The sequence below is a fragment of the Phalacrocorax aristotelis genome, chromosome 19 (genome assembly GCF_949628215.1).
Source record: "Phalacrocorax aristotelis chromosome 19, bGulAri2.1, whole genome shotgun sequence".
NCBI lineage: Eukaryota > Metazoa > Chordata > Aves > Suliformes > Phalacrocoracidae > Phalacrocorax > Phalacrocorax aristotelis.
This window is the reverse complement of record NC_134294.1, coordinates 8,730,041-9,838,587: the sequence shown is the minus strand read 5'-3', so window position 1 is coordinate 9,838,587 and position 1,108,547 is coordinate 8,730,041. Positions and strand designations below refer to the sequence as shown.

The window sequence follows — 1,108,547 nt, the reverse complement described above, 5'->3', positions numbered from 1 at the left end:
CTACTGCCAAGGGCCCCTGCACTAAGGGGGAATCCACTGGAGGCAGAGAGAGGTGGAGAAAGGAAAAGTAGCCACAGGCTACAGGAAAGAGAGAGGGAGGACTGAGAAGACGGGGAGGCAGGGAGCCACTCAGAGCAAGATGGAGAAAGAAGGGGCAGGGCGGGGGGGAACCTTTTGCAGCAGCTAAGGAAAAGAGCGGGGGCCAGAGGAGAGACAGGGAGGGCCCAGGACGCACAAGAGAGGCAACGGGGCCCCAGTGGCCCAGGACTCACCGCGACTCTCGCTCTCAGCGCTGCTGGCACAATTTAGCCGTTCAGATGCTTCTTTCCCCTTCTCTCCTCCCTGCCTCTTCTGCAGCTCCAGACTCTAGGCCGACCTCCACCTGAAGAGAACACGTGGGTGTCTTACAGCTCTTACGAGATGAGGCTTCCTAGGCACGTAGCCTAGCTCGCTCGTGCACTACACGCCCGTACCCAACTCCGGGTTACGCGTACAGACCCTGCGGTGCACGTTGGTGGCCTGTCCCTCTGCGGGCTATGAAGAGGGATCCTTCCTTCCTCACCTGCAGGGACAGGCTCTCTCTTGCCTGCAGCAGGAAAGCAGCTGGCAGCCAGAGCGCCTTCAGTTTCTTCTTCTTTACCTTTCGTTGGCTTCTCCAGCTTCAGCCGAGGCAGCTCCTGTCCACAGCCGGGAAGGGCTTTGTCTATCCCTTTTCGGCCCTGCGCTGCGAGGATGGCAAAGCCGGGCAGAGAGAAGCCACGCAAGCCTGAGACGGCCGCAGTCAACGGCATCCCCGGGGGAAGGACAGACAACCACGTCCTCAGCACGGTCTCTGGGAGAGGGAAAGAAGAAACAGCGACCGTCGTTACCGTCGATCGACCCTGACCAAAGCCTCTCCTTCCGCAGGGGCTTCTGGACACACCGCTCCTTCCCTGGGCTACTGCTAAGGGCCCCTGCGCCGAGGGGGAATCCAGTGCGCTTGAGGGCCGGCTCGCTGCCTTCACGACAGGGCCTGGGGGCGGCCAAGGGCTACGCAGCACGCTTCAGGGGAGGTGCCGGAGCTGGGGGCAGGCGCACGGGGCAAGGGGGGCCAGGGGAGGCTGAGCAGGAGCTCCGGTGAGCCGGCCATCATCTGCGCTCTGGGCAGGGGGAAAAGGTCACCGTCCTCCTCCTTTCCCTCTTCCCTTCTGTCAGCTCCCGGGGAACTCACCGCTTCTCGGGGAGCGGCCGCACCCGCAAGCCCCCAGAAATCAACACCAATCCAACCCCAAATACCCCTCGCGTACCGTACGCGGCACAGCCGCCCGGCACCCGAGCGCCGGAAGACCGCGCCTCCCGCCACGCCCCGGCGAACCACGTGACAGGGCCGGCAGCCGCGCGCCACAAGGACTACAGCTCCCGGCATGCTCTGCGGCACAACACGGCCGCACGGCAGCCGCGCGCCACAAGGACTACAGCTCCCGGCATGCTCTGCGGCACAACACGGCCGCCCGGCAGCCACACCACCCACACCACCACAGCTACCGGCATGCCGCGAGACCGCCTTCCCCGCTCTCTGATCCTGCGGGGCACCGCCCCTCCCGCCGATGCACCCGGAACCCCCACCGAGCCCTCACCACAGCCTCGCTCTCCCCACCGCTCCGCTCCGACCCGGCGCTGCCCCGCCGCAGCCATCCTCGGCGCTTTACCCGGGACCCAGCGGTCCACCCGCCATCTCCCGCTCACCTTCCCCCTCGCTACAGTCGCAGCCCGCTGACGCTCGGCCACAGCTCCGCTCCGCCCTCGGCTCTCACTGGCCCCCCGGAGCAGGGCACCACCCCTTTTCTAGGGAGGAGCCGGCACCATCAGCCCCACTGCCCGCACCTGGGGCTCCTCCAGCCCCCGCGCGCAGCTGAGGCACAGCAGCAACGGGGGGCCCCTCCCCTCACCCCCACAGTGCACCACCTCCTCCCCTGGGCTCCATCACAGCCCCTTGCCCCACGCAAAGGCAGCACAAACGCAGCCCTGAGGGCAAAGGAGAGGGCAGGTGTTTGTGCAGGCGCACACGCGTAACAAGTCCCAGGAGCCATTCGTGGCTCAGGGTCCCCAACGCTCCCCACTGCCCCAAGGCCACCTCGGCTGCCGTTGCCAGAGCCGCAAGGAGCTGGTGGTGGCTAGGATAGTGCTCATTTTCTCCATAGTAGCTAGGAAGGGATAAGTTTTGGATTTATGCTCAAAACAGCGTTAATAATGAAGAGATGTTTTGGTTCTTGCTGAGCACTGCTTCCACAGTCAGGGCCTCTTCTGGTTCTCTCAGTGCCCCACCAGCAAGTAGGCTGGGAGAGGACACAGCTAGGAAAGCTTTCCCAGCTAACTGACCAAAGGGATATTCCATACCATTTGACATCATGCTCAGCACACGCAGCTGGGGGAAGAAGGGGGAGTCCTTGGGGGCTACGGCATTTCTCTTCCTAAGTAACCGTTACACATGACAGAGCCCTGCTATCCCAGAAACAGCTCAACACCTGTCCGCCGAAAAGGAGGAGTGAATTAATTCCTTGCTTTGCTTCCACGCACAGCTTTTGCTTTACCTATTAAACAGTCTTGATCTCAACCCATGATTTTTCTCACTTTTACCCTTCCAGCTCTCTCCCCCAGCCCACTGAGGGTGGAGTGAGCAAGCAGCTCCCTGGTGCAGAGTTGCCAGCTGGGGCTAAGCCACAGCACGCGCTTGTCCCGGTTTGGCAGGGAACGGACCGTCCGTCGCCTGGCTCCTGGAGCGATGGGCTGCTGGGCAGAGGGGGAGGCCACCAAAGATGAGGAGCAGGGCGCAGGACAGTAGGAGGAGAGAAGAGAAGAGCAGCATCCGGCTGGACGGGGGCGGGGGGGGCGTGTGTGCGTGTAGTGAGAAGGCACGAGGCAGGGAACAGGACGGCCAGAGAAGGACAGGGAGCCTGACGGAGGTGGAGATAAAAGCAGCAGAGAGAGGGGAAGAGAGGCAGCAGAAAGAGGGAAGAGCAGGACACAGACCAACAAAGAAGGAAGAGGAGCACGCTGGAGGCGCACAAAGAACCTGGGGCAGGCAGCACGATAGCGAGGGAGGAAAGAAGAATAGGGGCAGGAAGCTGGACCGAGCGAGATGGAGACAGACAAGATAAGTTTCACAAGTTTCACAATCAAGTGAAAACTTTGAGAAGATGAACCAAACACTGAACTGACATAGTGGAATATTATTGATCTAGGATGGATATATTGAGAAAATTATTATTTCAGAACTTCCAAACGGGGGAAATGTAACCGAAGTGATGAAATCAACCAGAAACGGTGTTCCATTATGGGAACATGGAGCGTACGAATCAGCGTATCTGTTGATCTGCATTTTAGTCCCTAGGCGATCGTTAATGTCAGCAGAACAACAGACAACGTGCTTCTGTCAGAAAAGGACGACAAAACGCGGTTTCGTGGAGCAGGATGAGAAAACTAGCCAAGAAGGTAAAAGGTAATTCCGGCAGGGGGAGATCGCGACCACCGACTCACAGACCACCACAGACCCAAGTAACACCACCTACTCGGAAGAGAACAACGGAAGAGGACAACCGAGCCTGCGCAGTAATTTACATACAGAACGAGCAAGTTTGTACCAATCAGTAGACAGGACAATAATGAATATGTATGAATACGTAAAATTTTCATCTACAAATTGTACGGGAAAGCTGTGTGAGGTACGCACGCCAGGAGGAGCGATCCCCCGTGCATCTGGCGCCGTGAATAAAGAATGCCTGCTCTTTAATACTAAATTGGCGTTGAGGAGTTGTTTCCGATTTTACCGCGTTTTTCGGTAACACAGGGAGTCAGACCAAGAGAGCCAGAGAAAGACAAAAATACCGACAGGCTACAGGACAGAGCAGGAGGAATAAAAAAAACAGAGCCAGAGCCAGGCAGAGAGAGGCGGAGAAAGAAAAAGAGCCACAGGCTACAGGACAGAGAGGGGGAGGACTGAGAAGACGGGGAGGCAGGGAGCCACTCAGAGCGAGATGGAGAAAGAAGGTGCGGGGGGGCGCAAAAGAAAAAATAAAATTTTGCAGCAGGTAAGGAAAGAGAGGGGGCCGGGGGAGAGACAGGGAGGGCCCAGGACGCACAAGAGAGGCAACGGGGCCCCAGTGGCCCAGGACTCGCCGCGACTCTCGCTCTCAGCGCTGCTGGCACAATTTAGCCGTTCAGATGCTTCTTTCCCCTTCTCTCCTCCCTGCCTCTTCTGCAGCTCCAGACTCTAGGCCATCTTCCACCTGAAGAGAATACAAGGGTGTCTTACAGCTCTTACGAGATGAGGCTTCCTAGGCACATAGCCTAGCTCGCTCGTGCTGGAGCTGGGGGCAGGCGCACGGGGCAAGGGGGGCCAGGGGAGGCTGAGGGGGAGCTCTGGTGAGCTGGGGAGTCGGCCATCTTCTGCGCCCTGGGCAGGGGGAAAGGTCATCATCCTCCTCCTCCTTTCCCTCTTCCCTTCTATCAGCTCCCGGGTAACTCCTGGGGCTGCCCTCACCCACTCACCTTTAGCATACCAGAAGCCTGCCTCGGCGCGTCATTTGAAGCTTCCCATCCCACCAGCCCCAGTAGTGCAGGCACACAAGGAGACACCCCTGCACCCACCAAAGGGGCTCGCTCACCTCGCCCGCAGCCCTAGGCCTCACCCGACACAGGGAATCGTGTCCGACACACCACCACACTGCAGCAGGAGCAGAGGAGGCCTTTCCTTACCAGGAAGCAGCAACGAGCACGGCGGCATCACCTCGCAGGCACCGCAGCATCGCAGGGCTGTTACCTGCGGAGAGAGCAATGTGGATCACAGGGACGCCACCGCGCGTGCGCAGCTCCCGGGCTCAGTACCCAATTCTGGTCGCTGGGCAGCAGCATTATCTGAATTACTCTTCTTGATTAATACCATCCAGAAACCGTAACTTGGCTGCATCCACAGAGCTTCTATTCCTCTGCACCTTTCCCCCTCGCAGCCCCAGCAGCACCGTTCATTGCCCATGCACCAAACAGCAAAGCGTCTCGAGCATTTCAGTCCTTTCCTCTCGACTGCTTAAAAAAATCTGGTGCTTGCTACTGTCCATGCCACTGCTCCCCCCCATGCCCGAGGGAGGAGAAGCAGCACAGCAAACCTGGGGAACAAGGTTGGGTTCCCCACCCCCGCAGAATAAGCCCCAGGAACTGCTTGTAGGCATGTGGCATCAGGGTTGTGACAGGGTTTTGGTTTGGTTTTCTTTTTTTTCCCCCGCCTTCTTTACATAATGTAATAATTGGGGTTGCTTTTCCAAACTACTGAGTTCTGTGGGGACTTTTTGTGCTTTTACCCTGCAAAAAATGGTCATTTTCACTTTCGGTTTTGTGCATGAGAATGGTTGGTGGGTGCTTTTAGGTGGTTGTTCCTTCCCCACCACCACCCTTTTTTTCCTTTCCAGCTGCACAAATCCAGCTGGAGTTGGCTTTCCCAGAAGCCCCAAGTTGTTTTCTTTCCACCAGAATGCTTCCTGTTTTTTCACCCCCCATTGCAGACCCAGAGTCAGGGGGTTTGAGCTATTTTTGTGCCCAGGCAGCAGCTCCCAGGCTGCATAAGCAGCCCCACAGGGGGAAGTCCCCGTTTGAGGGAATCGGCCCCAAATTGGGATGGGAAAGTGAAGAGAAGGAGAAAAAGCCCTGAATAACCTGAAAAAGAACACCTACTCCAGCCCACCAAGCACCACTCACCTTGCCTGACTCACCTCCAGGGCCCAGATCACGCTCGGCTCATCGCTTAGCACCCTCAGATCACAAAAAAAAATGAAAGAGTAAAACCCATAATGGAGCCCGATAGCCATCAGTCACATCTTCCCTCCAGTACTACACAGACTCACCTTCTTACAGCGCTCCCCCGGGCTCTCCTCCGTTGCCCTGCACGACTCATCCATCTGCACCTGGAAAAACAGTGTTACTGAACAAGTCACCTGGAGGCACAGCAACAGCTTAACCATTCCACAGCTCTTGCGCCCACGTAGGAATACCGTCTAGAGCCCAACTACAGCCTGCCGTTAAAGGAAATGCATTAAATCAAACGTTAAGCCCTCGCACATACAAGCCGGAACAGCAAAAACACAGCACGCTCGCGCACCCAGGGCGCAGCCCGACGGAGGTCCACGCGCACCTCGCCGGTTTGATGCGGAGCCACCCAGCATCCCTGCGAGCACAGCTGCAGGTGCAACAGCAGTTTCACCTACACCCAATTCAGTGCGCAGCGCTTCTGAAGCTTTAAACCGAAAGCCCTACCTTGACGCTTGGCCACACTAGAAGCGAGCCGTAGCTAGAACTCCACAGAAACACAGCAACACAAATTGCAGACCCACAGCGGCGACAGCTTCGCAGCTATTTAGACCAGGAACAACAGAGAAAAGTAAAACAGCTTCATCACCCGCACAGGAAAAGCGGCAGACGGAGACAAAGGGTCAGCATTCATAGCCCTTACAGAACACAGGCATCCTCTCTCCTTCCATTCCTAAACCCATCCCCACTTAGGTCTAAATATCGCAGCCCTGCTGTGGCAATAGCGAGAGCGGGGAACAAGAGCCCCGCCGCCGGCCGTTTGTGCAGCAGGACACAAAAGCAGAGGGACATGTTTTGCCACACACAACCCTGAATCTCCTGAATATTTATGTTTACTAAAAATAGCCATTTGGAACATATTGCCAAAAACATTCTGCAATGAAGCTTTTATGTGTTTGACACCCGCACATTTTTTGGGAACTTGCTATTTGCTTCCTAGTTTTGCTGGTCGTCCCTCAGAAGTTCTACCTGCAGCCAAGTTATTCCCACCCGCCCGACCGGTTCAAGCATTCACCTTCCTGGTATTACCAGCACATTGACACAGGCGAGGAACTTAACTGCTCTTCTAAAACTATCCAAATGACAATTACAGCCCTGAAAGGGGAGTGGAAGAGAAGAAAAGGAGAGATCAGCCACTAAAGACGCTCTGCAGGCTGCTGCCAGCCAACACTGCACTCTTTTGCTAAAGCCACCCCGCCCCCCCAAATGCAAACAAAAAAACCCCATGACTTTGTGGAATGCGGTTTTTTTTCCTTTTCAGCAGTCCTTTTGGAGCTCATCCCTGTCTCAGCATCTTGTCTTGTCAGAACATGAAGTGCAGATGATCTGTATCCCGATGACATTTGCACGGGATGAAGACATTTTCAGAAATAGACCAGATCTGTGAGACTCCTGTCACCTTTGTGGTTTTAATAATCATAACTCAATTTTATCGACTGACACACTTGTGAGAAAACTAATTAACTTTGAAACGTAGCCTCTCCTCGGGGAAAAAACGTGTTAGACACCAAGTGAAACCGATTCAGAGCTCCAAACCACGATGGAGCCGATAGAGCTGTTGTGACTTAGTTTGTATATTTAATTGGTTAATAACTATTCTAAGCAGCACAGAAAGAAGAGCTGGACCCAAAGAGGGTGCACTGCGCTGGATCCAAAAAGCACCCTTCCTCCAGAGACCCGCCTCAGGTGGCGAGTTCGCTCTGGTGCATGCCGGCCTCCCGAACTTCGGGGTCCGATGTGACCGGACCCCCACCTCCGGGGAGGGTCCTCGTACCCTGCCCAACCCCTGCTTTCCCCTGCAGCCCCCAATGCCCCCACACCACCCCCACCCCCCAGCCTGCACAAGCAGCCAAACCGGCTTCTGCTTTTGGCCCCCAAACCAGCTCACTTTGGGACCGTTTCTGAGCCAAAAAGCCCAGCTGCTGAGCCTGTTCTCAAGTCCCAAAAATGCAGCACTTGACCTCTGCTCCTCAGCCCAAAACCACACCACTTAGTCCCCTCGGTCAGGCCCTCAAAACGCACGACTCGATCTGTTTCAGGGCCCCGGCGTCAGCCACAGGAGCCTGCTCTCAAGGCCCAGGAACAGAAGAGCTGTGCTCTCCCCGTTCAGGGACCAAACCAGCTGACCCTGGCTGCGTCCCGGCCCCCTCCGCAGTCCCCACGGGCAACGCTCAGGGCCGCGGAGAGCGCAGCCACCCCGCAGCCCTACACCCCCACGGCCCACGCGGGCACTGTCGGGGAGGCCTTGGGAACTGAACTGCGCGGGCCCGGCCCCGCACCCCGGCGGGGCAGCCCAGCGCCGGCCCGGCAGCGCTTTCTTCCTGCCCTCGCAGGCCTCGTTTCCCCGGCAGCCCCGGCACCGCCGAGCCCGCGCTCCAACCCCACAGGGGGCCGGGCCCAGCCCGCCTCCAGCAAACCGCGGCGGCAGCAGCCGGGGTCCTTGCCTGCCTCGCGGGCAAGGGGGGACCCGCCCGGCACCGCAGGAGCCCCCGCCGGGGTCGCCGCCGCTGCACGACCCCGACGAGGAGCAGCCGAGAGCCGGGTGGGGCTGCCCCTACTTCCCCACGGCCGGGCACGGGCTCGGCCCCAAAACCCAACCACCGACCCACGACAGCGCTCGGCCCGGGGCCGCTGCTGCCCGCACTCCCACCCCCCCGGGGGCTCCGCGGACCGGGAGACCCCACAGCCGAAACCCGCCGACCCACAGCGCGCCCGGCCACGCGGCTCCTCACCTGCCCCCCGGCGCGGCTCCGGCTGCCCCACGGCCCGGCACGGAGCCGAACCCGGCCACCGGACCATCCGCCGCCCCCCCCCCAAGCCCCGGACGCTCCGGGACGGTTCTCGTCCCTTTTCGCTCTGACGCCTCGAGCCGAGCCGGCCCCGCTCCTCCGAGCTACCGGCGGTGCCCGCTCTGCTGCTCGGGCCGGGCCCTGTTCTCGCCCGGACGCGAGAAGCCGCCCCGGGGTTTCCTCGCTGCGTCCAGCCCCGTGCCGTGCCGGAGCGCGGAGAGCCGGATACGAACGCGGAGCCCTGGGGCAGGGGTTGCCCCAGTGCCGCCGACGGTGTGGGGGGGTGTGTCGTCCCCCCCCCGCCCCACGCGGGGAGAGCACACACGGTACACCCGCGGGCAGGGGCATCCCCGGGGAGCCGTGCGGCCGGGCTCCGCCGTAGGAGGGGAAGGTGATGTTGGTTTCCCATTTTCCCCGCAGACTGATCCTCCCCCCCTCCCCCGTACTGACTTGCCCCCCAGCCCACCCTTTCCTGCGCGTTACAGCCCGCGAAAAAGCTTTTAACAACCCGATCGACAACACTCCCTTTATCCCTCTTCCAGCAGCAGCAGCAGCGAGAGATTAAGCCAACTGCAGCAGAGAGGAGGAAGGCAAGGAGAGCCTTTTCAAGCAAGGGCAGGACAAAAATGCACGGCGTGGACAGGCACAGGAGAGGCTGCGTTATCTGGAAAGCACAACGCCTGCCCAAGGGCAGAAAATAAGGAACGAATTGTTTCCAAGGAGCGGCAGCAGACGAATCACCTCTTTATTGCTCTGCTGCCCTTTGTTATCCAAAGCGATAGGCTTCACCACCGGGCAGAAAATATCTGCCTAGATTTACACGGACAACCATAAACAATCAAGCCACCCAGGAAGAAGTTCGCAGCAGAGGTATAACACATCAGCAGCTAAAACATTTGTTACGCAGGCACAACTAGGCACTAAACAAAGGCTTTCCAACACTGGAGGTCTAGAACAGGTAGACATTAGCACAGAAGCACAAGGGGCTCTGTCACCCTGCACAAATCTCCCCGTGCCTACACACGCACACGTTCAGAATTTTTTTATCAGAAAACGCCCGACTGAGCCATTTGCCACAGTCACGACACTCACGACGTGACACACGAGGTGGGCTCAGAGTTTTAAGGCAAGAAATACCTCCCCCACCCCCCACCGGAGATCTTTCAGGCTCCAGACCTGCCATCTCCCCGCACCAAACCTACCCGGCCAAAGGGTTTCAGGTGGCCCAAAACACAGTACACAGAAAATAACCGGGGAGAGCCCTACATTGTGCAAAAGCGAACGATGCCCGACCAGGGCTTCTCTGCCGGGCCCGGCCCCCGCCCCGGCCCCCCCCGCCCCCCGGTCCGCGCCCGGGACCGGCGCCCCCCCCACCGGCCCGCGCCCGGGACCGGCCCGCACGGATATCCCCCCGGCCCGCGCCCGGCCCCACCTCGCACGGAGACCCCCCCGCTGCCCGAACTCACCCACCAGCGCTCTCCGGCCCCCGGCTACGGCCGCGCTGCTCTCTCAGGCGGCTGCCGCAGGCGAGGCTCGGGCACCGCCAGGCCTCCAGGCGTCCCGAGGGGCTGCCGGCCACCGCAGGGGATGGCTGCCGGCGGCCGGACCGCCGCGGAGCTCCCCGCCCAGCTCCGAGCAGGCTCCGCCGGCCGCGGGCTTACCACACCGGGCCGCAGAGGGGCCCCGGCACCGCACAGGGACGCCTCGCGACCCGGCCGCCCCACGCACCGGCGCTTCCGCCTCCGCACGCACCGCTCCCGCCCCCCCTCCGCCGCGCCGCGCACGCGCCACCGGAAGCCCGAGCCCCGCGGGGCGGCCCTTAAAGGGCGGCCGGAAGGACCGGCCCCCACCGGCCCCGCCCCCGCGCCGGACCGCCCCCGCGCCCAGCCGGTGAGCGCCAGCGCCCCCTGCTGGCCGGGCCGCGCTCAGCTCGCGAGGGCGCCGAGGGCCGGGCGGGCCGGGACGCGCCGGCTCGGGGCCGGCGCCTTACCGGGGCGAGCGGGCGAGCGGGAAACCCCTGCGGGCCCCGGTCACGGCCGGGCAGAGCCGCGCGCCCTCCGAGAGCGGCTGAACGGGGCTGCCGCTCGTGACACATACCGAGCCGTCCGCGACGGGAGCGAGCAGAGGAGGAAGGGGCCGGCGGCCGCGGGGCCCTGGCCGCAGGCGGGGGGAGGGGCTGGGGCCCGTGGGGCCGCCCTGCTGGGTCACTGCCCTGCGCCGCACCGCGCTGGGGGCTGGGGCCCGACCGGCGCCGGGGGACCGGGGGCAGCCACGAGCAGGGGGCCTGAGCTTAGCCACGGCCTGCAAAACACCCCGAAGCGTGAGACGCTGCAAGGCCAAGGTGGTCCTTGGAAATGGGGGTGCCTGGGCTCGGCCTCCGCCTTACCCGTCCTGGGTCTGCGTGGCGTTCCAGGGGAATGGTGTTTTCCTTGTGCGGAAGGTGGGCTGGCAGTTCGGCCGTGCCCCGGCCGTTACCGATACTGCCAAAGGCGCTCGCACGCTCTGGCCCATTACTGCTGCAGCACTGCGCCGTAGCAGAAAGAAGAGGTGGTGTGTTTTCTCACAAAAAGCCTGCTATGGTCAGTGGAAGAAATAACCTCTTTCCGTGGCACTGACTCTTTTCGTACAGTCCATAGCCGGCTTTTGGCTTTTGTCTTTACAGCATTCAGTTTGCTTTCTGCCAAGCTTTCTACCTGCTGTGAAACATTTGGATGGTTTTTTCTTCTTGTTTTTTTTTCCCCTACTTGCTCCACAACTCCCACACCAACCACCCAGCGCGGCTTGCCTTTCAGCCCCCAGACCCAGGAGCCTTGCCCTGGGATGGCCCTTACATGTCAGCAGAGTTGTTCCAGCTCTCACCCTGTCCCTACCCAGCTGAGGACGTCTGTGTCCGTGGGAGACACCCAGAAACTCCCCCTGCAGTGTGGCAGTCCCCTGCCCCGTCAGTGAAAACTGCGGCAATATCGGCTAGGTTTAAAAGCATCGGCAGGAGGTGCAGCATACGTAAATAAAGCGGCGGTTGGCTGCCGGCTATGGGTGCAATATAAATACATTTTGTTTACAGGCCTTCGTGCCTATTCAGCGTTGAACGGCACCTCAGCCCACCCACCCTGGGGCTCACGGGGCTCGGAGAAGGGTCTCTCCAAGGGCACAACCTAAGGCAGCGCAGGAAGCCCAGCTGCCACGCTCCCAGTCGCTACGGGACGCTTGCTTACAGTTACACCGACGAGGGTACGGATGAGGCTGGCACCAGCAGAAATGCTGACTCTTCTGGCCTTTTATTTGTGGAAGGTACAGCGCGCGAGCCTCGGCGGCTCACAGGAGAAGCGTGCAGTGCTGCCGGACTCTCATTCTCAGCTCACGTACTACTGCCAAAGCTCCTGCCCTGTGCTGTGCCAGATGCCGGCTGGCGTGAGCACCTGGGCTCCTGAGGGACCCCCTTGTCCTGAGAGCCAGAGGTACTCACTTCCCTTTGCATGAGGCCTGTAGGAGATATACCCTGCAATTTAAAAAATCTGTATCAAACGTGGCAGACTCAAAAGGGGGCATTTTTAAAAAGGCAGGTTTGTTTTCTTTTTTAACTTTACGATCTACAGCCTAGCAAAGAGCTCCCTTTTGGTGTCAGTCGCTTGGCTTTCTCCCCTACTGACGAGGTCCCAGCCTCCCGGTGAGATCTCGCTGGAGATATTCTGAGTTTCCCTCAAGTACGGGGCTGCCCTGGCCCGAGGCCAGCGAAGAAGCTGACTTTGCCCGTGCCTGAACCAGCAACACGTCCAGCAGGTGACTTGCAGAGCCCAGGGAACCCTCGTAAAGAGGTTTGGGGGTGGGCTGCGCCACATCTGCGGCATCGGCCATGGGAAAGGACAGGCACAGTAAAACAGGTGGGTGAAACCGCGGTCCGCGCCAATACGTGCTGCTGCCTGGGGCATCGCTTTGCTGCGGGTCAAGTCAGATGCTCTCTGTAAGTCAGTCAGGGTAAAGGCAGCAGCAGATTTCTGCTCATTTTAACAAAGGCTGGACGGAGCCCATAGAGGAAGGCACTACGCGTCTTGCTGGGTTGGTTTGCCTGCCTTCTCGTAAGCCGTCGCGGAAACTTGCACGAGCAAAGCCTGTGCAAGCTGATGACAGCCACACACGGTTGAAGAGGGAGCAGACGGTGAGAGCAGAGGTGCGCTCAGGCTGTACGCTGGAAGCTACTGCTAATGCTGCAAAATAAAGAGTGGATTTTCTTTTTTGGGTTTAGGTGAGCACTAAACATGACATGTGCGTGTGTGCGTGTGTGTCTCTCGTGGGTTTTTGTCATACACCCCACCCCCCCCCCAAAAAAAACCACCCACACATGCCACGCGTTAAACAGTGGTTTTCCATTGTACTTAGACGTGCTTACATAGGTGTGTTGGTTTTTTTCTTTTTTATTTTTTAATGCAGAAACAGCAATACGATAGATTTAATACAGCTAGCAATTAGATGGGTGTAGCTTTAGAGCGTCGGCTGTTTACAAAGCAACTGCACACCTTCTTTAACTCACAGTTTAAACAAGTAAACTTGCAGTGCATCACACGTGCTTTGTACAGTCACGTTCCACACGGCAGGCCAGATGCTTCACCCTGCCTTGTCCTTGTTCCCCCGACTCCGACGGGACCGCCGAGGCCATCCTGGGGACAGCGCTGCTTTCTAGCAGCTGGGTTGCTTGCCTGGACGCCCCACAGACAAACAGTCATTTCCCCACTGAACCTCTTCTCAAATATTTTCCTAGCCCTGCAGGCCCCACGTCCTTTGGTTCATATTTCCTTTTTTCCGGGCTTGATGCACAGGACCGACGATTTCCAGAAATAGAAACAGAGGCTGATTCAGTCCAGGCTCAACATTCTCTGACCTAAACCAAACTGCCTTAGAAGAGATAGCTGTACTGTAGGCACCACCTTGGGAACAGAAGTTGCCCTGTCATAAAAAAAAAAAAAAAAAAGGAGGAAAACAAGGTATTTCAGGCTGAGGAGACTGAACGGTGTGCTGGGGGCGGTGGGGGGTTGGAAAGAAACAGTTCAGACGATTAGAGCGAGCTTAGCGTTGCAAAGCGTGCCATTATTTTTAATTTGGCAGTCAGAAGACAATAGATTCCGACACTGATTTCCTGTGTGCTGCGGGAGTTCTCTCCTCAGCATTCCTGTGCACCATTTTACTTTTGTGTCCCGTCCGCTTCGCTTTTGCGCTGTAGCTCTCCGATTCTAGCTACGCTTCCCACCACCCCCATTACTCTTTGACAAGCCCAGCTCTCACTGTGCTTCCCTTCCCTTCCCTTCCCTTCCCTTCCCCTTCCCCTTCCCTCCCCTTCCCTTCCCATAAAATTCACGGGTGGGTGCTACTTACGTCTCATTTTTAGCGCAAGGGGTGAATTCTCAGCACATTCTTGGAGCTGCCCCTTTGGGACTCATGGAGAAGAGCGAGGCTGGCCATGCAGTGCAGCCCAGCTCTGCTTCCCCTTAATGGTTTTACTGTTCAGGTGTTGCCCTAATCTGGCCGGTACCCCTGCAAAGAGTTTGGGATTTCTGCTGCCTCTCCGGGCGAGCCACAGACCCCGACTTCATCGCAGCGAATGACCCTGCACTCGTCAGAGCGGTTGCCAAGTCACATCCCGCTGCCTTCCCTGCAGAACCGGAGACCCTTTTTCAGCCCTTGCCCCCTCGTCTCTCAGCTCGTTGCCCATCCCTTTATCAGTGCCGGCACCGATCCTGCCTCCAGCTCGCCCTGTCTCCACCTGCGAGCGCCCAACAGGAGCTAAATGTCTCCTCAAGGATGCACGGAAGAGACGCGCAGGCAACCCAGCACAGACCCCCTGCAAACATCATCTTTCCATTTTCTTTCCTCTCCTGACACAAAGAGATGACTTAGGAAAAAGCGTACTGCTCACATTTCAACCTGCACTGCTTCTACATTCACTTTCACTCTCCTTGGCAGTAATTAATAGCGGTGGTTGGGGGGGGCTGGGGCATTCCCCCAAAGCGGCTGCAGTTACATCCGGGCGGTTGTGGCACTCCATTAGCTCTGTAGTTTTTAAATCTAAAACTTCTGGAATTGTTAGTTCTGGTCAGGAATCACCCGTACCTGCAAATTTTCTTAATAGCTACGCTTGACCCCAGCCACTGTTTAACAGCTCACCTTTATTTCTCTTCATTTAAGAACCTAAAGCTTCGTTTACTGCTTGGGTTGGAAGCAGGAGCTGTCGCTGCCTCTGAACTTTCTAACAGCCCTGTTACAATTTCAGTACTACCCGCTCCCAATTTAGCTTTCCAGGTCGATTTTCATTCTAGACTCTAAAATTTCCTTATTTTGTTTCTGATCAGGAGTCATTAATGCCTGCAGTTGATTTAGTAACGGCTGTATTTAGATTGAGCTATTAATGACTCGCAACTCTATTTATAGCATAAAAAAGGGCTGCCTTTATTTTTTTTAATTACAGATTAGGAATAATGACTGCCTGGTTTGTTCAGTAATAGGTGCGACTAAATTTAGTCACGACTCATCCCTAAATAATATGTATTTATTTGCACTCTAACAATTTAACCTTCCCTTTACTGGTCAGGGGCACCGACAAGTGCCCGTGCGTACCTCCGCTCCCCCTGCGCCGGCTCCCCAGGGAACAGCCTCTTACCCTGACCAGAGTCTGCAGCGGCCCGTTGTCGTCCCAGCTCCTCGCCCTCGAGCGGCGGATCCGCTGCTGCCCAGAGGGGATGGAAATAGCGCGGGGTAAAGCTCTCCGGGCCGCCTGCGTCCCGCGCGGAGGCGGTGAGCTCAGCAGCCTGTACGCTGTTGGGGCCGAGCCAACAACCTGAGGAGGAGTCGCAGGGCGTAGCTGTTTCTGCAACAACCACGCTTTCCCGCCTGGCTGGACAAGAAAGCGGGGCCTGCGGGGGCCTGGAGAGGCAGCATCGCTGCAGGTTGTGCCACGGCTGTTGAGAGGCCAAGGCAACACCTGAAACAGTGAACGGCACAACTAGTGAAAACCCCCAAGGTTCCGGGTTCAGTAAAGACAGGAATTGCAGCAGCACAATAAAATGATCTCACGAGGGGAAAAAAAACAGCAAAGCAAAAACCAAACCCCAAACAGAACACCACACCACTAAACCGCCTCACCACCCCCTCAGCGCCCAAAACAGCATCCCGGGAGAAAAAAAGCAAAGCAGGCCACAAGGGACCTTTCTAGTACAGATGCTGCCAAAGAGTGCCAAGCTCTGGAATCCTTACCTCAGGCAACGCCTCCGCTTCTCTAAACGCCAGAGCACGCCTGCCCGGGGAGCTGAGACAGCCCCAAAGCTGCGACCGCCCGAGGGAACGCGGGAGCACCGACGCCAGAGGAGCCCAGGGGCAGCAAGAGCTGCCCGAGCCCAGGCTGGGGCTCTTCGGCCCCCGGGCCCCGCCCCCGCCCTTCCCACAGCGCCCCGCGAAAGGGGCGGGCCGAGCCCCCCGGGGGGTGAAGGCCCCGGGAGCCGTACGAGAGCCGCCTGGAGTTCCCGGCACGGGAGGGAGGGGGGAGAGAAAACACCCAAACCGAGCACCCCGAGCAGAGCAAACACAGGCTCGGGCTGTTGCCGGGGGGCGGGGCCTGTCGCTAAGGGGAGAGAGCCGGCACCGCCCCCCGGGCCGTTGCCAGGGGGTGGAGCCTGTCACTAAGGGGGTGTGTCCAAAGGGACGCTGGCAATGCCCCGTGAACCATCACCACGGGCAGGGCCTCTTGCTATGGAGGGTGGGGCCAGGCAGCACCAGCAACACCCCCAGGCTGTCACCAGGGGGTGGGACCTGTTGCTACCTGGGGGTGTTGGGGAGCACAGGAGCACGGCCTCGCCCCCCCAGGCCCTCGCCAGGGGGCGGGGCCTGTCGCAAAGGTGGGTGGGGCCAGGGGGGTCAGACATCAGCCCGCCCGTATGGACCAGCCCGTCCCAGTAATGACCAACATGCCACACAGTATGGATCCCAGTACATCCCAGTTCCCTCCCAGTGCCGCCCAGTACATCCCAGTTCATCCCAGTAGATCCCAGTATATCCCAGTGCCTACCAGCACATCCCACTATATCCCTATTCCATACAAGAGCCTACCAGTACATCCCAGTTCCATCCCAGTACGTCCCAGTACATCCCAGTTCCCTCCCGGTTCCCTCGCACTGCATCCCAGTACATCCCAGTTCCAACCCAGTACGTCCCAGTACATGCAGTTCCTTCCCAGTTAACTCCCAGTACATTCCAGTATGTCCCAGATCACTCCCAGTGCACTCCCAGATCCGTTCCAGGACATCCCAGTACATCCCAGTTCCCTCCCGGTGCATCCCAGTACATCCCAGTTGCCTTCCAGTACATCCCACTTCCCTCCCAGTACTTCCTAGTTCCCTCCTAGTTCCCTCTCAATACATCCCAGTTCCCTCCCACTACATCCCAGTTCCCTCTTTGCAAATCCCAGTACATTCCAATTCCCTCCAAGTACATCCCAGTACATCCCAGTTCCCTCCCAGTACATGCCAGTATGTCCCAGTTCACACCCAGTTCACTCCCAGTTCTGTTCCAGTACATCCTAGTTTCCTCCCAGTAAATCCCAGTTCCCTGCCAGTTCCCTCCCAGGTCCCTCCCAGTACATTCCAGTACGTCCCAGTTCCCTCCCAGGACATCCCAGTACATCCCGCTACATCCCACTTCCCTCCCAGTACATCCCAGTTCATCCCAATTCCCTCCAAGTACATTCCAGTATGTCCCAGTTCACTCCCAGTTCCGTTCCAGTACATCCCAGTTCATTCCAGTTCCCTCCCAGTACATCCCAGTTCCCTCAGTGTATCCCGCTACATCCCAGTACCCTCTCAGCACGTCCCAGTGCATCCCAGTTCCCTCCCAGTACATCCCAGTTCATCCCAGTTCCCTCCAAGTACATTCCAGTATGTCCCAGTTCACTCCCAGTTCCGTTCCGGTACATCCCACTACATCCCAGTTCCCTCCCAATACATCCCAGTACATCCCAGTTCCCTACCAGTTCCCTCCCAGTTCATCCCAGTTCCCTCACATTACATCCCAGTTCCCTCCCAGTACATCCCAATTCCCTCTCACTACATTCCAGTACACCCCAGTTCCCTCCCAGTACATTCCAGTACACCCCAGTTCCATCCCAGTACATTCCAGTATGTCCCAGTTCACACCCAGTTCACTCCCAGTTCCGTTCCAGTACATCCCAGTACATTCCAGTTTCCTCCCAGTACATCGCAGTATGTCCCAGTTCACTCCCACTTCCTTTCCACAACATCCCAGTACATCCCAGTTCCCACCCAGTACATCCCAGTTCCCTCCCAGCACATCCCAGTCCATTCCAGTTCCCTCCCAGTAAATCACAGTTCCCTCACAGTACGTCCCAGTAAATCCCTCCTAGTACGTTCCAGTACATTCCAGTTCCCTCCCAGACCATTCCAGTATGTCCCAGTTCACTCCCAGTTCCGTTCCAGTACATCCCAGTACATCCCAGTTTCCTCCCAGTACATGCCAGTTCCCTCCCAGTTCCCGCCCAGTTCATCCCAGTACATCCCAGTTCCCTCCCAGTTCCCTCCCAGTACATGCCGGTACATCCCGGTTCCCTCCCAGTATGGCCCAGTTCCCTCCCAGTCCATTCCAGTTCCCTCCCAGTACATCCCAGTACAGACCAATTCCCTCTCACTACATTCCAGTACACCCCAGTTCCCTCCCAGTACATTCCAGTATGTCCAAGTTCCCTCCCAGTTCCCTCCAAGTTCCGTTCCAGCACATCCCAGTACATCCCAGTTCCCTCCCAGTACATCCCAGTAGAGACCAATTCCCTCCCAGTACATCCCAGTACACCCCCGTTCCCTCCCAGTACATTCCAGTATGTCCCAGTTCACACCCAGTTCACTCCCAGTTCTGTTCCAGTACATCCTAGTCTCCTCCCAGTAAATCCCAGTACATTCCAGTATATCCCAGTTCACTCCCAGTTCACTCCAAGTTCCGTTCCAGCACATCCCAGTACATCCCAGTTCCCTCCCAGTACGTCCCAGTAAATCCCTCCTAGTACGTCCCAGTACACACCAATTCCCTCCCAGTACATCCCACTTCCCTCCCAGACCATTCCAGTACGTCCCAGTTCACACCCAGTTCCGTTCCAGTACATCCCAGTTTCCTCCCAGTACATCCCAGTATGTCCCAGCTCACACCCAGTTCACTCCCAATTCTGTTCCAGTTCATCCCAGTTTCCTCACAGTACATCCCAGTTCCCTCACAGTACATTCCAGTACATCCCAATTCCCTCCCAGCACAACCCAGTACACCCCAGTTCCTTCCCAGTTCTGTTCCAGTACATCCCAGTTTCCTCATAGTACATCCCAATTCCCTCCCAGTTCCACCCAGTATAACCCAGTACAAGCCTGTACATCCTAGTTCCTTCACAGTACATCCCAGGACATCCCAGCACATTGTAGTGCCTCCCAGTACATCCCAGTTCCCTCCCAGTACATCCAAATTCCCTCCAAGTACATCCCAGTTCCCTCCCAGTTCCCTCCCAGTACAACCCAGTAGATCCCGGTACATCCTAATTCCCTCCCTGTTCCACCCAGTACAACCCAGTACAAGCCTGTACATCCTAGTTTCTTCACAGTACATCCAAGGACATCCCAGCACATTGTAGTGCCTCCCAGTACATCCCAGGTCCCTCCCAGTACTGGGAGGGACCTGGGATGTACTGGGAGGGAACTGGGATGTACCGGGATGTATTGGGAGGCACTGGGAAAGAAGTTGGAGTGAACCGGGAGGGAATTGGGATGTACGGGGATGAACTGTGAGGGAACTGGGATGTACTGGGATGGAACGGGGATGTACTGGGATGTACTGGGAAGGAACTGGGATGTACTGGGATGTACTGGGGGGAAACTGGAATTTACTGGGATGTACTGCAATGTACTGGGAGGAAACTGGGATATACTGGGAGGCACTGGGAGGGAAGTGGGAGTGAACTGGGACTTCACAGTTCCCTCCCAGTACATCCCAATACATCCCAGTTCCCTCCGAGTACCTCCCAGTTCCCTCCCAGTACGTCCCAGTTCCCTCCCAGTCCATTCCAGTTCCCTCCAAGTACATTGCAGTTCCCTCCCAGTACATTGCAGTTCTCTCCCAGTACATCCCAGTACATCCCAATTCCCTCCCAGTACATCCCAGTACACCCCAGTTCCCTCCCAGTTCACACCCAGTTCACTCCCAGTTCCGTTCCAGTACATCCCAGTACCCTCACAGTACATCCCAGATCCCTCACAGTACGGCCCAGTACATCCCATGTTCCCTCCCAGTCCATTCCAGTTCCCTCCCAGTACATCCCAGGACATTCCAGTTCCCTCCCAGTACATCCAAGTACATCCCAGCTCCCTCCCAGTACGTCCCAGTTCCCTCCCAGTCCATTCCAGTACATCCCAGCTCCCTCCTATTACGTTCCAGTTCCCTCCCAGTACGTCCCAGTTCCCTCCCAGTTCCCTCCCAGTAATTCCCAGTTCCCTCCCAGTACATCCCAGATCCCTCACAGTACGGCCCAGTACCTCCCATGTTCCCTCCCAGTCCATTCCAGTTCCCTCCCAGTACATCCCAGTTCCCTCCCAGTACATCCCAGTTCCCTCCCAGTTCACACCCAGTTCCGTTCCAGTACATCCCAGTACCCTCCCGGTATATCGCAGTTCCCTCCCAGTACATTGCAGTACATCCCAGTACATCCCAGTACGTCCCACTTCCCTCCCAGTTCACTCCCAGTTCCGTTCCAGTACATCCCAGTACCCTCACAGTACATCCCAGTTCCCTCCCAGTACATCCCAGTACGTCCCACTTCCCTCCCAGTACATTCCAGTTCCCTCACAGTTCCCTCCTAGTACATCCCAGTACCCTCCCAGTACACCCCAGTTCCCTCCCAGTACATCCCAGTACAGACCAACTCCCTCCCAGTACAACCCAGTTCCCTCCCAGTACATTCCAGTATGTCCCAGTTCACACCCAGTTCACTCACAGTTCTGTTCCAGTACATCCCAGTACATCCCAGTTTCCTCTCAGTTCCCTCCCAGTACATCCAAACACGTCCCAGTTCCCTCCCAGTACGTCCCAGTTCCCTCCCAGTACGTCCCAGTACATCCAAATACATCCCAGTTCCCTCCAAGTACATTCAAATATGTCCCAGTTCACTCCCAGTACATCCCAGTTCCCTCCCAGTACATACCACTACATCCCAGTTCCCTCCCAGTACGTCCCAGTTCCCTCCCAGTTCCATTCCAGTACATCCCAGTACATCCCAGTTCCCTCCCAATTCATCCCAGTTTCCACACAGTACATCCCAGTTCCCTCCCAGTACAACCCAGTAGATCCCGGTACATCCCAATTCCCTCCCAGTTCCACCCAGTACAAGCCTGTACATCCTAGTTCCTCCACAGTACATCCTAGGCCATCCCAGCATATTGTAGTGCCTCCCAGTACATCCCAGGTCCCTCCCAGTACATCCCAAATCCCTCACAGTACATCCTAGCTCCCTCCCAGTATGGACCAGTACATCCCAGCTCCCTCCCAGTACGGACCAGTACATCCCAGCTCCCTCCCAGTACGGACGAGTACATCCCAGTCCAGTCCAGTTCCCTCCAAGTACATTGCAGTTCCCTCCCAGTACATCCCAATTCCCTCCCAGTACATCCCAGTACACCCCAGTTCCCTCCCAGTTCAAACCCAGTTCACTCCCAGTTCCGTTCCAGTACATCCCAGTACCCTCACAGTACATCCCAGCTTCCTCCCAGTACATCCCAGTACATCCCAGTTCCCTCCCAGTAGATTCCATGTTCTCTCCCAGTCCATTCCAGTTCCCTCCAAGTACATTCCAGTTCCATCCCAGGACATCCCAGGACATCCCAATTCCCTCCCAGTTCCCTCCCAGTACATCCAAGTACATCCCAGCTCCCTCCCAGTACGTCCCAGTACATTCCAGTATGTCCCAGTTTCCGCCCAGTACATCCCAGTTCCCTCACAGTACGTCCCTGTTCCCTCCCAGTATGTCCCACTTCCCTCCCAGTACGTCCCACTTCCCTCCCACTTCCCTCCCAGTTCCGTTCCAGTACATCCCAGTACATCCCAGTTCCCTACCAGTTCCCTCCCAGTTCATCCCAGTTCCCTCACATTACATCCCAGTTCCCACCCAGTTCCCTCCCAGTACAACCCAGTAGATCCCGGTACATCCCAATTCCCTCCCAGTTCCACCCAGTACAAGCCTGTACATCCTAGTTCCTCCACAGTACATCCCAGGGCATCCCCGTACATCCCAGATCCCTCACAGTACATCCTAGCTCCCTCCCAGTACGGACCAGTACATCCCAGCTCCCTCCCAGTACGTCCCAGTTCCCTCCCAGTCCATTCCAGTTCCCTCCAAGTACATTGCAGTTCCCTCCAAGTACATCCCAGCACACCCCAGTTCCCTCCCAGTTCACTCCCAGTTCCGTTCCAGTACATCCCAGTTTCCTCCCAGTACATCCCAGATCCCTCACAGTACGGCCCAGTACATCCCATGTTCCCTCCCAGTCCATTCCAGTTCCCTCCAAGTACATTCCAGTTCCCTCCCAGTACATCCAAGTACATCCCAGCTCCCTCCCAGTACGTCCCAGTTCCCTCCCAGTCCATTCCAGCTCCCTCCTATTACGTTCCAGTTCCCTCCCAGTACGTCCCAGTTCCCTCCCAGTAATTCCCAGTTCCCTCCCAGTACAGACCAATTCCCTCCCAGTACATCCCAGATCCCTCACAGTACGGCCCAGTACGTCCCATGTTCCCTCCCAGTCCATTCCAGTTCCCTCCAAGTATTTCCCAGTTCCCTCCCAGTTCACACCCAGTTCCGTTCCAGTACATCCCAGTACCCTCCCAGTATATCGCAGTTCCCTCCCAGTACATCCCAGTACGTCCCACTTCCCTCCCAGTACATCCCAGTACGTCCCACTTCCCTCCCAGTACATTCCAGTTCCCTCACAGTACATCCCAGTACAGACCAACTCCCTCCCAGTACATCCCAGTACACCCCAGTTCCCTCCCAGTACATTCCAGTATGTCCCAGTTCACACCCAGTTCACTCACAGTTCTGTTCCAGTACATCCCAGTACATCCCAGTTTCCACTCAGTTCCCTCCCAGTACATCCAAACACATCCCAGTTCCCTCCCAGTTCACTCCCAGTACATCCCAGTTCCCTCCCAGTACATCCCACTACATCCCAGTTCCCTCCCAGTACGTCCCAGTTGCCTCTCAGTTCCCTCCCAGTACATCCCAGTATGTCCCAGTTCACACCCAGTTCCCTCCCAGTTCATCCCGGTACATCCCAATTCCCTCCCAGTTCCACCCAGTACAAGCCTGTACATCCTAGTTCCTCCACAGTACATTCCAGGCCATCCCAGCATATTGTAGTGCCTCCCAGTACCAGGATGTAATGGGAGGGAACTGGGATGTATTGGGAGGCACTGGGAAAGAAGTGGGAGTGAACCGGGAGGGAATTGGGATGTACGGGGATGAACTGTGAGGGAACTGGATGTACTGGGAGGCACTACAATGTGCTGGGATGTCCTGGGATGTACTGTGGAGGAACTAGGATGGACAGGCTTGTACAGGGTTGTACTGGGTGGAACTGGGAGGGAATTGGGATGTACCGGGATCTACTGGGTTGTACTGGGAGGGAACTAGGAGGGAATTGGGATGTACCGGGATCTACTGGATTGTACTGGGAGGGAACTGGGATGCACCCTGGATATACTGGGATGCACCCTGGATATACTGGGATGCACTGGGAGGGAACCGGGATGCACTGGGAGGGAACCGGGATGCACTGGGAGGGAACCGGGATGCACTGGGAGGGAACCGGGATGTAGTGGGATGTACTGGCAGGGAGCTGGGATGTACTCGGAAGGAACTGGCAGGGAACTGGGATGTACGGGCTGGGAACTGGGATGTACTGGGATGTAGTGGGAAGGAACTGGGAGGGAACCGGGATGTACTGGGATGTAGTGGGAAGGAACTGGGAGGGAACCGGGAGGGATCCGGGAGGGAACACCACAAAACAAACCATGGGGCTACGTGGTACAGAGCATGAGAAGGCAGAGAATTAACAATTAGGAACAGGGAGCCAGAAAAACAACAACAAAAAAAAACAAACAAACAAAAAACAAAGGGAGATGGGGAGCAAAAGGAATCGCAATGCGTACAGAAAGAAGAGAGAAACAATTCTAAATTAGGGTCATGGGGAAGCCAGAGACAGCAAGATGGAGAAAGGACAAAAGCTACAGGCTACAGGGCAGAGAGGGAAGAATTAATGAATAGACGCAGAGAGCTGGGCAGAAAGAGGTGGAGAAAGGCTAAAGATCACACGGCCAACAGGGAAGAGAGAAGAGAGGGAGGAATTTTAAAAACAGGGGCAAGAAGCCAGAGAGAGGGAGAGAGAGGCAACAATAAATGGGGACAAGCCACAGGGCAGCGAGGAGGGAATCGATGAATAAGAACAGGAGACCAAAGAGAACACAATGTAGAACGGAAAAAAGCAACAGCGGCCTACAGGGAAGGAGGAATTAAAGATCAGGCACTGGGAGGCAGACAGAGACAAATGAAGAAACAAGTGGAAAAAAAAAAACCAAACACAACAGCAATGGGCTACAGAGACAGAGAGGGAGGAAATGAGGAAATAAAACATTGCAGCAAGGAGCTGGACAGAGAGAGATGAGGACAAACAAATAGCACGGGTCTACGTGACAGAGAACGTGGAATTAGAACACAGAGAGAGGGAGCCGGACAGAGAGAGAGGCCGAGAGAAAAATCTAGACGGGCTACAGCGGGCAGAGGCAGGAATTAAAAGCTAGGGACAGGCAGCTGGACAGAGAGAGACGGAGATCACAGGGAACAGCGGTGGCTGCAGGAAGAACAGGAATTCATGAATAGGGAAAGGGAGCTGGACAGAGAAGGACTCAGAAAGGCAAGAACAGTAGCAGGGTACAGAGCAGAGCAGACGAATTAAAAAGCACGGCGGGAGCGTTGAGGCAGAGAGAGATTAAGAAAAAAGTCACGGGCTACGTGGCAAAGCAGGAGGAATTCAGAAATGGGGATGGCAACCAAGGGAGAGTGAGCTGGTGAAGGATAACGGGCATTCAAAGTGAGGGACTAGAGGAGCTGGGAAAAGCGAGGCAGAGAAAAACAGAATCACAGAGAGAATCACACAAAGCCAAAAAAGAAGAAACTGAACAACAGGAACAGGTGTAACCAAAGCGATGAAATCAACCAACCAGAGACGGTGTTCCATTACGGGAACACGGAGCGTACGAATCAGCGCACCTGTTGATCTGCATTTTAGTCCCTAGGCGATCGTTAATGTCAGCAGAACAACAGACAACGTGCTTCTGTCAGAAAAGGACGACAAAACGCGGTTTCGTGGAGCAGGATGAGAAAACTAGCCAAGACTGCCAAGATTAAGAGCCAAGAAGGTAAAAGGTAATTCCGGCAGGGGGAGATCACGACCACCGACTCACAGACCACCACCGACCCAAGTAACACCACCTACTCAGAAGAGAACAACGGAAGAGGATAACCAAGCCCGCGCAGTGATTTACATATGGAACGAGCAAGTTTGTACCCATCGCTAGACAGGACAATAATGACTATGTATGAGTATGTAAAATTTTAATCTATAAATTGTACGGGAAAGGTGTGTGAGGTACGCACGCCAGGAGGAGTGATCCCCTGTGCATAAAGAATGCCTGCTCTTTAATACTAAATTGGCGTTGAGGAGTTGTTTCCGATTTTACCGCGTTTTTCGGTAACACAGGGAGTCAGACCAAGAGAGCCAGAGAAAGACAAAACACCGACAGGCTACAGGACAGAGCAGGAGGAATAAAAAAAAACGGAGCCAGAGCCAGGCAGAGAGAGGCGGAGAAAGAAAAAGGAGCCACAGGCTACAGGACAGAGAGCGCTCTTTGGCCCTTTCCACAACACAGAAATCGGTGATTTTTGCTCCTGGTTTTGTGCATGAGAATGGTTAGTGGGGTTCCCCCACCACCACCTTTTTTTTTTTTTCCTCCTTTCAAGCTGCACAAACCCAGCAGGAGTGGGCTTTCCCAGGAGCCCCCAATTGTTTTCCTTCCCCCAAACCTGTTTGGGTGTTTTGTCTGTTTGGGGTTTTTCACCCCCCATTGCAGACCCAGACTTGGGGGCTTTGGGGTGTTTGTCTGCCCTGGCAGCAGCTCCCAGGCTGCCTACGCAGCCCCAGAGGGGGAAGTCCCCATTTGGGGGAATCGGCCCCAAATCGGGATGGATGAAGGAGAACGGGGAAGGGGCAGCATTTGAAAGCGCTTTTGTGCCTTCAGTTGATTGGGGGGTGGCAGTGGGGTGTGTGTCTAATTTTTAAATCCTCTCTATAAACATCTCTATCAACATGGTTTCTTTGCATTTTAAAGCCTTATATAGCATAGACATTTGCACTTGTGTGTCTACTTACACATCCTTACAGAGTACATCTATATTTTATATATACTATCTATTTACATTTACATACAATACCTGTTTAGACTTAGCTATTATATGTACACTTACACCTATTTAGGCTATTTACACTTACACAGAATATCTATTTACACATACCTGTTTAGACTTCCATATTAACACGTATATAAACCACCTATTTAGACTAGCTATCTGCTTACTTACCCTTTGACACTTCAATCTTTTTCGACTTCTCTATTTAGACATCTACTTACAGTTATACCTAGGCTTATTTCACTCTATATAACCTCTATTTAGATTACACATCTGCTTAGACTATGTAACACACACTAAGCGTAGATGCTCGCTCTAGTCGACTTTCTTCTGCTTTGAATTCCTTCATCTATCCTTTTTCTTCGTTTTAAACTCCTTTATTTTTTAATTTAGATATATAGACAGTCGAGTTACTTTTGTGTTTTAAAACCCTGTATCTCGATGTAGAATTTTTGTATCCTGAAATCCATTATATAACATAGGAGAGATAAGTTCTTATTTTAAAATCCCTTTATACATCTATAAATTAATATTACATTTCAATATATATAAAATAAGAGGTTTTTGTAATAGCCCCCCTGAATTTTCAGGCATTTTGGGGCTGCAACCCCCCTTTTTGGGGGGGAACCCCTACATGACGCCCCCGCTCACCTGTTCCCCTGACGCATTATCAGCTCCCCCAGTGACACTGGGGTGCCCCACATGACATCATCACACACCCCCCGGGACTCCCCCAATTTTATTCACCCCCAAGAAGGGCACTAGACAAGGGAATCTGCTCCAACCTGCAGCTCATTACTTTAATAGTGCCATTTACAAAGGTACACACGCACACACACCCCCCACCCCCCAAAAAAGGGGGAGCTCTGCTAAAATCTAAAACGTGGGGCAGCCCCCCAAACAGCTGCAGCCCCCCCAGCCCCTGTCCGCAGGCTGGCGGCCACCCCACAGCAAAGCAGGAGCGTGCCAGAGGACGGTGTCACGTCTCTCTCGGGCTCTGCTCGGCCATGCTCCCACTCTGTTCCCACGCTGGGACGGGCTCCCCGGGGCGACAAACAGCCCCGGTCCCTGGGGGCCCCGACTCTCCCTCCCGAGGCAGCCCTCGCGGCCGCACCTGCGGGGCACCTGCTGGAGACAGAGCCAGGAGCCCCCAGGCAGAGGGATGGCCCCTTACCTTCACCACGCTTAACGACCGGCAGGCAAACCCGGGCCGGGGGGCATCTCTTGAGCATCACGAGACACTTAGAAGACATCTGAAAAACAGAAATCCCAAACTATATTTCAGCATGTTAATAAAATAGCACAGAAGAAAATGGAGGAGCTCAGTCAGCATAAGGGATAGGAAGGAAATTGAGCCGCAGCAAGATTCTAGGCAAACGGGTCATCTCAAAACACAACACATCCTTTAAAAGCTAGAGTGATTGGAATACTTGAAAACAGTATTAAGACTAACCGATACCATTTTGAACAGATTCTTTGCGTAACACTGAACGGTCTGGCTGGTGCTGGAAAACGTCTCATCCCTTCCTTACGGCACCGCTGCGGGGAGATAACCCCGTGAGGCTGCGGGGCAAAGTTGTACCGGAACCTCCGCTTACAGATCCACCGCAGCAGCTACAGCCCTCGCCCTGCCGCCGCACGTCTTGCTGCCTGGCTCAATGAAGCCTGAAGTGAAGTGTGTCAAACTTGAGAGAGTAACGTAAAAAATTAAGAATAAATCTCAGTAATTCACTTTGTGCTGAGAAGGCGGGCGCGTGTTTACGCACATCCAATATGAGCGTCTAGGCTATAAAAGCTCTCCATTTTCCTTCTGCGTTCATTTAACTCGCACAGCCGTTCACACCCGCCATAAGATTATCTATCTCCAAAATACACAGCAGCAACGTGACTGGGGGGTTTTGGCGTGTTACGGAGTCGGGAGGGACGTCCGCCCAGCTGCCCCGCCCAAGAGATGCTGCTGAACTGCCAGGGAACCGCGCATCGAAAGCGAGACTGAAATAAAATACTTAAGAGCGCTCCCTCAAAATACCGGCAGGAAACCCCCCCGCCCCCCAACATTCAGTCGCCCCTCATTAAATATTTACAACAAATACCTACCTGCTTAAGTACACCTAACAAATCGTACCCTACATCTGCTTGGCAGTTACAGCTGAAACAGCGCGAGTCACATCGTAAATCAATGTTAGCTTTTTTAAAACTTTCATTTATGATAGAAGAATTGGTGAGTGAAGAGATCCCCGATATGGTTTTACTTTTTTTGGGGAAAAAAAAATACCATAACAAAAAACCACACAAATCAAATTCCCGGTGTTGCAATACATAGGGCTACCAAAAAGGACCAGCAGATATGCTAATGTGTTTGGCTGTACCGAAGCATGCAGGGGAACAGTATTAAAAGATACTATACTTAGATATTTAGAATAAGTGTTTAGAATAAGAAAGAGATAAATGAATGTATTCAATATTGTTATACTAGTTGTGTGATCACAGGTGTATAACTATTCTTTTTGGTCCATGCAGAGTACTGCTCGTTCTGGCCCCTCTATAGCCCCAGCCATGGCTGGATTAATCACCAGCAGAACTAATCAATAGAAAGAATAAATATAGAGAGCTAGAGTTAGACACTAAGATTAAGTGCTGATTGTAATATCTCTATTAACTAAATATATGTATATAGATCAGGTATGTAGATGAATAAGTAGATAAATATAAGGGTTGGAAGGTTAACTTCTAGGAAACTTAAAACAAGACATTGGGCAGACATTCTAAGGAGGAGATCAAAGGACCAATAATGGACCAATAAGGCTCACAACCAGAAGCAGACCCGAGACCGTGACGACAAGAACTTGCTGAAGGTGGAAAGATAAGAACTTTTAACTGACCAGAAAAACGAGGTATTGAGAACACAGTGGAAGCTTATGATGGATTTTGACAATGACATAATTATCAGGGAAACCTCTGTAACCTGAAGGCTGTGTCGTGTTAATTGCCACACACTGAGGTGATGGCCCAACTCTGAGTTGTGATTAATAAAGCAAACCTAGTGGTACCCACCGTCTCCCGAAATTCTTCAACAGGCAGCCAGCACAGAACCTGCAAAACTGAAGATAACTGCTTCAATAGAGTTGTCGTAAAAACCGTATTATAAACAACATCCTGGCCCACAACTGCCTCACCTTCTCAGATCTCTCATCAGCCTTCCACCCACTCCTCCCCTCTGAAGCCTCTGTGGAGCACCTACAAAAACCCAAGCAAAAAGGCATCTGCTGAGATACTGCAGAAGTGTCAGGATACCTGCACCAATCCCCATCTCACACACCTTTACCCCAACAGCTCACCTACCTGGCCTCCATCAGCTCTGATTGTCGCGTTAAGCCTTGCCCACCACCTGTAAGACCCAGACATGGGTAGCTCATAACTTCACAGGCAACACAACACCTCACAAAGAGCCTCTTCAGCCCACCCATCACCGCTCACCTTGCCCGACTCACCTCCAGTGCCCAGATCATGTTTGGCTCGTCACATGGCACCCTCAAATGAAAATACCATAATGGAGACAGAGCCATCAGTCATGTCTTCCCTCTATATACACCACACAACAGCTCACCTTTTTACAGTGCTCTACTCGGATCTGCTCTGACACCCCGCACAGCTCATCCTGCAGCATCTGCAAAAACAGTATGATCAAACAAGTCACCCACACGTAGACACATAGACAGCATAACGAATTCCACAGGTCTTGTGCCCATGTAGGAATACCATCTAGAGCCCAACTACAGTGTGCCATTGAAAGAAATAAATTAAATCTAATATAAAGCCCTACGCACATACAAGCTCAAATGGCTTTGAGGTGTGCTCTGCTCAGCTAGCACTCTAGCTGCCTCTTCGAGACAGCTACAGTCATCCCCTTGAACCCACAAAGTGCTGCAGAGGAAATGACTGTCCTCTCCCACTGCAGACACCTACTCGATCGGAAATGACTGCACACGCTTTGCCTCAGCAACCTAGGCATATCAGCAAATCAGCCAGACACTTTCATCACTAGACCACCTACCGCTGACTCTACACCCCCAGGCAGGGCGGCTCCAAGCCAAACACACAGAGGCACGGATCAATGCTACACAGAACACTGCAAACAATGCACCCCAACTACGACAGAAAACTCCCAACAAGAACAACGGACACCCAGACAGAAAACTCTGTCCGGCAAGACCACCTGAGGGACCCTGATGGTGACATGAGGAGGCCCTAAGGCAGCCCCAGAAAAACAGCAGAGCATCATGGCCCGTAACAAGACATTCCTCTCCGAATGCAGAGGATGGATGCGCAAGAAGCCCGGATTCAATACCTAAGAACCTAAGGATGCAGGGAAGAAATCCCACTCCCTGAAAATGGACAGCTACAGAGCAGAGCTGCTCACGCAGCCAGGAACGATGCCGCACAAGATGACCGTTGGGAAACATCTGAGATGTCAGACCAATCCACGCTTTAAACTTGTAACGTAAAAAAGAATCACCTGATGGGCGCAGCTGATCCAGGCCTAGGGATTGTGCCAGAGGCGCATGCCGTGCCCCTTGATAGCACAGGGAGCATCATGACCCGAGAAAGGTCTAAGACACACAAGACAGACCACACAAAGTACACAACAACACACAGAGACCGGAACCGCCCTGCCCAACACAAACTAACCTCGTGCTGAAGAGGAACCCGCTCCCCTTACCTGCCCTAAAGGGGACCGCTTCCTGGACAGCCCACTCCCCTACGCTATCTTTAAAGCCCCTCCCTGCCCTGACCCCTTCCCCAGCACCCCTGCCTCAACATAGCTTTCAGAGGGCCAGAAAGCTCAATCCATCCTCAAAAAGAATAAGCAGTCAGCCCAACGAATAATCTCGCAGTTGCCAGGTGCCTCTTCATCATCCGGAAAAGAAAACCCACACACAACCTAAAACAAGGCTGAAGAGTGCTGCCAGTCAGCATTACACCGCAGCCACTTCCCACAACATTCCCCACCTCACACACACCACAGCATTCCTCTCCGTACTCCACAACAATTCCAGAATTGGCCACCGCTCTTGTCGTTGCTTGGGGCGCCTACGTAGGATACCAAGAGACACAGAATGACCATTGCGCATGCAAGAAATAACCACCTCCACTGCCTCCTCTGAGACACAGCTCACCACAAACAGTCATCCAATTCCAAAAGCAGCCAGCACAGAACCTGCAAAACCAAAGAGAAACGCTTCAACTGAGTTGCTCTATAACACCTTGCTATTAAATGACAGCCACGACAACAACTGCCTCACATCCTCCAATCTCTCATCGCCATGTGGCACCACCCCTTTGAGTCTGGTGCAGCACCTGCAAAAACCCAAGGGAAAACGCACATGCTGATATACTCCAGAAGTCTCAAGTTACCCACACCCATCCCCATCTCACACTCCTTTACCTCAACACCTCGCCCACCCAGCCTCCATCAGTTCAGCTTGCTGCCTTGAGGCTTGCATACCAGCTGTAAGACCCAAACAACATGGGTTGCTTATAACATCACCAACAATGCCGCACCTGAGAGATAACCCCTACTCCAGCCCACCAAGCACTGGTCACCTTGCCTGACTCACCTCCAGGGCCTAGATCACGCTCGGCTCATCGCTTAGCACCCTCAGATCACAAAAAAAAATGAAAGAGTAAAACCCATAATGGAGCCCTATAGCCATCAGTCACATCTTCCCTCCAGTACTACACACAGGCTCACCTTCTTACAGCGCTCCCCTGGGCTCTCCTCCGTTGCCCTGCACGACTCATCCATCTGCACCTGGAAAAACAGTGTTACTGAACAAGTCACCTGGAGGCACAGCAACAGCTTAACCATTCCACAGCTCTTGCGCCCACGTAGGAATACCGTCTAGAGCCCAACTACAGCCTGCCGTTAAAGGAAATGCATTAAATCAAACGTTAAGCCCTCGCACATACAAGCTTGAACAGCTGAGAGATGCCCTCTGCTCAGCTAGCACTCTAGCTGCCTCTCCCAGACAGCTACGGTCACCCCCTCGGCACCCACAAAACGCTACGGAAATCACTGTCCTCACCCGCTGCCAACAGCCACTCGCTCCAACGAGGGTTGTACGGGCTTTGCCAAAACAGTCTACACATATTAACGTTAATCATACGCTCTTATAGCTACTCTTTCCCTAACTCTTGCATTGCTACACCCCCGCCGAGAGCACCTCCGACAGACGTGCACAGATCAACGCTGCAAACAAACTACAAATCTTGTGACCCAGGGACCTAAGAAAACTCTCACCAAGAAGACTGGCTCCTGGAGATGCCATCAGGCGAGAAGATCGATGGGGCCATGAAGAATCTACAGCATCCACAGAGAAGTTGTAGATAATCGCCTGTGAGTAAACAGCAACTCCAAAACTGGCAAGACGGACGGATGCACGACAAGACAGGCTTAAAGACCCGAGAACATTAAGATGCAGGGAACACTTCCCAGAAAAGGGCTCCGGGTAACCAGACTGCTCTTCAGCAGCAATGCTGAGGCTGCCTTAGTCACTACTCCAGAAAGATGACCATCTGTAAGGTTCTAATATTAGAGACACACAAGACAGATCTGCACATTAGACAAATAATGCGGGCAAGGAAGCTCTCAGTGTTATGCTGATGAGCCAAGGCTCGCGAGACCCTCAAATATTGCTACCAATGTGCCCTACAGAGAGATCGAACAATAGAGACATCGAGACCTGAGTAAAGTATGGTAAGGGACACAGAGGACAAACTACAAAAATCACACAGTAACACAGACTAAGCCTGAGACCACCCTGCCCAGCAGACACTCATGTTTTGCCGAGAGGACCCCATGCCCTCTCTTGGCCCTAATGTCTCCCATCTCTGATCGGTCTGATTTTACAACCCCTGCCCGCCCCACTTGCGCTTCCCCAACTGACCGGCCACCCGCACAAAGACAGCATCGGCCCCTCAGCTTCCCTTCCAAATCCGGGAGCTCAAAAGCCATCCTTTGAAAAGGCCACACAGGCTATGTAGGATGGGGCTGCGGTCACACGGATACTCTTCATCATCTCCAAATGTGCAGTGCCATCACTCAGCGTCACACCACTCACTTCCGCAACAACAGCCTCCTCGGAAGCGCCGTGAACTTCCGCTCGCCCACACTCCAATGAGGCTGGATGTCGTGGCCGCCGCCACCTACGGTGCCTACAGAACCAGAGAGACAAGGTGACCCCTGCACCTGGAAGTAGCCGCCCGCTCACAAACAATTCCACACCTCAAAAATAACCGCTGCTACGGTTTCCTGTTCATCGCTCACCTTGCCCGATGAGCTCGGGGCAGACATCCCGCTTTGTAGGTAGTTTTGAAAGTCCCTTCACACTTTCAAAACAGAGCATTAACTAGTCACGTGTGTGCACTCAGCAACACAGAGACCCCAAAAGCACTAAACCAAAACGACCAACCACCCTCCTCCATCACAACCCACGACACCCTCTGCTCACCTTCGCTCAACAGCAGGACACAGTGACTCAGAGATCTCAAACGGACACCTTGTGTCTACAGAAACAGGTGCTAAACACAATAGGTAAACGAGAAAAGAGCATAACTGCCATCGCTGATACTGGAGCAAACCTCATTGGACACATAAGGAAAAGGCAAAAAGGGAATTGCAGAAAAAGCTTGTGTGCCTGGGACTGCAATAAGAGACAGACCCCCGGCTGGAGATTGTCACGAGCATAGAGAACACACATCCTCTTCTCCAGCAAGTTCCAGGGAAGACAGCAACGCAAGCCTGTGCTAGAAACAAGGGACTAGTCAACGCCTCTAAGTAACAACAACCATGACATCCAGATGGACTGTGAAGGGATGGATGCAAAAATTAAGTCAGGGAACAAAGTACGTAAAAAGCACAGAACAACAGAGACCTCGGAGTTCCAGAGCGTACATCTTCATGTACCTTAACATACCTCACGCATCCCAAGATGAGACTCGTCTGACATTCAGCCCTGCGCATTGCGATGCGGAGGCCTGGACAGTTTACGCCATGTCTCTCATGACCATGTCATGACCTCACACCGGCTGCCGAGAGACCAAAACAGAAGAGGACTCACCAACACCCAAATCCAAGGGCAAAACCACCCTGAGAAAGGCTGAGGAACCCACCTTCCTTTCCCAAACATCCTCTGCTCTGAACATTTTAGACCCCCCTTCTCTTCTCCTGAGTGGTTAGGGAAGGAACCCCAGCCCTTCCCGATAGCTCCTGCCCTGTACGGGCAGGGGTGGAGCCCCTGGCTCGACTGCTGCTCTTCCAAGGTCTGCCCTGCCTTCTGCGAGCACCTCCTTTCTTCCATGTTCTCACAGGCACCGGGATCTGCTACAGGCCCACAAAATAAGGGAAGCCCTGATACTTATCACCTGCGAGGGGCCTGCCGCAGCTGCAAAGGTTTTACAGACAACACCACATTCTGCAGGCGATAAACAAAAGCTGCTCCCTACCCTGAGGGACACTATGCCTGACATCCCACCTATTCTCCTAAGAAATGCTAAAGTGTCACACCACTCAACGCTGACCTCTTCCGCAACGACAGCCTCCTCGGAAGCACCGTGAACTTCTGCTTGCCCCCACTCTAATGAGGATGGGTGTGGAGGCCACCAACACCTATTGCACCTAGAGAACCAGAGAGACAAGGCGACCGTTGCGCCCGACATCCCACCTACTCTCCTGAGAAACGCTAAAGCTCCATACCCAGACGCAGGCAACACGCTCACCCTAACCCCTACCCCAGCATCTCACTAGCAGGCCTACCGAGAGACCAAGTCAACACCTGAAACAGTAAACGGCACAACTAGTGAAAAACCCCAAGGTTCCGGGTTCCGTAAACACAGGAATTCAGCAAAATAAAATGCACTTTCAAGGAGAAAACCCAAACCAATCCCCAAACAGAACACCATACCACTAAACCGCCTCACCGCCCCCTCAGCGCCCAAAACAGCATCCCGGGAGAAAAAAAGCAAAGCAGGCCACAAGGGACCTTTCTAGTACAGATGCTGCCAAAGAGTGCCAAGCTCTGGAATCCTTACCTCAGGCAACGCCTCCGCTTCTCTAAACGCCAGAGCACGCCTGCCCGGGGGGCTGAGACAGCCCCAAAGCTGCGACCGCCCGAGGGAACACGGGAGCACCGACGCCAGAGGAGCCCAGGGGCAGCAAGAGCTGCCCGAGCCCAGGCTGGGGCTCTTCGACCCCCGGGCCCCGCCCCCGCCCTTCCCACAGCGCCCCGCGAAAGGGGCGGGCCGAGCCCCCCGAGGGGTGAAGGCGGGCGGAGTTTCACCGAAACGGGTGACAATGCGGATCACGGCACGGAGGAAAGGTTGGGTGGGTGAATAAAGAAATAAATATGCTCGGGCCGTCACCAGGGGGCGGAGCCTGTCACTGAGGGGGAGCAGTGGCGCCTGGCACGCTCCCCCGGCTGTGTCAATAGGGTGGGGCTGTCACTAAGAGGGGGGCCCGAGCGAGCACCCTCCGCTCCCCGCGCCATCGCCAGGGGGCGGGGCCTGTCGCTTAAGGAGGGTGGGGCCAGCGGGCTCAGCACCACCCCCCGCCCCGTCGCCTCATCAGGCAGTTCCCCTCGTCGCCTCCCTCAGGCAGGCGCGCCTGGGCAGGCCCTTCCCCAGCTAAAGGGAGGAGTTAAAACGTAGGGACAGTGAGCTGGGTAGAGGGAGACATAGAAAGAGAGCTTAAAAAGTACAGGACAGATAGGAAAACGTTAAGAAATAACGAGGATACAGGGGGAGACAGAAAGAGAATCTAGAAAGCAGCAGGGTACAGAAAACAGTAAAGAATTTTAATATAGGGACAAGGAGGAAGGCAGAGGGAGAAATAGAAAGAAAATTCAAAAAGCAATGGGGTACAATTCACACAGGTGAGAATTATGAAATAAGGCCAGGAAGCTAGCAAGAGAGAGACATATGTCTAAAGAAACTTTTAAAACTGACAGTGTAAAGAGAAGAGCTGCACCAACAGTGATGACTGGCTCTCTTCAGGCAGGAACCTCTCCTTCTGCAGGAGCTGCTGCAGACGCTGCTCTTACCCCACACTGATGCTTACAGCACCTGCCTTTATGGAGAATAAAGCTTATTCAAGGGCCAGCTTGCTGCTGTGAGGGCAGGGTTTGGGGTAGTCGGTGGCTACAGGACAGGCTTCAAGGGAGGGGCTGGAGCTGGGGGCAGCTCCTGGGGTGAGCGGGGCTGGGGGAGTTTTGTTGCATTAGGAAGGCACCCAGTGCCTTTTTCAGGGGGTGGGAGGGTCTCCAGGTACCCAGAGGGGTGAGGGGACAGCCATCTTCCTGCTTCCCCTGCACCAGCTCGTAGAAAATCCTTGGAGCCTGCCCTGATGGGGCTTGATTCCAACTAAGTGTCAGCCCGTTGCACTGGTGGGTTGGAAACATCCTTGCAGCTTGTCAGCAGGCTCAGGCAGGCATGCCCCAGCAGCACCATTCCCTGGGGCTGCAGCCTTTTTACACAGAGGGGCCATCACCATCAGCCTCACTGCCCCTCCCCGGGGCTCCCTCCAGCCCACAGCGGCAGCCATGGCCCCTGGCACCCACTGTGTAACCTGCTCCCCTGGACTCTGACAGCCACTCAGCAAGTACAAAGGACTGCAAACACAGCCACAAGTGCAAAGGAGACAGAAATTGTTTATTCGTTAACACATCTAAGTCCCAGGAGTGAGTCTGCTCTGGGGCTCAGTGCCTGTATGTTCACACTTCGGCTGGGACAACTCAGCAGTTGTTACTTGAGCAGCAGGTACAGAAAATGAAAACACAGCGAAGGGGAGCAGGACAGAGGAACAGAAAGAAAGAAAAATAAAGTGAGGGAGAAGGGCTGAGGAGCAGAGAAATAAAGGTACAAGAAAAAGCATAGAGAGATGGATAAATAAATTTTAAAAAGGGATGAGGAGCCCTGCAGGATCATGGCAGAAGAAAAGCAGGGTCAGGGAGCAGGACAGCAGGAAAGAGAGAGAAAATTATGAGCAGGGAGCAGAACGGATAGATCGAGAGAGAGACTGAACAAGAGGAATAAGGAGGGAGGGGGAGGGAGAAAAAGATAGGGAACAAGCTAGAGGGATGCAGTGAGCATGGGAAAGAGACACACAGATCAGGACAAAAAGATGGAGAAAGAAAAAGCAGCACTGGGCTGCAAGATGAGAAAAAAGGCCAGGGAGCAGGACAGAGGGGAATAATGATACAGTGAGCTGGGCAGGGGGATATAGCAAGAAATGATGGAATGAGCAGCGGTATGGAGATACATGCTAGGGGGAGGATGGAGGACAGAGAGAATAAGAGAAAAGGGACATGGAATAGGGCAGAGATGGAGAAAGAAACATGAGAGAGAGAGGAAGGAGGAGAGTGACAGGACGAAGGCAGAGAGGTGGAGAAAAAAAGAAAAAGCCAGTTATGGGTAGAAGGCCAGAGGGACAAGGAAAGACAGGAGGAAGGACAGAGCGATACAGAAAACAGGTGAGGAACAGGGAGCCAGAAAGCAGGATGCTGCAAAAGAGAGGGACAGGGAGCAGCATGCTGGGATGGAAAACAAACAGTGATGGATGCAGGACAGAGACAGAGGACGGAAAAAAGGAGGGAGAGGGAGCAGGACAGATGCACAGATACAAAAAGAAAAGGGACCAATAACAAGAGAGCTAAAGGGAGAGAAAAGAGGGAGCAGGCCAAAATAGAGAGGTACAGGGAGGCAGAAGAAAAGTCACAGTAGCATGGGAAAGAGAGGGAGCCAGGAGAGGGACCCAGAGGGCCTAGGACACAGAAGAGGGGCAACAGGGCCCAAAGGCCCAGGACTCACCACAGCTCTTGCTCTCAGCGCTGGAGGGAGAATCTGCCAGTTGAGATGCTTCTTTCTCCTTGTCTCCTCCCTTCCCCTTCTGAAACTCCGGTTGCTTGGCTGTCCTCTACCTAAAGAGAACGCATGGGTGTCTTACAGCTCTTATGAGATGAGGCTTCCTAGACACATAGCCTGGCTCATTCGCGTGCTACACGGCCACACCACACTTTGCATTAGGCATACAGACCCTGCGGTGCACGTTGGCGGCCTGGCCTGCTGCAGACTACAAAGAGGAATCCTTCCTCACCTGGAGAGGCAGGATCTTTCTCGCCTGCAGTCAGAACACAGCTGCTGGCCAGATGGCCTTCGACTTCTTTACCTTTCTGTGGCCTCTCCAGCTTCAGGCATGGCAGCTCCTGTCTGCAGCCGGGAAGGGCTTTGTCTATCCCTTTTCGCCCCTGCGCTGTGAGGACGGCGAGGCCGGGCAGAGAGAAGCCACGCAAGCCTGAGACGGCCGCAGTCAACGGCATCCCCGGGGGAAGGACAGACAACCACGTCCTCAGCACGGTCTCTGGGAGAGGGAAAGAAGAAACAGCAACCATCATTACTGTCGATTGACCCTGGCCAAAGCCTCTCCTTCCGCAGGGGCTTCTGGACACACCGCTCCTTCCCTGCGCTACTGCTAAGGGCCCCTGTGCCGAGGGGGAATCCAGTGCGCTTGAGGGCCGGCTCGCTGCCTTCACGACAGGGCCTGGGGGCGGCCAAGGGCTACGCAGCACGCTTCAGGGGAGGTGCCGGAGCTGGGGGCAGGTGCACGGGGCAAGGGGGGCCAGGGGAGGCTGAGCGGGAGCTCCGGTGAGCCGGGGAGGCAGCCGTCATCTGCGCCCTGGTGAGGGTAGATCTCCTTCCCCTCTTCCCTTCTATCAGCTGTTGGGTAACTCACCACTTTCTGGGGAATGGCCGCAGCTGGAAGCCCCCAGAAAACCACACGAATCCAGCAACAAAACTACACCTCGTGCGGTGCCGCAGCGGTAGCAAAGAGTATGCCATACCGCAAGCGCCCGAGAGCAAGGCAGCTGCCAGGCACCCAAGTCCTTTTGATGGAGGCCATCAAAAATGAGGAGCAGAACACAAGACACTGAGGGGCTGGGGAAAAAAAGAGAAAGACGGCTGGACAGGGAGCATGTAACAAGAAAGAATGAGGCAGGGAATGGAATGCTGAGAGGATGGGGACAGGGAGCCCAACAGAGGTGGAGAAATAAGGAGCAGGGAGAGGGGAGGAATGGCAGCAGAAAGAGAGAGAGGGAGCAAGACAGAGACCAGCAAAGAAGGACGGGGAGCAGGATGGCGATGTGGAAAAAACCTGGGACGGGCAGCACGACAGAGAGGGAGAGAAAGACAAAAAAAGAAACAAAGCACAGGGCAGAGCGGGAGGAAATAAAGCGTGACAGACAGCGAAAGTAATCCTAAAGATCCCGTTTCCACCGAGAAGCCACAATGCAGCAGGAGCTCACTCGGAAGGATTTGGAGACATCCAACCACCGTAGCTTCCCATCCCGGCCCGCCGCTCCCGTCCCGAGCGGCTGCGCCCACGTAGCGGCCCCGGCCCGGCCTCCCCCGCGGCCCCTTCCCGCTGCGTCATAGCGCCGCGACGCAGAGAGGGCCCGGCCGCCGCCATGGTGCAGCTCGGTGAGTGCCCGCGGGCGCGGCCCGCCCGGCGCGGCGCGGCGCGGCCCGGCCCCTGACCGCCTGCGTTCTCTTCGCAGGTGGCTGCCTCCTGAAGGGCTACCGCGGCGGGCATGTCGTGATCCGCTTCGCCCTCGGCGGATGCACCAACCGGCCCTTCTTCCGCATCGTGGCCGCTCACAGCAGGCGCGCCCGCGACGGGAAGTACCTCGAGCAGCTCGGCTGCCTCGACCCGCTGCCCAACGCCCACGGCGAGAGGGTGGCGGGGCTGAACCTGGAGCGGCTGCGCCACTGGCTGGGCTGCGGCGCGCAGCTCTCCCGGCCCGCTGAGAAGCTGCTGGGTAGGCCCGCGGCGGGGTGCGGCGGGGGGCCCGGGGGCCTGGGACGTCTCGCCGCCGCTCACCGCCTCTCCTTGCAGGTCTGGCGGGGTTCCTGCCGCTTCACCCCATGACGGTGACCGGCGCCGAGAGGCTGCGGCGACGGCGGCGGGCGCAGGAGGCCGTCGCGCCCCCGTCGGACGGCTCGGCCGGGCCCGGCCACGCGCCCTGAGAGGCCGTGGCCGAGGGGTTGCCGGCCAACCATGACAGCGGGCCCTACCCCCGTCAGCGCACCGGACCGCATTAAAGCGTCCTTTGTACACTCTACGCTGTGCCCGTGCCGCTCTCTCCAGACTCTGAAAAGTTCACTGTTGCTGCCAGATTTGGTTCAGCAAGCGTAAAAGGGATTTTTCTCCCAGTAATGCAGGTACGGAACCATTCCCAGAGGCATCAATGGCATTTGGTAAAGGCACGTTTCTAGCTTTAGCATATCGCTTTCTGCAGCAGTGGCATGCCTGTTACACCGCTAAGTGTTTTGATGCCTAGCTCTGATTTACTCTTAACAGGACGTGCCAGTAGTCCAGGAGAGGCCTGGTGGAGACAAATACAAACAGGATTACATCTGTGTTTCTGTTCAGTTTTTCCAGAGAGGTTCTGGGCCTGTTTGTTTATTTACAAGCAGAAGGGAAAGACTTCAGTCTCAGGCAAAGAGGGAGTGGGGTTTGCATGGAGTGAGATATGAGTCTTACTACTTCATCACATATTTGACCCTATCCCAAGAAGCAAGAAACCCACTGAAGTACCCACCTTAGATAAACCTCTTGCTTTTTGGGGTTTCCTTTGGTGCAACTCTTACAGGACTCTACAAAGGTCAGGCAAAGACAAGTTTTCAGTTTTGCATCCCGATAAGGCTTGTAGCGTAACCACCTTCACAGCGGAACAGACAAAACACTGGAAGAAAGGGGCGTGTTTCCTTTTAACAAAATCAAAATACTGAGAATGGGGGGTTTGTTTCTGCTTACGGACAAAAGATTAGATGATCAAAACCTATTTTTTGAAGAGGATGAGGCTGTGAACGGTGGTATTGCTTTTCTAATCTCCCTTCTTCCATTTGATATAAAATGGTGACTATACTCTGGTATGTGGTTTCTAGGCATTTCCTCTCTAGCTTTGCATTTCCTTGCTTTGAAGGTAAAGGTTTTTATCTGCACTGTTCTTCCTATCGTAATCCAAAGGTACCACACAGATATCCCTTTCTGGAGCTTTCTGCTTCAAACACAAGAAGGGAGGTCTGTCAGGTTTCTTTTGAGCCAGTTTCATGGATGCCCGGCTTTTTTTTTTCCCGTTAAAAAAAATATTGCTTTTTTATTAAAGGATCCCACAATCATATACAAGGCAGTACAGCAGTTGCTTTCATGTCTGAGTGCTGCAGGGGCTGCTCTGTAGTGCAATAGGGTGCAGTCGCAGCAGATGCTACTGTTGCAAGACACAGTAACACCAGGTAAATGAAGGAAGTACTAAGAGAGTCTGGTCATGCTTTCTGCAGCAGCTCCTCCCAAGCTTTTCTCTTGCCCTGCCTATTGTCTTAAATCTCAAGTCCCCTGCTAAGGCATCTGCTACACTGAGAAACAACATGCAACTGATCAGAGGGGACTTGCAGAAAAATGTGTGTTCTCCTCACCTAACTCCTTCACTGACTGTGCAAATGGTGGGTCTGTTTCTTCTTGTGCCCCAAGCGAATGACGCTTTCAGGGTTCCTAAATTGTTGCATGCGGATCAGAATAGTCTGTGCAAGAATGTACAGCCTCTGGGCCACGGTACACCCAGCCTGCCACAGAAACAGCTGCTTTTTCTGCACAGATGCAAAGTACTGTGCACCAGGACAAGACCCTTCAAGCTTTAAAAAAAAAAAATAATCAGCATACTGAGCTTACAAAGCTTAATTCTCAGATAGCTGCCATGACGCTGTCAGCAGGTGAAGGCTGTGAACATATTACAATGAGCAATTCTAGTATCTTGCAAATGGTGAGAGGTGCAGTGCTGGAAAAAGGGCACAGCTGAGGCCTCCTGCACTTTGCTAGAGAAAACCAGTAGCAGTTAGCCATGAGCTCCGAACACAATTTGCGCTTTGGGCTGAACCCGCCTTTTAAGAGATCGGTTGATACGTTTCTTTGGAGCAATGATGACCTGTTGCTTAAAGGGGCTGTATGTAGTAATGCAACATACCAGGGATGTAGGATTGGGGGCATATGCGTTACCGTGGACACTGCACAAACTACTCTCTCTAGAACAAGGGCTAAGGCAAAAGGAGCAAGAATTTTCCTTTCATGGTAGGAAGAAGCTATTAAACTTATGCAGCTACATTGTCACCTTCCCCTCTTCTCCCAAAAGTTGTGCGGGCTAAAAAACCCAACTGCATGCAAGGAGCAAGCGTAAGCCAGAAGCAGAATAGACAATCATCAGGCTGATGCGCTGCGACAGATAGGCTTGAAGAAAGCTACAGGTGAAGCACCAATCTCTAGCGTAATAATTCTTCATAGCATTTGACAGCAATGCTGCTAAATTCCTCGTTTGAGTAGCTCTCGTAAGCTTCGTTAGTACTATGCTCACACAAACCAAAATCTTCATTTCTGCTCTGACGCTGTGATTTCTTCTGTTGGCCATTCCATTGGCTATTGCAACAAAATTTGTAATCCTTTCTTTGAAAAAGCTATCGCTGGATCCTAGAAAAAGCAAAACCAAAACAAAAAAGCTTACATAGAGCTTCTATACATGGTGAATACTGCATCATCCCCGTTGCAGACTGCTCTTCCATGCACATTCTGCATATGATCTCCTCTGATTAACATTGCTTATTCCCTGCATTCTTCCTGCTCCTGGAATACTTCTGTTTTTCCATGCATCAGGCAAGCTGATGAAGCAGTCTCCCCTTTGTTTACTGTTAACTATTGGCACTGTTTGGGCATTGGACTATGCTGTTGCCTTTCAGATCTACATTAAAACTCCTTGGTTACTACTGTGGGTGGGGGGACATTAGGCAGCAAGCCATGTACTCCAAAAATTCTCATCATTCCGTGCATTTACCGTTTCTGCACAGGATGCATGAGAGAGAGTATGCGCTGGCAAGGCTTTTAACATGCAAAACTCCTTGTGCAGTGCAGAACACTGCCTTCCCAGAACCTCCAAACCTGTTAGGAGACAGCATGGATGGCAATACCAAGAAAACTAAGGTAAGGATTCTAGTAAGAGACCTCTGATGTGTCCCGGTGCTGCTGCCCTACAGCTTTTATTGTTGCCTGGCGTGTTGCAGCCTGAAATTTGCTACCGTAAGTGCAGGCCCACTTTCACTAGCACCTTGCCTTCCACTGACCCTGTGACAAAACCAGCAGCCTGGGGCAGAGGAGCAGCAATGGAAAGTTGCTGCAGCCAGTTCCTTAGTATCAGCAAAAACCTTCCTGGCAGAAAAGCTAGGCTAAATAAATCATTATGTCTTAACAACCAGAGGTATGGAAAATATCAATTTAGATAAATTAAATGGACGCTGCAGGTCTCCCTTGGCATTTCAGCTCCACCAATCATAGAATGCTCAAGATGTTTCTTGTAATTAATGCAATCCATTGGGTGTTGTTACAGTAATGGCACCTAAAAGTCTCTCACTAAGGCTGTCTTCCAGTCTGAGGGAAGGAGAACACAGATTAAGAAAGCCACCTTTTACCTGAAGACAAATTCATTTTTTAATAAAATAAAGTGCATGTCCTATAGAGGACCAGATGACTAACAACTCATTAGTAGAAAATAAACTGGCTAGACACTCTTTTCAAATAGGTCCCAATATAGCTTTTCTGTTTTTTATATATACGGTCATGCAATTGGATTTGATTTGATTCTTGAAAAGACTTATTTTCTTCATTCAAAGATACAGCAGAAGTTCCACAATGGTTAGGTTCTCTTTTTTGAGAGACAAGGCAGAGGTTGAGTGAATTGCAGACACGTGCTGAAATAGCTACAGCTAGCCTAATTACAAACATGAGACAACTGATTTGGTTCCTTCTCGCCCCCCTCCCCATTTTCTCTACTATTGTACATGTGTTATAAACACATTTATGAACATCCACAGATAATTGCATCAAGCAACCTTTAATGCTACGGACTTAATCAAAATTAAACTTTAGGCACCGCTGAAGAGATTAAACTACAGCACAGCGTAAAATCGCTTTCCTGCCTGAACACATGCATCTTACTTCTAAACAGCAGCTTGCAGATTTAGACAGTGTATTTGAAGCGTTTGGATTCCAAAAGGTACACATCACTTTGCAGCTCACAGTTCAACAGTGACCACATACAGTTATTTCTGTAAAACACAAAATGTATGACAAAGAGAATCAGCAAGTAAGCAATGCCTCTTTTTAAAGTTCTTTCTATGGATTTGGTGCGACTTCCAGCTCCACATGATGGTGGCAGGCTCTGGACTTCTTCCAGGCACCACCAGTATTGCTCAAAGCCCCAAATGAACATACAATGATGCTGACTTAAAAGTACTATGTATGTAAACACTACAGAAATACATATGCAAAATAAAGTCCATATCCCATAAAATAGAAAAGGTAATATATATTCTATGAGGCAATGCATCTGGGTATATAATAGTTTTGTAACTATACAAACATATTTTGGAACATTATTTACAGATGGAAGCAGAGTCAAACATTACCATCAAATACATTGATTTCATCAATTCTGTAAATCTTTTGAAGATCCTTGCTTGTAGCAAAATGATCTGCAACTCCAGCTACCTAGAAAAGGAAAGTGCTCATGATCCATTTAGTGCCATAATGCTGGCTACAAAACTTAACAGGAGAGAACATTTTAAGAACTAGTACCGCATTAGCTAGTAGGACAAAAAAAAACCCAACCTTTTTGAGTTTAAAAGTCTGGTAAGGTAAGGAAGAGAAATTAAGGTTACACTGTGGGCCAACAAGAAAAAAATTCTCCAAAGTCAAGTCTTTAGATTGTCAGAAATCAGAAGCACCAAAAGTACAGTTTCTCATGCTATTTTGTTCCAGCTTCATCCTGAACATTCTTGGAGACAGCCGTCCCATAATCAATGAAACCTCATGTCACACACATTCCTGCAGACACAACACTACATAAGCCCAAACAAAGAAAAGGAAGATTAAGAGACTCATCAATCTGACAGACCTTTACCTCTGAGTGCTTGACTTTGTAACTTCAGTAGTGTTCTTCCATTGAAGTAAATACTGAGTTGCATGAAACTTGCTTCTCAAACAAAAAAAAAGCAATACTCAGAGGTGGATAAGAAAAATGAGAGGTTCTTACAAGTCATGCATTATGCTTTCAGCACTGGAGTACAGTAAGCCACAACAGCTAAAGATCACACAAGTTGTTTCATCTTGGCATCACAGATAAAGCATCAGAATCAACTTAGGTGAACAGTCAAGTACAACTCATTTAAAAGGCGTGACCCTCCAGAGAAAACCCTTCCTCTGGACCTGAAGGCCCAGTGAGCAAAAATAACCTCTACAGGGATGCCATGCACAGCACATGTAAACACCAAAATGCCCATCAGCCTTGGTGAACCTTGGCTGCCTGTGGAGGTAGGTGGACAGGAATCCTAGAAATAGTTTTAGCTTTATTTCTATTTTCACCTTCACTCTCAAGACTTAGAAGACTCTTGGATTTCACTGGAACTTGTACAAGATCTCACCCACTTACCGCCTTCCAAAATCAAAATAATTAAGAATTCTCAGGGATAATGAAACCCAAAGCCCTTTTACTAGTTTCAGTGAGATATGGAAGATGCAGCTCTAGCTGACAAGTACTTAAATCAGTGTTCCCTATGCAGATTTTAAAATGTCACAAGGTACAACTGCATGAAAAAGGACAATGATGTGCTGCAGGTTTTCACACAAATGATTTCTCTTAAACTTAAGAGTAAGCTTCTACTCAAAGTTGTTGCAAAAAAACCCTTCTCCCCAGTGCTGGATTACGGACAACTGCCCATCTTCCTGCTAAGTCATCACAAGCTCTCGTAGTCTTAGAAGTCTAATGTGGAAGGAAACATGCACGTATTGGCAACCATCACCAGAACCTACAGAGCAGGGTTTGGGAGCCAGGCCACTGCGGTTTCACCCCACGGTGCCTTCTAGGAGCAGTTCTGCTGGTGGGAGCTCTGTGCACCCAGGAGCCTGGATGCTGCACTCAACAGACTACTTACGCCACCCAAGCAAAAACAGTCACTCTCAGCCTTTTCAAAGTTTTGAAAAGCACCCTCCAGAGACAGGCCTACCATGGGCAGAGTCCTGGACCTGCCGGTTGGCCCCGCCACTCCCCAAGGCCTCACAGGAGTCACCACTGCCCCCAGTGACCGAGGACCAGGCTGCTCTGCCTGGCCGTGAGGTGGCACCTTCTGCCCACGAAGCTGGCAGAGTACGACAGCCCCAGTGCTCCCACAGCAGCGGCCCCTGCAGCAGTGTGTGCAGCCCTGCAGTTCACTGCCACCCAAGAGACTGAGGTTGCTCCGCCTGGGCACCAGACTTCCAGATCTCCTGCCCCAGGCTGAACAACACTGCTTGTCCCCCACCAGCAACGATGGCGCCACAGGGCAGCTGGAAGAAATGGCCCCACACTGACACCACCACTTCCTGTTGCTGCGGCCCTGGGGGCACAGACGGGCCTTTGCCGCCTCAGGGGAAGGATGAGCGGTGCCAAGCGCCACCAACTTGCCCCTTGCCCTCCTGTGGGCAGAGGAAAGCTCAGCGGAGCCAGCACAGACCTTCTTGACATTTGCCATGCCCACTGCTGCTGTCCCGGGGGCGCAGGAGCCCACCACACTGCAACAGGGAGGCTGAGGGCAACACAGTGAGGCAGCGGAGGCTATGGCGGTGTCTCCCATTTATTCGTTCCGTGTGCGGGGCAAGAGCGGGCGCTGCTCCTCGGTGGGCGGCAGCTCCTCGGTGGGTGGTGGCTCATAGGTGACGCAGAGGGAGGAGAAGAGACAGCCCAGAAAGGACACCAGGCTGGCGAAGTACATGGCACCGCTGGCACTGCCCACAGCCGCTGTCAGGGGCCCCATGGCCAGGGCCACGAGGATCTGTGCCAGGAAGTACTGGCAGCTCAGCAGGGAGATGTCAACACCCATCCCGCGCCGTGTGCCCTCTGCCTGTGAGCCTACAAACTGTGAGGGACACAGCATAAGGGGGTGTTGTGGGACACCCTCTCCCCTCCCCAGCCCAGGGCTCACCTCGTGGCTCTGGTAGTAGTCACAGAGCAGGGAGTAGGGCAGCGTGCAGAGCGTGGCGAAGAGGATGCCGTAGGTAGCGCACAGTGACAGCACCACATAGACATTTCTGGAGAGCGTGGCCAGCCCCGTGCCCAGCCCAAAGGCCAAATATGCCACAAAGTACAGCGTCCGTGTGTTGAACCGCTCCTCCAGCTTCTCCAGTGCAGCTGCAAGACAATGGCACGGCATTCGGGGTGAACTGCAGCCCTCCCTGCCACTAGCCAGTCAGTGGACCCAAGGGGCTCACCTTCAGACCCCGCAGCCCAGCTGTTAGGCAGCCACAGCTCAGCAGCAACCGTTACGCCTTTGAGTAACTGGTGGCTTGCAGGTGAGCACCAAGGACCACTTCCAAATCCCACTGCCACGATGGAGCCTTGCTGCACTACCTGCGTGGAGGGCACAGCAGAGCTGAAGCCCGGCAGTGCCCCAGGTCCCAGAGGGGTAAATGGGAACTGTTGGGGCACGGGGTGAGGCAGACACACAACACACACAAGGTGCTGGGGTGGCACATGACACCGGGGCGCTCTGCCGGGGGCACACAGGCACTGAGCGATGCTGTGCCAGAACTGTGCCTATGGTGGCTGCATGTATTTCTGAATTCCACGTACACTGAAAATGCCACTTGTGAAAGGAACTATATATTAAAGAGATGTGTTTTCACCGGACTGCTCACCTCACCTGCTGTCAGTGCAGGCCAAGCTAACTAGCAGAGATAATATGGTGAAAAAGAACACTCTGCTTCAGCACTTGTGCCATGTGGTAGGCTATGTGCAACATAAATGCCGGACTATTTGCTGCAGAAACACCACTTAAAGAGCGGATGCATCTTTCTCACAGCAGTGGCTAAGATGGCGGTACTAAGTACCTGAATAGAAAGCAGCACTGAATGCATAGATGCACATTCCCCAGCAGCCCATGGTGACCCCAGCGTTGTACTTCTGATACTCATCTGAGCTGTGAGGCGCTTTCGGATTCCCTTGAAACACTACTTCACCCATGAAGTCAGTATAGAAGAGTAACATCCCCTCAAACGAAAGCCATCCTGAAAGAAGCCAGAAGTAACCTATTAGGACTGCAGAGTATCTGTTTCCCCTTGTAAGTTTACATGGATGCTATTAGCTATATTACAAATCACAGCTGAAGACAGGTGTGCAGCATATTACATAACGTTCAGCCACATTTATACGAGACTGCTGTTCCCTGTGCATCAGGCTACAATGTTTGTCACAGACATTCAGGATTTTAAAGACCAAGATTTATCCTTTGAATTCCTAAGTGGAATCCTAGAGGCTGACTGCAGGACACAGAATAGTGGTTTAGCAAGACAGGAAAATAGATTACAGCAGTCTGACCTGCCTTCAGGTTTTGACAGGACACAACACTTGGTTTCACAGAGTGGCTCATCACATAGTTGATTCAGGTTGCTGTTGTCCTCCCACATAGAACTGGAAGGAGTGCTTCTTATGTAATGGTTGCAGCCTCTAGAGCACCTCCAACACAGTTAAAAACCCCTACTCAACAAACCACCGTCAGGGCCACTGATGCAGGCAATCTCTTAATTCCTTTCACAGCCAATAAGTATTAACTGCCTGTTACCTACTGTCCAAGTTTGTGTAAACTGGATAGCTTGCAAGCCCTTCCTAACCATCAGCCATGCACTGGTAAGTGTAAAGGTAACAGTGCAGTGGTTATGGGCACTCCTGCAGGTCGCATTCTGCACCTCCTCACGGCTTGCTCTGGGACCCTTACACATACGCTCTCAAAGGGAGGAAAGTGAATATCCATCTCAGGTGTAAGCAGGGAAATACAACTAATCTCGTCTTTCTGCTCCATAATGCCAGTTTCAGAGCATTAAAAAAAAACCCAAAAGGTCAATAGTTTCAAGTTCATGGTGCAGTGGCGTTTCTCATCACAGTGTAAACATTCCATTTAACAGACGTGCTTATTTCTGCTGTTGTTATTGCCTTTCTAGGAATGTAGGCTCTACTGTTTTGTTGGGTTTTTTTTTCCCACTTCTCAACGTCTAAGAAACCAAATACCAGAAAGTACTTTATTGGTGAGTATATATGGAACAAATCGTGTCCTCTCTAGTTAGCAGCCATTGCAGCTATAAAATACTTTAAAACATTCACTCGAGGTAGACTACTTCACAGTGAAAGCAAGACAGCACTTTCTGAATACCTAGGAAGTGGTTGATGCAGAGGTTACGAAGAGCCTTGGGCATCTGGCAGATGGTCGAACAAAGAAGTTTCATGGAGAGTGGTTGCTCAGAGGCCTCGCCTGATCCATTCAGCTCGCTCTCATACTTAACACCATTCAGCAAGATATTAGCAACCTGCACCATAAGAACTCCCAGGTCAACAAACACAGTAAGAAAAACCCAAACACCCTTTGAGCAAACCTGTGCAATATTACACACCTATCTGATTGTCTGAAAGTTAAACTCTGCTGCTGCAGTATGTTGTCTTGGAGATGAAGAACAGTGTATTTAGCTAAGCTGTAAGTTCAGCCTTAGAACAAGCGTTAAAGGGCAGCACTGCACTGCAGCTTTTAGTCTACTTGAAACAGTACTCTCCACTTCTCTAGGGCATTTGAAAACCACATCCAGATGCCAGAATAGGAAAGGCATAGATTCCATTGGGTTAAATAGGAGCTGTATCCCCATTCAGGTGAATTTGGTTCCTGAAGTTTTAGAGACATCAGGGAAGAGGAGGCTGGTTTTAATCGAAACACATTCTCATTGCTTGCTAACCTTGATGCTTGATCTCTATGTGCACAGTATGTAAAATCCTGGCCCTGACAGAGTGTGCTCTCACAAACTGGGTCAAAGTACCGCAATAGCAACAAAGAAACCAACCAACCAACCAAAAAACCCACACCGCCCCCCCCAAAAAAAAAAACAGAAAAGAAAACAAAAAACAACAGAGGACAGTTTACCTCATCCCGGATCATAAAAAAATGGGCCAGCATACAGAGGTCTCAGACATTCCAAGTTATCACCAACAGTGGGAGGTGAGGTCAGAGTCTTATCCCTGGGTAAGGGAAACCTCACCTCCCAGATGGAACCAGATGTAATGACTGCCATAAGGAGAAGCTCATGGGAGTATCCTATCCCTGGCCCTATCTTGCAGGTTTTTCTGTGGAAAGGGAAGATACAGGCTCAATAAAAATGTGTCTTTTTCTGGTCTCACAAGGTAGCTCCCTGGGTGGTGAAGCACGGCTAAAAATACCGACCTAACTTTCACACGTGGCCTGGTGAGAGCAGAATGCTCCCATTTCTGCCATCTTAACAAAGGCAGCTGACAGACTGCCAGTTGTAATTCACATCCTACCCACTATTTTACCAATAAAGTCATAGCAGGTATGCTGTTCCCACAATGACTTTTAAGAGCAAACTGTCATGAGCAATCTTTAATGATGAATTTGTGCACCACACATTTAAAACTATATGAAGAGATTAAATGAATACTCAGGTTTACATGGTCATATAATTGACTTTCTGCCCTTACCTGTTGGCTGAAGGTTACGTTTCTTCTTCTGCTATTTTCTGGACAGTGTCCCGTTACAATATCTGGAATGGCCAAGGTCTGAGGTCTTTTCAGGATCCCCGACGACCGTGGCTTTATTGCATCCAGTGAGCCCACCCTTAGCGCCTCGCCGTCAGGCCCCGGCATTATGCTGCTCTCCCCTTGCTCCAGAACTCCATTTTCTCCTTGGTAACAGACATCAGGCACCCGAGGAAAACTGACACTGACAGGCTGCCTGGGCAAGCTAGCTGGAAGTGCTAAGGAACTATTGTGCCCGCCTGTAAAACAGTCTATAAGCACACTGTCAATATTTGAAGTCCCAAATGATGATGCAAACTCATTAATTCCTGTCAAGGAACTGTCTCTGCTGACAAAACTGCCATATTTGGGCGTGAGTGGGCTGAGGGGGGAAACAGGACTCGTGAAACTTGCATATAAGTGAGCTGAGTTATGAGAAGCAAAGTTTTCATTTACACCCTCCTCAAAGAAGAGAGGCGGAGAAGGAGGGAGAGGAAGACTTGGACTCTTCATCACCTTTTTCTTCCTGCTAAAGGACCTTAAGGGTCTTTCTGGAATGCTAATTAGAGTCAGCACAGTAGTGATAGTCAGTATAACTGACGTGAAGACATAGATGACGCGAAGTTGCCCTCCCACAGCTTTTCCAAAACTGGTTTTATCCCAGTGTATTCCTCCAACAACATAACCAAAGCCACCTCCAAGACCTGGTGGAAAAACAGAGCCGAGATTATCTTCCCTAGCCAATCCTGGAAGTCGGTAACAGCACAGCACCATTTGTCTAATGATTCGTGAGTAGAATCCAACGTGTTACTTCTGTTTTACTGCTCAACCCCTTTTCAATTCAAATGCAGTAATAAATAGTTATCCACACCACAGGGACAGTCTGGATGTACAAACATGGTACAGAAAGAGGGAGAAGGTCAGCGCTGTAAAAGTGATGATACAAATAATTAAAAATGGCAGTTCTTTCTTTGCCAAGAACAAACCACTTTACCTTCGGCTATTTCAGTCCGTAAAACAGAAAAGTCCACCAGCCTCATGGCAAGGCTCTGCGATCAGTCAGTTAGACTGTTTTCCCGAAAGTAAGTGAAAATCCATTTTCCTCACTCAGTTAGAGGAATGCAGATCTAACTGCGTCCAAGACAGACCAAATCGCTTCAGAGGCGTAGCAAGCTCTTTACTCAGCAACACATTTACAGCTTACAAAACTGCCACTGCAATACTATGAAAGAACAGGGAAGTTCAGAGGGCACCAGATCCCTCTCTCACTCCGTTCACATGGTGAAAGCCTTACGACACTATCTTTCTCATGAACACATTCGAGAGCATCAAACAGTCTCCTGATGGAGAGGAAAACTACACTAGGGCAGTACAGCAACTGAAGATGACAGCACTGAGGGATCATAGCACCCAGTACGTACTTTCCCCTCCAACAGAGCGACTAATAAAGGACTTTCCACACCTGCAGGAAGCCAAACCTCCTGTCTTGAGGGATCGTTTTGTTTCCACAGGTGTTATAAATGACATGAGGGACCTTCAGATGAACAACCCAGGACTGTGTCTTGTTTGACTTTTGGTAGTTATAAAAGCCTTTTGCAGTAAGCAGAAGTTTGTTTTCAGAGTTAATTAGTGCCACCTCTCAGGTATGTGGTTATTACGCTTATAGAGGAAAAGACCAGTGATTTACACTCTGCTTTCTCACAGCAAGGCTTTTTTACTTAGGGTTCACGTCACCCAGAAAGCACCAAGAAAGCATACCTGCTAACAAAGCGTGGATGTTGAGGCCCCTGTCTTGATCCACTGGGCTGCATACATCCATCATGTAGGCATGACTGGGGTTGTCTGCTGAATCTGCACTGAAGTCCATGAGGACAACACCACAGACCGTAAGAATGATCCCCCATTTGTGGTTATTCGCTGTGTCAGACAAGGCACTCCCTATATCTTTGCCATTCAGCATAAGTGAGAGCCCAAGCAATGCTCCTGGGAATAAAACCAAATCAAAGTCAATCAGCTGACCGCTTGGAAGCAAAAAAACCTGCATCACTCCATGCTCTAAAAGCATTATACTACCTGCACAGCCTTATGGCAAGCACTATTGCTCTTGTTCAGACCACCACAGTCTGGGGAATGAGTGTGGCTTATAGTATATACATAATCCTCTTCCACTGTTCAAGCCTGCAAATGTCTGGAGTTGGTTTTTGGCAAAGAAAAACATTCTTGACCCTCAAAACGTCATCTCTTCAGACTCTGATGAGAGAAGCTTTTACATGCAGATCTCCAGCTGCCAAAGCATCGCCTCGGCACCACTCACCACTACCTTCAGACCCACATACCCAACACTTCAGAGGCATTTTGTTCAGCCTAGTGCCACAAGGGATGACACAGAAGAGAGACGTGCAATGTTTCTACTTCAAAGTGTTATGCCCATCGTTTCTAAAAGACACACCTACTGCTAAGACCAGAATGAAAGGTCTTCTCCTCCCAAATCTTGATGTGCATCTGTCACTCCAGGCCCCCAAGAAAGGCTGTAGCAAGAACCCTAGAAAAAAGAAATCAGCAACAAGTAGCATTTTTCTACAAGCCTGTTTCAGAGGGGAGTTAAAATAGGTAGTTTAAAAGGCAGTTAAAGGCAGGACACCACAGCACAGTGATATCCCCAGTTGGTACTGGTCACCCAGGTGCACACGCAGAGTACTTCCTGGCATTTCCCAGGTCGGGGACTGAATAACGTAATGTGCCGCTGCTCACTGTCATGGCAGTTTGCTCTGCATCATTAATGCAGCAGAGTTTGACATCAGATGAAGGGTAAGAGTACAACAGTCTTATGTTCTAAAGGACTCTCTTCTTACAAGATATTTCATTTACCCTGTCTTAGATGGAAGATCCCCTGCAGAATTAGCTTGGAAGATAGCAGGAAGGAAACATTAGAGCTAGAACGGTGCCTGTATTCCTCTGGGCCAGCCTGTGAGTAGGGGCCTATCTACTCTGTTCTGAAGCACATCCCACGAGTACAAGAAAAGGCAGAACAAAGTTTCCAAGCGGTTATAGCCCACCCTACGGTTCTTCCCATAGTAATGAATACGCTCCCAGCCCTGCCTCTGTGCTAAGGCAAGTAATCCAACGCCCATAACAGCAGTGGTTGACGGTCTTTCATCATTGGAATGCCTCATTTGTTTCAGAAAGTTAAAGAGGAGAAGGCAATCCCACTCTGCTTACAAACTGTCTCTTTACGCTTTTTTCCATAGGGACATAAACGAATACACTGATCCTCTTTTGCTAGTTTTTAAATATAGGAATAGAGTAACCAAAGCTTACCCTCACACAAGATGTAAGAGGTTGAGCAGCCATTAAAAGAACAGATTTGATCACACCAGGCCCATTTCAGGCACGACACAGCAAGAATTATTCTCCATTCAGCTGTCTAAAATTATGGCTAGTGCTTCTTAACCTCAAGAGCACACAGAACATACTTGTGAACAGCTGAGGTAAAGAAAACAAAAACACACACCCCCCATGTAGTGGAAAAAACAAGAGGAAAGAAATAGCGTAAAGAAAAGTTACCTAATATAGGGCTGATGAACCACACCATTCCATACAGTTGGTCTGGAAGCCCCATCTGAAGCAGCACAGGGGTAACATAGGCTGTTTCCATGGCATAGCTGAACTCGAGCCCAAAGAGAATGCACCCATTAAACAGGAGTTCCAGGACAGACCTCTGAGGCTGGAGATCCCCAAAGTCAATCAAATCAATAGGACATGGGGTATTTGGCGGTGGCGGTGGCGAAGGGCGGATATGTTTCCTCCTTTTTGGATGTCTCTTGAAGTTGTTGGCCCGATGACTTATGTGCCGTGTGACCAATCCAGAATAGCCTGGAACTTGCGACCTCCAGATTTCCTGAGAAGCCACACTTGGCAAGAATGCAGCATCACTGACAGGGCTTGTTGCAGATGGTGGAATCATCACGGGTAGGCGTCTGGAGGAAAAATAGCTCAGAATAAAATGGTTGAGGAAGAAAAACTTTGCTTAGTGTCATTTACAGAATTTCAAGCCATTTCTTAACATTTCACGTACCAAGTGCGGCCTTCCTATTCGCTGCAATCTTTTCTCTCCATCTCTTGATACGAAGCATATATGTTTTATGGGCATATCTCCTCCACCTTTGCGCAAATGAGGCACCAGAGATCTTACCTTGGTTACTTAGGCATTGCCTACCATTGTCGGGGATTAAGACTGAAATACTTAAAACAATTAGCAGTCAGACATGTCACACTTCCCAGGAGTTTCCATAACAGCAATGGGTTTACATTTATCTGCAATTCACTAGAGCTAAATTAAGATGAATCATGACCTCAGTCTAAGTTTACAATAAAGCAAAGCTGTGGCTTGGCTGCAGACTGAGGCCCCTGCTGCAATATGAAATCACCTTTCGGTACTGATCCTACTGTTCCAGCTGCCTGTGCAGAGGCCAAGGACTAACACAAAACCTTTATTGCAGTGACCGAGTTTGGCTTTCTTCCCATTTACACTCCTGAATTCAGCAGAGACACTCTGTTGCAAGGACAGGGTCTGATCATCTGCTTGTCGCTGGTTCTATTTCCATAAGACTTTACTGGAGCACCCAAAGAATATGTTTTTGAAGTTCAGACTACACAAGATGAACACCTGGATAAGGTCAACTGACAACAAATGTACTTGGAACCAGAAGTTAATATCATTTTTCAGTGCAGGAACCGAAGTTTGAAACTAATTCCTGAGAAGAAGATGCCTACCCCACCAGCCACCCTTTAGCACTGCTACTCCTCTCTCACAGATTAATAGCTTTCAAGTGCTCAACAGCCTCCTTAGGTCTCATCAGAATCACTCCTGTAGCCAAGGCGTGCATACCGTAGTGGGTAAAACAGCCAAATGGGTTCCAAAATAGCATCTCAGGATAGATGCTGACAGATCTGCTGAATTAACGAACCACATGTAGTATCTTGCCTCTTGTTGTCAGAAATGGAAACAGCTCATAAGTCAAGTCTGACCTCTTCTTTATGCTTTCTTGCCCACAGACCAAAGGCTGCTGCTGCACAAAGATGGCTCCACACCACTCCAAACTGCTTCAGGAAAACCCTCACAGCTGCACACCAGTAGGGGAAACTTTTTTGTTTACAGTTTCCCCCGGGGGGCCGAAAGACTCCCAGCTGTTCTGCTACTTTGGCCATACAGAACTCCCACAAATATCCTGTTTTCTGCTACATCCTCCGACGCATTTCACACAGCAATCTTTATTCCTGTAGCCCTTAGTCTGTGCAACACCGTCCTTTGCTGCACATCCCCAACTATTATCAAAGGCAGAACTCTGTAAACCCACGTTTACCATCACACTAACGCAACACTTGTTAAGGATAGTGGGATGATGCCCTGCACAGAATGAGCCCCAGTTCCACACAAGCGTCCGAAGAGAAACTCTGCACAATGCAAAACTGAATGCCAAGCACCTCACAGAAGACTGCAGTCGGAGTAGTGTGACTGCATTTGGGGCCTGAGGAGGAGGGTGCAAGGGAGAAGATATCTACTGAAGTACTGCTCACATTGTACCATGGGTTTCCTCAAGAGTGCTCCTCTTCAGACCAAGATAAGTACCACGTTGAGAAGAAAAACCAATTCGTAATTGTAACTACACACCTTGACAACCCCTATCTCACAAGGCACAAACAGCAAGCTCCATTTTGTTGGGAAAGCTCATTAGGCACAAAGTCCCCTACATAGACCATCAGAAGGAGAAGCGTATAGAGACTTCGCAAAGATGCCCGCACCGGTGTTCCCCTTGATGTTGTTTTCACAAATTGCTGAAAACTTCTTATGATCCACGTCTTTCATTAGCAGAGTACTTTCTTTGCAGGAGTACCTTTATCAGCCTTCAGGTCAAAGTAATTTCCTCATGATGAGAATTTTTTAAGATTTCAGAGAGAGATACCAGAAAAAAGACATAACAAAAACCCAGTCAGATTCATAACAGACACTCTGACGACCCTTTCACAGAAACATGACAATACAGCTGCGCTAGCACTCCCCTTCACCACAGATACACCTTGCCATTTGCACCCAGGGTGCTGATCTCCCTATGTTTGTCTGCTAGTTTCATATCACATTAGATCCTCCTTTATCTTCCTGCTCTGTACTGTGCATGGCAAAGAGATTGTATCGCGAGTCGTAAGCGGCAATGTTTGAGCAATGGAAGGAAAGAACCCTTCTGCACAGCTCAAAAATACACATGGTAATCTGCAATTACTTGGAACAAAAGGCTATTATTTACAGTGTGTCACTGGTCCAGCAGAAAGTCAGCCTAAACTTGTGAGCTGAGCCTACATTCCTCATTGCCCATCTTCCTCAACTTACAAATCCTTCACCAGAGGACGCCTTTAAAGGACTTAAGCCTGTCCTCAGGTGAATCTAGCTGGTGATCACAACAGCTTCAAAGCAGGAAAACTCTCGAAAACAATTACGTGGCTGTTAGCTTTCCCTGTCAATCATTACTCGTGATTGTTGGCACCTGCCGTTTGTTACACCAAAAACCCCGCATCTCAATCCCCAGGGCCTTGGCAGTGCTGGCTCTGCCGCCTGCGCGCAGCCAACGTGCGTGGCGGGCAGGGGCTGACCATCTCCGTTCCTCGCGGGCGCTTCCACACCGATTGTGAGTTTTTCCTTCTCCGGCAGAACCTGGTCCTCATTTTTCTGCGGTGGGTACCGGGGGCTCCAAACGCACCACAGACACCAGCGTTGCGGGGAGAGGCCGCCCCTGTCCCTGACCGAGGTCCACCACCTCCCGAACGCTCCCGCCGGCCGAGGACGAGCCGCGCGGCGCGCGCTGAGCAACCGCTGCAGGGCGGGGCCACCCTTCACCTCGAGCTGCCAGCGCGCAGCGCCCCCCGCGCCCCCCGCCCGGCGGCCTTACCTCCGGCGGCGGGCGGCCCGGCCCCGCACTGCGCCGCGCGGTTACGGCGACCCGGCCCCGCTGACGTCGCCTCGCGCGGCGGCGCCCGCCCCGGAACCTGCCCCCCGCCATTCGCGCCGGTGGAAGCGGCCGCCCCCCGCACCGCCCCGGAGGGCGGTCGCGGCCGCAGCCTCCATCGCTCTACAGGGGGCGGTTCCGCCTCTTCAGCCGGCACGAACGTGCGGGCGTGCTCCAATGCCACGGGCCGCCCCCGGAGCTGAGGCAGGGGTTGGCTGGGCGCCGGCCACGAGAGACGTCAAAAACGCTCACTTCGAACTCCCTCCCGGCGCCCGCTTCCCCGAGCGACGCTCGCCCCAGGCCGCTGCAAGCCGCCGCGCCGCCATTTCCACACTTATCCCACGGTGGCACTGGAAACGCAGGGAAAGCAGATCGCGGCAGTCAGATTTTTAGCTGGAGCGGAGATGCTTTTTGACAGGCCCGTACAGTAGGTACCATCGACAGCACTGCCCTTTTCTAATTAACAGCAGCGCTCAGTCGTCCCCTTCCCTGGGTAAGGCAATTCGGCAATTTTGTTTTATAGTGCCATATTTTGTGCTCTTGTGTTCCAAATTTCCTCGTGGTTTCCAAACAAAGATGTCACTATGTAGCGCAGTCTACTCTGTGTATTTTTAAAACACTTCAAACTTGGGACGTTAAGCGCTAAGGATGCTTAATTTTATCTCCGGGGTTACTGTAACACCACATGAATCCTCAGTATATATGAATATTTCGCTCTTGTAGAATTTATCATAGCAGAATGATGGCTTCCCTGCGCATAAATCACTAGTCACAGTAGGAATAAAGGTATTGGCGCTGTTCGTCTGTAGAAAACTAGCTCTCATTTATGTGGTAGGTGGTACAATCTTGCACCATCTGAAAAAGATGCCAAAGAGCACTGTCCGAGGCAGGTGGGGTTCAGCTAGTGCACCGGTTTATATAGAGCCCAACAAGAAATCGTGAGAAATCAGGGTAATCTTGCAGCACAAAAGAACAGGCACAAGAGACCATGGAACATTCTCATCACCACAGCTTTGCTGTCACATGATCCGTGTTGTTCTAATTTTTTTATATCAATTTGGCCATTATATTGGTCAAGTATCCTTCATCAGTGTTTATGTAATCCAACAGCAGTATGAAGGACCTATTTACCACACTGAGGGTTATTCCCTCACAGAACAATGACATTCATAGGACAGAAGGGGGTTTATACTGGTCTAAATGAAAGTGGGACTGGGTTCCTCAGCTCTCCTCACAAATGTTCTTACTCAAAACCGCATCCCACCCAGTAGGTCAACACTCACAGCAAAACTTCTCCCTTTACTGCTTTCTAAGACAGGACCCTGTGTAAGCATGGTGTTCCCAAACTGACCCTGAAATACATGCCTAATTCTGCCAGACTAGGTAAAACTGAGCAAAAAACTTGTCAAGCACTGGCTCTCAGCTACTTGATCCAGTTCACCCTTTCACCTCCTCCTTTGCCCATGTCAAAATGCTCGTGCAGATACACTCAACACAGATAGCAGAGTCAGTCTGATGTCACAGACATCTCTGAGTAATGGAATCATCCCTAAATACATCTGTTTGCCCCAAACAACACGTGTTCTTTTGCTACCATGCCACTGTTGTAGGCTTCTATCAAAGATACTGCAGGCTCCCCATTTGACATACGTTCTATCCTCAGCCCTTCTAGCAGATTTGAGGCAATTTTGGTACTGAGATGTCCCCTACCTGTCTGTGCTGAGCTTTTCCTTTCTGCTCCCCAGATAGGGGACTTCCAGAGCCTACACCAACCCAGCCTTGCCACACACCGCTTCTCAGTGCTGATGCCAGATGGCTGTCACTGCAGCATGATGCTGTGTCTCCTCCTGCCAGAGGGTCTCATCCACAATACAGCAGCCACTGCTCCATTTGCTGCCTATTGAGAGAAGAAACTGGTTTTAGAAACCGCATTCTTAATGAATCGATTAAAACCACCGCTGTGGCTCTGGAAGCAAACAATCATGTTCTCATTCCAAATCACAGGCTGATAGCATCCCTTTTTCTTTACGTCCCTCCAATGTCACAGCCACTGGGAAGATTCTTCAAGCTTCTGAGCAGCAAAGGCAGAAAAATGAATATTGGCAACCCTAAGGATGAAGGGCAGGAACAGGACAAGGTCCAGCCAGGTGCCACAGCTGGTAACAGAACACAAGCACGCAGGTCTGCTGCCTGCCAAAGGGATCAGACAGGTGGGGCAAGAGACAGCTGTTGCTGGGAAGAGCCATTACCATCAGCAGTAGTTTTAACAGCATGTAACAGCTACTGCCCACCCAACTTCTAGCGCTCAGCAATGGCTAAATGGGCTGTGAAACTATGGCTGTCAGACCACTGCAATTGTTTACTGCTTTCCTTGCTCAAGCCCCAGTGCCAGCCATCCCTTCAGTGACTGCAAGTGAGAACACAGCGCAACAGCCTGTGATCCTGCCAGCCTCGGTCCCCCCACCCACCCACGTGCTACAGTGCTCTGCAAACACTGAGCCGATGAACGGGGCACTTAGAAGCCCCATCCCTTGTCATCAAGGATGACTTTTTGTTCCACCTGGGCATGGAGAGGGGGTTATGTTATTAAGGCCAGCAGGTAGTTGTGGCCATCATATACAATCATTTGTTCCCTGTGAACATGTTTGAGACATTAAACTCTTGTTTATTCCATGTTCAATTAAATAGAATTGTCTGCTCAGAACTTAACAAGGATTGACTTTTACCCCATTTAGCACAGTTTCTCCACTTGGGACGGTGGGACAAGGCACTCTACTCCTTCCCAGGATAACAACAATGGAGAGAACAAAAGCAATTCCTGCTGTGCATTCATCTATCAGCATCCTGTGGGCTTTACACAATACAGAAACCACAAATCTGCTCTCCTGTGTGAGCTTACACATAAATTGTTGTTGAAATGAAAAGATACTAATTTACTTTGTACTAATTTAACCCAACCGCACTCAAAAGAATGACTTTTGGTGATGAATGCCTACTGCTATGAAACTGTGCTGTTCTCTCCTCCTTTCTCTGCGTGCAAGATGCTTTGCATTCATTAAACTCTTTTGTTAAGTCTTTCCATGAAGCAGCTTCTGACAGTGTATTTGACTCTGCTCGTTTACAGCTTCACATTAGGCTCGCTGTATCATTTGCCAGGAGACCTCATTATTTGCCTTGCTCAGAACAGGACTGTTTCTTGGAAACCTCTCTTACTACCCTCATAATCCTTTTCACTGAAGTAAACATTAAGTCCAGTCAGATGAAAATCTGTGCAAGCCACCAACAGAGTATGTTGTTCTCGCTCTTGAAGACCAGGGTTTCAGTTGTGTGATACTGTGTGTTCCTTTTTCTTTTGTGGTCTTAAAATTCATTTTAAAACATCTTCCAGCTAGGTTCAGTGGCTCTGCAATGTTATTCAGTGATCCACCTGGAACTGGCAGCTTCTTTTCCAAGCATGACTTGATTCTCTTTGGGGGAGATACAAAGTTTGTACCAAACAGACATGCTGTGAAAGTCATTCTGTGCTCAGGTGCTGCCACTTCAGAACACCCGAAGGCCATGTGAATCCTGGAGCAAAGGTTAATCAACACTCAGTGACCTAAAGAGGGAGAGGCCTGATTAGTTACTAAGTTTTTATGTCTGCAGAGTCACGCACATGCCTACCACAAGCTATCCTCCACTTCCTACAGAACAGCAGCCAGCCTGCTTGTACGTAACCAAAGAAGTGAAGGAAAAACTATGCCAGGAGAGATCACACATGACCCGTCTTCCTTCAGAAGAGCCACAAAGGTGCATGTTCCGCACTGCTGCATTACCGTTGGAGGCTGTGGGCATGGCCACAGAGAGCTCCTCAGAACAAACCATACAGGCTTGCAATGGCAGTACAGCTTGGCTGCCCTTGACACAAAAGGGTTGCCTTGCCAATATTGTAAGAAAACCTCAGAAACTGTATTCCCTTCTGAAGACACAAGGGGGAGGGAAAGGCTCTCAAATGAAGTGACCTTTTTCTTTCTAATTTAGCAGATTTCACTTCATTTAAAGAGAGGGAAAGCGGCTTACAGTTTGGAGGACTTTGGTGTGTCCCCTCCTGAGCTCCACGACAAAGGAGGTGGCGTGGCAAGGTGGTAGGTGAGGAAAATCCTGAGCAGCGTAGGTTACAGGAGAATAATTGCCAAGCCTATTTCAAGGCAGTTTGCACAATTTCCAAGTCAGTGATGCTGTTGCATACTGGACAACCATCCTTTCCGTAGCATGGAAAAGACTAAAGCTTCCCCGAGCCCAGAATGAAACACTGCATGTTTCTTGCTTCTTAGGAGGAATAAGTGGTCTAGCTTAATCTGTCATTTTTGACCACCCCAAGCTAGCAATAATACAGAAAGAGCTAAGTATCCTTTTCCTACTCCACATTGAAGTGGCAAGTTAATTATTGTCCATGCATTAAAGTCTTTCAAAAGGAAAAACAAAAAAGCCTTTGTCTTGTTTGGGAGAATGAGATTCAAGGTTGCAGGGGCCAGGGCAGGGGTGTGGTGGTGGGTTGGGGTGCCACTCCTTATTAGTTAATTATTAAGCGGAAAGGTTAAATCAAATAAAGCACTCAGAATTTATGAAAAAGCTAAGATCTCTTCCCCATTTATTGCCAACGTTTAGCTCTCATTGAAAGAGTATTTGACTGAGTCAGCTCTGCTGTGCTAAGCCTTAGTACCATAGATGATGTGGCAAATCCATTGCCAGAGATATTACACAGCACATACTCTCTTCAACACTTGGTGCTTTTGTAGTTTAGTGGGCAGGGGGGAGAGGGAGAGATGTATACAGACACACTGACTCTTCTAAGGTTCTTTCACGCTGTATAGGATTTAGTGCCATGGATTCAAAACATTTGTCTGATATAAATTAAATTCCCCAAGAGATTTTGGGTGAGTTTTCAGAAAGGATTAGGGCAGAAACAACCACTTGGCCTATATGGCTTGTACAACAGTTTCTTTGTTTGGTTACTACCTCTGAAACCACTGCGTTCCAGTCTGTTACATCTTCCTATTCTACTTAGGCAGTCTTTGTATTTTAGCAAAAGCACACTTTCCAAAAGCTTCGGTCAGGAACTCTTCCAGCAGAGAAGTGAGATACAAAGATCTTAGCTCATTTCCAGAGAGCAAGGTGTCAGCGTCTGCATTGCCTTGCCTCCTCTTTTATACAGCCATGACTCTAGATATTTCCATATGCACAAAACCAGCCCAGTGATTTTTCACAGTACTTTAGGGGGTGGGAGGGGTGGAGAGAGAGAAGTAGTTGATGCCCCATGCCTGTCAGAGTTTAAGAGGCATTTGAACGATGTCCTTAACAGTGTGCATGCAGTTGGACTAGATGATAGTTGTAGGTCCCTTTGAACTGGACTATTCTATTCTATTCCCCAAGACTTTTTTCTTGAGAACCAGAAAGCAGCGTGATTATTTAAGAAGCTATGAGTAAAGCCCTGTACACTTGCTACTGGGCATCAGGCTCATCTCTCTTAAATACAGCCTTTTTGCAAGCAAGTTCAATGCTCCAAATATTCCTGTAATCTCTCAGAAAGCTTGATGTGACTCTTCCTTTTACGTAGTATATTCCTCATTCTGTCCAGTCACATTATTGATTAACTTTCTTAGGGCAATGATGCATTTTTCTTGGTGCTATCATTCTTTTGCACTAGAGTAATTGAAACGGTGCCAGCTCAACCCTACACTACTTGTAAGGGTGATGAGTTTGCAAACCAGGGACCAAGACGTTTCTTCAAGAGCAAGTTCATGGCAATCTTGCGCTTATTTAAAATTAGTTTGGCCAATGACAAAAATTGCAAGAGTTAGAATCATAGAAGATCTGAAGTTGGAAGGGACCCATGAGGACCATCGAGCCCAACTCTGTGCTCCTTGCACAGAGCCAAACCATAAACTAAACCATACGACTAAGAGCTTCATCCAGACACTCCTTGAACTCCGACAGCCTTGGTGCAGGACCACTTCCTTGGGGAGCGTGTTGCAGTGACCAACCACCCTCTCAGTGAAGAACCTTTTCCTAATGTCCAGTCTGAACTTCCCCTGATGCAGCTTCATTCCATTTCCTCGTGTCCTATCGCTGGTTACCGCTGGACTTACCTAGATGCATACAGGCGTTCATCATTCAGGCTGAAGCATGCTCTAAATCCCAACTGTCCTTGCTCCTTCCACAATCCACTTTTCCAGGTAATTTCTAGAGCCGATGCCAGTTTGCCCTCTTCCCTTGAACTCTTCCTGTACATGTATTCCAGGTACATGAGAGCTTTTGTCAAATCCGAAAGGAACCCTACTTTCCACAACAATTATGGTATCAGTCAAGGAAGTAAATTTATATTTCTGTAAATGCTCAGTCATGCCAATAAGGTCTATGGCCTATGGTGTTGGACAAAGTGCAAGTACAGAGTAGGACAGAAATAAAAAAAGCAAGTTCAAACAAGGTGAGGTGCATTTCAATTATATGTTCTTAATACTTATATGGTAAGAGGAGCTTACCACGTAAATTACACCACCCTAACATCCCTTACACGTCAACTGAGTAGGCGTAAGGAAGCTGGTGGGAGGCTAATACAATGTCAGAACACAAAGAAGAATCATATATGCCAGTCTGCACACCATCTCCACATCTGGCCCTTAGCATATTGTCAGAGGACTTTAATAGCCCGGGTAAATCAGTTCCTGAACCTGGATTCACCAAACTCCTACACTGGCTATATTAATGGATGCAATTTAAATATTTAAAAGGGCAGTTGAATTTTTACTTAAAAGAAGGAATAACACAACTGAAAAAAAAAAACCAAATCCAAAATACCCACACCCAAAGCACCACCAGAAATGAAACCCAGTGTTTTGCTGCAGAATGAACAGGAATGGTAACAGCACTGATCCATTTGCATTAAAACTGGGTTGTCAATTCATTGAGAAAATAAATTCAACATACCCAACTACTATACAAGAACGTGAATTTTAAAAGAAACAAGTATGCGTGTTCTGACAACTGCTGTCTGCACTTGTGTGGATATAACAAAGTACATGTCTGCTCCCATCCTTTCTGGGAGCAGAGCAAATCTACCCTGTTCTTTTCAGGTGCGAGGTGAGGCCATGCTCCTGAAACAACCCATTAAGAAGTATCTTCAGGATACCCTGTGACAAGCGTGCCAGGGAACTACAATGTACAACATTGCGCATAGAGCTCTAATAACAGGAAGAGACAGAAATGCCCCCACTATTGACAAATACACAAGGCAAGACACAGTCTTGGACTGTAGTTCAAACTGTTTTGTAAAGCAGGTGAAACTTTTCTTTTCTTTTTAAAAACAAAGCCTTTAGTAAAGAATCAATTTGGTTTTAGAAAAACTGGAATGCTGTCACGGTACAAATGAAACATCAGTAATTTATCAGCCTAGTCTACAGTTGCTGTATCAAACGAAAACCAGAATGCCGGGGCCCCTTCTCAAACCTTAGGGGATAATTATTCAGAAAAATTTTACTAATGCCACGCTTCACTGAAACCATTCAAGTGTTGTGCAGTGACAGCCCAATAGTTTTTCTTCCACTGGTTTGCACTTGATTTGGCTCCTGTTTCTGTTCAGATTTGCGATTTCCACAATAGCAGTGTGCATCCATTTAGTCGTTTGCTTTCCTGACCTTTGCACAGTGACTGCTCAATGAGCATTTCTATTTGCTTCTGCAGGACAAACTAGTTCTGCCCTCAAAAATAATATGAGTGAGGACATTACAAAGCTCCTGCCCTCACCAGACAACCACCCCTCCGATGGCTGGTCTCACTCCGACAACGAAATCCCAGCACAGTTCAGAGAATTAGGCACTAGAGGGCACTTACAGAATCCAGAAGGTGGAGAATGTGCGTGGTATCAGAAGGCCACGGTCCAACTGTTTGCATTTACTCCCGGACCAACTCCTGCAACCAACACTTTAAGATACATTTCAGAAGATCTTTATCATCCTCTGTTTTTCCAGCAACTGAATGAAAGAAGGCCGAAGAAAAACTCTCCTCTGAGGCAACATGCGTGCTAGGCTACATTGACAATGCACTTCTGGACAAATGTTGAACAAAGAGTTAACTGCAGGCATGTAAGATCTTTACCATGCAAGATATTGGTACTAAGCGTCACTGCTGGGTGCAGCTTCAGGAAAAGAGGTGCAAGGAACACACAAAGCAGAGCGGCAAACTCACCAAAGTACAGTATTTTGTTTCGCTGTGATGCCTCAAGTGGACTATGTGTTTCACAAGAGACAAGGATGTGATTATGCCCCAGAGACGCTGCAGGTTTTCTTCTGGATGTGACAAACCACAGGAGAGTGACAAGTACTATGTCAGGAAAGCATGAGCGAGAATCCTGGACGCAGAAACTTGCGGTCACCCAGAGCCGGCACGGGCTACATGTATTTTAGAACTAAATGCAATTTTAATTTAAAGGCAGAGCGTAAATAAAGATTACTGTCATCCCTGCTACGTTACCTGAACAGCTCAATTCCTTGCTTCTCTTATGAACTGTGAGCTGCAGCTTCCAGCCAGTAGGTCCTATCATTAGCAAGATCAAAGGTTTCTTGGCTACCGGGTGTCTTATTTCTGTGATTCAGTACACGTCTAATCTTCTATTGGAGAAGACTAGCAGAACTCATGCGATCAGCAGGTTTTGGAAAACCGCAAATCACTGCTTTTGTGAAGGCCAGGTGTGCAGGGCACCACAAGGAAGGGCCAGGCTGATGCTGTACCAAGGGCTGATGGGAAGAGGTGGTCAGGTGAGGCACCATGCAGAAGCCAGGCCACAGCACGCAGCTGCAGGCAAGCATGGCAAATAGTGACCCACACCGGGTCCATCACACAGCATCGCCCTTGGCGGGAGACATGGCAATGGCTACCAAAGCAGTGCTGCACCGGGCTGTCTTCGCTAGCAGCTACACCGGCAGGAGCCTTGGCTGGCTCAGCAGTGCCCAGAGACACAGGGTACTCAGGAGCTCACAAAAGAAAAGCAGCATTGCACCGACTCATATGTGGTGGGTACTTCAGGAAGACCAGAGTTGCGCCTGCCTCTTGCTAAGCATTCATTAAAGACTTGGTTTATAAACTGGCTCTGTACCTTGTCTAAACTGACTTTGGAAGCCTATGGGAAGTACTGCCCCACTTCCCTGTGTTTACCACAGGGGAAATGAGAAACCACCGGGTCCCTGGGGCTAATTACTTTCTTCAAATCCCAGCATTGCTCTATGTTTCTGACTCAGTGCAGCATTCCATTTTCTGCTGAGATTGTATCTATATCGCACTACAGGATGAGCTGCAATAGCACTCAATGTTAATTGCAGAGCACAGACTGCTCCCTTCTCTCCTTTATACCAGTTATCAAGAAAAACCAGAAAGTCTACTTCTGCTGCTTTTAATTTAGCCTCTTCTATCCATACAGAGTGCCTGTCAGACAGGAGAGGCAGGGGCTCTCATCCCTCTTCTGCCTGAAAGTGTCTAGCAACAAGGCAGAGGCTATAGGAATATCTACGTACCACCCCAAACAATCAGTTACTTTATGAGGCCAGACAGATGTTGGGGAGTGGTACGGCCACTCAGTGTAAATAGATACGGACAGGTGCTTTAATATTCCTGGAAGGCCCCAAAGCCACTCCAAAAGCCTTCCTTGCCTCTTGCATCCACTGAAGCAGAGATGAAATAACAGGAAAAGGACACCCCTGTGCCACTCTTGGAGCTTGGCAGTCTCTTTCAGGGCCTCTGTCTGCCTAGAACACCAAAGCAACCCTCAAAGCACAAGTACAGCCGTGAGGAGTCTTCCGCGGAGTGCAGAGACAAGCAGGGGCTGTGTGTCAAATCCCGATTTGACAAGTGTATATTTCTCAGCAAATTCTCCTATGGGAACTGAATTTGAGAATGTTTGCTGGGTGATGAGTACAATTTACCTTTCCCTGGAGCATGGTCAAAGGGATAAGGGTTTTAGTGTCCTATCCTTATTTTGTTTCCCTCCTAAATGTCCGTCTTTGACAGAACCCAGCCATGTCAGAAATATACATCTTTATGATACAAATCACTTGCTAGCTCATCTCCCACTCCCCTTCCATCACTAGCAGCCAGGATTTCTGTCACTTTCAAGTGTTAAGCAGCACTGTTAACTACCACTTGCTCTGCATCCTATGTAGAGTATGCATCGTCTACCCCACGTGTACCCAGGGGAAAAACATTGACTTGTGCACACTGAAGTGCTCTGCACTTTCAATGCAGTGTATGAATAGCATTTGAAGAAAATTGATTGATCGGTATACTGGAAAGCAGTGCCCACAGGACTAGCCTGGAGGCCTTTGGAGATCCTTTAGTGAGGTCTTTCAAACACAGCCTCCTACTAAGGCAACAGGAAGTCAGCCATACTAGACTGGAAAGCAGTCCTGATTCCAATAGGGGCTCTTAGTGGACACTTGGTTGCTGCTATTCACAAGCCCGCTTTTTGCTTCTACTGGTCTAAATAGATTATTCACCTTGGTATTCAATTTGTTGAGTGTTTTCAGGTAAGTCAAAGTGCTGTAAGTATCTCCTTTCTTCTGATTTCTTACCCTTTGGTTAAAGGCCCTTCCCTGTTTGGCAGATCATTCTCAAGACGGTTTCTACTCTCCCCCACCAGCAGTAAAGAAACTCCTCTGATTGGAGACCAGCCTGCAAGATGATGTTTGCAGCCTGAAGTTGCTCTGGGATTAGCCTGCATTTTCTTGGGAGAGAGGAGAAAAGAGGGTGAGGTGGGGGGAAGAGGAGAGGAACAGAACATTCTGTCAAATAAACATTTGCCAATGCTCTTGAGCAAGAGAAATGGAACAGGTAGCAAACAGTAACCCAGGTTAACTATCTGCTAGGGTAAATACACAGTACACAGAGGTTCCCTGTACACCATTTGGATGGCATTTCTGTGTTGAGCCTGATACACTGATATATTAATTGATCTCTCCAACAAGAGCCGTGACCTTTTGATAAAAAACATGGGGGTCAGACCTCAAAGCGATCTAATTAATCTCCTGCCTGGTAGAATACAGGCTTCCTGTTGGTTTGACTTCTCTACTTATGGTTTTTTCCTCTCCCATGAAAAGTAACTGATTTCTGCAGGTACGGAGTTACTCAGTTTCTCAGTAACATTAGCAACTCGTTGGGTGTCAGACTAAGCAGACCTTGCCAACAATCCGTGGGTTTGATTCTATATGAAAGTTTAGTGCAACTTCTAGGTCAGCTCTATGTCTGAAGACCAAGCATGTAGGAATCAGTACGTGAGTAATTGGTTCCTCTCTTGAGGCTGAGCCACACAGAGGCGTTCCCCAGGAAGGGCTCAGATTGCAGCCCTGAAATACCATAAGCAGCTGGGAGTGTTTTCCCTTCTATGCCCAGTACAGATGAAAATGGCACCAGAGCCTGAGCCTAGGCTCTGGGGTCCATAAGTGAAAGACAGCATTGAAAAATGCAGGGTGAAGAATGGCAGATATGATTGATGAGCTGGAAAACATTTTGCAATAAACTAATTAAAGAATTCTATCTGTTGAATTCCTGAATAAGACACAGAGCAAGGGTTTCTAAAGCAGCTGGTCCAACCAACAGCTGAAAATTAAAGCTAAACAAATTCAAATTACAAGTAAAATACATGTTTTTCAGAGTTAGAACAGATAAACCATTGCAATCTTCTCCCCTCTACTCCACCCTAGTGAGGTGACATCTGGAGTACTGCATCCAGTTCTAGGCTCCCCAGTTCAAGAAAAACAGGGAACTACTGGAGGGAGTTCATCAGAGAGCTACAAAGATAATCAGGGGACTGGAGCATCTCTCTTATAAGGAAAGGCTGAGAGACCTGGGTTTGTTCAGCCTGGAGAAGAGAAGACTATGAGGGGATCTTATCAATGCTTATAAATATCTGAAGGGTGGGTGTCAAGAGGATGGGGCTGGACTCTTTTCAGTGGTGCCCAAAGACAGGGCAAGGGGCAACGGGCACAAGTTGGAACATGGGAAGTTCCACCTGCACATGAGGAGAAACTCCTTTGCTGTGAGGGTGACAAAGCAGTGGAACAGGCCGCCCAGAGAGCTGGTGGGTGGAGTCTGCTTCCCTGGCTATATTCAAAACCTGCCTGGATGCAATCCTGTGCCCCCTGCTCTAGGTGTACCTGCTCAAGCATGGGGTTTGGATGAGATGCTCTCCATAGGTCCCTTCCAACCCCTACCATTCTGTGATTCTGTAATAAGCTACCAAGGGAGGCAGTAGATATGCATGCTTCTGTGGAACACATGCATTAGTCAAACAGAGATCACTGGAGGAAGAGAGAACACGGGTGGAAGATGTTTTTGCTATATGAGAGCTCAGTCTACAAGATTAATGGTCTTTTGCAGCCATAAGGAAGACAGTTCTGCACATATCTAACCAATCTCTTCTCAAAGACAGAACAGAGATCACATCCACTCCACACTATACCAATTTACCATCTCTTGCAAAGTCAAAAAAATCTCCTTCTGAGGTCTTATGGTCAGAGAGAAGGACATGATAATCTCAAACCCATCTCTTCAAACAGACCCTATTCTCCTGGATCTCCTTTTCACATTGGCCAAAATGCTAGACAACCTTCCTGTGCCCAAGTGACCAGCTTATGGGATCAGGATACATGGAGATAATGAAATGGGAGAACTTTTTGATCAAAAACGAAGGGGACATTCTAAGATACTGGCATATGGGCTTAATTAAATTCCAAGTATCAAATAAATGTCTTCACTGTATGATACAGAGATCAGATTTCACAGCTGAAGAATAGTCATAAAAGACAGAGGTGAAAATTAATATTTGAAATTTATATAACATCAAGTAGATTTTTGTCACAATTTTTTGTTTCTGGGCAAGGTGGATAGGAGAAAAACAGGTTTGATACAAGCGTCTTCCTGCAGATTAACCTGTTACCTTTGCACAGCTTCTCAAGCCACCCACTTGCCTAAGGAGAAACGTTGCCACAAAATCTAGTCTATGAACCTCAGACAGGCCCTGCCCTTTACTTTCCACAGGTGATAGCGACAATAACGCTTGGACACCCAGCTCACAGATACAGGAGCACACAGACATCTTAAAACACTGGTCCTGGGACCTCCATGCATACTACACATTCTCCCCCAAAGAACAGATGACGAGGGCTAGTCTCTTCCTCAACTTTAAAGCATACTGGGCCACACCAAGTCTGGATATCCCCTCAGAATTACCTTCCCATGAGAATTTCAACAGGGCAGAAACACTTAAGACTCTTTTAAGCCCTTCTCTATTAGCAATAAAAGGGAAGGAAACAACCTATTTTAACCTGCAGAGTCAACGTTCACGACCTTTTGCAATGTCCTCTTTAATTTCAAATCAAACCTTTCTACAAAGCCAAAAGAGACTCTCTCTGCCCACTCTATTCTAATAGGGTCTCAGATTACAAAATTAGGAGATCAGACCAACACACAGAACTCCTGCTGTGGAAACAAAGCAGATCCATCCAGCAGCAGCATTTTCTTCATTACACCCTGGTCTAACATCACTGCAGAAGTTTGTCCCATTAAGCACGTTGCATCCTTTTTAGTGCCTCACTCTAGGGTTTCAGGCTTCCCTGCGTTTTCTGCCGCAACAGTGTTTCTAGTGCCCTGTCCTCTACCTGTTTAATAAGGACAGCATTGCTGTGGACAGGTGTGTTTTTTACCATTACTGATCTCGCAGCTAGAACAACAATCTGTGTAGTAGCAGTTCTGTACAGGAAGAGGGAGCTAGAATTCTGTATGCTTTTATTACAGACATCATTCCCAGAATTGCTGAGTTGGACAGCTGGCATAGACAAACATCACATCTCTACGACGTTCTCAGAAAACACATGAATCTTAGATTGCCTCTACTTGTCATATCAAATGGATCTTCGGCCAGACCGTCATCGTCATCATCATTATTCTTCACCAAAATGGAGTTTGCTTCCCTTTGCAATTCTGTATAAGCCCACCAGCACTTGGACACTACCGAGCTTTGCACGGTCCTCAATGGCTACTTAGAGGTGAAATGTACCCGACTGGAAAGGAGGGTTTTTCACATATCTGTTAGCTCAGCCACAGCTACAAACTCCTGACAGGAGACTTCCAAGAAAGGAAGAGTTGGGAAGGGAAGCCCTACTAAATTGACTGTCCACATTCACAGTTTACCCTCAGAAACCCCAGCTGTCACCTCCTTCTATGGTCAGTTGACAGAAGTCATGAATCCCATGTCAGCTAAAGGGTATGTCAGAACAGCTGCTTACCACTTTGTTTTGCACAGAGCGTACACCTATGTAGCAACACACACATTACATAATAGTAAGTTAAACTAAAAAGGAGTCAGATTGCTAAATCCATCCACTGTGTGGATGAGATTTTTACTTCCATCACCTGATAATTTAATTGCTCAATTAGCTCCGCCTGAATGCCTTGGCTGTGGTAGAAGAATGTTCCCTTGCAGGTCACAGTAAATCAGAAGACAGGAGGCAAGTAAGCAATGCAAAAGTAAATTATTCCTCTACAGCAAACCAGGTCCATCATCCAATTGTATTTTCTCTCATGATCTGCTTCTTGCACTAGGTTTTTAGGGACAAAAGAGACAGCAGACAAATAAAAGACAATAAAACTCTGGTAAAAATCCAGTACCATAGGAGGCCTCCCCTACGTAGTTTAATCCCAAAACTTTCTTAGCCAATTCAAACCCTCATTCCCTCACAGCTTGAAAGTGACTTAAAGCATTCTTATAGATGGTGGCTTTTCTCAGACTCCTATTTCTGGATCACAGTGACCCCAGGCTACACTGCAAGAAAAAGTACCAGATGGACAGATACTTAGAGTTTGGATAAAAATTTGACATTCACTGTGCTGCCTTTGGGGCTTAATTTTAAACAATATTAGTAAATACACTACCTCTGTGTGTGGTTTTAAGGCTTTATTCCTTCCAAGGTAAATCATTACTGTATGCCCTGCTGTGAAATGTGACCCTAATCTGCACATCATTTATCTGTGTGGGTCTCCGGGTCTAATTTAGTCCCTTTCCTGTCTCTCTCCCATCTGTAACACCAGTTTTACTAACAAACCTCACTGGAGACGGGAAATAAATTTTCGTTCATGAAACCAGCATGAGCAAAGATCAGGACAGCATGTCAGAATAAATGAGAATTCTCCAGGGTACAGAACCTTAAAGAAAAATCAAGGGGCCAAGAGGTGAGCAGGGGGGTCAATTACTGCAGCAAACTACCCATACCTTAATTATGCCCTTTCATCTGGTGGGTCACTCCAGAACACAAAATGAAGCTAAGGCAGTCAAGGTCATAGCGCTCTCCCGCTGCTGCCCATGTCGAAACCTGAGTACAATTAATGAAATAGTGTTGTTTTATTTATTTGAATTATTATTTGTAAGTTAGAAAGGGGGCAAAAATTTCTATTAAAAATAATTTTAAATTGCTGAGGGAGATAGGAGAGTCTCTATCACTGGAGACTTTTAAGATCACCTGCCAGGATGCTTGAGAGCGGGTTAGGGTTATTAGAGCCTGCCTTGGGCCAAGCAGATGAAATAGATGAACTCTGCGACTTTGCAAGTTCTTATCTAGCTTTTCCTGGAACCACTCAGTGAAAATGGCCTGGAAAAGCAGCAAACTAAAAACTGATGAAAGAGACACTTCTGGTCTGTGTTCAGCTGTGGAAGCGAAAAAAAGCCAAAAGAGGCTTGAGAAGTCTACACCTAGCAAAGTGACCAAAGAGAAAGGAGTTTACAACTGAAGTTAAAGACAGCGAGTGCTAAAGGGAAAAACATCCTCTGCTACATGATCCCTATTTAAGGTCTTCTCATGAACACCATCATTAAATCCCTACCCATATTATCATTTTAAATAGCTCCTTCAAAACTCCATTTGTGAACTTCCCCTGGTAGTGCTCCTTGCGATCATCATGAAAGCTCACATTAAGTCATTCCGCAATGTGCCTTTTCCTAAATTCCTCCCTGAAGCCACCTATAAAACAGGTGGAGGTGAAACAGAATTTACTCTGCAATTACTGACCCCCTCTTGCTTTTACTTAGGATGCAGTGTCTCCTGAATTCTTGGTCATTAGAAATCATCAGCCTGTGATTCTGAAAGTACTCACCATGCTAGAAAATCCTGTTTCTGCTTCATGCCATGCAAAGTCTGACTGGATGTTACTTTGACCTGAAAAACAAGAAACAAAGTAGGTTCGTAGCCAAACCTTGGGCTGCCAACTATACCTGTGGCAGGAAAAGGTGCATCTGTAGTGATCAGAAATTGTATTTAAAATACATTTTTTCTTGGTTGGATCCTATAAATCAGGGCAGTTCAAAAGAGGTGTATTTAATTAGAAAACAGTTGTCCCAAACGTGGTATTGACAATCTTGGAAATTCAGGATTAATGGAAGCCAGAAAGGAGCTAAAACAGCAGCAACTATACATAACCAGCTTGGGAAACAGACAATGGAAGTAAGAGGTAGTGAGGAAGAAAAAAAAAAAATAAAACCACCACCAAAACCCAAATCAAACGAAAAAAACCCCACAACAACCAAAAAGCCCACCAAAACCCCCCACATTCCAGCAGACAATCAGAAGCGCTTAAATACATCAGGATTAAAACAAATATAACAATCTATAAAAACATCTGTAATAATCACATCGTCCATTACTACATTCATAGGGTAAAAACAGTCAACAGTAATACAGAAAAGGTAGATATTTCTCATAGTTATTTTTGCTGCAAGATGATGATATCATATCATCACTTAAAACCAACAACTCAGACTAATGTTTAAATAATACCAAAGGCAAGATATTAGTGACTCAGCACCCCAGAGCCCTATGAGATGTCTGAAGGTCTGATTGCTGACACTGAGTTTCTGCAACTCATTGAAAAATAAGGAAGCTCCACAGGTCAGGGAGAAAGCTAATCTCTAGAAGTATAAATAGGACAATCAATCCAGGACTAAGAGCTCAACACCACTCCGAACACAGAAGGAACTCCCTTTTTTGCAGGAGGAGGGAGGGTGTTCCAAAAGCAAGCAGCTGCCACCTAGGCACTACCTGGCAGACCCCTGCATCACAGTCTCACCAAACTGCTCAGCTTCCCAGGAAGCCGTAGGCACCAACATTTTCACCAAAGGCCTTAATAAGAAATGCTTGGGGTTCTGCATTTGGCCAAAGATGCTCCACAGCTTTTGACTGATCGGAGCACCTACGTCAAAGGTAGTGGAGTTTTCTTCATGGACGAACACTGAGCTGGGAGGATGTTGGGCTGTAAAACAACATCCAGTACCAGTGCAGTGGGGTACCCAGGCAAAAGAACCTCTCAAGCATTTGGAGACAATAGCCAGGAAATAGCTAAAATACCTTGAAGTCTGCACCACTGAAAACTGTTCACTAAAAAACAGGAATACTATTAAGAGTCACACAGAATTTCAGAGGTCTTGCAAGGAGGAGAGATGAAGAGACAAAAACCTGTGACTTATGGCCTCTGACTAGAGCTTTCCTGCTAGTAAATAAAATGCTGTAACACCAATAGTGACAGAACTCCAAGTAAAAGCAATTTTAACTTCAAAACGTTTGGGTTAAGGAAACATCATTGTAGCTTAATGTATTTGGGACACAATCAGAAAACCGCATTTAAGATGGTAAATTTGCCTTTTTACTCCACCTAACTTACAGAAAAATCTGCCGAACATTTCGGTATAAAGATAGAACGTTCTGGAAGAACTTGATGGTTGTTACTTTACATATGAAAAGTGTTTCTATTCCATTCCTTGAGATTTTATCATGCAAATCATGCAAAAGTGGGTGACTGAACATTCCAAAGGCTTAACACAACTTTTACCATGTTTGCTTAGGCAAATATTCTGATACCTGTCACCAGTTCAAATTTAATCTTGTCCCAGGGTTAGAAAACAGGTCATGGTACCTGATGTTTGCCATTTTGTTGCAAAACTCCAGTGCATTTTCATACCAAGGACACGTGAAACAATTTCTAGGCCAGCTGACTTCACTGGTACCGCAGTTTCCTCTAGACAGCTACAGGATTCCCACATATTTGTCTTTTTTTGAAGAATGCAAGCACTGAATAATAATCTGGTCCTTTAATTGTTTGCAGTACCTAAAAACTATTTCTCTGTGTGAGCCCGAAAGAAGCACCAAGCTTTAATTTCACCATTACACGTAAACCTGAACCGGAGCTTGGTAGAAAGCCCCACAGTTCTGGCGTTTGAGATGTCAAAGCATTTTAGGTTTTCTTTTGTGTTGCAAGCTCATCAGATTTCCAGCACATTTCCATGTTTATAAAGCAGCTGAGCTGACCCAACACGAATGAATAGGTGGAAAGCCACAGGAAACCGAAGCACTACCAATTACCTGCAACTGAATACCATTTCTCAGAGAGACAATACAAGACGCTGATGAAATGCAGATATTCACTTCTGGAACCGTGTGCCGGCTGGCGAGTTGAAAGCTTTCACTTCAGGCTGCAGCCATCCGCCAGCTGACCTGCTGCCGGCTGAGAGTGATTCAAGCACGAACTGCGCTGACGCCCCTGCCCTCCCGGTTCTGCGGCTTGTGACTCACGCTCACACACACACCCCCCCACCCCCCCCGCTCGGGGCAGGCACCCCAGGGCCTCCCCTTGCAGCTCCGATACGTGCTGCTCCACAGTACCTCTCCTTACATTCAAAGCAACCCCATGCCCAGAGTGCCTCGGGAAATCTCATTTTCAGCAATAACAAAGACGAGTTAGTTAACAGAGAACAGCGAGGTAGCGTTAGCAAAAACATCTTCTCCTTCGGATATGGAGGAGTGGAGAGCATCTGCTGACTAACAGTGGGGATGGGGCGGGAAGGGAAGGCAGCTGGCACCTCTGTGAGGGAGGAGACACGTTCCTGAGTGATGCTGTGGGCAGTACAGGAAAAGCCGCCATCCTCAACAGCAGCGCACTGCCTGCCAGGGATCCGACACCCACTGCTTCCACAGCACCCAACGCTCCTTCCCCTCCTGGCTAAAATGCATGTTAAAGATGATGAGCCTGCAACACTAAACAGGAGTTAAACTACAGCTAGAGCTCTCTGTTTGGCTAAGTGTTAAATACAAATGGGAAAACTGACAGTATTTTGAAGCCCTGAAAAGGAAAACCCAGGATCCTTAAGTCCATTTGTAATAAAGTAACCTTCTGTTACTATAATGCTAATATATACTAATTACTATACTTAGTACAGTGTGTATTAGCATACTATATTAATATACTAATATATACTAACATACTAAATATAAATGCAAACGGGCCTGATGCTCCCCTTCCCGAGATCCCCACACACTGCCCAGAGAGAAGGCGGCAGTTTTTGTGAAGCACCACCAGGATTCACGCAGCTTCACAGGCTCACTGGCACCTCAGCCCTCTGCTCACAGAGGAAGAGAGCAGAAGTGCAGCCTCCTAGGAAAAGGCATGCACATGGACAGGATGGGACACAGCAGTTCCGACACTTTTTGACTGAATTCTTGAAGAAACTTTTACATAGTGAGGATTTGTGGATCTCTTCAGGCTTTCTGGGGTCAAAGGTATGCAAATTTCCACAAGCAGAATCTCCCAGTGCTACCAACATTCGCAAAAAAAAGGTTCAGGTTTTTTTTTTTTTTCTTTTCCTTGCACAGGACCATCCAAGACTACTCCATCTTATCTACCTGCTTATGACCAAAATTTCCTGTCAGCTGCTAGTCAAGTGCTCCACAAGTCTCCAAACACCACATACCCTTCACCTCGTGCATCTACTACATGCATCCTCATCACAAAGCAGAGTGACTCATAGTTTGCCCATACAGATCGTGGCCTAGACAGCTGCTTGTCAGGATGTGGAGGTATCAGCCACATCCTGAAAATGGAAGGCACCACAAGGCAGGACAGACAGAATGGCACTGACAGGCCTGGGAGTCAGAACACAAGTGAGAAATTGAAAGGTGTTGTTGACAGCATGAGGAGCCTGGAGATAACAGGGAGCCTAATTGCTAGACACAGGCTAGCATGGTGAATCAAGGTAAAACCCCTCCACAGCAGATGCCGTAACTTTCTCTCTGCACACATTCCTAAGCACAGAGTCTCACTGTGGTGTATTTGTACTGCTGTCGGGAACACCGTGAACAGCTTTTTAAGACCACCATACAGGAAGAAGGCTTCAGGGAGTCTTTTGTGATTATTAGTTATGACCGACTGGACCTTTGTCTCTCTGTTAACTTTTTGAGTCAACTCCATGGGTCACCAGCCAGAAAACCCAACATGAAATGCAGTCTGGTGTTTTGTTAATAATATACTTTGTGTTTGTTCATGCTCTTTAATCACATGGGATTTTGCTCTGTGGAACATCCTGTCTCTCTGGCCTAAACCAGTTCGGAGGTAAAGATGCTTTGGACTGAATCCAGACTACACATGTATATTTTTGTCTTGCTCTGGAAACCCTATGGCAATTTAAAACTGATCAGTAGATTTTGTATTACTGTAGTTTCCTGAAGAATAAAAGGAACCTGCTTATAAGACGTACGAACAGATAACCTTGTGCCCCGCCTGCAACGGGAAACCCTTCGCCTCTCCAAAGACAGTAAAAAACTGAAGGGGACAGGCCAACACACTGGTATATTTGTTAAGACTAACTGCTCATAAGAGGCTATTCATCCAGTGCTGCTGCTGTGTTTTCTTATACATCAGCAAATGTGGTAACTGTTTGTTTTTCTGTATTTTCATGCTAAGGTTGTAGCATTAATGTTTCATACTAAAGGGCTGGGTTTTTCTGGTTTGTGCAGAAGGTTTTGGGTTTTGGGGAACGTTAAACTAATCTCAAAGACTCTTACTATGTTTCTACTTCCAAATATTAGGAAACCACCAAACACAGCTCCAAATCACTGACACTGTTACGAGCAGAACATATTAAAAGTACACTTACCACTAAACTGCTAACGCCACAGATTCATGGATAACTTTCACAAAAATTCTGGGTTCTACCACTGCTGCCTCCTGACCAATGCATAACCCAGAGAGCATGCATGATGGCTCCTGGAGACGGGAATATTCCAACAGCAGCAAACCCTCTTTCAAGCCCCATCTAGCTGATTCATGCTTTCACAAGTTGGATAACAGGTTTTTATTCACTCTGATTTCTACCATGTTGCACAAAGTTTACAGAGTGCCTCAATGCTTCTCCCTCTGCCTCGCCTGTGTTTATTATTGAATTATTGAAACTCTGTCAGCACACTTGGAAAAAAAAAAACAAACAAAAAAAACAACACAACAGCAAAAAAACCCTCAATATTTCCAGATCCCCAGAATAAGAATAAACTGTGTAATTCAAAAGCTATACTCATGTGGAGTTATGTTTTATAATAAGAGCCAGTAAATAAGTGTATTGAACAAATGCCATTTCAAACCAAATGCACATATTCTTTGTAGCAAACAAATACCATAGCACAAAGGAACCAGGACTGACCATCAGGAGTTTACAATAAAACATTTTAGAGGGACGTTATAGTCTGAAGAGACCTATTCTGCAAGTAAGCAGATAAATTAATAATTAGCAAAATTATTGCAAAATGATTTATCCATTCTAAGACTAAGTGCTGCTGTTTGGAAGGTTTAGCCTTGTTCCCCATGTATAAGCAAGCATTTGATTCCTGTCTTACCTGCAGTACTCAGGTTAGTCTTAATTTCATTGTGGAACAGGTACAAAAGTGTCCTTACCATTAACTCCCGTGTTGGACATCAGCCATAAAATGACATAGCTTACTTATTGCTGGAGATCCACTATTAAATGGGATTTGTGGTTTTAATCTTTCATCATAAAATAGATTAAATCTGTAGAAGCATGAGCACATAATCCTAATAAAAGACTATTTATCCTACATAAAAAACAATTAAAGGTTTGATTACTGATTTTCTGAGCAACAAATACTGCCTTTTCTGGTCGGGGACACTATTTCTTATACATATTTTAAAAAGCTCATGCTAATTAACACACACAGTATATCCAGTAAGAATGCTGGTGGCTTGAACGCTGGGGCAGTAATGAGAAAGGATCTGCTGACTGCAGCGCAGCGCTCCTGAGGACATTTGTGTCACTTAATGTGGAACTAACACAGGTATTTTATATATCCCAAAATTTTGCATTTAGGATGAATATGAACGAAATGGTATTATTTGGAGCCATTGGGATCACTGTGAATGAATACCATTCTAACTGACCAACTGGACGTGACTCTGAGACAAACTCTCGTTACCACTGTGTGTGCATGAGTGTGCAAACTGAGCTCCTGAAGCAACATTAACTGCAAGGCATTTTGAACTCACACAGTTTGCTGCAGAGCGGCATGCACTAGAACTGGCTATTAAGACTGGTTATCTCTCCTGACCACCTAATTTTGTTCTGTTGATGCTGCACTTGGGTCAGTTTGATTTTGTAAACTGACTTCTACCTGGCCTGCCTGCGCAGGCTTGGATATTGACCAATGAAGAAATACCAAATACATACCACACCGCTTGTGACGCTGCCGTTTTAGCAGAAAACTGAATTTATGGACCTATCAAAGAAAGAAGCTCTGTGAGCAGCAGCAGTAGTGGAACCCAGGTTTAAATGGATTTTGCGGTTCCTGCCTGATTTACAGTTCTCTGCTGTCCTGAACTCATGCCAGTAAAATTCTCTTTTGCCTCCTGTCACAACAGACTCCTGTGAAATAACGCACCAGCTGCCATGCTTGCTCAGAGAAACCACCTGACAGAAAGTGTGGAGAGGCAAACTTGACAAGGTTAGACGTGGAGCATTCTTGCACAACAGCCTCCTATCTTCCAAAATGTACGTGAAAAAAATTGTATCTTAGACTACATTTCTTATTAATTTGGTAGAAATTGTCATAGATGGAATTGTACTCATCCTTATCAAATCCTCAAATGCCCATCTAAAAAGCAATTTTCAGGAACATGAATCATGAAATTCTGACAATCAAAATCTCTTGCTTTGTCATTAACCCTATTTCCCAAGTAATCCTCATAATACAGAAATTAAATGAAACTAAATATTACACCTTAATACTAATATTTCCATTTATTTGAAGGCAAATATTAGGACATCAAAATATTAAATAGGTGGTCTGAGAACTCAGGGCTTTTTATTCAAAGGAATACTATTTATTGAGGAAAAAAAATGAAGTTACCTCACACAACCGAAGGTCTCATTTCAAGTAAAAATCATCTCCCTATTAACAGGAGAAAACAGAAACTAATGTCCCCCTTTTCCTCCTTGGTACCCTATAATTTCATTTCATTAAAATTCAGGTAGCACTGACATCTCTGGACACCTTTGGAGGGTAAAAGACTAGTATAAAAGCCCACTCCCAAAACCTCAATGTTTCCCTTAAAGCCTAAGTTTCAGTTACAGATCTGGCAGACTGTGTTTCAATTTTAAGTCTTTTTACAGCCTGTATGATCGACAACATCCACTCTAAACCTATATGCTCGCAGCTGCTGCGAAAATTTCGTGACAGTAAAGCCATCGGAAGAAATAACAGCACAATAGTCTTATCCATAAGGCATATTTTAGGCTTGCATAAAACCTCCTGTAGCATGTTTAAATTGCTATTCTTTTTTAGAACTGCAGGAGACAAAACAAGGAAATGGCTTTGTTAACACTTCCACAAAAAGCAAAGTAGAGATCCCTGGGGCAGCACAGCTGTTTCTGGTGAGAAGCAGGATATACATATAGATGACCGAATGGCTGAAGACTGGAGGAAAGGCAGGGGTAAAAATAAATGTTAAATTTCACGGCTGAAAAACGTCTGGGCTTGTACATACCTTCTCTCCCCTCCAGGAGAAGAGGTGCAGGAGAGGACAGTCCCTGTCTTTCATTTCCTCCTCTCCACAGTTCTGCCATCCAAACCCCCTTCCCTTGTCCCAGTACCCGCCCCTTCCTTCCAGCAACTCGGCACTCCTGCGAGGTTCTTGTGCAGCCACTGCAAGAGCTTTGTCTCTTGCGCTACCTTAGTGTTTTTAGATTCCACAAGTTCACTTTAAAAGCATCACACACTTCAAACTTCTACAGAGCTAACTTTTGTAGGTAACAAAAGGTGCCTGGCAGGTGGATCCTGAAAGAGAAAATTCTTTGGATTTAAATCTAGAGAAGACCAATGTGATATTTTGCTGTGTTCTGACACCACAGAGACCTAAAGTTTTATTCAGTCATTTCTGAAGGCAAAGAGTGATTTTGAGCTGGATAAAATCCTCAGGAAGAAGCCCAGACAGTGTTTATACATTTCAAATAACAGAATAATCACCTCACAGTAAGAAGCACTAGTAACAAATCATCTTTGTTTTTCAAATACTGTGCCTTTAATATTTTTTTTAGAAATACTTTTCTTCAAGGAAAGACTTATGGGGTTTTTTGGTTGTTTGGTTTTTGTTTTCACACACACATATATATGTGTGTGTTCATATACGTATATATGTGTGTGTTCTCATATATGTATGCGTGCATGTATGCATGTATGTCTGTATATGTATTTTCAATCTTTGATCCTGACAATTTACATGTAGTTTTCCTGGAAAAGTCAGAGACAATCCAGAAGTTCAGCAGTAATGCTATGGTGTATCAAAAAAATACCTGTAGTCAGTCCTATGATGCTCTTTAGAGAAGCAGAAAAGTATTTTAAAAATACAGCTTTAAAACTGTCCTGCTTGAGATAGGTCTAAACAAACCAATGACAGCATTTCGTTTCAGGTCTGAAAACTTAGTATTGGATGAACTCCAGAAGGACCAAGTGAATTTAAACAGGCAGGAAGAATCATAAATTTTTCTTCCAGAAAAAAAGAGCTGTGTTTTGCTTGACAACAGGACACCAGTAAACCTTCCCAAGAGGGAAGGAGCTGAACAAAGTTTTTAAGCCATCCCTCTGCATAGTCTTCCATTAAATGTTGAGAAGTTAAAATGATCTTTTGGAGATGAAAGACTAAAGCAGAGAGGCTATATCTCTGGAACAAGTAGGGAAAGAACACATGAGCAAAAACACTGACCGTGACTTGCAGTGCTGCACACACACAGAAGGGCAATCCCACGCAGCATTCAGGTAACACCTAGCACCAGCAGCAAAGAGCCACTTTCCCCAAAGGCACGAAAGGACAAAACTTTTTGCATATCTCTGTGCGATATGACTCCTCTCTTACATTCTAGCCCCTAAAGTCAATTAACTCTTTTTTTTTTTTTTTTTTTTTTTCCCCTCCCCTGACTTTGGAGAACATTTTCTGTTTAGAGACAGTTACCCAAAACCAAAGCAATACAGGCAGGGAAGCCTGTAAGGTGTACTATTAGGAACACGCCTTGGAAAGCTCTGGAAAAAAATCAGTGCAACTACAGTGAAAAAATAAAACGGAGACAGAAAGTGAGACAGACACAATTAAATTTGTCGCATGACAATACACAAAACAGCAAGATACTGTTCCATCTGGTTTCATTGCTTCTACTAGACATTCGTTGCTTCTACTAGACTCCATTATTTCAACTGTGGTAAAAGCAAGAGGGCACAGCAGCTCATTTGCATAAACTTAAAACTTTTTAAAGTGACTAGAACGGAAGAAGCATCAATCAGCATCTGGCATTTGTTGGCAACACAAACTCCCCCCATAGTCCTTCATCCACACAAGGAAAGGCAAGGTAGGATTTCCATGCCCAGTCCTGGTCAAAATTCTACTTGAGGAATTAATCAACTTGCTACAAAGAAGAAAAACACACAGGAGTGGCTTTGTCCTGTCTGTGCTTCCAGCAAAGCCAGCCTTAGGCTGTAACATTCACTGCTAGGAGTTGGACAGCTCTGAGTTCAGCTGTTTGGACTCCTTTTCTCTTTTTTCTTTAAACTACACAGAGGTCCATTTAAGCCACAAAGCAGAAGGAATAGGTATTATGATTTGTATACACGATAATATTTTTGCACAGTGCACTTTCAATATACCTACCAAAAAACCCATCGAAATACAATCCAACATGTCCATCAAGGAGATTCACTAGCAGGCAATAATAAAAAATTAGCTCAGCATAGCAGTGATCATGGTGGCAAGTGTGAGAAAGCAATGAACCGGGAAGAAAATAAATTACTAAGCTCTCATTGAAATTCAGGACTGCTGTCTGAACTACAGCTCTTGAAGTTCATCCTCATTCAAATGGAGCCTCACGAAACAGAAGACACGAGAACTTTGGCAGGTCTAAGTCACAAGAATTTGAAGGGATCTGTAAGACATCTCCCAGGCAGCTTACAGGTGCCCACCTGACAAAGAACTGATGCACAATGATGTTATGAACATGAAGGTACAACGATTTAATGAACACCGGACTGAGATTACATCATTGCATACTGGGTTATAAAAAAATGATTGACTAACAGGAACTCATTTACATTGGGTGGTGATGGAAGAATAAACAGAGGGGCAATATGTTTGAAAACCTGTGGAAGCATCAGTTTTAGAGCTTTTAATTTTTCTCACAGAGAAGGGGCAAGCTTGCCTCACCAGGCAAAGGACTTGGCAGATCGAAGTACATGACATTTAGAAGTCCCCCTGGAAAACAGCATATATACCACATGTTTTGTTGACTTTTTTTTATATTTTCCCTGAAATATTCTAATTCTGCATACATGACAGAAGTAATGAATTTCAAGGATAACCCAAAGCAAGGGCTGTCTGTAGCGAGAGCTCAGTGGGAGAGAGATGCAGATATCATTGGTCCCTAACTCCCTTAACTTTTTAAGGTAAGGATTGTCTGTACAAACCCATTTCACTACGAAATGTTATTGCAAAGGTACACTGGCAGAAACACCTGCAGAGAGACCACCAGTATACTAAGGAGATATGTGTATAAAATAAACAAGAACTGCAGAAAACCTGCAGATAATACTAAAGTGCCCCTCGCCTACATGAACACCACTTCAGATATCTTTTTTCCACTTGATATGAAAACACTAACAACAGCAAACCAAAATACTCCACAAGACAACTCTCTGACTGAATAGACTGAGAATATACAGGTGCTGTACAGAGGAAAAGGCTCTCAGGGGACCAAGGGATGGATACAAGACAGATCTTCATGCAGCTGATACCCTGCTTTTTTTAGCACAAGACAAATACTGTTTTAAAGCAACAGTATTCCGCATGTAGATCTGATTCAGTCTATCAAATTAATTATAGGAAGTCAGAAGAGATTGGTATCTGCAGTCTAGCACAGTCAAGAGGAGAAAGTAAAACTCCTTATAAATGTAAGTGCATTAAATGTCTATTAAACATACCATCCTTACTGACATGTAATCTGTTTAAAAGCAATTTACTTATCATTCTGTCCTAAAATAAAAAAAGCCCACAATAAGTAAAATAGGGCAGCAGATTTATCAGATGGGCAGAACTACAGTTAAAATGAATGTGTTTCCAGACTCTCTCTTTCTACTTGTAATGTTTACTTACATGTACAGTAGACAGTATTTCAAAGGCAGGACAGAATGTGCTCATGGACTATATCTGGAAATATGCAAGGTCGGTGGTAGTGCCTCAGTATTAGCCAGGTCTTCTTCAGCAGGAGGTTATGTAGCTGTCAACATTATGACAGATCATCACAAGGCACAGTTGAAGGCTGACATGAACTGCTGAGCCTGGAACAAAGGAATAGACTACTTACATCTGAGTTGGATGAACAATAAGTTCAGGTAAATTTATAGCATTTTAGAACTTGTGGTTTTATTCACATTGAGAAGCCTACCTCAGCTAGGAATGCAGAGTCATGGCAGTGCCATGAGATCAAGGAAACAAGTTTGAAGAATGACTTATCTTTACACAAAGAACACATCTCAGCAATTCCACTCTGGAGTGGTTATATTGGTAAAAAACATGATGCCAAATCCAGCCACTCCCACCAACCCCCATGGCAGAGCTTTGAAGACCTTGGTATTGCAAATCAATTTCCTATGCTACAAACAAAATACTTTTGAAAGGGCTCTGACCATGGGCAATCCTCAGGAGCCCTGCGGCACCCACGACACTTCCAGGGACCAAGCGACACACTACTTGTGTTTCTGCTTAAACTTGGGCCTTGCCCAATGAAAGGCCTGGCTTTCTTCCACTGCAGCTCTATTAGCATTGCCAGCAAAGAGAATTTATGCAGAGAGAGAAGGGACTGGCATTCCTTGTACAATAGGGCCAATTGTCTCAGGCTGCCACATTCAGTTAAATGTTTACTTTGTTGTTTCACAACTCAACAGGAAGCGAAAGGTCAGAGAGGGCCCCACTGCAGAACAGAGATGTTGTCATTCATCTATTCACCTTGAGCCAAGATTCCAGTGGGAGACTACTGCTTTCCAGTTTTTTCCTCTTCCTCCAGGAGACAGGCACCAGGTAGTAAATTAACACTCCAGTAATTCTTCCAGTCTGGTTTCACATCCTAGAAGGAATGTTAGAAGTCAGAGTATTCTATCAAGATCCTGAAAGAGGAATATTGCCAGGATTTGTTCACCAAGACAGGTTAATGGATAAAGATTAATCTCTTCACACTACCCTTGAGGACCAGCCTTTTTTGGCACACTTGAAAATGAGAGCTATGGCAAAGACAGAGCCATAAGTGTGCAGGGCTTCCTGTGACAGAAAACTTCTCTACGCTTGAAACGGTGAAGGCGCTACTCAGATTCTGCGTTCTTCAGAGCTGCATTTGCCAGCATGAAGGTAAAATAAGAGCAACTGTTTAATACAAATAAGACACTTATTCTTGGCTTATTATGAATGGACAACCCGCTGTTTTGCTCTCAGTCAATGAAGTGTGAATTCACTTGGAAAGCCACTTGGCCACCTAATCCGTTAAAAATAGCCAAAAACTTTCTTAACCTGTAAGTATTTTCTTCCTCTGTTCTATTAACACAAGGGGAAAAAAACCCACCAAGATTCGCCAATGAAAATCTATCACAATAGCAATCACAACATTACTTTCAAGAGGAATATGCACGGGTCAAAATAAACAATGTAATTTTCAGCTAATTGCAAACGTGCTCTGAGCTCGTGAAGAAAACATGGAATATTTAGTCCTGGCATGAATGAATCCTGCTTTGATGAAACTTTGACCTCATTGTTTCTGATGGCCTGAGTAGCCAGAGTTATCGGGACACAGCCTTGGATGGAATGAGTCATTCCCTTGCAACACCTGTTTCTCTCCACTGACTACCAAGGAGAAACCAAGACAACCAGCTCCAAAGCAGAAGTCTGTATTTGGACAGGCAAATCCTTCCTGCTCTGTTTCTTCCCAAGCACAGCATGCAGTTCACAGGTTAACCAACTACTACCAACTACTATAGGATCTGAAAAGCCTGGTGTACCTGCACAGTCTGGGAAATTTCCTCAAAGATCATAACCTCAAAAACAAAAAGTAAGACCTTTTCCAGCATACAAGGGGAATGCCAAACTGGGGGGTGGGGGTAAGGAGACATGACACCCAAAAACCCCCACCATGGGCTGAGTAAGCAGACACGTATTAACCAAGCCTTCCACCTTCTGAGCTGCTTACACATAAAGTAAGCAGTACTTGTCCTATCGCTGGTTAAAAGCATGGGAGCCCCATTCAAACTGGATAGTAACCTGTGTACTCTTCTGAGATGGCTAACATGTATCCAACTCCTGGTCTCATTAAGGAGGCTGAAAAATCTACCATTGACCTAAGGCAGCAGCAGTCTGACTGGAAAGGCACAGATTTCTTGAGGACTGTCCAGTCTATAAACAGCCAACCACATAATTCAGTGACACACTGAAAATCGCTAGACACGACTCAAAAATCTTCCTCACCGAGCTGACAGGAACATTCCTGGGCCAACTCTTCTGGCCACGAGTACTCTCCTCATCACTGGATATGAGTTGCGTCGTTCACAGCAACCTATGCCAGTAGACTCCTGACTCCTCTACGTTATGAGGCAAATCTCATGTTTTCACAGATCAGCCAGACCAGGCTCTTCACTTCAAAAAGGTCAAAAGTCTTCAAATCATCTTCAAGTTCCCATATGACTATGGGAATTAATATACGGGTATATTTTGAAAAGTCAGCAGGATTTTCATTCCCAAGTCAAAACTATTACGTGAGCAAAGAAAACATTTTCCCGTACAAACTATCTTATGTCCCGTACTATCCTATTCAAACAGCATTTCAAGCTATGTTTGGAGACAAACACCACCGCTGATAACTCACAAATGGGTAATATGATACAGAGTGCTTTAACAGTATTACTGTATTCCATTCTAATGCCACTGAAACACTCCATTTTACAAAATGGGAAACTGAGATACAAAAGGGCTATTACTGTACTGCATTTGTAATTTCACGTTATGTAAAAAAGTACAGACCTGCTGTTGCAGAAATAATGCAAGAGGATTTAGAATTTGCATTTGTTCACAGTGTCACCGAAGATCATGTACAACATGAAAGGTTATTTTTGTTCAAAATGAGTCAGAAAAGACCATAACACAATAAAAAATTTGTCAGCAAGATTTCTTGGAACATTGGACATCTGCCATGTTACTCAAGAATTACATGTATCTCAGTCTCTTGGCTAACACAGAATTTAAATAGGAACATCCACAGTGGTTTTCAGAACATACCACCATATTTTACTCTAAAATCAGAAGGACAAACCCTCTGCTTTAAATACTTACGAGTACTTGTGTGTTTCATTTGGCTGACTGTAAATACAGCTTTTTCAGAGCTGAATCATTACAGCTTGATGACATCCTGTAAACGGTAATGACTCGTCCTTTCATGCAAACAAATGGGCAAAAGTTAGCGAGGAAACTCATTTCAGTGACAGAAATGAGCTGTGCTCCATTAGGACACTGCCCCTCATCTTTTGAACCTCCTCAGAAGGGAAATTTGAGAACACGCAGCAGCAGCAGCAGGCAGAACAGAACAAAGATCAAATGTATTTTGTGAAGAGCCTGAAGAAACCCCACCTCTGTAGAGCACAGAGATCTCGTGCCCATCTCACAGTGCAGACCACATTAAAATGGAGAGTGTAGTGGGGACACTTCTTCTAGCCCTCTGTAACACTCAGCATTTCAGGCTGTGACCCAAAGCCTAATTTAATACAGCCTAGGTGTGCAATGTACGCTCTTGTGCTGAGAAGACTGCTGTTAAGGTGTGAGAAAGTGTACAAGCTCAAAGCTACGCAAAATAAGAAAAAGTAAAATCATGGACAAAAGTGCAATCATCAAGACATGAATAACAGGCCAATGATTCAAGGAAAGAAATACTGACATGAAAAGGTAACACAAAGCCAAAAAATTCTCACACGAAAAAGAAAGCAAAGAAATTCCATGTTTTGTGCCGCTTCTACCCTCTGTGAGGACCCAGTGCCCCTGTAGATGTTAATGCAAGAGCTCTTCTCCCTTGATTAAGATTCACTAATATCCTATCACAGTCGGAGAAAGGCATTGGCACGAAAACAAGTGTCATGCATCTTCTTTTACAGCCCTCCAGATGATTCATAAGCAATTATTTAAAAGTCATAAAATTGTTCATCTATGGGGGTGAATCAGAGAACTAGGAAGTTGCTCATATTCCCAACCATCTATGTGGACCTTACAGTCTTTTGGCAGGATTCCTACAAGACCAAAACTATTTCTAAGACTGATTGGTTTGTGACACAAGCTTCTGATTAAAGAGATACTGTAAGAAGGAGAGAGGTGAGGCCCAGGGTACTGAGGACTAACACTCATGCTGTTTCACTGGCCATATTTACTTTTACACATACATTGTGAACATATTTCCAACAGCCTATTATCATGTAATTGAATGCAAACAACAGTCTTCTGAGGTTATGACAGTAAAAAAAAAAACCCAACCCACAGTGTTATGTTTATAAGCATAAACACTCAAAATTATTGATTACAAAGATGAACTTTATCTACTATTTGGTAACACCTAGGACCTAATATGGCAAAATATTTTTAAAACACTACCTGTATCTGTAAAAGTCTTCCAGGTACCTTAGGAGCTTGGGTTTGGGTTTGGTTTTTTTTTTTTTTGGGTCCCACCCCCGGAACTTAGCTGAGTACTAATAAAGGCATATTGGTGTTAAACTTCCTTCTGGATGCTAGGTACTGCTATAGATAGAACATCATCCAAATGGTATATAATTCATAGACAGATGCTACAGTCATTTTCTGCAGCACACACTCTAAGCAAGCTAAAAGTAAACTTCCTCCTTCCTAGAGCTTTACTCCCATTCAGTCTTAATGCCTGTTCTTTAGATTAAGTCGTTCCTGACAGCATGTCGGTGGAATCTAGAAACGAAAGGCTGTTCCTCAGTCATGGCTATGTCGTGTGCTAAGTAGTTCATTTCATTACTCATGCATTCCCAAAAGAGGACAGACTGACATGGGCACAACTATAAAACAGCCTCTCTAGTAGTTTTCATACAGGGATTATTTCTTATCGGCAGGAAGGGGAAGCTTTATCCATCCATCAGAAACCATCAAGGGGCCATTGGCCCCTGATGAAATCAGAGTAAAACTACTCATGAATGAATTTTTCAGATTGTAAAAAGATGGTTATGAACCACAACGGAAGAATGTAGTGCTTCAAGCTCTGATATTTGTGGGATCTAGGTTCATGCTACAACACTAATACACACATAGCAAGCTTTTACTCATCTTTAGTAACCACAGCATGATGGCAGTAAACTGTGATGCTCTTGATAAAAACCTGGTGTTTAACAATATCAGTTAGGCAAGTCTGGTTACACTTTTTGGCATGAATCACCAGAGAATGCATGTTTTAAAAATTAGCTGCTACAATCACAGCTATATATGAGAGATTAGCAATGCCTTTGAAATGTAACTTCATACCCTCATAGGCATGTTTGCAGCTGAAGGTAAACTGAACTGAAAACGAGCAATGTGAGTTGGAATACAAATTGTGACAGAAAATACCAACCATCTTGTCAAGCAGCTCCTCGGATGTGAAACAGATTCTAGAAAAGCTGTCTCTCAGCATTTGTGGCTTGCAGCAACCAATAGCCAAAAGCATTGGGCTCACAATGAATAAGCAGGAAAGAGAGCACTTGGGTATTTCTGACTTGCTGAGTCCTGCGCACCACTGTGCGGTGCTAGAGACCGAGACTGGCTTGGCCTTCACTTCCAGATGACTCTGCAGCACTTGCAGTCAAGGCTAGAACAGAGCCTGTTCACTCATACTGCTCTCACCTTTACTTGAGGAACGCATACGATGCTTCACTCTGAACTGCCCATCCCACAAACTCTCCACCCATACAGAAACGTGATAAACAGCCTCACACCACCTGCAAAAATTCAGAGGAAAGAACTGCAACGATATACAAGTGGTACACAACAACACAAATTCTACCCTGTCACCGCTTTTCTTCCGTGCACAGAAGTCCGACAGCTCAGCCAGCTCACCAAGCCACCAGTTCACAGCCATGCCATACTAACTCTGGCACAACGTTGGCAGATGGGGTGGGGGGCAACGCCTGCTTAATCTAGTTTACAGAGTACAGCTCTTGCATATCTAACTATGTCCTTGGATTAAAATTTTTAGGCTCTGTCCACTAATAATGGTTATCAGTTCGCTCTTTACAGTGAAACCCACCATTTCCAAAAACAAGCCAGGGATTTCACTGAGGTAGAAATAGCATGGAAACATAGAGGCTGATTCTCAACTATCCTCTGTAAAGTTCAAAGTAATTTCTTGCTAACTTTGCCTCTTTAAGAACTTTCTCATCATCATTTAGCACTGTATTTTAAGTTGACCACAGGAAGCACAAATGGGAACGACCAGGAGAAGCCCTGCCTACCCCTCAGGCACTTCCTGGACTCGTGACAAAAGCACAGTGCAAAATTGCTAAGAAAATGCTTCATGTTTAGGTTATGCTTCTTCTCCCTTTTAGGCAAGAAATATTTGTTCATCAAAAATCACAGTCTAGAAGCAACAACGCCCACCCTCTGTGTCACTGTGTCTGCCTAGACTCAGAGCTGCTGGGAGCATGTCTTCCATAAACCAAGTCTGGGAGTAAACTTAGAGAATGAACCAAACCAAAGCCAAACTCTTAATTTTACCTTCCACTCTTCAAGCAGAGTGGGTGCTTAACAGTCACTTAATCTACTAGGCCACCCTTTGCTGAAAGGAAATTACCTATACTGCTCTCCACTAGCCTTGTAGTGACTTGGCTGATGGAAGAAAAAGTCAATGGTCCCTTTAAGGAGAAAGCAGGTGATTCAAGTATTCCCATGTTAAAAACCGACACTACAAACAATAGAAAAGGCCACAAATTGTTCCCCAATTGCCACAGCTATGCAATACCCGTTGTGTCCGTGTCCCCACCCCAATCATAATGACAGTTAAGAGTGAATTCTCTCTTCCTGCTCAGACATCTAGGCAATAAGAACAAGAACAGATACAAAAGACAAAATGACCACAAAAACTTTTGCAAAAGTATCAATCCCTTTTTCCTTCCATGCTGTCTACAAGGTAGCCTAAAGGACCTTACTTTAAACTTGCGGAGGAAAATCTGTAACACTTAGGCTAAGTCTCAACGTGTGTTTGCTCAAGCCACAATTCAACCCAACACTGAAGGAAGAGTTGGGCATGTGCTAGCAATTCTTTTTCCATCCCTGCTTCATTTCCACAGATAGAAAAGGAATATGCGTGCCAGCAGGTAGGCAGAGCACACTATTTTAGGTACCTGACCTGGATGACTGGAGAAGCAGGACCTTGAAGTGTCTGCTCCTTAATCGGGACACAGCATCTGATCTCTGCTGAGCATCAGAGAGATGCTTCTCTGCACTGTTCCCTTTCTCATGACGATTTCTGCTTGCCTACTCTCACTGAAATCTCTACAGCCTTAGTAATCAGCACATTTCTCTAAGGTTCCCCACAGTTCCTGACAATCTTGAACACACAAAAAAACCCTAGAGAGACAAGATTTAATGTTCTTAACCATAAAGGTTATTACACGTGTAGTCACACAACTCACGGGGGGGGGGGGGGGCGGTCAGGACAGCAAACAAACAAACAATTTGTGTGCATGTTTCTGCTAGCTTTCTAGTGTTCAATACTGTTCGCAGGGCCTTCAGTATTCCTTCCTCAAAAATCCTAGTAATTTCACCACAGGACTTGCTACTGGGAGGGCTTCCCTGCAGTATGAGAAAACACTACCTATGTTCACATCCTTCAGCCATAAGCTATCGACTCCTCTGCGCCACTACAGAAATCAAAAGGCATAGAGTTTTTTCTACAAGAGGATATTTTCTAGAAGACCTAGATGGAGTGGGGCAAACTGCAGCAGGAGAATCTTGCTTGTGCCGAGTGATTTCAGAGTGCAAGAGACAGATAATGTACATGAATCAGCAGTGCCTTGGGCTCCAGTTTTAACAGCATTTCTCTCCACATCAGGAGAAAGATCAGATCGTGTGCCTGACAAGAGCTAAAATCAGGCAGGGAATGTAGCTTTCTAAATCACCTTCTAAGTTGCGGGACTGCAAATCAGGGGAGTTCAGTGAATTTGAAATGCGACACAACAAAAGGCGTGATGGATCCCAGGGGAAGAAGTGGAGATAAGCCTTCCAAAATGCCCATGGTCTTTCAGCATCTTGGTAGCACCAATTCAAACTATATCAGTTCCTCTAATCCATGCTAAAATAGTTTTAATGCCACATTCCTTGTGAAGGAAGCTTATCTTGCCTGATTTGTCACTAGTACAGGTGACCCATAGGCATACCCCAGACTGTGAATCTTCCCTCTACCGTCTCTTTTCACAAAGGCCTAACTCCACCAGCATTATTCCTCCAGGAAATAGATCCACCGTACTCTATTTGCAGATCCTTCCAGGCTGCATTTTTATGCTGCAAGATGCTGAGAGCATCCATAACCTCACAACAAGATGACACCAACAGTGACATCAGAACGTGTGTCCATAACATTATATCCACGATACATGAACGACTGCAGTTCTGCACACGGCAGTGCAGTTGCTGTGCGGGGCAGTGGACAGGATCATCACGAAGATGGCAGCACCGTTCTACAGGCAACTCTTGAACGTAGATATGTTCATAACTAATGTCTGCCATGTCTGAAAAATCATAGAGTAACTTCGGTGGGTTTTACAAACAATGAAGCCCACTACTTCTGACTGAAAACACACCACCAGTTAAATATATGCCAGCTGATTAGCATAAACCCTTTTAGAATTATTGTTACATTACATTCCTCCCCTACAGAACATTCCACACTATAGTTGCTCTCTGAGCAATGATGTCTTCACTGTAACCTAGGCAAACACACAATACTTTACGTAAGAACGCAGTAAAAACATCTTCCATTTGGAATATTTTTATGTGCTGAGATCAAACTTAGTTATGTCCTGGTGAAACTAAAAGTAAGGCAGCTTCTTTTTGCTTCAGAATAGGGAGTATTCCTCAAGATTTAACATATTATGGCATATGGAAGACATCTATCTGTCCTGAGTCTTGTAACCTTTGAGATCTGCCACCCTGCATCAGCAAACTCAAGCACCGGTGGTAACATCACAGGCAAACTTTAAAATAATTAAATAATTAAATATTTTTAACAAGGTTTTAACTATGCCTAGAATCTGCTGTCATCTATGTGGGGATGCAGAAGAAACTCACACAACCTGGGGCCTATATTCTATGTAAAGAGTTCTGCCCAAGGTAAAAAAAAAAAACCCACTCTGCATTATATATTACTTCTTTCCAAGTCTTACTGAAAACCTGTAAACATTCAGTTTCATCATACTGAGAACTTGTATGGTAGCCAACTAGAATATATAAGAAAGTGAATATTCTTATAAATTAAAAGATTTGGAGGAATACGGTGTAGCCTCATTCTCCCACTTTCTCAGGCATGCCTTCTCATACGAGAACTCTGTCTCTTAGCAAATATATAACCTGGTAATTGTTTTCCTGATGATGCAAGCGTTCCTTACCACTATGGGCAACGTTCTGTCCCTGATGCTAGTGACAGACAGACTCATGAAAGACTTAAGTAGCTAGGTAGAAATAAAGACCTTAGAACTGCTTTTAACTGTTTGTCTTTGTTGGGCTATGCCATGCCTATTTTGCGCTCTGAAAAACTGAGATATTAAGGGACAAAAGTGCCCCAGAGTGGGCATGTTACACCTAAAGACTGATTCTTCCAGGCTGGCCCTTTCCATGCAGCCTACAGCATGTTGCATTACAGCTAACAGATACTGCTTCCTGTACACAAAGCCATGTAAAATGAGATTTCAGGAAATTTTTTTTTTTTTTTTAACCTGCAAAATAAATTACACACACACCCCACAACTGGTTTTCTGTTTAAGACCCACAGACTGCCTGCAGGTACTGCTGTGCTCTCCCTGCCTCCAGGGAAAGGAGATAAATCTTACCAAGGAATAATTAGAACAGGGAGCAAACTCTACTGTCAGCTGTGCCAATGCAGGTATACCCTGTTACAGTTCCCTCACTTAGCACTGCTTACCTACTAAATAAACTGACCCAATGAGTCAGTCATTACAACAAAATGATGTAAGGCCTAAAAATTCTGAACTAGTAACCTCCAATATTCTTTGAACACTCGGGAATAACCCTGGCATTAGTCAGGGAGCAGCAAGTACAAGCTGCCACTGCCTTGATGAGTCATGAACAAAAACGACTTGGCATCTCCTACAGCTTTGTGTAACCGTCCTCCTCATGTTCTTCCACTACAAGCCAATGTTTCCCAAACTGGGCACATAGTATGAGCACATCTCTGATGCTGGCTAAATCCCTACTGTGTCCCATGAATTACTCATCCAAGTGTGCCCAATCAACTAGCGCTCTGTGACCTGTGCTCCTCTGCATTTACATACACCTGTCCATTAAAACAGATGCATTTCTGCACTGGATCCTTACCCAGGTAACCTTCTCCTGAAGATAATTCGAGCGTCTAAGTTAACTAGTCTAGTCTTATGCTTCCCGCAGGTGTTTTGCATCAGAACTAATTTCTAATCCCTCATTAAATCTACCAACTTAAAGAGCATTTTTCCAATTATGCAGTCTTTGCTGGCTTTGTAAGTCCTTCTGTCCAAAGGCAAACTTCAAAGCCTACTGTCTTGGGAGATGGTTCTGAAAGCTTCTCCTTCAAGGAGCAGACCGTAGATGAACACCAGGCCTACTCAAAATGTCTGAATATTTGTCAAGGCCAAACATCCACCAGATTGTCTCCTACAGGTCTTTCCTTGCATGAATTGCCAACTGAACCTTTTGAAAGCTTCTCATTCACCTAAAATAAGCACTAAACACAGTCTGGAGACATCTGCCAGTGTCTAGGGAGGCAAGGCCTCTAGAAATGCAGGATGTATTACGCAGTTACACAATATTAATAGTTGTAAGAAACATAAGGCAGGGTCGCCCGTTGTATTTAATTGCAGACTAAAATGGATTTGGTCAGTGCTTAGATGAATGTATCGCTCGTAAGGTCTGAAAAAATAAGAGGGGGGCAGTTTGTTTGGTTTGGACTTTGGTTAAAGTTGGAACCGGTTCAGGAGTTGTGCACGAGAGAGTTAACATCTCCAAAGCAGACGAATGCCAGCTAGAATAGATGTTTACTTCCTGCCAGTGCAGCACTTTTCTTTAAGTTGGTATTTGTCTCAACTACTACAGATAGTAGATCTCAATGGACACGCATAAGAATTTATAGCTATTAAAATGACAATTAATTCAATAAGACTTCCTCTCTCTACACAAAACACAAAAGCAAAGGTTTACTCTACCATCCTTCCTGGTTTTCTGATGCTGTATTTCTCTGCCAACTCCGACAACAAAAAGACTGAAACTGCAGCAATCCCACAACACTCCCAGCAGGCAAGTTTATGCAAGGTAACTCTGTGCTCTTATGGAAAAAGCAGCACAGAGAAGAACATGAAGTGTACCATCATGGCAAGCAGAACCCTTGGCTATGTAATCTGCAATTCAAACAGCTGATTCTTTGCAAAATGAACTCCCTTGTTTCCTCCCAAATCCATGCTAGCTGCTGGCATTCTGTAAGAATTTCCCATTACACTTTGTGATACCGTAATATACCTGGATGCACTGCAGAGGGAACGTCCAACTGTGTGTCTAGGAACTGCAGTTGCTCTCTTGCACCAACATATACCAATGACACTAATCATACTTATTTACGATAACTGGATTCCTATACATTGCTTTGTAATCATTCACCAAAGATGCACAGAACAATGAAAGCAGAAACGGGAAATGCATTATTCCATGTAGAAATCTAGTAAAGAACTCAAATGCCATTTCCTAAAGGATATTTAGAGAACCTTTGCTGTGAAAGCAGAAGCTGAAGTCGCTTCTACCACTACTTCAAAACCACGTTAGAGAAGAACTGTTAATCCTATCCTTAGTGCCTTTCTTTCAAATTATTCTTCCCATCCAGCCCCAGCTCTAAACTGAATGTAGGAATTCAAGGTATGTTGCAGAGGGGCAGTGACTTCCCCCTTGCACTTTGAAACAGAGAATAATCCTTTTGCTGCTCCAGGTCATTGTTAGTCCAACAAAAAAACAGAAAAGCCTTCCCTTGTCCCAAAAATGCTCCGCTTTTCTTCTCCATACAAAACATTAAGAGATTTTAACTTCTGATTATTAAAAATTTAACTCAAAATTGAGAACAGCTTTCATAAAAGATGCCTGGCAAAAAACACCTTAGTATTTGCCAAATTCTCACATAAACATGTATTTACTTATTTGAAGACTAATTACTTGAAAGCTGGCAAGGCCAGGATGCAAGACAAGCTGCAGTGTTTTACCTGCCAGCTTCAGTAAACTCAGCAACATGGGCCCAGATCTCTTAAATCTGAGGTGGAAAGAAAAGGAATTAGCATGTTCAATTAAGAAAAAGAAACTGCTGTTATCCACGCAGCTGGGAATTTGTGTGTATTTGGACAGCAGACCTGGGTTAATGCTCCTCTAGCCTCTACTGTTTACACAGTTAAATCAGAGTGGTAAATAAGCTTAAACGAAAAAAGAACAAATATCAACAATATCAACGGGTAAGAATCTCAGACCCCCAGCAAGCAGTTTCTGACACTACTGAATAAAGTACCCTCACTAACTGCATGTGCTCTTTGCAGACAGGCAGTGACATCTGGCTGACACATAGTGGTTCCCAATATCCTCTGAGTCACACAAGTGAAGCTGTAGCCTCTGCACAGCCCTGATATCCGGTGTTTGCGACAAGGCTGTGGGAGCAGACTAACAAGGGAGAAGGGCAAACAGCTGAGCAATTAATTCCCCTCTGATCAGTACACACTAGGCTATATGCACCACCTCCCACCTCAGACAGAGACAGGAGCCTCTGAGAACTCCAGGCTCTTCATCAGTGGAGACTGATCATCTCCAATTTTTGCTTTGTATTTCTGTAAATCTATTTCTCTTCCTCACTAGCAGCTTTGTGGACTTCCATTTTATTACCTTTAAGGATGCAGATAGTTAGCCTAACAGGGTTTCTGTTTCATAAAAATAGCTCGGGACCTTTGCGCTGCTGGCCCTTAATGGGCATGAGTGCATTTTAGCAAGGATTGGAGGAGGCAGATATTAAAAGTATACCTTGCTTTGCCAACTTTCAACAAAACAACAGAGCACACATTAACCTCACACTGACTATTCCTTATAGAATTTCTCCATTCCTTTAGTATTTTTGGTCAGTAAGAAGCAGAAGTGTTTTGTCCCCAGAACCACCGGTGGCTCGGTAAGCATTCCAGCTTTCCCTCTCCGCATTCCAAGCAGAGGAATCAACCACAAAGGGATTCTTCCTTTTCCTCTGATTAACACATGCGCGCGCGCACACACACGCACACCAGTTTACACATGGCAAGCACCACACATACTTTGGTATTGCTTAAGAAACATCTGGGTTAGGCAAGCAGAGGCTGGAGCGATGGGAATCGCCTTACTGGTTCTATGAAAGACTACCTACAAAAGAGGCCACGAGGTGAGGACAACGTTTCTGAAGTTAGCACGTTTGTCACAGCAAGGGGAAGCTGCAAAGCAAACTTTAGCTGCCTGCCTGCTGTGACAACTCCAGAGGTTGGGTGCTGAGCCCAATGCAAGTAACTGCTCTAACTTCCTAGGAGCACCATGATGAATAATGGCCGTCATTGCGCATGCACATAAAGAGGTAGTCTCTCCATTGCTGGTAGCAATAAAGGAGTAGCTATTCTGGACCAAAAAAAAAGAAAAAGAATCCATTTAATTCGGCCTAAGGCAGTTGCCAGTACCAACTTCCTTAAAGCAGGATGTAAAAGAAAGCCCTACAGATAAGAGCTTTCCTCACAGAGAAAGAGCTAACCTGGTTATCGAGTTTCCTTTGTGCATGGCCCCATCACCAGACCACTGTTAGTCTGATGATGGCCAAACAGGCTAACACCACCCACTGCACTGTACGTGATACTCCTGGCTCCAATGCCTCTCTCTGATGTGGAAAAACCACCACCAACAGACTTATGCCAGCACCTCTTAAAGGTCCAGCTCCCACTTCAGAACCTTGGCAAACGTCTGAGCTAGTGGTTTTATGACTGGGGAAAATTAATCCCCAGCAAGGACAATCAGCAGATGACCACAGGAGGGGACCACTGGTGAGACAGGGTTGAGCACAGGTAGAAATGCCGGTTACTAAGAAATTCTCTACCGTGGGTTTCAGATAACAGCCTCTCTCAACTTCAGGTAAGATACAAATGGGGTTGAATATGGCTTGGCAAGCTGCCCTCCCATCCACGAGGGCTTATGCTTTCTAAAGGGAAATTCTCTAGGAACTCTGTTGACTAGTTATAATGGAGCTTTAAACACACAACACTGCAAAAGTCTAGCCAAATAAAAGTAAGAATTGCTAGTCATAGGTAGTCTTCCTGTGGCTGGAGTCATCCTTTGCGAAGGACTGTGGGCAGACCGTTTGGCTTTGCTACCAACACACAGCACTGGTGCCCTGTCCCCTCTAAGACAACTGGCAGCTCCCAGGAGCTAGTGAGGGCCCTCAGAAGGCTGGCAGCACCCTGGAACTCATCTAAACCAAGTCTGCAGCAGTCTTGAAGAACATGTGCGGCACGATCTTTCTCGCTCGGTTATACACAGATGAAGCACAATTGCATTTTCTGTGTTTCCACAGAAAAGCAGCACTGAAGGTGACACCTAGGCTCAGCTTCTCTTATTTCTGTTTTCCAGTCTAGTTTCTTCAAAGACAGCAACCAGATCTAACATACTTAAGAGGAGGACTAGCCTCTTCTGAATCCTATCCAACCTGAAATACTGGCTTTGTTGGCCAGAGGCCCAGGTGAGGCTGTAACTGTGACACTACATGCAGTACCTTTGCTTAACCTTTTCCCTCCCACGTTGCCAGAATGCAATTCAGATATTTTGACATCTTAGCAACAAAGACGATTTCATATAGAGCTTTTTATTTCTCTTTTCAGTTGAGCATGCCTAATGCAGTGCTTTGTGGCAACTGCAATCAATCCAGTCCCCTCCAAACTCTGAGTCAGACGCTGGGCTGCATCTTGCAAGCCTTCCGTCTCCCCAGTGTCCCCAGGGCCAGAGGTTGCTGGGCCAAGTGCCTCCAGCCCATCTTGGGGAGGGGCTCACAGCACCCTCACCTTTGGCCAACTGCTCGCTCTGTTCCACCCCTCCTGAGTCAACCTCAAGGAGCAGCCAAGTGAGCAATGTCCTTTTCTCTCTTACTGTTTGGTCCAAATAAGAGCCTGTAGGCTTACGCACACACAGAATCAAGGTTCTTTGTGCAGGCTTACTTTCAGACAGAGAATCTTACAACTTCATGGCAACTTGAGATGCTTATACACATTTCTCTAGCCATGCCACAGCTAGCTGAATTAAAAAAAAAAAAAAAAGAAGTTCCACTAAGTGTTCAAACAAATTCCTGGTACATATTATCAGCAACTGGCTCTGGCAGTTGTGAAACTCCTGGTCTTTAAACACAGCAGCCATTCAGGAGCTTCTGTCCTTAGCTCCTTATGGAGAAAGACGATTTATTCTGGAATTGCAAGAGGGCTTTACTCACCATAAAAAAAAAAAAACAACCTACACTAATAGACATAATACCTCAGTCTAGCATTTTTAGAATGGAACTTTTGACAAGTTAATCGCCATGTTGGTTTTAAGTATTGCAAAAGCAAACAATGCACATATATTCTGGGCAGGGTTGTCTGGAAAAATGAAATTCAAACAAGCTGGGAAAAGGCACTCCTAAAGCTTTCTGTTTTCCTCTGCTTAATACAAATTGGATCGTATGACAATTTAGGGTGGGAGATGCTTCAGGAGGTCTCTAGTCCAACCTCCTTCTCCAGGTGAGATATCAGCCATTATGTCAGATCAAGGTGCTCAGGGTGTGATTCAGTCTGGTCTTGAAACCCTCCAGGGACAGAGACCGCACAACCCCTCCGAGCAGCCTGTTCCAATGCTGGACTGCTCCACTGTGAGGAATTTCCCCCTCGCAGCTACCTGCAGATGACAAAATGGTCTTTTCAGCCACAGAAATTTTTCTTCTGTCAGTTTCCCCCTTTAGTTTCCTAACTTTCATAGTGGCAAACTCATCTTCTCAAACCCCTTCTCTCATCTGACTCCTACTTGCTGCCTCATTCCTTTTGCTCGCCTTTGACTTCTCACCTTCACCACACCATCCCCTATACTGAAAACAGCTTGTTGCTTTTTGCTTAGAAGTCCTCCTGGAATTTCTTGCTCTCATTCTCTCCTCAGTTTACTCCTTAAATTTTCTCAGCTCTAAGGATGAGTGCAGGTTCCTGCAAGAAAGATCCCATGTCACCTTTTCTGCTTGAATTCCTCGGTGCAAGGTAAAGACTGCCCAGGACTTTTCCACTCTGTAGGTAACTGCATCCACAAGCAGCACTGGAGGCTCTCCTTCCTCTCCTCTGCAGCATTCCTCAGGGCATCACAAAAAAAAATCTCTCGCAAGCAGACACCGTGAATGGCAGCTACCTTGTTTTCAGCTCCTGCCCTGGAAACTACCGGATGACTTCTACCATGAGGCAGTACCATCACAACTCCTGTGACAAGCGCTAGTTTCTGCAGAACTTCAGGCAAATGAGAGATGTAGCCCAGCTGTGCAAGCCACCCCTGAAGGAATTCCAGGTGAATTCATAGTAACATGGAAAATGCTGATAGACTGCTTCCCCACCCCCACCCAAGGGGAAAAGGATTTCAACTTTAAAATAACAACAAAAGATTACAGACTGGGATATCCCAGCTACCTTAAATCTGACTTCAGCAGTCAAGTCTTACTTTGGGTGACTCAGGGTTACTCAACTATCAGGACAAATTATCAAGCCAACCCTTTCACTCTGACAGCAAGAAATAATGACTCTCGTGACATTTCTTCCTGTTCGCTTGCTTGCCAAATAACATTGTTGGTATCTTCTTTACAAAATAAACACCAGCTACCAGAACCTGATGTACAACCAAGCTGCTCCAGCTTCTCTCAAGTACAGATAGCAATGGTACAGTTTAAGTAATTTCCCAGAAACTGTAAATTCAAGTTATTAAATACACTTAAAACTTCTACTATATTCTTAGGCATCTCCATTTCAAAAGAAGCAAAGCAGCCTCTGAAAATGGCATATAGCAAAAATACCCTGGAGAATCACAGGCATCCTAGAGCTCTGAGGTGAGATACAAAGCCCTGCTACCCAGTCGGGCCCAGCCACCTGCGCTAAGTGAATTACAGACCAATCAGCCTTATGGATACAGATGGAGACTTCAGCTCTTCATGCAGCCTCGAAGAGGAAAAGGAAAAGCTTGAAATAATCTCTCTTATTTAGGCTGAGCCTAGGTTATCCTACTATCCATGGCAGTTTCAAAGCATGTATTGAAGGGCACTAGGAAGTGTGTCAGGTGTCACACAGCAATTCCTCAGCAAGCAAAATAATCTCTCTTATCTAGGCTGAGTCCAATTTATCCTGCTATCCATGGCAGTTTCAAAGCACGTACTGAAGGGCCCTAGGAAGTGTGTCAGGTATCACACAGCAATTCCTCAGCAAGCAAACAGGTAGGGAAGGCACTATCCCTGGAACATTTGCCAATATGCATCTCCTTGAGTGCCCCATGGTGGGGTTCCCTACTTAAGAACCATTTCATCCCTACCAGGCAATGTGTTCTAGTGCTGTACTGTAAATTTGGTTTTACACCAAAACATGATTTGTTTTACATAACACCTTACTCAACTCCATCCCTGTGTGCTGCCTCCAACAGGACCCACTAGCAAACATGGAAGTAAAGCGTGCTAGAAATGAGGCAGAGAAACCTTCTGTCCACCATCTGTTAGGGATTCAGCAGTCAGCTCTAGTGACAGCATCTAGTGACAGATGACAGGCTGATGGTTGGCTACCTGCTCCAGGCTCTCCTCCTCCTTTCATGGACAGGGAGACATGGGGCATGCTGGACCATCCCTTCAGAGCTACTACAAGCTCACCCTGCCCTGAAGAGGCACCTTTGCTGGTGACTGTACTGGAACATGGGCTGCTTAAAGCCACCCCTTCCTTACACTGTGTGTTCGTTTTAAAATAACCCCTAACCAACTCATGCTATAGACTGATTTAAGAACCTCCAAGACTTAAACCGTAAAGCGTACTCTCTGACAACTCCCAGAAAAATGCCTGGGAAGCAAACTAAAATGCCTGAAAACAGCTGCTGTGTTGACTGCTGAAATCTGCTAGCCGTGCTCCCGCTCAGCGCTCAAGCAGTAGCAGTGACCCCACCCCAGCGGATGGAGCAGCATCCTAACCTACGCTACCTCAAACTAATTAGCTGGCAGCTCCCCCTAACACAAGCGTACACTTTTATTCCTCAGCAATCTCTTTTTACACTTAAAATGCTTGAAGGAGCTGAATGGAAAAATAAATGATCTTCCTTCCCTCCAACCAGTAACACAGTAATCACAAACAGGCAATGGCTGTTGCCATTTCTCAGAGAACGTTCTGTAAAAGCAAAACTGTGTAAGTACATCAAAACTATTTAAGTACATCAACTGAACAGGAACTGCGGTAACGTTTCAAAGACATTACCTGTACATTGGCAGAGAAAGTAACTCCTATGGCCTCTACTTGCTTTAGGAAGCAAAGGAGCTTCAGTACATATAACACAAGGTAACGCACCTAAGGAAAATCAAGGTAAACCAGGCCTACGCAACACTGAACCCATAACAGGCTCAGAAAAGAGACCACCAAGTCACACACGACAGCCCTACTCAATCAGTGGCTCAAATTCATAGAATCATAGAATGTCCTCAGTTGGAAGAGACCCACCAGGACCATCGAGTCCAACTCCTGCCCCTGCACAGGACACCCCCAAATTCACACCGTGTCTCTAAGGGCCTTGCCCAAGTGCTTCTTGGATATCGCCAAGCTTGCTGCTGTGATGCCTCCCTGGGGAGCCTGTTCCAGGGCTCCACCACCCTCTGGGGGAAGAGCCTTTTCCTAATATCCAACCTAAACCTCCCCTGGCACATCTCCCTGCCATTCCCTCAGGTCCTATTATTGGTCCTAAATTGGGGCAGGTGCCAAAGACAGACAACAACAACTAGAAGGATATGGCCAGTCAGACACAGCATCTGTCCCAAACATGGCTTGATCTCTGCACCAAGGGTGATGCAGAGAGAAAAGGATCTACAACAATGAAAGGAACAGGGACTCATGAGGAGAGACTGATGGGGCTGGGATTTCCATCTGGAGGGGAGAAAGGTGCGGAAGACCGGAAGGATTACAATTCAGGTTAACAAACCCCACAAAGGCAGTAAACAAGCTGAATGTGGAGCTCTCACCATGTATAGTTATTTGCCAGACCCTGTAATTTTAGAAGCATGGGCTCCTTCAGAAACTAGCAGCAAATTGGGTTAGAGCAGATAAAACACTACTTTACACTGCAAGCAGGGAACTCCCAGAGCCTGCTCCCACCAGTGGCAGTGGAGGCAGCCACGCTCAGGAGGTTCAAAATGGGACCAGATAAATGCCTGGAAAAGTGGTAGTGGTCTGTAACCAGAAAACACAGGACCAGGCAGGGATGTAACCCGGCGACAACAGCTACGGCTTCTGAGGGAGTGCAGGAGGAGTGGACCACAAAACTTTCCTACGGGTCACACAGGAGTCTGAGCACTGGCCTAGATGGACTGTTGGTCTGACCCATTTGGGCATTTCTCATGTTATTTTCATTCCCACACACAAATCTCTCGGCTTTAGTTGGATCCACAGCCAAACAGAAGATTCAAATTCAGAACTTCAGTTTGTGCACTGTCTCGATATTCATGCACACACACAAGACCCTGCATGGATGTTACTCTCATTACACATACTTCTGGATTATCTTGCTTTTCCATTGAAATACAGGCTGTCTTTTGGGAGCCACCCAGCTGACCTGACTTCAGGAGACAATGCTGCTGAACTGCTGTCAGCTGCTCCACTGGAATACAATACCATTTGACACAGAAGGAAAACAATTCTTAACATGTTAACTACCAGAGGTTATCACCAGTGTTTGTTGTGTGTGGAAGACAAGCAAATAAGCAGACAAATGCTCTCCTATACAGCGAGTGGCTTGGGAAAGGGCAAACCAACATATCTGCAGAGTACTCTGCATCCACTCCTCTGCATGTGTGCATTTTTAGATGCAAAGCTTATTTTTAAAGTTATAAAAAGAGGATTTCAGAGAAATCATTAACCCATCAGCAGAAAACCTGTCCTCTGCATAAGCCCAAAGTTCTCCATCAATACACAGACAACATCTTTCCCTACTAGACTGATGGGATACTAAAGTAACTCGGAGGTAAGGCCTGTATTACTAGAAATCATTTCATGAAGGCTTTACTTTGAAACTACTGCTTCCAGCAAGACCAGAAAACTTGGGAGATCACACCAGAATTAGAAAGTGCCTGCTTGCCAGGTTTTAAGATTGAACCACATACCCTTCCTTGCCAAAAAGACTATTTTGATAGCAGGCTTGGTTCAGCTTATTTACAGTTTGCAGGTCATTTTTTAACTTGTCAAAACATATGCCAGGCATGTGTGCAGCAGCCAGATAACTTATCATTTAAGTAATTTCTGAAAACAACATGCAGAAACAAACATTTAATACTGATTACTATCACTTATACTTTGATTTTGGCTTCATACTACTATCTTTGCATCACTGTGTTTAATTACACTCCACATTTCCTTCGTGATTCATCGTTGCATAACAAACTAGATAGCCACTTTATGGGCGTGTTGCAGGTTTGCACAATTAACTGAGTCTATTGGACTGGAAATGACGATTTGTATTAACTGAAAAGATCATGTGGCTGCGCAGTTTGTGGGTGTTGGTTTATTAGAATGGAAAGTGCCAATTAGAGAAGGAGAAAACAAAGACAAACTCATTATGTTTTAAAGAGAAGTACCTATGACTTCCTGGAAATGTTACAGTTTATCTGGGATAGGATTCCTAGCTGCTAAATTACAAAAAAAATTATTCTCCCTGTGCTCATGAGCATGTAGGAACGGCAAACGAGGAAGCACCGGCGATGGAGGGAGAACAAAACACTAGCAAACCAGGAACAGGGCGAGAGAGGAGTTTCCATGCCAAGGCCACCTCCATCCCCCAGCCCTGCCCAGCAAAGTCTGTGCCTGCTGCAGGCCAGGCGCATCGGTCACACAAGCTGCAGCGGGCTGTATGGACTCATCAGGGACCAGCTGCTCTGCCCCAAACAAAGGAAGAAAGCAGAGTCTCAAGACGACAGCGACTTCAGGACTTGTGGATGCTGGGTTTCGGCTGTGCGGCAGGTCACACAGGTACAGCCCCACTGCTCTCCCCACAGACTCCTTCCAGCCATGCAACAGGCATACCTTTGTCCTCCCCATATTTTAAGCTCAACAGCAAATTCAGTTTGATCGTACTTTACTCTTCACATCTACTTTCAACAGCTCCACCTCATTACCACAAATCTACACTAAAAATGCAGAACTTAAATGCCTCCAAACTTACTAAAGGTTATAGATTTGGTTATGGTACTCGCACCATTTTAACAATTAGGTGATGCTTATGACAGGACAAACACCATATAACCTAAGTAGGTAAAATTAAAGATGTGTAAAAAACTCAAGCTATTTAGTCACTCAAAAAAACTCCACCATCATTTGTATTCACCCCTCAAATCAAGTGTGAAATATTTCCCATTAATTTTCTGCAATGTACTTAAAAAAAGAAATTGCATAAATGAATTATCCCTTGTAAATTTCTTAAATTTTAACACAGAAGGAAGTTCAATTTGAGTTTGAAAAAGTGCTTGATACATTTCAATGTGGTATATTAAAGGACAAAGTATTTTTTTAGGTTTTTCTTTTTTTTTTGGTGGGGAGGGGAATGGAAACACACAGAATCAGGTTATTGCCTTAATTTGTATTTTCATAATTCTACCCATGTTTATGTGAGGTGTGAAGATACTGAACAGCAGACCAAGACCCTCAAAAGGTCATGTTTCTCACTCCTAAAAGCAGATTATTATTCCTACAGCAATAATAAATTCTGGTTCACCTTGGAATCCTTTCTTCCCGCCAGACTTCACAGTAGAGCCAATACACATAAAATACCAAGTGCACATCATGTAGAAATGCTCTCATGAGAACATAAGTAATAAAAAAAGCTTATTTTAATGCAATTATGTGCAAAAGTATCTGTCTGTCAGGATCTCTAATAACTGCAGTCAAGCTTTGCTTTTCCTGCCAACATGTATTGGCGACAGATGGAAACTCCAACAAATGCCACAAGGTTCACAAGTACAAACCAAGCACAAGCGTTCACTCTGCAATATTTCTTAGTGCCTTGAAACAAGAACCGTGTGGGTGTCAGGTGCAAACGCAAGAGGAATCTCATTTTCTGTCCAAATACATCAGGCTGGTAAATGAAGTTAGTAAATCAAACACTAAGAAAAAAAAGGGGGAGACAAGCTGGGAGATAAAAAGAGATTGTGAAACGTTGCACAAAAAGTCTGTTGAGAATTATGGTGATCACTCCAGCTTCTTGCCCTCCTTCTCATCCACCTGCAACCAATGGTGTTATGCACAAGCGCAGTTAAGACCTGCCTTGTACACACACGCATATATATATGCAGACATTCATATGACATATATGTTTAAGAGTGAAAAGCTATTCTCATGCCTCGATTTTTTGAGATGCCCAATTTGAAATGCTTTGAGGCAACCTGATCTTAAAGGCATGACTGCAGTTTTTTCTCTAAACCTCACAAAGGTTATTTAGAACATGTATATGTAACCTTAACTAGAGACAGGGGAACAGAGAGCGCAACATTTAGAAATACTTCTAAATAAGTATTTTAAATATCAGCTATTTAATTCCCTCAGTAGACACAGGTAAGAGCTGAAATTCAGAGATGTTGATTAATCTTTTTTCGAGCAAAATCATTAGGTCCTGTCATGCTCAGCTCAGAAAGTTTGAGTTTTATTAGTAGGCACAAAGATGCACTCATGTAAGTAAGCATTAGGCTCTGGAATTAAAGATGTCATTCATAAATAGACATTAAAACAAGTCAGATTATGATGTGAAAAAAACACAACCAAGTTCAGCACCACAGTCTCACTTTGTTGGGGATGTCTGTAGCAAGGGGATCAGTAGCACAAATACAAGCACATATCTCAAAATATACTCAGCAGACTGTTGTGTCCCCTTCCGCATGCCCTATATAGGCAGAATCTCAAATACGGGTAAAATTAACTTCATGCTATTTGGGAATCAAGTTACTGAACTATTAATTTCTACAATGATACACTTAGAACTGTCTCCAAATACCATTTCTATATATATAGCTTTTCAACTGAAATTACTGTTTCAGAATGAGAACCAGCTGAGCTTTACCCCCATTGTCCTTCCTGCCTAATCTGCCCTTACCTCCAGGGCTCAGAGCCACGCAGTATTCCACCTTCAGATCTTGCAAAATCTGAAATCTCCTTCCCCTGCTTTCACAGGTCCCAGATATACCCACCTGATACCTAGGGCATCCCAAGCTTCCTGGGATTATGTTTCTAATGGCATGCTATGCTTCTAGGCTGTCAGTTTTGCTCACTATTTAGTTTGTAAAGATCATAAGCCACACATATTGATGATACTCTGTAAATAAACAATTTTATCAAAAGAACAGACTGTTAAAGGCATTGCCTTTAACAGGTTAAAAAGGAGAGAACAAGCCACAGGGAAAGGCACAAAGAAGGCAGAGAGCTGACTGCCACCATTCTTTCCAATCTCAGTGAAGCCTACTGCCCAATTATGACTGTAAAAGACTGATGCCTTCTAGGCTTGCCAATACAAAATACACAACCACTATAGGCACTGACAATATCTAGTTATTTCTCAAGAGTTTCTGTTTGGTCTTGATGAACAAGGGTCTGGTCACAGTAATCCACACATCTCACGCTGGGCAATGCAGGTATGCCTGGAGATTGACTCAGTGGATGTAGGGCCTCAGCAGCATGTGCTGCAGCGCACCAGCTCAGCTGGGAACGGCTTCTTCCACCGACAGCCTACCCAATCTAATTTATGTCCCTTACCTTGGTGTCTTTGACAGAGTAATTAATAAACTTTACCTCCCATAAGGACCAGTTCAGAGGCCCCAGCACCTCTGCATACGCTCCTTGCAGTGGGCAAACCAGTTGAGATGTCTCAGAGCAGAGACAGAAATACTTCCCTGGCAGGGATAAGAAACACTATGCGTGTGCACATGCACGCACACACACACACACAGATTATTTTGCAGTTTTCAGATGTACTCTCAATTTAGCTATTTATCAAAGCCAACATACGAGGTAGGGTATAACAGCTTAAGCTGAGCACTATGCCACTCTTCACATAGCTTCTAGTTGTTTTGAAGAACAGCTGCTGCAGGCACCTCTACCTGCAAAATCCTGTGGGAATGCATCCTGTTGTTCTTGGGCCACAAAGATAACATCTATCTATGTAGCAAGATGACCATGGCAGAAAAAGCACACCAAAAAAGGTAACAGAACACAACATGTTCTTGGGAAGGATGAAAAGGAACTTCAGGGGTGCTGCAGACCCTAACACTGCTGCACATGGATAGATTCCTGGAACCTCCCCCAAACTGCCATTCTGCATAACACTACCCTTGCGTGAAAAACTGTGCCTAAAGGGCATAAAAACGCTGACCCAGTCAGCTAACAGCAAGTACTCTGGCTCCATAAGGCAGGGGATGGGATGCAACCGGGCAGTTAGACCAGCATTCGAATCAGCTCCTCTGTTTCTGCTGATCCACCCAGCATCCTGCAGTAGAACATCCCTCAACATTGCCCTAAAAGCACCCAATCTACCAGGGATTAAGTGACCTCTGGACTCACCAGACTAGAGCTTGGCTTCCTGGTGACCAGTTTACATGCCTGAGAGCAAGAATGCCCCTACAGCATCAGGATGGATGTAACATTTCTGCGAGGCATTCAAATATTACAGAACGGGTGGTAAAACACAGATGTGGCTGTGGCCATTCCTGGGAAACACAAGTGTGAACAACCAGCTATTTTTAATTTATCAAGATCCATTCCAGTCTAAGCTGCTACAGAATCTGTGTCAATCTTTGTGTCCTTTTTTGATCTCTTCCCTCGCTCATCTTATGCTTATGTACTGAAAAAGTCTGAGCACATGATTACCCCATCCAGGCAACATGCCTTTGAAATGGCTTTTTAATCTAGACTCTCCACTCCCTGACAGACTGACTTTTGCAGTACGTCTGTATTTGCTGTCTAGACACTTGAATATGCTAACCTCTAATTTAGCCCTCCTTTACTGACCCATGAGTTTCCTCCCTTCTGTGGGTCTTCTGGCTAAACTGGAAATGCAACACACTCATTCTGCCCTATACCTGCCTGGTTTAACTGCATTCACACAAATTTGACCAGCGAAGTAAGCATATGTTCCTCATTCACAGCAACGATGAATCCTTACACTGCAAAAGTGCTCTCCTAATCCTTTTCCCTTCTTTGCTGTCTCTAAACTCAAAAGAACAGCACAGTCCTTTCTGGAAGGATTCAAGACCCATCTGCAGAGACAATGACCTGAGCTGAATCTTGCAAGCAGAATTAAATCATTGTGTACCCAGTTACACAGGCAGAAAATGATAAAGAGTCTGATTGAAATATGAAAGGGAGAGCAAAATGCAGACGTATCCTAACAACAGCCATACTGTCTCAAATCCCAGGGTCCACCTAAACCATTATTACCCTAGCATGGGGGAAAAAAAGGAAACAGGAGATGTTTAGGGCAGTGGACGGACAACATCCTCTCCAATTCCCATCAGTCTGATACAAGGGACTTTCTCTACAGCCTTAATGGATTTTTCTTTCATCAGGCTCTCTGTGCCTAGTTTTTGAAGCCATGTAAAGCTTCTGGCATTTGCAGCATTCAGACAGAGATGTAATCAAGGTACACAGATGAGAGTTCACAAAAGCCCTGCTGTACTTCCACTCTAGATAGCATGTTTGCATCACAAACCACTTCCATATGCCTGAAGCATAAAAGATTTGCTATCTGTGTCAGTTTCTACAGATGACTTAAGAGGCAATTTAGCATTACCCAATTGCTTTAAAGTTCTGTAGAGGGTGAATTCTCACAAAGCCCGTGTAATGGCCCCTGTAGGAGGCTGAATTTCAGCATCAGGTCCGTACAGTGGTATATTGTTACCTACCCTTGCAAAGTGATAGCCTGCACTGCTAATCTATGGACACGCCTTACACTCAAACACACTGTCTCTGCACCTTCCTTGCACACCTACACACCCTTCTCTATCTCACCATAAGTACCACAGTACACCATACAACATCTCCCAGACAGTAAGAACTGAAGAAGTATCAAGTTTAACTGTTTGTAATTTGGGCAATATGATTTCCCTGCTCATGTACCAGCACATGAGTTTACCACCACTGCACCACAGTCTCTGACTTGCTATGAGTTCAGTGAGGCTACAGCAATTCCTATGCATCCCGCGTGTATTGGTTTTTTCCCTCGAATTAACAGATGCTCAAGTTGATTTCCCTCACTTCAGGGCAACAGACGTTCAAAACTTAGGTAACTAAGAATTTTATTATCTGCCTGCTCTGTTTACATTGTCATAATGCACACATCACTAGACTAAGACAGTACCAGGCAAGACTCCTTAGCCTCAATACTCCTATGTAGATCCACTCTGCCAGGCTACCACAAAACAGAGCAGAAGATAAGGACCTGAATAAGACCTGTGAAATGAAACTATTAACGATTGCACACAGTATAACTTCTACTGTGCACATCCTGATTCTGCTTGAGGTAAAGACTGTGATTTTTAAGAAAGGGATAAGATGGATGTGACAGCTCATTCGTTTTGGAAGTCAGTATCCAAGCCAAGGCCAATGTGTTGGGTTTTAATCTATTGAATAACAATAAAATTCAGGACTTCTCATGAGGGAAAGATTTATTCATAGACCACCTTCTACACTGCTTTTTGCTAGGTTTGCTTTTCCCAAGCAATGCCTTACTAAATGGTTCATAAAAGCTACCTCTGAAATAACTAAAGTGACAGATGGTCTCAGCTCTGCAGAAGCACCTCTGGAGGTGCTGTAGAAGTGTACCTACACCATCCTCATTCATATAACACGTCATGCAAAAACTAGCACCACAGCATCCAACTTACACTTTGTTTACCTCTCTTCAGAAAAGCTTTTCCTCTCTGATGACTTACCACAATTACCTTTTCTAGTCATTAACAAGGCAGAAGAGTGTCCAAGCTACTCAATCCCCTTTCAGGTAACCAGACCAGAGGCATGCTTACCAGAAAATGTGGGAAAAAAACCCCCAAGCTTCCTGCTCAAGAACAGCTGCCATGAATAAGTAGGGTTAAGCAACAATACAGCAGCAGCTACTGTAACGCATAGTTATTGTTTATAGAAGTCAGCTCACCAAAAAAAAATGACAATCTACAGAATGACCAAACTGGCATTATCTCTGACATCTGATGTTAGAAGTATGTATCCATTGCTTCCTGTGTTAGTCTTTCAGTATGAAATTTCACTTTTGTAATTTTCCAGCTTCCTAAAGAGATTTTGCCTTTTGCTTCTCCAGCTGCTGCTTACATTTCTACTTTTCTTCTCTCAAAATAAACACTAGGAGTAACTGAAAATTGTAAGCATTGAAAACAAGAAATATGAAGGGAACTGAGATTATTGAAAAGCCTCATGCTGCAAAACAAGCTAGGAACAGGACAACTCTGACCAAAGGACATCCGGTATCACAGGGGTTCCCCGTGCAGATTGAATCCTTGAACAAAAAGGGAATATTGTGCATGAAAATGCATTATATTCTTTTTTTTTCACAGAATTCAGACATTTCATTTATTAAGTACAGACAAATCTGCTATCCATCTCCAAAACAGGGTACAAGAGAGGTTTAAAGCATCTTGTAATACTACCTGAGCTGTTTTTTTAGCAGACTTGTTATTAACAGGCATTAACCAACCAGGATGTCCAAGATTACTTAGGAGTTAGTCCGCAGGGCAGTTAGTATATTGCAGAGTGGTTTACACATGCCTATAGACCTGTGAGGTGGTTTAAGAGTCCTGAAATAACTTCATATTGCAAAGAAGGGAGAGAAACTAGAATGTAACTGTTGGTACAGAATTCTATTTCCTCTGCGCACAAGTTGGCACAGAAACTATTACAGGTGACACCATTACTAAACGTTTTTATTCAGTAGAACGACCAGAAATTCAAGGCAGTGGGGTTTTAGTGAACAAAGGCCATAGGTAACGTCATTTAACAGTAAGAGACAAAAATTCCACACCATTACATGCACATGAACTAACTCCTAAATTATCTAACATAGTAAAACCAGGCCTGCTGATGGAAGAACACAGGCCACAGGGTAACATCTGCAGGGAAAGCCAGAATGACCTTTTCCTGGTCCAAAGATTCTCACAGAATCACAGGTTGGAAGGGACCTCAGGGATCACCTAGTCCAACCTTTCTAGGAAGAGCCCAGTCTAGCCAAGATGCCCCAGCACCCTGCCCAGACAACTCCTGAAAGTGTCCAATGTGGCCAAGCCAACCCCTTCCCTGGGGAGATTATTCCAATGGTGACTGTCCTCACTGTGAAAAATTTCCTTCTGGTGTCCAATTGGAATCTCCCCAAAAGCAACTTGTGTCCATTCTCCCTTGTCCTCTCCATGGGACTCCGTGTAAAAAGGGAGTCTTCATCTTCTTTGTAGCTACCCCTTAAGTACTGATACACGGTGATGAGATCCCCTCTGAGCCTCCTTTTCTCAAGGCTGAACAAACCCAGCTCTCCCAGCCTATCCTCGTATAGCAGGCACAAACAAGTTAAAAAGCCAAACACTTATTATTCCTCATGTTCCACCATGGAGGCACTGCAGGAGTTTTTTCTACTGAAGTCACATCAACACTCTGAAATGCATTTTAAAACCAAGTTTGTCCTTTATATCCATTTATAATAATACTTTGGGCTATTTGCACCATCAGTAAGTATGTACATCAACATATCAAAATTAAAAACAAACAAAAAAGCAACCAGGACAGTTTAAACTTAAGATAACTCATGTTGCATGCACAGTTCATCCGCAGAAAGTTAGTCGCAGTCTTCAAGCCCTGAGCAACAGAAGTACAGCAAAGCATTTGAAGAATTGTTGGAGCACATACAGTTCAGCACAAGCCATCACCACTAGTTGCTACCCCCTCTAAGCATGCATCCACAACGCAACATAGTGCAGTCTCACCATTAACACAGTGTGCCCTAACTCATCAAAAATACAAAACCTCCTTTGTCTGCTCTCCTCCTTTCTTTCAATAGCTTCCACCACCCCCACCCTTATATTCTTTTAACTTTCTCTCATCTGCAAAACGTGTCCAGCCATCTTTAGGGGACCTCTTCATCATTTCTCACGGAGGGAAAACAAAAAAAAACCACCACAAACCCACTAAAAACATCTCTTTGTTTATACTGCTTCCCTTCCGTCTCATATCGCCTTCATTTGTACAGCAATACAGCAGTTCTTATGATACAAATACACAGTAGGGGAGCTTACTGTCCCTAAGAACAAGGGCAGGTGGGGGACTTTCACTAGAGGTCAATACACACCCCAAAAGAGAAAGCAGAAGTCAGCTACAGATGTGCACCACATCCTGCAATGAAATCAAGCATTCTTCCTTCTTAGCAATATTAACAAGTATTCCAGCTCAAAGAGTACAGCAGACGTGTTTTGTTAATCCTATTGTTCGCAACGCTCAGTGCTGGGACTTCCAGAGTCCCACACTGACATTTGTCCAACAAATAAATAATTGCACTGTACAGCAAAACAGATCAAAAACCAGGTTCGCAATGTTTATGCTATAATAAACGGTATCACCTGCAAATACTCAAGAAAGTTTTTACACAGCAGCTTTCGCTGAAAATCCTACCACTCACCCGTGTTTTACCATCGCAAATGCTAAGTCTAGACACAAAATACACTGTCAAATCTCCGACAACCCCCATATGATTACTCAAGATACCCAATAAACCATTCCACATGAAGACTGATTTATTTCAACACAAAGTTCAGGAAGATGTTCACAGGAGCAATTCCTACAACGGTGAAAGCGTTGGTGTGTTTTTTTCCTCTGGCGGTACTGAAGCACAGCCGTCCCCTGCGACTGCAAGACACTCGGACACCAAACGCACGGCAGGCAAGAACTAGCTCCATCCCGCCGTTCGGGCGAAGCCACTGTTACCCCAGAAATAACTACAGCACGCCTCAACAGGGGGAACCGCGCGGAGTCAAAGGCGCCGCGTTCCTCACCGGCCGAAACGGAGGGGCAGCGCGGGATGCCGGCGCCCCCGGGACCGCCCGCCGCGGGCAGGCGGGGCGGGTCAGCGAGCGCTTCCCGGGGGCGGCGGGACGGCTACGCCGGCCGCGCGCGGGTGGCGGGAGGAGCGTCCCCGGGGAAGGCTCCCGAGCCGGGGGAAGGCTCCCGAGCCGGGGGAAGGCTCCCGAGCCGGGGGAAGGCTCCCGAGCCGGGGGAAGGCTCCCGAGCCGGGGGAAGGCTCCCGAGCCGGGGGAAGGCTCCCGAGCCGGGGGAAGGCGCGCAGGTCTCCCCGGGGAGCGGGAGAGCCGCGGGCGGGTCCTGCGCGGCAGTTGAGCGGGGTGACTGGCCCCGGCGCTATCAGAAATGGGACCAGGAGAGGCCAAGGGGCAGCGGATCGAGTAACCGCCGCCATCCGCCGGGAAGCGGGGGCCCAGTGACGCACAGGACACTGAAGCGGGGGCGGCGGGCGGTTCCTCTGAAGGATTAGTGCACCGGCCCGGGAACGCCGAGCAGATAGCCGGGGCAGGGAAGGACGCCGAGCGCCGGCCGCCGCAGGGAACGCTGGGCGCCGACAGGGTTTCACCAGCGCTGCCTCACAGCCTCGCGCTGCTGGAGGCGCGCGGCCGCTTCGGCACCCGCCGCTCCCCGCGCCGCGCTGAGGGGACCGAGCGCGAGCTCCCGCGAGGCCGCGCCGCCTCTGCGCTGGCGGCAGCTCCCCGGCCGGCCGGCGCCGCGCCCCGGTCGCCCCCACCCGGAGCCCGCTCGGCAAACGCGCCTCTCGCTCAGCCCGGAGGCGGCCGACCCCGCAGGCCCGGGCAGACCGTGGAAGGGGACGAAGGAGGGCGGTGCGGCGGAGCACCGGCGGCCGTTCCGGCAGAAAAGCCCAGATGAACGAACAGCGCTGCCGGCACCCAGGCCTCCGCTGGGGCCCGCTGCAGCCCCCGCTCCCCGCCAGGCGAGGCCCGCACCCTCCCAGCGGCACCCGCCCGCCTAGAACCCGCCACAGCACCTTCACCGGCCCACGCGCGGACATCGCCCCTTTAAGGCTTTTCCCGACGTGAGCGCAACATAGGAAGGGGCGCGGCCGGGCGTGGCCTGGCTCCCCGGCGGCTCCGCCCCCCAGTATAAGAGCCGCCGTCCCCGCGCGGCGCGGCAGTGATCGGGCGCTGTCGCGGCTTGGCGCATGCGTGTGGCGCCGGCGACCGCGCGGGGACATGCAGAGCGGCGCGACGCTGTCGGGGTGAGTGACGGTCCCCACGGCGGCACCTCCCGCCGCCCCGCGCCGCTCGTTGCCATGGCGGCGGGGCACCCCCCCGCTGTCGCGGCCCGCCGAGGCCGCTCCTTCCCGCCGCGCACCTGAGCCGCTCCCGGCAGGGCTCGGCCGCGGTCTCGGGGCCGCCCCGTACCTGCCGCGCGGGGCCCCGCCGCCGGGGAAAGGAGCGGGGGTCGGAGCGGGCAGCCGCCGGCGGCACCCGGGGCTCGCCCGGGCCGCGGCACCAGGGCTGGCCGGGCCCCTGGCACAGAGCCGCGATCCCGGCGCGGCGCGGCCCACGCCAGCGGCGCGGGGGGGGGGGTGCGGGGGGGTAAGGCGGCGGGCCGCGGCCCGGGAGGAGCGCCGGGGAGGCGCGGGACCGCGTTTTCTGCCCTTGTACTGGCAGTGGGGGGCCCAGCCCCGGCGCTGCGCCGCTCACCTGCGGGGTCTGGCGGGGAGGCGTCCCGGGTACGATGCCCTGCTCGCCGTGGCGGGGAGCGCGCCTTCACGGGTGCCGGAGGCTCTGCGGGGGGGGCCGGACGGGACCCGCCGGGGTCAGCGGTGTCCGGTCCTGGGCATCGGCGTGGCGTGGCGTGCGTCTTCTCCTGACCCGACACAGTGCCGGTTCCTCACCTCCGAGCTGCCCCTCTGGCTCCTGCGAACAAACAGAGACTGCTGGGGTCTCTGGCTCTGTGCTTAGCGCCCTAATTTAGGATGGCTTAATTTAGAATAAACGCTTCTTCATGATTTAATACCCCAGTACACGCTTATCCTCGATTTTCTAAAATAGCCTGTCTGTGGTGTTTAAATCCGGAGACACCACTGTACCCGTCAAGTATTGACAGTGCATCTCTCGAGCTCATATGCCTGCCGTGGGCATACACTGGATGGGTTATGCAGAGCACAGTGTCCCGAGTGGCTCTGAGACCTCGGTGTCCTGTCACTCGCGCACAGACCAAGGACCCTGTGCAGGACTGCTGAAGCAGTAAGCAAAAAAAAAACTTGTTATGCTTGATCTAAAGATGACAGTCCTTAATTATATATTGATAAACTGGATGGGAAGGGCTCTGGGGCAAGGTCTCTCTGGTCCGTTTGGGGATACTTGAATCTTTGTCATACTGGAATGACAGGCGAGTGATGCCTCTGCCTTACAAACACATTTTACAAACGCTAGTAAAACTTGACAAGAGGAAATCAAACTGCTCAATTTAACCATGATACTTTATGCACAAACCTAGTTTTCTTTCCTTTGGAAATTACCTGTATGGGACAGTTAGTTGGTTTTTTTTTCTCCTTAAATAAAAGGCTATCTTTTGAGGGGGTGTATGTTCTTGGTGAAGCTCTTTGTCTGCCATCCTCTGCAGTACAGGAATTATTTTAGAGGAAAACAGTTCCACCTCTCTGTAGTAGAAAACAGAATTAAAACTTATCACAGCATGTCTAATACTATGGTTATGACTCTGAGTCAGCTATAAAGGAATTTTTATTTCCTGAATGTAAGCTGGCTATATTCACGTTAAAATTCTCAGGAGGGTGAAGTACCATACCTTAAGCATGCATCTGAAATCTGTCAAGCTGAGGAAGGGCAATTGTCTTGCTATTTAATTATTAGTTTTCTACTGGCAATTTACAAGTTCTTCCCAGTTGCTATGTAGGACTGTGAAATGGTAGGCCAAATTTTAACTGAACTTAAACTCCTTTATGAACTGCAGTTCTTTGAATGTATTAAAAAATAGCTATTATAATCTAAATATTTTGTATGTCTGCTGTTCAGTTGATTTGTCTCTCCAAACTTAGGCCCATCATCATCTGGGGTACACCTGTAGAATTAATTTTATTTGCAACCTCCTATAGTACAAGTGGTACTTTTATCCTTCTTTGCTAAGTGATCATAGGCTCAAATTTTCTACCAGAGAAGGTCCATTTCTGGTTGGCAGAACATGTAGAAAAATCTTTCAGAGCTAAGAATATGCCTCATTTATGTAATAACTGTAAAGAATATTAATCCGATAAATTGAAAAATCTCCTGAGGCCTGTATCTGAGCAGGATTTGGCTAGTGACTCAGAGGAATACTGAACTGCGCTGTGGAGGTTTGGTGTATAGTAAGTTAGATCTAATTATTTATTAAATGAATAGGTTTTAAACTAACCTTCTTGTGAGGCTGTTTCTACTAGGGGTCCGTTACTGAGCATTCATCTACTTGAAAAGACAAAAGCACTTGAGGGATGTTGTAACCACTGCAGAACCAGGATTTTTTTTTTTTCTGAAGTATATGAAGTTCCGGAGAGTATACTAACAGCTTTTAGGCTTTTAAAAGTCCAATTAGAAGCCTGAAATACTTAAATATTAAAACATTAAAGGGCTGGCCCTATCTCACGTACTTACATTAATAGAAAGTCAAAGGAAAAAAGGAAATTACATCACGTTGTCAAATAAGGAACAGCTAGTTGGAGTGGATGACTTGTAGTGCAAAAATGTGCCCCTCCTCCTGTGAATTGCTTCTGAGATTTGTTAAAGATATGTGGTGGCAAGGTGAGCAAAAATAGGTTGTGGATTTAATGTAGCCACCTTTTCTCTCCTCCCAAAACTGTTAAGTAGGTCTTACTTCCCCCCCCCCTTTTTCGCATTTCTTACAAGAAGTATCCAAGCTGCTTGTCAAGAGTGTTGCCTTTATAGAACCTGTGCAAAATTTGTGCATTCAGAAAATCTATACAGCAAATTGCTGTACCATACCCATTAAGTGAAACACTAGAGTACGCTTTGCTCTACACTGTGCATACCAGAAAGGTTTGCTTTATTATGGACCTGACTCACCTCAAATATTTGGTTGCACTGGGGCTGGGGGAGCCGGGAACAGAGTAACAAAGATTCTCTGTGTGATCAGTGATAGGTGTTGAGCTAAAATATATGTAAATGCTTCTTATTTTCTAAGTAGAGGATTACTGTTGCTATAACACAAGTATTTAGTGATATGTATCAGTATGAAAACTGTATATTTGGGAGATGTTTTATGTAAGTCAACTTCATCTCGTAAAATTTTTCCGATATATTCCCATATGCATTCCTCCCTGTGTAGATACCCTACTGGTTATGGATATATTTGACCATTTTCAGCTTACACATATCCTATTATTCATCACTTAGTTCAAGTCTGAAGGTATATTTGGCCTTATTAAAAAAAAAATCAATCTCATCTTCAATATTTAGAATAATTAATATTTGTTAATGTGAGCAGGCATGAGCGACGAAAAACAATCTCCTTTGCACAGTTAGCCTTACAGTGGATGCTGTTGATAGATAGCTTCCTCGTGCACTGACAAACCTTTGAATTGCCTTGGCTTTTGTCTGCCCTGTAGTAATTACTAGCTATAGTTTTAGTTTGAACTCACTCAGTTTCTTTTGACTAACACTATTCAAAAGTGCTCAAAGTGCTTCCATCTTTCTAAGTGCCCTAATCTATGTGTAACTAGGCTAGACAAGCACAGTAACCAGAAACCCATTCTGTGCAAACAAGCAGCAAACAAACACGAGATCCAGCGTGCTTCATCACTGCATGGTGCCCATTTTCTTTAGCAAATGTAGTTTGATTTTATTTATGGTTAACTTTAGATCCTTAAGTCTTTAAGGACACAGGATTGGGCAAACAGTTACAGTGGAAAACTGTTGGTGTTTATATCTTCTTGACTGACTTTTGTAAAGTTTATTTATTTTAAAGCCAATTACTAGAAATCAGTAGCCTCATGAAATATGTACTGCTCAGCTTTAGTAAGAGCATGCTGTATAAAATAGAGTTTGTATTCCTCGATTACATGGCCTCATGGCTCCCTCTTAAGTACCGTTTCTTCAAAAAAGCTTATGCACATTTTAAAATACAAGCACCAACTCTCTAGACTCCACTGAGAATGTAACTAGGTGATGTCGTGAAAGAGCACATACCTTACCTCTCTTGATACTCCCAGCTTAAGGCATGGAGGGCAGTTTCATAACTCGGTCCATTCACAACTCTCCACTGAAATGTCAAGGCAAGTCACCTTCTGTGAATTCACAAAGAGGTTATTGTTAGGAGCAAGCAAGTCTTATGGCTGCAAAATTTGTCTGTGCTTTATTTGAAGGAAAAAAAAAAGTTGATTGAAACAAGTGAAAATTGCCTTTTCCTAGAGCATGTAAATATTTAAGTCTATTTCAGAAGTTGAGCTTAGCATCCTGGAGGGATTTCAGAGAGGCAATTGTGCAACTATCAGTCTTAAGAGCAGAGATTTAGACGGCATTCAGAAAGCTGACACAGGAATTACTAGCAGTGGTTTTGGCGTGGGATCTGATGGAGGTTGGGCTTCTTAACAAGACCTGCAAGGGTTGTATGTTATCATAGCAAGCATGTTACATGTGCTCTCAAACTACACCAATGCCACCCCCCGCTTCCTGTCTCATTTTTTTAATATCATAATCAATGTCTCGCTCGTGGTCTTGTTGGATCTTGTATGTGTGCTGAGGTGGAGTACTAGCATTTGCTGACTAATTGGTGCTCTGTATCAGTGAATTTTTTCAACTTGTGCCTTGCATTTGACTTCCAAAAATACTGAAATGGAAGCGGAAACTCCTTCCTCGGCATTAGCCTTAAGTTTACTAATTCATTCTCCTCCATTTCTTTTGCAGATTAATTGCTAATAGGCTAGGATCTGTGATACATGAAAAAAATCACTGCTCAATACAGCGTGAGCTGATGTGACAGATGTTTTATTTGCAAATTGTGTTAACAGGATAGGAATTAATTTTAGAATTGGTGCTGTACTTATTCTGTGCTGCTTAAGTCTTCTTGACCAATGGATTTCTCCAGACTTCTGCATAACCATAGACAATGGTTATGTGCACGCTTACAGAACTAGAAGGAAAAACTGCTATTAGAGGACTGTTAGAGATTTTGAACTCATTTGCCAATCAGAACTACTTCATTGCTTCCTGGGGCTCTATGTTTATATTTAATTTTACTATGAAAATCTACAGTTCCCATTACTGGGAAGGGTCCAGCTTGACTGTGTAATGTAAAAATTCCCAGGGTAAAGCTAGCTTTGAAGGAGACTGAAAAGGAAGAGCATAGTTTTTACTAAAATCAGGAGGGCTGAAGTAAAGTAGGACTAAGACTCTAATGCTCTGCTGCAGCAGACAGAACAGTGGTTTGGCCTTGTTCGCTTCTCTTAAAGCTAATAGCCTCCTGTCTAGAATTCTTAAATCCTGCCTAAAATACACGGGGTATTTGGTAGCAAATAAAAAAAAAAATTCCACTTCTATTAACACAAGGGTGATCACTGGTAGGCATGATCAAGAAAACCATCACACTCTTAAGGAGAATGTGATTAGGTCTTGCACATTACAAACATATGTACAGTCAGAAGCTATATTATTGATCATCCAAGCATATACTGTTTGCTTGGATGACCAATACTGGACCCAGTTCAAATCTGGAAAAGCATAGCAAAGTTGGTCTTTCTCGAGTAATTGTTTATAAAAGGCACATAGTGGTGTTAGACTGCAAATTAATCCTGGGACACCTGGTTTGCAGTCCTGCTTAGGAGTCTGTCCAGCCCTCATGTTGCAAATAAGTATAATGGATCTTTCCTCATAAAGGAAGAGGACATATCTCCAGAGAAGGTCCGTTTTTGGAACAGATTTGCCATAAGTGTAAGCTATTACTTATTTCTGCACCCTGTTTTCTTGTGGCACCACACTGAAGGTTTTTTTCTTGACATGAATACTGCACAGATGTAGCTGGTCCTCAATTGTTGGTTGACTTTTTTCTTTAGGTGGAATTTTCTCTTTTGGGGTGGGGGATGGAGGGTGGGTGGGGTGGGTGGGTGCTGAAGGGGCAGGAAGTTTATGTTAAGAAACTGGTCACATTCTTGATTCTCAAAGAGAGATACAAATTAAACTGTTTTGGATGGGTTTGGGTGGGTTTTTTTGTTTGTTTAGTGGTTGGTTTGTTTTTAAACAGCTATATTGTACTTGCTGCATTTAGGATATTTGTGTAGATGAAGCACAGACCTTGTACCCTTGGACTGAATTTATCCTGCCTTCAGAATGTTGACTACTTTTACACTGTCCCCCCACCCCCCCGACTGTCCATTCTGAATTTCCTAAACAAAGCCCTGTGAGGCAACTTGTTCCTTAGACTATGATTATTTACTCAATATAAAGCAATTGCCAACACATTTTTTTTCTGTTGTAAATGGGCCAGATAAAGCATTTTTCTCACCTTCAAAATAAATCTGAATATAGCAGGACGGTTTAAGCTGAAATTATTTAAAATCACTAGATTTCCCATTTGTTTGAAATAGCTGGTAGACTTGAGGTCGATTTAAAGTATGTTAAGGTGTAAGTTTGTTAATAATAGTGACTCCTTTATATAAAGAAGTTCTGGAATTCTGATTTAAGTAGTTGGTAATTATGTTTATTGGAGCAAAGGCCATTTGTTAGGCTATTGAAGGTAATACTTAAAAACAGACTAGGCTGTTACATGTTGGCCATGCTGGAAACCATAAACTCATTAGCAAAAAGATACAACTAAAGATGGATGGCTACTAGACAGTTAAAGAGATTGTTCTGGAAAACTTACTTTGCCTGAATAACTGGCAGTTTATGTACAAGAACTGAAGTTGCTGATGCACAGTTACCATATAGTTTTACTGAACATAATTTTCTTTTTTTAATAACAGTTTGATTCCATAAGACAATTTACCTATTTTGTACTTTAGTTTTGCAGTCAGACACAAAATAGCAAGTTCGGTAAAGTTTTCCTATTGGCAAGTATTAGGGCAGAAGGCCTTCCTACAGAGCTGTTTACTTCCTTGAAATACTGAAATTTCAGATGAGAGGTGAATTCATCAAGTTTGCATTTCTGATATTCATGTCCTTCTCTCTTTTGAAGGGAATGAAAACTGCAGAAAACTTGTCAAGGACTGTGAATTTCTAGGGTCGTGAGACATCACCAGAGAGCAGCGCACAATGTCAACTGCAGGAGTTGCTGCTCAGGAAATGAGAGTCCCATTGAAAACCGGGTTCATTCACACTAGTCAAGGCATGGGGAGTCTGAAAACCTGCTGGGGTAGCCACAGTGGATTTGAAAAGTGAGTGAGGCTAAAAGGGGATCTATTGTATCTTAAAGTATGAGATGAGCACTAAGACTACTTGTACCAGTACCAACCTATGGTTTGTTTACAGTAAAGTCTTCTTTTTTTTTTTTTTCTTAGTACTTTCTTTAATGTGGACCCTATAGCAGTGGCATATAATTTGCATCCATCAACAGACCAACATTTACCATCGCTTGGTAAGTATAAAGACTAACACATATGTATTTAGGTAGTGTCATGGATTTATTTGTCTTGGAAAAAAGTTCTTAAGTCTTCCTGAAGCCACTAAATGCTTTCTCATTCTGGATATAAGGCTGCCCTCTGGTGACAGAATGCAAACATTTCAAGAAACTACTACTATTCAAGCCCGACAAAAAAAGCCATTTAAAATAATGTGATCAAGTTGAAACAAGCAAACAAAAAAGCCTTTTCCTTGTACTTAGAGGCCTCTGAGTCGCCATTACATTTCTGACAGAAAGGCCATTTAGTAAAATAGCACTTGTTCCGTTGTGGTTCTCTGCTGGGATCTTTGCAGCTGTAGCTTTGTTCTGCTGCTTATGCTTGGGGTCTCTTGAACTACCTCATTTAACTGGAGCACTGGCCTAAATCAATAAGGTAACCAGCTAAATATACAAATCCATGACCAGAAAAGATCTATAATAGCCAAGTTTTGCTACTGGAGTCATTAAGTAGACAATACCTATTGTTGCATTAGAAGGAATTAAATAGTTAAATATGCAGTGGCAAAAGCATGCACTAGAGTGTTACTTAGAAGAGTGTTTCTAAGACTCTCTCACCTTTTTAGGGCACCCTTCCAACCATGCTTCCTTGAGTGACCACAGCTTTGCTGAAAGTTGCACCCAAGTCCCATCTCAGAAATCCAGTCCACCTCCTGTAAGTCCCAAAACAGAACAGCCAATTTCAAGATACGAAGACCATCTCGTTCCTGGCTTTAGTAAGCTGTCATTAACCATGGGCTGTGTTTCTGATGAAACACCTCCTCACATGCCAATAAAAAATGGGCCAATGCAATTTCTGTCTGCATCTTCCAATGACCGTAGCTCCAAGCCACTACCCCCTCTGCCTATTTCTGAAGACCTTACTCCAGATGAGGTTGACAGAGAGGTGGAATTCCTGACTAGCTCAGATACTGACTTCTTGTTAGAAGATTATGAACTTCCTCCTTTTAAATCCAGTGCTCCAAGCCGGCGGAGCTTTAGGGGCTGTGGACAAATCAACTATGCATACTTTGATACTCCAACAGGACCAAAACCAGAAGATGCCAACCCTACACAAAGCCTAAATGGATACATATCCAGTGTTTGTCCTCCTCCACAGCAGCTGCATCGACGTTTGCGAAGGTCCCATTCCGGGCCAGCTGGATCTCTTAATAAACCAGTAGTAAGACTATCTGGACACTTGAACAGGTCTTCTCCAAACTCTGATGAAGATAAACCAGAGATTCCACCAAGGGTTCCCATACCTCCAAGGGCTCTCAAGCCAGATTACAGAAGGTGGTCAGCAGAAGTCGCTTCTAGTGCGTACAGTGATGAAGACAGGCCTCCAAAAGTCCCCCCAAGAGAACCTTTGTCACGCAGCAATTCCCGTACACCAAGTCCCAAAAGCCTGCCATCATACCTCAATGGGGTTATGCCCCCCACTCAGAGTTTTGCACCTGACCCAAAGTATGTCAGTAGCAAAGCTCTACAAAGACAAAATAGTGAAGGATCTTCAAACAGGGTCCCTTGCATTCTTCCAATTATTGAAAATGGTAAGAAGGCCAGTTCGACGCACTACTATCTGCTGCCTGAAAGGCCTCCATATTTGGACAAGTATGAGAAATTCTTCAGAGAAGCAGAAGAAAGTAGCTGTAACACAGAGGTTCAGTCCTGGTCTGGTGACTGCACAGCCACTTCATCCCCAACAAAACTGGACTCAAAACCTAGAACGGACATAGCTGGTCATCTGAAACGAAAACACCTCTCTTATGTGGTTTCCCCATAGTCTCTGGGAGCACAGTCTCAGCTCAGTTGTTCAGGATGGAGCTGAACTTTATCATGTTACAAAGTTCTTCAGGTTCTCGGATAATGAAGTAGGACCAGTTTGTCCTCCGAGAACTGGAAAGTGGATGGTAAAGTCCTCTTATGCTGCATACCTGATATGTTTAAGACTGTTTTTTTGTCATGATATGTATAGCTGAAAACCTACAGATTCCATAAAAACATATGGAGGGAGAGTAGTCACAGTTGGCCAGTTATATGCTACCTAGATGAACATATTTGGTAGTCATGTTATTAAAAAAAAAAATCTAGCTTTGCTTACGAGTCACTTATAAAGCTGACAGAGCAGGTAATGCAGTACAGTTTTCATATCAGGCATTTCCAGAATTTCTTTCACACAGTAACTCTGAGAACAGACTCTGTCCTCTTTGAGTAGGATATGCCAACCTGGTAAGAAGGCAACTGCAAGATCTGACATCCACTTCAAGACTTGGCAAGCATACTGAAAGCACGTTTCGAAAGAAGAATCTATTTTACAACTTAATTTGACACTAATAGACTTTTAAAGGGAGTTAGTTTTTGTGGATTCTTTCAGTTGCTAGATGTATTTGGCTCAATTTTGCAGTTTTTCTTAGGAGAGACTTGGATCAGCTACTGCTAAGCCTCTGCTGCTGCTCTTTTCCTGCTGGATTCTAGAAACACGTGAAAGCATCCCAAAAGCAGCAGAGCATATGAGCAGCTATATGGTTGCTACAAAGCAGGCAGTAACAACTATGTGCTCACCTAGAGTCTGAAGTTCTGACTGTATTAAATGCAGAATCACAGCACAAGCTGGTCTTGTGTTTTGATTTCTATTCAGTATTTTAGGGGAGGAGGAGGGTGTGAGGAAGAACATGATTCCATTTATGAACAGTGTCAGTCCCATCTCTCGCTGCTTCAGATGCTGCTTCCTGCTGTTTAATTTTTCCTCATTGTGCCTCAGTGATCTGCTAAATTGAGGTGCCACATTTGTGCATTAGCAGTTTCTCATGCTCATTTTGATTACATTTATCCTCTTACAGATAAGCACAAGAGAAAGGGTGCTCATTAATGGAGGTACAGAAGATGAACATGTTCCTCCTAAGAGAAATAAACAAGCTGTTTACAGTTTAAACTGCTGAATGAGATGTTTGAGCTATTTTAAAGCTTACTTTTTATTTGTTTTAGTACAAACTAAATGAAGGTGAAATACACGCTATAGAAATGCACTGATATTTCTGCATCGTGTACAGTATTGAATAAAAAAGAATTCACTTTGTATTTTGAGTATTGTCATGTCTCAAGTTTAATAAAGTTATAAAATATTTATGATACATTTTGGTTTTTGCTTTATTGAATAGCATGTACAATTGTGCATTTGAGTTCTGCATTTACTGGCAAATTCAAAGTGAATGATGTTAAATGTGCAACATGTTGAATTCAGCTTGCATTTAATTAAGATTTCTGCAGACGTGTTAAATAACTCACATTGCACACCGTTAATTTTAATTCCTCTTTACTACCTGGTAGTATGGTGTCCATAGTTTTGTGCTGGTCATAAAACATCCTGTGAAGTTATGCAGCCTATCATTATTAATAACCTTTGTTATTTCTAAAGTCACCCCTAACACATTAGGCACCATCATACAGGAGACAGAGGGCAGTAGTGTTCCCATCTTCAATTCCTCAACTCCTAAAAAGAATTAAATTGTACATTAAGGGTGACTGAAGAGGAGCTACTCATATTCTGAGGATGAAAAAAGCTTCAGCACAGCATGGTTTGGGTGTGGTTTTTTTTTTTTGCTTAAGAGGAGCAAGAAATTACATATACCCATCACATAGCAAGTATATTTAACCATAGTATGTGAGCCATAGATAAGGTTACTGAAGGTACAAAGCATCACACGACTTTGATCTTTTAGCTGTGTATGCAGGTAAATGCTTGCCTTGATCTGGCAGTCTGAAGTCATCACCTTCTCTGTCAATGAGCTTATTTCAGAATAAAGCCGGCTACCATCCTTGGAATTACACTCAATGGAAAAATGTCAGATATAGTTTTATAGTAATGCCTAATTACTTGGCTTTTATAGCTGGGGAGATTGCTAAGCCTCATTTATGTAAGTGCTTAAAAATCTACTGCTGTGCCATAACACTGCTAAGAACCCACGCAGATTGGCCTCCAGAACATAAACAGGTTATCTAACGCTGTGCAAGGCTGTTGACTATAATGTTCATCCTACTGAAAGCTCTCCTTCACCTCCACCCCCCAGATTTTTCTAAGGTGGAAAAAGTCAAATTGGTACTTGAAACCTTCCCCTTAAATCTGAGGAGCTTTAACCCTAGGGCTCCAGAATAACGCCTTCTCAGTAACACAATCACTGCTGCAGCAAACAGATCAATGCTGCTAATCTGCAGCTCGTTCCTTGTCAGTTGTGAGACTTGGCACAGACTCAGTAGTTGTAATTTCAGAACTTTGTTTAAGGCAAAGCAACCACCTTGCAGATCTCTTCTAGATTTTGCCACTGGGTCCCACTCTGTTCCTGATATTTGGAACCCCCCGTTTTAGCCAAGGTTCCTGTGCTTGAACAGACTTTGCCCCTTACCCGGAACCACTTGAACTCCCAAAGGCCTTGAGTCTCAGTTCTGCCTTAATAGCATTTACTTTCAAATTAGTAGCAAAGGCACTCTCGGGCAGGAAAAAGGAAAGATACCCCATAGCAAGCATCTTCCTGCTTTCAGTGGGATTATTTTGGCTTAAAAGAATGCAGGGAAAAGCCACACAGCTAGTGTGCACACTGAGAAATTGAACCCTCCTGACAGGGAGGCCAGCCCAGGCATTCTGTGTTTCTGGACATACAAGCATTTGGATGAAGTAAAACTGCAAGTCTGAGCTATCGCACTTGCGGCCAGGTCTCATTCACTGTTCTCTTTATAAACAGTGATGGGGTAAGCTTTCTGTCTTAACTTCTTGCTCGTCACACCAGCCCGATGCTATTGCTTAGTATTTGCACAAGGCAAGCCAAAGAGCCTTCTAAAGTGACTAACAGGTGAACATGTCTTTGGTATAAAATGGGGTATTTGTTATAATTTCCCCAACCCTGCACCCTGGCACTTATTTTCACTTCCGTTAGCAGTGGAAGTTCCCTAGCCATTGGGCTAAAACCTTTTCTGCTAATGTAGTAGCAAGACACCTTTTACTTCCTCAGAATAAGATCTACTTCTAGGTACAAACTATTTTTGTATTTATGATGCTGAAAAGCTTAAAAACCTTATAAACCTTGTGCTTCTGAATAGTCTTACATACATTTTCTGAAATTCCAAAAAAGCATGGACATTTTTAACCTAACCTCCATTAGAGTTTTTCCTCCTAGAAAAAAAAAAATTATAATTGCGCACTTCTTTTCTGAAAGTACTGGTATTGTCTACTCAGTCCTGAGTATTTCAAAAAAGAAAACCAACCAATTACTCTGTAGTGATGCTATCTTTCCTATTGTGTGTCAGCTGACTAACAGCAGTATTAAGTCTCATTCCAGAAGTTAAATGATGAACTCCAGTTCAGTGCAACTGTAACTGAAGTGAACCAGACTGAACCTGAAATGATAATAGTGACTGGAACTGCTTGGCTACGAGCAAGACATTCAAGCAGGTTACAGAGCTCACGTGCCTCTTCAGTACAAGGAAAGTCATCTATAGGCAAGTCTTACAGTATTTATTATCTTGGCCATTTTCCCTTTGAAAATCGAAAGTAATAAGGTTTCACTGAGGACTTGGTCCACAGTTCAGTGGTTCTCTCTGGGTGATGGTGAGGGAGGGGATCACTGACAAAGGTGGCTGGGAGCCTCGCCTCTATATTCTTAGACATCAAATTCCTGTGCTTTGGGGGACAAAGTTTGCACAATCAAAAAATTCTATTCAGTTTTCCAAGTGAGTAATTAAGGCTGTAGAGCTGTGGGGGAAGCTTTGCAAGTTCTGGCCAGAAGACATTTCTCTGCTCATCCCCTGACACGTGATAAGACTTGTCAGGACACAACATGTTTTTTGCAACAGCCTGATCACACACTTGGTTATTTAGAGCTTGGGCTCACCTGGGCAAGGCCTGACAGCCTGTCTCCAAGGAGGAAGTCCCTTGCCAGATTTGACTGGAATAACCACAATTCAAAGCAGTTATGACTTGATACACTGAAGCCTGAAGAGTCATGGAATTTGTATTAAAGCAGAGGTGAAAAATGTGCATCTAAGGAAAGGCAATGCTTCCCCCAGGCTCCTGGTTCAAGAAGTGGGCTATACATACTGCTCAACTCCCCCAGCAGTCTCTTTCTTGCCTCAGCAGCGCGCTTGTGACCACCCGGCCATGTTACTGAGGACCCATGGGTCCCAGGAGTCAGCTGTGCTGGGGCAAAGGAAGTTGTGCTGCAACAAACTACAGAAGGCTGGATCCAGAGCAGCCCTACAGTGAAGCCACGATCATTGAGCAGACCTCAGTGAGATGTGGCCACCAGCAAAGTTGGTGAAAAGGGGTGTGTGTCTTCTCTGCCAGGCTCAAATCTGTTAATACCACAAACAAAAGCACACTCCAGTTAACCAATGGCAGCAAGAAGCCTCTGTCATACCTACCCTGTGTAAGGGTCAGTGTTACCTAGAGCTGCCTGGCTGCTCCGATGTTGGCGAAACATCCCCCATGTGGTGCATTTCAGACTAGCAAATCAACCCAGAGGAACCAAGTCTAGCTGGTAACTCAAGGATAGGATGTTTGCCTCAATATACCTTTTCCTGAAGGGAAGAGGTCGTGGAAGTACCTGGTGACTCAAAAGACCCATTAGCTTAACTTCTGCACCACATTAACTTGCTCTTAAACAGATAATGTCAGGAAATAACACACAGCTGTAGTGGTAGGTCAGTTAAAAAACCTCTCAATCACCAGTTTCTCTTTCATCACAAAAGAAATCGGAACAGAAAATAAACCTGATTTGGAAGCATGCTGATTGGCAACATAGTTAAGTTCTGCAGTCATTTAAAATTACTGGTCGTTGTTGCTGTCACTATTAGTTTTCCGTTCGCTCCCAGGCTGCAATAGGCAATTGCTACTGTACTGAAACTGCAGATTATGGTTCCTCCTGCTGCAGCCTTCGTTTGTTTTTAAACAGTCCATGTGAAATGGTAGGTTTGACACGATACAGGACAGCATCCATCTGGTCCAAGACAGACACCCATTTTGCAAGGGCAGTTATTACAGCAGGGAGTAGTTGCTGATGGTGTTCAAACCGAGTCTTGTCAGGAATTCAGGGTTAAGATGACCAGATCAGTCATGGTGGAATTCCCACCCTTCAAACTCAAAATTACAGACTGCAGCCCTTATAAACACTTTTAATAGTATTACAAACTGTATGTTAAATACATACTGTCTAGATTACTGTCAAGGAAGAAATTTGAGATGGAGGTAACAAGATACATCACTTTACCTGCTTGTAGGGTCTCTGCAGTTAGGTAACCTATTGATTTGTGTGTCTGTTCAGTGTTCCTGGGGTAAACTTTTTTATAAGTAGCCTAATCTTTTCTTTTCTGATAGCTTGTTTGGAAAGCAGGTTATATTCATTTAAAACTGAAAACATATAGCAAATTCTGTTTCTGATAGCTCCTTCGCACTGAAAATCTAGCACACAAAGTTTAATTAGAGTTATTAATATTTGTTAAGTAGCACTGCAGAGATTTCTGGCTGTTGAGCTTGTGATTAGCATTTGTAAGCTGAAAAAGGTGTTACCCCCACCCATCCTGCATTGTAATTCAGGCCTTGCATAATCCCCGCCCAAATGCCTATTTGCATCCACACAGCTCATTATTTTTTCTGAATCATCTGTGGAAGCCACACCCGTGATTGCTCATAGACTGTTGCTGTATTATTTATATATTGGTGTGCACCTTGATCCCAGTTGTGGTTAATTTTGGAAAAGGCGTTAGGTATTCCAACTTTTAAGCAGCATGCCACTGGAACATGGGAACTATTACTGCTATTCATTTCCTTACAAAGTGATTCAGAGGAAGAGATGCTTCTATGTTTAAAACCTGCATCTTCTTGCTGAAGATTAAGACTGTCGCCTACAAATTGTTAGCATGTGAAAGCCGCAAAGGAAGAAGAGTGCAAATATACTCCCATGAAACACCAGAGGAAAAAAAACATGCCAGATTACCCTACCATCACCACCCTGAATCTGCGTGAGGGTGCTAACCACTCCACATTGAGCCACTGTGGTACTAAGAGGCCCCTCCATACATGAAGTCCTTGGATCAAGCATATGGTCATCAGGCCTGACCTAGAAGAATGATCCCCTGCCCACCACCTACTCAGGTGACAGAGATGCAAGTTCCTGTTGCCTAAAATATTTATTTTACCTTTGTTAATATGTTTATTAAACCCACAACCTCAAGGGCAGGGTCAGCACTACTGAGTGCCCTTCTGAAAGTGACTGGAACATACAACCAGTCCTAAACACTTAGCAGTATTTAGATCTAAAGCTCTCAGGGAACTTATCAGCTTCTGGGAAGTTCACACTAAGGACCACATCAGCTCATGCCACGTTGAGCCCAACTGCTGCATGGCAAGGTGCAAGGGAGGCATATATGAACAGCAAGTGGACCTTTGCAAGGTTACTCATTGCTTTGCAATCCCTGTGTTGTCATTTACTGGCTGTCATTAGGCAAGGTCCAGAGGAAACCTGAGACTCCAACCATATTAGGTTGCACTTGGTGACTTCATTTGTCATCTATCATGTTGACAAGTTGTTCAAGAAAAGTTTTCCTGCATCCTGGTTGCACGCCCCTGCACTTGGAGCTTAAGCAATTTGAATTGGGACTGTGCTCTTATGATGCAGAATCTATATTGCTCCAGCGCAGTGATAGGCACATGGCAACGCAGAGGCCTCTAACAACTCAGGACAGAGATGAGATTACGGCGCACACCCTGACGCATTCTGTTGCTCGTGGCATTAAAATAACCTGCACTGCTTTTGCCAGGGGAGGGAGGGCTGTCTTCTCACAGAGTATCTTCTCATCACACTGAAAAAACCCAATGAACTGAAGTAGTCACTTCATCAAAAGCCACAGGGACAGACAGCCCTGTCCAAGACACATTCTTTTAAAAATGGATGGCAGCAAGGTAAGTGCCAGTGAGCTCCTGCCTTATACAGAAGCTGATGGAGGACTGCATGGGGCTCTGAAGGTGAAGGACTAGCCTGAAGGAAGGACAAACTCTTTGGCTCCTACCTTCAAGTTACATGGTTTAAGTGTTTTGTTAAAGACTGACAATCCAAACATACATGTTTTTAGGGGTGAGGAGATCATGTTAGGCCATTTTCTTCTGTAGGTTTTATCAGCCATACGATGCCCTGTGCTGGATGCAATACACAATAGTACTGGAGTGCCCAAGGACCCCATCCACTCCCCAATCAACCTTTCCACTGGAGGAGCAGACCACCACTCCAATCCCAGCTTTCGGTGACACAACACGGCACACGGGAGTTAGCTCAAGACTGCTCCACCTCTCAGGCTGCTAGCAACCGGACAGGCCACTGCAGAGTGCTCTGGACATATTGCCTCTCCTGGGCCACACTTCTCCTGTCATCTGAGCTTAATCAGATCAACTTGATCAAAAGCAGTCTCCACAATAAGACAGGATGCTCTTGCGTGCCCTGGAGCAGCACAATGAGTAAGGTGGCTGTTCTACAAGCAGTCCAGTTTACAATTTAACACCTGAGGTTTACACTGGGACATTTGGTCATGCACAAGGGAGTGACCAGTCCAACACAAATACAGAATCCTGGCTTTCTCAAGCAACACAACAGGGTGCAGTCTGGCTGGCTACAACCCTGGAGAATTCAGCGAGGCTGAATATTCCCCCCAAAGGGGTTCTGTGCAAAGTGATGCTCAAGCAGCCAAGACCTTCCACCAAAGCTAGAGAGGCCAAAGCCTGCCGACTCGTTTTAGTGACCTATGGAAATGCCTGTCACACAAGCTCAGCCTCCGCTGTGCCCAGGCCTGGGGGGAGGTGATTGGAGCTGAACTGTTACCCAGTACCAGCCTGGTAGGTATGTAGGATACCTGCCAGGGTATGGCACCCTCAGGGCTTGGCAGTAATTCTTTTTTTTTTAAATTACATTAAGGGTGTTAATGCTCTGTAGTTCTCCAAGGAGGAGAGAGAACAAAAAAAAAAACCAACCCCCTCTTATTTTTGCTCCAAAGGATTTATTTGAAAACTGATGCCAAAGCCTATGTCTTTGTTAGCCCATGCAGGATCCTAAAGCTGCATTATTCCTAGAGTTTCTTAGTGCGAGCATTCATTTCCCTTCTGCACAACCAGAAGGAAGGGAAAGTACCCTTTTGCAAAACACAGGGGAAGAACAACCCATTAACACATCAGATGTGGCAATGAGAGAAGTTAGCGCAGATAAATGCATCTTCTGTTACCTGATCTCTTAGAGACAGCAATTCCCTACCCAACAGCAGATTTCCCCTAAAAAAGGCAAATGACAGTGCAGTGCCCGTCAGTGGTCAGCTTCATCACAGCTCAAGGCAACTCGCCTCCCATCTACCAGTCACTATTTTGCCTATCTGGTGACATCAGTGCGAGAGGGCTTTTTCCAGTTTACATACAAAATAATACAGGAGAAAGTGGGAGCCTGAGGCTAGAGCTGCATGTATGGGGAAGCAATGCTTTCTTAGGAGAACTCATTAGAACTCAGAAACGTTCCAATGTGCATAAGTAGGCAGCTCCCAGGATAGACAGTATTTACAGTGCAATGCATGCAATTTAAAAAATCGTTTGAACTACAGAGAACAGTCTCCCAAAATAAGTCACTGAAACTTAACAGCATGGAGAAACCAAACACCTACTTTAAGGAAGAGCTATAACTGCAAAGAACCTCGGTAGAAACGTGCCTCTTAAGAGTACAGCAACACTGAAATTCCTGAATTCTAGAAGAAAAATCCATGAACAGAGTCTTAAGTCAGAAGCTCTAAAGTACTTCCAAATAAACTACAGAGCAGACAGTAGCCTTGTTGCCAGGTTTAGAGCTAGCAGAGCGTACTGTATTGCCCAGCACCAAATCCTGTGTTCTTAAAGAGCAAACACAGCAGTACTGTCTGGCAGGGAGCAACAGCAGTAGCTTTTCCATAACAGCAAACAGAGCCAAAAGCAACAGCAACGTCAGCCAAACCAACAAGGTAGCACAACCCCACAGAACCTGAGCAAGGAGAGCCGAGCAGGTCCTGTGGAAGCAACAGCTTCAGCCAGCAGTCCAGGAATCAATCAGCCAGCAGCTCTAACACCAAGAGGCAGGTCCAAAGTCAAACCAAGCAGCTCCCTCAGCAAATCAGGCTCATCAAAGACCAGGACTGGGCCCAAGCCTCAGCTTATATGGAGCTCCTGGCCTGCTGGCAGAGGGTGCTGGAGGTGGGGTGGGGGGCCAGGTGAGGCTGGTCAGGGCCATGATGGGCTCTCAGTGCCCACAGCTGCTGCTCCACCCTGGAAAAAACTGTTTCTGAGCTGCTTGAAGGAATTATGGTCACTGCTCAAGAAAATCTATATTTTTAGGAACTGGAAGTGAATTTAGGACTGTACTTTGGGTGTCCTGAAGTAGAAAGCAGTCTGTCTCAAGCCTGTGGTGCAGTAATGCATATAACTTCAAAAGCTCTTATCAAAAACCTGAAAACTGACTCTGGGCATTCCCGGTCAGAATACAGGAGACAGCTTGATTTGGACACCTATCAGTGGGGAGCCTCACTGGTGCTTTAGAATGGAATTACTTCTCTTTCACTAAGTCTTCACCAGCAAATAATAATGCAGAATTAAGGAAAAACCAGTTTGCTACTAGACTGGAAGGATTAAGTCACAAAATCACACTTTAAATTTAGCCTCTGCTGAAAAATAAAGATCTTTCTTTAAATATCTGGGGCTATAGTCGGAGGCAAACTACACAGTTAATAGCGGCAGAAATCCTCAGTTCAACACACAGCAGACAAAATTTTCATTACAGAAGCACCTGCAGAAACACACCCATTTGCATTCAAAGGATTCCTTTGATTCAGAACAGCGGCTCCACAAGATTGCAAGGAACACTGAGAATCCCAAAGGAAATTTTACCATAAGCGTCAATGAGGAGAGGATGGTTGCAGGCTTTAGCGCTGCTACTGAACTGCAGACAAGTTCTGGCTGTGGCTTGGAGTTGTTGCCAGCGTAAATTGCAAAAATAGTTACACCATCAATATTTAGAAATCAGAAAGATTTGCTCAGAAAATCATTATGGCCCTAGTCCTGCTGGGAAACTTCAGCAGCTGAGGAAAAAAAATGTTGGCAGTGTCACCGTTGTTACCTCTCCGTAGGCATAAGTCTGCTCTTTAGAATATGAGCACTTGCATGAGATCCTCAGACACCTTTACTTCTTCCTCCCTCCACTGTTACTGGAATGGCCTTGAATTAAATTGTTAAAGGTAGATCAGTATCTACAAGACTTGAAGGGTTGTAAACCCTACGTAGGGAGGAATTACGTAAGGTTGTACAAAGGATACGATTAGAAACTGTTGACTGACGTTAAGCAAAAGAACAACAAGCCCAAATATAAAACCTTGCCTCTCACTCAGTGATGCCTTCTAGCACACAGAACAGTTTTGTAGAAAGCACAAATGCTCTAAAGCCACTAGTGAGACTGAGCACAACACAGAGCTCTGCAATACCTAACTGCTGTGCCATGGGTGGAGTCCTCTATGCAGCTGGACAGTATAGCGGAATTAAGTTACCTAAAAAAAATAGCATGCTAGGTTTTACAAGTCTGAACCTGCTTCTGGAGCCTATCACGTATGTCAGCCCTGTTTCCCAAAGTATGGCCAGAAACAGACAAACCAATAATGCCGCCTAGTCTCTTAACTAGTAATCTACTGGTTGAGAGTACTCGGGATACAGAAGACCTGGATTCAGTTCCCTCACCTCCGGGCTGTGCGCTCTGCACGCACAGAGCCTGCTGTGTGTCAACATATGCAGAAGGGCGGATGCTCCTAGGCACACAGAAGTCATGTACAGCAGGTCTGGCAGTTCTGGGAGGGTAAGGTCTGCCTTGGGACGCCTACCCCACTGAACACGTGAAGTGAAGGAGCTGGGCCAGTGTCTGAGGCGGCACTGGCTACAGAGCTTCACACAACCTGCTCTTAGCGCCCTCCCTTCCTGGCACAGAAGAGGCTGAAGGCCAGGTGAATTGTTCCAGCAGGGGCAGCCTGTCCCTTTTTGCTGTTCTTCCCAGAAATCCTTTAACTCCCTGCCATGTGATCCTGCCACAAGAACTACAGAATCTCCATGAAAGTTTGGAGCTAGGAAATGTCAGCAGAGCAAGCCGCCCAGCTGACAGATCAGGGCAGCAGGCAGGCACATCTGGGATAGGGCCTGCTCAGCTCTCATTTTACAGATGTTGCTTTCTTTCCATACTGCATTTCACACAGACATACTACATGCAAGCCCACATTCTAAACATGCTAAACTATTATTTAAAAATTTGGACAACAGTTTATTCATTCACTCAGTGTTTTGTTGCTTATTTTTCAAACACTGGATCCCCTGTCCTGCTAAAACGTAGTCTCCATGTAACACCAAGTCATCCTTTTTTCTGGAGGTACAGTATGTGAACCTGATTGATGGTATGGATGCAGTGCTCGTGATTACTTCTGCTTCTCTGTTTCATGCTTATCTTTCCAACCAAGTCACACGTCACCCAGGCTGCTGGAAGACAGCTGTCTTTTATCATTTTGAGACCATTGCTTGTATCTTGCATCACAATGCATCTTTTTGTTGAAAGAAGAAACAGAATAAGCTGATTAAGTAACCATTCTTTGCTCTGACAGCCACTGGCGGGTGTCATGCATTGAAGTTAGGTCATTCCAAATAGTATGCGTAGTCAATATGGCTAGCAAGCTGTCCAAGGCTTGTAATTACTGGAAGCAAGAAGAAGAATGTGTCCTTTTACAGCTGTAAGCGCTAGTGTGCAGGCTGTTTTGCATCCGTTATGGTTGCCTTTGTCTCCACCTATTTTAAAAATAATGCCTTTCTCCTTCTAGAAGAGCATCCTTTCTCTGCTGCATGGAGGGATGTATTCCTGGGTTAGGATTTGCGCCTGTGTACTTTGCTTTCCCTTTTTGGAAAGAAACTTGCCAAAGAACCGCAGCAAAACCAGACTGCTTGCTCTCCACATGTTCTTTGTTTCTTCTGGTTCAGAGATCCTTCATTCTGAAGGAAAATATTTTTCAGCATCAGAAGTATTCCCTGCTGGCACTAGCACCTACGCCATCTTGCATACGTTCCTGTTCCTAAGTCCTGTAATACTTCTCAATTCAATAAAAGAGCTCGCTCTCAATGATGCATTTGAGCCTACACAACAACCAGAATCGAGGGAAAAAACCCACACTATTCCTGAGAGGTGACGTGAGGCACAGAGCAGATGCTAACTGCTGACCTTCTCAGCAGGAAAACAAACAGTCCCCCATATCCTCCAACTGCCGGGGACCACAATGTTAAACGCTAGCTAGAGTGGATGGACTCTTCATTTTAAGCCAAGTTCTGTGGCAGCAAATATCCAATTACCACAGGCTTTGAACTAAGGCTTGCCGATAATAAAAAGGCACAAATTTTTTAGCATTCATGAAACACTGAGCGGAAAAGTACCTCATCTCACCTTTCAGCAGCAGATAAAGGATTTTACGAAAAGAGATCTGTAGCAGCTAGGGAACCTCTGTGTGAAATGGATAAAGCGAGAGGAAGAAAAAGCATTTCACAAATTGGAAGGCAATTTTTTTTTCCTAAAATCAGCAAATTCCTTCGTAACACTTCACCTAAGAGGAAAATTAGCCTAATCTTAGTTCATATACCTCCCCCAACTTAAAGACTGAGTTAATGACACCTTTGCAGAAACAGAGAACCCAGGTAAATTCAGGTTTGCTGGACATCTGCAACATACAAGGTTGAGAACAGGGTCAGCTTTATGAAGGAAATTGTGATGCAAGCAGCATTACCACATTTCATTAACCACGTCCTTTTTTGCTGAAGGCGGTGAAAGAATCTGCAAGTTAGCCAGATACATTAATGAACTCTCAGCTCATTTTACTGAGTGCTTTTCTTATTACTCCTTTAATAGGAGTGGGAAAGCCCAAATGTACACATTGAAAACCTCATTTCTGTAAACTGAACTCTCTCAGCCTTAGAATAAAAAATAAAAATGTATAATCAAACTTCTGGCTGCTTCATTAACACCTTGCATCAAAAGATTTCTGGAAGCCTATATATAATACAAGCATGGAAATATTTTCCTTCTAACGCTATAAAGCAGCACTACAGCCCAGGAATGCACAGCTTTTCCTGTATTGTGAATCATGCCCACTTACAAACCAAGTGATTATTCCAGATTCTAGGACAAACAATCTTTCCATCATTTGGTTTACATTTGCATGGCAATACCAGTTAGACGTGCAGATTTAATGACCAAACATGCCCAATCTTACATAGATTACAAGTTTTTGCATATCTTGAGCATATTTCAAAGCTAGAGGAACATATGAAAGATTTCCTAAACAAATTAGAAGCAGAGCATACAGCTGAAGCAGTTCTTCCAGCAGATACCAACAATGTAGAGACATTTCTTAATTCTAAATTGGCAAAGGTACCTATGTATTTCATTACCAAAGGCAGTAATTGAGAGTGAACATGTTTCCCATTAAAATAAGCAATCAGAAAGGCACCTATGCAGTCATTTTCTAAAGTTCAGACTGTACACTTCAGATGTGTGTGGAACCACGTCTCCAGATGCTGTGGTAACTTCAGAGTCCAGTGATGTGCCAGCTTCTAAGCGCACTGCTGACAGAGCCAGGTAACAGCTGAGTTATTTGGTAAAAGAAAGGCAGCAAAGACAAAAATCAATCCCAAATTCTTAATTCTCATGGGGATACAGGTCCACTACTTCCTCCAGAGACCTGCCCAGCAACTCCTCTAAACTGACATATGCTCACTTAAGCTAGGCTTGTAGCAAGTTCCAATTTATAGTAAGCAACACCAGCACTGCTTGCTACTGGTAGTAAGCTACTAAGTCCAAACTTCCTGCTTTATGCTGATTATTAGCTGCCTAAGTAGCTCAATGGATCTGTAATCAAGTAGAAGTCAAAGCCCAACAGTATCAGGGACAACCTGCTAGCTACAGAAACCCTAGGGTGCTTCCCAAGGTAAGAATATTCCTGCTTTTGATTTAGTTCTATGCTGTCTTAAAATTAATACTAGTTACTGGCTTTATTTGTATACAGGAAAATAAATGTTGTTTTAACAAATTCTAAGTTACAACTTAATAATCTGTTGCACAGAATCACTGAATATCTTGAGTTGGAAGAGACCCATGAGGATCATCAAGTCCAACCCCTGGCTCTGCACAGGGCAACCTAAAAGTTAAACCACGTGCCTAAGAGCGTTGTCCAAATGCTTCTTGAACACCAGCAGGCTTGGGGCCATGACTGCTGCCTGGGGAGCTTGTTCCAGTGCTTGACCACCTTCTCGTTTCAGCTCATACTTCAGAAGAACTGTGTGAGATTCTAGACAGAAGTTGTTTTGAATAGTACATTGCTAGCCATAGCAATAAAAAGGTTTCACAGGTCTGGGTTGGGAGAAAACACACAAAGAAACAACACACAAGCAGGGTTGCTTCATTTTTATTTACTCAGCAAACATTTTCCCACGTGATTTTTAAACGCAACCCAAGAACTAACTAAGATTATTAGCTACTGGCTGCTTTTTTGTGATGAAGCTTTTTGCTAACAGGATCTTTATCCAGAAATAAAGACCATTGGTTTGTTAAGGTGAGTACAGTTTAGGTAAGTACAGTTGCTAATTTCACCCACAATTAAATATATTTACAACAGTGCATCTGCAGTTATTCTACAAAGGACAATGCTCTCCATCCAAAATTGTCCTACTCCCTGTCCCACACTAGGATTTCACTCTTTCAGTATCAGGGGTGCCTTCACCTGTTCCGCCACTTCCTTCCCCATCAGCGTTTCAACAATGGCCAGCCCAAATTCAAAGCTGGTACCAGGGCCGCGGCTGGTGAGGATGTTCCCATCTTTCTCCACGCGGCTCTCGGAGTAGCAGTAGTGCGCTTAGGGAGGACACACAACAGAAAGAGGGTCAGTCTCCAGCACACTGCCCACAGCTGCCACAGAGCATAGACCTGCCTGCTGCAGGGCACTGCCACCTGTAGGCTACCGCAGCTGAAGAGCGGTGGCTCCCTGCCAACAGCATCCAGCACCGTGCCCTGCAGAAGGCACCTTGGCCCCCTGTGTGGGCCCAGCCTGCCTGTCTCGGGATCTGTACCCCTGCCCCTCTGGAACCAAGCAGCTCATCCCTGCCTGCAGTCCTTGGGGAGGAAAAGGGCCAATCTGGAGCTCTGGCAACTTATTTGCATGGTACGGGAATGCACTTCTGCTTCTACAAGCTCATCACGAAGCACTCGCTGCGCCTGGCAGTTCCTGTGGGGTTACTTTTGGGAGTCAGACTGCTTTGGAGTAGCTGTTCATAACTTTCTTTTTTCCAAATGCATGCAGAGGAAACCGGAGGAACCCTGCCACCTCCTGCTCACCTTCATATTCATTAATGTTCAGAGAAAGACTTCTTAATAGCCCTTCACCACCACTTCCTTCAGGTATGAGAAAGAAGCGTGGCCTCATCAGCTGTTCACACCACCAAAGCACTACCCATGGCAGAGCAGAAAAGGTGCTGCTGGGATTTGCAGTTGGGACCACTGAGGCAAAGAACCAGAAGGGCAAGAGATGGCTCAGCCTCAAGAGGTTAAGGAAAAAAAGTGCTCCTAGGATGACAGCAGCAGCTTGTTTTCCGCAAAGATGTGAATGCTAATACAGCCCTGTATTTTTCAGGTTAAAGAGACTGAGAAATACAGTCTTAGCATATTCGGCTGAATATTGATTACGTTCAGGAAAGCATTAAGGAAATTCAGAGATACAAAATATGACACAAAAGCTATTTTCCTTTCTTTAAATCAGGGGTTCAGCTAAAAAAAACCACAAAACCTGAGAAGGGTTTAGAGCAAAACTTGTAAGTCATTACATACCTCCATTCATCATTTTATCTTTGGCCAAAGGATGTGTTGTGACTTTGCTTCCAAACCCTATCCCATGGGCCAGAAGGGCGGTAGGACCTGCAAGGACACCAAGTTGCACCAGTGAGGAACAGTTTTCTGCTACAAAAACTTTTTAAGAACACGCATTTGGGCACTAGGTCCTCGAGGGGCCAAAGCTCACTGTGGACAGACTACTTCTATAAAACTGGTGCTAGCCATCTCTGAAGCAAAAAGCCTCAAAAAGAACACAACTGTATAATCTCTCCCGTTCTGTTGCACAAAATGCCCTGTGCAGAGAAACAGATGAAGAAAAGAGAAGGTTTAGAGAACACCCAGTTCACACAGCTGTCCTACCAACGATTGGTGCTGCTTCTGATTTTACTTCCAGATAATGTATTTTATTTAAAACTGCTTGAAACTATGTGACAAAAAGTCTGCACTTCAATCTGGACATTAACTAGGTACAATTACTTTACAACCTTGTTAAGTCTTCAATTTGGAGACTTAACAAGACACAATTTCATTTGAGCAAGCCTTTACATGCTGGAATTGTGTGCCAAGGATTATTTTGGACAGATCATGGGCTAACTGCTAAATTTTTGGTTTTAACAGTCTTTCTCTTTTCTTTTCATACTTCCTCCTTGGCCTGAATTGAGGAAGGAGCTTGTGTCAAGGAGCCTGAGGTCATCTGACAGAAAATCCTTACGGGAACTCCAAAAGAAACTGAAGGCAGAATTTGCCAAATGTGAGTTTCATTTCTGTACATTTGATTCATTTCAGATACAGTCCAGGAAATAACCTTCTTTGTGTTCAGTTGGAATCAGCTCTAAGAAGCTTTATACCTAAATAAAATGAACCATCCTGATTACAAGCAAAGGCCTTTATTGGGCAACTGTGAATTTGCAACTGTTCTGGAAGAAATACAGATAGAGGAGTAGACTACTACCACTGCCAAGTTCGAAAATGTTCACAACTCTGTATGCGTATCACCTAACTGCAGAATGAAAGCAAAAAAACCCCCAGCGATGTACCAGAAAACAAAAGCAAAAATATGCTCCACAAACACACTCTGTTAGACTGTCTTCTACATGCTCATCGCCACTCTCCTCATTCTCACCTACGGGTACCTAGGCCAGCCTCTCAGTTCAGTTGGGAGTATCGGTAATTGTTCATATTGCTTTTTTACATATAAATCTTACAAAGGAATGAACTGCATACATAGCTGTGCAGAATACGTACGCAGACAACCCCCTCCTCAGAGCAATTCCATCTTTTGCTACCACTCAGATGAGGAAGGGTGAGCCTGTAATTCTATATTTACAGCCTTCCTTCTGAAGCTAAAGGGCACGAGAGGAGATGTGAGATAAATTTATAGCAACGATGTCCTGCCAGTGCTGTGTCCTCGCAGAAAGATCACCAGGATAAGAAAATATCTTATAAAAAATCCTAGCACATTACCTTTCACTTTTTATTTTAAAGACAGTAACACTACTGATTTGAAAAAAAACTGGGTAACAAGCAGAACTTGCAGGATAAGTATTCACAGTATTTGAGAGATTCCTCTGCTATTAATTTTACAAAAAGTTCAAATGCTGATGGTTGCGTGTGTAGTAGAAATCCCCGCTACCAAATTACAGGGATACAGATTTCTAAGACAGGAAACTCTCTGCATGCCCCTTCAAAATATCCAAATGCTTTACAAAGCAAGATGTCTTGTTAACCCACCTGCACATATAGCAGCAATCAGGCCTTTTCTGCTTTCCTGGTCCTTCAAAATGTCTTTCACAGCAGGAGACTGTATGAAGAAACCACATCACAAGCCATTGTTTGGGGTTGATTATTTGAAGCACAGCTGAAATATTTTCCACTGCAAATTCACAAACAACTTCTACAAAGGAAACCAGCTGACAAGTCTCCATCCTGCCTCAGGACAGCAGGCAATAAAAACCAAAAACAATAAATACTTGCCCACAAGGACAGGGCAAGGAAATCAGAAGGAACTGCAAGGAAGTATTTGGCCCCCAAAAAAGCTGGTTAATTCATGGCCATAGAAAGTTGCTGTTTGAAAACTTCATGAGACAAATAGGAAAGAGTATTCATGAGATACCTCCAGATAGCCTCTATCATTCTTAAGAACATTTATATGGGATATTTGTCTCATATTCCAGGGCTTACAAACTGTGATACCATCTAAATCCTATCTGATAAATCGACTTCTTTGTCCGCCTGCCTTCTACAAGGTGTTTATAGCACCACTACAACAGTTTTGCACCAGAGAGAATTCTTGAGCAAAGGAACAGAGTCCAGTGGGTTCAGCCTGTTTTATATTTCATGGAGGTAAATCTTCATTTGTGACTGTTCCATCTTCATATGATTACGAACAGAGATCTTCCCACAATACAGAGCACCCTTCCATTTTTATTCTGCTTAACTAGGTACTCAAGTCCAAGAATTTACCCAGTTGTCCCACCTATATATTCACAAGAAGGCATAAGACAATTAACAATTAATTTACTGACTGATTCAGAAGAGAATGTTCAGGTGCTGAACTGGATTTGCAGGATTACTAAGCAAGTGCAGACCACCCATTACTCATTAGGATGCCCATAAATCTTTAAGATACCAGAACCTTACCTCTGACAAGTTTTGAGCTCCAAGGTTACCCCCAGGCAGGACCACGACATCGTAAGGCCCCTAAACAAACAAAAACCGTAACTGTTCTGTTGAACAGAGGCCAGTAGATATATTAAAATGTTTTAAGGCCACTACAGCTGAGTCAAGCGAGAAGCAAAGGGATCTGTATGACCAGAGAACCAGTTCCACCTGTGCAACAAAATACTGTTTCCTATTCCAGGAAGAGCCTATTGTCAATAAAGTCTGTCACAGAACTAACTTTAACCCATGGCATTTAAGAGCTTCAGCAAGCAAATGGCAGCTCTTGCACTGTAAAGACAAGTGGTTTTGCTCCAACCTTACTGTACAGGTCTAACTACAGCATTGCTTAGCTTCCCATCAGAACTTTTCAGTTTTTCCAAATCACGCTGTTTTGTTGGGCTGACTAACATGCAAAATAAAGCTCTATGTTTGATGCTTTGCAAAAACAAATACCCATGCAGAGTTAAGAAATCTGTCTGATCCTAGCATGCTATGAAGCAGGACAACACTGAAGAGGGGGACTGCAGGACGTGCAGTTCTGTGATTCACTACTGCGCAGAGCTAACATACCACATAACATATTTCTAAAGGTAATGCATAAGCTTTTGAGATTCACTGCTGAAACTGTGAGAAAGGCTACGGTGGCCATTATATCAGACTAGGGTGATGACCAACCTCTTTTCTGGCATCTTCAAGACTGGCATCAGGACAAATGAAGACATCTCGACTGCACTGCACTGGTTCTTTTCCCGTCAGGCCTGCAACAGTCACCTTGATCTAACAGAAGAGTATGTGTATCGTTACAATTCAAGTAGTACGTGGAATGAGCAAAGCACTATTGAAAGCTGTCAAGAACAGGACAACACTTAAGCTTCCCCGAACCATGAATAAGTCCAAACGCACATGGTAAGCAGTGATATTCACCTAGAGATTCACAAATACCTCTAATAGTTAAACTTTTCGAACAGGACATTTAGAGAACATCTGATCCCACAGGTTTTAAACAAAAGAAAACAATACAACCCAGGAAAGCTGGACTACATAGGTCAGATAATGAATTAAAGTCTGTCTGCAGGCTCAGGCCATTCTCAAATACGCTTATGGAGAATTCATTTTTCTCCCTTGACTTTTAGATGCCTGCTCACAATATCATAGATGTGCATGACAGAGCTCACATTCACTAAATAAACAGACAAGCTTGTGCTTCTTATGGCAGCCAAAATCGGGAGTACATGAATGGAATGGCAAAGGTGGTGGGAGAATGTAATCTTTATTTCAGTCATTTCTATACATGTGAAGTTGGTATATTTATTTAAAATCTTATTTTCCTACCTAATCAGATAGTAACACTGCGTACCACTACAGCTGCAAAAGGAACAAACAGCATGAGGAATCCCACCAGATAGAATTCTAGTTAATAGCAGAATTTTAAAAGCAGCTCAATAAAAGCTATGTAATGCCATGAGCTGTAATGTACTGAGCTGTTCAGACCCCTGCCAAAAAAACCACTTCCTCTTATTATGCATGGGAGAGGCCATGTTTTCAGACAGGGTCAGACTTACTTGAAACATCTGCTCTAGTCTATATTAGGCTCATATTTTTAAAATTTCTCTTTTGCACAAATGTTCGTTGTCATGCATGCTTATTTGGGGCATGGCACAAATATTTGCTACCCAGTAAGAAGGCACAGGTAAATTTTCACCTCATGCAACAGGCTACGCCTTGAACTCCTAGCAACAAATATCAACTTGAGGCCAAGATTTTCCCTTGACCAGGCACTCACAAAAAGATTTTTCTTTGTCTGCATACTCACCCCAGCTCTTCTCATAACATCAGTGGGGATTACAGTTTCCATTTCCTCTGCCCCTTTTGCTAGAATCACCAATGCTCTTTTCGAGGCCATGTCTGGAAAGGTCGCTATCAGGTGAGATGGTTGTGAAGGGAGGGGCTGAGTGGGGTAGAAAGACACAAGGTGGTTAGAAGACAAACCCCCAGTATAGATCCTTCCTAACAATTAAACGCAACAGTAAGTAGTTTGCATTTTTGCATTATCTTTCGTTTAAGCCATGTCAAAATATTTAAGCCACGTCAAAATGGTTCACTAACTTTAATTAACATTCACAGCAATCCCATTTAGCTGAAGAGCTTCTTACAAGAAATGCCTGATTATAATAAGGGATTGAGGCATTTGTGCAGTGGGAAGCACAGCACATCAGCACCAGAACAGGAAGCAGCTTGGCCTAATAAAGACTTTACATGACTTGAGTATGCCAGAGAGAAGAGTTCAAGGTGGGTGGCAGAGTCGACTTCAATTCGCACACCCTCACTCATACCCAGACTAGTTACTCCCACCCAGGTCAGCATTTATAAAAGGGCTTGCATGAGCTTTGACCTCATGTCTGGTATTTAGTTTCCACACAGCACGCTTCATGAAGAGTTTCCTGTGACTTATAATGACTCGACCAGTGCCCCTGCAAAGCCTGAGCAATAGATTTTCTGGGTATTTCACAATTTTGTGGGGGAGAAACGTGTGTGCACATGTGTGATGGGGGAGCAGACCACAGAATTTAGCAAATGGAACAAACCAGGGTTCAGACCTTTTTTTTTAGCTCCTAAATTCAAGTTGAGGTGAATGGCCAAATTTCCATTTGAAGGTTAAGTCCAAGTAACCTTAGCTACATCATGTAAAATACACACTAACTCATACTGGTCTGACAGAAGTCTGTGAAAGCAGCTGTGACGCGAAAAGGCATTTCACAGGTTATCCACTCTACGAGACAGGGATTTTTTTCCTACGTAGGGACTTCCCATTCAGAAATGCACGCAGCACCTGGGAGCTCTTCTTACAATGAGATCCACCTTTAGTTGTCTATGCAAAAGAAAAGCATCCCATCATCCTGCTGCAACTTCTGCTATTGTCAGGTTCGCTCCCTGCTGTTAGCCTCATTTAGAAAGATGCCGTTTCTAGAATGCAGTAATATACAGTAGAACATCCTGCACCATGCAGAACCAGCCCAGGCTAACTCAGTGTGTCAAAACCCACTTTTAGGGCAGCTTTATGTATTGTCAAACACGAGGCCAACTGAACAAGTACACTCAAACCATAAGTATTAGCAATAACTTCAGCACAACCCAGAGCTTCTTAATAATTAATCTTGATGGTATACATGGATTCTGCAAAATTAATTTTTGTATGAATTTGCCTAACCAGCAACAGACTACCTGAATGGCCACAATGCAGAAACACTGCATTTGCTTTTTGTTGCAGAAAAATATTCTAAATCGTAGTTTGCACGCCTCTCTCTCATTAGCCTTTAGATGCGAAGAGGCACCTGATCCCAAAAGCTTTTCTCTTTCCCCTAATCTAGCAAAATGCAGCCTCTCCCTACTGCCCTTACACATTTATTGTAACACAGACAAATTCTTGAGCATTGGTATCCTGTGGGTGCACGTGTAAAGAGCTGTCACGCTGTAAATGCTACCAGGGCAAGACTGGTTTCCGAGAAGGCAGAACCAAGTCAGCCAGAACAGCCCCGTCACTTCAGCGCTCCACGCGCAGTAAGTACAGGCCTTCCCGCCGCGTCCCAGCGCCAGCACGCGCACAGGCGGCCTCCAGCCTTTCAGCTAAACGCGTTCCCCCAGGCGGGTCCGTGCGCATTTCTCCAGAAGGTGACTCCTGGCAGGGGGCTGGATCAGAAACTCTTAAGGCTGGCTTTAAGAAAACCACTGCCTTCAAAGCCCCGACCAAACAGCTTGCTACCGGAGGCGAGGGAGGTTTTAAAGGCCATCGGCTCGGCCCGTCCGGAGGAAAGGCGCGGGTTTGCGTCAGGACACGGCGCCATTCGGCGCAGCACGGGCCTCACAAGGCCACGACCAGCGGGGCTGGCGAGGCCGCAGGGCCTGCGTGGCGCGGAGCGCGGCCGTGGCCAGACTCGGCCCCCGGAACACAAGCAAGCGGCCTCCCCGCCCGCCGCCGAGCGGAGCCGCCGCAACCCCGACCAGGCCGCGGGCCCCACGCACCCCCGGCAAGACCCACGCCCTCCGCAAGCGGCGGCCAGGGCCACCGAGCCGGGCCGCAGGAGCAGCAGCGACCGGCGGCGACTCACCTCAGCCGAGGCGCGGGCGGCTCTGGGCGGCCCCGCCCCGCGGCCCGCCCTCCGCCGCCCCCCGCTCCCGGCGCAGTGCCTGCGCTCCCCGGCCGGACGCGCCGCTGACACCCGTCTCGTCCCCCACTCCCTTTGCTAAACGCTCCGGTTCGCTCACGCTCACCCAAAAGGCAGCTTGAGCGGGCGCCCCGGGGCCCCCCGGCGCCACAACGCCGCCCTCCCCCGGCAGTGCAATCGCGAGGCGCCCGCCGCCGAAGCGAGCTGTTCCTTCGGCAGCCCTCCCACCTGCAGAGCGCGCCGACCCGCGTCAGCGTTTTGCCCGAGACGTCCCACCAGCACCCCTGTTCCCCGAGGCTCGCGGCACGCAGAAAACGCCGTGGCTTACGGGCAGTTTTGCCTAGTTTTAAGGAGAGGTTTTAGTATTCTGAAAGACAAGACAGAGCTGTTGGAGGGGCCCCTCGGGCTGCGGACAGCCCTGCCGCGGCCCGGCTCCCGGGCGATGGGCTCACGAGAGCTCGGGCCGAGCAGCTCGAGTCCAGGCCACCTAACGAGGGAGCAAGCCGCAGGGGACGACTTCGCCGGAGCTGCCCTGGACCTGGCGCAGGGAAGTCTCGCGTACCTCCCACGTGGCACTTCACTCAAAACCCGCGAGGCCGGCCCTCGCACCCACTGCCTGCCCGCAGGGCACGCGCCAGCTGAAGGGCGCACTCGCCTGCCTGTTCTAAGGCACTGTGGAGAACTCCTTCCACGCTGCCCCTCCCGGCGCCGGCCCACGCGCGCGGCAGCCGGACACGGGGCGGGGCCGGCACCGCCCGCGGCCACACCCCCGCCCGTGCGAGGGCGGCGGGCATTGGCCGCCGCGAGCCGCAGGGGCAGGCCCGCGCGGCCGGACACCGCCGGGGGCGCGCCACCGCCCGCGGGCGGTGATGGGCCGTGACTTCCCCCCCCCCAGCTCGCGTGGGTCGCACCGTGGCCGGCCCGGCCTGACCCGCGCGGGGAGGCGCTCAGCGCCAGCGGGACCTGCTGCTAGGCTGCAGCGCTCCGTTATCCCCGCGCTGCGGGATTCGCCTCGTCCCCAGCCGCGGTGCCTCCGTGCCCGGCGAGGCGTTCGCGGACCTGTCGGTGCCCTCGCGGGGCGCACCGGCCTCGCCACTCACACTCTGCCCCCTCACCTTTCGGGGGCGCGGCCGGGGAGGCCCGCTGCCACGGAGCGGACAGGCCGGGCAGGACCGCCAAGCCACGGCGGGGATTCCGCGCGGGAGTCACCGGGAAGCCCCCGTGGGGGGCGGCGGGCGCTGCCCGGCAGCGCTGAGAGGGCTGCGGGCGCTGCCCGGCAAAGCCGGGGGTCGCGCTGGGGGGGCGGGGGCGGAAAGCCCCGCCCGGCCGGGGTTTCCCCCGCCGCCCCCGGGCTGACGCAGCCGGTCCCTCCGGGGGCGGCCCCTAAGGGCCGGCGGCCGCCGCTCCGCGCGCACTCCAGCGGGCCGCGCCGCCGAGCACCGACCCCATGGGACCGGCGGCAGCGCGGGCGGGCCGGGCGCTCTTGCCGGCGGCGCTGCTGGCGCTGGCGCTGAGCCCGGGGCCCGCGACCGCCCTGCCGTGCGGCGCCGACTGCCCGGCGGGTGAGGGCCGGGGCGGGGCGCGGTGGGGCGGGGGGCGCCAGGCGCGGCCCCGCGGCAACCACCCTCTGTCTCGGCCCGCAGGTACCTTCGTGGTGAGCGCGGGCTGCGGGCGGGGCGCGGGCGCGGCCTGCAGGCAGTGTCCGCCCGACACCTTCTCCAGCTCGGCGGGACTCCGCGGCTGCACGCTCTGCCGGAAGTGCGAAGGTACCGGGGGGCGGCGGGGGGTCCGCGCGGCGCTTCTGCGGCCTCCCGGGCTGCAACTGCGCGCGTTGGTCTGTCGCGACGCGGCGAGTGAAAACGGCGCCAGCCCAATAACGCGATGGGGGGGCTTCTGGCCGGAGCTCCCGGCCGGAGCCCCCCGCCTCGCCTTTGCAAGAGCAAGGGGCCCGAGCTTCTGCTGCGCCGCGCTGGGTGGGCTGAGCACGCCCATAACCTGAGGCTCGTTTCCACCCTCCAGGAACATTCAGGTATTTAAAAGAGTGTTCCTCAAAAAGCGATGCTGAATGCACGTGCAAGGAGGGCTATCACTGCAGCGGCGACGGCTGCTCCCGGTGCGACCGGAGCTGCGGCGTGGGCCAGGAGAACACCGGGAGGGGTAAGGTCGCCTTTCCCCGTCAGCCGAAGCCTCCCGCGTCCACCGCACCGGGCGCGCCGCTGCTTCTTGCGCAGCGGGGAGACAGCTAGAGTAAGGACCTTGCAAGATGAAAGCTGCCACTGCTGCTAAACAGATTGCGTGGAGCGAGCACGGCAGCAGAAAAACACACTGAATTCTGAGCCCCCCTGCAGCACAAAACGTGCACTGGTTAGTTCCCTTTGCATGACAGCTCTTTTGCCGCCAGCGTGGGGGAAACTGAGCTGGGAACTCCGGAGTTTGACATGATTTGTAGTGTCTTGTGCCAAACAAACGGGTGCTGTAGCCACGGACTGTACTGGTCTGTAGCTCACAGAGAAAGACTTGACTTGCATATTCAAAGCTACTTATGAAAGAGTTGTTCTATTAATTTGGATCATACTTATGGTACAAGTAGGCAAAAATAATGTTTCATGTGTTGTTTTAAATGCTCACTTTTTACGCCTTTACCTGTCCTTGTTTGTTGAAGGTTGCCAAACATGCCGCTATGGAACTTTTAACGATCAACCCAATGGCTCCTGTAAAAACTGGACAAAGTAAGTAATCTAAAAATAAATGCTACAGCTATTACACTTAACTGGATTTTTTTTCCCCGTTATTTCCCCCTGTCCCATTTTGCTTTAAATGTCTTTCAGGTGCTCTGCAAACCAGGTCCTGGAGCCTGGAACTGCAGCAAAAGACGTCATTTGCAAAGACGCTTCAGATAATCCCACTTTAGTCACTACTCTACCTACCACATCTCCTGCAATTCCACTTTCTGTCACTGTGGCAGGTGAGTCGTATCATATTGCTTATAGAGCTGAAGAATTGCGACCTACTTTGCAACATACTACAGCTCAGTCACTTATCATTTAAAGCAAAAGTTCTTTCTTCTACCTATTTCCAGTGTTGCAGACTTATCCAGAAGCAGAGTTGGAGACAAAGGTGTTAGCTAATTCAAGGTCACTAGAATTTTGCTCCATAATGCTTCTTAGAGGTTGTTGTTTGCTTCCTAGGGAAGGACCTTCAGATGGACATTATCAGAATTGCGCTTGCTGTAGCTGGGCTGTTGTGCGTAGTGTTTCTGCTACCTTCATGTGTATGCTTCAGCGTCTGGCAGAAAAAGAAACTACATGCTGTCTTCAAGAAAAGTAAGATAGATACACTCTTCAAGTCAATTTTCCTTTTTGAAACTAGGCAGAAATCAGGAATCCAGGTTGTGAAGTATCTTTCAAAGGTAGTTGCAGATAGCTTCAGTTTTTGGCCTTTTAAGTCAGAAACAACTAAAAGGAAAGTGGTTTTGGAGTTTTTATTGCAGAAAGCAGTTACCTGTGGGTGTTCTGTCAACATTGCAGGTTAACTGCATGCATATTCATAGAAGTGAAGTATGCATGAGGGGTGAAAAAGCTCAGCTGAGCCTTGCTGATACGGTTAAGGGTCAGTTCTGTTTATTACTTCCAAGTACCATCCCTGGCACATGTGGCAACAGCACTTTCCAGTTCTGTCTGCCCAGAAGCAGTACGCATGGCCTGGGATGAGCATGTTTGAACTTTGGCTGCAGCTGAAGAGGGGATATGGGTCAGGATGCACTGCCACACAGATACAGAGTCAGCCTGAATCAGCACTGCCCTCTGAGGGCTAGTAAGGCCTGGGGAAGCTCGAGAGTTCAGCACAAAGATGAGGTGGAATTGCATCCAACATAGTTTATAGTTGGGATTTTTTTTGTTTGTGTTTTCTCTCTCTCTCCCCCTCCCCCTTGCCTTTCCTAGACATAAGGGCTTGATCTTCTAGTGTAATTGTGAGTACAGGAGACAACAGCATTACTCCAAAAATCTAACTCCATGTTGGTCGTCTTTTCATTTCCACGGCAAATAGAACAGTAGCAGCCTCTGCTGCATTAGGGATAACAAAGTACAAAATATTAGTTTTATCGGATATACGTGCTGTAGAGGAATTATTTCAGATTACTGAATCATTTGGAAGAATATTTCTTGCTGACTTCCTGCAGTCAGTTGTGAACGGCTGAATAAATACAACAGAAAGTGAGCATTTGATCTTTTTCTTTAGTGCGTACCACACCTGAACAGTCAATTCAAGAAGATGATGCCTGCAGCTGCCGTTTTCCTGAGGAAGAACAAGGTGAATATCGGGACCATGGCAAATCCACAGAATTCAGAGATCTTTTAATGAACTAGGAATTGGACTGTCCAGGTCAATTGCAACTGAATTTCCTTTTGGTATGCAGAACAAGAACCTGTTCACATAAATAGAGAGGGTAGCAGAATCTGTGAATTTCAGAGTGCTAAATAGCCCAGCCACTATGGAAAAAGTGCCTCTTTTCCATCTCTTAAATAAATAAATAAATCATCAATCTAGCTTGCTGACTTTCTTCCTTTAGGACTAGGAATTTTATTTCTAAGAAGCAGTACTTGCTCTACATACAGGAAGAAGTACTGCACTTAGAAGCAGTAATAGAAGGGCAGAATGGCTTTCGGGTCCCTCTTATAAGTGGTGCCTGAGCCATAATTTACATGCAGTCTGAAAGCATTTGACAGTAAAAAGGAGATCTGTAGCACAAAGTAGAGCCACACGAGACGCTCATGGTCTCTATTACCATTACCAGGCATGCTCTTGAGTCTAGAGCTGCAGCTCCTCCTGAAGTGTGGCTCAAAGCCAATGGCCTTGGGTTTCCTGTGCAAGTACAGACAGACTTTATTTTGGATCCCATCAGTCCTAGAAACAGATCCCTGGCCTGACCACTGCACACCTCATGTAGGAGAGAGGAAGCCATAAAAATCTAGAGCTGCAAAGTGTTTCATAATAGCTTGTGGGTGCTGTTGTATTACACTGATTGGCTTGAGAGAGGCAGTGGAAACACAGAAAAGCTGTGGTTGACTTGATGTTAGAAATAGATGTTACTGTGCAGCTGGACGGCACCACCTTCAGTCATGCATCGTTCAACTTTGATCTTTTAGGTGATGTAAACATTATGTACGTTGCAAGTGTGATACATGTAGATGTGATACATTTCTGGTACTATTTTTGTAACTCTGAGGTTGGAAAGACTTTACACCAGCCACCCTATCTCTTTGATCAATTACTGTTACTTTGGTCTTGAAGAGAAGAAAATGCATGTTTGAGTCATGGCACTCAGCATCATTTTTAACCTTTTGCAAACCCAAGTATTTTATGTCTTCAGTAAATGTTACTCAAAAAAGAGAATGAAAACCCACCAATGGGTCACGTAAGGGGTGATTTTCCCCTCTGTGTGATTTCAACTTAGAGGATGCAATTCATATGTTTGAAGAATGACAGCCCATCTCTCCATTTACCAGAAGGTTACAACGGCAGATGATTCTCACCAAACCGCACTTACACATTTTGATAAACTTGTATACAAGTAAATGTAAAGCAGTATGTGAGAAAATAAATGTCATACCGAAGCCTGAACTGTGAAGTTAAGTATATTTAAATAAATCTTTCTTTTTATACCTACCCTAAGTGTTCTCTCCTCTCTCCGTACTTTCAGCCATGAGAAGTTAAGTGCCTGTTACATCAGGTTTACAAACTTAAAGACATGGGCAGGACACATGAAAAGCTGCCCATCTATTTATAAATCAAAGAGCGACCTTTGCACCAGTGGACAATATCTTAGTGATGCAAAAGGGTTAAGACAACCACGATGGTCTGTCCTGAAACCAGACAACCAGAATAGAAAGTCCCTAAAATGAGGACCTGTAAATACCTGCCTTGGGGTGAGCCATTGTTCAAGCAGAAACCACAGTAGGATGCAAAGTTAAGCAGTAACTTAGTGGTAGCAGTAGGATGAAGGTCTGACCTCTAGTTACCTTTGGTAATTATAATACTAAAAAGCAGGTCCCTAGGAGGAGACTTTAAATGTAAATATAAGCCCACCTTAATATAATGAGCTGAACTAAAATTAGGACACGTGCAGATAAACTTTTATGCCAACAACCAATCGGATATTTCTTCTTTGTTATCATTTTGCATTAAAGACCCCATGTATTTCTAAAAAGTGTGCTGGCTGGTGTTAAATGCCCGGCACCTGACTCTGCAGACTGGCGCTAAAGACAAACACCGAGTCTGCGTGTTGATCAGCATTTTGCACATCGGGTGAAGAACTCTGATTTAGGGCCAACATAGAACAGAGGAAAATCCTGCGTGTGAGTAGTTTCTAATCCACATGTAAAGTATGAGAATTAATGTAGCCATCCTGCAAAAACTCAAAACACCTGGTGGTTTCTCCTTGGAAAGACCAAAGCCAGTTGGAATTTTACATTTTGTTAGTGCATTCTGCATATATTTTGAAGTGCTCCAAAGAGTGCAAAACCCTTAATTTCCTTTTCTATACCTGAAGCAGAAGCCAATCTGCTTCCTAAACAGCGAGATGCTCATTACAACAATTTTTCCAGGTGGTTTGATTTTGCTGTTTTATACTGAAGCTTCAGGAGCAGCATAAAATTCCCCTAAATCAAAACAAAGCCTGTGGAGGAGGAAAAAAAAACAACATAAATAAGTGCAAATTAATGTCTGAGGATAAAAGACTCATTTACACCACAACTGGCTTCCTAAACTATTTCAAGGAATAGTCATTCACAGAAAGAAAATACATTCTGAATAAAATGTCTGGAGCAATCTTCCTTTCAATCAAAGGATTAAGTGGATAATTCTACCCTGACTTCTGTCATTTGAGAGTGCAGAAGCCTGAATTAATGACATAACAGGTTTTGTTGGCACAAGAAACTGTTGTCAAACCTATGCAGGTATGCCTGCGTTTCACAACAACGCACATCATCTGACCACAGAAGCAGAGTAAGAGACTGGCTAAGTTTGTATTTCTGTGAAATACTTCAATGACATCTACAGAGCAGGTAAGTTTATAAGTAAGAACCAAGAAGCCCTGAAAGCAAAGGCTGAAAGAAAGGTTATTCTCAGAAGTGAAATAACTTATGGTACAAATGCAAAGGGAAGGCTGAGGCACTTTACCGACTGCAGTGCCTGCTTGCAACCAAAATGCCTTGGCAGCAGCACCTTATTTCACGAGGTCATCATAGAACTGAAGAGAAATACAGGTGAATTAGTCTGTTTTGCCACTAAGCACCAGATTGGGACATTACAGTTCATAAGAAAAGCAGCACTGTAAACACTGAGGTAGTTGGAGTGTTTAGCAGTTTTCAGATGTATACAGTCTTCAAGTTCTGTGAACTGTGGCTTTCTATAAAGAACCTGAATTATAGCCAAAGAATCATGCACTTCTTTGAACATAAAGTCATTGTGTGCTGTGCAATTTGCCTTCACTGTGACCACATAGAACAAATGTATGTGGAGCTCACTCCCGTTCTAGACCCCATATAAACAGATATTTTGATTTAAAAGTAGCAAAGAACTTGCTTAGATCCTCCTTTTCATTATGCACACAGCAGACACAGCTGTGAAACCACTTCTGGCAGTATGTTATGGAAACACAATGGGCAGACTCATCAATTAAGTTTGTTTGGAAGTTTGCATCTGCAAAAAGCCACGTATTTGTAACTTCCACTTTTTCCTTTTAAAATTATTCTTTTGCCTTCTGAAAAAATCCACGGCAGCTAATAAAACTTTGGTCAAAGCTAGATAATGTGCCTATCGGTAGTTGACAAGTGGCTACTATACAAGTCACAGAAGCAGAAATGGTGTAGGCATCTGACCTAGACCATTCCAGATGCCACTTGCAATTTTTTGCATGGTTTGTTCTCCCAGGGTTTTGTAAAAACATTGCACAGTAAGACTTAGGAATCATCAATGACTAGATTAAAAAAACCCACTGTCATCAGAATTAAGCTTCTACTAGCTTTCCTGAACAGCATTTGTAGCCAATTTTGTCTGTTTCTTAACACAAAGGATGACAGTCTTCCTGCATGTCTGTTGAGCACTGTAAAATCCTTCAGCAAGGGTGAAGAAACTGCACTACGCGTCTTCGATTATTGGTAATCAAGGCAGAAGGAGTAAAGCCTGGCTGTCCATAATTCAGAACCAGGGTTGTGGAAAAGTAATATTTTTTAGTGATGACAAATAACTGACAGGTCACTTGCATCTTGGCTTCACACGGAGCTTTTATTGAACATCCAGATTCTTTAATTCCTGAAGAAAAACTTTCCAGTTCATGTAGAAATAATGTAGATAAGTCCTCCTAACTTTTTGAACATTAAGTGTTGTCTGCTTTCTGTGAGCATCTCTTTTCTCAACAGCCTTTCTAATTTATTATGTAGCAAGCAAAAAGGAACAGGGAATGCCTTGACGACTCTCAAGCCCAGGTGGCCAAGGATGAGGTAACAGGCCAGATGCAAGCTTTTTGCATTTCCATTTGTTTTTCTTGGAAGTCAGAAAGTGTCCTCTTCGCCAGACTGTGTGCGGAGGCCCAGGTGATGTCAGGCAGAGTTCTGAAGACATGGAAAAAGGAGACAAATTCTTTTTAAAGATGAGTTTAAGCAGGGGAGCCTGCTGCTTTTTTATTGCTTCCAGAACCAGCACCATTTCCTGGCACAGTTACTAGCACTGGTAATTAAAAGCATGTTTGTCACATGTCTTGGCTTCGTAATTTCTTGAAAGAATTGGGCAACTCAGGAAAGCAAAAGGTTCACAGCAAGAGGTCTTTCTGTCTCTCACCTCCCTGTCTTCTACAGGCACGCTTGTGCGTTTCTGTGCCTGATGTTTATGTGCGATAGAGACTCTGAAACTGTAATAGCTCCTCTCAAACACCTAAACATCATATCTTTTTAAAAGCAGAATATGATTTCTTGTTTTCAGGCTTTCTATCAGATCCTTCACAGGATAGAAGCATAGTCTTCCCTGACAGTCATTCTGGTCCCAACACTGATCATGTGAAAACCTCCATAGGAGGCAGTCTGCACTGAAGAGACTTAACCCATAGAAAACAGCATTCACAGGCAACTTGTACCACTCCATCTGCATTTTAAACAGGTGATAAAAAGGCAAGGTAAGTTGCACTATTAAAATTATACAAAGTCATATTCTATCACCCGTTCTCCATCCTACAGGTTCTGTGTTAGCTGTGCATCAGGAGCAGATGGCTAAGCATCCTTCTCTCCCTAGAACTGGCACGAAAAAGGCTGGTGGATACCGTCATTGCCCTCACTGTAAATAAGAACTTTTAATACCATCTACAAAGAAAATGGAAATTCCCTCTAACCTCAATTTGGCAAGAGTTTGTTATGATATCACCTACTATGTTTCCTTTCACCTTCTAGATTCTGGGTGCCTGCCAGTTAAAGTAGCAGACGATTCCTGTGATACTCTGAAGCAAACTGGATTATATTTTTGTGGGGGAAAAAAAAAACCACCCCAAACCAACACCCACTGAAATCAGGAAGTCTCTCCTGTTTGTCTAACCTGTTTGCATTAAGAAAATAAATCAGGTTTTATTTGATTTACCAAGAGCAAAACCCCATACAAAGACACCTACTTCTACTGAAGGACAACTTATTGTGGTATATCTTAAATCTACTCTCAGTTTACATAATCCAAACTGAAACAAGTCTTTTCAAAACTGAAATAAAATGTCCAAATTACCTGTTTAAGTCAGTTTTAAAGCAAATCTTAGGTTATATTAGCTCACTTTTTTCCTGTACACAAGCATTTCAGAGGCTTAGAACAAACGTAATTCTGGAAAAAAAGAGGAAAGCGGATGGAGTGGTAAAAGAGAAAATTTGCCTTTAGCTGCAACACTATAGACTTGAGAAGCATTCTTCTAATATTCACAGCATTGATATTTCAATACTTTCCATCTAGAACAAGTATAAACCATTTAACCTGAAGAGAACACTATACAGGCTTTTAAAAAGGCAAATTTGTCCCTGTCCCGCCCCCCCACCCCCAAAAAAGGGATCATACTACTTCTACTCAGTAAACCTCTAAACAAGTTTTAGAGCAATTTTTGAAGAGTAGAACACAATTCAAAAGAAACCGCACATACATGCCTAAAGCAACATTTATTAGAGTATGTAAAGCATAAGTTATTTTTTCTTAAACTAGGACAGAAAATACAGTGAACAGGTATATGAAAGGAGCAGTGGGAGGAAACATGATTGACTCCAGAGGAGCTGCAACATTGCAATTCAGCATCTCAGTTGTCTTATCAAGATACAATCTCATCAGAAGGCCAAAGACATTTTTTCCCCCGATTTACATTATCGGTGTTACAGCCACCTTTAATAACGCATCTTTTTGACTTGCTGTGGCACACCTCAGTAAGTGTATTACCTTATAGACATAGAGGTGTAACCACAGAAAATGCTTGATGGTTCCCTCAAACTTAGGAGTTCTAGTAAGAGAAAAGGAAGCTGCTGTTCTTTAACTGGAGAGTTAAAGGATTTAGAAATCTGAACAGGCGCTCTGCTCGGGAAGCCAATGGGTATGACAGTAACACATTGTCTCGTCATTGCATCTCACTATGTCTGCACTTATCAACAGGGTAGGCTATGATCAGAATACTTCTCACATGAAACAGAGAGTCTATAACATGTAGCATTTATGTGCTTTTCAAGACTGATTAAATATGCCTTGGGGAATTACAGAACAGGAAAAGGATTTACTGTGCTGTGGCAGTACTAATTATCCCACCTTATATAGCTGCTTCTGCACCTTCTTCAGTTATTCCTTATGACATGGAAAGAGATCATCATGTAAATAAAACATCAGTATGGTGGCAGAAACAAATGGTGAATGAAGGCGGCTTTGGAGGCTTCCGGCACTACCCTGTTCCCACAGATGGTGGTTGTCAATGGATTATTTCCTTCTAAGCACAGCTCCTGCTTGTCTTGTAGAGGATTTTTAGAAAAGCTACACAGGTGCTGGGATGGGATACTATAGGCCTGCTCTAGGTTTTGTAAAGCAACCCACCTCCTCAGCTGAAAAGGCCAAGAACAGAGTTGAGCTGTTACAAACAGCCAGAAATACCTCCCCATCATTCTCTCCAGCTTCAGGAAGAAGGATTGTCACAAGGACTGGTAGAGAAATGGATGGAATGAGAGCAGGAACATAAAGGCCACCTAAAAGCTAGTTTGAGTGTTGTTCTTTGCAAAGATCTGCAGCCTTTCCTCTCCTGGTCTGACATGTTCTTCACTTCCTGATGTACGAGGGTTCTTCTTAACCAGGTGATCCATCTCCACATTAGAATAAAGAAGCTACATAGCTGGCAGCAAGGCCATAAAGAGAAAAGGCAGGCCTGTGCTTGAATAAGCACATCAGATAGACATCCTTTCCTTGTGATACAGGTCCTAATCCCACTCTTTCAAGCACGGAAGCCATATGCTTCCAAGCACAGGTGCATTTTTCTTATTTCCATATCTCTTCAGCAGACTCTGCTCAGAATTAACCAGCTGGTCCTGTCTGTTACAAGCCTTACTCATAAAAATATGTGCGTAGCAAAGGAATAAGAGTAACAGGCTAAATAGTGACTGCTCTTCAGAACTTTCTTAGATCATAAATCTGCCTTGGGAATTCTTGCAGAAAAAAGGACTTTTCTCCCATTCCTTAGTTCCAGTGTAGGAGAAATACTCAACTTGCCAAATCAGAAGACAAAGATCTGGTGTCTACTTCCTTCACCCTTGTTAATTTTGACTCCTGTTGATCATTCCCATCTCCAGGGACAGCTTTCCACTCTGGTTAACATCAGTCAGAAAGTCAGGCAGTCATCACAGAGAAAAATCAGTTAACGCTTGTAGAAGGAACTATTTGATAAACTGGACTCTGCCTCTTAGCAAAGGGAAGATTCCACGCGGCTGACTGCCAAGAAATGCACATTCATTTACAAAATAACCTTGAAGCAACCCCTTTAAACCTCAGGTTGCCCAGTGAGACCTATGCCAACATTGCCCGTTAAGTACACGTTTGTCCTGAAATGTGAATCACCGAGCTCGAAGAGGTTCCATTTAATTAACAAAAAAATCTCCAAGTAGTGAAGGATTAAAGCTATTATGCATTTGGAAAGCAAAGTGAAAAAACTAAGGTCTGCTTTTGTGACCCTACACTAAGTAGGACAGTTAAATGACAATGATTATTAGGATACCTCTTAAATTAGCCAGCGGCTCCTGCCCACGCACTGAACTTCTACAGAGCTACCTGAAATTTGTCCGCTAGTATCAGTTGTGGATATTAGAGTGATAAGTGATCCTAAGCTCTGTGATGAAAACAGGAAGAACATGTATACACTAAATGTGAAAATCTGGACAGGAAAAAAATAAAGAAAAGCTTAAGAACACCTCTGACAGAACTGCCTTTGTTCCATCCCCACTGTAGGTACAAGCCCTTATCCTCCTGCTCTTTAAGCTAATGAAACAGGGCACCATCTTCAAAGACAGCAAAATCTTAATAGGGTTCCAATAAAATAGTCTGTAACAAAAAACTAATGAGGTGGAGCACTGTGCAGTTAACAGAGCATGAAGTAGTCTTCAGCAGTGAAATCTGGAAGACTACTCTTAAGCCTCATCTATCTCTTGCAATTTGCTGCTTTAGTATTTTTGCTCATCTTCACTTTGAGCCAGAAAAAGTGCAAGACAACAGCCTGACCTGCCCACCCCACCATGCAAACCACAAAGAAAAGAATCAGCAGAGTATTGCTGCTTCCCTTTTTGACATTAGTAGTAACATCTTTTTAAAAGTTGCATTCAAAGCCTTATGAGACAGAAGCATTAAAGCTGAAGTCCATTTCTTTAAATCCTCAGCTATACAGACGCCTGTGCAGGGCACACTCCAGGACAATAATTTGTAGGAAAAAGCCTCAATAATCTACTTAAAAAACAACACATGGTGTAAGTTTAAGAATGGAACAAGCGTGAAAGTGTCATAATATGCATCAGTCACCTAGTTCTGCAGCAAGGTTAGCTTGATAATTCCTTATTACAACCTAAATTAAACCTCAGGAAGACTGTGATATTGTTTTAGGAAGAAGACTATAATATCTACTGCTGATAAAAATGAATATACGTATACTCTATATAAACAACAGTACTTACAGAAAAGTCCAAAGATACCCTAGCATAGAAAAACTACTGTGAATACACAGGAATCCAAGGTTCACGTGATGAGTAAGCAGAAGCAGAAGCAGGTTATTATATAGTACTATAAACAAAACCAACCAACCAACGGTAATAAATCAATTATGTTTAGTAAGGTCTGTACGTATGTACTGTAATATATAGATAGAAGGGTACTGTTAAGCCTGCATTGTGTTTGGCTGTTTTCCTAAAGGATCACGCTACCCAGTCATCCACAGCAAACATAAGCTTGTGCATTTGTGAGCTTTGTTCTGCAGCAAGTCAATTGCCTCTGACAGAAGATTCAAGCATGGCTATTCCCATCATTTGTAGCAAAAACTGCTACAGACCCATAGCATAGGTTGATATATATCGTGTCATTGCAGGGCATTCTCATAACACTGCTAGATTTTTTTTTTCCTGAATAACATTGTTATTACAAAACATACAAAGAGTAGTATTTGGTTTCTACCAATTATTTAAACATCTTCAGAAAACAAACAAACAAACAAAAGCTATTGACATGATACACTCTATTTGCAGTTACAAAGGACCACAGCTGATAGGAATCATCCGAGCTAATAATCCTGAGAACAAATACAGCAACATTACTGGATATTTAGTTTGGCAACTATTCCCCACCGTGAAGTTCTTCCCTACAGATGCTATTGGACAACCTGGGGACATGGACCAGCAGGGACAGGACCAGGGCTGACTGGAAGTTCAGATCTCTGGAGACCAGAACCGCAGGGAGGAAGAGCTGTGAAGAAGCTGATGTGCTCAAGGATAGAGGGGAATGGAAAGCAATGCTCAACTCCATAGTTCTATTTGCTGAGGACATCTGTTTTCGCACCAAGCAAGAAGACAGCTAGTTAAAAAAAAAAAAAAAAATCAGCTTTATTCGGTATATTCATACACCATCAATACAGCGATCAACTACCTCGTGCCTCCGAGGGCTCCGGCGGCAGCCAGGGTCATCCCCCGTTCCCTGTCCATGGTCCTGTGCTGAGGCCAGGCAAGGACGGGCTCGGGCACGCACCCTCCCGAACCCTCCCTTTAACAGCTCCTTCTTCCTTTCCACTCCCTACACTTCCACCTACAGCAAATGGACAGACAAGGCTGGGCACTGCAGGCAAAGGAACAGGGCCAAGAATGTAACAGGGGCACGAGCAGGAAGGCAGAAGAAAGGTAAACTAGTATGTGGAATGGAACAAGGCGTAAGAAAGGACTAACACTGGGGCTGCTACTTACAAGCCCCATGAAGGTCAAAATCCTGCACAAAATGCTTTACCCGTGGTTTCAGAGAGTTAAACCAGATAACAAGGGCAGGCCTTCCAAGCTTCTTGACAAGAAAAGAAGCCTTGACTGCTTCTAGAAATGCCAAGACAGCAAAAGCATTAGGAGAAGGAAAAAGATGGTCATAGTAAATGAGAAAGCAAAGCAGATCATACCACTCTTCATGCAAGCAGCTTTCAAGAGTGAAGAGACTGTCCTGACCCAATTGTCTGCTTTATTGTGATCCACATAATTGTTGTGATGCTCTTTAGCAGACCGAGCTTCCGACACAGTTCCAATACCAGCAGTGGTGCTGGCTCCTATCAGTGAAGCTACTCAAGAAAAACTAATGTCTAAGGAATACACTATATGGATACTTCCTCCAGAGTAAAAGTCCTTTGACCTTATTTAATCATTCTTCAAAGAAAGGTAAGAGAGTTCTTTAGCTGAGAAACATATATGTATGCAAGAAGGGAAGAGAAATAAAACCTTTTCCAGAAGAGATAAATGAAACAACCACCACGAACCCAGACCAACACCACATGTTTCCTTTTCCCCAATTTAGCTATCTTTTATAGTTCCTAAGCCTGTTCCAGAGGACTCAGCTCCAGTGCCTGCTCCCTGGGCACCCCAACCTTTTTCAGGAAGTTTCTCAGTGTCACCTTCCAGGGCAGCAATTCTGTTATCAGCAACCTTAAACCCACTGAGGGACAAAGTCAGTGTGAGCAGAGGGAGAAGGTTTCTTGTCTTTCAAACGTAGCCTGAAAAAATGAGGTACCTGTTACTGGTCAAGGCAACACCAGCTAGCTGTTAAAAAATACAGCCAAAAGCCATTAAAAATTAGCAAAAAGCTAATGTAAGCCTATTTAGAAAACAGAACAGGAAAATATATTCACCTATCCCAGGTCTTTCTCAGCAGTCTCTCCCTTCACGCTCCCCACACCAGGAAGGAAAGGAAAGGTGCACCGTGTCTAGGATCAGAGCTGATCTGGGCTGCTCTGGACTATTGGCAGGTCTCTAAAAATCCAGTACTTCACCTTGAAAATGCTTCACAACAGACTTCTCTGCAGAAAAGCAGCCCAAATTGGAAACATCTACTGGTTCCAAGTGCAGCAGTGTTGCAGAAGCAGACATGCACCTCCAAAGAAAATGAGCCCAAGTCTCCAGCTTGCACTACAGCAGTGACTGATGAAATGAGAGCATAAGTACGGACAGTCACTGACTAACAGCCTATGCCTTTCAGCAAGGCTGCTTTGTACTCCTTTCTGTGCAGTGTGCTGACCCAAAAAATGAGATAAAGCAGGTTTTATTCTGCTTTTGTCCAGATCATGATTTCTTATGAGGGTTGAACAGGTTATTTGGGATACCTGGGGAGAGAGAGTGAAAGGTAAAGAGAAAGATCCATTCTTGCTGCAGAAGCATTCCTCTCTCTCCTTATGCTGTCTGTTCTCATAATTTCAGTTTTAAAAATAAACCATAATTGCATAGTTAGTTCCATTACACTTTTTGTGGAAGAAAACTTATTTCAAGATCTGGTCTCTGCTCCTCTGTTTGTGGCTGCATTACCCAGAACCCAATTCCCATAAGATATCGATGTGCTATATTTCCAAGTTCCAGTCATGCCAGACTTACTTTCCTTCACATCAAATGGTGTGAAGCTTCCCTTTGCTAATTCTGTAGTCCTGAGAGGACAGGGGAATTAAGGACCAGTTTGTCAAGCTTCACTTGAAGAATATACCCAGACTACAGTGTGCCAGCCCAGCAGGGCCAAAAAAATCAAGAGGGTTTCCCCCCCTCCCCCAAACTGGTGGAAACTATACTATGAAGGAGCAATGTTTTGGCAGCTGTGATTCTGCACTAGAGTTTTTAAGACCACTTGCCATCTGTGTAGCAAAATATCTTCAGAAAGGCCTACAGACCTGCCATCTTCATTTATGCAGAGGTATATGTTCAGTTAAGTGCACATACTCACTTCAGCCCACCACAGAACAAGAAAACCTAGGTCAGAACCTCCCTGAGATCTTACGTAACTTAGAGAAGTTCAGAAGACAGAAATACTACTCTGCATACACAAATACGTCCCATAGTACTATTTGGTTATACAGAACATACTACACATGCACTGCATTATGATCTGCACACAGCAGGCAGAAGAAGCATGGTCAAAAAATTAACAGCAACTGCCCGAGTTATAGTTAGGTTTTTCCTTTGATCTGCTGAGTCTCTCAACAGTCTATTCTCAGCCCACACTAAAATGCAGCATAGATGTAAAGCAATGCAAGCTAGTAGCACAAAAAAACGCTTATTGCACACATGATCTCACAAGACAGCCATTTCAGTATGCAGTGTAGATCTAATAATCATGTTATGAAGCTCAATAATTACCTAATATGGGAAATTTTAAGTTAACTTTCACTTCTTATGTGTTAATGAGGATGGATATCTGCTAAACCAGCAGTGTCAGCACAGCAAAAACCCCCAAATCCCTAACTCATATGCTAGACCTTAGCAGGGAAGTAAATAACACTACAAATATTTTTTTCTCTCACACCAGCCAACATATATAACTAATTGAAGCAAGATGTTAAGTTAAAAATTCTAGTAAAATTCAAGGAAGAGCTGAACATTTATATAATAATAAGCTCATCTGCAATTACAGTGTCAATACAAAAACATCCTACTGCACACCTCTCTCCATGCCCACTCAATTCAAGCCAAAAAGTTACACCAAAAGTTATATCCTAGGAAACAGCTCCTCAAACAAATGCTACTGCTAAATCACATCTCTGAAATTCCTGCTTTTACCAACTGTCACTATATTTGACCAAAATAACAACTTGTGCTTACTTACCATAAAGAACTTTAAAACAGAGGAAAGAACTCTTGTGATACAGATTAAATTAATCCTTACTATTTTACTCAGAAGGTGGATAATTTTTTGGGGGGTGTTTTTGGTTGGTTTTGTTTTGCCTTTTTAAGTTTTCTTGACTTTATTAGCAACTTATTCTTCACGAGCCATCATCTTGAACCAAGAGTATACGCTTCTTCTGATAATTAAGGATAATATTTTACAACAGGGTAACGTATACTTACTATTCAGAGTTTGCTCAGAAATTTATCTGGGCTGTTGCTGCCCTGTTATTTCAAACTGAAGCACTTGAAAAAAAGTCTGTTAGCATAAGTAAGAACTTGAAAAAGTTTTCCCACAAAATAGTAGGTTTGAGAAAAATTAAAGCAGTTTCTTGCAAATCAGCTTCCAAGTTTTCAAAGTGCAATTCACATTTACTTCCCTCACCCATGTATTCAGGGTTTTGCACCTTTGTTTAGGATGAGCTGGTTCTTTGCTTTGCATGATGATGACATCTGCACTGTCCCCTGAGTAAAATGCCTTTGACATTTTGGTGGAGGAAAGAGTGTCTAAGCGACAACTTTAAATGTGAGTAAAGGCAATAAGCTGCAGGCAAGTTGCCCAACTTCCACATGACGCACTTCATGATGGCTCTAGGAGGCTGAGTGTTCCTTGAGAGAAGGCAAAGGACACAAGTTGCTTGTGAAGAGTGCTTCATTAGCTTTCCTTGGCGATGCTCAGAGCGAATATTGATAATGCCATTGTCATTGATAGTTCACTGAAGGAGAAGCGTTTGTACAGAGCATCCAGCACCAACAGTGAGATCATGCATCAAATCAGACCTAATTACTGTCTGCAGTTTTGGAACAGAGAGTTGCATGACTCAGATGAGGAGAGAGAATTCCTCTCCAGCTACTTATTTCTCTTGTAGGGAAGCACAGGGAAAGAGGCATATAAAATGTATTAGGTTAATTCTGTAGAGAAGTTCTTTTGTCATATCCACTCACATCAAAGAGAAGTCCAGGGAAACAGGATTTGTAGTTCAGACACCTGAGCATGTGTTCTGTAAGTCAATACTAGACCTTTACACACACAGAGGATAATAGAGAAGTTTAGGTTGGAAGGACCTCTGAAGGTCCTCTCTCACCTCTTCCACTCCCCACCTCAGCACTCAAAGCACAGCATTTAGCCTTATATGAGGATGCTCAGGGCCTCATCAAGCCTAGTTTTGAAGTTCTGACCTATTCCATCCTTGAAGCTATTCAAATCTGACTGGACACACTCCTGGACAAACTGCTCTGGCTGGCCCTGCTTTAAGCAGGGAGGGGTTAGTTTAGATGATTTCCAGGTGCCTTCTGACCTCAACCACTCTGTGATTCACAGAGCCCACAGCTTTTCTGGATAACTTGTTAACCACGCACCTGAGAGGCACGCTCTCTTTGAATTAGACCTGCAGCAGAAATACATCTGTTCTATATGACCGATGTAGCTAGCTTGAACTTAGGTCTAGGAGACGCAGCATTTATAATGTAAACACTAATCTTCAACAAGAAATGTTAGGAAAGGAAAAAGGAAATGGGTAAGTTCACTCCTTTTGCAATTTACAAATATCATGCAGTTTCACATAATTTCAGCATAGGGAAAGAACGTTAGTAACATTAGCTGGATTTCGTAGTATTTTGAAGAGCATTTGAAGGCACAAACAGTTGGTTAGAGAGGCAGGAAAGACTATTACAGAACCTCAATTTATTATGAACCTGAACAGGCACAATCTTCTCACGACTTAAAGGAAAGAAAATTCTCATAAATTTACTTTTCTTATTTTCAAGGCTCTGTACACTTGGATATCATGCTTCATGGATATCGCAGATGAGGGACCAATCCAGCCAGTCCTTACTCTTTGATAGGAAAAATGAAGTTGTACGTAGATGAAGGGAAATAAAGGCTAACATGAGACTACATACAGAAACTATTGTGTTAGCATTAAATAAAAGCAAAAGGCAAACAGGGGAAAAAAGCTAGCTAGCACACAGAGAATTAAGTAGGTTGTTCCAACTGAGGGAAAGAGAAGACAAGTGAAATGGAAAAGGGTCTCCCAGTCTAGTGAGGGACCGCATTTAATATCAACCAAAGAAGTTTATATGTACCAAGCAAGTCTCCAGATGGAAGCTGTACTTTCTCTGCCAAGATAATTCTCTAGGGCAACACTGGATGAAGTCTTCTCAAATAAATAGATGTGAAACGCTACAAGGGAGGGAAAAAAAACCAAAAAGAACTCCCCTAACATTCTCTTTGTAAATTAACTAGATGTTTTAACTCCCTTCCTCTTTTACTTTTTCTGACACAAGAACCCCAAATACAACACAACACATCCATCCATCTCACAAAAGGATAAAAAAAAAGTGTATTTCATATCAGTTGCTTTGCGTCAAGCCTGCTAAGGCTCATAAATCAGCTGTCTTACTGCCCTGGTCATTTCAACCAACGTCTGACCCTTTTGTTAACTCATGATTTATAACTGGAAGTTACTTTTTTTTTTTTAATTCCAGATTTATAAACTTTACTGTGCTTGGTTTGATATAATATCCATTTTGTACACCAAGCTATAAGACAGTAAATTTATTGTCTATGAACTGTTACCTTGAAAAATTACATCAATGCAAAGTGGTTTCCATTTAGAATCAATGGGCAATAAATTCATTGGATTTTTTTTGAAGGGGGGGAGAGGACATGATGGTATTTATGAGGTCATGAGTGGCTATATAACGGGTGAAACTGGGAGCAGAGGCAACAGTCAGACAGGAGTTCTGAGTTACAGGGGTAGACAAAGACGAAATATATTTGACACAGCAATGATGCATAAGCTGGTATTCTGCTGTCTCATTATTGTCAGCTTCTCCTGTCCTCTCTCATCTCTCCCTATCACCAATGCCAGTGAGATGCCTTATCGACTCTCAGGTAAGAGTCTTTTGATTTTAATGATCATAAAGCAGGGGCTGGAGCAGTAAAACCAGAAGAGAAGCAGGTATGCTTTCTGAGGGGCCTTTATCTGCACTGAGTGGCTGTAGAAAAAGCTGGAATGTCTTTAGAAGACTGGCAGCACGAGTGACATCATCGGTGGGTGCTAGTCTTGTAAAATGAAGAGGTTGGGTGCCCTAAATATTTCTTCCTGCTGCTTTGAGACCCAGGAGACAAAGGTATCTGAGCCTTCTAGCACTGAATGCGAGCTGGCATATACAGCCTCTGCCTTTGAAGCAGCATTAGGAGGCATTGCATAATTTAAAGAATCTTGGCTGTACACTTTCTCCTCTTACATTTTAAAATGCACTATGTTTAACTGAAGTTGTATTTAAAAAGAGGGAAGCCTACTGCAAAGATTAATGCAGTCCTACTTAGATCAAGAACAAGCAAGTCTGTCTTACACTACAAAAATAGCAATGTATTGAGCATGCTATTTGTTCACACTAATGCAGATTCCATTCAGCCCCGAGAAAGAAGAAATCTTTGTTTAAAAAAGCTGTCCTCAAAGTTTGAAATTATACTGTAAGTCAAGACTAAAATGGCTCAGTAAAAATGTACAACAGAGTCTGGAAAGTTACTGTCAGCAGACCTGACCCATGCTGGAACATTTTCTGAAATGAGTTCTGAAAGAACAGGCAAATCAAACGCAAAGTTATTGCATAAAGCTGACTATTAAAAGGTGGCTGTTCTTACCTGCTTTGCAGGTGCAACAGCTGTTGTGCTGGTTTATAGGTATCAGTAGTCGCTAGTTTGCTTTGTAAATATTGGATGCACTAAGCCAGCATCTTCTCAAGCCTTCCACTATGTAACTTGCATTTACAGGCAACCATGACTCAGTATGGATAACATCTATCACATCATAGGATGAACAAGCTGGCTCTAACAATTATTGCATCTGTTTGAAGACATCCATTAGGCTTATTAAATCTTCCTTGCTAATATAAAAAGTCTCTAGGCTGGGCAAGACAGGAGTAGAACTCTATTGAAAAGGGTTGTGGTGCTTTGTTTGTTTTGTTTTTTAATCTCAAAGCAAATTTACCTGCTAATGCTGCTCTGAATTTAAAAAATAATACAAGGCTAGAGGTATGAATTGTCTCTGCATAGCACAGGGAAGTTACATTATTGTTATTCAGAGCCTTACACTGAAATCCCCACTGTCCTTTGCAATTGTCCTTTGGTAGAGTGAACAAACTAACAACGTGGATGTCCAAGGTCTTCAAGTTCTTGATCTTGGTCCAAGTTTCTGAAATGTTGAGGGACTAGTTTCAGTAGTTTATTTCCTTGCATATTCCCTATTGAGGAGCTATACAGTCCCACCCATCCCTGCAGGTAAGAGCAACTAAAACTCCACAGTATCATCTAATAGTGCAACTACAAAATGATATCCATCTACACAACTAGTGTTTGATAACAGCACCTTCTCATTGCCCACAATTTTGCATGTCTGCTCTATATTAGCAAAGATTAAATTCACTGCTTAGATTACAGAAGCCTTGTTTACCTCAAGTATAACACCGCCAAGGGCTCCTGTTGGCAACCTGCCTTGGGGCACACACTAGTTACAGAATTCTAAATTCTCTATGCACATACAAATTACCTCCATCAGGTATCAGCAATCTGTTGCTTCAGAAAAAGTAATAATATCTGTACTGGTATGCACATCAAATGAGAGAGAAGATTCAAATGCACTGAGAAGCATAGCTGCCAAAATATGTTTTAAGATTTCCTACATTTATTCCTACCATTCCCCCCCATTTTAGTTCATTTAATAGTTGGGAAACCAAGCAGGATAACAGGCCTTGAACAGAAAGTTTTGTCTTTATTCATAGAAAAGCTCCTGCATAGGAACTAGCTGATAAAGAAATAGACTAAAATAAATAATATACAAGCCTGCGTTGTCTACAGCTGAGTACCAGAAGGATTAGGCTGCGAGTTCCCCAGGCAATGGGAAAGGCTGTTGTCGGTCAAAAAGCTTTCTGAAAGGAAGATCTGCCAGAGAAATAAGAACCTGAGATTAACATCAGGAAGGTATCTTTTCTTAAAGGAAGGAAATCAAAAATAAACAACCCATACAAAACCCCAACTATCCCTTATTATATTCATTAAATAAAGAGGATAATTGGTGATTTCATGATAATCTTCAACAGGTGGGGCCAACAGGCCTGATCAGAAATCACCAGAGACAGATTGAAACGGGGACTCAAAGCAAAAGACTTACTGTATGCCTGTTTCTACCATCTTCCATTTGCAGCTGAGGAAGATTCAAGATTAAACCTGGCACAGCTGGGCAGCCTAGGAAGCACTTCCCTACTTCAGTTTCTGCCAGAGCTCTTGGGCACACTGACCGAGGACACCAAAGCAGGTGAGGATTTATCACAGCGATTTATGTGAGAGTGCCCATGGTTGGCATGTCCAGCTTCCACAGATACTGTGCCTTGACTCCTGGGTATTTACTGAAATACAACATTATGTATTTGCAGCCACATCTTCCTTTTAGGTAACTGGGTCTTTGGGGAAACCTGCTGAGCAGCCACGCTTGCGCCTCAATACTAGCTGGCAAAGTCTCCAAATTAGTATAGCAAAACCTCCACGTAGCAGAACTGGGGCAAGGCAAAGGTTGCCCTAGAGGAGCTAGCAGGAAAAACCAAGTAGCACAGTCTCTTAAAAACCATCAGTACTTGCAGAAAGTGCAGAATCAACATCAATAGGTGATCTGGGGGCAACAGACATCACAGATGCCTGCTGAGGAGTAACAGCACAGCTTGCATCTTCAGAGGCCCAGATGCTGTTGGAACTGTGTGCTACAAGAACTGGCTGTGCTGCAGCAAAAGGGTCCTCTGAATGTTCCAGTGCAAGAATTCTGCTGGCTATGGCATAACAGCACACAAGAATGACTCATGTAGGTTTGCAGTTTGTAAGTAGTAAGACTTTTCATTATGTCTCCCCTCTACCAGGTCTTAGCCCCAGCAGCTACAACGCAAGGGAGAATATCAAAGAGGTAAGTAAATGATCATCTGTCACTGAAACAAGAAAAACAAGACTCCACATTTTAAACTACGTGGAATTGTTACTGAGACACCATTTAAGATCCACAGACTTCATAAACAGTATAGATTAAAGCATGCCACGTGTTCTTGAAGCTGGAATCGCTTAGCAGTTAGATAAGGAGGGGAAGAAAAAAAAGAAAAGAAAAAAAGGGAGTGAGTAATGCAGAGCATTTCATTATAAACCCCCCCAATCTTTTCTCCAGAAAAAGAGCTTTCTAAATAAAGGCCAATTTCCAGCTTCGCCAGGCCAGTACATTAACTAGTATTAGCTGCATGTCATTTTTTCCCCCACTACAACATAGGCTACACAGTATTATCAGGTTTGTTATGAACCAACCATTAGGCAAATGCAGAACATAATTCCTGTTCACTACTTTGCTGAATTAATGTAAAGGCAGAAGACAGGGACTAGTTTTAGCGCATCATCTAAATCACTGGGCATGCTGGGCAGACGCCTCTCCTTCCCCCAGTCAGAACACAGGGCTTGGGGACCAGTTGGGGCAGCGAAGAGTGTACCTTACAGCTGGGAACATTTACCACCCAACAGTAACCTCTCTATTGCTCTTTGACTTCAGACTTCCTACGGAAATCATCCTCGAATTGCTTTGCTGGGCCGCTTCTTGACCAAGGACAGGAAACAGTACAAGAAACGTGGGAATCTTTCCGAGTGCTTCTGGAAATATTGTGTGTGAACAGGAGAACCACCTCTCCCTGACTCTGGCTGCATAATTTATACAGATGTCTGAAAACATGTATATAGATTTGCTTGATTTAAACCGAGAATGAAGAAACACAAAGATACATCCTAACTTTAGACTCTATGTTACTTGGAAATTAATAAATTCTTGATGTTTTGCAATTATGCTGTGAGCAGTGTAGTATTTTCTTAGAGTTCAGCACAACAGGAAGAAAGTAATGGCACAAAGAGACAAATACACAACATGAAGAAAATTCAGGCAGGGGAAGCAAGATTCCCATGGGGTCCTGTGAAACCTCCCAGAAAAGTGATGCCTCAACTGCGTCTTTCTCTTTTGTCACCTGACGCAGACTGGGGTGCCGGGAATAAAGGCTCATTGCTACATTCCCTGATAGTGCTGAGCCGGTGAGAGACAGCAGCTTAACAGTGTCCAGTCCCTTCCTGCCACCCCCAATGCACCACAGAAACAATAAGCATATGTCAGGATCAAGCATCTGCTCCCACTACCGCTGGAGAGACACCACAGTTTCTCTTGGTCACTTGTAAAGAAAGACCCACAAATCTATTTCTTTGCAGCACCTTGCCTAGCTCCCAGCTGCCCATGACAACAGGGTTGTCCGTGCATAGCACAGGCTTTAAGAATTGTGTGTCATTATCATCAAGCGCAGCATGGAAGGTAAACATGGTTGTCAATGTCAAGGCTTTACACTCAGATTGCGGATAGTCAGCAGAGGCAGACAGGGATGACATGACTTAAAAGATTCTGTGACTGCACTTATGTGGCTGCACACACAGATGCAGAAGGTGACGGATGTAGATCACAAGTGCTACTAGGGCAAGCCACCTCCTGCTTGGGCACTCGAGGGCAGTGAGATTTGCTCCCCTGAGCCACCGCACAGTTCTCATAACATTTTATCTTGGCATCTAAAGTAAATGAGAGAGAAGACAAAAGAGCAGCTGCAAAAGGCTTCTAGTCTGACTCCTTTGTGTGCAGAGTACCAGCGTACTTTCTCAACCTCAGGTACTTCCTGATAGTATCTGCAATGAATAGAGATAGAGAAGCAGGAATTGTCTCTTGACAACATACACAAAGACTGAGCTGTGAAGCCCTGCTTTGTTCAATACATACTTCGCATAGACCTCATGGTCACAGAAAGCTTGAGGTAAACTTCACCTAACAGTGATACACATGCTACACTGATCTCAATAATATACATCATAAATCTCCAACTGTCCTGTTTAAACAAGGCCTATAGGCTTAAGATAATTTAAGTGAAGTGAACAAAGCTGTAAGACAGATAAAGCCAGCTATAAAAAAGTGTCCTTACAAACACAGAGCAGCTGGATGCACTGTGCAGCTCTGAAATCTTCTGAACATTCATCCTTCTCTTACACAGTGGAGCAAGTTAGTGCCCGTCTGGAAATTACTCCTTTACTGCCAACTCATCAGGCAACAAAAATTGTAAGAAAAGACCTCAAATGTACCTAAATGAATAACCACCTGAGAAAGATCCACTTCATAGACAGGGAAAAGTATAGAGCCTACAAAGACTTGGGGAAGGGTGGGAATAATCGGTTCAATCCCACTTCGAAAGTTGCAAACATAAAGCACAATAAATAAACCCACTATGAATAATAATAAAAAAATATTACAAGTTCACCACCTATCTATGTAAGAGAACAAAGGAATGAAGAGAGATGTCAGATGGTGAGGATGGAGCCAATATGAGGCAGGCAAGCTATAAACCCTCAAACTGCTTCAGCTTTCAATATTGCAGAAATACTTGCTAGCAGTTATTGCATCTAAAGAAGCAATACTCAGACAACTTACTGTGTGCAAGCCAGGCCGGAGCACAGCAGCAGGGCTCTGTGGATGTGTGGAAATTCAGCTAATTCTAATATAGCAGAATTTCAGCAGAGCCTGAAACTTCCAGTCATGCATGGTCCTTGCCTCTGGTAGGAAGGAGTTCAGACTGCATCTTTGGACATGACCGGTAGTTCTCAAAAAGATGACTGTTTGAGATACTCTTGCACACCCAACAGCCTCCTTCCTGAAGGAAATGTTCATGGCAGATGCAAGATAAACTCAGTTCCAGTGCCCAAGAGCTGAGAGCCCAGGCAGTCTGTGACAGAGGAGGGCAAACTCCACTTCCCCCCTGTCCTGCTATAACCTATAGCTCCTGCCAGCTCTCAGCACCGAGTTTTTCCTCTTCTGCAGGCCAGAGACAAGAAGGCTGGATCTGTCACAGAAAACTAACGAAGTGGTACGAGGAGCTCCAGAGGCCAGGCTGATCATCTTCCCACCAGGCAGGGCAGAGCTCTGGGAGCAGGCAGAAAGGCGCAACCGTAGCTGGGGAAGCAAGCTCCAAGAGTCCTGTCCTTGCCAGCCTGAGCCTGCCTCTAAGTTTCAGGCAGCAAACTGGAGCATCAAATGGGAGCCAAGCAGGCAGACACCTCTTTGAGCTGCACAGGAGCAGTACATAATATGTATCCTAAAAGTTCATACAACTGTGGAGCAAACCTACGACAGAAAATCTACAGACCCCTTACTTTTGAGATTGGGGTGAGGAAGAATCAAGGTCCAATACTCATCTCTCACCATCTGCCAAAAATACAGAAGTACATCATTCAGCTCACCACCTTTGACATCCACCCAGAGGTGAAAGCTACAGGTTTTTAACTACAAGCAAGAACTTCAGCTGACAGGAGGATGACTGCTACTGACAAACCAGTGATGTGGCTGGACTGACATTGCCTAAATCTCTGAATAAAAACATAGCATCACCTTGAATATCTTCATTTCACAAGTCTATTCACTTCTCCTCATAATTTTTGGACCACAGTTAAGCTAGATAATTTGGCTCACATTTGTAAGTATGTTTAGAATGACCAAATCACCCTTTCAAAAATTAATAAGCCATCAGGAAAAACATATCCAGTGTGTTGGGGTTGTTTAGCCTGGAGGAGGTTGAGGGGAGACCTTATTACTCTCTGCAACTGCCTGAAAGGAGGCTGTAGTGAGGTGGGGGTTGGTCTCTGCTCCCAAGTCACCAGTGATGGGACGAGAGGAAACAAGCTGTGTCAGGGGAGGCTTAGATTGGAGATTAGGGAATGTGTCTTCACCAAAAGGTTGTCAAGCATTGGCACAGGCTGCCCAGAGAGGTGGGGGAGTCACCATCCCTGGGGGGGTTCAAAAAAACATGTAGATGTGACACTTCAGGGCATGGTTTAGAAGACATGGTAGCGTTGGGTTGACGGTTGAACTTGATGATCCTAGAGGTCTTTTCCAACCTTAATGATTCTGTGTTACCTGCATTTCAAGGAACTTGAGATGCCTGCATTTCAAAGAACTGCATCGCTTACCTTGCCAGAAGCACCATCAGTTACATACTTATCTAAGATTACTTATTTATTTTCCAATTTTAATAAGATGCTACATTGTTTTTTCTGTACCTTGTAATCCCTGCAGTGACTTTGCCTTTCTCCTGCAGGCTTCTTTAAGGCTGTGGACCACACTTCTCTCTAAAGCACCTTAAAGCAGAAAAAGATGAACAAATTGTTCCTCTGCAATTAGTTAATAACTTTATTGCTCTGAGACATGGCTGTGAATTAAACCTGTGAATTGTTTCTTTGATACTTCCACTAGAACACAAATTTTAGCATGGTGGGGTCAAAGTGTTTATTATCTACCTTTCCTAATGAAATCAGCAGAGACAGAAGCTTCAAATCCTGCATGCCAAACCCCTACAGCTTGCACACCCTAATACAATCCCTCACATTCAAAAGGCTATTGCCCTTTCTTGTGGGATGCAATTAGGAAGGAAATAACATGTCCTGAAATGGGAAAGGTAGAGCAAGATTTCAAAAACAACAAACGCAAAACAAACAAACAAAACCCCCCAAAAAACCAAAACCATCAAACAAAAAACCCCCACACAAACAGGATGAATAGCCACTACATCACCATTTTCACTGTACCCACAACCTCAACATCTATGTACAATCTGAAAAATATAATGGGTATTTTCTTAGAAGTCTGTGTTCTAGACATTATCAAACAACACAAGTAAACAGACACTTGAAACAGTTCTTTGCAGCATATTTTTCAGTTTTATTTATAAAACCAGAAGCTCCTTTGAAGTGTACAGTTAAAATCACAACTGTAAATTCAACAACAGCTGAATATTATTTCAATAAAATAGTCCTATCAACTGATGTAAAAATTCATTTGCGTGTGATTTAAAACGCGATTCAGCTGGAAGATAAACTTACCAATACATTACTCATTCCGCAAATATTTATCGCACACTGTAAAAATACACTGCGGTCCCTCCTGTTCATAGCAATGCCATGAAAATATTCTCACATCAGCTCATTTTTAGAAACACAATTCCATATTTATGAATACAACAAAAAAAAATTGCCAGTGAAATCCACCAAGGGTTTACAAACTGCCAACACCCCCACAGGGGGCAGTAACTGTATGATTACTGTACTTGCATGTTTTCCCTTTGATAACCAAAAAAGTGACATTCCAGGCAGCTCTAAACTGTCTACAACATTTTAATTATGCCAGGTGAAACAAAGTCACATAAACAAAGTAGCATGTGCAAATCTGGCTGCAATATTTACTCCACTTGTCTTTCAGATCAGACCTGGATCTCACTTCGACTACTCCAGCAAACTAAAAAGACTTAAAGATTAATATAAGCCAAAATAAAAACTACCACTTCCTGAAAACTTACGGAAACGAGGTCCTCCCCAAAAGGCTTGATAAGGCATTTGATTGCGAGATATTGTGGTTCTAGTGGGGTAAAGAGTAGCTTGGGAAACTGCTTTTTGTCCTAAACTTGGTTTTGCAGCCAAGACCATTTACGTTTCTGGGCGATTTAGTTTCAGTGTCACACACGGCACCGATTCTTCCCTTCGTTCCTCTTATGTTCTTCTCCTATACCGTATTTTTGTCCGTAACCCAGGACTAGCGTAGCCCCAAACAAGAAATCTTGCACCTAAGATTTAGCCAGGATTACAAACTTTGAATTCAAGCTCCTTGGCACATGCACCTTCATTATATACTGCCTTAGGGTATGGTGTTGACAGCACTACAAGAATTGTCTAGGATTTCTGTTACTATACGATCCTACTGGGCACAAATTCATAGGAGTGGTGGTACAAGAAAGGTTAACTTCTCCAAACAAGAAACGCACTTGATATGATCAAGTTTCTACGTACAGGTCAGAATCTTGACCACTTGTAGCAAAACCAGCACAGGACAGAGTGAGTGAAGATCCCCAAACTGTACTCCTGGATTTGGTATGAACTGGGGGGTATGCATCTGTGCAAGTCCTTTGTATGTCTGCCTCTTTTTATACAACTGGGATAATGACAGTCATCTTTTTGACATGTTTCCAGACCTATGGATGAAAAGCATTATTCAAGCATTAGGTACATGTTACCATTCTCCTAATCAAAGTCCCACTGTTTTATAAAATGGACGACACATATGCCTGCTAAGACATGGAAAACCATCTCGTTTTCCTACTCAGGAAATAAACAGTGGAAATAACGTACAACAAAAGAGCCGATTATCTAAACTTTCCTCCTGGCTTACACTTCTATATGATTTTGAAGGAGACAGCTGTCCTTACCTGGAGTATTTGGATTAATCTATTTCACTAAGTCTCAAATACACTAACGCAGTCATTTTAATTTAAGCACAGCTAACTAGAATAGATTCTAGCACATTGGTCTAATTCAACAGTTTAGTTAGTTATGAAGCTTCCCAGTTAAGAAAAGAACCTATACACAAAGCATCTTATTACATGTTTTAGAGCAAATATTTTGGGCAGTGTGGTTATAAAGCAGAATACCGTATTTGGAAAGTGCTGGGAAAAGACCAGGACAGGTATAAGGTATTGCCCACATTCTCCTACTCGAGTACATAACCCGATGCATGTAAACACCTATTGAAGCCTCTTAAAATAAGAGGCATTTAAAGTTCGAACACAAAAAGTATCGAGGATGTGTGGACCTCTGCTGATTTACAACACTTAAGAAAAAAACAAGTTCAAGCTGAGAAGACTGAAAGACAAATAAAGAAATGCAACTCAAGAATAAATAGAAAGCAATAGCTATAAACAGAGCAGACAAGCATACCGTAAAAAAAAACACCAGAGTCAAATTAGCCTTGAAAACTTTCCTTGACACAAGCCGTAATGACAAAGATTGTCACTGAATTGATTTTAAAAAGGAACAAAAACCTTTAGATAAATATAGTTTTCCTTCAATGACCTGTAGATGGCAGTATTTTTAACTTACTCAACAACTTGAAGCTTACTATTCAAAGAAACTGAAAAAGTGAAAATCCTTCACATAGCAGAAAAAGGAAGAGTTACACAGAACAAAAGGGTGAATAACAGGTTACATTCTAAAACTCTGTGTTGAGAAGGCTGAGGTGATTGATAACACCACAAGGAAAATCTGATTACGTCCAGCTTTTGATAAACAAAGGGGAAGGCAGACAAAATTTGCTAGGTTTTAGTGAAGTGTGTCCTGTTTGAAGAGCACTTTGATACATTCAGCTTTAAGCTAGAAGTCTTAAGATGAGAACAAATCCTTGTGCATACTGAAAGAGAAAGTGGTTACCAATTTCTGAGCAACAAACTCGCACTATGCACACACTCATTTTTCGTCCACGGATTTCAACAGCCAGAGGCTCCATTATAAAGAAAGAGGTTAAAACTTGTACAGGAAGTCAACAGTGCTAAGAAATAATGAATATTTGATTTGATGTTCAGGTTTGGCTCTACAATGTGACTTTTCAAGAAAGCAGAAGAAATGAAGCTCAATCTCTTTTTGTTTTTGGCATCACTACAACAAAAACAAAACAGGGAAATGGCTCAAAGTTTCCTATTCGTTATGTCTGGATTCAACATAGCTAACTACTCTAATAGAACAACAAAAAAATTAAGACAAATCCGCCTTCCAGAGCGCTAGCAACATAAGCTAAAAGATCACATGTAGCTACTTGAATTGATAACTAGGCCAAAGCGCCTTGATAGAGGAGGTTTACCACGTCTTTTCCTAAAAAGCAGATCCTGTATAAGAAAATAACTCCTGAATCGTTACTTTTTTTGGATTGTTATTTATAATTTAGTCTCCGATGGATTTGCAAACCAATTACCCTCAATTAATTTTAAACACCTATCTTGAGAAACACAGCTTTAAAATCAAAAGCTATAAAGCAACTTGGTTCCAAAAACACAAAAAAACCATATGGAATAGCTTTGCTTCTTTCTACTTCAGTTTATTTTTTGATGGGCACAAGCTGGTGAAAAGCATTTTGATGCAGAGTAACTTGGCCAGTTTTCAGCTGCTCATTAAAAAGCCTACTGGCTTCTTGAACCAACTACAGTGATTTTAGAGCCTCCGAATATTAGGATCTTCAGTTTAGGCCTTTAAATATTGAACAAACAAAAATGAAGAGCACTCCATTGTACCTTGGTTTCAATGCTGGTTTCAACACATCTACCTTACTTGGAGAGTAACATGCTCTGATCTGTTAGGTTCCCCACTGTAGGTTCTTAACCACCACATCTTTTCAGACTCTTACTTGCCAGCTTCAAACAAACAAAAAATTCCTAAACAAAAAACACCTTTGTATTTTGCTCATCATTGATCAAAAGTTGGATAACCCATTCTGTGTCAAGTCTGTGAGGTCAGGAAGGGAAACAGCCTCCCAGTGAGAGATTGCTTTCAAAGTCATGCTAGGAGTGGAGGGGTAATGAAGGAAGATTTAGTTTCACATGTGCGACTGCTCATGTTGCGAGGAGATAGCTGGATAGGTTCACCGCTAGTATGTAGCAAAGCCAGAGGAAAAGAGAATGGGAATTACACCAAGCGGTTTTACTGACACAAGTGCTGCTGTCTTCAGCGTTGCGGGAGCGGAGGCGATTTCCCCTTGCTTTCCATATGGTGATCAGGCATTACAGCCTCACAACTCGTTTCCCTGATGTCACATGTAACACAGCCCTTTAAAAAGGAACAAGAACATAGTAATTTAAATTCTTGTTTCTATGAGTATATTTCGAAGAGTCAAATCCTGATAGAATGACACGTTGCAATCTCTTGAAACCTCTCACCAATGGGCTGAAATCTCTTTAAAAGCAGAGATTATACAGATATCTTATTTTCAGAAGCAGGCCCTTGCACCTCCAACTTATCTTGTCTCAGAAATTAATTCTTTGGTTAGTGGAACATAGTTTTAGCTTCAAGAAAAAAGGCACGTGACTTCCTTGAATTTGAAGGTCTTATCCTTCAGCTTTATTATCAAGCTGCTCGTTAAGGATTTGGACTGCAGGCCGAACAGCAACAATACCAACCAACAAAAAGAGGCTGAAACACCCGAGCGTATTAACAGACCACAGTTTTCTGGTTCTTGAGAAACAGCACAATATTGAAATGAGATATTAAAAGAGAAATCCTGCGTTTCTTTCTACTGTCAGAAGCCTGGTCACATTCGCTAAATGACAATCTGTGTTGGAAACATGGCCTGCTGCTTAGGGACAGTTTTAGCAGCTTAGATATCAATTATGTGTACTTGCATACTGATACATCTCATAACATTTAATATGCAAACATTCAACCAAACTTTCTGCAAGACCACTGAACATCATTTTGCTATCTGAATCAAACACGTGGTCCTAACCACAACAGGACATACACGATTTTATCAGCAAGGTATTAGGAAAACAAAGACTATTTTTCTGGTCTTGTTCCAGAGCCAAGGACATATATTTCTCAGTTTTTCTGCTCTAAGAATGAATATCACAGCTTGGAACGCCACGTTTGAAACTACTAGCACATAGACCATGCAGTGCTATAACAGACATTAGATTTTTCTGCTGCACGAGTACATGAATGCAGCCCATTCTGCTTTGAAGTTTTCTGCACAGCTCATCACTGGAGCTCTAGATCTTTGTGGGACCAGTTCTGCCTTGCTCTTTTCTTCTCCGTAGCACCTGGGAGCACTTCATACTGATCAGGACATTCTCTAACACATACTAATATGAATCAGAAGTAGCTTACCAGAGTGCCCAAGAGTTACACCAGATAATCAAGCCTAAGATAACAAAATTGTTAAACAATTAATCTACTTACAAAAAGCCAGCTGATTTTGTGTTTCTTACTATATGCATGAGCCTCTTCTCAGATTATGAGCGTTTTTCAGCTTGCTGAACACACTTGCTCTAATCTTCACTAACATTCCAGTGTTACATGCTATTCAATCATAGCAGCAATCAACTTTATAAGAAAAAGAGCAAAAGACCCAATGCCAACAGAAAAAACATCACTAAGTATGGACTCTTCTGTGAGACCGTGATACTATTCCCATTCATCCAACAGCACGACTGAAGGAACTTTGCTACAGGTGGTTCCTACACAGAATTTGTATATCTTGGGGGGGAACACACAAAAAAAACAACCAACCAAAAAAAAACCCTACCACCCCAAAATCCCCCCCCAAAATCCCCAAAACCAATGGAAAGACCTGTTTTTCAGCATTTCTCATCTGGCTAGTGTGCTCAAGCTCATTTCCTTCTTCTATTTACAAGTAATAACCATCAGTGACCTCTGGCACTGCCTCCGGCTAGCCAAGGCATGAATAAACAGCTGATTCCTTTCAAAACTCCTTACCTGGCTGCTGATTTGCAGTGGGACAGTCTGGGTCCGGATCCACGTATGCACCTCTGCAAGCTCCTTCTTTTGTCCATCTGTAAACCAAGGCTGCTGCTTTTGCATGACTGCCAGCTTCTCCAGATCCTCCTTTAGAACTTCCTCTTTAACTCTGCAGGTAACAGACACCTGTGAACACAGCTGTACTACATGAAGCAAGGCAGGCACTGACTTTAATCACATTGGGAGAGTCTCTTCACCAGTATCTATGGCTGAAGTCTGGAAAGCATCAGCCATTGAAAAGAAACTGTGCTTTGTTATAACTTACTTGTTTTGTATGGTTTCTTTCAACCCTGGTCTGTCAGGGTTTTTTTTTGTTGTTGTTTTTGGGAGTTTGGTGTAGGGTTTTTTTGTTTTATTAATTTGTGTGGGTTTTTTTAAATGTGGAATCTCATTACAAATTATGGCTAAGCTAATTGCAAGCAACTTGCAGATAACATGTATTTTTACCCCTTTATGCATTTGAAGTACAGGACAATTACCAATCCCCATAACGCTTCAGCAAAAAGGTTGCATGTTACCATATTTGAACTGATGGGAAAAATGGGGAAAAAAATAATCAAAAGGAAATAACCAGGGCATAAAATGCAAAATCAGTAAATTAATACACCTGCTTGGAGTTTCATTAGTATGTGCACTGTTTCCATGGTCTCATTTTTAATTCTACAGTTCTATGCACAAATCCAAACCACACGGCAGAAATTGTGGATGTTTTCCAACCTGTTAGGCATTTGGTAAGTCATTAGAACTCGCTCAGGTGTGCGATCCATCATCACCCAGGCTGACTCATGTTTGGATTTATGAGCTGTCCCTTTTCCTTCTGCTTTGGAAGCTTCAGAAGAATCATTACTGGCAAAATACTTGCTGCTTTTGCCACTACCTGCTGAAAATTACCAGGGAAAAAAAAGAAATTAATGCAGATGCCTGAGAAATCCTAACAATTCAGCACAAAAAGTTAAAGAACACCAGTGTATTCTTGCAAGCTAGTTCTGCAATACAAACACAGGTGCTCCCAGAGGACTGCTCTAGCAAGTGATTACTACCCGTTGAGAATTCAAAAATAAAGTGCATTCTATTAAGTTACTCAAGACCTCCAAAGCTGTGTTTATTCTTCTCAAAATTAATTGGCTCGGCTTCTTTGCTTCTGTTTCAAGAGGTTCTGCTCTAGGCAGATTTACCTTTACTCAAACAAGACGTAAGCCAGTATATCTAATGCAGAGAAAAGTGATAATGAGCAAGATGAAAGTGTGACTTGCAGGTTAAAGAAACAGCTTCTCAGATTCCCATTTCCAGCTATAGTGACTGAAGCAAACGGCCTCACACACTGAAAGTCAGTGAAAAGTAAAGACTACAGATCCTCTTACTGGGATTTCCCATTTCCATTACAATATCTTGTTATGAATTACCAACATGTTAGCAAGCCATCTAGCACCAAAGCACCAAACATCCAAATCTCCAACTTCCCTACCTGTGCTACAACCAGAAGTCCCACTGGAGCCAGAGCCTAAAGAACCAGATAAAGCTGATCCACTGCCTGATGCTGCTGAACCTGTACCTGACTGGGAGTCCTTGTAAAGCAAGCGGCCAGTAAGTTGGCTAGAAGCACAGTGGCTGGCACTGTTACCACTATCTTCTGGATCATTGTCCTGGAGACAAAAATCAAAACAAACACATCCATGGAAGTTACATTTAAGTTTGAAAAAGGAGGCTCGTGCATTTACTGAACTGGTCACATGTCGACTAAGTTCATTTCAATAGGTTTGGAGTTTCTAGCTCTGAAAATGAATGGCAGTCTAGAAGTCAGGATAATGCTCTTCATGGGTGAAATCAACAAGCGTCTAGAGTCTACTGGTGTCTGCTGTAGATCCTTCCCCACTGGGTCAAGATATTGTACTGTTGCATTAAGTTAATATTTTCTGCTGACAAGAGAGCGGGAGTCAGTTCCCTTCACGTCCTGTTAGATGGCATAAAGCAGCCACAGACATCAAGCAATGGTGCACTACAGGGAAAATGAGAGCGTCTTCCCCTGATTCACTATGTCAAGCTCACCGCTCCAGCAGCTACAGGTACACCAACTCCCCTTTCAGGACCCTACCCTGCAGTTTCAGCTGATCCAGCCTTTCCAGCCCAATCTGGATTCAGGAGCCAACATTTTTTTCCTTGCCTGCAGAGCTCAGATTCCTGCCTCTGAGTTTACCGCGGAAGTTGGAGAGGCCTTTTCTATGCCCACGTATGGAAACCGACCCACACGGATCCCTGTTCTTCGTTCATTAGCTGCATCCCTGGGAGACAGAGGGAGTAATTAGAAGCGTATCTTCCCTTTGTTTTGGTTCTCCACAGAGACTGTGGGACTGGGTGAAAAGGATGCGAACTGCGCAGCACTAGCCAAGTTCCACATGCATAAAAAAGCCCCAAACCCCAAATTCCTGACGACAATTTAACTGAAAAGGCTACTGCCAAAATGCTGAGCAAAAGCAGCTTGTGGCAGCCTAGACCAGAAGGTCTCACATTTCTGTCATTTGCTAAGTGCCAACACTGTGCTGTTACAAGTTCCCCCGGATGCCAGTATAAACAGCTTTCTCTGCCTCCTGTGCTCTTTGTGCCCTGCACTCCACACAGCAGAGCCACTGGAAAAAGCAGCTAACAGAAGCTGGTGACCCTCAAACACAGATCATCATCGCTGGTTTTGGTAACTGAACACCATCAAAAAGTCAGAATTTCTCCTCTACATTAAAAATTGGTGTTACTTACACATTTAGCTTCTGTATGTGCTTTAACATCAGTACTAATGGAAAGCTCCATAGGTTTTGGCAGCTCTTCTTGAAGCAAATTCAGCTGAAGTGGGGAACTGCTCCGTGAGCTACTCAGCAGTAGGGCCTGGTCATGCTGGCCCTCTTGCTGGTCCTCCATGGATGTGGCAGAAGAGGCGGGAAAGGGCTGATCCACAGAGTGCAGTGCTACTGGTGATGGAGCAGAGGAAGGTGGGGCTGGAGGTAGTGTAACGCACGGATATGAAGATGGGGGATAAACATACTGAGGGCTAGGAAAAAAGACACATTGAGGCATCTGAGCATACATGGGGAAACTCTGAAAAAATACAGCCATAAATGTGCCTGTGTTTGGGGGATAAAGTGCTGGGCATGACGGTACTTCACAGCATAGTTGTGACGATGACATGGAACCAGGTTTTAACGAGTGAAGGGCAACCTCCTCTCCTACAGGAGAGGCTGGAAAACTAGATGACGGTGGACCTGAATAGACAGGAAGTCCCAAAGGAGGAAGGACATTCATACTGGAGGAGCTCAGACAGGACAATTCTGAGGGAGAGAATGACTGTTTCTGAATTGTTCTCTTCTCACATGGAAGACCATTTCTATTTTTACTAGAAGAGTGGATATCTGAAGACTGTCTCTGAGGTTTCTGGCGCTTGAATTTTCCACGTTTGCCTTTTTTACAGCTGGCTGGGCTCATCTGCTTTGAAAGAGAATCTCCTAAGAAGGAAGAAAAATAGACACATTCACTGAAATGACAGATCTAGGGGAAAGAAAAAATAAGAAAAAGAAAAAAAAAAAAAGAGAAAAACATCCAGATAATTGAGTGTGGCTTATTCGCAGAGCTGACTTTCCTCTCCATAATTCTTCCATACACTACAGTGACATATTGCTGACATATCTACGATATTTTCCTTCATGTCATCAATTTTCTTACCAACCATTTTGGCTTATCCCAGTCAGATCTTTTATGTTTCTTCAAGGGGAGGCAATAAACTACTTGGGATTTGCAGGGTTTATTGCAATAATTATCTGCTTTGTGAAAAGTCTAAGACTGCAACATCCAAGATGGAGCGGACCTTCTGTGCGGGCAATGCTGTTGTCAGGCCTTGGCAGCTCAAAGGAAGTACTCTCTTTACAGCCTTAAGAAGATACTCGCTAAATCACACAAAGGAAAACCAGACTTCACTGATAGGTTGGTCTTTGTAATACAGTCACCCAGCAAGTCTTTATCTCTCACCTTTGCCACAGGAATGTCCGTTGTTACTTCTGCTCCCCTGTTGAAGGTAAGACCTAAATGGAGAGAGCAAGATCCTCTGGCGGAACTTGTCAACGTAGTTCTGCTCCTCCTTTTGAGTGTGGGCTGACAATGTCTCTTTTGTTAGCCCAACTGGCTTTAAGTCCTCAGGTACCATAGCAAGACTCTGAGCATTCACAGGAGGCAGCTCGATTTGTTCACTTCCAACAGTAGCATCCTCCATTGTAGTCACTTCTTTGAAGAGGGAAGAAAACAAATCACTCACTCTTTGCTCTGGCCCTCTGGTGTGAGCTCCCACAACACCCAGAGGTTTACACAGAAAACCATCTTGTCTGAGCTACCGAGCAGATACAGGCTGCAGAGGCGGGGGGGAGAAAACACCCTTTACACGCAAATATAGTTACATTAACATCAACTGAGCAAATAACTTTGCATGGTCTGGAAAACGTCAAATTCACTTTGAAGTTACAGAGGCACTTCTTTCTTCATACTTTCTTAGTACGATAGCAGTTAAATACTAATTTTTATGATTATTTCTGCATTAAAATGAAGTAACACTGACCCATTAGTCATTTTTATTTTAATCCTCAATGCCCAAAAGCACATTATTATGTTTGAGATATATGTGATGAGTGGAAAGGAAATAGTGCACTCTGTTAAAACTAGGTTTTATTAAAATACTGTAAAAATTTCCAGCCTCAAGTTTTCTTCACAGTGTCCCTAGAAATACCTTAATTATATTTCAGAGTTCATATTCACAAGAACATATCGCAAATGGACAAAAGGTTCTCACTGTGTACTTCAGTCTGGAAACCTTGTATAAATTTAAAAATTGGTGAGTCAAGACAGTGTTTTGCGAGCATGAATAGTACCTGATTCAGGGTGTGGGACATGCACTATAGTGCTGCTGTAACTGCACTGGCTGGTGACAGACACCACACTTGGAGCCTTGTTGGACAGGGTCAGGTCTGCCAGAGGGGCTCCCACCATGCCTGCAGTTGTCTGGTCTATCAGTGTCTCTTCCCGATCAGCAGATAGTGGAGTTTGGGAATTAAGTCCTGAAAGGATAGCAGTAACTATTGGTAAGTGACAAAGTTTCTACGTGGAATTTCATTCCAAGCACTATGCTCCCAATTCATCGAGTCTGACTGGTTCAGAAACAACCAGTAACTATGCAGACTATCAAATAAGACACTCTTATATACAAATAAATGTAACATTCATACGGCAGTGCAACGTCAGCATGTACTAAACATGGCATAAAATGAGTAAGCAACAGAAGGTTCATTTAGCAACAACAAACAATAGTTCTTTTGATGCATTCTACATTAAATCACTTAATATTGTAGCTTATGCTTACTTGTGAGATCTAGACAATGCAAGCAAATATTTACCAACTAACCAAAATATTGTGCTGTTAGTGTGATAACAATTTAAAAAGTGCACATAAACCTTGGAACATACAACAGTGGAGTATAAAAAAAATCAGTTGTTGTGGTTCTATTATGATCATCAGTATACTTTGTGTTACCTTGCAATGCCTCGACTTCCTGCTGACTTTGCTGGACTTGCTTGTCATCTTCTGAAGATGACGATGATGTATTTGCAGAAGATTTACACTTCCTTTTCAATGCTGGAATATTGCAGCTCTCTAGATATCTGAAATAAAAGCATATCACAGGAAGCTCCCCCTACTTTGCGTTTTTTTCTCCATTTGGAGAGACAAATATTTGAACAATCCAAACTGGAGATCCAGGGGTGTTAACTAGTATTTTAAATTCACTGCAGGAAGCTCTGATCACATATCTGTATTCCAAGGAGTATTCTAAATAAAACGGATCAATTACTCTTTAAAAAAAAGAAAAAAAAGAAAGAAAGAAAAAAAGACATTACCCACTGGCTTAAAAAATAGTGACTTTTTACAAATTATATAAACTTTCTGTTTTATATGGATGTTGTCAAAGCATGTATTGAGAAGACATTGACGTAGACATGCCCGTCAACATTCTCTTAAAACTCCTATTGAACCAATGGTAAAACTAGCAGTAGACAAACCTCAATAGTTGCAAACAGAATCTTGGGCCCTAAATTCTTCATTACCATGTAATTCACATTGACCGAGCATTGGGATGGATTGCCCAGATTTATCTCAACTCAAACTCCAGACAGTTTAGACCAATGCATGCTGCTTGGATATTTACCTTCCACTAATTAATCTTAAACTTGCATCACTGAAATCGTTTCATAGTTTATTACCTGATAATACTATGAACACAATTAATCTGCTGATAGGAAGGAACACGCGGAGTCTTCTTTGACTCATCATAAAATGCGTTGCCTGGTTCTTCTGTGCTATCGCTTCTCAATGTCTGAAGAAAACAGGAAGCAGTGTGCCTCTTCCCTAGAAAAGAAGAAATCCTCAAAGACTACTCAAAAAGGCATCTAAACACTACCCCCACCAAGACACACACACACACTTATATACTGGGATACATATATCATACAGGGATATATGGCCTATGACAGCACAGCTCTCATTACTACGTTATTCTGCATTTTCATCTCGATTCACGTTTCAAGGCAGGGGAGGGAGAAGGGGAAGGAATGCCTAAAAATAAAAAACCACACACACCACCGTAACCATCCACTCAGAACAACTAGTAAACACACAGAAAACAGCACAGACAAAAGATCTTATATTTAAATTGTAAACAAGGCTGCAATTAATATTACTCTTCTCTCAATTTATACATCACAGAATTGAACCTGTTATTTAACAGTAATTTACAGCTTTTTATAGCATAGATACACTGGTCAGAGTACTATCAACAGTGACAGTGCAGTCCTCTTAGCTGCAAGGCTAGGAGTTAAATACAATTTTTGTAGAGAGTATCACAGACCAAAATGTTTTAGTACTGATTCCTATGATGTTTGAGGAAGCATCCAGTTTTCTCCATGTATTTGTGCATATTAAGCAATCAGTAACTAAACCACTACTTCAGTGGGAAGTGGGGCAGTGTTTTCCAACCTATGGATTGATTCTGAGAGTCCACGTGAAGTAACTAAGGGAAACTTCCATAGTAGACTTATACTTGCTACAAGCAAGTCTGCATTTTCACTAGAAAATGTTAAAATCAAAAAAAGTAAAAGTCTATTAACCTGGAAAGAGACAGATATGTTTCTCCATGTCTCAGGGAGCAGTCAAAAAGTTATTGTATCTGCTGAGGGGTTTTTTTTGGGTGGGTTTTAGGTTTTTTCCTTTGGTTGTTTTTTGATTGTTTAAAAGAAAAACAAACCAAAACACTTCACACATTTAAGTCATGCTAAAATGCTCTCTTAAGTTCTTCAGCATAACACCAGCTAGCCAAACTGAGGGCTATAGATGTACAGGCGTTCGTGTTACCTTAGGGATCATAATTACCTTAACTTACCTCCTAGCATTTCCGAGCTCACAGCCTGTTCATTTCCATTCTGTGCCTTGCTCCTTGATGCAATATACAGCTGCTGCCCCAGATTCTTTATTCTGTTGACATCTACACAAACTTGTTGCCATGTCATCTTGAGATACGTGAAAATGTGAAGTCACGAAAAATGAATAAAAAGAAGCCATAGGAGACCATTAAGATAGGCTTGGTTTCTTGTATTCTCCAAACTGAAGGGGAGTAGACTGTCAGCCTAAGCCTCGTATCTACTGGTATTTGTAAATGTAATGAATCTAAATCCATCAATTAATAAATAATTAACTATGATAAAGCTCAAACAGCCTCAGCATTTGAATGTTTTAATACTGATGCAAGCCTTGAAGAGTGGGAATAAGCTGATGAGGCTCCCAGGAGCCTCAGAGGGAAATTAGGTAAATGCAATGCTTGTTTTAGGACAGCACTGTTTCCGCTCTCTTCTATAGCAGTCTACACTGTACCTCTAGCACCCTTTTTAAAACAAAACAGAAAATCCCAAGCCAACAGAAACCCCTCCATATGCATCAATCCTCTTTCTGGTTGCATCGTTCTTCCACTTTTTCCTCCGAGTCCACTGGTTCTTTGAGAAGGCTGATCTTAAGCAAGTCTTCAATTTACTTCAGTGAACTACCGTAGTAGTTATCTGCTCATTTTACCCAGCAAAATTAAGAGCAAAAACCAAACGCCAGCATTCTGCAACTGACCACTTTAAGTACGTTTAGCTTGAACATAGCTGTATCTTCCCACTTCAGTAAAATTCACGATGAGTAGCGCATATGTACACAGTAAAAGTTTCAATTTTTGAAACTGTATTTTTGCTATTCTGCAGGCAGTCCCACACTTATAGACTTACTGGTTCCTGTATGTCCTCTGTACAATTCCCATTTGAGTCACTTGAAGATGCTATACTGATATAGTGCTCATAAGAGCCATTGCTTCCAAGGCTTCCATAACCACTGGAAACGTTGCTGTGAACTGGCTGTATGAGGGGGGAAGGAAAAAAGTGATTAAAGGAAAAAAAAAGTGATTAAAAAAGTCATCCCCTTGGAGAACAAAAAGAAGGGAACAACATACTTTGCAACACACAAAACAAAGTGAAAAGTCAATATTGCTCTGGGCTCCACCGCTTGCTTGAGCAAAATTCTCTATCATGCTTAAAGCTGGTTCAGGATGCAGATTTATCTTTCAACATGAAGACTTGGCAAATATGTCAAACCAAATATATTTTTTTTCTAATCAGGTGGGCTATGCAGAGCCATATTTTTAATGCTTACACAAGCCTGTCTCCACTTAGAACTTTCCTTTCAGGCCTTTTAAAAGATCATCCCCAAAGCAGCCTGCTAAACAGACCCAGGTTCCTTTATCCTCTCGTTCACAAGGCCAGCCAGTGTTTTGAAATTCTTTCATTGTTTTTACCTGCAGAAGCAGCTTGTAAATTTGTCCTTGCAATTCTCTTATCTCCTTCTCAACACTGCTCATTTCTTTACTTCTTGCAGCAAAGACATCTTCATTCAGAGGGCTTCTGGAGAGAGCCAATGAAATTTCACTATTAATTTTAATTTGATGAAGAAAAAGGTAGCTATAAACAGAGAGTTAGAATAGATTCCTTTTTTTTATCATCATTATTTTATTTCGACTGTTTTGCTGAATCAACACAACAGGATGTCATCTGTTCCACAAGCAGCTCTGCTGGGGTAGCGGGGCAGTGCTACGAGAGCAGTGCTTCATGTGAAGCCCCAGGGAAGTCAGTACAGTGACAGGAGTTAAGGCTGACAAGCATCTACCCCTCCGCCTCCTTCACTCAGAAGACAAACTCACACCCCATAAAATCTCGAGTGAAAGATCACTTTGAAAAGTCAAAAGGCCATCCCAAAAAGCCATTTCCTAGAAAAGAAAGCAGATAAGAGGAAGGCAGACAGTCATATTTCCAAATCTCTTGGAAACTAAGTAAAAAATACCTGAAAAGTTAACTTGCACATTCAATATAAATTACATTTTTAAAAGAGGTTACCTTGGTAAATATTTAGATTCTGTATCAAGTGAATGTTCAGAAGAAAACAAGCCAGAAGATGATTTTAGCTGCATGTCTGTCAATTAATGGGTTTTTTTGGTAAGCCAGTCATGAATGAATGTCAACTTATTATTTGTTAAAGCGATATACTTTTTATGTTCCTTTTTAGTTTACTCGGCTTGCCTAAAACTGGTATTTTGATTTAGACACGTCCATTGTAACAGTATTTGGACATCAACCATGTGCAAAAACATATGCTAAAAAAAAAAGTTGGCTTTGCCTTTTACTTCAAAGTAATTTACTTATTTTCACACTTTATAAACAAGACTAATGCTGGTCTGAAGGAATGGGCTGCAAGACAGATGCTAGGTAGCTGTCACAGACTGCAGGAGCAACATTATGTCTCTAGTTCAGTACTGAGACTGTTTTATTTTGCAGGGTGTTCAGTGAAAAAGCACTTTAACAGATCAATTCTACAACTGACTTACGTCCGGACTTTGTGTCGGCCAATGATGAACACTACTTTCCTGCTCCAAGGATTCACAAAACTGGACCAGCTGGTATCCAGTATGACATAATCCCCATTTTGAGTACAAAATCTAATAGGTAAATGTTCAAAAGGGGGTTGACCAGCAAATTTCAGGACTGAAAAAAAGAAACAAACAATCAAGAAACAAGGCTTAGTTTATATTATGACACAGTAGCACAAGCACAAACAGAAATGACTGGGTCCTTTAAAGCTTTAGGTTTGAATTTGCTTTTATCTCAAACTGGTTGCTTTAGTTAATTTACTTTTGTCTAGTCTGTAGATCAGTCACATGCCAAGCAATATGATAGTGAAAGAATTTGAAAACCAGTAGAAATTCCTCTTAGAGCAACTGTACTTACTTTTCCGGTGAATAGCAATCATCAAAGGACGATCTTCTGGGTGCAAATACATCAGTATGGATGTTCCAATTAAATCTTGGGGTAAGTAACCCAACAAAGGCACTGCTCTGAAACCCGAACACATTATCACTGATTATAATATAGTTTTGAGTATTTACATCCTTAACCCTTTGCTTGTCAGTGATGTCCCCAGGCAGGCATGATCTACAATGGCATGAACTAAGGCTACAGAACATTTTCCAGCCCATCTAATAATCCTCCAGTGCAACGCAGACATGTAAATACCAACGACAAGCATTTCTGTGCCTGGAGATCTAACAGATTTTCACATTTGCAGATAGTTTTGTGCTTGTCTATATGAAAAAAAAATTATCTTGAAGAAACAGGTCACAGGCAAAACCTCAGTAAGAAATCTGACATGGATGCTGCGAAGTGTATGGTAAAAATACTCTTGTGGCTTTCCAGGAGACAGCTTTAGTCAAGCCAAATCTATCTGACCCAGCTCAGTGGAGTTGCACCTCCATGCTGCGATTCCCAGAGCTTTGCATTATGCGGGTTTTTCCTGTCTGTGTTACCACAGGTCCCCATTGCCCTGGATAACGAAAACTGACTGCAATTCTGTTTAATGCGCATTCCTCGTCAGCAAAGGAGGTATGTCCACAGAGTTCTAAATGTGTTTCCATGAGTGGACTAACACAAAACTGCTTTGTTAAATTAACTATTGCCAACTACACAGTTCAACTACTTTACTTGGGTCTCCATCTGCATCACCAAAGGGTTTTTTGGTACCTCTCCAAAACACCTCACAGATCTTAAGATTCAAATCTCACCTGTCATCTATCTCAAGAAAAACACATCCAGGGGTGTGAGTGGTGGTAAAGATTCTTTTATCCGTAGGAATTCGAGGAGCTAATAGAAAAAGAAATATTTACTGAAATAAAATATACACTAAGACAGAAAACCTAACTGCTACTTTTGATCATGATAGAGAGTTATTGGCTCCAGAACTTTTTAATTGGTCACTGCCTTCTGAACAGTAACTCATAAAACATTACAAATTTTTAGGTGCTACAGACTTTGCTTCAAAATAAAAATAGCGAGAAGAGGTCAAATGTTTTGGGGCCTTGCAAAGAAGGCACAGATGCTCTGGATTCACATGCATGCACACACACACAAACTGGAAGTTAATGGGTAAGCCTACCCAAGCACAAGTTTTAAACAAAGGAAGCAGACTTTCCTATACTGCATTCTCCTATTGGCTTGGTTTTTTTCAGTGGAGTCTCCTGACTTGCCTTCATATCCAGAGTGAATTTTCTCAGCCAAAGCTAAGCAGCAGGATTCTGCATCCACGTGGACAGAAGTACACACTTGAACCAAGTACGGCGTGATTCGGAAGGGATAACAACGTGCTTCTTGTTCTTGATCTTTACCACCTCTGAGGAAAAGTAAAATGGCTTAACGCACTGGTTTCAAGGACTGGGAGCCCTGCACAGAGAAGTTATGCTGAGCACACAGCCCCAGGTAATCAGAATCTCCCGAGGTCCTATGCACACTCCCTTGTGATCCAAGGCCAACACACTTGCTCCCCTTAAAACCAAATGGATGTTTTATCTTGTGCTGGTTTTGGCTGGAACAGGGTTAATTTTTTTCACAGAAGCTAGTATGGGGCTATGTTTTGGACTTCTGCTGAAAAGGGTGTTGATAACACAGGGATATTCTCATTCCTGCTGAGCAGGGCTTACACAGAGTAAAGGCCTTTTCGGCTTCTCACCCCACCAGCGAGTGGGTTGGGGGTCCACAAGGAGTTGGGAGGGGACACGGCTGGGACAGCTGACCCAAGGGATATTCCATACCATATGGCATCATGCTCAGCATATAAAGCTGGGGGAGGAAGAAGGAAGAGGGGGACGTTCGGAGTGATGGTGTCTGTCTTCACAAGTAACCGTTACCTGTCGTGGAACCCTGCTTTCCTGGAGATGGCTGAACACCTGCCTGATGATGGGAAGAAGCGAATGAATTCCTCGTTTTGGTTTTCTTGCGTGTGGGTCTTTTGCTTTACCCATTAAAATGTCTTTACCTCAACCCATGACTTTTCTCACTTTTACCCTTCCAATTCTCTGCCCCATCCCACCGAGGAGGGGGGCCAGTGAGCAAGCAGCATTATGGGGCCTAGGTGCCAGCTGGGGTTAAACCACAACATGCCTCCAACGCTTGCATTCAGAGGCTGTCCTAGAAATGCCATTATTCTAACAATTAAAGCCCACCTTCTAATTCTCAGTCCAATTGTATTCATGAGAACCACTCATTTGGTCTTGTGCTCTCCTTCAAGGTAAACAGTTCTTTTTCTGTTTGTTGTTTATTCTGTACCATTTTTAGGGGAGAAAAAACCTGTCTGTCTCAAGTTTTGTTTCATTGACCTACATAAGTAAGACTCCTCTAGCTTCGGTTCACAATAGCTGTTGTTCTTTGACTGTCCTCCTCCCATGAGAATATGTCTTTCTGGAACATGTGTGAGTAGTAGCAGTACAGAACATTCTAGAGATCTTAACCAGGGCTTTGTAGCAACTGCATCAGCGATTGCCTGTTTCTGTCACAAGCGCTTTTTCACGTGTTATAATTGCAGTATCTTACCCAGCTCTGACAGAAAGAATTGAGATAAATATTTGGACATTATCACTTACACTAAAAGTTACATTTTTATTCCACACTTAGTTTTATAAAATGTTTCTGGAGAGAAGTTAGTGTCATAAAAACTGACAGCTCCTCCTTTTGGAAAAAAAAAAAACAAACAAAAGATACAAATGGAAATTGAATGTAACAGAAGTTTAACCCACAAAAAAATATTTTCATACTTAATCCTAGTGTGTGCTTGTGAAAAATACTTTTACTCAGCCCACATAATCAAAAGGATCTGTTAGATAAAGGAAGGAGAGATGTTGTATGAAAATCTGAAAAAAACCTAATGCAAAATATTTATGCATCCTACAAAGAGTTCCCCAAACTGAAAACTGGTACCTATCCTGCTATATTTATTGCAAGTGCACTTACACAATTCAGGAGGCAAAGGTGATTTTAGAGCTTGGGGTTTTGATTTGTTCACCTGTGTTTCAATGATCCACCGAAAGACAGAATAAGTATTACATCTGCTCAGAAGCAAACAGTGCTTATTGAAATCAAGAGACTACCTACAGAACTGCACTGAAGATCACAGGCCAACCTCAAGGGTTTTTTTTCTTCTTTTAGCACTAAGATGAGTCAGGCACAAAGCAACAAATGGCACCCATAGTGACAGCAAGTAGTATCTCATGATTCAGGTCTCATACTGGGACTCAGGTGACTGAGTTTCTATTACTGCCTCTGTCAAACTCTTGCGCAATCTTAAGCAAAACACTCCTTGCCTCCACTCTCAAGCTGTAAAAGAGGGAGCAGCGATTTTTCACAAGACCTTTCTTCTCCTGCATGACAGTCCTGAAGGAAATTGATAGGCCAAAAGAAACATGTGTGAACAGATCTCCTTCTAACCCCACACAAGTTTAAGCATCACTATAGGAAAGATATCCAAAATATTCTGCTGGATGCCAGTATTAAACACAACAAGCCAATTTTGTAATGGAGTTCCACGAGCTCACACTGGTCAGTTGTAACAAAAGGACACTCTTTCTGCCCAGTACTGAACCCTATGCTCAGCCTTCACAAACATAAAACTATAATGTACTTGCCTGATCCTGCAGAAAAAGGATTTCACCTGGGCATATTCATACAGAGAAGCTGATAAGAAGAACACACATAGAAAGTATCAGTTAATATCCTTAGAAAGATGCCACCTATCAGAACTATTTTAAACTCTGCATTCTCCAGACTGAGAGAGACCGAATTCTCACAACCTGCTCTTTGTTAGCTACTGAATTAGCTGTTCAACAGTCTGCTCCCACCTCAAATGTTATCTCTCTTCTCCAGCCCACTCGCTCTTGGAGAAGTGGCTGACCTGGAACTAAATTCAGAGGAAACACATATGATCTAAAAAACTCCTTTCCCCACTGTGTCATTATGGAAAGGAAAGGCAAAAATCCCTCATTTTATGAGTCACGTACCAAAAACAATACACAGTCAAGAGTTATGAGGAGACAAGAATTCAGTAACAGTTCACGGTGAGAAAATAACAACTCCACAGGGGTGGCACTGCTCTGGTGGGTAGGCACATGACTGGCTTCCAAGTTGCAGAATCCCTGGCACGTTAGCATTAGCAGCCTCTGATGCCAAAAGAGCCCCACGGCTAGGTGGGCACAAGACATGGCCTTGGCATGTGAGCTACACTTGAACTGCTCACAAGTAACACAGGACTCAAAAGTCACCGTTTAGGTACATCCAGCATTAAATAGCAAGTCAGCTTAAAACTTGGGTTCAGTGGGCTATGTTCAGAGCAGGCTGCAAGCAGACCATAAAGACAAAGCATCTAAGCAACAATAAGATGCAGATTAAACAACTTGAAACTCACAATTAGACCTTTAGTTTCTTTTTAAAAAGCAGCAGTAATTGGAATGAGTAAGATGGAACACAAAGCGATGAAGCATCTGCCTTTCACTTACCCCACGTGAGAGTCAAGCCTCTAGGAGACCAGCTAGGACTAGCTGCATAGCTACTCAAGTTTTCAAAGTGGAAAGGGAGCAAGTGTGGCCTTTGTATATTGCTAGCATAAGCATTTAAAACGAACAACTATTCTAGCCTCATTCTGCAAAAGCAGAAAGACACAGAAAGCAGTCAAGAGTATTGCTGAGTCCCACCTGTCTGACTTTCCATGTTCCAAAGCGGCAGGTGGGACTGATCGGTGTGTGTGTAGAACACACTCACATCCTGAGGGACAAGCAGCTCTACAAACCGGGAGGAGTCCAACACTTTCTTCTTACAGTTTAAGATGGATGCTGCCTGCTCAGAAATATGCACTATGCGTCCAGAAAGCAACGAAAACACAGCCACAAATGTGTCCTGGAAAATAATCTCTGTTAAAGGCAATCCTCCCCCAACACATGGTATCACTACTGTAAGGATAAAAAAAAACAAAACAAAAAACAACCCCAAAACAAACAAACCAACCCAAAACCACCGCACACAGCAACCTAATACAGAGGTTCAAAAATGTGGTCTTAAGTCAGTGTCCAATTAAAGTTGTGTGCAAGCTATAGTAGCTTACTTGTGATTTACAAATGCTAATAAGACTGCAATATCAAAACTGAAACAGATTACAGTGATGCTTGCCGTTGTCCAGAATAACTGGTTGTTACTCTACACACTTGTGCCCAAATTACAGAGTATTCACCACAATTCCACATGCAAACATATTCTGAGAACTTTTCAAGTAGAAAGCATTTGCAATATTTCTGATATGGCATCTAACAGTACTGAATCTCAAGAAAAACTCTTTTCTTTGAAGCAGAGCCAGAAAGCATGACACAGACCGCAAATCAAGACAAAAAAAAATTAAATCAAGGAATACAAACAGAAACCAAAGTCCCTCATAACTATATTGAAAACATTCTGCTAAATCTGTCTCAAGAGATTACTGTGCTGTAAATGAATTCTCAAATAAGACTCTCAAAGAGATTTTTGTTGCTTCTGGCCAAAAAATAAAAATAGGTATTTCTTCATTTACTGCTGTTGGGTACCCTGAGTCAGCACAGGCAAGAAGTAGCCTTGCTCTACCTTTAAAAACACAAAGTCCCATTTGGCTAAAACTTGAAGGCTTTTCAATTTTACACATTCTATTTCCATAAAACGATGTAAGGAGACTAAATAGAGAGTGAAATGGCAAGCGGCAAACTCCTTGAGTGCGCCTGAATTCCTTACAGTGTTTTTTGGAGTGTATTCAGATGCAACTGCCACCAACTCTTCTATGCTGTATGTCATCACATCTGTCCGAAACACTCTTCGGTCATTCAGAGCCTGGAAAAAGTCATTGTTTGCTAATTGGGGGAGAAAAAAAAAAAACAGGAAAAGCAAAACAAACACAAGGAAGTCAGTAAGGAGACTACTTTGAAATAATTTCTTACAGCCCTTGTAATTTTGTCATCTTTTTGGTGAAGTCCAAGGTGAGATGAGGAAGGTCTGTGTAGTGACAAAGGAAAAAGGAATACTGATTATACTACTGAAGTGACCTCTTTATGTTACAGAAAACGATCATGAGGAAGTAGAAAGGACAGAACGTGATGGAAAAAGAACAATTTCAGCTACTTAGTTCTGTTGGAAAACATGGACTGTCCAATAATTTTTCTAAGTGGGACAGGAATGCTGTTTTTTCAATATATGCCGAAAGTAATTAGTAGGCACCTATTAGCTATAAGATTCTGAAGGAAAGAGCAGCCGTAGGTGGACATTTCAATAAAAAAAGGTAACACATTTATTTAAAAAAAAAAAAAAGCAACGAATCCACAGTGCTTCAGAAAGTCAACTGTTTGCAGAATAAGTGGAATGCTTTTTCATTTGTTTTAATGTTATTTGTTGCCAGACATGTCTATTCAAACCAAGCTGCTATATAGCTTCTACGCTTCCAGATTTTTTTCCACACATACCTTGGATCTGTTGGACACACTGCAAGGCATAGTTGAGAGCAGTGATGGTGCTGGGCTTGCTGGAACTCCTTTTCTCTTCAGGCAAACACCTTTTCATTTCCTGGATCATCATCATCAGATCTCTGTGAGACTGGCTCCAGTTCAGCTGCTCACTGTAAAATAGAGGTTAACGTTTACTGGAGGCTTCTGGTATAGGAGCTTTTCTCTCAACTAATTAAAATTAGTCACTAAATTAACATTTTATGGGCTTGGCCATAGAGTCACAGAATATCTGGAAATGTCCTACTGTTCATTCACTATATTCCCCATTGTATCTTTCTCACTTTTTTGCTGCTTAATCTTTTCTCCTCTGCCTTCCTCTTTTCCAGCTCCAACATACCATGGATGGCAAAGTCACACCATAACCAACCTGCTTACTAAGATGCTTAGCAACTAAAAATAGGCTGATGTTTACTCCAGATTTTCTAAATCTTACTGATATTAAGATCATTAATAGATGCGGATGCTTTATGGATAGAAGTCTCTCTAGCCTTGAAGTCGGCATCTGATTATAAACACTCCAGGTGAAACACGAGGTCCTCAAAATACACCTGATGCAAAAATTTCGTTCCTCATGGGATTCAGGAGTCTTCATTATACTTTCAATCAGAGTCGTTGGCCTCAACAGCTGCACGATTAACAAGCAAAATCTCCCTCTGCTTACTTTTGCTTATTTTTCTGACTGAAAAATAAGCAGTCAATACCCTCAAAACACAGATTGATCCTAACCCTACAAACTAGGTATGAACACCATCATTTTAAATAACTTTTATCCACTTGGCGCTTTTTATTAGCATCATAGTCTTACTGTATAAATCACTAAATAAGTATTGCATGTTAACTTTATGTGCCAGTGCAACACTGCACACATCACTCTCGAACTTTTTTTTTAATTAAAATTTAATCATTTTCATTAAAAAAAATAAATTAGCACCTCGTTGAAAATCTGAACCTGGGGGGGAAACACCGTTTCGGCAATTTCCCCTTTGCGGCCGCTCAGTGCGCGTTTAGCTTAGGCGCACACAGGGGCCCCGGGGGTCAGTGACGCGGCCGGCTGAGCCAATCCCCGGCGGCGCAGGGCGCGTGGCGCCGCGCGGCACCGGCAGCAGCGAATCCCCGCGCGAGGCCGCTGCGAACGGCGCGGTCCGCCACCGGGCAGCGCCGGAGGGAGCCGGCCCCGAGAGGAGCCGCGGGCGGCGGCACCGGCCGCCCAGCCCCACCACCCGGACCCGGCCAGAGCGAAGCACATCAGCTCACGTGCGGGGACAACCAGTCCCACAGGCTGCAGTCAGGAGCTGCCCGTACAGCTGCGCTCCGGATCAGGCAGGCACAGTGCGGGCAGGAGTTACCTGTTAACTTTGGTTTGCCTCACGAAGCTTCCAGCCGAACAGCCACTCGACTCACGGCCGCAGAAATCTCTTCCGCCGAGTTCCGGCCCGTTAAACTCGCTCCCGTTGGCGCCGGTTCCCGTCCGCGCCGCGACAGGCAAGTCTGCGCGCCCCCGCCGCCCGCCCTCCCGCCCGGCGGGGCCCGGTGCCTCCTCTCGCCCAGTCCCAGCCGCCGCTGACCCGCTCGCGCCGCGTTCCGAGCTGCCGCCTCGGAGCTCGCCCACGTCCATCTCCGACCTGCAGAAAGGCCGCAGCGCAGGGGCACCGGCCGTCACGGCCCGGCTCCTCGGCACGCCCGGACCCTCGACCTCCGGTGCAGGACAGGAGACGGGGCCCCACGGGTCTCCTTCAGGGAGACGAACGCCGCCTCAAGGGGAGGCGGCAGGAGCGCGCCCGCCTTCCCGCCCCCCACCGCCCCGGGCCGGGAGGGACGCGCCAGCCCCGCCACAGGCCGCCCGGAGGCGCCGCGACCCCGCCCCCGCCCCGTTACGTAAGGGCGGCCGCACGCGGCGGCCCCGCTCCCACACACCGCGGCCACGTGCGCCGCGCCCCCGCCCCGCCCAGAGAGGAGGAGGCGGAGGCCACATCGGAAACGGTTTATTGGAGAGAAGGCGCGCGGCGGGGCGGGGAGAGGAGCCACCGCCCCGCCCCTCACGCGCCACCGCACGCAGTCCCCGCGCCCGCCCGCCCCGCCGCCACGTGCGGAGCCGCCCCCGCCCGGCGGGTGGAGCGGGCCGTGGGGGAGGGGAACCCGCTGCTCCCTTAGGGCCGACGGGGGAGAGCCCGGAGCGGGGGCACTCCCAGCAAGGCACGGGTCGGTGCCCCCCACCCCCGGCACCGAGGAGGAGGGGCAGGCAGGTGAGGAGGAGGGAGGGTAAACCCCAAAACCATCTACCAAGACAATGACCCGTTACAGCACCCACCGTGGGAATTCTGAGGCCCAGTCCTCCTCACCAGCTCTGTGTCCCCCTCTCAAGGCACTGTGGAAGTGGCAGGCTGTGCTTGTTAGTAATTTGTGACAGGAGTGTCTTAAGGCAACCAGGTAAAGCTAGCTAACATTTCAGTAATCAAAACAGGCTTGCTTTAAACAGCAGTAACTGGGCTGAAAATACAGCAGGTTTGAAGTGGAGAGGCTGGAGACAGGCATCTTCTGCTGAGTTTCTTCCCATTACTCATGAAGACACACTCCAGCCTACAAAAAGAACAAAAGAGTTAGACAAAGGACAGTCTCTTGCAGCCCCTCCCTGTAACAATCCCACATTTCAAGACTTCAGGAGACTAGAGACAGAGAGGGATTTAGGAGTTCCCTGTGCTGGTTTTCCTACTTGTAGGTCTCCTTCCTCTTGCACACCTGTGTTTCTCACCCTGTTGCCAACAGTTACTGTAGCATTTGTACTGTACTACAGCACAAACTGACACTTTGTCCTCCCACAAAATATGTGGGGATTACATGAGAGTTCAAACTACAGGCAGAACTGTATTTTCCTGACTTGCCTATCTTGACCCAACATTAGCACCATTTCACCCAGCAGCAGTCTCTACTTGAAAGCCACCTACCTACTACAGCAGTGCACTTGGAACTGCCACACCAACGAGGATTCCTCTAGGAAGAAGCTGGGGCAGAAGAGAAACAGTTCTCAGGTAAGGGAGGCATATGTTATTTCTCCATACACTTCTGCAAAACACATCTGTAGAAACTGGGAGCAACCTTGGGTTTAAGTCCCAGCTGTTTTCACTTTCACCTCTTGCTCCACCCAGGTGTTTGAGCTACCAGAGCTTCCACCACAGGCACAGTTTACCACTCACAGCAGGCAGCAGTTGTTAAAGCAGACACTGCTATTTCCAATTAACATTGTATGTACTTTCAGTTGAGTATCCTGGCTTTGTTAAACTGTACCAGGCAGTGAATTAACACCATCTATTCCAACTCTATGAGAAATCCCCATTTTGGTGAAACTTACCAACAATGATGATGATGATGATGATAATGAGAACAACAGCTATCAATATTGCCCACATCTGTGAAAAAAGCCATACAACACTCACTACAAACCATGCAGCAGCATTAACTGGCCCTTCGGGTACAGTAAAACAGCCCCTGCAAGGTACTTTTGCACCACATGCTAGAACTAACACAGCAAGTAGACCTCCTTCAGTAAGCAAGCTTGATTCTCTGCTACCACTCAGCAATGGCAGGCTGTGTACGTGGGCAGAGCAGACCAACAGGCTCCTTCCCGTTGTGCCTCCATGCAAAGCCTGTCTCAGGTGACTGCACAAGCAGGAGTAAAGGACAATTAAACACCATTTCTACTCTTGCCTACATCACATCTTCCACTGTCTCCATTGCTCACCAAAGCAGATTCCAACCCTTGCCAACAGCTGCAAGTACAGGATCCTGAGCGAGCTCCTTCAATACTTCCTGTACATTAACTCAACCTATTCCTTTTTGGTGTTTTTCTTCCTGAAGCCTCAGATTACCAAGGCAATTCCCTCTGGCTGCTACCATCTTAGACAAGGCCTTGCATCAAGCAGCACAGCTGGTAATGCAGTTCTCAGCTACCTCACCTAACAACCGTACTGTGTTTTAAAAGTAAGTGCTATAACTTATATAACATTGGCTAAAGTCACTTTTACTTTTGCCTTTTGAGATGCAGATCGTAATAGTGTTAACAGCAATAGTGCACAGCGTAAGTATACAAGTCAGAGTTACCTTACAGTTCTTCCACCAATACTTTCTTTTCAGCTTGGCTGCACTGGTCTCAAACTGGGAAGCTCCCGCTTGCAGCGCATCAGCACGGTCATCCAGCTCCGACAGCTTCTGATCTCGCTCCAATACCTTGTCCACATTCACTCTCATGATGTCAACCACCTGCATCAGTTTAATGCTTACTGTAAGTTATCAGTTGTATCACCCACTGTGGAGCTTAACTGCAGGCAACAGATGCAACCCATAATATTCTTGATGCTCTCTTCTCAGGAGTAGGAGCTATTGCCTTTTAGTGTATGCAGTCATAAGCTTAAACAAAACCATGAAATTCCCCTGCAGCTGAAGCCCTTAATACTTTAAAATGTCAGCAGTCCCAGTAGCACTGGCATTCCCTTAAACCTGGGGAATAATTCCTGACTTGCTTCAGCAGGACTTGAGGCACATAAACATGAGTCAACTGTATGTCAAAAAACACTGTCAGTAGCCAGCCTGGCTTTTGGAGTCCCCAGAAATCTAGGTGTGCTGTATTTGGTGGTCAGCCTTCAGTGCTACTGATGAGAAAAAAGCTTGTTCTCTACAGGAACAGCAGTTTTTATCTTATGCCAAATTCTCAAGCACCTAGTTTGCAGCTAATGTTTAGACACTGGTAACTTCTCTCTACTCCCCCACTCCAACTGATTTTTCTTTTTTGTTTTTAACCTTTGCAAGAGTTAAGACAACACAAGTATAAAAGTAAGCTGAATGATACTAGGCTTCCCGTTCATATAATGAAGGGGAAAGTGCTTTGGCCAAAATATCCCCTCTAGTTATATAGGTTTCCTGAAGGAAAGCCATCACACTGGTATGAGACTAGAGTTTTTACCTCATCCACTTGGTTCTGAGTCTGCTGAAGACGACGATTACTGCCAGCAGCCACATTTGAGCTTCCAGGGGCGCTGGCTGACCTGCAGTAAAGAAACTCATCGTTATTCTGTTCAACTTTTGATAGATTGTGTTTTTGGTTTTAAGTGGATATGCTTAGAGCACACAAGTTACCTGACATTCGTGAAAACAGGGAACTTTTATCCTTGGAATAAATATGGGGCAGTTTCCTACTGGAAAAGCGATGTTTTAACAGCTGACAATAGGCATAAGTCATGCAGCATCCTGACACCTTGCCAATGAATTGCTTGACATGCTCAAAGACAACAGTGGCTCGCTGATACTATAGCTTACCATAAAGCATACGACAACTCCTGTGATGGGTCACAGGAGTCAAACATTCTACAGTTTGGGCTCGGGGGGTGCTCTTGCTTTCCACTATCAACAGAAATACTAAGCTTCAAGCTACAGTAGTTTACAAAACCTGAAGTACAGACACTTAACGGTTGTCCTAACCACATGCCTTCCCAGTGGTTGCTTCTGTCTCTATTCTTTTGAAACAGCTGACACTGAGCAAGAGAAAGCACAAGAAGGAAAAAGGATCCAGCACGTACAACAAGTTACTTCTGTTCAACCTTGAGTTCATAATCTCAGACAGTTGAGTTCTTACCAGCTCCAACACCCTGAATCTCTGTAACAGATGCGAGAGCCTCTGAACATACTTCTCACACCCTCTTCATTCCTTTACCAAGTTTCTGTTGCACATCTCTAGAACTAGCTGTACTCAACTTGCTCTTTCATGTTTTCATTTACTTCTGCATCAGAAATGTGTACTGTTTAGTGCACCCTGATACTCAAGAGAGCTGAATCTGAGCATTGGCTGTATTTACATGCTTGCACATTGACTTCTAATTTACATTTAGAACGAATATGTACACTCACAACAAGCAAACAAGGAAGCCTGTGACAAGGCCCAAAAGCAGCCCACGTATAACACCATATAACTGCTCCTGCATTTTGGTGCTTAAGTCGCCCTGTTACGCCATTTCACTGCTGGTCCCAGACGGAAGTCTTGGAAATGAAACCTCTTCCCGAGGGCAAGGGTTCCAGGCGCGACAACAGACCAGTCACCAGAAAGCTCCTTCCCAGCGCTCTGGCTGCGCGGCTGCGCTCTCAGAGGGGGTCCCGGGAGGACGCTACCTGGACCCCCGCGGGCCCGCGCACAAGGCGGCGGCCCAGGGGAGCTCAGCCTCGGCCTCCCGCCACACCTCACGACTCCACGCACGCACAGCTGCTCCCGCGGGCGGCGCCCGCCCAGGGGCGCCCAGCCGCCACCCACGGGCCTGGCCGGGCCGCCCCGAGGGCCCGGGCCTGCCCCTGCCGCCGCTCCTTTGCCCCTTCCCCCTCCGCCGGCCGGTGTCCCCCCCCGGCGCCCCGCACTCACATCGTGCCGGTGGGGTCGGGCCGCTGCACGGCGAGAGCGTCCCGGGCGGCTCCCAACAGGAAGTGCGCATAGCGCCGCCGGCGCCCGGGATGTGACGACACGCCTGGGCGGGGCACGGGGAGCGCGCCTCCGGCAGGGCGGGGCCCGGAGGCCACGCCCTGCCAGCCCCGCGGGGGTCGGGGGGGGGCTGTCACCGCCCTGCCAGCCCCGCGGGGGTCGGGGGAGGCTGTCACCGCCCTGCTACGAGGGGGGTCGGGGGGTCCTGTCACCGCCGTGCCAGCCCCGCGGGGGTCTGGGGGGGCTGTCACCGCCCTGCCAGCCCCGCGGGGGTCGGGGGGGGGGGCTGTCACCGACCTGTCAGCCCCGCGGGGGAGTCTGTCTCTCGCCACCCCTCGCCCCCCACTCGCATTTCAGCCCCACAATGCCCGGGTCTGGGGGTGTTGACCACGATCGATGCGTGAGGGAGCCGGGGCCGGGCGCGCGGTGGGGGCTGCGGGCGGGTGCGTGGGCTGGGACCCGGCGAGAGCCGGAGGCAGGGGGCGACTTGTGGCGGGGACCGTCCCCGGCTCCCCGCCGCTGCAGGGCTTCGGAGGTGTCGCTGTGTCGGCTCTTCTGATGGGGTGCCGGGCCCTGGGCGGGCCTGCCGTGCTGCTGCTCTGCAGGGACCCTGACACCGGCCTTGCGGGGGAGACGGGCCAATGCAGCTCACAGCGGTGCCTGGGTGTACTCGCACCCCCCCACCCCGCCCCCCCAGCACACCCACGATTGGGCACGACGTGGCCTGCTCCTCTGGCCATCTGTGGTGTGTTAATGCAGCTTGGTGCACGTTACATTGCCTTACCAGCAAACACGGCGCCTGAACTGCTGTTCACTCCATGCGGCGATTCTGAGACCATCGTGCGGCCTCTGCTTCGCACCCGGCCCCGCAGGGAGCAGGCGGCAGGTGGCAGGAGGCTGGAAGGGACACTGCCAGGAAGGCTGTGCCAAACAGACCCAAGGGCTAACCCACGCCAGAGAATGTCACCCTCAGCAATAAAGCTGGGTGGGGTGAGGGTGGTCTTTCCAGGGTATCGGAAGGCTGGTGGGAGGTAGTGAGTCCCTGCCTTTGCAGCATTTGTTCATATCTTTGTTCTTTTCCTTTTTTCTTTCACTTACTAAACTGCCTTTATCTTACCCCACGTGTTCCTTCTCACATCTGCTCTTCCAATTCTCTTCCTCCATGTGGCTGGGGAGAAGGGGGGAGGTGGGGGAGTGAGCAAGCAGCTGGGTAGTGCTTTCCTTCTAGCAAAGGTCAACCCAGCACAATGCTGAAGGACAACCCAGGAATTAATAGGCATGTAAAACAGAAAATCTGGGAAGCATCTGTGAGCAAATTGGGGAGTTAAATGCTGATTTATTCTAAAAGAGAAACATAATTAAACTTGTTTCTCTGTAGTCCAGAAGAAACTCTTAACGAAATCTCATCTTCTGTTGTGGTCCTGGGTTTTGGAAGAACTTGCTCGTAATAGTACTATCAGTCTTTCACAGGCCAGATGATTAAATTAGAGCTGGTTTTCCTTGCTAGGCTAGGCTTGTAGTCGGGTACAAACTTTGCACTATGGACGGCTGGTTGTGTAACTTCCACATCTGTTCAGTGCAATAGTTAGCTATTAAGTCTGTTATTGGTATTACTGTGTTATTAAGCTAGGTTTCTGCACCTGCAGGCCTCTTGAACTCTACTAAGATTCACCTCTGCTTTGTGCACAACGTTGGATTTAACATTCCGCTACTAGGCGTGTGTGGTTTCTCGTGAGAAGCCCAGACACCCTCCCCATACAGAGATTGTCTGCTGAAGGGGACCTGAAAATAATTTGATTTCAGAAAAGCTACTCGCCCATAGATAAGTGTGGATCCGCCACGTATATATGATCATACAGAATGGCTTTAAGCTGTGTTAGAAAACCTAACCGGAATTGAGGCCATCTAAGGGCTGGTGAGATCTTTACAAATATGTAGTGTTACATCACCTTATGTAATTTCACTGACTGTTTCCAAATTTGATAAACTACAGCATATTGCCTTGAAAACTCATTTCCACCAAACAAGGTTGCTAACTGCAGCTGGGCAGAATGTGTATTTTAAGGACAAATGGATCTTTTTACTGCTTTTGCATAGTCATAGTCATCTTGGTAAAACCTCTATTTTGAAGCTTGGATATTATGGGTAGATGGGTACCCAGTGTCTGTGGTTTTCAAATGGTTTTCATTTGTGCTTTAGGAGTGTGGTCAACACTCAAACGTTTCTGCTTGGGGCCAGGGCCCCGGGGGGAAGAAACAGGGCAGGTGGCCAGCGTGCAGAGGTTTTGTCCAGCAGCTGCCAGCGTGGGAGCCGCCAGCAGCGCAGAGCCGCATCACGGACCTCTGGGCTGGCCTGTGGACCGGAGAAGAACCGGGCTGCCAGGGCCGTGCTGGGGAGCTGCAGAGCACCCCCGGGCAGTGGCACTCTTCAGCAGGAGACCCGGAAGCGTTTGCTGCCTGAGGGATAAAGGTCCCCTCCGTTGTGCTGATTTACTCACTGGACAAGGGCTACACACTGGGCAGATCCAGGGGTTGCTGTTGCCTCTAGCGGGCTGTGCCCCTGCTCGCGGGTAGCCTGCGGACTGTTCAGATTACAGCCCGTAAGAAACCAGATGCTACTTACAAACAGGTCAGGCAGAGGAAGAAACACTTTTTTTCACAGTTACTTAGAGCAACTAGAGGACTACATCACTCTTTCAAACTAGGACGGAAGAGGCATGTTTAAAGAAAGGCGCAGGCTTTGTATGGGGAAATTTTCTTCGTTTTTAATTTACAGCAGAAAGAATATAAAGCATTCAGAAAACATTTTCCATATTTTAAGGGCAATTCAAAACATTTTGCATGGTTCCAGCAGCTGAGTTCTTCAACAGATCCATTGATTCAGTGATGCTTTACATGCACGGTTACAAAAATAAAACTTACAAAAGAGAAGACATCTATACTAGTTTTACATGCAAGTCTTGGGGACCCCCCATTGGGCACCAACTAGTGTGTGGAACTGCCGTAAGCGTGCAACCAGAGAGGGGGTTCATGTTATATTCTGTATTTCTTTCACACAGTATTACTGCTGTCGAATGTGTTTCACAAAGGAGCAATTCCATTATCAGAAGACAGAAGATCTGGCTCCTGGCACTTGGGAATTCAAATTTTCCCAGAAAGCTGCACTTACTCATCTTCCGTGAAAATGTAAGTTCCACAACCAAGAAAAGGGTGAGCAGAATCACTTCACTGCGGGGGGAGTCTTTCCAACTCCCCAGTGATACACTGAAGGGTTATGGCCCGACACAACAAAGCACTGGGAAGCTGTACTTAGCGTAAAGCATGCAAGTAGTTCTGTTGCGCCTGCGGAATTGCCTGCATGTTTGACAGCAAGTACACGCTTAAACGTTTGGCTGAAGCAGGATCTAGATTAGTCGATACACCACCAGGCCCATGGATCTGGAAGAGTAATTTGAAATAGCTCTGTATATTACTGAATCATTTTCTGAAAAGACAGGGAGTTAAAACATTTCCACTGAGGTCACTACTCTTGTTAGGAAAAGGTCGATTCTATATTGTCACGTATTGGTTAATGGGAGCAACATTTCCGTTTCAAAATGTCAGAGTTCTTCCAGTATTCATACAGAGCATTTCCAATTCATTCCAAAGGAGACTCTTCGGCATCTCCTGTTCCGGTTTTGCGTGAGAGGAAAATTTAACGGCTACGGTCCCAATTCCATACAGTAAATGGAGGCTGTGAGGCTGCCCACAGGCACAGTGTGAGCGCCAGGCCGTTCGTTTTTCTTTTCTCCCTTTTTTGAAATTGAATCAGGTCATAAAGCAGCAGTTCAGAAATGTACAAGAGAATTCTGATAATGAGCTATAGCACATCTACTGTAATTCAATGCTGGCAGTGAAAAGAAGTAATTAAAAACAGGTACAATTATAGAAAAGGCACCAAGAGCACTGACCCCAGTTTTTTTTTGCCACAATCTTTGTTTTTACTCTTCTCTTAAAGACACCAGTTTAAAAGCTTCTTATGTGTGAATATTTTTAGGCTTCACAACAAGCCTTGCGTTTAAACATTGCAGTTGGTGGCCGGGATCAAGCAAGAACAACTATTCCAAAACTAACAATCTCAAATTTACACCAGTCCATTCGGAAATTTTGAACTGCCACAAGCAAACCAAAGGGGCGGGAGCAGTTTCTGATCTCAGACACGCATACGTAACCCACAGCAACGACACGGACTTCGGGTGTCTCTTCCCTTACATTCCCGTGTAATAAAGATCAGAACCTGGTTCCCATTGGCGAGAATTTGTGACAGTTTTAAAGTAGTAGCTCAATTTAAAAAAGTCTAATTTCTTTGGCTCCTCACTATGTGGAAATAGCAATATACCATGACACCCCTACAAGATCAGTTTGCATCTTTTTTTAAGTTTTACTTAATTTTTTTTAATTTTTTGTGCAATTTTTATTACATTTTCTGACTTCCAGCAGGAGATATGAAAATGTGAAACATTTTTCTACTTTCGTACTATTTTTTTTTCATTTTATGTTCATTCTAAGTGTTCTTTATTGGAGTGAGTGTATGGTGTTAAGCTAGATACGGTTTTGTACTCTTATGATTATCTGCTTTGCAAAAGTAACTTAATTTTCTTAAGCAATATTAGCATTCACGTTACTTGGCACCATTGGCAAAAAAACCAAAACAAAACAGAACAACAGAAAACAACCAAAAAACCCAAAAAACAAAAAGACGGGGGAAGAAAAAAGAAGGAAGGAATAAATAAATTAAATCTGACCAAACCAAACTCCTGGTAGCCAAATCAAATGTAAACATATCCTTTTTTTTTTTTCTTTTTTTTTTTTATTTTTTTAAAGTAATGTTGCTCTGCCTTTTTTTCCTAAGTCTAAATACAGTAGCTCTTTTTTTGCCATTTAGTCATGCTTTAGCAAAAATGTTCTTCTAAAGAACATTTAAAATAAAGTTTCTTATAGTGAAATAAAGTTTTTGTTTCATTTTACAGACCATAGCCACTAATGCTTTGCTTTGTTCATTTCTTTTTCTTGAGTTCATGCACATATCTCTTTGTTTTAATATATACAATATGTACAAACAATACATCCACACTCTTTTCGTTCATTCAGACAAAACTATACAAATAATAATTTTATCTTGCCAAGTTATTGACCCTTTGTGAATAAAATATTTAGTAATTAATCAATATATTCCCTTTCAAATATTTTTTCTCATTTTCCATTTCTACCTTCTATATATACAGAAACTGCCCAGATTTTGATGAAGTAGCCAAAATAAGAAATTTACTGGCCAGAATGCAGCACCACTCTGATCTTTAGGTGGTATAAAATGTCCAGGCAACATATGTATGTGACTCTGCAAAATGACAAGAGGTTTGACAAGTACGTAAGATAAAAAGCTATGTCTTACAAATTATTTTAAGAACTTAACGAAATCAACAGTACATGACGGTAAGGCTAGAAAATAAAGTGCTGAATATGAGAGAAAGTACGTGAAAATTGGTGCGTTTGCAGGTTCTAGTAAAAATACCAAAAGAACTGTTTAAAACTTGCTTAAGCTGCTCTCTCCCTTCCTCGTGCGTTACCCGTTTATCTTGTACACCAACCCCTTCTGTAAGCTCCCACGGGATGTATTAAAAACCTGCAGATTTAAAAAGTTGCATTAAGTGTGCTGTAGAGATTTAAATAAAACATGAAGGACAGAAGTGCGAAGGAAATGAGGATGCATGGACCCAATAAAGATGTACTGATCTAAGCCCCTCCACTGAGACTCTCAAAGCTTCAGTTTCTTGGAGATGACCGACAGGTGCAGGAACAGCATTCTTGTGTTGCTTGTGCATTCCCACCTTTTCTTAACAATATTTTTGGTATAATATTTGTACAGTTCCACATGTTGTTTAATACAGCCCTATATGAAAAGGATAATTAATCGCTTCTTCCTTCTCGGAGAATGAAGCAACTCACAATTTCCTCCTGGTGTCTTTTGTTTTCCCCACGATCCAACAGAAGATTGAGTTCCAAGATGTCTTGCTGAACAAATTAAAAGTTGTCCATGAAAGTGCAAATGCAATGACCAAAACATTACTGTTAAAATCCTGCAGCTGGTATTTCCAGAACTGCAGTGGGTATTTTTGTTGTTGTTGTTGTTGCATGTCTCTGCTTAAAACAGAAAATGAAAACAGTCTGAAAAGCAATGTCACATTGCTACGGGATGCTGCTGCGTATCTTCAAGTTCCTTGGCCTTTTTCAATTCTTTCACTCTGAAAAAACAAAGAGGAGCTATATAACACTTCTATTGCAAATCTCTTTCCAGACAGAATAATCAAAACGATTCCTCACTCTAGCCTCCCGTGCAAAAGAGCCAGCTCCCAGAGAAATGACGGGAGGGTAAGACGTTCCTGACACCATAAACAGTTGGAAGCGCAAGGATGGCCCGTGAGAAATCAGAGACAAACACATTTGGAAAGATAAGCTCATTCCAGCTACTGTGTTCTTCCTGATATTTGTAACTACAGGCAGCCTATTTAATCGCCTGGGCGTTTCCAGACTGCTGTTCATTAACCAGTTTTGCAACTGCCTGCTCTTCCAGCTGCTACGGCAAAGGGGCTTTTCTGCATCAACCTCTCTTCTCCATACATCGCTGAAGTGGCGACCATTCCATGTCGCGCCCAGCACAGCAGGGGAAAAAAAATCAGTCATACTTAGAAGGGAAGCTCGATGTCGATACAGACTCTCGCATAAGAAAGGGTTCGTATGTGACTGGAAGGAACCGGCATGGGTGTGAAGAAAGAATTTGATTCACACTTATTCCGGCTGCTAGCGGCTGTATTTTCTAGCACATTGCTGGTAGCAGGTTCATGTTCTTCCAGCCAGCAGTGGAGGACACTGTGTGCCAAGGGAGATGAACCTACAACATGGGAGAGTCACTCTTGCTAGACACGGCCTGACGCTTCAGTTCTCAACTCTGTGAAATGCATGCAATACATTACCTCATCTAGCTCTTGTCAGCATAAGAACTAAATCATCACTGAAAGCTGAAATAATTAGAAATTGAATTAAAAGAATGAAGAGAAGGGGAGCATTCCAATCCCATCACGTAAAGCAGAATTCTGCAATGGTGCTGGAGTAGCAGCAGTCCTCTGCTCAGGTCGACAAACTGGCTGTGTGTCAGCAGAGGCTCCCTGCAAAGGAGCCGAGACAAATCCACGGGGACCTCCTGCGCTGCCCCTGAACCCAACAGCAGGCGCCCAGTTGAGCTTGCAGCAGCTTGGCTCTGACTCCTTTTGCAGGGAGCTCCTTTCCGCAGTGCGATCCCTTTGCCACCTGCCTCCGCGTGTCTTTCCTCTGCTCCAAAAGGAGCAGAGCACGGCCTAAACTAAGGTGATTTAGCAAAGCGCGTATGTGCCCAACTGATGCAGCAAAAACCGGAAAGGACAAATAACGAAGCTGTGGTACATAGAATTGTGTCAGAGCTGCGAGTCTGTGTAACAGCATCCAACTAAGAGTGAATGGATTTAACAAAGCCTAAGTAAACACAGATAGTAAAAGATGTCAGGAGAGCTAAGCAGCAGCAATGCCAGTTTGTAGCTTCTGTACGCAGACTTCCACTCACACATCCTCTTTTGGCTCTTGCACCAGCCTCCTAACAGAAGGCTACGATGAAGGTTATAAACTGACTTTGATAAATATACCTCCATGTCACTGTTTTATCGATTAATTTTTCTGCACATACTCTTACTCGGAATCACAAGCAAAAGGGAGCTGGCTGCTTTTAATGCTTTGTTCTAGCTGACTCAAAGCTCTAGCACTCAAAGGCATTCCCTCTGTGAAACAGGGGGAAACGGGAGCCAAATAAATCACGCTAACTGATATGCAGGTCAGACCATTGCTAATTACCTTAATTCCACCAAGCAATTTGAGAATATCATGTATGGAAAGAGAAGAGGGCTCTCCTAGTCCAAATGCACGTGCCATTTTCAGAGCCCGAAGACCTACATCCAAGGAGCCACAGCACTCCTCCGAAATCAGAGTCTGGCAGAGGGGTCCCTCAGTACAGCTCTGCCAGATGCCAAGAAGTGCTCTGATCCCCAGGCTGAAGGGACAAGGCAACACCACTGGCTCTGCATTCCTAGCTAGGTAGCGCTGTGCCCAGCCTAACTGCCTGCTACGGCTCTACAGAGATGCTTTCTGCAGGGAAAGTTTGGCTCTACACAAGCTGGTGTCTAAAACACCCTGCTGACATCAGGGGAGCAGGAGCACAGAAGGCAGCAACAAGCCTCTGCTTGCCCCCAGCAGATGATGACTTCTTACGGTGCTACCTGCCGGGCAAGTCCAGATCATTACGGGATCTTTTCGTTACTGGAAACACAGGAGGACTGGTACAGCGAACCGAAAATGCTCGTAAGTGACAAACAGACCATCTTCAGGTTATTTAATTTTCTTTCTTCTCTTGCAGCAGAAAAGCAGCCTCTCCCTTGAAATTATTACTAGTATTTCTACGTCTGCACCACTTAGACACAGAAGGTGAGCCAAGATCACACTGTGGTGTGCTTCTGTGCACTAGGCAATTTTTAAGGCTTAGATTAACTATGTTCAAGAAACCATCTATTAATGCATGAATAGCAGTGCAACTTCCAAGTGTTTCTGTTGCACTTCAGTACTGGAATGTAAAATTAACCTGTTATGATAGATCTCTTACTGAGAACATGCACATTAGATAAGCTGGTGGCTCTTTCACTGAGACATGCTATACCTTAGTTTAGCACTTCAACATGCAAGGACTACACTAACAAAGCACTTTTGCTGAAGAATGCAAGACATGCTTTGCTGCAAACTTCAACCTACAGCATGCAATATCTGTACTGGTGCAGACCTACTGAATCTGTTTAACTGGAATACACATGCCAATGGAAGTTAATTACTACAGCACTCAACATTTGCGCTAGTACAGATCCTATTCAGAAATATGCAACACTTGTCCTTGGTCAAGTTTACTTTACATTGGTTTACAGATTTTTTCAGGCTCATAAAAATGTTGCAACTGCAATGATAAATACTGCTTAAAAACATGAGCACATACTAGTACAGAATTCCCCTACGGCAAAGTTACAGACTTTGAAATTTGTCAAGGGTACTTTACTGAAAAATGCTGTTTAGTATGCAATGGCTTAAAGCAAACCCTGTGTTCCACAGCATAAACTTATAAACTTAAGCTTCAAGAAGATGACCATCCAAATTTATTAAGCTACCGCATTTTTTTTATTAAACTAATCTGCGTTCAGTATGCATAATTGTGCACGTGTTACATTAAAAATGGAAGTGCAGGTAGGTGCTACAAGTCCTTTACTTGTAGAATACACTGCCTGGTAAGTATAAAGACCTGCAGGCTGTGGCTGACGCTCTCCCCTCCTTGCTCAGAAGAGCTGGCACTGAGAGGCCGGAGAAGTTCTCGCCTCTCCTAGCAGCAGTCTTGAGGCAGTCCCGCTCAGCTGGGGGATCTGTAGCACAGCACAGAGTGGGACTGAAGTACTTCTAACTGCGACCAGTAATCAAGCAAATCCACGGCTACACTGAGACTGGGGAAGCACTGAAGCGCTGATGTGACTATCCCGCTTCTTCCCCAAACCAGGGCTAAACGTGGAGTGCCAGAACCAGAGCACACGTCGAGCTAGGTACTGGACCAAGGTAATCCATTTATTTTATCATTTAAAATAACTGTTCTTAAACAAGCCTCTGAGTTGCTTCATCAAGAGAACCTAAAACTAATCGTTTTCAACAGATTAATTCTTTATTGGTTAGTCTGTACTGCAGCCTTTCCTGTGCCTTAAAAGTCCTTTCAGTCCTCATTTAACACTTTTTCTTTTTAAGGAAGTTCCTTACTCTGTATTTTGATTTGATTTTGTTACAACAATATGAAGTGTCAACGTGAGCGTGGGGCTGCTATTTCCTCTTTGCTAACGCTCGGTGTAACAAACCCTCTGAATTTTCAGAATGCAGTTAAAAATACAGTTTGACCAGGAAAGAATTTTGGACAAATTAGGACCCTTGAAAATAGAAATCCACTGAGCAACTGCTGCTAGGAGAGCTTTTAACTGGACAATACAGCATTGCCTTCATGCTAGAAGGCAATCTTCTTTGGTTCCTATCTTCCCGCTCTTGAGTTCAGGCAGGAGAAGAGGGCCAAAGCGTAGCATTTGCAGTTACAAGCATTAATGAACTGCTCTAAAAAAAGAACACCACTGGAATTTAAAGAATGGAACAGCAGGAAGTATGTTCTTAGAGAAGATGTTTCAATCCAGTTTGCTAGACTTAGTCCTTTTTTTTTTAAAAAAAAAAAAAAATGAGAGCACTCACGGCAAGTAATAGCAGCAGGCCACGTGCTGATGGATGGTGCCTGCCTCCCCAGAGGTCTACAGGCATGGGTACGCTGGTTTGGATCACTTCTGGGAGCGCCTCCAGCTGCACGGGGACCGGGGCAAGGACAGTTCAGGTGATGTGTGGCTGCAAGCCAGAGTGCACCAGAGAGGGTGACAGGCTCTGGCCGCTGCAAGACTCCAAACAAGAAATGCCATTCTACATCAACAGCTACTGAAACCAGGCACAGAACTGCAAGGACAGTAGGTTTCGTTTTGCCGTGATGAAGGCTCCAGCAGAAACCTCCTCAGGTAACGTTTCCTCTAGAGAGTAAGCGCCTCTAAGGTACGAAGTCATCCCCTCAGCAATTGCTGAAGAGCATATGGACGGAAAAAGTGCGTGCAATAGAGGTGACCACTGATAAGGTGTCTGAATCATGGCCGTGGTGCTGACACACCGAAAAGGAAAAAGATGATGATTTCAGGTACGAGCTCTGAACCCTGACACTTGGGAGCTACATCCTGGTTCCCAGACTGATCCAGCCAGACAAAGCTTCTGCCCTTCGAACTGTGTGACTGACTTGGACACCGTACAGGCTGCATCATTACATGCTGAAGCGATGTAGAAAGCAACAGCCCCAGAAGCGAGCAGCAGCTCCTCTCCCCACGCGCCCTCCCCAGTCTGGTATGGGAGTGCGCCAGCAAATGAATTAGGCCTTCTTAGAAAAAGTCACAGCAAACGATGGCTTCATGGGTAAAGCGTAACACAAAGCTGCTTCATAAAATTTACTCCATAATGCCCAGCCAGGGAAATGTTTAATGAATCTGAATGCTGAAGATCAGTATAAAGGACAGGGTGCAGGAGCCAGAGAAGGCTGTCTGGCGAGTTACCTGTTGCTCTGAGAGCTGAAATGGCCTGTGGGACATTTAATAAAAGGGAGCTCTTGCCTTTTTCCAGATATCTCATTTGGGCAGCAAAACAAAAAAGACAGAAAGGCCCAATAAGAATTACACCTCAGAGTACGCGGTCTGTGATTTAACGTACGCATTTGAGCTCCAAATACATTCAGCCCCTGCAAGAGGTAAATGAAAAAAAGAAATTACTTTGAAAACTTTTGTTGCAGGTACAGTGATGCATATCCCAGTATGACATTTTCTCACATCGTCCTGAACTCTAACAAACGGGACCTCTCAATCCCTTCAAATTTTCCCCCATTCTCAATCTAAGAGAGGTAAGAGACCGGGTACTTAAATGCAATGGTGGCTGCATAGCACATATTAAAAACACACAAAAAATACAGGTCCTGGGTGCACAGGAGTAGGAAAGGGGTTGTTGCTGAAATGCCAAGAGGGAGAAGGGTACGCAAAGAACAACAAAATATAGTAGAGAGTGTTTATTCAGGTATGAAATAAAGTTGTACTTACCAGAAGAACTGACTTCAGGTGTTACATGCACGCTCCCCAAACTGGAGAGCAGCATTTCATGAAGCCGTAAGAAACAGGGTGGGGGTAAGGGGATCCGTTTTTAAATGAAAGGTGCCATGAATGAATACATTATTTATCACTCATGAGCACAGGTAACAAGTGCACTTGTTTTGCCCCAGAAAGGACAGAAGTTTTGCTGTGGGCAGAAAGTGGTGGGCTAGCCTAACGATATGAAAAGATTTGCTCCTTGTGATCTGCTCCAGATCACCTGCCTCCAAGGGCTGGGCAGAGGGGGCCACAGGGCAAGCAGCCGTGTATTTTTGTTCATGTCCTATCTCTGGACTTTGGGCAAAGCTCTCCTTCACAGGAGGCTACAGCAGACAGTTTAACTGATGAGCTGGGAAACACCTGTGTAGCAGGCACTGTGATTAGCTGAAATCTATCCACTGCAGCGTGTTCCCCTGAGATGAAAACTATTACTTAAAGGCCATAGTAACTGGTTTGGGTTTGTGGTTTTTTTCCCCCATCTCCCCTAGAAAGTATTTTCATTTCTCCTGCAGAAAGCTAACAAGTTTTGTCGTTCACATAAGTCAGTCAATAAAATCTCCCGGCTCTCCCTCTTTACTGATCCTGGTGTAATGTAACCCAAATAAATCCAGAAAAGTTAATGAGATCAATTTGAAAAGAGCTTTTCAAACTGAACACAGCAAATGCTGCGATCATTTATCTGCACACGCAGACTACGTAGGCCAGTGTGCGGAATACATCAGATTTGTACGTTACAGGCACACGTTTGCATGCATTCCTTCAGCATATATGGACATGTCAGCTTGTGCACACCAGAAGGCCCAGAAATACTTTTCTTATGTGTATGCACACCAGCAGCGTATGCATGTAGGTTGCTATCAGAATGCAAAGCAGCAAAGAATCATTTTCTGTAACAGACGCATTTTGGCAGAACAGCGGCCAACGCATTTTGTGGTAGTTCATAGCTTGCCTTTTCCAGGTAAGAAGAAAACTCCCCAATTTCCCAATCAATCCCACACCACTTGCCATTCAGGGCAAAACCTGCAAATGCTACTGAACTTCCAGAATCTGCTTCCTGCCAATTTCTCATATGCTGTTACGTACACAAAGCCTTAACATGCAACAACTATTTCTCCTCCAGCACTGACGACCAGCCTGTCAGCTGCACCTAGAGCATAACCACCGTAGAGCATCTACGGAGCGTGCCCTCAGGGGCGGCTGCCCCAGCTTTGCTCAAGTCCAGGGAGCCGTGCGCTGGCTGCGGGCCTGCACCAGGCACTCGCTCCTCCCTACGGTCCCGTTAGTGCACTTGATATCCCAAAGGAAATGGAATTTTCTTCTAAGTAGTAACAATGAACCATGTGAGCCTGGCAAAACAGAAGTTAGCAGCCAGAAGGGAGCTGGGAGATAGGGAAGCATTTGTTTTATGACTATATCCTTGAAGAACTGAGAGACCGATAAAAGGGAACATCCCACCTCAGAAGATGCTGAAAGCTGGGTGATAACATGTAGAGTCAAGGAGGACAACTAACTGGGAAGTTGATAAGAACGAAAACTCAGTGTCCTTTAGGCAAACTATCCTCATTATAATACTAAAAATCATGCCCATAGGCCAGAAACCTCCTACTCAAATCAGCCCCTCACTCTCTGAGCACTCATGATGAATTTAAAGGGAGCTGTACCTTTTAGATGAGGTGAGAAAGACACTAAATGATCAACTGGGGGGTCTGAATATTAGCTGTTACTGGCACTTTAACCTGTGTAAATACCTTGTAGTTTCTCTGTGCAGGGCGCTAGCTTTGTGGAGTTCCCACCCAGCACCCACCTTCGCGCAAAAATGAAAGGAATAAAATACCTCTGCTCTGCGTGTAGTTTGGTGTTTTGCACACTGGGTGAACGAACCCGCTTTTTGGGAAAACACACTGACCACACAGCACAGGTCAGTTTTACTGTACCTTGACACTGCAGCATGCATCTGCTACCCTCGAATGGAAAGGCACAACAGCACAATTGCTTTACTCTTCTGTGCTCAAGTTGTATGTTGCACATTCTTTTCAGTTTTGAATCCAACTAGCCCACTTTGGTATGCACAAGTTTAAATTATTTTTGCTGTTCATGGAACAAAGGTCTTAAAACACGTGCCCTCCTGTCTGGCATGCAAAGGTTACACGTAGCACAGCTTCCAGCCAGTGCCAGGGCTGCAGAGTGCACCGGGCAGCCCGCGCACACCAAACACGGGGGCATGGCAGGAACTGTGCAGGCATGCCTGCGTGCAGCCAGCCCATCAGTTAAGCAGGAATTTTCTGGCGAGAAGGAAGACTTAAGAAGAGAGCACCAAAACTGCAAAAACAGGAGTAGGTGGGGGCCGGAATATATTTTGTGCATATCAGCATCTAGCTGCAGACATCCACACTGGTCCCTCTTCTTACAGACTGTGGGACATGGTCCATGGCTAGCCAGACAAAACCAGGAAAGACTGGGAAACCCCCAGTTATCTCCAGGTAGCCTTAGAGAACAGGTCTCACCTGCTGCAGAATGAGCCTCAGGCAGTACAGGAAGAAAAACATTTGCTCTGTCTCTTCTCTTCCTGCAACTCCCATTTTGCACCAATTTCTTCCAATTCTGCTGCTTTTGAAAGGGCTTCACACCCTCAACAGAACTGGAGCGTTTGGCTTTTGCCCAGAGAAAAGACAGAGCGAGCGTGTGCACCGTTGTGGCTGGCGTGTGCCCTCCGGCTCAGCCTTCTCCATCCCGGGACCCAAGCGCACTGGGCGGCTGCAAGGCTGGCTCAGCCCTCGCACACCAGAGCTCAAGGGTTCTCCTGCAACAGGCGCCGGCTGCGTCGCGGGGGCTGAGGAGCTGCACCTCCTTGCTCAGGTTCATCCTGGGGCAGGAGGAAGGGAGTCAGGACATGGCCTGTCGGGGAGGAAAGGTGTGCTGTGGGGCCAGCCCCAGCCCCGGGCAGCTCTGCCCTGCAGCGTACTACTCTACCAGCTGCTCAATAAAACGTCATCGTGTGTCTGCAGCATCCATTACTGTCCCGTGGGTACAGCAACTGTCCCCAAGATTAAAGATGGTTAGACTTGTTAATGTTTTTTCGCACAAAAGTAGATGCTTATGTATGTCCTTACAACAGAGGAAGGTCGACCTATGTCCTCAGAATGACTTTTTTTTAACAAGTTACTTACAGTAAGTTTTATTTTTCAAAAACAAATTACGCTTTTTCTTCAAGAGGCTTTTGAAACAAGACACCCAACTGTAGACCAAAAATTACCGGCCCTAGTTACACACAAAGCATCGGATTAGTAAAAACAAGTCACCATTACAAGAATACGAGCTATTTTTACACAGTTCCTGAATTAACCTGCATTAGTTGTAAAGCACATTCCCATATGTGCTGAGACCTGGAGCTATAGTTCTCCAGCTAACAACTTCACAGCATTGGTGTGTCTGCAGTCAGGAGTAACAATTCTCTTCTTCCATTAGGGCAAGATCCATGAAAGCAGCACTTAAACAGTTAAGGCACATCTGGGCCTTTGTCCCCATTTCATCCAATTCTGACTTCATTTGTCATTAGTAAAGAACCCAAATTATAACTTGTAAAAAAACCTGAGGATATGCAACAAAGAACAGTAGCACAAAAGTCACAGGTCAGAAAGAAACATCATTAGTTATTGCCTCTTTGTTAGGCTCAACAGTAAACAAATCACGATGCCTCCAGCAGGCTTAAGCCCGATTCATCCTCTCACTCTTAAGTCATAAAAGTCATCTCTGCAATTCAAAATCAGTAAAACTCCATGATCAACAATTCAGTTTTCTTTTCTGAATGTTACGTGGAAGCAGGAGTCCAGGTCATCCCCTCCCTCTGCCTCTCCTCCCTCGTTGAACAACAGGAGTAGTAACAAGCACACAAATGACAGCCCTGCTGTCCTACAGCCTCTCAAATGTGAGATGGTATTGGGCAGTCTGGCTGGCAACTCAGGCATGGGCCTCGAAGGCTACATCACTCCCTGCTCCTACAGGGACTGTGACCTGCCGTGGGAATGCTTCGGCATATTCCCACCCTGACGTCGGGTAGCGAACCGACCCGCTAATGTGACCGAGCACAAAGGCAACTGGACTCCCTTCGCAGCGAGAATGGGACTCCCCCCGAAGCTCCCTCAGCACTATAAATACAGTTACAGCATCTTCATTTCCGTTTTTTCTGTTTGTTTTCCTTCCCTCTAGGTAGATTAACAGCTGAGAGAAGCAGTTGTCAAAAAGCTGGCCATAAAGTAAGGTAGGGTAACCAGATGTGTAACTTACCAAGACCAACTTCTAGAAGGTAAGCATTGAGCATTGGTGCTTAGCCACCTCAGGGAGCAAAAAGCAGTGTGAAGAGCTCTTCTGTTTCTCCCTGGCTCAGGCAGAAACAAACACCCATCCAGAACAGGCTGCATCTGTACTGCAGCTTCCTGTGAGCTAGCCTGAACACTGCTGCAGTCCCATGACAAAGGGTATCGTTATTCATTGAGTCTGTGTGAGTGCAGACCCCGTCAAGTTCCAAAGTCTACTGACAGCCATTTTGGATACCGAGAAAATATCCCACCGACAACGCCGCCTAAGCATGCCCATGATGAATATACATGTCCTTTTTCACACATTCATGCACTGGTAACATCTACTGCGGAGCTCTGTCCTGTTATAAAAGCAGCAGTGTTAGTCATTGCAGTAGGGTTAGTTTATACAGGATTCTGTTTTATATAATTAATGGAGGTGAAACTTACTGGCATATCTCGGCTGCAGCCCCATGCAAGCAAGCAGAAAGCAAAAAGATTTAAAATGGAAGAGAGGAACTGGCTAGCAGGCAGCTACACTCACCCTTTTGTACAGCCTATGGTCCACCAGTGGGCTTCAGATTGCAAAACAATACCAAAGAGCTATTAGCACACACACGGCAATAACCATACCTTACCAAGAGCTTCACTTCAGGGAGCAGGAGGAGACAACACTTCTGCTTGCCTGGAGAAAAAGAACCCTCCCCACGCCTGCCTACTGGACTCCCCCTTCTTTACCAGGGAAGAGCAGTCCTATGTCTAGGTGTTTTAGGGCAGGAAGTAATAAGCAAGTAAAATAAACTCAATACTGTCACCCCCGTGGCATTTCTAGCCGTGTCCCGCCTTCCCTTGCAGCATCGTCTGTTTTCTACCTCATTCCCAATGCTACTCCATAAAAAAAAACCACTGCAGATCATAATCTCAGCCTAGCAATGGTATAGGTACTCCTCAAAAGAGTAAAATTTTCCTGAGACTCAGAGAAAGAATAGCAAAGAGGAGGTTACCTTCCCTGTGAAAGCTGACTCTATGGACCATATATCGATTCAGCTCAGCAAACCCAAACCCACTTTGGAGCCGACTTCCTTGCAGCTCTGGACGTGTCACATCTGGGGATCACTAAGTAGGTGGAGTCCTTCCAAAACCATTAAATACGCAAACCCTTGGTCTGCCTCACACAGGGCAGCGTGCCAGGAGGCGGCTCAACTCACAGAAGGTGTAACAGCAAGTTTTAGGTTGGAAGTTAGTCGAGTGCCAGCCAACAGCTCTGGGCACCATGGGAAGATGGAGCGAAGCTCTCCTGGGAGGCCAGGAAGTTTGTTTCTCATTCTCAACAAACAACACTTCTGTGACGAGTCATGTTGATACCATGTTATGGCTGATGCATGTTATTCACCAGATTTTTGAGAACATGACAATAGATGGATAAATATGGCTTCGTTTTTTTTTTTGAAAGTCAAAAGGAAACGATTCATGTCCGACCATCAGAATGACTGCTGCTGATGAATGACTGCTTTTGTCTCCATGACACCTGATAACAACGCAACTACTAGAGCTCCAGTCTTCTCTAAGAATAGATTCAACCAAAACTTCCATTTCTTTTCTGATTTTCATTAACGTCTATGCATCCATTACTGAGAGACCTCCAGCCGCAGAACCTCTCTCATTAACTCTCCCAAAACATCAGAAATACTGTCTGATCAAGCAACAAACGTCAGTTCAGGAGATCAGAAAATACATGACCAACATGCCTATGCACCCCGGATTGTCAAGCTGATAGGGATCACGTTTGCACTACTGAGCCTTTGCACCAAAAAGCTAATATGCAAAATAGGACAAGACGACCATTTAAGCTGTTCTGAATGCTAGCAGAGAAAGAGTTCTCAAAATTGGCTTAAACTTTGATAAATTTATAATAGGAAAAAAACCCCACCAACCACGTGGTTGCCAGGGGAAAGCCTGAGTAAATCTTGCCTAAAGGCTACAGAATACGCTCTTAATAAGGAGTCATTTATTGGCCCAGCAACAGTATCATCTGCTGCTAGGACAAAAATCCAGGTTAAACAGTTTCATTCTAAGGTTGAATTTCTGAACTTGAAGAATTTACTGCCTTTTTACTTAGCTTACTACCCTTACGACAGACTGCAAGTGGCTTTTACAGCCTCCTCCCCCACCCCAGTCTATCAGCTGACAAAAATCGGCTACAAGATCCCATTTCTTTGATGTTCCTGTGCATGCTCTCTTTTCTCTCGCTCGCTCAGATTTTCCAAAAATATCTCATTTCTGTTTCCATCCCTTGTACTGACAAGGCATTGTGGTTTAACAAGTGGCTCCAGACTGCCATTTTTACGCTACCAAGCATTAAATAACATTAGCTGTTAGTTGGTATGGCTTGCCCCCGGATGTTCAGGAGTTTGGATGGCTGAAATATTTCTTTACGGAGCTTTGGGCTTTCTTAATTTCTTGTTTACAGCAGTAGTGTGCTAATTTTGAGGATTTCAAGAGGGGTCCGTGATGGGATTCTACCAAGCAGTACTCCTGAAACAGCATGTGGGGCTGTTAGCCTAAGCGCCACTCACATCATCTGCAGCTGAATCCTGCATGAACGTTACACAGGATGCACAGTAGACTGAATGGATATAATTAGGAGGCTTATAAAGAGTGGTGGTTTTAAACTTAATTAACATCCTAAGTTTTATTACTCTATCCTTAGAAAGAAGTAAGCAAGAAAAGTCAAGCTGTGAGGATTAAATGTAATTATTAAGACACAGAAAAGAAAATCCAGAAAGCTTGAAGAAGAACAGATGAGGAAGCAATTCCCTCACCTTCCAGCTGGCACCCCAGTATTACATGCACCACAAACAGGGCAGCTCAGAAGTGGGGGTGCAGAGCCAAGCTTGGGAAGGAACAAATGTGGGTGGGCTCAACCAGGACATGGCTGTGCTGGGGAAAGCATGTGGATCTTCCCCTCAGGGCAGGGGGCAAGGAAGCAAATGGGTCAGTCTGAGTCAGCTAAGATGCTGAAGCAGGTGAAGCTCTGTTTTAGTAAGTAGATCTGTATCATTTCCAGTATTATACTTTTCCTATGCAGTTGTTTACACAAGCAAAAGACTTCAATCTATCTGTCTCCAAAATCCTGTGTGGTAATAAGTTCTAAGAACATGATTTGTGTGTTGTTCTTCGCTGAGCGCAAACAAGCATGGGACCAGATCTTTCCGTACGGTACTGGCAGCCAGAAGAGTCTGAGGGTCTGTGAGATACTCCCGCAGTGTGATCCCAGGATCACAGATGCAGCCTAAGCGGACAGCGCACAAAGTGTTTCGGAAAATGTCTTTCTTCACAGCTGCTTGCTAGAGCTCTTCTGGCAAGCACGAGGAATATGGGGAAAGAGGCCCAAACTTGCCATATTTCTAAACAGTTCTGTAAATCTAGGAGGCTGGTAAATTTATGCCTTTTTCAAGCAGATTCTAAATGCTGGTTTTGTAATTTTGCTAAGCCTTGCTTTTATTTTTAGCATTTGCCAATGCCAGAATGCTCCTGGTTAAAGTTTGTGTCAATTATTAGTATTACTTACACTAACACAGTTTTAAACCCTTCTGATTGCTTGGAGAAAGTACATGACCACGAATATGTGATTGTTTATATTTCAGAAGGAAAAGCAAGGCAGTTGTGAAACACAGTTAACGTTTTCAGTGGGAATAAGTTACTTTTTGCTTTTGTTGCATCCTAGCCAAGAACCATGGATGAATTCCCAAGTAACCACAACCATGAACAAAGCGCCTGTGGACATAGACAGGACTGCCCTGTTGCAGAAATTCAAGTACTGCGCAGCGTGACAGAAGCCAGAGAGAGCCTACTGACAGCAGATCCCCGCCCCTCGCTGCTTTTTATTTCCTGCCTATAAACACCCAAGACCTAAACCTGTCTCCCAGAGATGCACGGCAGCAGGGACCATGCTGCTGAAGAGAGAGGAGGTTGACTACAGGCAAAGGTAAGTGTCTTGCCTGCAAACTTCAGCAGGGTTTTGCTCTACAAAGGAAACAGAAGGCGCTGAGAAAGAGGAAGGCAATGAGTTGAAGGCAAGAAAAACTGCTGGATTCATGGGCAATTAAAGCCGTGGACAGTCTAGGTTACTTGAGAGCTGGAAACTTAACTGAGCGTGGTTGAAGTGCATGGCGCATCCTGGACATTGCTGGGAAACCCAGTGATAACAGCTAGTTGTGAGGTATTCTCGGGGCTTGTGTGTGAGAGTCAGCTGCAAGAGCCTCTGGCAGGTTGACCCCAGGGCCTCCACGGATGGGAACAGGCATGTGGCTTCCCCAGGGGCTGCCTGGATCTCAAGCAGATCCGAGAGGATACAGAAGTTCCGAGCCTCCGCCTGCTTCAGTTGTACATACTGCCCAACAAGCACAACAGAACAAACCTGCTGGTCTCTTCCACATGCCCTGCTGATAGCAAGAAGCCACTTGTGCTTCTTCGTCAACAACTGTGGCTATTTCAAGTGCATTTGGAATTGGCCTGGAAACCATAAAGCCCTCTTTCTTGTCCACACATGGTACTTCCCACTGGACCTGCAGGTAAGATGTCCTTCCACAACATGAGCCACACCGACCTCCTACAAACTGCAGCTCTGAAATCCTACAAAAAGGACTGCGTCTGTTTCTAAAATCAAGTTTATCACATGCCCCTCTGCCTCTCAGAGCTCTCCTTGTTCAAACATCACCGGGCTGAACTAGACATGCTTCAAAATGCATCAGGTCTGACCAGCTCCTGAGTGGATGAAATGCATGTGTGGTGAGAATGGAGGGAGCAGAGTCAGAAACATCTGAATTCACTTTTGCCTAGGCAAAGTTCCAGTTTGCAACCTGATCATATATGGGATCCTTTCAATGAAAAATAAAAACAAACACCCTGCGTGTAGCAGAGTACTGTCATGGTAGCGCTAGCTGCCACATGCGAGCACTTTGGCACACCTGTGCAGGCTCCCACGCTGGCAGATGATTCATCTGCATGTCTGAGTCTGTACTCCCTGTTTACTAAGGTATGTGTGGAGTGGCTGACGTGAACTAACTTGTCTGCTGCTCTGTTGGCACGTTCCACCCATCCACATTAAAAAGAACCTGTATTTGATGAGAGTTTACCAGATGATCCTGTGACCAAACTAAAGGCATTTCCAGCGTACACCAGATGTGGTCGCATTTTGCACTTTCCCACATACCAGGAATGCTTTGTGCAGCACTTACAAGCTGTAGCTACGATTCTGTAAGTTTTTTTCCAGACTTCCTCCAATCCAACTTTTAAAGTCACATGCCTTGCTTTGCTCAAAGTTTTCTAATTCTGTGTCTGCCCAGCACAACCTGGGCTGATGTACCACATCAGCAATAGAGCTGAACACGATTCTCTTTCAGCAACAGTCAAGTTTGAAATTTCATTTTTGTCAGAATACCATGGGAGCAGCTGGGCTTCGTTATTTGATTAAAATATCTGTAGGGAGCTGATTCTATTATCCTTTACACTGCACTCATTGCAAACACCCTTGAATATTGTTGCATTGCTCTAACAAAGGGCAGATACCAAAAGATAGTGTCGTACCTGTGGCGGCAGCGTCGTAAAAACCGCATAATCTTGCGAGCAGCTTGATCCTGCTTCTTGGTAAGCAGACTGCTTCTAAACACAAAAGAAACCCAACACTGAAGCGCAGGCAAAACTGGGGCGAATAATACTAAATTCAAGAATAATTACCCTACAAACCACTGTCCTTTCCCCACTGGCCTTTGTCAGTAAATTACAGCACAGCCCCAATGAGTGTAAAAACAATGTACAAAGATCCTGGTAGCATCTAACATCCAGACAGCTCACCTGAGCTTCTGTTGTACAATGGTGGCTGCCCGACGGTTCTGTCTCCTCTTCCCACATTCTTTGTAGCTACGATAGTACTGCTGGATCAGCATCGCGGCTCGTCGGCTCTGCTGGAATTTTTTCTGCTCATAATAACTTCGGAATTTGCTCTGGATAAGAATGGCAGCTTGCGTCATCTTTTTATAAAGTGCATACTACAAGAGAAACAAACAGGAGCTGAGGCATTCCAATAAAACCAGCGAGAAGCAGGTTCCTACGGTGCAAGACTCTTGTACCACTAAGACATGATGAGAAGCAAAGGAGTATCTACTCGCTGATTGGGAACTGGATGAAGAAAGGGTGACAGCAAACTGGAACAACTGTGAGACTAGGTGCAGAACCTAGTCTGCGTCAAGAAAGCAACTGCCTGTTTTGCTGCCCCCGTAACAGTTTGACAGGATGGGTTTTATTTAATACCTAGCTAGCAGGGGCCCTACACGTACACGCTGATGACGAGATCCAGCTGTACTATGCTTGTGAACAACTTTGGAAGAGCTGGAGCGGATCCTGAGTCATGTTTACACTGCTTTGTATTCGTACTGCAGTGGGTCTGCGTTAGACCAACTGACTACCCTTAGAGGAACTGTTTGCTTCCCTTGCACAGAGAAATCCATTACAAAGTACAGGATGCTCACTTATGTAGCCATTGCTTGTAAAGGCTTGTAACAACAGCAGCAAAATATGCCTAAGTGACTATAAGGATAAAGCACTGTGACTGACTATTCCAAGATGCTAACAAATTAAATAAAACCAAAATACACTTTTTTGTGTCTTCCTTTAAAAGTATCTTTTAAACAAATTGCTTTAAGAACAGAATTCACTGTTCACAAGTGTATTCCACTTTCCTACGCCAATTAACTTGTAACAGCTCATTTGTTTTTTCTATGCCATAGCCCAATACTGCAAGTTTTGATTGCTCAAATATAGCCATTTAAATCCAAGCATTTCAAATACAATAACATATGATTCTAACGTAAAAAAAAACCCAAAACCAAACAAAACCCCAAACCCACAACAGTTAATTAAGCAAGTTTAATATTGAGCCTAAGTCATAGGCAAAACTGAATCTCCATAGAAGTCTGTAACAAGCATCCACTGAACTTGCAGGTTTGCATGAGCAGTCAGACGCATCCAAAATTCCCCCTAGCACTGTATTATTTCTAGCCCCATGATTTCAAATAAAGCAGGCACAAACACTTAAAAAGAAAATCTTCTTTATTCTACATCCTTTTTGCTTTTAAAGCACGCAAGTGGATGACTGCTTAACAGAAACCATATGCATTCATGCACATTTTTAGAAGTACTTTTTAAGAGATGTAGAATAATGTGTAGAAGTTGCACTCATACCTCTGAACTAACACTATGACAGAGGCTTTCAGTGTTTACTGATCTTATTTTGAAAGTTTTAATACTTTCAAAACTTGTGACTGGTGTTCCTCAACATTTTATCAGCTATGACTTCCGCTCACTTTATCAGACAGGCAAGATACAGAAATAGCAGCTGCTGCCCTGTATAGTGTAATGTCCTAATACACCTCAGTGGAGTTTTCCCATCTATTGGGGGGTGGGGAAAAAACCAACCCAAAAGCAAAGACACAATGCCCCCTACCCCAACAACACCCCAAAGCAAAAATCCCTCCAATATCATCACAGACCACCATTTACCAAATTTCACTTTTTGGAATTGAAGCAGTCATTAGGTGCAGTTATATTTTGCCATTATTCTTTTCCATCTTGTTGTTTTCTTTTCTTTTTAACATTTTTCATTAAATGGATCAGATTGTGGTTTTAAATTAGCTGTTTTAAGTAAGTCCACACACAGGCTGGTTGTGGTTTTCCTTCCAATTTTTAGCCCAGATGGGACTTCTGTGGCTGAGTTACAAACCCCTGAACAGAAGGGTTCAAATACAAAACTGATGTGAGCTATGACTGTTCAAATCTAGTCATGAGCCTGTGCTGATCTCAGCAATACAGTAACATAACAGAGGAATAAGGCATGTGAAAGAGAAAATTGCAGTCACTTGATAGACTAGACCCCAATATGTTTGCATTCAACACTAAGACCCACGTAGCTCATTAGCTGCTCCCTCTCATCCTCTTTTTCCCTCTAGCTGGGAAGAGGATAAACAGAAAAGTCACCTAACTGCTGTGAAGTGGTAAGCCTCAGCTAGCACAGCAGCCCCAGAAAGCTCAGCTCACTTGTGCTGATAGAACAGTTCTTGGACTGATACAACACCACAGCGCAGGAGGAAGCTGTGGATGGAAGATTACCCTGAGGACATGTTCTCTCCAGGAAGAGCACAACTTGCCTCCTGGGTAGCTCTGAAAGAAGCTCAGCTGGTTCTAGTACCTGATGACAGCAAGACGTTGCACAGCTGAGAAATCTATCTTTACAGCAGAAAACTACTGGCGCTGAACAATTTAAGACTGACATCAACAGCCGTGCTCCAGTATGAGCAGCAACGCACACGAGATGGTGGTCTTAAGATTGAGGGCACAGGTATTTCAAAGACGAATGTTCAAAACACTTTGGCTGGCAGGCAGAATGCAGAGGACGTTGGCTACATGGGTAGGATAAATGTTCTCCTGTGCTCCCCGAATGCCAAGGCAGAGGTCGCCGAGTGACGCCTAATCAGCAGCAACAAAGGAAAGCTTGTTCCTCTGGAAACCGGCTTCAAAACCGTCCCCGCACCTCAGCCCATCACTGCTAATATGAGTACCTGTAGAAGCAGGAGACTTTTTTTTCCAGTTGTACTACTACGTTGATATGCTGTGACACAGCAGCCCCTACGTATCTCCCATTAGGTTTGGTTTGTCACTGCTTTCTCAACCACAGGTATTTGTTAGTGGATACTATGAAAACATTTCTCTAAATGCCAGGTTCTCCTGGTTTATACGGAATGCGAAAGTTAGTGACCCATAGGGAACTGTTTCCAAAATAGTGTTTGTATTTGTATTACCTTCAAGGCTATCCAAGTAAGCTTAGGGAGAAACAGAAAAATACATAGTTAATGTTAGTTCTGCAAATAAAGAATGAAAAATAAAAAACCAAACCATCTTCTTTCAAAAAAAAAAGCGATTCCAGGATCCAAGACAAAGCAGTTTGTCAAGCAGTTTTTGAAAGGAATTAAGCTTCCCTGTTACAGGAAGCATCACTCCAGAATGACAGCCATGTGACAGGTTGAGTGTGAATCATGGTGCAGTCACCTAACATTAGAAAGGCTTCCCAAATCAATGCTTTTGAAGGTTGTAAAAGAGCACAGGCATTTTGCCTTTCACTTCATGTAACATACTGCCAGGCACCAGGCAGCTTGAGTCTAGCAGGGTACAGTGAAAGAGGGGCATGGGCTCTATCCCCTCCCCAAACCCCGCACCCTCCCCCCCCCCCCCCCCAAAAAAAAAAAAAAAACCAAAAAGGAAAAAAGTATCTTCTTTTTCTGGGGTTGAGAACTCAGCCTAAAAGCATGTCTCCGACTAGAGTCTGGAGAACAGTCTCAGTCCTGGAACAACTTGTACCAAGCTAAAACATGTGACCTCCCATAGTTTAAAAGTTTAGTATGTGCAAAATAAAACAACCGATTTTTCATCTTTGCCTTTGATAAAGGCGAAACCAACTTCAATTTCACAATGAAATTTGGCAAGCAACTAGTCAGAGAACAGTCTCACCAGGCTATAGCATGCATAAAGGCCAATATGGAATACATCATTGCCCTCATTCTCATAGCAAAAATGCAGGTTATAATCACAAATTAAATCCTCTCAAGGATTCCCTCCAAAATTAAGATTCAGGACCCTTTTCAGTTTTGCCTGAGCAAGGCATTTCACTGCTGCATGCTGAAAAGCATACAAGAGGAACAGCGGGATAATTCCCATTACAAAGGGCTGTGTTCACGGCACTTACATGTGTTTCATAAAATTTCCCTTCCTTTATTACCTGTTTGTATTTTCGGTAGCAACGTTGAATAACAGCAGCAGCCACCTCCTGCTGTTCCCGGAGAGGACGACCCTATGTGGCGAAGGAAAGAAGCAGCAAGTAGTCAGAGTACACAAAAAAAACAGGACAGATGATAAGTGTCTCACAGCAGCTTGCAGGGCACCTCCTAAATCTCTCCTATCAGTGCTATCTGGTCTGATTCAGGTCTAGGCATTCCGTGGAGATACTTCTACTGTCAATTCATGTAGGGGACAAATCCTCAAAATTGATCTTTACACCAAGCAGGCAACCAACCAGAACCTCTGCGGTGTATTCTGAGGATATGAGTGCTGCTCCAGCACAGAAGGCATGCTATGGCATCGCCTGGCCTCTCCAGTAGAGTAGGTGCTGGTAAACAACAAGCGAAAGCTAGAAGCATTGAAAAGGTTATGACAAACTGTATTTTTGTCCCAGCAGTGGGTATTACCCGCATCTTGTCTGTAACAAATTATACTCTCTCACGCCTAACGAGGAAGACGTCGGACATTTCGGCCACGTACCTTGTATTTCCTGAACACAGTCTGGACGAGTTTGGCAGCTTCATAGAGTTCTCTCTGCTCATGATCAGACAGAGTTAACTGTGCAAACTCATTTTCTACCTTCTCGCTGGTGGATGCACTCAGAAATTCAGACCAGTCTGCTGCCGAGGGAAGGCTGGGTTTCTCAAAAGCTATTTCATTGATTGGTGAGCCTGCAGGGCTCAAGCTGGTGTTCGAAGAAGGGGTCAGGGGTTCACTATACAGACTTCTGAAATACCAATCACAGTAGGAATTATTGGCTCACAATGCACCTGAGCTGGCATCACAGATAAGGGCTACAACATTTCTCAGTTCAAGGCAGAAGCTCACGCTCCCCTCCCATTCTCCTACCAACATCCCATATTCCTGAGCCTGCCTGTACTGCATCGCACAAACTTGGTGCCGGAAGAGAAGTCACAAGTCAGACCTTGCGGCCACTTTCCCCACCTGCCTGCTGCTGCATGCACTCCCATTCTTCCATGAATTTGTAGCTGTGCTGGCAATGATTCATTTGACCATGAGAGTGTGGCTGGGCTTGAAACACCAGCACTGAGTCCCACTGAGAAAAAGCATCTGCAGGCCAGAGAATTGGTGCATGCTGCCCAGCATCCAGACCACTCAGAAACCCAGAGCAACTTCACAGCTCTTACTGACCTCATCTGTGCAGCACTCGGCAGATGATCGACATCAGCAAGGTAACTGGCCAGCCAGCTCATTGTGGTGCTCACGGCAGCACCGTCCGTTCTCTCCAGCAGTGGTGACTCCATCGGCACAAAATTCTCCCGCTTGATCCTGTCAGGCGTAGCTTCAATAATGTGCTCCGCAAGTGTCATCATGTTCACCTGGGAAGGGGGAGAGCAAACTTTTAATGCCTGGTAGCAGGAGCCTTGTACTTGCGTGTTACAGCCCAGTTTTAGACAGAAATTCATTAGCCAAAGCTCATTTGCTTTTCTGCCTCTTCTGACAAAGCGCTGCAGGGTTTCGTATTCCCCAGACCTCTTTTTCATTGAGTGTACAGGGAGCCTATGAGATTTGGCAAAAGGCTTATGTCATTGGACCTTTACTGTGCGCTACTGACAGCTGTCACTACTATGTTGTTTCCAACGGAAAAGCGACCTTGCCACTCTTTTGCTAAGATGTGCAGCAGAGCATGACAGGACAATAAAGTCACATCAAGAGAAGTCAAAACCCTTGGGCCCACAACTTTTTCAGGAATCCTTCTGAACCGTATCACCCCATCCCACCAAGGTTCACAGGATTTTTTTAATACAGAGAACAGAAACCAGTTCTTGCTTTGCAAAGATCTGCTTCATCTGTGTTACACCAGCAGGATGAGAATATATAGAGATGCCAACACAGTACATGTAGGCTGTGCTCCCATTACTCTTTTTGCTCAGAAGACCAAACGCTATCTTTTCTCCAGTGACTACTTCTCATCTGTCTGTCCTGCTTTTGTTGTGGTTTTATTTCCTCTATTCCATACCTAGTGGGATTTTATCCTCCCCAAACCCACTGTCTCCCGTTACCCACTCTTACCTCCTTGCACTTTAAAGTGCAGCGGCTTGGTCTGCAACCACACCACTGCCTCTCTCAGGCCACCTTGTCTTCATAGGGGCTGTTTCCCAGTTCCCAAAGGACTACGGGGCCACCCTAGTCTCATTTACTGACATGACCAAAGGGCCCTGCTTTACTCCTTTTTCCTTGCAAAACTGCTAACCCTTTTGTGCATCCTGTATGCTGTTGAAGCGTAAGCCAGTGCACGACCCTAAGTGCTAATCATTAGCGTTTGCCTTGGGGTTGAAAGGAGACCCTACGGGTATGTTTACCTGCAAGTCATCCATGTGGTGTAAGCAGTCCTCATCCCCTGCGTTGTCCCTATAGGATAAGAGCTCTGCATCCACCATCTCCCTGTCAGCCATCATCAGCACATTCATCTGCTCTCGCTGGCGTAGCCGATGGGCTACAGTGTCCTTCCCCAGTGCAGCCCCCTTCTGGCTCCCTGCCACCTGCACTGCTGACACACCAATATAAATGTCTTTTGGGTTCCATTTGATGCCTGCTTGGCTGCCAGAGCCCCGGTACCCAGTAACTTCTGGGATGTGCTGGGAGAGTTCCCGGCCATAGTCCCTTATCCCTTCACTGGGGCTGATTGTCTCAGTGACAGATTGCTTGGAGCTGGAGTTCTGCTTCCTGACACTTGGCTGTTCCAGGCTCAGCGCAGTGGAAAGCAGCTTCTCTTGCCGGGCTTGAAAATATTCAGGGCTCAGCTTATGTTTTTTGGGTGCAGGGTAATCTTTCTGACTCTCACTACTGTAGTAACTGGAAGGTTCTGATCTTGGTCGTCTCAGCTCTGGAAACAAACAGATCAATGGTCAAAACAAAACATGCAACCCATGATTGCTGTAGGAACCACACCAGCTTCTGCTGCAGAGCCGCAAGCAGAAGTTTGTACCATGCTCTAGATCACCTGACAAGATGTGCAAAGGGAGCACCTATCACCCAGGGAGGCTACTACTTCAACCACTCTTAAGATACACACGTCTTTCAAAAGCAGGCATTCGCTCCTCTTCCCAATACTTGGAGCACACGACAGAGAGCCCACAAGAAAACAATTAAGCATAGGCAACAGGGCTACAGGTGGCATCTGCCGCCCAGGTGAGCTCCTTGCCCCCAGGTTTCCACATGTCAAATACCAGCAAAGCAGCGCATGCCCTCAGGGTTGTTTCACCTGTATTTGTACTGGAAATCACAGTGACTCCCTTCTGAGGCTCCTGAGAGGCAATAAGCTCACTGTGCCACTGGGACACCCAGTTCTCTGTGTTGGAGTCTGTGCTCGAGGGGCACTGAATCCTGGGGCTTGGCCCAAGCTGAGTTTGCTCATCTCGCTGTAGCTGCTCCAAGCACTCCGCCAACTTCACGTGGCCCCGAGACCGGGCAATGGCCAGTGGCAGTCTCCCAAGGGAGTCAGGAATAGAGATGGCTCGGCGGTCCCACTTGTACAGCACAACGGCTGCATCCATGTGGCCCAGGGCGCATGCCCACATCTAAAAAAGAAAAGACAATTGACCCACTGGGTGACCTGCCTTCTCCTTCCCCAGCTCACAGAAAAATGATTCTGATAAGCAAAACCACAACATGAATCCCAGCAACTAGCTTTTACAGATGTCCTATCCTGACAAAAAGCTATCACAGAGGATTAGGTGCATGCTATTCTTTCCTGTGACAGAGAAACCTTCATCTGCTAAATGAAGCAGACAGATTGAGAGTTTCTTAAATGTTTTTGGGTTTGGCTTTTTGGGGGACACACACACATGACATGACACACTGGCATCACTGCAGAGACAGAGCAGCCTCATATGCAAAGGAACCTCTGAGATGAGAAACTCGCAGACAGGACTAAAGATTGGAAACAAAAAAAACCAACGCTCTGATGTTGCAAACTGGCGCTTCTGGTTCCACCTGCTTTGGCTTTTTGCTTGTCTAAGTTCTCAGTCACAATTTCACGATTCCAATGACCAAGATATTGTAATGACTTTACAAACTCTACAGTCAGTCAAAGAGAACCACGTGAAAGAAGGTGAGTAAAGCCCTCTTCCCAGCATGATAGTGGAGACTAGATTTTAGGTAAAACACAAACCCGAACCACCTGTCTGTCCCCTTTCCTCATCTTACTCGATGACAAGGGTTTTTCTGTGTGGTGTCTCTCAACAAAACGCCAGGAAGCCGACAGTGCCATGTCTTACCATTTACACAGCAAGGACACACAAGAAACACCTACTCTTCAGAGTATGAAGCAAATTAGGAAAATAACACATCAGGAAGAACTCCAGGGGATCCTCAGACTCTCTCAGAAGTTTCAGTTTCTGCTCTTACCAGAGGCGTGCAGGAGAAATGATCCACATTCAAAGGGTCAACTTCCAGCTCCAGATCAATACTGTCCGCATGTTTGGTGCTGCAGAGGAAACAATAGAACAAATGATGCTCTGTAGCCACATTAGGATCTCTGCCTACATGTACGGCTTTACCTAATGCACTGTAACACAAACAAATGGCCATGCATAGGCCCATGACACACATATTTACTACAGATGGTGCCACCACCAGAGACTTTAAGGGCATGATACATCCAGTGATGGGACTTGCTCTCTCAAGAGACAGGTCCCATGAGATCAGGGGACAGGAACAAGTTCAGGGACATGGCTGGTTGTAAGGGACAACCAGAAATCTGGACCAAGCAGAGGTTACATATGCTTCTCATGCCTGTACTGACACCCAAGAGTCCAACGGGCTGGGTCTTACCGCCATTTGATGAGGGTCTGGATCAGTGTAGCATAGCCCTGGGCAGCGGCTAGGTGGAGCAGTGTCATTCCTCGGAAAGTCTTTGAATGGATCAAGTGTTTGGACTTTGCCCAGCAAGCACGACTCATCATCTTCTCGCACACCACCACCACGCGGCTCTCAAAGCAGCTGCCCAGAGTTCCAGTCCCGGAAACGCACTGAAACACCACACACATCCCAGTTTAACCACTGAGGGGAGCCGCAACCTGCCCTGAGCAGGCAGCCTTCCGCTTCTACAAGTACTGAGAGTGGCAAATGTGAGCGAGAGCCAACTGCAGCTAAACATACCCACAAACCAGGCCTGTTGTTTAGGAAAAACTGTAATCCTTTCCAACCCCACCCCCCCAACCCAACTCTGGTAAGAAAACAAAGCTGCCATGTTTGGACACAGCAAGGTTCATACCTGCACCTGCGTTCCTCCGTTCCCACTCCCATTGCTCCCTCCTCCTACTCCTTGTTTGTGCTGCTGGGAGCCTGTCATTTCAGCCATTCTCCTCTCCATCTGCTCAAGTCGCTCCAATATTGACATCCTGAATTGGTTATCTAGGTTGGAGAAAGCCAGAATAAGAATATTTCCATGGATAGCAAGCTCAGGTTTTGGCAGGCTACTGCAAGAAGTAACAACCAACTATCCTGGACATCACACAGATTTGCTCTGCTTGGCAGTGCACAGAGACACTTGCCCTGCAGCATCCTAGCTCTTCAAGCTCCTGCAGCATCCCTTTAACTGCAATTCCAGAGAAATTCCTTAAAGAAAACAGCCAGGAAAATGAAAAATGCAGGCAGAAGATGGATCCCCTTCCGTGTGATTCTAGCTGTATCCACACAATAAAGGATAGGGGTAACGCAACTTCTTTCAAAGCACAAGTAAACCCTAAGCAAATATAACCATTCAGACAGCATTCCAGCAGGATTGTATCTGTCAAAATACTCTCCATTTTAAAGTAAATCCTCCTACTTTACAAGAGCCCTGAATTCAGCTTGGCTTGCCTCCTGAAACATGCAATAATGGTACCTGGAGGGAAAAAAAGGCTCCTCTGCTTCCTTCTGTGCTTAGAAAAAGAAGCCTTTAAACAGGCACTTACTCCTTCCCTGACGGGCTCCCTTTCTTGCCAACAGCTTCAGCCATGTGCCAGAACTACCAGAAATCAGAGTACGGGCACTGAAAATCCAGTAACATCATCCTGAAAAGCCGTACAACTCTTGTGCCCTCTGGTCTCTGCAGAAGCCTAAAGCCTGTATTAGTTATTTTCTCCTCCTTGCATCGTAACCTAGCGCTATGGTACAGCTACTAATGCTTGACCAGTGGTGCAGGGAGATTTGGATAGGTTAACAGGACACTGCAAAACCAGATGCTGTAGAGATCAACTCAAGCAGTCTTTTTGTGTTTAGGGCCAGTCAGTGCAGCTCGAGTGGCTGCAAACACAGAAGGCACCTTCTGTCTTGTGACCCGTAAGCGAGAAGCTTCATGCAGCTCATGTGAGCTGGGCAGGATAATTTTGTGGATAGGGAACATTTAATGAACCTTGCTATCGTGCTAACAACATATATAATAAACTGTGGGGAAGAGACAACCCTCATCCTGTTTGGTTTCATGCACCCATAGTGATGATGTGGCAGAGCAGAGCACTGATAACTCCAGAAAAAGCCCACTGACAGTAATAGGCATCTCCATGAAAACGAACGAGCTCTGATCAGGTTTTAAAGGAGAAAGTCTTCTCCGAGTGACCTGGTTACATGCAGATACCTCCCTGGAAGGTTGCAGGAGTACTTGTATACTATACCCTGCAAGGCACAAGTCTCACTAGAGGGTATTAGAGAGATATGGATCTCTGCTCTACTGCACTGAAGGCCGTATTGCAGACCATTGGTAAGAGACAGCTCAAGTCTACTGGCTAAAGACATCTTGCTCTCCCTAAGAAGCTGCCATGGTCTGACAATAGACAAGAGCTCCGCTCCCTTCTGGCCAGCTCCAGCGGGTTGTAATGCAGCACCCCTGGTTGCTCAAGAGCCTGGGATAAAGCAGCATGGCCAGCACCTCCCCTCTAACCTCACTTCAGAGGTGAGCTCATTACAGTCTGTTCTTGCCTAGTCCAAAACACTATTACTTATTATTTGTGCCTTATTAATAATTCGGTTGTCCCACTAATTGCAAAGCCTCTGGGAAAGTGACTGACAGCTACCTGAGGAAATACTCGTAACATGGTGCGGTGTCAGGGCCCTGACAATGGCGGTCAGCACACAGCAGCAATGCAAGGCGTGTTTTCCCACCAAGTCTTTGTTCTGGGAGTGCTGCAGTGTGCTGCAGTGCAGTCCGTGTCGCTGTCTCTTCCTTCCCCATTGCCAGGCGGAGCACGTACGCTGCAGAGACTGACAGAACCTGGCACCGCTCTGCCAAGCAGCTACTACAGCTTAGGCACCGGGAAGAGGGGCCATGTTTGCCGTGCAGGTTAACAGCTCCGTTCTGCACATCTAATGCTGCTCTCCCCAGATGGGTGGCATTTTATTACAGCGAAGAGCAGCAACATACACTGCATATTGTATCTGAGCCTTCAACCTCATATAGGCAAAAGCAGCATCTTTTTAAAAGAAGAAATTTGGTTTGAACCGGTGTTATAGAACAAGCCCAGGGCTGCAAGACTGGGGATTTGCTCCTTCCGTTTAGCTGTCAATATATATTCTGTTCAGCCAGAAACAGCAGGGGAAAATTATTCCAGTGAGATGCAGAAGTATGCTGTTATTTAAACAAATATTTATATAACTATATATTTATATACATAATGTATGTCTCATTTTTTAATATTACTCTATGTTTAAATAACAGCATATGTTATTTGTATTACTACTTCCCCCCCTTTTTTTTCCCAAGCTGAAACCATTGTGGAACACAAAAGGAGGGTCCCATGTTTGTGTCCATTTTCCAGGCTCTTCTCCCTAGGCTCTGACCTCCAACAGGTGAAGCCTCCACCTTTCCTGATACCAAGCTAATGACACTGAGGGCCTCCTGGCACTTTTTGTTGGAGGACTGAAGTTACTAAAGGGATGTCTGTCACCACCACTGTCCCCTGATGGGATCACTAAAAGAACTTTTCTTAGGAAACAGAATTTGAAACAGCATCTAGTGCTCCTATGTATTTCTATTCAGACACCTGGACAGTGCTCCTGGGAAGTATTTAGGGCAGGAGTGCCTGTTTTTTGGTAGCAGAGGGTATCTGTTTGACCTAACAGGAGTCAGAAGGACAGACACTACAAACTCATCACAGTCTTAAACCTGGAACATTCAGCATCTTACCAAGACAACTGTGTTTTCCATAGAGGGTTGTAAATCACTGCTCAGTCTACAGGCAGGTCAGAAATATGCTGCTATTAGTAAAATGGGAAGTGGAAACAAACATTCTAGAGTGCCAGCACAGAGCGAAGGAAGCACTTTCCAGGGCTAGCAGAGACTGCCGGCATTTATCCAGCAACAGGGCGCACCCTTGGATTAGAAAGCTCCAGGCAGCAAATAAGGTCAGTGGGGCAGCAGTGCATGGAAAGTATCTTCATGCTGCATTTTCCAGGTGATTAAACTTGCTACCTAAACAGCTAGAACAAAGCCACAACTGACCGCAATTTCAAAGGTATTTACGTATAGCATTTCCATAATAAACTCCGCGGTATCAAGCACACCAAGGCGTCCCCTTCAAAAGGGACTGGTCACTTGAAGCGCGTGCACTGCACTAGTGCACAAGAAAAAAAAAAGAAAACTTAAAGGGGGGGAGAGCGAGAACAGGAAAGGAAAGACAGCAACTAGCCATGCTGCAAGAGTTGGTACAGTCTTAACGAAACAAAACAAGGACACCTAAGCACAGAGGAGCAGCCAAAGGGAAGGGCACCTTCCCCTGATCCCCTGAGGTTCCCCCTGGACTAAACAATGAGATGAAAGGCTCCTCTTCATCCACAGGAGGCCCCGGATTAATGGCATTTCGACCACAGTCAGCACAGTCCATACACTGCTAACAAGCCAACAGACGCCTTGCCCGGGCTGCAGCAAGAGCACCACACGTCACTGAGTGGAAGATCCCCGGGTCATTCAACCCCCTCAACAGCAAGTTTCCTTCCTCCCTTGCTTGGAGCAGGGCCAGGGAACCTGCCTGCTTTCAGTCAGGCTCCCAAAAGTAAACCACATACAAATACCAATTTCTACACACTCTCCTCGTGGTGCACCCTTGCAACATCTCTCAGGATCGTTTTAAAAATCAACTGTCCGCAGGCAGGTTAACTTCCCAACTATTTTTACCAGGATGCAGTGGTCCTACCCTGGTAAAATTAAGTTACAAAGAATAAAGATGATCTTGTACCTTGCAAACTTAGATTATGCAAGGACCTAATTAAAGGGTAACTCTAAGTGACTTCCTAGCCTACCCTGGCTATGTCCCCTTCCAGCTTCTTGTGTGCCTGGCAGAGCATGGGAAGCTGAAAAGTCCTTGACTTAGTGTAAGCACTGTTCAGCAACAATTATGACATCAGTGTGTTATCAACATTATTTTCATGCTAAATCTAACACATGGTACTATACCAGCTACTAGGTAGAAAATTAACTCTATCCCAGCTGAAACCAGGACAATTCTCCAAGTCCTAAGTTTGCTGGTTTGTATCAAAACGTTATCACTTCTGTATTCTCAGTAACGGGACTTGACCAGTTTCATCCCTAAGGACAACAGCATAATGTTGAAAAGACAAGTACTACAACTTATGCCACAGAAGCTGGCATGAAAACATCTTCTTTCCTTTACATGGTCCCAGGTTCAACAGGGTCAAAACCAAAGTCAGCTTTACATACCACAGGAATTGTATGCGATACACACAGTGTATCCTTAAAATGGATGTATCTGTACCCATGTTAGCAGCCTACATAGAAGGATGCCTGCCACAGCTGTGTAAAACTTACAGGAATTGGACAGAAAGAAAACCTCTCAAATTTTGTGAAGCAAAGGGTTGCATGCGCACATGCGTGCGTGTGTGTGATGTACCAGACAGAATAAAGGTATCAGACAGCACCAAAACGTATTCCTTAAGCAAAGTACTATGCTTCATCGCAAAAGAAAACCATGTTTTCCGGTAAAGAAAACATGAAAAAACCTGACCCAGTCCTGCTCTGAGACATTTTCCTGTGAAAACCCTTACTGACAAAAAAAGCACTGTCAGCAAGACCCAAACACCATGAAGAGGATGAAAATGAAGCAGAAATGAAAAAAAACCAAAATGCTACCTGAAGTTATGCGTTTACTTTGCAGTAATGAAGAGATGGGTATAAGAGCCATAGGGCTGAATGTTACAGGTATCACTCTGAGAAGTTCAAGACCCTTTATCCCTTATTTCTTATTTTGCTCATCACACTCTCTTTCTGTCTTGCTCACTTCAGGGGTCTGTGTAGAGCCACCTGCTCAGCAGGCAACGAAGTTACAGGAACACAGGTTCCACATGCTTGTCTTTTATATTCAACAGAGGCTCTCACAGCAAGTATCTATCTTGCAGTGCACCAAAGGCAAGAAGAGCTCAACAGCATATAAATCACGTTGGCAAAATAAGCTTTTCTCCTGCTACATTATACAGGACATCTAAACAGCTCCAGCCCAGCACAGGTAGATGTCTTACACTGGAAGCACCCTAACTCTTTCCAAAGGCAGCAAAGATGCATGTGGATATGAACATATCCACATATTTAAGGTTTTACCCAGGGACTCTGCTTTTGATGATCAAATTTCAGATTTTTTTTTTTGAGCCAAAAAATTAGACTTGCAAATTTTTCCATTTCTCGAGTTTTTCCATTACATATCAATCTGAAGAAATGTTACAATATCCTTTAAGAAACCACAAAGAAGGTTTCTGAAGCTGTTCCTCAAGGCTGCCTCCATGAAGGTGATGAAAATGACAGCGTTTCTACATCTCTGAGACACCTTATAAATTCACAGAAAACATCCTGGATGTTACATCTTTCCTGGAAATTATTATTCTTCAAATTGAATGTAACATCAAAATAACATCTCACCATTATTCCTCAGCATAACAGGAAGAGGTGTTGGCTTTAGACCAAGCCACGACAGACTGGTCTTACAGAGCTTTTCCACCAGCAGCTGCTTTCATCTGCTGGGAACTCTGAAGCTTTTGGGATCTGATGGAGCTACACACAGCCACCCACTCGTGCTTTGCCCCTCCTGCCCTGCAAGCCCCAAGCGCACCCCTGGGTCATGTGTTAATTTAGGGATCTGTTCCATCACACACAAAGCCATTTTCACTTCTGTTGTCGTCAGCCCTTCACAGGGGAGTGAGCAGCTCTCCCATGGATTCAAAACCAAGCTTCGGAACACAGCAAAACTATTCCTGGTGGTATTGATTTGCAGGGTCCAGTCCTGAGAAAACCAGTTGTTCCAGTGTCATGTTAGGGCTGGGCTGCCCCACAGCACCGGCAGCCTGAGGGGAGCCTGGCTGTTCCAGCAGGGAGGGGATGGAAAGAGCCGCGTGGTAACGTTTTGACCTGTACTAAGAAATTGGTTCGAATCTCATACTCATTTCCCCAAAACATGAACCAACATTTGAGTGCAGAATGAGCTTCTTTTTTTCCATTTGTACTCAGAGGGAGCCTACTGCTGACTACAGTAGTGATAGCAAGTTATGTACAAAACATTTCTAGAGATACACCACCACTATGATACAGGTCTTTTAAAGATGCGTGGTTATTTACATCAGATAGCATCCTACAGAGCTACAGCCTGCATACTTCACAGTTACACCCAGTACACAAGCTTCCACCTGAGCCTGCAGAAGCACCTGCCTTGTGAAGCCTGCTCGCAGTTTGTGACAGCTCCTGACTGCGTGTACCCTATAATAAAAGGGTAGCTAAAACAGCACTTGCAAATGCTGGTACACATTTTTCCCATGCAAAGAGGCAACAGGGTTGCTACCAGAAACCTTTGTGATTATACATTGAGTGAGACAGGTCCTGCAGAACTACCAACAGACACTCTACCACTCCCTCATTCAGCTGCCTGTCCGGCCAGCAGGAGACAGGACACTCACGACTTTAATAAGGGCGGAGTCCCCACCCTAAATGTTATAGAAAAACAAAGACCAAATCTGGGTGAAGTGCCTGTGCTGCAGAGCTTAGTTACAGGTGCAATGCTTCAGCTGCCCCTCTGCAATAGCCCACCTCTGCATGGCCCTCCCCATCTTCTGACCTGAAGACCTCTTCCAAAGACACTCTGTTATTTCTCTTTTTGAGGTATGCAAGCAGCGTTCCCGATGGGTGGGCATCGGCTCAAACCACTGCCTCCTGCTCATGCTTTATTACAATATGTAGTAAAGCCATATGTTAGCAGATCTTGCTCTTTGTGGTACCTACACCACTGCTATGGTGCAGGTATGGAGCTAAGAGGACATCAACATACAGCAGCAAGTGACAAGACCTCCTTTGCTTGACAAGCCAAATTTCAGAAATTAGCAGAGAGAGCGGCTTTTCTGATCACTGCACACTGCTTTACTGAATCTGCAAAGATCCAAAAGGATCTCCTCTTTCTCCCTTTTGCCAAGCAAGCTTCAACCAGCAAGAAACTGTACCCCTTGTGACACGGTAGTGCAGCCAGAACTATTACAGAGGAAATAACTGCTTTGCGCTGATGAAAAATAAATCAGCAGCTCTTAGTGGAGAGCAGTGTCTATATCACTTGCTCTTTTTCACACTCTCACCTGGAGGTCTGGCGCTTTTTTTTTTTTTGGCCATGCTGCACAACCTAAATGACAAACAGTATTTGACAGGAAGGACTAGAGGATGAAGGTGCATGATCTCCTGCACGTTCCACTGGGGCAGTATCTGCCCAGGATACCATTATTTCCCCACAGAAAATACTGCTGTGCAAGATCTGCATCTGCGTGTGTTCTCAAGTACTGTGCTTAAATACTCAGGAGGTGGTAAGCCACTCCGAGGGCACTGGCTTCTCAGCATGTGCAGTTTCTTTAACAGCAGTTTCTGTGTTACGACATGCAGTGTACGAACACACGCAGACCAAATTTAACAAGTGCGACAGCTGAGCACTGTAAAAAACCCAAACCATGCAGTGCACAGACATTTTTCTGTTTTGCAGAGCAGGTCAGACACGCCATATTCTCATCCAGGGCAAGCTGTGGGTGGGGTTGGAAGCTAAGGACACATTACTTCTGAGTGCCATTGCTCTCTTCCTGTTTTACAAATCATCTGTCACTTGCCTATAAAATCTTGCTCAATTCTTCTATATAGTAAAAATCCTGAACACCTTCCATGTTGCAGTATCAATTTGATCATGTTTAGTACTAATTTGAGGTGTCATCATTGCAGGAACACCTATTTCTGAAATGATGCTGCAGTAGCATACTCAATGCACCTTACAAAAAGCTCTGTTTAGCAGTAAGCTATTGCAGGTCCTGGTCTCTACCAGCAAATGAAAGCACTTAAATTTTTTACTTAATATTCTAAGACAAACACCTATCTGTGCGAGTGAGGTAAGTCACTTCTGGGCCTTTTGATTAGTGAGAAATGCCACAGCTACTGAGGCACAAGATGAGGAAAACACCGTATTTACACTCTGAACCTAAGCTACAGCTGAAGAAAGTCCGTGCTTTCACAGAAGAAACAAACACTACTGGGTATGGGCAGGAGCAATGAAGTAATCAAGACCTGCACATACAGGCATTGTCACTGATTTTAAGCCATTAATCCACCTACCAGGACAAGACTTCTTACCGGGAACACTTTCCTCATACTTCTTCCAATGCTGTGGAACTGTAGCTATTACTCCTGTGCCATCTGGGACTACTCTGTTCCTCTCTATCGTCCCCAGCAGCTAGTGCTCCCTCAAAAAATAGTACTTCCCCCTGCTTTTCTTTATCCTGTCATTACTAGAGAAGAGAAGAAGGGGGTGGCTCAGGCTGACTTTTTCCCCAAGCAGCAGTCTCTGTACCAACAGCGATAAAGCACTTGCTGCCTTTTTTTCCAGGCTTCTCTTCCCCAGAGCTTTGGGGTGCTAACATTTTCACACTATCCATGAACAGCTACTTCAGCAAACCAGGGAAGGTTTTAGAGACGCCATGTAGACCTGATGTATTTCAGAGGTAGGGCAGACCACTAATGATGTAACTTCTTCTGTTATTAGAAATTTGTATATAAGCCATTGGCTGCCTAAGGTCACTCTCTGCATCTCAGGTCAGAAATTGGCTCTGCGTTCCCATTGGCGCCAACACTATGAAATATGTTGTGCTTTTGGACAGATACAAAAAGCAATAGAGCAAGAGCCTAGGAGGACGTGCTGCGCTGCTGCTCACTTGCACAGTGCCACCCACTGCTCACAGGGACTCCTTCCTTCAAGGGTTACAGGCTAAAGGAGCTATAAACAGTAAAAAGGCACCTCACAGGGCACTACGCAGTATCTGTGCAATGGTACTGTAAGCATGGTAAAAATTCTGACCCAAGTCTTCCCTCATAAAAACTGTAAACTCCAGAAACAAAACATTCACCCAGAAATCACCACACTGATGAGCCGAATGATACAAAATGGCCTCTATTTGCTGCAAAATTAGATAAATAGGAACTGCTGCAAGCTACAAAACCTTGAAACACTAGAATAGGTCAGCAGAAGAGACCGAGATCTCCTTCAGGAAGCTTTCAAGAAGTCAGACATCTGTCACATTTACCCCATCTCTAAACTGGGAGTGGCCTACACCCTCTTCTGAATTCCCCTTCCTAGCCTTACTCTTTTTGATGAAGCGCCCTACAAAACAAGTTTGGCATGGAGCGGGTGTGTGCTTCAAGCATCCTTAAACTCCCCAGGGAAGGTCTGGGCTCCTGACTGCATCCTACACCGTACCAACCCAGAGTATGGGACTTGTTATCTAGAGGTGTTCATATGCTATCCACACTTCTGCATGCGTGATGTTTATTGTAGATAAAAATGCTGCCACAACTCTGAGCCTGCATCATAACATCCACCCTGGAAGGGCCAACAAGAGGGCGAGCAGACAGAAACACGACCGCGTCCCGCAGCAGGGGGCACGAGGAGAGGAAGGGGGATGAACAGCGAGCTTCATGAGACGTGCATTCACAGGGTAAGTACAGCAAAGTGAAGGACAACACAGAAGCATGCATATTTAAACCCCAATACTGCCCGACACATCATCCTGCAATACTTACTAGAAGCAGTACTTTGTCACAGCTGCACATCCACCTGCAAAGGGTGGGGGTCCGGGACCCCTGTGTAGTACCTCTACCCGCTTCCAGGTAAATAAACCGACATCTGCCCCCAGCGGACTGACCTGGGAGACTACAAAGGCATCAGTGGAGGCTCCAGCCAGCATCTGGTGCGGACCCTGCAGCAGGGGCGGACCGAGCAGGCTCCCGCACAGACCTGGATGTCGGCTTTCGCATTCTCGCAGCCAGCTAGAGCTCCTCCGGCTCACTGCAGGGCGGGCGGGTCTCGGCTGTGCCCTCTCCCCACCTCCGTGACCGCGGCGCACGGGCTAGCACACGCTGGCGGCATATTTCGGAGACGGGAGAGTCCTGCCGTGCGCGGTGCAAGCCGACGCTGGGCGATGCTCAGGGGCCGAGGCCATGGCCTCGCACCCAACCGCCGGGGCGCTGGAGCCGCGGGGCAGCGCGGCGGCACCGGAGGGCTCTGCTCGGCAGCTGGCTGCGGGGCTGCCAGCCGGACCGGACCGGCATCTGGGAGACGCGCGGCTCCCGCTGCGCGGAGCTGGGCCGCGGGCGACCGCTGCCGTAGCGCGCCCGCACCGGGGCGAGCGCCGCCTCGCAGCGGCTCACGGACGGCTCGGCGGCCGCGGCCGGCGCCGCCGGCACGTCGGAGCTGCAGACGAGCCCGTGGCAAGAGCCGCGCGGGCTGGAGCGGGCGGCCGGCGAAGGCCCCGGTGTCCGCGGCGGCGGGAGCCCGTTACCGCGCGCGCGCCCAAGTGCCCATGGCCGCGCCCGCCACCTTCCCGCACCCGGAGGCGCCGGTACCCGCCCCGGGGCGCAGGCACTTCGCCGGGCTCGGGGCGCCTGGAGCCGGGCAGCCCCGAAACGCCGCCGCCGGGCGCTTCGGCTCAGGCTGCCTCGGCGGGGCGCTGGGTCCCGCCGCCGCCCTCAGCCCACGCCGGGGCCGCCCGGCGCCGCCATAGGGGATACCGGCCCCGTCCGACGGCCTCGCCGAGCTCAGCGACAGCCTGGTACGGCCGCGGGCGGCGGGAGGCGGCGGCCGCCGCCTGCCATTGTCTGTATCGGCGCGGCCGGACAGCCCGACCCGGCCCCGCGCCCCGCCGCCAGCGGCCACCACGCCCCGCCCCGCCGGTGACGTCACCGCCCCCCATTGGTCGCCGCCGTGTTTACAGCGCGCGCCCCGTGCCCGGCGGTGGCCCCGGCGCGCAGGCCCCGGCCTCTCCCGAGCGGGCCGGCGGCGGCTCGCAGCCCCCCCGCGGCCCGGGGCGGGCCCGCCTGCGCGCGGCCGGCTCCCCCCGCCGCTCCCGGGCGCCGCCGGTGCGCGGGCTTTGGCAGGGCGCGCTCCGCTCAGCGAGAGCGACCCGGGGCGAGAATTACCTGCGTCACTTCCAGCCACCGGGCTCTTAGGTGCAGTTCTCCTCATCCCGCTCACGCGAAATAATTATGCTTTTACTAATTGCCCTAATAAGGCAAGCTTGCAGAGCATTAAAACCCGACATAACACTCCAGAGGATGTCTGCGCAGCTACTCGATCCAAAGGAACTGCAGACTCCAGGCCCACCTAAGCAGCAGTGGAGCACGTTTAGTCATCAGCCTGAGAATAATGAACACCGGCTTTCCAGAGGAACCCGACGGCTGATCACCAAGTCAGGCTGGCTCAAAAGACAGCAGCCAAAACAGCAAACGAAATGTTCCTCACCTCAGTTCAACTGCGTTATAGCCAAAATATAAAAGGGTAGCCTGGGAAGCACAGTCAAGGCAATGAAGACAAGCTTCCCGAAATGCCTGTAGCAGAGCAGCCTGTCCTTACCTGTCATGTGTGAAAGGGAAAAAAAAAAAAACTGAACACATCTAAGCAGGAACAGAAACTGAACAGACAAAGCCTCCGCATTGACCTGAGTCAGTAAAGAACAGGAGGGAGAGCAGAAGTATCTGAAGTTTACAGTGTAGTTCAAGGAAGGAACAAGCCATCCATGTCCCATACTAACACTCACACATCCATGTGCCACACCCACAGCCCTGTAACCCGGTACAAAACATTCATTGCTCTGAATTCATGCCTGAAGAGAACCCAAATGTTTAATCTTTTATGGTAAAATCCATTATGTAAAGTTAAACACACAGTCACCTCTACCCTGACAGAGGGAGGAGTGATAAACAGTGCTACTGTTCATGGACACAGACTTTTTTCCACCAAAAGTCTCTTATGGCTGTAAAACAACATTTCTGAGGGCCTCAGTGATACTGAACACGTCTCTCCTACAGAACTGCGCTGTCTGCATCTCATCACGTCTGCATGCTAGAAAGGGCACGCAGTCTCAGTAAACAGCGCTTGGTGGATTTTGGTGATGAACATGTACCACCCTGCACGCTTACCAATGCATTTCAGAGACCACGTACCTGTTAAACGCCACAGACACCACGCACATGCTGGACAGTCACAGACAACCTGGACGTATGGGATCCCACCCACCTCCCACGTGCCAAAATGAGAGTTTGGGTGCCACAAGGTCGGCACATCATGCTAACACGAGTGAGCCACCAAACCCCCCGGTCCTTTTTATGTTTTCCAGCTGAGAAGGATAGCCAAACCTTACCTGGAGAATCCATGAGTAGCTGAAAGGGTGCCTGTTACGCTCTCTTGCGCCAGTACCATTTACATTCAGTACCAGTCACGCCCTTGTCCACGCCATACACGCTTGACTCATCAGTTCAGACGTTGCCTGCCCACATTTTTAAGTTCTGTTTGGGCTCCCTATGGCAGCACTTACTCCTCCCCAACCTCTTTCCTGCAGACGCATAAGCATAATGCCAAGAAGCACTCACACCAGTCTCCCTGGAATTTCTGGTCATGTCCCATGCCAAGGAAACGTCATCCCTACAGCCACTTTTTGAAAGCAGCTGGTGTCCACTATCCACTTGTAAACGATCTAACTCATCTAAGGGGTAAAATAAGGAAAACGCAGAATAAAACAAGGGTGGCTGTGTAATAGTTAGAAAAAGGTGCACTGTCCTTTATAGTCCAGCACAGGCACTGAAAAAAGGCCCTTCAGAGGACGGCCACCCAACACACTGCCCTTAAAACTCCTCTGCACATTCGTTTGCTTGACTTGATACGGTCCTATGAACAGGAGGCACAGAGGGAGATGGTCTCACAATGCTTCCCAGTTGTTTGCAGTACTGCTCCCTGATCGCAACAGCCAATACTTGCTCCGTATTCATCAGAAAGATGGGATTTTATTCCTGCTCCACGCTCACTACTTCCACGAGTAGCAATTACTATAAACAGTGAAATTATTTACGAAATGTTTTTCTCTGGGAAACACAAGTCCTATTACTTCACTCAGAATACCTTCCTGCTTATCGTATCTCTCCCAGACGCCAAGCCCTAGAGGCAGTGGTTAAATGTTCCCTGAATAATCAGAAGAATTACCTGCCTTTAAAAAAAATTAAACCCAAAGTTGCTGTAAGTGCTTATAAGAAGGAAGCGCAATACGTCATACCGCTGCTGCTCTCTGCGAGCACAGGAGCCAGGTGGAAGCAGATCCTGCTGCAACACTACACAGGCATGTGCGTGGATCTCATGGCACTCCTCTGTGACAGAAGGTACAGCCATGTCCCCCAGGAAGCAGCACCTCTGCTCTGCACCGAGCGCTGCTTGGCATGCAAGAAAGTTTGTGCTCACTTTTTCCTGCCGGTCACCGTGGAACTCTGGTTTCTCATGCTTTGTTTCAGATGCTTCTCTGCTAACCCATCTTTTTTGAAATCTGGAAACTTCTACAGAGGTTTGATTCCAAGTGTGCCTACTATCCCAGCATTAATTGGGAGCCACCCATACCTGAAAACAGTATCTATTTTATTTATTGGCTTTGTTTACACCATATCCTCTCATGACTGAGCTACTACTGTCTGCCCTTTTACACCTGGAGCTATGCTACAGCCTGTGTACCACAGCCTATCACTGCAACTATCTTGCAACAACTACACAAGTCTCAAGAGGAGCCTGCAGAGAAATTGAAGCCACTATGCTCTGAGCTGGACATTGGCAGGCAGCTAAAGACACGTCTCCTTAAGAAAGAAACAGAGGCTAAAGGTTTTCATGTATCTGCAGAACCGAACAAAGAGGGTGTATTAATTTTTGTCTTAATATAAGTGAAAATATACAGTTTGCATATAGGATGCCTTCATCTTTATTCTAAAGAGATTTGTGGAAGGCAATTGTTTATCTAAACTTACGTAGGATGGAAATTGCTTATCCTTTTACTATGCTGTTCTTGGGGTATGGTTGACTGTTAACCCTGCCTCTCTTGCAGTGGTCATACCACCTGGAATCATTAACTGTGTTGTGCAAAGAACTCAAAGTGTTCCACTGAGTTAATTAAAAGGAATTTTCAACTTCTAGTCAATATTTTGGGACCACAAATGTTCCTTGAAATCCTTCCCTCAAGACTATGTAACAGGCAGCAGGGCAAGGATTTGAAGCAGGGCAATTAAAGTAGACAGAGAAGACAGGGATTTGGTTATTTATTCTATCGACAGAATCAACTCGCATTAGCTTATACCTTAGCTAGCTAAGCTAACATTTGTTCTCTAAGAATAAATGGGAAGGTGGTGTTGGTCCTTCAAATAAGAGCGTAATTTGCTCCCTTTGGTGCACTGTGCATCAAGGCAGAGGCTTCTGATAAGTCATGGTTAGTATAATTATTCAGTCTTTTTCCCTGAAGGGCCTCTGCAATGCAGCGGTCCTTTTACTTTTTTTTTTTCCCCTCCCTGTTAGCAATGCCCTAGTTTGTTCACTGCTGCAGTCCCCCTCCCTTCCACCCTCACCACATCATAACAATCTCTAATTGAGAGCTCGCCCGCTAACCAGACAAACTGCAGGAACACCAGAGACACTTACAGCACCTTCCAGAGCTCCTCCAAATTCACCAGCGCTAAGGGAATTGTCAAACAAGGGTTTTAAAACCTATCCACTTCACACGCCACACCAGAGAGATTGCTAACAGCTGAGTATCAATCTCCATCACATCAGTATTGGCTGTACTTCACATGCAACCTGCAGCCTCAATAGCAAATGAAAAGCACCTGCAGACTCTTCCAATACTCAGAAGCCAAGCAAACTCAATTTTGATGCTGAGCAAAACACTATGTACACTTTCTCTTTACGAGCGATTTCCACTGCTGTTTACAAGTATGCCTCTACAGCCAAGTCACAAGCCTCTCTTTGCTCCTGCAATAACCACAGTGATCTGTCTCTGTTCCGCTCGTGTCTACACAGGTTGGAAGTGATTCTCGTCCCCGCCCCCCCAGCCCTCCCCCCCCCCGACTTCCTTGAAATGCCTCTCTTGTATGTGGCATGAGAAACACAGCAGCTACAGGTCAGAAAGCAGAGAAGAATGCATCATTTGTGTTCTGTGATGCTACAGGGAGGGGGAGAGCCAGGGAAGGATGCGTCAGTCTGCTGCTAATATTAACAGATAACCTTGAACAGCTGAAGACACAGGTTCCCCCCATCTCCAAAAGCATCAGCTCAGACTCTGCGCACACACACACACTGCTCTGCCAGAATCCAGCTAGAACTGGCTCCTCCTCACCTGCCCCTGGTGCTTACGTTTTACAGATGAACTGCGGATGCTCTCGTTAGCAGTGTCAGGGTGCTCAGGTTTAACCCACATGACTAGTCCCTAGGCTCACAACTGCTAATGGTATGGAGAAAGCTTCTAATAAATGACTTAATGAAGAAAGCTTTTCCGGTCAGGGGTTCCCAGACAGAATGAGAGAGCCCACCAAAAAACCATTCAAACACAACTGGCCTACACTGACATGTAGCTGGCCTGAATTAAGCTCCAAACTGTTCAGTGTTTCTCCAGTTGAACAGTCTTAAGTATTTGCTGTGTCCATCAACGATAAAAAATAACAACACAGTAACACATGCTTCAAATCTTTGTAACGATAGCAACATTTTAAAGGCATTAAACTGGTATCAAAAGTAATATCCATGGCAGATTTCCCAAAACATGTGTTGTATTACAGTTACCATGTTTGCAGCCGACAAACAAAATAGGATGAGGTTAATTGGCTAAGGAACAAACTGCATCAGTATATCAGCTCATTACTTCTCTTGCCTTCAGTATGGCCCTGTGCAAACAACTATTCCTGTGACTTCTTTTGTGTAATGCTTTGCAATGTTAATATTAGTTTCTCAGCTCTGAAATTGCTGAAGACTAAGGCTCTGACCTTACCATATTTGCCTCCTGTATTTAGCAGAGAAAACAGACACTTAGCAAATGGGCCACCAAGCAGGAGTGTTGGGACTTTGCTAAGATAGCACAAAATGAGGTGCCCCAGCAGCTGACTCCGATGGAGAAAGATGAAAGCAGTATTACTGGTCTTTTCCCAGTGTGTCATACAAACCAGCTCTTTCCTTGCATCTCCTTGGTCTGAGCTGGAAGCTGCATCTCTCTAGCAACTCAGGAAGGGAAATGAATGTTTCAGGCTCCTAAGTTGCCCTGCTATCCTTCTCATCTTGCTCCTTTATAAAATGCATTTTGGGGGCATAGCGTTACCAGGTAAACCTGAACCTAAAACACACCCATGCAGAGTTGCCATCCCTTGGTTCGACATTTAGGTACCAGAGATCTGCTCTGATCAGTCATGGATTGTTCTTTCTGCCAAGTGCCTGGCTAAGAGCTAATGCTATTAGTGTGTCCATCTCATTCCTGCAAGGCAGAAGGGATGCTCCTACGAGTCTAGAAAGGCTGTAGCTGTTACGTGCCAGAGCACGCCTGGCTTGCCATTAGCACAGACTGCTCTGGCACTAAGACTCTGAAGGGTTTGACAAAATCTATCTGCACTGTTTGGTAACTCCTAGTTGATGAGGTGGGATGTGGACATCATAGCAGTCACTGACTGAAGTCCCCTCATTCCTTAAATTGTCTCACCATCTTCCCACTTTCTGCTTATGTAAATACACATCTTTCTGGACAAGCTCAAGTTTCAGAGTCCTCAGGGAAGACAACTGCAGGGTAGATGCTTCTCTCCCGCTAGGGCCTGGGTGGTCCCAGTTTTGGGGAAACAATCAGCTTTCTATTCAGACATAGAAAACACCCCTTTGTGTCCTTCCCATCAAATGCAGCCACATTTTGTGCACATCAAAAGAACTAATAAGACATTTCAGCACAAGGTCTTTGATTAATTGTGCAACAGACCTGCCCTGCAGCAGAAGCTTGCCCCTCTGCATCCCTCCCCCACGCCGGGAGCCACTCCTTTCATTCACAGTCCTACCATTCGGTGAGCTTTAGTAAAGAATATTGTGTGCTGCTTACCATCCAAGGACAGCCAGTCATGCTGGGAGGAAGGCAGGGTTGGCAGAGCTCTGGCTTTATATTCAAACACCACAGAATTGGAGATGATCTGATTGTTGAAGGCAACTTGCAAAGTCACGAGCCCAGTGTCATGAGCTAAAAGAAAAGAGCATACTGTAAGACAAGAGACGTCGCCGCAGAAATACATGGTGAGGTATTATCCTATCGATCTCCCCATGTGCTAAGCAGCAGGCCAAGAGCACATGCAATGAGAGGAGAGGGGGCGTTTGACAATATTTTTGTGACTAGACAACTGACGAGTCTAAAATGCCAATCTGTATTTTCAAACACTAAGGCTGTAAGCCTAAGAGTCATATAACGGGTTGTTTTGGCAAGAGGCAGAATCACATGTGTTCCTAAAGATTAACCTGCCTCACTGCATTTCCAGTGGGAAGGTGGGGCCTAACAATGAAGCTCAGTTATTCTGCATGCACTTAAAGTCATAAACTGAGGGCCAGCACTGATGAAAATCTCTGCAGGGAGGTTGGAGGTGTTCTCCTCTTGTAAGTACCAAGGACAAGGTGCAGAATATAGGCAAATTAGGAGTCATCAGAGCAGTGAGTACACCTCTGAATAACAGTTGCTCATTAATTGGCATTTCATAACTGAAGAAATGCTTAGAATGATTTTAAATTATTTCAAATATTTATTTTAAGGCTAATTCAGAGCTTTTAAATAATATTTGTTGTGATCTGTTGTGATGTATCAAGATCCTAAATTGCTGTTCTCACACTAAATAGGTCAAAGCAAAAAGAAAAGCTTCTTGATGTTTATGCACTACCTTTCACAATGGGTCCAAGAGTTTAGTCAAGACATATACATGACACTATTAGGCTAAGAACTTGCTCTGAAACCACCAGTTATAGGAGAGGTGTTCCTTACCTGGGCAGTAGCAGCGCAGTACCCCTGGCTGAATTAAAGATGCAGGCACTGAGATCTGATCAAACAGACAGCTGTAATTATTGCTGGCTTCCTGCCATGGACCAGTAATTAGGACTTTTACTCCTCCCTGTGAGGAAGAGGGAGGAAAAAAAGCATTACAGAAGACACCATCCCCAGAGAGGACCCTGCAATGAAACAGCTGAATGGCAAACAGCATCACGAAGGACAACAGAAGTGCCCAGCTAACACAGATCCTTGGCACAATTCAACACCGATGCCCCAGCTTCCCACTGCTGTGGGAGAAATGCAAATAGTATTCCATGGTAGAGCAGCTTTGTTTCTCCACTCGCTCTCTTCCCCACTCCTGCCCATACTCTCAGGTTCCATGCTTTGCCAGCGTGACCATCATCGCAGACCACCTGCCTTTCTTTGGGTCACTTGCCAGCTCCAAGACCAGTAATGCAAACCTTATCAATGCGGCAAGCCAGACATCCCTCCACCAGGCAGCTCCTGGTAATGTCTGGGTGTGCCTGAGCCTCGTGCCCACCATCAGCTCCCCACTGCCACCTGCGCAGGCTCCAGGCTTGTCTCCATGCCATTGAGAAGTGCCACAGGTCAATCACAGCACGCGTGCTGCATGTTCGCCATCACTGCCCTGACCCCACCGATATGGATGGAATACTGCGTGTAGAACACAAAGGACGATACATCGCCTCCAAAGTCACAACTGGAAGCATGGGAGGAGGCGGCCCATAAATCCAGCAGACCGTGGTGTAGGAAGATCTCAGCTAAACCAGCAATCGTGCAACCTGTGCTTTTCAGGTACTAGGAACTTGGGTTAAATCGTGAAGCGCAACGACGGCAGCGCGGCGACCCACCGGGGCTGCGTTTGCAGCGGTCCCTCGGCCGCAGCTCCGGCGCCCTGGGCCGAGCCTGCCCCAGGCCTCGCCCCTTGCTTCCCCTGCCCCGGCTCCGTCAGGCTCGGCTGCTGTAGGCGAGAACGACCCCAGGGAAGCCCTTAGCGCCCGCCCCTCCTGCAGGCGCCGCAACGCACCGGCGCCGGCCGCGGCCAGGCTTCCCCACGCCTCCTCCGCGCCAGCCGAGGCTCGGCTGGAAGCGGGGGTCGCCCCGGCCCCTCCGCAGCTGGCGGCGGCGGGGCCTCCGAGCGCCGCAGCCGCTGGACCGCCCTCCCCGTCCCGTCCCTTCCCCGCGGCCGTGCTGCCCTCGGGCGGCCGCCGGCGGGAGCGCGGCCTGCCCGCCCCTGGGAGGCGGCGCCGCCGGAGCCGGGCCCGCTCCCGCTGCGGGACACGGCCGCAAAACGCCGGCCTGGTGCCAGCGGCCGCGCCCCGGGAAGCCGGGCTCACCCCAGCAGCGCTGCCTCCCCACAACCCCGCCCGCCCGCGGCAGAATCCGTCCGGAGATGAGAGCGCTCCTGCTAGAGCTTGTCTGATCCCCCTGGGGCTCGCAACGGGAGCAGCAAATTCCGCTCAGCAAATAAAGAAAATGAATAGCTGGGATATTGCTCTGAGCTGCTTAAATCAAAACCTGAAGCTCCGGGTATGAACCAACGTGACCAGAAAGCAATCCTGGACCTGCGCGGGTTTTGAAAAACGTTCTGTGCAGAAGGATTAGGCCTTGCGGTCTGTATAAACAGATGTAAAACAAGCTCTGCCAGCAGGAGTCGAACAAGTAGTTAGTGTAGCAATGGATAACAAAAAAAAAACGTTTCCATGGAAGCAGCAAAAGAGAAAGATTTGCACCAGAAGGCTGAAGGTTTGCTGTAAGAGTTTTTGCTGTTGATTTTGGGACCTTCTACACAAGCAAGAAAGTGTCACACTGACTGCCCGGGCAACAGGTATGGCAGAAGCAGTGTCTGTAGCCCAACGTAGCCAAATGCCCCTGAAATACTGCGCCTCTTGCGGACGAAGCCTGACTGGGTTCTGTTGCTAACAGCCCATCATCGCACTGCTGTTCCGAGTTAAGCAGTCAGTCAGAGGACAGTAGCACTGACTCCCACAGCGCGGACACTTCAGCTGGTGTTACACTCCAGAGAAGCAGAAGGTTGGCATTCAGACCTAGTTTTGCACCAAGACCAAGAGAAGGTAAGCTCCGGCTGGTGGTGAGTGCTGGATGACCAGCGACCACCCTGTCTCTTGGAGAGGACTCTGGATTTGGCAGCTGGCAGAAGGGAGGCCCCTGCGCATCTCCTGCCCTCAACAGCCCCAGATTCCCCTGTCAGCTACAGACCGTGCAAACTGCTAAGGAGCAGTGGGATGCCTTCAGCTGCCCACCGTGCCTGAGCCTGCACCGCCACCTCGCTGGCCACGATGGACTTGTCTGGAGAGAGAGCAACTAAACAGAGGGCAGAAACTCCTGAAGGAGGCTCTTCATCAGTGCCCACTGGCCAGTCCTGCATGCTGGCAACCTCAGTGCCTTTCCATCTGCAGAGTGAACACACGTTTTCACCCCGAGTCCCATATTGCTGAGCACGTGAACTCTTGGAGCCACCGAACACCAACTCATCACCTGCGCCTGTAACAGCGTGATCCTGGAGCTGCCACAGGATCATTCAGCTGAAGGTTAAGCCACCTCATCTGCTTGTTATTGCATATTTCCACCTCATCCACCAGCAAACTCACCATCCAGTGGTGTCAGATGTATGCTTACTGGGGGTGGTATCACAAGACTGAAAATCATTGTGAACAGAGAGATCTTTTCCCGAGAGTTATTATACACCTCCGTAAGCAACAGGTACAACAGTGCTCCAAGGCTGGGCTTACATCAACAGACCATTTTTAAAATTCAAAACAACCTGCCTCTCCATTACTGGCTCCAAACAGCCTCTTTCCTCCAGCATTCCTTCAAGTCAGAGAAGTCTCTGCTGCTGACATTTTTAACTTGTGGTGCATGCGACTGATTTTGGATAGTCTGTGGGATGGAGGTGAATGCTGAGCTCACTGAGGCAGTGCAGGTCAGGAATTATTCTACTGAGAACATCAGAGCCAGATTTAAGGATCAGCTCCAGTTTGCAAACTCCATTGCTCTAAGGTGGCTAGGTAGAACCGTGAAGCCATCAGGTGGGAAATAGTTAGCTTTTCAACGAAACAAAATATTTCTGTTCCGGATGCTTCCTAAGTGAAGAAAGGCCCCTGTCAGGGTAATGAAGTGCTTAATTAAAAGTACACTCAGGCACGCAAATGGACTTGGATACTCTGACTTCTAATAGAAGTATTTTAAACACCTTGCCAAACCTGTAACAAAACAGTCCTTGGGAGCCCTTGCTAACAAAGCAATGAAAGACAGAGCAGTAAACATTAATGAGTAAAAGCCCTAGACTTACCTCAGGGTAAGACCATTCTGGTGAATAATCTGTCACCATGAACAAGCGCCCACTCTGCTGTAGCAATCCCAAAGTGCCTTGTGCCGCAGCTGCTGAGACCACCTCAGCCACATGCATGTACGCCATCGTGCTGGCTCCATTCTCTGTGCTGCTGAGCTGCATGTTGGCTTGCTGAGGACTGCAGCAGGGAATGCACATTTCAGCCTGGTTGTAGGTTGCTCTGTTACCGTCTTCAGGCTGAGACAGTCCAGCACTGTCACCTGACACCAGCTGGTGTCCATAGAGAGCATTGCTCCCACCTTCTACCGATATGAAATCATTAATTAGATCAGAAAACTGGTTGCTGAAGGAGATGTCAAAGTGGTCCAAGTTAAGCTCCATGTTGGAGGAGTTATTTAAGCTGGGATGGGCCACAGGATAGAGTCCTTGTACCATGTTTCCTTGGAGAATAGGGAGATTGTTCCCATTCCTGATACCCCCGTTGGCCTCAGGCTGCAAGTAATGTTCTGTGCTGCAGGCTTGAAGATCCCCTGATTTAAGTAGATTTTCGTTCCCTTCTGCCTGCTGGGAGGTCTCCATGGGAACTTCAGCTTCTGCAGTCATAGCCTGGAAGTTTGCTTGGAACTGCATGAGCTGGAGAGAAGAGGTGGACTCTATTCTGGTTTCCACTGTGCCGTTACAGTTGGAAGTGGTTTGGGACGAGGACTCTGTTTTCACACTGGGGATTCCTAACGTGTTCACAAATGAGCTACTTGAGTCATTCAAATTGTTGTGAGTGTTTTGCTCAAGGGGAAGAGGTTTGCTGGCATCCTGCAGAAAGAAGCTGGGGGAAGGGGTCTGATGAACGTGAGGGCTCTGGACGGTCTGATTGAAGCTAGAAGAATAGTCCTTGTTGGAGTCAATGGCACTGAAGTCCATCTGCTCCAGGGTGGTACTTGGGCTCAGACCTCCTCCAGATGGAAGCAAACCTGAACCAGTAGTGAGGGTGAGTGTGTTAGATGCAGAAGTGGAGGAAAATGCTTCTTTGGACATCTGTTGTTCGAAAGATGTGTCCTCAGTTTTGATTTCTTTTGTGAGGGTTGTATTGAAGTTGAAGCTACGTTCTGTTGTGGGTGACTGCCTTATGTTGGTACTGATGCTGTCACTTTTCATACCTCCTCCACCATAAGTCTGCCCTTGCTTGGGATTGTTAAGAAAACAGTCTGGGTCAAAATTCATGGTGGTTTCTGGAATTTTTCTATTTCCATCTAAAGTTGTGGAGAGCACAAGTTCCTCAGAGACAGTGCTGGGTAGCATCGACAAGCTCTCTGAACTGCCAGTTGTTGGAAAAGCAAATTTGTGTCCATCTGAACTCACAGCAAGTACCAGTCCTTGTGCAGCTGCATCTGAGGACAGAAGGTGTTGATTTGGGCCGGAGGTGGGTGACATGGTATACACAGCTTCACTGGTGACTTCTGACATAAATACGGTGGCACTTTGTGACAAGCTTCCCATAACTGATGCTACAGCCATACTGGACACACCAGTGACAGCCGGGCTATCCGCCATATCTGGGTCACTATTTAATCCACTGCTGATGGACACAGGAGAATTCTGGGTCGTGTCAGGGACCTCCACCTGGTTGGTGGAAGAAACCTCAGTGCTGTTTTGATGGAGTAGCACCGGTTTCGCCACTTTGCCATTCCTCTTCTCTCGGCTGGAGGCCTTGCCATGACTGTGCTCGTTCTTGCCTTCCGAGACATCATTATTTTGCACCTCTGAATGAGCGCTGTACCCACCTGTCCTTGGTTCGACCTTTGGTGATATGATGCGATGTTTGGCACTGTTACACTTGTGATGCACACTGCTTCCTGCCCCTGTGCCAGAAAACAACATTTACCGGTAAGTAAATACAAAATTAAGACAACGCTAGTTGCATATCTGATGGCTGTAGCAAAGGAGGGCTGTGTTTATGCACACATGCGCGTCAGAGAGAGCAAGCACACATAAGAGAGAGCAAGAGAGACCTTGGAAATAAAATTACTTTCTCGCCAGTGCCAGATTTACAGGTCTTTCCATGTGATGCATAGATCCATTGCAGGCAACGACAGCAACCTCTAAACAGGCACATGTGCACCCTTCCCCTCACCCCACTTAGCAGCTACTCCCTTCCTCCCTACCCCATCAGACAACACATTAGGAGGGGAGGAATCGATATCAATGGCAAGTTTTGGAGTTAAACATGCCCCATCTCAGTGCAAAGTCTGCAGGGTGAGGGCTGTTGCTGCCAGCTATGGCAGAGGGTTTCCACCTCACAGGCCCTGCTTCATCTGCACCACGGACAGGACCTCAGCCTCCTGCAACACAGATGCTCGGCTCTTCACACTGGCTGATGTCGGGTGGTTTGACGACTGCTCTCGTGGGCTGGATGCTGACTGGTAATCTGGAGGTGACAGGCGCCATATCACACTCCTGTCCCTGGCATCACCCTGCAACCCTCATCTTCTTCTCATCATTGTGTCTATCACAGCTGCCAATCAAATTATTAAAGAAGTAGTACATTAGCCAGCACAAAGAAAGCTTTCCCTCCCATAGGAAGGTGATGGGTTTTCTCTTGTTCTAAGCCGTTTGTATGCTGACAGATAAACATTTTGTACTTTCAGAGGTCGCATGCAGAGTGCTCGATTAGTATTGGAGCAGCTGAAGAGTGCTCAAGCAAAGGTCACCAGAAGATAACCCTCCACAGAGTTCAGCTGGCACCTTTACTGGCCTGACAGAAGATGAACATCACCTGAGTTCCTGGGAGCTTCGCAATCAGGTAGGATGAAGTAAACAATTCTGTCTGCAAAGACATCTTAGCCACAAACTCTGGTGCAGGGACTGCTTTTGTTGTTTAGAGAAGAACAGCCCCTGAATTTTTGATGTTTCTCCTTAATTGATTACTTTTCCTTAGGATGAGGTAAGAGCAATAATTATGGTACCATATAATGACTAAGGGGAGGAAGAAACCTCCTCCTTATAGCTAATGGCTACAATGACAAATGCCATCTTCTGGGTAACATAAGGCATCTGTGTAGCTGCTGCAGTTCGCTAAATCTTTTGTTCCTTGCCCTTGAAGGGGAACTTCTCTATTATGTGCTCAGGATTTGAATCAGGTCATTTAAAGTAGTTCAGGACGGTGCTTTTGAGACTAAATGCAATATTAAATCTCTCTATTCTCCTAGGTATAGAGATGAACAGGAACAAGGGAGAGGCTTTCACGCTGCCGTCTTTGCAGATGACAGTAAGGAATTGGGAATGTATGTGTCAATGTGCAAGCTGTTACAAAACAAAGCCATACTGTAACGTTAAAAAGCATGCAGTAGACTTAGCACAAGACAAAACATCAAAGGGAAGAATAAAAGGATTCATGTTCAGATCTGCAAGCCTGGATCAAATGCTGAACCATAAGGGTTGAATTTTAATCCAAACCCAGGTATTTCAGAGGTCATCGTTATTACTTAAACCTTGGTTGTATAAGGCAAAAAAAGAAGCAAAAATAAACCCTTTGAAGCACTGGCGGCTTTCCTTTATAAATTTTGCTAAAGACTAATTAATGTGTCATATATTTTACTTGACTGAAGTACTAGGAAGTGGTGGCTATAAAGCAGATGATTTGGAAAAGTGAATCAGCTTCCCACTCTCTCTGTAAAACGCTAATACTAAGGATGCTGTTTCTTGCTGTCATAGTCTCACTCAAAACACAGCCATCTTCTTCAACAGGAAAGAAATCTCCTGTATTTTCATGATACCTAAAGAAAACCTGTCTTATCCCAGTGATGTCTTGTAATTAACCACCTGAGTCTGTTTTCTTCAGCAAACTGGGCTGCGGGGCAAGATGTTCAGAGAGTGAAGTTGGAAGAGCATCAAATTTTGAGGCTTCGGTAACCTTGAGCACGTAGAAGAGAATATGCTATTTTGAGCAGGTCACATATAGAGCATTTATTAGAACTTGCACATTACAAGTATCAACATTTTTTTTCCAGAAGTTTCAGCTGCATCTTTTTATGCTCAAGACTTCTTCTGTCACCTCTGAGTTCACTGTGTCTCAACACTTCATGATACAGCATTTTCAGCACTACAAACGGTACTCCAAGTCTGGATTAAGCTGTGATCAATTTTGTGCCCTCCCAAGGTACTCACCCAAGGTACCAGTGCAGAGACAGTTGTGTGTCCGAGGCTGCGGTTTGGTCTGGTGACTATCGAGGATTTGCTGCACAAGCTGCTCCACTGAGAACCCTGAACTGCTGTTTCCATTGCTGCATGTCCACTTAATGCCATGAACTGTGAAGAGAACAGTAAAACTTCCATCAGAAACTTCAAAACCACACCAGAAACCATCAAAAGCCACTCCAAAAGAACAGCAGAAACCCATTCCTGCTGCTTTTTGTCAGAACTGAAGGAGACCTATAAAAAGCAACAATAATGGTTATTATTTTACTATTCTCTGCTCCCTGATATCCATAGGCTTGCTGGATTAGGTATGTACAGAGGAAAAAAAACCCTCAGTCCAATATCTTTCTCTATTTCAGTTTGCTGTTAACGGCGGCTCTCTAAGCAAGCTGAAAAATTTTAAGGACTATCTGAACAGTGCATGTAACCTTCATTAAAAACCTGAAAGCAACAAAATACTTGTGTTTCATTGAAGTAAAACAGCACAATTCCAAGGAGCATTTTGGAATCTTTTTCTGCCTAATATGAAAACAAAATTAGTTTCATAATAAAATCAGCAGCCAAAAATATGCCAGTATAAGAGCAAATACAAACCTTTGGCCAGGTCTCCACTGCCAGATCCTGTTTGGCAGCAGTGAAGACTGACTCATTTTTTGCAAGTCACTAGCAGACACTCTGTGAGTTCCTCCTCAGACTTGGACTTTTTAGTCATTTGGGAAAACGGACAGGAGGGTGACATTGCAGACACTGTTGCAAACATAATGTCTCTTTTCTTGGGGACTCTTGTGCCCGGCTAGCTATTTAAATAAGAATGCTAAGCTGCATGCACGTGCGTTATTTGAACAAAGGCACTCTCTCAGAATTTTTTAAATGGAGAATTTCACATAACTGATATTCTCAACCTGACTTACAACAGAAATAGCATTTGATAAAATATTTTCTCCATAAATGACTCAAAGCATCTTCTGTTTCTTTTACTGTCTCTCTAAGCAATTTATATGTGCATATTATTTGTTGTTTGCGTGCACTAGAGCTCACTTATGGATTTTGGAAAGTACTGGCTGGTGGCAATATAATTTCTAAGATGTTCCTGTGCCTGGCAGCCCAGGCCTGAGGAGCCGCTTCTTTTCAGGAGTGTCTTTGTTGTACTCTAGCAAAGCATGTTCCTTGCATGCTGTATTCTAAAATCCCTCACCATAACATACCAAATCAAAATTAAAAGTCCTATGGACTTCAACTTTGTAGGATTAAGCTCTAAATACACAGATCCCTGTGTGGTGAAGGTCTTTGATGTGAGGTCATGAAACGCTGGCAACAGCACATCAGGCTGATAATCGCTGTACAGCCAGAAGTATCTGCAGACTCTGGAGCAACGAGCTGTAAGCTGCTTCATGCAAGAACATCAGAAACAAAGGAGGGTACATCTATGACAGCTAATGGCTGTTGCCAAAGAGGCAGGATGTGCGTGAATCTCCTCCGTTTTGATGCTGCTTACTTAGTATGCCATAAGCAGCGGGTGGAACAGAGTTCCTGGATCTGCTCTGTGAAGCAGTTTTATTACTTTTTTTTTTTTAATCACCTGTTGCTGAGTTGCCTCATTGCCCACTGATGTTACTTTGCCTAGCAGTGTCTCATATTGGTCTAGTTTTATGTTACAGAACTCATATTTTTATTGGCCAGGCCGGATAACTTGCAGAAATATTGTAAATGAGATTTACAAGTATTCTTCCTCATATAACTATTTAAAGTGCTGCAGTTAGTTTAGTGATGAGTCCCTCTACGCTTGCTTGACAACTGCATTTATTGTTATTGTACCAAACAGATTTTGCTTTCTAGTACGTTCACAATTTTGAATTTCCTCTTAACACTCAGTACCTGTTATTATGTCTAAGTTTAAGTCTATATGCACTTACCGCTTCAGCACCTCCACTTACATTCGCTTCATTATTCTAGGTACATTATTCCATCACATGTGATGTCATGCCTCGTAAGTGATGTTCGAATAGCAGTTTTGCAAAAAATACATTGGCAGTAAGATTAAAATGCAGTAATGTATTTGGCATAGGTTCGACTATACTATATAAAGTTACCAAAATGTAATTATTAGTGAGAAACTTTGCATTACGTTATTTCTGGTTACTTCAGAAATGCTTTGCTAAAGAAGTGAGCTCACATATGTGTTGCCAGGTATAGAAAGCCTATTTTACAACAAGATGTCAGAGTTTGCTCCCTGCTGCGGCTAAATCCCTTGATGAGCAGTGTATTACAGGGGGCAAGTCTGGTAAGTGAATCGTGTCTCAGAGTTTGTGTATTTGTGATGATGGTTCTTAAATCTAAATCCAGCTGTGAGCTGGAAGCTAAGAAATAACGGACAGTTTTATAGCTGGATACTTATAGGACCGTGCCTATTATTTTCAGGTCCTTCCAGCATAACAAAGTCCCACCACGGATCTGTTGCTGCTGAGAGAAAGTTCTTCTCTAGCCTTGCTCCAGCTGATCCTAATGGGCACCAGCTCCAGCTTCTGTCCACGCAGTGTGACTTTTTTTTAGTACTTGTGCTCCCTGTATGTTATGAAGGTTATAAAATAAAAAGCCAGTGCAGGGTGACAGATTGCACAAAAAAAGAATGTCTGGATGCTTAATGCAAATTATCCACTGTCTCGGCACATCCAATATGCAGATTTTCTCCCTCCCCCTTTTAAAGATAAACTCCTGTGAGCTGGTGAGTTGTTAGTACTGAATACCAAATACTATCAAGATGGCTTTTAACATGTCACGCTTGGCTTCCTGACACATAATGAATCAGCAGGAAAGGAGATTTCTATAGGGAAGAAAGTGCATTATGAAAGGAAGGTTAATAAAAAGCATACACACACACACACTCTCTTCCTGTTTCTTAGTGCTTCAAAAAAGTGAAACCACTGTAGAACTAAATTTGATTAAATAGAGTCATAAAGTAGGAACACAAAAAAAAAAGAAAAAAGATTGAAGCTTAACAGAAATTCTGGGAAGTATTTTAATCTGGATTTCTGTTCAGACTCTTCCTGCATTTCCTTATAATTTAAGATAAAAGCTGTGAACTGCTCCAACAGTTTCCTTTCCAGTGATACTGTGAACGTGTCTAAAAGCTGCTGCATTACAGCAGCAACACATTCCTTATCATGCACCCTCTTGCACAGCACCTGTAGCATTGAGGCAGCAGAGCCAGGGAGAATTCCTGGTATTTCACTGGGTGCTTGGAGGGGAGAAGTGAGGCTGGAGGAAGGTCCACAATTCAGAGTGCTTAATGCTGCTCCTAGCAGAAATGCCTCCAACCTCTTTTTGTGAGCACAGGCTCACACCTTTCTTCTCTTTCTTCCCTTTTGAAGAAGAGACAATAAAAATAACTTTCCAGTATCCCCTTTCATTAGCCCTGTCAGGACTTTGTTTGGCCATCATGAGAAAAGGAATGAAAAATTATCTAGATTACCAGCAAAAAGGTCAGAAGCCAAAGGAAGCTTGTGCACAGAAAAATATGTTTGCCCAGTCTTCTTACAGCACCCTGGCTATTTCTGCCTTCTCCCACTGCTGGCGGTACTCAGTCGTCCACAATTACCAGGTCTGCAGTCCTCCAGTCTTGCAGGTATCTTCTTCCTCCCCATCACCTCAAGCCTACTTTGTTCTCTCACCTTCACTCTAGAACGAACACCATAAATGGCTAAAACCCTCTTTTCCTCTTTGTGGTTTCCTCCACCCTAAGGAAAACTTGTCCCTGAAATACCTTCCCATATTTAAATCTGATCATTTCACCTGTTCTGAATGCTCTCAGATGTTCCTCTTTGCCACTTCATCCAGTTTACGCTTCCCGTTTCTGTTCCAAAGCTCTCTGCACTATATACTGAAGCTGAACACTACACTGTATGCTACATAATGAAGCCATTCTCTACACCTTTTGTGCCGTTCCTTTGCCCCATTTTGACAGGTAAGGGCCCATCTTTTGTCTTTGAGTAACAATGATGACATCTCCCATGTGAAACAGATTAAGTTGGATAAAGTGACAGAGCTGGAACGTTTGGAATACTCAAGGTCAGGCTTCTGCTTACCTCTCCCTCTTGACGTATCTCGGACGCCCACTGCAAACCCTTGAGTCCTGCCCTCGGCCTCCCGACCGACAAAACACGCTTTTACAACCCTACAAGCTGACCGTAGTGTGAGTGGGTCCTTTGTCCTACCGCCCCGCTGCTGGGAACGAGAGCCCGCCTCGCTTCCTACATCCCGCTCCACCAACTGTTGACACTGGGAGGCTGTTTCCATGGCAATGGTCAATTGGAAATGGCATCCTTGTCCCTTCAATCTTAGCTGCGTTGGTGTTGACAGAAGTAAAGGCCTTGCTCTGATTTCTCAGTTTGGCTGGAGAAGACTTTCATTAGATTTATCCTCTCGTATCCAGACACCCCCACACAATTCAGCTTTGATTTTCCAGCCCTTCACTTCCACTTGTTATTGGTTATGAAGGAAAGATTTCCTGAGCCTCACTGCTGGGGACAAGGCGGGGAAGATCACCTCACACATTTGCTGTTTTTCCAATGTAAATGTCTTTGTAAGGACTACTATAAACATTTCGCTCTTAGCCATTCATTAAAGGGAAGTCTTTCGTCCAAGATGATGCCTTTTGTTGAAGGTTTGCTTGGATGCAGCTGGATGCTTAATAGCAAGTGGGAAGTGCGTGTGGTTCAGTCACCCTCAGAGAATTAACTGAAGAGGACCTCTTCGAGAGAGGCCCATCGGGGCACAACTCTGCTGAAGCTGCTTGGAGGGAGGCTTCTGCAACTTTCTCTACAGTTAAAGCAATTTTGACTTACGGCCACCTGACGTTCAAGGCTGCTCACACATGAAAGAACAGCACCGAACTCAACTCCCTCAAACCGGTCTCCTAAGCCGCGCACACAGTACTCACCTGTGATAAAAAGCTGATCGCGCCAGGACTTCTTGCCTTTGACAACGTTGATCGGGCCAAAGCCGCCATGGGCTGCTCCCTTCGGGCAGCCTCCAATTCCCGGCCGCCCCTGCTCCCGGCCCGCCGCCGCCCAACTCCCGCTCCCTCAGCGGCTCCCGCCACCGTCCCGCCGGGAGGGGGCCCGGCCGGCGGCCGCGCCGCGCCGCCAGGTGGCGCCAGCGGATAAGGAACGGCGGCGGCGCGCAGCCTCTTTCCCCGGTTTTAACTTTTCTTAGCAAAAGTCTCGCCGGGCGGTTTGGGCGAACAAACCCTTCACGAGCACGGCAGAGCGAGGCGGCGCGGCCCTTGCTGCTTGGGAACACCTCGCGGGGAAGGCCGGGGCGAGGGGACTGCCACCGGAGTCGGTGCGCCGGCATCGAGTCTGACAGTTAGGACAGCTGAATGCCGCGCGGGGAGATAAAATCCGAAGGAAGAACAGAAAATAAAGGCTGGCCATGGCGTCCTCTGCGAGGTTCTGTATTGCTGTATCTGGCTTCATATCCAGCTTTCGGGGGGACAGGAAACTCTTTGGTTTAGCTTTCCTCAGGTGAATATCCATTACTGCCACCAGGCCGGTTCACGCTGGATTACTATCACTGCGCAGCATCAGCTAGCGGGATCATTTCGCTGTGGCACCTCCAGATGCAGTTGAAAGACTGCCCAAAGCAGCAGGTGGAAGAGGGTTGCTAATCTTGTGCTTTTGGCAAAGTGCAACTTTCTACAGTAGGTAAAACTCAGCCATGAGGGAAACCACATTTCCTCAGGAGTGGCCCGTATCGGCACGGAAGGAGCTCCCGGGGGACATAAAGGTCACTACAGATCTAAGAGGGAGAGGAAAGGCGCAATTCTTGCATGTGACCCTCATGTAGAGTACCGCACTTGCGGAAATGAAAGGCTTAGGAGATGCATCTTGCAGAGGAGATGGGAAATGGAGCAGGTGGCGGGTACTGGCTGTGCAGCTGACGGGAATGGGAGGGACACAAAGTCCGTGGGGCCAGTAGGATGTGGGAACTTCGAGCACCTACTATTGTATTCTCTTTTCAATAAAAAACCACAGCCAATGACAGTAACATGTAAGTACTATTCCAGCAGAACTGGACATCTGCATTATGAAAACTAAAATCTTAAAAAAATCTAAGTCACTTTTTACCTGGAGTTCCGTTGGAACTAAGCTGGCAAGCTTCAGTTGCCATTGAGGGTCGCTCTGCAGCTCTGACAAACCAGCTGTGGAATGGTAAAAATCATCCCACACAGCATTTTTGTACAACTGATCTTTTAAGAGTAAATATAGAAAAACCCTTAAACGCAATTACCAAAATGGAATATAAGTTTAAGTCAAGATAAGAATACCCAACGACTCAATTCCTCATACCATATTAACGCCTATTGCTGCTATTTAAACTTCATTCCAGGCCACAAGCGTTTAATGCCCTCTCCAGTTGCGACAACACAGGGAAGCAGTTTCAGGTCACCTCCAAGAGCCCCAGATCACTCCATTTACACAGGCAGAACGGAGAGAATCGGTGACTCCAGTGAGAGGCCAGGGCTGCCTGTGCCCAAAGGCATTAAGCCTGACGGATGCCACGTGAAACCTCCAGTTTCCCCAGCTGTGGCTGCGAGCGGGCAGCACGAGCGGCAGCAATCAGTTTCCAAGCAGCAGAGGAATGAAAAAAGCTTTTTTCCAAGAGAAAGATAGCTCTTAATTATAGTGGACCTGAAACAAGGATTGCAACGTGGCACCAGCTGTGAGCTTGTAACTCATACTTTGCCAGCTGAGGGATGAGAAAGCCAAAAGGGGATCATTTGGAGAAACCCCCAACATGAGCTGGCCCATAATCTGCTGATCATACGGAGTTTATATACAGAATTCTGCTGTGCTGGATTCTGCCACTGCATTTTTGCTTTTACCACCAGATGCCTCTAAGGACATCTGCTAATCTGTTCAGAGAAATCTCAAAGCAAGGCTATAACCGGGCACAAGAGGGGGGGGAAAAACTGAAAGCAACGCCAAATTGAGGCCCGTTCTTTGTACCAGGCATCCTGAAATGACTTACAGGTGTTTCAGACAACGTTCCCACAGAATTTTCATGTATTATCGCTATTCGTTTTGCACAAATGTCCTGAGAAAGGTTGCATTTGTACAGAAGCAACGCACATGACAACCCTTTTGATTCAGACAACCAGTTAGGATGCTGCCGACAGATTATCACAGGTCTGCCATCAGCAGCAGGATGTTGCAGTGGAGGCTTTACAGCCCTCGCTGCACTCCCTGAACATGCTTACACCTCTAAGACAAGGTGCCCCATCTCCTAGCCTGGAAGGAGGGAGGAATCATCCTGCTGGAGGTCACGAATAGCGTATCCAGCCCTCCCAGGCTTGCCTGCTTCAGTCTCAAGGACTGTCAAACTGAGGTCTGACAAGCCAACAGCAACAGTCCGGACAGGGTAATCAGGAGGTCACAGATGCCCTGATGTGAAAGCAGGTGACAAACAGAACTAAACCAAAAAATCCAGAGCCATGAAAACTGAAGTCAGGCTGATAATTAATTATTTACGGTTTCAACTCAGATGTGGAAAAAACCCCCAATTCTCAGCATCTGCAGTATTTACCTTTCATGTATCTTCCGATGGGTTAATTTCAGTCTCTTAATTAGTTCACAGACCAGCTACGTTAGAACAAGTTAATGGTGTTTCCATGAAGCTCTCAGAGCTGTATGACCACCTTGAAAAGGTATTTTTTCATCCATAACAACCAGCGCAAACATTAGGAAAAACCACCTCTGAAGCCAGTCAAGAAGCTCTGGGTTGGCCGAGGTCATCTTCAGGACCAGGGCAGGAGGAGCCCCCGCTCAGCAGCCCAAACCTCAGCGCGCTGCTCTGCTCACGGCAGTGACGCAGGCTGGTACCAGGAGCCTGCGCCTGTCCCAGATGCCTGCTGAACACTTGCTGAAGCCTGAACTGGCTTTGGGATGGTGCAGCAGGGAAGGAAGAGGGAACAGAGTGAATTATGGATGCAAGAAACGTAAACAATCTCCCTGCTCCTCCCAGTCAGGGTCTCTCTGCATTTCAGGAAAAACAGTTTGATGTATTTGTCTGGCTTGGACTCTCAGACCGACGCTGCTCTCCCTGCCAGCCATCTGCCACATAACTTTTAGTTCTCCAGGCACACACAGCCAAGGGAACATGCTCCCAGCCTTTGGCTGCCACACCACTGACTCCAGATTCTGACATAAAAGCTTTAATACATGGCAGAGGTCAAGAGCTTTAATACCCGACTCTGGTCCAGGCTGAGTAGGACTTGCCCAAACAGCACTTGTTCTCAGCAAGTCAAGAACCAGGTGCTGTCACTAGCCTCTGACCAGAAGGCATTTTCCCCAGAGGCAGAACTAGTATCAGCTTCTCCTCCTAATTCTGAATAACATAAGTGGTCTGAAACAGGATGCAAAAACCTGCCTGCAGGTCCTGCATTTGGCCTTGGGCCTCCACGTACACCCTGGCTGTATCATCACTAACTCGTCTTAAATGTGCAATTCTTATGAAAAATGGCAACCAAGAAACCAGAAGAATCGACAAAAACCTCTCACAGCTTCCAAGTCCAGAGGAATAAAACTAGATGAACTACAACATGGAACAGGTAAAAGGGTGAGACTGTCAATTCCCCAGTGACACCACGCGCAACATCAAGTCATTTGACAAATCTGCTTCGAGCAGAGAAATTTGGAAACATCAGACAATCAAACTGTGAAGTCTGTGAAAGAATGTGATTAATGCAAAAATGTGATGAAACTAATGTGCTTGGCTTCAGAATTTCATGGCACACCCAATACTGGAACCAAACCTAATGGCTTCTTGGCGAGCAGTGCCCCTCTGTGTTCCCAAAACACGGTTATCTGTGTCCTCTTTGTTTTCTAGGTCTGATCAGAACGTAAAGCTTTTCTTTTAGCTATATTCCTAAGGATGCATTTCCCAGGAGATGTACCCATAAAGAGATGTGTACATGCACATATACTCTGAATAATTGTGCAGAATTTCACTCTTCCCTCCTGAGACATAAAAGAGCCAAGTGTTATTAAATTTATGGCAAGTTTGTTGTAGTTTTCACATAATTTTCTTGATGCACTGCAGATTTTTTAAGAGGCTACCACTTCCTCTTCTGTTTAATGTTAAGGTACTTGTCCAGTCTCAGCTACACCTCCAACATCTTGGATTTCTGTCTAAGGTTATCAGTCCCAGAGGCCATATTCTGTTTAGCAAATGCATCATTTTCTCTCTCTGCTTGTCTTCTGCCCTCCAACTGCACAAAAAGGAATACATGGGCCTGCAGAGCTCGGCATGCAACAAAGGTGCAGTGCAAACTTCTATTACTAACGCTATGGTCAGTGTGAGACCAATGTTTCACTAATGGTTGAGACATATCAGAGTGCACTTTGTGGCTGTGACCTCTCACTACGGAAAGCTGGGCACGACACCAGCGTCTGACTGGGTGCAGGGTTGAGGGAGAAAAGCAGACCTGGTATTTGACTCGGGTGTAAGCACCTAAATTTGGTATTGTAGCTCCTAGAGTTAATTTTCTGTTGCTTGCAGACCCATATTATGCCTAAACTTGCTTTCATTGCAAAAAGATGTTTGTCTGCACATTAGGACATAATCTCCAGAGGAAGACATATAACTGCAACGTGAAAGAAAACATAGTCCAGGGTGGATGCAGAGAACTCCACAGAGCTGCCTGTTTGCAGAGCAAACTTCCCAATCACTCTACACATATAAGCAGCCTTCTCTTTAGACTACAAATTTTGCAACAGCAGTAAAAGATACCCGCCCGAAACATTCAGCTCCATGGAGCTGTGGATGTTGAGGGAAAGGCTGCGGACGTGTCTACCTGCACTTTAGCAAAGCCTTTGATACTGTCTCCCACTGCACCCTCCCAGAGCTGCTGGCAGCTCATGGCTTAGGCAGGTGTACTCTCGCTGGGTACAAAACCGGCTGGATGGTCGAGCCCAGAGAGTTCTGGTGAACGGAGCTAAATCCAGTTGGCGACTGGTCACAAGTAGCATTCCTTTTTGGGAACAGTTTTGGGGCCAGTTCTGTTTAATACTTTTATCAATAATCTGGATGAGGGCGTCAAGGGCACCCTCAGTGAGCTTGCAGATGACACCAAGTTGGGCGGGAGTGTCGATCTGCTGGAGGGCAGGAAGGCTCTGCAGAGGGACCTGGACAGGCTGGATCGATGGGCCGAGGCCACTTGTGTGAGGTTTAACAAGGCCCAGTGCCGGGTCCTGCCCTTGGGTCACACCAACCCCAGGCAACGCTGCAGGCCTGGGGCAGAGGGGCTGGGAAGTGCCCGGCGGAGAAGGCCCTGGGGGTGCTGGCTGACAGCCGGCTGGGCATGAGCCAGCAGTGCCCGGGTGGCTAAGGAGGCCACCAGCCCCCGGGCTTGTGTCAGCACTGGTGTGGCCAGCAGGAGCCGGGCAGGGATGGGGCCCCTGTGCTCAGCCCTGGGGAGGCCCCACCTCGAATGCTGGGCTCAGGTTTGGGCCCCTCAGGACAAGGGGGACCTTGAGGGGCTGGAGCGTGTCCAGAGAAGGGCAGCGGGGCTGGGGCAGGGTCTGGAGCACAAGTGTGCTGGGGGGCGGCTGAGGGAGCTGGGGGGGTTTAGCCTGGAGAAGAGGGGGCTGAGGGGAGCCCTTCTCGCCCTCTGCAGCTGCCTGAGAGGGGCTGGAGTGAGGGGGGGGTCGGTCTCTGCTCCCAAGTCACCAGTGACAGGACGAGAGGGAACGGCCTCAAGCTGCATCAGGGCAGGTTTGGGTTGGGATATGAGGGAAAATGTCTCCACTGCAAGAGCGGTCAGGCCCTGGCACAGGCTGCCCAGAGAGGTGGGGCAGTCACCGTCCCTGGGGGTATTTAAGAGACGTGCAGACGTGGCACTTGGGGACAAGGTTTAGGAGGCCTGGGGGTGTTGGGTTGATAGTTGGACTTGATGATCTTAGGGGTCTTTTCCAACCTTAATGATTCTGTGATCTGTAAACAACAGCAACCCATTCCGATCTGACACTGAACCACAGAAACATGGAGTGTCTTGGGGGAAGCCTACCTGTCAATACTGCAAAGGCTCTTTGCAACCAAGTAGCTGCCTACCAACGACGCTTGGAAATGAAAGACCCTACTACAATTTTTTCCCAGTGTGTGGAGGGGACCTTTTTTGGCATATGACCATTTTGGCGACAAGTCTGGACAGCTCTCATACTATGCATCCCAGAAGTGTTGAATATTGGGAAGAACGTGCTTGCAGATGTAAGTTGAGATTGACGGGGACAAATAACTCCTTCGCAGGGAAGGCTGGTGGCACTGAGAGACATGGTATTCTGAATTAGCCCTTTGTAAAGCAAAAGAGCAAAACCGCCTCCAGATACTCACACATCGGTTTGAGCTGTCCAATGAGCTCCTCTTTTGTCCACTTTGCCCATTCCTTCTTGTCTGTGTTTATCGAGCACAAGATGGGGCCGCACGGTTTCCCGCAGTCCTCAATGGCAGGGACGTTCAGGTAGTGCACCAACACGATGTCTGGGTTCTGTGGGGAGAGCAGAGCAGAAGTTACATCACTGGGCCGCTTCCCTCTGCTCAGGGCTCTCTGCATTTACATTCCTAATTAAAACTAGGACAGAAAGCATCATAATCAAATCCCAGTACGTACTAGATTTCCCTGAGATCAGAACTGTTCTTTAAAAGATGTGCCTAAAGATGAGGCACGCCGGAGTTTGCACACAGCTTTCCCCCCCCGCCTGAGTGCCCTTTGCTTGCAGCTGCCCTGCTCCCCTTGCGTGCTCAGAGTGAACCTTTTTTCCGACCCAAACAACACCAAGTACTTGCAAGAGTCCCACAAACACCACTCACAACAAACACCAGGTAATTTGCTCTGGTGTAAGGGATGTGTGGTCTGTTTGATCCAATGCTTTCATCAGTTCTGGTCTGCATCAGGCTATTTTGAATACTCAGAAATTCATCTGAGAACATCAGTAATAGCCACGCTTTCCACACGGCAGCAGAAAGAGGGAGGGAAGAGCTGAGGAGGCTCACAGTGTTACAGAGTGCCCCAAGGACAGGCTCTTTTCAGACAAGCCCGAAATTTCTTGTGTTTTGAAGATCTTGCAGCTCTGTGATGAGAATAGCGAGCTGCAGAAGCTCAGGACTGGAAGAGACCGTGTCCTTTGCAGAACTGCTGCAGAACAACTGCAAGGCGCTTGCTCCCACAGGGCTGTTTAACGCTCCCCTCTCCCCATACGCCACCTTACAGGGGCTGAGAGAGGGGATGCAACACCGCTTTGACGCACTGCAGCGCTGTCCCACTGACACAGGCGTTTCAAGTAGGGAGCCGAGCAGCCTGTTACCACCCTGCGAGTAAATGAATCATCTTAACAGCAGCAACAGAAACAACTCTGCTAGTTACCCAACAGCATCCCAGGGAGATTGAACAATAGATAATAACAAGACTGAAAAGCTGATTTCTTTCCCTTAAGTCAGTTATTCCTAAGATCACAAACTGTAACGGCTGCTTTGGAATTACTTATGAAAATAAATAGGATAACGGTGTAATTAAAACTCTAATGTTTCATTAATGCTGTTAAAGCCCTGTTCTGAACCGGAGAGGGAACACAAACCGTTGTTTGTTTGCAAAGGGGGTGCTACTGGGAGCACTCGCTCGTGCCTGCAGAGAGCTGGAGCAGTACGTGGACACCTGCACCAAGGAAAGGCCAGTGGAAGGTAACTTCTGATGGGCAAAACAGAGCACTGAGGCCAGGCACGGCGTGCCAGGCAGCTGCACCCGGAGCCAGCCCGGGGCAGAAGCAGGGGCAGCGGTCACCGCTGCAGAGGTGACCACGCACTCCCTCCCTCGCGTGCCCTGCATGTGGGGAGCATCCTGCACGTCCCCGAGATGAGGGGGCAGCTGGTCGCAGCTCCCAGCCCCTCAAGGCTTGCCAAGACGGTGCTGGCAGCTGAAAGGCCACCCCTTTATGTGGTGACCGTGTGCAGATGTGCAAGCAGGAACTTGCATTTTTTTCCCCTCTATTGATGAAAACTGCTAGCAGGGGATTTTCAGCGAAGATTCGGCTAGATTGCACTATCAAGTTCTCGCGGCCTCTGTTAAAAAGAGTTGTATTGCACAGGGAAGAGGCAAGGAAACCTAGTAAGGAACCGCTAACAACTTATTTCAGAGCAGTTTTGGAAAGTGCTAAAGCAAAGAAAACCACCGGCTTTTCTATTGCTGAGATTCTCCTGGAGACGAACAATTGGAGCTTTTACGTTCAGTTTTTATGCATTCAGAACCTTCCATTTCACAGAGTACATCATCTGCTCTAGACGAGACAGCCAGAAGAGAACATGTTAACACACCCCATCCTCTTGCTACACCACAGTGCAAATCCTCAGGTCACTATGCAAAACAGAGCCTTGTTATCCTTTCAGCATTCCCATTTCACCCTTTAAGGCAACGGAGGCGATGGCCAGAGCTTCCGGGGAATTAACGGGGCGGCTGAGCCGCTTCCAACACGAGTGGGTGGCACTGCTCAGGACTGGGGAAGTGATGAAGGGAAGGTCTGAAACAGTACAGTCCTCATGCATAATTCAGAAAAGATTCAGATAATAAAAATGATTGCCTGTACACCCAAATAGTCTCCATCAGCTAATTTAACGTAATTAGTGATTTAGATGAAGAAGTAATAAAAAGTAATATGCTTTGGAGATTTCACGTGAAGACACCTCTTACTCTCAGAGAAGTTTCAAAGAAGAGAGCAAGGACATGCTGCTGCTGTGGCGTAGGGTGACTCAGCAGCCCTACAGATGCTTCGTCCTTTGTTTTGGATAAACTGGATTTTTTACAGCCTGATAGTACCTGTTTGTCACCAGGCAAGTCAGGACGATGAAGCTTCCTGGCTTCATTGCAGCAGAAGCAAGTGGACCCCAGCAGTGGGTTGGCACTGGAATTTACACTTTTTCTATATAAAAGCATATAAAATAAACACAAACCCAACAGGTTTGTTCCTTATGTCTATATCTAAAAGTTGACCTCAGATTTGCAAGTCTCACAAATGCCAATCCACCTTCTAAGCTGAAAAGTTTTGACACAAATAAGAGAATACGTATGTTTTTGAAAACTCTAAATCAGCAGAGAATCGCTATTTCTTTGTGGAGACCTACCAACAGAACATGACAGAAATGAAAGACTAAACCAAAAATTACAAGTGCAAGTTCCACACGGGAATCATGCCAGGAGACTGGACATGCCACGGCAGAAGCCCTTCCTCTGGGTGGCAGGGAGGTCCTAAAAGGAGCCCCAGACTGGGCTGCAGACGGCTCTGGAGACATGCCTGTTGGAGAGCTGCCCGTAATTTCAGTGCCCAGAGCCTCTGCAGAGCTGCTCCGCTTCCTGTGCGGCCGAGTCACAGCTGAACCCTCTGTCCCTGTGACCTGGGCAAGTCTCCTTGGCACGTTGCGCCAGAGGCATCTAGTCTGCTTCCTCAGTGAGTCTCCTGCCGGCGGTAGAGGAATTTGTTCCAATACCCCTGGTGCTGGAGGGTAAGCAGTAGATGGTGCATAGAAGTGGTTAAAAAAAAACACCACAAAAAGCTGTTAGTTTTGATAAAGAAAAATGCAGCTGCAACATCTGTCCGACTCTTGTTTGCAGCTTCATCAGCACTAAGTGGTCAATAAATCAGACTGGCATGGCGTTACGTTTCTTCCATGGCTTAACCATTAATCTAGTGCCAGTTCCCATGAAAAATGAAGGAGAAAAACTATGTGATAGTGAAAACGTATACATTATCCAGAAAGTAATAATAGCACGTAATGGCGCTGCAGACCTCCCTCCCAGCGTGATTGCTGGAGCAGCGATGCAGCCACTACATGCTCTTCAAATTAACCAAGTAAATCAGCTATTGTTTGTTCCACCAGCCCACTCCACGTTTATATTTTTCACATTAGCAGAAACACAAAGCTGAAACAAGCCGGGCTGCTCCAGCTCCCTGGTTCTGGCAGGCAGGGAGGGCAGCCTGTGAAGGGCTGATTAATGCTCGGATGAGGGAATGGCAGGTACCACCGGTGCTCCAAGCCTGAGGGCCGCGAGGGAAACCTTCCTCATTTCAGCTTTCTGCTTGCTCGTTACTACCCAAAGTCAGTCCCCTGGACATGGGGAAGTCTTTCTCAGGCAGAGGAGAATAGTCACAAAAAACCTCTCCATTCTTGCTGTCCCCATCCCAAAGCATGCTTTTTTTGGTTCTTTTTCCTTTTTCTTTTTTTTTTTTAAAGCAAAAAAAAAAAATCAAAAGCCATTTCTGGCCAGCTTTCAGCTGCTCTTCAGCTGCTCAGCAATGGCAATCAGCTCGAGGCTAAATCTCACTGGCATAGGCTTCCAAACCACTGATGACCACAGCTGAAGAGATTTTATTTGGAGAAATACCTCTGAGCTGAAAGTTTTGCATTCGTACTCCCTGCTGGAAGGATGAAAGGAAATAAATTATCCTCAGGGACGATGAGCATCAGTGAATTTAATCCCAGCCACCCTTCAAGGAAATTACCTCCCCAAATACAGCCCTGGGCCCCTGGAGCAACAGCCATTAGCTCTGCCCTGGCTTTTGCTGGATACCTGTGTTATTTCTGTTACATTGAACTTGCAAAGTACTATGCGTTACTAAAAACGTGGCAGGTGAAACCAGCCTTTTTCCAGCCCTGATGGCTAAAACGTGAAGCAAAAAGGAAGAAGGAGCAGAGGAGCATGGCAGGGGGATGCAGAGGTGGCTCCTGTGCCCCCCTCCCTCCCCTTTCACCCCCCAAATTATACAACTTTTTCCTTTTCTAACAGCTATTCATCCATGAGATTTACTTTATATTCCTCAAACCATCAAAAAGGTTGAAATGGAATCTCAGCTTTCTAGGAACATAATTCACATCCATCGCTGTGGGGTGACTGGATTAATACCTAAACAGATTATCACCCAGAAAAAGATAATACAAAACAGTTTCTGCAGTTTTGAGAGACTGCTATTACATGATGCTTCAGTACCCACAGGTAACTTGGAAACAGGTACTCGGAGCATCCATGTATCATCTATATATTATCTAAAAGCCAAGGAATGAAACTGTTCTCAGACATATTGAGGTGCAGAAGACAGATTATTCTGTTATTTGTAGCAGCTTCTATCTGGAGGGTTTTCTCTGGATTTTTAATGGTTTGAAAGCAGAGCCAGGGATACCTGAAGTATGAGACACAACACAGCTACACAACACAGACACAGAAGTAGTAGGGTTTTTTTCCTTTCCAGAGACTAAATGCTACCTCTGGATGAGATTACTGGTTTGAATCCCAGCTATTTCTTTATCCTTGAACTAATTTCTAATTGAGGTCACGCCTCGGAAATCAACCTGGCAGCTGATACATTAGAATATATTAATCTTTCAGAGTAACAGCAAAAACCAAAGTATCTAACATTGACTTTAAACACACAACCCAGTGCCTTAAGTTATCTTGAGGTGGGCATGTTTAATTAGGGGGAACAAGGCAATTAACACACACATAGCACAGCCCTGGCACCCGAGAGCGGCAGCACCGGAGCACTTGGAAGAGAGGGTGACACCAGAGCCAGGCGCAGAAGCAGAACTCGTGCTGCAGAGCAGGGCCCGTTTTGCTGGGAAACCCGTTTTAGCCTGAACAGACCTCTGACCGAATCTTACATCCTATCCCTGCAGCTGCGTGAAAGAGCTGGAGGAACTTATTCCCCTTCAGAAGCTTCCTCGGGAGGAGAGGACGCCTGGTGTCAGCCAGGCAGAGAGAGACATCAGTGCATGCATGGTTTGAAATCTGGTTAAAACAGCATCCTGATATGCACTGGCTCAGGAGCGGTTGCCAAACGTCATTGTCCTTGCCTGGGCACAGGAGCAGCGGGTCCCCACTGGGGTGGTGGGTGGTGGCCACCCCCTCCACCTCCACCATCGCATCATCCTGGCCACTTCTGCCGTCACAGGATTTACTCCTTCGGGATGCCACAGCTGTCTCCAAAGGTCGGTCAGCCCACAACTCCACAACAGAGTCATTTTCCCAGTTGTTTCAGCCCAAAGCTTTTTGAGATGAGAGACTGTTGAAGAAGCTGATACAGCTCCACGTAGCAAACAAGGAAGTGACAAATCGTGAAGGGCTTACAAAGCTAAAAAATTGTTCTGACCTTCATGTAATTATAAGAGTGAGGTTTCCTGCAATTGTTTTAAAGGGAATCAAGATTTAATGGGGCTGTATGCTTTATAATGTGTTCCCCAGTTCCTCTTCAATACCTTGGTAAGGGAAGATAAAGTGTATTCAAGAAAGTAGTTGTACTCTGTTCTACGTTTCATAGAAACAAACAGTTTGGGTTGGAAGGGACCTTAAGGATCACCTAGTTCCAACCCCACTGCCATGTCTCAAATGAATAACTAAGGGGTACAGAGCCACTGCAGGACAGGGTTTGGATTAGAAAAAATACAGGTTTTTCTTTTGTTATTTCAATTTTTAAATCCTTCTTTACCTTTCTTCTTCCTCTAGCTGCTCCTGGCATCCCTTGATAACCCGTATCTTTCTCCCAGTAACAAACCGTGCCTGTCCTGTCCCTGCGAGACCAGTGACATGGGCAAATCCCTGTTGCTCCTCAGGAGCACCACTCTCGGGTCCTTAACAGCCTGCCTGCAAAGAGCATCCTTGACCAAAACGCCGATTTGCCCTCCACGTGCTGGTGGTGACACCTGAATACAAACAGGAGCGAGAGCCCCGTCCCGAGCACCTTTCTCCTCGAGCCCTGCAGAAGCACTGCCCATGGCAGGTCTCCAGCAAAGCCAAATGCAGAGGATCCTGCCAGGCAGTCTCAGAAGGCAGTAAGGGAGCAGAAACGGTGCTGAAGTCTCTTCTCCCCCTTAAAAGGAAGGGCCAGGGTGGTGTTCAGGATTTAGCAATACAGGTGGTTTGGTTTGAATTGCCCCAAGACAACCCCAGAAGCAAGCAGAGTCCTGACCAGGGAAAAGTCAGGAGATCTCTGAATAAGCTCTTTTTGCAAGTGCACCTGGCAGTATTCCCATGGCGTTACCAACAGCTCATGGATCAGCCTGGTCACCATCAGGCAGTATTCAAATAGCACAAGCAGCAAAGCAAGAGTCTTAATATAGAACAAATACCAAATACTTACTAATACATCATCAAATGTGATATATTTGAAGGTAGTTTATATACAAAGAGCTGCCTTTGAATACTCCTGGGGATTGCATTTATTTATTACGCACTTTGAAAGATACAGAAAAATTTCTGGCCTCCAAAGTTCCAAAAAGAAATCGATTTCCAAGTTGCTTATTATCTTTCATAGCAATGCCTCTTGTGCTAGTAAAAGGTATAACAGAAGGACTATACCACACAACTAGAAGCCTGCAGCGAAATACGACAAAAGGCACTTCTCTTTCTCATGCAGGTATTATTCTTCCGGACGATGGAAATTTCTTTTCATCTCTGTCACCGTTCCCAGCTGGAAGCTTTAACATACAGAGGCAGCTGACAGGGACAAGATAATTCTGCCATGAGCTGGGACGGCTTTTGTTTATCTGGAACAGCCAGCGGAGCCGGCAGTGCTGACGCAGAAGCCCCATGTCCTGGCGCCCAGGGACAGAACGCAGCAGGGAAGTGTCCTGACCCGCTCATTGCTCCGGAGCAACGAACCCAGCGGAGACCGCAAGAGCGTTCGCCTGCGCAGGGCCGAGGAGACCCAAGTCTCCTGCACCCAAATGCTCATGGCGTTGGCAATACCCTACCCGAGGGGCACCGAACAGCAGCGCATCCCCCTCTGCTGCAGCACCTGCCCACAGCACAGAGCAGCTCCAGCCTGCAGAGCCTGCCAAAGCCTTTTCCCGGGGAGTGGTGGTGGGCTCCAGCCTTCAAACCAGAGCAAGGCAGAGGAGCTGGAGGTGCAAAAGCTGCTCTTGCCTCTTTCAAAACCACGGTTTGTAGTGTTTTCCACTCAAATCCTTTATGACTATACATCTGGGTTCTTGAGAAGCCAGTCTGAGACTTCAATAGCCGTAGAACGGGAGGTGCTGGGCAGCTGTTTGAGTCAGTTTAATAACCTTCTAAAGCTATGTCATTGCTCACATACAAAAACATAACCATGACAGCTTCCAGTCAACTAGGACCTCTCCAGATTCCCAAAAGCATTGAAATATCACTGAGAGAGGTCTCGCTATGACATCAGCCACCTCTTTAAGTACCCGTGGACAAATCTCATCAGGCCCCATCAATTTATAGGGATCCAGCTGGAGCAGCAAGCCCTGCACAAGTTCAGGGCTGATGGGGAGTTTATCATTGCCAGAGTCATGGTTCTCTAGCCGAGAACTCCCAGAGCCCATCATTGGTGTTGAAGACCAAGGCAAAGAAAGCATTAAACATCTCTGCTTTGTCTATGTCCCTGTTTGTGAGGTGACCATGCTTATCGGGTAACAGGCCAACGTTATTTCTGGCCTGCCTTTTGCCATTAACATATTTTACAAAAAGCCCATTTTATTGACCCTCACAGTACTGGCCAGCTTCAACTCTAGCTGAGCTTTGCTGCACGAATTGCCTCCCTGCAGTGGCGATCAGCATCTCTGTAGTCCTCCCATGTCACCTGACCTTGCTTCCACTGACCATATACTTTCTTTTTTCTCCTTGTTTCTAGAAGATCCCAGCTCAGCCAAGACAGCCTTCTGCCTCGCCTGCTTGACTTCCTACATTTTGGAACTGCCTGCTCCTGTGCTCATAGGGGGTGGTGCTTCATAAGTGACCAGCACTGATGGACCCCAGTGCCTTCAAAAGCTTTTCCCAGGGGACCTTACTAAGCAGTTCCCTGAGCAACCTGAAGTCTGCTCTCCTCATGTCCAGAGCTGAGGTCTTGCTGGCAGTTTTCCTCCTGTTACCGTAGAATTTAAACGTGACTGCTTCGTGGTCGCTGTGGCCAAGGCAGCCACCAATCGCCGCTTCACCCATGAGACCCTCTCTGTTAACAAGCAACAAATCGAGGAAGGCACCTTTCCTGGTCAGTTCCCTTAGTACCTGTACCAAGAAGTTATTGTCCAGATGGTTTAGGAACCTTCTGGACCTGTTTGTACCAGCTGTGGGGTATTTCCAGGTGACATCTGGCAAGCTGAATTCCTCCATAAGGACAAAGGCAGATGACTTAGAGGCATCCCTTAGTTTCTTAAAGAATAACTCAGTCGTCATCCTGGCTGGGTGGCCTACAGAAGACTCCCAAACATCATCTGCTTTATTTGTCTGTCCCTTAGCCCTTACCCAGAGGCTGTCAACGGTGCCATCACCAACTGCAAGCTCCATGCATCCCAGCTCCTCGGCAACGTACAACGCCACCCCCCTGCCTCGCCTGCCCTGCTGACCCCTCCTGAAGAGCCTGTGACCATCAGCCACGGCACACCAGTCACAGGACTCAGCCTACCACGTTTCACTTATGGCAATGATGTTGTATCTCTGGGGCTGGGCCAAGGCTTCCAGCTCCTCTTGCTTGTTCCTCATGCTGCGCACATTTGTGTAGAAGCGCTTCACGTGCGGGTCATCGGGCCCATCACCACGTGCAGCAGTCTGAAGAATCTCACTAGCATGCAGCTCCCCAGGCTTTGGCGTGTCTCCTGTTGCTCATCACCGACTAGCCTGGTATTGTCCATCTCCCCCTTCCAATCGAGTTTAAAGCTCTATCACTCAGCCCTGCTAGCTCCTGAGCAAAACCCTTTTCCTCTTATGAGAAAGGTGCCATCCCACGATTGAAAAACTCAAAGTTCCACCAATGACACCAGCCTCAGAGCCACGTGTCGATCAGCTGGGTCTGCCTGCTCCATTCAATATTCTTTCCTGCTACTGAAAGGATTAAAGAAAATACTTCCTGAGCACCTGATCCTTCAACCATCCATCCCAAGGCTCTGAAATCCCTTTTGATTGCTGTTGGACTTTAATAGCAAAACACAGCTCTTTCTAGGGTAAAACAAAGCAAGTGCTTGATAGCGAAGTGTCAGTAAGGATCCTCGCGGCCAAAGCTGCGAGCGCAGAGTTCTGCCCTGCAGCTGCATTAACAGTTCAGAACCACGTTACACCATCACACAAACACGAACAAATGAGTGCATACAAACATCGAGGTATTAACTATGATGTAACTGTGCCGGCCTCTTTGGAGACTGTTACTCTAAGACTCGCTGCTGCATTCAGAATATTTTTCCCCAACAAGGATGAGCCCGAGATCCCTGACATTTGTGAGGACTTATTTTCTTCATCCTGAAGTACAGAATCTCCTCTCCCTCTTTCTGTTTCTATCGCAACCTTTACATGGGAATTCTGTCATTGCATTTCAAAGGGGCTCTGACAGAGCTAAGCTCAAAACACTTCCATCCCCATCACCTTCCAGAAATGCCAGCATTATAAAGTGTGCCCCAAGTGGCTTCTATCCTTTCCCAACTCACCCAAGCCAGAAAGGCAACAATAGCTGGCCTGAAATACGAAGTAATTTTAATTTCAAAGCTCTGCTGACATTCACCAAGTGCTTTCAAAGTTTGTATCAACAGAATGCACTGCTTCAAATTCTGGTTTGAATGCAGATGGTGCAAGTTTTTTCTCTCATGTGCTGATGGCCTAGTTTGCCTCAGTAACACTATTAACTTTTAAATATTAATGCATTTCTATGAGTTAAGAACAGTTCAATGTGTACCTGAAGATACCTCACTTTTTCTTTAATTGGTATTGTTGTAGGCAGAGCAGGTAATAGGAAGCTGACATTTCCAAATACCAAACGAGAAAACCCCAGGAGAACGTACCCAGAGCTCGTGATAAGCTTTCCTCCAGAGACGTGCTGTCCCTCAGTGCTGCTCCTAAAGCTTCGTCAAGCTCTAAGCTATTTTCGTATGTATGCAAATGCACTAAAATCACTTGGAAGCTGATTGCCCCCCTCAAAACCCATGTACACCCCCTGAAGCAGCAGCACGCGAGCGTCAGCACAGTGGAGCAGAGGACGTAAAACTAAGGATGCATCCGAGGGTTTGCACGTGTGTGAGAGGGAGAAGACCATCAGCTCGGCACTTCACAGGATACTGCGGACTCGCAGCCCCACGCAACCCACCGGCACACATGCCAACCAGAGAAGGAGCTTTCTGCAGCACTGGGGCTGACAGCAGCTCCTGCAGCGTCCCGGGGGCCGGAGCTGTGCCGAGCAGCCGGCTCGGCTGGTTCTGCCGCGGGTTCCGCTCGTATGTGACTACCTGTTATTTCTGGCTGGCCCTGGGATCAGGTGGATGGCTTTGGCGTGTCTGATGGGGATGTGCTCCCCTGCGCAGCGCACGTCTCTCCCCCAGCCAGGACCCGCTGCGCGCCAACCCTCGCCCCTTCCCATACAGCCCCACAAGCACAGCAAGCGCGGAGACGTGGGGCTCCAGGTGCCTGGAAAGGATACAAGCATGACCTTGATGCCTGCCTCGAGGAATAGGAGATAAATGGTATTTAATGTTCCATGTAGCCTATATGCTACATGGTAAGCCAACAAGTCCTTTTTCTCTTTGCTCTTGCTCCGAGGGCTTTGTCATTTATAGGTTCTTTAAATTTGTTACTTTTGATATCAGTGACTGGTAATACAATTCCCGGAGGAAAAACATCAATAACCTTCAAAACACTTTCATAACATCAGCTTTGATAGTCTTGCAACATTTTTGTTCCTGTGGTATAACCCTTGACTGCTATATGGCATATAGGTTATTCACTGAAGGCTGTGTTGTGCCTGGATAACCTTCCCAGCCAAGAGTAACCCCCAGTGCCAGGGAATCCAAAGTTCTACTCCTGTGGTACATATTCTGGAGTCCAGCTGTATGAGCCCTCACATCCAACACAAAGCAGAGATGCAAGGGTCCAAATTAAAGGTGCACAGGGAGGCCAGAAACACCAGGGCTGTCCCCTGAGGCAGAGATGGGCAGGTACCAGGGATACGCCAAACCACCCTGCCAAGGACACGCAGGACTCCTCCATTCTCACTACAGTTGCTGGCTTTTAATTGTTGGGCATGGTATCCTAAAAAGGACTCACAGCAGCCAGCTGGGAACCGATGCAGCACTTTAGACTGGAAACATTGAATCCCAAGGCAAAAAAAAGTATCAGACTTGAATTTCTTCTGAACTGCAAGAAAAAGATTATTAGACACCCTTCTTTCTTCTTCACTACCACTCAGAAGCCTCACATTTCCCCAGACAGAGGAGATTAACAGAGATTAGCATCTAAGAGCTCTTGCTGTAGGATGTGTTAAACTGAACCCAGCTCTCCAGGCCTCCTGTGTATATATATATATATGTATATGTGTCCAGACTCCCTAGTGGGTGCCTTGAAATCTTAAAAGGAAACATGAACCCCGCCAGTGCTGCTGTGCAGCTTAGAGGGGCTTCTCTGACCTGCTGACGAGAGCAGAGGTATCTCCTTATCAGATGCCTCCAAGGACTCCGAGTCCTTTCTAGCTGTGCGGGTGTTCAGGTTTCTTTTAGGGAAATCTTGCACCATCTGACTGTCAGAGTTTGCTTTTCTATTTCACATAGGAGAGCAACACAGAACTGCTCCCAGGGTGGTGGACCAACAGCTCTGGTTAGCACTGACACAACTCTCAGTTCAAAGGAGGACGACACATTCCTTCCTGGCTCCTTTTTGCCCCAAATCAGGTCTCTCCCAGCTGTCTCTCCCTCATGCATTGATAAAGCAAAATGCTGAACTGGATAGTGAGCCCTGTCCTGGCTCAAACTCCCAAAGCAGAACAACCAGCCAGGCTGCTACCTAGAGACATTGTTATTTGCAATGGGCAGAAGGGGTGCTACAACCTGGCTAAAGCAAAGTAAATCGCCCTTCAGCCTAATCCATCAGCCTCAAAGCCACTGCGTGGACGCAGCCTGGTAATTTCCCAGCAGATGACAGGGCACCGATAACCTCAAAAGCTCTGTTATTTAAGCAGAAGGTGAGCTTTGTTTAGCCCTTGGGCTCAGGCTGAGCGGATGACAGATGCCAACGCTACCACTAATTAGATTTTTAAGTAGCAAGAGCAAATTTATCAGGTGAGCGTTTGGAGACCCGGCACGTGGTAGTTACCAGCTTCTCTGGTAACTCCATGGCTGCGTCCCAGCGTTCCTTTGGAGATCTCCCCTGATCTTTTCTAGTACACTCTAAGAACAATAGTGAAGTTTTGGCAATGCCTTCTGAAGAACATAACAAAATCGCAATGCATTTGCTATTACATACAAAAATAACCTTTCTTTTTTTTTTTTAATTGACTCATCAAAAGTTTCTATGAAGTGGAGATATTTTATAAATTGAGAGCTGCTGCCTGTGGTGCACACTCACATTAGCAAGAGAAAAGAACACGACGCCAACAACACTGTACGCTTTGCAAAATATGAAAAGGCAGGGAGGCTGCTAAGTTTCAGTAACAGACACAGACTGTTACACGCAGCAAGTCACTATTCATTTTACCCATCAGCTACTTGACCCAGCTACATACACTGGTATCTTCTGAGACATCCCAAAAAAGCAGCAGAAGGCGGAACATCCAGTGCCAGACATGGGAATAATTAAAGTTTAACATGACTACTTTTAAGTTTGTAAATGCTAGGGAAAGTGAGTGCAGATCAAAGGGGTTTTTTCAAGTTTAGGCATCAGTGCATCTAAAGTAGCATCCAAGAAATAGGTAACTCCGAGGAACGAACAGCTTATGAAAAGAGCCCTTGAAATCCCAGAAACAGCAATATTCTCCACTAACCACACTTTCCACATTTACTACTTTTTTTGTTTTTCCTGGCTGCACAGAACCTGTAAGAGAAACTGAGTCCCTTGTCTTACCATCCTTTTAAAAAAAGGATAGACCAGTTTTTCTTCTCCAGTTTGCACATCTCAGATCTTGAACTTCATCATCAGACAGTGTTTCTCACACATAGTTACAACCCTTTCAATAGTATTAAGAAGTATTAGAATAGAATACTTCTATCAGCATTATTAGTGTTAATAGCTAGAAATGCCACCCCTGCAGATGTGGGGGACAGAAGAGAAAGATGAAAAACCTTATTTGGTGCCCCAGTAGGGAAAGTTGCTGCTTCCACCCGTACGGCAAAGGATGTTTAGCGCTGCGGCTGCGTGGCCGTGGGGCCGGTCAGCGAAGCCCCCCAAGCACTTCAGGGCTCTGACCACGGGTGTGCACCACACCAGCAGTAACTGCTGGAGACCATCAGGTGCAAGTGGCTCCAGCGAGCTTCTGGCTATTCATCAACCACGTACACAGGTCACTTTTCATCGCTCAGCACTTCAAGAAAATATAAAAGCAAGAGAATTGATCTGAGAGTCTAATACTAAGCGTGCCACACATTGCTGCAGATAAGATTATTGCTGAGAGGAATACTGAGGTCGCTCTGCGCCCACCCTCCCGGCGGTTCCTGGATGCTCACGGTAGAGCACATCATCTCTTTTGCTCCCTCTCCTGTTCCCTTTTGCTGGGACGAATTCTAGTCCCCTTGTACCAGTTCAACTCCACTACAACTCCAGTTTCAAGGTACAAGTACATCCCTTACATTAAGGGACAGAATTCATCAAACCTTTTGCAAAGTTATCTTCAGAGCATGATCTACCTTGAGCAAATACACAGTGCTGTGCCTTGCCAGAAAATGCCAATATTTAGCGTTTTAGCATTTGTACCTATCCTGCATAGGTTTTCTGCCTGGGAACACATCTCTTTCACCAGCAAAGACTGCCTTTTTGAGTCAGAGACCCTGCCCAGATGCCTCCTATTTGTTGTAGATACAAGCATCTTCACTCATCCAGCCACAGATCATTACTCTCTAATACTGCCAGAATGGAGACTCTGTGCTGACACAGCAACAGCGTGATTTGGGGTGACTGCAGTCGTGCCTCCTCGCAAACAGCTCAAGGGGAAACATTTTCATCTTGGCAGAGACACGGGAGCTGTGGCTGCTTTCTCCTGTTCATCAGGAACATTTCTATCGCCGTCACGAGCGTTTCTGTCACCTGCCATGGCCGCAGAGCACAAGAACTGACAGAAACATCAGCTACAGCAGAAATTCAAGGCACTGGGATTCCCCATGTTATTGCCTACTTGTTCGCAGAAAAACAGGCATGTGAAGCTGCGAAGACCCCACGCAGGAGCGGCTCCTCTCACCTCTGCGCGCTAGGACCATAACGCCAGCACGGCCGGTACCCGCCGTCCATCTGACGCAGTTACGCTGGCACTGCCATCCTTCTGCCTCGCCACGCGCTCGCAGCGACAGACAGAGCAGCAGAAAAGCAAAGGGGATTCTGTTCTCATTACATATGCAGAAACTGATTACGTTATTCCTAAACTCCGGGACTGGAGAAGTGGCACTGCCCATCCCAGGGCCACTGAAGATGCTGTGATGCTAAAGCCCGAGGGAGGCCACGTCCTGTGCTGCCAGCCTGAAGGGCAGATATTCCATGTGATACATGCTGTCTGCCTGCCACATCAGGGAGTATTAAAGAAACCTGTGAAGGAATACATAATGAGACTACACGCAGCAAAACCAGTGTGGGTGAATGCACAGATTCCCTGCAGAGTCTCCTTCTGGCTCTGCATTAGGAGAGCGCTCTGAGGAACGCGGCATTCCTCTCTCAGGCAGAGAATGTTTAATAACGAAAACCCGTGCACAGCCAGAGGACATCCTCCATCACAGCTAGTTTGAATTTTGTCTTCTCCAGGTCTCCTGATGTTTTGGTATTATGTCAGAAACGTTTCAACTGGCTCAGTATTGCAAGAACCTGGAAAACATCACAGAGATCTTCCCTCCTGACCTGCACGCGCAATGTGGAAGTGACCAGAACCACCACCACACCCAAGGAAGTTAAAGCCAGATTGTCTCCGTTTGCCGAAAAACAAAGCACACTCCTGCCATACAACCGACAGTGAGGTACCAGCGTTTCTAGTAGGAGAGGTAAAAGTCCATACATCTCTGCAGTTTGGCGATGTGGGGTGGCAACAAGAGCCCAGAACTTGAAGGCAAGCTCTCAGCAGTACTGCACCCCCCCAGTTCACTGTGTCGTCAAGTCGTTCTTTTTTTATAGAGAGAGACACACAAGGAAAAACTGAAATCTAAAAAGCACTGTCAACTTGAATGATTTTCCAGGTTCTTGTCACTAAACAACCACCATCCCTCAGAGCATAAGAAAGGCAATAAAACCAATAGAACTAATAAAGGAAAACTGTGTGGAGCTTGACAGATCTGGCTGTCCCTGGCATGTGACAGCCTATTTTACCAAGCGGGCAAATTGAAGCTGCAGCAGACTTGTCCACAGGATAAGTGAGACCCTGACAAAACCAGCACCGACTCCTAGTTTTTTAATGCTGTTAAGTCCTACTGAAAAAAAGGTCAATTCTGGAAGACCGTTCAAAAGACTTCACAGAATGTATTTGTGGCTGATATAACAGCTGCTCAATAATTGCTGTTTAACTTCTCACCTCTGCTGAGCATCAAAACATGGACCTCACCTGTTCTCTAACACCAGTAATTTTTCACGGCTGGTAAAGGGATGCACCTCACCTTGTTAACATTGTTTGTGTTAATACTGTTTATCCACATACAGGCAAAACCATGAATTTTTATTTTTAACTGAAATAATCAGGGAAAGCCAAACTAAACAGCTTTTCAAAATAAATAGTGTGGAAGAGAGATGCTTTGAAGCTGCAGGCATCAGTGGGAAGTTAAGACCTGTACTGTTTCTGAGGCTGGAGGGCAGACGCTCACGCATCCTTTGCTGGTACTGAGGGGATGGGGCTCAGGTCTGCCCACAGCTCTGAAGGAGAGAAGCCCACCCAGACTTTGGGTAGCACATCTGCATTTCGCTTCCCCCGACGGCTGAGCGCAGCACGGCGGGACGGGGCACACCCCAAAGAGGTGCCCACGGAGGAGAAGAGCGCGCCCCTGCGCTGCGGGGCCCGGCAGGCTGCCGGCACCTTGGCTGCTCCAGGCACCAGCCCACGACTGCTCCCTCATTATCTGCGGATCTCTGAACACCAAAAGCCCATCAGAAGCTTCTAGTTGTTCCCCAAAAGTTGGAAACCTCCAAGCTGTGCAGTGAGCTGATGCAAAGTGGTTTGCAGTAGGAGTCTCTTACCAAATTCAAGACAATTTATCCAAGAACTTGTTAACATTTCCTCTGTGCACTCACTGAACGAGCGCACTTTTCAAGTCACCTATTTACCAATAAATTATAACGGTCTGAAATCATTAGCAACAAAGTAAATTGTTTTAATTGATTTGAACTTTTTTACGACCCAGGAACTTTCTTTCTATATAATTGCACTTTCTAAAGGACTAAAATAGCAAATTAATCACGCTCTGAGCTTGCAATCTTTAAAATGCTCCTTATTCTGGAAGGCTGCTTGGCTGAAGTGATTTGAAAAAGAATAAATCCACACTTCTGTGACACACTCATGTTCATGTCTGTAATGAACCTCAAACTTCCTCATGAGCCTTATGAGGGTTCAAGAACTTGTCTGTGTCAGGGGATGCACCCAGGCAGCGAGCCACATGCCGGCATTTTACATGGGAGGAACAGCGTTTCAAGGCATGCCTACTCTTGGTGCACTGTTCATAAACAACATCCACAGGACTTTTTTTATGGATCAGAGAAGATAAAGACCATGCAGATTAAAATAATTTCAAGATTTCATTTGTTATAACTGCAGCCAAACACAAAGGTGCAGAGGTCCTGTTAATATATACTTACACCTAGCTCAACCTCTTTCTGTCTGAATAATGGCAGCCTCTGCAAACAACAGCAAAGCGGCAGTCAAAAACAAACAAGGAGCGCTGCCATCCAGCATAAATACGTTTTTCTATTTAAATCTGTTGGGGGGGTTCAGAGGAAATAGTCAATTTATGACTAGAGTATAAACGGCATCTTTCAAAATAACAGTTTCAGGCACAGATTAGCTCTCCATCCTCGTTGCTTCTGATAGGGCTAATCACCACCCTAAATCAGTGTTTCGGCTGAACTTGACATTGGAAATCACATATAATTATGCTGATTAATTTTGCTGAAAACATACAGTGTTTTGCTATAGAAATGTAAACATAGTAAGGTGAAAGGGTGATAAACAGCAAAAGCTGACTGCTGTTCAGAAAAACCACTCAGGTGCTAAAGACATTTGAGTGACTGCATTTATTAAAAAAGCCGCGCCAATTCCCACATCTGCCTACTGATTTCTGCAAAAAAAAAACCCAGAGGAAAGATGGTGGAAGCATGACTCGGGAGTATAATTGCAATGTACTAAAGGCATCCAATTATTTATATATACATCAGAATAAAATGAAGTGGAACATTATAAAAGGACTGTTTGAAACATCACTCCTGCAGCCCCTCTGCATATTAAAGTGCCCGATGTGGCCAAAGAAATGGGTCGATCAAACAGGGGAGTCTTGGCAGAAGGAGCTAAAGAGAGAAGCAGCACGGAAAAAGGGAACTCCGGCTGGCTTCCTAGGAGTGAATTATTTAACAGCTAGAGGAAGAAATGTAAAAGGCAACATGACACTAGGAGATTGCAAGAGGAAAAAACCTGAAATTAGGAATTCCTCTTTTGTCATCCTTGTGCAACAGCCACGTTTCAGAAGTTGTAGCAGCTCCAGAAACAAGCTCGCCCTCAGCTCCTAAAGACAAAATAACAATTTGTATGAGGGGCAAATGGGCACAGAATTTCAGCAACAAAGCCCAGTAATTTTGCAAAAGAGATTACTTAAAACAGAGACACGCATTTCTTCTTAGCTGCATCTTGCCGCACAACCTTCTGAAAAGGCACTGGAAGAAAATTGCTTGGGTTTCATTTTTAAAGCTGCACTTAAGCAAATGCTCTCCATCTTCAGACATATTGGCAAGGAAAAGTAGCAAATTACTTGTTTTTCCTGTAGCACCTAAAATTACAACTGCTATCTTAGTGGTCCCTCGTTACCTAAAATCAACGCTTATGGAGCTGATAAATTGCTGTGACCATTGGCAGCAGCTCAAGTTCTTTGGATGGTTTCGCTTATTTACTCACAAGCACAAAACCAACCTACAGACAGCACCTGCATCCCACCGAACAGTAGGACAGGTTTGATCAAATACAGCATTTCCCAGGGACCTTTCACAGAAATTACAACCTGCTACGTCTCTCTCATGAAACCACTGCCTCGGCACCAGCACTCCTCCTCCCCGAAGCGCTCAGACCAGAAGTTGCATTCTGGTTTCCTACAGAGCATGTCTGTGGCAGATGGCTTTGGGTAAGAAGGACCCGGGGTCTACTCGGTCCTAGCACAGAACCTGAAGATAAATGGAAGGGAAAGGCAAACACAAAGCTACAGCTGAGTAAGTAACATTAAGTCTGACATGGGGAAGCTGTGATGCATTACTCAGCCTGATAAGCTTAATGTATAATTTAGAAAGATATCACCAAAATGGAAAAGAGAAGCTCTTAAGCAGCTCTGAAGGGTATTCAGCTCAGGCATCACAGTTAGCGTTTAAGGGAAGCTGCTAGCCCCATGGCAGAAACCCACCCCTTACCCAGTAATTTGATTTCGTGCATCTCAACACTGAAGCACTTTAGAACTTATTCCTTCTCATAGGCCAGATTTAGGCTTTTTATTGAGTATTAGGTTTTACCTCCCCGCTTGATAACCAAAAGCCATCAGATTGGAAAGCCCTTATCCTCCAACTGCTGCTCAGTGTAATGGGCAGCCTCAACTAGGCAGTTTGAACCCACACCCTGGAAGCCACAAATCATCACAAATTACATGAGAAAGACTGGAGAGGATGCATCGCCACAAACAAAATAAAAATAGATAAAAATCACAGCTCACAACACATCACGTGATACTACATTGGTTTAACAGAGTGACAACCACCTTGCCATATTATTTTGGAGAAATATCTATCTCTGGGAAAACAAGAGCTTTGCCAGGGCTGCAGGAGTTTTCCGCCCTTTCTGCTTTGGAGGGATGGTGCAGAAGAGGATGCTCCAGCCGCTTTTTGAGGAGGGCTGTACGTGGGTGACTGTCAGTCCAGCACTTGCCTAACAGGGGAAGCATTAACAAGGAAGGGGTTTTTGCTGGCTGAACTTGCTGTAAGCGTCCCCTAGAGCCCACATTTCAGAATTAACAACTCTGATACTGCTCATGCAATCACCAGAGCTCCTGTGAAAAACATTTTTATGATTAGGGATGCCATTCGTCGACAGGATGAATTTGAAGAGTGCCTGGCGGAGCAAGGGCACCCCAGGACACCTCCCGGCACAAAGCGAGCCGGCGCTGCCGAGACGCTGAGGAGGAGTGTGTGGTGGGGTCCCAGCCCGTACGCGAGCCCAGCACCGGCGTCAGCATTTTCCTTCCACCAGAAGATTTCCAGCAGCGCTGACGAATTACCTTTGCGTAGCTCGCTGCAGCGCAAAGTTAGGGACCCAGGCAGGCCTCCGGCGGCCGCCCTGGCCTCGCAGGGAGGGCCACCACCCCTAATCGGGAAGGGCTGGCAGGCTGCGTTTGGGGAGCGCGGCGCCCACGCTTGGCTGCGCTCCGGTGCTGCCCCGGCAGAGATGCGCCTCCACCCGCCCAAGCCCATGCCTGTGTCCACATCAAGGCCCCGACAGGTGAAATTCACGCAAACTAGAAGCGACAGATGGCAGCAGGCTAGACCTGAGATGGGGAGCAGATTCATCAACGGAGCTGGAAAAGTGCCGTGCATGGCAGGGTGGGAGGTCACATAAGGGGTCACTGACAAAAAGCCCCAAGTGGCCCCAAAAGCATGGCCAGTGCCAGTAAGGTCCAAGGTTTGACATGCCTTCTGGCAGCGCCCCAACAAGGTTGCTTGTTATTTCTCTGGCTGCTCTGATGATCCACATATATTTTCATCCCATTTTTGAGTTTACCACATTCAAGAACTGAACGACATCTCGTAGCAGTTCCACAGTATTTCCTTTCCTTAAATTAGATTTGACTGACTTTTGTTGCTGTTTAGTAAGATTCATTGTCCCATTATTCAGTATTAAGATAAAATAACAGAAGTGTCTTCACAGTTTTGGGAACAATTCCTCACCTTACACAGTATTTGTAAGACACCTTTTCTGTTTGCCTAGTCAGTTAATAATAAATCTTTTTGATTCTCTTTACACAGGGCCTTTCCAGGGAGTGATCTCTGCTGCCCCCCTCAGATCCACGTCCAACCCTCCTGAACGGGGCCGAATGCTCCCGCATCACCTGGAGCACAGACAAGGCTGCGCCACCGAGCTACGTAACAGCATTATGACAGACTTGGTTTTATTCAGTCCCTCTGCTTTTTGTTTTCATGCAAATATCTTTTTTGCTTCTTGACATCAGTTGCACATTAAGAGAAACACTGACAAAGTACGACTGCCTCTAATGATATCTTAAAAAATAACCCCAAGCACCAACAGGACTAAAACAGCCTTCCAGCTTTCTCCCTCTTTCCCAGCTCACCATTAAAAATACACATTATAAGAAGTCTGGATTCTTGATGGCCCAGTATCCGACACCAATCTGACTGAAAGAAGTGGTTTCCCATCCCGGTAGCACGGCCCTCCATCCCTGAGGACGGCAGAGATGCTTTTCAGGACACATCATCACTGCAACTGCTCAGCGAAGTGCTTTATCATACACATATTATAAGCTCTTGATAACAGTCGGCAAGAGATAAGGGAACAGGAACTTGGGCTGCTGTTTTATAACATTTTCCTGATTTCTCGCGGTTTATCTCCAGAAAATATCAATATGTCTCCCAAATCCTTACACATTAGTACAGCTGGTGATATCAGCCTCTCTGACCTCGAACAGTACTGCAATAATTTACTCAGAATAATCAGCTCAAAAAGGGAACCCTTGCACCAAAAGCAGTCTACATCCCGCACTCCAAACATCAGGCACCCACCTTTGCAGTGAAAAACAGAATTTGCTGGGCTGGTATTTACTCGAAGCAATGACCATCCACTCACCTTTCACACAGTGACCTTTAACATGCGGGAGAAGAGCAGACAGTGGCCCCGAGTTTCCGTCCTTTTGGAGGTTACGGTGCAACTGGGAATTAACGTGCCGTGAGCATTTCACGCTGCTGTACAAACCAGGGCCATGAAACGCCTGGAAGGAAGATCCTGGCTGCTGCTTCAGGCAGCTTTTACAGACCACCGCTGGACCCGAGGTCCAGCCAGATCAGGCAATACACAGAAAAGGGGCCTGGGACAGAGAGATACCAAACACAAGGGTAACCCAAGCCAATTAGTTTAAGAACACACAGTCAGACCTTGTGATTCTGGACAGAGCAGAGAGCACCTGGGAACAAGCCGTCCCCCTGCCACCCGAGTGTCCTGCGGCTGAGCAGGACCAGCACCCGACTGCTGGGACGCGAGTATAATCCCTGGCACACTGCTGAAGCCCACACTCCCTCTGGGTACGGAGAGACTAATCCTTGGGAGCACTTGGCAGAGATTTGCAAGGAGCTGTTTTACTTTGCGTTGAGCTGGACCAGGAGTGCTCATGCAGCCAGAGAGATCTGAGCCTGCGTTTTTTTTTTTTTTTTAAACAAGCACAGACTGTGCCCACAGAATCTGACACAATTTGAGTTCAGAGATGCAATAAAAAATAGCACACCCTTCCCAGAGCTTTTAGACTCAAAATCTCATAAAAAAGAAATGCAGTTTCATAAATTATGCAGCCCTACCCTGCCTATCACATTCGGCTGCTGCGTAGAGTCTCTTCACCTGACGGTACTTTTAAATTACAAGAGTTCCTTGGCTCCTTGAAAATTATAAGGGCTCCCACCTCACGCTGCTGAGAGGGCAGCCCTGCGTTGGGCTGCTGGAGCCTGCCGAAGGCAAACTTACTCACAGCCAAAGATGACTATAGCATTTGCTGCAAATGCTCCTGGATAGTTATCTGGCTCCAAGGACTAACAGCGCTTGTGCGGCAAAATCCCAGCCAAAGCACTCTTTTGGTAGAGGAAAGCAGATTTCCCTGAAAGCACCCCCAAAGAAGGCTGGCCCTGGGAGCATGGCAGGCAAACACTCCTGCTGGGCACTGCCCGTGCTACCCGTGCTCACCCACTAATGAAACGGAGCAGCATTCTTCATCGTAGTCAGACCTTGGCACGGCAAGCGATGAAAGACTTTCAGCATTGCCGATGTGCTGATTTTAGCAGAGAAGGGAGCTGGGGAGATGGGATTCCTACGGACAAAAATAGAAGGCTTTAAAACTGCAGCAAAGAGAAAGACTGCTGGAACATGGAGTCCTCTTTAGCAGCATCCAGCCAAGCAGCAAGAACCAAAAGGAAACAACCTATAAATAATATAGAGCATATCTGCTCTGATCCACTAACCTACTTCAGGACAGGTTTACAGTGAAGAATAAAAAGAATTTAAGCCCAATTGTGGTGATTTAGAAAGTGTCTGTACAGCGTTCATGTACATTCCTTGCCCTGGTTTCTCAGCTGGAATGGAAACAGATAACTGTCTCCAAGTGCAGGAAAAACAGTCTGTCTGCCTTCTCTGTTTCTTTTCCTGGAGAAGGGAGAGTGCACTGCAACCGCCAGCTCCGTATGTTGCGCAGGGAGGCATGTGCTTCGCCGCGTGGCTCGAGAGAAGCGCCCTTGGGGCGGATGAGATCCCAGATGCTGCGACCGAAGCACGATGGGATTAGAGCACCTCCACCAGCACTGCAGCATCCCCGTGGGAAAGGAAAGCATACACAAGTATGTCACCATTTATCAGCTCATAAGAGCTGCCCTGGGACACGCAGCACCTGTAATACTTGTGTACTAACAGAGCATAACATCAATAGAATATGGGTTATTAATTTCCATTATGGAATAACTGATGTTTCTTTAGAGTTACTTGAAGCAGGGGGGGAAAGGGAAAAAAGAAAAGCAAGCTCACCTTCCCTACAGGGTGCAAGGCCATACACAGGCATTGCTGAAGCCTTGTTTTCACTGTTAGGAAATTCCTTAGGATTGCCAGCTGAACACGGAGTGTACCCTCAAGACAGCAATGTTTTTGCCAAAATGTCCTCTTGTGATGACAGGACTGTCAGCAAACCCAGAGAAAAGCCCCATTTTTACTTAAATAATCCTGAGTAGTAATTTCCTGCATGTTTTAACTACATACAGCAAAATGGTGACCTGTAACTCTCTGCAGGTGTTGCTGGATGCCTCGGTCAAGAGGTTCATGGCATAGGAGCCCCTCAGTCTTATGTTACTACATCCTGCCCTCCCTGACCCTGAGACTTTTGAATGAGGTGCCAGACACCATTTAGTCAGTGGCTATAAAGTTCTTCAGATAATACCAAGTAATACCTCCACGTTGCCAAGGACCCTTGGCCCAGGGCCTTCCGCTCCTCTTTTCTTCTTCTATTCATTGGCAACATCTTCATTTTAAGCACATTCTGCCAAGGCAGACTGAGCCTTAAATAACCTCATACTTCATCATTTCTCTTCTTTGAGCAGCTAACTGCTGTTGGTACAAGCAGAGGCAGCCAGCTCTGCTCCATCCGAGAAGGAGAGCCATTTGCTGTGTTTTGCTTAAGTGCATTTTAAATGCCTTTTGCACGTGAGGAAGGGCGAGCCAGAGCACAGCCAGGGACCTGGAATGCACAGCTAGCCCGCAAGGAAATCTCAGGATGAACAGCACTTGCACAAACTTTAAGGACTATTAATTACTGTTACTTTCCTGAAAATGCTTTGAAAAATAATCATGAACATGGCTTGGGTTTAATGAGCAAACATGCTTTGTGTTCATTGACATGGGGCAGGTTCTAGACACTCAAATCGATAGCCTGTTTAGCTGTTAATTTATGATGCCAGACTCCTCGAACGTGATGTACCTGCTTAGCTTCCTTCTCTTCCTATTTTCCATATATTCCTATTTACTTTGGACCTGAAGGATAACTTTTGAAGAGCAGAGTTACCCCAAAAAGTACAGAGGAGCTCAGCCTAGGTCTTGCAATTGCAGGATTTCAGGTTGCACAGGGCACACGCTCTCAGAACAGGTTTCCTTCTGCACTGCGAGCTTGGGGAGGGCTGAGCAGTGCATCCCCACGCTCCCTGGCTCCGCAGCAGGCTCTCAGGAGGTCCAGGAGCTTTAGGAGCAAAATGGACAAGTTTAGGTGCGGACCTAATCCCCAACAGCACTCAGAATGAGCCCAGATGTCTCACAGCCATCCTTAAGCAAAACCTTTCTGCTTATTTCTCTTCCAGTCCTTCTCCAGGACCCCTTAGAGCGGTCTCTGGGCCACAGTCTCACTGTGAGAGGTGGCTGAAGCACCACCAGTGCAGGGAAGAGTTTAGCTATTATGTTTCTGGGGGTAAATTAGTTTGCCCCAAATCTTTTTAGAGCTAAGATCTGAGTCCAGGTGTCAATTAAAAATATCCTTGTGTGATGAGATGACATTTGGAGCAGCTGTGAGACAGCCTCTGTGTTTGGTTCCTACGAGGAGGGTATACTGCAGCTGCCACAACCCGTACAGTTTGCTTCAGTTCATCAAGCTAAATCTGCTTGATTATAGATTTGCTATAATCTATTTTCTGTTTGCTTATGGAAACGTCAGCCACCGAGAACGGAAGCAGTCACATACTGGGGAGAAAATGACCCAAATAGTTCACATCAAAAGTGAGCAGCACTGGGCTAGCGCATTTGGGCCAGACCATTTGGATCACTAGAGGTTGCTGTAAGAGAAAAGAGCACCATGGATGCAGGAGGTCTCCCGGGCGGTTGACACAAAGGTGACAAGAGCTACCCGCAAGTGCCATACCTGCCCGCAAAATCCAGCATACTCCAGCAGAACAGGCACGTGGGTGGATGCGTGGGGTGGGAGGCGGCTGCGGCTGCCCAAAGCACGCACAGGAAGATGGAGCGGGTCCGCTACACGTGCTCTGTGTGTGAAATGGTGCGATTGAGCGGCCCAGTCAGTACATACATGCCTGCAAGAGGCGATCCTGACACCACTGGTGAGACCCCAGGGCAGGACAGCCTGCGCCGTGCCCGCTCCTACCCCTGTGCCGCCCCTTGCTCTCGGGACCGGCACCTCATTCCAGAGCCCTGCAGCTCCCGACCGCCGACTCCCAGACCATGCACTGCGCCTAAAATCACGTGCATATCGCCCCAAAGGCTCCAGTCCGCATCAAAAGCGGCAGCCCAGTTTTCCTGTCAGGTATTTCTTTAGCTCAAGAGAACCCTGAAGTCCCACATTCAAACCTTACTTATGCTCCATATGGGAGCACATCCAACCATGTAACAAAATATTCACTCACATAATTAAGCATTACATCGCATTATTACAGATTTTGACGCTCAACACAAGGGAACAGATCATCTAGTTTTGTAGGCAGATGTTTCCATTTTCCCAGTCCTCTAACAAGGTTTAAGTAGACACTACTGGCTGGGTTAGGGGATGCCTACGAGTGCCGCCAAAGCGTGGGTCTGGCAGTGGTGGTGCATCTCTGCTCACCACAGCTTAAACACTGATCCCATCTAGGGACCTTTGCTGGCTCCCACCTGCAGCAAGAGTCCACCTCTCAGACCTTTACTTCTCCAGCAAGCTGCAAGATAACCAGCAGATGCAGCAAAGGCTCAGAAGAGTTGTTCTGTCACAGACCATGCTTGCCGAACTAAAACTCAGTCCCGCTTCACAAAGCTGTGCTTAGGGGTGCCTGCCAAGCACAGCATCAGGAAACCACAGGCTGCTGCTACTGAGCTTTTATGCACTTCCATATAACTAAGACTGCTGTATTTTGCCTATGCAACATGCAAATTTGCACATTTGTGTGGGTGGATAATTGCTGTAAAACATTCCTGGTGATTGTGCACAAAGTCTGGCACTTCTCAAACAGATTCCTGCCCTGCTTCAGCACCTGCGCTCCCCTTCTCACCTGCTCCGTGCCAGTTTTGGGGTATTCTGCTTCCCTTCATCACTTGTACTGGACGGGCATCTTAAATCAAAGTCTGCACTGCTGCTGAATTCTGCTTTTAACTAACATCTCTGCGATTAACTAGCTGCAGTACAGTTACAAGCAGCATACATCACAGACCTATAGATGGCATATGAGGCTCAAACGACATCCTGGATCAGACCTGGATGTGAAACCAGCAGTCCAGGGAAGGAAGACTCCATGTTTTCTTCCTAAAACAACCCACAGCCACATACAGACACACAGCAAGCCAAGCATTAACACTTCTGGACTTTTCTTACAAATTAAAAACAAAGCCATGCACACTTCTTTGGTAAGAGGAGTTAATTTCCAATCCAAGCACATGAGAATATGTCCCTAGGGAATGGCAAAATGAAGCCCTGGTGTTGGTTGCAAAGTGAATAGATAAATCAATGTTTCAATTTGCTCCACCAGAGCAAATGGGCCCCAGTTGCTTAGCAATTCAAAGGACAGGACTGCAGGCTCCTCATGCACAGCCAGAGCTGCTACTGAAGGTGCCAGGGTTTTTACCACCATAACATTAAAATAAAACTTACCTTCTGGTGACAGCAGCAACTCAAGGGCCAAAGGAAGATGCTACTACCATGCAAAACTCCCTGAAATCCTCAGCTCACAGCTGAGACAAGCAGCAACACCTTCTGAGAGTATTTTCAAGTGCAGCTGGCGTGTTGCAATTAAGGTTTCTGTGGCTTGCAGGAAAAGTCATCTCAACATCAACATAGAGACTCTATAGTCACAGCTATCTGGACAAAAGAAACCACCACACTTCCCAGACCTGCCCCCCAGAGCTGCCTGAGTACTGGACCAGAGCAGGGCTTATAAAGGACTCCCACAGCTATGCTCTGTATTACAGTAATTAGATCTCATGAATGCTCTAACTCCATACAGCTGCAGCAATGCTGGTAAAACTGGGGGCTGAAACGAGCTCCAGGTGCCTTCTCAGAAAAGCAGACCTCTGAGGAAGGTGAGATCTGCCTGGTAGTTTTGGCTTAGGATGGGGTCATTTTGGACAAGCTGATGACTTCTTTATATTGAGAACAGGAAAAAAAAAAAAAGAGAGAAAAAAAGAAGAGATCCCTGGCCAACAGAGTCTGAGCAGTCTTGCTCTCACACCAGTCTGGTACTCGATTCCCCGGCAGCCCGTGCTGCAGGTGATTGACTGTGTCCTTTGGTTTTTGTTGTCTGCACCACATCAGGGTGTGCTGGCCCCACGCAGCCGCAAGCCTGTCCCACCTCCCGCCCGCTGCTCCAGGGTCGTGCCGTCCCTCCTCCTGCCACCTGCCTGCAGCAGCAGTTGGGGAAATTGGTCGGGTACCTCCAGTGCCATCTGACGGTGGTGTTTGGGGTTTTTTTTGCAGGACCCCACAAAGGTACCCACAGCCTGCCCTGAGAACAGCCAAACCCCAAAAAGCTCCAACGCACCCTAAAGCCAAATGACCCTTCATGGAAAACAAAATAGTAAAATTTTAGCTTTGCGCTCTTGGGTTTTTCTGATTAAAGGAGCCTGTGCTAAACACGTTTAACAGCTCTTTTGGCCCCAGGTAATTCCTGGCATAACACCCTTGCTGGTAAATTGGTTTTGGGGGGCGGAGGACTTGGTGCAGACTAACTCCCTGGTCTGTAACAGAGAAATGCTCTGTTGTGTGAGGATACGGTAGTCTCTCTCTCTCTCTCTCTCTCTCTCAATCAAACCCGAAATCACAAAAACATATTCCCCCCTTAATTCAGTTTAAACCCTGAGCTGTTCCCCAGGTAATTAATAATGTTTGCAAATGTGTCTCCTTTGAAAGAATATTATCATAGTTTAGGTGACGAGCTCAGACTCGTATTCCTCTTTATAATTCCTAACATCTACTCAGGCAGCATTAATTGGATTGAAAGCAATTACACAGGAATCACGTTGGCCACTTTATATCAAATTCTAGTAGAAATTTCGCTTTGTGCTGCTCCGAGCTGCGGTGCCGGCTCCAGCCTTTCCCCTCCGGCTGCCTGGTGGGCACCTGACATAGGCACAGGGCAGGTTGTGCTTTGGCTTAGCAGAAGCAAAGGAGCTGAATTTATTGACTGTAGATTGATGCCTGTAGTGTATTTTTTATTATTATATGAAGAAGGACTGTGAGATGGAGACTTGTATCCCAGGCAATAAACGGGCAGTCCCCCTCTCTGTGCAGCACCTGCGCTAAGATGGAGGAGCCACAGCGGCAATCCGGGATGCGCAGCTTCTCATTCTGTGCTCGGGGACAACGTGCCCCGCATTTGTGTGATCTCCCTCGGCCTGGAAAGCCACAAAGCGTTTTTGGACGCTCCAGGAACAGACCTGGCTCTGGACGGGGGAAAAAAAATCTGTCTGTCTCTATACAGTGCTGACCCATTTCTCTGGGCTCAAAGGAGAAAGTTCTTCGGTTGTTTTATGGGTGTACAGACACATGTGCGTAGCCAAGCAAAATAAAGCCAACACAAGGGCCTGATGGAAGCGTGCCTGGGAAATGTCTGGAGCAGGGACTGCTGAGAAGTGCGTAACATTGGAAGAACACCAGTGTGATGCTCCATTCACTTATTTCATAATCATGAAAGATATCCAATACATAATCCAACAGAATTTGAGGATCCTGGCCGGTACCAGGAACAGGCGGCCAAGCCTTGTCTCATCAACTCTGCTGTAGTATCTCTGGCTGATTGAACCTGTTTTTTTTCAGCAAAGAATAAGCTTTAAATTGAATTCCACTCTTTGTAAACAAGGCGCACTATTTTGCTCACATATATTTTCTCTTTTCTCATTAGAGACTATCGAACAAAAGAGATTAATAGCAAGTCCAACTCATAGTGCCCATTTACTCCCAGAGCTGCTGGGCAAGCCGCGCTGCCAGACTTGGCAGGGCTACCTGAGCCCCGACCGCCTTCCCGGAAAGGGCCGTGAATGACTCGACGTGGGCTCCCACGCCCGGGACGGGGACGAGGGCTGGGAGGAGGGCGCAAAGCATCCCCTCAGACGGTAAGGGGTCAGGGCCACTCCTGGGGTCCCAGCCCACAGGGCTGCACACCCGAGGTCAGAGCATCTGACATCCTGAGCACGCCATCGGCAGGGGCCCGGAAGAGCAGAAGGGCTGCTGGGGGGATGAGGGAGAAGCGGCTGCGGTCAGGGGGTGCCAGTGGACCTGCCAGGGATGGAGCAGGGCAACCGGAGGTGGCGATGGGCTTGCCAGAGACTCATGCGAGGGATGGGGGGGACCCAGAGGTCATGGCATTAATATGGTATTAAACCCAAGGAATTGCAAACTGATTTGGTGAGACTTTTATACCATACCTTTTTTTGAAGTAAAGGCAGTTCAACCCAGCTCTGAGCCATGCCGATGGCTTTCAAAACCGTAATGCATTGTCTCTAATATTGGCACTCCAGTTATCCTCAGGAACGTGCAAATAATCAACATTTTGCAGTGGTTTCCAGCATGTACCATGTGCCTGAGGAGGAGGGATCTGCGGAAACCGCTCCGATAGTTAATGGGCTGCTCTGCCAGAGCCTATTTAAAATTCCAGGCAGTGCTAATTTAGTTTTAATGGGCACAAATTCAATTCCAATGGCTAAAGTATGCAAATAACAAATAAAAGGGAACCCCTGCTCCAGCAGCTGCCGGAGGGAAAATGAACAGCCGCCCAGCTCCCCACCTTGCCCCGAGCTGCTCCCTCCCCACCGATCCTCTCCAGCAGAAGCTGACCCCGTGGCCGCCCGGGGCTCCGCTGGCAGAGTTGGGGCTCGCCCCCGCACCACCGGCTGATGTATTTATTTGCTGATGACTGCAGAACTGACACTAAAGGGCCCTCAATAATACCAAGCCTCATTAAATTTTAATCAGGGCAGACTCGTGCTCACTCTTCAAACACCAAGACTTTGTGAGGGAGGAGATGCTGTGGCAGGGAGCCTCCGGCAAGGCAGGGAATGCCTTGGGAAGACCCTTCCCAAAGCACGCACTGTTGTCACCCTGCCCACCGCACCTGGAGGAGACGGGCTGCTACTGTGAGATATGGCACTGGCGTCACTCTGACCCTCCTGCTTCAAACTACTGCCCCTTCATCGCAGAAAATCGCATGCAAAAGGCAGTCTTTCCCGTGGTGTCTGACAGGAACCGACGGAAACGATTTTCTGCTTTGAGCAATACGACAAAGGGCTTTTGCTCTAAGCTTGAACTCTGGGCTGCCAATAGGGCAGATTTGGCCGGAGCTCAAGACTTGGTCACCTCTGCGCAGCCCAGGAAACAGCACTGCTAGCAATGCCTTCCCAGTTGCGACGCATCGGCTCTGGGAGACACGAATAAGCTGGAGCAGCAGCATACATTTGTATGCCTTTGTACCCTTATCCTGAGGGCTGGAAACATACGTGAGAATACAGAGGTAGGCGTGTAAGAAATCCTTTGCTGTGTGCTAAATATCATTATTGGCACAACGAGGTTGGTGCAACACAGTCAGATCCATTCAGAGTCTACTTGTGAACAAACTGGGAGGTGACGTTAACAACCCGCTGGCTACCATTGTGGCTACACCACTTGTTCATTGGGAGAATGTAAAAAGTAAAGACGTTAGAGCCAATGAACCACCAGAGGACAGACCAGAGGAATAAACAACCAGCAAACCTCATGCTGTTCTTCAGGTCAGTACAGGTGGGGTACCAGAAAGGAGCTGGAAAAAGGCTCCTTTCTTAAAGTCTCAGGTTCGACGCAGCAGGACATGCCAAAACGGTTGAGCAAATGTGTTAGAGGGACACCAACATTGTGGCAGGAGTTTTGTGGGTAGCAATTAAAGATCAAGTTTCCCCAAACTGAGGTCCCTTTTCCACACTGCTACTACTGAAGCTGAACTCAAACTGAGTTATGCCATCCAACTACGCAGCAAGAGTGCTGAATTAAACAGCTTAGTAACTTTACACACTCCAACCAGGGCAAAATACCATAAAATATGCTGAGTAACGGTTGCCTAATGTAGATTTCTTTCTTAAAAATGGCCAAGGCAGCAGAAACTAGGCAGGTGAGCACCGAGAGTTTACATCCTCTGCAGCTACAGTAGGGGCGCACCCAGTCCCTCTCCCCAGGATTATCTCTGCAGCCTCTTTCCTGAGATCACGGTGGCTGCAGGGACACTAAAGGGAAACCAGACATCAGCATCTGGGACACGGAAAAGCTTAGCTTTTACCAGGGAGGCTAAAGATGCTTCTCCCTGTTAATCACTTCAACCTGTATTTAGCAAGGAAAGGAGTGCGGTAATTTCCAGCTTCCCACCCTCTGCCGGCACTGACTGCTTGCTTCCCAGCCATTGCGGAGAAAGGCCAGGGTGTTATGATTCTGGAAAAGCCGGCTCTGTTCGGCACCTGCGGGCTCATCCTGCTCCATCCCAGGCAGCATCACTCACCGCTAATCACTTGCAAAGCATTGGGTCAGGTCATGCCTCCTCTAAACTCATTTACTCCTTGACAAAGGCTCATTATGTCATCGGAGCAGCACCAGAAAAACACTGACGGATGAAGGACTCTGCAAGGACACTTTCAGAGCCTTTATACGATGCTGCCAGGCCTGGGGAGGAGACAGCAGGGTAACGTGCTACGAGGATGGAGGGATGCAAGGACCTGCCGTACCAGAACTGTGCGGGTCGCGCTCTGGCCCAGACACTGCTGTGCGGTCTGCAGCTTTGCCGAGTACAAAGAGCGGCCGCTTACAATACGGACGGATCCTCGACCCTCTTGCGTGGCCCCGCAGGGAAAGGGGATGCAGGGCTGTGCGCAGGGGCTGGGGGGAGCACAGCGAAGCCCGGCTCCTCGCACCCACTGTCGTACGGGGTTATGCTGTCCTTGCCTTTGTCCTCAGTGCTGCAAAGCCAATCCCGACGGCCACGTACAGATGAGGCACGGCGTTTCTGACCAGCGATGGCAGCACCTGCAGACGCACGGGTCAGGCACGCTGCCAAGCACAGCACCCTCCTGCTCTGAAAATCCTCCTCGCCCTGCCAGCAAGCAAGGACTCGTGGAAGGATTTTTCCAGCAATTGCCTCAGCAGACGTAAAAGGCATTAATATTGCTGTCTGTCCCCGCAGATGCTGTGAGCCTCGCACTATCCATATGCTGCATTACTCCCATCAGAGAAACATCAACATTCTCCCCCTGTTGCTCGCAGTCATTCTTGCTTGTTTCAAAAACGGGGTTTTCCCTTAAAAAAAAAAATCAAACTGGGATGTGATTTCTAGGAATCCCTCCAATTCGGCACTGGAAGATGCACGCTCCCTGAAGGGCAGATGCCAAGGGCCCACGGTTCACGTGAGCAGGAGCGTGCGTGATGCCATGGTGCCCCAGCTACGGATGCCAGCGATGCCCTGGCTGCTGTGCTGCAGCAGGCAGCCCTAGGGTTGCCTCTTTCGTTGCCATTTTTCCTTGGCCTTACTGTACCTGACTCTGTCGGCACAAGTTTGCCAGGTAAAAAGGCACAGGTAGGAAGCAAGCTCATTTTCTACCAGCACCTGGGAAGGGTGGCTGGTTTCAGCCCCGTGTCTCTAGCTGCGTGCACGAGCACACAGTCAGCGCCACAGAGGGTAACCCACTGCATCTGCGTGAGCAGCCGGCAAAGACCTGCTATTGACACACAATTCTTCCTGTCTGGCGTTTCAGTTCTTCTGGAGTGCGCAGGCAGCTGCAGAGCGATGGATCCCCATATGGCTGGGAGTGGGATTTGCTTGCCCTGGCAGCAGCAGCAAGGAAGGGGAGTTTCTCCCTTCCGCTCTGGGCACAGCATCCGATACTTCCTTGACCTCTGCTACCATAAACATTCAGTGCGGGACTCACACACATTTACAGTATCATAACGGAAACAGAAATTTAGGGGAAATCACTGACGTAAAGCATAGGAAGCCCGCGACCTCTTACTCCAGACACCAGGGATGGTTTCTGCTCTTCTCCTTGACGCCGATGGAAATCCTCGATGGATTTCCCAGTGCGATGTTTCTCAGACCACTCAAAGTTAAACCCGAGCCATGCTGGGCATACGCTCAGGCATGCCCTTCCTCCCTCCACGACCTCAGCAAACCCCTCCAGCACACTCCAAATTTAAGCCCTGACACATTTTCTTTGCCCCCCTCAAGTAAATCCAGACATTACAGGCACTGTGTTTAAACTGCCCCAGGAGCAGCTACCGCTGGGCACGTGCAAGTTACCTGCAGAGCACAGAGTGCACCGCACCCGCCTTGTGCTACTAACGGGGTTGCACCCTTGGCGTGTTTCTTTGCCCACAGTTATCAGAGGGCAGAACAAATGCGTCCTCTTTTATAACTATGGGTAACAATTTGCAAGGTGCAAAGAGCCTTAGATGTCGTGAAATTGAATCTTATTCAAATTCAACAAAGATAATACGAGCAGAAGCAGCGCACATCATCAGGGCAAAGCTAGGCTGGAGAAAGGACTGGGTGATCCCGATCAATGGCTACACTTACTGTATTTGAAAAAACAGAGAGACCGGGTCTTTTCATACCTTTGGCGGCACAGTATAATTCTAACGCTGTGGGATGATCACCATCAGACTTTTTCAAAGACTGTATCTTGAATACTTTATTTCAGTGATTTCAGTTAAAAATCTGAATTCACAATATGATTTCCATTTATAGGCTCCCATTCTATTTCTGAGAAATAAAGGAGTTTATTTCAAAAGTAATACCTAGAGTGATGAAAGACTCTATTTCCAGAAGAATTAATCTCTAAACCGATGTACACTGTTCACCCAAAATGTAATCTTACAATTAATTGCTGCAAAATTGGCTTCCAACGGCAGAAGGTCTCTTGAAAAAGTCTCTTCAAATTAGGGCGACAACTCTGGACTTTTCATTGTAGCGCATCTAATTTCAGAAAGTATCAACAGAGTTTGGAAATGCTAATATAGCAAGAAATGATACCGTGTGCGCTCTCCCTGGCACAGAAAGAGCCCGTGAAGGCAGAAGGTCAACGCTCAAAGCACGGCTGAGAAAGCAAAACCAGGTGGGAGGACACCGCACCACACCGATAAGCTCCTGCGCAAACCATCGTCTCCTGTTCCAGGGAGCCGGCTGAGCAAAGGGACCGTCTCACGCCCCACCAAACGTCTGCTCACCTTGATCAGGCAGGGAAACACAACAGTGTTCCTCTCCTCTCTACATTTCCCCAGCAACGACGCCTTGCTCCTCACGTTTTTGAAAGTGCTGTCCTCTTGGCTTTGGGGTGCTTATGAGAGCAGTATTTCACATTAATATTTCCTAATATTGCAAAAAATTACAGTGTTGCAGGACCTTGTCTCTTTTCTTGAATTAAGAAAGAATCCCATTAAATTAAGAACTGAGGACCCAGTAAGGTTCTCCCTTTTATCAGATTGACTTTGGCTACTAAAATTACTCTAAATATCACTATTTTTTGCCACCTTTCCATGTGCAAGATGTCCTGGTTTTGGCTGGGATAGAGCTAACTTTCCTTCTCACGTATTGCTCTGTTTTGGATTTAGTATGAGAATAATGTTGATAACACACTGATGTTTTACTTGTGGCAGAGCAGCACTTACACTAGTCAAGGGCTTTCCCAGCTCCCCGTGCTCTGCCGGGCGCACAAGAAGCCGGGAGGGGAGGGGGCACAGCCGGGACAGCTGATCCACACCGGACAAAGGGATATTCCACACCCTATGGCATCATGCTCAGTATATAAACTGGGGGAGTTGGCCGGGGAGGGGCAGCGACTGTGGCTCGGGGACTGGCGGGGGTTCGGTTGGTGGGTGGTTGCATCATTTGTTTCTTCCCTGGGTTTCCCTTCTCTCTCTCTCTCTCACTGTTTTCCTTTTCATTACAATATCATTATTATTATTATACTTCAGTTAATAAACTGTTCTTATCTCCACCCACGGGTTTTTCACTTTTCCCCTTGCGATTTCTCCCCATCCCACTGGGGTGGCGGGAGCGAGCGAGAGGCTGCGTGGGGCTAACGCGCGACACAAGGGGATGCTGGTTTCATCACACGAGAGTAAGCGGTAAATACCGATTTGAACTATCTGCATTAAAAGGGAAAATAGAAGACGTCGGTTATCTCCGCAGGTGTTCCATCCCCTGGGGAGGCGGCCGCTGATCAGGTCTGACGTGAGCCTCAGAAGCTGCCCCCGTAAATACGAGCACGACCCCTCTCGCCTGGCTTCACAGCCGCAGCGCCTCAGCAAGGCCCGGGTTAACGCTGTGTGGGCAAGCTGCTGAGAAACAAGTGTCCCTAAATAGACGCTAATGGGTTTCCTGCTGGAAGAAGGGCAGCCCAGCATCTTGAGGGCTGAGCTCATCCCTGTGCCTCTGCGGTTCATTACGGCTCCACGTCTCGTCTCCTGTCGGTGGGGATCCCTCAGGGACCCACGACTCTCCTCACACTTTCAGTTCCTGAACCAGCCTGGCAGAGACGTCCAGCTTGGGCTCCTGCGATGGTCTCCCTGTCCAGAGGGGGTTGGGAGGAGACAAGGAGCCTGGGGACGGGGAGGTGATGGTTGCACTGGGACCACAGGTCATTGTAGCTCCACATGGGCTGCGAGGCAAGACGTCGAAGGGAGGAGAGGTTTTGAATGTGCCAGGCGAGGAGGTGCTGAGAGGTGAAGGATGAGAGACTGCTCCAGAGTGACATGGGATGTCTCCAGCTGGAAACACAGGGAACGACCTGAGAGATCCCCTGCAACGTGTGGTAACTTGAATACTTAAAATATTTAATGAAAAACCGGCACGGAAGAAGGCAATGCGAGGTGTCCATGTCACACTGCCATTGCTTAAATTTCCTTGGTTTTCCTGACCCATGGGAGGCGATTGAGATCTCAGACCCACCTCTAGCTCAGGGACCACCTTTGCCGCCCACCAGTTTGGGCTGGACAAGAAAGTCCCTCAGGGCATGGCATTTTCACACAGAAAACAAGGAATAAATAAAAGAAAAATCAGCTGCTACTAATTACATCCCAACGTTCTCACCTTTAAGCTTTTAAATCACAAGTGACATTTCCAAATCAATCCTATTCTTTTTTTTTGAGAGTTTAACAAGAAACATTCAGTCTCCAAGAGCTCTTGGATTTATTCTGATCAGTAATTTGACAAGAATCCATTAAAATATACTGGAGGTTGCTTTACCCCCTAAGGAGAGAGTTTAGTCCAAGGGCTTTTTCACAGATGCCTTTTGGCAAAAAACGTAGATGGAAACTCATTTTAAAAGTGCAACAACTTGTAATGAGCAAGCTCCAAAATGCTAATCCTTTTTACTCAGCACCTGATGATGAACTGTACCTGGGTGTGTCGAAGGGAAAACGTTTTCCTGTGCTTTGCCATACCAAAGCGTTTGACAGCTACGCGAAGGGTCCCATCGCATCCCAGAAATGGTCTGAAATCTGCCAGAAAGGCGAGGGATCAACCAAAGCAACCCCAAACCCATGCCCCGAGGAGCACATGGCGCTGCTGTGTCACCTACAGCTCTGCCATGGAGCAGGTCAGGGCAAGGGAAACCCTTGCAATCTGGGGGCAAAGCAGCCCAAAACAGGACCATCCTCCGGCTCCATTCCCGTCCTATCATCTACCCCCAAATCACAGAGAAACAACGTGCCTTGAATTTGCAGCAGATGTTCTGTAGCCAATTTTACCTGGGCGTTTTCCCCAAAATGATGGACACAGGCAGAAGCCCAAAGTCACACTGTAACATCCCCACAAAAACCTGCTATATCATAAGCACGATTAACCTCAAACCGTTGCCACCACGCTGCAGAACGCCAAGCCAAAAGCAGATCTGCAGCACCGTTCTGCAGTGCGTATTGGTACCAAGCTTTTAAACCTACGCAGGAACAGCGTTACAGGGCATTTCTGAATAAAAACTGTAAATGCATCACCAGTGCATACTTACCAAATCTCGACCGACTCTTTTCTTATACGCAACAGAGAAGGCATTAAACGTATCACAAATTAATAAAATACAAATGAATAAAATCTGTGCTTTTTTTGTAATCAATAACTTATTCTAGTAACTCATAAGGAAGCTGGCATTTTCATTTCATGTACAACAGATTGCAATTACTTTATTTGTCTAATACAGTTGCAATTGCCATTCTCTTTTCACTTAAAGCAGTTTGCTTTATTGATCAAATCAGGTTTGAAGGCCACAATACCAACCCTTCTACCCATCCCAACTCGCAAATTCCTCCCCAGCAACAACGACTATGAGAGAGATGACATTTTTCTTTTAAAAATAGGTTGCTAGTGATAAAGGTATTTTTGGAGATACAATCAGATTTTAATTCATGGTCAAAAATTAACTGTTTAGGTAATTTTTAAGTAGCATCTGGAGAATTACCTTTCCTACTGAATATAACGCAGAAATAGTGCAAAACAGGAGGGAGGGCAGCAAGTTCTTCAAGCATGTCAACACAGCAAATGAAGAGGTAAGAAGAAGGGTAGAAAATAGGAAACACAAGCGATGAGCAAGCAAGGTAATCTGACCAGTGTTGGGATGCTGAAAACCAACACAAGATCCCGTGCTTTGCAGAATTTGTGGAGTTTTAATACCCTCCTTTCTGCCATGCTTTGCACAGGGTCTGGAAACCTCATTCACTCCACCAGAGTGAGGAAAAAGTTTGCCCAAAAGCATCGTTCTGGCCGCTTCCAGTGGAGGTCATTTTCTGGAGACCAACAACCTTCCCTGCTTTGCTGCAGTGAAACAACTTTCTGTAACTAATCAACTAATTCATTAAACTTCTGTGAGGTAGGTCAAAGCCCCTCTAATTTAGCAAATTAATCAAGTTGCTATAGCTCCGTTTGGTGCTTAGGCCTCGACAATAGTTTCTGTGACCTCTCTGACCACGTAACTATCCCTCTGAAGCCTTTAACCCAATGCATTACTCATTTCCAACCAGCCAGTTGGTTGCCACCTGTACAGGAGAGAGAACCAGCAATTAGGTCTATGAATCTGAGTTGCTGCCAGTTAGAATTAAAGCAGAAAAACAGGTAAACTCCAGCTGCCACTTCTAGATCAAGGCGTTCAAAGCAAACCTGTATTCTTCTCCCCTAGTGCTGTGACACCCGAGTCCAGCTCAGCCCCACTGAACTCATCTTCCCTGGTGGCATTTCTGGAGGTCACCCCGAGAGCTGCCTGGACTCCTACGCCGCATTTATTTCCAGGGGAACACCTTCCTGCCGACAGGTCCAGAGAGACAAGGCTCCCCACAGTTACCCAGTAAATGTCCATTTTTCTAAAATGTACCACTTCCAGCAGCGCAGCCTCAAATTCAGAGGAACACAAGAATGACCAACATCGTCTGCCACACAGCATTTGGGGTCTCGTTAACCCAGCGCCATCCCTCCCTGCCCTATAACGCTGCTGACTGTGGCTAATGAACTTTCAGGCAGCACACCCTGTAATTGGAAGCACCACTGTCATGGCCCATCAAGGGACGCTATTTGGGATGTCATCTCTCCAGGACACCTGAATGATGGCGCTGAAAAAGGATAGCTAAAAGTGGAAAAGTCAAAAAGGTTGGTGTACAAATTTCTCCTCCATATCTTAGAGAGGGCTCCGATCTGCCTTGGCAGGCATGGAGACTGGTTTCTACACTATGTGAGAAAGGAGAAGCACTATCCACCGGAATCGTGCTCGCCCTCCTTTGGAGGAGAAACAAACCGACTCTGAAAGGTGTGCGGGTGGCTGTCTGGCCTCCTTGTTTTTGGAGATCTCCATGGTATTGCACTTGTCTCCGATCGGCTGAAATAACGTTTTGCAGTACCCACCAGGCTCTCGATACTCACCAGGTACATACACCTCTCAAACAGGGTGCTGCTACGCCTGTGCCACCTGACTCAAAATACCGAGCTGCATCTAGACAATTTAGGGAAAGACTACGATCTTTTGCAGTTCGAGATCCGAGGGGAAGGGAGAGGAAGCGACTCCATCCAAGCAAGGTTACAAACCCGTGCCCTGCAGCTGGAGCCCCTGCCCACAGCACAGCGCTGATGGGATGCGGCTGATGAACGCCTGCGGTGCTCCGCACTCTGCAGAAGGCTTGCAGGGTCTGCACGCATGAATATGCAGCCTGGAGAGCTCAGCCGAGACCAGAAATGCCTGGAGAGAAAACAGGATCCTCTTAACTTGGGCTGAATCCATTTTACAGTATCACAAACACTCATCTTCAATGTGGAAACCATTGGCTCTTGCAGCCCGTGGATGCCGTTTTGAAGCATGGATAGCAGCCTTGCCCCACCCTATCGTGTAAAGCATCTGATTTGCCTTCTGGATTAAGTCCTGAAGCAGGGAATGCCTTCCTTAATGGCACAAGAGGAGAGTTACCTTTTCCTCTCAGGTGGTTCTCTTCTCAGGGAAGGGAAAGGTTGAGTTCTCCAGCAGGTTAAAGGCACTTTCCACTGTGTGCTGCCTTTCAGCTGGCATTTATTTCAATGCTGCGCACCTTATTTATAATTCAGATGTATAGAGTAGGGCTTTTAAAGTAAGTTTATCTAGTACCAGCTGGAGTCTGCAGATGAAAAAAGCAACCATCTTCAGAAAAGGTACAAACCTCTTCTACGAGATCTTCTGATTAGCAATATTTACCAGAAAAAATAATTGAGAGAGTCAACACCCTGAGTCTACAAGGAGATCAAAGCACAGATACAGTCACAAACTATCAACTGAGCATGAGCTTTCTTTAATAGCTGCCAGTGGGTCCCCAGTAATTAATTACTTATCGTGGTTCCCTTAGCTTTGTGCCTAGCTAAGGAACGTATAAAGCGAGCGTAAGCCGCCAGATAATTACAGGATGAAACAGGCATCCATCTTCCTGCATCGAAACCTGGCACCCTTCAGCGGGAACAGCCTGTGTCGAGTCAGCTTCATTAGGTATTGTCTAGAGCCCCAGTCCTCATTTGTTTGCATCAATAATACATTCAAAGGATTTATTTAACTTGCAAATGTGAATTAATTTATTGGTCCCATAAGCAAGAAAGAGCTGTGACCAGAGAAGGGCTTCATGTTACAGGTTGGGTACTAAACTGGGACTACTTGCTGAAATTTGAACAATTACACTCTATCATAAATGTTTATATTAGTATAATTTCCCTGTGCACATTACAATAATGAATTTTAACATAATGTTAATCTGCAATTTTAAAGATACATATTCCTTATAAGAGCAGAGCAAATGGGTGAGCATTAAGAGATTTGTTTCTACAGAATAGCTTAGAAATAAAGTAAGAGTCAACAGAGGAACATTTGCAGAGGGTTAGCAAACCGCCTGTGCTGCCCCTAGATTCCTCCTTGTAGCACCAATCCTTTCCCACACAGCAAATTTAAATGAGAGTCACCTTTTCTGGTCTTGCTTTTTACACTGAACCATCCAACAACGGTATTCCTTTTAACCTGCACTGCAGGGACCCCGGGGAGAGCCAGCAGCGTGTGCTGTGCTCGGCTCCAGACCAGGCTGGTTCCTGCTCCAATCCTGGTGGAAGCATCAGCAGCAGGTCGGATGCCTGCGCCTGGCGCCTGCCAGGTCTCTCACCCACAACAGACGCCATAAAGACGAAGCACGATGGAAGGGAACATCAGTTGCTAAATCACCAGCTATGGCTAGAAAAGCAGATAGAGAGGCTGGTTTTACAGGTGGTCCCACATCCTGGCTTTCCTTTGTGCTGCCTTGCTCCAAACTTGTGCCAGGATGCACTGAATCCTCACAAAATGGGAAAAGCCCAGAGAGAAAAAACCAATGCGGACCGGTAAGGTTCAGGTTCTGCCATTAGCTGCATTTCTTCCTATAAAAGATATCTAAAAATAGCGACAGACCCGCCTGAAACGGCCACCAGCCACAGCAAAAGCAGCGTGCGATTGCCACAGCTGTCAACAGCTCAGAGGTGCTTCTGAATCCTTCTTTGTAGTGATGACGCTTAAATTAAGATGGCAGGGCAATCATTTGCCATAACAACATGCTCTGAGGTTTCTGCCTGTTTGCTGCAGCTGTGAGATGTGGGAAAGCTGAGGGATGTTGCTGCCAGAGGGTCAAAACCTTCCAGGACCTATTAGTTGCACTTCTAAGAAAAGAAAGAATTGTCATTTGCCTTAAATCCTGCCCAAAAAGGAACTGGGGACTAAGACAAGATAAATTTCTTTGGCAACTGATGCATCAGCGTAATGCCGTTCCCTCCGGCGGTAGAGTTTTCTTCAGTATCTGCTTTGAGGAGGCAGGAGGGGGCTCAGATGGTTCAGTTTTGTTGGACTGAAAATAAATGCTCCAAACTGGGCAGTGATGTAAACTGAAAACAGCAGCAGCGCCTGCACGATTTGGAGTGCATCACCTGCTCATGTTCAGCAGAATTTTGCTATGATTCTCACGTAAAGGGAAGACTAATGGATTTCCTCCTTGAGGCAATTAAAAAGTGATTTGTCACAGGCCAAGATGCATGGCTTTGTATTCGCAGGTACTCCTCTGCTCTCCCCCACCTGTGAGAGCCAAGGGCAGCAGGAGCTGAGGCAGAAGCCGGCTTGTCCTGGGGCACCAGGAGCTTGTCCCCGGGCCTCAGGAGCAGGCCTGGGCGACAGCACCAGGCACATCCACATCCCAACACCCCAAGTTGCCGCAGCAAGATGTGCCAAAGGCAGCAGGACCCCGAGCCTTTGAAAGCTGCCAGCTCATACCCTTAGTGACTGTGTAACTTTTCCAGACAGCCACACGTCTGTGGGACTTTGGAACTAATTCTGAGGCTATTTCTGAATAATTGCGAAAATTGGCTTCAGCGTGGGTTTAAAAGGAGGCTTCCCAAATTCACATGAGCCCCCAAAAAGATGGAGCAAGAGCTCTATCCAGTGACAGAGCCGACTTTGTCTCCTCTATCTCCCCAACCTACTCAGCCATATCTGCGCCCACACTGCAAATCAACAAGCTTTCTGCATGTTTCCAGATCCCCCGCTACCGAACTCAGCAAAGGATGTCTTCTGCGAGAGGGGCAACAAAGCAAAAGGAAGGGGGCTCTTGCACGCCAAGGTGCTTTGGACACCAGATAATCCCTGAACGTAACACAAAGCAAGAGGGAGAGTCCTTCTGAACACAGCAAACGCCTTCCCGGACCAGATCACGCTCTGGGATATTCAAGGGCATCTTTTCAAACAGAGCGTGAAAGCCTTGCCTTGTTCTGCAGACCCTGCCTCAACACCTCCCTTACAAAGCAGCTTCTCCGGATAAAACGAAGTCACTAAGAGCTTCAGCTGAGGCAGGAGCAAAGCTGGTGGCGGCTGTGGGAAAGGGACAGGGGGTCTGTCCTGATTCTGAGCCCAAATCCCAGCCCATATCAGGCAGGTTGCACTACAGAGTGACTCAGATGCTTGAGCTAAGCCTAACAGCTCCTAAGCCGTCCTCTTGCGCTGGCTCCGCACGGATGGTTTCTGAGCTTGCAGCAATGCTTCTGCTGGTCAGCGGGCAGAGGGTCCCGCGTCACCAATTCAAAAAGGACCCCGTTAATGCCAAGAGCTGCCCTCCCCTTCTCCCACTGTTTCAAAATCCTTTGATTCCCCTCAAGGCTCCCAGCGCATCAAACATTAAAAGATTGACGTTATTTTGAGCACAAAACAATGTTAAAGTTCAAGATATTTTGCAGATGGATTTTCAAATCTTTTAATCCATTGTGAAGCCAAAATCCTGCTGTAAACACTCTATGGCATGCTCCAGTTAACTGCTCATGCAGACATTAAAAAAAGCCTTTCCAGCCTACTCTTTGCAGATGACCTTGTGGTCCTCCCTCCCCATGTCTCATGAACCTCGGGGGACTGGCGAGGAATCACATAAAAGGATTTCATTTTTTTGGGGGGCATTATTTTATGAAACTTTCCTTTTATCGATGCCTCCACTTCAAAACATTTTCAAACACCATGGACCAGAGATCAGCAGATATTTCAGGGACATGCTGAAGGTGTCTTTTCTTTGTTCCCATCAACCCTTCCCATGAAGGAAACTCTGCATTACACATATGCCAGGCTTTAGCCTAAACACTGGCTGCCCAGCGGTGCTGCTCTCATGGTGTGCAGATCTCCACCAGGGCCAGCCTTTTGCAGAGGGACGAGCCAGGCTGCACAGCTAATTGAAGAGCTGCAGTCGAGTCCTGAAAGCTATTTCATCAAAAAGCTAAAGGCCTACCTCGTTTTCTCAACAGAATTCATCACTAAAATTATATCAGATGACTTTGCCAAGCTTTCTAGACAGGTGGGGGGACATCATGGTCCCTCCGATCATGCCGGAACGTCACATGCATCTTCTTTTTCCTTCCTTTTCATGGGCGGGGACACACTGAAGTCGCATGGCTTGTACTGCTGGAAACAGAAGGCAGCATTTTTTCCCAGAGGCTAGAGGGATTCTGAGGATGCTGAGCGCGTGGGTGTGCGTGTGTGAGAATTACTGGCTACCTGTTTCCAACGCTACTATATGCAAACACTTCACTTAAAAGGCTCATATATCACCAGTCTCCTGAGCTCCTGCTGAATGTCCTCTGATCTGTCCTCCTCTGTGTGACAGAAACATGGGGATCTCTCTGGAAAGCCAGCAGGAGGTAAATTCCTGACCTCTTGGCTCCGGGAAGGAGAATTATTTCAGGCTATAGAAAATGCTGCATTTTGTGCGGCGTTTCCTCCCAACGCACCCTTTGCTGCCAGGAACAAGGATCTCGCTTTGTGCCCAATAGACTGATTTCCTATTTAATAACACACTGCCAATCACTTGGATCGGTTAAGTTCAACACCAAAACACAAACGGATTCAAGAACATCCGGTTCTTTTACACCATGTGTCCCTCAAACACGAAACCATAAAGGGAAGGTGCTGCTGGGGCACCTGCCCTGAAGCACATGCCCTCTGTACAGCTTCTCAAGCCCTACCCTGCGGCTGATGCCGGGCTCTTGTGAGATGCTGGCACCATCACCCGCCCCACGCTGGCAGACCTGGCCCCAGGCGCTGCCTGCACACCAGCTGCCCACACCAGACCTCATGCTCCTGCTGCTCAGCGGCCTCTGGCCCTGCTAGGGGCTGCTTCCTCCGCCGGTGCATTGCCCAGCAGGGAGAGGAGGAGCCCACGCTGGTGCTCACACGCTCTTCCTGCTGGCGATTTGCAGTTCAACATGCCCCACTCTTTGCACAGTGACCCCGTCTGCATGGGCTTGTCTGTGCAGCCACTTCCTCCCTGCGCTTTCTTCCACCTGCAACAGCGCTTGGACCAGCATCTGCAGAGTTTCCAAGATCCTTCTGTTGGACTCTTGTAAATACCCAATTCCCGTGCTCCAGGCGCGTGGGTGTCCCAGGGTGTGGGGATGCGTGTTCTTCCAGTTCAGGCTGGGGCGTCGCTGGGCTGCTGCAGCAGCATCTCTCCGCTGCAGAAGGCTCACAGCTTTCTGACTGGACTTCAAGATGGAGAGGCAGGAAAGAGGCAGAGACCAATCTCATGCTGAAACATAAAGCTTGCAGTCCAGCCAGCCTCTAGCCAGGACAACCATCTTCCTTCCCCAGCGCCGTCCATCCTGGCAGCAGCAAACACCAGGGTAAGTCTCAGGGCTGCTGGGCTGCCACCTGAGCTGCCAGAGGGCTGTTTTACATGTCTATTGAAATGCTTTATATCCCTTCTGCCATCATTATTTTTGCTTCTGAATACAGATTTTCCCCCTTTATATTAGTATCAGTTGAGCGGCATAGCTTTAAATATGTGTAAATATATCTAAATACTGTACCTCAAAAAACCACAGAAGGCTATGCTTTGTTCAAAAAAAACCATCCAAGCCTTCTTAAAAGGACATTCATGTCCAGAAAACTCCAACTGAAACTGATATACAGTAAACTGCACTGGGTTTGTACTTGTTCCTAATTGGTGTTTCTCCATTTAATAAATACAGTTGCAACACAATAAAATTATTGAAGCTTGAGACATCTGGAAGCCCTTTCTGCAGCTCTTGGACGAAGGGAAGGGGATGCTTCACAAGGGACAACTCCCAGTAGGTCAGGTCTGCTGCAAACCAGCCAGCGAGGTACTGGGAAGGACTCTCCTTACATTGCACTTGACCCTCATACCTTCCCTGTCACTGTGTCATGTGTCAGTGCCAAAACAGCATCAGGAGAGCGCTCAGAAAATAGTGCATTTACAATTATAATTGCTCATGTCCAGGAGTAATCCAGTTTAAGCCCTTTACCATCTCAAATATTTAGAGAAATCCTGCCAGCTGCCTGGAGGGGAGAAAGTTAGGAGCCCTGGGAGAGCACAACAGATTTTCATCTTTCCAGCCCTGACAGTCTTTCATGCATAAATATCCTCCCAGCCCTGCTTCCCCCCCTCCCCTGCCCTCTCCCTGCTCCTCAGGCAGCCCACGTTGGCTCCAGGCAGGCAGCCGGGCAGCACGGCACAGGAGAGGGGCCGATGCCGGTGCCCTGCCAGCCGCTGGCACTGCAGGACCTTGCCCTGGCAGCGTCTTCTGAAGAGAGGCTTCGATCTGGCTCGGGCAGGGAGTTTTGCCTTCCCCCCCCCAAGTAGTCAGCGTATCAACATCTCTGTTGCCTGAGAGGTGGCATATGAGGATTGCCAGGACTGGCAGGCTCACTGGCATCGCTGCCTCAAAAACTCCACGACCGGCATCCTTTATGTGCAATTCCAACAGTTTCCCTTCTTTTGCAAAGGGCCTTGCTGCTGTGCAAGAGATGTGGGCAGAAACCCCGCAGACTGCAGGTTCCAAGCTCTGTCAATGAATGTCTTGCAGAGCTCAACACTCATCCTGCAAACTTTTCACGTTTCATGTTTTTCTAGCTTTTAAGGCCAGAGAATGGCACTGCTAACGCCGAGCATGCCTCCCTACACAGTAACACAGACAGGTGTATTCCAGGTGCTGGTCCCCACCAGTGACCCCTGGCCAAGCAAAAGACAGATAGAATCATAGAACCATTAAAATTAGAAAAAACTTCTCAGATCATCAGGTCCAACCGCCAACCCAACACCCCCAGGCCTCCTAAACCTTGTCCCCAAGTGCCACGTCTGCACGTCTCTTAAATACCCCCAGGGACGGTGACTCCCCCACCTCTCTGAGCAGCCTGTGCCAGGGCCTGACCGCTCTTGCAGTGAAGACATTTTCCCTCATATCCCAACCCAAACCTGCCCTGATGCAGCTTGAGGCCGTTCCCTCTCGTCCTGTCACTGGTGACTTGGGAGCAGAGACCGACCCCCCCCTCACTCCAGCCCCTCTCAGGCAGCTGCAGAGAGCGAGAAGGGCTCCCCTCAGCCCCCTCTTCTCCAGGCTAAACCCCCCCAGCTCCCTCAGCCGCCCCCCAGCACACTTGTGCTCCAGACCCTGCCCCAGCCCCGCTGCCCTTCTCTGGACACGCTCCAGCCCCTCAAGGCCCTCCTTGTCCCGAGGGGCCCAAACCTGAGCCCAGCATTCGAGGTGGGGCCTCCCCAGGGCCGAGCACAGGGGCCCCATCCCTGCCCGGCTCCTGCTGGCCACACCAGTGCTGACACAAGCCCGGGGGCTGGTGGCCTCCTTGGCCACCTGGGCACTGCTGGCTCATGCCCAGCTGGCTGTCAGCCAGCACCCCCAGGGCCTTCTCCACCGGGCACTTCCCAGCCCCTCTGCCCCAGGCCTGCAGCGTTGCCTGGGGTTGGTGTGACCCAAGGGCAGGACCCGGCCCTTGGCCTTGTTAAACCTCACACAAGTGGCCTCGGCCCATCGATCCAGCCTGTCCAGGTCCCTCTGCAGAGCCTTCCTGCCCTCCAGCAGATCGACACTCCCGCCCAACTTGGTGTCATCTGCAAGCTCACTGAGGGTGCCCTTGACGCCCTCATCCAGATCATTGACAAAGGTATTAAACAGAATGGTTCCCAACACTGAGCCCTGGGGGACACCGCTCGTGACCAGTCGCCAACTGGATTTAGCTCTGTTCACCAGAACTCTCTGGGCTTGACCATCCAGCCGGTTTTGTACCCAGCAAAGAGTACATGAGCCGCCAGCTTCTCTGGGAGGGTGCAGTGGGAGACAGTGTCAAAGGCTTTGCTAAAGTGCAGGCAGACAACATCCACAGCCTTTCCCTCATCCAGTAGGTGGGTCACCCAGTCATAGAAGGAGATCAGGTTGGTCAGGCAGGTTCTCAAAAACCACCAAATCCAAGAGGGGGAGTCTCTTAATATCTTGCTCCCTTGATAATTCTGTTTACCATTCAAACGGTAAACAGAGTTAAAGTTTTAATTTTGCTGACTTCAGCTCAGCGGTACAGTATCTCTTGTTCAGATTTTCTCTGTTAAAACTGCCTAAATGCAAGTGCAATTAATAGGCTGTCATCAAATCACTGCTCACTCTCCTCTGAGCTGCTTTATTCTGTCACTATAAGCCCTTCACGAAAACCCCTGCAGTTTTCCACCCTTACAAGTGAAAGGACCATGGCTGGGTGCGTGCTAGCACTACTCATCACAACCGTACAAAGTCCTAACTTCCATAGATTTGGACATCTATAGATTGGAACCCATTTTCAGAGATGCCGCTGGTTGCTGGTACCCTTAAGACTGCTCTCACCCTTCTTTTTGATGCAAAAGCTTGCTTTTCCCTTCAAACACATGTTGATAACTCCACCCAACCCTAATAACCGTGTTCAGATTAATTTCTGTGACCAATCTTCATCAATATTTATTACCCTGCAAATTTTCACAAATGGAAGTGGTGATAAAACTTGCAGGTAATGATTTTATAATTTCTTTCAGATGGTTGATAAAATATTGAACACTACTGGGCTCAAAACTGGTCTCGAAGGGATGCTACCAGAAGGGCCATGGCAAATGGGTAAATTTCCCCTTAACAAGGAAGCGGCAAGATCCACCACTGAGCTGTTGCAGTCTACAGGGCACGTGCCAGTTTGACAATCCTTTCATGTGGCATTAACATTTATACCCAAGAAGAGCATGGTTGAAAGATAAATGCCTAATCCTTCCCCACCTTGAAGTTTTGTGAGCACCGCTCTGCAGCCCAGCAGGAACAGACCTCTGGGTATAATACAGGAATATCAAGTTGGAACTTTGACAGTAATGCACAATATTGCCTTGATAAATTATAGGATGGTCTATAAAAGCAGCAACAGTTGCTCTTGAAGACAATAACTCTTACAGGATGCCAGAGCAGGGGATGGATATTGCCCACCTTTGAAGCCACACAGACTGATGAATGGGAATTGTAGCTCCTTCCAGGTACCACTCCATGTTCCTAAAGCATACTCCCCACAGGATCCATACAGGACCTGTACAGGAGTGGTGCATAGGCTGTGAGCATTTTTTTTTAGTACTGCAGCTGGACACATGCAGAATATTGAAAAATATGTTTCCACATGCTTCACTTAAAGGGCATCCAGTATTTCTCCGCTTTGCATCGCAATTTCCAGTCATCACAGCACAACCAACTCCGTGGTATAGTGGGGTTAGATTAAAAAACGATCATATAGGCTTCCTACGCTTTCTCCATTTTTGTCTAATGCTATTCCAGTATCCGACAGGAGGGAAAACCTTTGCAGCTGATGAATGCAGACAGGCTGATATTAAGAACTGTGGAAGTTTTGTCAGCAAGAAGCCATCAGGCTATCAATGCAATATTAAAAAGAGAACACCTGGAGCTCTCCTGAGCTTTTACGAGAGCACAACCATGGCAAAGTGAATCCCCCCGTCAATATCACACTGCCAAAGAGAAATATTCATCATTCCTACTTCAACCTGGTAAGACAAAGCACTGTTGAGAATACAGGTCTTGTCTACCTTGTAAATTTGATATCCATGCTAGATAAGACTACTTGCACCTTTTCTTATTTTCCCCATTTATTTAAGTTGCTTTCTTCACAACAGAACTGGGCATATTTTGTTTATAGATAATACTAATGGGGCATCCTAAACTAAGGACAAATGTCTTGAGGAAAAGATGTGCAGGCTGGCCCTAGCAAGTTGGCTCTGTCTCTGCTCATGATGGGGTGGGAAGAGCGTGGGGAAACATGCTCCCAGCCAGATGGAGCACACAGCTTTGCCCATCAGTGCCAAAACCGTGGTCCCTCCCTGCACTCCCTGCTTCTTCCCTTGCCAATGCACAGCAGAGGCATTTGTTTTTACCAGGAGCTACGTTTGAGTCACTGGCTTTGGGTGCGATGTAAAGGAAGGGGGGGAGAAGCGTTCATCAGCAAAACCAAAAATAGCCAGCAGACAAAAACACAGCGGGTTTTGTCAGATGGATCTGTTAAGCCGAATTTACACTTCTCTCTTAGCAGATATTAATCTAAGTCAGAAAGATAATAGATCTGGGGAAACAAGAGCAGGTCTGTGTTCTGCTCATCTCTGGTACTGCTATGTGAAAAGAGGGAGCAGGGGAAGATGCGCCATGGTAATAGGCTCCAAAGGGGCCAGAAAGTGCGAAGACAGACAGAGAACCACTTTTCATCTTGCCTTCTGCTTTCCAGCGAGATGATAAAGTGCCTGCACATCAATAGACAGCTCGAGCTGTTGCCGCAATACGAACATCCTCAACAACTCAATGACTTTTTTGTTTCAGTCTTCACTGGCAAGTGCTCAAGGCACGTCGCCCTTTGCAGAAGGCAAAGGCAGGGACTGGGACAATGAAGAACCACATGCTGTATGAGAAGATCAGGTTTGAGACCACCTAAGCAACCTGAAGGTGCACAAGTGCATGGGACCTGATGAGATGCATCTGTAGGTCCTGAGGGAACTGGCGAATGAAGTTGCAAACCCAATATCCATCAATTTTGAGAAGTCGTGGCAGTCCAGTGAAGTTCCCACTGACTGGAAAAGGGGAAACATAATTCCCATTATTAAAAAGGGAAAAAAGGAAGACCCAGAGAACTACAGGCCAGCTCCAAGATCTGTGCCCTGCAAGATCACAGACCAGATCCTACTAGGAACTATGACAGGCACATGGAAAATCAAGAGGTGATTGGTAACAGCCAACATGGCTTCACTAAGGGCAAATCATGCCTGACAAATTTGGTGGCTTTCTACAACAGGATTACAGTGTAGGTGGATGAGGGAAGAGCAACTGACATCTTCCACCTGGACCTGCAAAGCATTTAACACTGTCCCGCATGTCATCCTTGTCTTAAATTGGAGAGACATGGATTTGATGGATGGACACTCGGTGGATAAGGAATTGGCTGGATGGTCACACTCAAAGACTTGTGGTCAATGGTTAGAGGTCCAAGTGGAGACCAGTGACAAGTGGTGTTCCTCAGGAGTTGGTATTGGGACTGGCACTGTTTAACATCTTTGTTGGCGATATGGACAGCGGGACTGAGCGCACCCTCAGCAAGTTTGGTGACGACACCGAGCTGTGTGGTGCGGTCGACATGCTGGAGGGAAGGGATGCCATCCAGAGGGACCTTGACAGCCTTGAGAGGTGGGCCCATGAGAACCTCACGAAGTTCAACAAGGCCAAGGGCAAGGTCCTGCACACAGGTTGGGGCAATCCCAAGCACAGATACAGGCTGGGCGGAGAATGGATTGAGAGCAGCCCTGAGGAGAAGGACTTGGGGGTGTTGGTTGATGCGAAGCTCAACGTGACCCAGCAACGTGCGCTCACAGCCCAGAAAGCCAACTGTATCCTGGGCCTCATCAAAAGAAGCGAGACCAGCAGGGTGAGGGAGGTGATTCTCCCCCTCTGCTCCACTCCCGTGAGACCCCCCTGCAGTGCTGCATCCAGCTCTGGGGCCCCCAACTTAAGGAGGACACAGACCTGTTGGAGCGAGTCCAGAGGAGGGCCACGAAGATGATCCAAGGGCTGGAGCACCTCTCCTATGAGGACAGGCTGAGAGAGTTGGGGTTGTTCAGTGTGAGGAAGAGAAGGCTCCAGGGAGACCTTAGAGCAGCCTTCCAGTACCTGAAGGGGGCCTATGAGAAAGCTGGAGAAGGACTTTTTACAAGGGCATGCAGTGATAATACAAGGGGTAATGGCTTTGCACTGGAAGAGGATAGATTTAGATTAGATATATATTAAGAAATTCTTCACTGTGAGGGTGCTGAGGCACCGGCACAGGTTGCCCAGAGCAGCTGTGGATGCCCCAACCCTGGTAGTGCTCAAGGCCAGGCTGGACGGGGCTTTGAGCCACCTGGTCTAGTGGAAGGTGTCCCTGCCCATGGCAGGGGGGTTGGAGCTAGATGATATTTAAGGACCCTTCCAACCCAAACCATTCGTGATTCTATGATCTATGACTTTATATTCTCGCTTACAGAAAAATGTCCTACGTACTAACGGAAAAGATTTGCCATCAACAGCCTCCTCTTCGGAGTTCTGATCTGAAAGCCACCTGATATATCACCCTCTGCCTTGCTTAATACTCCTACAAACTCCTCCAGTCCTGCCACTGTTATTCTACATTATTTTACACCCCTCTTCTGCAGCACAAGTTTAATTAGAAGTGTGACTTCAACTAAAGTATTCCCCAGAGAGAAGGGGTCAATGCACGTACGCGAGTAATTTCTGATCTGGTTATGCAGGAAGGGAGGGATCTCCTCTGACAACTTTTGACTGCACAGAAAAATTAATTCCCCTTTCCCGCAGAAGTTTATAATGAGAAAGCTACAATATCAAATTGTTAATAATTTCACAGGCACCAAATCAGAGTCACTGAGTGAAATCTCACTCTCATAACTTCACTTTTAATGAAAGACCACAGATGTTGGACTATATTTGTATTACAACTTGAGAAATGTTTAATAGTTTAGACTTCATCTATGTGGTTCATTTACGCTGACCTCAATATCTGAGCTAATCTGCACAAACTTTCAATTGTACTGATCCACAGCGGCCAGGACACTCTCTGTGCCAAAACCTGAAGCTACTGTCTTCAGGGAGAGCCCACAGCAGCGCTGCTGTTTACTGCAAAAGCATTTTTCATGACTTGTTTAATAACCAAAACTGGAAACAAAGTGCCAGCATAAATCAGAAAGCCTCAGACCTGGCGTCCTGCATTGCTGTGAAGAACAGCTTGCAGGGTGCTGCCCCTCAGCCCAAGGGAGCCCGAGCCACAGGGCGCCGCACTGCACCAAGACCGAACCAAACCAGGTACCCACCGCAAAACCCCAGCCTCAACATCACCAAAAGCTCACATTAGGACAACTTTTAGGCTTTGGAAAAAAGCCTTGGCGTCCTTTGTTTTGCTATCTCTGGCACGTGCCAGTGTGCATTGCAGTTCCCAACTGTAAAGCAGGACATCAGACGATGCGTAACTGCAGCACGCTCGTGCACAGCGCTGCTGGGTATTTGCCAGGTGCCAAAGGAGGAAAGTCCTGCTCTCTCGCTTCGGTAGTCCGGCGACTGCAGAGCCTGGACTGAGGGGATTAACAATGTTCTTGAACAAGCTTTTGCTTCCTGCTGCTGCTTTAGGCTGCTCAGAGCCCAGCACGTGTCCCACAGACCCACCAAGATGCCTGTGGTTCGTACATACAACGCAAACCAGCCTTTTGCTGCCGACAAGTGTCACGCTCTCTGCGCTGCAAGCCAAAACCTGACCCCACTGCAGCCGGTACCAAAACGTCATTAACACCTCAGTGAGCAGGCTTCAGCACTGCGTGCGGGTCGCGGCAGACAGTGTGCACGGGGAGGGGAGTGCTCAGCTGCATGGCGTGCCGGAGGGTGCAAGCTGTACTGCCAGCTATAGCTGTCCAAGCTCTCGGTGCCCTGAGAACAGCAGCACAGAGGTGACCTGGTCGGCTTCCAGCCACCGACATGAACTTCCCTGTTAAATTATTTGTTTGGCTTGCCCTTAAATGCAACCAGAGTCCCATTATTCCAGGTAAAACGAATCTTCCTTTCCTACTTATATACCGAACTGATAAAGCGTAAAACCATTTTGCTGAAATCCATAAACCTAGCTTCTCTTCCATTCAGCTTGTGCAAGCCTGAGGCAACACTGATAATATTATTATGGAGGCCATTTGCATAGGAGGAAATTTTCCTTTTGATTAAAGTACCCCAAGCCTTTCTATATTTCTTGGTCTGCTTGTGGTGGAGAAAACTATGGCAGTTTCATCACTATGCAAATTATCCAAAGATCTGAAACACGGCACCACGGGAGTTTGCAAGAAGTCTGGCAAATACATCAGCGAACCACCTACTCTGCATCACTGGATGCACAAAAAGCACTAAAAAGGCACCAAAGTTGTCCATTCTTACTGAACACCTCAGCAAGCAAACACGACATTTTCAGATATAAAAGGAACTTCTAGTTTAGCAGGTGAAGGGCAGAAGAGGTCTAGTCTCTGCCCAGGGATGCCATTGGTGCGTATGAAGAACCCCAGGAGAAGAGGACTGCATGCCTTTGGTCCTGACTGCAGCTTCGTGCGGGACAGAGGTTATCAGTTTATTCAGCAATGTCTAGGAAATCCTTGGCTCCAGGCAGGCTCCGGGGCACGTCCACTGGCTCAGGTTTAGATTCCATCACATTTTGGGAAGTGCTCACTCAAACCGTTTTGCTGAGCCTCTGTAATAATCACATCTCCCTCCTGCTACTTAGGTGATTAATGGCTGGTTTTGATTGAAAACCTGGTGCCGTGCCCCATTTTCCCAAACCTCACTGTCAAGAAATCTTATTTTGCTATTTTGAGAGGAGACTTCACCTTGCTGCCCATGCCATTAATTGAATAACTATCAGTTCTAATTTATTCCGCTTGGCTACAAATTAGATTTCAGCTGGCTATTTCCAAGCCCTGCTTCAACACAACCTTATAAAGCCATATCCCTTGGCTGATGCCACTTGTCAACCTGCATCTGTTCTTGGTGTATTAAAAGACGACCCAGCCAGAAACCCACCACTCTCTTAATGAATGGAACCCAATGCATTTGGCTTTACCATTTTTCAGTTTATCGTTGCTTTAATGAAGACAACCAGGCCTGGTATGTCGGAGGCTCAGCCTGCCTATCCTCATCCTGCAAGCCTCTGTTTAGAGCAGAGGCACAGCAGGAAGTTAAAAACGGATCTCAGGAAACCCACAGCATCAACACTCTCTCAGAACAAAATGCCTTAAAAATCAACACGTGCAGAGAGAGTTACTCGTTTGCAGTTAATGCATCGAGCTACACTTGCAATGCCACACTCACTGCTCACTTGTCTGGGTCGCTTCCTCCACCAACGGAGACATCCAGGCAAGGAAATGACTGTTGCCTGAGGAATTATAATTTGGAGAGATAAGTCTTTTAATAAGTTCCCCAGAACCACGACTCTTTAGTGGTAGAACTTGCCGAGCTTATGAAAAAAGCCACATGCTTAGGAAATCCTCTATTTTATTTTTAGGGGGCTTATATTCTTAAATTCTTACATTCTCAAGCTTATATCTAATTTTGCAGCAATTTATTTATGTCTGCTAAGGACCCCTTCACGAATATTTCTTTTTTGGCACCTGTCCCTTCATCACCATATTTTTATTGTCACAGTCATGTGTAACTCTGCTCTCCTCATCAGGCGAAGCTTGCTGGAAAGATTCATTGGGACCTGCAGAATGGGTTTGATGAGGCATCTGTAAGAGGCAGTGGAGGACGCCCACAGCAGATGAGAAGTGGAGTCCATGTATGAGATGGAAGTTTTCTTGCCAGCAGTCCCTGCTTAACAGCAGCTGGCCTCCATGCACTCTCATCTAAGAGTGCTGGGTTGACCGAATCAGGAAGGTGCCCAGGTTCCTGATCTGGTATCTCCTACTTTATTCTGATGGGAAACGGAGGGAGACAGAATATGGACAACCATCATCAAGTTTCCTTAGAAGTGTCTCAGCACGGATTGGTGGCACAGTATAGTACTAACAAATACTTTTAACAGAAAGGCTCCATCTCAGGTTTATTTATTTTCATACTTGCTAGAGAATCACAATTTCTTACTGGTGTAAAAGCTCTAAATGTCCTTTGAGGAATGAATATATTTGCAAGGGAAAAGACACCACGAAACTCAACACTGCATCCTTCATATAAATTAATCACAATACAGAATTTGCAAAGGGTGTTTCCCAGCAAAAACTGAAAGAAGATGCAATAAGAAAAACCACTGCCAAGTGAAAGTCTTATCTGATTAGAAGAGACAGAAAGTGTTTGTTTAGAATACAGTGCCTAGGGATAAGGTGTGTTATAATGTAAAATATTTTATCCACTGTTTGCGTTAAGCTTAAGGATACCCCTCCTTAAGTGACCTAAAAGTAATGATTGACTAGGTGAATGGAGGATTTCACTGGAGCCAGTTTTTTCCACTCCCCTCAGAATGAACCCAAATGAAATCCCAGCTCTTTCACTGTAATTTCATCTTCTTTTTGCAGGCTGCCAGCAAACCTTGCCCCTCCCTATGTGCCATGAGGCCCATGGCCTCTCCCCAGATCCCTGGGGATCTTGCATCCCTGCTATTGAACGGGGCAGAATAACGCTGTTCTGGGCTTTAACGCCCAGCCTTTGGCAGCAAGGGCCCGGAGGAGCATCCTCCCCAGCCCAGCAACAGGCATCTCCGGTGCAGAGTTCAAACTGGTGTTCTGTGATCATAGACTGATTTAATTCCTATTAGAGTATAAAATTAATAACAGTGAAATGTCATGATCATCTCACTCTAATTACGCATCTAATGAATAATTAGCTGTGGACACATTTGACATTTTTGGTCATTAATTTAAGCAAGTGTTTTAAGCCTTGAACAAAACTCCTCTGCAATCGCAATGATGGCTGCAACTTGGTGCTTCCAGTGTTGACACTCACCCATGTCGGATGGAGAGCACCCACCAACTCCAGCTCATCTTCCTCGCAAACGAGGGGAGCCCCTTCATGACGGGAAAGGCCCAGCTGCAGCAGCAGCCCCTTGTGCTGAATGGGGCAGAACTGATGAGTGGCTCTGGGCCTGCCAGTGCTGTGTCGGTCGGTGGAAAAAGGATGATTTAGGAAGAGAATTTCTGCAAGCCACCTCTCTTTGCACCAAACCTGGATATTTAGATGCAAAGCTGTGAGATATTTTTTCCTAAACGTGCCACGAATTTTGTGTAAACCAAGACTTTAATTTTAAGTCATAAATTGCAGCTGTTTTTTATGATAAAATCATTATACAAAAGGGGGAAGAGGGCAGGACTCTGCATCTTATATATGCATGCATGTGTACATGCACACATCTCTTTCTCTGCCTGGCTTGGGATTTTACTGCCTCTCAGCCTCCTTTCCTTTCAACTCCACCTCTAACATTTTGCCTGTAAGGTCTCAGGAATGAAGGAAAATAAGAAAGGAACAAATGTCTCCTATAGGGTAGAGACGAACTCTGAAGAATTTCAGTTCAAAGGTTGCAATACACATCCACAGTTGATGAACAAAACATGTCTCATATTTAGGATGAAGGGACACATAAAAAGGTCATGAAAGGCCAGAATTAGCACCAGATAGAGCACTAAAATTGAGACAAAAAGCAACAGATGTTTCCCTCCTAATTTACTCCATCAGGATCTTCTCCAGATAACATGCAATGTTGCTTGCTAATGAAGCATTTCAATCTTCTTGCTGTACAGCTCGTATATAAGCATCCCTGAGGTCAGAGTTGCACTAGCAGGCAGGAACAGAACGGCTCCTCCTGGGCAGGCTTTGTCTAATTTTATAAACCCCACTTTTTGTCAAAGAGAAAATAAATATCTGTTTTCAAATTCACAAGTAATTCTGAAACAACTTAATTAACTCCTCTTGCTGAGTTGCCTTTCTTGGACAGGGATGCTTTAACCTCACTGCGAACCCCAGCTCCCTTACACTCACCAAAACGAATCTCCATGTTATGAATAGCTGTGTACACACTAGGTACATTGATTTTTAAACTACAAGAGCAACTCACAACAGACCTAAAATAGCCAAGCAGTTTACCTCCTATATTGCCACTCCTGGTATTTTATACTAAACTGAAGAAACACCCAAAAACGGCTCCATAGGGCAGACCTCTCACCCCTTCACCCCCACCACAGCATCAGCTGGGAATGGCCTCAGACTGCAGTCTACGGTAAAGCAATAACCTGCAGAACCAAGCTCAGCAATAAACCTCCCTCCCTGTCGCTGCCCTGGCCAGCCACATGCACATCTGAGCGCCAAACATTTGGGAACTACTGGCTTAGAGAGGTTGTTTTCCATTTCTCCAGCCTGTGAAATACGACCTGAGACTGAGACCTATGGCAAGCGAAGGTGCAATGCTCCAGGCAGATGGTATCTCTGGGACGGAAATCCTCCAAAGCACAAGCCAAAGGAGCACTGCCCGAGTCTGCTGGGATCGCCCTTACAACCAGACAGCTTAGACAGACACACTTTCCAAGCAAGACACATTACTCCCCATTGCCCTACAGCTTAATTATAATGCTCTTGAAAAGAATTTCAATTTTTCCTACCATGGGAACGAGCTCTGTAATGAAAAGGCTTTATTAAAATGAAATGTAAAACATGATATTAATTAATGAGGCTGTGCAGGTGTGTTCACAAACGCAGTCTAGCAGCATGCGTGTTGAAGGGAGCCAGATTAGGGGTTAGCTGCAGCGTAACACCCATATCACTGTGCAATACGAACTTCCCTGTCATTATACACTACATGTGGAACAGCACAGAAACATAGAATGGTTTAGGTGGGTAGAGACCCCTAAGATCATCAAGTCCAACTGTTAACCTAGCACTGCCAAGTCCACCACTAAACCTTGTCCCCAGGTGCCACGTCTGCACGTCTCTTAAATACCCCCAGGGACGGTGACTCCCCCACCTCTCTGGGCAGCCTGTGCCAATGCTTGACAACCCTTTCAGTAAAGACATTTTCCCTAATCTCCAACCTAAACCTGCCCTGATGCAGCTTGAGGCCGTTCCCTCTCGTCCTGTCACTGGTGACTTGGGAGCAGAGACCAGCCCCCCCCTCACTCCAGCCCCTCTCAGGCAGCTGCAGAGAGCGAGAAGGGCTCCCCTCAGCCCCCTCTTCTCCAGGCTAAACCCCCCCAGCTCCCTCAGCTGCCCCCCAGCACACTTGTGCTCCAGACCCTGCCCCAGCCCCGCTGCCCTTCTCTGGACACGCTCCAGCCCCTCAGGGGCCTTCTTGTCCCGAGGGGCCCAACCCTGAGCCCAGCATTCGAGGTGGGGCCTCCCCAGGGCCGAGCACAGGGGCCCCATCCCTGCCCGGCTCCTGCTGGCCACACCAGGGCTGACACAAGCCCGGGGGCTGGTGGCCTCCTTGGCCACCCGGGCACTGCTGGCTCATGCCCAGCTGGCTGTCAGCCAGCACCCCCAGGGCCTTCTCCGCCGGGCACTTCCCAGCCCCTCTGCCCCAGGCCTGCAGCGTTGCCTGGGGTTGGTGTGACCCAAGGGCAGGACCCGGCACTGGGCCTTGTTAAACCTCACACAAGTGGCCTCGGCCCATCGATCCAGCCTGTCCAGGTCCCTCTGCAGAGCCTTCCTGCCCTCCAGCAGATCGACACTCCCGCCCAACTTGGTGTCATCTGCAAGCTCACTGAGGGTGCCCTTGACGCCCTCATCCAGATCATTGACAAAGGTATTAAACAGAATGGTTCCCAACACTGAGCCCTGGGGGACACCGCTCGTGACCAGTCGCCAACTGGATTTAGCTCTGTTCACCAGAACTCTCTGGGCTCGACCATCCAGCCGGTTTTGTACCCAGCAAAGAGCACTCCCTTCAGTAATTCAATATGACTTTTCAAACAAAACCAGCTTGTGATGTATTCTTGCCACTACAGCGCCTGAAGAGAGATCTGATCGTGCACCTCCTACCAGACAGAATTTCAGAGTGAGAATTAACGCGGGGCAATAGCACTAAGGATAAAATGCCTTAACATACAGAAAAACACAAGCTTAAAGACAGGCCTATCTTACACTGATGTTAAAACTTATGCAGATGGAAAGCCAATGAGAGCCAAAATGTCAATAAAGATGCATTTAGGCGGAGTTAGGTTAACACCAACTTCCACATTGTATGGCTTTTCTTTTGGTTTTTTTTTTTTTTTTTTTTACATTCAGACTGAATCTGTGACCTTCGTTATTTGGCTGTTCGTACATATGAAACCGCTTCTGTGTTGATGACTGTTTGAATTGCATGATAAAGACATATTCATAGTCGTGTGATGGCTGCATATAGCGCAGGGCCACAAATAGCCCCTTTCTTTGCTTTTGACAGGAGCACTTGCAGCACTGTGAAAAGATATTCTTCATTCATTTGAGCTAGCTTATTTGTTGAAATGCAGCAAATTATACTAGAGCAGGTGCAAGCATTATGCAAAGCTATTAAAAGGAGGCTGTTGGTATCTTACTCATATGTCAACATAAGAAAACCTACCAATTATATACATTCAAAGGTACGTGAGCATGTAGGAAATATTGGAGGTATAGCTTGTGTTGCAAATCCATTTTCAGGGTTTCTTTTTGTAGAGCAGAAATATTTACAGACAATTGTTACTGTGTAGTCCAGATACCCCTCGGTGAGTAAGAACGGCCCTTACGATTAACATCACTACCAGCTAATTACTCCAAGTAGGCAAAAGCCATTAGCAGATCCGTTAGCTGCTGCCCTTAAAAAGGTCGCATCCTGTCTCACTACTCTAGTTCAAGAAAGGCCCAGCCTGAACCGACAGACTGTAGCATCGCAGGGTGTCTGGGAGAGGTGCCGATGTGCGGGGATCCCCGCATCCCTCTCCGGTGAGGCTCCCGTGTCAGCTGCCTGCGCCCATCCCGGGCGGGCGGAGGGGAGCGGGCTGGGCTACATGCGCATCCGCCAGCCGGCGTTGTAAGTGCTCCCTCCCCAAGGGCAGCCGCCTTGCTCTGGCTCTCTGGGCACAAGCAATCCGAGACGGTCTTTAATCACACCCCGATCTGTTATTCCTTAAACAGCATCCGCCTCAGCACACGGAGCAGGCTGGCGGACAGGAAGACTTATAGCTGCACATGCGGTCAAGAAGGGGACATTCCCTAACTTCCAAGTGATTAACTTTGAAATCAAAAGTCAGGATAAATTTGTACTGAGTTTTAATATAATTATACAGACCCCTCTATATAAATGTACATGCAAGCATGCTTTGTTTTGCTTGTAAAAAATACGTGCAAACACATCCTCTGCATGGCTGAGATGCAGCTGTTACATTCCGAGTCCCAGCATACAGTGAATTTTTACGGCTCAGCTATAAACCTCTGAAAAATGAGGTTTATAATAGAAACCCTGACACCCTCTAAAATATAGCAGCACTATTGGGTGCTGCTGTAATATGGCCCTAATTTATAAACCACGGAGGAATCCTGTTCCATTTTGAAACTCACAGACAGTAATCTAGAAAAAGGGTAAACCACAAGGAAAAATGGTCATGTTGTCCGTGAGCTATAGCGTCTAGTCCATCCAACAATTCAAAAATCAAATAGGATGCCACAATATTTAGGCCACGCACTGAATCCTGGACTGTCACAAACCAAAAACATGGCATATCCTGGCATGGGGGTATATTTCACAAAGCCATGTGCCATTGCCCATGCCTCTGGGCAGTATTTTTCAAGTGAAAATTTGATGTGAGAACACTGGATGTAAAGAAAAAAATCAGACTAGAGAAACACAAGCCAAACCCTCCAGTTTTGCTTGACATAATAAATGTTTTTGCAAGAGGGCTTCAGTGTACTCCTGTTTAAATTGAAAAAAAAGTGGTAAAGCAAGAAGATTGTTTACTCACAGGAGACAAAAGTTTGTCACTAAACATTAGGACAAAGCTCTTGGTGCCTTGAGCCTCCAGCTCTACGTGAATGCAACTCGAGGAGGCGGCAATTCACAGGGGCAGCACTCTGTCTTGCTGCTCGGGACCCATTTTTCCTCAGTACGTTGGACCAGAAACCTGTTAGAAATCTTCATGGTGACCCTGACACGCTAAGCGGAGGTTTCAGCCTCGGGATTTATGTTTGGAGAGTAACTTTGTGCCTCTTTGGCCATCACTGCCCTGGGATGTCTCTCCCGGCACGGAGCGGGAGGAGGGAGCTAGACAAACAGCCTTTTCTCAAAGCGATGCTCGCTTGCTATTTTGGGAAACAAACGGGAACCTTTTGGCACAACGGTCAGAAATCAAAAAGGCGAGCAAGGATTTAATTCATTGCTGTCACTTGCTTCAAAGCCTGAAAGAAGTAACTTCTTCCCTACACGTCGGAGTTAGCTCATCCCAGATACCGGGATTACCCCGCTTACGGGCACTGACGGTATGTTATTCCACAGCCAGAAATGACCCTTCAGGGGCTCACAGCTGCCAGGCTTACCCTGAAATTTTCAGTGTGGCCATCTCATATTCCTTTCCTACTTCCCCTAAATGGTCTCCTTTTGCATGCTGAGCATCAAAAGAGAATAAATCCAGATCTATTGCACTTTTCCTGCTAAAACTATTTCCCGGTAGACTTGCTGTAAATCGAGTGCACCGTATTCTTGTCAGCCACATCACCGCCCACCAGTGGCAACGTTTTACCTACTGAGGCTTGGCCCCCCTACTCAAGAGAGCTCTGAGCCCTCTGGTATCCTCATTAATAAGAAGCATGGATTTGCTTGCAGAAAAAGCCATCAACGTCCTTAAGCAGCTGCACTTTCCCCCGAAAACTTCACGAGCAGGCACTGCAGCAACGTTCCGGGCAGCGTTGGGATGCTGAGACCCAGGCGCAAGAGGGGCTGAGCTCTTCATAAACCGTTAGCAGGCTAACGAGGGCATCTGCAGAAGGAATAGGCACTAAAACTGAAACTAGATACAAAATAAATATTCCAGAGCTGGATTTCTTAAAAAAGATTCTGCTGAGCTATAGTTCCACATCAAATTTTTATTGAATACATTTTCTACAGAGAATTTGTACACTAAAACCAGTCAAAATCATATGAGAGGAGAATAAATTTCATGTACAGTTTTCACTGCAAATATCCTTCAAGAGAAAAAGCAAAAGCACTTCTTAATCAAGCCCACTCCACATCCCCTCCTCCCTTTCCCCTGCAACAGGAGCGGCAGGCTGGAAATCTGAGCCCACGCAGCTCCAGTCCCCGAAGCACCAGGGGCAGCAGGAAGCCTCTGCGAGAGGGATGCTCCGCATGAAGGTCACAGCGAGGGGGACAGATTATCCACCCTTTGCCATGCCTAAAGACGGTGCCTAGGTCTGCTTCACATGCAGTAAAGCTATGAAGAAGCTGACATTGCAAAGCAACTGACGGCTTCGCTCACGCTTACCTCGTGATATTAACTCACGTGATTTCAGGAAATGGCTGTTCAAGCCCAAACGTGCTACTGCTTCTTTCCCCAGACTCAGAGCTGCCCCTCCAGAAACTATTCAGGTCATAACCCCTGAATCTGTAACGGATTTCAGATCTGATTTCCTGAGATTCTACAGCACCGGAAAATGGGGGTTTAGTTCCCTGGAAGGACAATGTTTCTCACTGTACAAGCAAGATTATGGGTCACTTTGAGCTTGGAAAGAGTCTAGGATCTAAAATGATATTACAGACAGAAAAGCCGTTTTAGACAACTTCTTTTAGCAGCTTCCAGCATGTAACAGTAACCCCTGACGACTACAAGGTGAACTCAGAAAAAACTTCCATTCCCAAAAGTTTCCATATTTGTCAGCATAATGTAAATATTAAATGGGTCTAAAATCGAGCACCTTTCAGAACTCAAGTGGGTCTGGGCCTCTGCGCTGTCCTAGACACTCATGCAGTTAGTCTTGCCGGCGATATTTAGTTACCTGGGCTCCCGAGAAGAAAATTACACTGAAGAGAAGGTCAATAAATGGCAGACAGGATATGACATCCCATAATAGTTATAATTACTGTTTATCAGAGCGCCTCACTGCACAGGTAGCAGGTTACAGGACATATTTGCTGTATTCTTCCCTGAAAAGAGGAGCACTGCTACATGATCGGAGCTGGTACTATGAAATGTATGGTTTGCTGCACCGACGCTGCTCTCTCACAAAAAGCCCAGCGCAGTTACATCACCTCCGCGGAAACAAGGGACCTTGAAAGATGTTGCATTCATTTTTCTTTCTGCATATTTTTGTGATGGATTTAATGTTCAATAAAACCAAAAGAATAACAACATTTGAGGCTCGAGCTATTTATGCAAGTGCCAAGCACTGCAGGAGGAGTTCAGGGCTGATTTCTGTACCTCACTCAACACGTTCACAGCAAAACTGATGTCGCGGCTCCATTCTCTCCACCACAGGCTGAGAAGGGGATTTATTTTCTACGCGAATTCCTTTTCCTACAAAGTTTTACGCTCTGCAGACAAGGCAAATTCCTAGCTCGACAAATGCATGAAATGCAAAAGCACGAGATGAGTAAATTTTGACTTTTGTGTTTTAGAAAGGCAACAGTTCCCTAAAGTATTAAGTATCTATATGTGGACACTATAAAGAGAGACTTATTTGCATCCACAGAGACTGTGCCTCCATACTGGACGACGGAGGTTGAAGCATACGGCGATGCTTGGCTGAACCACACCTGATGAAGGTCCTCCTCACGCTCTGAAAGCACTACAGACACTAGCGTTGTATCTTAAAAATGGCAAAGTCCCTAAAGAAGGCTCAAGCATAGGTTATACAGAGAAAGAAGCACAAGTGTCCCTGCGTTCATAAATAAAGACTGCGATTATGGAGCCGTTGATGCCAGCTTTTAAAGTGCCAGGAACAAATATAAATGAAGAACGGTGAAAATCCCGGCAGCCTGCTCTCTCCCTTTTCCAGCAGAAAGTGCCTGTGACGCCTTGCTGAATTATAAATGGGGATTATCACGGGCGCCGAGCAAAAGGGCCGCCGAGAGAAGCGGCGTGTGTGCCATCCCTCCAGCCAGGACCGCACCAGGCACCTCTGCCACGTGTGGGAAGGACGGAAACGGCAGTTCGGCTCTTCCACATAACGACGGCACGCGGCTCTCGCTGCTGCGGCGTCCTGGTAGACCCACCTGCTTCCTGTGCCCTGGCACGGGGTGAGCTGCCCGCAGCTTCTTCTGCAGGTTGTAGGATGTAAAGCACTATTATTTTGCAGATTTTATTCCTGGATGCAATATTCTTGCAGGCCTTCTTTCCTTCCCAGCTCTTATGTTTTCCTCGATGAGGCTTCAGCATTTACAAGCTTGTCTCTGTGCTGGCCGACCTTTGCTGCAACCAAGGTTTTAATTAACCCATTTCATCCTGTATATTTAAAGTAAAGCTCTAGAACGGCCTTCTCGTGTCAAAGCAAGTACTTCTGATCTAAGAAAAATACTGTTTCTTCAACCATTGATAAATCAGGTGAGTTTGTTTTGTTTTGGTTTGTTGTTGAGTGGTTTTTTTTGTTTGTTTATTTAAAAGACATTAAAGAAGAGACAAAATCACTTTCAGTCCTAGTCTCTCCTGCCAGGAAACAGCCTTGAGCACACCCAGCGGGTAGCACTGCATATCACTGTCCCCCCCTCAGCAGTGTCCGGCACTGGGGGTGGTAGTGGTGGTGCGTCCCGTTACTGCAACAAGGGTCAATTTGAACCGAGGGAAGAACAAAACCAAAGTGTTCGGCTACTTACAGACAAATAAAAGTAAAGCCTTCTCCCTGAGAATCACCTGCTGTTTCAAAACCTGGCAGGATTCTGTCAGAATACTTAGTTTTGTCTTAATATGATAAAAAAGCTTCTCTGAGGCGATCCCGCTACCCACAGATGTATTAACTAATGAGCAAAAGGAATGAGACAGGCCAAGAGTATCTCCAATATCTCCACTCTCCATATGGATCTAATGCAAACCAGAAGTGCATTATCTGATTTTCTAAGATATAACCACGTGGCACTGACAAAGAACTTTGTTTTTATCTTCTGCTTGGCGCTCCTGACATCTGTATATTAGCAGCCGTCGATGCTGCGCGCACACACGCTGCGTTCGCGCAAACTCTAAGGAATCGTAAGGGCACGAGCACTATTTTTCCACAGAATATCAAAATACCAGATGGAGAAGTGTTTAAGTTAGCAATGCAGGCCTGTTTTGTGTGGAAAATATTCTAACCGTAGACAATCGTCCAATATCATTCAAATACCCCAGATACTCTGGATTTCATCCTGTTCACATGACTGCTCCAGAGCTTGGATTTTTTTTCTCCTCATGTTCCACCTGAAGGGGGTTTCCTTGATCTCTACCCATTTTAGCCGCACCCCGCGCAACCACATGCACCATCCCTAAATCACCCCTTTTCCTCAGCTTCTAAAAGTAATTCTAATGATGGAGTATCCTGCAAGACAGGTGCCGGGGTGCTCCACACCGAACGATTTGCTGACGAGCGCAGTATTGGCACGTGCACACCACAGCACCTGAGCCTGAAATTGCACCTTCCTGCCCGACACCTGTCGGTAAGCGACGGACTGACGCTGCTGAAAGCCCTCCTTCGGGTCAGAGCTCTTCCCAGCAAACAGCGGCAAGCCCTTAAGCCTAAAGGCAGATTCAGGCCAAGCAGACTGATCTCAGCTTCTGAACTTCCTCCCCTGACAATGCAACAGCCATGCCATACTTAGAAAAGTGTCCTGTTATAGGTGGCCTGATCAGGTCGGTCAGAGTGTTGAACAGCCGTTGTTGCTAACAAATCCAGTGCTGGTGACGTTTTTCTAGCGTGACTATTGTCCTGCACGTCCCCAAGGACCGCAAGGAGACGACACGTAAAGGCACATGCTGTGCCGGGCTGCGGGCAGGCGGTCCATCACCCGGGCTGCCCTCCTGCCACCGGCCCTCGTCTTAAGCGCATTATTTTCACTTACTGCAAGGAGACCAGAAATAGCTTCAACCTTTCTCGGGAACCTTTTTGCAGTACTTGGTTGCAAAAGGAGGCCAATATGAAGACATATTCAATCCAACAGACTTGTTTTGCGCTGGTTACATTATCGGAAAATCTAATTTCCTGGGAAGAGGCCATCCCCTTTTACAGAGACTAAACTGATAAAAACATCAACCTCTGTTTTACTCTATCTAAATTGTGCTTTCCTTACTGCCGGTGGCTAATAACTCCGGTGTGAGCTAGCAGACTGTCACACGACATACGCCTTGCAGCGGCGGGAGGAGCAGATGCAAACCGGCTGGCATTGAACTGAAACAAACATATGATGAAAAAAACTCCTGCACTTTTTCCTTGACACAGAAAATGATGCCCTGAGGTACAACGCCTGTCCAGGAGGGAAAGCCATTTAGGTCGTTCTCCTCTGGCTTTTGCCCCTCTGCTAACACATTAAAGAAAACCATCGAGTGATCTCGCAGAGGACTAAGACCGTGGTCCGTATACGCCGTTCCCACGGCTTCGGGGGTGGGCACATCATTTTATAGCACAGACCGTGAACTCGGGGCCGCTTTTAACACCCTTTACTGCCTTTCACTACGGGTGGTGCACCACATACATGTTCACATATGTGATGGCCACCTCCCCATCCATCAGCCTGACATGAGACATCACCGCGGGCATGGACTGGCAAGAGGGCTGCAGCGATAAAGGTGGCGGCCGCGGGAGAGGACTGGGATGGAGAGTCCTCGTACCAGTGGGGCCGGGGGAGGCAGAAGAGGCATCACGGTTTCATTAACTGGGGGCAGGCGGCAGCAGTGCAGGACATCAGTGACAGCTGAAGGCAGCCATTCAACAGAAAGGGAACAGACAGATACTCCTTCAGAAGTAAAAGATGATTTTGAGAATAAAAGCAGCTGGGGTAATAAGGGAGAAGTTCACACGGCAGAAGGACAGCAAGAAAAGCATTAAAAACTGCAGCTGCCTGGGAAGTGATTTATCCAAGACACTTTCAAAAGCGTGCCTTAACAGATAAAATACAAAAGGGGGGTAACTCACTGCAGTCCAAAACACTGCATATTATAAGAAAAAAATACCCTCTGTTCAAAGGAGAGACTTCAGCCTTGTCAACATCTGCTACAAGTTCTCTGCTGCCCACGCCAAAACGAACTCCAGATCTCTAAACTCCAATTGTAATTTGCTTCACCACAGAATTTCCATCCCAATCCCCAGTGATGCCTCTCTGGCGAGGGTGAAACTTCAGCCGACGGTCTAATACATTCACAGACACCTGCAGACCTAATAATTGACCAGGGAGGATGTGCATGAGATCAGCAAAATTGCTGCAGTGCTACTGCAAGCCTCAGTGTCCTATACCAGGGAACAGCTTTGCTGCTGCAAGGTGCATAATTTAATAAACCATTAACTCGAACCTGAGGTGAAGTAAATTCAGCATATTATATATTTCAAAATAGCATTAGAATTCAATTTAAGTGTCACCAAAAGCCTAATCCTCAGTATACAGAGCATATTAATAAGTGTCTTAGACCCTGTGGTTTGATTTCATTTCCAGCCGAGTTGTGCTGTCGCATGCCTGCGATCCCTGCCGCGAGGATCTCTCGGCGATAGCATCACCGGTCCAAACCGGAGCAGAATCTGGAGAGATGAGCGGTCCTGCTTTTTGGGGTCCTCCCGGGAGAACAGGAGGGCATACGCTCAAGCAAAGGCAAGCCACTTGCCAGTCGCGACGCTTCTGGGAGCTGCCGTCACGGTGTTGATGTTCCCCGGAAATAACGGGGACCTCAGCGGTGTCCCCGGGCCCCCTGAACCAGCCCTGCTTTCGGTTCCCTTTGTCGCCACGGGGGCAAAATGCGTTTCTGATGCGGCAGGTGCTGCTGAAAAAGCTGCGAGGAGCGGGCAGAGGAAGGGCTGTTCACGTAAGGCCAGCGTCACATTGCGCCGTGCTGCCTGGGTCATGCCAAGCCGCTGCTGCCGGCTCTGGCAGGGGCTGCTCCCCCAGCCGTGCCGAGGGCACGTGGCAGGATTGCGGCGGCCATAAAGCGACGGAGGCGCTGCTTTCCACCCCCCAGGTCAGACGTAAAGTGCAAATGGTGCATCATTTCCACCAGGAGCCAAAAGCATAAAATCTGCTTTCCATTTGCGTGGGAGTCGGCCACGTTTTGGACTTTTTTACGTCGCCCCTGTAATAACTCCTCTTGATTAGCAACCCAGGCACGTCCCTCAGCAGTTTGGGAAATGCATCTCTTCTATAAATGACAACAGATTATTTGAGCAACAACTAAAGCACTCTGACTGCTTTTTAGTTTGCTCGCATTAACGTCAGTCCCCTCATATATCTAGGGAATGAATCCGGGATTTTCTTTAAAATGGTGGAGAGAGATACAAAAATAGCAGACTACTCGTCTAAAATAAAGTTATGTGTTTGAAAGGGTTGGAAATTGTTTTTTAATCACTGGCGTCTTTCTTCTGGAATATAATCTGCCGGCTATACATTTTGCTTTTCTATCCAATTTCTCAGGAAAATGCAGCAAGTGTGTTAATAAATAATTTATAAAAACATTACCAAAGATAAAGCACTCCTGCTAAAATGTTTCCAGCCTCCGAGATACCGGTTCATTTGTAATCCTCTCCACCTCCCCGTCGCTGGAACATCAGCAGAGGGCTATTGCTGCCTTTCTCCGCAGTCCCATTTTACTCATCCTGCAGGTGTCAAAACACATCTCTGTTTTGAAGGTATCCAGACTGATAAAAGGCTATGGCCCAGCCTGAGTCGCAAACTCCATTTTATCTGCTACAGATTTCTGTCACGAAAAACATTTTTCAGGAAAGCAACATCCTGATTTATTTTCGTGGTCTTGCGTGCGAGGATGGATGCAAAACGCAGACGCGCTGCTGGCTCTCCCGAAAAAGAGGGCTCTTGTAGATGCTGTTCCCTCCAGGGCTTTGTCCTTCCCCTAGTAACAAACAGGACGTGCTTTCTGTGAACCCAAACGGGGGGATTTTGGAGCCTGGTGCACGGGACGGCTTCATTCTTAGGAAGAGGAAGGAGACGGTTCGGAGGAAGACAGCTTGTGATGCGCTCTGCCAGATGGAATTTAATTTTAGTGAAGGTGAAGACTCTATGAGGAGCTAACATTGGTGAGCAAGTGAAACTTGAAGGAGGAAAAATCAAGCAAAAATAGCCTTCAACTTGAATAGATCGTGTGTGTGTGTCTGTATTAAGAAAAGACTGTAAGACTGAAGGTGGGTTTCAATGGATGCAGCTGCTCCGAGAGCAAGTTGGGATGAGAAGTGGGAATCAGGATGAGAAGTGGGAATCAGAATGTTCAGCGGGATCCCCCCAGGCAAACCACTGGAGGTACCGAAGGGCTGCCACTGGGGCTGTTCTCCCCGGCCAGCTCAGCAGCCCGGGCAGGGCTCATCGCCACTGCACCCGTCCTCTCCCTGGGCTGCCCAGGCCCCCTGCACGCTGCTAGGGGCGTGCTCTGCCTGCCAGAAATTTGGCAAAAGCAACCAAGCGCCTTCAGGCAAACATCTTGACCAAGGGGAGCCGCACATCAGCTAGGCATGCCAGGGACAGACAGCAGGCACACCACCCAAGCAACGAGCTGCGAGCGGTTCCACCTGCAGCCGGCGATGCGCAGGGTGCAGGAGCTCCCGCCGCTCGGCTGCACAACACGGGAGACGTTTCAAAGGCAGCGAGCAGGCACGAGTGTCGGGGAGAGAGAGTGGCTGTCGCTGCGAGTGACTTTCAGTGCCCATCACGAGAGCTGGCAGTGACAGCAGCCCCGGACACCCCGGGGAAAGGCAGGAGCAATCAGGAGGGAGATGAAGAAGAGCAGACCCGCAGCAGCTGGCTCCTCTCAAAGAGAAACGGTCCCTCTCAGGTTTCTGATGCTGAAGGCGAGAAGACAGAGGTCTTCCAGCAACGCAGCATGCAGAGCCGTGGCTTTTGCTTCATCTTTATTTCGCTAAAACACTGGAGTACAGCAGAGCATGGCCCGACTTGTTATCGTTAAAGCTATCTCTAACGATAGTTAAAATGAAGTTTTGGGGCATTTGTGCTAAACGGAACTTGAGTTTTATGCAATGTGCAGAGCCACAAAAAGGCTCCTTCAAACCTATTTAATTATTCACCCCGCTGTTAAACAGCTTTGCCGAGGGCAATCCCAGCGCAGGCCAAGGCTTGCTGGGACTGGCAGCTGCGCACCAGGCTAACGCACCCAGCAGCCTCTGTCCTCTAACCAAAATGAATGAAAAGGGTTAAATTTTTTGCGAGGAGGCACAGCTAACACCTCTCTTTCCTGGTTTCTCTGAAATTCATTTTCAGCAGTAAATATTTGTTAGAAATGTTACCCCCCTCCCCCAAAAAAAGAAAATTGAAATAATGAAACCAGAAAATTATTACAAAAGAGTTAAAAAAACCCTTGGAATTTCAGCTGGACTGAGCAATACCTTTTGCACAGCTCCACCGATTCCAGGAGTATTTCAGATCTTTAATGATCCCTGAATAATGTGATGGGAAGTCTTGAGGCATGGCTGTTCCTGTGATCGCAAGGCAGCAGAGACATGGCAAGGAGCACTGTGCCTTCACAAAGAGCTGGCGAGAAGATGAAAGGAGAGAGAGGTCTTTCAGAGAGATTCACGTCAAAGCAATATTAAGGAAGCCTGAAAAGGGCATCCACGACCTGTTCATTCTCCAAAAATGCTTTTGCACACAGAAGCATCACGAAGAACGGCAAAGATGCAAGGGGACGGACTGCCGTAACCTATCGACTTCTGGCCGGGGTGGGTATCGAAAGCGCTGCTTCTGTTGCAGCTCAGACCAACACAGATGCAAAAGGCAGTTCCGCTCTCCCGGCAGCGCCTAGTGCTCCCACCACGCTTACTGCCTTCTCTCACAGCATAGCTCCACACACACACTTTGCACTCAAAGTAGGAATCCGAGGCAATTAACGCATGCCTGCTTACAAGGTCTGTTCTGTAAATACCCACCTGTTGGTGGGAGGTCCTTGTCTGGTCTTGCAGAAATAACGCTTTCCAAAGAGACGCCCGTACAAAGAGGCACGGAGGTGTGCCTGCTCCTGCTGAAGGAGACGTCCTCCAGGCCAGGGGGACGGCTGGCACCTTGCCCAAGCTGCACATTTGCAGGAGAGGCCATGGAGAGCTCCGGGAAGAACAAAACCAGGCAGGGTTTAGCCCTTGAAATGGGGCTGAACGCATGAGAGCAGCAAAGGCAGGGGCTTCACGGCGAGCGGGGTCCCTGCAGGCTGGCAAACACAGCTCGTGCATCTTTGGAGATGTGAGCTGAAAAACGACCATCAGGAAGAGACCTGGGAGACTGCAAGGGGATGCAAAGGATGGGTCGCGCCTGCCTGGACGCGTCTGCCTGAGAAAAATCACCAGGGGTTCGCGCTGGCGGCTCCCCATCGCACCACCCAGCAAGGAGAAGCCAGAGCTCGGGCTGGAGGAGGGCACTGAAGAGTGTTACAGCACTCAGGAAACACCTGAGCCTTTAGAAATGGTGCCGTTTTGGACACAGGAAAGGCAGGACTTTTTCTCCCTTTCGACCTCGTTTGTGGCCACATTTTAGGAACGCAGGCGTTCCTCTGCCCGTTCGGTATCGTGGTCCATCTCACCGGGGCCTCTGCCTGCTGTGAACTCTGCGTTTTTCAGCAGGAGTTAACCCTCAGACACCCATAGCCTCTGACCATATAACAACAATAAATAGCACTTTACACCACCTTGTGTTTATATCCTCCTCTGGCTTTCCCTAGCTTTGCAGCAAGCACTGAGTAACAGCCTCTACAAGGGGGAGAGACCGTGCATGAAGACGCTGCAAGAGTAAATAGTGCTGAAGGCAACCAGTCCCCAGGTGCCTCTAGCGCAGGTCATGAGCGCCACCACTACCGTCACTGTGACGGGATCCTGGGCCTCGGACCCTCGGTCGCTGCCCCAAGGTCACCCAGCCCGTCTGTGCCACGGTGCTGCGCGTCCTGGCAGCTGCGTGCTCGGGATGCCGAGCCGTGCCAGCGCTGGTTGGGTACCCCGTGCCACACTCTGCTATGCTTTGACACGCGCTTAATTTCATCATATAGGCTAAAACTCACTTTGGGAAAACGTGCTGATGTAGCAGCAACAGTTTATATTCCTGTTAGAAAAATGCAAAGGCTCACGATGCCGCGAGCCTAACGTATGCCTTGCTCCCCAACAATGCGGGACCGATCTGAAGCGCCCGCATACAGCGCAGCATCTTCAGTGCTTTACTGCCCAGTCATTTCTTTTTTACCCAAATGAAAAATAGAGACCCATTATTAAGCAAAAGTCTCAGGAATTTTTATGAGGTTGTAATGCTTCCAATTTGTGTTGAAAAAGTCCAAGATCCTCCAGCTGTCTGTTGCTCCTCCAGCCAGGGACGTGTAAGATGCTGCTGATGCAGCGCAGCACAAATGATCAGACAGGGAAATGCTGCTCTGCCAGGGCACCACCACAAAAAATGGGAAGGTTTTCCTCTCACCTAGGACATAGTGGAAAATTCGAGGCAAAGAACACCAAACAGCTGCAGAAGTCATGTAAAGTGTTTCAACTGATTTTCAGGCCTTGATACTTTCTGCCCACAGCTTTCAGACGAGCCACATTTTAGGAAGGGAACACTCTGGTAACATCAAGCATCAGTGCAGACATTAACAGTTATAAACAGCTGAATATCAAAGTGTATCACAAGGAATAATCCAGGAAAAAACAATTTAAAGAGAAAATGTTGCATGTCTCGGACATTAAACCGGTGCTTATGGACGCTCTGCAAGGTGCCGTTGGTGCACACAGAACCGCAAGAAGGTTAATCAACGACTGCTAACAGAATATTGCCCAGCCTCAGTGTCCCCTTCAGCATCTCCCACTTGCTCCTCCCAGGGCAGACGTCTTGCCTGGACACCACCACTGGTACCTCTGCGGACACCCCCTGGCTTTCCCCTGCCGTTTTCTACCCCGCAGTAAAGCATCCCAGTGACTTCTGTGTTCTCAACGCCCTGAGAGCGTGCAAGGAATAAAGGTGCAATGCAGTTTCCCCCCCCAGCTCCTAGAGGGCCGGATTGTCACACTGCAGCAATTACTGCGAAAGCCCGATTTAAAACCGGGCTCAGAGGGGCTCTGGCATCTCCCCGTGCCTGGTGCCGCTCAGCCCGCACCCCGCTCTGCTTCGCTGGCTCACCTGTGAGAACAGTGCCACTTACACACTTTTCCATCAATTTTGAATTATTCAGCGAGCAGTTAATGCGCATACCATGGGAAACAGCCACCTGCCTGCATATTGCTCTCGAACGCTTGTTAGCCTTCGTTTGTTCGACTGGCCGAGATGAACAGGTAAACACCAACAGGCTGAACATCCCTATCCACTCACGTCAGAATTCCCCGCACCGCCCATTTCCACGAGCATCTTTATCAGGAAAAGCTCACCTGTGCAATGCTGTTGGCAAATGAATAAGCTAACGAACATTCTTTGAACAAACGCATGGGTTTTATTTGAATATATGATCATAATTGATTTTATTTTATTCCACTTTTTCTATAGCTGACCAGGAGGATGCCCTATCGTGATGGCAGCACTCTGCTGAGGATTCCTGATCTTGCCTTGCTGTGACTGTTGCTGTTATTAAATTACTGTAGAAAATGGGGACTCATTCAAAAAAACACAAACAAGTAATAAAGTGAAGGGAACTTGACAGCCAAAAATGTGTATTTTTCCCATATTTAGGCAAACAATTACACAAAAGGTGGCACTATGAGAAGTTTTGTCCCATGTCATGTCAGACTAACGCTTAGCCGCTGTCTAAATTCACAAAAAGTTTCCAGCATCATCCTATCGCCACAGTTCATGTACTTCTTAATTAAGAAAAGGGCAAGACTCTTTTTTAAGGTATTACTTCCCTTAACCGCAGCACCTGAACACCAGCACTAAAAAAAGATACCAGATTCTGCTAAAGGCAGGATGGAAAACGATGACTGTCCAACAGGCTGGTCTCCAGCTGTATGGCATGAGGGTGGAAGAGAGCCAGAGAAGCACCGGCATTAACAGGCAGAGATGCAGCCCGCCTCCCATAACCTCTGCAAACAGCAGCCGGCCCCGGGAGCCTGGCAGCCAGATTAATTTTAAGTTCCTGGGGTGCCAATTACCAACCCACAGAAGGGAACGCTGGGTTTTGCTACTCAGCTGTGCCAATGTTTGAAAATTGTCTGTATCTGAGAATCCACATTTTCCCTGCATTACTCATTATGAGTACAAACAGGGTTTTTTTTCTTCTTTTTCCATTGACAGAAAATCTGGTGCCATTTTGAAGGTCTAAACACGCGTGGCGCGGCTGTTCTTACGCACACGTCCTGCTGGCAGACGAGCCAACAAACCCAGTGGCAGCGTCTGTGCTCTGGAGCCTTTCCAGGAGTCTGGGGACCCGCCATCACTCACACCTAGAAAAAGGCTTCAGCAGCGCCGTTCTGCGCTTGACTAACCGTGAAGAGCTAGGGCACTGCTTCTTTTGGGTAAAGCTAACAGGTAATGTGGAAAAAAAAAAAAAAAAAAGGTGCTTTTAAGGTCAGTGCTTCACTCAGTGCCAGAACAAACATCGGAAAGACAAGGTAGCGTGTGATTTGGGGCAGAATGCAAAGAAAAAAAACTGCTTCTTTTTAACAGTCTGGATAATTTCCTTGAGAATGGAAACATGGAGGGTGACGTCAAATGTCTGAACATGGGGAGAGTGTTCCAAAAGCGTGTGCGACTCATTACAGATGCAGCACGCCAGGAGGAGGCTTTGCGGCAGCCCTGGCCTAAGGAGATGCTGCAAAGCCCTCCCCAGCTCCCCTCAGAGGTCACCCACATCGCCAGCCCTGTCCTTCCCTCTGCCTGCTGCTCAGAGCACAGCCTTGTATTTCTAGAAATCAGAAAACCGAAAGAAAAATATGAGAGCCCAGCACAGAAACCTGCCGCCAGCACCTTGGGTCGTGGTTCCTTCGCTCAGCTCCAAGAGCTCCATGCAAGAGGCTGCCAGCGGCCAGCGCTGGCCGATCTCCCGCAGAGACACTACAATGCTGGCTTGGCAATTACAACAGCTATTAAAAAAAGTATTAGAAGTGTTTGCGATAAGGCGGCACTTAAAATCCATTATGAAGAAAGCTTGAAATGTCTCAAAAATGTAACCGCCTTCGGAATAGAGAGGCAGAGCCCTCAGCTCTGGTGCCTCGTATGGCAGCATAACTTCTTGTAGCAGGGACTCAGAAAACCGCATCTTGGCCACTGATGGTTTTAATTTCTTATCCCTTTGGCCAGTCTGTGGGGAGAAGGCGTGCCGTGTCCGTCATAAATGACAACACAAAGTCGTTTAGGTAAGAAATCGGATACCACCATGTAATTAATGGCTACAGCACAGCATAAATGCACAAGAGAGACTGCTAGTCTCTGTGGCTTGTTTGAGTCTTGGCCTTTATGCTGAAAATGCTAGTAACAAAAGATCAAGAACAATTGCATGGGGATTTTTAATCAATATCTAACCTGACAATAGGATTTGGAGGAAGATCATCCCAGAAAACACAGGTGGCATCGCAGACTAATTGCATTTACTTCCTGCCGACCCGAGGCTCGCAGGCAGAGCGCTCCATAACCCAGGGAGGTACTGCATGACTCTCTAAAAGAAGTGAAAATCACCCATTTGCCCCTGCAAATGAAAAAGCCAAACCTTTTCCTGAGGGTTGATGTTAAACATTGCCCTGTCTGTACCCATTTTGGAATACGAAAGTCATTTACTGGGTGGCGTCAAACTGGAAGACTCTGAAGCAGATGTACAAAAAACCTTCTCCCTCTCTCCTCGTCTCACTCACCCCAAATTCACTGGGCACAGAAATGTGCAGACGTTAGAGAAGTGTCATCGGTTCTTGGCCAGCTGCATAACCTTGAGTATGTGATTGAAGGACACCCATTTTCACCTGGGAGATGGTGTCACGAATCAGAGACCCCTATTCCTCCCACAGCGACGGCGCAATGTGTCCTTGTTTCCAAATACAAGCACGCTACGCTCACAATGAGGTGTCCTGCATCGTATCTTACAAACAGGCTTGTGAGAAACGTACTTCCCATCCACTCGTCTCAACCCAAAGCAATTATCAGAGCAAAGACGGCTGCCTAAATGCCGACACATGCCCTCCGAACGTCCCCGAGCCGGACCTCGGGGTGCGGGGAAGACGACCCTACGGTGCTGCGCTGCAGCTCGTGAGAGAGCAGCTTGCTAACAGCCACACCAGCCAAGTCCAGCAACACTTTGAGATAGCAGGCGACAAAAACAATTTAAATGCAGAATCTGCAATTAAAGTTAAGAGGGGTGACCTACGAGGGGAGGATGTCGGGGGGAACAAGCACAGGCTGGCCAGCCTGCAACGGAGCAGGATCTGGGGACTGCCCGTGGTTGGGAGCACCTGGGCTATGCGAGCATCACTCAGACTGCTGGGTAGTAGTCGAAATCCTGGGAAATTTCCTGACAGAAAGATGGGTAAAGCTAGAAAATACTCTCTCAAAAGTAATGGAAAAAAGCTTTGCAGTTTGCAAGCGAACCTCCCTAAAGGTCACAGTCCAATTTTAGGTTGGAGCTCTGCAGTTTGATTTTGTGTCATCTGTTCCTCTGGGGATCTAATAGGAAAGACTCTGCTGCCTGCCCTGAATTTCTTCAGGAACAGAGGCCTTCCTTAACATTTTCAGTTTATGTGAAAACATTTCATGAGCCGAACTGCCTTTCAGGGATGCCAGAAACCTGCCGGGCACCTCTGGTGACTGCGCCTGGGCTGAGGGCTGCTGCGCACCGGTGATGACGGGGGAACCCGCAGCACCTTGCAACCCTGCGACGTACTGGTACCTCCCTGAGCTCCTGGGGCAGCAGATGGAGGATGCTTCCACCAAGCCCCAGCCTGAACTCCTGACCTGAGTAGGCAAGAGCAGAGGAACTGAGTGACCTCTTATTCCACCTGCCGTGGTGGTCCCTGCCTTCACAGGGACACCTGGGACAGATGCTGACCGGAGAAGCACCACGGAGGGAGTTCACAGTTACCTTTGAATTCGTGTCACACCATCTGTCATGGGCGGCGGCAGAGATGGATTCTGAACAACAACGCGAGCAACTGCCTGCTGCCCCAGGCAAACCGGACCCTAAGTTTAGAGGTTTTGCTCAGTTCATCACACTGAACCATGAACATCTAATGGCTTCTTTAGCTGTACCTACACCCTGCTCCCCCTCTCCTTGCTGCTCGCTGCCCCCAACCACAGAGGCAGGTCAGGACCTCGAGAGGCTGCGGGGAAAAGCGCTCAGTGTCTGCCCGATCGACGTGGTCGTGCTGCGTTTTCAGCGGAGTCACAGCTTTCCTCCATGGAGGTGAAATCCTGCTCCCGCCGCTGCAGCGAAGCATTTCCATGGCATTCAGATGCAGCGAATGCAAACAGAGCTGAGACGCACATGAACGTCACAGAGGACAGTGGTGTTTTGTGCACATTCCCTTTGACTACGACCACAGTGTGGGCACCGTCCTCTGTGCGTCGTGGGGTGTCTTTCATGCAGCAGTGACAGCAGCAGCATCTTCTTTTTTAATATGGAAGCACAATTGCAAAACCAGGGGGAAAAACAGATTATTTTCCATTTGCTTCTTGAAACAGATGTCACTTTCCTCAGACCTCTTTGTTTTCAGGACCGCAGGGGTTTAATCTTTAAAACAATAGTATTACTACAATATGTGTCAAATGCTGTTTTCTACCAAATGAAAACAAATTGCTTCCGCTTTGTAAGCAAGGGTAACGGGTCAATAATACAAATAGCTCTGCAAACGTAGGGTTAGCATCTTGGACCAGTGAATGCCCAGCCCAGGCAAACGCCTGCACATGAATCCAAGTACAACCACCGCAGCGCAAGGAGCCCTGGGTGGGATCAGGCCACTACCCAAATCCAGCAGAAATAAGAGGAAAACTCTGCTTGACTCCTCCAGGGGCTTCACTGTGCCCACAGCAGCCAGAAGAAAAATCACTGAGTGACCCCAAAAAACTCCCTCAAGACTAAACTCCCCACTGGAGCAAAGCAGACCCACTGCAAGGCTGGCCACAAGGTTCACCCCAAATTCACACACAGCCACAGAGCTGATTTCTCTCCCATGCCATCGCGTGCCCGTACAGCAGTCGGCTTCCCGAGCTCCTCTGCCTGCCTCTGCTCCGAACAGGAAAACACGGCTGAAAACCTTAAAACAGCCTCACTTCGTCCGACTCTCTGTTTAGGGAATGTTTGGCCTGGCATCAGCTCGGTATTTGCCAGAAACGTACCCAGAGAAAGTAAATATATCATACCTCTGAACAGAGACATACCACTAAGAAAACCCCCATTGCCGTCAGACAAAAAATCCCTGCAAATAACAAAACGCGGACCGGCGACTGCCCCTGCAGCATCAAACGTGGCCCCGCGGGCTCGACGCGATTACCCCCAGCAGCCAGGAGTTTGTCATCGTCCTACCTGCAGAAGCCAGTAGCACCTTCTGTGAAACGTGGGGATGATGGAGGAATGGACGTAGCAGCCGTACAAGCACTAGGGACACAAGAAGAGAGAAAGCAGAGTCAGGTTAGCGAAGGAACGTATTTCTATTTTTTGAAAAACACAACACAAACATCTCCTTTCTGTGGTTTATCACCTGAGTATGTAAACTGAAAATTTAGGGTTTGTAAACTGAAAAAACTCCTGTCAGCTATGTTATATGGCAAAATGCCAAAGTACAGTAGCTTTTTTTTTCTTCTTTTTTTTTTAAATGAACTCTGCTTCTCTAATTCACCGAAATCAGCAAGGCAAAGGAATTCTTTCTGCAGGAAAAAATAAAATTTCCAGTACATTAAAACTTTTCAACAGCTCTGTCGGTTGGAAGCTAAGCTCAGCGCAAACCAAACACACAAAACTGTTTTTAATTTAAAAGATCCCGGTACAATTCCCGTCCACAAGATTTGTTTATTATTAAGAAAGCAATATTATTTTCTGACTCTGCTGGCTTTTAATATAGCGCACATGGGCGACGGGTGTGCGTATAATGATATATTCTCCCATACCAAAGCTGGTTAGTTTTCCCTAACTGCGAGACTGCAACAGCCCAGCAATCTGCTTGCAGCTTTCTTCAGATATTTCCCCTGGAAGATCACGGGCTGCGCGTATTTTAGGCACACCAATATTCTGCTCTTACAGAAGGAAAAAATAAGTAAATCCAACTGCAGGGAATTTTTAAGAGGAGTTTTTTCTTTTGTTTTACTGCAGCGACTGCACCAGTTACGACGACTCTCGCAATTAACATGCTCTTCGCTCGCTCGCAGCCCTGCCTGCACCCTACCAGGGGCCCTCGCGGGCCCGGGGTGCGGGAATTGTCACCGAGCATCCTCCCGGCAGCAGCCGCTGCAGGACAGACGGTCCTGGCTCCAGCCAGGCTTTAGCAAGACTTTAAACCACGTTAAGGGGAACCTGAGTGGATGGGCAAGGGAGAAAACTTATAGCTAAATCACGACGCCCGTTGCCTCGAATACCTGTTTCTGCAGATAGGGACGGCGCGGTATCGATAGTGACGCGAAGGTTCACGCGTGGCATCAAGGCTTTACCGGCGCCAGTGGGGGCGACCCGCACTCGGTGCCCCGGTGGCCCGTTATCCTGCCCGCGCCGGGACACGGCTCCATCCACGCCACCCCCGGGTGCAGGACACCGGCCGTTCGCGTGAACACAAAGGGGCCGGGAAATCTGCATTTATAATCCTTCTGTCTGGAAGGCACCTCGCAAACAGTGAAAACACTCTGCAAGCAGCAAGCTTGCCCGCCCCGCCACCGCTAGCACGCCCTATAACGGGGCGAGCGGGGAGGTGGGTCGTGAAACGTGCACGCCTGTCGGCAAGCACACGGCGAGGCTGGCGCAGCACCTCCTCCCCGAGATCACCCTTGCAAGGGCAGCCTGGAGTAAAAAGGATCTAAGGACTGCTGGCTGCTAGCACTGAGTTCTTTTTAAAATACAAAGAATAATAATGTTTATAATGTGTCAAGGGTACATTCCACACACACAAAAAAGCAGGGAGGAAACATAGAGGGGGAAAAAAACCTACAGAAAATAATCCAAAGCAAAACTTAACATTTAAATCCCACCACTCAGTCTGAGGAAAGCAGAAACCGTTTGTTTAAGATAATCCCCTGCAGCGACTCCTGGCTGCACAGCACCGGGGGCTGCATTAAATGGTCTTTAATGTTCCGTCTGCTGGCTCAGAGCTGGCGCCCCCGCTTCGGAAAGCGGCTTGGTAGGTGCAGCATCTCCCAGTCCAACCGGCTTCCCAGCAAGGATGGGAAAGCTGGCCTGGAGCACGCCGCTGGAGGAGCCCTCGCGACAGCGAGGAAAGCCCGCAGCGCCTCACACAATATACATTGATATATATCGACGTATATCAGCACACCCCCGCTTGATTCACAACCCCGATTTGCTGTGAAGTCAATCGAAACTTCACCGTGATTAAAACAAAAAATAACGACAAGAACTAATGCTGAGCTCCTTGCAGCTCGCTGCATTTAGCAGGTAGGAAAGCCGCTCTCTATCTCCAGATCTGTCTCGCGTGTAATTCTGGAGGTGTCAATAATGAATTACACAAAAGCATCCCACCTCCATGAAACTGGTTTTCAACATTTCAGCAAACCATTAAGAAACCCCTAACAGTTCATGGGATTTACAAAGCATCCAGCATACAGAAGTGATTTTTTCTGGTTTTCTTTTCTTTTCCCCCCCCCGCGTGGCACGGCACGGGAATCTAGTTCTGGACTGATGTTTCAGAGCTGGATGTTCTAATGTGGGTGGCTGGGATGAAGGAGACCCACGCGTAAGCCACCCCCCCGGCCTCGGCGCGGCGGTGGGGAACTCTTCTCCATGGGCACCAAGTGCTTGCACCGAGACGTAACACAGGTGCGCGGAAACGCACCGCGGTGGGAGCAATGTGCCCTGGGAACGCGGCTTTTGGAATAAAGACAAAAGGAGAGATGGCAGCAGTAAAAATGACATTAGCTTCCGGATAAAAAGGCCTTAAAAATGTTTAAGATATAAAGAGAAACCTTAGAAATTTGAGCTTCATTGTTTTGGAGGATTTTTCAAGGTTAATAAGTTAAGCGCTGTCGGATGACATAAAACCTGAGGTCTGACGGCACGGTACCCGCGGGTTTATGGGGAGAGGGTGCGCAGAGGCGCTTCCCCTGCGCTCGGCTCCGCTCAGAGCCCCGCCGCCGCCGCGGGGCGGTGATGAACCCCTCCTGCCAAGCGCCGGGTCGGCAGCAGCCACCTTGACACACAGCAACGCTGCAGCTAACGAGGGGAACGGAATTACCTCCCAGCTGGCCTTAGGAGACGGGTAACCAGGGCACACTTACTGCCTTCAGCTAAAGATGTCTTTAAAATGAATTCTTGCTCAAAACAGGCAAAAAGGGTTTCATTAACTGGTTTTCTTGTTTTTTTTTTTTTTATTTTCTTTTCTTTTTTTTTTTTTATCGGGGAGGTAGAAAATGCGCAGGCCTGTGCGTCTGTGGCTATGTTAATGCCGGGCTGGGCGCTCAGCCAACGCATTAAGTGAAATCGAATTCCTGAAACCAGCTTTAATCAGCAGATTTTTAAGGTTAGAATGACTCTCTCCTCTGGAAGGCTTGCCAAGGTTAATTCTGTCCTGAGCAGGCTGAATTAATGGCCTGGACAGGGGAGAACTTTTTTTCACGATTCTCTTGTAAGTTTACAAAATCTCCAGGAGAAAAGAAATGGCATTTCTGAGCCGTCTCAGGAGAAACGCCACTTCAGCAGCTTATTGATTTCTGTTTTGAGAACAGAGGCCGAGGTGTGAGCCACCGCCACCTCCCACGGAAACAACGCGGTGTGGGAGCCAGCCTCAGCCTGTCCCCCGCGCCGAGCAGCACCGGCCGAGGGATGCGGACACTGGCCCACGGGATCGCTCCCTCCGGGCTGCTGTGGCGGGACAGGGATGCCCATGGCGGTAGCCGTGGCGGTGCCCATGGTGGTACGCACGGCAGCGGCCACGGTGGTGGCCATGCTGGTGCCCGTGGTGGTGGCCATGGCGGTGCCATGGCGGTGCCCATGGTGGTGGCCACGGTGGTGGCCATGCTGGTGCCCATGGTGGTAGCCATGGTGGTAGCCATGGTGGTGCCCATGGCGGTGGTAGGGTCCAGCGCTGCAGCATTGGCTCCTGCCACACGCGCCAGGGTCATCTTTCAGGGAGGCGTGTGCTTCTCCTTGCAAATGACACGGCAGTCGGAGCCGGAGGGTGCACAGGGCGCAGGCTTTGAAGCCCTGCAGTGGTGGGGGACCCTTCTCTGCGCTGCCAAATCAGCCGAGAGCAACGACCCACAGAGCTCCCCTTGAATGCAAAATCCATACCTGCCTCCAGGAGGTCGCAGTTAAAAGCACCTTCTTTGCAGCCCCACGCTGCTCCCAGAGCTGGGCCCTGCCAGCTCCACTTCATCTTATATCTTTTTAAAATCAATGGATAATTAAAGAGAGAAGGGCCTTCTCTGGGCAGAGGGGGAAAGCTGTGCAACTACAACTGCCCACCCCTCCATTTATACGCAGTCCACACCTTGCATTATCAAACTCACGAGAACCAGAGGTGGAGGGGTGGAAGTCAAAAGTATTAGCGGATATTTTTTATCCTGAGCTCCTTAAAGTGATTGTGGCTTATTTAAAAATAATACAATAATGCTGAGGTGTTCTTCCTTAACAAGAACACCTTGGGAATGGAAATAGGGAAGTAAGAACATCAAAAATTCAAGATAGGGTTGGACAGGCTTTGAAATTCTTCTCCCCAGTGAGTTACACTAGTGGATATTTAGAAAAAAAAAAAAAACAGTCTAGATTTTGTTCAGATTTTCACACTGAATTCCCAATTCCCTTAATAAGAAGCTAAATCAATCTTTAGAGAACAAACCACGTAAGACCTGTGGCTCTAAATTATTAAAATATACTCGAGCAATTTTACAGTGAAAGGCTTCAACTTCCAATACCCCAGCAGCCTGCAGACGTCGCGAGCAGGAGCCGCACGGGTTGCTTCGGAAGAAGGACTGTGCCCCTGCCCACGGGCTTGCGGGAGGCGGGGGTGGGCCAGGCTCCCTGCTCAGCGCCGCAGACGCACGCTCCGGCCACGGCGCCTTTCCTGACGAGCAAACCTCTGAGTGCTGGGCACCAGGGGCGTCCCCTTCCTTCCAAGGGGCAGCGCGTCACGCCCCTCTCTCGCCGCCAGCCAGTGTTTCGGATCCTCCTCCTTTCTTTTGGAGAGGAAAGAAGAGAGGGAGGAATGAACTCGCAGGGAAATGTTACGCGTTCCCTGTGCGAACCCTACCAGCTCGGGATTTGCACTGAAATCCCTAAACAAATAGTCTTTCCAAACGAACATGCTCATGGCAACAGCAGTAAAAAATGCCCCAAATAATGGAACCTGACTGCCAAACAAGTGAAATCCAAAACATGGTTTAAGGAAAAAAAAAACCAAACCCACAAAGGAAAAAAAGCATGAAACGATCAAAAAAGGGGATCCGAAATCCCTTATGGAAAGGCTTCTGAATCAAGCAAACGCACCTGCAAAAGCAAAGGCTGCTGCCCGCAGCCACCTGAGGCGTGGTAGGAGCCAGAAGGCCACACAGAAGTGGCCACCAACACCCCAAGGGGCCCAACGCGAGGGACGCCTCAGGCCCCCGGATCTGCCTGGCCGTGCGCGCCGACACGTGCTGGCGTCTGCTTAGTCCTCCGCTCCGCGACGGCGCGACGGGCAACGGCAGGTGCAGCTCGGGAAGCCAGTTCTGGTGCCAACTGCTCTAAAATCGAACGTAACATTTGGCAGTGACAGGTTAGCGGTTGGACTCGACGATCTTAAGGGTCTTTTCCAACCTTAACGATTCCGTGATTCTGTGATTTCCCGTGGCCCACAGCACGACGCCAGAATGCCGGTAGGAACACAATGCCAATGTTTCACAGACGAGGGACAGGGACAACCACTGCTTCAACGGCCTGTGGCACCGGCAGCACGGGAGGATGGAAAGCCACCGCCGCCGCTCTCAGCTCTCACAGCGGGATTGAGCAGCCTGCGCTCAAGCCTAGCAGCTAACCAAATCCCCGCTACACTGCCGTACTGCGCGGGGTCTCCCTCTGTAATTACACCAACGATTTCGGAGCTTCTCCACCAATTTCCATCAGGGAATAGCACGCTGCTTGCAGCGGCGGCACTGCTGCCGTGGATCAAACCTCCTGGGAAAGCCAAATGAGCTGTTAGCTTTGCTCTTCTCATCACCTTGATGACAGGGTACAGGTCTCCTAAATTAGCGTCTGTATCTGAGCCCGGTCAAGCTCTGCCCTTACCCTCAGCCCGCCCATTACCTGCGCAGCCACACGCTGCACCAGGGAAGGTACAATGCAGGAACGGCAGCCGTGCAATAGCACGGAGGCTGTAGCTGGTACAGATTTTCAGATGTAGAAGGGAAAATGGAAAAGCAGCTTGTAAATTCTCATCTTGGCGTCCTTTACTGCAGTAACTTGCATTTTGGAGATACCAGTCAAAACTCAACAATAAAACCCACTCTCCTGTCCCTATCAGATATTTCCATTATCTGTTCATACAGATACTGCCGTTATCCCATGCTTTTCACAAACTTCTTTATATCCCAGCAGAGACACTATCCGATCTTCCTGAAACAGATTTCTCTGGATTTCATACAAACCACAATTGGAGAGGTTTGTTAGCCGTTCATAGCAATACGTTTGTTTTACACATCGGAGCGATTTTCCATTTGTGTCTGTAACAAGCACCCACAACACCTTCTTCCCATTTTCTCCGACAGGGCAGAGCACGGCTGGGAAGCAAGGCAACTGAAAACCTCGAGTCTCTAACACGAGCTGCCTCTTGGCCACCAAATTAGCATCGGGGAAAACCATCAGATTTTATGTGCATCACCTCTTTTTTCACACAGGCCTCAAGTAACCGCCCTCTGAGATCGGGTTATCTTGTAGCAGATGGTCCTTCCTTCAGGACAGGGATGCTAAAGCCACGGACACGTTCCAAATCCATTTAAACAACAGATTAGGCTTGCTCCTGTCAGCTGCAGGAGCTGGGAGACAGCAGCAGCTCCCGCCTGCTCCATTAATCAAAATTCAGCGAGAAAAGCTCAACGTGCTGCTATAAAACCCCCTGACTCGATGCCAACACCATGCACGGGGAACCTAATGCCATCAATCTTAATTCTCCTCCCCCGACAGTGAGATGTGGCTGGGGAGGGGGCAGCAACGACGGGGGCTTGGCCAAGCCAGCGGAGAAGCCAGTTTTTGACAACTCTCACAGGGCAAAGTGATGCACAGCAGCACCAAGTTGACAGGGATGTGATGAGAAACTGACCTCAACATTCCTCCATACAGACCAGCCCTGCTTCAGCTTTTTAAAACACGGCGCTGTGACCATGGCTGAACCCTGCAGCGCCGAGGAATCACGCGGGGCGGGCAGGCGGGCTGCCCCCATAAGTCTTATTTTGATATAAAAAGGGGAAAAAAGTGTCATAACATAGGGGAGGCAGCCAAAATTTCCTGTTACTGTAGCAAATCTTCAACTAAAACACTGCTGAACTCCTGATCTTGGTAAAACACAGCCGTTACAAAGGTTTGGATTTTCCTCCGAAGTTTATAGATAGTAACTTTGATTCAGCAAAGCGCAAAAACCGTGCTGGACTGATCCGCACTGCTGGCAGGGCTTGCCTCTTGTCAATGTCAACAGAACTTAAGCAATTGCTTACAGGTTGCCAGTTTGGGCAACGAGTCCCTATGCACTGACAGCAGATCTCACCAACCATCTTATAATTTCTATGTGGTTGCAAAATCCTGGGGAACCTGACCCTCCGTGTTCGGGCTACAGCCGGCACGGCTGCAGCATCACAGCACTGGGGCATCGGCCGCTGCTCATGCGTTCAGCCTGGTGCAAGAATTTTGGTTTTAATCCTATTGGCTCTTTTTCCAACGTGTTTCAAACCCTCCTGATGCCCTTGACGTCACCAGCAGTCATACCGAGATAACGGTTTCGGGACTGAGCCCAGGGATCTCACTGGATGGCTAATCAAGGGAGAAGAGGCTACCGCAGCCTCAAAATCTAGAGCCAAGCTCCATTTGCTGCAGGTCCTTGTTACTTCTGGTAGCTTTTGTTGCCAAATATTGTTCTGTTTACCTCGGGTCTTGTTAGAAAGATCTTTTTGAAATGTTCAATATTTAATGAAATATTTAAATGTTTAATAGGTTCTTTTCCAAACCCGCTTTTCCCTCTGTGGACTTCTGAAGTCGCTTCAAGGATTGTGGGTTTTAACTTTCTTACTGTTAGAAAAGATTCTTCTAATGACATTGGCTGACTGGCAGAAATCTGCGTATACAGGTACCGATCTTCGGCGCCCCACATTGTAAAATTTACATCTTACACCTGCAACCCTATGCTGCATGCCTGACAGACGCCACTCCACCCTCCCAGTCTGATCCTCGGACCTTTCTTTACCGTTGCCCTGCTGCACAGACTATGGCTCTTCATCTGAAGACCCCTCACTTGGATCCCTGCGAATGACTCCCACCTTTGGGGCGCTTTGCTGCATCTTCCGTGCAGGCAGGAGGGAGAGTGGTCCCCAGAGAGCGATGCATCTTCCCTTGATTTTTCCAGTACGTGCCTTTTCCTTTTCGTCTAGTCTTTAGACCATTATGTTGATGCATGAAAAAGAGATAAGCTAAATTGCGTTACCTGTTTGATACTGAAGGATAGTGATGTTTCCTCTTTTAACATATATGTGGGGTTTTCTTCCCTAGTCCAAAAAATCCAGGTCCGGGAATCAGGCGTGCTGCTGTCACTGAGGTCTGGTGCGCAGGCGGCACAGGCAGAGGCGCCTCGTCGGAGAGAAAGAGGCTGGGGACTCGGCGGTGCCGCCTCGGCAGAAGCTCTCGCTGGGTTCCCACCTCCCCCATGAAGACGCTCGTGGCGCGCAGCCACTCTCCGCGCAGGATGGGGCTCGGTGATCGAAGACCTGCATGTGGCCTCATGCAGCCGTCCAAAGCCCGCTGCGGAGCCGGGCACCAGGGTATTCTTTCCCTCAGACTTGCCACAAAGGAAAAGTTACGCAGAAACGTCATTAGGAACCCACTGGGGCTGTCACGCAGTGGGTTAAATTATTATAGTGATAAACAAGTTGGTAGCAGTGTTTTCCAGCCTCCCCAAACCTCTCTTTTCTATACCTGGTCTTTATGCTGGCAGCCTGCGTTTTCAGTAAGAGCATTTACTGGTACTGTCCACTGGCTATCGAATCCTCTGGCACTTACCCATTGATCTCCTACCTGCAGCTCAATAGCAAATTAAAGTCCAAGGTCAAGCCTTTCTGCAGGTTCTTTACACCCCACGTAAGCCCCTGCCTTCCCCGTTTGAGGGAGCCTGGCCACAGCCCGGCTGCCAACCCCTTTGCCGTTTCTGGGGAGGCCGGGCAGGCGCAGGCAGCATCAACGCGGAGAGATTCGCCTTTCCACGATGGCAAGAAGCACGTTGGCTTCCTGACCTTCCACCGCAGCCTAGAACAACATCGCAGCATGCTACGCGCCAGCTATCAAGCTCTTAATTGTTTACACTGGTAATTCTTTTAATAAGAATGCTTTAAATATTTATGAAAAGAAATGCACGAGGCCAGTTCAACAAGAAGTGATAGCTTTAATCTCCACATGCTCTGCAGCAATCCTGCCTGCTGCTCTGCACCAAGAGAAACGGCTTGCAGAGCCGCCTAATCCCCCGGTGGTGAGGCTCCAGCCCTGCTGCAGTTGGTGGGAATTTTGCCATCAGCTGCAACGTGGCGAGGGTTTCAACATCTTTCCTCAGTCGCCTAAACCAAGTCCTGCACTAAGTCATGGTATGAAAAGCACAAGGCGCTGTTCTTCCAAAAAGTGAACGTTAGCATCTCCACGAGCACAAAATCGGATACGAATTTTGTTATTTGTGATGCTGCCAACTGCAAGGCGATTCAGGAGGAACTGCCTGTGCTAGGCTGGTACTTTATCGCTCAAACTGGATTTAGCCACACACTTGCAATTGGGTTATCCTTGAGTTCTGACTACAACTAACCTCACAAAGTCTTTCACGAATTCCACAGGAACAAAACCCACAGCCCGGTCCTGCTGTAGGATCATTGGTATGCAGCCCCGCACACCCACCTGCAGTAGCTGCCTGTTCATAAATGCATATTTCTTTATTAGTATGTGGATACTTTAATCTTAGTCTAATTTTACCTTAAGGGAAGCTATATTCCGAGGCTGCCAGGAGCTAAAACCCTCCAGATGCAGCGGTGTAATTTGTATTCAAAGCAGCAGGTCTATCTGTCAACATGTTTGTCTCCCCTATCTGCCAACTCTTATTTATAATCCCATTCAGATTAATGAATGACAGTAGTTCTCATCACAAGAAACCTGATTAATCAATTTAAGTGCTTAATCACCCTGGCCTGGGTGAGAACCGTACGGGAGGGATGCTGCCTCGATGGGACAAAGTTGCGAGACATAGGAGGAAAATGTCGCAGCTTTCCCTCGGGAACTATTCAAGCAGGGACCGTGCACGGGATCCTTGACAGGATTATTAACTTTCCAGGAGCTGAAAGTTTCCTTGGGGCCAGCGGTCATGGCCAATTAGTCACAAAATATCCTTTTCAAATCACCTCCTAACGTGACGCAAAAGGCTTTGCAGTACCCACCTCATTCCCTGCTTCCTGCATCATTCGCCACCAAACCCAAAAACTGTAAATCACAAAAGAAAACCCCACAGGGGATGACCGTGATGACCCTGCCAAGCGTCCCGGAGGCCACAGGACGGCTCCCAGTCAGCTGGTAGCCCAGCTGGGCATCCTGCGTGGCATCCTGCTCCAAATTAGTTCCTGTCCATCGCTTTCCCGTACCACAAAGACCCCCATGGCCTGGCGACCACCATCTTAAATATTCTAGAAAAATCTCCAGGGTCTTCTGGAGACCCAAGAGAAATTTCAGGTGATGGGTAAGAGCAAGGTTGAGTACAAATCACTGATTTACAGGAGGATTATCTAGGAGAGAGGCCATGCTCTGAAGCTGCTCTTGGGGATGCTCTGAATGATGTGATAAAACAAAAAAAAGCCACAGACATCCATATCTCAGCAATAACGTCATCTGCTCTTCCATGGAGTACACAGAAGTACCGCTCCTTGCTGGCAGACACACCGTATCTGAACTCCGTGACAAAGAGGCAGGTGTTGGCCATGATCTGGCTCCGGATATTAAGATAAGGGGCATCTTGTGAATACACCGGTCAATACTGCTTCAAAATAAGCAACAGCTGTCCCGCTGCCAAGCCTCACCTCGTGGCCACTCACTGGAAATTAAGATCAGAATCTCCTGATCACGCTCTTCAGGAATTGAAGCCCAGCTTCAATTAAATCTCTGCATCAGCGATCTGATGACGAACAGGGAATTGCTGCAAGCAAAACTCACAAGTGACCACAGGAGCGTGGGGGAGCAGGCAGCGCGGGCAGGATGTTTCGGGAAGATGAATTCCCTTCAGGGAAAACAGGCGTCTGGGTAACTGTTTCTCCAAGGTGGGGGAACGTTTCTTGGAGGGTAATGAGGGCTCTGGAAAGGATTACACAGCCACGGCTCGCACACCGCTTCACGTGATGACCAGCAACAGCGGGGCCAAGGGAGATAATCTGGTTCTTGGACGCATGCTTGAGGGATGCTGAAGAGATGAAGGAAACCAGACATAAAAAGAAACAAACAGATTTGGTGTCTGCAGCTGAAAAGCTGGAGGTGGCATAAGGAGAGGACTGGAAAACATGTATTGTGGTGGGAGAGCTGGAGCGCAGCCTGTTTTGTTTGTTTTGAAAACCATAAGGCAGAAAGTTCGCAGTAACCGAATACCTTTACCAAAAATATTAATGGAGAGACAAACTAACCTAGGAGAGAAAGACAAATGAATGAACATCTAGAAAACCAGGCCAAACACTTTTAAATTGAAACTAAACTACCCACTGGAAATATCACATTCCTACTGAACAAATCCTGGGAGAGACGGATGGTCTTATCTCCTCTGTTCCCACCCAGGTGCCCCTCTTGAGACAAAGCAAGTGAGGCTGAGACACGGGAACCATGCTGAGATACATTATGTGTGGCATGCATGAGGTCAGTCTATACGTTACCAACACTCCTGCACTCTTACCATCCCTTGGGGACAGGGGGAATATTTGGTAACACCTCTGGGGAGCTGCAACGGTAGGTCAGGGTTAGAGCCCCTGCGTCACCGGGACAATGGCCTCGGCGCCGCGGGGCTGGAGGCATTTGGGGCTCTGACAGCCCGTATCAGTCATGCAAGGTAAGAAACCCATCGGGGATCAAGCTGCACACGCCGCACGCTCCAAGCGACCTCTGCACAGCTGGGTATGGGGATTCTGACTGGGCAAGATTTCCCACGCGCACCTCCGCCACCCACCCTCAGAGGGACTCACGGACAGATGTGCCCTTTGGACCTGGGTACAAACAGGGTGGCACGAGCTCTACAGATGGATGGTCTAATGACACCCTGTTAGATGTGAAACAGTCCGAGTTTGCAAGCGATGATTACGGGCAGATCTGGGTGACATAAGCTTAATGCAAAACCCAGACCCCCCTGTTCTCAGGTAAGGGAGAATCAGCCCAACGGCCCCAACATCTGCGGGGTGGAGGCCAGTAGGAGGAAAAGCAGTACGGAAGGCTGCTTTGGCTACACGAGACTGTTTTCTAACACAACACCGCCTTGGCAGTTACTCAAGTGGGATACATAAAACCTACAGGACAGAGACGTTACCCGGGTCCCCGCACATCATCTAGACTCCAGCAGCTTGTGCCACTGCGTGTTTCCCCAGGTATGAGGGTTTCTTGACTGCCACCACAAGGTTAGAAGAACTGTGAGATGGCAAATCATGGAGCATATTAATGTCAACCTGAAATATGACCACAATACACAGAAGTATTTTATACTTATTCTCTTTTAGAAATGTTATAAAGACAATATAATGAGAATGTTGCAAACAAGTCAAGTGTTTTCCTCCTAATCTGGCAATAAAAATATGTCAAAGAAATGCCTAAAATCCTAATAGGAGAACAAAAAATAATGGGCTAGGCTATGACAGGATTTAGCGGCGATTTACTTGAAGGCTTTAATCATGTCTGCTACAACGTAAATGGAAAATCAGATGCAAACCCGTATGAACCATTAATGTCTGTGTTGGTCACCTCAGCTGATAGGGGGCTGAGACTGAACAGGTTTGGTGGAGCTTAATGGAGATACACAGAGGTCTAAACAGGTTTGTATCTGAGGAAACACTGCACTAAAAAAGGATTATTGAGATAGTCCTAGTGGAGACTCAACTGACTGAGGTGGCAAACACACAATTATAAAAGATTTAGAAAGTGATTAGTCATTCTATTTTAACATCTGCTGTAAGAAAAGAACAAAGGGTTTCTTGATTAAATTATTAGAATGAACAAAGAGGAAATACCCTTTTTTCAGGGGATAGCCAGGCTTTGGAAGTCAGCACCATGGAAAACAGGGAGTTCGACAATGACTCGGAGCGCAACAGAGCTGTGACGAAGGCTGGGGCCAGAGGCATCAGCAGGGAGAGCATCAATACCTCTGCTTGACCTCGGATCTGGATTTTAGCCCTGGGTTCCCGTTGGGATGCTCTCGGCTGCAGTCTGTTCAACAGGGACACTGGGGGAGGGCGGGGGAAGCGAACCCCGCGGGACACCCAACGGGGGCCAGGAGGGTGAAAAGCAAATACGGGGTCTGTGGGAAAGACACCAGGCCAGCTGGAGTGATAATGCCAAATATCCACGAACTGCCACAAAAGCACCACCACCTTCTCAAGCCCAGCTGCCTTTACCGCGGCCACCACACAGGTAGGCTGCACAGAAGTTAGAAGTTTTTATTATCCAGCTGAATCTCTTTTTTCTGGGGAAAAAAAAAGACCATTACAGCACAGGGAAACCAGACAAGATCTGCGTTTCCCTGGGGAAATCCAGGCTGAGCCAGTAGTTTTTGCACACATGTATGTGACAGAAAAAAGGCACATCTGCTAATGACCACAGCGGGGCTCAGGGCACACGGTGCGATGGCACGAGGCACGCGGGTCTGACGCATTTGCTGGCTTTCGGATTTGGGTAAATAAGGACAAGTCTGAAAAATGTGACTTAGAGAATACATATAAATACCTACAGGAACTTTTGGGAGCTATTAATTATACACACAGTTTTATCTTGGATTAATTTTGTGCTGGAATGGATGAGAAGCTTTAGCCAAAATCTCTATTTGGCAGCCTCTCCTTTGCAAAATTAGCCCTGGAGTTACCTGCAGACATACTCCACTGCAAAGTGACGTATTCAGGCGGTTTAAGATACCCAGGTTCTTGGTCCTGTTCTGTTTATACCGCTTGCTTACACTGAAGACCAGAAGCCACTCAAGTCAGTGATTCAATGATCAACACAGAGTCTTCCCTGCCTGGCCACTTCAAGGTCTTTGCCAAGGTGGTGTAATTCGCATTATAGCATCAAAAACACTGAGTGGAAAGAGAACGTGGTTGTGGCAACGCTACTGTACTCCACGCGAGTGCCAGAAGTTGGTATTCCCTCCCCCATTTCAGGAAGTCTTTTAAGGTGTTCAGCAGCCTCTGAATTCTGAAACTTGAATCTAAGTGCATGGAAAACTTGGAGGGACCCAACCTTCAAACCTCCTTCCAATGAATCCCTTCATTAAAAAGCATTTATACAACATAAAACAAATTATTGTCTATGCCAGTACTGAATCTTCCCATTCCAGTTTAAAATCCTTAGAGCTTCTCTGTTGCTCACAAGCAATGGCAGGAGCTACAGTAAGCAAGCATTTAAGAATGTCTTCCTGGACAAGCCGCTGTAGAAATACTAAGTTTATATTGCTTGCAACCAGCTTATAAATATTTCATTCCTGTCCCAAAAACCCAAAGAGCAAAGCATTCATTTCTCAAGATTAGTGTGCCTAAATTTACTAAAGTTCACCACCAGCAAATAGCCGAGTGTTTTTGACATTCAATAAGCAGCAAAAAGGTCGACGTTTTACTTGCATTAATTTTTTATCAGAGAATGGCAAGCTCATTTTTGTGACAGATAATGAACCTCGGAAGAGGTCTGCTATGGCTAAATACACAAGACCGGTGCATCCCCTGTGTGAACAATGGCAGAACTTCAGAGACCTTCCTCCTGTCCTCCTGAGGCGACGTGATCTCTAAGATTTTGCAAGTTATTGCTCTGCCTTTGGAAAAGTTCTTCAGGGCTATTTAACAGTGATGACACTTGGACTGTTGAGGAAGGAAAATACAACTCTAAACAGAAAAGCAAATATCTTCCATATGCCCTGAGACACTGCGGAGGATACCAGCAAAAACTGCAAGCTAAAGGCAGGTTTGCTTCTCATTTGTAAAATAACAGTAATTCCTACGACTGGCATTCAAAGTATAGATGTCTAAAGAGGATTTGTCTACGCATTGCCAACAAAGTTCATTTGCGTTCTGTCAGGTGGAATGGGGCTTCAAGACAGAGGCATCCTGGACCTCCTCACGCCTGGACTGTCCCTTTCCTCCCGCCCTTCGGGGCGCCCAGCCGGGGGCGGGAAAGGCCCGGTGCTGCACCGCAAAGAGCTGTCCCTACGCTGTTCTGCATGGACTATTCTCCTTGAAGAGACACTCAGAGAGTCCCGCCACATACTGCCCACACAGCACCAGCTACCACGTGGCCCCGAGACCTTCGACGCCCCTGTGCCGGGACCGTGTACCTGCCGCTTGGTTAGGATGCTCCCACACTTCCCCCGCCACAGCAGCGGCCAGGTACCCACAGCAGGGGCGCATCGATTACACACGTAATTGCCAATGGCTCCTATATACAAACGTGACATGAAGGGATTTGATTTTGCTTTAACTAACTTGTTGCTAGCATCCAATTATAGAACCGGTGGGCTTGGCTGATTAATTACGGATCAACTAGATGCAAGCCTCCACACAAATTAATCTCATAAACTCTGCTCACACAGATGGGAACTTACACATCCCTCTTCAACCTTTTGTACTTTTTAACTAAGAAGCTAAAAATGCTAACAAGCAGCATCAACCGAACCTGCAGGTTATTTAGCAGGTAACAAGGGCTGCAAAGTCCCCGTGTCCGCACTTCCCACGTCACTGGAGGTCGCCCAGACCTCACCGCTCGGAGGGTGACTGCAGCAGCAGGGCACTGCCCCGGCTCCAGGTGCCGCGCACGTCCCGGCTCTGCCCGGGGCTGCGGGGTCCCGCCACGCGTATGCGCAGGGAAGGAGACCCAGGCAACCACAGCGGGCACTGGCAAATGAGAGTCAAGTGATTAGCTGGTAGTTTCAACAGTTTTGCTTCTAAAGTTTCTCAATAAATGCAAGACCGCGCTGATGAGATCTTTGACAAAACAGAATGCTGAATCATCTTTAGTACATCACCTCTTCTCACGCAGAGGGAATCTTCCGTCTTCCCCATCACAGCTAATTAAAACATTCAAAACATTTCTTTTAGGATGACAGCGATTGGAGAGGACCGTGAGAGTTCATAAAATTAACTTCTAAGCTTTACGCCATTAGGTCTGTCCTTTCCATCCCCCTGGTTCTCGAAGTGTTTTACTGGGTGTGGCAGATGAGCATTTTTCTCAACCCAAACAATTTGTTCTTTGAATGCGGGTTCAAAGTACAGCTTCGCTCACGTAAACAGAAAAGACGTTTTTCCTTTAGAGCCGCAGCAGCGCGACCGCGTGCGCTGAACTGCTGCTCTGAGTCCCGTCCCCCCTGCTCCCGCAGACACGGTGCTGCGAAAAACCTCCGTCCTTTTTTTGCGGTGACGGACACAACCGGCCCAGGAAACAGAACTGTTGGAGAGCACTGTTTCCATGTTACTCCTGTTCTTTCCACCTGCAGCACAACAAATAGCTTAGTTCTTACAAGAGTAGCTCCGAGGTCCTCATTTCCCCCCATCTGAAAAGGCTGACTTACCTGCTTCAGAGGGCTGCTCTCCACTCCCAGCTCCCCGAAGGTGAGATGCACCGATCTGATTAAGGATGTCATCCGGGCAAGAACCGACATGTTACTTGAACATGAAATTACTCACTATTTCAGCTTTTTTCAAGACTGAAACAGTGAAGTGCCATCCCCTGAGAGCAGTCCCCTCTTACAAAACTGGTATCCCTACAGGGAAACTCCAAACCCTTCTAAAATTTTCACTGCTAAATATAGCTCAAAAGATGATCAATACTTTCACCCGTTAATTCCTAGCACCCAGTCACTCGTGGTCGAACAGATCACGGGAAGATTCACAGCAACATGCGTCAATTTAACACCATTTGTTTCATTTTTGTAAACAGAAGTTTTCCGGCATTTGGGAGAAAAGGCATGAATACGCGCTCGTATACTTGTTTACTGCCAAGATAAAACGCTTCATTGAGACTGACCGTGCGCCGAGTCTTACTTAAGCCGGCTACAGCACAAAATCGAAAAGCAGTATTTTCTCCGTCACTGAAACCAGCTCACGTTCAAGATTCAAGGAAAAGCAGAAGAAAACACAGAAAATTCTGAGTTGCTCACTTCCCCGGCCCTCATGTTAACACTGCAAAAAAGTGTCATTAAAAATGAGTCCCATGAGTGGACAGAAATCTGTTCCCTCAGCCGTCCAATTAATCATTTTTACCCAATACGTTGCCTGTGGGTTTACAAATCACATGGAATTTACCGAGTGTGCTTTTGTAAGTAAGAGTGGACAATAAATCATCATCATACCAAAGCCACTCACATAACATACACAGTTTCATTTTCATGCCCAATTTCATTACTGGTTACTGTAAAAAAAAAAAAAAAAAAGAACGAAACAAAAAAACCCAAAACACCAAAGCAAACCAAAAAACCAACACCCCCCCCCCCCCCAGTCTGAGCAGTCTTCAAAAATAACGATACAGTATTAAGGACAGATATTAATTCAGTTATTCACCTATTCATGCCTCTCTAATCCCACGCTGAACCCAAAGGGGCAAGAACGCAGCCCCCCCGGAGCCAAGGCTGCACTTTGCTTCCAACGGCTTTTAAACAGGAATGTTTTTATTTGTGTTAAGCCTAAGGGTCTGAAGAACAGGGACATTGCCTCTGAAACTGCTGCCGCTGCCGCGCTGTTGTTGCTGCACCTCCTCAAACTTTTGATAAATCCTCCTTTGAAACGGCGATTAACACCTTTCGCAGGTCGCCCCGCAAGATTAATTTTCCGAGCACAGATTAATGAAAACGCATACAGAAGTGTTTAGGAAATATTTTCCCTATTAATCTCCATCAGCGGCAGATTACCGGCAGGGTGGCTAACGAAGACGTCCTATGGTTAAGGTGAAAGCAGACAGGGAGAAGGACGGGGATGCCCTCGTGGGCGCTGGGACAGCTCTGCCACCGTCATGTCCCAGGACTCTCCTTGCCGGAGATTTATTTGGGTTTAGAGCCACGTGTGAGAAGAGTGGGAATTTTAGACTGAAGAATGACAGCGTGAAGCCACAGCCCCCGCAAGATCCCACTCCATATTTAATGTTGATATAGAGGACCTACTGCTATAAAACATTCCTTTATTGGGAAACAAGTGGCACTGTTCCTTAAAAACACATCCTTTGCTTCTTTAGAGGTTTTTTGTGTGTGTGTTCTGCTTTGTTTCAAGCAAACCCCAAAGACAGATGAATCAGGGCCTGAGCAGCTGCTGAAAAATGCCCCGTGCACGGATGCGCACCGCAGAGGAGGGAGCTGCCCATGGAAACTGCCGTCTGCCACGAAAACCGGAGGTGATGGGTTCTGAGCTGCCCAGGAGGAGCGCAAGTACATTTAAAGATCTCCAGCCCCACCGCAATCCTATCAACAGCAGCCGCTATTTTACTTTTGTTTTAAAGTTCACCCTTAGGACTTAGACACTCCTTTCCTAGGGGACTTTTCTTTACCATATACAAATGTCAAGGAGATGTTTAACAGAATTAGATAAAGAACTTGAAACAAAGAAGATCCCGCAGAGCCAATCTGAGACCTGAGAGGAGCCCATGACCGCTGCGGAGCTCAGGGCAGAGGGCTCCGCCAAGCACATCGAGTGTGCCTACCTTCATGGAACGGGACCTTTCGACTCCCCAAACCGCTTCTCTTCCCCAAATTAAGAGAGCATCTTTCACATTTCTTTCTCTAACAATGGCGTCTCCCAGAGTTCAAGCAAATAACAGTTTGTTTCCTCATTATCTTTTCCTTTACAGCATTAAACTCTCTTTTAAATTGAAAACCATTATTTTGCCTTCATTCTTCCAAACTCACTGGTTGCAATGTTGCATTTTGATACAGCCTACTTTGGTTTTAAAAACAGCAAACGTGCCTGTTTAGCTATCCTGCCTCCAGGAAGGAAGCTTGCTCTCACCTGGCTCACCACAAAATCAATCACAACGTGCACTTAATGCTCCCCTTGAAGGAAGGGGAAGCAGCAGGATGAAAAGCCGAAACCACATCCTCTGTCCTTTGTCAGCAGCACAAAGCTCTGCAGCTCCTGTACCCTTCAAAGCTCCTTGTTCGTTGCAGGCGGATGGCAAACAATGACAGAGGGCCTGCGCGAGCTTCCTCCGCAGCAATTCGCCCGTCCTCGCGCTGCCGCTGAGCAGCGCAGCCTTCGGCTCGACCCGAGCGCTGCCTTCAGCGCGGCGCTCAGCTGAACGGGGCTGCAGCCGGGAGCAATAGTAACAAACGTTATCTTCAAACCTTTTTTTTTTAAAATTCAGTACGCACTCATAGTAAATTAGGTAGTACCTTTTTAACATTGAGGATGCCACCTCACAACGCCAGCGCTTGCTTTATGAAATGTGAGTATCGTTGCTTTATTTCAAGGTTCGTTGGCAAATTTAACTTGGAACAAAAATGTGTTTCTCTAACGACATCAAGGAAAACAGAGGGACTGACTCATGCTAAGGATTGACCCTGGATTTGACCGTGACTATCAGCTGAGCATCCCTGCAGGGTTCGGGGAGGGTATTACACCCTCGGAAACTCTTCTGAACTGTACCAGTGCCCGTTGGGAGGCGATTTTGGGCCCCCTACCCAAACCCAGGCTAGAAGAGCAGTCACCTCATTTTAGTAGCATGTCTGGTCCGTCTTGGGCACCTTCAGCTATTTGACAAAAAAACCTGCCCGGCACAGGCGAGTGCAAACGGCTCCCGCCTCGGACCAGCGCACCGAGACCCGCGCCGTCGACTGCAGGTGAGACGGTGAGAAACACCCCTAAGGGAGAGCTCGTCGCAGGGCGGCCGCGTTCGCATCCGCCAGCGAAAGCGCCGGCACGGAAACCCTGCACCATTCACCGTGGCTGCCCTTCCCGGGCCAAACCTGCATTTTCCAGCTGGAGCATGAAGTCCCCTCCGTCAGAGCCTCCCGGTGCCAGCAAACATGACACAATTTAGGATCCCAAATGTTTCCCGCCCTCATGGAGGTACCCTGCAGTACAGAGGGTCTCGTGTTTGAGTCTTGCCCTACGTGACGCGTGCAGCAGGTGAGACGGTGATTTGGCACCAAGAAATAGCTGTTTTATCACATTTCTTCCTGCAGATCTGCAAACCAGACCTCTCCTGCTCGCGTGTCCCTCGTAGCTTGCACGGAGCCTGCAGCACCAGGAGGGACACTTGCGACCCAGACCTCCTCCTCGTCCTGCCGCTTCGCGCTCGCGATGCCGGCGACGTCCGCGTGCGCAAGAAACGGGCATCGGGGAACAATCGATTCACAACAGCGACTGTTGAGACACCAACTTATCTCTCCCTTGCAGAGTAGGGGAGGTCCAATAAGTATAAAGTTTAATGCTACCCTGTATAATGATATTTTCACTTCAACCGAACTGTAAAATTAACTGAGAACTTACACTAAAAAAAGACTTTTATTTTATGCTGATCATTAAGTAAGGAGGTTTCACACTTGAGATCTGTTATATTAAAGGGAACTGAAATTGCTTGTATCAATTACCTTATTCTAAGCAGACAGACTTCTCATAAAATATCGAAACTGTTTTGTGACTATGGAAAAGGAGAGAATGGCCGAACCACGGGTGGGGAGGGGTCCCCGGACCGCGGCCGCTGCCCATGATACATGACCTCCAGCACGGGGAAGGCCACGAGCCGAGGCGGCCACACGCGGTTCGCCTGTCACCTGCAGGAGCTGTTGTACACGAGAGCACGGCCAGGATGCCTGCACTGGGGCCGGCGCTGGGCGATGCACCGCCCCGCCTGCGGCGCTGGGCGCCAGGAGGATGGCTGGAAAAGCCTGGTCAGGGCTGACCACGGATCTGCTCCCTGGCTTATCTTCCTCTTTATACAGGTGCTCATCAAATATCTGAAGCATCAGCTCGGGCAGGATCTGAGTGATGATGCTGGCAGCGCCCTGGCTGACTACCTTAACCTGCAGAGCGGCAGCATCCATCAGGTTATTTTACCTACCTGCTCGGCCTGATTAACCTCACCTTTACAGCGTGCTAACTGTGGGCTTGTACAGCGCACAGACAAACCCGACTCAGAAACAGAGCGAGGCTGGACGAAAGGGGGAACCCATGGTCCTTCCTCCTTCGTCCCTCCTCTCCCTCGACAAGAATTTACCCAAACTGTTGAGGACTCAGGCACTGCCTTCGAGGTGCTGGCAGGACCCGAGGAGCTGCAGGTGACGGGGTGCAGCCGCTCGTACCGCCAGGCTCATTTGCTCTCCCTCCACGGCGCTTCTAATAACCAAGACAAATTACCCTGCGCGCCACGTGCCCAAGCAGATCTGTCCTGAAGCCTACCTTGCTTGGGATCTGCCGGCACCTACTCCGGGGAACCAGTCAAGGGTAAACCAGCAAGGCAAGCGGTGCCCATTATTCATTAATTATAGCTATTTATTTAATGATAACAATGCTCTTTATTATTTGAATAACAGCGTCAGAGATGCAGGATGAGGAGAAATGCTCTCACATGGAAGGGAGCTGCTGATACCTCAGGCCAAGAGACCTGGGAGCGTCTGTCACATTAAGAATTACAAAACGTGGAGTGGCTCCGCTACGTTTAAATCCCTCAGGCACAGGTAAGGAGGCGGCTTTCACCAAGGGCAGGAAGTCTGCACCCTGCCTGAGCAGGCACAACTGCAGGACGACTTCAATAAAATGATCCTTTCTGGCTGTTATTTTTGAAATATATGAAGGTGCAAGAGTAAAAATCAATTAACCTGACAAGATTTTCTAAAAAGTAAGTGCTTCAGAGGATTCAGTCTAACTCACATCTTTCTGGAGAATTCACAGCATTATTTTTTAAAACTCATTTCATTGGTGGCTCTCTGCACATCTGTGCACAGCCTTTGATATTGTCTCGCTACTATAAATATTTAGAAATCTGTTTTCTCTGTTCATTCATGTATTTCCATTGGACACATGACCCTGTTTCTGTCTTTGCGTTACAGTACATAAAGTGACGCTCTTTTCCTTGATAAACCTTAGTTCCTAGAGAAATCCAAGACTGGCTGGGGGATCTTTCCTTAAAGTAATTCCCAGCAAAATGTTTATTGAGATGCTGATTTTCCTTAAGCAAAGGGTCCCACTCTAGGACTGCGTGCTTTAGCAAGCAGACGGCCCAAGCACAGTGTTGGTCACTCTTTCACACAACATTGGAAAATATTCCCCTTTTTTTGGCCCTATTTCCCACACATCCGAGTTAAAGGCGCAAACATCTCGCAGGCTTCCTCCCGCCATCGCTGCAGGCAGAGCACGGAGGGGTTAATGGCACGAAGCATTTCAACCCTGACCGGTCCCAGGGTCGCTCACAGCCTCGGTGTTAACGCTGTGCAGCGCCGGCCTCCCCCCGCTCCGAGGGACGTACCGCGGCCGCCGGCGCTCGGCGCGCGCTGCATCCTGTGCTACCTTGGGCGGACCACGGGCGTTATTTTCTGCCACTTAAATCATCTTCTTCAGGTTCTAATGCTTAAAGCAAACGAAGGTATCCTCAGCTAGAGCTTCATTACTTTGTTGTTTACCTTGTTGAGTAAATATATCTGCAATGAAGGCAGCTCAAAAACTAATAAACTAACAAGCTCAGAAGAAGCATCCTCAGCATAACGCACACGTCAGCGAGCGGACAAGGAAACAGAACTAAAGAGAAAACTGGTTAAGCACCGACAGAAACCGGCACCTGGGATAAAGCGTTGGGCGAGAGGAGCATCCACACAGCGTGCAAGCGGAGGATGCTGGCTGTCAGGATTTGCTATTACCAATGACAAGCTTAAATAACTCACCTAAATTTACACTGTCGGTGTCGTTATGGTGTTATTCATAGAGTAGAAAAGATCCTTTTCCTTTCTAGCCTGTGAATATTTCTGCTGAGCGCCCAATGTTTCATTATAGGTTGGCTGGCTTTGCTACCCTCTGACATTCAGAGGGGATCGACTTTATGAGCTGTTCCCCAAGACGTCTCTCACCTCACTTAGCAGCCTTTGCTTGTGACGAGGAAATTTAGGCATTCGAAGTGTCCCTACAGAGAGAACACTCAAACAAAAAGGCTGAAATAAATATGTTCAAGCTGAAAGTGAATAGTCTACAGCAGGTATCTGTGCAGATTTATCTATTCAAAAAATAATGGTTGCTGTTGCCCAGCTAAGATTAAATATTCTGCTAACAGTCAACAGACAAAAGGAACGAGCCACAGCGATACAGATGCAGCAACAACGGCAACAGGAACCCAGGGCCAGACACCCCCCGCCTCCTGGAGGGGATGCTTTATCCTTCAGTATCACCAGTACAGGCAAGAAAGCTGAACGTGCATTAAAAAAAGGCAGAGCACCACCTACAAGGCAGCGGGACTCCTCAGCACACACAGGGGCCGGGGGCGGCGCACACTGCTGCGTGCCATGAGCAGACGAGGATCGGGGCTCCAGTGAGCATCGTCCCGACACAAAACATGCAGCAACAGCCACCGACAGCTGCTCTGGAGAGCCGTCGCGGCGCAGGTGGCCTCCAACTCCTCGCCGCCTGCACAACGACAAGCCGGTTCCAGGATTTCCCGGCATTTGCATGACATGATTGGTTGGGTTATGTGGAATACGAGTTTCTACACACAGCGCTCTCTCTGCCTCCAGTCCCCCAGCTCACAGCGGATCGCAGCCCTCTGACCCAACTCAGCGCCCCAACACTGGGCCTGCGCCGAAAACAGCCGCCCCAGGGAGAAAGGACAGCAAGCAGCCCCTCAAAAACTGAAGTGCTGCTGTAATTCTCGTGCTGTAGAGTCTCCGATACAGTTCTGTGTCGTTACAGGTTCTCAATTAATTACAGACCAGTTGTAATGCACTTTGCAAATGAAAATTCTATTAAAATGTAATTATTATTTCCACAAAAATGTAATAATTAATTCTATTACTGCTACTGCTACGGGCACAAACCCAGTTTGAAATACAGAACTCCCCGCGGGTACCTTAAAAGACGCACAATAAATGGTGCAAGGAAACAAAGTATTGCTGAAGGATCCTCAGACCACCAAAGCCTTCCGAGCACAATGCAACCAGCACCAATAAATACCGGTGCCTGCACAACTGCACGGGCATCTTTAGAAAACTATTTTTTTTTTTTTTTGCAGGTAGTGTGTTTTGTTGTGCTCATCCTCCTCACCTTCTTCTCTTTTCTCTTAACACATAAAAAGAGGCATTTTTAGTTGCGGAAGGTGCTGACTCAGCAAGATTGGGTTTGCTAGAAAAGTACATATTATCCACCGGTTCATACAACCACACGCTACTTATTTAAACAAAAGCCAAGCCTCAACGACTTGCGTGGGACGAGCAAAGCGCCCAGCTACCCAGCTCAGCTGTTGGCACCTGCAAGCAGCGTCGCTCTCTATCAAACACAGACATTCGGGGAGGTTTCATGAAGCCAAGCCCTAAATTTAGAAGTCATCATCTCAAAGTTGTACGTGAAATGATTCATCACGACGACAGCAGCAGCATGTGAAATGGAGTCATCTGGAGAATTACGCAGGCAGGTATTTATAAAGGACAGGGCTAATTGCCGTTTTCGGAGCCTTCTAAATATTGATCGTGCCGCCCCTGAAAGGTGTGGCTTCTCCAGTGTTTTACGATGAATCTGCCACTAAGCTTAATTAACCAGCAAATAACATTTCAGTGCACCCTAACACACAATAAAAATCTAACTATGTTCTGGAGAGGGAGACAAGAAGAAAGAAAAAAGGAGACAAGAACCTTTCTCTCCAGAGCAGCTGATGTTGTAGCTCTCACCAGCACTGACGATCTCTGGCGGTCGAGCCCCGTGCTCCCACCTGCAAACACCGCAGGCAACCTCAGTCCTCGGCTTCTGCCCAGCTCCATCCTCGACGAGCCGCGCAGCCTGCGCCCGACTCCTGCGGCAGGGCTCGCACCGCGGTGCAAGGCTCCAAGAGAAACAGCAACCATCTTCTCATCTTCAGCGCGCGCTTGCCTGCAGCTGTTCTTGCACCGGGTAATTCCTGTGCTGACGCCGACCTTCAGTTTAGGCGGCTCTTCACCTCCCCACTCTACTCCTTTGACACTTGCAGAGGGAGCAACCGCACCACCTCTCAGCATCGGTTTTGCCAGATGAAACAAGCTAAGCAAGCTTTTTGTTTCTGCCTATAAAACAACCCATTTTCCTGATCAGTTCGACTTGTACTTTTCTGTTCTGCTTTCCACCGATGTTTCCTGAGCACTGTTCTCCTCTGTGGTACATAGTATTGTAAATAATGTAACGTCACCTCGCTTAGAGCGGCCTCATCGTGCCCTATGGCTGCCCATTATTCCCCCTTTGACGCACGCCAGGATCGCACACGCCGTAGCAGCAATTAGCACATGCTGTCTGAGGCTAACAAACGCTGAACAACGCGCAGTTGCACGTGAAAGCCACCCTGTGTGCGTGTATGAGGCATTGGGTTTAGCTGTAAAGACCTTCCGGTGTGAGAAGTACCGCTAAATACACGCAACTTAACAAAGCGGGGTTTTACACAGCCTGCAAGCAGAACATATGTGGGGGAGAGGGAAACGAGAATGCATCTCAAAGAATAAAAATGACGTAAGAGCTAATCTCCCTCCTTCTCTTCGTTATACTCCCAGTCACAAGCTATGTGCTGATCTTCTTCCATTAACGCATTGCGTTCTCTTCCTTAACTTCCTAATGAAATGTTTATCTCCAAGGAAATTCTGGAGAAAAGACTGAATTTGCATATAAACAATAGACATGTCAAAACATACGATGCTAGGATTTGGTGTTCTTAAGAGTGCCATACACGATTTGTATTCATTTCCTTAAATTCCAGAGCAGCTCCAGAGAACTCAGTCACCACGGGTGGCATCGCACAAGCAAGCGCGTTGCCGTTACGTTTACTGAGGCTACAAGTGCTGGTGAGGAACTGCCCTTTTCGGCTAGGCATATTTTTGGGCAAACCTTTCCATAATCTGAATGCAGCTTCTTAATTCTGCACTTCACAGAGGGAAAACAGGATGAAAAAATGGTTTTTAGATAGGATAAAATTTGAAAAACTAATAGAAGGGACACACGTTTTTTCCAGGGGAGGAGGAAGGTTTGAAGGCGGGAGCACCGCACGTGCTGGACCACCGACGGAGCCGGCTACCCCGCAGCAGGCACCTCATGCCACCTCGACCTCCCGGCCACGAGCCCTCCACGTTCAGAGCTCGCAAGGGCTCGCCACCATCACGGGCAGCGAGCGCGTGGTGATGTGCAGGTGATCAGACCCAGGGCTCGCAGGCAGCGTGCTCGCCGCCAGCAGCTGGGACACGCAATACGTGGGTGGTTCTTCTGGCTCTGTGCATTGGAGTTGCAGGAGAGAAGAAAGCCCCAGAGGAAAGCTAATCTCTGCAGATAACGATCTACCGCAACGGCTTTCAAACTGGAGCCAGAAGAACCCTGAATACCATAGGTGATCTTCAATTAAAGATCCTCTGCGCATTTTGCTCCAGACGCGATAAAAACTTCTTTCCCTGCCAACAGCAAAGTCTCCTGTGAATTCTTTTTTTTTTTTCTTTTTGAAAACCAGCTATTTTTGAAAGCCAGCTTAGAAAACACTTGTGCTTTAGGGTATAAAGAAGGCAGCACTGTGCGTAAGATGTAATACTGGGAGGTAGAGCTTAGTACATTGACATTATAAAACTGGGGTAGCAATGGGAAATAACATTTTTACAAAGGTTGCGAACACAAATTTAAGACCTAAGGGTTTCCAGATGCTGCTTAGTAACAAGGTGTCGTGTGTTCCCTCTTCTTCCACGGAGCTGGGTGCGGCGAGCAGAGCGGAGCTGCGATGCTCACCGGCGACCTGGCCGTGCAGGCCAGTGCCCCGTCACTAAGAGTTGGCGCAGCGCTCGCCAGGGAAGGAAATGAGCTCCCAGCCGGCGATTCCCGTCACGAGGAGCGTCCTGCCACCGTCCGCGGCTCTGGCATGCTCCAGGGCGCTTGCGCCCCTGCACCGATGGCTCCCGTAGTGCACTTGCTGTCGTTTCTGCATCCGTAAATCAACCTTACGTAAGGTACCAGACCAGCAACAGTGCAATAAAATACACCCTTATTATTAGAATATCAATGTTTGCTTGCAAAGAAAGAATTTTGCCTATTAGCTCCCAAGCCAGTTTCCTCAGTTTTGTGACATTTGCACGTAACACGGCAGAGACACCTGCCGCACGGCACAGAGAGGGTGATGACATCCCTCTTCTAAACGCTGGCCACCGCTGCCCGGTGCTTCAGCGCTGAGGAAAGCGAACTGCGCACCACCTGCAGTAAGACGGGGGAAAACAGAAACTTCTTACGTCCATATCTGAAAGAAAACTATTTCAAGTCGTCGGGCAAACATCACCCAGATGGCAAGTTCGCCGCATCCTTGCTGAAAAATACTATGCAGCCAACAAACCCATATGGCCAACCAGAGAAGCCACATAAAGATAACAATATGCCTGTACAAGCAAAATGTTAATGCATTAGGCCCAAAGTAGATAAAAATCTGTGACCTGTTTACAAAATCAATGTGTATATATTTATTTTAACATTCAGTAATTTGTAAACGCGCAGGTATGGTAAATTCAAAGATGTTGGCAACAGGCCACCTGGTCACCCATTCTGCCCTCCCCACCCTGATATTTGCCCCTCTTTCATCTGGAAAAAGGGGTCTAACAGCCTTTAAATTCCCCTGAATGGAAAAGGGATCAGACATACTAGCAGATGGCTGATAAATAAGATTCTGGAAAAATCTCTCACTGCCCGTGGATTTACTGTCTTTAAGAAAGCATGCCTGACTCGCTGGTTATTAATGCTCACTTCCACGATCTGCAGGCAGCGAGAGAAATGCAGAAAGGGCTGCATTGTTTTTGTCACTGACTCAAACGAACGCCAAATACTGATGCCTTCAAAGCAATACATGAAGTGAACAAACACAGCATCAGACGAGGTGAAAAAACCAATGACAGTATTTAACAATACCAAGAGTTAAAGCACAGAGGGAGTGAGAAACTCATTATTCACCCCTCCTTTATTTAAGCTATGCAGAGGAGCAAGGTGGCCCCAGGTCCTTCGCTGCGATTATAAATAACATCATAATCCTGCTGTGGACGTGAGACACAACGGATGGGGACAGGACTCTGTTGTGACACACAAGAGACCTTGCAAGACGTACGGAGGACCGATGGAAAAAGCGATGCTCCGCCTCACAGGCGGTGATCACAGCACTTCATGGGACAAAGCGCTTGCAAGCTCTCTGCAGGCCTCCCGGCGGGGGCGGGCGGGAGGAGCAGCAAGGACGCGCCTCACCGGACACTCGTGAGAAAGGCACGAGGGAAAGCAAATCCAGCCGGCGAGCGCGGGGGCGTTTGGCATCAAGGACTAACAGAAGGCAAAAATGAGCTTCTGAACACTGAACGAGATAGGCACCCTGCGGCAGCTAAGCCAAAAATTAAAAAAAAAAAAAAAGGAAAAAAGGAAAAAAGAGCTGCAAATTGAAGGATGCACAGAGGGGAGATGCTGTCAGAGGTGTCAGAGGCTTGAGACAAGGCAAGGAGCATGGGGGAAGCGGGTGGCTGGGAAGCATCCAAGCAAAGCCAACTTTGGATGATGGCTCCTGGGACGGCAGGAGAGCGCAGGGCATGCAAGGGTGACTGCAAGTAGTACGCTCAGTAAGGTCAGACATGAGAGGCACAATGGAGAAGAGGAAGGCAGGGATGCAGGTGCTTTGTTTTACAAAGGGAAAGGCACATTTTTATGCTAATATATAAAAAAATGAAAAGGCTCTGCATAGGAAATCTGCTCAGAAGCACTTCATCTAACTGCGATTATTAGGGAAGCCTTGAATTTGTTTGCAAAACGTTGAGAAAACATTGATGCAACTAAGTAACGAACAGAGTACGGGAAAACAAGGACTGCTTTCTCCTCCTGCTTCTTCTTCCAATAGATGAACTCTGGTCGAAGCGGCACGATACATCTAGATGCAGGGGCAGAGTCTCATGAGGCTCTTGGGTATTGCCTTGCTAGTGATATCATTATCTCAAACATTTTTATAGCCCTAGTAGTCACAGACAACCAGCTGACCGCCACCTGTGACTTCCCAGGAGAAAACCCCTCAGAAGGCCGGCAGGCACCGCAGGATTTGTAGGGAAGGGCCCCCGATCAATGTGCCAAGGTGAGATCAGCAGCCACGAGGAGCCACAGAATCCCAGGTGGGAAGGGACCTCAGGGATCACCTAGTCCAACCTTTCCAGGAAGAGCCCAGCCTAGACAAGACGGCCCAACACCCTGCCCAGCTGACTCTTGAAGGTGTTCAGCGTGGCCGAGTCAACCCCTTCCCTGGGGAGATTATTCCAATGGTGACTGTCCTCACTGTGAAAAACGTCCCTCTCGTGTCCAGTCGGAATCTCCCCAGGAGCAAGTGGTGTCCATAATCAACAGCCCGGACAAAGAGGAGAACCTGCCCAGAAGGAAGAGGCACGGGGCGGGTGGCACAGTTCACCAGCTGCAGCTTGGTGTCCTCTGTGGTCTTCGTCCCCCGATGACTCGCCGGTGCAGTCATCAGGCAGGGTCGGCTCCAACCAGCACACGAACGGCCTTTCACACTCGCGTAAGGTGCCCCGCACCGAGCTGCTGCAGCGGCACCAGGGCCTCCCATGCCCGGCTCTGCCCCCACCGCCGTTTTCTCCAAGGCTCTCATCAACGCGAGACACATTTTTGTTGGCTTCCGAGATGACACCGAACTGAAAAAGTTGTGGAGGGAGCTGACAACATGAATCTTTTATATTAGGATTAATCAATTAAAAGGCCATTAGAGCAGGAAACGTCAGAATCTAGATGGCCAAACAAATCTGTATTTAAGCCCTCCTGCCTGGAATTCCCCACTTGCTCTTTACCATCACCTTAAGTCATCTCTCATTTCGTCTGCTCTGAAAAGGGTTAGGTGTTCGGGGAGGAAGGGTATTTCTGCCGCCCCCAGCCACTCCGCAGGCGTTTAGAGGTCCTGGCCAGAAGTACGGTCACGTCAAGAGAGGCAAGAAAAGGCACAAGCCTTTGACACGTTTCTGACTTCACGGAGGCTTTTGAAGGCGGCGCGTGCTGCTGCCTCCTCTGTATGGGATTATCACAGATGCCCGCTTCCAGCTCGCGGGGAGCCCGCGCGGGGACCGCCGCAGCAGTTTCCACGGCAACGGCGCGATCTGAAGCAGGATTCCTTTCTCATCAGTCGAGATGGCTCAAGTATCCATTACACATTACTGTGGCGGATTGAATAACAAATACAAACGCTAACAAATCAATGAGACGCGCAGAATTTTAAGCCCTGCAAAAAACTCGCTTTCTTCTGCATTCCCACGAGCCCGAGGCTCCCCAGCCAAGTTAGAGCGAAGGGATTTCAAATTTGGCAAGAATTGAGGTGACAGATCCTCCTGAAGTGTAAATTGCCAGAGTTCCACTGAAGTCAGCAGAGATATGACAATTTACACCCACTTAGGTTCTGCCACCGGGTAATTAGCACATTGCAAATAACGGGAAACATACTCCCAAATAAGAACACTCTTAGGCTTGAAGCAAGGATGTTTAAATAAAAAAAAAAGCACCACATTTTTTTCTTAGGATTAAGCAAATTTGCAGGCTTCTCTGCTGGTTTATTCTAACATATTACTGGATGAAGCAAAAAAAATTTAATCTAGTTACTGGCCTTTTTGTTTCCCTAATGAAACCACAATAGCGTTACCTGCCTTGACGTACCTGATGTCTTCCGATCGGCATCTCCCACTAGGTACAACCCAAATGCTCTTCCACTACTGATGTGTTTAATTCCTGCTGTGCCGCCCAAGGACCCAGCACCCCCAGGCGCTGGCTCTAGCCACGCGCTGTCTTGCCTTGTTTTTGCCACCTACCCAATTTTACGGACTTTTATCTCAGACACAGAGGTAACAATGCACACGTTAAACATCTGCAGGAACGTTAACAGATTTTGCTGGTCTTAACGTCATGGTACTCTGCATTTTATGAAGTCACCAGAAATGCTAATTTTTGGCTGGCACTCATTATTAATAGCATTGATTATCTGTGTGCAATATATAGCAATACGTAATGAGAGGAAGTAAATAGACTGTCAAGTTTGCCTCTTGTAACACGGGAAGGGCTACTAACTTTTAATCACATGCAATATCCATGTTCTGTATAATTTCTCTCTTAATCAATATCTGAAAAGGTCAAGCAGAATGAACCTCTCATTCTTTCACGTTGGGCTGACTGCTCTAACATCAGTCCCAGGCAAAACAGTGGAAAAATTGATATGAGATTCAATTATTAAGGAATTAAAGGATGTGACTACAACTAATGCTCGCCCACCTGGTTTTGTGGGAAACAGCTCTTGTCAAGCAAACCTGATTTCATTCTTTGAGGAGGTTCAAAGTCTGGTTGACAAAGGCAACGTATTTGTAAGGCACTTAACATTTTGTACAGCATTTGACTTAGTACCAAACAGCATTCTAATATTAAAAAAACACCGCCATACGTTATCTGTAACACACACATTTAATGGATTAAAAGCTGGCTAGCTGACAGATCTCAAAAGCAGTAGTCAATTGGGAATTATAATTGAATAGTGAGCTGTACCCTGGAAAGCAATGACTCTGGAAGAATTAAGGCTTTGGAGCGGACAAATGACTGAACCCACACGTGTATGCAACCGTGAAACCGAAGCGCTGTCACGATTGGCACTTACAGTGGAGAAAAGTAGCTGCTGAAGGTTTCTGCACGACAGCCGGACAGAGATACCAACAGATCTCTTCCTTTGCCCGAGTGAGAATTGCATGGCTATGCCGTGCCAGTTTGCCCAGTTAGAACAGCTTTCAAGAAGGGAAATGTCTGAAGTGGCCGAGCAAGGACGCCCTTCCCTGTCCTTCTCCCAGGACGTGGATGCTCTTTGCGCCCATCCAGCACACTCGAGCTCTTAAATTGCAGCGGGAGGCGCAGACCAGCCACACCAGACTGAAGGCACCCTCTGCCCTGCCCCACAAACCGTGCACAGGCACCTAAGCCTTCATCCCATGTGTCAGCTCGCTGGTGGGAAGTCAAAAAGGCAGAAACACCCAGCAGTCAGAGGTTGCCGGTATTTGCTTCTTTCCATCAGCAGCAGTGGATGCTCAGGGATTCCTGAGAGCTGGAAGAGCCGCCTCTCTGCCGGCAGCCCAGCCTGGGCACCGAGCCGCGCCCTGCTCTACGTCGGGCTCATGCTGAGGAGCTAATGACCCCCCATTAATGCCTCTGACTTGCCTGTCTTCTCCAGCAGGTTATTCCACAGGCCCAGAGTGCTGAGTCTTGGAAGTTTAAGGGGATTTCCACACCTCAACAACAAGCAAACAAAACCACTAAAACATCCCTGCTTTCGCCTGAAAGCCATGCATTATCTCTCCTTCTCATCTGCTCCAGGAACCTTCTGCCAGCTGAGAAAGCCAGCGGGGATCAAGCGCAGGGCAGGGTATCCACGAGAGGAGCCGGAGGTGGACTCACGGTCTGCAGCAAGCCTCGCTATACCCACTTGAGCCCCAGCACCGGCAGAAAGACAGACACAGCCCCAGAGGTACGAGGAAGGGGATGTACGGCCCTGAGCCATCACCGTTAAGACAGCACCTTCCATCTGCATCCCTGTTCAGGCTGCCAGACTACTCGGAATTAAAGCCTGTTTTAGTAACGTCTGTATCAGCGGATAACTCCGGGCTTTGAGCAACGCATACCTGCTTCAACGCCATCCGACAGGGAGTGGGAGCTTTTCTCCCAACGCCTGGCTTGCTGCCGTTCCTCGCAGCAGAGCCATCCTTCCCTGTCCCCTCCCTCGCAGCCAGGGTTCGTTATTAGCCGGGGAAACAGAGGGTGTCCGATGGCGAGGGGGGAATAAATCATTGTTCTCAGCTAAATGGAGTAGTGCGGATCTGCTAGAAATGCCGCGTTTTACCAACAGTGCAAATAATGAAGATTGCATGCACTGGGGACAATGCAATGAGCCGCTGCACTATTGACGGGGTATTTGTACAGCTCCAGGAGTTATGTTTCAAAAGCAAGCTCTATCAAAGGCAGCATCTTTGTTCGGAAGCTGAGGATTAATACTACTCCTCAGACAACGTATAGGCTTCCCCAGCTAGACCCAAGAGAAGTCTAGGAAGCATCTCTTGCTTGTGTCTCGCTCTTCAGTCATCGCTGTATTTTTGACGGGACCGCCGCACCTCCTGCCACACGACCCACGTGCGTCTCTTGTGCGTGTGTATCGGGGATGATCATTACAGTACGTCAGTAAACACATCTTCATGGAAACATGCTCAGAATTTAATCTGTGGGGGATTATCCACTGGCAGACACCAAATAGAGACATTAACATGCTAGATCCATCCCTGTTCAGTCTTGTCTCCCATTTCTGACAACTGCCAGCATGAGATGCACTGGAGGAAGGTGAAAGGCTTTTGCATGAGACATCAGGAACTCCTGAAGGCATTATCCTAAATCCCAAGCAACCTTCCACTCTGTAGCTACTCCACTGGCAGAGAGAACGAGATCTATGAGAAACATGATTTATCTATACAATTATAATTTACATTTTAATAAATAATGCTGCAACAAACGTGTCAAAGCATCTAATCTCCAGCATCTAATTTTGCTGATGCCAGTCAGCATGTTCCCCTGCTTACCATTTTTAACTTGAAGCTCCTGGGACCACTGACTTTGCATCCTGTTTATACCATTCTCCCGGCATCTGCATTTATGCCCAAAGAAAGAAAGGAAAAACATCACCGGGTGGTTGACAGCCACCCCACGCTGGAAATCCAGAGGTCATTCTGCTCACGCCAGACGGACAGCTGACCCCTTTTGTGAGCGCGGACAAACAGACAGGTCCGCCCTGAAAGGGCATCCCCTGGTTGTCTGAAGCGCGAGTGAAACCTCTGCATCGACAATGGAGGGATCGAGCGCGTTCCGCCGCCGAGCACGGCTGTTCTCCCTCCCTCGTTGTCCCTTCCCCTCCTGCCCAGCCGGTGGGACCAGCTTCATGGTTCACAGCCACACGCAGGTTCCACCAGCATCAGATTAACCTCTCAAATAGGTCTGATACAATAAAAAGCTGGCTCGAAAGGCAGCCCGTTTTCAGACATATAGAGAGAGAGGGTTTTAATGCACGGAGCTCTCATCTCCATTAAACTGCTAACAGACAGAGCGGAGCTGCTACAGTTAAGGGGAAGCTTTTAAAAAATTATCGAGTCTGCGTATACATGCAGCGTTTTATTACACAGAAATGGTGGGCGCTTCAGTGCAGCAAAACAGAGAAACCCAGGCTATGAGAGCGGGCTGTCGGGACAGCCACCATCATCCGTAAACCGGGAGAAGACACGGGTCCTTCCCGACCGCAAACGGTGCCACGAGGCGGGGTCAGCCCATCCTCCCACCATGCTCGCGGGCAGCTGCCCAGCAACGATTCCTCCTACTCTCAGGCATTATCAGTGTAACCTTCACTAAAATATGCATCTATACCAGTACTTTTAAAGGAAAGTATCGGGTTTGGTGTCCCAGCTGCCACTCGAAGTCAACGGAAAGCCTGAGACACAGAGCGGGGACCAAACCGCGCACAGACCCGCCTGGAGATACTCATGAATCGGGATTTTTAAACACAAGTAACCGGACAAATTCACGGCTCCCACTTTGCAAATAAAAATTTTAGATAACTCACCCGAGACAACTGGGAAAGCCATTCCAGCTTTGGCTACATCACACCAAGTAAGAGCAAAATCCAGCTAAGATTGGATTCTATTTTTCTTTGTTCAGGTTGGGTTTTTTCCCTCCGGTAGCATTGCTAAAAAGCAATGCCCTCAGTAACAGGACAGAACACCTGAACTAATACCAGGCAAAGACTGACAGGCTTGATTCTCTGCAGTAGATCGCAAAAAGCGCATAACAATTTATTTATTAGCATATGAAGATGAAAGGACTATAAAACTGTGCAAGAAAGCACAGTATCGTTAAAAAACAAATACAATGAAAAATAAAATTACAGAAGTAAACGAAGCATCAGCTGTGACAGCGCTTGCTCAAGTCAGAAACAACAACCAATATTTCAAACTGTTGAAACATATCACTCTTCAGGTTTACTTTTTAAAGCAAAGATCAGCAGCTTCTATTACTGATTTTTTGAATGTATTTAAAAATAAAGATTAGTACATTATTGCAATTACGGTGGGTTTTCCTTTTTTCTTTTTTAAACAGAAGAACCGTAATGCCTTAGAGAGGCTCCAAGCCTTCAGAACTTTTAAAAATGTTATACTTTAAGTAGTCGGGCACGTTAGTAAATAATTATCTATGAAACGGAACACGTCAAAGAGGCTTTCCCACTAAAAGCATCTCTGCCTAAATCTGACCTGCTCTGCAGTGGAACCTTTTATCCTACTCCTTTATTTGCATGCTTTTTACATATAGCTTGAAACCCTTGGGTTCAACTGTGCCTTATTACATTTTAAAGCCTTTGGATGGCAGCAGCAAAGTGTTCTGCACTATAAACCAGAACACAGCTGAGGTTTGATGGGTTTGCTTCTCCTTTCTACCCCACAAAACACTTCCTAAATGCTATTAAAATTTAGCATACGCCGTAATAACCAAGCTGCATTTTCTTCCACATTTAAGTCAATTGACTTTCAAGTTTTATCTTTCCACATACTTTGAATCAAATAAAGTTATTTCCGCAGTTCAGGAGGAAGATACTGTGGAGTATCTCATTCTGATGAGAAGCAGCGCCATGAGCACAAGTCCAGATACGCAATTAGAAGTGCCAGTGGCCACTGGAGACAAAGCAGGGAAGTTCTAAAATTTTCTGTATTTTCCAGGTACGGTTAGCTTTAAAAAAAAAAAAAAAAAAAAAAAAAGGCAAGACAACTAAATACGAAACATCGACGTGAGCAGAAAGTGAGGGGCCACGCCGCATGGCGCAAGACGCGGCGCGAGCGGCGCAGGTCAGGACGGCAGCAACGGCGGCGCGTGCCACTGAGCCGCGCTGCCCAACCGGCACGTCAGTGCCCCAACAGCATCCGACAGAAGGGCAGTGAAAATCACCGCGGCAAATCAAACTGAAGGGCTGCTGCAACGCGACGCTGGCCGTTGTGCCTCTCTCGGGTCAGCAGCTCAGGGCCAGGCTCCTTCCCCGCTAGCAGGGGTCTGCTCGTCCCAGCACGCGGGACCTTTCGCCCCAAAAGAAACCACTCCTCTCCAAGGAGAGGGGGCGGCCGAGAATGCTGACGTGAGGCCCAATGTCACCTTGCCCGTTGGAAGAGGCTCTGGCTTGGGCTGCATCCAGCGCCGGTCACGCTCTCCTGATGGAGGTCACCTCTCTGCAGGGTTCGCTGGTGATGTCCAAAATGACAAGGAGGGAGGAGAGCTCCTGCCAGCGCTCTTTAGGAGAGAGAGAGCCTGCAAAGGGAGGACGGGAATGGGGGGGAAATGCCGGCAAAGGTCACTTTGTACCTAAATTGGAGGGCTACTGACGCATGGCCAGGCCCAAAATTAGCTCCTGGGAATACCGGCCCCGGTGCAGCCTGAGATGCCGGGGACACACGGCCAGAGGAGAGAACCTGCAGGTTGGGGTCAGAGACCCCTTCCCGGCTCAGCTGGTGGGACCCCACAGTCCCATTTCATCGGTGAAAGTAGTGTTGCGTGTACTGTCCGTAGTTCGGGCTTCAAGCACTTTTATATTTAAATTAGCAAATGCCTGTGCTGCACTGCCCAAAAGGTGAATAATACTGAAGCGATGTCATCCAGGGAGGATTCTTGTGATCCACGCGCAAGAAGATGCATCTCTGCCGCGGCTCTAACGTTACGAATATAATTACAGCCATCAGCTTGTGCTAACGTGTGGGAAGGGGAATGATTTGCATCCAGACTGTAGCCAAGTCAAAGCAAGAGACACTTCTGAAATAGGACCCAGTGAGGCATTTAACTAGAAAATCCTTCCCTTTAAAGTTACAGAGAAAACGTAGGGAGTCATCCTATAAGCGTTCCTCCCTCGAGCTGAGGCAGGATACAGAGGCTGAAAGGACCTAAATCTAAGTTACCTTCAAAATAACCATCATTGAGGAAGAAATCAAAAAAGAAACCACCCCACCCATGGAGCTTCACCCCAGGCCACCACGCTGCTCGGACCGAGGAAGGAGGGCGCAGTTGGGAAGCCCACCAAAAAACCCCCACCAGACATCAAGACAAGTATTTTTGGAGATGGCAGGAGATTTACAGTAGGTAGAAAGAAGGAAATTCTTCCTCAGCTCAGGCAGAACATCAAGGAAACCTTGGTGGCAGTAAGATTTACTATGGCTTAGAATCACCTCCTGGCCCAGTGATGGAAGCTTCATCATTTGGAATATTTTAGGTTCTGCACAACGTTAGAAAACACACCGCAGGGCACCATCCACCTTTGGCTCAGGAGGCAGGAGAAATCTCTTAATAGATTTTTCCCTGCACCAAGTTTCTCTGATTCAAGGCTTTGGAAATAACAGAGAATTAAGGAAGGAAATTTTGTATAGATCATATTTGATTATAATTTCTTTCAGTTGACGGCGCTACTGCTGAAGGGGGAGGAGGGAGGGAGCAAACCTGAACCATATTGCCAAACCGGCCATTTACGCCCCAAACCCAAGAGGATAAACTTGCAGGCTTTTAACAAGCCCTTCTTTGTGAACAGTTTGAAAAACCGGGGCATTTCTCCTCCTGTAATTTCCTCCCTAATTATGTGACGAGACGCACACGGTGCTCACCCTGGAGGGGAGCAGGAGCACGCGCTCCCTGCGACTCGTTTGCTTACCCATAGATGACCTCTTAATGTATGCTGGATCTATTTCTTAAGGGCACACGAGCAAGCCCTAACTTAAAATACTTGGCACACTCTTTCCCTGGACTTTGCCTTCTTTCTTACCTTACCATTGCCAGACACTACAGAAAGCGGAAAACCCAGCAGCTGTAAAATCTCGTGTGCCAAGGGTGCCCTGAGATACTCTCCCTAACTCACAGGGACATTTTCAAGCAGCTTCCCTCTGCCACATGGATTTGGTCTGAGGTGGGTTGTTTATAGTCACTGGCAGGTTCCACAAACATCTGTGATTTAGTTCCCCAAATATCTGTCTCCCGTGAAAGCTGGGAACCTCTCGATTTTACAAGTTTTTACAAGTCAGACAAAAGCTATTAATAAGAGTGAAACCTACAATATCCCCAAAGGGGGATGGGAAAAGAAAGCAACACTGGAAGTAAAGATCAAGTGAAGCTCTGGTGACAGATGGTGCTCTACAAAAGGTCAACCCTTGGCTCGTTCTGCTGTTCATTATTTATTAACAGTCTTTCTGACATTGGCATTACAGCAAGAGTCCAGCATTATGCAGATAATAAAATGCTATTTTATAGTTCAAGGTCTCCTGCAGGTACAGAAAAAAGTTTGCAAAGTGATTCCAACGTGTTCCACGGCACTTTGAGGACGCGTGTGCTAGCAAGCGCGGGGACAGCTTGCAAAGCGAAGATGAAGCGGATCAGCTGGCGGAGCAGCTGCGTAACAGCTACTTAACCTCCTCTGCCCCATGAGCCGGGCTAACCAGCACCTGCGTACGACCCTCCTGCATCGCCCCGGCTGAGATGGGTCAGGGGATGCCCTGAGTCTGGGCGAGCTGCTCCCCTCAGGGAGGGCAGCTGGCAGGAGGGGAGGACAGCAACCTTGGGTGCTCTTGCAGCCGGAAAATACCTCCGTGCTCTCTTTTTCAGTCTGGCAGGACAGAAAAGCAGCAAAAGGCTCATCTCCAAATGTTGCATTCAAGAGTGGAAGGAGCTGAAGAGAGATTCTCCAGCTGTGCACCCAGCAGTCCCGTGCACCACAGTGCCTACGTATGGGATCACCTCCCACCGGGTAAGGAGCGTTTGGGAAGGAGCCTCCTAAGCCCAGGTGAGGTACAGGAAGGTGACAAGAAGCCAAAAAGCAGATGGGAATCCGTGTATCTGGAATATCTCCAGGTCTTGCCAAAAAGAACAGTCAAATACATCGTTTGGCATTTCTGCAAAGCATTAGGTACTGGTGTAGCACTTTTAGGCTCAGGCGCAGTACTAAGGCTGGGTAGATCAGCGTGAGACATGCAGCGCTGAGGCGGAAGCCCATGCAGTGAAATCTGCGTTTGCTCCCCACCTGTTTTTTTTTTTCTTTCTTTATTTTGAGGATATTTCTTTTCATTCTTTTTATAAAAAGAAACATGAGCACAGCAGATCTCAGATTGTTATAAGTTAAAAATCTGAAGAGGCAGATGCATTCTGCTTGAGCATTACAAGTCATTCCTCTTTACCGGAGGAAACAAAGTGCAATCTGGTTTTTTCCAGCTTCAGGTGGGAGTAATCAGAAAGATGAGCTTAACCAGTAGCAACGTTATTGCTAAAGGCTGCCAAGCCAAAACCGAACCTGGAAGATCCCACTGACAAAATAAGAGACATTTCTGTTGCAGTGAGCCCACTATTGCCGCCAAGGAATGATCAGCATAAGCGTGATTATATCAATAAAAAATAAAAACATCATAAAAAGTAGTCAGGCAGAGATAAGTTTATTACTAATTATGAGCTGCGTGACATGCCCTGAGTCCTTGTAAAATAAAATGAAGTCCATTTTTAATATCTGCTTCCATGACTTCCAGATAATAGACAAATTTACTTCCAAGGTCATCTCTCGTTTAACACGTCAAGAGTTTTAACCACACGTACGGAAACCACCAAAGGCCTCCTGCCTCCCCCAGAACCGAAAGGAATGTGCGAGAGCATGACTGAGTTTTATCTTCCTCTTTAATAAGCGGTTAACAGTAAGCATAAATTGAAGTTCATTTTAGAGAGAGGGTAAGTTCTACATACAGATCTACAGGATTTATGATGTCCCAAAGTATTCAGGATACCCTGGGTTTTTATCCAAGAACAACAGGAGCAAGCACCAGCTGCTCCTCAATAAATGCAGATTGGGTATTGACCCTGGCAGCAGTACAGGAATAAGAGCTTTCAACGGAGCAGAGAGAGGTGGGCTCCTGCGATGGACTGATCCTGAAGGTCATGCCCTGCTCCTCCAGGCTTAGGGACGCGAACAGGCAGCGGCGCTGCCGTCGCGGAAGACGGAGCCCCTCGCCACGCTACAGCGTGCGACTCCAACGTGCAAGGGGCACGCAGGGCTAGAGACTGTCCTGCGGAGGCTCCTGACAGTTTCCAAACGCAGCAGTAAGATGAAAGTAAATTTTCCTGCGTTGGAAGGCAGCGACAGAGCTTCCCCTCCCAGGGTTACCGCTATCTGAGATTCAGCCCCTCCCAGAAAACATCAATGCTGCACGGGTTTAACACACGAGATGCTTCCCCCAGCCACGTGCTGATCCGATGCACGTGCCACTTATTTATCAGCGCAGAGTTTTGTCGCAAATGCCCCAGACCTGACGCTTTCCTGATGGTTTCCATTTTCTGCTCTTTGCTTTTCTGCTTTATAGCCAGGGCTATTCAGAGAACCCCCCCTTTGCTCTCTCGTGTACAGAGGCTCCTTTCACTCGCACACTCCGGCTTGCTTCTTCCCTTGGCCTAAGCCTTGTGACCTGGCTGCAGCAACACAATGCTTACACTTGCCGATAACGTCAAGCCAAAGTAACACGTCAGTTGTATTTTATCCCACAACGCTGGGGTTTACCCATAACCATTAAAAAAGCGACACGAAGTAGTAAACACTCCCTGCGCTTTCTCCTGAAGGTGCAGTGCCGGGTGGCAGCGGGCACAGAGCCGAGACCCGGCTGCCAGGACCTGGAACCCACCGCATACAGAAATCCTTACTTTCAATTCCATCTGGAACGTGGAAATGGTGAGGTTAAGGAAAAAAAGAAAATCAGTGAGTCGTCTATCCAACTTCCATATGTCGACAGCTCCAAAATGTTGATTTAACTTTTGTACTGTAGGTGCTTTACAACCAGACAAAATACCCACGGTGCGCTTCCACTACCAAGAGGCGGTTAGCTGCCGGCACTGCCGCCACGATGCGCTACACCCATCTGCAAAACGACGATACGGAGCTGGAAGCCGACGTACGTTTTCCGAACCAAGTGCCCCCATGGACAGGAGCCCCCGTTTGGCCACCCAGCAAAGCAAGATCGCTCGACAAGAAATGGAAAAGCCTTTCACATCCTCCCCACATCTTCTAAACTCCGGCGATTTTCAGCACTTTGAATTTATGTCTGTAAAAAGTTTAATGAACTTTTAATGGATTCCTGAGAAGGAGCGAGCAGCGGCCGGCGTTACCTTCAGGAACCGGTCCTCCGGTACCGCCAGGGGGAACCAAGAAATAAAAAGAAGTGGAGGGTCCCCTTGGATAACTCAGAACACGGCCTGTCGTACAAAGAGCTGAATTACAATGCTTGCAGCCTAGTAACGGCATAATAGCCATGGGATATTCTACATATTGGGTGCTTTTTGGAGCCTGGGTTCTGCTGACTGTGAATGAAAATGTGTATAAACAAACGTAGAGCACACTGGCAATGATGTTAAATGATGCTTCATATAATTATTGCTATTCTGTGGTACCATCACCAGGCAAAAGCACAGAATCCTAATGACCAGGCTCGCATGGGAGTCCGGATTTGTTGCCTGACACCACGTGGCCGTAAAACCTCCCCACAAACGCAGCTGCTGATGGCACAGGACCCACAGGCAGACGGCAAGAGTCTGTTTTGGCAACAGACAACCCATTTTGTGCATGAAAAACAGCAGCGCTCTTGCTGCCGCAGACTGAAATAAGGCTTTCTCCATTTACCCAGAATTGGCCAGAGCACAGACCGCACTGACGAGACTCCGGCTCTCGCCCCGCAGCTCCATCTCCCCTGCCCCCACTGTGTCATTTCGTGCGGACGGGGATGCTCGGTCACCGGGATGCTCGGTGACTGGGGTCCTGCTGACCAGGGGCTTCCCAACACCTCTGCCCTTGCTTCAGCTCTAACAACAAATCCAGGTATTTACAGTTCTTGAGATTAACGTGAGCGACTCCAAAGCTTCTCCACCTGAGACAGGCAGCTTCAGACCAAGCGTTTGACGGTTTTCGTGGGGAGCACTGGTGCAGACCCCTACACCACTTCTGGCCACGAGAGGACCAGCAGCAAGACTGGACTAAGTCAGCACTGAAGCACCTTCCACAGAAAAAGGGACCATCTTTACATCGTGTAACTGGCCTAACGAAACCGGGCCATCACCACAGCATGAAACGCTACACAGCTCCAAGGCTCTGGGCCTTGGTATTTTATTTCTCAACTGTGTACCTACCACTTAACTCTGAAAAATATTACTTACAAAAGATTATTCCTAAAAGCAAAGTTTGGAATTTTATTACGCCTCTGGGCTAGATCGGCTGATCTTTGAAGAAATAAGGTTGTAGCCTTTTCATTTGATATCCACAGGACAATACTTTAGCGGTGAGAGAGATCGGAAGAAAAAAGACCCACAGGGCTCTTGCCACGTGATGCATGTTTTAGGCAGCAAGGCCGGCACCACCAGGCTCGAAGGGCTGCCGTGCAGCCTTCACCATGCGGCACACTGGAATTCAATGGATTAGCCCTACCAAGGTGGGAAAATACCATTCAAAAGACTCCGAAACATGTGAAAAGAACTCAGAAATGCAGACAAAAAGCCCCAAAAGTAACACACAAAAAGTTAGAGCAAGAAGTAAGAAGGAATCCCTGCAATGCCACACTTGTTCGCAGTTGACACAAAGACTCCTTAACCTCAATCATCAAACACCCTTTCCCATTTTACAGAGCTCTCCCTCTAGAATAAGCACTTCTATTATTATTACCACATTTTACCTTCATTTTGGTGTGTGAGCCACCACATTTGTCCCTCCTCAGAGAGGGCAGGACGCCCAGATGGAGACAGCCGTGATGGAACACTCTGCGGAGGAGCTGCTGGACACGGACCAAACCCCCGTGCCGAGCTGCCTGCGGGTAACGCCTGCAGATGATGCTTGTGGGGAGCGAGAAGGATCGCGCCGCTGTTCCGAGCCCGTCCCGCGCTGTGCTGCTACCAGCCAGCCAGACGGGGCGAGCACGCCCGACTAACGCCGACGGGGAGCTGCCTCTGCTACCGCAGCTCCTGCAGCCGCCTTCCTGCTGCTGCTTGACAGCAAGGCCAAAGGAGCAGGTGCCGGCGCGAGGGAGCGCTTGATTAGCCAGAAAACCAGCTGCCAGGAGGAGGCGATGGCAGCAGCGGCCGATCCCAGGCAGCGTGTGTAGTGAGCAAGCTGTGGTCGTCATGACATGGAAACCTGGTTAAAGTCATGCCCTTGGTTTCTCTTTAAAAAAAAAAAAGACAAAAAAAAGAAAAACAAAAAAAAAAGAAAACAAATGTTCCCTCTTTAATGCTTTACAGCCTCAAAAATGTCGCTGCATCTGCAGGAAGGGAATGGCTTATTTCAAGGTCATTTAGCTGAGTTCATCTTGAAGGTCAAAACATTCTGCTACTTTAACGCCCCATGAAGTGATATTTTTATTTCCCTACTAGTCTCTAATCCCACATCTTTCCAGTTACAGTGATGTTAGAGAGGAACCAGTACACCCAGTCAGCATCGCCCCGGTCCGAGAAGAGCTGGTGAGCCATCTGCCCGGGGTGCTGGAGCTGCGGCGGGGAACGCGCCCGGGCTGGATCCAGCGAGGGGACACCAAGGGGGCTGCACGCTGCAACGTCTTCCTCTTCCCTTCTCCCTTTGGCACAGCCAGTCGCAGCTTTTGCACCACGAAGGTAAAATTCTGCTGGAGGATCTGGGGCCTTATCTGCGTTTGAAACAGCAGAAGCATTCCCACGGACGACTAGTGGGGAAAACCACCAGAAAAACAACGTCCTGCAGGCTCCTCCCGAGGCACAGGCAGCGCGCTCTGCACCCGGGCACAGCTGCGGAAACAGAAGGAGCCGGAGGCACGTGGGCGCGAGAGGGTCACCGGTGATTACAGGGAATCAGTTCCTGCAGCCCCTCCTCCGCCACCGCTCCCCTGGGGCGGGCGCTGGACGTCGCCGAGGAGCTGCTGCTGCGCGTGCTTTGTAGAACTTCCCCTCGAATCTAAACTCCTCTTCTTTCTTCTTAAAAAAAAGGCAATAATTTATTCCCGATGACCTAATTTGCGTGTTTCCCCACGGTGAAGAACAGACCTTAGCCCAAGCCACGGCGCAGCACGACCTGTCGAAGACCGGCTCAGAAAAGGCACAGCATAATGAGCTGATGCTTCACGAGCGTAAGCTGAAAGCTGCCCGACACTGGCTACCAAAATAATCTGAAATCTCTGTATATTGAAAACTAGCTTCTATTTTGACTATGATTTCATCCATACTTTTTCTTTGGTAAACGTGCCGATAGACGGTTACTGCCTGCAAATTGTCAGGCCAAGCAAAACGCAAAGTCAATTTACTTTAAAAGAATTTGAGAGAATTAGATTCATCAACATTCATTTTTTCCAATGGAAAACAGGGTCAGAATAATGATTCACCATCCAACCCCAAAACTTTGGTTTAACTTTTTAAAGCACCTGATTAACTTTTTAAAGCAACGTGCGGCTCGTGGGATGCTGCCCGTCCATCACCACCGCGCTGCCCATGAAATCAGCGCCAAAACGTTTCCAAGCAGGGGCTTTGCAGACAAAGCTGTTTGTCCTGAGCGGACCCATATTAGCTTTCGCGAGTAGATCCATCAGCCCAAACTGCAGGCAGACTGCAAAATCCGAGCTTCCTCCTAAATCACGCTATGCCGTGTTCTGTTTGGAGAGCCGGCTCTCGCAGGCGCTCCGTTTGCCAGCTGATGAGAACTGCCGATGCGTCGCTGCCTTCTGAGTGGTTCGGTTTATGGCCTGGCTGGGCTGGCCCTGAAATTCAGCTGTGCCCCATCACCGCACGGAGCGACAGCCTGCAGACCGGTCACGGCACGGCATCACCCGCCCTCGGCCCGTTCTGCGTCTGCTGCCAGCAATAGGCCCTTTTAAACAAACATCTGGCAAGCGTATTTTTAAATTGCATCTGTGGTTTCAATGAGCTGCCGCCTGGGAACGCCAGGAGAGGTCGGAGGGACTTCCCTGGGGAATCCAGCCCTTTGCTGGGGTGCGACGGTGCATCGCGGGCCCGTCGCCATTGCGCAGCACCTCCTGCCCTGGGGAGGGGGACAGGCAGCCCAGGCAAGAACAGGCAGGCCCTGCCTGCTCGTAACGCGGCCGTGGGGGCATCACGCCGGAGTCACCGCACACCGCAAACTGCCCCTTCGCTCGCGGGAAGTGGGCAGGATCCTCCCACTGAAGAGGGAGGAGTGCCACCAAAAACCCCTTCGCTGGGATACCTCTGCCTTCCCTTCCAGAGTTCCTTCAGTATCAGACAAAACGCCTCAAGTGCTACTATGAAGGCAAACCACCCTTCAATCGCAACGTATTTCGAACACGCGATTTCAAAAGCTTACATACTTTGCTTATTTTCTGTTTTAAACGAGGCCTCCCTTTCAGCATGAAACAGAGAGATGCGACTTTTCACCTCCTGCTCATTTTATTCCACACTGACATTGCTGAAAATTTTATTTTTAAATAGAATTTCTTTCCGATAACCTACACCAGCAATCAGATGCAGGCACAGCATGGTTACCTGACACGGTGAAAACTCTACGGTATTTTCTCCCAAATAGTTCCACGTACTGATTACTTAGAAGAGCATATTCTCTGCAAAGCTGCAACCAGGCACTTGGTTTTTGCTCTTACTGATAAATGTAAGCAATAAAAATATGTTCTATTCTACAGCAGGGCCTATTAAAATGTAAACACAGCTAGAAGATTTTGAGCAGGCTACAAAAATGCTTTATTCAATAGTCAAAGCGAAAGGCTGTCTGAGGCTGCTTAAACCCAGCATGGTATGTAAATACATCAGCCTGTGGGTTCCACTAGAGGTCAACAGTACGGCTATATAGGTGTTAAACCAGGGAGCGCTGGTTTGGGGGCTCTTCCTACTCAGGCTCCTGAAGCGAGGAGTCGGCACGGTGAGCGGGATGCGGGTTTGGTGGGTGCAGCAGGAACGCGCGTGCCGCCGGGCTGGGGCGAGAGCAGTTGCACCAGGCTGCTGCCCCCTCACCCAGGCTCGAACGAAGCCCTTCCGATAGCGGCGGGGAAGTGTACGTGCCCGACTCCGTGGTGAATTTCCCCACCTCTGAGGTCAGAAATGCATTTACAGCCCGCGTTAAGCAAGATGCTGATGAATTAAAATTCAAAATGTCCCTCATGAATAATTCACTGAATGCGTCCAAGTAAAGTATAGCACTGTAAATATATATACGTATATAAATAGATACGTATATATGCAAATTAATACATTACGGTCTCAAGTTACCCGCAAGGAAAAATACCAGCCCCATAAGAATGTTTGCTTAATACCGGATCAAACACGTAAAACTGTAACTAAAGCAGCAGCCTGTAAATTCACCAAAGCACGGCATAAAGCAACCCTCATACCCTGTGCGCTGGCCACTCTGCAAATCCTCCTAACTTTTTAAAATTTATTTTTTCCCCACCTCACGTTTCACTCTCTCAAAACCCAACCCATGGCACCTGGCCCGACCGACGTGACGGCTCTGCTCAGGGGCGCAGGTTGCCCTGGCGCAGCCCCCACCGCCGGTGCCACCAGGCAGAGCTACCCAGCAACCGGTCCGACGTCACCTCGTTGCTCTGCGCTCCGCAGCTAAATTACTTGAATAACAATTACCATGTTAAGCTAGCAAGTGTATTAAAATCCTTGAACTCTTATGAGCAACAAACCAATATAAGTGATAGACATACGTGCAGAGTCTATCGATCGTCCCTTTCTCCCTCACAGCAAGAAAGGTGGGATCACATTAAAAATAGAACAGCCACCTGCAAATAGATGGGTATTTATGCGGAATATTGTGACAACTGTCATTTCGCATTAGTCAGAGAGATCCCGCAGGACTTGGGCAAGTATTAAATGTACCAATTTTTGTTTACTGGCAAAATATAATAAAATCCACCCTTCCCCAATGGTTTCCTGATGGGGATTACTCCTCTCCCTAAAGTAATTCGTAAAATAAGGATGTTCCTCCAAGATCCTGGTAGAAAACACTTTATCAGGGCACCAGAGTACAGAGCTGGGGGATTTTTACCACTCCTCTCTCTTGGACACCTCCATGTTTTGCAGGACAACTTGATTATGCCGGGCTCAAAAAATGACCGTAAATCACCCGAAGTCAACGCAGACCCATTGCACGATCCCGCAGAGGGTCCTGCTCCCACGCACTGTGCACTGTGAAGCAGCACCAGCGCTGGTGTGGAGCCAGCCTGCAGCGGGACGGCCTCCTGGACACAGCGGGGTACTGCTGGTGCACAGGAACACCCCTGCTTCTCTTGTACAAAAGCAGCAAGTTGGGCAAAAATGCAGCCAAAGCTCTTGCACTTTCTGGTGGCGACGCCCCGCAACAAATCCCGTGCAAAGCTGCAAGCGATGCTACATTCACGTGCTCCCTCAACTCTGATGAAAACCAAAAGTAGCACTTTGTGCATGTTGTTAGAGGGACTCTAAAATTTTTATCTTGACCTTATTAAGCTTAACCTTAACCATCCGGACACCTGTAACTTTCTTTAAGGTATTTCCCAGCACTTCCCAAGAACTCCACCGGCTCCAAAAGCAGAGGGTCACCCCTGCCTGCCCACAGCACGTGCGATTTGAGGCAAAGAGGGCACTTGCCAGCCAGGACAGGAGCTATGCAAAGGAAACAAAACCAGATTATGCTTGCCAGCCCGACCCATGGGAACATGTTTCAGCCGAAGTTGCTGAAATGACAGAAACGCGTCGTTCCCCACTTAGCCTAATTGACAGGCTGTAACTGTTGATTAACTGAGCAGGGAAGGCGCAGGGAAGCAGCTAGGCAGTCCACTTTTATTTCCCATACCTTCCAGGTATGACCTTGAGACCCAGCAGGCAGCATCTTGCTGGATGCACCACGTGGGCAGGAGAAGCTCAATCTCCTTTCTTTACCCCAAGCTCAGTTTACACCTCCACTTGCAGATGCCCACCAGGTTGTCTGCGGGCTGCTTCCTTTTCTTCCCAGATTAGATGGGGAATCGCCAACAGGCAAGCTCACCTGCTGCTTCTCCCCGGCCATGCCCTCCCCTGCTCTCTCAAGTCCCACGTGGAAAGCCACAGTTCGGCACAGAAAAGTTGTATGTCTTGAAATGTGTTCCGTTTAGTGAAAGAGCAAACCACTAGTGAAATTCTTCAATTATAAAAACCAATGGTCTCCTGATTGATAGTTCAAATGGTGACCCCCAGAAAGTGAAGATCAGGAGAGGGCTGTACACTCCTGAGACCATGTTTCTTGAACACCTTCCTCAAGGGTCTCAGGGAGAAAAAACCTGAAATCCAGAGCTGGAGCTACTCCTGTTTACGTACAATAATAAAATACATTCGCCTGTACAGATTAAGAATTTCAAGGTCTTGCTTGTTACCCTGAGCCTTGTGCAATAAAAATAGGTCTTTGGTGAAGACTCCTTTTACTTAGTGAAAGACATTTACATCACTCAAAGCAACATGTATCCTCAATGGCGATGTAGTTCCTACCCAAAAACACACCACGCCCTACATTTTACCATCAGTGCCGTTAATCCTTCATACAGCCCTGCAGATACACGCAGCACTCTCTGAGAAAGATGAAAGGACATCATGTGCCCCAAAGAAAACACACCGTAGCACAGGGAAGGCAAAGGCAGAGGAAGAAAAAATCATAGAATCATTAAGGTTGGAAAAGACCTCTCAGATCATCAGGTCCAACCCCATGGCCTCCTAAACCATGGCCCCAAGTGCCACGTCTGGATGGTGTTTGAACCCCCCCAGGGACGGTGACTGCCCCACCTCTCTGGGAGCCTCTTCCAATGCCTGACCACTCCTGAGTAAAGAAATTTTCCCTCACACCCAACCTAAACCTGCCCTGATGCAGCTTGAGGTTGTTCCCTCTCGTCCTGTCACTGGTGACTTGGGAGCAGAGACCGACCCCCCCCTCACTCCAGCCCCTCTCAGGCAGCTGCAGAGAGCGAGAAGGGCTCCCCTCAGCCCCCTCTTCTCCAGGCTAAACCCCCCCAGCTCCCTCAGCCGCCCCCCAGCACACTTGTGCTCCAGACCCTGCCCCAGCCCTGCTGCCCTTCTCTGGACACGCTCCAGCTCCTCAAGGTCCCCCTTGTCCTGAGGGGCCCCAAAACTGAACACAGTGTTGAGAGGCCTTGAAAGAGATGCAGAAAGATCCAAGAGGCCACTAATGGGATCCAAAGAAAAGGTGACAGAATTGGGATGGCAGGTGAGGACAGTGTTGACCAGCTGTCACTGCTTCGAGAGGAGCTGCTGGAAGGACAAGGAGGTTATTGGAGCACATGGGAAGGCCTTTAGCAACAGTAGCTGGAGGTTAAGGGGGAAACATCAGTAGTCTTCTGGAAAGAGCAACAAAAATGTTTTAAAGCAACTTGCAGTCCTGCTTGGATCAGAAATAACAGGTAAAAAGTAATGTGGCATAGCGGAAAGCAGACAACTGATCCACCTGTCATGCAACACCACCAGACACGTTTTACAAACTCTCACTAAAATTCCAGTTCTATGTCTAAGCACCTCTCCTGGGTCAGTTTTGTGCCTCTTGCCGAGGGGACCAGAGAGGGCATGGCCTCGGCTCATCTCCTGGCCGGCGCCGAGGTCCCCGGCTGTGCCGACTCAGATACACGCTCCTGACAAAGGCAATCCGTCAGCAGCCTTTGACATCCGAATTCTCCCTCTTGCGTTGTCCCAACGCCCAGGGCATCTGGGCTTGTTTGTACCAACCACACTCGTGTCAAAGTGCAGCCTGTCGAGTGACTCCCTGTCATCTGGGCTGGGAATTGGGTCAACCACGTTCCCTCCCGCCTCGTGAGCGGCCGGGTGGGATGCATGCCCTGCCCCAGCCCCCTCCTGCCTGGGAGAGAGGGACAAGCCCCCTATCTCCGACTCTGCTCACCTATATCGACGACTTCCCAATCGTTTTGCCTCTCCCCACGCAAACCCACCAGCCTGACCTTCAAAGGGCAGCTTCTGCAGCTCCACCGATTCTGCTCAAAGCGCACGCTGTCCTACCTTGCAAATCTTCCGTCACGGTATTTTTACAACCTACTATAATTAAGCTTTATTTGCTAGACTCTCTCCCTAGCTTTGTGTTCTTGCCAGCAGTTGGGTTACTTCTCCACACTATGTAGACCAAGTTTATGTCATCTTTTTCCCATGTGCATCACTGCATCACCAAGGGCTCTGGCCCCACAGCAGTATCAGCTAAGAACCACAGACTTTGCCTGAGCTTTCAGCAGAAAAATACCCAGTGAACTTTAAATAAAGCTATTTCTTGCAACCGAAGAATCAAACTTCAAAAAAAGAATATAAGAAAGAAAATTGTGGTTTTCTGACAAGAACAGATCTTTGATTTTCTTTGAGAAAATGCGTCCCTTCGAACAACTTGCCTTGCAACGTGGCCAAAGCCCCACGCGGCCTGGCAGCCAGGGAGATGGACCTTGGGAACGAGTGGGAAACTTTTTATGGAAGCCAGGAATACCAGAGACGAGGGATGAGCACTCGATAAGTAGCAGGACTTGGGCAGCATGTGCCGTGCCCAGGGAAAGAAGCCATCACTGAGTCCTGGGGCGTATCAGCTCAGAAATACCAAGCAGGCAGAAATTGGGCAAGGTGGCGAGGTTTGCATGAGACTCACAAAAGCACACACGTATTCTGTCAAACTTGCCTTGGTGTAACTTCAGCAAGCCTAATCTACCCAAGTGAAAAATAAGGTAAATAGGAAAGCTGCAGGGACTTAGAAGGGTTCTCTTTAGCCTAGCGAGGTTTGGGACAACTTATTTCCATAGGCCCCTTCCACAAAGGCCAGGCGCTCTTCCCAGAGACGACCTGACGGTTGATGTCCTCCTGCACGGCGCCCTGAAGAGCAGCCTCTGTTTTGCTCCCGCCCTGCGAGGGGCTCACCGAGGCACCGGGCCGCCGCGAGCACAGCGAACCGCCACGATTGGCACTTCACCTCCCTAATCACGGCACTGTCAGCCCTGCCAGGTAGGAGAGATCCAGCTGTAGGCTCCTCGAAGGTAGAGGACAGAGCCAGCAGAGCAATAAATGAAGCATTTGAAGAGTACAAGCAATTAGCCCCTGGAAGTACCATTCCTAAGCATGCAGCAGATTCTCTGCCTTTCCTATCTTTAAATCACGACCGAGATCTTTTTGAAAGATAAAAGGCTCAGTGAGAAGTCATGGACTGAATTCAGGCATCAGTAGGTGGAATTTTCCGACACGTGCTACGCAGGTCAGATGATCACAGTCGCTCCTCTTGACCTTGCAATCTATATTTTAACTAATGTACCCTTCTGGCTACAGGATATCAAGAAACATTATAGCTAACAATCTCCTGCTTGGGGTTTTTCCTCCTAAAATGGACTTTCAACAATCATTACACATTTTTCTTTGATTTTGATAATCTAACGTTAAAATCATGAACTATCCCCAATCCACTTCAGATTTTGTTTGTTTAACGAGGAGTCGAGCAATTTCAAAGGTGTTTTTACAATTCAAATACCGTGTGGTTGCACACTGAGAAGATCCTTTGATATCCAAGCAGTCCTCCAATGAAAATCTCACAGTTTTAGGTTTTCTGGTATTGAAGGCAATCTAGTTGATCTGACAGATATTTCTGATAAAATGAGCCTTTGCGTCTCCCCAGTTTTCACACAAACATATAAAATATTTACAAATATGATACGATGAACTTAATGTTGTTCTTCTGCTTACGGCAACACTTTGCAACACAGGTTGCTGGTATTTATTAGCCATTAAAGAAAAAGAAACTAAATCTAAAATTTTTTTAAACTAATTATTTTATTTGCTAGTCTCTTGGGGTTTTCCTCTTACACCAGTCACTGCACAGCTCTCGTATGTTATATATAAAAAGAGTTATTTTTGCAGATAAAAGTCAACAACAAGTCAATAATTTTTGGCAGATAGCCTTCCCTGTTCTGCTAGCACAAGCGCATCCAACTGCTGATGAACCTTAATGTTTCCCTGATATTGTTTTCTGCTATAAAATGGAAGATCTAATCTACGCTGAAGGTCAGTCCACCCCGAAGGCTGCAATCAGCAACAGCACTCGTGAAACCGAGTGAAATCTGTAATATCATGCAATGTCCTCCGGACTGTCACAACAGCAGCTCTATTGATACGTCCTCCACCCGGGATGCTGCAGAGCTGCAAGCACCCCTCCTTCGGCTCTGCTGCCTGCGCGTGAGAAAGGATCGATGGCAGAGCAAAGCGGAGCCCATGGAAGCTGCCGGCGCAGCCAGCTTAACCCCGCGCACACTTTATGAAGAAGTATGAGGTCCCGACTGCTTTCACCAGCAGCCCACGCCTCTGGCAGGGACACCCGCCTCCATGTAGAACAGCAACTGGGGAAAATCCGTCCTTTTAAATAACCGCCTTGTGCAAGTCCAAACGCACGACATCTTAAACAACAACTACAACAAAAGGCATAATTAAAACTAGACTTCTTGCAGTACCTCGGAGTCAGGCAATTATGACGCATTTTTAATGAGCAATTTAGGTGATTAAAGAAGTCAAACATAATACACAAGGAGCCGTATCGCAGAGCTGCTGCTCCATGGCGCTTGGCTCTCCGGCCCTGGCTGGTGCTTGCTGCGAGGCGAGTGCCGTCTTCTGCCAACGCATCTCCTCGGCCGGGTTTTCTGCATGAGCGTCGGCTGCGACTCATGTTTAAGCGTGTTTAATACCGACATGTATAAAGTATGTTGGTAATTGCCGCTGGAATTCAATGTGTGCTGCATCTCATCTGGGATATGCAATTTACTGGCTATATTCTAGTAAAATAACTTTATGGCTTTCTGTCATGATAAATAAGAGTTTATAGCATAATGGAATTAATATTTACTTTGAAAGCTCTGCAGACTATTCGAAGTTGCTATATATAGAATCATCTCAACCGCCGTTGGTTTTTTAAATGCTGCAAATTGACAAGATGACACACAAGTATTAAATTCCAGTGCCCTCCAGCCATTAATAAACCTTCAGATTTTGGATTTGTAATCGAAACCCTTCCATATATTTTATACCATTCCTGCAGTTCAGAAAGTGTTACTTCAGAAGTGTGACAAACTGGGCGCTGAAAGGCCTCTGGTGTTCGGGAACCTGCTCTGCCCGCTCTGCCGTAGGGATGGGGACAGGGCAGGACCGCCGTCTTGGTCCACAGGGCTTGGATCCAGGGGCGGAAATCTTAGCAAGCGGTCACATGAAAGTTCATTATTTAACGCATAAAAATTGATCATGTTTTTGTCATTATAAATGTATTTTTTAGAATTCCAACAAGGAGAGATTAAAAAGACACAGAAGTCTAAACATGTCTGTTAATATAAGAGGTAAAAAAGTGACCATTTTTAGATGGATGTTTCTCAGATATTTCAAGTTAATATTCCACTGTCAATGCTCCAAACTTATTTTTGTCCATCTGTCCATCATGTATCTTATCACCAAACTTCTGTCAAAAGCAGCACGTAACGTGGTTTTGGTGGCCTCTCACTGATGCTTATGAGCCACGGCCGGGGCTGGCGACGCCAGCCCAGGGAACTCTTTTACGCAACACATGACAACTGCTTCTCCCGTATTCAGCCGCACAAAAGTCTCTGTTACGATAGATGGATAATGAAGCAATGAACGAAGACCGCGTCATCATCAGTGACCAAAATCTAAGCCATCCTCCGGGCTCCAGACGCCGGTCCCCGAGCACACAAGGTCAAGGCATGTAGAGTTTGTCCGGCAGCATCTCAGGCTCGGCCGGAAGACACAGAGGCCGAGCCCAATACCCAAAGGAACAGGCCAAATGTCGAGACAGACAGGTGTCAAAATCTAACAGGTATGTTATAAAGGGATATTTTAGTCATCAGCTGAGAGACACGTTTGTTCTGCTCACCGGTTTGCGCTGTGTGTAAGAGCTGCAGCGCGCTGCTCGGTGCAGAGCCCAGGGCAGCTCAGCACAGCGTCGACCCGCGCCTGGTGTCACGGTGGAGGGAAACCCACTTCCCGCGCTGCAACCGGTTTGTAAAGGTTCTGTCATGTTTAATGCCACTTGACTTCCGAAGAGTCTGCAGCTCTGCCTTCAGAGAGCTACGTGTAGCCTGCAAACACCTGAACAGGGAAGCTCTCGTGTGCGGAAGTCCAAGTGGTGGAGGCAGCCTCCCAAATAAGAACGGATGCGAGTGAAGGGAAGTACATGGGTGGCAGGAAAGGAAAAGGTATTTATTTTGTCTTTTTAAGCTCAAAAACAAGTTTCCCTTAAGTAGAAAAAAGATAAAATAAATTGTTCCGGCCGTAGCGGGTAGGACATTACGTACCGAATGGAAACCTGTCCTCGATGACAGCGAGCCTGAGAGACAAAAGGACGAGGAAGGGGAAAGCCATTGCTCACCTCACGCACGCCAAAAAGTAAAAGCAGCAGGAATATTAGCCAGTGCAAGAAACCCGGTGGCATTTGCATAACCAACTTCCAGTGCTTGAACATAAAAATATTTCCTCATTCTCTTTTTATTCAAAATTTGTTTACGGCAACAGGCATACAAAAACTGCAGGCAAAGTGTAACCACCAACAGAAACACCCACGCAGTATTACAGAATATACTTAGGTCAGACAGAAGACATAATCTTCAAAGCATATTTATAGCGCTCTAAAACGTTGCAGTCCTCAGTAGCATGGGGCCTTTTAATGGAAAAATACCACGTATTTGTTGCGGTAAGCGACAAGCAGCCGCCACACGCAGGCATGGAAAAGCTGTCCCGGAGAGGCGCGGGGCGGGCACGGCGCCGCAGGGACGGTCAGCGGAGCCTGGGCGCCCCGGGCTGGGCACCCTGGCACAGTCCTGCCGCTCACCACCTCCACCGCGCGCGGCCTCGCAGGGGCGGCCAGGGCAGCCCCCGGACTTCGCGCTTGGACGTCCAAATCGTTAACTTTGCGAAACCCAGTTACCTTCTAAAAGGTCGCGGTTATTTTACCTTCTTCTGAGAACTCGCCAAAATACCTAATCAAGCGTAGCTTTGCAAAGCTTCGCAATTACAGATGAACTTCAAGCGTCCCCTGGTTCTAATCGGTAGAATTTTTGTGTCGTTACCAGGTTTTTGGTATTTATTCTTTGAAAAGAATTTTACAAGCGGTACCCTGAATTCCTGGTGTAAACACCTGCGAGGTGCGGCACGCTGGAAACGGCAGGGGAACGCGCTGCCTGGCGAATCCCAAACTGATCCCAAAGGAGGGCAGGCGCTCCGGCTGCGACCAGCGGCTCGCTCGGCGGGGGACCACGCCGCTGCCGGGGAGAGGCTGCCCGCGGAGCTCAGAGCTCGTCCCGGAGGCCTCTGTCTCGAGGCACGCGCGCGAATTTATTGCACCCCGCTGCCTTCTAATGCAAAGCGTAGGACGGTAAAGCTGGAGGTATGAAACAGTCACCAGGAGGGGTGGGGGGAGGCTGGAGCCGCACGGTGCCGAGGAGAACGGGAACTCCTGCGACTCAGCGAGCCCGGCAGCCCTTGCAGGCGGTGGGGCCGGGAAGGCAATGGTGACCGAGGCCGGCGCGGCTGCACGAGGGGCCGGGGAGAAGCTCCGGGTGGGCCGGGGCGGCTGGGGGTGCCCTGCGGCCGTGGGGAGCACTGCCGTGGCCCAGCGGCGGCGAGGGGCAGGCGCTGGCCGCGGGGGGCACGGGGGTCTCGGGGGGTCCGGCCGTGGCTGCGCACGCCAGCAGCCCCCCGGGACGGCGGCGGGGTCTCTCCCCGCGCGGGAGAGTGCTGTTAATCCTCAGCAGCCACGCGATGGCAGCAGAAATATGGAAACACCGGAATGGACGAATGCATTATCATGCAATTATAACAGAAAGGGATTGTGCAAAGACAAGGCAACTGCTAAACGTAGCCCAACGTCCACAACATTTTTAAGACAAGCAGCGATTAGAAAAATAGTTTTTCCCTCTGAAATACAGTAATTTACATTTGCTACGTTACTTTAATTGCTGATAGGGTCACTTGTGGTTTCTTGCAGCACTGATAGAACACAGCCCTCTCTCCCTACGATTTTTTTTATTTTAATTTGACCTACGGCAGACAAGTAAGAATGGCTCCTGTTTCAAACCCATTCTTTGAGGTTTGGGTAACTAAATTGTCTCATTTGCAGCTACAAGCTCACCCCGCTGGGTGCCTCCTGGAAATTGCTGAAGAGCCTGAGTTCACCTGAGTCCCCGCAAGAACATCAGTTAATTTATTCTAAGAAATAGAGTATTCGGATTGTTCAACAGCCGGCCGTACCAGGGTTTCAAACCCGGCATATCCAGTGAGAGGAAAACACCAATAATCTTGTTCCTGTCAGCTCCATCCCACCACCAGCCAGTCTCTCGACTACGTTAGCAGGGGCCAACATCTCATTAGTGCCCTTTTGTTTGTGATGCTTGCCTGATTTTCGTCTTTTTTTTGTTGTTTGTTTTCTTTCTTTTTTTTCCAACAAGGTTATTTTCCAGGAGCTTGTTGAGGCACTTCTTTATTTCGCAGACAGTTGGCACCCAAAGTGAGACTATCTATGAAACCCTGACAAAGCACCAAGCCAAACCAATAAGCACGACTCTCACCGTCTGCTGCTCGCAGACACAGGGCACCCAGGCACGGTTACAGTGTCCCACCTGGATCCCAGGGGATGTCAGCTCCCCCGGCCTCATTCACGCAACCCCGTCATGAAGAGCAGGCACGTGCAATTCCCAGAGGCTGCGACTGCAGCTCGGATCGTCTGAAAGGGGTGCTGGCAGGCACAGGCGAGCCGTCGCGGCCAGCCCGCGCCCGCTGGACCGGGCTCTACGAGAGGAGCGACCTTACGTGCGGGGCCAGGCAGCGGGTGGGTACGCGGCGAGGGCAGGCCAACCCCTCTGCCGCCGGCGCTCCCGTTCCTCGGCGCTGTGCTTCCCTTTCGCTTCTGACAGCAGTGCATTAGGAGGCAATTAAAGCTTTATATTTCCGAAGAGTTGTACAAACACTGGCTAATTAATTCTTATCTCTTGCCTATAAAAAGGGTGAGTAAATAACATCCTACAAAGCGGTGACCAGTAAAACACGTGCAGGACAGGGCTGCACTCTGAAGTGCTCTATTGCCAGCTTTTGTGTCTGTGCTGCGTTTTGGGGGCGATACCAGATTTTGTTTAGGACTCCAGCACCCTCAAACCCTGGACACGACTCTGCTCTTACTGCTTCCCGTCCCCACGTACGCTGCTGTAAGCGATATCCGTCTTTCCAACAGGAACCCAGGAAATTAAAATGTCTAATGCATCTCTGATGCATACAAAATTAGCAGCAATACAGCAAATGAGATTTGCTTTCCTTTCCAACACACCATGAAATAAATAAATAAATATAAACACATTAAAACCCAGGCACATAACGCAGAGACACTGAGGCTCCTCGTTTCCAGTGGAAGCCCTTATCTCCGTCACAGCCCTCAATGCAATTACAAGATTACAGGGCACACGCTGCTTCAGCATCTGGATCCTCCACGCAATCACAGGGATCCCAGCAGAAAAAGGAAACCTCTTAATCTTGCGAGGAACGGCAACAGTTTTACCTCGCTGCGCTGCACCCCATTTAAAACGCTTTAGGAGCAGCGCGATGAGCGACCTGCAGTTAAAGCCTTCGGTCTTTGGAGTTAGCCTTTCTCTGGGTATGCACAGAAAGACAACTGTGTGGCCAAGAAAGTAAACGCGGACCGCTGTCTCTGGTCCAAAAAGTATTTATGCTTATTTCGTTTTGCTCTAAACTTTCTCATCTAAATTGCAAACGCTGGGATAAAGTTCGGACTGATAAAGCTCCGCTCCCATCTCCAATCCCTGGCAGGTTCAATCGAGACCACAGATCCAGCAATCCAATCTCCATCTATTTTATTCTCAAAATACTTCATTTCTGGCCACCAATCTTTAGATCTCCTATTGGATTTTGTTTTCGTAAATGGATTTTCCCACAGAGCTGGCAGAAAATATATTTAATTTTGGATTTCTCTAAACTGAAATAGTCAATATAAATGTCAATGTGCATTTGCGCTGCACAGCCTCTGCAGCGACACAAACCCCACATTTCAGAGGAGGGTACGGGGTGCCCGTTAGCTTGTTCGGTGTCTGCACACTTGTTCTACGCTTTATTTAATAAAGATGGCTAAATAATACATAAGTATATGTATATTACATTTTTTTTGCTTGGTTGGTTTGGGGGGTGGGGGTGGGAAGCGGTGTGATGCCTAGCACTGCTTTGCAGTCGGATCAAGAGGACGGAGACGTTGGAATAACCCCCCGCCGAGGCAGGGAGCCCGATGCACGGCTGAGGTCTGTCACCCCGTTTCTTTCGACCCACCCAGAATACTCAGCCTCCCGATTCCTCCTCAGCAGAGGAGTGTGCAAACCCACGTCACCCGGTCCCTCCTCCGCTCCCCCACAGTATGTGGTGCAGTTGCAGCATCAATTACTCAAACAATTTCAATCTATCTAGACGCTAATGTCATTAGTCCACAGAGATCCTTTTGGAGTAATTTACATCGAAACTGCCTTTACATGCTAAATGAAAACTGTTCAGACTTTAGTGAATGGGATTTGAATTCCAATCCCACCACATGTGGCTCAGCTGTATTCATGCTATTTATTAAACGGGGCGAAAAGGCGATGCCGTCAATTACAGAGCAACTACCTGAACCGCTCCCACAAACCTGTTGCCTTGCATTGAAGGGACAGTTGCCCTTGACGTGGGCAGAACTTGCCACCCGCGCATCACCTGAAAAGGGGTCCTGACCCCCACATACACTCAAAAGAATCCCCCCCTCGTGGTTTCTGGCTGGCTTTGAAGGCTCCTCACCCAGCGCTACACCATATCCATATTATTTATCATTTAGCCCCTGTTTCTCAGCCTTTCTGCTATGTTCACCAACCTTCAGTTGCTGGATGAAGCGACACCGTGGGTGCTGGTGTCTGGTATATTGGTACGTACCACGTGATAACTGCGTGTAGCCACGTGGCATCTTAGTTCAGAAACCTCCCAAGCCACATAACTGCTCCAAATGCCTTTGCTGTGCTTCTCCGATGTATTTTAAGATGACTCATGACGTCAAAAGATCACTGATTTTTTTAATTCCCTGCAACAAAGATTCTTCTTTGCTAAACTGTATTAAAAAGCCCAAAGATTATTTTTTCTACTGCGTTCAGAATATACTAGCTGGTACACCAGCAGTAATTCTGCACAAGGCTTCACGTTACCATAACAGCATTCAAACCACAAGGATAATTAAAGCAACTAAGCCCAGCCTGCCCTACAAGTACCCTTTGCTGCTGCAACATTTGCAAATGCTGAACCCACCACACCATTTATCTTTCACTGAAATTCAACACAAACACGCTCAAGCTGAGCCGCAATCCCAAAAGCTCTTGCTCTTAGCTTTGCTTCATAACATTTATGCAAAACCCTCAGTTGTTGCCATGAAGCAAATTGTTTTCAATAAAGAAAGTTCATTCTGTTAAGTTTTAAAAGCTGCCTTTTGTTAAAAGCAGGTTAGGCAGGGTGAGGATCCCTTACCCCACTGAAATCACAGAAAACTAATGGTGGAAGGAATCAAACACAAGGGGGAAATGCCTGAGAAAGCAATTTAATCCTTTTATTCCACCTTTTCTCCCTTAATGATACAAACCCAAACCCAAAAACATTTTCCATTCTGGTTTGTGTCCAAAATGTTGCGTGAACTAAATGAGTGTAGAAGCAGTTGCTTGGCATTACATCAGTTAAAGTAAATGTAGTGACTGTTTTTCTGCCCTGCAGCTCTCCTCCCTTCCTGCTTTTGCTTTAATTCAGTCCATTCCCAATATGTCACTGGAAAGACTGTTTGCAAAAAGAGGAGTAAGAAACAGACCCTGTTTCTTTGTGAATTTGTTTTGGTTTCTTTATTTTCATTTAAGAATGGGGAAAAGCACGGGAGTAAAAGCAACCTGCAGCTGCGCTTCCATCAATTTCCGTCCTGCTAAATCGAGAAAGTCCTTCCGGCTTTTGCCCAAATAGAAATATCAGCACACAATACTTAAATCAAGCACGGGCTCAAGCTGCTTTGCAAGAGCTGCGATTAGGACAGTCTGTGTGTGCCAGGGTGACGAGAAATGACTTCTGCACCCCGACCACGCCGGCATCGCCTGCGGGACCACACCGAGCCAGCGGTCCCCGAACCTCCGTGAGCCCCACGCACAAGTTAATTCTGTTGGACCAGAGGCATCCCAAGGACAGCTGCCTTAATCTCCTGACATTTCATTCTCCCCGTTGTCCATTTCCCCCTCACACCGCGCTGCCCAGAAGTAATAACACCGCTAACTTGCTTTTGAGCAGCAGGTCTGGAGTATTTGAACTCTGAAAGTTTTCTCCCAAAGACGCGTTCTTCCTAGAGCGTTGCACAGCAATGCACCGGTGGCTTGGTATGAGTTAGTCCACACAGGAAACAAAGCCAAATAAATACAGCACGTCTCTGAATAACCAATTCCTGCATGCACCCGCCTGCTGAAACACCAACCAGCGCGTCTGTCTTGTCGCCGAAGCAAGGCTCCAAGCGGACGCGGTCCCGCCTGCGCCGGATCCGGGCAGAGCAGCTCCCCCGACACCACACACGGCCAGAGGCCCTGATCTCAGCTGCAACTTCATTCCGAGACACCCAGATATCAAGAAAGCTTTTATTGCTGAAGTTATGCACCGTAAAGTAAGCCATGACAATTAAAGAATTAGGTACATTCCAGGTCTGTTGAAGAATAAAATCTCCTCGACACGTATAGGGCGTTAGGAAAAGATGCCAAAACGTTTGCTGTGAATTTATGTTACTGCAAGCGAATACATTAGGATCCCGATATAGAAAACGAATTATTGATATGTATGTTCCCTTCAGAAGAGACTCTCAGGAGACCCATTCCAGATTTAATGATAATCCATATTCCCCTTCAGAAACGGTAAACCAACTCTCTGATTTCCCAGGACTGCCACAGACGCATGAATCATTAAGATGCCATCACAACCCTACGTCCTGGATGCCGTAAACACCGCCTAGCAGAGGCAACAGAATAAAGAGCAACCACAGCGCATGAGGAGTCGGCACCTTCGCATTTCTGTACAGGCATCTGCCCGTTGCGTCCACTGGAGAGACGCCACGGCAAAGGCGCGCGAGATGACGTTGGACGCTCTGCCCTCTGCCGGGTTACGGGAGACTAAGGGAGAGGCTGGTTAGAAATGTCAAAAGTAAAATATTAGGAGAGAGATAAGGAAAATAGCATTAGAGGTGATGATAAAGAATAGATTTGTATAAAAACTGCCACTCCTCCTCGCGCAGTTTTTCTCCTTCGCTCTCTGGGCCGCGCTTGTTCGCGGTAGCGTATGCACACGTTGAGCCTCGGGTTCTCCGAAAGCCTTTCACACTGAACCCTGGCTTCTCCTCTGAAGCCGCTGCGCAGTATTTCTCCGGAGCGCATTAAGCAGCCCGACGGAACAATGCAGCCTGACTTAGTTTGCGAGCTACGCGGCTCACCTCCGCGGGCGAGCAAAGCCCGTGCAAATGGAAGTGAATTGGATCAGACCGTCCTCGGAATATCTCTCCAGATTAGTGCTGCTTGAGCATGCGATCTCAGAAGCTGCTCTCACCCCCCAGTAGTAACTTACAAGTAAATTTCACCAACAATAATGGGGAATTGAGAGACGTAAAAACATTTTGCAGTTTAACATTCCATGATGGGTTATTTCACACAACACAGAAAATCCCATTTGGTCTTTCGCTAAAAGGAAAAGTCATCCTGTCCTTGGCCCGCACCCCCAGCTCGCGAGCTGCGGGAGCGAAGGACGCTGTTACCGCCCCGCTTGCACGCCCTGCGCAACACCGAGTTCAGGCACGCTGCATTTCAGACCCAAACGCTAAAGAAACCTTCTGCAAAGTTTTGACGGTGATGTCCCAGGGTTTATGCAGTAATTGAATAATCAAAAATTTCCATTCCTGTCCTCATGGACTAATCTGTAATAGCGTTAAGGGACTGTTATGATAATAATTAAATACAAGTCCTGCATACAAAATTGATACTCTGCATCTCCACCTCCACAAGGGGGTTTCTCTCTTAATAACACTTAAATCAAGCTTTGCCTTCTTTCCCTTTTTAAAAGAATTCATAAAGGTTATGATATTGTACCGAGATAGCACACGGCTATATAGGAGGGAACAAGAGGTTTCAGATCCACGAGCTTGGCGCGTTCATCTGGCCCTCTGATCTCTCTGATCGGAAATTGGTGGCGTCAGGCTAAAGCCACGCTGCCGAAGGACCCTCCCCGACGAGCCGGGGCTGCTGGCGGTGGCAGCCGCCGCGCAGCCGGCAGCGCCGCTCCCTCTGCCACGCCGGCACAGAGCCGGGGCGTCCCGCCGACAGCCGCTGCTGAAGCCGCTGGCGTTTGCGGAGCACCAGGCTCCCGCCAGTGACCTGGCAAAGTGGCACCAGAGGCAGCGTTCCCGTGCTCAGACGGACCCTGCAGGGCATGGCTTTGCCCCCACTTTCACAGAACTCTCTTTCTTTAACTTCTCTTCAGGCACTGGGGTTGGGAGGGACCGAAATATCCTCAGTAGAGGACAAAGAGCAACAGAATCAGCACCGACCTTCCAAAAGGCAGAGGACAAGAGGGAAATTTACTATAAAAATACGACCTCATTTTAATTTTAGCAGCAGTTTACTAGGAATTCACATGAACGTGCCATTTATAGGCGCCTGGAAAGGTTCATGCACAAGAACAGGCAAACGCATCGGCTGAGCCGGCCGTCTGTAAAGCCGGAGCAGCACCAGCCCAGAATGACGTTAAAGCTATTTCAACACTCCCCTTACTATTATTTATTAGTTAAATTTTTTAATTATGTGAATTGATTAGGAACACATCACCGGGGATCCTAATTAATTAGAATTTTGAAAAGGATCATGGACTGGAGATTTTTAATGGATTCTGCAAAGACCCGCACGAAGAGGTATATTAAGGGAAAGGCCAAATTAACTTCTCCTTTCTGGTTTATCCAGCAATTTCTAACAGGACTGTGCATCAGATTAACCAAGTAATATCCAAAACCCTCATGCACGGGGATGCTAACCAAGACAAGAGCGTGAGGATTTCACTCGGTTATCATTTAACATCCGCTTGGTTAATTAGTTTATTCCTCTTATTCCTTATTTATGTAAATTAGAGTATTCCTATTTAAATTAGTTTATTCCTTATTTATGTCCTGAATTTGCTTTAGCTGCATTGTCTGTGACCGCCAAATCCTTCTGTATGGTACCGACAGACACCCACATCCCCGAGTATCTGGCATGAACTTTTTCTTTCAAAACTTGGAAAGATGCAGGAGCCGTCACACTGATGACGCTCAGGAAGTAATTAATTATTAAATGTACTAATACAAATCCCTTTTCAGAATTGGCTGGTCAGTAGTTTCATGAGCCAACGTGTTTCTCCTCCTCACCTATTGCTTGCAGTTTCCGAAGCTCTGTTTGGATGCTATCGATGCTCTTGGCTGTTGGCTTTGCAAGTGTTTTTCCATCAGCGCGACGATGATACCTATTTATCTTCTGGCCGCAAGAGTTGCTGAGATGATCTGGCAGCGCCACAAGGCAGACAGTTATTTCATGCCCTGTTAAACCGTAATGTGGTTACCTGCAGCATCACTCCAACTTTGAAAAAAGTCTCTTTTATTATTCTAAATCGGTTGCCTATGTGTCCAAGTAAAGAACATCGCTTCCCATTAGAATGGTATTGGAAACATAAGCCCGTAACACTATCTGTGAAGTAGCGCGGTGTTCTGATCGAGTAATTAATTAAGAAGGTTAAAAATACATAGCTCTGCCCAAGCGACACTTAGAGGTCAAGAAAATGAACTTTTCCTGCACTGTTCAGAATGGAGACTGGCAGCAACCGCTTTGGCGCCGCCCGGTCAGCGAGGTGGGCCAGCAAGGGGGAGCTCGGGCAGGTCGGCGAGGGGACAGCGCAGCGGGGTGCGGAGGGTCTCCTACAGCCTTCGGAAAGCACAGACATGCTGTCAGGCTCACTCAGTACATGACAGGTTTCCGCACTGGACCTGGCTCTTCTGGACCCAGGTTTATGCGGGAGTTAAATTTCAGACCCAAATCTCTATTTGCCTGTTCCTGTTGGTTTCTTTTCTGCCGTCCTTCCATACATAAACCCCTACAACTTGAATCATCAGTTCCTTCATACGTTCTGATACCCGGGGGAAGAAGATACTAATTTCTTTTCAACACTCAGGCCATCAGTCTGGGTTTTGATACACCCTTAGTGCTACTTAACACACAGATTTATGTAGCCGTTGTGCTCCTCCAGTTTTGAGCCCCAGTAAAAATTGCCGTTAACTGTTCACAGCGTGGGCTCAGGAGCCAGGTTTGTGCTCAGTTACTGCTTTACCTGCTGCAAGACCCATCGACTGCAAAACCGGCTGCATCCCGCACCTGCCCACCCCGGAGGCTCAGGGCTGGGTCTGCGGGAGGGCTGAGGGACGACTCGGTGAGAGGGCATAAGTACCTTCTAAGAAATCAAATATCAGGTTCTAAAGGGCTTTTAAGCTGGAGGAAGGCACAGGAATGAATGGCCAAACCCAGCACATCCAACTCACAAAGCAAGTGCTTATTTTCCCAAGTGGCAAATGTGATCAGCCGAGGGAAGGAACCCCGCGAGCCGTGCGTCCTCCCGCTCCTGACGCATCCCGTGTCAGGTTGTTACTTTCCAGATGACACTCTTCAATAAATTAGAAATTACTGGGTTCTGTGCAGGGCTGTTTGAGTTAAATGCGATCGCCATCGCCAGGCACACCCAGGCACTCTGAGGGTTGATCGCTTCATCTTTGCAAAAAGGTCAAGAAGTATTTGTTTCACCACGCGGACGCGTGGCAGCCAGTCACCACCACCCTCCTGCAGGTGAGTACTGCGGGGCAGGTTTTGGTATCCTGCCTTGTTAAGGTTCACAGAAGTTAATTAAGTCACGCTCTGCAAACCCAAAACAAAAACAGCACACAATTTCTCTTACGCTGAATTATTTTTTTTTTGGCTTGTCATAATAAAACATTGTTATTGGATGCAAAAATTATGGAACAGAGTTATGCCTCTCCGGTGTAATATAACGCAATCCGCTTAATACTATTTTAAACCCAAAAACCTCATTAAAGCATACAGAACGTAAGAATGACAAATCACCCGGAAGGAAGCTGGAGCACGAGACGTTTCCCAGGCGCTCGGCCGCTTTGAATCCCCCGCGCTGAATTCGGCAACATGGGGCAGGTGTCAGAATACCCCCGCACAACTCCCTGGGGAGTGCAGGGTGCCCGTCGCCCGGCCGCGAGAACGGTTCATTTAATGCAGAACACCTGACAAGATGGGCCTGGGAGTGAGGTCAGAAAGCCTGGCTTAGCCCAAAGTCCAGCCTGAGAGCTGTTGGACACGCCTTGAGATAACGGTTAAGCTTTGCCTGTCACTGACCACCACCAATGATTCCAAACACTGCAAACTGTGCCGCGTTACGCCTGCGCAACCGGAGCAGCCTCCTACCCGTAGTGATGCACAGTCCACTGATGGCAGAAATCAATACAGTTTATACAAATATACACCCTTGCGCCTTCGCTGTTCATTGGCTGAAATCGGAGCATTTCTTGACGACACAGCTAAATGCTACAATTATGGGTTTTAACACCCTTTTACCATTTTGGCTTGAAGTGCCGTATAAATGCAGGGAGTCAGCCCTATTGTCTTAGGAACTAAGCTAGGCAAAGCCCTGCGGTTGGGCTTCTACTGTCAGAAAACAGGATTCCCATTTAATAAAATATGGAAGTTAAACAAACGTTAAGTTATCCGCGTCTGTGCAGACCTTTAACATCAGAAGTGATCAGCGCTATCAAGTAGCTCTTCCCTCACGCAGACAGAGTTGAAGAAAGAACAGTTGTGTCAAACAATGACATATTTTAGAACACACAGGCTTATTCCAGGAATACCGTGTCAGGTGAAATCATCCGCCTGAATTTCTTTAAAAGGCTAAATACCATCAGCAGAGTAACTCTGTCCTTCAGAACATGCCTTGAAGCAGAGTCCGATTCTGGTCTAAATTCAAGCAACATTCTACTTCTGCATCCTGTAAGACCAACACTTAATGAGCAAATGGAAAATTACGGCAATTGCTACCAGAAGCTTGCTGCTACTTTGTGAGAATCAAATCATACACATACAAAGCTTACATGGTAAAAAAACTGCTTAGCAACCTGCCCTGAGATGTTCGGTTGCCCTTGTGAAGTACCTGTTACAAAAGGCACGTATTCTACCCAAAGATGCTCGGCATGAAGACGCTTGTGTCTCGCTGCAGCTGCACAACCTCGCGACAACCACAGAGCAGTAACACAATCAGACAGCGAGGCTGGACTCAAATTTTGCTCGCAGTAGTAAGAAAGAAGACGATGGGTATATTTTGGGGGGCAGAAAGTGGAAAAGCTGGAATTCAGGAAATATATTTTTCTGAATGTGTGAGCAACTTCACGTTGAACGTATTTCGGGGAGCCGTTGCTTCCCAGCCCACCTATTGCCCAAACCCACCCCGCCCCGTCCTCCTACCTCCACTCCTTGGACTTTCAGTTTCATGTGATCCTCTCTCGTGGTTTTCCCATCTTTCCTTTTTTTCCAGCAGTATCCATCTTTCCTGTATTTCACCTTCTTCCTATTGTACAGGATCATAGAACCATTCTGTGGTCTGAAAACAAGAAACAGTTTTGGATTACATAAAGAAAAGAAACATCTTAAGAGAGTTTATGAAGCAACTTAACACAGACCAGCCAAAGTCCCTACAGAAAAGCAATATTCTCTATTTGGCATGATACAAATTTTCACCTTTTGTTGTCATTAATGGGATTAACTGATGTTTTGTAATCTGCAAAATTTTACTTGAGAATCTTGTACCTAAGGAAGTAAGTCTCAGCGTAAAATAGCCAGCATTTTTGCAGGATATATTATGACTGGGCTCAGCTACACGCTGAAAATTAGAAGGAAAGAAAGGTTAAGGACAAAAAAGGACTGTTATTATTTTATTACAAACAATCTCTCTCTTTTTAACGCACCAGCAGGATTAGGTAACAACCACTTCTAACGCAGCACCAGAATACAGATGTTGGCTTAAGAAGTCAATAAACAAGCAAAAAAGTACAGAAGAAGAAAAAGCATTAGCTGATACATTGGTTTCGCTGTTCCTTGCTTAGATCAGTGCCGGAGATGGAATAACGTTCTCTCTTTCGAGCACCTCCTTGACTTCAAAGACACGCGAAAACATTTTCTGCTTAGAAACCACGTTGATGCTCCGGCGTATCAATAAAGGCACACTGACACTTGCCTGACAGACAGGGACCAATGCCTGTGAAATATTGTCATACACCAAAAGGAAATGTTTTGCCATCTGCGAAGCCAACACACAACAGGGGCATTTCTGCTGTGACACTAAAATATAAGAAGTAGCCCGCCCCCACCAGCACATCACTGCAAAGACAGCGTGCGTCCCGTGCGGGCAGCAGTGCTGTAGATGCTGCAGACATTTACAGCGGTGCATTAGTCACAGTAATTTGGCTTTAGGACACCAAGAACAGAAAGGAAAACAACAACATTAGCAGCAGCAGCAATAAACAACTTTCACAGGAAAGCTTTGGCTGGAGCCTTTTGGTAAAGCAAAGCGCTGGAACTTGAATAAACAAAGCAAGGTAACAGGGAGAAGAGGAGCTCCCCTGCCCCGTCCAATGCAGGCTTCACCTCGCACCCCTCGACTTTCCGGAGGTTAGCAGCCAGGTGTCGTCAGATGGAGCAAAGCCATACCTGGAATTGCTAAAAAAACCCCACCGAATATTTTCAAAGCTGACGCAAGGAAGCTCTTCAAATAAATAAGGCAAATTAAGCGGTTTGTGTCCATGCAATATTGGCTTGTGATTTCCGAGCCATGTCAAAGGTGCAAAAATCAGTGCCTGGCCCAACTGGGAAAGCATCCTTCTTCCCTCCTGCCTCTATGTTTCAAACAGCACAACGCCACGAAACAAGCACAAGAGCAAGCTTCTGCAGGTACCCTCTTCTCATTTTTCTCTAACAAAGTACTCCATTTGAAGACAGCCGCCCTCACCCGTGTTTATCACATAATAATAGGGCAGTAACATTGATGTAAAAGCTGTTAATTATAGAGTAACTCATCCCAATGCTCCATTAAGTGCATAAAGGCACCTTGCTACTGAGGAAAACAAGCTCATGACAGTTTTATACCACCATCGGCCAGCTGAAATTACCGACACCAACCAATACAATGCCCTTCTGCCCTCAAAACACACACCACCAGCAGCCACAGGATCTGCTACCAGAAACCCACCGCTTCCCCTTCTCTCTGCACACAAGTACGTGTCTTTGGGTCCGTGCAGAAGGACGCCCTGCCTGATTCATGCTCGGCGTTGGCCCTGCAGAACGCCCGTGCACATCGGAAATGTAGTGAACGTGGATGGAAACCGCACAAAGTCTCTTTTAGTACAAAAACAGACTTTATACTTCCACGTACATTTGCAAGACCAGAATGATCTTTGATCTAAGTGATTACGAGAACATTTTTATGCTAAAACAGAAATTATTGATTCCCCCCGCCCCATACATGCAAATATTTATTCCCTGTGAGCAGAACTCCGAGCTCTGTTCCCCCAGGACTATGCCCCCTCCTCCTCCTCCTCCTCCTCCTCCTGACACCCACGTCCCAGCAGCCCTGACCCAGGGGCTCGGTGAGGCGGCTCCTCCTCTCTCCTCCTATGCATCACCCTGAAAATAAGCATTGGGTGTCAGCGCCGCCACGGCGTCGATTTGACAGTGTCGCAGATAGCGCAGGATTAATTCAGCGGCGATATTGCATATCTCGTTTTGGTGCTTATTCTATAAACCTCCAGTCACTGCACACGTCAGCTCAAACTCGTCTCAAAACTTCAAAGGTTTCCCCTCGTTGCCGGAGGAGACGTGCCCTACGGCTCAACGCAAGTTACCGGCGTGTTTAGGGCATGTAACGAGAAGACGGCGTGGGAACTTCTCCCCCGCCTAGTGCCTCGGCACTCGCACGCGCGGCTTTTCGGGAAACATACGCTCAAAGGACCCGAAAGTTTTTTCATGCGAGTAAAATACAGTTTTTCTCGCGTTCAGTGTCACGAGCGGAGGCGTGCAGAGGGAGCACAGGGCTGAGCCCTGCAGTCTTGCTGCCGCGCCGCAAGGCTGGGATCGGGTTTTTGTCGGTTTATTTCTGTGAAGAAAATAAAGAACACGCTAAGAGGCCACTGGAAACAGTTAACGAGATTTATACAAAATAAAGCACAATGAAACAAAATCTCTTAAGGATCTCTGGAGCGGTTGTCGATTTTGGTAAGAGTTTTTCAAGTTGCTTTAAGGCTCATAGAAAGCAACTGGTTTTTAAAGACGTCTTCATAAAATGAAAGGCAATTTTAACCTGACACACATTTCTATGACATTTCTTTTGCTGTAAGAAAGCGCAGAGAGGGCAGATCTCCTGTGCCTGTCCCTGCGGCACGCAAGCGCAGCCAAGGGCACCACGCTGACGGCGGCAGGAAGACTCAGCAGGCGAGGTCCGACGGGGATTCCCGGGACGCGTGACCCCAGCCCGGATCTCCCCGAAGGGTTCGCTGCTCAACCCGAGCTCGGGGATTTCCGTCGTACCTTTGCAGAAGAGAGGGGTGAAGCCGCAGGCCTGAGCGTGGGCTGCCCTGGGACTGCAACTCCCTGCTGGCGCGTTTTTAGGAGGCCTGCAGCCGAGGCGAGGCTGGCTCGCCTGCGCACCGCCCGGCACGGAACGCAATCGTCCTCCTCTGCATTAAACCCCACCTGGAACCGCAGCAGTAACAAGTACTGGAACATTAATGGCAATTTACTTGATTGGACTAGCTACTACGTTGCAGCTACATAGTGCTCTTTTCATTAATGCAGGAGTAAATGGAAAATAATAAAATAGTATTTTAATATTACGGTACAGCTGAAAGCAAGCAAGCCAGAGCGATCTAAACCCACCGAGAAGCCTGTCTGTGCTTGCAGCGTGAGGTCTTGGGGCTGCTGGAGGGGTCAGTGGACCCCCTGCAAAGCCTGGCTGCCACGTGCCCCCCCACCTCTCCCCAGTGGGGACGGCCACAGCCCACTTTTGCATCACATATGACAAGAACCAGAGTCGTGGCTGTGAAATGGCAGCAGGATCTCACAGCAGGTCAGCTCACCTGTATTTGCTCTACATCAAACATCGGGCTACTCCGCTTACTCACTCCAGCTGATTCCCCAGGATAATGCAGAAAGGTCAATAGCATCTCCACCCCCACTCAGAACAAATTTGTTTGCAATGAGACAAGAAAGGGTTTGCTGCTCTTACAAAAAAAGGCAGCAAATGAAAGGAAAGGGACTGGGAACAGGTGAACACAGCAACCCTCGAACATCCCACACACACCCCCCAGCAGCAGAGGAGTCGAGCACTCTGCCTGCCTTGCCCGCATACAGGAAATCACTGCATTTAATTTAGGCTGGGAACACCAACAAGCAAACCTCCGCAACGGCCATCGCCGCTGCTGCTCCGTGAGCAGCTCCACTGCTGCTCCCATCCTCCAATTCACAAACCGCCCCCCCGGATCGCCGGGGGCCGAGGCGCGGGGCTGGCACCTGCCCTGGGCACGTCTCCCCGCAAGCGGCGCAGGAGCAGGCGCCTGGGCCCCAAGACAAGGGCAGCTGGGCCCTTTGCAGAGATGGTGCAATTATTTCTGGTCCCACTGTGTGGAGCTTGCAGGATGGTCTACTTGCTTACAGACCCAGATAGCACGCAGCAAAGTTACAGCTCTGAATTTCCTCTCTTTTATGAGCCTGTGGCATTTAAAAGCTGCCTGATCTCTATTTAGGTTTCTTGCTTGCGGCCTTGGGGAAGGAGGGGAAAGGACAGGAAGAGTAATTGCAGAGCAGAAAGCCTTTTGTCTTAAGTATTGATGAGATTTGAGATGCTTCCCTCCCTCTCCCCCAGTTATTTACCACCACGGCTCTCACATAAATTGCCACAACAGCATAAGAGATACTTTTGCCCAAGTTGTTCCTGCTACAAGCAGTAAAGAGATACTAAATTCCATTTCCTGACTTATTTTCAAAGCAAACAATCACACCCTGCGGCTGATGGGTCTCAGAACCTGCCGGGTCACCTGGGGCTACCTGGGGACGCTCACCTCTGGCTGAGGACTGGTCCAGGCCACCGGATAGTCTGGAGTTTCTCTCAGTAAGATGGAGAGAGGTGGTCAACGGAGCGCTGGTACCAGCAGGAAGCACAGGACATTTCCAGGGAAGGTTTTCCAGAAATGTCAGTTTGGATTTGGCACCCAATGCAGCTGTGCATACCTACCTCCAGCTCCAAGTCCCATTCTGAGGGGCTTTTGTTTCTATGTAAAGTCCCTTACTTGGATAATAATCTAAACCAACTCATCTTACCATGAACACGAACCAGATGCAAGGAGGGAGTAAAGAGGAAACAAGTTAAGATTAGGACATTTTGTCAACTGATGGCGCCTACCCGCCTCGCCATTGTGCTCATAAATTGAAGTCCCTTTGGCCTAAACGACCAAGATGTTCCCCTAATCACGTTACCCCAAAATTAATAAAGCTGGTCAGTGCAACTAGTTCCCTCTAAATCGTCATATCAAGATTTGGTAAAAATCAAATATATCATTTAAAGAAAACTCTGTTTTACTGCCTAGGGAGCTTGGGTTGGCATCAGGGAATTGTAAATATTGCGAAGCCAAAAGAGACTCTTTTCCCAGGACGATGGAATAAGACCAGCCAGAACCCTTCCTTGAGAAGGTCCATGGCTCTGAAACTGATTCTTTACATTTTATCATCTTATATTTATTTTGATTCCCTGCCAAGGCAGATATTTAAAGCAGCTCAGTTCTTTACAATAAAACCCCCAAACTAGGTGTTTGCTCGCAGGGCCCTGCCAAAGCCAGCAGGCAGCAGCAGCCTCAGAGCTTGCCGCCAGCCCAGCGAGCGCTTGCGAGCTGCACCCCGGCAGTGAGATGGGCGCTGCTCCAGCCAGCCGCAGGCCGCAGTGGTGTGGGGAAAGGCCGCCTCGGCAAAGCCGGTGAAATCCTCTCCCGGCTGATCCTAAGGCGATGGTCAGGCAGCTGCCTCCCCATGTACGCCCGGAGCTGGAGGGCAACGACAGTTAAAGCCATAAAGCAGAAGGGCAACACGCACCAGGCACTTTCTGCACCGTACTGGTGCCTAAGCAGCAGCCGCCCCCAGCACGTAGGTGATGAAGCCCCCCTCCATCCCTCCCTCCCACACACGGCGCTGAGAAATGGCTCCTGCTAACAGTCCTGATTATGCTATTTTTTATCCTGCGCAACTGTTAGCTTTATTTTCTCTGCTATGAAGTTATCATGGAGTCAAGGGACAGCAAAAGGGGACTATCTTCCATCTTCTGAATCTATACACGATAATAATGAGAAATTAACTTCCACTCTCCCAAAGGAGCATCCTACTGATGCAGAAACTGGCTGGGAAAAGCTGGAGTCTTGGAGGAAGCCCTGGAAATAGAGACAGAGCCTCACAATAAATCATTGCACTGAATCATTGCCCTTGTTTCCCATTGAACACAAAGAGGATGAAGTCCTTGAATTTGCCTTCATCCCGAGAACCCCAACTCCTCCCACACGTGTAACACCAGCCAGCAGCAAGCATGAGGACACCCTTCTCCGAGGAGTGTCTTGCTGGAAACCAAAGCCACGTGAGAACTTGCCGCCTGCACCGCATCTGCATCCCAGAGCACAGCCGGGCTGACTGACGCCGCCGCGGCCCAGCATGCTGACACCGCTCAGACCCGTGTCCCAGCTAGTCTTAGCAAGCGCTAGAGCAGGAGCCACGGGTAACCACGCCTGCTTCCTCAGCAGTTTAGTGTTAGTTCCTCAGAGAGGCGCACGATCCTGCTGAGCATGTCTGGAGAAGCCTCCCGGACTGGGGTAAAACAACATGCAAGACACGACATGTCACGCGACGTGACACTACTACGTCACGACGGATCACGCAACACAACACTGCTGTGTCAGGAGCGGATGCTATCACAAGCCACAAAATATTTATACTTTTTAGCCTCCAAACTCGCAAAACACACGTCTTCCTCTGCTCACGTGTTGTCTTGTATTACTGATGAGGAAGCGAAATCCTATCAAGATGGTTATAATGAAGAATCCCATTCTACAAAAAAGCCAAGGCAGCCCTCCCTTATCGCACGCCTTAGTGAAGCAGGGAAGCTCGTGAAGCAGGCAGACAGGTCAAAGCCCACCAGTGGGCTCCACTGACCACGATGCACGCAGTCACAGCTCCACCAAGAAGATACGAGCATGGGGCAGGGGGAAGGAGAAGGTGGCTCTGGAAAGGGTTATCGTCATGAGAAATATGCTGCAAATATTGGGAAAAAATCATGCCTCAAAATATTCTCTCAAAAGTTAATTAAACTAAAGAGGGAGGACTGAGAATACGATACTCACGGGAAATCAGGTACCTCTTTGAATACACCAAGAAAAATTATGTGTAGCCAACGCGGGGCACTTTAAAATAACACAGAGCGTACATAATAACATCTGAAAAGACTGACGCAGGCCCATAATTCCCTCATCTGATACTGGGACAATTTGCTTAAAGGCATCATCTATTCAGTTTGTGTCACCGACTCGCTCCCCTTCGCTGGAAATTGCGTTCGGTCGGTTCCCGGCCACACCCGACAGCACTAGTCTCTTCTGGATCCCATCCGGCAGCAGAGACCCACCGCCTATGGCATCCCCCCTTACTGCCCGTTCGCCCGCAGGGGGATGGAGCGTGCAGCATCAGGAGTGGAAACCTGCGCCGAAGTGCTGGCTGGGTGTGGGAATGGGGAGAAGCGGCCGGGAGCGAAGGCTCCCAGGCGCCTCCCATCCAAGCTAACCCCTCGCCGTGCCGCAGGCCAGGGCAGGCACGGCTTTATCCTGCAGAGCTCTGCTCCAGCTGGGGCTATCAAACATTCCAGGTGATGGATTTCAGGTAGCCATTTATCTTTTTTTTTTTTTTTTTTTTTTTTGGCACTCTGTGCAGCTCTAAAGCCCTTGTATTGCAGCTCTCGCTCGCGGGGCAAGGAGGATGCACGGGGACTGTCAGTCGGGATTGCTCCTGACTGACATCAAGATTTCAGAAATACCTCATCCCTTATTTCTTTTTTTTACAGAAAAGAAAAAATATCTGATGACAGAAGTTATTTCTCCCCTGAGAAACGCTGCTCTCTAAGTCTTCATTTACCTTGACATTTCCCCTCCACGGTACCAACAGCTTATCAGAAGATTAAAGCCCAAATGGAAAAACGGAAGAGGAATCTCAAGCAGCCACAGACCGGGATATCTCGCCCCCGCGTTTCAGAGGGAGCCCACCCGCGGCCAAGCAGACACCCAGACACCCAGGGTCAGTTTAGGAGGTGACCAAGATTTGCTTGTCGGCATTAAGGAAGGGGTCACCCAAAGGCAAGCGCAGCCCAACACCTCTGTCGGAGGGCACCACCCCAGCAACAGGCCCGAGGGATGCTGTCACTGGCATCTACAGCTCTCTCCCATACCGACAGAGAGTTTAAAAACAATCTTTACACGGACAAATGTTTTCAGACTTTGGGAACCTGTCCATCGCACCAGCATCGCTGGCAGATCACACAGGAACTGGTTTTATAAACCGTTTTTTCCCTCCCAAATAAAGGCCCAGCTTTCACCCTCAGGCAATGACGCACACTCTCCCTGGAAGAGCAGAAATCCCAGCGTAGGTTCAGCCTCTCTCCGCGGGGCCACAAACAAAAGAAAAGCCCCTCACAGGAGCTTAACACAGACGTTCAGGTTTCGCCACACCTGCTGAGGACCCACAAACGTGTCACCGTGCAGGGAGACGCCTTAAAGTCCCCGCTGCCCTCACTTATAGTTGAGATTATCAGAGTGGCAACCGAAGGAATCCCAGATTACACCTTTGAAATCCACCTCATCTTTGAACTCCACAGAGATGAAATAAAGACTTCGGAAGAAGTCGTCTTATCCACGTAGAAAGAGATGTAAATCACAAGAAAACATAGATACACTGGATTTTTTTTGTCTCTAGAATTAAATGTCATTTGCATCTAAGATGAAAGTGAATTTATTTTGTATCTTCAATATTTAAGAAGTTAAAGTCTAGAATAACAGACATTTTATCCAGAGCTGCAGTTACTGCAATGGCTAATCCCATCAAGGGGACATTAACTGGTGTCTAGATGCTCCTTTTCATAGCAGCAGTAGGCCATAAAACCGAATCCTTACCTCCTCTTTCCAGCATGTAGCCGTGTTCGCCAATAAAAGTAATGCTATTCATTAAGTACGGGAGTAATTTACCTACAGCTCCAACAAACAGGACTGAACCAGCACACGCCAGGACGAAGTTGGCTTTTGTACTGTATCACAGGGCTGTATGTGGGCTGCCAAATAAAGCATTTTTATAAGATCAGGATAAATTCTGAAGACTGAAATACAAGCACTGTAAAAGCCCTGGACATTTTTTTGGTGTGTGCCAGGACACCTGTCCACAAGTCTTACCCCAAAACCAGTTCCTTGGGGCTATTTAAGGAGTGATCAGGACCCCAGTGCCATGAAAACGCATCCTCCAGATACCTCTGTTTGCACGGTACATTGCTATAGAGATTAAACCAAGTAACATTTGGGCCTCTGTTGACACAGGCAGGGCCAAAGTCTGTCCTAAACCATCTTCCCAACAGCGATGTCTCTGCAGCGTTTTGCTGCCAAAGAGCGAACTCCACAAAAGATTCATTCAGCACCTTGGCGTATCATCGTTACTCCGCCTAATTAATTCAACCATTAACAATTCTATTATTTTTAGAGCCAATCAAAAAAATCAGAGAAAAAAAACTCTGTCTCATCAGTGCTTCTGACACAAGAGACGGCCATCTTCCCCCCAGCCTTGCTTCGGTTTCTGGAGCCCTCGTCGCTGCGGCTCCCTCCACAGCATCATCTGGATGTCGTCCTCCCCCATTTTACGTCTTAGGGCACATCACAGTTAGGAGCTGCTGTCTTGTGAAAGCACCAACAGCCAAACTCGGAGGCAGAGTGGGGGTTTTTTGCAGGAAATAATTCCTGTGCACCGCTGTGATTTTGAGCAGCCCAAAATACTGACTATTAAAAAGCTCCCAAAGGAGGGAAATGGCGAAGTCAGGCAGCTCCACTGCCAGACCTCGCACTGGCAAGGCCACAGAGCATCCCGGATCACCCTGACTCGCTCCTATGCCTCCACTTATCAGATCTGCTTCTCAGCTCAGATATCTGTATCTCAAGACCGTAAACATAGCTACAAAAAGAAAATGAACATCTGCTGAAGAAGCGTTTCATTACCAAGGTTGGAGGAGTTTCCAGGGAGTTTATAGGTTGCGGGTTATTTTAAATCCCTTTTGCGCCCTGGGTAGCTTGATGTGCTTTACTGCTATAAACATAGGTCATACCTGGGAGCACAGGTCTACGCCTTCCAAATCAGCTCTTCAGCAGAGCGGCCTCATTCAAACCCTTGAGGTCAGGTAAGAACTTCCCTTTGCTTCTTGGGGTCTGCAGTCCAAGCAGACCCTCCCCAGGTAAATCCAGATGCTGCCAGGCGCTGCCTGGGGGCAGCTACCCCTGTCCCTCTATTCTTGGGATGGCATAGCAAGAAAGAGTTATTTGACCAAAGCAAAAAGAAAAGCTAAACCCAACCCTTCCTATTTTGGGGGGCAGAGGAGAGTAAGGAAACACACGACAAAACCCCAGTGAGATCCTAGAGGCACATTCAGAGATGAACGTACTGCAAAGGAACCTGTACAGGAAACAACCCCCACGCTGAAGTCCCGCCAGCGGACGGCTTCTTCTGCTCCCTGGTCACCAAGAGAATATGAACTTTCCTGAAGTACCACTTTAATACACGTACGGGTGAGATCACGCCTGGTACTCTTTGCCAAGACCGGGAAGCCAGCTGCAACTTGCATGCAAGGTTTTCCTAACAGGACCGGACAGGCGAGCTCTTCTCTTTCCAGCAAGGCAGTGAGTCAGAACTGGGTTTCAGCACCTCATCCGGAGGCTCCCTAAGCAGCAATGTACTTCTGGAAACTGTGCTTTCCCAAAGCTGTGTTCAGTTCAAGCAGCTAACAATAGCATTCCCAACAAATTTACTGAGTAACGTGATCATTCGTGTGTTGATGGTGCTGAACTCTAGACCAGACTTGAAAAAGAAATTAGAAACAATCTGTACGAACTCCTCGGTGTGCCGAGCAATTGAAACCTCCTCCTAACGATACAGGACCAAAGCTAGAATATTAAAATTGTCATTAAGTGGAATGCACACAAAATGCTAAAAAGTCTTTTGGCAAATTATTTCTTGATATAATGACAGGCTATAGACCTAAATCTTAGTACAAGGCACAAAAAGAGACAGTTAAATCAACTTTGTTCATTTAAATATAATTTTAAAAGAACTGGTATTCGTCTCTTTATTGCTCAAGGATCTTTATCAATTTCTTTAGCCCTCATTTATTTCTCTTCCTTACTCCCATGGGGATGCCGTTTGATTTATTGGGAATTAGTTCTTACAACTCATGAATGCTTTGAACTGTTTTCAGATTCATCACCCCGGTATCTGTTAGCGTATGGAGGAAAGCCCCCCTTCGATCTATACCTTCACGTACACCTGAGGGGCTCCCAGCCCGCTGTGTGCCAGCAGCATTGGGCCTGATCGATTGCTCTCTCCACGGCAACGGGTCATTATGGCAAGGACCTGCGGCTCCAATTAACTTTTAAAAAAAAACTTCTTCTGAGATGGCCTTGCTCTGCAAGCGTTATTTTGGTTGCGGCTCTACCGAAGGCAGACGGCAGGTTTAAGCAAGGTCACTTACCAGAGCAGCGGTGATACCTGCGCCCGCAAAGGCTGCCGTATGCTTATGGGGGAGGGAGAAAATGCAAGGAAAATTCTGTTTATTTAGTTAACTTTCTTCCAGTTCAACTTCCCTCCTCATTGCAACCGCTGGCTCAAGGCTTACAAGGTTTTCTCCAGCTTTCCCAAAGCGGGGCCATACCTCGGTTTTGTCCAAAATACGTCATTCTTGGAGCTGCCAGGCTGCCGTCGACGCCCATTTCCAGTGCAGGCGCTGCCTCCCCCTGCGCAGTGGCTGGTGGGAGCTGCGTGGGGTGTGCCGGGCATCGGGAGAACCTCGGAGGGATGGGAGGGGAGAGGAGCTCTGGGCCATGCTCAGAAAGCGCTGAGAGGAAGGAAGAAGGTTTCTGGTTCTCCCTCCGCTCAGCACGGAGCTTGGCTCATGACTTGAGACACTATAAAAATCTGTAAGTATTTGAAAATTGAATAACAACTCGTTAATTATAATTTTTAATTGAGAACCACTTCAAAATGGAATTGCAGTTCAACAGTCAGTGAACTTCCAACACTGCAGCCAGCAAAACAGCTGGCAAAAAAGCGATGGCAGACCTCAACGTCCTCCGGGCATCTGGAGAGACCTCGGCTATTTCGCAGCACCAGGACTAACCAAGGAGCCGGGGAGAGCCGGGGCTGGCAAGGCTCTGACGGGATGCAGGCAACCCCCAAGCCGTGCTCCAGCACAGGGTGAGGACTGACCCCGCTACAGGCAACGTACAGGCGAGGGCAGCGGGGACTTGGGAAAGACGCTAACTCTATAAATAAGCACATAAGCACGTAAGGAACCACACGTTTCCACTCTCCCATTTTTTTGGAGCCTTACGAATTGGCATCTACCAGCTTTCAGCGCAAACGTAACCCCTGAAAACAAACCTGAAGGAGCAGCACGCACACACCCTGGGTGCTGCCCAGCTATTGAACATCCCCCAGCAGCGACAACACCATGAGAAGCGCCGCATCCTGCACACGCCGCGCACAAAACAGCGCGGCAGCTGTCGAAAAAAAGGCATGAGGACGTTTGGCCTGATGGCGTTGAAGAGAGAGGAGGAAGAAGCCATCAGCTGTCTGCAGGGCTAAAGCTTAGGACTGAGCCGAGCCAAGGGTTGAGGCTAGTTTTAAGAATACAGGGCAACGCAAGCTACGCCGGCCTCGTCCGTGAAAAGCGAGCGCTCCTCTCCTCCCCAGGAGGGCAGAGCTCGGCCGCGTCCCTCTGCCAAGCAGAGTCGCAAGCGGTGGCACCAGCTGAGCGCGACCGCGACCTTCGGCGCACGTGCTCTCTTCGTCGGTCACTGATCGCACGCTGCGTTCGAGGCACGCGCTCAAACACCCCGCAACAACCCGTTTTAAGCCCCTCCTCTCTTTCAAATTGACCTCCGGAATATATTCTATTTATTTATATCAGTTTAGTCCCATCAATTAATGATGACAAGGCAATTAACTAGAATGCCAGACAGTAAAAAATAACCACATAATGCCTTCTTCAGAGGAAATCTATTATGTAATCCCAATCGGTCTTCATTAACACAAAGTATACCAGTAAAAGGTAGTAATCTAGTTACAGCCTCTGAAATATGAAGATCCGCCAAGTAATTTTTCAGAATTAAGGGTAAAGTATTTTTAGCAAAGGGAAAGGAAACATTTTTGCATTTTTTTCTGCAAACCTTTGCAAAAAACAAGAGTGCCACAACTAACGTACCAGGACCCAGCATTCTGTGCGGTATCACAAGAGAGGCATGAAATTAGCCATTATCACCACAACGAGACGCAAGGCGGCTTCCTAAGCACCTCCCTTCCTCACGCCGGCTGGCTTCTGGATCAAGCCAAGAGCAGGACAGCGTTGATTTTCTCCACCCCTCGTCCAACACGCGCTGCACACAGATACAGATGCCAGCACCAGGAAAATGAATGTCAAGCTGCCAACCATAGCGGTCCTCCAACACCCTGATAATCAGTTTTTTGGGCTGAAAGCGTTCAAATCAGTGGTCTACAGTTTTATTTGAATGATTACTTAACATACCGCTCATCCTCGCCAACAGCTCCCCTTCACGCAGGGCTCATGACCATCCTAGCAGAAGGATGCCACGATGCGACCTGACCCCGAGTCCTTTCCTACGCCGCCGCCTTGAAGAACTGGGCAAACGACTTGTGCACAGAAAAAAGATGACTTATTTGCTCCAATATTTAACGAGGGGTGCTTCAGAATTAACACGTCATTTTAATGACACTAATCTCGTTTATCAATTGTATATATTAAAGATCCAATTATTAGAAAAATCAGATGAAAAGCTTACATGAAACCACAAAACAACCAGTTTCACAGGGAAACCCACATTTTCCAATTTTAAGCCTTATTCACCTTCCAACTTATTAATAAACTAGTAGACGATAAGAGAGAATTAAACCCAAATAGAGAAAATCCTGCAAACAAAGAACATGGACAAATATAAATGTAGTCAACCACTTCTCCAAAATAGGCCAAAGCTGTTAAGCACTCTTGACTTAAAATTTATAATGACGCAGCTTAAAAATTCCCAAATTCCTATAGGAATGTGTTTACAATACAAACTCAATTTCTGTCTTATTCCAATGCTTATCTTCGCTTATATCCTCTCAGCTCATCCTACTTTGGAATTTAATTACATTACAGTATTTTTAGTTGAGATGAAATTACACATTTTTAGATTAATTTAGCCTGAACTAACTTTTGATAACAGAAAATCCTTTTTCTATCACGCCCAAATTTGAGACCGTCTCAGTGCGCATGAATCACCCTTTTAAACCTCGTGCCGCCCCCCCAGCAAAGCCGCACGCGCCGGCTCCGAAGCCAGCGTGGCACGCTGGCCTCGAGGGGTAAACGCTTGCCCAATTGCCCTTGATGAAAACCCTCCTGCTTTGCTCTTCCCTCTGTTATGTTCCAAGCCCAGGCCAACGGAGCAGAGTCGGGCAGGGACTGCTCCCTGCACACTGGCACCAGAAATGCTGCGAAGAATGGCACGACTCCGCTTCTTTAAAAAAGCATTATATATATTAAAAAAGCCTTGTATATATTTACATACACAAGAATTTCCAGAACTAATCTTAAGAATTAATAACAATTTCATCCTGGCTACTTACTTGGGGAAGAAAAAAAAAGCCAAAATACCAACAATCCTGTCATAAGGATAAACTGAACTGATATAATCCAGAATATTTTCACTTTAAAAGCATATATTTTATCACTTGATCAGGGTTCTTTGCAACTGAGGCATTTTACTATGATTTTAGCTTAGCAGCAATGCGCCCACGTGCCTGTTATTTTCGCAATCTATGTAACTGCCTGCCGGAGACGGACAATCCAAATACCCTCGGAGTGTTCCAGGGACTGGTACGTGTCCCCTGCGGTTTACGTAAAACCCTTCTATAGCATTTCCACCTGGTTAATCCCAGGTTTTATGGTGATAACTAGATTTTTTTCCTGCATTCCAGGAAACCCTTTACAGCAGCCATGCTTTAGGAACGTAACGCCTCCCTTCCCCAGCACGGGATGCTGTTGGAGCCGATGCTTCTGCCACTCCGTCCCAGCGCCGGCACGGCGAGCAGCAGCCCGTGCCCGGCTTCACCCACCCGGGGGCAGCGGCCACCCGTGCCGAGGGAAATGAAGGGTGCTGTTGTTCGAGACCCGCGTTTGCTCCTGTTTGCTGTGCCCCCAATGCTCTGGGTGTGCAGCACTCGGAGGGAAATACGGGTTTATGGGGATTTGTCATCTTCACTGGCTTACAGAGCGATCCAGACGTTTCACATTTCCCTAAGTTCACTTAGAATCATCGGGCTTAGAACAGAAACAAGATTTATTTCAGTGACTCAAAGGGGTGATGCTCTTGTAATTATATTTCAGGGCTGCAATCAAAGGAGAAGCGTAAGATGAGAATATGGACTTAAACCACGCCTGACGCCGAGCTCCCCTCCGAACCAGCCATTCAGAGCCCCTCTCCACACAGCAGGACCCCAGCGGGACGCGGAGCTTCCCTGCCGGAGGCCCGGCGATTCCCGTGGGATCGCCCGGCACAGCGCTGCCCACCTATGCAAGGAAACCCAGCCTCTCCCAGGGCTCCCACGGGCTGCTGTAATCCAACTGCAGGCACCACAGTTTTCTTCTCACCTGCCTCCCACAAGTTGTTATCTGACGCAACCGTCAAATCCTGAGCGTATTTAAAATCTGCTTTCTTGACGTGCCAAGCTTAGAGGCTCAGTCTAATTATTGTAACCGAGTTACAAGCTGTAACTGTGCGAGTGCTGTGCAAGATTTTCACTTTCTAAACCTCGACCAAACTATGATTAATATCAGCAAGAAACTAAGATTAAACGTTAGCTTCCATATAAACTATATTATCTGAAGGACAAAAAACCCCTGCTTATTCTACCTTTTGTATACATTGCTGAGGGCACACTAATGCCCTTTAAAAGGGCAGCAACCCCTTTCTAAGAGATCCCCACTTCAGCACATTAGTGTCACAACTACCGGACCTCGCCTGCTCATTAGCTGCCTTGGTTGGTTTGTTAATTGCTGAGATGAGCAATACTAAATCCTTGAAGAATCCCCGAGTTTAAGGACACAATTCTCACTGTGATCTACCCATTGGCGCCCTTGGGATGCTGTCCCAGGCTGACCCATGGGGAAAGCCCTGGGGTGCTCAGTGCAGTCCTATACAGCAAATAACCCAACACATTCTTCCAATCCAGAACACAGAAATCCTGGGTATAAACCCCATGACTTCTGAGCCTGTGTTATCGAAAGCATTCTAGGCATTTTCCGTCTCTTCTAATGACTGTTGCCCATGCAATCCGGGAATTTCTCCCACGCCTTCATGAATATAAAGTATTTCCATTAAAGGTTCATGTCTTTACATTCCAAATGCAGCAGAGACCGAAAAGCTCGAGTTACTCGCTGAGCATCCATCCCAGCAGCCACAACCAGCAGCGCTTGGATGAACCCCCCGGCTGGACGCTCCTACAGCCACCCACATGTGGTTCAGGGGCCCGCAAAGCCGCCGACCTTCGGCTTCGCCCAGGCTCCACCGCTGACGCGACACGCAGACCCAGTGCACGAGCAGGGAGCCCGGCCGCCCCGGCGACCGCCGGCAGTCACCCCCCGGTAACGCCCGCCCGCAGGGACCGCTCCTTGTCAGAAAGTCAGCATCTCCTTTCCCGCTGAGTTTCAACCCGAATGTGTGTGCAGACTTTTGGGAAGAAGCTGGTGTTCGCAGACGATAACCCTGCAGCCCGCCTTCTTTAGTGGGGTTTTAACCACCCAGAGGAGATGAGAGGGGGCTTCTGAAAGTGGCCCTTTTTAAAACGCTACTGGAGCGACTCACTGTTCCACTTGGGACAGGAAACGGTCTCCGATCCTTTTGAATCTAGGCATCCCGCCGCCGGCGCCGCCGCAGCCCGGGCATCCCGCCGCCGGCGCCGCCGCAGCCCGGGCATCCCGCCGCCGGTGCCGCCGCAGCACGGGCATCCCGCCGCCGGTGCCGCCGGTGCCCGAGGCTCGCAGGGAGCGACGTCCTGATGCAGCACAGCACCCAAAACGCCTCCAACACGGCGCAGCCCTTCCACGCGCCATCTCCGTGGTCTCCTACCCAGCACTCACCTATCCTGGCATTGGAGCTACTTACTCACGCTCGCTCCCCCCCTTCAGATGGAATGACGACACTGTTAAGATCTAATACATTTATCACCAGGACTCTCAGCCAGAAAGCGTTAAAACTTGTTAAAGTGACTTTGCAAACGAACGGCCAGTGGCCGAGGTAACGAAGCAGGACTTTTGCGGGGGCTGAGCAATAACCCCTGTATTCTCAGACGCCAACCTGCTGCACGGGAGATGTCGTGTGGAGCAAAACTGCCCCGCGGTGTGAGAAACAAATCATCCATGAAGAATCAAACAACAGAGACTAAACGGGAGACAGATTTACCTCTGATGAAGCACAGCTTATGAAAGAGCTCGCTTGATAGACAACAACAAGAATTTTAAAAAGTAGTAATACTTTGCACGTCAGTGTCTCTTGCATCTGAGCAGGTGGAGAGACTGAATTGCTTCAAGTATATTTGGTGATAGTTCAGAAAGTCCTGAGAGCAAGTGGGGGGTTTGTGTTTGTTTTATGAGGGTTTTTTTGTGGTTTTTGGTTTCTTTTTTTTTTTATTTTTTACTTCAGATGAGACTTCTTTTGAAGCTGTCAAGACTGTATTGCCATTAGAGGCTCCTAAACAGTAGGAAGCAGGATTAATCATTAAAAATAGATTTAAAAAAAAAAATCTAAAATGCACCATTTGCTTGTTAGTATGAACATCATGAGGCCACTCAGCAGAAACGTAACAGGGAAGCAGCACAACAAAAGCGACGACCACTTCTCTCACCCGATGGAGCTCCCACAGGAACAAAAACAAAACACCCAAAAAAGAGAAGGTCAGGCCTTGATTGCTTCCAGAGAGTTTCCCTTGGCAAAAATCTTCTTGCAAGACGCGAACATGAGGATTTAAGAAAAAAACACTGAAAAAAATTAAATAAAATCAGAGAGCGGGAGAGCACTGCAGAGCCTGGAGCCCAGCAAAGCCAGCTGCGCCCCCAGCTTGCCGGGAGCCAGCCCGCCTGCGGCCACGGGACCAGTCTGACACCGTCAGCCTCCGGGGAATCTCGGCCCAACAGCAACAAAACTGAAAAAGTAATTAAAAAAAAAAATTCAGTGATGGTAGGAAAGCCTGACCGACAAAACCCCGCCCTGTGCTGCGAACACCTCCAGGTCCATCGCCTGCACCTCCCGGGTCCCGGGATAAACCACCGTCAGCTTTCGCAGCCGATTCCCAAAGCACAACGAAGTGCTGCCAGAGAAATCGGGCCCTCTGTGTTTCAGAGGATATCGATGTTTTTCCTGCATGCCGGATGGCACACAGAGCTCAGGCAAAGGAGGAGCAGGTCAGACAGTGACCCAAGATAACTCTGTCGTGCTTCTTCCTCACTCCTAGAGGCTTCCCCAAACCGCGAGCAGGCGGAGGTCGCAGCAGTTTCTTTTTAAGTTACGCAACGGGAAGTAGGGCAAGAACGTGCATGCCGGGATTTCATTTTCCAACTGCAGCAATTCTCCCGGTGCTTAGAGGCATGGCTAGGAGGAGCAAGCCCTCCAGCACCAGGACCATCCCCCAGCCCTCGGCAGGACCCGCCCGCATCCCCCAGCGCTGACACTTGCGTTTCTCCACCACTCCCGTCCCCAGGCAGCCGCAATCACAGCCTGACTGCGCTGACGCCAGCCCGCGGAGCTGAGCAACCCTCACAAATCTCATCCGATATTGGCAATTTGGGCAGAGGCAGGTGGACAGAACAAAGTCGTATAAGATACAATGGTCCCTTCAGACCTAGGATCTGTGCAACGGCACTGCAGGCTTTAGAGGTGACTATTTCTTAAATTTCAGGAGTCAGGAGATGAGAGGGAGGACTGAAGAAAAAACAACGATGAACAGCAGCATTTGGAAAAGCCTGGGAGTAAAACTGGAGGGAGAGGAGGAGGCAGGGTGAGCAAGCAGAGCTGCGATTACAAAATCCTCCAAATCTTTAATATCCTAAATTTAGAGCGGAGCACAAAACACTGGACAACCACTGCTCACTGGCACCGTTATTGAAGGGCAAAATTCATCAAAACATTGTTTGCCAAACAATTTAGAGCTGGTTAGATCTTCTAATACGGTCTGGGATTTATGAACGCCATCGAGCAGGGAGACGCGTCCCCGTACCACGCATCGCTGGGCGGCTGCAGCTGGTGCCCCGTATCTGTACGTCTTTTTCGTATGCGCGCCCCTTCCCAGAAACACAAGCGAGGTCGGGGCAGCGAGTGGCGAAGGCTGGGACGCAACACAAATGAAAGCCCCAGCCAGTGGAAAAGGCTGCGAGTGGCCGTTAGCGCGGCACCGCGGCATCACCGCGAAGGCTGACGGCTGAGGAAGGGTGAGGCAGCCTCCGGAGAGCTCAGGGTGGGTAAGAAATAAGAAATATCCCTTTTTCTAAAAAAAAAAAAAAAACAACAAACAAAAAACCAAACCAACCCCAAACAACCCAAAAAACCCAAAACAAAAACACCAAAAAACACAAAACCCAAAAAACCCCAAACAAACAAAAGAAACACAAAGAAACCAAACCACAACCAAAAACCAAACCACAACCAAAAACCAAACCACTCAACAAACCAAACCTCAAAAAACCCCAAAGGAAAACCCCAAAGCCACAAACTGTAGGCTCCTCTCCAGAGTCTGTGGGTGCCCTTGATGTCTGCAGATCCTGTGCTGGCTGCTGTCCTCCTGAGGGTTTTTCCAGATCAGACCACCAGGAGGGTCCTAAATAACCAATTTGGAACATTTAGGATGGCAACTTTGTTCAGCTCTTCTGTGTTTCCAGACACTGGGCGGATTATGACGGGAAAACCGGATTCAGATGCCAGAGCAAAGGTCTCAGTGGGTACGTGGGAAGAAGCGACGTCTCGGCGGCGGCTGCTCGGGAGCTGTCGCATCTGCCCCGCGCTTGTGCAGCGCTCGACGAAAGCCTTCTGCCCCGCAGCACCAGTGGGGTATAGAGACAAACCCACCACTAAACCAGAGAGCAAGAAGTCAGCAGCCAGATAAATTCTGGCTAAGAAGTCGGCAGCTTGTCGCCCAGCCAATTTCTCCCTCCTCCATGATGCCAGCGTCGCTGGCTTTAGAAGTTTCCCTCTGAATAACGTGAAGCAAAAGTAAGAAGCAGGACAATGAAAACCCCTGACTCTTGCCCACGTTTCACCTTCGCGTTGGTGGCGGGGACTGCGTCTATTCAGCGAATGACTCCCCCTTACGCGCAAAGCGTTTTCTTGGTAACTGGTCCGACAGTTTCAACCTTTCTCAGCTGCTCACAAATCCTGTCACACAGCAAAGATTTGTACCAGGGCTTTAATTTACTTGCTGAAAATAAGCCCGGCAACTTGGCTGGGTTGTCTCATGAGTCACCGGTTCACCTGAGGGCCCAGAGAACCGTAATCCTCGTCCCAGCAGCGCGCGGCGCGGCTCGGTGCTACAGCCCCGGGTAACACACTGCTCGCAGCGTCCTGCCACTGCAAAAGGTGCCCGCAGAGCCTTCGAAACATGTTCGGCGCTAACGTCACCTTGCAGTGATGCGGAGGCAGCCGTCCCCACCCCGGGGGCAGCTCGGCCGCGTGCTGGAGCACCGGCGTTTCCAACGCCCTCGCAAAAGCGCGTGGATCACGACCCCAGCCCACGCCTTGCTGCCACGCTTGGTTTTAGCCAAGGCTGCTTCAGCTGAGCTTTGTGAGGCTGTGGAGGGAGCTGATGACGCCCCGGATAAACAAGTGAAAGAGATGCTCCCGGACGCACTAACGGAAGAATTTTTGTGTCTCTCAAGAAAAATGTACAAAGGTTCTCTTAATTATCGCTTCACTGCCTTTACCTGTAACCGCGTAAATCAACTCCTAACGCCCTGTTTGCTCGCTGCGGCAGCAGAGCAGGAAGAAATGCAGGAGCCTTTTAGCCAGGGAGTGTTAAGTAAAATAGACGGAACGACCCACAAATACCAAAGTCAATTAATTCATTTGTTACAGAGCGAGAGTCCTGCACCGTTTGTCCTTTGAGTAGTTTATTTTAGCTAATTGCTTATCCGGCAAGATCATCTCCCCTGCATGACCCATTTGCTGTGCAAGAGGCTCAGTTGATGGGAAACGAATGGTCACCTTCCAGAGCGGACGGAAGGGAGGGCACAGAGATGCGCCGTACGCCGCTTTGGTCCTCAAACCCGCAGACCGCGCCGGGAGGGCAAGTGCCAGTAACCCGCTGGAACCTTGCGGGCAGGGCGAGCACCGGCTCCCCGTTTCTCCAGGGGGAAGCACGGGAGACCGCGGCTCCCCCTGCCAGGACGAGCATCCCCATGGAGATGGGGAAGGGAAGGCTGCAGAGGAGACGCCGTACGTAAGGCTTTACTCCCACCTCTGCCCAGCATCTCCGTCGCGGCAATTCAAAGCGACCCATTCGCCCATCACTTGCATTTTACAACAGCACTTAGAACAATACAACCATTTTGCTTGTAAATATGGTGTTACTCTGTCATCTGCATCACTGCTGCAACTTCTCCACTGGTGCAGGATGAAGCACAGGCAAAACCAAACGGCTTAGCACATCTGTAAAATCCTCCATTTTTAAACATTACTGGAAGACAAGCCAAGCAGATAGCTGTCAGGCCCACTAACCGTCTTCCAGCCAGCCGAAAGATGGAACAAGTACAGATGTTATTAGTCTCATTAAAATTTTGTAAATTAAACAGTGAGAGGGAACAGCCTTATTTATCTTAATTTAGTTAATCATTGACATTTATAAAATAAATACAGAAATAATACTAGGGGCACAATTCACTCTCTCTGGCAGCAGCAGCAGCCGCCACATGCATTCCGATGAAGTACGGGGAGGGATGCTGCTGCCTGCCTGCCGGGAGAGGAGCCAGAGGGTGCCAGCTGATCCCCGAGGGACCCACTGGTACCTCTCTCCCCCTAAACACTTCCCAGCTGCTTGAAATCCTGCAGCGGGCATGCCTCACCATGGGGGTTCATCTACTGGGGTGGAAGTTAACAGCCCGCAGCACTCCCATGTTCAGGTGCGATGGCCCAGTGGTCCCTGGCTCCATCAAAGGAGGAATACGCGATCCATCACATCCACGAATTCTAGAGCCGTGATCGCAAGAAGCCCCAGACACACCCCTGCAGTCGCACACGGTCCGTTCGGCGCCCGCACCAGCACCCAGCCGTTACCTGGCCCTCCTGGGGGAGGCTCTTCCCACCACTAAAGAAATTATCACCGCTCGATTGTTTTAGAAACACAGCCACCTCATTCGGCAACTTCACGCTGCATGTGGCATTGCTAAATTGGGCTGGAAAAAACCATTCAAGCAGTACACGCTGGCACGTTTTGGCTCGACAGCGAAAAGGCGTGACAGCTTTGCCAGAGTCGATAGATTTTATTGTCCCTTTTGTAAAAGCTCCAGGCATCTGAGCAGCAAACAAACAAGACGCCCCGGGATGAGAGCACACAGGAGACGACGGAAAAAACCCAGTGCTTTCCAGGTAAGCAGAGCCCTTTTTAAGCAAATCTTCATTTCTCAGAATTAAAAAGAATTCCTGAACCATGGGAGAAAAAGTTTTAGTTTCATACCACAACAGAGGTGGGGCAGGAGAGGGCAGGGAGGGATCACCTCCAGCAGCTACATGGTAGGGAAGACCCTGGGAAGCCTCTTCAGCATTGCCAGACTCAAATCAAGCGCTGCAAACCTCACCCACCCATCGGGGCCAGCGAGGTGGTCACGGCAGCACCAGGCGCATCCTTGCTGGACCGAGCCGGGCGATGCTAGGAGGAGGAGGAGGAGGAGGAGGAGGAGGAGGAGCAGCACGAGGTGATGCTCGCTCTGAGACTGGCTGGGCTGGCAGTTTAAGAGTCACAACCAAGGAGACAACAGGATTTCTGGCAGGAAAGCTTCCAGCTCTCCCGTTCCACCGGGAGACGTGCGATGGGCTTTTACTGCTGCTTTACTTCCCTCAGAATCAATAGGAAACAATAATCCTATGGCCAAACATAAATCACATTGCAAAAACCCAGCGAATCGCCACATGGGACACCTCGGGACGAGGTCTTTTATTTAATTCCAGAAATGGCACTATTAATGATTTAGCAGACTCCTATTTCGTGGCACTGGAGATCTCCATCCCACACTGAGCGTGGCCGCCATCGGCCGAGCAGTTAAGGGTTATTGGCGGAGCAAACGCATGCAAAGCTTATTTCAGCCTTGTGTGCGCCAGGCGGGGGCAAGTGCCCGTACCAGTGGGGAAAGCCCACGGGGGCTGCACGCCTGCACCCATCCTGACGCGGGTCCCGACACGCACTCACCCTGCCTGCAGGCTGCAAAGCAGCTCCTAAAATCCCTTTTACTAATTGTCACACTGGAAATACCCCTCCGGGCTGCACAACCTCAGACCGGGCGAGCTTTACGAGGTTGCGCTGCCCGTTAACGGGGGAAAATAATGGTGGGTAAAGCAGCCGCGTCACAAATGGGAAGCGAAGCACCCCTGTGCCCAGCAAGCAGCATCAGCGGCTCCCGCAGAGCCGGGCAGGACCTTCCTCTCCGCTCCTGGCCAGGAGACGGCTCAGCCCAGGGAAGGAGCTGCTCCTTGTCAGAGCACAGCCGGCAGCCGCAGACGTCCGCGGGAGAGCTGCGAGCTCGGGCCAGCGCTGCCGAGTGCAGCCAGGCAGACGCAAATCCAGCCCCGCGTCCGCTAACGAAAACGGGAGTGTTTATCCTCATTAGCAAACTTTTTTCTCCTGTGAACCATACCAAAAACCTGGCAGAAAAATAGTGTCTTTTTACATTCTGTCAGTAAATCACAGGAAACAAAAAGGCACGGTGGAAACTATCTGAGGGTGTGAGGTTTAAGGTACATTTTTAATTAAAACAAAAAGACCAAAGCTGCGATGGAGCATCGTAACACAGATAATTTTCCAGCTCGATGGCCTCCCTCTGATGTACTTGAAAACCATTTTTAAGTGACATAAAGTTTAACATGCTGGTACATCTGCCTACCCACCCGATTCTACACGGAATTTAAAATTTAATTATATTAAAGTATTGTTACAGCACGTTAGCAAGAATGCCAACCAAGTGTAACTCCAGGAGCATCTTTGCCAGATTTTTGTAAATCTGTGTTTCTCAGGACTAGGAAGAAGAAGAAAAAAAAATGTTAGTCCCTGTATCTGTGCTCTCAGCCCTGGTATCTATTACTCACCCACCAACTCCTGCGCATCGGGACCGAGCGGGTTCGTGCACTTCTCCAGCATTTCTCACCGCCGCCTGCAGAGCGCGGGTGGGTGAGATGAGCGTATTCTCATCGCAGCCTCCGCACAGATCACCGGACTCAGGGAGCCGGAGCCTGGTGCTACGTTACACACAAGGAGTCTCCCACAAGATTTTCCTCTAAATGCAAGGACAGGAACATAGAGATCCTGGAAAACCAACCATACACCCGCAGGAAAATGCGTAAAGCCATGTGGAAACGGAATACCGCAGGCGCAGCAGTTCGTGGGTGAAGCCCAGAAAAGCAGCAGCGAAATGGAAAAATACGTTCCCCAGTACCTGACGGTGACAGTACGGGAAGGATAGTCAAAATTAGCTTTGTTGTCATGTCGATATTGCAGAACCCCACCAAGGACTGCAGGGCTTTGAAATCGATGCCTTAGAAAAGGGGAGGGCAAATTACAGGGAAACAATTCCAAGTTACCAGCCTCGGAAATTTATAGCAGCTGGTGGAGCAGCGAGCAAGGGGCCAGGAAGATGAACCAGAGAAAGAGCTGCAAGTTTTGAGCCGAAACGAGTGCAGGCAGCCCTCTCGCACCAGCATCCCTCCTGCAGCACCGCGGCGCCCCGGGCTCGTCAGGCATCACCTCTCAGCCCAATAATTAAACCCTGCGGCGCCACTTGCACCACCAGCGACAAGCGTCTCTCAACCGCACCAGTTCACATCGACTGCAAACGGATGTTGTTCAGAAAGCCTGGAGGGAAGGGGAAGAAAAAGGAAAGCACAATGGGAGGCTGAGGTTCGCACCTTGCATCGGGAGAAAGGAAGCCTTTTGCTGCTCAGATACGTTAGAAACAAAATTAGAAACCCCGAGTGCAAAGAACAGAACCTTTGGGGAAGGAAAAAAGGAGTAATTTCATGTTTCTGTAAATACCCAGGAAGACCATGACCCCTTTAGAGAAATCAAAGGACGCTCCAAGCCTAGCAGCACACACACGGACAGCACGTGCACCCGCCAAGTGTGCCAGTAGCGGGTTAGCAAATTACTCCTCCTGCCACATCAAGATAAAAGCCTGCTCATTACCTACAAACACCGTTATTCAGTACCAAAAAGAAAAAAAAAACCAAAAACAAATCCGCCCCTGCAGTCAGCTCCTCATTTCTGACAACCGCGGTTTGTTACACAAACCAGTTTGTATTCTTCCAATCGGAATCGCAGGCGCTCCGCGACGCACGGCTCCCGGCTGCTCCTCACGCACGCGGGGCGCAAAAATCCTCCTCCCAACTCCAGATTTCCGCCACACGCTTGCTAACGACCAACGTGCAGTTTAAATCACGCTGTCTTTGCCATAAACATGACGCTGTCCTGTCCGGGGGGCGAAGCGTCCGCCCTCTGGACACAAGGCACCCCTTTCCACCGGACCTCAGGCATCCTCATCTCTGCTGGCCAAGGACGGGAGAGCGGGGAGAGCCACGACGCCTGGCTCCAGCCCAGCACTCCAACCTCAGTGCCAGGTTTCCTGGAGGGAGAAAACTTTTGTCAATAAATAATCCCAATAAATAGTTTATTTTTAATCAGCTGGTATTTGCAGGCCATTAAGATGCAACAAGCAATCTCAGGCACTCTTTCTGTACGTTGTTTTTGATGCAGAGAATGTATTGGAAAAATGAGAGAATATCATTGAAGGTTAATTATGAACAACTTAAAGGTTATTTTTGCATATCTCGCCTCCTGGACAAAAGATGCCTCTTCATTACCATACCAGAATATAAATTAAGTTGCGAAGCCTTTAAAATGCAACACAAACTTTAATTTTGTTGCTGTTAGAAACGGTATGAACAAATACCAGTTTTTCTAGCCCTTCCGCAGCCTCTACACGTTGCGTAGAAAAGGGCATCTCCAAAATGGTCCCGTGATGGCAATTAAACCCTCCATCCTTCTCGGTACCCTTCCACTGGAAGTATAAAATGCCTGAAGATATTGGCTGGTCTGCTAGGGCTGGTTCTGGCCATCGGGAGCCCCAACCCAAAACCACTCCCGGCACATTTTTACCTTTCATCTGCTCTATCCGGGACAAAGGCAGCTCCTCTCCCGCTTGGCTCGCAGCCGGCTAAACCCCGACAGCACGGCTGGCACGGGGGAGCTCACTTGTTCCGAGCAGCCTCCGAAACCCTGAGCATCCTCCCACCCCCGTAACATTTCATCTAGAAACAGTCACAGCCTGACCACATTTTGAATGTCACTTTTGTCCAAAAACGAAGGCCACGTATTTTCCTTGGACATACCTATAGATGGGAAAAGCTTACCAAGCCTCGCTGAAGGCAGACAGCAGTCTGCTAAATAATTTAATCACTTTATTATCAGATAATTGCTTTTTCTGACAATTCTGTATCTTCTAGGGTTCTCTGCCTCTCAGGGAGAGTCCTGCAGCGTCGCCCCTTGGACTGTGCATGAAGAGAAGCAGGAGCCTTCGCACCCCAGTGCCGCTGTCCCGCCCCAAGCCGGGCAGCGGGGACAGGAGATGTCTGTCTGCACGGACCAGCGATGGAGCCAGCGTCTTTGGAACAGTACCCAGCTGATGCGTGGCACAGTTGGAGCCCGGTGACCACGCGTGGTGGCTGCGGAGAGATCGGCCGGCTGGAGGAGCCAACCTTCAGCGTCCGTGCCCGGTGAATCCCGCCTGTAATGGCTAGACGGACATCTCGCCTCGGTCGTCCGAGTCGGCGGGTGCTGTCTCCCACAGTGACGCAGCTCTCCCGAGCCGCCGGTTAAATACGAAGGGAAACCAGCCCTCCAGGAGCACCAGCTTGCAGCTGCTGCTCAGGCTGGAAGGGTTTGCATTAAATACCTGAAGACCGTCAACTGATCTGGGCCAGGTATCCTGATGGCTCCCAACAATTCCACGGTTAGGCCACATTAAAACAAACGGGGTGAGCTGTTAAAGGAATTAATTATTGGCGTCTCGACACCCCTGGGCCACAACGGCTAAAAATCTATATGAATCAATGCCTCTTAAAACCACCTCTGTACTGTTTATCCTCCTCAGGGGGGTGGCGGGGAGAATAGGAAATACTGAGAGCAGCGAGAAGAAAGCACTGAGAGTCATGAAATCTCCTAAGTGTAAAGAGAGATGTGCCACATCTAGCAGGGATTATGTCAAGCAGCATCCCAAGCCAGCAGAGCTGACAAGCTCGCACATCGCCTTTGATGAAGGACAAGCAGGTCATGCACGACCCCAAACGTGGAGACAAGAGCTTCCAGCAGCACGAGCAGAAAACCCAAACTTCTGGCGCTGCGCGTGGGTGAGGCTGCCGGTCCTGGACGCCGCGGAGGGTATGAGCCATGTGAGAGAGCGCGGAGCTCCAAAACATGCCCTGACGGCCTAAACAAGGTCTCAAGAGCATTTTTATTTGCGACGAGCAGAAGGGGAGATGGACGGAACTTTTCCCATCCATCACAGGTTCCGAGCGGTCGCCTGTTCACAACCTCCAGCTCACACAAGCTGCTCCTCAACAAGGAGCCTCCAGCTCGTTTCACGAGCGCCGGGACGTCCCTGCACAGAACCAACCCAACGCAGCGGGATGGCTCCCGCAGAGCGCATCGCACGGTAATAACCTAATGCGGCAAATGAATTCCAAAGCACAATTGTTTTCAATCTTCATTTAAACCCAACCTTAGTTAATCTCACTTTAATGACATAGGAAATGGAAATTCCCTTAATAAAATAAGTTATGAATATTTATTACCCTATTTTTACCTGAAAATTGAATAATTCAATTAATTTTACTGTTAATTATTTAATACAAAATTAATATACTGCAAGATCCTAGCTTATCTTTAAGAAGCCCCCGATAAAGACATCCAAGACAAAATACATTCCTTAAGCTGGACGGAGGGACAGGTGAAGAGCGGGGCGCGCTCCTCGGGCGATGCGCAGCGCGTCGGGGAGGCGAGGCTCCGGGGACAGCACTCATCCTGCCCCTTGCCACCGAGCAGGGCCGGCCCTCCCCAGCGACCCCCCCTGCGCCAGAGGGGTGGGCCGATGCTGACCCCAGCCCCTCTCCTGCCCCCCGGCACGGGCAGCCGGGAGGGCCAGGCTGGGGGCAGGGCTCACCGCACTCGGCGATGCTCTCCAGGGGAGGCGGGTGCGTTTCTCACTTTTACAGCCCCCGGGCAGTTCTGCTGCAACGATAATTGCATTAGGTTTTCCTGCCAGGCTGCCTCGAAATCTCATTGCGGGCTGGTACCCTCCGCTCCAGCCCAGGCGCAAGCCCGCATTTAACATAACAAATTGAATTTCTCAGGAAATTTCAAAACTCTGGAGGCAGCAGAAATCACTAAAAAAGTAACAGAGGAAAACGACGATTGTTGCGAGTGCATTTTCAATCGGGAAAACCAGTCTAATGTTATCTGCATCCCCTGTTTTAGCAACCAGCATCAGCAGAAGTTGAGGTGAATAAATGGTAAAACAGTCCTAAGACACAACATCTATGACAAAAGAAAGCTGAGTTACTTAATTCTTCTGCTTTTCGCTACCTTGGCAGGTCCCTAGGACTTGAGCTGGGTCCAGCTTCCCCGAAGACAATCACCGTGGGGATTACGAGGCATCGCCCCTCTGCAGCCCATGCCCGCCCCGGAGCGAAGGAAGAGCTCCGACGGGTGGGACGAGCCCTTCCCACTCCCACCCAGACCTGCAAATGCAGCTCAGCCGCTGTTTGCTGCTGCTGCTGAGCCGGGGCCCGACAACTCTGATTTATTAGGTTGGGATTTATCGGTGGGAAACGCCGCCCAGCCTGCTGTCCCTGCCCATTACACCAAAAGCGACGCTTGTTTTCCTGAAGCCAGGAAAGGGGGATGAAAATGCTAAAAATAACCAGTAGGTAGCAGAAGTAAAACTGAATTACCCCAAATGCATACTGACGGTGTATGTAAATCGCTATTGATTTGTAGGAGCAGGCTGCCGCCCAACCTTTTTTAGTTGCAGAAATATTAATCACTGCCAAGTCTTGCTGCCTAAAAACAGCATTTGGGCTCTTCCCGGGCTGAAAAACCTGCATCTGAGAATCTCCCCAGCCGCTCCGCACATTAGTACAAGGGAGGGCTTCGCACGGCGTCAGCTTCCCGAAGCATCTCCCAAGAAGCATTTATCTTTTGGGCTTTGCGAGGAAGGAAACAAGAGCTTGGACTCGCCGCACGCCCCCCAAAAAACCTCCGGTATTGCTGCGTGTGCAGCAGAAATGTAAATGCAACGCAGCAAGGGGCACAAACAGACCCGAACTGCACTGCCGGCTGCTAAATTAACCTTGCAGCTTCTGGGCAGGGCCAAGTCTTTTTAGCTGCCTCAGCCTCACCTGTGAAACATGGCTGAAGCTACACTGGATCACTCGAGCCTGATTTTAAAATACTCTAAAACCGATAATTACAGAAAGCACTTGGAAACAGATAAGCAAAGTATCTTCATCTAGCAGAGTGCTTCTGGACTAAGAAAGTCTGCTCTGTCTTTGAAATTCCAACATAAATAACAATTAAGTTCTACTTGATATAGAAATGTCAAGTAATTTTTTTTTGTCATCATGATTTGCATTTAAACTTGGAAGTGTCGGAGACTTCAGCCTTGCTGCCTTAAGAGGGAGCTTCCCCAGTTCATCCTGCTGACTGGAATCCCCGCTGCGGATTATCTGGCACGTTATCAAGTCACCAAGCACCATTTCAAGGAAGCATCAAGGTCGATGCCTCGTGAGGTGTACTTGTTAATTTATGTTGATAAACTGGAGTGCTCAAAAGACTGTTGTAATAATATTCCAGTGCATTTATATCAGCATATGTTATCAGTTAGAGTCAGTCAACATGAAGTTTCATAAAAAAAGCAATTTTAGACACCTTTAAATGCTTTCTCATAGCTCCCCTGATGCCACCACAGTGGCATCACAAGAGGGCTCCTGCTCCACCCGTGACCAGAGCAATACCCGCCTGGTACTGCGACGTAAACATGGGGACTTTATGAGGAAGAGATGAAGACACTCAGAAATGGCAGGTGTGTCCCGAAACAAACTCCTCCTCTTTTGCCACCTCCTGCATTAGCTCAGGACCAGAGACGTTTTAAAACCGGCCGCCTGGTCAGTCACGCCACGCTGAGCCAGCTCGGCGGCAGCTTCGCAGGCAGCTGAGCCGGATCGCAACGGAACCCATCGCCAGGATCCACCAAGGGCCAACAGCCCCGACCACCGCCAGCTCCCTGCAGCGATCCACCTAGCAGTGGAGCCTCAAATCACCCTACACATCATCTCATTAAGAAACTCCAAGTTCAGTGGTGCCGTTCATTTTTATTAATTTTCTGAGATGAAATTAGCAGCACCCACAGCGGCAAATGAAGAACGGGGAGTGTTCCAGTTCAGCGCTGGATCGATGTCGTTAATTCTGTAACACCAAGAGCCCTGAGTGTATGAACTCAGTGTTTAACCCTTCCAATTATTTTTTATATTAAAAAAAAACCAAAAGAAAACTAACCTAACGATTTAAGGAGGTCCTTGAACAGCCGTCACAACTTTCCTTCTCCTGGGACATTCTTTCAAGTGGAAACACACAGGAGGAAGGTGTTGTAATATTAATCAGAAAATTATTTTCATGCATTGCCTTCGGCAAAGCAAACTCTTAAAATTGTAAGACACTGCTACAAAAAATGTTTACGATCTCATATCTTTAATGATGCCATGTATACCCAGGCTAGTTAATATGTTTTCTGACCACTGAATAGGCTTATCTGGCAAAGGTTCAGCGAGAAATTATTTTGCATTAATCCTGAAACTTGGATTACCAGGTCAGAAACAAGCCTTCTCTAATATCATCAAATTACCTGCTGTGCTGCAGCCACGAAGGGGAGTGAAACAAAGCATTTATGCACTCAGCAAGGCGAGAGTCTCCGCTGCCGTCGGGGGGAAAGGTCCACCTAAGGGCCCTTCAGCCACCGCAGCAGCTTTGGGTCCGGGAGGACCATCTGAGGAAGCAATCGGGTTTCAGGTGCCTCCCTTTCCAGGTGTCAGACACATATTTTAATACGACAAGCAAATGCATTACTTAAAGATGCCACAAAAAAACCACGAAAGAGGCTGGGGGGGAACCCCAAACTGAAATTACATAGCTCTTTTTTTTTCCTTGTATTTCACAGAAAGCAGGTCCTCCTGTGCCCCAACTGCTGCTGCACTGCCCTCCTCCACATCGTCCTCTCCTCGGCCAGGAGCTGTGAAACACCTGGCATTAATCCGCACTGTTCGTTAGGTTCAACACCGGTCCTTGCGCCTCGCTATAATTTCTGCCCCTGCTAATCACAGCGGGAGGCAGCGCCAAACCCAGCAGCAGGCTGCTCTGGGCGCCTCTGGCGCTGGGCCTCTGCAGCGGACGGCGATGGGGTGCAGGATGCTAAAAATAGGCTTTTCTCCCACTGTGGTCCGAGCAGGCTCCCTCCAGTAACCCTGCCCTGTTCCACAGGAAAGGGGTGGGTCGGGAAGAAGGAAAAAGTGAAAAAACCCTGCAACATTAGAGAGCGAGAGTTGTTTCTTGTGTTAGTGAGAAGTAAGGAAACTTTGTGAGCCTGAACGCTGCCGAAACGGCAGGAAAACATCCACAGCTCAAACTTCACGTATCAGTTCCCAGGGGAGTGGGGGAGTTAAACATTTATGGCAGCACGAAGAAGACATGACATTTACTGAATAATAAACTGCAAACATGTCTGTTAATGCATCTTTTTGGGATCTCCTCGCCATCAAACACTTAACCCCAGCAAGAAAAACACCAAAATGCAAACAATCCCTGCAACTGCATGTTAAGCAGGCAGAGCACAGGAGAGGGCTTTGCACTTTTTTATTTATTTAAAGTTGGAGGCTGTAGGGAGCACTGTCAGGATAAATAGCCTGCAACCTCGCTCAAAGCCTTTCAGATCCATTCATCTGAGGGGATACAATTAAATCCTGAACAATCGGGTTAAAACTTTAACCTGTCAAGATTGCAGCTGTTCCATTTTTAATCAATCCGATTTCATTCAATAAAATGCTCATTAAGCCAATTAATGAGAGTTTGGTGTCACAAGCCATCAAGCATGACTGGGACGTTTCACTCGGTGGCCAATGCATTGATTAGCGAGTCAAGTTGTCAGCGAGAATGAGTCAATGTGCTGAAGCGTGAGCAACGTTACCTTGTTTTAGGGGAAGTTGTTAGCCATTCTTCATGCTTTTCAAACGTTATTAAATAAGCTGCAATTTCCTGAAAGAGAAACGCAGAAAGAAAATAAAGTTATTTGCATGGCCGTGTTAGAGACTGCAAAGTTTTATAACAGAGACAAGGAGCCGCCAGCCCCGGGTTAGGTCTGAGCTTAAATCAGGTTTTGCCTGAAACAGCGCGCCCGGTCAGCGTTTTTATTCACGCCACCAAAGCCAGGCTTAAATAACTTAACGAAGAGATGCAGATGAGGGAAGGCATTAACATTTTCCAGCACAGACAATTTGCTGGTGACTTTGGTGACCGCAGCATCGCCGGGAGCCTGGTGTTACGTCAGGAGGCAAAGGGGAGGGCAGCGACAACACGGACACGGGAAGCTAAATTAAATATTTATAAATAGAACAGCATCACTGCAGAGAGAATTACTGAATTATTAATCGTTGCCATAAAAAGCCAGCGGGTGACATCAACATAAGTCATCACTCCCACTTGCAGGAATGATACGGGCGATTACTTTCAGATCAGAACCGATTTGTTTGCAGGAAATTATCGGCGCCGGCGAGATAATTCACGACAGTGCTTGTGCATATGCCTGCCGAATGTGGGACGGTCGCCCATCAATTTTCTTGGTAGGCACCTGGAGCGGCTGCGGGGCAGCCACACTGCGGACACGCTGAGCATCGTCGCGACACCTAGAGATGGCCAAGGGCATGGGGCTGCAGTCCACAGGCTGCTGCAAAGGAGCTTCTCCCCACCCCAGAAAATATGCTCAGAAATATGTAGTTTTCTGATGGTTCTCTTTCAAAAATTGCCTCCCAGCCAGGTCCAGATTCTCCCTCCCAGAGAGACTTGCAAGAGCAAAGTTACGCAGAAAGGTCAGTGAAGCTGCCTGGAATGTCCAGTTGCCTCAGATTAGACCCCAAAACCACGTGTGGTTTAATCTCCAGAGCTACTGCAACAGAAGTGTCTACAGGCTGCGCCACCATGACGCTCATGCACACACAAGAAATGGGTCTTTCAATCAGGAGGCGATTTTTTTCTTTTGCCTTTTTTTTTTTTAAAGATAGTTCTATATAAGGGTTGTAGCTGTATAGTACCAAAGCTAAAAAAAATCCACAATGCTCTCCAACCAGCTGGCCCAAGCATCTGCTAGAGCCACAAAATGCAATTATATTACTCCCAAACGAGACGTAAAAATATCTTGTTTCCAATACTCTTGGTTTTAAGACTCACACTTAATGTCCTCCGGGTATTGCAGCAGTGCCAGATCTCCGTGTTATGTACTTTATTAGAGTTGTGTGAATGTCATATTAATGACTCCTAACCAACATGTTTACACTGCAAATAAATTCTCCCAGAATCCACTGCCGCACCCCTCGTTTCCCAAGCCTGGCTCTGCATTTCTGAACGATTACCGTAGCAGCAGATGATGGGAGCAGCACCGCTTCAACGTGATCCAGGAGGAGCAGCAGTAAAACGAAGCTCCAGCAATGCCTCGTTTTAATTTCTGGCTAATTGACCTGTAAAATTCAGTATCAGGATAACCCGGTGCAGCCCTCCACGGAGACGCCGGCCACTGGCCCAGCACCTACACTCGTGACCTTCCCAGAGAGCACGCCAAGCCTTGCACTTTGACGGGAGCTGCGGCTGAATCAGATGCAAGTGCTAAAATTCGAACACTGCACAGCCAAAAAGGTCTGGCCCCAGGAGTCCATTGGGCTCCAACGCGGCATCGCCCACCGCTGCCCGCAAGAGCCGCCGATGCAGCACTAACTGACAGCGGATTTGACACAGGGTGAAAGTCATGGGAGCCAACCACTGATTTATGCACACATTTTATGTATAAATATATATATTAAAAACGCATAAAATACTCTGCAACTAAAATTCTTCAGAAAATATGAAACAAGAGCTCTGCTTTTTCTTAAAGCCAGTACAGTATTTGCACCAAATGTGCTGTGCTCTGCAGAATTTTATTGCCAAGCCATCCCACGTTATGTCCTCGACTCGCTGCGTTACAAATTGGCGTCATCTCACACCTTACAGTGAGACAAGCTTTGGAGATACCGAGGAAGAGGCACCAGCGGACGGCGAAGAGGGAGCGCTTTATACATCCTCTCTAACACCCAAGGCCCCCGGACGCTCATGGTCTACATGAGCAGGCACTTACAGAAACAAATCCCTTTGACGCAGAGGTGGATCTGGCTGATTTACCCTCAAAATCCTGCAAAAATAGGCAGGTTTGGGGGGTTTCCACACTAGCATGGGATTTTGCCTATTCCTACTAAAAATCAACCTGCCATAAGGAGAATAAAGCAATTTTTAACTTTCGTGGCTGAATAAACATATTGCTATTGCACAGGAAAACAAAATATTTCAGGTAAACGAATGTCAGTCTTACCCAAAGCTTTTTTTTTATTCCTTTACTTTATTCCTTCCAGCCAGCCTATACTTTGCACACTTGAAATCTTCATCCCAAAACTGTCACTACCGGGAGGAGCTGCGGCAATGAGACGCTCCTGTCTGGAGGCAGAACATTTGTTTCCACGCCGCCGGCCTGGGCCGGCTCAGCACATCTGGGCAGACCAAAGGATAAGCCGCAGATCGACGCCGCAGGCACGCGGGCGACCCACCAAAACACACGCACGTGTTACCGAGATGTCCAGGGAGCTCCTGCCCCTGCTGCGGAGGTACGGAAACCCACAGCTCCAACCAGACTCCAAGCTAGATCCTCAGACGACTCAAAAGGTGTAATTCAATTCTTCTAACAGGATAAAAGAAGGATCCGCATCAACTAGGATAGGAGTTCCCCCAGGCTTTCTGCTTAATGATATATTACAGCCTGATTTCCCTCCTCCGGAGGAAACACCTTGGATAACAAGGAAAATCTAGCTCACGGCAGCGCTGTAAATTAACACGTACAGCAGAGAGACAGCGAATCCTACACGCTGCCTTCCGTGCCCCGAATACTCAGAATTACAAGGACTGGCAGGCAAATAAAACCCCAAAACACCCCCAAAAACCTCCTGCATCATCTGCTCGCCCTGCCCGTGCCTGCCTGCAACCCCTTTGCCCAGAGCAGCGCATCCTTCACCGGGACGTCTCGGCATCTCCAGCGAGGGGGGGCTGGCGCGCTCAGCGTCACGAGTGTCGCACTGTCGGCTCCTCGATCCGGTTCGCATGGCCGTGGGCGTGGGGGGAGCCGCAACCGGGCACGCAGCGTCCGAACGGGGTTTGGCATCAGGAGAGCTCCTGCCGCAGCAGCCGAACGCCACCCCGGCCACACAACCCCACGCCGCGCAGGGGAGAAGCGAGCAGAAATGCCTATTTACGGTTTGACGCCTGTATGCCAAGCCCTGTCACTACACAAGCACCGAGGCTCCAGGAGAATGATCTCTCGTCCGTCACCTCAAACTGGAGCAGGACTGCGGGAAGCAGATGACTCGCTGGTGCTCAGGGATGCTCGCGGTGAACGCTCGCGCGCACACACACAAAGCCAAGCGAAAAGGAGAGTTTCCAGTGAAAGGCACATCCTGGGCACCGGGATGAACCCTGAACTGGTGCTGCACAGCGAGATGCTGGTTTTCTAAGGGAAACGGGTAGGAGAGCTGTGTGCGCCAGGCACAAGAAGCAAAGGAGCTCAGCAGCGAGATGCCTCAGGTCAGCGCCCGCATCCTGGAGGGAGAAAGCCTGTCCCAGGGGTGGGATGCACAGGACCAGGGTAGAGAGGATGCGCTGCGGGGGGCTTCCCTGCCATCAGCAGCAACCCCCCCTTTAAATCCCACTCTTTGAATGTTCTGCTTTCTGTAACTGTATGACTTTGTGGCCATCAGCCAGGAAAGCCCCAGCAAACTGAAGAACCCAGGGTTGGCAGCAAACAGATGGGTACCGCGCAGGCAGCGGTGGATGCTCCAAGGTCAGAGACGCAAGCGAAAGGAGATGCTTTTCGTGGAAGAGACGACGCAGGCACAAATCTGCAGCCAGGCAGCCAGCTCCTCCAAGCACAGCCCAAATCAAGCTAAGGGCAAACCCAAGCAGCTCAAGTCATTAAAAAAAAAAAAAAAAAAGCTATTTATTTTCACCACCTGTGAGATGCAAAATTCAAGGATGAGGTTTCTGAGAAGTCTTGAAGCTGCCGGCAGCACAGGAGCCGCAGCTGGGACCTGTTAGCGCTCCAAAAACCCAGGGTCAAACCTGCCCCGAGCAGCCCAGGTCTAGAATTTTCCTCCCAAACACCACATCTCACACAGCTTCTCGCAATAGATTAACTCCTGCAGAGTTTTTGCTATATGCAGATTGGAAAAATACATCTGGAAGGCCCAGAAGAAAGCGGTCAGACTAACGCTGATGTTTTACCAACAGTTTGCAAGAGATGCTTTTTTTAAAGCATGTGCCTGTCTGTGCTTTGGGGCACAGGCAGGGCTGCCACCGCAGAGCCCGTGCTCATCAGCTGCTCGGGGCATGCACTCCTTTGTCACACCAACACCATTTTTCCTTTTGAAAAAAGGAGAAGAAATAGATTTATCGCTAGAAGACACAAAGTCATTAAATAATTAAAAACAAAACTATAGGCACAATAAAAGCCTTCTGATAACCACCCCACACACACATTTTAATGTGCATTAATTCCCCTAATGATTCACTCTGTGTGCCTTACAGGGTCAAATCAATGTCTTCACCAAAAAATTCAATTACATCCCATTCATCGTATCTTTGGAGCGAGGCTATTGTTTGCTTTTGTCTCCTATCAAACCCTTTTTCCATTGCTTCTTGCCCGAGATTACAAACAAAAGGCAGCGTGGCACCAGCAAGGTCAGACGAGACAGAGCCAGGCTTTGAAACCCAGCTCTCTGTCCTCAGCTTTGCTGTTTAATTATAAAACGAGCAAAGGAAATAAAAGGAGACGCACGCTCACCGTGAACGCCCGACTCATCGCTGCTGGCGAGTGCCCCGAGGCACCGGTCAGGGTCAGCAGCACTGGGGGGACCCCAATGCCACCCAAGGGCTTCTCTGTGGGTGAGGGTACCGCACGTCAAGCCCAGCAGCCCCTCAGCCGGGATGTGCCCCCCGGCCCCGCATCCCTTCTAAGCCTGGCTTTGGAAACAACGTCCGCAAGTAAACAGAGCGAGCGCTGCTGAGAAAGGCTGAAATACTGAAAGTTTGCAGATCCAGATCTGTTTCTGACCGTGCCTGCCGATTTCACGCAACGCTCAGAGCGTGGCTTTACCCACCTAAGCAAGCGCCTGCAGGACTGAGCCCTACGCTCACAGCTTGCAGAACAGCGGCGAGGAAAACGGGTTTAGCTGGATCAGCTAACAGAAGCACCCCGTAAAGCAATTAGATAATCTAACATTAAAATCACACGAGTTATGTTTTATCCTAAACTTGGTCATATAGTCCTGTGGTTTAATTTATACACAATGCTCGGGCTGAAAGCATTTTATATACAGGAATGTTGATTTTCATTTTGCCTTCCCCCGTTTGTTACGATTATTAGTTCAAATGCGACGAGCCATCAGCTGTAGAGCCAAGTTAACTGCGTTAGACAGGCCGCAGCGGGCCACCGCGTCTCTAGACGGCGGCCACGGAGCCTTTCCCATCGCTCTTCCTCCAGCTTCGCCCCCACGGCCCCGCGCTGGAGCCGCACTGTTAAGCCTCGTGCGAACCGAGCAGAGGAGCGAACTGCAGGTGTTACCAGCCCAGGGTGCTGCGCGGGGCCCAGACCGAGGAGAGCCAGCACCACGCTTCCCGCCCAGTGCTACGTGACTGCGGCTTCCCGGCCGCTTCAATATTTAACGACAGCACATAACCACCCAGAGCTGCAGCAGAGCGGGCGACCTGATCTCACCTCCCCGTCCCAGCAGCCTTGGAGAGGGCGAGCTGCGGCGCTGCAGCCCGGCCGCCTGGGACAAGGAGCGGCCGGGAGCACTCGCTGCAGAGCGATCCTCGTTGCGTGCTGCACGGCAGCTTCTGTAGAGCGCGCTCCTCTTTACGGACAGGAACTAAAGAGGACGTCGTCACTGAGCAGGGAATGGACCGATGGGCAGGGATCCAACACGCCGGCGGTGTCAGAGAGGCCGCCACCCATCACACACACACTGTGAGGGCTCTGTTCTGCTCGGAGCTGAAGGACTTGCAGTGGAACACACGCATTGTTTGGAAGAAAAAGTTATCAAAAGCTCTGAAATTTGCAACCGCTACTCGTGCCTGGCAGAAGGGCGTCCCTGGGTCTGAACGAAGCCCAGGGGAGAGGCAGGGAACGACTACTGCACGGGAGGCATGCTGCCGGGCGGAGCATCCCGCCCCACAGCGAAGGCGTGGGGAGGACAGGCGGCGTCCTGCCAGCGCCGCGGGAGCGCCCCGAGCAGCGCAGCACACTCCAGGGTGAGCTAACGCTCGCCACGGCTCGGCTTCACGTGCTACTAGAGACAGGAGCCGGCCTGCAGGCGCTGAGGCATCGCTGACAGAGCCGGCAGGCGACAGCCCCGTACGGCTTCTGACCCAAAGCCCCGCGTGCAGGAGCTCCTCAGCACGAGCTAATTGGGACTGTTGTCCCAGGGACGGTACCAAGGGCTGCCTGAAGCCATGGATTCGAGCAGTAGCTCTCTCCCAGCTCAACCCTCCTCCAGGTCATCTCTGCATCATTGCGAGGGTATCAGCAGCTCCCACCCGATCTCCCAGATGAGAACGGGAAACTGGAACCCAAACAGGGTTACCCGTGCCAGGTAGCTTAGGACACCTATCTTGCCTCCAAGCAAGAAATCATTAGGTTGGTTTTGCTGGTGGTTTTTTTTGTTGTTTGTTTGGGTTTTTTTGTTTGTTGGGTTTTCGTTTTGTTTAAAAAAAAAAGGTCTGAATTTCAAGTTATTACTTTGTATCCGTTATATGCATACAAATTAATAAGACCAAAATATATATATGTTTTAAGAGAAAGCAAGAGAGTTTGTACACATGCCTAGATTTATACCACAGAGCTAATAAAGTTGTGATCTCTTAAGCAAGCACATTTATTCTCTTAGGAAATCTCCATGTCCTCGCTGATATAAAGACAAATTCCAGCCCATCGCTTCCTTATTGTCCTTCTACTCTGAAATGAAAATACAAATTCATGTTGCTTATGTAGCATCTCCTCAGCTGGGATCAAGACGTTTTCATTTTCTAGCTGTCCCCGCTCCCAAAGCCATTAATATTCTGAATATCACAAGTACAAACCGATCTGAAAGCCCACGGAGCAAGTTCTCACTACCTTCTTGAAAATCACTGGAAGAAAAAATTGCAATGCCATTTCATTCGTCCAGTTTGTTTGGCCTAAAATAGCACCGCAGCGTCAAAAGGGACGTCGCTGGGTGAGCTGGGGGGAAATCAGAAGCAAGAGAAAAGCAAACAAAGCTTTTGAGTAACCAGCAGAGAAACACAAGCCAGGCTGCCGCCGGGTTGACAGATACCTGTCAACAACAAACAACTTTTAAACCAAAATGTTTTCTTTCCTTTTGCAGATAGTGGTTTCTCTTTTTTTTTCCCTAAAGACTTTCTAAAAGCAGAAGCGTTGGTCCGCACACTCTGAAGCCAAGAGGGGAACAACCCCAAGTATTAGTAGGGTTTTACTGATGACCTGCACTAGCAACACCAGCTGAGGCCGGCGGGACAGAGGTTTCCTAGTGCTGCATTTTGCCAAGACGAGCCCGAGTACGCTGTCAGGCTGGACTCGGGTGGCTTTGGTTTTCCAAAGCGTGCCAAGAATTTTCTTCAATCGCCCGCCCAGCCTCACAGCAGCCGCCGCACTTTGGCAGGACTCGCTCTAGTTGTCCCCCAAAACGCAGGGGGGAGAAGGGGGGCGGCGTGGCGTTGCCTCGTTTGGTGCCTGAAAACAAGCTCTCCAGTTACCACATCGCCTCTTCCATCATGATGGAATTAAAGACGAAAATAAATTAAAACTTCATTTTAAATGTATTTTTTTAATTCAGTAAGGGTACACCAACTAACGTTTTAGCTAATTAGATGGAAGCCGGGTTTTATTATCAATATCTGCAGCTAACTAATTGAGTCATTTACAGTCACCGCTGCGCCGAGGGGCTCCCTGCCCGGGGAGGGGGAGGTGGTACGGGGGGGGCTGCCGTGCACAAAACCTCCGCTACGCCTCTGTCCCCGCGTGGAAAACCAGCATCGGCACCCTCGGGGGCAGAGATCCACTTTGCAATGAGGTCCCTGCCTCGTCGGGACTCAAACTTCGCCTCCTCAGAGCCGATGCAAACTCCTCCTCCGCAAAGAGGAGGCACTGCCGGGAAGCGCGGACCCCTGCATCCCTGAGGGTGCTCCCTTGGAGCATCCTCCATCCCTGGGGATGCCCTTCTCCATCGGGCGCCTGATGGCACGAGCACGAGGGTGCTCTGCTTCGCCCTGTGCTCCACCACCACAGCTCCCCCGGCAAACAGCTGTTTTCTAAATGCCCATTTTCTGGCAGGCAGAAAAACCACAAGTCGCCAGGACGTGGCAGCTTCCTGATCTGTCACCGCTGGGGGTCCCAGCTGGTCGCCCGGGGAAGAAAAGGCTTTTCTTTATTCCTGGAGCAATAAGCCAAACCCCAATCCGGAAGGGTCTTAAAGGAGATTTATTTTGCAGAAGCCGTTTTAGAGCCTCTGCGTAGGAGAGAGTGATAAATATTGTGGCTTTCCCCAGCCTCTGCTGCTGCTACTTGTCCCCCGCCGGGAAGCGGCAAAGCAATAGGAGAGAGGGAGGGAGGAAGTGTAAAGAGGGGAACAAAAGATTTGTTACCAAAACCTGGGATCGGCAAACAGGACCCAGTGACGCTCACCCACGAGGATGCGGGGATGGAGGGGCAGAGCTTGCTCCTATTAATGCAGCGCATGCTCGCACACAGCAGAGGCTATTTACTGAGGTTGTTTATACCTGCCAAAATATCATTAAATAGCTTAAGCCAGACTGCTTGGTCTATTACCCTCGTGGATGAAAAAAACCACGATTTTGGGGGCCCGAAGTGTTTCTTGCTTTCCCTTGCTTTGCCAGAGGGTAGAAGATGACCTGCAGCCTGCTGGCTGCTGCCAGCAACTTCACCCAGCCTCGCCCGGCAGAAAACACCTCTGCAGAGCTTAAATCTTGAACAAGAGGCACGATGGCAGCCCTGGGACCTCTAATTGGCACCGCAGGAGGACAAAGCCACGGAGTGGAAAGCGCATTTGGTCGGGGAGATGTACGGCTTGTTTCTCCGCGCCGCGCACGGCGACAGGCGGCTGGATTGCAGGCGGTGGGATGTTTTCATTAATAACAGCGTCTCGCTAACCATCTGCTAAAGGTCCACACTATTAATTTAACAGAAAAAATGGAATAGATTACTCTTACAGTTTTCAATTAAAGTACATGATGTCTTCAAACTGCAACCTTAATTAGACATTATAGGATGACATTTAGGAATCCTGAGCTCCGATAGCTGATCAAGTCATCTGACTGTGAAGGCGTTTCGCAGTAATGCCCGGCAGCACGCACCCAGGGCGCTGCCGAAAGGGGAGCCCCTCAAGTTTTAACACTTGAGCAGCTTGGCTTAACTCCTGAAGTTAAAGGATTAAAAGAGCGAAACCAACGTCAGCCTCGGCTCAACAGAAGAACCAGCTTCAAACAGGCTCGGACATATTCCCAGAGAGAACCTATGGAGGGAGACAGGAGCAGGCAACAAAACAGAACAAAAACCCCAGTCAGACGCGCAGCCAAGATCACCCAAAACCGAGCCACAACAGGTTTTACACCTATGCCTCAACACTTCCAGGAGGTTTCATGAAAATGAAGAACGGCATCTATCCAGATAAAGCTGCCCCATAGTGTCCCTGCTTCACAATCACCCTCCTGCGTCCCAGAAAATTCAGACACTCTCCGCTGGTAATTAATAATTAATGATTATTTTATATGATCCCATTTAGACCACGTTCATAGCTCTTTTTCCAGCACTCGTAAGACTTCAGCCCACTCTGGTACACTTTTCATTAACATTTGAATTTGAGAAGTTGTTGGGGATTGTTTATTACTAGAAGAAAACCATCAGTTGAACTGTACAGATTTGGAAGGCTCAGCTCAGTTAAACCAAGGCATTTATTCCAGATCAGCATGCCCAGAGCAAAAAGCGGCTAGTCCCTGTCACTCTTAAATTTCTGTTAAGTAGCAAATGGACAACTTAAGTGCTTTATTTTCAAGGCTAAACCTGGTATGAGGAAACTGGATTAAGAGAAGTCATTTTCTCTAAAGCACATGAGAAAAGGAGAAGAAAAAAAACAATCAAGTAAGTGGTGGTTAAGAGACAGCAGCGTTAAATGAGATCTGCTCAGCAATTTCACCTGCCAGATACGCATGGAAAATAGTAAAGTTAAATATGCAATGGGTCTTTGTAGTAGCAAGACCATAAGTCTGCACAAACACACTTAGCAACGGCTGTCCTGAACCGCGCGGCTCAGAAGTACTGTTAGTCGCAAGTATTGGCAAAGTCAGGCCTTGAATCAGCCAGTGCCTAATAGGATTAGGATAGATTTTATCTTCCATTTAAGTCCCAAACTGAGGGATAGTCAGTAAAACAGAGCGATATTAAATAATGCCCAATCTTTAGTTACTGGAAAATACCCACAGATCATTACATGATTATTTTCTTATTCTTATTCTTTCTTCTAAATGACCTTGGACTAAACCCTGTGATTTAAAGAAACGTGAACTGTTGCCTTGCTGTCCTGTTAGCTTTAGTCCTGCAAATGGGCTTCTCTTCTATAGCCTGAAAGAGTCAAATATGCTTGGGATTAAGAAAAAAAAGACAATTCAGTAAGATACACATATCTACGACGCATTAACTACTGCGTGACAGTAAAAACCTCAATTATTTTTACATCATTCAAACAGTCACATAGTTTGGAGATGCCGAGGGCGTCCCCATGCTCCGGAGCAGGCATGCAGCGTAGGGAGATGCCACCCTGCTCTCGACTCCCATGGAAACGAGGAGGAACATGTCATTTTCTGCAGCTCTCCTCCGCCGACCAGCAAACCCCAACCACGCGTCGTGGCGGGACAGACCAGATCATCAGCTGAGAACCTGCCTTCGTGGGCAATGCAAGACTCTGAGCCCTGCTGAATGCAAAATCGAAGGGCACTCTTTACCTAAAAAAATAGCAAAAAATACATATTTGGAAGAGAAAAGGCACCAAATGACTTTGCCACTGAACCACTTTGGGTTTATTCTGGCAGTCTCCCACTGAGCCCAGCCAAACCATCGCACGTGAGGGAGAAACAGAAGGGATCTCTGTATAAAACACACCACTGTGATGCTGTGTATAGGGTTTTTTTCTCCTTCACATCTCTCATTCTTCCCCAGCTAAGGCATGTGGGCTGTAGTATTAACATTCTTCCAGACACTACCTCATATTTTTATTGTCTTCTTCAGCTGAGGAGGGCACACTGAGAATATTTAGCTCTTTTGGCTTGTTTCAATAGAACAGCCAAGTTAATTTCAGTTGGACGACCAGAGGCTGAAGTAGTACTTCAGGCAGCATCTGTGTTATTAATCTTTTTTCCTATTTTATTCAGGTTTAAGTACCACATCATCAGCAAAAGCACTAGGTTTCACTTTTCATTTTCTATCCGAATTGGAAGAATTCAAACCCGCTCGGTTTCCATTCTTTAAGGGAAAGCAGGAGCTTGTTGCAGGTGAGGAAGCACCTACAGCTGAACCTCCATCAAGGGAGCAATCCCACGCAGGCACCGGAGATCCACAGAGAGGAAAACCCACGGAGCTATTCCCATCGCCCTCCGTCAGCGCCCCCAGGCACACTCTCCCACCAAAGTCAATTCTGGCTCTGCAGTCAAGACTGGCTGAGTCCAACACCTCTGGCCCCAGTAAACAAGGGGAGGGCGGGTTGCTGGTGGATTTTAAGCTGTAAAAATCTGGATTGCTCCTCTTAGGAACGCATTTTGGGGGAACACGTTGGGGTTGGTTTATTTGCAACCTGCTGCTACAATCGTGTGGCTGGGAGCCTACAGAGATTTCTTCCTTTTGGGTTTCAAAGAGCAAAACACGAGATGAACAGCACTAGTCTGAGCAGGACACTGCTTGGTACTTGCAATTATTCTTTTCTAACTTGCCAAATGCATAGGCCTAAGTCGCAGTAGGTGGCGCGATGCTACGAGGATGCTGCCCGCATGCCCACCCGCGGAGGCGCCGAGCAAAGCCCCAGCGGGCCCCAGCTCTCGGTCTGAGCTGAGGCTGGAGACCCATCGCATGCTGCCCTGTGCCTGCTGGCCTCACTAACGAGCCTGCATGTGTGGTCCCTCAAACCCAAGTGACTTTTGCTCCCGGCCCCTAGGTAGCAGCTGGCCCTGCTCCGGCGGCGGGCATCACCCTCCAGCCTGGCTCATCCTACTTCCACTACACGGGTAGCGTGTGAAGCCCTGCTCCTTGCAACGAGGCAGCTAGGTGGAAATGCCAGCCGAGGTGAAAATGCCAGGGCTTTCTCAATTTGCCTTCTCCTGCAAGGAGACAGCAGCAAACCCTTCCACCAAAGAATTGTGCAAGGTTCATTAAAAGGAAAATATCCACGGTAATTGTCCCTTTCCGCATATTCCTCACTCCAATATTCTCTAACATAATAATGTTCCACATTCCCGCAGAACTGTCTTTTCAGCATGTTTTTGCATTATGCCTAATTTTGTAAGAGTTTTTCAGTCCCACATAACGACACAGTTCAATGCAGAATCAGATATAAATCTGGCTTAAGAGACTCTCAACAGGAATTCATTTAAAACTGTAAATGTTAAAAGATTCTGTCTCTGATTTATGGCGTTTTCTTATTTCAAACAGGGAATTAAAACCCTTCTTAAAAGAGACATATTAAATCATAATAAAAGCTGTGCTCGAATGATGACGCTGGTCAGACCAAGAGCCACAAAGCTCAGAAACCTGGAAACAGCCATAACTGGTACCTTTCACTTTCTCGGCCAAAGCAGCGCTGTCCTGCGATGAACTCGGTCCCCCGTATCTTAAATAGTGTAAAACAGTGTCCTGGGTGCTGCTGCTTTCCTGCTTCATATATGCCCCTCCCGCCCCCCAAGGAGTTGCTTTACCTTAAATCATTATTTAACAGTATAATTCCTTTTGTATGCTTACCTGGAAGACTCTCCTGGCTTTCCAAGGGGCTCTGCAAGTATCGCACAAGTGCCCCCGTATCATTGTGCAAACAACACTTAAAAATTACCATCGCTACTCGGTATTACCGCTCCTATAATCGTTTTTAATGTTTCGTTTTTGCGAACAGATAAAATGGTACCGATTGAGCCTTGCGCATCGCAGCATTCGCAGCCCCACGCCTCAGCGTTTGAACTGAAGCGCCGTGCGCTGACACAATTCCCAAGTGTTTTATTAAGTATTCACGATCCCAAAAGAAGAGGGGCCGATGAGAGGCTAACGGCTCTCGGCTGTCCTTGCGAGAGGCTCAGCCACTGCGTCGCCAGGTGCCAAACCGGTGCAAGAGTCCACAACCCCGTACGGCTCCATTAAAATGAAAAAATCAAAATGGAAGGACTGGTGTTGAATATAGGAGTAAACAAGTAGAGGCGGCCAGAAAAAATGTTATTCAAATATTAATATTAATGAATGACCCATTACTCGGAGGCCACAGAGCTATTCGCAAAAACCGAGAGCTCCTCCCTGCCGCACAGCCTGCAGAGGTGCAAAATTTGTTCATTAAAGCCTCTTTGGGTCACCCTGATGCTCAGACCCAAAAACACTCAGGTTAACTCCGGTGAGGAGGCTCTGAAATTCTATTTCTAGGACCCAACTATCCCTCACAAATCTTCCCAGAGACAATATAATGGAGTTTAAGGTCTTCTGCTGCCATTTCTCTTCATCACACAGCTGCGCGAGCAAAATCAAATACTGGCAGGTATTTGCTCTCTTCCCCAAACATCCGCCCAATTAATCCAAATAAACCTCAGACAAAACCTAGGGTGGCAACGGGATAAAAAAAGACCTTTCCAAATTGTTGGTATTATTACCTAAAACGTTATAAACGATCCCATTACACAACCAACTAAGAAATACATCTTCCTTCCCCGGGCAGGGCAGAGCAGCTATGGAGCGAGCATCAGAGCCAGGAGGTCCGCAGGGGTCCCGCAGCCCTCCCCGCCGGGAAGCGGCCGCTACGGCTAAAGAAAAAAGAAAACCCAGAGCACCTTAGAAAGCAGAGTTTTGTTCCCAGGCTAAGGTAAGACCTGAGCCACTGGTGGTGTAAATTTAAGTGCTGGGTTCTCTTTCCTCATTTTAAGTGTTCATGGCTTGTTAAGTTCTTCTCTTCTTTTTAATGGGGGGGGGGACGACACAGGGACCAGGGAGGGACAGACAAAAAACACCCCCACCCCCCCCCAAAACCCACAACCAACCAACCAAAAAAACCCATGGAAAATGAGTATTGGATCCTGGCTGCAATTTCCAGCTCCCAGCTGGTGTTGCTGGGTTGGTTGGTTTTGGGGGTTTTGGGGGTGTGTCCCTCCCCCCGTGTCCCCCCCAGATCTCCCCCAGTGAATCCGTGGATTCTTCACGGAAACAGGAACGACAGGTCACGTTTCTGGAAGCAGCTCAGGAACGCCGATTAAGGGATGGGGTCGGCTCCCACGCAACTCTTTAGGCTCCTGGCTACAATCAAACCGTCCTCCCTTCTGCACGGGGCACCAAAGTGGAAACGTTTCTGCTCTAGGTAGGTATCTGGCCGTGACACCTCAGGGCCGTGAGTCGGCAGCATCACAGATCTGACCCCCAAGAAGAACCTGCTATCGCTAGCTGGTTTTCATCCACTGGAAACTCACCCTCCACCCCAGGATTATTTGATATGATAGAACAGAAAGTAATCAACCTTAAACACAGAGCAGCATCAGGGAACCATAAATTCTTTGCAAGTTATTGTCAGACCTCTGAGATTTTACTCATTCCTCACTTTTGAAAAAAGGTTTACGAAAAGGACGGGGGGGGGCGGGGGGGGAGAAAAAAAGGACAAGAAAAAAGGGACACTATTCGTGTGATAAAAGCCATTCACAATTCTGAGTGGTGCTGGGGCAGCAAATTGCCCAGGATTTCTTGCATTTCTCCTCGGAGAGGAGTCAACCAAAAGGCTGGTGTAAAACCAGGGACGATGCCCGTATTCCTCAGGGAGAGTGCAGGGGTCCCGTGCTGACGGAGCGGCCCGGCCGCCCTGCCTGCGCACGCCCAGGTCACCTTTCGGCTGCCGGCAATGGCTGGAAAATCACTGCAGGCTGTGCCGGGGCTGCCTCGTGTTTTATTGAATAGAGAGGAGACAGCTGAGAGCACTAATAATGTTTTCCAAAGGTTAAGCATTACAGGCGGTTTCATGGTCTTTACATTTTTAAGTGGCTGATTGCTCCCTTTTTTATTTTTTCTTTTTTTTTAATAAAAATAATCATAAATCCAAACATCTGCTCCCAGGGTGGGGGTGGGAGCCCTTTGGGTCTGTGTTCAGCCAGGGAAGGGAAAGTGGCTGCCAGGGGCTGGTGCAGGTGTTATTTTTAGTGCAAGAGCTATTTCCTAGCTCTGTTCCCAGAGGGAATTCAGGGAGGAAAAGGGATGCTGATGCATTTCTTACTAAATATAGAAGGAGGGTGAGGCACCATACAGAGCGTGACTTGCAGCCACCAGCTCCCGCCGGGAAGCGGCCCTGGCGAGGGCGATGCCGGCCCCGGCAGTACCCGACGCCACGGTGGGGCAGCCCCGGCAGAGGCTCCCCACGTGCAGGGCTGGGTGCTTGGTTCACCGCATTTTAACCTTCAAGCTCTTGGCGTTTGGAAAAGCTTTTTAAAAGCAACTCTTGTACCTAATTGGCTCCAATCTGAAGCCTTGATCCTGTAATGAATGGCTCCAGAAATCAGACAAAGCGTTTTCAACACAAACAAAATTTCCAGTTATGAAAGCAGAACATTCTTAGGGTAATATTGACTTTAACGTGCTGTCACGGCAAATCGACAGCAGGGATGAAAACAACCCTCCCTCTTTTAAGGTAGTCCAAATCCAGCCGCCAAGAGGGGACCTTCAACACTCATCCAAGTCTGTGTTTCATGCCCACAGTGGGGGGCTCATTTCATAAGTTATTTAAATATATTTATCTTTTTTTAAAAAAAAAAAAAAAGTCTTGTTTAACTAAGGGATGCATTTCAAAATTACACTGTTCTTCTCTATCTTTAAGCATTTAAAGCTCTTAAGAGTCAGTTTTGACATTGAGGAGCTCCACATTCCCAGCCAGATGGGGATTCCCTGCCTAACTCCTTTTCTATTTAGTCTTCAGCCTACGTCCTTTATTGCTTAATATTTCCCAACGACCAAGAAGGCGAGCAGTGAGAAGGTAGCATGTGAATATGACAAAGGGCATTTGGAAATCAGGATCAGACAGGCTAGAACGCCAGGCAAGAGACCTAAACAAACTAGGCGAACGATGAGCATGATGGAAGGGGCGGGCGGGGAAAAAGGTAAAGTAATAGGGATTGGAAGAGGAAGATGCATTATTCATAGAGCCTGCGAGGGTCTGCATTAATGGCATCACCTCACGGCGATCCGAGATCATCAGAGCATCGGGGCACGCAGCACGACAGACACCTCTGCTCAGCGTGCCAGGGTGGTAGAGAGGAAAGGGAAGAGACAGGCTGCAAAAGGCGTGGGATAAAGTAATACAAGATTATAGAGCCTTCGAATGAGCCGGCGGTGCTGCCGTAACCTGGATCACCGTGCGCTGTACCGGTCGCCCTCGGGTCCATCCCGTGCTCCCCAGGGCGCAGCCACCGGGCAGCCACCCCCGCCCCCACCCCCGATGCACATACATGCATGCTTAGATACACGCACACTCCCTCGGACACTTAATTCCACTATAGAGTTTCCAGAAGGGTGGCCACTTACAGAGAAGAAGAAAAAGAGTTTAGTTCATTAAACTGCACTTAAGTTAGGGAAAACTAACTGGAAGTCCCATATTAATTGGGCATAACGGAGAATCCAGCCCCGCCACTGTTTTGATTACGAACTGCAGTTTCTGGGCATGTGTAAATTAGCAACTACCTCTCCCTGAAGCGACCTGCTGAGAACAAATTGCCTGGTCACCTAATGCCTGCTAAAGTGCTCTCTATTTTTATGGGGGAAAGCAGCAAGGTTTACCTCTTATTTTCCTTCCCTAGAGTTTTCACTGCCTTAGTTGGCCCCAATTTACCTTGTGACCATCCTAAAGCAGCGCCAGCTCAGGGACGCCCACTCTCGGGGACACAACATGCGCAGCCGGAGACGGCAGGAGCAGGCGTGCTCTGGGGGGTGTTCTCGGGGGGTGCACCGGGGGGATGCCCCGGGGGGAGCCCGGTGGCCCCGCCTGAGGATGGGCTTCGTGCAGGTTCGCACCCAGCCGCGCTCAGAGCTCTCCTGGAGTGCTTCGGGACAGGGGAGCTCCCCGGCCGTTTCACGCTGTCGCACTGAGCATCGTGCTGCCAAGAGGAGTCTCCAGCACGTGGAGATCTTCCAGCTTCTCGTGTGCACTTAAAATACCATTTGATTAATAAATAAACAAACAAACAATGTTTTGTGGGACTGGAAGTTTTCAAGAGCGGGAAAAGCAGCAGAAGCAATGCTCGCCCCGACCTGCGTTGCCTAACCAAAGATACTTCAGCTAGGTCTGCTCATGCCCTTGTCTTCAGATGGTGGCTTTTCAGTTTTATTGCTTCACATGGGAGAGGCAAAGATGAGGAGGAAAAAAGCACCGCTTCCTCGATCCCCACCCTGGAGACGAGCACCGCAGGAAGAGGCGATGGGGAAAGGCTGCGCTCTCTGCAGATACACCAGCATACAGACAGAAAAACACCATCCAGGGAAGTCCCACGCATTGAGGCTTCTCCTCCTCCCCCGCCGAGGAGGGCTGCCCTGGCAGGTGGCAGCAAGGCGGCGAGACCCGCCGTACCCTGCGGCGCCGGGGGCTGCCCAGCACCGAGGCACCCGCGCCCCGCTCCCTCCCCATCCCAGGGCGGTGCAAAGGGAAGCTCTCCGGGCTCACACCACGGATTCCTGCTCGCTCCTCCCGGTTTTCCTCTCTGACTTAGAGGTACATTTGTTATGCTCCGTATCCCATCACTTAATGTATGCAAATTATGTTAAATATTTCATTCATTAAGTGGCCCAGGTTATTACTGAATTGTACCTTAAGCTGTTCAGAAAGTTAATTCTTCTTGCACTTACTCGGTAATGCGAAATAACCGACTTAAATGAATATTTTACAGTTTGTGCTAGACAGAACATTTATTAAAAATTCTATCCCTTTTAGAGTTATTCTTTTAAGCACGCTTCAGTGCGCTGTGTGACTTAAATTATCGAGAGGGAATGATTTTAAGGTTTTTTGGTGGGGTTTTTTTGAGTTTGTTTCACTCTCAGTATGAAAAGCCCAACGACCGGCCGAGGACCCAAACATAAATCTGCTGGGAGAGAACAGCAGTTCGAAAGCTATTTTCTCAAAAGCTAAGGGAGGGGAGGAAAGCGGCAGAAGAATTTGAGAGCTTTTTTGTACTCCTGTAACTCACAGATAGCCTTGCTGTTTGAAATTAAATAGCTCCCAACAGCCCATAACGTGCCACGAGTCCTTCGGGAGTTTAATAAGAGTAATTTGAAGTGACAGGGCTCCAGTGCCCGCGCGCTGCCCCTGCCTGCGCCGCCGCCGTCCCTACGTAAGCCAGGCGAAAGCAGGGGGAAGGTGCAATTACAGGGGCGGCTCCAGCGATTTCCAGCCTCACCAAAAGCCAAGGCAACAGCATCCCCGCCAGCGAGGACAAGGTCACTGCTATTTCTAATTAAGGGAGCAGGTCCTGGCTAACAGGCCAGCACAGTCTGGCAGCTCCCCGCCCTACAGACCATCACAAAGATCACCTTCCCCAGGGGTTAAGGCAGGATAAAACACTCCAACGTATGCCCCGAGGATGGCGTCGCGCAAGCCAAGAGGCGACGCAGGCATCCTGCACGCCAGCACGTCCTCCCACCGCGCCTCCAGACGACGCCATGGGCGGCTCCCAGGGAAAACCCCCCAGGCTTCAACCCATCTTTTAACCACTGTGCGGCAGCCACATCTCTCGGAGCTTCCAGGCTTAGAGGAGATACAGCCAGTCAAAAATAATCACTGCTGGAACAGCGTCCTGGGCATCTAAATAAGTCCCTGGCCAATGACCCAGGGAAAGGCAGCTCCCTCCGGCACGAGCGCATCCCCAGGGATGGAGGTTTACAGCCTCAGCCGTGAGCAGCAGCAGAGCACCCTGTAACAGCAACGTCTCATCAATCTCGGCTGGGAAAAACCTTTCCGTTTCCAATGGAAATATGCAAACCAGGCTGCGCACTGTAAATCTTCCTTTCCGGCACTAAGGAGATAAGTAGGACCTATTAACCTCCCATGTTATTTCCAACTTCATTATTGGAGTTGACACGACGAGAGTGCACGGTGACGGCTCTTTTTGGCAGAGTGCATGTAAATCGCTTTCTCAAAGGAAATTACTTCTCCGGGCTGAATGTTATTAATCTAAATTCTCCCTTAGTCAAATTTTTGCCCATAATAAATATGGAACAGGTTGCTATGCTCATCTCCGAGGGCATCCCAATCCAGCTGCAGGTCCCCGTCCCCCCCCGTTTGAAACCTCCTGAGAAGCTGCTCTGTGAGAGCATCCTTCACCCAAGCGTGGGGACCATCCATCCCGCTGCCGCCCTGTGCGGGAGCACGATTTCATCATGAAAACGTATCTTCACACTGCTGGCGTGGAGTGCTCCAGCAGCAAAACTGTGAGCAGGAGCAAGCCAGGGCACGACAAGGCTGGGGGAGAGACATGAGGCACGTCCCTGACCTGCAACGACGTGTCGTGGCCTTCCACAGCCAGCACATCATTTCTGTCAGCTTCAGTACCATTAAAGCAGCAAAACTTCCAAGGTTTAAGAGCTTATGCTCTTTCCCTGTGGATACACACTGGCATCCTCCTCATGCAACTAGAACACCCTGGAGTTTAAGGAGTAACAGATCAAAACCCCATAAAAACCAGACCAAAACCCAATCCGAATTTTGCCAAAGATGAAGCTAGAAATAGGAAATTTCAAGTCTTAAATTCTTGGAGGAATTATAAATTACAGGGAATTTTATTTGCATGGTATTCCTTCATTTCATTGAGAACCAGGTTATCGCCAATAAAGATTTTCACTAAAAATACTTACAAAACACCTGTTTATTTTTTTCTTTCCCTCCCATAAAAAGCACGCAATCCCTTCTGCTTAAATATGAGGACACCCCAGGGCGAGGGCGCAGACCTCTGGCACACACCGAGGTACGGAGCAGATTCGGAGTATTATAAATCCAGCGGTACAGAAAGCACTTCTCATTTGTTAACCAGCCAAGTGTGAAAATGTTAATGAAGGCAGCTATAATAATCTACGGGAATTTCACGATTAAGATTTCGTTCACGTCCAGCAGCCCCTGCTCACGCACAGCCTGTTGTGCATCAACCCTTCCACCTAACAGCAGCCATAACTGCCACGCTCCGTCCAGCCACCCTCGCCCGGCCACCCTAATGGGGCAAACTACTGCCATTCTATTAACTCAAACTTCTATTATATGTATTCCTAAAATAAATGCAGAGGTATTTTAAGTCTGTATCTACTCCCCTACACGAGTATTTTTTTTAAATACAGCATGCTGACAAAGAGCGCTGAAGTCAGGCGATACCATGGCACCTTCTTTTATTGTAGGGGAAAAAAAAAACCCCAAACCCACCCTAAATTTTACAGGCGGCTCAAGAAAGCCCTGACTTGTGGGAAACTGGTGTCTTCCCATCGTTCTGCAGGGCGAGCCTTTAAAGCTTGGCCAGGTGTTGAGAGTGCCAGGCCCCCACCGAGGGGGATAACAAGCTACCGACGCAGAACAGCGCGCCATGGAAGCCAAACCACATAGGTCAACTCTCAAATTGGAAAAGCGGTGATTTTTCTCAAGTCTTCAGCTTGTCACCAATATTATCTTGATGCCCTGCCACCCCCGAGATGTCCCAGGCCGGGCACTGGTCACCTGGAAGCCGCTGGTGTATTCATCAGGGCTCACTGCAGCACAGCTGTGTTGATGGGGATGGGGGCACGGGGGCGTTCCCTCTGGCACAGGAGTTCATTCCTGGGGATTCACACCCAAGTCAGGAGACGGATCGATCCCGCTCCCCCGAACACCACGGCACACCCAGCGGGTAAGCCAGGCACGGCAGAGGTGCCGGACCCTCCTGGCCACGGCTGGGCACCCATGTTTTTGCAGGGCTGCCCACGGTGACCTCGAGCTCTCCTCCCCCGTTAGAGCCGTTAATTTATCGCTGTGTATAGCGCATGACTAGGGCTGTCCTTCCCTTGCACACACTTTAGAGTAAATAAATGCATTTTGTAGAGTCACGGGGGCCGCTGTCAAGGCGTACGCTGACACGCTCGGCATCTGGGCAGCGCTTACCATGGGGTCAGGCCAAAGTTCAGGTTGGACACACAACGCGAATGCAATGTCTCTGCCCACCCCGAGCCAGGAGAGCTGCCTGCCCTGGCGACGGCAGCCCTGGAGGCTCGGCCTTACCGCAGGAAGCAGGAGAGCATCGGCAGCACCGAGCTGTCTCTGCCATGGCAGGACAGCGCCCGGCACTGCAGCCGGGTTGGAGGCTGAAGGTACCAGGAAACCATTGTGGGGTTGGAGGCACCAGCAAGAGATGCCTCTGCCTTTGGAGCAGGAGGCTTGAAACACCACAGGTTCCCACAGGACCTCCCCAAAAGTGACCCTGCAGCATTTCGCCATCCTTTTTCCCATCTGTTTTTCGCACAGCACCTCCTCCCATGAAGCCTGACCACAGCACTGAGGTGCTGCCGATGCCCAACCACGTTATTCCCAAGCCACGAGCACCACACCGGTGCGGGCAGGAGCTGCCGAGCAGCACGGAGCCTGCCGCCGAACGAGGACGCTGCCCCAGCACAGCTCGCAGCCAAAGCGCCGACAGCTCGCGGCAGTAGATGGGAAAGGACCGGCGGCAGCAGCAATCTGTCAGCAGCAGCCCCCGACAGAAGATGCACATCCCTCTCTTGGCAGAGAAGCGAGGGAAAGAGAATGCACGAGAAAACGAAGGCATGCTCGCAAAATATTCCTTCCCTACCACAGCCGTGTGATTTTTAATTTTCCTCTAATTTCAGGACTGCAGCATTGAAATAAAAATCCCTATAAGTGTTTTAGGGAGATGGTAATGGTCCTATACTAAAATAATTCAACCAACACTATAATTTTAGTACCACTATCAAAATGAAATAATGGCTGTTTACTACGTTACACCTTTCAAATGACCTTCATTTGAATACAAATTGTGGCTTGAAACTCTAAAAGCTACTCCATTTCAGGAGGCAGCAAATTGAGGATGTTTACCCAGGGTTTACTCTGCCAGCAGATTCCTCAGTAAATGTCTTTTTGTGGCGGGTTGTTCCCTGAAGCTGCCAGAGACTTGCTTGAAGGACCCACGTGGATCTGACCAGGAGCCCAAGCGAGGCGGAGCGAAAACCCTTTGCTCTGGGCGCAACAGGTATCGCACTTTGTTTTACCTGGAAATGCTCCTCATCGGCAGCGAGACCCATTCGCTCACATCTCCCTCACCTGGATGACAGACAAGGATTATTCTGCTAAAAATCAAGCACCCAGCCTGAGAGCGGAAGGTGGACGGGTCCGATCTCAACCTTTGTGTGTGAAAACACCTTTTTTTTAAGGTTCAGCTCTGCCTGCCCATCATGGGCAGGCAAACTTGGTTTGGGGACCCCAGCGCAGCTGCCTCTTCCCGGAGGAGCTGGCCGGTGCCCAGGCAGCCGGAGACCCTCGGCACAGAGGCGGGCAGCCGTAGCGGACGCAGGGGTGCTGCGCAGGGGACGGCATTCCCCAACACCGGGGTTTGCGCGGCTCTCGCAGCTGAGCCTGCGCAGCACGAGCTGGGTCTGTCCGCAAGCAAGGTTTTGCAGAAGAAATTTCAGTACAGAGGTTCCCCAATATTTGCTCTTCCACATGGGAACACTAGCCTAGCATCAGCTATTTCTCTCTAACAATGAGGTTTTGCCCTTTCATTAACATTAGTCAGAATAAGCTCTGAAAAAAAATTCCCATTTGGTGCCAGGAATATAAACGAAAACACTGACATGACCGGCAATACGCAAAACCAAGCAGTGTGCCCAGCTGCAAAGCAGCACAAGCTGCTAGCACCCAATTCTAAGCCCTTCGAAGATCATTCCTAAGCAGGGTGGAAAAAAAGTGAAGTTTCTCTGTAAAGTGCCAGAAGTCGTGCTATGAACTCCCCTCCCGCAGAGACACTGACGGGCAATGACCCTGCAAGGACATGCTTTCCTCAGAGGCTCGGGGACGCTCGCCCTTCCCTCCTCTCCCCCAATTCCAAACAAGGAAACAGACAAACAAAAAAGCCCAACTTAAAGAGGCGATTAGGCTTCAGGCCAGGCAGACGCAGAGCCTTTGGTGCTGTTCACAACGTGAGTGCCACGAAGGGAAAATCCCCACACTCTGAAAATACGGAGTATCTGTAAACACTCCCACTCCAAGACACCTACGTGTAATTACTGACAACGAGCGAGGAGGAGGAAAAAACCCACTTCTTGTTTTTAATTCTATTCTCTGTGCATAAAAGCTATTGCAAGAGAAGCCCCCGGAGGGCTGATGTTTCCGGAGGGGAAGGGCAGCCTGTGGTTGCAGCAGCAGGGAGGGAGGGAGGGACGGACCCTAGCGTGGGGAACAGTCTGTTTGGCAGCAGCCCCATTTTGGGGTGGAAAAAAGGGAAATCCCTTCTGTAAAAAGTGACCTCTGCCTTTCCCCAGAGCCCCCCTCCCTCGGCTGCTGCAGCCCTTTTTGGGGAGCAGCCCTCCCCAGGCGAGAGCAAAGCCCGCAATGGATGCTGTAGCCAGAGATCCCGAGCCAACGCCGGTCTCCTTCACGGCGACATTGTGGAGAAACAATGGGGTTTAAACAATAGGTGTTGTATAAAACATCTGAAAACAAGACAAATTAGTCATTAAAAATTAATTTTGGAAAATTACAGTCTTGTTAATAGATACCATTACGGCTTTGCACGTTCCTTTTCAGGCAGGAGGGAGGAAGGGGATTTAAAACACATTTTGTTGTATTTCATCAAAAACTGAAGCGACAGAGACAACTGCCCTCAGAAGCCCGCGTTTCCACATGGCACAAATTTGCAGTCTGAGTGTTATTTGCATTTGCGATTTGCAGTCACAAGGAGGAAAAGCCGTGAGTGATTCTCCCACCTTCCCACAAGCTGCCTCCCCTCCCTCCAGCTTGCGGCATGACGTCCCGTCCCGTTACACATGGGGTTTTCTGGGGACTTCAGGGGAGTCGGGGTCTGGCACTGCAAGGTCTCCAGCCCCGGATCCTCCTGGCTCTGCTCCACCAGGAGCTCTTGGCTGGTCTTCCGACACGGCATGGGAGAGGTGAGGGAAATTCGTTGCCACCTGCACGAACACCACCAGCAGGCAACAGCTGGAAAAGTTACCCCAAACTCCAGGAAACTCTGCACGTTTGACAGCAAAAGGCATCGCCCACTCCCAAGAAGATGGGAAGGCGCCTTCTCGCCTAACAAGGGATGGGATCTCAACCACAAGGCAAGAAACCTATAGATATGGGGGGAGAGCAGAGCAGACCCGTGCCTTGTGTGGAGCCAGGCAGGGACCACTTCTCGCGAGAGCATCCGCCCGCTATGCCCAAGTCCCCCCGTCTGCAAACTGCGGGCCCGGATCCGTCCCCTGCGCCACGTCCAGGTGCCGGAGCACGGCGCCATTCGGCGAGGGGAACAAAAATGAGCCGGTGCCAAACGATGCGACTAGGGGGAAGGCGAGTGCCTGCAACCTTGCACCCAAAACCCCCGCTACAAAACCGCCCACGGGATGCTCCGCTGTTATTCTCGCACTCTCAAAGCGAGGACTACGCCAAAATACTCAAGGTCAAGAGACCAGCATGGTTCGAGGCAATCTGCGCCTCTTAAAACAGTGACAAATATGTTATTTAATTTTAATGAGCTTTTTTGCATCTCCAATCTAATTACGGCATTATCAAGTACTGCTCCGAACTGCAGGTGGCTTCTCATTACTTGGGGTAAGGCTGTCACAAGCATTTTTCATGAATACTAAAAACCGCTTCATTTCACCACCCACTCTGAAACCTCCCCAGCCCGGCTCCCCCGCTCCCAGCCAGGGTCTCACAGGAGAACGATGCCCCGCACCCAGCCCCCCGCAGCCCCCGGACTCTGATGAGGCGAGAACACTAACGCCACAAGCTCTAAAGGCTTCTTAAAATCCCATTTTTTTCAGGCAATTGCTCCGCCTTTAAATTTGGGTTTTATTGTGGTTAACAGAGAGCAGCGCCCACCCAGCACAGCCCCATGTGCCTGCCCGGCTCCTCCGGCCAAAACCCCACGGGGCAACGTCTGCGCCCACCAAAAGAGTATGAGTTTTGGGGCATGAGATGCTCCTGCCAGGCAAAATCTCCTCCAAAAGCAAATGGCTCCCTATTGCGCACGCAAAAGGGAGGACATCCCGTGAAAGGGAATTTAACAAAACCCATCTCTTCCAGATTGAAACCAAAAACTGGAAGCAATTTAATAATTTTTAAAATCATTATTGAAAGCAAAGGAAGTGCCCCAACATCAAAGCATTTTGGCAAGAACAAAATACTTCAGATTTTCCTCTCAAGTTTTAGGAAAAAAAAAATAATTAGATTTTTTCCAATGGTTTTGGCCAATTCGTTTGACCACCGTTACTCATCGGTTACTGTTTCCTCTACATGGTGCGAGGCTACTGGAGTTCATGCCCAAAAAGATCCTGCCTAGAATGTTATTTGGAATCCATCAAGAATGACATGTTTTAATTCTCCCCAAAACCTTTTTCCCTGAGTGGTTTCGTGAACGCAGTCAACACAGAAGCGGTGACGAAGCCCCAACAGCAGCTCTTCCTCTTACAAAACACAAGGGCGTGGAGGACGCCTGTCCTCAGCACCCCCAAATCCTCAGCCCTCGGGAGCCAGGAGCAGCCCCTGCCGAGCCACAGGGATGCGAAGGAGAAGGAAGCCGGGGAGCAGAGGACCCCTTCCCCACGAGCTCCTTTTAAACACACACAAACTGACTAAAACCCTGATTCGCTGGTTTTTTTGAGGGCTTTGTGGAAAGCGCCGCAGGCTGCAGACAGCGGCAGGGAATTACGCACCCGCCCGCGTACGCGATGTGTTCCCACGCTCCCAATATCAGAAACCAACATTTTCTACCTTGGCAATTCCCACAGCCGCGATACTGCTGTTACCTGGGAGTTACAGCGCACAGCACCAACCCCCGTGTGCCGGCGCTCCCGACGCAGGCACCAGCGGCGACCAGCGCCCTGCGGCGGAGCCTGCAGCCCGGACGCCGGCCAACACGGCCCCAGCTCACCCTCTGAGCTGCCTTTTTGCCCCAAAGCAGCCACAAGCAGAGGCAGCCCGCAGGCTTGCCCAAGCGAGAGCACTCACCGGCATCCAGGGAGCCACAGGGGTGATGGTGGGGGGGTGAGGGGGACACAGCACCACCAGGCTCCACACCACGGGGATGCTCCAGCAAAGTGAGCTCTGCCCAGGGCTGGGCTTGTCCCAGTTCCCCCAGCAGCCTCGTCAGCCTCCATTGCCCACAGCTGGGAGAGGCTGCAGCACCCCAGGGGCCGGGGATCAGCTGGGCAGCAGCACCTGGGCCACCTCCCACGACGGGGGCCAAACACAGGTGTACACATGCATACGTACACGTAACTACGCACACACGGTACACACTGCAACCCCCCAGTGCCGCACGCAGCTCCGTGTTACAACAGAAAAAGTTAACACTGGAGGAGCCGTCATTTGGAAACGAGACTGATCAGTGCTTCTGCTGCAGTAACAACGTGTTTTGTCTCTCCTGACCTTGCTGCAAACCGCAGTCGCCTTTGAGATGCATCTCCCCCGCCCCGTAACAACTGTAGCCAATTATTGCCGTGCGGCTGTTTAATTGCATTTGCTCGCGCAGGGTGCAATAGGCGCCGCTGCTGATGCCCCGGTAGCGATGGGGAGGCAGAGGCAGCACCTCCAGCCCGCCGTGGGAATTACGCATTTGGGCTTGGACAGGACACGGCTCCTTGCGGAGCGGGGAGCTGCCGGGAAGTCCAGCGGACGAGGCAGCGAAGGCAAGCGAGTGTAACGCAAATCTGCATTTGCTCAGCTGCGCCTCAGAGGAGCTCGCCGGCTCCCCGCTCCCCCCAGCCAATTTACTTGGGGAGATCAGGCTCTTCTCCAGATAAGCACATTGACTTTAAAATAAAGTGTGTGCCAACAGCTGCAGCACCGAGACTGGAGCAGACAGAGATGTGGCGCTGAATGATAATTAAATACATTTTCATCATCTGTCATTTTTTACTGCAGGTGCCAGTGCAATAAATCCGAGCTTGACTCTTTTGTCAGCTGGCAGCGAACACGTTTTAACGCCAAATCCCAGGGGATGAATTTGGAGTCGCTTGGCCTTGCACGGGGAGGAGCTGCCTCTAACATGCCAAGTGGGTAACTCATACCTGATGGCTTTCATAATACCGTTATTATTTTGGTGATACATATGTCTGATGCAGCGTTTCAATCTGCTCCTACGGGCTAGGGGGAACGGGAACACCTCCACCGACGTTCCCAACCACGCTGCAATCCTCCCAGCGCGACGCTGGCTCCGCGCGCCTTGACTCCGTGCTTCCCCAGCATCTCGGTGCACCCGCGCCCCGTTAGGGACGTGGGGATTTTGGTCAAAGAGGAAACAAAGTCAAGGGAAAAAGCAAACAGGTAGAACTTGCAAATTAATTTAATTAGAATGACTGCAACTCAGAAAATTAAACATTTAAGTTAATATACCGTAAATCCAACTTGTAAATCCAGCGCACAGTGAAGGAGCAGCTCTGCTTCCCTCGGATGGGTGCAAACCGCTCACAATTCATCTCCTGGAGAACAGCAAGTTCTTTGCTGGAGGTGCTGCTGGGACGCCCCGCGTAGCATCATTTTACGTGGGTACCCGCCCGCGAAGCAATGCCAGCCCGTACGTGTATTGATGCTGCAGACCTCGGTCCAAAATTCCTGCTGGAAATGAGATACGGCATGGGCAGCCCTGCCACGGCCGGGGAGGAGCAAGTGGAGCTGGATGTGGTGGCCACCTTCGCCCGGCAGAAGGGATTTCCTCGAAACGCTGCCATTTCCTACCGATTTTGAAAAATGAAACTTTTTGGGTCTGTCACAAACCAAAGCAACAAGAGAAACACGTGAGAAAAATCTCCCTGAGCCTCTGCCGGGCTCCCCCGTTTTAACGGATGATCTCGTTTCAGCCGCCTTCAGCCGAGTGACCCTGCAGCCGGTCCGTGAAAGCTCACGGGCGAGGGGCTGGCACCGCACCCTGCCGCAAGCCGGCCTCGCCTCGTCCTCAGTGTCAGCGGGGCAGGACACGTCCCCACGCAACCGTTTTCATTCTGCAGCCTAGAGCGACCTGGCGCTTCATTTGAGGTCAGAGAGGCATTTCTGCCCCTCACCTCGGTGGTAACAAAAAGCCACTGGCAAAAAAGACATTTCCAAACTTTTCCCCCAGTTCCCTCTAAGAAAGAAAACTAAGTTAGCAAGGATGACAACAGCAGCTATTTGTGTCTGCGCAGACTGATATGGGAAATGAAACCAGCCCAGATGCTCCAGCTCCTTGCATGCCAAACTCACCCCAACGGGCTATTGGCTGTTTCGGGTTTTTCCAGAACTTCAGCTGCAGCAAGTCGAAGCCTCGGTGATCTGCCCGAGGCATCCCGTCTCTGAAGAAATGGGGATTTTCTTTCTTCCATAATTGGCAAAAACACTGCAGACAAATCGTTAGGTGAACTCCGCTGGGACGAAAGGCCTGATTTCTTGCTTCCCCCTGACCTTTCCCAGACTTGGCTAGGACTTCCCACAGATATTAAAATAAAGGCAGCTCCTTAGCATGGCTTTGATGGCCACGCAAGGTCCCGGGGCTGGGCAGCAGGCAGCCGCAGCACCCCTGGGAGAGCAGCTTCTGCCCCAAGTCCATCCATGGGAAAGAAGGTGTTAGCACTGAAACGCGGACGCTGTGAAGGCAACGACTCCACACAAGCCCTGCAAGAGGCACAAATAAGCTCCATTTTCTCCCCAGGAAGAAAAGTGCGGTAACAAATACCTATGAAATAAAGTCAAACCTGGCAACTCTTGCACAGGAACTCATTAGAAAAGTTGAAATATCAAGTTCACGTTTTTCCAAACAGAGTGCTTAATCCCAGTATCCACTCTCATGAGGAGTAAACTATTTTGTTTTGAAGTAGATTTATTAGTTTACTGAAAGCTTCCTTCCCTTTGGCTTCCACACATAGCCCAGCTGACGCACAAACCGGGGACAGCTCTGGGCGCCGCAGGATGCTCCCGCACCCGAGCTCGCCCTGGCCCCGGGAAGGATCAGCCCGGGCACCGGGCTCTGCGGGGACGGGGACCCTCCAAGCGAGCTCAGGCTGGCGACAGCCCGGAGCATGGGGGGAGAAGCCAAAACAGCGGTGGAGAACCGGCCTCCCGGCTCTCGCTACCGAGCGCGGGGTAACTCGGGGTGCCCGGTGATGACTGGGGCTTGCCAGATGCACCTGGCTATTTGTACCACCAGCACTTATGTGGTGACAGCCTGACACCATCAATGTGAGCCTGAAAATTAGAGCGCTTTATTTATCTGGACAAACCTACACTAATGGATTTATCTTTAAAATGGTAGAAATCATGTTTATGGGGTATTTGCAGGTGCCTCTCAGAACTGGGCTGCCCTGAACGGCGTCTCCTCCTGCCAGCACGGGCTGGTCGGGAACGCGCAGGTAAAAGCTTCGGCAGCGCTCTCAGTCTTCCGGGGCTTACCACGCTTTTGGCCTGAAAAAAAATCCCAATTTTTATTTGAGGCAGATAATGCGTCCAAGGGATCAACAGCTGTCGTGCCTGCCCTCGCCGCCAAAGCGGGCACGAACGGCTGCTTTTGCACCTGAGACGGTTTCTATCTGTATTTGCTCTGTGCTTCCCTCCCCTTGATGAATTTTGAATTTGGCCTGTTAATTCGGCAGCAGTATTTGTGTCCTGGAGCAGTAAATGCCTTTTCTAGAAAATAAAATTAAATTTAAGCATAAATAAATAAACCAAGAGGCTAAGAGTGGAAACCCTCTTTCCTGTACCAGGAACCAAATGCGATGCTAGCCCACTTTTCAGCGTTTTCTTGGCGAGCGTGCCGCTTCAGCTCTCATTCACTAGAGCAGCGCCAATCACACCACCATCAGAAGCGGTATATAACCTCCAAATGTAAACCTCCAGCAAAGGCTGTAATTGAACTTGCAACCAGTAACCATAAACACTCAACTTACAGCCCGTTTATGGACCTTCCCCCATTCCCCACAGTCTGAAACCATCCAGAGATGGGGTTCTCGCCACTCTCCCCATCACGCTCCTGAAAACCCATCATCCATCAATCACCTCGTGGGTGATTAGTTGCTTTTCCCAACACGAGCACCTTGGCACCAGCTCTAGCTCCGGGCAGGTGAGCACCGGGCATTTCCCAACAGGAATTACCACCCACCTCCCCGTCTCTTGGCGAGGCAAACCAGCCTCTTCTTGCCTCTTGAAAACCGTGGCCCTGGCCATTCCTCCCACCTCGAGCCGCGCGGCCGCACAGCTACCCGTACTGCGCCACCGCCGAAGGTAACAGACACGCGTGTGCAACTCCTACCCAGAAAGTGCCACTAGGAAAGCATCTCTTGGACGGCTGATAACACCGGTTTGAACAAAAGCACGTTTCCATTTCGTTATGCTTCCGTGGATTAAAGATTTGGATGCCACAGCAAAGCAAGTTAAACATTTACTTTCTATTAAAACGTCAAAATGAGAAGATTAAAAACTGTTTTACATCTAACAGAAAGGCAAAGTCAAATCAGCACAGGAGCAGCTTAGCAGGTACTTAAAGCCAAGGCGTTCTGATGCTGAGAGGTAATCAATTTAAGGAGGGAGGGATTTCTTAAAACTAGTCAGAAAGGGGGGGGAATACACACACATTTGAAAAAATCTTTCAATTATCTCTCCCAAAGAACGCCTCCCAAAGCCTTTCTGCTGCCAGCCCTAATAGGCTTGCTTCAGCAGACAGCTCTTGCCCCAGATTTCCCCGTAAAGTACTTTCACAGCTTATTACTCTATTTAGCACGTTGCGTGCTTAAGCTCTTTTGTTTATTTTTCATTTGAGATGGCAGGAGGAAAAGCTCCTATGGAATACATAAGGGTGTTATTGACTGCGTTTAATGGCAACTGTTTGAAGTAACAGCAGTTAGAGGTCACGGAGGCGACGCCAATGACACAGCTGATCAGCATTAAGAATTTATGCTCTGATTTTCTAACATCCAAATAGACGCCGCTTGGTAACCACAAACTACCAAAACTCCGGCTGGCTACTGCTAGGCCAAAATTCCTCCGCGAAGCAGAAAGCCAAAATCTGAGCCTATCTGCAATGACCTGTGGCCAATTTAACGCGCGTGCAGATAGGAGAGCGGCTCAGCTTTATCCTGCCGGTAACAAGGCAAAGCTCCAACGCCGCTGCTGGGCACCATCCTTCCGTGGTGTTTAGTAGGTAAGCTTTGGCAAAAGGTTCAGGTGATGCAATTTGAGATGAGTGCCAAAAACACCGGCTAAGACAAAGCACCCTCTCTGCCGAACAGTCTCCATCCAAACATCCGACATCTAAAATCCCGTACGGAGCGAGCCCCTGCAGCAATGCTCACACGGCCAGTAGCCAGCCCCCTTAGGGGCTCACACAGAACGCACACGGATCCCAGCCGCCACGTTTAAGACTGATGGATCATTATCTAATGACTACTTGATTTTTAAAAACCCAAGTAATACGGCTCTATCAGTTTATCTCATTCCTATTAAAAGAAAAAATCAGAGCACCCATACTCTGTGTAGCAAAATTAGATTTAATCCCCTCCACGCGTTTTAGAGGTCGTCCCAAAGATAAGTCTCTGCCGCAGTTTTAATCCTTGGTTTAAAAGTTTATTTTAAAAAAAAAGTGAAAAGCAATAGGAGGGAGCAGGGCGGGGGGCCGAGCGGAAGCACGAGGCAATGGAGGACAGCCCGCAGCCCCCCGGGGAGTGGGGTTTTTGTCACCTTTTCAATGCTCCTACTTAATTTTGGTTTGAAGCAACACCCCAGCTGAAGCAAGCAGCATGTGGGATAGGCTATTTAACTGGCCTCATCAGATAAAAGTATTTTGGCATGAGTATGTACTATACAAAAGGCATAATCTCCTTTATGTAAAATATTTGAAAGAAAGTTTTACAGCCAAGAACTAGAGAGAGGCGTCTGTTATTTTTCATTAGCCTTTCTGATCGTGCTGAACCAAACAGTCTCATTGACAAAGTATTTTAGGACAGAACTCCGAGGTTCTCCTTGCAACCAAACACATCTCGCAGCTTATGCGGATTAAATATTCCATGTACAAACGGGAAAGTGGATGAGCGGCTCCAAGGCTCGTTGGCGAGGCCACGCGACCCGCCAGCCACGGACAACACTCATCGTGAAGGGTCCCAGGACCCGCCAGAGGCGGGAGGCGCAGTGACAGCCCGGGATGCTTTGCCAGTCACTGCTCGCTCAACCCCGCAGCGCCCGAGAGCATCGCCTTTCTTGCCATCGTCACTCGCAGGCCCGACACCTTCACGGGCAGCAAGGGCGCTGCAAGCAAGCACCAACATCGGACCTCTCCCCGCGTCCCTCCCAGGGGACAATTCATGCGCTGTCCTTGCCAGAACATGGCTTTGGCTTCCCTATAATTGCTGTTTCCTCAAAACTCTGATCTTCCCTGCAAATTCTGCACATTAAATGCCTTCACAGCACCCTCCTGTGGGGATTCTGCGTCCATACAGAGACGGGGGCAGCTAGGGATGGGGCGCATGAAGGAAATCCTCCTCCTCCTCCTCCGGCGATGCCGGCAGGGACAGGCAGCGCAAGCCGCTGTTGCCGGCTGCTCCGAGCGCGCCGGGCTGTCCTGCCCGCACGCACCACGGCACCAGGTGCGGAGCGGGGCTGGGGCTGTGAGGCGACACCGAACGCCACCCAAATGGGGTATGTTAATCGTTAAAAACTGCTCTCAAAACTAGAGAAACTTCCATTTAGCAGCACATTATTTTGGAATCCCTTATGCTTTAAATACTCTGGTTTTGTGGTGATGCTACATTTTAATTCAGATCCTTGAAAGCATTTTTATCATAAGCTACAGTGGTTTTATGCCACGCTTTGCCACCACGATGAAAAACAGACAGTTTGCTAATTTCTAAGAGGAGGAAGACTTGAGAGAGTTTATAACTGTTCTGCTACTAAACATCAAAGTTTAAAAAAAAAGATCATCTGTTACTTACACTGTTGATTTACAGCATTCAGAGCGGTACTGAGATACAGAAATCCCACAGATGTCATACACCTTCCCACTTTTTGCAAGAATGCTGTAAAATTAGAGTTGAATAAATCTCCAATCTGAATTATTGATTATCCTTTAGGTTATGCAGTAATTTAAGGTGCCTCACCATACAAGACTTGCAGAGCACACACAGATCAATTCGCTCATGCAACGTGCAGTGAGAACATTTATATGGCATTATCCACTTTTGATGCAGCTCACACCAAATTAAATCATCTTAATAGATGATGATTCTGTAGGAACGAACCAAGTTTTTTGCTTCCCAAATCAATAGGATTTAAGAAAAAAAAACACAACAAACCAACATATGAATATTAGGTGACGTGCACAGACACACACACAGACAACTATCTGATCTTGGATGCTTTAAAGGGAGGCAAGAGTGATGAGGGAAGGATGATATTCCCTTGTGTACTTCTTCCTCCACCTAACGAGGCCGGGTCTTTCCATACACTCATCACCTGGTACCAACTGCTGTCACTCGTCTGGAATCGCACGTTGCTGCCCGTCACCGGAGCATGCAACTGATCTGTCCTGTTCAGGTTCGGGCGCAAAGCGTACGTTTCCAGACGGGACTGCAGCTTGTATCCACGGCGATGTCTACGTCAACATAGATGTATGCGCGTCCAGCAAAGAAATACAAGTATCTGGTGGATTTTCAGTTACGATTTAAAAAGTTGTAAACCTAGAAGCCTTGAAAAAAACCTGTACGTGGAACCATTTGCCTCCCTTAGTCATCCCCAAACAATAATATCCAATAAGCGGCATTAGATGGGCTTTGCACTGCCAACAACTGAAGTACTGCGAGGACGTGATATACTCCAGATTGATCTCAACATGTAGAATCGATCATTTCTGATCAGCTGTCAGAGGTCAGCATTCAGTTTGGAAAATTCAAGTGCAACACTGCAATTAAAAATTGCCTTTCCGTGGCTGGAAAGCCTTTTTGTGTTGCCATACTGGACAGTTACTAAACCCTCCTCCTGAAGGTTAAATATTCACTGCAATCACGAGACAGTGAGAGCGGAAGAGCTGCTCAGCATATCCCCTCTAGCTTCCTACCGAATTCTGAAGATGTTACCGAGATCTATGGCTGCTCTTGCAGGGCAAAGCAAGGCCGAGGTTGATGGCAAGCGGGCACATGGAGGGGAGGACTGAAATCTGTCCAGCAGAACCCAGAAAGGCAGAGCGAGCCCACGAGGCAGAACAGCGCAGGCAGGAACTGCGGCAAGATCAACAGAGAATGTGATTTTTTGTTGTCACTGCCCCACGAAATGTGTGCCCGGGGAAGGCTGGTGTGGGGTAGGAGCCTCTCATCATTAACGGATGTCAGACGTTACTCATTATTACTACTGTCAAAAGCTACTGCATCACCTGGGCAGTAGCAGCAGTGCTTCCTGGATGAGAACACTCCGTTTCTACCTTAAAGAATATCAATTCTTTCTCTGCCACCCAGCCTTGCCTAGTGGACAGTAGAGCTATTCCCAGCTACAAAGAAAATATGTCCTAAATAAATGGAGAAGAGAAAGGCAAATGAAGTGTTTGATAATAAAATCTGGCAACCCATAGTCTTTTACAGGGCGGAAGTAATCCCAACAGCTGGAAGGACAGCTTTCCTGGCATCAAGGTCAGACCTTGCGAAGGAGCCGAGGCCACACGGCAGCAGCAGACCGGCCCCAGCCCGACTGCTATCCCAGAGAGCGCCGTCCCCAGTCGGCTTTCTTCTCTCCATCCCCAAGAGGAAAAGCAAAGCCAAAGCATAAACCCTTGTTACCAAATCGCACGTGGATCCGAGTCCCGAGTTAGTAACGCCTTAGCCTCTCACCAGCCTACCGCCCCGCTAACGCACGGGGACAGGGAGGACGGGACGTTAACAGAGTGACTGGGGTGAAAAAGTAGTCGTGCTTCTCGTCAGGAATTGACACTGGGGTGCTGCGGCACCCTCCCCTTCCAGGTCCCTCGCAAAGATGGAGACAGGCGAGTTGTAGTATGTGTTTCATATGTTCATCGCAACAGGAACATCACCCAGATCTAGACTAGGTCCAAGTAATAATCACTGTAATTAGCACTTCATTCATATAATTACCAGCAGAACCCATAACATTTTACAAAGGAGGTAATTACCCATATTTTACAGCTGAGGAAACAGATACAGTGCAGGTGAATAACTTAAAAGAAACCATCAGTAAATCTGTGGCACAGACAGAGACTGCAATTATCCTTATTCCCAGCCAAGGCTCTCCCCAACAATCCATGCTGAATTAACTTCTGTCTTGTGGGAAGGAATCCAGAGAAAATAAACACAAACTGGAATTTCCAATGTCTAGAAGAGCTGAAAAGCAGAGAAGCCAAACCTGAAGGAGAAATAAAAATACATTTTTATCATCGAACATTTTCTCACCCGAGGTCTGCACCGAAGAGCGAAGGAAGGGCAAAGGGCCCCAGCTCTAGCACAAACAGAAAGCCAAATGCAGGGTTTCGATTGCTATGGGAGTCCTACTTCCGTAAGCAGAGTAAAAGCAGAAGCACAAGACCGAGTCATGGAAGGCTGCCCAACGGCTCCGGCTTATCCCTTCAGCAATCAAAGACCTCCAAGCATTTTGAGAATTTAAAGATGAAAGCCATAGCAATAATTAAACTATTTAAAGACTTTGCAAAACAACCTATACACAGAGCAGCAAGCGGGGTGAGAAGCCTGGGAAACTCAGCCCCACGCCCAGAGGAGAAACGGCCGAGGCTGCGAGGGCACCAGTCCTCCCCTGGCCGCTGCTCCAACAGCCGGCTGCAGCCGCCCACGAGGCTGGAGCAGCTCTCGCATTTTCCTCCGGAAGGCAGAGCTCCCCTTCCCCTCCGAGCACGAGGGCAACAGGATCCTCACCTAGAAGCCACCAGCCCTAAATCACATCAGTGGGGGACGGCTGCCCATTGGCCTAGTTCACTGCGAACAGACAGGTTCCGTACAGAACTCTCTCCTTTCTCAGCTGCGGACTTGAGGGTAGGATCTGTCCCGCGTGCTTTTTCATCCGGCGTGTTTGGATGAGCTTTATTATTAATAGAAAAAACCAATGTTTGCTCATGTTGACCGATACATTTGTTTTTCAGAGTAGTCCAGAGTGAAGTAAGCAATTTGTCTGGTGCCTGCACATACTGTGTTAAGTGACCAGCACATGCAGATGATTGATCCACAAGAATGTCTATTAGGCTGAATAAAGCAGATTAGGTTAATCCGAGCCCAGCTGCGTTACCTGAACTGCAAGACGTGCAATGCTCTAAATCTAGTAAATGTGCGAAGTATTTCATTTCAGCCATTTAGCCTTATGTTAAGGTTAGCACATAAAAGCATCCAGCAGTAGAAGAGACTGCATGAATTTCAAAATTAAGACTTGTTTCAGGAGTGGATGTTATCAATATTCTGGCTTTGAATAACAGAGAAACCTCGTAAGCAGGAACAAATCTCTCAATAGAGCATTCTCTTAATATTTAAACAGACAAATGTTTTTGCTCTGCCAACATTCTGCAGCATTTGTGTAGTTCTTTAAGTGTTTGAAGAAAGCAAGTATTTTAGTTCCCATTCAAGTAACAAGCTCAGTAAAATGAATTAAGTTCCATCACCTCTTGCCATAAAATGGACAATCGTCACTGGTATGACCTCCTGTCATCCAGTAACACCACAGCAGAAACCCGCAGAGAGCCTTTAAGCGCGGGTGGATGGTAATGCTATTGCCACGTTGAGGGAGCAGCTTTCCTTACTAATATTTACTGTTGTTTATACAGGAGGGAGAGAACAATTCCTGTCCTCCCTTCCCGAGGGCTCTACCCCCTCCTTCGTCAGCAGCTCCAGCACCCCCGAAGCCCATGCAAGAGCTAAACAGGCATAAGCCATATGTGTCACACCGACTTCTGCGAATGACCATCTGCACCTAACAGGATACTGGGGAAGAGAGAGCATGCACCATCCTGCCACCCACACCTTGTGAGATACACCCAGCTGTTCCCTCGCTAAGAGCGCTTACCTTATGAAAAGGCGGCAGGATGGACATGACAAAATATCTCCTGAAACAAGAAATTCTAGCCATCTTTTAACCTCACGTGATTTTGTATTATTAACTCCAATTCCCAACATCAGGCATGTTTATTCCATTGCTTATTTTCCCCTCGCTATTTGTTCTACCAGGCGGCAGCTGAAAGCCAGCACAGAGTAGGAAGATTCCCTTTGGTTTCCAGATGTCTAAATAAAAGTTCTTTAAAAACTGCTTTCCTAGAAAGTCAAGGCATCCACGCCTAACTGCTGCTGAGATAAAATATGTGTTACAAGGAGGAGAAAAATAGTCTTCAAGGAGTTTTCTTGGGCAAAATAAATATTTTTTCCGCCGAGTTTTAAAAACGCTGTTGTGAAGACTGGAGAAATAGCTCAAGATGATTTTGGAGGATCATACTTCTCAGGCTGACAGGCAGCATTAAAACCAGAGTAAAAGCCAAATCCCAGCTATCCAAAACACACTCGATGTAGGAGCGGCAGCCTTGCATACCGGAATTGATGACTCTAGGCCTACATAAACTACGACAGCTAAAATTTGGAACAGGAGGGGAAAAGGGGGGAAAAAAAGCACCCAAACACTTCAAACACCGACGTAGGCTGCGATTGTCCACCTCGGCTCCTCACCACTGGCTCAGAGAAACGTGTACATTAACACGGAGGAGACACTGGTCAGCAGAACTGTGTGACTACTGGTTTTGACTGCCACGTTATTTTAACAGGTGACTCTGCAAACACAATGAAGGGCAGTTTAAAAACAGAGATCTTGCTGTTTAAGCACAAAGATCAGTGCTGGAAATACCACGTTCTCAAGCATGGATGCTAATTAAAAATAGAAGATGCTTCCTGAAATAGACTCCGCTGCTGACGGTGCATCCCCACCGCTCTCGGGTAAAACCTGCTGGGGCTCAACCCACCAAGCCCCGCAGAGGACTCGCGGGTAAGGCAGGCAGCTCAGGCTCGGCCCGGGGGTCAGCAGCACCCCCAGCAAACACTGCAGCGGCGCCTGCAGAGCCGCTGTTTCTCTAGGGAAAACATCAGCAGGAGGGTTTTCAGAGGGGTTCAGGCTCCTCCAAAAGAGGCTGGACATGGGCAGCGGCCAGGTGAAGTCAGCAGAGCCGACGTGCAACACGTGAACAGCTCACTACAATTCTAATCTGTAGTTCTAATGAAGGATATAAAGTTTTATAAGCATCAACAAGGCTCAGAGAAGACCTAAATCCATTTCAGTGCTCATTTAGCAGCTTCATCTGTGTGCAATTAAAACTTCAGCATTAAATGTTAGAGAATAAAATAATGAGACACTTAAAAAATAATCTGTGCTTCAGTGGGCCGTGCTCAGTAGATTTCATGTCATCATTTACAAGATAATAATAGAATCTGGCCAAAATCTGTGCCTTTTACGCCCATACCCTTTCAATAGAAAAACTGAAAGAGAGAAACGGCTACTGAACTTTGGGGCTTTGCTATCCCATGGACACACGATACTGCTTCTTTAAGCACATCTCGGAGCATTGGTAACTTTCCTTTTCGCTTCAGTGATAATCTAAAAATAAATGTAAATTCAGTTCCAATTGAGATTTTCATTTTGGTCTAAAGCCTAATCTTTTATTAAAACAGCTACCAGTTTTAAGCTGATGGTTAAGAAAAGTTATCTGCAGGACAGGGAACAAAATTTTAATGATAAAGAATATTTCTTACTCATAAGAGTGTCTTAAATGCTCCCATGATTTCTTTGAGCTATCAAAATGTGACGGGGGGAGGATAGGACACATGGGACCAAACAGTATATGTTTTACTGACCAAAAGAACTGTAGAGAAATGCAAATTAAAACCAAAGATGTACAGAAATATCAAAATAAATTAGATTAAGTACTGGGAGAACACAGGTCAAAAAAAGTAATGTACTATACAAGAAACAAACACACAGTTAAACTTAAAAGAAGCAAAAAACCAATGATAATTATGTACTTTATTTTTTTTTAAACAACTGATAATTTTTATTCAAGAAAAGCCAATGTTACATATCTTCATAAAAAAAGACATTTGGGGAGGTCAAAGAACGCTACAGTTTAAAAATGATGAAATGTTACAGCTTGCACACCAAAATTAAAAATGAAATGAAATTAAAAAAATGAAATGGTTACCAAAGTAATGCAGGTCAAGGGATCAAAGGTGAAGGGTCACACATTATTAAAAAGAAATCCAAAAGGGCGTCTGCATCAAGATCTCTGCAAAACAAAGGAGCTTCAGTGAGTAAAACCAATACCTTCCATGGAATCACATCAAAGCTCTCCCAATTCACACACAGCCCACGGCAGCACCCTCCGGCCGTCCTGCTCCCAACCTGGGCACGCTGAAGCGCGAGGCGCCTGCTGCAGCAGACCCTCCTGCGGCCACGACCACCCTGGCTACGCAGATCGACTCCTACGTCAGCAGCTTCAGTTTTGTTTTATTTTTTTAAAAAACCTCCCCATAGCATGGCTTCTGCAAGTCTTTCCACTTTCATATTGGTTTCTTATTCTGCAGAAGGCTCAGGGTAAAATCAGCGTGGCTGAAGCGCCTGAGCTGCGACACACAAAGCGTGCAGCCCTGCCCCAGCGCTGACAGGTTACCTTCGTTACGGAGACTGCTGTTCAGGTAACAACACAAATGGCTGTCAATACAACTTTCGGATCATCTGTTCTCAGGGCATGACATGCTCTTTTTCAAGAGTTTGCTTTATCCACTGTAACTGTGGAAATACAGTACGTATTGACACACGCACACTGAACTCCTACCACCATAACGTATTGGTTTAACGCTACAATAAAAAAAGTAATTCTAATGCGGTTACCAAGACGAGGCCTCTCCTCCTGGAATTTCAGTTACACAGAAGCTATAAAGAAACCTTTGGTACCCACTTGCAAGCAAGACACAGACAACTACGTATACTAAATTTACGCAGGGCGCATAATGCTTACATCAGATGACTTTAGGAGAAAGCCACCCACCAAGGGCACTACACCCCTTCCCATTTCAGCGTCCCCTGCCCGCCAAGGCAGGAGGTTTTGGGAGTCTGTCATCTGCATCAAAACAGCTTCATGCTTGAAGCTGAGAAACAACCCCTTTCTCCTCCATAAAACCACATCTTTGTAAGGCAAAGCAGCCACCAATGACCGAAAATCACCACGTTCAAAGTTGAGGCACAATGCAACGACCTGGTCTGGTTGTATGTTTTTCCAGAAAATGCACTGCATCTCTCTGCATCGCTCCTGCTTTACATATACCTGTCAGGAACCTGCTGGAGAAAGCGGGAAGGTCTGTGCTTTTCATACCCGCCTCCTCGGCAGTGTCTGGCAAACCCTCCTGCTGAAGTTACCACCGCATGTTGGAGTTGCGGCTATGTTCTTGCCATCATTTCCAGTATTTACCAATTCCAATTTTTGTGAACCAAAACAAGAAGTCAGCTCTTCTGCTGTTTTTTCACCTGTGTGCTAAGGCTGGGCCCTTTTGTTGCGATTTACACTACAGATTTGGAAGATTACTTCTTTCTGGAAGAAAGTGATTTGGTAACCAAGTGACTTAGAAATGATTCAACAACAAAGACACCGATTTGCAGTGACTCAGCAGCTAATGATGTCCAGAAGGTAGTGACATGAATCATATATCGGGAAGACCCCATACCTCTGGAACTCCTCAGAGGTGGGAGCGGGGGAAGTGCGCACGGTCGCCCCGCGGCACCCGCCTGCAGCTGGACGAGGGCTGCCAGGGCAGGCAGCCCCCCTGCGGGTCCGTGCCATGGGTGCTGCGTCCCCTAACACGAGCCCGAGGCTCCCTCCTGACTCCTCAGGCAATACCGAGTTGGTATAAAGATGCGTTTTAAATAACTGCAAGAACGTTTTACCCGTGGGATGGCAAGTGACTTACAGCTGGAGCCAAACTGGAGTTAAACCAGAGACCGGAGTTAAACTGGAGCTAAATGTGGGGCGGACCCAGAAAGCACACCAGCTCACCAGCATTTTGCTAACGCCACTCTGCTGTCTATTGGCCAGTGGACAGCTGCCTGCTCCCGTTTTTATGACCCACAGCCACATGTGTCAACAACTGGGTACAGACGCCAATTTCAATGGAATGAACAGAGACTTTCTTTTTTTAATTTCTCTCCCATCGCACAGATCTCTCCCCTCTCCCCCAGGTGCACTTTGTTCTCCCCAGTGCCCCACTGATCACTCCTTTTGCAGAAAACAAATTGGTTTCACTCTGAGTCCTTTTGCTGAAGCACTACTCCCGCACAAAATCCTCGCTTTTATTGGCACTAATTTTTCCTTCCAATCTAGTTTTTCTTTTTCCTCCAAATCCCCTGATTTTTCTCTTCAAAATGAAACAGCTGCCCTTGGAAGTAGTGAACATGAGACTGAGAAGACAGGATTTCAGTCGCTTACAAAATGTAATATCCTCAGTTTCCATTCATTTGACAAGTGAACCAATTCATTTGTGTTTATATATGCCAGTCCCTGGCAGAGAGACATTTAAATTGACTTTGTAAATTGACTTTGTTGTAACATTTTCCTTGTAAAATGCGGTACAAAGTACAACTCGTGTAACACACCAGTGAGTATTTTACTCAGTGCTGGGCAAGCCAAAGACCCAAATACGCGATGCAGTGGTACCTACCGCTGCTGCTGGCGTTCCGGTAGATAAACAGCTAAATAATAATCAAATTAATGCACTCTGCCGATTCTCTCCCATTTGGAGAAGGGTTTACATAACTGGTAACTCCAACTTTTTACTCCCCCTATACCAGATGCCACACACTCTCTTGATCCTACACTTCAGAGGAGCCCTGTACCACTAGAAAGGTTGAGCCCCAGATGATGCAGGTTAATCAATCAGAGACATAATACTCCACCTTTCTGACACGCTGGCAGTAGAGGAACCTGGCGGTGCCTGGCACCAGAAAGTCCCCTTCCGTCTGAAATAGCCCCTGGAGGTTTGCTGGGAGGTTTCATCCTTGCCCCCGGGAACTGTTCCCGCCGCTCCGTCGCTTGGTGCAGCGGCCAAACCAGCCCGGCCTGCTCCTGAACAGCAGAACGCGAGCGGCTGCGTCTCTGCCTACGGGAGCAGGAGGGCACTCGCCGCGAAGCCTGCGGCAAGGCACCGCCACACCAGCGCTCAACGCAAACCGGAGCAGTTCCGCCCCAAACTAATTGCTAGAAACTTTCAAAATTTGTAAAAATATTCAGGGGTATTTTGCTAGGTTACTAACGTCAAAAAGCCAGTGAGTTAAACACCATCAGCATTTTATACTTTGTGTATAACATGCTAAAACTAATTAGTACGTAATTTTTTTTTCCTGTAGCTATCATTAAGTGTAAAAAAGTTAATTTAACTCATTCAATCGAATTCATTTGCAAAAAAAAGCCAGGAGGGCAGTACATTACCCAAAACAATATGTTTCATTTGTTTGCTGTGCTTTACAGGATTCAATCTGGTCCCAGGACTCCGACACATTAAGTGCACAGAACTGCCAAATCAGCCATTTTAGAACACTTACACAATTACAACGTCGGTCCCCAACACTAACAAAAGGGAAGGAAAGAAAGTCAGATTTCCATAAGAGGAAGATGAGGGATTTCTCTCTATGAGAGCACGAACAGCAGAGCAGGTATTACTGCTTTTGCTTAAGGCTGCCAGGAACAGTAACCTTTCAATTCTGCTAAATCACGGAGCCTGCTCACAACATTTACTAATTATGTAAACATGACTGAGAAACCGCAAAAGCAAAGCCAGTAGCAGATTTTCTGCTTTGTACATTAAGCAAAGCACAGGATTTCATTAATTTCACAAAATAAACCTATAATGAAGTGCTTCTGTTAAAGAGAAATTTCCACCTCGTTCACTGATCAGCCTTAAATCATCATCACGCAGGCAGCGAGAAAAGCCACCCACACGTGCTAGACGGCATCAGTCAGGTGTACACACAGTTTACTCCTGACTCGGCACTAGCTGGGGTGTAAACGTGACTTCCTTCTGATTTCACGGTCAGATATTTTTCTTCTCCTTTAAAAAAAAAAAGTGAGTTTTCTTACACTTCTGTTGCTGGCCAAGAGAACGGACGCGCTTTGGAAGGCATGGTACCAACGGCTGGTGGAGCCAGCACCCAACTGGCCAGTGATGCCCAGGCAGGACGCGCCTCTCCCAGCGACAACGGCTAGCAGTAGCAGGAGATGACCACCACTGAAATGGGGCACCCAAGCCATCGCCGACGTTCTTGATTTTACAGATGCTCTGGCCGTTCCAGCATTTGGCAAACATTCTGCCCTCAGCTAAGCACTTCCTTTCACTGACAAAACCTTACGGTAACTTGCTTCAGTCCCCAGCTCAGCACAAACCTAAGAGCAAGCCGACGTGCCAGACCACCGGTGGCAGGAGGAGATGCTACCGAGGAAGCGTGCACAAGCCGGACTGTGACCGCTTCCCCAGTACTCCTCCAGCAGAGGATCGTCAGGTGGAACAGAAAGCAACAGAAGTTCTAGTAACAGCATTTGCCAATATCACCGTAATATTTTAGACTCCATGATCACATGGGCAGAAGGCAATTAGTCAAAATTAAATATTCTTGTTGCTCTCGAGAGATCACAGAGCCGATGCAGACTGCGAGGATGTTCCAGCTGTGCAAGCGCTCGGCAGCTGCAGAGCTCTCACAACGGCCAGCCTCTGGCTTCGGGAAACTCTGCACTTAAGCAAAGCACATCTGAATTAACCTGAGCTTAACGGAAAGCATTAAATGAAATACACTGAGTAACTTCACAGTCCTCAGGAAACTCTAACTAGCGCTGCTGCTTTTCCAGCAAGTTTTGCCATCTTGATGGCCTGTGGCAGGCGGGATGCTGTGACCTGGACAGGCACCCCCTCCTCGCTCCGACTGTGGTCATGACAAAAGCCGATGCCATGCACTTGCTCTCAACCACCAATTTAAAACACATGAAGCTACTTTGGTAAATAAGGTATGAACTGGTACGGTAACGTAGCAAAGCGCTACAATAAGCCATACCGTCTAGGGCCACCTTAAAACAAATAGGTGTTTCAAGTTTTCAGCGTAAGTTAATTCTAAAAGGAACTTAAAAGCAGTAACACAAAAAAAAGAAAGTAGCAGCGTGTCGCACTGCTCGGTCTTTACCCAGGGGCCGAGGCAGATCTGGAGTAGCAGGTGGCAGATGACGTATCGCTTTCACCAACTCCTTCCTAGCACTTCATAGCAGAACAGCCAGCCCGAACGCTTGAGACTCACTCCGCAAAACAGCCTGGGTCCCTTAAGTCCCTCAGGCAATTCTCCAAACCTTCAAGATCATCTCTGCACTTTAGAGAAAATATGGGAAATAGCTTGATGTCAAGCAGAAGAGGAGAATGTCACTGCTGTGCAAGCAAAGCAAAAATGCAAGACCATGTCAGAGGTGCCAGTGATCGTGCCGCTCAAGGTCCCCAACGCAGCATCGTCAAAGAATTTCTTCCTATGCTAAATAATGCTAAAATAAAGCATTTTGTAATTGCACTTATTGACATACTGCCAAGCAATACTTCAGCCTGAAATTCGTAAAAAATGATGCTAGATATCACACTGGAAAAACGGGGCGTTTCTGCCTTGCACCTCAAGAAAAGCCTAAGCACACAAAGCAATTACTACTGCTTTTTTTCTACTGTGGAAATTCTGGGCTTCTCCCAGCAGAGAATGCAAACGTAGAACACCATCAGAAACAAAAGCCCTAGGTAGCATTTTACATTTCCGATGTTTAACTTTTCCTTCTTTCTCGTACTGTGTCATTAAGTGTTTACAAGGATGATTAATGACTGCGGCTGCCAACTCCATTAACGAAAGGCATGCTCAAAGCTGCAATCCGGCTTTTGGCAAGCGCCGTGCAGAGACAAGGTTACTCCAACACCCTTGAGCCCCTGCACCCACCGCACAGCGGGGAGCCGCATGGCCTGGGGAGCTCCCGGCTCCCAGATACCCTGGTCACTCGCGTTTCCTGTGGACGAGGTCTCTTGCTGCCCAAAGCGATTAGAGGTCAGTGAGCCAGCAACCTTCGCCGCCTCTCCTAGGGGACGAGGCGCGAGCGCTGGCAGACGCCAGACGAAGCGGGAGCTCAGCCGAGCGCCCGGAGCGAGCCACAGACGCCAGCTCTGCCGGGTGCTGCTTTGGGAGCACCGGCCCCGCTCCCCGTGGAAGGGACCTGAGACCCAGCGCTCCTGAAACCCACGTTTGGTGTGCACCGCGAGCACGCCAAGCAAGCTACGAGGAGCACCATGCTATGGGAAGCCTTTGCTCCATCCACTCATGAAAACCAGAACCAGATCTATATATTACACAAACACTAAAACGGTTCAACATGAACGACAATGAAAACCCAAGAGCAAGGAACTCCCTGATATGAACAGAGCAGAATTTTCTGGCAATTAACTGATTTGTCCTAACATGAGAAATCCTATGAAAATCCCCTTTCTATCCTCCCCCAGAGCAAGAGAAATCATCACACGCACACTTTCACCAGCATCTCAAAAAATGTAAATCTGTAATTAAATTGCTTGGCTAAACTTATGATTTTGTATCTCTGGAAAAAAAAAAAACACTGAATAGAAGGAACACTTCCTTCACTAGGAAATATAAACCCATTATAAACTTGATTTAAGACAAGATGACATCTTGATATGGAAATATATTTCCATCAAACATTTCAGTTAAAACTGCCTAATCTGATGGAAAGCAAACATCTCGATAACATGTTCTAAGCATTTTCAAACGCTCCATTTCTCTTGCTGCTCACAGCATTATTTTACTAAGTGTAAAGTCAACCACAACCTACTCAGCTCTCAAAGGATATTGTTTCTCCATCCCAATTACCCGATCCAGAGCAACCTATGACCATTAGCCTCAATCTGCAGATGAAAGCGCTCAGAAAAAAGTTATTTGCGGCGTTCCCATGGTGATGCCCTGGTAGAGGAAAGAACAAACCCCAGCTGCTCCCTGACCTCCGCACCCAGCGTCAGCAGCGTCTCATTTGCAGATGCAAGGGAATCACCAGCAGACGAGCCTGCGCGCCCTTTATGCCGCCTGCCAGCTCCAGGGGCTGAAAACACGTTTGCTCTTTAATTTGAAGACCCCCGGATGGGTGCAAGGGTCACATTTATGTCCCTGCAAAACATCCCCGCACAAAGGAGCGGAAAAAGCAATGCTGAAAGGTTTTGGGAAGTAACCGGGTCCTGGCTGGGTTAGGAGGGCCGGCCCCGGCCGCCCCTCAGGATGCATTCCCCACCACATCCCATTGCGCTCACACTCCATGGCGAAAGTGGACATCCATGAGTTTGTCCAAACATACATGAGTTTGGGGGAGGACGGCAATGTCAGAGAAATATTCAGATTGTACGTTACTTTACACATTTTATTTCTTTTATATCTTTTAATAAACCTCCCTATCGTGAGACACCTCGCAAGCAGTACCAGTGATTTTGAAATTAACAAAAGGCTCTGGAAGTACCACTGTATAAAATACACCTTTTTCTTCTACATTTTACAACTCCTGCCTTCACCAGCAGAGACACTACACCTGGGTACTCAGATGAAAAAGTACATTCTGTTAGGAATGACTCTGAATGTAGTCCAACATTATTATTCAATTATACTGTAAGAAAAATTACAAGCATTGTAATAGCGAACAGAAATCAACTTCCAGGTTGGGGGTGGGGAGGGAAATAAAATCTGTAAGCTAAGCTCCCTCCTCCCCTGTAATTACACAAACTTTCCAAGACTTCATCTAGGCATAAGACTCTGCCTTTTCCTTCCCCTGCCCCGAGCTAACAAGGCCAAAAATCTCTGGCCACAGGAAAAGCTCTTCCCTTTAAATAATGCAATAGGGAAACTGCAACCGACACACCACACACACCGGCACAGGCAGCACCAGTAATAACCCATGTTCAGAACCAGCTCCTCGTCCCCGCTGCGCGGCAGCCAGTGACAGATTTCGGAGGAAAGAGAGATACAAATGAGCGTGACAAACTTGACATTCAAAATGACAGAAGTGGGCTGGTTTTGGGTTTTTCACGTACTAGCTGAGGACTTGTGATTATTAGCAAACAATCCATCTAGAATTAAGGTAGCAGACAAACCCGCACCAGCAAGATGTCGGCGAGCACCATCAAAACCATTCACCTTCCCCCTCCCCAGAACACTGACACGGCCTTCAGAGGGAATGCTACGCTCCTGAACTTTTCTTCTAGCCTAATACACCTTGCAAGCACCTACACGCTCCCATTTGCATCATGCTTGTGAATCATGAAGATTTTCAGCTATATGAATAACTGCTTCTGCCACACACGGTACCCTGGGAAGCTCCGCACACCAAACACTCTTCAAAAACAAGCAAAAGCCTGCGTGTGTAAATGCGCGCACAACACACTAAACCGGGGACAACAGAAATACTAGAGAACAGTGACTAGAGCCCAACGAGCTGCCTCCAAGAACAAGAGGGAGCATCATTCTGCCACAAACCTACCCAGAGAGCTTGCTTTCTCAACTGTCTGTCAAAAGATCACCGCCCGGTTCCCATTACTATAAGCACTATCACAGAAGAAATAGCAACACACATTTTCTACAATCTACATTTCAATTCAAATGACCCAAGACAAAAACATCTACACAAAAGAGCCAATGCCAGCAACTCCCCAAAAGACCCGATTAATTCTGTCACAGTACTTAGTATGTTAAAAATAGATACTTGACTTCAACTCTTAGACAAGAGAAGGGGGGCGCACATAAAGGACTCCAGCTTTGCAGGACACACACATGGACTGATCCATACTCGATTCTGCGCTCAGCTTGCCGCTCGCAGTCGTGCAACTCATGAGTACAGCTTTTGATAACACGTTTAGATGTTACAAATGACTGATTAGAGGGACGAGAACAGTCAGCTTGCAGCAGGCAGACACTCACTGGAGTTTTACAGTAATTTCCCAAAGTGGATTGCTTCTGTTACTAAATGATTCCCACAAATGTGGCAAAGGTACCGTACGACAGTGCTGCTGAAAACTCAACCTACGCTGCGGGTAGTGCTGTGTACCTTCCAGCCTTGCTGCCCAGAAGGAATAACGGCAAGGGATGGCAGAACTATTGGGATTGTTCTCAACTTTACCTTGGCCCACCAGACACCTGAATTTTAAATACTTTTGCTTTCAAGGAACCCAACCATGATGTGCTACCGGGAGATTTGCAAACTAGCACATTCAGAGTAACTGGATTCCGGTAAAAAACGCCCAATACCTTGTGTCCCCTGTTCTTCACAAGATTTCTCAGAACCCTGTTTGGCAGGAAAGAACATGCACTGGCCTTTTGTTCAGAAGTCTTTACGCGCAGTAAGATAACATTTTCTTTAACGTGGTACCAAAACACCTACCTAATTTGAAGCAACTGTGAAACACGTCAGTGAGACGATGCAAGATTTGTCTCTCTAAAGCAAGTGACATACATGCAAGCAATAGACTCCTACTATACCAGTAGTCAGCTCCTGCATTTACCTTCAAGTCTAGTTTAAAGCTGACTTTCAACATGTTAATAGGACTTTACTGTTTAAACAATAGGTTCCAGAGCCAGGGCATTTATATTCTGTAAGTTACATGGCATGCTCTCAAAAAATAATCCATAAGCATCATGTAAGCTGATACGTTTAAGAATAAATAAGAGATTTAACTACCTCATTAGTGTTCCAGCGGTGCCTCTCTTTCGGTAAACTTGAACATTTTGGTAGACATTCAAGCAGCTTCTTCGGTAAAAAGATTTTTACATGACTGCCGTTGCTGTTCCCATGATCATCTAGAAAGAAGAGGAAACACGTGATGTATAACAGGAGAACAGGTGGTTTCCACCAGGAGGCCCTAGCTATGACAAGACTTGGGAACCCACCACTTCACTTGTCAAAGAGCAGGCAATTTGTCACTGCAAAGAATACAGCTTTCTGTTGACACTGCACCTTTATTTCAAAAATATAAGTACAGTTTAATTCCTTGTGGTTGCAAAGTTTGAAAAGAGCTTTGACGGATTTGTGCACAAGAAGCATGCGTGTGTGCTTACCTGTGTCTGTTTTAGCTTATTATTTCCCTCAGTGACAAATTTTACAAGCCATAGCGACAAAATGTTATAGAAGCTGTGACCACAGCGGTGTGAGCTGCTAGGAAAGTCGTAAATGAAGCTCACACTTGACAGGATTTGCAAGCAAATAAGCACAGAGACCCAGTACCTCCTATAATTTTGTCAAGCTGCAGCAGCAATGCAACTCAAGGTCTATTAGTTCATTTAAAACTAAAATGTGCTGCACCAGATTAAAAACAGGTTACTTCTCTTTCCACGGACATCTCGGGAAGGGAATGCAGTTCCTCAACATGAGAGTGAGGTAGAAGGACGGGGTCTCAAAAGGAGAAATACTGAAGATTACAAAGTGGATTTTTTTGTTGTTGATACAAATGTAGAAAGTGCATTGATCCCCCTTAAAACAAAAACAAAACAAAACAAAAGAAAAAAAAGAGATCCAAAGACCCCAAAGGCCCAACAACAGCCCGCAGAGGTCCCAGAAGCTTGACTCTGTCTCTGTCACCGCTGTAACACCACCTAAAGAATCAGAGCGTCCATGACCTGTACATGCTTACAGAACAGATCAGCCCCTGCAGAAAAGGCAGCTGAGCAGCAGGATAAGACACACTAGAGCTACAGCACAGCAGCTTTACTAGTACTCCTTCCAACCGTCGCCCCCTCCACCTCTGCCTTCTTCCGCTACTCACACTTTGCACGACAGATCCTGGGCAGCGGTGTATGAGAAGTACGCTTATTCACTGGCATTTTACCCTACAAAATTAGTTTGTAGTCATTTCCCATTTGGAAGTGTACAGATAAAGGATATTAACTTTTTCCTTTTACACATCTCATCGTTCTATGTCATTAAACAGATGCCAGCATCATGATAAAACTCCTCTGTAATTACGTACGATGCAGAAATTTCCCATGACCTGCAGCAAATCAGAGAGAACCCGTCCCGCAATCATCGTGGGAAGGGGGCGAGGAGCACAAACCCGCAGCTAGACATCCCTAGTATTCTTAAGGCTTGATTATACTCTTGGACATGTCAAGTTCAACAACATACATGCTGTTAAATCAACTACTCGCGCAAGCACGGCAGATGAGTTTACAAGATAAGCAGCGATGTGTACGATAAACGTGAGCTGCTCGATAATTTACGAGTCCTGCGCGCTCCCCGCGTTACTGGGAACTTCACTGTGTGACGGTGTTAAGACTAAATCAACGGGGTTGCCCGTTTTGTACTTCTTCCTCAGCGAACGAGCTGTCGGGCAGCATTGATCTTTGCTGAACTGAGAGAAATCAGGAAGAATGTTCTCTCAATTATTTTTTTTTAAAATATCGTTCCAGGATTTCTAGCCTGACATCGAATATCTCAGGCCATTACGCTACGGGCCTTTTCAGTCACATCTTTTTCCCAATGTTCTGCACGTGTGACCATCACCTCTGTTACCTCCCACCACCCCTGGCCGCTCGAAGCTTCAGTCGAGCAGGTCGCAATGCCTGGGGTTACCCACAAAGACACCAGCTTGCTTGGGGCTAGCAACAGAGCCGGGCAGCCCCCGCCGTTCCCACCTGTATCTTCAGACCCACTGCCCAATTTAGGTGGCACCTACTTAACATTCCCTACATGAATTTTATACCGTTTTCATTTCTCATTCAAAATATTGCATTGCACTACATTCAATTCATTAAGACGGCAAAGTATTTTACAGCACACATTATTGCTTTTATCGGTCAAACTACATCCCCAGTTACATCTCATCAGCTTATTTTCCATGGGCACACTTTAATTGACATTAATTGCATTACTTCCCCTTACCTCTGTATCAGTCAAGTCCTCTATCATCCATTCCATTATTTTGCAGGGCTGGCAGGCCTCTAATTATTCAGCTCTTTTTATTAACTTTCTTCCACTGTCATCAATTATCGGTATTATTAATCCAGAAACTGCCTATGGATAACAGATCCCTTAAAAACATTTGGGTACAAGTTGTCAGAACTTGCCGACTCTAAACCTTCCAACTCCTGTTGTTAGCACCTCATACCCTTGTGTTATTATAGCAACAGAAGGGCATTTTCATCTTCCTGTAACATGCCCACACCTCATGTATAGTCCCCTCTTCTGCCTTCAGCAACGACATTTCTTCATTCCAAAAAATCCCCAACATGGAAAACAACAACTGCCACCTGCCTCGACCTGACAGGCTTTTCATGAAAGAATCCTCTAGCCGCATGGTCAGAACAACACATGACAATCATGTTATGGGAAGCAAACCCTAAATTCGGTGACCTCTAAAAACAGGTTTGACCTTGGAAAAGGACAAAATTGGCCAGCCTGCTATGAGGATTAAGAACAAGAAAGTGCCTTGCCCAATGATGCACACACGACGCTTGCTTTAAAACTTGCTTCCCCACCCGCTGGAATCATTCATGACATGTTCCCAAACGGAGGAAGCTCTGTGTGGATAAAGAGGGAAAGCTGGGCACCGAAGAGGAGGATCGCTCTCCCAGCTGCGGCAACGGTGCTGGCAGACCTCAGCCGCCCCTGGACCTTCGCGCCGCGACTCAGCTTCCTTCCTACAGCGTTTGCCATCAGCGGGTCCCCAGGCAACACACGGGATCTGACATCCCCACCTACGGACTAGCAACAAGATTCACATTCCTCCAAATCAGCTCTCGCTTTGCTCCCCACATTCCTCACAAATAACATCGCAATCCTTCCAACGAAAACATGCCGATCTTTAGTAGGTGGAGCAAGGGGAAAAAAATGTGGTTTTCCTTTGGTTTGAATCAAATCTGCCATTTCTAGTAAATCCAACGTACCCACGCACCCTCCGTGGAGCCTTCTGATGAAGTCAGAGGAACAAGAATCAGCACTGCTCAGCATTTGCGCCCCACTCACGGAGCAACCAGCACGTCCCAGTGGGGCCATTTTACATTTATTTAGAATTCAAATATCCTCTGTAGTTAAAAAAAAGGAGCTGCAATTTCACAGCGCTTATTTGGTTTTCCTGTGCAAAACCAGGACAGATTTGTACTTGAACTTTCTTCCTCGTACTATTTGTGACACGGGTGCGACTTATGACATTGTGATCTGCAAACCCATTCAGTGTCGATAAAAAGTGCTTTGGCAAGCAAAGCTGCACTTGCAGAAGGAGGATTTGCCAGTAAACCTGTATCGACATGGGGTTTTTTTTAGTGTGAAGCTGGCCACAGCTCAAAAACGCTTCCCAAGGCATGCACAGCGATTCTGAAAACTACAATAAGGATGCGATATACTAAAATACAGCAGCCTACAATGATCTGGTTATAATTCAGCATGAAAACCCAAAATTTAAGTTCCATTAGCAGTCTTCAGCATTACTTATTAGCAAAGCAGAAACTCATGTAAAATTAAGAAAGTACAACTATTATAAAGTTCATGGAAAGTTCCATATTAATTATACCACATAAACCCTTCGTAATTTTATGGGTTTCTTCATGCTCCTTGCACTTTATCCTCCCAAGGGATGCAACATGGGCCATAAAACTTTAAAGCACACAACAGCAAATCACACAGTATTCTCTACCCCTGCTCTCCAAACAAACCCCCTCCCCCCTTTTTTTTCTTTAACTGGTTCTTAAATCTCCTGTGATCCAGGAGGTGAATTTAGATCTGTAGACCATTTAACTACCACGGTTTATCAACATAACGTATAATCAGAGAATACAGAAACGGGTGTTGATCAACTGCTGATTCACAGACAGTTCTACACTGGAAATAAGGGTAAAGAATAAGCCTGTATAATCACAAACACAAGCTTCATAAAGCCATTATTAATGAAGTAATAACTTGGGGTTGGCCATCTTCTTAACTACCTCACAAGAGAGGTGAAAGGTGTTTAAGCGTTACAAATAGGCGCTTCCATATAAAACAAACAGCTAAAATCGCTGTGTAATTATTAGCTACTTAAATGGAATGGGAGGGCATCAAGTTAGCCGTGATGCCACTCACCACGCTGCTGCTGAAGCAGCGGAACCAAGCAAATAGAGTCCAGACGTGGCACCCACAAACACAGCAGGCGTGGGCTACCTGGAGTCACCCCGGCTTTGGTGTAAGGCCACTACTAACCCATGCACTGGTCCGCCTCGCAAGGTAAATAACAAACGCGTGCCTTAAGAGAGCTAGGTAGCAGCTGCATCTATACCCAAAGCAAAAGCACCAGCGCCATCGTCCCTCCTTCGGAGGTGGGCTTCTCAACCCTACCAGCTTTTCTGAAACACTCCTCCCCTTTGCAAAAAGCTACCCTTCCAGTAACTCACTTTTCTGAAGATGACATGCAAAGACACAGACGGAAATGAAAGTCAAGACACCTAGATTTAGTAATAAGGAATTCTCTTTTTTTGTTTGTTTTTAACACATATTTATATTTCCTATGTATTGATTTGGCTCTGGTAGGTCCTGGTCTGCAGGAAGGGGTATGAAGTCCCCCTGAAGTCCCGCTTTCTTTCACTTGCTGACCTCTGGACACAGACAACACCGATAAATTTGGTCTGGCAGAATCAAATGCAAGGAACGATCCCCAATCCAAACATCTGAAGGACTGGCATGCTATTTCTCACAGTTAAACTTCATTCCTGGCAGTTTCAATCAGTAAACAAGGAGCAATATAAGCAAAACCAACAGCTTTTGGTCTGTTGTCTAGAAATATTTGGACGATTACAGTTGTAAATCTCTTGGCAACCAAAGCAGATGTCAAAATATCAATAGAGGGTGGCTAAGATAAGATAACCGTGTCCCGCTCCCCAGCGCTGCTTTCCCAGACAGGTTCACGGATGCCAGCACTCGCTGGGATGCCGCCGAGCAAAGGCGTCCCCGAGCCTTCACCGCCAAGGGCGCGGGCAGCCCCCCACGCGGGCCGGGGGCCGAGGGGGGACGCGAGGAGAGAGCATGCAGTTGGGGCAAACAAAAACCGCGAAATAGGAGCAAGGGAGGACGACACACAAACCAGCACGTGTACAGCCGTGACTGCTGCCTGCGGCAAAAACGGCAGGAGCGAGGAAAACCAAAAAAGATGGATGAGGAGGAAACCATAGGAATGGCAGTAGTATCAGGGATGATCAACAAAATAATTTTCCTCTAGTAAGTTATTGAGTCTAGCCTGATTTCTAGGAATATTTGTGATAAATACTTAGTTGCTATGACAAGATCTACAAACTGTTCTAAACCTGTAAGAAATACAGTTATAGCTTAGACCCTGCTGCTGCCTATTATCGCCCCGGTTCTCCCCACCAATAACACGCTACTTGTAAGTTATTCTATCCTCTTCACATAGCAGAAAGTTTCTTGACATTTTATAACCGAATTCAATTTAAACAACACGATTATGTAAGACTGCAAATGGTGTGTTTTGGGGAAGAGTTGATAGCACAATTCCTCTTAATGAAAGCCTACGCGCTGGTTGAGAAGGGCTGGGGTTTACACAATTAGCTATTTATTTCCTAGGCTGTGCATTTATCACTGTGCTCAGCACTTGGGACTCCACTTCCTCCCACCAGCAAAACTGGCTACTCCATTTCACAGGCTCCTCTCCCACCTTAGCAGGCGGTTTAAAGCACCCTGCTAACCACACAAGACAGAAGAATCTGGTTAAATTCAGAAGGTGCACAGAAGTAACTATTTTAAAAGCAATTTTTTCGGAGCACTGAAAGAGCGCTGTTGCTTCAACTTTTTCCTGCAGCTCATAAGTGTGCTCAAGCATGACTTTCACCAGGTTGCTTTCAAACACGACAAGTGCAACAGAATGATTAGACCATTGCTCACGGTCGCCAACAATTCATTGGTTTTAGACCTGTCACCAATTCTTTCGTCACTGGATTTTCACTAAAATTACATCATCAAATTCAACTGCAATGAAACTACAGAGAGATGGGCATTATTAGTCAAGCCTAGCAAAAATAAACCATTACAATTGCAATGAAACTAAGGAGAGATGGATGTTATTAGTTAAGCCTGGCAAAAATAAACCACCCATTTAGACTCAGTTTTCAGTACTACAAACATTCTCAACACTACAAGTTTTCCAGAAGTCCCAAAGTATTGGCGCAGGCTAGCGAAATTGCTTATTCTGAGCCTACACGCTGGCAGCCACGGGTTGTTGGTTTTTTCAGGGGTTTTTGTTTGTTTTGTTGGTTTTGGGGGGGGTTTTGTCGTTTGGATTTTTTGGTTTGGTTTTGGGTTTTTTTAAGCTATGAACAGTTTGAGTTTGGAAACCTGCCTGGAGAGCTAGCAGGAAAAAAAAACACAAAACCCCTTGAACTGAAGATGCGACAAAACGCTGAGCTCTCCCCCCCCAGCGACAACGGGAGCTTGGTCTTGCTCACCCAGTGCTGTAACTGCCCCAGGAAGGGGGCAGGTGCTGCACCCCAACGACCTGGGGTTAAGACAGACGCCGGCACCCACAGGCATATTGCCTTTCAACACCCACAGGGTTTATAAGAGGGTAAATAAACGCAACACAGGGCCAAAGGGGCACAGGAAGCCACAGAAGGCAAAAACAGGGCATGAAGTGAAGGGAAGAAACTAAAGAGAACGAACTCAGCGAGGTGTGGAAACACGGAAGCTGCAAGAAGCTGCTGGAAGCACTGCGTTTTAATTAACTGGCACTGTGGTCCACAACACACCCTACCAGCCTCCCTTCACTCTGTGGAAAGGTTTGGGTTTGGTTTGTTGCCCCGGCCCAGCAGACATATTTGGTTTACTGAAGCAGAGACAGAAGCGACGCCAAAAAAGGACGGTCACGTTCCAGCTCCCTCTTTCCAAAGGCTGCCTGGACACAGAGGTAGGAGAGGTAGCCCCCCTTCCTCCACTAACCCACACCTTTCTAAGGTGTTTGAGCAGAACCATTTAAAAATGCTACTAAAGTTGGCACCAAGTCTTGAAAGACTAGATTTTACAAACATTTGGTCTAACCTTACTTGCACATAATCCTTTCACAGTTTCCCAATAGAGGGAATTAAATCTGAGCTACATCATCTGTAGGAAACCTTCCTACAGAAGCGGCTTTAAAAACCCACACAAATAAACCAAAAACCTTTGAGCCAAAGCGTTTTGGAAAACCATTAGCAACAAGGGATGGGGAATGGGATTGAAAAACTAGAGCTTTAAACAAGGCCTGTGCCTTACATCACTCATCTTGCGCATGAAACAGTTATAATTCCAAAAGTACTGAAAAAAAATGTCCTCGCACACACACACTTAGTTCCTGCTGTTTAGGAAAAGTGAATTGAGTCCACTCTCTGAAACTGTTTTGCTGGCTTACAGCCCCCCGAGCAGGTCTAGAAACTTCAGTAGAAGGCAGTTCGTCTCTCTCTCTGACACCAGAAACTTTGGTAAAATCCCAGCTGCTGAAATTCAGCAAAAATTCTGGGGCAACGAGCAGACCGAGCTGAGCGTCAAGCCCTGCCTCTTCACCGTGACAGTCCAATTTTGCCAGGAAGGACAGCAGTACAGGGAGCGTGGCACTAAATCCAATCCATCACACTCACAATAAGCTCAGGTTTGTTTAAGTAATAAAATGTTATGCAACACTTCCGCAGAGGGAAGCAAATATTTGCTGTTTAACAACCAAATCAAGAATGTTTTGTTTTCAAAAGGTACCTTGCCCTAACTCCCAGTGTTCGATATTTGAAGCTCTAACTTCCTTCTCAGTCAGCATCAACAACGAACGCAGAAGAGCTGACAAAATCCCCACGGCCACGCACCCCCAGCGTCCTCGGCTCACGCGGGAGTTACGGGGAGAAATTCCACCTCCTGCCTTTCCCGCCTGTTGACCCTCCCTGAATCAACAGACGGAAAATTCGACAACTGCGTGCGACCCAACTCAGCGGGATGACGAAGCGCCCAGCTCCTGCGCCAGCTGTGTCATACAGGGGCACTGCTCTGCTTTAAGGTACCGGTTTCGGACACCTGCCCAACAGAACACAAAGACACCTAGAGAAAGGTTCGCCATGCACATTCTTTCTATTTTGAACTTTTTAAAAAACTTTCTCTTTTTCATTTAGAGACAGCCACCCACCGGATCAAGTTTGGAGCCCGTTAACAGCCACCAAGACGGCACCTCCAGGAGTCAGTCAGTCCTCCTGCTGCGGTTCAGACGCACAAAAGGCAGCAGAAACCACAAACGCCACAAAGCCTCTGCCCCAGGGGCGGCGAGAGCTGTTGGGTCATCGAGCCCCACTTCAACCCGCCTAGGGGAACCCACCCACGTTTTCCAAGACATGGAAACCTCTCCTGCGGCCAGGGAAGAGACACGGCAGCCCCACTTCAAACCCTCACCTACCGCTGAGGTTTTTCGGCTGCTAGCTGGGCAGGAGAAGCCTCGACTGAAGCTCGACAGGGAAGCTCAAAGCCAGGGCAGGTCTGCAGAGCTGTTCGTTGCTGCTCACGCAGTTCACTTCTGCTGTACCGCTTTGGGTACACGGAGCAGGTTGCTCTGCAATAGAAGTGGTGCTTCTCCAGGCAGCTAAGCCGCTAGCTGGCACTTACATTTGGTTTTTTAAATATAAAGGTAACAAAAACCTAAAGCAACTTGCGTTCTCTCCTCCAGCATCTGTACTACTGGTGAAACACTTGTCTTGAATCCCGCTTTAAAACGACTCCCATTCACGTCTCTGACAGGCGGAGTTTAAATTTAAGGAATGAATGGTTTATATCTTGCCTCCTTGAAAATATACCACAGAACTAGGTCAGCATGGTGCGCCGCTCTGTGCGCTTACTACGAGAAGAACGCAGGCGCCGGCGCTGAGCCGAGCGGCCCAAGACCCCCCGCTCCCCCGCTCCACGCGGGTACCGAGCACAGAACCAGCTCCCGCCCGGCAAGGCGGAACGCCGGATTACAACGCTGATGGGCGCGCTGAAACGCTGGGCACAGCAGTCCTTTCTCCAGCAGCTCAGGCCCAATACAAGAGCAAACACTGCCGCCGACCCACCTCCTCAGCAAGAACACACTTCAGTGGCCCACAAAAATCAGTTGCCGACACAAAACATGACAAAAGTTGCATTAAGTAACAAGCGCAAAGGCCAAATCCCCTTTCAAGTCGAGGAGCACCGATCTGCACGGCTCTAAAGCCGCACTCTCACAGACACGAATGTACCAAAATCCACGCTTCACGTGGAAAAAACATCACCGTATGCTTGCACGGGAAGCCCGAAAAGAGATTCAAGGCCGAGCACGCTTCGGTGCCTTTCAGCCGCCGAGGAACCAAAACTTCATGGTCGGCGGTACAAAGCCCGGACAGATGCTACTTCTCACTTACACCCCTGGTAACCGGTTGGCTATTTACTACTTCCGTGGAGTTAATCACTTACTTCAACGCAAATGAGAAAGGAACGAAGCCCGATGTTTTCCAGACCACAGGAAAGATAGAACTAATGAATTTGGGAGCATCGAAGAGATTAATAAAAGATGAAGCTGACACCACTCACTATCGCCACTACTACTTAGAATTTACATTTTTGTAGAGCACTCTGCCTTCGTCACGCTGGATGAGGTGCAGTCAAATAGCAAACCCGCGGCAGCCATGCCTACAGAGGCTCTGCAACCACTGAATTACAGGGAACAACCAAAAAAAAAAAAAAAAAAAAAATTCCAGAAGCACTTTGAGCACAAATCCCGACGAGGAGGCGGGATAACGACGCCGGTATCCCAAGGAGGGGCTCCCGGGAAGCAATGCAAATGGGTTAAAAGTGAGGAACTAGGTCTGCTATAGCGGGTAAGGAGAGACATCCGTATTGGCCAGATTAGACGCAGCTGCTCGAGGTGCCCGGCTGCAAGCAGATAAATTCGTGAGGTATTAGTAAATTTACCCAGTTTTAGTTATGCAACCGGTGAGTTGCGGGATACAAACCGACCACCTCCCCCTCTCCTAGAAAATGGAGGCCCCGACACCGGGCACGGTCTGCGTGGCACGGCACCGCGCCAGGCCGCGGCCGAGCGGCTCCGGCCGCCGCGGGCCCCCCGCACGCTTCCAATCGGAGTTGGGGCGCGGGCTGTCCCGGCGGCCGCGGGCCCCCCGCTCCGCGCCGAGCGGAGCCGCGCCGCCGGGCGTCCGGAGCCGACGGCACGGTCAGGCGGCGCCGCCGGCGCTTCCCGCAGCCTGCTTGGGCAAACTTCGCTTAAATAACAACAACAACAACAAAAAAAAGGTTAACTAGGACGCGAAGGGTCGCCGGGAAGCGGCCCGGGCGCCGCCGCCCCCCCCACGCCCCCGCCGGACGGCCCCGCCGGGGCGGGCGGAGCAGCGCTTCCCCCTCGCGGACGCGCCGCGCCGCCTCCCCGGTAACTTTCGGCCGGACTTGGGCGCCCCCGGCCCCCACCGCCGCCGGGCCGGGCCCTGCCCCGGCTCCCTCCGGGGCCCGCGGCCCCCCGGCCCGGCCCCCACCGCCCGCCCCCGGCCCGGCCCGGCCCGGCCCACGCCCGGCGGCCGCGGAGGCCCCGGTGCGGCGGGGCCGCGGGCGAGGACGCCCCGCTCGTGACGGGCGCGCGCCCGCGAGGCACGTGCGCCGCCGCCGCGGGAGGAGGGGGATGGGGGAGGGGAGGCGGCGGGGGCGGCGCGGCGTGACCCCCCCACCTCGGGCGGCGGCGGGCCCAGGCCGTCAACGGCGAGCGGCGGCCCCGAGCCCCGCGCCGCGCCCTGCGCCGGCCCCGCCGCCGCAGCCTCCATGTTGGCGGCGGGCGGGCACGTGCCGGCGGGCGGCGGGAGGCGTGCCCGTGCCCCGGCCCGGCACCCCGGCCCCGGCGCCACGCGGCCTGCCCGCCGCACATGGCCTGCCCGCCGCCGCCCGCCCCCACTCCCCCTCCGACCCGGCCCGGCCCGGCCCCGCGGGGGCGCCCGCCGCCGCCAAACTTCGCGCCCGCGCGGCCCGGCCCGGCCTCTGCCGCCCCGCGCCGGGGGCAGGGGCGGGGGGGCGGCGCGGCAGGCCCGGCGCGCCGACAGCCCCGCGACGGCGGCAGTGGGGGCGGGCAGGCTCGGCGCGGCCCGGAGCGGAGCGGGGCGGGAGCCGGCCCGGCCGCGCTCTCACCTTCCGGCTTGTTTTCGGCAGCCATTTCCCCTCCGCGCGCCACATCCTCCTCCGCCTCCTCGCGACCGGGACCCAGGCGCGCGCCGCCTCCTCCCGCTGCCGCCGCCGCCGCCGCCGGGCCGGCCACCCCGCGCGCACGGCGCACACCCCGCACCGCCCATTGGGGGAGCCGCTGCACTGACACCAGCGGCGGCCAATCGCGGCGGGCGGAGGGCGGGCGCCCGCAGGGGATGGGCGCGACGGACGGCTCGCTTCGCCAATCGTAGCACGTCACCGCTTCAATGACACGCGCCGCAGCCACTCAGCGACGGCGCCGGGAAGACAGGGAGGGCGGGACGGCGCGCTTTACTGACGGACGAGGCGGCCACTCAGGACGCGGTGCCGCGCGACTGACGGCCACCAGAGCCAACCGCACCGTGGAGGAAGCGACACGCGCCGATTGACGCACGGCGCCGCCGGCCAACGAGGAGGACCCTACGCCAGAGTGACCGCGCGCGGGGCCAATGGGGCGGGCGAGCCGGGTGGCCGCCGAGCGCCACCGCCCCCAGCCCTGTCCATTGGCTGCGGGCGGCCCCGGCGGGCGCACGCCCCCTCCGCGCCCTGTAACCCTAAACAAAGCCGCCGATTGGCGCGGCGGGCGGCCCGCCCGCCAATCCCCGTGCCCGCTCCGCCCCGCCGGCGGCAGCCCCGCGCCCCGGCCCCTCCCGCGGCCACGCGAACGCCAGCCCTGCCGCTCCCAGGCTCCTCCGGGGCGGCGGCAGCACCGGCCGCTCGCGCGCGGAGGCGGCCCCGCTCCAGCCGCCGCCACAGCCAGACCGGGGGTGGTGGTACAGCCTGACCCCGACACCGGCCCCGCCGCGCCGTTACCCCTCAGCAGGGACCGGCCCGCCCCGCGCTGCCCGAAAAGAGAGCCCCGAGCCGGGAGAGCGATCGCAGGGAGCGGCCCTCGGCACGGACGGTGTCAGGGAACGCGGCCCTGGTTTACCGCCCGCCGGGATGTCCCCGGAGCTGCGCGGAGCGGGTCCGCCGCCTCCCCGCCCTGCGGGACGTCCCCGGGCTGTCCCCCGGCGCCCTGCCGCCCTTCCCAAAGCACAGGCAGGCGCCCGCCGTTTAATCGACCCAACAGCAGCGACGGGGCGGCAGAGGTGACCCCCCCCCGCCTTTCCCCTACCGCCGCTAAGTCAGAGTTCCGGAGGCCCTTCTCCGCACCCGGGGGGTTGCGGGGTGACGGTGCTCGGGGAGGAAAAGCCCTCCTTGGCACCGCAGGACGGGTGATCTGCAGGGGGAACCCCGTTACCGTTGCCAACGGGGTGTGAAAGGTGCGAGGGGCTCCTGCAGCCCTCGCGGCCAGGCACCGGGGGCTCGTGCTGTAAAGAGCCTCCCGCAAAACCGATGCTCTGTCCTTTTACAAACGGCAAGCGCCTTGGAAGAGCGATATATTATTTGCCTGGCCGAGTTTTCTCCCCCTCTCCATCAGAGCTTGACAAGTACTGGCACTCCTGCCTTCTCAAGCAGAGCTCCGCGTAACTGGACCACATCTAATGCCCGCACAATGCAAATGAAGACTGAAACGGTTGTTTCCTTTGATGTGCGTGACTAAACACGCAAAAAGGATATTTTCCCTTAGAGCCTCAGGAGAGCAGAACTTCTTAAAGACCTGTTGGCGCTCTGGTTTTGCTACAGACTGAGGCCATTCCCAAGCTGAGACGAAAGAGGAACGTGGTGTGATGGGTCTCTTCTAAGACAGAAGAAAGGACAATTCCTTTTTCCTGTTTTCAGCGGCTGCTAATCTCATGGAGCGTGAAAGGCACATTGAGGAAGAGGCTCTAGAATGACAGGCTCCCTCCCGACCGTCGTAAAGCAAATCTGGGATACTCTGGCCTATAAATACACGCAAATATTAATGCAGCTACAGGATCAGCTGACGTCCTTGTTTCCTTCAGCTGCTCAAGATACACGGGAAGCTTCTCTAGTTGCCACGTTTGCAAGGAGCTCTCATGTTCTGGATGAGTTCTAGGGAATTTATGTCTCTCCTTGGATATTCTTCCAAGACGATCTGTACGCTCAGCAGAGACACAAGGCAGCCACACAGCCTGTGCTCCTCACACTTTGGATTATGGCAAAAGCAGGATTCTAGATTTAAATAGGTATCTCTCTGCAGTTAGGAGATGGGATTCAACGTCCCGATGCAAGAGCCAGATGTTCAGGTGACGTCTCACTGCGGCACGGAGGGCCAGCCCAGGCTGAGCTCATCCCCAGCACTCCACATGCAGCGGCAGGTGCCAGTGTCCGTCCCTGCCTCACTTTCTTCTTAAGAAACAGGCAACTAGATTATCCAAGAAGCACAGCCCACAGTGCCTTCAGAGTGCCAGTCCTGCCCGCTGCCCACCTCCTCTGACCCAGCATGGCAGTCTCCTGCCCAAGGCTAACAGCAGGCTGGTGTTCAGGAGGGGCTCCAGCTTCCACTGGGATATTCAGGCAAGACTACGGAATGAAATGGAGATGAGAGAAATGGTGGCACCTCCTCTGAGTTCCAAAGATTCTCACTCTGCTACCGCATGTAGTCACGTCGCAGAGCTCTTCAGGTTCGGTTTTGCAGACACCAGGGCTTGTGGCTGCGAGGCGAGCAGGAATCCAGGCTGCTCCCACGTACACAGACGGCCACTGTTGCCAAAGATAGCCCTTCCGTTCCTTTCAGGGAGACGAGCACAAATGTTTGTTTCAGTCATAGCCCTCAATGCATTATTCACTTACACACGCTGAGAACAAATGACCTTAAGGTACTCCACACAGGGTTAGACCTTGAGATCAGCCAGAAACAAACACAAAATCAGCTGCATGTGTGTGCACAAGAATGTTCATCTCTCTCTCCTCTCCAAAGCTCAGGTAGTTCCTCATGTGCTTCCATGGCTCATTAGAGTAACAAGTCCATGCGATGCGCTTGGCAAGGCCATTTCGGACGCCAGCTGCCTTCTCTCAGTTGTTACAGTATGGGGAAGGAGGAATGTCCACCAAACTGGTTGGTCATAGTTCCAAGTCCAGAACTAGCACAACCTACCTTGGCTCTAGAGTAGGTAGAGCCTACCTGCTCTATGAAGTGTCTTCAGGAGCACTGTCTGGCTTTCTAGATCCTTCCTGGTCCGTAAAGATGATGAGATTGTGTGCAGATGAGGACGGAGATAACGTTTTCAAGGGCTTACTGAAGTAGTGTGTGAACTCCACTACATACGGCTAATGAACTCATTCTCTTCCTCAATATAAGCTTTTCTACCAGGAGAAAAAAAGGCCCTAATAAACTGAATCTTACATACCTGAAATCATACATGATTTTAACAGTGGCATATAGGTTATTACAGCAAAGTGATCTATGCAATATTATGGACGCTATCTGAACACAGATTTTTCATCAAACGTGCCAGCAAAGTCCCAAATATTTTCATTTAATTCGTTGTGCAATAAACTGATAAGAGAGCAGCCATCTGAATTGAAGTGCTGCTGGTATCTTTCAAGTTTCCCAGCTCCCCACTGTTTAAAAATCAAAGCTCTAATCACTATTAAGGCACAGAAGTACTGAACCGCGAAGGATTCTATGTGTGTACGGTACAGGATAAACTGACTCAGTCTTACCTTTCCAGGGGCACAAACACAGAGCTACCTCCAGCTGATAAGCGGCTGTGCCAGGAGTTTTTGCAGTCTGAATCATGAGTAATTTTTAAGGGAATACTGATAAAAGCTGCTGCTATTCTGATGTACGGTGTTTGGGTTTTTTTGTTGTGAGGGAGGTGAAATAGGAAGTTCTTTAACAAAATCTTCATTGTCATTCCATGGCAGACGGGGGTCTGGCTCAGTTAAATGGGTTAATGTGATGATTTGGCATGCTTAGTTATATGCAGAAGTAAAACTGTAAAGAACATATTCAAATATCCTGTTATGGATATTCAGCAGATTATACATCCACCGTTGCTATGGCAAGCATCAAAAAACAAAACAATTCAGACAGTTTTAATAGCTATAATGACAATCTTGGAACCCCATTTCTTTTCAATTGTTTGCACAGAGTTTCTCCGGGACTTAGAAGCAAGGAATGCCAAGTGTTTTTCCAAAAATACTCTTAAAAGCATGAATAGAGACGCTTAAAAACCCCCTCACAATGATACAAATTAAATAGTTTTGCCCTTTACTCTCTCTGCTTGCAGAATCAAAAGCTATTTCTTCGAGGAATAAACCCAAATCTAACCAAGTCAACGCATACGGATAAATCCACAGTTACTTCACAATACTCCACTGCAGCTGTGAAGTACAATCTCCAAACCCCAAGTTCATCAAAACCAGGTAAATATCCCAAAAACATGCACTTCTTCAGAAAGGCTCTCCAGAGAAGTATACTGTTTAGGGCTCTGCCATCCAAATAACTTGCCCAAAAATGATGTCTGGAAGTTGAAGAAAAGCCTGGGTTCCCCTTGGAATGGATGAAGCTGCATGCTCCCCTAGCAGGAGGCCAAACTCGGTCATCTTCCAAATTCTGGGGTTCGCATACACCCTTCTCCCCATTCCGCAGTCTGAGTCACCCTTCTGCAGTTCTGAGCCCATTTATTTCCCTCAGAAATACAAACACTACATTCAAATAATCTCTCGTAAAACTCAGTTGGCCATAGGGAATTTACACCAGACTAAGCCGAAGCATAACTTCAGAGCCTAAGCCACTTTAATGGACCCTGGAGGAAAGATGTTCTTGCTGTGCAAAGCCTCATGAAGTTTTTGCAGATATTTAAGCCAGTAGCCTCAACACTAAGCACAGTATTTACCCACTTAACCAAGAACAAGGGCAAAAGTACTTTGTTCCTCCCCACTGGCACTGAGTCCAGAAGGCAACCAGTGGCTGCCGGCAGGGGTTGCAGTGCTGAAGCCCCACTTATTCCGGGGCAACCTCAGACAGACTTACACAGGTGCCAGCCGCCAGCATTTTGCTGCGGCCAGCAACCCCAGGGGGGAACGCCTGCCATGCCATGCACTGCGGCACACCTCCTCTGCCACAAGCCCCATGCTCCCTCCCCTGCGGTCCTCGGTCCTTTATTTCCCTATGAGAACAGGCCAGGTTCGTGCTCCAAGCACCCTGGTGGCACTAAGAAAATAACAATTATTTTGCTCTAATATACACCCATAAGCCAGTTAGAGGAGGAAAAAACTGAAATATGAGGTAAATTAAAGCTTCCGACTAAAGGGATTTACCAGTAAGTCACCATAAAATTCAGATAATTTATTTTTTCAATTCTGCAGCAACTTTCTCCAATTCGTTTGGATTAGCTATTAGAAATTATGTCTCAAAAATTAAAGAAAATGTCTATTGACCATTATATCAAATTCTAATTTTAGCCAGGAAAAAAGAATAATTAGGCTGTGATTTACTCTGGTAGTCAACTTACATTAAAAATTTTTCCCCCCTTTCATGTAATTCTGGCAAAATCAAATAATACATACAATGCTATAAATGCTGGGCTAGATTTAGTAAAGACAATTTCCTACAGTATATTAGGACATTTCTCTTTGCTTTCTGTTATAATAAGACAATCGAGTTATTTAGTTTAAGGAGGTAATATGATTGTCATCCACGGTAGCCTCAGTTATAATTTCAGTGCAGTCTTCAATAAGGTACAAAGAAGAATTTGTTGTCATCTCCCCGTAACAAGCCGTACACCCTGGCTGCTGCTCTCTGGGAATGTTTTTTCCCCCACATTCTAACCCCTTTCCCCTGCTAGCATGCGAAACCCCACTTACTGCCTAAGAAGCAAGAAGAAAGTGTAAATCCTACAAACAATCAGTCACGCAAAGCTATGGCGCACAACGTTGGCACGCGGCTGGCTCTGCTCTGGGCCGTGGATGAGCAGGTCCCAGCTCGGGACCCGCCGGGAAATGCTGCCTGACAAAGGTGGCAACACCAGCTCACTGAATCCCAGCCGACAGCATGCGCAGACACCCATAGAGCCATCAATACGACTTGAGGAAAAGACCGTTCTCCATAATTCTTATTTTCCCCTCAACATGTACAAGACAGCGTAATCTTCAGGTTCGGTTGATATCAGATCTCTAGTGATAGCTGAAGCAAATAATAACGGGAAAGTATGTTTAAGTCTAAGATCCCTAAAGGTACGCTCCTACATTTCTGTTCCTACTTTTAAACAAATATCTTTTCCAGGATACTTAACTCCTCTGCAATTGGACTGCTGTCTATATTAACTGAATAAATACGGATCTAGGAGCCAAACTTTAGTCACCAGGGTATGAAAATGTCAGCCTCAGGCACCGAGAACAGAGGAGTGAGTAATGGAAGACAACGACAGAAGAACAGAAGTAGAGCCAACGGAAAAGAAATAGATGATGGTAACAGAGGCAGAAGGTGTTCAAAGCCATGGAGATTCAGGAACTGGAAGCCAGAGGCAAAGTCAAAATTAACTGAGTCAGTCGCTCCCGAGGAACTTCTGAGGGTGGCACCACCCAGCCTCTGCCCCTTGCCCAAAAACCTGTCCTGGATTTACCACACCAAGCCCTCATTCATGCGCTCCGGTGACTTATTCCATGCCTGCCTAATGTGGAAGCATCATGAACAAACAACAGAGCACTCACGCTTTCAATTAAAAAGCACTACTGTTGAAATTGTTATCTCAAATCTTTAAAGGACCCTACCATGACTGGGTTCCGCCCTGCTATAAATTTACAATGAGAAGGACCTTCCCAGACCTTTTGCTTCATTATTTATGAATAGATAAACCAAATGAAAGTACAGTTCCAGTATCGCAAACCAGAATCAATCCTGATTTCCTTACAGCGGTACTAGGGCAGTGCAGCTACTCCAGTTGTCTCTTGGGTGTCTGTCCAGTGCCGCCTTACACAAAACCTTTCTCCCCTGTCATCTCAGATACGCAGTGGTTCTTGTAAACAAAAATGATTGTTTTAATATTTTCTCATTAGTTTTAGCTGTTGAGCAGTTTTCCTTCTAGATTTTCCTAACCCTTGTCTAACCATTAAAACAATTCTTTCCCATTTGACCCATGAGGGTTGCATGGAGTGAGAAATATATACAAACAGTTTATGCAGAAAATACACAGAAGGAGCTAGCCTTTCTTTAGATGGTTTCATTTGTGAGTTCTTGACTTTCCCCGAACTTCCTCCCCTGAAGGACTGGAGCAGTACGCTTGGTGTGGGTTTGTTTTTTTTTTGTTGAAGTGGAGTAAATCAGTTCCTACACTCTCAGTAGCAGAGTGAAAATTAAGATGTAAAGGAGTAAAGAATGCAGAAGAACCCTATTATTCAACAACAATACAATTTGCTGCTGATCTCCAGTTGCTAAGACAGGCACGTCAATTATTTATAGAACCCAGAGCATTAAACATGAAGTATTTCAGCCTGGGACAGCACGAAGGTAAAACGTGATCCTGTCAGAACTGTGGAATTGTAGGCAAGGACGGAATATCCCTACACAGATTACCCTTTTTATTGAACTATAAATTGAAAAAGATCCTTATGAAGTGTCACTTTCAGCGTTAAGTAATATGCATTCTCTTTTTTCAACAGCGCCAGTTTAACATTTAGCTAAAGGGCTATTTCTGCCAGGGAAACAATGCATGGTATCTTCCAAAAAATCTAAGTTAGCAGAACCTCATCTGAGTATTTACATGAAGTCCAGGACCTTCTCTTCACCCATGCTCGCATCTACAACCAGCCCATCACACATATTCTAATATTTGCTCCAAAAGACCACAACTTTGCCATTCTCAGGGTGCTGAAACGGTCTCACCGGGCACCACTGAGCAACGCAACAGCACTGCCCCAGGATTAGATACATGCTACCAACTCACCTATAGTAACCATAAACACAGCTTAAAATAACTTCCACTGACTCCTTAGAGTGGGAGACACATTCAAAATTAGCAAGTGCTCCTAAAGAAAAGAATTATGCATAAAATTACTTTTTTAGCTGGTAAGAGAACTATTAATATTGGAAGTAGCTTTTATACTTGAAATGACATCTTTCATCTTCCATCGCTGGGTAAACAGTAAAACCTGTGACCTAGTGCTGCACAATGTCAATTTTTATAACACCTCTTCCTGCCTTAAAAAATTAAGTAGATTTATAATAATATTAAAACTAGAAGTTAATCCCTCTGTAGGATTACCAATTGATGAAAATCAACTAGAAGTATAAAAAGTAAACAGATCTTAGCTGCAGAAATTAGTAGGGGATCAATGGAAGCGGGCAGCCACCTGGATGACGAGCCTGAAGAGGACATTTCAGAAACGGATCTGCAAGGCCGCCTGTGAATTTAAGTGCTGATTAGGAGAATAATCTAAGGACTGCACTTGCTTCTGGTGTATTCAGCATGAAGCCCCTACAGCTAAGGTGAAAGTCTGGGGGATGAAATTATGTCCCCGACCTCGAGCACCATCACAATCCGAACAATTATGTTTTGCCTGAATGACACAAAGGTGTGAGTGCCAGCACTGGCATTAACGGACTACAACGGCCAGCGTTACGTGACACAACCACGACAGAGGCTTCCAGTTACGCAGCTAACCACGAAGTTTCAGCTGTGAAATCAGAAAGAACGTCAAGGCTTGCTTTTAACAAATGGCTTATCACCATCTATAACAAACCCAGAATTTTGGAAATAAGATATTTCCCGCCTCATTTGGCCATTTGTTTGCTCAGATGACATTGCTTCATTTCTCATGCCATTTAAGACGCCAGAGGCAAAAGGCCTCTGTGTATGTGTCGTCATTACTGGGAAGCTCCTTGCACGTGGAATCCCACATGGCTCTGTCCTGCTCCCTTCCTCACATAGGATACACTCTCTCTCAGTAAGGGAGGTGCCAAAGTACTATGGTTCTGGGTGCCAGCAATACATGAACAATGTGGTTTACACCTCTCGCACACTGAGATTTACATGTCTCGCATCTGAAGTTTAAATCCAGTATCATTAGTCAGCTGACTGGATACCCGGGAAAAATGAGCACAGGGTGAGAAGCACCCACTTCAAGTTTAAGCCGGGTCAGAGAGCAGTGACAGCGGAAGGAAGGTGAGCACTCCGAGGCATACACTGGGCACACAAAGATACCTTCATAAAACAAGAACTGCACCTCAGGTCCGTTTTGAACTCAAGTGTTTTCAGGCACCTGAGCCAAACTGCCCTTGCCCTCTGGAAGCCTTTCCTCTCATACATGGATCGTGCAGCCTGGGACTCTCGATCTGCCCAGACCAGTACGCACGTATGTCAGATCGGCCGCTCTTCAGAGACAGGGCAAGCCGCTTCTGTTAACCTGTTCCTTTAGTGACGGCAGCTACAAAGTAGTACTAACGCTACACAAATAGCCCAGTGGCTTGATATGTACAGCAAGAGGCTTCAACAACTAAAATAAGATGGCTTTAGCAGCGTGCAGCAGTTACTTGGAAAACACCTATGCAAACTGCACATGGTGGAAGGCCTCTTGAAGGCACCAGGGAGAAGCCCACCACCACTGAAGACTCTGAGACAGACTGAGAAAGACAGAGCTCTCTCCTCTGCGGAGGGTCCAGGAACTGCAGCTGAACAACACCTCCACACTTGAACCGTCAGTGCTCTGGGCCATATGACGTGCTGACAAGCGCTGCGAGTCTCTCTCATTTCAAGAACACACGTAATTTTTCCCCAAGTCTTTGCCTTGGAGTCAGGCAGATAGTGTATTTGACTTTTTACATGGTGTAAGCCCTAAAATGCATGCGAGGAAGGTTTCACTGGTGTACAGACTGAAAAGAGTTTAATTAATCCCAAAGCATTCACTTCTTCGGGAAAAGAAGGCACACAACTACCTTGTGCTTACTGAACCAGACTCTTAGAGCTACTGCACCTCAATCAATGACAGTTTTTCTCCCTGAGGAGTTTTCATTCACAGTGGCCAGGTAGGTAGTTCCAATAAAAATGGGTTTTCTATAGGCAACAATGATTAAGAAATGCTGAAAACAGTGCTCTATCCCTCAGCAGGAACAACTGGTGTGATGGCATTCAAAGAAAAATATCCCAGATCACGATGGGGACTTCTCAGTATTTTCCTCCTTGCGCACTGACTCTACAGAAGCCCTTGTTTACTGAACTACTATAGACAACTCATTAGCCACACTAATCCCATAAAGCAAGCGGTGCATTAGTGGCAGGCATCCCCCACCTACTGCGGGAAAAGCTACACTGTCTGTCTCCAAAAACACCTCGTATACTTTATGCCAGTCTGTTGCCAGCTTTTATTCAAAAAGGGTGAATTTTTAATTAAGACAACTATGGTGGGAAGCAGACAAATCATGTGGCAGATATTAATACACTCATGATAACTTCCATTGAATCAAACTTTCAACTTACATTCCCAGTCGTGATATTTGAAAGTTTATCTGCACAAAAGGCGCTCGTATGGTTTGTAGCAAGTTTGTCGAAAGGAAGTATCTGGATTAAAACAACCAAAGTTGCAGTGAGAGGTTGTCCATGGCTCGTCTGAGGAACTAATCTGTACTAGTCAAAATCGTCCACAATTTCTTGTGGGGTGGAAAGCTAAAACAAAATCAGAAGCACCCCACAAACCAGAAAACCTTGGAGCCCTACCTTCCAGTAACAACAGCTGTAACAGCCACCAGTACATGATATGGAACCTACTAGAATGCATTGATGGGTCAGTGGAACATTCTGCGCCAAATCAAATATTTCAAAGATGGAGGAAATCTAACTGCATCTCCTCCAACTGCCTTGCCTCTGACACCAAAGGCGAGATTTTCAAATACAATGACTAAGAAATTATGCCTAACAAACCACTTTAAGATCAAAGTATACAAGTGAGTGATTCACCTTCCTTTCTTGTATGCTTGCAAGACATAGGGTAAACATGAACATAATACTGGGTGCTTTGAAAAGCTCCACCTGTGCCCAAGTACAAGAATTTGCATCAAGTGGTAAGGTGAGGCTACACAACCCTAAACGACTGGATGCGACTCTTAGATAAGCATCCTCCTTTACTAGCTCGAGAGCTTCTGTCTGTCAGACCACGTCACCTGAATGACTAACTGCACGCTAACTCCCACTGCTGCCATCTCTCACCGACTCCAGCAAGCTAAAGCATTAGCAGGACAGCAAGCAAAACAGCATACATATTTCCCAGTGCCATCGAAAACCTGAATGCCGACAAGACCGAGGGAAAAAACCAAAAAAACACAAGTTGGTCTATAGGCAGCTGTCCTCAGGGCTGCATAAGTACCACGTGCTGGAAGGAAGAAGAAACAGCGAGGAGTTGGCAACATTCAAAGCACAACGCCCGCAGAAGTGATTATGCTGATGTCAAATCTGGTCCTATCTGAGCTTTCCAGCCACTGCTGAGTTGACAGCACGTGCCACGATGCCGGAGCTGGCAGAGGCGACACTGAGCACAGCTAGTGGCCACTAGCCATCTTAAAGGAATATAGCACCACACTTCTTCCCTCAGCTCACCTTTAGTGCACAAACAGTAAAATAATATCTACAGAGTGTTCTTTGATGAAATCGCAGCAAATGCTGAAAAGCAACTCCCCGTTCCCCGTTTCGCCCAGCCTGCCGTGATGCCGGACTCGCAGGGTGCTGCGGTCCACTGCCGAGCTGCGCTGGCGGGGCTCCAGGGCCCCGAACAGCGAGCCGGAGGAACAGGTAACAGCACAAGTCCTGGCTCCGGGGAACCGGCACAGCCGTAAGGACACAGCTCCTTGCCAATGCTGACTGCACTCCAATTTTAGCAGACATAAAGCTTTCCAAATTGATGGTGAAGAATTTTGAAACTCAAAGAGCAAAACAGATTTACATCCAAGTCTATAGAAATAGCTGAATAATACACCAACATCCTTAGCATACAGATATGTGGAAAAAGAATGAACAAAACTATCAGACCCCCTAAAATAGGGATTGACAACACCAGAAACTTAGAATCATACAATCATTAAGGTTGGAAAAGACCTCTAAGATCAAGTCCAACTGTCAACCTCCTAATTACTATTTTAAGTATGCCTGAATTCTCAACTCTGGTGTTATTAAACTAAAGATAATATCATCATATATTTTAGCTATACAATAACTTATGCAAGTCACAACCATCTCAGAAAAATACTCTGTATTTCATGATATTTACACGATACTTCAAACATGGTTACATTTCCCAAATGACACAGGACAAATTACTACTTTTTCACAAAAGAGTTGAATCCGGTGGTGTTCTCTCCTGTGACATCATGCAGCCTAAACATAACAAGGATTTTAGGACATCCTGTAGCATCCAGAGCAGCTCCTTACTGTGGCAGCAATAGGAATGTGTTTTGCTAAATGGAGGCAAAATTAAACTGTATAACTGAGCCCAGATAATATTCTCACTGACAAAGTAGAAGTCATTGACCACTTCCCAGAGAACTGTTCTACTGGAGGTAAGTTGGAGGCTGATTCTGGAGAGCAAAGAGCTGGTAGGGAATACAGGTTCCCAGCTCCCAGCCACCAACACTGCCCAAAATCCAGGGGGCTGTCCATGAAAATGTTATCTGTAAGTAATTCCTGTATGTTTCTCATCCTCAGAGTGTAAAAGGGTGGCTTTCTGGCAAGCTCTACATGTTCTGAAAACAACTTCTGGCAGGTGATGGCGGCGTCCTAACGCAGAGCTCCGTCCCCATGACGGGCTCTTCACGCTCACAGCTGAAAGGATCCAAAGATCCTTCGGTGTAAGGACCTTTACAGGTGCTGGTGTAAGCTATGCTCTGCAGGAAACACGCTTTAGTGAGAAACACGGAGGTGCCAAACTCGTCCCAGACACGCGCTGTGCAAACAGGATTGCTGGATATTTCAGAAGATTTCCTAGCCTGAAGAAATAATTTCTGACACTGTCAAAACTGCACTAACAACCTTCAGGGAAGGCTGTGGCATTACCACATTCAAAAGCCTTAACCCTGACCTGCACAATGCTCCGTGTGACAGACCCTGTCTGGGTCATAAGAAACAGTTTAAGCACATAAAAATTACAGCTGGCAGTAACACCTAAGCTATCTTAAATTCCTCCCTGGTTGTTGTTTTGAAGACTACGCTTCCAGCAGAATAGAACTGTTATTTTTATATATCAGCCATTCACACCTCATCCTGCTCTCATGCTGTCAAGATCTTCTTGCCACAGAAACGCCCTTCTGTCCCATACACTTGCTGCCAGGAAGAGCCAAGAGGCAGGGGGCAACAGACAGATAATTAGTACAAACCCGGAACACTTTCAAGGAGAATGTTTGCTTTTGATTTTTGGGGGATTAAATTCAGACTTCCATAAATAAGCATGAAAACATCCCAAGGAGAGCTACGTTACTAATGAAGATTTTCTTGCTTCTCGTCAGCTGCTTCAGCTACTTCTGCTGCCACTGGATGAGCGTAATGACGGCATTTCTACTGCATGGTTCTCTGCAGGTGTGATTAAATCTGCCTCACACTTCCCAAAGTCCCCAAGTGGACTATCATGCCTCAGTTACAGAGATAATTTCTCAGAATGAAAGAGTCAATAAGAAGTGATTCCTCTGGGCATCTCAACAGCATTAACACAAAATGCAGTGAAAAACATCAGAGTAGCAGAACGCAATTTCATCCTCGTGGAGGCAACTTGTTTGCAACACATTCCAAACATTTTAACCATGTGTACCTGCCCGGGTTTGAGTCAGAAGACAGTACCAGCAATGGCTGCACTGAACCGTCACCTCAGGAGAATGGCACTGGCTGCAAATTAACTGGTTGAGTTCATCTCTTATTTCTCTTTTTGTTCTCATCACAAGACATGGCAGCAGACAACCTGCTATGATTGCTAGACTAATTTGGCAGCGTGAGCTGCAGGTCGGGATGAGACGGCTGCTGAACCGCGAGCGTGTGCATGCAAGGACACATTTGAAAGTACGAGTCTCGCAGGGGTTTTAGGTACAGAACGATGCAGCTTTGGGGAAGACCTAAGCATAGAAAGAGCAGGTCAGGAGTGAGAGGCGTCACTGGGACTTCATGCAAAATGGAGGAGGGGGCAATTCGGAAAACTCAGCTATGGTTTGAGGGAGTGTGCCATTTGCCTCATGAGGGGAGGTACCACATGAAGTCCCGCAGGCTCCGAAATGCACTCAATTAGCTGTTCCTTTTACCTTTTTGTTCTACCCAGCATTTCTTCAAGAGCACTGTCATCTCTGGCTTTGGCATCCTACTCATCATCTATGAATTCATGTTGCCGTTTCCTCCCTGAAAGGAAAAAGTCCCATCGTCAGTCATTTGCTACACTGTGGAAAGGACAAATTTGACAGAGTATTTTTGCCACTGTTCAAGTTCAAAGACCATTGCTCCCTGAGCAGACAGTACTGCAAGCTGTGTTCTCTGCCACGGCAGCATTCATCCAAAATCAACCAGCCTGCATCGACTCTAGAAACTTACCCCGAATTTACCTGTAAGCAGCTGAAAGGCTGTCCGCATCTCAGACCTGCCGGGAAAGAAAGAGCAGGGCTATGACTCGCCCAGAGTAAAAAAATTCCCAGCAACAACAGGAGAGACTTGTGCCAAGCAAGTATCTTTATTTTATTTTAAAACATTCTGAAAGCGTTAATCTAGATGAAAAAGTAGTAAAACAGCACTGAGAAAGCATGCTTAACATTAGGGAAGCCTTCATTTCATATCACATGAGCCAAATTTAAAACAAAACTAAACACAAGTGTACTGAGCAGAGACAAAAAAAAATCAATTTTCTCAAAGAGATAACATGAGGGACTCCCACAGGGGCTGGCAAATTCTGGAAGAGAGAAAGAGATTATATTTTATGGGAAAAGATTCAATAACCATTCTTTTCCCATAAAGCTAGTGATGGAGGATTGTCACTGCTCCATAGACACACTGCGCACATTTCAGGACAACAGTAACAGAAAATCAATAGCATCTTTTATACGTGAAAAGACATTATCTCTATGGAGTCCTAATACTAACAAATGGGACCGAAGAAGACCTTTACTAAAATTTAGTAGTCAGCATTAATCTGGCTGATAAGAGAGGGGTGGCATGCTAGTCTACATCTTTGGAAGTTTTTTTTTTTTTTTAAAGAAATAACTCTGCCGAGAGCTTCACCCTCCACTGAAGCCAAAGAGCCCCCAGATGACACTACATTAAAAGTCTAACAATGTTGAACCCTGGCGCTGTCGCCCGAAAGCCCCACCGGCATACATTTCCTCGCTGGCTGATGGCTGTAATCATTAGGAGGCAGGAGCTTTATCAGGTGGTAATTTGACAGCTTTGACAAGCTCAGCTGAATTTATGGCACTTTCTAGTTTTTCCCTCCATTGAGCTGAGATGGAACTAAAGTTAATATTAGCAAAAACACTTTGTGCGGGGGCAATTTTCCAGCGATGACTACATGATTCCAGTTACTAAGAAAATCTGCTAAACAAGGCCTCCTCACGGTCCCTTACCACTACCACCAGACCACAGCAGATGGTTCCCCATCCAACCCACTACCTTAGACAAAAGGTATCTCTGGTACCTCTGGCTCTAAAGCAGCAGAAGCAAATCAATTCCGGAACACCTCGGCACCTTGCAGAGGAGTCACTAGTGTCCCAGAGAGACACAACCACAGATGTTTCCCTTAGCTTAAAAAAAAAAACAACCCACTTTTCGCTACAAACCCAGTTTTCCAGACAGGAACATTCAGAGTTTGCTGCCCCGTTTTCACCACACAGCACCGTTCACTGGTGCCTAAGCTCAGAAACACTGGCGCTTCAGGTGCACCCTTCCAACGTGTGCAGACAGACTGCGCAAGTCCTCCTGACAGACCCTCCTGAAAACCCTTTCAAGCACATTCTGCTACCCACTGCTTACCCAGAAGAAGCACCTAACCTGAGTTCAGGCACTCCACACCTCAGGCTACGAAGGGTGATGTTCAGGATCATTACGCTCAACTCCCTTTCTGGGTGCAGGCTCCGCATCTCTTAAACAGAGTGCATAGTTTCTCTTCCATTTATCAAGAATCTAGGATGCTCAAGCTGAGGGAAAAAACCCAGTAACAGTGAGAATTTCCTGTATTTCCATGGATCATACGGTCCACTCCAAGAAGGAACCCAACCAATTACGTCTGAGAAGTACTGGTAGGTTGTGACCTCTGGGCAACACCAGAGCTGTATCAGGACACTAGTAAGGCTACTCACAGTTTACTAAAGGAGCACACTACACGCACTGGAGCACAAGCCGCAGCGTCACATGTCTGACAGCCCACGGGCCAACTAAACCCAGGATCTGATTCCCAGGGTCTGCTTCTCTCATAGCAAAGACCACATCCCCCACAGCACCACGACACTTTCTTCTGCAGCGTCAGGGATCTGCGAGTAGCGATGTGGGCAAGGGGAACACTGCGCCCTGAACCAAAACTTGGCAAGCCAGTAAAGCACAAACAAGTACTTTCCTTTTTATTCCTTTCTTGTTTTTTTCTACCCTCAGATTGCTTTTTGCCATAAATGTAACATTTCCTCTGTTATAATTTAGGGTTTTAAAGAGTTCTCTCTACATGCTTAGAAAGCACCGCTCATATTTAGCTCCCTAAAGTCATATTTCTCTCTTCCTATATTTCCCTGCCAAGATGTGACATCTGTGGACTGTTCCCAAAAAATTCCCCTGAATCATCTGATGCATGCGAAACAGCGGCCAGAGCTGGCAACAAGCAGCTGTGTCTTTTAGGAAAGTGTGAGATCAATCTGGTAAGGGGAAGGATTCCCAGGAACTCTGCCACTAACATCCCCGAGGAACGCACAACTCCCAGATCACGTTAGAAAAAGAGCACAATTACGACAGGACCAAAATCCATGGGAAATCACGTTGCCACGGCAACTGACATCCGCAGAACTCGGGTCTTCTTTGCATTTTTGCACAGACTCAATGGCCCCCAAACCACATGGAAAAAAATTAGCCTGGCAGGTGGGTTCACTCAGGAAAAGCATGCTTTTATGGGTGAGTCCCCATAAAACAGACCCAATTCTACGTGGTTTCGCAGAAAGTGAGCTTTTGTGGACCTCTTGTTCCAAGCACTGCATCTCGCTTGCTACGAGTGCAGAGGAACTTCCATAATACGATCAGTACTTCCCTGTTAACTGCCCTTGGATCAGAAAAAATCTTATTAAATATTAAAACATTCCTGTAAAACAGATTAGCTGAGCTTTGGAATGGTTTCAGCCTCATGCTAGACTGTGTTGGTGTTAAGAAATGGTCTTTCAAAAGCTTGTCTTTGAGGACAGCAGTACTATAAAATTACTCCAGCATCCCCTACATGAATATCCGATGCAGTCACTGGGGAACATCCAGCCATGAGCAGGAAGGGCTTTACGTTTCTTCCTGGCTACCTTATCACAGCGATAAAGCCAACAAACACCCAGCCTGTCCGCTTGATAAAGAGACACAGGTTAAAGCACAGACGTGGAAGCCCTTCTGCTAAAAATTCTGTCTGCTCCCCACACTTCTGGGGCATTTCCTTCCATTTCGTTACTGGGGAAGCCTCGGCGAGTGCCCTCTCGTGGTTAACCCACCATCAAGACCATCTGCTCTGTGGAGGGCAACACAGCATGAACTCTAAGGCCATACTCTCTGCTCTGCGGTGCAAAGCCAAAGCAGTTCTGTTGACCCGAAGAAAACTGCTCCAAGCTTATACTGGTAACAAACAAGAACGAGGGGTAGCCGTGGTTTGCTCCCTGCTAGCTGCTCCATGGCAGCACGTTGAACGCCGCTGAGCTGATCTTTTGCTCGCCTCCGTATTTGTGCAGGTCAGGAGATCTGACCTCACGATACTGCACTGTAGCAGACTGCAAGGTTTCCCGGGTAACCTGTGCAAGGCAGCGGCCGAAGGGCCGGGAGCTACTCGTGAAAGAGAGATGCTTTGGCCACAAAATGGTGTGGAAATGATCCTCTTGTTACGACAGGCAAGAGGCCACAGGACAACACACGCGACTACCACCATTTAACGTGCTTGAGGGACAGACAGACTGACAGACAGCCCGCTCTTCCTGGGCGGGTCTCGAGGAGACGCCGCAGCCTCAGTCTAACCCCCGCGGCCGCTGCCCCGCAGCGCCGGGCCCGGCTCCGCTCCGCCGCCGAAGCTCCCGCCGGGCGCTGCCGCAGGGGGCCCGCCAAGGCCGGCGGCACCGCCGCTCCTCCGCCCGCGCTTACCTAGGAACGGAGCGCACAGAGGCCCTGACCACCCGCGGCTCCGCCGGCCCAGGGTCCAGCCCGCCGCAGCCGGCCCTTCCCCGGCCGAGGCGACCGCGGCGGGAAAGACGCCTCAGGGCGCCGGGCGGCCGCTCCCGCCCATCCCGCGCGGCTCCCTCGGACGCGGCGGCCCGGCGCGGAGCGGAGCGGGCCGGTCCGAGCACTCACCGCGGGGTCCCGCACCCGCCGCCACCCGCCGCGCCTCACGGCTCTCTAGGGCGGGGCCCGACCGCGCATGCGCAGGTGGAGCGCGGAGGTGGTGCGTGTTTGTGGCCGGGCGCATGCGCAGGCGCTCGGCCCGCCGGGCCGCTAGGGGGCGCGGCAGTGGAGGGCACCGCTCCTGGGCGCCCGCTCTCGCGCCGCTGCCACGCCCAGCCGCGCGGCGACGCGGGGTGAGAGGTCGGGAAGATGGCGGCGGCCTTGGGGGAGGAGGTGCCGGACAACGAGGACTACTACTCGCTGCTGAACGTGCGGCGGGAGGTGGGTCCGGCGGCGGCGGCGGCGGTGGGCGGCGGCGGGGTCCTGCCGCGGGGTCTCGCCGCGGGGTCCCGCCGCGGGGCGGGGCCGGGCTGGGCCGGGCGGGCCGTGACCCCCGTGCCCGCCTGGGCAGGCCGGGCGGCTGCTGCCGCTGCGGGCCCGGCGGGCGGGAGCGGGGCTGCCTCAGGGCGCCCGCCGGGCCGGGCCGAGGCGGCCGCCGCCGCCCCGGAGCGGGGCTGTAGAAATCCGACCCGGGCGGCGGGGCCGGCTGTGGTGTGCGCAGCGGGGAGGGAGGGCGTGAGAGCGGGGGCGGGGGGGCGGTCGGGTTTTGTCGGTTTTTCTGCTGATGTGGTCTTTCTCAGGGCTTGTTGTGGCTTGGTCTGAGACTTACCGCTGCGCGTGCCTCTCCTCTTCGGTTGTGCCTTCGTCCGTGTGTCAGTCAGTGCGGTGGGGGCCTTCCAAATGTTTGCTAATTGGAAGCACCTACATTTTCTGCAAAAAATCTCTCTTGTCAGAAAAAGGAGGATCAGTCGTCCTCGATTTCATTTTTTAAGAATAGACCAGTATTAATGGATGCAGTTTTGTTATACTAGAACAGTTCGGAACTTAATGGGAGGAAACTACTGGTTTTATTGTAATAATGAGGCGAATTCCCAAAGATCTAAATGTATGAACTGTGCTGTAGTTTGTTTCATCAAATGCAGGAGTAATATATACACGCTCCATGCACCTGTGTGTGTGTTTGTATGTACGTAAGCAGACTTGACTATTGAAGCAGGTAAGCCTAGATGTTTACAGTTTGAGCCAGAGAAGGTTTTTACTGAACTATTAGTGCTGCGTATAACAGGAGTTTAAGACTTAGAGGCAATTCAGTCCCATAGCTTTGAAAAAGTTACCTTTGGAGCTGATGTCAGTACTTGGGGCCTCGGTGGCAGTCTCATCTGTTTCACTGGTGGAAATCTTCCACATTTCTGGCAGAAAACCATGTGAAAGTAACTCTGCACAACTCTTTAGTGGTGTGCTGTAAAATGTGCTCTTTTTTGAAAAATTTCTGCGCCTGAGTCTTGTTAAAAGCTGGTGGGCCATACTTTTGGATCACTTGACAGCTTTTGTGATTCCCCCACCCAGATGTCAGCAGTGCGCAGGTGTAGAGGTTAAAAGAAAGAGGTAGGAACTACAAGGGCTGCAACTGCTGGGAAGATTAACAGTGAAGGCTTAATAGTTAACTCAGCTAGGCTTTCAGCTCTTCGCTAGAGACCAGAGCATTCAGGACTGGTAGAGAGCAGGAAGCTGGAAACCAAGCTAGGATGGTCTTTGAGGGAGTAATTCCAACTGAGAGTAGTTGCTTAATTACATTCAGATTAAATGCCGCTATCCTGTGTAGTAGTGAAATGCAGCGTACTCATGGTTCTGTGTGCTGAGCCAACTTCATGTGATGTGGCAGCTGAGCTTAAAATAATAGTTAACCACTGAACTTTGCAGCCTCAGTGACTTTCTAGTGTGCATGTATAAAATTGTTTAATCTTTTATAGAATTCAATCCAGTAGAAAACCGGTGGTGTTTTTGAGGTGTTAAATGAAGCTGTTTAAACCCTAAACAGGGAGATGGGGCACCTTTTAATTTTGCCTGGAATTTTGGTAATAAAAATATAACTTACGTAGGATTATTACCGACTTACGTATTTCATTGCAATTTGAAATGATGTCAGTATTTCTTTAGCGGTTTCTAAGAGGCTATTGCTCATGAAATATTGAACCAACGACCCAAGCTATTCAATGATGACGAAAGGCCCAATCTAACATTTTATTGAACGTGGCATATATGAACAATGAAACTGCTCATTCCTATTGTATAATCAATAGCAAATTAAACCATTTATCATTAAATTGATTAAATAATGCCATTTTAGACCTATATGCTTCCCTGCCTTCTCACTCGGGTTTAAATTCGATGTCCGAGAAAGCACAAGGTAGTCAAAAGAAAAGAGCTTAATCTGTAGCTACCTTTTCTGTCTTGGAGCCAGCAAATTTTGCAGATCCCCTTTTGCTGTATCATTGAGAAATATTAATATGAAATAGTACAAACGTGAAGAGAAGACACTTATTTTCAGCTGTCCTCAGAATTGAACAGATCTCTAGCTTTGGTACACAAATGATCGCATTTCCTTGATGAAAACCCTGACTCTCCTTACCATGAGTTGGAAAAAGATGTTACTTTAAGAAAATAACTTTTAGGGCCTTTATTTCCACAGTGAAAGCTTGGAAACTGTGAAGGCTTCCATCACTGAAGAGCATTAAGAGTAAATGGAATTTGTGTCTTTAAATTCTGTTATGGAAAGTCATTTTCTGGATGCCCCTTTCTCGCTTGCTGGCACTGTATTCCTGTCCGTTGTAACCCCGGGCCACCATAACAGGGATGGCATTTGCTTGAAGGAGGCCGTCGTGTTGGTTTCGCCTGGGGCAGAGAAGTGGCATCCTGCCTCCTGCACCCCGGGCCTTGATTCTTGCCTGGACAGTTTTGTAACTGGCCAGTTGGTAGCTGTGAAGCTGCACATGCTGCCGGTGCCTTTCGGGGAAGTTCTGGTTGATTTTCGGTAACTGCAATTCTAGGTAGCTGTTAACCGCCCTCCGGGAAGTAGACACCTGTATAAGGACTGTTGCAGGAATGAGATGAGAAAGGGAGAGTTACCCGGACTCCCTCGAGTAAACAAATAATATTGGTGGGAGGTTGTCTCCCATGAGATGGTAATGGAAGGAGTGGGGGTTTGTTTCATTGATTCTGAAAGAGCCATCTGAAATCTGTTCCACCTTTAGAACGAGGCCAGGTGCTGTTTCTAGAGCCTTTGTGGTAAAGAATGGGGCTTTTTTTTTTTTTGTTTTTCCCCCGATGCACTTGGTGACACACCGTTCTTCTGGTTGTCCATCTGCTGCAGGTGAGTGTGGTTCTGAGGGCAGGTGATGTGCCTTCCTTTCTCACAGCACAACGGAGAGCCCTTGCTGTATAGGAGGGGAGGTGCGCGGGAGCTTAGCAGTGAAGGGATGAATGTAAAACTGTCGGCTTATATTTCTTACCTTTCCTGCTGTGGAAAGTCAGTGCTTTTTGATACCTGTAGTATCTACTTGAGGGTTTAAGATTGAAATATGTGTAAAATTTGATGTATATCTCCAGATTTAAGTGTTTTTATCCTGAGGTGACTTTATTTTTCTTTGCTCTTCTGCACTGAATTGAGGAGACAGTAACTACCTAATAAAAATAATGTATGAACAGATTGCTTGGGTGGTTGTTTTTTGTTTTGGGTTTTTTTTTTTTTTCTGAGCTCTTTATACCTAGGTGTACACTGATGAGCTGTTGCTGCCGCTTGTTGCACTATAAATAGTTTGTGTCATTGAATGCTTTTGTTAACTTATGTAGTGAAACAAAAGTCTGTTCTTGATTTTCTATAAGTAAAAGTAGTGTAATGTAATAGCTGATGGACTTCTTTTTTAGGGCTGATCTTGGGCATGGTCTTTTTTCAATAGCATTGAACCATAGAATCACAGAATGCCCTGAGTTGGAAGGGACCCACAAGGACCATCCAGTCCAGCTCCTATCCCTGCACAGGAGAACCCCAAATTCACACCGTGCCTCTGAGGGCCTTGGCCAAGTGCTTCTGGAATATCGCCAGGCTGGTGCCGTGATGCCTCCCTGGGGAGCCTGTGCCAGGGCTCCACCACCCTCTGGGGGAAGAACCTTCTCCTAATGCCCAGCCTAACCCTCCCCTGGCACATCTCCCTGCCATTCCCTCAGGCCCTGGCGTTGGTCACCAGAGAGCAGAAACCAGCCCTGCCCCTCCTCCTCCCCTTGGGAGGGGGCTGCAGAGCGCCATGGGGCTGCCCTCGGCCTCCTCTGCTCCAGCTGAACAAACCCAGGGACTCCAGCCGCTCCTCGTACGGTTTCCCCTCTAAACCCTTCCCCAGCTCCGTGGCCTCCTCGGGGCAGTCTCCCATAGCTTTATACCCTCAATGTCCTGTGGTGCCCAACACCACACCCAGCCCTCGAGGTGAGGCCGCCCCAGTGCGGAGCAGAGCGGGACAATCCCCTCCCTCGCCCGGCTGCGATGCAGGGCTCGGTGCCCCCCAGGGCATGGCTGGCCCTCTGGGCTGCCAAGACACACTGTTGGCTTGTTGGTTGTACTTTAATTCATTTTTATTGCTTTTCACAGGCCTCTCAGGAAGAACTAAAAGCTGCCTACCGCCGACTGTGTATGCTGTACCATCCAGACAAGCACAGAGATCCCGACCTCAAAACGCAAGCTGAGCGGCTGTTTAACCTTGTTCACCAAGCTTATGAAGGTCAGTGGAAGTCTGAAGCTTGCAGAAACTGTTTTCAGGGGGTTTCTGGAAGGAGGGCTGTGTCTTTGTGCTTTTCTAACAAGATGGATATTATTACAAAGTAATAATAAAATTAGCTGATACTTAGCGGTGCTTTGTTTCCTGCTTCTGTCCTGTAAATCAGAGGAGCAATGCCGTATAGATTCTGCAGTGAACGAGATACGGAGTCCCTGTCTTATTTCCTGCAAGTTGTAAATAGTCTCTTCACCACTTCCCTTACTGCTGAAAATTCTCTCCCATTAGAGACTGAAGACTGAAAAGCTTCAGACAGACAGATTTGTATTTTACTTTTGAACTGATGCATCCTGAATTTCTGTTCTCTGTCACCTGGTTTGCGGTCTCCATTGGTTTTCAGCAAGTTCTTCCATATTCTAGGACTGAGATATGGACAGTGGATCCATAGCAGTTAAAGCTATTTTTCTCATCCAAGGATGCCAAAGCCCTTTAAAAATATTCTGAATTAAGACGACATGTACTTAAATCCTGGTGTCACCAGAGATAATACATAGTGTAACTGAGGCGCAAGAAAGGGATTCGTTAGAACTGGCTTGCAGCATTTTGCAAGTGTGATAAGAGGCACCTGGAATGCAAATGGATTAGAAGCTGGTAGGACTCTTCAGCATTAAAAACCAGTGCAGCGAACTAGATGCCCGGTCCTGTAGTCTCGAGAGAAACTGAAGCAGAATGATGAATAATATTCCTCTATTAAACCTCAAAGATGAGGTAAAATTTTATCTTTTACTCCCATGTTTTCTGGATGATAAGCGTTTCTTTCTTCCAGTTGGACTTGGACATGGGTGGTGTCTTTTACATTGTCCCTAGTCAGGTGTTAGGACATATGGAAGCTTTTGCTGGGGAGAACAGTGAAGGTCTTACATTGGTGACACAGGAAATAAAAACTCAGGGTGCTTCAGTAATTTCATTTTAATGTGGCGAGTAGGTCTTACATTAGAGTCGGCAGTCCCTTTGAACCCCGTGGCTTTGCTGGGCTCTGCGTTGCAGTGTATAGGTAAGTTGTTGCTCGTTTAGTACCAGATGCGAGCGTAATAGTTTACAAGCAAAAATTCTGACATCTTGAAAATGAGCCACCCCACCTCCTGCCTATTCTCTCCCCTTCCTCTTCCATCTCTTAATATCACACAACAAAAGATTTATCAGAATTTATAAAAAATAGTGTCTGCCTATGACATTTAGCAGGTTCAACAATCTTCAAGTAGTTCCGCTCAAAGCTGAATTACTGGTATAAGCCTTTTTTGCTTTAATGTACACACCCAGCTCTCTGAAGACTCATCAGCTCTTCCACAGTCATAGGAAATATGTGGGTGACTTTTTGGGAGATTCATGTTCTACGTGCATTTTTGCAATTACCCTGTAGCTGATGTTTGGCAAGGCATGAACCACCTCATGGAAATTACTTTGTTGGTGCTTGGCACTTCTCAGGTGTTTGGACTGGGTGGGAAAGGATCAGTGGACAGGGATGGTGAGGAAGATCAAAGATGGAGCGAAGCACCACAGGGCTTTGAAAGACAGACAGAGGTCGACGTCATTCCTCCTCAGGTTTCCAGGGACTGCTATCGCTGAATTGCTAATAATCCCATCGATTGTTAGAGGGTTTATGACACCCTTCAGTCCAAAAAAGCAATATTAAAAAACCCCGCTGGATATTCAGCTAGCCTGCATGTCTTTTTTGCTTTGTTTTAACTTTTTGATTTTACAAGTAAGAAAAATAAAAAAGGAATTGGTTGGGGGGAAAAGTGAATTTGTCCTGTTAATATAGCATGTGAAAAGGTTAAAGGGAGTTAATGTGAAAATGGATGCAACTGTAGAGCAACATGTTTCCAGGATCTGTGCTTGAATTCCAAATAACACTAGTGTGTTGGTCTGAAATTCAAGGAGAAGACCAAAAACTGAGTTCTCTCCTCTCTTTTGATTTTAACTTGCAGTGCTTAGTGATCCACAGACCAGAGCCATCTATGACATATATGGGAGGAGAGGACTGGAAATGGAAGGATGGGAGGTGAGAGAAATTTAGCACCTTATGGCCAGCAGAATTGGCTAAACCCACTGTTATCTGCCATTCTTGTTTTATCGAGCTGCACTGACACCTTGATGGTAGTAAATGCCTGTTTGTTTGGAGGCATCCTTGTTTAGTTATCTCTGTCTCTCTCTCTCTCTCCACTAAAACACCATGGTGGATTTTCAAAGGTTATTTAGGTTTTTCACTTGACAAGAGAACAATAAACCTGATATTCAGAGTTCCCTAATACGATATTACCATGACAGGCAACATGTTTGTCTGAAACAAATGCATGGTATTGACCATCTAGTCTCATCTTTTTCATCTGAAACCTTTTTTCAGCATCAGCTAACCTCTGAGTTTGAAATTACTTTTTCTTTCTGTGCTTTCAGGGTTAGTTTTTATTTTGTTGGTTTGGTTTTTGGGTCTTTGAAAGAGAGCTTGTCCATTCTTGGCTTCCTGTTGTTAAGCCCCCTTGCTAGCCTCCACCAGTCTCAGTTGATTGCACTACGCTGCTTGCTGCAGAATCATGTTGCATTGGGCCAGGCCAGCACCAAGGTCAAGTTTGGAGTTAGTAGCAAGAAAAGTGGAGCAGTGGCAGCGTGTAACAGACTTTTTTGAGCTGCTTGTGGCAGACTTGGTCTTATTTTGAAAAGCCAAATCTAAGACTCTTTCTGTCCATACCTAAAGCCATACCTGTTTAAAACCCTCATGCCCTGATGTGAATCAGTGTAGCCAAAAATTATGGAACTCTCGCTTAAACAGTTTACCTCAGGCTAGAAACTTTCAGTCATTTTCATTTTTTTGTCTACACATGGTAGAGAAGTTACTGTATAGCTGTTAGTAACGACTGGGCTGCAGTATCTTGTACTTGTGGTTTGAAAACTATTTGCTCTGGTTTTGTCAAGGGAATAGAAATAACAAGACCATTTTCCCTTCTCTCAAAGCATGGGGTTTTCTCTCATGCCTACCATTTGATCTGGCCCAGGTGTTAGCTTCCAAACCCTCAGTATGGAAATTTGTGCGGAGTGGCTTGCAGCGGCAGCAGGGCAATGCGTTAGAGCATACCAGGTCAGTGGGCCTCCGGCCCATCAGCAGTGCAATGCCCTGAACATCCTCTTTCTGGTAGTCTTTTGGTTTTAATTTCTTTTTGAACAGGTTGTGGAAAGGAAGAGAACTCCAGCTGAAATCAGGGAAGAATTTGAGCGTTTGCAGAGAGAGAGGGAAGAGAGAAGACTGCAGCAGCGAACTAATCCAAAGGTAAGCAAAGACTTCACCCTAGCCCCAAGAGTGAATCTGGAAATTATTATGCATATGGAGGGTGTGATGAGCCTAGATGAGGGACCACAGTAAATAGCCCCTTAGGTATCTATCCTTAGTGAGTTACTTTTCCTTTTTTGAATACGCAGTTTCTCTGGACAGCGTAGGCAAAACAGCTAATTCTTTGAACATTAATCCTCTGTTGGAAGTTTTTTCTTTTCTTTGTTGAAACATGTAGGAGCACAATATCTCTTTCAGCAATTTCAAGAAAATATACATAACACTGAAATGTTTATGATTTCTTTCCAGTAGTCCAAATAAAATGAAACTCCCCGCAGTTACCTGACAGGTTTTCCCTTCAACACTCCTGTAGTGTCACAACAACACAGGGAGATATTCAAACGCAGCTTAGAAACCAGTGAAAAATGTGCGGCCGCTACCAAACCAGCCGGGTAGCAGAACTCTTCCAGCTGCAGCACAGTGAGCAAAATCAACCTGAACAGTATTGGGGTCTTGCCAGTTTCACAGTTAGTGCCTGTTTTAGGAAAGCTTGATCACGCTCTCAGGGTGAGAACCATTGAGCATTCCGCTCCCAACTCTCAGTCTGTTTGAATGGCCATAAACTGACACTAAATGACCCACCTCGCAGCTGAGTCTTGGCTGTTCAGAGATGATCAGAACACCATGTTGAGGATTATGTTCTCGTAGTAGCGTAGGATGGCATGGAGAGGTGGAAGTGACGATCAACCGCTGCTTTCTCTGTCACCTGCTGCGACTGGAATACGCTGATAGTTTAGAGTGCTCTGATGCCTTTGCTGGCTCTTGGCTTGATAAGCACGCTAGGCAAACCCAGGTTTTGTCAGGATTGTCACTGACTGAGGTTTCAAAGCTTGTTGCACCACAGAGAGCTTGGTTCTCGTGCAGTGCATAACATTATCCAAGAGCTACATCTACGCTCACCAAATGTATTCATACTTCAGTTTACCTGTATCTGTATTTTTCTTGGGGGTTTTTGCTTAAACTATCAGAAACCGTTTTGTATGTGTTTTTTGAAATGTGCTGGAAATCCGTTTCTTCTGTGCAGTATGGAAGTGGTCCGTGGTGGGGGAGCCTTCATTTTCCTCTGTCTGCCCCAAGGTAACCGCGCAGAGAGAAACTTTCTCCATCTTGCAAAAATAAACTGTAATGAGACATCAATTTTTGTTTTATTTATAAATTATTCTATTCTTGGTGGGAAAACTGGGTATCCCCAGAGCTCTCACTGGAGGCTCGGAGTCAACACAGATTCTGCACCCTGAAGCACAGGTGACTGTACTTTTGTGGGGGCTTTGAAAGAGGGGGTCTCCTGTGTCGTTGGGTTCACACTTGGACTTCTATAACCCGAGAAACAAACCATCAGTTGATTAACTACTATTACTGTTGGTTTTGAAGGTTGCTGGTGTTTTCATAGTCAGCAGTTTAAAATCACAGTGTTTTCTGAGTGGACAGAAGTGTGAGTACAGTAATGCTTGGGACTGTATCAGAAAAATGTCCGTCTGAGAAGACCTGTGATATTTTGAGATACTCCCCTTGGCACGGACTTTGGATCTGCTCTGGTCTTAGCAAAGCAAATCGACTGACACAGATCACCAGGCTGTTGTGGATAGTGCACAGATACTGAGACCTTGTTGGTACTGGAAGGGTAAATAAGCGTCAGGTGTTACGTGAATATCTGCTGACAGTGTTCTTCCAGGCAGGAAGGGATTTCTGGATGCTGCAGAATGGGCAAGTCGAACTGTCTCTGCTGGAGATGAGAATGATTGGGGTCAGAAGGGTGTTCTTGGAGAGGGGCACTGTTATAACCACCTCGTGCTTCTCTGTGACTTTAGGAATTTGACATTTTATCTGAGTGCCTCGCCGTGGCTGTGAGCAGTAAAAAGTGGAGCTGCATTGTAAGCCGCAGCCTCTGTGTCCTCTGATAAAATTAGCCATCTGGGTGTTTACAGCAATTGCCGATTGGCAGCCTATAGAAATGTCTCTCCAGGCAGTGTTCCTGTGGAATTAGGTAGCGCAGCTGTGATCATTTTATACACGAACGCAAGTTATTTTAAAATTTCCAACGTTTTGTCAGCTCTATAAAATGGTTCCAGCAAAATAAAGCATTTTAACCAGAAATGTTGAGCAATAACCAGATGTAGGCAATTTGGCAGGTTTCGAATTGAGTCTATTATTTGCTTTTAGAGCTTTGTTTTTGCTTTCAAAGACGTGCAGAAGGGTTGAAAAGTTCATTACTTGATTTGAGAAGAACTGCTTCCTGTTAGGAGAAATTAAATCCCGTTATTTCCTTGCTGCGGAAGGTCACCGTCTAAGAAATGGAGGTCCCTCAAGGCTTAGTCTTGCACAGCTTCCACATGTCACCTTCCAGAAGGTAAATCCCTAAGGAAAAAGGCAAGGAGGGGGTATATTCTTCTCTGGCACACCTCTTAATTCCATCAGTAAAGTCTGTTTTGTATGCACAGGATGGCAAATAAAGGTGATTTTAAAAGATGACACCAGATAACAACTCTGGTGGTTCTGTAGTGCCACTCCAAAGCTTCCTGCCCTGCTGAGCTGGCGCGCTTTGCAGCACGTTGCGTGCATGCACCGCGACTTCTGAGCAGAGCTTTACAGCTTTTTCCCTGCTGCTCTTTGGGGAGGGCTTTTTCATTTCCAACGGTCTGAGCAGGTGGCTGATGGGGAGCTGCGAGGAGCAGCGGTCCCCCCTCTATTATCCGGTGGCATAGGGGATGCTGTCGTTCTCTGGGAATATTTTTAACTTTGCCATCTGCCGCTTTTCCTGTGCTTGCGCCTGAGCCAGTTTCCTTGCCAGGATCTATAGACCTCTGAGGGTGACTTCACCTGCTTGGCAGGAGGTGAAATGTCTGCACAGAGTCCACCCGTCACTTCAGTGAAAGGCAGCTAAATAGAAGATCTGTGGAGGAGCAGGGGGTGGGTGGGGGGAATGGAGATGCTCCTTTCCTCTGAATGGGTCTGTTACGAAAGATCAGGTTTATGCTTCCTTGAATTGAAGAGCATCAGGGAAAAATGGAAATAGTTCTCTCTTTTGTTGAAATAAATGCTCACCTGTATTCAGACGCCTTTGATCAGCCACTCTGGAGTGCATTTGCTGCAGTGTCATTGAGTAGAGTTGGTACTTTCTGTTTCTCTTTGGCTCTTCTACCCTGTGTCTTTCCAGAGGGCTGGGGCAGCAGTGCGGGGCCACACTGCTTCCTAGGTGGTTGGCGGTTTTGCCTTGCTTTGCTGTTATTTTGGCCCCATTTCAAGGAACAGCACAACATAGGATGAAACTGAAGAAGCTGCAGCGTCTGGAGGGCAGATCCCTTGAAGGTGACTTTGCAGATAGTTCCTGGAAAGTACCCTTCTGCATAAAGGGCAGGAGCTCCCCCGTCACTGAGCGATGAGCGCAATTGCTTTGACATTCGCCAGCCTGCCCAGAGTAATTTGTAAACAATTCGGGCATAGCCTCTGTTCCAGAGTTTTCCTGGAAGTAATCACACCTTCCTGTGTTAAAATATTTATCAGAAAATAAACATTGAGAAGAGGTCGGGAATATCCACAGCAAATAAAGGTTGGGAGGCAAACCAGAGGAGTTTTGAGTCCTGTCAAACTCTGCAATTCTTCCTCTATTTATGGTTCAGCATTTGATTAGAGCAGAGTGAGCAGGGGAAAATGCTGCCTCGGATTGAGATAAGAGTTTATTCTGTCCGTTCTTGGACTCTGTGAGTGGTTTTTGTACCTACCCAGCTATTGAGTTTCTCTGTACAAATTGCTCAGAGTTCATTCGGTGCTCGTACAGAGGGGTTTTTTGTTGTTGCAACTGGTGCATTTTAGATGAGCTTGAATGCTGTTTAATAGGTCTGTAGGGAAGGTTTCCAAAGCCTCTTGAAGTTATATGACCCAGACAAGGATCTAATCGTGCCCTTTTCAAATAAACCCACTCTTGCAGTTAGTCTGAGTGAGCACAGCAGCAGGTAGCCAGACTATTTAGCTGTGGCCTAGATTTTTGTAGGAATAAGCTTTTCTAAGTTTTGAGAAAGATGGACTTCTAGCAAGTGGTAAATATTTCCTTTGTCAAGCTTTTCTACTGATTACAAGATATAAACTAGGAAAAAGAAAACAAAATTTTTAGCTAATGAGGTCAATTGCAAGTGAACGATGCAGCTCAAAACTAAGTTGTTTTAGATAGCTCCTAAGAATTTAGAGAACTCCTAAGCATTTAGAGGATTTCTGGTCAAGTTCTGTTGAAGGGAAACAATTTCTAAAATATATTATTTCAGCTTTAAAATACTGACAGAGCAGAGTCAATTGGGGGGGAAGAAGAAACCTGCTGCGTCGAAGTGTTCTACCTGCTTCTGTAATGTGTCACAATGGAAAAATTACCTACTGGTATTACAAGTTGCATTCCTGCTGAAAAACGGTATTTTCTCCAGTGTACTTTATGATTTATATTGCTGTTTTAGCATATTGGAATCGTTCGTTTTTCTTTGTCTTGAATGTTTAAGAAGTGCATTTTAGAGTGGAAAAGGTAATTGCAGAACAAGAAAAAACTGCAAGAAAACATAATTGTATACAAGGATGGTTTAGGCATTTGGCCTGTATAGGCTGGCTGTTTGTTAATGATAAGTACTTGTTTCACTTGTCATTCCTTAGGGAACAATTAGTGTTGGAATAGATGCCACTGACCTCTTTGATCGTTACGACGAAGAATACGAAGATGTGCCTGGGAGCAGCTTTCCCCAGATCGAGATAAACAAAATGCACATATCCCAGTCCATTGAGGTAAGGAGGGCAGACGCTGCTGCTGCTGCGGAGCTGGGCCTGAGCGAACGAGGCACTGCAGTGCCAAGCAACAGAAAATGAAACACTGCTCAGGGCGTTCTCGTCTTGATTTATGGAAGGACGTGATTACCACGTGGGTGGGACGAGGAAGCTCAGTTCCAGCAGGACTGTGCGTGGACTGTACAGCATGCGTTTCTGTGACCGGTTTGTGGGCTACAGTGGTCCTGCCTTCCTGCTGGCAGGGAGGCTCAGTCATGGTTGAAAACAGGTATCTAGTTCTCACTGAACATGGAGTATTTAGTGTACGAAAACGAATGGTGCCCAGTTCTGGGGATGTGGGTAAGGAAAAGAAAGGGGAGTGTTTCCTCTGTGCCAGAGAGTTGAAGAAATTTAGTTTGCTAGTGAGATCGGAAGGGTTTGCAGCTCAGGGTCAGGACTTCAAGGTGGTGCGTTAAAGGTGTCATAAATGTCTGGTACTGTAAGAATTACCTCACTTTTTGCCATACTTGATCTTTGACTGCAAAATTTAGAGCAAGTGTGGCCGCGTCTGGGCCAAACACCTCCGCTTGGTGGATGACAGGGAGTCAACTGGAGTGTTACCTGTCTCTCTGTGCTTAGAGTCTCTGCAGTCATGATTGTGTCCTTGCAGAACATCCATTAAATGTGTGAGTCAGGGTCAGAGTAACTGGCAACAATATATTCATTTTTCAGGCACCACTGACTGCCACGGACACAGCAATACTGTCTGGTAACCTTTCCACCCAGAATGGGAATGGAGGTGGATCAATTAATCTTGCTCTGAGACGAGTGACTTCTGCCAAGGGATGGGGAGAGGTAAAAGTACTAGCTGTTACACTTTTTTATATCCAGTCTATTTCGGGCTGCTTGGATTAGTTACCTAGTGTTTATTTTCTTTAGGGAACTTTTGGTCTGTTTCATCTCTCATTTTCTGTATTCGGTAGAATGTAGAAAAAGGAATTCTCAAAGGAATTTGAGGAAAAGGGAAGGCCAAAGCTTGGGGTTTTTTTTCTTAATTGTTTCCCCTTTCCATTGGGCTGTGCATTTTGGACTTCACTTACGCTGTCAGAACTGTTACCTGTTGTCTCCAGGGCCTTTCTAATTTCGCTGTCTGAAGCCTCCTGGGTGCCTTCTGGGGCTGTGCACATGCACCTCAGGGCAGTGTGATAATCTGCCGTTGCTTCAAAAACCCCACAAAGGAAGAAGTTATGGGGGAAAGTAGTTTGACTCCCAGGCAGATACAGTCTAAGTAGCTGGAAGGTCCCGCGTTACCACCGGAAAGCTGTGCCTCGCTAGACCAGTGGCTTTGTTTGAGATGCTTGTGGCGTTGCTGCTGTGGCTGGCAGGTGGCTGCTTTCTGAGCCTTCCTTTTTGCACACTAGGTACTGCTAACCTGTTTCCTCAGCTTGTGAGAAATGGGAGTTTTCCTCTTGTTTGAGAATTCATAGGCTGGAGGCATTTGATTTGTGTCAGGATTTTGTAATATTGCAATGTGCTGCTAAAGGCCACATTGCTGTTACTAAACTGCTTGAGCTCATGGATATTGTCATGAGTCAGTGACTAAAAAAAAGTCTTAAAAAACCCATGTAATAAACTTACTTGGGAGATGTAGAAGGAACTGATTTTGCAGGTTTTGTCACGAAAAGTGTCAGGTCTAAGAACTGTTTCCTTTAATAAGACTGAACAGCACCACATAAACATTGAATAGCAGCCCTGGAAGTCACCCACGCTAGTGGATGAGGCAGCAGATGTGTTTTGCAGATGCTGAGACAGGTGCAAAGCTGCTGACAGCATTGCTGTGTGGCTGTCCTGAGAAGGACTCCTATCCTCGGAGGGCAGCCGCCAAGTCTTGCTTGCTCTTGTGGGGCTGCGATGGAGATGTTTTCTCCACTTTCACTGGAGCAACCAGTGCAGGTGCTAGTAGTAGCAGCCTGTAGGCTAGGAAACTGGTTTTGTTTTACTCCTGAAGACCCTACTCAGTGAGATGCCTCTTATTCTGAATGTAAAGCAAGCAGAAAAGAGAGGATGCTGAAATATGTGGTAAATGTTACTCAGATCTGTATAATGTCTGGGATGTAAATGATGCTTGCGAAGTATTTTGTCACTGTTGTAAAAGATGTTTTCTTCTAACAATTTGGCATTGTGCATTTAAACAGTTGGAGTTTGGAGCAGGAGACCTTCAGGGACCTCTCTTCGGTCTGAAGATATTCCGTAATCTTACACCAAGATGGTAAATATTAGAAAAGTGGTCTAATGGTTATTATTCCGCACTAAGGAACTAAATGGCTTGAATTCTCTTCCCTGTTAATTCTGGATGTGTTTTCTATCCTACAAAATAAGGTATTTCTTCTTCAGACTGAAGGTCGTGCTTTAGTACTGATGCTCCTTTTCGTGTGTTGGTGTCCTTCATTTTCATACTTCCAGTTTATGGAAGGTCTGTGTTTCACATCCTTAGATTTGTGTTTGATCTTGTCATGAATTCATGATACTTGAGGCATGATCTCACAGTCAGAGCAACAGAAGTTTGCTCTGGGAGCGGAACAAAACATTGGGGAGCTCTTCTGGGGCTTCTGGGTGTGAGATGGAGTTTCTGACAGCAAAAGAGGAGGTGATATGTCATGTTTTAGGGAAATAATGCCAAACTTGCCACTAGTGTGGTGTATTCAAATGAATAGAGGTCTCAAGTTGCAAAGGAGAGACAAGGTAAGGATTGTGATTGAAGACGTATGTTAGAACATTGTAGGTGCCGGTGTAGCCTTCCTTCTTTTTGCATTGTCTAATTTAGTAAATATGCCATTCCTCAGAGCTTATACAGGGGTCTTGTTATGTGTAAAGTCCTTTAATGCTGCTTTTTGAAGCTGATGCTCAAGGATTATTAAATAGCAGGGCTGCTATCTTCTAGCAGCCAAGTGTGTTGCCTCTACAGAAGACTGGGACTTTATCTGCCTAGGGCAAGAAGGGCAAAGGCTGAAAGGTAGCCTGCTTCGTTGGCTGCAGTGTGGTGGCCCAGACCAATAAACTAGGGCATAACCCTGCCCTTCTGGGCAGTGCTGTGGTCAGTACAGTCTAAATTAGCTTTCAATTTTCCTGAAACCCTTGGGCATCATGCTCTTTGCAGGCTAGTCTCTGCGTATTCAGCAAGGCATCTGGGAAGGAAGGAATTTGAGGCCATTTGGGAGCCTGTGTTTTGTCACTGATGAGGCTTTCCTTATTTCTCCCAGTTTCATCACTACAAACTGTGCCCTGCAGTTTTCATCCCGTGGGATCCGCCCAGGCCTCACCACGGTTCTAGCCCGCAACCTTGACAAGAACACGATGGGGTACTTACAGTGGCGGTGGGGCATCCAGTCAGCCATGAACACTAGTATTGTCCGGGATACAAAAACCAGCCATTTCACTGTGGCATTACAGGTGAGAGTCCTGATACCACCCTGTGGGAGAAAAGTGCCTCAGCTTTTCCATCCCAGAGTATTTTGTCTCGGGACTAGAGGATATGGAGCAGTTGGTACCATCTCGTACAAACATGTGACATGGGTAAACAGCTGCATTTGGCAGAGCACAACACTGTGCACCCAACATTGTCATACTTAACATGGATCAGCTCAGATTAGAGACGGGATGCACAACACAGACTGCAGCGACTGCAGGCTGTGATGAGGCAGTGGGAAGCACTGCTGTGTTTTCTGTGCCACTTAAAAGATAAGAAAGGAAATTGGGGGAACATCCAGTGGTGGCCCAGGGTACATTTTCATACATTTGTGCCTCTTGTATTTCAGCTGGGAATCCCCCATTCTTTCATGATGGTCAGTTATCAGCATAAGTTTCAGGATGAAGATCAAACACGAGTGAAAGGTTCTCTCAAGTAAGTGTGCGATAGGAAGGTCATGCTGCTCATGGCCTGAAGAATCTGTCCTCTCCTGCTGTTGCAGACCTCCGGGTTCTATGCAAATAAAATGCTTCTTGGTCTTGGGGAATCTGCTTTTGATTAATTAAATCTAAGTAATGTCTTGGAGGCTTAGCTCTTTGTGCCTCTTCAGATGAGTGGAACTTAAAATACCTGTGTGTGGTATCTCTGTATCACCACCAATAAGAAAGCCAGAAGTTCCTGTAGTCTGTTTACTACTTTATAAGCTGAAAAGGGTGATCTCACTGTGTAGATACACTGTGAATCTTCCAGTAGCCAACATCCACTGCACACAGATGTATTTCCATGTTCTACTTGTTAGGGAATTACAGGATTCAATAAAGAGGAAGTCAAGAGTCTTCCCTGTCTTACCAGTTTTTGGTTCTGTCGTTCTAGGGCGGGTTTCTTTGGGACCATAGTGGAGTATGGAGCGGAGAGGAAGATTTCCAGGCACAGCGTTTTAGGAGCCACCATCAGTGTTGGTGTTCCCCAAGGAGTGTCCTTGAAAATCAAGTCAGTTCAAGATTACAGCTCTAGATTGCAGAGGCTGACTATAACCTGCATTGTTCTATTTCCAGTACTCAGGTGGGAAGGTCCCAGTCTTAGGGCAATAAAGGTATATTTGTATATCACTATGAAAGGTTGCAGCTGCCCTCACGTCTAATACAAGTGGTGCCCACCAGAAGCAGTGTGTGCCTTCTGCCAGTGTTACTCTGAGCCTGAGCCACCTCTTCCAGGGCTAGTGTGTGAGCATCAAAACATTCTGAAAATACAGCTTAAAGTAAGGTTTGGAGCATTGTCGTAAGTGGACGGAAGATCTCCAAAAATATTGTTAGTAGAAATGGATTTAATTGCGTTCTGTTTTTATAACACTGTACACAAGTATATACTTGAATTAGTGAATTATGGTTAACTAATGTAGATGATGATACTGTTAATAAGCCGCAGTTCACAAAGAGGGGCAGAACTCTGTCAGGGTTCATATAATGTGCACTTTTAATGGGTGCCAGCAGAAGGCGTGCCAGGATGCAGAAGCCGAGCAGACCTCTGTCCTGAGAAAACTAGTGTTTTCTAAAGTAAATAGTATTACAAGTGTCAGAAAAATATTAATGTACTCCTTCCTTGAAGGCACATGCTGGTGTTGTGAATGTAGACCTTCTCAATACACGTTTAGTTTTGATGATGATGATGTTGGTCCCTTTCCCTGGTGAAAATAATAACCAGATGAATTCTCCTAAGATTAAAAATCTGCTTTAGAATGGCCAGGTACTAACACAAGAGATGTCTGCTAGATAAAAGTCTGACTCTAGGTGGCGTCAGCTGTCTTGTTTCAGTTTATCAGATTTTCACCTTTTTGAGCTCATCATTCATCTCTCCTTTGGTTCAGCAGTTGTTCAGCAGGATACGCTGCTGCTAAGTGTACTTAATCAAGGACATTAAACTCTGCATTTCCTCTTACCTGTTACTGTTCATTTTTTGTTCCAGGTTGAATAGGGCTAGCCAGACCTACTTCTTCCCTGTCCACCTAACAGATCAGCTGCTTCCCAGTGCTGTATTCTATGCCACCGTGGGACCTCTAGTTATCTACTTCGCCATGCATAGGCTAATCATCAAACCCTACCTCAGGGCGCAAAAGGAGAGGTGAGCTCACGAGACTGTGTTTTAGATTCAGAGCCGGGATGTTCCACACAGGTGCTTCTGGCAGCCTGGTGCAAAGGCTGGGATATCCAGCTAAGGCAGTGTGGTTCGCTGCATCATCAGTACTACCCAATCCTGGAAGCCTACAAAAATGTCTTGAAAGGTGGGGAAGAACCTTAAAACCGAGTTCATTTGTGTGAGGTTGTGGGTCAGCTGTAGCTGGGGTGGGGAAGTAGACATCTGCCACTCTGTGGCTGAACACCATCCACTGCGCAGACCTGATGTGATGTTGACTTCCTTATGCCAGAGAGCTGGAGAAGCAAAGGGAGACGACCGCCAGTGACATCCTTCAGAAGAAGCAGGAGGCTGAAGCTGCAGTAAGTCTTTCCAGTGACTAATCCCCTTAGTTCAAGGAAGCAGTTATCACTCTGGGCTATTCTCTTTTGGACACAGAGTCTGACACTGCTTGATTTTTGCTTGTCCCCTTGCGTTGTGACAGGTCCGGTTAATGCAGGAGTCTGTCCGGAGGATAATAGAAGCGGAGGAAGCCAGAATGGGTAAGGATTACAATGTCACTTACTTGTTCCATAAGTTTGGAGAGAGGGAACAATACAAAGGTTGGGTGGTTGAGGGCGAGAAGTGCAAGGTATCGTTTCTTCATTTTCACCCCTAATGAAGCACAGCATAACTGCTGTTGCGTATGTGGTTGGGAAGTTCCACTATGATTCGGCTTCTGCTGCCTGAGCTTAGTAGGGATCCACTGCTTATTATCTTGGGACATGCTGTGAGGTGGATCAACAGGGTGAAGACAAAACTCTGGATTCACCATTTCGCAAAAGAGAGGCGTGTGTATAAATAGGTGCAAAAGTTACACTCTGAAGTTTAGGTTTCGCTGGTCTCTAGCTTACACAGCGTGCTCCTGGGTCATAATGGAAATCAGAATTCTGATGTTTACTAGCAATTTCCAAGAAAATGTTCCAAAGTGGACTGACATCCAGCGTGGACTGTCACACAAGTGGGTCCAGGCAGGCAAAATTTAAATATCATTGAAAGCAAGAGAAAATGCCAGGATGGTCTTTTCATCAGTGTCTGTCTAGCTGTCGGTGGGAAGCCTTTCATCACATCTGTGATTTCATGTGAAATGCAGGTTTGATTGTAGTGAACGCCTGGTATGGGAAGTTTGTTAATGACAACAGCAGGAAGAATGAGAAGGTGAAAGTAATAGATGTGACTGTGCCCCTGCAGTGCTTGGTGAAAGACTCCAAACTCATCCTTACAGAGGCATCCAAGGTATGTAGCACTTCTGTCAAAGCCCAGACTCGAGCTCAAATGTGTGACTCAGAATTTTGATTGACCCGTATGCTGTCCTACCAGGGGATTTCTTCAGTGTGCTTGAAGCTAGTGACTTGAGATCAATTTACAGAGGCCGTTTACATACCAGGTGTTATGAACCTCCAGGAACTTCTGTTTCTCTGGGCATTTGCAGTGCCAAAGAAACAGCGTCTCTGTATTTGCTGTGTGGGACAGCGTGTGTTACAGACTCTGGGGCTGTACACCAGAAACTTCCCACGCCCCTGATTTGCTCCTTTCTGCATTTAGCACTTGCCACTGGGGAGGCGACTCCTTCGCTTCTCATCTCATTGGCAAAACAACTCTTGTTTTTCTTAATGACACCTTGTTCTGGCTCTGATAAATATTTTTGATCAGCTGAAGAGCTGTGAAAGTCCATTCCCTGATGCTCAGTCTGTCCTCCTCTGGTTGAAGGCTGGGCTGCCGGGTTTCTACGACCCCTGCGTGGGTGAGGAGAAGAGTTTGAAAGTGCTTTATCAGTTCCGAGGAGTTCTGCACCAAGTGATGTCCGCTGACAATGAGGCCCTTAGGATACCAAAGCAATGTAAGTAGCAAGGACCGCTCTGCTTCTTCCTTCAGGAACCAGTAAAGGATTGCTTCAGCTCTGTGTGGCGAAGCACACAGAACTGGGGTTCCGGGGTTCAGAACTGGGGTTACTGAAATGGACTGACCATGATAAGGCTCTGGAGTATGACCTAAAAGAGCTCAGCAGCACCCCTGCAGCTGTTTATACCACCTAACCTTACATATCTAACTGGAGTTAGAGGCAGAGGCCTCCTGCAGCTGCTGATGTCCCTGATGGGCAATTCACAGCATTGGATTGCCCTCTGGGGACTGAATTGAATGTATGAAGGCAAGGTGGAAGCCTGAGCCAGATTTCTTCCTCATCCCCATTTATCTGTCTGCCAAAACATTTTCCCTGCCAGAATAATTTTGTGAAACCGTTACCTGCTGGTGACAAGTTTTACTGGTACCCCTGTAGGTCTGGGGAGTTGGGTAAAGGGCACAAACCTCCTGTTTACTCTAGAAGAGCTCCCTGGCCCAATTTAAGAAGCACGTCCCACTTACAAAGCTTCCATAAGTACATTGGAGGTGTATATGGATCATGTTCCATTAACAGCCAGAAATGTTCCTCTCTGTCCCTGGTACAGTGGTGGGTTCGAGGTAGGATGTGTCTCATCCGGCACAAGTGGTGTTTATCCATTTATTGCTCTCATCTGACAGCTCACAGAATCGATGCAGATGGCTAATCTGGTGAGAGTGTGCGCGTCCGTTACAGTACCCGGGTCAATGGAAACTACAAAACCTTCCCCTGGATGCTACAAGTCTGAACAGAGACGTTTTTATTTTTACTATCCGTATAGCAGGTGGTGTCCTAGCAGTTATGTTAGGAGACAAAATGAGAGAACCTGCTTCTACAGGTGGCTCCAAGGCAATACTTCTCTGAATTGTGGCTCAGTAACCAATAAAGCAACGTGACTCTGAATGCGCAGTGCTTTCTGCTGAGGTTGTGCGAGCGGGCACCGAGCACCACCCGTCGTGCAGCCATGTCCTTCCTGCTGCGGTTTGGCCACGGTCCGTTTGTGCGATCTCACATGTATCTTGCACTGAGCAGGGAAGAAGATCTGTTCTCACTTCTCCGCATACTTCCTGGGGTAGGTAACATACCTTCTTCTGCTCCTGAGGGGAAGTTACGTTCTCTGGCCACTTCCTGGAAGGCCTCTCCGTAAATCATTTTGTTGGAAAGAGGACAGAGATTGTTTTCCGTCTCAAATCTGTATTTGAAATGTGCTTGTTAAGAACAAGTATGTTTGAAATGAAGTTCTTTGCCTTTTGTAGTAGCATGGACCTCTTCAGGAAGAATCCATCCAGCTGCTCGTTTCAAACACTGCTCTTCCAGACAAGGACATGGGGTATAATAGTCTTATTAATTCTTCTGCCACCTAGAACCAGGTACTATCAAGGTTTTCAAGAAAAGAGAAAAGCAAGTGGGGGAGAAGGACAGCAATTCATTTAATTTGATTATGATGCTGCAACCGTCTCCTCCCATCTAATTTATTTCTAGGAAAAAGAGGGACGTAGATTACACAAGTAAACCAGACCAAAGTGAGGAAAGATGCCAAATAGGTAAAGAGCTGAAAATGTAAAATTCAGCTGCCCTTTCTAAGAAGCATCAGTTATGACATAAATCAATTGGATTGATCTTGCATAGAAGCCATGCTAGTGATTTACCAGAAAAAGGGCAGTCCTGGTCTAGTGACACGGCAGACGGAAACAGCAGCCTTATAGTATCTGCTACATGCGGCGTACGTCGACACTACCGAGGCTTTTTCATAGAGAAAAGGAATAACCATGGCAGTTTCTCAGTCGCAGTTCTGCTCTTGGTGAGTCCTAGAACAGCCTTCAGTGCTTGTGTGTGAGAGACGGGGGGGGAAAGCCCATGTGGCAGCCCATTGTTGCTCTTGAGAACTACCACCGTGAATCACTCCTGACACGTACCTGGCCCCTCTTTCTGTGCAGCTGTGGTTCTCTCTGCTCACGCTATTGTAACAGGAAAATTAGATCTCCAAAAGCAGACTTATTCGACCCAGTCTGAAAGAGATGTTCCCCCCGCTAAAAAAACAAGTTCATACAGTGAGGGGGTGTTCACTTGTTTTTATCAAAACCAAAACTCCAGTTGTGACCAGCTCCTGGTGCAGGATTTTATTTCACTTACAACCAGTGTTCTGATGATCCAAAATTAAATGTAAAACGTGCAATAAATTATATTCCGCTGAAACGTAGCTCACATTCCCTTTGCATCTGTGGGACACTCTTGGAAATAAACTCCTGAAAAGTAAGGGTTGCAAGTTTTGTAAATGTAACTGCACCCTCTGTCACATCCAGTTATTGACCTCTGTTCATCACCTGTACATGTAACTGGTTCAACTGGGCAGAAATCTCCACCAGAAATTCCTTTTCCATGTCTCGTCACTGCAAGAAGTGCATGGTCAAGAGCGAGAGCCAGTCTGCAGTGACCAGGACGTGGCAAAACACTCCCAGGAGAAGTACTGAGAAGTTTTGCACAAGCAAGTGCAAAAGAGCGAGAGCATGTTTACTGCTAATTATAAAGAACCACCTTAGCATAGCCCTGTATCTAGCAGAGCAATGACCCTGAGGAGTGTTTTCATGAAAAAAGTTTGCACAATAAAACAGTTCTCACTTCCGACAACTTCCTGAGAGACAGTTTCTGCTGCCATCAAAGTGTTTTCTTGCATAGTCTGTGTTAAAATGTAGAGAAACAGTGATGTGATTCTAAAAACTGCCTCAGTACTTCAAGGTGTCCCATGGTATCTCTACACTTGAAAAATAACTTTGCGGAGGGGCAGCGCGCTCTGTTCCTCCTCCAGCAATTAAAACCTGTAACAGGATAGCATCTTTGGGTGCAAACTTTAAAATGCCATAGAAACGTGAGGTGACATGTCTGTCTGACCCAGCAAATGCTTAAAATACCTTAATGAGGATCCAGGAACACATGCTGGTCTTTTCAGCCAGAGCCTTTAAACTGGAAATTCTTGAGGTGGAGATACAGGCTTAGGATTTACTTTTTAGAGTCTTCCCTTGTCTTCCTGTGCGTGCTCTCAGCTTTGACAACCACATCCCAGGGTGGCCCAGCCAGTAAAGGCTCCAGGGAGCCAGAGCTCCAGGCACTGGTTCTGCTGCAAAAGCCATCTAAATCTCCTCCGGTGCAACTCAGCCAGCACGTTCATACCTGAAGGTGGCTCAGCCGCCTGGCCAGGACTTGGAGTCGAGCAGGTGCTTTCCTCTTAATCACAGCTGTGTTCTTTGTCAGAGAACCGAGTCAGTTCTCCTGCCTTCCCTGTCTGTGCTGGGTGCCCCCAGCAGTATGAAATTATCTTTCTCTCTAATTGCAGAGAGGTTTGTGCAAGGGACAGATGAACGTTAACTTTGTACTTTGAACATCTGAATTTGCAACTCTCGTTAAAGTAAAATCCCTCATGATTAATACTGACACAGGCCTTGCCCCATTCCCTGGCTAAACATCATAAAAAGTATATAGCTTGGTTCTTCCTGCCAGAATAGCCCACCGAGGATTCAGACTCTTGCTTTTCCCCTCCTTTCAGGTACTGTGAGTGCCCTTCCCTGTCCACGAGGCTGCTGCAGCAGGTTCTCCTCTGCAGTAGTTAAAGCTTCATTTTTGCTTCCCTGCAGTGTTTGTAATTGTCAAGCGTTGCTGAATTGTGTCCACACGGTGGAGTTCGCTGCCTGTGCTGTCTCCCTCCCTTGGAGCCAGGTATTGGGTCAGTCTCTCCTGCTCCCCCAGCCCACCTCCTCCTCTCTCTTCCATATTTTCTATATCAGTGCAAAGTTTTAAAGAACATTTATAAGAATAGCCCTACTTGAGTAACTGCCACTTCCAACACCACCATTTCTGCTCTGTGAGACGCTGCCATTTTACAACTACAACTCCTCTGGGACTTCTGCTTATCAGTCTATATGATACAAAATTACAAACAATTAAAATAGAAGCAACCAGAGCTTAGCTTCTAATATGATCCAATGCCATTTCCAAAGAGTTGAGCCATCTTTTAACCTTCCGAGGTGGTAAGGCAGCTGCTTTGAAGTCAGCTGGCTGAGCAGCAGTGCCTTCGGGGTCGTGCACATACAGGAGCTGAGGGCTGGTGCCAAGGCACCAGCACCCCTTTGGCGGTTTGGGGTCCTCGGTGCCACCCTGCAGTGGGGCAGGGGTGGGAGGGAAGGAGCGTTCCTTCAGCACAGCTCCCAGAGGTTTTACAGTGGTTTTGGTTTGGGTCTGGCTGAGCAGGTCAGTCTTCACGAGGCAGGTGCAGCCCAGCCAAGATCTAGCTCTCAGGCAACTGGGACTGGCGTGGGGTCACCCAGTCTCACCCAGCGGGATTTGCCCTGCCCCAGACCCGGCTTCTACACACCAAGCCTACCTTTCAGGCACTCTGCATGAAGGACTCCTGCTAGGACTGCGTGCTGCTGACACCATAGGTGCGCCGACCCAAGCCCTCTCCTCCTGGGCTCATGCCAGCCTTCGGCAGGTCCCTATCAGCAAGCCCAGCACAGCGTTCCAGCTGCCTTCAGCCTCTCTGGGCTCCTGCAGGCACCGCCTACCTCCCTTCGCTGTCCTGCTCTGTGCTCGTCCCCGCACCAGTGACGGGGCCCTGCCGCCATTTACCTTACAGCGAAGGCTGGGCAAGGAGCGACTGCTACAGAGAGGTGGGGATACCTGTCAGCGTGTGAAAGATACGTTTTCTGCACTTCCTACCCGTACCCGACTTTGTGTATCGTTTAGGGAAGAGCATGTGAAGCGTCAAGTTCTGCACCGCCAGGCACAACTGCTTTACACACCAGTAAATCATAACAGCAGTCTCCTGAGTTCAGAATAAAACAAAATCATTGTTCACTTGTTTCACATTTCAGAAAAAAACATGGTTCATTAAAACAGTTTTAATGAAAAAATAAAGTTCTGAATTAAACTATAATTATACATGGCTGAAAGTGATGAACTAAAAGAATGGAGATGTTACTTTTTTTTTTCTCTCTGCTGATATTGTAACGTGCTGGACTTGTCAGACACCATCTATTGGGATAAATCTGAAAAGGTAACAGAACAAGAGTCAGTCACATCGATTAGTATCGAACCTCTGTGAAAAAGAGGCAGTTCGCTTGGCAGTTTGCCATTTCTCCCATAAAAGCTTCAGGAACGCACTCCGCAGAGGTCCGGTTGAATTGCAGACACGCTGTAAACACAGAGATACCAATTTTCAGAGCAGGTCCAGCCCTTACGCAGCTTGTGACCGGGATCTTCCAAAGCCTTTCTGTTTGCAGAGTGAAATGGCAGCATTTGAGAACTTTGGTTATTTTTCTGGCTGCAAAGAACAGTCAGGCAGCCGTCGGGGACAAGTCTTTGGCAAACTCCTTGGTGGTTCCATGAAGCTTCTGGAAGACAGCATACCACGGTCATGGTCTTAAGATTTTACCGAGCTGGAGCTGGTTTTCAGAACCCAGAGTCAGTTGTTACAGCTCAGTGGAACAGGGTTTTTGTGAAGAAGCACTGAAGAATGGTTGCACGTCGTGCAGCTCCGCCATCCTGACTGGGGCCAGCAGACCTCTCGCACCCCCGCGTCCCCCGCAGCGGAGCCCCAGGGCACTGAACACTGGCCTGTCTGCCTGAAGCTTTGGCAGCCCCGAGGCAGACATCTGAAGGAGGGTGCCTGACTCTGGGTACCAGAAGGACCCTTGGCCATCACCAGGATGCATCTCCTGATGAGCCAGTACTTGGGTAAGGCGGTGGTCTAACACGGTGCATCTGCAGGACTAACGTGGACACCTTCCCACCAACGTGGCTAGTCTCGCTTCGGCCGCGGTACCAGCGACTCCCCTCGCCTCATGGTCTTGCCGGACAGAGCACGATGTTGTTCATCAGGCGTAACTTGCAGAGAAATACCTCAAAATGTAAGCCGAGTTTGTGCGATACAGACAGCTCGCTGTTTGGTCATCAAGGAACAACGCTGCCATCTCAATGGCCTTGCGTACGAGCCTCGACTCCCCCAGGAAGTCCCGTTGAGGGACTGGAGCATTGGCAGGGGCCTCGGTGCTCTCCTGTCCTCCCCTGCACCGCATGGATCTTCATTGCACTTCATCTTGCTAGCTGCATAGCCTGTATTTGCTTTTATCTGTATAATTTGCAACCAATAAGTTAAAGATTCCGGTTTTTTGATTACAAATCCAGTCTCAAAAAACAAACAGTGAAAATAGAAGCCAACTCAGCTGTAGTACTCGGATGGAAATGATCAAATCCCAAACCAGACCTGCCAGGTTCTAAGTTTACTACGGCCTGTTTTACAATCCACATTTGAATTCTGGGTTGAGAAAAGGAAGAGTCAGCATCTTCTTAAAAGAGCACCTTAGAGTTTAACGAGGGGCCGGGAAACAGAGCAAACAGTATCCCCCCCATACACACATTTGAGCCGATCATGCAAAACAAAGTCACGAAAAGTCACCGTAAGAAGAGACCTTCTAGGAAGAAATCCGATGTTGCTAATCCCCAGCGCTGCCTGTCCAGAAAAAGGGCTGCTCTCTTCCTTTAAGCGTGCCAGTCCCTCGGGGCAGGAAGAAGTCCCGTTTTCACTTGAACGATGCCAAATCACAGAGCTGCCCTGCTGCCTGGGCCCAGTGAAGAGGAGGCAGATAGCGCAGAGGTCGGTATGAATTGACACTCGCTCCTACAGAGCCTTAGAACATCTAAGATCGATATATACGGACAAATGGGCAGGTATAATATTACATTAAAATCAAAACACATGGCCATTTACTTTTCAGACTCTTCACATAGACTCCCTCCTCCTCTTCCTCCCTCTTTGGAGGAGGAGTAGTTTCCTAGCACAGAGAAGGTTTGCAGTTTCCCGATGGGATGAGAAAATGCATGTGGCAAAGGTATTATACATTCCCCAGACATCACCCAATTTGTAGTTGTAACCGGATAAAAGCCCACCGAACCCAGAGAGCTTAGTCTGTCCCTTGAGCTAATCGGTATCTAGCAGCAGTTTTGACCAGTTGGCCTCTTCCAGCCCCGGCTGCCCATGACTTGGCGATTCCCTGTCCCTGTTAGCGCGGGCCGGCCAGGCAGCCCTTCAGCCTGAGCAGCAGCAGTTCGGGGAGCTCTTCCCGGCCGGCGTCCACAGCTCGCCCGCCCGCCCAAGCAGCGCACCAGCACGTGCCTCCCTCCCCTAGTCCAGAAAGCGCCTGCGCGAGCCCGTCCGGGAGCGGTTCGAACGGCGAATGTCAAACTTGGAGTCCCGGCACTTCTGGCATATGTAGACCTCTGGGACGTTTGACTTGCGGATTTTGGCGCAGGAGAGGTGGATCCAGGTGTGGCACTCGTTACACTCGATCATAGGCCGCCCGGCAAAGGGCTTCATGCAGAAGCAAGTGACCAGGTCCCACGAGTCGTCATCTGCAAAGAGAAACAGCAAGCTATGTTTTTAATGGCCAACGCCTCTCACCGGCACCAGGAAGTTACTCTACTTTCTCGCTAAATTAACTACCTGGGTTTGAAAGACAGGTACTTGGCTGATTTTTCCATGTCTTAAGAGAAAATAATCTCTCTTGCACAGGAAGAGACTCTCAGCAATACATGAGAGGCCATAATCCGGGAGGGGAGAACCGGCTGCTTCTGCAAAGTCGCAGCTTTTCACTCAGGTCATTGCAAAAGCAGCCAACCACCCCCCACTCTTCCCCCGAAAACCCAGCCGCTGCTGAATTCTGCCTAGGCACCACACCTTGGTGTTACCCTCACGCTACAAGTAAAGAGCCCAAGAGACGGGTGACAGCACCACGGCTTCCACCTGGCTAAGCCTCTTTCGACAGCCAGGCCACCTACCCGAATCCACCATGATGTCCTCATCGTCGCCGGTGCCATCCTCATCCCGAAAGACCACCTGCTTGCCCTGCCGAATGACTGTTCGTTTGCCCACGCTCTGGATCTCCACCGCCTGCTCGGCCGACACGGCAGGGTAGGAGACGCTGGAAGGTGTGTCAGAGTCCCACACCGAGCAGTGCTCGGTCGCAGACTGAGGGTCGCCCTCCGACGAGGGGCTCATCGGCGTCTCTACATAAGAGTCCTCCACCTCCAGCTCCAGCAGCTTCTCCTCATAGTCCTCCTCTGCAGACACCTCCGTCTCCCTCCTCTTCAGCTTTTTCTTCTTCCTGATCTTATCAATTTGCTTTCGCTCCGGCAGGAAGTTGCTGGGTTTTGCCCGCTGGAACAGGGAACCGTATGGTTTTGCTCGCTTAAGCTGACTGAAGTTCTTTCTGTTCTTGGCGGGCAGGGAAACGGAAGAGGGGATGTCATTAAACCGGGGATCCCAGCTATCGCTGTCAATCGTGCCTCCGGTGCTGTTGGGAGGGCTGGGGCTGTTCCTCAGCGGCGTTTCCTGGAAAACGTTGAGAAAGCGGATAAAAGCATTAATTCAGAGCCAACGGGCGTGTGGTGCCGAGGCACTGCGCCCTTTCCCCCGAGGCGCTGCCTTGCACGGCCGGTCTCACCCAAGCGCGAGCTCCCGCTCTCCCCACCCCCGCAGGGATCTCCCGCTGGGCAGAGCCGCGGCCCGGAGCTGCCCACAGCCCCGGGAGGCTGAGCAAGCGATTCCGGGATCCGTACTTTTTTTCACCCCACCCAAAAAACTACCTCCCACCCCATCGCTCCGGACCCTCCCAGGCAGCCGTAGTTCCCCTTTTGTTTCAGGGATACGGCGCGGAGGCGTCGCCTTCTCGCAGCGGCTGATTTTAACACACACACACACACACAAAAAAAAAAAAAAAGAAACCCCGCGGGCGCTGCTGCTGCGGCGGGACCGGGGGGCCGCCCCCGCGCCCCTCACCTCCTGCGGGTACGGGATGTAGCCGGCGTAGGCCAGGACGAAGGTGCAGAACTTGTTGAAGTCTTCCACGGTGCGGTGCCGCCGGGAGGCGGGGGAGAAGTCCTGCGGGGACGGGGCGGAGGTCACCCTGGACGGGCGGGGCGGGGGGTACCGCGGCTCCCCGCAGCCGCCCGGGCCCGCCACCCCCCGCCTCTCCCTGCCGCCCAGCCCCCGCCGCTTGGCTCCGCTGGCCCCCGGCCGCTCCCCGCCTCTCCCCGCCAACCCCGCCTCTCCCCGCCAACCGGCTCCGCCGACCCCACCGCTCCCCGCCGCTCCCCGCCGCTCCCCCCCGCTCGGCTCCGCCGACCCCACCGCTCCCCGCCACCCCCCGCCACTCCCCACTGCTCGGCTCCGCCGCCCCCCGCCACCCCCCGCCTCTCCCTGCCGCCCAGCCCCCGCCGCTCGGCTCCGCTGGGCCCCGCCGTCCCCCACCGCTCGGCTCCGCCGGCCCCACCACTCCCCGCCACCCCCCGGGCCCGCCGCTCCCCACCGCTCGGCTCCGCCGACCCCGCCGCTCCCCGCCACCCCCCGCCGCCCAGCCCCCGCCGCTCCCCGCCGCCCGGCCCCCACCGCCGCCCGGCTCCCGCCGCTCCCCGCCGCCGCCCGGCCCCCGCCACTCGATTCCGCCGACCCCGCCACGCAGCCCCCGCCACTTCCCGCCGCTCGGCTCCGCTGGCCCCCACCGCTCCCCGGCTCTGCCGTTCCCCGCCACCCCTCGGCCCCCGCCGCTCCCCGCCACCCCCCGGCCCCGCCCGCCGCCGCCGCTCCCCGCGCCGCCCCACCCCCACCCCCCGCGGCGGTGGCAGCCGGGCAGCGCCGCCGCCCCCCACACCGCCCCACACCCCCGGTCTCGGTACCGGGCCCTCGGGCGGGCCGTCCCCCCCCGGCAGGACACGGCGGGGCGCGCCGCCGCCATTCCTTGCTCGGGAGGTACAAGATGGCCCCAGCCCCGCGGTGGGGGGGTGGCGGCGGGGAGGGGGGCACCGGCGGCTGGGCCGGGCCGGGCCGAGCCGAGCTGAGCCGGACCGGGCGGCGGGAGACGCCCCCCACCCCCCCCTCGCCAACCCCCGGCGGCCCGGCTCACCTCCGGGGCGAACGGGGAGGCGCAGGAATCGGAGTCCATGTCCCGGCGCGGGAGGCAGAGACGGGACCGGTGCGGCAGCGGCGGTAACCGGGCAGCGCCGACACCCGCGAACCGCTCGGTACCGGCGGGAGGCGGCGAAGGGGCGGCCGCCCGCGCGGGGGCTGCCGGGAAGGGTAGTCCGCCCGCGCGGGGGCCGGCGGGAGCCGTAGGCCGGGCCTGCGCGGCGGCGGGCGCGGGGGCTGCCGGGAGCGGCGGCCCGGGAGGGCGGGGCCGCGGGAGGGCGGGGCCGGGCCGGCGGCGGCGGCGGCGGCGGGAGCGGAGCGTTGAGCTTAGGTGAGCTCGGGGGGCGCCGGGGCGGCCTGTTACCGGGGCGGGCGCTGGCCGGGCCCCGCTGCAGCGGGCCGTGGTGGGAGGGGGTGGCCCTCGGTTTACCGCGGAGCAGGGCCCGGCGGCGGGCAGGGCAGGGCAGGGCAGGGCAGGGGCCCCTCGCCAACTCGTCAGTGTTCGCCCTGGCGCCGCTCTCCCGCCTCGCCCCCGACACCTGGCGACGATGGCTGCTTCCTTCCCCGCCGGCCTCGGGAGCGCGGCCCGGCCTCGCCGCCCCGGTGACAACGGGCCGCTCTGCTCCAGCCTCGCTCCGTGCCCGTCCGGCCCCTTGTAACCGGCGGCGGCTTCGGCCCCCACAGGCGGTCCCGGAGGGGCGCCCCACGCCTCAGCCCAGGCCGCCCCCGGCCCGCTCTCCAGCGATCCGCGCCGTTTGCTCCCTCCGGGGAGGTGTCCCGCTCGGCCCCCACACGTGCGCCGCTGCACGTTACGCGGCACCGCTGCGCCCAAAAAGGTTGAAAACGGTATGAGTTGAGTGAAGAAGAATTTACTCCGCTCCTACGGTGTCTGTGTGGCTGGAAGCGATTGGCGAGCCAGCTGATGCGAGCAGGGCCGGGGACGCCTGGCCGGGCACCAGCTGTAACGCCTTTGACCAAAGCGCTGGAGGTCTCCGGCTTTGCGGAGCCGAGCCTGGCCTTCCGTAACCAGCGGCACCGCGGAGCCGGGGCTCGGCGCCGGGGCCCCTGGGAGCACCCCCTCCGGCGCCTCGCTTCCGAGGAAGACCCGGCCGTCCTCCCCGAAGAGCGTCGGGGGCCGCTCCCGCTGGGCACCCCACGCAGGAGATGAGGCGCCCAGGGGCTTAGGCGCAACGCTCGCCAAGCTATCGGGTTTACAGAGCTCTGCCCGGCTCTTGTGAGGCTGCCTTAATCCTGGGAAACTTCAGCACGGGCTTCTTAAAAATATAATTAGACTAAGCAGGGAAGGCTGCTGGCAGTGCCAGCACGTTATGCAACTGCTGCTTCTCCGTGACAGGGGAACGAGGATGTTTTCGAGGGCTGTTTAGTTTATCCTGCTCCCTGGCCAGAGAACTTTTTCCCCTGTGTTAACCCACCTTTTTCTTTTTTTTTTTTTTTCTTTTTCTTTTTTTCTTTTATTTTCTCTGTCCCACAAGCTGCTCTGAGGGGTTCAATCCCGAGGGCTCCCTGCAAGGCGTGACACAGCGTGTGCTCTCCTGCAGACACGGCATGGCGGCGAGCACAGGCAGCAGCGGCGGTGGGACGGCGGCGGCAGCGGCAACGGGGGAGCCGGCGCACGCCGTGTTGCTGCTGCGGGGTCTGAGCGCGCTGCGAGCGGAGCGGAGCCTGCTGGACGTGACGGTGGTGGCGGGCGGCCGGGAGTTTGGGGCGCACCGTGCCGTCCTGGCTGCCGCCTCCGGCTACTTCCGTGCCATGTTTGGCGGGGCGCTGCGGGAGGCGCGGGCCGAGCGGGTGCGGCTGCACGGTGTGGAGCCCGAGTGCCTGGCGCGCCTCCTCGACTTCGCCTACACCGGCCGGGTGGGCGGGCTGGGCCCTGACATCGCCGAGCGCCTGCTGCGCGCCGCCGACCTGCTGCAGTTCCCTGCCGTCAAGGAGGCCTGCGGCGCCTGGCTGGCGCGCCAGCTGGAGCCTGCCAACGCCCTGGACATGCAGGACTTCGCCGAGGCCTTCGCCTGCCCGGCACTGGCAGCTGCCGCCCACCGCTTCGTCCTGCGGCACGTGGGCGAGCTGGGCGCCCAGCTGGAGCGGCTGCCACTGCCGCGCCTCCTCTCCTACCTGCGGGACGACGGGCTCTGCATCCCCAAGGAGGAGGCCGCCTTCCAGCTGGCGCTGCGCTGGGTGCGCGCTGACCCTGCCGCCCGCGCCCCGCTGCTGCCCCAGCTCCTGGCCCACGTCCGCCTGCCCTTCGTGCGGCGCTTCTACCTGCTGGCCCACGTGGAGGGCGAGCCGCTGGTGGCCCGCTGCCCACCCTGCCTGCGCCTTCTGCGCGAGGCCCGCGACTTCCAGGCCGCCCGCCTCGACCGCCACGACCGCGGACCCTGCGCCCGCATGCGCCCCCGGCCCTCCACCGGCCTGGCCGAGATCCTCGTCCTCGTCGGCGGCTGCGACCGTGACTGCGACGAGCTCGTCACTGTTGACTGCTACAACCCACGCACCGGCCACTGGCGCTACCTGGCCGAGTTCCCCGAGCACCTGGGCGGGGGCTACAGTGTCGCCGCACTGGGCAACGACATCTATGTCACTGGTAAGGCATGCGGGGCAGAAAAGTGCCAGTGTTGAGATTTCCATTGAAAATACATGGGTTCTAGTAGTGAAACTTGGCTTTTCTCAGGGTAGCAGAGAGTCTGAAACTCTGCTCGGGCTCAGTACGACTGCAGCCTGAAGACAGGCATAGGGACTCCTGGAGTCGGTGCAGGGTTTAGCAGCTAATCTCAGTCCGTGAAGTGTTTTGTCAGGACTGATGTTCCTGAGCACGTGGGCAGAAGTCACAGGTCTTGCACTGGTAGAACTTTCTAACTGCTCACGCCGGGGGACAGCAGTGACTTGAGAGGACTTTGAATTTCTCTCTGCAAAGAAGGTGTTTGGGTTCAGGGCCCCGTGAATCACAAGCCGAGCGCATGCCTGAGGCAGAGGCGTGTCAGAAAGCCCCGGGTTCCTCAGCCAACCAGGGCCTGTGAGTCACGGGACCTTCCCCAGCACAAATCCTGACTCCTCGCAGTCCACTGGGGCTATATTTGCTTCTGTCAAGGTGACACAGATGTGTAAATTTGGCTGTTAATCTGCATATAGATGCCTCCGTTGAACTACATCCCCATAGCTGGAGCGGCAGCCCTCCGGTGGCCGTGACAAACCAAGGTCTGGAAAACCAGGCGCTGCAGAACAGCTTGCTCTGGGCACGCAGGACGCACTGACAAAGATTTGAAGGGCAGGTCAAGTGTAGGTGAACAGAAAACTGTTTGTCTTCTAGTCATGAGCAGAAAACAAGGCTCTGCTTTAAAGGCAGAGTTGTGAAAATGATGGGCTGCCACACGGCTCGTTTGTATGGATGCCCGTACGTCCCGTGGGAGCTTTCCGGAGCAACCCCCGGCGGGTCTGGGGGCGCCAGTGCTGCTGGCAGCCCCGTGCTTTGGCGAGGCTGCTGCTGGCGGGGATCTTGGGATGTTCTGCTTAGTGTCAGCGTTGGAGGGTTTCCGTGCTGCCAGTGGTGACGCTGCTGCAGCAGCCAGGTGCTGGTGAGCGTTAGTCTCTGCTACATTGCAGAAGCTTCTGGATAGTGACGGAGTGGGGGTTGCAAAATGGGGAGGAAAATGGTTATTTGAAAGGATGGAGGTAGTCAAACCTGGGAGACTCGTTTTGAGTCATGGCTGAGTGCAGCCTAGGACCAACATGGCAGAAATCCTTCCTGGCTTGCTGGGATAGAAACGGTGCAAAGGTTCCGTTAAAATCCTCGCAGTGCACGCTGCTGTCGTCCCCCAGTACTGAAATATTTTCATAATGTACGCCCCTGGGAAGCAGAAGAGGGGTGGGTATTAAGATGTAGCTGGAAGTCACAACAAAGATCACGGGCCAGAGCCGAGCCCTCTCCTCCATCACCCCATAGTTCTTTCCTTTGCGAAACCACGCTTTGAAATGCGTTGTGCTGTGCTGCAGGAGGGTCGGACGGGTCCAGGCTGTACGACTGTGTGTGGAGGTACAATTCCAGCGTGAACGAGTGGACGGAGGTGTCTCCCATGCTGAAAGCCAGAGAATACCACAGCTCCACGGTCCTGGACGGGCTGCTGTACGTGATCGCCTCCGACAGCACGGAGCGCTACGACCACTCGGTGGACAGCTGGGAGGCTCTGCAGCCCATGCTCTACCCCATGGACAACTGCTCCACCACCTCGTGCCGCGGCAAGCTGTTCGCCATAGGCTCCCTGGCTGGCAAGGAGTCCATGGTTATGCAGTGCTACGACCCCGACAGCGACCTCTGGTCCCTCGTGAACTGCGGCCACCTGCCTCCCTGGTCCTTTGCCCCAAAGACCGTCACTCTCAATGGCCTCATGTACTTCATAAGGTGAGTAATGGGAGCGATCACCCCCCTCCCCACATCCCCACAAGGCAAGCCCAGGGTTTCCCCAGGAAGGTGTGTGGATTTTGTGGGTGGTTGTAGGAGAGCGCTGCCTCGGGAAAGCACGGCAGCGCTTCCTCTGAATGTGCAGGTGGGTCTGTAAACCACCACACCTCTTTTCTTTAGTGCTGTTGTAGCTAGACCTCAAAGAGCTACACTTAAAACGGTGTAAAAGTGTCTGGTCCTAAACCCACAGGCTGGGGAACAGCCAGGTATAAATCTGGCTGAAGCCAGCAGCCCTGCTGGGAAATAGACTTCTCGGTTTTCTTGGCTTCTGGTTCACCCCCTGCCTTGTTGCTATAAATAAGCCAGTAAGCTCCAAGAAAACGTTAAACTGTTGCGCAGGAGAGGACATCCTCCGTCTCAGCAGAGATAAGAGGACTGAGGGTGAAATGATTGGTTACTATTTTTAAGCGCCTTTCCAAATTGGGACTTAATTACCCATCTGAAGCCGTCCTGGTGGCGCAAATACTTCAGTTATCCACTTCATTAAAAATAAGCTGAAAGGCATGCTAGCGCTGAAGCATTTCGTCTTGTGTTGACTCTGAGCAAACATAGACTTCTGTGGTGGCTTCCAGATGCTTTTGGGTTTTTTTAATCTCTTGGCTTTGCATAAAGCAGCAACTCCTACCCAAGACCTTTTGTTTGATTCATTCGGGTTCGGCCGAGTGTCTCGGTTCCTGGCGGTTGTTTGCAGAGAGCAGTTTGTCACCTGTTTCGGTAAATACTGGCAGGGGGGTTCTAGCTATTTGGCTACTTGTCGCAAGCCAATTCTCTAGGTTTTCCTTTTTCTCATCCATTTTAAAATACTGATGATTGACCCTTCAGGATTTGTGATCACTTAGGCACCTGCAGGAATTAATGAGGAGATTATTGGGGTCAGGTTTTTTCCCTCCCCTGGTTTCATGTGCTGCACGTGGACTGCTGCTCTGTGTAAAGCTGTGAGATAATCTTTAGAGGTCAGAGGAATAGGTTACGAATAAAAGTCACAAACTCATTTTTTGGTTAGTTTTAATAGCTCAGCCTAAATCTTCTCACTGACAATCCTCTCTAGTGGGACTAGTTTTATAACTATAAATACAGCGTAGCAGCGAGGCTTAGGTCTTCAGCTGCATCCTCCTTAGAGCTAACCCTGAGGCGGGAGAGAACGTCCTGGCCTGACTGTCTCCAGTGCCTGGAACTGCCTTTGCCCCTCATTTCCTTTCCAGTCTGTCGAGCTTTTCAGCCTCATACTTGGAAGTATTTGAGTCACCTGCTGCCGTTAGTTACGGGAAGTGTTGTGAACAGCAGCGGTTCTTCCAGGTACAGGCAGCTTGGCAGCAGCGTTTGTCCCAAGCGCTGTGTCCCAGGGCAGGTACCAGCTCTTGGCTCTGAGCAGCTCTGAGCAAGAAAGGTTGGCTCAGTGCAGCTCTGTGGGGCTTGGAGCGCTCGCTTACACATGCCCCTGTTAAAGTTGTTCCGCTCAGCTGAATATCAGTTCAGTTCCAGGTACATCAGAAAAGTAACTCACACTGAAGAAACTGGTTTCGAAGCGCGTGTCACGTGGGTACCTTAGGAATGCTGCCCAGAGTGTAACCAGAACGTCCCGTGGCGCGCACCCGGCTTCGCCGCAGGCTCAGCGCGTGGATTTCTAGATGTAATGGTTTGCTAAACAGACACTGCTGTTGTAGGTGAGGTTTCTTGTTTATTTTCACTCCCCCCCTACTCAGATTCACCATCATGAATGTCATTCATTCATGACGTTCAAGGTGTCGGCGATACCTTGTCACCCGCACAACACGTGGCAACGTGCGATGTCACGATAGGTACAAAGAGAACAAAATATTCCTTGCAGCCTTTCGAATCCGTCTGTCACAGGACTGTTCTGGAGTGGCTGGCAGCACTTCTCCGGCCGCCCTGACCTTGTCCTCTTCGCATTCTTGTGTCAGCGGCGCGCGTTTCTGCGTCGCAAACATCCCTCACCTGTCGCTGTCGCCCTCCCGTCTCGCGAGTATGGCGGGTGAGAGAAGCCTTGGGGGATTACGCTGCCCCCGCCGGCTCTTTTCTCAGAGTCCTCTGGCCCATCTAAATTTGGTGTTGGCGAAAAACTCGAGCAGCAGGGATGCTGTTACTTTGAAGTGCATGGAGGTTTAAGCCTCTCCAGAACAGCAGTAATTTTTCTTCCAGACCCTGAAGCAGTTGGCACCGAAGCCAGATCAGTCTGTGAAATGCAGACTTGCAGAAAGTTTGTCTGTGAACACCCCTGCTGTAGACGCAGACGTAAAAAAAAGACCAGATTTGAGAAAACCCTCAGGATTGCGCAGTGATTTCTGTCTCAGCAGTGGTGTAGTTGTGCACTGGGCTCTGAGTGGGGCTCATTCTGGAGCAGCTTGCCTCGCCATCTCGGGTGGAGCGACCAACTTAGGGAGTGGTGTCAGAACGTGCTGTCAGCTTGCTCCATCCCCAGTTGTCTCGTCTGCCTTCCCTCCCCAGCAGCATCCTGAAACTCAGCATACACTAGGAAGTGTAGAGTGTGTTGCTTTGCCTGTAGAGAGGCTCAGAGGGGCATTTGGGCTCTTTGGGCGTAGGTCACTGGCACCAAGAATGCAAGACGTGCTCCTGCGCTCACATGTGGTACATGCGCAGCGTCGGCGCCAGCCTGCTTCGCGCGCAGGGGTGCAGCAGAGAGGTCCAGGCATTTTCTGGGGTTGAACGTCACTGCTGGCGCAGGAGAAGCCCGTGCTGGAGGCTGGGGTCTGCCTCAAGACCTGCGCCTTTGCACGGGAACCCTTTGGTGTCTGATACACGTAGCGGGATAGGAGCAGAAGTGTTCATGGTGGCGTTTCAGGCTGTTGAACTGGGGGCTTCACCAGGCAAGAGGTTTTCAGAATGCAGAAGAGTAATTTTATGTTATGTCCCACAGAGACGACTCAGCTGAGGTGGATGTTTACAATCCAGCGAAGAATGAATGGGATAAAATCCCTGCCATGCTTCAGGTAGGATGCTTACTGACCTACTGGATGCCTTTTGGTGTTAAAAATTGGCTTAATTTGCCTTTGGAAAACAAGGTGCTCTTTAGATTATAACACCTTGCACCTGGAGTGCACTGAAGCGTATCGCAGCCAGCTGGAAGAAAAAAAACCCCAGACTGTGCGTATCCGGGTGCTCGGCCTGGCACGCAACAGCTGGGCAAAGCTAGAAACCTCTGTCTCCTGCCAGTGCTTGGGCAGCGCTGGTTCAGAGCCAGAGGCAGTAGCTGGCGGGCGCCGAGCCCCGTCCGAGCGAGCAGTTGCAGGATGGTACCCGCCACCTTGATCGTCTGCCTAACTGGGCAGATCCCTCCTTTCTAATTGTTGTGTGTATTTATTTGTAAATCGTAGGTGCACGTTGGGGGGAGCGTGGCCGTGCTCGGCGGGAAGCTCTACGTCTCTGGTGGCTACGATAACACGTTTGAACTCTCGGACGTCCTGGAAGCCTACGACCCCGAGACACGCACGTGGAGCGTGGTGGGCCGACTCCCTGAGCCCATCTTCTGGCACGGCAGCGTCAGCATATTCCGACAGTTCATGCCGGAAACCACGCAGGAGGATGACGGCATCACGCTGGATAACACCATCAACTTAAACAGGCAGCGCCAAAACCTTCACAACCAGAACCTTAATGAGCTTCGTTAGCAGGGGAGGACGCTGCGCCCCTGGCTCGAGGCAAGTTCGTTATCCAGAACCAGTGTTCCTTTGAGAGAAGGCAGAGGCAAACGGGTGCTTGGAAGCAAAAACGTACTGGTCATAGAGGGAGTGAAAACTCTGAATGTTTGAGGTGCTGTTGCAGGACTGCAGGCGGCAGACAGCGAGGCCTCGCTGCGGCGTCCCTCGGCCCTTCTCTGGGGCGGGAGAAGGTGCCGCGCTGCCCGCAGAGGAGACCCAAGGGGTGAACTCTGAGGGAAGCAACCACGTTGAACAGCACCGCAGCATCGAGCTTATGGCTTTTGGTCAGATGCCTTTCACTGGGAGCTCCTTCACCCCATAACACTTCATTTGCCACCAAACTCCTTTCTACGGTTTCTTTTTCAGGAAGGGTCTGTCTGGTAGGACGGTGGTCTGGCTTCGGAGGAAGGCAGACCTCCTGTGCACATCTTCCTCTGCATGGTCAGAGGAGGGGAAAGGGCCTTCCCGCAAGAGCTGGAGGTCTGCGAGGGCTGAGAGGTTAACAGGAGAACGTGGCCCTTCCTGCCCTGTCGCTGTGGTCCTCGGTTCCCTCTCGTGCCTTCGGGAGGAACAGAGGCCCTGTGGCAGGGATCTCACCGAGGCTGGGTTATGAAGCTTCACCTCTCCCTTTGTCTGAACTTCAGTTCTTCCCATGTTTTGGTGGTGGTTCTTTTTTTTTAAATTGCAGCATTTAAACTTTTGCAGGTGTTTGTTTTCCAACCCCTCCTTCCTTCAAAGAAGAAACACCCTTATCTGTCTCTTAATCACATTCTCAACTAGATGGTTTCATTTCTGATCACCCCGGCTGCGCCCTCCTTTAAGGCGGAGAGGAGAAGCGAGTGCCCCTCTTAGCTGGCCCGAGGAGTGACTCCTGGGGCTGGCTGCTGCTGCCCTCGGGGAGGAGCCGTTCTCTCTTCCCGGTGGCACCCGGCTTGGCAATAGCGGGGCTGAACTAGGCAGAAAAAGCAGCTGCTTGTGGCGAGGGCTGTTGCCGCCAGTTCTCCTGTGCCGCGCTCTCAGCCGGCGCGCTGGCTTGGGCAGATAGGCCCTGTGCAGCGAGTTCTTATTTCTTCACCATTTGGAAGGAGCCAAGTCAGCACTGTACAATTTTGTGGGGGGAGGGGGGAACGAACTTCCCGGGAAAGGTGAGCACAGCTTCCTCAGGAGATTCACCACACGCTTGCAGAACTGCTGGCAGCGTTTAGATACCTTGATGCAGAAATTGCTTTTAAATGCATCGCCTTGCGTGAAGGAACCCACCGGACCTTTGGAGGGGCCTCGTGCCTGTTGCGCCTACAGTTTGCAGGAGCTCTCGGGATCTGGGTGGTTGGAAAATGCCGCTGAGGTGTTTTGGCGAAGGTGTAGGAGTTAGCCAGAGTGTTGCAGATTGAAAGGTAGCTATTTTAGGGGTGGTTTTATTTTTTTCTTTTTGTTTGGGGTTTGCTGGGTTTTTTTGGCCTCCATAAGATTTGCCTTTATTCTTGCCCAAGTGACCTAGCTGGCTTGGGCCGTATTTCCACTATCTACCTTAGCTGAAGAGAAGCTGCCTGCAGTTTACTCATGGAATGTTTCTTGAACAAGCAAACAGCTAAAACCGCGGTATGGCTCACCCAAAAACGAGCGTCGCACCTTCGGGAAACCTGTCGCATGTGACGATGGCTGAAGCGTTGGCTAGATGCATTCGCTTTTTCCGTCTTTCGATTTTAACCAATAGGGAAAAAATTTGAATTTAAACTTAATTCAGAGATGGAAAGCCTTGACTGCACGCCTTCTGGCTTGCCCTTGGATCGAGCAGCCTCAGAGCCCCATCTCCACAACATCAGCTTTTTCCAGCTTTAAGAGACCTGGTTTTCCCCAAGTGCTATTTGACGCCGCGCTCCTCAGCTGCGGAACTTGGGAAAGCCGCTCACGAGATCTGCGCCGTTCTCCGAGTCTGAACCTTCGACAGTGCCTTGAAACTGCCGCACGGCGGGGTTTGAAACCCTCCCCGGCGCTGCTGCGGCTGGGGTGCGGCGGGCCCCCGCTTCGGCGGAGGATCCAGGCGAGGGGGGCGCGCGATGACCCGCGAGGCCACAGCAGCCCGTCCCCGCGGCGGCGTGCGGTGGCCGGGCGGAGACGGCGTGCGCTGCACAGCTGACCTCGCGTCGCAGACCTAAGTATTTATGCCGAACTATAAATAGTACGCACATTCTGTCTCATACTGTAGTGCTCGCTGCTGGACCTGCCACCCCCAAATTCCCCAACCGGCTGAACAGTTACGGATCTGTATTTATTTTTTGTAAAATTCATTGTGTCCAAATCTTTGAGTACAGTTAAGTACCATCCTTTGAAACAAAGGCATTTTACATTTACAGATAATGTATTTTTATTCTCGTAGTTTGTTTTTAAATTTACTTGAGGCAGTCAAGTTAAATAAAACCTGTTACACAGATCTCTGTTGTCTTTGAGGGGCAGATTATTGGAATTAAGTTTTTACTGCAACGTTTCTCATTCCAGGTCCAAGGTACGTTTATACCAGCGACTTTCTGCGTTTTTGACGAGGGAGGGAAAGGGGAGAGCGCCGTTGCGGTTTCGGGGCATGCAGGTATACTCGGTGATCTGCCTCCACCCTGGGAACACACAGGAAAGGGTTCTCAATGTCACGGCAACCCTAGATCGATGTTATTTCAGACAAATATAAATCCCCACACCTCAAACCAGGAGCTTAGAGCATTGTCCAGCTCCTTGAGATAATGCTTCAGGTTAAGTGACACCTACATTGTCTCAATGCGGCGACAATATGGGGCTTGCCCGGCCTTTAATGTGGCAGAGACACGGCAAGTATTAGAAGCTTGACAAAACAGTAGAAATAAGGCACAGATTTAACAGAGGAAACAATGCTTTTGGCAACTGTTTAACGAAGCGGCCAGAGCCGCGCTCTTCGGGAAGGTGAGCTTTAATTGAAAGCTTTCGGGCTGTGGCTGCAAGAGGACTGCGCTGGAGGAAGGGGGTGAGTGGCAGCTGTCCGCCCAGCTGCAAACAATAGCTCCTTAAAAAGCAATTCACAGTATTACACACACGGAGGCATCAGTCACAGCCCACCTCGTACAGCATATGTACATTTATTTAAGTAGCCGTTCTGAGTAGCTTCGCGTTTGTTTCTTCATTTAAGACCCAATTATAACTCCATTGTAGCTTCATTTCCCTGGAACCTGGGGTGGGAGTGTTGCGGGAAGGAGGGGAAGGGGCGGATGCACAACTCAGAACAAGCGCGGCCAAGAGCGGCTCCAGCCTAACGCTTTACTGTGTTTTGGTAGGACGGGTGCGCGCAGGCGGGCGCGCTACGTTTCACAGTCTTCAGGAATCGTCGTCGTTATAATTAGCGATTGCTCGATCACATCTGCTGTAGAGAAGTTCTCGTTTGAGCAGAGTCTCTGCACTGGGATCTCCTCGGCCAGGGAGCCGCGGGACAGGGACTCGACGATCACCTCGGCCGAGCCCACCTCCAGCTCTGGGGGCGGCTGCAGTGCCACCACCACGGCCTTCTCGTCCTCGATGATCAGGTTCCGCAGCTTCCGCTGCCGGGGGTTGTAGTTCTCCACCCGGTCGTGAATCTCCATGTGGCGCCTCAAGTGAGCCTGCAAAAGGAAGAGGCACGATAAGGGGCCCAGTGAGGGCCGGCTCCCCTGGTGCGGCGCACTCCGCGGGGGTCCCCGGGGCCAGAGAAGGCCTCACCTGCCGCGTGAACTTGTAGCCGCACTCAGTGCACTCGAACTTCCTCACGCCCTTGTGCCGGCGGACGTGGACACGCAGCTGTTCAACAGCTGAGAAGGGAAGCGAGAGCCCGTTGGCAGCGGCACCACGCCGTACACGCTCGCAGCGACGCCGACCCGCGCCACGGCAAGGAGGGTAGTTTCTGAAGAGCCACATGAAAGCTCGACGCCCTGGCCGTTACCTTTGAATGTTTTCCCACAGATCTGGCAGAAGTGGGGCCTCCCCTCCTGGTGCCGGCTGGCGATGTGCCTCAGCAGGGGCCCCTTCTCGGTGAAGCGCTGATCGCAGAACTCGCAGCTGAAGGGGCGCTCCCCGGTGTGGGTCCGGTTGTGCTTGTCCAGGCTCGCTGCCGTTCACAGGAGAGAGGAGGAGAGGTGCGGGTCAGCAGTGCAGCACGTGGCCCCCGTCCCAGGGCTCAGGTACGAGCCACGCCGCAGCAAACACTGCGCAGGCACGGTGCAGTCGGTCTGTGCCAGGCTGGTTAGGAAGGCTTAGAAGCACTACAAGCAGCAGCCTGCTGGTCCGGGCTAACCGTTACCAGGGAAAACTTGTCAATCTCTTCCTCTTTTGTGCCACAAGGGTAACAGAGGTAACAGGAACGTGCCTTCCCAGTGCTAGCATGTGCTCACAAGAGCGTGGCTTTGCTCCCTGGGAGGAAGCGGGCAGGAGGAGGTGGGTTTTGCAGCATGGCTGCTTTCTGGAGGTCTGGGATGCCAGAGCACAATGCTCTGCAGGACCAGCCCCAGCCACGTGCCCAGGGGAATACCTTGCGTCCTGAAGGTCTTGCCGCAGAGGTGGCACTGGAAGGGCTTCTCGCCGGTGTGCGTGCGCAGGTGCATGTTGAGGTTGGCTTTCTGCGTGAAGGCGTGGTGGCAGAACTCGCAAACGTAGGGCCGCTCGTTCCTGCGGGCAGGGAAAGCATTCCCTTCAGCTCTGCCTTGGCCAGCCTCAGCCCCTCAGGTTAGCTGCTGCTCCTCACCCAAAGTTCTAATTAAATCCTACTTCAACTCATCTCAAACTGAAGTATTTTGGAGGCCCACAGATGCTATCCTGCAGCCACAGGCTCCCAAGCTGGAGCCTCCCACGCCTCAGGCATTATAACCAGCCCAGAAAACATAACGCCAAGGACGAGTGTGGCGAGCTGCTGCGTGCTTGCCACTTCAAGAACCCGAGTTAGCTGGGCTGTTGGGCCTCCCTTATCGCCTGCATTACTACAGTCACACACTCATAGGAAGTGCCGACTGCCTGCACTTCCTTTGGAAGAGAAAAGCAGAATGCCAGCTGGCCCCCCACCAGATTTCTGGCAGAAGTTTCAGCCCAGCACCTCCAGGAAAAGGGGTGCTTGCTGCCCTCCCGCCAACGCCTCTCCCCAGCACCACCCAGCCTGGAGGGCCAGTGACAGATGGGAGGACACGGGTGACATCCTACCTGTGCTTGGCCTTGATGTGCATCTGCAGGCCGTTGCGACTCGAGGCCCTGTGCCCACACTCCTCGCAGACAAACAGCTTCTCTCCCCGGTGCTTGAAGGCCTCGTGCAGGCGCAGCTCTGTCCGAGACAGAAAGCACTTGGAGCAGGTTGAGCACTGCAAGGCCACAGGAGAGCGCGGGGTTAGGCAGCTCGCCCAGGCGCAGTTCGCAGCGTACGCCCACGACAGACCCACTCGCCACCCAAGACCCGTCCCTCCACCTGCCCACTGCTGAGTGGGGGCCCTCCCCGTGGCCCGCTGCGGCAGCACCCCCAGCTCCAAGACACCTTATGAGATGAGACAGCCTGACAAAAACAAAATGCTGGTCAATGCACGGGTCTGTGGGCCAAAAAAAAAAAGACAAGGGCTGCTCCTGTACCCAAAAATCCTGTTTCCAGAAGCTCTGTAACTCCTCGCCTCGCTAAACAGAACCAGACAGGACAACGGGTGCCATTCGCTAGGCCGGGCCTGAGCACAGTATAATCTCCTCAAAACCCCCCTGCCACCCGCTCCCCTTACCGCATGGGGCTTTGGGGCGCCATGCAGCTTTATCATGTGGCTCTGCAGGTCCTTCTTCTGCATGAACTGCTGGGCGCAGGAGGAGCACTGGAAGACAAGGAGATGGGGGTCAGCTTCCAGCCACCCCCCAGCCAACGATTTCAGCGTGAGGAGAGGACCGGCAGCATGCCGGTGCACCAGGTAGGGGAGCACCATTCTGATGTGGAACACAAGACCCTGGTAAGGCTGCAGAAAGCATCTGGCTTTGGTGCCTCCCTGGAACATGTTCTGGCTCAGAGATGGGGAACGACCCTCAGCGGCTGCCACAGACCAGGGAAGGGAGCCGGCCCCCTTGACGGGTTGGGCCAGGCTGCCCCGAAACAGAAAGGCTTGCCCCATCTTCCTTCGTGCTGGCATCTAGCAGCTATTCACAGGGATGTCAAAGGCAGGCGCTGCTGACCTTGTAGGGCATCTCCCCCGTGTGCGACACCATGTGCAGCCGCAGCTCCATTCGCCTCTTGAACACCTCCTGGCAGACCGAACACGTGAAAACCTGCAAGAGACGGGGAGGGCATTGGCTTCTGCAGAACCAAGAGCCCGACGCGAAGCCCACAGCAAAGACCAGCACTTGGCACTCAGGCACTGGGACCTGGTTATGATGTTTAACCCATGCCCACAGTGATCTGGATCTCTTTATGGTACACAGACTATCCTCATGTGCTTGAAAGAAATAAAGTGAGAGTCATCTGGTAAATCAGACAAAAACCGCTGCTGTCCTCATCGAGAGAGCGACTATGGGGCTCCCGGCTGCGTCACACGTGCATGAGATGTTTTTGTTTGGTAGCCAAGTGTGACGTGGACTGTGGCTGGAAAAAGGCTCTAATTCTACTCCTGCAAAATGGCACCTGCTTTCCAGGCTGCCGATGGCAGATTCCAGGCGTACCTGCTCAGATCGATTCATGCAATTTCTAGCTTCGTGTTCCAGGAGATTCTCTTTTCTAAAATAACATTTGCCACATTTGGAACATTCAAATGGCTTTTCTCCAGTGTGTTTCCTAGGGGGAATACAAATGGAGAACATCCGTCACTGCCAGTCCAACAGCAGAGACGTATGAAAAGGCCCGGCGAGGACACTGGGAAGGGAGAGGGAAGGACCAGGCAGCTTTTACACACACCCCCCACCCCGCGCCAATATGCACAGTTGCCCGAAAGCCGCCTTTTATGCCAGCTTTACTGATCCTGTCAGAGCGCGGTCAAGCTGTTGGTGCCCGCTGCACCCTGTGAAACCTCAATTTTGGAGGGCTGAGTTTCGCCCCTTGCAGGACAGCGAAGCTGGAGCTCATGCCCTTGCTGCAGGCACCCGCTTTGCTCTCAGTGCCTGGCCACGCCGGAGCATTCCCCACAGCCCAGGCAAATTCCCTCACAGCCCATGCTGACTGCGAACGCCCAGGAGGACGATTTGCCATCATCCACCTGCAGCTGGTGCGTCCCCTGAAAGAGCCCCTCAACACCCTTTTTCTGAGCTGGGCTGGCTCCGACCCCTGAGAGCAGAAGCCCAGGACAGTCACTGTGGGGTTTGGAGGCAAATAAACCCCCCAGCTCAAAACACCCCTGCCCCAGGGCCAGAGGGGGCCTCCGCCTCCATACCGGGGGACGCCGGGGCGGTGAGTAGTGGGCACAAGCATGGCCCTTCACCCACTCCCCATGGAAGAGCCGTGGGAAGGGGCAGAGCCTGGCAGGGCGAGTCCCTACGCGCGAACGCAAGGGGAAGGAAAAGTCGGAGCGTTTACCTGTTGTGCACTTTAAGGTAATATTTGCTGAGGAAGGTTTTATGACATGTGGGGCACTCAACCGGCACCGCTGTACCTTTTCTGCTCCCCGGCGTCCCCGCCGCCCCCTGGCCGCCGGGCACCTTCCCCGGGGGGGGGTTCTTTTTGCTCCGCAGGGCTTTTTTCTCGGGAAGGGAGTCGGCGTCGCTGTCACCCAGCCCGCCATCGCGTGCCGCCGCCTCCTCCGGGGCCGGGGGGGTGGCCTGCGAGGGAACAGGCGGCCGTCACCGCGCCTCCGCCGCCGGGCGGGCAGCTGACCCCCTTCCCCTCCCGCCCTCCCGTGCCCCCTCACGCACCGCCTGGCCGCCGGGCTGCGGGGGCGCCGCGGCCGCGATCTCCGCCTCCCCCGGGCGGCTGGCGGCGGGGGCGGCGGCGGCGCGGCGGGGCCGCTGGCGGGGGGCGGCGGGGCGGAAGGCGCGGCAGAGCGCCACGGCGTCGGGCACGCCGAGCTGCTCGGCGGCGGCCAGCAGGCGGGCGCGGTTGTGGGCGGTGAGCGCCAGGCGGCCGGTGTAGAAGAAGTCGAGGAGGAGCTGGAAGGTGTCGGCGAGGCCCTCGGGCAGCGCCACCGGCCCGCCGGGGCCGCGGGCGCGGAAGAAACGGGAGCAGCTGGCCAGCACCGGCCAGTGGGCGCGGAACTCCCGCCCGCCCACGCCCAGCGTCGCGTCGCAGAACTGCCCGGCCGCGCGCTGCCGGTTGAGCTCCCGCAGGACGCGGACGCTGTGAGCCGCCGCCGCCGCCATGGCCGCGCCGCTACCGGGCCCAGCGCGCCGCCGCCATCTCGGCAGCGCGACGGACGCGGCGTAAGGACGCGACGGATGTGACGTAAGGAGCGCGACGCCGCGGACGGAGGAGGGGAGGGAGGCGGCGGGTCGCGGACCGGGACCGGTCCCGCCGCCTCCCGCAGAGTGGAGATCAGCGGAGCCCAGGACGGGGATTCGAGGGTCCGGTTGGAGCACGCTTCGCTCCTTTCCCAGGCCCGCTCGTCCCTCCCGCAGGACCGGCACCTCAGAGGTCCGCGCAAGACGCCAGAGGCACCTCACGCACCCGGTAAGAGATCTGCCCCTGTGGAGCACAGTGAGCGCTGCCCGCTCCTTCCCCTCGGGCGCTTCCGAGCCTTGAGGAACAGGGTGGGGGGATCTTTTCCCAAAAGCCCCCCTCGGCGGACTTCCCCAAGGTCCGAGGCTTGGGCTGGGAGGCACAAGGCCTGCAGGAGCTCAGCTGGGCGAACCCCGGCTCAGGGGCGCGTGGGCTGCGGCTGGGACGGGGCTTGTGCGTCCAGCACAAGTGAAGGCTGGGACCGGGTCTGCAGCAGCCCCCGCTTCTGCTGCTGGGGTGTGGGACGACAATGCTGACCCGCCGCGTCTGGGGGCTCCCCGCTCCCTGGAGATAGCAGTTTCCACCCCACTCAGCCCAAGCGTGGGTCAAGGCTGACCAGCTGCCAGCAAGGGGTTTGTCATTGTGGCTGGTGACTCAGAGACAGGAGATTCCTGCCTCCTGTCCCACGCGGGGGACTTTTCCATATGCCAGCTGCTGGTGACCATGTGGTGCAGAAGCCCCCAGTGCCATCTGGGGCACAAAGGCTACCACCGGGTTGAATTTGCCCCCAGAGGATGCAGTGCAGGAAACGCCCGTTAGCCCGGACATCCCTTGTCTGCTGGCCGCGGGAGAAGGGGCTCTGCCGGCGCCACTTCTGCTGCCTGTTTGACTGCCTGGGCCGACCTGTGGGCAGTGCTCCCTGGAAAGTACAGGGTGTGGGCTTTGCATGCCCATGGGTAAGCAAACAGGAGTCAGACCAACCGCTTTGAGGTCAGCTCAGAGGTTTTTACTGACCACAGGGAGGAAGAGAGAGCGTGAGGGAAGAGGCTGTGGGAATGGCAAGATGGAAGCAAGGAGCTGACAGAAGGAAAAGCAGGGTGCAGGCAGGGAAGCCAAGCAGGGACAAAAGCAGCCCCCTGGGGAATACTGACCCGATCTGTTCAGGAAGGTTCCTGACAGGCAGGCCATGCAGTTGAAGCAGCATCGGTGGCGGCTCCGCTGCAGCAGCTTCTCCCCTGGTTGACAGGCCTCGGAACACACCAAGGAGCCTGTTGGGAGCACAGCAAGGGTCAGGCAGGCACGTGGGGTGGGCGGCAGGACACCTCGCCCAGGCCTGGCAGTGTTTGGGCAGCTTGCTGCTGGCTTTTAGGACAGACCCTGGGCAGGAGCCAAGAGCTCACCACATTGTGGTTCTTACAGAGGTGGTGGGAAGATAAAACTGTTTAAAGGTAAAAGTAGGAGCCTTTCTGGTTCACGTGCCCTGCTTGGTTTTTGGAAAGATGAAAGCTGAGGCTCAGAACATGGATCACCCCCCCATGCTGCCTCCGTCTGCCCTCGTTTTTGTCCTGCTGTGGGGAAATACCCCAGAACTGGTAGTGTGGGGAATGTAGCTGGCTCAGCACTAAGCAATAAATAAGATCTGGATGCAGAACAGTACCTGTCGATCTTTTGTGTGTCACAGGATTTTGGCCTGGTCAACACTGAGCCTGTCAGGGTTCATACTGGAAGTTCCTGTCACACTGAAAGCCCAGCTCGGGCCTCTCCACCTCCAGATGACGGTGGCAAAGCCTTTAAGAACGTCCCCGTTGGCATCAAGAGAGATGCAGTTCTTGTACTTGCTTGATTTTTTCCTAGGAGCTGTGAAACAGAAGACTAGAAGAAGAGCTTGCCACCGACCTTCCTGGACAAGGGCGTGCAGCACGGTGCGGAGGCTGGCGGGCTCCGAGCAGGTGTCATTGATGTCGTAGCCCAAGGTGACGTTGGGGAGGAGGGCGCTGGAGTTGTTTATCTCCTGCACGGCAAAGCACATGGCCTGGGCCGGGCAGTAGCTGTGGCTCTTGAAGGTGGCGGCGCTAGGCGGGCACAAAAGTGGTTTTCAGGGAGGTAAAAACCGCATTTTTGGGGGGAGAACAGGGCGACGCGGGGCGGGGGGGGCCTCGTCGCAGCCCTGCAGCAACGGCTCGCAACCGGGAGAGGCCGGCCGGGCGTTCGCCGCCGCGGCCGCTGAGGGCGGCAGAGCGGGGCGGGCAGCGGTGTGGCGGGGCGGCGCCTCTTGCCGGGGCGGGCGGCGCTCGGCCGAGGGGCGGCCCCGGAGGAGGCGGAGGCAGGCTGCGGCGGCCATGCCCGCGCGGCGCGGCCCGGCGTCCCGCCGCCCCCGCCGGGCCCCGACCCGCGGGGGCCGGACGGAAGCGGCCTGGAGGGAGTTCGCCGCCTCCTTCACCCGCGCCGGCATGGTGCCGCCGGCCGAGGCGGGGCTGGCGGCCGTGGAGGCGGCGGAGGGCGCCGCCGTTCTCCTCCTGGCGCCGCGGCAGGTGAGCGCCCGCCGGCCCCGCCGTTCCCTCCCTCCCCTCTTTCGCCGTCTCACCGCCCTTTTCCCCCCGCAGGCGCTGACCTTCACCGGGAAATGCCGCTTGCGCTGCCTCTACGGCGCCGTGCGCCTCCTGGGCTTCGCCGTCGCCTCGCACCAGCCGGGGCTGCCGGTCTTCTCGCCGGCCACCCACTGCGCGCTCACCCTGGAGGCGCTGCCCGCCGCCCACCCGCCTGCCGCCGACCTCCGGCAGCTCCGCGCCGCCGCCCGCGCCGCCATGCGGGCGAACAGCGTCCGCCGTCGTGAGTGCCAGCGGGGGAGGGAAGCGAAGGGTGGCCCCCGGGCCCGCCGGTTGCGGGACGCCATTTTGCGTGCGGAGCGGTGCGGGGAGGCCGCCATTTTGCGTGCGGAGCGGTGCGGGGAGGCCGCCATTTTGCGTGCGGCGCTGCCACCGTCCCTTAGCGCGGGCTGAGGGCGGCGCTCTCCCCCCGTTGCAGAGGCGCGGGTGAAGGTGATGGCGCGGTTCTCGCCGGAGTGCGCCGTGGTGCTGCTGGAGCACCTGGACACGCCAGTGACACGGTTCCTGCTCAGCCACCTGCCGCTGTCACGGCTCTTCGAGCCCCAGGTGAGACCCCGAGGGCGTCGTGGTGCCCGCTCCGCCCCGCGCGGCAGCGCGGATGTCACGCCCTCCCCAAAACAGGCCTCGTGCGGAGCGAGAGGCGGCCGCCCCGCTCAGCGTGCCTGTCAGTGTCCAGCAACGCAGCCTCGAGGCCTTACGCACACCTCTCAGCGTTTTATCTGCTCTTCCCCAGAAAAAGGAAGAAGCCAGCTTCACGCCGGAGGACGCCGTTCTGGCTTCTGTTGGCATCGTGAAGTGTAGTCCTGACCGTGGGCTGCTGGTGTCGGAGAGCATGTACCTGGCCCTGGAGGAGCTGATCCAAGCATGCTGTGGTGAGTGGCATGTGCTTGGTGAGTTTGGGGGCTTTAGTAGTCTGAAGAAAGGAAATTCGTAAGGCTTTTCGTGAGTTAAAGCTAGGTTGAGCGTGCCTTGTGGCAGCGCTGGCTGAGGGTTGTGTTTTTCTCCTGAATAGCAGGAGTCTTGAGCTTTTGCATCGCCTCAAGTGGGTTCGTGCCTCTGCTGCCCCACAGGCAGCTCGCTGCTGTAAAGGCACTTTGCAGTCTGATGTCAAAACTCTCATTTTGCTCTCTTTTGTAGCGGGTAGAAAAAACACCCCTGTGTTTATCCAGGAACATCTAAAATACTGTGAGCAATTGGAGTTCATACATGCTGTGTTTTAGTGCTAGGGATGTAAACAAGGCACACCTGAATAACTGACAGCATCGGTCTATTTCAGAGTATGTTTGTTTTTCCAGCGGAAGATGAAGGTGTCCCGGTGATTCTGGTGTGTGGCCCAAAAAACACTGGGAAATCGACATTTAACAGATACCTAATTAATCTGTTACTGAATCGGTGAGTCTTTTTGTGTTCTACAGATTCTTAAGTACTGCATGGGATTTAGGAGAAGGAAAAACTGCCTGCCAAGATCCTCAGAAAAGCTGTTACTGCTGGACGGCAACTTATCTTTTAAAAACAAATAAACTAACAAAAATCCAGAAAAACAGGCATTCTTGTCTTCGGTTCCTTTCAGAAGAGTTGACTACTGAAACGTTACTATTGAAATACTAATAAATTGCTGTCTTGGAGTATGTGAACTAATTGGGCACCAAGCAGTTAGGATTCAGTAGTGAATTGGGGGTTAGAACACTTAAAAACACATAATAAGTTATAATTTGTTAAGGTCTTCGAAGATTCTTGGCAGAACAAGGTGTAGAAGCTTATTCTCCTGACCATTGCGTGCTTAAAATAAAGATTAATAAGTTTATAAATCTCAAATGGCTGGTCTTAGGGTGCCCAGTTAATATGGGAGAGGTGGTACACTGGTTAGTACCACCTCCGATTATATGGAGCTATTGTAATATAATACTGAACTGTAGGTGAGCGTTTTACGTTCTTGCTTAATACTCCCTCCAGTGGGGGAAGGAGAGAGACAAGTGGTGGTTTGATTATGTTCAAGAATTTAATTTTGATGACCTGGAACAAAATCAGATTGTGCTTTTGATGTGTTCCAGGTCGTGTCCTGTTTCTCTTATTTTAGTGGACACTAACATACAGGCTTCTCTCACTGCAGCCTTCCCTCGGTTGAATATATGGAATGTGACATAGGTCAAACTGAATTTACGCCGCCTGGATGCGTGTCATTAAGTAATGTAATAGAGCCAATTCTTGGTAGGTGTTTTGCTATTTTCTGCAGTTGCCTGCTTCATTTCCAGAAGGTGCTTTCTGCATAGAGGCTGACCTTCAGGGGAGGTTGCTGCATCTGTCAAAGGTGCATATAGAAAACAAAGGCTGTAAAAGTTTTCTTGCTAGAAGCATCTAAGCTCCACATGAAAGTCTTGCTGAGTAACATGCAGCTATTCTCCCTTTTTTTTTTTTTTTTGTTTTAAAGAGAGGAGAAGATAGTTGTTTATAAGGTGGTAGAACAGGCTGTGGCATTTCAAAGTGGATTTTCAGCCTTTCAGATTTGAAAGGTCTCTTTGGGAAAGTCTTTCCCAGTTTTTAGTATCCGTAGATAAAACTAACTTGAGAAATATGAAGTGGATCCACATCAGTTGTGGACTGTTGTTATGAGCGTAAAAAAACTAGAGCCAGAGAAATTGCTGGTATTTGTGGATTTGGGTTGCTGTCTAAAAAGGATATGGCCAGACTCCTTTTGGTTAGCCTGTCATGGAAGTTTGTTGTTTTAAAATTTGCAGTTGTGTAACCAGTGATTAAAAACAAACAAACGAGGAAAAAAAACCTGAACCCCCAAACAAACAAAACTCCTAGCCTGGAGTCTTGCAAGTGACAGAATAGTTTCTCCACAGGTGCTGGCTGTACAAGGACTGTTAGCATGTGAAAAGAGGGCAGATTTTGGAAGGGATCGAATGTAGGTGCTGCAGGGATGGGAATCTTTTAATCTGACTTACTGAAACCACTACAGATTTGCTGCTTGTTTTTTTTCAGGTCCACCGTTCACACATCAGCAAACACCGCGTAAGATGGTGTATTATGGACAGACCAGTTGTGAGCAGGACACGGAAAGATACCTTGATGTCGTGAAGTACGTGTTCAGCTCCTACAAGAAGGAAGTGCCTTTAGTCATCAACACCATGGGCTGGGTGAAAGGTAAACAGGATAAATCTGCTCTCAAGAGGTGATGTGGAAGGAAAGTAATAATCATAGCAGTATACCACCACACTTTCTGGAGAATCCCAAACCCGAAAATACATCTTACCCCTCTTGAGCTAGTACTGGGCTTCGTAACAGTGTTCCAACCTGTTTATGCAGTGGCAGCAATCGTGTTTTCTCTGCTCCCTAAAGGTGAGGGGTTGCTGCTTCTGATTGATATAATTCGGCTGTTGTCACCCAGTCACATTGTTCAGATGGATGTGTACGACTGGAAAGCTATGGCTCCGCTCACCCCAGAGTACGTGCATCTCACTCCTGGCCTGTACACCAAAGGCAAACAGCAAGGCAAATGCAAGCAGATGGGTGCGAGTGGAGCAGAGAACTGGAAGCCCTCTGAAGGGGAGGGAGATGCATTGGCTCCCGAGTATAAGTTGCTGTACGTCCATCCAGAATTCCCTCGAGCAGGGGTTGCCGGTGAAGCGTAAGTAGAAAGTTTAGCAGTACGTAGTGGTCAGTAGGCTTAACAAAATCGTGCGTAGTCCTGACGGTAAAGGCTCTTGCTTTGCTTTGGCCTCCAGAGCTCCATTAAATCGGTCAGAGCTTATTAGTTTACTTATTAGGGGGTTATGTTAGGGTGTTGTTTGTTTGGGGTTTCTGGGTATTTTGTTTGGGGGGAGGTTTGTGTAGGGTTGGGTTTTTTTAGGTTGGAGGGGAGGGGGTTGTTCCTGCTCTACTTGGCAGTGACTGCTGTCAGTTACTTTTACACTGGGCATGACTTCCACCAGGAATCATTGAATATTGTGTCTCCTTTTTTGTTTTTATAATTGGGAGGTTTCTTACCCATTTCTTACAGACCTAGATGACGATCACATTATTTCTTAATTTCAACAAATTTATTGCTCTGTCTCCTGACTGACTGACTGACTGAGAGGTGTGTGGACATCAGGGTTGGAGAAGGGAGCCGTTATCTAATTACAGACCGTTTTAAAAAAAAAAAAAGCAGACACCACCCTTGTTAGGTAATGCCTTTTTAAAGTTGAAACAGTGCCCTAAATCCTGTGATCCCTTAGAGGTAATAAAAACATAGCTCTAAATTGTCCTCAACAGTAGAAGTTCTAAAAGCTAAACTTGTGTGAAATAGCAGCTAATACTGTATGGCAGACTTGTGAATGTCCAGGGTATCTGGTTTGAATCGCTGCGTGAGGGTGTGCTGCCTTTCCTTGAGTTGTTGCGGTTATTCCTGCAGGCGAGTACACAGCGGCATCTTGCGTGACATGTCCATACTGGGTTACCTGGGTCAGCTGCAGTCCCCGGACATAGGGGCGGTGCTTCCGTTGCACAGCCTCGTGCCGTATCAGGTAAACGGGTGTTTCCGAAAGGCTCGGAGATGTTGCAGGGAGCCCAGCTTGTAGCAATTGACAGTTCTGCTTGTACTGCGAGTGCTCTTTGAAAGGGGGAAACGCTCTGTAATCTGCAAAAGCATAACGCCTTTATTCAGTGCATCTAGAAGTGAGGGTTTTGATGAGATGTCAGCGTGGCACGTATTTTTGTGTGTGTTTGGTGGTTTGTGTTGAAACTGTTGTGTTTGCCACTGAGATAATGTCTGTAGGTGTGGGTTGGGAGCTTTCAGGGTTTGTGTGATCAGCACTACCTCGGAACCCAAATCAGTGTTGAGTTTATGATACAGTTCTTCTTCTTTTTTTACCCCTCAGGTTCCTTTCAGTGCTGTTGCCCTCAGGGTCATTCACACCGATGTTGCTCCTACCAACATCATGTATGCAGTGAACGCCAGCTGGGTCGGGCTCTGCAGGATACCAGATGAAATCAGATGCCAAACCGACGGGCCGGTCTTGCTGACGCAGACGCCGGTCTGTGACTGCCTTGGCTTTGGTGAGCGAGCCTGGGAAGCCTTGAGCTGCGTTCTCACTGTCGCGCTTTGACAGAGGGGTTGCAGAGCAGCAGAAAAGTGGGATGAGAGAAAAGAATAATCAAGTGTTCTCTTCTATTACAAGTTGTGCTTCAAGTCCTTTGGTTTTCATTAACTTGTGGTAAGAACTGTGGGGAGTGTCACTGAGCAGGGCCTTTTGTAGCTTGCTTCTCTTGCTCTTCCGTAACTGGACAATTTACTTGCTTTCTGGATTCACGTTCTCAAAAGCAGATTCCATGGGGCTTATGCAAAATTCCTTTAGTTGTGTGTCAGTTTCCTTCTACGTCTTGATTCAATACTGCGGTTCTGACCAGGAGTTTGATGCTGAGCTCCTTGAGTTTCCGTAGGAATGTGCCGATGAGCAGGGACAGGCGGTGTGGGAAGTTAGCCATTGGTCTGTTCGCTGAGATACTGGAAAAGCGGGATACAGCAATGCAGGTTTTTCTCAAGATGTCTCAAATCTGCCTCTTGGTTCTAGAAGAGCTGTTTATCCAAAGAGCTTTGGCTGCGTCGCGTTATACAGCCCAAAATGATGGGCTGGAGTTACGACTGAACTTTGTGGTTTTGGTTTTTTTTCCCCAGGAATTGTCCGAGGGGTCGAGATGGAGAGGAAGCTTTACCACGTTCTGACGCCCGTGCCTCCGGAGAACCTGAGGCTAGTGAATTGTCTGCTCCTTGGAAATATTGCTATCCCAAACTGCGTTCTCGTGGGCCAGGTAGGAGCTGCATGGGTAGAGGGAGGAAGCTGGCTGAGCTTAGGCTGCCTGGCGGGTTTTCCATTTTCTTATTTCTGAGGCTTACACATGCCCGGAGATGTCTGAGCATTAGCAGATGGTTCTCTCTCGACGTAGTTGTCCTTCATGTGTAGAAACGGGGGAGATCGTGTTTCAGATACCAGAGCGGGGTTTGTTCCGTGGCAGCTTGCTCCTTTCCACCAGTCTGCTGTGAGGCTGTAGAGGAAAGCACTTCCCATTCTGTTGAAGATACAAGTTCTTAAAGGTGTTTCTCATTTTGTTCTTCCTCCCTTCAGCAAGGAGTTGAGGGAGAGATCCCCTATGTCACATCAGATTATAACTACAGCATCTTGGGCTCTGGGAAGCTGAAGAAGAAGCATTTCAAGAGGAGGGAGTATGCGTTCGAGTGTGATTACGCCTGAAGCCTTGGGGGACCCTGGACCATGGGATTTGTTTTGTACAGGGACTGACAAGAGCCAGGTGTGGTCACAGAAGCCCTGAGTGCTACAGAGCTCTGAGAGAGCCTGGACAGTGTCTGGTGTAGATACTACAGCATGTCCATTTTGATAACGTTTTATATTTTCAGTTTGTATTTTGGCATTTTGTAATAAATATGTATTAAAAGCGTTGGTTTAGTTTGAATTTCTTCGTCGGCCTGTGTTGACTTGGGCCCAGCTGATCCAGGCGCAGGTGGTTACCACTGAAAGCGCTCTCTGTCGTGAGTCAGAAGCGGTTCTCCGTTTGAAGTCTCGCCTTGGGGTAGCTCTGGGTTTCGGAGAACGATCTGCGGTGGCGTGAGCGTTACTTCACGGTAGCCCTAATGGCGCTGGGCTGCTCGCGGTGGTTTGGGGAAGAGCCCGTGCTGGTGGTTCCCTGCCTGGTGCCGCAGCTCGGGGAGGAAGGAGCAAGTTAGTCCTCTGTCTCCCTGGGTGACCGCAGGGACAGCCGCTGGAGGGAGTCAGCTGCTCGCCGCTTGTCTGCGCTGTCACAGCTTGCCTTGGCGACGGCCCCACGCAGCCCTTTGCGGGGATGCTGCTTTTTTCCGCCTCGCGGCTGGCTCTGGCTGCGTACCCTGTTGCTATGGCTTAAGTTCAACGCGTGAGTGCTGGTCTGGGAAGAGCTCTGGGTCTAGCTCAAACGTGGCGCCCAGCTCCATCTGAATAGGCTGTGGTCCGGGTAGAGGCTACAATGGGATGAAAGTGGGCAGGAACTTGTTACCCGTGTGCTGCACGGAGCCCCAGCGTGCTTGGTCTTGCCTGACTCGGTACCTGCTCTTTGCCCCGCTGGGAAAGACTAGAGGAAGTTTGTTTTTGGTTTTGTTTCTTTCCAGCTCTTTGCTGGGGCAGCGTTTTTCTCCCGAGTGAAGATGAGGTTGGTGGGACTCACGCAGAGGTGAGTGAGCGTCTCGGGCTGAACTGAGGACCTTTCTGGGGAAAACCACTTCTGAATGGGTCGTGTTGGCACACCAGGCGTTTAATGGATCCTTGACTGCAAAACCAAGCTGGCTTCCAGCTGCGGTTCCTGCTAAGGTGGTGTCGCTCTGCCCATGCCCCAAAAGCAAGGGGACAGTCCGGCCCTGGCGTCTGCAGCCCCTCCGAGACAGGTGCCCGTTCAGATGCCCTGTGGCCAGGTCTCTCTCGTGGAGGAAGGAGGGATGCAGCGTGCAGCTCAGCGCCGGATCTCTGTGGCTGGCGGCCGCTGTGGGCGTGAGTAATCTGTGAAAAATGCTTTTATCTGGTGCGCAAGATTTCCTAGTGCTCCAGAACTGCATACCTGTAAACGAACAAATCAATTGGGACAACAAGCGGGAGGGGGACGGAACCAGAGAGGAGCTGTGAGGGGCTGCACAGCACTGCTGCCTTTTAAAGAGTTAAAGCTTTAACTTAATCCAGGCCTAATTATCCCCATCTGGCTGGGTCTGGCAGTGAGGGAAGGACTTGACCCAAACAGTGGCTAAAATAGAGGGGCCGTCATGTAGCCAAGAGGAAAATCCCAAGCAGGGTGAGGTGGGGTTTCAAGACATGGGAGAGTGGGTGGAAAAGGTGCCAGGAAAGGTGAGGCAGGTGAGTGGCGCAGGTGAAACCCAGCACCGCAACCCCCACGGCTGAGCATCCCCCTCAGTGCTGATGCCAGTGCCCCAGCATCCGCCTCACCCAGCCAAGGGCAATGGCCCTGGCTGCCGGCCGGGCAGGGGGACAAGCGAGTGACTCCCGTGGGCCTGTGCTGAGCCTCAGGTGTCCGGTTTCAGACCTTTCCGGGGGGGGGACACCAAGCTACCGGTGCCTGCTGGGGCAGGGGGATGCATGGTGCAGCCTCGGGCAGGGGTCCCGCGCTGGCTCCTGGCACTCAGCGTAGGCCTGCCTTGAGGGGGAGAGCAGCAACGGGGTGGCGGGGGGCTTCAAAGTGTAAACATCGGCGTATCACCCCACCGGCGAGGGTGGGGACGCTTGGTACTGTGATCGATCGGAAATTGGTTTCTTAGCACTTAAAGCATCAAGGATGTGATAAGTAAAGCAGGATTTTTTTTTTAATAAGTTAACATCTATTAACTTTTGAGCAACAATTTTTAACTTCTGGCTACCTTTTCTGGCAAAGGGTGCCAGCTGGCACCTTCGGGAGAAGATGCTGTTGATGCGGATGAGTTTGGGGGCTGGGATGGTCTCAGCATGGCTGATAGTCCCAGTGGTGCTTTGTTTTCCCCATTTTAGGGAGAGCTTTGCATGGGGCAGGACAAAGGTGCCATACTTTGCTGCCTTTGCAGGTTTTAAGCCCTTTCCCATTTGCTTGGATTTAGTGGAGAAAGACACCCCCCCTAAAGACCCTTGGCATTCCCTGCGCAGGCTGGGGGCCCCTGGCCTGCCCATGGTGTGGGGGTGCAGCTGGGGCTTGGGGCAACACATTCCTGCCCCCCCCAAAAGCCATCCGACAGCAGAGCCGCCGAACAGCCCCCTCTTCATGCTGATTATTTTAATCACAAGCGCGTCTTGTCTCCGTGGCCGAATGTCTTTCATAGACGGCGGAAAGTGAAATTTGTGCAATGTCTGTAGGAGGCTGAAGAAAGGCCCTTTGTGCGCCCCCCGCGCGGGCGCTGGGCAGCCTCCAGCGGCACCCTCTGCCGCCCCGCGGCTCCCGGCCGCCGGCATCAATGCGCCGCTTGTCCAGAGACCGGGACCCACTCTTAAAGCAGGAGCCGGGCTCTCCCGGCTAGTCCCACCGGTGGCCCTGGCGGGGCGGGTGCAGCTCCGGGGGGCCCCCCGGCTGCGACCCCAGGATGTTTCTCTACTGGAGGAAGCGGGGTGCCTACGAGCTGGAGGCTTTGCCCGCCGGGCTGGCTGGGCTGGAGTATGGGGCGGTGGAACGCTTCTCGTGGAGCTCCAGCCTGGACATCAGCGAGGAGCTCGGGGGTAGGTGGCTGGGGGAGCGTGGGGGGCCGGTGAGCTGTGGGCACTCGTGCTTGGCCAAAAAGCTCCAGCCATGGCCATGAGGGTGAGGGGTTGGGGGAATCTCTGGCCACAGCAGGGATGCACTGGGCAATGCGACGTAGATGCTGCAGTGGGGTTGCTGTAGGTGCAGCTGGGGAGCACCAAGTAAAACCACCCTGTGCTGCCGGTACCACTCCTTCCCGGCACAGACGGATATCTGAAACAGTGAGCTGCTGCGGCACTCTCTGGTGCAAGCACGGTCCGGTTTCAAACTTGTTTGCCGTCACTGGGAGAGCTGGGTGCGATAACACAGCCGGCAGCAGCAGGAGGAGGAGCAGGTGACCAGTTGGGGAGAGGAGCTGGTGGGGCAGGATCCCTCCTCCAGCCCCTGAAGTGTCCGGACGGGACCCGGACACCCTCCTGCCTCTGCTGGAAGCTGGGGCTCCCTCGGCACGCTCCCTGCTGAGAAGCTCCCACCCAGCACACCCAAGGCCCTGGTGCGTGCGTGACCTGCCGCCAGGGTCAGCGTTTGGGAAGAGCCGCGCAGCTCTTGCCGTGCCAGCGGCTGCGGTGTCGGGCTGGTCCCTGGCACCGGGGGACTCGAGTGTTCGGTGAGTTTGGAAAACTTTCCCTTGGGTGCGTGAAAGAATTTCTTATTTGTTTCCGTTATTATTCCAGATAGGTCAAGTGAAACGGCGGCGGCGGGGGGCGGGGGGCCGGCCCAGCCCGGCGGGCGCTGCGGGGCGGCCGCGGGGACAGAGCCCTCATTGTGCTCCCGCCGCGGGGGCAGCGCGGCAGCCCGGGTTCCCAGCCCTCTTCTGGGGGGCGGTGAGCCGAGCCCTGCCCGGCTGCTCCTGCGCCATCTCCCAGCAGCGCCCGCCACGCCGCCGCAGGCCCTGCCGCCACGGCCAGCCCTGCCTGTGCCTGGGCTTGCCCCCTGGCCGGCAACTGGGGTGGCCAGCACCGGTCCCCCTTGATTCTGCCTCTCTGGGCAGAAGCGGCGTTTCGGCGCTGCCCCAAAAGGCGGGTTTTTTTTCCCACAGAGCCTAACCCCAGCCTTGGCCGCGGTCCCGCTCAGGCCAGCGTGGATGCTGTTTTTGTTGGCAGGAAGGATGCGGGAGAGCGGAGTGGTGTGGCGGGGGAAGCCCCTGTGCCGGCTGCCCTGCTGCTGGGGCGGTGTGGCCGTACTGTCCGGTGCGGCTGTGCCGCCTGGCCTCTCCACAACCCCTGCACCGGCTCGGTGCCTGGGGGGGCGGCTTCCCATCGGAGTCTGCCTGCCCCGCAGTGGGGCTGCCCTGCAGGATGGTGTCGTGCTGCTCTTTTGCCGTGAGCCATCCGGAGTCTGTTATTTTTAAATGATTAGATGAGACGCATAATAAAAGCCTTCAGAATAGGATTTGTTCCCAAGGCTGATTTAATTGTCAAAGCTTAACGTGGCTCTAAGCCCCTTTGGGGGCTGACAAGTGGCAGATTTAGCATTCCTGCTGCAGCCCTGGTCCGTGCTGGCCCCGCAGGAGCAGGTCTGCGACTTGGGGTGCCGGGCAGTAGGTGCCCAATCCTGATGCTGTGAGACGCGCAGTGCCTTCCCTTAGCAGGGATGCAGCACTGGCTCTTGGGCATGGGGTTGCATCCCCCTGGATGGGCTGCAGGGCAGGCAGGCCCTGCCTCGGCTGGGCCCAGGTGCTTTGCCAAGCTCTTAAACCCACAGTTTGTGGCAAGGGAGCCTCGGCACGGCCCCCTGTGCGGGCAGGTCGGGGAGTGGGGCTGGAGGGGGCTCACCACGGCATTGGGGCACTGACCTCCCCCTCTCTCCCACAGCCGAACTGTGCCCACCAGAGGAGACGGTGCTGCGCTGCCAGAACCCCAACTGCACTGGCGAGAGGAGGGCAGCCAAGGTAGGTCTCGTGGCCAGTGGGTAAAGCTGGGCAGCTGCCTTCTGCTGGTGCCCAGTGTCAGTCTTGCGGGTGAGAAGGGGCAGCTGGCAGCTCTGCCTGACCTGCTGCTCCCTGAAGCCCCCCTGGCATGCCAGAGCCCCCTGCCAGCCATGTCCCCCCAGCTGGGCATGCATTCCCTGGTGGCGTCGCAGCCCTGCGGCATTTAATGGCATGGCGGCAGCTTGCCCATTTCTCCTAGCTGATGTGATTGGGGCTAATCCACCCCAGCCTGTCTGTCCCCCTGCTCACTAACATGATGCCAGAGCGGATTTAGGGTCCCTTCTCTCCCACCGGCTGGCCAGGTGCGGGGCCAGGCGGGACCCACACACCGAGTCCCTGGGGTCCCCGCGCCGGACCGTGGGCGGTGTCTTTCTGGTGCAGCAGGCAGGACGGCAGCCTGGCCACCCCAGGAGGTGTGCTGCTGTGCTTTGTTTGCCCGGTTGGGGTAGCGGGGCCAGCGCCGCCGGGGGCACACGTGGTGCTGGGATGTGGCCGCCCCAGCACCCAGCCAGGACCGCTGGGAGGGACCTGCTGGGGCCACCCAGCTGCTGTCACCAAAGAACCCAATGGTGCCTGGCAGATAGCATGGGGCAGGGGGTCCTGACGGGGCTGGGGGCTCCTCCTGCCATGGTACAGAGCTGCATCGTGTCCCACCTCGCTTCATGGGGCAGCTGCCGAGGGTGAAGCTGCTGTGTGGTGGGAGCACAGTGGGGCCAGGAGCTGGTCCCTGGGGTGGCCAGAGGGGTTTGGGCATCCTGCTCAGCCCCTCCTGTGGGGATGAGCCTGGGGCCGAGCCACAGGCACAGGGTGGATGGGGAGTCCCGTGCCCTAGTGGGGCAGCTGCTGAGGGTCCCAGAGGGTCCCCAGCAAGTGAACGCCAGCTGCAGTCACTGCCTGGAGCCCAAGGCTTTGCTCCACGTCCCGCAGGTGCCACAACAGCCATGACACTGTTCGGCTGGGGCACGCAGCGGGAGAGGAGGAGGGCTGAGGCCAGGGGTACGGGGTGTCCTGGCTGGTGGTAAGGCCGGCGTATCTCCGGGGCTGTAGCTGCCTCATGGCAGGACACTGGCGAGTGCTGTGGTGCTGGGTGCCGTGGATAGGCTGGCGGCCCCTCGGGGAGCGCGCGGGTGGTGGGAGCACGTCAGCTCTGACCTCAGCAGCGCCGGGAGGAAGGAGGGCAGGAAGCGGGGGCGGCTGGAGCTGCACGGGCGCTTCCTCCCCACAGCAGCACGGCATACTGCAGGCAAGCCCAGTCAGGGCTCTCTCCTCCCTGGCAGCCCTTCGCACCCATCCGAACGCAGGGCAGTGATAGGGGTCCCACGCGGGGACGGGGACATGCCAGCAGTGCACCGGGCTTGCTGGCAGTGGCTGGCAGCACCGCAGTCCCCGGGAGTGGGACCAGCCAGAGCCATCAGTGAGGCTGGTGCTGGCTGGGGGTCACAGGCCGTGCACTGCACTGGGGGCCTGGCCAGGGGTTTAAAAATAACCTGCTGTGAATGCCTAGCAGGGCTGGGGCCAGGGCTGCGGCCGGCACACAATCGGAGGAAACGCGCCGGCTTCGAGCATTGTTTTGCCGCAGACACTTGCTTCCTCTGTCCTGCCGCGGGGATGCTGCTCTCACCAGCACAAAGGGCTGCAGCACGGGAGCGCAGCCTCCCCGGCACCCGGCAAGGTGCGGGTGGCACGGGCACAGGTGGCTGTCCCCCAGCTCCCCCTCCCCGCGCCCAGGCATGTGCAGCCTTCCTGGGGTCCCTGCTCAGTGTGGCAGAGTGGGGAGGGGGCTCTGCAGTGCAGAACCTCCTGCCTCATGGCTGTATCCTGCTCCCACTGCTTTCCTTGCACCCGCTCCGGCCTTTGCGTTGCCTGTGAGCAGCGTGTCAGCAGCAGCTGGGAATGGGAAGGGGGGATCCCTGCCGCTTGTGGTGCTGCCTGTCCCTCCTGCTGGCATGCCATGGCCAGCAGCCCCCAGGCAGCCTGTGCCCAGCTGATGCATGTGCCCGCAGGTATGCCACCACGTGGAGTGCCGGCAGCTGAACGGCAGTGGCCCCCTCAGCCTGTGTGAGCTCTGCGACGGCCGCCTCCATGGCGCCATGCACTTCGACGGCCACATTCGCTTTAACCTGCCCCTGCAAGGTGAGCCGGGCTGGATTGGGCCAGCACCACTGCTCCAGGCGGCTCTGCAGCAGCGGGATGTGCTCAGGTCCAGCATGGCGCAGCAATGTGAATGGGATGCGCTCGGGGCTGTTGCAGCACAGGGGTGGGAGCGGGATGCAGCTGGAGCCGGCACAGGGCTGGGGGTCCCAGCACAGCCCAGCTCAATGCCCGTTTGCAGGCTCCATCCTGGCCCGCAACATGTCGACGCGCTCGTGCCCCCCACGAACCAGCCCTGTCTCCGATGTGGAGGAGGAGGAGGAGGGACCAGTGGATAGCAGAGGGTGAGCCCCCAGACCTGCATGTCCCCTGCACGTCCCCAGCCCGTGGCATCCTCATCACCCTGCCCACCCTGTGTGCCCACAGGGAGCGGAGGAGCTCGGCGCTGAAGCTGCCCAAAAAGAAGGCTCGGCGTAGGCACACGGACGTAAGGCACTGGCTCCTCTCCCTGGGGTGCTCTGCGGGGCAGCAGCATGGCCCCGCTGGGCAGGAGGGACCCCTGGGCAAGCGGCTGCCACTTCCCCCCAGGACCCCAGCAAGGAGTGCTTCACCCTGAAGTTTGACCTCAGCGTTGACATCGAGGCGGAGATTGTGCCAGCCCCGAAGAAGAAGTCCCTGGGGTAAGTCTGCCAGGAGCGGATGCAGGGATGGACGCGGGGACGGATGCAGAGACTGACATGGACCTTGTGTCCCCGCAGGGAGGTGCTGCTGCCGGTCTTCGAGAGGAAGGCAATTGAGCCGAGCAAGGTGGACATCTACCTGGACCAGTCCCACACACCGCTCTCCCTCCAGTTTGAGGCATACCGCTTTGGGGGGCACTATCTGCGGGTGAAAGGTGCGATGGGGGCTTGGCAGGAGGCTCGGCAGCCCCAGGACTCCCAGGGGACTCTGACCACCTGATGCTCCCTCCCGCAGCTAAGCCCGGGGATGAGCTGAAGGTGGAGCAGGCGGTGCAGGATGCCAGGATGGCCAGCCTGCCCATCCTGCACCCCGTCAGCACTGCTGTGCTCCTCAGGCCGGTGCCAGAACCAGTGCTGGGACACCGAGAGGGCACTGACAGCCTGGTGAGTGCTGGTGGCAGCCCCAGGGAGAGAAACTGGGGAGGGGGTGGCAGGGTGCGGATCCCCCCATAGCCATCCTTGCTGCAAAGATGGGGACATGGGGCAATGGCATGGCATCCCCTGGATGGCCTTGTGTGGTGCAGGCTGAAGACCCCCCGGAGCTCCCAGGCGCCAGTTTGGCTCCTGGCTGTGCTGCAGTGGCCGTGCACGGGCAGCGCCCTGTGCCAGGCGTACCAGCTCAGCCAGTGGCACCAGCCCTGTGGCCGTGACACATGCAGGCTGGCACCAGAGCAAAGGCAAGAAGCCTTTGCTGATTGCTGGGAGCCCTGGTGGTGGCAGCTGCTCAGTGCCGTCCTGGTCCCGGGACTCACCCTACCTGCCGTCTCTCCTCTCACCGCAGCGCCCGGCAGCTGCTGAGCACAGCTTGGTCCTGCCCCATGGACCCTGGCACCAGATAAGACGTGGGGCTGGGCTCCTGCCACTCCCCGTGGGAGCAGGCTGCCACGCTCGCGGGGAGCGGCTCCGGTGGTACCGGTGGGGGGGATGCAGTGCTTGGCCCCACACCGGCAGCTGTTGAAGGTGGCAAGCTGGCTGTGTGGCCAGGGCTAGTGGCTGCCCGCGTCCAGCACTACAATGCCTGGCTGCAGGACCAGCATGGCCCCAGCAGGGCGGGGATTGGGGGGCCAGCAGGCATCCAACCACCCCCACGGGGGGCTCGGCCCCGACTGCCTTCCTGGGGACAGGCAGGAGCTAAGCCGTGCCAGGGCAATGGGGCTGGCCCCGGCCCGGGCGCCTGGGGACACAGCAGCATGGTGAGTAACGGGGATGGTGCCTGCGGTGGGTCTCCCTGCCTGGAGCCAGGGATGTGGCAGGGTGTGGGGCCGTACCGGCGGTGGCGGTGGCAGTGTGCCATGTCCCGTGGCCCGGTGGCAGGCGGGGAGCCATGGCCCTGCTGCCCTTTGTGCTGGGGCTCAGAGATGGCAGTGGCCACGTTCCAGCATGGCCCGGGGATATGTGGGGAGGCATCCAATGCAGCGGTGCCCAGGCTGGCAGGAGCCACTTGGCTGTGACCCAGCTCTCGCGGCCAGCTGGGAGGGCTTTGATCTCTGCCGGTGAATTGTTCGGCTCTGGTTAGTTTTTCTGGTGAGGAGGGAAATTAGGTTTTCGGTGCTGGCCCCACCTCCTTTTGTTTCGGAGGAGCCCGGCCACTGCCTGCCTGGCTCCGGCTCTGCCGTCCGAGCTGGGAGCGCGGCTGGGCGGGGGCTTGCCCAGGGTGCTGCGCCCCGCGGGATGTCCTGAGCCCCCACGCTGCCGGGGCTTCTTGCCCACGACCAGCTGGGCTTGGCCAGGCGGCACCTGGGGCCCTGCGCCCCCGGGATGCAGGTAGGCAGGTCAGTGCGGGCAGGGGAGCATGGCCAGGGGACCCTGCGGCCCAGGGGTCCCATTTGGGTGTTTGTCTGTCCATGGGTACTCGAGGTCAGCCCTGCTGTAGTATCGTGCTCCACTGTGCCTCTGTCCTAATCCCGGTGGCCTGGGCGCGTGGTGCTGGGTGCTGACCCGGGGGGGCACCGGCTATCCCTGCCACAGGCTCCGGGCCGGCGGAGGAAGAACATGATGGAGTTCCTGGGGGACGCCAGCATCCCCAGCCCTGAGCCAGCCCCCCATGGTGGCAGCTCCCCGTCCGCCAACGGCACCGACACCTGGAAGAACCGCGCCGCCAGCCGCTTCAGCGGCTTCTTCGGCTCTGGCACTGGCACCGGCTCCTTTGGGCGGGTAGGTGGGACGTGGGCAAGAGGAGGGGGTGCGGGAGCTGCCTGCAGCGATGCTGCAGAGCTGAGTCCTTCTGGGGCTCGAGAACCCCCAGCTCTATGGCTAGGGCAAGGGGGTCTGTGGCATGTCCCTGCTGGCCCCTTGCCCAGCCGCTCTGCCCCCTGCTTTTGGCCAGGAGACTGAGAAGCTGGAGCAGCTGGCGAGCAGGCTGCACGCCTACGGCACCTTTGGGCTGCCCAAGCTGCCGCCCCAGCTCCGCTTCGACCGCGACTCCTGGGAGGAGGATGGGGACGAGGCCGGGCTGGTGTTGGAGGATAGCTGGCAGCAGATCATCCGGGGCGCTGAGGTAGGGCCAGGGGGGCTGGAGGGGCACGGTGGCTCTGCCCAGCTACCAGCACGGTGCTGACACTCAGCCTGGCAGGCCCTGTCGCGCCGGCAGTGCCACCAGCAGGAAGCCATCTGGGAGCTGCTGCACACCGAGGCCACCTACATCCGCAAGCTCAAAGTCATCACTGATGTGAGTGCCGGCAGCAGTTGTGCTGTGCCATGGCGGGGGGCTGGGGGCCACAGCTGCACCCCACCGGATCCCCACTCTGTCCCTGCAGCTCTTCCTCTGCTGCCTGCTGAACCTGCAGGAGTCGGGGCTGCTCTGCGAGGTGAGTGGTGAGGGGCTGCAGGTGCTGGGCACCCCCGGGTAGGGGATGGGACCCCAGCCTGGCCATGCCAGCAGGGTGAGGGTGCCTGCCGTGGCCCCCAGTGGCTGCCTGCCTCATCCCCACAGGTGGATGCTGAGCGGCTCTTCAGCAACATTGGGGAGATCATCCGGCTGCACCGTGAGCTGTGGCGTGGTGTCATGGCCCCGGTGCTGGCCAAGGCGCGCCAGACTGGGGCACTGCTCGACCCCATCGACTTCCTTGACGGCTTCAAGATGGTGAGTGGGCACTCCGTGCCTTGGTGGGGGCCATGCTGCACTGTGGCCCACCATGACACCCCTGCGTCCCCCCAGTTTGGCTCCCTCTTCAAGCCCTACGTGCGGTACTGCATGGAGGAGGAGGGCTGCATGGAGTACATGCGGGCGCTGCTGCGGGACAGTGAGCTCTTCCGTGCCTACGTGACGGTAAGGGGAGTGGGTGGGAGCCAGGGCCAGCGCCGGGGCTGGAGCCAGGGCTGACGCCTGCGTGCTGCAGTGGGCCGAGAAGCACGAGCAGTGCAGCCGCCTGAAGCTGAGCGACATGTTGGTGAAGCCCCACCAGCGCCTCACCAAGTACCCGCTGCTCCTCAAGTCTGTGCTGAAGAAGACCGACGACCCGCGAGCCCGTGACGCCATCACTGCCATGGTAAGCGGCTGGGAGCATGGGGCAGCAGGGCTCAGTGTGGGGTCGTCCCCCCCAGCCCATCACACCCACTGCCCCGGCTGCAGATTGGCTCTGTGGAGCACTTCATCAACCACATCAACTCACGGATGCGGCAGCGGCAGGAGCGGCAGCGCCTGGCTGCCATCCTCGACCGCATTGACACGTATGAGGTGGTGGAGGGCAGCACGGATGAGGTGGACAAGGTAGGATGGGCATGGCAGAGCTGCCATGCCATGCCACACTATTCAATGCCATCCTATGCCATGCTACCTCATGCCGTGTCATACCAACCATGCTGTCCTATGCCAACCTATGTCATTTCATGCCAAGCCAACCCATACCATGTCATACCACCCAATACCATGCCATGCCAAGCCATCCCATGCTATGCTACCCTATGCCACCACGTCCCATACCACCCCATGCCATGCCTGGCACTGATGCTGGGGGCTCCCGGCAGTTGCTGAAGGAATTTCTGCGGCTGGACCTGACGGCCCCCATACCTGGCACGTCCCCAGAGGACACCCGGCAGCTCCTTCTTGAGGGCAGCCTGCGGATGCGGGAAGGTAAAGATAGCAAGGTGAGGACTGCAGGGGATGGGGAGCCTCTGGCCCTGCCCTCCCACCCCCACTCGCCGAGCTGGCCGGTGCCCATGGCCCTGCTCTTGCCCCCAGATGGACGTCTACTGCTTCCTCTTCACTGACCTCTTCCTCATCACCAAGCCTCTCAAGAAGGCTGAGCGCACCAAGGTGGTCCGGCAGCCCTTGCTGGTGGACAAAGTGGTTTGCCGGGAGCTCAGGGACCCAGGTGAGTGGCACTGGGGTCATGGGGGCCGTGGTGGGGTCCCTGGACGCTGCTGACAGCCCCTGCCCACAGGCTCCTTCCTCCTCATCTACCTGAATGAGCTGGGGAGCGCCGTGGCCGCTTACACCTTCCAGGCCAGTGGGCAGCTGCTGTGCCGCAGCTGGGTCGAGGCGGTGCGCAATGCCCAGGTGAGGGGCGTGGGGGGCAGGCAGGGGTCCCGCGGGGACCCTGTGCCTCTCTGATGTCTTCCTTTTCCCAGAACCTGCTGCAGCAGCTACGGCAGCGCTGGCGCCTGGAGGAGGAGGAAGAGGAGGAGGATGGCGAGAGTGGTGCCTCAGCTGCCAGTTCACCCACTGTCATGCGCCATGGCAGCGCCAGCCCGGACTCGCAGCGGTGGTAGGGAGCGGGAGGGGGGCCCCGTGCACCCCTGTCCCAGCGCAGCCCCCTCCTCACCCTGCTGCCCCCGCAGCCCCTCTGACGGCTCTACTGAGACCCTCGCCGTGGTGGTGGCAGACGGCGGTGACGAGCTCTCCTCCCCGGACTGGGATGCGGGGCCCTTTGGCTCGACCTCGGACGGCTCCTCCATCAGCACCGGCATCTCCACGGACACCCCCACCTCTGCTGAGACCCTAACCCAGGAGCTGGCCACGGGTGCCCTACCTGTACCCCTGCCCCATGGCATGGCCCCCCCGGCCGGTGGCTGCCGCTCGTCCTCCATTGACAGCGCCTATGGCACGCTCTCGCCTGCCTCGCTGCGGGACTTTGGCCAGCAGCCGGAGGGGGCGGCTGAGGAGAGACGGGAGCCCCCGCCGACTCCGCGGCCCCCCTCACCCCGGCTGCGTCGCCAGGCGCCCGTGCAGCGCCTGCCCTGCCCAGCCAGAGTGCTCAAGTCCAAGTCAGAAGCCAGCCTGCCCCAGCTCCTGCCCCTCGGCCCCCCAGCCCCCCTCAGCCAGAGCCGCAGCCTCTCTGACCTCTGTGGTGGCCCTCCCCGGACTAGCCAAGCCACCCGCCCCCCGGCTGCCCCTGGCAGCAGCAGCAGCTCCACCTCCGAGCTCTCAGAGCTGGAGGAGTTGGTGGAGAGTCCGGCATCCCTCCCAGGGGAGCTCAGTCGCAACCCCCCGCCTGCTGCCCGCCGCACCCTCTCGGACCCGCAGTCAGCACAGCACCGCAAGCTGACGCTAGCACAGCTCTACCGGATCCGGACCACGCTGCTGCTCAACTCCACGCTGACTGCCTCGTAAGCGCACCCCTGCCCACGTGTTCCTGGGGAATGCTCCGGCCCTCCCGATGCTCGCCGCGGCCGGGGGCTGGGTCCCGGCGCTGAGGGCATCTCTTCCTGCTCTGTGCCTTGCAGGGAGGTCTGAGAGCTGCCGGGGCGGCAAGGATGGATGCGTGGCCACACCAAGGAGCTGCTCCCGCTTCTAACTGTAGTGTAACGCCAGGGCTGGGCAGAGCAGGTGCTGGGATGCCGCGCCAGTGGGGGCACGGATGGGGATGCAGACTGGTCCTCTCGGCAAGGACGTGCCTGGGCACGGCGGCGCAGGGCTGCCCACTTCTTCCCAGAGCGGGGACGGACACAGCACATGGCTCAGGCCGAACCCTTGTCCACAGAGATGAGGGTTGTCGGTCAGGGGCCAGTTGCCCCATGGTGTGTCGGGTAGGGGGCCCTGGGGACTCAGGGGGCTGCAGGGTGCTGTGGGGTGGCTCTCGTGGGTGAGGAAGGGATGATGATGTTGGCAGCGGTGAGTGAGGAAGGTGCTGAGAGGGATGCGGCGCTGGCAGCATGGTGCTGTAGGTGGTCTGGGGAGGAGGCTGGGGCTGGTGGCAGGAGGGCACAGTGCTGGGCTGGGGTCCCAGGGTCTGGCTGGGGCAGAGTTTGCCCTGTGGGGTGAGATGGAAGGCAGCGCCCGGGGCCGGAGCGTGAGAGCCACGGGGGGACGTGGCAGTGGCCGGAGGGCCGGCTACTGTCCCGTGCTGGGCTGTGCTCCACGTCCCGGCCGAGCAATAAACCCAGCTGGTGCATGCTCGCGCCTGCCTCGCCTCTCCTTCGGCTGCGGCAGCACCCTATGCCTGAGCAGCACCGTGATGGGCACGTGGGGTGGCTGAGGGAGCTCTGCCAGGGCAGGCACCATGGTGAGGCTGAGGGTGGCTCCAGCCTCGTGCCCTGGGGCTCGGGGAGGGGATGGAGCCCTGGGGAGGGGTGTCAGCCCTGCTCCCTGTGCCCCCTGTGTCCCCCTGGCCACAGTGGGTCCATGCCAGTGGGAAAGGGAGGGTGGTGGCCGGGCGGCCTGTGGCAGTGCAGGTCCCTCCCACGCCCGTTGCTCGTGTCATGTGGTTTTTCACCCCTTGGACTCATTGCCAAAAAAGCATTTCCTCCTGCCGCAGTTGGGTGTAAAAGCCTGTGTGGGGAGGGCTGGCGCTCACTAACCACGCATCACACACTGCCGGCAGTGGCAGCCATGGGGTGCCGGGGCACCCTGCCCGGGCTCTGAGCTGCCCCGACACCCCACTGTGTCCACCACCCTGGTCCCCTCGCTGCCCCGGCATGACCCAGCCGCATCGACCGCAAGGATGAAGCGCTGCTGCCTGGGGGTGGCTTGGGTGAGTGTGGTGGCGCCGGGGTCCCGTGGTGCCCTGGCACCAGCTGCGGGGTGCCCCGGGGCCATGGCCACGGGGGGTGTACAGGAGGAGAGGGGTGGGGTGAACCTACTGCCAAGCGTGCCGAAAGCGCTTGCCCCCCACCCCCCACACACTGGCTTGAAAGCCTGGGACTGGGGTCTGCCACATCGAAGCGTCTGCAGCGCGGCACAGCCACAAAGACTGCAGGCATGGCCATGGGAACTGTGGGGTCAGCCACGGGGCTGCAGGCAGGGCACTGCCGCAGAGACTGGCTGTGCCATCAGCCCGCGGGCGTGGGTCGGGGCTGCCGGTGGTGGCAGCCGCCGGGGGCCATCCTGGGGGTGGGCAGGTGGCTGCCCTGGCACACGGGTGCTGGGATCAGAGGTCTCACCTGGGCCACGTTACGGGTAGAGGTGGTGCTTGCGCGGCACAGGAAACGGTGGCTCTCCCCGCCGCACAGCTGGCGCTGGGGCGGCACCTGTGCCAGCGGCTCCCCTGCCCGTGGGGCACCTGCTCCCCGCACCAGGGAAGGGGGCAGCCACCCGCTTGCAGGGCCTGCAGGCAGGGCCCCACCATGGGAAGGCTGTGCCTCAGCGGTGACTCAGACGTGCCGCTGGCAGCTGGGGCCGAGGCAGCCGCCCCGATCTGCCGGCAGCGCTTAGCAAGTGGGGCGGCCCGTGCGCAGTTTCCAGTCCGCTGGCGGCGACGGATTTAATAGAAAATGATTCAGCTGCTGTAATCGGGGCCATCACAGCTGGGAAATCCAGCCACCAGCGAGGAATCCCCTGGCTCCCTGCCCACACTGCCGGCACTGAGGCCCTCCCTGGCCCCCTGTCCTTCCCAGGGCTGGCATGGGCACCCCCTCCCCGCCCCCGCTGGGGCCGTCCAGGGAGCGGGGCTCCCCTGGGTGCAGCACCCAGTGCCCTGGGCGGGGAGCAGTGACCTAGTTTGGGATGCACGTACAAGGCGCGATAGCATCGGGGAGAGCATGAGCCGAGCACAGTTTCCTCTCGGAGAGGAAATTGTCTCCTCTGCAAGGGAGATAAACCCCAGGAAAGTCAATGCTGGCAGCACCAACCCTCCCGCGCATGGCTGCTGCAGCCTCCCCGGGCTGGCCATCCCGTGGGCAGGAGCACCAGCACCGCCGGCAGCCCATGTGCCTGACTCCCGCACGGTGGCCTCTGTGGTGTGTGTGCCCTGTGGCGCCAGCAGGAAGCCACTGGCTTGGGTATGCTGGGGAAAGCACAGTGCAGGGGCGGTCGTGGGGCATTCCCGGCCCCAGGGCTACACACCCACGCAGCTCCAGGCACGGGGCTGCGGCTCCAGCCGTCCTGCCCGGCGCAGGCACCAGTGTCTGTATGGCACCGAGCTGGGCTCTGCTCTGGCTCAGACAGCCTGGCATGTGTGGCTGGAAAGGTGGGGAGCACAGTCTGAGGTCTGCTCCCCAGAGGTGCATGGCTCCTGGGGTACACCAGCTGCCTGCATCCCTGCCCTCTCCCTGCCTGCAGGTGATCCTGGCAGCGCTGTGGCTGGCAGCGAGTGAATCGCAGCCCCCAGGGTGCCAGGACTGTGCCATGCCAGAGGGGCAGTGGGACCCGGTGCGGCGGCCCACCCGCCTACGGAGGCACGCCACTAGTCCCCAATGCCCCACCGGCATGAACTGGATCCATGGGGCTCACCGGTGCTGCACTCAGTGTCCGGCAGGTGAGAGCCACCTAGGTGGTGCAGCACAGCATGGCGCACCGGGCACATCGCCCTAGGTGGCCATGCTCCCTGTCACTCCACTGTCCCCGCAGGGATGTTCCTGCTCAGCCCCTGCTCGAGCCATGGCAATGACAGTGTCTGTGCTGCCTGTCCCATCGGCACCTTCCGCACCCAGCCCAACACCTCCCCCAAATGCCAGGCTTGCTATGAGTGCGACCGCCAAGGTGAGCCGGCGGCATGCTGCGCTGTGCCATGCCATGCTGCGCAGCACTGTGCTGTGGCACGCAGCGCTGTGCTCTGCCGCTCACCGTCCATCTCCTGCAGCTTTCCAGAGCGTGCTGAGCAACTGCTCGGCCACCAGCAACGTTGCCTGCGGCTGTGAGCCCGGCCGCTTCCGTCGCTGCCTTGACGAGCACTGCAGCGACTTCTCCTGCCAGCAGTGCCAGCCCTGCACCGGGCGGCTCATCCAGCGGCCCTGTGAGTGCAGCCAGCGGGTCCATGGTGTGCCCCCGCACCGGCTGTGCCTCCCTGCCTGACACCCGCACTCTCCCCAGGCTCAGAGGCGCAGGACACTCTCTGTGGGAGCTGCAAGCCTGACTTCTACGCCGAGGGCAGCGAGTGCCGGCCGTGCCGCACGTAAGCACTGACTGACCCTCCCTGTGCCCCACCTGGGGACGCGTGCAGGGCCCGTGGCCATGGTGCAGCACAGCGCCCGTGGCTCCCCTCTGCTTGCAGGAGTGCCCCAGAGACTTGTGGCAAGGAGTGCCAGCAGGTGTGCGGCAGCAGCGGCCAAGGTGTGGAGGTGGCAGGGCCGGGGGCGGTGGTGTGGGGTATGCCATGCTGGCTGGCTGACAGGGGTGCCCCCACTCCTACTTGCAGGCTCGGGGCTGGAGTACATCCTGCTGGCGCTCACCGGGCCCCTCTTCCTGGGAGCCCTTGCCATCTACCACAGGAGGAAGTGGCTCCGGCACGGTGCCCCGGCAGGCAGCCCCTTCCCCCCGGCACAGGTGGCCATCCCCACAGCCGGGGCTGTGGCCACGCCGTGGTGCCAGGTCAGTGCCCAGGGGTGGGACAGTGTGTGCCAGACCCAGCCGTGCTCCTCCCAGGTGACAGGCCATGCCACCAGCACGGCAAGATGGAAGCCCGAGCACGAGGCCTTACTGCGGGAGCAGCCCAGTGGCACGGCACACCTGGGTGGCGAGCCCTCCGCCGCTCTGGAGCCCCGCGGCACCCTGCTGCAGGGCAGCCAGCTCTATGCTGTCATCGACGCGGTGCCGGTGCGGCGCTGGAAGGAGTTCATGCGGGTGCTGGAGCTGCGGGAGGCGGAGATTGAGCTGGTGGAGCTGGAGGTGGCCCACATCCGCGACCAGCAGTACGAGATGCTGAAGCGCTGGTGCCAGCAGACCAGCGCCACGCTCGACCGCGTCTTCGCTGCCCTGGAACGCATGGAGCTGGCTGGATGCGCTGAGGCGCTGCGCCGGAGCCTGCCGGCAGGCCCCTGATCCCCCCCGGCACCACCACCCATGCCTCAGCGGAGCTGTACCCCTAAGTATTGTTACTTATGCGGTGTAGACATTTTATGTCAGTTTTATGTCCCCTTCCTGCCCACCTGCCCCCCCCTATTTATGTCCCCCTGCTCCCAGGGCCGGGGAGGACCTCCCGCCCCAGCATGCCGGCTGCCCGGCCGCTCGCGGGACGAGCGGGCACCGAGCCCGCCACGAACCCATGGGATAGTTCTCGAGGCCGCCTGCTGCCGGGCGCGCCTGTCCTTGCCCCAATAAAGTGACGTGTTCTCGGTCCACTGGCCTCTGGCCCTTCTTCCCGGGGCTGCACCAGCCAGGCAGGTACAGGGGCACCGCTGGCATCAGGCCCACCACTGGTGATGTGGCCACCGCAGGTGGGATGAGGACAATGTGGGTGATGGTGGTGATGCAGGTGATGTGGATGATGTGGGTGATAGTGGCGATGTGGGTGATGGGGGCGATACGGGCAATGGGGGCGCCGCGGTGGGTGCAGCATGGTGCAGGCAGGGGTCTGGCGTGGGCAGCCCCAGGAAGGCGCGGGGCACTGCTGGCAGGGTTTATCGTTTTAATTGCTGGAAAGGCAGGCGGTCCAGGGCGCAGGTGAGCCAGGAGCCGGCCTCGAGTAGCTCCAGAGGTGGGAGGGGCGGGAGTGGAGGTGAGCATGCCGCGGCCACAACGGCATGGGGAGCTGGGCAGCATGGCGAGCCCAGCCACAGCGCTCGAGCTGGGCGGTGCACAAGGAGCTTGGTGCCCCATGCCACGGCAGCTTGCTTTGTGAAGGGCTGCACAGGGCAGCAGCGGGTTGGCGGCAGCAGGACGGGGGCTATGGGTGGCAGTGGTGGGGGCTCCTTCAGGTCGGGCTACGCGGCCATCCGCAGCGGGAGGAGGGTGCTGAGGCATGTCTTGGTCCGTGGTTGGACCTGCTGGCCTCCTCCCGCAGTGAAGAGCCGGGGTGCGGTGTGGCGTGGCTAGTGCTTGGCTATGTCCCCCTTCTTGAGGATGATCTGCCGCTGCCAGGGTGCCAGCTTTGTCTCATCGTACCCGAGAGTCCTTAGCTTTTCCGACTGCTCCTTCTCCTTCTCCTCCTCCTCCCGTTTCAGCTTCTCCTGCTCTTTCCTGCTCGGCAGCGGAGGGCACGGGGCACCATAGTCACTAGAGCTGCCGAAGCCGCCGTGCCCTCCTGCCCACCCAGGGAAGGGGCTTGCGGCACTCACCGTTTCTGCTCCCTGTGAAGGCAAAGGGAAGAGAGGGGTTAGCAGAGCCACAGGGATGGCTGGCCAGTGCAGTGTCCCCTGGCCCTGGCTCACCTCTCCTCCTCCAGCTTCTTGCGCAGGATGTCCCTCCTCCAGGCCGGCATGCTGGCCAGGCGTGCCTCCTCCTCCTTCTCCTGCAACAGACAGCCGCGTTACCGGCACTGCCCACCCTCGCCACTGGCACCACGGAGCAGCGGCATCGCCCCAGCAAGAGGCACCACATCCCGCTGGCAGCTGGGCTGAGCCACGCTCCTGGCCAGCACGCAGCTCGCCAATGTCACCCCTCACTGCCCGCCTTCTGCCGGCGCGGGGAGGAGGAAGGAGGGTGCGGCACGGCCAGCCCTTCGCAGCACACCACAGCTTTATTGCACTGACACGCGGGGGCCCACACCGCCCCGGCACCGCAAACGCCACGCCAGAGGGAAGTGCAGCCTCGGTGCTGCGCCCCCCCGCACAACACACAGCCACCGCAAGCAGCACACCGCAACCTCCGCCCAGGTCTGTGCGAACCAACACCGAGCCCTCCGCCGAGCCAAGTCGTGGCACTGCCAGAGCCACAGAGGCAGCTGAGCACACCCGGGCACCGGGTCCTGCTGCCCCCGGCGCCTGCTCCCGGCCAGACCCACACACCACTGGCACAGCCTGCAGCATCCCGCCACACTCAGGTGTCGGACATCTCCGCCTCCTTCTCCTTCCAGAAGGAGAAGCTGCGGTCAATGAAGCGGCAGACATCCTCCTCGCTGAACTCTCCCAGCTCTGGCACCGGCACCGGCACTGCCGCCTGCTCCACTCCCGGGGCCACAGTAGGGGGTTCTGGCAGACTCTCCGCCACCATGGCGGGGCCATCTCCAAAAAATTCCTCCACAAGATCCTCAAAGCCATCAAGCCAGGAGTAGTGGCCGGCCTCAACCCGCTCCAGTGCGACGCGGTGGAAGTGGCGGACGTGATGCCAACTGTGGCTGCCCAAGCGGTCAAACATCTCATAGCAAAGGAGGTGGCGGAAGCGCCGCTCCTCAGGGCTGAGCGGCATCTCCAGCAGCTGGAAGTAGCCCAGCATGAAGAGGTCAAGCGGGAGGCTGTCGTGGGGCATGGGTGAGCCGCTGACGCGGGGCAGGAAGTGCTGGGGCCAGTACAGCACCGCAGCGCGGCTCAGCCGCCGGATCTGGCGCCCCGGCACCCGGCAGGCAACGCTCCTCCAGCGGGCCAGCAGCCGCCCCACTGCTGGCCGCCGCCTTCCTGGCCACCGCGGCCGCTCCTCGCCTGGCACTGCCGCCAGTGCCCGCTTCTTCCAGTGCTCCAAGAAGAGGGAGACGGTGCGTTCCTTGCATGCCTTGGTGCTCTCCCGTGGGCTGCTCGGCTCTGGCGGTGCCGGCCGGCTGCACCGCAGTGCCCCATCCCTGTACTCCTCCTCCAGGACTGGCTGGCGGGTGCTGCTGGGAGACTGAGCCCGCTTGCGCTTGGTGACCCTGGGGAGGGGTGCGGGGGCCCCCACTGGACCCTCGTAGTTGGCCTTGAGGCTGCGGACGCAGACGCCACAGCCCAGGATCTCACGCTGGGCATCATGCTGGGCACTGGGGCTTCCCACTGCTCCCCTCGACCTGGGGCCCTCCTGGCCCCTCAGGGCGGCCGGTGGTGCGGTCACGCTCCTGGGCAGTGCGGCTGGCTGCTTGCCGTGCGCGGGTGGGTCCTTGCAGGCGAGGGCAGAGTGTTGGGGCACAGGGGCAGCAGGCAGCGGCAGGAGTGGCAGCAGCTCCTCCTTCAGCCGCTCTGGCAGCGGCTGCACTGGCTGCACCGGCTGCACCTTGTGCATCACCCGCAGGCTCCCCAGCTGCCTCTCCAGGTGCTGCACGTCCTCCTCCTGCATTGGCTGCCCAGTGGGTCCCAGCGTGCCTCTGCGGGCAGGTGGCCCGTGCTGGCACGGGGGTGGCGAGCGGCTCCCGGGCTGCGGCGGGAAAGAGGGCAAAGGGGTTCTTGAGGCTGCGCCACACGCACCTCGTGCCGCCTCGGCCGCACACGGCACCCCCAGGGCACGACACCCCTGCATGCGGGTGGGGAGGTCCCCCGGAGCAGCCGGGAGCCGGAGGTAGTGCCACACATGCTGTCTCGCCAGGTCCTGAGCCGCTGGGCCATGCCCGCGCCATGCTCGCCGCCACAGCACGCGGGACCCTCCTACCTTGCGCCGCTGCTCCTCTTCCTCCTGCATGCGGAGCTGCAGCTTGCGCACCATCACCTGCCGCTTCCACTCAGGGATGGGCCGGCCCTGCTCGTCGTGGCTCGGCACCAGTCCCTCCACCTCCACCGCTGCCCCAGCACCCACTGCTGGCACTGGTGAGCTCCCATTCAGCACCGGCTCTGGCGAGCCCCCTGGCAGGCAGCGTGGTGGCCCAGTCGCCTCAGGGGTGGCTGGTGGGGTGGGCGTCCTGGTGGGTGATGGGGAGGATACCGGAGACTCTGCCTGCAGAGGAAGGAGGAAGGGAGGGTGGTGGGTGGTCGCTGTGCTGCACTGTGCCATGCCACCGGCTCCCCTGCCCCCACCTCCCCCCACCCCACCTACGTTGGCCCCTGCCTGGCCGCTGCCGGAGAAGACAGTAGTGAAGCCTTTGCTCTGCGGCGTTGGCTTGAGGCTCTTCCCAGCCTTGATCTCGGCCAGCAGCTCCGAGTTGTCACCGGTGGGGGACATCATGTTGAAGGACTTGGTGCCTGGGAGGAGGCAGGGTGGGCAATAAGGATCCTGCCACTAGCAGTCCTGGGGCTCACGGGGCATGGGGGTGGCAGGGTGGCCAGCTGACTTCCCCCCAGACCCGGAAGCCCCTGGGACCCCTGTCAGAGCAGCATCCCAGCACCCAGCCCCCCAGGTTCATGGAATCAGCACCCTGGCACCCAGTCCCCTGGGTCCATGGGACCCGGCCAGACCAGCACCCCGGCACCAGGCTCACCAGGTCTATAGGAACAGCACTGCAGCATCCAACTCCCTAGGTCCGTGGGACCCCACCAGAGCGACAACCCAGCGCTCAGCAGCCTGGCACCCAGCTACCCAGGTGCATGAGACAAGCATCCCAAAATCCAGCTTATTGGGTCCATGGGACCCTGCTGGAGCAGCACCCCAGCACTCAGCTCCTGGGGCCCCAGCACAGCCACAGCCCCAGGTGCCACCCACACTGTGGCACTGTGCTGCGACAGCAGTGACCAGGCTGTGGAGGGATGGGTCTGTGGCTGGTGGCAGCCCTGGCACAGCAGAACAGCCCTGTGCCACCTCACCAGGGTCTGTAGAACCCCTACACTCCCCCGCAGCCCCTGGCAGCACCGCACTGACAGCCTGAGCCAGCCCTGAGCCCCAAGGGCTGCATGGCACTGGCACCGGGGCACGGCAGTGCCCCAGGGATGCCTGCACCACCGCTCGTGCTGCCCACCCCGCAAGCACCCACCGTCCGTGCCAGCCATGCGCAGGTCCCTAATGGCCCATGGTGCCGTGCCAAGGCAGAGCCCCCTCCCTGCCGCCGCCGCCTGCAGCTCGCCCTGCTCGGCTGCGCCGCGCCGGGGCCAGACGGCTGCGGGTGCTGAGGGCCCAGCGGGACGTGCGCGCTGCCATCCAGTGCCGGCTGAGACCCTCCAGCCCTGGGAGCCGGCGCTAATAAAGCGGGCGCCGAGCAGCGGCCAAGCCCGCCGGCTGCAATCAGCGGCAGGGGAGCGGCCGGTGCGCTCACGTGGTGGGGTCACGCCAGCCGGCTGAGCGTGAACAAAGGCCCTCTGTGTGCGGGGCCGGTGGCGGGGCCGCGGGGGCCACAGGGGGCGTGGGGCCCTGGCCGCCTGCCCAGCCCTGCCCGGCGGCTTTGGCAGCCCCACGCCAGCATTCGGGGCACCCGCGTGGCACACCGGCCTGGCGACGCGGCAGCGAGGGCTCGGCGGGCAGGAGGGCCGTGGGCTGCTGCTGGCCCCGGCGGCTGTCAATGCCCTGTGGCTCTGGCGTGGGATGGCGCTGGGTCGTGCCCCTCTGGCCGTGCCCCGCGCTGGGGCACCCCCTGAGCAGGGAGAAGCGCGGGGCCGCGGTACTTACTCTTCATCTGCCTGAGCGCCTTTCCTCCTAGGGGGAGAAGCAGAGAAGTGGCGCAGGGCGCGCGGCAGAGGAAGGATTTGGCCACCGCGAGACAAGAGAGAAGAGAAGCGGCCAGCAGTGAAAGCAGGCGGGGGCGGGTGGGCATGGGGGCCCCCGCGCCGACACCGGAGGAGAGAAGGACAGAGAGGCCGTCAGAAGCCGCGTGGCTGCAGCACCGCAGGAGGAAACGCGCCAGGGTGGCTGGCACTGTGGTACAGCCGACGGGACTGTGCCCGGGACCGCTCCCCATGCCCGCCCGGCACCCCGCCACTTACTTCCCGTGGAGGAGGAAGAGCGACGGGGGGCGGCGGGGGTATCGGCCGGCGGGGGCGGCGGCGGGGGTGGCGGGCAGGCAGCATCGGGCAGTGGCGGGGGTGGCGGGGGTGGCGGCAGCTCGTTGTCGGGCTTGCTCTCCCCATTGCGCATCGCGTCCGCCGAGATGGGCGATGCCTGAAAGAGAGCACGGGCAGGCGTTGCCTGGTGCTGGTGCCGCTGAGCCATGTGCAGGCTCGCGGCGCGGGGCCGGGGGTTCACCTCCTCGCTGTGCGCCATTCGCCGCGGGCCGGGCTGCTCAGCCGTGCTGTGCCCCAGGTGCTTGTAGTAGTCGCCGGTGCTCGGCTGCTTGCTGAAATTCCTCGACCGCCTGGTGGAGTCAGCCCGGTGCAGGCCCTCGGGGCTGCTCTCGCGCGACGCCAGCTGAAATGGGGAGCGTGGCTCAGCGCAGCTGTGCCCGGCTGTGACCAGGGTGGCCCTGGGGCAGAGCTGTGGTGGAACAGGGCTGTGCCACTGGTGGTTCTGGGGCAGACCCCAGGCTGGGGGGATGGCAGGCGCATGTCCCAGGGGTCTGAGCCACATGAAGCTGCACCAGGGACTGCATGCTGGGGTGGCAGCATGTGCCATCGGTGCCTGGCACTGTCACCCCCATAGCCTGCGGCCAGGACTCCGGCTGAGCCTCCCCCGGGATAACCCCCTGGGAACAGGAGTGCCGAGTCCTGGCCCCGCGGATTACTGCGAGCTTATCCCCTGCGGGGCTGGGGCCTAGTTCCAAACCTTCCTCTGAACGGGGCTCTCAGGCAGCGCAGCCTCGGCTCACCCCAGCGCATACCGCAGCAGCTTTGCGGGTTGTGCTGCCGAGCGCTGGCACTGCAGGGGGCCGTGCCCACTCCCTGGGTTTGGGGTGCCATGGCAGCACAGCCCCGCTCCCCATGCCGGGGGGGCCCACTATTTGAATTTCCCTGTGCGCCACCTCTGCCTGTGGCATTTGCACGGCAAGTCTGGGCACTCACCGCCGCCACCAGCCCCAGCTAAGTCAACAAGCACCAGCTCGGTGCTTCCTGCTCCAGCTGCCGTGGGCGCTGTGCCAAGCCTGGCTTCTGCTCCAGAAGCCCCAGCCCCAGTCTGGCGCGAGGGTTCGTGCCGCTCAGCCCTCCTGCATGGGGTGCCCGCACCGCCCTGGCACCCGGCTGGCACACACCCGCGCCTCCCCAGGGCAGCCCGGCTCTGTAGCCCTGGGCAGGGCCACTCGTTACCCCCATAAGTGCTAACGAGGCAGGGCCATGCATGAGCACAATGGGTCCCGAGCCCCACACGGGCCTGGCACACACTGCTCTGCTGAGACCCCCTATCCCATGTGCCCCTGTTCCCTGTGGCGCTGGGCTCTGCCGGTGCCCCCGCCATGGCCGTGCACCAGGCTCCTGTCCCCAGTGGGGTGGCAAGAGCCATAGTAGGGGCTCAGGGCGGCCCCAAGCTCGCTGTAGCCCTACGCCCCCCTAGCCCGCCTCAGGGGCTGCACCCCTCTTACCTGTGCACGCCCGGCTGAGCCCTCTCAGCTCCTGGCAGCACCAGCTGTGCCACCCGACACCTGCGGCGCAGGCGACACCGGAGCCGCCCGCTCAGGTTACAGCCTGTGCAGCCGCCCACGCCCCACTCGGTGTGGTGCCGGTGGCATCACCAGGGCCACATGGGTGCGGCTGCGATGGCCGGCCATGCGCCAGCCTGCACACTGCCACCAGGTGCCCCAGCCAGCGCTGGGGTGGAGCAGAGTCGCCCAGTGCCGTGGAGGCACTGGAGCATTGCCAGCCCCAACTTATTGTGCCCTCGCTGCCGGTTGCACCCCGGCCCCATAGTGTGTGCCAGCATTGCGGGCATGTGGCCTCAAGCTGGGGCTGTCCCCTCCCAGTGCTGTCAAGAGCTAACAGCTCCCTGTGGGGGACTGGTGCCCGGTGGCTTGTCCCCCCCCGGGGTCCCCATCCCCTGAGCTGCATGGCCAGGAGCAGCTGTGCATGGGGACAGTGCGCGGGGCCGTACCTCTCGGTGCAGCGCCTGGCTCTCCACGTGCCGCAGGTTGTTCTTGGCCTGCACATAGATGTCGGCGGTGTGGAGGGCAGCAGGGGGTGCAGGCGCAGGGTAGCCAGGGGGTGGCGGGGGTGGCCGGGCGGTGGGAGGCGGGGGCGGCGGTGGGGGGAAGGCAGGGGGTGGTGGTGGTGGTGGGCCCTCGACTGCCGGCCCCCGGCCCCGCGGCTGCGTCTCAGGGTCCAGCATGTCCATGTATGCCTGCATGTCCGTCAGCGCTGGCTCCGGCACCCCTGCACAGGGCAGGGGGTCAGGGGGGGCTGGCCACGTGCCCCCCGCCCCACACTCCCCAGCCCCACACTCACGGGCGGTGGGGGCCCCTGGTGGGCCACCCCTCTTCTCCCCGGTGCTGGACTGGCTGGAGTGGCAGGAGTCGTAGTTGGAGAGGGTGCTTGCAGGGGACCCCACCTCGAAGCGCGCCTGGGGCACCGACGCTGTGGTGTTGGGTGATGACATGCCTGAGTCGGGCTGCCGGCACTCCCCATCTGCCGAGGGGTCTCGCGACAGCACGCGGTGCTCCACACTCTGCTAGCACAGCCACACGGTCAAGCGGTGGGGCGGGAGCAGCCGGGCGGGCCCTGCGTGCTCCCGGTGCGCTCGGCCGTGGGACACCGCCGTACCATGTTCTCCACGGTGCGCAGGTACTGCGCGCAGTGGCTGTGGCCATTGTAGTCAGCGAGGTCGGCCGCCGTGTAACCGTCCTGGTCACGGACGCTGAGGTCAGCACCGTTCACCACCAGGATCTGGCAGCACTGGGGAGAAGGGGGGCATGTGTAGCAGGGCTGGAGGGCGCCGCCCGCCATCCCAGCACCCCGCTGGCTGCCGGCACCCACCTCCAGCTCGCCATTCTCAGCAGCATCGTGCAGTGGCGTGCCGCCCCAGCTGTCGGTGGTGATCTCCCCACCGTGAAGCAGCAGCCAGCTCAGCACCTTGGCATGGCCACGGCTGGCAGCGAAGTGCATGGCCGTGGCCCCCTCAGCATCCCGCTCCGACAGACTCACCGTCGTGAAGCTCATCTGTGTGGGCAGGTGGGCTTAGTGCCGGTGCCGCCAGCCCCACGCTGTGCCACGCCGCACCCAGCCAGCGCTTACCAGCCAGACGATGACAGTGTTGTGGCCCATCTGGGCGGCGGCGTGCAGCGGGGTCATGCCGTCATGGGCGCGCGCATGGGGGTCAGCCCCGCAGTCCTGCACCAGGTACTGGATGATCTCCAGGTGGCCCTCCTGGCAGGCAAGGTACAGCGGGGTGGCCCCCGTCTTGGTCTGGGCACTCAGCGTGCTGCAAGCGGGACACAGCACCCATCATGCGCAGCCACCGCTGCTGGCAGCACAGAGGGACGGGTGGGCACAGGGGACACACGGGTTGTGGGGACACGTGGGAGCACAGGGGACACACAGGGCACAGGGGACATGCGGGCCGGGGGGCACACACAGAGCACAGGGGACACGCTAGCTGGGGGCAGGCAGGGCAGCGCCTGGGCTGGGCAGCGTGGGCGGCATGTGCTGGGAGCCCTCCACCCCACGGCTCCCTGCTGGGTCCCTGCGCAGTGGCGGTGGCTGCGGTGGGAGGTCACTAAGTTAATCAGCCTGCTTAGGCTAAGCTCCTTCCTCCGGCTGTTTTTGGACACTGCAATTTAGCAGTATTTTTAAAATAAGCGGCTTAGGCAGCACCAGCCGTGGGGGAGCCGGCAGGGAAAGGCTGACCTGCACCATGGTGCTGCCCGGCCCTGCTGCCCCCTGCACAGGCATCCCCCCGCCATCCTGGTGGGCCTTGGCATCCCCACATCCTGCATTGTGCTTCCCCAGTCGCACAGCCCACATCCCTTATTCCCATATCCCATATCCCCACATCCCACATCCCTGCATCCCACATCCCCACTGTGCAGGAAGCTGTTTTATTAAGTGCTCCATAAAAAAACCTGTTCAATATTTAAAAAAGGAAGAGCAATAAATACTCTTCTCTGTTATCACAATGATCACGGGCCCTTAATAATTGATCCCTGTAACTGTGAGATGGGCTGCAGCCAGTGCTGCCTTCCCGCCACGCCGTGCTGCAGGGCGCCTGCCCTGTGGCACTGCAGTGCCGGCCGGCACGCTGCTGGGCACTCCCCGAGCAGGGACTGGGGCCAGGGCATGGGGGAAGGTGCAGGCATGAGCACACCTTTAGCCCCTGATTGCTGTTTCCCACTAATCGGGAAGGGGTTAAGCCTCTTGGGCTAGCACCAGTAAACTGCTTTGCCAGATGGCTGCGACCCCATGCCGGGCCACCAGCTGCCAGGGACCCTGCGAGGCCAGGGCGAAGGTGGGCCGGGAGCGGTAGCATCCTGTGGTGCCACATGGGGATTGGATTTCGTGGCTGTAACGGAGCTGCCGGACAGGGACAGGGCCTGGAGCAGGGTGAGCCCTAAATAATTCAGGGGGAAGGCAGTGACGGCAGCAGAGCAACCCCGGCAAGAAGCGTGAAAGCCAACACGGGAGGGCTGCCGCCAGCGCTGCGCCACACCGGGGCCGATACCGCGAGCACTGACCGGGAGCCACAGCTGGGCCGGGCCAGGCTGTGGGCCACGGTGGATTAATCCCCACAGGTGCCCACAGCTGAGCTGGGGATAAAGGGCCAGGCTGCTGGCAGCTGGTGAGCAGGGGCAGGTGGTGAGTGCCACGGGGGTACAGGGATCCCGCAACGGGCTCTGTGGCCCTGGCTGGTGAGAAGATTGGGGGTCCTGGGGTCGTGGCACCCAGGGACAGAGGGTTGCTGAGCCCTGGTTCACCTCCCACTGCCTCAGGACCCCCTTGGATGTGGGGTAGCTGTGCACCCCTTCACATCTGCAGCCCTTGAGCCCACTGGGCACAGTGTGGGGCAACAGCACATCGCCTGGGCTCCACCTCGGCTGGGGCTGTGTGTTATTTCTAGCAGACTCTGCCCACCACGGGAAATCAGATTAGGGGCCACCTAATCACCTGCCACAGCCCCGTGGCAAGGCTTGGCACCCTGTGCCCGGTGGGCTGCCATGCTGTGTACCCTGGGGGCCAGCGTGGCCCCGGGTGCCACTTAGGAGGTGAAGCAGGGACCCTGCCGCTATGGTGCGGCTGAGCAGGGCTGCCGTGTCCGGTGATGCCCGCAGCCCTGGGCTGGCGGAAAGGTCGCCTCCAACACGGGGAGAGGCCTCTCCTCGGCGGGCAGCCTAATCCATTTACATAACGGCAGACGGACAAAGGCGGCTGTGTTATCACCCAGCGCCAGGAGCCCAGGGAACCGACCCGGCGGCCAGCGGCAATATTTCTGCCAGCGCTGCAGCTCTCCTCCTCGCCCTTTCTCTCTGGGCCATAAAGAAGGTGCAGGTGGCTGCCCAGCCTGATAACGCCACTGCGTTGCCCTTGGAGCCGGGGGACGATGGTGGCTGTGGCATCCATCCCCAGCGCTGGCAACTTGCCTGGTGGCTGGAGGGAGGGATGGGGCGGCAGCGGGCACCCCGCTCCCCCACCAGCCCCTCTCCTGCCGGTGGGCTGGTGAGCCCCTGGCGTGGAGCCCGTCGTGCCCGCTGGCAGCAGGGGCCGTTACCTGGGGCAGTGTCCCAAGAGGAGTCGCAGGGAAGGGAAATCCCCTTTGGCCGCGGCGTAGTGGACAGGCAGCGCTCCTGTGTCAGTGGCTGCCGTGGGGTCACTGCCCCCGAAGCGAAGGAGCCAGTCAATCACCTCGTGGTGACCGAAGCGGGCTGCAAGGTGTAAGATGGTGGCACCGGAGTTGTCTGTGTCCTGCAGGAGGAAGCCGGGCGGCCGTTGGCACAGAGGAGCGTGCACAGGACTGGGGACCGCGGGCGGCCGCAGGGCATCCCCCATCTGGGAGCTGGGCCCATGGAGGGTGGGCTGGCTGGGGTCGAGGTCCCGTCTGCCTGGAGCAGGGCCAGAGGGAGGGGACGGGCCATTGGAGGGGCCATGGGACAAGCGCATCTGCCCTCCGGCGGGGCTTGCATCTGCACACGGTGAGCACTGCACAAAGCCCCCCTTGTTCTGCGGCAGGGGCTTGCCGCTGAGCCCCGCTGTGCCGCCGAACCCCACTAGGCCACGCTCTGTGTTCGGCGGGGCACAGGCAGAGCTGGGCCCTGGCCAGGAGGCTGCCGAAGCATGCTGACTCTGTCCTTCCCGCTTAATCCCCTCCACCAGCCCCTCCACCGCCTCCTCTTTCTCCGTCCTGGTCCTGTCCCGTCACATATCGTTAGCTCTTGGCCGGCCCTGGGGCAAGCCGCTTACCGCCCCAGTCCCGCCGTTGTGTAACCCTGGGAGGGGCCGGCGACCCCGGGCGCGGCCCCAGGGGGGGATCTGTGCCCCCCTCGGGGCTGAGCCCAGCCGGGCTCCGGGGGGTCTCCGGTTGCAACCCACTCTGCACGTCGGTGTCCTGCCTGCGCTGGCGGGACCCCGGCTCACCGGCGGCGGAGCTGCGGAGTCCAGGACCGACCCTCTCCCCCCGACGTGGAGCCAGGAAGAGTGTCCCCGGTTACCCGCACCCACGGGGGGTCCTGACCCCCTCCCGCCACCCCCGCGCCCCCGCTCGCACCTGCACACCGCAGCCCCCCTGCGTGAGCAGCCACTGGAGACAGGCGAGGTTGCCGGTGGCGGCAGCGTCGTGGGCCGGCGTGGCCCCGTTGCGCGCCCGCGCGTCCCCGCGGAGCGCAGCCTCGGCCGCCAGGTACCGGAGGCAGGCGAGGCGGCCGGCGCGGGCGGCGTGGTGTGCGGGGGAGGCGCCCAGGGCGTCCCGCAGCCCCGGACGGAGCAGCCCAGCCGCCCGCAGCCCCCGCAGCGCCTCCACGTCGCCCTGCCGCGCCGCCAGCAGCGCCCGCTCCAGCGCCATCCCGGCACCGGCACCGGCGGCGGCACCGGCCGCCGCTTGGCACTGCGCGGCGCTGCCGCCCTGCCGCCCCCCGGCCCCGCCGGCTCCTCCTCCTCCTCCTCGCCCGGGGCCGCCCCTCCGCCCGCCCCGCCCGACGGGGGCGGCCCGGGGGACCCCAGAAGCTTCCCCTACCCGCCCGCCGGCGCCGCCGTCCGCGACCCTGGGGGCCCGCTGCCCCCCCCGACGCCGCACTGGCGTCCCCGTCCCCCGCCCGCGGGCCCCGACGTGCGCCCGCCGGTGCCGGCAGCGCAGGCAGGAGCGGGGCGGGGGGGGTGCTGGACCGGTTGCCCTGCCCCCTCCCGCCGAGGGGGGGCCGAGCAGGGCAGCGGGGGGGGGGGGGTGCGGCAACGCGGGAACCGACTGCTGTCTACGGGGCCGCGGGCGGCGGGCGGTGCGGTCAGCGCGGGACAACGCCCCCCCACCGCCCCCGCCGTCAGCACCGCGGAGAGAGGCGGCGCCGGGCGTTCAGCACCGCGGACAGCGGCCCTGACTGCCCTGCCCGCACTGCCCTGCCCGTCTTGCCTGCACTGCCCTGCCCGTCCTGCCCTGCCCGAACGGCTCTGCCCCGCCCTGCCCGTCCTTCCCTGCCCTGCCCACCCTGCTCTGCCCGCCCCGGCCTGCCCTGCCTGCCCCGTTCTGCCCGCCCTGCCTGCACTGCCCTACCCAACGTGCCCTGCCCGCGCTGCCCCGCCGGCGGCCCATAAGGGCAGAGGGGGCCCGGCTCCGGGACACACACAGCTCCCGGGGCAGCACCGGGGCTCCGCCCCCCGCGCACCGGGACTCCGCCCCCGCGCCCCAGCGCCCTGCTGCGCCCCAGCGCGGCGCCAGCCGGCAGAGCGCCGGCCCCGCCCCCTTGCCGGCGCGGGGGCGTGGCGAGGCGCTGCCCGCCAATGGGGCGGTGCGGAGGGCGTGTCCCCGGCGGTGGGGCGCGGCGTGCCGAGGCGTGGCGGTGCCGCAGCGCCGTTGCGGGCGGGGCGCCGGTGCCGCCATGTCGGAGCGGGGGGCCGCGGGCCCGGGGCCCGCAGCCATCCAGGTGTCCAGGTACGGCTCCGCCCGCCGCCGGGAAGCCGCGGGAGGGCTGAGCGGGGGAGGGCTGAGCGGGTGCCGGCGCCGGGCTGTAACCGGGATGCTACCGGCAACGCTGCCCGCACCGGCGACGCTGCCCGCGCCGGCGACGCTGCCCGCGCCGGTGACGCTGCCCGCGGCGGGCAGAGCGAAGCAGCGCTGCGCCCTTGCTCCGGTGCGTGCGAGCCGGCAGGGCGTGCCCCGGTTCCCCGCCTTTGCCCGCTGCGGCTCCCTGGCATGGCCGCCTTGCCAAAGCACGGCTCCTCTCTGGGCCAGCGCGCAGCCATCGCCCCACCGCCACCGTCCCTCGCCTTCCCTCCTCCCGTCGATTATTTGCCGCTCCAGCAAAAGCTGGGTCGAGCGGCGGCACGTGCCCGGCTCGGTCTCGGTTCGCTGCGGTGGGTGGCCGTGAGATGCGGTCCCAGCTGAGCCGCTCGCTGCCCTGGCAGGCGAGCGATGCCTCCTTCCACTCCCAGCGGTAATTTAGGGCGGTTTCCACCGCCGCTTGCAGGAAGCCGCGTGCAGGCAGCATCAGTGACGTTGCCGGCATCAGCGTGGTGAGATGGCTCGGCAGCTCGTACGGTAGGGCGAGAGCGGTGCATCCAGGTGCCCGCACTGGACCCGGGCTGGGGCCACAGCAGCGGGGTGCGAGCTCCCGTGTCCCTCCCCCGGCAGGATCATGCGCCCGGACGATGCCAATGTCGCAGGGAATGTCCACGGGGGAACCATCCTGAAGATGATCGAGGAGGCGGGAGCCATCATCAGCACCCGCCACTGCAACTCCCAGGCCGGGGTAAGTAGGTGCTGGGGTGCCCACTGGGCTCTGGCTCGGCAACTCTCCACCCCCCCCGCCATGCCTCCGTGGTCTGCTGGGAGCAGGGGGTCCCCCGGGACCTCTGGGCTTCCCTGGGCGCCTCCCCGTTCATCCCCCCCACCGGAAGTGCTACGTCCCACGTGCAAACCACTGGTGGCTCTGGCTGCTTCCGGAGTACGGCCCCGGTAGCCAGAAGCATCCTACTGAACTTGTGTTTTCTGAGCAGAAACATTATTATGCTGCTGTTAATGTTTTCACTCCCCTGAAGGGCAAGTCACAGGCAGCTCCAGTGTCAGTTATGGGTGGGGAAGGAAGCATGGCCGCCAGCTGATAAGGCAGAGGTTGAAGTGCCGGAGCCGCATGTGGCATGGGCCAGCCCCGGGGAGCCGCCGGCCGCAGTCTTGCGTGGCGTGGCTGTGGCTGCTACCCTCGCTGTCTCACCATCCACAGGAGCCCTGCGTGGCCGCGCTGGCGCGGGTGGAACGGACGGACTTCCTCTCCCCGGTGTGCATTGGCGAGGTGGCCAACGTCAGCGCTGAGATCACCTACACTTCCCGGCACTCCGTGGAGGTCCAGGTCAACGTCATGTCTGAAAATATTTTAACAGGTGGGTGGCTGCCAGCCGTCCTGTCCCAGAACTCCAGGAGTAACTGTGATAAGCCAAGAGCTCGCGGTGATGACCCCGTCCTCCACCCACCGTCGTCAGCAGCATTGGGCAGAGGGGAAATCTCCCCTTTTTATTGAGTGTGCTGGGGGTGGTGGGGAGGGTTGGCGCTGGGAAGGGGAGCCACGCAGGCTGCCTGGGAGTTCCAGGTCTATTGATCGTTTTTAGCAAAGGTTAGCCTCTCCTGCCTCATTTGCTGCCCATGGCTGCCTTTGGCCTGAAAAAGGCCCTTTTCCTGCTGTTGCTGTGGCAACCTGCTCAGCTTGCCGGGACACCTTCCCAAAAGCGCATTGTCATGTCTGCTTTGAGCCAAAGCCTGGCAAGAGCCAGCAGGGCAGGGGGCTGCCCAGTGCTGGTAGTATCACCAGTATGCGGCCAACCCCAGACCGCAGCAGCGCCGGTGGCAGGCGGAGTGCTGCTGGTGTCAGCACGGTCACCCTCTGCCCCCCCTCTGCTCCAGGGGCGAAGAAGGTAACGAACAAGGCGACGCTGTGGTATGTGCCGCTGTCCCTGAAGAATGTGAACAAGGTCCTTGAGGTTCCCCCCATCCAGGTAGGATGGCTTGCTTTGTTCCCCAAAAAACGGAGCTCACCCGCTCCGGAGCAACAGCGCTAACCTGGCCCCATCAGTGCCCCTGGCTGCACCAGTGGCTTTGCCAACCGTGTTCTTACTGGCCTTTCCTTCCAGTACGCAAGAAAGGAGCAGGAGGATGAGGGGAGAAAGCGTTACGAGGAGCAAAAGCTGGATCGGCTGGAAACTAAGCAGAGAAATGGTGACATGATCTTGCCTGTCATCAATCCAGGTAACATGGGTGGTGCATGGCCTATGGAAACATCCTGGCGGTGCTGGGAGGCCAAACTGGTCCCCAAGGCAACTCCAGCCATCCTCAGGCACCCATGGCTGCGAGTGCGTACTCCAAAACACTGCGGCGGGGATGGGGATGGGATTTTGGAGCCGCAGTGTGTGAGCAGAGGGGGAGCTGGGTGGGCACCTGTGATCCCTCCTGGAGCTGATGGGTGGGATGTCCTTTTCTGAAACATGGTTCCTGCCGCCACTTCTTGGATCCCTCCTGCGCCCCTGGGCAGCGGGAGCTAATTTTGCTCAGCATAGGGTAAATGCTAGTGTTGGACAAGCAATTGCACACTCTGCAGCTGCAGCCCCTCTCTGGGAGACAGCTTTTAGCAAGAACTTCATCAGCCAGCGTCTGAAGGGGGAGGCTGAACTACAGGGTGGAGCTGGGGATCACACTCTCCCTGGGGGATCGCTGGGGATCTTTCCTACCAAAGGCATTGCCCTGGTTTCTGGAAGCACGGTGGCCGATGGCAGGCCAAAGGCACAAGTGGCCGGTGGCCTCCAGGACAGGCCGTGGTCCTTGGGCAGAGGCGGAGAGGTGGTGCATGGGGATTGTCAGGGGAGTGATGTGGGATGAAAGTTACTCAAATGTTTTTTCCCCTCTGTTCTCCCTGCTCACAGATAGGCAGACGAAAGGTAAGGCTCCGCGGTGCTGCTGCATGGTGTCCTCCCCGAGGAGGAGATGCCGACCAGTTGGGGGCTTGGCTGGTTTTTCCTGCACTAAGTGCCTTTAGCATCTGTCATTAGACAGAAAATGCAGCCCTCCCTGACAGCAGTTTTCCTCTGCGTGCAGTTCTCCTCTGCTGGCAGTCGGAGGGTGCGATTCCTGTCACCTGGATTTAGTGGCAAGTCAGATGTCACCAGCATGTGCCAGGGCCGGGGGACATGGGGGCTGAGGTCTTCACGCCAAGGGGAGAGTGTTGTCCTTTGGAGACGCTGCTAAGCGGGAGGCTCGGCTGCGGCTGGCGGCCTGAGGAGGGAAGGTGTACAGTTCACTCCCGTTTGCCGTCAGGCTCTTGGAAGCTTTGAAAGAAGTGAGCTGAGCTGGAATAAAACTGAGGGGTGGGCGTTAAGGGCAGGTGGCAGCCCATCAGGTGGTGAATGGCCTCTGTGCTTGGGACTTCTCAGAGCCAATTTAAATGTTGGTTTGAACATACTTCAGCTTTGCACAAGCCAGCCCCATGTTTTCTTCCTTCCAATGGTTTAAGACAGGGGTGTATGGTGCTGTACGGGTGCTGGCCGAGCAGCTCCAACCTCCGCTTTGCTCTCTGTCTCTAACCAGAGCCGCACACCGTTGGCTACAGCCAGTCCAGCCTGATCCACCTGGTGGGGCCGTCAGACTGCACGCTGCTGGGCTTCGTGCATGGAGGTGAGCACGCTGCCCCTGCAACCCTGGGATGGTTTTTCCCTGGAGCAGAAGCGCGGTTCGAGAGCGACTCGTGTGTCTCGGTGCTTCTGGGAGGCGGGCTCCGCCTCTGGAGGCGCGCAGGCCCATTTCCACCGTCTGCAAGGCTCAGCATTGCTTCAGCTGGGACAAATGCGACGCCTTTTTCTATGTTTAAAAAAGGCCTGGAAAACAGACATACTCAAGCTGTAAATCCTACAATTTTGTCATCATCTCTTAAATTGCAAATTTAATTTTAATTTAATTAAAATTTTAATTAAATTAATTTAAATAAATTTAATTAAGTTATGTTTATAATATAATTTAAACAACAATATAGTTTTGTTTATTATATTCATAAATGTAAACAACTGTTTATAATATAATTTAATTATTAATAATCTAATTTAAATTTTAATTAAATTAGATTACGAACATCCAGCATACAATGACTGCAACTTGCTGGAGTAATTTCCTCTTGGTGGGCAGTGCCCATCTCCTGCTGGTCAGGCAGGGCAGGGCAGGGCGGACGCGTGCAGTATGAGTCTGGGGAGAGGTGAGTTTGCCAAGGGCTGGGGCGGTGCTGGATGCCACTCTTCATCTAGTTGTGTCAGAGCTCTTTCCAGGCAGGAGGTTTGCAGGTCTGGTATTGCCTTGCAAGGCTGAGGTTTGCTCAGAGAAATTTGGGGGGAGCCAGAGCTGGCCTAAAGCTTAAGCCCAGGTCTGTGTGGATGCCGCCCTGATGGTACTCTTGACAGGAGTCTCTGTGCTGGTACCAGGGGTTCCCTGCAGTTGGGATTCAGACTCCGGTCTGACTCTTTGGCATAGCTTTGGTTGTGCAAAGGCCTTACTGACCTAATCATGGCTTTTCCCAAATCCCACTGACTCCCCTGAGATGGCACCCTCTGTCTCCACTCCGCAGGTGTCACCATGAAGCTCATGGATGAGGTTGCCGGGATTGTGGCCGCCCGCCACTGCAAGACCAACATTGTCACTGCCTCGGTGGATGCCATCAACTTCCATGAGAAGATCAAAAAAGGTACCAGGGGGTGGTGGCGGGCACTTTGCTCTCCTGCAGCGCCATGTCCTGGCTCCCTCTTAGACTTGTCCCATGCTGAGAAGCTCTGCTTAAGATATGGCTTAAGTATAAAACACACAGGACCCCTCGCTCCCTTCCTCTGAGCAGAAGCTTGGGCCGCCTGCTTAACCGGCCCCTCTCCACTTCACAGGCTGCGTCATCACCATTTCGGGGCGCATGACCTTCACTAGCAATAAGTCCATGGAAATCGAAGTCTTTGTGGATGCTGACCCGTTTGTGGATGAGCCTCGGGAGCGGTACCGTGCTGTCAGCGCCTTCTTCACCTATGTCTCCCTGAGCAAGGAGGGGAAGCCCCTGCCTGTCCCGCAGCTGCTGGTAAGAGCTCTTCCCACCGGCCTGTGAGCCAGCTGGGCCAGCCCCCTCTCCCGCTCCTCCCGGGGCAGACCACCCCCGGCTGGCTTTATTGTCCAACAAATCCTCTTCCCTTGAATTATTCAGCAGAAAAATATGAGCATGAATGAACTTTTCCAGAGCAGGCTTCAGGGTTGTTTTGTTGTTTTTTTTTTTAATTAGTTCTGAAAAATGCCAATGTGAAGATTGGGGATTTTTTCCTTCCCCATGATGAGGACAGGCTGCGTGTGGGCTCTGCAGCTTACCCTCCTGCCCACGCTGGAGATGTGCGGGTGGGGGCCCTGAGTGGCAACAGAGGCCCCCGTGTCCCCTGCCCCTGCTCCCCATGGTGTCCCCACTCCAGCCCTCCCGCTTATTTTTAGCTCTCCTGATCCCAGCAGGGCTTGACTGACGCAGCGCTGCTGACTGCGGGCTGTTTATTGATTAATATTTTATCCTGTGCAGGCCTTCTCCTGCTCCGTGCAGGAGTACATTAGCTGTCAAAACACGGGCCTGGCAGAGCGCAGGTCTTCCTTCACATCTCCTTCAAGGAGAGGCGCGTTTCCCTCCCGCACGCTCGCAGACACTGAGGTGCGGCACGGGAGAGCTGCGCTGCCCCGAGGCAGCTAACACCGGTGGTTTCGCTTTCTTTCTGTCGCCGGCAGACTGAGACGGAGGACGAGAAGCGGCGCTTTGAGGAAGGGAAGGGCAGGTACCTCCAGACGAAAGCCAAGCGGCAGGCGCAGATGCAGCAGGCTGCCCGGCAGTGATGCCGCCCCGCGCTCTCGCAGCCTTCGCCCGCCCAACGTCCAGGTTCCCATTAGTGTTGTGTCCGGTCCGTGCCGGGCCTCGCGCCTCTGCCCGCCCCAGCCTGCTGCTGGAGCTGCCGCAGCGGTGCGGTTGCTTCGCTGCTGATCGGTTTAGCATTGTAGGCCTTGTGCTTTAGGTGGCTTAAGCGCCCCGAAAGCCTCCGGGAGCCTTCCCGGTCGCTTGCCGTTCGCCTCTGGAGCCCTGTTCTCACAGTTCAACCCCGTAAGCAAAGCTCCCGGCGGTGCCGGAGCAGGGCAGAGGCACGTGGCGGCACGAGGGACGCGCGAGGCCACGAGTCTTTGTGGTGCTGTGTTAAACTTGCCAGTATGTCCTAAAACCGCACACCAAAGCTTACGTACGATACTCGCGACGAGGAACGCGCCCCGGTACCGTGCCGAATGTCTTGGACCGTTTCGTTGACATCTCTAGGTAGTCTCTTTGTGCACATCTAAGTTATTTAAGGAATCCTGTGGCATAAATAAAGTCTGTTGTCATTGACTGAAATAAAACAAGTTTCACGTGGTTTATTTTTTTATTATTTTTTTATTTTTTGGCAGCAATTCTGGCTGCTTCTCCCCGCCGCCGCTGCCCGCGGGTCCTGCCGCGGCCCGGCGGGCGGTGAGGGGACGGCGGCCCGAGGGTTAACGCCCGGGCCGGCCGGCGGGGGCGGGGGTTCCCCCTGGCGATATTAAGCAACGATCAAAAGCAAAACCCCCGCCCCGGGCCGGCGCCGGGACCTCCCCCGTCTCTCTGGCGGCGGCCACTGCGCCTGCGCCGCGCAACTCTCGCGAGAGCTGCGGCTGGGCCGGGGCCGCTGCGCCTGCGCGGGGCGGAGCTCTCGCGAGAGCGGCAGGGCCGTTTCCCGGGCGACGCGGGGCGGGGCGGGCGCCGCCATAATGGCGGCGGCGGCGGCGGGTGCGGGTCCGCGGCGGGGGCGGCTGGGCCGGGAGGCCCGCGCCAGCCTGGCCGCCTTCCTGCTGGGCGCCTCGGTGGCGGCGCTGCCGGTGGCGCTGGGCTCCCCCTCCGCCCTGCTGGCCGCCCCCGGTCTGCGCGGCCGCCTGGCACTCGCCCTGCACGTGGCGGGGGTCAACGCGGCGCTGCTGCTGCTCTACCCGCGGCCGCTGTACAAGGTGTGGGGGGCGACTCCGGGGGAGCGGGGCCGGGGGGCGGCCGGAGGGACCGGGGGAGCGAGCCCGGGCGACGGCGGGAGGTACAGGGGGAGCGGGCCCGGAGGGCGGCACCGAGGTGCGGCGGGGTGGAAGGAGGCCTCGGGGCGGCCGGGCTCGGGGGGCTACGGTCGGGGGATACCGGCCCGGGAGAAGGCCTCGGCGGGCGGCGGTGGCAGCAGCGTTCTCTCTCCTCCCTCTCCTCGCAGATCGCCGTCCGGGCCTGCTTCCTGGGCTTCGCCTTCGGCTGCGGGCTGCTGCTCAGCGCCGGCCGCTCCGCCTGGCGCCACTTCGGATGGTAAGAGAAGGGCCGGGGGAGCCGGGCGGGTGCGACAGCCCCCGGCCCTGCCAAGCCTTCCCTCCCTCCTGCCGCAGGTACATGTGCTCCCTCTCCCTCTTCCACTACTCGGAGTACCTGGTGACGGCCATCAACAACCCACGCAGCCTTTCGCTGGACTCCTTCCTTCTCAACCACAGCTTCGAGTACAACCTGGCCGCCCTCTCCTCCTGGGTGGAGTTCACGCTGGAGAAGCTCCTCTTCCCAGGTCGGCCGCCCTGCCCCTCCCTGCTGCCCACCCTCCTGCCTGCTCTCCCCTGGCTCTGCACATGGTTTGCCTGGGCCCACCTGTCTGGTAGCAAAGCGCTGGTGACCCCTGCTTAGCTGACCCATGCTGGCAGTGGAAGAGAGCTTTGCCCTGGCCTTAATCTCTCTGTGCTCAAAGCGTTTCGGTTGAGGCAGGGGGGAGTGCCCCCTCGCTCAGACACGCCAGGCTGTCTTTGCCATGTGGCGGGTCTTCAGCTCTTTTCTGCCTGCATCTTTGAAGCAGTTCTAGTGGTAGAAAGAATGACGCTTTGGTTACATCTGGGTGTCTTTTTTTGACCTGGAATAAAACAAAATCAGCAAAACCTGTTGCTGTTTGCCCAGCCTGGAGTGCTTCCTTATTTTTTGGGAGAGGGGGGATGTTCTCCTTCCCTCCTTCTTAAGGGCAGCGTGGGCTGCAGGGCTCCCTGCATCCAGCCCTAGTGCGTTCGCTTGGCTGTGCTTTACGTTGGCTACACCGTAAAGCCAGGTTCCCCTTAGGGTGATCCACTGCGAGGACATACAGGCTCCGCACTGGGGGGTGACTCCCTGGCAGGGGATGCTATTTTTAATTTTTTTTGGTGGTGGGACGGCAGCGCATGGGATGCTGGCTGTGTTTTACAAGTTGTCGTGCTTTGAGATGGGGGGAAAAGCCCACCCACGGACCCAACCCCGCGTGACCCCCGCACCGCGAGCCTGACCTGTGCAAACCTGTTGTGACCCGTCCTTATTCACTTGCAGAGCTGAAGCAGATCACCTGGCTGAGTACTGTAGGGTTGTTGATGGTGATCTTTGGGGATTGTCTGAGGAAAGCGGCCATGCTCACAGCTGGCTCCAACTTCAACCATATTGTTCAGAATGAGAAATCGGATACTCATACTTTGGTGACAAGTGGGGTGTATGGGTGGTTCCGGCACCCGTCTTACGTGGGATGGTTTTACTGGAGTATTGGAACACAGGTACCGTATACAATGCGCTCAGATACTTTTTGTCTCTTAACCTGGGTCTTTCTTTTTAATGCTGCCCCATGCCCTTAATGGGACGCAAACTGCTGGCAGTCAGCAGCAGGTGTGGCCAGGGCGCAGATTTTGATGCTGCCTCCCTCCCACCAGCACGCAGGGGGTCAGGAGACCCTGAGCAGTCTGCCCCATGTGATCTTAGGGAAGACCCCGTCGATTTAATTTTCTGTGTGGAATAAGCATGGGTGACAGGGCTGGGGTTTGAGCCAGAACACCCTGGAGGCTCGGAGTGCTATCCGCTGCTAGCCTAAAGCTGGTGTCCAGAGTTCCATTGTGTTCCTACAGCCAAAATGCCTTCCATAAGTGGTCAGACTCAACCTCACTCCTGCCAACTACCAGTCCTGTGCCACGTGGCAAAGAAAACTCCCTCTAAGAGTGCCCAGGACTCCGGCCAGAGGATAAACTGGAAGCCAGCTGCGGTCGAGCTGTATCTCAGTACTGCCTTAGTCATGCTCTTCTTGTAGTTGGCTGGTGGCTGGCATTTGGTTTTATTTCTCCAGAGAGAGACCATAAAAGACTGCACGTGGAGCAGTAGCAGCAGCAGCAGCTGCACATGGGCTATCTAGAGCCAAGGCACCGCTCTTAAGCGGGGCGGCAGGAGCCGGCAGCTGCCTGCAGGCTGCTTTTTTCATAAGTGATAATTTCTCCCCAGAGTGATATTCCACAAAAGGTGCCTGGGGTCTTGTTTTTCCTTTGGAGGGCGTTTAGACCTCATGGCAAACTTAATGAAGGGTGATTATCGTGTGGGGGCAGGGGGCAGCCTTGGTTTCTTTGGGAGGTGAGGGGACGCTAACTGCCGGTGTCTGTTCGCAGGTGTTGCTCTGCAATCCCATCTGCGTGGTGGGATATGCACTGGCATCCTGGCGCTTCTTCAGGGAGCGGATTGAGGAGGAGGAGATCACGCTTATTCACTTCTTCGGAGAAGAGTATCTGGAGTACAAAAGGAAGGTGCCATCGGGTCTCCCTTTTATTAAAGGAGTCAAAGTGGAACTGTAATGCAGGTGAAAACTGGACTGGCTGAGCGAACGCCCAGCTCTAGGCGCCGCGGGGCGAGGGACGGTGCTGGGAGTAGCCTGTTGGTATTTCCCGGCCGCCCAGGAGGAGCTGGCGAAGGGCTGTGGAGCTGGGTGGCCTGCTGGGTCTCTAGCAGATCAGAAGCTCGTTCGTCCTCCTCGAGATAGGTCCTTCGTTGCACATTCAGGGATCTTCCAGATAACTTAGCCTGTAGCGACCCTAAAGAGAATCGAACCCTCCTGCCTGCAGCAGCTGATTTGTGCTGAAACGCCTCTGGACCGATTCTTCCGGAGAACAGCTCTGCCCTCCCACCCCTGTGCAGGAAAGGCACCAGCCAGCGGATTGTTTCTATGGCCTAATTCCATTTTAAAGCTCTTTGACCTTGTGGAGCCAGGCAGTGCGGCTTTAATCCCTTTAGGCCCGATTCTGCAAGCTGGTGCTTGGCTGGCTCGCCGGAGCAGTCCTCCAGCTCTCTTCAGGTGCCCAGGCTGCCTGCCCTCTGCTTGCCGGAGAGCCGGCAGTGCGGCATCGGTCGGTTCTCCCCGGGCGTTAACATTTTCAGGGAGCCTTTTATGCTCACCTCACGTGAGCCCGCTCCCTCATCCCTTGGCTGCTGCCACAAATTTGGGAGTCACCGTTTCAGCTGCCGCCTTCCTGAGCCTCCCTGCCACCACCTCTGTTCCCTCTTCCTGCTTCCGAATCACGCTGCTTCCTATCCTGCCAGGCTGCCTCCGTCCTACAGAGATCCCAGGATTTTGGGTTGGGAAAGAACCGCAGCTGCCGGGCTTGCTGAGGGCTTTAGCACTTGAGATCCTTGCCTGTTTTCTTGGGCAAAACCTGGGGTGTCGGTGCGACTAGGAGATGCTTCTAGGGAGATTCTCCAAACAGGAAAAAAGTTTGGCTAGCTAATGCTATTTTAAACGTTACCATTTTGGAAATGGTTCCTACTCGAGCGTTGTGGTATAACTTATTCTGTCGTTATATACCAAAGAGGTTCACTGTTTTCTTGAGTTTTACATTGTTCTTCCTAGCTGGAATGGAAACGAGTTGCTTGTCAGTTCACGCTTCAGGCTTGCGGTGTTCCTTGGTGAAGGTGCTGTGGTACGGCTCAGGAAAGGGGGCACTGATGGAAATGGCTTTTGTTTTGGGTTTGGATTTTTTTTATTAAAAAAAAATTGCCAACTTCTGTCTGGTGGTTATTTGGAGATCTCTTGAGGTGCTGGTGGCATCATTGAAGCTGGAATCCTTACTTTTACAATTCCCAGTGGGTTTTCAGTGTTGTGTTGAAGTGTGACCGCGACTGGCAGTGACTCGTGGGGCTGCAAACCACAGAGGCAGGGTGAATTCTCAGTCTCTTCTTAACCGATGCAAAGTCTGTCCTCCGTGGGGTTCCCTTTGTATTCCAGAGAGTGTTCTGTGCAGAGCACTGGCTTAATGTAATGCCTTCGCTGGTGATTTGTCTTTTACCAAGCGTGTTTTTGGCTTGGGAGAAAAGAGAAAGCATGAAAATACACCAGCTGGATAGCGCTGATTTCTCTGCGTAGTCACTTGTAGGCTCCTGCTTAGGCCTTTCTGTGCCTCTGATGCACATCCTCATGGAAGCTGTGACCTGCTGCTGTAGCCAACGTGCCTTGGGCAAGCAAATTTTTAATTAATTTTTTTGTAGGCGTGCAATTGTGTGCCAGCGCTGGCTCTGACCCTGGTTCCAGCTGTGCAGTGGCAGGGCCAGCTGCCTTAGCACCAAAAGAAAGGGATTAACTTCACCTTGAGCAAAATCTCCAGAGCCCTCTTGGTGCTTTTGAGACCAGCAGCCTCTCTTAACCTTTCATTGTCCTGAATCCTGTGACTGGAAGCTCTGTGACAAGAGCTCACCAGGTGTGGGGAAGGTGTCTGAATCTTTAGTGAGAAGCCAGAGTGAGCTGTCAAACCCTGCCCTCCTGCGCCACAGCAGTCGGTAAGTTTTTTAAATGGCATAGATGCACAAGGAGCAGAGCGCCTCTTTCTGGTGCCCTGCCTGCATTTTTGCCTCCGCTGCCTGTTGGTGGTGTGCAGGACGCTGAGACCCTGCAGCGAGCTCCTGGCTCTACCCCGCACCAGGGTTTTTTGAGTTTTTTTCCCCCATGTTTGCAGACTTTGGTTTTAAGAGCAGCTGGGCACCCCAAGCTGGCAGGCCCGTTTTGTCTCCAGCTGCAGAACCAAGTGGACATGTACACTTGTGCCCTTTTATTTCACTTCTAACACGAGAGGGACAGTATAAAGACAATTAATTTTTCAGATCAGCAAAGTCACTCTAAGGCAGGCTTTTGACAGGCTGCAGAGGCTCTGTGCCCGGACTCTTTTCCTGCCTTCTCTCATGGCACAAGGCAAGAGGAGCTGGCTGACAGCTGGGGCATGGCTTCTGCGCCGCGAGCGCCAAGCGGCTCTGTGTGCTCGTTCGGTGTTGGGCTCTACGGTGCAAGCTCTTTCTGGGCGGTGCTCTCGGCCCCGCTTTTCTGCTGTCCCCTGCAGCAGTCTTTGCTATTTGGGGAGGGGTCTGCGGGGCTGCTGCCAGGCGTGCAGCCCTCCCTGAGGCTGGCTGGAGCCCCCTCCTTGCCACCAGGAGAGGCGTCCCTGGGGAAGGGAAGGCACGGCACCTCAGCAGGGCCAGCGGCTGGGAAAGGGTGTGGGGGGAATTCGGAACTTGCCTGACGTCACCTACCTTGGCGCTGCTTCAGTGTCATCGCAGATCTTGAGCAGCATCTGCGCCTGTTCCTCCTTGGGCTCCCGGGACTCCTGCAGCCTGTGGCGGGAGGGCTGTGAGCCATGGCCAGGTCACCCCTGGCACCGAAACCACCCCCACGCCCCTCACCTGGGCTCCAGCCGCTCCTTCACCTTGGCGATGGAGCGGACGTAGGGTGCGATCTGCTTGGTGATGGTGGTCAGGCAGCTGTTCTCCTGCCGCAGCTGCAGCAGGTCGTGGAGCTGGGCTGGGGGGTGGGAGGAGCGGGCTGTGGCCACGGCTGCCCCCCTGAAGCGGGCACCCGGGCTTCGGGGCTGGGGGACCGGGTTTGTCTTGTACCTTCATAGATCTCCTGCTCGTTTGCCACCCGCTGGTATGTCTCCTCCCAGACCTGGAAGGGGAAGAGGGAGTTGGGCAGTGTGCCACGGTACGACACGGAGGGACCCTGCTTTGCCAGGACGCGCCAGCCGTACCTCCTCGAAGACGCTGCGCATCATCTCCACGGCGGAGTAGTGAGCCGCGATCTGCACGTCCATCTGCAGGGACTTCTGCAGGATCTCGCTCATGATCTCTGTCTTGATGAGCGAGTGGTGCTTGGTGAGGTCGCGGTGCAGCTCCTGCACCTGGTCCTTCAGGCCCTGGATCTCCGTCTGCAGCATCTGCAGGGGTCGGGGGGCAACCGCTACGTGAGCAGCACCCTCCCGTCCCATCCCGCCCCACCCCGCCCCACGCTCCTTACCCGGTAGGTGTTCTCGTAGTTGCGGCAGTGCTCGGCGAAGGGGGTCTCACGCCCCTCGGCCAGCAGGACCTTGGTGCTGATGTACCGGTGCATCGTCGGCTTCCGCACTATGGGGCCGGTGGACATTTTATCACTGGCAGGGATGCAGCCGGGCACCATGAGGGTCTTGGAGCATTGGCCGCCGGGGAGCCTGCGCGGAGAGGGCGACAGCAGAGCACTGCAGGCGAGTGGGGACAAGGTGCCAGGGGCCATGCTGCCAGCTCAGCCCTGCCGCCCCTCACTCCTGGGGTGCCTGGGGATGTGCCAGCCCCGCACGTCCCTTCGCAAGCACACAGGGTGAGTCAGAGGTGCCTTACACCACCCTGAAAGTCAGGTTTCTGTGGGCTGCTCTCCCAATGACTGGACTTTGGGACCGGCTGCAGCAGGGAGAAGGCAGGAGCCAAGCTTGGCATGCGCTGGTTTCTAAAGGGAAGGATGGGGCTTGCTCCCTCGCCACTGGCACCTCCTGGTACCTCCCGGCCCCTTGGTGGGCACCACTGCCCCTGCGTCTGCCCCCATCCCGCAGCCTCCCTGCGCTGCCCACCGCCTGGGCTTTGCTGCCCCACCACCATCAGTCCTACCGTGCAGCACCGTGCTCCCCCTGCCTGTGCCGGGGCTGGCAGCCCCCTGGAGCTCAGCTGCCCTGCGGTGCCGAGCCTGGCCGGGGGTGAGGAGCGGTCCCCATGGGGTGGCAATGCCTGTTTGTCCTCTCTGGCCAGGAGCGGCTGGCAGGGCCGGCACTGCTGTGACATCAACGGGCCTAAATATATCCCGGGCGAGGAACGGCTGGGCACTTCCCTGAAATTCTGATAAAAATAGTGGCGGGCAAAGAGGCTGCGGCGCCGTGGGTGTGCGGGCAAGCAGGAGCTGGCCCCAGCACAGCACCCACGGCAGCAGGGGCAGAGCCCTCTGGGACTGTGGTGGGAGGCCGGGCTGGGGAGCAGGGTGGAGGCTCACCCAGCACCCTGCTGCCAGCCCTGCTGCTCGCCTGCCTGTCCCCCCGCTTCCCAGAAGTGTCACTTGAAGCCCCCGTGCCTGTCCTTCATCAGCGCAGCTGTGCTCTGCGCTGTCCCCGCGCCACCACCGAGGTGACAGGCTCAAGGGCAGCAGTGGGGGCAAGCTTGGCCAGGCGGGATGCCCGAAGGACGCGTGGTAGGATGCACCCCGGCGCTGGGTGCAATCCCAGAGCCTCACATGTTTGTGCCAGTGATGCCAGGACCGATGCCGCCGGCGCCGCCCACCACAGAGCGGCGGGGGCTGAGCATCAGCAGGGGCTCCAGGCAGCGGGCAAACTCTGCCCGGTACTCGCTGTTGATCTGGGGGGGTGAGATGGGGGCAAGCATGGCTGGGCTGGGGCAAAGCCAGCAGCCAGGGCTGCCCACAGGGTGCTGCAGCCAGGGTCTCGGCCCTGCGCAGGCAGTAGGGCTCTACCTTGCTGGTCTGCGCTGGCCGCAGGCGGTGTGGCAGCTTGACAATCCTCTGCAGCCTCTCCATCAGTTGCTGAAAGGCAGCGGCAAGGCAGGGTGAGGGGTGTCTGGCACCCTGCCTGTGAGCCCATCACCACCGCCGCGTGCATCAGACACCCCACAGCACTGCGGTGGGATGCACCAGCCACCCCATAGCACGTTGGCAGGGGGGACCGGCTACCCTGCAGCGCTGGCACCACTCACGTAGCCCAAGTCCAGGAACTCAGCTTTGTTGGCAGAGCTCAGGAAGGCTGAACAGGTCACCAGGTGGACCTGTGCATAGGGGGTGTCACTGCCGGGGCCCCTCAGGGGCGGCAGCCCAGCCCCTACCCACTTCCTGAGGCTGGAGCCCAGGTCCTACCTGTAGGGTGGGCAGCAGGGAGGCAAGGTGGGCAAGCTGCTCCTTGAATGCCTTCTCCTTCTCCTCATGCTGGCTGCAGCAGAGTGGGGCAAGGCACAGCCTTTGTGGGGCACCAGGGAGCCTTCTGGCCACAGGGTACCCCAACACACCCTGGGAGGGTGGGACACCCCTGGGAGGGGGGTCAGCCTGAGGCCCCTCACCTCTGCACAGCTTTCAGGAGAGCCTTCTTCCTCTCGGAGAGCTGCTCCTGCAAACAGCACAGCCGTCTTGTGTTCTGCAGCTGCTACCTGTCCTGCGTCCACCCTGTGTCCCACATCCACCGCGGTCCCCTCTTGTGGTCCCAGCTCTGTGCGTCGGGGACCCATGGGTGTGGGGCACTATGTGTGGGCACCTGCCCGCACCTGCATGCGGCCGAAGAGGGAGTTGATGGCCGCCTCCTCCTCGCTGGCACTGTTGCGCACCTCCTCGATCATGGCCTTGAGAAGGACGATGGCCTCGCGCGTGGAGGTCTGCAGCTCCTTCACGGCCTGCTCAGGGGTGGCGGGGCAGCTGCGGCGCTGCAGGCAGCACCGCCCCCCCGAGCCCCCCTGAGACCCACCGGCCCCTGCCCACCATCACTGCCTGGTCCAGCCGCTGGCAGCCCTGCATGTATGCTGTCTCGATGTCGATGCAGTGCGCCCGGCTCTCCCTGTGGGCACAGGTGTCAGGGCATGGGACGGGACAGGGTGCGGGGCAGGCGCAGGGCCAGGGCTGCTCACCCCTGCATGTCCCTGAAGCAGTTGATGCAGAGCATGGACTTCTTCTCGGTGGAGAACATGATGTAGGGCTCCTCATGCAGTGCTGCAAGGGATGGGGACATGGGGCAGCCTGGCACGGTATGGTGCAGCGTGGCATAGTGTGGCACAGCACTCACGGCACTTCTTGTGGATGTCCTTGGTGCGCTTGGAGAGAGAGACAATCTCGTGGCGGGCAAACATCTTGGCGCGGTGGGTCTCCTCACGGCATGGGGCACAGAGGGGCTGCCCACAGGTGTTGCAGAAGTACATGGTGTCCAGCTCCTGCGTGGGCAGGAGCGTGGCTGGTGGTGGGCACGGCCCCGGTGGGAGTTCCCTGCCCGCCCACCCCGCTGCCCTCACCGCCTTCACGCAGCGCCGGTCGCAGTTGGCACACTGCACGTCCTCCTCGCTGTCGGCTGAGCTGTCCACTAGGAACTGCAGGAGCCGGTCCACAGGGGGCAGCCCCGTGCCCCCCCTCACCACCGAGGGGTGCCTGCGGGGATGGGATGGGGGCATTGATGGGGATGGGGATGGCAATAGGAATGGGGACATGAAGAGCAGTGCCGCGAGAGGCTGTCGGCCACGTGCTGCACGCCCTGGTCCCGGCATCCCCCGGGCAGGGTCCGTGCCTTACCCGCAGAGCGGGCAGCGCAGGCGGCCGTCGCTGGCGCGGCCCCGCAGGCAGCTGGCGCAGAAGTTGTGGTAGCAATCGAGCAGGCAGGGGTGCTGGTAGGGCTCGTGGCACAGCAGGCATACCAGCGGGTGGCAGTTGGCCTTCTCCAGCTCCGAGCAGCTCCCCAGTGGGGAGAAGATGCCGCCGGCCATCTGTGGGGCAAAGAGCAGCCCCCCTGCACCCCGCTTCACCCCCTGTGCCCAGGGGGCCCCATGTGGCACTGCTTTGTGCGAGCGCCATGGCCGCTGCAGAAAGGACGAACCCTGTCCCCCGGGGCCTGAGAGCTGCCGCCTATTTTTAGGTTATGAGCAGCGCTGCACGAGGCTGCCCTGAACGCGCCCCTTCTACCGGCACCATGGGCTGGGGGTAGCAGGGCAGGGTGGGGTGGCCCCTGCTGCAGGGTGTCCCTCAGGGTGGGTGCCCCTGGAGCAGAAGCATCCCCTGGGATGGGTGTCAGCCTGGATTGGGGTATCCCCTTCAACGGGGCATCCCCTGTGGCAGCACATCCCCCAGAACAGGGGTGGGGGATGCCCCAGAACTGGGTGTCTCCCCGGAGGGAGCATTCCCCGCCGTGGGGCATCCCCCTGTCGTGGGGTGTCCCCTATGATGGCAGCCCAGCAGCAATGGCAGCCAGCTGCCCCACATGCTGGAGAGCCCCCATCCCCATCCCCGGCACAGGGGGCACCGTGGCCGGGCAAAGGCTTTACCTCTCCCCGTCTGTAAGCTGGGGGATCGGCCGTGCCGTGCCGCTGCTCCCGGTGCGCCAGCTGGAATGAGGGCGATGCCGAGGCGGCAGGGCCTGGCCACCCCCGTGACGCGGGGCCCCCTGGCACCGCCGGGCGGCTGCCACGCCACGGCCCAAAAATAGCCCCGCGGGCTCCGCAGCGCCCTGCGGCAGGGACGGCCCTCGGGGTGTGGGGACACGGGCCCACGCGGCACCGGGGTGCACCCGGCATGCGGGGACGTGGGCGACCATGTGGCCTGGTGATGGTCCCGGGGGGGTGAGGGTACACCGCATGGGGGGGTGGCGCCCCGGAGTGCAGGGGGGCACCCCACGGGCAGTGATGGGTGCAGGGACATGTGCATCCCGTGGGCAGCACAGCACCCCGGGCTGCAGGGTTCATCCCGCGAGCAATGACTGGGGTGCAGGGTGGTCACCCCACAGGCAGTGATGGGTGCAGGGGTCACGCCGCGGGCGGGGCGGGAACCCGGGGCGCAGGGTGCTTCTGCGGGTGGTGACCGGCGTGCAGGGACGTGCGCAGCCCGCCGGCAGCGGGGCACCCCGGGGTGCGCCCTGTGCTCCACAGAGGCCCCGGCCGCTCCGTCCCCGCCAGCCCGACCCGCGATCCCCCGGTGCCCGGCGCCCCGACCGCCGCTGCCGCCCGGCCCCGCCCCTTTCTCCGCGTCCCCGCACCGTCCCGAAGCCACGCCCACATCCCCGCCCTGCCCGCCGCACGCCTGCGCCGCCTCGCCAGGCAGCACTATGCGCTCGCGGGGGCGGTCGGAGGCGTGCGTGGGAGGGGCCGGAAGCCATCGACTCTCTCCGCGGTCGGCTAGGGCGGCCTGCGCGCGGCGCGCGGCGGGCGGCGGCCTGCGCGCGGCCCGGCAGCGGCGTGGGCGCAAGCGGCGGGGCGGAGGGCGCATGCGCCGTGGGCGCCCGAGGGTGTATCCGCGCATGCGCGCGGCGCAGCCCTCCCTTTTTGCCCCTTCGCGGTAGCGCCATGGCGCCTGTGGTGAGTCTCCGCCGCCGCCGGGCCCGGCCGTGCCGTGCCCCCTCCCCGCCCCCGCCGCCCCCCGGGTCCCCGCCCCCCGGCCCCGCCCGCACCGCCCCGTTCCCCTCCGGCGCGGCCCTGGGCCTGCTCCGGGCCCGGCCCGCCAAGCGCCGGCGTGCGGCTGGTGGTGGGGGGGCTCCCGCGGCGGGCCCTCCCCGCTCCTCGCCGCCCCCGGCCCCGGCCCCGGCCTCTGTCCCTTTTCTCCGCCCCCGGCCGGGAGCGCGGCCCGCTCCCCTTGCCTCCCGTCCGGAGCTTGGCCCGGCCCCATTCGTTCACGTTCCCCGCCGTCCCCGGCCCGGTGCCCGCAGCCCGTCCCTCATGGCTCTGTCTTTCCGCCCCCCCCCTCCCCGCTGCAGAAGAAGACCGCGGCGAAAGGTGGCAAAAAAAAGAAGCAGGTGTTGAAGTTCACGCTGGACTGCACTCACCCTGTGGAGGATGGCATCATGGACGCCGCCAACTTTGTGAGTGCGGGGCCGCCCCCCTGCCCCGCCGGGCCCGCCGCGGGGGGCTGCTGGCTCTGCTCCCGGCAGCCCCTGCCACCCCAGCAGCCGCCACCGCCCCGACAGCCCCTACCGTCCCAACAGCCCCCAGCACCCCTGCGCCTTGTGTCTGCCCCTCACCACAGCGCAGTGTAAAAGCCTGCAGCGCTGGGGAACACCCCACAGACAAAGGGAGCCTGGGCGGTGCTGGAGGCTGTGTGATGGTTTTGTTGTTTAACACTTTGTAGTTAAAGCACGAGCATTCTCCCTCCCTGTCAAACGGTATTACTCTTCATCCCTCGTGGGGTGAATTTTCTGTTACGCTCAGAGGAAGGGCGTTTCAGCACTGTCTGGTGAGCCAGTTTGTATTCAAACTGCTCAAGTATGGGTTGGAAGTGCAGGGCTGTGGCTGAGGTGTCCTCAAACGATGGTAACGCAGCCGTTGCTTCCCTGGCTGTTCCCTTGGAAGGCAGGAAACATGTTCCTGCCATGCTAATCCAGTGCATTCGGACTTGAGAGCCTCACCTGCGTGCAGGCCTGAATGGGCCAGTTGGATTAGTCGTGGAAGGTGCTGGCAGGCTCGGAGCCTCGCGCCGTGCAGGAAGGCGGCTTTCCTCTGCTTCCCCTGGCCGTAATGGCACCTCTGGCTCTTCGGCTCTAATAAAGAGCTGAAGTGCTGGGTGCAGGCAAGCTGGGGGCCCTTGTTTGGCAGGAGTTGGCCCCAGTTAAGCGGCGGTGTTACTCTCTTGTAGGAGCAGTTCCTGCAGGAAAGGATCAAGGTGAATGGCAAAGCGGGAAACCTGGGCGGGGGTGTGGTGACCATTGAGAGGAGCAAGAGCAAGATCACAGTCACGTCGGAGGTCCCGTTCTCAAAGAGGTGAGGCAGCGGTGCAGCCCAGCGATGCCAGTCACCGTCACAAGGCTGCTCCTGCTGCCCGGAGCTGCTTTTGGTCACTGCTGGCAGCAGCTGGCCCTCGGAGGGAGATCTCCGGTGTTCAGGCAGGAGCCAGGCTGGCAGGAGGGCCTGGTAGGGAGGAGGTGTGTTGGTGTGGGAGCTGTGCCAAAACTCTTGGTTAAATGCCGTGTGACGCTTGGTGCGGTGGTAGCCTGTTCCCGAATGATCCTTCAGAGGGAGAGGCGGCTGATGTTTCTGCTGGGAAGGCCGGTGGGGTGGGCAGCTGGAGAGGACGTGCAGCCGAAAGGGTGCCAAGTGCGGAGTTGAGGGCTTGATCCTCAGCCAAGCTCTTCCGCTCCTTGTTCTGCCGGGCTCATGCCTGCTGCCTGCCTCCTGGGGCTGCCTGTCCTTTGTGTGGCTTTGACAAACCGGGTTTTGCTGTGGCGGAGACGGCACGGCAAGGCAGCTGAAGGTGTAAAACAGTGGGAAGAGGAAAAGCGTGTGTGGTGATGGCACGGTGCCCCGCTCTGTAGGCACCCACGTTTCAGCTGATGCGGTTTCTCCCAGTTGGTGCCGCACTCGGCGCGTTCCCGCAGCTGCTGCGGGAGCCAGCGGCAGTTAGACACTGCCCGAGCAGAGATTTGCTGTGGTGTGCCGACCCGGCGGCGTGGATATATGGCGTGCGGTCGCAGGCTCGGAGGGCGAGGGGAGGGAAGTGACTTCCGGGGCTCCGTGTTGTTGGGGTTCTGGTGCGGTTCCCCCGCGGTGGTGTTTCCGAGCAGAAGCCTTGTGGGGTTGTGACCGATGGGGCACATTGGTCCTGGTGGAGGCGGAAGCCCATGGGGACAGGGGTTTGCATGTGTTGAAGGCACTGTGTGGGGTTTGTGGGGGGCAGAGGGGTGCCGCTGAGACTGGGGGCGGGTTTGGTGCAAAACCGCTTTTGAGCCATGCTTCTCCCCTCAGGTACCTGAAGTACCTGACCAAGAAGTACCTGAAGAAGAACAACCTGCGCGACTGGCTGCGTGTGGTGGCCAACAGCAAGGAGAGCTACGAGCTGCGCTACTTCCAGATCAACCAGGACGAGGAGGAGGAGGAGGAGGAGGATTGAGCCGGTTCCCCCGCCCGGCAGCCATTTTGTACAGTTTTACTTTTCCTGGAATAAACGGCGGGGAGAGTTGTTGATACCCGGCGCTCCGCTGGCGGCTGGCAGGCCCCGGGGACTGATTTGGGGGGATTTGGGTTTTTTTTCCGGGGAGCGATGGGGAGGGGGCCGGGGGGCGTGGCCTGATGTGTGGGGGGCGGGGCTGGTGCTGCGTCACGGGGTGGGCGTGGCGCGGCGGCCGCCATCTTGGCGCGGAGGGGCAGTGCCCGCCGCTCGGCGCCGCCGCGGGCCGCTGCTGCCGCCGCCCGGCATGCGGGGGCCGGCGGCCGGGCGGGAGCTGCTGGACGACGCGGAGAACGAGGAGGACGTCTCGGGTAGGCGGCGGGACGGGGAGCGGCGGCGGCGGGGTGTCCCCTGCGGCGCGGCCCGGCCCCGGGGCCGTCCCGCCCGGGCGCCGCTCCCGCAGCGCAGCCCCGCTGTCCCGGCGCCTCACGGGCGGGCGGCGGCGCCTTTGCGGTGGCCCCGGCGTCTGGGGGGGGGCCCTTACCCGGGCGCGGCGGCCGCAGCCGGCGGCTCTCCGAGGGCCGCGGCGGGCCCGCCTCAGAGGCGGCTGCGTCCCCGGCCACGGCCCGCCGGGGCTGCCGCGGTTTGCCCGGGGGCGGCCCGGCTGCTGCGCGGGGTGCCAGCGCGCCCCGAGCCCAGCGAGGGCCGGTTCGGCTGACGGGAACGGGCTTCTCCCGCTTCTGCGGCGGGAGCGGGGCTCTGGAGGCTGGCCGGTCCCGCCGCCGGGGGTTACCGCCCCGCACGATGAGCTTGGCGCCTGCCGTCCCGCAGCCCGGAGTGGCACGGCGTGAAGTCAAACCAGAGATGTGCCCCAGCCGCTCTGGAGTGCTGTTACTGTATAAGTTCAGGAATTAAAATTAAAAATACGTAGGCCGTAAAGCAATGCAAAGACTGGGCGGGATGCTGGGACTCGCCGGTGAGTGCTGGCTTTGGGGAGGTGACAGTGATGGGAGCGTGTGCTGGGATTGGGGTCCCTGAGCTGGCGTACCCAACCTGGCTGGGTGCCCGTGGTGCTCCCCAAGCAGGGAGTCGCAGCACAACACCTTCCCGTGAGCAGTGGCACCCGTCTTCCACATGAGGCTTTCCTCTCCCTTGTTCGCCTTCCACTGACTCCATTGTAATGGGCTCTACCTGATGATCTGAAAGGTAAAAGCCTGGTGCTCCCTCGTTACCTGCAGACCCGGATCGGCGAGAGCAGGCAGTGCATGGGGGTGTCCTCGTGCCCCTGTCTCCAGAGAGCGAAACACGGACTGCCAAAACCTCGGGTGTTTGCGAGCGGCAGCGAGGAGCTGGGTGTGAGAAGTGCCGGGGCAGGTGCCCCGGGCAGGACTCTGCCAGGGCTCCCCCGAGGGGCAGCAGCGGAGCAGCTGCCAGCACGAGGGTCTCCAGGAGAGGCCACGGGGCTCCTTGTTTTGTGGCCTAATGCTGCCATTCAGGTGTGCCCCTCTGAAAGCGATAAATAGGAATGCGGTGACCTGTGTGCCTGTGCAATCCGTCCGTGTGAGCTGTCCCTTTTGTCCGCAGAAGAAGATGATGGGGTGCTGGAAGGACTGGATGAATTTTTCGCAGAAGAGCAAGTTGCTGTGCAGAAAAAAAAGAAATCCAAGAAGTTGAAAGACAGCAAGGCTGCCAAAAACAAGAGGAGAAAGAAGGAGGTAATGCCCTCATGCTGGGCTGGGGGGCTCCTCAGCTGTGGGGCAGAGGCAGGCTGCTCACCGCAGGAGATGGCTGTGGGCAAGCACATCTCGGGTGTCTGTGGATGGAAAGGGGGGCGTTATCAGGGTGTTCCCTTGCTGAGCAGGTGCTCTCCTGGCTTTGGGAGGTGGCCCAGAGCCAGGGAAAGAGCAGTTCTTGTCAGCTCGGGTGCTCTGGGGTGGAAATCTGTCCTACGGGTGGTCTATGGAGAGCAGCTGGGGGGAGGAGTGGCCGCTGCACCTTCCGAGAGCGACGTGGCTGCCCACCCCTTCGGGAGGGGCTCGGCTGTGGTGTGTACGTTGGTGTGTGACGGTCCCGTCCGTCGCCATCGGTTGAAGCCCTCTTGCCTGCACTGCAGTGCAGCACCTCCTTGCTGTTGTCTCTGGGGGCAGGCAGTAAATCTCTCTGGCTCGCCCTGTATTGATGCAGCCCCTGGGGTTTGTGTTTCTGAGGAGGGAGATGCAAGCTGCTGTGTTGGAGGCATGACTGGGGCAGGGCTTGGAGGTTTCTGTGGATGTTGGTGTCAGCCATGCTTGTCCAGGGCATTTGCAAGCTTGGCAGTGTAGGGGCTTTAGGGTGTGGCACATGGAAGGGCTGTTGGGCCTCCCATAGGAAAACAAAGGCAAGGCATTGTGTCCTTGAGGATCAGGCCTTCCCAAGGCTGTGCTGGGGGTGGCTGTCTGGTCAGGAAGGCTGACCAGTGCTCCTGTGCTTGCCCCGGGCACCCAGCTCAGGCATGGCACTGTCCGGGAGCTGGGCTGGCTGGCGCCTTGTGCCATGCAGGCTCTGCTGCTCACTCTCCTGTCACCGGGCAGCGCTGGATGCGAGGACAGTGTGGGCATCTTGTGGGCTGGCCCTTTCGTTGACTAAATGCAAACAGGCTGCTGGGAAGGAAGGGCGAATAGCAGAGATTCTTCAGCCCCCTTCTTTCCCCAGTGCCGCTGCGGCTGGGAAGAAGTCGCTCATCCAGCACAACTAGACAAACCCCCACCCCTTCCCTTGCCAAACCAGGGCTGAATGATGCCGATCTCCTCCGGTCACCCCCTCCTCCAGCTGCTCCCCGTGGGATTTGTCAAAACGGATTGGCTGGACGAGGTAGTGCGTTAAAGCGCTTCTGCTACTGATGGGAGCATGAGGAGCTGCTGATTTAAAGAAAGCTGGTTCCATCCTGCCCCGTGTTACCTGCCAGCCTTTTGCAGAAGTCGCGGTCCCTAGGAAGCTTTTTTCCTGTGTGGCCACAGTGATGTTCTTTTCTTTCTGCAGATACCACACAAAGCTGGCTCAGGCCCTCTTCCTCCCTGTGCCTCTTCCATCCTTGGACATGGTTTTTTTTGGGGGTGGGAGAAATAAAGTAAAACCCCATGGTATTTTCATGTCTGTTCACTTTCTGTCAATGACTGCCTCCCCGAGCCCAGCAGCAATGTGTGCAGCTTGTGCTGAGTCTGGCTGCTGCCTTATGGGGGTGGGGAGAAAATAACAGGCTGAACAGTGAGTGTGCTTGTTTTTTAATGCATGACTTGTTGGGCAGTCTTGACCAACCTCAGTTCTGCCTGTGGGAGCGTGTTCCCTCATCCGTCGAAGCCAGGGAGAAGCTGGTGCTGTAGCTGTTGGTAGGCACTGAGCAGCACTGAGGTTGCCTTTGTGATGACGAGATAAAAGATAAGGGGATCTTGAACACGGCTGCCTTTTCCTAAACTCCTCAAGAGTTTTGTGGGATGAGTGGACTTTCCCCCTGCTAGAGGAAGCAGGGAGCGGGGTGCAAGCCTGGGATGTGGGGCCAGTGCCTATGCCATGACCGACTGCCACCCTGTCATCCCCTGTGGTTTTGTCTTTGGAGCGTGGGGCAGGAGTGCTGCCACGCCACGCTTGTGCGGGAATTTGCCTGCGTCAGCCGCAGTGGGACTCATTCAGTTTGCAGCGATGCTGCCGGAAGCCCTGTGCGGGAATTGATGCTGCAAACCCCCGGAAAAATCCGCATAAAATAACCAGGCTGTGGTCTGAACCTCAGCGTATGGAGATGAAGGTCCTTGTCAGAGAAGGGAGTGGAGAGGGGGAATTTCAACCTGTACTGCAGCAGTTACCATGGCAACCAATTATTCTGTGCCAAATTACAACTGTTTATAACCCTGCTAGAGGAAAGGCTCGGTTTGTTCTGAACCAAGGAGGACCAGAACTCCGTAATGGCTGCCGAGCAAAAGCGCGCCTTGGCAGCCCTTGGCTTTGATGATAAACTCCCATTGCCAGGGCGGCGGCTCCGGGCAGGGCTCGACGCTGTCTGTGGGGCTGGACCCTGGGCCAGGCTCTCCCTGCAGTGCCGAGCCCTCCCGCTGAGCTCTTGTGCTGCTTGCTGCACTGGCGTAAGGGCTCTGCTCTCCAGGTCCGGGACGCTCTGGGTGGGATGGAGGGATGCCCTGACGCACGCATCCTCTCGCAGGCTCTCTTGGGGACCCGGCAGGCGGTGGCGTTCGTTAGGGTGGTAACGGGATCGCTGCCAGAGTTGTGCAGCACATCATGATCTCCCTCCCAGAAAGAAACCTGAATTCTGCCTGAGCAGTCTCCACTCTAGCTCTCCCCAGCGCGGTGTAGCCATCTGAGCCTGCTCCCTTCTGGCTGCGGGGGAGCAGAGCGCAGCCAACAGCCCTCCAGCAGGGCCCAGGCCCTTGTGAGCGGTTGGCTCACAACTGAAGCTGTTGCTGAAGCTGTGTGTGACCAAGTTTCCACTGGAGATGGGAGGTGTCATGTGGCCCTGTCTCTGAAAGAGAGGGCGTTCAGGCGTGCTCACCTGACTTATTCTGCTCTCCTGCCCCTTTCAAGGCTCTCTGCATCCACCAGGACCGTTTTGTTCGTGTGGCAGCTGAAATCCTGTAGTCACACCTAGCAGTCACACCCAGTTCTACTGCAGCACATAGTGCCCGCTGGGCAGAAAAAGAAAACGGAACCAAAGCAAAACCCTAGCACGATATCTGTCCAGTGAGCTAAAGATTGCGCATGACTAAAGAGGTCTTATCTTCCTTTCCTTTAGTTTCTTGGCAGTTCACACTGTGGTAGAAGAATGTGACTTTATTGGTGTAAAGCCGTAAGCAAATACAAGGAACATCGTATGTTACCTGTGTTGTAGCAACTGAAAACGTTGCCTAAATGTTGCCTGTCTGAAACTTCAGGATCTTTTTGCAGAGCAGTTAGCTGCCTCTCAGCGGAGTTGCTCTTTGGTTTTTACGCAGCTATTTTTAATGTGCACGTTCACTTACTTGGCTTGCTGTCTCCCGGTTTCCTACCGCTGCCCACCAGAACGGTACCTGAGCGCTGTGGTATCGCAGCGTCGGGGCACTTTCGGAGGAGCAATTACAATATGGAGGCAGAGCAGGCGCCCATCCGCACGGCTGTGGCTCAGCGTTGCTTCTCTTGCTCCCCTCGGTCAGCAAGTCTTGAGGCAAAAGCATGAAGGTTCCATTCCATATACTCTGGCCTGGATAAGCTTTTTCCAAAATCCAGTTTTATCCATATTGTACAACCTTTTCCTCTTTTTTCTGGTGCTTCCACAGGGTGTGGGTTGCCTTGTGTGAGTGTTTATAGTGCTCCTGGAATGGAGAGAGGGAATGGCCCCGTTTGCAGGTGGGGACTTGGGGCGTGAGGTTGGCTAGGGATCACGGAACTGGCCTGAAGAAACAGTGCCAGGCAAACCAAGGATTGCTTTCTGCCTGTGTCTCCTGTGTCAGGTGCCTCTTGCCATTCCCAAATCTGATTTTCCTGGTGTTTTCCCCCAGTGTAACGGCAGGGTTATTCGAGGGAGGGTTGACTTTGGCTGCTGACAGCAGTTGCTTCGTGCTGGCTGGGAGGGTTTGTTGGAGGAGAGTTCTTTCTCCACTGTCACTTTCTGTTTTAGGGGAGCAATGATGAAATGTCAGACAATGAAGAGGAGATTGAGGAGAAATCTGAGAGCGAAGGGAGTGACTATTCCCCTAACAAAAAGAAGAAGAAAAAACTGAAGGACAAGAAGGAGAAAAAACCAAAACGGAAAAAGAAGGATGAAGAGGAGGATGACAACGACGATGGAGGTCTAAAGGTACCAAGAATTCCTTTACCCTGAGCTGGTGCTAGAGCACGAGGCCTCAGGGTGCGGCCCGATCCCTGCGAGTTACCCCGTTCAGAGCCGAGCCCTGGTTTCTGGCCATTCGCCTTGTGCTGGTGAATAATTTACCTTTATATAAAACACGGCAGCATAAGCAAAGCACTCCTGGGTGGGCTGGGGGTTTAGCCACGTGGCGACGTGCGCTCACAAGTCCTCACGGTACCTTTTGTGGTAACGAAGCCAGTGTTTTACTTTGAGGCTGGAGGCCTAGTCTTGGATCTTCTATCTTGGATCTTCTGACAAACGGCAGCTTCTGAGCCTGAGGCAGCTTGCCTTCTTGGGTCGTCTGCCCACATCCCGCCAGTAACAGATTCATCGTACCTGCCCTCTGAACACAAGGACAGAGAGTGGCAGAGCAGCTCGTGCTTAGAGGAGGTGCCTGGGGGTTTAATGAGATGCTTGTCCTGGGTTTGGTGAGGAAGACGTTGCAGGTGAACAACTGGGAGAGGGAAGGCCATGTTTCCCTGTTGTTTGTCTTGTGTGCAGAGAGAAATTGAGTTTCTTGGAGATGTGAAGCCTGCCAAGGCTTTGCATTGTATTATGTGGTATGGGGAGCCTTTGGATGGTGCCACATTAATTTGCTTCTTGGAAGCGTGTGAAGCTTTAGTTTAATAAGCACTTTTGCGTGCTTGGTTTTTTAAATCACAGAAACAAATCCCTGCATGTCACTGACTCAGGAGCGCGTTTGATACAGAGCACGTGACAGACCCAGCCCTGTGCTGCTCGTCAGCAGAGCCGTGGTCATTTACGCTAATGATGTCTCTGTAAATCTACAGGAGCCCAAGAGCTCAGCCCAGCTGATGGAAGAGTGGGGCCTCGATGACGTAGATTACATTTTCTCAGAAGAAGACTATCACACTCTGACTAATTACAAGGCTTTCAGCCAGTTTCTCAGGTAGGAAACTGTAGGCCTGGACGGGCTGCCTTGGGTCGTGGTTGAGATTTGGGCATTGCTCAGTGGGTGAAGCTGTGAAGTAAATTCTGCATCGTGAGCTCCCTGTTGCCTCTCCCTGCCTGACTCAGTCCTCAGGACTCCATCTTCATTGCAGCATTAACTGGAAAGCAGCTGAAATGTTTTTCTGTCCTCTCCCGCACTCCAAAACCCCATTTTTCGTGTGTGCTTATTTGAAAAGTTTCATGAGAAAAACGAGTAACAGTAAGGAATTTTTGCTTGTGCTGCGAGCCATCGAAGACACAACAGGTATTTCAGCGAAAGGCGTTCTCTGAGGAAGTTTAAGTGTGCTCCTTTATGTATATTTGTGTAAGAAAGCACTGGTATCTGCTGCCTTGCCAGTGGAGCTGCTGCCAGTGGACCACACCTGTGAGGCATCCACCACTGGTGCATTTTTTAGGCTGAAGTACCAGCACATGATGAGCAGGAGCAGACACACGGTGAAATGTTTCTGTTAATGCGTGGCTTTCCCTCTCCCCTGCCCTGCAGGCCTCTGATTGCCAAGAAGAACCCCAAGATCCCCATGTCCAAGATGATGACTGTGCTCGGTGCCAAGTGGCGAGAGTTCAGTGCCAACAACCCGTTCAAGGGCAGCTCGGCAGCAGCGGCGGCGGCAGCTATTGCTGCAGCCGTGGAGACCGTCACCGTCGCCCCGCCGCTCGCCCCCAGCCCCCAGCAGTCCGCCTTGCCCGCTGTCATCAGGAAGGCTAAGACCAAGGAGGGCAAGGGTAGGTGCCAACCAGCCTCCGTGGGCTGAGCAGAGGGGCTGCTCTCGCCGGTGGCGTGCGGCTTGCCTGCCAGGCCCACAGAGCTAGCCAGCCGCATCTGCAGGCTGGCGAAGGCGGGAATGCTTCTCCAGGCAGGAGACGTGCTTCAGCAAACTGAGCAAGCGAAGGCAGTGCCAGAGATGTGTCTGTAGCTCCTGTTTCCCTTGCAGAAGTCCTAGAGGGGGCTGTGGTTTGTGCATCATGGCAGGTCACCCTGGCAGCCTCTGGGCCTTCTGGACTTTCGGCAGTTTGGGGCAATTAATGCTCACCTTAATTCTTATATCTTAAATAAGCAATTGGGCCATGTGTTTCTGTGCCATCTTCTGTCATGGGGGATTCTGCAAGGTTGTAAAGCCCTCCAGAAACCCGCAGTATCCTCAGAGCGCAGTGTCCAAGCGGAAGAGGATTTGTAGGTCAGCAAGGCCAGGGCAGAGGTGCGTTGGCAAAGCAGATATGGTCTGGCTGGGTGAATATGCCCTGTTTGGCAGTTGAGCTGGGTGCTTTGTCTCTGAGATGGCAAGGAGTTCAGTGATGGAAAGGCACTGGCAGTAAGGCTGCAGCTCTTTTTTGCATTAAAGAATTTATTCTCCTGGCAGTTGGGTGAAAGGCAACTGTCTTCAAAGCCTGCTTGCAAGGAGTGAGCCAACCATATAAATCTGCAGCAGCTCCTCTGGAAATAGTTTAATTTGTGTTGAAAGGGTCTCCTGCTGTCAACATTTCCCTGTTTCTGACAGCAGGTTGGTGCTGCTTTCCCCTCGCTTGGAAGGGGCTGTGCGAATTGCTGTAAAAGCTGGGCAGCAGTGGGAAAGGGTGGGATCACCCTTTGTTAGCGCCGTGTTCCTCCTCGGCAAGGTTGCTGTTCCACTTATGCAGTTGTCAATTCTCATGCCTCAAGAGGTTTTGAACAAGTGGCTCAGAGCTGGCAGCTGACCAAGAGCTCAGCTTGCAGCGGCCTTCCTGCGCGGTGGGCTCAGCGCAGCGTTCCTGCCTCTCTGTTGCTGCCTCTTTTCTCCCCACCTTGCAGACCCTTAAGTCCCTGTTTAGTTTTCGCAGCCCTGTGGTCTGCAGTCCCTCTCCTGGATCCCAGGGCAGATGCTTTCCTCCCCCTATTCTTTGCTAGTGCTGGGCTTGCAGCCTTTTGCCCCAAAGGACATGCTCTGTGGATGGGGCTAGCCACTGCCCTGCTCCCCGTGGTCCCCAGTGCGCTCTCAACTTCCCTGTAAATCCTGGGGTTGGGGTGGGGGGTATTTGGGGCACAGCTGTTTGCAGAGTACTGAACAACTCTTCCGTTTCTCCAGGTCCAGGCGTGCGGAAGAAAATCAAGGGCTCCAAAGACGGGAAGAAAAAGGGGAAAGGGAAAAAGATGGCAGGCTTAAAATTCCGCTTTGGAGGAATCCCCAGCAAAAGGAAAAAGGGCTCCTCTGTAAGTGCGCGCTGCCTTTTGCTGCACGGGGCCTTGGTCGTGGGGGGCATGGCAGAGAAATGCTGGGACAGGCCCTCCCCTAGAAGCCTCCCTCATGTAGGGGTGTCATGGCCTCGTTCATGGCCCTCTGCGAGGCAGCAGTCTCTGGTCACTGCGTTCATTCGTGCCTTTGATAGAGAGCTGTGGCCAGGCTCAGATTTGTAAAGATGCTGAGTCTGGGCCTGATTTCTGCTAAAATCATATAATCACGTTTACTTTCAGTGATGAGTTTGGTAATGCCATTATTTCAGATTTCATTTGCAAAGGAGTTCTTCAGGGCTTGCACTCTGGCTGAACTGTACGTCAGAGAGAATTACTGAATGCTTTAATTATATTAGCATAGCCCGCCTTCTGGCATTTGTGATCCTGCACACAGGATCCGTGGTTAGCAGAGCTTCCCAGCAAGAGCATGGCAACAGGGCTCTACTGCAGTTTGTGTGCCGTGCTGTTGTCAGCACACAAGCAACAGGTGCATTTTAAAGAGTAAATCTCTTAAATAACCATTGAAAAGGGGTGGACTCTTCTAGGTCTTGATAATATTGATCAAAATCCCATTAGTTCACCCTTATGGGAGCTGACTGACTCTCTAGCTCTAGTTCACATAAGTTGTAAATAACCTTGTGCGTCAGAGGTGGAAGCGAAAGGAGCGATCCGAGGCAGCCACTCGCTGCTGCATTTTTTCAATCACACGTCACAGAAGATTCACCCTGTCTCCAGGTGCACTCTAGATCTGTGTGTTTGCGTTTCTGGAAGTTACAAAGAGCTTGGCCTTGCTCCTGCAACTGGAGTGCTAAGCATGCGATTAATAGCATGCAAATCGGGGATTGCATGCATAAGTCTCTAGAATAAGAATTCAGACATGTTGTTGTGTTTTGACGCACTCAATGCTGGGCCTGTTTAACTCCTTTCACATTATAAGGAAGGTCAACCACGAATGCCTATGTGCAGGCACACGAACAGGCTGACACAAGCTAAAATGGGTGTCAAGAGACAAAGGGAGCCAAGTTCAGCCAAGCAGTGGAGAAGGGGGCCCCTGACTGCCCTGGAGTGGGAGCAGGGGTTCGTTCCCCTACACGTCTCTGTTTTGGGTGTCTACACTCACGATAACGTTGTCGCAGCAGCGGCGTGTTGCAGCTGGCAGACGCCCGATGCCTGCGAGACGCTGAGCCTTTCCTGATGTGCCTGGCCAGTGCCCCATGCAATATCTCTGCGCTCAGTGCTAGCAGGGACATCAGGCTGCAGGGGAAACCCAGTGCCCTGCCAATATCCCTGCTGCTCTGGCTAGTCAATGGGGAAGGGAGGGTGCCCTGAGGAGCTCAGCTCCTGGACGATGATCCCACACAGGTTTATGTGGGTCTTTGGGGGTTTGTTCCGCTGCAGAGCAGTGTTCTTTGGGAGTGACCGCTGGGGTGCCAGCGCTTGGACTGCGTATGCTTTGGTTTTCCCCTCTGCAGAGTGAAGAGGAGGAACGGGAGGAATCCGACTTTGACAGTGCCAGCATCAACAGCTCCTCAGTGCGCTCCGAGTGCTCAGCTGGCCTGGGGAAGAGAGGGAAGAGGAGGAGAAAGAAAAAGAGGAGTAGGCCATCCTTTGTACTCTCTTCCTGTTCTGTTTGGATTTCCCTCTTCAGATGGTGCTTTCCTGGCCTTGGCAGCTCCAGGCTGTGTCTGGTGCTGGCTTGGTGGGAGAGGATATGCTTGTGCTTGTCTGCGTGTGTGGAGCGTGAGGTGCTTTCTTGGTGTCCAGGCCCTGCTGCTGGTGGGCTCCTGCCTGCAAGAAGGCAGCGAGTGGATCCTGGTGCAGGACACCGGCTCACCCCACAGTGCCGGTGGAGCAGGCCAGTGGCAGGGCTTTTCCCTTGATCCGCAGTCAGCTTTCCCTGTGGGCCATCAGCCACTGCCTGGAGCTCATCTCCCCTCAAGCCAACTCGGTGTCACCACTCGGAGTTGCTTCGGGAAAGCCATGGCTGTAGTGCTCTGCCCTGCTGCGGTGCTGTGGCTCGCAAAGCCCGCCTGCCCCGTCTCGCTGCCCGCTCACAGCCCCAGCCACCCAGGGCGGCTGAGCCCCCTGCCCACCCCAGCACCCTGCCTGCGCTTTGGGCACCGGGGCACGGTGTGGGTGGCGTGGGCAGCTGGCACCCTGCCTGCCTGTGTGATCCCGCCAGGATTGGTCCTGTAGCAGCAAAGTTCCAGAATTTCTGGGGTTTCCAGGGAGGTGATTTTCTGAGGAGCAGCCCCTGGAGAGACACAGCTTGTGACAAGCTCCCAGCAGAGTAGGGCGGGCTACGGGTGAGATAGCGTTAAGATGAAGGACTTTTTGTCTGTGTGAGATGCGTGATCAGGCAGCAGGCAGGCGGTAGATCTGTGGTAGTGATGTAGGAAGAGGGAGGCACATGAACGATGGCGGAAAGCATGTGTCTGAGTCTCCCAGCGGCTGCATGGCCATGTTTGTGTGTGCATTCCTTCTCCCTTTCCTTGCGGAGGGCTGTGGGTGGATGCTGTGCAATGGCACCTCCATCCCCAAGCTGCGGTTGAGAACGGCCCCCTGTGCCGAGCTGCCCCAAGCCGTGCTCCCGCTCCGAGGGCCAACAGGGACTGCTGGGGCCTGGTGCTGGCCTGCCCGGCTTCCCATGCCATCTCTGCCTCCTGCACCGTGGCAGGATGCGCGCTGCTTTTCTACCTTGTGTCCTTGTTCGGGACGAGATACTTCAGATCCAGGCACGTCCTTTGGCTTCTTAGCTTTGCCATCGGGATTTTACTTCTGAGAAATGGAAGGGCGGCTTCTGGGCTGGGGGACGGTTAGGGTGTGATGCTGGCCGCCCTCCCCATCGGTTGACGAGGCAGGGCTGGCTGTCTGGCTCCATGTCTCGCGTGTGAAGGGCATTGCTTCTCCTCCTGGCTTGTTGCCGTACGAGGGCCCTCGTGCCAGAGCTAGGCAGCTCCTGCCGTGTGCTGTAGGAGCAGAAGTTCAGAGGCCTGCGCCGGGAGTTTGTGGCAGAGCTGGGAATTGAGAGGAGCTATTCTGGCGTTTGCGAGGCCTTGTCCCTCCCTTCCTCTTCCCATCCGTGCTGAGTTCAGAGAGCTCCTGCCTCCACGGCAGCGAGCATCCAGAAAGAGCAGAGTAGTCCCAGGAGAGGAGTCTTCCTCCTCCTCCTCGGCCGTGTCACCCTTGCATGGTGCGTTTGCAGTTGGTGGCGCTGGTACCTGGGGAGGTTTCTCTGACTGGCCTCCCTTGCAACCTCTCCAGGTTCTGGCATTCTCCATTGAGAGCCTGAAGGAACCAAAGGATGATACAGTGTGGAGAGAGAGACAGAGGTGAGATGATGCTGTGTGCAAAGATGAACTGTGGTGCTGAGGGACAGAGAGGTAGGGGGATGTAACAGGAGGGGTCCAAGGCGAAACGCTTTCCTTATTTCCTTAACTGTATCATAGAGGAGCAAGTGTCCCGTTCCCTCCCGGGAGAGCAGGAAGCTCTGCCATCCCTCTGACTGTATGCCTGTTCCTTCCTTGCAGTCGAAGAAGGGGATGGGTATGAGACAGACCACCAGGACTACTGTGAGGTGTGCCAGCAGGGAGGGGAGATCATCCTGTGTGACACCTGTCCTCGTGCCTACCACCTCGTCTGCCTGGACCCCGAGCTGGAGAAGGCCCCCGAGGGCAAGTGGAGCTGCCCCCACTGCGTGAGTGGGGTCAGGGCCCCGTGGGTGTGGGTGGGCAGGCAGTGGAAACCCTCGGTGTTATGCTGTCTGTGCTCCCTCAGGAGAAGGAGGGCATCCAGTGGGAGCCGAAGGAGGAGGATGAGGAAGAAGAGGAAGGTGGCGAGGAGGAGGAGGATGACCACATGGAGTTCTGCCGGGTCTGTAAGGATGGAGGGGAGCTGCTGTGCTGTGACACCTGCCCGTCCTCCTACCACCTCCACTGCCTGAACCCGCCGCTGCCAGAAATACCAAACGGTGAATGGCTCTGCCCTCGCTGTACAGTGAGTGTTACCAGCATTCCTCGCCCTGTCCCTCCTCCCACACCTGCCCGGTCCCGGAGCGGCTCTCCCTGCCGCCACTGCCCCTCACACCCTCTCCCCGTGCCCTGCCGCAGGGCCGGTGTCCTGCCCTCTGCTGCAGACCCCTCCCTGGAGGAGCATCGGTGCTGGTGGCGTGCACCCAAAGGCCCTGGACAGCCCTGCTGCCTGTGCAGTCTTCCCGTGGGATTGCTGCCTGGCAGCCTCCCCGCCAGTTTTTAAATGGGGTATCAAACCCCATTTCATGCATGGCTTGTGTAGAGGTGTCTTTCTTGCCTGGTTGCAAGACCCATCCCCGTGGGGGATGCCACAGAGTCACGGACGCTTTTTGGGCACACCTGCGCCGGCCAGCCTCCACCCACTCCATGCACCCTCACTGCCTCCTTTCTGCCTGCCCCGTGGGAAGTAGCAAACGAGTAGGAGCGGTGTCGGTGTCTGCGGGGTGAGATGGATGCAGCCAGGGTCTGGGACTGTTTGGGTCACCTAGTTTGCCACTCTTGGCTCCCCACGGCTGGAGGTGAATCTTCGGTTGCTCTCTTCCCCGGGCTTTCCCTCTAGCAGCAGTTTTCAGTGCAGGGTGTGCCAGCACGCTCCTCCGAGCCCTGGCTGTTCCCTCCCTGTCATGCCTGCACGGCTGCTGTCTGCTTGGCATTGTGAGACCCCTTCTGCTCTCCAGGTCTGCCCTTCTCCTCGCGGCCCCTGACAGGGACTCACCCTAAACTCTGTGCTCTTGCCTGTTTGCTTTTTTATCCCCAGTGTCCTCCCTTGAAGGGCAAAGTCCAACGCATCCTGCACTGGGCCTGGAAAGAGCCACCGGCCACCCCGCTCCCGCCCGTGCTGCCCGCCCCAGACGCGGAGCTGGCTCTCCCCCCGCCGAAGGTGCTGGAGGGGATCCCGGAGCGCGAGTTCTTCGTGAAGTGGGCAGGCCTCTCCTACTGGCACTGCTCCTGGGTCAAGGAGCTGCAGGTGAGCCAGTGCATTGTTGTCATCCTGGTGCCCCTGCCATCCTGCTGCCCCACCACCTGTGGGCTGAGCGTGGCTCCCTTCTGCCGTAGCTGGAGCTCTACCACACCGTGATGTACCGCAACTACCAACGGAAGAATGACATGGATGAGCCGCCGGCCTTTGACTACGGCTCTGGGGATGAGGACAGCCAGAGGGAGAAGCGGAAGAACAAAGACCCACAGTATGCCAAGATGGAGGAGAGGTTCTACCGCTACGGCATCAAGCCCGAGTGGATGATGATCCACCGCATCCTGAACCATAGGTGAGGAGCTGCGAGTAGTGGGGCATGTCAATGGGCTGTGGAAAGGCACGTGCCAGGGTGCCTGAGCCCCTGGCAGTGCTGGCGATGAGTGGTGCCATTGCAAGCCAGGGAGGGAAATGGCAAGGGTGAGCCCTGCTGTGCTCCCCAGGACCCCCGCAAGCTCTGCGGGTGGAGCTTTGAGCAGCGGGTCTGTGGTCTCCGTGGGTTTTCTCTTCATGTGCAGCTCTCACACAGATGGTTTACATGGTTAGCTGGGCCTCTGGGACTGCCTGCTGCGGGGTCTCTGTGCTTGGCTGAGCTCTTCCCCCTGGGGCCAGGTAGTTCTTGCCGTCCTGCAAAGCCAAAATCTCGGGCTGGTGGACTTTCAGCTGCTGGCTTGTTTCAAGGTCTCTGTTGCCGTGGAGGTTTGCTCCCTAGGTGAACTCAAGGCCAGAAGTGAATCGATGTCTTCCTTATTTTCATTTCTGCTGTGTTGCATGTTAAAAATAGAGATAGTAAATTTCCCCAAAGACGGATGCACATAGTTGTTCAACTTCCCAGACATAATGTTTGGGTCTGTGTTTCGGCCTAATCATTTGGTAAATTTCTGCTGCGACCTGGTGATGGGTCTTGCTTCCATCGATGGTGTCCTGTGGCTGCTGCTGCTCACCTCAACTACTTTGGAAGAGCAGCCTGTTTCTGTGTAGGTCATTTGTTCCTCTCAGGAGCCACGTGTCCCCTCTGCCCTCACGTCAGAGGTGAGGCACCAGCAGGGATTTGGGTACTATGCGTGCCTGAGAGGTGCGTTATTCCCGCTTACCTCCCTGGTGCTGACAGGGACGGTGCCCAAAGGGGGGAGTTTGAGCAGGTACTGGACTCCCTTATGAAGCCTTGACATTTGTGTTTCTTTTCTGTGGAAGAAATTTCCTGCATATAAAATATGCTGCACAGATCTCTTTTTTTACATTGAGTGGCTAGAGACATCTTTTTGTTGAATTTCTATGTTTCAAGTGGCAATTTGAAATTTCAAGCGGCAACTTTGCCTTTGAAGGCTGCTTGGCGGAAAATGAACAAAGCTGCCTGGCTAATTTTCATGCCAGCTTCACATTGTCTGCTAATAAGGCAAGAGATTTTTCCTGTAGGCATATAATCAGGCTCAATAGTGTGTTTACTCATTTTTCAACATAAGCAAAAATTCATAGAGCAGCGAATGCTGCAGGAGAAAGGGGTAAGCGCTGGAATTCCTCCAGTCCTGGTAAAACAGGAAAACAAGGTTGTTCAGCAGAACAGAAGAGCAACCTTTAAAGCTTAATGATTTAACACATGCAGCAGATTACTATGCATTTCTGCTGGAAAGTGTCTATACTTCCCTTAGTGTTTTCTACCTTTGCTTGGATGTCATTGTCTGTAGGTAAAAGCAGAGGATGAAACATCCAGGTTTGTGGAAGCAGGTTATGGCTAGCTGCTTCCTGGTGGTCGAAGTGTCATTCCACTGATAGGCTTTTCGTGCCCTGCCTTACAGCTTTGATAAAAAGGGAGATGTCCATTACCTGATCAAGTGGAAAGACCTGCCGTATGACCAGTGCACCTGGGAGATTGACGAGATAGACATCCCGTACTACGAAAACCTCAAAAACCTCTACTGGAACCACAGGTACAATCCAGCGGGGTGGTGGAACTGCAGCCAGCCTGCTGCAGCCTGGGAGAGCCAGGCAGAGCTGGGGCAGCCTGCGCAGGTGTTTGGGACGGCCGGGGACCTGTACATGTCCCCGTTTTGAACATACTGGCACTGCTGGCAGGGACCCTGAGCCAGCACTGTGCCCTTGTGGCCAAGGAGGCCAGCAGTATCCTGGGGTGCATTCAAAGGAGTGTGGCCAGCAGGGTGAGGGAGGTTATCCTCCCTGTCCACTCTGCCCCAGTGAGGCCACGTCTGCAGGGCTGCATCCAGTTCTGGGCCCTCCAGTTCAAGAAGGACAGGGAACTGCTGCAGGGAGGCCAGCGCAGAGCTGCCAAGGGGATCAGGGGCTGGAGCATCTCCCTTGTGAGGAAAGGCTGAGAGACCTGGGCTTGTTCAGCCTGGAGAAGAGAAGGCTGAGGGGGGATCTTATCAATACCTATAAATACCTGAAGGGTGGGTGTCAGGAGGATGGGGCCGGGCTCTTTACAGTGGTGCCCAACACCAGGCCAAGGGGCCACGGGCACAAGCTGGAACACGGGAAGTTCCCCCTGAACATGAGGACAAACCCCTTCCCTGTGTGGGTGCCAGAGCAGGGGCACAGGCTGCCCAGAGAGGCTGTGGGGTCCCTTCCCTGGAGACATTCACACCCCGCCTGGACGCGGCCCTGTGCCCCTGCTCTGGGTGTGCCTGCTCAAGCAGGGGGTAGGAGGGGGTGAGCTCCAGAGGGCCCTGCCAACCCCTGCCGTTCTGGGATTCTGTGACCTCTCTTCAGAGAGCAGTGGCTGAGCACTTCTGGAAAGCTGGCCTTCCTGAAATGCCATTTCAGGGCTGCTGGAAAACCCTGCCTACTTGTTGTTTTCCAGCCTGTGTTCCCCTTCCCCTACATTTATACTATCGTAATATTCATGGTCTCACTGCATTTCAGGGTGGCTCCATGGTGCTGCTGCCTGTCTGTTTTGGGGGAAAACCACACCAATCTGAAATTGCTGTTCTTCATTTTGGATGATGTTGCATGGACTGTTGGGAGGGGAAAATTAACATTCCTGGAGTGCCCATACTAAGTGGCCCAGAAAATGTCCTGTGGGGAAATGGCAGTGGAGTCTGACAGGCGTTTCTGTCCCTTGGCTTGGGGACTGGGAGAGGAAGGCCTGCCTGCCTTTTCCTGATGCGTGCGGCTGTTGCAGGGAGCTGATGCTGGGGGAGGACACGCGCCCTCTGAAGAAGCTGAACAAGAAAGGGAAAAAGCTGAAAGAGGAGAAGCTGGAAAAGCCTCCAGAAACGCCTCTGGTGGATGTAAGAATGGCAGGGGTAGTGCAATGGCGTGTGAGCCTGGAGAGAGGAAGATCTCTCTGGCCACCCCACCCTGTTACGTTTTTCTCCTCTAGTTCCTTCCTGTTTTCTTTTTTTGTTGTTGTTGTTGTTGAAAGCTCCGGGGTGGCTTTGCTGTGAAGAGCCTGAGGGCTGGGGTGTGCTGGGGGCTGTGTCCGCATTCCTTTTGCGGCTGTTCGGTCTTACGAGGTTAAAAAGGGATGTGCTTGGCCACAGAGAAAGGAGGGGGAGTTGGTTCTCATTGCTTTGCATCGTGTCCCTCTCTCTTCAGCCTACGGTGAAGTTTGACAAGCAGCCGTGGTACATCGATGCCACAGGAGGCACGCTCCATCCTTACCAGCTGGAAGGGCTAAACTGGCTGAGGTTTTCCTGGGCCCAAGGGACGGATACAATCCTGGCCGACGAGATGGGGCTGGGGAAGACTGTGCAGACTATTGTGTTCTTGTATTCCCTGTACAAGGAGGTGAGTGGAGCATCTGGCAGTCCCCGAGGTGGCTGAGAGCTACTCAGTACCGGGAGAACAGCTCGGACTTTGTCTCCCTGCGCAGGGCCATTCGAAAGGGCCGTATCTGGTCAGCGCCCCTCTCTCCACGATCATCAACTGGGAGCGCGAGTTTGAGATGTGGGCACCTGACTTCTATGTTGTGACCTACACGGGGGACAAAGAAAGCCGGTCGATCATCCGGGAAAATGAGTTCTCTTTTGAAGACAACGCCATCCGGAGTGGAAAGAAGGTCTTCCGGATGAAGGTAGGAGCTAAGTTTGTGCCCTACCCAGTACTTTAACCATCAATAAGAAGTGGAGAGAGCAGAATTTGTCCTGGAGAGAGAGGTTGGTTAGGTCCCTAATCAGATGTTTTCCAAAGAGGGAAGCTGCCACTGTTTACAGTGCAGGAGATTTGTGAAGAGTTTTAAAGATTTCTGCCAGACCCTTTTCTGTTTCTGTAGTCCCCTACTTGGTTCTAATGTTCAGATGGGTGTAAATCTGCTGCTGGCAACGGCTCCTGCCTCAGCCTTGCTCTGCTGGTGCTGTGCAGTGCAGGCAGCACTCCCTTTTCTCCAGTAGCAGCAGCAGAGGTGGAGGCCATCCCATTCCCTGCTCTCTTACCCAGGCTTTTCTCTCCCTCTGCTCCTCCAGAAGGAAGCCCAGATCAAGTTCCATGTCCTGCTCACCTCCTACGAGCTGATCACTATTGACCAGGCAGTGCTGGGCTCCATAGAGTGGGCCTGTCTGGTGGTGGATGAAGCACACAGGCTGAAGAACAACCAGTCCAAAGTAGGTAACAGACATTTGCGAGTGATTTTTGTGGTGTGGCTGGTGCCACAAAGATATGACACCCCAGTGCTGGTGGTATGCTGCTCTGTGCTTTCCTCCCTGGGAGCTGAGAGATGTCCTCACCTTGCACAGGCTCTGCCTGGGACCTGCGGTTCGGTGTATTTGCTCTTTTTAACATCCTCTGGCATTAAAAATCCTTCAGCAGCGGAAGAGGTGGCAGCCTGGCTGCCTGCCTGGCAGCCTGACAGTACTTTGATGGGCTGTCGTGGAAGGGAATTGATCCCTCTCCTTCCTTTCCCCTTTACCTGAGGCCAAATGCAGTGTATGGCCCCTGGGACCATCATGTGATCCCCAGCGCAGGGGGAGGCAGGCGGTGTGACCCAAGGACAGTCAGGATTGCTGCCTGTGCTCGATGGGGACGGCTCAGAGCAGGACATGCAAGCTGCGGTCTGCTCTGTGTGCCTGGTAGTGGGGAGAGGTCACTGCTGAGTCTCTGTGTGTGCAACCTGCAGAGTTCCTAGATGTCTAATCGGCTCCTCTGAGTTCTTTGCACCTAATCTCATTTCTTTTCCCAGTTCTTCAGAGTATTAAATAGCTACAAGATCGATTACAAGCTGCTGCTCACCGGGACTCCACTCCAGAACAACTTGGAAGAGCTTTTCCACCTGCTCAATTTCCTGACTCCTGAGAGGTTTAAGTAAGTTGCACTAGTTCTCCCTCCAAAAAGGGAGAGCAGCCTGACCACTCAGCGGGGTGGCTCAGCAGAGGTTTTCCAGTTTCCTGGAGCTCCTGTGTGTGTCGGGGTGCTGGGATCCAGTCACTGCTGTGCCAGTGTCAGTGGTCTGTGCCGGCAGGCACATGGCAAAGTGCATCGCCCCCATGGTTTGTCATAGCAGCTACACACACATTTTATATAACCCCAGATTTATTCCCACGGACTGTTACATTTTGGGTCCTGTGGGTAGCTGTTGCCTTGCTATTGGTCAGGTTTGTGAGCGAGGAACTGAAACCTGCCTTGTTTTCCCTCTCTCTGAGGAGACAGAGGTACTTTGGGGAGCTCATCCAGAGCTCATATTAGTGCATTTAGTGCAAATTTCCCCTCAGCCATCAGTGAGACTCCTTGGTCTGGCTTGTGCTCTGCTCAGATACAGGTGTGCGAGCGTTACCACCTCATGTATCACAAGCGCTCTGCCCTTGGTTTGGAGGCATAAAGAAACAGATAGCTTTGCTCTCGCATGTCCCATGGTCGCTCAGCGCAGTGTGGTTCTGGCTGCTTTCACAGTAACCTGGAGGGGTTCCTGGAGGAGTTTGCAGACATCTCCAAGGAGGACCAGATCAAAAAGCTTCATGATCTGCTGGGTCCCCACATGCTGCGGCGGCTCAAGGCAGATGTGTTCAAGAACATGCCGGCCAAGACGGAGCTGATTGTGAGAGTGGAACTGAGCCAGATGCAGAAGTGAGTAATTCTAGCCCAGCTCCCCTGGGATGGCTGGCTTCCCTCACCCCGCCTCATCTGCAGCACGGCAGGGCATCAGTGGGGTTCGACAGGTCAGAGACACCCTGCGGTCCTCAGGCCTGTTGTGGGAAGAGCCGGAGTGCTTTGTGTCTCACTGGGGAGTGCGTTCAGCCCGGTTAAATTGGGCTCCATGCAGCCCTGGCTGCCCAGCGGGAAGCGTCTGATGCACGGCAGGCTGTCAGTGTGGCTCTGCTAGTTCTGGGGGGGCACAGAGTAAACACTGAGGCTTAACCTCCTTCTCTTGTTCTCGGTGCCGGGGCACTAGCCTGTGCTGCCAGCTTGCCTGGCGTCAGTCTGGAGCATCACTGCTGCCCCAGGGGATACTTGCTCAGCTCCATTTGTTTTGGGCTGACTTGCTCAGCTTCAGCAGCATCTTCTGCTGAGACTGGGGGACTTGCAGGGAAGGGCATGTTGCTTCCTCCCAGTGTGGTGGGGCAAGGCTCAGTTTACCCCCAGCAGCGGGGAGCATTCCTTGCCACTGTGCCCCTGAGTCCGTCCCGCTTACAGGGGCTGCGATGTTCACAGAGCAATCGAATAAACCTGGCCCTAGGCTGAGGGTTCTGAACCGTTTCTTTTAGAAACGCTGATGTCCCTTTTGAAGTGACACGAGTGGGGTTTAATTCGGTGCTGTCCTGCTGAATTCGGCCCTGTCCTGTGAGGCTGAATTAACAAGAGTGTCTGTCCCATCCCTGCTCCTGCAGGAAGTACTACAAGTTCATACTGACGAGGAATTTTGAAGCCCTGAATTCGAAAGGTGGTGGGAACCAGGTCTCGCTGCTCAACATCATGATGGACCTGAAGAAGTGCTGTAATCACCCGTACCTCTTTCCTGTGGCGGCGGTGGTACGTCAACTGTGTTTGCATCCTGGAGGCATTTCTCAGAATATTGCGTGTAAGCTGTCAGTGGGGGCTGTTTCTGTGACCTGCCTTTGGTTAATGGTGTGGTTTTCATGCAAGTGGTTTCATCCAAGGATTTTGTCTTTGAAATGCATGTGAATGTGAAGTTAACGGGTGTTGTCCTCGAAGAGACTAAGACGGATGCCTTCACAGGAGGCCCCGGTTCTGCCCAATGGATCTTATGATGGGAATTCTTTGGTCAAATCATCTGGGAAACTGATGCTGCTCCAAAAGATGCTGAAGAAGCTACGGGACGGGGGTCACAGAGTTCTGATCTTCTCCCAGGTGAGTGTAGGGAAGGATTAATAATAAATTTTTAAAGGATTTTTTTTTTGTTCTGTATGAGAATTTTGTGCTAGGAACAGATAGAGATAGGTGGCAGAGCTGGTGACAGCTTAACCCCTAGATAGCGTGGCAGCTGTGGCAGACATGATGGAGGGATTGTGTCCCAGCTCTCTCCTGAGGGACTCCCTGTAAAGTTTAAAACCTCTTTTGATCTATGAATAAAGAGGAGATAATAGTAATAGCGTTTCCCTTCAGGGAGGGCTGTTCAAAAATTATTCCCTCATGCTGGCAAAGCTGCCTCTAGAGGAGGAGACGTGAGTGTTGCTCCTCTGGCAGTTGCCTGTTGGCCGTACCCTGGCATTAGCGGTACCACCGCCACCGTGCGCTCTGCGGGCACGGGCCCGGCCGGGGCAGGGCAGGTCCCATGGGGAGGCGGGGAGCTGGGCTGTGCAGAGCCACTTGTGCCAGGGTCGCCTTGCCCTGCAGATGACGAAGATGCTGGACTTGCTGGAGGATTTCCTGGAGTACGAAGGCTACAAATACGAGCGGATAGACGGGGGCATCACCGGCGGCCTGCGCCAGGAGGCCATAGACAGGTTTAATGGTACTCATGTTTCTGCCTTGCCGAGGAGGGGGCGCGGGGTGGATTTGCAGCATGCAGCCAGCAGCGGGCTCGGCTGGCTGGCTGTGCCCGAGAGCCCCTGCTTGCCCACAGGACAGGCGGCATGGGGTTGCCTGTGTGCCAGTTGTGCCGTGCTGGCAGAGCCAGCTTCCTGAGGCACAGGGCTGCTTGTACCGTGTTGTTAAGCCCTTGAGTTGTGTCCCACAATGGACCCTGCGTGTGCCAATGGCAGCCTGCTTAGTTTGAGGGACTCCAGCGTTCCCCTTCAAGGCCTCAGTAGGCAGCAGAGCTTCTCCTTTGGCTCTAGAACTCCATTTTCTCCAGTAATTGGTTCCCAGGGAACGATGTGTTTTAACTCTTTAACTTCCCAGCCGGTTGCTTGTTGGCTTATGCTGACGGTTCCTGCTGTTTTATACCTAAAGCACAGTACTGTACCTTTCCGCGTAAGCCGCGCTCCTTTCTGTCTCACCGTTTGCCACCTGTGGGTTTGTCTTTCTCAGCTCCTGGTGCTCAGCAGTTCTGCTTTCTCCTCTCTACCCGTGCCGGTGGTCTGGGCATAAACCTTGCTACGGCCGACACAGTCATTATTTATGATTCTGACTGGAATCCCCACAATGACATCCAGGTTTCTGACTTTTCCTTTTTCTTCCTGTATAGTAAGTACCTCTCTGGCTCTGCCCTCTGTTTGCACACCCTGCACAGGGAAGTCAGTCTCTTCTCTTGAGAGCTGCCGACTCTTTCTGCAGGATTTATGGGGTGCATTTCTGCACAGGAGTCCCCTTCCTGCATCCACCAGCCTCGCCCTGGCCTGTCTGCAGCATAGCAGAGACCTAGCATGTACAACCAGCTCTCTTCCTCAGGCTTCTTACTTCCTTCCGCTGCTTGTTCACAGCCAGGTGTCTCCTCCTTTTTTGGGAGCTTCCACGGAAAGCCCGGGGTGGACCCTAGCTAAGGACTGTCCGCCAGTGGGAAATGGCACCTGGGGTGGGCAAACAGCCAATGCCTCTGAAAATAATGGAAAAGCGAAGAGAAATGCCTATCCCTCCCATGCTCCCCAGCTGGGAGAAGGTCCTCTCCAAAGCTACCTCCATTGTTGCCATCTGTTTGTGCTGGCATTTCCTTCCCCTGGGTCCTTGGCAAGAGGATGTGCTGGTGCAGGGTGGTGAAGGAGCAATGCAGGCCTGGTGAATCTGCAGCTGGACACTTCCTAGGGGCAACGTGTCCTCACTGCCTGCCTTCAGACCCTTCACTTAGGGGCCTACGGGGGGAAGCTGGCTTGCCTACAGTCAGTGGAGGGGGCCAGTGCATTCAGGTTGGCTCTGAGGAGCCCCTCTCGCTCCACCGCCCCGTAACAGCCTGAATGCTGAATTCAGCCTTGCCCTTGCGGTGCCTCTGTGCACCCTGGAGGAGGGAGAAACTCAGACCCCTTGGCTGGCATGGCATGGTGCTGCCCTCAACAGCTTCGTTCTCTGCCCGCAGGCGTTCAGCAGAGCTCACCGCATCGGGCAGAACAAGAAGGTGATGATCTACCGCTTTGTGACCAGAGCCTCTGTGGAAGAGCGCATCACCCAGGTGGCCAAAAGGAAGATGATGCTCACCCACCTGGTGGTCCGCCCGGGGCTTGGCTCCAAGTCGGGCTCCATGACCAAGCAAGAGCTGGATGACATCCTCAAGTTTGGGACAGAAGAGCTCTTCAAGGATGATGTGGAAGGTGAGGTCAGGAGGGCTCTGGGGATTCTCTAGGTGAGGTGGGCCCCTGTCTGAGCTACTGGGGCTCATTCTTTCTCCTCTTCTTATGCCCGCAGGCATGGTGTCTCAGGGACAGCGGATCGGCATGCCGGATGCTGTCACCCCTTTCTCGGACACGCTGTCAACCAAAGGGGGTGCAGTGACTCCCGGCATGAAAAAAAAGCATGGTGGCACCCCACCTGGTGAGTACCCCTCCTTGTTGGGGCATCCTGTCCTCCTCCCCCGCCCTGCACCCAACCTGAGCTCACCTGGCTCTGAGAGCGGGCTGTCTCCAGCATGGTGATTTGTGCCTCCATTCCCCTCGCTTTGCCCTCCAGGTGACAACAAGGACGTGGATGACAGCAGTGTGATCCACTACGATGATGCTGCCATCTCTAAGCTTCTGGACCGAAACCAGGATGCGACTGATGACACGGAGCTGCAGAACATGAACGAGTATCTCAGCTCCTTTAAAGTGGCCCAGTATGTTGTGAGAGAAGAGGATGGTGTGGTAATGTGATTAGTATCATGTCTTATGATTGCACCTCTTTGTACATCCCTCTGTGTTTCTCCCCCTCCCTTTCCTGTTCTTGCAAGTGTTTTGGTGTGGGGCAGGACGCCTCGCTGCTCTCTGTCGACAGCTGCCATAGATCGTTCCGGACCTGGGGGTCTCGGGGCTGATGGGACCGGCTGCAGGCAGAGGAAGTACAGTTGTCTTTATCCTGTGCAGCTCGTGGTGCAAGCTGGGCTCTGTCCCTCTTGTCACAGGACCTCATTTTGATCAAAGCATCTGTAGGCTCCTTCTTCTGCCCTGAAGGCCCTTCCCCTGCAGACTGGGAGTAGGCATGGTGCTGCTCAGGCACCGAGCGTTTGTTTTCCTGGTCGCTGACTGACGGACTTCCTTCATCTGTTGATGAAGCCAATAGTAGGCTGCTGTCCTGGGCGGTCTCTGCAGATCTATAGTTTTTCCCTCGATGTGAGCGTGGGCGTTGCAGGGCAGGATGGATGGCAGTGTTTGGAGGTGCTCCTTCTGGGTGGGTGTTTTTCCCAGCCCTTTGACAGCCTTGCACCGAGGTCGGTACGTCTGGGCAAAGACCCAGGAGCCAAATTCCAGCCAGCGACTCGGTGGTCTCCCTCTCTTTTTCCCTGGAGGGCCGTTAGAGGACAGGCAGTGGGGCGATGCGGGCAGGTCTGTGGCTGCCCAATCTCAAGCCTCTTGTCTCTTGCTTTGCAGGAAGAGGTGGAACGTGAGATCATCAAGCAGGAGGAGAATGTGGACCCCGACTACTGGGAGAAGCTGCTGCGGCACCACTACGAGCAGCAGCAGGAAGATCTGGCCAGGAACTTGGGGAAAGGGAAGAGAATCCGCAAGCAAGTCAACTACAATGATGCCTCGCAGGAGGACCAAGGTACAGCAGCTGCCCGGCTCCTGGCCGGGCTTAGGGTGGGCAACAGGCCCTGTGGGCTGGCCCTGAACGCTGCACAAAAAGGTTCCCTGAGGGACGTACTGGCTGTAGCATGGTGTGCTGGGTGTTCCTCTGCAGTTTGGTAGCCTGCATAGCTCTGTTTCCCACATTCCTAAACTTCCCAGGATAAAAATTCTTCAAAGATATTTTCTTTAATTTTTTTGGTCTGTAAACTCTGCTTTTCCCAGAAGAATTTAGGAAAAATATGTCTGTGGGCAAAACATTTCAAATTGGGTTTTTCCTGTGTAGGAGAATACAAATTTTGGAAAATCTGAGAATGTGATTTCCTGCTTGTCGTATTGTGTTGTTCCTCTCTCGCTGCCTGGCAGTGGATGCCCGTTGCAGCTGCAGGCAGACTCTCGCCTGTCCTGCGTGTCCCTCCTGGGCAGGGTCCCACCGCTCGGGCACTCTTCTAACCTGGCCTCCCTTGCGGTCTGCAGAGTGGCAGGACGAGCTCTCTGACAACCAGTCGGAGTACTCCATTGGCTCTGAGGACGAGGACGAAGACTTTGAAGAGAGGCCAGAAGGTCAGAGTGAGTTAATGTGTTTGATACTCCACGGGATTTTGCTCTGCGGGAAGCCCCTGGCACTCAGGTGTGGCAGAAATATCTGGGTTGGAGGGACTGGCATGCTTCTGGGCCTCCAATCAGGGGAAGGTGTCCCCGCTGGCCTGCCAGGTGAAGAGATTCCCAGGGCAGGGATGGCAACTGGCTGTTTCCCTCACTGGCTGCTGCAGGACCTTGCTCTGGTCCTCACGGTGAAAAGATGGGGACGGCAGGAGGAACAGGTGTGGTACCTCCTTGCCTGGTAAGGGCAGAAGAGTGCCCTGGCTTGGGGAGGCCAGTGGGATGGGTGGAAGGGACTCTGCAGCCTGGGCTGCTGCTCTGCTCGAGTTCTGGTCCCATCGGGAGGGAGTGCAGGAAGCTTGGGGTGGGTGAGCACTTTGTGTTCTTCTTCCCATCTTCTCGTCCTTCCTCACTGCCTGGGGCCCATCTGTCACTGGGGTGCTTGACCCTAGGTGGCAGAAGACAATCCCGGAGGCAGCTGAAGAGTGACCGGGACAAACCTCTCCCTCCTTTGCTGGCAAGAGTTGGGGGGAATATCGAGGTGAGTGTCAGCCTCAGCCAGAGCACATCCAATGCAGTTGTGCCAGGGCTGCCTTGGGCTGGCGGGCTGGGCTCCTCCGTGCCGAGTCGCCAGCATGTTAGTCCTGGTCCAGCCTGTAAAGGCTGCCAGGCTCTGAGATGCCGCACGTTTCCGAGGCCGCATTGTGATCCCAGCAACACCTCCGCTCCCTGCAGGTTCTCGGCTTCAATGCCCGCCAGCGCAAGGCTTTCCTGAATGCTATCATGCGCTGGGGCATGCCGCCCCAGGACGCCTTCAACTCTCACTGGCTGGTCCGGGATCTGCGAGGGAAGAGTGAGAAGGAGTTCAGGTATGGGGGGTCCCGGGCAGGCAGGGCGACGTCTGTCCTGGGCTCTGGTCGATGTTGGTGAGCGCTTAGCTCATGTTCAGGACAAGCTCTGATCACCCTGCTGTCTTGCCGCGTCACCGTCTCTGTCCGTGCTCCCCAGGGCAAGGCAGAGGCTGTGCTGTGATAAAGCCGGCTGGGCAGCAGGAGCCCAAGTGCCTGCACACCCCCACCGAGGTTTCTTTTTGGGGGGGCAACGCCTGTTTCATTTCAGGGGGCTGCTATCGTTCTCTTTAAGATAGGCTAAGTCTTAGCCTGGGCACGGGACTCTGCCCTTGCCCACGGGTGGAAGCAGACGGCGTGGGTGCTTGGCTAAGCACCGAGGTCTGGCCTTCCCTCCACAGGGCATACGTCTCTCTCTTCATGAGGCATTTGTGTGAACCCGGGGCAGATGGTGCTGAGACCTTTGCGGATGGCGTTCCCCGGGAAGGGCTGTCACGGCAGCACGTGCTGACTCGCATAGGAGTCATGTCGCTAGTAAGGAAGAAGGTGGGTGAGTAAAATTTTAAATGTGCCATTTCAGGTATGTTCTGGGACCTCATGGGTTTCGTTGGCTGCTGAATGCCTCGTGCCAGGGATCCCCTACTGAATCTCCCAGGCTCAGGGCACATCTGTTTTTGACCGGGCTGGAAATGTCTCTGCTGTGTTTGACTTGACGGTGTGTATCTGCCCCAGGTACAGGAGTTTGAGCATGTCAATGGCAAGTACAGCACCCCAGATCTGATTCTCGAGGGCCCGGAGAGCAAGAAGTCCAGCGAGATTGTGTCTTCAGATCCCAACACTCCCGTCCCGGCCAGCCCAGCCCACATGCACACGGCACCTGTGGCCCCTGCGGGTAGGTGTGCCTACAGGCTTCCGGGGGATCGTGGCTTTGGTCTGGCTTGGGAAGGGAGATGGGCCAAGACACCAGAAGGTCTTGCAGGTGCCTGCCTACCCTGGCGGTGTGCACGGCCCTCTGGGGCCCCGTTCAATAGCTTCCTTGCTTTGCCGTTGCTACAGACAAGACAGAAGTGCAACTTGGGTTCCAGGAGGAAAAGGACCAAGTGGAGCAGAAGTCCAGGAAGGTGGCTGAGAGCCAGGTAGGGTGGCTTCTTCCAGCATCTCCTCTGGGAAGCCTTCTCAAGGCCTGCCCGGAGACGCGGGGTGCTCCCCAAGGAAGGGGCAAGGCTGGGCTGATCTGGAGTGGCACTTTACATTAAGGTGCCTGTGAGTGCCGAGAAGGTGGAAAGCGAAGAGCACCCAGAAAGCTGCGACAGCAAAGAGAAACTGGGGGAAGAGAAGCAAGAGGAGAGTGAAAGGGCTGAGCCTTCTCCTGAGCCTCTGGTGAAAGGTGAGTCTGTGGCGCAGATGAACGCGATCCCCGTGCACGGGCTCCCCTCTCAGCCCTGGCTGGGACCTCCTGGGGCTGTGGCACACAGCAGCGACATGATCTGTGCTGGAGAAGTTCTGCAGCTGAAGTTGTGTGGAGCCCAGGGTGTGTACCCTAACAGCCTTGGATGTGCTGGCACTCCTGACGGGCGGCCTTTCCCTCTGCTGGGAGGCTCCTGCACTTTTACCTTGCTTGGGTCTTCCTCTGCTCCATGTCACAGTGGGAAACCTGAATGTCACACGGTCCTGTAGCAGTTCCTGAAGAGAAACCAAAAATTCCAGGTCGTACGTTATGAGAAGGGCTTGTTTTGGGGGGCATTTTCTGTTCCTAGCAATATGTTCCTCCAGATGTCTCAAGGAAGAGGGAAAACTAAATACGTTTTCTTGATAAAACACAGAAGAATATTCTGTTAGAAGTTTTTCAAACATTTTGAACATACATACGATACAAACGCTTTACTCTAAAAGGGAAGGTCTATCCAGACAATAAGTTGTTTTTCCCTGAAAAGCGTTTTGCACACCAAGCTTTTCTCATAGCCCTGTTGCCTTCTGCAGATGAGGCGATTCAAGAGAAGCCTTTGGAGAAGCCGGAGTTGAACAGTAGCCCGGGGAAAGGGGAGGACAAAGAAGTCAAACCAGGTGAGGCACGAGGAGGCTTTGGGGCGAGAAGTGGTGTGAAGGTGCCTGGCACAGAGGTGAGGGAGGGTGTCTGCGGGGTGATGGCGATGACAGCCGTTGGCGCTTGTCCTCTGGTGATGCTCGGGAGCCATGAGCAGGAACAAGACCCCGTTATGGTGGGCACTGCCTGTGCTTGCTGGGCAAGCAGTTAGGACCTGCCAGAAGAGGCAGATGGTCAGCTGCTGTGGAGCAGGGAGCGGGCTGGTGGCTTTTCCAACAGTGGCTGTAGCGAGAAGTTCCTCTGGCAGCTGATGGTGCAAGGATGACACCGGTCAGTCTTTTGGCAGAGTACGGTTAGGCAGCATCAACTTCTTGTGTTTGCCAAGCAGAGGATTCCAAGGCGGAGCAGAAGGAGCAAGGTGAGGCTCAGCAAAATGGTGACAAAGAGGAAGAGGAGGATGGAAAGAAGGATGACAGAAACATGAACTTCCGATTCATGTTCAACATTGCTGACGGTGGCTTTACAGGTAAGAGCAAGAGACGAGGCATCGGCTGCTCCTGCAGAGCTTCTGCGCAGAAGCTCTGAACCTGTGCAAGAAAAGTGACGTGTGTAAAAAGGCTGCAGACGGGGTGGGTACGCACGGTGAGGACATACGCCTCGCAGTAGGGTGTCCTGGTTTTGCGCTGTGCCTGTGGCCGCCCGGGAATTGTCATCGCTCGCCCTGCCTGATGCGCTGTGCCATGTCCCTGGCAGCCCCGCTGCCTGACCGGGCTGTGTCGCTTCTGCTTCTGCAGAGCTGCACACGCTGTGGCAGAACGAGGAAAGGGCTGCTGTCTCCTCCGGCAAGATCTACGACATCTGGCACCGCCGACACGACTACTGGCTGTTGGCAGGAATTGTCACGTACCCTTTGACTTGAGAGTGTGCCTCCTGCCGTTGGGTGGTGGGGAGGTCACGAGGCGAGGGAGGCCTCCACAGGGCCTGGGAGCTGGGGTGACAGTGGGGAGACGAGCAGGGAGGGGGTCTGGTGATGCTGTGGGGCGGTGGGCATGCTGTCGATGTGCTGGTTCTTCCCTTGACGCTCCCTCCGCATCAGTCACGGCTACGCCCGCTGGCAGGACATCCAGAATGACCCGCGCTACGTGATCCTGAACGAGCCGTTCAAGTCGGAAATACACAAGGGGAACTATCTTGAGATGAAGAACAAGTTCCTTGCCCGGCGGTTCAAGGCGAGTTGCAGGTCCAGGGCTGGTGAGTCCTTACTGGCAGGGGGGACCAGAGTGGTGCCCCAAAGCTGGGGGGGAGCCCGCCAGCACCTTCTGGGAGCACAGCAGGGAGTGGTCGTGTGCTTTGTGAGGGGCTCGTGGTCACCAGAGGAGAGCAGGCACTCAGCAGCCCAGGCTTGATCCCGGGGAGCTTCCAGGCTCTGCAGCACAGTGCACGGGACTGGACTGGGCTGGCTGCCCTGGGCTCCTCTCTGCGAATGGGCTGGGCTGGTGCTCTGCCCGCTCCTGACGCGTGTGATGCTGTGGAAATCCTGCCCACATCCCTTTCTGGGACGCTCAGCATCTGAACGGGTCTGCATTTGGGATGAGAAAACATAAGGGCTAAGCCTGTTCCCCCAGGAGCTTTTGGGGGTGAGGCCAGTGGGGTGCATGGCAGGGCAGAGCCTCAGCTGGCACAAACCGCGCGGGCAGCTGGAGCCTGCAGAGCAGTACTGGTTTACGCTGGTGCGGGATCTGGTCCTGAATCCTTCCCCTCACGTACCTCCCAGTTGCTGGAGCAGGCCCTGGTGATCGAGGAGCAGCTGCGGAGGGCTGCGTACCTCAACATGACCCAAGACCCCAGTCACCCGGCCATGGCATTGAACGCCCGTCTGGCTGAAGTGGAGTGCCTTGCCGAGAGCCACCAGCATCTCTCCAAAGAGTCCCTAGCTGGGAACAAGCCTGCGAACGCCGTCCTGCACAAGGGTGTGTGCTGGCAGAGCCAGGGTGGGAGCCTGCCCTAGGGGGCCGGGAAGGGTTTGCTGCCCTGCTCGTGGGGAGAGATCCAGCTGGGAGATTGTCTTGAGTTCCCTCAGCCAGGAGCTGTCTGCTCCTCCCCAGCTCTCTTTGTCAGTGAGGGCACCAGAAAATGGCACGCCACGGCTGCAGCCAGCGTTGGCGGGGGTCCGCAGTGCTCTTTGTCCTCGGCTCCTGGCTGCTGGAGCTTGCCAGTCCCCAAGGGTGGGACACTGGGGGTCCTCCCACCTCTGCTGGGGCTCTGGTGGGCGCCCCCCCAGCCTGAGCGCTGCCTCGCTCTGCTTGCAGTGCTGAACCAGCTCGAGGAGCTGCTGAGCGACATGAAGGCCGATGTGACACGCCTGCCATCCATGCTGTCCCGCATCCCACCCGTGGCTGCCCGGCTGCAGATGTCCGAGCGGAGCATCCTCAGCCGCCTGGCCACCCGTGGGGGGGACCCTGCCGTCCAGCAGGTAAGCGGGGATGGGGATGGAGCCCCTCGCTGGGGGCGGCAGTGGGGCTGGGGCTGCAGGTCAGCCGCTCTTTTTCCTCTTTACTTCCCCAGGGCTCCTTCGGCTCCTCCCAGATCTACAACAACAACTTTGGGCCAAATTTCCGAGGTCCTGGGCCGGGTGGGGTTGTCAACTACAGTCAGATGCCTCTGGGACCATACGTGACTGGTAGGTTGGGCCTTCGAGCAGATGCTCCCGGGCAGAGAAATTCAAGGGGTGGATTTGAGTGGGCCAGGAGCATTGCTGAAGGACGGCAGGCAAGCGAGGTGTTTCCTCTCTCTCATTACAGATATTTAGCCTTTCCCATGATTTTCCTCCGCAGCTCCCGTTTCCAGCTGAGGTAAGGCTGTGCTCGCTGCTCTCCGCGATTCGTTCGTGGGGGCTTTGTGGGAACACACGTGCAGATGCGCGTGGGGTTGGGGGGCTGTACGAGGGCTCTGCTCTGGGCTGCCTCCCCTGGTGCCGGTGTCTGGATGCGGCCTCTGGCTCACGCAGCCGCAGCGGGTACTGGCAGCAGAGGTGGGAGCGGGGGCAGGATCACTCCCAAAGCCCTGGCGCCAGACATCCAAGCTGGCTGCTCTTGCCGGTGGGGTCGGCACGTTCCCCCTGCCCCGTGTTTGGTGTGGGGAGGATCTGGACCCCGGCTGATGGGTGGCTCTCCCCTCTTCTTGCAGCACCCCCCGGGGGCCGCTCCCCGGCCCCCCAGCCGAAAGCCACCCTGTCGCTGGAGGAAGGGCAGGGGAAGCGCAGCGGTGTTGCTTGTGTGGAAGACGAGCTGCCGCCGGTGCTGCCGGGCTCTCCCGCTCCCGCTTCAAGTGTGCTTCGACCAACGTGACCCCGTCGCCATCCCCAGAGTGGCTGGGGCGGGGGTTTCATTTCCGTGTATATTTTTTGCACTTTCTTATTGAAGACTTGAAGAGTTTGTCTGGGCAAGGTGGGCTAAGCCGAGACAGGAGGTAGTCACGGCATTTATGTCTGGTTTTATTGGCACGTGTAGGGTGTGAGGGCAGGCTGGCAGGCGCCCTGCTTCCTGGCCGGCTGCTCCAGGGCGCCCGTCCGGGGCCGAGCCGGCTCCCGCGCTTCCCTGTAAGGTCCATTTCTGCGTCCTCGTGGTGTTTGAGCAAGTGCATGCCTGCTGCCAGCCCTGCTGCCGGACCGCCGCCGCAGCCTGCCCGCCCAGCCCCGGCGGCAGCATCGGCGTGTGCCGGCGCTGCCGCTGCGAGCCCTGGCGCTGTCCCGGCAGCGGGGGCCGCGGCGAGGCTGGGGCTCCCGGCGCGCCGCGCTTGGGGCACGGGGGTGGAGGCGATGCAGGTGCGAGGGAGGGGACAGCTGGAGCCGGGACGGGGACACCTGCGAGCGTGGTGCCTCCGACTGCGCGGCTGTGGCGGCCTCTCGCCGGAGGCTGACGGCAGCCGCAAGCAACGCCCCCGCATTCACTTCGTACTCTGTGTGTCCCGGTTTCTGTTCTCTGTGTTTTAATAAATCCTTTCGGAAGGAAGCGGCGGGAGCCTGGCGGGGTGAGCGGCTGGGGGGGCGAGGGCGGCTGCGCACGGTGGGGCGGTGCCGGTGGGGGTGGTCCCGGCCCCCGCAGCACGCTGGGCACACGCGTGGGCACACGCGTGCTCGTGCAGCCGCAGGGCCCGTCCCCAGCCCCGGCTCTCCCGCACGCTCTCTGCACGCGCCCGGAGAGGAGCGAGGGTGCGTGTCGATGACTGCATTTGTGTGTACGCAGGGAGTTGTTTTTCTGTGTGTCCATACACGCACACACATGCAGGCCCATAGATCTACATATATCTCCACAGACGCACAGATGTGTCCTATCTGTATGCAGACACGTGTACGTATACACATAATAGCAATTTTTAGAGGGGTGTGTGCGTATAGATATTCGTACGAGCATACGTAGCTATAAATAGGCATCGACACCGAGTTTAGCTAAAGGTGCGGGTATTTAGGTGCAGCTCTATCTATGTAGGTGTGTCTATATACTCAAATCTATATATTTTTATCCACGTGCTTATGTAATGTACTTAGTGTTAATACGTGTGTGTTCATGTGCGCATATATGCTTATGCACATATGTAAGTAAATATATAGGGGTATTTATATAGGCAAGGTATGCGTAGATAGGCAGACATATATGTAGGTATGGATAGATATGTATTTACATAGGTGTATATATACACAGATACATATGTGTATATATACCTATGTATCAACGCACATAAATATGTATTTGTAACTTATATATGTGTATATACACACATACGTACATAGATACAGATATATATCTACATATCTATATCTCTATATGGATATATAGGTATATAGACCTGTGTGTATACATACACCCACACACATACATACATATCTATTGGATATTTTTGTATGTTTATACATAACTGTAGATATAAATAGCTACAGATAAAGGCGTATAGCTATGGCTACACATATATAGTATGTATACACATATGCAGATACACACATATATAATTTTTTATATATATGAGTATATGTTTATGCATGCAAACTTTTGTGTAGTTCTATAGGTATCGATATGTAAAGATACGTAGGTATAGATACAGATAAATGGATGTATCTAACGGGATGTGGATGTGTACACAAATATAGAGAGATTTGTGATGTGTTTAATGTATGGTTGGTGAGACTCGGGGCGTGGGTACGTAGGCACGTGCTCCCCCCGCCCCGTATTTATACACACCCCCGTTACGGGAGGGACGTAAGCGTAGCTGTATCTCCTTACGTAGTGGATAAACACGCACGCATATACGTCTGGCCTAGAGCTAGGGTTTTGTACACACATTTGTGGTTTTTCTACTGGGGGGGGTGTGTGTGTAGGGATGCGTGTAGATGTATGGGCGTAGATGGGTATTGGCAAAGATACGCTGCTTCTGCAGAGGAAGAGAGTACACATTGATACAGAGAGAGATCTGTACCTGTATCTAAATTACAGATATGTAGATGTCCATGTATATTACAATACATTTATATATATAGGTACAGATATGAGTATATAGTTACATAGCTAGGTATTGATATACATATATCTGTACATATATATGTATATACACACATGTATATATTTGTAATTTCCTATATGTGTATGTCTATACATACAAATATATTTGTAACTCTATAAATATATTTACATGGATACATACATACACCTATATCAACATATATGGATATATACATATAGTTATATAGATATATATGTATGTATCTACACAAATACGCACGTCCACACCTGTGTGTTTGTATACGCATTATATCTGTAATTTTTAGAGATGTGTGCATATGTCTCTCCATACACCGATCGAGATATAGAAAGAGGTAATATCTGTATAAAGATAGGTATAACCCTAGGGATATAGGCTGAGGTAGACCTACGTCTGTCTATACAGCTGTAGCTGTATGTATGTATATACACACTGGTAGTTTATATATGTGTGTGCATATATGGACACATCTGTGTGTAAGTGTAGATACGGTGTTACACCTACACCTCTGCCTCTAGATACGCCTATAGATGTACGCACACAGGTATATAAAGCGTACAAATCTACGTAGATCCGTTTGTGTATATGTGCGTGTCTGCGTGCACACACACGCGTCGCACACTCGTGCACACACACACGCGCTCACCCCCCCCACCCCTCCCTTGAGCCCTGTGCTCAGCCCAGGCAGAGGCAGGTGGGGGCACCCCGGGCTCCCTGTGTGGGTGTCTGTGGCCGCGGGGGGCTGCCCCCTGCCCACACGTGTGCCCCCCTCCCCACCACCCCCATCCCACCCCCCACCCCCTCGGGAGGCAGAGCCTGAGCCGCCCACCCCTGCCGCGGGAGCAGGTGCTCCCGTGGGACTGCAGCCCCCGTGGTGCTGGTGCTGCCGCAACGCGGGCAGGGCAGAGGCGAGGGGCCGGGGCGCAGGCTGGGGAACAGCTTCGTGTTGTCGGCCTCATGGGCGTACAGCACCCGCTCGCGCCCCCGCGCCCACCACCTCCAGCAGCGCGGCGGGCGGGCGCGACGCATGCAACAGGCCCCCGCGCCGTGCCGGCGGCGCCCACGGTGGCTGTGGGCAGGGCGGCCGGGCGGCTCGGGGCTCGCCCTGGCGCGCTCCCCGCCGGCGGCCGTCCCTGCGCTCCAGAGCCACGCCGGGTGGCGGCGGTATGATGGTCCGGGGCAGCGCAGGCGTGGAGCACTGGCTCTCGGCGCTCGCGGCGCCTTGGGCTCGCGGTGCAAACCACACTCTCCACTTTGCTCCAACAAAGCGTAAGCAAGCGAACGGGCGGCGAGGGCTGTGCAGCGGGCGGCACGCTTGGGTGCGCGCTTAGGATCTGTAGTCCTTCTTGCTGTAGGGTTTGTTGCCCAGGATGCTATCGATCTCGTGGACGATGGAAGACGACAGCTTTGGAAGGACCTGCAGGGGAGGGGGAATGCGGCTGGGAGTCAGGAGGACGCAGCCGTGGATGGCACGTGGCCGTGCCACGCTCACCACCTCTACCCCGCCACCTCGACACTTCGACGCTACAAGCCCCGGCTTGCGGGCTGAGCGACCCAGTTACGGAAAGCCTGGGTCAGGCTCATACTCTGCCTTCTCACCCAGCAAAGCCTCGTCTCTGCCGCTCAGCTTTGGATCAAGCAAAACCCATAAATTCTGCTTTGAGTGAGGTTCACAACCTCCTTTTCCTACGCAGCGCGCTGCGGTAGGGAGCGTTGCAGGAGTGTGCATCGCAGCGCTGCAGCAGCAAAGCACACACAGCAGGCGCTGCCCCGTTAAAGCCCCGTGAGCAGGGTCTGCATCCTTCCCCACAGCGAAGCCTCCCCCGGCGGGTGCTGCTGGTGTGCCGACGAGGCAGGGAGCGCTGACCTGTATTGCTCCAATGTTCTCCATCAGCTGGTCGGCGTTGGAGGCACCCAGCAGGACGGAGCTGACGCCTTCGTTGCGCAGGCACCAGGCTGGGGCAGGAGGGAGAGCAGAGTCTGAGCGTGGTCCAGCCGCCCCCAGTGTCCCCCCTATGCCCTCCCAGCCCCCTTACCGATGGCGAGCTGGGGCAGGGTGCAGCCCAGGCGCTCGGCGATGGCCTGCAGCTCCTTCAGCTTCGCCTGCTGCCGCCGGCCCTCCTCGCTCAGGATCTTGTCCTTCAGCCACTGGTATCCCTGGGGGGCAGGAGGGGTGTCGCAGTGGGATTGGGGCATGCCAGGACCATGCGCCTCCCCAAACCCCTCGGGTCACAGCTCCTGGACCTCCTGCTCCCACAGGGACATTGCGATGCCCCTGGCTTCGCTCCCACGGCTCTGCCCGTTTGCTGTGACCCCCCTGGCCCCAGCCAGGCTCACCTTCAGTGAGGCGCGGGAGTAGGGGGGGATCCCCCCGTCGTACTTCCCCGAGACGATGCCGCAGGCCAGCGGGGACCAGGTCATGGCTCCGACGCCTGGGGGCAGAGCAGAGTGGGGGGTGATGCCACTCGCCCCAGCACCACGGCACGGGCTGGCCGGCCCTGGGGACACGCGCTGTGCCCCACCTGGCCATGGCAGTGCCAGGCTTTGGGGAGCACTGTGCGAGGAGGGGCAGCTGGGGCAGGACCCCTGCCACTGTACCTATCTTGTGGAAGAGCTCAGGGAGCTGCACCTCCACCTTCTCCCGCTGGAACATGTGGTACTCAGCCTGCTCGCAGATCGGCGGGATCAGGTTGAACTGCCGGGCCACCGAGTACGCCTCCTGCCAAAGGGCCAGGACCCTCAGCGCCCCGCCGTCCCCCCTGAGCCCCCTGCCGACCCCCCCGAGCCTCCCCGGCCAAGCCCGGAGAGCTGCCCTGAAAAATAATTAAGGCTCAAGCACATCTACAAGCGCTTGGCTCCTGACAGCTGCTGTCTAATTAAATGAGTGTCACCGCGGCACTGGGCGTGCTCTGCCGCAGCAGTCCCCGGGCCCCTACCATGATCTCCATGGAGCTCCAGCGCGAGGTCCCCCAGTACATGGCCATCCCCTGGTTGATGACGTGGGTCATGGCTCGCACCGTCTCTGCCGAGAGGGAAGGGGAGAGCGGCAGGTGGGGGTTAGCGGGATGCCGCGCCAGCAGGAGGGGGCTCGCAGCGTGCTGATGGCTGGTGGGCCTCCCACTCCCCCATGCCGAGGTGGGAGGCAGGAGCTGGTTGAGGCTGGAAGATGCTTTGGAGAAGGAGCAGGACTGGGATCAAGGGAGCGGTTGCTTGAGACGTTCTGGGGACCACAGCCAACCCTGACATGCCGCTGGTGATGCCAGGGCTCTTCCGGCACGGAGAGCAGCCGCTCGGCTCCTGGCACCGGCCCCACGGGGTACCAGTGCCAGCCCTGTGCTTGACACCGCTGTGGGGGAAGGACCCGAAGCATTGCCCGTGCACTGAGACCCAGGAGAGGGAGGGAACCCCGGACCCCGTTCAAGGGGCGCGGGTGGTCTCGGGGGAGCCAGCCCTGAGCCATGCAGGCTGGGGCCAAGCCAAGGCACGCTCCTGCAGCCAAAGGCGGGCAGCGGCGAGAGCAATGGGCGTGAGGCTCACCTGGCCGGTGCTGGACGCATGCCCTGGCATGCTCACAGCTGCCCCGGCAAGGAGGGACCCTGTCGCGGTCCCCGGCGCGGCTGCAAAGGGTACCCCATGGCAAGGACCCTGGGGAGCCTCTTTGGTTTTTTCCCCTTTAACTGCATGAGGGTCTGAGGGGGTGGGGGGTGTTTTTGTTGTGCTGCCGCTGCCTGTGCATTTTATGGCGGGGTTTGCTCGGGGCAGGGGGGGCAGGGAAGGACATCTCAGAGGAGTGGGGGTTCTGCCCCAGGAAATGCCGCTGGGACACAGGCGGCGGGCAGAGTGCGGGCAGGGAGTACCTTCTACGATGAAAGTCCTGGACTTGGAGGAACTAAATGGGTCCCCTGGTGATAGAAGAGAGATTGAGAGAGAGCGGAGTTGGCCGCTGCTGGCAGAGCAGAGCGAGTGGCTCGCCAGGACAGGGGCAGTGACCTGTCACCGTGCCACCAACCCGCCCCTGCCACGGCCCGAAGGGGTCCCGGCACTGGGCTGGGGGCGGCAGAAGCTTAACCGCGGTGTGGGCTGACCGTAGTGGCAGAGGGGCCGTTTCTGCTTGGGAAGGGAAAACGCCCTTGAAGTAAAAGCCTGGCACAAACCAACCGCAATGGCAACGAAAGGCGGTGGGGAGGAGCGCAGCGCCACGGCACGGCACCCACCTTCCATCGGCGTGTTGGGGTCGGGACGGTTGGCGAATACCACATCCACGTACTCCAGCTGCAGCCGCTCCAGCGACGCCTTGAGACCTGCCGCACCGATGGGACCGGGAGGCACGTCAGGCTCTGTGCCAGCAGCCGGCGCAGGCACAGCCTGGCACCGAGGCCGGCAGCGCACGGTGAGCATCCCTACCTTCTATGATGTGCTTTCGGGACAGGCCCCTCTCCGTCTCGGCCCTGGAAAAGGAAAGGTGGGTGAGAGCCCGGTGCGCTCCGGCCACTCTGCCGCGGGGTGGGTGCGCTACCTACTTTCCTCCCCAGAAGATTTTGGTGGTGATGACCAGGCTGGACCGTCTGCAGGGAAAAAGAGAGAGTCACCGGCGGTGGCACCCGCAAAGCCCTGCGTGTCCTGCCCGCTCCCTGCCCGGTGCATTCATGCCCAGCGCTGTTCCGCCAGCCTTCCCGGGTCCATCAGCACTGCGGCAATGGCTTTGCAGCACAGGAATGAAGTCCGGCTTACCTCCACCCCTTCTTCTTGATGATGTTCCCCAGCACGACCTCGGCCCTACAAGAGAAGGGAACGTCAGCTGCCGGCGCCCCGGCCACGAGGAGCGGTGGCAGCCAGCTGGGATGGCCCCAGTCCCTGGCCGACTAAGAGGCAAACGCGGTGGCTGCGGGGATGCTGTTTCCCGCTCCGGCTGCAGTGAGCAGGGCCGTGCTGCTCCCTGACACGCGAGCTCACTATTTTTAAGCATGTGCTTGGGCATGCTGCGATGCCTCTGGGGCACCGTGCCCCGGGCACAGCTGCTGCTCGCCGCGCTGGGGAGGGTGCGTGGCTGTGCCCATGTGGCGCAGGCAGCCGCAGGCAGCCACGGGACCGTGCGAGCCATCCTCCCTGTGCGAGCAAGTGCTCGCAGACCCATCCTGGCAGCTGCTTTGCTGCCGGCAAACCTGGGAGACTCCCAGGGCCACCGCAGTTCGGAGGTGCCGGAGGTGTGAGATGCACGGTGAGGCCCCTCGTTCGGTTGCCAAATGGGGTACCTACTTGCCAGCAGCGTAGACTTCTGCCGTGTCGAAGAGATTAATGCCGTTGTCGTAGGCTAAAGTCATCAGCTGCTCTGCCATCTGTGAGGTGAGAGCAGGGAGGGTCAGTGAAGGGGGTGGCCGAGAGCCGGAGCGCAGAGGCACGTGCTTGTGAGCGCCGGTGAGCTCCAGCACACCACATGCACAGAGACCAGCACCCGTGGGTGTGCCAGCCCCATCCGTTCCCCATTTTGCTTGGGAAAGGCTGGGGAGGGACGGGGCGAGGGGGCGCGATCCTTACCTCATCTGTGATTTGCCCGCCAAAAGTCACCCATGTCCCTGTGGAGGAGAGAGGGTGTGCGCACGATGAATGTGGTGAGCACGGTGAGCGTGGTGAGCACCCAACGCCGCCGCCGCCCCGAGCCCCCGGCCGCCCACCCCGGCTCCCCTGGCACAGCCCCGGCGTGCGGCGGCCGCAGTTGGCCCCGCCACGTGCAGCACGGCGTTCCCAGCACAGCCCGGTCACTTCCTATCATGTTGGGGGAGAAAAAGAGAAAATAATTTGACAACTTCTGGGCCGTGTCTCAAAACCGCCACCAGGCCAGAGGGAAACCCTTTCCTTCCCTTCATAAAGCATCGCTGGAGCAGGCGAGCGCTGCCCTCGCCGGGGAGCGCCGGCAGCAGCTGCGGGCGGGAGGAGCTGCCAAGGGAAAGCCCCAGCACTTACCCAGGCCCAGGCAGGACACGCGCAGCCCAGATTTCCCGAGGTTCCTGGAAGACAGAGACCTGTTAGGAAAGGCACCAGAGAGCCCCAAAATGCCGTCTCATGCATCCACATGCCAGTGAGTCATGGTCCCCAGAGCCGGTCCCTATCCCCATCCCTGGTCCCCATCTCCCTCCCCATCCCCACCTGGGACCATCCCACAGCGAGGGCCACCCCCCCCACATCCGATTAAAAAGCCACCCCAGGCTGGGCACGCCACGGCTCGCCGGCGGCACGGCCGGCATCGGCGCAGCAATGCTGTTTCCCGCACACAAAATAATTGCCCGGCAGGGTAATCGAGAGCAGCAGCGGGCAGTGACCTGGTTACAGAGTCTCCCGAGATGAGGCTGGGGTGTTCGGCTCCCGCGGCAGCGCCGCTGGCGTGGGGGGATGGGGCAGGAGCAGGGGGAGATGGCACGCCGGCGGTCAGGCCTGGAGCATCCCACACGTGGCATGAGCTGTGCCTGTTCTCTGTGGCACGGCACAGGGGAGCACAGGTCTTGCGCGGGGAGAGGGTGCTCGGGAGCAGACCGGTGTCCCGGAGAAATGGAGCACCCCTGAAAATTCGCCTGGCACAAGGCGCCAGAGAACAGCTTGGGGAAGGGGGCCGGGCTGGCAGACGCCTTCGCCGTGGTGATGGAGAGCCAGTTTCTTGTTAAAAATGACAAAGGCTCGAGCAATGAGTGTTAAAATAAATAAAGTGTAGGTGAGCCACGGCAGCTCGCCCGCACGGGTGTCGCGTAGCAACCGGGAGGCACCGCCACCGCCGGCATCGCTGGCACGGGCACGGGGAGCCGGGCAGGGAGCAGCCGCGGCCCGACCGCAGCGGCAGGGAATCGGGGCATCTTCCTTCCGCGCCGCCAGGTTATTGCCCAACATCTGGAGGCGCGGGTGCTCCCCCCCCGACTCCTGTGTTATTTTTAGAGCGTTTCACGGCGAGTAGAGGCTGTGGCCGTGGGGCAGCTCAAGGCCCTGCCATGGGGTTGCGGTGGGGAGGGGACGCCACCAGCCCCATCCCGGCCATTCCAGGCTGCGGGGGCACTGCCGGGGTCCTCCTGGGTGGGTGGGCACTGGCAGCGCCCCGCCGCTCCCGGCTTTCCTGCCCAAAAGCATCTTGCCCAGTCGCCCAACGGAGATGCTGGCAGATACTGGGGGAGGCCAAGCTCCCGCCACTGCTGCGGGAAGGAGCATCCCGCCATGCTGCGCCGTGGCCTTCCCATCCCGCCTGTTTGCACGGTGCGTCCCCGTGCGCCGGTCTCCCCCGAAGCTGCCGGCAGGGCCCCGAGCCGCTCACCCAGCGCCCAGGAGAGGGTGGCCCCTGGTGCAGATGGGGACATGATCGTGGGGCACCAGCACCAAGCCCAGAGGGTGCCACCGCACGTCGCCCCAGGCCCAGGCGAGGGGACTTGGCTGATTTGGCCAGTGACGGTGGGTGACGGCTCGTCTCATTCCCGCGCTCTGCTGGCCTGATGCACTTCGCAGCCCGATGCCGGTCTCATCTGGGCTGCAGCGAGGGCACGCAGCGGCTGTCAGCTGGACTGTGGCATGCATGCTCATCCCCGAGGGAGCCCCCAGCCCTGTGCCAGGGCGCACGCTCACCCCCCCAGCGCTCTCTGGCACGTGGAGCGCGTTAACCCAGCGGGTGCTGGCTGGGGGGCACAAGGCGCACACGCTGCCCTTCGTTTCCGAACCCGCCGCGGGCAGCCAAGGGATGAATTCTGGCTTGCAGCTCCGCGCCCGCTTCACAGGGCAGCGAGTCTCTGGCAGCGCCGTACGGATGCCATGGCAGCCTGCAGATTAACGCGCGCCACGACTCTCAGACCCCCCCAGCTTGGCAGCCTGCCTGGCTCGGCAGGCACCGGGGATCCTACTAATCCTACCCCAAACTTTAGGGTTCCTGGCCCCCCCCGTCCCACTGGTTTTATGCAAGGCTGGATGAAACGTGCGCCGAGAGGGGACAGGAGCAAAAGGTGAGGAAGAAGGTGACGGAGGCATGTGGTCAGCACTTTTAGCACAGAGAAACCTACGGAGCAGGACGCAAGCCACGGATTAGGGGAGTGCAGCACACCCGGCCCCCCCAGACCCCCCCTTCCCGCCCCCTAAATCTCGATGAGGAACAGAGAAAGCAGCCGAGCAGGCAGCAAATCTGCCTGCCCGAGCAGCGCGCCTGTCTCCTACCGGTATTTCATCCCCGGCTGCTTGACGCTGGACTCGCTGGAGGAGGGGGCGTTCTGCACTGAGAGCTGCCCCAGGCTGCGGGCCACCATGGCCACCGCCCGGAACTTGCCGCGGGTGCCGAGGCTGGGGCTGCCGGCATTCTGACGGTTCAGCCGGTCCTCCGCGCTCCGACTCTTGATGCTGTGCTCGGAGCACACAAAGGAGACCTGCATGCTGCTCTGGTGGGCAGCCGCGCCAGCTGCCTAAATTTAGCCGGCGCCCTGGGCGAGGCGGGGAGCTCCTCCCGCGCGCCCACACGCTGCCGCCCCGCCAACGTGACGGCGGGGGGCTGCAAGGCGGCGGGCGCGGAGCTGGCTCCCATCAGCCCTCCTGCCCTCAATATTTGATGAGCTCAGGAAGCGAGGAAGCGGTGCCCAGGCAGCTGGGGGGCAGGAAGGGGAGCGTTACAGTGGGTGCCCCCCAAAGGGACACCCCCCACCCCGCACTCCGCCAGGCATCCCCCCCGTGGGCAACGCTTCCAGCCCTGGCTCCCTCACAGCATCCCTTCTCTCAGGTGGACGCAAGCCCGAAACAAAAATCTCCCGGCAGGAGCACACACATCGCCAGCGATGCGAGAGCGCAGGCGGTGGCGATGCCGCCGCCTCTCCTGGAGGCAAAGCCCGGCGGTTTGCCGAAGCTGGACCGGTGGTACCCCTCGGGGCCGCGGCCCCAGCAGTGCAGCCCCCAAATTTCACCCAGCGCAAGCTAAGCGGATTGAGGTGAAACCCAGCCCAGCATCTCCTGACGAAGGAGGGACACGAGCCGGCCGTGCCACAGCACCAGTTTGTGGCCGGGGCCACGTGCCAGCTGCCCGCACTGGCCGTGCCCCCCCCCGGGTAAGGAGCAAGGAGCAGGGCCGGGGCTTGGGTTGTGGGGGAAATTACGCATGTTCAGTCCCAACCTAATGAGAAATCTTGTAATCTCCTCCGCTTCCCTCTGCCGCAAAGCTCCTTAGCCCGGTAATCCCACCGGCGCCGGCTGCGGCTCTGGCCCTGGGGCGAGCGAGGGGGACCTGGCAGCAATCGCAGCTCCCCGGAGGATGAGAAACCCCAGAGATTTTGGGGGCAGCGGGCACACGCCCGAAGGAGCATCGATGGGGGTGCCTGTGCCAGCCTCTCCCCATCAATAAATAACCACTCCATGAATATTAAATGAGCTCTTGCCACCGTGTAAATGCTACCTCTGTTATCATGAGCAGAGGGGAACCTGACCCGCGGTGCGGCACAGCACGGCACGGCGCGGCAGGAGCCGGCAGAGCTGCTGGCGCCCAGGGGCTTCACTGCTGCGGGGGATGCGAGGGGCACCCCTGCATTTCCACAGGGGGCAACAGCCACTGGCCCCAGCCCCAGTGCCCCAGCTGGGTTATTGGGGGTGCCTGGCCCATTGCCCCACCTGCAACGCTGGGGACAGTGTGAAGACAAACGGTAGGAGAACCACAGCCACGTGCCCTCAGAGGAGCCGGAGCTGACAGCTCTGGCTGCCCGGCGTGTCCTCCCTGGCACGGGTGGGTAACGAGGACAAAAGTCAGCTGAAATCCTGAGGCGCCTCGTGCCATGCCCAGGACCCACATACAAAATTCATGGAGCGCCAGCTCTGCGATGAATGCTCGTCAGATGGATAAAGCATCTCTGTAGCTGTTTGCTCCAACTGCCCAATCTTTAAAAGCACGGAGTGTTTGCACTTGCAACTTCCCATCAGCAAAGGGGAAAAATCAAGTGAGAAGATTAAAGGTCTCAAAAGGTCTCTAAAGCGAGCAAGAGGCAACAACGCTGACCTGCCGCAGCCTCTCCCGCACACGCCACGCGAAATCTCCTTTTGTGGCAAGGGCGCCGGCTCCTCCTGACCTTGGTGTGGCACAGGGAAACCAATGAAATCCCGCAGGCCAGGCTTTTCCCCGATGCGGTGTAAAACCAGCACTAAGCAGCATCCCCTGCTCCATCCCTGCATCTCGGGCCGGGCGCGCTCAGCCCTCACCGCGTTCGCTGCTCTGGCAGACGCCGGCACTGCCTTACCTGTACTTCATGCCGGTGGCACGGGCGGTGCTGTCGGCCAGGGAGAGACCGTGCATCCGCAGGAACTCCTCCAGTGTCTTCGCCCGTGCCGCTGCCCGCACGTCCCGCAGCCGCCGCAGCTCCAGCCCGTCCGCCGGCCGGGGGGCCGGTGGCAGCCCCCACTCGGGGTGGTGCCGGCTGGCCACGCTGCGCAGGCTCTCGCTGTATGTCATGGAGAGCATCCCGCCGCCCGAGCGCGAGCTCTGCGGGCCGGCCCCGCTGCCCACCACTCAGCGATGCTATGGAGAGAGCTGGGAAAGCGCCCTGCTGCGATGCCAGGCTCTGCCACCGCTCGGGGCAGAGCCCTGCCAGCGCCCGTGCCGCGATGCCGGAGTGATGGCCCCTGCCCTTGCCAGGACCTGTGGCGGGTCTGCGGTGTGGGGAGGCGAGAGCAGGGATCTTGGCAAAGCCAGTCGCTTCAGTGGAGTGAAGTCTTGGAGAGGGAGCCAAAGAGCGAAGGAAAGGGCGAGGGTGGCGGCGCGGCAGGGAAGGGACGTGGCGCTGGGCGGCGCTGGGCAGCTGGGGCTGCAGCGGGTGCCCACCACAGCTGCCCCGAGTGCGGTGAGCTGCTGCAGCCTGGCACACGTGCCGGCTGCGCTGCCTCCCAGCTCGCACCCACTGGGCTGCTACTGGTGGGCATCCCCGCGAGGGGCGCGGTGGGCCCCGGGAGCCAGCTGGGGTGGGGCAGGCGGTGGCACAAGCGCTGCTGGTGAGACTCCGGCACCACGTGCTGGTGGTTGGGAGAGGTCAGGACGGGAAAGGTGGCCCCGTGGGGCGCTCTGGGGAGGGTGGGCATCTGCAGAGGGACCACGGGCACTCGCTGGAGGCTGCCGTGCCTGCGGCAGGCTGCTGCAACCCGTGCCGTCAGCCAACACCTTCCCCGCAGCCGTGACCTCCCAGCCGGTGCGGGCTGCTGAAAATAGCCTGCTGCAGAGCGGGCTCCTGACACGCTGGAGGTGCTCGCCGCCTCTACAGCTGGGATCTCGCTGGTGGTGGCACCGGCATCGATTTCCCTGCTGCTTTCTGCAGCATCCCTCGCACTCAGACTCTGAAAGAAGGAGCGGGGACTGGGGCCAAAACCGCAGCGCTGGTGCCGGAGCGGCCGCTGGGAGCTGGGAGTGCACCGTGCCGGAGCTGCACCGGCATCAGGCTCGGCCGGGCTCCCACCAGTGGTTTTTTCATTCTCTGCAAAGCTCAAATTTACGGTAGCCGTGGCCAAAAGCGAAGTGCACTTTCCATTGAGGTGAGACCTCAAGAAAAAAGAAGAAACCCAGTAGATACGGAGCATGAGCTGGCAAAGGGTGACTGAAACCCTGAGGGCTCCTGTGATACCCAGCACTGCCGGAGACCCTCCTGCCCTCCTCCTGCTCTGCAGCAAGGGCTTGGGAACACGGAGGTGTGGAAAGGGGACCCCTCTCCTGCAGCAAAGCCAAACAGAACCCTGGCCACCAGCCTCCTCTTCCTGTCACGCCTCGAAGCCAGAGTCAGGAGTCAGCACCAGCCTGTCTCTGTGGCTGGCTGTTTTAATTAGGGCAGCGCCGTGGCTCCTGCCAGGCACCGGCACAGCACCCAGCCCTGGGGGGATCCCATTGTCCCTGGCAGGACCCCCTCGCCCCAGGTGGGATCCCCTTGCCCAATAGTGGCCGAGAAAAGTGAGCTGGCTGTACTGCTCCTCTACAGCTTCACTGCACTGCAATGAAACAGCTGCAGCAAGCGGAGCGGGGGTTTTGGTCTCGGCTGCCTTAAGGAACAGGGTGGGAATCCACCGGCTGCCTCTTTTCAACACCTCCCTGATTTTTGGCTGAGCATTACGGGGCGGTGGAGAGAGCGTCGAGGCAGGGGGTTTGTCCACGGGCTGTTCGTTAGCAGAAATCCTGACGCTGCCCGAGGGATAAGAAGCAGCAGGGACTGCAGTAGCTGCTGAAGCCCAAACAGCATCATGCCCAAGCAGGAGAGGCTGTTTTGCAGGCAAGGAGCGCGGATGGGGATGGGACACAGGCTCTGCGGGGTAACAGGGGACCGTTAGCATGTGTCAGGGGCACAACAAGTGGGTGACAGTCGCGTGCGCAGGGTAGCTGCTTGGAAAGATGTCTCGCCAAGCCGGGAGCTTGCTGGCAACCAACAGCCTGCCTAAAACCGAAAAGACCCCAAACACCAAAGGAACCTCCCCCTAGCCACCAAATACTGAGCTCCCCTGTGCAGCAAATCCTCCCTGCTGCCCGCAGTGGGCTGCACTGCCGGCTGTGCCCGTCCCCGCTCGCTGCCCGCGCTGCCGGCCCCGACTCACCCGCGTGCCGGGGACGCTGCTCGCCAACGGCAAAGCTCTGGGTGGCCGGGCTGCCCCGGGGCAGCTATAAGAGATGCACGGCTGCTGGGTTTTTTTGCATTAGGGGAGTGTCGGCGCTTGGCGTCCAAAGCAATTGGCAGCTGCGACGGGCCCCCCCAGAGCCCAGCTTTCTTGCCGTGCTCCATTAGCCCTATTAGGGGACTTTCTTCCTTGCGAAGGGGAGCTAAATTATTCATGGCCGCTTTGCTAAAAGCCTGGGGATGCGCCGCTGCTTTATCAATGCTGGCATCGCTGCCTCTGCCTGCAGCCGACCCTCGCCCTGCAGCGACAGGTCCTGTGCCATCGGCACGTGGTGCGGTGGGGACAGATGGGGCACTGGGGGCCATCGGGGAGCTGAGCCGGTCCCCTGCAGTGAACGCAGCCCTCCTGCGGTCCCCACGGCGGCAGGGCTGGAGCTGGGCTGTGGCAGCACCGAAACAGGGACTCCTCCGGGCAGGAGCCCCAAAACGGGGCTGGTGACAGCCACCAGTGGCAGCTGCCTGCAGGCAGCCTACGGGCAAGCTGGCTCCTGCCTGTCAGCCTCGGGAGCCTGTCACACCAGATGTGTCCACTGGTTCAGGCATGCGCTGTGCCAAAACCCACCGATGGCTCAGGCTCGGCAGCGCTGGCGGCGGCGCATCGCCAGGACAGGCACGCGGGCAGTGCCGCCAAGCCAACCCGGTGCCGGCCAGCCTCTCCTCCTCCTGCCACATGTGGGAACGGAGCAGGGAGGCCACAGCTCCCTTGGGGGCAGCCCCCCATCCCCTGCCCCATCGCTGCAGGGCCGGACCCAGCCCGGTGCCGCTGGGCTGCTGCGGCCCTGGGAGCACCGAAGCGGCTGCTGGCACATTGTGTGGGGAAAAGTACCACCTTCACTTCAGACAGTAAAAGGGTGCGGGGAAAGTGTTGCCTTCTGTACCACTTAATGACGCTTCCCTTAATGGAAGGAGCAGTGGAGCGGCTGGCCGGGTTCCTGGAGCTGCCCTTGGGAAAAGCCAGCGGGCTGTTCCTGGTGCAGCACTGGCATGGGATGCTCCTCCCAAGCCGAGCTGAGCCCTGCACCCCTGTGGCAGCTGCCCCCCAGTAGCCCCCTGCCCACACTCTGCTGCCTGGGGAGCCCAGTGAGGACGGCGCCCACCTACCCAGCCGCAGACGTAGGGTCCCCACGGCGCACCGCCAAACCCACGAGCAGGCAAAGACGCGGTGCCACGCCGGTGATGCCCGCCCCGCATGGAGGGAACCCTGCATGGTGGGCAGGGCAGTGCTGTGCCGGCAGCGCTGTGCCGGCAGCGCCTGCGCCGGCAGCGACCTGGTCATGGGCAGGGGCCGCCAGGGCTTCGTCCGTGTCTGCTTTCCGGGGGGGATTTTGGGGAGGGGGAAGGGCTGGGTTACCTGTAGAACTGGAGCTGGCGCTTGGGGCTCCCATACCTCGCGCTTCCGACAGCAAAGGGGAGAAAGAAGAAAGATGCCACAAACCCCATTAGAAAGGTGGAGTGTGACCGAGCGGCAGAGCTGGTGGCTGTGGGAAGGGTCTGTGGGGCCCACCCGTGCCACATTGTGGAGGGGCACCGTGCAGCGGGCACTGGCATGCTCCCTGGAAATACCCACTCTTCCTGTAGCAAGCATCAGCGCCCAAAAATGCTGCTGCTGCCGTGTGGGGTTTCGCAGTCCTGTAAGCTTTTGCACAAAGCATGCCGGGGTGGTTTCGCGGTGCCGTGGCCCCGGGTTTGAAGCCCTGCAGGATCCCCCCAGCATCGTCCCGCACCCTTACCTGTAAATCATCCCTGGGGAGCCCGTCTGCCGCAGTGAGAGTCGCGCCGGGGAGTCAGTGGTGGATTCGGGATACATGGAGCCAGCCTGGGCTCCCTGGAGCCGCTCACCACCTCACCCCTGCCACAGGGGAAGAGAAAAAGAGGAAGAAACGGGGGTTTTTGGGTCGCGCGCAGGATGGCGTTTCCTGTTGCAGAAGCTTGTGAGCCGGATGGGCGTGCAGCGTGGGCAGCAGCGCAGGCAGTGGCAGGCAGGGCACGGCAGCCCTGCCAGCCCCAGACCCCAGGGCTCCCACCCTGACCCGCCGCTGACCCCGAACCCATCCCGCCCCTGCCCTGTGCTGCCAACTCCCCAACTTGGTTGCTCTCCCCAAACTTCTGGGGCTCCCGGGGAAGGCAGAGCAGAGCTGCTTGCTGCCCGCCTTGCTGCCCGCCTCGCTGCCTGCCTCGCTGCCCGTGGGAGGCGAGCAGGGCACGCCACGGGGCACCCCAGCTGCGGCAGCGAGGCACCGACCTGCACCGTGGAGGTCTTACAACATATCAGGAAACGGTGAAGAAACACAGGCCCGAAAAATTAAACATTTTGCTGGTGTTTAACAATAAGCAGCCCCCAGAGGGTCCCTCTGCAAGGGACAAGCCAACGAAAGGAAATGAGCTTGGCTTTTCCTGCAGCCCAGACATGATAGTGTGAGCAGGGGTGCAGGAGCTACGAGGGAAAAGGGGGGCTTGTCCCCAGGTACCCCTGACCCCTCCCTGTCCCCATCCCCATGCCAGGGGGGCATCTGGCCTGACTATCTAGGGACCTGTGGTCCTGCTCATGCTCCCCATCCCGCAGCACCATCAGCAGTTTCCAGTGTCAAAGAAAACCACGTTTCCCTACAGAATGGGGGCTAATTTTTAAACTTAACCCATTTTTCTTTAGGCTCATGAAATGCCATCTTTATGCCACAGGTCATGAGCTGCTTTTCCCTGGATTGGGACTGAGAGATCTCTGGGCTCTTTCCCCAGCTGCCCTGGCACAGCGGAAGCATAGCCTTGCACAGCATGCTCATGTCCTGGCACGCATACTGCCTGCATCCTGGCACGGCATGCCTGCATCCTGCATCCCTCTTGCACCCCAGCACGGTGAGCCTGTAAATCGCATCCTGCCTGCATCCCAGCAGGGCATGCCTGCATCCCGCATCCCTCCATCATCCCGGCCCAGCATGCCTGCATCCCGCATCCCTCCAGCATCCCGCATCCCTCCAGCATCCCGGCCCAGCATGCCTGCATCCTGCATCCCTCCAGCATCCCGCATCCCTCCAGCATCCTGCATCCCTCCAGCATCCTGGCCCAGCTTCCTGCATCCCTCCAGCATCCCAGCCCAGCGTGCCTGCATCCCACATCCCTCCAGCATCCCGCATCCCTCCAGCATCCCGGCCCAGCATCCTGCATCCCTCCAGCATCCCAGCCCAGCATGCCTGCATCCTGCATCCCTCCAGCATCCCAGCCCAGCGTGCCTGCATCCCGGTGCAGCCCCTGCAGCCCACGCGGTCCAATGGCAGCGGCTGCGGCAGCCGAGCCCGTCCCCGCGGAGCCGCCTGCCCGCCCACCGCAGTCCCTGGCCCTACTGCGGCCCCCGGCCCCGCTGCAGCCCCGGTGCAGCCCCATCTCCCTCCTCCCCAGGCGCTGCAGAAACCTGGCTCCCTTTGGCCGCAGACACACCAGGACTAGAGGTCAGGCAGGCTCAATAAAGCCGGCTTTATTTTTGAGCGGGCAGAAGGGAGCTGCTCCCCCATGGCCCTGTGCCGTTGCACTGTGCACCCTGAGCTGGACCCTGCCGAGCCCCCAAAGCCACTGTGACCGCCTGGATTCTCCTGGGGGGCTGCCCATGTCACCTTGGCCCCATCCCGCAGCCCTTGCCTGGCAGCGGGCAGCTGCATGCAACAACGCAGGCTCAACAGCAGCCACCGGCACAGGCACCGTCTCGTGCGCTCCTGCAACCGGCTTCATGCCCGCTCAGCGTCACTTAATTAGCAGCAGTATAACGAAGCTGAAGCGAGATGGGGGGACGCCTGCAGGAGGGACAGCCGGAGCCCCCCTGCCCCAGCTGCAGTGGGGCAGCCGTGCAGCTGCCTTGCTTGCGCTGCCACAAACGGAGACTCGAACTTATTGTGTGGCTTAGGACTGGCTCTGTTTATGCATCCTGGGATTTGTGGTGTGAAGGGCTCAGCTTGCCGCAATTTTCAGCAGGACCTGACGTGCCTCATCCGTAGCCTCGTGGTAATGCTGGGGGGGCCGAACGCGGTGGCTGGCAAGTCTCCAGCGGCATTGGAGAAACTTTGCCAGGAAGCACCACTGGATGCAGGGACATGGGGCAGGGTTTGCGCCCCGAGGAGCCGGAGCATCCTGGCCCCTGGTGTCAACCTGCCCTTCTGGGTCCTCCAAGCCAAAGGTGCTGCCAAAAGCCCGGCCCCCTCCATGCTGGCAGTTTGGTGCTTCCCCAAGACCAATCCTGCACCTTCAGCTTCCTCACAGCAAAACTCAGCTGCGAGCCCATAACTGCAAGAGTTTCTGCAGGGTGATGCATGGAAAGGGAAGAAAAGTGTTTTCCTCTGCGGGATGTGCCTTGGGCCCGAGTGCAAGGGTGCCCCGAAAGCTTGTGCTACCACTGGCCTCGGTTCCCATTCCTGGCCAGCACGACAGGGCGCGAGAGTGGGGGCACTGGGAAGATTTATGGCCGGGAAGCCCCTGGGAGCTAAAGCTCTGCTAGGCCAGCCTGGGGGATGGTCTGCGGCCCGCAGCCTCCCAAACACGCGGTCAGAGCAAGAGGAGGTAAAGCTGCACATGGAATTAATTTGAATATAGGGATGAAGCTTCCACACCTACTGATGAGCCTGAGCCCCCGAGGGCGAAGTATTAAGGTGGGGAGAGCTGCAGGACCCCTGCCCTGGGCACCCAGCGTCCTTCCCAGCTGCTCAGGTCAGGGATGCAGGGGAGACAGTGCCAAACATGCCCCTACTCTGGGTACCTCTCCCCATATTTTTACTCCTTTTTTTACTAGGTTTGCAAACAGCACCCTCAGCAAATAACCCCCCCCACTCCAACACGCCACAGGAAAGGTGACTTTAGCAGAATTACTCACACTGCCCTGCTCTGCCTTGCAAATGGCTTTCCGCCGGGCACCTCCTGCCGCCACCTCTCTGTTCATGGGTCCCGTGCACTCCCTGCCCGCTCCTGGCCCCCTCCCGCAGCACTGGCACTGCAGGGATCCGCAGAGCAGCAGCCCTGCCCCTTCCCTGTGCCCAGGGAAGCCTCTGCTGCAAAGCACCAGCCTGCCATCGCGGCGTGGGCTCTCTCTGACCCTGGCTGGTGGGCTCGGGTATGTTTACAAGCCGGTCATTAAGCTGACGAACAAGGCAGGCGTTGGGGATTTAGCTGCGACACGTGAGGTTGCCCGTGATCATGCTGTGCGCGCTGAAGCTCGGCTCCCCGCGTCAATGACACGGCCCAAAACCACACGCGACATGTCAGATGGGGTTATTCCCGCTTCGCTGTCACGTACACCACCACGAAAGCGACGGGGTCCGTCAGGCCACCGAGCGCCCGATGTGCCGCACTCCCACTGTGCACCCCTTCCACAGCGAGCCAGCGGGCAGGCTCCCCGCTGCACCATGGCTGCCAGCCAGGCACGGCGAGCCACTGACACGGCACCGCAGACCCGCCGGCGGCGCCGACCACCCCAGCGCCCCACCTACCTGGCACTGGTGCTCTGATGGAGATGCGCGGTCAGGGGGCAAAAAAAACCGAGACAAAAAGCCCAGCTGCCGGCAGAGCAGGAGGCTCTGCAGGTTTTGGGAATCAGCACCGGTGCAGAGCAGCTGCGACAGCCGGAGGCAAACACAGCGGGTGCCAGCTCCTACCCCATTCCCACTCTGGGAGTTTTCCCACCCTGGGAAAAGGTGTCTGGCGGAGGAGGGGAAGCCGAGCCCTCCACACCCCGGGATGCGGCAGCACCCAGGGATGCTGCAGAGCCGTCCCTGCTGCTCTCACATCCTGACTCGGCAAGTTTGGCTCCACGGTGGCGTGCAGCTGTAGCGTGCCGCCCGGCTCCCGATCCCGCCGCCAATGCCTTAACCATGTCAGTGCCACAGCCCGGCAGCGGCAGCGCGCGTGGGCAAGCGAGCGGCTGCCACCCGGCGCCAGCCACCCCTGCGCAGCTCAGGCAAGAGGAGGCTTGTCCAGCACCTGCGAGGAGCCTGGAGCTCGACGTTTCCATCACCAGGTGCTGTTAAGTCACACCAGGTGTTTTTCTTAAAATGTGAAATAAGGGTGTCTGCAGGCGATGCTGCGGGGCTGCCTCCCAGCGCCGGGGCTCGCCCAGGTGCCCTGTCCCGCCAGCTGGCCACCCGTCCTCCTCCACACGTGCCAACTGCACCTTCTCAGCGGCTTCTGCTTTTTGGCCATCTTGGGCAAAACAACCACCCCAGAGCATGCGGTTCAGAGACACCCCAGTAATTGGAGCATGCTGTCCCCGGCGGCAGCACGGCACTGTAATCCTGGAGCAGTAACAGCACTGATCTGGCCAGTGGCTGGATTTAGCAGGAAAAACAGAGGCCAAGGCAGAAAAAGGGGTCAGGGTTTCGGAATTGTGCCGCAGCAGCGCTTTTTTCATTTATAAATTGGGAAAACACGGTCCCTTTCCACCCGCTGAGTCCCGACTCACTGTGGCATCCTGCCACTTCCTCTGCCCTCTTGGCACAGTCCTGCCACCAACGGGGCCAGCAAGCACGCTGCCTGCTCTGAACCAGGCTGGCACGGATGGGGACCCGCTCGGCACCGCCTGGGCAGGTGACCCCAGCAGGCTGCCTGCTTTCCGTGCCACGGCGGCTCCGCTACGGCGGGGAAGGCCATCAACCCCGTCCCATTCAGGGAGCGCTCCCCAGCACCAGCATGTCTTTGCTTCTCCAGCAGATGCTGGAAACCGCATGCTGAGGCTTTCTGCTCTCGCTCTGCCACGCGTCCGACCCACAGACCTGCACGCCAAGAGCGGGGAGGCAACGGCTGGCCCCGTTGCCCTCCTCATACAAATATTAATAATAAAAAATAATAAATAACACAACTCTTGTGTATCTTCCATTAGCAGCTGCGAGCAAACGCATTTCTTGTAACCAGCCGGAGAATCACTGCATATATGCAATATGTATATATATGCAATATATAGGATATATATCACCCAGCCTGCCTGCTCCTGCACTCACCCACAACACAGTGCTGCAGCTCCCAGCGATGCTTTTGGAAGAAACCTGCGGTTTTTGGAAAGCTGGCTTGATGCCCTACCCGTGCAAAGGTGGCGGCGACAGGCTCTGCTCTTCTACAGAGGGGCTCGCACTGGGACGAGCCCAAGGCATCCGCGAGAACAGTCCTGGGATGCCTGCGTCAACCACAAGAGCATGGGGTCCCGGCCGCTGGCTGAGCAGGCACGGGACTGATGGGGCTCCACCATCGCAAGGAAAACAGCCTTAAAAAGTAGAGGCTGGAGAGGGGCTTGTGAGCCAAAGAAACCCACGGATTTAGGACACAGCTGAAGGAAGGCCCAAGGGGCGCTGGCAGCGGCGGGGCTGCAGGACAGGGAATCCTCCGCAGCGCGCGGGAGAAGGGTCCTCCTTTCCAATGACCCTAGGTGTCATTTCGGTGTATGAAGCCACCGGCTTCTGCAGAAAATGTGTCCGTTTTTTCTCTGCTGTTGCAAAGCGGCTCTGATTACAAAACAGGGGAAGATGTTTTGGGGAAAAAACCCCATCATTTACATTCTCCTGCAGGTTTGGCGGGACGCCGTGTCGTTGGGGTTTAAGTGCCTGCCTCTCCCCGGCGGGATGTCGACGGGCTACAGGGCACCCGCAAGCAGAGCATCAATTCAGGGTTACCTTGACTTGCTGGGGAGTAAACAAGGGTGGCCGAACCCCATCTGACCCGCTCAGAGTGGGGCTTCTTGGACTGGGAAAGGGACCTGCTCGGCAGGGAGCTGGCGGCGGGGCGAGGGCCCGGGTCTCCCCGCGGCGCGGGTTCGGGTGGGGGAGCGAGGTCCCCCCGAACGAGCGGGGACGTCCCGGGGGGACGAGGAAAGCCGGCGCCAGGGAAAAGAAACATGAAAGCTTGCGCACAGAACCACGGCTTTTCAGAAGCATCCATCATCCCCGCATCCAGTGCCCCGAGCATCTCCCGCCGAGCCCGCGCCTGCGCTGCCGCTCCCCGGTAACGCCCGGCAGCGCTCCGAGGATGCCCGGGGCGCAGCCGACGAGCGGATCCGAGCCTTCGCGGGAAAGGGGCACCGGCTGCCCCGCGCATCCTTCCCCGCCGCTCCCGGGCTACGAGCCACACGGTACCGGAGCGCCGGCCCGGCGCCGGGGACGGGCGTGCGGCGGCGTGGCCTGCCCGCACCTCTGCCGGCGGCCGTGCCCGGCTCCGCCATCGCCGCCAGCATCGCCCCCCTCCGTCCCTGTCCCCCTCCGCCCCGATCCCGATCCCGGTCCCGATATCGATCCCGATCCCGATCCCGGCCCCGCCGCCCCCGCACCTGCCCGCCGTCCGCCGCTCCCACCGCTCCGCCGCGGCGCCCTCGTGGGGGGCAGGCCCCGCCCCCCGCCGCCCATTGGCAGCGCCGCCCGCCTCTCCCGCTGCATGCAAATGACGGGCGCTCCGTGACTCTCCCATTGGCTGCAGCGCCCGTCAGGCCTGGCGGCGAGGCACCGCCCCCCGCGGTGCGGCACCATCGCCCTAGTAACCCGATGCCGAGCCGGGCGCGACCACCCGTGCGGGGGGAGGGGGGGGGACACACGGCCTCCGTTGCCGCCGCCGCGCCCCGGCATCGACCCGCCGCGGCCCCAATTCGCTACCCGCCGGTGGGGATGGGGGGCGCGGGAGCGCGGACTGCGGGGTGCTGAGCGGAGGCGGCGCGTCCGTCCCGTGTTCCCCTCCCTCCCCCCGGCCCGGCGCCAGGGTGGTTGGGCCCGAGAAGATGGCGTCGGGGCGCGGTGAGTGCGCAGGGCCCGATCCCGCGGGCGGTGCGGCCGCCGACCGCACGCTATGGGACCCCGTAGCCACGCACAGGTGTACGTACGGGTGCTGGGGGTGCGCGGGCCGCCCGCTGGGCCCGGGCCTGCCGCGCAGTGTCCGTGGCTGTGCTCCGCGGCGTGGGCGACCCACGCGCGGGTTGTCCCTTCCCGGGCGGGTGTAGGGGCGAGCAGCGGGGCGGGTGGGTGGGTGTGCGCTGCCCGGCTGGCCCACGCACCTCTGGCGCCGTACGTCCAGCCGTGTGCATGCGTGGGGGGTCCACGTGTGCGTGGGTCTCTGTATACGCGCACCCGGTCTGTGGGTCTCTGCATACACGGGGCTCTGTGTGCACGGTGCACGCGTGTCTGTGGGTCTTGTGGGGCGGGGGTCGCGGACCTGCGGGTGACCTGCGGGTGCTCCCACGGCCGTGCGCTGGGGCTGGCCGGGACCCCCGGCGAGCTGCGCCGCTCCCACGGGGCGGGCGGCGCCTCGCTGCGTGGGTGCCGCAGGGCGCGGGGGTCCTCTCGGGCGCGCCACACCGGGGTCTCCCGGCTCGGGAGCGCGCCCCCGCACCGTGCCCTTCCCGCCCTTCCAGCCGAGCGCTCGCCGTAGCGACCGAGAAGGAGAGGCGACCCTCGGGAGCGCCATGAGCGAGTGGGAGCGGGTGTTTCTGCAGAGCCTCGCCGTCCCTCCGCACCGCCAGCGCACACGGGCGCGCCCGCCGCGCCCCGCCGCCTTCCGCTGCGTCCTGAAGCACCTGGAAGGGGCCCCCCTCGCCCAGGTAGGGGGGGCTCGGCTCGGCGGAGCGGAGCCCGCCGCGGCCCTGGATGCTGCCCGCCGCCGGGATTCGCTGCCTTGGGGCCCGTAAAGGCGGGGGATTTCGAAACAGGGTTGCTTGTTTTGGGGGGCACTAACTGTAAATCTCCCACAAACACAAGTCGGAGCCACGTCTCAATCTCTGTCCTCTTACCTGCAAATCTGAGTGACCTTTTAATTAGTTTTTAATTCAATTTTTGTCAATTTTTTTAGTTGAGCTTTTAAAAATTGAAATCCCTGGGTAGCACTTAGCAAGTCTGCTACCCCTTTATTATATGATTAATATTCAGATTTCCCACTTTTGCTTTGCTCCTTCAACCTCTGCCTTTCAGAAAGGTTCTCCAGCAATGCATGAAGCTGTATGCGGCCACATGCCTGACCTGAGGCCCAGTTAGAAAATGGGAATTACTCCTTTTTCTCTTCCCAAAGTGTATTTTCTGCAGTTTGGGGCCGCTGAGCTGGTGTGTCCCCAAAGGCTGGTGCCTCCTGTCCTGTCGTGTCTTGCAGGGAGCTGAGTACCAGCTGCGCCTCTCCCTCTTCGATGCCACCTACCACCACTTCTTTGGGAGGACATGGAGGAGCAGCCAGCGAGCTGCCCGTGCCACCCCGCCGCACCTGGCCAGGGTGGCTTTCAATGAGGTAGGGTGCTGGGGGGCTGAGGGCGGGGGAGCGGCTGTGCCGGCGGGGTCTGGGAAAACGCCCGCAGCCCCCGGGATGGGGCAGCGAGAGGTGGGGGCAGCAATCCTATGGGGAGACAGCTGGAGCTGCAGGAGCTAAGGTTGAGGGGGGTTTTCAGTGCATGAAGGGAAAAGGTCTTTGCTCAAGTTCAGCCTGGAGCTGTGCTCCTTTGGTGCTGGTTCAGCCTGATGGGAGAGCGTCTCAGATGGCTCTGGGAGCCCGTGATCAGCATGCTGTAGCCATGAGCCTTTTAAAGCAGCGAGTCCTAAGTGTGCATGGGCTCTGGCCCGCGGTTGCCTGTCTGCCGCTGAGCCTTGCCTGCGGCGGCTCGTTCTGCACGCAGGCAGCAGCAGCAAACCCTCTTCCCCTCCAGCACGTCCCAATCCTTTGCCCAGGGAGCAACCCTGACACCGCCCAGTTATTAAGTTCTTATGCATGGCTTGTTGGAATGGGGGAAATTGGGGTGGTGGGTTACCTCTGGGGCTGGGCGACGGCGTGGGAGCAGCTGTGTGCCACTGTGCGCTGCCTGCTGTGTTCAGAGCCGGCGGCAGAGAGCAGTGTTTCTTCACGAACGGGAAGGAAGGGAAGCGCTCCGGCACAGCGCTCTTCTCGCCTTACCTGGGAGCTAAACTCACCCAAAGCCATGCTTCCATCGATGCTGGCAGACCGGAGTGCCCCCTCTTCCCAGGATGGGAACTTATGGGGTTCACTGGGCCTCCCGCTGCCCTGAAGCACTGGCTGAGAGCGAGGCGGCAGGTCCCCACTATCTGGACGTGGATGACAGCCAAGATGTCACTTTTTCTAATTATAACTTCTGTTTCAGTCTCCTCCAGTGAACTGTGCCGCGGATGAAGCGTAGCACAGATTAGAGCCGCACTCCATTTATTTAAACGGTACCTGGGGGGTGTTGATGTGTGCATTTCTTCCCCAAGTGTTTTAATTTCTGGCCAACCCCTGCTTTTTTTGGAGAGGGACAGAGATAAATCTATGGCAGTGTGTGTTGCACAGAGAGCAATGTGGCGTTACTGCACGGAGCTGCCTTTCCGAGCACTGTTCCTACATCTGCAGGATTCCTGGGTGTCTGGTGCACACGTGGGAGCAGTTGGCAGGAGCTTCGGGGTGTTAGGGGCCTACGTCTCACAGCCCCTCTGCGGTTGCTGAATTGCATTGCCCATCCCCTGCATCCTGCCCTGCATGCTGCGGCCACAGCGCCCGGGGTCTTGCAGAGGTGACGGGGCAGAGGAGAGGTGGTCTGCTGGCACGATGTGACCGGCTGCCGTCGCAGCTGAGCGCCGCGATCTTCTAACTTTGTGACACTCGGCAGTTCGGTGTTGCAAAGTGTTCAGCTGCAGACATAACCGATTCCGGAAAGGTGAGGGAAGGAGGAAGGGCGCTGCTGCTCGTGCAGGAGGAGCTGCTGGCTGCTAGAGAGCTGCCTTGCAGGGCCGGGCAGCGTGCAGGGGCATTGCACCCTCTGCCTGCGCAGGCCATGTGCTGAGCTTCTGCCTGCGCGCTCGCCAGCCTCACCGGAGGAGGGGGGCGTGTGGGCAGGGGACAGGGTCCACATGTGCAGAGGGTCAAGGTGACCCCCGTGCTGCATCCTCCTCGTAGGATTTAGGGGAGAGGATTGAGCTGTTAGCACTCACTGAGCGAACAGCAAGCCTGGTTTTACAAGGGATACACTTTAAGGGCTCTCTGTGTCTTTGCAAGGCGAGGCATCAGTCTTCAGCCAGCGGTCATTATTTCAATATTTTGCAATAAAAAAATAATAGAATAATGATTTATTTCCTTGGGTTGATACGGTTAATGTCCCTCTCTGTTATCCCTTCCTGACAGCCTGTGATTACAGTAAACGTTTTCCCTGGGACACCACGGTAATGAGTTTTTAATAGAAAGATTAACCTAGCTTTAAATCCTGTCCTGGGGAGGTGACCTGTGTCCGGTCCCCCCCTGCCTTCAGGTCCATGTAACCCCCATTTCCTCTCCCTGTGGCAGAAGGGTTTCCAGCTCCTTTGGCTTTCCCAGTGCAGGGCTTGATATAATGCTGTAGGTCAGGGGTGTGTCGAAGCCCTGCTCTTACAGGGTCTGCAGCCTGCAAGTTAATCTGGAAAATGGATGTTAGTGTCAAAAAAAAATAGTTAATGATGTTTGAGATTTAAGGAGGCTGATATTTCTGAGTGGCGCTGGAGGTCATTTGCTGTGAGCTGCTGTCTGGAAGTTTTAATGGATGTTCTGGTTGCGCCGCTGGCTGTCCAAATGCAACAGGTATTGCTCTGCCTGCCGCTGCGCTGCCAGCTCTGAAATACCCTTTCTCTCTCCTTTCCCATCCCAGACCATTTACTTCCACACCTCCTTGAACCACCCCGGCGTCGCCGCCGTCGTGGAAGTGGTGGTGACAGCTGGGAAAGGGGATGGAGGCTCTCAGCATCTCTCCTGCGGCTTTGGACTCATCCCCCTCTTTGGCAGCAGGTCGGAAGCGACGGACCCAGCCGCTGAGGACAGAACGTAGGTCCCCCCACCGTGTGTGATGTGGCATGCCGGGAATTGGGGTGGCAACGTGCATAGCTGTTTTGGGGGGAGAAAGGGTGGTCCTGGGGCTGCAGAAACAAAGCCAGCATTTAGAAACCTGGAATTCTTCACTGCTGGGGAAGCAGCGATGGGTTTGTAAGTGATGCCCATCCCTTCCCTAAAGGATTGGGTTTTCACTGTGGGTGCAGAGCAGGAAGGTGGTTTCTCACCACTGAGCAGAGGCATTGTGGGAGATGAAGATGTGCTTCAGGATTTGTCCGTCACCTCCGACCACTGTGTGTGTGCTCTTTGCTTTCAGACTGAAGCTGTACCATGGGACGCCGCGTGCCTTACTGCACCCGCGCTTCCAGGACCCCCTGGAAAGTAAGCAGCAGCAAGATGTTGCGTCTCACTCCTTTCTTGGCTGCCTCTCCTGCCCAAATGAGTACTGTGTGTGTCCAGTCAATGCGATACCTGGTCCGTGCCCTGGTAGCGTGAAGCAGACCTGCCTTACTGCCAGCTGGGAAAAGCCTGGCTGGGCAAACCCAGGTTTTCCTTTGCTTGCAACACACGTGTTCGTGGATAATGATTTCTTCAGCAGTGGCACTGCAAAGCTGTGTGACCTGGTTTTGGTTGTTTCAGGATGTTTTCTCTCCTTCAGAGAACAAATACCTGACGGTGATGGAGAAGAGCCACCTGCGGTACACCCTGAAGCTCCACCAGCCCCTGGAGACGATATTTCACCTTCTTCCAGAAAACCTTCCGATGTCTGGGCTGCAGACCGTTCCCGGCTTGCTGCCGGCACGTGGAGATGCAAGTAAGAGCTCCTTCCCTCTTCCTGCTGCCTGCACGGCTCCTGCTGAAGGCAGCAGGTCCCTGGGGAGGCTGTGGGCAGGGCAGGCAGGGCGCTGGCATGGGGTCTCTGGGAGTACCAACAGGTTGTCTGCAGTGCTGTCCCTTGGCAAGAGCATCTCCCCTGTGCGGCCGGCGGGGCTGCAGCCCTTGCATTCGTAGCTCAGCCTGAAAGGTGAGAATGGCTTTGGTCTGTTCCCTGTTGTTAATTGCTTCGCTCCTGGAAAGCTGCTAAGGATAAGCGATGGTTGGTTTAGTGAGTCGTTTGGTGGAGTCTTAGGAGGAGCACTTGCAGCCTGTTTATAGTCATCCTCCTTGGTGGCAGGGCTCGGGATTGCTGGGTGTCTGGCAGGTTTGGGGGGATGAGCTCTTGCATGCTCAGCCCTCGGTAATATTTCCCTGTGGGTAGCAGCCTTGCCGTTCGAGCTGCGGCAATGAAAATTATGTGATCTGAAGATTCAGAGGGCAAAAAGTACTCTGTTCTGCAGCTGAATTATTCTTCGGCTTAATACCTGGAAAACCCTACTGCTAACCACGTTGGGGGTTGTAACTGTTAATGTTAAAGCTGAGCAAGGTCTCCAAAGCAGCCGAGTTCCTGGTGCTGCTGAGACCGGTGCTCGGAAGCAGAGGAGGGGAGAGTGAGCGTCTTGCACCGCAGGGCGCCTCAGCACTACCGTGGCAGTGGCTTTACTAAGTAAACAGACTGCATCTGTTTACACCAAAGGCTGTGGGCATTTCTGGGTCTCTCCTGGGCATAAAGACTTGCATGTGCTGAGGATCAACACAGGACCACGGCCTCTTCTCTGGTGCTGCTTTCGGCTTGGGTGCGACGGCAGGTGCCCCTGTGGTCCTGGTGATGCCCGCGCCAGCTGTGGCGTGACCTCTGGCCACCACTTTGTCTTTTCAGGTGACTGCTTGCAGAAACCCCGGCTGATGAAGCCCATCACCTGCTATCTGGAGAGGCTGTCTGTCCAGCTGTACCCTTCCTTGGAGGAATTTGAGGAAGAACTGCTGGACTTACTGAACAGCGATCGCTTACTTAAGGTAGTGCTGATGCGGTTATGGCGCAGGAAAGAACAGGGTATGAGCAACAGTGCTGGTGCTTCGTTTTTGGGCAGGGTGGAAAGGTTCAGCTAAATGGTGCTCAGGTGTTTGTTTCACCTGGAGTCTGTTTGATTTTTTTTTCTATTTTCTTTTTTTTGCTTTCCCCTGTGCAAGCTTTTTGCTTTACTGCTGGATTAGCGCACAGGTCCTCTGTGTTGGGTTTGTTTTGAATATCCAGGCGCTAGTAAGCGGAATTTGGGTTTGCTTTGCTATGGAAAACGCAAAGATAAGGTGCTATGCTCATTGTAGTATGTCTCTAGGAGTGGCAGCGCTCAGTGCGCAGTAAGGACCGCTGGCCAAGTCCTCTTTTATTTGCCAGATTTGCACAATCTCTGCCATAAAGATGAAAGCCTTTAATATCCGTCAGCCACTGGGGGGTGGGTCCTGTTTTTGAGTTCCTGACGGATTTCCTGGATTTTTCTGGCAGGGGTTGGCACGGGGAGGGATGCTGAGCCACCCTGTGCCACCTCGCTGCCCGAGCTGGAAAACTTGCCTGTTGCAGGCCAACGCCGCGCCGGACGGTGATGGGATGGTGGTTCGGGAGCGGCGGCTGCACGTTGGCGTCCACAACGGCCTGCGCTTTGTCCAGGTGCCACAGGTGGCCGTGCTGGTGCCAGAGGCAGAGGCGATGCGGGGTGGCTGCCCAGGGGTGCCTGGCTCCGGAGCCAGGTAAGGGGGAGACCCTCCGGTGCTGCTTTCCTCCTGTCTCGGGCGCTGCCTACAGAGGCTTCTCCATCCTGGCTCAGGGGTGCAGGGCAAGCCCTGGTGCTGAGGAGCCGCATCCACCTGAGCGAAATGGTCCCTCACCCGGCGTTTGGGGTCTGTTTCCAGCTGGAGTACGTCTTCTGTGCCTCAGGGAGAGCTGACGGGAAGGTAGGGCTGAGTGTGCATGCACCTCATCTCTGTCCCTGACTAAAGAGTGGAGACCTGCCGCTGGGGGAACAAGCCCTGCTGTGTGGCTCCGAGCTCTGCCCCTGTTTTGCTGTCCCGCGCCCCCAGGATGCTGCAGCGCTGCCTAACAAACAGCCCCACAAAGTGTCCAGGTTCTTTGCGCAGCGCTGTGCGAAATATCCTGCAAATGGGCTTATTGAATGATTGTAGTTACATTCTTCCACCGTACATATGTATATGGAGAAATGTAGTGTGCAGCAGCCCCAGTGGCTTTTATGTAGAATTTAGCATTTATGGCAAAAACAAGTTAACCCCTCCCACTTTTTTTTCCTGAACGCTGAAATTTTTCTGGGAGCTTCAGCCTAGTGTTTTCTGGACCTTAAAGCCAGGAGAAGTCTCAGCACTGACTGCGGATATCCATGCTCGCTAACGCCTCCTCACCAGTCATTTATATGTATTTCAGTTTAACCTTTCTGCAGGTTAAAGCCAGCTTAGGGGAGCCTTTAGTCCTCTCCTCCAGAGGCCGTTTGCTGATGGAGCCATTAGCTCATAGTGTGGCTGAATCGATGGCCATGGGATCGTTAGGAGGCCCTAATCATTCCGCTAAGATGCTCATTGAAAATGCAGCAAGTGTCCTCTCTTGGTGGAGCCGACCCGAGCAGAACTGGTGGGAAAATGGGTATTTTTAAAGCAGGACATGTGTGCCAGGCTGGAGAGATTTGTATTGAGGCAGGGAGGGGAAGCTGAGCCTTGTTGTTGGAAATTGTGTTAGGTTCAACTCCTTTAAAAAGCTGAAACCCCAGGACATGTGGAGATTTGGGGCTCCAGATGCAGGTGTATTTGGCTGTGCTGGGAGCACTGGCCGGGGTGGCGGTGGAGCCTGTGGGCAGAGTGGTTAATCCCAAAGCCGCTTGCTGAGCTGATCGCCTTGTCCTCCGTGCCATAATTAGCAGGCTGCGAGGGTGACGGTGGGCGCTGGTGGAGACCTCTTGGTTTGCTTCTGCTCCTCTCCTTTGGTTTAGGGGGAGGCTGTGGAGGCGCCCGGGTAAGTGGAAGCTGTTACGCTGCCTTTTTTGTCTGCCAGGGACTGGGGGGGGTCAAACATACCTCCCTTCATGCAGCTGCTTGAGCGAGGGGGTTACAGCCCTCCGGCTGGGCGCTGGTGTCTTTGTCTCTGCCTACATGTGCTAAATACATATGAGGGATGAAAACTCTGTTTGAAAAGCATTATACTGTGCTTTTATATTGTATCAGCATTACTTATGCTGATCCATAATCTAGAGGTGTAGTCCCTTGCGTAACTTGGTGAAGGGATGAGGCACGATTACCTGGAGCCTGGGTGCCTGATGTACAGCAACTGCAGCCTGCAGGAAGGGGAATAATGTCAGCGATGGGCTGGGTAAGCAGGGTAAGTGCAAGAAAAAACCAGAGTACCCGTGTGGGAAGGGTGCTGTGGGGTTTGTACCTGTGTGCAGCTGCGGCCGTGAGGTTGTGGTCAGCCCTGAGGAGATGAAATCATGTAGGAAGGTGCGTTTCTGCCTGCATTGCTGTTGGCAGAGGGAAGAGAAGGAAACCTCAAAGCTGTGCAGGCTTGCTCAGTGCTCTTTCACTGAGAGGTCTCACGATCCCGGGTCCCCTCCCTGGGACTGATGTGTCCCCCTCCATCACCAAAGCCTTCCTGGTGCTCCTCGGAGCGTGCAAAGGGATGGGAGCAGACAGGTGCAGTCGGTGGGGTGGGGAAATGGGTGCAAAAAGAGAAATAAGGTGCTGGAAAATAGAATGTTTCCAGAGCAGGTTGGAAGGGAAGTGGTTTCAGCAGTGCTGGGCGTGGGAAGGTGTGGCAGGAGCTCAGGGTCCGTCTGTCCGGCAGCACCCACTCCCCTGTCCCGGCAGCGAGTGGGGGTGTTTGTGGCGCTCACCCTGCTCCCCCCCGCTCCCCCCCAGGCCCTGCCCGGCAGCGCCCGCAGCGAGGCGGCCGACATGCGCTCGGTGCGCTGGGCTGTCTGGAGCCCCGACCTGGGCGCCGGCGAGGCAGACGTGGTCCTGCCCCTGCGCGGCGGTGCCCACCGCGGCCCCTGCCAAGCCTTGGTCTACCGGACCCCGCCGAGCAGCAGGAGCTCCCACCAGGTAAGGGCTTGCTTCTGCACCGCAAGTACGCGGGGACACAGCTCGTGCTTGGGCAGCCTGGCTGTTAGAGAGGCTCTTTGCTGAAACCTTGATAAGCACCCAGGTGATGGAGCAGCTCTCTGCGATCCATGCGCGAATGAAGAGGCATGAGAAGAGGAGGGTGACAGCCCCCCACCCCTGCCAACATGCACCTGTGCTGATAGGTAGTGCACTTGGTGTCAGCGCTGCTCGGCTTCGGTTACCGCAAACGTGCGGACTGAGCTGGCTTGTAGCTGGTCAACACAGTTACTTACCACGATACTTCTTGGAGGCTGCTGTGACCTGAGCCGGTTTATTGTGCGATAAAGGCCTCAATCCCAGGTGTTTGTCAGCAAAAGGAGGTTAGGGCTGGGGCGAAGGAGTCGCAGGGTGCCAAGCTGTGCAGGTTGCTCTCTGCCGTGGTCAAGGATGGATGGATGGACAGATGGGTGGGTGTTGGCAGATCTTGCTCTGTAAAGGCTTATACCGGGTGGGTGGAGCTGGCAGATGTGTGTGTCTCTGCAAGGACAGAGGTATTTGATCAGCTTATTGAAGTACAACCCCTTGCTCGCTCTGCCTCCAGCCTGCCTCACCGGTTCTCCGGCTGCAGGGCGAGGGAGTTGTCCCTCAGAGGTACGAGGGAGTCTGCGTGTAGCAGGCTGCCTAAAAGTATTTTATTTCCAATTTCAGGGGAAGCACGTGGAGTCTGGGACTGTCCAATTCCATGTTTCCACTGTTTCGGAAGAACATCTTGTAACTGCTCCAGAGATCCTACGTAAAGACCGGGACGAGTTGGTGAAGCCTCCTACGCCATCGCTGAGTGAGTGTTTTCCAGATCACTGACATTTAAAATACAGAGCGTGGCACTGGTGTCTGCTCAGGAGAAAAAACATGACTTCACTGAGTTTCAGTGAGCTAGTTTATGAATTACTGGAGTGAACCAAGTTTCCATCAGGCTGAATTCAGCCCTCACTTTTTAACTTGCAAAATTAAAATTCCCCTGTGATAGTAGCGCTGTGCCACGCGCAAAATCCCCAGGGATTTCCAGCACGGCACCAGCCCACTCCTGTTTCGGGTTGCTCTGAGGGCGTTTGGGCTTCCGTGCTCAACACCCAGGACACCTGGAAGGGCGCAGCAGCCACACCAGCTGCGCATTGCTCACGTTGCTCCCCACCAGTCTCCCTGGACTCTGAATCCTTCCAGGCATCGAGGACAGGAGGGATGTCACTTAGAGGCTGACAGGGGAAAAAAAATAATGATGATCTCGTGCTGCCGCTCGGAGTGTAAGCGCAGTGTGTGTGTGATTGGCGTGCACGGGCTGTGCCAGCACCCAGCTGGGGAAAACTAGGCTGCGTATGCGTGCGTGTATGCATCCATCCATCTATCTGTAGTGCAGGGGTACCAGGTGGTTGGGGTCTCAGCGCCCGTCTGCTGTGTGTTGGAGGCAGAAAGAAAACTGCCGTTGGCTTGGGGTTGGATGCGGAGCTGAGTCAATGCCCCAGGCTCCTGGAAATCCTCCCCAGCTTGTTTCTGTCTGCTCCCCCGTTTTGTGGTCGGTGGGAAACAAACTCCCCTTTCCTCTCCAGTGTCGCTCTTGCTGTGGTTCCCCTGCAGATCCCTGCGATGCTCCAGATACCTAATGGTGTTTAAATATGTTTACAAGTTTATCCGGCTCCTCTGGTGAGCGGCAGCTGCCAGCCCACAGGTCGGGGTGATGCTCAGTGCAGTGGGTGCAGCGTGGGCACCTGCTCCCACGCCGGCTCCAGCACTCCTGCGCCTTCCACGAGATGGCAGTGGCACCATGGCTTTGCCGCAGCAAGCACTGGCTTTCTGCCGGCGAGGAGCCGGGTGTGCTGGTGTAAGGGGCTTTAGAGCAGAGATCTTCCCAGGTGAAATGGGAGGACTGGTGGCATTGGGGGTTGCGCTGGGTTAGGCTCTCTGACATGGCTGCGTTGCTGCTGGTGCCTTCCTGGTGCTGTTTGAAAGGTTCTCCTGGACGCCTTTCGGCTGGCCGGGGTGCCGAGGGGGTTGCAGTGCGGTGAAGGGAGAAGCGAGCGTGCAGCGATGCTGAGCTTGCAGCCCGGTGCTGGGCTGGCGTGCTCCGGCTTGGGGGGACATGCTGGAGCATGAGGGGGGATGCCCCAGCGGGGTGACTTTTGGGGGGTGAAGGGGTGAGCTGCCTGGCACTTCCCTTGTCCGGTGGGCTGGCAGCACTGGGGAGAGCTTGGGAAGCATGGTGGTGGTCCCAGAGCTGTGCTGCGAGGTGAGCGGCTGCGCGCGGGAGCCAGACTGTGCCTTTAGCTGCTGAACAGAGCATTTTGTTAACTTTTTGTAGTGCTCCGTTGGAAAATGAGCTGCTGTTTAGTCCTTCTGGTCAGGGGAGGCTGGGCCCATCTTCTATCAGCTCAGTTGCCAGTGGTGTTGGTGGTTCTGTCTGTCTTTTTACTAACGCCGAAGCTGTCCTAACTGAGAGAAAACAGTGTTTTAGACATAAGGGAGACGGGGTGCTTTCCTTTGTACAGCAGTCAACATGAAATAGCTGGAATACACGTGGTGGCGAAAGTAAAATAAGGTCTCTGCATCACGTGGATGCAGAGATAGAACATCTGTGCCCCTGGTCTGCTCCGAAGGGCCCGCGGCCCAGCGAGCTCAGCTGTGCCAGCGCGGGAGCTGAGCAGCCAAATATAAATGTGATAAAGCTTGTACCGTTTCGGGGCACGAATGCACAAACAGATGAAGGGAGTGACAAGAAATAACGGAGGAGCGACGAAAACCTTAAGTATCCTAAAACTTTCACGTCTCATTAAGCATCCCACTTAGGCAGCACCGCATGGCCGTAGGGAGCCGCGGCACTGTCTGGGGGTGGAGCAGCTGCCTTCTACAGCAGCGTTAGCCTAATTCCCAGTAAAGTAACAGAGGGATCTGGAGGTGTGCTACGTTCCTCTGCCACAGGCAACAGTCTTATTGGAAAAATAAGTCAAATAAGTGTTGGGAGATAAGGCACCTCAGTAAGCTGGTCCCACCCCCGAAAAGTAGAACGGCAGGCAGGTGGGAGGCTGGAGGGGTCTCGCTGGTGGGGGGCTCAGCCGCGGCGGAGGGGCCTGGGGGGTGACGCCTCTGCTAGAGCATCTCTCCTGTCCCTCTCCGCAGGTCTGCCCACCCCGCTGCGAACGGCAGCCTCCCCGCGGGGACAGGGGGTAAGTGCCCTGTGTGCCAGGATGGCGGGCAGCCGCCTTCCCAGGGTCGGCGTGTGTTCCCGGTCCAGTCCATTTCTCCTGGCTGCTGCAGCGAAGGGGCATCGAGCCTCCTGCTCAAATACCCCTCCTCTGGGGCAGCAAAATGGATCCTGTCTATAACGTGCTGGGCAAAATTCCCTGAGCTCTTTTCACACCCCAAATGTATTTTTAAGGGCAGTTCTGTGTTTTTGACAGCCCAGACTTGCTGGGTGCTCTTGTCCCCGGTACGTGCTGACAGTGACGCACGGTTTCTTTTGCGTGGAGCTGCTGGGATTTAAGGAGAGCTATGAATACCAAGATCCCTCTTCATGCTTTTTTTATATCTTGATGCAGGGATCGGTGCAAACAAATATTTTTGAAATTAAATGCTTCATAGGACCACCTTAAGCAGTTTAATCTCCCTGCTGCATTTTCTCATCCCTCCTCTTGCCAGGGAAAGTGCAGCAGCTAAATAGGAAGCAGGGGTGTGAACCCCCGAGCAGGCAAGCTGTGCCGCTTCTCGGCAGAGCGGTGATGCCAGAGCACGCAGCATCTGAGCTGCCTGAGCGAGGAGGGGCTGCTGGCGCACCTCACCGCGGGGTTCCCACAGGGTGGGCTGCCTCGGGGGGCCGCTTCCCCGGCGCGGGGCTGCAGGTGCTCATGCTCTCTGGTCTCCTTCCAGCTGTCAGTGTCCCAGCTGTCGGTCCCGCTGCGGGGTGGGGGCCAGCCCCCGGCACAGCGCAGCCGCAGCTCGCGGCAGGAGGGGGGGATCACTCACCTGGAGGCCGACCTCAGCTCCCTGGGCCCAGACTCCTGCGGTGGCGACCAGCTGCGGGCGCTGCCCTTCACCCCGCTGCAGGTGCCCATCACTGCTGTGGGGCTGCAGGCAGGCAGGTGATGCTCGGCTGCCCTTCCCCAGGCTCCTGCGCCCCCATCACCTGGCCCGCTGGGGTCCCCTACGGCTGCTTCCATGCCGCTCACCCCTGTTTCTCTCAGTTCCCGCACGCTGCTGTCCCGTGCCTCCCTGGCGCGCCTGCATGCTGCCGGCTTCCCGGAGATCCTGGACCGCAACCAGCAGCCAGTGGAAATCTCGGTGCCAGCAGATCCAGCGAGTTTCAGCCTGCAGCTGGAGGAAGCTGACCCTCTGCAAGGCAATGAAATAATCCTGCAGTTCCTGGCTTTTGGCAGGTGGGGAGGCAGCTCTTTGTTGGGCTTTCTGTGGGCAGATCCCAGGGGCTTCCTGGGGAAAAGCCCTTCCCCCCCAAATCCCCACAGCCCACTTCCCTGCTTGAGCTGGAGAAGTCCTTGCAAAGGTGCCACTTCTTCCAGCACCTGCCATGGAGGCAAAGCCCTGGAGGGTTTTATGATTATGCTCTTGTCCTTTCTGGGCCCTCTTAAATCATGTTCCAGTATTTTTTTTATTGTATCCATTAACTGCAGTGTGATGTAAAAGCTAGGTAACGCAGGGTTTCTCCATAAATTCGTATGGAGTTGAGAAAGTTGGCACCTGTGGGGGTGGCTTTGGCTGGATAAGGCCCCGCTTATGTTTTTTTGCATGGATGGCAGTGTGCTGTGCGAAGGTAAAACGCTGCCTTTGCTGGGCTCCGCCGTTGCAGCATATGGCAGGAGACAGCTGGAATTAGGAAGCTTTTTGGAAAGCCAAGGCAAACCATATGCCCGCTGTCTTCAGAGGAGTCCAAATACTTGTGACGCTGCCGATCTTCTCTTGTTCTTCTGCCTCTCAGTGCGTGCCGAACGCACGAGGAGCTCGTGATGGGGAGGCAGTGCTGTGCCATGAGCTACTGCAACCCCCTCTGTCTCCCTCAAGGGATGCCCAGGACGGCATGGAGGGGACATGGCCGAGGACAGTCTTCCTCACTTTCCAGTTCTACCGTTTCCCGCCGGTCACCACGCCGCGGCTGCAGCTGGCCAGCACGGACGGGGGGCCGGTGGCCGGGCCGCCTGTGCCAGCGCAGATCCTCGTCCGGGTGAACAAGGACGGGACCCTCAGCACCAGTAAGTTCTGGTTTTAGCATCCTCGTGTGGTGGCTCCTCTTCCATCAGTCAAATTTGGGCTTGCCTCCAGGCTGAGGAGCGGGCCAGTGTCTGCTTCAATAGCAAAGCTCCGCTAGTTTATGCCGTGTGTTGTAAAAGATGTTCAAAATGTCCAACATTTGAAGTAAAACACTAAGTGTTGGTGGTGTGATTTGCACGTTGAGGCTGCCAGCTCCCGCTGCAGCTCAGTACCCTTGAAGAAAGGCAACACGGGAGAGCGCAGCGCCCGGAGTGAGCGGCTCTGATCCTCCGAGCTGAGTGCTTTTCGTCAGTTCTTTGTGTCCTGTTGAATTCTGGTCCCAAGAGACACCAAGCACTTGTGGCTGATGAAGCTGGTTCTCCGTGTGGAGCTGTTAGTGGAAATGAGAGGAGGGTCTGACCATACAAAGTGTTTCTGTGGGAGCGTCCCAGTCCTGGGGGACCTTGCACCTTACTCATTGATGGGTTCATTAAGTGGAGGAGAGTGGGTGTGCGAGCAGGCAGGCTTCTCTGGAGCAGAAGTGTCCCTGTCCTGGCTGATGTGCCATTTCCATGACGATGCTGCATGTCTTGCAGAAGCACCAGGCTTGCAGCTGAAGTACATGGTGGATCCTGCTTTCCTGCGACCCGGGGAGCAGCGCTGGTTTGTGCGGTACCTGGCCGAGCACAGCCTCCAGATTGACGTCTGGGATGGAGACTCCCTGCTCCTGGTTGGGTCTGCTGCCGTCAAACTGGAGGTATTGGTTAAACTGAAGGTATTTCCCCTTAAGCCTTTGGGACTGCTAACAGTGAAGGAGGCCACCTGCTTGGCATGCAGGAGTGTTAGGGAAGAGCCTGGCTTCTCCTTTGGTCCTGTGTTGAGATGCTGTTGTGTTACCCTCCTGTCTTGAGCAATCGAGTTGCTGTCAGCCCCTCCCTGTAACCAAGACCGATGTCAGCCTGGCAAGCCCCTAATTGCAGGATTTGTCATCATCTCCTCCAAAGTGATGGCAAAATGTTAACTTTTTTCTACTTCCCTGGAACTCCTGCGGTATTCTAGGGTTAAACCCCCCAGACCTAGGGCATCTAGAGACATCCTTACACAGACCCCTTAACTCTCCAGACTGGACTCCCCAGTAACTCGCTACCCCTCACCTGTCCTTGCCTCATCCCCAGTCCCTGCTGCGCCAGGGCCAGGCAGCTGTCAGGACCCACCACGAGCTGGAGGTGGCCACGACCGAGTACGAGCCAGACGCGACGGTGATGGGCCGGGAGGCGCTGCGGCACGGTGCCCTGCGGCCCCTCGGCATCCGCGTGGCAGTGAGGGGCCGCCTCCACCTCTGCCTGGCCAACGTCGGTAAGAACCCGCTGCTCACGTGGCCGAAAGGCTCTGGTGCTGGCGTTGGCACCCCACGGCACGCGCCCCTCTCCAGCTACCTCTGGAGCCGGTCAGAGCCCCTGCCCCAGCACCAGCTGCTCGGCTCTGGGCAGCAGTGGGCTGTTGGCAGGGGCGTGCGGCTCCTGGTTGTTCTTGCAGTCCCTTCTGCCTCCTTGGCCGCAAGTGCCGGTGGCGCAGGGTCAGCCCTGTGTGGTTGGGTGCCAGCAGACAGCACGGGGCCACGGGGGAAATGCACAGCGCACGCAGGGCAGTACCCGAAAGCAAACCACCTTGCGAGAATGTTGTTCTCCCCAGAACCTGCTGGCTGCTTTTATTTTATATATTTAATTCCCTGTCCCATAAATGTGCAGTGACTCCAGGTTTTAAAATCTTATCTTCAGAAGAAAGATTAGCTCCATTATAAGATATCTTAAATCTTCGTTTCCATACTTCGCCTGCAAAGGGCCGATAAGCTCCTGGGAAGGAGAATCTGAGATTCACAACCCAGAGAGAGGCTTAACTCACCCTGCAAAAGAGGGAGAGGGGAAGCAGAGACGCTGCACAGGACAACAGCCACCCTTTGATTGTTTTTGGTTTTTTTTCTTGTCCTCTATTTTCAAACCTTTCAAAATACTGCTGTTAAAGTATTGAAAAGCTCGGTGCCCCTGCCTGAAGGATGGGGGTGGGATCTGTAGGCTGGGTAAATACCTGAGGCATTTAGAGCCTCATCTGGCTCTGCTTTGTATAACCGTTGCGGGAGCGTGGATGGCAGCAGGAGCAGGGAGATACGGTGGTGTGTGGCCGTGCTGGCGGCAGCGCTGCAGCCCGGGGACGGAGAACACGGAAATGAAAACCGGAGCTGGTGAGGGGCTCGGTGGTGCTGGCTCGGCATGGCACCGTGCTTTTGATGCTGCTCCGTCTCCGGGTGGGTGGCTGGATGGTGGTGAACGGCAAGAGGCTCTGGAGGGAGTGCCATAGGGTTTGCAGAGCATCGTTAGCGACCAGATATTTGCTCTTGCTTTTTTAGATTGTCTGTAAAGAGCTGCAGTGAGGATAAAAATTTGCAGTAGATCTTATAAGAATGAAAAACAGAGGATTTCCACTCACCCCCCTCTCAACTCGTGGCAGGCCATCCGTGCGAGGAGACCCCAGGGCAGCCCCCATCCCCACTGCCGTCCCGCTCCCGCGTCGTGCCCGCACCGGCTGGTGTCAGCAGCATCTCAGCCAGCAGCTGGTTCTCCCTCAACGCCGCTGGCGGTGAGTCCTGCCAGGCTGTGACTCTGCCCGTCCCCCTGTGTGGGTTCGAGTTGGCGGGGTCTCTGCCACTGTGGAGCTGCAGGGTGGCCGCCCTCTCCAGTGCTCCCCATCCCCGCCCCACAGCATCGTGGGGCACTTGTGGCCTCGCTAATTGGGGGTCCCTCGTTGCTGCCCCGCTGCTCTCGCCACAGGCGGGCGGGTGTCGCGGGCGCGGAGGCTGGTGGAGGTGGACGGCGAGTTGGCGGCCGCGCTGCACAGCCGCCGGCCGGAGGTGAGGCTGGCCCCCACGGCTGCCCCCAGCGAGGCCGCGGCTGCCCGCCGGCGCAAGCTACGGCGCATGGCGCTGGTGCGGCAGCAGGAGGACGCCGGCGGCGGGAGGACGTCCTGGCTCTCGGTGAGGAGAGGGGCGCTGGCGGCCGCGGATGCTGTGGTGGCTCCGGGCTTACGGTTGCCTCCCTCCCGGCAGGGCTGGCAAGAGCAGCGTGCCCGGCATGTGCGGGATCTCCAGATCATCGACGCCTACCGGGAGCACATCAAGGGCGAGAGCATCTCCCGGATGCTTAGCCAGGCCATCACCGCCACGCACACCGTGCACGCCGTGCTGGGGACGGCTGAGTTCTTTGAGTTCACCCTGAAGAACCCCTACGGCGTCCAGCACACTGTGACCATCGAGGTCGACCACCCTGAGCTCAGGTGGGGGCCAAAGCAGGGTCTCCCCCATGTGTGTGGGGAGATGCCAGGTGGCACCAGCTCCCGACCAGTCCTCACCACTGCCGCTCGCTCCCCCAGCGTCGTACTGGACCCGAGGGAGTGGCGCCACTTCAAGGAGCTGACCAAGAGCATTACACCGGTGGAGGAGGAGATGTTCCACCTCCGTGACGACCTCAGGCCTCAGGTCTACCTGCGCCCCAGCGAGACCGTCCGCATCCCCTTCAAATACCAGACCTTCTCTGCAGACCCCGCGGTCGTCGCGGCACAGGTAGGTGCGGGCCCCCGTTCCGAGCTGTCGCGGTAGGAGGCGCTTCCCTTGGCTGCGTTTGCCCGGGCAGGGCGGTGCTGTCACCGGGAGCGTCCTGAGGCAAGCCACTCTTGCACCCCTCAGGGGCCGGCAGGGCTGGGCGCCGGTGCCGACGCGGCTGTGTGCTCCCTGGGGAAGAGCGGGGCCGGGCAGACAAAGCACATCCAGGTGAGGGAGCCAGGTGAAAACACCGCTTGAGGGGCTGCATAGGAGGGGAGGCATCACTCTTGCCAAACTCCGACCCTCTCCCGCCGGCCCCCGGGACAGGTCTCCTTCCAGGTGAGCGGGGGGAAGCCCATCGCACTCCTGCGGGTGAAGGTGGAGCCGCAGCCCCACGTGGTGGACCAGACCTTCCGCTTCTACCACCCGGAGCTCACCTTCCTGAAGAAGACCATTCGGCTGCCTCCCTGGCACACGCTCCCTGGTGAGCCTGTGGCGCGCCTGGAGCGGGCTTGGGCTCTTCCTTGTTAGTCGGCATCCATGGTTCATAGGATAGGCTTTCCTGGAGGTGCAGGTGGTGTCCAGGGAGCCTGTCTCTGCGTCCTTGCCCTTTCACAGCCTTGGGCTCCCTGCTTGCTCTTCATCCGCTTGCCTGCACTAATTTTATATCGAATTCCCTGCAGCAGTACGCCCGTGTAGTTTGCTGGTAGCCCGGCACAAGGGATTCTGGTCTGCGGCTGTGCGGGATGCAGGGTAGCAAACAAAACAGAAAGCACTGAATACTGTTTCACCTCGGCCTCTCTCCTCCGCAGGCGCACCAGTGGGGATGCCAGGGGGGCAGCCAGAGATGTTTGTTCGCTGCAGTGACCCCAACATCATTTGCGAAACCAAAAACATGGTATTAGTTACGTTTCAGCATCGGTCTGTCCTTTGTGCCCTTCTGTTGCGGGTTGTTTTGTTGGCAGAGGAACGCCGTGCCCCCGCGGAGCATCCCCACTTACCAGCCCGTGGTAGTGAAACGCTGGCAGTGACGGAGCCGGAGCTGCCCTTTATTCCCAGTTAAAAGGAGCCACATTGTTTTTTGCGTTTTTTTTTTTTAAGCCGAGTGCTGCACCTTATCGCATCGTGCAGCAGCTTGTATTTGCTTGTTCTTTTGAGCAAATACCAGATGATTAAAACGCTGTGGAAAAGCAGCGTTTTGTCAGGTGTGGGATAGACCTTCGCTGCCGCTCGGGGTACCCGCAGCCGCTGGAGGTGTGCGGTGGGGGACGGCGTGGCCTCTGAACGCCCGGCAGAGCATCTCTCCGCTGGGCGATGCTGGGGCGGGGGGCAGGGCCGCACCAGGCTGAGGTGCTCTTAGGCCCAAGCCTAGCCGTCGCTCTGCGCCCCTCCCCTGGCGCAGCCCTTGCTCTGCAGTACCCAGCAAAGGTTTCCTGGGCTTGCTCTGCTAGCTGGGGGAGGTAGAGAGGAAAAATAAACTTGCACACGTATGTGCAGATGGCGATGAAGGGTAGCTGGTAATTGCTGTTGCAGAAATGCGTTAGTATGGTAATTGGATTATGGCTTGTTAGAAAACTTGGGGAAAATTTGCCAAAATTTGATTACAGATGCAGACCTGGAATGTGATAGTCATTTGTATCCTCTTTTGTAATTAAAAATACTGGAAGAGCTCAGCCAAGCTGTATAATAACTTAATAACGTAGTTTAACTAGATGCCGAAAGCATCTGCTTTCGTAAGTGGGTTGGTGGCGGCCTTTTCCCTTAATGGGAAGGAAACCCTGGAGTCCTCATTAGCCGGTTTGATCTCGAGGTTAACTGTTGGAATGATGCTCCGATTTCTCCATGCAGGGGCCTGGGGAGCCGCAGGATGTCTTCTTAAAAGTAGCCGGAGGACCAAGCCCACAGATCAAAAAGTTCTTTGTTGCTATTTATATGTGAGTAGCAGGACCCCCAAAAATGAGAAACACTAACCCTGAGCACGTGGCGGGGTTGGAGGAGAGCTCCTGCCGCCCTTTCCTTGCTCGAGGCTTCCTGAGCCTGGCCAGCATCACCGAGGAGCAGAAATCTGGGCAGAGGGCTTCCAAAATGTTTGCAGCTTAGGGTTTTACGTCGTTCTCTTTTCCTCTAAATAATCCCTGGCCAGAGCATCCTCCGGTGTGCGAGCTAATGCCTTCTGAGCGAGCCAGGCTGTCTCTGCGTCGGGTGACGCTGTTATGTGAGCTTTAGGAACGGGGGAGGCTGAAACTGGGGTCCTTAGAAGAAGCTTTCCCAGTGCTCAGGCTCCGTGCTTGGCGTTCGGCCGCTCGCTCCGAGCCTGCGGCGCCGTTGGCAAGCGCTGCCCGTCTCCTTGCTGCAGAGACCCCTGGCTGGCGGCGCCCGTCCAGATCTGGCAGTTCTACCTGCACTCGCTGCAGCGCCTGGACGTCAGCTGCACGGCCGGGCAACTCAGCCGCCTCTCCCTGCTGCTGCGAGGCACCCCGGCCCCGCGGAGGGTGCGGGCGTTCACCTCCCACCCCCAGGAGCTGGAGGTAACCCGCTGCGGGCAGGCTCGGGGCTGGCCTGGACCGGCCCGGTGAAATCCCCTCCGGAAAGGGAAAGGCAGCCCACTTGGAATTATGAACGGTTTACTGCCATAAAGTGTTAGCGATAATTATCTTTTGATTAGAGCTGTCGTGTGTAGGATCATCGGCACGAAACCCCGGAGGGCAAATTATCTGCATTAATGAGACCATCTGAAGACTAACAATTTCTTTAGAATTTGTTCAGCCATAATTGTGAATGTGAATAATAAAAGGCACAAAAACTCCATCGCTGTCCCGTAAACAAAAGAAAAAGTCTCCCCAGGCGAAGCCTGCGAGGGGATGGAGTCCCTGGGCTGGGGAGGAGCTGGCTCTCCCGGAGCAGCTCTTATCCTTCCTGACACAAAGCCAGTCCCGGCATATTCGTGTAGGTGGGATTCGGTGGTAGCGGCATAGATGCGTGTGTCTCTGAGAGCAGTCGTGTCTAGCTTATACCCCAAGCTGGACGTCGCGGGGTGCGACAGGCTGGCGCGGGTGGCCGCAGCTCTCGGCGTTGGTTTCCGCAGGTGGATCCAGACGGCGCCTTCCTCCTCCCTGCCAACGGCATCCAGGACCTGTACATCGGCGTGAGGCCTCGGCGGGCTGGCAGCAGGTTCATCTACCTCAACCTGGTGGACGTGGAGTCCCACCAGCTGGTGTCCTCCTGGCTGCTCTGCCTGTCCTGCAGGCAGCCCCTCATCTCCAAGGTGCGGCGGCTCTCGGGCCACAAAAACGCAGTGGCGGCGCTGGACCGGCCATCGTGGTCTGGCCAGTAACCCAGGGCTGTCTCCTGCTTCTTCCTCTCTGCATCTATGGGGTTTTTGGTGCTTGCCACCCTGAGCACACGTTTGGCCCTCCAGTGCTCGAGTAATCTCACTGAAGGACCACAGCAGAACATCTTTTGGGCTGTTTTGAAGGCAGTCCCATGCTGAGGAGTGCCAACTCTGAAGTATCCCCGCTTGTGAAATTAAAGCTACAGCATGCTGCTTCCTATTAGCACTGTGCTGGCAGAGGCCTTGCCTCAAAGATAGAAAATTAGATTTCCCAGCTAACGTGTTCCTTTTAAAAATGTTTTTCCTGAAACCCTCAGTACCAGGGGAAGTTCAGATCGGCTTTTAAACTGATGCCCCAGTACCCTGCCAAGTGTTAGCCCGCCTCCTGGTGCTGCGGGGCATTATCCGAACAGTGCCACGGCTCTCCCTGTGGATGTCCATTAATTAGCTGGAGAATGAGCTGGCTGGTCCCAGCTGCTCCCCCGGCCCTTTGTTGTTCGGGCTTGTAATTACTTCTGCGAACATGCCGGTGCCAGTGGCAGCATGAGGAGGATGCTTTCGCTCCAAGGTGGTTTCTTTATACCTGCTGGTAGAGATCAAATGTAGGGTGTAGAAGGGGAGAGGAGAGGATGTACGATGTGCCCCCAGAAAGCCCCCCGCGGCACGCCAGTGCAGGAGGCAATTCTCCGCAGTCAGTCTGGGGGAGCGCCCGTTGTACCCTCTGCCCCCCCCGCGGTCTGTGCTGCCTCTGCCACAGCTTGTGCTCAACCTGCAGGCGTTCGAGATCTCGCTCCCCGCGGGAGGCGGGAGAGGCTGCAACAAGCGCATCACCTACACCAACCCCTACCCCTCGCCCAGGCTCTACTTCTTGTGCACCAACCGGCCTGACCTCCTGCAGTTCAAGGAGGATTCCTTCGAGGTACGTCCTCCTGCCGCCGGTCCCCCCTTGCCAGACCCCTGCCCTCCGCCGGCTGACCCACGCGATGCGTGGAGCGGCGCTGGGTGGGTGCAGGGCATGGCATGATGCTCGGTGGGCGCAGGGCATGCTGCTGCAGGGGGGCTGTGCTAGCCTGGGAAGGGTGGGCACGTCGAGGGGTCCGCGCCGGGTCCTGCTGCCTCTCCTGCGCCCCCGTTCTCCCGCAGGTTGCCGGCGGGGAGGTGTACACCATCGGCTTGCGCTTCGCCCCGAGCCAGAGCGTGGGTGAGGAAGAGATCCTGATTCACATCAATGACCATGAGGACAAGAACGAGGAAACCTTCTGTGTGAAGGTCCTCTACCAGTGAAGCTGCCCGCCCGCCGCAGCAAAGGGGCCAGTGCCTGCGCCGGCTGCCACGGCTCCCCCGGCAGCGCCGCCTCGGGGGTGCCCGTGTCTTTCCAGTGGGGGTGGGGTTGTGAGCCGGGTTCCCTCGTAGGCACCTCACCAAGCTGGGAGGTCTTGCTGCGTGCTGGGATCCCTGGGCACTGCCCTGAGCGCCGGTGGAGCTGCGCAGCTCTGTCTGTCCGCATCGGGGAGAGCGAATGTATTTGCTACCGCGCGTCGTGACAGCAGGAAGTCTTTATTTTTGTTAAGCGTTACTATATTTTAGGCACGTTGGAATATTTTTTAACTTAAGAAGTTTGCAGATCTGATTCTGCAAAGTATTTTTAAAGTACTTTATATTCTATGGTGAGTTTTGCACACGCAGAAGCAGTTTTCTCGGATTTTTGATACTTTTTACTCATCCTCGATCAATTAAACTTGCTGCACAGAATTGGCAGAGCGTGGCAGCGTTTTCTTCCGTGGGAGGTGGAAACCCCTGGAGTCCCTGTCCTGCAGAGGCGAGTGACGGACTCGCCCTGCCCACCGTGGTGCCATCAGTCCCATGGTGGGGGGCAGTGGGTGTCCCCTGCATCACCCCCAATTCCCTGGAGCGTCCCGGGGCTTGGGCCAAGGGCTGTGGAGGGGAATGTCAGGAATATAAGGTGCAGGCTGACGCCTCCGCGGCTGTGAGGTGACAGCCCCTTCCCAGTGCGTTGTAATCTTGTTTGTTGGGTACTAAAAGGCTCCCCCCATTCCTCACCAGTTCGTAGCGCATCTGTCGCTGTTTGCCTGCGCTGTGATGCATCAGGTTCACTGCATGGAGGGGGAAGAGCCCAGAGAGGTGAGAAAAAAGGCAGCAGAGGCTGGCAGATGAGGGGGGGGGTGTCTCCCATGGGGGTGGCTGGGGGTCCCTGCCCCTCGCTGTGCCCCTCTGCTGCAGCTGGGTGATGGGCAGAGCCCTGGTGGGCAGCCCACCACCCCCGGGAGGCTTGTGCCCCCATGAATGCCACGTTGCTTCTCTTTACAGGCTCGGAGGCTGATGAAGTAGTAGCCTCAATAGAGTCGTGTGCTGAGTTCCTCTGCCTCCTTAGGACTGATCAGAAATGACAGCTAATATTTTAAAAATTATTATACTGTCTACAGCAGAGAGAGGCCCCTAAGTTGGGTTATTAAAGTAGATTAGCTGAATTTTCACGTAATGCTATTTCTTGAGGCTTATGGATGAGCTGGTGCTGTACCCTCAGCCGCGGCAGGGGAGGCAGCTCCGGGGTGTGTTGAGCACCGGCCGCTTGCGGGTGCCGGTACATGATGTGCCGGTGGGCAGGGACTCGAGCTGAGCTGCTGTTAATCATGGCCAGCCGCTGCCGTGAGCAGCTCTGTGGGCACCAGCGTGCGGTCAGGGCCCTGCCTGCTCCCCCGAGGCGCACGGCTGTGCCCTTGGTTCGACCTGAAATCCTTAAAACCAGCAAGGCTGTTGAAGACTATCCTGGTAGGAGCTGGGGGCATCTTGTGTCCCGGCTCCTTCGGGAGGGATCTGGACACCCGCGGCTGCTCCTCTGTGGCGCTGCCTGTGACCAGGAGCAAGGGCTGGTAAATAAAGCTTCCAAAAGCACCGGCTTAAGAAACTGGAGCGAGAGTTTGTCACCTTTTAGTGGCACAAGGGTGCATGGGAAAACGCCCCGCGGAGCCCTGTGTCCCCGCCGTGATGAAGCTGGTCTGAGCTGTCTCCCCGCCAGCCTCGGTTAATGCTAATGGCTTTGTTGCGGACGATGAAGGTGTAATGAGGTGGTTGGATTGTTTACACACATGCCTGTATTTAGCTGCAGAGTTTAAGGGGTGTGTGGGAAACTGGGAGCCAGTTGGCAGCTTCGGGGTTCCCTTCTCCCCTGCTTGTCCAGGGAGGCAGTGCAGGTGAGAGCCACGCTACCTTCTCCAGCCCAGAATTCCTTTCCTATGGCACATGCAGTCCCATAAATCATTGTAGGGCTTTAATATGCCCTGCTGCTGTCTGTTAGTTTGCTTTCACTGCATTAGCTTTACTTTCCTTTCCTTGAGTGCAAGCAAACCATGACAGTTGATCTGAGCAGCTTTGCTGGCATGGCGGGGGCTGCAGAGGGGCAGCCCTGTGGGGAGGGGGACGAGACCCCATCCTGCTGGAGAGCAAAGAGCCTCCACAGCCCAGCAGAAAAGGGGCTGTGGCTGTGCATGGTGCCACTTGGTGTTAAAACCGTGGCCCTTGGGAATGCTGCAGCTGCTGCTCATTGAGCACGGGGCAAGCGCAGGAGCAGTGTCTGCTGCCCGGCTCTGCCAGGCAGGGCCTGCGATGGAGCCGCTTCTGGGGTTCACACTTGTTAATGTAGTTGTCCCAGCTAACGACAATAAACTTGTAGCACTGCGTGCCTGGCATGCAACTTGTTGTTCTCTTCCCATTTCATTCGTGTCAGGAAGAAAATTGGATTCCAGTAATGATATAATTAATTCACCCTAAAAAAAAATCTCAGCTCACATCTCATCATGGCAGCGCACAGGGAGGAAAAGATTTGGAAGCACTTTCCATGGTTTCGGTAACTCTCGGGACTGCTCTGCCCTCTCGGAGCAGGCAGGGCCCTTTGGGGACCTGAGCGTTGCTGCCTTCACCCAGGCAGCCTCAAGTCTCTTAAATCTGCCTCTGGCCTCCGTGGGCTCCTGCTGGTGTTCACCTCTCAGCCAGCCTCTGGAAGAGGAGCACGTGCACCTGCAGGTCAGCATTTCAGATACCAGAGCAGCTGTTGGAGGGGTGTGACAGCAGCCCGGGTCCCGCACCAGTGCTGAGGGCAGTAGGGGCAGGAAGCTGCTGGAGCCAGCCTGGATGCAGGCAGCAAAGCAGTGGCACTGGGGTGGCCCATGGGCGCTGATGCTCGTGGATCTGGCTCTGTTCCCGAGGCAGCGCAGCCTCGTGGGGGACAGACCCTGGGATCGACCCGGCGAGGGGCTGCCTTTCCCTGCTGCTCCCCCGGAGCTCTGCTGCTGCGCGGCCCTGGCGTTTCCCGAGGAATAGACACCGAATGCTCCGCAGCAGCTGTTTAATTGACCTCAGTTGGTGGGGGTCAGGTGCGGGTTGCTGAATTGACTGGAGGTGAAGGCAGGAACCCTCTGCCTCTCTGCCAGGTGCTTCAGCCAGCCTTCCAAGGCTTTCCACAGCCCGGTTTGATTCCCCTTGTGCTTTGCCTTTCCAGGCATCTGTGTCCTGGTGGGGTTTGTAGCCGTTGCTTGGAGGCATCCAGCACAGCACTGGCTGCCCTGGCACTGCGGAATGAGGGCTCCCCTCGCCTCGGAGCGATGCTGGGAACCTGGAGGGATGCTGGCAGGCGCCCTGCCGCGCTCCGGTACCTTTCTCTGCTCTCCCTGGCTGCGGATGCGCTGCAGGGAGGTGACTGGGGCGGCTGTGCTGGGATGGCTCCCGCTGGGCTCCTGCTCCCGCTGCCTCCACGGGCAGCTCTCCGTCAGCTTTGCCAACCAGTGCTGGCATTTCCCATCCTGAGGGGGGTGGATGGAAAACACATCAACATTCATTTGCTTGCCCAGACAGGAGTTGTCGTTGGTGCGCTGCTGCAGCAGCTGAACTTTACTGATCCTCAGAACAAACAACCTTTCTGGGGCTGTGTTTGGAACCAGGGACGTGGGGCCCGGGGGAGGCAGGAGCAGGCAGAAAGCCCTGCCTGATGCTCGCACAAGGCCGCCCGCCTGCCTTCCCACGGGGGCTGCGCCGGCACCGCCGCGTCACCAGCCGTTGGCACTGGAGGTGACACCAGGTTTTCAGAGCGAGGGCTGGAGGCATGGCAAAAAGCAGCAGAGGAGTACGAAGAGCAGCTAAATCTGCCCCCAGCTCCTGGCCGTACGCCTGGCCCAGCCCTACCCATGCCTGAGGCAGGGAGGGGCCCCTAAAAAATGGCAAGTAGAAATGAGTAAATAAGTTAAAAAAAGAAAAAGTAAAAAGGGAGTTGGGTGCAAAAGTGCCTGCGCCAGTAAAATGCCCTTTCAGACTAAGAAATGGGCTCTTGAGATGCCCAGGCTCCAGCGGGGTCCTTGAGCCCAAACTTTTAACCCCACCTTCTTTTTCCCATTATAAGGATGAAAGTGCGACTGCCTGAGAAACCCCTAATTAAACAAAGGTTCACTATAATATTTGCTGGGAGCTTGCCAGCCTTGTAATGCGACATTACCGGTTATCTTTATTAGCTGAAATGAATATTTAGAGTCTCTGCCAAACTGAAAGCCGATAGCCTTGTTTGAAAGTGGCGTGGCAGCATCACGCACACACTTCTGCAGCCTGCCCACAAGGCTTGGCTGCGGCGGAGGGCGGCTGCATCCCCCTGAGGGGCAGGAGGGGGCCGGGAAGGCACCTGGTGTCAGCCCCACACCAGGATGGCACCTTCTTATGGCAGACGCGATGTCCCGCTGATGGAGTCATGCACTCCCGTTTGGCTGGTGTTGGCCAAGCGGTGGGCGCCTCCTCTTCCCATGGTGGGGTCAAAACTTGCGGCTGGCAGAGCTGGCTCTCCAGCTGTTACTGAAGCCAATTAACTTTTGCAATGCCTAATTGCGGGCTGAAGGAGCAGTGCCCAGAGCAACGGGGAGCCCCTGAACGAGCTCCTTCACAGAGCACTTGGAGCACAGGGGCTGCCCATCACCCAGCCTCGAGGCTGGTGAAACCCCCGTGCAGCCGTGCCAGCCTGCTGCATGGCCCGGCGCTCCTCGGGGCAATTATATCCTGGAACATGATTTCATTATCAATTAACCAACCACACATGGAAGGACGGTTACAGTATGGATTTATTGGTGTACGGTCTGTGCTCCGGGTGCTGGGCATGGCAGGCAGTGTTGCTGGAGCCAGGGCTGACTGGCAGGCTGATGCCGTGCCTTGCGACAGCAACACCGTGGGAAACCACTGCTCTCTCAGCGCTGTAAAAACTGCTAATTCCCTGAGGAGCCTGGTGGGGCTGGAGGAGGAGAGCGCAGAGAAAACCCAGCAGTCCAGGGCAGCTGCCTGCGGGGCGGCTGCTGGCACCCAGACTAAAGGGAGCAGTCTTTCCGCCAAAGGAGTCAAAATAATATATAATATAATATATAATGTGTGGCCCTGGCGTTTCCAGCTGGAAGTGTTTTGATTCTCAAGTCTGAAATGAGTTTTTATTTTGAAATGCATTATTCATTTTCTTTTAAAAGGTCAAAAATCTAAATGAAATGCTTTAATTCACCTGAGATGAATTTATCAGGTTTTGTCTTTGGCAGGCACGCGGTGACTTGCCCTGCCAGCTGCGTGCCCCCGCCGAGTCGGGCAGCAGGGCTCGAGAAGCCGTGGGATGCAGCACGCCGTGGGTGCTGCCATGGCCACTGCCAGGCTGCTGGCGGCGGCGTGGGAGCCGTGGGGAGGGTAGTCAGCTCCGGGTGGCTTTTCTGCTCTGCTCGCTTCGATGCATGCAATGCAAAGCGGCATATACGTATCTATGTTATAAGCAGATGCGGCAACTTCGTTTTTTCTTGAGCCACCTTTAATGAGATTGCAGGAACCATCTCCAGCTGCAGGTTCAATAATTGCTCTCTCAGGTTCCAAGCACCGCACATGTCTTCCTTTCTTAATTTAACAGTACCTTTCACCCGAGAGAAGCTGAATGCTCTCCTGGCACCCCCCAGCCATGGTTGCCCTCAGCGGAGAAGCCCTTTGGGTGCACCAGCAGCAGAGGGGCCCCTGGCTCCACTGCTGGGGCGATGGCAGAGCATCCCCTGGGCTGCTGGCTCTCCCCATCTCCCTCCTTGGGGAAAAGCGCCTCTGACTGCACAGGGAGAGAGAAAATGTGCTGGGAAGAGAGGAGGAGGCGTGGGAGCTGCTGGCCATCGTTGCCAAAGAGCATCCTAACAGTCTCGTGCCATTAGTGGGACAAGTGACCTTTTCATCCCCATCTGCTCCTGCTCCTGCGCCGAGTGGCTGCACGCCGAGGGTGCCGGCGAGCGCTGGCAGCCTTTCCTTCAGCACAACTTGAAATGCTTCACTCCTCATTAGACAAAGTGTTTCAGAAAACCTGTAGAAGTTTAGTCCAAAGAGCTGTTGGGCTTCACGGTTAACAAATTGTTGCTGCTATTATATATATATATATATATATATATATATAAAATAGTAATTATATATTTGCTTTAAGACAAGCAAGTGACTCCAGAGGTGACGGAGCATCATGGAGATGAGCAGTGGGCTCTTCCCGGGGTGGTGTGGGGTCCCCTCGGGGCTTATTGGCAAGGCTCTGTCCTCCCCTTTCATCAGGATGGTTTTCCAGAAGAAAAAACATCTGAAAAACTAAGCTCTGTTGGCTGAGGATCAGAGACAGCATCCTGACTTCCCCGCAGTGCAGCCTGGGCTGTGCCCGGCTCCACCTCACCCCGAGGAGGGTCCCGGCGTCTTGTCTTTTAGAAAACGCTTTCTTTTAAAAGCTTGATCTTCAAAGATCATTAATTTTCCTACCTGAGGAGGAAGAAAAGTTTTTTTCCAGCAGGATGTGAGCCTGTAGACTCTGTGGCTGCCAGTACCGGGACCAGTGGGTGGCTGGTGTCTGAGGGAATTCCAGAGGGAATATGCTAAGGATTATTTGTTAGGCAAATTACAATTCTCTCTCGTCCTCTGGAAGTTCAGGCCCTGTACTTCTCCAAAGGGAGGCGTCAGATGTTCTCCTGCAGAGAAAAATCCCCTTTTGTTATGAACACATAGCCTTAATAGGGCACAGCAGCCCCAGCACTGGAGTCTGGGAGGTTTATTCCCCATTTCTCCCACACATCTTCCTGAAAGCGCACCACCGACTTGATAAAAAAATGATTTAATGGTTCCAAAACCCAGAGATAAAGCTGCTCTTAATGGATTTCTTTAAGATCAAGGCTGTCAAATAGCAGGCTCAAAATCCTTTCTACAACAAGAGCAACTATATTAAGTGCACTCAATCAAAACCGGGCTGAAGGTTCCATAAGTGAAACAATGGCTGTAGGAAATGCATTTTATTAGCATCTCCAGCAGAAAGGAGGGCTGGCAGAAGAGATGAAAAGCCTCCGAGCTGCGGCTGCTGCACTCCCATTCAACCAGGATGGATGAGACGTGAAGGGCATTTTCAAAACATGTCCTTGCTGTCTAATCAGCTCCTGTTGAGAAGAAGGTGGTGGGAGCCATCCCTCTGGGCTCCAAGGTGAAATACCCCGAAACGGCGGCTGCTCCTGGGCAGCACCTCAGCAGCATCCGAGGGGATGCTCGGCTGGGGACGATGCTCGCAAATACACGTCGAAATTCACTGTGAGAGATGTCGGCTGCTTCCCTGCAGAGCTCGTCTCCTGCCTGGGTTTAAAGTTGAGCGGGGCTTCCGAGTTTGCAGTGCTCAAAGGGTTTGTTTAGGTCTTTGGTGGGACTTTCTGCAGCCATCGGGTGAAGCCTCCCTACCATGGACTGCTCTGTGCAGGTAGACCAAGGCTTAAATGCAGGTTAGTTTTTAATAATAATTCGCAGCTACATAATGAGAAATTTGTAGCATTTATAAACCGCTGGTTGCTTTCAAGTCATTTCCCTTTTTTCTGTCCCAGGCTTGACATTTGATGAAGAACTGAGGCTTTGTGTTCATTTACCAATTAATTTATTGTACAGATGTGTGAAGCAGCGTCCACCTTAGTGAAGGTCAATGGCATTGAATGTTTACCTGTTATTTCCAAATGCTTTTAACCTTTTTAAATAAACCGTGTGGGTGCTGTAGGCAATGAAAGCACCTCTGGCGAGGCTGCTCCCGCTCCTGCAGCAGCTCCCAGGGCCGGCGACAAGGCGCTCGTGGGAGTGAGACCGGAGCGTCTGGCCCGTTGGCAGGACTTCAGCGTGGAGGTCTCCGGAGCAGGTACAGCAAAACGCACCCTCGCATCACGCTTAGCGAGCACTTGGCTTCAGGGGGACAATGAGCCGAGCACCGACACCCCTTCCCAGCCCAGATGAACGTTCGATTCACCCCCTGCTTTCCGCCGGCTTGGCACCCTCCTTGCTCATCCCTGAGATGTGCAGCAGAGCTGCCCCAGGACTCCTCCCGGGGATGCTGGTTTCGCCTCCTGCAATAAGACCTGTTCATTAGCTTCTGTGCCTCTGCTCAGCTGGTAGCTGCTGCACGAGGAGAGCGGGCTATGCCAGGAGGTACGGCTTATCAAATGTCACGCAGACCTTATCTCGGGGGAAGCATACTTCAATAATTAAATTAAATGAAAAGTCCTGGCATAAAAGCCTCGGAGGCTACGGCCTTCTGTTATCTCTAAAATACGGATGGAGTGGGAGATGGGAATGGGAGATGCCAGAGGGCTAGGCCAGGTCTCTGCTAGCTTTACTGTGTGCCTCCATGGATGAAGGAGCATCTTATACCTCCATGAGTCCTGTTTTCTCCCTAAAAAAGGTTGTGTCCTTTCTAGAGAAAGACCAGACCTGCAAGTTTCCCGAAAGCCAGACCTGTGCAAATGGCCAGGAGGGCTGTTACCAGCCACTCCAACAGTGCCAGCCTGGGAGAAAACCTGCTGCAGGGCTGCCGGGGCATCCAGAGGGGCAGGGGCTGCTCTTCCTACCCAGTGTTACTGCACATGTGGTTATCCACAATGCACCAGATGGGTCAGGCTTTGCTTTTATGGCTGGAAATCTCTTAAAATGTCTGGTGAGTTACCTCTTGGCATCTGACGCGGTGTCGCCCAGGGTTTCGGGAACAGCCATGCTCTGCCGTTACACCTGCTTTGCTGGAGAAAGGCTGTGAAAGAGGATTGATCATAAAAGCCATCCTCTGCCTTCAGCACAGGCTTAGACTCCCCTTGGGACAGAGGCTGACATTTACATCTGTGGCTGAGGGATAATGGCAGGGTTACCCGCTGCCAGCCCTCGCCCAGAGCGAGCCTGACGCCGGCGGCAGCTGCAGGCGGGGGCTCTCTGCCCCGGGGTCCCCCTGCCTCTGCTGTTACCCCCAGTGCCGCCCCCAGATCCCCCGGAGGTCTGGGGGAGGGAAGCCACTGCTCGGCTTAGGGGTCTCTAGCTGGAGCCTATCGGATGATGGGTGCTTGAGCGTCACCAATGGCCCTGGGCTCTGGCTCTGTGGAGCATCTCATCCCCTCCTCTTCCCTCTCCTCCCCTCCCATCCCCATCCCCATCCCATCCCAGTTAATTGCTGGCGATTAACTCCCACACTGTCAAACTCTAAATAATTCCCATGTGCTGCTGACAGTGGATGAGCACGGTGCAGCCAGCACCAGCATTTTGTCCCTGGCAATACCTGCCCTAAGAGCAGAGTCCTGCATATTTCTTATATTCTGCAAACCTGGGGTGTTTTGCTGGGCTGGGGGACTGGTGGCCGAGGTCCCCGCAGTGTGGGGAAGGCACATGCCAGCGAATGCTCTGAGCTCTGCCTGTGCAGACCATCTGCCCCCTCACTTCAAATTAATAGGCAAATTCAGAAAGAAAAAAAATAATTAAAGTCTTTTTATGGATAATTTGCGCACAGATAAAAGGGGCCAAATGAATTAAATAAATCCTTTGCTGTGACGGCCTCGTCCAGCTCGGCCCCCTGCCTTTCGGAAGCAGGTTTTCAAGCCTAATGGTATCAGATACTCTTTTGGCACCCATTTTCAGAGCAGCATCCCACCCCTGCTGCTTCTTAATGCAGCTCATCTCCTGCCGATTGCTCCCAGGGTCTCAGCCAAATCAGCACTTCAAATTAAAGCCTTCCCCGCCGCTCGGCGTGGGTTTCCATGGAGATGCGAGCAGATGCTCCTTCCTCCTCTGGAGCTGATGGAGGAGCACCCTCCCGGGGATGGCCCGCGGTGGGGGCCCAGGGGTCCCCGAGCAGCCGGTGGCTCCGCAGCCGTGTCAGCCACCGTTGGTGGACCCAGCATCTTTGGTCCAGGCATGCTGATGCTGCCGGAGCTCCTCTGCTTTGCCTGTAACACGCTGGGCTTGGCGTCCGTTGCCTCTGCCACCGGGAGCTGTATATAGGCTCCAAGGGGGTTAAAAACAGCTTGGTGAATGCGGGTTTCTCCCTGGGCAGTCCCAGAGGAGTTCCCGGGACATCTCCTTGCGACTGGCGCCTGCACCTTGTGGAAAACGTCCTCTCCTTCCCCAGCTGTACATTTCCTTGTTGCTGCCGGCGCCCCTTTCTCAGAGCCTCACTCCACACGGGTCATCCCACGCTGTGCAGCTCCTTCATCCGCCTGTGCCTGGAACAGGTTTAGGTCGTTCCCCGGGGAGCTTGGCCAGCGGAAGCCCTAATCTTCAGTTGGGGACCTAACCTGACCCTTTTAGCGAACAAGGGTCAGGTTGATTTGTTTGTAGCATCTTTATTTAAACCGTGAACAGTCTTTGTAGTCAGAAAACAGGTTTCCTGAGAGCCTGTGCATTGCACAGAGCTGTTTGGCCAAGGCTGGGCCATCGCAGGTGGTGGCAGGTTCGGCAGAGGAAATGCCCTCGCACTCGTGGCTGAATTAGCAAATAGCTGCAAGATCTAAGAGATGATAGTAATTACAGGAACAAAATTGTTATTAATGTACTAATTTACTTGGGAACCAGGCTTTACGTAATTACACTCCGGGATCAAGGTAAGGTTAATGCATTTACCTTCCCGGGTATTTACAGACATTTTGAATTGTTCTTCCTCCGCTGTAAGAAACCAGCGTGCACGTTCCTGGCGATGCGGCGGCAGAGCTGTTCGGGTCCCCTGGCAGAGGAGGAGCTGGGGGCGCGGGTGGGGTTTGTTCCTCTTTGTTATATTGATAAGAAGGCGATTGAGAGCAGTGGCTCCCCTGCGCAGTGCGCAACCCGTCTGCGCGTCCTGTGGGGCATCCCAGGCTTGGCTGCTTACCGGAGCCTCTCACAGCATGTTTAAATGAGTTTTCCCTGGTGAGTGCATCTGAGGGGGAGCTGGTGTTTGGCTGCCTGGAAATACCCCCAAGCTGCCGACGCAGCAGTGACGCTGCAGCCATGCAAGGGTGGCAGAGAGACTGGCAAACGGGACCTATTCATGCTTAACATGTTAAAACTTTGCAAGCACCTCTGAAATCTTCAGATATCGGTGAAAAGCTGCTGCCTGGGATGACACCTTTCCCCGTGCTGGGCCCTTTGGAAGCCATGGGAGAGCTCGGCCGCAGCATTGGTGCACGAGACGGGGAGTCTTTCAGCAGCTGCTGCTCAAGCCACCGTGGCTGTGGGTGCCCTAGAGATGCCAGGCTGGAGGAAGGCTGCTTGCCCATGGTGGCGGGGAGGCCAGGGACCGGCAGGGTGGGCGCAGAGGCACGCGCAGAGCCACGTGCTGCAGCCCCGGGACAAGCTGCCGCCGCCGGTTTAAGCATCACTCCATTGGGGGCGAGGAAAGGAAAAAGCAGGGCAGGATCCGGCAGGCCCCGGAGTCCCCTCCTCAGGGATGCTCCGATTCTCCCCCGGAGCCTCCAGAGCGCTCTTTGTCACTCAACCCACCTTTATTAATGTCACGCCGGGAGATGTCAGCTGGGGTTGCCAAGCCTCCCGCAGCGCTACACCCTCCCGGCTGCACCGGCCGCCTGAAAGCCGACAAGCCCGCGCGGCGCCGTGCTGCCGAGTGTCACCAGGGATATTTCTCCTGGAGTCACACGGGGAGGACAGCAGCAAGCTGCAGAAGGTCAGCGCAGCCCTAAAAATATGCATCTGTATGCGCATGTATGTATTTTTGACTACTTCATTATTCGACTCACATGCTGCTAGTTAAAAGGCTGGAGAGACCTGAACACAGGTAACCTTTAAGAGCAGGGAAAGGTTTAATAAGGTTACGTTAGGCCTTAAGGACCCCTCAGCTTGGCCTTTTGCTAATTTACAGGGAAATAAATGTGTGAGTGGTTGTAGGGAGCCCAGTGGCTCCCCCTCTGCTGCAGAGCCTCGCAGCGGAGCAATCAGAAAGGGAAATCTGCCGAAGAGGAGCCGGTGGAACCGAGAAAAATCAAAAATGATTTCCCTGGAAATCAATGTAGAGATTTATTCCTCTCTTTAAAGGGGAAGGAAAGACAGATCTGGGCTGTACGTCAGGCCTGTTTAACCGCATCATGTAAAACCATTTTTACAACAAACATAAGTTTGAGTTATGTGTGTTACTTTTGCTAACTGTTTGCACATGGCTGAATTTCATGATGACAGAAGTGAGTAACTGCACAAGGTTATGCAAATGAAGTACTTAATTAAGTAGGAGTCGTATGAAATAAATTCCAGCTCCACCAAATGCCCTCTGTTTTTCCTCTGAGTCCAGGTTGCTTTTGAGTGATGAGCTCCTGACTGAGAAACCCTCCTCCTGGTGGGATGACGCGGCTTTCCCACCCTTGCTTGGGTGGAAGGTGAGAAAAGGCATCGGCATCCCCATCCCCGGAGCTCCCCCGGGCTGTCCCAGCCCATCCCTGCCAGTCCCCAGCCTGTCCCCACCCGCGCAATGCTCTGCCAAGCCACCCACACTTCTCCTTCCTCCAAACCCCATTAATCACCCACGAAGGCTCCTCATTCGTTATCAGGCCCAGATGTTTCCCACTGCATGCTACAAATGTTAATTATCTCCCAATTACTTATTAGCAGAGGCCGGGCTGGCACAGATCGGGGCAAAAGCCAGCCAAGGGCATTACAGCCCGGCGTGGGGGTACATGAACTAACAGCTGCTTCTGGCAGGGAGTTTATTGGAAGTCCTTATTACGCCCCCCGAATTCCCAATATTTACCCAAGGGTTACCTCAGCGGTCCCCCAGGATGGAGATGCCCCGCAGGGATGCGGGATGCAATGGTGCAGAGCCATCTCTGCCAGCCGAGTCCTGCTGGCACCAGCGCTTTTTTGAGCCTGGTATGTTTGGCTGCATCCGTGGGATGTTACCAGGGGCTTCGTGGGCAGCTGCAGGGGTGAAAACCTGGTGGGCTCACGTGTTATTGCAAACTGAGGGGCTGAGGGTCTCATCAGTTGGAGCCTGGCTTGCGTGTGGCAAGCGGGAGCGCATCTCTTCTTGGCACCGTGGTTTTATCGATCTCCTTGTAATACATGGGGCATCGTGTGTTTAATTCTATCAAGTGAGGAAGATGGATTAGCATGTGGTCACCTTCAGGCCAGGGACACGTCATCTTCTATCCAAATAAGCGTCACCCTTCCTCGGTGGCACACGTCCACAGTCGCTGACTGCAAGGGCCCCCGAAAGCCACCCAGAGAAAGTGTAAATATATGTTTCAGAGCAGCTATAATTCTCCCTGCCGCGATTAGATATAAAAAGAGAGTGCCACGCTAGCTTTCATTTACAGTACATTATTTATGAGCGCGGGCAGGGGAGGGAGGGGAAGGTGCCTTCCCTGGGCAGCTGCCTGCAGCAGTGATGCTGGGGGGTCGCAGTCCTGGGGCTCGGAAAGATGCTTCAGCGGAGGCGGATGCTTGGTGCGCAGCCCTTCCTGGGAGGCGCCGGGAATCCTCCCGTTTGCTGGGAAAGCTCATGCCTCCACAGGATCGCTCTGGCCTCAAAAGTCAGGATGAACTCTACAAGAACAGATGTGCCCCATGATAAAAATCACTATAAGGCAGGGAAAAGACACTCGGGCCCTTGTCTTTGCTGGCAGAAGTTCCCTTGTGACAGAGTGTGGGGTGCATCGATGCCAGGAGCGGGTCTGGATCCTGCAAGCGCCTCGGCATCTCCGGGGTGTTAACTCTGAACACGTGCGAAAGTGTTGTGGGTTTGCAGTGCTCCTCCAGAGGTTTGCAGCACCTTGTCCAGGGGTTTTATGCTGGTTTGCCTGATGATTTCACAAATACCTGTTTCCCGTGAAATATCAGCTCTCCTTCCATATGGAAAGGCTGTTTTGTTCCAATCCGCAGTGAAGAATGATGAAAGCCATTACATCGATGCTCTGCAAGCGTCTATGGCACAGCTCCCGCCAGCCCGTATTTCCTCCTAAAGACTGACAACTTGGGGGCCGCCGGCTTCTGTAGAATCTTTAATCTTCTGAAGTGGCGCATAATTTAGATAAAAGAGGTTTGGTAAATTTCTGCCTCTTTTTCTGCTGTTCAGAAATTCCCCCAGAGCCAGGTCTCAGTCCATGACCGGTTCCTTTTCTGTTCCGGAGAGCAAGGGTGAGGTGCAGGGCACAGCCCACCCACCTTAGCTCCCCCCGCACCCACCGACTGCCCCCCGCCTGCCCAGGGGCAGTTAATAATTGCAGCGGGACTCGTTTCACTTCTCGGGTTCGCTTTTGTCAGGAGGAGATACAAAGTCTGACCGCTCCTGGTAATTGTGCTGATGACTGTCCCGGTGGCACTGACCTCCTTTTCAGCCAGGCCAGGCTGCAGAGAGGGCGGTTTTCTCTTATAAAGATGCAAAGAGGGTATTTTTCCTCTTACAAAGGCTGCTTGCCTCGTCCGCGTCCCTGCAGCCGCAGAGGGATCCAGCCCCGCAGCTCGACCTGTAAACCCAGCCGACCCAACCCAAAGCCCCGGCAGACGGGAGGGTGCGGGAGGGTGGGGAGGGGAGCCGGGGGGGGTTAATCGGGGTGGGGGCTGCTCTGGCATCGCTGTTAATTTGAACGCAGTATTGCACAGATGGGACTGGAGGAGCCAAGCTGCCACCGAGCGCCATTTGAAGCTCCCTGAGCATTTTGCGTGCTAAGAAAAAAAAAAAAAAAAGAAATCCTGCTGGCAGTTAATGGAGTATTTGTTAAAAATATCCCTCTTTCCCGATGTGCAGAATTTAATGTTCTCCCTCTTTTTTTTTTTCCCCTTCCCCTCCTGACAACGTTCCCTCATTTGTTACCCTCTGGAGGTCCTGGTTTTAATTGCTGTGGTTAAATGTGCCATTGGCGCCCGTGGAGCCCCCGTTGCTCCCCACCGAGGGGGCACCGCCGGTGGCCGGGAGGGACGTGGGGGCAGCCGCTGCCACGCCAGCGTGCGGCCGAGCCTCGGGCCGGATCGTGCCCTCTGGCCTGGGGTACGGCCTGGACCCCGGCGCTGGGCGCCTGTGCCAGCGCCGGCAGGTGGGAAGAAACCACCGCTGACCTACAAAGAGCTTGGTCTGGAGGCCCGAGTCTGCAAAATGACTTTGGATTTAAAGGTAACTCTGCCATAGTAGGTTCTGGCGTTTCTCAGGGAGTCTGACCCTGCGTGGGCTGCACAGGGTCCATTTGCAAAGCAAGCGCCGGTCAGGGAGCGGAGCCAGCAGCTCTTTTAATGGACTTCTCTTGCTCTGCCGCAGGATTCCCAGGGGTGAGATTGGAAAAGCTTAAAGGGGGGAAATGGCTTGTTTAGGGACATTACAGCCCAAATTGAAGCCATCTGTGATGCTGCACATTTTCCACCATCCGGCACATCCCCAAGCTGTCCCTCGTGCTAAATCATCTCGCCATGGCAGCTTGTGTCGCCGCCCTCTGCCCGCTGCGGTGTTAAAAGGGGACCGGGCAGAGCATCGCTGGGACGGCACCTGAGCTTGGGCTGCAAAAGCCGCAGCCCCTCCGGCTGAAAGCTGGACCGTGTTGTCACCGTGGTGCAAACATTATTTAAAAAAAGCCAAAGCAAACACAACGAAGCAAGCAAAAAGAAGAACTTTCATGGAAGCTTTATTTGTCGCTCTCTCCAGTGCAAAAAGCAAATTAAAGAAAGTGTAAAACCCGAACCCCCAAATTGCAAAGAGTTGGAAGCCAAATATCACGACAGCTTTGATCCCTTCCGGAGGAAGCTCTGGTGCTATCAGTTTAGAAGTGTTAGATTTGCATATTCATGTCCCCTAATTTGCTCTTTGGAGGCTGAAATCTAATAACTAATAAGAAAGTCTTCCTGTGTGTGCAGAGGAAACCCTGATTATGTCACAGATGCAGTAAGAAAAATAATCAGACATAAATAAGTATCTGTCCCAAAGAAAAGGCTGCCTGTAATTAAAAACTTAGCAAAGACAAAAATCCCTTCTGTGGTGTCGTGGCCGCAGGCTGGGCCAGGGGTGACACCGAGCCCCCAGTGCCGGGGTGTGCCCTAAGGTGGTGGGGCGAGGAGGGGAGCTGGGGGGGCTGGAGACCTGCTTGGCTGTACAGCAGTGAGAGGTGTTGAGCCGCGTGGTGGGAATGGGCTGGTTTCGGGGAGCGGGGACGGATGCAGCGAGTGCCCAGGGACCCGCCGTCACCAGCACGAGCTGCTGAATGGCCATTGACGGGGGTTGGACGACCAGTCGACTTTAAGAGCTACGCTGCCAAGTGACGAATCCCTTCTGTTCACCCTTAATTAAATTTCTTTTAGCAACACAATAGCTCAGTTTTATGCCTGGCATTTATCAAGAATTAACATTATCGGCATCGCTGTTGGCAGGGATATCGATTACGAGAAGGCAATATGGCTTGCAGGAGGTGGCGATTGCCCAGCATCCTGCTGCACGCCTGGTCCCCATCCCCACAAATGGAGGTGCACAAAAGCCCCAGGAGCACCTGTGTCTGCTGGAACTCATGGGATGTGCGGAGAGCCAGTGCTCGCTCTGGATTTATTGCGAATTACCCGTGGCTGCGAAAGTCCAGCCATTGCAGGTGGGGGCCAGGGAGCATCGCACTCTCGCTCTGCTGCCGTCGGAGCAGAGTTCGCAGCTATCTCAGGATGAGGTGAAGACGTGCTGGGCTGGAACACGTGTTACCATTTATCCCTTGCAGTGTCTGGAGCGCTCTTTCTATCTGATCTGTCAAGGGCTGCAATTACATATATTGTTGTCAGCAGCAAATAAAGATTAAGTTGTCAAAAAGATTGAGAGGCCAGGTTTAAGGCTGCTGCCCGAGGTAGAAGCCATGTGGCAATGAGAACTGCCCAAGCTCCCGCTGCTGGCCACGCTGGCGCCCCGCTTAATGGACAAGGTGAGCTCCTGGAGGGAAAACGTGCCCCTGCTTTGGCTGGAGCTGGAGTGCAAAAGCAACCCTGTCAGCTCTGCGCTGTGTGGCAGCAGCGTGGTCGGAAAAAAGCGAACCCAAGTATGGTTTCCTGGCCAGTCCCACGGGCGAGGGCCGGTGCCGAGTGGAGCAGGGATTTGCCCCCAGACAGCCGGGGGGGATTACGGCCGCACCCCAGCTATTGGTCCATGGCAGGTGGGATTCGCCTCCGCCTGCCAAGCCCAGACACTTGGCCTTTTTCCTCCTTCTTGCACTGATTTTCATTCTTGTGAACTAAAACATCCCTTACAGCCATCGGTGCGACGGCAGCCCGGAGCCTCTGCTCTGCAGCTGACGTACCTGCCACCCTCCCACATTTGCCATCCCGGGTAAATATCGCGTGGCTTTTAACTTGGAAAATGCTTCCCGGCATTTCAGTATGTTGGGTGGCTCTTTAGCCCCCAGCACTTTAACCCTCAGTGGTTCACCATTAGTAATTCCTTTGGTAATTATGGTAATAAAAATAATCACAGAAAGCTCGGTGGGTTGTAATTCATGTATATGCTGTGCTGTTCCGTGCAAATTCCATGTGGGATGAGCGGCAGATACGAGAGCCGTCTGGCTCGGAACCGCCTGCGGGACGGCGCCGCGGCAGCGCTGGCAGCGGCGCTGGGTGGTGACTTGCTGTGTAATGTTCGTTTCATGCTCCACAAGAAGTTATCCTATTTAAATTGCAAATATTAGTTATGCTGTCAGACTTCAAGGGTGACTGAGGCTTATTCATCCCAGCATGAGTTGAGTTAAAATGCAGAACCAGATTTCAGGAAGACAAGTCGCATTTTACTGAAAAGAAAAGAAGACGATCATGTGTGTATTAATGAAATTACTGGAGATTGATTATTTCTCTTTGTGAGTGGTTTATCAGGGAACCGACTTTAATTCCTTAATCGACAGAGGGAGGGGGGCCATCGTGCCCGTTTTGCCCTGGGAGGTGCATCGCTGCCGGCAGGGCCCTGCCCCGAGATCTGCCCTGCAGGTCTCTGCTGCGCAGGGATGATGCTACCTTTAAACTCCAACTGAGGATCTGCGGAGCCAGGATTAAAGGGGAGCCTTGCAAATCCATGATCACAGAGCCACCGGCTCCGCTCCTGCTGCCTGCTCCGCTGCGGGACCCGCCGGGGCCGATCGCTGCTAAACCTTGCTGGGGAAATTCCTGCCCCAGCCAAGTCCCAGATTTCACTGAAAGTCAGCAATTTCAGCCCAAGCTGCGGGACTCAGTTTGAACGTCAGAGGCGAGCTTACCAGGCTATGTTATCTATCTCTAACATCACTCCTCTTAAGAAATAACAAAGACAAAAAAAATCTTCCGCTTTCTTTTCTTTCAGCTAATACATTTTAACTAAATTATATGATTAAAAAGTGTTAAAAGTTTAATCGGCTCCCCTATTGTGCTAAAGTTCAAAAGGAACATTTATCAGTTGCGCGTTTGGACCGCAATTTGTATGTGCCACTGGAAGACTTTTAATTCACTCAACAGGAACCAATGAGCAGAGCTGATTAAACGGGAGCCGGTAATTTATTCCCAGCTATCAGCAGTTCAGGCACCCTCAGAGAGTTTGCAGCCATGGGGCCAGCCATGACAGTCCGGTCCCCTCCTCTGTCACCGGTCTCGCCCCGTGCCGGCGTGCGGCCCTCAGTAAACCCCCCCGGACCAGATCTAGCCTCGACTCTTCACAGCAAGGATGCAAAAGTGACTTGAAAAAGCAGCCTCTGGCTGCTCATCCTGCAAATGCAAACCCACACAGACAGGTAAATGATTCCCTTCCATGTCTAAGCCAGGTCGCGGCAAGAGAACCCCCCCGTTTCAGGAGCTCTGAGGGTATTTCACACGGACTCGCTCCAGGCTGTCCCCCTCCCCCAGGATCACTTTAATAGGTAGCAGTAAGATTTTGTGCCATATTTTTAAATGAAAGGAAGACTGTTGTGCCACAGCACGTCCACCCTGCGCTCCCAAAGATGCTCTTGCAGGCAGGGCTGCAGCGGCCGTGGGGGGACCAGCCAGCCCTGCCTGCACCCTGGGTTTCAGGGCACCGGCATCTGCCTTTGGGGAGGCCCCTCCATGCCCTAATTAGACCAAAGTAATTTGTTCATGTTCATGGCCAATGGTATGGTTCCTCGTGCTCCATGCTTCCCTCACTGTTCAAAAAGCATCACTTACAAAATGTGCAAATACATTAATACAACTGGAGAAATTTTAGCGGATTTTGTAATAACATTTTACAATGTAATTTTGATTATTCACCCCCATCTTGCCTCATAAGATCCGTTTATCCTTCTTCATAAGGGCACTCAGATTGGCCAGATGCGTTACCTTTGCCTTCCCCACACAATCTTTCACCCTCGCTTTCATTTTTATTGCCCAGTAAAGGAAAAGTCAAAAACCAATATAATGAAGCTGCTGGTGCTGCTCTGTAAAATCACTGGTTCTCCACCAGTTATCAGGGGGCCAGTGCTGAGCACTCTGAGCAAACACTCTTCTAATTTAGCTGCATGCTGCCACGTTTCTGAGTGCAAGGTTTTTAAGGCTCATGCCCTTTTATATTGCAATGCATAACCATGCAATGAGGTGACTTGCACGCCCGAGGCGCCGAAGCTGTTGCTGGCATTGCCAAACCTGCCCCATGCGCCCGGTTTGGTGGGGGAGCCGTGAGGCGGCGGGGTGGGCGGCTCGGCCCCGGGCAGCGGCAAGCGGAGATGTTCCGGCAGGGCGTCCTGTGGGAGACAATGAAGGCCGAAAGTTGGGTGGCGAAGCCTGTGGCATCAGGCAGTGGCTTCCCAGAGCCATGCTGGGGGGAGGCAGCGATGTGGTGGGAGAGCGTCCTGGGGGGGAGGCAGCCCTGGGCAGGGCCGGCAGCTGGGGCTTGCCTTGCCTTGATTTCTCAGCTGTCTCCCAACAGATGCAGCTTCTGCCAGCACGGCCCGTGTTGGAGGTGTAGCTCTCCAGGTGCCTCCAGCATCCCCAGGGCCTCAGATGAAGGATGCTGCACATGAAGCCAAATCCATTTTATTACCGTTATCAAGAAAGCTAAATCCTTTTACATAAAGAGTCCTATATTGTTAACAGCAAAATAAGCAATTGCTGACATTCAGGCTATTTGGAAGAGCAAGCCTGCCTCCTTTTTAAATACTGAAAATGTGCCAGCATGGTGATGTCCTCTTTCGTTGTCTCCCATGCTCCTTTTCCCCCTTGTGCTTGCCCGTCAGAGACCCAGGGAACGCCAGCAGCAGCAGCAGCAGCTGGCTGTTGAAGAGTTAAGGGCCTGTTTTTTCCACTGCCACTCTTCCTTCTACAGGGAAGACAAATGATTCATTATATTCCCCATCATTTTCTCTGATGCCTGGCTGCCTCCTGTCGAGATGTTGGGTCTGCACCATGGAAAGTCATTAACGTGATCTCCAAGAAGAGCCGTGGAGAGCAGTATTTCCTATTTGTATGTGGTGATTCATGCCAGGGGCAAACCAGTGTGATCAATTCTAGTTTTCTTTCAGATCTTTACAAAAATGCCTACATGTAGAGGTATAGTATGAGAATATAAACAATGACGTCCAGCTTTTACTAGGCAAAGAGAGGAAAAACTCTATGGCTGCGAAAGGTTTTTGCAAACTGATGGCACAGACGAGATGCCTGCAGACACCGCAGGGGAAGGCGCACAGAAATACAGCGCATACGCCGATGGCTCGTGTGGGGACTATCAGCTTCCATCCTCCCTTGAGGTAAAAACTGAACTCATCTTCTCCTGGGCAATATTTGCCTCTCAGACCCATGAATTATAATATTCAATTCAGCAGAAGTCAGTCAGCTATGGGCAGGGCAGTGCAAAATGCAAAGAGCAAAACGCAGCCCTTCCCATCGGAGCGGTTGTGCTCTCCACAGCGAGAGGGGGACAGGCTATCCGTCAAAAAACCCACGGTCTGAGTGCTGCCTGTGGAGCTTTTCCCTGAAACTGCTCCGTTTTCAGTTACAAGTGACTCACCACTGAACTGTACGTGCGCCTCCGTGCGGTTAAGATCACACGGGTGGTGTTTGTGATGAAGTGAAGCCTGGCTGCACGAGCGAAACGCGCCAGCTTCTGATATCCAGATCTGGAGGTTTTTTAGACAGCACAAGGAGCTGGGTCTCGGCGAGTGAGTCAGACGAGGTCTGCCAGATCGAGGGGAAGCGCCAGCACTGAAGGGCTCAACAAGGAACCGGTTTGATAAGCGAGTTTCGGGTGGGTGCAATGGGACGGTGACCACGTCGAGCCGATCGGAGGGCTGATGTCCACGGACATCTAAGACCCCAGTGCAAACCCTGAAGGCCTGTGTGCTCCCATGCCTGAGTCCCGGCACCGCGACTGCCCTGCACGGATGGCACACTTCGCCAGCTGGGAGAGAAAGAGCAATTAAAGTGATTAACAAGACCTATTAATATATAAAGAGCAATGTGTGTTTTGGCTTCTCTCTGGAGGGTTGTGCTACTCCTGTTATTTTTAACCGCCCTCTCCTGGGCTGCTCGGGGGCCCCGGGAAGAGCACGCGTGAGATGAAATGGAAATTGCATGTTCTAGGTAGCCGGGCAGAGAGGTGGAGGCTGCTGCGGCCGCTGGGGCAGCAGAGAGGGGAGAAATCCGTCGTGGAAATCAGGGCTGCCGTTGCCTGGGGCACTGGCGGCCCTGCGGCATCAGTTGGCACAGCAGCACTGGCAGCCCCCGGAGCCCCCCGGGGGTCCCCATTGCCCAAGCGAGCAAGGCAGGCAAGCGCCAGGGAGGAGCTGGGACTGCCGGAGCTGCTGGGCTGTTCCCCTGCCAGTCCCTGCCAGCACGTAACTTATTGGTTTATTTTGATAGGCAGGAGCCATTCCTGTTCACAGACGTTTAATGTAATGTGGGAATTAGTAATTTGTGATAGTGGCTGAAATCACTTTCGAATACATAAAACATAAATACAGCAAAAGCGGAGAAATGAGCCATAACTCTCCCTAATGGAAACCCCAGCCTTCCCGCTTTTTATGGTGCAGGAAAAAAATGGCCCCACTATTTTCGATCATTAATTTTGTATTGGCCTGAACTGTGGTGCTGCTGGTTTCCAAACCACTTTTTGCAAAATAATGAGGCTATTTATTAGTAGCAAGGAGGCTGCACAGAAAGAAGAGTTGAGATAGTTTCTATAGTAACTCCTTGCTAAAACATTTGACACTCACCCCGGTAAAGCTTTCTGCTGCCCTGATTGCCACGCGGAGTGGAGCGGCCCCGGCTGGAGGTTTGGCTGAGGAATCCCCGCGCTCGTTTTTCTCCCACCATTACAGAACCTGCTTTAAGCTTTTACAAGCACTACATGAGTGGCTGTGGGAGCGGCCCAGTCACAGGGGCAGCATCTCCATTTTGGTGTTTGTTTATCTGGCAGCATTTCCCCGAGAAACGCCCACAGGCAGGTGAGAAGGGAGGCATGGACCCTGCCAGCCCAGCTGCGGCTCCATGGGCTGCTCGGCCAGGGGATGCGCAGCAGCCCCCGGCACTGGCTGTCATGGCCCCCAGGGTGCAACGGGTCTTTTCTCCATGTGCAGTGGCTTTCCGTCTTCTTCCTCATCTATTCATTGGGCATAAATGTATATTCTCAACCCATCCTCCTCCTCGGAGAAGAGGAGCAGGAGGGGAGCTGGCCAGTGGAGTGCAGGCTGGCTCCTGAGCACCCCAATGCTCGCCAGGAGCTCCAGCCACCCCTGTTCTCAGAAAACCAATTTGGGGCTTATGCTGGTCTCTGCATCACAGCAGCATTTCCAGAAGTAATTGGATTTGGCCATTCAGTTGCTCCCACAAATAAGGGAAAACACAATTATTCACATTCGCCAGTCGGATACTGTGGGAACTAAGAACAAATTCCATTTTTCTTATACGCAGCTCTACAAATGGTTTGTATTGAGTTAGAAAACAATAAAAATCCCTGGCACTGCAACATTCGTACATTCAAGCAAACAAAGCAACCAGCCAGCCCTTTCGAGGTGCTGCAATGCAACGTGTTTTCTTTCCAGGCGCCAGCAGACCGGGGAGCAGGTACTGCTGCGTTATGCGACAGAGCATCCTGCTGTCGGTGGTGGGACCCCTGGGCGCTGCTCAGCCGTGCCAAGGCCGGCTCCACGTGCAGGACGTGGCTGGCTCCAGGCAGGGCTCAGGAGCACACCCTGTGGGGACTCCACTGCCCACCTCGGCAGGTGCGACAGCGAGGTGGGCGTCCTTGCACAAGGAGGGTCTGAACACCCACATCTCTTGCCATCCAGTTGCATTTGGGTAGCAAATAAATTCCAGAAAACCATGGATGCCTGAAGATTAAGAGAAGGCTAAATTTACTGAAGAAACAGTTATTCACTTGGCCCTACATGACAGCTGGACAAACAGGGCTTGGGGAAGGAGGATAAATCAGTTGGTGTTTGCAGGGGGAGCAGAGCATCCTCCAGCCTGCACTCCGGCTTGCCAGCTTCTCCCATCCCCCACAAAGCCATTATTAAAGCTGGCAAGCCATGATGAGAAATAAAGATTTATCGTGGCGTAATTTCCCAGGAGGGACAGAGATTAATGCTGAGGAGAGGGGAACCAGCACTCGTTTTCTGTATGGGGAGCGGAGGAGCTTTTCACCCCCCAGGGCCCCTGTGCTCCTGCCGGGAGCCCGCAGCAGTCCAGCCGAGGGGCATGGCCTCGGGGCTCCATCCTGACCCCGCTGGGAGCCCACCCACCCCCGGGGGAAGCGTCCCGGAGCATCCCGCTCAGGAAGCTCAGCGCTTTCGCCCGCTAACCTGGCAGAACGGTGCTAAATCCGGCCGCAGCAAAACCTGCCCGTGGCACGAGGCGCAGAGCAGAGGGGTCCCCGTTACAGCCCCGTGCAGACCCTCTGCTCCTGACCCTGCGGCGCAGCCTCCCTTGACTCCCTGGGTGGTAAAACAGCAGCTCCATCGAGATGCATTTCTGTTCTTCGGCTTAGCTTTTAGAAGACACGTGGCCCCGTGAAGGCTTCCCTTAGAACGCAGCTTTGTTCTTTCCTGGCTTTGTAGCGCAACAACAAACACCTGGTGCCAGATAATAAGAATTACATGTGGTCTCATCTGGCCATCACTCTGGGCACAGGCACAGGTTGCACGGGAATGTGCCATGAATATGATGTTTTGGAACTGAGAGGTTTGGTTTTGGGGTTTTTGTTTTGTTTTTTTTTTTTATGGCCTTTGCCCAGGGAATGTTCCCTGCCATTACCTGGAGGTCTGCGGGGAAGGCAGGAGGGGCATCCCTTGGATGCAGACCCGAAAGTCACAGCGCTGCAGGAGCATGGCTCAGTCTCGTTTCCCAGCCAGGCTCCCCGAGCACTGGTGGTGCGACAGCCTGCCTGAACCCCTTCCACTGCCCCAGCAGCACCCTTGCCTGCCCCACCACAGGACCGGCGCCTGCCAACGTGCGCTCGCCCCATCAGCTCTGCCAGTTGGTTTTGTTTTCATTAGAAACAAAGTCATAACTCCCCAAGTGCCAGCCTGCTGAAAAGCAATCACTGCTGTTTTCGACGGTTATTCATCAAAACCAGACGAGAGCTATTCCGCTCAGGAGCGTTTCCCTGTGCTCAGGCTTGCCTACCCCCGCCCCTCCTCGCTGTCTTGCTCCTCTCCTGGGGGGAGAGGAAGGCTTTCCTTCCACTTCCTCACCCCTGCCTTTTTTAGGGGTTTTGAGAGGAAAAGGAAAGCAATGCCAGAAACCCCCAAGGCGTTTCTGCGGCCCCAGGGCCCGTGGGGGAGGCAGCTGCTGCAAAGCTCTGCTCTGGAGAGACAGGTGCACCACAGCAGGGACCCACCGAGGCCCTGGCTCCAACACCTTCGCCTTCTCCTTCCTAAAAATGTCTTAAATTTTGCCTTTTCAAGGCTACTTAAGCAGCACAGCCTCCGGCGGGGGATCCCCTGTGCATCAGCGGGACAGCAGCACTTTGCACGGTACCTCGGGGAGGCTGTTATGCTGGTGACACACGGCACAGCCCCAGCTCTGGGCACTGCTGCCCGTCATGGGCTTCAGAGCAGGAGCAGAGCTCTGCTAAAATACTCCAACATGAGTTAGTGCTGCGTGCTGCTGGGGTGGCACACTGAGCACCGGCACCTGGCCGAGCACAGGCAGAGGTGAGCGCTGCGGCGGGGCTCCAACCATCCAGCCCGGATGCCTGGAGCAAGGGGAGAGAAGGAACATGAGAAAAACTTCAGGGAAGTTGGATTGAGTCGCTTATTGAGTCTTACAGAGAGAAAGGTAATCTGTGGACTGAGGAAAATGCCACCACTCAGACAGAGATGAAATGACTCTCTCGAGAGACCCCTATTTTTGTTATTGCTCTGCATGGACATGCTTTGCAGGAGGAGGGAATACTTGTAATGCACATTTCAATTTTGGCTGCAAAACTTTCATCATTATCATTTCAATTAAAATTGCTCTTTGAAGCAGTTTGTCTTCAGGCTCAGCCACATGAATCTTTGCTTTCATGAGCATGGAAAACTTGAAAAATAAAAACGACCCTATTTAATCCAGCTCCAGTTTCTTCCTTTCAGCACCCTGTGAGGTTTCAACCACAGGGCTTGTGTCGAGGGTGCGAGGATGGCTGCCTTCGCCCAGCGTGGCTGTACGGGCCCGCTGCTGCTCCTGGGGAGGCTGCGGTGTGAACCTCAAAGCGTGCGACGTGCAGCGAGCTGGCCGGCTGCCGCAGCGTTGGCCGGGTCAGCTGGGTGCTAGCCACCCCCCTGGCAAGGCAGGCAGCAGCGACGGGGTTTACGCTTAAAAAACCAGCAATCGTTTGGCAGGAGCAAGAAAAGGCACTGTAAAAGTTTGGGTAGGACAGCATGTGGTGGCAGGATGGGGTCGGATGCGAAGCGTGGCGTCTGTGGTCTGACGACGTCCCTACTTGCTCCGGGGCAGGGAAGCGCTCCTGGAGCAAGGGCAGCACTTGCCCCGGTGCGAAGGCCAGGGGGGTGCAGGCAGCCCCATTACCTCCCGCCTTACAGAGCGGTAAAGTCGGGAGGGAGCTCCGGTACCGTCCTTCTGGCTTTGGCTTTTGGGCAGCGCCCCAGCGGCGACGGGTCAGCAGTAACTCGGTGGGAGCCCTCAGGGCATGGCAGGAGGCCGGGGTCCTTTCCGTGACCCCCCGCCCAGCCTGCCCTGCCTCTGCGGGGGATCCTGAGGTGGGCCATGAATATACATGAGGCGGAGATTATCCAACACTTCCATAGAACAGGCTGCCGCCTGTCCTTCATAACTGCTCGCAATGTCATCTTTTTAATGAAAATTAAGTGCTTTGGTTGTACTAAATAGAAGCTGTGCGGACATGTCTAATTGCAGCGCTGGGAGATGGCAACCTCATTTGAAAGGAAGCAAGTCCCGGGAGGATTCAGCGCGGACTCTTCAAAAACAACAGACGCCATGGACTTAGAAGGACTAAAAATATTTTTCCTGCATCTGCGCGAGCTGTTTCATTTCCTCTTCATTTTTCTCTAATTTTCTTTGTCTTCAGCTTTAACTGATTTGATGCATCCTAATTACGAGCACATCTGCCCGCTCCCGCGGCGCCCTGGCTGACCTGCGCCGGTGGCAGGGCCGGCGGAGGGAGGGAGGGATGGGGCGGCGGTGCCTGCCCGGCGCTGCCGGACACCCCCTCCAGGGACCTGGGGACACCCCTCCCGGCCCCCGGCAGCGAGCTGTGGGTGCTGCCCCGCCACCCCCAGGGAGGCGCTTTCTGCGCGCAGAGATCCCCGTGCCGTAATCCTGGGCTGGGACGCCCAACTGGTTTTCCCACACTTTCCCAGGAGCTAACGGCAGGGTCAGGATCGCACTCGGTGCGGCTGGTCCTCGGATCCCTGCGGGTAGGACTGGGGCTGGCCTTTTCGGGTTAGCCATCGCTTAAGAAAAGCCTGTGTAAATCCAGCGCTCAGAAGTCATTTGCTCTGCTTCCAATGTATGACAGTGTTTTTCATCCTGATCTTAAAGAAAATCCACCCTCACATTGAAGCTAGAAGCAAATCCCTGGCAAGATTAGGTTAGCCTAGAAAAACTCAGCCCATAAGCAATTACCCACCGCTTCCGAGGTGTTTTGTCTCCTGGCATAAGGAAATCAAAATCCCCAAGCAACGATTCACAGGAAGAAGCGGCTCCGATACAAGAACAAAATGCGTGTTGTGTCCTTTCTTTAATCGAGTTAATGGTCATCATTTCACATGCTAATGTCTCCTCAGTGGTCCATCAGCTCCGTACAGCTGCAGCCGCCTTCAATCCGGCGCAGTTTACCTAAGAGACCCAATTACGTGCTTTCCTCCGAGCGGGCTGACTCCGAACATCACAAAAAACCCCCATTGCCGACCTCTTCATCTGCTGCAAACTTTTCCCTGGCATCGCATATGGTCAGGGAATAATTTCAAGGCTTTGGGTGAAAAAAACGAAGAGCAGGATGCTTCCTCTTCTTGGCTGGGTTCTCCGGGAGGGCTGGGGAACAGGCAGGAGGCTGCGGGGGCAGAGGCGTACCCCCTCCAAGGGCTGAGCTCCCGCCTGGGGGGCCCTTAGCAGCTGGGGCTGTTTCCCGAGAGCTGCGGGCTGTGCCGCTGGCAGCCCAGGGCCACGAGCCCTGCCAGGCTGTGTATGTCAAGACGCATTGCCATTTTCATTGCCATCTAGTGGCAATGACTGACAGCTGCTTTTTATCCTCCATTTTCTCATACAATCAACAATAATCGATAATAAAATAGCCTAACCCAAATATTCAGTATTTTTCCCTGCAGTCTTCACATGAAGCTGCTTGACGGTCGGGGTGTGGGGTGCCTGCAGCAAAAGGTGCTAATCGAAGGCAAAGGGGTGGTCAATAACAGAGAGGGCACACCAGTTCTCTGGATTAGTTTCCAAGAGTTCAGCTTTGCCTTCGCCCAAGTGGAGGGGCACCCACCCTCCCATGCAACACCCCAGAACCACAGCCACAACCGGCAGCAGACCCAGTTTTCCCCTGAATTACCCAGGCAATGAGCAAACCACGCAGCAGAGCACGGCACTGGTGAAAACTATGCTGTGAAAGCGCAAGCCCTGGGAGGTGCGGGTACACAGGCAGGGTCGTCTCCTGCTTCCCAGAGCTGTTTCTGTTGAAAACACAGGCTTTTGCACATCCTTCTTCCCCTTGGCTGCCTGCAGCTCCAACCCCAGCGGCATCCTCGCTCCCACAGCTAGAGCATCCTTCCAGACAGCCCCCTCCGGCAGGACCCATGTCTCCACGGCAGGATGAGGGGCAGAGAAGGGGCTGTTCACCCCACCGTGCTGGGACACCCAAGCCTGGCAGCAGTGGATGGATGCAGCACCCTCGCAAGAGGCCCAACGGCTGCTCACAGTATCCAAGGGATGTGAGATAAGGCTGCCAGGGAGAAGCCAAGCCGGAAAGATAAGAGAGCTTATTCCCTTCAATTATTTGGGCAGATAAGGCAGCAGAGGCAAGCCTGGCTCTCCTAATTCATCGCAGCAAGCGACAGAGGGTCAGCCTCTTCCAGGCAAACTGTCCCTACAAGGCTGCTGCAGCGCTCGTCAAGGGCTGGGTTATTCCTGCTGCAGGCAGGCAGAGCCTGGCCGCCCCGCTGAATCTCCTGCCGGAGACTTTATGAGCCTGGGGCCGCTCGGACTCATATTTCTTGTGAAATACGGCCCTGGCATTTCTCCCAACCTTTGCACAAAGGTTAGGAGGTAGCTTGATGAGATTTGCGTGATGACTGGGAGTTGGGATGCACTGTCGACAAGGAAGACGGAACTCTCTCCCGGGAAGTGCCGGCTCACCCGTGGCTTTGAGGGCTGGTGAGGAGAGGGAGCAGAGGAGCACGGACTGCAAGGTCGTCCTCCTGCAGCAGCAATGCTCTGCCAGGGCTTGTCTTGGCCAAGGGAGGAGAGCTGCGTGGTCACAGTGCTGCTGCGAACACCGGTGTGAGCCCCTAGCGCAAGAGATGACCCCCTCCCAGGATGGCTGCAGGCAGGAGCTGGCAGCACAGGGGCTGCCCTGCAGCACCATGCACCATTCTGGAGGGTGCTCGCATAGCTGTGCGTCCAAGCAGGGACAGGATCAGTGCCCTGGAAAGGTCTCGGGAATCTCTGGCCCCTAGACAGCTGATTGTGAAGAAGGAGGGGCAGGGGGTGATGGGACAGGCTGTGGGGTGCAGGGCCACGAGAAGTGCAGGAGGCACGGGGGGTGATGGCACTGGGGGCAGGTGGGCCCACCCAGGGGAGCAACATCAGCCTTTGGGGATAGCCACCAGTGTCCCCAGTGCCTTCCTCGGCAGGGGTGGAGGGAGCTCTGGAGGAGCTTGCCCTGCCCTGCCCTCCAAAGGGTGGTCAGGGATGGGCAAGTGCCAAGGAAGGAAAAGCACGTAGAAAATGTCTTCTGTCTGTGGTTTCACCTGGGTGCTTCTAATTTACTCGCACAATTAATTAGAACCATAAATCTGCAGCTGCAGTTAACCGCCTGCACAGGACTAAAGATGGTTATTAAAGTCTTTCCTGCATCGTGTCCCTTGCTGGTGGCTGAGACCAGTCCCGGTGCACGTGGGCGAGCACAGAGCCAGACCCTGCACATTTACAGCTCTGTCACCACCTCGGCCCTCCCTCCCCGGTCGGTGGCTCATTAAGCTCGTTCCTGACGGCACCTTCCCTGTGGCGCGTGGGGCCGACGGTGCGTGCAGCCCAAACTGCTGGCGAAGGGCTGGAGCCTGCTGGGGGGTGTGTGGGATGCCTGTGCCCCCCGGCGCTGCCCTCCTTGCAGAGCCATTAATTAGCCACAGGCTGGTACTGAGCACCACCAGCCCCCTCCCCAGGACATGCCGGACCAGGTGCCGATGCGGTTTGCAGAAGCCACCTGCACGGTACCACTGGGCCACGACTCGGATCAAATCCCCTCCCGGGCAAAAGGGCTCGGGCAGCTCCGCCTCACGGTTGGCCGCAGGAGGACAAAAGAAGGCAACCCAAACCACCCCCAAACCGCTGCTGGGCTCATTTGGAGGCACAAACGAGCCATCCTTCCACTGCCCGTAACTGCGCATGCTCAGAGTAGACCAGGACACAGCTTCGTGCTTTGGGGAAACTTCCTCAGATTTTTAATTATCACGGGCAATTAAGACTTTAATTCTGCCAGGCTCCAGCTGCCACAGCTGGCACAGCTCCAGCAGCCCAGCCATCCTCTCTGAGGGCTGCGCTGGGATGCTGGGCCCACGTAAGGAGCTCCAGGAACGGTGCTGGTCACTGAACCCACCGCTGGGTGACAGAGGCTCCTGGCAGGACCCAGGTCACGCCACGTGCAGCCAGCCCGCAGCACCCAAGGGGGCACGTCGGTGGTGCCCAGAGCTGGGTGAGCAGCTGGGGAGGCAGGCGCGGGGCTGCCGGGGTGTTCCCAAGAGCTGCCGGCTGGCCATCGGGGAGCCAGGGCACGCGCAAGAGGAGCGGCCGTAAAATGCCAACTGCACTGTGAAAAGTCAAGTATTTTATGGAAGGCAGAAGGATGAGGAGGAAAAACAAGAGCAGCATTAAAAATAGATCAAGGTAATGAGGTGAGAGAGGTGGCTGGGGAAATGAGAGCCCGTGCAAGGAGAGGTAGATGAGCAGCAGCATAAGATGGAGGGGAATCATCCAGCCAGGTGAGGATGGACGGACAAACCACTGCAGCCCCCAGGGAACCCACCCCAGGGACCATGAGTCTCTCTCTGTCCCGCAGAGCCATCCGGACAGCCCTGGAGAGAGCGACGCTCGGCCGAGGATGTGAAATACAGACCTGGCAGCAGAGACCCGGGCTCCTAATAGACAGGAAGCATAATAAAGCAACCCAGGTCCCACTGCAACAGCTTTTCTCTTTTCATGGTGAAAATCTCTTTTGTAGCTGATCTAGTGCAAGCTGATACAGTTGTAATATTCACGCAGGGGGATGTGTCTCTCCACGGCTGCCTTCTGCGTTATCACAAATAAATATCACTATAAAAACTGGAGGAAGCATGAGCTCGGCCTCATCTGGCATCCCACAACGTAATTAGTTAGCACACATCAACTGGAGCCTGAAATATGGAATACAGAAATCAGAGGATCTCACCCAATGAAACGGAAAATGAGAAAGCCTAACCCAATGAACGAGCTCTCTAAATATAACCAGTGCTGCAAAATTATGTCAGAGAATAATTCATACAAAGAAATAGCTCTAAAACTTCGTGGAAGTGTGAGCAGCTAAATAGAGCAAACCCCAAGGAACAACAAGGAAACTGCACAAACATGATGGAAGTGCGAGAACACTCAGAAGCAACGGTAAAAAAGAGTCCAAGATAGTTCTCACAAGTGGTGCCACCGCTCTGGGTTGCAGTGGGAGCGAGGAAAGCCTTGGGAAGGGGTGGGAGGTCCCCTCCCTCGCCGCCAGCTCCTTTTGCACAGCAGAAGGACGCAGCTCCTTGGGTTTGCTGTGTCAAGTTGGACACCAGAGAAACAGCACCGTTACTTTTGTATGCTCAATATATATATGTATTTAGTCCTTTTGTTTCCTGTGTGTGTTGCTTCAACACGTCCTGAGTGGCATAAACACTTTGCCCGAGCGGCCCTTGGCTGCAGGGAGCCTTCCAGTTAAATGGGCTCTCCAGCATCTCTAGGGCCTGACTGCCGGAGCTCAGGCAAGCAAATTTAGGGATTTCATGGACTAGCTGTCTCCCTGCACTGGCGACGGGGGTCAAAGTCTAACCTGCCTTTCCTTCCCCTGCCCGATCCCCGGGGCTCCTCTCACCCACAGCTCCCTACGCTGGTGCAGGCTTGTGCCGACACCGGCACCCCTGGCACTTCGGGATTATTTTGGATGCTTTCCTTAACTTAATTTGGTGTGATTGGATTTGATTAAAAGGTATTGATTAGGTGGAAAGGGGGGGGGGGGGCTAAAATTGTGGCCATTTGTCAGTAGCCAGCAGCCTGTGAAGTCTCCTCATTAATAAATCAAGGCCGGCACTCTTCGGTGTGCAGCTATTACCGCTCAGCAACACGGTCAGGCTCTTTCCCCACTGGCACCCTGTGACAGATTAATACCATTAAAAGTTGTGAGCATTTCAAGCATGGAGCTGCTGCTAGGTCCAGAGAGAAAAGGTCCCGAGCTGGAGGGTGAGAGATCGCCCCCGTGCAGCCGGGGTGCCCCCAGGACGGCCGAGGCCGTGGGTGGCGAACGCTGTGCTCCTCCACACTCGGACACAGACGGGGCGCCCTGGGCACGGTGCAGGGCCGCGCCTTCAGGGGCTATCACAGCCCACCTTGAGGGAAGGGCAGGAAAACTCCTCGCCCGAAGGGCCTTTCTCCTCCTCTTGGGCAGCAGAGGCTGCTCAGACACACTGCCTCCAGAAACAGCTCTGCTGGAGGTGCTGCTGCATCTCCTGTAAGATGCTTCCAATGCACGAGGCTGGAGCCTCCGCCAGATGCGGACACGGCTGCTGCTTCGATTTAAGCGCACTGTCCGTGGGCAGCTTCTTCGGCAGCTGTGACACACACTAAAATTACAGAGCAACACTTTAGCGGCGTATTGACACGACTCAGAGGGAAAACGGGGACTGAAATGAGTAGACATAAGACTTCTGAAGCATTTGTATTATTTTCAGCACGCTCTCATAGCTCCCAGAATGGGGATGTCAAATGGCTTCCTCTGAGCATTTTGTATGTCTTTAAAAATGAAATGGGCTGTGCTGATGCCTTCAGATGTCTAATGGGTGATACGAGTGTAAAAGTGCCACTTCATGCTTTGAGATGTCGCTACAGTAAATCAATCCTATTTTCGCTGCTTATAAACGGCAAATATTTCCTCAGGGCTATTTCAGCACAGAGGGAGGAGGGTAGGAGCCAGGGGCTGTTGGCAAAGCCAAACACAGCCGGGTTGGCCTCGCGGTCCAGCTCAGCTGGCTCTTTCATCCCACAGCGGACGTGCAGGGGGCCAGCAGTCGTGACCCCCCACCTTTCACCTGCGCTGCTTCACACCCCCGGGGCTCCGGAGTCGTCCCAGCACCGTTACCTCCTGCCTCGTAGAGGCTTCTGCACCACCCAGGAAGATGTCTCCCTGTATATCTGTTATAACTCCTTTGTAATAGCTTAGATGGAGCCAGGGGAAGCTTGACTGGTTGGCGCAGTATTAAAAATGATCTATGATAATAAAAGGGGAGGAAAAAGAGACCGCAGTCCTACAAGAAGTCATCACTGAAAAACTTGAAAGGGAACATGATTAACAGATCTGCTCTATCGCACACACGCGCTGTTGGGTTTGTGGGAGAAACTCTCCACGTGTGGGATTTTTCTTTAAAGGTGGTGGACAGGGTCAACAAACACCAAGACCTTGGTGCGATGCGAGGTGGGCGGCAGAAAGGCGGTGTATGCGGGGTCTGTGCATGTTACCCGTGAGTGCCGGAGCTGTGGGACCCCTGAGGTCCCAGGAATATGTCCAGGGTCTGCAGAGACGGGGGAATCCAATTCCCAAAGGTGAAGCTTCCCAAAAGGCACGAGGAGGAGAGAGCCGGCTGGCCCTGCCCTCCGCCGTGGAGGCTCCTGCTGAGGCGACCGACAGGGCAAGCGTTTGGTCCGGAGCAGGAACAAGCGAAGGTGCCGCTGAGGGTGTGCGAGGATCCATCGTCTCCCTAACTCCTAAAAGCTTGTGCCTGGGTGCTGATCTGCAGTGACTTATGTGTCTTGGTGACTAATGCAGTCATAATCAAAATGGACCATAATCATTATGGCCATAAAGCGATCCTTGCATTTTCCTATTTACTAATCTTCAGCTTCTCCTCGTGACCTTTACTTTAAAATGTTTCAATATAAATAATGCACTTCTGTGAATACATTCTTCTGATTATTTCCCAAAGCTCTGATTCTCCATATGTGACGGTCCCTGAAGTGGTAATTTGTTCTCTTTCCTGGTAATTGCAATTTCAGAAATAGCTTTTTCAAATGCTAGCAGCCTGATATCTTTTTAGAAGATATTTCCTTCATTTTCCCCTCCTTGATAAAGTTGCTGCCCACAGCGGCGGTGGCGCATGGATGCCCAGGCAGCCGGAGCAGGGGATGCCTCAGGGGGCGCGGGGGGCTCTGCGGGTGCTCCCCTAGCACAGTCTGAGAGGTTTGTGCCACCCCAGGAGACTCCATCTTTCTATTAGGCACCTCCTGCTCTATGAGGGCGTCTATTGGGGTCCCCTAATAACTTCAGACTGACTCTTATTAATTCCAGTTGCAACTGAGATTCAGCTGTTGCAGGACGGGAAACGTGCTAGCGATGCACAGGGGGAAAAGAGCCGAGGGAAAGAGATGTCAGTGGGAGAATTAGACTGAGACCTGCACTTACAAGTAGTTCATCCCTGAGGCGCCCATTCAAGATACGCATCACTGTTTGTAAGTTAATAGAATGATCATTCCCGCATACAGTACATGGCTTTGGGCTCTGGATCTGGGCAGAGCCCAGCAGCGGTGCGGGGGAGCGGGACCTCCCGGGTGGTCTGATGCCCAGGGGCAAACTCCCTGCCAGAAGGCCACCCTCCCCGGCTCGGGCGCAGCGGCTCATTACCCGCAAAAAAATGCGCTCGCAGCAACCAGGGTCTTTGCTTTTGGGAGGAGAGGGCTCTCCGGCGTGGCATCCAGCACGGGCTCCCTTTCCCAAAGGGGATGCCGAGGGAAGGCTCCGCTTGTCGGCACGGCTGCCCGACCCCTGCCCGCTCGCCGCAAGGTCAGCTCTCATTTCGGTGGTGCCACAGCCCCTGGGCTCTAACCTTTTGTAGCCAGTTCAGAGAAATTGTTGGTGATAAATTTGAGCTGAAGGTTAAGAGCCAACATAAGCTAGAAAGTCAATGACTAATCTATTAAGCTCCCCAGTAACTTAATTTACATGTTTTTAATGATTGCTTCCTACCTGGGCACTCTGAAAACTAATTGGACTTGAATCGTTAAGTGCATTCAGAGGTGGACTCAAATTAATAAGTACCACTCATGTCTGCTTTTAGATGCAAAAGAAAATCAACTTTGGTTCTCAGGGCTGCCAGAACGCCTCATTGCTATGCAAACGCCACCGCCTCTCCTCCATTCAAGGGATATCTGCTCTCTAACAACCAGGATGCATTAGCCTGGGGATCCAGGTTTGCTGTACCCGTTGCCATTTAGGAATTAAAATCCTAATTAAGGACTTGATGCACTTCTTGAAAATTGAGTTTTTTCATCCGTTGTAAAAGAAAAATCTGCTCAAGACTTCAAATGGGGCTCGGGCCAAGCATCGCTCCCAATTAGACAGCGGATCCTTGGGCATCCAAGGGACCGGTGAGGCTGGCTTGATGGTTTCTCTGCCATCAGGGTCACGAGCTAGCCACCCTCCTCCTCAACCAGTTCAGCTGCAGACCTCATCAGAGATGGTCTGTAGCAAGCAGGTAGGAGCAGACCGCACGTATTCACATGCCAGCGGGAAAGAGGTGGTCACTCAGATTGTAACGCCCCATCATGTTTAAGGCGCCTAAAACCTGTGCGAGAGGAATAACAGAGGTGCCGCCTGTTTCTGTGCACGCAAGGAAGGCTCTTGCTTTGAGAAGACTGGTGGTAATGGAGGAAATGCAGCTGGAATGAAAAGCGCCTACTTAAGAGATAACACGAAAGCCCTTTTAATATAATTTAATGGCAAAAGGCAAAATGAGGCTTCGAGATGCAGCGCTGGTTCTCCACTTAAGGTGAGGATGAACACTTGTATTGGATCAATCCACATGAGGATGAGGAGGAAAAAAACCCCAGCGTGGTATTTATTTCCTTAAAAAGTCTGGCATCTTTGCTGGAGCTGCAGAAGTGAAGCGAATTCGCTCGGCGCCAGAGGAGCAGGGCTGCCCTCGGAGCAGCACCGTGCTCGTCCGAGCAAAGCAGGACTTGGTCCCTCCGGGCCCTAACGAGTGGCCGGGAGCGAAAGGCAGCTCTGCCTCCGTAACCACGCGCAGGACCCTGCACCGTCGCTGCTCGCGCCGGGACGGTGACCAGCGGGCGAGTTACAGACTGCACTAGTTAATCATAATGAAATTGAGAATTTCACAGTTTGCCACCAATTAATAGCTGAGCAACCAGAACACAGTGCTTGTATTGGGAAGACGGTTCCCCTAAAGAACAGTTCTTTTAATGAGGCTTATAATAATACTCATTAATTTGTGTATGTCTGAATTTTCATGTTCGCAAATGAGAAAGAAAATAGCTTTGCATTACAGTTGAGTCATATACACAACAGCTTCCCTGTTCCTTCTAAGCCTCAGGTGGGTCACTGAGAATTTAAGTGATTAAAAATAGTTTCTCAGAATAAATCCTGCAAGCCCAGCAGGGCTCAGGGCTGACTGAAGCAGTGTCTGGCTGGGGCAGAGAGAAGGCCTTGGGGTCACGCAGCCCTCGCTGCTTCCTCCCCTCCACACTTATCCCACCGAATGCATCCAAAGCTTTTTGTTCCTGCAGCAATGGGGTCTGCAGGTCACCTACGTGCAGCAGGAAAATGGGCTTTCTCCCCTTTTGCAGGAGCAGCTTCCCTGTGCCCCTCCATGCCGCAGGCGAGACCCGGGCTCGCTCCCCCCACGGTGTGCTCCCCGGGGGGACACACGCCACACCTCCCAGCACCCCTGGATGCTTGTCTCCGAGCCAGGAGCAGTTTGCAGCAGGAACAGCCTTTCCCCAGCAAGGGGAGCGGGAGGAAGCCTTGCTTGAGCCTGCCAGGCTCTCCTCCAACACAAATAATGGCTCTGACGGAGAGAGCCGAGTTCCCTCGCCGTCCTTGGGGGATGGAGCGTTTCATTGTGGGCTTTTTCATTAACTTACAATACAGGAGCTGTACAGATGCTGTCTGCTCCCCCCCAATGGCAAGGAAATTATGCACCTGGGCTAACAGCCAGCATACAGAGGATTTATGCTTTCCAAGGTCTTTTATTAACTTGACAACATATGGCTCTATCCGCAGAGCATCTCCTCCTCCCCAGAGTGCTGGGGCTGGACCAGGGCTGTGCCCCTTCACCCTGGTTCCTGGGCACCCTGCTCGGAGAAATACCGAAGGAAAAGGCAGGCACGGCCCCGTGGGGGTGGGTGGGATGTTAACAGAATGACATGAAGCAATTTTCTTATTTGAAAGCATATTTAAATTCCTTTTTTTCTCTCACACAAATGCAAACCCAGAGCTTTAAAGTAACATTACTGAATATTTAGGAAATTCAGACATTTTCGTTTTGGCTTGTGTTGGTATTTGAATAGGCATACCTGAGGACGCATTGACACAGGGTAAGTTTAGATTCCTTATATTTCTCCATGGAAACCTGCACCGAGGAGGGGTTTTTCACTACATTGGGGCACATTCCCACACTGACAAGAACCGGGCCCTTAAAGGACCGCACCCCAAAGGAAAGCCTGTCCTTTCTTTGCATTCATATCCGATTTTTATTCTTGCAGATGCCTAACACGACAGCTCATAAGGGTCCCTTTGGACCCCGAGGCTGCCTGAGCCTCTTCAGTCGATGCATGCATACGAGTCTACACACGGAAAGCGGAGTTACAATTGATTTTTGTCTTTGAGATTCAGGCTACAATTGATCTCTCAGAACCTTTGCATCTAATGAAATGCAGAGATCCTCTTGGAAATGCACTGCAGCTGGCAGCAGGGCCATGGGCAAGGAAAATTGCCCTCATTTTTAAAGCTTTTGGTAACTCCAAGGGAAAACCCGAACGGCCGGGTGTCTGCAGGTGGAGGAGCGGGAGGGAGGCGGGGAGTGGCTCCAGAGGAGGCAGCCCCACCAGGGAAAGACCTTGCTGAAGCATTTCCATGCTTCAGTGTGTGTAGGAGGAATGTCTACTGATGTTAACCTTAAACTGGTTGGAAAAATGTCACACTGCTGCCTGGCTTTAGATGTGTCTCTTCCCTCTCCCAGCTAAAACACGGCTGGATTGCACCGAGCTAAACGCCTCCTCACTTGCAGACAAGCCACAATGCCGGAGGCAATGCTAGATCTCTGAGCTGGCTGGTGAGAGTTGGCACCCTCCAGGCCAGCACCCATCCCTGTCCTGGGGGCACTGGCAGGCCAGGAGCGACGTACCCCAGGGGCAGAGGTGCAGGAAGAACCTGTGTCTACACACCAGCAACTCAGATGCTTCCTCGGCCACAATCTGCAAAGGAAACAGGGGGGTCACCCTGGCTGCAGGGGCACAGAGGGCTCCCTTGGCAGGCAACATTTAAGATGCCGTCGAGAGGCACTGGTGGGAAGACATCCCACTTATCTCTCAGAGGAGGAAACTCAACCGCCAGAGTATTGCTCCTAATTAGGCGGATGTGCGCGGCTTTGCTGTAAGTCAGTGGCAGAAGGATGCTGAGAATTGAGATTTATTCCTCTCTCCCTTGCATTTGAAAGCCCCTAACAGAACAAATCCCTTCAGTTATTGGTACGGAAATCCACTCGGCACCGCCTGAATCTCGGATCAGCGTCGCAACAGCTGTCGGCTGCAGCCCTGCCTTTCCTTCACCCTGTCCTGGGATTTCCTCCCTGGCAGACAGAACCCCCCCCAGACCTTCAGTATTGGCAATTAAGACCACCAGACCACCCGAGCCACCTTCGAGTCAGTGCTTCCTGGCCAGGAAAGCCCAAACGCTGACCCACCTTGTGTCTCCAGCGCTGGCCCAGGGAAGACCTCGAAGAGGCTTTGAGCATGTTTGACAAAGCTTGCTGCTCCTGAAAAAGCCTCTTCCCTGCCCCACGCTGGTGTTTTCCTGGCTCTCTGATCACTTTGCTGGTGGGAAAGCCTTTCCTGAGGGCAGTGAAGCCCTGGGGATGCAAAGCCTGGCCACACAGAGGAGCCTGCAGCTGATCCCCAGGCAGGGATTCTCCAAAGCCAAGCTCAGCACGAGGAGTGAGTGACTCCACCTGGGCAGCCCTTACACCAAAGACCTCTCCTTCCCTCCAAAAGCCCTCCTGGGCTTTGCAGCAGCCCTTTATGGGCGAGCTGCAGGGGTGTGCTGAGTGCCCGCAGCTGTGAGCATCCCCAGCTGGGGAGGGAGCACTCGGGCCCCTGTGCCCCTCCTGCCCCAAAGAGTGTGGTCCCGGCCTCCCCTTTCCTCCTGCCTGACCTTGCCGGGGCTGGTAAAGGAGAGGCAAGACAGAGGCACACGCTCAGGTTTTAGCAGACATTAGCACAGGCCGAGTGCCTGGCTCTCTGTTGTCCCCCGGTGAGTCGTGACGCCCGGGGTGTTTTAGTAACAGCGCTGGAAATGCCATCGGAACCTCTGAGTGGAGATTAGGAGTTGCCATTTACACGTACATGAAATGTACGATCGCGGCAAGGCCCAAATAAACCCTGTGCAAACTGAAACGCAAGCGTCGGCACGGCTTTCTGCGGCTGCTCGCGGCTGCCTCGAGGCCAGCACGTCCCAGCGCTGGGAGCCTGCGCGCCGCGGCACGTGGCGCGGGCCGGCCCTGCTGCACCCCGCTGCATCCCCCTGAGCTGCCAGCCAGCCTGGTGGACCTTGCAGGATCTTCCATCCTCTTTGGACAACAGGCCTGGCTTTTCTCCTTTGCGTACCAGCACGTTTTCCACGCCTTTCTGAAGTCACCTCTTCGGGGCGGCAGGCGCGAGCTCCGCTTCCGCATTCAGACCTGCTGGATGAGTTTGTTTACCCACGTGCCTTAAAGTGCGGAGCGTGAGGCTACAATGGCATTTGAGTAGCGTTGAGTGCTTTCAAGAAGATTACACCCGCTGAAGTAGTAATTAATGTTTGTTTTATTATGTTCTGGGGAATGATCGGCCAACAAGATAATTCAAATAAAGCAGAACATGTTCCGATTGAACACTGTTTAAAGGCTGATTCATTGCAAACTGGCCCGTGCAAAGGACTAATAATTAAGAGAAAAGGCACAAGTAGGAGCATACTCACCATTTATCTGCCTTTTATGTAATTAAAATGATCGAAATTATGGCTTAATGAGTGGAAATTGGATGCACTCTTGAGAGTTTTGCGTATCCTGTTTTGCTACCAAGCTCCGCCTCCAACCGCGTCCCTCCAGCCGCGTCCCCAGCCTGGGGGCACAGGCGGATTGCGGGGGAACCTGGGCCACTTGGGGCGAGGAGGCCGGCAGCAATGGTGCTGCAGCGTTTCTGCCTGTCCGCTGCGGTGCTGCCCGCCAAGCCCTCGCTCCCGAGGGGCTGCACCACCCGGGACTGCGTCGCGAGGGCTGGGAGCGGGGCTCCTCTCGCCAGACCTCCGCGAAGCAGCCTGGCGAGAGCGCTGCTTCCAGTGATTAATTCTTTCCTAATGTGTCGTTAAATTATATACAGTGAAATTACTGTGCCCCATTATATGGTAAATAAACCTCAATGAAGGCAGAACATGCAGCAGGCTGAAAACCCCCAGTTTCATGCTGTGGCTGAGCACTGAGAGGTACGATGAGGGAAAGGCTGTTCTTCTGCAGCGTGGGGTGCTGGGGGCTGGGATGGCAGGAGCTGCCCGGTGCTGCTGCTGGTGCCCGGTACGGCACGGCGAGACTTGCAGCCACTTCTCATTTCTTGTTCTTGTTTGCTGAATCTAAACTCCCCTAAATGGGGAGAGACAAATTCTCTCTGTGACAGAGCGGCAGGATGAGCACGGCATAATCCACCTGCTCCCCGTATCAGTTCTCTGCCGCGGAGGGACCCTGCGAGGGGAGGTGCACGGTCTGTCAGTTAAACGATGAGAAGAAAGCTGTCCTCCATCTGTTGAAATAAAATCCACCACATTTATTCCTCGGAGTAACTGTACAGGCGTGTTATGTCCTCTTAAGCCCACGGAGGCAGAGCAGGGGAGCCGGGGTGCCGGCTGGGAGCCAGCATCGCAGCCCACCGGGGACCCTCCTGCCGCGCCGCCGTTCCGGCAGTGCCGAACGGCCCCACGCTCCCGCGCCGAGGGGTGGATTCCCACTCCTGTTCCTCGGGGGAACATCTTCCACAAGATGGAGCCTGTGGGCAGATGATGTGCTGCCGGGAGGATGCCGGACGGCGAGCGGCTGTCCGGCCACCCCACTGCACAATGGCCTGTCTGTCCGTCCATCTGTCTGTCTCCCAGGCGGTGCCCAGGCAGGGATGGAGAGTGGCTGTCTTGACTCATCATGCTTTGCAATGCAAGCTGACTGGGGACCTGGTGTGGGCCTTGGGCTCACGTGTGCATTTGTCTGATGACTTCTGCCAGCACTCGAGAGGCACAAAAAACTGCCCTGCAGGGTTCCTGGGGGGCTTTGCATCCCTCACAGGTGATGCTGAGGCTGCCGCAGTTTCCCCTCTTGCACCGCGGGCTGTGGCTGACGGCTGGGTCTCCCACAGGGGGTGAATCAATCCTTATCGATGGCTCGCTGCTTTGCCTGTTAATCTTGAGAGGAAAATGCAAAATCAGCGTGGATTAGAATAAATGCCAGAGCCTGAGGAGAAATGCCAGCAGCTGGGGGGGGCTGTGGTGGGAGCGGGGGGGCTGGGGGAGGGCTCCCGCCACCCCAGCTCGGCTCACCCACATTTCCTACCTCTGAAGGAAACCTCTTCTGGCTTGTGTTGAGCTGGTTTGCACCCATGCGGGAGAGCCCTGGGAGAAAGGTTGGTGCTCACTTGACCGGGACTTCCAGCCATGCCGTTCCTCGAGTATATTTATTCTGACTCTCCCTTTCGCTAGGAAAACCTGAAGCAGAGGGGAGGGCAGCTCTGCTTGCAGTAATTGGCTTGGGGAGAAAAATAGCATTGTGCTTCACGCCATTTCCACATTATGCTAATGCACAGCTGTTGAATGCCTCCTTCCCATGGTGATCTCCAGCAGGTCCTTTTCGTAAGTGGGAATTGCTTCCACTTGCTGTTTTTTTAATTACTGGGTGCTTAGGAAAGTAGAGCAGTTGGATGGTTTGGTTGCTGGCTGTGGCAGCCTGGTGATGCTCGGCACAGGCGGGGCCCCACGGTGGGCGATGCGGGGATCTTTAGGGGGATGCCGAGGATGTTTCGGGGTGAGGACCGGCCAGCTGGTGAAGCCGGCGGCTGATGCTGCAGAGTGGAAGCGGGGGATGTCTGCGTGGGCTGCGTGCTCTGACTGCTCAGCACCCTCGGAGCTCCTAATGTCACCCAGCCCTGGGAAGAGGAGCCCTGGCCCAGGGAGCCCACCGCGATGCTCGGCTCCTCCAGAGCACGCTGCCGCCTCCAGCCCCGGCTAGTGATGCCGCCTTCACCAGAGGCAGAATTACATCGGGGAAGCAACTGGCCTTTCCTACCATAAACCTTCCCAAACAAGCTCCATGCCAAAACATGCACAAACGAGGTGGGGAAGAAATGGATCAATAAAACATTCAAGGAGTGAAGCAAAAAGGACAAAATAATGAGAGCCTCATTCATTTTCTTCCTTTGCAGGTCACCTTAAAGGCAGGACGACAGGAGAAAAACTTCACATATCTGATAAAAAGAAATAGCTAGAGGAAAAAAACCCCACCTGAACGTCAGCCAGACGATACAGCCAAGCAGGCAGAAAGCCTCATGCTTCACCTCTGCAAATGTGGGTAAGAGCCGTACCTGTGGCCTTTGGCTCAGCGGGACAACGTCGGGTTGCCGGTGCATGAGGCAGCGCTGGCGGGCAGGGGTGCGGCCGTGGCGCTGCGGGACGGCAGCACTTCATTAAAGCCAATATAAATGGAAAGAGGATTTGGAGAGTGAGAGGAGACAGATAAACGGTGAGAGGAAATATGGAAACACGTCCTACTTTTGTCAGCCTGAGGAAATCAGTACGGTGTTATTGGAGATGCAAAGGAGGCCGCTTTGGTACGTGATGCTCGTGACGCCCAGGCGGGGACCCGCCAGGGCACCAGCGCTGACACCACGCGGGCGCGCTGGAGCCTGGCCGGAGGATCGCAGCATCACAGCACCACGGGGTCGTGTTCAAAGGCTCATCCTCTGCTTCCTGGCAAAGCCTTTTTCCTCTGTGGCAAACAGAGGGAAAGCCCTTCAGCCTGAGCCTAAGCGGAGCGGCCAAGGCAGACCTCCCCCACGGCCGAGCCGAGCAGCGCCAGGCTCAGCGTCCCAGCCCAGGACCCCCCAGGCGGGAGGCAGCCGCCGTACCCCCGCAGGGACCTGTTGCTTCCATGTCAGAAGCGGGAGGCTTCGGCATCTTGCCGCCCTCCTGATCCACCCCAGCGCCACCGGCGCAGGAGCCGTTTGTCCCTTGGCGGGAGCCCTCGTCTGAGCCTTCCCAAGCGGAGACGCTGCCACGCCGGTGCCATGGGGAGAGGGACCTGCCTGCGGCGCGGCCCCTCTCCCACCCCGCCCCGGTTCATCTCGCCATCCCTTGCCTTGCTGCTGATTCACATGTGGCTTTATGCAGCAAACACTTCCAGAGCGATGCTCACCTCTGCTGGGACGAAGGCTGCTCGCACAGCGGTGATTAATGAGTGAGAAGAAGACCTTCTCTCCTGCCCCGTCACCCTTGAAATCTGCCTGATCATGCACACTAAATGGAAAGAAATTTCAGGGATTGTATTTTTTCGGCTAGGTCTGCACTGAAGCCCCTGCCGTGATTGCCGTCACCAGGTTGGGCTGGATTTGAGGAGAATTTTTTATTTGAACAATAGGTCAAATGTGAATTCACCTCGCTCCAGACACAGGATATTAGCTCCAATTTTGGAGGCTTTTAGCCTTCTTGCAGAAATGGAAAAGAAAGAAAATCCTCACCGTCTAATTATGTTGGTTACAGGCAATCAGACTCTTAGTCATATTCTGATGACTTTTATTTGACACTGATTGATTACACTTTAATAGCCGCCCTGAGCACTTTCTCCGGTTGTGAGAAAAGAAGTTTTGGAGAGTTACGCCGAGCATTACGGGCTCAGAGACTGCTGCTCGCAGGTCACGGCCGCCTCCTTCTCCTGCACTTGGGAATCTCCTTCAGAGAGCGTCGGCCGAGAACTGGGAACGCATTAAAGGAAAGAGCATGCAATTAGATGGAGCCTTTGCAAGACCTGCGGCTGGACCCGTGCCACAGCGCCTGCGGTGACAGCTTTCCGTGGGGCTGCATGGAGATCATGGGCCCAAGAACCGGTGTTCGAACAACCCCCTGGGAATTTGGTTTCCAAAGAGCAAAATACAGCTTTGAATATGTTCTAATATCTTTTACCACACCATAACACATGTATAGCTGATAGTGGAACAGTACTTACACAGAGAAGCCTGATGCAACTGATAAAAACCGATTAGTATTTTTAAGATAGGAAAGTGTATCAATTTTGGACACAGATGCTGAATGTATCGCTGTAGAAAAGTATTATATTCACAGCTTGACCATCCTGTGGCTGTTCACAGCAGGGCCACAAGGCCATTTCCCGTGCTCTCCTCTGCACTCCCCCCGTGCCAGACAGGGAAACCTCATGCTACCAAAAGGAGGAGGAAAAACGCGATGATAAATTCATATTCCTAAGAAAATGTTGATCCTTGTAGACAGGGAAAAGATTGCAAAGTGCTTGAGGGCCTGTTCTCAGAAATGTGCCGATCGATCCCTTGATAAACCACAGAAGAACCTGGCTGCTGTAAAGCCGTTTTCCTACCCGCCGGTGGAAGCGCAAAGGGCAATCCTCTCACCGAGAGCCGCCGGCCGCGGGCAGGGCACTGCGGAGATGGGACGAGCTGCGGCCCGGGGGACGCATGTGTGGTGCCCAGGAGGGAGCACGGCATCCCAGCTCCTCGGTGGAGATGTCAGTGCGGCCGGCTGCAGCCCCCAGCACTGAACGGATCAATGATGCTCCTTGGGAGTTTGGGCAAGGTTTTCTTTTTAATAAGCATTTTTTGTCCCATGGACCCAGTTTGCTTTTTCTGAAGGGCTTTGTTTTGCACTTTTCCAAATGGGAAGAGATGGACCTTTGCAAATCAGCATGAACCCTATGACCAAGTCTCTTAAAATGCCTTTAAAACACCCAGCTTTGGGTTTTTACCTGCACTACAGTGGCAGCCTGTGACCTTGCCACGGAGCAATGGAGACATCAGGAGCCCGGGGATGGCCGGGTGCCTCAGGAGCGCAGCCAACACGACAGGCAAGAAGCATCAGGGTATCCTAATGTGGACATAATAAAGAAGAAATCCTTCCTCTTCAACAGCCAGAATATCACATTTTTCAGATCTGTGTCATTCAAATGATGAAAGCGGATAACCTGGGTGTTTTTAGATAACTGTGCCTTTAAAAGATGTACATTTAATGCATTAATTGTCTTTTAATGCAGCAATAGGTTGGGAACAACAAGTCCAAACCTTTAGATATTGTTTCTGATCTGTTGCGGAGCCTGGAAAGCCGCCTGCTCACTGACTTCTGCTTCTCGCCTCCGAGGGGGAAAGGAGCAGTACAATGACCTGCTGGGAGCAGAGCAGCGCATCCACCCATCCCCTCGTCCCTCCCGGGAAGCCGGGCGCCCGCACCCCCTCTGCCTGCTCCTGCCTGCTGCAGGGCAGGGCTGGGCTGGCCGAGCAACGGTGGCTTTATAGCAGAACACGTCCTGAATCATTCAGGGACTCAGGCAAGCCACTTGCATAGAGTAATTGAAATACAGAATATTGCAGCTAAAATTCCTCACGCTGTGTTTCAGCGGAGGTCTGGGAGCAGATAATCGCTTCCTTTCACGGGGAAAGTGCCGGCAGGGTCAGGGCTGATGCATTGTAAATCATTGTCTTGGAAGGAACAGCACCTTGTTTTACTCAGCCTGCTCTCGCCAATTTGAAATCGATGTATTATTCTACAGCCTGTTGCCGTGGATGCTGCTCTTTGGGCGATCACGTATTCCCTTTGGCTCCCAAACTTTAACACGAAGGTCAAACAGGAACGCGGACTGGCTCTACAGCATTGCCACGCTGGGAACCAAAAGACGAGGCGGAATAAAAATGTTTTCTTTCTTTCCAGAACACGCAGCCAGCAGCTGGCCGATATTAGCTCCTCGGAATAACCTACATTAACTGCCTCATCCTGCGGTAAACATTGATTTGGAGACCTGACGCAATACTGCCAGGCTGAGGCCACCGCCAGCTGCCCTCGTGTCCCACCTGAAAATAAATGCAATTTTCCCAACCTCCCTTGATTATTCTTTCTCTTTTCCTTCTGATGCGGATACCTGAGAACAGCCAAATCGATTGAGCATCCCTCCGAGCTCCAGCCGACTGCATTTTGAATAAATTGGCTGTAGATTTATCGCCTGGGAAGGGCTGAACTGGGGACGCTGTGACCCCACGGGCAGCGGGACGGCTCTCACAGGGATGCAGGCTCTCCTGCCGATGCCACCGCAGGCTTGCAAGGGACCCCGCGCATGCGGGAAAAGCTACGGCCGAGCCGTGCCCACGGCTCCCTGCGGGAAGAGGACAGCAGATCCGACAGCCTGGGAAGGGGTGAGGTTTGGGTTGGAAACGGCCTTGGAAATGTTGCACGGGGCTCACTCGCCTGCCCAGGAGCGTAACCTCACCAGTCCGGGGTCAGCTCCGCTCCTCACGTCAGCTGCCGTGTGCCGGTCAGCGCTCAGAGGGCTCTCATCTCTCATTTGCAGTTTCTGACATTTCCCTAATCGTCTCCAGCTTGTTCCTCCACGCTGCTTTCTCAGGAGGGGCTTTGACCCCGGCGCATCTCATCTGCCTGATGGACGAGGGACGGGCCGTGCTCTAACAGCGGGCTGGGGGGTTAATGCGCTCTCGCCCGGCGCGCAGCATTTGCAGGCGCATCCCGTTCCGGCACCCAGCCTGAGCTCCCACAGCACAGACTGGGGATGCTCCCGCACGCATTCCTGCTTCCAGCCCAGTAGCTGCACTGATTTTCTCTGTTGCTTTGGCTTTTTCTGCCAAGCAGTGACAATATCACGGGAAAAGAAATGTCAAAACATAAAAGCTCTCCTCATTAGGCAGTAAATGATGATGGAGCCTGAGGAGACCTTCAGGAGAGACAAAAAGGCGGTTTTTAATTGCCAGTATGCGTTACAAGGCTGGCCGTGCCTACGTACCCGCAGGTGTGTGTGTGGGGTAACTCTTGCAGTCTGCTGGGTTTTCTGGGGGGGAGCTGGGTCTGTCCCACTAAATAATTATCTTTGACATCCCTCTGCCAGCGAGGGCTCGCTGCGGGCATGGGAAAGCAGGTCCCAGCACTGCCTTGCTCCCTTGTTCCACTCTGGAGGCTCCCCTATGCAGTGGTACAAGCTGGTGTTTGGGATATGGCACTGGGGGGGGGAAACCACAGAAAAGCTCAGACCAGGCAATTATTGTAAAACAAACATCCAACATAAACGTGAGCATCTAACCTCAGCTGCAGTGTGGGTGTCCCTGGCCTGGGGATGCCGGCATGGGTGCACCAGGAGCGAGCATGCAGGCAATGCAAGCCTAGAAAAGAGGAGAAAAAAGCAAAAAAGGAAGTCAGCACTGTGTTTAACAAGCAGCAGACAATAAGCCTGTGCCTGGTTTGCTTGGAGCCGACTGAAAATCCCCGCAAACCCGGAGCGCTCACGGGGGCGGCTCCCAGGAGTGGGCCTGCAAACTCGGGCGGCGAGGAGCATGAGGGAAGCCATGGGAAACGACGGCGAACAAGGGGAAGTGCAACCAGCCACCCAAGGCACCGTGGGGGGTCTGGAGAGGCTCCATCTGCGCCTACATTACTTATTTTGGGGTTTTGTGTCATGCCTAACTGCAAACTCTCCGACGGCTCCGGTGCTCGGGGCTGAGCGGCTGGAGCTGCGGCGCTGCCCCGTGGGACCGCTGTGGGCCAGGCTGTGTCCTTCACTTCTGCTGGTTATTAAACACGTATAGAAGTTGCTTTTCTTTCCTCCGTAGGTAATGCTTGGACCTCTTGTTCTTGCTGCCGGGGGAGCCGATGTGCTGCCCACGGAGCCGCGGCGCAGGCGAGGCTGGCGGGGTGGGGGGGCAGCCGCCGGCAGGCGCAGTTGGCAGGTTCAGCACACTGATAGCGTGCGATGGCATGGTCGCCACAAGGGACCAGCAGCAGCACGACGGAGCTGGAGCAAAATGGTGTGTTACTGAGGTGAGAAAACGCGTAGGTGGTAAGGTGACCTGCGCCGTCCTTCCCCTCCCACCCATCCCTGGGGGCTGGCCGCCAAAGGGAGGTATCAGCTCTGCACATGAGAACCATCTCTCACTGTCTTAGGCAAAGAAAAAGAAGTTAAAAAACTAAAAACAAACCACAGTGAGAATTTAATAATGAATTCCTGCTGGTGGAGGCAAAGCATAAACCAATAAATAGCAGAAATACGTCTGATAAACTATGCAAGGTAAAGATGTGGAACGCGTTAGCTGTTCTAACTTAGGCGTATGGAGGATGATGAAAGGCTTTAGAAGTATCTAAGCAGGAGAAAGACCGTGGGGAGCAATAAACCACATACTTAGCACAGTTTTAGGGAAGCTTTAGGCTTCGGTTGTGGTGATGCTCTCGCCCTTCCCCACACTGGGGGAACGAGCTGGGAGACACAGCCCTTGCTCACAGGGAGAATGCACAAGGGCCATTTGAGGGACAGCTTCAATGACGAACCCAAGATATTTGTGGAGGACCCTTTGCCAGATCCTGGGTCCAGGCATTTTCCTCCGGTGATGGGTGGGTTCTACAAGTCCGGCTGAATTTCTGGAAGCTTGTTCCTGCCCCGCCGCAGGATCTGCCCGGGCACCAGCAGAGCCTCCAGCCCCCGGCTCGGGGAGGGGAAGCTGCTGCTGCTGCGACTCTGTGGCTGGCACTGCATGTCCCGTCCCCGACGGCTGCACGCCCGCGTCCCCGGCAGTGGCCTGGCAGGGGCCGGAGGGTGAGACCTTGTAATAAAAGTAATATCAAATACTTTTGGTTACCTGCAGCCAGGAACACACCCAGCTTCAGATATTCCTGTCTACGTAATTGAATTATTTAGGGACTGGCATGGTGTGATGAAATAGGCTTTCTTCCTATTTTTAGGTTTCCATCTACAGGGCTGGAAATTACAGCCATTAAAATGTTCTATTAGTAATGATCTATAAAGGGGAAAAAACTGATCAGACTTTTCTAGTGCACATAGAGCATTAGGATATCATTAATTTTAATGATAGAGCCCAAAATTACAAAGCTATTACAATCATATTTAAAGTTTCTGGAAAAAAAAAAGGAGAATAATTCTAAATTATGGCTAATGAGTAAAAAAATATTAAAATCATATTTAACAGACCTCTAAAATTATAGCCGATATTGCCACAAGCCAACGATGGCTTTGCCTGCGTTTGTTTCCCGGTGCGCACAAACAAACTGTCCCGCACAAGGGGGCAGCGAGGGGTGGCTGGGAGGATTTGCAAGAAGAGTTTCTGGAGGGGAAGGGGGGGAGCGGCCACGCTCCTCAAAGGGCTGCTTTGGGCCCTAATTTCCCCACTCTCAGCCTTGCTGTGGGATTTCCTGCCACGGTGGAGAGTGCAGGCATTGTCCCGGTGCTTGAAGACGCGTACTCGGTTCCCCTGGGAGATGGCATGCCTCTCCCTTACTTTTCAGGGTTAAAAGCAGTTTCCAAGTCCATCAGCTGCTGAGCAAAAAAAAAAAATTATCAGCCCTGTATGCTCTAAAGTAGCAGCAATTAACATCCCTTGGAGGACTGGAGACGTTTATCTTGGATTTCTTTCAAAAAAATAAATGACTAAGGAACAAAGTCCTACGACAAAGCAGATGAGGGAAAAGAAGAGACTTGAAAAGAGAAATCCCTGAGAGTGGAGGCTGCAGCAGCTGCTTGTTGCGCTCCCCTGCCTGCTGGGCGCACGGCGGGAGCCGGCGGCACGGGAGGACGAGCTGCAGCGCCCAGGAAAGCGGCTGGGATTTCCCTGACCGTGTGAGCCCAGCGAGGGGCCCGCACGCTGCCCGTCGTGTGCCTCTGGGGACCCGGGATACTCTATTTATTGGGACAGGCTTGCAATAACTCGATAGGCATCCCCTGGCCCTGGAGCAGCGACACACTTCAGATGCAGCCCGAGTCTCTCCAGAGCAGGGCTGTGAACGAGGGACAATTTACTGCCTTGCCCTTGAAACCTTCGGTTGTCTCTAAGCACCAAACTCTTGACATCCTTGTGTAAAATTCTGCGTTATCCAAAACCGCTGCAAAATTTGCTGTCTGAGTTCAGACCCCTCACCTGCATACTGTGCTTCATTTTGTCGAGACCATGGAGAACCAGGAGGGAAAAAAACTCAAGCAAACATGGGCCAATATTGGTGGGTGTATTTCTAGCTGCACTAACCTGAGGGTACAATACCTCTCTGTTCCTAAACCTGTGCATCGTTACTGAGCTCAAGCCAAAGCACGAGCCCTCTCCCAGCCACTGGCCCGGGGGTACCTGGGGTGGTTTGCTGCTCAGTCCCCCCCTCGGTGGCCCTGCTGCAGCAGCAGTCCCTCCCCGCATCCCCTCCCTCCTGCCTCAGAAAAACCCGTGCAGTTTCAACCCACCTGCAAAGGTTGGCTCAAAATCCACCAAAAGCCGGGGTCTGGGAGCCACGTGCGGCTCGGGAGGGAGAGGCGCACACGGGGCGCTCCTGGCCGGATCCGGGAGCCAGAAGGCAAACGGGGACACAGCGGGACACGGGCACGGCACGGCCTGGCCCTTCCCCATCGCACCGCCGAGGCACATAGCCCAAATGTGCTTTCCTGCCGAGCATGCAGATGAAGGAGAATCTGCACCGTTTTCATCAAGGTCATTTTCCTGGGGGTCCAAACTCTTGTTGGTGCAAAACCCTTGTTCAGAGAAGGGCCTCCCAACACTGAGCTTGTTTTACGGGATCACATTCTCTGCAGAAAGACGGCTACAGCAAAGAGTTTGGACGGGCTCAGAAGCAGACCCAGGCATGGCCGGACCCCGCGGGGGGATGCTGCCTGGGGGATGCTGCCAGCTCGCCCAGCTCGCTGTCGTGGGGGCACTGCTGCTGGCGAGCTGCCTCTCCCGCTGCTGGCACTGCTGCACCGCCCCTGTGTGCAGCCGGCAGCTACTAAGCAGCTTAGCAGCCTACCGTGCCCTCTGATGGGAAAGACGTATTTATGGAAAGGCTGATATTCTGGAAAAAGAGGCTTCTTTTCTCAGTGCCCCATGGCTAGCACCAAACCTGCCTTCCCAGGGGCTGGAGGTGCTGCCATGCCAGCACGAAGCGTGCCCGTGCAAGACCCATGGACCGGGTAGCTACCGCTTACTTCTGCCTTACCTTGCTCTTACCCCACGTTCAACACTGCAGCCTATTTTCTAAGGGGGGAGGGCACCCATGGGTGACTTCTGCTTGCTCTTTGGGCTCCACCGCCAGTGAGACTTTATTCCTTTATGCTTCGGAGCATGCCCCTCGTTTCAGGCTGGTTGCGAGAGTCCAGCGGCAGCAGATTTTGGGCAGGGACCTTCCCCACAGGGGAAGGTGCCCCTTGGGAAGCCCAGCCGGGCAGGCAGCTCCTCGGTGCCAGCTGCGCCACGGGACGGCCAGCCTCAGAGTGACAGCAAAGCTGATGCCGACTCCGGCTGCGGTGAGCACAAGTCTGCTTTAACCTCCAGCCTCACAACGAAGCCGCACGCTTGGTAGGCATGGGAGAGAAGGTATATGGGAAAGGAGCAGTAAGTGGAGACACCCCTCTAAGGAAAAACCCTACCCGCTGTATCTCCCACCACTCCATTTGCTGGCTGCTGCTCCAAAACTCTGTGAAACATCTCAGAGCAGAATATCTAGAATAAATATGCTGGCTCATAATGGTCTACGCAACATTAAAACTATTTTCCAGATACCTGGTATTTGAGACATTGCAATAAAAGGGTCAAAAACTTCTCAAATTCATTAGGCTGTCGCCTCAGAATAGCTGCTTCATTAAGTGCTGCGGAGACAGCTGATACCAGGAGGCGAAGCAGAGGGCCCCAGAGATTGGATGCACATGCAGTGCTGATAAACGGCTTCTCTGTGGCTATTCCAGAGCTGGCAAGGGGAAAAATGCCATCCCACGGCTGAAGAAACCTGGAGTTTAGTGCGAAAACTCAGGAACTGCCTTGGCCGGAATAAAACATAAAACATTGTTCTGCCTTGCAGGCAGCAACATGACCTTTGGGAGAGAGGCTGCAAAAGAGCATGCCAGCAGCACAGAGGGAGCTGCCGTGGACCCAAAGCCCCTGCGTCCTTCCTCAGTGCGGCTGCTGGCCCCAGTGCCCAGGGGTCCCCGCTGCCCGGGGGTCCCCGCTGCCCCAGGGTCCTGCATGCCCACCCCTCACCTGGGGGATTCGGTCCTTCAGCTGCCCCCACTATGCACAAGGGCGAGGAGCAATTGTTACCTGCAGTTGCTGCAGAAACAGCTCCCTCTTTTCCAGGACGCCATTAAAACCGCAGCCCACCCTCTCATCTCTGGCTTTGATAGCTGTGACCTCTGTGCTGGAGTGCAGGTAAGGGCTGGGGTGGGGGGTCCACGCTGCCCCTCCTCCTTCCGGTGGGTTTAAATAGTCCTATGGGTTGATCCAACCCCTTCAACACATGGAGAGGAGCCATGGCCTCCTGCTCTGCATCCTCAAAGAGCTTCCACTTAATTCAGCTTGATCAGCTCCAGCTGCAGATGTGGGATGCGCAGTACGTAATGGCACCCACCTGCCGGCCCCTTCCTGATGGATAAGGGAGAGGATGAAGACAGACTGCTTTCTCTGACCAGGGTAATAGAGTCAGCAATTCCACTTGGCTAAGCACATGCTTTTTATGATGTCCCCGCACAGTGTTGAGCAAAACACCCCAGTGGCAGAAGATGTATAATGCTATCTGTGGAACAGTCTATTTTCTAAATGGAAGCTTGCTATTTAAAAAGAAAGCACTTTAACACTTTGGAAAATATGAAAGTCCCCAAAGCTGAATTTTTGAGTGCTCATTTTGCAGCTTCCGAAAAAGCCGAGTTCATTACTGAGCAGCAGCGAGCGCCGGGTGGCACTGGTCCAAGCAGCACTTAGTGTGTGCATAACTTTAAGCAGCCCCACAGTCCCAGCATAGTTGGAGGCATTACTCACGTTCTAAAAGTTAAGCATCTGCTTAACTGAGGTTTTAAATTTTTTTTTACACTATTATTATTCTTTAACACCAAGACTCGCACCAGATCCATTCCCAGACTCACCCTGTCCCTGTGGCCAGGGGGTCCCGCTATCTCCTGCCATCCTGGGGGCTCTCCTTTGGAGTCACAGCTCTTGTCCTTGTTTCACAACGCCAAGGTGCTTTTTTGTTTTCTGGAAAGCACAGGCCGAGATAAATGCCCCTCGCTCAAGTACGTCCTTCATGAGATTCTTCTCTCGCTGCTCCCGCCGCGCAGCGGTTTGGGCAACAGCTCTGGACAGCACTTCATGAAATAAACTGCTTTTTCCGAAGAGGTAGGGGGAGCAAAGACGGCGTTCTGGAGGATGCATGTGGGAGACTGGCCTGCCTCTGGGAAAGAGATGGCTCCCCATCAGTCAGCAGGAGCGATCAGAGGGTGAAACTTTCCCTCCGGAAGCTCAGCAACCCCGGGCACAGGAGCCCGAGCAGCCCAGCAGCGGGCGGGTGGGAGAGCGGGGGCGACGGGCAGGCAGGGGGAGATGTGCGGGAAGCTGGGGTGGCTCGGGGGGACCTCTCGCGACTGCATTCCCACGCCATCCCCACTCTTGCTGAAGGCTGGCAAAGGGCACTGAGAGTGCCGGGTTCGAAGCCACTCAACGGCAAGGCTTTATATCCGATTTTTCACTCCTTTTGCACAAACGATGCTCCTGCTGCCTGTGGTCATCCCTCTGAGTCGAAACACCTCTCCCCGGCACCCTTCCCTGTGGTGCTGCACGACCTCCTGGCAGCACCGGTGTCCTTGGCAGGGAAGGAAACCATTTGTCTCCTCTTCTTGCCCTTGTGCCTGCTGAGACAGGCTAGAGCCGATCTCTGCGTGAGGCGGGCGCCGCAGAGCACGCTGCGGGCTCAGCCGGCACCTCCGCTCCTGCCTCTCCTCGAAGCCGGGGTCCAGCAGCCTGAGCAGCGGCAGCCGAGCGCACGACTCAAACGCCTGGTCCAGATCCGCTCTGGGTCGCTGGGTGGGAGCCAGTGAGCTCCATGATAGCCGTAGATCCGGGCTGAGCTTCACCAAATCTATTTGCTTGATCGGATTTATGTAGCAATTCCAGGACGAGGTGAATAATGAAAATGACTCATGAATATTTCATTTTTATAAATAACATAATTCATATCTATTCACAAATATTTGCTTTGCCTTATAAACCGGATGAATAATTCACAGAAATATGCAGCAAATATTTTAAAGAAATATGAAATTCATTGACTACATTAATCAACAAATATTATTCAACTTATATTGGTTTAGCTTGCTGACAGATAAATTCTCTGTTTATGAGAGGAGCTGGAGGAGCAGGTGATATTTCCCGTATTAAAACAGGAAGAGATGAAGCTCGTTTCTTCCTGCTACAGAGCTATTTTTATGCTTGCCTGCTCGGCCTTGGCCCCAGCAGGCTGGGTGGGAGACCCATCTGTGGCTCCGGGAGCCCCTTCCCACTCCGCAGCTGCATTTTGGGGAGACCAAAGAGCTTCTGGAGCCAGCGCTGGACCTGGGCCCTCGGCTCTAGCATCTGCTCACCCGGGGTAACGAAGTCCGTACCGTGGGCAGGCATCTCATCACGAAACTTCTTCCTGCATCCCCGTCTTCTTGCCGCCCGATCCCATGCCTCATTTTCACCGTCTGGAAGGAGAAAATGTCACGTTCTTACCCAAAGAGAAAGGACGGGGTGAAATCCCATGTGCTTTGGAAGTCAAGGTCATGGGAGGGGAGAGTGCAGCTCTCCATGGGGAGGGAGGGAACAAGACATCCCCCCCCGCCCCATCCTCCCCTCCCTCCCCAAAACTGGCAACGCCGGATCCCAAATGCCCGGGAGCCTGGGAAACCGTGCCAGCATCGGGACCACACCGGCCGGCTGCAGCACGCGGGTCTACAGCTTTTCATCCCCCTCCCTCCTACGAAGGGCATAAAGCAGCAAAACTGGGTAAGGATGCATCTCCTGCTACCACGTGGCGCGGAGGAGCTGCCGCTTCTCGCCAAAAAAAGAGAGAGACCTGTTAAAAAAATGTCTTTGCGCACAGCTGATAAGCGAATGCCAACGCGGGGCGGGGGGGTTGGGATGAAAACCCAAGTGCTTTCCGCGTGGGCTCAGCAGCCCTGGGCACAGTCAAGACAAAGGAAGCACAGGATCGCCAGGTTTGTATCAACAGATCGGCTGTTTGAAGAGAGATGGGCTGTAGGGGATGGAATGAGAGCTTGTTGATACCGCTTTGACCAAAGAAGTAGTTTTTTCTAGAGGAAATAACAGCACCTCAGCCTTTTTTTCATTATTTCCTCACCTTTTCAGTTTCGTTTAGAGAACGGCGCTCGGCTTCACCAGCAGGAGCAACCGCTGCAGAGACTTCGTTGGTGGCTAAAAGGGAGAGGGAGGAAGGCCGCTTTTGGCGTTTCTGGCTTCTGCAGCCGGGGCTGCGCGCTGCCACCACCCCCCGGCCCCTGCTGTCCCCAGGCCCCTGCTGTCCCCCAGTCCCTGCCACACCGATCAGCCGGGGCAGCAGCGCGCAGCCACTGGCTTTTCTTGGCTGGCAGCTCTGACAATAAGCAGTAAATAAACTGTTAAGTTTTCTAATTTTACAGTAATTCCCTCAATTATTTAGCTCTCTTAAAAAATCAGCTGCTTAGAGTATTAAGCGATTGTGTTAATCCACCTGTATTTGGACAACAAAGTGATTAACGTGATGTATTTAAACCCTGTGATGGTTCGGCGATGAGTGCCCTGACGGGGGCAGGGGCTTTGCCGAGCGGTGTCCTGCCAAGGGCTCGATCCCCGCGCCAGGCACCAGGGATGCACGGGGGTGGGCACAGCATCCTTCTCCTCCCAAAAAGGCACCTCGGCTGCTCCAAATTCATTCATCAAACAGCTCCATCACAGGGGCTGTGCGCTTTCCTTTTCCCTTGCCTGTGCGGGTTTCTAGAAGCAGCGAGGTGGGAGGCTGACTTTTCCCCGTTTCTAAAACATTTAGCAGAGGTTTGGATTTGCCACTTGCGGCTCCAAATTCCCAGGCTGGAGCGAATGTTTTGCACCTCCGCTTCACCTCGGTCCCAGGAACCTCTCCTGGGGATGGCGGCGGGGTGATGGACAGGGCTGGGGGCGCTTCACATCACCACATCGCATCCACGCCGGAGATGCTGCCAAGCGACACAGCCCCCGTCGGGCACGAGGCGGGGGCGTAGGTCTGACAGGACATTATCAGCTCACATTTTCGCCAGCCAAATAGCAAAGCACCGGCAAACTTGCAAAGTGAAATTGTGGAGAAACACGGCTGATGGAGCTGAGGAGGGCAAAGCTGCAGCAACAGCGGCAGGGGAGGCATCGAGAGCCCCTTCTGCCACATTGAAGGTGGCAATTGTCACTCCAACGGGGAGCTTAAATGGCTCAGGCACTTGGTGGCCAGTCCAGTGCGGGAAAACCAGGCTTTGGTACCTTTCCACATGGGAAACTGGGATTAGCAGAGCAGGAGTCGGGTCTGCTGCTGTCCCCTTGTCCTTTGCAATGCAGGCACGAGGCGAGGAGGGGGGCGGGGTGGCTTTGTGATGTCTAAACCAAACACAGCTTCTTAGACCCCTCCCCAGACGGATTTCAGCAGGAAACAGGTGCAAACATTGGGGTTTGCAGGGCCGGGTCCCTGAGGAGCAGGGCTGATGCCGATGCTGATCCTGGCGTTCTGGCGTGCTGGATTCCGCAACCCAAAGCGAGCAAACCCTTTTTAGTGTCCCTTTTTAGTATTCCTGCCGTTTGCAGCATGTCTCCTGAACTACTCATCTGCAACATTTGTAGGCCTATTAAGAGGGAAATACAATTTCATAGGCACAGATAAGAGATTAGACAGATCAATTCCTCTCCATGAAATGGGTCAAGAAAAAAAAACCCTTTGGAAATTGCCACGTTGAAGGTTTTTGTTCTCTTGGTTTGTTGAGCTGTGGGTCTTGCCACCAACTTTTCTGGTCATGTTCTCATCAGGAGAGCAAGAAGTTTGTGGGCTGAATGTTAAGATAGCCAGTGGGGCAGCCGGGGGCCGCGATGTTTGTGAGGCTTCTGAGGGGGCTGATGAGCTGAACCCCCCTTTCTGGCAGGCAGCTTGGCCCCTCTTTGAGACAGCTGGCCGCGGAGCGGCTTTCTCCCTCGTCCCCTTTCCCATCTCCGGGGTTGGAGCCAGGAGCGTTTCCCCCCGGGAGGGTCGTGGCTGCCTGGCGCACCCCGTTTCGGTGGCAGGGAGCACGTGGTGTGCCGGCGAGCCGCGGCAGGGAGCCGAGGGGCCTGTTACTGTATGACATGACACGCTGTGCTAGGCTTTAAGAGGAGCAGCTGTCAAAATATTTAGCAGCAGAGTTAAACTGAAACCACTACATCTGCAGATGGGGAATTCTGCACAATGGCTCTCAAAAAACCTCAGATACTTGTGAAGAACGCTGGCGCCGAGCCAGGCAGAGCCGTTTCCCCGCGTGTGCCTGGACTGGCTCACGGCTAGCAGGAGGCAGTCGCTCTCCCGAGATGCTCAGCTCAGCTGCGGAAACACATCCATTTCTTTGGGTCAGGCGGACGTCAAAGCCGCTTGTGCACAAACCTGCCTGGAAGGCGATGGGTTCGGCGAGCTGGTTCATGGTCCCACCATGGATGGGAAACCTCCGGCTTCTCCTGGCAAGGGGCACTGCTGATAACCACTGCAGCTGCCAGGGGAGCGGGTGACGCTGGGGCAAAGGGGAGAAAGCGGCGCCGGTCCGGAAAGGTTAGGAAAATGCTGCCGAGAGGGACGCCGGGATGGTAAGAGGGCACCATTCCCCCGTGCCTCTTATAGAATCATTAAGGTTGAAAAAGACCTCTAGGATCCTCGTGTCCAACCCTCAGCCCAGCACTACTATGCTTCCTAAACCATGCCCTGAAGTGCCGCAACTACACGTCTGTTAAATACGTCCAAATACCTCTTTCGGGAGGACCGGGGCCCAAGTTATCCCAAGGCAGCTCAGTCTTGGAGAACCCTGAATTATTTATAGCCTGTTATCATCCCCTAGGTATTATTTGTGTATCCATTAGTTTCTGTAAAGTGTATGAAAGAAGCTGTAAAATATCAAGCATCTCCTCACTTCAGTCAGGAGCTGATTATTTTCCTGCCTGATTTACCAGGCTCCATCTCAGCAACTTAACACTGTGACTGTCAATGGTGGAGGAGCACGAGCACTTCCCAGCCCTCAATCGCTCCCCCAAGCAAAGCCTCGGCTCCTCGTCCCCGCGTGAAAGGCGACGCAGGATCCGGGCACCAGCTGTGGGCGTCGCAGGAGAGGAGAGAGACGGATTGTTCGCTCCCAAGCTGGAAGTGTTTGTCCTAGCAGGAGGAGCTCTTGACTGGAAAGTGGTGGCTCTTCTTTGGATAAATACATTTTAAAAAAATAAATTATTTATTCAATGGTATAACAAATTCAGTGCCTCTTAAATGTGACAGTGGGTAAAATACATTGGCCTTCTGCAGGCTTAAATGTCATCTGTAAAGATCAGGCTTTCTCCTCCCTCCCCCACACTTGTGGGCCATCCTTTAATTTACGGCTTGATTTTAGAGGGGCTTGAGGCAGCAGGGCTGGCGCGGCTGCGGGGACACAGCATCCCTCCATCCCTCCAGCCCCAAATCCCCCCAGCCCCAAGTCCCTGCACCCCTGCCTCCCGGCACCCCAGGGAACTGCCCAAGCCCAACAACGGGGAAGAGAAATCAGTGGAAAAGGGCTTGGAGTTAGAAAAGCAGAACTCCTACAGCTCAGCAAGCTGCCCGAGAGCCGGGTGCCTTGCAGGGGTGTCTGGATGATGGTAACGTATTTCCTTTCATGCCCAAGTCGGCAAAACAAAACAGAATTACACTTCAATGTAAAGTTGGAGCCAACCAAAAAATAAAACTGAAGTGACAAAGCGGACTAGAAAATACCCCTCAAACTCACTTAGCGCAGACGTGACAAGAGGCTTGGACAAGGCTTGAGAAATTACTCTGGAAAATGAGCACTTTAGAAGCCAAATAAACTGTTCCAAAGACACAAAAATATTACCCCGAGCAAACTCGTATTGATTGCAGGCACTGAACCGCAATAATAACGCACGTACCCTCGCGTCGGCAGCGGCTGCTCTGCACCCACCGTCCCCGGCGCCGCCGCAAGCTCCTGCCTTCGCCTTGCTGCGCTGCCCCGGTCCCGTCCCTCCCGTTGCCGCGAGGAGGGGACGGCAAACAGCATTTTGTCCTCTTTCTCCAATCCTTTCCAGCCACAGGCTCTGGGATAGAAACAAAAAGCCTTCGCCTGCAGCAAATTCATCATGCAAAGTCTCCCCCACCCGCCCAAGCTGGTGCGTCGGGGGGACCCCTCAGAATTTCTGAGGTTAAATGACAAGCAAAAGGCAGCAAGAAGGTCGGTACGGCCGAGCAGCCTCGGAAACGCGCCCCAAACCCAGGCAGTGCGAGCCTGGGCAAACTTCATAAGTGAATTACCTGGGAGGATAACCAGACCTTGAGGGCAAAGCAGATCTGGTGGGGTTACGAGAGAGCCCGAGGAACGAGGACGTGCCGCGGGCAGGAGATAAGGCCGCTGCTGTGGGGGATACAGATGTGCCCGTCTTCTCGGGGAAGGATTAGCCTAAAATCAAGGAAAAGAGATAAGAGCAGAAAGGGGGGGAGGCAGAAAGGAAACCGAGGGAGAAAGCGAACAAAACAAAACACAGAGAAAACTGTAGAACCAACAGGATAAACACGGTTAGTCATTACCCAGAGCGTGCGTGTGAAGCCAATAAAGCAGAGAAGAGTCATTACCCTCGGCACCCCCAGCACTGTCTTTTGGGGCAATATTTCCTGCGCAGGTACAATTCTGACAGAGGCTTTTATGTTTTCCTCCTTCAAACACCATCTTTCTCCTTCCCTCCCTGCCAGGGTTGATGCTGGCATTTTTGTGAGGACGATTTTTCTTTCGCCGGTGTTTGGCTCAGCTCGCCTCACCACCGTTTCTCATCCGATCCCCTCCCCGCTTTTTGCGAGGGGTGCTGCCCTCAACCGCACTGGCTGGAAAACGGTGGGAAAACAGGGAAAACCATTAAGAAACATGATAAAATGAATGGCCTTTCTTTAAAATTGTTTAACCGATTTGATTACTGCCCTTAATAATCAGAATTTTCATTTAGGAGTCCCCGGAGCACCACTGCTGCTGGCCAGAGGCCGTGGCAGTGGAGCATGAGTGCAGTGCCGCGGCTCCCGCAGCAGAAGATGCTCGGACCATATTTTTGGCCGTTTGCTCCCCTTTCCCTTCAGCTGCTGCCTCGGTTGGTGGCAAGGGGAACCAGCCATCCCGTGGCTAATTGCCCGAGCCGGCTGCCAGTCACGACCCCTGCACTGTTTTTGGTGCTGGTGGGAAGCAAAGGGCAGCCATCAGCCACAGCAGGACCACGAGCCGCCCCACGCGCTGAAAAAAAGGAAACACAGTATTTAATGGAAAATTATTGTTCTTAAAATTTCCAAGTATGATACAACAGTGAGCTTGACAAGCAAAAGGAATGGGAAAGCAGAGCAGCAGCAATTGGCCGCACATTAATTAGTTGGCCTTATCACAGGAATATTTTAGCCCTGATTGCACTTGAAGTGTTGGAATGAACCCTGCAGCCGAGAGCCTGCCGGGCTGGAGAGCCGTGCCGGCCCCGCCGCTTCCCCTGCCTTGGGCTGGCATTCAGCCTCCCCATACGCTAACCTAAGCAAGATAGCTTAAATCAGCCCCCATCCAACCAAAGCTTTTCTGCAGGGCAGCAATAAGAGCAGGCCATGACTGATACAGGTGACAACAGCGCAGTGGGAAATTTGAGTGGCTGCTGAATACCAAGGGGGCTGCGGGAAGGCCAGCGTTTCCCAGACAGGGAAATACTGCTGCGTGGGCCAAATAGCCCCGGCCGCCTTCCCGGGGTGGCTGCTGGCCGTGCCAGGGCGACGGGCAGGAGCCCGGCCACCCCCAACCGTGGCCCGGCCAGCCGGGAAGCCGCTTCCTCGGTCATGGCTCCCAAAACGAGCCTTTACCTCCTGTGCAGAAATGAGGAGCCTTTGGAAACGCGCACGAAAGGCAAGGTACCGGGGAGGAAAACTCCCAAGCCTCCACGCGGCGGGTTTCGGCGAGGGTAGCAAAGTGAGGAACGGCACGCCGTGCGAACACCTTCGCTGCTGGCGTTGCGGACCTGGCTGAAAGGAGAAATGGTGTAAAACCTTGATTTCTAGCTTATAGGGCCAAGGGAGAGGCACATGGATCAACTGTCACCCCAGATCCCGAGAGGCGGCACGTCTGGACGTGCCTCGTTGGTCGACATGCATGGCACAGGTTTGTTTCCCACCAGGGGGGCAGGGAGGGGATGCCCTTTGCCTGCCGGGCATCGCTGCCCCCGGGACGCCGGGCTGAGAAACTGCCCTGCCAAAAGCAGCAGCTGGTACACAGTAAAAAATGAGAGAAAAAAAAAATGTTTCCCTTTCAGATTATTGAACCAACTGTAGTAAAAACTTCACGTTTAATATGCATGACCTGCTCCATGCACTCCACTCTAATAAATTGGTGGAACATCTTGCACAGCTAAATCATTAGGGGGTGGATGAAACACTGGGGGCCAGTTGTAAATGCAAGGGAAAAAAAAAAATTAAACTAGGCACATAAAATATGAACCAATTTTCTCATCTTGGCTAATAGATTTTAAATGGGAAATCTGATCATGGATAAGCACTGAGAATAAGAAAAATTCGGGTGTTGCTGGGGCCCTACCTGGGTCCGTAAGGGACGGGCGAAGCGGGATGAATGTTCCCAGGAACGCAATCAAGGGCATGAGCCTTTATTAGCTGTTGCATTAAAAATCTGCTGCTGAACATGATGCTTTTTAGAGTTCTCATTTAAAGGTGTGTTGTAGCTTGCTGCTTCCTAATTACCTTGTATGTTCTGCATAATTTTTGGTTTTAATTTCAGATGGGAAAACACCATAAACTCACTAATTAATTACGTTTTAACCCTGGCGTATCAGCTGAAGCACACGCTTTGCCGTGCAACCGCTCCTCTCCATGGCACTCCATAGGAAATTGTCCTCCGAGCCGGGTGCCGGGGCAGCCTCCGGCAGGGTGGCTGAATTAGAGGGGGATTTCACCAAAACCCCGGGCAAACAAAGGAACGGGAGAACAGGGAGCCAGGTAACCTGGTTTTTGGCTATGGCAGCAGGTGCTCACCAAATCCAGCCCCTCACAGTGCCATGCCCGGCCCCGGCGGAGGCTGCCCGGGAGCAGAAACTGCTGCGGAGGTGTCATTAACCGGTGATTGACGGACTTCATATTTCAAAAGCCCATGAGCTGCTGAAGAGAAAATGTTTAGAGAATCTAAAGCAGCTGGAAGTACCACTGGGGATGGGGGGGGCCCGAAAGTAATAAAATAAGAAGGCAGAAGGAAAAAGGAAGGAGACGACACTGACAAAGCACCTGCCAGCTCCCCGGCCGGCCCCAGGGCTGGCTCCCAAACCACCGTCCCGGGTCCCCTTCCTGAAGTTTCCAGAAACCTCTGCAGGTTGTGACAGCCAGCCCTTCTCTCTCTGCTCCTCCTAATTTTCCTGCCGTCTCCTTTCTCGTTGAGAACATCCAGCTCAGGTTTACTTGATTCCACCACGATCTGCGTCCCATAATCTTTTAGGTTAAAGGCAAGGCAATGGGATGAATCAAGGGGGGGAAACCCAAAACGCAGAGTCAGGCTATCGGGGCGGGTGAATGACTTGCTCCTTGGCACACTGAGCTGGAAATTAATTTTTCCTTTGTGTTTATGAATAATTTATGCTTTCACCAACATAAAAGGCAAACAGGCAAATGTAAACATTCACATTTTTAAACAGGAATACATTGATGTGAAAACAAATAGAGGTTCAAGTTACTTTCCCTTAATTCCTGCTGAACGGGCGTTAATGAGGAGGTGGGGGAGCTCGGCTCTGTTGACAGACGTCGGGGTAATGAGACACAAGTCTGGACTGGCGATGAGGAAGGGGGGGTGCGGGCACAGCCCAGTGGGGGATGACCGCCATCCCCATCCCACCCCGCACACAAGGGCCTGGGGGGGACGTCCGGGTGACCCCCACAAAGCCTGGGGTGAGGGTGACACCCCGATTTGGATGGCAGAGCGGGGCTGGGGTGGTTCAGGGCTGCGCGGTGCACCCCTGGTCTAGGGGTGCATCCCTCGGGGACCATGGCCGGGCCCTCCCTGCACCCGCCCTGCTGCACCACGTGCCGCCAGAGCCCCGGTAAGCTGTTTATTGCCCCTCACGCTCCATCAATCATTTTTTTCATAGAGTTGGAAGATTATAGCTTCTTATACACTACCTCCAGTCCAGCTTGTCATGGGAAAACTCCGGGGAGAAATTCACAGAGATGTATTAAAGCCATCCAACACTTTCTCCATGGCAACTGGGACCGGTGCAAATCCCATCAGCCCTGCCTGGAGCAGGATGAGAGCTCCTCCACAGTTCTTCCAGGCACCCAGATAATGGCAGATAGAGGGAAAATGCCTTCATTAGCTCGAGATGCCTCCCAGCTATAACACACGATAGCACTTGATTAACACCAAAACATTTATCACTTATGGAACACAATGGTCTGAGGCTCCTCAGCAGCTTGCGCTTGCCCTGGCCTTTTCCCAGCTCGCCCGAGCGATCGCACATTAAGACACACGGGTGTACGTCGAGTGCTGGAGCAGACGGGGAAAGAGGAGCGACGCGGCTGGGCAGAGTGCAATCACAGCTGCAAGCAGGACACTACTAAATTGCCTGACAAAGATAGAATGAGAGGATATTTATAAAAATACATCATTAACAACACTATTATTAATTTCAAAAGTCTTGTTCTTTGTTGTGCTGTCCTCAGCGTGGTCGGGAGCCTCCAGACAAAGCGGGAGAGGGAGCTCCTGCTGCAAGGAGCAGATTTCAGGTGTTTTATACCAAAAGTTACAGCCACAGCGTACGCTGGAAGGTCTTTAAAAATAGCTTCAAGGTCTGCGTGTGCACAGACAACATAGCAAGCAAGAGGCATGTCCTACATTTCCCGGCTTGCTTAATCCCTCAGACCGATGGCAAAAATCCCTGCTCACCCTGCTGGTAGGTGAGCTCCCCACTCCGTCTCGGAGAATAGCCTTTCCCGTAATAAAGAGCTCCACCCGTGCCCAGCTGTCCCTGCCGCAGGGCTGTTTTTGGCCAGCGCAGCAGGTCCCCGGAGCGGGGCAGCTCCCGGGGTGCAGCAGCCAGCCGGGCGCTGCACCGGAGCCAGGTTTGGCCATGACGGCAAGCAGGTCTCCACAGGGAACTGTGCTCAGCTGGGTGGCAACCTCGGCATGCCACCGCGTCGGCCACGCTGCTTGCGCAAAGCTCGAGGGGAGCGGGGCTTCGCGGATGCTCTCCAGCCAAAAGCCTTGCTCTCCGAGGAAGAAAACTTGTTTGGAACCACTGGAGCGAATCTGCAATTTTTTTTTAACTCAACCTACCACCAAACTGCAAGGGAGCCAAACCCTTTGAAGTCTGCCATGTCCAATCCGTTATTAATCATTGTAAATCTGGTATAATCTCTACGAGCATATTCTGCTCCCTACAAATAGAGTGGTGCCGACTTGCTCTAATAAATCCTGCATCAGGGCAGCTATTGTGTCTTCTCTTCATGCAGCATTTCCCAGCAGAAATATTTAAACAATAACAGTCTCTATTTGGTGCAGTCACTTTTGTTTTAGAAGACTACGGTCTAACGTGTAACAGATTTCGAGCTTACAGAAAGCTTGGATTTATGGCATGCTTTCTTTCCAATGCTTTTTTGTATCTAATAATCCCTCTGAGGCATTAAATGTCTCTATCTGGGTTCTTAACTTCATGCCAAACCAAGAAAACTATATTCTGCTTCCTACCCAAATCTTCGGGGTAAATTCTGAAAGTCCTTCTGAAAAGGAGCATTGCTAAACAAGCAATCCAGCATCACTTCCCCACAGACAAGAAACGGCTTGCTGATTTCTCTAGAGAGAGCTGGGGTGGTCCGTGAAGAAAGAGAACACGCGGGCACAGGGAGCACTCTTCATGGAGCAAGGACTTTCACAGGCCAACGTATGGCAGAGGCGCTAAAAATCAATGAGTTGCCTGCCTCCTGCTGCTTCTGTGAAGCAGACCTTGAGGATAAAGATAAGGTTTTATGAATTTTTCCCCTGCAATGAGTTTTCATGCAGCCTACAAGGAAAACATTTGCTGCTCAGCGCTCGGGAGGAACGGCAACGCTGCCGTGGGTGAGGGAGCGCTGGCTGCAGAGGTGGACCGTGATATCAACAACCTTCGCAATGAAAGGGAAAACATGTGATGATGCTGGGAACTCTGGAAATACCCGCTGGGATCAGTCTTTTACTTGTATGCAGTCACACACTCACTCGGCCGCAGCCAAATGGCGTGGCTGCCTGCAGCGCTGGGTGAGCCCAAAGGCACGGCAAGACTTGGCTTTCGGATGGGCCAGTTCCCTGCGGGCAGGAGAGGCCAACCAGCCAAAAACCCCAGAGCGAGAGCAAGCAAAAAAATTCAACCCCTCAATATACAGAGGCTAGAAAGAATGAAACCAAGGGTAAGAAAACTAAGCCACCAAACTGTACTGGGGACATGCAAATGAAGGAGGTTTATACCCCGAGCTGCTACCCAATGCCGTATATAAACAGGAGCTGCGTATACGCACAATTGCTGGACATTTATCAACTCTTACTTAGCTTGTAGTCTATACCAGACAGCCTCCTCATTTGTGCGAGCACCTGGTGATGTTTGTTCTGAGCAAAGCCCACAAGCAAAGAGAGTCTCCCAGAGGAACTGGGAAGCTCCGAGGTTTCATAGAGGCTCTGATGTTTTTGAGACATGTGAAACTTTTCCCACAAGAGTTTGCAGCTTTGACACGCCGCTCTGCATGCGTCAGCCTCTCTCGCATGGATGCCAGTGCCAGGAGTCCTTCTCTCCACGCTGGCAAACATTGGCACCGAGCGGCTCCAGGCAGCGCAGCTGCCAAGGAGCAGGGGGGGAGCCGGGGCTGCTCCTGCAGGATGCTCCGGGGGATTCATGGAGCCGCTGCCCAAAGGCACAGCGGCTGGCCCCGTGGATGGCCGGCCTTGCTATAACCCATGGGGCCGGCTGCCAGCCCGGGTCTTTATGGAAGGATGTAATCAGTAGGATGCTAACGGCTCCTCCCCCGCTCACCCGCCGCCTCCCTGGCAGAGCCCGAGCAGCGCTCGCGCCGGGGACGGCGTTGGCCCTTGGCTGAGGATGCACACCGGGCACCTCCTCGATGCGAGCGCCAACAGCCGGGAGAAGGAGCTGCGAAGGCTGTTAGTCCAAACGACAGCTTGTCTTCTCGCTCTCTGACAAACGAGTCGGAGCTCCAAAAGCAATTTAGTCTGGGAATAAACATCCAAGTACCCACTGCTACGACTGAGGCACTAAACGAGCTAAGCACGGCGAGGCTGCAGCGAACTCGGCTTCCAGGCACTTGGTTTTCACTTGACTTCCTCAGCTGGCAGCTCGCAGCGGACTTAATGCTCTCCAAGAGGAGCAGCTATTTCCTACCCGTGCCAAGGACTCTGGCCAGAAAAAGCTTTTTTTTTCCCCTCCCCTGATGCTGCTCATTAGTTTTGTTTGTCTTCTTTTTTTTAAAGCTTTTGCTGGTTCCCTAATTAGGATGCCATTAAAAAAAAACGAAAAGAAGGAAAACTCGAGGTACAGAGCATTCAGCCGGACCCCTAGTGTGGGCAGCAGCAATTGCCGAGACACCCAGACCCCTTTTTAGTGACAGCACTGGCAGCCAGGCCACCATACCTTCGCCTTCCTCCTCCTCCCGCCAGCATAACTCATTTAGTGCCTTGCCCGCGTTGATAAACCGGCAATAAAAATGCACAGGAACTCAAGTCGGATCGATTTATTTCAATATTTCTGACACAGTTCCCACAGAAGCCAAGAGCAGGGGAACCAACAAGCAATTTCCTACCAGAGACGTGGCGAGACATTGGGCATAAATTACGCTTAAATGCCACATAGATAATGAGGCTGCATCCATGAAGATTTATCTCTCCTTTTCTTGTATTGAAAACGCTCCGAGGCAGCGATGTGATGCGGGAGCACCACGGCACAACATTTCCGAGGGGTTTTGCTCCACCAGTGCTGTGGGGATGGAGCTGGGGTACCCGAACCACCCGACTCCCACCCGGAGCTGCGCTTTCCTCCCTCATTCCCCAATCTCTGCAGGCTGAGGCCAAAGCACAGGTCTAACAACTGAAAAATCAGAATATTAATGTTCACCTTTTGGGGAGTAGTTGGATATGCCACTTCCAATGAAGAACGTTATTAATTTCACTACTTGTAAGAGACGTCCAAGGCAGTTTCCATCCTTATCAGGGAGATGTGGCGGAGCTGGCGTGAGCTGCCTGCTGGGAGCCAACCGCAAGAGGAGTGTATTTTTCTTTTTTTCATTTACAGAAAGAAAAATACACCTCACGCGCCTGCTCTCTCTGAGCAGATTTCTAGCTGGAGTTCATAATTTCTACCCACTTCCCTATATTTAGAGTCCCTCTCAAAGCGTGTTTTGAGCAGTGATTCCGGTAAATAAACTGCCAGGGGCATTCCCTTCGGTTCATTATAAGGCACGTGCACGACCCACGGGATCGGATTTCCTAATGGTTCAAATCAGGCTTCACTGTAGTGCCTTGAGTGAAGTGATGACTAATTGCGTCTCTGGGGGCTCCCACCACTTCCCAGCCCTACTACCTGATTGCAAGCAGCTCATTAATTTAATTCTGGAAGCCCGGCACCTCCGCGTGGGGCCGGCGGGCTGGGAGCGGGGAGGTGGCGCTGCCCCCCGCAGCATCCCGCGCCCCCCGTGCCCACACCTCCACGCGAGCCTGCCGAGCTCCGAGCCCTCGCGCAGAGGCACGGATGGATGTTTGGCCAGGTCCGACGCCCCCCGCCGCACTTAACGGACTGGGGGTTGGTTAAGAGTCATTAACAGCCACTATATTGTGTCAGGGTGGATACGGACCCCCAGCCTCAGCCCTGCCGGGGTGGGATGCGAGCCCCCCGGGAGGGGTCGGGGAGGAGGGAGGCGGTTCCCTTTGTCCGGGGAGGGCGGCGGGGATGGGGACAGGCACGCACGCCACAGAGGGTGCTGCTTTGCAAGGGTGTGCGCCAGCTCTTTCCCGGCACTTCATAAAATTTACGTGCAGAAGGAAATTCAAGGAAGGCTCCGAGCAGGGGCTGCGGTAATGACGCGAGATTGGCTGCAGTAACTAGCTTTTCCAAAAATATCTTTGCTCCGTCGGAGATGCTCTATTTTTAGACCTACAGTGCACCACACTGACAAGCGGCGGGGTCAAAGCTTACCTTTAAACTTCTGAAATTCCTTTGCCCTTGCACAAGCACCTTGGTTTTTCGGCCGGCCCTCAAACGGAGCGACGCACAGTACTCCCAGCGAGCGCGGCCGGCGAGCCCTAGCCCCCCGCTCCCCCCGAGGCTGCACGGGCAGGGTCAGCTCGGACACGACCACACGCCGGCTGTCTAAAAGACTGCTTTCTTCTTTACCCCGATCAGTTGACATGTATTTATGAAAAGGATCTATAATTTAAAAACCCACAACAAGATCTCCTGATGGGGAAGTGCTGTTCTGCAACTTTTCTATAGGAGATGTACGTGCTCAGGCAAAAAGGTAACTCCCTGGATATCTGGATCCTTTTCTCCTGCTCCAACAGATGCGGCAGAACAGGGCAGGTTAATTTAATTATCGCAGATCTGAGAGCTGCTCGACAGCAATGGAAACAGGGGAGACCCCAGTCAGAGCTGCAGGACTGCTGCGCCTGCACAGGCAGCGAGCCGAGCTCAGCGCGCGTAAAATTAAAAACCTAGCAGTTCTGTCGCTGGGGATGAAAGCCATCATTTGCACGTTAAAACACCTCAGCTTACAGCAGCAGTTTCCCTCTTTTTAACTTTCTTGCTTTACACAGTTTCCAGGATGAATAATGCAATGAAACTCCTCATCAGTGATATGTATTCACTTATTTTTCCCCCGTAAACCTACACATCTTCTGCAGGAAGCCTTTCCACCGAGACATCTAAATACCTGCTGCCAACAGCTTCTGCTAGCAGCTTTTAAAATAACTTTTTAACCGTGAAGGTTCAAGAGGAAACACCGGCCTGTGGCAACAAACCCTGCGGGCCGTGGGCAGCTGCCTCCGGAGGGTCCCTGCCCTGCCTGGCCGGGGCCGAGTGAGCCTCTGCAGCAGGTTTTACTGTTTAAAATGTTTTGTGTGTCTCTAATAAAGCCCCTAATAATCTTTCCATTGCTCAGATTACTGCCTGACAGCTTTCCTGTTTGCCAAAATTAAAACACAGTCCCTGCAGACTTCCATTAATGAGATCTCGCATCTCTTCCTTTAGGAATAAGCAAATTAGCTCATGGGTGGAAAAAACATCGCTGTCAGCCTGGTTCTGAAATCTGGGAGCAGATTATATTAAATTTGAATAATCTAGATTGCATTTAATTTTAAAATGTCTCCTCGTCTGAAGAGGGAAGAGAATTAAAGCGCAGACTAATTTATCAGTCCCTGGCAAGGGGCGCCTCTGCAACAGAGCATCAGCCAGACCCGGCAGAGACGCGAGCGTGTGCCCGGCCGCAGCGCCCGCCGCCTGCCCCGCCCCGCCGCCGGGCGCGATGCCGTGCTCCGCTCACCGTTTCTGCTCGCTCCTGACCTGCTCCTGTCTTTTCCCAAGCTGCCTTCCTGAAGGAGCAGCCCAGACACCAGCCCGGGCTGGGCAGCGACGTCCCCGAGGGCTGCGGCATCCCCGCCGGCGGGGCGATCAACGGGGAAAGCTGGTGCTCTGCTGCTGCAGAGCAAGGACTCGGCCTGCCCAGAGCCCGTTCTGTTATTGCTCGCTTTGTGAGACAGGCCTGCCTTTACCAGCTAGCACCGATTCAAGGCAGAATCGGAGGGAAACGCGTCTTCCCCTGGACTCGTAGGCTTTGCTTTGTGAGAAAGAGCAAGACTTCTCTGCTCTGGGACACAGAGAGAGGCTGCAAAAGCACTAAGAGGCAACCTGCCTGCTGATGAGGTAATTTATAGCTTCACCCTCTGCCATCAAAGCAGTTTCCTCTGCAGCTGAGTTTAATTTCCCAAGCGAGCACTGCACCCACCCACCCTGGCCCCAGCCCCGGCTCCTGCTGACCCCCTCCTCAGCCGGGAATCGCCATCCTTCACCCCGCTGCACGATGGAGGCTTGGGCTGGGCCGGCGGGTGTTTCTGCACATAAAGGAATCCTGTATAAACTTACACAGAATATTTTGCTTTCCATGTCCACTAACACATAAGTAACCTGTTAAGTACCGCACATAAACTGCTCAACGTATGTAATGGACCTCCCCTTATTTACATTTGTAAGTCTTTATTAGTTTTTACTCTTATTACGCACAAATCTTCCACCAAGCTCGAAGAGGCTGGTTTGCGGGATTCCATTCGCCCCGAATCCCCACGTGCCACGCACCGATTCACGGGCACGTCTCTCAGTTCTGGCATGGGTCCTAATGATGTAGAAAACATTTCTGAAAGCAGCACCAGGTATCGAAATAAACTCTATCCTGACGCCCCCAAAGTGACTGCAGAGTGCTTGTGGTACAGGAGGACCTGACCGAGACCTCCCACACCTAACAGCTTGGCACAGTTAACGCTGAGCACACAGAACAGAGCTCGGGATGTCTGGGAATTCCAATAAAAGTGAGAAACTCCATTTGCAGGAGGCGTGAAGTGGGTGCTGGCAGCCCGGCCAGCGGTGCCGGCACACCAGCGCTGCTCAAGGAACACGCATTTTCTATCAATGAAAATTGTTTGCTTGCATTAGAAAATCAAATTATTTCCATTTATACATGTTTAATGAGAATTTCAAGAGTGCATAATGCAGCTAATGCTTCCAGGCTGCAAGCAGGCATCTGGAGCTGGAGACGAGGAGGTCTGCCGCGCCGCTGGATCCTGGCCCCGCAGCCGGCCTCTCCGCCATCGCCTCCCAGAGCTCGGCGCCAAAGGGCATCGCTTAAGACGTGAAAAGCGTCTCAGTCCCCCGGCTCCCCCTGCCCGGCCACCCGCGGCAGCAAACGAGTGGGACGGCCTGAGCGACGAGACCGACGCTTGCTCATTAATAAGCTGTTAAATAATTAATCAGTTTATATATAATTGCTTCTGTGTACATAATCTTGCATTTTTCAGAAAACTATCATCAATTTTCAGTTAGTTCCACTCGAGGAAACAAGGGCTAATGCTTTCATTTGAGCAGATGAATATTTATGATGTGCTTGTTCTGTCTGGGGATGGGGAAAACCAGATTATTCAGCTTCCTAGCGTGTGAACGGTGGGAACTGCCAGCCTCGGCTGCCGGCGGTGCCCGGCAGCCACTTCGGACCTCCCACCCCGGATAATTCGTCTCTGAAGCACCTGCAAGTTTGGCCAACTTTGGGCTGGCGAGCGAGTCGCGGCGATGGGCTTGCTGCTCCGAAACAGTGCTGGGACTCAGCCCCCTGCTGCTGGGAGGACCCGTCGCAGAGCTTATCATTTATCTTTTATTGATCTATTATTTCATCTCCCCACGATGGGGACGGGCCAAGCAGAGGTGGGGAGAACCATGTTGGGAGGATGACGGCAGCGCTGGCGCAAGGCAGATTTCTCCCTTTCTCTGATTTTCCAGAGCCCCGTGCTTTCCCTGCTGCCCATTACTCATCCTCCAAAACCCATTATCATTGTTTACGGCCCCAGTTTGATAAGGGAAAATGCCTAAATGCATTCAGACAAAATGCCTGCAATCACCATACATGCCGTCGCCATAACCACGCGATCAGGGCCTATATGGGATGAGGAGCGCTTGCCCACTACGTCTTGAAAAAGCATCCTTCAGAAAAGCCCGGCTGATCAGCCTCTAAATCATTTATCCACGTGCCGCTGGGAGTCAGCTCTCCTTCCAGCCGCGTATCTGCGGGCATCCCTTCCAGTAATGCCTGCAGCAACATGCCTCGCGTCTGGCCGCATAAATCCTGCCAAGGACTCTCCTGTCCCGCGAGCAAAGTAAACGCGATGCAGCAGCTGAGCGCGCATGCCGCCCGCCTCGGCGGCAGGGAATTACGGCTGCTGCGGTCACGGGGTGTTGCAAGGTCTCCTGGTGCCTTAATTCCTGTTAAAATGAGCCATCTAAGGGGCTGCGGGAGGTTTTTTGGGCGTGAAGAGCCAGCACACAGGAGGGTTTCAGAAAAGCTTGGCTCCCGCGGGAGCGGTGGAGGCGGCTGGCTCTGTCACGGGGTGCGGATCCGTGCCCTTGGAATGATGGCACCGCGACACCTCGATGCCAAAGCACCCCGAGCTGAACGGGAACCTTTTGATCACAAAATATTCTTCCCTTCATTTTATGCCACGGCTCTGCAGCGCGTGGCTCCTCAGCTTCAGCACTGTAAGAAGTCCTTCAGCAGCCTCGGCTTGCTGTGGAAACCAAATATTTTGACTTTCCTGTTTATTCCTGTTTTTTTAAAGTGTGTTCTGAGTGAATAATAAATATGTTTTTTAAGGCAGCTGGTGCTTCTTCCTCTAACGCACAAAGTAAGGTGGAAACAAACATATTTGCTTCTGCGCCATCTATTTATACAGCAACAGTAGCTGTGGTTTTAACAGCAAAAAACATGTTATTACCGCACACGTTCTCACAAGCCCTAATTAGCGCAGCGTTTAAGCATATGCTTAAACACATCGCTGTTCGGTGGCAGTTTGGTCGCGGGCTCTGCAGGGGCTGCCAGCAGCCGGCTGATCGAAAGCCGACACTTGCGCACCTTGAAAACCCGGACGTTTTTGTGATCGCAACCGGCGCGTGGTCGCAAGGGGCTTCAGCCACCAAAAGAGCCGCATCCTCCATCAGCGAGCATTGCACGGGGGAGAACGCCGGGGGAAGGGTGAGGACGGAGCTGTGGGCATTCGGCTGCACCGAGGGGATGATGCCCCAAGAGAGCATCTCCTGGCAGAGCTCCGCCGACTCCCCGTCTCGGCGGAGGGAGGAGGAAAGGCAGGTCCAAAGGCACCCGAGAAACTGCAGCGGGAGCTGGCGATGCCGCTGCCTGCCGGCAAGCGCCCGTGCGGCACTCCAGGCGCCGCGCACGGTGTTTGGTAGCAGCGCAGCATCAGCTTGCTGTATCATGGAGAAATTAAAGAGTATATGTAACCACGTCAGCGAAACGTGCCGAGGCTCGGCAGTCGGTCACTCCTCCTTGGCTCTTGCCGTCCTTATTGCACTTGCCTTGATTTTTCAAAGCCTGGGAACGTCGTGCTGGTGAAAAGCCAAGTGCAAAACCAGCTGCTGCCATGCCCGAAGCCTGCAGAATGACAGTGGGGGAAACAGCCTGTCCTTCCTTCTACCCCGCTCCCTTCAGCCTGTGCCCATCAGCAATTGAGGCTTTAAAAAGAAACGTGTTGCTCACTTGCCTGTAATCGAGGCTTTGCTAATCCAGGAGATTCTTTTTTTTTTTCTTTTCTCCTTTTTTTCCCTTTGTATTGGCAATAACATTAGCTCCGTGAAACCATAATTAAGATAATTAAATGAGCAATTTACTTATTAACAGATTGCAACATTTTCAACAAGATTTACTGCGTTCCCCCCTTTCAATACACACGCCTCGCGCATGAGAAGCGTGGAAGGATGCGCCTAAGGACGGGGTTGAGCAGTGGGATGTGACCCTCTGCTCTCTGCTCCCGTCGGCAGGACCAGGCAGCCCCCCTCGCGCTCAATCCCCCAATACCACTGCTGCCCCCAGCGAGGCGAGGCTGAGCCCGCCGGGCTGGTCCCGGGGAGGTGGGCTGCCGCCTCCCACCCCCCGCAGCCCCGTCCAGGGGCTCAGGGAGCGCTTGCACAGAGCCGGGAGCCAGAGCCACGTGTAAGCTGCTCTATTTACATAAGCTTCTGTCGTCTTACCCCTCAGACTAAGATGATGTACTCCTGTGTCAATCCCCTAAGTAGCTGGAATTTAATTCCTGACTTAATATTTCCCTGGATGTGTATTTATAATGAACTGAAGCAAGAATATCATCTTTCCCAGTGGAGGTGGAGCAGGCAGCTCATTGCAGGGACTCCTGGAAGTGCAGAGTAAGAAAGAAGTCGGGAGTATGGGAAGCGCCCTCCCGGGCTCGCTGTGGGTGGCATCTGGGACCCGGTGCCCAGCTTCAAGCGCTCGCCCACCGATGGTCAGCACGACCCATTGCAGCATCTTGCTCTCGGTTTTCGTTCAAAGGCTCGGGGCGCACAGCAAACTAACCCAGGCATCCCTAAGGCACTGGGCAAAAGGGAAAAACAACATTTGATTTGCTCCAAATCAGCCTGAAAACAGCCAGACAGCCTTGTTCTCCTCCAGAGGAACCTGTTTTATCCAAATAAGTAATTTTGAAAGAGTAAGGGCTGCTGGTGCAAGGTGTCCCCAGGCCGCCCAGCTGGTTGCCACCACCTTGGTGCAGTGTGTGGTGGGAAGCTTGGGGGGGAGCTGCTGTTCGGTGTGAAACATTTCCTCGGCCTTTGCTCGACAGGCTGCCTCCAGATGGAGGGGAAAGGTGCGATCCGCGCTCTGGGAAAGGTGCTGCCGGGGCTCGGCTGGGAAAGCCAGAGCTGCCGGCAGCCTCCCCCCGTCAGCACACACGCAGCCTCCTGCCACTGTGAGTCGGGAAGGAAACAGCTCTGAAATCACTGGACAGAGAACTGAAAACTCCTGGGAGAATTTGTCCCCATCTTTCATGATGCATTCAGGAAAAACAGCCGCTGCTTGTACTCAGGAGACCCAGCTCCACTCTCTAGCATATATTCAGCGTTGCTCTTTTCCACTCCAAACTTCAACTAGTCTTTTTTTTTCCCCTTTCAGTTGCCCTGGTCTGTCCAATGTAAGCGATACAGAGGCCACGACTGGCTCCTTCGTCACGCGCGGGGCAGGTCGGTGCTTACACCGGGGCACGTGCCGCCGGGGCTGTGCCTTACCCAGAGCCAGGGCAGGCGATGCGCTGCTGCCTCGCCACATCCCTCCGGTTCCCCACGGCCCTGCGGTTCACGGCCTCTGGCAGCAGCATGCCAGCCTGGAAGGGAGATGCCAGGAGCGTGGGCTTATGCTCCGGCTCCAGCACCGGCGTGGCTTGTGCCTGGCAGGTCACTCCCGGGATGCGCAGGCATCCTCACCCAGAGCACCTTCCCGGGCTCCCGTGCAGAGCCGTGGCGCTAATTGGCTTCATTATGACACAGAACTACCGCCATTCGCAGTGTAGGTGCCCGGAGCGATGCGGATGTCGTTTTGCATCACCATTGGCTCGTGGCAAAGGGATCGTGTGCTCCGGCAGCAGGATCTCTGCATTGAAGGGCCATGATCCACCCGCATCCAAACCCCCGCTGGCAAACACCCAGGGCACCGCAAAGGGGAACACAGCAGCCCTCCTGGCCGGGGGCTCTGCAGTCGCTGTCATGGACAGCAGCCAATGCCTCCAGCCGTGGAGAGAGGGAGAACTGAGAGCACGGCACTGGGATGGACCCCCCCACATCCCCGCGGACCTGAGCCGCCGGCTTTCGGCACCGTAGCCCTTGCCCGCCCCGCTGCCGCCCCGCACCAGCCAAGCGCTAAGGGGCCTCCCTTTTGCCCGCCAGCACTTCAAACCTCCCCGAACGCTATACGTTGCTCAGGAAGTGTTGCAGCCAAACCCTGAAATCATGATTACTGCCATGGATCCCTGGGGCTGCCCGAGAGGGGAAGTACCTGCAGGCCATTAACGAGGGACTGATGGTCTCTCGCTTTCCCCACCCTTTCCCCTTTGATCACAGACGGGGTCCGGCTTTTCAGCAGCCTGTGTACTCCTAAGGAAAACACCATATTTAAGTCTCAAGAGCTTGCCCTGATGGGAAATCGCTGCTGTTCTCACCAGAGAAAATGGCTTGGTGTTTCCCCAGGGCTGTTTCCCCTTCTGCAATGCCCAGCTGCCTGGCATATCTTACGCTGCAGCATTAAAAAACCATGGGCAATCGTTACTGCTCGCCAGAATAATAGTTGCAAGTCTCAGCATCCCTACTGTTTGCAAGAAACATATCCTCAGGCCGTTTCCTTCACATATAAGTGTACGAAAGATGTTCAAGTGAGAAAAAGAATATCTCAGCAAAGCACACTTATAGAGGTGAGTTGTTTTGAAATTATCTGAGCATCCAAACTAATTGCAGTAGATTTGAATTATAGAATTATAAGCAACAAGTTCGTTTTGATCCTCCGGGCTAAAAAGTTGTAATTAGCACTTGCACCACAAAACTGGCTTTTAACTGAATAAGCCTCGGCACGGAGGAAGTTTGTGAAGTCCCTCCCTCGCTTACATAAGGCGGCCGGCCCGAACGGCCGCTGCCGGAGGTGCTGCAGTGGCTCCCAAGCCCCAGGAGCATGAAGCAGAATTTTAAAGAAAGGAAAGAGAGAAATAGGAAATGAGGCAAGTAGGAAGCCTGTAGCCGGTGCCTGGATCCCGTACATTAGTGGCCTGAAGAGCTATCGCAGCCAAATGAGCTGGAAAGATGGTTTGTATCGGTGAGCTAAGCTGCATTTCTGGATCTGCGGTACTGACAGCCGCCGCTGCAAGCACCGGGCAGCCCGGTTACCCCGCAGCCAGGCGGGGCGTTGCAGCCGGGGGCTTGCTGGAGCCGGGGTGTCGGTGTCCTCCCTGGTGGGACCCAGCCCTGCACTGGGCAGGCAGCATCCTTACAAGGGCCAGCTCAGAGGCCATCACTTGTACTTCCCAAGTCTCCAGAATAGCCCGGCAATACGTCACGCTACCTGTTGCCTGTATTATAATAGGCTGAGGTTATTCACGAAAAGCGTATGTTGCGGTACCAGGCGTGGAAATGCCACCTCTCACAGTTGTCTCTTTCTTCACACTTTAAAAAGGCTGTAGGAAAAGATGACATATGGCACCTCAGCCTACGACGGCACTGGTAGGGCCAGGGAACAGCGAGCGGAGCCACGTTCCCCGGGGAGGGTGCCCGTGCCCGGTCCCACCGCGATGCTGCCCGCTCCCTCCCGCGCCCGTGGGTGCCGTTACCTGCAGGCACATGCCTTGCTGGTGCCACCCCGGCGAAACCGTGCCGGCGCTGGGTGATAAAAGAAGGCAATTAACAGGCTCCTCCTTGTCAACACCAAAGCCGAACCTCTAGTTCTTCAAATCTATAATTAAAGCACGCTCTCGTAACTATAAAAACATATTCCACTGGAGTGAAGGTGGCGGACTGGCAGGTGCTTAAATTAATTTGATCATTTCCATTTATTCTCTGCTCCTTTGAAGAACAGCACAGCCTGAGCAAGGGGCTGAGGGAGGGTGGGCGGCGGGGCGAGGGCAGAGCCGGGGGCTGGCCACCAAGACCCCCTGGCAGGGGCTGCGCCAGCACCCAGGGCAGGCGCCAGACGGGGCTCTCAATTTGGGAACGCCGAAGGCAGCACCGAGGCTGGTGGTGCCTCTGGGAGGATGAAACGCTCCCACTTGCTGTCTCTGAGAATAACACGAAGTCGTGAGAGGTTTTACGAGCAAGCGATGGGAACGGTGCCTTCGCTGTCTCGGGAGGGGACAGGGAAGGCTGTCAGCACAAATACCTTGCATAGCTGGGAAAGCAAACACTTCTATTTTCCCTTAATATCCAAAATTATCTGCAAGTGCCATTGCTGTAATATTCCATAAATATTCGCTGTTCTCAAAGCCTCCTTCTCAACAGCCCTCCCCCAAGCCCACTCCTCTCCCCAGACCACACACCAAATCCCACTGTTCCCTTTCCAGGGTGACAAACGGCAGGAGCAAAAACGTCAAGGGAACATGTGGACCCAACTCATCACGCCCCAGACCCGGAGGCGGAAAGCTGGAAAAGCTCTGGCTACAGGGAAGATGTGAAGTGCTAGGGATCACTGGAACACATTCGTCTCTGTGAAAGCACCCTGCAAGGCGACGGCCACCCCATACCCACCACTTTGTTCGAAGGAAAAAGAACTTTCTGTCCTGACACTGAGACAGCAGGAAAACACGGAGGCTGGGCGTGCGGCGGGGGGTCCATCAGCGATGGAGCCAAGCCTGCGAGGCATCTGCTGCGGTGAGACCAGCATGGGGTGGGGGAGGCATCGCCTCTGGAGCAAACCAACCCCTGGCACCCAAAGCGGCCTGAGAGTCCAAGAGGAAGGGGCAAAGGAGGGAGGGAGGGAACAGCGGTGGTCCGTGAACGCCCCCGTGCGAGCTGGTCTCTGCCGGCCAGGGCCAGGCTTTCCCCGGCACGGCTTTGGGGGAGATGCAAAGCCCACGTCTGTGGAGGGCGGGTAGTACCTGTGTGGGCCCGAAAATCGTGATGCTGGGAAAGCAAATAAAAAAAAATAAGTCACGCTAACCTATCTCCATGCCATTGTCCTTCCTCAGGGGGAACAACCCCCGCTGAGGACCTTTGCAGAAATTAGTTCCTGTAAGATCCGAGGAATCTTTCTGCACCGAGCACGGAGAGTGAGCCTATAAATCCAGTTAGTCACACTGGCTGGATTACATTGGACCTTGTACTTCTGCTTTTATTAATGAGATTGTTTACTATATAAGATGCTTTATATAACTGTGAACCACGGGTCGTTTGTAGGACTGCACAGATGGGAGTTGCCAACCATCCGTTTTCTTGTGCTCACGTGAACCTCCTGCTCCCAGCCCATACTTAAAAAATAAATAAAATCCTTGCTACAGTAATGAAATGTCTGGCTCTGATCCACCTCAGTGCTGCTCTCGGTATGGGATTTAAGAATCTGATATTCAAGTTTAATGAGAGGGTTAGTACCAGCGTTGACGCATGGATGAAGTTATCCCCAGAAGTGTTTTCCATCCCGTGTCTCTCCCTTAAGGACATCCCTTGGGTGCGAGGGGAGACGTGCCTGCTCCCACCCAGTGCCAGGGCAGGATCTCACTGCGTCCCAAACCCATCAAGGCTGTTAAGTGACGACAAAGCAGTTACCAGCTGCCTCATTTATAAAGTGCGAGCACTTGAAGGCGAAGTCGCCAGGACTAAATCATACCCTGCCCACGGAGCACACATCAGTCTTGCCCAGTATCATTAAACGCCTATTTTATCTCAGCTGAGCAACCTCCAGACTCCCCTCAATGCTCACTAGGCTTCTCTCTGCAGCCCTTTTTCCTCTCGATTTACACATCTTTTGAAGTGACTCTGCTAAATGTCGTTTATATAGCTGAGGCTAAGCACCGGCGCGAGGTGACAGACACATAGGAAGCATCAGTTAATATCTCTGCCAGTTAAAAGGGCATCATTTTGGTAAAGTGCTGATCTTTAAGAATCAGTTTGTAGATTTAGCACAGCAGTGTAAATTTAAAATTCATTTACAATTTTGCAGTGAGGTGACGGGACCCGTGCTTGGGGGTCAGCACGGCTCCTGCTGGCTCTCCCCATCCCACGGGCAACCGGGCCACGGCTCCCACGCAGGCTGCCAGCGCCTGCACTGTCCTCCCGCGCGCCTGCCCAGGCCTGGGGCGAGCAGAAAACACCGGCCAGCAAGAGCACTTCCATTTGTGCCCAGGCAGCCTTAATCCTCAAATGGAGTTAATTAGTTTACAGTCATTTATTTTACCTATCACTCCGTACGAAATTAATGGATAGCCTTGTTGCTATGCCACAGCCCAGCACAACTCGTCGTGTCAGGACGCCCATCCGACAGCACGGCGGTGTTATTCATGCAGTTAGGGAAAGGAGGCCAGGCTGAAGCTGCCAGACGAGCTCCTGGCTGAAGGCGACTCACAGGGAAAATATCAGGAAAGCACAGGAAAAACACAGGCTCAGCCTCGTCCAGCAGCACCGTGGTCCCCCAGAGCCCGGGTGAACCGAGTGGGGCAGGAGCTGCTGCCTCCCAGCAAGGCTTCACGCCTGCCCTCAAAACCTCTTTAGTAGACCCGACACTGGCTATTCAAGAGAGTCTCTGCACGCCCTGGTTTGTCCAGTGGCCAAGGTGCAGCTCAGAGCTCCTCAGGGACGTGCCTGCAGGCAGCGCGCAGGGGCACGGGCCAGTCCCAAGAGCCAGGTCTGGCAGGGCTGGAGCTGGCGGCTCCGGGGGTGGCTGTTCCTCGTGCCGGCACCCAACACCGCAGCAGCTGTGCCGCCCTTGGCAGCACCGCAACGCCCCCAGCGAGACTTGCTGGATAAATAAATATTCTAGAGATGCTCCGGGTCGTGTATTTTTCATGAGTTTGTTCCGCTGCCAGAAACCGCACCCTTTATGAAGATCAGATGTGTCTGTAACAGAAGTAATTTTTATAATGAATAATTTGTTTGAAAAGCTGGTTCTGAGCCGCTCAGTGAGAGAAAGGCAGTTTGGCTCACTCTGCGGCAGAGGCAGGAGGGATGCTGCAGGGACCCACGGTCCCTGTGGGGTCTCAGGGGTTGCAGAGGGGCTCAGGCAGCACCCGCAGAGGGGTACCAAACCCTGCTACAGGTGGCTTAGGGGGGAAGCAAGCGCCCTGCCAGCAAGGTTCGCCTCGCTGGCTCTTCCCAAGACATGCTACCCTCCTATCTGGAAGCACAGGCAATTTCTGGAGGAAAACTGCATTAAAGTGCATGCTCCCTGCAGATTCAGGGAGCCTTTGGGGAAACGTGTGAGCCCTTCCCAGCCCTGCTCAGTGCTGCCGGTGTTGAATTCATGCTGCAGATGACGACAGCGACAACAGCTTTCGGATCGTCGTGAAACAGCCTGCGCAGCTATTTATTATTGCGCTAGATTTAGACCACGGATTTAGATATTGATTGAGCCTGAGCCTCCAAGCAAAGAGTGCTAATTACCACATGCAACAAAGAGCCAGCTTTTAATTAAATACAGCTTAGCGAGAAGGACCTGTTATAGACAGCTCTCCTTGTACGAGCGAAATGTGTGCAGGAGAATTTCAGAGCAGGACCAAGTCTGAAAGGTTGCCCCAGGACGGGGGTCCCGCAGTGGCAGGGTTCAGCCCGGGACAAGGCGGTGGGTGGGCGGCTGCTCCCCGCCCCGGGGCAGCCCCGAGCCCGGCACCCGCACTGCTGGGGCCGAGCGAAGCTGGGGGTTCCCGCTGCCTGCACCCCCGCCTCTCCTGCCCACGCTGCCTCCCCCGCTAACCACCAGCCCTTCCTTGCCATTGCAAATAACCAAACAAGCAGCGCGGAGAAGAGAATAATATTAATATTAAAAAGGCATTTATAGTTTTAATCAAGCTTTGGGGGGAAAAGACAGCTTAACACGGCACTTTACACAGTTGATAAAATGTTTGACATTTACTGGTGCCTGTAATGAATCTTGTCTCAATTTTCTCTTTTAAAATGCCACTCCAGATACTCTATCTATCTGTAGGGTTTAAAAAGCACTTATCCAACAAAGCGTTATCACGACTGAGAATATTAAACAGCGGCTCGGCAGAGCACTGCCAGCTGCAGGGTTTGTTGGCACCCGAGTGAGCGCTGCGAGGGGTTTGCAGCAGGAGCGGAGAGCCGGCACGGCTCCGCGGCCCCGCTACAGCACAGCCCAGCTAAACACCACCATTTCACTACTGGTTTCCCAATACCTGTGTGGGGACCCCCTGAGCTCCCAACTTATTCTGCTCAGTTTGCTGCTGGGACACGACTGCCAGCTCTCCCCATGCCCCCCCGGGTCCCCCTCGTGCTCGTCCCTGCGCCAAACGCTCCCTTTGCTCCTCTTACAGAGGCAGCCTTGGGATATTTGCTCGATCACCGGGTTCCCAGTGACCGAAAGGAGATGCCAGCCCCAGAAAATGGCATGTTTCTCTTTGCTGTGACTGCCTCCATCCTCTTCCTCATGTGCTTTGCTCAGTAATGAAATCGGTGAGCGCGGTCCTGGCAGTAAAATTGGCGCCAGCCGTCGAAATCCGCTCTCTTGCGATGGTTTGGGAAAACGTGTCCCACGCTGGGATCGTGGCTTTGCTCTTCAGCCAACCCCCCTCCAGGAGCCAAAATGCAGTTCAGGCGTTATTCTGTCATGTCTTTCCCTTCCATTATGGTTTTTGTTGGCAAAGGAAGCGGCAGCAGCGTGGGACTGACTCACCCAGCAGCTACAAACCCTTGACAACTCCTCCCTGGAACCCCGTCAGCCTTGCGGGGCGCTGGGAGCCGGGAGCCACCGCACCAGCCCAGCGTGGCGGCCACGCGAGGCTTCGGGCTTGGCCATAGACCAGCACCGAGCTCCTGGGATAAAGCAAACGCAGAGGTCTCAAACGCCTTCAGCGGAGGAGGAGGAGGCTGGAAGCTTACTTCGTCCCGTGAGAAGAGAGGAGATGAGCCGGCCCCCGCCTGCAGGCAGCACCGCCGACCTTGGCTGCCCAGCTCTGCCCGCAGGCAGGATGGAGCGCGGCGGCACGGGCTTGGTGTTTTATCAGTAAACAGCAGTTGTCTTGTGTAAATACAGCTGACGCTCCGTGGCTACTAAATGGGCATTTATCTAGGAGTGTTTCTGCTGGAAGGACACGGCGGAGGGAAATATCAGCAGCAAACATGCAGGCAGCCGCTGCCTGGCTGCGTGGCTCCGTCCCGGGCTTCCCTTTGAACAGGCACTCTAACGTCTTTCTCTACTCTCTTTTTCCTCTTTTCTCTTTTTCAGAGGGAAGAAATGAATTATTCTATGAAAGTTAGTGCCTGTCTCAGGAGGCTGGTATAGAAAATTAGGTTTTAATAGCTTTGAAATTGAGGTTCTTTGGGTCAATAGGACAAGATTCTGCCAGTGAAATGACAGACCCATAAAGGGAAAAAAAAGCAAATATTTTGTTACTCATCAGAGAGTCACAGTCCAAAGATAGCAGGCAGTAGCTTAAAATACTGCTGTGCTCTTCAGGCTACTGTAATGTTTAGTCACAAGCTCCTTTGTTCTCTTGTTGTCTGTATATTTTAGCTTTGGGAACAGAGTGCTTGGCTTCTGTCCTCGGACGTGCCTGAGAATTCCTCAAGTTACCGCTGGAACTGGGAAGTTTGCTCTGCGATAAAAGCTCTCCACCTTTCCAGAAGGCTCCACGGCCGCGGCTCTCAGGCGCTTCGTGCCCATGAGCTGGCGATGCTGACGATGCCCCGTCAGCCGGTCGCTCACTGACAGCGAGCGCAGGAGCCGACCACGACTTGCGTCACTCGGTGCCAAGTCCCTCTGGCATTTGTTCCGTTAGCAGCCTTTTAAAAAACAAGCTGATAAAATGGAAGCAGCCTATCTGTATGAGAGCAGGTAATTACGAGTGAGTTATCTGAAGGGGGAAAATGCAGCGAGGTAAAACTCAGTGCACTTGAACTGGAAAAACATAAATAAGCTACAGACAATGTCCTCATTACCTGAGAGCTGGAGCTTGAGCCCCTTTCACTAATTAAAACCACAGCAAAATCAATCCCACGACACCCAGGAGACTTCTCAATGCCTTCTCCCACGCAGGGAGAGGATTCTGTGGTTCTGCGAGAGGAACTGGAAATCGCCTGCCGGCAGGGCAGAGCTGGAGCACGTGCCGCAGCACCGCGAGCGCCCTGCGTGGAGGCTCTGCGGGCTCAGGGAGAGCGCCGGAGCCGGTGAGCCGGGGGCCGCCCCAGGCTCGTACACCCACCGCCCCGGCGGAGCGCCCCGGGGACCCTGCACCGCTGCAAGGAGAAAAGCCCCTAACTCAGCCGGCAGTGAAATTGCTTCGGCTCACGCAGGATGGAACACTTTCAGAGAACTTCTGCCAATGAGCACTGGAGTTATTTGACTCATTATTAAAGGGATGAATGGATTATAATTATTCCTAATTTCATATTCAGAGATCATTACCATCCCTAAGAAGGGCAGATAGGGAGCCCTTGAGATCCTGCAAGTTACTTTAAATATTCATAGGGCTGAGAGAAATTTCTCATGGTTTGGATGGACTGCGACGGGGAAAGCACCTTCGGCCGAAGGGGCCAGGCAGCTCCTGCCCCCACAGCCACCGCTCCCCGAGGGAGCATCCCCGCCTGGGCATCGCCGTGCCCGTCACCCAGGGCTCACCAGCCCACGCTGGCGGCAGCACCAGCCTGGCACTCGGAGCTAATCAGCCTTTAAAGGACTGTCCGGAGGTGGGCACCTCGGCATCTTTTCCAGGTCACTCGCTGCTTCGCGGCTATTCCAGGTTTTAGCTGTGGTGAGGTGAGAGAGCAGAAGGCCACGGTGAGTATGTTCTTGCCCCGATGCACACCAGTTTGCTTGCACCGCTGCCGCAGGAACACAGCCCAAAGGCTCCCAACACGGCTTTACTACCGCGCAGTAACACAGGTACAGCTGCTGCTGCTCAGCCGACTGCGATCGCCTCCTGCCAGCGCCAGCCCAGCCTCGACTTGCACTTCTTCAGACTGATGCACAGGAACTAATGCAATTACTTCCACAAGCCTGCTAAGGGCTGTAGGAGCTGTCACCTCGGACAAGCTCCCGGGGAAATCCACAGGCTTTTTTCTACAGGCCTTTTAGTCACGAGTGGCAACAGGTCATCCGTCCTGCATTCCGCGACGAGGCTGGGAACATCCCCAGAGTGGAGAATGGATGCTCCTGGCTTGCCGCTTGCAGCACGCTGGGACCGGCTGAGCAGCCGCAAGCCTGTGCAGGCAGCAGGTACAGGCAGCAGGTACAGGCAGCATGTGCAGGCAGCAGGTGCAGGCAGCAGGCGCAGGCAGCAGGTACAGGCAGTGCAGGCAGCAGGTGCAGGCAGCAGGTACAGGCAGCTGCCTGGCGTCTCGTGCTAGCAGGATGCTTTAGCGAAGGCTCTCCTCTGGGTCTTTGCTCAGCCTTTCTCCAGGAACAACTCAAGCTCAGATACTCCCGCTGTTGAGTCAGCAGCAACAGGAGCAACCTCATAATTACCCAAACCAGAAGCTGCCTTTTTTTCACTCCTAATATCCACTGGCGCAGAAACTGAAGGAATATAATCACTTGCTAAGGAGATTTCTAATAACATGAAAAGACATGGAAATAGGCTGTTGATGCAAAACCCTAAAAACTGAAGCAGTTCCCTGCATCCGTCCCATCCCACCCTTGCCGTCGCTGAGCTGCACAGCGGCGGTGCAGGGCAGGCCATGGATCAGTGGGTCAGGCTGGGTCCAGGCTGGGTCCAGGCTGGCAGCTGCCTGCATTGATGCCAAAGCTAATTTGCTCCATCGCCTCCCCCCCACACCTGATAAATCAGTACGTGGTAACGACTGCATTAACTTTCCCATCATTTCCCCACTCAAGGTTTTACGGCAGCGCTAAATTGCCGATCCTTGCGGTGACCCCCGCGGCGGGACCCCGCTGCGCCCGTGGGACAGCGCTGTGCCGGGGCAATGTGCGGAGCGGGGGACCAGGACACGGCGCCTGGCGAGAGCCGCTCCCCTCTGACCGTGGGCAGAAGCGCCCGAAGGAATGTGACCGGGAACCAGTGATTTACACCCTGAATGACTCCTACCACGCACGCTTCCCTAACCTATGGAAAAGTCACATTGCTTTAAGTATCGTGCTGAACTTCTGTCCTCCAATCAATGCCCAATTTCCTTCCAAGGATAAAGCCGTACATTATTTTTGGCCGACCAATTCAGCTCAGGGCACTCTAATTTTTCCCCATGCACTCAGAGGACAAACGCTTCACTGTGATTGCCTCAGAGCAATGACAGAACAAGCGCATTTCTAATGGCTGGCATAGCGCGCACAAAATATATTAAATGTATTAACTCTGGCACTTGCCGGGTCTCGGGAGAAGCTGTCATTGCGGCTCGTGTGCTTCGCCTCCGCTCCCCTGGCTCCTTTCTGCTCTCCTGTTCTGCCTGGAAAATTCCCTGTCCCCAAAACTGTGGCTGGCTGGAGGTCACCGACATTTGCCAGCAGCTCGTCTCCGTGCCCTGCTGCGAGCTGCCCTGAACCGCTCGGCGCGCGGCAGAGGCCGGCGAGGCTCGCAGATGGGGCACGCATGAGCCTGGCGCCGACGCGCGCAGAGCAGGGAGCGCGGGAACGCGTCCAGGGCGGCACGGCCGAATGCCCTGTTGGCTCAGAAACACCCGTCTTTGTGACGTCCAGGTGGTTAAAGCCTGGCTTGGATTCACTTCGGGCTGAACCGCTGGGAGCGAGGCTCTCAGAGGAGCGAGGCGGGGGATGAGGTGAGCTGAAGGCGCCTTCTCGCCCTCGTGCCAGGGCGAACGGGCCAGCTGCCGTGTGGCAGAGCCGGCCGCGGGGGCAGGACCACCCGGGGCGCCCGGCAGGGGAACCCGCGGGGGCTTCCCCACCACCCTGCCCGCTCAGGCGCTGCTCAGCAGCCCGGCTGGATCCGGGGCCGGCACCGACCCGTGGAGCAGCCGCCTGTTGCAAACCCACCAGCTCTTGCGCGGGGAGCAATTCCCAGGGCTCACTCTCCAGCCACAGGCAGCCCAGGATTTTATTACATTTTCAATAAAAAAAAAAATATGCTGCAGGATAACACCCTGAGCGGCATCTGCCACGTGGGCTGCTGCTGCGAAGATGGGAAAATTGCCCTTTGTTCTTCAAAAATAAATCTGAGGGAAAGCCCTTTATAAGCAGGCAGCATTCTCTGGGGGCTGCCAAGGACTTCACAGGCATCACCATGAATAACAGTTTATCTACAGAGTTTCATTCAAACCGAAGCCTCAGACACGGCCTAAAATTATGGGGACGCTGTGAAAATGGCTTTATAAACTATCGCTTTTTCCTCTATGAGCAGCAGCAAAGTACAGGCCAGACAAAAGCCAGCTGAGACTCTAAATGTAATAAATAAGTCAGCAGAGCTGATAAAAATAAAGGGTGAAATATAATTCAGCCATTCAGCGACAGATCCCATCTTAGCTGTGATATAGGGTCTGTTGAAACTGTCATTGCTTCAGGAAATTAAAGAATGAGCCCATTAGTAAGGATATTTAAAGATGTTCATATTAAGATTATGACTTCCCAGACGTAGCCCGCGCAGGGAACATGCTCTATTCGAAAGTCATTTTTCACAGTCCCTTTTCAGTCCCACTCCAAAACCCCGAGAGGTGCTACAGGGGGTCACGACACGAGGGGGGAGCAGGGGGCCGGGGCGACGCACCCAGGGGTGGCCGGGCGGCGATGGGGGATGCAGCACCCGGCTCAGCTTGCGGGTTGGCATGGCAACGGGAGTAACGCCTGAGCCTAAAGAGGGGGGCCCCACGTGGGCAACCGGTCCTGGGAGGGGAACCTTAATCGCCGCCACGTGCGATTCCTTGGCACCGCAGCGTTGCCTCACCAGGGCTGCAGCAGGGCCCACGCGTGCGCGAGCACCTTGCACACACATGTGAGCACCTTGCACGCACACCCGGGCTCCTCGCACGCACAGGCGAGCACTTCACACGCACACCTGGGCACCTCACACGCACATGTGAGCTCCTTGCACGCACGCAGGTGAGCACCTCTCACGCTCCCTCGGCTCTCGGGTGCCAGGAGCAATTGCTGTCACTTGCTTCCACGTACAGCTACCAAAGCAAACACTGCTGCCGGCAACCTCGGAACGAAGCACGCAGTAAAAGCACGACGGGAAGGGGAGCAGCAGCTGGAGAGGAGGTTACGGGGAGCCGAGTAGCCTGGGAGGGGGTTCGTGCACGCCTCTGCCTGAAGGACGAGAGGACGCCGGTTAAGAAAGAAAAACAATGGTTAAAAAAAAAGGTGAAGATCTCTGGTCCCGGTATGTTGAAAAACTGATGGATAATTGCAATTAGCTTTCAGAATTTTTAATTATAGAAGGGGTATAAATAATCACAAAGCACAGCTTCACTAATGAGACTCCTTGTGCTAAGAAATACAGGGATGTATTTGTTAGGGAGACTTTGAAAGCTCTGCTGTTAATTAGGTGTCTCACAGCCAGCAGGGTTTCAGGAGAAGGAGAAACATGTATACATTTAAATCAGGCTCATTGTGAGAGGTACCCAACATCAATTATGGGATAGCAGGGTGCTAAAATGAACGCACTTTGTAATTAGCAAGTGGATCAGAAAGGCAGAGAAGAGCCTTTGCTTCCTCTTTGGGTGCCCGTCAGAGGTATTTAATGCTGGCCGGGACCCGGGGCAGGAGGAGGGGTGACCTGCCTTCCCCGTGTGCTGGAGAGCATCCCACGGCATCCCTGGGTGGGCTGGAGCGGGGCTCCAGCAGGACGTCACAGCTGGGGCTTGGGCAGCCCCTACCACCGCTTTTACTGGCAGGGAAGCGGAAGGGGAAGGCTTCATTAGCTTAATTAAGCGTGTAGGAAGGGGGAACAGGTTGCATTACCCCACCCACAAACCCCAGTGGGAGCACCTGGGGGGGCTGCTGGCCTGGCTCCGGCCCATACCCAGGGTGTGGAGGGAGGTCCAGCCTCCCTGCGATCCTCTGTGGGCACAGCCACGATGAACCAGAACAAAACAAAACGCAAAAAAGAGCAAACAAGGACATTTTCTCCCCCTGCTGAGCTGTAGCGTGGGGATGTTCCGGGTTTTCCCGTGCCGGGTGCGTGGCACCGGCAGCGCCGGGAGGGACGGGGAAGACGTGGCTGCCGCTGGAGCCACCCAGCATCGCCCGAGCGTCTCGCCGGGTCCGGAGCGGCTTCTCACACCAGCGTGTCCCTTGCTGGAACCGCAGCGCAGTCTGACAGAAACAGAGCTCGGCTGCTAGTTAGCTTCCTCGCTGGTTATAAACAAACAGAAAAGGGGTTGACAAAGACCGGGGTGATGCTTTCTAAAGCACGTGGCTGTTTTCGGCTGCCTCCTGGTGCCCAGCATGGTGGTGCCCCCCCACTACAGCTCCAAAACCAGCGACGAGCTCCGACCCGCGAGTCACACTTCCACCGTCCTTCCTTAGATTTTCTTTTTTGACTACAAATTTCAAGCCCTGCCACAGGAGTTTATGCAAGTAATTATGCTTAGCTGGTATTTGGCTAAATCTAATGAAGCAATGATAAACAGCTCAGCATTTTCTTCCCTGATGAATAATGAATATTAATTTGGCTGTCAAAAAAGAACCTCTGCTCGTTGCAAAAGATTAGATTCCCGTGCTAACACTTGGGGAGGGGATAGGATTTCACCAGAAAGGGCGACATTTTGGGAAAGCCTGCGCCTCCTCCTGTACGTACGTGCAGAGGGGAGAGCAGAGGCACCCGCCTGCGCTCCTGGCACATGCTAGCACGACGTCTAGCAGCAACGCGGCCGAGGGCTGAGGTTTTGCACCGTTAGGGAACAAGCCGGCAGCGCTCAGTGTTTCGGTTTATGTCACCTCTCGGACGAGAGCAGACCTTGCTTTTGAAGGATTTTTCCTACACATCGTGGGCCTGCGGAAAGCTGAGCGCAAGGAAAACCGCCCTTTGCGATGGTAAGGCTGGAAGCGTGGACGGAGAGCAGCGGGCTGCGTTCAGGCGCCTGCCTAAGGAGTCAATCCGTGTTGGACCCTCCAGTCTATCCTTTCGGCAGAAAGCGGGCTGAGCACGACCTGCGCAGACGCCGGGCACCGCGCGGCCACATCGCAGGCAGCACCGACAGCGGGAATCCCGCTCCGGACAGGGAGCGCCTTCTGTCAGAAAGCGGCACAAAAGTCTTCTGCGGGTTCCCTCCCTCCGCATCAATAACCCCACTGAGCCTACGGAGCGTCTCTACGCCTCGCAGCAGAATGAGGACGACCCATCATGTTCCATGTCCCATGTGCAATGCCTTACTTTTAATTACTTTATGGTTGACAGCTTTCTTAAAAATTATTTTATTACTGGACTACACAGTTTTTATTGCTTTTCCTTGTGCCGTTGGGGTGGTTGTGGGCAACGTCTTTGCGGTTCAGTTTCCCAGGCGGGCAGGGATGGGCCTGAGGATGAGGCTTTCGGTGATCTTTGGTGCACGGGAGGGCTGTGGCCCAATTAAGAAATGCCAGGAGTTTATCCTTTCAGACAGAGCACTGCTAGCGAGCGAGACACGGGCCAGAAAGCCAGCCTGGTTTTCAGCAAGAGCCCACGTACACCTCTAGCTCTGGTTTTGCCTGTGGTACATTTATGCATGGCCTAGGCATTAAAATACAAATCGCCATGGACCATCTGCTGCACCTATCGCCAGGCAGAATTTACAGCGGCGTAACGATGACAAATTAGACAGAGAAGTCATGAAAAGCCGCCTAATACATCTTAGGAAAGATTTTGGAAGTTACCTGCATTCAGCTGGACTGTCTTTTCCCAGCTGTAAATTATTTCCCTGCATTCTCAGACTGGCTACAGCTGGAACGAACAGCTGTGGCACATGGGAAGAAAACCTGAGAGCAGCCAGTGCAGGGAAAAGAAAACCCTTCAGTGTCCTGAGCCTTGATTACAATGAGACGAAGCCCTGACGTGCGGTAGCAGAGAACAAATTGTGCCTCGATAGACAGAACTGTGTCTCAGGGAAGCTCATAAACACCTGGAAGGTGCAAAACTGTTTCAGAGACTAAACATTCACCACGCCGGAGAGCAAGCGGCACCAAAGCGTCTTCTCTGCCTCGAGAAAAAGCTTCTTTTTGCTGCTCTGAATCCTTTCCCATTTTCAGTCTGACTATAAGGCGCAACGGCAAAGCAGAGGCTGGGCAAGGAGCGGAGAAAAGGTTCCCAGAGCCAGGGAGCTTTCAGAACCTGGCGATCACGGAGCAGCTGATAAGTATGAATGCTCTTACCAGCGGTGCTCTCATTTACTGAAGCTATTACATTAATGCTCAGGAAAGATCACACTCACCACAGAGCTCATTATGCTCCATAAAAATTGAATGGCAAATGAAATGTGCTGTTGTGGGTAAATCGATATTGTTATTTTCTTTTGGCAAACTATGAAATATATTGTTTTCATAATGAAAACCATCATGGCAACGTACTGGCACCGGGTAGAGAGGAAGGAAAGCAGAGGGTGGGAAGAAGTGTGCAACCTCCTGCCGTGGTCATGTTGGCTGGGTAGTCCTGCCACGTGGACGCCACCCGGCCTCACCCCACGAGTGCTCCCAAACCCCTCCGTGTCTTCCGAAAGGGCAGAGAGGCTTCGCTCCACCAGCCGAAACCTTCGCTCTCCAGGCAATGGTGTCAGCTCTCCATTTCCCCGCAGCACCGTCCCCCAGCCCGGTCTCCATCACTGCCTTCAGCTGCCTCTGCGCTGGGAGGCTTGGAGGATGGGGGAACATCGCTCTTTTTCTCCTGGCTAGCTTGTTTCTGCCGCTGGTATGGATGACCAGGCAAGCACGCCATGCAAGTGGGCGTCATTTCTTTTGGGAGGGAAACAATCCCAGAGTTCCAGCTCTGCGGAAGAGGTACAAGCAGTGGCCGGCCATGCTCCTTCGCCTCCTTTCCTGGATGCCGTCAAATTACCAAGGTGACATTTTGCCTCGCAATTTATGGTTTTTGCATCTGAATTTCTCTTAGTGTTTTCTCATCAGGCGGCTGCTGGCGGGTGAGGAAGCTGCGAGCTCCAGCACAGCCAACAGCATCACTGTGCCTGCAACGCCAGCAGCCTGCTCCAGCGGTGGTTGTGAAAGGGCTGGTACTCAGGACACAGCATGGGAGCCATGGGGAGCACTCCAATGGTCATGATTTTTCCATCCCCGTGCTCCGGCATCCCGTGGGATGCTCCTGCTGCTGGCTCCATCCCAGCCTGGCAGCCCCTGGCTGCCGCGGGGTGTTGTGGGGCTCTCGCCCCGGCTCTCCGCAGCTCAGCACGGCCTGTGAGCTGCGGTGCTCCCTGCCGCTCCGAGCGACGTCTCGGTGCTGGCATCACGTTAATCTCATTCTAACTTTAACCAGCACGTGGGCTGCAGTGAAATGCAATTCGCACATGATGTGAGGGAAAGTGTGCGGCTCCTCCCAGGGAGGGGGCAGGCGTGAAAATGAGTCTGCCTGGGTGGGTGAAGGAAAGCAAGACCCCGGCGGCTGCTGTGGGGCACCCTCATGCCTGTGCTGGGGGGCCCTGGCAGGCCCCCCCCAGGGCGGCGTGCTGGGGGGGTAACCGCCAAGCTGGCTCCTTCCAGCACGCTGCCGGCTGGCATCCCCCTACCCAGCAGGGAGCTGAACCATCTCGTTCCTGGTGGTTGCTCTCAACAGCCCCGGTGGGATGCACCGAGTTTCTTGCTGTTGCTCTTAAGCACCAGCAACGCGTGTCCCAGGCTGTGCCAAAGGCTGAGGAAGCAGCCTGAGCGCAACGGGGGACCGGTGTGCCCTTTTCGAGGGGCGCAGAGGGAAAGAGGCTGCTCCTCGGCGCCCGGCTCCCTGTTGGCAGCTGGTGCTGCGTGTGTCTCGGCAGGGCACCCTCGAGCCCCTGAGGAGCACACCCAAACGAAAGCCCTGGAAGGGGACTGGAGAAGCGACGTCAGGGTTTACTGTAAAAACAGACACTAAACTTTGCATTTGGCAAAAGGAAGCAACTCCGGCATCAGCTTGAGAAGACGCCCGGGCTGGCGGTGCGAGGGCTGGGGGATGTTACCTTCTGCGGTGGGGCTGTTGCTGCCAGGAGCGCAGGGGCCAGCACACCCCAGGCACTGGACAGGCCTGCGTGCCCTGACGAGCTCCGCGCACTCGTGAGGAGCCATCTGGGTCAAATAGCAGGAGGAAATCTTGAAATATTCTTTTTTTTCTTTTTTTTTTTTTTCCCCTCTGAGAGCTCAAGGGCGAAATTTGAACATCAGAGGCAGGGAGACGTATTCCTGGGCTGATTTGTGAACATCTTGTCGAGACGTCTAGGATCAGATCTGAAAATATTTTAGTGATGCAGAGAATGATTCAGAGAGTCATCTGGGTTATCCACCCCTCGCTGAGGATGTGATTGAAATGTTTGTGGCTGAATATCATCCGGAAGAGCAGACCAGTCATACCTAGCGTATAAACTGTCATGTTCATATCCCAGGATCTCCTCAGCCTCGTGGCAAGGCTGAGAGGAGCATTCATCATTTTCATACGCTCTTTGGGTTGCTGCGGGGCTTCCTCATTCAGCAGCGCTCCTGGATTTAACCTGATGGCACCAGAGGAACGGCAGCAGGTCTGGCCAGGAGGGATGAGATGCTCAAGGGAAACGCCAGGATTATCCTGCATCTCAGGAGAAGCTGGCCTCTAATTTTTTACACCAGGAACTGTAAGCACGGGAGGGCACCTTCTTGATCCCGCAGCCCCATGGATGTGCTGGGGGCAGCCCTGAGCCCAGGGGTTGCGGCAGAGACCCAGGGACGGTCGCGGCAGCCGGTTCCCCCCAGCTCGTGCCCCGGGGTCCCTCCACCGCGGCGAGCGTCCCGGCTGTGCCGCAGGGAGTGCGGCCAGAGCCGCGCAGGCTGCAGGGAGGGCTGTCTCTGAGCACGAGCAGCCTCCCCAAAGGTAGCTCCAAGCACCTTCTCAAGCAGGTGCCGTTTACTTCCTGGCTGCTGGCGTGCTCAGATGAAAATCCATGTTGTTTCTTCCCTCCCTGGCTAGCCAGCTGCCCAAAGACAAATTGTCCTCCCTTGGGGTGCACATTATAAATGCTTAAGCAAATTAGCCATAAATAGAAAATGTAACATATGGGTCTGTAGATAATGTTTCATTATAAATTATCATATTCTCCAGGGAGATACGCCTCTTCCCTTCACACCAAAGACTTTGTGTTTCTTCTTCTGTGCAGATTTTGAGTTTCTTCTTTTTTTTGTAACTGTTTCTGACAACGATTGGACTCAGTAGTTGATTTCCTGGGTGCGGAAATTGGGATGTGAAACACACTTCTGCTGCAAATCCTCTCGGATTTAATACTCTCTCATTAAAAAAAGAAAAGAAGTTAATACAGTTCTGATGAAAGGTGTCCGAGTGAAGCCCTGAAGATTAAACGTGGCTGTTTATCACCGAACAGTTACACCAAGGACAACAAGGCTTCTCCCTGCGCAGGCAGCCCTGCCTGCGGACGGCCGCTCCAGCTCGGTCTGCGCCCGATGCTGGCAGCGACGCAGGACCGCGGTCCCGGTTCTCGACTAGATTTATGAAGCGCTTTCTGGATCAAGTGTGCCCATGAATTATTCCCTCTGTATAGCTGATCTCTGAAGTTCCCTTCTCCTGCTTGGGCTGAACTGCTCCGGAGGAATCTGCCCCACGTGGAGCCATTGCCCTGGATGCCCCTCCATCACCCTGACGCCCTTCAGCCACCACGGACCATGGCCAGCAGCACCGGGCACCTCCGTCCTTGTGAAAGTACTTGAAAACCGTGTTATTATTCATCTAGCTAGAGAGTCCTCGAAGGAACAGACCCCCCAGGCAGTCTGAAATTCATCTTCCGCACCTTGAACATTGACTGGCTTGGTGCTTTTTTTTCCCACCACTTATAATTCTGTAGCTTTGTTCCTCCATTGATTTGGAAACAGGCTCTCGGTGGCCACCTGGAAGGTCTCGGCTCACTCGGCGGAAGGTGTTTCTCTCCTTGCAGAAAGCTCCCTGGGCTGGCAACTCGCTGGCGCCTTGAACATCACACGACGGCAGCAGAAGAGAGATTTTTTTTCAGAAAAACGAGCGCATCTGTAAACACAGACTTTATATGCAGAAGTCACAGCGTAGCAAGTAGTTTTCTATGACACACATGGACGTATGTCTCCGTACAACGGAAATTGAACTAATTTGAACCGCTTCAGATGAGATTATTATAGACTGAGAGATTTACCTGCCATAATTGGAGAAATCTTGGCACTTGCACCCTGAAGCTAATTGATGTCATCAAAGCACGGAACGAGTCCTGATTTTGGTAGTTAGAGAGTCCCACCTGGCATCTCTGCCTCTCAGTAATAACCACAGACTTAAGGGAAAGAAAACGTATAAAGTAACATCTGCTGCAATACAAATATTTGGGAGTACCGCGGCAGCTCGTACCAGAGACGCTGCCTGGCCCAGTTGTAGGCGTAAAACCACCCACTCGTGGTTTGTCGGCATCTTCCTCAGGCTGCTGGCAGGATGCGGAGCGCCGGCAGGGCACATGTCAAGGGATGCTCAGCGAGCCCGTGGCGGCCGGACAGCCCTTCCCGCGCGAGGCCGTGCCGCCGCAGCGCCCTGAGAGCCGCCCAGCGACGCGCTCGCTTGCTAGAAGTGGTTTGCCTGTTTTTTATTGAGCACCCTTGAAGCGTCTGCTGGACCCAGGCGCTGGCGCAGGAGGCCCCGCAGAGCCGCAGCAGCCAGCCGTGCGGCAAAGCTGTGCCTGCCAGGGCTGTAAAGCAGAGGCCGGCTTATTTGTGAACGCTTTGGGAAAACAAAGGGAAAACAAAAGATGTGAGCGCACAGCAGAGCTGCGTCCACCGTAAGGCAAGTGTTTTCCAGTGCTCTGGGCGAGCCTGAGGATAAAGGGATGATCTCAGCCCTTCGCAGGACCAAAATAAACCTTGCAGGGAGGGACGTGGCTGCGCAGGGAGCCTGCACGATGCGCTGCCCCATTACCCTGCCCTCCACTCCCGGTGTAACGCAGCGCACCGTCAGGGAGCATTTGCAGAGGTCCCTCGCGGTGCCGAAGGGTTTAGCAGATATCCTGTTACACCAGGGGACAGGTGACTTAACTGGGTCAGCCGGCTTTGCTCTGAAAAGGCTTAAACCTCCGTATTACCCTCCTTAGCAACTTTCCTGGCAAACTTCAAAAAGAGAAGGGAAAAAAAAATATCCAAATCTAGCAAGAACTCCATTCTTGCTGTGACTGAGGCACGCCCTTGCTGGCAGCATTGCTGAACAGAGATGGGCTTTGAGTGCTGGGGTCCGACCTCACTCCCCCGAGTGATGCCGGCCTCCTGGCACTGGGGAGGACCCAGCACAGCCCGTTTCATCCTTCGGCTTCTCTGTCGTCATTCCCCAGGGAAGACGAAGGCACCTCTCCCCGGGATCACCCCTGTCCCTTGAGGGGATGCTCTACCGGACTCTTGCAAGGACCTCGGGGGTAGCGGCGCCAGCGGTGGGGCCAGAGTCCCTACTAAATTTCCTTCGCGCATCCCAGCCAGCCGCAGGCTCGCCCTGCGCTGAGAGGCAGCGGCTGCGGCGCCTGGCGAGGCTTGGAGAAACTTTCTGCCTTAGGAAATATTTACCTTTCCTCCGTGGTGGCAATGCAAGAGGTCGAGCTGAGCCGCCCCTTCCACACCCCCGGCTGGGAGATGAGCATTAAGCAAATCAGCTTAGTCATTTAAAATAAATAACAACCCAAACTTATCCCTGCCAGTCGCAGAGCTTTGGCTTATTGTTCCAGTCAAAAAATAATTGTTGCCCTGAGGCCTTGGAGATAAAAAAAGGGAAAAGGAGCAGAAAAGGCAGCGAGAGGGAAGAGCTGCAGCAACGAGTTCCCTCGCCAGCTCTGGGAGCTGACGCAGTTTTCCTGCGGGCACAGGGAAACGATGCGCTACCGAGGGAGGGGCTCGCAGCATCCCCGGGGGCTCCGGTTCCCTCCTTCGCTCCTCGCCAACTTGTTGCTTTTATAGCCTTGTACTTTTTTTTTTTTAAAAAATCCGTGGCTAATCTTCCTCGCTGCGGCACGACGCGCTCCGTCTAACGACACGAGCAGATGCAAAGGCAATCTTGAGCGTGGAGCCGCGCAAGCCACCGCCAGCAAACCCTCCAAACCCGACAGCTTCCGAGCCCTAATACCACGAGGAATAAGAGAGGGAGGCAACGCTCTCCAGACACCTCAGCTCTCCTCTGGAGGCTGCGACAGACTCCGGGGCGGGTGATGATGCCCTTTGCACACAGGATTTCAACCAGGCGGGAAAATGAGGCAAAATCCATCCGCTCTGCACGCCGGCGATGAATTATTCATCCCCTCCCAGCCGGCATTTACATGCAGAGGGCTGCCTTAACATTAAGCAAACAGCAGGGAGGCGGCAGGGACGCGGGTCCCCACGCTGCCTTCGGTGCCCAACGCGGCGGCGCATCCGCGGCGCTAACGAGCTGCTCCCGTGTCAATACCGCGCACGCCCAGGAGCGGAGCGGGCGCGTCTCCTGCGTGTCGACGCAAAGCAAACACAGATTATGCCGTTTCTTCAGGCCTTTCATTTCACATGTCATTTTTTTCTATATAAGTATAGGTTTACACGAGAGGTAATTATCATCCTTTCAAAGCTCTTAGTGCAGAGTAAAATGAGACAGAGTATTACATTTGTAGTATAATCATAAATAAGAAGGGCCGTAATAACCCCCAATTAGCACATTAAAATACGTTGAGGACTTGTTTTATCACTCCGGTGTAAACAAGACCTCCAGGAACACCTTATACTGCCGAGACAGCACCAGCAGTCTCCCTTCCAGAGCCAAGTTATGCAACACCCTTAAAACCAGCTATTAGTCAGAGTCAGCCGTGTTTTTTTCATGAGGATAAATGAATCATGGGCAATTCTGTTCCCTCTGCCGAAACATCTGGTGCCAGGCAGGGAGGAGAGGGGCCAGAGGCGCAGCCCAGCCTCCTCTTCCCAGGCTGCAAGAGCAGCCTCGCCGGCTCCCATCGGCAGGCTGCGGGGAAGCAAGTGGGGACGAAGCAAAGGGGTGGCACGAAGGGAAGGAAAAAAGGACCGGGAGCCCATCTTGGCTCTTACAGTTAGGCGCTGAAGCAAGCATTAGACGCACAGCATCTGCTCCCAATGCTCAGGAGCGGGCAACAGCAGGGGCAGGGGCTGGCAGCGGTGCCCCCCGCCCCAGGGCATCGCCCGGTGGGTGCGTGTCAGCCGCCGAACGGGAGGTACCAATTTTTCTGTTGATTTCTGCAAGTACGTGGAAGGCAAACAGGCTCAGGCCTTTCCCAAAGCCGTGATTGCAATCCCCGAGGGAGACTCATTTTCAAATGATCTTGTTAGACATTGTTAGGAATTGATATATTTGCATAGCATGAATGTTAAAACTCAGAAAGAACTCAAATGCCAATTAGAAGCACGGCGTTTTTTCCCCTAATTAATCAGTCATAATAGAGCAGCTCCAGGTGTTTTTCCCTGACTAAACACCAGCAGAAGTCGATCGTTATTAATCTTGATGACCCAAGTGTCATCACCATATGCAGATTTTTTCAAGGTGATGGAAGACTGGAAACAATTCAAGATGCGTGGCAGGAGTGCAGCAACCCCCGGCTAAGGATCGCTCCTGGGGCCTGGGGACCACCGCTGGGATAACCCGGGCCTGAAACGCAGCCTCTACAGCCATCAGGGACACCGACAGATAGGCTCTACTTCCTTCTCCTCAACGTAAACCATACTGAAATTTTCCATTAGTTCATGCTAGGTTTTTTCTTCTTTTGTTCCGGTCTGCAGAGCAGGCCAGGAGAAAAGATTACTACTATTTTCTCTTTTGATAGAGATGCATTCTCTTGAGGAAATAGCTTCATTGATTTTACCAAAAATCACACTTTAGGGTACTAAGCCTGCTAGACTACCCGGCCGGGGGCTGCCTTGCTGCGGTGAGCGCAGCTGCAGCGTGCGGACGGGGCTGGCCATCGCAGGGAGCTGAACACCACCATTCAGAGATCTAGGTAGCTGCTGTGCCCCATTTGAGCTTGCCAGCTACTCCTGGGACGTTACACTCTGCATCAACTCAGCAACAAAACCTGGAATTTCTTTTCAGAAGACAGGGACAAAGTAATCAGTCAAGCAAGACCAGGCTCTTCTGCGAGCCAGAGCAAACGCATTTGCTGAGAAATGTTCACACTGATGTTCGGAGGCAAGAAATACTGCGCGTGGGTGACGGCGGATGCCATTGGGAAAGTAAAAGGCATTGCAAACAAAAATAAAATGCGTGCACCGCAGGGAGGTGGATTGCGATACGTTAAAAGAGAAAATAAACATACCTGACGTCGCGGGTTGGATTTGTGCTGCTCTGCGCTTTCTGCGTCCCGGGAGCCGAGCGGTTTGTGGAAGCGGCTTCGCCGCACGCTGGCGTCGCTGGCAGCGGGGGCTCGGCCGGCCGGGCTCCCCGGGCACCACCGGGCACCGGCACCCGCTCCTGCGGCGGGCGACGGAGAGAACGGGGACGAGGGACCGCGCTCCTGTTTCGGGCTGCGTTTGCAACGCGGCCGGCGCAAAGGGGAGAGCAGAGCCCCGGGGATGGGGACAGGGCGCGCAGGACTCGCGGGCAGCCCCCCTGCGCCAGCAAAGCTGGGGAAACGCCGCGCTCGCGGGGACCCAAGGCGCGTCACAGCCTCCTGGCCACCCAGCCTGGCTGCATCCGGGGAAGCTGCTGCTCCGCCGCGAGCCTGCTGCCTCCAGGTTGGCAGGGCATCACCGAGCTGCTCTGGGCTCTCCTGGGAGGAAATCAATCAGCTTCACGGCGATTAATTACCCCGCAATAGCCGCAGGTGCGGCGCTCCCCTGGGACGGGGCAGAGGCACAGCCCTCAGCCCCTTCCCACCCGGGAATACCGCACACAATCAGCTCTAATTAGCGGCACCCAATTTATACATCCTACTACAAACGATGACTAAAAACCAAAGCCCCCAAACTAAAAATATTTTCCCTGGGGAGAAGCGTGGACAGCATTTAAGCTGATAAGCCAGAGAGCAAGGAAGAAGACGAAGAAGAGAACTGTCCTTTGACTTAAAAGGTAGCGTTTCAGATATGCAGATTTTTAACACACTTTTGAAATCCTCTAATACAAATACTGTTAAATATTAATGACATTGCTATTTATAAATGTATACATAATTAATAGGAATAATTAATGTAGCAAGGATTGGTTAAGAGCTTTCTTCTAAATATTTGAATAGTGAAACATAATTATGTTTTGATGTGAAAATGTCAGAAATACACTGAAGTGTTTTTACATTACTGAAACCAGGGAAACTTGCTAGGAAATACCAGCACCACGAACGGGGCCGTTTCACCTTATTCCACTTAACTTTCAGAGTTTTCATGCACTCTGCCGTCTTAGTGCAGCAAATGCCATAGAAAGCAATAGCTGTTGACACAACATGTTGTATTTCTTGTTATTTCAGGCTACAAACATCATTATAACCCAGCCTGAGGTTCCCCGAGCATCGACGAGCTCTGAACAGAATTCTCTGGGCATTTTCTGCAGGGGCTGCCCGGGGAGCACGTGGCTGCAGCCCCAGCACGGAGTAACCTCCAGCCAGGCTTGTGCTTTTGCAGCCCAGGCAGCGGCCCGATGCCTGGGGGACGCTGCTGGAGAAGCAGCTGGAGCACATGCGGGACGGTGTTTATGATATATCGGGTTTATTGTACCCTCTCCCTTCGCTTTAATTGCGGTTCCAAGGGCAGCAGCTGAAGACGTGCCGAAGCGCATCGCTGGGCGTGTGAATGCTATCAGGGGAGGCGGGGGCCGGCGCAGAGACTGTCAAACCACCTCCCTGCTCCACGTCCTTGGCGGGTTTTACCTCCTCTCCCACGCCTTGCTGCTGGGGATGGGTGGGCAGAGAAGGGCATCGCGGGGCACCCAGATCCATTGCCCCAAGGACTTCCCGGCCAAAGCCACCCTCCCAGGCAGCTCCCTCCATCACCAAGAGGCCTCTGCTTAAATCCTTAAACCATCTTTGCTTTTTCCCTCCTTCCTCCTTAAAAACCTGGAATAACTTAGGCCAGCCCTGGGCACGAGCAGCACCCTCCCGATGGGACACGGGCAGAGCTCGGGCAGAGGCACACCAGTGGCCAAGGACAGACTGCGTGCGTCCTGGGAGGCTCCCAGAGAGATTTAAAATGCTTTGCTGCTTGGCCTCCTTTTGGTGAGATTTTATGGGAAACAGAAGCCAGGCTGTTTGCTCCTGGAATTCGTGACCTCTGCCACATCTGAAGTGGAAATGGCGCGGCAGGAACGCAGACGCACACTCTAATTAACGACTGAGGAGAAACAGAGAGGAAGAGAAGTGCTGTATCTGATCCCTGGCCCCAGGAATCCTGCTGAGATGCTGAGCGGGATCGCTTGGTCTCCCCCGGTAGCTTTTTGGGGAATCCTTGGGCAGATGTTGCACCCACTGCCCTACACCACATCCCCGGGCAAGACGAAGGGCAGAGCTGTCCGAGGCACCTCTGCAAGCGGAATAACCGCCGCAGCCTCGCTCTACAGGCCTGGGAGGTTTTTGCACCAAAAGCCACGCGAATCACACATTTTTCTTTCCAGGAGAATGTAGTACATGTTTTTGCACTTAGTCAAAAGGCTTTTCTACCTTAAAAGTGAGATTTGCTCCGAGGAAACAACGAATCCCAAATAAGTTTTATTTCCATGTGGTCTCTTGTACCCACTTGCTTTGTCCTGAAAAAACCCCTGGCTGGTTCCGCTCCCTTGTTTTGCATTTGCTGATGAATATGGTCACTTAGCAATTGCTGCACTGGAGGGTGGGCGCCCTTGGCAAGGCTCCTCTCAGGTCCCAGCTCTGGCACGCAGGGAGGGAAAGCCTGCTGAGTAGCTGGATGCTGAGGTGCCTCTGCTTTCCATAAAAAAAAGCTGTGACTTCTTGCTAGGGAAATGGCATCCGTGAAAATCGGCTCCAGCTGGAGCCTGTAGCTTTCAGAGCGGGTAAGGCTGTCTCCACCACGGTACCGGCCCCGGTCTCGACTCTGCCCGCTCCTGAGGCCGGTGTGGGGGCTCCAGTGGCCAAAGCCCTCCTCGCTGTGGGGTCAGGGACGGAGGGCTGTGCCGCATGCAGCCGTACGTCGTTCCGGCAGAACTAAACCGCGGCAGCGCGCAGCAGTCGTGCACGAGGGAGCTCGTCCAGTCGCCTGTTACGGAGCCTCCGTGTTATACAGTACCTGCCTGGTGCTGATAAGAAGGTGGTGTAAAACACGAGGAACTTATTGGAGCATGTGAAAGACATGTTTCGAAATAATAAATTTTACCATACCGTGATCTTTATGCAGATCTCAGCAAGAGGCTGGGCCTCGACCATCAGTCAGCCTGAAAAATGAAACTTTCCAAAACTTTTGCACATTGAAGAGAGGTTTGCAGTTCGGTTTCCCAGTTCAATTGCTTCTTAAATGCATAATGTGACTGATTGTGTCTAAAACCGAATGCTTCAAAGGTCTTCTAAATCTCTGGAAGATTCATGGCATAGCTTCCATGTTTTTTGAAGAGGAACGTATATTTATTTATTGCACTTTAAGTGAAAGATAGTATCTCACAGCCAATTCCCTAAAACAGCTCTTCTGTCCTAAGGCACTTACTGAGGATTGCTTCTGCTCAGCTAATACATTACCATACAAAAGGGGAAAAAAAGGACCTTAAAATCCGGACATCTGTCTCTGGTGTTTTTTTTCTTTAGTTCTCAGAAAGAAGTAACAGAGACAGACCTCCCCCAGGCCTGTGCAAAAAGAACGAGTTCTTCTGGCTGCCCGGCTGTTACTGCCAAAAATCTTTGGCCACGTCAGTGCCTGAGCATCTCCGTGGCAGCAAGTCAAGAAGCGCCCTTTGCGGCTCCGTATCCAGCCGCGAGGGCCTGTCCGAGAGCTCCCCAAAGCCCAAAGGGAGACTTTTTTCTCTCGACATTGTGCGCTCTGGACTTCCCCCGTCCCTGGGCTTTGCGCTGCTCGAGGCTTTGGGCTGCGGTGGCGGCACCAGACAGGACACGCAGCGACATCTCGCTCTCTCCGCACGCTGGAGGACGTGCCCGTGCTCACACCCAGCTCACCCAAAACCCACCGCGAGCATCCTCGGGTCCCTGCAGGCACTTCTCTTCGTACAGGGGATGTTGAGGGAGCTGAGCCTGAGCGACACACAAAGCTTCTGGCTCCCTAAGTTGGAGGAGGTGAATCCCGAGTCGGCACAAAGAGCGGCCGGTGGGCGCAAGCTGCTGTCTGCAGCAATAACCGCTCCGTCCTTCTGATCTCCCTCCTCTCTTCCTCCAAACGTTGCAGGCGATCAAAAATGGGTAATGAACGAGCAGTCAGCATTCGTGCTTGAGATGTATTTGAAAAGGTTAAAGCAAAACAGATCAAAACATCCTTTATTCTACAGCCATTTCCCCAAAGTAACATGTTAGCCCTAAGGTAAAAATCAATGTTCAAAGCCTGTACCAATTTTCAGAAAGATAAATGCTGTGTTTAATACTCTGCAGCAATGATTGTTCAAGAAGCTGTCCTTGGTGTATATGAGGCGATATCAGCGTTGCCCAATTAATGCCTATGCATTAGTAACACGGCCCCTTGACTGGTGGGCGGTTCGAGGAGAGACACTGTAGGAGATAAAACAGGCACCTGAGAGGACTCGCTTTAAAACAGTTTACACTGACGGTGTTAAAGGATGCCGACACTTCGCGTCACAGCTGACCCTCCAGGTTTGTAAACCCCAATTCCCCCAGCACAGGTGCAGGGAGGAGCAGCGGGGCGCCTAGGGATTGGGCTCCCACGCTGGAGAGAGGTGGCTGGTCCCCAGGGTGCTGCGAGCACGCGTCGCCCGGCCCCTGCATCCCATCAGAGGGACTGTGCTGGAGCCAGCACAGTGCTGGGCGTTGCTGAAGTCAAGCGTCTGCCAGTTTGGTGACCTTCTCATGTCTTTAAACTTGGGGAAAAAAAAAAAAAAGGCAGCACGTAGCTTTGACTTGTAAGGAAAAGATCATTTTTGTCCAAAGCAGCCTTTTGATATTTTTAAAAGGTGATGACAAGCCATGAAGGCTCGCAAAGGAACCACAGTGTTTTGTTTGGCTCCAGTTACGTGGTTCATGAACAGTGTTCATTTGGGTGTAACCAGAAACGCATTCGACACCCCCTGCCTGCCCCCCTGCCCCCGGCAGCCACCACCAGTTCAGAGCGGTAATGCTGGGTCCGACCCGGTGGGTCGCGTGCCCTGCTTTGAACGCGGCTCTGAAGCAGAGCACAGACGTGGGATGCCGTAATTAGAAAGCCTTTTAATATCGATGGCGTGCCTGCTGCTGCGGCGAGGCGTGCGACGGGGATGCCGGCATCGGCGCAGCCCCGGGCAAGCGCAAGGTGCGGGCGCTGCGGGCTGCTCCTGCGCGAGGCCCGGCAAACGGCGAGAGAGGGATCGCAAACGCGGCTGCTTCTGAGCCTGCAGCAGTTTAATTACTTGCTGCCTTGACATCTATTCAGAAAGACAAGGGGCATGGACTCTTGCTTCTTTTTTCTCAGCAAATGCTAGGGGTCTAAGTCCCTATTTTCAGGCATTTCCCTGATTACAGCGGCCTGAAGTGCCCGGGAAGAGGCGGCAGCAAAGCCCGTGGCCGGGCGCTTTGCCTTCCGCAGCACTGCCGGTGGCGAGCCCTGCCTGCCTGTCCCGGCAGAGCTGCTGCCTGCTCCCGCAGGGACCGGCTCCTTTAAAGCAGAAGTGTGCTTCTGCAGATCAAAATGGAAGTAATAACCAATTTTCTCAGCCTGCAAACACCCTGCCTAGTTAGCTAAGCATTTTCTGAGCTAAAAGGACTTTTTTCTTTCTTGATGGATCCCAACTACGATAATTGTATTTGCTGTGATAAAAAGTTAAATCACATAAAATTAATATTGATTCAAATTAAACCATTTGTCTCCTTTTGCTTTTCAGCTCCACAAATACAATTATTGCTTCAGCTATTACACACCAAATAAAATTACAAGTTGAAATCGCAGCTTGTTTTCTGGCTTTTCGTTTTCCCCCTCCCCTGGCTCCCTCTCGCTTGCAAGGGGGGAAGGTAGCGCCTGAGCTGGCACCCCTCGGGGTCCTCCGGGGCACGCGGGCCAGCGGCAGCCCTTTGCAGGTGGGACGGCAGCGGGCAAAGCGAGGAGGAAACAGCAGGCAGACCCAGCTCCCGTCCACGGACCCGAGCGCCGCTTCCCTCCTGCTTTCCTCTGCCGTCTCACGGTGATAATTGGAGGGGAAGGAAGGAGCTGTAAATACTTTGTGAAATTAAAAGGAGCACGTATAGTCTTGGGAGGGAGGGAGAATATCCTGAGGGCCCTGGTTCCTCTCCCCCACACCTATTCCCAAGTGTTTACTTTGAAATTTTTCATTCGCCTCCTCTGGGAGTAGAGACAAAACAATATCTGACAGCCCAGGAAAAGCGCAGTTTCTATGGAGTGCTGTTTTCTTAACGCCAGGGATGAAAATTAGGCTTGGTGGGAAGCAGGCTCAGGGGCTTGAAAGCCGGGCTCTTGAAAATGAGCAAGTCTCAGCAGCGGGCTGTGGGAAAAGCTGCCGGATGCGCCGCTGCCCTCAGCCCTGCCTGCGGCACCCCTCTTGGAGCGGAGGGCACGGGACCGGTCCAGCAGAGGATATGACAACGGAACCGAATCCCAATGTTCGCCTGCGGGTCAGCCCCTGCGCGCAGCATCCTCCTCCCCGGCACGGGCAGCACCACACGGCCCCGCACAGCATCTCCACGGCACTGCCTGGAGAAACCCCGGGCTGGTTTCTGCCCCCATCACCAGGACTAGCTCAAGGGAGCAGCCTCCCAAAGCCGTTCCTCCGAAGGCCAAAGAGCTGCAGACGAGCAGTGCCAGGACATCGCCGGCTGGAACCGGAGCTTGCTGTGGCACAGACTGAAGCAGAAAGAAAACAAGGCTTGTCTGGGTTGGAAAGCACATATTTTTCTGAATCTGGGCTCGTTCCAAAGCAAGTCCCTCGCTGCAGGGCAGCTTGCCAGGCCCAGACCCCAGTTCGGCAGACTGGAGAGGTTTCAAACAAAACACTGCTGGCTCTGTGAAGCAGGGCTGTTCAGTGAAGCCATTTCAGATCTGCTCCAGCACCCAGCAGGTTTATTTCAGTAAAATTCTGCAGATTCGGAGGCAGGCAGAGTTATTGAAATCACTTTCAGTGGGCAGATTTGGGTCTACACTGCTGTGTAAAACTCCCGGTAATCACTTCAGGTGAGCGGCTGGGGCCAAGCGCTGGCCCCGACTGTCTCAATCCAGCCCCAGGGGAGCAGCGCACAGGAACAGGGGGTTACTACCAGCTCTGCCCCCGCAGCTAAGAGTGTACCAAAATCCCAGCTGCAATCAAATATTTATAACTGGGAGAAGCACAGGTCCTGCAGGATGAGGGTTTCGACGGAAAGGCAAAGCCAGGCTTTGCTGCGACCTATGAATAATTGACAGGTGACACGCCGGCGCTGTGGGAGCGGTGAGGCTGGTGCATCGCCACCCTCCATGGCAAGCTGTCGCTCACTCGAGGGACCGCAGCTGGCAACTGGGAAAGCCTACGGCAGTCCGGGCTCATCTGTCGCATGGATGAGATCCCGGAGTCACAGGCTGAGAGTCAAGGAATTGGAGAAATGGGGATTGCCACAGCAAGCCCCCAGAGCCAGCTGTTCCCAGCTCAGCAGGAACAGGGAAGGGGTCCAGGATTCAGTGGGACTGAGGAAGGAAGAAAAGGACAGAGAGGAAAAGGAAAGGTGATTACATGCTCTGTTCAACCTAGAATTGTTCTCCCATTACACTCAGCAGCGCTTTACAGTGCTTAAAGTGCTGTTCCGTGCAAGAAACCCGTAAAGCAACGCGATCCATATTTATTATCTCTTCATGATTCCAAGTGAAATTTTCCCATTTTGTAAGCTCAAGGAAAGGGGAAAAAAGATCCGTGCCACTGCTGCCAGCTCAGCCAGTGGATTGCACATGGGGTCCTCAAGCAGCCCGCGCTCTCCACTTCGCTTGGCCCCCTGCACAGGGAAGAGGCTGGGGATGAAACTCCTCCCTTGCCGACATCTGCCTCCGACTCCTGCCCTTCCCTACAGCTCTGCTGCCCCTCCAGGAAAACTAAAAGCAACGCCTCACAGAAACCTCCGTGAAAGCACTTCCGAGCCCAGAAGCACCGTTAGGGAAGGACCGGCAGCCTAATATTTCCTTTTTTTCCCCCACTTGAATCCATTGTGAGCAGCTCCCCGTGCATCTCTCCCCCGGTGCCGCTCAGCTACTCCTCCGCTGAGCTCCACTCCTGCCTATTCTCCGATGCCTTGTTGTCCTGAAAAGCGAACATGAATTGCTGCCAGCTCAAATTAGTGTCTTTCCACACACAGCCAACTGAAATGCTGAAAGAGGGGAAGGAGTCAGGAGCTTCAAATCTTTGTATTTCGTTTAACTTGCGTTAAATACCGTGCTACTGCTGAATTTGTGAGAAGGTGTTTGGCAATTTGGTCTCCTTCATCTCCTCTTAGATGGGGACCAGGCTCTTCACGGAGCAGCCACAGAGAAAGCCTGCTTGCGCACGGGACTCAAGCAAGGCTCTGAAAGGAGATTAAACTTCGTATGCAAGACAGAGAAAAAATAGCAGCCACTGCAGCCTAGCCAAAGGTCCAGAGCACAGTGCTTTGGCAGAACGCGGCACTGGAGAGAAGTCTGACACAGGCAAAACCCGTCCTTGCCAGGAGATGCTGAGGAGGGTTATAAAATTGGAAACCAAATAAGCAATAACAAAACTGCCCCAGAAACACTTTCATGATCAAAACCTCACCACAACAGCCATCCCTGGCTCACGTAGTACAAGTGTAACCACTTGGAAAAGCCCTGCTGCTTTAGTTGAGGAACACGGGAAACGCTACATTTCTTTGCCAGCACAAATAACTCCGGCAGACTGAACTGGATGAAGGAAACCTTTGATCGGGGGCATTGATTGATTTTATCAGTTGTGCTTTTGATTGCTCAGGCTCGGTGGCTAATTAGCACACACAATATTCCTTTGAAATGGCATTAGGCTGCAGACTAAGCCCACAAAAGCCAGAAACAAACACAGCTTAATCTGGCTACATTTTGCCCAGTTATTTTCGATTGCCTTCCCGGTCTGCCCTGAGACCCCACGGAGGGGCATGTGCTTTTTATTGACCAGATAGACGCAGCTGTAATCTCTCTGGGAACGCACATTAAAGGAATTTTAAAATCAGGATAATCTCCGTAAGTAGTCCTTAATGACTCCTTTGCAGCTGTTACACTGCTTATGTAAATATTGTGAGTGAATATTTAAGGTTCTATTAAAGAGAAATTTACTGTCCTGTACATAAAATATTTAATATCTCCATAAATACTGCTGCACAGGTTCACTCTCCGAAAAACAACCGTCACCTCCCTGTTCAGCTCTGTTTCAGAGGTTCTCACCTCCACAATCCTTACACGATTGCAAATAAAACACCGGAGGCATCCTTGGGAGAGGCGCAAGGAGAACCAAGAACTCCCAGAGCACGTCCCACCGCCTGGGCATCGCAGTGCCACACCAACGCTGCGGCCTGCTGCCGGTGACGGGCCGGCCGGTGCCCCATCCGCCTCCTCAGTCGGCTCCCCAGCTCGGATCAAAGGCGCTTCAGTTGAACCGTGTGTATGAGAGATGGATATTTAAGCATCACCTGGAGGCAGGAACCTCACTGCACCACCCTGATCCCCTAGCGCTGCCGCCTTTCATTGGGGACAATCAGTTTTGGTTATCAGAGGTGATGTGACTCCCTGCAGAGCATCTCTGCACGCCCTCTCACTGCTCACCACAGCGCGAAGGTGGGACATCGCTCCCCCCAGATGCGTGGCACATCTGCCCCCTCAGCCCCTGGTCCCCGAGGGCAGGGCACCCCAGCTCTGCTCCCCACTTCACTACGCCCTGCCATGTTAAGCAGAAGATTAAAAGCTGCCTCCTTTTTGCTGCTTACAAGGAGATGTTAAAGGGTTTCTAATGCTTTGCTAACATGCATTGATGTGCTCGGAGGGAGCACCTGCCACTCGGGCAATCAGCTCATCTTCAACAGCTAACACCTCCTATCTGACCCCCTTCAATTTGGGTGCTGTTTACAATGCAGTGTTAAATAAAACCCGTTATCTCTGCAAAGCAGCCCTGTTAACAGCCACGGTGATGTGCAATCTGCTGTGAATCTGTGGCTTTGCTCAGTGAGGGCTGGGAAAGTGAAAGGGGCTGCGGTCCCTGACCCCAACCCCTGCTCGACCCCAGAGCACCTGCAGCCCCCGCTCCTGCCCTGTCCGGCTGCAGCCCCCTGCCCGCGGGCGCTTAGTGCATGCAGCAGCACGCTGAGAGCTGGGGCCGAGGCCAGGACACCCCTGCCCTGGGTCCACACTCTTGGGCGGCTGCTCTCATCTCTGGTGTTCCTGCTTGATGGCTGAATTCCAGCAGCAAAACCCACGTGGCCCAGAAGAAATGGGCCAAAACAGCAGCTCGCCTCCCATGCAGCGGCGAGACACGGGCAAGGTGCTGCAGGGATGCTCAGGAGCCCGCATGCACCCTGCCCCTGGCTCCTGCCTGCCGCCTCTCTGGGGACACACAGAAGCAGAGGGGAGATGCTAAGGGACCCCTCAAACGCTCTCGGGGAGGAGGTGGTGGAAGCAGCAATGCCTCCCAGGGCGAGCAGGAAAGCACCGTTTAGCAGCTAACCTGGGTAATGAGGTGGCTGAAGCATGCTTCGGCTTTTTAGGCTGAATTAGATGCCTAGCCACAGAAATTTCAGCTTTTCCAGTAACCCCTTGAAAGAGCACTGCAATAATCTACACAAGAAGCAGTACGAGAGGAGCATCTCTAAATCAGGTGGGGTGAATTTTCCCCCCCCTCAACTACAAGGTCTGAGTCCGCCTACACACATCTCCCCTGACACTCAACAACAGCCAAACGATGCAGCCACGGGTTGCAGGTACTCGAGACCTTAAAGAGAGAAGGAAACCAAAGATCACAACTAGCAAAAGACTTTATTACTGAAAGTTTACAAGCAAAGGAAGCATCAGAATACTAAGAAGATTTAATGGAAAAAATTAATTTTCCTAAACTAATGAAGTACTTGAGCTCTAGGGCAACAACTGCTAATGGTGCTTCTGTCCCAGCTGAAGAGGCAAAAAATTCTGTTTAATAGTAATTTTAAATATAGATTTGAGGATCTTTCCCATAAATCATGAAGTCAGATAAGGACTGCGCATAATAACTTGTCAGATTACATAAATCAAACTGATTTCAAATACATGAAGAAGCAGCACTTTTATTCCATTTGCAAGGCTGTAAGCTTCAGAGGAGACTTTAGCATCTGCATGAGCCACCAACCATTTCAGAACCTTCACCTGTGGTAACTGTTTCTGTAATTTAATAGCACCAAATCTGAAAATCATGCAGGCTTTAAAAATATGATTTAAAATTGTATGGACAAGAGTTTGTCCGGGGAGGAATCTCCTGCAGGTTTGCTCTGAGGACAGCTTCCCACGCAAGCCACGAGTGGGGAGGAGGAGCGGCTGCGAGGAGCCTGAGCAGAAAACCGCACGGATATCAGCCCGGCCAGGCTCAAGGAGGTGGCCGGCGCTGGAGGAAGAGATGGTGCATCAGACTGGGCAGCTCTGGGGTTGGACGGGGCCGAAACCTCAGCTGGTGGCTCAGGGGCATTTGCCCCTGGGCTTCCAGCCCAGCAGGCAGCAGCCTCGCAGTGCCTGCTGCGCTCGGCTGGACCACAGGAGCCCCCTCCATCACAAGCCTTATACGCAAGGGAAGTGCAGGCATCTATCAATTCTATTCTTCACGCGCAGCCATGAGACACCTCTCGTGCTGCCGTGAGCCGCCGTAGTGCCAAGCTATTACTTCAAATGTAAATAATAGCCCGCACTGTTACACTCCTTTACAATAGGTATTATTTTAATGCTTCCCTCCTTGAATCCCTCTTCCCCAGAGTGCTGAAGCACTGCAGGCCGATGCAGTATTGCCACAGAAACCCCTCGGCAGAGCAGCTCTGGCTGCTGGCACAGCAGGCTCGGCATCTCCCGGGGCCGGCTTTCACAGAGATGGGCTGCTCGGGCAGCGATAGAGCAAACACCCGTCTCTCCAATACGCTGATAATGTCAAGGTGAGCATTAATATCCTCCCTGAACCTCTGCTCTATCAGACTTCAATAAAGGGATGCCAGGAAGGAAGGGAAAAAAACCTCATTAGCAAAACCTGAATTAGCGCTTCAGGGTGCGCTGATCAGAGCTGGGGGGCTGTGCAATGAGACCTCCAAACTGACCCTCTTCTGGCCTTGGACCGCTCTTAAATCACAGCTGCCAAGGCGACTGCCCCGTCCCCACCTCTGGGGCCCATCGATCACATTTAACATGACTGCAAATTACCACTAGATTATGCTTCATTTAATGCTCCCGCGAGGGGATGCCCAAATCTGGCTGGGCTGGGCCAGCAGCTTGCACTGAACCCTCCTTCCTCCGGCACCAGCCGAGGGGCCCCAAACCCACGTGCTGGGAGGGAGTTGGTCTGCATCCACCTGCGAACCCTTTCGGGGGGGGCAGCAGGAACTGGGGCTCTGTGGCAGGCACGGCTCCTCCGAAGCAGTTTGCTTCTCCTGAACAAACGGAGGGAGAGACCGTTGCCATCTCGACTGCCCTGCTCTTTTCAGTGCTTTATAAACTTTTTATCCATCTGGAAAATTTCTAATTAACTGAGGTAACCGACCAGCATTGCATGAACTCAAACTGAGAATATTACAGTCAAATTAAAGATTTTTGCTGCGCAGGTTCCTTCTGCCAGTTACACACATGGTGCAAGCGCCGCAGCCCGAGACCCCATTTCGATGACTCCCGTTCCAGTAAATGCCGGGGCTGCAAGCACTGAGCCGTGCTCTGCCCTCCCCTCCCGCTCAGCGCCGGGGCCGGTGAAGCGGCCCGCGCCCTGCCCCGGCTCCCGCTGCGGGGGGATGCGGGTGTCCCCCCTCGCCCGGCGGCGTGCCCAGGGGCCGGCAGCGCCGGCTCTCCATCTGCGCTTGTTTTGAAGAGGAGCCGTAAGGACTGACAGAGAGTGGGAGCTGCCGGGCTGCAGCCCAGGAGCGCAGGCTCTGCTGGCAGCGACCAAGCCACGATTAAAGTGAAGCACGTATTAAGCTCTCTCCTCCTCAGAATTAACCCTGGGAAATACTCTCCTGTAAGCAGCTAGCTGCTGCTGGAGATTGACAGCCTGCAAAGCCACAAAGAAAAGAGAGACCACCATGGGGAGAAGACACAACTCCCAGCTTCCCCAGGCTGCGCATACCCTTGCTGCAGGGGGGTAGCTGGGACTCTCGGTGTTTGCATCCCACCGACTGCCAGGAAACTTCTATGGCTCCTCAAACAGTGCCAGAAAACATGATATTCCTCTTAATGACTCACCTGCCTCCACACTGCATCAGAAACATCAAGTGGGTCTCATAGCAACTGCCAGATTAGCACAGCTCTCTAAACCAGGCCTATTACTGCGAGCTGGAGGGCTAGAAGGAAAAGCATGCGATGGTGGCCTTTGAAAACAGGGGCAATTCCCTCCGGGACACCACATACCTGCTGAGGACGAGCTGCTCCCAGGAAGCACGAGCAGGAACCAAGCTACAGGCAGCTCTGGCTCCTTACCTGCGTGTTAAATAACCTCTCCCCAGCCCAATCACACCTGGGAGGTCCCTGCCCCACGGGCAGCTGCCAGCCCACCTGTGAAAGGGGCTGACTCACACCCAGCCCAGCTGGGGACTGCAGGCACCAGCTCTCCCCCGGCCCTGGTGTGACCTGCGGCACCACACAACGGCTGTCAGCAGAGGCTTCTCTTTCTGAAATGATTGTGTCCTGGGTGCTGGTGCACCCAGCTCCTGCGAGGCAGCACCCAGACGCGGGCTGCCGAGAGGCACTGCTTTAGAGAGCCCTGCTTCGGCTGCGATGCGTCCATCTGTAGTTGCATCCGGCTGCTACAGCCAGTTTTCTTTGCTTCATGGACCGAGCGGTGTTTCAAGTCCTAGTAGCCATGGCAAAGCCCTTCTTGCTAGCGTGACGGGTAGGCTCTCTGTCCACCCCCCACTGCGGTTTCCACCCCACCACACGCAGTTGCTCCGTCCAGCTCCCGCAGCTGCGCTCGGCCTCTGGCGCGTTGTGTGCATTATGTTCATGATCTCCCCTTCCCATAGCCTGCGTGAGCAGGGGAGAGGGTCTGCAGCAGCGTTCTGGGTTACGCCCGCACTCCACGCACGCTTGCATTTGGTGTGAGCGTGCTGGTAGAGGGTGTGAGCCCCCGTAAGGATGCAGGAGTGGTTTACTCCACGTACGCTTTCCAGCCAGGTCCGGGAGTACAGACACTGAGCTCACTAACCACCGGGTACCCCCATCCCAGGAAGCGATGGGCTTTCAAATGCTCGCCGAGCCCTTGAGCGTGCTGCACTGAGGGCTTGCTAAGCCCGAGCTGTGCGCTGGCTCCGAGGCCTGCTGCTGCTGGAACAGCTGGGGCTGGGGGCGGCTGCACCACCCGGGTGAAAGCGCTGGTGGGAGACAGATGCCAGCCACGCTAACAGCCACCAGCAGCAAAAGCATGGCGGGACGAGCGCTTCTGACTCCACTCCAAATCCTCTTTAGATCAAAAGGCATTTGACACTGATTTCGAAGCACCTTCTTGCCTCCCCAGCCCAATTGCTTGGCTTCCCAGACAGAGCCCAAATCCCCGCTGCAGCCACAGTGCTGCTGTGGTGCTGAGCGTGGTGCCCAGTCGCAGCTGCCCACCAGCCCCATCTCCTCCAGCAGAGCTGTGGCAAGAGGGCAGAGCCTGGAGAGCCTTGGGCGGCCAAGCCAGCTCCTGCTGCATTTTTGGAAAGGGCTGAAGAAATCAGCTCCCTCAGGTCTTGCTGCTGCTGCTTTGCCGCAGCATCTTTGGCCCCTTCTTCATCTCTGGGTTTTGCCCTGTTGTCTCTGGCACTGATCGGTAGCGCTGGGGAGCAGTGGCAGAACTTGCGACCCCAGGGCAGCTGTGCCCGTCACGCCGCAGCTGCGGGGATTTTGCTCGCCGGGTGTCTGGATAGACAATCTCACATGGAAGCATTTTACAGCTCTTCACAACGAATTATCGGAGGGTGCTTTAAACCCTAGTGCTATTGTGCCATTATCTGTGCCTAATTTTCCGTTCCAGCCCCTAACATTTCAATTTCCCCCTTCACTGATCTCCTGCTTTAATAGCTCTTCCAAACTTTGTTTGAGGAGAAGTGCCCATTTGGTACCATCGCTGCTGCATCCTACCGAAGCCTCGCCTCCTTTCTTTCCCCTACTCCTTTCCCTTTTCTCATCCTTTTCTCCTTGAAAACACAGCCCATATTCCCTTTCTCCCCTGGGAATCACGGCGCCGGCTCTGCCACTGCCGGAGATGCTGCTTTCCCCCCGCTCAGGTCCCTTGCAGGGAGCCTCAGCTGGACTCTGGGAAGGAATTTCATGGAGCTTGTGAACCTTTGCTTTCCCTTTTCTTTTCTTTCTTTGCAGCCCTCAAACCCAGCTCAAGCTGACACTCCACTTGTACAGCCCCAGCGTGACTTCAGGGCTCTCCTTGGCCAGAAAACCATTCCAAATCAATTCAGTGGGTTAAAACCATGCTCAGACGGCCTCCAACGAGCACCACAACTTTCAGGCCTTTTGTCCCACCACTTTCTTTGCTCATTCAACGTGCTGAGCACTTTTGGCTGGCTGCCACCGGCGCGGCTGCACGGTCCCGTCTCTTCCCAGCCCCCCGGAGAAAGGATGCTCCTGGGCTCTGGCGGCCGCTGCTCGGTGTCACTCAGCTGTCACCGGGCATTGTCCCTGCTAGCATGCTGGCTCCCCGGATGGCGTCTGCTCCAAAGGGCTTGCTCAACCCGCTCCAAGTCCCCTGGCACAAGTGACCCGCAGGCTGCTCCTGGACCTGAGCCTGGACGTGGGCTCAGGAGAGGGTTTTTTGGGGCTCTCAGCTGCTTCTTCCCCCACATTGCACTGAGTTGCTCCCAGGCGGAGGAGACCCTGGGAAGCGTCAATAGCTCAGTACAGGCGGTCGCGGCTCTGCCCTACCCTCTGCCAAGGAGAGGCAGCCTCAGCAGCTTTGGGAGTCAATTATGTGAAGCCAGCCAGCACTGAAACCTGCCAACCCCGAGGGAGAAGGTTTTATCTGTATTTTAAATATTAGCCCTGGCTCCTGTTTTTCAGCCACACACTTCGCCTGACTTGCAAAGACTTTGGTGGGATAAGGGTAGCACCTGAGCATGCACGAGCCAGCTCCTGCCCAGGCGATGTGTCACATATGGCCACAGAAAAGCTCCGGTGTCCCCATGCCTCTGCCCAGGAGGGCCACATTTTGAGGTCTCCTGCCTCCTAAAACCCCGGGAGAGCAACAGTGCAAATATACCGGCCCAAAGCACAAGCAGCAGCCACGGCTGTCGCCAGCTGTGGGAAGGTTCCCAGCTGAGCGGCTCTCTGGGCTGATTGAAAGCAAATTGGTGAATGTGGGGCTTTTCTGTACCAGGGACTGTGATCACGGCTAATTGCTTCGATGTACCGGTTTATGGACTGTTACATGGATATTGCTCTTCTTGTGGCGTCACAAAACCATTTTATAAATGGAGCTGGCTGCGATCCACTGCTATGGGTATAGCTGTTGGTCTGGGTGTCAGAACAGAGTCTGAAGCAAGGAGAAGGAAAACACGCATGAGACACAGGGGAAAACAAATGTCAAGCTGTGCTTTTTATAGACCGAGGGCAAAGTGCTGGCCAGCCTTTTAAACGTGAAGAAGTAGAGGAAGATGTGCTGGTAATTGGAAACATGCGCCTGGGGGAGGACGGCAGTCTGGCTCCTGTGCCACCAGGCAAGCGGGACACCTGGCCGGCCGGCCCTGGAGCGGGATGCTGTGTGCCGACTCCCCGCCTTAAGCTTGGCTTGTGTGAGCCTCGTCTCTTGCAGCACAGCCCAGGCGCCGGCTGGTCCACATCTGCCCCGGCCACAGAGCCAGCGAGGTTGGAGAGATGAGACTCGGAGGAAAGCACTGAGCTGCCACGGAGCGGATCCTGCTTTTCAGGCAAAAATGGGATCAGGGTTGGCTCCCCTGTTGCCATCATGAACTGAGCAGTCCTCTGGGGTAGCAGAGAACTTGGAAATACTCAGTGGAAACCAGAGGCTGGATTAGCATTGCTTAACTATGGGGTTTTTTGGAAACTAAAGCCCCAAGGCCATACTTGGGCCACACATGTTAGCGTTGCCCGTTGGAAACAACAGGCGATGCTCTCCAGCCAGTGAACCCAAATGGTGTATTTCTAAACACACACGCTATCAAAGGCCAGAGCGTGTATCAGGCAAAGAAATCAACTCTTCCCTGATCTAAGCTGACTGAAATCAATTGTTGCAGGGGGAAGCGTGGTCAGCCGTGCCTAAGCCCTTTGACAGGTCAATGAATACCGCACCTGAAAGGACACGGCTCGCCCGCGGAGGTGGACATGCTTCCCCCGGCATCACTGCCTGAGTGATGCCCTGCTCAGGCGGGCGCTGGGCACCGGGAACGGACCCTATGCTGTGTGCTCCAACGTGCTGCTGACCTTGGCTTTGCACGGGGCTTCTCACGGGGCTTCGCACGGGGCTTTGCACGGGGACAGCGCCTTGCTGCAGCCCTGAGGTCCCACCGGGGCTCTTGCTAGTGCACCTCCCGTGATGCTCCTCTGCGGCGGCAGAGGCGAGGAGTGGGCTCCCAGCACGCCCGCCACCAGCTCCTGCCTCCTGTCCTCTCCTCCAGTCGCAGCACTTATTCACGCTTGAAAATCTGCAAGGGAAAGATAATAATAACCCCGAAGAAATGCCGGCCCTGTCTTGGCCTGACAAGGAAGTAAGATAAATGTGAGTTTTCAGTTAATATCATGCTCAGAGGATGAACAGAGCTACAGGAACAGCGAGGATTTCACTCTGCTAAGTTTATTAAGAACATACAGACATGTCACTCCCAGCAGAGCTGAACAGGTCCTGGAGTCTCGGGGCTCAGGTTGTATCAGCGTCAATAAAACCCAAGATGAAATCTAACACCAGCCTGGCATGTGAACCCTGCTAATTGCATCCATACATGCTTCCCGAGTCTTCAGAAGATATGAGTCCCGCTGGAGAGTGGGTCCCCAGGACAAGCCATGGGCAGCCACCGCGCTCCCCATTCCGAGTGGGCAGGCAGAGGAGACCCATGGGCTGATGCCAGCCATGGATGGACCCTAACCATGGACTGATCCCAACTGTGGACTGACCCCAATCATGGGCTGAACCCACTGCGGGCTGATCCCACTGCAGGCTGATCCCACCGTGGGCTGATCCCACCATGGGCTGATCCCACTGCGGGCTGATCCCACCATGGGCTGATCCACCATGGGCTGATCCCACCGTGGGCCGATCCACCATGGGCTGATCCCACCGTGGGCTGATCCCACCATGGGCTGATCCCACCGTAGGCTGATCCCACCGTGGGCTGATCCCACCGTGGGCTGATCCCACCATGGGCTGATCCACCATGGGCTGATCCCACCGTGGGCTGATCCCACCATGGGCTGATCCCACCATGGGCTGATCCCACCGTAGGCTGATCCCACCATGGGCTGATCCACCATGGGCTGATCCACCATGGGCTGATCCCACCGTGGGCTGATCCCACCGTAGGCTGATCCCACCGTGGGCTGATCCACCATGGGCTGATCCCACCATGGGCTGATCCCACCGTGGGCTGATCCCACCGTAGGCTGATCCCACTGTGGGCTGATTCCACCATGGGCTGACCCCACCGTGGGCTGTACCGGCATTTTCCGTTCAGGTCTCCTCTACTGCGATGTCCTCAGGGCTCTTCCTTTCCAACACCCTCTTGCCATAATTCATCTCTGCTGAGAGGCTTTGCTGCTTCAGACTGCTTATTAGCACAAATTGCCTGGCAGGAAAAAAATGCTCTCTCAGCGCTCGTCATTTATTGGGGGAGTGCATCGTGGCCAAATGCTGAGATGCGAGCCCCGCCGCCTCGGCAGCACGCCCCGCCGCAGGGGCTGCCGGGGGCTTGGCACGAGGCCGGGGTGGATAACCCATGGTCTGCTTCAGCGACTGGTGACAGCGGTAATGAACCCCTTCGCGTTGCAGCGGAACTTTTTGATGAATCAAATAATACCAATTGCAATAAAAGGTTTTGTTCAGCCCAAAGTCCAGATGCATTTGGGCTGCGCCGCCCGCCGTGAGCTGGATGCACGCTGGGGGCTGGTACCTGTCAAGGGAGGGGGGAGGCTGGGGGTAGGGATGAGCTGCTGGCCCAGCTCATCTGCCAGTGTCCCCTCCTCCCTGCCGCAGAGCCACCCTGCCTCCGGCCATGGGCCCCCACGCTCAGCCCCATCCCTGCTCCCCCCCACAGGGAACCGATGGCACTTAGAGGGGGTGTGAAGCACGGGGATCTTGGCTGTGAGACCCATCAGCTCGGATGATGTACTTCAACTTTTAATAAGAAATAGCACTCAATATAGCACATTTCCAGCATTTATTGAACTGAAGTGCCTTCTACTGCTTCAGTGCTGAGCCCTGAAGCCTGTCCTGGATGATTTAAGAATGATCCATCTGGAAAATGATGCAGACAATTTGTTACATCCAGCCAGAGAGCCATAGAAACCACAATAACAAGCTTAAATGATTTCAGCATCGCTAAATCATCCAGTCCCAGCCAATCTTCCTCAAAGCCACCGCCGAGGTGGGGTCACCACATCGCACATGGCTCCTCTTCCCAAGGCCGATGTTCCTCCTGCAGCCCAGACTGGTGCCGGCGGCCTGGCTCCTCACGCACATCTTGCAGGACATGGGAATGCTGGCATGACGGGTTCCCCACAGCGAGGGGACCCCTTTCCACCTCCCCCTTCTCATCCCTCTCCCTACCCACCAAAATCCCTATTTGCAAATAAGACCAGCTTAAAACAGGCTTTCTCGGTGGTCTCCTCCTTCTGCAGGCAGCATTGTTGCATGTTGATGGTTACTACCTAGCCCTGGATAAATCAGGACTTCGGTTTTCGAAATAGCGTGTTGATTGATGCTTAAAATATCTCCAGCAATTACTTCGCCCCGGTATAATTATAATAATTAAACTTGGATAATGCTTAGTCCTACTTTTTAACAGAACTGTGTGCTGCGGCATCAGTGCACTCGCGTTTTGTTTCCAGCCTTGTTTTTCAGTCTCACCCCGCTGCTGGGCTGAAGCAGTGCTGAAGGGATGCAGAGGTGGCTGCCTCCAGCGCTGAGAAGGGGACGGTGACCCAGCCAAGGCCCCTCCGGCCCCAGGGACTGCTCGAGGCACCGTTTAACCCGGGACACGGCAGACGGTGCCTGTGCCCTGGTCCTCACCACATGGCAGGGTGAGTAGCAGGAGGGGATGCTCCTGGCTCCGTGCCGGGGGCGATCGGGGCTGGAGGGGGGCCGGCTCTGCGGGGATGCAGTTTTGGCCGGTTCTTCCCCTTGGCTGCAATGCAGAAAGCTGAGCTCGCCCGGCTGGGCAGGAGCTCCCATGGCGATGGTTTTTCATGAAGCAGGAGAAGTCACCCAAATAGCAGAGCAGCGAGGAGCTGATGCCTGCTCCGGCGGCTGTGCCAGCCGTCAGAGGTTGCGATCTGTGCGAGCAAAGCACACAAATCTGTGCAGCACCCACCCACCTGAGCCGCACAGCTCCTCCTCATCCCCCCCATCCCCTCTCCCACGCTGCACAGCTCAGCACAATATTTCTCCTCTGTGCTCCCAGCAGCGACACTTGCAACAATTCAAGCTGGCGAGTACGTTTCCGGCTGTGATAAATAGCAGGGAAAGGAATGAGATCCCAACACCGTATTTCATGCCCTGAAATCCCACTTGTATCTGGAAATGAACAGAGCTCTCTGGCTGATATATGCAGCTCCGGGGCCATTCGCATCCTGTTAGCTTGTACACATTGTCACGGTGATTTAAACTGGCAATTTGGCCCTAAAATGAAGAGCATCTCACTTTGCCCCTTCCTATTTTCCTATGGGTTTTCCCACAGAAGAGAGCTTTAGGGGAGGATCTGGCCTGGCCGGGGCCGGGCGGCACCTCGGGTCCTCATTTCCACGTGCCGTCAAGCCTGACACGGAGAGCTGCAAAGGGTCCCGGCGCTGCGGGAAGGCCGCCGCCACAGCCTGGAAACGAAAGCAGCCGGCAGCTGTGCTGAGCTCCACCTTCTCAGGCCACCCCTCTTCAAAGCCAACACAGCCGCTGAAAAAGGCTTTCTTCCTCTTTCGAGGCCAGGTGGCGTTTTGAAGAGCCGCAGCCACGCTGTCCCACAGTGATGGGGATGGGGAGGACACCGGTGGGAGCATGGGGGGGCTCTGGAAGGTGCCCCTGCTGCCGGCAAGCTCTGAGAGAACCACCTCTGTGCGGTGCCCGGGTCCCCACGTCTGTGGGTCTGTCCGGCAAGCAGAGCGAGGCTGTGCCATGGCAGGGCCAGCCCCAGCGTGAACCGTCGTTGCCCAATCCAACCCAGATTTGCACACGAGAAATACCATGTTAATACACATCTGCTCAGAGCATCTTCACGTAGAATGTGTACTTGGGTTAAGCGATTCCGTAACGCCGCTTACCTTATTGCATAGCTGGTTTTTTAAAACATCATTAGTGATGTTCAATTAACTCCCTAACTGTCCTATCAAAGGGCTTCTCTCTTTCAACTGCGTCATCCCAACGCACACGTGCGGGTCTCCCTGAGCTCCCGGTGACACCGGGCGAGCCCGGGAACCCGGCATGCAGCTCTGCCACAGGGTCTGGAGGCGGGCGCTGCCGGGGTCGGGGGCCTGAGGGGATGCCCAAGACCCTTCTCCCGGGATGAAGGCACAGCCCGAGGGTTGCGCAGCTGGGGGACAGGGTGATTTCTCCCGGGAAGCCCCTGGGAGCCTTCTTGCCGAGGGGTCTCCCCTCCTGGCCCCTGAAACGACCCCATCCCCTCCCCGGTGACCACGGCTGCCGCACGGAGGAACCCAGTCACCACCTGGCTGCGCAGTTCTCATATCAGTTTTAATAGCAACATCAGAGTACTAAATATACACAGGGAAATCGGTATAGGGTGGCATTTACAGTGCTTCCAAATACACAGCTTCGAAGTACAGAGACAAATTAAAAACCACTCGGGAAGAAAACAGTTCTCGCCTGCGTGGCCCCGCGGGCAGCCGGCTCCCCGGCACCCCACCGTCGCCCCGGGGGAGCCGCGGTGCCCAAAGGCGACGGCCGCTTCCACCGGCGGCAGCGTCAAGCGCTGGGCTGGCCGGCCGCGGCCAGGGCTGCCCGTGCCAAGGGCGCCTGCAGGAGCATCGCACACGTATGCGCTGGATGTCTCACGGTGCAGGGCTTTCCCGGGAAAACAAAGGAGTACTCGGTGATGTAAAACCGGTTACAAAGTAAAAGCTGTCTCATGTTAGAAAACGGTTTTTGGCAAAATAAAAATAAAGTGTAAACTTCACTGTACATGTCCTATCAAACAAAAAAATAAACCCCTTGGAACCTAAAATAGAAGAATCTGGGTCAGAAATCTGTGCCCTTAGTGTACATTTTTGTGCAACGTATACTTTTTCTCAAAGTAAATATTATCTCCACTCGTGACACTATTAAAAATGTACCTACAAACGCTGAGAATAATTCTTAAAAATGTGTGAGAAGTGTTACATGAGATCTGGAGACCAAACCCATGGACTTCTGAAATGGTGAGGGATTTCTTGCTGGTTTTGAAAAAATCGCTTACAGATTTTATATCTGGTTGAATGAAAATTCCAACCACATTCATCCTGAAATGGGTGGGCTGAGATAGTATATATATATTTTTGTTCTATTTTATTTTAATTTTTTTTACAAAATATATAATATGTGTAGAATATCTACTATTTAACTACCATTTTAGCTGAACTACCTTCCTTCGCAACGAGCTGCCGATGGAGAAGAGGTAACCCGAAATCCGCCCCCGACACTCTCCCGCCCCGGTTTTGCCGCTGCTGCTCCGACCCCCCGACGGCGGCGACGGAGGCTGGAGAGCCCCGCGGAGCGCGCCCCCCGCATGGCCTCGCCGCCGCCGCGGGCTGCCCGTTTCCCTCGCTGGGAAGACAGAATGAAGGTAAACGATCAGATCTGGAGAGACGGGCAGCCGCCCGGGACCCCTCCGCCCTGCGCGCCCGGGAGCGCCCCGGGACGGAGCCGCCCTCGGGACGCCCCAGCCTGCAAAAATCAGGGACTTGAGCGCCAAACCCCAGCGATCTGCCCGCTGTACCCGGCGGGGCGGTAGCGTGGTGGCTCGGACCAGAGCCCCAGACCAGCTTAGCCTGGCGCAGAAAAGAGCCCACCAGCACCGGGTGCAGCGAGCAGCCCTGCCCGCAGCCCTCGCCCAGGGAGTCACGCCGACTCCCCCGCTCGGCAGGAGCAGCAAGTCCTGCAGCCTCTGCCCGGCAGTTGCAATGGGTTTTGGCAGAGGAGAGGTCCCGCACAGCCCCGGGAGGTCTGGGCTTGCTGCAGGGCCCGAGGAAGAGGCAGCCCCCTCCTCTGCCGGAGGGAGCGGAGCAGCCGCCGTCCTGGCCCAGGAGCAGCCAGCTTTGCCGGCTCCCTGCAGAGGCTGGCGGTGAGAAGGGCTCGTCCCAAGCCACCCTCTCCCTACGACTGAGCCACAAGCAACACACAGGCACACTGCTACAGGTCTGGGGGATTTGGCAGCCTTTCGGCAGCTGCGATGCATTTCTTAGTAATTACTAAGGGGCTAAGAAATTCATAAAATGAACTGAAGAGAAACAAGAAGCAGCTAGCTGGAAGTCTATGGCAAAGCAAGGAGCAAAACTTTTTTCTTCCAAGCTGCCAGATGCGCTGTGAAGCAAAACACAGTCAAAAGCTCACTTTTTCCAGGGAAAGGGCACTCTGGAAACATAGTTTTGCTAGGCGGTGGCGGACGCCGGGCTGCAGTTGCTCTCCTGGGTTTACTACACATCCATTGAGCCCCACCACACGTGTGCCCGCGACTCCCCGGCACGGCCCCAGAGCGAGGTGGCACCCCCAGGCACAGTGGGGACGTTCACAAGGGACGTTCACCACCCCGCTGCTCGCACGCCATCGCTCAGCCCAGCGCAAGGCAAATGACGCCGCCCAGAGCACAGGGCCGTATTTCACGGTGGAACATTTCCTGCTACCTGCGCGATGCTATTGGGCTGGAAAACGAGCTCGACTTCTGAAGGACAACAACAAAATCCCTAAATCTCCAAAGGCGACCAAGTCCTTTCTGTCCCCACACAGGAGCAAGACACCGCTGCTCAGGCCCATTCAAAGTACCTGCTGGCTCGAGTGTTTGCAAAACCTCCCGGTATTGCTGAACAAGCTTTGGGCTGGCTCGAGCCACGAAAACCGGCACAATTCCCACAAACCCGGCACAATTCCCACCAGCTCAGGATGAAGCTTTGTGTCCAGGGCAGGGCAGCAGTGTAAGAAGCCCATCTAGAGCCATCACCTGTGGCTGCAGCAGCCGAAAGACCTCGGGGTGAGACAGCGTGGCTGCAATGTGGCAAAGCCCATGAGGGAACGTGCCTGCAAACGCCACGCTTGCCTCCTTTTCCCCAGTGTAAAAGATCTGCTCAGTCCGTCTATTCCACTAAAATACAGCTCTATGTTTTAATTTCTCATTTCTTCTTTTTTTTTTTTTTTTTTTTGGCTTTCATCAATGGTAGGGAACGAAATAACCACAGTTCATTTCTCTTTACTACGACAGGCGCTGGGATGCTAGGATCCTGCCTCATAAATCACCGCATTTGCAGCTCTGGCCCTTCCCTTCTCCCGTCCCTCCTTTCCTTCCTCCTGGCAGTTATCCCTTGTTGGTGTGCTTGGCATGCATAGGGATGGGAGGGTTTGTTTCTCTGATAAAGTGCAAGTGCTGTTGGTCCTTATAAATAAGGGAAGATTGTGCATCTACTTTTGTTCCCTGGTTCACCGCTCAGCTCTCGGTGACCAGGACGTGTCCTTCTGCAGACTATGTGGAAAGCTCATGCAAGTCCTGCCATCAGAAACCTGCTCCCGTCGCCTGGGGTCAAAGCTATTTGCCTTCATTCTCTCTCCCTGACACACACACATTCACACACACACGCTTCCCCCTCCTCACCCCCAGCTCCGTGGGGAATCTCCCAGGAGCCGGGTGCCGGGCTCAGCGCAGGGCACCTCTCCATCACCGGCACCGGCGCTGCCCAGCCCCCTGCTCTGTCCGACGACTGCCCTTCAGGCAGCGGGTTCCGTACATGCAGAAATACAGAACGATGCTTCAAACGCTCCGGAACGAGGGAGTTGAGATATATTTTATGATGCCAAATTACTATCGAGATTACACAGGAATACCCACAAGAACTACTGGGTGCAGCCAGCACATACAAATAAATAGGAAAATCAACGGGTGAAGCACAACAGACGCGGCTCCCGAGCTGGAGTGGATTGATGCCAGCGAAGTCAAACAAAGAAGAATTCAAATACCAGGCCAGCAAGGGTAATTTGCAGGGGCTGCACCGTTTACATCAGTAAAACACAAAAGCCCCAGTATATGGAGATGACAGATCGCCCTGGAGTAGTTGCTTGGAACCCGCGCTGCTTGCATGGGTTTTGGCTGCTCTAGCAGAGCCCCGGGGGCAGCAGCACCCAGGGTGCTGCCCGTGCACCCACTGAGTGGGGCATTGGGAATCCAGACAAGGAAACAAGCTCCCCTTTTAACTGCACCCTGCTGCAGCCCAAAGCCCCCCGCAGCATGCCCGTGAGACTGCCAGGACCCCACGCAGCACCGCTGCGCCTCCCCGTTTTGGGGCAGACCCCTGGGGCAGCCCGAGGGCAAACACACCCTGCGTTTCCCAGGGAAGGCTAAAGCTTCGGGGGGGTCGTTCCCCCAGCGAGACACTGCCCCTGCCCTGGAGCTATCCCGGGGAGGCATCCCACCCAAGGGCCTGGAGAGCTGGACATGAGAGCCGCCAGCAGACACCCCTCTGCCCAGCGCCCAGCCCCATCGTGGAAAGGTTTGATCTCGTGAAACACAAAAATAAAGAGCAGGCTGCTCCGCTGCAGAAGCCTAAGGGGATCCAGCCCTGCTGAACACCTGCCAACACCAAACCCCAGTCCCGGCGACGCACTTTGCTGCTGCTTGAGCCCACCCAGCTCCGTGCTTACGAGAAGCCACCTCTGCAGAAGGCAGGGCCAGAAACTTGGCCAGGAGCAAAAGGGAGCCCCCTCCTCCTCTGCAGCTGCCGGCTGGCAGCGACCCCAGTGCAGAAGCACCCAAGCCGATGCTCGAGGCTCATCGGAGTTGCAGGGAGTGTGCCGATGCCTTCGGAGGTGTTTGGTTCAAGTCTGCACGTAATCGTCAGACCTGGCAAGGAAGACATCTTCCCGGGGCAGCCTCCAAAAATTTGGGAAAAAATAAACCAGACTGCGCAATTCCATCAAGGAAGGACAGAAAAGGGTATGGAAACAAAAGACCACACACGTGGCTATGCGCAATACCAGAAGTTTCTGCTCCTTTTTTTTCCTAACTGCACGCTCATTATAGTAAAGAAACGGAGCTGAATAATTAGTGGATGAGTAGAAATGTGTATCTGGACAACTCTAAAAAGTTGCTAATATTTACGAAGGGCAGTTTACAAAAAGAACTGGAGGACTTTGGTCTGAACGCTGCTGTCGTTCCCACCCACACAACGTCGAAGCAACCCAACCAAGACCCATCTCGGCATTTGATGGGAAGCAGACCCTCACACGAAGCCGTACGGTGCAGTTGCCCAGGAGCCCTCTGCAAGCTTTGCCTTGGCACGATCTAACGTGGGCAAGCCTGGGCTTGGATCAGGGCATGTGTCAAAGAGCAGAAGCAAACCGTGGCGAGACACTGGGTAGGCTGGAGACCCTAGCCTGCTGCCACCCACCCCCCCACCGCCTGGCTCTCCCAGCTGCGCCGCTTTGGAGGGCACGGCACAGCACGGCATGGACTGTCGCAGCAATGGCAGCACCCAACTCCACGGAAAGACTTGGACACGGGGGCTTGCAGGTAGGCCGGCGTGCTCGGCAGCACCCACCCGAAACACCCACCCCAGCAGGAGCTGGATGGGCGATGGGACATGTTTCCAGAGCAACACACCAAACTGGAGCCAGCGGAACCGTACTTCCCTGGCAAAATTCCCTTTTTAATGCTATTAAATGATCCCCGTGATTGTGGACGGCCGGCTGCACCTTCTCCTGCCGTGGCACACCCGGCCAAGACCATGAGAGCAAGGGAAGAGGCTCCCTGGAGCTCGCTGGCCTTGGGCTGGGTCAGGAGGCAATTGGCTTGTTCCTTTCTTGTCTTTCACAACGGGCTAAGCAAGCTTTGGTGTTGTGGTCAATTTAGAAGCCTTTTTTTTTCAAAAAAACCCTCCCACATCCCACTCCTGAAATTTGCCTCTTCTGCCATGAGAGGCCCATCCTTTGAAAATCCACGCCCAAGACCCGAGGCGTCATGCCTAATACAGCGGGGACCACAGCTCTGCGAAACAAAAGGCAGACGTGCAGGCTTTCGGGCTTCTTTCTCTCTACCTTGATGATCGATCAGGCTACAAAAGTCTGGAAATACCCTTCGCCACCACCTCGAGCTGCTGCAAGCTGCCAGGAGCCAGGGGAGCTGCCTGCTGCAAGCCCCCCGCTCGCCCTGCCCCGCGCCGCCGTCGGCTGCTCTGGGAACACAGCGGTGCACGAGCACCGTCTCCGACTCGGGCCGTGGGGAGCGGGAGCAGGGTCCGCCCCGCACACGCGGCATCCCGCGCCGGGGAAAGGCGGCTTGCGACGGCCGAGCGCCCTGCGAGCGCCGGGGCAGCCGGGAGCCCCTCCGCTGCCCGCTCCCCTCGCCGCGGCGTCGCGCTTCTCTGACCTCCTACAGCAGGAATGCACTTTGTGAACTTGGCCCAGACGCATCCTTCTACCTGTAATCCCAGCCCGCTTCCGTTCTCCTTTCGTTCCAGACCAGCCTCCAGAGCGCTCCGCCACCCCTTCCAGAGCTGGAGGAGCCGCGGGGCAGCGCAGCTGCGCTCCTCCTGGTTTTCGGAAGCCTCTCCCCTGCTCCCCGCCAGCAGCCTGCCGTGCCGGCAGCGCGGCACGCACCGACGCTGGCCCCGGCCGGGCCCTACCGCCCGCTGCTGCGCTCCAGTCACGTTGCCACCGCTGGAAACGCGTTTCCGAAAAGAACCAAAACTATATATATATATATGTATACATACATATATATGTTTATACATACACACACACACGTATATATATGTATATATGTCTACCTATATATACACATATAGGTTTGAAAGGCAAGCTGCCAAAGTAGAAAACATCAGTTCACCTAGTTTGTATTATGCACGTTAAAGAAATGAGACTTTTAGCCCATGACATCTTCTTTAAAAATGAGTATTTAAGATCTTCAAAAATTGCTACAGTACAAAAAGTGTTTGTGTGTGTATATATATATTTTCTCTCTACATATACCGTATGTATGTATGCGTATGGACCGGCGTGAATGACCCCACCAGAAGAGACACCCCACTCGTCCTCCACAACATTTCTAGGCGTTACCGACTTAGCTTCGGCTTCTCGCGAAGTCTTTGCATCAGTACATGGCACATAATGGTATTATTGGCACAGGTTCAGAGTCACAGTCCACGTCCAGGCTCCAGGCGCTCAGTCCTTCCCTCTCAGTCCCTCGCCGCCTCCTCTTCCTCCATGGGATTCTTTGCTCACACGTTTTTCTTTCTCTTCTCCAAAAAACACACTCTTTGAGAAACGCAGTTACCTATAGGCGTGTTCATTTTTATAAAAATATATTTGGCCCATAGAATGCTGCTCTTTGAGTCTCCTACTGGTAAACAGAAATGGTAGGTACAGGTAACCCATTATTTTTTATATTTTTTACAGGTTCACCAATGGAATCCTGTTAAGGACGAGAAGAAAAACAAAAATTAAATCATGACAGGGAAACGCGCCGCGACTCGCTTCGCCTCTTCGATGCCCCCCAGGAGCCCGGAGGCTTCCCCCTCCTCCCAGCAGCAGCACCGCAAGGGCTCGGGCGAGCATCCCGGGGGAGCTGGGCACGGAGGAAGCGGGGTGTCAGTGACCTCCCCCCCGGCTGCCAGTCTGCATTTAGGCCTGGGACCACTACTTCTGCCTCCCTGCGGGAGCCCCAGCCACGTTTCGCGGGGCAGCCTTCCGAATGGGGATGCACGCGTTGGGACGGGGATGCTTTTGGCGAGCGGTGGGAGCGACTAAGAGGCTTTGGTGTGCCTTACTGCACACTTTCATCTTCTCGGGGCGTTTTGCAAGGCGTGATTTAGTTCTGAGCATCGTTGTGTTCTGGAGCAGCAAGTGCTCTGGCAGATGAGAAGACGATGATGAGTACTAACAAGATTTTCTAAAGTTAAATGCCCTAAAGAAATCAATAGAGAATTGGTTAAGCATCAAAAACAGAGATCCTATTGAAGTTCTTCTTAAGCTATTTATTTGCCGTCTTCTGAAATCTCTCTCACTATGTAATTTTTAAACCTTTATGCAAAGACAATTACACCCCATCATGAGCGTGCGGCCACTCGCTTCATGTATACGTGACTTCACGTATAGCGATATGTCCCGTAACACAGCTAAGCCCGCCTGAGACAGCTACCCATGAGCGGGCTTTATATATGGCAGATATATGGGCAGCGTGTGCACAAGTGCTGCCTACCGTGTGCTCGCGACGTGTATGCCCTAATCTACGCTACGGCCTCTGACTAGCTGGTTATCAGCGTCTAGACATGCGATATGCTTTGTGTTCAAGGGTTCTCTCCTCAACGTTATTTTTAAGCAAGATGCCCCATATATACCATCTCCAAGAACAACACTGAAGTCTTAATTAGCGAGACAGATTTTACAGAGCCCTTAATCTCCTGCACCGGGGCTGTGTTGGGACTGCTGTTATTCCTCCGAAGACAAGCCTGGATTTTTTATGATGACTCATTATCTGTTAATGTTAATACAAACCATTTGCTGTTGTTAGGCAGAACGGGGCCATCACAGCAGCTGCTCGCCGTGTTCAAAGCACGGAATTACCATACAATACTGTAAATTTTAACTGCCTCCTGCAAAAGCTGGGGTCAGATCAATGTTACCGTACCAGTATGATTTTCAGGTCTCAAATCGCCACTTCCCTAACAGCGATGGTGAACATTTACATAGTTCTGGATGAATACTACTTAACGCATGCACTACAGGATGTAAAATTTATATTGTATTCCAAATAGCCTCTTTGTGCAAAGTAGGTCAGTGCTTGATGAACCTTACAGATTTTTGTATAATCTCATTCCATGGGGTTTTTCAGTTAAAGAGAGTGGGATTAAGGACAAGAATAATGCGAAATCTCAAACTTCATTTCAGAAAGCCCCAAAGCCAGTCGGAAATCAAACCAAAACAGTCACAGTTTGCTGTGGTGCCTGGCCAAAGCCACTCGAGTCTTCAGCAAATTCACCTTTTGGTTTGCAGAACGGTGGCTGTTCCTGCCTCTGTCCTTGGCGCTGCATCTCCTCCATCACCTGCCGTGACCGGGGCACTGAGAGTTTTGCTTCCTCTACCTCCACGCAGATAATTCTCCAGCAAGTTGCCTGGCCCAAATGCTTTAATAGCCCGCTTTACTCTTCACCTAAGCCAGGCCTGGGCCACGATGATGCTTCTGCATCCTCACGCTGGGCTGCCTGGCCGGGCCAGGTCCTCCGTTTGCAGGAGCAGCTAACAGGCTGCTTGCTGCCTTGGGGTGACATCCACCCACACCCAGCGCTCCAGCCAGGCCAGCCCGCCAGCGGAGGCGATCTGCTGGAAAGCTGCTCACCGCGGGCAACGTCCCCGCTGCTGGGAGGGCCAGCGCCCCGGCAGGGACCGCACCGGTGGCACAGGAGCCCTCCCCGTCACTCCCGTTGGCATGGGATGCATCTGGCCCCAGGAAATAGCTTCAACATCTGCTTGCTGCGTAACTGGGTGAGTCTCGCCAGGTTTCCTGACACAGCCTCGGTGCTGCCTGCGGCAATCCAGGCTGGAGACTGCTCTGCTCCCTGCAAACCACTCAACCCAGCCTTACGATGCCAGGCCGCCATTCAGGCAGCACGACAGCTGGTACCCGCACAGCGCCGATGGGCTGCAATACCTAAAGCCCGCATTAAACTCCAACCAGCCTGATGGTGCTCATCTAGTCGAAGTGTCCGCACACCCTCCCTGCCCTGCCATCCCTGTCCCTGGCCACATCGTCCGTCTTCTGCCTCCAGCTCAGACTCCACACGTTCAGTAGTACTAATTTGCTTATTAGACAGCTAAAAGCTGTGAAGCACCGTCGGTTAAAACTTGTAAAGTGCTTTGAGCCATTCCTAGGAGAGAGTCTTCTGGCGCAGAGACCGGGACAGCATCTGACCCCTCCCGGTGCGTGGCTGTGCGCCCACAGAGTGGGGAGACCCCGCCACCCTCTGCTCGCCCTGGCCGCAGGGGTGCCCCCCTCGTGCCGCCCGCTGTCCCCTGCGCACGCTGGGAGAAAGGGGCTGGGAAGAGAAAGCCGCGTGTAATCCCTCCAGCCAGGAGCCTCCAATTGCTCTAGAGCATCCTTTCCACCTCTGCCGAGATGCAGCAGGTCAACATCAACTGTCACCTCCAGGCTACGCTGCTGCTGCTGTAAAAGGCAGCCAGAAAATGGCCAGCCCTCCAGAAGAGGTACAGCCCAAAGCGGCTGCATCTCCTCCACCAGCCTCTCCTCTAGAAACGAGAGATGGAAAGGCATCCTCAGTTCCACGGCTCCTCCTGCCCTGAGCAGCATCTGTCTGGTAACAGCACATGGCAAGACGACGACAGGGCAGCTCATCTCAACGCCATCTGCTCTGGGAAGGTTTTACCTTACACAGTGACACATGGAACCTGAAATACCCATTTTGTCTGTGGGATGTCCCACCCGGCACATACGCACTCACGCAAAACGCTGTTTGCTGGGGTAGCGACGCACCTCGCGACCACAGGCCTCGGGGACGGTACGGGGAGCTGCGCTGAGCGCCGCGGGCTGCGGGGACAGGACACCGCACCGCCGCGCAGAGCAAAGCCCGCGCGGAAGACATGCACGTCGTGACCCTGGCAGCTCCTCGCTCTAACAACCGTGCCCCGGCAGAAGGTGTAGGCAAATGTGCATGGGAAATAGTACAGTGTGGAAAAAATATTAAGCGGCCTTTTTTGAGCTTCTAAAGGATTTGGGTTGACCCCATTTTGGGACGAGGGCAATTCCTCCTGTTATCTGTGCCGTGGTGACATCCTCTGCCCTACTGGTAGGGATCCATGGCAATCACCTCGGTTTTACTGTCATGTGCCACTTATGCATGTGTATTCTGGAAATCCCCTGGTGCAAATGCACATGTACACATGCAGAGAAAAGTTTTCTGATTAATCTCATTTTGTTAACATCAGTGAAACCAAACATCAGCTTCCAGAACTGTATAAATAATTGAAACACTATTATGGAGCTAATGCTCCAGGTACAACTCGGATAGATTTTTCCAGAGCGCATCAATACGTGTTTTATGGATTCCAGGAAAACAGGTCAATGAGAATTTCAAGGATTCAATAAGGCATAATGGCCCAGCTTTGGACTATTTACATAAACGTATGGAGGCGGTCACCTCCAGGGCATGGTCTTTGGCACAGAGCTTCACGGGACCTCGGGCAGGAGCCATGAGAATTGCACAGGCTTCCCATAGTGGGGGACGGCTCAGAGCTGCTCGTTCTGCTTCCCTCTACTTCAGGCACGAGAGCTGCTGATGGTGTCCAAGTGTGACTGGCTCGGGGTTTGTGCTGGTTTGTTTTTTTTAAAAAAATCATTTTAGCCAACGGACAGACATCACAAACTGCAAAGCTCAGGGTGGAAAAGGTACAGTGGATTATTGCTGTTTGCTTTCTGAAGCTAGCATCCGCACGTGCTGTGGAAGAAGACCCCGCAGAACCCCTCTGTTTATCCTCCAGCTGCCCTTGCTCGCTAACACCAGCTCTCTGGCCGGGTACCATCACACTTTGTCCTCCCGAGGCAGCAGCCACAACAGAAGAGTCAGAGAAATAATGAGAGAACATGAATAGATGGGGAGTGAGAGCCTTTTAAATGTAATCGTAAAGCCCCTCCAGCCAGGAGAGGCTCTTGGCGGGCAGAGAGGCAGGTGGGCAGGCGAAGGAACCCTTGCTTTCTGCTTTCTGCCCTCTGCCGCGCAGGCAGGCAGGTGCCCACCTCACCTGGCCTGCCCAGACACAGCCAGCCCCCAGCACGGCCGAGACCATTAACTTTTTATTCCCTTCCATTCTAATCTAATTATATTTCTGTGTTCAATAGCTGAGCATAATGTTAAACACGCTATTCCGAGTAAGCTGCAGTGAGGGAAGGCTGGAAATTTCATTTACACTGAATATATGATTCATTACAGCAGGGACGTGGGACAGACCAATTAATTCACCTGAGCGCACGGCTGGAACGGGCACCGCTGACCCGCGGTGAGCTGGCGTACCGTGAACCCTAACCGCTTTTCCTGCCACCGCTATTGGCCATGCCACCTTCAGAAGCAATACAAGGAGGTGAAAATGGATCGAGCCAACTCAAAAAGGAAAAAAAAAAATCCCCAGACAACGTCCTGCTGAAACCAGCACAACATCGTTGTACTCCTTCGGTGGCAGCAGTAGCTGAGGCGTGAACCCGGCTGCCGGGGACTGTGCACATGGACTTGCAGACTCGGCTTCCTGCAGAGCAGTGGAGGGCACGGGAGGAGGAGGAGGAGGGGGGGGGGGGCATGGCAGAAGGGGAGGACCCCAACACCCTCGCAGCAGGAGCATGGAAGGGTTGATGACAGCAAATATCATCAAATGAGCTTTCGGGTACCGATGGAGTGTGCATGTCGGATGCGTGACCCTTGAATGAGATGGGCTGTCCATCATGCAACGAGAGGTTAATTACAGATCAGGCCATTTCATGGCATGGAAATGACTATTGCTTGTTGAGGTTTTAGAGGTGGGCTGGAACCACGAGATCAGGCGAAAGTTCAAGGCTGCCCCAGGAAGCCTTCGCTCTCAACTCCACATCCATCCCAGTCCCTGACGTTTAGCTCATGCCCATCTATAATTCACCTCCGTGGAAAAGCCATTTTGGTACCCAACGTCCCATCCAGGGTGGGAGACGTGTCCCGCCATCCCGGCCGGGTGAGCCACCCTGCTCGGGCCCGACGTCCCAAAAGAAGCGCGAGCGGGAGGATGGCACCAGGCAGGGAAGAGAGCGGGTGCTCATGGGCAGGGGATGATGGGCACGGGATGGCGGACACGGGATGGACGCGGTGGGAGCGCGGTACGTACCAGGAAACAGCCCGATGGCGTCTGCCCTGCCCCCAGAAGTCAAACAGGCTTCGGCCAGTCAGCAGGAGATTTCAAACCATTTCTCAGACACAAAGGCCACAGGAATAAGATGCCGGTCAGAAGAAGAGGGTCTGCAGTGAGCAGAAAAAGGGGCTTGCACGTGCTGGCATGTAACACACAAGGAGCAAGCCGAGGTGGCCTGCCCCAAAAATCAGCTTTTGGGGGGGGGGGAGAAAAAAATGTCTCTAAAGTAATGCTTTGAACGGACTTATTGGCCTTGGAAACCAGGGTGGTGCAAAGCAGAGGAAGAAGAGGGGCTGCAATAGCGAATGCTTTTACCCCTGTGCGTGAGCACCTTTTAACACAGCCAATTGCTCTGGGGATATCTGACCCCAAGTGGCAGCAGGGCGTCTCCTATCTGCCACCTCCCCACCTCTCCATCCCCCTGCCGCCGAACAGCAGCGCTGCCCCGCAACACCCGTCACGGGTCCCCGCGCGGCTCTGCCGGGCCCGTCGCCTGCACGGGGTCCGCCAGGCTGCCTGGAAACACGCTGAGGCCAACAGGGTCCCAGAAAGCATCACCTGAGGGCAGAAGAGCAAGGAAGCCCTTCGAGCCAGAACAAGGGCACCCCTGCGTCGCTTGGCCGGGGCTCACACCAAAACCAACACACGCGTACATTCAACGAAATGGTTTGAAAATCCCTGCCAATTCTTTGCCTTCCAAGATCTGAGGAAGCCCTGAAAAACATGAACTAGCAAAACCCCATGCGCACGCGGAAGATGACAGTTACAAAGATGTCTATTAAGCTGCTGCCTTCCAGGCTTCTGTCGTTCATGCAGGTGAACGTCAGCTGCGGGTGGCACGCACGCCACGGCCCAGCCAGGCTGCGTGGAGCACTAGCTGCTCATTTTCTCTCTCAAAATGCTCCTCCTGACTTTTCCTCCAGCTTTGACAGGGAACATGCATTTGCTGCATGGTGAAACTGCAGCAGCGCCCAGTGAAAGGGCTCTGGGAGACAGCCCAGGGCACGGAGAGGGGTCACTCGCCCAGCCCTCCCATCCACCTCCCTCCCCGTGCAGGCAAGGGGCACGCAGAGCGAGGGCTCGCATCTTTTACACCGCGCCGCCAGCTGCTGTTAAGCCCTCTTGTTAATGCATCATTATTTCACGCCAGACAAACGGTTCATTTGGCTCTCGCTGTCCGCTCCTCCATTAATCACCCCGCTTGTTCGCAACCCAGCAGCTCTTTCGATGCCACTTAGGAGGCAGCACGAATGCTGGAAGACGGATCCAGCAGCATTTACGTGCTGGCGGCGGCAGCCAAGAACTGAAAAACGTGCGGTGCCGACCGCTGCCAGGGCTTGCCGAGCCGCCTGTCCATCCTCACCGGGGGGGTGCGAGGTCCGGCGGCTGTGCTGTGCCGAGCATCGCGGCGGCTTGGAGAGCCGGAGGAAGGCAGCTCCGCCACGTGCTCCCAGGACACCTCCCCGGGGAAGAGAGCGGGCAGCGGACCCCCGGAGCGGGACGGCGCTCCCCAACCTGCAGGGAAACCGCGCCGCCGCCTCACCTGTTTCCATTGAAAGTTGTTTTATAATCCCCGGGCGAGCGCAACGCCTCCTCTGCGTAGACGGGCACGGGGGTCCGGACGCACTCATGGGAGCACTGCAGCGTCTCGTTGTAGGCGGTGAAGATGTCGAGGGTGCTGGGCACGCGGGCGGGGGCGAAGTCGGTCAGGTTCTGGCAGCTCTCCTCTTGCTGGTCCAGCTTGCGCTGGTGGCTGTTGCGCCGCGGGCGCCCGCTCTGCGCGCAGCTGGGGCGGCGGGGGAGAGAAGAAGGGACACGACGCACGGTGCGTCGCTGATGCTCGGCAGGGGAACGTGCATTATCGGCCATTAATTATACATCGCTCAGTACTAGATTAGAATTCAGGCACTTCGGAAAGATCAGCCACAATCAAGCAGTCATTTGGCTTGCCCTTTTTTTTTTTTTTAAAAAAAGATCAGATTTAAATTTTAGATACAAGCTTTTTACCACCAGAGGAATTACTTAGCAGGTCGCATGTTTATACCTGCAGGAAATGAAAGCCTTTTTGTAAGTGAAAAGACACAGGGGAGGAACAATGAAGTTAAACCCTTTCTGTTTGGGAGGCACCAAAAGGTTTTAACTTAGTGGGATAAATAAGCTCAGAAACTGGTGTGACATGGCAGACACGTGCCCCCTCAGCCCAGCAATGGCTGGCGGGGCAGCCTTGCTCCCCCACCGGCCCCGGGGGGCTCCAATGGGACCTCGTGGCCGTGCAACACTCCTGGCGCAGTGCATGCGAAACAAGGAGAACACCAGCCAGCAGGAACCTGCCCCAGGTCAGGTTCTTCCCCTTTAAGGGTCTAGACGCTGATTTAATTAAGATGTACTTTTTTCTGAACAGGATTGACAGTGCCTATCATAATGCCGGAGTCGTGCAGGATGGCAGCTCCGGGGCAGCGGGAGCTGGGGATGCTGGTGCTGCCAGCTGGGGCGGCAGCATCTGCCAGCAGCGGGGCACAGCCTGCTCCGCACCGGCTGATACAACCGAAAGAGACAGCCACTAAAACACCCGTCGGCTCCACCATGGCACGTCTGCAGGAGTAATGACAAGAAGGACGCCTGCACGGCACGCAGCCATCGCTCACCCGTCCTGCCCGAGGGGGACAAGCGCCAGCCAAAGGACAGGGGCAGAGACCACATCCCGTTCGGGGCTGGGGACTGAGCGTGTGGTCTAGGTCAGCTCCGCCACGGAACCTGCACCAGAGGTAGCCCTACAGGCGGCGTGAAAAGCCAAAGCAGCCTGGCAGACGTTACAGCCGAGCAAACTCATCGGGGTGCTGCTTTCCTGCCTGGGCCGGGTCTGACCGCTGACTGTGCTCGCCGGCATGTGTTCTCCAGTGAATTCCCAATTTCACTTGTTGTAAACAATTTCTATTCTAGGCTTATCACTGCATTTATTTTTCCCTTTTTGGCTTCAGCATTAGGTTACTTGAGCTGTTCTGCCAAGCTGTGGCCGGCCGGATCAATGGTATGTGCTGCTTATGACCACTATTAGAGAAAAACCCCAGAAGTGTTTGGAAAGCATTTTCCACGCTCTTTCGCTGAAATACTGCTACGGCTAGGGAAGTTACGCAAAGTAAATCCTGTCTGAGATACAAAACCGAGCACCACTGGCTCCACTCCCGATGCCTCCCCACGGGCCCGCTCCCAGCAAAGCAAACTTGTCTGCGGGGCGAGTAACTCGGCACTTCTGGCCAGCTGCAATGCTTCGGTAAAGCTCTGCCGAGATTAAAATGCCTCCATAGCCCTGCAAAAAGGTTTTCCTCTAATCCCGTGGAGCAGCCAGCTTCTTTATCACCCTGGTTTTCTAATTTCCTCCTGGGCACAGGAATTGATCTGCTGCAGCACCTGCGGAGAGCTCGGGCGGGCAGGAGGCGGCCGGGCTGGAGGAGAGGACCGCCACCACAGCTCTCCTGCTGGCCCAGAGCTGCAGCCGTATAGTTACACCGGCAACGCTGACCTCAAAGTAGGCCAGTTTCCTTGGGAAAATAGGTAAAGTCACAAGCGCCCGAAGCAAAAAGCTAACCTATTTTGCCATACGCCTAGCCATGCCGAGAGAATAAATGGGAGCAAATTAAGCTGGAGGAGTACATCAGCGCTCCGGGGGATGCGGCACGCTTCAAAGCGGCGGCATCCACAGGGCTCCGGAGGTGCCCGTCAGTCCCTGGAGTCGTAGGGAAGGTCAGAAAAAGCAATTGTTGCTTGCTGAGCCAGGCTGGTGTTTTAAGGAGCAGCAGCAAAGCCGCTCAAGCAAGGCAGCAGAGGAGATGCCACCCAGCGGGGCAGGTCCCGGCACCCTTGCAGGGACACCCGCTGCGGCTGAACGCACGACTTTGACCTCACCAGGTGGCATCACGTTGCAGCAAGGCAATGCCGGAGCAGCGATGAGCACGTGTCCCACGTGGAACTCGGCCACCCGACCGTGGCCACGTGCTGGCCCCCAAAGCCACCCACTGCGTGGTGAGAGGCAGGGGAGCTGCAGGGGCACAGATAAACCCAGGTGCTTCAACCTCCTTTGGAGGTTTCAGTATTTAAAAAAGAAAAACATTTTCTCCTGCAATGCCTTCCTGAAGCCATCCTGCTGGATGCCACGGGCTTTAGCGCTCGCAGCTGGAAAGCCACCCCCGTCCCCACCCTGTCCCTGTCCCTGCGCCACCCCCGCAAGCCAAACAGACCCAGGAGGCACCTTACCAATTTTTTAAGACAAGCGTTGTTATCAGAGCAGCTATGACCATGATGAGGGACACGGTAATAGTGATTATCTGATGAACCGCCAGACCTGCAGAGAAAAGAAACGAGAGGGTGGGAACGGGAGCCTCAGGGGATCCCGGACACCGGCAAGCAAAGCCCCCCGCCGCGTACAGACACCCCCCGCCTCCTCCCGAGCCCCTCCCCGGCGCGGGGCCCTGCGCAGCCCCCGGCAGCAGCAACGCAATCCTCTCTCCTGCCTTACATAAAATAATCTTTAAGCCAGGCTTCTCATTTCCTATCCTCTCAAGTATGTTCCTTGTCAGCCCGAATTAGGCACGAAGAACGGAAGAGATGTGAAGACGTATCCCCTCCGGGACGGAATGGGAAACTTGAGCGCAGCCTTGCAGTGGGTGCAGGATTAACCAGAGATAATAATTACTGCACTAACTGCTGCTCACTTAGAAGGTCGGATGGGCTCATTTTCTCCTAATTCACCTTACACAGGGTATAATTTTGGCTCGTGTATCATTCCTAATGAGCAGTTTGGAAACAAAAGCATCTCAATGTACAGTATGTTTGTGATTTTGTGCTGCTTTACAGTTGCAATTTCGTAATGAAATGATTTTCCTGGCTGCAGCCCAAGGATGTGCTATTTTTCACAAACAGATGTTGCAGCTCCTGATGGATGGTATTTTTAATAAATAAGTAAGCGTTAGCATGACAGAAAAACAAGCAGTTTTATATGTATATGTGTGCATCTGTGCAATACATGTGTAGCGCTCCCAGCTCGTGCGGGCGCGGGTGGCAAGGAAATGGCTGCTTCTTCCCACGCAAGAGCTCCTGGGCTTCCAGGGAGCTTCCCACGGGCAAGGACGGTTCCTGCACAGGGGCCGTGGCTCAGCCGGAGCCGGGGGTGCCCGCAGGGCTGCCCTGGCTGCAGACCCGGGAAGGAGGCGGGCAGGCGGCTGCCTGCCTGCCCGGCCGCGAGTCTCAGCAGTGAGCTGGCCATAACACCTCCTCCAGCGCTGGCAGCCGTATGCACGCACACGTATGCACGCACATGCCTCCCTAGGCAAAAGCAGGGTGCACCAGGCGCGCCCCCTCCTCAGAGGGTGGAAAACCCTCCCGGGAAAGACACGTCGGGGCGGTGTGCCCCCGCTGCAGCCCCAAGTGCTGCTCTCCGCCGTGCAGAGCATCCCCACGGTCCCACGGGAATGTTGCCCAGGGCTCTCCCACGCTCCTGAGCGGCAGATTTGGGGCCATGCCGTGGCTCCCCAGATTTCTGCAAGGCACACCCTGCTCTCACGGCAGGCTTGTGCAAGGCTCTGAGCTGCAGCCCAAGCACCAGGCTGGGTAATTAGGCCAGATGAGATTTATCAGTGGTATTTTAAACCATGGATCACACTTGCTGCCCCGCTGCCTTCTCTTGAAGGACAAAAGTTTTGTCTCCCTTGGAGTTTGTTATCTTATCTCCCTGTGCTCATCCCCACACCCCGGGGGTTTTGGGTCCCTGCCCGTGCACCCACACCAGTGACAAAACTCATCAAGGTAGAAAAGCTGCTCGAGCTTAGCCTGACTCCCAGGGCAAAACTGCCACCTCCCAGGGTGCGCAGCGTTCGACGCCTCCTCGGCCCACGTGCCTCCAGAGAAGCCCTAACCCCCCAGAAACACAATGGAAAATGCTTCTGGCCTTGGGAAGTGCAGGAGAAAAGCCAGGCAAGGCTGCCATGACCCAAGAGGGCTCCCGAGGGGAGATGGAAGCCACTCCGTGCGGGCGCGTGCAGAGAGATAAGTCACCTTTCGAAGGCTGCCTCCAGCACGCAGCGCAGCAGCCTCCCAGCTCGCGGGAGCACAAGCACACATCACACCATGGCTCGAGGGGCCACCACGGTTTTCCTTAGCCCTGCCCATGGGCACGCAAGCCTCGGCACCACACCTCACCCCTGAGCATCCTTGCTCAGGATCCACCATCAGCTCGTCCTTGTTGGCCTTACCCACACCACGCCACGAGGCCCGGGCTTCGCTGCTGGCTGCCCCGGAAAGGAGGCGCGGATCCCCGCTTGAGATGAGGAGACCCCTAAAATCCCAGGTTTTGAGCAATGAGGCCAGCAGCAGCGACACCTTTTTAGGAAGCGCTGTGGACTTTGCTGCCAGGATGCACACCGGGCATAAATCAAATGCTCAGAAATGTGAGTCTTGACAGTTTAATATAATAAAACCAAGGTGACCTTTGGCGGGTCTGATCCACCAAAACACGCCCAATGCCAAGCACTCGGGTGGCGATTGCTCAGGGGGAAGCTTCGCTCCCAGCCCCGGTGCTGGTGTGCCGGCAGCAGCCAGCGGCCAACACCAGGCTGCTGGGGAGGGACCTGCTCAGGAAGGACCGGTGCAAAGGGGAGGGATGGCCTCGCACCCGCCCCGGTGACCGCAAAGCTCTGGCGTCTGGCGGAGCAAAAGCACTTGCCTCCAAAATAAAAGCAGAAGGGTTTCTGGAAGGAAGCATGTAGCCGGCATCTTCTAGTGCTTATTCTGCTTTGCCAGCGGATATGCTATGGAGGAGACCAGGGAGAAGAGCTGGAGAAAAGAGCAGGGATCCTGACTGGGTTTAAGGACAGGACGTAGTCCAGAGCAGGAGGCGGCAAAGCGGCTTTCTAGAGGCAGGACCATGGAAAAATGACTTCCCGAAGGCCAATGCTTCCAAAATGCTGGCTCCTTGGATCCCAGCACAGTCCCAGTGCCATGTCAGCAGAAGGCAAGAGCCCACCAAAACGCAGGGAGGTGCAAAATGCTGCAAACCCTGCGTGATTTGGGGCTCTTCCTCTGCTCACCAGGGCTGCAAGCTGCATGCTCCCTCTCCGGGGAGCCACTGGACGGACAGACGGATGGCTGCTCGCCAGCTGCCGCACCCTGGCGAAGCTGAGCACAGCGGGATGAGATGCGTCAGGGTTATTTTTCTCCCTCCACTCAAGCACCTATTTTGCAAATGACCCATTTCCTCCATTTACTCCCAATTACGCTTCAATTGGTTCCAACACGCTGTGACAAGGCTCCTCCGGAGGACGGCTGGCACGAGCAGCTGCCAGAACAAAGAGCGGGTCAGGGGAAGCGAGGGCTGGGGATGGTGGTGGCAGGGGATGGGGAGGACCCAGCACCCACGTCCTCCACACCAGCTCCAGCTCCGGAGGGGTCCGACGCCGGGGAGCAGCCGATGGGCTTCGTGCCCTCGAGGAGGAGACCCGCCAGGGCCTCGTTCATGGCTCTGCAGGCTGGGGGTGTTCCGAACCAAAAGCCAACACCCGTGGGGACATCGCTCCGGGTGGGCAGGATCGCTTGGGAGCCGCTGAGCCTGGAGCTGTGTGGGCTGCTGGAGCTGTCCTCCCCTCAGCCAGGGAGATCGGCCACCTCCCATGAGCAACTTGGGACCCAGAGCCAAATTATTTGCTCCTCAGCTGCTCTGCCTCCAGCTTTCATTTCCTGAGGGAATTCACAAGGAAAATGCCACAGCGCTTCCCACCTCCCGCCGGCACCCCACCGTCTGAAGGCGAGGCGTGGAGAAAGGCTTCTGGCCCCGAGCTTCGGGTCCCCGGAGGACAGTTGCGATGGGAGCTGTGTCCCGAGAGAGCCGAGGAGCGCAGCCGGCAGCTCCCAGCCCACCCTGGTGCTTCGGTGCTCCCACGCGTGCCGGGTCAGGAGCAACGCCCACACCGGCAGCAGCCCGGCCGCGTCCTTCACGGTAATCTTGGAGCAGCTCCCAGTGGGACGCTGCCGAAAAAGATAAAAGGAAAGACTCTAAAATTAAAATAAAAACAGCCCGGTGCCCGATTCCTTTGAAAACAGAAGCAGAGTCGGAAATGAGACCTTCTGCAAAGCCGGGAGCTGAGGTAGAGGCGGCAGGGACACGGGAGAACCTAACGATGCAATTAATCCTTGCACTTACATAATGGGAAACGCGCAGGCAGAACAGATTGCAGGTGGCTGAGCACTGGGAAGGATGGCAGCTCCTCGGAGCAGGACACATGGATTTTGAGAAGGGCTGGATAATTTTAGACTCCATCACATACATAAGTTGCCATATGTACCGGCACAGAAGAAAGTTCCTTTGCATCGCATATTAATTCTGCGCTACAGCCCGGGGGGGATTTCAGGAGGACGGGAAATGTTTTTCCCAACAGCATTAACCAGGGCAGCGATGGGAAGAGGGAAAGGGAGTGGATGGGATGATCGCCTGGGAAGCCCTATAGCAATACCCACTGCAATAAAGACTAACAGGTCTTTATTCTTACTTTGCAAATGTATCAAATCCTTTCCTCCAGGCCTTCAAAGAAACATACAGAACTGTACAGAGCAAAATCGAACAGAAACATCCGATCTGCAAGAGAAGGTGTTAATGGATGGGGCATCCTGGGAGAGGGGAACATCCCATAAGGGACACCACCCGGGGGGCGAGGCGAGATGAAAGAGAGGTGGCTGCAAAGAGCGAAGCAGTATTTCAAACGCGGCCCTAGGAGCCCAATCTGTCTGGAAGAAAGGGACCTGGAGGATAAAATCAATAGCTCATAAAGCAAAATTACCCTCCTCCTCCAGTGCAAGAGGCCTTCTGCCATGCATGTAACTCACAGTGAAAGCCTGCGCCCCCAGAACGCAGGGCAGGCTGCGGGAAAGGACCCAGAAGCAGGAATTATGGTGACTTGGTTTTGTTTGCTCACCTCTGTGGCTAACATTTCAAACGGCAAAGCTCTGATCCCAGCGAGGTACAGAACCTGGCGGTCATTTAATTACGTGTTAATAACCGGCGAAGAAACAAGCCGCAGGAAGGGCAGGAGCTGGTGCGCGGGATCGGGGAGGGATGCCCAGCGAGCTGCTGCCCCGTCCGGCGCCGGCAGCTGTGAACGCCTCACCTCTGTGAGCCGTTCCCTCTTACAAGGCTTTTACTAGGCAATTTGACGCAGTGACCATTTACCTCGAGGGTAATTACAGGAGAAGTATTTAATGGAATTGAAAGCGTGTCCAAACCCCTGCGCTTCTGCTAGTGCAGCAGAATTTAATGTGTCGCCTGCCAGGAGGGAAAGCTCTTCAAAGGTGCTCTTTGAACCCTTGGAAATGCTGAAGTATTGCTGGGTTTTTCCACTCTCATGCCATCTGAGCGCACTCTGCTCTCACAGGGGACTTCTCGCCCCCTCCGGCGGTGGGAGACCCAGCCTGGGCATCCCCGCGGGCAGCAGCCCCAGCCACGGCCGCTCGGGCAGCAGCTGTGCATCAACCTGCTTAATGCAACTCCAAATTCCCCATATCCTGGAGAAAAAAAACCAATCTTCTCAAAGCAAGCGAACACCAGGGTTTTTTTATATGTTATTTTAAAGACCATATATTTGCCACCGAGATGAAAGCGCTGAGTTTTGGCCTTTCTGGCCACCTTTTGCAACGGCTCCCGGACAGCTCTGCATCAACAGAATTAATTCCCTGAGAAATCTATTCGAGACTAATGTCTTGCTACTGCAGAAGTGCGCAATGGCAGCAAACAGGAGATATAAGCTCTTAATTAAAAACAAAGAGAACCTCTATCCCCCCAAGGCCTTCATTTCAACAGCTCTGGTTAGGGAGACCATATTTTTCATTTTCCCAATAAAAACAGCTACGAGCCGCAACTCTTTGAAGACCCTCGTCAAGGCCTCTAAGCTGCATAAAATTAAAAAAGGAAAAAACAGCTCCTTTTCATTTTGCAGAGCATGATCTTGAGTTACCGTCAGCAGTAGAAAAACCACAGCTGCTCCGAATACCTGCTACCTCCCAGCCAGGAGGGCTGCAATGAAGCACCTTCCCGCACATGCGGATTGCTTCCTTGCTGCTTTCTCCCCGCTTTGCCTCAGCCTTCCCACAACTCCCAGTTTGAGTGAAAATGCCAGAAGAGGGTAAATCTCCTAAATAAGCCAGGGCTGGGGTCTGGCGGCACATGGCAGGGACCAGGGAGGGCCCGCCTGGCATCGCAGGGTGGGCCAGAGACACGTCCTTGATTGCAGCAGGATTTCTATGTGCACGGTCAGGCTCTACCGCCTCTCCCTCTCGCTCCTCAATCAAAGCATCACATCTAGCCAAAGAGAGACCATCCCGAAGGGGCTCCCAGTAACGAGTGTTGAAAAGAAACTGGCTCCTGGGAGCAGCTGAAGATCTTATAGAAAGGGAAATGATGGAAACGCATATGGAAACGGTGCCGTGGCAATTGTTCCTGGCCCAAATCACCTTTCCAAGTAATTTCCATGGTGAGCACCACAGCCCACACAGAAGCCAACCACCGGTCATGCAGCATCCCCCGGCCTGACGGGCACAGCCGTACCTGCTGCCCGCAACAGCCATACCAGCGAAGGATTCCTCACGGGTGGCTTGGCCACCATCCGCGGCGCCTGGCCTGGCTCCCCGCCTGCACCCCCGCAGGCAAAGTACAGCTGGAAGAGCCACATGAGCCCGAAACGGGGAACAGCCGGGCTGACGGGCTCCAGAGCCTCCCCAGCCTGCAGCAGCTGAGCATCAGGTACTGCGGCTCTGGGGAGCGGAGCAGGCGACGTGAGGTGGCAGCCCCTGGAGAGCATCCGCTCCATGCCCATCAGTCAGGCACACAAGCCCGGCAGCTGGCTGGCTGCCTGCTCCGGGCACTGTCCCCGGCTGCCTGCTCCGGGCACCATCCCGGCTGTCTGCTCCGGGCACCGTCCCGGCTGCCTGCTCCGGCCATCGTCCCCGCCTGCCTGCTCCAGGCACCGTCCCTGGCTGCCAGCTCCGGGCATCGTCCCGGCTGCCTGCTCCAGGCACCGTCCCGGCTGCCTGCTCCGGCCATCGTCCCCAGCTACCTGCTCCGGGCACCGTCCTGGCTGCCTGCTCCGGCCATCGTCCCCAGCTGCCTGCTCCGGGCACCGTCCCAGCTGCCTGCTCTGGGCACTGTCCCCGGCTGCCTGCTCCGGCCATCGTCCCCAGCTGCCTGCTCCGGGCACCGTCCCGGCTGCCTGCTCTGGGCACTGTCCCCGGCTGCCTGCTCCGGCCATCGTCCCCAGCTGCCTGCTCTGGGCACTGTCCCCGGCTGCCTGCTCCGGCCATCGCCCCGGCTGCCTGCTCTGGCCATCGTCCTCGCTGCCTGCTCCAGCCATCACCCCGGCTGCCTGCTCCGGGCACTGTCCCCGGCTGCCTGCTCTGGCCATCGCCCCGGCTGCCTGCTCCAGCCATCGCCCCAGCTGCCTGCTCTGGCCATTGTCCTCACTGCCTGCTCCGGCCATCACCCCGGCTGCCTGCTCCAGGCACCATCCCAGCTGCCTGCTCCGGCCATCGTCCTTGCTGCCTGCTCCAGCCATCGCCCTGGCTGCCTTTGGCCGCGGGGACAAGGGTGCCGGTGGCTGCCTGAGGAAGGGCTCTCTCTGAAGTGGGGTCTTCTTGCAGGGCTCGGCATCCCATCCTCATCCCTGCCACGAGTCTCCTTTCTCTGTTCTTGCACACCATGGGATGCCTCTGCCTCCTCCTGAGCATCACCGAGAGGCTGGGGAAAACCAGCTGGACTCAAGAGGCACTACAGCTTCCCCAGCCATCAGAAAACCCATCTGATCCCCGAAAGCCTCATCTACCTGATAAAACCGCTTTCGGACAGAAAAATTCAATCATCAGGAGCGTTGTGGGGCCGTTCTGCTGCAATCACAGCCACAAATGGCCTTTCCCAGGGGGGATCACTCAGACTCTGCCGTAACACGAACCCTACCGCTGTTTAATAGCTCGTAAGAAAAATAATTTACAAAAACCACGAGGGTTAGATACCGGGAAGGAGATACGGCAGGAGTCTTTGTGGCAAAGCTTGGTCCGGTGCAAAGCCGGTTCATCCACTGCCTGACCCGCTGTGCTGGGAAACCGCCTTGGGGCCGCTCCTCTTAACACCCCTCTCGCCTTCAAAGCAGAGTTTGTGCAGACAAAGCCCCTTGGTTTTCCACCTGGTAAATCAGGGCTATCAGCTCTGAAACCCGGCCCAGTGAGCATTAGTCATCCTGAAGTGAAAATGCAGCTCTTCAGCAAAAAAGACAAGGTTCCTGGAAACCTTCTGGTATTTTGGGTTGGACTGATGAAAGGAGAATATCCTGCTGCTGCTGCTGCTGCTGTGAAATATTCTTGCCAAGAACGAAGATCTTAGAGGCTTATGCTAAAGACACTGGGACTTATCTTCTCAGGTGTTACAGCAAATATCACCAAGCAATAAATATCTCTGAGAGCAGCAGAGGCGAGTAACTGGCTCATTTAGACACATGTGGGTGAAGACACACACGCACTCACAACATCTGCTAATCCCGGGGAGAAAGAGAGTCCCTTCTCCCTCGCCAGAGAGAGCTCAGCTTATGGCCACGCTCATTTCTTGCTTCGGCCATCATCCTCCATCCTTGAGGGAAACCACATTCTCGCGCAGCTGATGCACGGCCTCACAAAGGGTCCTTCGGGAACCTCCCAGGAACGGTGGCCGGCGGGTGCTGGCCCAGGAGATGCCATCCAGCCCCCTCGCCTCCTCTCCGGCCCCCGGCTGCAATGGCTCCCCACGCCTTTGCACGGCAGATCAAAGCGGAGGCTCCATCCCAACCGCCCAGGGTCTTCTTTTAAACACAATTTATCTTTAATTAATTCCTTTGAAGCCTTTTGCATCTGCTATCTCCTTGCATCCAGCGCCCCCTCTCCTGCACCCTCTTCTTGAAGGCAGGGTCATCTCCCAGTGGGGAAGCAAATGTCTCTTTATTATTATTTATTCCCGATGTGCTCCTGGCCAGCGGTGGGGAGGGAGCAGAGGGTGGGCTGGGACATGCTATGAGCTCGGCTCATACTGCTGCTGCCACGACAGGTGCCCACGCCAGCACCCACAAAGCCCCGCACCTCCACCCAGGAGCACCCCCGGCCAGCAAACCTGGCCCCCAGCTCCGCCCTGGGGACGGGGGCGCCCCTCAGCACCGGCTCCTTCACGAGCACACTACCTGCAGAGCACGATGCCAAACTCTTTGCGTACCGGCCATTAAATCACCATTAAGAGCAGCAGACGGCACATAAAGTCTTCTGCCTTATAAAGCACTTAAAGGTTTAATTAAAGATGGCTTTATTCTAATAATACCGAAAGGAGAGCCTGAGACAACCCAGTGAGCGCAATTCATGACAGGCCCTGATTCATTCTTCCCTTTTCTTGTTTTTTGGCTGGGCCTGTAGCACAGGAGGATGCTCCGCCTTGGCGGAGGAGCCCAGCCCGCTCCGAGAGCAGCCCCACAGCCTCCCCGGGAAAAGCTCCTTACAGCCCTCGCCTCTTGCAGCACGCTGGAACTTTAATTATTTCTCTCTTTCCATGCTCCACCGTAAAATGATTACGACAGCCCCCGAAAAAGGAAGCACGGTTTTGAAAAGCGTAAGCATAAACTACGCCTGGGTGAACATATTGCGTCCCCATCTGACTGCCATCAGCACTCTGCCAGGCGCCGAGCCGGCAGAGGTGGCACCGGGACAAACACACCTGAGCTGTGGGTTACCCAAAACAACCCCCCCGCACGGCGGCACCCACCGCACCGGAGCCGCGCGGACCAGCCTCTCCTTTCTTTCCGGACAGGACGAGTAACCACTCATCTGCCTTTTCTCCTACCTACAAGCAGAGTATTCCTGATGCCAGGGGAATTTTTTTAAGCTTGTTTTTGCAGCTAGTGAGTCACAGAGACATTGTTTCTCGCTTTTTTTCTCTCACTTCTTCAGCAAGAAGGAGCAGGGTGAGAAGATCTAATGGAGCAGGATAGCTTTAACAGCTCATCTAAGTGAGCGCTGCTGCCTTTGCTGAAGCGCCCCCACCCCGCGCCCCCTCAAGGACCCCCACGGTCCCCCAGCATCACCAGGCACCCAGTAGCAAGTCCCTTTCCAGCAACGTGCAGAGGGCAGCAAGGGGATGGCGCAGGAGGGACACGGGGGGATGCAGCACCTTCATCAGCACCCGATCTGACAGGAGCATGGGTCTGCTCAGCTGTGGGAGCCCTGGGGTGGCCCAGCCCCCTTGGGTGCTGCAAGCAGGACCACCCCGACCCCCGGGGCTGCTGCCAGAGAAAGCTGAGGGACCACAAGTTGTGAGAGCAGCATCCCACCCCACCCACCCACCCAGGGCTCCTACCGCGACGCGCAGCGCCTTACAGGACGGCAGGACAGATTTTCAATGCTCACTGAGGCAAATAAAAAGTGCAGACGAGTTACCTAATCCTAATTTGTAGCCATATGTTTTTCCCAGCAGAGAACAAACACTTCCAGCCGCTAAAGCTTATATAACAGAGAGGAGCTGGGCTTGAAAAATGCACGGCCTTGCACAGGCACGCTGCCAGCGATAGCACGGCCGGTGCTTTGAGACGGCGTTGGCCGCTGGCTCCCGAAACGCGCGTCCCGAGGTGCCGCAGGGGCTCGGCGCTCCCTGCCGGGGCCTCTCCTGGGCGCTCAGCACCAGCACTGGCAGGAAAAGCAGAGCCAGAGCTCAGGCGCTTTTCAATTTAGGGTGGATGGGCTGAGATCAAAAAGGTCCTTTAGCCCCGGGAAGGAGTTTATATCGCATTCACCACTCGGTGAAAAGAAGTTAATTAGCAAAAACTCCAATGCTGGAAAGGCCCCTAATGAGAGCTAAGAGCCGGCAGATTAAAGCAGCCGCCCCCCGGGAGGCTGCCAGGCTGCCGGGAACGCGGAGACTCGGGGCTGCGGCTCTCCGCCGATCTGCCGGCCGGGGAAGGCGGCAGTGCACCGGCAGGCACGCGGCAGCACCGGCAGCTCGTCCTCGCCTAAACGAGGCAGCCCACCCCGTTAAGCCACAGCACGTGCCCAGGGCCATCCCCGCAGCCGGCAGCCAGCCCACCGGAGCCCGTGCACCCCGACCCGACGATGCCACCGAGGCCGGAGGCACCAGCCAGACCTCAGTCTGGCGACGTAAGGCTGAAGATCTCATCACGCAGCGAGCAGCTCTCGCCAGCAGGCGTTATTGATGTACCCTCGCTAATTTATCCAGCCAATTCCAGTGATTTTTCAAAAGGTGTGTAGGTTGGGAGGTTTTTTGGCCGCTGTAAATACCTCCTTTAAGTCAGGAACAACGTTACGGTTGCCTTGTCTCTTCCTGCCAAGCAGGGCAGGCTAGATAAATTAACTGAGATTAAGATTGGGCCATAAAATTCTTTTTCGATTCGACTAGAAAATCACTGTGGGTTAAAGGCAGTCGATGCACAGTGAATAAATTCTGTAAACTAAACAACAGTATCCCACAGTTTAATACTGGCAATAACAAATATAATTTGAAATAAATGGGAAGCAGCTTTCCCATCCATGTCCACGCAGCAGATAGCGCTGGGGGAACGCATCGCCGTGCCCAAGTGCGGCGCTAAATACGATTACGGGAGATGGGCTGTGGATGGGTACCGCTAATGGGAAAAACACAGCACGCTGCTGGAAAGCGCCTCCGATAAAAGCGATGAATCAGAGCTGCCGTTTGCCTCCCGAGCGCTCTTGTTTAACATCATGCACTTATCTCTGTCCTGGGTGATGCTGTTGCCAGGAAAGCTCATGCCGCAGTGACCCCCCTGCCCCGGGACACCCCAGCCTTCCCAGTTCACCCCTGGCAGACCCTACCTGTGCTGTCTCCCAGCCCACGGGGCGGGCGAGCATCCTTGCCGCTGCTGCTGTGGCCGGCGGCCGGCTCAGCGGTGCTGGTGCGGCCGGGGCTGCTGTGGGGCGCGTCCCCACCAGGTGCGGGAGCCGGCGTGCTGGGGGGTGCGCGAGGCGGCGTGGCGGCGGCGGTGGCGGCAGCGGCGGTGGTGGTGGTGGTCGCGGCGGCGGTGGTGACGGTGGTGGTGGCGAAGGCGCCGGGCAGCGTACTGCTCTCCAGGGAGTCCTCCTCACCCGTGGGGCCCCAGACGATGACCTCGGGCAACGCCGTGGGCCGCCCATCCCGTGGGGCGAACCCGCGGCCACGCAGGTGCCGCCGGCCCCTCCGGGAGCGGGGCCGGCGTGGGGGGCGGCCGGTGGGCAGTGGGGTGGCAGGGGGCGGCCGGCGGGAGCGGGGTCTCTGCGGGGAGGGCACAGGGCCGCAGGTCCAGGGGGGGCCGGGGTGCCGCAGCTCCTCCCCGCTCCCCGCACCCCACAGTGAGCCGCGGGACAGTTTGTGCCGGAGCGCCGGCCGTGGCGAGAGCCTCCCCCCAGCGCTGCTGGATGGGGGCTGGCAGCTGGCGAGGTCCATGGCTAGGTGGAACATGGCTATTAAAATCCAAGCATGGCTTCCGAGCGGGCAACTTGACCTGCGGACAGACAGCAACTGTGTTAGAAATGCCGGGAAGGAACCTAGCGCTCCCTCCTGCATGGCTCCCCAAGCCCAGCCACCCAAAACACCCCCGGCAGCGTGGTGCCACCATCCTGCCCCAGTGCTCCAGCCAGCACCCCCCGAAAGAGCATTGCAGGGCACCCTGCGCCCCCTCCCCACCCTCCCACCGCAAAACCCACCACCGCGAACTCAGCAGATCAAGGACCCCCATCTGAAAATGCACCTTTGCTGCTTTTCAATGGTTCTGTGAACAACTTAAGGATGGGTTTTACCACAAAATGCCCTGAGGAAGCGGCCGGCGTCTGCGTTGCCCAAACTAAGTAATTTTAGATGAATTATCTAAAGCAGATGGCACAAGCGGAGCGCCAGCAGCGAGAGCCTTTGCTCCAGGGTCTCTACGTCGCAGGGGTATTGGGGAGCCCGGCCCCTGCTCCCCAAGCCAAGGTACACGAGCGAGCCCGCGGAGGGCGGCGGTACGATCCCTCAATGAGCTGAAGCAGAAGAGTACCCGCACTCTTGCACCTGCACGTGTAACCCATCTCCTGGGGGGGGGGGGTCGCCCGCGCCGCAGCAGGAGCGTCCCCTCCTGCAGAGCATAGCACCCAGCGCTGAACGCAACCCCGCGGCACCAGGACTTGCCGGGCATTTCCTCAGCGAAGCCCCTGAGCTGGCAGGGAAGGACGAGCGGCCCCTTTCACGGCTCTCTCTTTCACAGAATAGCTGGAAATCGCGCTGAACTGTCAGCAGGCTCATTATTCAAAATTTTGCTTTGATGTAACGTGCCACCATCAGGTCAGGTCATGTCAAAGCCCTCTCCCTTCCTCAGCGGCATCGCACCTTCCCCTAAGACCCTACCCCACGTGAAACGTGGCGTTTTATGGTAAGAAAACGCCTGACATGAATTTTTCTTGTTTTATTGTTTTTTTCCAGGAAAAAAAAATCATTAGGCCAAAGCCCAAAAATCTTTACTCCATTTTATTCAGCTTTTACACAAGAAAGACTTTTGTTGAACTCAGCAGGAGTTAATGAGAGCTTTATGTGGCTAAATAGACTAATCCTCCGCAGCGCTGCGCCCGGTAAAGTCCTTGGTAGCACTACAGAATGTGCATCTGGTTGACAGAAGCATTTGTACACTCCCTCCGTGCGTGAGCAAATGAAGCTAAAGGAGCTGACCTGGATACTCTCAGGCACAGTCTTTTTCTGCTCAGAGGATCTCTCCTTTCTTTTTTTTTTTTCCTAATTGGGTATTTTTTCAAAGCGTAACAGCATTTATTTTGGGGAGGAATAAGGCGACGCAGGGAAAGAGCGCAGAAGGAGAAAGGGAAGAGCCAGAAACAGACAACATAAACCAAAATAGTTCAGGCTGGGGGAGGAAGGATTTCAAGGCTTCAGAAAAACCAAACCACTCAAAACATGATGTTGGTGGGGTTTTTTTTAGCGGCCAGCAGAGTGGTGGCAGTGCCGTGGGGGCAGCACACAGCGCATCCCCCACGTGCCGTGCATCAGCGGTGCCACAGGCAGCACCCGTCTCCGCCGGCGAGGAGTCAGGAGCTCGGGCTTCCAGCAAGAGCATTAAACACAGATTCACCTTGGCAATGCTCATATTCACTCCAGCAGCACGTCAGGCTCCATTGCAGCCTCTGCCTAACTCCCTAATGCCATCTGAAACATCTCTTTGCAAGGAAGGAGAGGTGCCGGGCACCTCCCCAGCGCCGCGCTCGCCCTGGGTACCACCTCTCGCACCACCCGTGCATGCACCCAAACCCCCTCCCTGCCCGCCCGGCTCTCCGCGAGGGAACAGCGCACGAGGCACTTTCACTAACAGCTGCTGAACAAGGCGAGGGAGGTGCCCAGCCCAAACTTGGTGCTTGCTAAATCCCAGCTGCTCTGTGGAAGCTTCTGAAAGACAAAATGCCAGTCCTCAGTACTCAGGATCGGCAACTCGCAGGAAAATCAGATATTTCCCCTCTTCCCGCTCCCTCCTGCTTGCTCACGACATTCTCAAGCTGCAGCAACAGCAGCCCTGAGCTCACGGGGGTTTGCTCCGTGTGGGACCTGCCCGAGCATCGCTGCCTCGCTCCCCTGCAGCACTGGGCTGATACGGAGGAAGACGCAACACGCAACCCCCGGCCCCACGCCAGCCCGCCAGCAACGCTGCGCCCAAGCGTGGCTGGGCGACGCGCACAGGCAGGGGCGTCCCTCGCTCCTCCATCGCTCTCCAGGCCAGAGCCTCTGGTGATGGGGAGGGACGTGGTGGGCGACAGCCACGGCTCAATACGGGGCAGCACCCTGTCCTGCCCCAAGAACACTGTGGGTCACCCTCCCACCTGCGTCCCTTCGAGTGATGCCGGCCAAGGGACTGTCACCCAAGGAGCATCCTCCCGGCCACCCCGCTGGCTGTCACGGCCCCAGGAGGTGGCTTTTGGGACCGGAGCAGCGAGGCCGGTTACCTCGGAGGAATTTTGCACGGCATGCAATCTTTTGAGGGCTTTGCAACAACAGATAAGAGCAAGTGTCCTTCAGAATAAATAGCAGCGTGTAGGAGTTGCCGTTGTCTAGGCAACGCAGCGCGATGTGCTCAGCGGCGGGGATGCGGCAGCGCGTGGTGGGGCCAGCGGAAGCCAGGGACCCTGGGCTCTGCCACAAGGCCACCCTTCCCTCCCCCTGCCACCCCTCCTGCTGCCCCGGCCCCACTTGAGCCCTCTGCCATAGCCGGCGGTGGGAGAGACGCACCCCCAAGGGCAGCGCAGGGAGCGGGGACGCGTCCAGCCCGCAGGTCCTGCCACCTGGCATTTGCCCCAGAAAAACTCAGGCTGTCCCAGAAAAGCCCGCTGCTCCCGACACGCCGCCCCCAGGGAGTCCCCGTGCCTCTGCCCCCCCCTCGCCACAGCGGGCGGGAGAGCGTCCCCTCGCCTCCCGGGAGGCGCGAGCGGAAAGTCACCGCTGCTCGGAGGCTGGGAGGACGTTCGAGCTTCGCTGAGACATCAAATGGCACAAACCCTCCTCCAACTGCACGAGCTGCATCCCGCTGGCAGGAAAGCAGAGGCGAAGGGAACCTTCAGTGCTCTCAGTGCATGGAGTAACTCACCAGCCGCCCTCCGAAAGGGGGGCTCTGGCGCAGGGAGGGGGATAAATCGGTCAGCCATGCCTGCAGCACCCGCCTGCCTCGGTTCGGGGGCACAGACCCAGCCCCGGCTGGGGTTATGTGGTGGGTTGCACCAGTCAGGGCTGCGATTACGTTGTTCGCTGAGCCCTGAAATCAGGATTTTGATTATTTGTGACTCCCCCTCATAAACACACACCTTTTCTTCCATTACAAAGAGAGATGGGGGTGTGTGGCCAATTTTCACGTTATTTCTTTTCCCATCTTGGGAGTGAATGGGAACGTTATTCCAAAATACTTCTCAAACTCAAGGAAAAATTCAACAGAATTCTGAAATTAGGTTAAAACGAGAAATGAGCAGCAGAGATATTCAAGGAGAAGAAATCCCTTCTTCGCCCTCCTCATCCAAAGCCTTTCCTCCCACAAACCACAAATCTGCTCCTGCGGCTTAATGGATGGAGAGGCGGCCATATTCTCACAGCGAGGGGAACAGCTACAAACATTCACCTGCGCCTCGTGAGAAGTACAAGAGCGGGTTTCAAGGAAACTACTCAGATAATTACAGGGATCACACACGTTAAGTGCTCCAGCGTTGCTTTGCTGAGCCCAAGTGAGCCAGTATCTGTTTCAAAGGCAACGGAGTTACAGGTGTTGGAGGGGTTTTGGGAGGAGCCATCGAAGCCTTCCCACCGTACGCAACACACTTCAGAATCCTCCCCAGTACGAAAACCCCTTCTCGCATCCTTTCAGATGCAGCCGTTCGCTTTGAGGAGGAGGAAAGTTGGCACTTAAGAGAGAGATCAGTTTCAAGGAGGCCGGAGGACGTGAGCTTGCCGCGTTCGTCACTGGTCGGGGAGAGGCTGCCAGGGTGCTTTCGTGTGCGGGCTGGCACGGCGATGCTGCCCGGCTCCTCTGCCTCGCCGCCCCCACGGGCAGCAGCTCTTGCCACCAGCCCCGCGCGCCTTCGGCTCCTTCTCCACCAGGAGAGCCAGGACGACTGAATCCCTCCGACCCCAATGAAGCTTCATGTAGAAGCCCCCAAGCATTTTGAGGAGCGGGCACGAGCAAGAGCAAAGCTTTGGTAATTAGCGATCTCTGATTGCCACAGAGCTGAAAATGCAAGATCATCTCTGTCCTGGGATTACCTTACAAACACGTGAAGCAGCAGCCTGGGAAAGGCAGTCCCCAGCCCCCCTCAACCCACATCCCGCCTGTGAATGCAAATCTGCTGCCCCTCGGGCATCATCCGGGCCCATCGCCTGCCCCAGGGCCGCCGCTTTGCAGCCACGGCTCCGGCAACGCCGCTGCAGCTCTGAAGCACGTGCGGAGGCTACGCAGGCACCGAGCGCTGTTTGCATCACCTACGCGATGCTTCAGAATCAATAAGGAGCATCGAGGGTTGCTTAGTGCTTCTGAAAGGATGGAGCTGCGTGCACAGGCAGAGCAGTACAGTATGTAAGCTGGACAGAAATCCGTAGGAAAACCAACGCACAGACAAAAGACGAGAGCAGTCAAGACCAATGGAGTAAAACCCCCCTTCTGCCACCTTTTGCACACAGTTATTTTGCATTTCTATCCGCACAGGCAGCTGGTATGAGCACCCCCAGGGCAGAGGCAGCTGCAGGAGCACAGGGTCCAGCAGCACAATGGGAGCGAGACCCCCACCCAAGCCCAGGTCTGGCGGCGCCCCGGTGCCGGTCCTTGGCTCGGTGCCATGCGCCAGGCTACTCCTCGCACCCACTCTGCCATGCCTCAGCGAGAGCCAGAGCTTCCAGAGAAGCTGCTGCCTCGCTGCAATACCTGGGTCTTTGATCCACACAGCTCTGAAGGCTGCAAAGCCCAGCGCTGCTTTGGGATGCTGACTGGGACGTCGGCCCCGGCCGCCTGCACACATGCGGGAAGGGAAAAGGGGAACATCCAGCATGGCTGACGCACAAGAGAAGGTGCACGAAGCGGGAGGGAAATGCCTCTGCCCCGATCCCAGGGACCCTTGGAGGACGGCGGCACCGCCGGCAAGCCCCGATGCTGCGGGTAGGACACAGGTTAATCCAGCGGCTGCAAAATCAGGCGACAGCTGTGTGCCCAGAAATCCCTGAGCCTGGAAATCTGTCCGAGCAATTAACTGGGATCATGGGCACCGAGCGGCTCTGACAAACTGCAAAACATAAACCGTCAGCAGCTTGCAAGCCGTTCACACGTAACCCGCTTCCCCGAAGCCTCAAAAGGATCACTCGAGTGTGAATCCCAGGGCAGCGCCGGCAAGAGGTGTCTATTTGCGTCCCTTTCATAAGGTACTTGTTTGCTCTCCAACACCGGCCCCTTTCTCCCCTGGCTGCGGAGACACTTCACAGGCAGCATTAAGTGCAGAATAGGCTGATTTTTAATGCAGAATTATACAAATGGAGCCATTCTTCCATTTCACGCCTCCCATTAGGTAATCTATTGGTATTGCACAGGGAATCAAGGTTATGTCCTTGTTGGGATGATTTACAAACTCCAAGCATTTCGTATCTCCAAACACTGAGCGAGACAGAGACAAAAATATTCCAGCGAACACCTGGAGTGCGAGTGGGAGCCGTGGCCGGAGGGACGGGGCGATGTTCGCTCATCCCAGGCAAGACATGGCAGGAAAGAGAGTGCCACGCTCTAGGAAATGTACCCTTGGCAGCGCGGCTGCGTGTCCTGCAAAGGCATTCGGAGCACGACACGTAGTGGGAGCATTTGCGGGGACTCGCTGGCTGGAGAAAGGACGAGGCTGCTGCATTTTGGCGGGTGACTTTCATGCTGGAGCAAGAAGGGAAAGTTGCAGCGGCGGCAGCAGGTACTTGGCCCGCAATGACGCGTCCTCACCGTGGTGGGGACTGCAGACCCGGCACCTGCCGCAGCTGCTCTCCTCTCCAGCCCCGCTTTCCTGCGCGACGATCCCTGCAGTGCAGCGACTGTCCTTTGTTGTGACACTGCCAGCCATCGCCATGGAAATAGAGCATCACCGGTCCTCTCCGGACCCTCGCTGGGGCTGGGAGGAAGGATGCAGCACATTCCTGTGCAAGGGCGGCACAGACAGGTGCCAAAAGGCACATGGTGGGTTACGCCGTGGGATCAGTGGGAGAGCCCGTGGACCACCCCGGCAGGGCGCTCAGCACAGCACCCACTGCATCCCACCCCACTCCCACCGGAGCTCCCGCACCAGAGGCGCGGGACCGCAGGCACCGCCGACCCCGGCACCTCTCTCCTAAGCCATGCTTTGCTCTAGGACAAGTTGCTCCGAACCCAGACCCAACGGGAACTGGGAACTTACTATTTATTCACTGCGCTGTCTGCAGCCATGACTTCTTCCAAGATAATGATAAATTTGAGAAAAAGATGGCTGCCAAGCTCTTTAAAGCCGGGACTGGGAATTAAGGCACAAACGCCGACACACAGTAGCACCTAGGTAAATTAAATGTGCCACATCACTACCTATCTGTATTACAGAACTGAGCTTCAGGATTACCTACTAATAAAAGTGATATTTAAAACAAGTCCTAAGTTCCTCCGCTCCCCCCTTTTCCCCACAAGTAATTAAACCGACACCGCTTCCCGCAGCCGAGAGGATGGGATTCATCACAGAGGGAAATCAGCAGAGGGTGAAATAGGCTGAATCCTCACCATCACGCTTTCGCGGCCAGGCAGACGGCGCCCATTTCCCCGGGAAAACGGGGCGGAAAGGAGTCGGCCGGGGCTGGGGAGCAGCAGCTCCTCCCCGGGACAAAACGCGGAGGCAGAGGCGGCCGGATCCGTCCCTGCCTGCACTTGGGGAGCCGCATCCCATGGAAGAGAGGGGGCAGGAGGGCGGCCGCAGCAGAGGGGAGCCGCTCGTGCATGGTTTTTCTGCCTCTGCCTTGAGCTCGCCCAGCTGCAAATAAACCATTTTAACATTTGAATAGCCGCGAGTGCGGAAGGCATAATTAATACCCAGCGGTACCGCCAATATGCTGATGCGGTAGGCGCAGACCCTGCCAAGGCTGTCGGAGAGCAGATCAGGCGTGGCAGCGCCGCGGCCCCGGCTGCTCTCCTGCGGGTCCCGTCCTTCGCTGGAGGCAGAGAAAGGGCAAATCCCCACGCGTGGCAGCCCAGGGCTCAGGCCGGACCCCACCGGCACCAGACCCCACTGGTGCACCCCACACCCACGCCGTGAGAAGCGGCACGGTCTTGCAGAGCAACGCAGGAAAGAGGAAAAAGGAGAAAACGGAGGAAACAGGCACACGTGGCATCGCCGCAAAGACAAAAGCAGGTTTGCTCCACGGTGGCCACATGCCTGGTCGCTGCCAAAGCCCAGCCAAACGTCAACCCTGGGTTTTAAGTTAATTTCCCATTTGTAAACATTTAAATGGATGCCAACAGGACTAATGGATGCCCAGTGCCCGCAGCTGGCTTGAGGATGAGTGCAAGAGCTCCACTACCGCAGGGAACCAGTGAACATCGTCCAGGGTTGCCAGCCTAGTTTGACTTGCCTTAAGACGGACACAACATCTGCTGTAGAGTGGTTTCCCCGGTCTTGTGGGATTATTTCGGATAGGATTTGAAAAGCACCAGGGGCAGGCAGCCCAGAAAGCGGCGGGTGCCTTCAGACACAGGAACACCTTCAGCAATTTTCTGTGCAAAACCGGAGCTCGGTGATTCACCCGCCGAACTCCGGCAGCGGGAGCTCCGTGCCCGGTCTGGCTCCCTGAGGAAGACCCAGCGGGCTGCGGTTTCACCTGCCAGACGTCGCGAGGCAGGGCCTGGGCAAGCCGCCCCGAGCTGCGGGCAGGGGATGGCGGTCACGGCCGGGCGACACGGTGCCCCGAGCACTTGCCACAGGGGGTGGCTCAGCCGCAGGCTCGGCCCGTGCAGCCCCGGGTACCGCTAGAGCATCCCCCACCCCGGCAGGCACGGCGCGGCCCCCGCCGCCGCTCCGCACGCTGCCAGTGCCCGGCCAACCCAGCCGGCAAACACTGCGCGCATTTAGCGTGGCAGGGCCGGACAGTGGGGCATTTCATCAAACCGTCGGAAATAACACTCGGCTTTTGTCCCGCCGGATAAAGGGGGTTTGTAAGCCCTGGCTTTCCAGCCCAAACCTGCACCTGTCGCCGAGTTATTTCACTCATCCCCCCCGAGTTCTGCACCAGCACCAGGGATCGGGCAGCAGCAAGAGCTTCAGCTCAGACACAACTTGCTGGGAACTTTCTCTAGATTTCCAAATCCACTAAAAATCTTGTCGAAGAGTCACAGCCTCGAGCTCCGTTCTTGGTGATGTTAAAAAAATCCCACAAACCTATGGAAATCAGGGCTTTCCCCTTTTATTTTAGCTTCTATCTAAACCTCCTGGTGTATGCCTGTATATCAGACCTAGCCCTGGCTGGAACCAAAGCACGCCACAAGAGCGGCACATCTCACATTAACTGGGTTGAAGATGGAGCTGGTACCGTGGGGCTGCATCCCCGCTCCATCAGAGTGAAAGCAAGACACCAACACGGCAAGACGGGGAGCAAAAGGTACTTCTGGTCAGCGCTGCAATGAAAACATGCACAGGAGGGGCTGAAAAAGCAAGGGGACCCTTTCAGAAGGGGACAACACCTGAAGACTCTCAGGGAGCCGTCATGCAGACAGTTGAAGGATGCAGGACAGGGAGATGTGGCGAGGCTGGCGCCACACCATCAGCTCCTGGTCTTCACTTGCTAACAGCGAGGCGGGAGGTCCTCGGGTGCACGAGACCATGCTGCCCTCTCCCACCGCCACCACGGGAGCAGAGAACACCTCCCTGTTTTACCAAATATATTTAAAAACCCCGTGCCACTGCAGGGAAGGGACTGTGACACGTGTGTGAGGGCACTGGACTCAGGAGCTTAGAGATCACCCCTAATGCAGCACAGAATGAATAAGGACGGCGGTTTGGTTTAGCAGCACCCCGAGGTGGCCACGGGCTCACAGAGAAGGCTGCGCTTCGCCCACAGCTGCAAATGAAGGAGTTGCTCATTCCCCTGCTCCGCTCATGAATTTTCTTCCTTTGCCGCACGTCTACCCCCCTGTATAATCAATGTGCGGACACAGCCAGGCTTCTGCAGGATGATCAGGCCTCCTTCTCTGACTGAATGACCACGTTGGGGTGTAAGAGCGGGATGCAAAGCCCAAGCGCTGAAGGACGGGATGGCCGGAGAGGGGCTCTCCCCACCAGGAGCTGCGATAATCCTGCCTGATCCCAGGCTGGAGCAGGAGCCCTTACGAAGGGTTCGCCTCCTCTGATGCCCATATCCACAAAGGCACGGTGATTTCAAGAGATAGCAACTATTTCAACCCAGCCCTCCAGCTCTGAAGGGACCTACAGAGAGGAAGATGATGGCACAAGCTACTGCTTTCACCGCCCTTTAACACCGCCGCTTCACAAGAAAATATATCAAGCACTTCTCTTATTTTCTAAATTAACATGCTCAAGTGTGTCATTACAATGGATGCAGGAAACGCTTCGATCTGAAAAATAAGTTAGCTTGGTAGGTATGAAGTAGCAGCTTAATGAGTTTTAAAACAAAATTATTAAAATAGGTCCGTTGCATTGTTGCAACACAATATGGCTTCACAGGAGCCGCGCATCGGAGTCCCCCATTCTGCCCGCCGAGACGTCTGCATCGATGGGAAACACTGCCACTGTGGAAAATACCCAAGGAGAAAATATCTTCCTATGGGGTTTTTAATGACGATCTCCCAAAGAGCTCCACTTTCCCAGGAACGAAGACAAACATTGACCCTGCTGGAAACACCGGACCGGCCGGCCCAGGGCCCAGCCGCCCCCTTCCCACGGTGGGGGCTGGGTGTCTGGGAAACCCGACGGGCTCAGCTCTTAGCTCCGGCACTGTGGTCTTCCAAAAGAGCTGCTCCAAATTCACACCGGAGTAACCGAGATCCAAACCCGGCTTTTTCCTGGGAAGTCCCAGCAGCCCAGGGATGCACAGCCTGCCCTGAAACCTCACCGGCTGTACGCGGGAATGAACACAGGGAAAGCGTAAAGAATTCAAAAGGTCCAGTAACTCTAACAGTAATGGAGAGGATGAGAGAAATAAAGCCTCTAAAAGCAGACAGATAGACAGATGGCTTCTACGGAGCAAGGAATACAATAAAAAAAGAAAAACCCAGAAGCAGCAGAGCACTCTTTGAAGGTGTGAAACATCAATAGGAAAGCCTGGAGAAAGCAAAGGCGTGACAGCTGGGGCGCGAGGGAGGGGAGCAGAGCGCAGGGCACCGCATCGCCCAGCCGAGGCTCTGGCGCAGTGCTGGGGTGCTCCCGGCCGCCGCTGCCCCACTCCCGAGCCAGGCGCCAGGGCTCTGCCCAGCCCCGAAGCGGGGACATCCCACTGCTGGAGAAGGACACGCTTCATGGGGAAAAGAGAACAGCCCAAAACAATGGAGGAAAACCACACCAAAATAGAAAGCGACGGCAGCGAGAACGAAATCCAGGGCAAAGACTCCTGATCCTTTCATGCAGAGGTTTAAATCCCCTTTTAGCACCAAACAATTTCTTTTCCACCAGGAAGAGCTGTTCTCCCTGCCACGGCCACCTCATCACGCGTACGGCATCCAGGCAGCGCGCTGGCTCTCCCGCTCCGGCAGCCATGGGAGCAAAATCCTGCTGGATCAAGGTGAACATGAGTCACTAGAGGCACTCGGAGCGCCTAGAAAACACTGCACTGTTTGTGGGCACACACCCTCCGGAGCCTAATTGCCAGTGAGTCAGATACCGCTGTGCTGTGCATCTCATTAAAAAAAAAAAAAAAAATCCCCTTTGCAGGAGTGATTAAACTTTTCAGAGCGTTATCTCCAAAGGAGAGATGGAGGTCTCTGCCAGGCAGATTGGTGGCGACAGGAGACCTGCATCCCTCCCTGTTTTTTGCAAACCTCTGCAGTTCATTGCATCTCCCACGGTATCTCAGCCTCTTCCACAAGTCCCCCGCGCCGGGGGGACCCCCCTGCACCCTCGTGTCGCGCAGGTCCAGACCTCCGGAGGACAGCAGGGAAGAACGTGGAATCACATCCTTTCCCACCGGGCGCCTGAGCAGAACATCCCCAAGGAACTACCCATAAGAAACATCTCCATTCTTATCCATGAAAATTAGCAAAGTTGGTTTTGACAGAGAATACGTCACTTTGACGGGAACCCAGAATAAGCCCTGAATATTTCACGTCAGAGGATGCTAAAAGGGTAGAGAGCCTCTTACAAAGCCAAGAAACAAGAAGAGGAGTAACTCATACTCATCCTTCCCAGACAAAACTTCGCAAGAAAACCCATGAAAAGCAACTACTTGTAGCAAATGGATTTATTCTTCTCAGGAGCTCTTTCTAAAAGAGCATTGCAGCACCTGAAACGGCAACGCTTTCCCCACGTAACGCCCAGCTGCTGTGGGCTCAGCTGAGCTTCGGCTTCTGCCGCGGAGAGGCAGAGCCCGACCGCGCTCCCAGCGGGAAGCGCGGCCACGTGGCCTCGGCTCCCGGCATTAATCACCCACGTTTCGGTGGGTACTTAAGTGGCTGTCCTAATCCATGTCAATTAACTGACGCTTCATTACTTGAGTCCTGCAGACGGAGGCGGAGATGCTATCGCAAGCACTGGGAGCAGAGCTGGGGTCACGCATGGGACTCCGGCAATTAGAGGAACGCGTCCCCGAGGAAGCCACGCGTGCGGCGGGCTCGGCTCGCCGGGAAGGCAAATCCCGGCGGGGAGGGAACCCGGGCTCCCCCCTGACCTTGCCACGTCTTTAACCTGAACGACACGCAGTCAAGTGGCAACATCAATTAGTGCCGTTTGCTCTTAACAGAGCCTCAAATGTGGTTTGCTGAGCAAGGAGCCCTCAGCCCTCCCACAGCAAGCTGCAAAAGCTTTATGTGGTTACTAAGCCGGCATTGCACAGCCACGTTCCCTGCTTATAGGGCCATAAACCACGGCTGGAGCAAGTATCACAAGGAGGTTCTCCCGAACACCCCGGGATGCTGAAGAAAGTGGGGCACAGCCAAAGCCCCTTATGGATGGGAGCCACCGATCCCTACGAGTTCGTAGCTAAACTCCACAAAACCGCTTTCCTGCACAGACCAGTGCAGTCCCCTGCACGGTGGGCGCTGCTCTGCCGGTGTCCCGAGGCACACGGTCCCAGCCTCGCCACAGGTCCCGGCACCGGCACGTCCCCATCCCACACATCAGGGCACGCGCACTCCAGCAAGCTCCAGTTTTTCCACCTCAAGGATCCAGACTTGTATTTCTTTTGCAGGAAGCACGTCACTGCTCCCAGGCTACGTGTTGCTCATGACGCAGCTTTTACTCAGCCTTTATTTGCAAACCAGCGGAGTTTGCAGCGCTCACACCCCAGCCAGGCAGCGGAAAGCTTCACCGCTCCCACCTCGAGCAGAAGGGACACAGCGCCGCTGGGGATGACGCAACAACACTTCCAGAAAAGCAGAGCTGCTGAGAAAGACCTTCAGAGCAAACTTAAACAAATCGTCGCATGTTAAAGTGTATCTTCTGCCTACACATCATTTCCAAGTCACAATGAGACATTTTGCAGATCAGAGTTGAGGATGAGCACTTCGTGAATGATGAGCTTTTCTTGCTTGTTTGCTTGGTTTTGAAGTCCATTTGATTTCTCCAGGACAGCTGGCAAAGGTGGAGGCTGGGGAAGCCTCTGCTGCTAAATTCTGGTGGGGCGCTCACCGACGTCAGACAGAAAACCAGACCCAGGCTCAAAGGCCTTGCCAGGGATGTACAACCCGCTGCTCTGCCAGGAAGGACCCTGGGCAAGCCCCTGGCGGGTGCTTCGCCCTCCTGCCCTGAGGTACTCAGTGCTCACTGGCCCCATCCCTGCTTATTTCCATGCAACTGCTCATCCATCTCCAGCCAAGCCGGATTTCTTTTCCTTTTATCACTGTTGCTTAGTACCAGAAAGGCTGAATCACTCGGCACTGACAAGACGACACATCCTCCTGCACTTGGGGTTACTGATGCAGGTCTCCATCTTGCCCCGCGAGCATCGCACCCAGCAGCGCCGGGCGAGAGCTTCGCCGCGGCATCGCCCAGCCCTGCCGCCCGCGGCACGAGCGCTTCGCCTCCAGCTTGGGCAACCCGCGCAAGAGGCGCCGGGGAGAGACCCCGCCCCGCCAGAATCGCCCATCAGTCCCTGCTGCGACCCCCGGCACGGCTCCAGGCAAAGGCATCCACGGCCGCGCTGCAAGGCAGCTTTAGCACAGCTTCTGCTCGCAGAGCTGCTGAGGCCAAAGAAAGGAACTGATAAACCCAGAAAACAGTAGCAATTCAGTGGCAGACAAAACCTCATTTCACGAGGAATCCTCGTAAAGCCAAATTAATGTTGAAGGATGAAGGCAGGTAAACCTCCCACGGTTAAGTTCAGGCCACAGAGACTCAGCTTAAATCTCCCAGCAGTTCTGATTTAATCAATGCATTTCAAAGTGAAATTAGATGAAGTACATCTCCATCAGAGGAAATTATGTAAGCTATCAAAGTCTGTAGGTGCAGGTCCTGGTAAGAAGAGCCACAGGAAATATTCATATAAACTCAAATTCCATTTTTAAGGAGGCAGTTCAGGTCCAGAGCTTTATGTTATTCCAGTGAAAAAATTCACTCAGGTGACAACCGTGTACCCAACGCGAAGAAGGGCCAAGTGGCAGCTTCGGGAGCCTCCCCCAGCAAACCCGCAGCGGCTGCCGGGCTTGGCCAGGAGCCCCCTCCCAGCGCTGCCACCCAGCGTGGGGCGGCAGGAAAAGACCCTGTGTTTTAAAGGAGGGAGAAAAAGCACCGACCAGGCCACTCCACCCCCCCCACTGATCCCACCCAACGTGCTTGGGTTCTGGGAGCTACCCTTCTAGAAGAATTTTGGTCTCAAACCCAAACCCCCTTGGGCGTGAGTTGCTGTAACCCTCTTCCCCATCACCGGCCCTTAATGAGAATGATGGATACCGCAGCCTGGAGCGGAGCAGCCCCAGCACGGGAGCACAGCTCCTGCTCCTCCGGCTTGGCATATTGATTCCCGTAATCTTTCCTCCCAGTCCTTCTCCTATTAGCTATATTTAAAGGCTTAAGCATGCATACATTTCCATAATGAACCTCAGACCTGTCGGAAGTCATATGGATTATTCACACCCTACGGAGCTGTCATGCGAAGCCGCTCTCGGCGCTCACCACCGCCCCGTATACATACATATAGACACAAATGTAAAGAAGCCGTGCCAGGAGAGCTGGCGGGTGAGGCTCAGGTGAGGAAAGGTAGGAACAAGGTTATGGGGCCACCTGGAGAGCTGGTCTCTACCTCACTCCGGTCCCGTTCGCAGGCTGAGCTTTGGAGGAAAATGAGCAACTCCTTATTTCCAGCAGACGACTGTTACATAAAGCCAACCCAAGCCGCGGCAGCAGCCGGGCCGGCAGCTCACGCGTCCCACGTCCCTCGGGCAGGCAGGACGGCTGGAGGCATGGGGCAGCCCCCAAGTACCCAGAGCCAGCGGCAGCTCCCATCCGTCACCCTGCCGGAGACGCCACAAAGGCAGGGTGGCGGCGGCGGCTCTGGCGTTATTACAACAATTATTCATGCTCTGGGGAAGAGGCTGCTAAAGACCAGCGCCGCTGCCTTTGCCTCATCTGTGAAATTGCTGCCAGTTAGGAGGTATGAACCGCTGCATAAAAGTGCAGTTTATTCAAGCATTATTGTGGCTGTTAAGTATCATAGCCGGTGACACTAGATGAATTTCTGTGGCAATCAATTCACCTGGGAGCAGCCAGCTCAGCCCCTGCGTGGATGCAGGATGAGTAAGGACTCCTCAGTGGAGGCCATTAACTCCCACTGCTTACTGCTCTCATTACTTTGCAGACTGCAAGGCTTGCATCTTTGACGAGCGGCTGAATCTACATCTGACAGCGTGAACTTGATGAGTGAAATTCATGGAAAATGTTTGCTTTGGCAGTAACTACAAGGCCCATAAAGTTTCCTCAGTGCCGATGCGCAGGGATGTATGCTTTTAATGAGTTGTTTTATACAATCGGGAAGAAATTGCAAACAGTATTTTTACTCATACCACATATCACTCCGGAGCTAAATGCTGTAAAAATCGTGGCATATTGTATAAAATATTGTATTTGTAGCTACGGAAGGGACGTCCTCAGCCACAGCTAGAAGCCAGGCAGACGGCACGCTGCAGAAAGCTGTCGTGCCCTCCCAGGCAGGCGCAGGCACTGACGCAGCTGCATGCACGCACACAGATGTCGGTGCACATTCGGGAGGCAACAAGAGTAGCTGCCGTCCCCCCAAATAACAGCCCTTTGTCCTGCGGCACCCACACCCATGCCCGCCGCGCCGCGAAGGGCGGAGGGGATGTGGAGCATCCCCGGGACCTCGCAGGGGCTTTGCGGGGTAATGCCCTGCACCCAGCCCGGCACCTCGCAGCGCTCGCAACCCGGGGAGCGGCAAGCTCCCCTCCACGAAAGCAAGGGCAGAACGATTCCGAGCGATGTGGATTCGCAGGTCTTGCCTTTCCCAGCTTAAGAGCAAGGCTCGCCTGCAAGGTCACAGCTGCTGCCGCCCCGGGGCGAAAGGAATCCAACTTGAAAGGAGCAGTAAGGTACCATCTCCCCACGGCAGGCAGCAGCTCCAGGCAGAGACCGTGCGGGGTGAAACGGGTGCTGGAAAGATCTACTGCTTCTCGTGGAGCTATTTTTCTAGCAGTCTTCAAGAAAATGAGGGGAAATGACATGGGAAATGTCAGAAATAAAGCCAGAAGCAATTAGAGTTAGAGAGAAATGAGAGCGGCAGGCAAGCTTAGCAATAAAGTTATCTCTTATTAAAAATAAAACACAGAGGGACTGGAAGCTGAAGAGGTGGTACAGAGGACAGCCTGGCGCGGAGGATCCAGGATACACAGCAAAGAAATTTGCAAGGCGAATCGAGGAGAGAAGCGACCGGAAGGCTCCTGTTTTCATGGCTAAACTCTTCACAAAAATAAAAAAGCAGAGGGCGTCCTCCGTTTCCAAGATTACAGTCTTCTGCTGGCTCCAGCCTCAGGAAGCAGCCTTCCAGCTCCACCGGGCTTCTCGTCTGCCACGGAATAAATCCAAACACCAGGCACCCTGAAACACACCGCAGGTGCTTTCCTTAGGAGTAATTCCTAAGGTCACTCACTACATCACCACAGACTCTGCCCTTCCCACCGCGCAGCAGCAGCGCTCCCTTGGCAGACGGACGGACAGACGTCTCCGGCGGCAGGTGCAGGTGTCCGTGTGGCCGGGCCGTCAGGGCGCATCGGCCGGGGGGCATCGGGAGCTCGCGGGCCACGTGCCTCTGGGATACGCTGCATGGCACGGGCAAGCGTGGAACAACGGCCGAGGGCAGCTCCTCGGCGCAGACAGAACCTCAGGCCAAGTTTCACCCTCCAGGACTCCATCCAAAGCTCAGGCAGGGGCACAAAGCCTCCAGCGACTCCGAAGCGTGATGGACAAAGGCCTCTGGCATCGCCCACGGCATTCGGGGGACCTGCCAGCCGCCCCTCCCGCGCCCCCAAAGCGGCGGCCATGTTCTGCCAGAGCGCAGGGTTGCGGGGAGCGGAGCGGGCCGAGGGGCTCCCCCAGGCGCTGCGCGGCGTCGGGCTGGTGGCGGGGCTGTTCCGTCCGCTCGCCCCGCAGCCGTCCGGGGTGCCGAGTCCCGCTCCCCGGGGAGCGGTCGCAGGGCCCAATGCGAGCTGCGGGAGCGGGGCCGCCCGCTCGGGACCCCTCGCCTCGGGACCCCTCCGTGCAGCAGCGAGACCCTCCACGCAGCTGTGGCTGACCCACTCCAGCGCCCCGCAGCGGGGATGCTCGGGGCAGGCGGCGGGACTGACCCCTACCCCACGCAAACCGCCCGCCGGCTCAAAACCAGGACTTTTTAAATACAATATCGGGGTGCGTGGCTGGGGAAGGGTGGGGAGAACAACACGAAACGCACAGCAGCGCAGTTTTCCTTATCATCTTACTTGTTAAACACGCTGCTGCTTTAGCTGGATTCCGGCGAGCTCGGCTCACAACGCCGAAAGCCGGGTCCTCCCGCGGCGCTGGGGCAGAGCGGGGTGGGGGGGGGGGGCGACTCCCGCTCCCCAAACGCGGTACCATGGAAATAACAAGCTTTCGGCTCAGATGACTTCGCAGCGGTAACGAAGAGGTGTTACGTAACACTTTGCCTCCGTCTCCTCCGCTTTGCAATTCCCGATTAATCTCCCGAACACATCCAGCCTCTGCCTGCCGCCCCCCGGCCGCCCCCCGGCCCCTCTGCCCCCCGACAGGCACCCGCCGGGGCGGCGGGGGGGGGGGGTGGGGGCACGGACACGACACCCCTTCCCGGCAGCGCGGAGCAGCCGAAGGGACGCGGATGTCCCCGGGGCTGGGCGGCCGAGCGGGGCCGGGGGAGGCGGGTGGCGGGAGCCCCGCAACCCCTGCGCCCGGAGCGGGGACCGCGCCGCCTCGCCCTCCATCCCGCACCCCGCTTCCCCAACTTCATCGCCGAACTCCGCCAGCCGCTCCCCGGGCGGGCGCAGGTGAGGAGCGCCCCCGGCCCTCGCTCCGCGGGGTTCCGCGGGGTTCCGCGGGGCTCCGCGTCCCGGCCCTACCTGCTTCCCGGGAGCCGTCGCATCCACATCGTCACGTCTCCCGGCCCGCCCGTCCCGGCCCGGCGGGGCTCTCACCGCCTCAGCTCTCCATCCGGGCGCGCCGCCCCGCGCCCGCGGCGGGGCTCAGCGGCGGGGCTCAGCGGGGCGGGCATGCCCGGGGGTCGGCGGGGGCCGGCGGGGGTCGGCGCTCCGGCTGCCCCGGCCCCTCAGCGCCGGCGGGGCAGCTGCGCGTCCGCGGAGGCTGCGCGCCCCATGCGCGGCGGGGGAGGCGCGGGGCGGCCGGGCCCCTGCGGGCGCGGTGCGGTGCGGCTGGGCTCGGCTCGGCGCGGCTGGGCTCGGCTCCGCGCGCCCGCGCCTGTGCGCGCACCCGCGGGGCGGGGGCGGGGGGGGGGCCGCGGCTCGGGGAAGTTGCGCGGGGAGGAGGCGGGGGCGGAGCGCGGCCCCTCCGCTCCGCGGGCGCGGGGGGCGGGGGCGGACCCGCCGCGGGGACCGGGGCCGGGGGGCGGGGGGCGGGCTGGGGCCGTGCGCGGCTCCGTCGGGCGCTGGAGCCCGCCCCGCAGGCGGTGGGCAGGGTGCGGAGTCCCGGCGCTCCGCCGCGGTGCCGCTCGCCCCGCCGCCCCCTCCTCTGGCACCTCGCGAATCACCCTTCGCCCGGGCGACCCACTGCCTCTGCGCGACCGCGGTCAGGCACCGGGTCCCCCGAGGAGCACGGCGCCTCCGCACGCCGGCTCCCCCCGCGGAAGTCCGAGTCCTCCAGAGCACCGGGGATGGGCATGCGTTTTTAATCCGTGCTTTGAAAGGCGCGGGGGGTGGCCGTGCGGGGCGGCGGGGAGACCCAGACCCCCTGGTGTCCCCCCCCCCCGGCCGGAGGAGCGGGCCCCGCTGCGGGCTGCCGGCTGCTCCACCAGCCGGCCGTGCGGGCAGGCGCAGCCTGGCCGGGGGAGGGTGAGGGAGGGTGAGGGAGGATGCCCGCTGGCATCCTGCCCCCGACCGAAACGATAAAAAAGAGTTTCCACTCCTGATCCCGCACATCTGTTCTGCAGGAAAAACGCCGAGCGGGTGAGAGCGCTGATCTTCTGCTGGCGAGTGGCATCTCCCGAACAGCCGCCTCCTGCTCGGGCTCCTGAACCGGAGAGATGTGCAGCAGCCGCCGCCAGCAAATTTCCTTCAGCTGAAAGTTCGTGCCTTTTTTCCTCTGGGCTCATTTAAGGACAATGGAGCACAAAGAGGACAAGTGAACGCGTTGGGAAAGGCTTTGGTTATTTTAAGAGGTGTTTCATGAGAGCCTGATGCGTTTTCTCTCTTTCCAGGGGTGCTGCCAGTAAGAAGCTAAATTATTCCTACAGCTAGTGTATTGAAAGAAAAGCGCCTGTCTTGAAAAGATGAGCTGCTTTGGGTGGCTTCTGTTCAGTTGCTGAAATAAAAGAAGTTTTTGTATGAATTTGGGGACAGATTCTTCGATGCTTCTCCCGGCTACGATGAGAACCAGGACCACAGTTTGCAGTCAGAACTGCCTGGGCGGTCCCCTCGCAGGAGCAAACCTCCGACGCGCCTCTGCTCCGCACAGGGCCAGCAAGGAAGGGGCATTTCGGCGACCGCGGCTTGCTTTGTTCCAAACAATCACACCAGAAAGCAAGACTTAAGTAGAAGCAAGTCTCTCCCTGCTGCCTTTCTGAGTCACCAGGTTTCTTTTCTACCTCCATATAAACTTATTCCAGAAAGAGAAGGAGCCTCCTTTAAGCAAGGCAGCCCAATGGAAGGTCAGCGTTGTCCCTACGGTGCTTCGCGAGTCCCTGCTCCTTCGTGTGCTCCTGGTGGATCAGCTCCAGCTGCCACTAGAAGTGCTGTAGTTCAGCATCCAAATCCTCACGTTAGTTGGAGTTGGATTCCTGGTCAGAAGGAACCCTTTAGGGAAGGGTGAAATCTCCGGGGCTGGCCTGAAGAACAGCTTATCCTGTGAGATTTCAGCTGCTGGGGGAGACAGATGTCCCCTAGCAAAGCCCAAGCAGAGCCAAGGCTACAAAAGCATCCTAAATAATGGCCAGGCTGAGTTTTGTTTTTTTCCTAAGCATGCGTCCGAGCTGCGGGGGCCGTTTGGGCATGGTTCCCTCGGAGCCACCGATGAAATCCTGACCTGCAGGCCAGGCAGCGTGTGTTCAGTGATGCTCCAAGGTCGCTGACGGTCCCTTCTCCATCTGCCCGTAATGAGGCCCGTCACAAACTGGACCACAGCTCTGCCTAGCCAGAGTTCTCATCCCTCCGCAGCCTGGAGGGAGGGAGCCACAAGACCCAGGGACGTTCGTTACATGCAAAACCGTGATCTTATGCACAACAGCTTCAGCAAAAACAGGTGTCAGAGCACAACACTCACCTGGACACAGTCTTTCTGGAGGCCGCATGTTTAATGACTTGAAAGAGAAAGCTCGGCTTTACTGCAAGCCTGGTGACTTTATCGTCCATGAAACCCAGCTAACTGACATGAAAGATCTTTAGAAAGAAGAAGGGAAGAGCGTGCAATTGTGTCTCATAAGAGTCTGTTCCGGAGCCTGAGAGATACCAGAACGCAGTTAAGTAGAAGACAATCAATTAAGGCTTAAATAAACCCAAACGAGCAAACATTAATGAGAGCTATCTTGTATCTGAAACAAATCCTCTTAACTCATCCCCACTTAAAAAAATATTATTTCCCCATTTGTGCCAAATGCGCAGAGCCAGCGCAGGGATTGTGTGCTGGGGGACCCATCCTGGGGCGGGGGGCAGGAGTGCGGCCGGGGAGCTCTGGGGCCCGGCAGCACAGGCCAAGCTCGAAAAAGGGGCTGGAAGTCACCAGGAAGCTGTGCCTGTATTTATTTGACTACAGCTCTCTCTTACACCGCTATATACAGTAGTAAGGCAAGCGAACCCCAGTATTGAAAGGCCCTGTGCCCTCGCCATCAGCTTTCCTCTGGCCCCGAGCCCCTCCTAGAGCTTCTGGCCTCTGCCCTGCATTGAAACATCACCAGCCAGAGGCACCCAGAATATTTTTGAACCAGGAAAAAAGATATCAAAGGAGAGTTGAGGCTTTCAACAGTACCAAAGCAAGCGTGCGCACAGAGCTTTTACATATAGGCCATTATTTGTCTTCAGGGCTGGCGTGAGACAGCTTGGCGTGTAAACTTCGCAGGGAGAGACATACTTGGGCAGAGTTTGGGCATCCTTGCCGCATCCTCACTGCTCTCTGGAGAGCCCTGCCTGCTGCCTGCCCGCTGCCGGGCCAGGCAACACGCGGCACACTCACTTCTGCACCTTCTTCAAATAGCCAGCACAGCATTTTTAGTGGCGTTTTAAAAGGCAGACTGATGCCAGTCGGCAACCTTGGCCCCCTTTGTCGGGCTCATTTACTCGGCAGCGCTGGCGGGGTTGCCTAGCACGGTGGTGGGCGATGGAGCAGCCTGCTGCGGGAGCAGGAACTGTGAATTATCCCACCATTTAAGTAGGAGGGAAGGAAGTCATTAGCGAATTCATTTGTCTAACTTGCTCTTCTCAGCGTCATCTCTGCAAGAGAGCAAAGTTCCCAACACTGGTGCAAAGCCGTAAACACTGACTGGAACTGGCTGCCACGCTCCAGGTCACGGATGCTCACACAGACCTGTGTTCTGGAAGGAAAGAGGGGGTTTCCCTGTGATCCGAACTGCACTTCCCAGGTTTGCCATAGCAGCACCTGCGTTATCACCCGCCCACCCACCGTGAGCTTCAATGAGCGTGGGCACCCCAAGGGTGCCGCTGACGGCGGCTGGTGAGCGTCGCCAGCTGCACTGCGCTGCACCCGCCGTGTTCTTGAGGCAAAATCTGTTAATTTGCCTCTGAGTGGAAACAAAGATGCTGCCCTGGCTACACTTGCCAAGAAGGAGTGAAAATTGTCTCTTCAATAGAAATAGGTTGTCATTACCGATTTTCCTTTCATATGGAAAAAGCAGAAGTGTTACTCAGAGCCTGTGAAGAAGAGAGCAGTATAATGCAATTTCTACCTCCTTGTAACATCATACTTCAGGTTTTCAGACGGGTGCTGATAGGGAATAGGATTCTGGAAAGGACCTAGGAGATTTCATACTCTGAGCAGCTCTTAGGGCACTCGGAGACTTGCATTCACTTAAGAAAACATCCCCCAAGGTCTCAAACTCCTCTAATAGTCTTGAAGGGGCTGTCAGCGAGGCATAGCTCCAGCATGCCAGACCCCTGGCAGGAAAGAGTCAAGAGGCGAGGGAGCTGGGCGAGAGGGCTGAGATATGAAAAAGGTAGGAATTATTTAGCAGGGCACCTCTGCCTTCTGCCATTTGACTGCAAGAGTCACCGCAAGCCCCTGCAGCCTCCCGGAGCCTCTCTGCAGCTCGGGCTGCCTGCCCGGTGATGTTACACCCAGCTTTCCAGCCATGGCTCGCTTTTCTGGGGAAACATGCTGTCTAGCCACTTCTGTCCCCAAAGTCCTTCCCCAAGGAGAGGAGGCAGAGCATCCTGCCTTCGCTGACTAACGCCAGCCCTGCCGCAGAGCCTGTCTCACGCTCCCAGCTCCGTGCCCCCCCCAGGTGGACTTGTCCAGTACTGAGAACCAGCGAGGAAGGCAGGGGAGTCACTACCCAGAAGCTAGCGCCATGCATAGTATTTGTCTGGCAAGGCTGCTCTCATGCAATTTCTGCTTTTTTAAAATCCAAACATTGCTAATCAGCTTCTTCAAGCTCTAACATATGTCCTATAAATATCCCTTGTGGAAGCAAAATCTGTCTCATATGTGTATGCAAGACAAAAGAAAAAAATTAGAAAGCATGAAGCCCTGACTTAGCAGCCCAGCAGCATAATTAAGCTAAAGCCTGAGAGATTAACGAGAGGAGGAAAAAATGCCTGCCTTCTCCATACCCCAATACAGACCCAGAGCATGCCAAAGCCCCTGTACCCTCAGTTCCCAATGGATACAGAGCTGGCCCAGGCTCAGGCGCTCGTGTAAATCGCCTGCAGGTCTCTCGTAAGCCACCCCCGAGGCCACCGCCAGCTGTTTGGCTGAGGACGGGACAGGGGCTGGTGTGGGGACAGAGCTGGGGGCACTTCATTCTTGGAGCTTGGTGTTTCCTCGTCTTCTTGATATCTAGCAACAGCCCTGAGGTCCTCTTTCAGTTCTTATTTCAGGTGCTTGCTTAGGGAATCTATGGGCCCCTGGTAGGGCTTACTGTAGGGTGGGATGTCATGATTCTCACCTTGCCTCTGAATGGGATAGGGCAGGGACAAGCTCCTCGGGCAAGATACCTCCAGGCACAAGAATGCTGCTGCAGCACTGTGTAGATGGAGCTCCTCTGGCTCTGCCTCTAATCCAGCATGGCTGATAAGAATGAGCTCAGATCAATTGCCTTTCTCTAACTGTCTTCCTAGCTTGCAACCCCCAGCCTCCTAGCCGGGCTGCAAAGCCCCGACTCTGAAGCACGACCCTGAGAAGAGGTAAGTATCCGAGCAGCTTAATTGCCTTCAGCACAGGCATCCAGAATCCACCTGTTCACCCCACGCTTCCTGCTCAGGTACCTTTTGTTTTGCTGGAGACTCAGTCAGCTCTTGGGCGGCTTCACCTCCGGCACGCCGAGCCCTCGCCCCCTCTGCCGCAGCTGCCGGCACCTCTGTTACCGAGCCTGCAGGGCGGGCAGGGGCTGCAGAGCCCAGAAGCACCAGCCCGGGTCAAAAGCAAACGTCTAAGAAACAGCACTGGCAGGAGATTGGGAACAGTGCTTTTCACAGCTGTAGAGGTAACCTGCCTTTAACTCTGCTGAGAAATCCTTGGCATCATTAGAGAGGTGACACTGGCTTCAGCATTGCCATGGTTTCCCCAGGTTTTACATCCAGCTGCTGCAAGGTGAAGCAAGGTGGCTCTCCCTTGCGCGGTGGCTGTCGGCTCGGAGACGTTAACAACCCGGAGATGTGAAACTGAAGCAGAGGTCTCCTCTGCCTTGCAAAGGAGAGGTGCCATTACAGGGTGCAATGCTTTGCACCATTTCTCATGGAGAAAGAAAAGCTGATCCAGTCCTGTTTTGCTAAATAGGATAAGGAAAACAAGTGCAAGAGAAATGCAGCAGGAGGGGTATTCTTTCTGAACCTCTGCCGGAGTTGGGGTTCAAGCTATGGCAGGAATCTGAGCTTCAGGTAAACAAGGTACAGTCAGGGCAGTAGCCAAGATGATTTTGATTTCACTAACTTGCAGTTCTCGTTGGCCGCACAGCAAGTACATCATGCGGAGCAGCTGCTGCTTTAAAACTATGGCCCCTGGCAGAAAAAGCCGGCGTTAGCAAAGCCAGCGCTTGGCAAAGCTCGGAACAGTGGGCTAATGGCTTTGTGGTTTCCCCGTGCAGGCTCTTCCACTGCTCTCAGGCACGCCTGCAGCAGGTCCCTTCCTAGGACACTTATGCACGCTGGATGACGTGTTTTTCACCTTGATGGAGGTGCATAGTACGTGTAGGTCCAGCCCTACAGTTCCTTGTGTAAAGAAGTTTGCTTGAGAGCGGAGGCCTGATGCTGCGGCCAGCTTATTTCCAGCTCTGGTGCCAACGGAGTCATCTCTCACACGTCCCCAGCTGATGAACTTTTCCTGCTCTCCATTGCTGGGAGGTGGTACGTAGGATAATGAAATGATAACACTTGGTTTCATAAATGGTATGTGCTCCTAAAACCCTACAAGCATCTCTAGCAGGGCTGTTCTAGATTCCCTTTGCTGTGGCTATATTTGTCTTATAAATCTCAGTGATGTTGACAATTGGGCATGGTTTAATTTTGCAAATCTGAGGAATGATCAGGCCAATTTAGTTCACATTTAAAGCATTTGTGTTCACATGCTGGAAAGCCTTTTTTCTTCCTTGCTCCTTGCCTAAGGCCCTTATTATCTGCTGGTGCTATTTATCAACGCACAGCAGGTATATTACAGTAAGGTCTCTTTCGTAAAGTGATACAAAATAATCATTCCTGTTCCTCATCTGCTCAGCAAGAAAAGTGAGCCCGACTCTCATGCATGTCAGTATTCCTGAGCCGCAGCATTTTTATATTACTGCGGGAGAAGTGATTTAACTCAATAAGCTTTTCTCATAAATGGCAATAGTTTTATAAAATGAAAGGAGGCGTGTGTAAATTAACACAACGTTCCCCTCCAGCTCCATCGCTTCGAGCCCTGCCCCGGCTGCGGGGGGTGCCGAGGGACCCCCCTCCCCAGCAGCGGTGGGAGTTATCCCTCCTCCAGGTCCGAGCGCGCACGCGGGGGCTGGGACACCTCTCACCAAGTGGGAGGTGCTCGTTTTGGGGCAGATAACCTCAATTTTTGCTCCCAAAGCGCATGAGATGAAGGAGCAGTCTTTAATAATGGCTCGTGCCTCTGAAAAAACCGCTCCTCCTTCGCACACACATAACAGCTCCTTATCCCTTCTCCTTAATACAGATTTGGCTGTGTTTAGCAAAGGAATAGGCAGATCTATTACGCCACTTAATTGACACAAATGGCTATATTTGCGCTGCGTGCCGTGGCCCGCAGGACCCTGCCGCTTCGCAGCAGCAGCTGAAGCTGTCTGAGTAGGGTGCTGCTTCCTCTGGTGTGTAATTAAAGGCTCAGTGAAGTGTCTTGAGACGTCTGCACGCCTGAAAAGCACTACGGAAAGTACAGCCAAGGGAGCGTATTTCCCCACCGAAGTTACGAAGGAAGATCACGCAGACCCAGGAGCTGGAGAGGAGCAAGTCCTGCAGGGCCGACGAATGCCGACCTGCGTGCCCTGGGCAGCAGAGCCGGGCTGGCTCCTTGGAACGGGGCCCGCAGGAAGCCCTGGAAGAGCTCGAGCTGACGCTCCGGGGCTGCTCCGCGCCGCTGCTGCCCCCAGAGCCGCGGCCTCTGCAGAGCAAAGGGAGTGATTTACCAGGCTGCCTTTCCCTGAGCACAGGCAATGCGGGTTTTGCTTGGCTTTCTTCTCCCCCAGGGACCAAGGTTTGATATTATCTTCCCGTTAATTTATATGAGAACATTTCCAAATAGTAAACTTCCAATAAATTAGTAATGCTGATCTATAAAAGGGAAAAAATGGTGTGTTGTGAGTTTATAGCCCTGTGGAAGAGACATTAAAGCGAGGCCTCCTCAGCATGGAGCACTCTGGGGAGACCAGGGGGGCTGAACCCTGGGCTGGAGACCAGCCTGAATGCGGCAGATCTGCAGGGAGCGGGGCTCACCCCCCGGCGGCGAGGGCATTCGGCGTCCTTCGCCTCTGCCTGGGATAAAACCTGATGCAAGACTCTTTGCCTCCTCACAGACCGATATTGCCTTTATCGCTCATAAAACTCTCCTGCTGAAATGGGTTTGCGGGCACGCGCTGGGTGACGTGAGGCTGCCGGACTCCTGTCCTCAAATTAAAGTCATAAACCCTGCAGCTCCTCCCCTGCAACCAGGGAGGGCTACGGGAATGAGTTTCTGCATGTGTAGAAGCTTTCCCTGTAACAGCCACTTTAAATATAAGTGGAGCTGATTGATAATTTTCCCACTGAAGAAACCCGAAATGAAGTAAATCGTATTTGACATCCGAGGCAGCGATGCTCCCCTGCTGTTCTCCATCACGGCACGGGTGCGCCTGCTGCAGCTCTCACCGCTCAGGGGCTCTGGTCTCCCCACTAACGGAGCAAACAGGGAATGGAAACCTCCTTCCTTCCGCATTTTTCTGTGTGTTTGACATGTGGCTCAGGGCCCGCTCCTTGCTTGGCATCAGCATCATGGGGTGCTTGGCACTCCCTGCATCCCGAGGAGGCTCCTTCCAGCCTGGAGAGAAGATATTGAGTCAAACCGGCCGTGAGATCAGTCACACACAGGTCAAGGGACAAACCTCCGCGCCGGTTTCGGCACCCACCTGAGTCCCCTCTCACCCAGCAGCGAGGCACGATTTCCCACAGCTGCCGAGATGAAAGCAGAAATACCCTTTACGCTTCATCCCTTCTGTGTTTGCAGCTTATATCTCATGGTCTTCATCACCACGGCGGGAGCGGCGGACAGGCAGGTGACCGGTTTGGGTGCAGGCGGGCTGGGATGCTGGGGCGTGTGGCTCTGCACCGCAGGATAACCACGATCCAGCACATTTTCTTCTCCAGCTTATCCCTTCCCCATCCGAGAGGAAAGCATGGACATTAGCCAGCCCAGGAGGACATGGAAGGAAACTTTGATCTCTGCTGTCAAGGCCCCTCATGGCATAGAAGAAAACGAAGCGCTTTCAGGTTGTTTTTAAAAGTGCTCCCCCCCAGTATCTCTTTGTCAGAGCCAGACAGGGAAAAAAGCACAAAAAGAGTCCCAATGACCAAACCAAAGGCGATGAAAAATGAATGAGAAGTCAGTTCATCCTGGAGAGTACAAACAAACTATCTGGAGCAAATAGTTTATTTTAAGATGCTAACAAATTTGCTCCAGAGGCCTGTGGAAAAAAGTCAGGAATCGTACAGGCAGCCTCTCCCTTATTTATAGAATAATTATGACGATTTATTAGCTGTGATCAGAAATATATTTATGGCGTGGAAGTTTTCAGCCATATTTCAAGTAATTCACCTCCTTGCACGACTCCCCGTGGCTGTCATCCCAGCTCCGCTTTTCCTTCCCCTTGAAACCTGCTTGCACGACAATTTATGACTTTGTTTGTGGGAAAAGCAGGTGTCTTGCTCCAGAGAACAAAAGCAAAACAAGTGCTCAAGGGTAAAACCCTCTCGCCAGCAGCCCCGGAGCAGCTCGCTGTGCTGGCGAAGGCAGCGCCTGCTGCCCCTGCCCCGCTCCGGCGGCGGGACGAGCATCCCCGGCACGCCGCCGCTCTCACTGGCACCCTGCCCGGCGAAGGGACATGGCTCTCCCCGGACCCCAGCCACCCCGGCCCGAGCACAGCGAGGCATCGGGCAGAGGACGTCCCGGCGTATCACCCTGCGAGGCTCCCGGTCTCCTTTCCCCCCGTGCCCACCAGCACCCAGCTGGGAGGCGTGGACAAGGAGGTGACAGCCAGCATCCCATCCTCTGCATGTCTCCTTGGAGCCATGAGTTCCCGCTCGCTGTCTTCAAAACAGGCGTAGAAAACCTCTTCATGCTCTCATGCTAGCCTCTTCGTATACCCTTGTCCTTTCTCTACTCCTGCTACTTGATGTATGTCACTGTTTTCAGCACAGGGAGGAAGTAAATGGTCTCAGAAGAACACTAAATGTACCAAGTTTGGGAGAAACACATAAATATTTAGTCTCCGCCCCAAGCAGAGCACTAAATACTTTTTTTTCTGCCGCCCCTGCTGTTTCCGAGGCAAGCAGCAATGAGGCGAGCGGGGTGCAGAGCGAGCACTGCAGGGAGCCGGGGAGGGCAGGGCAGGGCTGGGGGCTCGGCGTTCGCCCGCGGGCTCTGCCGCGCCATGGCCGTGGTCTGGCAGCGCCCGGCTCCGTGTGCGGGTGGCTGCGCCCCAGCGACGGGGGGGTTGGCTTTGTGAGTTATTGTGAAAGTCGCTTCTGTGGGGCAGGATGGATTCACACGCCATGGAGCACGTGTGCGCGCCTTGCACGAGGGCTCGTGCGTGGACTGAGTGCGTGAGGCTGCAGACAGACAGATGGACAGACAGGCGGCCGCAGGATATGTGCGCCAGCCACGAAGGGGAGCCGAGACGCCCGTCCCACGGTTACCTGCTTCAGATGTCTCTGCCTCTTTCAGTTACTTCCCTCCTGAGCTGCAGAGTTTTATTTAAGCACTTCTCCGCTCTCCCCTTGTCTTCTTTTTTGTGTCTCACAATACAAGTGAGCTGTTTTTTCCAATTTATTTCATGCTGCACTCGTTCATCCCCAGGTACCTGCGGGCTGGCGAGCCAGAGACTGCCAGCGCTTGAATACCGCCAGGGAAAAAATGGTCTTTAAGTTTGGAGGTGCTTAGGAATGAATGAAGTTTGATGCCGCTGGAAATATGAGCTGCTGCAGTCGAGGTCCTGCTGCAAACCAATTGATTCTCATCAACTCCTATTTGCTTGCCTGCACGGTCTTAGGACTGGCTTATTGCACAAATATCCCCTCCCGCTGCCTGGCTTCTCCATGCTTTTCTCCTGTTCAGGGTCTGCCGTAAGCCAGCTAGGAAGATTTAATTCTCCACTTTTAAAAGGCAATTGCATTTCACTGCCCAAAACACAGGATTTTCTTACAAAGTCAGGATCACAAGCTTCATAAAAGGGGACTATCCCTCCCCTGCCACACCTCTCGAGCAGCTCCACCGCTGCCATGCCAGCAACATCTGCCCCCTCCTTCAGAGGGCATGTATTCGGGCAAAGGGCAGGCCAGAGGAAATTAGCTACTGTTAATTGGCCTCGCTCCTGCCCGTCAGAGCCCTGACGTGGGAAACTGCTCCCGAGAGCTTTTACTTTGTGCCCCCATACGGTAACTGGTATTTCACGCGCCCAGGACCAGACACAAAGGCTGACGCTAATAGGATTAATGACCAGAGACCAGAAACAGCTCCATTACGCTTTGGGAATTAGATGTATCTGGGAGCAGCCAGGATATAATTTGGCTCATTTGTTAAAATAACTTATATAAAAGGAAGTCTAAAGCAAGCCTATTCTCAGGGCCCGAGATGACAGATAAGAAGGATGGCCCTTGGCCCAGGTGGCATTTGTTTTCATTAAATGGGTGGAAGAGACCTGATGGAAGTGGAGAGCTTGATCGTTGAGTAACCTTGTTGACTCTGGAAAAGTCAGAAGCTTTTGAACCAGAATTAGCAAACCAGCTCAACTGAAAAGAAGTAAAACCCAACCTAAAGCTTAAACTTCCACATCCCTCGGCTTCTCACCCGTGTTGATGAGTCTCCAAGCATCAGCTGCCTGCCCGAAGCCCATCCGCAGAGGATGTGCCAGCATTGCATGAGAAATGCCTTTGCAAGCCAGGGCACTCCTGGAAGCCCTCTGCACAGCTGGAGAACCAGCAGCTGGAGCTTCCTGCCTAAAGGGCAAGAGAAATTTTTAGCTCCTCTGGCTTATTTAATTCTCTGAGCTTTGTTTCGTGTTTGCTCCCAAGGCGCCAAAATTAAAGGGATTTGTGCAGTAAAATGGTTTGGAAGTTTATGACTTGTGGCCTGACGTTCTCCAGGAGCCTTTCCTTGACATCCATCTTTCTGTCTCTGCCTGGTTTTCCCAGAAGCAAAACCTCACCACTCTCTTGCCCAAGTTAAATGCCTTTTCCAGTCCTAATCCACCTGGAAATATGTACTGCGCAGGAGCCTGTCCTGCGGGCACCAGCAAATGGAACTGCTGGACTCTCCTGCTGCTCTGCAGGCTGCCTGTGAATCCTGGGAGCTCTTTCTGATCCGCTGGTAACCTCGTGCAGGGTCCCGGCCGGGGCAGGGGCAGCCCTGAGGACATGGGGCCGGGGCCGGCTGTCAGGGGAGCGTGCCCTCATTTCCAGCCCGGCCCCTCTCCTCGCTCGGTCGGCTTTGGTAAAGCTTGTCAGCTCATCCTCCACATCTCCTTGGCAATAAAGTCATCCGGGGCAGTTTAATGACTCTTAGAAGCAGGTTAAACAGCGCATGGCCCTTTTGCCTCCTAATGAGAAGTCCTCTTCTCTAATACTTTCAAGGTCACGGCTCCTCTCCCCATGCCTAATTATGACTCTAGGCTTATGTGCTCTTTGACTAGTCCAGCTTATCCACCCGTGCTTGCTTCTCTGCAGCTTCTAATCGTTACCTAAAGCAGCTCCTAATCGTTGCCGCCGTCCCTGTGTGCGCGCCCTGTCCGGATAAATGAGGCACCTGGAATACCCCTGCTGTAGGCTGATGGCAGCGGATTAATCCGGGCGGGAGGCAGGGAGGGGGGAGAAGCTTTTCCTGCTCAGGCTGAGGATACGGCGCGGTGAGGAGGGGCGAGGACCCGCACGCAGGGCATGGGGTGATGGCGCACGGACCCCACTGCCTGCTCCTCTCCCTGCATCTCCGGGACGCTTTCCCCCTTTTCCCTGCAGGAAAATCACTGAGAAACGTTCCCTTTCCTCCCATTTCTTTGGCTCCAGCCTGCAGTGCTGGCCCCGAGCACCCTGTCAGTGCGGCCGCTCCTTCTGCTCTGGCTCTCGCAGGACCCGTCCTGTTGCTCACCGACACCAGCAGTTAGTAAGAGCAGCCCCGCACCACTTTGGAGACCTGTCCTTCCCCACCGCAGCTCCCAGATACGCACGACAGAGAGGAAAGGTGCCTCCTCGGCGCCTCTGCCATCTCAGCCCTCTGATGCCTGAGATTTTTTTGATAAGCTCCTTGTTTTCCAGGCAGAGAGTACAAAACTATTTTTCTTGCACTGAGCAGACAAGATGTTGAAATGTTTTTTCCTGTGATAACTGAAAGCGGAAGAAACCCTGCCTGCGATTCTTGTCAAGTCGAGGCATCTCTTTGTAGTTCAGTGAATTATTTCATCCTCAGCGTTAATTTAAAAGCAAACAAACAGAGCTGAATGCATTTGATAGTAGAATTATTTCCAGTACATTTCAGGTTTTGTTGCGCTGCGTTGTAAAATGCCACAGCACGGGCGCTGCACAGCAGAGCCGGGGGGGGCTGGCGGCTCGGCGGGGGTGGCACCAGCCCGGCTGCACCCCACTGCACCCCTTCATGCCTTGGCTGGACCCTGCAGGGCAGCAAATAGGGTGCTGGGAGAGCAGAGCGCACTGCCGCTCCCAGGAAGCATCCCCGGAGCATCCCCGCTTCTGTGGGCGTGGTGGGAAAGGCTCTCTTTCACCCACACAGCTACAACAGCAAATTAAAATAATTAAAAACTCCTCCTGAGAAATGGGAGCTGCAAACCATTGGCCTTGTTCCACCTCAGAAGAGCAAGAATGTATCAGAAAAGGGCAAAGTGTGTGAGAAGGATGAATTGTAAAAAAAACGGTGTTTAAATGTGCCACTGAGAATGAATCGCTTTTCGCTTCGCAGCTTCCCCTTCGTGGGCTATTCCTGAGAGTTTGTGGAAGGAAACACGAACAAGGAATTAGTTTTATTTTGTGTGTAAGCTAGATCGGGGTGTGATTGCCCTGTTTACGGGCCCAGAGCTTGGCTGGGTGGATGGATATGCTGCCAGGCGAGTGGGGGGCAGCTGGGGTGCGCAGCCCCGCATCCCCCCGCCCGGGGGCTCTTGGAGGTGGGGAGAAGTCCCAGAGGGCACTTTTGCTCTCCTCCGGGCTGGTGGCCCCAGCAGCAAGCCGGGAGGCGTGATGGATGTTTCGGGGGTGGCGGGGTCAGGGTGAGAAAGACCACGATGCCGGGAGAGCAGGAGGTGGCACCGCGGGGACCAGGCTGCCCTGCAGGCTCAATAACTGCCTGAAGTTGGGAGCGCTTATCCCCTTTGAGTTAAGGACTGGAAATAATGCTTCCCAGGGAGAGGCAAAGCACTCCATCTGCTCCGCTCGTCGGGAGGGAGACGGAGGGGTGGCTCGTCGGCTGCCTGGCGGAGCAGCGGGCACGGAGGGGCCCCGCGGAGCCAAGCTGGGTCCCAGCCAGCCCCGGTCAGAGCCGGGCAGGGTGCGCAGTGAGGGTGGGCGACAGCAGAGAGCCCAGGGAGCTGATGCTTTCCTCCCCATCATGCCATCCCACCTGCTCCCCCCTTCCCTGTCCCCTGGGTTATCCACGACACCCTCCAGCTGCTGGCTCCCGAGCGGAAGCGAGATGCACGGTATCAGTGCGGAGGATCAGCACCGAAGGATGCCTTGTCATCAAAACCTCCCGCTGGCTGGCCAGCCCAGGGAGCATCACCTTTCCGGATACACAAAATCAATGCTGTCCTATATTCCAAAACCTTTAAACACCAGACAGGCAATTTGTCTTCTTTTATGGTGGCCAAGAGTGGAAAGGAGCCCGGCCAGATTAAATAAGCCAGCAATAGCGATTTGAGGTCATTTTCATCATTTTAATGGTTTCCCTGCCTATAGTAAAAAAGCAAGCGGAGGAGCTGGGCTCGGGCCGCCTCTGCAATGACTTCGCGTGTCTGCAGAGAAGTGGGTTTTGATGAACACTGCAACAAGCAGGAAGCGATGGGTGAAGAGGCAGCGTCCGTCCTGGACGCACCCTGCACCAGCTGGGGCCCGACTCCTGCCCAGCACAGCCCTCACGCTGCCTTGGGACCGGGGTTTGGCCTCTGCGGGCTGTTCATCTGCTCTGCCGAGGAAGCAACGGAAGGAGAACTATTTGAAACCTGGCTTTTTTCCCCCCTTTTAACGAAGAAGTAAATAGAGTTGGCGCTTTATGAATCTGTTTGAATGGTTCAGTGCAAAAATGCGGCTCAATATACTCAGAGAGATTTTGGTAAGAAGAGCTGTGGACGAGCTGCTGCGTCGTTATGCAGACAGCACACCGCCTTGCTCCTTACAAACCCAGCTCGTACGCTGCAAGCTGGGGGGGAAGGAGGGGAGGAGTTGAAAGTCTGAGTATTCCTTAGAAATGGAAAGCACATTTGAGATAACATGAAAAACGTTCGACATATCTGAAAGCCTTTTGTAAGCACTTTCCAGGAATATTTTAGGGCCTCAGTTTCATTACTAAGAATACTTGCAGAAAGCAAATTCTCAGCTTGAATGCTCTGCATTTGGTGCTTGCAAGCGTCGCGTTCTAGATTCAGTTGTAGAATACACAGCCTGCGCTGCGAGATAACTCCCACCGAGAAGCGGGAAGAGCTGTGTGTGGCTTGTGGGATTCCCTGACACAGCTGGCTTCGCCAGCCCGATAAACCCCCTGAAACCTGTTGCCAGGGGTAGTCTCGGTAGTACCGGGTTTGTTTACCAAAGGGATATTTCTGTAGCTCACCAGAATAGCATTTACACGCGGCAACGGGTAGCATGTAGGTAGATGTTTACCCGGGGAAGGAAAAGCAACTGTCCTGTGCGATACCAACTCAGTGCAAGCCGCGCAAATTGCAATGTTTCTGAAAGAAAGTCAGAAAGCTGTGGATCTGCTTGAGAATGTTTGTCTGAGGTTTGTAAAGACGAAGAGAAACAAGACGTACTGAATAAGTAACGCACTATAAACCACTTGCAGAGATTGAATTGAAAGCAGTTGTGCATGGGAGGTAGAGGAGGGCTCCCTCCGTCCCTCCAGCTGAGCCTGCAGCAAGGCAGGATGCGGGTGCTCCCTCTGCCCGGTGAGGTTTTGGGGTCCCAGCCCTTCTCCAGCTTCCCAGGCAATTCATCCTTGAGGTTTTTCTGCTTCAGCACATTGCCAGGAGAGACAGTGACAGATAAAGGAGAAGAGCTCCACATAACCTCGATTACCTGAGGATAATGAGGCCCAGCGCACTCTTAAGGTATTGGTAATATTTGTATCTATTCAGCTTTTTCAGCGGTAAAGGCAACCATTTATATCCATTAAAAGCAGACAACTGGATGGCCAGCAGAGCCCTGCGTGCACCTCAGCCCCGGCTGCCGCTTGATGGGCAGAATATATCACACCATACGTACTCAGAGATCCTTGTCTGCGGCTCCTATCGGTGTTTGGCTCCGAAAATGTCACTATGCTCTAACGAGCTGCCGCGACGCACCAGCTTTGAGGCTGCCGAGCCTGTGCACCGTGCGGCGCCGGCGCCATCGAGCCGGCTCCTGCCATCGCCGCACTTCATTGCCTTCTACCCTTGTAAACCAAAGCCAGGACGATCCCTGATGGACGCCATCCAGGCAGCAGTCGCCGCTTTCTCTGCCGCCTCCTGCAAGACCTCTTATGCCGGAGCTGCAGCCGGGAGCGACAGCCCCCGCTGGGGCCACGCCGCGGTGTGTGTCTGCCCGGGGATGCTGCGAGGTCCTGAGCACGCTCAGCACCGTGCCCGCTCCTTCACCTTGCATGCATGGCGGTATCCTGACACAGAGCCCGTGCAAATCCTCAGGCAAATCTGTCCTTTGCCTTCACAGTTGCTTTTCCAGCATACAATGCACTGTAACTCTCGATAGGCTGCTTTTAATTATGGGGGAAACATCACTAAGTAGACTAATCTTCACAATAAACTGATGTTTGATGGCCACGAGGCCCCTAATAGGTTCACATGTTTTGTAATTAGACCCCTTCACTACCTATGCAGATTGGGCCACTGGCTAGAAAAAACCTTGTATTTCCTGCCAGATTCATTTAACCAGATGAAGAGGTGACCTTTTTTAGTCTGTAAGAAATAGAAAATTAAACTTATTGGTGTTAATTCCTTTTGTTAGGTGAAGACGGTGTAAGAAATAAAACCCAAAGCTCAAACCGCACACGTTGCTGATGCATTTCCTGAATAATTAGAGAGCCTGGTGATGAAAACAGACAACAAAGGAGCCCAGCCATGGGGCGCATTATCAATGTTGTTTGTTCCCAGAGGCCACTGAGTGTTTGATCAGCCCTCGTAGAGCCATCCTTCGGAGGAGATAGGGCCCCCCCCTCAGGTAAATATTTGGCCAGGGGATGGGGTTATCTTCCCACTCGCAAAGTCTCTTATCTGTCCCGGCGCAGGTGGGCGCAGCCTGAGCCGCTGGCTCCCGCGCCCTGATTGCTATTCCTGCGGCAGCGGGAGCGCAGGCAGCGGCAGCCGCGGAGCTGGTGGGATCGCAATAACAATCATACATCTCCAATATTGCTTTCCGCCCATAGAACGTAATTGCTTCTGCAGAAGAAATTAAGCATCATAATGAAACGACCGTAAAAAGAGGCTTTGCTCTCCATCACCGGATCACGAATATCGCAGACTTTGCAGGCAAGGGCACCAAGCCCAACGGGGCAGGAGCGGCTCATCCACCGCTGCAGGGCAGCAGCGGCTCTGCCGTGCTGCCTCCCGCTGACCTGCCTCCGATAATGCTGCCGGCTCCTGGGCCTGGACCCTCCGAGCTTGCTGACCTTCAGCCACAGAAGCATTTTGGCGGAACCAAGCGATAAATTCGACCTCGATTTCCAGACCCTTTCTGTCTTCCCAAACTTCTCAGCTTGCACTTGATTTCCAGTGTATTGGCTGCCTTTTGCTTGGCTTTGTTTCTGCTCTTGAAAAGCCTGCGAGGGTCTTGGGAACATGGCGTATGGCTTTAAACCCAGGGTTGAGTGTCCCAAACCTAGAAAGGGAGGAAACATCATTTTCTAGTGAAGCCGTGCGTATCTGAATGCAGGGTTTGCAATGAAACAGGAAAGATAACTTTACCAGAAGGGGTAAAGCCGCAAGAGTAAAATGCCTGTTTTATCAGCTGGAGCCTTGCACTGATCCAGGCAATCCCCGGGTTTTAGCCCAGGGCCTGTGGCAGAGCTTCCTCCCCGCTGGGAGCTGAGCGATGCAAAGCTGAACTGCAGCCGTCGCTGCCATTGCATCCACTTCATTGATGTTCTCAAAGAGCATCTCAGACACATGAAAATCTGCCCTGCAATCTTTCATGGAGTGAGTTAATCCCCTCACAATCACTGGCGAAGGGGACGGTCAGCGCTGCCGGCACTCCTGGCCGGCAGCTGGGCGAAACGGCTCGTGCCTCCGTGCTCCCGGGGCACGGCCAGGCAGGGCCGGCTGGCTGCGGACGCCAGCGCTCTGCAAACGGCCCGATCGATTTTGTCTCCTTTCCCTCCACGGGGCACAAATTCCCACCTGAAGCGTCCTTTTACTGTTCTCCACCTGGTTTTAGTTCCTCCGTTCGTCACCCATGCTGGGATGCCGGCTGAAGCCGTTGCTAACGCGTCAGCCCCCCACCTCATCAGCCCTGATGAGACGAGTTTTGCTCGTGCCAGAGGTCCCTCAAGGAAGGACCAGGAGTCCCCTTCGCTGTTGAGAATTCACTCAAGCAGTACATCGCCCATTCACAGCCTCCCTGGACGCTACAGAAGAATCTGCCCACTTAAAATAGGATTATTTCTGGGTGGCAAACCACATAGTTAATTTGGCTCTAATCTCTTTAAATGGAACCAATTATTGGAGCGCTAATGACTCTTCTGGAGGTCTCTCCGGGCCGCGGCTGGTGAGGGCACTGGGAGGTTTGCAGGCAGATGAGCCCAATGTCCAGCCCGGCGCCGTGGGCCGGCACCGGCGCTGGCAGCGGGGAGGGCACCAGGCCGGTATAACCACCGCTGCAAGGTGCAGAGCTGGACCGGGACCCCAGGCAGACCCCCGAGCTGTGGGTCCCCTCCTGCCTGCCCCCAGTCCCTCGCCACCTGTCTTCTGTGAAAGAACGTGAGAATAAACAGCTTTCATCATACAATCCCTGCTTCCTATTGCTAATAATATTATCATCATGATATTAAGCCAGTTAATTCTTTCTCTCAATTTATTTGCTTTTGGTTTTGTACTCCCATGTTGTAATTTTCAATTTAATTAGTTTCAGTGTTTCTGAGGGCAATAGGTCTTGGTTTATCTTCGCAGCTAATAGTCCTAATTGTTTACCCTTTCTTCAGCAATATCTCATTAACTTTATGGGCCATCATTTCCGTGGCATCTCCAGAATTAATTCCTTCACTCTTTGAACCATATTCCTAAAATCTTCCCCACTTTTCACTTCTCTAAGCCCGTTTGACCTTGCCTATCCTCATGCTCCCGCAGCTCAGCGCTGCCGTGTCCCACCAAGCCCCGGGGCAGGGGGTGGAGGACGGAACTGGGGATGTGCAGGCAGCAGAGCAGGCAGCAGGGCGGGCAGCAGGGCGGGCAGCAGAGCAGGCAGTGGGGCAGGCAGCAGAGCAGGCAGCGGGGCAGGCAGCGGGGCAGGCAGCGGGGCAGGCAGCAGAGCAGGCAGTGGGGCAGGCAGCGGGGCAGGCAGCAGGGCGGGCAGCAGAGCAGGCAGCGGGGCAGGCAGCAGAGCAGGCAGTGGGGCAGGCAGCGGGGCAGGCAGCAGAGCAGGCAGCGGGGCAGGCAGAGGGACAGGCAGCAGGGCAGGCAGCAGGGCTGCGCTTTCCCCTCCTGCGTCCCGGGAGGGTTGGTTCCAGGGATCTCCTGTGGCCGGTGGGAAGGGAAGAGGAGCACAGGGCAGCCGGGGCAGGGGGAAAGAAGCATGCGGGCATGGCTGGCTGAGGGTCCGCAGCAGCCACGGGGAGCTGAGCGGAGGCTAACTGCTGAGCCGTGCCGGCCGGCAGCCCAGGCTGCTGCTGAGCAAGGATCAGTGCTGGGCGAGGAAACCGAGATGCTCTGGGTCATTTCTTATGCTGGTGTCAGGTCGCAGCGGCAAGAGGAGCTTTGTTCCTCAAAGTGCGCTTTTGATTCATCTAATCAAGCAGGCAATTTAGAAAAGAAACCAAATCAGGTCCCTCCTGAATACAAATTTTGCTGACGCTGAAAACCATCTGCGCTCCAGGGACCTCACGGTGGAGGGGAACTTGTGGCTCCCCGCTCTGGCACTGCGAGGACACTGGCCCCAGGCAGAGCCCCCTGTATCTGCCATCTACTAATTGCAACCATATTTCTCCTCTTTTTGTGTCTTTCCACAGTTGGTCCTGCCCTTCAGAGACCATTTTTGGTTGTTGCTTCTACCTTTAACAGCCCAGAGTGTCTTTCACGGCCAACAGAGTGGTCTGGCTGTTCCCCTCGGCTCCAGAGAGTGCAAAAATTCATCCCTCCACCAAGGGAAGAAAAAGCTGTTGGAAAACTAAAGCATTGCATGACTTCCGAGGTAGCTCATGGCGCAGACCTCCTTGTCCCTCCAAGCTGCTCCACGAGCGAGCTTGGATGCCTTGGCTTTGGGAGAGCAGGGCTGCTGCTGCTTGGCACGGCGCTGCTTGCAGAGTTTAAGCAGAGGGCAGAGCTTGCAGATAGCTTCGCTACCCCTGACTCCTGCCTTCAGACCCCATTAATCACCCTCCTAATGAATTTGTGTTCACAGATGAGATGTTTTTGGCTGCAGAGACGAGTCGCAGATTATATCTCCCATTGATTGTTTCATCCCGCTGGAATGATTTGTACCAGGAAATGGTTCTGAATTTTCCGCTTAAATCACGCTCGGAGAGCAGGCTTGGCACACAGAAATATTAATTCAGTTGTAATGACTGCAATGACTTGGGATTTTTTTCCTCTGTGTTCCCAGTTTTACACTCATCTTCACCTTCGGGTCTGATCTCCCTGGCTTCAGAGGGCAGCAGACCCCCGAGCTGCCTGCGCCCGACTGGCACCGGCATCCCCAGGCTCCCTGCCCGGCCGCGGGGGCAGAGCTCCGCCGCAGGAGGGATGCTGCGAAGCTCCTTGGGTTACCGCCGGCCACTCGGCTGCCAGCCCCTCGCCCGCGGATCGCTGCCTGAGCCGGGCCCTGAAACACGGTTTCCCATTAAGCAAGCAGGGAGGGTTCTGCTGGTGGGAGCTGTAAGGGCACCTGAATTATTGATAGGTACATGGGCTCCAGCAGAGGCAATGAAGACAGTGAGAGTGGTTCCCTTCCCAGCAAATGTCATCTGGCTTGCAGTAAATTAACTGGCTAAGCCCACCGAGTGCTTGCAGTTCTGCACACCTCATGCTTCATGGCTTGCTAGGAGAGCTCAGGGAGTGCAAAAGCCACGTCAGGGCAAAGATGGCTTTAATTTTTCAAGGCTATCAATGTGGTTTGACTAAATGGCTTTGAAGAATAACCGAGGGAAGAAAAACGTGCCAAAAGCTCCGCAGCCTTTTACAAGATAATTTTGATGGGTTTGGGACTGTCACTGGCGTGCAAAGTGCACGGGGGGGTGAACAAACACACGTACGTGCAACATCTGGAGAACTCAGGCGCAGTACGAATCAGCCGTTTGGCCGAATGTTTCCGCTAAACTTTCCTTTCTCTTTCCTTTGGCTATTTTTTGCCTTCCATGGCTTGCCACAAAAGGTGCCCGGTCTCCTCCGCACTCCCAGTCGCACCTCCCTCTCTGAGGACTGGTTGGAGCCATTTTCTGGATGCTTCCATGTCTTACATTTTGTTGTATTTGTCTTCCAGATTGCACAGAGTAAAAATATCCCCTGAAATCAGAGAAGGGTGGTTGGGTAGGGCCGAGGGCTTGTCCTGCGGGGCAGAGGCAGCCAGCTGGGGAAGGGGCATCGCTGCCCTGCCCTTCGCTCTGGATTTACAGCACCACCTCCCTCTCGGCCCCGTGCACTGCTCGTGCCTTGAGCCTCGGCGGGTAAGGGCGGAGCAAGGGCGACGGGAGCCCGCCTGCCTGTCAGACCTGACAAAGACAACATTGGTGCCAGGAAGCAGCTTTGTAGGAGTGGGGACCTGTCACTGAGCTCGGAAGGATCCAGCTTGTGCTGGACCATCTGCCAAAACTGGAGACGGAGCAGCTACCCCGAGGAGCAGAGTGTGCAGAGAGGGGGCTCAGGCTTTATCGCCCCGTGGCATTGCATTTTACCACGTGAATCACTCTCATGCTCTCCATTTCCACGGCAGGCTGAGCCATGCCTTGTCAAGCTACAGGTCTCACCAGACCCACATGACTTCAAAAATCAAAGGTGTCCAAGGGTTGGCAGGTGGGGAGCCAGATAGGATCTGATTTGGGAAAGGAGGCAGCACTCGGGAGGCACGTGGCAGCGCTCGGGAGGCACGTGGCAGCACGAGCCAGATGTGGCAGCGCTAGCCAGATGTGGCAGCGCGAGCCAGATGTGGCAGCGTGAGCCAGGTGTGGCAGTGCGAGCCAGATGTGGCAGCACGGCTTCTGGAAGGAAGCCCATAGCAGGTGGTGGCATTTCTCTAACCCCATATTGACTTTGGCTTCCAGAATCAATTTCCTTTATTAGCTGATGAATCTCCTCAAAAGACTTTCTGTACTGAATCTAGATAAATTATTTAAGCAGTAAATTCTTTCCACTCTAGCTCTGTTATGGCGCGGTGATTTCATAGGGAAAAGCAGTAGAGAAGGGTTTAGGGCCAAGGTCACTGTCAGCAGAACATCAGAACAGGAATAGGTTTGCTAATAAGCGACTGTACAGCTAAGAGCTACTGTAAAACAGAAGTGATTAATAAGGAACAGGTTTTTGGCAAAACGCTGGGATTAGTGGTGAACGTGAGGAGCAAGTCATAGGAGACTATAGTCTTAATTATTTATGCAAGCAAATTGCTGCGGATGACGGGCGAGCACAGCGCTGGGTGTGGGCAGGAGCAGGCAGCGCACACGAGGTGGGGTGGTTTTCTGCCCCAGACAAAGCGTGCCTGTGGGAAGCAACTCTCAGGCTGCTCTGTGGCTGCCAGACAGACAGACAGAGAGACAGACTCACCACAGGCTGCCACGGGGGGTGCAGGAAGGCGCAAGCAGCGGCGCAGCAACGCGTTTGCAAACACCCACGTAGCACCAGGGGCCCCACGCGCGAGACCCCCTCCTGGCGCTTGGGACTGTGACCAGTCCATGGGCACCATCGTCCGCTAATTGTCACCCGAAACGCCCGGTGCCAGCGGCGGCTGGGGTCGGGTGGGCGCTCTGCTCCACTGCCCTGCCTCCCTCCAAGGTCTGCCGCCACTGTCGCGTTGGCTTTGTAAATTGGGCTTCACGCACTTGTCAGGGGCCGGCGAGCTTCAAGGCCAAAGCTAACCTATGAGCCACAGAGTAAGAAATAATTTTGCCTCCGAGAATAATGCTGGCTCACGAGGTCAGAGAATTCAAACATATTTATAGCCAGCAAAAGAAAATGATTGTGTTAAACGACGGCTGAAGTAGGCAGAGACCCGGCAAGAACTGCTGGCTGTGGCCATTCATTATGTTACCAGGAGCGTAATTACGCAGCTCGGTATTCACATACTGAAGACTTTACTGCAATCCTTCTCAAAAGCCCATTTTGGGGATCAAAAGGCTAATGTATATTTTCTGCAGAACAAAACAGTAAATCAGAGGCTAACCTGAGGTTTAAGAGGCATTCTCGTTGGGTGGATGCAAGGCAGTAACGGTGCTAAACAGAGGACCAGCAGGGCCTGGCGGACGCGCATCCCCCCGAGCGTGCGCAGCCCCCCACGCTGCCCCCGAGGCGGGGGACAACGCCAGGGACGGGCGGCGGGACTCGGAGCGACGCGCTGCCTGTCTCCTTATGGAAATCACACTGAGATGAGTTCGACCTGGTTCCAATAATCACCTATAAATAGCAAGCTCAATTAAGGCAACCAAACAAAGGAGATGATGGAAACCCGCACGGAAGGACCTGGGGGACGGGAGGGGGGCAGGGAGCCGGGGTTTCTCACCTCCCGTGTGCAAACACCATGTTTTTATGAAGCTGCAAGCAGCAGGCCGAGCGCGGGACGAGGGTGGAGGGGACCAGGAGGCCAGCACACAAACCGTGCCGGAGGCTGCAGCAGCGTGCCCCCGCGCTCGGGCACCGCCGAGGAGCTGCAGCCCGGCGCACAGCCCCGGGGGCTGGAGGCACCGCTGGGCTTCGTGCGCTGGCTGCAGGCAGCCTCCCAGCCCCGTCCCTCCGTGCACGCCTGCTTGGCTCCCGTCAGGCTTCTGACCACGAAGCCTGTTGAGGTTTTCAGACGTGAGCTTTAGTTACAGCCCCGTGGCTGAAGTGAAAGCCTGTTTTCCAGCAAAATCTCCCCCTGTACTTGCCATTCAGTTTATACTTGTGGCAGATTCACATTCAGGACCAAACATGATTAGCACCTTTATATTAATTTTTCATACGTACTCCATAAACAAGGCTAAATGAGGCCGGCGGCGTTGCTGCCCCGGTGCGATGCCTGGCCCTGACCATCACCTGCTGGGAAACAGCCCCTCCAGCTCCAAAGCCCCCCGCTCGCTGCCCCAGCTCACAGATCGCGCGGCTTCAGAGGTTTGCCATCTGGGTAACGGGCACGGCAGCCCGGCTAACGGAGGGAAACCGGGGAGCTCCCACCACTGCTGCGCTGTACCGCAGCCTTGGTGGAGCCGTTAAAGCCCAATTTTTGCTAAACCCTTTCACTGGAAGCAAATACAAGTGTTTGACCTGCAACAACTGATTTTAAATAGATGGGATAACACCTTCCAGCTGCTTTTACGCAGACTCCCCATCCAGGTGCGGAGGTATCCTCACAGCAGATGTGTGCTGGGCGCACTGGAGCGCTTTGGTCCGGAGCCGCAGGGAGCCGCGGCGATGTGCGGCTGCGAAGGTGGTGGCTGGGTCCCCCTCGTCCCGGCGCTGGCAGGGCCTGCGGGGCGTGGACGTGCCCCGGCAGCTCGCTAGGGAGCTCATCAGCTCCCACAGCAGCAGGGGTTCGGAAGCAACGGGAGTCGAAGGAATAAATGTAAACGTATATACACCTCTCACTGTATACATCAAACCCAATTTATTCAGAGCGAGCAGCTCAGACATGCTGGCAGCAGCCTTGAGAGTGTGTTTATCAGCCGGGCTACTTGGGAGATCATTGCCATCGATTGCCATGTCACTGTCACTTCTGGGCACAACGGGAGGCCGGAGGGAGAGAGATTACATTGTCAGTGGTAACCGGCGCTCGGCGGGGAGCTGAGGTTTCCCCGGGACGGGTGGGTGCACCTGGGTCAGGCAGAGCCTGCGATGCTCTGCTCGATGCTTGGAGCCTGCCTCGGCAGGGGAGCAGCCCCCGAATGCTCCTGAACTCTGGAGGAGTGAGTATGATGGTGTGACCTGCCAGGACCATTCAATGGTATTGTTATTTATTCCTGGATTTCTATAGTGCCACCTGCAAGGAGAACACAGGCTTTTTTAAAAAGAAGAAAAGAAAATCCCACCTGACGGAAACAGAGCAAACGCTCCACAGAAGGGAGGCTTCTTCATGGAGAAAAGGCAGGCAAAAATGAGTCAAGGGCTGGGAAAATCTCTCCCCACAAGGAAATTAAAGGACTGAGTCTACTGAGCTTATTAGAAGACAACTGAGGAATGGCTTGGCTCCTTTGCATGAGGACCTGCATGGGAGGGACGGCACTGCAGGGCTCCCAGGTACAGAGGAGCATTGCGAGAACCAAGGGATGGGAATTAAAGCTAGACACGCTCCAATTAAAACTGAAGGCCTTTTTGTCCGATAGCACCATGGGCAATTAATGATACTGTGAGAAATGACGGAGTCGGTATTTCCAGCCCGAGGAGGACCCTTCTGCGCTCCCGAGGGAGCGGCCGAGGATTGCCAGGCTCGTGCGACGCCTTGGCCCCGGCGTGGGGCAGGAGGGCTCAGCGGGGGGAGCAGGGAGGGTGCTGGCCCGGGACCTGTGGGTGCTGCTCACCCCGCCAGAAGGGTAAAAATTACACACTAGCCAGAAAGGAACTGCCTCTGAAATGTGCAAAGCCCTTTTATCTTTACTCCAAATCGTTATTACTAATCCTGACCTCCTGGATGCAGCTGTTGATCAGCAAATCTCCAAGTACTTTGTAAAGGAGGTCGCTCTCATTGTCCCCTTTTTTGCAGACAAGGAGATTGAAGTCAGCTGGAACTGCTGGTGCTCAGTCCTCCGAAAATGAGGCTCTAAATAACCGAGACTGCAGGGGACAGGAGGGAGGCAGGATATAATAACCTGAGCAGGAAGATGTCCAGGGCAGCAGAACGGACACTGCAGCTCAAGAGAACCCTCTCGCAGTATTTCATGGTTGTGAGCAGCATGAGCACTGCCATTAGCACAGTCTTCTCAGCAGCAAGGCAGAGGCGGCAGGGGAGACGGGTCGCCGTGCAGCCTCGGGGCCAGGTCCCAGCCAAGCCCCCCACTGCGCCCTCCCGGTGGGGACCCTGCCACCCGCCCCGGATGGCCGAAGCCTTTGCCAGGGTTGGATCATGCACAATAATTTTGAGATCAAATCGAGCACAGCTGCTGGCTGGCCCCTGCGGGCTCGTAGCAGGGCAGCAGAGAGTGGGAAGGCAATTCCTTGCCAGCAGAGGGGCAGGAGGAGAAACTCACACCAAAATGGCTCAGGCTTTGCAGTCGCTGTGGGGTTTGGCTTGTTTGCCTGTTTGCTCTTTGCTCATCCTATTTCCAGCTGCTCTTGTGTGTATTTGCACTTTGCAGGCTTTAATTGGGATGGCTGAGCAAAACCCATCCACAACCTACGATGCTGCAGCCATAAGTAACAGGAGGCACAAATTAGAACAAATAAATGTGAATCAAATTCAATTCCTTGTGCAATCACGAAGATCAACATGTCAAAGTGCAGGCGCTATAAATTAAAAGCCTCCAAGAAGACAGGCGAATGTGCTTCCCAGCTGCTGTAGCCGGTTTTCAAAAGGCATTTATTCTTCACAGAGCAAACTAGATCCCTGCAAGCTGAACAGCGGGAACTTTCCCTCCGCCGCCAAGAAAGCTTTTTGCCACCAAAAGATTCCTTTCAGCAGATATGAAAATCCTCTGCCGCGGCAGTCTGCGCACCGTGGTGGTGGCGGGTGGGCAGGCACCAAGGGGGCTCCGTCGCGGGCGCGAGGGCCACGTGCCGGCGGCAGCAGCGATGGGCTCGGCATCGGCGGGGCGTGGCGGAGGAGGGTTTGTGTCTGTGGGGCAGGGAGGTTGAGGGCCAGCTGGCGTGGGGTGAGCGTGGGTCTGGCTCTCCTTGCTGCATGGTCACCGGCTGCTTTCACTCTCTTCGGTGCAAGAAAAGGGCATTCACAGCTCAGCTCGGGTACAGAGCTTCAGAGCGGGACCAAAACTTGGCTCGATGCTTCTGCTGGTGGGTATTGCTCTGAGCATCGCGTCTCCGGGGCAGCCTGCGCCCAGCATCGCGCCCAGCATCGCGCTCCTCCCGCTCAGAAGCGGGGCCTGGCACACAAAGCAGCCAGTGGATGGGAGAGGATGCTTGCTCCCGATCCAGAAATTAAGGCTTCTCTGGTAGATTAGTGCACTTCAAAGAGCGAAAAGGTTCCGCAATATTGTGAAAAAAAATCAAATCGGTGTATTTCAAAAGACTTAGGTGCAGATAAACAAGCAGGACGCTCGCAGGCTTGCTCGCTGATACATTATTTTTCATGTTCCTTTAGCCGTTAACTGGCTTCTGTTTGATCAATGAAACTCTGTGCTACAGGGCACAAAATAAGAGGCATATGGTAAGGGAGGGGTAAAATGTACCCACGTTAAAGAAAAGCAGAACTGTCTTCTGCAGCTTAAGCAGCTATCAAGAGCTGTGCCCACCTCCCTGCTACAGGGTGCTTACCAGTATATTGATTTTGTGCCTGGCGTGTGCCGTTTGCTTTTCCACCTCCCAGCTGCCATTTGAATCTTATTGGATTCTTGCGTTTAAAATTACAAGCAGGTCCTTTCAATTGGCGTTACCTCTTTAAATATGTGCTGCATCTTCACATGTCATGCCAGCACGAGCCAAGCACATCAGAAGTTGCCAGATAATAGGCAATTACTGCTCTTAAACAGACGAGGCATTCGCTAGGAGAATGGGCTGCATCTTAAATAATCCATAAATTCTCTAATAGCGCTTCTATTAATACCTGTTTCTGGCACATTCCTAATTATTGTGTTCCTTATCAAACTGCCACCTTTCCTCAGCAAGTCAGCGCTGCGGGGTACAGGAGAAGAAGGCAGGAGCCGGTGCAGACTCTGCGAGGGAAGCCCGGGCAGCCCACGCTGGTGCTGGCTGCGCCGGCACCGAGGGATGCTCCCGGACCGGGGGGGCCGCAGTGAGCAGCCAGGCAAGGTGAGGGCAGCTCTGCCTCCACCCTGCTGCCTGCAGAGCATCACCCCCAGGGCAGCGGCTCCACGGGAGGCTGGGGCCACCTCGGTGGCATTGCTCGGGTGCTCCCCTTTGCCGGACTTTCCTACATAGGGTGCCTCGGCTCTGGCTTCCCCATGGTGCCATCGGACGAGTGGCATCTTTCGGTAGAGGAGGCTGAGGCTCTAGAGCAAATAAAATCTCCCAGGGGGTCCTGGCTGAGGCCACTCACTGGCGTCGGAGGAGCCGAGCGGGCGCCTCCAAGTTCGGCTTCTCCGTGGGCGCAGGGCTGGCAGCGGCGTGGCGGTCCCGCTCGGCACATGAGGCGGGTTGTAAACGCCACTCATCCTCCCTCTTGAACCATTACACACTCCAGAGAATGAGCATGTACAATTCATGTCTCATTAAATTTTTTTGAAATATTATCCTTTTCTTCTTCCCTGCATTTTCCCCCTATTAAACCGAAATCGTGCTTCCTTTGGAGAATACAAGTCATTTGTTACCATAACAACACCTTTCCTCCCACACGGCAGCCACCGCTCCTCTCCCTGCCTTTGCCCCCGCCGCAGCCAGCAAACCCACCGCCCCGGTGCAGGCGGGACCCCCGGCACGGGTGGGACCCCCGGCGCAGACGGGACCCCCGGCGCTGCTGCGGCTCCACGGCTGCCAGGGTTCCACGTGGCCTTTTGACAGTTCAGCTCTGGGTCTGAGTTTTGGAGGATGTGAGCCGCCTCCAGCATTGCTCGCGCAAAGCCGGAGCCCCACGTGCAGCGTGTCCTCGGCAGCGCTCCTGCCCGCTGCTGTCTTTCGAAGGAGCAGGTCGACACGTTCATCTGCCAGGTCCTCGCTTGTAACTGAATCCCAATTGCACAAGATTCTTCAATGCCAGGAGCTCTGATTAGTTTTTTTTTTTTAACCACCCTGAAAGCTCCCCAGAGCCCAGAAGGAAAGCGTTGCTCCAAGAGCTTCCTCCTCCAGGTACCAGGCTGCTAATGCTGCTGCCTATTAGAAATTCCCCGTCCCGCCTCTGGACCCTTGCTGTGCCAGGATATAACCCTCCGATGTTCACATAAAAATAATTAAACACCAGAGATGAAGCTGCTAAATTGGATTCACTTACATAGACAAAAACACGCCAGCAGCATCAGCACCAGGACCAAAGGCAAAGCAGCACCACGAGGGAGCGGGGTGCAGCCTCTGGAAAGGGGAATTCGGGACCCGGCTGTGCAAACAGCCCTCCAGAGCTGTTGGCCGGACGCTGCCCGCTGCTCAAGGAGCTCTGCAAAAATAAAATGAAAATTCTTTACAACGCTGCAGGCTTCCAAGGGAACAGAAACGGCGCAGGGATCCCTGAGTTCGCTCCTTGCCTCAAGTGGGGTGCGAGGGCACGTGGTGCGGCAGGACCCGTCCGAATCAGCAGCGCAGCCCCTCACCCCCTCCTCTGGGCTCCCCAGCTGCAGGAGGCGAGAAGCTCCTGGCAGGGGAAGGAGAGAGCAAATGCTGCCAAATAATGCCCATGCGTGTTAATTCCCATTCTTTCTCACCACGCAAGATTGATTTATTTATTAAATAGCCTCGCTTCATCCAGCCCCTCACCCTCTCAGTATTCCCTTTGGAAAACCTTGCTGGGGTTTGGCCGTTGTGAAGGTGGAAACGCAGAAACATTTCACGCGCCTCACGTTCGGCGGGCGTACCTTTGCGTCTGCAAAATCAGCCAGCACCCCAGCAAATCCGGAATGAAAATGTGATGTGAAATTGAGACTTTGGTTGATCGCCTGTGCGAGCCAGGGCACAGGGAAGAGGGATGAGCTCCGGTGATTTATGCAACCTGGCAGCGCAGCCCGGGCTTGAATATTCCTGGTGAGCAGATGGGAAGGAAGCCCTCAGTCTGGGACTTGCTCCATGGGGAGCTCTGGGAGGAGCTGCTTTGAACCCCCTGGGGAGCAGAGCCGCTGGTACCCGTGGGAACACCAAAGCTCCGGGCATCCCTTCGCTGGGGACAAGATTTCGTCTTTGGGCTCCAGAGTCCCTTCAAGCCCATGAGAAGCTCTGGTCTGCAGGCTGAACTTTCCAACTTTGCTATTCAATTCTTCCTCAGCTGCCCATCGTAGGCCACTGCAGACAGTAAGTGCCACCCAGTATCCCCAGCACCTGGAGGCCTGAGGCAGTGGGGTAGCCCTGGCCACCCTGCTCCGCTCCAGCAAAGCCGCTGGAAGCTCAGCCTGTGGCAAAAAGTGGTTTTCTTCAGAAATGTAAGTGGCACTTGCCGTTAGTGCCCCACCTTTGCAAAGCTCCCTGACACTATTTGACTTTATCAGGCCCATAAATGAAATTCACACACAGTTATAACGGATTTCTTAACAGGACTCGTAAAAGCTTTTGATGGAAGAAACGCTTTATTCTTCTAACTTTTTTATGACGTCTATTCGCGCTTTTCCTTTCACTATGAACTTTTAATGACTTATAATTTTTTTACAAACCGATTCACTTGTAACCCCCAGGAGATGCCTTTACGCCGCGGTGTAGATCCCATTGCAAAGCCAGACCTCAGGGGCGCTGCAAGGACAGACCCATCAGGACGGCTGTGCCAGCGCGCGGGGACCGGCTCTTCGTGCTGCTCCTCCTGGGAGTGAACGGGATCGGCCGCTGACGCCTTGAAAAGCACTAAGTGTTGTTATTGCATTACCGTACTACACCTTGCTACACCGTGGGTTGTTACATTGACGTTGATACTGGTAATGGTGTTGATGATGATGATGATAACACAAACGCTGCCCATTGCTTCCCTTCGGCTGCGCCTGGACAGGGCAGCCCGGGGGTCCCCGGCGGGTGGCGGCGGAACAGCGAGGTCCCAGGGCCGCAGTGCCGCCCCAGCTCACCGCTCCCGTACAGGCAGGAGACAAGGTCCAGCTGCCCCATGCCACGGCACTGAAATAAAGATGATTAAGGAGATATTCCAGCCTCTTCTTTTTTACCTCTCCTTGGTAAATGTCATGCTTCAGGGGAGTATAGCCAAGAAAAGTTCAAAGTAATAATATCAGAAATCTGCTTCTCTTTTCCTTTTGACATTTTATTGTGATATGAAATAGCAGGGGATAAAAGCTCTAATGGGGATATTTGGTTCTTTCTTTCGGTGCGCATTTTAAATGCTGGCTGGTTATGACTCACATTTATTATGATATATGCAAATCTTTAAGGGCCTCATTCACAAAGCCGAGGCAGCCACGGCCACTCTTCCAGGGGATTTGAGTTCAGGAGCCGGAGCCTGGCAGATGAGGGCGACTGCTGCCCACAGTCCCGGCTCCTCACCGGGCTGGGAGGCGTCGTGCCACCCGCCCCGCCCCGCCGGCCCTGGCTCCTCCAGTTTCCCAGCCCCTCGCCCGGGCTGGTCCCCAGGGGCGGCGGGGATGGGGTGCACCACCGCACCGGCCGCCCCAGCACAGCGGCGCCTGCGGAGGGGACGGACGACTTGGCGGGGAAAAACGCTCTTCTTCTCCCTTCCTTTCCGCAGGGACACACAGCTGTGCCCAGCACCCGCTTTTTGCAGTTAAAGCAGAAGCTGCTTCTCCATCGACCTTTTTGACTGTGTTTCTGTGTTGACTTTAAACCAGACATTTCAGATGGATAAACAGCGGCAAGTAACTGGGCTATAAAATACAACTTTAATAATATTTAGCTGGTAATGAGCACGGAGTCTTGTTGATCTGTGTACGGGAAAAACGGGTTGATTTAAAAGAAAAAATAAAAACCTTATTTCGCATTGAATCCTATCCTAATTAGAAGCTATTATTGCTCTCCAACAAATAATCTTCGAACTAAGCCCATTCCACAGAGAGTGATCAAAGGGTGACTTAATTAAATTTTCATGTTTAATTTTCCTTTTTCATATCTGACTATTTTTCTGTTTCTTTCCCTAACAACTGCCACCGGAGGAGGGAGAGGCGCTGGCCGGGGCACTGCGCGCAGCCGGGTCCTGCTCTGCTCCGGGCAGGGCATCCGCTCACCGGCCGCCCCGGCCCGCACTTGGGCATCGACATCCAGCTGGTACCCTGCGGCGCGAGCCGCCGAGGGAGCGGGTTTCCTTCTTCATGGTATCTTAGTTTTAGTTATCTGGTCCTCAGCCAGCTTAAATGTTAGACTTAATTTAGAGCAATAACACTTAAATTATGAATTGTCTGCTGTAAGTATAAATTATACATTTTGGAGATGAATATTCAGGTCCTAATTCAAAGCAGCAGATGTGGTACGGAAATGTTCATGGGCAGATATGATTCCAAGCCATGATTTGTTTTTATTTTCCCTGGGAAGCCGTCCCCAGCTGACCCTCCACGGCGGAGCCAGGAGCCCGTCGGGGACCCCAGGACCACCCCAGCCCAGCCACCCCCTGTACCCCCGCGCTTGTTTGCTCTGCGCCTGCAGGGAACCGGGGTTTGTTTCTGCAGAATCTTCTGGCAGAAACCGGCACGGCCAGACGGGGCCGGGAGGTCTGCAGGGAGCCGCGACTCGCAGTCGCCCACGCAGAACGACGGGATGAACCCGTGCGCTGCGGGGAGCCGGTGCCCGCCAGAGACGCGCTCGCCCCACAGACCGCCATGGGGTTAAAACTTCACGACCAAACGCTGAGTCGTGTAACGTCTAAGGTGAACTTGGCAGCCCAGAGCGGACACATCTGTTGTCTTCGGGGCAAAGGCGTAGATGGGGGAGCAGCATCCGTGCTTAATTAGGAGGTAAATCTCTGCTCGCATCGATCGCCCGGCTCAGATGCCCCACGCTTCACTGCTTTTGGAGGGGTTTTTGAACCCAAGCCATCAACGTCTTGCCAGGCTGGGCTTGAGCCGAGCCTTTACCAGACCTTTCCTCCGCCATCGGCCAAAGGCTCTGCGCCTGGGGAAAGCGCAGGCATGAACCAGCGCTCCTTCTAACGATGCTTCCCCATGTCCAATTTGTGTTTACAAGGGAAAAGGATATTGCTGATTAGTGGAAAACACATACGCTCTTCTCCGGAATGAGGCTCCCTGACTCCAGCCCGCGCCGCTGCTCCAGCTGGCATCTCCCTGACGGGAGAGGCGGATTAAAGCCCGAGTCTCCCCGCGCTGCCTCTGATGTTGCTAAAGAATTCATCAAAGTGACAAGGCTACAAAAGCCGCGCGTTACTGCTCCACCGTTCCCTTGCCACTCACCGGAAAATAATGCCCCTGCTGAGTTGCATATGATCTGTTTCAATTATTTTTTAATTTTCAATGTGTTAGTCAAACTCTGACACTCGGAGAAAGAGGGAAAAATCATGCAAAGTACTTTAGAAAACTTCTGTTCTGGTAAAAAGCTCTCCTGCTATGAATACGCAATATCTCCTGTAGCAACTGGTAAGTTAGTGTGCATTTAGAAAAACCACATTTACATACAAATATGATTTCAGCCCCGCATCTACATAGACAGAGAAATATCTCTTTTTTCCCTTGCAGCCACTGACTGATTCTGCTATCACTGGTATAGACGCTCGTATTAAGACATATGCTCACATGCATCTCTTTCATAAGAGCACAGTTAAGGAACGTGGTTTGCTCCCTGTGATGTTCCTCCCCCTCTTTTTTTAATCATGCAAATAATCTTTCCCCAGGGACTGCTGTGTCCTTGGGCATGGGGATGTGGCGGGATGGGGATGCGGGAGGGAGCTGCTCCCGGGCCTCGAGGCAGATTTGTGCCAGCCGGCTGTGCGGGGACACACAGGTGCCGTGCAAACTTCGGAAGCTCGTATTCGGCTCCAGAGCCGGCAACAGCCTTGTGCTAACGGTGCCGGAGACGGCCGGGAAGGCCCGCTCAGCTCTTCATTCCCGTGCCTGAGCCCAGCGGTTGCTTTTCCAAACAGTCACACTGGCAATGCCCGAACGCTGAAATATTGACACGGAGCAATGCAAACCCAGTCCAGCCTCCTGCTTGCTGACGGTGCCAGAGCTGCCCTGCTGGGACGCTGCACGGCCCCTGCACGGCTCCATGTGCCTGAGCATCCCAAGCCCATTTTGCCAAAGTCCCCACGCTTTAAAGGCGGGTCCTGACCTCATGTCCCACAGCACAGAAAGCAGCTGCAGGAGCCACACGTCCCCACTGTGGTCTCTAAGATTCCACAGAAGCAGGACATCACCAGGATGGGCCAAATGGGCGAATAAAGCGTGCGAAGCCGCTGAGCTGCGCAGGGAATCACCCCGTGGCACGGAAACTGGCCCTTCTCCAGTGCCCTGCGCTGCATTTCCCAGATCCAGTTATATTAGCTTATTTTAGCGTTATTGCCGGCACCAAACCTGCTCGCCCTGACGGACGCCGGGAGCAGCAGCAGCTCAGCCCATGCCCATCGCACACCGCACCCTGCCCGCTCCTTCTCCCTTTCCTAATTAGTTACCGCTGACAATTCACAAGATAAAATGCTGCCTTCATGTTTCCCGGAATCTCAGCTTCTACAAAAATACTTATCTGATGGAAAACCCTTTATTTTTAGCTTTGCTTTTTCACTTAAAAATGAAGAATTCCCCTCAGAGCCCTCAGTAATGAATCGCAGAGAAAGTTTCTCTCCAGTTCATCTGAACGATGCTCATCTGAGGAGGTGGAAAATTACTGAAAAACTTTAATAGTAAGTAACAAAAAAAAAGTCTCAAATTCAACCTTTATGGCATTTTTAATCACATCAGGCGTGAGTCATTTCACATGCAAATCCGGCCTCACAATCTCTGTGCCACTAAAGCATCTGACTTCAAACCATTTCAGCACAAAACCGTTTCAGCGGAAGACAGAGATTCAGATCTTCACCAAAGAACAACCGGAATTCTAATTTTGCTTTGAAATCTGGGATTCCTTTTATGAGGGGGAAAAGCAGTGGGCATATCTGATAGCATCCTCCAATGCGGCGCTTTTCTATCTCTGACGGCGGGTCAGGACAGGTCTCTGCAAACGCGGGGGTTTGCATCCCAGCAATAGTAGTGTCTGGGTAGCAATAGCAGCACCTAGCCCTTCTGCACAGCGCTGAGGCTCCCGAGGCGTTGCGCAGGCGTTTAATCTTGTTATTGGCCAACTCAGCAGTTGGCTCTCTCCGTTCTTCTCTCAAAAGAAAATATAAATAAACGGGTCACCCGTCCCATCTGCTCCGAGGGGCCGCGGTGCTGGGAGCGGGGTTCTGTGCCGGGACACGGGCTCACCGGGGCGGCACTGCCACCGTGCTCGCCGCAGCCCTGCCTGCGGTTCCCCGGGGCCGGCTCTGCCCCAGCCATGGGTCCATCCCGGGTCCTGGATGCGAGCGGCTCGCTGCCTTGCTGCGGGAGAAGGAGCACAGGGGGAGGGAAATAAATGGCCGGGAAAAACACCGTCAGGGAGGACTTTGCTCAATGCCTGTTGTTTTCCGGTGACCCATTTTACAACAACAGCAGTACAGAAGGCGGGTTTTGCTCTTCTCCTCCAACCCACAGCGCTGGGCAAAGACACCTCTGGAAATCAGCTTGTGCTCACCGCCCGGATCGGGCCATCCCGCTGGGCCAGGAGGCTCCCAGCACCTCCCAAAGCTCCAAAAACCTCCATGCCCAGCAAAGTCCCCCAACAACAGGCCAAGGGCAGCGTGTGCCACCGAGAGCCAGAGGCAGAGGAGCTGGGGACAGAAGCTCAGAGCCCCTGAAGCCCTGGTGGGCCTCGGGCTCCACTCCCCCGGGAAGCACAGCAGTCGTCTTCGCCCGCGACATCGCGTACCCATTTGCAAGCTCACAGAGCCCTAAAGCTTTGGCCAAGGATGCTTTTTCACTGATTTGCAGGGTTGCAGCCACTTCTATTCATTAGTAAAAGAAACCCCACTCCAAATCCTGCAAAGCCCCTTCCAAAAGAGAAGTCGGGCGTAGCACAGCTTTTATCAGCTCATTTTTCTTCCTTAGATTTTAGTTTAACCCAATTGTTCTTTGCTCCTGCAATACTCCTTCCTGTCGGTAGGATAAATAAAGCACAAAGTATTTAACTGATCAATAGAGACGTAATGAAGTGGCCATTGTCCGGTGATAAATGAGCGGTCAGAGGTGACTCCTGGATTGCAGGCTGCATCGAGCGGTGTTTGTAACAGGCGTGGCTCCCAACCTCCATTTTGACTGAAATGCACATCAAATATTTATTAAGACACTCTTAAGTAGAATAAGCTTGAGTAGAAAAGGGAAATAAAGCGGCGACCTGCACCTTTAGAAGAGGGCTCTGGGCCGCCCCGCTAGCACTCGTGTATAAACCTGAAACCGTTTTGATTTCAGCAGTACCGTGACTGGAAATGGTGATGGGAAAAAACACCTCCTTGCTGGGAAAGGTATGGAACAAAGCCAGTAATAAGTTCCCTTCAGTGGAAGGGTGCTGGGGACGTTTCCAAGTGTTCAGTCTTGTCCGCCTTATTCCTTTCCTTACTGTATTTCCCACTTCTTTCTTCTGGAAAAACACAATGAAAGGAAGCAGGGTTTTTTTTTTCAGTGTTCAGATTTGCACTGAAACCCCAAAAAGAAGGATCAGCAGGTGTCAACGTGACGGAGAAATCGCGGTGGTGGCACAGCCCGTTCTGATGCAGGCGGGACGCGCGGGGGCCGCCCCCTCGGCCAGTCTCCCACCGCTGCGGCTCGGGTGCCATCCTCCAGAGTCCGGGATAACGGGAGGAGGAGGAGGAGGCCAGAGCTGGTGGGAAGGCAGCTGCCCGAGGCGGCTGTGATGAGTTTGGTACCCGAAGCTGCTCCCTCCTGCATCTCGCTGGTGGGATGATGGTATAAACTCCTGAAGGCGCGTGGCAACGAGAGGCCGCTCCGTTACACGTGCTGGGAGAGGATGAGAAGAGGCACTAACGCCTTCCGCCCGGTCCTGGCCTGGTGCTGGTTAGTTCAAACGTTAACTACATCCCGAATCTGTGTCCTGGAGCGCTGCTTGCTCTTATCAGCATATGACACGGCTATTTATTGTAATATGCAACAGAAACAGATTTTTACTGCAAAACTCCAGCTTTTTACTGCAAAACTCCAGCTTTTTGATGCTGATATAATCCACAGATTTATTCAAGTACTGGATCGCAGTGAATTTGTCTTAAAGACTATTTTTTGGAAGCAGAACACATTGCCCAGCTCCCTCTTGCCCATTCAACCCATTCGCTTTTCCCCAGAGCCACACGAATAGTGCAAAAAACAAAGCACAAAAGCTGTTGAGAGGGGAAAAATGAAGCACAACGTTTTCGGACCCCACAGCATCACAGGACGAAGCTCGAACCCATCACCCCAGAGCAGGGGCCGTGCCCGGGGCCGGCGCCTTTCCCTTCATTGCAAAGGCTTCCCTGCAAGGCTGCGCCCAGCCGGGAGCTTTCCCGAGGGCGAAGGTGTTTCGGTGTGCCCTCGTCGATAAGCAAACATGCAGCAATCACCTCCAGAAGCCAGGTCACCCCGGCAAAACAGAAACCAAACCTGCCCACAGACAAACAGCCCCTGGCCAGGGCTCGGCGGCTGCGCGGCAGCTCCACGCGCCCGGGGGCCGGATGCAAACTAATCGCTCGATTAAGTGGCATTTTTTACACTGATTTTGGCTCCTAATTGGATACAGTTTCCCACAAGGAGATAAAATATTTAAAAACAAGTATATGAAAGAGAAAGTCAGCCTTTATTAAAATGACTTCATCGTTTTGAACTGATGCCTTCAAGTACTCTTTTGTAATTCATCCTTATAGATATAAAATTATCATCTGAAGGAAGATTGTTAATAAAACTGACACTTCCCCATCAGTCAACTTAATTCACAATATAACACTTTCCAAATCCAATTATGTCTGTCTGATGACTGACGTTCAGTTCAACGTTATTGTTCATGTGGAAAAGCGGATACAAAAATCGGATGCGTGTAATTTATGAAACACCAGCCCATTTCTGTCGGGACAGCTCTCGCATCGCCGCTGAGAGGAGGCAAAGCCAACACCCCAGCACGGGCAGTGCTTCAGGACCCGACCCTACCCAGCGACGGGTCCCAGCGGCTGCAGCCCTACTCTAACCAACAGGTACATATTTCTCAACGCATTTTAAACGTCTACTCGATTATTTCCAATGCACAATCAGATGCTTTCCCGAGCCAGCACCCCTCCGCACGCAATGCCTACTAAACCTGCGCTGGCGGGAGGCTCGGCAGCCCCCCGCGCTCCAGGGGCTGCTTGTCACGTCGTTCGCAGCGTTACGTGGCGGCGCAGCATGAATGGGTGCACGTCTCCGAGCTCAGCGAGTCACGGGATGTCAAAAGACAAAGCACTTGTTCATCTGGGGGTGTTGCCTCTTCCCACTGTTTTTCTGCTACCTTCTTGCATTAATGTGATTTTTTTTTTTTTTCCACTTTGGGGCTTAAAATAAGAAACTTCCATTCCTATAGAGGATTTATTTTTAAAAATAGGAGAGTTGTCTTACAGCATAACTCTGATTGTTTGCCATAGGGACAGAAAACACTGCTATAAAATTGTTAGTCCATCACATTTGGGAGCACAGAAGAGACCGCGACACTACAGAGACAAGCTGCATGAAGGGGTTGAATAACCGCCAAAAAATAGGTTATAAACGTCTTCCAGGCCACGTTATGTTTGGAAAACTGCATCTGCTGCAGGGCTGTGACTGATGGTCACGTTCCATGGTGGGATGGGGTTTTTACCTGGGAAGGACCCTGGAAGGGCAAGCTACAGGCACGGTTTGCTGAGCGCGCTGTTCATTCCCGCTGCAACATCCAATTTGTGCCTTGGTTGCAGGACCGGGGTGGGCAGCTCCACCTTTGGGGTTCAGCACTCCAGGTGTCTCCTCTTTTTCCCCTCTCCCCATCAGCGGGGGCCCACCCAGCCCCGAGCCGTCACGTCGCGGGGGTGCCGGTGCCACCCTGGGGACCCTGGCACAAGAGCGCTCCCTTGGGAAGAACACTGTGTTTGACTGATGTCAGGCGGACGAGGTGTCACAGCAGCTATCGCACGGCAACCATTGCCAGGGAGACCGAGCCCTCCGCCGCCTGTGCTGGGCATCTCGGTCGGGAACCTTCATTTAGGCCAGGGTGGTCCCAAATTTCCTGTCCCTGTGCTTGCTGTGCCTTCCCCGTTCTCTCCTCTGCCCTGCACCACAGTGCTCCTTTCCTGGCGATTTCCACCAGCCAGGGTGGGAAGGTCCCAGGGGCGCAGCACAGGCCCTTCACCTTTATGCAACATTTATAAAGCATTTTGAAACCCCAGCAAAGCGCTGCTGCCTGGCTTCCCCTGCCCGCCCTCCCGGGCCCTGCGGCTCCAGCTCTGCAGCGGCGATGCTCAGCGCCGGCGCGCCGGGAGGGCTGCGGGCACGAGCGTGCGGGGCCAAAGGCAGCACTCAGACCTGCTGGGTGCAAGGTCTGGCTGCTCAGCTGCTTCGTGCGAGGCACTGGGAGAAATTAAAGCTGTTTTCGACAGCAGGGCCCGTGTGTCGCATCCTGCTCCTCCCCATAGGCGTGCGCTCTGGCTGCCCAGGGATGCGGGTGCTGCCGAGCATGGGTTACATCCCGCTGCCTCTATTCCTTCAGTGCACTGTTACAGTATTTGAATATTCCTCTTTGTTAACTAGGGTTATTTGTTTAAAGATAAAAATCTCATCTGATTGTCGCAAGGAGTAGCAGTTTAGCTCTTTACCGCTCTTTGGGGATGCCGTTTGCGTGGCGTTTCACATTTTATTCTCTTTTATTGGTTGTGGGGTTGCTAAAAAGGGAACGAGGTGCATCGATCACGTCTGTGGGAAATCTGCCGAGGTGCCTGGCTGTAGCTGGGAGGGAAGGTGGTGAGGCCACGGAGACCTGCTGCGAGCATCCAGCCTCCAACAACAGGAGAAAGGGAGGAAAGTCCTCCCAGGCAGAGGGAACGGGCAGGGAAGCGATGCCGCATCGTCGGCAGTTGCGATGCTGACAGAACATGATGCACGGCAGATCAATCCTGCCTTTCCACGCGGCCACAGCCAGTGGAAGTGGAAGCCAGAAGTGGAGTGAGTTACAATATACGTAAAAGGTACAACCTACAGAAATAAAGAGACAAGTGCGTATCTCAAGGGGAGTAGGAGCCCCGGGCGCAGCGTGGGGTGCTTGGCATCGGCTGGCCTTGCCCATCCTCGCCCCTGGGTGCAAGAAATGGGAAAATTAAGACAACGAATGAGCATCGGTCACCTGCCGATTTCCTGAGAGCGGTGGAAAAGGGGTAACCTGCCCTTCAGCTCCAGGCATTAATAATTCCCGTTGTCACAGCCAGGTAGTGCCTGGGAAAGGGAGGTGGCAGCACCATCTGCCACGGGCACAGGGAGCACGTTCAGAGCCTCAGCCGGCAGCCTGCCTGCCCGGGCTTTTCTGCTGTGTGTCAGCAAGGAGCGATTGGAAGGCAACAGGGAGGCTCAGGCACCAGGAGACTGCTCTTAGAACAATACCAGGATTGGATTTTAACAGTCTGCATCCCCTCGCGTGCTCGCTCTGTCGGCAGTGCCTCGGGCAGGCGAGGGGGCGGGAGTCACGGCGCTGCTCCGAGGCTACGGGCAGCACCGTCGGCAGCCACGGTCCACCCCGAGCATCCAGCTGAGCATCTCTGGTTAAGGCAGGGGATAAAATCCTAACTTCTCACTCCAAGGATGGTGTCAGAGAATGCTGTTTTCCCAGCAGTCGTGGCTCACACCTACCCTACGCAAGCAGAAACGAGAGACAGGGCATTTTTTAACACCAAAACGAACCGGTCGTCGCCCCATGCTCAGCAGTGCCCTCCCCAGCAGCACGAGCAGTGGTGCTGGGACAGCTCCTCCACCGCGCCGGCCCCACGCCACCACCTCCAGCAGCGGCATCTCCCGCAGTGGCACAGATTGGTAGTTTTTCTGCTCCTCCCAGGGATTTGCTTTCATCGCCTCTTCGCCTTGTTTAGCATAATGGTCACGGCTCAGCGAGCCTGCCGGGCCCTGGGAAGGCCTGGGAGCCTGCAAGCCGCCTGCTCCCCAGGGCGGTATCTGACAGCAGAGGGAAAAAAGGCTGAAATTCCTGCTCGCGCGATGTACAGCCCCGTCACTTTGCTTTGCATCCTGCCCCGCTTGCCGACCACCCTGCCCAGCGCCGGGCCTCACCACGGGCTCCCGAAAATCCATCGCAGGCTGCTGTGCCTCCGAGCACAGCAGCTCTGTCGAGCAAATAGTGCCAGGTGCAGGACTTAATTTACTTGGAAAAGATTGTGATGGCAATAGGGGTCCAGGGCACAGGAGTTAGATGAATGGTTCCAAGAGCTGGGCTCATTTGTCTTGCTGCGCTGCTAAAAATACATATATATGTTGTGCTTCTCTGCAGGGTTGCAAGTGTTCCCTTCCAGCACAGAGGTTCTGCTCTTTTTCTGCCACAAAATAAATCCCCTGCAGCTGGCTCCGGCCACGTACCGTGCCCTGTGCCCGGGTTCCCATGGGCTCCTCCAGCTGCAAAGCAGCTCGTGCCACCCGCTTCCCGAAGGAACCAGCAGGAGCTGGTAGTGCCATGGCATGCACCGGTACCCAGCTCCACTGCACGGCATCCTGCGGTCACCATGGAAACCGAAGATGCAGGCAGTGCTGCCAAGCTGGCGCTCAGCGTGGGGGGCCCTGTCCTGGCAACGGAGGGCTGCGATGCCCGGCGGGATGCAGCGGCGGAGGGACAGGGGAGCGCTGGCTCTGGCAGGACCAGGGGAAGGCAGCGGGGAGGGAGGGCTGGCTCTGCCAAGCCCCCTTCTGCAGGCGAGGGAAACAGCCAGCGATGCTGGCACGGCACAGCACTGCTCGTGTGTCTTGGAAGGAGGTTGCCCAGCCTCAGCTGGAGGGTGGGGGATGGCACGGGTGAGCCCTGGACTGGCTCTCTTTGAGGGTGTCAAAAAACCCTTTCTACCAGGTGTTTGCAGGACACGTGCGAACGGGATGTGCAAACCCCACGGTGTTTCCCAGTCATCAGCCACCAGTCTGCCCAGCAGCGGGGCGAGAGCTCCCCTGAAGACTGGAAGCAGCTCACAGCGCTGCCCCATCAAATGTCGTCTGCCCTGGTATTTCACCTGTCCCGATTTGAAACCGCATTTTCCTCCTCTTTTCATTCCTCTTCAAGAAAATATTGGGATCAATTAATTACAAATCCGCTTTATAATTAAAAGGAAACAAAAGGTCACTCGTGCCCCCTGCAACAGCCCCAGCTTCCTCCAAGAACATCCTAACGACTAATCCGGGGACAGCACAAGCTCTGCGTTTGCTCACACGAGAGAAAGGTGACGTTACAGAACGACGGCTGCAGCGAGGACCGACAGACCCCCTCCGCAACACCCCATTTCATTTCCACTCCGAAAGACGCCTCGGGGTGCCTTTGCCCTGCCGCTGCCTGAAGCCTCCCGGGGGTCCCCACACATCTGCTGCCATTCATTTTCATGAAGACGCTGAATTTTGGGCTTCTTCACCCAGTGCGAGCGTGCCCTCGCACCAGGGAAATCCCAGCAGACCTGCTGAGCTGTTTTACATTAATACAAAACATGGGAAAAATCCTAAATCAGCTGGAACATCTGCTGCTTATTATTTTTGGGAGGGAGCACTGCAAAAAGCGCAGGAGCAGCCAAGCACAGCTACTCCGCTCCCGGCGGGGCGGCTGGCAGAGCCGAGTCCTGGCGCGGCCGTGTCTGCAGCACCACAAGCCCCTGTGGCAGCAGCGCAGGCACCACAATCCCTTCCACAGTTATGAGCCTTGGGGACTGCTTATTCAGAATACAGAAGGACTTTGCTCTAGGCAAGTATTGAGACCCAGACCTGCAGCTGATCGGAAATAGTGTAGCTTAAAAAAAATAAAACAAAACAAAAACCCCTCCCTTTTCATCCAGATGCTGCATTCCAGACTTAAAGTGACAGCTCCTCTGCTGCTGGGAAGGGTACAGCTCTGATGTCCGAGGGGAGGCAGTTAGGGCAGCGTACACCATTTAATACTTACATGATATTTAAGTGACAGAATTAATCATCTTTGCTCAGCACTTTCACCATATGTATTTCTTTCCTATTTGGTCCTTAGAGAAATCCCAAGCAGCATCAATGAGCTGCCTTAAAAACATCTTTAGGTTGAAATAAACCAGCAAAGAAACCCAGTACTTCATGGATTTACAAAACTATAAGAAATGAACACACGATGCCCCATCTTCCAAAGGAGGTGCCCCTCTTGATGCCTCCAAGCTGGAAACCAGCAACTGATAAAACATAAAATCATAGAATCATTGAGGTTGGAAAAGACCTCTAGGATCATCAAGTCCAACCGCCAACCCAACACTACCACGTCTCCTAAACCATGTCCCCAAGTGCCGCACCTACATGACTTTTAAATACCCCTGGGGAGGGTGACTCCCCCACCACTCTGGGCAGCCTGTGCCAGTGCTTGACAGCCCTTTCGGTGAAGGAATTGTTCCCTTATATGCAATCAACCTCCCCGATGCAGCTTGAGGCCGTTCCCTCTCGTCCTGTCACTGGTGACTCGGGAGCAGAGACCAGCCCCGCCCCCACTCCAGCCCCTCTCAGGCAGCTGCAGAGAGCGAGAAGGGCTCCCCTCAGCCTCCTCTTCTCCAGGCTAAACATGCAGCACCAATATGACAAACAGGAGAAAAGCAGCTATCTATCAAAGCAATTCCTGAAGCTTTGCAATAAAACAAAGCACCAAATGGAATTAGAAGCCACTGCTGGCACTTTTGGAGCCGGTTGGGAAGCTGGAGCATAAATAACAGGTCTGAAGCGGGGTCTGAGCTCATCTATGCAGACCTTGGACGTCAGACGGGAGCGATGCCGTGGGAGCTGAAAGAGCCTCCCTGGCCAAAAGGCAGTGCTGCTGCGAGCAGGACTGTGCTCCTGCCCGCATCCCTGCCTGCATCCCTGCCTCTCCACGTTGCAGGGGAGGCAGCGCTGGAGGCAGCGGCAGCTTGCTTTTCACAGTAAGGATGAGACCAGAACCCTTCAAGCCTCTGCCCACCACTCTGCGGTCCGTGACACCCAGGCAAGACCTCTGCGAGAGGCCGGCTCCAGCGCACCCACGTGAGACCCAAATCCCGTCGGCACGCTACGTCAGAGGGTGTTCACTACAGCCAGGCTTTTGGGCAACATGAGCTTGACAGCCAGCTTAACCACCTGGTGTTAACGGAGGCTTTCTGCCAGGCTGATGTGATGTCTGCCATCCGGGACATGCCCAGGACCAGGCACCTGCCCGAGCGATCGCACTTCTGCGGAGGAGAAGAGCTGCTGTGTCTTTGTGGATCATGAACTGCAAAACCTCGCCTGCTGCTGGAAGGATGCACGAGCTTGAGGAAGGACCGTTTCAGCTTTTCAGAAGAGCCTGAGTACTACTGAAGCATCACAATACCATTTTTTGTCCTCTTCTTTTTTCTTTATTTATCTGAAATAGTTCACTTTGCTATTAAGGCTAAACTACAAATCTATGAGGGCCATATGCTCCCAGCTTTGTTGCAGGAGCCCAGGACTAATGCAGATCTTGAGCCTGTCTTTGGGCCACCTGTTCAGAGGATCACACAAGACAATGTGTCATTATGGGTAGGAATTTGCATAACCGCTTGGGAGGAATTGTGTCCAACTCTATTCATACCGGCCACAATTAATTTTCCCACGCTGCGGGAAGGGTGCGGGAATCACGCGAGAAGCCGATGAGCATCACGGCCGCGTTTCCCGTGAGGGGCCCAGCCGAGGAGCAGAATGAGCATCCATGGGACCCCTTCGAGCTGCTCGGGCGCCAGCGATGCCATCCCCCTCAGCCCCTCCTCCTCACCCACCAGCCAGCTTTCAGCTGCGGTCTCATCTGCAGCAGCAAACGCACGCTGAAGGGCAGCGCGCCGGGTGCTTCTGGCCTGCCAGCACTCCACCTTCTCTGCCAGGTTAATGCATTAATTCTCCCAGCTATGATGACAGAGGCTTAAATAACCGTGTAAATAATAGATCGCGCTGCAGAAGGTGCGGAGGGGCGATGCTGCGCTCGCTGCAGCCTTGGGCCCGCTCTCTCCTTATCGGCTGCAGAGGAAGCGATGCCAGCAAGAGGCAGCGGAGGCTGAAATCTGCCGCAGGCATGTGGTGTCCTCCCCAAGGTGTGGAAACTCTGCCTGGGGAGCCCAGCCCCCTGTCCTCCTCCGGAGGAGGAGGACAATTCCAGTTCTTTGCACCTTTGGTAGCTCCCATCCAGGCGGGCTGTGCTGGCTCTGCCCCCGGTAATGGCTCCCTTACGAAGCCGCACGGTGCCTTGTGCTGCACAGCTTCACCAGGGGATGGGCGCTGCCTCAAACCACGTGGGGTTTAGGCAAAATCACCATCGTCGTGCACCAGGGACCGTCGCAGCTGCCGGTGCAACCAGGGGAAGGGAACAGGCAGGCTTCGGCCCCGGCTCCGCTCCACCTCCCCTCGGCAAGCAGGAGAGGCAGCCCTGGAAAGCCTCACCCGCCCGCTTCATCATCGCCAAAAGCACAATAGTCCTTTAATGATAATTACAGGCTTTCCGGCAGCTTTGTTGTTCTGCGGGGAACGTTTTTTTTGGGTAGCAATAGGTGCTGTTTAAGTACTTGAAAGAATGGCACTTAGCAGAAGTCTTGGCGTAAATGGTAGGTTAAGCCTTACCAAGAGCACCAGCGAAATGAGCGCTAATTTACGCTCACATGATTCAATTTGCATGGTTAATTCTATTTAAAGCAAACATCCAGAGCATGCTGGAGCTCCAAAAGTGCCATCGCTCTCATTTCGTCTTCTCTGCAAGGCTTTGGAGAACAAACCAGTCGGGATAATAGAGCTAACAAACATCTATGTGCCACGGGAGTAAAGTTCCGTAAACACATTTCCCATGAAAAGCATCGGCCCTACCTGATGATATCATCGTGCGCAAAGGCTGCCCGCTGCAAAGCATACACAGAGACGCTGATGAGATTAAATGAGTGTCCTTCAGCTCTAGTAATCGCTTCATTAGTCTGTGCGTGCCGCCAGGCTGCTGCCAGCCGCCAGGGATGCTCCCACCCGCCGCCGCTGCCCGCTCACCTTGGGAGCGGCACCCAGCCCCACGCAAGTGCCGGCCCCGGGTGAGCGCCGAGCTGCGAGGAGCTTCCAGCCCACCAGACTGTAAATCCTCCCTTTTGCGTCTGCAAGCCCGGACCGCAGGCGCTGGGATGCCAAAGCTGCCTGGAGGCGCAGGCACCCGTTGGGGCGCTGCCTTGCTCGAAAGCCGCTTGCGAGCTAGACTAGGCTCCGGGCTGCTGCCCGCGCTAAAGGCGTCGTCGGGATATGAAACTGCCCGCCGCAAAGTGCTGAGCACGCATCTGTGCTGCAAGGTACGCACGTGCATTTCGCGCTCCAAGGCTGCGCTGTCAGGCGCTGCCGGCGAGGAACTGCCCGATGCCGTGCCGCCGTGGGGCCGGTTTGCTGCTCGCTGCCGTGTCGAAGGGAAGGGAAGCGCCGTTGCGGCCTTCGTTAAGCTGCTGCTGGAGCCCCTGGGTGAGGGTGAAACGCGGCCGCCGGCGGACTGGCAGGCAGCACGGGCAGACCCCACGGCCAGCAGAAGTGTCGCCGCCTCCCCCAGCCTGGCCGAGCACCCACCAGCCCTCGGGACGGGCACAAAGCTGGGCTGTGGTCCCAGTACCTGGGAGCCTCCGCAGCGCCGGCAACCGGTACGGGAGATGCCCGTAAGACAAAGAAGCCTAGAGCAGGTTTTCTCTTTCTTTTTAGCTGTAATTTAATAATGTGGGTAATGCTATACATGGAATTGAAGCATCTTTAATTTGTTCCTAATTAAGATTCTTGAAAATTCACCATAGCGCCACAGCTCTTTGTCACCTGGATGTTATTTTCCCTGTTCTGCACCACTTGGGATTTTCCCTGGGGCTTTTCCCGTCCAGTTTGACACTGGGAGGATGGAAGGCAGTGACTTTGTTTGCTTTTTAGCAATCAATATTGCTTATTAGTTGAATAATAACGACTCCTCATTACAATGCTTCAAGTTCTGATGGGAACAGAAGGCCTGTAAACGCCCTGGGATGAGCAAAAAAGCGTAAATTACCTTGGAGATAATAAGCCAAATGTAAACAGTATTTATGGCTCATTAAAGCAGTGATGCTGTGCGTGCAGGGGAACACACGCAGCGAGAGCGATTGCATGTTATTTCTTTTCAACCTGAGCAATGTGAGAGCAAAATATTGGAAGAGGTTTCCGAGCAATGTCCTACAGAATCCTCGTATCAGCACACGTTGCTGTTTCCCCTTCCTTTCACAGGGCAGAGAAAAAGCACCGTGTCATGCCGGTGGACCGAGCCCAGGCACGATTTGGGAATTACAGGCAGTGAGCTCTCAAAAGCAACGATCAGAGGAAATATTTCACAAACAACCAATGGGGCTGAAATCTTTCCAGCAGAGAACAAATTTGTAAGACTCCAAGCTGGCGCCTGCACTATTTGTGAGCAGTAACAGGAACCAAATGCAACAAATGAATTCCTCGCTGCAAAGCAGCTTGCACGGCTCGAGTAACTACCCAGTAATACCAAGCCTCCTGCAAATTGCTAGGTAACTACGCCGAACAGAGCCAAAAATAATCCCTCCTGTGACTTGCTCTGACAGTGTTTGGAAGAGTGAAATAACAGGGTTTCAGCACGTAATGGCATGATACTGGCTCTGCGGAGCAGCGCTGAAGGGCCTCCATCCGTGGCACGCGAGCCATGCGCCAGCGGTGGCAGGTCCCTCAGGCGGGCGCTGCCAAGGGGCTGGGGCACCCAGCTCCTCCCGCGGGGTCCCCGAAGGCTCTGGGTGCCTTCAGGGTGGGAACACGGGAAGAACAACACGTGGGCATTTTTGACAATAGCAAAAGAGGCAAAAAAGGGGCTCTCTGGGTCCTCCCCAGGGAGCGCGGTCAAGCCATGCTGGAGGGGTCCCTGCCCCGACCTGAGGCTTCCAACCCACGCGCAACCACCAGCGACTCACGGGACGTCCTTCAGAAATACTGCATGCACCAGGGGTATAAACAATGCCCAGCCATCTCTCAGGTGCTTCCTGAAAACATGCCTTAATATTGCTGTGGAAGTTTAGGAAATATCTCGATTAAATCAAAAGAAGTACCCTAAGTTGCCAAAGTTAGAATTCTCTGGGATGAAAAAAGAAGCAATTTTGTACCCCGTCAGCAGAATGTAAATGAATAGGCTGAATGAATTAGTGCACAATAAACTTTTAAAAAGCCAAGTTACCATTTAAAACAGTAGCGAGAGCTGCGGAATGATTTAAGATTTATTAAAAAAGAAAAAAAAAAAGCACCACTCTAATGCCATTCAATTACGGCCTGCACAGCTACCCATAAATATCTTTTACCACCTTCTGGGACAAGATATCCTCGTTCCGCAGTGCTAAGAGGGTTATGTGCCCAATGCCTTCTGGATGACCGCCCCTGGCAATGGACCACGAGGATGACGTCGCCCTCTCGGGGCGCCTACGGAGGGGCTGGTCCCGCAGCCCCCAGCAAACTGCTTTGCTTCTAGCAGAGTTTTTGCGGAGCCGCATATTGACCGGGCATCAGCAAACAGACATTTACATGGGAAAAGGCACTAGGATGGACTTAAGGAAGAGCACATTGCCTTGCACCTGCTTGCCAGGCTCTACTGCCAAGAAGGGGCTCCCCGCAAAGGCAGGCAGTGCAGGGAAGGGGCGCTTGGCCGGGGACACCCTTCCCGCGGGTGCCTGCCTGGCCCCAGGGAGCAGCCGAGCCCCCAGCGCAGCCCGGCCCAGAGGTTTCACTGTAATTGCTTTGTGCAGCTGCCGGGCGCTTTATCGGCACCGTGAGATTTCCCCGGTGCCTTGCTGCTCTGTGCGTAATGAGATTAGCCGCAGCCCCCCGACAAGTTTCGAATAATAATTGGCTTTGTTTTGTTTTCAATAAGGCACAATGACTCTGCTGATCCGAGCGATTAATTCTGCTCCTTCCCGATGAAAGGGTTGATGGCTGTGTCATCCAGGTCCTCGATCCTTTACTTCTGCAGAGGTGGGAATGCCGCACGCTGGTGGGAGCGCTTCCCAGCACCCATCCTCTGCGCCCACCCGCCAGCAGGGCCGCTCCAGTGGCAAGGCTCCATGGGGACTAATCCGGCCTTGCATAGGATGCTATTCTGGGAAGCTGGCAGAGCGCTCCGCAGCGCCCGTCCGAACGCCTGGTCCACCCCAGCACTGCCGTTCCTCACACAGAGAGCTGGAAGGGTTGGGGCTGAGGATGCTCAGGAGGTCCTGCATCCCACCCCAGCCAGGGGGGAGAGATTAAACACACCCCCGCGGCTGAGCCTCTGCATTTCCTCTGCACAAAGGTGTCGCATCCTCTATGGCAAAGCTGGCCAAAGAGCTCGGCAACGCCTCCATCGCAGCAGCCAGAAGTGCAGCAGGATAAAGATTAGTCACAGAAAAAAATCCTGCCTCTGATCTGGCAGCTGTACAGAATTGGCACAGACACTGAAATATAGTAGTGTAGGCGTGCGGGTACGTATGTCTCTTCTGCATCCTCACACACGTTTGGGCTGCGCGCAGGGATGCAGGCTGCCTCGTACCGCCGGGGATATCTCCAGTCCCACTGCAAGCAAGAGGCAGCAGCCACCAGCACACACGGCGCCCACCCCGGCACCAAGCGCCTTGGGGTGCTGCAAGGTGGTTTGCTCAGCAGAAGGGATACAGAACTTTTTCCCCATCCTTTGGCATTTTTCCTGCAGCCCCTTCAGCTCAGCTGCTTCACCGCGTCCCCCGTGCAGTGCATTCAGCCCACAGGCAGTGAGCCCAGCAGAAGCCGGCAGCACTCCAGGCAGCCTTGCTCACAGGCAGAGGTGATAGCAACAGTGCCAAAATACCGCCATAATCATTTGATAATCTCTCTCATCCCTTCTCTCATCCCGGACAGACGCTCATTGCTCTAGCAAGGCTCACCATAAGTGTCCCCACCGTGAGCAAGCCTCCCCACCAGCTCAGTTGCCTCTGCGGGGAGCCAGGCACACTGTGGCTTCTTGCAGGAGTCACTCACTGGTGAAGGGCCACGCTGATCCAATTTCACGCTTATTCTGGAGTTTCTCATCCTCAGCCACAGTTGCTGTAGTGGCTGTGCTTTTTGCTACCTGCTATTAGCCCTGGGTGAACGGGCTCTTCGGCAGCTGCAGCACCACATTAGCTGAGCTCCCTGGGCCATGCACAATGCAGACGTTTACAGGGAAGCTGGAGGAGCAGAGACAGCTGAACAGACTGCTGACTCCCTGCCATGGCATGCTAGCTGCTCACTTTCCTACCCTCAAGGAAGGCAAGAAGACTGGGTGATCTCCTCTGTTGCTACATAAAACCTGGAAGAGCTGCCCAGCCCTGCTGCTTTCTGCTGGCTCAGCCCCAAAAATCAGATGCCAGGAAGCATGTGCTGTGCCCACGGAGGTGCAGGGCCTCATGGCTGGGGTCTGGGCATCGCCCCAGCCCCCCGCATGGGCAGTACCCAGCCCTCGCTGCCGGAGCCCAGGGGCTGCTCCCCAGGATGGTGGCAGGGAAGGCTGCCTCCCAGCAGCACCGCAGAGGCTTCATGCAGCGGAGCACAAACGATGCCATGAGTCAGTAATTGGAGAACTCATTTTTAGATAGTGCTGCAAATGTGCCTATTAACGTCAGCTCACATCTCCTCTGAGTGATTTATCTGTTTCATTTTATTCAGTGAATTAAACACAAAAATAACCGTGGTCTACACTGATCCCGTTATCGACCCGCTTAAAACGTGCAGCATTCGTCGCTCGTCCGGCCACGTCACCCGCCCGCCTCGCGGACACGCAGGATTAGCCGCAGGACAGAGATGCCTGCCTTCGGAGAAGCCCTTGCAGGTCACCGCCTGCAAACCAGGTATTTGGTTCCAGAGGCGCCAATCTGCCTCCCGAACAGCCAGACATCAGCCCGTGAGTAATCATTTGAAGAACGAGATGTTTTATTGTCCAATTCACGACATGTCTTATAGCATGCCTGAGACATTAATGCTCTTCTAAATCACTGCTGGGTGTAATATTTTGCCACTGCTACCACACATAATCTCCACATTTGATATTCTCCTGTTATCTAACGGTACTCTGTAAAGTTACAGTGACACTAATGCTTACCACCCTTATTGAATGGAAAAATCAAATTAAAGATGAAGTATCATCAATTTTGTTATGGGCTCCAAGGTGGCAGGGAGTCAATTGACCTTTCGCAAGAAACAAGAAGGTAGAGATGTTTCTGTTGCTTTTTATCACCCTCCTGGTGCTTATTGTAGCTTTGGGGGTTTATTCCCTTGCTAGCTTCACAGTAGTTGGTTTTCTTCAGCAGAGGTGCAGTGCAACCAGAGGGCTAAAACTTGTGGGCAGGATGGGAGTTTTCCCAAACGGTCGAAGGCAGAGATGGCAAGGACCATCCGCAAACGTACGATCTAGGACTGAAGAGTCCCAGCAAGCAGCTGCCAAGACCACGGGCTCTTGTCCCCCACACTTCGTGCCGAGCTCCCGGTTTCAGTCCCACAGCACCACACTGGGACTGGTACCCACAGCATCGAGTGCTTCTCAGTCCCAGCTGTGCAGCAGGAGGAAACCTCCTGCAGCATCCCAGGAGCTGGGAGCCTGCGGTTCCCTACGGCCAGGGGTGGCAAAGCAGCTCCTCCCGAGGAGCTGGCAGCACCGCACCCTCACCTCGCCCTCTGCCAGGTACCCCCTTCCCTGCTGATGTTCTCCCTTTAGACGCAGCCCAGCCACACTACGGTTTTGTATGAGCAGGCTTCCCCGCCTGATTTAGAAAGCTGGAGGCATGGAAACACATTGCTAAGCCCTGGCAGTGGAAGCTGCCGCTACTGCTTACCAGCCCTCTTATAGTGCTTGGAAAAATCATCTACAGGCATCATTACTTTGTTCAGACTAGTCTTAAGAAATTCACAGCAAAATGCAACAAGAACGGATGACTTTGTCAGGATTTGTGCCCCTCAACAGCCAAACTTTCCCCTTATTACAGATGGGAAACACTTTTTCCCCCATGAATGGCCTAATGCTCTACATATTTGATTAAAGATGGATCAACTGCTGCAGGATTCATGCTTATCAAGAGCAGGGACATCATCTCATTAAGCTGAGAGCCAGTACCAAGCAGGCGCTCCATCGGTGCTACCGGCAGGCTCAGGGAGGGCAGAGCCTGCGACTGGGAGGCTTGCACCCGTGCCCTGGCACAACTGGAGCTGTAATGAGGAAAAGCAGCTTCCCGCTGCGTGACCGGAGACCGCGCTCCCCACCATGAGTGCTGCACAACCTTGGCGAAACCATTTAACCTGCCTCCACCCACGTTCGTCACCGCGCCGCTCTCCCCAGCCTCCTACCGTTCTCCATCCTTCCTTGCCCCTCGAGACTGCAGCGTGTCCCGCCTCGCGCTCTCATCTTGTGGAGCATCTGGAGGGGAGGTGGAGTCCTTGCTGGTGCCTCCCATCATTTCTGCAACAGAAAGGGTCACCTCTGTGAATATGATGCCAGTGGTGATGTCTCAAGTCCCCAGCTTCAGCAGGTTGTGGCTTTCTTCTCCAGGCTCCCCTCCCTTCCACAACATGCAGAACAAGGCTGCTCCCTCATTAAATGAAGGGCAGCGTTATCACCACTAATTGCATTAGCCTAATAATACCTGCATAAAGCAGTCAAAAAAAAGACTAGAAGGTTGTTTTTAAAAAACAGACAGAAAAAGACCTGGTCCATGAAGTATTGATTAAATTAGAGGGTTAAATTAAGCAACAACTGAATCAAGTGCAACGGCTTGTACGAGAGCCTATATGCAAAACAGTGACAACGAAGGCCACAGGGGAAATAGAAAGGGCTTTGGAGCCCAGCAAAGGCTCCAAGCGCACCACAGCCTTCAGAGGAGAGCAAGACAGGCAGAAATAGCATAGTGAAGAGGCAAAGCAGGCACCCCTCGCCCTGCTGCCACAGGCGTGGGGGTAGCCCTGCAGCACCTCGTGACAGCCCATCAAACACATAAAACACTGCTGTCTCCTGTCAACCACTGCCAGAGAGACACGAGGGAATCTGGAGGAAATCCTACTGCAGACTTCTTCCAAAACAGCCCGTTTTCCCCGTAAAGCCAAGTCCGATTACACCCCCCTTGCATTGGTAAGCTCTGTCCCCGTAGGTGGGTTTGCTGTGATTGCCGCGGCTGGCGAGGACCCAGCAGCACCTTCCCGGCGGTGACCACTCACCAGTTCTCCCCAGTGCCCGGCCTCCCCTCGGGCACCATTAGGATGCACACGGCAGCACCCGCAGCTTGGAAATGCTGTGATCGCGGTGATGTGGGAGTTCGCGTGCGCTTTCCATAAAGTGTCATTATAAGCTGTTAAAGTGATTTCTCAGTGGTGATCCTGAGAAATTGTTGCTTCTATTTTTCTCTCTTTGAGAAAATTCTGATCAGAGATGAAAGTTGCATCATCTGGGTATGCAGTAACTGCTTGTCGTGGTTATTGGCTTCTCCTCATTTCCCCCAGGCTGGGGGAGCTTTACTTAGACAAAAATTGTCACCAGAAGACAAAAAAAAAAAAAAAAGACCATCTTTTCAGCTGGTATAAGTTGGCAGATCCCAGCTGAAGTCAATGAATTGATTTTAGCTTGCATTATCCAAGTATCTCACTGGAAGCCACAATATCCAGACTAAGAAATTCTCCAAGAATTTATTGTTTCTGATAAAGCCAAGATCAAGGGGGTTTTTGAGCTTCATAATGAAATTAATATTGACATCTCCATGCTTTACAGAAGGCTGCAAAGGATGCACAAGGAGAAGGTGGGCTCTCCCACACTTCCCACGGCTCACTTGCAGCTCTCCTGCAATATCATTCCTGGAAGGGTAGGATTTTGAAAATCCCTTGGGCTAGCCAGCAGCTTTTGCATTAATCCCAGGAGACCCAGGGAAACACGTAATGTGACATTAGCACTTGTAGTTCTGCAGAAATAGACACAGCCCCAACCTTGGCTGGAAGGACAAAGCAGCTCCCCCCACGCAGCGCTGCCTGTGAAGGCGCATCTCCAGACCTGGCCCCCTGCTCCAGCCGCCCCCGACACCCTGCCAGGCCAGTCACAAGAGGGAGACAGAGCCCTGCACAGCTCCACACCCGGGATCATCCCTTTTGCACCCTCGGCCCTGCCCAGGGCAGCTCTCTGCAGCCCGCCCCGGGACCCCAGCTCAGCAGGGACTGGACACATCGGCAGGTAAATGGGTAACGGCAGCTGGTGACTGAAAAGAAATACTTGCTGAACAAGGAGTAGCAAGTTAGCTCAGGGCTGGTAAAACCTAGATGCTGCTGCAGGAGAATAAATGCATCTGACAGGCAGCAGGCGATGCCAGCCAAGTCACCGGAGCGCCGGGATTCCCTATCAGACAAATTAAAATTAGCAATAGGCCAGAGGCTGACATGCCCGCTGCCTGGGGCCAGCGCTGCCGCGCGGACCACAAGGACAAGCTACAGCCAGTGAACCATCCCCACGCCACCCTCCCGGCGCAGATCGCTGCTGAGCCGCGATGGCAGCGCCGGGAGCCGCAGACGGGTCCCCTGCGGATGCATCCCCTGCCCACCCCTCTCCCTGCCTGGCATGAAGGCTCCGGCCACGGGACAAGCCACGCGCTCTGAGCAGGGATCTGTGCCTTGCTCTTGCCTGCCGTGCACAGCTGGATGCCAGGAAGGCATGGGAAGGGAGGGGCGGGGATTCTACGAGCCAGCTGTTCCTTATGGCTCTGTCCCCGGCGCCCAGGTCCGGGAGCGCAGCACCAGGCACTGCTCCCGCACTGCAAACGCGAGAAGCAGCTAGTGAGGATCCAGGAGCACGCCGCACTCCACTGCCGTTTCAAGTCAGAGGCCCACCCCTGTAATTCGGAAGTTGCTTTCGTTTCCAGTGCAGTAAACGGTAAGTTGCCCAAATCAATAAACCTGCTCGCCGTGTCAGCGAGGATATCAGGTGAGACATTCGGAGGACAAGAAGCCAAGACCATCCTCTAGAAACAGTCCTCTTGGGCCAGGACCAAGGCAGCTGGTGAAGTAAGAAACCCCTGTTGCATCTCTTTCCATGGCTCCGTAAAGGGCCGCTTCCAGCCTGGCACATACCACCAGCACCGTGTTCCCATTTTAATACAGATGCCGGTTTATAACCTTGATGACTGGCCTGGAACCACACTCCTTTTTACCATGATTTGAAAAGAGAATAATGTTTTGTACCAACTTCCCATTTTTGTTTCGAGGGTATTAAGAAATGAAACGTTAATGGAATGTAGAAAATGAGCTGAGAGTTCAGCTACTATTTACCAAATTGTTTCTGTTCATCTCTGGGAGAGGAGGAAAAAATAGGAGCAAGAATAAAACTGTGCCTAGAAACATACCATTTCTCCAACGCATGCATGGCTGACAGCCACTGAGCACAAATGAATAAATATTTTATGTACTTTAATTTCCTCATCTACAAGCTTGATGTTCTGAGCCTTTCTTTGTTTTATTTTGCTACTTCATAAATGTTAAAAACGTTTATCCTCTTATTCTTTCCAACAAAAGAAAGACTTTCACCCATCTCTGCTCCTGTTCCATTTGCTTTCATCTCTTTATTAGCATAGCAAAATAGTCCATCACCTGCAGGTTTCTCCCTTCAGTAATTTCTCCTTTCTATTTTCTCCCCTCCTTCCTTCGGTTGCCTTCTTATCACCTGCGCTCCCATCTCTTATTCAGGAAGCACGGTGGTTGCATTTTTTTTTTTGCTCCCAGCTGCCCATTGAGCCCTACAGTCTATTGAGATGCAACTTTTTTGTGTGTTTATTTAATTTCCCTTTTTATTATCATCTCCTCTTCCTTATTCTGCCATCACACAGCTTTTTCCCCTCTCCATTCCCCAGCTCCCACGTCTCCCGCGTGCCGTGGCCAGGGACGCTGGGACATCTTGAGGCTGGCATCTTTGTTCACTCTGCATTTTCTGTCTTGCATTTATCCTTTAAAACACACAGTTTCTGGAAAATTCCCACTTCCATTTTCCTTCAGAAAAAGATATTGGCACTCACGCATCGGCTCCTAGAGCCAGAAGTTGCTGTCCTCACCAGCACATCTGGCTGGGGTCGAGGCCAACCTGCCCTCCTGGAAGGGACGCTGCTGTCGGCTCATCGGGGAACCCACAAGACAACACCAGGCTGCAGCTTTCTGGAAAGGCTTGGAGCTGCCCCAGGAGCCTCAAATAGCTGCCAGACAGCTCTGCGATGCCACAGCGATAAGGCAAAAACCCCCTGCAATTAAAAGCTTAATCCTTCTTAAATGGAGCAGTAGCAGGAAAAAGGACAGGGAGGTGAGGATGGATGTCACCACGCTGAGAAATGGAGGAGAGCGGTAATGGATAACAGAGAGAGGTGAGCACGAGCGAGGATTAATCATAGGCAGAGTTCAATAGGAAGGTTTTAAGGTGAGGCAAGATAAGTGGAAATGTCTCCCGAAATGGATAATTGTCAGGAATTTGGAGAGTTACCAGTACCGACTGTGTGCTGTTGCTCCAATGTTGCATTAGCCTTTCCTGGTGATTTGCTAAATTTATTCCTCTGCAATTTCTAACAAAATTCAAAGCTCATCATCACCCAGTGGGTTATTTCCATTTGTCTGCTTCAGAAGTGGTTTTAGAAAACCTTAGATACTTTTAATTAGCTTTAAATTTCTCAGCTCTTTTCCTCAACCTGTGATTACTGTTTAACTGAACTGTATCTATTGTCTTTCCTCCCTCCTCCAGGCTAAGAAATTCCAATTTCCTTCAAACCAGCTACTGCTTCTGAAAAACTTGCAGTTGCGAGTTTGGTTTTTGGAAGTGCCTTTTCTTTGCCTGTCACAACAAAATAGGACTGAGCTCAGGATGCGAGAAATACTCTGCTCCTCCCCAAAATGGAGCCTCTTCCCACAAGCACCCGAAAAGGGGTCTTTCAGGAGACCCTTCCCCGCTTTCCAGGCGGCGAAAGCTCCCGTCACGCTGAGCGGCGGAATTACGGCAGCGTCCGGAAAGCTGCGCACCACGACTTAGCCTGACGCGCCAGCAGCTTGCGCACACGCCGCCAGAGCCGGGACCGCCCTCACAGCCGACACGATGCACGGTGCAGCATCCCGCAGCACGCCGGGCTGCTCCTGCCCCACGTGGGCAACCAGGCCCCCGCCACGACCGTCACCCCTTTCTCATCACTTCGGGCTCCCACCTGCCGGTTCTCCTGGATTCATTTTAAGTGATCCCACTCATTTTAACAGCATCTGGAAGTTCAGGTCCCTCACGTGACTCAAGGTCTCAGCCTTGATCCCCAGCCCTCAAATCAATAGCGTTCAGCACATTGCAGAGGCGTGGGGACTCGTAACGTGTCCCCCGGGCAGGTTTAGCAGCCCTCCCGTCTCCGCACACACATACAAACCCCTGCTCACGCTCGGGGGGGTGGGTGCACACCCAGCGCTTGTGCCTGTGCAACACCAGAGCTGCGCAGAGCCATCGCTGCTCGCATGGGATCGAGATCAAAGCTGCCCGGCAGCGCTGATTACCGAGATGAGCCCTGACACGGAGAACTATTTTTAATTCAAAGAGTTGTGTCTGCCTGTGTGCCAACCTGCGAGCTCTGTCAATTTGCAGGGAAGTAGTCAAATCCGATTACTATGGAAAATATGCAGGGAGGGTAACATGGTGTGAACTGACATAATACGTGTTGGTTAAGGTGCTATCCTGGGCTTGACTGTTTTCTGGATGCTATAAATCCCACAGCTGTAAAGAAAGAGACATATCCGAGGGTTATTATTGCCATAAGCCCTTCAGCTTGAAATATATTTGCCATGAGAGTCATAGATATGAACTTTCTCTACAAGGGAATATGCCTTTTCACAAGCGGGGTTTGCCTCTTCCCCTCCCTGTGGGAGAAGGACAGGCAGGTGAGACCTCCTGAACAGGTACATCAGTAACAGCATCTCACGTTCATGCTCCAGCTCTCCAGGTCCCAGGGAGCCCTGAGGATGCACAGCGATGCCGGGTGCTTACGCCCAGGCTGTTCAGGAGCTGGGTACGGCACACAGGGTCCGGGACAAGCAGCGCTGTAGATGGAGGCGAGGAAAGAAGGCTCACCCCTGTATTTAGAGGTGGTGAAAGAGGGACAGAGAAGGCAATGACCCAGCAGCAGCAGCTTCCAGGAGACCCGTACAGAAGCAGAAGGAAAGCCTCAGCAGGAGATATGCCTACAAAGGCACCTTGGTGACACGGAGATGCACAGCCCCACCCCTCGCAAAGCCAATTAATGATCCCAATCAATAACCCTGACCCAGAAATTTCAGACAGGAGCTACAATCAGAGCAACGTCTCCCCAGAGGCAGCCTTGCAGGCATGATTGCACGGCATACAAGGAGTGAGACTCAATCAGTTTTCATGGGTCCTTTCCTTGACTGCAGGATTAAGAGAGTTCCCAGATCCCCTGGGTTAAATCATGTCATTGACATGTTTGATAATTGTTCATTGGCCCTTTATTGCACTGGGTAGCTCAAGGTGAAGCAGAGACGGAGCCTCCCATGAACTGGCAAGCACCCCTGGTTCTCCCCAGTACACTTAGAAATATTGATGTTAACCAGGGGAGACACGAGACACCACGCTCATCAATGCAAGGAGCAGCACCTCCCTCCTCAGAAGGGCCCTGGGTGCTGCTGTCAAAGTAATCACAGCAACAACAGTGCTGTTTGCTACTCTAGAACAAACGGTACCTCCTAATGCAAAGGCATTTCCCTTCCCCTCCAAGTAATTACTTTTCTGAGTCCTGTAAAAGACTGCAGATTACCTCTTTATCCAAGGGGGCAAACAGCCCATCGTCTTCTCCTCCACGCACAGGCTAGTCCTCTGCTCCCCGAGCATGTCACCAGAGCACAGCCGGCACCAGTCCCAAAGCCACAGGAGGGCTACAGAGCTTCCCAGAGAGGACCCATTAGCCTCACCTGGAGCCCTGGGGGTTTTAAAGGCTGAGGGCTGATTGCCAAAGCAGGAAAACCTGCTGCCATCCCAGCACACCTCAAAGCAACCCACCCAGGTGCTGATGTGAGCACAGGTGGAGTTACTAAACCTGCAAAGAGCCCTGGGGGCACAACGGAGACAATGGGAAATGGCAGGTGCACCTTCTTTATTTTTGGAGAACTTATTTAAGGGTGGATACAATAAAAACCCATCTTTCAATGGGGAAAAAAATATTGACCAAGGATTAAAAAAAAATTAGAGCTCTGTAAAAAAGAGAGCAGCTAAAGAAGCTGCTGCATGGAAAGGGAAAGCCAGCTAAGGGCCACCGTTGTTATGACAGGGGGCGAGCGATGCTGAGGTTTTGAATGACTTCCTCAGCAGCTGTGCATAAGGGCATTTTTGTCCACCAAATCTGTGCTTTGCTTTGAAAATGTAAAATCTTTTTAACGTTTTTAACGTCCGAGAAGCAATCCCTCCTTCGAGAAGGCTCTTACTGACCCAGCACATCCAAAGAATATGCTGTAATGCCAGAAATAGTTTCGTCTCCGTGGTCAGCTCCTCGGCAGAGCCGTGTTTCTGCCCGTCCCCACCGAGCTCGCTGTTGCACGCCCAGAGCCGCTCTTCGCCCCAGGAGTGCGCAGGGCCAGGGGCTTACGCTGGGCGAGCGCTTTGCAAAGAGCAGCCCGGAGCAAGAGAGTTAAGCGTCTCCCTCCCCGTGACCGACCGTACCGGGGAGGCATTTGTTCCCCCAGAAAGGTTGAGGACCGGGAGGGAGAGCTTCAAAGTTTCCCCATAAGCCGCTGAAGAAGAATTTTAATGGAGAAGAAAACAAAAATATGAAAGTGAATAGAACAAACAAGAATAAATTATTTATGAGGATGAAAGTGAAGAAAGGAAAGTTAACCGAAACAAAGGGAACCACACATTTCCCACAGCTGAGGTATCGTGATCAAAGCTCTCGCAAAACCAAAGCCGATCGCTGAGCAACCCACTGCGCCAATCGACACCGCGGCTTTGATAGCGCGCTGCGAGCGGCGTGGCACGGCCGGGCGTCCCCGTGGCTGGGCACCACGTGCTCCCCTCCCGCGGGTGGCCGGGCTTGGGGGGCTCCCCTGCAGCGCAGCCGTCCGGGGGATTCAGGTCGCCTCTGGGTATGGACTTGGAGGCCGGTCAGGCATACAGTGCTCTTCAAGAGCTGTTGTTTCACTAATACTTTATTTAATACATCCCGCACAAAACTTTATTGTTTTCGAAACTCAGTGGAAGAAAGATGGGGGCTCCCTCCCGCTCCCCAAAAGAAGGTCTGCATCTAGTGACGCTCAGAGCATCCTGGGGGGCTTTGCTGCACTCCGGCAGCACGACGGGCAGTTTCAGGAGGCTGCTTTCTCTGCCAAGGGAGAAATATTACAGCACTAAACTGAACGTCCAGGTTTTCGGTGCCTCTGGGCATACTGCACAGCGCTCCTCTCTTACGGTAACTCCCTTTTATATCTCATCTACCCGGCTCCACAAAGTGCCTGGCTTCTGCTGCGTTAGGGGTAAATCCCCAAGAAAAGCTCACAGCCCGTGCTGTGCTCTGGGAGCCAGGAGGAGTCGCAGTTAAAGCTGGTGTGGCCAGCGGGAATGCTGCCGGGCCAGAGCCGTGGCTGCCTTTCACCCCTAACCCAGGCGCCCCTCGCCACCCACCCGGCGAGCGGGACGCCCCAGCGCATCCCACCAGGACGGTCACACCTACCTACCGCTCAGTTCCTCAAATAATCTCCCTCTGTTGGGTAAATGAAAGACAAACTATGGTGCGGCCAGGCAAACATCTTCTCTTTAAATATTTCAGAGCCATTAACCTCTCGCAGCACTCGTCGTCATCTGCCAGGTAATTGAAGTGGCTTTGCCTAAGCAGAGTTTTTCTGAGATCAATTATTTACTTCCAGCAGAAGGGTCTGGCTTCAGGCTTATTTACGATGCAGCTGTTGCTACCACCAGCTTCCTCAGCCTTGTTTATTCCTAAGCAGATAAAAGCTGGCTGATTGGAGATAAAGTTCTTGATTTTTCCAAAGTGCCTGATTGATCTTGTTGGCCACACTTGGAAATTGGGATGCAATGCTTTCATTACACTGTTGTCTTCCCTCTATTGCCGTTACGCAAATAAGCTACGCTACAGCAAGCCGGCTAAAATTGGCGAAACGAGCCGGTACGGGGATGGGAAAACCCGCTTTGCCATTCATACCCTGGATCTGCAGCAGCCGTGGGTGCTTTAGGGTGGGCTCCTTTTTGCCAGGAGCCTGTTGAGCCCTGGCTAGAGCCGCGGCTGCCGAGGGACAGGGCTGCAGCCTCCTGCTGGAAGGTGTGCGGGGTTGCAAACCCTCCCGCCCCTGAGCGTGCGCCCCTTTGGCCGCTCTGAATGCGAACGGGGAGCGTGAAGAATGCCCGTGTCTGCCTCGGAGGGAGTACGAAGGTACAACAGATCTTTCGCTGGTTTCATGAATAATATAATTACCAAGCAAAGGCAAAATGAAACAGGCGAAAATGCATCGATATGAGGAAATAACGCAGGGGCCTGGCAAACGTGGCCTGCCCAGCGCCAGCCGGCACGAAGAGGGCAATCGCTGCTTCCCTCCGTGACTTTGCCGTGCTGCAAACGAGCCGTATTTGACCATATAAATGGTCTTATTCAAAGCAGAGGATTAAGGTAATAACAGTTCTCTGGGAAGGAAAAGGAATTCAATTTCAAAGCCAAATTAAACAAAGCTTCCAATTAGAGCAGATAATGTTTTCAGTGAGCCGAATGGCCTTTTTTCCAGCTCGCTCTGAGTTTAATTTTTCTAATCGACTCTACTTTGTCACTTCGGTTACTTCAAGGTGGCCAATTTCTTAGGAATTGGCAGGTGTTGACTGAGGATGCTGGGCTCAGAATTGGCTTTTTTCTCCGGCTCCAAAGTCTTTGCTCACTCTCACGCTGCTGGCGCCTGGCTGGGCTCCCAACAGCCGGCACGGGCCCGATCCCTGCGGCACAGCCCGGGCAGCATCTTGCACGTGGCGTTGCTCCGGCGAGCCGTGGGGCCATGCCCGGCTGCGTGGCTGGGGCGTCTCCTCGGCTTGGCCTCCGGCAGGACCCTGCGAGCGCCCTGCCTGCAGCAGGCAGCTGCCCGCACCCCGTCAGCCTGCACACACCAGGGCCAGATTTGCATTATTACAGGAGACCCTAATAGCTTATTGGGTACATGTAGATGAAAATATTGATTTTGTGCTTTCAGGAAAAAGCCCAATTAAGAAGATCGAATGGAACTGTGACCCTTTATCCCCGCTTTGTCGTATATATCAGGAGCTAATATTCAACCGTTTCAGTGAAGGAGAAAATCTCATCATTTTTCTTCTATTTCTCATCTTGCTGCTTGCTGCAGGAAAGACTTGCTGAGCGTGAAGAAATTCACCCCGAGCACACCTGACCTCCTGATGGGAAACATGGCGGTCCCAGGGGAAGCAGCTGCCCGGAAAATGCATGGAGGGAGAAGGTGGGATGGGAAAAGCAGACCCACCGCAGCAGGGAAGCCCCGGCGCCCCGTTCCTCCTCTCCACCTTCAGTCTCCTCCACACCTCTGCCATTTCTCCCCTTAAACAAGCCAAAATGAGGCTTGCCGGTGTAACTGGGAAGAGTCATCAGCCTTGTCTGCTGATCCCTGACTAGTTTACTCATTGATTTCTCTCCGGACTACACGGCAGAGATGCCACTTCCCAGTAAAGAAGGACTCTCCAGAGAGCCGAGCCGTACTCCTGATGTGACATGAATATAGCTTCCAATAACGGCTGTGTCAGGGGCAAACTGTCACCAGAGCAGAGGAGAGGAGACGACATGATTGCTTTAATACAGGTTTTTAAGAAACTCCGCTTGTAGGGAATTGCGTGGAGCTGCCAGTCAGGAAGGCGGATGAACTGCTGGCTCTCCCACGCCCGCCCAGCCCGACGGGAGGCTGCAGCCAAACACGGTCCACCTCGAGTCAGAGCACTTTGCAGGGCTCCTTATCAGCTTCCAAATTGTTCTGTATTAAACCAGCTCTGGAAGGGCCGGTTCAGACTCGCTTTGCTCGAGGGTTTCTGCCGACCAAAATTTGCAGGGGGAGCGCGGACCCAGCTGCCTCCAGGCAATGGTTTGGGGGGCTTTGCTTGGTGGTGCTTAGACCTACCAGGGCCAATCTCTTCAGGGGTTAATGATGTTAGAGGATTTCCTTTATTAAAACTCCCCACTTTGGCAGCTCACCTGAGATGAAATCCTCCGGCTTTGCACAAGTAAGTCGCATCGGATCTCACTGCAGCATATTCAGGGCTTGCTTGTTAACTGCGAGCTGGGCGGATGCCAGCAATCGTCATTCCCAACTATCGGGGAAACGGGTGATTTCCTGAGAATAAGCTGGTTTAATTCTACTGATGATAAAACACATACATTCTGGGATTTTCTAGCCATCTCCAGTGGAGACAAGCGAAGGTTTGCTTTGTAAATTGATCTGCCTACAGTGGGGCTGCCAGCAGCCGCTGCGGACTCGCAGCAGGAGCAGCAAGCAGGCGGCACGGTCTCATTCTGCTCCCTGTTCCCAGAGGCACCCCCGGAGCCCAGCAGCCAGCAGCCTTTCCAGCAGGACGGCCATGCCAGCGTGCATGTGTTATTGCCCTCTCCTGGGAGGAAACAGAACTTCCTGCAGAAATTACCTGCATGTAATTACAGTATTACAGTAAGTGCCACGAATAGCTCAGCTACTAATGAAGTGGGGTCCCCTTCCCCGTTTGATCAGACGGCCGTGGCTTGCACACAGGCCCCTGGAAGGGTTGACTTCACCCCTGCGTGTGCTGCCAACCATAGAGCAGCAATAACGTGCACCCTAACAGGAGCAGAACCTGAGCAGCACTAACTTCTCACGCAGCCCTGGATATGTACAGGTGCTCTACTCATGCTGCCATTGCACGCAAGCTGCGCGCTGCTGTGGCCTCAAGATGCACGCTGCTGCTGCACGCAAGCCACACGCTGCCGCTGCACACATGCCGCACGCTGCCGCTGCACACATGCCGCACGCTGCCGCTGCACACATGCCGCACGCTGCCGTTGCACACATGCCGCACGCTGACGCTGCACACATGCCGCACGCTGCCGTTGCACGCAAGCCGCACGCTGCAGTTGCACCCAAGCCGCACGCTGCCGCTGCACACATGCCGCACGCTGCCGTTGCACGCAAGCCGCACGCTGCCGCTGCACACATGCCGCACGCTGCCACTGCACACATGCCACACGCTGACGCTGCACACATGCCGCACGCTGCAGTTGCACACATGCCGCACGCTGCCGTTGCACGCAAGCCGCACGCTGCCGTTGCACACATGCCACACGCTGACGCTGCACACATGCCGCACGCTGCCGCTGCACGCAAGCCACACGCTGCAGTTGCACCCAAGCCGCACGCTGCCGCTGCACGCAAGCCACACGCTGCAGTTGCACCCAAGCCGCACGCTGCCGCTGCACACATGCCGCACGCTGCCGTTGCACGCAAGCCGCATGCTGCCACTGCACACATGCCACACATTGCCGCTGCACACATGCCGCACGCTGCCGTTGCACACATGCCACACGCTGCACACATGCCGCACACGTGCTGCACGTTGCAGTTGCACACAGGCCAGAGACAACCCCAGAGGAATTTTGCTGGGCTGCTGGCAGTGAGCAGGGTGCCAGGCTGCGGCTGCCGAACCACCTGGCCGCCTTCCACATCCCTCCTCTTTTTTGCCAGTTCTTTTGCAATTCCAGCGCTGGCACCGCTTCTTTCGAGTGCGGGCTTGTGAGGGCGAAACAGCTGAGCAGCTGCACGACACATCCCGGTAAAGCGCTCTCCGCCAGGCTTCCCAAGGCAAAGCTCGCAAGCCAGCGTCAGCTCTGGTCGCCCTGCGCCAGGCGTACGGCTTCTCTCGCAGCACCCACCGGGACGGCGTGGGAGCCATGCCTGGAGAGGCTCCGACACCTGGGGCAGCAGCTCTCCGACGCCTCCGGATGGGGAATGCAAGCTCCCGTGGGCAGGATCGTCTTCTTAGCTTCATTTCTGAAAGATGGTATGAAAACAGGTCCGAGCTACCGTGCGGCGAGGCAAAAGCCGGTGGCTGGCACTGCCAATAAAAGTGATTTGTAATTAGCTTAAAAGCAGGTTTATCTCCTCCCTGCACAAAGTGGTTTTTGCACAGGGCTTCTGAAATAAATATTAGAGAGAATAACCAGAAGCTGATATAATAGAGCCATCTACTCTGTATTTTACCTCTTCCACTGCAGAAGAGTATGAAATACGTTTATAGTCCTACTTACAACCATCCCTAGGAGTGGGTCCTTTGGGCAAATTGAACGGATGATCAGTGAGGATAAATCACAGTTTCCCCACCGCAGTCAATAAAGCTGTGTGAGCGCGCACCGTCTTGGGATGCTTAAAGCGTAAATGGGGGACGGAGCCCGGCTTAAATCCAATCTGGATCTGGCGGTTGGGAAAGCCGAAATGATGTGAGCTGTATTGATTCTCAGGCTCTGCACTGGAAACCTTGAAAAGACAAATGTCTGTTTGGAGGAGATTTGGAAAGTGTAACCCCTGAAAGCGATAAATATGCCTCATAAAAAAGGTTAAACCTGTTACTTGCATCTGTGGGTAGCAAACCAGGTTAGAGCCCGGCTCGGAGGAGCTGACTGGCAGAGCAGAGCACAGCCAGAATATGGAAATTCCTGCTTAAAGAGGGTGATTTATAGACCCGCAAGCAAAATGGAAGAAATCATTGAAATATGGGGCCTGTTTCCCAGGGTCCTTAGAAGCAGTTTATCTCCGCAGTGTGACAGTTTTGAAGGCGCAGCCGGGGCTGCCGGGGCTGCTCGCCGCTGGCGTGGCCGGTGCCGTGGCCAGGGCTGCAGCTGCTGGTGGTGCGGGATGGCAGCAGCCACCTGCTCAGGGAGGGGGGACTGAGATGAGATGAGATGAGATGAGACCAGACAAGATGCCCCTTTCATGCCAGCACTGGGGCAAGACCAAGAACTCCTGGTGTGGGAGCTACGTCCTTCAGGTCAAGGTGTTTCGTTGCTGTTAGAGTGCAGGCAGCACGTTGCCATCTCTTAAAAGTCATCGCCTTGCAATTAAGCTGTCTATATGTCCTGAGGTCTCTCCTGCTCTCCATCATCCTCTCGTTCTCTGAAATGTTAATGGCATTAATATATTTATCATTAACAGATCTATTAAGTTTGGGAACTGGATGAACCGGCTGAGTCATAACACCTCGTTTTACACGGTTTGTAAGATTATCCGTATGGTGGACGGCACACGGCGCTTTGGGGAGCCTGGTCCGGGCTCTGTCAGGAGCGCAGCAGTGGTCGTGAGGAGCGGCGGGCAGCTCGGAGCGCCCCGAAGGCTGCGGGGAAGCGGGGCTCCTGGCTAGCAAAGCTTCGTGCTTCCGCGGGGAAGAGGAGGCTTCGAGCTGTGATGGATTAGTGACACGCTGGGGCTTAATTAGGAGGCAGGTAGGAGCAAGAACAGTTTCTCGCGGACACGCCTGATGTGCCGATGGGGGCTCTGGGCTTCGGCGCTTGTTCCAGCTTTGCAGAGCAGTGGCAGACCTTTCGTGGGGAGCGGCGGCGGTCAGACGGCGCCAGTGATGCTCCTGGGGTCACTGGGGCGGCCAGCCGTGGCCGCAGGGATGCTGCTGTTTCATCCACCCAAGCTCGCGTGAGGAGGCGTCCGTCCCGCCGGCCGTCTGCCTGCGAGACCGGCTCCGGCAGAGACGCCTTTGGAGAGGGGCAGCAGCACTTTGCATCACCGCATCCTCCCAGCGGGATGCAGCCGGGTCACAGGGCTACGAACGGGTTGCAGCAGGCTGGAAGGATTATCATTATGATTATTATTCTTCAGAAATATTAAGACAATGAGGAATAAACACTGGATCTATTTATAGAAATTCTAGGGAAATCTCGCTCGAGCCATAAACCCACTTAATCACAAATCTGCACAGATGTTTCCTTTGAATTTGAAAAGTGATTAATAAATAAATTAGAGTAATGCTTGTTTTGGCTGAAATATAGTAATAAATAATGTTTATAGCACTTAGTAACCAAAACATCCTCAGCGCTATGTGACAAATCAGACACACGCTAAATGGCTAAAACATACAAGATGGAAACAATTAAATCCAGGATCAAGCCATAAATAAACTCAACAGCGCGAGTGCACCTGCGGGCGTGCAAAGGCGGGCACCGAAGCTGCCGCCCGGTCTGGGGTGCTCCGCGGCCCCGTTCCTGGTTCAGTTCACGGCATGGCACGGCGCGGCATGGTGCGGCATGGCGCGGTGCCTGCATCCTGGCATCCCACAGCGCCGCGGGAAGCTTCCTGGACAATCCCCCACTTGATCCCCCTCTTCAAACCGCTGGCAAAGCCAATGTGTTTACTGTGTTGCTTGTGTTGACTTTTTTTTTTAAATTCATGCATAATTCAAACTATATCTATAATTCCAGGGTAAACATAGACATAACTTTTTTGTTGACTATTCCTTGACCCAGTTGCTGTACAAATATGCCTTGGAATTTAGCAGCACTAGAAAGGCAAGACCTTCAGAAATTTCAAGGGCTCGCAGGGAGCCGCGCGCATCTCGGAGCAGCAGCTTGCCGGAGCGAAGCTGGGCTCCGGCGTCACCGCAGCCGCCGCGCGCCTGGGAAGGTCACGGCTGTGGGGTGGCGAGGTGGCCGAGGGGCCATAAACCCACCCAAGCTACAGAGGGAACCGCGCACGGTAATCCTGGCGCAGGCCACGCGGGAGGAAGGCCCACCGCCCCCGCGGGAGCGTGGCGGTGCCGTGCCGGGGAACGGCCGGGCTCTCCGCCGGCCTGCGTGGACGGTACCGCGGCCCCGGCTCCGGTGGCACCGAGGCAGCACCGGGCGCCAAGGGGACGACTGGTTTGATGACTTGCAAAATTATTGGCAAATCCTTTTGGGTTTCCGCCGAAATAGGAGTTTTTACTTTAATTTATATGGTAACGAAAGCTTGTAACAGTACTGTATCATAAACACAAACAGCGCAATCTTATAAAAATTTCATCTTTATCTATTTTGGGGAGAAATAGCCCTGTCTGCCTAATTGAAGCATCTGTCATTCTGACATTAAATAGTGCATCCATGGCTATTTTATTATATTTTCTTGCATTTCTCATACACTGTTAAACTGAAATAACACTGTTGGCTAGGAGATAAAGGGAGATAATAGGTATTTTATAATGAGGAGAAAGGAGGATTCATCTTCGGTCAGAGCTGAGAATTGTTTTATCTTTTTTTTTTGGTGGTGTTATTTTGTTGCCCCAAAGGGGGGATTCTGCTGCTCAGCTTTCCCAGCCCTCGAAGATGAAGCGAGGAGCATTTATCTGCACGTGAAGAGGTGCGAGTGCCAGGCAGCTGCTCATTGGCATCCGAAGCGACAGGGTTTCTCATGTGTCAGCCCCCCAGATGACGCTGGATGTCTGCAGAGCTGTTGCACAGCAAGGCTACGTCTGAATAACACTTCACAGGGCACTTGGGAGATTATTTTTCATCATTTTAAGGCGTCATCTTTTCCTCTTATGGCCATTTGCAACTGCTTCCTCAGTGTCTGCTGACACCCAGCACCGTTGTGAAGAGCTTCCCGTGTTACGTGTGCGGGTGGCCGGAGCACGGCACGGCACGGGGACCCCACTCGGCACCAGACCCTGGGTGAAGCCACCCTTGGGCGCCCTTTGCTGCAAAACAAGCCCAAACCGACCCGCCCGTTCTCAAAGGCGCAGCTGCTCTGCCTTGCCAGCATCATTAATCTCCAGGCGCCAGCGCCGGCCGCTGGACCCCACAGCAGGGCTGCGTGGGGAGGCGCGTCGGGCTGGCCGTCGGAGCAGCATCCCAGCGGAGCAGCCTTGCCGCGGGGTGGGGGCAGCACGAGGAGCTCCTGCCCGAAGCCCCTCGGGACCTGCGCCCTGCTAAGGATTAGGTGAACCACGTTTTGGCAAGCTGGGGCTTAAAAGAGGGGTTTTGTGCACTAAATTCATTTTAGCTAGTGCCACTCACGTCAAGAGGGAGATGGGGCAAATCAATTTGCCCTCGGCTTTGCACAGAATAAGTAAGAAAAAGTGGATCTGAAGGAGTTTGGGATCAAGCTGTGGGGGATGCCGGGACAGAGTCCCCCTCCGGTGCCAGGATGCACAAGCCCAGCTCGGCCGGACCACGTGCCGCCGCTCTGCTCTCTGGACAAACACTTGTCACCTCTCAGTAGCGAGTCGTGGCTATTTGGGGCTGCCCAAAGGAGGGGGACACCCGTACCCCACCTCCCAGCTACGGCTTTGCCGCGATGCAAACAAGCCACATAAAATCGAACTGTACAGCAATTTCCCCGTGTGGATTTCTGTAATTAAATTCCATGCAAAAGGAAGCAATTACCAAAAAAAGGCACCACGTAACTATAGATAATTATCAGCGTGGAGGTTCCGCAGGTAGCTGGCAGAGAAGCCGGCGGCCGCTTGCCCTGCCCGATACCCACCGGCAGGGACCCTGCCACGACGGGGACTGCCCTGACGCGGGAGGTGGGTGGCCTGACCCAGCTGCCCCTCCGGTGGGTTTGGCTTGGGTGGCCCCCGCACCCTCCACCATGCTTCCCAGGCTCTGCTGGATCCCTGCGGCTCCAGCCGGGCCCGCCAGATCCCCACGGCTCAGGGCGGGCTCTGCCGGATCGCCGCGGCTCAGGCTGGGCTCCACCAGTGGGTGAGGGGAAACGTGGGGAAGGAAATGGCACTTGGGGAAGCAAAAGAAGAGCCGCTGCTTGGAGTAAAAGTGTAAGACATCTAATTGAGATTTCCCTGAAACCCACTGGAAATAATTAAAATTGACTCCTAATACTTTACAAACTAATTAAGAGTATTGGTTCGGGTAACTACATTGAAGTATAAGTGGCATTTAATTGGGATAAACTGAATCATAATTGGAAACAAGCACAGCCCAGAACAAGAGACACCACGGCAGGAGAGGCTGTGGGCAGCTCGCTCCAACGCGGGGAAGCGCGGTGCTGGCTCGGTGGCCACCACGCACGGATGCCGGCCCTGGCGCATCTCTGCCAGCGCCTCCCCGAGCGGCGCGGGGAGCAAGCGAGCCCCGTGCCAGGGCTGCTGGGGTTACTGGGAACGGGTGCAGTCAGATTCGTTAGAAAGACGTCGGAGATGTTAAACCCTCTTAGGAAGTGCTTGCACACCGAACTCCATTTCCAGAGCCTGATCTGCTTTATCAGCGCCCGACTTGTGCCTCTTCGGTTATTTATCTAAGCTTTAATAACGGTACCCTTTCTGTAGTATCAAACAGCCACGTGGCTGCCTTGCCTGCTTCTCGCTCTCTTCAATGAGATAGGGAAAAATTAACTGGATACGGGAGCTGCCGGGCCTTTGTTCTCCAACTTTGTTCTCCACTCATTACTTTGAGGAGCCCTATTTTCCTTTTCTTTACGGCTTTCTTTCCCCGAACAATGGGCTCTGAATGTATTCAAGCAATTCTTTTATCATTCACTTCTGCGGAGATCTTTAAGTTCTCCACCTGAACAGTTGGTATTTCTATTTATGAAAACTTTCTTGCTGACTGCTGAAATTTAAATTTTATTCTTGCAATGACTGGTTAGCTCTATTATCTCCTGTTTCGTTCCCCTCCTTTAGATTTAACAGCTACAATTTATAAATGCCATCCTTTCCTCTTGTTCCCTTGTCTCCTACACACTTGCAGTGAACCCAGGAGCTTTCTGATCTCCCTCTGATGATTATCGGAGGTGGTGAGACCATTTTTCTTGCATTATTTGCCCCGCTAAAAGAAAACAGAAAACAAATTCAGAGAACCCTCAATGCATTCCCTCCCTTTTAATCTTTTTACCAGCCGCAGGCTTCATGAAGCGCTTTCCCAGGTGCAGGAAAGGCCCCGCAGCCCTGGGAGTCACCACCCCAAAGCCCCCAGGCTCCACCGATAATTTAGAGGATGCTACCCTACGCTTCTTTTTACATTGCCGGTTTTTCTTCCAATCCTGGCACAAAATATTAAAAAGCTTAATGGCTTTTCCTTCTCTCGTTCACTTCAACAGCTTCTTTGAAGATCGTTCTCCTTATTGCTGGTTTCTGGCCCCTCTGTTGTCAGGGAAGGTTTTCCCTCCCTCCTAATCGCTTTTTGCACTGGCGGCTGGGCAGTGCCCACGTACAAAACGCGCCGCCCTCCCGAAGCCGAGCTGCTCTCAGAAGACAGTCGGCTTTCTACCTTGCTTGCGGCTCCATCGCCGCTCCCCCGGCACGGCCCGCTCTCCGCTGCCGGCGCCCCAGGCTGACGCTCCTGAGCCGGACACCCGAGTTACCGCGCCGCTCGCCAGCGGGCACCGGCCGGCGGAGCGGGCTGGGAGGGTGCTGGGTGCGGGGTGCCCTGCATGGCGGTGGTGGGTGCAGGCTGGTGGGTGCGGGGTGGTGGGTGCTGGGTGCCCTGTGTGGCAGTGGTGGGTGCGGGGTGTCCTGCACAGCGGTGGTGGGTGCGGGGTGGTGGGTGCAGGGTGCCCTGCGTGGCAGTGGCAGAGGCAGCGGCGGTGGCAGCGTCCCACGCCACGCAGCAGCGGTGGGTTCGCACAGCGATGCGGCACACGGTGCCTCTGCCCAGGGCTCCTCCCGCGGGCGGCAGATGGGCTGGAGTTCATCAAAGCGTTTGCATCTCATGGTCCGAGGAGCTCGAGAGGAGCGCTGCTCGCACGGTCTCTTATACCAGCCCGGCTTCTCAGCTGAAAATAATTTTATGGTTAACTACAGACCATCTGTTATCCTCCACTTTTCTAATGGAGCCCATGCTCTATATGGTTTATTAATATTTATTTAGCCTGTTTAAAACCTAAGCATGTTGCAGGAGACTTGTGATATGTCTACAAAGATTTTATCTCCCAGCTCAGCTGCTGCACCCAGGCACCCTTAGAGAGCCAAACGGGGTGTTTTCAGGGGGGGGTTTCCCTCCAAGCTGGCAGCTGGCAGATCCCCTTGGTGGTGAAGCCCAAGTGCTGCACAGGAGCTTCCCTTACACGGAGGCCACTCGTCCCGTGTGTCCCCAGCGCGAGGGGACTCCTGTGACAACGGGGATCAGGGCCAGCCAGGAGCTCCCCACCGGGCACCCAGACCACAAGGACAGCCCTCTGCGAGCCCCGCTGCGTGAGTCCTTTGAAGAGACCGGCTGGAGGGAGGTGTTTGGTCTTTGACGCCGGCACACCGAAGGCTTCAGCATCACCTCCCAGCAGATCCTCCCACCTCCGTACCAGGCAAGGGCTACCTTTTAAATCCCCTCCCCTGGATTCCTTACAGTCCCAGGTCAGGGGTGTAGCTATCGAAAGCCTGCATGGCTATAAAACACGAAGGCATCAGCTCTGTGCTGGCGGAGAGAGAAAGGGAAGTCTAATTGCCTAACAGCCCCGAGGAGGATTCAGGACGCTTCTTGCAGCACCGCGCAGGCAGAAGCTTCACGGTGGCAATGCCGGCAGGATAAATCACGCCGGTGTGACTCCGTTCTCAGCAAAGATCCGCTTTCCGTCGTCTATTCCCTTCCATTTTAGGCACCTATTCCAAATAAAAACCCCGGGACGGCAGTGGCTTGTGCCAGGGCGCAGGAGTAGCACCCGGCAGGGCTCCCGGCAGCCGCAGACCCACCGCGGAGCGAGCCCCTTCCACCCTGCAGCACGCAGCCTCCTCTGGGAAGAACACTTTATTGCACTGAAAAAGTCAGGGATGGGAAAGGAGATGAAGGAAAGGAGATTTACCGCGAGCTTTGATAAGCACTAACACGCTGCGAATCTTACGGCTCGTGACAAACGGCGAAGATGCTGGGCTGTAACAAGCCGAGCGGCCTCTCAGAAGGCCAAAGAAAATAAAGTTTGCCATCAATTTGCAGCTCCTGTTCTGCATTATTTAATAAGTGCTTTGAAACCTGCCTTGCATCACGAGAGTTTTTTAAATCATTCCTGCACTGGAAGAAGAAAAAGAAAATATATATTTTTTTGCAATTACTGAAACATCCCCCTCAGCTGTGTGTGCTTCAGGTATTGGTCTGTTGGTTTGTCTGGGTGTTTTAAGGAGCCCTCAGCAAAGCTTTTCAACACATTTAATGAGACTGAGCAAGGACGGAACAAGCAGAAACAAACCTGCACAGGGGAGCTCACGCGCCTGTGCCCTTGGCTTACTTACACACGCTGGCCAGCTTTGAAACAGCAAAAAAAATCAGTCCCCTGTCTTTTCTGGTGACCAGCTACCATGAACAGCCCTTTTCTGGGCAAAGGCCTTTCTCTGTGCTTCTCCATCCTCCTCCCAGCCGGGAGGGCCTGCCCCAGGGGAGATGGAGCCGCCGACCCTCCCCACCTTGCTGCAAAGCGCTGAGCAAAGCGCGGGGTCCGAGCCGGGGGCGCCAGGACGCGTCCCGCACGGCTGCACCCTGCACCGAGCCGGCGCCGAGCTGTGACTCATGTGCCGGGCTATTAATATGAATCAGGACTAATTATGCATCCTCATTAGCATTATTCTGCCAAGCTCTTACAATGTAACCCAAAAATGGTCTCCGAATCGATCTCATAATGCCAGGTCGGGGTGTTTTAACTATTATTTTTCCTGCCTGGCAGCTCTTTCTGGGGAGGAGCGTCAGGCTCTTCGCTGGGCTCGCTGGAGCGCTGCTGTCCCCAGCCAGGCAGCACCTCTGCAAAGCAACGCGCCTGGTTTTCTGCTGGTTTTATTGCCCTGGATCTCTGACTCTTCCTGAGACCCCGCAAAGGCCGCAGCTCATCCGTGCCGAAACCCCGCGTGGAGAGCGCGGCAGTTTGCAAAGCTGCCGAATTGACACCAGAGAGGGTTTTTTTGGCAAAGTGGCACCTTCCTGCTGGGGCCGGGTGAGAGGTGGTGAGAGAAATCTCCTGCAGCATCGCCGTTGATCCCCAGAAAGGCACGGGCTCCCATGCCTTCCCTTCACCAGACGGGACACAGGCTCCTCTCTGGCTCCTGCATGTGGAGGGTTTGATTTTTCAAAGATTTCCAAGTATTTCCCAGTTGAGGCAGAACACACCTTTTACATTTCAGTGGAGGTGTCAAGCTGTTCATGCTTTTCTACCCCTTCTTTAAGGGGAGCTTTATTAGGTTGCTCGATGGATTTTCCAGTTAAAATAATTGGTGTTTTACACTGTAGGCATCAATAAAAATGTAAATACAAACAGGAAAGGCAGCCACAGCAATGGATTTTCTGGCTTTTGCTCTCTGGGCTGGACTGGCAGTTCTCTGGTTCCCCATAAGGAATAATAATGAAGTGTCTAAGGTGGGGCCGATCAGCTTCTCAACTGAGCCTCATTACCAAAGCCCTTCCACGGCTCTCGTGCTGAACCGTGGTTTCGTAGAATCACAGAATCACAGAATGGTTTGGGTTGGAAGGGACCTTAAAGATCTTCTAGATCCAACCTGCCATGGGCAGGGACACCTTCTCCAGAGCAGGTTGCTCAAAGCCCCGTCCAACCTGGCCTTGAGCACTGCCAGGGATGGGGCATCCACAGCTGCTCTGGGCAGCCTGTGCCAGTGCCTCACCACCCTCAGAGTGCAGAATTTCATCTTATATCTAATCTAAATCTGCCCTCTTCCAGTGCAAAGCCATTACCCCTTTTACTATCACTGCATGCCCTTGTAAAAAGTCCCTCTCCATCTTTCTCATAGGCCCCCTTCAGGTACTGGAAGGCTGCTCTAAGGTCTCCCTGGAGCCTTCTCTTCCCCACACTGAACAACCCCAACTCTCTCAGCCTGTCCTCATAGGAGAGGTGCTCCAGCCCTCGAATCATCTTCGTGGCCCTCCTCTGGACTCGCTCCAGCAGGTCTGTGTCCTCCTTAAGTTGGGGGCCCCAGAGCTGGATGCAGCACTGCAGGGGGGTCTCATGGGAGTGGAGCAGAGGGGGATAATCACCTCCCTCACCCTGCTGGTCTCGCTTCTTTTGATGAGGCCCAGGATACAGTTGGCTTTCTGGGCTGCAAGTGCACGTTGCTGGGTCATGTTGAGCTTCGCATCAACCAACACCCCCAAGTCCTTCTCCTCAGGGCTGCTCTCAATCCATTCTCTGCCCAGCCTGTATCTGTGCTTGGGATTGCCCCAACCTGTGTGCAGGACCTTGCCCTTGGCCTTGTTGAACTTCGTGAGGTTCTCATGGGCCCACCTCTCAAGGCTGTCAAGGTCCCTCTGGATGGCATCCCTTCCCTCCAGCATGTCGACCGCACCACACAGCTCGGTGTCGTCACCAAACTTGCTGAGGGTGCGCTCAGTCCCGCTGTCCATATCGCCAACAAAGATGTTAAACAGCGCCGGTCCCAATGCCCTGAGGGATGCCACTCGTCACTGGCCTCCACTTGGACATCGAGCCGTTGACCACAACCCTGCTTATCGCTGGGGAGCTGCGAGGGGGTGACGGCGCCTTGGCACGGCAGCGCTTTGCTCCACCAGCAGCCGGCGCAGGGATGGGCTCGGGTCCTCCCACACCCCTGGGCACCGCTCACAACCTGCCCAATGCACGGCCCTGCCAGCTCTGCTCACTCAGAAATTAACGGGATGATTCACATGAGACGAGTAGCTTGCTGCTTTCAAATATCCATAATGATCATGGCCCTAGAATGGAATAAATCACTTGCTTTGGTGAAAATATCTATAAAATGATGGGTTTGAATCCCTGCACGACAATATTTATCCTCATCGATGGCAGCACTACCGACGGGCAAAGACAGTGAAGCCTCAGACAGAATATAACCCCTTCCAACACCACCATGTGGACCTCCCCGGCCTGACTGCATTTGCATCAGCGCAGACCAAACTGATCCCGGAGCAGGACATGCTCTGACCCGAGGGGACCGGGATGGGCATGCTGACCAGCTCTCGCGTTGAAAATGTATGGCAGGTGCTGGCTGCCCTCCCTCGGGCCGAGGAGCTCTTCATCCCTAGGAAGGAGCCGATTAATACACCCCTGAAAGCAGCTTATGAAAGCGTAATTCCCAGTTCAAATGTCACGCCAATACGTGGCACTCACCCTTATTGATGCATCTCTGCCTACCTGGGCAAGTAAACTAACACTGGGCTCTCTGGCAGCGGTGGAAGGAGGCGCTATATGGTATTCTATACTTCTTCCTCCATTTAGATGGATTAATTGACCTTTAAGAGTGTACCCAGAAAATAAATGACCTAATAAAATGAATTATCCTCTTCCACACAGTGCTCGAAATCCACTGTAACTTGAGAGGAGACTAATGAAACATTGAAAGCATTGAAGAAAAGACTAATGAAAGGAATAAACCTAATAAAGAATAATTGATTAGTCATTTGGAAGCACTGCAAAGCGGGGGGCGAAAGGCTCAGCCTGGCCACGGGCCCAGGGAGGGTGCTGGCTGGCCAGGAGGCCCTGAGCCAGCTCACCGACCCCTCGGGCATCAGCAGCCACCCCGGCAGCACAGCCCGTGGCAGGGAAGGGAAACTCTGCTCCTTGAGCGATCTCAGCAGTCCAGGGCTTGGGTCAGCTCCAACCCAAAGCAAAGGTGGAGCGTCTCAGCGCCTTCGCAGGGAAGCCTTTGCCCTGCCCTGCCCCGGGAACGCGCTCCCTCTGCTCCCTGCAGCCTCCACGCCAAAAGGCGTTTACCCCACAGGAACGCACCGGGACTAAGGAGGTCTCTGCCTTACTGCAGCCTCCGGGCTGGCCAGCCCGGCTGAGCGGGGGAGGACGGGCGTCTCTGCTGCCCTGCCTGCACCTGCACGGACACGAGATGCTCCTCGTCCCAAACTGCTGCACGCAGGGCGCTGGGTCCCAAATGGCTGCACCCAAACTGCTATGTCTCAAACGGCTGCACCCAAACTGCTGCACCCCAAAGCACTGCACCCAAACCACTGCACCCCAACCCACTGCACCCAAAGAACCGCGCCCCCAAAATGCAGCACCCCCAAAATACTGCAGCCCCAGCCACTGCACCCCAACCCACTGCACCCAAAGAACCGCGCCCCCAAAATGCAGCACCCCCAAAATACTGCAGCCCCAGCCACTGCACCCCAACCCACTGCACCCAACCCACTGCACCCCAAAGCACTGCACCCAAAGAACTGCACCCCAGACCACTGCACCCCAGAGCACTGCACCCCAGAGCACTGCAGGCTCTAGGGGAGCCAGGGCCAGAGCCAGGCCAGCAGCGGCAGCTCCTGCCCACGCTCTCAGGCCAGGCAGGGGTGCCAGGGCGAGGGAGTCTCCAAGAGCTCACGACCACGTGCGTGAGGACCCCTCCTGAATGCCAAAACAAAAGGCAGCGCACGCGTCCTCACAACCGCCTTCCGCCCGGCTTTCCACCAGCACTCACGCACCCACGTGCCTGTTGAAAGGCAACTTCCAGCCCAAATGACCACAAAAATCCCATTTTGAATTCCTCCTGGGGCGCAGTAATGCCAGTGCCTGCCACGCTGCTGCCCTGCTCTCCATTCAGGAAAGCCTCAGTATTTGACTTGTAGAGCGAATGAGCAAGACCAAAAGCCACCTGAACTTGCTGGTTTTCCCCCGTTTCTGCCCCGCCGGTGGCCAGGCAGGAGGTGTAGGAGCTGCTGCTGGGGCCCGTGCTGGACCCGCATGCCACCGGCATGTTGCTCTCACCAAATTATCCTTCCTTGGACAAAATTAAGGATTAAGGGAAAGCTTAACAAGCCGTCTTGAATTGCTGCTGCTTCTTTAACCGTAGTTTACAAGAATTCGGTAAATTGGACACGGAAAAGGAAACCTTGCTACGCTACAATTGTCTCCTCAGGCTGGAGCAATTTTGTGCTTCGTTTTTGGCAACCTAGAGCCCTTATCTCACTGAATAAAAAGGATTCCTTAATTTTTATGAGCTCTTTGGTAAGACTGGTGGAGCAGAATGATTGCAGTATATCCTTCCCTCTCCTCCCAGTATGGTGCAAGGGGATATTGTTCCCTGGGTGAGAAATAAAGGTGGAAGTGTCTGCACCGAATTTACAGCTCGCAATAAGCAGGGTTTTATCAACAGCCCTCCGACAAATTATTTTTATTGTCAGCCTCTTACTGCCTGGAGCTGCGGCCATGAAAAGGCAATTCGGTGAAACCGTAATTGTGTCACCTATTGACTGGACCCAGTGATGCCCCAGCGCTGGCGCAGCCGGAGAGGCTGGAGCTCCCCACGAGCAACGTCTGGGCAGCTCCACCTCTGCCGCCGCACGGCACCGCGTTCTCCCTGCAAAGGGCATCCCCTGGGCGAGCGAGGGAAGAGCCGGCGAGGAGGGCTGCAGACCCCCGGCCGCGGCGGCCCCGCTGGCAGCAGCACAGCAGGCTCCTGGGGAAGGCTCCCGGCAGAGGCACCCTCTGCAACACTCCCGCAGGCGGATCATTTGCCTTTATTGGCACGCGCTGCTGAAATGGATGGATGCACATTTGCATATTTATTAAACAGTTATTAGAAATTCTGCTAAAGAAAGTCATGCCGAAGCACTCATTAATAATCCCGCGTAGACTGCTGGATCTCAGGTCTGTGATGCAATTGTTTAAACAAGCCGACATGTTTTACAGTACAAATAGGATGTACTCCTGCGATGATTTCATCCATAATTCTATATTAAAAAGTGTCATATGAAGCTTGCGCTCGTTACTCAAACTCCGTTTCTTCCATTTGTTTTTTTGTTCTTCCAGCACAAAACAATTCAACCTCTACAGTTATTTTAAGCAAATTAGGTTTTGCTCAGAGTTTCATTTCCATTTTAAAATACGTCCTTGCAGGAGCTGCTGGAGGTGCGGACATTTTCAGCAAATCAATACATTCCGGTTGAGCTGTTTTTTTAGTGGCATTATTAACATTCGCCGCAATGGACGGGGCTCCGGTAACGCGCCCCGGCTGAGCGTGAGCGCCGGCTCCTCCGCCGGTACGCCACAGCGTGGCAGAGAGTGGGGGCACGGGACGGCCGAGCCGGGGGGCTGGAGACCCAACCCTTGCCTTAGCGCGGCTCCAGGCAGGGCGCTCATCACCTCCTCAGCCTGATTTTCTCCTCTCCCTAATCATAATGACTGCAAGATTATCTAGAGGTGAAGAGAATATTAAAACTCTAATAAAGCCCTCAGGACTGACACCACCTCTGGGCTGTGATCTTGCCTGTGCATAATCTTTGATTATAATTTATATTTTTATAAAATATTTGAGATTGTAGTGGAATGGAAGGAAAAAAAATCAGGCTCCCTTGTAGTGATTGTCAGTCCCCGAACGGAGGTGCGGTGACACGAGTGAGGCCGGCGCGGGGATGGGGACGCCGCCGCGTCCGTCCGGGGATGCCGCCTGCAGAGCGAGCCTCCCCTGGGATGCTCCGCTGCGAGCAAGAAAAGGCTTTGTACTCCATCCAAAAGTGCCCACAAATCCCTGTAAATCAACATTTTTTCATCGACTGGGGCTTCCTCCGGGAAGACCCGCGGTCTGTTTGCACAGAGCTCCGGGGCAGCGGCTAAGGGAGGCGGCAGGGAGCAGCTCCAACCGCCGGATCATATCCCACGACTCCAGCCCGCACCGCTGGCCACCACCGCACGCAGGCTTCACTCACTACGACCCGTGCACTTACTGAGGATTGAAAAGACACTTTATACCTGTTTATAGCGAGAAGCAGCGCCAACAAAGGCTTGGTTTAGCTCTGAACGCCTACTGTTTATATCCACTTGAGCCATTGAGGAGTTTACATTTCACTCCTCCTCATTCCGGCTATCCAAAATACCAGGCTTCGCGTTGAGAGGGAGGAAAGTACACGTCTGCTCGAGCCACTCTTCAAAGAAACGACTCCAGCAAGGGAGTAGCATCTGCACGGTAAAGAGCAGCAGGGAACACCGCAGCTCAGGCAACGCCAACGCGAGGGGGATTCGTTCACAGGCAGAAGGAACCTGGAACAACTTCCAAACTTTCAAGTGCAAATCTAAATGACAAATATATTAAAATAACCTTTTTTTGAAGAATCACCACCTCTCAGTTCATTGTTTGAGTTAATTGCTCGGAGAAAGCAGCTCCCTGAAAGCTCTGACAGGTACAACAGCACAGCTGATTCATTTAGAGGTGCGCAAGTAATTCCTCAGTTCTTGTGGTTTTTCTTTCTGACAAAGACAAGCAGATTGGGAAGCCCACACACAAGGAAAGCTGCAATTAATGCTAATGCAACACATCTCCTTGTTAAACAAGTGTACTAGCCAGAACAAAGGACACCTGCGAGCCACAGCTGAAATACTTTCAGGTATGGGACAGGAGCAGGTTTGGTAGGTAGCTCAGTTAATGAAGAAGGAGATGAAAAGCCCCCGGTGATAGGGACTCCGCGCTGTCACCCACAAGGTGCAGCGATTGCCTGAAGCTGTTGTCAGACGTGAAGGGCCTTGCGCCCCGTTTGCGCCCCAGGAGCCCAATCCCGCCCCCCCTCGGGCTCCGCGCCTGTGCAGAAGCACCCGCAGAAGGAGCGGAGCGCTGGCCCGGCAGGTCGGGGGTGCGCTGGCAGAGCTCGGGACGCAGCAGCTGGAGGTGCCGAACCGCACGCTCAAACACCCGCCGCTAATTAATCTCCATATCCCTGTTTGTGCAGCCCTGCGATGTTCTGGGCCGATGATTAATCATGGCGCTGGGTTTCAGGCTGCGATGAATGCAAATTGAACAATAGTTCAAAACCAACACTGAGGTCGTTGACTCAAGGTATTGAAGAAATGTCTGCCTGGTGCAATAAATCCTAATTTGGGTTTATTACAGCTTTATTAGGAGGGGGCCGCTGGCGAGGGTGGCGCGGCTTCCCTGCTGCCTGTTTTGCCTGCTCTGGGGTCCCGGGAGCGGGAGCATCCCCCGGCCCTTCAGAGCGAGCGCCCGGTGATGCTGCCACGTTGCATGGGTGCAGCCTTCGTCGCGTGGCCTGAAGTGGAGGATCCTCAGGTTTCACACAGAAACTTGCCTTAAAATAAGAGTTTGATGAGCGCCCTTGGTGCTGATGAAGTGAAAAGTGTTACCGTTAAGATGGTGAAACTGTTAAGACGGCTCTAAATATTGTGCTGTTCTGTCAATTTTGAAGTGGACAAATTCTCCACGATGTTCTTATATATATATTTGTTCTTAACCTTAAGAATATCATTGTGGGGATAATAATTCAATTTTGCAAGCAGGAGAGAAAGCAAACAGAGGAAGCTGTCCTGCTGTTTGCCTTAGGAAGGGAAGATCCCTTGCAGAGGCTGGAGATGAGGCCGGCTTTGCCCTGAGAGTGTATCTTCTTAACCCAGAAATGGAGACCTTAAATCACTCTCTTACATAAACCCTGGTGACAGCTAGGAGCTGGAGACTCTTTTCGGGGCACGCAGCTCTCCTCGAGGACCGCAGTGCGTTGCCCTGGCCCCCAGCCCCTCGCAGCGGCTCTTTTGATGTCTTTGTGCATAGGACTTGAACAACGGCTGTTCTCTAGTTATATTTTCTGCAGTCCTCGGTGAAATAGCTGTTAACTGAGAAGAGTCACCTATGAACAGTCTTCTTGTGGGTCCCGAGTTACAGACCTACGGCTGATCCTCCGCATGCAGCAAAATCCTCTTAGGAGAAACAAATGCGTTTCTATCATTGAGCGACTAACGCTTGAAGTCGTGTGCACAGTGACAAACTATAAATGAAATGAGATTGCCATTTAGGTACAGTATCGGTAGGGAACTCCTATTTGTCATGATGGAAACAACATTTGGATGCAAATTTCCCAGTCCTGTTGGTAATCCTTAATTGGCCAGTATATCAAAACAGGTATAAAAGCAGTTCTGTTCCCAGGATATGATACCTCACCTCCAGCTCTCAGAATTGGGCTTATGTGTTTTCCAAATCATTCTCTGGCTTTGAAAAAACCTAACGTAGCCTGAACAACTGAAATGAAGGACTGCAAAGCGATTGCTGTCTCCATGCAGGATACAAATCCCTGAGCAACAGCATCAGGACGGCTGGGGAGTAATAGCACAGAGAAAGTGTTATAAATTACCCAAGATCTCCTGCTTCTTTTTCCCCTTTTTTAGCAAAATGTGGATTTATGAACACAGGCTATGAATTATTATCCCAAAAAGGCACATTAGGTATTTTACAGCATATTTCATATAGCTTCTCATCTGAAAAAAAAAGGCAGACAGAAGAGTAGAAGAACAAACTGTTCTTTGCTAATAAAGTGTCGCCAGAGATAATCGGCAATTTCCTTTTACAGTAAAGAATGTACATGGGCCTGGTGTTTCCAGCCCTCTGCCTTGTCCCAAGGCGGGGCCACGCACTGACCCGGAGCTGGCCGCAGAGCGCAGCCATCCCACCCAGCCCCCCCGGGCTGCGCTTCTGGGGGGACTTTTCCTTCCTCCCGAGCTTCTCTGGGGCAACAAAATCTCTATTAAGTCCTACAACAGAGCCTAAAGCCCACATTTCTGCCTGGCGTTATGATATAGCTAGAAAGAGCTCGAAATCCATCCTTGCAAAGTCCACAGCGGTAAGAGGATTAGGAGCGATGCGAAATTAAATGCCAGTTTCTCCAGAAAATGAGCAGAGAACTCTGCTGGAGCCGCTCCTGGCCGAGGCCTCAGTGCCCAGAGATGCTGCTGGCTGCTGGAAATGTCCTTCCTCGGGTGAGGAGCTGAGCCGATGCCCTGAATTGTCCCCCTCACTCTTGCTCTTCGGTCCATCCCTTGACCCTTTGCAGCACCTGGCCAGGTTTCACATCTTCCGCTGAGGGACGGCCCCGGCTCTTGGCTTTGGTTGCCAGTCCAAGCCATTCCTCCGGTACGAAGCAACGATGTTTGCCTAAAAACATGAGGCTGCGGAATAAAATATAAACTGGATGTATCCATCTGCTATAAAATATAGTTAACTCCTTGACCTGGAGAAGAGTTATGGCCACTTTGGGAACTCTTGGGGAGAGGAGAAACATTGGGCAGAACAGTTGAGGCAAGCAGTAATGAAGATTTATGGGGTCTGCCAGTGGCAAGAGTTTATTTAGGTTCCTACAAAGTGCTCCTGAGAGAGGGGTACGGACGTGTAACCCGACAGGATGGCAGAGAGGCATCTGGTCGCATCCTTCATCCGAGCCTGGACACGGGAGCTGAACTGGCCACAACAAGAAATCAATGATGGCACAAGACGCCCCGGTAGCTTTTCCACTGGAAAGCCGCTCACTTTGGGGTGCCTTGGACAACCCCGCTGTACCACAGAGCTCTCTCTGCCCCGGGTCCGGAGCCCGTGTGCCACACAGCCACTAACCATGCCGTCTGCGGGCGCCGGCGTGCCGTTCTGCTCCTTCGAGTGACTGCAGCTGGTGCAGCTGGAACCCGCCTCCCCATATGTGGCAGCTTCAGAAAATGTACAATTAAACCAGTGGCTGGGAATGAGGTAGGGGAAGAGTCTGCTCTGCTGTGGGTGTAGGAAAGGAAACAAATGTTTTCACATAAAGAAAGTTTACACTGCATATAAATCCGAATGCCAGAAGCTTAATATATTGTGGACAGAAGCTGTTCCATCATTCTGGGGCTATTAAATTTTTTAATCAAACACTTTAGCTATTAAACTGCCTGGGGTTGGCAAAAGCTTGCTGTAACTATAGGTTAAAATCCATCACAGTCTAAACAAATACAAAATTAATTTCAGGTGCCAAAGGAACGGAGGAGTCAATATAACAGTAATATTTCCTGGGCGCTGGCTCCTGTTTCCACCCCACCTAACGGGAGACGACCCCCAGCTTTTGGGAGGTTTGGTCACCTGCCCAAAGCTAAGTCTTAGCTGCCAAAGATACCCACTGCACACCCCAGCCAGGACCTGGGCTCTCCCGCGCGGCCCCGGCATCGGGTCCCGCCTGGCAGGCAGAGACCACCAACCACCAGCGGGTGCACCGGGGGTGCCACTGACCACGGCCACGGCTACCGCCACACTTCAGCCCTCGCGTTACAGCTGTGAGGTTGCACACAAGGAGGAGAGGAGCTGTCACAGCTCCGAGGAGGAGCTGCTGCTGGCGGCTGCTGTCGCCCGCGAGCATCGGCCCTGTCCTCAGTAGCTGTTGCACAGCTGGATACTCTGCTAGCCCTAACTGGAATGCGCCTTTGAAAGCGCGGCTTCCCACACAGCTCCGGTGTCCTGCAGAGTTCCAGCGAGGCCGGTGCTACAGGAAAACCCGCGCCGAGCCCATCCATCACCGCAGCTCTGTCTCCAGCCAGAGGTCCTCCGGAGGCAGGCTCGTACATCACTGCTGAAGAGCAGCGAGCAGGAGAACTGACGGGCTGTGATGGAAAGAACCAACACAGAGGAAGCAGTGGGAGGGAAATATCTGCAGCCTGGCAGTTTAAAGCTGTTTTAAGGATACAGAGGAAAATCGTGATGGGTGAGAAATGTTGAAATTCACTTTGATTAAGTAGCCTGAAATACGGAGGCTCACGGCACTTCTTCTCTCTGACAGCTGGGCTGGTCGTTATCTCTTATGACATTGCCAATGTTTCCTGAGCTGAAAAGATGCTGGTAACAGATCTGCCACCCCGAGATCTGCCTGCCGAGCCTCTCTGCAGGGTAGCCAAGGCAGAAGCGTGCCCGTCATATTCAGTGTCTTCCCTCCCAAAATAAGCCGTGACTGATGCCACAGACAAAGTTTCGGGGAAGGCGGCAGCAGGTAATTATGATTTCTCGCCTGCGCCTCGGCTTCTTCCCTCACATACTGATACCCTTGCAGGTTTTCCCTCGTGCAGAACTGTAGCTTTGGATTTGATCTTTATCCCTCTAAACACATAATCCACCCCGAACCCCACTGCTCCCTCGCAGCTCATTCTGACAAGGCAGCGCTGCGTGTGCCTAATAACACATTCTTTTAAAAACATTTGAATTTATCCCTTCTAATTGTCTTTCCCTGCAACCTAGGGGGGAAAAATGTAGAGCTGCCAGCTTCTAAGCCTAAGAAGCTGTATTTTCACGAGCTCCCTGAATTCAGATGGCGTTTCTTCGAGGGCGGCCGTGCAGGTGTCAGCACAGCCAGACGGACGTGGGCAGAGCTGGGCTGCCAGGGCACGTGGGCTCACGCCGCCTGCCATCTCCCCACCTCCTGCTGTCCCCCGTGGGCTCAGGGCCTGGGCGGAGGGATGCCTGAGCAGCTACCCGCCGCGGAGCTCACCGGCGGCGGCCGATGTCACTCGCTCAATGCAGCTGCAGGTGAAGCACGAGCCGCAGGGCCGGCGTTCGCCCCACCGAAGTCAGCTGCACGCAGTTCGCATCAGATCCTGGACATTTCTTTGCTCGTTGACCCTAAAAACTAAGTTGCTCTATGTCTTTTCACAGGAAAAACCCAAAACGTTTTGTCCTGGATTTCCAAACAGTGAAATAAGCCTGGAAAATATTAAACCTCTTTTTGAGGTCTCCTGGGTGGAGGAGTTGCTCTCTCTGCCCTGAAGTTTTCTGCATACGCTCAGCTGTTAAGCTTGTAAGTCGTGATCCTGACAGCCCTGATGCCCTGGCATCAGGACAGCCCTGGCAATGTCAGGAAGGCCCTGGGGTGCTGTCACCTCGCTGGTGAAGCCGAAACCAGCCACCGGCACCTGCAAGCTCCACATCCCCTGGGGTGGGTGTCAGCCGCCGGGAGCCAGCGCTTCCCCCAGGTCTCGGGCAGTGCCCAGCGCTGTGGGAGACCCTCCCTGGGACCCCCCGGTACACGCTGACATCCCTGGGCGAGGTGCCTCTCCCAGCCCGCATGCCCCGCTCTGCGCTCCCCACGTAGCCGCTGCGCTGCAAAACACCCTCTGCAACCGCTGATGAAAAACGGAGCTCGTCCCCAGCCTGCAAACCCTGCTTCAGCCTTTTGCTATTTAGCATCTGCAGCGTAGGAAATACGTGTTGCATCGGAAATACACAGCGGTTTAGAAACGGTTTGCCTTTCAACTTGGGAGAATTGTGCCTTAATTGTGTCCTGAAAAGCCCAAGGCTCCTAGCACTGAAAAAACCCCAGCATCTAATAATAACTCCCCAGTGTCCCTTTTTACTGATGGTGTCTTGAAGGGTTTGGAGAAAAACAATTCAAGCAAGAAGAAAACCAAGAGCGTTGTCAGAAAACTAAGGAAGTGATAAGTGATTCGTAAAAATGCCGGGCAGGCGTGGAAGGGGCGGGCAAGCGCGTGACCCCGGGGAGCCGGGACTCGCAGGCCCCCATCTCCGGCAGCAGCAGCGAGGATTAGATGCACAGCAAGATACCTGGGAAGGATGGCAGGCCCGGCGCCTCGGGCTGGCTGGCCCTTTCTGCTGGCACCTCTCCTCTTGCCCTTTCCCTGCTGTAACAGCTTGGCGCTGGGTTCAGCCAAAGCGGCTTCTGCTCCTGCCGAGACCCCGGGTAAAGCCAGCGTGGGAGGCTGTCCGTGGATGTCTCCCTCCTAGCGGGGTGGGAAATCTGGAGGAATAAACAGCAACAGAAGAGCTGCCTGCTGTTCTCTTGCAATGGCCACGAGCCCGGCACAGCCTCCCTGCGGCGTGCCGGGAGCACCGGAGCCAGGCAGCTGCTGAACTGGAGACACCAGGACTGGTGCGACACGGCAGCTTCACGTCTAAATCCCACCTGCATCCCTCCATGCTGACTGCCCGTTCGCACTGTGGGCGCTGGTGTCTTCGCTGCTTTCGTCATATTTTGGACAATTAAGCTTAAAAATATATAATGTTATCAAATTAGAATAACTGCCAAGAAAAGACGGAGGCACTTAACTGGGAAATGGAAGCATGTGCATTACAGCAGCATGGAGCGAAGACAAGCCCTCCAGGAAATTGAGTTTAGTTTCAATCACTGTAACGACACCTTGTCCGACCGTGCAACGAGAGCGTGAGGCGGAGGAGCGGAGTATTCAGCAAACAGAGACCATCTCTGAAAAACGGCGCTCCGTTGTTGGCAGGATGACAGCTTAGGCGAGGGTGTAATGTGCAGTATGGGTGTTGGAGCTGGGGCTCTTCGACTACAGGCAGCTTCTCCCATCCTTCCTCTGGCACGCACAGACCTCAGCGGTGCTCTGCACCTCCCAAAAGAAAGGTTATGTGAGGATCGACGTTTTATCATTTATGGAGCATCCTGGTCAGCAGGAACCACCTCCAGAAGCAGGCGATCTCGTGCGGGATGCGTCTCAGGAGCCCCCGAGCTCAGGCGTGAGCGGAGCCAGTGGCCACATGCTCATCCCCAGAGCTGGAGCAGCCAGTGGGCTTCAGGTTCACGTGGCTCCTTTGGATCTCGGCAGCCACAGCAACAAAGTGGCAATGCCCTCAGCTCTGAGCTTTGTGTTTTTCTCTGGGATAGTTAAAACCTTGAAGGCTCAAAACAGCTTGAGCTGGTTTCACCACCGTGAAGCCCATCGCTCCTGAAAGCTGAGCAGCCGACGAGCCAGCGTACTGCCTTGTCTGCTCGCCGCCCGCCCACCCAGCCGCTCGCTCGCCGTAAGGCAACACGCTGAAACCAGCCACGTCCCTGCTTCCCCCCGTCCGGGGGGCGTGATGCCCTGGCGCAGAAATTGCGCGGTCAAGGCTGAGGCGCTGCGCTCCGCCGCGCCACGTAGCGAGGACCCGCACACCGCCTCGCGCCCATAATTCATGGTTCAGGGAAACGGGGGGCTGCTTAGTTAGTGTGTGCAATGAGAGCGATGTGGTTTCTGCTTATTGGAGATCTCTGGTAGGAGCTAAAATGATATACGTGGTTTTCGGGACAGTGGGAATATTTTTCTTTTAAATAACAGCACCTACATTTTTAATTTAGGTAGCACAGTAACCATAAACCCCACAAAGCAATTCTTCATTTTAATAATTCATCTCCTCAAGTTTTACTGTGATTGATCAAAGATATTAAATTTAATAAGAGAATTTATCAAGGTTATCTGATGTCAAAATGAAAGAAAGTCCGGCTTTTTTCAGTAGCGGGGGTTGCTGCGTGTTTGCGCGTGTCCGCGTCATATATCCGGGTCCCAAACCCGGTGCCGGGGGCAGCCCTGGCGCCCCGCGAGGGTCGCTCCCCACTGCCGCGGGCCCGCCGGCGTGAAAAGCCCCTGCAAACCCGCGCAGGCGCGTACCCTGGGAACGGGCAGGCGAGGCGGTGGCGGTGGCGGTGGCGGTGGCGGTGGCGGTGGCGGGGGGTTCTGCCAGAGGCGAGGGCAGCGAGGGGCAGCTGAGGGCAATGAGGAGCAGCCGCAGGAGCTCGCCAAGGGCAGAGCGAGCAGGTTGCAAGCTGCCGGCGAGCCAGAGCTCTCCCCCAGCGCACGGTGTTTGACGGCAGCGAGAGGAGGGAGCGGAAAGCGGCATCTCTAATTGATGTTTCTAAGCACTCGCATTGACACCAGGAATTTAGCATACATCACCTAACACTGGCGGTGATTAAAATCATTTTGACTTCAATGCCGTAGGTGTAACTCAATTACAGAAGGGAAAACCCGCTACTTTAATGCAGTTATCAATCTGAATTAAATTGAGCATTTTTAATAATGGAGCTCATTCTAGGAGGCTTTCCATGCCAGCTTCAGCATCTTTATCCTCTCCATACTTTTAAAAATGGCCTAAAAGGAAGAAGCCAACAACGAAAGCCCGGCCGGGTTCAGCGTGCACAGCAGGGCGTGCGTTTGCATGCAGGCAGCTCTGCTCTTGCCACTGGCCCAAGGCTGGAGGGGCCGGGCCAGGCGATGCTGCCTTCGTCCACCCCAGCCCCGGCGCCTGGGCTAGCTAGGCGGCTCCTCGCCATGCTCCTGCAGGGAGGCCCCATACTTCCAGCCCTGACCGGGAATTATTGTGCTCGTGAAGAGGCTGAATTGCGTTTTATATTTCTTGTTAATGTTTCATTTTCTCCCTGAGCTGAAGGATAAGCTCCGTTTATGAAAGAGGTTGAATATCCATCAAGAAGTTGTTCAGACAGGTCAAGTGGAAACTGATGTATTCAAATAATAACTGTAAAAAAATGTCCATTATCTATAAATTAAAGCCTGTCAGGAGCAGATAACTGGAAGGCACCGAGGACTGCAGGCTGAGGTCCTTGGTTTGCATGTGTCCCTGCAGCCCTTGCCCCTTCATCAGGGGGCTGGGGTCCCCCACCCTGGCCGGAGGAGCCTTTTCTTGCAACCCAGCAGAACAGCAGGGATGTTTCCAGTATCGCCCAGCCTGGTGCCCAGGAAGCCTTGCGACCCCGGCAGAGCGCAGGGCTTCACCGCCTTCCCTGCCTGTCCCGCAGGCAGACCTGGCAGGGCCCCCGTTTGCTCGGGAAGCGTGAGGTTCCCAACCTCCCTGAAGGCCCAGGAGCAGGAGGGGTTTTCCTTAAATGCTTTACACCGTTTACAAACCAAACCCAGAACAAGGAGTAACAATGCGATGAGAGGTTGTGCCACAGCCGGTGAGAGCTGCATGAGAAACTGCTCCACGTGTGTCACGAAGAGGAGGACGAGCAGCCTTCCTCCACCCAGGAGGATGAGCTGGGCAAGCTCTGAGCTGCTGGCAGGAGAGGGGGGCAAACGGAGAGGGAAACTGCTGGGCTGACAACCCTTTGGACACAATTCCTCTTGTTTATCTGTTCATGAGCAATTCTGCTTTTGAAAATCATGTCTTGCCCAGCGTTCAGCCCAGAAGAAAAAAAAAAGACCCTTAATTTGCATAGCTACAATATGAAATTACCGTTACGCTGCTGAATAAATAAGGAATGCCGTTTCTGAAAATTCCCTTAGATCAACAATCAACATGAAATGTCTCGTTATTGTCGATGTGGCTTATGACAGGGGGCTGTTAACAGGAAATGGAACCAATAATGAGACAACGCGCAGGGAACGCACCACGCAATGGGAGCCCCATCGCAGAAAGGTGGTTTATGAGGCCAAGGAGCGCAGCGCGGCAGCGAGGCATGCGCGCCCTGCATGGCAATGGCAGCCCCGCACCGCAGGCGCAGGCAGGCGTGGGTGGGTGGGTGACAGCTCGTCTCCTCTGGCAAGCGGCACCTACACCCTTCAGTCATTAAAAAACCCCACAGGCAGCACTGCGCATTGCTGAAAAGCATTAGGTGATGGCAGGCTGCAGGCAAAGCTGGTTTTCCAGATGCGGGAGGGGGAATTTGGGGGCAGGTCCTGGGTGTCCTTCCCTGGGCAGCCTCGCCTGCTCGCCGGGAGAAAGCAGGAGCATTGCTCAAGGCTTTGGAACTGCAGCCGCCCCTCGCACAGGGGCGGAGGAAGCGCCGGTGGCACAGCCAGGCAGCAAAAATCTCCCCTGCCTTTCGCCTTGGGCAAAACCGTGTGTTTCCAACCCAGCTCCGTCCTCGGCGCTGCCCCCAGCAAATGCCCGGCGCCCACGATGTTTTCGAAGGAAACAGCTCCGCTGGCCAGGCAGGAGGAATCATTCCTTTCAACGACTAAAGTACGTTTTGCTAATCAGGATTACAAAGAGCAGGGGAAAAAAAGAAGCCATCAACCGCTCCGTCCTCTAAATGCTAAATTTGCCCTTGGATAGAAAGAACAAATTGATAATTATTGTTCTAATTCTTTTCCCTGAAGGTCTGGCTAGATAATTAAATGTGTACGCTTCCTAAAGATTGACTACCTCAATTTATAATTTGTTGTTTCCTGAAGCACGTTGTCCTGTGCTTACTGCCTGCTCCAGCCACGACTCCATCAGCGCTGCTCACTCACCACGTGCGCCGATTGCTCTTGTTCCTGCCTACGGGGTCTCAGGGAGCCCTTTCGTAATTTGTTCTGTGTTATAACAAGTAAATAAACTTGTCAGCCGGTGATCCGAAGCGCGCGGGGACACAGGGGTGAATACAACACCCAGCAGCAAGTCGCGCTGCCGCAGCGTCGGGCGAGGAGCTGTGGACGGGGCACTGCCAGCGCAGGGCAGATGGAATAACAGGGCAGGGGGAAGGGCTGCCTTCGCAACGTCTTAACGACAGACAGCACTCCTGTTCGGCTCTTTAAAAATCTTGCCTTGCTGTATGGCAGCTGGTCAGTCATTTCCCAGCCCGCCTCGCCTGCTGAGCCCGGTGTGGGAAGCGGGGTGCTGCAAACCCAAAGAGGCCCAGAGAGCCAGCTCCTGCCCGCGGCATCTCCAGACCCCATCCCTCCTCCACGGCGTCTCTCAGGGGCTCACCGCATCTTGGGATGTCGGGGCATAGCATCGCTGTGGCACACAACTCCCTTTCCAGGACTCTTCTTACGCTGACAGAAAGGAAGCACTGCTGAAAATGTGTTTGCTTTTCGTGCTGAGATAGAAGCCCCAAAGCATGAAGCAAAACTGGCTTCAAAAACCGGGAACGTAAACGCTGGAATCGCGCAAGCCACACATGACTCTGAATTGCAGAGAGGACAGCCCCGTAAATCTCCAGGCTTAGGCCTCAAAACCTGATAGGGGATATTAAAAGAAAGTAGATTTGAAAGATATGCAGAGTCCAATATTATTTAAAGCCTCATAAGTCAGTAATAATGCTTTACAATCCATGCTAAATCTTGCCGGGAGCAAGGGAGGGTTGGTTTGATGCCGGGAGCTGATGAGCTGCATTTTATGTGTTGTGCACAAAGCCCGTGAAGGAAGCAGAGGCAATCGTTAGTGACTGCTCGCACCGTGCTGGGGGAGGCAGAGACCTCCGAGAAACCACAGGCAGCTCCGGCTTCTGCGTGGGAAGGGCTGGGCTCGCAGGGTCAGGGACGTTGGAAGCGCGCGGGTGGCACGTCCCGGCTCCCCGGCGCGCGAAGCCCTCTGCGATGGAAATACGCTCTGCGACAGCAGCGCTGCAACGCGCTTTAGGATCAGCGCGAACGATAAGTCAGTGTTTTCCTGCTCCCTGTGCTGGCTTTCCCTTCCTCGCAGCCCTTCCGTGGCTGATGCTCAAATTTAAAGTGAATTAGCCGTGGTTTTGGTTTCTCCTGCCTGTTCCTATCTGCCTCACAGGAAAAGAAGGACGGTCAGGGGGAAGTGCCCGCCGGGGCGAGGCGCCGAGCCCTTTCGATGCGGGAGCAGGGGGCTCGATGCGGGATTGCTGTGCACAGGAGGGGCAGCTGGCCTGGTCTGACAGAGAGGGACTTAGTGCCGTAAATGCACGGGTGGCTCACAAGCAGCGCGGGCAGGAAAGCCCTGATTACGGGTTTGTCGTTCGGATTTCCAAAGTGGGGAAGCAACACAGTTATTTAGTGCTCATCCTCCGAGCTTTGCCAGTTGAAATAACAGCGGCGTTTCCACCGCGAGCCTCGCAGCAAAGAAGCCGGTGAAGCAAGGCATTAACGTGCCGGCTGCAGCGGCGGCAGCGCCCGCTGGCCGGGCAGGGCAGGGGTGTTTGCCACCGGTGAGAAAAGCTTCCTCAGCCCCACAGAATAACGGTGCGTGCTTGTACTCAGCGTCCAGGTGCGCAGACCCCTTTGTCACCACCAGCAACCTATGGATTTCCTCGCAGACAGAGCGGCAGAGGTTACTGGGCTTCATGCCCTCATAAATAGCCGTGGAGTCTCTCCAAGCTATTTCTTCCTGAGGTATCCAGCCAGCGACTGCAGGGTGGAGAAAGCCTGCAGGCGGGTACTGCCGGCGAGATGCGAAAAACCCATAGGTCCTAATTCCCTGGCTGGCAAGGGCAAAGTTTGCCGTGGTACTTTGGATTCAGCCTCGCTAATCCTCCTCCCCTGGCAACACTGCACATCTTGACCCCGGGCAGCATGGTGCTGCTTCAGAAAACCCAAAATAGCCTCGCAGCGGGACCATCGTGTCCTCCCAGCAGAAACGCATCCAGCTCGGTCTTCACGCTGGCTGTGACCGTGCCCGTCTGCCGAGCCGCGGCGTCACAGGGATGCTCTGCTTCTCCTCTGGACTTCGGAGTGCTGCTACTGCTGGGCCCGTCACCGCGGTGCCCGAGCAGCAGACGGAGCGACCCGGCTATTTATAGCCTGGAAAGGATGTCGAGAACCTCGGAGACGAGGGACATCGGCTGGGGATGAAAACAATGCAAGTGCATTATCCGGCCTCCCTGACAGCCAAAGTCATCGTTCCTCTTAGTGACTAAGAGCAGCAATTCCTCGTGCCGCTGCGGGGGCATCGCGCTGCTCCTGCCCGCAGCGCCTGCGGGCGCTGCTCTGCCGGGCGAGGACCGGCGCGCAGGGCAGGATGTGGCACAGAGCCAGCCCGGCGGCTGTCAGGATCCTCACCGCCGCGACTCGCTCATCACAACGTGGGCTGGAGATGGGAGATCTGTTTTTCCTGGTTAATAAGGTTTATTTTTGTTCCGAATGAATAATACATTATTAGTGTCAAAATAAATTACAGTCCTTCCATTATAAACCACTTTACTGTTCTGTATCTTCTTCTCTCCCTGTCTTTCTGTTTCTTTCAACTATCTTTCTTTCTCTTCAGCTTCTTCTCTCTCTTTAAAGCTCCTTCTTCCTCTTGTCACCGTCACACCATTCATTTTCGCAGCGGCAGAACAGAATATAAATTCGATGCCGTAGGGCTAAGCAAAGTTAAGAGCACGCTGCATTCAGAAGCGCGCTGATTGGTCTGAATTATGTAAGAGCAAACCAAAGCAGCTGGGAATTCTCCCATTTGATATAAACAATAACAATATAAAAACCTAAATGCCTGCATTTCTCAGCTGCGCTGGGTTCCCAGGTCAAGGGAGGGAGCAGGGCTGGGTGCCCGCTCCCACCCGGAGTCTGCCCGAGTGCTGGGTGCCCCGTGGGTGGGGAGTTGGAGCGCACGTGCAGCGGTGACGGCGCCTCTGAATCGTGCCCTGGTTCTGCCCTTTGTCCACCTCTGCCGCTCGCACCCCCACCGCTCCTCACGCTGCCCGGGGCACAGAAAGCCTCTCTGGAGCAGGGACCTCCCGGCTTCCCAGCAGCGGCTCAGCTGCGAGGGGCACGGTTCTGCCAGCCCAGCGGTGCCCCTGCATGAGGGGACACATCCCCCCCGCCTGCAGCACGCCCATCATCGCCCACCAGTGAGAAGGTCCTTGCCACCGTTCCGGCTGCTTGTGCTGACAGCATCGCCTTCCCCGGGCTCCGGCGACGCCGGGGCAGGAGGGAGCTGCTGCCTCTCCCCTGGTGGAGCCAGGGCACAGCAGGCTTCAACCAGAGCCTGACCGCTCCGCTCTGACAGAGAACGGCCAGCTCCGATATGCATAATTTAACAGAGGATATTGTATTTCAGACTCCTTCCTAAGATGCCTGGAGAAGGTGACTCAGGTGAAGTGCTGCAGGCTTTGAGATTGGATTGCTGCATTGCTTTCTATCGCTAAAGAGCAAAATGGCTCTATTTTTCTTTATTCCATCATTAGAAAAAGAAGCAGCTTCATAAAATATTTACATTTCTAAAAATAATTTATTCCCTTTTAAGACCCTTGCAGTGCAACCTTGTGATGGTGCAAGTGTTGCCTGGGTCGTGTTCCAAAGAGTAAAAACCATAATGAAACAGCCAGTACCAGCCACTTCAGAGGGAAGACCGATGGCTTTATTTAATTACTTTGTACAATACGGACTTTGCTTCTCAGCCACCAACAATGAGAAATCCCCTGAATCTCTACAACAAGGCAAGGCTCGAGGCAGCTGCCTTTCCTGCTGGAGCTGCTGAGGCACGCGGGGCTTCGGCGGCTCTTGGAGGGTGGTAATGGGGGAACTGCAGCTTGGGAATTTGGGGGTCTGAGGGGACCCGGGAGCCTCAGCCCGGCCAGGGGGAACCCTGGGGTGGGATCACCCATGTGTTACCTGTTGAACCTTTCTTTGCAAAGTTGCAAGCAGCCGGAGCTCCCCGTGGCAGCCGAGGATGGCGGCACCTCCCAGCTCCTCCCAGCCCCTCCGGACGTCCCCCCAGCCCCTGCCGATGGCAGAGCGGGGCCGGGAGGTGAAAGGTATGAAATTGGCTGCTGCGCAACAGAGAAAAGAGAACTAGCAGTGCACCTGGTTACAGTAAACGTTGTTTAGAGCAGGTTGAGCCTCTGTGGGTTCTTTGCCTGAAGCTGCCTCTAAACGCCCGGCGGAAGGAGGAGGCGAGGGGGGTGCGCGGCTGCGTGCACGTGCAGGAGGAGCAGGGCTCGGCGCCCTCTATAAAGCGTCGGACGTCCAGCATCGGAGAAAGCTCCAGCAAAAAGAAAAGATGATTCCCGTTAGGTGCTCTGAAGTTTCTTCAAGTTTCCCCAACTTTAAGCCAGCGTCGGCACAGTCGTGTGGAAGGTGATGCTTGCAACCTCTGCGAGACCCGCAACAGCACACAGACACTCAGATACAAATATTTGCTATGAAAAGGAAGGACCTGCCAGGGCGGGCACCTCATGTTTTAAGAAACGCCAGTCCGCACAGGTCAGGGAGGAAGAGCAGCCCCAGCGCCCCTCACTTCTGCCCCAGCAAGCAGCGATCCCCGCCTGGTGCAGACCCAAAACCGTGGGATGCGTAAGGCCTGCTGAGCTAAAACTGGATGGGAGCAGGCTCGCCGGGGGCTGAGGCCCTGCCTTTGCTCTCCATCATCTCACTATGAACTTTCCATGAACAATGCCTTTTCACCTAAAAGTTTTCTAAGCAGACGCTTGGTCGCGCACCAGGGTAGTTGCCCTTGTTCTTTCGTACACCATAAAATAAGGCGTATCGTGACCTTTCCTGAAAGAGAAAGACGATCCTAGTTTGATAAATTCCAGGGAACAACGCGCATCTCATTCAGTTTTATTACCCTTGTCGTAAGGTTACAGAAATGCTGTTTCAGATTATTGCACCTAACCCGCTGCCAGCCCCCGCAGTAAATTAGCAGCCGCTGCCAGCGCCTCTACACTCGGCAGGGGTTTGGGCAGGCAGCTCGCCGCCGGAGCTCCGCGCCGCCCGAGCCCACGGGCGAGAGACACGGTGGAGGAATCTGCTATTGTTTTAACCTCACATGCGATTTATTCCAGTAAATCCCCTTCAGGGCGTGAGTACATCAGAGCCGTCTGTTTTACAGGCATGATGTTTCTGCCTTCACGAGGTACAAACCCAGCCAGGGAAATATCTCCCGGGTTGATTTGTGCCAACAGCTGAGTCATTTAAATGGTGGGATTTATAGAGGCAGGAACAAATTGGACACCTGCGCTGAGAAAGCTGAGTTAAAGCCAAAATAAAAATCAGCCCCCAATTGTTCAGAGATGGCTCCGCTATTATGCATCAAGGGCATTGTATTCGGCAAGACAATTCATTTTCTGAGCTCGTCCTCAAGATGCCACGGGAGAAAAGCGGCACCGTCTTTCTCAAATTCTTGTCAATTGTTCAAGATGACGGCATGTACATGAAAATCCTGTAAATCCCAGCGTTTCAGCTTTGCTGTGTAAGAATCAGGCCTTGACAATATGGTAAGGGATATAGGTTTAGAACATGGGTGTTATCTATGTAAAGCACTTGCTGCCACGGAGTAGGGAGGCAGGTGGTTCTGGAGGCTGCAGATGGCCGTGGACAGAGCCACGCTGGCTGGCTTTAGGGTGGCTGCAAAGGGGTGCATGGATCGCGCGCTGGAGGGCACCCGGGGGCGCAGACCCTTCCCTGCTGCCAGCCCGCTCATGGGCTTGGCAGGACGCTGGGTGCAGCAGCCGGCACCTGGGGAGAGGTTTTACATGTAGCGCCGCATCCAGATGATGCACAAAGGACTCATCTGCAGCAACAGTGCTGCGGCTGAACTGGAACAAACTGAAAACTGAGTTATGCTGGACCACGGTGCTATGAATTCCTAATTCCTCCGCCCGGGCTGCTCAATACGGCTCGGCAGAGAAACGCTGATGACAGTGTCTTGCTCAGAAGAAATAAAACATGAGCGCAAAGAGCCGAGGCTACGGGCATTGATTTCCCCTGCAGCAGCGGAGGCAGCGTGAGCAGGCTGGAGGGCCCCGCGTGGGGCAGGGGGTGACGGTGCTACAGGGAGCCGGGGTCTCTGGGGTCATGATTCCAACCTGCAACGGCTTCACCCAGCTGTGCACCCCACGCTCAGGATCCTCGCTTCCCTTTTAATTGTACTTCAAAACCAGGGTAACTACTTAAAAGTAAGCAAAGGAAGCGGCCAACAAAGACAGGACTTGTTGATCTTTCTCTGAAAGGAGATTAGGAATAAATTCATAACAGAAAATGTGTAAGTGACAGTGCTGGAAGGAAAAGCCAGGAATGAGCTGACACCAGCCGCACGTGGGGCGTTTGTGCTCCCAGGACGCGCGGGGCACCTTGAAGGCAGCGGCCGAGCGGGCAGCGGGACCAGCCAGTACCTCCATCACCAGCCCTCCCGGCATGCAGCCTCTCTGGCCACACACCCTTGCAGCGCCGAGGGGCTCAGCAGCGTGAGGGCTTTGGCGAAACTGTAATTGTCCGGCACTGTGAGGCACCCGAATCCTCGCAGGGACGGGGATGCTGACTCCGGCAGAGACGCGGGGCGGTGCTGCCGGCATCCCGCTGGCAGCCCTTGCTGCAACGCCAGGTGCTTTTCAGGACACCTGGAAGGGCAGCCAGTGCTAACCAGGATGCTCTGGTCCCAGCTCATCCGTACAACGGGTCTTAACAAAACCGAGATCCACAGGCGAGCGTGTGGCTATGGTCACGCGTGAGTTAGATTTCCCCGTTTCTCCCTGGCCTGCATGTGCAGGCAGGGAAACCCATGAGGATGAGGCCAAGAGCCGCCACGCTGGGGTGTGGGCTGTGCCCGCCGGCAGGCGTGCCCCCACTGCAGACGCCTTCCGAGGCTGCTTCAATAAGAGTCGAGTCTGTGTGGAGGAGGAGGAGGTGGAGGAGAAGGAGGAGGAGGAGGAGGAGGAGGAGGAGGAGGAGGAGGAGGAGGGTAAAGCCCACGTAATGTTGAATCTCGCTCGCGCAGGGCGCACTGTGGGCACAGGGCTGGTAGGGAAATGGTGTAATTACCCCCGGCTGTCCTGAATGCACATTCCCCTCAAGAGCTTCTCACCGGCTCTCCCGCCTCAACCAAGCGCAAGCCTCGAGTGCTGCCTGGGGTAATGCTTTTTAGTGCCAGGATTTAGAAGAATAAAATCTAAAAGCTGGCATGAGGCATGAAGTGCTGTTGCTGCCTACAGCAACAGCAGCATATTTCGGTAGCCGAATTGAATATGACCACTCTTATGCAGCAGGTCAGCAAATAAATCGAGGGATTAATTGCTGCTGTCAATATATATATCAGCAGTATCCAAACATTTACAAATGTGAGCTTAGCACTGCAGTCGCAATGCCGGAGCTGGCACGTCCCGGCCTGGCACCGGCGGCTGGGCCCGCTGCACCTCACGCTGGGCAGCGTTAGGGACGTCGCCTGGGTCATCCTGCTCTGCTTCCAGCTCGATGCTCTGCACAGTGACTCTGGCTTCTTCCAGAGCCAGTCACTTTCAAACCATGGTTTCCCCAAGCTGGTTTTGGCCCCAGACGGTGCTCACTGCTCACTGCATGCCCAGCGGCGCCGGGGCACGTCCCAGCTCTGCACCCGCAACACCACAGTGGCTGTCCCCGTGTCACCCTAGTAATAAGGACACTTTCAGAAGGGGGTTGCTAATAATCCCAGCATGCTGCTTCTCACGCTCTCGTCTGCTGGCAAACCCTGCCAGCAGCCTTAGCTGCTGTGTAAGAAGCAGTAAAAGAGCAAAAATGGCTCAGCTGTGTGCTCTGAGCTGAGCTACGGGCTGAGGGACAAGGCAACTGTGCAAACAGACCAGAGGGGAGCTGGGGGCTGGAGCTGGCAGAGCCGCCGTGCAGGGCAGTGGTTTGCTCAGCACGGGAGGAAGGGCACTGCTCCGCAGGCAGCCCAGCAAAGGCACTGTCCCCACCACCCCGAGGCAGCCTCAGCAGGGAGAAAGACGCCAGCAAGCCCAAAACGGGGCTGCAGCCTCGAGAGGGGCTGCTGGTTTCACGAGACCACGCACACTGGCTGTTTCACTTCGTTATTTTAATTCTGCATCTTAGATTCTACCGCTAATAGAGCAAAACATTATTGAACTGGAAATGTCGTTTAATTATTTTTAAAAAAATAGACTCCGGAAGGTCAGTAAATGGAAATACCAGTGAACACAAACCGCGTTGCTAGTCTTACAGCAACAAATGCATCCTCCGTTCTCAGGGCAAGTCAGCTATGACTCGATCTAGCCACCAGGCTTCAAATTATTCATGTCCTCTGATGACCGTTGTCAAGAAATCATAAGCCCTTCTGCTCCTGAAAGAGCTGCTAGATGGATATAACGACCTATTTATATTCATGCACTCATCACAGAGATTATTAATTAATATGTTTTATTGGTTTTGTTAAAATCATCTGTACTAATTTTAGGGGGAATTTTAGCAATATCATTGCATTAAGTGCAAATAACCTGGAACTAAGGGATTGTTTTTGTGAACGTGGATATTAATGCCTCTCCTGGAAACGCTCTGCAGCGGGGGGAGGGAAAGCATTAATGGTCCCATTACGCTGTGTTACACAAATGGCATGTTTCGCTCATGGAGGGGATTTAATGGCTTGGTGCAATAACAGTCTAAAAGCTGGCAAGGGTAAGATAATGGACTGTAAAAAATATATGTTTATTGATACTTTCCTTCATTGTTTGGATTTCTGCAGGGCTGAATCTCCTCGGCGAGCCGCACGATGGTGTGCAGGAAGGTGACTGCATGGGATGAGACCCTCCTCCGGTGGCTGGGGCAGGAGGGAGGGGGCCCGGCACACGGCCCCTGGGAGCTGCACTCGCCGGCCACGATCCAGCTGGGAAGCAGCAGCAAGCTCCCCCACGTAGCGCTGAGTGATGTGACAAGCCCCCCCCGCCTGGAAGCCAGACAGATGCACCCCACGAGTCGGGGGGACACACGGTGCAGCGCCCCGCGCCAGTGCGTGGTGCCGGAGGCGCGAGGGATGCTTGCCCACCTCCCGCAGGAGGGGCAGGTCCTGATCCCGCTTCCTGCTTCCCCGCGTGCCCGCGGAGGCGAGAGGCAGCCCCAGCCCCACGGGCAGCCAAAAGCTGGCCCTTTCTGAGCCAGCCTGCGAGCGCCGGCTGACACCGAGGAGAGGCAGCCTGCAGAGATATGTCAAATTAGCGTTCCAGCACAATGCACAGGCTTTAAATATAAACTTCGTGAAGAGAGGCTGACATCGCTGCCTGTCTCCAGGTCCTCAGAGTGATTTGATCATCTCCCTAACAAAACACTGAGCCCTCCCAAAGACACACTGCTGCAGGCTAAGAAATAAAATCCCCACTAAAGATGCCACGATATGGAACAATATCTCTCATTACACAAGATGGCATGATTTGGCCCTTGAAGCCTAAGGTGCATTTTTCAGACATGTTCAGAATGTCTTTTTATTTTAAGCATCCGTGCCTGGGCTGCATTCCCACGGAGGCGCAGGGCTCTGCTCCCAGGGCGGTTGTGCCAGCGGCTTGTGCAAGCGCTGTGAGCAGAGGCAGGCAATAGCAGAGCCTGACTTCACCTGCACATGCCGCCCTGGTGCTCCCCATGCCTTTGGAAGTCTTGTAAAAGTGCTAGAGGAGGCAGCATTGCAGGGTTTATTTCCTAACCCGGCCAGGGCGTCTAACACTGCTGAGATCCGACAGCAGACACAGGCTTGTTTGTCTTCAGCTTCTAAACACAGGGTTATGAGGCAAAGAAATTACTTGGCTACTTCGCTGAGCAGCAGCAGCCGGGCAAGAAAAGACTCTTCCAGCCCTTCCCCGGCTGTATGGGCTCCAGTCCCCAGGAGGCGTGGGGCCGGCAGGGCTGGCCGCCGTAGCAGAGCACCGGAGCCGCCTGGAGCTGTGCGGCGTGACAACAAACCGAGGGGTGGGAGAGGTCTGCAGAGACCCAAGGCAGTTAGTGATATGGCACTTGTGATAATTGTTCTGCTTGGAATCTCATGCACTGGTAATTATTACTCTCCTAATTCCATTATCCACTATTGTGATAGGTAGCTTCACCTCTCTCTATTTCTCTCTCTCATACAAACCTCTTATTAGCATTCCCTGCGATGAAATTATTCCCCATCCTACAGCTGAAACAAGCCAAGAGCAGGCTCGTGCACAAGATCATCCTGTTGTAGTTGCCTTTCTGCAGCTCCTGTCTTCCGCGCTTGCTGTGATACCAGACGCGGTGTCACGGGAGGGCGGTGCGGGGCCACGGTGCAGCTTCCCGACGAGCTGCAGGACACGCGTCCTTTCCCGGGGGGAGCGTGGGAGGGGAGCCCGGCCAAGCTGCCCCTGCCGCCTCCCGCCCAGGCAGCTGTCACACAGATCTCTGCTCCGGACCGTAGGAAGCTGTTTGACTAGGGCTGTTTGATCTGCTTCCAAAAAAAATAAAAAGGAGAACTTCCACTTAGCCTTTCTTACAAACCATAAAACGCTGCTGGAGGCAGAGACAGCTGCTGATATAAAAAAATTTACAAGTTGGTAAAGAGAACTTATTGCGGTTGTACGGGATGCCTGCGACTGTGCAAGCGCTGCTCATGCAGAAATGAAGCACCGCTGCTGCTCCCGTCCCCATATCTGTTCCCCGGAGCGCCAGGCGCCGGCAGGGACGGGTGTCTCAGGACTGCGTTGGCACCCGTGGCTTTCTGCTCCCCTCGCCATCTCGCCGTGCGCCGGGTGAGGGATGCCACGCGCTGGAGCCGGTGCTGCCGGCGCAGTTGGTGCAGCACAAAACCTCTGTTGCAAGGGAAGGGCTGGCACATGGAGGTCTATGTGAGAGACCCAGCTGCTCCACCTGGCCGAGCAGCTGAGTGTGCAGCCTTTACCTCCCACCCTGTGTGCAAAGGTCAGAGCGGGAGAGGGTTAACAGAGGTACCAGAGCAGCCTAATTAACCTCAGGTGCAAGGTTATAAAAAGCTGCAGGTGGGAGGAAGGGCTCTAGAGCTCTGCTTGCCCCAGTGCTGGAGGAGGAAGAGGAGGGTGGTGGCATGGAGGCTGAAGGAGCATCCCACTGCCCACCTGAGCAGGCTGGAGGTGAGGCTGGGCAGGGGCAGCTGGGGCCCAGGCAGGCTACACGCAGCTCAAAAAGGGAGCCCCTGCAACCCTCCCCATTCAAATCAGGAAAGCCAGCAACCCCCAAATTCTTGTCCGTGGTCCATCACCTTGTTTTGCCTCCTGGAAACACAAGAGGGGAGGTGTAAGGTGGGAGGAGGGAGGGGGGTGTGTGGAAGACTAATTGCATCTATACCTTGGGACTGTGGGTGCTGCAGGCATTTGAGGTGGAAAAAGTAATTTTCAGCTGCAGATTGGTAACTGGATCCTTAACGTTAGCTTCGTGGTTCCGGAAATCACAGCAACCTGTTGTAACGCCTCGCCATGCAGCGCTGGGACGCAGCCAGCCGGGCAGGGAAGAGCACAAGCCCACGCAGCAGCCAGGACGGTGCCCCCGCCACGGCTCCCGCGATGGTGCTCGCAGAGGGCTCACGATGCTCGCGGAGGGTTTGATGCAACTGTTTAACAGCAGCGTTTAAAAAGAGGAGTCGCCATGGCAACTGCCACCGGGGGTTTTTTTTTGCGGCTCCGGTACAGGGAAACGCTTGCGCCGTGTGTGCCCAGCCATGGCGCAGCGGTCTCGCTCCTCTGCCCGCTCTGCTCCAAGGCAGCTCGCGGTGCCCGCTCGCCTCTGCGGGCACGTGTGTGGGGGCTGCTCTCGGGGGCCTGCGCCCCAGAGGGTCCCGCTGCCGCTCGTCGCCCGCAGCTCCGAGCACGCCGTGCTCTTGCATGAGCCGTGGTTTCCTCTAGCAAACGCTTGCCTTCCGGGTGCCCTACGAGGGCAGCGGGCAGAGGCTCACGCTCTTCTTTAAGCAGGGACCTGCTTCTGCGTTGCCCAAGAAGAGCCCGGTGTAGGGACGACCAGCGGCTGCCCTCAGCGTAGGGCGCATGTCGTCAGGGAGGTAACTGTTCCTTTCCCACTTGTAATTACCTTGCATGCTGTCTTAATAGCTTAGTTGCTAACTAAGACTAGGTCTTTGGTAGGAATAAAAGCAGTCCCTTGGTGGGTGGGGTTTTTGGCATTTCATCTCAGTTCCAAAATGAATAATTTATACAAGCCTTTATTGGAGCCCAGAGTTATACAATAAATGTTCCATGCAAACACGCTCACATAGTTCAACGTTAATATCTCTCCAGCGAATTTCCCTGGCAGGCCAAGCCAGTCTGGGACTGCCACATTGCTTATTTACGTAAAATATCATAATCTCACTTTTATTTGCATTTCTGAAGTGCCATTAGGGTGATTTGGAGCATATGAGCCCAGCCGGTTGATTGCAGCTGCAGCTCCTGGTCCAGGGTAGGAAATGACTTTCAGGGCTCCGAGGCAAGATGTGGCCAAGAGCAGAAATAGGTTTTGGCAGCCGGGCACTGCGGGAACATGGAGCCCGGGGAGGGGTAAACGCCAGGGCACGGGAGCTGAGCATTTGGGTGTTTTCAAGGGGTGGTGTGTTTGTATGGGGCTGAACAGACGGAGACAGGAACAGCGTGTGTCACTGGGAGCTGCTGAGCTGCAGCCTGAGCCCATCCTCCTGCCTTGCTTTGGGCAGCAAAGCCTTTCAGGCAGTTTAAGTCCAAGGCAGCTCATGCAAGAGAAGGGTGGTGTCTTTTGGCAGCAATAGCTGGCTGCACCCCCACCCCTCCCCAATCCAGTGTGCTCTTTAGGGATTTCTTCCTTTCTCTGCAAGGTGAAATTGTACCCATCTAAAATTATTTCATTGCTTAAATCCCAATTGTAGCCTCCAGAGACTAATTACCTTCCTCCTGAGCTTGCATCGCTCACATTCAAGTCATTTAAGGGAGATGTGATGTTTTGGAAGAAGATGTGAAACCGAGAGGCAAAAATCTTCCAAGAAGTAAATGGCTTGGAAGAAAGACGCAAGAAGGAGCACACGGTGAGCGCAGCCATTTTGGGATGGTTTGATCCTCTTTCCCAGTCCGGGCTGGGACAGGGGAGGTGATGGAGGGAAGTGTCCCTCCCACGGGCACTTGCCAACGTTTTACCTGCAGAAAAGGAGTCTCCAGTGGGAACGGAGGCGTGCGGCTCACGCTCCTCTGCATCCCCTTCAGAAAGAGATGACAAGCGCCAGCTCGGTGATACTGTGCCTGTCTGCATCCAGATGTCTGGCTCCCGTACAGATTTGTGCTGCTTTCTGCTGCTCACAGCAGACAGGCAGCTTTAAGACAGGCAAAAATGACTTCCAAGTTGTTACTTTGCACACTGTTGTCTTCAGCCAAGCTAACTGCTGCTGGGGCCTTCTGATGTCCTTTGTGTGCTTTGAGGCTCTCTTGAAAGCTCAGGTTTGTGCAGCCACAGGCCTCAGTGATGGAGAGGAGGGAAGGGTCTCCTTGCAGCCAGGATGCCCATTGACACATCTTTGCTCTGCTCCAGAACAGGGTACGGAAATGATTTTCCAGGCATTTGTGCCTGCCACTCAAACCTCCTAACTTCATAATTTTAAGCATGTTCTCCTTTGCTTTTCTTCTGTCCCTGCAAACTCCACCTGGAGTGATGATTCACTTTGGAGCTTTCCTTGCGCGTGTGGCCAGGAGTGACGGCCCCGCAGACCACAGGCGGCTGGGACGTTCCCTGCGCCGCGGCTGGGTGGCCAGCAGCCCCCCAGGGCTCGCAGCAGCTCGTGCTGCTTTCTGGGGAATAAGAACTTAAAATGTTACAGGTGAGCTCAGCAGGAGAGTTTCCAATGAAAAGCAGTAATGGTTGGTTGAGAAAATTAATTGAATTTACTTGACAAATACTTGCAGATCTAGGGAGCAAGTGCATATATACCGGGAAGAATTGCTTCAAAGAAAGCCTATTGTGGCTGCTGTCACTTGTTCTGCTCCTTTTTCTTTTTTTTTTTTTTTTATCCCCTCTCTTGAAACCGATACGAGCCGAGAGCTAGTGAAAGCGGACTTCATTTCATCCAAAAGCAAACTCAGCGGCACCTGGCATATTCTGGAGGATCTCAACAGGCCTTCATTGTCTGGCCATGCTGCTGTCTGGGCAAATTTAGCACATAGCCTGTAGGCTGCTTTAATAGGAGTGCTGCGATTTCAGGAGATCTATAAATTTATATTCCCCTGTAATTGCAAGAGCACACCTTAGTGCTGTTGCTGTAGCAAGAAAACGGTTCTCCCCAGTGCACTGGGGACTTGGCAAAGATGCTGGCACAAACAATAATGAATGTTAGATAACTTGCATGTTTCACAGGTTGAGCTTAAATATTGAAAGAGCAGCATCCTGCATCAGAGGGGCTTAAAATTATCTTAAATCTAGAGAATGTTGTCCCCTCTGCATGGTGGGATTTGCATGGGGACCTCACTTCAGTGTTAATGGGATTTGTGAGTTCACAAGGTATCTTAATGCACGTGTCCCTCATATCTCTTGCCTAAGTAAAGTGAGTTTGAATTTTTCACTTTAATCGCAGGCTTGTGATCTGGGACAGGCATTCTCATACTGAAAAGCATCCGCTTTTCGATCAGTTCCTCGGGGTATACGACGAAGGTGCGTCCCAGGTCTCTGCCACCTGTACGCTGCATTCAGAGAGCACAGCTGTGCCCCAGCGGTGCTTTGCATTTCAGCAGCCAGGAAATCTCAGAAATGCCTCGTGGCTCCAGAAAGAGCCCCCTTCTATGGACAGGTAAAGTCAAGCCAAGACATTTTGTGCTATTATTCACTCCTTAGCACAGGAGAGTGTTTTCAGTCTGCGACGTGGGTACGTAAAGGAGGCCCCTCCCCTGAACAGCCCCGGTTCGGATGAGGCGGGTGGCCAGCGGCAAGCGGTGAAGGTGCTACAGGCTGGATGGCAGCAAGCCTGGGGGCTCCCCTTCCTAGGCCAGCCCCCGGCCGGCTGGAGCGCTTTGGGCAAGTCCTCGTAGCACTTGGGACTGGGCTTCCCTAGCCTTAATGTCAAGCTAATGGTTTTGGCTATTGCTGCTACCCTGCAACTGTAGGAGCACTCTTTAAAGTTGCTGCTGTAGTGGAATAAAAAGTTATCTCTAACCCTCTAGGGATTTGGCAAAGATGCTGGCACAAAAATAGTTTGTAATGAGCTTTAAGACATATTAATGAAGCATAATTATTATTACTGAGTTCAATTACAGCCCTTGGATTACAAATATTCTCCCACAATCCCTCAAGAAAGGAACGCATCTTGTCTCTGCAATTAAATAAACTGCATATCAAGGGGAGGGAAGAGGATTAAGCTACAGAAGAAAGAATTGCTTCAGCTTTTGGTGGCCCCTCTCATCCTCCCGACCAGGGAGGATATCTGCGCTTTGAGGAGAAGGATCCCCGCTCAGCACAGCGCAATGGCGATAAAAATATTCTTTGGGAAACTGGTGGTTGGCTTCCTTCCAAAGTCTTAGGCATCTGTAACGCAGCAGTTGCCATGTTAGTAGAATCTAATAAACTCCTTTCTGAAATATTTATGGAAGTGCACACCTGTACATTTGCTCTCCCAAAGATGCAACCTAGGCATTTCTTAAGGAGTTTTTCTTTCCCCGGTTACTGAGCCTAAAGACAAAATTGAGGAATCCGCATGTTTCCCGCAAAGGAGCGTGACCGAAAGCACAAAGCCATAAGAAACGCGTAGCTGCAAATGCAGAGCGTTGCCTTGGGTCAAGTGCTGGGGAAGCTGCACATCGAGTGCAGGGAGCTTGACCTTGGCAGCGCAGTGGAAATATCAGGCAGCGGTAAAAACGGTGCGCTCCCTGGAGAACAGCAAGATCTGGGGGCTGGAGGAGCTACTGATGTGGCTTTGGGCTTCTTGGCCAGAGAAGCCTGTCTCTGGAGAGCTTTGAGAGAAGGCAAAACCGGCGCTTAGCCGTGTGCTGAGCGATGTGGGGCATTGCGTTTCCTTCACCCGCAGTAGGAAATCCATTACTGAGAGGATCGCCCTGACATGGATGCTGGATGGCAAAGAACCAGACTCCCGCCCAGGGCCACAGCAGCTCTGCTGGCATTGATGCTAGTGGAGAAGAGTCTGCCAGCGTCCAGGAGATGGTACAGGCTGTGCACAGAACAGTGCTGCTGCTTTGGAAGGTAGCACTGCTCCCTCCCACGTCCCAGCACAGGGCGCTCCAAACTGGCCAGAGCGGGAGCTTCAGCGTAGCTCTATCACTTGCCGCTTTTAACCCTGAAATCTATCCTGAAACACTTCTGCATCAAAATGCACCGAGTTAAGCACGAGAGCAGAAGTCCTTGGTGATGTTGTGGCTGTTTTTCTGCAGGACATAAAGAAGCAATGACAAGCCTCAGCAAGTGCATGAACACACGCGGAGACCGCGACGGCTGCGGCACCGGTAAGTTACCAGCTGCCTTTTTGAGCGCTGCCTAGAACTGGGTTTCTCTCCCTGTTAAGCAGGATGACAGTATTGCAGCCACACACATTGTAGTAGCTTCTCCTTAAATGTCGCTATTGTCTGCAGACAGAGAGGTTTGTCTGCCTGCACAAGCCGTCTCTGGCATAACGCTTGTTTAAATTCCCTCAGAACCCACTATCTGAATACATTTCTTGTGCAGCCTGATCGTTGTTAAATCTTTCCTACCTAACCTGGTTTACACACTGTTTCAGGGCTTGCTTTTGATCACACTGGCTGTAGGACACTTTTTCGTGCTGTGAAACCTACTTCTTTGCTCCTGCAAGTGTGCTACCCATGGGGAAACCTTTGTCCAAATAATCTCAGATTCCCCAAAGAGACAGAGTGCTGCTGGCTTTGCTTTCTAGTTGACGTGACAGCAAGGAATATATAGATTTATTCTTGTATTCATTGGTGACTTTCTATTAGTGTATGCTCACATCAAATCAAAGTGTCAAAATAACATCCCCAGTACGCAAGCCGCAGCTTCTGGCCACTAGACGGACATCTGAGGAACAGGTATTTTTAGCTGAAAAGGATAACCAGCAAGGGTTATTTAGAGAAGACGATGACCAAGGACACACGGTAAGAAGAAACAGTCATGAACAAAATTCTACCAGAATCTGAGAGGACTGGAATTATGACGGCCGCCTCTGCCACACCTCTGCCGTGTGCCAGGCGGCTCCAGCTCCTGCCAGCCTCCCGAGGGCAGAGCCATCATGAGCCCTGCGAATGCCTGGCTACAGACACTCCTTCCAGCGGTGGCTCGCGGCTCCTGGCTGGGCACTCGGCGCAGGGCGCTTGGGCAACCCATGTCCGAGTCGAGAAAGCGGTCTGCGTTGCCATGCACGCCTGGGTGTGGGAAGAGGCAAGGAGAGGGATAGAAAGATGCAGCAGTCAAATTACTAGCTATATGGCATCGTTCGAGTTATAGAATGCGTTTAAGCTCTAAGCTTCTTCCTAGGTTTTATTTAATTCTGACTCTGTTCAAGTATTAAGCACCATCAGTGCACACGGAAAAGAAACTCACTGGTCGTGAAGGAGTTTTCAGCTGAAGTCTTTGTCCACTTACACAGTTAATCTGCCTGTGAAGTGCAGCTGTTGCACACCAGGATAGTGTCTGGACAGTCACGCTACGTTTTCTTTACAGTATGCAAGCGGCGTGGATGGCAAGGCACAGAGCCGACCCCGCAAGGCGTGGAGGATGACTTCAGTGCTGTGGCGTTGTGTAACAGAGCTGATCCTGGAAAAAAACTGCTTCAAAAGAGTCAGTACACAGGAGATCCACCAGTGGAGGCATACTTGCATGTAGAAAATACTTAAACAGATTGTAATGAAGATCTGGCTTCATTACTGGAGCCTCGTAGGGCTGATAACCGAATCGCTCCTGTTGCACTGAAGTCCCCAGTTGGAAGGGATGTGCAAATGCACGGCACTCCAGGATGCCGGAGCAGTTGTCTTAGCATGAATCCTGCCAATGGTACAATATTGCTTGCTGTTGCATGAACAGAACATGCCTCCTCTGATTGTTTTTTCCTGCTCTTTCAAGGTAGATGCTGTCTGAGGATTCCCACTGGTAGAAGGTCTTCTCTGAGGTACGGTTACAGCTCTGTACATGTAACCCCTGGCACTGGTAATGGAGGGTAAAAAAAAAAAAAAATAGATCTAAGTGCTTTTCAGATGAAGCTTGTTCCTTTTCTGGAAGGAGTTTATGAGACTTGACAAGAGGCTGACCTCAGTGGCCTGTTCCATAGTCCTGCTCTAGGGTGTTTCAACTGTAATTATCCTTTTTTTAATTTGGGGAGCTATTGAACTGTGATAACATTCCTGGAGTGGCTTAAACTCCCACTCCTGTAAGATACCAGGGATAAAGATGCCTCTTGGCTTTTTGCTCTGCTGAGAAGGTGCTACCTGGCCCAGCCGCCTTCTCCATCTCAGGCTGGAGATCACCGGTGGGAACTGCACCTCTGCTTGGGCCATGCTGTCCTTGGAGATATCATTCATCTGCCTCGCAGCTGGCAATTCTTAGGAACCAAGAATTAAATTGTTGAGACTTTATAAACTATATGTATTGAATTATCACAGGAAAAGTGACAGAAAATGAGCAAGAGCTAATTGCATGACAGAGGGAGTGCCACTGCAGCAATCACTTCAAAGGCAAAGGGAAATATCTATAGACTCAGGACTGCAAAACTTGCGGCTGCGCTCCGGCACCAGATGTGCTATCAATTCATGGAGCAACCATTTAGGACAGGGCTTTGACGGGTGGGCTATACCTCTGCTAAAAGGTAAGTCTCATCTCAAGCTGGGTTCAAAGGGATGTGCAAATGTGATAAAATTGGGTAAAAATTAGTAATATCAGAATTTAAAATATCCTGGCAATCTTCTATTTTCTATCCCTCTTTAGAATTCCCCATCCGTATTGCTCGCTGACAACCAGTGCAACCCAGACCAGTGCAGGCGGGGGCCTGCGTGGGTGTGAGGGCTCACAGGGGTGACCCCCACCCCGAGCCGCCCCACTGCACTCGCCACCAGCTCTGAGGGAGCGAGGGTGCCGCGTCCCCGCCAAGGGAGGGCTGCACACAGCTCTGCTGGGCTCAGCCGCCTTCAGGCAGTGCTTGCTGCTGCCTTGCAAGCCCAGATCTCAGGCGTGCGCACGGTTTGTGCAGGTGTTCGCCTCTTGGGTCTTCCATGGCTCCCCATCCCGCAGCGTCCCGCGACGCTTCCGCTCCTTTCTGCGGCCCAAGCAGAGCGCTGCAGAGCGGAGGAGATGAATGCTGTCCTGAGAGTCTGCTTTGGGCCCCTTGCTACAAGAAGGACCTTGAGGTGCTGGAGCATGTCCAAAGAAGGGCAACGAAGTTGGTGAAAGGTCTGGAGAACAAGGCTTATGAGGAGCGGCTGAGGGGGCTGGGGGGGTTTAGTCTGGAGAAGAGGGGGCTGAGGGGAGCCCTTCTCGCTCTCTACAACTACCTGAAAGGAGGTTGTAGCGAGGTGGGGGGTCGGCCTCTTCTCCCGAGTAACAAGCGATAGGATGAGAGGAAATGGCCTCAAGCTGCGCCAGGGGAAGTTTAGGTTGGACATTAGGAAAAACTTCGTCACCAAAAGGGCTGTCAAACATTGGCACAGGCTGCCCAGGGGGGTGGTTGAGTCTCCATCCCTGGAGGTATTTAAAAGAAGGGTAGATGTGGTGCTTGAGGATATGGTTTAGTGGTGGCCTTGGCAGTGACAGGTTAGCGGTTGGACTCGATGATCCTAAAGGTCTTTTCCAACCTTAACAATGCTGTGATTCTGTGATATGCTGAGAGGTGGAACGACTTCAAAACCGATGAACGTCTGGGCACGGCCACCCTGAAGTCACCCTCCTGCAGGATGTTCCCCTGCTTTCCTGCATTGCTTCTGAGGATTATTCCATGCTTGGGAGCAGTCGTGAGGCAGAACAACTCCTCGGTGGGTATAACTCATCAATGGAGCGGCATGCTTTCCCAACAGCCGCGCACCTGGCCTGTGCTATTTTCGCACTGCTAGCAGGGACTGACTAATTCTGATGGGAGCAGAAAGAATTTACTATTACCTGCAGACAACAGAGGGAAGGAGATCATTCGTTCCCATCCCAAAAGCAATCTCTGCTGGTGAGTTTTGAAAGAGGTTTCCAACCATCTCCCTTTGGAGAACACCAAGCAGGCTTTAAAGCATGCTTTATATTTTTAGCAGCAACATAGTAGTGGTGGAAATTTAATAAACTTCACCATCAAATATTTATCCCATTACACTGGCTCAAGTAATTTAAGTTGCTGAAATCAACATTGTGGTTTTATTTTTAATGAGCCTCGTGTAAAACAGCCTCTTCTATCGTGGTCAGGTGCATATGGAAGCGTTGCAGTTACTCAAAGCATTTTTAATCTCCTCAAAGAAACAATGTTAAATAATGTACAACACTTACCGAAATGCTACCTGTCACTGGCAGGAAATCTCGCTTAGGGCTAGGCAAGCCTGATGTTCACTGGCACTTAGGGCAGAGGAAGTTTTCTCATTTAACTTTTTTTACTCTAATTAGGCAAATAATGCTGAGAGTGCCCCGGGCTCCAGTTTTGGATGGGATTCAGCCTTGCGGAATGCAGGAGGGGTGTTCCCACCTCGTCCCACCGACAGCCGGGCAGGGTGGCAATGGCAGGACAGGCAGCTTGGCTACCTGCAGCCAGGGAAGAGAAAGGGCAGGCAGAAACAGGGAGAAGCTGCCCCTTTCTGAGCTCCAGGGCAGCTGCGGGTAGCAGACCATCATCGGAGCCGCTAAACGCAACTGCTCCAGCTCCCTGGGGCCCCCCAGGGAAGGAACCAGGCAACAAGCCGGGCCCCGGGGCCACTCACAGGAGGGCAAAAAGGCCTGGGGGGCGGCGGGCTGCTGCCGAGACAAGGGGGCGGTGGGGCGGCCCCCGGGAGCGCCGGCCCTCGCCCCCGGCCGGCGGCCGCTTTGCCCACGCGTGGCTCTGGGCGCCGCGTCGCCGGTCGAACACTGACCCCCAGCGCCCGGCGCCTGCTTAAGCCGAGCTCTGCCCCGAGCCGGCGGCCCGGCTTTGCTGCGGGGGGCGAAGCGACCGGTAGGTTTGATGTAAACGGAACCGTAACCCCTGCAGCAAAACGATGTGGAAAAGAAGAAAGCGGGGGGAAGAGGGTGTTTGTTCGCGAGGCTGCAGTCAAAGCAACTATCGAATTAAGTCAGGGAAAGATTTCTGTAAGCTGTTGTTCTGCTTTTTAATGGCGCGGCTAAGTTGCCACAGTCCATGTAATCAGATTCCTGGAGCACTGGTAGTGATTTGGTCTCAGTGGGATGCTTTGTGCCGGGAGAGATTTACTTACGTTTCGTGAAACGCTTTAAAAATCAATGCTGCGCAAAGTAATTAAGGTCTTTGGAAGGGTAGGAAACCTTGGGCAAATCGGGTGCCCTGAATTCATTGGTTAGTGTTTGCAGAGTGCTTTGGGAAGGATTTGCCATGTAAATGCTAGCGATTGTTATGAAAACTGGGTACGTGCATCAATAGCGGGCAGGATCCCGTCGCCAGCAGCAGGCCCTGGGCCGGCGTCCGGCATCTCCAGTCACACCCGTCACAGGGCGGCCAGTGCCCTACAGCTCCTCAGGCAGGCGAGTATCACAGCCGCCCAACTGGCGATGGGTTCTCTCTAGTCTCTATTTCTCAGATGTCCCTTAAGGTTTTTCATTAATTAATTTCCTCGTTTTTCTCTTTGCTCTTACTTGCAAAGCCTATGTACTCCGCTCTGTTGTGTTAATTCATTTCTTCAGATACTGGCTTTCCACATTTGGTTCTCGATAAGATACTGGAAAGAAATCCAAAATAAGAATCAAAATGAGATTTCTCACACGGCACACATGAAGTTTCATTATATGTCATAGATTCCCTGTTATTTCTATGTCAGGGCTCTCTAGTTCCTGGTGTGAATGCTCCTCTGTAATGAAAACAAAGGTCATCTCCAATTTGAGCGGTGCAAAGGTACTCAAGACGGCAGTGTTCGGGACAGCTGCCTTAGAGGGTTGCAGGCCTCCTTGAATGTTTTGGATCTAGCTGGGTCTTCAAATCTTGAGCAAAAGACCAACCCTGCTCTGGGTCTGCTGAGGAGGCAGAGAGGGCAGTGAGCAGGAAGGATGCTGCAGCGTGGTCTAGGCAGGGAGCGAGGCTCTCTATGCCGGTTATTAGGCAGCACATCCTCCTCCTGCTTTCTCCCCAGGTGCTGCTAATGAAAAATAATTCAGCCACCTTAACTAAAAATAACTTCCCCATAGCAGGAAAAGACCAGCCAGTGCTCCTGCTGGGTGACTGTTTAGTTTGATAGACCTCTCATTCAACAGTTAACAGCCAGTATGTTTACAGGCAACATTTTTTTTTTGGCTGCTGTCCCTAGCATGTCACTAATGTTTAGCCAAATGAACTGGGAGGATTATAACAGACAGGGACACCGGTGCAAGTGACAGGCACAGAGACAAGTGCTGCAAGAAGCTAATTTACACATCGAGTTTCACAGCCTGAACCTCCCTTCCTGCTCAATAAGCTCATCAGCTGCTGCTTTATACCCGCCAGCCAGCTTTCATAAAAATGAGGGAGCTCACAAAATATCTTCTTTTTTGCCTGCCTGCTCAGACAACAGATTCTAATAAAAACCACTCTTTAATATTGTTGAAAATAAGTCCTCTTTTATGTGGAAATGTGGATTTAATGTAAATAGTTTGTGCTGCTCTGATTCTCTTTAAGGGCTGCTTGGCTGTTATCTGTCCCTGCGTAGCCCTTCCAGTCGCTCAGGAGACACTGCCTGCTGCCGAGATGTGGACTGATCTCGGAGGGGATCTGCATTCTCGCTCACCCCTCCCAGGGTGCTCTCTGCGCTACGTGACGGATCTCCTCTCAGAGAGGGATCAGCCGTATTTCAGAAAATGCAACAACATCTGCAGCTGCAAAACTGCCGCCATTTTCCCCACAAAGTAACATGGTTATAGGGGAAAGCGTGGTGACGACAGGCAAGAGCTTGGTGAGGGAGCCCCGGCACCCTGGCTTCATCTGTGTAAGGTGCTTTGTCCCTTGGAAGTGCCCGAGGCCACCCTGCGCGGTCTCAAGCGCTTGTGGTCGTGTACCTCCATCACCATGCGCTGCCACAGGCCACGAGCCCACGTCTCTGCTAGGCCACGGAAGCACGTGAGGCTGCTTAGGGCTTAGCCACCGCTGCCCTCATCACTCTAATATGCTCATCAGTCTTATGAAAGCAGCATAGAGAATGAGACACACATACTGTTCTGAAAAGTATTTATTAAAAACTTCAAAACTAAATTTTTCTTACTATTTTCAGTTCGTGGGGGAAATTAAAACAACCACCAAGGTTCCCAGCTGCAGAAATGCTGGTCTTCAGCCAATTCTAGACCTCTTCTGTTTACGAGACAGTATAAGTTTTCACTGCCTAATAAAAACAATCATCTGTATTCCGTGGCCGCAAGCAACAACACTGTGAGAGAGTGGAGCAAGTCGAGAAGCTTTTGGAGGAGAATATGAATTATCTCAGCCAGAGAACAAAGCACAGAAGGACCCCTGAGCACCAAGAGAAATTGCAGAACCTCTGCAGTTTAACTGGGAGACTTTATGCTTTTGAGAAAAAATGTCTTACTTGAATATTCCCACAAGTACGTTCTTGCCACTTATTTCTGCAATTTAAATTGTTGCTCGTGTTTTTTAAGGTGAGGATGAACGGACAAGCATTTTATCAGCTAAGTTGGATTGAGGAGCACAGGTAATACCCTCAAACCACTAAGACTTGTGGTATGGCTCTGCAATGAGCAAGAACATTAAAGGCTGCTATAAAAAAAACAAGTTCCTGTGCCCTCAGCCGGACAGAATTATAAAAATCCCCACAGCGTCCTCAAAGCACTGAATTAACAGAAGGGAGAGCTGTAGTTTCATGTGATGGATAGAGCCCCTGGGCTCCATTGTGGCGGATGCTGCCATCCCTCCTCCAGCACAGACTGTCAGGGCACGCAGTCCCTACAATTTCTTGAAACAGGCAAGTGTGCTACCTCGCCTCCCCCAATAAAATAAGTGAAGGTAATTACATACTTAAATCTAGGTGTCGGGCTGCTTTGCTACACAGAAATTCGTCTGCTATCATCAGAGTCCTTGAAGTTAAAGAGGGATTTGAGTTACTGACATAATTTGCTCCCTGAGGGCTGTGGAAATGAACAGAGAGGCATATCTGAATAATAAGTCCCTGACCGCACATCTTATAACCGGAGCTAGCATTGCTGCAGAAGGAAGACGCAAGGGGAAGCAAAAGATCTGAAATGTTTATAACCTATACAGAGATCAGGCAGAATTTGTTGGGGTATTTCCCCCAGGCAGCAGCCCATCAGGGAGATCTGGAGGCAAGCTCCTCCGTTTTCACTTTGCTAAAGCTCATTTTAACGTAACGCTGCCGGTGGGCCAAGTGCGGGGCCTGGGTCTGTGTGACAGGCAGCCCTGCTTGCAGCAGGCCCTGCGGCGGGCTCCGCGCCCGGGCCCCGTCTCGCCCCACCACCGAGAGGGGATGAGGCCTCACTTCGCCCCTCGTTTCGGCCCGGAGGGGCCGCCCGGCCGCCCGCCCGCTTCGCCGGCAGACAGGCGGCGGCGAGTCCCGGCTGCCCCTGAGGCGAGAGGCTCCACAAGATGGCGAGCGCGGGCTCTCGCGTCCTCCCCAAGATGGCGGCGGGCGGCCCGGCGCTGCGGGCAGGAGCGCGGGAGAGCCGCGGCCGGACGGAGGCCCGCGGCCCGGCTCCCCCGGGGCGGCGGCAGCGGCCTCGGGTGCGCTGTGCGAAGGGGTCTCTGGACGGCGGGCGCCCAGCAACTGCCTCTGCTCAGCCCGCGGGGGAAGCGCCGCCGAGCCTGGTAGGAGGGTCGGGGCCGGGGCGGCCTGGGGCTGGGGGAGAGGGCCGCGGGGGCCGGCTGTGACGGTGTGGGGGTGTGTGTGTGTGCAGCTAATTATTAACAGCTATAAACTGAGCAGCGCTGTGAGGGAATTACTTGGAGAGTTTAAGTAAATTCTTCGCCTCTCCCACCTTCCCGCCACTCTGTTAGATGTCTGCATGCAAAAATAGAGCGTAAGGGCGTATTTGGGTGCTGCAGGGCCGGCTTTGGATTGCATCGCCGTGTCAAGGCCGGCGATGGGCTGTTAGCCGGTGCGCTGTGCCGCTGGCGAGCGGCCGGACGCTTTGCCGTACCGGGTGACAGTCCGTTTTACATTCATCGCCATCTACAGCAACCCTAAGAGAATGTGAAAATGGTGGTTAGCCATGCACGGTGCCAGTTTGTGCTTTGAGAAGTAGTTTTCCACTGGTGATGGACTGTATGTTGTGGTTTGGTGTAGGCTATTGTATTGAGGCGTGGAAATAAATGCTACAGCTCATGGAGAGTTATGAAGCAGGTATGTTTATTGCAGCACTGGGTGCAAGGGGGATCACTCCTCCTAACCTGCACGCTGTCAAATCTAATTGTGCAGGTTAAGTACGTGTTCTATATACATATTCATTAGGTTTCTGAGAAAATATGTACATATTCATTATCATATGCAAATGTCATTTGCACATGCCTGTTGGTGTCGCCAGGTGGTCATCAGGGGTCTCTGGATGAAGGATATACTCTTCCTCACTGTGTCCACTAGTTAACCCTTGCTTTTGCGCAAACTCAGTTCTGAGATCGCGTATATACTGTCCTTGAGGGATGGTCAGTTCTGGTTTAGTGTTTGCTCTGCAGTTCCTTATATTTAGGGTTCTGTACATCTGCTTTTCTTAAGGTCAAATGTCATCGTATCTTTGTTTAGGCACTTCTTGTCTTGAAGCCTTTCTGACTCCCCCAGAGCAACAAGTTTTAGTCATCGTGCAGGCTGTTCATGTTAAGGCTACCTCATTATCCTGGCTAAGTTTTGGCTTCGGGCCCCAACATTTGTTGAGCTACACTAGATTGCATTAGTAATGTTTAACTATTTATTCCCTGAATCACTATGTGTTCCTCTTTTCTTCTTTTTGTGTGTGCTTTCTAGTAATTATTTTTCTTAGTGATACAGCTTTGGATCAAAGTGCCACTCGCGTGATGGAGCCCTTTGGTTCTATGTCCAGCCTTGCAACTAAAGAGATGTAGTGATTTTGTTTTTCTTTATTTCAAGTAAGCTTTAGGAGCTTATTTTTTTCTAACAGTGTTCTTCAAGCAAAGTGGCTGATAGACGACCCACAAAGAGGCTAAAAAGTGAAAGAACCAGTCTAGTAAAACTGGAACTAGAAGGACTTACATGTGGAAATGAAAACCTTGCCGGATTGGAGGAAACAGCTAAAACATCTGATGGGGACCAACATTCAGAAGATCCAGGAGACCGCAATATAATGCAACACGAAAAAGGTGAAAGCATTCCAGAGACTAATGAAGACAAACAGGAAAAGAAGCATAATGTTTCTTTTGGGCCATGTGCAGTGAAATCAAGCAGTGCTCCATCAGAAAGGGACGGTGCTGAAAATCTGCACAGTCATGCCTGCAGTGAAGAGGAGAGCAGCTGTGAGAGTATACTTTCAGACGAGTCTAGCTTGGAGGATGGAGGTCTCCCAAAGAAGCCGATACAACTAGACAGTAGTGCTTTCTTGGATGAAGACAGCAACCAGCCAATGCCCGTGGACCGATTCTTTGGAGATGTTGAGTTTATACAGGTAAGATCATGGCAGTCTTCAGCCTACACATTCAGTTCTGTTCTACTTCAGTCTTGTATCTTCAAACAAAAGTAGGCTAGCTTCAAAATTGTAGGTGAACTTGACCAGTACAGGTAGCCATCTGGAGTCCTATCCCTGTCCCCTAGATAGATAGATAGAGATGAAATTAATTGCCACGGCATGTTTATTTCAGATGTGAAGTCTTTAGATTTTATTATTCCAATTCCATAAGACAGATATTTTTACTCATAAAGACACAGTGTTACTCTGTCAGAATAGTTTTTCACTGGTTCTTAATTGTGGTTATTGCAGTTCTTGGGAATGGAAGCTGTTTTCTGGCGACCTCTGCTTTTGGATTGAGGGCCAGAGCTTTAAACCAAAATCCTGGTTCTGCCTTTAACATTGTATAACTTTGGGCAAGTGATGCCTTCTTCTTTCAGGTGTTTCATGAGGATTGGTATTTAGCAGGAGTCACAGGTGGTATTTAGTGGGAATAGTGAGGATTCCTTTGTGGAGCACTTGACCCTCTTTGAATCCTTCTCAAACCTGCAGAAGAAATGCCAGCCCTCACTTTGACCACGAGCCACGGCTGGTTCAGGAAAGCTCCCCTGAAGCTCCTGTGCTTTAGCTATGGCTTTATGCCACTGCTTCCAAGTGAAGAGGTGTGTGTTGGTGCCTCATGTATCAGATGTGGAAGTATGTGAACTGTTGGAGAGGTAGGAGGTCTGCCATTTGCCGCAACAGACTTTCCTTAATGATTTTATCTTGTTCTTAAAGGATCTCCCAGCAGTTGCGCTCCCAAGAACAACGATGAGCAGGCGAGAATTCAGAAAGCTACATTTCATTGCAAAGGAAGATGAGGAGGAGGAGGAAGAGGATGTTGTCTGACAACAAACTGTAAACAAATGAAACCTTTTTTCTTTTTCTTTGCAACCACGTAATGATGGTTAGCTATGTCACTAACATAAGGTGTCTGCGTTTGCCTTTTCTCAGAGAACTGGTAGAGTTTGTTTTTCTGGAATTGGCAGATATGGTATTCTCCCACGGTTATCTGGGGCAGAGATTGACTGAATTTTCAGTGATTTGGAAATAAACCGTAATTTACCATTTTACCAGTAATATTTAGGAATAAAGCAGGGAAAATAGAAGATCGTACTGCTTTTTTAGAAATTTGAGCGGGTATCTAGGGTGAACATTTAGTCTCACTCCTTTTTAAAAACAGCCAATACAACCACGTTAGAACAAGGTCCTTTTAATTCTGCTTGTGGCATCCAGTTAGGAATGCCGCCAGTTGACTACCCAGCACAAAGAGAGATGCTGGCCTCTGTTCTGTAAGTTGTGTTGCATTGTTTACATCTAAACCAGAACCAGTTAAACCTCTAAAATGCGGTTCTGCTGCCAAAACGAAATGCACGGATGTCAGTGTGAGTTCAGTGGTGTTAATCTTTGGAAGTTAAGTCCGTTTTTATTGCCTGTCAGTTCTCTGAACAGCCACCGCATGAAGCTGACTGCTCCCCTCTTCCACCAGACCAGCCGTAAGCATTGCCTTTTTTAGTAGCTGTATAAGGCAGCCTGTGCAGTATTTTCAGTTAACTTCCAAGGGTTATGAATAGGAATTTTGTAAACAAATATGCTGATGGTGAGGAGGAATAAAATCTCTCAGTGTTGGACTCAATAGATGAACGGGTATTGATTGCTAAGGATATGGGTCAGGCACCAAATTTGTTAATTTGGCCTGCATTTTTAGAAAATCATGAGTAACCTGAGATGATTTCAGGAACCGTTAACTCGCCCAGTGTTTATGATAATACTTCTTTTGAAAGTGTGGTTATGCAGTAAGCTTCCAGATCTTTATTGTTATAAATAGTTTCTTCTACCTTTCTAAAAATATAGAGAAAATGTTATCAGCAGATGGTTTAAATAAATATTAATTTCTACAGCTACAGCCTGTTAAACATTCAAAAGTTGTAAGCCAAACAAATTGTATATGCATGACATGTTAATTTATTCACATTTCCACTCCAGCTGATGCATTGTTTCTGTCAACAATATTTCTTGGCTCCTTTTCACTCTCTGTAACTCAGAAAAATCTAATTTTTTAACAGCATATTCATGGTTTTCAGCACAACTCCATCTTGAAGTAGCTCTCCCAGCTTTCCTTAAGTGCTGTATTTGCTACTGTCTCTTTCTAGCAAATACATCTTCACACAGAGATTCATTTTAGCTTCAGCACTGTGTAGAACAGTGACTTTCTGTTTGTAGGAGGCAAGCCATACAGATAACATAGTATGTTTGTCATCAGAATCTTAGCTGTGATGCCTTCCCCCATGTCCAAACAGTGCAGCGTGCGCTTCCATCTTAGCTACTGATGACATATATTCAGTAGGGCAATCTGGAAGGATCGATTCAATGCATTGGTACTAAAAATGCGGTCCTTAAAATGCAGGTACCTCACCTCTCACATTGAAACGTTTGGGAGGGGGATTGAGTTGGTTGTTTGAAGTAAAACATTACTCTCTGTAGCAAAGGTCCTGCATTTCCAAGGCCTAGTAAGTTATGGCTCACACAGCAATGCTATCGTAACAGTTCTGTGTGGGCTAGCTGGACATGCCCGGGTAAGGCAGAGGACCAACGATGTGGGGGAAAACAGAGCTCTTCCCTAGAGCAAGTGCTGTTATTTACCCAGCAGTAAGTAGCCAGCACTCCATTCATAAACACATTTCCCTGTGCTCTGTCTTTCTAGTCTGTATTAGCCATGCTCTATCACACCTGATTAACCACTCCTGCACCTCTGCCTCCACATACACGCACAGAAAGATGGTGGTAATTTTTTTATTTAAAAAAATTCACATCATTTACAATGACAGTCCCTAAAAATTCAGTTGTTATCAGCCAATATATAAAAAAGTAAAAAATGGATTTGTATTTTGTTACCTGAGGTAGGAAGTGTTTTACAAAAACAGTATTCTCTGAAGCAGCAGGTAAACATGATTATTATGCAGTAACATCGCTTGTACTGCTTCAAGCAAACTCAAGCTAAGAGGCAGAAGCTGTTTGAGAGGGAAATCAATGGGAAAGCTGACAAAGGTGGTAAAAGCAAAGCTATGCCATGGCCTTGCTCTTCCTTCTAGGAGGTGCATGCCTGAAGCGGCAGCGAATGGAGAGGTGGTGGACAAGTGCAGGTATTTCGGTACAGAAGAGCCCGCAGCTCTGTCACTGACTTGCCCTTTGGCATACCTGAGATGCAGTAGTTGTCTACCCAGGAAAGGCAGAGAGAAAATTAATTATCCTAAAATATTCTTTGTTTGGCTTAACATTCAGAGAAATACGACCCTGCAAGTCCCCTCAGATCGGTTTTTAAGAAATGTTCTGTCCGTTTCCTTTCTGCGTATTGTGAGTTTTGGGCCTGCGATGCACGGCACAATCAGTGTCACCCTCTGGCCTCACTTATGATATATTGATCCTCCAACTCACAGCTGTGTTTTATCACACTTAGCACCATGTGATCTAAGGAAGGCTTGCAGTAAGGGAGAAGGCAGGAGGGTAGAATTAGGCATGATACGAATGTATGCTTTGTGAGACTGCAGCTGAATTACTTAGCAAGTCTCTTTTGCCAGGGACTCTTGAATAAGTTTTTGTTTAAGAAACTAGAGCTATTTAAAAGTGATACCACGTGACCTGATTTTGGAAAAAAGCAGAAGTCACTTCCAGAGATAGAACTATGAAATCTTGTGGGTTTGCTTCCTTTTTCTGTAGATTTTAGTTTTGTCACAGCTGAGATTATGATTGGTTTTCTTATGGCAAGCAATATGTACGAGCTTTAAGTTATCCACAGTAAAAAGCAGCTGATAGAAGTATTCCCAGTTCACTTCTCTTCCATCTTGTGTTTTGACAGCTTCTGCCAGCTCTGGGACAACAGCACGTTTCTTCTCTATTCTTCAGTACACAAAAGAGAAAACAATATTGCCATCAAAAGTTTTTTCATTATCATCAAATCCCCATCTTCCTTTTAGAGCCAGGCAGAATTTTAATTCTTTCACTGTAACTAGGTTTACGATTTTTTTCCTTCCCCTGAGGAAATTAGTTTAGCAAATCCTGTTCAGGCACAATGCCTGAAAATGGGTCTGAGGGTTTGTGCCAGAGAGGAGGAGTCACAAAGGGTGACGTGGAGAGGAGGCGTATGTTTCCATACAAAGAAAATCTGAGCAGAAGCAAAGCAGCTAGTGAGAGACGGCATTATAATCTGTCCTCAGGGTTTTGCGTTACCAGAAACAGCTGCAGCATCCAAGCACCTTTTATCACAATGCACCATTCACAGTGGCGCTAACTGCACCGTGGGGGAAGGACGGGGGACAGACTCAGCGGCTATACCTTTCCTGCCTAAGTTGGAGGGTGTGAAACAGGGAGGTCTGGATTAATACTTTGTACATACATGTGATCGAGATTCCAGGTACTGAAGAGGATTCTGCTTTCCCTGTTGCTGTAGGGGTTGATAGAATGCTTACATGGGCAGTCGTCGCTGTCAAAAGGTCCCTGTAAAACAAGGCAGCAACAATGAAGGGCGTACTGCTCGTCGCGCCAGCGCGGTCCTCCCACTTGCTGGAACCGAAGGCAGACCTCGCGTGCTGGGGCAACATCACCCTGCCAGGCTTGAGACTGCACCATGCAAGCACCCGAGTACCTGTTTCCTTCCTCTAACGTGGCAAGTCACGCCACTGCTTGCTGGCACCACCACACTCTGCTTTAGAAAGGGCTGAACTTACCTGGCAGGAGAACCATCCCTCCGCAGTGCACAGGCGGACTGCCTCCTCCTCTCTTCTGTCGAAGTAGCATCCATTGTATTTCACCAATTTCAGTTTATCTGACATCAGGTCAATTATCCTTTTATATTCATCTCTTGCTGTAGGATGAACATTTGAAGTAAAACTGCTAACCTAGGGGGACGGGGAAAAATACCCAAAACAATCAGTCCTTGGTACCTCCAGCAGCCTGAGGCGCTCTTCTACCATCAGTGTTGCACAGTAAAAGCGGTTTATGTACACGTGGTCACAGAGTTACTTTTACCAGGAGCTTGAAAATAAGTTACTTCAGCAGAAACTTTACCTCTTTCATGTAGCTTCGTATTCTGCTTTCACAACTGTATCGCATGTAGCTTGATTTGTTCTTAAAGCGAGACTCTAGACCTAAAAGGGAGTTAGATTGTGTTGTCACTTAGTATTTCTAGTGCTGTGTTTCTGCCTAGCTGGGTGTTTATCCCTGCTTTTCTCAAACCCGGTATGCACAGATTTTTCTTCCCCATTTTTCTTTTACTGGCTCAAGACTACCCTGCTCGTAGCACTTACTAGGCACCATGCAGAGCATCTGCTGGGAGAGCACTGATGCTGTAGTTGCTAAAATGTTTCTAGTTAATGTGCGTACACAGAACACAAGAGATTGCGAAAAGAAAACCTAATTGCTCTGGAGATCTGCAGCAATAACTTGGGAACAGGAGGGGGAACTTAGAAAGTATAAAGAAAACAGAAAGGCGAGCTGGCTGGTACATGCGGATCATCAATATACTATTAGCAAATTGTTAAAAGATTATAAGTGCAGGCTTATGTTTGTGGGGAAAAATGTATTTTAGAGCAATCTTAGATGGAGCGATAGGGGATGCTGCTCTTTTTTTCTATTTTCTGACAGTAAATATACATATTTTGGAAATGACCTTAAAACCGCACGCTACTGTCAGTGATAGCTAATCCCCTGGCCGGGTACCGAACCACACCAGCCAGAAGGACTCCCAGATTTCTGAACTCCTTTTCTCCAAGAACAGTAACGCTGGCAGAAGTGACGCCGGCGCAGAGCGAGACCCGGCGCCCCTGAGCAGCCCCATGCGGGCGGGGAGCGCGTACCTTCAAACCACGGCGCGTCGTCCTCCTTGTCCTCGGCCAGGATGTTTTCGTTGAGGTTGTGGACGAGATCCGCCAGCAGCTTCTGCCTGCCGGGGGCCCGCTCGTTGGAGAGCAGCCTCCGCGCCTCCCGCACGACCGCATCCCTCCGGCTGTGGAAGGCGGCCAGGAACCGCTCGATGTCGCTGGCACCTGCGGCGTGTGCGGGAGAGGTGGCGCCGGCTGAGGGGCCGCCTGCGGGCCCAGGCGCTGCCCCGCCGCCGGCCGCTCCCCCAGGACCCCGCACCGCCCCCGGCCCACTCACAGCCCCGCCAGGTCTCCCCGGGGCACAGCAGCACCAGCTCCGTCTGCGGCGGCAGGGCGCGGAAGTAGCTCTCGGTCAGCTCCGTCCCATCCTCGTAGAGGCAGAGGCGGCTGCCTGGCAAGGGAAGCTGCCCCCCGGGCGGGTGAGGGGGGAGCGGGCGCGCCCCGCCGGCCCCGCGCCGCGGCCCCCGGCCCGCACCTGCAGCAGTCGGCAGCCCTTCCGCAGCAGCCCGCGCAGGCTCCTGGCAGCCACGCCAAACTTCTGCGGGCTGCCGTGCCCGCGCAGCCGGAAGGGCCGCAGCGGCTCCGCCATGGACCCTGCCGCCACGGACTCTGCCCCCACCACCACCGCGCATGCGCCTCGAGGGCAGCTCGGCGGCCGCGCATGCGCGGCGGCGGCCGCGGCGTTGCCATGAGACCCGGTCGCGGGGCCGCGCAGAGGCAAGTGGGGCCCGGCCCGGCCCGGCCCGGCCCGGCTCGGCTCGGCTCGGCTCGGCCGCTGCCCCTTCCGCTCCCCTCCGGCCGGGCCGGCTGCCCCCGCCGCCTCCGCGGGGTCGGGCGGCTTGCTCTGCTGCCCGGCCGTCCCGCCGAGCCGGTACCGTGACTACTCCGGGGCCTGCGGGGCGCCGCCGCGGCCTGCTGCCGCCTCCTGTGGCGAAGCGGCCGGGGCTGTGGGGGTGGGGGGGGGGACGAGGAGGAGGAGGAGGAGGAGGAGGAGGAGGAGGAGGAGGAGGAGGAGGAGGAGGAGGAGGAGGAGGAGGAGGAAGTGGGGCCAAAATTCATACCATAATATCGCTAGGGCAGGGGGTGGGGGGGAGCGGTGGTCTTTGGCGCTCGTCCCGCCCGCCGTTGCGGTCCCTGCCCGCAGCCGAGGTGCGTGCGTGGCTGTGGAAGGGGGCTAGCTAGCTTTTGGCTCAGTTCACCCTAGTCGTGATTGTTTGGGGGTTTTGCCTTCGGCTCAAGCACGCAGAGGACGGTACGGGTTGCTCCTCTTCGTGTTTTGGAACTCAAATAGTTTCAAGCTCCGACTTGGATTAGCAGATTTAATGGAGTTTATTGCCAAACTGCTATACAAGTTAGCTAAACCCTCATTTTGGTATTAATAAAACAGCATAAGAATGTTCTGTGGTTTCTGGTGCCAATAATTAAGTAAAGAAAATTTAGATTTGTAGTCATCATCTACTGACTTGATGGACCACAGGATTTAATTATCTGAGTGTAGTGTTTTAGTGCTCTTTTATTGTCCTTCCAGGGATTATCTTAAACTTGAAACATCGTTGCTTTGACTAGCTCACTTCTGCAGGATGCCGCACAAGATCGGTTTTATAGTTGTTAGTTCATCAGGACACGAAGATGGCTTCAGTGCAAAAGAGCTGATGGTTCATGCACCAACAGTGAATGGATGGCGATCACCCAGGTACGGCGAGTGGGAGGAGCGTGCATATTCCGAAGCACTGAGTTTAAAATAAGTGGGAGATGTACCATGCATGGCCAGAGTAGTTTACAGCATCCCAGACCAAACTGATTACAAAAACAAAAACGTCACTCTAGTCCCATGGAATCCTTATCCTGGGGAAAAAAGCGCCTTGGTTAACAGCTCAAACGCATTGTATTGCGTTTAAATAAAGTCCTTTAAAAGGGAAAAAAGGAACTATTTTTGTTCGTGTGAGTTGTCTTGGAGTTTGCAGCTGCTTTGGCTTAGTATTAAAAATCCAGTCTTCTCAACACATCTCTAGATGTGGGGGGGTAAAGTGCATGCAGTAAAGCGACGAGAAGGGTGTTTCTACTCTATTTTTTGGTTTCTTTTTACAGTATTTGTAATGTTGAATTAAACTATATAAACTTTGAAGAGTTTCATAATTAAATGTTACTCAAGTTGGAAGTGAAGTCATCTTTAAAAAGATGATTCAGAAATTGTGTATGTTTTCAGACACTGTCAGTATCCACAGGAAATTGTTCTGCAGTTGGTGGAGAGATGTCGAATACGAAAACTGCAGTTGCTTGCTCACCAGTACATGATTTCAAGCAAAATAGAGTTCTACATCAGTGAAAGCTTGCCTGAATACTTTGCTCCTTATCAGTCAGAGAGGTTTCGCAGACTGGGGTGAGTCAAAAAGCTCTAAATGATTTTATTACTTTAATCAGAAACACCTCAGGAGGAAATAACAGTCATTGTGTTTTTCCTGCAACATTGATATGCTGTGCTGCAAGGGGTAAAGAGCTTCTGTACTTGCCCAGATCTGTAACAAAGCTGAAGACGTAGGTGTAAGAGGCGTGCTGCAGATGAACACTCTTGTCAGATGACAGCACACATTGTTTCCGTTATGAGGGAGTTTTAAACCTTATCAAAGTGCTAACCTGGGGAGCAAAAGTACAAATAAAAATTTGTACGTTTCCCCTGCTCACTCATTACGTTTTCCTTCTCAGCTACGTCCCTCTCTCGGACAATGAAAAGACTGATTTCAAAGCACGAGAGTTAAAATCTGTGTATATGGATGCGGTTGGCCAGTACCTGAAACTGATTTTCCATAAAAATTATGTCAATAAATACAACTTATATGGCCAGGTAAGTTGAGTTAAGAGTCCTTACCTGGTAAGCTAGAGGAAGTTTCAGTAGCACAGAACAGGCATGGAAGTATGCTCCCTTGATTTGTAGGAGCTAAAAATGTTGGTTGAAAGCTCCTGGGTTTCTTTTCAGTTTCTTTTAAAACAGAAAAATGCAAACAAGAGGTTGTAAGTGGCTTGGAGTCACGACCAGGTGCATGCAACTTACCCAGAACAAACGAGTCTAGTGCATATTCCATTACGGGCTTTCGTTCTGAGTTTTAGACTGCGCAGCAGGCTCTATGCTGAAGACAAAGTACTTCCTCTGAGAACAGCCTTGCAGTTGCTGTAGGATCTGATGTGGCATTAAGTGGAGGTGGTGTACAGCCATCCTGATACAGAAAAAGCAAATACCTGCCTCAGTTCTGCAGTGACTCTTTTCACTTCCATCCCAGACCAGGAAAGGGAACAGCTGATCGCTGTGCCATGTGGTCTGTAGATTTGGTAATAAATTTTTAATAAAGCATGAAGTACATTTAGCACTTAGTGCCTTTCTTTGCTTCCATGCCACCCTGGACACCATAGGTCCTTTTTACTTTTTTTAATAGTTTCCGTTCCTTTTTTTTTGTTTCAGTTTTCATAAGATGTGGAAAAAGTCACGCCCTTATGCATTTACATTTTCTTTAAATCCATCCCAGGTTGCCCTAGTAGCTATAAACGTTATTGGAGATCCAGCAGACTACAGTAATGACAGCAATAATACTGTAAGTGCAAAGTGTCCCTCTCTTTTTACTGTTGCTGTGCTTGTTCAGTTACAGGGTTCTTGGGGTAATGGAATGCACCTTCCTTCTGCGAGTTTTGTGCTGCAGCAGAGCTGCCGTGTATTGATTTTTTTTTTTAACAAAAAAAAAATTTGTTATATTGAAGCAAGAAGGCTCTCAAAAATGAGCATAGTTTGTGGACACAAAAAATAAAACATAACCAGTTGGAACATTTGCATTTTCAGCCTCTCCAAATTCTCTTGTTACAATATGCCCCGAAACATAAGTATTGTAAGTCGTGTGGCTTGCGTTGATTGTGGCGAGTCAGAATTTCTGTCCTGAACGCACGCTCGATGTTGATGAATGCTCATTAAGACTTTCTTTTTCTTCCCCTACAAAGCCTTCCAGAGAGAAGCTGATAGACCACTACTTAGGAATTAAATCAGATGATCCTGCCTTAGACGGAACTTACCTCGGGTAAGGCTGTTCTTTTGCGTATACCCTGGCAAAACATCTGCTCAGTCTAAAGTAGTTCTCGGCCTCTATATTTTGTTAGTTCCCTGCTAGTGAAAAAAGACGACGTATGCTTAGCCTGGTCTATTTTGGATTAGCTAGAAGTTTATTTTGTTCATTTTTTAACTTCAGGAAGCCTGACTCCATTTCACCTCTGGATGATTTGGCTTTTGACATGTACCAGGATCCAGAAGTTGCTCAGATAATACGTAGACTGGATGAGAAGAAACGCGAAGCTGTCCATCGCGAACGCTATGATTATGCCAAGAAACTCAAACAAGCTATCGCAGACTTGCAAAAGGTATTGTTGAAAGACTGTTTATCTCTGAAGTCAAACAGCGTTCCAGTGGTCTGCCAAGGACCCTAGAATTTATGTGGAATTGTGATGACTTCGATTATATTTTCAAAATAGTAATTTTAAAATCAGATAGCTTGATTTAATAACTTGGCTGGAAATACTGAAATACATACATATGTCCAGAAACATGATTCCAAGCTAGCTTGTTATACCGTCTTCTAGGTAGGGGAACGACTTGGCCGGTATGAGGTAGAGAAGCGCTATGCCGTAGAGAAAGAGGATTATGATCTTGCTAAAAAGAAGAAACAGCAAATGGAAGCATACCGCGTGAAGGTGTATCAGCAACTGGAGCTCCATGACCTTCTGGACGCAGAGCTCGTGGTGGGTTCTGTTATTCCTAATTCAGGAGCCGTTATCATGTGGGTGTTGTAAATAGAAATGGCAGAGCGGCCAACATAAATTCAGGGAGTAGGGGTTGTTGCACAGGTATTTTATGACAATTACATACGGACTTTAAGTTTTATATTTGGATTGTGGATTTCCCTAACCAGAGGTTTGCGTGTGGCGTTTTATGAACATGCTTAGCTCTCCATAAATTACGTTACACTAAACTGTTATGGTCTCAAGCAAATTACATTAGAATCCTGAATGTTTTGTATGATTTCAGGGCTATATAGATTATATATAGATATAGATTATAGATATAGATTCATAAGGTACTTTCTCGTGTTTTGAAGGGGTACAACAGGCTTATGCTGGCATCAGGGCTACCCATACAGAATTAATGTGATAAAATATGGTTTTTGTATTGTCAGAACAGGAAGCTTTGTAACCTCTCCACACATGCACCCACACAGAATTATGTTCCAATTGTTTCATAAAGCTGCATCCAGTGGAAATGATTACACATCTGTGAGTGAGGTCTGATATTCACTTGAAAGCAGCAGAATCTTGTTGACTGTCAGAGTTGGAACTGTATTAACTCTGATTTTAGTACATTGTTAGCCTTGCTTTACAAAATCTTCTCTTTCTCAGATTCGAAAACCAGCCGACTTGCCTTTGGAGCCTACGATTTATACTGACAATCCTCAGCACACAAAAGCTACAAATTCACCTCCTTGTGAGCACACAGAACCAGAAAAAGGAGGGTCATGGAAAGCAGAGCCTTTGCTGGAAGAGAAGTCAGCAGATCCCACTTCTGAGCCCGTTGTTCCCAATCACTCCCCTCCTCCTCCTCTAACTCACCCCACAACCTCCAGGGAAGCGTTTTCCAAAGAAAATGTGAGTAGTGTACCTCTGTTACTGCAGAAATCTAGCACAGCAAATGATCTGCTATGCAACCTGCCAAAACCGGCCAAAAAGGTGAGGTGTGCTGCTGGACCTTATGCTAACAAAGACGGCCTAGCTGAGGGTGTGAGGGTTGGGCGTAGCCTTGGCTGCAGTCACCGTGAGATGGTGACAGGATCCTGCGTGGTAGAAGCAGGACAAGAAGTAGGATTGCAACCCTGGGCTTCAGGAGAGCCAACTTTGGCCTCCTCAAAGACCTGCTAGGAGGAATCCTGTGGGTTAGGATTAGAAAGCAGGGAGATCCAAGAGAGCTGGTCAGTATTCAAGTACCACTTCCTCCAAGCTCAAGATCAGTGCATCCCCGTGAGGAAGAAGACAAACAGAGGAGCCAGGAGACCCACATGGATGAGCAAAGAGCTTCTAGAAAAACTCAAATGGAAGAAGGAGGTTTACAGTGTGTGGAAAAAGGGACTGGCCACTCGGGAGGAATATAGGAACGTTGTCAGGGTATGCAGAGATGCAGTGAGGAAGACCAACGCCCACTTGGAACTAAACCTGGCAAGGGGTGTCAAGGATAACAAGAAGGGCTTCTTCAAATACATCATTAATAAAAGAAAGAATGGGGAAACTGGGCCCACTGCTGACCGAGGTGGGTGCCCTGGTGAGGCAGGATGCAGAGAAGGCTTATATAGTGTCTGAAATCCACTGTATTACTGAGCAGTGCCCCTCCAATAATGGGCGTTGGTCTTTCTCTTTCCTGAATTTTCTTTGGAAGGTTTTACAAATGTTCGTCGAGATTGAGGCAAAAGGGGGTTATATCCAGTTTGCAGATAAATGGATGGAAGCAAATAGACACTGCATGACTAATCAGGGGTCACGCGGCCAATACAGTGGAAACTGAATTCTCCATTAATGGCTTAATAAATCTTAGAGATCATGTTGGATCAATCTACAGCAGCAAGGGAATTTGTTGGAAGGTGGTTGTGGAGTAAGAGTCTTGGTGTCACATCTAAAGAGAGGAAAAAAATCTTAGTGTCTGCTTATCTTGATCTTTAGGTTTTGCTGCTCCAGCTTTTGGCAAAGCGAAGGAAGACATGCATTGACTCTAGTAGCAGTAGTATTCTCTCTTAACAGGACATTGACGTAAAATAATTTAACAAATAAAGCTTCATAACTTGATGGTTTCCTGTCAACAGGTGATTTCTTCTGTAGATGGGTTCGCTTCCACAGAAGGCATTTTGTGGGTGTTTTATTGTACTCTATGGTCAAGAAAAGTTTCATTCACAAGCACTGATTCCATTTCTTCATGATGTTATTATGGGAACCTAAACATCTGTGCTTAATTGTCATGTGATACTGCTTTGACACAGAAAAAAATTCATTGAGGTGAATCATTTAGTGATGAAACAACTTTGTATTTAAGTCATTTCTAGAATTGCAAATGTTATCTTCTCCATTAGGTTGAATTTTTACCTTATGATGAGAGACCTCTTCCAGCCATCTGTAAACAGTCTGATGAAGGAATTGCGTACCTTGAGCCGGGGATGACAGAAGAGGATATCACTGATACTCCCAGAAGTGGCATTACTGGGGAGCCAGAACCATTAACTGAGAAGGCTCTGAGGGAGGCCAGCCCTGCTATTGAAGTTTTTGGAGAAGCTTTGGTAAAGAACAACAAAATAAACACCTAGATTACTGTGATCTTTGAGTTGATTTGATATACGGTTGGTCAGCAAAGACCTACTGATATGATTTTTACGTGTTCGGAGCTGTTACTTGAAAATCTGAGGTTAAAATTTGACCTTGGGCATATGGGTGCCTGTTTTCAGCGTTTATATGATGCTGTAGCTTTTATGTTTTATTACTTAAAGAGCTATTAAGCAGATTGTCTCCGGTAGACTGCTTTAGGGTGCAACCCTACCAGAATACCCATAACTTGCCACTGCCTTTTGTAGGGAGACAAGCCATTCCTGTGCCTCAGCTGGTTGCATGAGCCTGACCTGTTAATCCATTTTGCTCATTGTTTTTCAAAAATGTGTGCTTTTAATAAAAGCCAGGTTCCTATAGGAAACACCTGGGGATTGATTGATTTCATGCTTAAATTTGTATGCTCTTTTGAGGCTGTTTCTGTATATAAACGTTGAACAAATATTGAAATCTCAGTATTGACCTTTTAAGAGAGAAACTTGTTTTGTGTTCAGGTTTCAGGAGCATATTCCAAAACTTGGTCGTATCGAGAAGATGCGCTACTGGCTGTGTATAAGAAGCTGATGGAAATGTCAGTAAACACCCCAAAGGATGATTTAAAGAACATGCTGAGGGCTGCCATTTTTCTTGTAAGGAGAGCCGTCAAAGACATAGTGCCTTCAGTAAGTTGTAATATGTTCGAGAAGAAACACTCCAGTGAAGAACTAACAGCGAAAATTGTAGAACCATGTGGTTAACTCACTTTAAATAATGTAAACAAATAGTTTGTAAAACTACTTTTGAGTAAGTAAAAAAAAACTAAACCCAAACCAAAACCAAGTGAAATGTCAGCTCTTGCTTAGGATGAAGGACTGGGCACTGTGTAGCATTCAGCAGCGTGGAAAACACTGGAGAAACAACCGCTGATGCGGTAGATGTGTGGTGTGGTGGAGCCTTTTGGGGGGGGTTTGGCTTGGTTGGGGTTTTTTTTTGTTTGTTTGTTTTTAAAATTTGAAATACAGAAGTCTTAGTTTCCAACTTGAGAGGCTACAGATAGCCTAAGACGACTTAAGCTTCAAATAAGCCTTAAACGTGAAGAAAAGAAAAATCAAGAGCTGTGTTACTCTTTATAAAACAGCCTTTCACCTAAGCCCCAGCAACATGTGTTATGGAAGAGAGGTATCTGAAGTAGCTTCCATTAAAAGCGTTGCTGTAATTCTAGATTCCTGTTGCTGCTCTTTAGAGCCACGGAGATGTTACAATATTGTCTGAAAACAGGGATGTGTGGAATTTTTGTTCAGTGTTTCCTTTTTCTTTTTAACTTAGGTTTTTCAAGCTTCCCTGAAACTTTTAAAAATTATCATTACCCAATATATACCGAAACATAAACTAGGAAAACTAGAAACTTCTCATTGTGTGGAAAAAACGCTTCCAAACTTGCTTTCTAGAACAGGAGACTCTTCATCCCGTCTTCGTCTTGTGGCTTCTAACTTTATTCAGGTAGGTGTTTGTCTTCAAATTATGGTTTGATTTGCATTAAGAGTGTCACAGAGTTCACAGGTGGATAGCATCAAATCAGACTTGACTTCAAGGCCAGAGCTGCTGTAAAGGTTTAACCTTTAATGGAAGGCAAAGTGGTAGCACCAACTCAGTAGCTTTGCAGCGTTTTTTCTAGCTGTGTGTTGTCACCTTTGTTGTGGGGGACAGTGCAGGGAGACAGCGCTGCTGCAGGTGCAAGAAGGGTGTAATTCTGTTCTTCTCCGTAGGTCACTTGCAACTAAGATGAGAGCAAGCAGGTACAACGTACTCCTAGGTCTGTGCCGCAGTTTGATTGCATTCTTGACAGTCAACTTTTGAAAGTTGACTTAGCAAAAGCATGAAAGAGATGCCCATTTTAAAAGACACAGTCTGTTCCTTGCTCAGGGTTAGCAAAGCAGCTGTCAATAGCTGCAAGAGGATTACAGGCAGTAATCCAGTAGAATTTAGAAGAACGAACAGTAGTTCTGTGTGAAAAGGCGTGAATTCAACCCAGGGAGTGAAGCAGGGTGAGTCTCTTGCTCTGGGTTCCTTAGCCTTGCCCACAAGGCAGAGCAGGGAGAAGAGCTTTCTTCTGCTGGAGACGTAACTTAAATTTAACAGCATTACTGGGTGAAGTGGCCTGGTGTGGCCCTGGCACCCCAGGGAGACGGGTTCCTTTATTACTATGGCTTGGCTTGTTTATAATAGATTTTGCCACTGAATGCGAAAGGAAATGAGACAATGGTTACAAATGTATCTTTCTAGTCAGGACGTGCCTGGAGAGGGGGAAAATGTGTCTTTTATATCACTGCTAAGAGGTGATACGCTGCCTGAATAAGCAGTTCTCTGGGGAAGGTGGCGCATATTTCTAGAAACCGGATTGTCCAGAGCAGACCAGCCAACGCAGTAACAACTGCGTGTGGCCCTCAGGAGGAGGGACTGCAGGACAGCATCATCGGCTTGAGTGTCTGCCAGCCGACAGGAGCTGGGGCGAGAGGCGCTCGGGTTGTTAAACATTCTGCTTCCAGCAAAGAAATGCATGTTGAACTTTGAACAACAGCAGAACTTAGCAAAAATCCCTTAAGGTTCTTTTGCAAAATGGAATGAGAAACTATAAGATGGCATATGTCTTCTGAGGCCATCTTGACATTCATCTTGATGCAACGTCAAGGCTTTGTGTCCTTCGTGACACTTCTCATCCACCTCCTCCTCAGAGGGTTCAGTGTGAGATGGACTTCTTGAAGTTTTTCTTAGTCCAGTTCTAGAACTCATCTGAGCACATCTAAGATTTTATGGATTTCTCAGCGCCTTTCTCTCTGATGCCAAAAGCAAGACCAAACCTCCGTGTAATCTCTTTGAAGCCTTTGCAAGCAAATTCTGGCTGCTAAAGTAACAAATAAGCAGCTACTGCTTATGGAAGCTTCTTCCGTTTTACATAACTTGTTATAAGTAACTTAGAACAACACTGCTTTGCCAAGACAGTTCCTGTCCTCGTTTAGCATTCCTGCATGCACACTGACTCTCTGTATGTTTATAGGAAATGGCACTGTGTAGTGAAGTTAAACCTCTTCAGATTGTTCCTGTTCATTTGGTTCAACCGTTAAAACCGAACTCCCCAACACATCTGGCAATGAGTCAAGTGGAATTAGTGGAATGCCTCTTGAAAAACATGGGGACTGAAAACTCTGGGTTTACCATCAGCAACGTCATGAAGGTAAGAGCCTGAGTTTACAGCACATGAAGCTTTTTTTCTGTTGCTATTTTATTAGGGCTTGTCTGTCTGTTTTGGAGTGCTTGCTGAATTACTAAAGAGAATTTATGAGCCTCTTGGAGGTGAAAATGCGCACCCTTGTGAGGAAGCAAGATGCCAATACAGAAAAAAATGATCACTGGGTCAAAAAGCGTTTGGGGAAAAAACCTGTCCGTATGAAGATTTCTCTCACTGCAGTGAAATCGTTGTCTTAGATGAATAAACAAGTCCTTAAAAACATGTGGAAAAAGAGAGGCATTTTTTTTTTCTTTTCAGTTTGCAACAGGAGCTTTGGAACACAGAGTTTATGAAGTTCGTGATGTAGCGTTGCGGATTATCTTTGATATGTACAGGAAGCACAAGGCTGCTATACTGGAGTATCTTCCTCCAGATGACGCGAGCATTCGCAAGACTGTTCTCTATAAAACACTCTTCGATGGATTTACTAAAATAGATGGCAAACTTTCTGAAGCTGAAATTAGGGTACGTAGTAAGATTGCAGAGTATATGTAGCTGCTCTAAACATTGCATTCAACTGAGCGATATACTGATTTCCTAGCTGTATTAGACGTTGAATGGCACACGTAGCAGAGCATCTTGAGGCGTGTTGTTAACGTTACTTAGCGTAGCTGGTGTCCAGTTACATACCCACTCTTGCAAATAAAGCCTACAAAGGATACAGAGATGGTACTTCTGAAATCATAAGCGATCCTTTTGGAAAATACACATCCACTGTTTTGTGCTGGGAGGCTTTGGAAAGAATAAGCACAGAGGAATTGCTGTGTGTTTCTTTCAGGTTAGTACAGAAGAGCTGTGGGGAGGGAGGTCTTGCAGACCAATCGTTTGGCCGAGCAGGATGCTTGTACCGTGTTGACCATCTGTGCTATGCTGATGTGTTTTGCAGTCTCTTCTGTATGACAAATGGTTCCGAAGCTTTTGTAATTGAAAGGCTGTTTCCTGACAGGCACAGAGAAGGGTGGCAAGAGAAGAAGCAGAGAAACAGAAGAAGGAAGAAATAAAAGTTCTGCAAGGGCAGCTGGCAGCTCTAAAGGAGATACAAGCAGAAGTTCAAGCTGGAAAGGTTGGGTGTTTTGGTTTTGATCTTTTTAATCCTTCTTTTCCTCAGGTATCACAGGCTTAGATAATTAACATTACTATTGTCTCATTAACTAAAAAAAAAAGAAAGAAAAAAAAAGAGGACTCCATGACATACACTACTTACGTTCATTCTCAGCGGTCCAGCTTAAAATTTGGGGGGTTATTTTTCCTAACATAGTATAAAATTTTGATTCTTTTTTTATAACAGTTTTGTGTATCATATGGTAAATTTGAATGTTTCTACAAGTCTAAGTGTTTCTGTGTCACCTAGAGTATAGGAATTGCACTGAGGGTGTCAAGGCCCTCCAGAAGCATGCTGTACTGCGCTTCCATGGAGTTTTATTTCCCAGCCTTAGGAAGGTAGTCAGCTGCCCCAGTGCCAGGACTGTTGGCCATCCTCAGAAGAGTGTGCCTCAATACCCGAGAGATTTGCTGTAGAAGCAGAGCCAATGGATTACAACATTTGTGCCTCTAAGTTTCCTGTTGCAGAATAAAATCAGGATGTCATTTGTTCCCTTTCTCCCTGGCAAGCATCACTGTCCTGAAGAAAATTTCTGACTTAAATTTCTTTGTTCAATAGGAGAAAGAATCTGATTTTCAGAAGCCAAAATATCAAGGTAGGTAGTTTCAAATGATATTAAGAAATATTGACATACTTCAAGGTGTCTTTGAAACACTGTACATGCTTAATGGATTATTGAATTATCTCAGTTAAAGACATGCCAGAGTGCTTCAGGCTGGCTGGGTCTCAATCTACCGTAGAGGTAACCATTACAGGTAACCATTACAGAGGTAACTGTTATATACACAGAAGAAAATTTACGATCAGATAACCAGTTAATTTCTAATAAGAATCGAGTACATCTTGGTTTGAAACCACTTCAGATTTCTCCCCAACCTGAGGCAGATCATCTCCTACATGTAAAAATAATCACTAAAATGTTTTACCATTGTAGATCACTAAAGCAATAGTTTCCCAGCTGCCTGCAGGTATGTTGTCTTTCAGTGCTTGTTACCAGTGTGGCAAGGGTGTGCGCTCTTAGGGTTTTTGCTGTTGAGATCCAGAGAAGTAGTGTTTCTAGGCCTGCACAAGAACTAATTAAAATGCGACCTTGGTTTTAATAGTTCTCTTATAACAGGTTACAAGGTAAACGAAAGCCCACAGCCTGCAGCAGCAGCAGAGATTCCGGGTGATCATTCCTCTGTTGCAAATTACTTGGATAAGTAAGTTTGAGCAGCTTCTAATCACCTTAAGCACTTAGTATAAACTAATAAAGTTAACATTTTTCCAGGAGATCAAAGCTAATACCTTCAGCATTTAAACAATGAAAAAGAAAATATCTTCTAACAGATTTGGAATTATTGCCAGGCAATCCTAGAGACTGATTTTTTAAAATTCTTGGATAGTGTGACCTTGAACTTGTTTTCTGAGTAATTGCTTGTGGGATAAGAAATTGCCACAGTTTAATGTTCAGCTGCCAGTATAAAATAAGCAAAGATGTATTGCAGTTTTCAGGTGTATTGTAGGAGAGGTGATAGAGAAAGCACCTGAAAGTTCTGGAGCCATGAAAGCCACTTCCAGTGAGCTGTTCTCAGTGCTCTTGTGGAATTCTGTCTTTCTGTATGAACAAATGCTTTACAGGTGTATTTACCATAGATTGTATAATAGTACCTGTTCACGCCCTGTCCGAAGGTCAGCGCTGTATAGGGGGAATAAGGTGCAGCAAGATGTTAGCTGTTTTTCAGAATAGTTTCTAACAGAAGAAACAGAGCTCATCCATTTCACTCTGTGATGTTACTAATGTTTGTTTGGGTTTTTTTTTCCTAGCTTATGTATTTTTTGTGGTGAAAGGGACGAATCCTTCACAGAGGAAGGATTGGATCTCCATTACTGGAAACACTGCCCTATGTTAACCAGATGTGAGCATTGCAAACAGGTTAGGCATAGACTTTCTAGAGCTACCACAAGACATTGACTGTTGTTATTCTGGTTTTAAGGTGCTAGAAGATATTTAATGCTAAGGTAGATGAATTCTGAACACAACTGTGTGATCTTGGGTAATGCTTTTTGAAAAGAGCAGCATTATAAACCGTTTGAATAACCGGGCTAAAATTTCATTTTCCCTTTGTCGTTTTGGAAAGTGAGATTTAACTTCCAAAAATCACATAAGCAGTTTTTTAAATACCATCTTTATTTGCTCATTACAGTACAAATCTTCTTGGGTGCCTCTTGCTTTGCTGCAGGTGGTGGAAATAGCAAGCCTGACAGAGCACTTGTTGATGGACTGTGATAAAAAGGACAGCTTTGGGAAATGCCAACGATGCAGTGAGGCCCTTCCAAAAGACGAGTTGCCCAAACATATTAAGAGCAAGACTTGCAATCGTGAGTAGTTTCAAAGGGGTAGGTGGAACTTCAAAGGTCAGGATGGTCACTTTCAAATACTGTGCCTCTTTGGCACTTTAGACCATTTCTGTTTAGGTACTGCACTGTGGGCTTAGGAATCTGAGTAAATCCTCAGGAGGGAATGCTTTTGGAATAAATGCCTGAGCTTCCCGATGCTTGAAATGCTTTTCTTCTACGAAGGTATGTGGGTAGGAGGAGTGAGGAGAACAGAAAGCCTCTACCACATCCTTGTGGATTAAGCCCTATCATTCTTTTTGATCTTGTTTCGATATAGATGATTAAACACGGGACTTCTTTGAAAGCAGTTAATGATAATAGGGTAGGAGCTGGTTTAGCCGTGGGGTAGTTTTATGCTCATTGTTGTGCAAGTTCTCCTCTTGTATTTGAAATGAGCCTGTCTTTGCAATTCTTACATTATGTTTCTAACCATTTCAGCTGCCAAACCAGAAAATGTGGCAAACCATTGTCCGCTGTGCCATGACAACTTTTCCCCTGGAGAGGAGGTAAGGCTGTCTTCCAGATTGGTCTGATGGGATGTCACTGGGACTGAATTTGTGTCCTCTTCCAACACCGGCTTATACCCCACAACTTAAGAACTTGCCTGGATTATTGCTGGGATCTGTAATGGCTGCCTCACGTTCTGGGGACCATATGTGAACCCGGGTCTTCTAACCTTAAAGGTGTATATAGGAGCCACAGGGCTACAGGCGCTTCGGTGTTGGTCTTTCTCCTCCTGCACAGGCAGTTATGCACCTTACAGCTTTCTAAATGCTCGACTACTGCCAGCTTCTGCGAGTTTGCTTGTCAGCCCTAGGGTTCCGAGTGGAATTATGCAGCTTAAAATACTGCAGCAAGACTGAGCACATCCAACAGGGCATCCAGGATTAAGATGCTGTTGATTTGGGTGTAAGAAAAAATTGCCATGGAGGAAGTAAACAAGAACTGCTACAATTGTCAAGAAAGTTGAGGTGGCGTCTCTAATGTCTCCAGGCTGGTCCCTGTAACTGCCTAATGCTATGAAATCTCTGACGTGCCAGCTCTAAAATGTGCTTTCAGCATTTGAAGACATAAATTGGTATTTTCTGAAAAGCAATTTGCTCAGAGAATGCTTAACATAACTGTTTGTCTTTTATATGAATCATCTAACACCACATTATGATCAGTAGTTTGTGTATGATTTAATTTTCAGAGAAAGACTATCCAGGAGGCAGCCGACAGCTCTGTGCTGAGCATTAGATCAGTTAAATGTCAGCGGCTGATACGTAACCTCTGCCATCTTCCTCTCAGTGGGGCCATTGAGCAGTGCTTCTGTTCGCAAAACCAAGTTTTTTCCAAATCCTTTTGCTTTGCCCAGCTTGAGGAGCTCAGAAAATATTGTAACCAAATCTCAAATGTTTGTTGAGAAATGTATGCGCTGTTTGGATTCCACCCCCCCGCCCCTTGCTTCTGCCCAAATTATTCTTGTAAGTAAGAGACTTCACGTAGCCTCTGGTTTGAAGAGGCTGTCATGTCTTCTTGTAATAGCAGCTCCTACTCCTTCAGGTTGCTGAATGCTTTCGCTGTTACCGTAACCTTGTAGTTATGCCTGCGCTTTTTCAGTTTAAAATACGTGTAGATGAAAATATTTTCCGTTATTTGTACATTGTTTTTTCCTGATTTGAACTCAGTTGATAATTAAGAAAATTTTAAGAAGAAAACAAATGTCACTTGCTTTCAATTTCTAGGATCTGGCTGGGGTTTTTTATTGTGATGTACCTTTTACGTTGTGTTAAAAAAATTGTTATATTAATTTCCGTTTCACTTAGTAAGTCATAAGGTGCTCCTGCTTTTACGAGTGGGCAGATTAAAATGCTATTACTATAAAGGCTGTATACAGCTCTCATTTTCCCCATGTTTTAAAAAGTGTATGTGCATACATAGATAAAAGATTGGCTAATTTTGCTGGTGTTGTAATATCACTTCTTTTTAATTGACTTTAGGCCTGGAAATCTCACCTAATGGGCAAAGATGGCTGTAAAATGAATCACCGGAGGTTATCCACAATAAATAGAACTCTCTTGGTGCAGCCTGGTAAGATATTATTTTATGATAATAATGATTATGTTGCCACTATTTAAGAAAAGTCCTGGAGAGCAAGCCAGCTCTTAATTACTTGTTCAACACACTCTTTGCATTCCTGTAACAGAACTGACATTTCTTGTCCTGGGGTAGGCTACAGCGCACTTAGGGAGCAAATTCTCAAAATCATTCAATAACAGTCATTTCAAAACGAGGGCATCAGCTCAGTTGACTGGGGAAACAGGCGTATTTGATAACTCGATCAGTTCAGGGTGTTTTTTCTGCATAATATGACTGTGAATAGAAGAGTCAGCTGTGATACCGAACAGTTAACATTCTGGAAAGCTCCTGAATGCTGACACAGAGAACTGGGAGCCTGATTTAGCTTTTAATGCCCAATCGGAGGACGCTAATCTAATTACGAGACGAACTGAATAGTTAGTGCTGTGTACCGCTTTTCCTTTTCAGTCTGGGCCCAGGAGCTAGGCAGAATTTATGATTGTGCGGCTTCTTCACCAACAAAAAGAAATCGATGCTGATGTCAGGTGGTTTGGGGTTTTTTTAACAGTCATCTTTATTTATGAAACACGTGCAAAATCCTTTGATTTCCTGAACACAGAAGTTAAACGAACGAGCTGTTCTCGCTGCCTGCAGCACCAAAACTCTTTTGGCCAGTACCATCCAAAGCCTCTCGTCCTTCAGACTTTTTTCAGAGCTTTTTATTCCGCTCATGTTCCGGTCATTGCTAGGGTAACCTCCTCCGTCTGATACTTGCTGTGCTCATATCTGCGTTTCACGACTACTCCACACTCCTAGAAGTTCCTGGTGAATCGTCTCTTTCAGCTATCATAAGTGAATGTGGTTAAACTCGACAGTTTCCAGTCTTGAACTGGACTTACAATCATGTCTGTCTGTCTTCAGCTTTGCTGTTTCTACTTGCTAACGAAAATGCTAGTTAGTTTGCCGCTGCTTAGAATTTGGAAACATAGGAGGAACTTAAATCCGGCCTGGGTACAGCTAAAGCTCCAGAGCAGTTTCCTAGAGATAGGTAAAGAACGCTGACCTCTCAGTCCTGCTGCTCCTGGAATGAGGCGCACCTCAGACTGGATGCCCGCCAGCTTTTAGTTGCTGGTGTCAGTTGTTCAGACTTAATACATCTTGAGAATCAAAATGGGAGATAACGTTCAAGACCGGGAGTATTTGTGCTTGCAATAACAATCTGTGTTTTCTCTTCACAGGCAAAACAGGCAGCCAGTATTTAAGGAAACCAGGTCCTTCAGGAACAAAAGCTCGACCTCCCTCTATAGGAAGCAAGATCCCAACCCCAAGAGGGGGCCCAAATAAAAGCACTGGCAAAACATACTCAAAGCGATGACAGGACAAGTATTTTTTCCTTTGTCTTAATCACCGGGCATACAGTTATTAATAGTTATTTAGAAATTGTGGGCAACTTGTATCATCTTCATTTGACTACATGGGGCTGTTTGTCGGTCGTGAGCGGTACTGGCCTAGTCTGATAGCTGCGGTACATAACTTCTGTGTTGGCTGTCTGCGCAGCACTGGTTTTCTCCTAGAAATGCGCATGTTAGAAATACACACATGTTCTGGGACAGATCCAGCCCAGCATGTTCCCTGTGTGGCACGGGGAACGCCGCGCATTGGTCTTTGACTGCTTCCTCATATTACAAAATCTCCCCAGTGAGAGGGAGCTAATGTGGCCGCCCCGTGCTGCTGCTCTCGCAGCCAGCATGGGGGCTGTGACCCGGTTAGTGGAGCGCCCTGGGGCTGTGGTTCTAACAGCCTGGTTTTGAGATCCAGCAAGGAATTTCCTTGAGTTCCAAAAGTCACAGTCCTTTGTGTTTTGGCTTTCTTCTGGGGAAGAGCAAGAAACCTCCCAAGCAGAAATTGTACTTGACTTTCAGGACAGAGCTGAAAAGTGTTCTTTTGATCGAAGTGTGACACTTGTTTGCGATTATATATTCTGAAGGCTTGGGAGGTAACACCCGTATTAGCTGACTTCACCACCTGACCACTTCAATGTGATAACTGCAGATTATATTGCTAATAGTTTTCTGCCAGAATTGACTTTATAACGTGCTGAAAGTATTAGCGTCAATAATTTTTGTTTGTCTTGCCATCAGACGCTTGTGGTAGGCAAATAGGTCGCAAGTGAAACTGCGCGTAGTGGTTGGCTGGGAGACAGGCTGCCTGCCTGTATTGATGGGTCACGACGGTGCGTTTACAGAGAATTCCTCATAATTAGACTTGAGGAAACACCACGGAAAATATGGATATACAATGAGCAAAACAGGCTTGTTGCGGTCGCACAGGTTCCTTTGGTGTCGTGGTTATACCATCGTTCATCTGCTGTGATGTGCTGCTGGCATACGGTGAACTGAAAAATGCGTGCACGTTAGAAGGAAATACGCATCAGACTACGCAATGTGTATCTCGGTTATCTGAAAGACTGTATGATCCTGTACGGATAAACTCTTGAACCCATGAATGGGTAAAATAACAGTTCCATAAAGCAAAATTCTTCCTCACATGTTTGGTAGAAGAAAAGGGAGGAAAAAAAAAAAAAAAGGAGAAATTGCAACATAGTTGAGGAAAGTTATGGGGTTTGGTTCTTGCACTGCAAAACCTGTAGTGTGGATTTATTTGCTTCAGTTCAGGCATGCTTGCAACTAGGGCCAGGAACTGGAAAGCTTTTTCAGTGTCCGTTCCTCGAGCACGATGAGGTAAATCAAAGAATCATACTGTTGTAGCCACTGTGCCAGGCTCTAGTGTATTTTGATAGTAAGAAAGACACTATTAACCTCTTTACAACAGCTGCCTTTTTCTTCCCTGTCCTTGTTATGATGAATTTTGTCAGCTAAAATGGGGCAAATTTGCAGCCACTGTGAAAGGTTACAAGTCTATCTGTGCTAGGCTCTAAAACTCTTGGCTCCTTCATAAGGAATGGGAACCGTAATTTTTTCTGAAACTGGCTGGTACCCGTGAACCCCTCCTAAGTCAGCTGAAACCTCTCGCTGACCCTGCAAGGAAAGGAATTGGGTCAAGGCCATTACAAAATGTTTCCACTCATTTTTAAAACTCTTAGAAGCATTATTTTGACAGATAGCTTTGCCCTCCTTGCTCATGCTGGTGTCTGTAAACAGCTCTTCCTCGGGTCCGCCAAGGCTCTAGGAGTAACAGAAGCCTCGTGTGGTGAGAAGTGGGTTTTGCTGTGGAAGCCCGGGCTTCACATGTATTTCAGGTTTAGGATTTTAAAGGAAGTAGAGCGGTGCCCAAAGCACTACTCAACACCAAGAATTAGTACCAAATAAAAAAGCTAAAGGGCTGGCTGGATATTGCCGTGTGACATGCCCTTAGGTAGGAAGTAACATGAAATAGCTGCTCCGCGCTGCCTCTCTCGCTGCGCGCTAAGTGCCTTATTAGTCCACCTGACAAGAGGATTAAGCTGAACCACAAGAGTCCCATTCGGTACATAATAGGAGTGTGTATTGATGGAGCGACTGTAAAAATTAAAGTTGGGCTTTAAAACCTCACAGTTCATTCTGAAATATATCCCCAAGAAATGGCCCCTTAAAGAACAGAAAAAAAATCTTAGTGGGGCCCTGAAAAGCTTGAAGTAATAAATTTAGACTTTTTTCGCTGCTTTAGCGTACTTTCTCTCAGCTTGCTTCTAAGGCCAGCTCTAACACTGGGTTTCTCTAGTTAATATTGATTGAACTTAACATCCATAGATGACAGCATGTGGCTGTTTAGCAGCTTCAGAGAGAACAAATTCTCTTAAGAGACAATGCATGAAGCCGCGTACCTAAGGTAACAATCCCAACGCGCCTACTTGCGATGCTTAGGCGATTGCTTTCTGCGGTTAGTTGGTCCCACGTCGATGTGCCCACTGGTACAAGCGTGAGCAATCACGGTAATAGAAGTTTTGGGGGTTGGGTTTTTTGCTACCACGGGGTGAATTTGCTTTGTTGTTCTGTATATACAGCACCGATTTTGTAATGTGCACTTTTTATAGGTTGCCTGCAGCCTGTCTATAAGCTTATGAATTTTACAGGTAGATCGGCACGCTTGTATTTTAAAAGTATTTATATAAATTGTTTCTTTAACTCTTCGGAATACATATTAATAAATATGCATACATTAAGAATAGACATGTTAAGCAATATATATGTATTTTTATTTCTACTTTAGTGACACAGGTTCCTATTTGAGAAGCTGATTCCTTATGCAAGCAAAATAACCACTGATTTTGCTCAGAGATTAGCATGTGCAATGGACTGCAGGCTCACGAGCTGTTGCCCAGAGAATATTGCCTTTTGGACGTAAAACTGTGAGCTTTCCGTTGTGTGAGTTTAATGGGAAAAAAACCAAAAACAAACCGTTTTGCAGAGGTCCTCCGCGTATCCCGGCTTGGCCACTGCAGTATGCATGTTGAGTTGGTAAATACAGCTCCCCACTGCTCTGCAAGCATGGCTTAAACCCACTCGAGCAAAGCGTAATTAAAATAGTCCGTTAAATCCTGCACGTAGCAGGATGTGCGCTTTCTATTTTGTAGCATCATGGGACAGCTGTTTGAAACATGATTTAAAAAAAAAAAAACAACAAAAACAAACAACAAACTGAACTTAAAAAATAAGACTTGATTTAAAAAAAACCAAGCAACCAAACGAAAACAACCAAAAAACCCCCAAACCAAGACCCCACAAACGCTATTAGTTATAGGGGGGTCACCTTTCCCAGTGCTGACCAAGCTGAGTAGCAGAACAGTTGGGAGCTACGTAAGATGCTTTTACAGACCTTCTCTTTGGAGGTGTTTTCCCCTTGAGTGGCCCTTGCTTCTCATGCTGGTGTACAAGGACGCCTGCCTGCTGCTCTGTGCTTGAGCTGCCTGTCTCCCCATGCGGCTCCTGGGGCTCCGGAGCGAGTGCAGGGGCTGTTTGTCTCTGCTCCATCACAGAGCGCAGTAATTGTGCCTTAGGGGCCCGTGCAATAACTCTCTGCAACTTTTTCACTGCAAGAAGTTGTCGCGTGGGAGATCGCTGCCTCCTCCCTGTCCTACCACCCACCTTACTTGCCTTCCCAGCCCACGCCAGGGAGCAGGGATTAGGTATCCGCAAGAGAAGCGCAGTACAGAGCCTTTCCCCAGGCAGCTTTGAAAAGACAGATGCGTAGGCTTGGGCACGCCATTGCGTCTCAGGGTGTGGTTGTGTTTTTTTTTTTTTTTTTTCAAATGCAGAATAGCTTTTTAGCAACATTTTAAAGAAATCAGTGAAGTATTTTGGAGTGCATAGCATTTACTGAGATTGCTGGGTAGCTTTAGACTGAAAAAATGCGCTTCTAAAGTGAAGCATGAAGATAATATTAACTGCTCAAGGGAATGAATTGGAAAGAACTCAGAAGTGAGAAAATGGGAGTCTTTTTAGGATGTGAGAGGACCTTCTTTGAGCATGGTAGTACCACGTCTCCTTTTTAAAGGATGATTTCACTGGGCTGCCTCCTTTCGCTGAATGAACCTGTGTTTTCTGCAGTGGCAAAGCAAACATTGCTGTGAAAACCACGGTGAAGTTCCTGCGCGATGAAGCCTCAAGCGAAATGCTCCAGAGCAAAAACGTTGCACGGGCGCGGGTCTGGCTAATGGAAAGTTGTCCAGACTGTGGGCCTGGAAAGCTCGACCCAGCCATGACGGTACATCGTTATTAAAGAAAGAACAGGCTCTTGTCCCTATCTCACAGGGTTTTTTCTGTCTGACCTCTTTCTCTGCGCTGTACCCGAGCGTCAGCCAAGCTGTTTTCATCCATCTAAACTGCATAGACGACTTGAGAGCAGCCAGTGCCCCTGCACCCAGGAACCCATCCGATCTCGAGTGACCACCTGCGGTTCCACTACCCCAAGAGAGCAATTTATATAGATTGTGCCGTTCCCTGGTACTGGATAAGGTATTTAAATCCTAGAGATTTTATTGCTATAGTTTCAAGAGCGAAATTCGCTTATGTCAAGCATGTAAGTTATTTGTATTGTCCTTATTTAATAAGTGTGTTCAGCGAGTTTGGACAGTGCCTCTGCCTTTCCAAGCTGTTAGAAGGGGAGGTGGGGCTGTTATTAAAGGAACTTGGGCTCTCTAGCTCCCGACAGGAAAAGTTAGCTTGTTGACTATCAAATCAAGCTTTGTTTTCTTCTGTGGATGTGGTACGTGTGTCTACTAGCAAAATGAGAACTGTTGTAAAACCTTAATGTTTGATTGTGAATGTGTTAATGGGCAATTTGTAAATAAATTATCTCTCCTTTCTTTCTGTCTACCCTGTAACCGTGCCTGTCCCGCGGAGCCATCGGAACAATCGACGGACAAAAGCTTGGTCAGGGAGGGTGAGAGTAAGCAGGGACCCAATAGACCAATATCATGATGCGTCATCTTTTTTCCAAATTTGACAATTATTTTTGGACTTTTCCAAGGTGGATGGGCCACCTATACTTAACCCAGAAAAGGAATATGTATGTGGTTATATATGTTTGATTTAAAAAAATCAGACTGGGTCTGGAGCACAAGTGTGCTGGGGAGCAGCTGAGCGAGCTGGGGGGGTTTAGCCTGGAGAAGAGGAGGCTGAGGGGAGCCCTTCTCGCTCTCTGCAGCTGCCTGAGAGGGGCTGGAGTGAGGGGGGGCTGGTCTCTGTTCCCAAGTCACCAGTGATGGGACGAGAGGAAACAGCCTCAGGCTGCGCCAGGGAAGGTTTAGGTGGGATATTAGGAAAAATTTCTTTACTCAGGAGTGGTCAGACCTTGGAAGAGGCTCCCAGAGAGGTGGGGGAGTCACCATCCCTGGGGGCATTCAAAAACTATGTAGACATGGCACTTGGGGACATGGTTTAGGAGGCCTGGGGGTGTTGGTTGGGGGTTGGATTGATGATCGTCAATATTCATCAATACCTATAAATATCTGAAGGGCGGGTGTCAGGAGGATGGGGCCGGGCTCTTTCCAGCGGTGCCCAACGCCAGGCCAAGGGGCCACGGGCACAAGCTGGAACACGGGAAGTTCCCCCTGAACATGAGGACAAACCCCTTCCCTGTACGGGTGCCAGAGCAGGGGCACAGGCTGCCCAGAGAGGCTGTGGGGTCCCTTCCCTGGAGACATTCACCCCCCGCCTGGACGCGGCCCTGTGCCCCTGCTCTGGGGGTGCCTGCTCAAGCAGGGGGTAGGAGGGGGTGAGCTCCAGAGGGCCCTGCCAACCCCTGGGATTCTGGGATCCTACAGATCTTTTCCAACCTTAATGATTCTGTGATTCTACGAAAAAAAACCCAAAATCCCAGGCAGGTGCCGGGGCGGGGAGGCGGCCGTGACAGGGCGGGGGGGGGGCGGCGGCGGCGGGGCGGTCCCGGCGCGGAGGAGGGCCGTGCCGAGGCCCGGCAGCGCGGCGGCGTCATGGCGGCGGCGTGGCCGGAGCTGGAGGCGGCGGCGCGGGAGCGGCGGCGGGAGCTGGCGCTGCCCGGGGCGGCCGTGGCGGAGCGGGTGGCGGCGGGCGGCGGGCGGCTGCCGGCGGCGCTGCTGGCGCTGCCGCTGCTGCAGTCGCTGGAGCTGAGCGGGTGTGCGGCGCTGCGGGAGCTGGGCCCGGGGCTGGCCGCCGCCCTGCCCGCCCTCCACACGCTGGTGCTGCGCGGCAACGCGCTGGGCCCCGCCGGGCTGGGCGCCGGGCTGGGCGGGCCGCTGCCGGCCCTCCGCCTCCTCGACCTCTCCGGCAACGGCCTGGAGGCGCTGCCCGCCGCGCTGGGCGGGCCGGCGGGGCCGGCGGGAGCCCCGGCCGCAGCCCCGCCGGGGCCCCCGGCCTTCCCGCAGCTGCGCAGCCTCAACCTGAGCGCGAACCGGCTGCGGGAGCTGGGCCCGGGGCTGGCCCGCGCCGCCCCGCAGCTCCAGGACCTGCTGCTCTCCGGGAACCGCCTGCGGGCGCTGCCCGGCGGGCTGCTGCCCCCCGCCGGAGCCCCGGGCCTCCCCGGCGGGCCCTTCCCGCTCCTCAGCCGCCTGGAGGCGGCCGACAACGAGGTGGCGGAGCTGGGCCCCGACATCGCCGCCCTGCCGGCCCTCAAGGTGGGAGCGGGACCCCCGCCGCGCCGGGGCCCCCAGCGCCCCCGGACCCCACCACCCCGGGACCCCACCGCCCACCACCCTGTCTCCGTCTCTTCCAGAGTCTCGACTTGGCCAACAACCAGCTGCGGGAGCTGCCCGCCGCGCTGGCCGACTGCCCCCGGCTGAAGGAGGCCAACTTCAGGGGCAACCAGCTGAAGGACAAGCGGCTGGAGAAGATGGTCAATGGCTGCCAGACGAAGGCCATCCTGGAGTACCTGCGGGCCGGGGGCCGCGGGAAGGGGAAGGCTGAGAGCGGCAGGGAGGAGGCCAGGAAGAAAAAGCGGGAGAAGCAGCAGAAGAAGGATGGCGGGGACGGGGAGCAGGATGAGCTGGAGGAGGCGAGCAAGCTACTGGTGAAGGTTCTGCACATCTCCGAAAACCCGGCACCCTTGGTGGTGAAAGCCAGCCCAGGCGTCAGAGATGTTCGACCCTTCATTGTGTGCTGCGTGCTGAAGGGGGTGAACTTAAAGCCGGGAAATGCTCTGAAGAGGTTCCTCTCTGCGCAGGTAATTGCCGCGGTCTCGTGTTGCTCATTTGCAGTGGGTTTTCATGAAGACCCTAGTTCTTCATGGTTTTCATGAAGAGCCTAGTAGGATCTCAGACATTATCACGAGAGGGCGATGAATGCACGTGCATTTGCATTGCCTCTATAGTAACAGCTTGCTAGTGCTGTGGAACCGGTTGAGAACTAGTGATTAAACCTGTGGTCTACATTAGAAGCAGCCTGGTTTGGCTCCGGGTTCCCTAATCTGAGCTAAAACCGTCTTGAACGCCTAACCTTCCAAGCAAGGTATGTAACCACAGACTTTCCCCTGGCATACTGCTCATCTGTCCGTTAGGTGGCAGGTGTCTGTCAGATTACGAGGCTCGCGTGGTTGTGATTGTTTTCTGATTTAAAAACCGTTTGTCCCCTGGTTGAGAAACGCGTCGTGTTACGCTCTGCTGCCTTTACATGTGGTTTGTAATTCAGATACAGTTATTGTGTGGGCGAAGAGAAGGGCTTCGTTTAATGCAAAAGGGCTGCTCGACTAACTGATAATGCTAAAAATGCTAAATACAGAAGAATCTGAACCCTAGAAGGAATAAAAGACACTGATATTTTTGATGGCATTCTTTCTGCTTTAGACTAAACTGCACGAAGACATCTGTGAAAAGCGGACAGCAGCCACGATTGCCACTCACGACTTGCAGTTGGTCAAAGGTCCTCTGACATATGATGTTCGGCCTCCCGATGAACTGAAGGTAGGGCCAGTGGCATTGCTGGGCCTTTCCAGTTTTTGTCCTTGTGCTTTCTGGAACTCTATAGGAGGGAAAGGATTTTTTTCTTTTCCTGCAGACACTAGTAAAACTGACTCCAGGAACTTTTATTTAGAACCTGTGCTAATTTTCTTGCTGTCCTGCTCTAACAAAGCCTGCTTGAACAAGCCTCAGAGAGCTCCCTAACATTACTCCGGGACCCATTGTGAGTGCATCTGTCCGAGGACTTACATGGAAAGCAGATGTAGCATTTTTTTTTACCTCTGCAGACATTCTTATCTTGCTTAACGTGTGTTTTTGCTTAGTGTGATAGAGGTATTGGTGTGTCAGTGTTGATCCTTTCTCCTGCATTGTGGTGTTACCGCCATAATGTTCCCTGGAGGGCCGTATATGTTAGGATGTGCCTGGAGTGTCATGCAGCAAGGCAGGTGCTCGTTCGTATGAGTGCACCTCAAATGGCAGCAGCCCTCAAGGTAACCTAGTGAAAATCAGCTCAGGTTCTGCTGATTTACCCAGTCTTGAGTTGGTTATATTGCTGCTTTCAAAGGGGGGGGGAAGCTTGCAGTATGTTTGTGTGACAAGCTCTTAGACTGTGCTTGTATCTTCAATCCAGAATATAAAAATGACACTTCAAATTTCTCATGCTATTTATTTAGGCCTATTTCAGTGTGTCCGTTAATGTCCTGCCTCCAGAACCCATCTCGCTGGAGGGCCGAACGAACAGCCAGGGCGCTCTGACTCTTTGGGGCTGACCCAAAGGTTTTGGCACATCCTGCTCTCTAGACACCTTGTGTTTGTAAGAGTTCCGTGCACGTGGCCTGGTCCTAAGGAATGACTTCTTCGTTTTCCTGATGGCTTACAGAGCCTTTCATACACGGCTTCTGTTACCAGGCAGCAGGTTTTCACAGTGTTCAGTAAGTAACAACAGTGAGGGAACCGGCTAAAGTAATGCTCCATGCCTGGTTTAGCACTGGCAAGCAGGCCTGTTTTACAAGCGGGTGTTGTAGCTCAGGCAAAGGTTTAAACTCAATGTGATTGTAGTAGTCTGTGTGAAGTAAGAAGGGTATTTCCATACTGAACAAGGTGTTAGGAACGACAGCATACAGAAGTATGGTTTTAATTATTGTGCTTACGGGAGAGTTTTAATAACCCTAGTCTTTGAGTCACTCTTGAACTGGAGCGTTTGTGTTCTTGTACGGTGTAGATAATGCCCCTGGGTCGAAAGGAGATCAAGGCAAAGGATCTTCTCCGTCAGCTGCAGTTAGAAGCTGAGGAGCAGAGGAAGCAGAAGAAGCGTCAGAATGTTTCTGGTTTGCACAAGTCAGTATGCTCATCTTTTGTGGTTTTCTTCATGTGAATTTTGGTAACTCCTGTGGAAAAGCAGCACTGGGGAAGGTGTGCTCGAATGCATTAGGAAGCATGTTCTGTGGCGGTGATGGGGCTAACAAACCCAGCGCGAGCTTTTAGGAGCCAAGATGAAAAACACTGAGCTGAATCTATATGTAAAGAGTAACCTGGAGCGAAACAAGGATGAGCGCCTTCTGTTATTTCTGGCTGCATCAAGAGTAAATTCTTGTCATACAAATTATTCTTAGAGGTGGCAAATATATTTAGAACAGCACATAGAAAGGAGACAAGGAGGAATGAAGTGGGCAAATCAGAGGTGCGGTAAATCTGCGTGTAGATGAACTATAAAGCCGGGTGTGACGCTGCCCTAGTGTTCACTGCTCCTGCAGAGATCGCCGCCCATATCCATCACTACGGCTTGGGCGAGTTTGCCAGGGACACGATGGCAGAGCCGTAGTAAGAGGGAAAATTAACTAAGCTGTCTGGAAGAATCCGACAGTGGACCCTGGTTTCCCTGTTTGGTGCGGGGACCTCTGAAAGTGCCAGAAGCATGTCTGTCTGCTTTGACAGCGTGGGTATGAAAGTGTGAGTTACTTCATGGTTCTGACCCATCAACCCCTGCAGCCGGTGGCTTCCCTCAGCTGTATCACCGTGACACCGTATGCCTGAATTTTAGTGCTCCGACTTCTGGTTTTGCTACGTGGTAGATCAGGAACGCACTAATTCGTTTCTGTCGCTATTTTCTGCCACTGTGTCCATCTGCTGTTTCAGTTGCTCACTTTTTGCTTCTTTCTTTTCCTTGGCAGGTATCTCCAGTTGTTGGATGGCAAAGATAACTACCCGTGTCTTGTGGATGCCGAAGGCGTTGTGATCTCTTTCCCACCAATAACCAACAGTGAGAAAACAAAGGTACTCTCTGTTAGCAGAAATACGTTAATCAGAATTAAACAGTGTTTCTTTCTGCTGAGAGATATTTAACCTCAGATTCAAAGATACGCGCAGTTCTGTGAAACTTATGATTGTGTTCCAAATATAAATCTTCAAAGCCTGACTCTTCTCTGCTAGGCTGCCAGATTGAGATGGATTTTGGAGCTATATTTTTACCTTTCTAGATCTGTAAAGCTTGGGCAAGCTGTTCCAAAGGTACCAGTCTGCCTTTGCAGAGATGGCTTTACTGGAGGGCAAGGATATGGTTTCTGATGTGTGAAGAAAGGCAGTACTTTTCCTCTGGTTGAATTGAATGAAAGCCTTTCATTCAGTTTGTGTGTTGAAACGTTGCTGAGTGGCTGTGGGTGCGTATGCTCTGATTCCTTACTTGCTTTACCTGTGAAATTCTGACAGATCAGAAAAGACACCCGTGATCTATTTCTGGAAGTGACAAGCGATACCAGTTTACAGATCTGCAAAGATGTCATGGACATGCTAATTCTGGTAAGTAGTTCAGTAAAATAATCCTGTCTGTTCTGGGTGTGCTTCTTAACAAAATGCTTCATTGCTCACATGTATTGAGAATACAGAAGTTGATCTTTATTTTAGTAGTATTATTATTATTCCCTCTCCCTCCCTTACTCTTCCATTCTTGCCGTATTGCAAAAGGTTTTTATATTCTTGTATCCCAACCAACTGGCAGACCTCAAAACTCACCAGGATAAGTAATATCATGTTAGCACAATTGGAAATTTATGGTTTGGCTTTCAGCACCTCCCCTTTGTTAGTCATCTTACGGTGGCTTCACTCGCCGCCAATTCTTCTGGGGAGATTTCTCACCTCAGCCTGCCTGACAGCCTGCTTGGTCCTGCCGTCATTACAGTTCTCTGTCAGATACTGTGTTAGCAGCAGGACAGTCTCCTTAAATGCCATTCCACGTGCTTTAACTGAAAGCAAGCTTTTTTACTGAAAAGGGTAGTATGTGGTGGGTACAGGACAGTCTGCTGTTAAATATTTCGCAAGATAAATGTATTTTTTCTTGTCCAGTTAACGTACCCTTCCGAACACGTGGGTGAAGGCCAGCTGGTCTGTGTGGTTGACACAAGGTGATAACAAGGACAATGTCAGGTGGACCGAAAGCGAATGCATCGGTGGTGATCCTAGAGCAGGGTGTTGTTGCTTAGAATCCAGTGCTTTGACAAAGCACGTGTTCTGTGTTCAACGCTAAAAGTTAAACCCTTCAGAAAGAGCAGGGCCTCCTGGAGAGCATGGCAGTGAGAACATCAAAAGCCCTTTTGGTTTCCTGAAAGATTCTAACCCACTGAGGAATGTCTTCCTGCAGACATTCCTCCAGACTGGCCAGATCTGTGCCTTGGAAGCAGCCTGGAGATGCTCTGAGGGCTTAGTGCAGAATTGATCTTGTCCTCTGTATTTTGCTTTTAACAGAAAATTGCAGAACTGAACAAATTTGCCTTGGAAAATAAGGAAGGCTCGGGCTCGGATAACGAATCTGATGCTCTTTGTGGACCAGTGAATTTGAACCCCAGCCAAAACGTACAGCCGATGGATTTTCCACTAGTAGTGGAGCAGGTGCGAGTGGTGGACACAGATGGAAACTTGAAAGTACTTTATCCTTCAAAAACTGACCTAACCACAGTTTCCTCTCTTCTGACTGTAATACGTTAGAAGCTATCAAAGCTAAGAAAACTTTTCAGTTGTCTTTTTTTCCATATTCAATAATGCAACTTGTACACAGTGAGGTGGTTTGTTTGGGGTTTGTTTTTTTTTTTTAAGGAAAAGGTGCAGTGCATCCCACCTAAGTAAGCAAAAACTTCAGAGTTTGGTCGAGCTACGGCAAGGAGTATTGCATTCTTTCAGCCTTAATAGAAAATCATCAGTATTCTGACCATGTAGAGATAACAGCATCTTCAAATGTGAACTTAAAGGCAGAGTAGGTGTTGGAAGTCAGAATGCATTAACTTGTAGAGAAAATCATTGTGACATCGTAGCATTTTTAAGATAAGTGCAGTCATGCTTTCTGCAAGATCACTGTTTCTTCGTGGTACGTTTCAGCTGGGTTATTTTGGCAGCGAAACTGAGAAATTCAGTGGGTGGCAGCATTGAGACTAAGTCACGTGCTCCGTACCAGTACCGAAGACAGAATGCAAAACTACTTCACTGACATCTCTACGGTGTAATTTTATTTTTATATCTGGAGTAATTGTGAAAATGTAATTGCTGTCAGAACTCGAGGAATGAGTTTTAAAGTTATTATTTCTGTGTTCAGGTATTGACACAGCTTCCATTTTTAAGCGAAGTCAGTTGAATTGACTGCAGGGGTTTGTGTGTCCCAGTACGTTTTAGAGCCATCACCCATCCTTGTGGGAGTACCGGTTGTAGCGACCTTGTCATGTACCCGTTGAGTTACTGCTGATTGAGCACTGAATTTATTCTTGGTCGTGAAGTTCTGTTCCGTTCAGAGGGCTAATGCTGCTTTACATCGACACTACTAAAGCTCCCTGTCTCCCCAGAAGATAAGCGCTCTTGCCCGGCGTGACCCTCGTGGAGCTTTCTGGCACACTCCCACATGAAGAGTGTTGGGGATGCCTTCCAAAATACAGATAGTTTGAGTGGGTGGCTTTTATGGCCAGGCTACTACCCGTATGAATGCAAACCTCCCCATAAGCGAGGGTGACCTATGGATTGACTTTTTTCTGTTAGAATTGATACAGAGCTCTAACTGAACTTCTAGATGCCATGTCAAATGCACCCGTATGTTAGGACTTGCATATTGAAAGGAAAAATAAAACAGTTCTTGCAGTCATATGTCACTGTCACTTGTTTTGGTATTGGTGAATTTTCCAGCTGTGTAACTGTACAAACTTGCCAACGCAGCTGTTGTACACTGCAAAAACGGTCACTTCGGGCTTTCTAGCTGCTTGCAGCCCAGCAGTCCTTTGCAGTGCGTCAGGCTTCCCTGCGAAGTTGTGTGTTTCTGCACACCAGTGATTTACAGCGAAATGTGCTCTGAGTTGGTTGAAACAATTGAATTAGATATTCCCAGAGAACCTGACCTCAGCAAAATGCGTTTAATTCTTTAGTAAGTCACCACCACAAAACCAAGGAACAGGAGCCTGAAGCTGGAGCCATATTCTGACTCGGCCCTTAGGGCTGCTTTTTGGGTGTGAAAAGCTGCTACCTTGCAGGACTCTTCCTCCTTCCCTTAGCACTGGTAGGCGATGAAGTAGGCACATCGATGCTGTAGAGCGACGGGACCTTGATGCCTTTCTGTTTCAGCATCTGGTAGAACTCCATCCGCTCATTAATTATTTTCTGAAAATAAGGGATGTGTAAAGAGGTGGGAAGGCATTAGGTGGAGAGCAGTACTGCGAAGTGTTCTCTTATCTCATCAGTCCCTGTTGGCTGCTAGAAGCAGGCTTTGAAAGAGCCACGTACCTGCATTGCCTCCAGCACCTCCTCATCCGTGACCTCTGCCTGGGGAGGCTTGCTGCCTGCCGTGCTGAACGTAGCCTGAATTATTTTGCTTCGATACCTTTCAAACTTTTGATAAAAGAGGAAAGTAGGTGTGTTTAGTCCTTATATACAATTCTTTGGCATTTGCATGGATTTACAGAGACTACACTGTCAGACTTGGACAAAGTACTGGTGAATGATGAAATGGAAGGTCTGTTTGTGAAATCATGGGCCGTGTGACCGGGCTTCACTGCAAGTGCTGTGATAATGATGTGTTTCTGGGTGGACTGAGTCCCCTACCCAGGCACTGGGCTCTGTGCATGCTACCAGGCAGGTGTGCCTGCAGGAAATGGCTTTAAGGTGATAACCTGTTACTTTGAGTCTGGAAGTGTATTGGAAATGTATTTATGTAACTGTTCTGAACTCGGAGTTTCTCAAGGGCTTCTGGTATTTGAGGCCTGTTTGCTTTGTGAGTGACATAAGAATCGCATGCTAAAAAGCTGGGAAGCAAATGGACTGAGTTTCCTGCTCCTCTGACCCCCTGGCTGCAAAGGGAAGCCAGGGCCCAAGAGCAAAGGACTGCAGTGCCCTGGAGGATTGCCCGCTGTGCTTCTGCCCCAGAATGTCTCTAAGGTTCCAGATTCTCTGCTTGAAATGGTCGAAGCATCTCCCAAGAGGGAGGAAGGGGTCTGAAGTGAAGAAGGCTCCACTTACTTTGCTGGTGATGCACTCGAGCGCCACTCGAGTTTGCAGCTCCCTGTGCTGTAGCGTCTCAGCTTGGCTCTGCATCGCCTCTTGGGCCCGCTGCTGCTTGCGCATGTGGGATCGGCTGGCCAGAACCTCTGCCTGTAGCTGGCTGACGGTCCCCTGTAACTCACTGATCAGCTTGTTCTGCTCAGCCAGTTTAGATTCTTGTTCTGTAATAACCTGAGGAGATACATAAATCAAGCCATTATTGTGAGGAGGAAAACAAGCAGGGTTGGCCACATCTTCCCAGTATCTGGTCCAAATGCTTTTTGTATTTCCTGGGCAGAATCTACAGACTAAAACCTTGCCAGTACTGGTACCTGTTACTACTTGGCGTTTTCTCTAAAACTACTGGATCGAGTAGGTTTGGTTTTTATGTGGCAAAGTCCCCCGAGCCTAAACCAAGCACAACTAAGCTGCTAATACAAGAATTTTTTGTAGCGGCTTTGCACCGAATTTACCTGTCGAAGACTGCAGTTCTCCTTCTCTATTGTCACCACCATTTCTTCGTGTTTCCCTTCTGCCAGACTGCAAAACTTAAGAGAAAATATTTTACGCTTCAGTTTCACAGTTCACAGGTATATCTCCTGTCTGTGAGAAGGGGAACTATTGCATAGAACCTGAATTCCCTGCTGCCAGCCCTCCTAACCACCATGCCCACCGTGCTCTCGGGGAGGTACCTTGGTAGACAATGCTTGTAGCTGATTTTCTCGCTCTCTGAGCTTCTTTTGGAGCATTTCGTTTTCAGATTTGGCTCTCCGGAGCTGGGATTCTTGGATCTCCAGTTGTCTTTGCAAGGAGGAGATGGCACCTGTAAGGTTGGAGCACTGCTGTGAGCAAACCAAATCCCTGCCAAAAGCTTCACAGCATCTTTTCAGGTAAGCATAAGCAGAGCTGTTGTAACTGTCTGAGCATAGGCCATGGGTGAAGTTAATGCTCCAGCCATGGTGGCACTGGTTAATAACACATTTGATGGTACTTTGCTGTGGTGTATATTAAATTCAACTAATGTCACTGTGTGAGGTAGGAGCTACGCTGAGGACTGACAGAGTTGCTAACACAAGCACAGATTTGCCTGCTGAAACGCTACGGGATGCCCCAGAATACTGCTGCGGGCTTCCTCTGCAGGCTTTCCTCATCCACTTCGTTTCTAAGGGGGGAGAGAAAGTGGTTTCAAACTAAGCAGCATTTCTGCCCCATTCTGTGAGCAGCAAATGAAAGCAGGAGGTTTTGTGCTTGTGAGAACATAACCTAGAATTTTTTCTAGGTGAAAAGAGCAGGATCACAAAATGAACCCAGTAGCTAGGGTAACAGCCTGTTTTCTGGACACCTTTCCTGTGGTACCTGTGGCCATGTTGTAGTCATCCTTGGCTTTCTGCAGTTCCTCATGGAGCTCTCGGTCGGCGTTCTGGATCTGGGTGAGCTTTGCCTCCCGCAAGACCCCGCGAGCATCGTCGTCGCTGGCAGCTTCATCGGGGGCTGCCTTGCCCGAGCTCCTTCCTGCCATCCCCGCGCCCTAGAGAGGGGTGAGGACTCTTGCCTAGAGAGGTGGGTTCGGAACAGGGCTGAAGTCCGAGACCAGAGGTGGCCGTGTCCTTCCCGGCGCTTGGGAAAGCGGTGCGTCCCCTCTCCCAGCGGTGTCAGGCGGCGGGCCCGGAGCTGTGCGCGCCCACCACCGTGGCGGCCTGCTGGCCGAGGGGCCCGGGACGGGACCGGGGGCTCGCTCGGGGGAGGCCAAGCCTTGCCGCTGCCAAGCAACGGCGACCGGGCTGCGCCTTCCGCTTCCGGGGCAGCCGGGCCGGGCCTGGCCGCCGCCATGGGGCGGAAGAAGAAGACGCTGCACGACTACGCGGCCGAGTTCTCAGAGCTGGCGGTGAAACGGCACCTCCTGGAGCGCGGCGCTGCCGGCGGGGAGGCGGCGGTGGTGGAGACGCTCTACTGCACCTCCTGCCAGCTGCCCATGCGGGTGCGCCGCGACCGAATCCTCGAGCACCTCGCCTCCGGCCGCCACTACCGCAACCGCCGCCTCCTCCGCCAGCACGGCCTGCGCGCCCCGCTGCTCCTGTGAGTGCCTGTGCCCAGGCCGGCCCCGCTGCTCCGGCCGAGGCCACCGGCAGCAGAGCGCTTGCTGGGAGGAGGCTGAAGGCGTGGGGCCTCTGCCCCTCGCTCGGCGAGGGAGAGCAGAGGCTCACCCCAAACCCTCCTCTGTCTCGCCCAGCTCTGCAGGTCCAGACGTCGGCACCAGCCTGCCCCTGCAGCTCGACGCGCCCTCCCTGCTCTCCCAGCCGGCCTTCATCCTCGCCGCCAGCGCCGGCACCAGCGCCAGCTACGGCATGGTGCCCTCTCCCCCCTCCTGCCACAAGCCGCTGGTTTCCCACCACCCCGTTGCCGCCGGCTCCCCCACCAGCACGGCCGCCCCCAGGGAAGACCCGACACCCTCCACCTCCGCCAGCCGCTCCTCGGCGCTCGCTGCCTTCCGCATGAGGATCGCGCCTGCCCCCTCAAAGCAGCTTGGCCAAAGCGGCGCTGTGCCTGAGGCCTCCGATGGCCCAGTGCCCGCCGAACAGCATGGCAGCGCTGTCGGCCTCGCCCTCTTCGGCACAGGGCTCATTAATAAGGCCTTGTTTCAAAGCCTGATGGAGGAGAACGGCTGCCGCTTGCTTTACATTGTGGTGGATCAGCTGGAGGAGGTGGAGCGGGCCTTTGGCACCGAGTTCCTGGCTGGCACCAGGGTGCTGCGGCAGCAGGACGCCGATGTCGCGCTCAGCGATCAGCGGTACTGTCCGCCACCAGCTCCCGTGCGTGCTTCTCCCCTGCCGCGAGGCTTGGGGCGAGCGTCTCCGTGCAAGGCTTGCTTCCGCGCTCAGGAAATCACTGCTGTGCCATAGCAGACCCAGACTGTGCTTGTCTGGTGCCACGTACAGGAACAGAGCGAGACCGAGGGGCTGTTACAGGCTAAGCCTTACGTAGTATGTCATCCACCCATAGATGCTTCAGAAGCCCCTGAGAAGCTCAGTTTGAGACTCACGTGCCCAGAATCGATGGAAACTCGAGGGAGTTTAGTTGCAGGCACTTTTGTTAAGAAATATAACCCCCCCCTTGTTTTCCTCCATTCCTGTAGAACAGTAAATGACACGTTTTCCTGCTGCCTACTGGTGTTTCTGCTTCAGAGCAGCTGGGGGACTTCGGTGGCTCCTCTGAAACTGAGATAAGCGAGGACTGCTGTAAATAGGAAAGATCGTGGCGTTTCACTTTACAGTTGAACTGAACAAGTACCTTCTAATGATCCGGTCACAGTCAGTTCTCAGATTGGTATTTTAAATATCATTGCAGAAGTGAAAGGCAGGGCTTTAAAGATAGATGGGTATGATATTAGAAACTAAAGAATGGTAATAAGCTAAGATGTAACCTAGTGCTTGTTCAGCACGTACTTTCCATTTCACTGTGTGTTAATGAGCAGGATTTAACTCGTTTTCAGAGGACACCTTTAAAAGACTTTCTCCTTTAAGGTGGAGGAAAAGGAATGCAATTCCACTGTGCCACTTGTAATTTTAACCTATATATGTCATCCCATATTTCATCCTTGCAAGCAGGTACCAAGTTCCTTTTACAATGTAACTTGCTCTTCCAGAGCAGTGGGGTTTTATATCTTTTTTTTTTTTAAACTCTTCCTCAAAGCTTAAGGCAACTATTGTAAAAATAACTGTAACTGAAAGGAGCTTTTGAGTGTTGTTCATTCTAGAAAAAGCCTTGTCTTCACTGAAGATCTTTCTTTTGACGTCTACAGAGTCTCTGGAGCCATTATTTGTTCACCACCTGAGGAAGCCTCTGAGATTGTAATAGACGCTTTACGAGCAGGTAAGAGGAACGGCTGCAAATCCAGCTTTTATCTGTAGTCAGTCGCACACGTTGAGGCAGGCCTTGTATGCTTGCTAAATGCTTTAAGTGTGAATGAATGCTTTCTCATTTCGGCAGTGTCCCTTGAGTTCTGCAGACTCTCTAATTGCATAATTAAAGAGAAATCAGTCACTGACACCAATGTGTGGCTTAACACCAATGGGGTTTGCACTGTGCTGGTCCCCGTGTGGCCGTGCGGAGCGTCTAGTCCTAGAAATACTGCGAGGACTCAAAGGAAAACTGTCTGTCAAAAGTCACGCTTCTTGGGGTCCGTAACCAGTTGGTAAAACCACAGCTGGAGGCCAGAAGGGAGTTAGCAGCAGTTTCAGATAAAAAACCATGCTTCGGTTTCATCAAATGCACTTTCTAGAAAGTAGCGACACGTATATGTTACTGCAAGATAAAAACGTCTTGTGCAGATTGTGGCTTGCCTTCAGAGCTGTGCTCTGTACCCTCCTGCACAGGAAAAGGTGTCTTTTGCGAGAGGCTGCCCAGTTTCGACAGGCAAACGGCAGAAGCTTGTTTCAATGAAGCTGACAGATGTGGAAGACCATTGGTGTGTGGATTCTACAAGTAAGACCAGCATTTTTCTTCTGATTTATACTTGATAAGAAGCACGTGCCTGAAAGTAGCATTGATTCCTCAGGCTTTCCTGAGTTTTTCCTCAAACAAACTTCGTTTCACTGCTGCTCGTTAACGTTGTTCATCTGGGAGTTAATGGGATTGGATTAATTCTTCATGCTTAATAAGGAGATAAAATCTAACTGTCATATGATTAAAATAAATGTTCACTTGAATGGATGCTAGTGGAACTCAAACGATGAAGCTTTCAACATGTGAAAGCTCTGTTTTTTTCAGAATGGCCAAAGGCAGTCGGGGTCCACACCTCTGGTCCTTTCGAGGTTTTGCAAATGCTGCAGCTAGTTGGAGCTTCAGAGGAGGAAACGTTCTGAGGGTGCTGTGCCATGCTTTGAGGCAATTTCTTCGTCTGTGGTTTCAGGATGCTTTTTGCTCGTGGTTTTTCGTGCATGTACAATGAATGACCAGGTCAGGCAGGTCTGTGACTTTAAGTGTGCAGTTACCAACATCTGCTTTTCACTGCTCTGTTGTAAAGCATTTAGCCTGCAACCCCATTCAGTCTAGCGATGCCCCATGGCATTAAGCTTTGCTCGTGTTAGACTTCCATATGAAACTTGTGCCCCTCTTGTATTGTGTTGTACTTTTCCTGGATCTGAGGATATCTGTCCTTTTTTCCCGTTTGGCAGCTCTTTGTTGCAGTGAACTAGAAATAGCAGTGGAAGAAGGCAGTGAATTATCCAAGTTCTCTAAATCAGCAGAGAAAAAGGCTGCTCTTTGCATGCATTTTCATAATATTGAAAACTCTTCCCTTTTTGTAACTTTTATTATATTTTCACTGATTTGCTGATTATATTCTGTACTTAGATGGCATTGATCCTGTGGAATGTAAGTACGTGTGTTGGCAAATACGAGTGGAAGCTTAGAGGAGCTCTTCCACAAAAGAACAGGCCACCTTTTGAGTTCCTCTTAGAGCACGGTCTGTAGGGAGACGCTGGCCCCGTCCACTGCTTAACTTTCCTCTCAAACTGAGTTTCCAAACACTGAGGTCTGCGTAGAGCTGTGTTTTACCTGTGACTTCTTTTTACACCTTTAGAAGGGGTGGTGCTTGAGGATTATTAACCTGGAGGTCTGCAAACTACGTGGCCATGAAAATTTGGCTTCCTGTTAGAATTACTGGCCTATCTGATGGGAACAGATTTATTAATACGTATAAAGTGGTATTTCCACTTGTGACTTTACATCTGGATCTTTAAGATTAAATAATTGAAGCAGAAGGAGGGTAGATTCATTTTAATTCGCTTCCACTCCGTTAAACTTGTGGGAACTCGGAGCTCTGCTGAAAACCAAGAATGCCTCTTTAAACTTGGGCCTGGTATTAAACACCATTCGCTGGGTGGATGTGGGTTGTTAGTAAACACACCTCATCATTTTGTGCTCCGCTGCTGAGAAGAGTTAATGTCATTGCAAATACAACAGATTTGGACAAATATATATGTATTTCATGTACACTAATATGTAATTACACAAAGTATCTGCCCTACCATTTGCCTTTTCCATTTGGGTGCTATATGTGCAGGTCTGATCCCAGCCATCGGGCTGAACCTCAGTGGAGGTTTTGGTCAGCACTCAGCTGAATATAAACTTGTGGGTAGGGCTCTAAGAAGAACTGTAGGTAATTTATTGGACCTTTAAGAGCTTTTAGTCCCCATAGTTTAATGTCTTCGTTCAAGTTGTTAGTTTAAGTCTTAACAAGCACAGATGTTAGGCTCATTTGCAAAATGCAAAATTCGTACATAGTAAGTGGCTGAACTTAGAAAGCTGGGCCTAAGCCCGTCTGTCCGGGGAGGTTCGTGTCGCACGCTCGCCGCTGGTGCACCGCAGTGGTGGCGGCATCCCAGGCGACCTCCTCCTCTTCCAAACGCTGTACCACGTTCCCTCTTCCTCTCTGAAGGCGCTTTGACCCAGCACTGCAGTTCTTGTGCAAGAAAGTCCGCGACAGCCAGGCGCTGGGGAGGATCCACCGGATATCGACGATTAGCAGCGTATATCCAGCAGCGTCGCTGAGCTTCCTAAAGACATCAGGTACTGGCAGCTTTCTTCTGAAAAGTCATATCTTGCCCCGTGTCCTGGTGGAGAGTCCACTACGTTTGTGTAGCCTTAAAATGCATGGGGTTTCTTTTGAGGAGCATCTTCTCCACGAGCCTTTTTTTGTTGCATTTGTCTGTTTGCTGTTAGTGTTCGTTTCTTCGGTGTAGGGGGCTTTTTATATCGATCTCGGCGCAGTGCAGAGATCTGCGTTGATGGTGGGTTTTAAATGTGGAGACCTTAATGCCCAGTTTTGCTTCTTCCAGGTGGAATTTTTTATAATGCTGCAGTGCACGATATAGATATCATCAGTTTGTTGTTGGGAGAGAGCGCGCCAGATACAATATTTTCACTGGGGCATGCTTTCTGTGCAGGTAAGAATAAAACTTATTGTGTACCTCTGGACTTCAGTACTAAAACTGGGAAGAAAGAGTGTACGAGAGCACGGCGGCCATGACATAATTGTTCCGCCATAGAACAGTTGAGAAAAATAGTCTAGTGAAATGGAAGGCAGGTTTCTCAAGGCGTTGTAGGCAGGGTGTTTAGCGCTGATTTCTGAATTTTGCCCATTCCCTGCTGGTGTGGAGCGGTTGCTGCAGAGGTGTCACTGAACTCCACTCTGGCAATTGAGGGATATCGAATTTGCCATCTGAAGAGCAGAGCGCAGAAAACAACGAGCAAAGCTTTGTGCTTACACGAATGTCAATGCAGTATTTCTCAGTGCTTTGCTTTCTCTGATTTCTTTGGCACTTCCCTGTTGATCTCGGCTCAGTTAAAGATGTGAATTGACTCCGGATTGTGTCGAGCTGACGGGCACACTCTGGGTTACCAGACTGATTTAAACTAACCATAAAACTGGAAGCTACAGTATTTTAAATGGGAATGCAAAATTTTAATTAAGGTAATCGCAGCTGCCGCCAGGCTTGCCCGGCTGTTGTTAGAAGGTGTAGCATGCAACATTATAATCTGTGGTAAAGTGTTGAAATGCAACAAACAGAATGCCCCAGGGAGGATTTTGTACCCTCTGCCTCATTCTAGCTACGTGCTGGAAGGTGCCTGATCTGTAGTATGCTGCAGAGGCAAATGTGTTTGGAGGGAGAAGCGGAAGCCTTCTTTAGGGTGAGCCACGGGCTGGGAAGGTGGAGTCAGGCCCAGGGGCTGTGTGTTTCTGCAGAGCTTGTTCTCCATCAGAAGTGCCAATAAAGGTACACCAGCTGGTGTACGGTGCAGAAAGCGCTTTGCTGTCGCTGTTGCTTCATGTTTGAAGGTATTACAGAGCCAGCGTCACCTCTTAAAGGAAGAAGAGCGCTTTGTAGTCGTAGTACTTGCTGGTTTGCTGTTCCTGATGTGTGAGTGCCTTTTTTGTCACTCAGATATGGCCTACTTGAAGGATGCAGACACTGTAGCGGTCAGCATGAAATTTCCTAGCGGAGCAATTGTTACTTTGGACGTCAGTCAGCACTGCACTAAAAGCTGTGATCAGAGACTAGAGGTGCGTTCTTACTTTTAAGTCAAGTCTGTCGCGATGCCACAGGCTAGCGCAAGTTTCACCCTCTCTGTGTTTATGTGGGCCACGTGTGTGGTGCCCCGTGCATACGCCTGCAAGCGCGTCTCACACAACACCTCTGTACCTCAGCAGCAGTGGATTGCCCGTGTTTGTTTCATCTATAATCTGCTTTCTCTTTCATTACTCAAATTTTGCCTCTCTTTACCTGCTTTACCTGTATTCTGTTGGGGTTACAAGCTGCATGCAATCACACTAGAGCAGGAATTGGTGTCTGCTCTCCTGAGGCTGAAATGTCGCACGATTCTTTTCTTGTCTTTCCAGGGCGTTTTTAGGTGAAAAGCAAGCCAAGGGTTAAGGATATTAAAGGGGAAGAAAAGTGTAAAGTCAGAGACGCTTTGTCTGTAAATTCCCCTACAGTCATGAATGACAACAGATGCCTGGGCTGGATCTGGGGAGTAATAGCTGTTAAATACTTAAATAAGGAGCTTTGCTCAGGTCAGGAAAAGAAAAGGGGAGGTATCACATGAGCAGAAGCCGCTGTACTGCAACACATCCCCGGTATCATCCATCGGTCTGGCCCGTACGAGGGCTGTGTCAGTTGTAACTCCTTGTTTTAGAAGCTACTTTTTTCTGGGTTGTACAAACCAGGGCTTCTATAGACTAGCCAGGTGTTTAAGATCGAAAGTGTGGTAACTTAGAAGCGTTGCTCTCTCTCCCGGTTGGTGGCTTCCCTGCAGGTTCACGGTTCTCAAGGAACGTTACGGGTAGATAATCAGAATCCCCTGGGGATTACGGAGCACGGGACTTCGGTATCCATATATTCACCGACCCAAGCTGATCGCTACAGAGATGCACACAGGGAGCTTTTCCGACACTTCCTGAGAACCCTGAAAGGTAGGACAAAGCTCACGTTAATGGCTAGCGTCGCTTTGGATTTGCTTTCAGTGAAAACTTCCCATGGAGACTGTTCCAGTGTCAATTGCAGTTTGGTGTTTGTGTCTGAAATCCCAGAAAGAAATGAAGAGGTGTGAAAATTAGGAGTGAGATTCATGGTGGTTAAGCGTAAGCAGGTGTTGTGCAGGTGGTGGGCGAGCTCCCTGTAAGGGAATGGGTTCTACGGGCTGGCCTGCTGCCCTGACTAGCGCCGGCGTTCTCAGCGGCTGCGTGTTGAGCACGACACTGCTCTCAGCTCGGTAAAAACACCCGTTGAGTGGCCAGCCTCTGAAGGAGACGTAGCTCGATGGAAATGCAGACAACTGACCTTGTTTCAGTAAATGAAAATGAACGGCACAGCTTCGCTGGGGGGTGCGCTGCTTTTGTCGCTTTTAAGTCAGTGAGACGGGTGGGGGATGGAATGTTGATCTGAAACTGTTCTGAGAAGAAATGAAAGTCCCGAGGGAAATTACGTTGGACCTTGCTGTCATTTGTGAAGAAAGCCGCCGTTTGTAACAGCAAGGAGACCCTCATCTAGAGTCCTGGCTGCCCGGAAGGAATAAAACTATTCCTGTTCTGCTGGCTCCGTTGTGAAAAAATACAGGATTTTAGGATTTTAGTCACAGGACAGGAAGGAGAGGGGGGTGAAACTTTCTTTTTAAAATCTGAGGCCCCAGCTCTGGGAGCCGAAGTGGGGTGCCGTGGTGGGTGGCGATGTGCCAAAAGGCAGAGCGGGTGATGATACGGGTTTCATCCAGTGCTTCGCTCCTGTCACTGCAGGCAAGGAACCCCCCGTGATAACCAAAGAGCAGTTTCTCTGGACGATTCAGGTCGCTGCAGCTGCTGAACAGTCCTGGAGAAACGGATCCGCTGTTGACTTGCGCAACGAAGCAATAGATTCGTCTGTAATCAAGACTGAGATAATGTGATACACGCTGCTGTTCTCTGAGGTGAAGGATAACCGTTAAGCTGGGCTACAGTGAGGTCTTTCCACCTAGTGGTGTCTCCACCGTAACCTTCAAATAAAGACGTGTGGTTTGGACGTTTCTGCCAGGAACGCCCAGAAGACAGAGGCACTTTTGAACGAGAAGCGCTCGGCGCGGAGGCTGCGGGTGTTTAACACATCAGCCAGAGCCCTCGAGAAGTTCTGGGCAGCTTCATCCAGGTGGGTGTTCCTCCTGGAGAGCTCTGCTGGCCGTGGAGCTCTCTTCTCCTGGGAGAAGCCGGATGCTCCTCGGGCCGTGGTAAGGTGCCAGCCAGGACCACCGCCAGCCGCGATGGGAACAGCGCAGGCGGGCAGCTTTCCTGGCAGCTTCGCAAGCCAGATGACGTAATGCTCAAAAAAAAACACGGGAGCATCTGTCTGGTCCGTGCTCGTTTCCCTTCAGTATATGCAGGAGTGCGACTTCTGGGCTGAGCTCGCCTCTGCGCCTCCTATTTATTGTTCGGTTGGTTTTACTGGGTTTTCTAAATCTTCTCAAAACGAACTTGTGATTAATTTTCTTGGAGGGTGGGGAAAAGAAATGCAGAGGCAGGAAGGGAGACCTGTGACCGGCCTGACGCTAGAGAGATGAGACTTTGTAGTAAGGCCATAAATTAAGGCTAATCCTTAGAGGAGCAACGCATTTCAGTGACAAACACTGCATTATTAAAGGGGTTTTTCAGAATGCAGTCTGTGAGTTTGTACAGGGGCCCTATACAACACCTGGCCGAGCCGTGCGGCTGCTGGGTGGGATATTCAGCACCTGGGCTGAGCGTTGCCTGGATTGCTCGCGGCAGCAGCAAGGCAGCTGCTTGGAGGCTGCTATTTTCCTTGCTTAAACGCAAATGTTGTGTGTTAACATTTGAGCAGCAAAATTGAACTAATGATTGTGTTCCTTGAGTGTAGGGGGGGCATCTGATTGCGTATTTTAAAGGTATTTTTTTTAAGGGTCCAGCAGATCTGGAATATACACCACAGAAAAAGATAGTGCCTTCAACCACAGGCAAGCCTGCTTTTTAAACCAGGTTCTCTGTACCTTTTTATTCTTGTCATGAGCTTATTGCAGGTGTGTAGATTTTACTGTTCTTGTCTGTTTCTCACACTCCGGTTTTCAAGATCATTTGAAAGCTTTTTTTTTTTTATTGTATTAAAATGACGTTCTTGCCTTGAGCGTTAGCTTGTAAACGACACTTCTTGCAAGATCCTTTAGTTCAATCAATTTCCAATTCCTACATATAGAATATATATTACTAAAACTAGAAATAGCGGTGACATTTATAGCTAAAGACAATTCTCTCGTGGAAATTGTTTTTAACGGTGTAATTTTTCAAACTCAGAAGAGCTGTGTCTTGACGATAAAGATTGCGATCAACTCTATTTTCTAGTCATTTATTGGGGGGGCGGAGTTTTACCTATAAAGAAGTAGACACCTGCCTCTCTGTAATCCCTATAGCGATATATTAATAGCAAGCGGGTTTGTTCCTGTTTTGGTGGCGTTTGGCGGCCGGCCCCTTGCAGGCCCTGCTCCCGCGGGAGGTTCGCTCCGGGAAGCGGCCCCGAGAGCTCTCAGGGTGGGGTGAGGCTGCTTGCGCTCGGGGAGCAAACAGCTCTCGCGCGCTCTCCCAGGGCAGTAACGCTTGTGGAGGAGAGCTCTGCTCCCTCAGGCCGGTTGTCCTGATGTCTGTACGGAGCAAAGGGCCCGATAACGGCGCTCGTGCTTTGGCAGCTGCTCCTGCGCGGAGCTGCGCCTCTGCGGCTCCGTGGCTGCTTGATGAAGCAAAGCAGGTTCAGGGCCTTTGAGGTCTTACATTTTAAGGCTTACGCTGGTGTAGGGGGACACTTTCTGTACAGTATAAGCAAGACTTCGGTTGCCAGATGTTGTAATTCCCACATGTGCTTTTATTGTGTTACAAAAAAAAAAAAAAAAGAGAAACCACAGCTATAAAAATAACACATTTTCCAAAGATAACATTACAAAAAATACCATTCGTACCATGGCTGGAGTGTATCAGTTAACACTGCCGGAAGAAGCCTTAGTTAACATTGAAAACACGAATGATTGTTTCAAAACCGTTAAAGCATTAAAGTGCTTTAATTAGCCGTTCTCTTAGGACATAGGTTCACATTTCAGCAGCGCCAAAGGAGCCGGGCTCCCGGTCGGTGCAGCGTGGAGGGGTGCAGGGGCCTCCAGGACGCTGCGCTCGCACCTGCGGCTCACCCCGGGCGGGAAAGCAGAGCAGAGCCCATCGCCAGGGGCTGGGAGGGAGAGGAGGCCACCTCCTGCCCGCCGAAGGCTCCGAGTCGCTGGTGGACACCAAGACGAAGGCGATGGAAGGAGGACCTGGGCCCCGGGACTGCTCTGATGGCATGTACAGAGTTCACGCTCGTTTTCCCCATGATCTTCCCTTTGCGTGGGGACAGACCCCGGCCTGCCAGGAGGAGGAGGCGCATCTCTGGGGCGAGCCCCGAGTGTCGTAGGTGGGACTCAAGCTCCTCTTCTTTTGCTCTGCTGGTTACAGGGTCCAGGGCTTTGTGAAGGGCCTCCCAGCTCCTTCCCCGGCCCGGGGGAGATGGGAAGCAGTTGTAGGTCTGCCTTCTGGAGGCTTCCATCGCCGAGGCAGTGCAAGGAGGAGATACAGGAGCGGAAAGGTGCCGGGCAGCATTGTTTCTGCATGGATTCCCTCAGGCTGCCCAAAATCTCGAGCAGCCAAAGGAGGGGACAAACGAAGGAGCTCCCTGCCCACCCTCCCTCCCTCCGGAGACCTGCTGTGGGATGTTGCCCTTCAAAACGTGTAGTCACTAGTAGGGGAGGAAGGGAGGGAACACGCCTGCCTGTGTCCTTGCTTTCTGCTGAGGTTTTTTTCCAGCCTGAATCAACAGACAAATTACACCTGGAAAAGACGGCCAGAAACAGAAAACAGAACTAGAAAGACCTCGCATGGTCACCCGGTCCGTCTCCTCGCTCGAAAGCAGGATCAAATTTACACCTCCCGCGTTCCTGCTCGCCAGGTCTAACCTGTCTGCAAAACTCCCCTGATGGAGCATGGAGGGGTGATCCAGACCTCTGACCTCCCGGGAGGATTCACAGACTCCCCCCTCCTCTGCAATTGTGTGAAAGGAATTTGGAGGAGGAAAAAAAATGGGATTTTGAACAGATAAGGCTGGAGACATGATTTTCTGCATGTTTACGTGCTAGAACATGAAATTAATTTATGTGACACTATAGTGTCTCAGGAGTAAGTATCAATTTTTATAGCTTACATGAAAATAAATCTTTTTCTCCTTACAGCACAATGAGTTTACTGTATGTACATCTGCTCCTGTTTATATACACAAATATTTAAGTACATGAACACATCGGGAACTGACAAACAGGTTCTTTTCTGCTCTACCCAGAACTGAAGGAAACGGGTACTTTCTGGCAGTCTGTCAGGAAAGCAGATTGCGTTGCTCTGCATCAGTCGCTGGCAGGTGTCTGTACGGGAAAGGGGACAGGTCAGGGCTGAGTCCTTCCTCCAGCGATGAAGACCTGTCGGTTTTGGACACCACGGAGGACACAGAGTGGGGGTAGGTAAGCGGTAATGAAGGCTGCTCTCGCGAAGAGAAAAACGTGCCGTCTTCACACCGCATCTGTCGGATGCGGGGATCTTCCGTTAGCACACAGAGCAGCGTGAAGCGCCGGCGGGTGCCTGCCCTGCCGCGGGCAGGCAGAAACGCCGCGCTCCGTTTGGTGAGCTGGCTCAGCCGCCCTCCTCTTCCCCTCTGCCGAAGCCACCGCGGTTTCCTCTCCGGGGCAGGCGCCTCCGGCGCGGCTCGGGGCCGTGCTTTCGCACACGGCTTGCAGTTCCCCTCCGGACAACAAAATTACACTTTTCCGGACGCCAAAGGCTGACAATACTTTTCACGGGGGGGGGTGGGGGGGTGGGGGGGGGGGGGAGGGCGGGTTTCGTTCCCCCCGGGACCCTTGCTGCTGCCTTCTGGAGACCCTCAGTTGATCTCTCCCTCTGTGAATTCTTCCTTTATGGACTGTTTGCGAGATTTGCAGTCCGGGAGGTCGAACCCAAAGTCTGCCCACTCGTCGGCCCCGCCGCGGTTGGGGATGGTGATGGTGTGGCGCACGCGGAAGTGCACGGCCTCCATCACGCGCTGCCGCTGCAGCTCGCCCGAGCTGCCGATGGAGATGGTGGAGGCGTTGCTGCTGGAGCGGATGAGCTGCTGGGCCCCGTAGTCGTGGCTCTGTTTGAGCTCCTGCAGACCTCTCCAGATGATCATCCTGTACTGCTCTGGGATCTTCAGTGCCCCGAGATCCTGGAAGAACAACACCGCTGAGGAACAGCTGGCGGAGACACGGCCGTACCGGCGGGAGGGAGCCCCGCGCTCATGCTTCGGAGGGGCGCGTGGGCGCGATGCCCGAGCACGCAGCGGTGGCGGGGCTGGGGCTCCCCTGGGTGACGACACCAAGCCCGTGGGGGCATCCCCAACAGGCAATTTCTCATTTGTAGCCAACAAGCAGTTGACCAGTTACTCAAACACAGCTTTGCAGGTTAGAAATGTTTTCTGGTTTTTTTTTTTTTGGGGGTGGGGGATGGGTTCACATCAAACTGATGCAAAAATGGGAGCGAGGGGACCTTTCCCCTTTGGACACAGGTTGCAGAGCAGCCCGTAAAGCGTCGCCGTGTCCACCTGGGCGAGGAGCCGTCAGCCAGGCTGGCTTCTCCTCGGGTCCTGGACTGCTGCTGGAGCAGCGCCTGCCCCCAGGGGCCAGAGCCACGTGCGAACGCACCGCTGCGGGCAAGGGCAGGCTGTTACGACGCGATGGGCTGTGGTCGTAAAGCCAAAAGAGGTCGATAACCTCAGGACTGGGGGCCTGCACCCGAACAAACGCGGTCATAGCAAAGAGCTGCCAGAGATCCACGTTAATGCCAAACACAGAGACTCACGTGAGTGTTAACTAGAGAAGACAGCGAGTATGCAATTAGTAGTTACAAACGCCGACTTGGACACACAGCTCAGCAACCTGACCCAAGTTTTGGCCGTACCAAACCTTTCCTTTGACAGCTTACAGACGGTCACGGAGTTAGTTCAGAAAATGGTCCAAAACCAGGCTAAGGTTACACAACTGGCCCCAGCTACCAATGAAAAATCATTGTGTCTCCGGCAGCCGCATCACCAGAGCGTGGCCGTGCCTTTTATCATAGCTGCCGGGTAGACAACAGCTACTACAGCTGCCTGGGGGCAAACCAGGACGAGGCAGGAGCTTTGTCGCAGCCAAAACACCAACTCTGGGATTTACAGGGCTCAAAGAGTTTAAGATTTGGGGGTTTTTTTCCCTTCTTGATACCCAGATGGGCTGGGGAAGCCCCTGCTTCGGTGCCACCGCTTTAACGGAGAACGCAGCAGCAGAGGGCTGATGCTCCGTGCAAGCTCAGGTACTTCTAGCATCTGTTTTTCATGCCCGCTTTTGCCTGACCTGGGCTATTCCTTCCAGGGTTCCCTTAACACAAATATCCCGGGCTCCACTCCCTTATTTCACCCTCTTTTGTCTTAAACAGGGGAAAACGTAAGATCAGATCAGATTTAAACCTCGCTGAACTGCAGCGGAGGTATTCCCGCTGGCCCAGCGAGCCTTGGGTTGTTTCGCTGAGCCTTGGCTGTTTTTCCTGTGTTAGGTGGAAAATCTACCCGAGGTCTGGTCTGGGGCTTTTTTAGCTGGTTTGGTTCTGACAGTCTGGAAGAACCAACCGAGACTATCGTGGTTGCTACCGATGACTGAGCTACTGCTAAATGCGCAGGACCAGAAAGGACGCATAAATGGAAGGCATAAATCCCGGGGAGCGAATGTTCTGTGTCACGGGTTGGTGCACAGTTTTTCCTTTCCTTTAAAACGGTTTTGTCTTTGCTTTTTAGATCAACAGCTGATAGAAACAAATGGTAAGAACAGATCTTCCCAAAGCATTTACCTCTATGGATAGGTTCTGCAGGTGGTAAATATTCTGTAACCCTTGTGAGGTGAAATAGTCGATGCAGTTTGGACACCCCAATCCTGTTAAAAAACTGCAGAAAAAATTTGGAAAATAAAGTGGCATTAACTTCTCATGAACAAAAGCTGCGCTCGCAACCATCGCTGTAGTGGCAAACCGCGTTTCAGGTCACTGAAAAGGCGGGGGGCTGCGGTGGTCTCCTGCTGCCTCCGGCCTGGGCAGCGCTCCCGCACCCCTGCAGCCCAGAAGGGCCCAGGCCGGCGGGAGGGAGCTCGCTCTGGGGTGCTCTGGCTGCTCGCTCAGGCTTTCTGTCCCTGGCTGTTGCTGTCCCAAGCTTGGCCTCAGCTGCCACTAGTGGCAAAGTGAACCACGGGATTACGTTTGTTCCTAAAACTACTTATTTTTCTCTCCTGGTCATCAAGGTTTCAGCTCAGTAACTTGCTCGGAATAACTAGAGTGAGCTCGAGCTCCCCGGGGGGCAGATCGGGGCACGCCTCAGCCTGGGCAGCGAGGCCAGTCCCTGCAACGGGCAGAGTGGTGGTGCAGGGTGTTCTGCACGTCGCGCCGGCTGCAGCCACGCGCCTCTAGTTAAACTGCACGTACGGCCTCCTTGGCTTCGGTGGGGTGTCTGTCGAAATGTCTGGTCTTTTTAAAGACTGAAATGGCAAAAAGTGGCTGCGGACCTGTTAACGCATTCATGGTGGAAATAAGCCGTGTGGAACGATTTGCAGGCGTTGCTGGTAGGGAAGGGGAAGGGGGAAGTTCACCAAGCTACGTGCCGGTTTGACATGCAGGAAAAGACTCTTGTTTGGATGCATTTAATTTTTAATTAAGCAGGGATGGATTACCCAGGTAGAGGCATATGAGGGCAATAGAGGTTTCTGACTGGTAGGTAGCTGGGCTTTGGTTTCTGAGATGAGTGGTCTATGTGATTCGTGATCAGTGATTTCTCAGTTGGGACCAGTGGCCAGTTGACCAGTTGCTAGACAGATCTGAAGGTTAGAGTGAGGGACAACAGCAAGAAACATCAGAGGACAAGACAGACAGGGCATCGGACGCCTTCCCTACCTGACGAGGCTGGGGTCGGGGTTGTAGGGCGGAGGGGGGGTGCAGTGTGATCCGGAGACCATGGACTGGGACGAGTGGCCCCCATTCATTTCTCCATTGGGTTGCATGGGGTGGCTGTTCAGCATTCCGGGTCCTAGGCAGCGGCCATGTCAACGCAACGGACAGACCCATTAGGCGTCACCCCAACCGCGACAACCGCCCGCTCCCACGGCTGTTGGCCGAGGGTCTGACGGGCAGGAGGAGCCCCTGCAAGCAGGGACTGCTGCCGGCGCCCGGTGAGGTGAGGACCTTACCCATGGGCCCCAGGCTGGGTGCGGAGCCGGAGCTGTGCTGCGCCGGCTGCCCTACCAGCTGGTTGACAGAGGGCAGCTTGTTGATTCCTCCGCCGTGAACTTTATTCATGGGTGAAAGGACGGGACCGTAGGAGGAAGGTGTCTGCAGCTGACTCCTGCCCGGGGAAACCAAGCGGCTGGTCAGCCTGCAGCGGGGAGCATGGGGCTGCCTTGACCCGACCCAGAGCTCCCCACGGCCGGTCAGACTTTCCTGCCGAGGCTTCGGGCAGCCGCACCGATGCGGACTGCGGCACAGAAAAGCCGCTTTGCACCGATAGCGGCCCTGTCGCGGTTGTCAGCCCTTGCTAAGTACCAGGCGCTGAGCGGACCTGCTGTGAGCCAGTGGGCCAACCGTGGATGGGGGTGCTTGAGGGCTCCCCCAGCCACGCAGCCAGGACCGGGGCTGCTGCGGGCTCTCGGGGGCTGCTCTCAGCCGTACTTACTGCCTCTGCAGCAGCTGCTGCTGCTGCTGCCGGTAGGAGTCAACCAGCTGCTGCGGGACCAGCTCCACCAGCTCCAGGCTCTCCTTTATCTTCATCAGGATCTCGAAGTTCTCCCGGCCTCGCACCTGGAGGAGGGAGCGAGCCCAGGGCTTCGCTTTGTTCCCGCCCCATCTGCCCACCTTCCTCGTGGCCCCTTTTTTCCACCCAGCCACACAAGGTGCAGCGACCCTGCGGCCAGGGACTACTTTGGGATCCAGGACTCCCTAGGACTTATGCATTCACGGAAGCTTTCGGTCCTGCTCTCTAGGTCTCTGCTCAGCCCCCGAGCCTGCTGCCCTCTGGGAGACTGTGCAACCCCATCGTGCCCAACACCGCGTCCCCAAGGCGCTGCTCGCAGAGGGGACGATGCCACCGCTGTCCTGAGCTGAGCCCGCACTCAGCGCGGCTCGCTGAGACTTACCGGCACGTAATACATCTCCTCCTCCCCGTGCCTCCGTTTCTTAACACCGGCCCCCAGTGCTGGGATCCCCTGGGGGCTCTGCTTGAAGGCTGGAAAGGAGAGAGGAGGAACGTTATCGTGCTGTCCCCAGGAGGGCAGGACACAGCCGGCAGCAGCTTGGCTCCCCGCAGGATTTAAGCTCAGGCCATGCAGGGTTGTAGCTGTTCACCTGAGTTCTGGCATTGATGTTCTCCCTTTATTAATAATAATAATAAAGAACAAATATATCTGGACATGAAAGCCCTGCACTAACAGCTTTGCGCTCTGGAGGGAAAAGGGAGTGGGTCCTATTTATAGGACTTCAGATTTAGTCAAGAAAGGTCAAAGCATCATGCCCGGATGTGGATTTGAGCCTGAACTTCTGGAGCACCGTGATTTTGGGTGCGCTGGGAAAGGAGCCGAGGCAGAAGCAGCGCATGGCTTTGAGCAGCAAGGGGTCGCGGGTGCTGGCCAGGAGCCTGGGGCTGCGGCAGAGCAGTGCCCTGAGCCCCCCCTCTCCCGGCAAGGGGACTCACTGCGTTTGTTGGCGTTGCCGTTTTTAGCTGCACTCTCGTTCAGGGCTTGCTGCTCTCGGTAATGGTCTTCATCAGCTTTGCGGTCTCTGCCGGGACAGGCGCAGATCCGTCCCTCGAACGATCTCCTTCCTAGGACTTGGCCGCTGGGAGGAGAGAGAAATCGGTGACTGTTTCTGCTTGGGAAGTGCGTCGCGGCTCAGTCCAGCACATTATTGTTCAGCTCAAACCAGACCAGCAAAGTGCCTTCCCATCCCTCCGTACAAAAGGGTTGCTCGGGAAGCAGCCGAGCCCCCTGAGGTACCGGGTGCACAGAGCCCCTTGGCAGTAGTCTCCTGGGGGAAGAGGAGCTCCGGGGGCAGAGGAAGGCTCCAGCTGCAGGGGGAGAAGCTGAGACTGGGCTGGGTCCCCGGTCCCTTCGTGCCAGCCCTTTTCCTCGCTGGCAGAGAAGAGCCTTTCCCTGGCTGGGACTGTGGGGGGCTGCCATGTCCCCTTCCCCTGGGGGAGCTCCCTGCAGGGGACAACTCCTTCCTGAGGGACCCCAGCGCTCCCACAGTGCCACTCACTCTCTCGTCTCCAGGGTGATGATGATGAGGATGGGCCTCCTGTTCATTCCTCCCACGCAGCTGCTGTTGCACATGAAGTTGTACAGGATGGTGGTGAACTCGGTCCCCACCTGCCCGGGAGGGGAGAGCAGGCGCTGAGCAGGGAGGAGTGGGGTGGGGGCAGGTTGGGCCTCCCTGGGGAGTGATGGGGGGGCAGGCTGGGACCCCCGGGGGGAGAAGAGGCGGGGAGGCAGGCTGGGACCCCACGGCTCCCAGTGTGGGGCTGGTGCCTTGGCAGGGTGAGTGGGGGAGCTCTGAGGGGGTGCTTCCCTGGGAGCACTGGGGAAGGGCAGTGTGGGGACAGGTCCAGCTGGGAAGAGAGGATTGTACAAGGACTGTGGGGTCCCTGGGGTCACCCAGGGCTGTATTGGAGGGCATTTCCCTTTGCACCCCACCTCCCAGGAAAGAGATGCTGTGGGATGCTTCTCAGGCCTGGGAGCTGTGGATGCTCAAGCACAGCAGCCACAGGTGCGGGGAGCAAGCAGGGGCTGGCCTTAGACACGCCAGGGCAAGCAGGACTCCCGTCGGGACACAAGTGTGTCTCCCACCAAGCAGCCCTGTCACCAGTGGGTTCATCCTTAGCACAGGCAGAACTACTGTAGCCCAGACAGAGGCAAGCACCGGTCCTGCCCCCCCGCCCCGGGTACCTGCGGGGGCTCGTAGGGCACCATCACGCTCTGCCTTCCCGTCACGGGGTCATCCACGTACTGGGAGAGGTTGTTGCCTTCCACCCGGATGAGGTGGCTGGCTGGGGCCGACTGCCCTGCAAGGCAAACCTCCGCGTTAGAGGCGGTGGCTCTCCAGGACGCGCATCCTGCAGCGCAGGGCGGGATGCGCGGCCCCCGCTCCCCAGACGATGGGGCGGCCCCCAGCAGAGCAGCACTCACCGTCGTTGAAGTCACGGCCGAGCTCGTGGTTGGGGCAGCGTTTCACCACTTCGGTGACGTGCTCTGCTTTCTTGTAGACGGGCATGGCCCGGATGATGGTGCCCGGCGGTGGGGGCGTGGACACCTTGATCTGGATGGGACATGTTTTTGCAATCTGACAGTAGAGTTTCTTCAGCAGGGGGGAGTACTGGAAAAGAAGAGACGCCCAGCGGGTGAATGTCACTGGGCCTCATGGGACGGTGGATGCTCCCCTCCCTGCCCTCGGCTTCCTCCGCTGCTGCGGTGTAAACGCAGGGTTCCCTTCCCTGCACGGGGGCTTGTGCCGGCCTCGGGCCGATGCTCCCGCGTGCACCGAGGCAGGCGTTTCTGCTCCCTCGGCTCCTCTCGGCCACCCACTTGCTGCTTTCTCAACGCTCCGAGGGGAACGCGAACGTGGCAGTAAAGCAGCAAAGTAAAAGAATGACCTGTTATAAAACCAATTACTGCCTATCGTGCTGCAGCCACACTGGAGGGACTGTGCCAGTGCAAAGCTGCTCCACGTGCCAGCAGAGCGAACTGCCCCAGCAACACCCGGGCTCCGTGGCAGCTTCATAACAGATCGCAAACTGCTGCTGCGTGGTCCCAGTGCGTCGTAGGGGAGAGCGACCGAAGGAAATTCAGCCTGCCTTTGCTGTAACTGTTTATTCTCTAGGCTCAGTATTTGTTTTTCCCTGGAAATACTTAAATACAACCAAATTCACCCACACAACATCGTATCCGCTTTCCGCATAAACCAGGTACAACCACCTGCTTGGTCCAGGGCCGGGCGCTGTAGGAAGGGTTTCCCGGCAAGCCTGAGTGCTGCGGCAGAGCGGGAGCACTGGCTCTGCTGTGACTTAGAGGAAATCTTGCTGAAAATCAGCTTCAACCCTTGTCTGTGCATCACTCAGCCCAGTTTGGAAACATTATCACACGCAGCTCCTGGCTGAGCCAAGGGCTGGGACAACCACGGGTGCTGGCGCATCACGGCCCAAGGAAATCATGCTTAATGTTGTTAACAGAATCACAGCGACTTATGCAATTATTATTGCAAATATATTTCAAAAAAATCTATTTTTTCTATTTTTCAAAAATCCAAAAGACCTCCGAGTTTAATTCTGACTAGCACGTATGACACAGGCAGGGCTTGTCCTGAGCACGACCCGATCCTTTGCAGCTGCTCGCAGAGCCAGCGGTGGCTCACGGAGGGGACGTGGGGAGGAGGATGCTCTGCAGGCAGCCGAAGGCAGTGCCCAGAGACGCTTGCTAATAGAAAACCTATTAGCATATAGAAGACCACTAAAACACTCCTTGTGGGGGCACAACGGCTTTTGCTCAGTCTGCAGCAAGAGGCAGACTCCCCTCGCAAGGACCGTGGACGTGCTCAGGGTGGGGGAAGCTGCCGTGGGCACTGAGTGTGGGAAGGGAACAGCAGCGTGCCGGCGAGCCAGCCCTGCCCGCAGCCCCGCAGCTCGCAGAGCCCCTTGGCCACGGCACCCGGGCAGCTCGTCTGCAGCGAGGCAGGGGCTGGCAGCGAGCGCCCGGGCGGGAGGAAGCTGCACGCCACTCGGGAGGAGGGGTGGCGAAGGCAGAGCCTGTCCTTCACCTTCCAGTAAACGCATGTGTCGGCTCCCAGGTGTGGGGATGTGCAATTCCCTTCCACCTCACCAGTGCCACACTGTTTTCCACCTCACAAGGAATGTGTTTGCTATACAAGAGCCCACCCCTGCCGCACAGAGAGAAGCCAGTCCCTGCATGGCAGGGCATGTTCCTGCTCAAACTATTTTATCTCATCCCCACAACATAACGCCCGATGCCAAAAAAATACCACCGCGCAGAACACTTGTGAGGATGTTAAAGCTTGTCCCGAGCCATCCAAATACAGGTGTGCAGAGGGTAGCGAGGCTCCCTCTGCCACCGCCACTCTGCTCTCCCGATGGCGGGGCTGTTTCTGAGCCAGGGCGGCAGCAGAGGGGCAGCGGGGCTCTGCACCAAGCAAGCCGCTCGCACAGCTGCTGCTGGGGCATCGGCGGGGCTGGCAGGAGCAGCTCAGCCCTTGCCTTCCCACTGCCGTGAGCCCAGCAGATGCGCCCACACATCAGGAGGATTTGTGGGAGGGGTCTGCGCTTCCCCTTCTGCAGGAGTGGATCCACGCTAGGAGTGGGTTAAGTGATCCCCCCCTGCCCACGGAGGCTCTCACTGAGCCTGCTGGGGCTGGATGGGCTTGTACCACCCCTGAACTGCTAGAGAGGCAAACGAGGTAAACCATTTTCAGGTGGTATTTCTAGGGAAGCTCAGGGAAGAATAAAAGGGAGAGGCTGCTGCTAAGGTAAGCTGCAGCAGCTCTTGCATGGTGAGGGTGTCCTGGACTGACGGTCAGCCGGCAGCAGGTACCAGCTCCCAGGAAGGTGGGCTGGCAGGGGATGTGTCCCAGGGGTCAGGGCCCGCTCTGCGCTAGAGGCAGCAGGAAGATGCTGTGGTTGTTAGTGGGTGTGTCTGGGAGGTGTAACACCAAGCTGAATCTGGCAGCAAGAATTAATCCTCAGTGTTGGAGGCATGCGGGCTTGCCCAGAGAGAGAGGGTGCTTAGGCTTTTCACTGAAATCCCCCAAATTTTGCAGTGATGACTATGACCACCCCTTGGCTCTCTGGCCAGGTTAGCTTCCCAGGTGTGACCCTGCATCTCCCGCAGGGATTGTGCTGAAGCTGGAAGCACAGGCTCTGCCTGGAATGCAGGCACTCCCCTCGGCCCAGCTGGAAGAGGAAGCCCTCGTGCTGCCGTGGCCCGCATAACCCGCTCGCCAGCGGTGTGACGGGGGTTTAACACCCTCGTTTTGAGGAGGCAACCTGGCAAAACAAGGGTTATTTGGAGGGGGGCTCTTCCTTGCCAGGTGTTAAAATACTGACAACTCCTGTCAAAGGATCCTTTCATGTAGACATTCCCGGGCAGTCCTCAACACGCCTGGGAAATAAAACTGCTCTGGAAGAGTAGAGGTGCATTATGGCAAGCTCTTTGGTAACAAATTCTCTCATTATACCATGTTATGACATGGATAAATCTCTGTTAAATAGCAGAGCGATTGCCCCGCAGGGAGAAAGGCTGCTGCTCAACACAGGCATGCCTCCACTGATAACCTTATCATGTCTTAACAGCTCCAGGATTGCCTTCAAAGATCCTTTACAATAACAAACTATTCTTTTAAGGAACTCCATGCTGATAACTCTGGGCAAGAAAAGTCAGGGCTGAGCCCCGTGCGGCCACAGTCCCGGCTCCCCGCAGCGTGCAGCCGCCTCCGCCACCACTGCTGGGGCAAAGCGCTCCCGGCCTCACAGACCCACCCTGTTCAGGGCCATCGGGCAATTGAGCGTTGTGTTTTTAGGGTCCCAGGAGGTTCTCTGTCCCCAGGTGGGTTTTCAGCCACGAAGAGCCCTCGGCAACGTACGCCTTCTCTAAGGGACAGCAAAATGCGCATCTTGCTCAGACTCCAAGCAGAGTGCCAAGCTGAGCTGGCACCTCTGCTCCTGTATTAGCTAATAATTCACCACACATGCACCTCTGTGCAGGGCTGTGCTACGTAATCTGATTTACTGGTACTTTACAAGCCGCAGCTGAAGTGCTTGCACCCGGCTTGCAGAGAGCGCAGAGGCACCGCGCTTTCCCCCAGTGCAAGACAAGACAGTGGCAAAGTGGAACTCGGGAGATCAGAATGCTGGTGTTCAATCACACAGACTAGTGCAGCCGCCTCACTGCTGGGTACTCTTCTTTTTGCTGTGGCCGTGCTCCCGCCGCCTGTACTAAGGGTGAACCTTGGGGCTGTTCACTCGTATCCATCCCGTTCTGCAGCGTTCGGACAAGCTGACCTCTTGAAACCAGCCACACGTGGCAGCTGGGTCAGCACAAGCTCACATCGCTCACGCTGCCGGTCCCAGGCGTGGGAACATCATCTCGGGACACCTGGACACTTGCTCGGCGCTGGTGCATCAGCACATCCAGACCTCAGCCCCAAGATTTCTTTCACACCTAGAGAAGAGCCTGGGTACGTTCTGCCTCTGGGCACCTCCTGCTTTTATTTCCAGCCCTTGCTCTGCCCTTCGGACCGTTAGCGTCTGCCTCCCCAGTCACATTATCGCTAGGGCCATCTCTGTTCATAGATGTCAGACAGCGCCTGTTACTGCACGTTCGCAGAGCGCAACAGGTTCACGTGTCAGTGTGGCTTGTGGGCGCTGGTACGGCATAAACAGCAAGCAGCACTGAGCAATCTACCTGAAGCTTACGTAAACTCACAGAACGCATGTTCCCCTGGGTTTTTTTCTGCAGTTGTGCGGCTTTCAGTGTCAGCCCTCATCAGCTGGGGTGAAAGTATAAAGCCCCCTCCATCGCTGTCCCTTCCCCGCCTCAGTGATCTGTCCTGCAGCGCGAGTCCAGAGCACTCGGAGTGACTGGAAAAGCCAAATTATTTAAGCACTAGCAGTGCTCAGCATTAACCTCTGTTTCTCTAGGGACTTGGTACCCCAAAGTGCCTTTCGACGGGGTTTGTGTCACCTCTGTGTTTGAAACGCAGCTATTTCTTGGGCAAGACAGAGGCCACGCTGCACCGGTGCCGAACGTAATGGGAAATACGCACAGCGGAGCGACAGAGCCCTGAGGTGGAACCGGCCGCTGCGGGGGTTGGCTGAGGTTATCTTGGTTCCGCTGCTGCTGTATCCAAGGAAATGTTTTGCGCATCTCAAGATCCAAATGAGCCAATGCCTCACAACGATTCGTGGCGACTGATGTGGCTGCAGCTGTGAAGCAGCATTAAAATTAAGTCTCAGCATCTGCCATGGCTCCCCCTGAGCAAACACGCGGGACCCACTCTGGAAGAGGCCACCGCACTGCTCAGACCCGCAGCTACTTCTCGGGTACAGGAAGGAAGAGAGGGGAGAGGCACTTTTCCCCGTGGGTGCTGACAGCCTCGCACAAAGAATAACCTGAGTCTTCTATGTGGAAAGACCTGCCGGCGAAGTCCATCTCCCCCCAGCCCTCCCTGGGCAGCAGAACCGCTAGGAGGATGTGTCCCAACAGATTCGGAGCTGATAAAATCTTATTTATCTTCAACTGTTGACACCGAAGCGTCTAGACTTGCCTGCTTCGGGAGGGCTGCAGCCAAGTCCTCCTTGAAGGAAATGATTTGCTCAACAATTACTTTTTCCACAAATCCTCCCCCCTCCTCCCTACCAGCCTCCTCCTCCTCCTCCTCTTCTACATTCCAGTCTCCTCATTAGCTCTACTCAAGACGTGTCCAGGACTGCAGTCAATGGATCCCAATAAAGCCACTAGCCTGGCAAGAGAGAGAGAAGAAAAGTGCTGCCTCCGGCTGCTAATTTCCTTGCGCTCCCCAGCAAGCAGCTGCAGAGCTGCATCCTGGGACAGGTTTGGACAGATCGCAGCGGAGAGGTGATAATAATGTGTCTGTCATCTTACTCAGACATGTAGCATCTTGCAAACCGCAAATACCGTTAACCGGCTCGGACGAATCTGTTACGACAGATCCTGGAAGACATACCGACTACAGAGCTAATTTTTTCTTTCTAATTTTTTTAATAACCACTTTTTAATCACCGGCCTATATAGCTTCTCACTGAGCTGGAAATTCCTCCCAAAGCTACTTCGTTGCTCATTTACTATGAGCTGGGTTCGAATACATCCAGTGCATCGCTGATGCCCGAGAGGAGAGCATCGTGGGTGCCTGACCACAGGGGCCGGAAGGGCTGTGAGGGATGCCCCACACCTGCCTCCCCATGTCTGCAGCCCCTGCACCACCGTGGTGATGCTTCGGGGTGATGGCCGGTGCACCGCCAGCCGTGCCGGCTCTCAAGGTGCCTGACAGAGCCCTCCCTGTGCGGAGCCCCTCTCCTCACCCCGGTCATCAGCAGCTGCAGGGGACCCCCGTCACCCGCAGGTCCCCTAGCCCCGTTCCCACGAGCACTGGACCACCGGCAATGTCTCGGGGCCGGGGCTGCCCCACAGCAGACACAGCGCACAGAGGCTGCGTGTGCTCCAGCCTGCATTCTTCTACCTTTATTATCATGCCATTACTGCTAATTAAAATCCCTTGGTTCACCCCCAAAGGAGTCCTCTCCCTTCCTTCCCCAGTGTGCACATCCTTAAAATAACTGCTAACCAGGATCACAGCCGTTCTTAGTCACTGCTCAACCAGCCAGCGCTGGCACACTTGGGGGTTGTTTTAATCTCTTCTAGTAAGTCTGACTCCTTCTGTGCGTCTGGATACTCAAGTTCTCTGACCAAGCCGGCACTGGAGTTCCCTCTCATCCAAAAAGGAAGCCAAAAATCCAGCAAGACAGTTATTTTGTGCTGCATTAACAAGACTGACTACAGGGAGCAAGCTGGGAGGGAAGAAGAGGCTGAGTTGGGCTTGGGAATCACTGCTGGAAACAAAGTGCAAAAACCAGAGCAGCAAGACCTGGACTCGGGGGAGACCACCGCCTCTCGCAGTGGCCCTGGCAGGCTGCGCCAAGCAGGAGGGAGCCACTTCTCCTGCTTTCTTATAGCCCCTGCCTGGCATGGGCACAGGCAAAGAACGTGGTTTCCCAAGGGCACACCCAGCATCTCTCTCCCCCCCTCCTTGATGTGCTGGAGGTCCGGGCTCCCAGGGACGCTTGCAGCCGTGCTTCTCGTGGTGCGGGATGCGGCCCCACGTGGTAGAACGCTCCGCTCCCAGCAGTGCAGCACCAGGCCCCGCGTCCGCTCCCGAAGGACTTGCCCGGCGCAGCCGAGGCGGGGGGCGCCGCTGGCTGACCCACGGGCACGCATCCGTCGCGCTCCTCCGGCTCTGCGGGACGTGCGTTTCCTTCTGCAGCCTATTCGTTATCTCGGTTCCTCCAGTGGGTCCCTCACCTCCCCTGTGGGTTTCAGGTCTCAGCGTAGAGGAGCTGGCCAGAGCAGCCTCGTCTCCCTGGTGTGTCCTCTCCACCTCCACGGCGGTGCCTGCACGAGAGCGTTGCCTTCCTGCCACAGCAGCGGTTGCCAGTAAGTCGTTCCCTTGACCTGTGCATACCATACACGTTCGAGATAGTGGAGCTGATAGCGGGATCGTGTTGGAACATTGCACACCAAATTCCTTTGCCTTTTTTCTTAATTCCATTGTGTCTGGAGCTCCTGGAGCCTCATCCACGCCCTGCGAAAGCTGGTGGAAAGCCTCCAGTGGGCTGGCTTCAATGGGCTTTGGAGCAGGCTGATGCTGAGGTTGCTTTCCTACTTCTGGCACGCCAAAATATCCACGTTCTTCTGCCCAGCTACTCAGATAAAAACAAAGACGTTTATGGCTCAGAGGTAGAGCGTACTGAGCCATGCCTGCCCCCTGCTCATCTCCAGGCCGCTGCTGTTGGACAGGTACCTCCCTAAAATATGGTGAGGTGACAGAGTTTGAAGAGGGGGCTTGTTTTCCATAGATGCTCCTGAAAGTTTTTCCCTCCTCTTTACAACTGTCTCTACCCCAACAAGCTTCAGAAAGCAACCAGGGAGAACCTATCTCCTGCCACACCAATTATTTCCATCCTCCTCATTCAGTTAGCATCACAAAAACCATTTCAGCCCCCCCATGCCCACGCTCCAGCTGCGAGATCTACAGAGCAACTGGAACCAGTTCAATGCAGCAGTCTTGCGCTGGCCGAGCGCTGGGGCACAGACAGGTTTGCTGTGGGTAACTGCTAGATGGCGTCCATCATAGCAGGAGCATCTCACCTCGGCTTCAAACCTCTCCAGCCTTTCCATTCCAGGCTGTTCCCTCCCAAAAGCAGCAGGCAAGACCCTGGTCGCAGCCCGGACCCTCCTGTGCCCGCGCCTGGGCGAGGGGAGCCCCCGCCTCCTTAGCTCGGAGCTTTGTCCATCTCCCCCCAGCGCCGGGAGCTCCGTGCGAGCCCAGGCAGCTGCCCCGCACCGGGGGCTCGAGCCCCTGCGTCCTTTTGCAGCCAGGCCACAGGAGGCCAAAGACCCTATTAACGCTTCTGCTGGCTCTGGCACACACGATAGCATTTTAGAGGGGAGGGAGCACCGATCTGCCGCAAACCCGACTTGAGAAAAATACTAATTATCTATCAGTTACCAGCTGGCCGGCGTGGCGAGGGGCTGCCTGTGAGAAAACAGCCGAGATCAGCTCGCGGCTCTAGCGTGTATGGGCAGCTCCGGGGAACCGAGAGTCCTGATAGCTTCCAACAAACAGGCAGGCTGCCGGCATGCCCCGTCTTGCAGCGCCGCAGCTCCTGGTCCTCCTCCCAGCCCCGTCGAAGCAGCCTACCAGAGGGGGGCTTCGAACCTACAGGGAAAACCTTATTTTCAGCATCTGGCCATTGCTCTCTGCTGATAAGAAGGCCATTAAAAATGAAAAGGGAGGCGGCGGCAGCCTGGAGGGCTTCCCGCGGCACAGACCAGCGCGGCCGCGTCGGTTCAGAGTTCGTGGCAACGTGCGGCGCTCAGAGCCCAGCCCCGGAGTCAGGACAGCCAACGTCACCCACCCGCTGCCCGGCACCCCTCCGCAAGGACGGACCTGGTCCTGGTAGCGCGAGCCCCAGACCCCAGGCCTTCGCCCTTTCTCCGTTCACCCATTTCCTAAATTCAGAAATTCAGCATTTTAATGCTAGAGAGAACAGATGATGATTCTCTGGTCTGATTCCCTACGCTGCTGGCCTAAGACCCCTGCCTACTCATTCTGTGTTGAGCCAACGGTGTCTGCTTGAAGTGCAGCTTATCTTCTGAGAGATAGGCAGACTCTTCATTTGAATACTTCAGGAGTTGGAGAATCCACCGCATTCCTTGGTAAATTGTTCCTATGTTTAATTATCCTCACTGTTAAAAAACTTCCACCTTGTTTCTAGTCTGAATTTGCCTGGCTTCAGCTTCCAAGCACTGGATCTCATTATGCCTTTTTCTATTAGATTAAAGAGCTGTCTGCTATCACAAACCACCTCCTATGCAGACTACGATCAAGCCACCCTCACTCTTCTCATGGAGACCTCTCGTGCACAGCGTTTCTCTGGTATCGCCCGCCCTACAAGGCATCTCTTCCAAATCTTTCATGTTCTTTGGATCTCCCTCCTAAATCTTCTGTTTTGTGAACAGAGGGTTTGAAGCATGGACACAGGAACTGCACACAAGGGCAGTGGGCTCGGGGGTACCTTGCTCCCCCTGCCCAGGTGATGCTTGCCTGCCCAGCCCCCGTAGAGCAAGACAGCCCACCGCGCAGACTGCTCATCTCCAAACGGTCCTTGGCCATGAGCCTGGGCTCCTTAGGAGCCTCCTTTCCTAAGCACGGGAGAATGGATAACACCAAACCTCCCAGAGGAATAGCCAGAGGGATTCAGTCAAAACCCTTCAAAAACAGACATCTATGGGCCTACATGCTTCCATCAACCAAAGCGTATGATTGTATCAAAAAAAACATGTCAAATCATTTGACGAGACAACTCGCATCGGACTATGTGGTTGGGCATTGCCTGCGCGCCAGCTGTCCGTTCCTCCTGAGGCGGATTCTCCGTGGTCCGACGCCAGGCTGCAGGAGGCCTTTGGAGCTGCTGCTCTGCCAGAGCCTCCCTCCGGGGCAGAGGGCTCCCCGCTGCTCCGAACCACCGCCTGGCACGGCGCCTCCGCCAAATTCGAGGTCAACGGGCCTGGCATGAATTATTTGGTGCAGTTAAAGTACTCAAAAGCCTCGAGGCTTCCCTCTACGATGAAATGGGCAGCGTTGTTTCTTTCAAAGTGCTGAATCAAACCATGCGCGCCCTTCAGCGCACCAAGACTGTTAACTCGTCTCCCCTTGGCTGGACCGTCACCGAGCCGTTGGATGCCACTGTCCCCAGCCCTACTGACTACATTTAACTTCCCTTCCCAAGTGCCTGAATTTCCCAACAGCTTTCCTGGCTTTCCTGGCCTTACTTGCACGCTGCTGCATACGCGTTCACAGCTCGTGTAGAGAATCACACTGCACCGCATCGCTATTCGTATATTGACTGACAGGTGACATATAATGTACGTTTTTTTGCTGAATTGCTTTCCCTGTTTAACCAGGACAGACTTTCAAGCGCAGCAGTGGCAATGCAGAGCTCAGGGTGAGTGGGAGGAAGGCGGCAGCCCCGTCTTCCAGCACAAAACGTGCAACTGCGTGGCTGTGACAGCAATCAGCTGGGAGGACATGGGGCGAATCCGGCTGTCACCGCAGCAGGACCATTCTCCATGTGGCAGCCGGGGTGAGCCTGCACCCATGTTGGCAGTCCTGCAGAAATTATCATTTCAAGTGAAGCATCCCCCACGCTCTCCAGGGCGCAGGATGCTGCTGACCCACTTCGGTTCTCCATGAGGCTCAGCTTCAGCGCAGGGAACTGTGGGCCGGTTGGCGCGAGCCCTGCAGCCAGCCTGCTTTTGGGGGATGCGCAGTCACCCCAGCGTCGCGGTTCAGGGGTCTGCACACCTCACTGACTGCCTTGCCAAGTATTAAAGCCAGTTCAGGTGTTTAACTCCTCCGCTCTGGACCACTTCCCAGGAGGCCCCCCTTGCAGCCGTGAGCCCGGCAGCCTCAGCTCCCAGCCCTGGCTGGAGGGTGCATCCTCCGCAGGTGCTTACGGCTGCCCATGGCATATTTGCCGAGCATCTCTCAAGTCCAGCTGCTCCCCTGAGGCTGGGAGGGCTCTCACAGCACCGATGCGGCTGCTCCGACATACAAAGGAGACCTTAACACAAAGGCTTGAGGGAAAAAAGCAATCCTGGCTTGATTAGCACAGCTGCCAGTAGGACACGACAGCTACAGGAGCACGGTCAGCACGGGGTGATGCTGAGACAGCCTGGGCTCCGTTTAGTTAGAGTTGTGGAAAGATCCCAGGTGGCTCCAGCGAGGGAAGGGGGCTGTCACGGGCTCCCTCACCATTTGGGACTGCCTCGGGGAGCCTCTTGCTGCTCCCTCTGCTCTTCTGGGGACAACCGGCCAAAAAGACCTTTTTCAGTTTACTCCCTGCAGCGGCAACACGCACGGGAAGGGTATTTCCTTACCGCTAATTAAAGCGAGCACGGAGCGTATCTTTAGTAGGTGCTCACTCTGCCTTTTGACGTGCATGAGCACGCCCTGTCTGTAGCACTGTCCGAGGGTGTCCTGCAGCACCCAGCCCGGCCCTGCCCGCGGCTGCGTCCGCTCCGTCCCAAACCACTGGCCCGGCGCTGCGAGCTGGGGACGCATTCCGGTCCTCCTCCCCCCGCGCCAGGAGAGCTGGGACAAGACACCCTGCGTCATTGTGGGTTCAGTTTCCATTTGGATGCTTTTGTGGCATGGGAATCCTCGTTTCCCTGTGCAGGTCCTATGCAGCTTTGCTTTTAACTGATGTGGGTTATCCCCCAATAGGGATAAGGTTGGGCTGGAGTCACATCCTTCCCTGAGGACCTTCGGTTTATTCAAAACCCAATGAAATGCATCCTTCAGCGACATCTTGCAAGGAAGGGCAGTGGAAAAGAGTGAGGACTCAACCGTTCCTATGAGGGCAAGTCATATTTAATGGTGGTGCTGGTCCCAAGCCCCTGGTCAGCGCGACTCGGCAGCGAAGCTGTGAAGCTCCGGTGACCGGACACAGGGAACCTGCTCCACTGCCCCCACCGTGAATTTGCCTGCATTCAAACACCAGCTTGCTGCTGCTTTGCCTGCTCCGCCTGCCCGTTGGTTTTCGCAGGAGAGGAAGACCCGGCGCTGCTGCAGCTGCCGCAGCCGGTCCCCTCCTGCCCGCTCTCACCGTGACACACCGGAGGCTGCCAGCGGAGCAGCACCCGCCCGCCGCGGTCCGGGGTCTGCCTGCAAAAAAGCATCCGGAGGCGCTTTCTGTCTACCACGGGAAGGGCTGTCTTGGCAATTAAACACATCAGCTTCCAAAAATAAAAGTCATTATCACACCTCGGGCTGATATATTGCTCCTGGTCCGCTCTGCCTGTTTCGTGATAATGTCAAACCGCAGCCCCAGAGGAAACCCCGCTGCTCCCTTGCTGTGGCAGTTGTCTCGTCCCAGCCCTTCTGCTCTGCTAATATTTCCCAGAGGAGAAAAGTGTGCCCGTGAGCAGCTCTCCCAGGTGCTCAGGGAGGCGTCTGCCGCAGAAACGTCTCCGACTGCAAGCGCTGTTTCTTCTTAAAAATAGGGACAGTGCTACACCGAGCCAGGAGCAAGGACGTGAATTCAGGCCCTTTTGCCCCAAAAAGCGAAGCAGCCGTGGTACGCTCTGCCCGGTGCCTGGGTCCCTGGTCTGCAGAGGACTCCTCTGCCGGGCTGCAGACGTGTGGTCAGATCGGCAATGGACCAAACCTGCATCTCCACTCCCAAGGACCAGGCTGCTGCGCCCACATCCCACACGGCACGATGCCACGCAGCGATCCCTCTGTGATTAAAAACCTACTCTGTTATTTTCCTGTGACTTCTAAGATTAAGTTACTCTTCTGACGCAAGATGAAAAAGGAGTGTAAATGACAAGCAAGAATTTACGGCGAAGCTGAGAGCGGCCCCAGCAGATGCGAGCAAAGGTCCGTCTTGCCCACTGCCTCGCCTCTGACAGCAGTCACTGGCAAACGTGTAGGGAAGCAGCATGAGAACAAGGCAGGTACTTCCCCAGGACATTTCTCCAGCTTTGCAATTTTTGGGGACATTTACCTGCAGTTTAGGGAACTGCTGTGAGAGAAGTTACATTCAAACCACTGTGCCTGACAGCCCTTTTGGAGAAAATCCCTGAAAAGCAAGCACGGACGTTTCCTGCGCATTTTGCTTTCCAGGGCCACCTGTGCGGGCGAAGTCCCCGCCGGGCGGTGGCTGCGTCCTGCAGCCGCCCCTTGCGAGTGTGCCCTCCGCATCCCACCGCAAAGCCCCACCGAGACGTGCGGGTGTTTGCGGCCAGCCGGCCGAAAGCACCGCCCGCAGCAGCATGCACCTCTAGCGAAGACAAGAAGCCATGCAACTTACTGTCCAGGTGGCTGACTTGGCGGTGCTGGATTGCTGGAAGGTCACCTCAAAGTGGTGGGGGCCGGGGTAGTCAGTGTTGGAGGGGATGACGGGAGCTGGGGACATGGCGTCGAAGGTAGAGCTGGGCTGCGAGTAGGGCGAATGCGTTGGGACATTGGAGGTGTGCTCGGAGCTGTAGGGGCTGGTGGAGGCTGCTCTGCTGCCGATGCTCTGATCCATGCTGTTGTTCAGCAAATTGAACTGGGACTGGAGGAAGGGAAAAGGGGAGGAGGGAAAAAAGAAAACACCAGCCAGTTTAGAGACATGGAAACCTCAGCCACACTTCTCCAGGGCTCCAGGTGTCCTGTTACAGCCTCCTTAAAGGGCCAGCGTGCTGGAAAGCCAGCCAAAAGAGCTGGTCTGGGTCGCTTGGGTTTTTGAACAGGCCACCACCCGTGCAAGGGATAAACTCAGTACACTTAGATCATCCCCTTCTGTCCGCTCCATCCTCACCGGAGGCAGCGAGGTGCCGAGATCCCTGGATTTCTAGCGCACCTGGCTGCGCAAAGCCACTCTCTTGCCAGCGGGGACCGGGCAGGGATGTCTGGGGTTTGCTCAGGTGTGGGAGGCGTCCTGCTGCGGGATGGGGAGTGACAGCCCGTCCTGCGCACGGGGCTCTGCTCGGCAGCCCTTCTAGCGTCCGGGCTTGGGGAAGCTGCTCTGGCACCCGGCAGCGGCGTGAGGCAGCCCTCTGACGAAGGCATCGCTCCCATTGCCGCGGTGTTACCCAACGGCTGACCTGTTTTCCAGGTGTCTCCCACCTGCACCCACTTGTCGTGAACGTACGCAGGCACAGCGCTTCTGGAAGTGCTTCTCAATGAAGAGCCAGCTCTGAGTGGTGGTTTGTGTAATTCCCTTCCTAGCCGGGATGTTTGCTGTCAGTGGCTTTCACTGATGCAGGTCTAATTTGGGGAAAAACCTCAAACCTGCAAAGCGTGTAGCTGTGATGCAGCACACTGCAGCAAGGTCACAGAGCAAAGGTACCTATTTATGCAGGTACCTACTCTTATTCCAAACATGCTGGACCAAATCCTGACTTTTTACAATTTTTTTTTCTTATTTTTCCTCTGAACAATAATTGTCAGATACTTCCAGTAACAGCTGGCAGCTCTTTTATCTGCAGGCATAGCCTAAGCAAAGCTACATTCTCAAAAGCCGGATGGCTAAAGCGGCCTAAATCTTTCCTCTGAAAATCAGACAAAAAAATTTATTTTTCCATAGTAGAGAAATAAACTACTATTAAAATAAAATATCCCGAACATAACTGTTTCTCAGAGCAAGTGGGATGTTTTTTCCCCCAGAAATCTCCAACTCCCTAATTGCTCAGGGGTTGCTCTCCCAGTGTTTGAAGCCAGCAGCATGCTGGCAGTCCCAGAGGCGGGTGCTGCCGGCGGCTGCGGGGCTCCGCCGGTCACCACGCACCGCAGCCATTGCATGGTCGCCCCGACTCCCCGCAGCACCCCGCGCCGGAGGGGGGACGGGGCCGCCCGCCTGCGCTCCCTGCTTCACCCGGCTTCGGCTGCCTCCCCTGCGCCCCGGCGGGGACCGTCCCTCCGGCCACCGGCACCAGCTGGGGCAGCCCTGGGAAACCGAGAGCCGCTGGAAGGCGGCCGTCACCGTCCCTCAGCCCAGCAGGCTCAGCCGCCTGCCTTCTCCTCCAAAGGGCTGCAAGGCTCACAGCTTAGGAATCAGGAGACGTGTTTTAACTTGGGATCCCAACCTCACCCAAACGACTACGATGTATAATGGTTTAAAGGCAATCATCCTTCTCCAGGAAAGTTCTCCTGTTGTCTGCATCTCTCGCAAGGTCGTTGGAGCCTGTGACTAACTGGAGGAATGCTGAACAAGATCTGGCTTGTTTTTATACATATAGCCATTTTCTCCCCTAAAATATGTGCGTAAACCCCTCTATTCCTTCTCATCGCTCTATAAATAGCCCAGCCAAAGACAAACCACCCCCATCCAAGCTTTCCACAATCCCAGGCTTCACCTGGGGAAAGAGTTACGAGAGATTTCGGCAAAACGGGCGTCAAAAACACGCATGGAAAGCCCGTGCCATCCGGCCGGGAAACCGCCCGGCTGCAGGCAGCTGCCGGAGGGGACCGCGGGGCCGGGGCAGCCTTGGCGGCAGGTGACAGTGGCTGGAAGCCGTGCAGCACAGGTCACCCTTGAAAAGCAAAGCTCAGGCGTCGACCAGAAAGAGAGCAGCAAGGGGAAAAGGGCTCACTGCTTGTCAGGGCTGATCCGCAGCCCCAGCAATCCACGAGTACCACGATTGAGCTGTTTTGTTCTCGTGGGACAAGGGAAGGGCCCCAGGGAAGCGGCGGCACACGCGCCCTGTGCCCAACCACCTGCCTTTTTTAGGAACGAATGGAGAGTAAGTGCTCGGCGCTTGACAGGCAAACAGGGCGACCTTCAGTGCTACCCTCGCACACGTGTGTGCGTGCTCAGGAGAAGCAGGCTACATCCGCGCCGCCTGGCAGAGCGCGGCGTGTGGTCTCCCGTGGTGGCTCATCTCCTGCCGGAACAGGAGATAACCGGGAAGCCTTTCGCCTCCCGGCTGTATCTGCTGCTCAGGAGGCACAAGTGTGGGAGCTGCAGGGTGGGCTAGGGGTGAGGCGGCCCTTGGAAGTGGCCAGAAAAAAGCTCCACAGAAGTCATTGCTGCGTGATTTTGTGAGTTTGCGGTGCTTAGAGCAAGGACTGTGAGCAGCTGAAGCCTGTGGCTGTAAACCTTAACGGACAGGTAAATTGGGACCGATCCACTGAGGAGAGCATCCCGACCTCCGCACAGGAGAGAGAGCCTTCCCTCAGGGAAAATGGCAACCTCTTCACACGCAAAGGAGACACGAGACCCAGGCGTCACCTCTGCAAGCCGGGCTGGCCAGCCCAAGCCGGGATCCCCTGCCAGCACAGAGCAACAGGCAGCGCCCTAAGAACCACGGCCTTGGAAATCCACTGGCAGAGACACCCGAAATCAGATGCAGGGCAAAAATGACCAACTTGTTTTTAAAAATTGACTAAATTTTGGAAACATTCCCTTAAAAGACAAATGCAAGGCATGAGTGTTTGTGTGTGTGTAAGAAACCCAACACAGTGCTTGCATGCGTGTCTGTAAATATACACACACACACACATATATATGTTTATACACACACATATATAAATATCCATGACTGCAGCAACAACCTGCCAAGTAACAGCACTGCAGTACAAAGCGAACCTGGTCCACACGTGCTTTGTACCAAGACACGTAAGACAAAAAGAGGAATGAAGTAATTTCTGGTCGGGAAGTGCAGCACCGTACCTTTCTATCTCGGCTGCGTCTATGCCTATATCTAAATTTTCTGAATGCTGGAAAGCAAACACAAAACCCTTTTGACTAAGAAAGCAACCGCAGTGCTTCAGGACAGGGATGAAAATGTGTCACCTGCAAGCACAGGTACCAATTCATCTGCTCTACCCTCCCAGAGACTTTAAACCAGGGAAGGAAAGCCTGCCTGGGGCCGCAGGTGCACGCGTGAGCTTGGCTGAGGAGGTCCCCAGTGGACAACAAAGTGGTGCTGGTGGTGCCCAGCACCGCAGGGCGCTCCTCGGACGGATGCTCCAGCTAACACCCCTCCCGGCTGCATGGGCGCAGGTGAGGGAGCCTGCACCCCTTTGCAACACAGGTTTAAATCGCACCTTGGGCTCTGCAGGCACTGGATCAGGCAAAGTAAGAGAGAAACGCTGACCGAGCCGCCAAGGCTGCCGCGTCCCACGCTGACACAGCTTGTGGTTCACAGCCGGGGCCGGAGCGGCCAGCACAGCCGCTCTGTGCAGCCGTGGGACGGGGGAAGCCCCTGGCACATCCCGGGCAGCGGCGGGCACGGAGGCTCAGCAGGCAGAGCCAGAGCACACACCCAGCTCCTGCCTCAGCGGCGGAGGATCATTTCGGAGAATCACGGAATAGTTTGGGTTGGAAGGGACCTTTAAAGGCCACTTTAATCCAACCCCCGCCTGCAACGAGCAGGGACATCTTCAACAATTTCAAATAAGAAGCTGCAAGGCAAAACGCGTTAATAACAAATAGCACCTACCGTGGTATAATGCTGCATCGGGTCGCTGATGTACAGCATTTTAGTCGTTTCAGGATTCACAGAGCACTGGGAAGCGTCCCGCCACGGGAGTCATGGGGTCGGGGCGGCGGTGGGGCGGCTGGGGCAGGAAGGCAGGTGGAACGAAGGAGCGCGGGAGCAGGGCCGGGGTGGGCAGCGCCAGGGATGCTGCGCTGGCCACCCGTGTGCTGCCGTGTGTTGGCTTTTTTGCTTTTTTCATCTCCCTTAGTTCTGTCAACTAGCTGCATCCAACAACAAAACAGGGCCCACCCCTTTCTGTCCCTCATGACTATTCATTAAAGCACAGGGCAGGCCCCAGCTTGCCCAGTGATGGACGGGGCGATACCAACCATTCCCACTGCAGGGAGAGAGGGGGTCCAGCTCCATCATCAAACCCAGCTGGACTCCACTCCCAAAAGCTGCCTGCAGCCTCACTGGGCTGGAAACGCATTTGGCCGGCACCCTTTACCAGCAGACTGAGGTGGCTGCCCTTGCATCGACCAGGTGATGCAGTGGCTCTGAGATAGCTCTGTATCTCAGAGACATTGAGTTATCCCTGTCTAGATGGATGGATATGGATAGGTGTGGATAGATGGATAGATGGCTAGACAGATAGCCAGATGGACAGGCATGGATAGATATGGACAGATATGGATAGATAGATGGAATGATAGATAGATATCTGGAGTCACCAGCCAGATTTCCTTCCGACTGGAGGCAGATGAGTGAATGGTGTTTCCTACGGCCAGACCTGCCGTGGAAGGCTGCGTGCTGGAGCAGATAAGCAGTTCAGAGAGTGGCGTGGCGTATTTTGAAAGGTAGAACCAGCGTGCATCACCCACCTCCCAGCGCTGCTGTGCACGCGTGGACCCATGCACAAGCAGGTCGGTGGCAGCGTCGTGTGTAAAGCCTACAGCGCTGCACAAACTAGCAGTCCTGAAGTTGTCGTCTCTAAGCAAAAAGGGTGGCTGAGGAATTGTTCACATCTTTAATTACAGCAACTCCTCCCACGGGACCCTGAACCAGGAGCAATGCTGTGCCCGTGTAATGCCGAGAGGGAGCATCGCGCCTGGCTGGAAGGCAGGTCACAGAGCGTTTGGGTGGCCTGCCCGCACCCACCGAGCGCCGGCACCGGTGCCGGGCGCCGCAGCACCCGCTGCTTCCCGCGCACCCGCTCCAGCACTGCTGAGCATCATGAGCAGCAGGCATCGCGGCACGGACGGAGCGGCCCCAGTGCCGCGGCTCCCGTGTCTTGCCTTTCTTTCAGGCCGACAATATCGTGTTATCTGTGCGTTTATTTTCGCGCGTGTCAGCCTGCCGTGCGTTTCGCTGATGCCAGCCAGCACGAGCTGGCCGCGGCTCACCGGGAGCTCAGCAGCGCGGCGCTCGGCTGCACCATCGGGCCAATGTAAATATTTACTACCGACTCATTACCCCGAGCAAGGGCCGGCAGCCGGCCCTGCCCTGCCGTGCGCAGCCACTGCGCTCAGAGCCCTGCAAAGCCAGGGCTTGCCCGGCCCTGGCAGCACCCCGGGCTGCACCGACTCCTGCTGGGCTCGGCTTTGGCTACAGCGGGAACGAGAAGAAAGGCGAGGGCAAGCTCAGCGAGGGGCAGCTCCCCAATTAGCACCGCCGCCTCCGCCCGATCCCTCTGCCAGGCTCCTGCCCGCTGCAGACAAAGGCCGGGGAAGGGAGGGAAAGCAAGCAAAAAGCGAGGGAAAAGGGGGCTGGGGGAGGGGACGCAAGCTGGCGAGGAGGGAAACGGCGGCTTTCTGGAGGGAGATGCTGCCAATGGCCAGAGCTGCTTCAGGGATGCTCCCAGGAGGCCACCTTGCTCAGGGCACCGAACAAGTGACCCAGACATCTCACATGCCTGCTACGCTTTTCAAACCCTTTGCCTCAGAGGGAGATGCACCAGCTTCTTGGAGGGAAGCGCCCGTAGCAATGGCACGGACCCTTGGGGACCACAGCAGGGGCAGAGCTGGGCGTCGGGAGCACAAGGTGTCCCTCCAGCAGCTCTGCAGCTTACAAACGGCTTTTACTACACAGCAGGTTTATACAGGAGCAAATTATACTCTCCTCCTGTCAAGGTGCTCAGGCTCCATGGCTGTTACGGCACAGAGCCCCTGCTGCTGCACGCAGCAATATTATCTATTAATAAGTAGCCAGGATTTTACTGACCGCTGTACCATCCAGCTGCAATCCTGCAGTACAGCCATCGACTACAGGTTACCAGGCCCTGCACAAACGACACCAGCGCTGCACCTGTAGTCTTTGTGTTCGGTTTGTGAACCGGCGAGCATCCCATTTCCTACCCCAGAGCCCCTGGCCCACCGTGGGGAACCCAGGACTGTGCCTGACGCAGCTCCCATTTGCGCAGTCCGAGCACACTCACCATGACTGAGTCATTCATGCTTCTCATCTGGAAGACATCCATTGTGACCTCGGTGCGGTTGGAGACCTCATTGCTGCCCGTATGGTTGGACGGAGGGAGGTCGAAGTAGGTGCTGTCTGGCTCCCTGTGGAAAAGGTGGTGGCACAGTCAACCTTCCAGCTCTCCAGCGCAGCCTGTGCCACCACCTCCCAGCAACTTGCGATTCCCTTGAACCTTGGCCCCTTCTCAACTTCTCCCTCCATCCTCTGCTTTTATTTTCACATGGCAGAGCAGGCTTTGCTCAGGCAAACTGTTGCCTGGTGGGTAAAGCAAGCAGAGACTTGGGAAGTTTTTCATCCACCCAGCTGCTCTAGCATATCTGTCACCTCAGGATGTCTTTGAGAGGATTCCAAGGAAGAAAGAAGAGGAAACGAAGCACAGTCCTCCTTCCTTGCCTGATTAGAGTGTGAGGCTCAAAGGCCAGAAGACTTGCAAAAGCCTTGGTGTGACCAAAAGATGTGTAATTTTTAGAAAATGCCCATTTTAATCAGGTAGCCACCAAGCCTCAGGGCCCCACAGGTGAAGCCTGATGAGTGAGAGCGCATCCTCCCAGCCTTGGTCCCAGTGTCCCCTGCCACACACCGGGCAAGGGTCCCAGCTGGAAGGTGACCTTTGCTCTGGCCCTGACACCATCTCCACACGGCCCTGGAGCACTGCATGAAAAAAAGGACCTATACACGAGACAGTGTCACATCCAACGTCAGCTCTAAGGGCTGCGGTGCAGGAAACCCGGCCAGGTGTGTCGGTACTCAGCCGCAGCTGGCCAGGGTTGGCTCTGCGAGCAGCAGCACTGGGTGCACCCTCCGCAGCCCTGCTGTGCCCGCAGGGACACGGGCAGGGCCCCCAGGGTGCCGCTGCGGCCGGTGGGGTTTCTCAGCAGGCAGGGCACAGAGGACATGGACCAGCTGCTCTCCTCTGCACGAGGATGAGTCAGTGTCTCCCCTTCCCAGCTACTGCTGAGACATTTATGCTCCCCAAACACCTTTGCTTCCTCGGGCGAGAGGAAGCGTGCCCCGATGCTGACCTCTGACGTGCACGAGGGCAGCCGTGCTGTGGGAAGGCTACACCGCGCTTTGCAGCTCTCCTGCCTGTGCATTTACCGTGCACAGCGAAAACGCTGGCGGCTGCACAACCCTCTCCAGAAACAGCGTCCAGTACCTTGAAACAAGGTTTGTGGGGCCCTGCTTTCAGCACATGCAAACTCCATGGTCTTCGAACTGTCTAGCATCACCAGAGCAAAGGGGTTTGGCCAACGAAATGATCTGAGCAGAGAGATCAGAGTCTGGGAGCAAAATTCCGAATTTGGAAAAGGAATACATGAAAACCAGAGCAGGCAAAAGAAACTTGTCTCCCTTCGGGCCATGCTAGTGGTACCTGCTAACACAGATTACAGAGCAAAGGGCCACTTCTGCCTCAGAATAGACCTCAAGGCAAATGATCAACCACACTTACAGCGTGCTCCAGAGGTGCTCAAACGTCGTGCCTTCATCAGCTGGAGATGACTGGGACATCTTCACAGCGGGGGAGTCTGACAAAGGATAAATCACTCTAGGGGCAAAGAGAAACAGCAAGGTTAGCATTGCCGGAGTGCCATCTCACGTCAGCGAAGCAGCCGGCGAAGGGCAGGAGCCTCCCACCTCCCTCCCAGCGGCACGGCAGGAGCCCCCCAGGGCCGATCGTGGGGAGACGGAGCCCCTCGCCCCCGCGGCAGGCTGCAGGCAAGGAGCGGCGTGCAGGACGGGCGACCCAAGCTTCGCCTGCTCTGGAGTTTGCTGCACCGAAAGGTGGCTGGCACAGGACGGGAGGCGACTGGAAACACCTTCGCTGCAGGCCAGGACTACAGATAACAGAATAAAACCACCCGGCTTTCCCATAGGGGTGGTGTTTCTGGTGATGACGTCGCGGGCTGGTGTTTTTACAAATATGTGGGTATTTTGGCACGGGCCAAAGCGGCAGGGTGTTGGGATGTCAGCCCAGTTCTGCTAAGCACTCATCCTGTGACTCAAGGCTCCCATTTAAGAAGTTTACACCGTGCTTCAGTGTGGCTACAAACAGCTCCCCCAGCCCTGGGGAGGCTTCGCACGACTGTTCTTAGTAATCAGTTTGGACTGGCTTCATTCAGCAAAGGGCTTAGACTCTCTGGTTAGATACAGCACTACCAAACCCTCGAGTATCGGCTCTCTGAATCAAACTGAAACCCCAAGCTACGTGGCAGAAAAAAACCTCTTGCAGCAAGAGTCAGAGCCGAAGGCACCTTTGTTGCAGCCCCGGGACCGCGCTGCTGGGCTGTGCGGTGTGTGGTCTCTGCTCTGGGGTGAGGAAATCCACCTCCGTGAATCCGGGGAATACGGGAGAGGCATTCCTGTCTCTGAATCATGGCCATGCCACAAATTCAGGCCACGAGCTGTACCCCGAAGGCTGGTATATGAAACATCCTTGGGTGCCACCGGCTCCGAGCAAGGTGTGCCAGGAAAGCCGGATTGCAGGAGCTCCGAGCAGTGGCAGGAGCTCAGGCATCCCCAGGGGCTACTCGAACAGCTTCAGAAGTCTGCCTGTGCTCTGTTTGATGTTGCCTTTCAGTCCTCATCCTGGTCTGTCCATTTCAGGCACGCGGCAATGTTTTATCCCAGCAACATCGTTTCCCAACAGGCTGACATGTTTTTCTCAGGAAGCTGCAAATGCCCGCAAATCCATAAAGACAAGACACCCAGATGCATAGTGCGAGTTTACGGTGAAGCCACGGTGCAGATATCCTAAATCTTACTTGTTCAGATATTAAAATGACCTTCCCACTTCTAAGCAGCTTGCAAACATTATTGGATGGTATATTATGCCCCCCAAGTACCACAAGGCAGGAATGTTGCCTCTGCTTTGCAGAAGGGAAGTGTTACCGGGAGAAAGAGCACCATTTACCCGGGACTGCCTATGGGAAGTCTGTGGGAAAGCCCATTCTTCAGCCAAAGCCTTCTGAACACTACTGCATGGGCATAACCGGAGTCATCCTCAGTCCGGTCTGTTCCTTTTGCCCCTGGACAACACTTCTTGACCTCTTTCAAGTGCGGAAGAAAACGCACCTCGGCTCTCCCTTTGTGCCCAGCGCCTCTCTGACCGCGGCAGCAGGAGCAGCAGATTTCACGGAGCCATCTTGGGCCCCACGCTGCCTTCCTCTTCTGGTAGCTCCGCCATGCTATCGTCCTCCTCCTCCCTCACCCATGCCCTGGAAGCAGCAGGACCGCTTCCCTGCCCTGCCTGACACGGGTGTCCCCCAGGCACCATCTGCCTACTCCTTTTACCCACTCCAGTGTTAGCATCTCGTTTCAACTTGGTACCGACATCTAATAGTGAAAGCCTGAAAACTTCCTGCTTTTGGGGCTCGAGCCGCCGAGCGCGAGGGCAGCCGCTTTCTAACTGAGTGATGCTCGGGGTCGCCCCAGCCCCTCTGAGTCAGCTGGGGACCAGGTGGCTGGGGAGCGGGGGTTAAAACGAAAGCAGGGTGGTGTTCCCCGACGGCTGACCCTGCAGGCTGCTTTCGGCTCCATCTGCGACTCGGCTGTGAGACACGGCATCTGCAGATGCTCTTCCAGGAGGGTTTGCCACAGCAGAGGAGGGCTCGTTCCCCGTGGGTCCCATCACAGAATAGCTAGCAGTGAGAGTCTGGTGTCCTCCCGTCCCTCCTCATCCCATGTGTGACATGCAGAGAAACGAAAGGACCTGTGCGGCAGTTCTGAGAGAAGGAAAAGCCTAGAGCTAAGGCAGGCGACTGCTGGTGGCCTTACCCTGCTTCCACGCTGCTTTCCCTGGCCCAGGGCAGCGGTAGCTTCAGGAAGGAGCCAGGCCTTTCCCTTCAGCGGAGAAAGCACCTCTGCACCGCCCCGGCTGTGTGGTCATGATGGGTGACACCAGCTCTAACCACGTGGCTGCACTCGTTTTTGAAAGGAAAAAAATCTGAATATTTTAAGGGCGTTTGGAAGTTCCCTTTCTCTTTCAAAGCACAATCGGGGTTTGCAAAGCCAGGCCAGTATCTTCTCACACTTGAGCTCTAAACAACGTGGTACAAATCGAAGCTGGGGCTGTTGGCACTGTTACACACCCTGCTGCAGTGATCACTGCACATCTTGGGAAAGCATCTCTGCGGCAAGAATGACAGCCTGGCAGCCGGGCCCCTGAGATGATAAAGAACCACAAAAGACTCTGCAAATTGTGTTCCCGAGGTCGGCAGTGGTGCCAATGACAGTGTAATTAACTCTAGAACGAGGTGCCATTTAAAGTCCCATTTTGCAATGAACGGTGGAGGCGTTCACATTCAGGGGAGTCGGGAAAGCGCTCTGATGGTGAGGTCCAGCAGAAGGAAGAAACATCCCATCAGAAGCAGTGGAGGCCCTGTGGCACATCTTAATTAAAGGTGAACAGAGAAGAGCCTTAGAGACTAATTCTACATTGCTAGAGAAGCATTGCTAGATGGCTTGGATGTAATTACTGTCCCAGTGCCTATAGGCTACTATACTGGGAGGTGACTAACCTGGGGCTAAACACATCGTCAGTGGCAGAGCTAGAGATCAGCCAAGCCCAGGTTCAACTTCTCTGTCACTTCCAGCCCCCAGGTCCATTTGGAGCCTATTTCGCCTCTGCCATAACTGTGCCAGCTCCCTGACATCGCCCGCTTCCCAGCACCAAAGGAAAGACCTGAAGCGTTACCCTGACTTACGCCAGAGTTCGACAGCCAAACTGCCACCAGGAGGATTTAACACCTCCAGAGACCCAAACCTGCCATCTCTGTGCCCAGGGAAGGGTGTCCCCCACCCCTTCTGCCTCGATGCAGCAGGGAGGCGATGAGGGATGCTTGGCGTGTCCGTCCGGGACAGCTGAGACACGGGGCTGGCATGGGGGCAGCTGGGGGAGCCTGCAGCAGGACGTGCACCGGATTTACTGCAGGCTTCTAGAGGAAGGAAGACTGAAACAGGCAAACCAGAGGGCTTGGGGCCGGGCGCCAAGGCGGCTGGTGAGATTTGCCTGTTTTCACTCGGAAGAGCTGCTCTCCGCGAGCTTCCCAAGCCGGCTCTGCCGTTCGCTGGATTGCTGCTTCCCTCTGTTGCTAGTCAGGGCATTGCAGGGAAACCGCACATGGAAGAAAAAGGCCAGGAGTACAGAGACAAAGCCTGTGAAGAGGCAATCCTCCACCTTCGCTTGTGCTGGGGCTCAGCTCGGTCCACTGCCTACAGGCTTAGCACCGAGGCGGGGGCTGCCGCCCCCCGGGGCTGCAGGACCGGGCTGGGTCACGCTGGGGCTGGTTCCCCGTCCACGTACCCTCCCTGTGAATTACCACCAAAGTGATTTCCAAAGGATTAGTATGGAAATACTCAGTGCCCTCAGCCTTTTCCCCACTGCTGTGACTTCGGCTATATCCGAAACGCCAAGTCAGCCCCAGCTGAGCTGAAGCAGCCGTTTCTCCCCCAGCCCCAGGGACACACGGAGAATAAAAGCACGCACCACGGTCCACTCCAGCCCTCCCAAGAAGGGAGAATAACTCTCTGGAGAAGCAGAGCAGATGAACCTGCATATATTCAACTGTGCTCCAGTCAGCCCACGGTTTGTGTTTTGACCACAGAATCTGAACATATTCTTAGAATTACTATACATTCAACTTCCTTCTTTCATCAATATATGGAAGGTATAGGGTACCGTGGGTGTAACGAGGGGGCTGAAGCCTTGCTGAAAGTGATGACTGGCAGCTGAGTCTCTGCAGCCTCTAGAAGGAGCATCTTTGATCTCACTATTAACTTTAAGCCTCAGTTTTAGGCACTTAGAAATGTCTGTTGCTATTTCACCTAGCAATAACGATTTCACCTCTCTCCTGCCACTCTAACAGCCCAGAATGAAACATGACAGCATTTTGCAACCTACCTTAAAGGGAGATAAATGCACAAAACCTGTATAACAGGGCTATTCCTAATTCCTAAAGACTCTTGGCCCGTCCTTAGAGGGGAAGACTGCTGAGAGCCACTTCCACCTCTCACATCGAACTGCAGTGTATTGCTTGATGGTTTGGGAACTGTCCCCTGGACCTTCTCTCCTCCCCCCCTCTGCACAATGAGAACCATCAGGCTCATCCAGCCTGCAGCAAATAATGTTTGCAAAACATTGACAGATCCCAAGGTGCCAACACTGCCCCATCCTATTGCTCATTTCTCCCAGATTATTAAAATCACACCTGCGAAATGAGGCCTATAAAAGTGACCAAGAGCGAGCAAGCTTTTCTGCAGCACACTTGAATCTCGGGAGCCCTCCTTGGGGTCCAGCAGCTTATTAAAAATTGTCTTTCCAAGGAGCAGGCAGGTTCGACAGAAATCCTCTCCAACAGGCAGCTCGTGATGGGGCAGGAGGCTAAAACCAGCCAACTCTCCCTCCCTCCCTGGCCGCTGAGTGTCAGCCCTGCCTAGGCACCCGCGGCCGGCAGCCAGCCTCAGCATCCCGCCGGTACCCAGCCCCACCTCTGCTTTTCCCATTCAAGCCTTGGCTGGTTTTTCCTCCGCAAGTGCTTTAACTCCAGGTCTAAAGCACTTGGGAGCAAACTTTCTGAGACTCCTTCATATTCTGTAACTAGCCTACAGAGCAAAGCGGCCGCACATCATCTTCCACCTGCATTGTCGAGCGCTCCAGAGAGGGTCGTGCTGAGTAACTCACACACGCAAATAGCAAGGGGTTTCCTTTTGTAGTTTTTTTCCTCCTACCTGCTCTGGCTCCCCAAGCGTTTCGAGTTCCCCCGGAGGTCTCCCGCAGACAGGAGCGGCCTGGGATTGAGGACCTATGTTATTTACTGCACTACAATCAAGTAGCGTCCCGGTCGCCTAGGCAATGACATTGGAGCTGTTGAAAGCTATGTGAAAAGTGAGGCGAAGGCTTGTGCGCTCCTTCCTGGAATAGGAGGCAGTTGCAAGGGGGTGGGGAATGCTCAGCCAAGCGTGCTGGGGAATTAAGCTGGTCACCAGCGCCAAAGCAACTCTGGGGCAAGCTGGCTCTGGGGTCTCTGGCAGCGGCAGCCACCCAGCAGCACTGCGCCCGAGGCGTCTGCTGGGGTTTAACTGCGGTGGAGAGGGGAAGGAGGCTCGATGTAAACCGCTGCTCCAAAGGAGGCTCTTCCCCACACCAGGCTGATGGCTGAGTTGGTTTTGTGCTCGCCTTGGTCCAGATGACCAGCTCATCCCTCTTGGGTTGTCAGAGGAGCGGGGCAGCCTGCCCAGGGTATTGGCAAGTGCCCTGCGTTTCGCCATGCTGCATCCCGTGGTGGGAAAAATGGCTTGCCAAGATGCACGTAGCGTGGCAGTGGCTGAAGACTGAATATTTCTGATTAAAAACCATCATCCATGAGGCTGTAATTATGTGTTGTGTGGACGCGCTGATACACCTTTTCACTGACACCCGTTTTCAGAAGCTGTCGTTTTGCTGGTCACTTGCCCTTTGCCCTGTGCTCGGTGACCTGGGGTGTCACCTCGGCGAGCCGTGTTCATTACTGTTAAATCATCACCTGTGCGTTTAAGTCACTCGCCTCCATTCAGAGACCAACAGCCAACGCTCTGCCCGCAGGCGCCCACCCTTCGCTTTCCGGGGCAGATGGCGGCTGGAGAGCAGCTGTCACGGTCTGTCCCCTCGCTATGGGTAGGGCCAGAAAACACGCATTTGCCAGCCCCTAAACACATCGGAGCTGCTGTCACCGGTTTGGGGGGCCTAAATGCCTAATCGGTAGTGAAAACAGGACTCAAATGTTTGCCCTGATCCAGAGGTTTATTTTTTTAAGTGGCGGCGATCGTATTCCCCAAACAAGGAGGTGGGGTCCCACTCAGAGCGTTGTACCCGCTGGGTGCCAGAGCCAGGCTGCTCCCCACGAGGGGCTCGCTGTGCACCCACAAATGCAGGGGTTATGGGCTGGCAGCACCGAACCCGCCTCCGCTGGGTGCCCGGTCGGCAGGGAAGGGACACAGAGGCCTGCTCAGCTTTTGTGCTCACTGCCCGAAGGACCAGACCGTTCTTAGGACACGGGGGTCCCAGTCACGCTCCTCCATCCCACTCGTTGACGCAGAAAACCACGCACCCAGTCTGGCAGCCGGCTGTACTGGGGCGGGGGGCTGCCTCCCAAGGGAAGGTGTACCCGGGGAGGGGTTATCCAGGCGCCTCCCCCGTAGCTGACAGTCCCTGGGGCTTTCTCCCTCCAAAACTTTTTTTATTTATTTATTCATTCATTCTGACCCGATTAGCATCCTGCTTCCTGGTGCATTTCTATTGCAACTTGCAGTCCCTCCGGCCTCGCTGGGGGACCCTTCAGGACACCCCGCCTGCTCTCCCCTCGCCGTCGGTAATTAGCCGGGAGGAGTAACGAGCCCGGGCGCGGGGCGCTGCCCGCCGATGCCGCCGCGCCGGGGGCAGCTCGCCCGCCGTGGGGAGGCAGCGTGGAAGGAGGAAGGCGGGCCCCGGCGCCGGACCACACCGCGACTCGTTAAACGGCTCCTTTGCATAATAATCACTTTCATCCGCCCGCTTCCCGCCCGCTTCCCGCCGCCCTCGCACGCAAGCAGCCACGACTACAACTCCCGGCGTGCAGCGGGGCGGCGCGCCCCCGCTCTGATTGGCCGCCCGGCCACGACGCTCCCGCCCCTTCCGCCCGCTTCCGCCCCGGCCCGGGGCGGCGGCGCGGGCGGGTTTGAATCGCGGCGCGGCCGCTCCCCCCACCTCGCCCCGCCATGAACTTCTCGGAGCTGTTCAAGCTCTCCGGCCTGCTCGGCAGGTTCTCCCCCGACGGCCGGTACCTGGTGAGTGGAGGCCGCTGCCTGCGGGGGGGTGTCGCGTCCAGCCGGGGCCGCTCCCGCCCGCCGCGGCCTGAGGCGGCCGTAGGGCGAGGCGCCCGAGCGGCGGCCCCTCGGGCCGGGCCCCCGCGGCGGCTACGGCTTCCCCCCGCGGCAGCGAGCGGCGGGGCCCGGCCCCTTCCCGCGGTACAGCGACGCCCGCCGGCCGCCTCCGCGCCGGCCCCCGGGACGGGCTCCCTCCGGCGGGGCGGCGGCCTCCGGGGCCGGGCGCTGAGGAGGAGGCGGTGGTGCTGTCGGGCCTGCAGAAACCGAGCCGTGCGGGGCGGGCGGGACGGGAGCTGCGAGGCTTTGGCTCAACGGGGGTCTTTATAATGGAGGCCTGATTAAGGTTTATTAAATAAAATGGTAGTTGGGAGACAAAGAATAACTTTCTTAAAGAGCAGAAGTAGCGAACCAGCAGCTGTAGGATGGGTGAGGGTTCTTTCTCTCAGCAAAACCCCCCGTCCCTCCCGGTTTAACCGTTTTTGCTGTAGTTTCCTGGGGAGCGCGGTGCCCGTCGAGCCTTGCTGAAATGAAAGCCCCTAACGGCGGCGGGAGCGTGTCGAGGCAGCGTTGTGTCTCGGCGGTGCTCGCCGTGCTCGAGCCCGGTGTCGGTGCACCAACGCAGCTCTGGGTTTGCTCTTGTTCAGGCTTCGTGCGTGCAGTACCGTTTGGCGGTTCGGGATGTGAAGACCCTCCAGATCCTCCAGCTGTACACTTGCCTGGACCAGATCCAGTACATAGAATGGTCGTCTGATTCTCTGTTCATATTATGCGCCATGTACAAGCGCGGGATTGTTCAGGTAAGGACGGCTGGGGATGTGTGGGTGGTGTGAGCGAGAGCTCCGTGACGGCGAGCGCTCGTTCAATGCTTTTGCTAAAGTAACGGCCATCATTATTCATAACGCGTGGTTTGAGGATAACGCAGCCTGCCGCTACTTTTAAAACTGTGACAAACATCTTAGTTTGAAAAGAACCAAACTTAAACTAAAAATATTCATCAAAACAAATTGGAGCTGGGGATTATCTTAGAGTTTCTTAGTTCGGATGGAAATAAAAACATGCAAACTTGTTAAATGGACTAAAAGGGTTTTTTTTAAAGTGTCGGATGCTCAGAACATTTGTCACAGGAAAAAGCCAACCACATTACTTTACAATTTGTATTAACACACAGAGGTGTGGAGCTTACTTTTGTAGTGGGATCCAGCGCCAGTCCTTCATGGCCGCGGGCTCTCAGAGGTTTCCTGACCTCTCTGGTATGCGATGCAGGAACCTGTTCTCAGCTGTAGCGTGCTCTCGTAAGCAGGGGTTTTGCTGAGCTGTTTGTTTGGCGCGCTGTCTGGTTTCCTCTCCGCCCTAGGTCTGGTCCTTGGAGCAGCCAGACTGGCACTGTAAGATAGACGAGGGGTCAGCAGGATTGGTGGCTTCATGCTGGAGTCCGGATGGTCGTCACATTCTCAATACAACTGAGTTCCATGTAAGTGTGAAGTCATGATTGCTCTCGACGGTGTCAGATGTTACTGTCTGCCCTTTGCCTCTTAAAATAACCTAAAGCTCTTAAAGCTGTAGTGGTGGTAAAGAAAATGGCTGTAGCTCTCCTATACTCATACATGTAACCTCGGTTAATTCCAGTTTTGATGTTGGTTATTCTGTTATCATCAGAAGCAAGAGGATAAAATGTTAAGATAGAAAATAGACACTTAGCCTGGAAGGCAAAATTGTGTGTTTTGAGAAGAGAGCAGGGATAACTGGCATTCATTGAAGGAATTTTAGAAATCAAATGTGTTGTAGCTCAGGGGAGGCTCAGGGTTTCTAGCAAAAAAGCTCCAAACCATAAAGATTTAAGAGTGACTATAGAGTTAAAAAATATGGGCTTAGTTTTATTGACCTGTGAGATGAGATTTAGATCAGATCCTGAAAATACTTTCCTAATTGTTTGATTTTGTACATAGGAATCGGACTGCTGTTGATAGAATCACTTGCAAAATTAAAATTAGAACACCTGTAAGTGCTTATTGATTAAGAGCCATAACCTGGAATCCATGCTGAGGTAGAACGCAAGTGAGTTGGGGGATGCTGGACACAGGCTTGTCGGAAGGCATGTGGAAGTCTCTCTTCACCTTTATAGTCTTCAGGTTAGAGCTGACAGTTCATGTTAATCAGTACAACGATGAGTGGTCAGAAATGAGCTAACAGAACTACATACATGGTATTTTTCTCTTTGCTAGATTTAATCTTTCAGAACTGTAGATGGATTTTCAATAACAGGTTGTTGTGTCATAACCTTTGCTAGCACTTAATTCAAATGTTACACTGTAAGATTTTTTCCTTTTTTCATGCAAATCCCAATGTAATTGGAATATAGATGGGGCGCTCTGGTGTCTCTGTGTGCAGACTGGAGTTAGTGCAAGTGCTGATGCTCTCAGGGGAACCTGTGGAGAAGCCTGCATACAGCTACAGTGTAGTTCCTGATGCACACACATGGTGGAATTCTCCAGCAAGGATGTTTAGTGCTGGCAAGGATTTTTAGTACTGACTGGGGTAAAGATTTTCTGGCTCTAAAGCAGTCTCTTTCCATTCCCCTACCCCTTTAGATAGGAGGGATGAATTTAGGCCTCAGTTTTCCCCGGAATGATTCACCCTGATAGTGATTAAAATAAAAAAATGAGTCCAGTGTTTCAGCCTGAAGTCAGTGGAGACATGCCTGCTAGTCGGGCAGAAGTGTTGTGGTCTGAGTAACCCAAACTGAAGGCTGGTGCTATGTGCTGCGAGTATCTCATGGCACGTGCCTGTGGGGGTGGACTAGCAAGTATTTATTGCCTCCCAGCAGAACTTGGTTTGACCTTAGAGGATTTCATTAAGCCTTTGCCAAGTTGGCATCTGTGTTGGGATAAGTTTTCTTTCCAGCTGTAAACAGGTTGCTAAATTAGCTTTTGTCAGACAGCTGCCTGGGTTATGCCGATGTCTGAGTTGTGTTTACTCTCTCTGTGCTAAATCCATGGTCTGGTGGGACAGACGTGAGTAGTGCTCAAGACAGAAACTGTCAGGATACTTAATATTGGTGTATTGTGTATGTTATCAAATTCAGCGGTTGCTTGGCGGGCTCCCCGTCAGCCAGCGCGGCTTGGCTTTGGTAGCCTGACACTTACAAAGAGCACCAGCTAATTACTCATACTTGTAATTCTTCAGGTCAACATGTGAGCTCCACTGTAACCTCACAAGTAACTTTCCTCTTCCTAGAGGTTTTCTGAAGAGTATGGTTGTGCTAATTTATTTCTAGCAATCCATGCTTCCTAGCGCCTCAGAAAAATTATTCACCGGGTGACTTGTAGTCAAGTTCTTTTTGCGGTCAGCATTAGAGTGAATGGTGTGGTTTTTTGATGTGGCTGGTGTGCAGTTCCTAGCTCGAGGAGTGCGTCAGAATTCTGATACACATTTCCAAAACCCATTTTGACTCTGTTCACTCTTTTGAGATGGGCAGCAATGCTCTATATGCAATTAACATAACTTTCAAACGTGATCATTTTATTGGAGATGAGTCTGTAAAAATGTGAAGGTTTTTGGGTCCCAGGATTGTTACACAATGTACAGTAACACTGGTACAGGTACCTATCTGCATCTTTACACAGTTACCGCAATAAACAGCGTGATATATAAGGCAATCACATGGTACAGTCTTATCGGAGGAAGTGTATAGAGACTCTGTCCTTCCGCTTGAGAGTGGATTGGTTTTCCACAATAATGGGTAACTGGCAGATGCAGAGGAACTTACCGTGCTTAATTACAAGTGTATAGTACCTAGTTACTCGCCCCCAAAATTTGAGAGCATCTTTGCTCTCAAAGTACGTTAGCTTAAGTGGAGGGGTCGTTCTCTCAGCATCTAGGATGGAGGTCCCGTTGAGATGTAAAAAAGCTGCAGTTTGATCCTTAAACTCTTGCTATGCTGGATTGGAGCATTCCTTCTCTTGGGAACTGTCAGTGCTGCTGTCCAGACTGGCAAACTGCAAGGTGAGGTACAGACTTGCTAGGTTTTGCCAGGAAAAAACTAGTTTTACTAGGCAGCTGGATATATTCAAAGGTACTTCCAAACTTGGAAGGTTTATTTCTTTAATTGTCTGCTTGTATCTTACAGCTCCACGTGAGAAGTGGTCAGAATAGTTGCAACTTGATTTTTCACCACCTTGCTGTTTATACCAAACTAGAGCACAGTTCTGTTAGGAAAAACAGGTTTCCTGGGGAGAAAAAATGGAAGTACATTTTTCTCATTTGATTAATCAAGAGCAAATCTAAATTAGTTGGAAAAACACCTTCTGAAAGCCTGCTACATGGAGTCTGTCTGGAATCTGAAGAAGTTGGAACACTATGTTGATTATATTCTTTCATGCAGTGTGCTAGAAAGCAGCTTGTTGTCCCATAGCTATCCTTTGTTACTTATTTTGTAGAGGGCGATTCCTCTCCTGCTTAAATACACCCCGTTTTGTGAGGCAGTTCCGCATGCCTGCAGCGTGTAACACGGCAAGCCGGTTGCTGGAAGATTCCACGTTGTCAGTTTGTCCTGCGGAAGGTGTGTACCAGGTATCTCTCCTCTCACAGTGCCGTTGTTCCACCTGAATTCATAGGCAGGGCTTAAACGAGAGCTGCAGGTCAAGGATACAGAGAAGGCAAATAGATTGCCTGCTTCCTCAGGGCTTCTGTGTGTTGAGATATGTAGTTCAATGCTGATAGAAGATCAGCAGCATCGTTCTTGAGTGTTTCTTTTAAGAGCCATACTTAAAAACTGTGTATATGGTACTTTCTCTAGTTCCACGTTAGGTAGGGAAGCATTAAGGAGCTTCTTTCGATCTACAGCAGCAGGGGAAAAAAGTGTGTGTTTCTCTGTATATTGGAGCTAATCCTTAGTAACTGTAAATGGCTGCATTGGTTGAAAAATGCTTTCTGTCGAGGAATGTGCTCTGAATAATCTTCTGAAATCCGGTGCTGACAGACACTGCTATGTAAGGAGGCCTTGTGACCCAGTCAAGTCTGGGACAAAAGTTGATGGTCATTTGAGATGCAAGGTTGTTTAAAAGTGTGTTTTTCATCTATTGAAAATCACCAGCCTTACACCTGCCTGTAGCTGTCAACATCGGGACGTAGTCCTGAACCCAGAACTGGAGGCTGTTTATCACGTTACCATCTAAATACCTTTTATTTCTCAGCTGTTTTTAGGCTATTTTAAAAATGCTTCTGCTTTTGGTTTGTTTTTCCACTGCAAAACAACAGCTGAAAACTTCTCAGACGCCATTATCATTAGCATTTGAGTTTGACAACTCCACTTAATCGAGTCATCCATGCTAAAGTACCCCTCAAAACGATCAGTGAAAAAGCAGCGCTTGCTGCGGACCTCATTGACCACAGTCTATTTTCCTGCTGTAAAAGCAGTTGTCCCTTCCCCACAAGGTCTCCGAGAGAGGCAAATAAGAGCAATGCAATTTATTGTAATTTTTGAAGTGTTTGCCTTTCTTTTTTTCACCCTCTGTGCATTTTATGTTTCTGCCTCATAATCATCTCTGCTAGCTGTGCAATAATATTTCTCGGGTTAGTTTATGTTGGCAGCTTGGACAAGACTGTGGAATAATGTTTCAGTTTGGCTTGGGAGGATGAGGGTTCTCCCTTTGTCACAATTTAATTGTACACATCTTGTTAATCTCTGTAAGGTAGGGTGAAGTCCATACGTTAAGCACATAATGTGACTTTCTCAGTTTATAAAAATGTTTGAGTGTACACAGATAGAACGACTGCTGAGAATCCTAATTTTGGGAATCAAAATTGTTCGCTTTCACACGTTTCTCACGCTCGGCCAAAACCTTCGGGTTATGTGTTGTGCGACTCGGGGGAGAGGTTGCGGTGAAGCTACGGCAGCACATATACCTGGTCTCCAACTTGCAGTTGTCTGCTTCTCTCGCTCCCTCGCAGCCTTTTCAGGAGAGAGGTGCTGAAGTTGAGCAGAGGATCTTATTAGTTGTTTTGGGTATGTCATGACGGATTCGGATCAAGTCTGAAGGTGAAGTGCTTCGGTTATCAAAGGGTTGTAGGCATCCAGTACAATAATAAGGCTTTGAAAGTGTGTTTTTGTGGGGCTTTTTGTAGACTGGGTGTGAACATCCCATGCGCGTGTGTTGGTTGTGTTCTGTAGCCTCTCCCCAGTCCTGCAATGCCGTTATTGCCATTTATGCCATACGTGCTATGAATGGGGTGTTGGGGAGGTACGTAGAGGCACTGCCCCAACGATACCAGCGTTCAGTGTTACTGAAACTTTTGGTTTTGGTGAAGTGCGTGCTCAGCAGTTAAGTGCAGCATGATGAGAATGAACAGGGAAACAATTATTAGTGTCTTCTCTGGGGAGTTAGAGCTTGACCCTTTTAGAGAAGGTTATGTCTGAACAGCATATGGAGGGCTGCACCCAAGGATGAGGCGGAGACGGATGCAGAAAGACTTTTCAGAACGAGGTGTCCTTGCCTTTTCTCTTCTGCGGCGGAGTCTCGGGCAAGGCAGAGGTGACAGTAAGAGCTCTGCACCCCGCGTGCTGTTTCCCACTGCTAGAGACTTCCCTCTTCTCATGTACTTGAGCTTGAGGTGAGCAGTAAGGCTTTGCCTGGTGTGAGCCAGCCGATTTGGTCCAGGGTAGGACGGCGCTTGACGCACAGCAGGCCAGGTGAGTTGATTGTGAGGCCAAGTAGCAGCACAAATGTAAACTTGGATGCCTTTGTCAGGAAAAATTACAGTCCAGACCTCAGCATTCGAAGCTTGCAGCTGCTAAGCTGGTATTAAGTGGCTGTAGAATGTGTGTTGTGTATGCTGCGCGTTTTAGTCAAGGGAGGAACAGCAGCAAGTACATTTAACACTGCAGTTAATAGGAGCAAGCAGCATATCACCATTGCAGTCGCTATAGAAGAATGTGAGTAGGCATTGTGTTGGTATTTTTAAAGTAAATCTTGCCTGAAGAGCAGACTAACAATGCTGTATTTTTGTGTGTCCGGAAGTAAGCAGTTGCAGTGATAAACTTGATTAATATCGTTCATCTAATGGATTCCTCTAGGACCTGCTAAACTTAAAGCTGGTCCTACGGATGTCCAGTTGTAATTTCATACCTGTAAAATAAAGGAATAATATACACTACATTAAATAGTGGTCCAATACCGTTTTTAACTTTGGATAGGAGCGGCCTGGAATCTGACCTGGTTGTGCCCTTTCCTGTAATAATTTAATACAAAAAGTTGACGTCTGTGTTGTCTCTTCAAATCTCAAAATTTTCTTCTGTGTATAAAAAGCCAAAGGGAGAACAGCTAATGCTGCTCTCTTGCTTTGGGACTCCATGTATAGCTGGAGGGAGGTGGCCTTTGTCAGGATTCTGTCACTTGGTTTGAACAGTGTCAATTGTGTCAATCGTGCTTTCTAGCAAAAATGATAACGTCAGTGATGAGAAAGACCGTCCAAGTTCTGTCACAGTGCACAGTCTCTGGCCTTGCCGGGTGGAACAGATACATAGGATGCTACCTGGGAGTCCTTTGTCACTGTTGAATGGTACCAGTTACTTCAGGGAAGGAAAATGTGCGTTGAGGACAACCACAAAAAGGCGTAGCAGAGACTTCCTCCCAAGACTGCTGGTGATGCTGATGGCCTGCGTCTGGTGCAGGAGGGTGATGAGATGGTGGGCAGTGCTGAAGTTTTACTTATGTAATGAATCAGAACTGGTTTTGTTGTTGAGTAGTTCTGGGAAAGGTAGCATTATGACCGTGGTGGTTTATTGCAAAAATAGTTTTACCTGTGTCTCCTCTAGAATCTTTTTACCTTGGTGCAATAAAATGTAGGAAAGCACAAGAAAAAAGCATTACACTGGAAACATTCCTTGCTCCAGATATAAATGCAAAGGTTCACATGACATACTGATTAATGCACATATGTCTGGTGTGGCTGCCGTTGCTAAGGGAGAGTAAGTATTTGTTTTTAATTGAATAATCTGCAGATGGCAACGCAGAGCTTCCAGAATGCAGGCTGTGACCTTGAGGAGCTGTGGAGAGGCTTGTTTTGCAGCTGACTGCCTTCTCTGCAGTTTTTGTGTTTTATGGATGCGCAAGCCTCCAGAAATACCCCAAATGAGATGTTTAACACGTTGCTTTGCATACCGTATTTTGGTTATCTTCTAACTCTTTTGGTAACTGCGTAATGTTGCCTTCTCGTGGGTGGCTGAGGAGAAGCATCAAAAGCAAAATGCAAATTAGCTGTTAAAGCTGAGTGTGTCAAAAAGCTGAAAAATACAGATAAATTTTCATACTTAGTAGCCTTGTCCCAAGAGATACAATGCTCTTAAGCTGCTGTAACGTCTCATCCATTCATAAATGCAAGAAACTTCTCATCTCTCTTCCAGAGACTGTGATGAAACTGTGTTTTTCCAACTGAAAAGTGTCTATGTATGATACACTGGCAATTCATGCTAATACCAGTAACTTTAGTGTTAATGAAGAGCTTTCTTCCATATTGTTCTGCATCTCGTACCTGGCGTTTCCAGCGTGCCTGTGATGCTAACTTGGAATAACTGAAGGCAGCTGGGAGATAATTCCTCGCAGTTACTTCTTAGGGCTTTGTTTGAGCTACACAGAATAGCTGCAAAGTTTAATTAACCACAGAAGGTATATTGATCTACTTGCTGTTCTTGAATTAGGGTTATGGGTTTCTATTTACTTTTTCTTTAATCTACAAAAATAAACAAATACCTCCTTGTCTCTTTCTCTTTGTGACAGCTGCGGATAACTGTGTGGTCCTTGTGTACGAAATCTGTGTCTTACATCAAGTATCCCAAAGCTTGTCAGCAGGGTAAGTGTCTTTTTGAATGGTATTTTCTAATGTGGCAGAAAGGGGAAAATGGATTTGATGTGTAGTGATGAAACACGTGTTTCAGACCAGGCTCCGGCACCCTCCCTGCCGAGGGGTTAGGGCACTCTCAGGGATGCACGCCTCCGAGATCGGGACCTGTGCGCCGCCTGCCGCAAGCGCACCAACGTGCGCTCTGGGGTTGTCGTGTTCTCATGGCGAATGAAGGACTACACCTGATTTATGTGGCGCTCCTTCAAATACGCGTCTTTCTGCAGTGCTCGCCTCTGAAGGCTCCTGGAAGGCATTAAATTAAGCTGGATGCATTGGTGATGAAAAACGCTAATCCAAAGCGGCTTTTGTCATCTTTTACACATGAAAAGATTTGAGAGGGAAGCTCATGTCAGGACCGTCTGGCCACATGGCTGTGGTTAGCGGCTTCCTGACTGAGCCTTGCACATAGTAATATCCTGTATATGACAAAGGCAATTATGTATGACATGTAAAGGAAAAGTGGATGGGGACCAACGCCTGGAAGCCAGTGGAGCTCCAGTGCCTGCATAACTAATCCATTTAGCTAGATTAAATGAACTGTTTGTTTGAAGTCTGTGGGTCTTGTATAACAACTCTCTGTCAGTCATCAAACGTGGTTTTTTGAAGCGTGCTGAAGTTCTGCGATAGCTGTGAAGCTGCGTCCTTAGAAATAGCAAATCCAAAGTTTAAGACCTGCCAACACAAGCAGGTTAGTAAAGCTGTGCATTGCCTTGATTAATGTGATCTTCTGTGAAGGTATTTTTCCTTCTCTTTTTACTTCTCTGAATTGGGAGTAACTGCTTGTCACTGGAGAATCGTCAGCTATTCTGTCTTCGTTTCTCTCTCATTTTTTTTTTTTAATTCACTTTGTCTCGTTGGCAGGGATAGCTTTCACTAAGGATGGCCGCTATATGGCAGTAGCAGAAAGACGTGACTGCAAGGACTTCATTAGCATCTTTGTGTGCAGCGACTGGCAGCTACTGAGAGTAAGAGATGTCCTGGCCTTCCCCTGCGCCCACCTAGGCGACAAGTGTGTGTTGCACACTGCTGTAGACCCGGTCGCTCTGCTAGGCTGGTTTTAGAGTTGCCGATGCGTTTTGCGTCCAGCATCTGGCTCCTTCACTGTCCTGCAGGCGTAGCACCGTAGCAGCCTGCTGTTCAGGAGGCTGATATATACTACATGTGTGTAAAGAATTTCTGACAGAATGCAGAAGTTCACCTTTAAATTCTTGCAGGAGCTTATTTACAATAAACTGTGCTTAATAATAATAACAAAAGTATCAAATGCTTGATAAAGGGATCATTTGGCATGAATAATATCATCTGTCATATTTGCTGTTTAACAATGAGACTAGTCTGTGGGATGCACACTGGCGTGGCTGAGAGGACCGGATGGATCTGGGAAATTAAAACCCATTGAGAACTAGTTGGTGCACAGCATCACCTCTGGTTCAGGAACTCCAAGTCTCATTAGGAGCTGATAGCAGAATTTGGGAAACACCACTAAACGCTCGCCATATTCCCAAGCTCTTCCCTGATGATCCTGCCCCGGTCTTTCTGAGGCAAGGAATTAGGCTAGATAAATTTCTTGACTGGTTCAGTGCAACTACTTTTATTTTCTTATGAAATGCCGTTCATTTTAAGGTATAGCAACTTTTTGCCTTTTCTGTAAAGGGAAGCCAAAGAAACGGCGAATGCAGCGTACTATTGCAAAGGAAAATACTTCTGTTTCTACACTAGCATACAAAAGGCTCTTCTGCCTTTGTGGTAGCACTTAAAAGGATAAAACTGAGGGCTATGTTGGGTCAGATGCAACTGTATTTGTTAACATAATATTTCAAATGGTTTTGTTTTTTCTCTTTTGGGGGCAGCATTTTGACACTGAAACGCAAGATCTGTTTGGGATTGAATGGGCTCCCAATGGCTGTGTTCTGGCGGTGTGGGATACCTGTCTGGAGGTATGAGGGAAAAGCAGATTATTTGCTTGGAGAATTCAAGTGGGTTTGTAGCCAGCATGTATAAAGCAGTGACAAAAATAACCAGTGTTATAATTTTTTTCTTTCTTAAACATAACAAAAGCTGAACGCAAACCATATTAAATAATATACTTGTATGGGTAGCAATGGATGTCCTTACAAGTGTATTTCAAACTGTTACGTAAATCTTTAATGACAGCAAATTATCTTATTAGCTTTCTTTCTAATTTATCTTGGGGGTGGGGAGAACTGACTGTAAACATTGCAGAAGCTGCTTGAAATAATGTGAAAGCATTCTTCTATAAGACTCTTTTACCATTTTACTTTGCATTGCACAGTAATTTTACAGCTCAGTAAAAGTGCTCATCCAAAAAGTTAGTGAGGACTATATAAATTACTGTCCTTTCTGCTCTGAGTAGGTGAACTTCTAGGTGCAGGAAAGCGTCCTCCTGTGGCCATAAAGTTACGGGCAGCGTGGTCAAAACAATGCCCCTGGGAACGGGCAGGGCTGTAATGCCCCTCATCAGATGGCTTGCAGATGCTGGAGGAGCACGAGAGTCCTCCATCGAGGCACCTGCTACTGATGATGCTGAAGAGTGCCGGGCTGGGTGGGCCATTGCTCAGGCCCAGCGGGGCGTTTGTGCTCTTGGGGACAGGGTGGACATGTTCTGTTAGTGCCAAAAGAGCCAAACTGGAGGCCTTTGAGCCTCTTGTCTCAAGTCGCAGATAAGAGACCCTGCCGTTCGTATTTGACTTGCTGCGTTCTAAGCAAGGGGAGTTTGGGAGGAAAGGTTTCACTTTTAACAGTGTTGTTAGTCTTTAGAATTAATCTGTTTATGTTTCAGTATAAAATATTGCTGTACTCCCTTGATGGCAGACTGCTCTCCACCTATCGGGCTTATGAATGGTCGCTAGGCATAAAATCAATCGGCTGGAGTCCCAGCAGTCAGTTTTTGGCAATTGGCAGCTATGATGAAAAGGTCAGAAATAGGTTTATTTTCTCTTATCTAAACCATTTGTAGAACTTTGTCGTAACAGTTTTGTCTTGGGATGCTTTCTTGAATTAGGTGCGTATCTTGAACCATGTAACTTGGAAGAAGATCACAGAGTTTGAGCACCCAGCAACCATTGCTAACACCAAGACTGTAAGTACGGATCCAGAATTCATTGAGTCGTTAGCAGCACTTTGACGCCGCTATTTGTCTGAAAGATGCTAGTTAAATATGCTGCATTCTGGAGACCTTGCTTTTTCCACTTTTAATGTGTAAATAGGGCTTGGGATATTGCGTGAAAATTTGGGGATATAAAAAAAATAGAGGAATCCTTTCAAGTTCCATGGAATACATACATATGATCCTCTCAGCTTTAGCCTACCAGATTCTCAGATGGCTTCTGTCATATGCCAGTGTGTTTTGATGTATATGGTGATTGTGTTACAGATTTGGGTATGCAGATGATGGAAAACTGGGAAACTTAACAGGAGAGATTTGTCTCAGCTTTATACAATTCGTGACTTTAAACAGCATTGGAACTGGGTTGTGATCAGATCTACATCTTGTCTGCACAAGCTCATCCAGCTCACCTAAAGAGTATTTCCTGTAAACATCTGTCATCCTTTATTTTTATCCTTGCATACGTGTATATGCGAGGCCCAACGGATTCAGGGTGGTTGGCAGCAGGCGGAGAGCTGTAGCGTTTGTTCCAAAAATCACAAGTTGTTCTCATCCATCAAGGGAAAAAGAACACAGAATGTAGTAGTGCTGCACACCACTGCGGAGGAGGGACCACTCCTGTGTCTGGACAGGTACCCTGTAGGAGTTTACACGCGTAGCCTGTAGGTCTGCAATATTCACGTGACTGGCAGTGCCTCTTAACCAGAAGCAATGCACGACCCATTAAATGCACCTTGGCAAAACTTCTCACAGCTGAAAAATGCCCTTACTTCCAGTTAGGTGTAAAATATGCAATGGGAAACAAATGGAAATAGCTCTGTTAATCTCTGCTACGCAGGCAGGAATTGCAGTTGGTGCATTTTATCCTGCTGCTTGCGTTTGGGAACAGTGGTGTAGGCACACTATCAAAATATTTTTGCTATTTCCTTCTGTGATGTTGCGCTTTGCATTTATTTATGAGAGTGTCTGATTAAAGATTCTTTGTGGCAAAACTGAAATCCATGTTCCCATTGTAAAGAAGATTTATTGTACTGCCAGATCGAGCTCTCAGGAATAATGAATGAGGTGTGCTCTGGCAGGCTCATTCTTCGTAGACGTCAAGGTTCGTTTATTTGTCACAGGAGTGTTTTCCTGATCGTGGTTCCAAATAGCAGCTGATTCACTGAGAATGCTGGATTGGGTATTTGCCTGCTGAAGCTCTTTCCTCCGTTGGTGAACTAGGGGATGCTGAGATGTAATACACTTGAAAATGAGCTAGTGGGATGTGGATGACTTGGTAATAGCCCATGTTCAGATTCTCCGAGGCCCTTCTGTAGAACTCTCACTTGTTTCTTTGTAGATTGTGTATAAAGAAGTGGAGAAATCCCCATCTGTTGAAACAGAGAGACTTTCTTTCCCTCCAACAAGAGCATTGGCTAGTTCTCTCTTCAGCACACAAAGTAAATGTAAGCCAAAGTTTACTAAAATGAGACACTTGAGTTTGCCATGTGAAGCCTTGCCATAAATAGACATTATAGGTGAACTCTGCCTCTTTGGTATTGGAATGGATCCTCCGGACGCTCTGCTCGAGGCTCCCAAGTTAACTGAAGAGCTCCCAGGGCAGTAAGCACCCTGCTGGAGGGGGTGCTGCCTGCATGGCGGTTTGAAGGCAGAGTAAAGACTCATGGGATATCGTAGAAGGGAAATAGCAGGCAGGTCTCAGTCTGGGAGCTGCCTGCAAAAGTTGTCTTAACGTTGTGTGGATTTTTTCTGATTTGTTCGATCAACTGTCACAGGTAATTGCCAGAATCAGATGAACTATTGCAATTAAGGAATTATCGTAGTGTGCAGCAGTTCCAATAATTAAAAAACATAATCTGAAGGTGTTACGGTCTTGCTCTCTGTGTTAGGATAGTAATTAACCCCTTAGGTATGAGGCTATGTAAAAAAGCCATTTGGCTTTAGTCTAAGAAGCTGTAGTCATAATGATGGCTTAAACTCGTCCCAGATGACAGGCTTTGAAATATTAAAGAGGTGGCACACAATATGACTAGTATTTTTTCTTTTTTACTGTCTCCTTGTTTGTGGTACTGTAAATCACCTTCCTTTTACACTGGTGTTTGTTTGAAATACTAGTTAAAAGGTAGCAGAAAACTTGGTCTCTCCTTTTTTTGTAGTTTAATCTCAGACTTGCCTGCATTTCCAGCCTCTGGTTTTTTGTAGAAGGGTAAGAATAATAAGCTGTAGATATGAAGATGCAACATCTTAAAACAACTGAAGTTTTTGATTGGAACGTCTTGGAGAAGAGTAAAATATGGCCCTATCACTTCAGAGATGAGGGGTTTTTTAACTATTTTGTCCACTGAGGCTTGCTTAGTAAAGTACTTTTATTTCAAATTCCAGATGACATTTCCCAGGTGCCGGTTTCTTTACAGTATATCAAGCCAGTTGCTGACAGGGCAAATCCCAAAATGGGAATTGGGATGTTGGCATTCAGTCCGGATAACTGTTTCCTGGCAACCAAAAATGGTAAGTTCCTACTGGCCTATATTAAAGGGGAAACCTACTCGTGTGTGGTGTGTTGTCATGCAAGAGACGAGTCAATAACTGGTCGGTTACTTTGCATTGTGAGAAGACTCATGGCCCTATTTCAGCTCTCTGTTGTGCAAACACGTAGCTCCAGGGGGAGCTCAGCCTATGTCTTCCAGCCTACATATTGTGAGCTGCCAGAACCGCTCATCAGTGCGTTAACCTGGTCTTGGCTATGTATTTAATGAAAATAGCAAGCTTTTTCTATTTCTTCAGATGTATGTGAGCTGACCGACTGTATTAGGAAATGAAATACACAAGTCTTTCCTCCTCTGTTTACAGCAAGTGTCTCTTGAAAGGCAGAATTCTTTACAACCTGTAGTAGGGGGGCTTTTGATCACCTCAAATAGCAACAGTCATGGAATTAATGTTTAATCTTTCCCTTCGGTGGTCCTGAAGGGCTGTTGATGTCTGGATGCAAAAGCTGTGGTTGAAATACAAACCCGATCAACAGCAGCGTAGGTGTGAATAACTTAAAGGCAGTGAAGGACTGGAAGACAAACAAAGTCACTACTTTTATCCTTTTTACAATATTTCCAAGGCAAAATTGAAGGCGCTGCTAGGCAAAACTCTAGTGGTGTTAAACCTGTGGCATACCTAAACGGTTTGTGTTGTTAACGCCCAGTTAATGCCCATTTCTTAAAAAAAAAAAAAAAAGTAGGATCTCTTTATCCTTCAGATATTTACATGATTACCTCTCCCTTTTCTGCCAGATAACATTCCTAACGCTGTCTGGATCTGGGACATTCAGAAGCTGAAACTGTTTGTAGTCTTGGAGCAGCTGTGTGCGATCCAATCTTTCCAGTGGGACCCACGACAACCTCGACTCGCGGTGTGTACGGGCAATAGCAAAGTCTACTTGTGGTCCCCCGCGGGCTGTGTGTCGGTGCAGGTTCCAATGGAAGGTAAGGCTGCCTGCAATAACCTCGGCGAGCCATTAGCAGCTGCTGCTTCAGATTTTCCACTTACAAATTGGTCCGAGCATTATCATGTCAATGGTTCCGATGTGTTCTCGGAGCTTTTTAAAAACAGGTATTTCTATCCTCAAAACAAGAGGAGTTTATAATGAAACATAGCAAATATGGTAAAATATATCAAGGCCAGAGCACAGGGGCTAACGATTTAATAGTTGCTTTAATCATACGGTATGTTGAATTCTTTCTCGAGATTTATATTCATATCAGTTTATTTACATAGACGCTGTAGTTGTGCAGAATGCCAAGTGTTGCAGTAAAGACCCTGAAATGCCCGTGATGGTTTTTGGGTGGTCTGAAAGCAACTGAACTCCAACACTGATGGGGAAAAATGTGCATAGTAAATGTGATGGGGAAAGATGGAACATACATGAACCCGAACTTGAAGCTGGCCCAGGTGATGAGCAGTTTTGTGGTTGGCAGTAGGTGATGCAGGGCCATCAGCTAGATCACATCGATGCCTTTCCACATATTAAGCAGAAAAAGCACAAAGATTCAGGTTCTTGTGCTCTACGCAAGCAGCAGCAATGTCATCAGCTCTGCACTGGTGAACCGTCTTGTGGATTCGTTTGCGTTAAAATGACAGGTCCACAAAGTCTATGCTCGTATGTTGAGGGCAAAGTAACCATAGGTTTGGGGGAAAGAGTTGGTAACGCGGCTTATCCGCACTGCCGTGTAGGAGACCACGTTGGCTCTACTGCAGCGGCAGCAAAATCGAACGCCCTGTTCAGGCTTCCAAGATGAGGAGGGTAGTTTTTGCAGCGTGTGTGACATACTCGCTACCTCTTCCTAGGGTGAGAGGGTGGACTGTCAGCTCCTTGCTGACAAACTCCGACCTGTTTCTGCAGGTGACTTCCAGATTGTCTCTCTCTCCTGGCATTCTAGCGGAGACTCCATGGTGCTTCTGAGTAAGGACAACTTTTGTGTGTGTTACTTGGAACGAGAAGAGGTAAAATAGCAATCATTTGCATAAAAAATGCTCACAAGCTTGAGGAAGAATGAGGAAAGGGGTCCAACCCTGTTGCCCAGCCTGAAGTTTTTGTATTTATAAGTTATTTATTTGAAGGAGCGTACCCAAACTCCAACGTGTGAAGTACTGTGATTGCGTTTGAATGAAGTGACGTAGCAACTGAAGTGTAGAGAGTGAAGCCTGGATTTCAAGAAAACTTTAGTATTGATGTAGTTGAACTTTCTCTTGAACTTTGTCAACTACAAAACTTTATTTTCTAAAATTGTAGCTGTGTGTATAAAGTATATTTAAATTTTGTAATTTCCAATAAATATTTTGATAGTTACAAACTTGGTATGACTCTAACTATAAACCTGCACTTCTGCATTCTAAAGCCTGTTTCTATATTTTCAGTGATGTGACTGTAGCTATTTATCCCAGCACAAGGAGACAGTTACTTGCGCACAGGAGGGTGCAGCTTATCTGTCTTGTAAGACAATGGATTTTCCTGGTGTATTACAACTAAATATTGTAGCAGAAGTGGGTACATCAGTACGACACCTTCTAGTAAATCAATTCCTTTTAAAGGAGAACAAGTTTTGTTTGCAAAGCAAATCAAGTCGTCTGTATAGTTTTGCTTTTCCTGACTAAGATGTTAACAGGTGACGGTAACTGTGCCTGGTTTACCACGGATTTATTACACTCGATTGTTACAAGAGGGATCATAACTGGTACGTCAGAATGACTTATTACAGGCAGCGAAATGGGAGCTTTTGGCCCAACTACCTAGTGCCAAATGGGAGTGGACGGGAAGGAGCAGTTGGGCTCTTCTTTGTCCTTAATGGGAGTAGCCAGCCACTGCGTTCTACAAAGGAAGGGAGCCCATTGTTCAGGAATTTACTGGGTGTTTTTATTTTTGCTACTTAATTTCACAGCCCCAGTCTCCACAAACTGAAGAACCAAGAACAAATTGAGTTGAAATTTAACTTTACTGCAAGATTAATGGAAATGAAATAGATATCTTAGAAAATGCATTGAAGGGCGCGTACAACTTGTTGCATTCGGTCGTGACTTCAGCTTTACATATGTTTCATAAGCACACATCTACTTTAAGTTCAAAAAGCCACCACTGCAGCACAGGATTTATTCAGCTTTGCAGTTGCGCAGATAAGTGCTCTGATAAAACGGCGTGCATAGAAGGTTGGACACAATGAAAAAGCTGGTTAGAGCAACCTTGTGAGCAGTTTCAGTTGTAGCGTCTCTTACGTTGCTTCTGAATTTCATTACTGGACACTTGTGTGAGGTTAAGTGCAAGGATGTATAAACAGAGATTGATGTACAGTGCTTAAAGTCTTGCCTGTCTCCGTTAAGTCCTGCACTGCTGCTGGCCAAACTGGAATAGATTTAAGAAAAACCGCTAAGAATATAAATCTAATCAAAATAGAATTCCTTTTCAGTTGTATAAATAGTTTTGAAGGCAAATGTGTTTGAGGCTTTTGGCAATATTCTCTCAAAAGAGTCTTTATTCTATGGCGGCAGCAAGAAGACCTGCATGAGAAACCAGGAAGTTAGACTCGGCTCTTAGAGGGAGGTGTTTTTACAAGAGACTAATGAACGCACGCTCAGCCATATACTTCAGCGAACAAAGACATAGCTGAGGTACGTTGCTCCGAGCAGACGTAACGGTGCGGCTTTAACAAATTGCTGACTCTTTGCTGAAGAATGACTGACACAGCTTTCAAAATTCTTAACAGGCGTTAATCAAAATGCCAAGATTACTGTAATTGTGAACACAAACACGTCTAAACAATGCAAGTCAATCCCAAGCACGCTACGTGATTCGACACCATATATAGGGATGCAACTGGAACACGGCATGAATGCGCTCTCGGATATTTGGGCGGTGTGTGTGCAGCAGGTACCAATCGCAGTTAATTAAGAGGGAAGAACATGTAGCTAGACATGGAGAATAGCACTGC

General features: G+C 51.4%; 34 protein-coding genes and 8 long non-coding RNA genes across 106 annotated transcripts in view; 23 read left to right on the top strand and 19 right to left on the bottom strand.

Moving 5' to 3' along the window:
• Positions 1–15,144: 15,144 nt before the first annotated feature.
• On the bottom strand, positions 15,145–38,019 carry LOC142066544 (uncharacterized). Its single transcript, XR_012663734.1, has 2 exons — positions 35,254–38,019; positions 15,145–15,339 (listed from the first exon to the last, which is right to left on the bottom strand). It is a non-coding gene; the product is annotated as an uncharacterized LOC142066544 (long non-coding RNA).
• Positions 17,090–18,438, bottom strand: LOC142066373 (uncharacterized). 2 transcript variants are annotated; one of them, XR_012663694.1, is made up of 3 exons: positions 17,503–18,004; positions 17,371–17,411; positions 17,090–17,160 (listed from the first exon to the last, which is right to left on the bottom strand). It is a non-coding gene; the product is annotated as an uncharacterized LOC142066373 (long non-coding RNA). The 2 variants fall into 2 exon arrangements; XR_012663695.1 differs by lacking the exon at positions 17,090–17,160 and adding an exon at positions 18,028–18,438 and having other exon boundaries at positions 17,285–17,411; positions 17,503–17,847.
• Positions 38,020–39,568: 1,549 nt separating the features above from the next.
• Positions 39,569–40,628, top strand: MRPS16 (mitochondrial ribosomal protein S16). The gene is made up of 3 exons (XM_075114065.1): positions 39,569–39,693; positions 39,771–40,031; positions 40,109–40,628. Exons 1-3 carry the CDS (start codon positions 39,681–39,683, stop codon positions 40,237–40,239), a joined length of 405 nt encoding a protein of 134 aa, XP_074970166.1. The 5' UTR covers positions 39,569–39,680; the 3' UTR covers positions 40,240–40,628.
• A 3,088-nt stretch (positions 40,629–43,716) lies between these two features.
• Positions 43,717–125,097, bottom strand: SLC45A1 (solute carrier family 45 member 1). Of its 8 annotated transcripts, XM_075114049.1 has the most exons (16): positions 125,008–125,097; positions 121,026–121,123; positions 117,528–117,743; positions 86,237–86,354; positions 85,385–85,569; positions 74,021–74,082; positions 73,143–73,242; positions 59,561–59,747; positions 54,417–54,829; positions 53,302–53,394; positions 52,611–52,835; positions 50,817–51,556; positions 49,489–49,642; positions 48,173–48,349; positions 47,269–47,474; positions 43,717–47,202 (listed from the first exon to the last, which is right to left on the bottom strand). In XM_075114049.1, the coding sequence occupies exons 9-16, from the start codon at positions 54,814–54,816 to the stop codon at positions 46,921–46,923; spliced, it is 2,277 nt and encodes a 758-aa protein (XP_074970150.1). In that variant the 5' UTR covers positions 54,817–54,829; positions 59,561–59,747; positions 73,143–73,242; positions 74,021–74,082; positions 85,385–85,569; positions 86,237–86,354; positions 117,528–117,743; positions 121,026–121,123; positions 125,008–125,097; the 3' UTR covers positions 43,717–46,920. The 8 variants fall into 8 exon arrangements, 6 of the variants coding, with proteins under 6 accessions (XP_074970150.1, XP_074970151.1, XP_074970153.1 ...); XM_075114050.1 differs by lacking the exon at positions 59,561–59,747; XR_012663733.1 differs by lacking the exons at positions 59,561–59,747; positions 73,143–73,242; positions 74,021–74,082; ... (3 more) ...; positions 121,026–121,123; positions 125,008–125,097 and having other exon boundaries at positions 43,717–44,358; positions 44,719–44,800; positions 45,213–47,202; positions 54,417–54,847.
• On the top strand, positions 86,350–88,435 carry LOC142066545 (uncharacterized). The gene is made up of 2 exons (XR_012663735.1): positions 86,350–87,326; positions 87,589–88,435. It is a non-coding gene; the product is annotated as an uncharacterized LOC142066545 (long non-coding RNA).
• On the top strand, positions 116,125–127,562 carry ERRFI1 (ERBB receptor feedback inhibitor 1). 2 transcript variants are annotated; one of them, XM_075114054.1, is made up of 4 exons: positions 116,128–117,076; positions 124,009–124,207; positions 124,331–124,407; positions 125,016–127,562. In XM_075114054.1, exons 2-4 carry the CDS (start codon positions 124,086–124,088, stop codon positions 126,212–126,214), a joined length of 1,398 nt encoding a protein of 465 aa, XP_074970155.1. In that variant the 5' UTR covers positions 116,128–117,076; positions 124,009–124,085; the 3' UTR covers positions 126,215–127,562. The 2 variants fall into 2 exon arrangements, with proteins under 2 accessions (XP_074970157.1, XP_074970155.1); XM_075114056.1 differs by lacking the exon at positions 124,009–124,207 and having other exon boundaries at positions 116,125–117,076.
• A 13,368-nt stretch (positions 127,563–140,930) lies between these two features.
• On the bottom strand, positions 140,931–150,948 carry PARK7 (Parkinsonism associated deglycase). 6 transcript variants are annotated; one of them, XM_075114057.1, is made up of 7 exons: positions 150,836–150,948; positions 146,839–146,973; positions 145,701–145,802; positions 145,005–145,064; positions 144,096–144,165; positions 142,362–142,448; positions 140,931–141,392 (listed from the first exon to the last, which is right to left on the bottom strand). In XM_075114057.1, the coding sequence occupies exons 2-7, from the start codon at positions 146,926–146,928 to the stop codon at positions 141,232–141,234; spliced, it is 570 nt and encodes a 189-aa protein (XP_074970158.1). In that variant the 5' UTR covers positions 146,929–146,973; positions 150,836–150,948; the 3' UTR covers positions 140,931–141,231. The 6 variants fall into 6 exon arrangements, with proteins under 6 accessions (XP_074970158.1, XP_074970160.1, XP_074970161.1 ...); XM_075114059.1 differs by lacking the exon at positions 150,836–150,948 and adding an exon at positions 150,304–150,479; XM_075114060.1 differs by lacking the exon at positions 150,836–150,948 and adding an exon at positions 149,751–149,904.
• TNFRSF9 (TNF receptor superfamily member 9) lies at positions 150,503–154,856 on the top strand. The gene is made up of 7 exons (XM_075114063.1): positions 150,503–150,750; positions 150,832–150,954; positions 151,208–151,345; positions 151,851–151,917; positions 152,017–152,153; positions 152,377–152,511; positions 153,428–154,856. The coding sequence occupies exons 1-7, from the start codon at positions 150,636–150,638 to the stop codon at positions 153,553–153,555; spliced, it is 843 nt and encodes a 280-aa protein (XP_074970164.1). The 5' UTR covers positions 150,503–150,635; the 3' UTR covers positions 153,556–154,856.
• A 2,812-nt stretch (positions 154,857–157,668) lies between these two features.
• PER3 (period circadian regulator 3) lies at positions 157,669–201,761 on the bottom strand. 12 transcript variants are annotated; one of them, XR_012663716.1, is made up of 23 exons: positions 201,375–201,761; positions 199,987–200,138; positions 199,265–199,380; positions 198,205–198,406; positions 197,143–197,191; positions 194,716–194,858; positions 194,254–194,332; positions 193,424–193,530; positions 193,024–193,180; positions 191,941–192,046; positions 191,378–191,503; positions 190,498–190,624; positions 189,323–189,467; positions 188,598–188,725; positions 187,939–188,124; positions 187,049–187,300; positions 185,789–186,528; positions 185,133–185,319; positions 184,506–184,683; positions 183,758–183,920; positions 182,999–183,149; positions 181,216–181,333; positions 177,396–178,716 (listed from the first exon to the last, which is right to left on the bottom strand). XR_012663716.1 is itself a non-coding variant. In XM_075113901.1 (22 exons), the coding sequence occupies exons 1-21, from the start codon at positions 201,641–201,643 to the stop codon at positions 181,232–181,234; spliced, it is 3,675 nt and encodes a 1,224-aa protein (XP_074970002.1). In that variant the 5' UTR covers positions 201,644–201,760; the 3' UTR covers positions 177,396–178,716; positions 181,216–181,231. The 12 variants fall into 12 exon arrangements, 9 of the variants coding, with proteins under 9 accessions (XP_074970005.1, XP_074970002.1, XP_074970000.1 ...); XR_012663714.1 differs by lacking the exons at positions 177,396–178,716; positions 181,216–181,333; positions 185,133–185,319 and adding exons at positions 157,700–157,800; positions 176,756–176,833 and having other exon boundaries at positions 201,375–201,760; XM_075113901.1 differs by lacking the exon at positions 185,133–185,319 and having other exon boundaries at positions 183,758–183,917; positions 201,375–201,760.
• UTS2 (urotensin 2) lies at positions 169,321–173,403 on the top strand. Its single transcript, XM_075113948.1, has 4 exons — positions 169,321–169,495; positions 171,810–171,920; positions 172,513–172,556; positions 173,181–173,403. Exons 1-4 carry the CDS (start codon positions 169,390–169,392, stop codon positions 173,295–173,297), a joined length of 378 nt encoding a protein of 125 aa, XP_074970049.1. The 5' UTR covers positions 169,321–169,389; the 3' UTR covers positions 173,298–173,403.
• On the top strand, positions 201,370–205,866 carry LOC142066477 (uncharacterized). Its single transcript, XR_012663717.1, has 4 exons — positions 201,370–201,510; positions 202,946–203,054; positions 203,881–204,003; positions 204,157–205,866. It is a non-coding gene; the product is annotated as an uncharacterized LOC142066477 (long non-coding RNA).
• VAMP3 (vesicle associated membrane protein 3) lies at positions 201,995–206,515 on the bottom strand. The gene is made up of 6 exons (XM_075113914.1): positions 206,426–206,515; positions 204,983–205,064; positions 204,124–204,282; positions 203,375–203,432; positions 202,971–203,027; positions 201,995–202,605 (listed from the first exon to the last, which is right to left on the bottom strand). Coding segments are annotated over exons 1-5 (312 nt in total). The 5' UTR covers positions 206,428–206,515; the 3' UTR covers positions 201,995–202,605; positions 202,971–203,016.
• Positions 206,516–212,630: 6,115 nt separating this feature from the next.
• Positions 212,631–532,304, bottom strand: CAMTA1 (calmodulin binding transcription activator 1). 5 transcript variants are annotated; one of them, XM_075113892.1, is made up of 22 exons: positions 532,209–532,304; positions 527,960–528,053; positions 502,348–502,466; positions 452,978–453,045; positions 420,544–420,679; positions 353,631–353,702; positions 274,728–274,881; positions 263,310–263,450; positions 259,149–261,004; positions 255,809–255,935; positions 254,888–255,022; positions 237,750–237,889; positions 237,308–237,504; positions 236,882–236,960; positions 235,737–236,052; positions 234,835–235,358; positions 233,663–233,850; positions 232,991–233,237; positions 232,452–232,523; positions 228,479–228,672; positions 228,212–228,286; positions 212,631–212,762 (listed from the first exon to the last, which is right to left on the bottom strand). In XM_075113892.1, the coding sequence occupies exons 2-22, from the start codon at positions 528,024–528,026 to the stop codon at positions 212,699–212,701; spliced, it is 4,971 nt and encodes a 1,656-aa protein (XP_074969993.1). In that variant the 5' UTR covers positions 528,027–528,053; positions 532,209–532,304; the 3' UTR covers positions 212,631–212,698. The 5 variants fall into 5 exon arrangements, with proteins under 5 accessions (XP_074969993.1, XP_074969994.1, XP_074969998.1 ...); XM_075113893.1 differs by lacking the exons at positions 527,960–528,053; positions 532,209–532,304 and adding exons at positions 231,478–231,498; positions 513,787–514,082; XM_075113897.1 differs by lacking the exons at positions 259,149–261,004; positions 263,310–263,450; positions 274,728–274,881; ... (4 more) ...; positions 527,960–528,053; positions 532,209–532,304 and adding exons at positions 231,478–231,498; positions 256,687–256,822.
• LOC142066481 (uncharacterized) lies at positions 260,943–263,315 on the top strand. The gene is made up of 3 exons (XR_012663719.1): positions 260,943–261,029; positions 261,791–261,945; positions 262,352–263,315. It is a non-coding gene; the product is annotated as an uncharacterized LOC142066481 (long non-coding RNA).
• On the bottom strand, positions 488,630–490,679 carry LOC142066482 (uncharacterized). The gene is made up of 2 exons (XR_012663720.1): positions 489,467–490,679; positions 488,630–488,942 (listed from the first exon to the last, which is right to left on the bottom strand). It is a non-coding gene; the product is annotated as an uncharacterized LOC142066482 (long non-coding RNA).
• A 65-nt stretch (positions 532,305–532,369) lies between the features above and the next one.
• Positions 532,370–553,378, top strand: DNAJC11 (DnaJ heat shock protein family (Hsp40) member C11). Its single transcript, XM_075113912.1, has 16 exons — positions 532,370–532,520; positions 536,719–536,848; positions 538,831–538,904; positions 540,063–540,164; positions 544,854–544,982; positions 545,694–545,816; positions 547,157–547,230; positions 548,222–548,411; positions 548,777–548,862; positions 549,301–549,417; positions 550,390–550,545; positions 550,850–550,919; positions 551,042–551,099; positions 551,690–551,832; positions 552,307–552,436; positions 553,117–553,378. The coding sequence occupies exons 1-16, from the start codon at positions 532,449–532,451 to the stop codon at positions 553,140–553,142; spliced, it is 1,680 nt and encodes a 559-aa protein (XP_074970013.1). The 5' UTR covers positions 532,370–532,448; the 3' UTR covers positions 553,143–553,378.
• Positions 553,379–558,734: 5,356 nt separating this feature from the next.
• PHF13 (PHD finger protein 13) lies at positions 558,735–562,614 on the bottom strand. Its single transcript, XM_075113913.1, has 4 exons — positions 562,426–562,614; positions 561,303–561,404; positions 560,303–560,855; positions 558,735–559,876 (listed from the first exon to the last, which is right to left on the bottom strand). Exons 1-4 carry the CDS (start codon positions 562,462–562,464, stop codon positions 559,650–559,652), a joined length of 921 nt encoding a protein of 306 aa, XP_074970014.1. The 5' UTR covers positions 562,465–562,614; the 3' UTR covers positions 558,735–559,649.
• A 52-nt stretch (positions 562,615–562,666) lies between these two features.
• KLHL21 (kelch like family member 21) lies at positions 562,667–573,009 on the top strand. 2 transcript variants are annotated; one of them, XM_075113907.1, is made up of 5 exons: positions 562,667–562,758; positions 563,921–565,029; positions 566,436–566,841; positions 569,798–569,870; positions 570,255–573,009. In XM_075113907.1, the coding sequence occupies exons 2-5, from the start codon at positions 563,994–563,996 to the stop codon at positions 570,546–570,548; spliced, it is 1,809 nt and encodes a 602-aa protein (XP_074970008.1). In that variant the 5' UTR covers positions 562,667–562,758; positions 563,921–563,993; the 3' UTR covers positions 570,549–573,009. The 2 variants fall into 2 exon arrangements, with proteins under 2 accessions (XP_074970008.1, XP_074970010.1); XM_075113909.1 differs by having other exon boundaries at positions 562,710–562,758; positions 563,987–565,029.
• Positions 573,010–573,817: 808 nt separating this feature from the next.
• On the bottom strand, positions 573,818–578,939 carry ZBTB48 (zinc finger and BTB domain containing 48). The gene is made up of 10 exons (XM_075113911.1): positions 578,421–578,939; positions 578,086–578,327; positions 577,239–577,350; positions 576,756–576,848; positions 576,317–576,403; positions 575,760–575,914; positions 575,098–575,234; positions 574,513–574,677; positions 574,293–574,381; positions 573,818–574,195 (listed from the first exon to the last, which is right to left on the bottom strand). Exons 1-10 carry the CDS (start codon positions 578,862–578,864, stop codon positions 573,899–573,901), a joined length of 1,821 nt encoding a protein of 606 aa, XP_074970012.1. The 5' UTR covers positions 578,865–578,939; the 3' UTR covers positions 573,818–573,898.
• Positions 578,940–579,931: 992 nt separating this feature from the next.
• LOC142066478 (uncharacterized) lies at positions 579,932–580,707 on the bottom strand. Its single transcript, XR_012663718.1, has 2 exons — positions 580,598–580,707; positions 579,932–580,208 (listed from the first exon to the last, which is right to left on the bottom strand). It is a non-coding gene; the product is annotated as an uncharacterized LOC142066478 (long non-coding RNA).
• A 537-nt stretch (positions 580,708–581,244) lies between these two features.
• On the top strand, positions 581,245–587,982 carry NOL9 (nucleolar protein 9). The gene is made up of 12 exons (XM_075113910.1): positions 581,245–581,471; positions 581,544–581,769; positions 581,965–582,092; positions 582,280–582,418; positions 582,842–582,938; positions 583,657–583,754; positions 584,532–584,693; positions 584,889–585,177; positions 585,943–586,054; positions 586,409–586,586; positions 587,206–587,339; positions 587,654–587,982. Exons 1-12 carry the CDS (start codon positions 581,280–581,282, stop codon positions 587,777–587,779), a joined length of 1,881 nt encoding a protein of 626 aa, XP_074970011.1. The 5' UTR covers positions 581,245–581,279; the 3' UTR covers positions 587,780–587,982.
• A 4,610-nt stretch (positions 587,983–592,592) lies between these two features.
• On the top strand, positions 592,593–601,879 carry PLEKHG5 (pleckstrin homology and RhoGEF domain containing G5). Of its 3 annotated transcripts, none has more exons than XM_075113767.1 (21): positions 592,593–592,674; positions 594,717–594,846; positions 595,046–595,148; positions 595,231–595,291; positions 595,393–595,484; positions 595,563–595,699; positions 595,780–595,928; positions 597,513–597,698; positions 597,871–598,041; positions 598,117–598,212; positions 598,301–598,351; positions 598,477–598,626; positions 598,702–598,812; positions 598,883–599,032; positions 599,116–599,253; positions 599,511–599,630; positions 599,725–599,857; positions 599,927–600,042; positions 600,114–600,250; positions 600,324–601,091; positions 601,209–601,879. In XM_075113767.1, exons 2-21 carry the CDS (start codon positions 594,804–594,806, stop codon positions 601,216–601,218), a joined length of 2,922 nt encoding a protein of 973 aa, XP_074969868.1. In that variant the 5' UTR covers positions 592,593–592,674; positions 594,717–594,803; the 3' UTR covers positions 601,219–601,879. The 3 variants fall into 3 exon arrangements, with proteins under 3 accessions (XP_074969868.1, XP_074969867.1, XP_074969869.1); XM_075113766.1 differs by lacking the exon at positions 592,593–592,674 and adding an exon at positions 594,329–594,406; XM_075113768.1 differs by lacking the exons at positions 592,593–592,674; positions 594,717–594,846; positions 595,046–595,148; ... (2 more) ...; positions 595,563–595,699; positions 595,780–595,928 and adding an exon at positions 597,181–597,308.
• Positions 601,880–601,964: 85 nt separating this feature from the next.
• Positions 601,965–605,976, top strand: TNFRSF25 (TNF receptor superfamily member 25). 2 transcript variants are annotated; one of them, XM_075113770.1, is made up of 7 exons: positions 601,965–602,455; positions 603,982–604,177; positions 604,270–604,401; positions 604,502–604,654; positions 604,732–604,813; positions 604,913–604,971; positions 605,057–605,976. In XM_075113770.1, exons 1-7 carry the CDS (start codon positions 602,426–602,428, stop codon positions 605,677–605,679), a joined length of 1,275 nt encoding a protein of 424 aa, XP_074969871.1. In that variant the 5' UTR covers positions 601,965–602,425; the 3' UTR covers positions 605,680–605,976. The 2 variants fall into 2 exon arrangements, with proteins under 2 accessions (XP_074969871.1, XP_074969870.1); XM_075113769.1 differs by lacking the exon at positions 601,965–602,455 and having other exon boundaries at positions 603,609–604,177.
• Positions 605,977–606,257: 281 nt separating this feature from the next.
• ESPN (espin) lies at positions 606,258–618,243 on the bottom strand. 2 transcript variants are annotated; one of them, XM_075113890.1, is made up of 15 exons: positions 617,950–618,243; positions 616,957–617,150; positions 614,490–614,676; positions 614,232–614,414; positions 614,019–614,150; positions 613,704–613,923; positions 613,354–613,616; positions 611,581–611,742; positions 611,322–611,496; positions 611,008–611,034; positions 609,508–609,653; positions 609,127–609,408; positions 607,008–607,087; positions 606,915–606,926; positions 606,258–606,816 (listed from the first exon to the last, which is right to left on the bottom strand). In XM_075113890.1, the coding sequence occupies exons 1-15, from the start codon at positions 618,241–618,243 to the stop codon at positions 606,669–606,671; spliced, it is 2,505 nt and encodes an 834-aa protein (XP_074969991.1). In that variant the 3' UTR covers positions 606,258–606,668. The 2 variants fall into 2 exon arrangements, with proteins under 2 accessions (XP_074969991.1, XP_074969992.1); XM_075113891.1 differs by lacking the exon at positions 611,008–611,034.
• A 955-nt stretch (positions 618,244–619,198) lies between these two features.
• On the top strand, positions 619,199–625,812 carry ACOT7 (acyl-CoA thioesterase 7). 4 transcript variants are annotated; one of them, XM_075114429.1, is made up of 10 exons: positions 619,199–619,323; positions 620,023–620,140; positions 620,612–620,768; positions 621,286–621,377; positions 621,513–621,627; positions 622,299–622,313; positions 622,960–623,046; positions 623,984–624,100; positions 624,291–624,475; positions 625,156–625,812. In XM_075114429.1, exons 1-10 carry the CDS (start codon positions 619,271–619,273, stop codon positions 625,258–625,260), a joined length of 1,044 nt encoding a protein of 347 aa, XP_074970530.1. In that variant the 5' UTR covers positions 619,199–619,270; the 3' UTR covers positions 625,261–625,812. The 4 variants fall into 4 exon arrangements, with proteins under 4 accessions (XP_074970530.1, XP_074970531.1, XP_074970532.1 ...); XM_075114431.1 differs by lacking the exon at positions 619,199–619,323 and adding an exon at positions 619,559–619,929; XM_075114430.1 differs by lacking the exon at positions 622,299–622,313 and having other exon boundaries at positions 619,200–619,323.
• Positions 625,813–626,147: 335 nt separating this feature from the next.
• ICMT (isoprenylcysteine carboxyl methyltransferase) lies at positions 626,148–630,265 on the top strand. The gene is made up of 5 exons (XM_075114433.1): positions 626,148–626,430; positions 626,676–626,764; positions 626,842–627,011; positions 627,788–628,005; positions 628,879–630,265. The coding sequence occupies exons 1-5, from the start codon at positions 626,197–626,199 to the stop codon at positions 629,059–629,061; spliced, it is 894 nt and encodes a 297-aa protein (XP_074970534.1). The 5' UTR covers positions 626,148–626,196; the 3' UTR covers positions 629,062–630,265.
• Positions 630,266–631,287: 1,022 nt separating this feature from the next.
• On the bottom strand, positions 631,288–637,098 carry RNF207 (ring finger protein 207). Of its 3 annotated transcripts, XM_075114426.1 has the most exons (18): positions 636,560–637,097; positions 635,814–636,004; positions 635,540–635,672; positions 635,317–635,461; positions 635,162–635,243; positions 635,016–635,091; positions 634,805–634,930; positions 634,604–634,650; positions 634,404–634,476; positions 634,247–634,315; positions 634,008–634,076; positions 633,771–633,892; positions 632,538–632,727; positions 632,272–632,457; positions 632,138–632,189; positions 631,928–632,045; positions 631,778–631,858; positions 631,288–631,689 (listed from the first exon to the last, which is right to left on the bottom strand). In XM_075114426.1, exons 1-18 carry the CDS (start codon positions 636,974–636,976, stop codon positions 631,527–631,529), a joined length of 2,340 nt encoding a protein of 779 aa, XP_074970527.1. In that variant the 5' UTR covers positions 636,977–637,097; the 3' UTR covers positions 631,288–631,526. The 3 variants fall into 3 exon arrangements, with proteins under 3 accessions (XP_074970527.1, XP_074970526.1, XP_074970528.1); XM_075114425.1 differs by having other exon boundaries at positions 635,317–635,672; positions 636,560–637,098; XM_075114427.1 differs by having other exon boundaries at positions 632,272–632,373; positions 635,317–635,672; positions 636,560–637,098.
• A 329-nt stretch (positions 637,099–637,427) lies between these two features.
• Positions 637,428–640,182, top strand: RPL22 (ribosomal protein L22). Its single transcript, XM_075114434.1, has 4 exons — positions 637,428–637,585; positions 637,981–638,085; positions 638,856–638,980; positions 639,962–640,182. The coding sequence occupies exons 1-4, from the start codon at positions 637,574–637,576 to the stop codon at positions 640,104–640,106; spliced, it is 387 nt and encodes a 128-aa protein (XP_074970535.1). The 5' UTR covers positions 637,428–637,573; the 3' UTR covers positions 640,107–640,182.
• A 110-nt stretch (positions 640,183–640,292) lies between these two features.
• Positions 640,293–672,692, top strand: CHD5 (chromodomain helicase DNA binding protein 5). 7 transcript variants are annotated; one of them, XR_012663748.1, is made up of 42 exons: positions 640,293–640,474; positions 641,688–641,818; positions 645,742–645,921; positions 646,764–646,882; positions 647,429–647,667; positions 649,005–649,129; positions 650,623–650,746; positions 652,681–652,847; positions 652,928–653,146; positions 653,939–654,148; positions 654,238–654,449; positions 655,951–656,082; positions 657,291–657,399; positions 657,707–657,898; positions 657,984–658,184; positions 658,573–658,710; positions 659,286–659,407; positions 659,993–660,166; positions 660,928–661,069; positions 661,277–661,408; positions 661,895–662,012; positions 662,531–662,655; positions 663,510–663,741; positions 663,836–663,961; positions 664,097–664,269; positions 664,993–665,167; positions 665,665–665,757; positions 666,243–666,331; positions 666,526–666,659; positions 667,040–667,184; positions 667,371–667,530; positions 667,695–667,774; positions 667,896–668,025; positions 668,619–668,702; positions 669,018–669,208; positions 669,477–669,585; positions 669,779–669,911; positions 670,457–670,652; positions 670,992–671,155; positions 671,248–671,362; positions 671,484–671,534; positions 671,869–672,692. XR_012663748.1 is itself a non-coding variant. In XM_075114267.1 (42 exons), the coding sequence occupies exons 1-41, from the start codon at positions 640,411–640,413 to the stop codon at positions 671,489–671,491; spliced, it is 5,856 nt and encodes a 1,951-aa protein (XP_074970368.1). In that variant the 5' UTR covers positions 640,294–640,410; the 3' UTR covers positions 671,492–671,534; positions 671,869–672,692. The 7 variants fall into 7 exon arrangements, 4 of the variants coding, with proteins under 4 accessions (XP_074970368.1, XP_074970369.1, XP_074970367.1 ...); XR_012663747.1 differs by having other exon boundaries at positions 640,294–640,474; positions 665,665–665,751; positions 669,071–669,208; positions 669,779–669,933; XR_012663746.1 differs by having other exon boundaries at positions 640,294–640,474; positions 669,071–669,208; positions 669,779–669,933.
• Positions 672,693–675,024: 2,332 nt separating this feature from the next.
• Positions 675,025–695,205, bottom strand: KCNAB2 (potassium voltage-gated channel subfamily A regulatory beta subunit 2). Of its 9 annotated transcripts, none has more exons than XM_075114273.1 (17): positions 695,131–695,205; positions 688,577–688,695; positions 688,198–688,239; positions 680,176–680,219; positions 679,750–679,787; positions 679,471–679,550; positions 678,946–678,990; positions 678,735–678,779; positions 678,619–678,662; positions 678,429–678,515; positions 678,072–678,116; positions 677,151–677,236; positions 676,813–676,933; positions 676,552–676,646; positions 676,251–676,371; positions 676,082–676,170; positions 675,025–675,631 (listed from the first exon to the last, which is right to left on the bottom strand). In XM_075114273.1, exons 2-17 carry the CDS (start codon positions 688,651–688,653, stop codon positions 675,542–675,544), a joined length of 1,149 nt encoding a protein of 382 aa, XP_074970374.1. In that variant the 5' UTR covers positions 688,654–688,695; positions 695,131–695,205; the 3' UTR covers positions 675,025–675,541. The 9 variants fall into 9 exon arrangements, with proteins under 9 accessions (XP_074970374.1, XP_074970375.1, XP_074970377.1 ...); XM_075114274.1 differs by lacking the exon at positions 695,131–695,205 and adding an exon at positions 692,312–692,333; XM_075114276.1 differs by lacking the exon at positions 678,072–678,116.
• A 352-nt stretch (positions 695,206–695,557) lies between these two features.
• On the top strand, positions 695,558–718,504 carry NPHP4 (nephrocystin 4). Of its 2 annotated transcripts, none has more exons than XM_075113709.1 (29): positions 695,558–695,587; positions 696,202–696,387; positions 696,930–697,061; positions 699,433–699,605; positions 699,928–699,992; positions 700,270–700,425; positions 701,368–701,504; positions 702,067–702,233; positions 702,311–702,437; positions 704,400–704,582; positions 705,291–705,420; positions 707,751–707,797; positions 708,498–708,709; positions 708,812–709,003; positions 709,644–709,831; positions 710,426–710,586; positions 711,005–711,185; positions 712,335–712,463; positions 712,655–712,857; positions 712,930–713,156; positions 713,253–713,442; positions 713,566–713,649; positions 713,749–713,905; positions 714,234–714,319; positions 715,270–715,355; positions 715,778–715,949; positions 716,507–716,686; positions 717,528–717,671; positions 717,896–718,504. In XM_075113709.1, exons 2-29 carry the CDS (start codon positions 696,253–696,255, stop codon positions 718,034–718,036), a joined length of 4,185 nt encoding a protein of 1,394 aa, XP_074969810.1. In that variant the 5' UTR covers positions 695,558–695,587; positions 696,202–696,252; the 3' UTR covers positions 718,037–718,504. The 2 variants fall into 2 exon arrangements, with proteins under 2 accessions (XP_074969810.1, XP_074969809.1); XM_075113708.1 differs by having other exon boundaries at positions 701,992–702,233.
• Positions 718,505–838,633: 120,129 nt separating this feature from the next.
• Positions 838,634–885,671, bottom strand: AJAP1 (adherens junctions associated protein 1). Its single transcript, XM_075113788.1, has 6 exons — positions 885,336–885,671; positions 866,908–867,572; positions 855,280–855,367; positions 852,572–852,814; positions 851,005–851,135; positions 838,634–845,560 (listed from the first exon to the last, which is right to left on the bottom strand). The coding sequence occupies exons 1-5, from the start codon at positions 885,362–885,364 to the stop codon at positions 851,063–851,065; spliced, it is 1,098 nt and encodes a 365-aa protein (XP_074969889.1). The 5' UTR covers positions 885,365–885,671; the 3' UTR covers positions 838,634–845,560; positions 851,005–851,062.
• A 115,614-nt stretch (positions 885,672–1,001,285) lies between these two features.
• On the top strand, positions 1,001,286–1,005,459 carry C19H1orf174 (chromosome 19 C1orf174 homolog). Of its 2 annotated transcripts, none has more exons than XM_075113981.1 (3): positions 1,001,286–1,001,545; positions 1,002,850–1,003,350; positions 1,004,128–1,005,459. In XM_075113981.1, the coding sequence occupies exons 1-3, from the start codon at positions 1,001,327–1,001,329 to the stop codon at positions 1,004,236–1,004,238; spliced, it is 831 nt and encodes a 276-aa protein (XP_074970082.1). In that variant the 5' UTR covers positions 1,001,286–1,001,326; the 3' UTR covers positions 1,004,239–1,005,459. The 2 variants fall into 2 exon arrangements, with proteins under 2 accessions (XP_074970082.1, XP_074970083.1); XM_075113982.1 differs by lacking the exon at positions 1,001,286–1,001,545 and adding an exon at positions 1,001,733–1,002,080.
• DFFB (DNA fragmentation factor subunit beta) lies at positions 1,004,600–1,009,912 on the bottom strand. 3 transcript variants are annotated; one of them, XM_075113979.1, is made up of 7 exons: positions 1,009,741–1,009,904; positions 1,009,543–1,009,669; positions 1,009,242–1,009,430; positions 1,008,454–1,008,533; positions 1,008,114–1,008,284; positions 1,007,783–1,007,883; positions 1,004,600–1,007,286 (listed from the first exon to the last, which is right to left on the bottom strand). In XM_075113979.1, exons 1-7 carry the CDS (start codon positions 1,009,852–1,009,854, stop codon positions 1,007,070–1,007,072), a joined length of 999 nt encoding a protein of 332 aa, XP_074970080.1. In that variant the 5' UTR covers positions 1,009,855–1,009,904; the 3' UTR covers positions 1,004,600–1,007,069. The 3 variants fall into 3 exon arrangements, with proteins under 3 accessions (XP_074970080.1, XP_074970079.1, XP_074970081.1); XM_075113978.1 differs by having other exon boundaries at positions 1,009,543–1,009,912; XM_075113980.1 differs by lacking the exon at positions 1,009,543–1,009,669 and having other exon boundaries at positions 1,009,741–1,009,912.
• Positions 1,009,913–1,009,970: 58 nt separating this feature from the next.
• On the top strand, positions 1,009,971–1,028,024 carry CEP104 (centrosomal protein 104). Of its 4 annotated transcripts, none has more exons than XM_075113977.1 (22): positions 1,009,971–1,010,136; positions 1,010,794–1,010,958; positions 1,011,491–1,011,645; positions 1,011,969–1,012,107; positions 1,012,784–1,012,849; positions 1,013,247–1,013,323; positions 1,013,492–1,013,660; positions 1,013,880–1,014,038; positions 1,014,693–1,014,938; positions 1,016,405–1,016,608; positions 1,017,146–1,017,313; positions 1,017,957–1,018,130; positions 1,019,686–1,019,862; positions 1,020,175–1,020,381; positions 1,020,863–1,020,979; positions 1,021,577–1,021,613; positions 1,022,136–1,022,220; positions 1,022,825–1,022,933; positions 1,023,241–1,023,379; positions 1,023,836–1,023,903; positions 1,025,380–1,025,470; positions 1,026,697–1,028,024. In XM_075113977.1, exons 2-22 carry the CDS (start codon positions 1,010,944–1,010,946, stop codon positions 1,026,831–1,026,833), a joined length of 2,739 nt encoding a protein of 912 aa, XP_074970078.1. In that variant the 5' UTR covers positions 1,009,971–1,010,136; positions 1,010,794–1,010,943; the 3' UTR covers positions 1,026,834–1,028,024. The 4 variants fall into 4 exon arrangements, with proteins under 4 accessions (XP_074970078.1, XP_074970077.1, XP_074970075.1 ...); XM_075113976.1 differs by having other exon boundaries at positions 1,009,979–1,010,136; positions 1,011,472–1,011,645; XM_075113973.1 differs by having other exon boundaries at positions 1,010,007–1,010,136; positions 1,010,832–1,010,958; positions 1,011,472–1,011,645.
• Positions 1,028,025–1,028,500: 476 nt separating this feature from the next.
• LOC142066515 (uncharacterized) lies at positions 1,028,501–1,031,762 on the top strand. The gene is made up of 2 exons (XR_012663731.1): positions 1,028,501–1,029,822; positions 1,031,005–1,031,762. It is a non-coding gene; the product is annotated as an uncharacterized LOC142066515 (long non-coding RNA).
• A 1,094-nt stretch (positions 1,031,763–1,032,856) lies between these two features.
• On the top strand, positions 1,032,857–1,039,946 carry LRRC47 (leucine rich repeat containing 47). Its single transcript, XM_075113881.1, has 7 exons — positions 1,032,857–1,033,550; positions 1,033,649–1,034,095; positions 1,034,715–1,034,831; positions 1,036,051–1,036,166; positions 1,037,000–1,037,102; positions 1,037,535–1,037,624; positions 1,038,567–1,039,946. Exons 1-7 carry the CDS (start codon positions 1,032,891–1,032,893, stop codon positions 1,038,804–1,038,806), a joined length of 1,773 nt encoding a protein of 590 aa, XP_074969982.1. The 5' UTR covers positions 1,032,857–1,032,890; the 3' UTR covers positions 1,038,807–1,039,946.
• Positions 1,039,947–1,040,091: 145 nt separating this feature from the next.
• CCDC27 (coiled-coil domain containing 27) lies at positions 1,040,092–1,042,129 on the bottom strand. The gene is made up of 5 exons (XM_075113886.1): positions 1,042,022–1,042,129; positions 1,041,803–1,041,877; positions 1,041,309–1,041,521; positions 1,040,577–1,040,681; positions 1,040,092–1,040,453 (listed from the first exon to the last, which is right to left on the bottom strand). The coding sequence occupies exons 1-5, from the start codon at positions 1,042,076–1,042,078 to the stop codon at positions 1,040,316–1,040,318; spliced, it is 588 nt and encodes a 195-aa protein (XP_074969987.1). The 5' UTR covers positions 1,042,079–1,042,129; the 3' UTR covers positions 1,040,092–1,040,315.
• Positions 1,042,085–1,052,701, top strand: LOC142066459 (uncharacterized). 3 transcript variants are annotated; one of them, XM_075113879.1, is made up of 10 exons: positions 1,042,093–1,042,219; positions 1,042,723–1,043,405; positions 1,043,560–1,044,117; positions 1,045,129–1,045,199; positions 1,045,703–1,045,811; positions 1,047,769–1,047,899; positions 1,048,169–1,048,276; positions 1,049,276–1,049,394; positions 1,050,147–1,050,303; positions 1,051,123–1,052,701. In XM_075113879.1, exons 2-10 carry the CDS (start codon positions 1,042,729–1,042,731, stop codon positions 1,051,269–1,051,271), a joined length of 2,079 nt encoding a protein of 692 aa, XP_074969980.1. In that variant the 5' UTR covers positions 1,042,093–1,042,219; positions 1,042,723–1,042,728; the 3' UTR covers positions 1,051,272–1,052,701. The 3 variants fall into 3 exon arrangements, 2 of the variants coding, with proteins under 2 accessions (XP_074969980.1, XP_074969981.1); XR_012663713.1 differs by lacking the exon at positions 1,049,276–1,049,394 and having other exon boundaries at positions 1,042,085–1,042,219; XM_075113880.1 differs by lacking the exon at positions 1,042,093–1,042,219 and having other exon boundaries at positions 1,042,695–1,043,405.
• A 1,857-nt stretch (positions 1,052,702–1,054,558) lies between these two features.
• Positions 1,054,559–1,074,889, bottom strand: TP73 (tumor protein p73). 2 transcript variants are annotated; one of them, XM_075113887.1, is made up of 11 exons: positions 1,074,644–1,074,889; positions 1,061,652–1,061,838; positions 1,061,412–1,061,527; positions 1,060,726–1,060,835; positions 1,060,163–1,060,305; positions 1,059,609–1,059,697; positions 1,059,149–1,059,273; positions 1,058,667–1,058,821; positions 1,058,374–1,058,506; positions 1,057,285–1,057,378; positions 1,054,559–1,055,632 (listed from the first exon to the last, which is right to left on the bottom strand). In XM_075113887.1, the coding sequence occupies exons 1-11, from the start codon at positions 1,074,860–1,074,862 to the stop codon at positions 1,055,312–1,055,314; spliced, it is 1,692 nt and encodes a 563-aa protein (XP_074969988.1). In that variant the 5' UTR covers positions 1,074,863–1,074,889; the 3' UTR covers positions 1,054,559–1,055,311. The 2 variants fall into 2 exon arrangements, with proteins under 2 accessions (XP_074969988.1, XP_074969989.1); XM_075113888.1 differs by lacking the exons at positions 1,057,285–1,057,378; positions 1,058,667–1,058,821.
• A 14,974-nt stretch (positions 1,074,890–1,089,863) lies between these two features.
• On the top strand, positions 1,089,864–1,106,918 carry WRAP73 (WD repeat containing, antisense to TP73). Of its 2 annotated transcripts, none has more exons than XM_075113884.1 (12): positions 1,089,864–1,090,013; positions 1,090,697–1,090,849; positions 1,091,407–1,091,523; positions 1,098,827–1,098,899; positions 1,099,812–1,099,915; positions 1,100,801–1,100,887; positions 1,101,751–1,101,885; positions 1,101,973–1,102,050; positions 1,103,417–1,103,522; positions 1,104,460–1,104,585; positions 1,105,359–1,105,477; positions 1,106,468–1,106,918. In XM_075113884.1, the coding sequence occupies exons 1-12, from the start codon at positions 1,089,945–1,089,947 to the stop codon at positions 1,106,525–1,106,527; spliced, it is 1,227 nt and encodes a 408-aa protein (XP_074969985.1). In that variant the 5' UTR covers positions 1,089,864–1,089,944; the 3' UTR covers positions 1,106,528–1,106,918. The 2 variants fall into 2 exon arrangements, with proteins under 2 accessions (XP_074969985.1, XP_074969984.1); XM_075113883.1 differs by having other exon boundaries at positions 1,105,359–1,105,550.
• Positions 1,106,919–1,107,538: 620 nt separating this feature from the next.
• The window catches only part of TPRG1L (tumor protein p63 regulated 1 like), a 5,205-nt gene continuing 4,196 nt past the window's right edge, over positions 1,107,539–1,108,547 (bottom strand). The window contains exon 5 of the mRNA XM_075113885.1: positions 1,107,539–1,108,547. This exon is cut by the window's right edge and continues 461 nt beyond it. The gene's annotated coding sequence lies outside the window, so the exon portion shown is untranslated.

Coding starts and splice junctions, on each gene's coding strand:
- MRPS16 (XM_075114065.1), top strand. Junction 40,032..40,108: donor GCCCGCTGAGAAGCTGCTGG/GTAGGCCCGCGG, acceptor CTCTCCTTGCAG/GTCTGGCGGGGTTCCTGCCG.
- SLC45A1 (XM_075114049.1), bottom strand. CDS start 54,816: ATGATTCCACCATCTGCAACAAGCCCTGTCAGTGATGCTGCATTCTTG. Junction 51,557..52,610: donor CATCCACGCTTTGTTAGCAG/GTATGCTTTCTT, acceptor TTTTTCCACCAG/GTCTTGGAGGTGGCTTTGGT. Junction 49,643..50,816: donor ACGTAACCTTCAGCCAACAG/GTAAGGGCAGAA, acceptor CTTATGGTGCAG/GTTGCTAATATCTTGCTGAA.
- ERRFI1 (XM_075114054.1), top strand. CDS start 124,086: ATGTCAACTGCAGGAGTTGCTGCTCAGGAAATGAGAGTCCCATTGAAA. Junction 124,208..124,330: donor AGCCACAGTGGATTTGAAAA/GTGAGTGAGGCT, acceptor TTTTTTTCTTAG/TACTTTCTTTAATGTGGACC. Junction 124,408..125,015: donor CCAACATTTACCATCGCTTG/GTAAGTATAAAG, acceptor TCACCTTTTTAG/GGCACCCTTCCAACCATGCT.
- PARK7 (XM_075114057.1), bottom strand. CDS start 146,928: ATGGCCTCGAAAAGAGCATTGGTGATTCTAGCAAAAGGGGCAGAGGAA. Junction 145,065..145,700: donor TTGAAGATGCCAGAAAAGAG/GTTGGTCATCAC, acceptor TTGTTTGTTTAG/GGGCCTTACGATGTCGTGGT. Junction 144,166..145,004: donor GAGCTCAAAACTTGTCAGAG/GTAAGGTTCTGG, acceptor TTCTTCATACAG/TCTCCTGCTGTGAAAGACAT.
- TNFRSF9 (XM_075114063.1), top strand. CDS start 150,636: ATGGGACCGGCGGCAGCGCGGGCGGGCCGGGCGCTCTTGCCGGCGGCG. Junction 151,918..152,016: donor TCCTGTAAAAACTGGACAAA/GTAAGTAATCTA, acceptor AATGTCTTTCAG/GTGCTCTGCAAACCAGGTCC. Junction 152,512..153,427: donor ACATGCTGTCTTCAAGAAAA/GTAAGATAGATA, acceptor CTTTTTCTTTAG/TGCGTACCACACCTGAACAG.
- UTS2 (XM_075113948.1), top strand. CDS start 169,390: ATGATGCATAAGCTGGTATTCTGCTGTCTCATTATTGTCAGCTTCTCC. Junction 169,496..171,809: donor GATGCCTTATCGACTCTCAG/GTAAGAGTCTTT, acceptor TTCCATTTGCAG/CTGAGGAAGATTCAAGATTA. Junction 172,557..173,180: donor CAAGGGAGAATATCAAAGAG/GTAAGTAAATGA, acceptor CTTTGACTTCAG/ACTTCCTACGGAAATCATCC.
- PER3 (XM_075113898.1), bottom strand. CDS start 201,643: ATGGACGTGGGCGAGCTCCGAGGCGGCAGCTCGGAACGCGGCGCGAGC. Junction 193,531..194,253: donor TTTCTTGAGATAGATGACAG/GTGAGATTTGAA, acceptor TTCGGGTTTCAG/AGCAGTGCCTTTGTTGGGTT. Junction 187,301..187,938: donor TGTCCCACACCCTGAATCAG/GTACTATTCATG, acceptor CCCTCTTCAAAG/AAGTGACTACAATGGAGGAT.
- VAMP3 (XM_075113914.1), bottom strand. Junction 204,283..204,982: donor CTCAGAACCAAGTGGATGAG/GTAAAAACTCTA, acceptor AAACTGATGCAG/GTGGTTGACATCATGAGAGT. Junction 203,433..204,123: donor ATTGGTGGAAGAACTGTAAG/GTAACTCTGACT, acceptor CTTTTTTCACAG/ATGTGGGCAATATTGATAGC.
- CAMTA1 (XM_075113892.1), bottom strand. CDS start 528,026: ATGATGAGTAGGATGCCAAAGCCAGAGATGACAGTGCTCTTGAAGAAA. Junction 353,703..420,543: donor TGAAAGTCCAAGGAGTGGAG/GTAGGAGGACGG, acceptor TTGTGTCCCTAG/TGCTTGTACGGCTGCTACGT. Junction 237,505..237,749: donor ACGGAGGAACGCAGGTGCAG/GTATGAACCTTG, acceptor GTGGTGTTTCAG/TGCGTTTCCGGGACTGGAAC.
- DNAJC11 (XM_075113912.1), top strand. CDS start 532,449: ATGGCGGCGGCCTTGGGGGAGGAGGTGCCGGACAACGAGGACTACTAC. Junction 532,521..536,718: donor TGCTGAACGTGCGGCGGGAG/GTGGGTCCGGCG, acceptor TGCTTTTCACAG/GCCTCTCAGGAAGAACTAAA. Junction 547,231..548,221: donor CGTAATCTTACACCAAGATG/GTAAATATTAGA, acceptor TATTTCTCCCAG/TTTCATCACTACAAACTGTG.
- PHF13 (XM_075113913.1), bottom strand. CDS start 562,464: ATGGACTCCGATTCCTGCGCCTCCCCGTTCGCCCCGGAG. Junction 561,405..562,425: donor CCTCCCCGTTCGCCCCGGAG/GTGAGCCGGGCC, acceptor CCGTCCCCGCAG/GACTTCTCCCCCGCCTCCCG. Junction 559,877..560,302: donor GGACATCATGGTGGATTCGG/GTAGGTGGCCTG, acceptor TTCTCTTTGCAG/ATGACGACTCGTGGGACCTG.
- KLHL21 (XM_075113907.1), top strand. CDS start 563,994: ATGGCGGCGAGCACAGGCAGCAGCGGCGGTGGGACGGCGGCGGCAGCG. Junction 565,030..566,435: donor CAACGACATCTATGTCACTG/GTAAGGCATGCG, acceptor GCTGTGCTGCAG/GAGGGTCGGACGGGTCCAGG. Junction 566,842..569,797: donor GGCCTCATGTACTTCATAAG/GTGAGTAATGGG, acceptor TATGTCCCACAG/AGACGACTCAGCTGAGGTGG.
- ZBTB48 (XM_075113911.1), bottom strand. CDS start 578,864: ATGGCGGCGGCGGCGGCTCACAGCGTCCGCGTCCTGCGGGAGCTCAAC. Junction 575,915..576,316: donor GCGCCCCAAAGCCCCATGCG/GTAAGGGGAGCG, acceptor GTGGCCTTGCAG/TGCTCAACCTGCTCCAAGTG. Junction 574,196..574,292: donor GCTACAAGTTCACGCGGCAG/GTGAGGCCTTCT, acceptor TTCCTTTTGCAG/GCTCACTTGAGGCGCCACAT.
- NOL9 (XM_075113910.1), top strand. CDS start 581,280: ATGCCCGCGCGGCGCGGCCCGGCGTCCCGCCGCCCCCGCCGGGCCCCG. Junction 582,093..582,279: donor CACGGCTCTTCGAGCCCCAG/GTGAGACCCCGA, acceptor GCTCTTCCCCAG/AAAAAGGAAGAAGCCAGCTT. Junction 587,340..587,653: donor ACTGCGTTCTCGTGGGCCAG/GTAGGAGCTGCA, acceptor TCCTCCCTTCAG/CAAGGAGTTGAGGGAGAGAT.
- PLEKHG5 (XM_075113767.1), top strand. CDS start 594,804: ATGCACTTCGACGGCCACATTCGCTTTAACCTGCCCCTGCAAG. Junction 597,699..597,870: donor GCACCGGCTCCTTTGGGCGG/GTAGGTGGGACG, acceptor GCTTTTGGCCAG/GAGACTGAGAAGCTGGAGCA. Junction 598,813..598,882: donor TCTTCCGTGCCTACGTGACG/GTAAGGGGAGTG, acceptor TGCGTGCTGCAG/TGGGCCGAGAAGCACGAGCA.
- TNFRSF25 (XM_075113769.1), top strand. CDS start 603,628: ATGTGCCTGACTCCCGCACGGTGGCCTCTGTGGTGTGTGTGCCCTGTG. Junction 604,178..604,269: donor CTGCACTCAGTGTCCGGCAG/GTGAGAGCCACC, acceptor CTGTCCCCGCAG/GGATGTTCCTGCTCAGCCCC. Junction 604,402..604,501: donor CTATGAGTGCGACCGCCAAG/GTGAGCCGGCGG, acceptor CATCTCCTGCAG/CTTTCCAGAGCGTGCTGAGC.
- ESPN (XM_075113890.1), bottom strand. CDS start 618,243: ATGGCGCTGGAGCGGGCGCTGCTGGCGGCGCGGCAGGGCGACGTGGAG. Junction 613,617..613,703: donor ACCAGGGGCCCCCACCGCCC/GTGAGTGTGGGG, acceptor TGCCGGAGCCAG/CGCTGACGGACATGCAGGCA. Junction 611,035..611,321: donor CTCTTCCTCCTCCACGGGAA/GTAAGTGGCGGG, acceptor TTCTCCCCCTAG/GAGGAAAGGCGCTCAGGCAG.
- ACOT7 (XM_075114429.1), top strand. CDS start 619,271: ATGTCGGAGCGGGGGGCCGCGGGCCCGGGGCCCGCAGCCATCCAGGTG. Junction 620,141..620,611: donor ACTGCAACTCCCAGGCCGGG/GTAAGTAGGTGC, acceptor CACCATCCACAG/GAGCCCTGCGTGGCCGCGCT. Junction 623,047..623,983: donor GCTGGGCTTCGTGCATGGAG/GTGAGCACGCTG, acceptor TCCACTCCGCAG/GTGTCACCATGAAGCTCATG.
- ICMT (XM_075114433.1), top strand. CDS start 626,197: ATGGCGGCGGCGGCGGCGGGTGCGGGTCCGCGGCGGGGGCGGCTGGGC. Junction 626,431..626,675: donor ACCCGCGGCCGCTGTACAAG/GTGTGGGGGGCG, acceptor CTCTCCTCGCAG/ATCGCCGTCCGGGCCTGCTT. Junction 626,765..626,841: donor GCCTGGCGCCACTTCGGATG/GTAAGAGAAGGG, acceptor CTCCTGCCGCAG/GTACATGTGCTCCCTCTCCC.
- RNF207 (XM_075114425.1), bottom strand. CDS start 636,976: ATGAACCCTGCAGCCCGGGGTGCTGTGCTGCCCACGGGATGCACATGT. Junction 632,458..632,537: donor ACTACGAGAACACCTACCGG/GTAAGGAGCGTG, acceptor CGACCCCTGCAG/ATGCTGCAGACGGAGATCCA. Junction 632,190..632,271: donor TGCGCAGCGTCTTCGAGGAG/GTACGGCTGGCG, acceptor TTCCCCTTCCAG/GTCTGGGAGGAGACATACCA.
- RPL22 (XM_075114434.1), top strand. Junction 638,086..638,855: donor TCATGGACGCCGCCAACTTT/GTGAGTGCGGGG, acceptor ACTCTCTTGTAG/GAGCAGTTCCTGCAGGAAAG. Junction 638,981..639,961: donor GAGGTCCCGTTCTCAAAGAG/GTGAGGCAGCGG, acceptor TTCTCCCCTCAG/GTACCTGAAGTACCTGACCA.
- CHD5 (XM_075114266.1), top strand. CDS start 640,411: ATGCGGGGGCCGGCGGCCGGGCGGGAGCTGCTGGACGACGCGGAGAAC. Junction 645,922..646,763: donor ACGACGATGGAGGTCTAAAG/GTACCAAGAATT, acceptor GTAAATCTACAG/GAGCCCAAGAGCTCAGCCCA. Junction 667,775..667,895: donor GGAAGGTGGCTGAGAGCCAG/GTAGGGTGGCTT, acceptor CTTTACATTAAG/GTGCCTGTGAGTGCCGAGAA.
- KCNAB2 (XM_075114279.1), bottom strand. CDS start 684,661: ATGCTCTCCATGACATACAGCGAGAGCCTGCGCAGCGTGGCCAGCCGG. Junction 679,788..680,175: donor CGTGTCCTGCCTGGGCCTGG/GTAAGTGCTGGG, acceptor TCTCCTCCACAG/GGACATGGGTGACTTTTGGC. Junction 678,991..679,470: donor GAAGTCTACGCTGCTGGCAA/GTAGGTACCCCA, acceptor CTTCTCTTGTAG/GGCCGAGGTCGTGCTGGGGA.
- NPHP4 (XM_075113708.1), top strand. CDS start 696,253: ATGAGCGAGTGGGAGCGGGTGTTTCTGCAGAGCCTCGCCGTCCCTCCG. Junction 696,388..696,929: donor AAGGGGCCCCCCTCGCCCAG/GTAGGGGGGGCT, acceptor CGTGTCTTGCAG/GGAGCTGAGTACCAGCTGCG. Junction 702,234..702,310: donor GTGCCTGGCTCCGGAGCCAG/GTAAGGGGGAGA, acceptor ATCCTGGCTCAG/GGGTGCAGGGCAAGCCCTGG.
- AJAP1 (XM_075113788.1), bottom strand. CDS start 885,364: ATGTGGATGCGACGGCTCCCGGGAAGCAG. Junction 855,368..866,907: donor TGGGCTGGGAGACAGCACAG/GTAGGGTCTGCC, acceptor TTTTCTCTGCAG/GTCTGGCGGTTCATCAGATA. Junction 851,136..852,571: donor ACAACTTTCAATGGAAACAG/GTGAGGCGGCGG, acceptor TGCTCACTGCAG/ACCCTCTTCTTCTGACCGGC.
- C19H1orf174 (XM_075113981.1), top strand. CDS start 1,001,327: ATGGCGAGCGCGGGCTCTCGCGTCCTCCCCAAGATGGCGGCGGGCGGC. Junction 1,001,546..1,002,849: donor GGGAAGCGCCGCCGAGCCTG/GTAGGAGGGTCG, acceptor TTTTTCTAACAG/TGTTCTTCAAGCAAAGTGGC. Junction 1,003,351..1,004,127: donor GAGATGTTGAGTTTATACAG/GTAAGATCATGG, acceptor TTGTTCTTAAAG/GATCTCCCAGCAGTTGCGCT.
- DFFB (XM_075113978.1), bottom strand. CDS start 1,009,897: ATGCGCGGTGGTGGTGGGGGCAGAGTCCGTGGCGGCAGGGTCCATGGC. Junction 1,008,285..1,008,453: donor TACGAAGCTACATGAAAGAG/GTAAAGTTTCTG, acceptor CCGTCCCCCTAG/GTTAGCAGTTTTACTTCAAA. Junction 1,007,287..1,007,782: donor ACCTGGAATCTCGATCACAT/GTATGTACAAAG, acceptor TGTGTACTGAAG/AATAGAGAAGAAACGTGCTG.
- CEP104 (XM_075113976.1), top strand. CDS start 1,010,846: ATGCCGCACAAGATCGGTTTTATAGTTGTTAGTTCATCAGGACACGAA. Junction 1,021,614..1,022,135: donor TCAGAAGCCAAAATATCAAG/GTAGGTAGTTTC, acceptor CTCTTATAACAG/GTTACAAGGTAAACGAAAGC. Junction 1,022,221..1,022,824: donor GTTGCAAATTACTTGGATAA/GTAAGTTTGAGC, acceptor TTTTTTTCCTAG/CTTATGTATTTTTTGTGGTG.
- LRRC47 (XM_075113881.1), top strand. CDS start 1,032,891: ATGGCGGCGGCGTGGCCGGAGCTGGAGGCGGCGGCGCGGGAGCGGCGG. Junction 1,034,832..1,036,050: donor GGCCTCCCGATGAACTGAAG/GTAGGGCCAGTG, acceptor TGTACGGTGTAG/ATAATGCCCCTGGGTCGAAA. Junction 1,037,625..1,038,566: donor TCATGGACATGCTAATTCTG/GTAAGTAGTTCA, acceptor TGCTTTTAACAG/AAAATTGCAGAACTGAACAA.
- CCDC27 (XM_075113886.1), bottom strand. CDS start 1,042,078: ATGCTCCAAAAGAAGCTCAGAGAGCGAGAAAATCAGCTACAAGCATTG. Junction 1,041,522..1,041,802: donor AGAACTGCAGTCTTCGACAG/GTAAATTCGGTG, acceptor GTATCTCCTCAG/GTTATTACAGAACAAGAATC. Junction 1,040,454..1,040,576: donor AGGTGCTGGAGGCAATGCAG/GTACGTGGCTCT, acceptor CCTTATTTTCAG/AAAATAATTAATGAGCGGAT.
- LOC142066459 (XM_075113879.1), top strand. CDS start 1,042,729: ATGGAGCTCTCGGTCGGCGTTCTGGATCTGGGTGAGCTTTGCCTCCCG. Junction 1,044,118..1,045,128: donor GTCGCGCTCAGCGATCAGCG/GTACTGTCCGCC, acceptor TGACGTCTACAG/AGTCTCTGGAGCCATTATTT. Junction 1,049,395..1,050,146: donor GCTGTGATCAGAGACTAGAG/GTGCGTTCTTAC, acceptor GCTTCCCTGCAG/GTTCACGGTTCTCAAGGAAC.
- TP73 (XM_075113887.1), bottom strand. CDS start 1,074,862: ATGGATCAGAGCATCGGCAGCAGAGCAGCCTCCACCAGCCCCTACAGC. Junction 1,059,274..1,059,608: donor AGGAGATGTATTACGTGCCG/GTAAGTCTCAGC, acceptor TCCCTCCTCCAG/GTGCGAGGCCGGGAGAACTT. Junction 1,055,633..1,057,284: donor TGCAGAACCTATCCATAGAG/GTAAATGCTTTG, acceptor TTGTTCTTCCAG/GATCTCGGGGCACTGAAGAT.
- WRAP73 (XM_075113883.1), top strand. CDS start 1,089,945: ATGAACTTCTCGGAGCTGTTCAAGCTCTCCGGCCTGCTCGGCAGGTTC. Junction 1,090,014..1,090,696: donor CCCCCGACGGCCGGTACCTG/GTGAGTGGAGGC, acceptor GCTCTTGTTCAG/GCTTCGTGCGTGCAGTACCG. Junction 1,098,900..1,099,811: donor TCCCAAAGCTTGTCAGCAGG/GTAAGTGTCTTT, acceptor TCTCGTTGGCAG/GGATAGCTTTCACTAAGGAT.